Here is a 1,153,433-nt window from a genome sequence, read left to right as displayed (position 1 = left end):
TGGATCTATGATCCAAAGCTTTATTCACTCAAGCCTACTTCCCAACATATATAATAAGTAGTTCTCACAAATACTCGCAATCATAAAGTAGCTCGGTGAGTAAGTTTTTGAATGTATAATATAAATAAAGACAGGTTTAGTTATATAGCCAATTCTTCTTAAATTCTTAAATCTGTTTTAATGGCACCCTGTCACCTTAGTATACTACAGGGTGGCCCAAGAAAAAGTAGCCCACTTCCAATATCTTCAAATCAAACTGCATAATAGTAAATATGTCTTAGTTTCCCATAGCAGCCAGTATATTCTGCATTCTGTGCTACAGTATTTAGGTTTTACTAGAAATGATTTGATTCCTGTCTGTGTGGCCAATGTTTAGAAAGTAATTACAGGTTCAAAACTGTTTATAAGAGAGAGCATGCAAAACAAGGTGGAAAATGTTAAGAACCAAAGCAGTTGCAAAAATGCCCATATTTATTATTAGTTAGACGTGTTACACTTGGGCAGTCTGAAAATACAGCATATTTATCACAGGGGCTGAGGTTGTATGATAAATCTGACAAAAGTTTTGACTGCCTGTCTAAGTTTACCCATCTGTTGGTTGGGCTGTTTGTGGCAGTTTTTTTTTTTTTACTGAATATTGGCAAAAAATTTATGCATTTTAATGCATTTTAGATCCCACTCTCTTTCCCATGAAAACATGACCCTTATCACTTTTAGCTTCTATTTTTCTGATTCATCAGAAGAACAGAAAAAAAACCTAAATAAATAAAATAGATCCAATATTTTGAGTGTCAGTTATGATCAGTTTGTGTCATTTCCATCAGAGATCAGTTATTTTTTATGGGAGAATTTTTTTTTTTTTATTATTTTTTTCTCACAAAATAATAACTGATCTCTGGTGGAAGTGACACAAACTGATGCAAAGTGATTTATAAATGATGCTCAAAGTAATGGACCATGAAAAAAAAAATCTGTTCTTCTGATGGATCAGTAGAACAGAAAGCTAAACAATGATTTGAACGTGGGCTTATTCTGAAAACAATTGACGAAAGACAAGTTGCACCTAACTGCTCCAAACTGAAAAGTATGTTTAGACAAACTCAAGGTGCAAACATTTTAGTAAATCTGGACCAATGTGTTTAGTGAAAAGTAGGCTTTTGGAAGACAGTTTGTAGCTAGAAGAGTCAAACTTTATCATGTTCCTAAAGTATATGTCCATATTTGTTGTAATTTTGAATTGTTTCATTGCATCTAAGTTAAGAAAATGAAGCAACTTTGCAAGTTGCCTTAATTAAAATTATCTTTATTTGTGTTTGCAGCTCTTTGTGTTTGCAAAACATGTGTTTTGTGTTTCAATGGTTATAGACTACAAACCCATGTGTAGTCTGACATTGCAGTGTGCTACTTTCTGCCATAATGAAAAAATCCTGATTTACTCAAGATGAAATATGTCCCCTAGGTCAGTGATGGGCAAACTGCGGCTCTCCAGCTGTTGTAAAACTACAAATCCCATCATGCCCTGCTGTATGCTAATAGCTTTAGGCAGACTGGGCATACTGGGAGTTGTAGTTTTACAACAGCTGGAGAGCCGCAGTTTGCCCATCCCTGCCCTAGGTAATCCTAATTCATTGTTTACTTACTTTTCCTATATACTTGCATAATTCTAAAGTGGTAGACCCATACTCCCCAAAATTCATAAAAATATATGGCTTTATTCCACTAATAATGTTTCTTTTTATAACTATATATTACTTTTGTAAACTTTGTACGTTTCCTATAGTTGATTTTACCTGATGTAGTTACATTTTCTGCAGGTGCAGTGGCAGCACATAGTACCAGGAGATTGTAAATCTTTTTTTCTGAATTCGTTGTTACTATGACTACTTATATTGACACTCTGGCAATGGAAAGTCAACAGGTGTGATTAAGGAAAAAAGAGATTAAGGCCAAATTTTATTTGCTGGCAAACATCAATCCTATTTCACTATAAAGTTATAATTAGCAGAGCTGTATTGGCTGCTTACATAAAGTCATTGTGCACTGGCAGGAGAATTGTGAAGCAAGATGTGTGCATGTTCTTCTTCTTAAAAACGTGAGGCATGCAAACAGATGGTCTGGAAAATTGAACTAAACTACACTGAGTTCTATACACAGTAATCAGTCTGAAAGCTGCCCAGAAAGTAGTTCATAACATAAAACAGCGGATCCGTAAAATACGGATGGCGTCCGTGCGCGTTCCCAAATTTGCGGAACGGCACGGACAGCCTTTAATATAAATGCCTATTCTTGTCTGCAAAGCGCGGACAAGAATAGGACATGTTATATTTTTTTTGCGGGGCCACGGAACGGAGCAACGGATGCGGACAGCACACGGAGTGCTGTCCGCATCTTTTGCGGCCCCATTGAAGTGAATGGGCCAACATCCGAGCCGCCAAAACGGCGGCTCAGATGCAGACCAAAACAATGGCCGTGTGCATGAGGCCTAAATGATAAAAAAGTGAATCCATTCTCCCCTTCAGTTGTTGTGTCGAGTCACAACAACTATAAAAGATGGCATATCATTTATCCAAAAGCTGCTTGTAAATGCAGGCACCACCTCGGGAGGACTAATGATCAAATGTCAGGACACTGGTTCAAATAAGACAAGAAAAAAAACAGCATTAGCACTACTGGATTTCCAAAACGAAAATGTGAACCTAGCCTAATGGGGTTTTGTAAAAACTCATCAATAATGTCATAGTCCAAGAAGCTGCAAACTAATAAAAAAAACTGGTGTGTCTATTTCAGATGTCACAGTCGTGATATATATATATATATATATATATATATATACTGTATATATATATATATATACACGTATGAAATCGGACAACACTCCAAGACTTGAAAAGACGTGATGTATTTATTCACCCATGTGGAACAATTGCAACGTTTCAGCTCACAACTGAGCCTCAGGCTCAGTTGTGAGCTGAAACGTTGCAATTGTTCCACATGGGTGAATAAATACATCACGTCTTTTCAAGTCTTGGAGTGTTGTCCGATTTCATACGTATATTAAGGGTGAGAAGCTAATCCCCTTGGACCTTGCACCTGAGCCCGTTTACTGGTGCCGCCAAATTTATTTTTCTTTTCTATATATATATATTTGGCACATCTAGTATTGCTTGACAAAGGCTCTATTGAGAGAACTGAAATGTTGCACCAGCATGAGTTTTTGGGGATTTTGGTCTTGGATCCAAATAGGGAAAGTACCCATCATTAACGTATGCTGCTTTTTTTTTCTTTTCTAGATAGATAGATAGATAGATAAAGTCCAAAGGTTGTGAGTAGCACAGCAGAAAACGTTGTAAAAGGGTGCCAGCGTCTGTGGAGGTGATCCAACTTCCAAAAAGACAAAAAGAGAAAGTTTCCATGGCATTTCCAAGAAGTAAATAAAATAAAATGTGTTTTAATCACCAGACAGCAACATTTTAGTCCTCTCACTGGTACTTGTAAGAGGACTGAAACGTTGCTGTCTGGTGATTAAAACACATTTTATTTAATTTACTCCTTGCAAGGGCCATGAAATCTTTCTCTTTTTAAATAGATAAATAGATAGATAGATAGATAGATTAGAGATAAACAAATCAATTTGAATTTTACAAAAATTCTGCTGCCAAGAGAATGTGACGTTTGAGTGATTCACTTCTGACAAATTGTGCAAAATGGCACCAACGCCATTTTACTGTGGAAATTGGTAGGGAAAAGAGCAGAGAGGATGGAGGATCACTTGACCCTGGGAGGAAGGAAGCTTGCCCCAATTGGCTCAGAAGCTGGCAGGCTGTGAGCCAATCAGGGGCAGGCTTATGGCAGGTCATTGATTCTCTGGGCATGCCCAGAAGCCAGAGACACCTAGTTTGTGTTCTGAGAACGTTTCCTAGATGTGTCTGGAAAAAAGCTGTTACAGACACAAGCCAGCAATTTTAGAGAGTTCTAACCACAGTATAGCGGCAAATTTAGTTACATAGATTGAATCAATAGGTAGAAAAGTCAGGAATGTATCAGGAAAATAATAGGGTGGTCACTTAGAGTTCTGTGGGTGGGTGTGTTCATACTGAGGTCAGGTGCTGGCAGTAAGTGGAAAGTTCAAAACTACTGTTTGTTTGTGAGCATTTCAGCGCATTCCAGTGCATTAATTTACCTGTTTCATTCAACGCATTTGCATTGTGTCAATGAACTTCTGCAGTATTATTCAACACATACAGTTGTGTTCAAAATAATAGCAGTGTGTTTAAAAAAGTGAATAAAGCTCAAAATCCTTCTAATAGCTTTTTTTCCCATACACACAAATGCGTTGGGAAAACTACACATTCTATTTCAAGTCAACACATGAAGAAAAATATATCAAATTTGTGTTGTTCCTCTAAAAAAAAATAGCAGTGTTTTTATTCTTCTTTACAAACTCAAACATTAACTATATAAACTGAAATTTTTTCGAAGATTTTGCTTTCCTTTGAATTACTTAAATAATATTTAGTTGTATAACCACTGTTTCTGAGAACTGCTGTACATCTGTGTTGCATGGAGTCAACCAACTTCTGGCACCTGTGAACAGGTATTCCAGCCCAGGATGATTGGACTACATTCCACAGTTCTTCTTTATTTCTTGGTTTTGCCTCAGAAACTGCATTTTTTATGTCACCCCACAAGTTTTCTATTGGATTAAAATCCGGGGATTGGGCTGGCCACTCCATAACGTCAATCTTGTTGCTCTGGAATCAAGATGTTGCACGTTTACTGATGTGTTTGGGGTCGTAGTCTTGTTGGAACACCCATTTCAAGGAAATTTCCTCTTCGGCATAAGGCAGCCTGACCTCTTCAAGTATTCTGATGTATTCAAACTAATCCATGATTCCTGGTATGCGATAAATAGGCCCAACACCGTAGTATGAGAAACATCCCCATATCATGATGCTTGCGCCACCATGCTTCACTGTCTTCACAGTGTACTGTGGCTTGAATTCAGTGTTTGGGGGTCATCTGACAAACTGTCTCCTTCCACTAGACACAAAAAGAACAATCTTACTTTCATTAATCCACAAAATGTCTCTTTAGGCCAGTCAATGTGCTCTTTGGCAAATTGTAACTTCTTCAGCACATGTCTTTTTTTCAACACTGTGACTCTGCGGGGGCTTCTTGCAGATAGCTTGGCTTCACATAGGCATATTCTAATTGTAACAGTACTCACAGGTAACTTTAGACCATCTATGATCTTCCTGGAGCTGATTGTTGGCTGAGTCCTTGCCATTTTGGCTATTCTTCTATCCATTTGAATGGTAGTGTAATGGTCACGTTCACACAAACACAGGGGGGAGGATAGTGACCACTGCACTCCACCCTCACCCCTGGCCCTGCCTACTTGCCTCACGAGTCCTGATGACAGGGGACAACTGGACTAACTTAGTGTACATGCGGGAAGGACAGACAAGACAAATAACGGATAGTGAACGGACCGGGTCAAAACCAAGAGGACAACGCAGTAGAGAGGAATAAGCAAAGAAAGGTCAGGAGAAGCCGGGGTCATAAATACCAGGAGAGTCGAGAAGTACCAAAGGAGTCCGCAAAGAATAGTCAGGTGGAAGCCGAGGTCAATATACCAGGAAGGATGCGCAGTACAGGAGGAGCAGGCAAAGGATCGTCAGGGAACAGGATCAGGTAAGTACACAGGTATCCAACAACTCCCAGGAACCTAAATTAACAGGCAACCTGTGGCCAGCAGGCTGCCTGTATTTATAGTGGGGAGTGAGGGTCATGTGATGTGGCCAGCATCAAATGACCGACAGACCGACCAGTCGAGCACCGAGTGATCAGCTCGGCGCTCAAGGCAGACCTAGGAGCAGGGAGCCTCCCAGCTAGCAAAGCCGCCCTGGGAACGAGGTCAAACACAGATCCTCACTCCCGAAGCTAAGCAGCAGGTCTGCGGCTGATGGGAGACCGAGTGTGCCTTCGGCACCCCGTTACAGTACCCTCCCTTTTACGAGGGGCCACCGGACCCAAGACTTCAGGCGATGGCCTTTCAGGGTGTTCTAAATTAAATTTTCGAACAAGTCTAGGAGCATACCCCTTCCAGTGAATCAGGTACTGCAAGGAATTACACACCTTCCTGACATCCACTATTTTAGACACCACATATTCGACAGCATCATTAACAAGAACCGGCAGAGGCGAGGCTTTCGATGGTACTACTAGTTCAAAATATTTTTTAATTAGAGATTTATGGAACATATTATGAATGTGGAATGACTCGGGCAGCTCCAACCTAAATGATACTGGGTTAATCACCTCCGTGATCTTATATGGTCCAATAAAACGAGGAGAAAACTTTTTAGAATCTACCTTAAGAGAGAGATTCTTGGAGGACAACCATACCTTATCCCCAACCTGAAAATTCACCCCCTTGAACGTCTCCTATCGGCCTTGAGTTTCTGAGAACTTTGAGCCTTTTCTAAGTTCGATTGAACCCGGGCCCAAACTGTGCACAGTTCAGAGGAGAGCCTATCCGCCTCAGAGTTAGAGGAGGAGACGGATGACCCAGAATGAAAACGGGGATGGAAACCATGGTTACAAAAGAAAGGTGAAACCACAGCAGAAGAATTGACACGGTTATTCAAAGCAAATTCAGCCAATGGAAGAAATTTCACCCATAATTGCTGGTCATCAGCAACATACAACCTCAAGAATTGTTCCACAGACTGATTAAGGCGTTCTGTCTGCCCATTACTCTCAGGGTGGTAGGCAGAGGAAAAAGACAATGAAATTTGACATTTTTGACAGAAGGCCCTCCAGAAATTGGACACAAACTGCACACCCCTGTCAGAAACAATATTTTCCGGGATACCATGCAATCGAACAATTTCTTTCACAAAAATAGATGCCAGGGTTTTGGCATTCGGGAGTTTAGACAGGGGAATGAAATGGACCATCTTGCTAAAACTATCGACCACTACCCAAACTACAGTCTTACCCTCCGCCGGCGGTAGGTCAGTTATAAAGTCTATCGAGATATGGGACCAGGGTCTACTGGGAATGGGTAGGGGTCGTAGGTTACAAGCAGGGCGAGTCCTAGGTGTCTTGGACCGGGCACAAACCTCACAGGCTGACACGTAGGACTTGACATCCCTAGTTAGAGTGGGCCACCAATAAGATCTAGAAACCAGATCCTTAGTGCCCTCAACACCCGGATGTCCACAAAAGGCAGAATCGTGACACTCACCCAACAGCTGGAGACGAAATTGAACGGGAACAAACAACTTATCTGTTGGGGTGGATACCGGTGTCAGATGTTGTTCAGACCTAATGCGAGCCGAGATATCCTGGGTTAGAGCTGCTAAGAAGATTTTTGCTGGTAGGATGGATTCAGGTGGTACCTCAGTAGGTTGAAAATCATGGAAGCTCCGAGATAATGCGTCCGCCTTCACATTTTTACTTCCCGGCCTGAAGGTAATGGAAAAATCAAAACGAGTAAAAAACAGAGCCCATCTGGCTTGACGGGGATTCAACCTCTTAGCATATTCGAGAAACATAAGGTTTTTATGGTCAGTGACAACAGTTACACAATGCCTTGCCCCCTCCAGAAAATGCCTCCACTCCTCAAATGCCCATTTAATGGCCAGCAGCTCCCTATTCCCTATGTCGTAGTTTCTCTCCGTGGGAGAGAATTTCCTGGAGAAGAAGGCACATGGTCTCAGGTTAGTGAGGCTAGCAGGACCTTATGAAAGGACTGCTCCTGCGCCGTCCTCGGACGGATCCACCTCCACAATAAAAGGTCTCTCCTGATCAGGCTGGATCAGAATGGGAGCACTACTGAATGCCTTTTTTAATTTTTCAAATGAAGAAATGGCCTCAGTAGACCAATTCTCCAAATCCGCCCCTTTCTTAGTAAGGTCGGTCAGCGGTTTAGCAATTACGGAAAAATTCGTAATAAATTTACGATAGTAATTGCCGAAACCTAAGAAACGTGTAAGGCCTTTAAGGATGAAGGTCTTACCCATTCCTTAATTGCTAGTACCTTACCAGGATCCATCTTGAAGGCGTGAGGAGTCAGAACATGCCCTAGAAACAGATCTCCTGGACACCAAAGACACATTTCTCTTGCTTAGCGGATAGCTGATTCTCCCTCAACACCTCCAATACTTGTTTAACATGAGACACATGGGATTCGAAGTCAGGAGAGAATATCAAAATGTCGTCAAGATAGACAATAACAAATTTACCTAAGAACTCCCTAAGAATGTCATTCATCAAGTTTTGGAACACAGCTGGGGCATTGCTGAGTCCAAAAAGCATCACCTGATATTCAAAGTGTCCTGCCGGAGTATTGAATGCCGTCTTCCATTTGTCTCCCTCCTTGATTCGGATTAGATTGTATGCCCCTTTCAGGTCAATCTTGGAAAACCAGGTTGCCCCCAGAACCTGGTTAAATAAATCCGGAATCAATGGGAGGGAGTATCTATTCTGAACAGTGATTTTTTTTAATCTCCGGTAATCGATACATGGCCTAAGACCACCATCTTTTTTCTTAACGAAGAAAAACCCTGCCGCCATAGGAGAGACAGAAGGTCTAATATGCCCTTTACCAAGGCTCTCCTTAATATAATCTTCCATGGCCTTGCGTTCGGGCTTAGAAAGATTATAAATTCGCCCCTTAGGAAACTTGGCCCCCTCTACTAGCTCTATAGTACAATCATAAGGTCTATGGGGGGGTAGAACCTTCGGGGTTGGTGATGAGAATACATCAGAATATTCCCTAACAACAGTGGGTAAAGTATCAGACTTTACTGAGACCCCAGCCTGTACCACGGACAAGCACGAGTCACACTTAGTCCCCCATCTCACCAACTCCCCCTTGGACCAATCTATAGTGGGGTTATGTAGTCGGAGCCAAGGCAACCCTAGTACCACCTCAGCCGGTAGGTTCTCCAGGACTAAAAGGGAACATCTCTCTGAGTGGCACACACCCACGGTTAGAGAAATGTCTGAGGTACATGAGCTCACCGTATCACCAATAAGAGGAGTAGCATCAATAGCCATGACATAGATAGGAGTTGGTAAAGCAAACATTGGAATACCCAATCTTACAGCGTACTCAGAGTCAATAAAGCTGGCCGCTGAGCCAGAATCAATAAAGGTCTTACCCGGCCATTTATCTACCCCCAGAGAAATCGTAATGGGTACCAAAAGCTTACATTTAGAAAAATAAGGGTGTATCTGGTCTTTAGGTTGCCTTGCATTAGGAGACTTGACAGAGAGGACCTTCTTAGGACACTGGTTGATTCAATGGTCAGGATCTCCACAGTAAAAGCATTCTCCACGTCTGCGGCGAAGAGTCCCTCGGGTCATGCCAACCTGCATGGGTTCCTCGGTGGAGACCTCAGCATTGTCTCTGGGATAGGCCTCTGGCTGGATCACCATCTGGGAAGATAACTGTCGTTCCTGTCGTCTCTCTCTAACCCAGGGGTGCACAACCTTTTTTAGTTGGGGGCCACATTGTCAATCTGAACCAATTCCAAAGGCCGAAAATAAACTTTAAAGGGGTATTACCAAGTGAAATACTATATTTAAGGCATATTGAACATACAGTATATATTATAAATGTCTAGTTACACTTCCAGGACTCCCATCTAATGGGACAATACATTAAAGTTTCATGTGAGCAGCCACAAGACATAGACATACATGTCTGCTACCAGGTGGTTGGGGGCCGTATAGAATGGTATTGAGGGCTGCATGTGGCCCCCGGGCCGCAGGTTGTGCACCCCTGCTCTAACCCGTCGGTCAAGTCGGACAACAAGGGTCATCATCTCCTCTAAGGTCTCTGGAAGTTGATAACTGACCAGAAGATCCTTTAAATTATCAGACAGACCTGACCTGAACTGACTAATCAGGGCTGGTTCGTTTTATCCTGAGGGGACACACCACCTTTTGTATTGGGTGCAATAATCCTCCGCAGGTAGATTGCCCTGAACCAGTGCCTTTAGAGCTGTCTCGGCTACTAGAGCCCTGTCTGGTTCATCATAGAGGGTACCCAGGGCCTGAAAGAACCCCTCCACAGAAGTTAAACAACTGGCGCCAGCAGGTAAAGAGAACGCCCAGTCCTGGGGATCACCCTGTAGTTGGGAAATGATAATGCCGACGCATTGACTCTCGGGGCCAGAGGACACGGGGCACAAACGGAATTAAAGTCTGCAACTCTCCTTAAAAGAGAGAAACTTCTTCCGGGCTCCAGAAAAGGGTTCTGGGAGCTTAACCTGGGGCTCAAAATGCGGACTGGAGGCCTGAGGAGTGGAAGAACCTTGCCCTAACTCAAAAGAACAGAGTTTTTCCCCTAGCTCCTGCACCATCTGCATCAGATTAGAGACATGGTCAGTCAGGGTCACCAGAGGATTCATTATACAGTGGTTATTGGGCCGGTTAATCTGTAACGGTCATGTACACACACACACAGGGGGGAGGATAGTGACCACTGCGCTCCACCCTTACCCCTGGCCCTGCCTACTTGCCTCACAAGTCCTGATGACAGGGGACAACTGGACAGCAGTCCCTAACTTAGTATACGTGCGGGAAGGACAGACAAGACAAATAACGGATAGTGAACGGACCGGGTCAAAACCAAGAGGACAACGTAGTACAGAGGGATAAGCAAAGAAAGGTCAGGAGAAGCCGGGGTCATAAATACCAGGAGAGTCGAGAAGTACCAAAGGAGTCTGCAAAGAATAGTCAGGTGGAAGTCGAGGTCAATATACCAGGAAGGATGCGCAGTACAGGAGGAGCAGGCAAAGGATCGTCAGGGAACAGGATCAGGTAAGTACACAGGTATCCAACAACTGCCAGGAACCTAAATTAACAGGCAACCTGTGGCCAGCAGGCTGCCTGTATTTATAGTGGGGAGTGAGGGTCATGTGACATGGCCAGCGTCAAATGACTGACAGACCGACCAGTCGAGCACCGAGTGATCAGCTAGGCGCTCAAGGCAGACCTAGGAGCAGGGAGCCTCCCAGCTAGAAAGCCGCACTGGGAACGAGGTCAAACACAGATCCTCGCTCCCGAAGCTAAGCAGCAGGTCTGCGGCTGATGGGAGACCGAGTGTGCCTTCGGCACCCCGTTACAGGTAGTTTTTCGCTTTCTTCCACGTCTTTCAGGTTTTGGTTGCTATTTTAAAGCATTTGCGATCATTTTAGCTAAGCAGCCTATCATTTTCTGCACTTCTTTTTATGTTTTCCCCTCTCCAATCAACTTTTTAATCAAGGTACCCTATTCTTCTGAACAATGTCTGGAACTACCCATTTTCCTCAGAATTTCAGAGAGAAATGCACTGTAACCAGCACGTACAACATTTGCTGCCTTCCTTCCTTAAATTAGGGCAATAATTGCCACCTGTTTTTCAAAGAATGAATGACCTCACTCATTGAACTCCACACTGATATTATTTTGAACCTGCCCCTTTCAATAAGTGATAGAATTACAGAGAATCAGCAGCATGCATGTCATGACTATTGGGTCTGTTGGGTTTATATTACTCTACTACACCTGCTAGTAAATTATTTGCCATGTAGAAATATAATTTCTACCAAAAACAGTGATTGATGAGGTTTTTGATGTCTGACTGCTATTAATTTGAACACAACTGTAGTGCTATCAATGTAGCAGAGTGTGTACGTCAGTATACCATGCAGTTTTACTTAACGCATTGTCCTGCAATAATTGCATTAATATAGCAGTTCTCCCTCAAATTCCGTAGCCATCAGATTATTATTGAGGACAAAGATGTGGAGGATGAGATTGTGGACTGGATTGCTTACTCCTCCTCTGAGTCTGACACCATGCCTTAAAGCCAGTGGCTAGCACATCCTTCCATCTCCTCCTGTGGCTCCAGAAAAACCTTTTATGTGTACCATCTCTGTCTTTACTGTGCCCTCCTAGTGGGGCACCTTCTTTTGATGTAACAAAAATCCCATGTGCTATGGAAGATACTCAAGATAATCTTCCTGTTGACGACACAGGACAAGTGTCAACATTTAGAGTGCCATGAGGAGGAGGTTCAGGTGGAGGGAGGGGACACCATGCACAGCTGTGTTGTTTTTGGTGGCAGTAGTAGTAATAATGGTGGTGGTAAGGGCAGTGGTTCCCATGTCAACAGTGCCACTTGGGGAAAGTACAGAGGGCAGAATTCTGGATGGTATCATACAATCCTATGAGAAAATAGAACTGGTCAGTATTAGGAACAAATCTGTCCTCTTTCTCCCGTTCTTCTTTATGGTACCCAGGCCACATCCCCAAGCAATACATCGCCCTTCTTGTCCTCTTCATCATCATCAGCTGCTTCTTCTCCTGCTCAAACTCCTCCTCATTTTCCTTCATTCCATCATTAGATATTCATATTGGAATATGTGGCCATGAGAAACTATTCTTGACTAGCAATTAGCTTCTATGCAAGCTGAACTCCTACCTGACCAAGTTGCTGGCGATGCAGTTGCTGCAATACCATCTACTTGTGGTAAATGTAGTACATGTCACTCAAATTGTATTCTTCCCTATGGAGTTCATGCTTCATGAATTCTTCCCTATGGAAATGTGGCACACTTTTGCACCTTCACCAAAATTGTAGTCTTCTCTATGGTATTGGTAATTCTGGCCATCTGTCCGTGAAAAATGTCTCATCCTTCTGGAAGTGTGGCATACTTTCACACCTCCACATAAATTTAAGTCACTACTCTTCTGCTGTCTCTGCTACAACATGTAGAAGAAGCTGCAGTAGACTGTTCAATTTGCTACTTGATGGAACAGTTTCTTGAGGCATGGATCCGTGAAGATTTTTGCACATCTCTGGCTGAGGTCGATGAATAGACCTGCCTCCTCTGACATGGCTATTTTTTACCTGCCCAATCATGCTACTGCTAGCGTCTGCCTGATTAGCATCATGCTACGCACTATATGGCTGCTGCAGCCAATGCTGCTTCAGCTGCTACTCATCCTACTGCTACTATCATTAAACAGCCACACACACATCTACTACCTTGTCTGTTCCATGCTGTACTGATAATGCTGCAGTTACTATTGCTACCATTATTACCCCTACACACCTTGCCCTTTCCATATTCACACTGTACTGCTGCTTCTCCCAAATAAGGGCTCAACCGCAAACGTTGTCCCTCCATGCCCATGCTGTTGACTGCAAATTGCGGTCTGAAATGCACGGCCACTGACCGTGGGCCAGCTGTATGCGGATCGCGGACCCATTCACTTGAATGGGTCCGCGATCCGTCAGTTCCGCAAAAAGATAGAGCAAGTTCTATCTTTTTGCGGTGCGGAGGCACGGAACGGAACCCCAGGAAGCACTCCGTAGTGCTTGCGTGGGGTTCCGTTCCGTGCTTCCGTTCCGTTCTGCACCGCATCTCTGGATTTGCGGGCCCATTCAAGTGAATGGGTCCGCATCCGTGATGCGGAATGCACATGGCTGTTGCCCTGTGGATTGCAGACCCGCCATATGTGGGCCGTAATACGGTAACGGGGGGGTAATGGTCGTGTGAACGAGCCCTAAAAGGGAGATTTTTCGAGACTGGTTCAGAACAAACCTCTATTTCTTCCGACATCAACAGGGACATACATCTGCCTCTGTTAAGGCATAATATGTGAATGCTTGTTTAAAACAAGTGACTGATTCTTCTTCTGACTAACCTGTGTGTATTATTTTTTGAAGACTTGTTCAGTACAAAACAGTTTTTTTTCCCTATAACATCATGTGTGTTTAAACACCATCAATCTCCAAAAGGGACAATTTTTGAAACGTTTTATATTTAAAAATCATAGAAAATGTGATGGCTCAGGGTGTTTTTAAACTGGCTTGTTGTTAGCACAGTGAACCTGGTGTTGTTGAACAATATTTTAATTTTAAAAGCATAAAAAATGTGTTTGTTAACACCATCAATTATGCCCATTTACCCATAGCTATATACTGTATGTCAGTTTAAAGAAAGTAAAATGGATGGAAGAACAAAAATTAAAAAAGAGACAAAAATTAAAAAAAAAATTGTTCCAGGAGACTTTAGAGTGTCATATATGTACCTAAATATAAATTTATTTTTTCTTGAAATATGTTTGGAATGTACATATTTTTAATGCAAAGTTTGTGTTGGTAGAAACTACTTAAAAATACAGCTAATGAAAAAGCAATGGATTTGTCACATTTGTGGGGACACCATTGAACCTCACCTCTGAGAAGTCAATAATGATTTTTGTGGTGAGCCTGGAGACTGACAGGTTGTTAGCATTAGTAAACCCTATAATGATCATGTGTAATTGCATTAGGAAAGTTGCTGAAATCCTCTGCTAATCTCCAGTGTGGGCTTAGTATGTCCCACTTTTTCCTGAAGGGAATACCTTCGAAATGACAGAGTAATTCCAATTGAGTCACTATGTCTCTTAATAATTAGTCTTTCTTTGGTGCCATTTGGGAAATGGTCTGCTCTGGATAAAGAATCTCAACAATTATCATTCCATATAAGTAAAGCAAAACAGACATACCTAAATTAAGTGAAATTTAAATTTACTGTAATTATTACGATAAATGCAATAAAAGTCCCAAAGTATAGTCATAAAATAATGAAGAACTCACCTATTTCCCCCACCACTCATTCATTATTCTATTATTATTTTTATTTCTCTATAAACCCCTTGAGGACACACCAATTTTCTAAATCTTTTATTTTTATTTTCATTATCTCTTTTTTCACTTTTTTAACATTTATTTAAGTCCCACAAGGAGACTTTAACATGGGATTGCATAGACTGCAAAGATTTTACACTGCAGCATATGGGAGATTCACTATGTACATATCACACCCTGCCACAGGCAGGGCTTGATCAGAATTTAGCTATAAATGGCCTAGGAGCCTTTAAAAGGTCAATCTCGGTGCAGGGGAGCTGTTCAGTCTATAGGAGCGAATTATTTCCAGGAAAAGACCGGTCCGATACACGAGCGCAGGCTCCTGGCAGCAGTCTGTAACAGTCCAGGTTTCTCGTTCATGACACCACTGCAAGCGTAGATGATGGTTGCTGTCAATGGCAGGACACATAATGGGCACTGTGACACCAAATTTCCTTCTGCTAAGTGCCTGGAAATGGTCCACACAAAGACAGCAGTGTATAATGATGGTGACACCTGTGTCTGGATGGTGGATAACAAAACTGAGGGAGCTGCAAGGGTTTGTTGGTGGATAAGACTGGGCCATCCAGAGAATGTTTGCTGTGTGTGTATGCCCTCACATAACCATGTGGATCGATTGGAATGCCATTCTGCTTCTCTTAGACCAGGGATGCCCAACCAGCGGCCCTCCAGTTGTTGTACAACTACAACTCCCACAATGCCCTGCTGTAGACCAATAGCTGTAGGCTGTTTGGGCATGCTGGGAGTTGAAGTTTTGCTGGAGGGCCGAAGGTTGGGCCTTAGACCAATGATGTGGCCCTTCTCAAAGTCTGTCTGTCAAGGTTTTTCTGGAGCCACAGGAGGAGATGGAAGAATGCGCTAGGCACTGGCTTTAAGGCATGGTGTCAGGCTCAGATGAGGAGTAAGCAATCCAGTCTACAATCTCATGCTCCACATCTTTGTCCTCAATAATAATCTGATGGCTACGGAAATTGAGGGAGAACTGCTATATTAATGCAATTATTGCAGGACAATGCGTTAAGTAAAACTGCATGGTATATTGACGTACACACTCTACTACATCGATAGTACTACAGTTGTGTTCAAATTAATAGCAGTCAGACATCACTAACCTGATCAATCACTGTCTTCAAGTACATTGTAGAGACATGTCGAACAGTCAACAATCCATCTCCAAGAGGTACAGTACCCAAAAGTAGCTTTGAGAGTCTTTTTATAGGGCAGTAGGGGAAACACTTTTACACCCTCTTGTAGTAATACCCAGTGTCGAATCAGACCAGTCTTCAAATGATTTACAAATCAGTCTGATACATACAGTTGTTTTCAAAATAATAGCAGTCAGACATCACTAACCCGATTAATCACAGTTTTTGGTAGAAATGATATTTCTACATGGCAAATAACTTACTAGCAGGTGTAGTAGAGTAATAGAAATCCAACAGACCCAACAGTCATGACATGCATGCTGCTGATTCTGTGTAATTGAATAACTAATTGAAAGGGGCATGTTCAAAATAATAGCAGTGTGGAGCTCAATTAGTGAGGTCATTCATTCTTCGAAAAAACATTGGCAATTATTGCCCTTTTTTAAGGAAGGAAGGCAGCAAATGTTGTACATGCTGGTTACAATGCATTTCTCTCTGAAATTGTGAGGAACATTGGTCGTTCCAGACTTTGTTCAGAAGAACAGCGTACCTTGATTAAAAATTTGATTGGAGAGGGGAATCATATAAAGAAGTACAGAAAAGAATAGGCTGCTCAGCTAAAATGATCACAAATGCTTTAAAATGGCAACCAAAACCTGAAAGACATGGAAGAAAGCGAGAAACTACCATTCGAATGGATAGAAGAATAGCTAAAATGGCAAGGACTCAGCCAACAATCAGCTCCAGGAAGATCAAAGAAGGTCTAAAGTTACCTGTGAGTACTGTTACAATTAGAAGAGGCCTAAGTGAAGCCAAGCTATCTGCAAGAAGCCCCCGCAAAGTCCCATTGTTTAAAAAACAAAACAATAGCTGATCTTAGGGAGACCAGCTACAGAAAACATTGTGGAGCCTCATTTAAGAGTCTCAACACAGTAATCCAACGTGCAAAGCTCCCTGGGAAACAGTAATATGCAAAATAACTGTGGGGCTCCACAGTTATTTTGCATATTACTGTTGAAAAAAAGACGTGCTGAAGAAATTTGCCAAAGAGCACATTGACTGTCTAAAGAGAAATGGCGCAATTTGTGGACTGATGAAAGTAAGATTGTCTAGTGGCCAGAGACCGTTTGTCAGACGACCCCCAAACACTGAATTCAAGCCACAGTACACTGTAAAGACAGTGAAGCATGATATGGAAATGTTTCTCATGATATGGGGATGTTTCTCATACTACGGTGTTGGGCCAATTTATTGCATACCAGGGATCATGGATCAGATTGAATACATCAGAATACTTGAAGAGGTCATGCTGCCTTATGCTGAAGAGGAAATGCCCTTGAAATGGGTGTTCCAACAAGACAACGACCCCAAACACACCAGTGCATAATCTTGGTTCCCGACCAACAAGATTGACGTTATGGAGTGGTCAGCCCAATCCCCAGATCTTGATCCAATAGAAATCTTTTGGGGTGACATAAAAAATGCAGTTTCTAAGGCCAAACCAAGAAATCGAGAAGAACTGTGGAATGTAGTCCAATCATCCTGAGCTGGAATACCTGTTCACAGGGGCCAGAAGTTGGTTGACTCCATGCAACACAGATGTACAGCAGTTCTCAGAAACAGTGGTTATCCAACTAAATATTAGTTCAGTGATTCAAAGGAAAGCAAAATCTTCAAACATTTTTCAGTTTATATAGTGAATGCTTGAGTTTGTAAAGAAGAATACAAACACTGCTATATTTTTTTAACATAACCTATAAGGCGACCTATATGAGCCATACTAATTAAATACAAAACCTACAGCGGAAATGTGTATGCCCCGGTCATATGACTACAAACGACCATATTGTAAGCAAAAAAATATATCTTTATTAAATACAATTCATTAAAAACACAGAATGGAGTCCACACCTTACAGCGGGATAAAAAATGTATGCATAAAAGAGAGACAACCGGGATGAGGCTAATATCCAAGGCTGGGATCATAACCGGAAAGGTCCTATACGGAAACTATGCGAGGGTATGATGTGGACACCACACAGGTGATTTGGATAATCAGTTATGGGTATATATATGCACAACCATTCCACTATCCCTCACTTCCCCAGACGAAGCCATCGGGCGAAACGCGTTGGGTAAGTGAGGGACACTGGTATGAGTGATTTGACTGTTTGATACTATTACTAGTGGTGAGGAACTTTCATGGATATGTTTTTGGTTCTCCTCTGTAGATTGCCAATATTGGAAGGCACTGGTTTGTTACAGATTAATGTGCAATCTGCAGTGCGGAGCAATATACTTTTCCTTTTTCTTTTTCTTTGCACTGGCACTTTAATGTATATGATTACATGCAATTGAATATTATGTACACATATTTTTTGCTGTATATGTAATTGGATATTAGCCTCATCCCGGTTGTCTCTCTTTTATACATACATTCTTTATCCTGCTGTAAGGTGTGGACTCCATTCTGTGTTTTTAATGAATTGTATTTAATAAAGATATATTTTTTGCTTACAATATGGTCATTTGTAGTCATATGACCTGGGCATACACATTTTCGCTATAGGTTTTGTATTTTTTGAACAGTCTAATATTCACTTTTCTTTAAAAAAAAATTATAGGAACAACACACATTTGATATATTTTTCTTCATGTTTTGATTTGGAATAGAATGTGTAGTCTTCCAAATGCATTTGTGTGTATGGAAAAAAAAAAGCTATTAGAAGGATTTTTAGCTTTATTCACTTTTTTAAACACACTGCTATTATTTTGAACACAACTGTAACTGTATGCCAAATTTCCCAGCAGTCTGATATGACATTTTATCTGGATGTGTTGTTATTGTTTTGTCAAGTGTACTTGAATTTTAGCTGAAAATCTTTTATTATTGTTTGTATTATATATTTTTTTTATTAAGCCAAAATATTTGTCAGGCCAATAAGATTATCTCATAACTGTCAGTCTGAGCACTTTAATTCAATCCAGTTTGAACCATTCCTGCAAAGTCAACAATGTGTGCATTATCTCAAACATTTCAAATAATATGGAATCAAATAAAAACGTTACACAGCCTGCTCCACGGTGTGAGATTGACCATTACTTCAAGATACATGGATTGACAACACTGTTAATTAAGACAAATTGCACGGTCGGTGCTATAAATATTGATATTTTGGTAATACAGAATTTTGCAATAAGTTTAAAAATAAAGTAGTTCTCAGTTCTGTGTTTTTAACTATACATTTTAGAGCCATTCTCTCCACAATGACTGGATATGTATAAACAGTGGCTTTTAAAGTTCTTTATTCTGCAGAAGAGAAAGGAGAAATGGTTTTCACTAGTGTTGAGTGAATCAAAGTTAACGAACTAGACTATGATCCGAATTTCAGGAAAAATGTGATTTGTCATGATGCCAAATTTCCTCACGCTTGATGGTAACAAATCAATTTTCCCTGGAATGGCAGTAAAAACAAAAAAAACACATACTCACCTCATCCATTTGCTTGAGGAGAGGCCATCACGTCCATCTTTGTTGAAATAAACGTGCCAAATCTTGCATGCACTGAGGTCAGTGTGATGGCTGGGCTCAGTGACGTCATCAGTGGCCCGTTTTCTTCAATCAAGATGGCTGCGATGGCCTCTCTGTGAGCAAATGGAGGTGAGTATTTATTTATTTGTTTTTTGTTTTTAACCCCTGACTAACCCTGAACGGCTGCATTGTTACTGTCAGATACCACAATCAGCTTTGAACACGGCATCTGATGAAGGGTGGGGGGGCGGAACCATCGCTGTTCCCCGTCATTGCACCCGCTACATATAATGGAATGCGATTCATGACAAAGTAACTTGTAACTAATCAAATTTGTTTGTGAACTTAGGCAAAGCAGCCGAATCAAATTTTTGATAACTTTGCTAGTAGCAGTATTTTCTCTGACTTATCTATGTGAGAACTAAAGGATCAGTTCATTGTAATCTAACATGCCTGATCCTTATCTCACTAAAATATAGCATCAGAGAAGATTTCAAAGGCACCATACTTGCTGAAATTGGCAGGTAAGGCAGATAAACTTCAAATATGTTTGGTTAGCTTGTTTAGTCACAACAGGGCCCAGATTGCTATGATTACCGATTTACAATATTGTGAAAAATATAATACTAATAATTCCCCAAAAATCTTTGTAGTAAGTATGGGGGCAATAAGTAAAAATTTAAATAAATTATCATAAAATAATTATATTGTTAATCATCAAAAGCATCAACTAATACATTATGTATCCTACAAAACAATGCAACACAGCATATCCTATTCTAATAGTATAAAACTGTATTACCATGTCACAATTCATAAAAATAAATCACACCACAGAGCTGTTAGAACATCAAACATGGAGAGAAATTGAATGTAGGTCTTGGAACAGTAGTGGGCATTAGCCACCAGTACCTCTACCATTGGCTCTCCTGCCTTAGACATGTGATAGATATACCGTGCTTCAAATGGGCTGTACATAGGTCTTAGTACCATGGTGTACATTTCTTCCCCTATTGAACCCTGATGAAGTGAAAGCTAACTGTATGTTGAGGTGCCAGGGATGGCAATTGTTACCAGTAGTGATGGTCTTGCGGTTCACCCGGCGGTCAGTTCGCACGAACTTTGCGCGTTCGCAATCCGCCGAACATGCGAACATATGGCGATGTCCGCGCGTGCCATATTCTTTTGCATTGTGCCGAACTTTGACCCATGACACATCCATCAGGTGGGACAGGAAAGCCAATTAAGACGTTTCAGCACATGGACACACCCCCAACCCTATAACAGAACCCGATCTGGCAGCCATTTTACATTATGTGTTTTGCCAGTGTAGGGAAAGGTTGCATTTTGGAGCAGGGAGAGGCTGTTAGGAACTTAGGGACACTAAACGCTAGCTAATAGGGCCACAAAAGTCCTTTTAAGGACTGGTAACATTGTGCTATTGATAGGTTTGATACACAGAGGGGTGTGATATACTTATAAAATACTTTCTAACATAGAAATAATTTTATAGTGCATTTGTATGCTTCCAGAAAATACTCATTGAGGCTTCCATATACCAGCTTCCACAAAATAGTGATAGAGGTTTTCCATATACCTGCATCTACAAAATTACTGCTTGAGGGTGATATACCAGCTTCAACTAACAACTGATTAAGGCCCTCCATATATCAGCTTCCACAAAATAGTGATAGAGGTTTTCCATATACCTGCGTCCACAAAATTACTGCTTGAGGGTGATATACCAGCTTCAACTAACAGCTGATTGAGGCAGAGGGTCATTTTGAAAATGACAGGCAGAGGAAGAGGCACGCCGTTCCGCAGGGGTGGTAGGGGTCAGGCAAGTGGGAAGTTGGAGAAGGTGCGTGCAATTATGTCAAAGGACGCACCAGAGTTGGTCGAGTGGCTCACTCAGCCTTCCGCTTCTGCACCCTCCTCATCCTCTGTATCTGCACCCTTCTCACTCTCTGCTGTGTGCACCCCCAAAGACATCCCCACCACCATAGCCCCTCTACTCGAGTCAGAGGAATTACTTTCCCATCCATTCCCAGATCTTACCGATGCGCATCAATTCTTGGCATCGGATGAGGAATAGGAATAGCAACGGCCACCACCCAGCGGTCTGACGACAGTACCCAGATCAGCCCAATGAGGGTGGTCCCCGCTGTTGCTACCTATTCCGAGATCTCTAATGGCAGTGGTGGTGAAAGTGATGATGATAAACGTGTCGATGGACATCACGTGGGTGCCCACAAGAGAGGAAGAGGAAGGGTGTTCAGAGGGAGGACGGAGCAGCAGATAGGGAGGAGAAGGAGGAGAAGCAGGCAGAACTCGCAGTGCACAGGAGGCAAAAAGCAGACTGCAAATGTATCTGGAGCGAGCCATCCACCATGCACGGTCACATCTTGCACTTCCAGGACACCAGCACATGGCTCCTCAGTGTGGGCTTTTTTTAACATGTCAGCTGCTGACAATAGTTTTGCCATCTGCAGCCTGTGCTGTCAACGTATAAGTCGTGGTAAGCCCAATACTCACCTAGGGACAACCGCCATAAGAAGGCACCTAGCCTTCCATCACTGAGCCCAGTGGGAGCAACACCGTCAGAACCCACAAAGCCACACTCCCGGCACTCCACGTCCTGCCTCTTCTCATTCTCCTCCTGCTCTGTCTTCTCATTGGTCCTCCACTCCACCTTCCACCGTGCCGTCGTCGCGATCATCTGGCACCATGCAGGCTTCCGTTGCCCAAATGTCCTAGCGTAAAAAAATGATGACGCCGGATAATCCTCTTACCCAACGGCTGACTGCTGGCTTGTCGGAACTGCTAGCCCGCCAACTACTGCCATTGGTGGACTCGGAAACCTTTAAAAATTTTGTGGCCATTGGCACACCACAATGGAAGGTCCCCGGAAGGAAATATTTCTCCCAGAAGGGCATTCCTGAACTATATGGCCACATTCAGCGGCAAGTTAATATATCTCTGGCACACAGTGTCTTTGCCAAGATACATCTGACCACAGACACGTGGTCTAGCAAACACGGGCAGGGAAGGTACATAACTTTTATTTTAAAATAAAGGAAATTGTGTTATTCTCTCGTGCTAAATCTTTAGCTGCAGTCCCAAAAAGGAAGGTAGGTCCTGACTTCCTATAAAATACATGAAAAGTATATATATATATATATATATATATATATATATATTTTGGCCTGCGCTGAAACAACTTTGATAGAAGCTTGCAGAAAAACTACTGATTTTTCAGGTGGCTGTTCCAATTGATCTTCTTTCTCCATCTCCTTAGACTCTGAACCGACCAGCAACGTATTCATCATTCCTCCCCAGTAAATAAATTAGCTGTCAGCAAAAGTTAGCGTATGTTCAGAGTTTTCTTTTTTCAACAACGAATATACAATAAAAATGCTGCATTTTTATTGTATATGCGTTGTTGAAAGAGGAAAACTCTGAACATACGCTAACGTTTGCTGACGGCTGATTTATGTACTGGGGAGAAATGATGAATATGCTCGTTGCTGGTCGGTTCAGAATCTGAGGAGGTGGAGAAAGAAGATCAAGTGGAACAGCCACCTAAAAAATCTGTAGTTTTTCTGCAAGCTTCTATCAAAGTTGTTTCAGCGCGGACCAAAAAATAATTATATATATACTTTTTACATAACTTTAAATGCCCACTGTGTGATGCTTCTGACGGCCATCAAGCATATAACCCATGTCACCCGTTTGGATTTGGTGTTACCACTATGGATTGCATGCAGGCCGGCCTCTTCTTCTCCTCCTCCTACTCCATCCTCTGTCTCCTCCTTGGCTGACTCCTTCTTTTCCACTGCCACCGCCTCTTCCGCTGCATCCCCCAAGCTCCCCAGAACCTATTCGACGCGCCAGGTGGAACGTTGCCATGCTGTGCTGTGGCTGTTGTGCCTGGAAGCCAAGAGCCACACCGTTCCTGCACTCATTTCAGCTCTGTGGTCATAGGCCAATTAGTGGCTAACCCCGCTCAATTTGGCAGTTGGTAAAGTGGTGTGCGACAACGGTGCCAATCTGCTGAGCGTGCTGAAACAGGGCAAAATGACACACGTGCCGTGCATGGCACACGACCTGAACTTAGTCATGCAGCCCAATACCCCGGGGTCCAGGACGTCTTGCGGCAGGCCAGGAAAATCTCTGTCAATTTTAGAAGATCTTACATGCCATGGCTTGCCTTGCTGACATTCAGCGGCGATGCCACTTGCCTCTCAGACGTCTGATTTGTGACTGCCCGATGTGCTGGAACTCCACCTTGTATATGCTTGATAGGCTGCTCCAGCAGAAACGTGCCGTTAACGACTACCTGTACGAACTCTGCTGCAGGACAGGTTCTGGGGAGCTTGTTTTTTTTTCACTGCGCCAGTGGCTGCTCATGCACGACACATGCAGACTTCTGCAGCCATTTGATGAGATCACCAAACTGGTCAGTCGCAGCCAGGGCACCATTAGTGACATCGTACCTTACGCCTTCTTTCTGGAGTGTGCATTGCGTCGTGTCATTGATCAAGCTGCCGAGGAACAGGACCTGGAAGATGAGGAAGTCGCAATGCTTAATGAATTCCCAGGGGGGCTACTCCATCTAAAACAAGTCAGCAGGTGTCTGAAGAGGAGTCAGAGGAGGATGGTGGCTGGGGGGAGGAGGAGGAGAAAGAAGAGCAGGCTTTAAACTTTTCAGGGTGTTGGTGTTGTCCGTGGCTGGGGAGAGGAGACCGAGGACGACATTCTCCTGGGCGATGAGAAGGAGCCAGGACACTCCACCCCTTCCAATTTAGTGCAAATGGGGGCCTTTATGCTCTAGTGTTTGAAGAAGGACCCCCGTATAAAAAGCATAAAAGTCAAGGACCTGTACTGGGTGGCACGTACTTAGTCCCCTAGTATAAACACAAAATGGCGAACATGTTACCAGCATCACAGAGGGCTGTCATAATGCAGCATTTGCAGACCTTTCTGCTAGAGCTGCTGCTTTCTGCTGTTGCGGACACTAGCAGAGTAATTTAAACCCACAGCGAAACAGGTGCGGGTACCAATCCTACCGCACCTTCAAAAAGATAGCGGTTTGAAGATGTGTAGGTCACTTCGGATATGAGATCATTCTTGCAGCCACCCCATCGACATCTGCCCTCCGGATCCAGCCTCAGGGAACGCCTAGACCGACAGGTATCCGACTACATCGGGTTAACAGCCAATGTGAACGCTATGGGAAGCGAGGAACCCCTTGACTACTGGGTGTGCAGGCTAGACCTGTGGCCAGAGCTGGCACAATTTGCCATGAAACTCTTGGCTTGCCCCTCGTTGAGTGTCCTGTCCGAAAGGACGTTCAGCGCAGCAGGGGGGGTCGTAACCGATAAGCACACTTGCCTAGCTCACGACAGTGTGGACTACCTCACATTTTTTAAATTGAATGAGGCATCTATCTCGGAGGAATTCAACACCTGTGATGACCAAGATGTGATTGAATTTCCTCATACCAGCCCACACATTTCCGCCACCACCCAAAACAAAGAATGGTCCTTGCCCTATGTATATACCTGTATATGCCTATTGCCTAATGTTTAGGGCCTGTACTGGCCGACAGTTACATATTTATCCTGTTACCGCCTAATGTACCTCCAGCCACAGAATCCAAAGTTCTTTGCTGTCAGGTGAATGCTTTTTGCCTAATTTTTGGGGCCTGTACTGGCCGACAGTTAAATTTTTTATCTCTAGCTATATAATCGCGCCCTTGTCTCATTCCTCTGCCTCTCATTATGGTGGCGTATGAACCGCATTCACCATAAGAACCTTCTAATGTCACAGGGTCATGTGACTGTGCGCCAACCCTATACTGTGCCTCTCACCCTGTACTGTGCCCCCTTACACCCTGCATTGTGCCCTCTTACCACACCCTGTGCAGTTCCCCTAGTCATTCCCTGTACTGTGCCCTCTTATACCGTTTTATCCGGACATGGTATGGCGGAGTTGTCCGGTCACTGTACAGAGGTGTTATCCGGTCAATGTGTGGCGATGGTATACAATAATTGGATGACCATAGCTGTATCCCTTTCCCTGCCCACGCCATCGTTTTTTAGACCTGGCATGAGCGGGTAAAATATGCAGATTGCGGTGCTAAGGACCTTTGCGCCACAATCTGTGTCAGAAATATGCCTAACATAGGCATATTTCTATATAATAAATGGACACCTTATTGTATTATTATTCGGGGGTAGGGCTAATATTTTTATATTATATAGATTCTAGTGTATTATACTGTGCCCTGTATTTCCCAGCAGAAAATGATCCTTGGGAAACACAGTCCTCATCCCTGACCACCAGGACCAGGTAGCGCTCTGTCCGTACATGGCAGCCTCCCCTCTCTACCACGCTGCTCTGCTGTGTACTGGTGCTTATTCTGACACTAGGGATGGGTTCACATCCTATTTTTGCTATCCATTTAATGCATACCAAAAATGTATGCGTTAACAGATGCCTCAGACTGATGCCGTACAGTAGCATCCGTTCGCCATACAGTTCCATGGTAGAAAAATAAATTACGTTAACGTATGCATTTGTTTAATGGACTCTGCAGGATACAAAAATGTGGAGTGCTGCACATTTGTATACATCAAATCAATAGGAAATAAAAATTTTCTAGGCTCCAGCAGGGCACATTTTTGAGAGTTTCCCTTTAAGACGCATAAAAGTGGCCCCTGATTAAAATACATATTTTTTGTGGGAATTTTTGCCAATGATCCCCCTCTGGTATATTACTGTCCATGTTGTGGGACTATTTGTGTACTTCTAGTAAGTGTTTGCTGGCTGCCAATATGACCTAAAGGTTTTTTAGGTTAACCTTTAAGTTAAAGTGAATCGGGCCCACCGCGAACGCGCGGTTCACGAACATTTGATCGCGTACGCGCGTACGCTAATCGTCCCGGCCGATGTTTGTCCATCACTAGTTAGCAGTACACAGGGTCAGTTTTTTGTGATTTGAGATAGCATTAGCTATTATAAATAAAGGTGGCGCAGTGTACAACTGCTTGTCCCATTCAAGTGAATGGGACGACCAGCTGTAATTACACTGTGCCGCTACAAAAGTGACCATGCACAGGTCATTTTGCAGAGGAATTGGCGCTCACACGAGTGCTCTTACATCTTCAAACAGCTGATTGGTGGGGGTGCTGGGAGTTGGACCCTCAATATCAATATACCATCAATATTGTAGCAACTCCTTTAATACTGAACAGAAATACAAATTCTGTTTGGTTTTTATGCAATAGAACACCTTTTATAGTAAAAAAAAAAAAAAAATTCTATATTCAATTTTTTTATTATTTATTTTTACTCGTTTTAGGTTAAAAATCTATTTTTAAATTTGTCTTTATTAAAAATGTGCATCAATTTTTGCAATACATGCTGACTATTTGCAGACTGTCCCTCCTGACTTCCATCAGCTGATTGCTCATGTGAAGCCTTATCTCTGATCTCCTGATCTCAGAAAGGTGCCCCAAAGATGTCCCTAAGCCTTTAAAGCTGTTTAACTAGCGAAAAAAATAATCAAAAGTGTATAATCATAAATTGTGTGCAGTATTAATTGGTTAAATTGTAGTATCATTGGCAGTTATTATTGATTATTATTTTTCAAATCATTACTATTATCATGAAGCACTGTGGATGTGTAACACATCTCTATTCTGGTGGTTCCAAACGGAGACTAATTTTAATGAGAGTCCATTAAAGTTCCAGGACTAGGTCTGAATTGTATTTTTCTTCTTGTCAAAAAAGATGGGGAAAAAATGAACCTCTGACTGATATACTCAATACAAGTGTGAACAGAGCCATATATGTGTGGTAAAGTACAGTAGGTCATGTTGATTTATAGTCATTCTGTGTAAGCTTCTGTAGAGCACCATGTACATCTGACAGTTTGTCATTTTAAATGTTTTTTTTAATTTAAAGAATATCTATCTTGATTTTTTATAAGTAATCATAATATTCTGGAAGTTAAAAAATGAATTTAAATACCTAATATCTCATTCTACAAAACATTATGCTAATTTCCTTTGCAGTCTTAGGGCTCATGCACACGAACGTATTTTCTTTTCGTGTCTGATCCGTTTTTTTTGCGGACCGTATGCAGATCAATTCATTTCAAAGAGTCTACAAAAAAAAAGGGAGTTATTCCGTGTGCATTCCGTTCCCATATATCTGTATTTCCGTTCTGCAAAAAAAATAGAACATGTACTATTATTATCCGCATTACAGACAAGGATAGTACTGTCCTATTAGGGTCCAGCTGTTCCATTCCGCAAAATATGGAATGCACACATCATCCGTATTTTTTGCAGATCCGTTTTTACGGACCGCCAAATATGTACGATCATGTGCATGAGCCCTTAGTCTAAGATCTGCTGGAGTGAAATGCACCAAATTAAGAGGCCATTGTCTCTTAAGAAATTTGGCATATCTTCTGGTAGTCTGTGCACCAGGAAAATCAAATTGGTACTAGCCTTAGTTATGAGCAAGTTTAGATTTGAGCTATAATTTACACCACCCCTGCTAAGCCCCCCTTTTAAAAAGGGAAGAGAAGTTCAAAAAGTTACAGATTACAGTGGAAATATGGCATGCGCCATTATATTTACGTTTCCCATAAAGTAGGGTTAATTATTTAAGATACCGGTATTTGTAAAATTGTCTTATTAATAATTACAGTATGTTTTCATATTTTATTTTACAGCAAGTTACATACTATAGCACAAAATTAATCCTGAGTTTTGGCAAGCAAAAGCCATAGCCATGGACATAACTGTCATATGGTAGAAAATAAAAATAATGGAAAACATACAGTTCTCAAAATAAAGTTTACTTGTCAAATAACAAAGCATTTCACTACCATTTTCTTTTTGTGACCCACATTAGTTTGCATTTCAAACCCAAGAGAGAGGTGACTTCCAAATGTTACTTGGAGCTAATATTGTAATGTCGAAGAACGTGATGATTTATGTATAATGTTTTTTATGCTGACCATAGTAATATTTGAATTTAGTACCAATATGTCTCCATTTCCATAACATTTGTTTTTAATGTTTTCTTTTGGAGTTAAAGGGAGTCTGTGACCTACTTTGAGCGTTTTAGACCGCTCATATCATGTTATAGTACATTTGCCCAACATAAAAATATTACCTGTCTTGTGTCTTTCCCACGTCTACAAGCTGAAAAAAAAACACTTTATGAAGATATGAAGATTAGATCCTGCAAGTGCCCAGGGGCGGCGGCATGGCCATAAGTGCCCAGGCCTCTCTTTGATGTGCGGGCATAACCGCTCCCCTTGGAGTCCTCTGGCCCGCCCTCCTCTGCTACTTCATCCTCTTCCTCTGGCTTAGAGATCTAGTGCGAGCTTCGGTCACCACTGGACTCGCTCAAGCGCTAGTCAACTCTCACCTGGACTATGGCAATGCAATGTATGCGGGGCTACCAGAGAAAGATCTGAGAGCTTTGCAACTCTGTCAAAACAGAGCCATCCGGCTCATCAAGAAACTAGACTGGACAGACTCTGTTACAAAAGCACGCAGGGAACTCCACTGGCTCCCAGTGAAAGAGAGAGTGCAGTTTAAGCTGTGCTGCTTAACACACAAAGCTCTCTACAAAACAGGCCCCATTTATCTGCAAAAAAAGATAACACGTTACCATCCTCCTAGAGAACTGAGATCCACCTCAGCCTCCCTTTTGTCGGTGCCAAGAACCCGCCTCAAGACAAGGGGGGACAGACGTTTCTCAGTATTTGCTCCAAGATCTGGAACTCCCTCCCAGAACATATTAGAACTATACCAGATTACCTGGAATTCAGGAAGCTGGTTAAGACCTGGCTATTTGTGTAGGATGACGTAGGGGCCCACCAATATAGCCGTCCACAAGCGCTTCGATCGGATTGAGTTCCTCTAGAGCGCTATACAAGGACTTAGTAACATAACATAACATAACACGCACACTGCTCTGCCTAACTGTGGACAAAGGCACTGATCTTAGAAGTGCGCGTGCGCGGGCCCAGCGCACAAGATATCTCAAGTATTTTTTTCAGCTTGTGGATGTGGGACAGACACATGAGAGGTACTATTTTTATGTTGAGCAATTGTGCTACAACGTGATATGAGTGGTCTAAAACTCTCAAAGTAGGTGACAGACTCCCTTTAATAGTTCTGTAATGTTCTCAATGGAATAACCTTTCTGTTTAAGGTCAGCTCCAAATAGGATTGTCTTCTGCTGCACTTTTTGGACCCCTTATGTATTAAAGGTCCATTATGATGTCAGAGCTTGGGCCCACCAGAGGGTCCTAGGATTTACTGTTGATTTTGTCCAACACAAGTAAATAATAATAGATGATAGATAGATAGATAGATAGATAGATAGATAGATAGATAGATAGATAGATAGATAGATAGATAGATAGATAGATAGATAGATAGATAGATATTCTTAAATGTTGTCAGTTTTGAGTTTTGTCAATCTGGCAGCCCAGTAACCAATCAATATGTATGCATAAAGATATTCGTGCTCTGCAGATATGCTGCACATTTACTAGAAAATGACAACTGAGGCATTGATTATTCCTGGCAATGAATAGACTCATCTCCCATATGTGTGCTTATTAGTTCTTTTCACTATTCCTTATTTGTTTCTTCAAATATTATATCTCAGCTTTTCCATAAATCTGACAGATGGAGGTAATCATGTTTTTTTTTTTTTTTGAAGATCAAAGTTGAACAGAGTTTCTACCAGAATAAGATATTTACAGCAATGTTCTCTGTCCAAAAATAAGGGGAAAAAAGCTCCTTTATTTAAAAAAGGCACTTAAAAATAGAATGATAAAACCCTTTTATCTCTACGGGTGAGCATCTGAAAGTAGGAAACATGTAATTGTTTTTCTCTGTGTATTCAATTTGTACTTTGATGTACTCAATACATTATTTCCACAGCACAAACTCAGATAATAATACCTATAAAAAGCAATAGTGCCTTTGAAATTATAATAAAAGCTCTTTGCTCATCTTCATAATGCTTTCTTAATGGCTTTCATTATTCTGTTAAAATATGTACCAGATTTTATATATATATATATGCTGTATATATATATATATATATATATATATATATATACATATACATATACATATCTACGTAGGGTAGATAGGGATGATAAGGATATCCACTTGTGTCGCATGACTTACTTTTGAATTGCACATATGGCAGACAGTACAGCTTTGAATCAAAAAATGAAAAGTAGCCACATACAGTATACTGAGGTATCATACTGACATCAGGGGGACATCTTCTGGTTCACTAATCCCATGACTGTACTGATAGTGCTATTATCACTGTGAAGGTCTATGGACCAGAAGATGCCTGAAGGGCCATAGTGAAGTGTTCCTTTTGTCTTCATGATGACACTGCCATGGTGGATCTTTTTAATAATTAAACAGCTATGTTTCTGTAATAATTTTAATGTCTGGAATAGAAGTGAATTTTCTTGGTGAACAACAGTGCTGGAAATGTGCTCATTCATTCGAGTCATCCTGATCTGGGAGTTCCGTGCACCAGGTTCACATAAAGGAAGGGGAGCTGAAACCATATGAAGTGTTTGTTTACCGTATTTTTCGCCCTATAAGACGCACCGGCCCATAAGACGCACCTAGGTTTTTGGGGAGGAGAATAAGGAAAAAAAAATTTTTAACCAAAAAGAGTGCTTTTGGTGGGTTTGGAACTAATGGTGGTCTGTGGATAGCACTATTACTGGGGATCTGTGGATGGCACTGTTATGGGGGATCTGTGAAGGACACTGTTATGGGGGGATCTGTGGATGACACACTGTTATGGGGGGATCTGTGGATGACGCACTGTTATGGGGGATCTGTGGATGACGCACTGTTATGGGGGGATCTGTGGATGAAGCACTGATATGGGGGGATCTGTGGATGACGCACTGATATGGGGGGATCTGTGACGGACACTGTTATGGGGGGATCTGTGGCTGACACTGTTACAGGGGGGATCTGTGGCTGACACTGTTACAGGGGGGATCTGTGGCTGGCACTATTACAGGGGGGATCTGTGGCTGGCACTGTTACAGGGGGGATCTGTGGCTGGCACTGTTACAGGGGGATCTGTGGATGTCACTGTTACAGGGGGGATCTTTGGATGGCACTGTTACAGGGGGATCTGTGGGTGGCACTGTTACAGGGGGGATCTGTGGATGGCACTTTTATGGGGGATCTGTGGGTGGCACTGTTATATATGTGCCATCCACAGACCCCCCACCCCATAACAGTGCCATCCACAGACCCCCCAGCCCATAACAGTGCCATCCACAGACCCCCCACCCCTTAACTGTGCCATCCACAGATGTTCCCCATAAAACTGTCATCCACAGATCCCCCCCCCCGCCGCCGCTCCAGTGCTGCAGTATACAAATATAAAATGTCTAATTCAATATAAAGTGATTAAACATGCCCCCTCACTCCTAATATTACCGTACACACTAACAGCTTCTGTAGCTGGCAGGCAGGCCGGAAGGACGGCGCGTCACTCACTGACGTCACTTGCCTGCGCCGCCTGCTTCATTCATAAAGTAGGCGGAGCAGGCACGTGACATCGGGGAGTTACGCTGCCGCCCGCCCGGCCTGCCTGCCTGCATTCTACAGAAGCTGTTGGGTGTACGGTAATATTAAAAGTGGGGGGGGGGCATGTTTAATCACTTTTAATTGAATGAGACATTTTATATCTGTATAGTGCAGCACTGGAGCGGCGGGGCCGGACTACAGTGACTGCACCGCCACGCAGCAATTGCCGGCCCCCAGCTCCTCCTCCCAGTCCCCCCCGCTCGCATATACATTGCAGCCTGAGATGTAAAAATGTCAGCAGTCGCCCCATAAGATGCAGGGGCATTTTTCCCCCATTTATAACATTGATTTTTACACCTTCTATTACTTAATAAAGGAAGTTTTATTCTGAACTGGTTTTGGAACCCTGCACTTTATTTTCTGGAATTTAGTAGGTGGCTGGCCCTGCATTTGCTCCGTGCACCTGAAGATGTGGAGAGAGTAATATTAAGGCTGGGTGAGCTGTCCTTAACAATTTTTTGGACCTTCTCAGAGATCAATAAAAATTTGAGAACCCGAAGGGTGTGCAGATCTGTTGGGTAGGTTCACATCTGCACTAGGTAAGTCTGTAAGTCTGTCCCAGCAGATTACTGGAGTTACTGTATCCGGCAGAGTGAATGGCAATACAGCAGGGCCCGGCGGTGTCTAGGTAAAGTGGATACGGTAACGCCTGTAGTCTGCTCCTCTGCCAGGATAGACTACCAGAGTTATCTATCACAGATGTGAACCTACCCTTAGCAATAGAATGCAGATTAATTGTTCTCTACATTAATGCAGCAATGCTGATCTGTGCCAAATTGCTTATCAGGCAGACTGTTCATAAGAAAAAAAAGTATTAAAATATGTGCTATTAATCCAGTATAAAGCTTCTTTAACATTAGCGTTAACAGAGGAACAGCCTGCCGAAACCGTACTAACGCTTGCACACGTGTGCTGCCGGAAGTCCGCTCTGGCCCCAATCATTATAATGGGGATGGGTCGGAGATGTGGCTGCAGCACGGCAAACATGCCGAGAGGCAGCCAGACAAAAAACGCATTGTACACAGCCTGCGGGACAATCCTGACACTAATGTGAAAGAAGCCTTATATTCAGTGGCGACTCTAGGATCAATATATAGGGGGGGCACAAAGATACCACAGTCAAAAATGGGGGGGCAAAAACAAATTAAGTATATATAAATAAGATTACAAAATATGAGAGAATTGCGGTATGCAGGGATACATTTATACTAAAACTATTTACTTACAAAAGAAGCCATTCAGTCGTCTGCGGTGCCGTCCTCTTCTTGCTTCTGCGGATTCTTTCCCCTTCTTTCTGTCTCTCATCAGTGCGCAGTCGCATTGTTATGGTGGATCTGTGGAAGACACACTGTTATGGGGGCATCTGTGGAAGACACTGTTATTATGCCTCTCATTAGCCCCCATATCAGCCCTTATGCCTCATTAGCCCCCATATGCTGCCTCTCATCATTAGCCCCCATATGCCTCTCATCATTAGCCCCCATATGCCTCTCATCATTAGCCCCCCATATGCCTCTCATCATTAGCCCCCCATATGCCTCATCATTAGCCCCCCATATGCCTCTCATCATTAGCCCCCCATATGCCTCATCATTAGCCCCCCAAATGCCTCTCATCATTAGCCCCCCAAATGCCTCTCATCATTAGCCCCCCAAATGCCTATCATTAGCCCCCCAAATGCCTCTCATCATTAGCCCCCCATATGCCTCTCATCATTAGCCCCCCAAATGCCTCTCATCATTAGCCCCCCAAATGCCTCTCATCATTAGCCCCCTTATGCCTCTCATCATTAGCCCTCCAAATGCCTCTCATCATTAGCCCCCCAAATGCCTCTCATCATTAGCCCCCCAAATGCCTCTCATCATTAGCCCCCCATATGCCTCTCATCATTAGCCCCCCAAATGCCTCTCATCATTAGCCCCCCAAATGCCTCTCATCATTAGCCCCCCAAATGCCTCTCATCATTAGCCCCCCAAATGCCTCTCATCATTAGCCCCCCAAATGCCTCTCATCATTAGCCCCCCAAATGCCTCTCATCATTAGCCCTGGCCCCCCATATACCTCTCATCATTAGCCCTGGCCCCCCATATACCTTTCATCATTAGCCCTGGCCCCCCATATACCTCTCATCATTAGCCCTGGCCCCCCATATACCTCTCATCATTAGCCCTGGCCCCCCATATACCTCTCATCATTAGCCCTGGCCCCCCATATACCTCTCATCATTAGCCCTGGCCCCCCATATGCCTCTCATCATTAGCCCCGGCCCCCTATATGCCTCTCATCATTAGCCCCGGCCCCCCATATGCCTCTCATCATTAGCCCCGGCCCCCCATATGCCTCTCATCATTAGCCCCCCTTATGCCCCCAGCAGCCACATAGTTTATAAAATAAAAAATCACTTACCTCTCCTGCTCCTGGACGCCGCCTGCCTCTCCTCAGTCGACTGTGCTCTGAACTGGCGCGCACAGCGTGAGGTCACAGAGCGCCCTCACGCTGTGCGCAGCCCTGCACAGCCGACAGCCGAGGACCAGGAAGTGGTGAGTACAGAGCGTTCACCACTTCCTGGTCTCTCGGTTCTAATGAGCGCTTCCATAATGGAAGCGCTCATTAGTATTCACGTGGGGGAATCAGCGGGGGGGCAACCGGGGGGGCAAAGGACAACATAGGGGGGGCGATTGCCCCCCCTCGCCCCCCCCTAGCGACGCCACTACTTATATTAGTGTTGAACATAACTGTATTACATGGATAGTCTTGTATTAAGTTTCTATGACATACAGTTACATCATGGTGATTGCGCTGAACGACAGCTCGATTGCTGCTATGATGGCTAGGAAAGCAGATAGAACAATAGCAACTTGGTATATATGAAGTTAGGCAGAGGAAGGGTGCTTGCCTGTCCCTATCGGCAAACTCACAAACTCAATTGGGGGTGTCAATATATTGTAATGGCAAGAGGCCTTCCAGGACTATATGCCTATTAGTCTGTGCCAGAGACACAACATAAAAGACAATCTTTCAGTCTTAAAGTAAACAAGATGTAATGTGTTGGTATACAACTTGTATGCCAACGCATTACATTGTAGTAGTGTTGAGCGAAAAGAAAGCATTTGAAGTGGAATTCGGTCCGAAGTTTAATAAAAAAAAATGACGGCTGCACTTGTTACAAAGTTACCAATCTGCAGCCATCCCCTGTAATGTCACAGCCCTATAAAACCTTCATCTAGCGTCGTCTTCGCCATTGTCCTGTGAGCTGAGCATACGGAGAAATGTGGCAAGTAGTGTTGAGCGAGCATGCTCGGCTGAACACCAGTTCGACTCGAGCATCGCTATGCTCAGCACATCGCGGAGTTCGGCCGAACACCGTGTGTGCTCGAACACGATGCTCGAGTCAGTGTATTTAAATCTAATTTAGCCTCTATTTCTTTTCAGAAGATCTCTGTATAGTGAGGGGAAAAATTATGAGACTTCTACTGTACTGTACTTCTACTGGGACCTATACAGTAGGTCTCATATATTTTTTATTTTTAAAGTGACTGGCTATGCAGATGTATAGTGTAGTGGTTAAAGTTCTGGGCTATGATGCAAAAGCTGTGAGTTCAAATCCCGTCACAAACTTTCAGAAGTTGAGGTTAAATTAGGAATATATATTTTGTAATTATAAAAATGTATGGCACAAAATAAATGTGTAATTATAAAAAAAAAAAAAATATATATATATATACACTCACCTAAAGAATTATTAGGAACACCATACTAATACGGTGTTGGACCCCCTTTTGCCTTCAAAACTGCCTTAATTCTACGTGGCATTGATTCAACAAGGTGCTGATAGCATTCTTTTGAAATGTTGGCCCATATTGATAGGATAGCATCTTGCAGTTGATGGAGATTTGAGGGATGCACATCCAGGGCACGAAGCTCCCGTTCCACCACATCCCAAAGATGCTCTATTGGGTTGAGATCTGGTGACTGTGGGGGCCATTTTAGTACAGTGAACTCATTGTCATGTTCAAGAAACCAATTTGAAATGATTCGAGCTTTGTGGCATATTGCATTATCCTGCTGGAAGTAGCCATCAGAGGATGGATACATGTTCTCATTCTGTTTACGCCAAATTCGGACTCTACCATTTGAATGTCTCAACAGAAATCGAGACTCATCAGACCAGGCAACATTTTTCCAGTCTTCAACAGTCCAATTTTGGTGAGCTTGTGCAAATTGTAGCCTCTTTTTCCTATTTGTAGTGGAGATGAGTGGTACCCGGTGGGGTCTTCTGCTGTTGTAGCCCATCCACCTCAAGGTTGTGCGTGTTGTGGCTTCACAAATGCTTTGCTGCATACCTCGGTTGTAACGAGTGGTTATTTCAGTCAACGTTGCTCTTCTATCAGCTTGAATCAGTCGGCCCATTCTCCTCTGACCTCTTGCATCCACAAGGCATTTTTGCCCACAGGACTGCCGCATACTGGATGTTTTTCCCTTTTCACACCATTCTTTGTAAAACCTAGAAATGGTTGTGCGTGAAAATCCCAGTAACTGAGCAGATTGTGAAATACTCAGACCGGCCCGTCTGGCACCAACAACCATGCCACGCTCAAAATTGCTTAAATCACCTTTCTTTCCCATTTTGACATTAAGTTTGGAGTTCAGGAGATTGTCTTGACCAGGACCCTAAATGCATTGAAGCAACTGCCATGTGATTGGTTGACTAGATAATTGCATTAATGAGAAATAGAACAGGTGTTCCTAATAATTCTTTAGGTGAGTGTATATACATAACAAACAAGTGTGAAACAACTGAAAATATGTCATATTCTAGGTTCTTCAAAGTAGCCACCTTTTGCTTTGATTACTGCTTTGCACACTCTTGGCATTCTCTTGATGAGCTTCAAGAGGTAGTACCCTGAAATGGTTTTCACTTCACAGGTGTGCCCTGTCAGGTTTAATAAGTGGGATTTCTTGCCTTATAAATGGGGTTGGGACCATCAGTTGCGTTGAGGAGAAGTCAGGTGGATACACAGCTGATAGTCCTACTTTTGTATTATGGCAAGAAAAAATCAGCTAAGTAAAGAAAAACGAGTGGCCATCATTACTTTAAGAAATGAAGGTCAGTCAGTCAGCTGAAAAATTGGGAAAACTTTGAAAGTGAGGGCTATTTGACCATGAAGGAGAGTGATGGGGTGCTGCGCCAGATGACCTGGCCTCCAGAGTCACCGGACCTGAACCCAATCGAGATGGTTTGGCGTGAGCTGGACCGCAGAGTGAAGGCAAAAGGGCCAACAAGTGCTAAGCATCTCTGGGAACTCCTTCAAGACTGTTGGAAGACCATTTCAGGGGACTACCTCTTGAAGCTCATCAAGAGAATGCCAAGAGTGTGCAAAGCAGTAATCAAAGCAAAAGGTGGCTACTTTGAAGAACCTAGAATATGACATATTTTCAGTTGTTTCACACTTGTTTGTTATGTATATAATTCCACATGTGTTAATTCATAGTTTTGATGCCTTTATAGTCATGAAAATAAAGAAAACTCTTTGAATGAGAAGGTGTGTCCAAACTTTTGGTCTGTACTGTATATGAATGCATAATATGTGGGAAACTTCTACTGATGTTTTAGCCATAATATATTTACATATATTATAATATATTCTAAATATATAATAATATGTGTAAATATATTATGGCTAAAAACTTGTTGCTGAAAATAATTAATTGAAGAGTGGGAGAGTGCAGGGAGACTTATTCTTTGTCAGTTTTATTTATTCCTACATTTACTTATTCCTATCAGCTGTAAATGTAATTCAATACCAATAAGATGGAAGCCTTTATTATTTCAGTGCCAGTAGACCAACCAATACCATCCAGTTTGCACCCCGTAGGGGGGGCAAGGTCTTAATGATGACTATCCTCATCTTTTGCTGGCTTTATTTCTTCCAAATCATCCTTCAAAGTGTCAATGTCCTAGAAAAGTCAACAAGATGCAGAGGGAGGAGGAGCTGGATGTTCCTGATGATATAGTCTCATCGATATTAGATGATGTGGAAAAGGAGGAAAAGCAGAAGGGCTCCCACCTGTAGGGCAGGAGAGCGCTGGGGTTGGAGAAGTGGGTATACCAGAGCTGATTAATATTTAGTGTCAAATAACCTGAGGGAGATTGCAGGCCAGAGCAGCAATAATATTCATATTCTCTCCCCACCTAACCAGCCAAACCCCATACCAGCAATAGCCCCTGTTTAAAGATGTTGCACGACCATTAACAATGAATAAGGACTATACAGTTCTAATTGACCACGTGGTTCTCCACTGGAGCATGGCCGCAACCCGTCCGCAGTAGAGCCGCTCTGTTTGGCCGTAGCTTTTTTGACATGGAAAAAGTAATGTAGAAAAGTCTATTGTATATGATTGCTGTTCTTGTCATTTTTATATCTTATTCTATTCACTTTGTCTATGTAAGAATAGTTTGTGGTAACTGTAACCTGTTTAGTAGTGTTGGGCGTGAATATTCGAATCGCAAATTTTAATCTTCGAGAATTTGCAAAGATTTTGAATATAGTGATGTATATTCGTATTTGGGAATATTCTAGATTTTTTTTTCATCTGAACCCATGATCCCTCCCTGCTTCTTGCTTGTGGGCCAATGAGAAGGCTGCAATGTCTTTGTCTGAGCTAAGCAACATCCCTAGCAACCAATAAGGAAGCTGCCTACCCCTTACTATATAAGAACCTCCCCAGCAGCCATTTTATGCAGTTTTTTGCTGTGCTCTGTGCTTTGCTGTGTCATTACATTAGATAGTTAGTTAGCTTATATATATATATATAATTCAGATAGTTAGTGGGAGATCAGTGTAGGTTAGATCGTGATATAGTGTAGCTGATCCATACATAGGTTCTGCTGTCCATGCATACATGCTACAGACTTAGTGCTATGATGTCACAAGTTCACAACAATACTTAGCGCACCAATCAGTAATGCACATCATTAATTGCCGATTTGCGCAATCGCCAATATATTGGAGCGCTCTATCTGCATATACAGCTATTGTAATGTTCTGCCGTGCCAACCATTTTCTCCAATCTCAGGAAACTTTTAGCAGCTTGAAAAATGTAGCAACAGTGATCCAAGCCTGTATTGCGCGTGTAATCCGCGCATATTATATTGCAGATTTTTCGCAATCAAGAAAATAATCGCAAATTCTCGAATTCGCTAATATATGACGAATATATCACAAATTCGAATATTGCCCCTGCCGCTCATTACTACTGTTTAGTCCTATTATCCATACTTATGTACACACTGATTTCTGGGCTATGTCCCCTAATTGTAGTATTTTCTTTACTGAGAAACACAACAGTGGTGTCATTTGGTATGTTTTATGGTTGTGGTTTCAAACTAATGTATGCTTTAATCTGTGGTTCACTTCTAATTATTCTTTTTCATTTCTTACAAAAAGAAAAACATTGTGTTGCATTTTTTTCTTTTTTTTTATATGCAAAAAGAAAGATAAACCATGTTGTGCATTATTATTGTGCTGTAAAGAGTTATCCAAAAGTTAGAAGTACCTGAGGCAAGCTTGCCTAGTAACAGCACATAATGGCATGTATGCTAAAAATATTCTAATACATTCTCTCAAATGCAAGAAAATAATTATTAAAATATGCAGTAGTTAAAACTGTAGTCCCTGATTTATTAAGAGCAGTGTGTGGAATGCTGGTCCTAATAGGGTCTGAGCTGCTGAAGAAGCATGTAAGTTATGATGAGATGCAGGCCTTGTCATAAATTACCTGCCTCCTCCGGCAGTCCGTGCACCAATCTGAAATCTATGGCAGCTTGGGCATCATAGATTTCAGTCATTATTTACACCAGGAGATTTGGAGTCTGATCTGAGCTCTGATGAAAAAAAAAATTTCCCTGATTTACCTCCTCTAAAACCTAGGTGTGTCTTAAAATCAGGTGCATCTTATAAAGCAAAAATATACAGTATATGTGATTCACACATCGTTATAAATATTTTCTAATGAAAGCAAGAAAAATTTACCTGGATCATAAGGTTAGTAAAATCATATAGGTTTTAGTGTACCTATATACCTTACTCTAAGATTTTCTTTTCTGTCAAAGTCATATGAAGTGCAACAACAACAACAAAAAAAAACTATTATGCCTTCATGTGGAATGGACCTGTAAACTGTGATACATTAAAGGGGTATTTTGTGACTAATACTAATGACCTATCCTCTGATAGGTGGGGGGTCTGACACCCGGGACCCCAGCAAATCAGCTATTCGAGAATTCTGAGATGTTCGCAGTAGCGCCGCGGCCTTATCTCAGCTTTTCCTAGGCCCAGTGATGACACGTTTATTGGTCACGTGTCCTAGGCGCAGCTCAGCTCCATAGAATTGAATGTGGCTGAGCGTGATACTAAGCACAGCCACTATGCAATGTACGCCGCTGTGCTTGGTAAGCACGGAGAAGTCTATGGCACTCACAGGAGCAACGGTGCCTTCTCAAACATCTGATTGGAAGGGGTCCCCATTGTCAGATCGCTACCAATCAGATCCCGAGGATAAGTCATTAGTATTAGACTAGGTTTACACTACGACGTGTCGCGCGACAATAAGTCACGTGACAGATAGGGCACAACTACACTGCAACATTTGTTACGCAACATTTTGTCACACCAATATCGCGCAACAATTTTTATAATGGTAGTCTTTGGTGTCGCCATGCGACATGCTGCAACTGCGACCATCTCGAATGGATTTTTTGCGACTGTCGCGTCGCACCATGTAGCCGTGCGACACCATAGACTACCATTATAAAAATTGTCGCGTGACATTGGTGTGACAAAATGTTGCGCGACAAATGTCGTCGTGTAGACATAGCCTTAAAGTCTTGGAAAACCCTTTTAAAGGCACCATTCATTTTTAAGGGCGCCTTATTACACTTTTATACAAAAGTGAACATGCCCATGTGCACCTTGGGACCATTGAGTTGACCTTTGTCTAGACCACTTAACGTTGCTGCTGTTTAGAATAAGGTACAGTATAATGTACACTATTATCCAAGAAAGCACTATATAAGCATGTTTATCTTAATTTTAATTACAGAACAGTAAAATGTTGAATATTCAACAATAATGGTTTTATATTATATTAGTATAAAATATAACCTCTGCAATTCTTTCCATAACAAAGACACTAAAAGCAATATGCTCAAAAATTCAAGCATGTGATGCAGTAATGAAGGCAGTAAATTGAAAAATACATATTCTCTGTGCCTGTCTTAACATGGCTAAAAGAGAAACCCAACACAGATGAGAGTGATTTTTTTAGTCACCAAGTGAAGTATCTCACCCCTATCATTTTTTTAAAATATTTTATTATATCTTTTCATGGGACAACACTAAGATATGACACTTTGATACAATATAAAATAGTCATGTATAACAGCGTGTATAACAGTTTAAATTTGGTGTGCCCTCAAAATAACTCAACACAGAGCCATTTTGTCTAAACCGCTGGCAACAAAAGTGAGTACACCCCTAAGTGAAAATGGCCAAATTGTGCCTAAAGTGTCAATATTTTGTGTGTCATCTGGTTGTCGCCATACTGTACATGCTGGACACCATCTGAACCAAATAAGTTTATCTCGGTCTCATCAGACTAGTAATCCATGTCCTTAGTCTGCTTGTTTTCAGCAGTTTGTGGGCTTTCTTGTGCATCATCTTTAGAAGAGGCTTCCTCCTAGGATGACAGCCATGCAGTCTAATTTGACTGGCAGGCTTCCCCCCCCCCCCCCTTCCCCCCACAAACACAAGCCTTTAACCTCTGCATCAATGCTGGACAGCCTCATATGTCTATTTTGAAAAGACAGCCTGTGGATATGAGGCTGAGCATGTGCATTCAACTTCTTTGGTCGACCATGACGAGGCCCGTTCTGAGTAAAACCTGTCTTGTTAAACCACTGTATGGTCTTGGCCACCATGCTACATCTTAGTTTCAGGGTGCTGGCAATCATCTTATAGCCTAGGCCATCTTTATGTAGACCGACAATTCTTTTTTTTCAGATCCTTAGAGAGTTGTTTGCCATGAGGTGCCATGTTGAACTTCAGAGACCAGTATGAGAAAGAGTGTGAGAACGATAACACCAAATAACACACCTGCTCCTCATTCAAACCTGAAACATTTACATGGCACCTGGGAGGGAAAATTGCTAATTGGGCACAATGTGGCCATTTTCACTTAGGGGTGTACTCACTTTTGTTGCCAGCAGTTTGGACATTAATGGTTGTGTGTTCAGTTATTTTTAGGGCACACCAAATTTACACATCTTCATTGTTGTCACATGAAAAGATATAATAAAATATTTACAAAAATGAGTGTACTTTTGTGAGACACTTGTATGTTCTTTTTTATGTATTACTAAATATGAGCTCAAAGGAATTATCCCATCTTGCAGTTTCCATGGTGAGATTGGAGTAATCGCTGGCCCTAGGTGGCCAAGCTTACAGAAACAGCCAAGCAAACTAGTGCTCCACTGTTTCTATAACTCCCATTGTAGTGAACAGAATAGCAGGGCAAGCTACGCTACTTCCAGAAAAATAAAAGTAATAATAATTATTTTATTGTATAAAAGAGATAAAACTATATAAAAATTGTATCTCTGTAATTGTACTAACCAGTGGAAAAAAGTTAATGTCGTTTTACCCCTCACATTGTACCACGGGGGGAAAAAACACAAAAAGCAACAGAATTACTGTCCTACTTCCTAAATAAAAATGTGAAGTTGTATATATCTCAAAATAGTATTATAATAGCATCTTAGCTTGCAAAAAATAAGACCTAACACATCTCCATTAAAAAATAAAATAAAAAAAATGGTTCTCAGAAAAATGGCTGTACTGGTACCTCAGAGGCAGTTCAAAAGCAACATGGCACCTGTAAACCAATCCATCAAAATATGTGCTGCCAAGTGTGGTGTGTCTCAGATGACACAACCTGGGTACAGGATATTGGGCACTGAAATGCCATTTGGAATCTGTGCCATCTGTGAAAAACATTTTGCATGGTCCCCTGCTCATTAATTTCTGCTAAAATACCTGTGGTTTAAAAATGCACACCCCATCATTGATAAATACCTTGAGTGTAATAGTTTCCAAATGGAATAATTTATTAGGGGTTTCTACTGTACTGGTACCACAGGGTCTCTGCAAACGTGATGAAGTACCCAAACTAAAAACTATTAAGGCAAAATGCTCCAAATGGTGCTTCATTTATTCTGAGTCCTTCCATGTGTACAACAGTTGACATCTACATTTATGAAATTTATGCTCCCAGTTGAACTAATCTTGTAATTTAAATATGTAAGTCTCTGATGCCACATGCTGGACACAACATATATTAATGCCATATACAGGGTGGCCCATGAAAAAGTAGCCCGTCTCCAGCGAAAGTATGACAAGATGAACCAGCAAGTGGATTATTTTTTTTAATTGCCCACAAGTCACAAAAGATGCTGAAAGTCTATGCATCTTTGGGCACTTCAGATTATGTTGGCTGATAATGCTTGCAGCTCTTGAATAATAATGATGCGGATAGTGTTATCCAGGGTATGTGAATTGTTAGCATACAAATTTCCTCAGTAATAAAAATTGCGTGTGGACAAGTCGGTGTAAAGTGGTGGCCATAACCCCTTGCTCACAGTTCGCTCTTCCATAAACAGTTCATGAACCTGTGCCGGTGAGTTCTGTGAGGTGTGGCATGTTGCCCCATCTTGTTGGAAAATGCAGGACATTTTTTCTTCTGGTGTTAGTTGGTTGTAAAGCTGTTCAAAGATGTCCAGGTAAATTGCAGTATTCACAGTTGATTTGAAGAAAATTTAGCCCACTATTCGTATTTCTAACATTCCTAATTCGTATTCCTGACCTGATAAATGAAACCAAGCTTCTTCCATAATGAAGTACAGCAACGGGTCCAAATGTCTGTCAGAAATCATAGTCAGCAACCAAGTAAAGTAATTTACACGTTTAGCTTTGTCAGTCTCTCATTCCCTGCACACAAGTTATTCAATATGGTTTCAGGTTCAGAGATTTCAGCACTCATTCGTCATTCGTGATATACCTACTTTCTGAGACAGTCTTCGAGTTGATTTTTGGAAGCTACTTCACATCCGCTGCTGAATTTCATACACAATTTCAGCCATCCTTATCAATGGAGGCCTTGGTTTCTTCATGTTTTCAACAGAGCGATTTTGATGCCATTTCCGAACCAGACTCTGAATACAGCATTTAGCTGGTGGTTTTGTTCCCTGAGTACTTGTCGGCAAAGGTCTCTTGTGTTTCCTTAATTGATCTGCTTCGAACATAGCTTTCCACAATCACTGTTTGCTGTTCCTAGGAGAACACCATACCAACCAATCAGAGCTCTGCTTTCAGTTCCCAGAGGGCTCTGAAAAAATGAAAGCTGAGCTCTGATTGGTTGTTATGGACAACTAATATTTACTATTAGGCAGTTTGATTTGGATATATTGGAGGCGGACTACTTATTCATGGGCCACACTGTATTAAACACAACATATAGTAAAATGCCGAATGTGTTGAAAAATTTCAATTATCATTTCACATAATCCTTGCAGGGGATGTCCAAATGTCCAAACCAGGAAGCACAGCATAATAATAAATGGCTTACTTTTCACACTGGCATATGCTGAGCTTATCATATTGGGCATTGAAATCTGTGGAAAAATTTCAATTTTCACTTTGCACCATCTGCTGTGCATTTATTTTTGCAAAACACATGAAGTCAAAATGCTCACACTCCTTGGGAAATTCTGTGAGCGGTGTGGTTTCTAGAATGAGGTCACTTTTCTTTTTCTTTTTTTTCACCTCAGAGCTTCTGGAATCATATCTGATTTTCCAGGTGACTAATACTTCTTTTGTTATTTTAGCACATCCCTTGCCACATTTTTAAATGTCCCAGACAACCCCTTTAACCAACCATTTTTTTTCAGCAAGAGATGTGATCCTCACAAATCACTGCAGATAATGCACCAAAATGATACGCAACTGACAATACTAGCTAATTCCTCAAGCCGGTGTTAAAATCTGAGAACTTTGCCAATATCTTCCAGTCAGGAACATATTGGAGCCCCTCATGCACCACGTCACGGTGTCTCAGCACGCATGGATTGTGAGGTAAAATAAAGCTGTGAGCCGCACCCACAACAGACCATGTGACACAGAAGCTACCAGGTGTGATCCTCACTAATAACCAAAGCTAATTTATTGGCATGTTACAGCAAATACCTAACCATAACTACTAGATTTTCTTTTTTCTTTTTAAAATATTTTTATAGATTTTCAACAAAGAGATATACAACGTAGACAATGAAAGAACAATATGCTCAGCAAAAACATGTTGTCCATCAGTACATAATGAGGGTAACAGAGCATTTGCGGGAGTGTATCTTTAAAATTAAAAACATATACCGAAATCAAGAAGGTCAGGCTCCGAAGGGTGCAATGATACCTTTGTGAAATTTAGGCCTCTTTCACACAAGCGTGATGGATTAGGTCAGGATACATTCAGTGAAACTCGTACCATTTTGCAAGCCAGTTCAGTCAGTTTTGTCTGCGATTGCGTTCAGTTGTTCAGTTTTTTCCGCACGAGTGCAATGCGTTTTGATGCGTTTTTCAAGCGCGTGATAAAAAAACTGGAGGTTTACAAACAACATCTCTTAGCAGCCAACAGTGAAAAACACACTGCATCCGCACTTGCTTGCTTTTATGGGACAAAGACAGGTGCACTCTGTGGTCTTACTAAACCCTCAAACTGATGTTAAAATTGAGAGATTAGCCAACATATCCTACTCATGCTCCTGTAATTCGCCCACTGGCCCCTGGTATTGCCCATACGGCACAGGTAGGTGAGTGTTAGGACCCGAGCTACTTGAGAAACCTTGGCGCGGTGCTCGGGCTCAGACTTGTCCTCCATAGTAGGATATGTTGGCTAATCTCTCAATTTTAACATCAGTTAGAGGGTTTAGTAAGACCGCAGAGTGCACCTGTCTTTGCTAATATTATTATATTGTTATATTGGTTATTACCTCCACATAATTGCTATCTTGTGTAGGATGTTTATTGTGGTACTTGTGGTCCGCTGCAGGCTTCCTCCACTGTATGCATTTTTTTGGGGATCGCCATTAGCAACGGGCCACAAGAGCAGGATTTGCTCCCCTGTATATACATGCACAACTACATATGGGTTTGACCACTTCCTGCCTGTTTAACACCATGCAATTTTTTCTGTTTGTTTGTATAGAGATGCCTGGAGGGGTATAAACTCCAATTTAAATGTTCCTGTTTTCCATCCACAGGCTACATTTAAGTGCACCTGCGAGGCCTGGGCCATATCAGCCAGTCTTGAGTGGGACTCGCAGACTCCTCCCATTGCTAGCATGGCTACATGCTGGAGGTAACGGTGAGTTGTCTGTGAGTCGGACCTCACGCTCCTGTAATTCACCCACTGGCCCCTGGTATTGCCCATACGGCACAGGTAGATGAGTGTTAGGACCCGAGCTACTTGAGAAACCTTGGTGTGGTGGTCGGGATCAGACATGTCCTCCATAGTAGGATATGTTGGCTAATATCTCAGTTTTAACATCAGTTTGAGGGTTTAGTAAGACCACTGAGTGCAACTGTCTTTGCTGATATTATTATATTAAGTTTGAGATATACCCAAAGGATTGAAGAATCTCAACTAACACGGGGAAGGCTTCAGCGGGGTTAGAGATGAATAATAATAAATCATCTGCGTATGCTGCCTGCTTAAACTCGTGATCCCCACATTTCACTCCTCTTATCACCTGGGTTAACCTAATATGCTGTAGAATGGGTTCAACTGAGAGAATAAATAAGATTAGGGAAAGGGGACAGCCCTGCTTGGTACCGTTATTGATCTCTACTGCCTGTGATAGAACATCATTGACCTTGACACCTTGATATAAGCTCTAGGTTGTTCATACATTGCGAAGATCGCCCATCTGGAGCAAAGTGCATTTAAGGAAAAGCCATGCGACACTGTCAAAGGCCTTTTCGGCGTCTGTACCTAATAACAACAAAGACTCTTTCCTTTCCCTCACCAGGGATATAGAGTTCAGTATTTTATATGTATTGTCTTTACCTTCTCTGCCTGGTATGAACCCAGTTTGGTCAGGGAGAATCAGATCTTTCAGCAGAGGTTTTATTCTAGAGGCGAAAATTTTGGCATATACTTTTAGATCTAGGTTTAGCAGATATATTGGCCTGTAGCTAGAGCATAAGGTTGTTTTTTTTGTGGCTTGTGTATCAGGGTAATGTGTGTGTTTAGAGTATGAGGGGGAAAGGGGTTACCAGAAAAAGCGGTGTTAAAGGATTAAAGCATATATGGTGACAGACAGTCTTTAAAGGTAGTGTAATATAGGACAGGAAGGCCGTCCAGGCCCAGGGATTTCCCTTTAGCCATTAGTTTTAAGTTTGATGATAATTCTTGTAACGTTATTGGGGGGCACAAGTTTAAGGCTTGGTCAGTAGATATGGACTGGAGGTGAACATTCTTCATTAAGGCCTGCGTTAGCTTAAGCTTCTCCTGCTTGACATCCTCTGAGTCTGTGGAGTTAATATTGTATAAGTCAGTATAAAAACTATGGAAGGCCTTTGCAATGTTGGCATCGTCTTGTCACGGATGATGTTGCAGATAGCTGGAAGTTATGGATAAACATCCGACTGGCTTGATCCCAAACTAAGGAGCATAAAGGTGACCCCTATAAAACCCTAAGAGCTCACCCTGACTGCTAAGCACATACAAGGGTCTCAGAGGTAGACGATTGCATGCCCTCGTACCTAGACTGTGTGACACCTGAAAACCCTATAATAGTGAGCGGACACGACCACCGGCTCCCTGCACTTAATACGGAGGGAGTCAGGGTCACCTAGAATCAAGCCAGCAAGGAAACACAATACATGAAAGGACTTATCTGAACAAGCAGCAACAGAAGTCTCCAGCAGTGAACACATCAATCCAGGAAGTAGTATAAACTGCAAAGTGAGGCAGTATGGGAGGGAATATAAAGGAAAGAGGATTAGTCTAAATAGGTGACACCTGGGAGAAGGAAATGAGATGACAAAGTGAAACCAAAACAAAGAACATCATGCAAGAGGTAGAAAAGGACGTCTGTCAGACCTTCTCACAGAAGTGGCGGTGACACGTCTTTGATTAGAGGTCTACCTGCCTGCTTGATAGCCGAGATCCTGGATTTGCGATTGCGTTGGCGTAACAAGGCCAGCATGAACTTGGAAGGCTTATTGCCATGTGTAAAATATTTCTGTTTTAGTGAGAGGTATAATTTGGCTGATTGGGTATTTAGAACCTTTTTCAGTTCATCTTTAACAGACGATAGTTCCTCCAGCTGTTTCTTATCAAGAGAACGCTTGTGTGCATATTCCAGTTTAGATATTTTATCATATAGTGTGGCTATTTTAGTCCTTCTTATTTTATTTATATGTGAAGCTATAGAAATGAATTCACCTCTTATTACGGATTTGTGAGCTTCCCATACTACATTCGGGGAAACTTCTCCAGACTTGTTGGTGGTGAAGTATTTCTATCCTGTCTTTGACTTCTTGCTTGTCTAAAAGCGTCTCATTTAAGCGCCAGTTAAAGCTCTTGGGGGAAGCATCAGGGAAGTTGAAGGTAATAAATACCGGGGAGTGATCTGCGCATAACATGCTTCCTATTTATGCTTCTCTGCATCTGTGTATAAGATTTGCAGGCAGGAAAACATAATCTAGTCTGTGATATGTATTATGAGGAGAAGAGAAGAAAGTGTAATCTCTCGTTTTAGGGTTACTGTTATGTAGAAGTCATTTTATGTAAACATATTGAACCACTGTCTATGTGCCGTATTTGGCGCATAAATGTTTATAAAAATGTAGATTTGTTTATTTATCCTCCCTTTCACTAGTAAAAATCTGCCTTCACTATCAGATTTTGAATCGATCATGTCGAAATCAGTGTGTTTGTGTATACCTAGGCTTACTCCCAGTCTATTAGAATGTGTAGAGGAACTGTGATACCAGAGGTTGTATCGGGAGCGTGAGAGATTAGGGATCTTGTGTTTAAAGTGAGTTTCACAATACAATATTGACCTTCTCTCTATGTACAGTTGCAAGAAAAAGTATGTGAACCCTTTGGAATGATTTGGATTTCTGAACAAATTGGTCATAAAATGTGATCTGATCTTCATCTAAGTCACAACAATAGACAATCACAGTCTGCTTAAACTAATAACACACAAATAATTAAATGTTGCCATGTTTTTATTGAACATACCATGTAAACATTCACAGTGCAGGTGGAAAAAGTATGTGAACCCCTAGACTAATGACATCTCCAAGAGCTAATTGGAGTGAGGTGTCAGCCAACTGGAGTCCAATCAATGAGATGAGATTGGAGGTGTTGGTTACAGCTGCCCTGCCCTATAAAAACACACACACCAGTTCTGGGTTTGCTTTTCACAAGAAGCATTGCCTTATATGAATGATGCCTCGCACAAAAGAGCTCACAGAAGACCTATGATTAAGAATTGTTGACTTTCGTAAAGCTAGAAAGGGTTATAAAAGTATCTCCAAAAGCCTTGCTGTTCATCAGTCTACGGTAAGACAAATTGTCTATAAATGGAGAAAGTTCAGCACTGCTGCTACTCTCCCTAGGAGTGGCCGTCCTGTAAAGATGACTGCAAGAGCACAGCGCAGACTACTCAATGAGGTGAAGAAGAATCCTAGAGTGTCAGCTAAAGACTTACAAAAGTCTCTGGCATATGCTAACATCCCTGTTAGCGAATCTACGATACGTAAAACACTAAACAAGAATGGATTTCATTGGAGGATACCACAGAGGAAGCCACTGCTGTCCAAAAAAAACACTGCTGCATGTTTACAGTTTGCACAAGAGCACCTGGATGTTCCACAGCAGTACTGGCAAAATATTCTGTGGACAGATGAAACCAAAGTTGAGTTGTTTGGAAGAAACACACAACACTATGTGTGGAGAAAAAGGGGCACAGCACACCAACATCAAAACCTCATCCCAACTGTGAAGCATGGTGGTGGGGGCATCATGGTTTGGGGCTGCTTTGCTTTTCCTTGCAACATTTTCTTACCTTTAACTGGGTGGGTGACCCAGTGAGCAGTGAACCCACCGTTACCCTTCCATCCAGGTGTTGAGCCTCCCTACTTTGATGTTTTTTTCTATAGTAGTTCAGTTTGTCCTCCCTCTCAGCAGGTGTAAAAAAGGCCCCCATTTTGGACCGGTAGCAAGAGTCTAACAAGGTGGAGAGCCAGAAGTCATCCCTCTGCCGAATGGTGATAATTTGGCTGCCACTACCCAAGCAAGTTAGCATGCAGCGGGCCATTTGCGCAAGTGACTCAGAGGTACTCCCTGCCTCCATCTCCACTGCATACTGCCATGATGTGCCTAGGCCATCTGCCTCATCTTCCTCATCTCCCTCTTGCTCCTCCAGCTATGTAGAAAAACCACCAATTTCACTACAAATTGCTTGTGCTCGAATGTCCTTCTCCTCCTCCTTTTCAAGTTCAGCCCCTACAGGGCTCATGTGGCCGTGAGATGTAGTTGCCATGTCTCCTGTCCCCTGGCCAGCCAGATTTAGCAGCATCTGTTCCAGGACATGAATCAGTGGAATAATGTTGTTCATCCTGTAGTCCTGGTGACTGACAAATAAAGTGGCCTCCTGTCACGAACCAGAGGGTGTGAACCCACTGCGCTACGTGTCCTACCTCCTCTAATGGCGTTTTCTAAGTGAACTCCTCGATTCTTCACAGTACCGCTTATGGTGGGCATAGACTTACCCGAGGGGAAAACCAAGGTCGCTACCTGTTGAGGTGGATAGGCACACAAGGCAGCTGGGCCAGGAGGTACCAGGGAAAGTTACCAGAAGCACAGGTGTAGTCAGGCAGGTGGAGTCATTACCAGGAGCAACAGTGCTGGACCGAAGGATGAGGCAGAGGCGTAGTCAGACAGGCGAAAGGTCAGGGCAGGTAGCATAGATACAGGTCACACAATCTGTGTTGGCAATAGGAGAGTCAAGGCTAGCAGGCAGGGATCAGATGGGTCGCAGAATTCAATAGCACAAATATGAGTCAGGAACACAAGTGGTTATCAGGAGCCTTGATATTTGCTAGTTTATTAGAGCTAGGCATGTATACCTAAATTAGTCTGTCAATGATTGTCAAAAGATCTGTAATTACCATATAATAACAGCTTTCATTAATGTCCTCTGTCCCTTTCCACTGCTCCCTTAAAAGACCGTTGCTATGGCTTGTCTGTCTTACTTTTAGTATAAACAGAAGACAGAGGGGTGGTCCTCCACACTGTATGCCTGCATTAGGCTTCAGAGTGAGGAGGCGTGTCTCTCAGTGATCCAATCTGATTGACTGGCAAGGAGCTGCTGGCTACAGCAAGTGTATATGGGATGTTAGGGAAAGCAGTTTTGGCCTCAGAGAACTGGCAAAGGAGCCATCTTGAGAAGGTCCTCATATTGTAAATGTTTAAACAGCCGTAACTGAGGGAAAAAAATCAAGGAAAACAGTGGTATGTGAAGAAACTAAAGATTGCTTTATGCATAATGCTGCAGCAGTAGTAACATATGCTAAAATAGATTTTTTTTATGAAAACATGACAGTTACCCTTTAAGGAAATGTTGCAGAAAACAAACAGCAAGCATGCTGTGGACAGGGCTGAGACGAAACTGTTTAGTGGATCCCAGAACCACAGCACCCACACAGACAGAGCCCAGGACTGCAGTGGTGAAAGGGAAGCACTGGCCATAGATCACAGCTGAGCACTGTGCCCGGGACCGCGGTGGTAAGCAGGAGATCAGCGATGCACAGCAGCCGCTGTTACACCTCCTCAAAGGGCCCAAGTAAACGGCAGGTGTCACATATGAGCTGCCACTGGCTAACATAGCAGTTACACAGGGGAGTCCCTCTGTCCGCCTGTATAATCAAGAGATTGTTTATGGCTTTTCTCTGTTCATATAATCGGTCCAACATATGGTCCAACATATTCCAATGGGTGGAAACTTTGCATGTCAGCCTATGTTAGGGGATATTCGGCATCGGCAAATGGCCATGTTCACCTCCATCGGCGGCTTAACAAAAAACTGCCACACCGCTAAGTAGGTGATTTTACCCCCAACACTCCGCACTGACTGCTACGGCCGCTGCCTCCGTGAACCCCTGCACCACTACTTTCCAGGCAGGTAGGCTCCTGTGAAGCGGGTGGTCTACCCCGGGCACTTTTTGCTTCCAACCTCTCACTGCTGCCACCTTGTTGACTCCCGGCCATGCTACCGACTTGCTGGCTCCGCCGCTGCCTCACGCACAAGCTGCCACCCTCTTTCAATTGCGATCGGCTACATCATCATCGAGTACTGTCTGCACGTCACTGATGTCCTCCTCAACGGTCTCTGAGCCAGGAGCCTGACCGCTCACAACATCAGTTCCACACCACTTTCCTCAACACTACTTGCCAGCCTACTGGAGGAAGTGGCGGATGTCTCCTCCACATCTTGGCTGGCCAGTAGCTGCTGACTGTACTCTAGTAGGTAGTCCTCACTATATAGTGGAGCTGAGCCCACAGCATATAATACTTGTCTGGCTGAGGGAACAGAAAAGGACAGAGGCAGGTTGAGGACAGGTGAGGGCACAGGGCCTGCTCCCGGGCCATGCCAACTAAGGGTTGTGTCTGACAAAACCACTGACTCCTGGCTGGGGGTGTCTGATATCACTTGGGACGAAATGGATGACCGAGTCAACCATTTAAGAACCACTGAGTTGCTGGTCAAGACGCGATCGCTAGATAAGATCGGGAGCTCAGTCCTCTTGAAGTGACCCCTGCTGCCATGCCCCCTTACTCTGCTGCGATCTGTGCCTGCACCAGAAACATATAGGTTTGTGCAGGGCCTGTCACTTCTCTGTTTGACATACTGTTAGATCAAATAAATAAATAAAAAGGAAATTAATACACCCCAAAAAACGCTGTCATTTTGTCACTTCACTGCACAACGTCTAACAAACATTTAATTTCCACTAATACACCCCAAAAAAGGCTGTAATTTGTCACTTCACCACACAACGGCTAACAAGCCTTTTTTTTCCACTAATAGACCACAAAAAAGGCTTTAGAATATATAACTGCACCGCTGAACAGCAAATAAGCCCCTTTTTTTCCACTAATACCCCCCAAAAAAGAATTCAGAACATATAACTGCACTGCTGAACGGCTAATAATACATTTTTTTCCACTAAAATGCCCCCAAAAGGCTGTAATTTTGTCACTTCACCGCACAACGGCAAATAAGCCCTTTATTTCCCACTTTAGCACTTTAAAACATATAAATGCACCGCACAACAGCTAATAAGATGTACAAATATTTCCTAGTAATACACACTGTTAATGGCTGTATCACACAGCACTTGCACACCAATAACAAGCAAGGTTTGCTGGAATTACAGAGATATCTATTGCAAACCTAAAAGCACCAGTATAATGCCAATTTGTATCCCCAGTCAGAACAGCAAGGTGTAATAAGATTGTTCCTATTACCCAGGCTGTACACTCCCCTATTGGACCCTGTTCTTCTTTTATAGTGTTGAATACTTCCTCCCTATCCTTTCCCTACACTTCTAATGATCTTTCCCTCAACTTCTATTCAGCGAAAAAAAAGTTTTAAAGTTTTTTCTACCACTTTCCCTAGCTACTGCTAACATCTCTCCCTGCACTAAGCACACTGGAAAATGGCTGAATCCAAGATGGCTGAGGCTATTTATAGAACTGTGACATCACAGGGCTGGCTGGATGCTGATTGGCTACATGCATGGCATTGTGCGTGATCCCCCATTCCCAGAGTTCTTTGCTCCATGTCTTAACACGTGCAGCAGCCATTTTAGGAAAAAATGCAATTTGTTGCCACGAAGCGTGAGGTAATTCGGATTCGGTGTGAATCAAATTTTTCCCTAAATTTCGATCGAATTCCACTTTGTCAACTTCGATTCTCTCATCTCTAGTCCCTGACTTCCATCAGTGATTTCGAGCAAAAACGTTGAGTGGAAGCAACACAGAGATAAGGTATGAGGCCCCTTGCAGACGAGTGTGTCTGGATTAGGTCCGTATGCATTGCGTCTGCGATCAGGGAAAATCATGCGAGTAGGTACGGAATTGCAGTCAGTTTTGACTGCGATTGCGTTCCGACATTCTGTTTTTATCGTGCGGGTGCAATGCGTTTTGAACGCGCGTGATAAAAAACTGACTGTGGTAACTAGACCCGAACCCGGACTTCCTCACTGAAGTTCGGGTTTGGGATCGGTGTTCTATATATTTTATTATTTTCCATTATAACGCGTTTATAATGGAAAATAATAGCATTCTTTAATTCAGAATGCTAAGTAAAAGGTCCATTGTGGGTTTAAAAATAGCCCGACTGCGCGATCAAGTGGATGAGGTGAATTACATATTTATTTATTTTTTTAACCTCACAATGGACCTTTTACTTAGCATTGTGAATTAAAGAATGCTATTATTTTCCATTATAACCATGTTATAATGGAAAATAATAAAGTAAATGGGGTCCCTGGTAACTGATCCCTCGTCTCCTTAGCAACCATGCGTGAAAATCGAATTGCATCCGCACTTGCTTGCAGATGCTTGCGATTTTCACGCATCCCCATTCATTTCTATGGGGCATGCGTTGCGTGAAAAACGCAGAATATAGAACATGCTGCCATTTTCACGCAAAGCACAAGTGATGCGTGAAAATCATCCCCTCATCTGAACAGCCCCATAGAAGTGAATGGGTACGGATTCAGTGCGGGTGCAATGCGTTCACCTCACGCATTGCACCCGCGCAGAATTCTCACCTGTGAGAAAGGGGCCTAAGGAAAATACCTGCACCTTTTCTGTGTTTAGACCTGCACCTGGTTTTGGCTCACAATAATTGATGGAAATCACTGACTTTACATTGACTGTGTAAATAAGGCTTTTGTCAGATGTTTTTTTTTTTATCCTGAAGTATAATTCTAAGCAGTTTTTTTTAACAGTTTTTTAATTGCATCAAGTTTTTGCAATGACTCAGTATTTACAGTGTTGACCCTTCTTTTGCAAGACTTACACAGTTTGTCCTGGTATGCTGGATATCAGCTTCCGGGCCAAATCTTGACTGATGGCTACTCATTTTTGCCTAATCAGGACTTGGAGCTTATCACAATTTCTGTGTTTTTGTTTGTCCACCCTCTTTTTGAGGATTGACTACAGGTCATTGTTTATCATCAAATTGCATAGTTGGGAGAATTTGTTCTTAGATTATGTTTTGATACCATTCTTTATTCATGTGAATGCTTTTAGGTAAAATTGTGTCCACTCCCTTGGATGAGAAGCAACCCCACACATGAATGGTCTCAAGATGCTTTACAGTTGGCGTGACACAAGATTCATGGTAGCGTTCATCTCTTCTTCCTTGGACAATCATTTTTCCATATGTCCCAAAGAGTCTAAAGGGAATTATCTGCAGTCCAATCCCTGTACTTTTTGCAGAATGCCATTCTGTCCATGATGTTTTTCTTGGAGAGAAACGGCTTATTTGCAGCACTTATTTAGACTAGGCCATCCCCCAAACACCAACGACTCTCTATGTGTGCCAACAGCAAAGCATCCAGAGATCATGAAAACACTGAAGCAGCAAACTTTTTGAAAACCAAAATTTGTGTCAATACTTTTGACCATCCAATTGATGCAAATGATGAATCCCAGCAGCCGTGTCTATTGTAGAATAAGCTTCTTTTTATTTCTTCATAAAGCAGAAAGTCCTACAACCAGGACGCGTTTCGGCATGCAAGCCTTTTTCAACAGGTACATCCAAAAACTAAATTAAATCTTATATAGGGTCTAGTACCACCCATTAGTGACGTCTCCACCCTAGTGGGTGGTATTTTAAATAATTAATCAATCAATTAGTGAAACCAAATAACAACAAGTGAAACAAAGTAACATATGGCACAGGTTACATTCTACCTAGTTGAAGAATCTATAAGTCCTTTTCATCACAAGGCAGCGGTCTAAAAAGAATACATGAAAGGTATATTGAGTGTATATATGTATTTCACATATTGACAACAGAATCTCATAAATGTGCGACTTCATACTCCTTATTAAGTCCCCTTGGGTGCAGTGTGTCCAGGGTGTGGATCCAAAAAGCCTCTCTTCTGAGGAGAAGCTTTTTAACATCCCCCCCTCTCCTTGGTCTCTTCACCTGTTCTAATACTTGAAAACGCAATTGTGCGACAGTATGTTTGTGTTTCTCAAAATGATATGGAACCGGTAGCATAAGTTTTTTTTGTCCTAATATCCGATTTATGTTTACTGATACGATCCTTCACTGCCTGCATTGTCTCACCCACATATAATAGGCCACAAGGACATTTAATAAGGTATATAACATTTGCAGAATCACAGGTAAAAAAAAGTTCATGCAGATTTAGGTAGTACAAAAACAATACTGAAACAACAGCGGATATCCAATCCACGGATGGGCACATCCCCCTGCCTGCATTGTCTACAATGCTCTCATGTAATTAAAGGCTCTTCGTTTCATCACCCACATATTGGTAAAAGCTTTGGAGTAAAAGTTTTTTTTACCTGTGATTCTGCAAATGTTATATACCTTATTAAATGTCCTTGTGGCCTATTATATGTGGGTGAGACTGCAGGCAGTGAAGGATCGTATCAGTAAACATAAATCGGATATTAGGACAAAAAAACTTATGCTACCGGTTCCATATCATTTTGAGAAACACAAACATACTGTCGCACAATTGCGTTTTCAAGTATTAGAACAGGTGAAGAGACCAAGGAAAGGGGGGGATGTCAAAAAGCTTCTCCTCAGAAGAGAGGCTTTTTGGATCCACACCCTGGACACTCTGCACCCAAGGGGACTTAATAGGGAGTATGAAGTCGCACATTTATTTGTCAATATGTGAAATACATATATACACTCAATATACCTTTCATGTATTCTTTTTAGACCGCTGCCTTGTGATGAAAAGGACTTATAGATTCTTCAACAAGGTAGAATGTAACCTGTGCCATATGTTACTTTGTTTCACTTGTTATTTGGTTTCACTAATTGATTGATTAATTATTTAAAATACCACCCACTAGGGTGGAGACGTCACTAATGGGTGGTACTAGACCCTAGATAAGGTTTAATTTAGTTTTTGGATGTACCTGTTGAAAAAGGCTTGCATGCCGAAACGCGTCCTGGTTGTAGGACTTTCTGCTTTATGAAGAAATAAAAAGAAGCTTATTCTACAATAGACACGGCTGCTGGGATTCATCATTTGCAATACTTTTGACCATAACTGTAAACATTACAAAATGTTCCAAGTCAAAATGGCTCAGATCCTGATGCTTGCCTGTTTTTCCTGATCAATTTGAAGATGTGAGTGTCCACTTGTTGCCTACTATATCTTATCTCACACAGGTTGTTGCCTTAACATGTCAATAGTTTTAATGTTATGAGAAATCGGTGTATTTTGTGAGCTAAAATCTGTCAGCATTTATGTCATTACCTACATTTATAGCATTAAAATAGAATACAGCGATGTGAGACTGGTTACTAGGCAACAAAGAGTCTGTTCCAACTGAGACTTAGTGACTTTCGAGCTGTCTCAGCAGGTAGTCCTAGGAATCAACAAGCAGGATAACGTTTTCTCTTTAAAAACTGAATCTACAGGTATATTAACAGAAGCAGAAGACACTGGAAATGAGAGCATACAGTTTCAGTGTAGTTGCTGCAGCTCCCTTTATCATTTGACTAGCAGCCAAAGTGTTTGTTACACAGTTTTTTACCCATATAATTGTATTAATTATATTCTGCTGAATGGTTATTGCTTGATATCTGTTTTATGTTTACCATGGTTGCGTTTGTAGGTTTAGATTTCAGTCACATTGTTGGGTAGAAGACCCTATTGTTCTCCAGTGGTTTTTGATAGGGGCGTGGACTATTGTTGTCAGTGGGTCAGTAACAATGCACAATCGAACAATTCAATGGCAACTTTATTTCTGCTGTATTTATCTATACATAATATTCAGTACAACTCAAGTTTCATATATTTTTTTAAATTGTTTTTCGTGAATTACAGTTGCAAGAAAAAGTATGTGAACCCTTTGGTATGATATGGATTCATGCACAAATTGGTCATAAAATGTGATCTGATCTTCATCTAAATCACAACAATAGACAATCACAGTCTGCTTAAACTAATAACTAGAGTTGAGCGAACACCTGGATGTTCGGGTTCGAGAAGTTCGGCCGAACTTCCAGGAAATGTTCGGGTTCGGGATCCGAACCCGAACCGAACTTCGTCCCGAACCCCATTGAAGTCAATGGGGACCCGAACTTTTGGGCACTAAAAAGGCTGTAAAACAGCCCAGGAAAGAGCTAGAGGGCTGCAAATGGCAGTAACATGTAGGTAAATCCCCTGCAAACAAACGTGGATAGGGAAATGAATTAAAATAAAAATTAAAAAAATAAAAATGAACCAATATCAATTGGACAGAGGTCCCATAGCAGAGAATCTGGCTTCACGTCAGCAGAGAATCAGTCTCTTCATGCCATAGCAAAGAATCTGGCTTCATGTCAGCACAGAATCAGTCTCTTCATGCCATAGCAGAGAATCTGGCTTCATGTCAGCACAGAATCAGTCTTCATGTCATAGCAGAGAATCAGGCTTCACGTCACCCACCACTGGAACAGGCCACTGTCACACATTTAGGCCCCGGCACCCAGACAGAGGAGAGCGGTCCCGTAACAGAGAATCTGGCCTTATGTCAGCACAGAATCTGTTTTCATGTCATAGCAGAGAATCAGGCTTCACGTCACCCACCACTGGAACAGGCCACTGTCACACATTTAGGCCCCGGCACCCAGACATAGGAGAGCGGTCACGTAACAGAGAATCTGGCCTTATGTCAGCACAGAATCTGTCTTCATGTCATAGCAGAGAATCAGGCTTCACGTCACCCACCACTGGAACAGGCCACTGTCACACATTTAGTCCCCGGCACCCGGACAGAGGAGAGCGGTCCCGTAACAGAGAATCTGGCCTTATGTCAGCACAGAATCTGTCTTCATGTCATAGCAGAGAATCAGGCTTCACGTCACCCACCACTGGAACAGGCCACTGTCACACATTTAGGCCCCGGCACCCAGACAGAGGAGAGCGGTCCCGTAACAGAGAATCTGGCCTTATGTCAGCGCAGAATCTGTCTTCATGTCATAGCAGAGAATCAGGCTTCACGTCACCCACCACTGGAACAGGCCACTGTCACACATTTAGGCCCAGGCACCCAGGCAGAGGAGAGAGGTCGCGTAACAGAGAATCTGGCCTTATGTCAGCACAGAATCTGTCTTTATGTCATAGCAGAGAATCAGGCTTCACGTCACCCACCACTGGAACAGGCCACTGTCACACATTTAGGCCCCGGCACCCAGACAGAGGAGAGCGGTCCCGTAACAGAGAATCTGGCCTTATGTCAGCGCAGAATCTGTCTTCATGTCATAGCAGAGAATCAGGCTTCACGTCACCCACCACTGGAACAGGCCACTGTCGCATATTTAGGCCCAGGCACCCAGGCAGAGGAGAGAGGTCACGTAACAGAGAATCTGGCTTCATGTCAGCACAGAATAAGTCTTCATGTCATAGCAGAGAATTAGGCTTCACGTCACCCACCACTGGAACAGGCCACTGTCACACATTTAGGCCCCGGCACCCAGACAGAGGAGAGGTTCATTCAACTTTGGGTTGCCAACGCAATATAATGGTAAAATGAAATTAAAAATAGTATTGAATGAGGAAGTGCCCTGGAGTAGAATAATATATTGTTAAGGGGAGGTAGTTAATATCTAATCTGCACAAGGGATGGACAGGTCCTGTGGGATCCATGCCTGGTTCATTTTTATGAACGTCAGCTTGTCCACATTGGCTGTAGACAGGCGGCTGCGTTTGTCTGTAATGACGCCCCCTGCCGTGCTGAATACACGTTCAGACAAAACGCTGGCAGCCGGGCAGGCCAGCACCTCCAAGGCATAAAAGGCTAGCTCTGACCACGTGGACAATTTGGAGACCCAGAAATTGAATGGGGCCGAACTATCAGTCAGTACGTGGAGGGGTGTGCACAGGTACTGTTCCACCATGTTAGTGAAATGTTGCCTCCTGCTAACACGTTCCGTATCAGGTGGTGGTGCAGTTAGCTGTGGCGTGGTGACAAAATTTTTCCACATCTCTGCCATGCTAACCCTGCCCTCAGAGGAGCTGGGCGTGACACAGCTGCATTGGCGACCTCTTGCTCCTCCTCTGCCTTCGCCTTGGGCTTCCACTGGTTCCCCTGTGACATTTGGGAATGCTCTCAGTAGCGCGTCTACCAATGTGCGCTTGTACTCGCGCATCTTCCTATCACGCTCCAGTGTAGGAAGTAAGGTGGGCACATTATCTTTGTACCGGGGATCCAGCAGGGTGGCAACCCAGTAGTCCGCACACGTTAAAATGTGGGCAACTCTGCTGTCGTTGCGCAGGCACTGCAGCATGTAGTCGCTCATGTGTGCCATGCTGCCCAGAGGTAAGGACAAGCTGTCCTCTGTGGGAGGCGTATCGTCATCGTCCTGTGTTTCCCCCCAGCCACGCACCAGTGATGGGCCCGAGCTGCGTTGGGTGCCACTCCGCTGTGAACATGCTTCATCCTCATCCTCCTCCACCTCCTCCTCATCCTCGTCCTCCAGTAGTGGGCCCTGTCTGGCCACATTTGTACCTGGCCTCTGGTGTTGCAAAAAACCTCCCTCTGAGTCACTTCGAAGAGACTGGCCTGAAAGTGCTAAAAATGTGCGTGCTGCAGCTGAAACTCCACTATGGCCTGCTGCTGCTCGCACAGTCTGTCCAGCATATGCAAGGTGGAGTTCCACCTGGTGGGTACGTCGCATATGAGGCGGTGAGCGGGAAGGCCGAAGTTACGCTGTAGCGCAGACAGGCGAGCAGCGGCAGGGTGTGAATGCCGGAAGCGGTAACAGACGGCCCGCACTTTATGCAGCAGCTCTGACATGTCAGGGTAGTTGCGAATGAACTTCTGCACCACCAAATTCAGCACATGCGCCAGGCAAGGGATGTGCATCAAACCGGCTAGTCCCAGAGCTGCAACGAGATTTCGCCCATTATCGCACACCACCAGGCCGGGCTTGAGGCTCACCGGCAGCAACCACTCGTCGGTCTGTTGTTCTATACCCCGCCACAACTCCTGTGCGGTGTGGGGCCTGTCCCCCAAACATATGAGTTTCAGAATGGCCTGCTGACGTTTACCCCGGGCTGTGCTGAAGTTGGTGGTGAAGGTGTGTGGCTGACTGGATGAGCAGGTGGAAGAAGAGGAGGAGGAAGCTGAGTAGGAGGAGGAGGAGACAGGAGGCAAAGAATGTTGCCCTGCGATCCTTGGCGGCGGAAGGACGTGCGCCAAACAGCTCTCCGCCTGGGGCCCAGCCGCCACTACATTTACCCAGTGTGCAGTTAGGGAGATATAGCGTCCCTGGCCGTGCTTACTGGTCCACGTATCTGTGGTTAGGTGGACCTTGCCACAGATGGCGTTGCGCAGTGCACACTTGATTTTATCGGACATTTGTTTGTGCAGGGAAGACACGGCTCTCTTGGAGAAGTAGTGGCTGCTGGGAACAACATACTGTGGGACAGCAAGTGACATGAGCTGTTTGAAGCTGTGTGTGTCCACCAGCCTAAATGACAGCATTTCATAGGCCAGTAGTTTAGAAATGCTGGCATTCAGGGCCAGGGATCGAGGGTGGCTAGGTGGGAATTTACGCTTTCTCTCAAATGTTTGTGAGATGGAGAGCTGAACGCTGCCGTGTGACATGGTTGAGATGCTTGGTGACGCAGGTGGTGGTGTTGGTGGTACATCCCATGTTTGCTGGGCGGCAGGTGCCAACATTCCTCCAGAGGCAGAGGAAGAGGCCGAGGCGGCAGCAGCAGCAGCAGAAGAGGCAGAGGCGGCGGCAGCAGCAGAAGAGGCCGAGGCGGCAGCAGCAGAAGAGGCAGCAGGGGGAGCCTGAGTGACTTCCTTGTTTTTAAGGTGTTTACTCCACTGCAGTTCATGCTTTGCATGCAAGTGCCTGGTCATGCATGTTGTGCTAAGGTTCAGAACGTTAATGCCTCGCTTCAGGCTCTGATGGCACAGCGTGCAAACCACTCGGGTCTTGTCGTCAGCACATTGTTTGAAGAAGTGCCATGCCAGGGAACTCCTTGAAGCTGCCTTTGGGGTGCTCGGTCCCAGATGGCGGCGGTCAGTAGCAGGCGGAGTCTCTTGGCGGCGGGTGTTCTGATTTTGCCCACTGCTCCCTCTTTTGGTACGCTGTTGGCTCGGTCTCACCACTGCCTCTTCCTCCGAACTGTGAAAGTCAGTGGCAGGACCTTCATTCCATGTGGGGTCTAGGACCTCATTGTCCCCTGCATCGTCTTCCACCCAGTCTTGATCCCTGACCTCCTGTTCAGTCTGCACACTGCACCTGTGTTTCGTCATCATCAGAGACGTGCTGAGGTGGTATTCCCATGTCCTCATCATCAGGAAACATAAGTGGTTGTGCGTTAGTGCATTCTATCTCTTCCACCCCTGGTGAAGAGCTAGGTGGATGCCCTTGGGAAACCCTGGCAGCAGAGTCTTCAAAAAGCATAAGAGACTGCTGCATAACTTGAGGCTCAGACAGTTTCCCTGATATGCATGGGGGTGATGTGACAGACTGATGGGCTTGGTTTTCATGCGCCATCTGTGCGCTTTCTGCAGAAGACTGGGTGGGAGATAATGTGAACGTGCTGGATGCACTGTCGGCCACCCAATTGACTAATGCCTGTACCTGCTCAGGCCTTACCATCCTTAGAACGGCATTGGACACCACCAAATATCCCTGTAAATTCTGGCGGCTACTGGGACCTGAGGTAGTTGGTACACTAGGACGTGTGGCTGTAGCAGAACGGCCACGTCCTCTCCCAGCACCAGAGGGTCCACTAACACCACCACGACCATGTCCACGTCCGCGACCGCGTCCCTTATTAGATGTTTTCCTCATTGTTCCCGTTCACCACAATTTTGAGAATGGCAAATTTGGGAATAGTTTTTCAACCCAGAAAAAAAAATGTGCTTTTACGGTCACTACAAATAACTTGACCAGCTAAAACAGGACAGATTTGCTTGAATAGAAATGTGAGACCTGTTTTTTTTTTTACACTGTGTGACAGGTTAAGGTTTAATCACAGAATCAGACATCTATCTGCACGGTAGCGTGTGTCTTAGGTTTTTCTGAATGACACTATCAGTACCTTCAATGTAAGATATCCTTTTTGGGATAGATTTCAAGTAGGCCTCAAATACCAGAAACTAGTTATTTTGAGAATGGCAAATTTGGGAATAGTTTTTCAAACCAGAAAAAAAAATGTGCTTTTACGATCGCTACAAAAAACTTGACCAGCTAAAACAGTACAGATTTGCTTGAATAGAAATGTGAGACCTGTTTTTTTTTGCACTGTGTGACAGGTTAAGGTTTAATCTCAGAATCAGACTTCTATCTGCACGGTAGCGTGTGTCTTAGGTTTTTCTGAATGACACTATCAGTACCTTCAATGTAAGATATCCTTTTTGGGATAGATTTCAAGTAGGCCTCAAATACCAGAAACTAGTTATTTTGAGAATGGCAAATTTGGGAATAGTTTTTCAACCCAGAAAAAAAAATGTGCTTTTACGGTCACTACAAATAACTTGACCAGCTAAAACAGTACAGATTTGCTTGAATAGAAATGTGAAACCTGTTTTTTTTTTGCACTGTGTGACAGGTTAAGGTTTAATCACAGAATCAGACTTCTATCTGCTCGGTAGCTTGTGTCTTAGGTTTTTCTGAATGACACTATCAGTACCTTCAATGTAAGATATCCTTTTTGGGATAGATTTCAAGTAGGCCTCAAATACCAGAAACTAGTTATTTTGAGAATGGCAAATTTGGGAATAGTTTTTCAACTCAGAAAAAAAAATGTGCTTTTACGGTCGCTTAAAATAACTTGACCAGCTAAAACACTACAGATTTGCTTGAATAGAAATGTGAGACCTGTTGTTTTTTTTTGCACTGTGTGACAGGTTAAGGTTTAATCACAGAATCAGACTTCTATCTGCACGGTAGCGTGTGTCTTAGGTTTTTCTGAATGACACTATCAGTACCTTCAATGTAAGATATCCTTTTTGGGATAGATTTCAAGTAGGCCTCAAATACCAGAAACTAGTTATTTTGAGAATGGCAAATTTGGAAATAGTTTTTCAACCCAGAAAAAAAAATGTGCTTTTACGGTCGCTACAAATAACTTGACCAGCTAAAACAGTACAGATTTGCTTGAATAGAAATGTGAGACCTGTTTTTTTTTGCACTGTGTGACAGGTTAAGGTTTAATCTCAGAATCAGACTTCTATCTGCACGGTAGCGTGTGTCTTAGGTTTTTCTGAATGACACTATCAGTACCTTCAATGTAAGATATCCTTTTTGGGATAGATTTCAAGTAGGCCTCAAATACCAGAAACTAGTTATTTTGAGAATGGCAAATTTGGGAATAGTTTTTCAAACCAGTAAAAAAAATGTGCTTTTACGGTCGCTACAAATAACTTGACCAGCTAAAACAGTACAGATTTGCTTGAATAGAAATGTGAGACCTGTTTTTTTTTGCACTGTGTGACAGGTTAAGGTTTAATCTCAGAATCAGACTTCTATCTGCACGATAGCGTGTGTCTTAGGTTTTTCTGAATGACACTATCAGTACCTTCAATGTAAGATATCCTTTTTGGGATAGATTTCAAGTAGGCCTCATATACCAGAAACTAGTTATTTTGAGAATGGCAAATTTGGGAATAGTTTTTCAACCCAGAACAAAAAGTGTGCTTTTACGGTCACTACAAATAACTTGACCAGCTAAAACAGTACAGATTTGGTTGAATAGAAATGTCAGGTCTATTTTTTATTCGCTGGGTGACAGGCTCAACTTGCCCCTGATGTAGTATATGGCCAAAAAATAACCACACTGTTGATGGTTAAATGCACTTGGGTGACACAGGCTCAGCCTGCACCAGATGTAGTATATGGCCAAAAAATAACCAGACTGTTGATGGTTAAATGCACTTCGGTGACATAGGCTCAGCCTGCAGCTGATGTAGGATATAGCACAAAATAACCACACTATTGATGGTTAAATACACTTGGTGATAGCTTGTGCTGGCGCAACACAAGTCACAAAATGGCCGCCGATCACCCCAGAAAAAAAGTGATCTAAAAACGCTCTGGGCAGCCTCAAAAAAGTGAGCAAGTCAATATTAGCACTTCAATGATCCACAGCTGCAGATCGATCACAGAATGAAGTCTTTTGGAGGAGTTAATCACTGCCTAATCTCGCCCTAACGTCGCAGCTGCAACCTCTCCCTATGCTTCAATCAGCAGAGTGACGTGCAGCGCAACGTGACCCAAGCTTATATAGAGGCTGGGTCACATGCTGCACTGGCCAATCACAGCCATGCCAATAGTATGCAAGGCTGTGATGGCCTCTTGGGGCAAGTAGTATGACGCTTGTTGATTGGCTGCTTTGCAGCCTTTCAAAAAGCGCCAAGAAAGCGCCGAACACCGAACCCGAACACGGACTTTTACGAAAATGTTCGGGTTCGGGTCCGTGTCACGGACACCCCAAAATTCGGTACGAACCCGAACTATACAGTTCGGGTTCGCTCATCCCTACTAATAACACATAAAGAATTAAATGGTACCATGTTTTTATTGAACACACCATGTAAACATTCACAGTGCAGGTGGAAAAAGTATGTGAACCCTTGGATTTAATTGGTTGAGCCTCCTTTGGCAGCAATAACTTCAACCAAACGTTTCCTGTAGTTGCAGATCAGACGTGCACAACGGTCAGGAGTAATTCTTGAACATTCCTTATTACAGAACTGTTTCAGTTCAGCAATATTCTTGGGATGTCTGGTGTGAATTGCTTTCTTGAGGTCATGCCACAGCATTTCATTCAGGTTGAGGTCAGGACTCTGACTGGGCCACTCCAGAAGGCGTATTTTCTTCTGTTTAAGCCATTATGTTGTTGATTTACTTCTATGCTTTGGGTCGTTGTCCTGTTGCAACACCCATCTTCTGTTGAGCTTCAGCTGGTGGACAGATGGCCTTAAGTTCTCCTGCAAAATGTCTTGATAAACTTGAGAATTCATTTTTCCTTCGATGATAGCAATCCGTCCAGGCCCTGACGCAGCAAAGCAGCCCCAAATCATGATGCCCCCACCACCATACTTCACAGTTGGGATAAGTTTTTGATGTTGGTGTGCTGTGCCTCTTTTTCTCCACACATAGTGTTTAGAGTTGAGCGAACACCTGGATGTTCGGGTTCGACGAGTTCGGCCGAACTTTCGAAAAATGTTCGGGTTCGGGATCCGAACTCGACCCGAACTTCATCCCGAACCCGAACCCCATAGAAGTCAATGGGGACCCGAACTTTTGGGCACTAAAAAGGCTGTAAAACACACCCGGAAAGGGCTAGAGGGCTGCAAAAGGCAGCAAAATGTAGTTAAATCCCCTGCAAACAAATGTAGATAGGGAAATGATGAGTTAACATAAAATAAATAAAAATTAAACAATATTAATTGGAGTGAGGTCCCATAGCACAGAATCAGGCTTCAAGTCACCCACCAATGGAGAAGGTCACTTACTATTATTTTGACCACAGCACCCAGACAAAGGAGAGAGGTCCCACAGCAGAGAACCAGGCATCATATCACCCACCACAGGAGTAGGCCACCATTTAGTTACTTTGACCCCTACACCCAGACGGAGGAGAGAGGTTACACAGCAGAGAATCAGGCATTTAGATCACCCACCACAGGAGTAGGCCACCATTGAATCAGACCCCGGCAACCATGTCAGATGGCACAAGCATAAGCTTTATATCAATCAGCACAGGAGAAGGCGACTTTGACAGACTTTGACCCCTACACACGGACGGAGGAGAGAGGTTTCAAAGCAGAGAATCAGGCATTTAGATCACCCACCACAGGAGTAGGCCCCAATTTAATGGGACCCCGGCAACCATGTCAGATGGCACAACCATCAGCTTCATATCAATCAGCACAGGAGAAGGCGACTTTGAAAGACTTTGACCCCTACACCCAGACGGAGGAGAGAGGTTTCACAGCAGAGAATCAGGCATTTAGATCACCCACCACAGGAGTAGGCCCCCATTGAATCAGACCCTGGCAACCATGTCAGATGGCACAACCATCAGCTTTATATCAATCAGCACAGGAGAAGGCGACTTTGAAAGACTTTGACCCCTACACCCAGATGGAGGAGAGAGGTTTCACAGCAGAGAATCAGGCATCATATCAACCACCACAGGAGAAGCCACCATTTAGTTACTTTGACCCCTGCACCCAGGAAGAGGAGAGAGGCACCACAGCACATATTCTGGCATCATATCAGCCACCACAGGAGAAGCCACCATTGAGTTACTTTGACCCCCGCACCCAGGAAGAGGAGAGAGGCACCACAGCACATATTCTGGCATCATATCAGCCACCACAGGAGAAGCCACCATTGAGTTACTTTGACCCCCGCACCCAGGAAGAGGAGAGAGGCACCACAGCACATATTCTGGCATCATATCAGCCACCACAGGAGAAGCCACCATTGAGTTACTTTGACCCCTGCACCCAGGAAGAGGAGAGAGGCCCCACAGCACATATTCTGGCATCATATCAGCCACCACAGGAGAAGCCACCATTTAGTTACTTTGACCCCTTCACCCAAACAGAGGAGAGAGGTTCCACATCAGAGAATCAGGCATCATATCAACCACCACAGGAGTAGGCCACAATTTAATGGGACCCCGGCAACCATGTCAGATGGCACAACCATCAGCTTCATATCAATCAGCACAGGAGAAGGCGACTTTGAAAGACTTTGACCCCTACACCCAGACGGAGGAGAGAGGTTTCACAGCAGAGAATCAGGCATTTAGATCACCCACCACAGGAGTAGGCCCCCATTGAATCAGACCCTGGCAACCATGTCAGATGGCACAACCATCAGCTTTATATCAATCAGCACAGGAGAAGGCGACTTTGAAAGACTTTGACCCCTACACCCAGATGGAGGAGAGAGGTTTCACAGCAGAGAATCAGGCATCATATCAACCACCACAGGAGAAGCCACCATTTAGTTACTTTGACCCCTGCACCCAGGAAGAGGAGAGAGGCACCACAGCACATATTCTGGCATCATATCAGCCACCACAGGAGAAGCCACCATTGAGTTACTTTGACCCCCGCACCCAGGAAGAGGAGAGAGGCACCACAGCACATATTCTGGCATCATATCAGCCACCACAGGAGAAGCCACCATTGAGTTACTTTGACCCCCGCACCCAGGAAGAGGAGAGAGGCACCACAGCACATATTCTGGCATCATATCAGCCACCACAGGAGAAGCCACCATTGAGTTACTTTGACCCCTGCACCCAGGAAGAGGAGAGAGGCCCCACAGCACATATTCTGGCATCATATCAGCCACCACAGGAGAAGCCACCATTTAGTTACTTTGACCCCTTCACCCAAACAGAGGAGAGAGGTTCCACATCAGAGAATCAGGCATCATATCAACCACCACAGGAGTAGGCCACAATTTAATGGGACCCCGGCAACCATGTCAGATGGCACAACCATCAGCTTCATATCAATCAGCACAGGAGAAGGCGACTTTGAAAGACTTTGACCCCTACACCCAGACGGAGGAGAGAGGTTTCACAGCAGAGAATCAGGCATTTAGATCACCCACCACAGGAGTAGGCCCCCATTGAATCAGACCCTGGCAACCATGTCAGATGGCACAACCATCAGCTTTATATCAATCAGCACAGGAGAAGGCGACTTTGAAAGACTTTGACCCCTACACCCAGATGGAGGAGAGAGGTTTCACAGCAGAGAATCAGGCATCATATCAACCACCACAGGAGAAGCCACCATTTAGTTACTTTGACCCCTGCACCCAGGAAGAGGAGAGAGGCACCACAGCACATATTCTGGCATCATATCAGCCACCACAGGAGAAGCCACCATTGAGTTACTTTGACCCCCGCACCCAGGAAGAGGAGAGAGGCACCACAGCACATATTCTGGCATCATATCAGCCACCACAGGAGAAGCCACCATTGAGTTACTTTGACCCCCGCACCCAGGAAGAGGAGAGAGGCACCACAGCACATATTCTGGCATCATATCAGCCACCACAGGAGAAGCCACCATTGAGTTACTTTGACCCCTGCACCCAGGAAGAGGAGAGAGGCCCCACAGCACATATTCTGGCATCATATCAGCCACCACAGGAGAAGCCACCATTTAGTTACTTTGACCCCTTCACCCAAACAGAGGAGAGAGGTTCCACATCAGAGAATCAGGCATCATATCAACCACCACAGGAGTAGGCCACAATTTAATGGGACCCCGGCAACCATGTCAGATGGCACAACCATCAGCTTCATATCAATCAGCACAGGAGAAGGCGACTTTGAAAGACTTTGACCCCTACACCCAGACGGAGGAGAGAGGTTTCACAGCAGAGAATCAGGCATTTAGATCACCCACCACAGGAGTTGGCCCCCATTGAATCAGACCCTGGCAACCATGTCAGATGGCACAACCATCAGCTTCATATCAATCAGCACAGGAGAAGGCGACTTTGAAAGACTTTGACCCCTACACCCAGACGGAGGAGAGAGGTTTCACAGCAGAGAATCAGGCATTTAGATCACCCACCACAGGAGTAGGCCCCCATTGAATCAGACCCTGGCAACCATGTCAGATGGCACAACCATCAGCTTTATATCAATCAGCACAGGAGAAGGCGACTTTGAAAGACTTTGACCCCTACACCCAGATGGAGGAGAGAGGTTTCACAGCAGAGAATCAGGCATCATATCAACCACCACAGGAGAAGCCACCATTTAGTTACTTTGACCCCTGCACCCAGGAAGAGGAGAGAGGCACCACAGCACATATTCTGGCATCATATCAGCCACCACAGGAGAAGCCACCATTGAGTTACTTTGACCCCCGCACCCAGGAAGAGGAGAGAGGCACCACAGCACATATTCTGGCATCATATCAGCCACCACAGGAGAAGCCACCATTGAGTTACTTTGACCCCCGCACCCAGGAAGAGGAGAGAGGCACCACAGCACATATTCTGGCATCATATCAGCCACCACAGGAGAAGCCACCATTTAGTTACTTTGACCCCTTCACCCAAACAGAGGAGAGAGGTTCCACATCATAGAATCAGGCATCATATCAACCACCACAGGAGTAGGCCACAATTTAGTTTATTTGACCCCTGCACCCAGGAAGAGGAGAGAGGCCCCACAGCACATATTCTGGCATCATATCACACACCACAGGAGAAGGCCTCTTTCAGTGATTTAGGCCTTTGGACCCAGACAGAGGAGAGAGGTCAGAGATTAGCTTCATATCCCCCAGCACAGCAGAAGACCGCTTTATTTGACTTAGGCCTCAGCACCCAGACAGAAGACAGAGGTAGCATGGCAGAGGTTATGGCTTCATGTCACCCGTTAGTTTAACCGGCCACTTTCATCTGGTTAGGCCCCGGCGCCCAGACAGAGAAGAGTTTCATTCAACTGTGGGTTTCATAAAATTTGTATCAAATAAAGAAGTGGCCCGTAGCACAACAAGACATGTTTTAGGCAGTTAATAAGGACTACTCTGCACAAGGGAGGGACAGGTCCTGTGGGATCCATGCCTGGTTCATCTTTATGAAGGTCAGCTTGTCCACGTTGGCTGTGGACAGGCGGCTGCGCTTGTCAGTAATGACGCCCCCTGCCGTGCTGAATACGCGTTCAGATAAAACGCTGGCCGCCGGGCAGGAAAGCACCTCCAAGGCATAACATGCTAACTCTGGCCACGTGGACAATTTCGAAACCCAGTAGTTGAATGGGGCCGAACCATCCGTCAGGATGTGGAGGGGTGTGCAGACATACTGTTCAACCATGTTAGTGAAATGCTGCCTCCTGCTAACACGTTCCGTATCAGGTGTCGGTGCAGATAGCTGTGGCGTGGAGACAAAACTTTTCCACATTTCTGCCATGCTAACCCTGCCCTCAGATGAGCTGGCCGTGACACAGCTGCGTTGGCGACCTCTTGCCACTCCTCTGCCTTCACCTTCCACCTGTTCCCCTGTGACATGTGGGAATGCTCTCAAGAGCGCCTCTATCAGCGTGCGCTTGTACTCGCGCATCTTACGGTCGCGCTCCAGTTCAGGAATTAAAGTGGGCACATTGTCTTTATACCGGGGATCCAGCAGGGTGGCCACCCAGTAGTCTGCACACGTTAAAACGTAGGCAACTCTGCTGTCGTTGCGCAGGCATTGGAGCATATATTCGCTCATGTGGGCCAGGCTACCCATGGGTAAGGACAAGCTGTCCTCTGTGGGAGGCGTATCGTCATCGTCCACCGTATCCCCCCAGCCACGCACCAGTGATGGGCCTGGGCTGCCACCCCGCTGTGAACTTGCGTCATCCTCATCCCCCTCCACCTCCTCCTCCTCATCCTCCTCGTCCTCCAGTACAGTGCCTTGGCTGGCGACTTGTGAACCTGTCCTCTGCTGCTTAAACAAACCTCCCTCTGAGCCACTTCGAACAGACTGGCCCGAAAGTGTTAGAAACGAGCCCTCATCCTCCTCCTCCTCCTCCACCTGGGCCACCTCCTCTAACATCATTGCCCTAAGTGTTTTCTCAAGGAGACATAGAAGTGGTATTGTAACGCTGATAACAGTGTCATCGCCACTGGCCATGTTGGTGGAGTACTCGAAACAGCGCAGCAGGGCACACAGGTCTCGCATGGAGGCCCAATCATTGGTGGGGAAGTGGTGCTGTTCGGCAGTACGACTGACGCGAGCGTGCTGCAGCTGAAACTCCACTATGGCCTGCTGCTGCTCGCACAGTCTCTCCAGCATGTGCAAGGTGGAGTTCCACCGGGTGGGCACGTCGCATATGAGGCGGTGAGCGGGAAGGCCGAAGTTCCGCTGTAGCGCAGACAGGCGAGCAGCGGCAGGATGTGAACGGCGGAAGCGCGCACAGACGGCCCGCACTTTATGCAGCAGCTCTGACATGTTGGGGTAGTGGTGAATGAACCTCTGCACCACCAAGTTCAGCACATGCGCCAGGCAAGGGATGTGCGTCAAACCGGCTAGTCCCAGAGCTGCCACGAGATTTCGCCCATTATCGCATACCACCAGGCCTGGCTTGAGGCCCACCGGCAGAAACCACTCGTCGGTCTGTTGTTCAATACCCCGCCACAACTCCTTTGCGCTGTGGGGCCTGTCCCCCAAACATATGAGTTTCAGAATGGCCTGCTGACGTTTACCCCGGGCTGTGCTGAAGTTGGTGGTGAAGGTGTGTGGCTGACCGGATGAACTGGTGGAAGCAGTGGAGGAGGAAGCCGAGTAGGAGGAGGAGGCTACAGGAGGCAGAGAATGATGCCCTGCGATCCTAGGGGGCGGAAGGACATGCGCCAAGGAACTGTCCGCCGGGGGCCCAGCCGCCACTACATTCATACAGTGTGCAGTTAGTGAGATATAGCGTCCCTGGCCGTGCTTACTGGTCCACGTATCTGTGGTTAGGTGGACCTTGCCACAAATGGCGTTGCGCAGTGCACACTTGATTTTATCGGACACTTGCATGTGCAGGGAAGGCACGGCTGTCTTGGAGAAGTAGTGGCGGCTGGGAACCACATACTGCGGGACAGCCATGGCCATCAGCTGTTTGAAGCTGTCTGTGTCCACCAGCCGGAATGACAGCATTTCAAAGGCCAGCAGTTTAGAAATGCTGGCGTTCAGGCCAAGGGCTCGAGGGTGACTCGGGGGGAATTTGCGCTTCCTCTCTAAGGTTTGAGATATTGAGAGCTGAACGCTGCTGTGTGATATAGTGGAGACGCTAGTTGACGGTGGCGGTGGTGGTGGTGTCGGTGGCACATCCTCTGTTTGCTGCTCGGCAGGTGGCAACATTCCTCTCGAGGCGGAAGCCGAGGCAGCAGCGGTAGAGGGAGCAGGGGGAGCCTCAGCGAGTGCCTGGTTTTTAAGGTGTGTACCCCACTGCAGTTCATGCTTTGCATGTAGATGCCTGGTCATGCAGGTTGTGCTGAGGTTCAGAACGTTAATGCCTCGCCTCAGGCTCTGATGGCAGAGCGTGCAAGTCACTCGGGTCTTGTCGGTAGGACATTGTTTAAAGAAGTGCCATGCCAGGGAACTCTTTGAAGCTGCCTTTGTGGGGCTGGGTCCCTGTTGGCGATGTCCAGTAGCAGGCGAACTCTGGGGGCGGCGGCTCGTCTGCTTTGGCCCCCTGCTCCCTCTTTGGCTTCGCTGTTGTCTCGGTCTCACCACTACCTCTTCCTCTGAACTGTGAAAGTCATCGCCACGACCTTCAGTCCATGTGGGGTCTAAGACCTCATCGTCCTCTGCATCGTCTTCCACCCAGTCTCCCTCCCTGACCTCCTCCTGTTCAGTCTGCACACTACAAAAAGACGCGGCAGTGGGCACCTGTGTTTCGTCATCATCAGAGAGTCGGTGACTCTGCTGTGGTGGTATTCCCATGTCCTCTTCATCTGGAGACATAAGTGGTTGTGCGTCAGTGCATGGTATGTCTTCCTCCACTGGGGAAGGGCTAGGTGGACGCCCCTGGGAAACCCTGGAAGCAGAGTCTTCAAACAGAAGAAGAGACTGCTGCATAACTTGTGGCTCAGACCGTTTCCCTGATATGCTTGGGGGTGATGTGACAGACTGATGGGCTTGGTTTTCAGGTGCCACCTGTGCGCTTTCCGCAGAAGACTGGGTGGAAGACCATGTGGTGAACGTGCTGGAAGCACTGTCGGCCACCCAATCGATTAATGCCTGTACCTGCTCAGGCCTTATTATCCTAAGAGCGGCATTGGGCCCCACGAGATATTGCGGTACATTCTGCCGGCTAGTTGAGGGAGTTCGTTCCCTACTGTGTGCGCCTGGGGCCGAACGGCCACGTCCTCTACCAGCAACAGAGGCTCCACGGACACCACCACGACCGCGTCCTCGTCCCTTAATAGTATTTTTCTTCATTGTTGCGATTCAACTCGCACCACAATGAAATATATTATTTTTTATAAGCAAAATCCCCTCACTGGAATACTTTCAGTCTTTTGACTGTATGGATTACAGATGGAATGACTGTTATATGTGAGTACCGCTTTCTTTGACAGATTCTAGTATGGGTACATATATGTTTTCCCAACCCCAGCACATTAGTTTGCTAATTCCAGATGTATGAAACGCAGGCCTAACTGTATCTAGTATATTGAACGCCAGATAAACTAACTTGGCCTTTTTTAAATAAAAAAAAAATTCCCTCACTGGAATACTTTCAGTCTTTTGACTGTATGGATTACAGATGGAATGACTGTTATATGTGAGTACCGCTTTCTTTGACAGATTCTAGTATGGGTACATATATGTTTTCCCAACCCCAGCACATTAGTTTGCTAATTCCAGATGTATGAAACGCAGGCCTAACTGTATCTAGTATATTGAACGCCAGATAAACTAACTTGGCCTTTTTTAAATAAAAAAAATTCCCTCACTGGAATACTTTCAGTCTTTTGACTGTATGGATTACAGATGGAATGACTGTTATATGTGAGTACCGCTTTCTTTGACAGATTCTAGTATGGGTACATATATGTTTTCCCAACCCCAGCACATTAGTTTGCTAATTCCAGATGTATGAAACGCAGGCCTAACTGTATCTAGTATATTGAACGCCAGATAAACTAACTTGGCCTTTTTTAAATAAAAAAAATTCCCTCACTGGAATACTTTCAGTCTTTTGACTGTATGGATTACAGATGGAATGACTGTTATATGTGAGTACCGCTTTCTTTGACAGATTCTAGTATGGGTACATATATGTTTTCCCAACCCCAGCACATTAGTTTGCTAATTCCAGATGTATGAAACGCAGGCCTAACTGTATCTAGTATATTGAACGCCAGATAAACTAACTTGGCCTTTTTTAAATAAAAAAAATCCCCTCACTGGAATACTTTCAGTCTTTTGACTGTATGGATTACAGATGGAATGACTGTTATATGTGAGTACCGCTTTCTTTGACAGATTCTAGTATGGGTACATATATGTTTTCCCAACCCCAGCACATTAGTTTGCTAATTCCAGATGTATGAAACGCAGGCCTAACTGTATCTAGTATATTGAACGCCAGATAAACTAACTTGGCCTTTTTTAAATAAAAAAAAAATTCCCTCACTGGAATACTTTATGGCTTTTCACTGTATGGATTACAGGTGGACTGGTATTAGTAGGGGTGACACAAGCACACCCAAGTCCCTGATGTAGGATTTCTATGGCACAGACCACTATTACAAGTGATTAATGGACGTTGGGAGAGATTGTGCTGCAGCACTAGTCCCAAGATGGCCGCCGCCTATCAGCCCAGTAACATGTGCCACAAAATGGTCTGCACAACCTTTAAAAAAAATAGCCTTGGACTGTGCTGCTAAATCGCTATTGGTCTGAATCCCAGGTGTAGATGTCTGACTTGTTTGGAGCTTTGGAATGCACACTGTGGCAGCTTCTGCTGCAGCACTACATGTCGCAAAATGGCGGCCGGCGGTCAGCCCAGGTACATGTGGATGGAAAAATCACTCTGGCCACTCTAAAAATAGCCAATCCCTATCAAAAAAGCAGCTCAGCTGCAGTTGTTCGGATGAATCACAGGTGGAGGAGAGAAATTTGCTTCCAGTTATTCAATTATCCCTGCCTATTCTCGCCCTAGCATCAGCTGCGTCTATCCCTGTTCTATTCACATCGGGAGTGAGCACGTCCCGACGTGCGCACAAGCTTATAAAGAGGCTGAGTCACATGCTGCACTTGGCCAATCACAGCCTTGCCAATAGTAGGCATGGCTGCGATGGCATCTTAGGGCAAGTAGTATGATGCATGTTGATTGGCTGCTTTGCAGCCTTTCAAAATGCGCCAAAATACATGCCGAATGACGAACCCGAACTTTTACGAAAAAGTTCGGGTTCGGGTCCGTGTCACGAACACCCCAAAATTCGGTACGGACCCGAACTATGCTCGAACTGTTCGCTCAACACTAATAGTGTTGTGTGTTTCTTCCAAACAACTCAACTTTGGTTTCATCTGTCCACAGAATATTTCGCCAGTACTGCTGTGGAACATCCAGGTGCTCTTGTGCAAACTGTAAATGTGCAGCAATGTTTTTTTTTTTACAGCAGTGGCTTCCTCTGTGGTATCCTCCCATGAAATCTATTCTTGTTTAGTGTTTTATGTATCGTAGATTCGCTAACAGGGATGTTAGCATATGCCAGAGACTTTTTTAAGTCTTTAGCTGACACTCTAGGATTCTTCTTCACCTCATTGAGCAGTCTGCGCTGCGCTCTTGCAGTCATCTTTACAGGACGGCCACTCCTAGGGAGAGTAGCATCAGTGCTGAACTTTCTCCATTTATAGACAATTTGTCTTACCGTGGACTGATGAACAGCAAGGCTTTTGGAGATACTTTTATAACCCTTTCCAGCTTTATGCAAGTCAACAATTCTTAATTGTAGGTCTTCTGAGAGCTCTTTTGTGTGAGGCAACATTTATATCAGGCAATGCTTCTTGTGAAAAGCAAACCCAGAACTGGTGTGTGTTTTTTATAGGGCAGGGCAGCTGTAACCAACACCTCCAATCTCATCTCATTGTTTGGACTCCAGTTGGCTGACACCTCACTCCAATTAGCTCTTGGAGATGTCAATAGTCTAGGGGTTCACACACTTTTTCCACCTACACTGTGAATGTTTACATGGTGTGTTCAATAAAAACATGGTAACATTTAATTCTTTGTGTGTTATTAGTTTAAGCAGACTGTGATTGTCTATTGTTGTGACTTAGTGTAATGACCGACGACACGCACAGGGAGGAAAACAGGGAAAGCCCTGCCCAAGGGAGAGGGAAAGGTGGTGACCCCTAACTCACCTTGCGGCTGGCACCTGACTGCCCTGACGTCCCTAGACGGGTTCCTCACCCGTGCGGCGATCGCGTGCCTAAACCCTGGCTTTCCCTAATATGAGCCCTAGATAGTGAACAGGCCGGTGGGATCGCTAGTCCGCACCACTATCACTAAGAGGGAAACACCAGGGAGAGGACAGACAAAACAGACAAACACATACACCCAGGTGGGTGACCACAATAGACCAAAAAGGTCCAACAGGGATCCGGAGGGTAGCGTTCTGGACCAACTACCAGAGAACGCAGCAACACAGCTCCAGAAGGTCAGAATAGATGTCCAGGCAGGAAGTTCTATCTCTGGCAACCAGAGAAGTGTGAGAGAGGAATATAAGGAGGTCTGGGAGTGCTGGACAAGGAACAGCTGAGGAGAAGGAGCTACGGATCCCTGAGTGAGCCAAAAGGGTTTGCAAAGCAAACCCAGAAAGCTACCATAAGGAAGACAGCCCTATCTTAAATAGAGCGTGCAGCCAACCGCTGCGACTTCCTGACCCCGGGTATAACGGAGTCAGGTGTGGTTCTCGATACCCTCGTGACAGTACCCCCCTCTCTACGAGGGGCCTCCGGACACTCAGGACCAGGTCTCTCAGGATGAGAGGCATGAAAAACCCGAACTAACCTGTCAGCGTTTACCTCAGACGCAGGAACCCACATTCTTTCCTCGGGACCGTAACCTTTCCAATGCACCAGATATTGAAGAGAGCGGCGGACCCGACGAGAATTAACAATTTTGGATATCTGAAACTCTAGATTACCATCCACGACAACAGGAGGGGGTGGCAGCGGTGATGGTTCTAGAGGTGGAACATATTTTTTGAGTAACGACTTATGAAAAACATTATGAATTTTAAAAGTCTGAGGTAACTCCACGCGAAAAGCCACGGGGTTGATGATGGCTACAATTTTGTAAGGGCCAATAAACCTAGGACCCAGTTTCCAACAGGGAACCTTCAATTTAATATTCCTAGTAGACAACCACACATAGTCATTCACTCCTAGGTCCGGACCTGGCGACTGTCTCTTATCAGCCATGCATTTGTATTTACCTCCCATATTTTTCAAGTTAGCTTGCACCTTCTGCCATACCGATGAAAGAGATGACGAAAACCGTTCCTCTTCGGGAACCCCAGAAGACCCACCCTCTTTGAAAGTACAGAACTGGGGATGAAAACCATATGCACCAAGAAATGGTGACTTGCCAGTGGATTCCTGACGACGATTATTTATGGCAAACTTAGCTAACGGTAAATATGATGACCACAACTCTTGGTTTTCAGACACAAAACATCTTAGATATGTCTCAAGGTTTTGGTTGGTACGCTCAGTCTGTCCATTCGACTGAGGATGGAAAGCTGAGGAAAAGGACAAGTGTACCCCCAAACGGGAACAAAAAGCTTTCCAAAATTTAGAAATAAACTGGGTACCCCGATCCGAAACAACATCGGAGGGGACCCCGTGATGCTTCACGATTTCACTGACGAATACCTGAGCAAGAGTCTTAGGTAGTGCGGGTAACGCAATGAAGTGTACCATTTTGCTAAACCTGTCCACTACTACCAAAATAACTGTTTTACCCGCAGACAAAGGTAAGTCAGTGATAAAATCCATTGACAGATGTGTCCACGGTCTATTGGGAATGACGAGTGGTAATAGAGACCCTGCAGGACGTGTATGAGAGACTTTCGCGCGCGCACAGGTAGAACAAGAAGACACAAAATCCAATACATCCTGACGCAACCTTGGCCACCAAAAACGACGAGACAATAGCTCCAAGGTTGCTTTACTACCCGGGTGCCCAGCAAGTGCCGAATTATGATGTTCCTTTAATAATTCGAAACGTAAGTTCAACGGTACAAACAATTTCTCTGAGGGGCAAGAGACCGGGGCGTCCCCCTGGGCCTCTAATACCTTCCCCTCCAGAAAAGAGTGTACCGCAGAAACAACCACTCCTCTTTGAAGAATGGGCACCGGATCACTCACATTACCCCCTCCAGGGAAACAACGAGATAGTGCATCTGCCTTGGTGTTCTTTGCCCCAGGACGATAGGTAATCACAAAGTTAAACCTGGTAAAAAATAGCGACCACCTAGCCTGTCTAGGGGTGAGACGCTTAGCTGATTCGAGATACAGAAGATTTTTGTGGTCCGTAATCACAGTGACGGGGTGGACTGCCCTCTCTAAAAAGTGACGCCACTCCTCAAACGCAAGTTTAATAGCTAATAGTTCCCTATTGCCAATATCGTAGTTCTTTTCTGCTGCAGATAGTTTTTTAGAAAAGAAAGCACAAGGACGCCATTTGCCAGGAGACGGACCCTGAGACAGCACCGCCCCCACTCCCACCTCTGATGCATCGACTTCAACAATAAAAGGCTGAGAGACATCAGGTTGGACTAGTACAGGTGCTGAGGTAAACCTCTCTTTTAGAGAGGAAAAAGCAACTTTAGCGGCGTCAGACCATTTAGAAAAATCAGTCCCCTTCCTAGTCATGTCAGTAAGCGGTTTTACAATAAGTGAATAATTTTTAATGAATTTCCTATAGAAATTTGCGAAGCCCAAGAACCGTTGTAGTGCTTTGAGGTTCTCAGGAAGATCCCAATCTAAAATTGCCTGGACCTTCCTAGGATCCATACGGAAACCTGAAGCAGATAAAAAATAACCCAGGAATTGTATCTCCTGAACGGCAAAGACACATTTTTCAATTTTAGCATATAATTCATTCGTCCGTAGGACCTGCAGTACTTGTCTGACATGCACCTCATGTGTTTTCAGATCAGACTAATAAATTAAAATATCATCTAGGTATATTACCACAAACCTGCCGGTTAGATGACTAAAAATTTCATTAACGAAATGTTGAAAGACGGCAGGAGCATTGGTCAGACCGAAAGGCATAACTAGATTTTCATAATGCCCCTCAGGGGTGTTAAACGCTGTCTTCCACTCATCCCCCTCCTTAATACGAATCAGATTGTAGGCCCCCCTAAGATCAAGTTTGGAGAACCACCTAGCACCCGCAATCTGATTAAACAGGTCAGGAATGAGAGGAAGAGGGTATGGGTCTCGGATGGTTATCTGATTTAATTCGCGAAAATCTAAGCAAGGACGCAGGCCCCCATCTTTCTTTTTAACGAAGAAAAACCCTGCAGCCACGGGTGAAGAAGAGGGTCTGATGTGTCCCTTAGCCAAGCTCTCGGAGATATAATCTTTCATGGCTTGTCTCTCTGGACCCGAAAGATTATATAACCTGGCCTTGGGTAATTTTGCGCCGGGAATAAGGTTAACCGGGCAATCATAAGGACGATGAGGTGGTAACTTCTGACAACCCTTTTCAGAAAAAACATCCTCAAAATCCGAAATAAATGTAGGTAGGGTAGTTATGGAGGCGACTAAGCAATTGCTATTTAAGCAATTTTCTCCGCACTGCTCACTCCACTCCAATATCTCCCTGGCCTGCCAATCTACCACTGGATTGTGCGCTACCAACCAGGGAAGACCCAGCACTACCGGAGTGGGAAGCCCCTCCAGAACATAACCTGAAAGCATCTCGTTATGGTGGTCCCCTACCCAAAGGTGTAAATTATGAACAATGTGGGTGAGGTTTCTCTGAGACAGGGGAGCAGAATCAATAGCGAATATGGGAATGGGTCTCTGTAATGTACAGAGAGACAAACCCAAAGTGCGGGCAAAATGGGCATCTATCAAATTTACCCCTGTTCCACTGTCTAGAAAGAAAGAAATAGTCTCCGTCTTATCACCAAAAATAATAACCGCTGGCAACACAAATTGCGATGTACGTATGGAGGAAACGTATACCCCCCGGCTGACATCCTCCACACCGCCTGGGGTTAGTAGTTTTTCCGACGGTCTTTTGTTTCTGAGGAAAGAAGGACAGACATTAATGAAATGACCCCTCTCCCCACAAAAAAAACAAACCCCACGCCTACGGCGAGCCTCAGGAGGACGGACCTGACGAGTAGTTCCTGCTAGCTGCATAGGCTCGTCTAAGTCCGTACAGACTAACTGCTGCTTGGGAGGGGTTACCAATTGCTCCGGTTTTTTCAACCTGTCCCTAAGGCGTCTATCTATTCGGATAGAAAGGGACATAACCGCATCAAGGGAAAAGGGGGTCTCATATAATGCAAGCGCATCCTTAACCCTTTCGGATAACCCAGAGCAGAACTGACTCCTGAGAGCCGGGTCGTTCCACTGGGTATCCGTAGCCCACCTACGGAATTCAGAGCAATACTCCTCTACCGGCCGCTCTCCTTGTAAGAGTCTCCGTAATCTTGATTCAGCCAGTGCGACTCGGTCAGGGTCATCATATATGAGACCCAAGGCCCCGAAAAACTCATCCACTGACCGAAGAGCCTGGGAATCAGTAGGTAAAGAGAACGCCCAGGACTGCGGATCCCCCTGCAGCAGGGAAATAACAACCCCCACCCGCTGATCTTCATTACCAGAGGAGTAAGGGCGCAGTTTAAAGTATAATTTACAGGCCTCACGGAATGTCAAAAACTTGTCCCTTCCCCCAGAAAATCTGTCAGGGAGAGGGACCTTGGGTTCCGCAACAACCTGGTTACCAGTAGCAACCGCTGGGCTTGCAGTCAGTTGCAATTGCTGCTGTTGCTGGAGGACCGACGCCTTCAATCCTACCACCTCCAAAGACAGGCCATGAAATTGTTTGGACAGAGCAGCAATTTGATCCATACTGGATTCTAAGTAGGTAAAAAAATTTTTTTTTTTTTTTTTTACCTACACAAAATAAGGGCCAGAGATAATGTAATGACCGACGACACGCACAGGGAGGAAAACAGGGAAAGCCCTGCCCAAGGGAGAGGGAAAGGTGGTGACCCCTAACTCACCTTGCGGCTGGCACCTGACTGCCCTAACGTCCCTAGACGGGTTCCTCACCCGTGCGGCGATCGCGTGCCTAAACCCTGGCTTTCCCTAATATGAGCCCTAGATAGTGAACAGGCCAGTGGGATCGCTAGTCCGCACCACTATCACTAAGAGGGAAACACCAGGGAGAGGACAGACAAAACAGACAAACACATACACCCAGGTGGGTGACCACAATAGACCAAAAAGGTCCAACAGGGATCCGGAGGGTAGCGTTCTGGACCAACTACCAGAGAACGCAGCAACACAGCTCCAGAAGGTCAGAATAGATGTCCAGGCAGGAAGTTCTATCTCTGGCAACCAGAGAAGTGTGAGAGAGGAATATAAGGAGGTCTGGGAGTGCTGGACAAGGAACAGCTGAGGAGAAGGAGCTACGGATCCCTGAGTGAGCCAAAAGGGTTTGCAAAGCAAACCCAGAAAGCTACCATAAGGAAAACAGCCCTATCTTAAATAGAGCGTGCAGCCAACCGCTGCGACTTCCTGACCCCGGGTATAACGGAGTCAGGTGTGGTTCTCGATACCCTCGTGACACTTAGATGAAGATCAGATCACATTTTATGACCAATTTGTGCAGAAATCCATATAATTCCAAAGGACTCACATACTTTTTCTTGCAACTGTATAACCTGTTTTAAAACACCTCCGTATGATTTAGCTTGATTATGCAGACGTATGGTGAAATCTATGTCAAGAGTGAGATTGTGGATTTTATAGTGGGTCAAGCAACCCTTGATTAGGTTTCGACTTAGTGCCGAAATGTGTAAACTTTTGCATTGGCTCAAGTTTTTGTAGATTTGAATGTTTGGAATGCAAGATAAACTTTTTAAAGTGGATGACAGTGCTGGAAAATTTTGTTCAATTCATCTATATATGTAATATCAATAAGGAAGTTATATCCTTCAAGGTTCTAACACAATTTACTAAGAAATCTATCCACATCATAGTCTTTCATTCTAATGTTTTAGTGCTTTCATGTTAGGAACCAGGAATTTTATATATATATATATATATATATATATATAGAGAGACCCATGGAACATGCTACCATTACACCCATCCTCAAAAAGCCTTCACTTGACCCATTTTCCTTGTCCAGTTATCGCCCCATATCACTTCTTCCGTATGCCTCAAAGCTACTTGAACAACATGTCCATTCAGAACTGTCCTCCCACCTCTCCTCCTGCTCCCTCTTTGACCGCCTACAATCTGGCTTCCGACCCCACCACTCGACCGAGACTGCCCATTACCAAAGTCACCAATGACCTGCTGACAGCCAAAACCAAGAAACAATACTCTGTCCTCCTTCTCCTTGACCTGTCCTCTGCCTTTGACACTGTTGACCACTCCATTCTGTTGCAAACTCTCTCATCTCTTGGCATAAATGACCTGGCCCTCTTCTGGATCACATCATACCTCACAGACCGGACGTTTAGCGTCTCCCACTCTCGCACCACCTCCTTGTCTCATTCCCTCTCTGTTGGTGTCCCGCAAGGCTCTGTCCTAGGACCCCTGCTCTTCTCTATCTACACTTTTGGCCTGGGACAGCTCATAGAGTCCCATGGCTTTCAGTATCACTCCTACGCTGACGACACACAAATCTACCTCTCTGGTCCAGACATCACCACCTTACTATCACGAATCTCACAATGTCTATCTTCTATATCATCCTTCTTCGCCTCTCGCTTTCTAAAACTTAACATGGATAAGACAGAATTTATAATCTTTCCCCCATCTTGTTCAACCCCCTCAGCAGACCTATCTATCATGATCAATGGCTGCACACTCTCCCCGGTCAACAAAGTCCGCTGCCTTGGAGTGACCTTTGATTCTGCACTTTCCTTCCGACCGCAAATCCAAGCTCTTTCCACCACCTGCCGCCTCCAACTCAAAAACATCTCCCGCATCCGTGCTTTCCTTAACTTTGAATCTGCGAAAATTCTTGTACATGCCCTCATTATCTCCCGCCTAGACTACTGCAACATTCTCCTCTGTGGCCTTCCATCCAGCACTCTCGCACCCCTCCAATCTATCCTCAACTCTTCTGCCCGACTAATCCACCTCTCACCCTATTATTCCTCTGCCTCTCCCCTCTGCCAATCCCTTCACTGGCTCCCCATTGCCCAGCGAATTCACTTCAAAGTACTAACAAATACATATAAGGCCGTCCACAACCTGTCCCCTCCCTACATCTCTGACCTACTTTCCCGATACATCCCCACACGCACTCTCCGATCCTCACAAGACCTCCATCTCTCCTCTCCTCTTATCGCCTCTTCCCACAATCAACTCCAAGATTTCTCCCGTGCATCCCCCATACTCTGGAACTCGCTACCCCAACATATCAGACTCTTACCTACATTGGAATCCTTCAAAAGAAACCTGAAAACCCACCTCTTCAGACAAGCCTACAACCAGTGACCCTGCTGCCTCTATACAGCCATGACCAACTTAACTTGCACCTACTGTGTCCTTCTCCCATACCATGTAGATTGTAAGCCCTCACGGGCAGGGCCCTCTCTCCTTCTGTACCAGTTTGTAACTTGTCTTGTTTATGATTAGTGCAATTGTCTGTATTATGTATGTGCACCGCTTATCATATGTACAGCGCTATGGAATGAATGGCGCTTTAATAATAAATAATAATAATAATAATAATATACTGTATACTGAACAAAAATATAAATGCAACACTTTCTGATTTGCTCCCATTTTGCATGAGCTGAACTTAAAGATCTGAAACATTATCTACATACACAAAAGACCCATTACTCTCAAATATTGTTCACAATTCTGTCTAAAACTGTGTTAGTGAGCACTTCTCCTTTGCCGAGATAATCTATCCCACCTCACAGGTGTGGCATATCAAGGTGCTTATTAGACCGCATGAATATTGCACAGGTGTGCCTTAGACTGTCCACAATAAAAGGGCACTCTGAAATTTGCAAAGTTTTGCCTTATTGGGGGGGGGGGGGGGAGAAAACATCTCCATCGCATAGAGTAGATCAGGTTGTTGATTGTGGCCTGTGGAATGTTGGTCCACTCCTCTTCAATAGCTGTGCAAAGTTGCAGAATATTGGCAGGAACTGGAACACGCTGTCGAATACGCCGATCCAGAGTATCTTAAACATGCTCAATGGGTGACATGTCTGGTGAGTATGCTGGCCATGCAAAAGCTGGGATCTTTTCAGCTTCCAATTTTTGTGTACAGATCCTTGCAATATGGGGCCGTGCATTATCATGCTGCAACATGAGGTGATGGTCGTGGATGAATGCACAACAATGGGCCTCAGGATCTCATCACTGTATCTCTGTGCATTCAAAATGCAATCAATAAAATGCACCTGTGTTCATTGTCCATAACATACGCCTGCCCATACCATAACCCCACCGCCTCCATGGACTACTCGATCCACAACGTTGACATCAGCCAGCAAATCGCTCACCCACCCGAAGCCATACACTCTGTATGCCATCTGCCCTGAACAGTGAAAAACGGGACTCATCTGTGAACAGAACGCCTCTCCAATGTGCCAGACGCCATCGAATGTGAGCATTTGCCCACTCAAGTTGGTTACGACGACGAACTTCAGTCAGGTCCAGACCCTGATGAGGACGACGAGCATGCAGATGAGCTTCCCTGAGACGGTTTCTGACTTTTTGTGCAGAAATTCTTTTGTTATGCAAACTGATTTTTGCTGCAGCTGTCTGGGAAGCTGGTCTCAGCTGTTCATGGAGGTGAACATGCTGGATGTGGAGGTCCTGGGCTGGTGTGGTTACACGTGGTCTGCCATTGTTAGGCCGGTTGAATGTACTGCCAAATTCTCTAAAACACCTTTGGAGATGGCTTATGGTAGAGAAATGAACATTCATTGCACGGGCAACAGCTCTGGTAGACATTTCTGCAGTCAGCATGCCAATTGCACGCTCCCTCAAACGTTGCAACATCTGTAGCATTGTACTGTGTGATCAAACTGCACATTTCAGAGTGGGCTTTTATTGTGGGCAGTCTAAGGCACACCTGTGCAATATTCATGCTGTCTAATCAGCACCTTGATATGCCACACCTGTTAGGTAACATAGCATATATTACGCCGAAAAAAAACATTTGTCCATCCAGTTCAGCCTGTTATCCTGCAAGTTGATCCAGAGTAAGCCAAAAAAAAAAACTGTGAGGTACAAGCCTATTTTCCCACTTAAGTGGGAAAAAATTCCTTCCCGACTCCAATCAGGCAATCAGAATAACTCCCTGGATCAACGACCCCTCTCTAGTAACTATAGCCTGGAATATTATTACACTCCAAAAATACATCCAGGCCCCTCTTGAATTATTTTATTGTACTCACCATCACCACCTCCTCAGGCAGAGAGTTCCATAGTCTCACTGCTCTTACCGTCAAGGTGGGATAGAATATCTCAGCAAAGGAGAAGTGCTCACTACCACAGATTTAGACAGATTTGTGAACAATATTTGAGAGTAAGGGGGTCTTTTGTGTATGTAGAAAATGTTTCAGATCTTTGAGTTTAGCTCATGCAAAATGGGAGCAAAACCAAAAGTGTTGTGTTTATATTTTTGTTCAGTATATATATATACACTCACCTAAAGAATTATTAGGAACACCATACTAATACGGTGTTGGACCCCCTTTTGCCTTCAGAACTGCCTTAATTCTACGTGGCATTGATTCAACAAGGTGCTGATAGCATTCTTTAGAAATGTTGGCCCATATTGATAGGATAGCATCTTGCAGTTGATGGAGATTTGAGGGATGCACATCTAGGGCACGAAGCTCCCGTTCCACCACATCCCAAAGATGCTCTATTGGGTTGAGATCTGGTGACTGTGGGGGCCATTTTAGTACAGTGAACTCATTGTCATGTTCAAGAAACCAATTTGAAATGATTTGAGCTTTGTGACATGGTGCATTATCCTGCTGGAAGTAGCCATCAGAGGATGGATACATGTTCTCATTCTGTTTACTTCAAATTCGGACTCTACCATTTGAATGTCTCAACAGAAATCGAGACTCATCAGACCAGGCATCATTTTTCCAGTCTTCAACAGTCCAATTTTGGTGAGCTCGTGCAAATTGTAGCCTCTTTTTCCTATTTGTAGTGGAGATGAGTGGTACCCGGTGGGGTCTTCTGCTGTTGTAGCCTATCTGCCTCAAGGTTGTACGTGTTGTGGCTTCACAAATGCTTTGCTGCATACCTCGGTTGTAACGAGTGGTTATTTCAGTCAACGTTGCTCTTCTATCAGCTTGAATCAGTCGGCCCATTCTCCTCTGACCTCTAGCATCCACAAGGCATTTTTGCCCACAGGACGGCCGCATACTGGATGTTTTTCCCTTTTCACACCATTCTTTGTAAACCCTAGAAATGGTTGTGCGTGAAAATCCCAGTAACTGAGCAGATTGCGAAATACTCAGACCGGCCCGTCTGGCACCAACAACCATGCCACGCTCAAAATTGCTTAAATCACCTTTCTTTCCCATTCTGACATTCAGTTTGGAGTTCAGGAGATTGTCTTGACCAGGACCACCCCCCTAAATGCATTGAAGCAACTGCCATGTGATTGGTTGACTAGATAATTGCATTAATGAGAAATAGAACAGGTGTTCCTAATAATTCTTTAGGTGAGTGTATATATATATATATATATATATATATCTCAATAGTTACTTTAGAATTCATTCATTCTACTGAAAATAAATTGTATATTAAGTCTAATACACACATCAGTGTTTTTTTTTTTTTCAGTTTTTGGTCAGAAATCAGTAATTGTGCACCAAAACACGGATATCTTATCTGTATGTGTGTGTATTGTGGCAATGGAGCTGCCAGAGGGCAGTGCTGTGATGTGGACCCTATGGCAGGAAAGGCTGCCCGATGCCTTTATTTGGCATCATGGCTGCCTTCCGTGACACTCTGTGAGATCCAGCCCCATGGATCTCGCAGGCAAGCAGGCTAAAGTTTATTACACAGTGTAATACATTTACAGTCAATGCATCACAATACAGAAGTATTGTGATGCATTGTAAAGGGGATCAGACGCCCAAAAGTTGAAGTCTCAGAGTGGGACAATAAATAAAGTGAAAAAAGAAGTTAAAAAATAAACAAAAAAATTAAAATTAAAAGTTTCAAGAAAAAAATAAAAACGTCCTTTTCCCAAAATAAAATAAATTCTAATTGTAAAAAATAGGGAAAGAAAGAAAAAAGTAGACATATTAGGTATTTCCGCGTCAATATCGACCGACTCTATAAAAATATCACATGACCTAACCCCTCAGATGAACACCGTCAAATAAATTAAATAAAAACTTTGTCACCTTACATCACTAAAAGTGCAACACCAAGTGATCAAAAAGGTGCATGCCCCCCAAAATAGTACCAATCTAACCATCACCTCATCTCATAAAACATGAGACCTTATATAAGACACAGGATCTAACCCCTCAGGTGAACACTATAAAAAAAAATGTTTAAAAAAAAAAGCCATTTTTTGTCACCTTACATCACAAAAAGTGCAATAGCAAGCGATCAAAAAGTCATATGCACCCCAAAATAATCGCAATCAAACCATCATCTCATCCTGAAAAAAGTATACCCTAGCTAAGGCAATCACCCCAAAAAAAAAAAAAAAAAACATGGCTCTCAGACTATGGTGGTAGATCCAGATCCCAATAGAGATGGAAAATACTGTGCAATCAGTGGCCAGACGGTGGAGGATTCATGTTTATGGGTTATGTTTTGATGCCCATAAAAGTGACAATAAAGCTGGTCGTGGCCAGTTTGCACCCAAATCTGCAGTGTTGGAGTGGCTTCTTGAGGTGTGCCAATCGTCAAAGCTGAGAAGACAGCAAAAGCTAAGGAGAGCTAAGTGACCCCGAGTTGTTACAGAATCTATGTATATACTGTATATATATATATATATATATATATATGTTATCTTGTGCCATCTTGTGACAAAAGCCATTGAAATACATTGAAAGTGTTAGTTAATCCTTTTGTGCCAGTTTTTACTTAACGCGTTAACGATTAAGTTTAGCTCGGCTGCATATGTATATATTTATATTTGTGTGTGTATATATATATATATATATATATATATATATATAATATATAAAACCTACAGCTACATGTGCATACCCAGGTCATGGAAATACACACGACCATTTACTAGTGTATAGAAAGTATTGGCATAGGGTTACATCAGTTGCACCATCACGCGCATGCGCCGATGACGTCGCAATCACATGACAAAGTTACCCTGAGTGAGGCGGAAGCCAGCAAACAGAATGGCGGCCACAAATCTCACGCGCATGCGCCAAAACCACGATCACCTGACTGAATCATGTGATGGGTGTTAGACACATACCGTTTTGGTTTTGTATAATTTTCATGTGGCCCTGATAGGTCGTTTCTATAGGTTTGATTATATATATATATATATATATATATATATACACTGCTCAAAAAAATAAAGGGAACACAAAAATAACACATCCTAGATCTGAGTTAATTAAATATTCTTCTGAAATACTTTGTTCTTTACATAGTTGAATGTGCTGACAACAAAATCACACAAAAATAAAAAAATGGAAATCAAATTTTTCAACCTATGGAGGTCTGGATTTGGAGTCACACTCAAAATTAAAGTGGAAAAACACACTACAGGCTGATCAAACTTTGATGTAATGTCCTTAAAACAAGTCAAAATGAGGCTCAGTAGTGTGTGTGGCCTCCACGTGCCTGTATGACCTCCCTACAACGCATGTGCATGCTCCTGATGAGGTGGCGGACGGTCTCCTGAGGGATCTCCTCCCAGACCTGGACTAAAGCATCTGCCAACTGCTGGACAGTCTGTGGTGCAACGTAACGTTGGTGGATAGAGCGAGACATGATGTCCCAGATGTGCTCAATTGGTTTCAGGTCTGGGGAACGGGCGGGCCAGTCCATAGCATCAATGCCTTCGTCTTGCAGAAACTGCTGACACACTCCAGCCACATGAGGTCTAGCATTATCTTGCATTAGGAGGAACCCAGGGCCAACCGCACCAGCATATGGCCTCACAAAGGGTCTGAGTATCTCATCTTAGTACCTAATGGCAGTCAGGCTACCTCTGGCGAGCACATGGAGGGCTGTGTGGCCCTCCAAAGAAATGCCACCCCACACCATTACTGACCCAATGCCAAACCGGTCATGCTGGAGGATGTTGCAGGCAGCAGAACATTCTCCACGGCATCTCCAGACTCTGTCACGTCTGTCACATGTGCTCAGTGTGAACCTGCTTTCATCTGTGAAGAGCACAGGGCGCCAGTGGCAAATTTGCCAATCTTGGTGTTCTCTGGCAAATGCCAAACGTCCTGCACGGTGTTGGGCTGTAAGCACAACCCCCACCTGTGGACGTCGAGCCCTCATATCACCCTCATGGAGTCTGTTTCTGACCGTTTGAGCAGACACATGCACATTTGTGGCCTGCTGGTGGTCATTTTGCAGGGCTCTGGCAGTGCTCCTCCTGTTCCTCCTTGCACAAAGGCGGAGGTAGCGGTCCTGCTGCTGGGTTGTTGCCCTCCTACGGCCTCCTCCACGTCTCCTGATGTACTGGCCTGTCTCCTGGTAGCGCCTCCATGCTCTGGACACTACGCTGACAGACACAGCAAACCTTCTTGCCACAGCTCGCATTGATGTGCCATCCTGGATAAGCTGCACTACCTGAGCCACTTGTGTGGGTTGTAGACTCCGTCTCATGCTACCACTAGAGTGAAAGCACCGCCAGCATTCAAAAGTGACCAAAACATCAGCCAGGAAGCATAGGAACTGAGAAGTGGTCTGAGGTTACCACCTGCAGAACCACTCCTTTATTGGGGGTGTCTTGCTAATTGCCTATAATTTCCACCTGTTGTCTATGCCATTTGCATAACAGCATGTGAAATTGATTGTCACTCAGTGTTGCTTCCTAAGTGGACAGTTTGATTTCACAGAAGTGTGATTGACTTGGAGTTACATTGTGTTGTTTAAGTGTTCCCTTTATTTTTTTGAGCAGTGTATATATATAAAAGAATTAGAATACTGTGGCACATCCATTATAGGACGCACATGTCACTTTATTGGATGTGCCGCGATATTCTTATTGATGCATGGGTGGTAGGATCACCGCCCCAACCGCTGGCACTCCGGTTGTACTTTGGTCTGGTGGTGCTGCCCAGAAGTTTTTATTATATATATATATATACTCCAGGTGTTAGAAAAGAGAAAGTCCAGTGGGAGCACCAACCAGAATGTGGGTGCAGGGTCCAGCGCAGGGCAGCGGCAATCCCCAATGGTATAAAAAACAAAGAAGTAGGACTGCACTCCAAGATAGTGATAAAATCAGCAGTTGTTTATTCACCCATAATATGGCAAGTCTTGCGACGTTTCGGCTCACAAGAGCCTTCCTCCAGGTGTTATATATTAGGGCAAATAAAGAACTTAATATTAAAAAAAATCTATTTTTGTAGTCCTATTTATATTTCCTTATTGAATTTCCGCAAGCATCTAGCCATTATCATCTGTCATTTACAAACTGCATGAAAAAACTGTAGGAAAACACTGCAAAAATCAGGCAGTTTTTAAAAAAAAAAAATGCTGTTTTTTAGTGTTTTTTTCATGTTAGAAAACATGTATTTGGGGGAAATAATCAAATAAATATATTATTGAAATTTTTGACTATTAGATAAAACAAAAGGGGCAATGTGGGTCATATATTTAAAATAAAAAGTTGGACAGCTTCCTTATAATTTGTCTTGATCTTTGACCAAAATGAGCACTTGCATCAACCTTAGACAGGTGGACAGAGAGATAAGGAAAGGAGCAAACAGCAGGTGGTGCTATACAGATAATCTTATTGAACCACTCAGTGACTATTCTAAAAGAATGTATTACACGCAACCACAAAATTATTCAGATCCAGCATTTTTGGGGAGAGATAACCCCTTTAAGTGCAAAAACATTGCTTCAATTCCAAAAGCTGTAGTCTGAAAAAGTTTGTGACAACCAAATTTACTTTGCTACACCCTTAAATCTATAGTCATGCATACCTAATTGCAGAATTAAAACTTTACTTTTTTTTTACTTGCATTAGTTCTTCTGCCAATTTCCCTATGGATTGGACAAATACGTGAACTACTTGTATCTGGGGAGTAATTGAAAGGATATAAAGATACACAGAACAATTCATTTATCTAAAACTCTCTTAACCTAAAATCACTGGGAGCATACTTTTGTAAGATTACTGGCCCAGCTCTATTATAGCATGCATATGTATGTCTGTGGCGGCAATATATTGCTCGGTGTATAATATTCTCTTGTTTGAAGCTGCAGTACACAATTATCCCTGAAAATGATCAGCGAGCAAATTAGTATACAAAGATATTCAAAAATAAACTTTGAGTTGTTAGGGAATAAATTTTGCTAAACGTCTATTTTATTTTGAGATGGCACAGGGGAGTGTGTTTCTATTAAAAAAGGCTCCCTGTAGTTTTTTTGCTATATGAAAAGCAATTAGTTTAGAGGTATGCCTCAGAGATAATTTCTTGAACATCTAAAGGTAAATTTTGAATTCATTTTCCAAGATTTGCATTTTGTTGAATTATATATAATAACACTAAATGTGATTTCATATAGTTTGTTTTCATATAGACAGTGTGTATGTGTGCATGTTAGTTATACCTATGCACATATACAATCATTTAACAGTTTATCAGTTAGAATGGTATTACAAATATTACATTGATAACCATTTGTATGTAAAACTGGAAAAATGTGGTTTGTTTATCAAGAGGTGCTCTTTCTTGGGTATATTCTTATCCCAATGGCATTTTGTATGGACACTGCTGAGGTCCAAGTTATTATGGATTGGGTGCGCCCCTCTTCTCTTAAAACCTTGCAACGCTTTTTTGGATTCTCAAACTATTACCACAATTTATCGGCAATAGCCAAGCCTTTCACTGACGTGGCATGGCTAAGGCTGCATTCACACGGGCGAGATTTCCGCGCGGGTGCAATGCGGTAGGTGAACGTATTGCACCCGCACTGAATCCTGACCCATTCATTTCAATGGGGCTGTTCAGATGAGTGGTGATTTTCACGCATCACTTGTGCGTTGCGTGAAAATCGCAGCATGCTCTATATTCTGCGTTTTTCACGCAACGCAGGCCCCATAGAAGTGAATGGGGTTGCGTGAAAATCGCAAGCATCTGCAAGCAAGTGCGGACGTGGTGCGATTTTCACGCACGGTTGCTAGGAGACGATCGGGATGGAGACCCGATCATTATTATTTTCCCTTATAACATGGTTATAAGGGAAAATAATAGCATTCTGAATACAGAATGCGTAGTAAAACAGCGCTGGAGGGGTTAAAAATAAAATAAAAATAATTTAACTCACCTTAGTCCACTTGATCGCGCAGACCGGCATCTCCTTCTGTCTCCTTTGCTGAACAGGACCTGTGGTGAGCATTCATTAAATGAACAGGACCTTTGGAGACGTCACTCTGGTCATCACATGATCCATCACATGATCTTTTACCATGGTGATAGATCATGTGATGACCGGAGTGACATCACCAAAGGTCCTGTTCATGTAATGAATGCTCACCACAGGTCCTGTTCAGCAAAGGAGACAGAAGGAGATTCCGGTCTGCGCGATCAAGTGGACTAAGGTGAGTTAAATTTTATTTTATTTTTTTAACCCCTCCAGCGCTGTTTTACTATGCATTCTGTATTCAGAATGCTATTCTTTTCCCTTATAATCATGTTATAAGGGAAAATAATACAATCTACAGAACACTGATCCCAAAACCGAACTTCTGTGAAGAAGTTCGGTTTTGGGTACCAAACATGCGCGATTTTTCTCTCGCACGGAAAAATCGCGGGTGTTCCCGTAACGCACCCGCACATTTTCCCGCAACGCCCGTGTGAACCCAGCCTAAGAATAGATCAGGCCTACTTCATTGGCAACCAGAAGAGATTGCAGCTTTTTAATTATTAAAAAAAGTTTTATGGAAGCCTCTGTTTTGATCCAGACCACTATAAGTAATTTTTGGTTGAGGCTGATGCCTCTGAGGTGGGTGGCAGCTGTGTTGTCCCACAGAACTCCTTCACTTAGACCATGTGCATTTTTTTATTAGTTTTCTTAGACTGAAATAAATGATGACATTGGTAACAGAGAGATACTTGCAATTAAGTTGTCCATTGAAGAATGGTGTCACTTTCTGGAGCCCGATCAACATCAAGTAACGGTACTTACTGATCACAAGAATTAGACGTTTTCAGAATCAACAAAATGTCTGAATTCTACAAAGGCTCGGTGGGCACTATTTTTTACTCAAATTTAATTTTGTCATACATTTAGGCCTGATTCAAAGAATATTAAGGCTGATACTTTGTCTAGGAGTTTTTGTGCCAATAATAAGTGATGAGCAGCAGGGGCAATATTCGAATTTGCAATATTTTGTGAAAATTTTGTAGAATTATTTTCTTGATTGCGAAAATCGGCAATGTAATATTCAGGTAAAGCACGCGCAATACAGGCGTGGGTCACTTTTGCTACATTTTCCAAGATGCTAGAAGTTTCCTGAGACTGGATAAAATGGTTGGCATGGCAGAACATTACAATAGCTTTATATACAGATGGAGTGCTCCAATATATTCGCAATTGCGCTAATCGGCAGTTAATGATGCGCATATTTTGGCGCAAAACGTGAAACTTCACATTTTAGCAGGTCTGACTACATATAACTGATTGGTGCACTGTGTATTGTTGTGACATCATAGCACTATGACTGTAGCAGGTATGTATGAACAGCAGAACCTATCACACTACCTAACACCCTGCACTGGAACCTATATCACGATCTAACCTACACTGACTATCTCCCACTAACTATCTGTATTATATATATAAGCTAACTAACTAACTATCTAATTTAATGAGTAGAAAGCACAGAGCACAGCAATGACACTGCTGTCTCTCTCAGAACTTTAAAAAACTTTAGAAAATGGCTGCTGGGGAGGTTCTTATATAGTAAGGGGTAGGCAACTTTCCTATTGGTTGCTAGGGATGTTGCTAAGCTCAAACAAAGACATTGCTTGCAGCCTTCTCATTGGCCCACAAGCAAGAAGCAGGGAGGGATCATGGGTTCAGATGAAAAAAAAAATAGAATATTCGAAAATACCAATATATATCACTATATTCTAAATATTTGCGAATTCTCAAAGTGCCGATATTCGCTATTCGAATATTTGTGCCCAAGACTACCAATCAATCCATGGATTTCAATCTAGAATCTGTCTTGCCTGAGGGTATTGTCATTTCTGCTATCTTCTCTGATTTGGAATCTGAAATCAGAGACAATCAGGATCAGGCCCCAGAGAACCCTCCTAAGGGTAAATTGTTTGTCCTTAGCCAGTTTTGTCTATGCCTCCTGGCAAGCTTTATAATTCAGTGTTAAAGGGGTTGTCTGGGCTTTATTATGAGACGGCACCCACAGTTCGCATGTGCTGTCTCCGTATCTCTTCCTGCTGTCTATGGCAAAGCAGCATTAAACATGAAGAGACATGGGAGATTGCACGTGCGAACTGCCTGCACCATCTCCTTATACAGCTGATCGGTGGGGTGTACAGAGGATAGGTCATCAATATTACAACCCATTAAAGTGGACACCCAAGGATTTCTGGCACCAAAAAAACTTGTTTCTAGTTATTACTGGTTGCTCACTATTAGTGTTGGTCGAGCACCAAAGTGCTCGGGTGTTCGGGTGCTTGAGTAGAACACCTCGGGATGCACCCGAGCACAATGGAAGTCAATGGGAGAACCTGAGCATTAAACCAGGCACCCCCTGCTCTGAAGAGGGGAGGGTGTCTGGTTCACAGAAAAAAAGGTCAGAAATTGATGGAAACACCACTGAAATGGTTCGGGAACAGCATGGGGAGGATGTCTGGATGCATCTTGGACTTTCAGGTCACTGCTGGGAACGATGTTGTCCGAGTAGTACACCACTTTTACAGACTGACAATAATACGCACAAAACCGAAAATAAAATTGATTTTAGAGAAAAAATTGTTAGGAAACATTATTTCCTGTATATTTACTTGTATATAAAGTGCAAGTGCTGCCAAAAATTACAAGGCAGAGAGACTCATTCGCATTGTGGTACAAATGTTCATGTAGTGGGACTCCCTAAGTGCAAGGGCTGCCAAAAATTACAAGGAAACAGCACTACAATACACCCTTTATCACACATAAAGAAGGGCCTCATACACACCCTTGAAAAATTATGATTGATGGCCTGCTGGTGACTTTCAAAAACTATTGGAGCAAGGGCCTGTTGATCTAACCATCTAAAACATTAAGGGCGAGGGCATGCTGCTGATCTGACCTTCTAAAACATTAGGGACGAGTGCCTGCTGCTGATCTGACCTTCTAAAACATTAGGGACGAGTGCCTGCTGCTGATCTGACCATCTAAAACATTAGGGGTGAGGGTCTGCTGCTGAGCTGACCCTCTAAAACAATAGGGGTGAGTGCCTGCTGCTGATCTGACCTTCAAAAAAATTAAGGGCGAGGGCCTGCTGCTGATCTGACCATCTAAAACATTAGGGGTGAGGGTCTGCTGCTGAGCTGACCATCTAAAACATTAGGGATGAGGGTCTGCTGCTGAGCTGACCTTCTAAAACAATATGGGCGAGTGCCTGCTGCTGATCTGACCATCTAAAACATTAGGGGCGAGGGGCTGCTGGTGACCCTCAAAAACATTATGAACAACGGCCTGCTAGTGACCCTCAACAACATTAGAAGCAAGGGCCTGCTGGTGACCGTCTAAAACATTATGGGTGGGGGCATGCTGGTGACCCTTTAAAACATTATGGGTGAGGGCCTGCAGGTGACCCTCTAAAACATTATGGGTGAGGGCCTGCTGGTGACCCTCTAAAACATTATGGGTGAGGACCTGCTGGTGACCCTCAAAAACAAACATTATGGTTGAGGGCCTGCTGCTGAGCAGACCCTCTAAAATATGATATGATGGAGGAGGAGGATGAGAAAATGGAGATTGAACCATATACCCTTTTTAGTGGTGGAAGGGGTGCATGGGAATACAGTGTATTCAATACACCATAAAATACACATTTAGAGTGCCTTTATGTTCAGCCGCTTTAATCTGTTAGAGTAGAGAAGTCGGGGCAATCCAGGTCTTGTTCATTTTTATAAGAGTCATTCGGTCAGCATTTTCAGTTGACAGGTGGATGTGCTTATCAGTTATTATGCCCCCAGCAGCACTAAATACACACTCTGACAAAACGCTGGCGGCGGGGCAGACCAGCACCTCCAAGGCGTAGAGCGCCAGTTTGTGCCACATGTCTAGCTTGGCCACCCAACAGTTGTAAGGCACAGAGGGATCACTGAGGATGCTGACATGGTCTGCTATGTACTCCTTCACCATCTTCCAAAATTTTTCTCTCCTTGTGACACTAGGCCGCGCACCAGGGTGAGGTTACTGGCGGGGTGTCATAAAACTGTCCCACCCCGTGGAGAGTGTTGCCCTGCCTCTGTTGGAACTGCTGTGTGTTCCTCTCATCTCCTCTTCTTGGTTGGCAAAGGAACTACGTACTCTGCCGCCAGCGTTGTCAACTGGAAATTTTTGAAGCAATTTTTCCACAAGGACCTTCTGGTATTGAACCATTTAGCTCATCCCCTCCACCACAGGAATGAGAGATGAGAAGTTCTCTTCATAGCGGGGGTCGAGAAGGGTGAACAACCAGTAATCGTTGTTGGCCAAAATGCGTACAATGCGAGGGTCACGGGAAAGGCAGCCTAACATAAAGTCAGCCATGTGTGCCAGAGTCCCAACAGACAAGACTTCGCTGTCATCATCAGGAGGATGACTCTCAATCTCCTCATGCTCTTCCTCCTCTTCTACCCATCCACACTGAACAGATAAAATAAAACTTTCATGGGTACCACCCTGTGTAGCGGAGGCAACCGTCTCCTGCTCCTCCTCTTCATCATCCAATTTGCGTTGAGAAAACGAATTGAGGGTGGTCTGGCTATTTCCCTGTGTACTGTCTTCCTCCATTTCACCTCTTCCACATGCAAAGCGTCTGCCTTAATTGTGAGCAGCAAGCGTTTGAGTAGACACAGAAGTGGGATGGTTACGCTGGTAATAGTGTTATCGCCGCTCACCATCTGTGTTGATTCCTCAAAGTTGCGTAAAACCTCACAGAGGTCAGACATCAATGCCCACACGTCGCTTGTGAAGAGCGAAAGCTGACTGGAAAGGCGATGACCATATTGCAGCTGGTATTCCACTACTGCCCTCTGCTGCTCACAAAGCCTGGCCAACATGTGGAATGTTAAATTTCAGGGCGTGCTCACGTCGCACAACAGTCGGTGACCTGGCAATTGCAAGCGCTGCTGCAGCATTGCCAAACCGGCGGAAGCTGTCGATGACTTGCGGAAATGGGCACACACTTGGCGCACCTTCACCAGTAGCTCAGGGAAATTGGGGTAGGTTTTGAGAAACCGCTGAACCACTAGGTTGAACACGTGGGCTATGCATGGTATGTGTGTGAGCTTGACGAGCTCCAAAGCCGCCACCAAGTTACGGCCATTATCAGACACAACCATGCCTGAGCCACAGCTTAGTCTGGTCCCTTATCCCCTGCCACAGCTCTGCGGCGGTGTGCTGTTTGTCACCTAAGCAGATCAGTTTATGCATGGTCTGTTGCCGCTTCCCCACTGCAGTGCTACACTGCTTCCAGCTACTGACTGATGTCTGACTGGTGCTGAAAGATGATAATTCAGGAGAGGAAATGGAGGAGGAGGCGGAGAAGGAGAAGGGGAGTTGCAGCTACTAACGTAGGTGGTGGCAGAAACCTTGATGTAAGTAGGGCGCGCAATCCTTATAGTTGGTAGCACCTGTGCCATCCCAGGGTACGACTCGCTCCCGGCCTCCACCACGTTCACCCAGAGTACCGTCAGGGAAATGTAGCGTCCCTGGTCAAAAACACTTGTCCATGTGTCAGTCGTTAAGTGGACTTTCCCAATAACTGCGATGGTCACGGCACGGGTGATGTTGCGTGACACATGCTGGTGTAAGGCTGGGCTGCACACCGTGAAAAATATTGTCGGCTGGGGACAGATTAACGTGGGATGGCCACCGCCATCAGGCTGCGGAAAGCCTCAGTGTCCACAAGCCTAAATGGCAACATTTCCAGGGCCAGCAATTTGGAAAGGTGCGCATTTAGTGCTATGGCCTGTGGCTGGGTGGCTGGGTATTTGCCCTTTCGTTCCAAGGCCTGGGGTATAGACATCTGTACGCTGTGCTGGGACTCAGAAGTGGATGTGCTAGCTGATGGTACTTGCAAAGGTCCAGGTGCATGGTGAGAGGCATACGTGCCTGCGTCTTGGACAGTGGATTGGCCAGCACATAACACAGGGGAAGAGGAGGCAGTGGTGTGACCCGCAGACACTGATTGTGGACCAAGGCGTTCAGCCCACCTTTTAGAGGGCTTTGATACCATGTGGTGGATCATGCTGGAGGTGGATAGATTGCTAGTGTTCATGGCCCTGCTCATTTTGGGACGGAGGGAACAGTTGCAGGCCTGTTTGGTGTGGCCCACCGTCTCCCTTTTGCCACCCCACTGCCTCTTCCTGACTGTTGCGGTGCTGCAGATCCCTCCCCCTCTGTACTGCTGTCCTCGCTTGGCTTTACACTTTCCCAGGTTTTGTCAGTGACTTCATTAACCACCATTTCCTCTTCCACTTCCTCACTCTGTTTATCCTCCTGACTTGTTGACCTACCAGCAATCTCAGTTGTTGACAACTGTGTCTCATCCTCATCATCAACCTCTTGAGACACTAATTGCCATTCCCCACCGTCATCTTCTTGTGACTGTGGACGCTCAAGAGTTTGGAAATCAGGGCACAAGATCTCCTCATGTCCCTTTTCAAGCTGGCTTGTCGAGAGGCCCAAATCAAGGAATGGCGATGAAAAGAGCTCCTCAGGATATCCGAGTGTGGGATGACTTGTTTGCCAAGACTCTCCATGGTGGGAGGAAGGAGTATCAGGGTGAGGATTCTGTTGACCAGACTCTTGGCTACTGAGACTGGACTTGGAGAAGATAGGGTGGTGCTTAACCGACTGGAAGCATTATCTGCTGCAATCCAACATACCACCTAGTCGCACTGGTATGACTTTGAGAGTGGTGTCCTGCGCCGCCCTGAAAAATGGGACATGGTATCGTGGAGGAGTGTGTTTCTTGTGCTCTGGCAGAAGGCACAGTTTCACCATGCCCAGGGCCACGGCCTCTGCGTGCACCACCAGAAGCATGGCCACTTCCCTGTCCCTTACTGCTCACCTTGCGCATATTAAATGGTATATATGCTTGCAAGTATGTCACACGTACAGTTGCGCAGGTTTTGTAAGTGTATGCGCAAATAAAGTACACAGAATGTCACAGATATTTTTAGGATGCGCACACGTTAAACAGGAGATGTAGCACAGATCATGTTGCTGTCCGCAGCGTCTATGAAAAAAGTACACTGAATGTCACAGATAATTTTAGAATGTGCAAATGTTATACAGGAGATATAGCGCAGGTAATGTCGCTGTCACCATTGGCTAATAAAAAATTACACTGAATTAATGTCACTGATATTTATGATGTTCAAACGTTATACAGGAGGTATAGCGCAAGTAATGTCGCTGCCACCACCGCCTAATAAAAAATTACACTGAATTAATGTCACTGATATTTAGTATGCACAAACATTATACAGAAGATGTAGCGCAGGTAATTTCGCTGCCACCAGCATAAAAAAAAATTTGACTGAATGTCACTGATATTTCAGATATGCAAATGTTATACAGGAAATGTAGTGCAGGTAAAGTAACTGTCCGCAGCGGACACCGTCTACGGGAAAAGTACACTGGATGTCACAGATATTTTTAGGCTGCGCACACGTTACACAGGAGATGTAGCGCAGATAATGGCGTTGTCACCAGCGGCGAAAAAAATTACACTGAATATCACTGATATACTAGAGATGTAGCGCAGGTAATGTTGCCACCAGCAGCAAAAATATTAGACTGAATGTCACTGATATTTCGGATATACAAACGTTATACAGGAGATGTAGCGCAGCGGACACAGTCTACGGAAAAAGTACACTGGATGTCACAGATATTTTTAGGCTGCGCACACGTTACACAGGAGATGTAGCACAGATAATGTCGCTGTTTGCAGCGGCCAAACAATTGAAAGCTATTTAGCGCAGGTTGCGCTTAAAAAATATATTGCTGCCAGATACAACAATATTCCTTAAAAGGACTTTTGGGTCTCTCTAACAATGGTATCCCTAAAGACAGTGTTTCAGATCGCAGTGTTCAATATGTTTCCAAATTTTGGAAGACTTTTTGCTCAAAAAGGATAGTGCTTTTTCTTTTTCATCAGCCTTTTATCTTGAAACCAATGATCAGACAGAAAGGCTCAATCAGACTTTAAAACAATATATAAAGAGTTTAAGCGGTATGTTTATGACCACCAGTCTGATTGGGTATCTCATTTAGCATTGGCTGAATTTGCCTTAACCACCTCCGGACCGCCTAACGCAGGATCGCGTTCCGGAGGTGGCAGCCCTGCGCTCAGCGACGCATATACGCGTCATCTCGCGATGGCCGAGATTTCCTGTGAACGCGCGCACACAGGCGCGCGCGCTCACAGGAACGGAAGGTAAGAGAGTTGATCTCCAGCCTGCCAGCGGCGATCGTTCGCTGGCAGGCTGGAGATGTGTTTTTTTTTAACCCCTAACAGGTATATTAGACGCTGTTTTGATAACAGCGTCTAATATACCTGCTACCTGGTCCTCTGGTGGTCCCCTTTGTTTGGATCGACCACCAGAGGACACAGGTAGCTCAGTAAAGTCCCACCAAGCACCACTACACTACACTACACCCCCCCCCGTCACTTATTAACCCCTTATTAGCCCCTGATCACCCCTGATCACCTCATATAGACTCCCTGATCACCCCCCTGTCATTGATTACCCCCCTGTCATTGATCAACCCCCTGTAAAGCTCCATTCAGACGTCCGCATGATTTTTACGGATCCACTGATAGATGGATCGGATCCGCAAAACGCATCCGGACGTCTGAATGAAGCCTTACAGGGGCGTGATCAATGACTGTGGTTATCACCCCATATAGACTCCCTGATCACCCCCCTGTCATTGATTACACCCCTGTCATTGATTACCCCCCTGTAAAGCTCCATTCAGACGTCCGCATGATTTTTACGGATCCACTGATAGATGGATCGGATCCGCAAAACGCATCCGGACGTCTGAATGAAGCCTTACAGGGGCATGATCAATGACTGTGGTGATCACCCCATATAGACTCCCTGATCACCCCCCTGTAAAGCTCCATTCAGATGTCCGCATGATTTTTACGGATGCACTGATAGATGGATCGGATCCGCAAAACGCATCCGGACGTCTGAATGAAGCCTTACAGGGGCATGATCAATGACTGTGGTGATCACCCCATATAGACTCCCTGATCACCCCCCTGTAAAGCTCCATTCAGATGTCCGCATGATTTTTACGGATGCACTGATAGATGGATCGGATCCGCAAAACGCATCCGGACGTCTGAATGAAGCCTTACAGGGGCATGATCAATGACTGTGGTGATCACCCCATATAGACTCCCTGATCACCCCCCTGTAAAGCTCCATTCAGATGTCCGCATGATTTTTACGGATGCACTGATAGATGGATCCGATCCGCAAAACGCATCCGGACGTCTGAATGAAGCCTTACAGGGGCGTGATCAATGACTGTGGTTATCACCCCATATAGACTCCCTGATCACCCCCCTGTCATTGATTACACCCCTGTCATTGATCAACCCCCTGTAAAGCTCCATTCAGATGTCCGCATGATTTTTACGGATGCACTGATAGATGGATCGGATCCGCAAAACGCATCCGGACGTCTGAATGAAGCCTTACAGGGGCGTGATCAATGACTGTGGTGATCACCCCATATAGACTCCCTGATCACCCCCCTGTCATTGATTACCCCCCTGTAAAGCTCCATTCAGACGTCCGCATGATTTTTACGGATCCACTGATAGATGGATCGGATCCGCAAAACGCATCCGGACGTCTGAATGAAGCCTTACAGGGGCGTGATCAATGACTGTGGTGATCACCCCATATAGACTCCCTGATCACCCCCCTGTCATTGATTACACCCCTGTCATTGATTACCCCCCTGTAAAGCTCCATTCAGACGTCCGCATGATTTTTACGGATCCACTGATAGATGGATCGGATCCGCAAAACGCATCCGGACGTCTGAATGAAGCCTTACAGGGGAATGATCAATGACTGTGGTGATCACCCCATATAGACTCCCTGATCACCCCCCTGTCATTGATCAACCCCCTGTAAAGCTCCATTCAGATGTCCGCATGATTTTTACGGATCCACTGATAGATGGATTGGATCCGCAAAACGCATACGGACGTCTGAATGAAGCCTTACACGGGCGTGATCAATGACTGTGGTTATCACCCCATATAGACTCCCTGATCCACCCCCTGTCATTGATCACCCCCCTGTCATTGATCACCCCCCCTGTCATTGATCACCCCCCCTGTCATAGATCACCCCCCTGTCATTGATCACCCCTCTGTAAGGCTCCATTCAGACATTTTTTTGGCCCAAGTTAGCGGAATTTTTTTTTTTTTTTCTTACAAAGTCTCATATTCCACTAACTTGTGTCAAAAAATAAAATCTCACATGAACTCACCATACCCCTCACGGAATCCAAATGCGTAAAATTTTTTAGACATTTATATTCCAGACTTCTTCTCACGCTTTAGGGCCCCTAGAATGCCAGGGCAGTAAAAATACCCCACATGTGACCCCATTTCGGAAAGAAGACACCCCCAGGTATTCCGTGAGGGGCATATTGAGTCCATGAAAGATTGAAATTTTTGTCCCAAGTTAGCGGAACGGGAGACTTTGTGAGAAAAAAATTAAAAATATCAATTTCCGCTAACTTGTGCCAAAAATTTTTTTTTTCTATGAACTCGCCATGCCCCTCATTGAATACCTTGGGGTGTCTTCTTTCCAAAATGGGGTCACATGTGGGGTATTTATACTGCCCTGGCATTCTAGGGGCCCCAAAGCGTGAGAAGAAGTCTGGTATCCAAATGTCTAAAAATGCCCTCCTAAAAGGAATTTGGGCACCTTTGCGCATCTAGGCTGCAAAAAAGTGTCACACATCTGGTATCGCCGTACTCAGGAGAAGTTGGGGAATGTGTTTTGGGGTGTCATTTTACATATACCCATGCTGGGTGAGAGAAATATCTTGGTCAAATGCCAACTTTGTATAAAAAAATGGGAAAAGTTGTCTTTTGCCAAGATATTTCTCTCACCCAGCATGGGTATATGTAAAATGACACCCCAAAACACATTCCCCAACTTCTCCTGAATACGGCGATACCACATGTGTGACACTTTTTTGCAGCCTAGGTGGGCAAAGGGGCCCATATTCCAAAGAGCACCTTTAGGATTTCACAGGTCATTTACCTACTTACCACACATTAGGGCCCCTGGAAAATGCCAGGGCAGTATAACTACCCCACAAGTGACCCCATTTTGGAAAGAAGACACCCCGAGGTATTCCGTGAGGGGCATGGCGAGTTCCTAGAATTTTTTATTTTTTGTCACAAGTTAGTGGAAAATGCTGATTTTTTTTTTTTTTTTTTCTTACAAAGTCTCATATTTCACTAACTTGTGACAAAAAATAAAAACTTCCATGAACTCACTATGCCCATCAGCGAATACCTTGGGGTGTCTTCTTTCCAAAATGGGGTCACTTGTGGGGTAGTTATACTGCCCTGGCATTCTAGGGGCCCAAATGTGTGGTAAGGAGTTTGAAATCAAATTCTGTAAAAAATGACCTGTGAAATCCGAAAGGTGCTCTTTGGAATATGGGCCCCTTTGCCCACCTAGGCTGCAAAAAAGTGTCACACATCTGGTATCTCCGTACTCAGGAGAAGGTGGGGAATGTGTTTTGGGGTGTCATTTTACATATACCCCTGCTGGGTGAGAGAAATATCTTGGCAAAAGACAACTTTTCCCATTTTTTTATACAAAGTTGGCATTTGACCAAGATATTTATCTCACCCAGCATGGGTATATGTAAAATGACACCCCAAAACACATTCCCCACCTTCTCCTGAGTACGGCAATACCAGATGTGTGACACTTTTTTGCAGCCTAGGTGGGCAAAGGGGCCCATATTCCAAAGAGCACCTTTCGGATTTCACAGGTCATTTTTTACAGAATTTGATTTCAAACTCCTTACCACACATTTGGGCCCCTAGAATGCCAGGGCAGTATAACTACCCCACAAGTGACCCCATTTTGGAAAGAAGAGACCCCAAGGTATTCGCTGATGGGCATAGTGAGTTCATGGAAGTTTTTATTTTTTGTCACAAGTTAGTGGAATATGAGACTTTGTATGAAAAAAAAAAAAAAATCATCATTTTCCACTAACTTGTGACAAAAAATAAAAAATTCTAGGAACTTGCCATGCCCCTCAGGAAATACCTTGGGGTGTCTTCTTTCCAAAATGGGGTCACTTGTGGGGTAGTTATACTGCCCTGGCATTCTAGGGGCCCAAATGTGTGGTAAGGAGTTTGAAATCAAATTCTGTAAAAAATGACCTGTGAAATCCGAAAGGTACTTTTTGGAATATGGGCCCCTTTGCCCACCTAGGCTGCAAAAAAGTGTCACACATCTGGTATTGCCGTACTCAGGAGAAGGTGGGGAATGTGTTTTGGGGTGTCTTTTTACATATACCCATGCTGGGTGAGAGAAATATCTTGGCAAAAGACAACTTTTCCCATTTTTTTATACAAAGTTGGCATTTGACCAAGATATTTATCTCACCCAGCATGGGTATATGTAAAAAGACACCCCAAAACACATTCCTCAACTTCTCCTGAATACAGAGATACCAGATGTGTGACACTTTTTTGCAGCCTAGGTGGGCAAAGGGGCCCATATTCCAAAGAGCACCTTTCGGATTTCACTCGTCATTTTTTACAGAATTTGATTTCAAACTCCTTACCACACATTTGGGCCCCTAGAATGCCAGGGCAGTATAACTACCCCACAAGTGACCCCATTTTGGAAAGAAGAGACCCCAAGGTATTTCGTGATGGGCATAGTGAGTTCATAGAAGTTTTTATTTTTTGTCACAAGTTAGTGGAATATGAGACTTTGTAAGAAAAAAAAAAAAAAATCATCATTTTCCGCTAACTTGTGACAAAAAATAAAAAGTTCTATGAACTCACTATGCCCATCAGCGAATACCTTAGGGTGTCTACTTTCCGAAATGGGGTCATTTGTGGGGTGTTTGTACTGTCTGGCCATTGTAGAACCTCAGGAAACATGACAGGTGCTCAGAAAGTCAGAGCTGCTTCAAAAAGCGGAAATTCACATTTTTGTACCATAGTTTGTAAACGCTATAACTTTTACCCAAACCATTTTTTTTTTACCCAAACATTTTTTTTTTATCAAAGACATGTAGAACTATAAATTTAGAGCAAAATTTCTATTTGGATCTCGTTTTTTTTGCAAAATTTTACAACTGAAAGTGAAAAATGTCATTATTTTGCAAAAAAATCGTTAAATTTCGATTAATAACAAAAAAAGTAAAAATGTCAGCAGCAATGAAATACCACCAAATGAAAGCTCTATTAGTGAGAAGAAAAGGAGGTAAAATTCATTTGGGTGGTAAGTTGCATGACCGAGCAATAAACGGTGAAAGTAGTGTAGGTCAGAAGTGTAAAAAGTGGCCTGGTCTTTCAGGGTGTTTAAGCACTGGGGGCTGAGGTGGTTAAATAACCATGTTAATAGTTCTACTGATTGCTTGCTGTTCTTTTGCAATTATGTTTATTTTATTTATTTTTTGTCATCCAGTTTTGAAAACCCGGAGGTTGATATCGTCACAAATAAACTGTGCACATTCTGGGCAAAGGTTCAGTTGAACCTGAGAAAATACTAGTGTATAAAAAAATAAGGGGGCTGATAACAGATTGTCTAAGGGCTCTGTTTTTGTTGTTGGGGACAAAGTTTAGCTCTCTACAAAAATTCAGCAATTAAAACTACCTTCCGCTAAACTCACTCCTCGATTTATTGGTTCTTATGATATTGTTTTTTATGAAGTTTCTCTTTAACTACAAATTAAGACAATTCCATTTTTCTGTTCTCTTAACTGTTTCTGTCCCCCTACCACTGTATGATTTCAAACAACTGTATAATTAAAAATGTGCAGTTTGGAGGTGTTGAGACAGATTTCACACTCGCAATTTAATAAGAGAAAGTATAGTAAGAACCTCACAAGCCAATGTACAATACTGTGTATGGCACCTTCATCTGCAGCTGTCTATAAAACATTGCACCTCCCGGAAGACCACGGCTTTGCCTCATTAGTGGTGGTAGAAGAAATTATCACTTCACAGGCCCAAAAAAATCCTCTGTAGCAGTTGAGGTGATTGATGTAACAAGGCTAAAAAATAATGATGAAATGCGTGTTTCAAAAAACAGATTCAAATGGCAGGAACTTCAAAGGCAATTAAATGTGACATAGAAGAAGCCGAGCTGGAATAAAGCCTTTTCAAATAAATGACAGGTAGTAAACATATTGTTTTCATACTGCTGGTTTTCTGTCTTGTATTTATTCTTTAAATGTCTGTTAATAAATAAAATACATCTACAAAGTGAAGCTTAAGGCTGACATTTGAGGTAATATATGACTTTATGGAGCCATTGAAGAATAGGGTCATAAATAATTCACCAAACTCAATGTACTATAGTTAAACACGTCAAGATGAGACCAAACAGAATGTAGATGATCATGTACTATAATTCTAAAAGTACCTAGGCTACTAGCAAGAAATTGAGCACAACCACATCTCATCAATTCTAGACTATTCCATTTTAGATACAGTATTAAGTAATGTTTACCTTTATATATCATTATGACATGCATTATATTGTATATTGGTCTTTCTTTAGTTTAATGGGGACAGATCTGAAAGAAATAAACCTTCTACAGCATATTTTCTAAGAGCTTTGAGCAATTCCTCTATTATTACTCAATGTCATATATGAATACATTAATAATCGGCATACTCTTGATAAAGGGGTATGTCCCTACACACTCTGATACTATCCACTTAGTGCCATACCCTGTTAACAAGGAAAATAGTCCAGTTTTCAAATTATTCATACATTTTCAGAAATGCTACAATATAGAGAAAATATTCTCCAATGCTGTTATTTTGTACAGCACACAAGTATTTTCTGAAACAGCTATAATGGTAGGCGATCTGACAGGTCCTCTTAAAAAATCTAAATTATTATAAAAATAATTGTTATCATCTGAATCCTAGACTTTGCACCATGTCAGTGCTAAATATATTGTGATGCTTACAGGTGCAGAGAATGGTTCTGCATTACTTGTGCTTTATTGCTGCAGTAAAGGAAGAGCTGATGCAATTTATTTTGGGATAGTAGGTCCATTGAGTGTTTTTCTTAATTTGAGAAGAATCTACACCATCTGTTGTCTTGACACGCGGAGATTTAGGACTCAGACTCAGTACTAAAGCAGAATTTATCTAGGGAGGTTATTAATTACCACGCTTGGATATGGTTCAATTTTTAATACATGCAATGCAGATCATTGGTCATTAAAAAGAATAGATTCTGGATTTTTGTATGTCTTGCCTATCAGTGGGGAAAATGTGACTTTTGTATATATACATATATATGACATTAAAAATCTCAGTAAGTCTATAAATTTTACAGACTGGTGAAAACTCGCTATTTAGCCAAGATAAAATAAAATATCCTAAGGGTTTAAACACACAGATTTAGGGACCTAAAAAAAAAGTGGATCTGTATAGTTTTAGGGACCTTAAAAAAATATATGGATCTGTATAGTTATTTGCTAAATTATGGTTGCATAGTTCACATATACATGCATTTTATAGAGATAGATAGATAGATAGATATTAGATAGATAGATAGATATTAGATAGATAGATAGATAGATAGATAGATAGATAGACAGAAGTAACACACGGTTTCTCACTCAGCTAAAGCATAACTTATTTTCAAGGAATATTGCAGGAAGGTAGAGCTTAGATTTTGGTTGTAACTGTTAAAAGGGTTGTCAGGATAGGTTATCAATATCAGATCTGCAGGGGTCCGACACCAGGCACCCCCGCCAATCAGTTTTATTAGGAGACGGCGCGCAGTGTGCACGTGCATTCTCTCATCTCTCTTCCAGCTGATCGGCGGGGGTGCTGGGTTTCAGACCCCGGCTGATCTGATATTGGTGACCTATCCTGATGATAGGTCAACCATAGTAGAAGCCCGGACAATGCCTTTAACCTCCTGCAGCATAGATGTAGCAATTAGGTTTCAACTTTTGCATAAAACAAGTTTCAGAATTATATATTTTCCTAAAATTTTATAACATTTTTCAAAGACTGAAGGCTTTAAGTATTTGTAAATCAGTAACTTTTAGTTCTTAAGAAGGTCACTGTTTGATGAGCGAATCGGGTATGGTTCGAATAGGACGGCAGATTACATTTAAGAATGAATAAATTTGATTTCGACCCAAATCGAAAGTGCCCAGATTGCCCTGAAAAGTCATGTATGATATTCTGAGGTCTCCTAAGACTGTATCCAACCACTTTTAAAGGGTTTCTACCACCACATTTTGACCTAATTAGCTGTCTGACACTAGCGATCTGCTAGTGTCTGCTGTACCTAACCATGCTATTGTAATTCCTTTCTCTGCAGCGGTTACCCTAAAAAACTAACTTTTATTGCTATGCAAATGAGCCTCTAGGTGCTATGGGGGCGTCTTTTCAGCACCTAGAGGCTCGGCTACTCACCATGTCTGCCACCCAGCTCGTCCCTCCAGCCCGCCCATCTCCTCTAGATTGACAGCCTCCATCGCATCCATCACGGCCATATTCTCGCGCCTGTGCCATGTGCGTCTGTATTCAGCGCAGGCGCAGTGACAGTCGGACCGCTCCCTGCGCCGGCATCTCCACTGCGCCTGCGCTGATGACGTCAGAGTGCTCCCAGGAACAGACGACGCCCGGCCTCAAGCAGTGGAGATGCGCAGATGCAGTGGAGATGCCTGCACCAAATACAGACGCACACGGCGCAGGCGCAAGAATTCGGCCGCGATGGAGGCTGTCAATCTAGAGCAGATGGGCGGGCTGGAGGGACGAGATGGGCGGCATTCATGGTGAGTAGACGGAGCCTCAAGGTGCTGAAAAGACGCACCCATAGCACCTAGAGGCTCATTTGCATAGCAATAAAAGTTTGTTTTTTAGGGTAACCGCTGCAGAGAAAAGTATTACAATAGCATGGTTAGGTACAGCAGACACTAGCAGATCGCTAGTGTCAGACAGCTAATTAGGTCAAAATGTGGTGGTAGAAACCCTTTAGTTATTTAGCGCCAAGGCAGCATTAGTAATGTTAATTTTCAAAGTCACATTGGTAATGGGTAACAGCATAGTTCAAGGGGGTAACAAACAGCCTGTTTAAAAACACACTGCACTGTTGGATTTTAGTTTTATTTTGGTGGCAGATGCCATTTTCTCTGCTTTCTGACCTATAAAATGGTTGCTATCTTGAGAGATTTGTAGCAATCGAATAGCAAAAGGTTGAAACTAGATTCATGAAGAACCAATTCACTCATCTATACTATTCATATATTATTATTATAAGTGTTAATATAATCAAAGCATCCAAAGTGGCATTCGATCCAAAGATTAAGAAAAATCAGATACGCCACGAATCCTAAATTTCTTGCTCTTCGTTGTAACAAATTGTTTTATTCTAAAATGGCTGCACGTGTTACAAAGTGAAACTAAGAAGCCTGGGAATGTGAGATCGCCCATAATGCTATGCAGCCAGCCAATTCACAGATAGCCATCCCTGTGTCACAGCCCTAAAAAAGCATCTTCCAGTGCAGTCTCTGCCATTTCAATGTGAGCTAAGCTTAGGGAGAGACATGACAAGCGCTCATGTGCAGAAAACAGTTTAAAAAAGAATATTTTATAGGCAAGTGTAGGGACAGTGCAGGGACAGTGCAGGAAGATCATAAGGAGCGTTTTTTTGAGACTGTAGGTAGAGCATAGGAAGACAGCAGGGACACTGCAGAGAAAGTGCACTTGCAGCATATATCTTGTTCAACTGCTGCAGCATTCATAGTTAATCTGTTATTTTATACATAGTTTCTGTGCCTCAGTATTAAAAGGTTGTCTAATATGTTGCGGCCAGCATCTTGTTCAACTACTGCAGCATTCATAGTTAATCTCTTATTTTATACATAGACTCACTGTGCATCAGACTTAGGCCTATTGCACATGACCATAGGTGTCCCATTGCCATATTGGGCATCGCATATACGGATCCGCAATACACGGGCACCGTTCCGTGTGCATTCTGCATCACGGATGCAGAACCATTGACTTGAATGGGTCCGCAAATCCGGAGATTCGAAATGGTGCAGAACGGAAGTTCTTCCGTGTGGTTTCGTCTCGTACTTCCGTTCCGCAAAAAGATAGAACATATCCTATCTTTTTGCAGAACGGACGGCTCGCGAACCCATTAAAGTGAATGGGTCCGCGATCCGCTGCGGCTGCCCCACGGTCAGTGTTCAGGAATTATTGCCACAGCACGGCCACGGGGCGCACACGTTCGTGTGCAGGAGGCCTTAGTATTAAAGAGCAGTATAATATATTGCCGCGTTTATCTTGTTTAACTTCTGTCACATTCTTGGTTAATCTGTTATTTTACACATATACTTACTGTGCATCAGACTCAGTTTTCAAAGGGTGGTCTAATATATCTCCTTGTGCATTTTGTTAAACTGCTGCCACACTCTTAGTTAATCTCTTATTTTACACATAGACTTACTGTGCGTTAGGCTCAGTTTTAAAGGTAGGTCTAATATATTGCCGCATTTATCTTCTTCAACTGCTGCCACATTCATAGTTAAACTGTTACTTTGCTAATACAGTCACTATACACTATGGCCAACAGACAGTTGCCTGGGCCCTCCAAAGGAGTAGGCATTGGAAACAATGTTGCTGTAGTCGTTACAAGTAGCAGCAGAAAACGAGAGGTGGCAGCAGCCACAGCAACAGGCCAGAGCTGCCAATGTCATCCAGCGGTCATGTTTTGGGGCCACTAGTGTCACTGTTACTGCCACTGCTGTTGGCCTGCAAATTAGACCTGATGCTAAAATTGACTTGTAATACTGATGCACAGTTAAAGGGAAAGTGTCACGTTAAATGTGGTGTTTGCAGGAGGAGCTGAGTAGACTGATATATAGGAAAATATTTAGTAAAACTTGTAATTTATACATTTTAATTCCCTTTTAGTCTGGGCTTTGAAGTCAGGGAGGCGGTCCTATCAGTGATTGACAGCTATCTCTGTATACACAGTCATAGAAGGAAGGTTGTCAATCACTGAAGGATGACCTTCTTGATGTCAAAGCCCAAAAAGAGTAGGGATTTAAATGAATACATTACAAGTTCTTACCCCACAAAACTATACAAGAATCTGCTCAGCTCCTCCTGCTCTAAAACATGCTGCCTGCAGCTTATATTGCATTTCCATGTTGACACTTTTCCTTTAATCTACAGCTAACAAAGGGGATTAAAAAGCATGTGTTTGGACTGGGACAATATGCATTAAAAGAAAAAATCTCCACTACTGTATTGGCTACTATTATTCATTTTGTTCCACTTAGGAGCCATTGCACTGTAGGGGTGCGCAGAGGTTTTCTGCTTTACTGAAGGGTGCTGTATGCTTTTCTTTTTGTTTAACAGAAGGGATTAGCTATGAATCTTGGTGCACTGCACAGTGATGTAGACGGTGATAAATTACACCTGTAATACTGATGGCACAGTACCGGAACGGATTGACTATGAATGTGTGTGCATTATAACGTAATGCACACAGCGTTACACTCTCCCTGCAGTTAAAGTTCCAAGCCTTCACACTGAGATTGGGCCACCAAGTGGGATGAATATGACTAGGCAGAGTGGCCTGGGTATACCTGATTTATCGTGATTTGTGACAAATGAATTCATAACTAATCTAATTTCTTCGGCAAATTGAATTTTTCAAAACATGACTCATCTCTAATAATGATGTTAAACATAATAGAACTGTCATTTACTATGAACTATGGTATAGTACATACTGCAAATAAAACAATCATAACCCACATTTCTGCTGTTACCAGTGCATTCATTTTACTGAAATGGCTAATAAACCAATGCATTCTAACAAAAGACATATCTTTCCTCCACAAAGTTCCTGGACAATGGAACATATTTTATACTCATTAATTTTGGGCTGTGGACATAAAAAATTGTACATAATAAATGTAAGATATCTGTCAATTTCAGAGTATTGAAGAGTACCTAAAGCAAGATTGGAATGCAAAGCATCTTTTCAGGGTGACTAAGGATTATTGTGGTCCACTTCTACAATAGAATATCACACCCTTTTTTTCCTGCCTATGAAGTCCTCTAACTGGTAAGAATTGTTGTTTATTGTCTTTAGGGTGCATTTACACGACCGTATGTATTTTGCTGTCCGCAAACCGCAGATTTTGTGTGACATATGTATTGCATCCATTTTTTTTCGGACAAGAAAAGGTCATGTTCTATCTTTTTTGTGGGACTGCGGAAGGGCATATGGATACATTTTTTGTGGCCCTATTGAAATAAATGGGTCTGTATCTAATCTGCAAAAAATGCGGATCAGATGCAGACCAAAAATACAGCCGTGTGAATGGGGCCTTATTTTGATGTAAAATCTAATTGTAAATTGTACCTGAGACATTTACAAAGTAAAGTGTGTGGCATGTATGCAGATGTACATTTGCATAGAGATGGCAGCCATACACATTCAATAGCTCTTGGCCTCACAATTGCTCGGAAAACAGCTATCTCTCCTGACTTCCCTCCCAGCTCCACCATAAACATACATGCTGGCTCACCAGAATGTGTATATGTATTTAATAGGGAGAGGTAAAAATAACTTTGCCAGACACCTCTGGTCTGGCTTATCTTCCAGCAGGACAAACGGATCATATGAAAATATTTACTTTCGCAGATCCTCCTCTCCCCCCAACATCATTTATCAGGGGACAGTTGGGAGCTCCCGATACACATTAGACTGTCAGCCAAACCCACCATTGTTGAAACTTGAGACCAAAAATGCTGTGGAATATCAGTAAATGAAATGCAATTCTGTGTGGTATTAGGACAAGTGTTGAGCGAATTTTGTGAAGTGGGCTTTGACCCGAATTTCAGGGAAAATTTGATTTGCCGCAAAGCCGTATTTCCTCATGCTTTGTGCTAATGAATCAACTTTCCCTAAATAGTAAAGCTAAAAAATAAAAAAAATCATACTTACCTAATCCGTTTGAGTGTGAAGAGCTGGCTGCTGCCATCTTTATTGAATATCCCGCACAAAATACCATGCGCGGTGACATATGACATCACTCCTTCGGCAGATGTGATGATGTCATCAGTGGCCGTGGGAGATTTTGCGCTGGATATATTCAATCTAGATGGTGGCGGACGGCTCTTTGTAATAAAATGGATGAGGTAAGTATGATTTTATTTTTTTATTTTACACTATAATATTAATGCCGCGATGAGCTATGAACGCGGCATCCTCGGGGTACAATGATGGGGAGGGGCACAATTGCCATTCCCTGTCATTGCACCCACTACTTATAAAGAAATGCGCTTTGTGACGAAGTAATTTGTCACGAAGCAAGTTTTTAGTAAAATTCGGCAAACTAGCTGAATTGAATTTTCCAATACTTCGCTCATCTCCAACACTCATATGACTATTGTAGCAAACAATGTGCAGCAATTTTTAATGGTTTGGCAACTGTAAAATTCAGGAAAGTCTGTCATGTTTTGCATACCTCCTATTATGATTTTGTTTTAAAAAGTAAAAAGGATCTTGCCAATAAATCCATAACATGGTTGTGTATGGAACCATAGGTTGAGTAGATTGGAGTGTGCCATGATGTTCATGTCAAAATCTGTGTAGAATCTGATAGAACAAAACAAACTCCATATAAAAAAATTTTTATTAATAAATTGGAGGAATATAGAAACACAGTAAAGCCCCAAAGAAGTCTATGGTTGCCATATTACCATACTGTGCTATATATTTGGAAGGTTTTATGGTAGTGTACCATAACACAGCCAAGTTCATGAAGTCTAATGGTCAATGGCATACTTATATTAGTTACCAAATCATAACTAGTATAATTTTTGATGAATGTCACCTTTGTAAGTGTAAATGTCCTAGCCATCTCCTTGTTGATAAATTAACTTCTAACAAGCATTAGTAATATATACAAATGGAAAATGTCTGGTTCCATGTTAGCAGTAGAAAATGTTTTTTTTGCTCTCATTAAGGCCTCATGCACACAAACGTATTTTCTTTCCGTGTCCATTCCGTTTTTTTTTGCAGACCGTATGCGGAACCATTCATTTGAATGGGTCCGCAAAAAAAGGAAGTATGTCTGTATTTCCGTTCTGCAAAAAAATAGAACATGTCCTATTATTGTCCGCATTACTGACAAGGATAGTACTGTTCTATTAGGGGGAAAATACGGAATGTACACGGACGTCATCTATATTTTTTGCGGATCCGTTTTTTGCTGACAGCAAAATACATACAGTCATGTGCATGAGCCCTAAGAGAAACATAATAAGGCTACATTCACACAAATGTATTTTGTTTCCATGTCCGTTCCGTTTTTTTTTGCGGATAGGATGCAGACCAATTTATTTCATTGGGTGCCCATTCCGTAGAACATGTACTAAAATATAGAACATGTACTATTCTTGTCCGTTTTGCTGACAAGAATAGGCATTGTTACAATGGATCAGCAAAAAAAAAAAACGGATGCCATACAGAACGTCATTCTTTTTTTTGTGGATCCGCAATTTGCAGGCTGCAAAACACATACGGTCGTGTGAATGTAACCCGAAGAGTCTTGCATGTATGATACCCTTTAATGACTAACAAAAATAGAAACACTGATGTAGCTAGCTTTTGAGCCAACAGACTCTTCCTCAGGCATAATATAGCAGTGTCTGAAGAAACAGCAATATGTATGCAAAAAGCAGAGTAATAAATGGTCAAAATATAAAAAAGAACTTGGAGAATGAGTCCTAAAAAATATCTGATTTATCTAATAGGCATTTAAAATATTTAGGATGTGTTGAACATTTGTGATACAATAATGTCAAATGCCTGATACATCTGATATGTCGCTAAGGCTAAAAGCATATTCACACACAGACACAAGTTTATCATGGCAATTTCATGCTGTTTTCCTAAATATCAACCTAATAAAATTTGATACAAATCAGGTATGAGGCCTCTATAAAAAGTACAAGTAGAGTAATAGTTTAATCCACAGATGCTCATGTTTTGTGACTTTATAGATATTAATACAATACAAAACAATTGTTACGAAATGTATGAAAACCATTACATGTAAGTTTTATGAATTTTGGGTTCAGCTGTTACTTCTATGGTAATATGATGCTTTACTACAAAGTATTTCCATATAATTTTAATAAGTTGCATGTGCTGCCAGTTACAAAGTGTCAAATTGTTTTAACTGAAAACAATGAATTAAAGTCTGAACCAAAATAGTATTGCATAAATACACTGCTCAAAAAAATAAAGGGAACACAAAAATAACACATCCTAGATCTGAATTAATTAAATATTCTTCTGAAATACTTTGTTCTTTACATAGTTGAATGTGCTGACAACAAATTCACACAAAAAAAAAATGGAAATCAAATTTTTTAACCCATGGAGGTCTGGATTTGGAGTCACCCTCAAAATTAAAGTGGAAAAACACACTACAGGCTGATCCAACTTTGATGTAATGTCCTTAAAACAAGTCAAAATGAGGCTCAGTAGTGTGTGTGGCCTCCAGGTGCCTGTATGACCTCCCTACAACGCCTGTGCATGCTCCTGATGAGGTGGCAGACGGTCTCCTGAGGGATCTCCTCCCAGACCTGGACTAAAGCATCTGCCAACTTCTGGACAGTCTGTGGTGCAACGTGACGTTGGTGGAAAGAGCGAGAAGTGATGTCCCAGATGTGCTCAATTGGATTCAGGTCTGGGGAACGGGTGGGCCAGTCCATAGCATCAATGCCTTCATCTTGCAGGAACTGCTGACACACTCCAGCCACATGAGGTCTAGCATTGTCTTGCATTAGGAGGAACCCAGGGCCAACCGCACCAGCATATGGTCTCACAAGGGGTCTGAGGATCTCATCTCGGTACCTAATGGCAGTCAGGCTACCTCTGGCGAGCACATGGAGGGCTGTGCGGCCCTCCAAAGAAATGTCACCCCACACCATTACTGACCCAATGCCAAACCGGTCATGCTGGAGGATGTTGCAGGCAGCAGAATGTTCTCCACGGCGTCTCCAGACTCTGTCACGTCTGTCACGTGCTCAGTGTCAACCTGCTTTCATCTGTGAAGAGCACAGGGCGCCAGTGGCGAATTTGCCAATCTTGTTTTTTTCTGGCAAATGCCAAACGTCCTGCACGGTGTTGGGCTGTAAGCACAACCCCCACCTGTGGACGTCGGGCCCTCATATCACCCTCATGGAGTCTGTTTCTGACCGTTTGAGCAGACACATGCACATTTGTGGCCTGCTGGAGGTCATTTTGCAGGGCTCTAGCAGTGCTCCTACTGTTCCTCCTTGCACAAAGGCGGAGGTAGCGGTCCTGCTGCGGCGTTGTTGCCCTCCTACGGCCTCCTCCATGTCTCCTGATGTAGTGGCCTGTCTCCTGGTAGCGTCTCCATGCTCTGGACACTACGCTGACAGACACAGCAAACCTTCTTGCCACAGCTCGCATTGATGTGCCATCCTGGATAAGCTGCACTACCTGAGCCACTTGTGTGGGTTGTAGACTCTGTCTCATGCTACCACTAGAGTGAAAGCACCGGCAGCATTCAAAAGTGACCAAAACATCAGCCAGGAAGCATAGGAACTGAGAAGTGGTCTGTGGTTACCACCTGCAGAACCACTCCTTTATTGGGGGTGTCTTGCTAATTGCCTATAATTTTCACCTGTTGTCTATCCCATTTGCACAACAGCATGTGAAATTGATTGTCACTTAGTGTTGCTTCCTAAGTGGACAGTTTGATTTCACAGAAGTGTGATTGACTTGGAGTTACATTGTGTTGTTTAAGTGTTCCCTTTATTTTTTTGAGCAGTGTATGAAGAATAAGCCACATCAATGAATTAGCTTTATTGATTGCAATGGATAATGGCTGAATTTGCCTTTTTTATGTTGTTCCCTTCCCATGTCATCTTGCTTACTGTCTTATGTTATATGAATGCAGAAATCAGTGAACAGTGATAGTTAGGCCTCTTTCACATGGGCGTCGCATGTGAGGGCCGGATAGGATGCGGGTGCGTCGCGGGAAAATTGTGCGACTAGGTACGCAATTGCAGTCAGTTTTGACTGTGATTGCTTTCCGATGTTCAGATTTTATTGTGCGGGTGCAATGCGTTTTGCACACGCGTGATAAAAAACTGACTGTGGTACCCAGACCCGAACCTGGACTTCTTCACTTAAGTTTGGGTTTTGGATCGGTGTTCTGTATATTTTATTATTTTCCATTATAACATGGTTATAATGGAAAATAATAGCATTCTTTAATTCAGAATGCTAAGTAAAAGGTCCATTCTGGGGTTAACAAAAAAAAATGTAACTCACCTTATCCACTTGATCGCGCAGCCGGGCTCATCTTCTTCCTTCTTCTTATTTGGGACCTGGCTGGAAAAGGACTTTCTGTGACGTCATCGCGCTCACCACGTGGTGAGCGCGGTGATGTCAGCGCAGGTCCTGCTGAATGAAGATAGAAATCTTCTATCTTCATTCAGCAGGACCTGTGCTGACGTCACCGCGCTCACCATGTGGTGAGCGCAATGACGTCACCGAAGGTCCTTTTCCAGCCAGGTCCTGCAAGAAAAAGAAAGAAGACCAGCCCGGCTGCACGATCAAGTGGATGAGGTGAGATACATTTTTATTTTATTTTTAACCCCACAATGGACCTTTTACTTAGCATTCTGAATTAAAGAATGCTATTATTTTCCATCATGTTATAATGGAAAATAATAAAGTAAATTGGGTCCCGGGTAACTCATCCCTCGTCTCCTTAGCAACCATGTGTGGAAATCGCATTGCATCTGCACTTGCTTGCGGATGCTTGCGGATTTCACGCATCCCCATTCATTTTGATGGGGCCTGCGTTGCGTGAAAAATGCAGAATATAGAACATGTTGCGATTTTCACGCAACGCACAAGTGATGCCTGAAAATCACCCGCTCATCTGAACAGCCCCATTGAAGTGAATGGATCCGGATTCAGTGCGGGTGCAATGCGTTCACCTCACGCATTGCACCCGCACGGAATTCTCGCCAGTGTGAAAGGGGCCTAAGTATGGTAATTATGGGGAATTTTCTTTTGACAAGACCCATCAAATCTCAACGAGACTATAGTTTATGCAGCAGATCTTGTGAAACTTACTGAAGTTAAACTTTCTACATTGCAGTTTTATATATTTTTGTGCGTGTACTTTTGAACTACTGGAAGTTGATCCAATAAACAAGATAAGAATGCAGAGAAAATATGGTAATGTGGTATTATATACCATGTTGTAACCCACATTGTTCTGAGTTGATTGGTATATCAGGGAAAGTTTTTTTTTTTTCCCTTGACGTACTAAAAACACACTTAAATCTGTAGCCTCCAATGGACTAAACAAGATACATCAAAAACTGTATTAAAACTGCACTGTGTGTTCCTAACCTTAGGGAAGTAAAATAACATTTTATATACAGTATGAAAAGAAATCAGACTAATATATCAATTTGGGGATTTAGGTGTGGAATTTGGTTTACAACCTCAATTTCAGAAAAGTTGGGATGCTGTATAAAATGTAAATAAATGTAAATAAAAACAGAATGCAATTATTTGCAAATCTCATAGACCCATATGTAATTCACAATAGATTACAGACCACATATCAGATGATGAAAGTAAAAGATTTTACCTTTTAATGAAAAAATAACTCATTTAGAACTTGATACCAGCAACGCATCTCAAAACAGTTGGGAATGGGCCACGTCTACCATTTTGTAGCATCCCCTTTTAACAAAAGTCTGTAAACATCTGGGAAGTGAGGTGATCAATTGCTGGAGTTTTTTAAGAGAAACATCCAAGTCTTGTCTTCTTTGACAATATTTTCATTTCATAATGTGCAAAATGTTGGCTTGCTGGCAGTTTGAACAGACAAGAGATATGAGTCATGATACAAATTGACACTAGGTAGACCAAGGATTAAAGACTTAATCATAAAACAGATGGCTATTTCAATGAAAGTAAATACATTTTAATAGCTCTTCATAGATGTAAACGTTGGACAACAGCTAAAGTCAAAAAAAGTATTCATACATTTGAACATAGTGTTATAAATATGTTTTTTTAGATTGCTTTAGCACCAAAAAGAACATCCTGGGGTTGTGCCATGGATTTATCAAGGTGATTGAACCAAATAAATTATGTCATTCTTGACATCATATCCTCATGCAGTTGCTAAAAATTATACTATGGTGCAAATCTGTCCCAACAAATCTCAAAATCTCTGGTGAGTTGACTTGTTAGAAGACACGATTAAAAGAGGGTACACTATGGGCATAACAGTTTTGTTAAAACCATTTTTAATGAAAATAAAATTCTAAGAATTCTTTGTGATTTATCAATATTTTCCAAGTTGCTATGTATATTTAAAAAAATCACAAAACCAAAACCATGCATTTTTTTCTGGCCCTTCAACCTCAAAAAAGGCAGACTTCACATTAATCTTGAAGCTAGAAAGTGCAGTGTCCGGACCTCTTTAGAACTCATAAGGCTTCCTTGTTATACAATGCATTTGGAAAGTCTTCAGACTATTTTACCATTTTCACATTTTATATTGCAGCTTTGTTCTAAAGCAAAAAAATAAATAAATAAAATTCAATTTCTGAACTCAATACCCTATGAAAAAGTGAAAACAGATTTTTAGAATTTTTGCTAATTTATTTAAAAGAAAACATTAAAATTTTGCATGGATATAAGTATTTTAAAAAACTTGAAATTCAGCTCTGGGGCCCTCCCATTTCTCTTGATCATCTTTGAGATGTTTAGACATGATTTGGACACCCCTGTCTATATAAGGTCTCACAGTGCATATTTGAGCAAATTTAAGGCCATTAGGAGGAAAGAACAGCCTACAGAACTCAGAGACAGGATTGTTTGGAGGATATTGTGAAGGTTACAAAAAACTGCACCATAAGTAAGTTCTCCAGAGCACAGTGGCCTCTATAATTCTATAAAAGAAGGTTGGAAAAAACAGGACTCTTCCTGGAGCTGACTTCCCCAGCAAACTAATCGGAGAAGGACCTTGATAAAAGAGGTGGTCACTCTGCCTGAACACCAAAAATTCCTTGTGCAGATGGGAGATACTTCCAGAAGGTCAACCATCACTGTTGCACTCCACCTATCTGGGATTTGTGGCAGAGTGACCAGAAAGAAGCCTCCCCTCAGTAAATGACACATGAAATCCAACCTGGAGTTTGAAAAAAAGCACCTAAACAACTCTTAGACTTTGAGATATAAGATGTTCTGGTCTTATGAAACCAGTACTTAACGTTTAGGCCTCAGTTCTAAGTGTTATAGAGGAAACCAGGCACTTATCATCACCTGCCTAATACCATATCTATAGTGAAGCATGGTGATGGTAGCATCATGATTTGTTTTTGTTTTTTTCAGTGGCTGGGACAAGAAGACTGGTCAGAGTTGAGGCTAAGCTGAAAGGACCAATGTACAGAGATATTATTAATGAAAACCTGATTCGTAGTGCTCTGAACCTCAAACTGGACCAAAGGTTCACCTTCCAAAAAGGCAATGACCCTAAGTATATGGCCAAGACAACACAGGAGTGGCTTAGGGAAACATCTGTAAATTTCATTGAGTGGCTGAGCCTGAGTCCTAACCTGAACCCAATCAAATATTTCTGGAGAGGCCTGAAAACGGATGTCCACCGATGGTCTTCATAAAACCTGACAGAACGTGAGAGGATCTGCAGATAGGAATGGCAGAAAATACCCAAATCCAGGGGTGAAAACTTTGTGGTATCATACCCAAGAAGACTAGAGGCTGTAATCACTGCTAAAGGTGCTTAAAGTAAGCACTGAGTAAAGGGACTACTTTTGTCAATGCAAGATTTTAGCTTTTCTTCATCAATAAATTAACAAAGATTTCAAACCTTCTGATTTCATTTCATCATTTTAGGATATTGTGTGCAGAATTATGGGATCAAACTATATTTTATTTTTCTTCCTAGTATGAAATGATAGGAGATATCTCTGTAAATTAACCCCTCAGATGCCACATTCTACAGCATTCGCGGCATCTGTGAGGTTAATCAGGGATGCAGAGATTATCATGACAGCCTGGGGCCTGCTGGAGATTTCCAGGCCTGCCATGGTAACCTGCCTGCTATTAGGGTAAAGGAAACGAGGGATCAAAAGAAACCCAGATTTTAGCCCCCTAAGGGGGGCTAAAAGGTATTAAGTAAAAAAAATTATACAAAAATATTAAAAGTTTAAATCCCTCCTTTCCCAATTCTACATAAAAAATACATAAACAATAAAAAATAAACATATCAGTTATCGCCATGTGATGATTAGTCAAGGCAATAATTGGGAGGTTTTAATATAGACAAAGATAAAAGTAATGCACCACCTTTTCTGTTTTTTCACTTGGGATAAGACAGTGTATAAGATTTCCTAAGGAAAAAGCAACATTGTCGTATAGATTAGACCCTTTATCATAAGAAAGCACAACAGCCTAATCTTATAAAATTCCCAAAATAAAATGTCATTATAAAGTCAAGGGTGTAACCTAAGGCTTATGGGCACTGCTACAGAAGTTCAGCATGATCCGCCGCCAGTGCTCGCCAACTAATGCCTCATTCACACAGTGTTTGGTCAGTGATTTCCATCAGTGATTTTGAGCCAAAACCAGGTGCGACTCTAAACACAGAACAGGCGCAGATCTTTCCCTTATACCTTATGTCTGTGGAGTCTCCGATCCTGGTTTTGGCTCACAATCACTGAAGGAAATCACTAACCAAACACTGACGTGCGAATGAGGCTCAAAGCCTGTCTAAACAGTACCGTTTTAGCAGAATCACTGCATTTCTTAAGTGACCCATCAATGAAGCAATAGCAGCCAGGTTCATTGCGAGGGTCTTAGAAGATCAGGGTATCACAGATGTATCGAGACATACGGATGTCCCGCGACAGTAAGTGGCAGGAGATCTTTGAGACTGGCAACATGTGGTTTGATTTGACATGTTTACCTTGTGGATCAATAGGCGCCTGTGTTGTTTCTGGTACTGGCCACACCCTTAACCTCCAGGTGTTGCTATTGTGGTCATTTAACTTTGCTATTTATAGTTGCTTCTCCCACAATGCTGTGCGGTTTATACAGTCAGGTCCATAAATATTGGGACATCGACACAATTCTAATGTTTTTGGCTCTATATACCAGCACAATAGATTTGAAATGAAACTAACAAGATGTGCTTTAACTGCAGACTTTAATTTGAGGGTATTTACATCCAAATCAGGTGAAGGGTGTAGGAATTACAAAAGTTTGCATATGTGCCTCCCACTTGTTAAGGGACCAAAAGTAATGGGACAGAATAATAATCATAAATCAAACTTTCACTTTTTAATACTTGGTTGCAAATCCTTTGCAGTCAATTACAGCCTGAAGTCTGGAACGCATAGACATCACCAGACACTGAGTTTCATCCCTGGTGATGCTCTGCCAGGCCTCTACTGCAACTTTCTTCAGTTCCTGCTTGTTCTTGGGGCATCTTCCCTTCAGTTTTGTCTTCAGCAAGTGAAATGCATGCTCAATCGGATTCAGGTCAGGTGATTGACTTGGCCATTGCATAACATTCCACTTCTTTCCCTTAAAAAACTCCTTGGTTGCCTTTGCAGTATGCTTTGGGTCATTGTCCATCTGCACTGTGAAGCGTCGTCCAATGAGTTCTGAAGCATTCAGCTGAATATGAGTAGATAATATTACCCGAAACACTTCAGAATTCATCCTGCTGCTTTTGTCAGCAGTCACATCACCAACAAATACAAGAGAACCAGTACCATTGGCAGCCATACATGCCCATGCCATGACACTACCATCACCATGCTTCACTGATGAGGTGGTAGGCTTAGGATCATGAGCAGTTTCTTTCCTTCTCTATACTCTTCTCTTCCCATCACTCTGGTACAAGTTGATCTTGGTCTCATCTGTCCATAGGATGTTGTTCGAGAACTGTGAAGGCTTTTTTAGATATAGTTTGGCAAACTCTAATCTGGCCTTCCTGTTTTTGAGGCTCACCAATGGTTTACATCTTGTGGTGAACCCTCTGTAATAATTCTGGTGAAGTCTTCTCTTTATTGTTGACTTTGACACACATACACCTACCTCCTGGATAGTGTTCTTGATCTGGCCAACTGTTGTGAAGGGTATTTTCTTCACCAGGGAAAGAATTCTGCGGTCCTCCACCACAGTTGTTTTCCATTGTCTTCTGGGTTTTTTGGATTTGCTGAGCTCACCGATGCGTTCCTTCTTTTTAAGAATGTTCCAAACAGTTGTTTTGGCCACGTCTAATGTTTTTGCTATCTCTCTGATGGGTTTGTTTTGTTTTTTCAGCCTAATGATGGCTTGCTTCACTGATAGTGACAGCTCTTTGGATCTCATCTTGAGAGTTGACAGCAACAGATTCTAAATGCAAATAGCACACTTGAAATGAACTCTGGACCTTTTATCAGCTCATTGTAATTGGGATAATGAGGGAATAACACACACCTGGCCATGGAACAGCTGAGAAGCCAATTGTCCCATTACTTTTGGCTCCTTAACAAGTGGGAGGAACATATGCAAACTGTTGTAATTCTTACACCGTTCTCCTGATTTGGATGTAAATACCCTCAAATTAAAGCTGACAGTCTGCAGTTAAAGCACGTCTTGTTTGTTTCATTTCAAATCCATTGTGGTTGTGTATAGAGCCAAAAATTTTAGAATTGTGTCGATGTCCCAATATTTGGGCCTGGTCATAACTGCTGTGACCCCTATAGTTATACCACTGCATAAAGTAAGTGTAAAGGTCAGGAATGAGCAACTTCTGAGACTTCAGCGCACGTGCTGTCTCCCTTCTCTATTTTTGCTCTCCGCTGTATGTCTATGCGACAGCAGCAGGAACAGATAAGGGAGACAGCACATGCATACTGTGCATGTCGTCTTCTTATACAGCTGATCGGCGGGGGTTCCGGGTGTCAAACCCCTGCCGATCTGATATTAGACAGAAAATAGCCCGGACGAACCCTTTAATTTCGACATTTTGATATATCTATATTTCTCATAATATGCTTACTTTATGAACATTTGCATTTGTCCATCATTAAGACACCATTTTCCTTGCTTGTGCTTTGAAACAGTTAGCAATTCAAGCTTGCCAAGATACAATTAATTGTGTGGTTTCCATAAGAGTCTCTATCAATATTACTCTCCAGTTCAATGAAAGTCTACTGTGTAGCTGTGAAATATAATTCTTTGTATACTGATGACACAAACTGAGCATTCGGAGCTTAAGGAAAGTTCATTCTTATTGATTCAGGAAACAGATTGCTTAAAGGTTTGGTAATATTTGGCACTAAATACAGGGTAAAAAAAAAAAAAAAAAAATAAAACATTTATTTAGCTGCGAATACAGTATTAGGAACAATATTCCACTTCAGGTTTATACTTTTAAGCATATACATTGTGTTGCAGTGTCCTTGAGAAAAGTACAGCAGAATGTGTTCTCGACTTTTATCTTTTTTAAATGAATCTCATTTATGGAACAGATGTCTTTTGATTGAAGCTCAAGATAGATATTCTTGACATACTTCAAAATAACGACAAATGCATTTCAGCAAACCTCTATTTTTTCCATGAAGGATGAACATGAAACCATTTTGATTATGAAATAATACATACAGAAGCTTTCATTATAGCATTGCACTCTCTAATCATTTATTTCTAAATGTCTTATATTTGGATAACTAATGTAGCAATAAAAAGACAAAGAATAAATCATAATCATTATTTAGCGTAGAAACTAGTTTTACTGCACAAATGTTCTCACAAGATTTAAAAAAAAACGAATGTACCGAATTATCACAAATAATATATTTATAGAAACTGACTGTAAAGGAATCTGCTGCCAGTTTTATGGTGCCCTGTCCTAGGACAGCATAAGTTGGTGACAGATGAAATTGCTGGCTCTCTTGTGTTATTACCAAAATCTGTATTAAGCTCCAGTGTGTGCCGATCACAAGAGTCTGCTCGAAACAGTGCATGAGCATGGGAGTCCACATAATCATGAGCTCCCACTCTCACCAACCCCTTATAGTAAACAGAAAGCTTTCTTTCTGGACTATGTATAGGAACACAGGTGCCAATCAGCATTCCTGTCTTTTTGCTCTCTTATCTAAATATCCTAGCCTAGGCAAAGCTGCTTGTTGGTGCCAATCTGCCCCTATTCCCCTGGCTGTAAACAAATGTATCTTGCCTTTATATGCACAAACAGGGAAATGTCTGTCACATTTAAAGTAAGATCTTAATACACAGGTTGTTAGGTCCATAAATTCCCCAAAGCTAGGACTAAATGCTTCACCCTGTCATTGGTCAGTAGAGATAAGCGAATTGAATCCCGTGAAATGGAATTCGATCCGAATTTCAGGATAAATTTGATTCGCCTCGAAGCTGAATTTCCTCGTGCTTTGTGTAAGCGAATTGATTTAACCTGAAATAGGGTAAAAAACAAAAAAATTCATAGTTACCTCCTCCATTTGCTTGCGAAGGGCCGTCATCTTGATTGAAGATCTAGGCCGAAATCCCGTGCGTGGTGACGTATGACATCACCACGTCGGCTGGCGTGGTGACATAATCTTGTGCTGCGCGAGATTTCGCTCTAGATCTTCAGGCAAGATGGCTGTGGCCGGCCCGTCGCGAGAATATGGAGGTGGTAAGTTTGATTTAATTTTATTTTAAATGCTAAAAACAATGTAAAATTATGAACGCAGCATCTGAGGGGTACAATGACAAAGGGGCGGTGCTATCCCAGCTCCCTATCATTGCACCCATTACTTACAAAAAAATGCGCTTCGTAACAAAGTAATTCGTCACAAAGCAAATTTTTTTGTAAAATTCTGCGAATAAGCCGAATCGAACTTTTGAAAAATTTGCTCATCTCTATTGGTCAGTCCTAGTGTGAGTTGCTACTGACTGCCACACCACCATGGCCTAAACTGTGATAAACATCCTGCTGTGGATCTACTGAAACTGTAATTATGAAGTTGCATAAAAAATAAATAAATAAAATCAGGGTTGTCTATGGGTTTTCACTAAACAGTCATTCCAATTGTATTGTATACTTTGGGTAGAGATGAACAAATTTCCTAAAATTCATTTTAGGTCTGATTCATCCAAATCGACCTTGTGATTTGATTCAGTTACAAATTTATTCTACCCAAATTGAAAGTACTGGAATTTCTTTCTTTCTCTCTCTAAAAAAAATTGTGCAAAATGGGATCTCAAGAAATTTGAATTCTTTTTGAAAAATTTGGGTAAAATTTTTATTCTAAAGAACCAATTTGCTCTGAGGCATAACTTCTAGTTATAGTTTGTTAATATAATATGAACCTTTGCAGACACATATGAAAGGGGTATTTTTGTTAATAGGATTGTCCAGCCACTGGCACATCTGCATTGGGTCACTATGGAGATTGAAGAGATGAGTTCTGTTTTTGTTCTCTCTTTTTAAAATTTTAGGACATTTCATACTTCTTTTGTTTGAATAAATGGACAACCTCTTTAATGGATTCCTACCACCATTTATATCATAGAGAGTTAATGGAAGGTATAAGATGCAGTTACCAGTTGTAGAGATTGTGATTGATACTGTCAGTTAACTATTTACTATAGTTATTTTTATGTGGGGCCACAGGTAAAGGAAAATAGCAGACTGGTGAAGATCTAGTAGTAAGCAAGCAAGAAGTTGGAGTTAATCCAAACTAAGAATACAAACTTCCACTGGTGATTCTTCCTCTGTTAGTTTGTAGTGCTGCAACACCAGAGTGGTGACTGTTACACCTCCAACCGAGATCATGTATGACCGCAGTGTGTGAATAGTAATCTAGCAGAGATAAAGGTCCGATATCTGAGAGTGGATGTCTTTTCCACACTGAGTACACAGACAGGGCACTTCCCAATTCACCAGTGGAGGTTTCTATAGTTGGCTGGAGGTTTGGCTGAATCTAATACTGATCGTGCCCAGGTCAGCAGCACTGCTCCTGAATTTAAAATCAGAGCTAAAAGCACAGGTGACTAGAGATGGCCTTGTGGTTCGCCCGGCGGTCGTTTCGCGGCGAACTTTTCGTGTTCGCGATTTGCAAAACATGCGAACTTATATAGATATATACACACCCGCCATATTCTTTTACATTGTGAAGAACTTTGACCCATGACACATCCATCAGGTGGTACAGGACAGCCAATTGAGACGTTTCAGCACATGGACATACCCCCTACCTTATAAATAAACCTGATCTGGCCGCCATTTTACATTCAGTGTTTTGCCAGTGTAGGGAGAGGTTGCTGTGTGGAGCAGGGACATGCTGTTAGGGACACCAAACGCTAGCTAATAGGGCCACAAAAGTCTTTTTAAGGACTGGTATATGTGTGCTATCGATATGTGTGATACACAGAGGGGTGAAATATACTTATAATATACTTTTATAATGAGTCAAAAACACATAGATCTATATAGTGATCACCTGGAAGTCAGGGGCCTAGGGGCTAGGAGCTTACTATGGCCATTTTTATATAGGGTAAGGTTCCAGACGGGGTCACTCTTATCAGGACGGGTGGTCTGTGGTTAGGCTATCAGGGCCAGAATAGCACCCCCCCTGTAGAGCAATATCAGGGACAGTTCTTTGCCCACCCTGTCCTTCAATACCACATCATCATCTAGCCCAGGGATAGATGTTTTTTGCTTTCCCTCCGAGATTCATGGATGCACTGGAAGCCTCCGGATTGTGGTAGGACATATGGTTTCTGATTTGGTGCCGCCGAGCACTTGATTTAGTGCCGCCGAGCACTTGTTATTGCCTACCACATCTATGCTTTTTGCTTAACTTAAATAATTTTATTTATTTTCATTTTGAGGGATATCTTTTCCATTCACACGTCCGCAAAATGGGTCCGCATCCTTCACGGAACGGGTGCGGACCCATTAATTTTCAATGGGGCCGGAATGTGCTGTCCGCATCCGCATTTGCGTATCCACATCCGCATTTGCGGATCCCCACTTCCGCATCCGTGCTTCCGTTTCCGCAAAAAAATAGAACATGTCCTATTTTTGTCCGCAATTGCGGACAAGATTAGGCATTTTATATTATAGTGCCGGCGATGTGCGGTCCGCAAATTGCGGAATGCACATTGGCGGTGTCCGTGTTTTGAGGATCCGCAAAACACTTGCGGACGTGTGAATGGACCCTCATAGTAACATTATTAAAAGTTATGTTTTTTCTTTATGTATATTCTAATGGATTGCCTTCCTTGTACAATGTTATAATATACTTTCTATGTTAGAAAGTATATTATAGTGCATTTGTATTGTGCGGCAGTTGTGTGCAGTTCTGCTGCGATACTGCAGTTATATAAAGGGACAAGCGTTATTGGAACAAATAATTTCTACTGGTGTAATATACCAGTCGCTTCCAAAAAAACTGATTGAAGCGGGGTCTTATATACTAATATACTGTCTTTATAGTGCATTTGGGTACTGTATAGTGCATTTGCGCATGCGCGTACGCAAAAATTATATTGCCAATATTTCGCATTGAAAAAAATAATGAATGGAGATCGCAAATTCAAATAATACATCTGGTATGTCACTGTCCATGTTGTGGGACTAATTCTGCACTTCTAGTAATTATTTCTTAGCTGCAAATATGAGCTGAAGGTTTTTCAGGTTCGCCTGCCATTAAAATGAATGGGACCTGCTGCGAACTTGCGGTTCGCGAACATTTGATCGCGTTCGCGCGTTCGCGAACCGTCCCGGCAGATGTTCGTCCATCACTACAGGTGACATCATTCTGGGCTCCGGTTAGCTGCTAGAACAAAAAAAAAAAAAAACATTTCAGAAGATTAAAGCGTCTTCCTTTGTCAGGGATGTTGTCCTAAATGTTCCTTGCCATCATACCGTATTTTCGCCCCATAAGACGTACTTTTTTTCTCCCAAAAGTGGGGGAAAGTGCCCCTGCGTCTTATGGGGCAAATGCTGGCAATTTACATTGCAGTCTGCGATGCTGCAGCATCGCAGACTGCGATGTATTAGTGAGGAGGGAGGAGGGACTGTAGTAGGTGTGGAGAGCGGCGGGGCCGTGCAGGCACTGTACTCTGGCCCCACAGCTCAGTATGTACTGTATTATACGTAGTGTTAATCATCAGATCTAAACTGAATAATGATGCGCTCCCCCTGCTCCCCATGTGTACCGTACTTACCAGTACACATGTCACGCTCTTGTAGTAAGCCCTAGCAGCTAGCAGGCAGGCCAGGCAGCCGTAACTCACTGAGGTCACGTGCCTGCTCCGCCTACTTTATGAATGAAGTAGGTCGGAGCAGGCACGTGACCTCAGTGAGTTACGGCCGCCCGGCCTGCCTGCTAGCCGCTAGTGCTTACTACAAGAGCGTGACGTGTGTACCGGTAAGTACGGTACACATGGGGAGCGCATCATTATTCCGTTTAGATCTGATGATTAACACTACATATAATACAGTACATACTGATCTGCGGGGCCAGAGTACAGTGCCTGCACGGCCCCGGGCTCTCCCCGCCTACTACAGTCCCTCCCTAGGAATTTGTGAATGGGATAATGATGGGGAGGGGGTCTGTGGATGGCATTATGATGGGGGGATCTGTGGATGGGACTGTTATGGGGGGATCTGTGGATGACACATATAGCAGTGTCATCCACAGATCCACCACCCTATAACAGTGCCATCCGCAGATCCCCCCATCATACTGCCATCCACAGATCCCCCCACCATCATAATGCCATCCACAGATCCCCCCCACTATCATAATGCCATTCACAGACCCCCCCATCATAATGCCATCCACAGACCCCCCATCATAATGCCATCCACAGCTCCCCCCATAACAGTGCCATCCACAGATCCCTCACATAACAGTGCCATCCACAAATCCCCCACCCCATAACAGTGCATCATCCACAGATCCCCCATAATAGTGTCATGCACAGACCGCCATTAGTTCAAACCCACCAAAAGCACACCTTTTGGTTAAAAATATTTTTTTCTGATTTTCCTCCTCAAAAACCTAGGTGCGTCTTGTGGGCCGGTGCGTCTTATAGGGTGAAAAATACGGTATATAGAATTGCTGCCTTACTTCCTCTACAGGAATGGGTTATTGTGATCCTCCTCTAGTTATATGTCTCTTCTTCCCATTCAAAGTCAGAATCCAAACTGTTTCTCACCATTATTCAAACCCCATGGAGCCATGGTATTCAAAATAAAAATTCACTTTGTTTCCTCTCGGGACATCACTTTATTATATGTTCTCTAAGTCTCTGACTGTAGCTGAGTGTAATGTTGCCTGCATTGGAGCTTGCTGCGGAAACTAGGTTTCTTTATTTCTACCTGGCAGTGGCAGTTTATGGTACAAGCGCACACCTTATTTTAATCAAGAAGTTGGAGTTCCATTACAAGACAAAAAAAGAGATGCAGGACATTAACATAAATACTAGCCACAAAACTTTTTTTGACTATCAGATGATGAAGGACAAGCATGCTGACACTGAGACCAGACACATTCGTAAAGGATTCTCAAGAGTGACACTATATTAATACACTTGAATGCACACTGGTAGTACATTGGAATCTCACATTTCACACCTGACCACTAACAGATCAGTATAATTGAACTGCCATCTCCCTCCCACGTCTTAGAAAAAGGCCATGGAGTACACCTGCTTGAGTTATTAACCCCTAAAAATACACTACACAGCTGTTAACAGTAGAAAACGAGTTTATTGTACAATTGCCAAATATACACTGCTCAAAAAAATAAAGGGGAACACAAAAATAACACATCCTAGATCTGAATTAATTAAATATTCTTCTGAAATACTTTGTTCTTTACATAGTTGAATGTGCTGACAACAAATTCACCCAAAAAATAATTATGGAAATCAAATTTTTTAACCCATGGAGGTCTGGATTTGGAGTCACCCTCAAAATTAAAGTGGAAAAACACACTACAGGCTGATCCAAATTTGATGTAATGTCCTTAAAACAAGTCAAAATGAGGCTCAGTAGTGTGTGTGGCTCCACGTGCCTGTATGACCTCCCTACAACGCCTGTGCATGCTCTTGATGAGGTGGCGGACGGTCTCCTGAGGGATCTCCTCCCAGACCTGGACTAAAGCATCTGCCAACTCCTGGACAGTCTGTGGTGCAACGTGACGTTGGTGGATAGAGCGAGACGTGATGTCCCAGATGTGCTTAATTGGATTCAGGTCTGGGGAACGGGCGGGCCAGTCCATAGCATCAATGCCTTCGTCTTGCAGGAACTGCAGACACACTCCAGCCACATGAGGTCTAGCATTGTCTTGCATTAGGAGGAACCCAGGGCCAACCGCACCAGCATATGGTCTCACAAGGGGTCTGAGGATCTCATCTCGGTACCTAATGGCAGTCAGGCTACCTCTGGCGAGCACATGGAGGGCTGTGCGGCCCTCCAAAGAAATGCCACCCCACACCATTACTGACCCAATGCCAAACAGGTCATGCTGGAGGATGTTGCAGGCAGCAGAACGTTCTCCACGGCGTCTCCAGACTCTGTCACGTCTGTCACATGTGCCAATCTTGGCAAATGCCAAACGTCCTGCACGGTGTTGGGCTGTAAGCACAACCCCCACCTGTGGACGTCGGGCCTTCATATCACCCTCATGGAGTCTGTTTCTGACCGTTTGAGCAGACACATGCACATTTGTGGCCTGCTGGAGGTCATTTTGCAGGGCTCTGGCAGTGCTCCTCCTGTTCCTCCTTGCACAAAAGCGGAGGTAGCGGTCCTGCTGCTGGGTTGTTGCCCTCCTACGGCCTCCTCCACATCTCCTGATGTAATGGCCTGTCTCCTGGTAGCGCCTCCATGCTCTGGACACTACGCTGACAGACACAGCAAACCTTCTTGCCACAGCTCGCATTGATGTGCCATCCTGGATAAGCTGCACTACCTGAGCCACTTGTGTGGGTTGTAGACTCCGTCTCATGCTACCACTAGAGTGAAAGCACCGGCAGCATTCAAAAGTGACCAAAACATCAGCCAGGAAACATAGGAACTGAGAAGTGGTCAGGTCACCACCTGCAGAAACACTCCTTTATTGGGGGTGTCTTGCTAATTGCCTATAATTTCCACCTGTTGTCTATCCCATTTGCACAACAGCATGTGAAATTGATTGTCACTCAGTGTTGCTTCCTAAGTGGACAGTTTGATTTCACAGTTGTTTAAGTGTTCTCTTTATTTTTTTGAGCAGTGTAATAAAATACATGTATATGTGGCTATACAGACACAGGACAAAAAACAAGGACTACATAAACTTTCTCAATAAATAATTGCAGATAATTCCAAACACTTCCAGGCTACCTGCAAGGGAAAATCTCACTATACAGGTATGTAAAGTGCACAGTGCATAAGGAAGAGAGTAATGAAGGGACAATCAACTGCCATTTGTATACAGACCAGTGTAGTCCAGGCCCCGACACGCGTTTCACTGTCGCTTCCTCAAGGGGTTATTGGTTAGTCTCCCTCCCCCAAAATGAGATGGGAACAAATTAGAGTATACATTTCAAAGAGAGATTAGATGGATTTATAAATTTGGTATTCTATACCCAAACAGTCTGAACCATGAATCTGATGAATAAATGAAATCTGATTTGAGGTTTGAGTCTAGATCAATGTAAATTGTTATTTTCCTTTGATTTATATACTGTATATAGGGTGTGTAAAAAGTCAGGAAACGACCTTTAAAGTGGCATAATTTGTAGAATATTGACTGCCAATGTGCAAAAGTATTAATTGGGAGGGAAGCTGCATTATTTAGCAATAATGTTTCCCACCATTTTGAAATCCACCATAATGAATGCAGCAAAAAAATTTCTAACGCAAATAGGGTATTGTGGCTAGAATTTACTCAGAAACATAATGGAAGTGTCAGTTTTTACCTGTTTCTGAGTTAAAGGGTTTCTGTCACCAGAATTAACCCTATTAAACTATCTGACATTAGTGATGTGCTAATGTCAGCTGAACCTAACTAGCCTATTCCTACTTTTATCTATGCCCCGTTACTCCAGAAATATAATTGTTATAATACGCTAATTAGCCTCTAGGTGCAGGGGGCATTGCCCCTGCTCCTAGAGGCACGGTTCTTCCACTTCTGGCCACGCCCTGCTACACTAGATTGACAGAGCCAGGCAGCCTTCACCTCCAACTGCCGGCCCTGTGCTCTGGGGAAATTATCTCGCCATTCAGTATTTGGCACAAGCGCAGTGAGGAAGCCGGAAGCCGGCGAGCGCCCTTCACTCATTGCACCTGCGCCGAATACTGAACGGGATGGCGCAGGCACGAGATTTACATGGCAGACAGGGCCGGCAGTAGGAGACCAACACTGCCTGGCCTTGTCAACCTAATGTAGCAGGGCGTAGCCAGAGGTGGGAGAACTGAGCCTCTAGGAGCAGGGGCAATAGCCTCCATTCTCCTAGAGGCTAATTAGCATATTATAAAAGTTATATTTCTGGAGTAACGGAGGCATAGATAAAAGTAGGCATAGACTAGTTAGGTTCAGCTGACATTAGCACATTGCTAATGTCAGCTAGTTTAATAGGGTTAATTCTGGTGACAAAAACCGTTTAAGTGAGGTCAACGTTTCCTAAAGTGTTTTACATTATGTGTTTTATATGTCCACTATTCTGCCAGATGCACATGGTTAGACGAGCACCTGCATTTAACCATGCATAAAAATAACCATAAAATCCCACATTACTAAGACAAAAAGTTTGTCCTTTACTTTAAGATCACTTCTAGAGATAAACGAAATTCCCAAAAATTTAATTTGGTCGGTTTGCCGAATTTTATAAAAAAATTTGGTTCGATCCGAATTTATTTGTGGTGAATTGCGTTAGAAAATAGCTATTTCCTGGCTGCAGAGAGCCTTTATAGTGGTGTCGAACACTGTGCCTTGGAGTAACACACATAGGGAGTCTTCTGTGGTAGTGAAACAATAGTGAGTCCGTATGACATGCAGATGAAAGACGTCGCTCTTAGATCACTGCACACTTCACTTATTTGGGCAGTTACGGGGCCAAAACTGACCAAATAACTCAAGTGTGAACTCAGCCTTACAGGTCAATGTTAGCGTGAAGAAGAAGCGCATTTTATTTTTTTTGTCAACTGATTCCACATAGATGTCTTTAGAACCTGTTCTATTAAATGCTTATATAAGTAGAGCCTCCCTGACAGAGGAGAGAGGGTGTCAACAGTAAGTTTGTGTTGACATCACTGATTATTTTTCCTTTCCTCTGATCCGTCAGAACAATAACCCCCAAAAAACTAATCCTGTCTGTGGAGCATCCGCCTTCACTCGGTCAGCATTTGGTCAGTAATCCATCAGTATTGCTAAAACCAAAAAAAACAGGAGTGGATCCAAAACAGAGATGACACGTGAATGGAATATTTGCATGACTTCTGTGTTTTGTACTCACTCCTGCTTTTGGCTACGAAATCATAAGCCAATTCCGACATGACAGATTAGAAGAAGGGTCAAATAAATTATGAGGTCAGCCAGGCCAAAAGGCAAAATAGTCGCCCATTCATGAAGTGGGGAGAGTGGGAACAGCACGAGAAGTCCACACAGTGGCCCTATGACATAGTGGGGAAGGGGGGTGGAATCAGCATAAAGAGAACACAGAGTGGCCCAATGATAGAGTCTGGAGGTGGCAGCAGCATCAGGAGGAGGCCACAGAGTGGCACAATGACAATGTGGAGGTGGTGGCAGCATCAGGAGGCCACAGAGTGGCACAATGACAGAGTGTGGAGGTGTCGGCAGCAGCAGATTCAGGAGGAGGCCACAGGGTGGCAGAATGATAGTTTGGAGGTGGCAGAAGCAGCATGAGGAGACGACAAAGTGCTAGTGCTAGATGGAAGGCCACAGAGGAGAGTGTTGCAGTAGTCTAAGCGGGAGATGATGAGGGCATGTACAAGCATTTTCGCCGATTCAAAGTTGAGGAAAGCGCGGATGCGGTAGATGTTTTTGAGTTGGAGGCGACAGGTGGTGGAAAGGGCCTGGGTGTGCGGTCGGAAGGAGAGGGCAGAATTCAAGGTCACTCCAAGGCAGCGGACTTGGTTGATCGGGGAGAGTGTGTAGCCATTGATCGTGATGGATAGGTCTGTTGGGGGGTTGAGCAAGATGGGGGAAAGATGATGAATTCTGTTTTATTCATTTTAAGTTTTAGAAAGCAAGAGGAGAAGAAGTATGATATAGCAGATAGACATTGTGGGATTCTGGATAATAAGGTGGTGATGTCTGGACCAGAGAGGTAGATTTGTGTGTGTCATCAGCATAAGACTGATACTAAAAGCCATGAGACTCTATGAGATGTCCCAGGCCAAAAGTGTAAATAGAGAAGAGCAGGGGTCCTAGGACAGAGCCTTGTGGGACACCAACAGAGAGGGAATGAGACGAGGAGGTGGTGTGAGAGGGGGAGACGCTAAAAGTCCGGTCTGTGAGGTATGATGTGATCCAGGAGAGGGCCAGGTCAGTGATACCAAGAGATGAGAGAGTTTGCAACAGAAGAGAGTGGTCGACAGTGTCTAAGGCAGAGGACAGGTCAAGGAGTACAGAGTAATGTTTTTTGGTTTTGGCTGTTAGTAGGTCATTGGTGACTTTGGTAAGGGCAGTCTCAGTCGAGTGGTGGGGTCGTAAGCCAGATTGTAGGCGGTCAAAGAGGGAGCAGGAGGAGAGGTGAGAGGACAGTTCCGAATGGACATGTTGTTCAAGTAGCTTTAAAGCATAGGAAAGAAGTGATATGGTGTGATAACTGGATAAAGAAGATGGGTCAAATAAAGGCTTTTTGAGGATGGGTGTAGTGGTGGAATGTTTAAAAGCAGAGGGGAAGACACCAGAGGTTAGTGATAGGTTGAAGAGATGAGTTAGGGCTGGGATAAACACTGTAGTGAGGTTAGGGATGAGGTGGGATGGGATTGGGTCAAGTGCACAGGTGGTGAGATGTGATCTGGAGAGTAGAGTGGAGAGTTTTTCTTCTGTAATGGTGGAGAAGTGGGTTTTGGGAGAAGAGGACTGAGCAGTTGTGTAGAGGGTCTGTGGGAACTGTGTACTTAAGCTTTCTCTGATGTTGACTATCTTTTGTTTAAAGTATGTGGCAAAGTCCTCAGCCGAGATGAGAGGAGAGGGTGGGGACGCTGGGGGATGGAGAAGGGAGTTAAAAGTGTTGAAAAGTTGTTTAGGGCTGTGGGCCAGGGAAGATATGAGAAATGAGAAGTAGGCCTGTTTTGCATTAGCGAGTGAGGATTTGAATATGATGAGTGATTGCTTGTATGCGGTGAATTGATTATTAGAATGGGATTTCTTATATCTCCGCTCAGCAGCCCTGGAAGCTTGTCTGAGTTTTTTGGTCAGGTTGGTGTGCCAGGGATGTCTGTTGATTTTTCTGGTTTTGTTGTGTGTGAGGGGGCAACAGTGTCCAGAGCTGAACTTATTGTGGTGTTATATAGGGTGGTGACTGCGTCTGGGTCTTGGAGGGAACAGATGGTAGAGAGTGGGAGAAGAGAGTCGGAAAGCAAGCAAAAGTCTAGAGTTTTAAGGTTCCTGCGGGGGGGTGCTGGAGAAGAGACCAATGAAGAGAAGGTGAGTAGGTTGTGGTTGAATAGGGGGAGAGGAAATTTAGAGAGTTTAGATAGGGAGCAGAGGCGGGTAAAGATAAGATCCAGATGTGACCATCTCTGTGAGTGGAAGCTGAAGACCACTGTGAGAGGCCGAAGGAGGAAGAGAGTGATAGGAGTTTAGAGGCGGCTGAGTGGCAGGTGTCAATAGGGATCTTGAAGTCACTCATGATGATAGTGGCTATGTCGGCAGAAAGAAAGTGTAGTAGCCAGGTGTTAAAGTGGTCAAGAAAGAAGGTGGTTGGGTCTGGGGGGCGGTAAATGACAGCTACTTGAAAGTTGGAGGGAGAGTAGATGCAAACAGAGTGTATTTCAAATGAAATGAGTGTAATGGAGGGTGGCAGTGGAGTTGGACTGTAGGAGCAGGTGTCTGATAGGAGAAGACCAACTCCTCCACCATGTTTGCAGCCGAGGCGGGGGTGTGAGTGAAATAAAATCCACTATATGAGAGTGCAGCAGGGGTGGAGGTGTCAGAGGGTGTCAGCCATGTTTCTGTGAGACCCAGAAAGGATAGTTTTCGAGAGATGAAAAGATCATGAATGTAGGACAGTTTGTTACAGACAGAGCATGCATTCCAAAGGAGCAGGGGTCAGAGGAATGGTGGTTGGAATTCTAATGGGTGGAAATGTCACATATCACCTATGTTGGGGGATGCCGTTCTGCCGCTATAGCTCAAGGAGGGTGTGTTTTGCGGTGTACGAGTGGCTGAAGTGCATGCAAAGTTTCCTGGCCATTTTTAGGATATCTTGCAGATGGTTTGAAGACTTCAGGAACCACTTGACAATCAGATTGAACACGTGTGCCATGCAGGGTGCAAGGCTCAGCCCTCATTGACGCAGCGCCGATAGAGATGTCGCGAACATAAAAATTTTTGTTTGCGAACGGTGAACGCGAATTTTCGCAAATGTTTGCGAACGGGCGAACCGCCATAGACTTCAATAGGCAGGCGAATTTTAAAACCCACAGGGATTCTTTCTGGCCACAATAGTGATGGAAAAGTTGTTTCAAGGGGACTAACACCTGGACTGTGGCATGCTGGAGGGGGATCCATGGCAAAACTCCCATGGAAAATTACGTAGTTGATGCAGAGTCAAGTTTTAATCCATAAAGGGCATAAATCAACTAACATTCCTAAATTGTTTGGAATAACGTGCTTTAAAATATCCAGTGTGTGTATACGATCAAGTATGATGTTGTATCGATCAGGTAGTGCAAGGGTTACGCCCGCTTACAGTGACAGACCAAACTCTGACAGACCAAACTCCCTGTTTAACGCACCGCAAACAACAGCAAACACTCCATTTGCAAAACCGCAAACTCCCCATTTGCGCAAGGTTGGATACCAAGCTAGCCAAGTCCCGTTCCTTGTCCTCACTGACGTCATTGAAGGTCTCTTCCTCCACCCAGCCACGTACAACACCAAGGGTCCCTGAAAGGTGACAACAAGCCCCCTGGGACGCCTGCTGTGGTTGGTCTTCCACCTCCTCAAAGCCACCTTCCTCCTCTGACTCCTCTTCTTTAGACTCCTCTCTCTGCGTTGCCGCAGGTCCAGCAATCGACGACGACAAGGCTGCTTGTGGTGGTGATTGTGACCACAACTCTTCCTCTTCATGCTCATCTACGGCCTGATCCAGCACTCTTCGCAGGGCACGCTCCAGAAAAAACGCATATGGGATGAGGTCGATGATGTTGCCTTGGGTTTGAATGACCAGGTTTGTCACCTCCGCAAAAGGACGCATGAGCCTACAGCCATTGTGCATAAGTGTTCAGTTACGCGGCCAAAAAATACCCAGCTCCACAGAGGCTGTCCTCTTTTTTTTTTATAAAAAAAAATCTATTCTTAAAGAGGACCTTTCACCATAATAAAACCTCTAAACTAACTATACAGACGTGTAGAGCGGCGCCCAGGGATCTCCCTGCACTTACTGTTATCCCCGGGCGCCGCTCCGTTCTCCGGTTATAGCCTCCGGTATCTTCATAGTTAGGCTCCACCCCAGGGGAACCTGACGCCGTCTCTTTCTCCTATGCTGTAGCACTGGCCAATCGCAGCGCTCAGCTCATAGCCTGAGAGTTTTTTTTTTTCTCTCAGGCTATGAGCTGAGCGCTGCGATTGGCCAGCGCTACAGCATGAAAAAATGAGACGCCGGCAGGTTCCCCTGGGTGGAGCCTAACTATGAAGATACCGGAGGCTATAACCGGAGAACGGAGCGGCGCCCGGGGATAACAGTAAGTGCAGGGAGATCCCTGGGCGCCGCTCTACACGTCTGTATAGTTAGTTTAGAGGTTTTATAATGGTGAAAGGTCCTCTTTAACAGTTTAATCTTTGTTTTGTCCCCTATCAGGGGCCGGTGTATGGAATAGATTTTATGAACCGGGAGATGGAAAAAGATGCTTGGTCGGTCCTCTTACTTCCAATTTGGGGCACTGCGCGTACGGCTTGCAATGTACTGTGCCACCAGATATGAGTGGTGTGTTTAAGTAGTACTATTCCTATCAGTTTAATCCCTGTTACGTCCCCTATCAGGAGACGTGTATGGAATAGATTTTAGGAACCGGGAGATGGAAAAAGATGCTTGGTCGGTCCTGTTACTTCCAATTTGGGGCACGGCGCGTGCGCCGTGCAATGTACTGTGCAATCCCAATATGAGTGGTATGTTAAGTAGTACTATTCCTATCAGTTTAATCCCTGTTACGTCCCCTATCAGGGGACGTGTATGGAATAGATTTTAGGAACCGGGAGATGGAAAAAGATGCTTGGTTGGTCCTGCTACTTCCAATTTAGGGCACTGCGCGTACGCCTTGCAATGTACTGTGCCACCAGATAGGAGTGGTGTGTTAAGTAGTACTATTCCTATCAGTTTAATCCCTGTTACGTCCCCTATCAGGGGACGTGTATGGAATAGATTTTAGACAACCGCAAAGAGTTGTCAGTAGTTGACACACTCATGACAAATTTTAATCCTCTATGCGTCAATCTTGGTGTAGTGATGACTGTGCTCGTGCGCACGTTTGGGAGATTGCAGGCGATGGGGGTTTTTCAAAGCCTATGGTCGTGCTAAGTTAGTTCAGTGACAGTTAAGTGACCCAGAAAACAATGATTCTGCAGTGTGGGCCCATTGTTGGCCTAGTAGGCTTTAATGATCACCTTAGATGATCACAAAGAAAATTAATGTTTTTTCTATGCAAAATTATCCAGCCGATCGCTTTTGGTCTGTTCACAATGAAGCAACGACCTTATCATCTGGGGTGTGCCAACATTGCCATTGCCAACACACTCATAGAGGTGGTCGCTTCATTGTGATACGCAAGCCCCTTCACCACAACAAGGTAACGATCACGAAGGGGAATTGACACATGTATGTGCCTTCTTTTTTGTTTTGTTTTTTGCAGCCACAGTGCAGCACCAAAGGCCAGAAAAATTAGGCATGTACACATGCCCGAAAAAGTAGGTATTGTTGCAGCGGCCTGAAAAATTGATGTTTTCCAGGCAGAAAGTGCACTAAAACATTGCGGCTTGAACCCTAGTTGGTGGCGGATAAGTCACGCAAGTCATCCGGCATGCAGAGATAAAATACAGCAGCGTGGGGACCATTTTTAGCCCAAGGCAGCTCATCTCATCAGGCCTTTTTTAGTCAAATGTATCGCCCACTGTCAGTCCCTTCGGGATCCATGCCTCATTCATCTTAATAAAGGTGAGGTAATCTAGACTTTTTTGACCTAGGCGACTTCTCTTCTCAGTGACAATACCTCCTGCTGCACTGAAGGTCCTTTCTGACAGGACACTTGAAGCGGGGCAGGCCAGAAGTTCTATCGCAAATTGGGATAGCTCAGGCCACAGGTCAAGCCTGCACACCCAGTAGTTAAGGGGTTCATCGCTCCTCAGAGTGTCGATATCTGCAGTTAAGGCGAGGTAGTCTGCTACCTGTCGGTCGAGTCATTCTCTGAGGGTGGACCCCGAAGGGCTGTGGCGATGCGTAGGACTTAAAAAGGTCTGCATGCCCTCCATCAACAACACGTCTGTAAAGCGTCCTGTCCTTGCCGGCGTGGTCGTGGTAGGAGGAGGATTACGTTCACCTCTTCCCCTGTTAGATTCCCGTTGTGCTGTGACATCACCCTTATACGCTGTGTAAAACATACTTTTTAATTTATTTTGGAACTGCTGCATCCTTTCCGACTTCCGGTAATTCTGTAACATTTCAGGCACTTTCTGCTTATACCGGGGGTCTAGTAGCATGGCCACCCAGTACAGGTCGTTCTCCTTCAGCCTTTTTATACGAGGGTCCCTCAACAGGCACGACAGCATAAAAGACCCCATTTGCACAAGGTTGGATGCCGAGCTACTCATGTCCCGTTCCTCATCCTCACTGATCTCACTGAAGGTCTGTTCTTCCCCCCAGCCACGTACAACACCACGGGTACCAGATAGGTGACAACGAGCACCCTGGGATGCCTGCTGTGGTTGGTCTTCCTCCTCCTCAAAGCCACATTCCTCCTCTGACTCCTCTTCCTCAGACTCCTCTTCCAGCGTTGCCGCAGGTCCAGCAAGCGATGCTGATAAGGCTGTTTCTGGTGGTGATGGTGACCACAACTCTTCCTTCCTCTTCACGCTCATCTACGGCCTGATCCAGCACTCTTCGCAGGGCACGCTCTGGAAAGAAAACAAATGGTATGATGTCGCTGATGGTGCCTTCAGTGCGACTGACTAGGTTTGTCACCTCCTCAAAAGGACGCAAGAGACTACAGGCATTGCGCATGAGCAATGTGGCAAAAAAATTCCCAGCTCCGCAGAGGCTGTCCTAGCACCCCGGTCATACAAATACTCATTGATGGCTTTTTCTTGTTGGAGCAGGTGGTCGAACATTAGGAGTGTTGAATTCTAATGTGTCAGGCTGTCGCAAATCAAGCGCCTCACTGACATGTTGTTTCGCCGCTGAATATCTGAAAAGTGCGCCATGGCCGTGTAGGAACGCCTGAAATGGCCACACACCTTCCTGGCCTGCTTGAGGACGTCCTGTATGCCTGGGTACTTATGCACAAAGCGTTGTACAATCAGATTTAACACATGAGCCATGCACGGCACATGTGTCAACTTGCCCAAATTCAATGCCAACAAATTGCTTCCGTTGTCACACACCACTTTGCCGATCTTCAGTTGGTGCGGAGTCAGCCACTGATCCACCTGTGCGTTCAGGGCGGACAGGAGTGCTGGTCCGGTGTGACTTTCTGCTTTCAGGCAAGTCAACCCCAAGACGGCGTGACACTGTCGTATCTGGGATGTGGAATAGCCCCTGGGGAGCTGGGGGGGTGCAGTTGATGTGGAGAAAGACGCAGCAGCAGAAGAGGACTCAGCCGAGGAGGTTATCGAAGAGGATGGAGTAGGAGGAGTAGAGGAGGTGGCAGCAGGCCTGCCTGCAAGTCGTGGCGGTATCACTAACTTCTCTGCAGAGCCACGCATTACATGCTTGGCAGCCGTCAGCAGGTTTACCCAATGCGCAGTGTAGGTGATATACCTGCCCTGACCGTGCTTTGCAGACCAGGTATCAGTGGTCAGATGGACCCTTACCCCAACACTGTGTGCCAGACATGCCATGACTTCCTTTTGCACAAAAGAGTACAGGTTGGGGATTGCCTTTTGTGAAAAGAAATTTCTTGGCAGGCAACTGCAATTAGATTACAGAGAAAGAAAAAAAAGCAGACTGATGTACTAGCCCTAAAAAGGGCTTTTTGGGGTGCTGTCAGGACGCTGTCCATACAGCAGAGATCAGATGAGTCTTTCAGGACTGGAGTGGACACTGAATACACTGGCCTAGCTATCGATTTCCCTATTAAATCAGCAGCAGCTACACTGTCCCTTCTCTCACTAAGACTGCAGCTTCGGAATAAATCTAAAATGGATGCTGTCCAGGAGGTGGGAGGGTCTGGGAGGGAGGGTATGCTGCTGATTGGCTGGAATGTGTCTGCTGACTGTGAGGTACAGGGTCAAAGTTTGCTCAATGATGACGAATAGGGGGTGGACCCAGTGGCGTTGCTAGGGCTGGTGTCACCCGGTGCGGTAGAAAATGGTGTCACCCTTCCCCCCCCCACCCCCTCCCCGAAGCAAATTTTTTAGCCATATATGGGGGCTATGGTGGTGCTACTGCCATAGGGGGCATCCGTTAGCTCAGCAGACCCCCCCTAGCAGTCAGAGCCTGGTCTCGGGAGGGGCACTTCCAGATTATTTTCTGTCCGCCGCCACAAAACAATGGTGCTTATAGAACAGACTACACAGTGTAGGGTATACTGTATATTGTGGGGCACAGTGTAGAGGTATACTGTATATTGTGTGGCACAGTGGAGAGGTATACTGTATATCGTGGGGCACAGTGTAGCGGTATACTGTATATTGTGGGGCACAGTGTAGAGGTATACTGTATATTGTGTGGCACAGTGTAGCGGTATACTGTACATTGTGGGGCACAGTGTAGCGGTATACTGTACATTGTGGGGCACAGTGTATAGGTATACTGTATATTGTGTGGCACAGTGTAGCGGTATACTGTATATTGTGGGGCACAGTGTAGAGGTATACTGTATATTGTGTGGCACAGTGTAGAGGGTAGAGGTATACTGTATATTGTGCGGCACAGTGTAGAGGTATACTGTATATTGTGTGGCACAGTGTAGAGGTATACTGTATATTGTGTGGCACAGTGTAGAGGTATACTGTATATTGTACGGCATAGTGTAGAGGTATACTGTATATTGTGTGGCACAGTGTAGAGGTATACTGTATATTGTGTGGCACAGTGTAGAGGTATACTGTATATTGTACGGCATAGTGTAGAGGTATACTGTATATTGTGTGGCACAGTGTAGAGGTATACTGTATATTGTGTGGCACAGTGTAGAGGTATACTGTATATTGTGTGGCACAATGTAGAGGTATACTGTATATTGTGTGGCACAGTGTAGAGGTATACTGTATATTGTGGGGCACAGTGTAGAGGTATACTGTATATTGTGTGGCACAGTGTAGAGGTATACTGTATATTGTGGGGCACAGTGTAGCGGTATACTGTATAATGTGTGGCACAGTGTAGCGGTATACTGTATATTGTGTGGCACAGTGTAGCGGTATACTGTATATTGTGTGGCACAGTGTAGCGGTATACTGTATATTGTGTGGCACAGTGTAGAGGTATACTGTATATTGTGTGGCACAGTGTAGGCTATATGTTTATAACAAACATATTTCACATAAAAACTTAGTTACTTGGCTTGGCCCTTCAACACCACTTCGGACGCCACTTCAACACTTTGGCCGGGGGCTCGGCGGAGCTGATGTTGTGCTTTATCCTAATGAGAAAGATTTCATAATAAGGATTTGGAGAAGGGGCAGAGGGGTCACAGAGCAGGGAGAGGCTGGTGCTGCTACTAGGGGGTCATACCATGTGGGAGTAATAAAGCCCACCATAATGCCCCCTCCCCCCCCCTAGTAGAAATAATTCTCCTTTTAATGTGACAGTGCAAAAAATACCCCCTTGTAATGCCCCCAGTTGAGCTAATGTCCCCATAGTGCCCCCATAATGTCCCAGTATAAAATACCCCTATATAGTGCCCCCAGTGAATTCCCCCATAGTGCTCCTTTCCCCCTTCTTCCTGCTAGTGCCCCCCATAATGTACCAGTATAAAATGCCCCATATATAGTGCCCCTGTAGATGCCCCTCAGTGTCCGGCCTCTGATAGGCTGCCGGCCTAGTGTCCCCCTTAATGCCCCCCAATAATGTGCCAGTAAGTGTCCCCATAGATGCCCCCCCATCATGTGCCAGTATGAAGTGCCTCTCTCCTCCCCCCCCATGTCCCAGTATCATAGTGCCATCTCCCATCCCCCCAATGTGCCAGTATGAAGTGCCTCTCTCCTCCCCCCCACATGTCCCAGTATCATAGTGCCATCTACCCCCCAATGTGCCAGTATGAAGTGCCTCTCTCCTCCCCCCCACATGTCCCAGTATCATAGTGCCATGCCATCTCCCCCCCCCCAAAAGTGCCAGTATCAAGTGCCTCCCCCCCATGTCCCAGTATCATAGTGCCATTCCATCCCCCCCCCAAAAGTGCCAGTATAAAGTGCCTCTCTCCCCCCCATGTGCCAGTATCAAGTGCCTCCTGCTCCCCCCATGGCAGTAACAGTCGGGTATTAAAAAAATAAAAATAAACACTTCTACTTACCTCCATGTCAGCGATGCAATGCAGCCTCTTCCTGTGTCCCGCCCTGTATGTCCATATATGGAGTTAGTGCTTGTGTATTTCAGAAAAGCTTCTGCTGGGATTTGAACCCACGACCTTCTGTATCAAAGGCAAAGCATCTAACCACACGGCCATAAGAACAGCCTTGCTACTGACTGAAAATATATGAGACTTCTACTGTTATAGCTGTACATCTATACACATGACAGCTGCCCTAACACACCCAGCACTGCTATATCTCTATATGACAGCTGTCCCAGCACACTCAGCTCTGCTATATCTCTATAAATGATAGCTGCCCCAGCACACCCAGCTCTGCTACATATGATACACATGACAGCTGCACCAGCACACTCAGCTCTACTATATCTCTATATATGACAGCTGCTCCAGCAAATCCAGCTCTGCTACATCTATACACATGACAGCTGCCCCAACACACCCAGCCCTGCTACATCTAATACACATGACAGCTGCACCAGCACACTCAGCTCTACTATATCTCTATATATGACAGCTGCTCCAGCAAACCCAGCTCTGCTACATCTATACACATGACAGCTGCCCTAACACACCAAGCACTGCTATATCTCTATATGACAGCTGTCCCAGCACACTCAGCTCTGCTATATCTCTATATATGATAGCTGCCCTAACACACCCAGCTCTGCTACATCTAATACACATGACAGCTGCACCAGCACACTCAGCTCTACTATATCTCTATATATGACAGCTGTCCCAGCAAACCCAGCTCCGCTACATCTATACACATGACAGCTGCCCAAACACACCCAGCACTGCTACATCTAATACACATGACAGCTGGAGCAGCTGTCATATATAGAGATATAGTAGAGCTGAGTGTGCTGGTGCAGCTGTCATGTGTATCATATGTGGCAGAGCTGGGTGTGCTGGGGCAGCTATCATTTATAGAGATATAGCAGAGCTGAGTGTGCTGGGACAGCTGTTATATAGAGATATAGCAGTGCTGGGTGTGTTAGGGCAGCTGTCATGTGTATAGATGTACAGCTATAACAGTAGAAGTCTCATATATTTTCAGTCAGCAGCAAGGCTGTTCTTATGGCCGTGTGGTTAGATGCTTTGCCTCTGATACAGAAGGCCGTGGGTTTGAACCCCAGCAGAAGGTTTTCTGAAATACACAAGCACTAACTCCATATATGGACATACAGGGCGGGACACAGGAAGAGGCTGCATCGCAGTGCTTTGCCTCTGATACAGAAGGATCGAATCCCAGACACATCTTTCCCTCTCCTGAAGACAGCAATACAAATGGTTCATAAATGCCGGCCCTGCTGGTGTCACCCCCATCAATGGTGTCACCCGGTGCGGTCCGCACCCCCTTTGCAACGCCACTGGGTGGACCGAACATTGCATATGTTCGCCCGCCGCTGCGAACAAGCTATGTTCGCCGGTGAATAGTTTGGGACATCTCTAAGTGCCAACACCATGTTCTTCCCGTTGTCGGTCACCATGGTTGTGATTTTGAGTTGTCGCAGAGAAAGCCAGGATTCGATTTCTTGATAAAGGACAGCGGAGCAGTTCCTCTCCTGCCCAGGGAAACAAGGTGCGAAACAGCGTGACACCACCGCGCCCTGTACATGTGGTATGCTGGAGGGGCACTGTGAATAGTCCCTGCAGTGGAGGCTAAGGACACAGTGGACATTGTTGCAGGGCCAACGGCGTGAGAACATGGATGCGAAAGCAGCGTCACCTGGCCAATTTTCTGGTGTGGCTGTGCAGGCTGGTACTGCCTTTTTGGCAAATAAATGACGGCTTGGGACTCTCCAACTCGGCTCGGCACAAGCCATCAGTTCTCTGAAAGTTGCAGAGTCCACCACTTGGAAAGGGAGGGGCTGCAGCACCAGCAACTTGGCCATTAGCACATTCACCTTTTGCGCCGTTGGATGAGTGCATGCATACCGCTGTCTCTTGGCAATCGCTTTGGTGATGGATTGCTAATGGATTGACTGATGAGGAGTAGGAGCAGGAGCATCAGGACCAGCAGATAATGGGAAGGACAAACTGCTCCCTTCGGCTGAGATGGTAGAGCCTTGACTGCCTGAAATCGGGTGCGAGCTACTGGGTGAGGCAGCGGTTGCTGCAGCAGGCTGGACCACCACATCGGAGCCACAGTTCTCCCAGGCCACTTTATGGTGATGCTACATATGTTGACGCAGGGCCGTGGTGCCAACATTGGCACCCAGGCCATGCTTTACCTTCTGCCCACAGATTCTACAAATGGCCATGTTCACCTCCTCTGGTGGCTTAACAAAAAACTGCCACACTGCTGAGTAGGGGATTTTACCACCAACACTCCGCACTGACTGGCTGCTACTGCCACTGCTTCCGTGAACCCCTGCACCACTACTTTCCGGGCAGGTAGGCTCCTGCGAAGCAGGTGGTCTATACAGGGCACGTTTGGCTCTATAACTCCCACTGCTGCCACCCTGCTGACTCCCAGCCATGCTAGAAACTTTCTGGCTCCACCGCTGCCTTACGGTCAAGCTGCAACCCTCTTCTCCCAATGATGATGAAGCCCTAATTCACCCGGCTCCCAAGTGTGATCAACTACATCATCATCATCGAGTACTGTCTGCATGTCACTGATGTCCTCCTCAACAGTCTCTGGTTCAGGAGCCAGACCGCTCGCAACACCACCTCCCATGCCACTCTCCTCATCACTACGTGCCCGCCTACCGGAGGAAGCGGCAGATGTCTCCTCCACATTTTGGCTGGCCAATAGCTGCTGAATGTCCTCTAGTAGCTCGTCCTTGCTGTATTGTGGAGTTGAGCCCACAGCAGATAATACTTGTATGGCTGAGGGAACAGAAAAGGACAGTAGCAGGTTAAAGACAGTTGAGGGCACAGGGCCTGCTCCCAGGCCATGCCAACTAAGGGTTGTGTCTGACGAACCCACTGACTCTTGGCTGGGGGTATCTGATGTCACTTGGGACTAAATGGATGACCGAAACAAATATTCAAGAATCGCTGGGTTGCTGGTCAAGACACGACCACTAGATGACACCGGGAGCTCAGGCCTCCCGCTGAGACTCCTGCTGCCATGCCCCCTTACTTTAGTTAGCGCTCAAGCTCTTAACTCTAATGTCTTAACTCATCGCATTATCTTGAGACAAGCAATTGAAGGTGTTTGCTTAACTCATTTAGTTTAGATAACACGTCTCATAACTCATGAGTGTTAACTCTACTACATCCTTACACACAAAAAAGGCTTTAGAACATATAACTGCACCGCTGAACAGCAAATATATATTTTTTTGCCACAAATACACGCCAAAAAGGGCTGTAATTTTCTCACTTCACCGCACAACGGCAAAAACTTTTTTTGTGCCACTAATGTACGCCAAAGAAGGCTTTAGAACATATAACTGCACCGCTGAATGGCAAATAATCCATATTTGTTTGCCACTAATACACTCCAAAAAGGGCTTTAGAAGATATAACTGCACCGGTGAATGGCAAATAGGCCATAATTTTTTCCACTTATATATGCCACAAAAAGATTTAGAACATATAATTGCACCGCTGAATGGCAAATATATATTTTTTTGCCACTAATACATGCCAAAAAGGGCTGTAATTTTCTGACTTCACCACACAATGGCAAATACTTTTTTCTTATGCCACTAACACACTCAAAAAAGGGCTTTAGAACATATAACTGTACTGCTGACTGGCAAATACATATTTTATTGCCACTAATACACTGCAAAAATGGCTGTAATTTTCTCACTTCACCACATAACGGCAAATGCTTTTTTTTGTACCACTAATAAACGCCAAAGAAGGCTTTAGAACATATAACTGCACCGTTGAACGGCAAATAATATATATTTTTATATATTATATGTTTTTTTGCCTCTAATACAATCCAAAAAGAGCTGTCATTTACTAACTTCACATATAACATATAATTGCAACTCACAAGGGCAAATAAGATGTAGAAATATTTCCTTTTAATAAACCCTGTTAATGACTGTATCAAACAGCACTTGCACCCCAATAACAAGAACGGTTTGGTGAAATTACAGAGCTGTATAATGGCAATTTGGATCCACAGTCAGTGCAGCAAGGTGTAATAGGATTGTTTTGCTTCAATACTGTGGAATAATTCCTTCCTATCCTTTCCCTACACCTCTAATGCTCTTTCCCTGAACATCTATTGAGTAAAATTAAAGTTTTTAAGTCTTTCCTAGCACTGTCCCTAGTGCCTGCTGACGTCTCTCCCTGCACTAAGTACACTGGAAAAGGGCTGAATCCAAGATGGCTGAGGCTATTTATAGGGCTGTGACATCACAGGGCTGGCTGGCTGCTGATTGGCTGTATGCATGGCATTGAGGGTGATCCCTCGTTCCCAGAGTTCCTTGCTCCATGTCCTAACACGTGCATCAGCCATTTTAGGAAAGAATACCATTCGTTACCACGAAACGTAAGGAAATTCAGATTTGGTGCAAATCAAAATTTTCCTGAAATTCAGATCGAATTCCACTTCGTCAACTTCGATTCGCTCATCTCTAATAATATGACACTACAAATATTTTTTTTTTACACTTGGCTCATTATTATCATGTACAGTATGTATAGGGTTCATAGCTTTACAGATAATATCATGAGTTGATCACAATGTTTTATGCATTGTTCATCTTAGAAAAGAGCATTACCTTGGATCTCTATAATATAGACCTATCAATGATTATACCTTTTACCCGCAATGACAATGTTATTTCAGATTATGTTGCAAAATCTGTATGTGCTATCAAGGAAATACTGCACTGCCGGAGGGAAAAGTAATGTCATACAAACAATCCAGTAAATTAATGGAATAGTAGAAAGGTGTGCAAATATAACAGACATTGCCACAGGCAGTTACGAACCATTAAAACCAGAGTAAACCTTTCCTTTGTGTTTTCACCTAAAATAAAAGTCCTCCTTTTCAATAATGTCAGAATGTTGACATGGCTATTTTAAAATCCTTGAGATTCTTGCTTTTTTAACTTGTTAATATTCAGACTTCTTAATAAATACAGTTAAAGTAATCATTTCTGCTGGGAAGCTTGGTTTTCTATTCAAGTCTGGAGGCATTATGTGAATTATTCACAGTGGTAAGATTTTGTTGACATCACAAAAAAATAGATTCTCATAAATTTGGTTTAGCATTGAGAATTTCGGTACAGCAATCATAAGACTTGTCCAAGTTCAGAATAAAAATATGAAATAAAGCAGTTTTATGGATGACAAAAGAGTTTTGATTTGTTCTTTGCTTTCCTTAGTCTATTATCTTTGGCCTAATAAATGTTTGCAGGTTTGAAGAATAAATCACACTGATGATCTAGCGGAATATTAAAGCTTTCCTGTCTTTATAAATGTCAGTAATTAAAGTGCAACATAATTTGCATATAAAAAGAAATCACGAAAAAAATGTTAATTGGTTTCATCTAAAGCTCATATAAATTAATGCATAAATTCTTTTCCCTTTATCCAAAATACTGTGTACTCACATGTGATCTGTGTTCGGAACCTGACAGCTTTCTTAGGCCCCTTGCAGACGAGCGTTCCGGATTAGGTCCGGATGCGTTGCGTCTGCGATCAGGGAAAATCGTGTGAGTAGGTACACAATTGCAGTCAGTTTTGACTGCGATTGCGTTCCGATGTTCAGTTTTTATCGCGCGGGTGCAATGCGTTTTGCATGCGCGTGATAAAAAACTGACTGTGGTAGCCAGACCCAAACCCAGACTTCTTCACTGAAGATCGGGTGTGGGATCAGTGTTCTGTATATTTTATTATTTTCCATTATAACATGGTTATAATGGAAAATAATAGCATTCTTTAATTCAGAATGCTAAGTAAAAGGTCCATTGTGGGGTTAAAAAAAATTATAATATGTAACTCACCTCATCCACTTGATTGCGCAGCCGGGCTCGTCTTCTTTCTTCTTCTTCTTGCATGACCTGGCTGGAAAAGGACCTTTGGTGACGTCATCACGCTCACCACGTGGGTAAGCTGGGTAATAACTCACTGATAAAATCTGACACTGGGAAAGCTGGTTAATAACTCAGTGATAAAATCTGACACTGGCAAAGATGGGTAATAACTCAGTAATGATATCTGAATACTGGGAAAGCTGGGTAGTAAGTCTTTGATAATATCTGACACTGGAAAAGCTGGGTAATAACCTAATGATTATATCTGACACTGGGAAAGCTGGGTTATAACTCAGTGATAAAATCTGACACTGGGAAAGTTAAGTAATAACTCAGTGAAGATATCTGACACTGGGAAAGCTGGGTAATAACTAAGTGTAGATTGCGAATATTCTAATCGTGAATTCTTATTGTGAATTTTCCATGCAAAAAGCTACACTGATAAGCTTGTCATAAGACTCATAGTCTAATATTCTTTTCAGAAGACTATGAAACCAATAGATGGAGCAATTGAGTTATGAACAGCACCATCTGTTGGTTTGATAGTCTTCTGACAAAACTATTAGTCTGTTGTCTATTAAACCAATAGATGGCGCTGTTCATAACTCAATAGCACCATCTATTCGTTTTCATAGTCTTATGATAGCTGAAAAACAAGGCAGATTCTGCTCATTTGCATGTCTTTCCCATATGCCCATGTTTATGCAAATGAGTTTTTACATGACAAAACTGTATAGAAAGGTTATTGATTATTATGTTAGGTCAATCAGAAAACTTTTTGTTGCCCTAATGATATTGATCTAGGTGTGCAGGTCCACTCAAGCCATCCAACAGATGCAAAATAACTTTGAGGTTTAATGGTCATATGAGAGCTGGTTTGGAATATCTCATAGTGCACAAGTCTGCCATTGTAAGGTATGCTGGCTATCTGTCTCATGGATAGATTGATGGCTTGCACATACCTGGCTTTTGGCATACAGCCTTTGTGTGGTTGTCTATTGTATGTCGTACATAATAGGAGTCTAAGACGCATTCAGTTATCCTCTTAATGCTGTTTTCAAATCATTTTGATGGGGTTTCCATCAATTTCTAACCTTTTTTTATGAACCAGAGACCCTTTTCTCTTCTGAGCAGGAGTTACCTGGGGTTCTCCCATTGACTTCCATTGTGCTCAGTAGAACACACAAATATACCGATGTGTTTGGCCCGAGCATACGAGCACTTAGGTGCTCCCTCAACACTATTTATAATGTGATCCCTTCATTTGTATCCTCCCATACTCTGTGCACTCAAATACACTTCATATCTGCACATACACACATAGTGGCTGATGATTGACTAATTCAGCTTTATATTCCCTATTTAAAGATATCTGGAAAATTGTAAAAAAATTTAACTTTTTAACTTTCTGTATTATTCTTATTTCCTCACAAATTGCTAACTCAGCAGGGCCCCCATCCCTATTGTTTGAATTGTTGATTTGTTTCTTACTCTGTAATCTAATTATATTTTTTAGATGTATCCTCTAATTTATAAAGTGCTATGTTAGTGATAGAAAAATAAAGGTTATTATTAGAGTAAAGTAGACCTACTGTATATATCTCCATGGTGACATAATACAAACCAGCCCTGTATAGTTGGATGTGTATATTCAGAAAATTAACCAGAATAATTGTTCAAATAACTAATTTATTAGAAATCATTTAAAAAAGGTTATTCTGTAGCATAATCATTATTCTAATATATATGATTAACGGTTTGCAAAATAATTGGGTATGACAGAGTCAGACGTACTGTACATTTCAGGCACAAATACAAATCCTTGGGGGGGAAAGCATTGAGGATTTCATTTATATCATTGGTATTATCATCATTCATAATCACCATTGTAACCACTTTTTAAAATAGAATTGGAATAGACTATTAAAAAGAAAATGTCTATTGATGTGTTGTTTATGATTATGTCTATATTAGAGATAAGCTTATCAATTCTACGTTTATCAAATTTTCAATGAATTTCCCCAGAAATTTAAATATAGGAATCTCTATAATTGGTGACCACCATTTTACAGGTCAGAAGACAGAGAAGAAAGTACCAGCCACCAAAAACAGATAGTTTTTGAACATTTTTTTAAGAAAAAATGAAATTGACAGTGCAGTGTTTTTAAACAGACTTATACCACTGGATGTTTACCCATAGCCATATATGTCACTGTCCCTTTGATATTACTGATGCTGCCTTGGTGCTATAGGAGTTTTCTGAATTTTTTTATCCTTTGGATAGGTCATCAATATTTGATCAGTGGGGGTTTGACACCTGGGACTTCTGACAAACAGCTGTTTAAGAAGGCTGCGGTGCTCCATCTTGCAGCTTACCCTTAGCCAGTGAAGTCATTTGTACCAGTCATGTGGCCTAGGTGCAGCTCAGTCCCATTGATATAAATGGGGCTGACCTGCAATACCAAGCACAGGCACTATAAAATGTACAACATTGTGCTTGGTAAGCTGTGTGGAGACAGTGACCCAGAAGTGATTAGTGGGGGTCTCAAGTGTTGAACCCCACAGATCAGATACTGAATACTTATCCTGAGGATAGGTCATCAGTATAAAAAAGTTGGAAAACCCCTTTAAATAACTTAACCACTTCACATTTGGGTCATTTCCCCCTGCCTGACAGAGCCATTTTTTTTATAAATCTGACATGTCACTTTATGTGGTAATAAATTTAAAACACTTTTACTTTTCCAGGCCATTCTGAGAATGTTTTCTCTTCACATATTGTACTTCATGGCAGTGGTAAAATTGAGTAAAAAAAAAAATATTTTTTCATTTTTAGAATCAAATTAGCAAATTTCCAAATTTCAATTTCTCTACATTTATAATAGATAGTAATACCTCCAAAAATAGTTATTACTTTACATTTCCCATATGTCTACTTCATGTTTGGATCATTTTGTGATTGCCATTTTATTTTTTGGGGATGTTAGAAGGCTTAGAAGTTTAGAAGCAAATCTTGAAATTTTTAAGAAAATTTCTAAAACCCACTATTAAAGGACCAGTTCAGGTCTGAAGTCACTTTGTGAGGCTTACATAATAGAAACCACCCAAAAATTACCCCATTTTAGAAACTACACCCCTCAAGGTATTCAATACTGATTTTACAAACATTTTTAACCCTTTAGGTGTTCCACAAGAATTAAAGGAAAATGGAGATGAAATTTCAGAATTTCACCTTTTTGGCAGATTTTCCATTTTAATCAATTTTTTACGCTAACAAAGCAAGGGTTAACAGCCAATCAAAATTCAATATTTATTGCCCTGATTCTGTAGTTTACAGAAACACCCCATATGTGGTCATAAACTGCTTTATGGCCACACGGCAGGGCGCAGAAGGAAAGGAACGCCATATGGTTTTTGGAAGGCAGATTTTGCTGGACTCATTTTTTGAGACCATGACCCATTTGAAGCCCCCCTGATGCACTCCTAGAGTAAAAACTCCCCAAAAATATCATTTTATTTTTTGGGGACATTAGAAGGCTTAGAAGTTTAGAAGCAAATCTTGCCATTTTTCTGAAAAATTCCAAAACCCACTTTTTAAGGACCAGTTTAGGTCTTAAGTCACTTTGTGAGGCTTACATAATAGAAACAACCCAAAAATGACCCCGTTTTGGAAAATACACCCCTCAAGGAATTCAAAACTGATTTTACAAACTTTGGTTACTCTTTAGGTGTTCCACAAGAGTTAATTGAATATGGAGATAAAATTTCAGAATTTAAATTTTTTGGCAAATTTTACATTTTAATCCATTTTTTCCAGTAACAAAGCAATGGTTAACAGCCAAACAAAACTCAATATTTATAACCCTGATTCTGTAGTTTACAGAAAACACCCCATATGTGGTCATAAACTGCTGTATGGACACACGGCAGTAGGAAAGGAAAGCCATATGGTTTTTGAAGGGCAGATTTTAAAGACCCCCTGATGCACCTCTAGAGTATAAACTCCAAAAAAGTGAACCCAGTTAAGAAACTACACCCCTTAAGGTATTCAAAACAAATTTTACAAACTTTGTTAACCCTTTATGTGTTCCACAAGAATTAATGGAAAATTGAGATGAAATTTCTTAATTTCAATTTTTGGGCAAATTTTACATTTTAATCCATTTTTCCAGTAACAAAGCAAAGGTTAACAGTCAAACAAAACTCAATATTTAACGCCCTGATTCTCTAGTTTACAGAAACACCCCAAATGTGGTCATAAACTGCTGTATGGGCACATGACAGAGCGCAGAAGGAAAGGAGCACCATGTGGTTTTTGGAAGGCAGATTTTGCTGGACAGTTTTTTTTAAAACAATGTCACATTTGAAGACCTCAGGATGCACCCCTAGAGTAGAAACTCCAAAAAAGTGACCCATTTTGGAAACTATGGGATAAGTTGAGTTTTTTTAGGGTACATATGATTTTTGGCTGCTCTATATTACACTTTTTGTGAGGCAAGGTAACAAAAAATAGCTATTTTGGCACCGTTTTTGTTTTTTGTTATTTATAATAATATAATATCTGACAGGTTAGATTATGTGCTAATATTATAGAGCAGGTTGTTACGGATGCGAAAATACCAAATATGACTATTGTTTCATTTTTATATAATAAAGCATTTTTGAAAAATAAAATTGTTTTAGTTTCTCCACATTCTGAAAGTTATATATTTTTCGTTTTTGGGGCGATTGTCTTATGTAGGGGCTAATTTTTTTTGGTATGAGATGATGGTTTGATTGCTACTATTTTAGGATGCATATGACTTTTTGATCACTTGGTATTACACTTTTTGTGATGTAAGGTGACAAAAAATTGCTTTTTTGACACACTTTTTACTTCTTTCTTTTTACAGTGTTCATCTGAGGGGTTAGGTAATGTAATATTTTTATACAGCAGGTTCTTACAGACGTGGCAATACCTAATATGTTTACTTTTTTATTTACTTAAGTTTTACACAATAACAGCATTTTTTAAACAAAAAAATGATATTTTAGTGTCTCCATATTGTGAAAGCCATAGTTTTTATTTTTTTTGTGCGATTGTCTTAGGTAGGGGCTAATTTTTTGTAGGATGAGGTGACTGTTAGATTGGTACTATTTTGGGGGGCATAAGCCTTTTTGATCGCTTGGTGTTGCACTTTTAGTGATGTAAAATGACAAAAAGTGTTTTTTTAAGTCATGTGATATTTTTATAGAGCCGGTCATTAAGGATGTGACAATACCTAATATGTCTACTTTTTTATTTATTTAAGTTTTACACAATAATATAATTTTTTAAACAAAAAAAATCACGTTTTAGTGTCTCATAGTCATAGTTTTTAATTTTTTTTCTCATTTTTTGCGGGATAAGATGAATGTTTAATTGGCACTATTTTGCGGTGCATATGACTTTTTTTTATCGCTTGCTATTACACTTTTTGTAATGTAAGGTGACAAAAAATAGCTTTTTTGTGGCACTGTTTCAATATTTTTTTTTTTACGGTGTTCCCCTGAGGGGTTGGGTCATGTGTAGAGTTGAGCAGACACCTGGATGTTTGGGTTCGACGGGTTCGGCCGAACTTCACAAAAAAAGTTCGAGTTCGGGACCTGAACTTGACCCCGAACCCCATTGAAGTCAATGGAGACCCGAACTTTTGAGCACTAAAATGGCTGTAAAAATGTCATGGAAAGGGCTAGAGGGCTGCAAATGGCATTAAAATGTGGTTAAGAGCATGGCAAGTGCTCTTCAAACAAATGTGGATAGGGAAATGACTTTAAATAACATAAAGTACGTAAAAATAAAAAATAATAATCTTGATCTAGGAGGACGAGGTCCATATGGAGTAGGAGGTTGAGGAGGCGGTGGATGTGGCGGTGTATGTGGAAGCGGCGGTGGAGGAGGAGGAGGTAGCCTACACTGCTTTTTGTTTTAAATTTATTTTTATTGTTTTAAATTAGTGTACACCCCAAAACATTGGGAAATATAACCTGTGATAACCCCCTCCAGTCGTGCTAAAAACACGTTCAGACAATACATTGGCTGCAGGGCAGGCCAGCACCTCCAAGGGGTAAAGGGCAAGCTCAGGCCATGTGCCCAATTTGGAGACCCAGAAGTTGCAGGGGCTGACCCCTGTCAGTCAGTTTGTGAAGGCGTGTGCACACTTACTGCACCACCATGTCGCATGTCCCCGTGATGTTCACGATCCAATTTGATATCTGCTCTATCAACTTTCGATGTTTTTTTATGCGCCTACCATGGTGATCACGGCTGGCGGGGAATCAGAGTTCCAGGCCAGAGAGGGAGCCTCAGAATAGGATACCACATGCAAGGGAGGTCAATGGATGAAATTAAATGTAATCAAGCGGAAATGTGGGACAAAGTACTGAAGCATAAGCTTCCAAGTTAAGGAGTGGACACGCGGCAAATACCCACTCCCGACTCGGGGAGGTAGTGACGATAAAAACAATACAGGACTCTTAAGATGCCCTGTTATTGGAATGATTAATAAAAAAATTATAGGGAATGTCACTGTGGTATTTTTGATTTGTAAACGTTAGCCAGGAGAGGCCCTGCTGCCGCTTTGTTGACTCTGGCGAACTTCTGCCTGATGACGTCCACCATCCATTTGGATATCTTGTCTATCAACTTTCGATGTTCTTTTCTGAGCCTACTATGTTGATCACGGTTATCGGCGAATCAGAGTTCCATGCCGGTGAGGGAGCGTGAGAAAGAGAGACCACATCCAAGGAAGGAATAATTGTTTTAAATTAAAAATGATAGAGCAGAAATATATTAAAGCGTAAATGTGGGACAACTTTTTAAAGTTTAAGCATTGAATGAAAGGATGTGGCGCGCATCAATTAATTAAGAATTTCTTAAATTTCATTCACTGTTAACTATGCAGAGCAGGGGTTTCTATCCGGCAAAATTTGAAAAATGTCACCTGACAACGTAACAGACGATTTTCTAAAATTTATGTGGGATAGTTACGATGAGAACGGCGTTATCGGCACTGGCCATGTTGGTAGAGTACTCAAAACAGCGCTACAAGGAACACAGGTCTCGCATGGAGTCCCAGTCATTGGTGGTGAAGTGGTGCTGTTCCGCAGAGCGACTCACCCGTGCGTGCTGCAGCTGAAACTCCACTATCACCTGCTGCTGCTCGCACAGTCTGGCCAGCATGTGCAAGGTGGAGTTCCACTTTGTGGGCACGTCGCAAATGGGGCGGTGAGTGGGAAGGCCGAAGTTACGATGCAGCGCTGACAGGCGAGCAGCAGCAGGGTGAGAACGCCGAAAGCGCGCACAGATGGCCCGCACTTTATGCAGCAGCTCTGACATATCGGGGTAATTTTTAAGGAATCTCTGCACCATCAAATTCAGCACATGCGCCAGGCAAGGGATGTGCGTCAAACCGGCTAGTCCCAGAGCAGCTACGAGATTTCGCCCATTATCGCACACCAGCAGGCCGGGCTTGAGGCTCACTGGCACCAATCACTCATTGGTCAGTTGTTTAAGGCCCGTCCACAGCTCCTATGCGGTGTGGTGTTTGTCCCACAAAAAGATAAGTTTTAAAACTGCCTGCTGTCGTTTACCCCTAGCTGTGCTGAAGTTGGTGGTGAAGGTGTTACGCTGACCGGATGAGGAGCCAGTAGAGGATGAAGAAGCGGAGTAGGAGGAGGAAGCAACAGGAGGCAAACTAAAGCGCCCTTCAATCCCCGGTGGTGGAAGGACATGCGCCAAACTGCTATCTGCCTCAGGTCCAGCCGCAACTGCATTTACCCAGTGTTCTGTTATGGTGATATAATGTCCCTGACCGTGCTTACTGTCCACGTATCCGTACTGAGGTGCACCTTGCCACAGATGGTGTTGCGCAGTGCACACCTGATTTTGTCCCCTACTTGGTTGTGCAGGGAAGGTATGGCTTGCCTGGAAAAGTAGTGGTGGTTGGGCACAACGTACTGTGGGACAGCCACCGCCATAAGGCCTTTAAAACTATCTGTCTCCACCAGACAGAATGACAACATTTCAAAGGCCAGTAATTTAGAAATGCTGGCATTCAGGGCTAGGGATCGTGGGTGGGTAGGGGGGTACTTCCTCTTCCTCTCCAGTGTTTGGGAGATGGAGAGCTGAACGCTTCCGTGGGACATTGTGGAGATGCTTGGTGACCCAGGTGGTGGTGTTGCTGGCAGATCCTCTGTTTGCGGGGTGGCAGGTAACACTGTCACTCCAAAGGTGGATGAAGAGGCCAAGACTGCAGCAGAAGAGGAAGCAGGAGGAGCCAGAGACCTTTCTTGGTTTTTGAGGTGTCTACTCCACTGCAGCTCGTGCTTAGCACTTAAATGCCTGGTCATGCAGGTTGTGCTCAGGTTGAGAACGTTTATGCCTCGCTTCAGGCTCTCATTGCACAGTGTGCAAACCACTCATGTCTTGTTGTCAGCACATTGTCTGAAGAACTGCCACGCCAGGGAACTCCTTGGAGCTGGCTTTGGTGTGCTCAGTCCCTTGCTGCGGTGGGCAGTAGCAGGCGTACTGTCTAGAGGACGGCCGCTCCTCTTTTGCACCCTGCTCCCTCTTCTGCTGTGCTGGTGGCTCTGTGCGACCACCGCCTCTTCCTCTGAACTACATAGGTCACTCACATGACCTTGATTCCATGTGGGGTCGAGGACCTCATCGTCCTCCACATCATCTTCCACCCAGTCTTCACCCCTGACCTCCTTGTCGGTCTGCACACTTTCGAAAGCCCCAGCAGTTGGCCCCTGTGTTTCGTAATCATCCGAGACGTGCTGCGATGGTCCTCCCATGTACTCATCTTGAAAGATAAGTGGTTGGGCATCGGTGCACTTAATCTCTTCCACTTCTGGGGCAGGGCTAGGTGGATGGCCCTGGGAAACCCTGCTAACAGAGTCATCATAAAGCAGAAGAGACTGCTGCATGACTTTTTGGCTGATTTGCAAGGGGGTGAGGTTAAAGACTGATGGGCTGCAGGTGCCAACTCTGATCTTTCAGAAGGAGACTGGGTGGGAGACAATGTGAAGGAACTGGAGGCACTGTCAGCAACCCAATCTACTATCGCCTGTACTTGTTCAGGCCTCACCATTCGTAGAGCCGCATTAGGCCTGACCAAATACCGCTGCAGGTTCTGTCGCCTACCTGCACCTGAGGAAGGGGTTTCACTTGTACGTGTAGCTGGCACAGATCGACCACGTCCTCTCCCTGCAACAGGAGCTGCACCAGCAGCACCATGACCTGGGCCACGTCCCTTATTTGACGCTCTCCTCATATTTCTCAAATTTAGGATCTTGCCCTAAATGAGTGTTTAATTAATAGCAGAATAGAACCACAATATTTAAAGGGTGTATCTCACACGCCCTTATCCAGACTAGGCCGCAATTAAAGATTTGTGCCCAAAATGGGTGTTTGTTTGATAACTGAATAGAACCACAGTATGTAAAGGGTGTATCTCACACGCCCTAATCCAAACTAGGCCTCAATTAAATGTGTTTGCCCAAAATGGCTGTATTTCAAATACCTGAATAGAACCACAGTATCTAAAGTGTGTATCTTACAATGACATATGCAGCAAAGGCTGCAAAATTTACTTTTTTGCCCAAAACTGGTTTTTGTTTAATAGCTGAATATGACAGCAGTATATAACCCTTGAATTTGACACGTGTTGATGCTGCAAGGGCTGTAAAATTGTGTTTTTCACCCAAAAAGGGTGTTTTATTAATAGAAGAATATAATCACAGTATCTAAAAGTGTATCTCACACGTACAGATGCAGACTAGGCCGCAATTGAAGATTTGTGCCCAAAAAGGGTGATTTTCAAATAACTGAATAGAACCACACTATGTAAAGGCTGTATCTCACACGCCCTTATCCAGACTAGGCTAAAGATTTGTGCGCAAAATGGGTGTTTTTTTAATAACTGAATATGACAGCAGTATATAACCCTTGAATTTCACACGTGCTGATGGAGCAAGGCCAGCAAAAATTGTGTATTTTGCAAAAAAAAGGGTGTTTTATTAAAAGAAGAATATAACTTCAGTATATAAAGGGTGTATCTCACACGCCCTGACCCACACTAGGCTGCAATTAAAGATTTGTGCCCAAAATGTCTGTATTTCAAATAACTGAATAGAACCACACTATGTAAAGGCTGTATCTCACAATGACATATGCAGAAAAGGCTGCAAAATAAACTTTTTTTTCCCCAAACGGGTGTTTGTTTAATAACTGAATATGACAGCAGTATATAAACCTTGAATTTCACACGTGCTGATGGTGCAAGGCCAGAAAAATTGTGTATTTTGCCCAAAAAAGGGTGTTTTAATAATAGAAGAATATAACCCCAGTATATAAAGGGTGTATCTCACACGCCCTGACCCACACTAGGCCACAATTAAAGATTTGTGCCCAAAATGGCTGTATTTTAAATAACTGAATAGAAAGACAGTATGTAAAGGCGGTATCTCACAATGACATATGCAGCAAAGGCTGCAAAATAAACTTTTTTTCCCCAAACGGGTGTTTGTTTAACAACTGAATATGACAGCAGTATATAACCCTTGCATTTCAAACGTACTGATGCTGCAAGGGCTGTAAAATTGGGTATTTTTGCAAAAAAGTGTGTTTTTAAAAACCCTGAAAATTATGGCTGTATTTCTAGCTTAAATTGCACACTGACTAATCCAGATGTTGTATATTGCCAAAACAGTGTGTTTTTTTAGTAACAGAATATGAAAGCTGTATATATTAAAATTGAATTTCACACGTGCAGATCTGTAAAATAGTAAATTTTGGCAAAAAAAAGGGTGTTTTTAAAAACCCAGAAAGTTATGGCTGTATTTCTAGCTTAAATTGCACATTGACTAATCCAGATGTTGATTATTGCCCAAAAAAATGTTTTTTTACTAACTGAATATGAAAGTTGTATATAATTCTTGAATTTCACACTTGTTGATGCTGCAAGGGCTGTTAAATAGTGGATTTTGGGGGAAAAAAAAGGGTGTTTTTAAAAACCCAGAAAATTATGGCTGTATTTCTAGCTTAAATTGCACACTGACTAATCCAGATGTTGATTATTGCCAAAAAAGTGTGTTTTTTTACTAAAAGAATATGAAAGCTGTATATAACCCTTGAATTTCACACGTGCTGATGCTGCAAGGGCTGTAAAATTGGGTATTTTGGCAAAAAAGTGTGTTTTTAAAATCCCTGAAAATTATGGCTGTATTTCTAGCTTAAATTGCACACTGACTAATCCTGCGAATGCACCAGATGTCGTATATTGTCAAAAAAGGGTGATTTTTTAAAACCAGAATATTAGTGCAGTTTTTCAAGCTTGGATTTCAATGTCACAAAACCTCAGATGCAGTGCTGGTGCACTGAGCTTGCATAAAATGGCCACCGCCGCCCACCTAACTAATAGACGGATAAAAGTAATTTTTTTTCGGTCACTGGGCTCAGGGCAGGGTAAAAAGATTGTGCCCTGCACCCACACAACTAAATGTATGTAGATCGCTGAGTTTGATTCAAGTTCTGAACAAAGATTCTCTCCTATTCTCTTCCTGAAATCACCAGCAGCATCCTCTCCCTACACTAGGGAGTGACGTGCAGCGCTATGTGACTCAAGCTTATATAGAGGCTGGGTTACATGGTGCACTGGCCAATCACAGCCATGCCATTAGTAGGGATGGTTGTGATAGCTTCTAAGGTCAGACAGTTAAACGCTTGTTGATTGGCTGCTCTGCAGCCTTTCAAAAAGCGCCTAGAAAGCGCCGAACCCCGAACTTGAACCCGAACTTTTACCCGGGTCCGGGTTCGCTCAATCCTAGTCATGTGATATTTTTATAGAGACGATTGTTACGGACGCGGCGATACCTAATACTGTATGTCTACTTTTTTAAATTTATTTTACTTTAACACAATAACAGCATTTTTGAAACAAAATATGATGTTTTATTGTCTCCATGTTATGAGAGCTATAGTTTTTATATTTGTTAAGCGATTTTCTTATGTAGGGGCTCATTTTGTGCGGGATGAGGTGACTACTTTATTGGTACCATTTTGTGGGACATACGCCTTTTTTATCACTTCGTGTTGCAGTTTTTGTGATGTAAGGTGACAAAAATAGCTTTTTTTGACACAATTCTTATTTTTTATGGTGTTTATCGGACAGGGTGGATCATGTGATATATTTATAGAGCCGGCCATCACGGACGCAGCAATACCAAATGTGTCTATTTTATTTAGGCTACTTTCACACTTGCGTTTTGTGCAGATCCGTCTTGTATCTGCACAGATGGATCTGCACGAATAATGCAAACATTTGTATCCGTTAATAACGGATCCGTTTGCATTATTCATAAAAAAAAAGTCTAAGTCAAAACAGATCCGTCTTGACTTACATTGAAAGTCAATAGGGGACGGATCCGTTTTCTTTTTTTTTCTTTTCAATTTTTTTTTATTGATTTCAAAGCATGAAAACGTTATAAATGTATATAAACATTTTTTAAATGTATGTAAACATGTTTTAACATACGGCATACAACGCAAAGTGGAAGACATATTTTGCAAGTGCACAAACATCATGACATATAGACATTGACAGGAGATCCTAAAAGCACATGATATTGATCCGCCCTCATCAGCAAATACAAGACCCATAAAGGTCCTAGAGTATAAATTATTGTACTAGGGTGATCATAACAGCTATGTTATATACGGTAGCATAATGAAAACTAAGAATGGCTTGAAGTGGATCTAGTTATACCAGACGATTGTAGTAAAATTATGCCATAAAAAATAAAGCAGTGCCGTGTTAAAGGGGAAGGTACTGACAGGGACAAACAACCTACGACAAAAGGAAAGAGAACAAGAGGGAATGGGGGGAAGGGTAAGGATAATTTTGTGGATATTGTAGTCTGATCTATGTAAGATCATGCCCTAACCAGGGCTATAAACGAATATAGAGGTATGTCAGCCAACTATGATGACGTGCGACTCCTGTGGTCACCAATGGAAAGTATAAAAGTGTGCGGTTGTAAGAAACTGAACAATTAAACATCCTTTGTGCCTATTCCCAACCTATTTCTCCAGAGTCTCCAGCTAGACCAGATGGAAACATATTTATCATGAGATCTCTGTCAATCCAATCTGATACTTTGGGGGACACACTGGATTTCCAATTTGGAGGCGAACAGGATCCTAGCCACAGATATTAGTTGTCTAATTAAACGTTTCTGTAGGTGGGAATAGAGGCTGGGAGTAACTTTAAGAGAGCTATTTTGGGGCAGAGAGGTAGTCTACGTTGCTTATCATTAAGAATAGTATTAAGAGTGTCTATTATTTCTGTCCAGAAGCCACTTATTCTGGAGCACGACCACCAAATATGTAGGTATGTGCCTCTATCAGTGTGGCATCTCCAACAGAGATCAGGAGTGGAACCGTACATTCTACTTAGTCTGACAGGGGTTAGATACCATCTAGCTATTACTTTGTAAGTGTTTTCTTGTATAGTTATACACCTAGAAGTTGTTTTTGGATAGGTCAGTATGGTATTCATGTCTGATTTGGTGAACTTAGTCTTAAGATCTCTTTCCCATTCTCTCAGAAAATACAACGAGGGGGGGATTCTAAAGTATGTAAGTTTTTGCAAACAACAGACACCAGTTTTGAAGGTTGTTTAATTTGTATAAGGATATCTTCAAACCATGTATTTTTGTTAGACCAGTTTTCATTTGAGTATAAATGTTTTAGTGAGGTGCGTAAGTATATATACTGGAGGTCATTAAGTACTGGGAGTTTAAATTTGTCCCTAATAGTATTTAAGTCTAGGATAGCTCCATCAGAATCTAATAACTTTGTAGGTGCCAATTGTGAATTTCGGAGTTGGGGTGGTAGAGACCGAAGACCTTCTTCGGACGTTCTAAGACAGTCTCCAATATTTAACAATGGAGAAGGATATTTCGAGCAAAGGTCTCTTATTTCCGGGAGTTTCCAGATACCGTAGGTAGCTGAGGGAAGGTTATTATCTCTAGGAATAGGGATGGGTGTGGATTTGTCTGAAAAATTCAGCTTCCTCAGAGGGAGTTCCATTAGACTCTCTTCCAAAGCTATCCAATGTTTATGAGCCGGTTTTCGGATCCAGTCCACTATACAGCTAAGGTGGACCGCTTTGTAGAACCATTCTAAAGAAGGGAGTCCAATTCCACCTCTATCTGCAGGAAGTAGTAGGATTTTGTGAGCGAGTCTAGGTTTTGTCGAACCCCATACATAAGATGAACAGATCTTTCGAAAGGAGGTAAAAAAGCTACGTGGAGGTTTCAGTGGAAGGGCTTGCATAAGATATGTGACTTTCGGGACTATTAGTGAGTTAAATATATTCCTGCGTCCTAGCCAGGATATAAAGGTAGGTGACCATGAGCTAAAGGTCTCTGGCATGGCTCTTAGTAAATGGCGGTAATTAAGCTCATATAGTTTATTATAGTCCACTGAGATGTTAATCCCTAAAAATTTTATAGCTGAGGAGGTCCATTCAAAAGAGGAGATGGATTTTAATGTTCGGATCTCCTTAGCTGGGATGTTTACGCCTAGTGCTTGCGATTTTGAAATGTTAATTTTGAAGTTAGAGATATAACCGAAATCTTGAAATATATTAACAATCGCTGGGAAAGCTCTTATGGGATTAGTAATCATTAAAAGAAGATTGTCTGCGTAAGCAGCCTGCTTAAATTCTGTTCCATTGCAAGTTAAGCCTTTGATTTCATGCGATTGTCTTATGAATTGCAACAGGGTTCAACTGTCAATATAAAGAGAATTGGGGATAGAGGGCAGCCCTGTCTGGTTCCGTTGTTAATATTAACCTTTGAGGAAAGAATATTATTTACTTTGATAAAAGCGCTCGGTTTTTCGTACATAGTGAAGATTGCTTTAATGAAAGAAGATGGGAAGCCCATTGCGGTCATGGTGTTTTTGATAAAGGGCCAGGCCACTCTATCGAATGCCTTTTCGGCATCTGTACCTAGTAGAACCATGGAACTATTATTTTTTTTCACCAAAGCGATCGAGTTTATTATCTTGTAAGTGTTGTCCTTCACTTCTCTCCCTGGTATAAATCCTGACTGGTCTGGGTGTATCAGGTCATTTAATAATGGTTTTATTCTTGCTGAAAGAATACGAGCGTATATTTTGACATCCAGATTCAACAGACAGATAGGTCTGTAACTTGTGCACAATGTAGGGTCTTTCTGTGGTTTGTGGATTAGAGTTATGTGAGCATTTGGAGTTTGTGGTGAGAACGGACTACCAGACATAGCTGCGTTATAAGTTTTAAGCATAAATGGAGTTAAATTGTCTCTAAAGGCTATGTAGTAAAGGACGGGGAGACCGTCCGGGCCAGGGGATTTTCCTTTGGCTATTTGGGATAAAGTTGCGTTATATTCTGTTTCGGTAATAGGTAGGGTAAGTTTGGCTGCTTGTTCTTCGGTGATGGAGGGTAATGCATTCTTCTGTAAGAATTCTCTCGTCCGGGCTAGTTTATCTGCTTTAATGTTTTCAGAGTCAGACTCATTTATGTTATATAGATCAAAGTAGAACTTCCTAAAGGTGTCTGCTATGGTTTTATCATCTTTTGTTAAAGTGTTGTCTGGGCATCTAATAGCTGATATTCTTTGTTTGCGTTTACGTTGGCGTAAGGTGGCTAACATGAATTTTGTGGGTTTATTCCCGTGAGCAAAAATCTTTTGCTTCAGTGAGAGGTATATTTTAGCTGATTGGGTGTTTAATATCTTTTTTAACTCATTTCTCGTTGACCTAAGCTCTTCTAATTTTTTACTGTTCAGCGATCTTTTGTATATATTTTCTAGTTTGGATATTTTGCTATAAAGATTTGCTATTGTCTCTTTCTTTTTCTTATTCAGATGGGATGCTATAGAGACAAATTCCCCTCTGATTACTGATTTATGTGCCTCCCATACTAAGTTAGGCGGAGTATCTTCTGTTGCATTAATAGAGAAATATTTCTCTAGCTTATTTTTGATCTTTACTTTTACATCTGAACTATCTAAAATGGTTTAATTTAATCTCCATAAAAAGGTCCTGGAGTAGGCGTTTGGTTGTTTATGAGACATAAAAATTGGGGCATGGTCAGAATGTAATATTGAGCCTATATGGGCCTCTGTGCATAGCTGTAATTTATCTGATGATATAAATATGTAGTCTATTCTATGATAAGAGTTGTGTGGCACGGAGAAATGGGTGAAATCCGCTGAAGTGGGGTTAAGAGAGCGCCACACATCCGCCAGGGAACTTTTATGCAATCATTTTTTTACATTGACTAACGTGGACTTCAGTATATTCGATTTACCTGAGGACGTGTCAATCCTTGGGTTAAGGGCTAGGTTAAAGTCCCCTGCTAGAATCAGTATGCCCTCTCTAAACCCGTCTAAATGTTCCCAAAAAAAGGTTGAACTACTGTTTATGCATCGAATTCGGAGCATAGACGTTTGCTAAGGTGTACAGTTGCTTATTGATTTTCCCTTTCACAAGGATAAATCTACCCCCATTATCTACTTTGGAGTCTATTAGGTCAAAATCAAGGTGTTTATGAAAACCAATACTGACCCCTAGTCTGTTTGAATATGTAGATGAGCTATGGAACCATAAATTATAATAAGAGCGGGACAGATTGGGGATTTTGTCATGTTTGTAGTGGGTTCTCTGTATAAATATAATGTTAGCTTTCTCTTTATGCAATTGCTTTAGGATTTGACAACGTTTAGCTGGAGTTTTAAAGCCTCTAACATTGTATGAGGCTATCCGTGTCTCAGCCATAAAACAGGTGCACAAGTGAAGGCGGATGGTGCGTACATATCCCTGAGTAGGTAGATTGTAGTTGACATCTTCGAGGAATGGTTGAAGGCTGTGGAACTTAGAGATCCTTGGACACACACGGGAAAGAGGGGGAGAGGAAGAGCTGAAATAACTAAGACATAACAAAAATACATCAGAACATTAGCAAAAACATAAAGACAGTAGGTCCTCCTGTTTGCTAAAACTGCAAGAGGAACCGTTAGTCCTAAACGGGACTTTGAAAATTTTGACCTTCTGAGAATTATCAGAAGAAAGCAGTTCACTATGATTTTAGAGAGCTGCATAGTAGTTGGGGCAAACCATGAAGAGGCAAATTTGTTAATGATTTTAAACTAAGTCATAAAAACATAATAAGAAGTAAACATAGGTGAAGGAGTATTCACGTGTAAAATGTGACCCAGGGATCCCACTACCAGCTCATATCACCTCTCCAGATAGGGATCAAACTGTGGGTTGATTAATGAGCCAGATATATGAGGGAAAAACCCATGGGAACCTATACACATAAACAAGACCGTATAAGGTCTAGATTATGTTGTTAGAATGCCTGCTTATCAGCAGGTTTTTAAGGACACAACTGGACGTATCTGTCAGTCCTCTTCCATTATGATACGGCGTGGGGTCATTTTCCCATGTTCTTATTTATTAGAGCCTTGCTCATAGGTACCATCTCCCACGGAGTAGCAGGGGGAATTTCCTCTGGAATAATGACGTCATTTGAGGTGGTCCAATCGGAAATGTCCACATCTTCAATGCTCATAGCGGAAAGTATCTCAGGTAGATCCCTCGGGGTTCTAATGATGAACTTTTTATCCCGCCAAGTTATTAGCAAGCCAAATGGGAACAGCCAGCGATAAGGGATGCGTTTATGTCTCAAATAGTCCGTCAGGGGTTTTTAGAGCACGTCTCTTATTGAGAGTGACTGGTGCAAGATCTTGGAACAGTAGAATTGTTGAGCCTTCATATTAAACTTGTGTACCTTCTCTTGATTTCTTCATATTTTGTTCTTTTTTTTTAGCAAAATTAAGGAGTTTACATATAACGTCCCTAGGTGGTTTGTTCATTTTTTGTTTAGGTCTCAAAGCCCTATGTGCTCTTTCGATAATTATAGGGTCAGAGTAGTCTTCGCCTAACAGAGATAGGCAGATTTTGGAAACAGCTTTTGGTATTGCGTCTGTCGCTGCTGATTCTGGAATTCCTCTTAAACGGATATTATTCTACCTCTGTTGTCTTGATCTTCAATATAGTCGTATAACTGGTCTATATGTAGTTTGTAGGCAGCTAGAGCTTCTGAGTTTTGTTTTGTATAGTTTGTTAATGTAGACTGTGTGGCTTCTAAGGCTTCTACTCTGTGGCCAACCTGTCTCATTTCACTTTTGATTACATTAAGTTCTTCCATCACTGGGTTTAAGGCCTTTGACAGAGCTTGAGAGATGAAGGACCTGGAGATAGGTAGGTCTAGTTGAGACTCTGCTTGATCTTCATCGTCACTATCTCTTCTAAGATGATCATTTTCTAAGTGAATCGAATTGCCTTTTAATGTGGCTGAGTGCACCGAAGTTGGTGGTTGAGATTTTTTCATGACGTGTTTGTCAAAATCAGATTGGGCTAAAGCCGAGTTTTTGTAGGGCTTTTGAGATTCCTGAGTGTGACTCTTGTATTTGCCTATTTTCACCATAGGTGCACGTGTGGGGGCTTTTTATAGCTTCTGATTGCCTCTTCTGGTGTGTAGAGTTAATACATTGACATGTATGAGATGACTTTCTGGAATAAGGTAAGGGACCTCTTTTTGTGGTCGTGCAAGGTCCCGGGAAAAATTAGGGCTATGGCCCTTTAAGTAAAATACTTATTCAGAGTGTCCTGCCTAAGGCTAGTAATTATAGGCTTCACCCAGACAGGAGGGCAATGTCCCTTTAAATACTGACGCGTGTGGAGGTCTAAAAAAAAATTAAGGCAAGGCCTTCAGTGGGGGGGAAGATAAAGCGTAACTTGGGAAATAGAGAGGTTGAAGTACACACTTCTGACCTGTGGGAATGTTTCAGGTTGAGGTTTCAGCTCAGGGTAGAGAAGTGTGACTTAATGTCAGACCAGTCTCCATCTTGTCGCACTATCTTCACCCAGACCCTCCAGCCAGTACTTCCTCAGGTGAATACCCTGTAATACACAGGGATAAAAGTCTGTCCGGTTAACCGGTTAATATGTATCTGAGGGCTGCGAGGTAAGAGAACTATGCTGGGGGATAGTCTCTGTATCTAGCTGAGATGTCAGCGGTTGTTGGTATAACCGACCCCTTAAGTCAAATTCGGGATCTCCACTGCAGCACTTGACACACTACTCAGGGTAAGGGCGATGTAGCAGATCTCTTACCGGCTCCCTTCGTCTGGACAAGATGGCGGGTCTCCCCGCTGCTGAGGTATGAGCGGTTCGTAGGTATGCCGCATTTGCGATGTTTCACAGCGCTTTATGGAGATTGTCGCGGCCAGTCTCAGGGAAAGTTCAGAGGAGGTGATAGCCGGTCTTGTAGGTGTAACTCTTCAGAGAAGTATGTTCACTCTGGAACTCCAGACCGCGGCTTCACCGCGATGTAGGCCCGAGCTGGAGCTTCGGTCTGGGTCAGTCAAAACTCTCACGGGTCAGATCAGCAGGTAGCTTGAAGTGCAGCGAAACTTTTAGGGGAGAACTGGTTTTCAAATCCCACAAGTAGAGGGTAGATGAACTTAGATTCGGAATCTTCAGCGGAGCTGTGCTGAGATGCGACCTCTCTCCTTGACTTCCGGTCACGCCCCCGGGACGGATCCGTTTTCAATTGCTACATATTGTGTCAGTGAAAAATGGATACGCTCCGCATAGTCAGAAGGTCACCAAAACACTGAAAGCTACATTTTAGTGACCGTCTAAAAAACGCAACGGAGACCAAACGCAGCCAAACTAAAGCATTCTGAAGGGATCCTTATCCATTCAGAATGCATTGGGGCTGAACTGATCTGTTTTGGGCCACTTATGAGAGCCCTGAAACTGATCTCACAAGCGGACCCAGAAACGACAGTGTGAAAGTAGCCTTATTTTTTCCTATTTTTAATATTTTTTTTATTACTTAATTGGGGTATTTTTATTTTTTTACATGTGATTTATTTTTTATTTTTTATAAAACACTTTATTTTAATTTTATTTTACACTTTGTGTCCCCCTTAAGGTCATAAAAGACCTCTTGGGGACATTTGACTTCATTTTTATTTTTTTTAACTATTAATTTCTCCTGTAACTGGGGCTGACATCTCCCTTGCCAAGGGGTAGATGTTCCGCAGTATGGCAATTTTTAAAGGAAAGTGCGGACGACAAAAGAATAGTAGTTTGCAACCTGTGCCATACGAAAATTAGCCGGGGCGTGAACACTAGCAACCTCACCACCAGTATGATCCGCCACATGGCATCCAAGCATCGAAATAAGTGGGAAGAACGCCTGGGTCCACAATCTGGGGCTGCGGGTCACACCACTGCCTCCTCTTCCCCTATGTTACATGCTGGCCAATCACCTGTCGAAGGCACAGGCCCTGATGCCTCACGCCCTGCACCTAAACCTTCGCAAGCACCATCAGCGACCATATCCACTTCCGTGTCCCAGCGCAGCCTCAAAATGTCCTTACCCCAGGCCTTTGAACGCAAGCGAAAATACCCAGCCACCCACCCACAAGCCATAGCACTAAATGCGCAGCCTTATAAATTACTGGCCCTGGAAATGTTGCCATTTAGGCTTGTGGACACCGAGGCCTTCCGCAACCTGATCTTAGCGGCCGTCCTGCGTTACACAGTCCCCATCTGCCACTATTTTTCAAGGTGTGCCGTGCCTGTCTTACACCAACATGTGTCCTGTAACATTACACGTGCCCTGACCAGCGCAGTTACTGGGAAGGTCCACTTAACAACGGACACATAGACAAGTGCATTCGGCCAGGGACGCTACATTTCCCTAACGGCACACTGGGTGAATGTTGTGGAGGCCGGGAGTGAGTCACACCCTGGGATGGCACAGGTGCTACCGACACCAAGGATTGCGGGCCCTACGTCGATCAGCACCTACAATAGTGGCTCCAAACCCAAAATCTTCTCCACCGCCTCCTCCTCTAGTTCCACCTCCAATTTATCCGCGTGCAGCACTCAGTAGCTGGAAGCAGTGTAGCACTGCAGTGGGGAAGCTGCAACAGGCCATTCTGAAGCTGATATGCTTAGAGGACAAACAGCACACCGCTGCAGAGCTGTGGCAGGGGATAAGAAACCAGATTGAGCTGTGGCTCTCGCCACTCAACCTAGAACCAGGCATGGTCTGATAATGGCTGTAACTTGGTAGCGGCTTTGGAGCTCAGCAAGCACAGACACATCCCATGCCTAGCCCACATGCCTAGCGATTTCTCAAAACCTACCCCAATTTGCCTGAGCTACTAGTGAAGGTGCACCGCGTGTGTACACATTTCCACAAGTCATTGATAGCTTCAGCCGGTCTGTCAACGCTGCAGCAGCGCTTGAAATTGGCAGCTGACCTGCTGTTGTGCGACGTGAGCACCTGCTGGATCTCAACGTTCCACATGTTGGCCAGGCTTTGTGAGCAGCAGAGGGCAGTAGTGGAATACCAGCTGCAATATGATTAACGCCTTTCCAGTCAGCTTCCGCTATTCAGCTTTCTGAGCAGCAGAGGGCAGTAGTGGAATACCAGCTGCAACATGGTCGTCACCTTTACAGTCAGCTTCCGCTATTCACAAGTGAGGAGTGGGCATGGTTATTTGACCTCTGTGAGGTTTTAAGAAACTTTGAGGAATCAACACAGATGGTGAGCGGCGATAATGCTATTAACTATCCCACTTCTGTGTCTACTCAAACGCTCGCTGCTCACAATTAAGGAAGACGCTTTGCATGTGGAATTGGTGGAAATGGGGGAAGAAATTACACAGGGTGATAGCCAGACCACCCTCAGTTCGTCTTCTCAGCGCGAATTGGACGATGAAGAGGAGAAGAAGGAGGAGCAGGAGACGGTTGCCTCCGCTACAGAGGGAAGTACCCATGGAAGTTTAATTCCATCTGTTCAGAGTGGGTGGGCAGAAGAGGACGAAGAGGATAAGGATATTGAGAGTGATCCTCCTGATGATGACAGCGAAGTTTTGCCTGTTGGTACTCTGGCATGCATGGCTGACTTCATGTAAGGATGACTTTCCCACGACCCGCGTGTTATACGCATTTTAGACAACATGGATTACTAGTTGTTCACCCTTCTCGACCCCCGCTACAAAGAGAAATTCTCATCTCTCATTCCTCTGGTGCAGAGGACGAGCAAAATGGTGCAATACCAGAAGATCCTTGTTGAAAAATTGCTCCAAATATTTCCATCTAACAATTCCGGCGGCAGAGTCCGTAGTTCTTTGGCCAACCAAGGAGGGGAGACAAGAGGAACACACAGCAGTTCCAACAGAGGCAGGGCAACACTCTCCAAAGCCTGGGACATTTTCATGACACCCCGCCAGCACCCTCACCCTGATGCGTGACCAGGTGTCCCAAGGAGGGAAAAATTTTGGTAGATGGTGAAGGAGTACAAAGCCGACCGTGTCAGTGTCCTCAATGATCCCTCAGGAACTGCCTGCCGGATACGGCAATCCAGACGCAAACGAAATGCATTGAAATACCGGATCCGTCTCTCCAGTGTCATCCAGAAAAACGGATCCGGTATAATTTTTTTTGCCATTTTTAACCCCTTAAGGGCCGGGCAAATTTTCACCTTAACGACCAGTCAATTTTTTGGAAATCTGACCAGTGTCACTTTATGTGTGAATAAATTTAAAACGCTTTAACTTATCCAGGCCATTTTGAGATAGTTTTTTCATCACATATTGTACTTCATGACACTGGTAAAATGGAGTAAAAAAAAATCATTTTTATTTATAAAAAAATACCAAATTTACCAAAAATTACCCATTCTAGAAACTACACCCCTCAAGGTATTAAAAACTGATTTTAAAAACGTTGTTAATAGAGTTGAGCGAACACCTGGATGTTCGGGTTCGAGAAGTTCGGCCGAACTTCCCGTAAATGTTCGGGTTCGGGATCCGAACTCGAACCGAACTTCGTCCCGAACCCCATTGAAGTCAATGGGGACCCGAACTTTTGGGCACTAAAAAGGCTGTAAAACAGCCCAGGAAAGAGCTAGAGGGCTGCAAAAGGCAGCAACATGTAGGTAAATCCCCTGCAAACAAATGTGGATAGGGAAATGAATTAAAATAAAAATTAAAAAAATAAAAATGAACCAATATCAATTGGACAGAGGTCCCATAGCAGATAATCTGGCTTCACGTCAGCAGAGAATCAGTCTCTTCATGCCATAGCAAAGAATCTGGCTTCATGTCAGCAGAGAATCAGTCTCTTCATGCCATAGCAGAGAATCTGGCTTCATGTCAGCGCAGAATCAGTCTTCATGTCATAGCAGAGAATCAGGCTTCACGTCACCCACCACTGGAACAGGCCACTGTCACACATTTATGCCCCGGCACCCAGGCAGAGGAGAGAGGTCCCGTAACAGAGAATCTGGCCTTATGTCAGCGCAGAATCTGTCTTCATGTCATAGCAGAGAATCAGGCTTCACGTCACCCACCACTGGAACAGGCCACTGTCACACATTTAGGCCCAGGCACCCAGGCAGATGAGAGAGGTCCCGTAACAGAGAATCTGGCCTTATGTCAGCGCAGAATCTGTCTTCATGTCATAGCAGAGAATCAGGCTTCACGTCAGCCACCACTAGAACAGGCCACTGTCACACATTTAGGCCCAGGCACCCAGGCAGAGGAGAGCGGTCACGTAACAGAGAATCTGGCCTTATGTCAGCGCAGAATCTGTCTTCATGTCATAGCAGAGAATCAGGCTTCACGTCACCCACCACTGGAACAGGCCTGTAACGGTCGCGTACACACACACACAGGGGGGAGGGAAGTGACCACTGCGCTCCACCCTTACCCCTGGCCCTGCCTACTTGCCTCGCGAGTCCTAATGACAGGGGACAACTGGACGGCAATCCCTAACTTGGAGTAAGTGCAGGGATGACAGACAGACAAACAACAGGATGTGAACGGACCGAGTCAATACCAGGAAAGCTGCAAAGTACAAATGGAGCAAGCAGAGAATTGTCAGGAGAAGCCGGGGTCATAAATACCAGGAGAGCAGAGAAGTACAAGAGGAGTCCTAAGAGAGTAGTCAGGTGGGAGCCGAGGTCACAATACCAGGACGGATGCGCAGTACAGGAGGATCAGGCAAAAGGATGGTCAAGGAACAGGATCAGGTAAGTATTCAGCAGTCCAACAGATAGCCAGGAACATAGAAATTAACAGGCAACCTGTAGCCAGCAGGCTGCCTGTATTTATAGTGGGGAGTGAGGGTCATGTGACGTGGCCAGCGTCACATGACCGACAGACCAACCAGTCGAGCACCGAGTGATCAGCTCTGCGCTCAAGGCAGACTTAGGAGCAGGGAGCCACCCAGCTAGTAAAGCCGCCCTGGGAATGAGGTCAAACACAGATCCTCATTCCCAAAGCTAAGCAACAAGTCTGCGGGCGATGGGGGACCGAGTGCACCTTCGGAACCCCGTGACAAGGCCACTGTCACACATTTAGACCCAGACAGAGGAGAGCGGTCCCGTAACAGAGAATCTGGCCTTATGTCAGCGCAGAATCTGTCTTCATGTCATAGCAGAGAATCAGGCTTCACGTCAGCCACCACTGGAACAGGCCACTGTCACACATTTAGGCCCAGGCACCCAGGCAGAGGAGAGCGGTCCCGTAACAGAGAATCTGGCCTTATGTCAGCGCAGAATCTGTCTTCATGTCATAGCAGAGAATCAGGCTTCACGTCACCCACCACTGGAACAGGCCACTGTCACACATTTAGGCCCCGGCACCCAGACAGAGGAGAGCGGTCCCGTAACAGAGAATCTGGCCTTATGTCAGCGCAGAATCTGTCTTCATGTCATAGCAGAGAATCAGGCTTCACGTCAGCCACCACTGGAACAGGCCACTGTCACACATTTAGGCCCAGGCACCCAGGCAGAGGAGAGAGGTCCCGTAACAGAGAATCTGGCCTTATGTCAGCGCAGAATCTGTATTCATGTCATAGCAGAGAATCAGGCTTCGGTCTCACCACTGCCTCTTCCTCCAAACTGTGAAAGTCAGTGGCACGACCTTCATTCCATGTGGGGTCTAGGACCTCATCGTCCCTTGCATCGTCTTCCACCCAGTTTTGATCCCTGACCTCCTGTTCAGTCTGCACACTGCAGAAAGACGCAGCAGTTGGCACCTGTGTTTCGTCATCATCAGAGACGTGCTGAGGTGGTATTCCCATGTCCTCATCATCAGGAAAAATAAGTGGTTGTGCGTTAGTGCATTCTATCTCTTCCACCCCTGGGGAAGGGCTAGGTGGATGCCCTTGGGAAACCCTGGCAGCAGAGTCTTCAAACAGCATAAGAGACTGCTGCATAACTTGAGGCTCAGACAGTTTCCCTGATATGCATGGGGGTGATGTGACAGACCGATGGGCTTGGTTTTCATGCGCCATCTGTGCGCTTTCTGCAGAAGACTGGGTGGGAGATAATGTGAACGTGCTGGATCCACAGTCGGCCACCCAATTGACTAATGCCTGTACCTGCTCAGGCCTTACCATCCTTAGAACGGCATTGGGCACCACCAAATATCGCTGTAAATTCTGCTGGCTACTGGGACCTGAGGTAGTTGGTTCACTAGGACGTGTGGCTGTGGCAGAACGGCCACGTCCTCTCCCAGCACCAGAGGGTCCACTAACACCACCACGACCATGTCCACGTCCGCGTCCCTTATTAGATGTTTTCCTCATTGTTCCCGTTCACCACAATTTTGAGAATGGCAAATTTGGGAATGCTTTTTCAACCCAGAACAAAAAGTCTGCTTTTACGGTCACTAGAAATAACTTGACCAGCTAAAACTGTGCAGATTTGGTTGAATAGAGATGTGAGACCTGTTTTTTTTGTTGCGCTGTGTGACAGTTATAGGTTTAATCACAGAATGACACTTCTATCAGCACGCTAGCGTGTGTCTTAGGTTTTTCTGAATGACACTATCAATAACTTCAATGTAAGATTTTCTTTTTGGAATAGATTTCAAGTAGGCCTCAAATACCACAAACTAGTTATTTTCAGAATGGCAAATTTGGGAATGCTTTTTCAACCCAGAACAAAAAGTCTGCTTTTACGGTCAATACAAATAACTTGACCAGCTAAAACTGTGCAGATTTGGTTGAATAGAGATGTGAGACCTGTTTTTTTTTGCGCTGTGTGACAGTTATAGGTTTAATCACAGAATGACACTTCTATCAGCACGCTAGCGTGTGTCTTAGGTTTTTCTGAATGATACTATCAATAACTTCAATGTAAGATTTTCTTTTTGGGATAGATTTCAAGTAGGCCTCAAATACCACAAACTAGTTATTTTCAGAATGGCAAATTTGGGAATGCTTTTTCAACCCAGAACAAAAAGTCTGCTTTTACGGTCACTACAAATAACTTGACCAGCTAAAACTGTGCAGATTTGGTTGAATAGAGATGTGAGACCTGTTTTTTTTTGCGCTGTGTGACAGTTATAGGTTTAATCACAGAATGACACTTCTATCAGCACGCTAGCGTGTGTCTTAGGTTTTTCTGAATGACACTATCAATAACTTCAATGTAAGATTTTCTTTTTGGGATAGATTTCAAGTAGGCCTCAAATACCAGAAACTAGTTATTTTGAGAATGGCAAATTTGGGAATGCTTTTTCAACCCAGAACAAAAAGTCTGCTTTTACGGTCACTACAAATAACTTGACCAGCTAAAACTGTGCAGATTTGGTTGAATAGAGATGTGAGACCTGTTTTTTTTTGCGCTGTGTGACAGTTATAGGTTTAATCACAGAATGACACTTCTATCAGCACGCTAGCGTGTGTCTTAGGTTTTTCTGAATGACACTATCAATAACTTCAATGTAAGATTTTCTTTTTGGGATAGATTTCAAGTAGGCCTCAAATACCACAAACTAGTTATTTTCAGAATGGCAAATTTGGGAATGCTTTTTCAACCCAGAACAAAAAGTCTGCTTTTACGGTCACTACAAATAACTTGACCAGCTAAAACTGTGCAGATTTGGTTGAATAGAAATGTCAGGTCTATTTTTTAGGCGCTGGGTGACAGGCTCAACTTGCCCCTGATGTAATATATGGCCAAAAAATAACCACACTGTTGATGGTTAAATGCACTTGGGTGACACAGGCTCAGCCTGCAGCTGATGTAGTATATGGCCAAAAAATAACCAGACTGTTGATGGTTAAATGCACTTCGGTGACACAGGCTCAGCCTGCAGCTGATGTAGGATATAGCACAAAATAACCACACTATCGATGGTTAAATACACTTGGTGATAGCTCGTGCTGGCGCACCACAAGTCACAAAATGGCCGCCGATCACCCCAGAAAAAAAGTGATCTAAAAACGCTCTGGGCAGCCTCAAAAAAGTGAGCAAGTCAATAATAGCACTTCAATGATCCACAGCTGCAGATCGATCACAGAATGAAGTCTTTTGGAGGAGTTAATCTGCCTAATCTCGCCCTAACGTCGTAGCTGCAACCTCTCCCTATACTGATCATAGCAGAGTGACGTGCGGCGCTACGTGACTCCAACTTAAATAGAGGCTGGGTCACATGGTGCACTGGCCAATCACAGCCATGCCAATAGTAGGCAAGGCTGTGATGGCCTCTTGGGGCAAGTAGTATGACGCTTGTTGATTGGCTGCTTTGCAGCCTTTCAAAAAGCGCCAAGAAAGCACTTAACACCGAACCCGAACCCGGACTTTTACGAAAATGTTATACAGTTCGGGTTCGCTCATCCCTAGTTGTTAACCCTTTAGGTGTTCCACAAGAGTTAATGGCAAATGGAGATAAAATTTTTGAATTTCAATTCTTTTTGCAAATTTTCTATTTTTATCCATTTTTTCCAGTAACAAAGCAAGGGTTAACAGACAAAACTCAATATTTATTGCCCTGATTCTGTAGTTTGCAGAAACACCCCATATGTTGTCGTAAACTGCTGTATGGGCACACAGCAGGGCACAGAAGGAAGGGAATGCCATATGGTTTTTGGAAGGCAGATTTTGCTGGACTGGTTTATTTACATCATGTCCCATTTGAAGCCCCCCTGATCCACTTCTACAGTAAAAACTCCAAAAAAGTGACCTCATTTTGGAAACTACGGGATAAGGTGTCAGTTTTGTTGGTACTATTTTAGGGTAAATATGATTTTTTATTGCTCTATATTACACTTTATTGAGGCAGGGTAAAAAAAATTGAAATTCAGAAATTTCATCTCCATTTGCCAATAACTCTTGTGGAACTCAGGTTAGATTGTGTGCTATTTCTATAGAGCAGGTTGTTACAGATGTGACAATACCAAATATGACTACTTTTTGGGGGGTTTTGTTTTAGTTTTACATAATAAAGCATTTTTGAAAAAAAAATTTTTTAGTGTCTCTACATTCTGAGAGCCATATATTTTTTTTTTGGGTGACTGTCTTATGTAGGTGCTCATTTTTGGAGGAATGAAATGTCGGTTTGATATCCAGTGGGTCTGATGTCTGTATAATGCAATACAGTACACTATATAGTGTACTGTACTGTATTTTCACTTTACACTTAGTCTGATCAGACTTCTGACTTTATGTTAACCCCTTCCCTACGGACCGCAGCATGGAAGGGGATTAACGGCTGACATGTGTGCCAGCCCAGATGTCAGCTGTGTCAGCAATGTGCTGATACTCTGCTAACCGCTCGGCGATCCTGGAAATGAGAGAGGGGACGGGCGGATGAACGCGCGCCCGCCCGCACTGAATCTTCCTTTTCTCATCCTCCTTCTCCTCTTCCATCATATCAACACATGCTTATTCGTCGCATATAATGCCCTCGCATATATGCCCTTCGCATATAATTTTTTAAATGGTCAGCTTACCAGCAGGCCCTCGCATATAATTTTTTATAGGGTCAGCTCATTAGCAGGCCCACGCATATAATGTTTTACAGTCTCAGCTCACCAGCAGGCCCTCGCATATAATTTTTAAGAGGGTCAGCTCACCAGCAGGCCCTCACATATAATGTTTTACAGGGTCAGCTCGCCAGCAGGCCCTGGCATATAATTTTTAAGAGGGTCAGCTCACCAGCAGGCCCTCACATATAATGTTTTACAGGGTCAGCTCACCAGCTGGCCCTCGCATATAATTTTTAAGAGGGTCAGCTCACCAGCAGGCCCTCACATAAAATGTTTTACAGGGTCAACTCACCAGCAGACCCACGCATATAACTTTTTACAGGGTGAGCTCACCAGCAAGCCTTCACCTACAATCTTTTACAGGGTCAGCTCACCAGCAGGCCTGCACCTAAAATCTTTTACAGGGTCAGCTCACCTGTAGGCCTGCACCTAAAATCTTTTGCAGGGTCAGACCAACTGCAGGCCCTTACCAAATTATATCTAATGGGTAATTTTCACGCATGTTGCCTTGCTTCGATGTAGTAGCTGTAGTTGTTTCTCAGGCCCCCTCTCCGGAATCGAATCCTGGTTCCCTGTTACCTGTAGTCACCATGGTTTGTGCTGACAATAACATCAAAATTTGATAGGCCAGACATACGAATGGATAGTTGCCGTTACAGGGACGTGCGATCGGCCCCATGTTATCTAGAGTCACCAAAGCGGCAGCAGGCTCTCACCCATAATGTTTTAGTTGGTCAAATCAGCCGGCCCTTGCTTAAAATGTTTTTGAGGGTCACCAGCAGGCCATCAATCATAATTTTTCAAGGCTGTGTATGATGCCCTCCTTTATATGTAACAAAGGGTGTATTGTAGTTCTGGTTCCTTGTAATTTTTGGCAGCCCTTTCACTTAGTGCATAGGCTTTATGAGTGTAGGAGTCCCACTACATGAACAATTGTACCACAATGTGAATGAGGCCCTCCTTTATGTGATATACAAATAGTATCGGAGTGCCTTTTCCTTGTAATTTTTGGCAGCACTTGCACTTTATATACAGGTAAATATACAGGAAAGAATGTTTCCTAGCAATTTTTCCTCTAAAATCGATTTTATCTTCGGTTTTGTGCATATTATTTTCAGTCTGTAATCGTGTAGTACTACTCGGACAACATCATTCCCAGCAGCGGCCTGGGAGTCCAAGATGCATCCAGACATCCTCCACATGCTGTTCCTGAACCATTTCGGTGGTGTTTCCATCAATTTCTGGCCTTTTCCTATTAACAATGCACCCTCCCCTCTTCAGAGCAGGGGGTGCCTTTTTTAATGCTCGGGTTCTCCCATCGACTTCCGAGCACCCGATCATCCCGATGTGTTCGGGCCGAGCACCCGAGCACTAGTCCCCAGCCTTGTTTAGCTCAAATTCCACAGTCAAAGGCGACAGCAGATGTTCTGTTATGTATTAGAAAAGTCTATGGAAGGTTCAAGTCAAACCTAATAAATGCTAATTTTTCTACCCCTAAATCATGTTATTAAAATATAATTAAGATTGACGTTTAGTGAATCGAAGTGAAACTAATTGACACAAGGCCAAATTTCTTCACACTTCATGGTAACAAATCGATTTTTCCTGAAATGTCAGTTTAAAAAACATACCTCATTTATTTGCTCGCTAAGAGGCTGTCTTGCCCATCTTGTTTAAAGAAACCACACAAAATCTTGCATACAGTGACATGTGATGTCATCATGTCAGGGCGCTGGCTGGGTGCATTGACAACATCAATGATGACATCAGTCATTACGTCACCGCCTGGAAATTGCCGACCATGACCTCTCCACGAGCAAACGGATGAGGTTAGCATGTTTTTTTTTTTTAACCAGCTATGAATTTAAAGCTGGCTGCATCTGTAAGTATCAGCGATATGGTTCTTGGCTTATTGTCAACTACTAGCCATAACATTCTGACATTGGTGCAAAGTTTCAAAAATTTTATAAATTCTCTGGTGTCATAGGTGTTTCTGTAGCTGCCAACAACATATCTTGCAGTGGTATTCTTTTTTATCTGCTACTTGCTACTCTACCTCAATCATTTATTCTACCCTTGCTCAGAACATATCTCCCTTAGACTGATTGATGTTCCATTCATATTGAAAAGTTTGACACGTTGTTGTGAGGCATTTTGGCTACAGTCATCCATTTTACCATATCTTTTCCTAAAGGATGACCTAGACATTAGTCTTGTTAGTTTGATTAATTTAAAAATAGCAAAAACAATATTATTTTAATGATTGCTGCATTATCTATTATCTAATACCTCTCATACCTGCAGTAATATGTCCTCATTTTTCCTGAAAGACTTCAAACAGAAGACTTGGATTAAAAGAGTTATGGGTGCAAAGTAGTAGATGCCACTTCTTTCAGAGATGCAGCATTATGTAGGGGGTCCCATTGTCATTTAACCTGTACACTGAAGTGTGTTACTATAGTAGAGAGATTCTTATTCTCCCTAGAAAAATTGCACCTATTTGAGATCCTATATATTATGACATGAGACAGATCTGTATTATGGTCATATGCATGACACCTTTTGAATCTAACAATTATCTGTGCAAAAGCAAGGAAATGGCATAGATTACGGGTGCAATTTCCGCCAGTGTTCTTGTAAAATGATTGTTGTTTATTGTGCCACATTGTGCCCCCTGAAACCCTCTTACATTTTTAGTGGTGAATGCTGTATTAAAAGGAAAAAGTTGCAAAACTTTTCTATGCCAGAAAACAAACTGCAGTAATAAATGACTATCTTTGCCTTTTCTGTTTCAAAATTTATTAGTTGTAATGATATTTTCTTAGATTTAAATTGTTTTAAAAAAAAAACCTCGTCTTCGTTTGTCCATAGCCACCAATCAGATTCCACCTTCAAAGAAGGTTTGAACTATCAAAGGTTGAATCTGATTATGAAACTGGTTATTATTAAAGATGAGCATATTATTCCAAAAATTGATTCAGCTGCTTCGTCGAATAAAAAAAAAAAAAATTTGCTTCTTAACAAATTATTTTGTCAAAAAGAGCATTTCTTTTTGACAAGTACTAGGTCCAAACCCCTCGGATGCCACTTTCATACATGATCATGACATTTGATATAAATAATGCAATGTAAAATAAAAAATAAAAAAATCATACATACTTGCCGGCGTGTTGACATCATATGATTTCATGTGAGATCTTCAAGCAAGATGGCGTCGGACGGCCAGTCGCAAGCAAAGGGATCAGAAAAGTATGTTTTTGTTTTGTTTTTTACACCAATTCAAGATAAATCGATTCACTACCATGAAGCACAAGGAAATTGATAATTTCCTCCTCTGTGTCCTAATCGGCCCCATTAACCCTACTCCAGACATAGTCAAGTGGATGTAATACTGCTAAGGGTAAACTTAGTCTAAAAATGGGTTAGAGTTATCACTTTGGCTGATTGTTGCACCTTTAGACTGTAGATAAGATAAATAATTCAGTTCAGCAGCTCCAGGGGTCCCCTACCCTTGTTCTCAAAACCTGTTACAACAGACATAGTCAACCTGAGACAGTTAAGTATTCATCCAGCATCAGGTGTAGGAAGGTAAAATCTGGATTTATGGCAAATCCATTAAAATACAAGGAACCTTCGTACAAAGCCTGCTCGTACACGTTTATTGTACATTACAGTATATGCCTGTAATCATAGCATACCATAAGTGTCTAGTCTAAATTTGTATCACAATCTTGCGTATAAATATTGGCGCATTTTAACCCATGCCATCACTGGTACTATACCATGACCCTTTTCTTCTCCCTTGTCAGGCAACACTTGATACATTGGTACACTGCTCATTTTCAGCCTGAATTCTTCAATTTTTGCAGTAAAGTGAAATAAAGTAAATCTACTACAGTATATCAGTTATGTCCAGTTATGTTCCTTTTATATAAAGTCCATGCAATGCAGCTTTTTGCATTAAGATTAAAATATGAAAGTTCTAGAATGTTTATGGGCTTTAAAAAAACTATACAATTTAAAATTAGTTCAGAAGTTGAATAATGATCATCTTTACAGTACTTTATGCACTAGATTAATAAAAATGATATATCTTTGAGTTACTTCTGATTCCACGGCTTCATTTGGGCAAGGAAATTGCAGTACATGTCCCTTGGCTATTACAAAACATTATAAAATTGCAAGTTAATTGTGAGGCAACATGAAGGCTAAATTAACTCTGTGGGAACCTATAAATGTGCACAGTGTTTTTTAGAAGTTTAACCAGCATAACAGCCCAAATGATTATTTTACCACAAGGAGAGAAACATAATTCTTCTAATTTCATACTAGTAATCTAGTTAAATATATTTTTGCAGGGAATGATAGTTTTATTACCTATTGAGATTTCATTGTCAAGCAATTACAGATCCTCTAGTAAGGTCTGAAGTGCAATCAGTTATCCACAATGTATAATGAATATTGTGCTTTCTTTCAGAAAAAGAATATGACAGAGTTTGTCCACAAATACAGATCATTAAAAAAATAGATTAATAAAAAAATAATAATATATATATATATATATATATATACACTCACCTAAAGAATTATTAGGAACACCTGTTCTATTTCTCATTAATGCAATTATCTAGTCAACCAATCACATGGCAGTTGCTTCAATGCATTTAGGGGGGTGGTCCTGGTCAAGACAATCTCCTGAACTCCAAACTGAATGTCAGAATGGGAAAGAAAGGTGATTTAAGCAATTTTGAGCGTGGCATGGTTGTTGGTGCCAGACGGGCCGGTCTGAGTATTTCACAATCTGCTCAGTTACTGGGATTTTCACGCACAACCATTTCTAGGGTTTACAAAGAATGGTGTGAAAAGGGAAAAACATCCAGTATGCGGCAGTCCTGTGGGCAAAAATGCCTTGTGGATGCTAGAGGTCAGAGGAGAATGGGCCGACTCATTCAAGCTGATAGAAGAGCAACGTTGACTGAAATAACCACTCGTTACAACCGAGGTATGCAGCAAAGCATTTGTGAAGCCACAACATGCACAACCTTGAGGCGGATGGGCTACAACAGCAGAAGACCCCACCGGGTACCACTCATCTCCACTACAAATAGGAAAAAGAGGCTACAATTTGCACGAGCTCACCAAAGTTGGACTGTTGAAGACTGGAAAAATGTTGCCTGGTCTGATGAGTCTCGATTTCTGCTGAGACATCCAAATGGTAAAGTCCGAATTTGGCGTAAACAGAATGAGAACATGTATCCATCCTCTGATGGCTACTTCCAGCAGGATAATGCACCATGTCACAAAGCTCGAATCATTTCAAATAGTTTATTTTGAACATGACAATGAGTTCACTGTACTAAAATGGCCCCCACAGTCACCAGATCTCAACCCAATAGAGCATCTTTAGGATGTGGTGGAACGGGAGCTTCGTGCCCTGGATGTGCAGCCCTCAAATCTCCATCAACTGCAAGATGCTATCCTATCAATATGGGCCAACATTTCTAAAGAATGCTATCAGCACCTTGTTGAATCAATGCGACATAGAATTAAGGCAGTTCTGAAGGCAAAAGGGGGTCCAACACCGTATTAGTATGGTGTTCCTAATAATTCTTTAGGTGAGTGTATATACATCAAACAGCAGCACTCTTCGAGGTGCCAGGTGCAAATCCTAAATGAATCCTGGACTAGGATCCTCAGGAAATGAGATAAAAATTGTAGGCAGCACTCCAGTATGAAAAAGAAATGCATGGGTGAATAAAGGAGTCCACTTTTTCTTTTTCATGCCGGAGTGCGGGTCAAATTTACTGTTACTGTGAATAGTTAAGCAAGTTGAAGATGAAAAGATGACAAATTCCCTTTGTATTTTAAGCAAAAAAAAAGTTACATTTATTTTCGTCTTGTACATTTTCAATATAACAGAAAAAAAGAAAAGGGCCCAAAGCAAAACTTTGGGCACCCTGCATGGTTAGAGCCTAGTAGAACCCCCATTGGCAAGTATCACAGCTTGTAAACTCTTTTTGTAGCCAGCCAAGAGTCTTTTAATTCTTGTTTGAGGGATTTTCATAAATTCTCTTACAAAAGTCTTTCAGTTTTGGGAAACGGACACACTGACAATCTTATATTGATGATTTTTCTTGAGGATTAGTCATCAATAGCTTAGCACTGCACAACCCCTTTAACCCCTTCAAAAAGGTTAAAGGAAATGTGTCCCCAAAAAAATTATCAGCCAGTTATAACCAGATAGTAAAACATCTCCTTTTTTTTCTAATCTTTTATTTTCTGATTGTATTTTTTTCTGAACATGATTATGGGGGCGACAATCTTGACTGAACTTTTTTTAACAACATTTTAAAGCATTAAAAAAATTGTTTATGGCAGCCCCATGGGCCATAGAAACAATAAACAGGAGGGGACCCTATTGACTTATATGGGAGAGTTTTCTAGGAATTTTCTGTGACCTGTGCAGAGTTCATTGTACAAGGAAAAAATAGAAATAAAAATATAATCGTCGTTCAGCGCTGCACTTATCTGTTGAAAAGCCTGTTGTCTTGTGTAAAAGTAAACAAAAATTAGGGCCTAATTGCCCTTGTACGGTGCAGTGATATACTCTAAAGCCCAGTTTTTTGTGTATTAGTGGTGAAATAAAAATATAATTGCCGTTCAGAGTTGCACTTATCTGTTGAAAAGCCTGTTGTGTTGTGTAAAAGTAGAAAAAAATTAGGGCCTAATTGTCGTTCTGTTGTGCAGTGATATATTCTACAGTCCAGTTTGCTGTGTATTAGTGGTGAAATAAAAATATAATCGCTGTTCAGCATTGCACTTATCTGTTGAAAAGCCTGTTGTGCTGTGTAAATGTAGAAAAAAATTAGGGCCTAATAGCCCTTGTGCGGTGCAGTGATATACTCTAAAGCCCAGTTTGCCATATATTGGTGGCAAAATAAAAATATAATCGCCGTTCAGCGTTGCACTTACCTGTTGAAAAGCCTGTTGTGTTGTGTAAAAGTAGAAAAAAATTAGGGCCTAATTGCTCTTGTGTTGCTGTGATATACTCTAAAGCCCAGTTTGCCGTATATTAGTGGCGAATTAAAAATATAATCGCCGTTCAGCGCTGCACTTATCTGTTGAAAAGCCTGTTATGTTGTGTAAAAGTAGAAAAAAATTAGGGCCTAATTGTCGTTCTGTTGTGCAGTAATATATTCTACAGCCCTGTTTGCCGTGTATTAGTGGTAAAATAAAAAATATTTGATCTAACATTTGGTTATTTGATCTAACAGTATGTCAGACAGAGAAGTGCCAGGCCCTGCACAGGGGAGTGGCAGAGGCCTAAATGTTTCTGGCGCAGCAAAGGTCACAGCAGGGGTCACTTCGAGAGTCATGAACTCCCAGTGTCAGCTAGCGGTCGTGTCGTGACCAGCAACCCAGCGATTCTTGAATGGTTGATTAGTCACAAGTGACATCAGACACCCCCAGCCAAGAGTCGGTGGGTTCGTCAGACACAACCCTTAGTTGGCATGGCCCGGGAGAAGGTCCTGTGCACTCACCTGTACTCAACCTGCCTTTGTCCTTATCTGTTCCCTCACCGCGAGAAGTATTATATGCCATAGGCTCGGCTCTACTTTTCAGCAAGGAAGATCTACTAGAGGACAGTCAGCAGCTACTGCCCAGCCAAGATCTGGAGGAAACATCCGCCACTTCCTCTGCTAGACGGGCAAGTAGTGATGAGGAGAGTGGTGTGGGAGCTGTTGTAGCAAGCGGTCAGGGTTGAAGAGGACATCAGTGACTTGCAGACAGTACTCGATGATGATGATGATGTAGCTTATCGCACTTGGGAGTCGGGTGACAAAGTCATCGGGAGAAGAGGGTGGCAGCTTGCACACTTGGCTGACAGCCACCTCCACACTATGTCACATTGCCACTCTGTGGCCTCCTGATTCTGCCACCACTTCCACACTATGTCACCTTGCCATTATGTGGCCTCCTAATGCTGCTGCCACCTCCACACTATGTCACCTTGCCAATCTGTGGTCTCCTCATGCTGCTGCCACCTCCACACTATGTCACCTTGAGACTTTGTGGCCTCTTGATCCTGCTGCCACCTCCACACTATGTCACCTTGCCACTCTGTGGTCTCTTGATGCTGCTGCCACCTCCACACTATGTCACCTTGCCACTCTGTGGCCTCCTAATGCTGCTGCCCCCTCCACAGTATGTCACCTTGCCACTCTGCGGCCTCCTGATGTTGCTGCCACCTCCACACTCTGTTATTGTACCACTCTGTGGCTTTGTGATGCTGCTGTCACCTCCACACTCTGTTATTGTGCCACTCTGTGGCCTCCTGATGCTGCCGCCACCTCCACACTCTGTCATTGTGCCACTCTGTGGCCTACTGATGCTGCTGCCATCTACAGACTCAGTCATTGAGCTACTCTGTGGTCTCCTCATGCTGCTTCTACCTCACTACTATGTCACCTTGCCACTCTGTAGACTTCTCATGCTGTTCCCACCCTCCCCACTTCATGACTGGGCCACTATTTAGCCTTTTTAGCTTGGCTGACATCATCATTTATTTGACCCTTCTTCTGATCTGTCAGAAGGAATGTAAAATGAGACGCACAAAAGATCCTGTCTGTGTAGCAGCTGTAAGGCCTGTATGGTCCCATCAGAATTGACTTATGATTTGGTAGCCAAAAGCAGGAGTGGGTACAAAACACAGAAGACTTGCAAATATTCAGCTCATGTGTCATCTGTTTTGGTTCCACTCCTGTTTTTTTTTGCATTAGCAATACTGATGGATTACTGACCAAATGCTGACCGAGTGAAGGCGGGTGCTCCACAGACAGGATACATTTTTTGTGGGCTATTGTTCTGACGGATCAGAGGAAGGGTAAAATAATCAATGACGTCAACACATATTTACTTCTGACACCCTCTCCACCTTGTATAAGGGTTTAATAGAACAGGTTCTGTTGACATCTTTGTGGAATCAGCTGCCGATGGGGTAAAAGGAGTGTGCTTCTTCTTGACGCTAACATTGACCTGTAAGGCTGAGTCCACACTTGAGTTATTTGGTCAGTTTTGGCCCCGTGACTGCCCAAATAAGTGAAGTGTGCAATGATTCTAAGAGCGACGCCTGTCATCTGCATGTCATACGGACTCACAGTATTGTTTCACTACCACAGCAGACTCCCTATGCGTGTTACTGCAAGGCACAGTGTTCTACACCACTATAAAGGCTCTCTGCAGCCAGGAAATAGCCGTTTATGAATGTAATTTGCAGCAAATAAATTCAGATCGAACCAAATTTCCCTTTAATGTAAGTGGGGAAAAGTATTAACGCAATCAAATGTATATGTATCTCATGTGCACATGCAGAACAGTCATTGCAACTAAATTAATACCTAGAGACAGAGACAGTCATTTCAAAAATGTCTGATTACACAGCACATTGCATGAGAAGCATACTGTATATTATTATTACATGAGTATATACCGTAGGCTGTTAGCTATAATGATGGTCCTTTATGTAAAGCCTATTGTATAATATTCATGCATTTATCTTTATTTGAGCTAACAACCACAGAATATATAGAAAAAAAAAGAATGTCCTTAGAGTTGAGGTAAAGCTATAAACCTGTGGTATTGATTGACTCACCTCGTGCGTTTATCGTTTTTATTCCTTATCATGTTGGAAGCTTCAATTAAACTTGTATGCAAACAAAAATCCAATACACAGCCTTGGATTATGCGTGAAACAGCAGTAAAGGCTATTGGATATACAATACTTTTGTAAAACGACACAATCACTGGCTTGATTATTTAATGTTTGTTTATTGCCGATCTGGGTTATGATTGAATCTTTGCTGAAGGCTTATAACTGCAAATGGATTGAACAGCTGGTGTGTAGAGATGTTGCGAACATAAAATTTTCCGTTCACGAACGGCGAACGCGAATTTACGCAAATGTTCGCGAACGGGCGAACTGGGTGAACCACCATAGACTTCAATAGACAGGCAAATTTTTAAACCCACAGGGACTCTTTCTGGCCACAATAGTGATGGAAAAGTTGTTTCAAGGGGACTAACACCTGGACTGTGGCATGCCGGAGGGGGATCCATGACAAAACTCCCATGGAAAATTACATAGTTGACGCAGAGTGTGGTAAGTTGAATTCACAATGCGATTAATATAACCTGCATTAATCGCATTACGATTACAACTTAGATCTGAGATCCTAATGGTTGTATTGTTAGAATTGATGAATATAACGAATATAGCACTATATTCTCAATCTTCGTTATATTCTAGCAATACAACCATTAGGAACCCAGCTCTAAGTTGAATTCGCAATGCGATTAATAGAACCTGTATTAATCGCATTGTGATTACAACTTAGTCAAATTTGTGACACTGCAGCTTCAGAATGAATCTAAGATGGATGATGTCCTTGCTTTTTGATAGGAGGTGGGAGGGTCTGGGAGGGAGGGTATGCTGATTGGCTGGAATGTGTCTGCTGACTGTGAGGTACAGGGTCAAAGTTTGCTCAATGATGATGTATAGGGGGCGGACTGAACATCGCATATGTTCGCCCGACGCGGCGAACGCGAACAAGCTATGTTCGCCGGGAACTGTTCGCCGGCGAATAGTTCGGGACATCTCTACTGGTGTGCCCTGCTATCCTGAGGTCAGAGAGCAGCAAGCATAATATGGAACATTTACATGCTCTTCATAAAATTGAAGAAGAATTAAAGCAAAAAATTATTTTCTAAGTTTGTATTGCTGAAAATAAATTGGCGATGCTGCCATTTTCAGAAGGGTGCAGATAAAGGGCTAATTTCTGCTTCTCGTAGCTGATAATGCAGCCAGAATTGAGAATTAAAATTGAAAACCATTAAATGTGCAAAGGCTGGCATAATGCTGGTAATAACTATGCAATTCACAGGCTATTTTGAAATCTGCAGTCAAGTAAAGGTTGTTCTGATGATGACAGACAGGCAGTCTTCATATCATTGAGCCAAGTTCTGTAAGGTGGGACTTCTGGTAGCTTTTATATTTGCAATTAAAGACCAATGCAAATGTGGTCTTCCTTACCTTTTCTCAATGATCAACATATCCTGAGTCTTGTAGCATGAGATGATATTTTTTTTGCATGATTTTATGATGTCATGAGATTTCTATCCTATGTGTGTCTATGGCCACGTACTGGCCACCCAGTGGTTATCTTGTGAGTTGTGGCCCGTTAAGGGTTTTGCTAGCATGTCATAATATTGTAGTGAATTTATTTTATGAGAAATGTGAGTTTAAAGTAAGGTAATGGTGGACATGCAGGGACCCATTGGGTGCAAAGTGCTAAATGTTGGGATTTAATACTAAAAGTACATCTCTCTATATGCACTATGAGGGGTTTCTATACCAATATTGTGGCGATAAAATGTTGCAAATTATGGCATACAGCATATTCTTGACACTTTTCTAAGAGGGTCACCCTGGCTGAGCTCCAACGATCCTGTGTGCAGATAGGATAAACTTCCAAAAGGTCAACCAGCACTGCAGCATTCTATCAATCTGGGCTTTATGGCAGAATGGCCAGAAAGAAGCCTTTCCTTAGTAAAACGTTTGCACATAAAAACAGAACTTTTAGGACTCTCAGCCTGTGAGAAACAAGATTTTTTGGTCTCCTGAAACCAAGATTGAACTTTTTGGCCTCAAAGGTAATCATCATATTTGGAGGAAACCAGGAACTAGCCAATACAGTGAAAGCATGGTGGTGGCAGTATCATGCGGTGGGGGTGTTTTTCAGTGGCTGGGACAGGGAAACAGGTGGAATTAAGGGAAAGCTGAATGGAGCAAAGTTCAGAGATATTCTTAATGTTTACCATATCTGGACTGCTCTGGACCTCAAACTGGGCTGAATGTTTAATTTCAAAAGAGACAATAACCCTAAGCACACAACCAAGAAAACACAGGAATGGCTTAGGGACAACTCTGTGAATGTCCTTAAGTCGCCCAACTACAGCTTAATTAGAACCCAGTTGAGCAGTCTGTGGAGAGAACTTAAAATTGAAGACCACTGACAGTCCCTGTCAAACTTGACAGAGATTGAGAGGATGTGCAGAGAACATTGTCATAAAATCCCCAAATCCAAATGTGCAAACTTTGTGGCATACTCAAGAAAACTGAAGGCTGCAATTGTAGCCAAGGTGCTTAAACTATATGTTCTGAGTAAAGGGTCTGAATACTTATGTCAATGCAATATTTTAGTTTTTCCTTTCCAATAAATTAGCAAATTTCTATTTATAACATTCTGTTTTCACTTTCTCATTATGGGTTATTGTGTGCAGAATGATGGGGAGAAACTTGAATTTATTATATACATTTATTTCAGCACAAGGCAGCAATATAAAAATAAAAATAAAAAGTTAAGGGGTCTGAAAAACTTCTGAACACACTGTATACTATACTTGGTCACTAATAGTGTCCAGACTTTGAGTTATGTGATGCCAGGGTCAAGCATTTATAGGATAAGCTGCGATGCCATCTTCTGCAACATGTACAGGTTCTACAAGGCCAGCTGCAACATCTGTGGACAAATGTGCCATATGATACAATAAGGAACCTGTAGGCTTCCATGCTCAACTATATCTCATCTCATATCTAAACTCGAGATGGCCCTGGAGGGTACTAGAGCTTCCGTTCTATTGTAGAATTTCCCTCAAAAAATATATCCTTTTGCTCTAATATTCTAATCACTTAAATATCTTTACACATTTAAAGTTACATTTAATTCCATGAACTCTACCTAAAGCTTTCTGCACTAAGTGGCTGCTGAATAAGTGCAGTTAAAGAACTGGAGTTTAAGACAAGGATCAAGATACTAAGGTTTGATAGATTTTCCTTGTGTGTTGTTGACTTGATTATAGCTAGTCTTCCAACTACAGCAGACAGGGTCTAAATCTTAACTCATATTTACTGTTTTCCTTCTTTACTGTTCATCCCCATTTAAACATAGGCTCCATGGACAATGCTACTAAGTGTGTGTAATGTGCAATGTATGCGTGCCTTGAAGAGCCCTTAGAGGGTGAATACATTTGCACTAGATGCAATCATGTTGCATATTTGGAAGCCCAGATCTTGGATCTAAATAGGCAGCTTGAAACACTAGGGGCAATGCAGACCTGGAGAGAGGCTTAGACCTCACTGTGCAGGCACTGACTGGGGTCAGTGAAATGAAGGTGGGAGGAGGAGGGAAAGATCAGAACTAGTAGGTCAGCAGTTGGGTTAATGTAGAAAGAAGGGGTAGAGGGAAAAGTGCCAGGGAGGCTAGTCCTAAGCTGGAACGCCCTAATAAATATGCCTGTTTGGCTGATATTAGAGATGAAAGCCCAGGGCCAGCAACACTGCAGCAGGGCATTTCTCTTAGCAACCAGGAGGATGCGCCCTGCAGGAAGGATGGGAAAAGGACTGCAGCAAAGGTTAGACAGATGCTGGTGGTAGGGGTCTCTATTATTAGGAGGACAGACAGCGTCATCTGTTGTCAAGACCGTAAATGCCGAACAGTGTGTTGTCTGCCGGGTGCTCGGGTTTGGCATATTGCGGATCGGATTGACAGATTGCTGGGTGGGGCTGGGGAAGACCTGGCAGTCATGGTACACATTGGCACCAATGAAAAAGTCAGGGGGAGATGGAAGGTCTTAAAAAATGATTTAGGGAAGCTCAAGTCCAGGACCTCCAAGGAAGTATTTTCAGAAATACTACCAGTGCCACAAGCGTCACCAGAGAGACAACGGGAACTTAGGGAGTTAAATAAGTGGCTCAGAAGCTGGTGCAGGAAGGAAAGGTTTGGGTTCATGGAAACTGGGCTGACTTCTCGGTCGGTTACAGGCTCTACAGTAGGGACAGGCTGCACCTTAATGGGGAGGGTGCAACTGCCCTGGGGGAAAAAATGGTTAGATGGCTGGAGGAGCTTTTAAACTAGGATCTGGGGGGAGAGTGGTGGGTCATACTAATATGGGGGTAGTGAGTGTAAATAGAGAGTGGGATATAGGAGGGGACAGTGGGGATTTAGTGGGGGCTGGGGTTAGCGAGGAAATTAGGGAGAATACTGGGCAGAACTATACAATCGAAGAAAAATAGAACTGCTAGAGGCTGGAGCTAGAGGCTAGGGTTCTAGAAGAACACATAGATAGAGTTGGTGTGGCTGAGACATGGTTGGATTCTTCTACACTATTTAGGAAAGATAGGTTCAATAGAAAAGAAGGTGGCGTGTGCCTGTATGTAAGGAGTGATCTGAAGACAGGTGTGAAAGAGGCAATTGTGGGGGAGGATGGTGAGGATGTGGAAACCATATGGGTGGAAGTTCAAAGGGATAAAAACATTGAAAAAATAATACTTGGTGTAATCTATAGACCCCCCTAACATCACAGAAGAGATAGAAACACAACTGTATAACCAAATACAGCAGGTTGCACAAGCTGGTACAGTGGTCATAATGGGAGATTTTAACTTCCCAGACATTAACTGGGTCATGATTCTGCCTCAACCACAAAGGGGAGAAAATTCCTCAACTTGCTGCAGGACCACTTTATGGGCCAGTTTTTAGAAGCTACCACTAGGGCCTATGCTCTGTTGGATCTGGTAATTTTAATGATACAGAGAGCTTCTTGGAAATGTTACTGTTTGAGAAACACTAGGTAATAGTGACCATAATATAATTATATTCCCCCTAAACTATAAGAAGTAAACTCTGTCAGGCAGAGAAAAGACATTACATTTCAAAAAGGCTAATTTCCCTGGGTTGAAGGCAGCATTTCAGGGCATACATTGGTGCAGCTACTGTCACATAATACTGAGGATGAATGGGAGAGATTTAAATCCACATTGATTGATTGCACTAAAAAAATTATTCCTTTAGGTAACAAGTATAAATGGCTAAAATTTAACCCCCCATGGCTTCCAGCTACTGTAAAAATGGAAATAAAAGACAAAAAAGGGAAATAAAAAAATACAAATCTGAGGGGTCAGCTGTAGTGTTTGAAGATTACAAAGACCTTAATAAAATCTGTAAAAAGGAGATAAAATTAGCAAAAATACAAAACGAACAGCAGGTAGCAAAAGAGAGCAAAACAAATCCCAGGTAGGTCCACTAAATCATGGTAAGGGGGGGGAGTCACTGAAGATAAGGAAAAGGCAGAGTTACTAAATGTTTTTTTTAGCTCTGTATATACAAAGGAAGAGAAAGGAACTGATATCTGTGGTGCAGGGGCTGTTAGTACATCCAGTAATATACTCACTTGGCTAACTGTAGATATGGTCCAAGACAAGTTAAATAGGGTAAATGTGAACAAGGCTCCGGGTCCAGATGGATTACACCCAAGAGTGCTTAAAGAGCTCAGTTCAGTCATTGCTGTGCCCCTGTTTATAATTTTTAAAGATTCTCTAGGTACAGTGCCAAGTGATTGGAGCAAGGCAAACGTGGTGCCCATATTCAAAAAAGGATCAAGGTCCTTCACAGGTAATTAAAGAACAGTTAGTTTAACTTCTGTTGTGGGAAAAATGTTTGAAGGACTCTTAAGTGACTATATACAGGAGTATGTGACTGTAAATAATATTATAAGTGATAGCCAACATGGGTTTACCAAGGACAGAAGTTGTCAGACTAACCTGATTTGTTTTTATGAGGAGGTGAATAGTAGCCTGGACAGAGGGGCGGCTGTGGATGTAGTGTTTCTGGATTTTGCAAAGGCTTTTAATACTGTCCCTCATAAACGTTTAATAGGTAAAGTAAGGTCTATAAGCTTGGAAAGTATAGTTTGTAATTGGATTGAAAACTGGCTGAAGGACCGTGTCCAGAGAGTTGTGGTCAATGATTCCTATTCAGAATGGTCCCGAGTTATAAGTGTGCACCCCAAGGATCAGTGCTGGGCCCTTTATTATTTAATTTATTTATTAATGATATTGAGGACGAGATTAATAGCACCATTTCTATTTTTGCAAATGATACTAAGCTATGTAGAACTGTAAAGTCTATGGAAGATGTCCATATACTACAAGCTGACTTGAACACTATGAGTGATTGGGCATCGACTTGGCAAATGAGGTTCAATGTGGACAAATGTAAAGTTATGCATCTTGGTTGTAATCTCTGTGTAATATATGTGTTAGGTGAAGTAACACTGGGAGAATCCACAAAGTGAAACAGCCGACACTCCACTCTATTCATGCGAGGTGCAAGTGTCCAGGGTTGGCGTCCCGTCCATAGACAAAGAAGAAGACCAGCACTCGCAGAAGTAGATAAAAGGTTTCTTTTTTATTGCCACATAGAGGAAAAACCTACTTGGTTTTTCCTCTATGTGGCAATAAAAAAGAAACATTGTATCTACTTCTGAGAGTGCCGTCTTCTCCTTGGTGTAACACTGGGAGAGTCACTTATAGAAAAAAATGTGGGTGTCCTTGTGGATGGTAGATTAAATTACAGCATATAATGTCAATCAGCTGCTTCTAAGGCCACCAGGATACTTTTGTGCTTGTGAGGCAAGAACTCGCGGGGCGGGGATGTGATATTACCACAATACAAAGTGTTGGTGCAGCCTCATTTGGAATATGCAGTTCAGTTCTGGGCAGCAGTACAAAGAAAGGACGCACTGCAGCTGGAAAAAGTACAGAGGAGAGTGACTAAAATGATAAGGGGCATGGAGGGTCTTAGTTATGAAGAAATATTAAAAGAATTGAATTTATTTAGTCTTGAGAAGAGACGTCTAAGGGGGGACATGATTAACCTATACAAATATAAAAATAGGCCATAAAAAAATACGGTGAAAAGCTGTTCTATGTAAAATGTGCTCAAAAGACAAGGGGGCACTGGCTCCGATTAGAGAGGAAAAAGTTCAGTCTCCGGAAGCGTCAAAGCTTCTTTACTGTAAGAACGGTGAAGCTGTGGAATTGACTTCCTCAGGACATGGTCACAGCAGGAACAGTGGACAGTTTTAAAAAGGGTTTAGATGATTTCTTAAAAGTAAACAACATTAATGCTTATGAAAACGTGTAGAAATCTGAGTCTCGATTCCTTCTGGGATTAGCGTCCGCACCTATCCCTTGGTTGAACTTGATGCATTTTTTCAAAGTATTAACTATAACTCCTTTTTAGTGTGTTATGTTGTCATTAAGTATATAAAACTGCATATATTTCCTTTATGTTACATACTATTTTCTGGTATTCCATCTGTGAATGCTGAGCATACGATAATGTATTATACATCTAACAATGCATGATGATTGGTAGAAGCACAGGGAATTTTTAATTTCTACTTAAGTTACTATACATTTTAAATTGAGGTAGAACCCACTAGTGGGTAACACCTCTATAGCATCTGCTTTTTCCTTTTAAACTTTGTTTGTAAGTCTAATGCATTCTTCATTTTTCATGTGCAGAATACACGGCATGACGCATCTGCCTCTTAGGAAAAGAGTAGCTTACATATGAAAAGCACAAATTAATTAGGCCCTTCGGTGCTTAGCGGCAAACAGATGGCTGAAATTAGATTATTTGTCCGCAGGAATTTTGACTTTGTATAACTAATAATATATTGTGAATTGACTTTAAGTACAGAAAACAGGAATCTATGCTTCAGACAGGAAAGCTTCACAGCACGGATCTTTAAAAATAACTAAAGCTGCTTTATATATGTTAAAACTTGTATAAATAGTGAAAACAGTTGCTTGCACAAGAAGGTCTACTTTATTTCAGAAATAGCAGCAAATATCAATAGACTGTGTCTGCTATACTAGCTCAATACTAGAGATGAGCGAAGTTTTATAAAATTCGATTTGGTTGCTTCACTGAATCTTGCAAAAAAAATTGCCTTTGTGATGAATAACTTTATCACAAAGCACATTTCTTTGTAAATAGTGGGTGTTGATAAAATAAAAATAATGCTTACCAGATCTACTTGCTTGTGGTGGGCCGGTCTCCGCCATCTTGCTTGAAGGTCTGGCGCAAAATGTCGCACGGCCCGAGATGATGCCATCATGCCGACCAGCGTGGTGATATCATGCATCACCGTGCACAAGATTTCAGCCGAGATCTTCAAGCAAGATGGTGGTGGCCGGCCCACCACAAGCAAATAGATCAGGTAAGTATTATTATTATTTACACAAGTTCAGGTTAAATTGATTTGCTACCACGAACCACAAGGAAATTTGGCTTTGTGGCTAATTGAATTTATCCTCAAAATTCAGATCATCACTACTCAATACCTTTCATTTTAATGATATAAGCATGAGTACATGAGTATGAAGAGATGGGAATTTTTGGCCAGGCATAAATGTAACACCCTGATTTCAATTTACAGTTGCAAGAAAAAGTATGTGAACCCTTTGGAATGATATGGATTTCTGCACAAATTGGTCATAAAATGTGATCTGATCTTCATCTAAGTCACAACAATAGACAATCACAGTCTGCTTAAACTAATAACACACAAAGAATTAAATGTTACCATCTTTTTATTGAACACACCATGTAAACATTCACAGTGCAGGTGGAAAAAGTATGTGAACCCTTGTATTTAATAACTGGTTGAACCTCCTTAAGCAGCAATAACTTTAACCAAATGTTTCCTGTAGTTGCAGATCAGACGTGCACAACGGTCAGGAGTAGGGATGAGCGAACCCGAACTGTATAGTTCGGGTTCGTACTGAATTTTGGGGTGTCCGTGACACGGACCCGAACCCGTACATTTTCGTAAAAGTCCGTGTTCGGGTTCGGTATTCGGCGCTTTCTTGGCGCTTTTTGAAAGGCTGCAAAGCAGCCAATCAACAAGCGTCATACTACTTGGCCCAAGAGGCCATCACAGCCATGCCTACTATTGGCATGGCTGTGATTGGCCAGTGCAGCATGTGACCCAGCCTCTATTTAAGCTGGAGTCACGTAGCGCCGCACGTCACTCTGCTATGATCAGTGTAGGGAGAGGTTGCAGCTGCGACGTTAGTGCGAGATTAGGCAGATTAACTCCTCCAAAAGACTTCATTCTGTGATCGATCTGCAGCTGTGGATCATTGAAGTGCTATTATTGACTTGCTCACTTTTTTGAGGCTGCCCAGAGCGTTTTTAGATCACTTTTTTTCTGGGGTGATCGGCGGCCATTTTGTGACTTGTGGTGCGCCAGCACAAGCTATCACTAAGTGTATTTAACCATCGATAGTGTGGTTATTTTGTGCTATATCCTACATCAGCTGCAGGCTGAGCCTGTGTCACCCAAGTGCATTTAACCATCAACAGTCTGATTATTTTTTGGCCATATACTACATCTGGTGCAGGCTGAGCCTGTGTCACCCAAGTGCATTTAACCATCAACAGTCTGATTATTTTTTGGCCATATACTACATCTGGTGCAGGCTGAGCCTGTGTCACCCAAGTGCATTTAACCATCAACAGTCTGATTATTTTTTGGCCATATACTACATCTGGTGCAGGCTGAGCCTGTGTCACCCAAGTGCATTTAACCATCAACAGTCTGGTTATTTTTTGGCCATATATTACATCAGGGGCAAGTTGAGCATGTCACCCAGCACCTAAAAAATAGACCTGACATTTCTATTCAACCAAATCTGTACTGTTTTAGCTGGTCAAGTTATTTGTAGTGACCGTAAAAGCACACTTTTTTTTCTGGGTTGAAAAAATATTCCCAAATTTGCCATTCTCAAAATAACTAGTTTCTGGTATTTGAGGCCTACTTGAAATCTATCCCAAAAAGGATATCTTACATTGAAGATATTGATAGTGTCATTCAGAAAAACCTAAGACACAAGCTACCGTGCAGATAGAAGTCTGTTTCTGAGATTAAACCTTAACCTGTCACACAGTGCAAAAAAAAACAGGTCTCACATTTCTATTCAAGCAAATCTGTACTGTTTTAGCTGCTCAAGTTATTTGTAGTGACCGTAAAAGCACACTTTTTTTTCTGGGTTGAAAAACTATTCCCAAATTTGCCATTCTCAAAATAACTAGTTTCTGGTATTTGAGGCCTACTTGAAATCTATCCCAAAAAGGATATCTTACATTGAAGGTATTGATAGTGTCATTCAGAAAAACCTAAGACACACGCTACCGTGCAGATAGAAGTCTGATTCTGAGATTAAACATTAACCTGTCACACAGTGCAAAAAAAAACAGGTCTCACATTTCTATTCAAGCAAATCTGTACTGTTTTAGCTGCTCAAGTTATTTGTAGTGACCGTAAAAGCACACTTTTTTTTCTGGGTTGAAAAACTATTCCCAAATTTGCCATTCTCAAAATAACTAGTTTCTGGTATTTGAGGCCTACTTGAAATCTATCCCAAAAAGGATATCTTACATTGAAGGTACTGATAGTGTCATTCAGAAAAACCTAAGACACACGCTACCGTGCAGATAGAAGTCTGATTCTGAGATTAAACCTTAACCTGTCACACAGTGCAAAAAAAAACTGGTCTTACATTTCTATTCAAGCAAATCTGTACTGTTTTAGCTGCTCAAGTTATTTGTAGTGACCGTAAAAGCACACTTTTTTTTCTGGGTTGAAAAACTATTCCCAAATTTGCCATTCTCCAAATAACTAGTTTCTGGTATTTGAGGCCTACTTGAAATCTATCCCAAAAAGGATATCTTACATTGAAGGTACTGATAGTGTCATTCAGAAAAACCTAAGACACACGCTACCGTGCAGATAGAAGTCTGATTCTGAGATTAAACCTTAACCTGTCACACAGTGCAAAAAAAAACAGGTCTCACATTTCTATTCAATGGTCTGCCGGGTGTTCACTACTGGCGGGCCTCTCTGGCGCCCTCTTCCCACAAGCAAAGGCTCGGCTGGTGGCTGCTAGGGTTTTTCAATGCGTCTAGGTTCTTGAGCCTCTTGCTCCTGTCCAGGCTGTCCTTGGCTGGGCTGCCCCCTGGCACGTGCTCTTCCGCGGGCTCTGGCTCGTCCACTCATCTTCTATTCCTGAGAGGATATAAACCGCTTATAAGGTCAATCTGCCGCCTAGCAGCTCCGCCGTGGCACAATCACCTCAGAACTCGCACACTGGTGACTTTAGGTATCTTCACTGGTCACTTTGAGCAGAATGATGACATCCGAGTCACGGCACCAAATGTAACCCTCTTTTCCTTGCACCATCTGCGACACCTCCAGCTTTCACACTCACTCGGTCACCAGCTCCTCCAGGCATAAACTCTAAGTGGACTCTAAGGGACGACACTCAGGTCTTCTGTGGTTTAAAGCTTTATTGAGGTGGAGTGCACTTGGCTGGAGCCTGTAATACAACAGGGAAACACTGCCACTATGTGGTATACAGCCAGGTCACCAGCCCACCTATATCATAACAGGCAGTCATTATATTACATTCCCACATACATGTTACAGGATATAACAAAGCATACAGAAAAATGAACAAGAGAAAATCATTTACAAAGATATTGCAGCAGGGTGACCTGGAATACAGCATGTCTTGCAGCCATTTTAGGAAGAACACATGGCTCTCTAACTGTACATCATCTACTCAGCCTAGCATGTGCTGCAGGGTTTAAAGGCTGCTAAAAAACATACAGTCACCTCTTTACATTCTACAGAACTATTATGGGTATATATTATAACTTTTTACAATAGATAAATGAACTTTAGCTTTAGAGAACTTAGACAGAGATCCTACCTCCTTCACAGTAAATGTCTGCACTGAGGAGACCAAACCAAGTAGCAGAATACACAGGGGGCTTTCTGGAAGAGTCCACTGTAAAGACTCTGTCTGTTAAAACTTTCCTCAGTTATCTAATAGCACATTTGAAGATGTTTATTTAGCATGTCCTGACTCTCTGCTAACAGCTTATGAATATATGGAACTATATTTTACAAGTGATCATTGCTGCAGCTCCTGTATATTGGTATGACCCTATTGCAAACCTGCAGACTGGATATTTGGTGAAACTTCATGTGGTTCATATCGACTGTACCACACCACTGACTTGGTGCCTGGGCCTAAATATGTGACAGTGGCCTGTTCCTGCTATGACATGAAGACAGATTCTGCGCTGACATAAGGCCAGATTCTCTGTTACGGGACCTCTCTCCTCTGCCTGGGTGCCTGGGCCTAAATGTGTGACAGTGGCCTGTTCCAGTGGTGGGTGACGTGATGCCTGATTCTCTGCTATGACATGAAGACAGATTCTGCGCTGACATAAGGCCAGATTCTCTGTTACGGGACCTTTCTCCTCTGCCTGGGTGCCTGGGCCTAAATGTGTGACAGTGGCCTGTTCCAGTGGTGGTTGACGTGAAGCCTGATTCTCTGCTATGACATGAAGACAGATTCTGCGCTGACATAAGGCCAGATTCTCTGTTACGGGACCTCTCTCCTCTGCCTGGGTGCCTGGGCCTAAATGTGTGACAGTGGCCTGTTCCAGTGGTGGTTGACGTGAAGCCTGATTCTCTGCTATGACATGAAGACAGATTCTGCGCTGACATAAGGCCAGATTCTCTGTTACAGGACCGCTCTCCTCTGTCTGGGTGCCTGGGCCTAAATGTGTGACAGTGGCCTGTTCCAGTGGTGGGTGACGTGAAGCCTGATTCTCTGCTATGACATGAAGACAGATTCTGCGCTGACATCAGGCCAGATTCTCTGTTACGGGACCTCTCTCCTCTGCCTGGGTGCCTGGGCCTAAATGTGTGACAGTGGCCTGTTCCAGTGGTGGGTGACGTGAAGCCTGATTCTCTGCTATGACATGAAGACAGATTCTGCGCTGACTTAAGGCCAGATTCTCTGTTACGGGACCTCTCTCCTCTGTCTGGGTGACGGGGCCTAAATGTGTGACAGTGGCCTGTTCCAGTGGTGGGTGACGTGATGCCTGATTCTCTGCTATGACATGAAGACTTATTCTGTGCTGACATGAAGCCAGATTCTCTTTTACGCGACCTCTCTCCTCTGCCTGGGCCTAAATATGTGACAGTGGCCTGTTCCAGTGGTGGGTGACGTGATGCCTGATTCTCTGCTATAGATTCTAGTGAAGACAGGGCGGCACTACCTTCTTGAATTCGCGGTGCACGTGTCCGTGGAATGGCGTCCAGACAAACGTTTCAAAGAAGAAGACCGGCACTTCGCAGATGTAGATCACAATGTAGATTTATTCAGTCACATATTCAAGTGGCATAGTGACGCGTTTCAGCACAAGTGTGCTTTCATCAGACTGCAATGAAACATCTTACACTCCAGCTATTTATACATAAATGAGACACTAAGGAACTGACATCATCAGAGGAGCTCCGCCTCCCTCATTAACTAAAAATTCGCATATCAAATAATCGCAATGAAAAATTCGCATTAGAAAATTCGCAAAAAAAAAAAATTCGCATAAAAAAATTCACAAAAACATATCCACTCTATACTGGCGAAGATTTTCAGTCCAATAGTCCATTTTGGCAGTGATTAATCACGCTGAAGAAAAAATATATTTATCTAGTTGCATAAAACCGAATGCCTTATAGGAAGCAGGACACATTGTACTCACGATTGAGGCCCCTGGGCTCCATTGTCTGAAGATTTGTGGTTTACATTCTTAAATGTCCATGTGGATTATTATATGTGGGGGAAACCTCGATGAGAATGAAGGACAGACTAAGTAAACACAAATCTACTATCCGCAAACAGAATTTATTACTTCCAATACCCCTTCATTTTCATGATAAAAAACATAATATCTCGCAGTTGAGGTATCAGATCATTGAAGGTGTATCATTACCCCGTCGAGGGGGTGATAGAAATAAATTGTTATTGAAAAGAGAGGCTTACTGGATCCATCGTCTTCAGACAATGGAGCCCAGGGGCCTCAATCGTGAGTACAATGTGTCCTGCTTCCTATAAGGCATTCGGTTTTATGCAACTAGATAAATATATTTTTTCTTCAGCGTGATTAATCACTGCCAAAATGGACTATTGGACTGAAAATCTTCGCCAGTATAGAGTGGATATGTTTTTGTGAATTTTTTTATGCAAATTTTTTATGCGAATTTTTTTTTGCAAATTTTCTAATGCGAATTTTTCATTGCGATTATTTGATATGCGAATTTTTAGTTAATGAGGGAGGCGGAGCTCCTCTGATGATGTCAGTTCCTTAGTGTCTCATTTATGTATAAATAGCTGGAGTGTAAGATTGCAAGATTTCATTGCAGTCTGATGAAAGCACACTTGTGCTGAAACGCGTCACTATGCCACTTGAATATGTGACTGAATAAATCTACATTGTGATCTACATCTGCGAAGTGCCGGTCTTCTTCTTTGAAATGATTCTCTGCTATGACATGAAGACAGATTCTGTGCTGACATAACGCCAGATTCTCTGTTACGGGACCTCTCTCCTCTGCCTGGGCCTAAATGTGTGACAGTGGCCTGTTCCAGTGGTGGGTGACGTGAAGCCTGATTCTCTGCTATGACATGAAGACTGATTCTGCGCTGACATAAGGCCAGATTCTCTGTTACGGGACCTCTCTCCTCTGCCTGGGTGCCTGGGCCTAAATGTGTGACAGTGGCCTGTTCCAGTGGTGGGTGACGTGATGCCTGATTCTCTGCTATGACATGAAGACAGATTCTGCGCTGACATAAGGCCAGATTCTCTGTTACGGGACCTCTCTCCTCTGCCTGGGTGCCTGGGCCTAAATGTGTGACAGTGGCCTGTTCCAGTGGTGGTTGACGTGAAGCCTGATTCTCTGCTATGACATGAAGACAGATTCTGCGCTGACATAAGGCCAGATTCTCTGTTACGGGACCTCTCTCTTCTGCCTGGGTGCCTGGGCCTAAATGTGTGACAGTGGCCTGTTCCAGTGGTGGTTGACGTGAAGCCTGATTCTCTGCTATGACATGAAGACAGATTCTGTGCTGACATAAGGCCAGATTGTCTGTTACGGGACCTCTCTCCTCTGCCTGGGTGCCTGGGCCTAAATGTGTGACAGTGGCCTGTTCCAGTGGTGGGTGACGTGAAGCCTGATTCTCTGCTATGACATGAAGACAGATTCTGCGCTGACATGAAGCCAGATTCTCTGCTATGGCATGAAGAGACTGATTCTCTGCTGACATGAAGCCAGATTCTTTGCTATGGCATGAAGAGACTGATTCTCTGCTGACGTGAAGCCAGATTCTCTGCTATGGGACCTCTGTCCAATTGATATTGGTTCATTTTTATTTTTTTAATTTTTATTTTAATTCATTTCCCTATCCACATTTGTTTGCAGGGGATTTACCTACATGTTGCTGCCTTTTGCAGCCCTCTACCTCTTTCCTGGGCTGTTTTACAGCCTTTTTAGTGCCCAAAAGTTCGTGTCCCCATTGACTTCAATGGGGTTCGGGTTCGGGACGAAGTTCGGGTCGGGTTCGGATCCCGAACCCGAACATTTCCGGGAAGTTCGGCCGAACTTCTCGAACCCGAACATCCAGGTGTTCGCTCAACTCTAGTCAGGAGTCATTCTTGAACATTCCTTATTACAGAACTGTTTAAGTTCAGCAATATTCTTGGGATGTCTGGTGTGAATCGCTTTCTTGAGGCCATGCCACAGCATTTCAATCCGGTTGAGGTCAGGACTCTGACTCGGCCACTCCAGAAGGCGTATTTCCTTCTGTTTAAGCCATTCTGTTGTTGATTTACTTCTATGCTTTGGGTTGTTGTCCTGTTGCAACACCCATCTTCTGTTGAGCTTCAGCTGGTGGACAGATTGCCTTAAGTTCTCCTGCAAAATGTCTTGATAAACTTGGGAATTCATTTTTCCTTCGATGATCACAATCCGTCCAGTCCCTGACACAGCAATGCAGCCCCAAACCATGATGCCCCCATTACCATACTTCACAGTTGGGATTAGGTATTTATTTTGGTGTGCTGTGCCTCTTTTTCTCCACACATAGTGTCGTGTGTTTCTTCCAAACAACTCAACTTTTGTTTCATCTGTCCACAGAATATTTTGCCAGTACTGCTGTGGAACATCCAGGTGCTCTTGTGTAAACTGTAAACGTACAGCAATGTTTTTTTTGGACAGCAGTGGCTTCCTCTGTGGTATCCTCCCATGAAATCCATTCTTATTTAGTGTTTTACGTATCGTAGATTCAGGATGTTAGCATATGCCAAAGACTTTTGTAAGTCTTTAGCTGACACTCTAGAATTCTTCTTTGCCTCATTGAGCAGTCTGCGCTGTGCTCTTGAAGTCATCTTTACAGGACGGCCACTCCTAGGGAGAGTAGCAGCAGTGCTGAACTTTCTCCATTTATAGACAATTTGTCTTACCGTGGACTGATAAACAGCAAGGCTTTTGGAGATACTTCTATCACCCTTTCCAGCTTTATGCAAGTCATCAATTCTTAATCATAGGTCTTCTGAGAGCTCTTTTGTGCGAGGCATCATTCACATCAGACAATGCTTCTTGTGAAAAGCAAACCCAGAACTGGTGTGTGTTTTTCATAGGACAGGGCAGCTGTAACAAACACCTCCAATCTCATCTCATTGATTGGAATCCAGTTGGCTGACACCTCACTCCAATTAGCTCTTGGAGATGTCATTAGTATAGGGGTTCACATACTTTTTCCACCTGCACTGTGAATGTTTACATGGTGTGTTCAATAAAAACATGGTAACATTAAATTCTTTGTGTGTTATTAGTTTAAGCAGACTGTGATTGTCTATTGTTGTGACTTAGATGAAGATCAGATCACATTTTGACAAATTTGTGCAGAAATCCATATCATTCCAAAGGGTTCACATACTTTTTCTTGCAACTGTATGTGGAAAATAGGATGTAAAGTAGTTTTCCTCCTTCAGTTTTTACAAAACTCTGAATAATATAGGTAAAATGGGTTTGCCATGGTTCCATGTTCAATTGCCCTTTGGTCAGAACCAGCTTGACTTAATATGTGACAGAAAGGTGGCTAGGAATGCTTGACAACCTAACATGCCTGCAGATAGAAGGCCCTAGGTGGCAGAATTATCAAAACTGGTATAAAGGAAAACTGGTTTAGTTGCCCACAAAAATAAGATTGATCCTTTTGTTTTCCAAAGGAGCTCTTAAAAATGAAAGGTGGATTCCGTTTGCTATGGCCAACTAAGATAGTTTTCCTTTACAATAGTTTTCATAGATTTCCCATTATATTCCTAGCAACCAGTCAATTTCTCGAAACCCATATAAGTCACTTGTTGAGCTGAAAACTACTGTACATTGTCAATTTGCTGGCAGTAGAAAAGGAGAAATGTCTATTAAAAGGATGTTTGATGGTGGCCTCTAGTGTGAGTGAAGTTTAAAAAAAATTGGTTTGGCTGCTTTGCCGAATTTCATCATGAAGCGCATTTATTTGTAAGTAGCGGGCACAATGACAGATAACAGTGACTACACCACCCCCATCATTGAACCCCTCAGATGTCGCTTTCATAACTGATAGCGGCATCTGAGATGAAAAATGAGAGCTTTCAGGGGTTAATCAGTTTTTAAAAAAACTCACCTTATCCATTTGAGTATGAAGGTATTGAAGATCCCACGTGAAATCTTGCTCAGATCATGCTGGGCAGCGTGGTGACATCATACGTCACCATGCACATTGAATTTTCCCTGGATTTCAGATCAAAGTCCACTTCAGATGTCCCAGATTATTATGCCAGTAGTTGGGGCAGTGTGTTTCTCCACAGCAAAGGCAGGATTGAAATGCTTAACATAGTGCCTCGATATTCAAACAAAACTGTCAGGAGATACCAAACAGAACCTGGATTCCTCCGTAAAGATAATACGGTTCTAGTCCATAGCAGGCCAGGTCTCATGACACCACTACAAACAAAGGCAACATTTGCTGACTGTCAATGGCAGAACAAGTTATTGGCTCCATGACAGCAAATTTTCTTTTGGTAAGCACCTGGAAATTACCCAGTCAGGGACAGAGGTGTCTAATGAAGGTGGCACTTTTGTCTTTGATTGTGGGCAACAAAACTGTGCAAGCTGATCATACTTGTCAGCAGGTCAAATGACCCCCCCCCCCCACACACACACTAGTGGTCTGTCTGTGCTGTCAGGAGCCTATTCGCCATGTGTGCATACTCTCAATAACCGCTGCTTTCAACACCTCTTAACAGCTAGGTAAAATGGCCTAGATGGCAGGAAATTTGGCAAAATGACCATCAGCTGCTCTCAGTCAAATGATACGCCTCTTCTCAAAATCTTTCAACTGGGCAAACTGTCTTCGAGTGACTCATAGAGGCATGTCTAGTACTTATTGATCTCTCACCAAGAGGTACACTACCCAAAAGTAGTCTCTAAGAGCCTTTTTTAGGGAAGCAGGGGAAGCACTTTTGTGATAAGACCCATTGTATAATCAGAATACACCTGTAATCATTTACATATCTGTCTGATACATAACTGCATGCTGAATTTGTTAGGTCAAAACATGCAACACAGTTATATGCATGAGCACTTAAAAGCAGAAGCTCAGTAGACAAACAAGCATGTTAGCGGGTGATAGCTGTTTTATAGTCATTTACATAACAAACAACTCCAATGATGGATATTTAACTACTCCGATCCTGTGGTCACCTTCAACCATGACATCTGAGAGGTAATTTAGAGAGAAGAGGATCCCTCCACTGACCCAGCACGCCTACCTACAATGAGATTGCAGGAGCCATTTGGTTATTATTGTAGCCAAGATCCTTGTAACTACTCCCAGGACTGTTATTGTAAAGTTTCTATTAAGTCCTGCTAAAAAAACATAGGGGTTCATTTGCGAACAGATACATGACACTTTTGTGGCATATATCTGGTGCAGATTTTGTCCTGCCTTGTTGCAAATTGCAACTTCTTCCTTGAATACACCAGGTCTAAAAAAGGGGGCATTGGTGGTGAAGGGAACAGGCCGGCAGGCCCATCTCATTCATCATTTTCTACGCCTGGTTTCTACACTGCAACAACAACAAAAAATCAAGACGTTTAAATGCCCATTTTTTTTATCACTTTGCCTCCCAAAATAGATGTAATAAAAAGTGATCAATACATCATACTTCCCCCAAAATGGTATCAATAAAAACTACTTTTTGCCCTAGAAAATAGAGCCCTTGTATAGCTATGTAGATGGAGATGTAGAGTATCAGAATATGGCAAAACAAAGAAAAACATTTTCTTTCAAAGTTTTGGTAAAAGAATAAAACATAGCGAAATCGATATGAATTTGTTGCCACTGTATATGGAAAATCACAGAAAAAGATACAAAACATAAAACATCATATATGGACTAAGCCCACACTCTGATATGATACAATTTGAGACTCTCAGCCAATATATTTTAATCAAAACACATGTGTGCCCGCCCACTAGCACCAAGGTGGTTTCAGTCAGGCAGGTCCTACCTTAAGCCTACCTATGCCGTTGAGCATCTACATTCCAGAGAGCAGACCCTGCACATATAGTCGGCTGTTCATAGTTACCTATGTGTGCCTCAAACAACCAATGAGAGGAGGAGCCTACACAGCTATATGTGCCACCTAATCAAGGTCACCTGTATATGCAAAAAAGGCAAAGTGTCATTTTTACAGCACAGTGGAAGCTATAAAAGCAAAACCCATGAATCAATGATGAAATTGCCTTTTTTCCAATTGTGCCTCATTAATCATTTTTTACCAGCTTCCCAATATATCATATAGAATATTACATGCAACCATTAGAATGTAAAACTTGTCCCACAAAAATAAGCCCTAATTTGCCTATATCAATGGAAAAATAAAAAAGGTTATGGCTTTTGAAAAGCAGGGAGAAAACTAAAATTGGCTGGGTTTAAGTACCAAACTTGTCCACATCCTTAGGGGTTAAAAAAGAACTCCAGTAAAGTTCATAGTTCTAAATAAACTGATGAACCTTTGTTAAAGTTAGTTAGTTTATGTTAGATAATAAGAACATGCAAAGTACACAATGATTGCAAGGTACCAACTGGAGATACGTAAAAACCACAAGCATTCCCTTATGACTGCATTGTGTGAACTATTACAACGCCCGCAACATCTGTCAATCCATGTGTTCTTCGTTTCGATAGTATGCCTTGGAGATGTCATGATTATTTCAAACCAATTTCAGTGTCTCAATTTCCCATACACCTGTCTGTATATAAACACCTTTAGGCATCACTGGCTGGAGCAGAACATTTCTATTTGTCAGACCTGGCTTCTGAAAAGAGAAGTTTACATTGAAGAAAAATCAGACAAAATATGTTAAGTCTAGCGACAGATTGTGGTTCACCTGTGAGTTGAGGAAAATTGGGACCACAGATGTGTTCACAACAGTAATTCAAAAATTATAACCTTAATAATTTAAACCAGTAATGTTTTGTTTTTTGTACGGAATATGAATTTTCTGTAGGAACATAGTTGCATAGTTAATATAGTTTGAAACAGACAAAAGTCCATCTATTACAACCAAGGAATAGTTGGGGATGGGAATTCTAGAAAAGGGGAGTGGGACCCAATGGTAGACGATATAAACAAAGTGCACAGCAGTTATAGTATAGTGCTTCATATATGAGAACTAGCACAAAGAAGAACTGTGTTGCCTATAGCAACCAATCTGATCATTGTTTTCATTTTGTAGACCTTTGTTAAAAAATGAAAACTTAATTCTGATTGGTTGTTATGATTGACACCTTTAGCTTTTGTCAGTGCTAGTTTTCATACACAAGAACAATCTAAATTACCCTACACAGACATTGTTCACATTTTTTAACATGTAGCTAAAATGTGACACATATTAGAAGAAGGATCCATGTTTTAGAGAAACAATTCTGAAAGCATTCACAGTTTTGATTAATTAGGCACACTATTTTGCATAAATCAATAGTACAGGTGAATACATGAAATGATGTAATGTATATTATCAGAGAAAACAGCTTTGTTCTCCCTTTATCAGCTCTTCTGATCCCCTTCCCCCAATCTCTTAAACGAACATTCTCTCTGAATTCAGATGGGCTGCATTAGCACTGAGTGATTAGACTTCAAGTTCATATAGAAGTATTTGGAGAATGGAGGGGGTGAAGGGTGAGCTGCAGAGTAAACAACAGACTGGCACAGACTAAGGCTACTTTCACACTCGCAATTGGTAGGGATCCGTAATGTATCTGCACAAATGCATCCGTTCAGATAATACAACCGTCTGCATCCGTTCAGAACGGATCCATTTGTATTATCTTTAACATAGCTAAGACAGATCCGTCTTGAACACCATTGAAAGTCAATGAGAGACGGATCCGTTTTCTATTGTGCCAGATTGTGTCAGTGAAAACGGATCTGTCGCCATTGACTTACATTGTGTGTCAGGACGGATATGTTTGGCTCAGTTTCGTCAGATGGACACCAAAACGCTGCAAGCAGCGTTTTAGAGTCCGCCTCCACAGTGGAATGGAGCCAAACTGAGCCAAACGAATGCATTCTTAGCGGATACTTATCCATTCAGAATGCATTAAGGACAAAACTGGTGCGTTTTGGCCCGCTTGTGAGATCCCTGAACGGACCTCGCAAACGGAAACCAAAATGCCAGTTTGAAAGTAGCCTAATAGTACATAGAGGATAACAGTATGTGTTATATCTCACTTTAAGCAATGTTTTCATATCTGTATAGCAGATTACCTTCTATAATTCCCTGCCACCTACATAAAAAACACCTAAGCACGCTGTACACACAAACATAAAGAATATTCCAAAATGTATCCTTATAAATGTTGTTTGATAAAATACATATATGAATTGGCAATGACAGACACAAACCACAAGAGTATGTCAAAAAGGGGTCAGATATAAGTATGCATGAGACAAATGTAAAAAAAAGGAGTGGGTGTATCACAAAAATCTACCTGCCATATGGTGGACCCTCCTAAAGTTAGAAAAGTTAGTCCACAACATATAAAATACAGACCCGGTTGATGGCACCTCCAAAACATGGGGTGTGTAGAGTGTGCTATTTTTTTTTCATATAGGTGGTATTGATTTTTTAGCACCCGTGGTTTAAAGGGAACCTGTCATCACCTTTATGCTGCCCATACTAAAGGCAGAATAAAGTAGAGACAGGTGAGTTGATTTCAGCGGTCTGTCATTTATAACTTAAAAGTAAGTGGTTGCCGAAAACCAACATCACAATCATTGCAGACTGGGCTTGGAAAAGAGTCACGGCCACCTGAGAAGAGTCCTGATTATTCATGAATTCCTGCTCTCCTGCCCGCCTGCTGATGACTTACAGTCTTCTACCTAGTTTTCTCCCTTTCTGTCTAGGAGAGAACTGCCAATCATCAGCAGATGGGGAGGGAGAGCAGGAGATTATGAATAACCAGGACTCTTCTCAGGTAGATTTGACTCTTTTCAAGGCCTGTGCTGCAATGATTATGATGCTGGTTCTCAGCAACCCCTTACTTCTAGCGACACACCATGGAAATCAGCATTTCTGTCACTATTGTATGCTGCCCTCAGTGAGGTCAGCATAAAGTTGATGACAGGTTCCCTTTAAGTTTTGGCGTTTCCTTAGGCCCTCATTTTGATCAATATATATTTTATAATACCCTATATGATGCATGTAATTGCTTGTGAATGAGGGAGAGAGAGTTAAGCACATTTGAGGTTCCCTGAAAAAGGGGAGACCTCCTGGCATAGTTGCCAAATTTCCCGGGTGCTATGGAAGCCACTTGGTACCTCCCAGGATGATCCATCATCAGACTTAGCCTTGACTTATGAACACAAATTGAGGGAGTGAGACTGTGTCTTGGAAAGGGAAGATGATCTAACATAAAAGTGGAGTGGTTTGCTAAAAGGGACGTGTCTGTGCCCAGAAAAAAATTGGTAGCAGGATTGTCACACTGTACTGTCAGACCTCCTGGAGGACTCTAAGTATGTATGGTGTTACAAGTCATGTACACACTAATGGCTGCTAAATCCTTGGAATACATTTTGGACTCTCCACAGTTGTCCTGAGCTCTGGATTGTATAGTCCACAGTTTATCTATAATATGAAAATGGAATACTAACCTTAGATTGTTTTAAAATCATATTTAGCCTGCCACTGCAATGGCAGTTAATTTGGAGTTTCATTTATTATAAAAATATTTTTAAGCATAACTAAATAATGTTATGATAATAGTAAAAAATACCACCCTTAGTTTTTTTTGTTTGTTTGTTTGTTATATATTACATTTAGAGTAACAAGATTTAAATTGGAAATGTCAGATTGGTGGCTCACTCACTGTTCCACTAATGGAGGAGGTGCACTGCCCCACAGCACTCCCTATTGCTGATAAGGTAGAAAAAAATTAGAAAGAGTTGGGCGTCACTCAATATCAGGCAATCATATAGACAAGTTGGATTGTGTCTAATTTTTTTTTATATATATACAGTACAGACCAAAAGTTTGGACACGCCTTCTCATTCAAAGAGTTTTCTTTATTTTCATGACTATAAAGGCATCAAAACTATAAATTAACACATGTGGAATTATATACATAACAAACAAGTGTGAAACAACTGAAAATATGTCATATTCTAGGTTCTTCAAAGTAGCCACCTTTTGCTTTGATTACTGCTTTGCACACTCTTGGCATTCTCTTGATGAGCTTCAAGAGGTAGTCCCCTGAAATGGTCTTCCAACAGTCTTGAAGGAGTTCCCAGAGATGCTTAGCACTTGTTGGCCCTTTTGCCTTCACTCTGCGGTCCAGCTCACCCCAAACCATCTCGATTGGGTTCAGGTCCGGTGACTGTGGAGGCCAGGTCATCTAGCGCAGCACCCCATCACGCTCCTTCATGGTCAAATAACCCATACTTTCAAAGTTTTTCCAATTTTTCGGCTGACTGACTGACCTTCATTTCTTAAAGTAATGATGGCCACTCGTTTTTCTTTACTTAGCTGCTTTTTTCTTGCCATAATACAAATTCTAACAGTCTATTCAGTAGGACCATCAGCTGTGTATCCACCTGACTTCTCCTCAACGCAACTGATGGTCCCAACCCCATTTATAAGGCAGGAAATCCCACTTATTAAACCTGACAGGGCACACCTGTGAAGTGAAAACCATTTCAGGGGACTACCTCTTGAAGCTCATCAAGAGAATGCCAAGAGAGTGCAAAGCAGTAATCAAAGCAAAAGGTGGATACTTTGAAGAACCTAGAATATGACATGTTTTCAGTTGTTTCACACTTGTTTGTTATGTATATAATTCCACATGTGTTAATTCATAGTTTTGATGCCTTCAGTGTGAATCTACAATTTTCATAGTCATGAAAATAAAGAAAACTCTTTGAATGAGAAGGTGTGTCCAAACTTTTGGTCTGTACTGTATATCACACTCAAATATTAACAACATGTTGCATAAATCAATAAAAATCAATACTATTAAGAATACACATTAACATGTGTGTTAAAACTTCACTTAAAATGACTAAAATTCAATGGCAATGAGTCCCTAAGAGTCTTTTTAGCTGTGACTGTTGTCAAATCATCCCAGCAATTGTAATTCACAGACAAAATGCGATAACCATCCACAGCTTGTAGAGTAACTATGTCACACAGTTGTGGGAAAGTCAATAGTAATTCCACAATTATTATAGCAGTCAAGTTTATGCTGTATGCAGTGTACTTTACCGCTCCTATAATCGGTCCGCTTCTGTGCCAAGATTTTCCAGTGCAGTAGTCTTTTGTAAGCTGCAAGGACCTGTGAATCAGGTCTATATATAAAGTTCCCCACGTTCCTGGATATTCGTTGTAGCGATCTTATCGCTTTGACCTGCCAGGACCTACTGTGGCGTCCCACGTGGTTTGCTGGGCGGTCAGGTGACTTTTAATTCCAGGCGGGGTTTTCGAATTTCTTTAGCGTCCGGATGTGTATATAAATCTTTTTCCTTGATCGTCCCTCACTGTCATTAACCATACGCGTTTCGGGGTAAAAGAGCCCCTTCCTCAGTGGTGTAGACAGTGATGGCTGAATGTCCTTTTTATATCATCATTAATTGGTAAATTGCATGCTGGGACAGTGAGGGATTCACAAAACGTGGATATGGATTTCGGTTTTACAGCGATTGTTTCAACAGTTCAGTGCCATATATACTTATGGAAAACGCATCTGCGATTTCTCTATATTTTCGATATACTTCCTTAGTATCTTATATAGATTACAGAAAACCGCATATATGTTTTCTTCATATTTTCGATGCATCTTTTGATTTAAATTGGATTTTGTCAGTCTGTCCCCATAGTTGCTAATTAAAGCCTAATAGCTCATAATCCTTACTGCACTGAGAATATGTAGGACCTTCAAATTCCAATTCAACCCCCATAGACTATTGTGAGGATGTACTCTATATCTGTTTGCTTCCAGTTGGGCATATGGAGTTCTTTTCTGTTGGATTCCACATGATCAGATTCATCAGCTGTTCCATTATTGATCTATTATTAAGTCACGTCATGGGGGCACCAAGAGGCAGCGCAGAATGTGGGTCATTTACTATGGCCTTATATACCAGACACTAGTGTAAAAAGGCTACAAACCCACAATTTGACTTTTTAAATGCCATTGCCCCTAAATTTAGGCACAAGTGGTATTACAACGCTGTCCTTCCCACTTTCTGAAAACTGGTATTGGCGGGAGTGTGGTGTGGGCCACGAAACATTCACTGTCATTTACAAAAGTTTACTGGTGGAAATGATGATTGAAATCCAAGTGGAAATGATGATTGAAATCCAAGTGCACGGACTGCCAGTGGATCTGCCTAATTTATGATGAAGTCTGCGCCTTATCAAAATTTAAGCACATCTTCCGGGGGCACAGCGCATATCAAAGACCAGTGTAAAATACTGGTCTTTGGTACTGAAAACTCCATACAGCCTGTGTACACAGATCTATCATGTGCATGAGGCTTTAGTAATATTCTGCACTGCCTACTGATTTTCTGAACATTATTTTAAATGCTTACTCTTTAGAATAGCTTTAGCAAATGGGATTCATGTGAAAAGAATTTCAAAAGTCTATATCATAAATAGCATTCTTACACCTCTCTACACTCTTTTGTCCATCATTACTTTATAGGTATAATACAAGAAAGTATCTCTTTTTTTTCCTCCAAATGTCTAGTTATTCTGTGACCTTTATATTCCAAGACACCATTTCAGGAACCATTCTGTGCTGATTACACATTGATCAAAAACTCTTTTCAGCCAGTAATTTTTTCTTGCTAATGCACATAGTTGCCAGGAAAAAAAAATCTGCAAAACTGTGTTGTTTCATACAGTTCCTTAGTACAAATAAGAAAACTTTGCTTGACAGTAAACTGATAGAAAGGTCAGAAGAAGAGGCATCTCTAGTGGAATAAAAACATTAAGTCATTTGAACAAAGGTCACTTAGCTCTACTTGTATGAGCCTTTATCATCTATCTGACAAGGCCAACTGGATATTGATCATGTGAAGCGCCTTAGCAATCGCCAGTAGAGCTTGAGCAAAGTGAGAGGGGGAAAACATGCGGCTAGACTTCTAAAAATCACACCGCTTTTATATTAATGTGATATGAATTCTGCTAGGTCTGTGTTTTCATATAATTTGGTCCATTATCCTTATGTCACATGCAGTTTATTCCCAGCCAGTGTGATGGATACAGCAGTAGGGCTTTATAGGGATCATGAATTTGAGCTTTAAAGCTACCAGACTTTCTACAATGAAATATCTCATTATGTATAAGAAAAGCAAACAGAATGCTGCTGAGTAGAGGTTTTAGGCATGTAGAACAAAACCTTAAAATGTCATATTAACTATAAACTATGGGGGAAATGTATCAAGCCCTACACTCCAGAAATATCCACATAGAAAAAAAACTGAAGTAACAGCTCAACAACTGTAATTCACTCTCTGGGCTAATTAGCAAAAAGAGAAACAAATGGGAAGATGATCTCCAGCACTCACAAAAAACATCCTATTTATAAACCAGGCTTCTTTCACACTGGCGTTAGGATTTTCTGGCAGGCTGTTCCAGCAGGGGATGTTTTTGTCTGGCCGCCTCTCAGAATGTTTGCATCTCCTGCCTGTCCCCATTATAATGAATGGGGCTGGGACAAACTTCCGGCAGCACACTCGTGCAAACGTTAGTACGGATCCGGCAGGGGAACAGCCTGCCGGACAATCCTAATGCCGATGTGAAAGAACCTCACATCAAAGGCATCCACAAGTGATTCATATGCTTTTGAAACAGCAAAAACCACTTATGTGTTCTACTATATGATTAAGAACACACAAGTGGTTTTGCTGTCTGAAATGCATAAGCATCTTTTGTGTATAATAATAATAATAATAATCTTTATTTATATAGCGCAAACGTATTCCGCAGCGCCTTACAATTCAGGGGTTCATGTACAAACAGTCATAAATAACATAGTAACAGACAAGTCGATTATTACAACAAGAGAAATGAGGGCCCTGCTCGCAAGAGCTTACAATCTATGAGGGGATAGGGGTGACACAAAAGGTAGAAGTGCTTGTTATGTACGATAGTCCAGCCATCTTGGGAGAATAGGGGGAGCAGATATAAATGAGCCGGTCAGCAGCCAATATACGAAGTGCTTCTGGGTGCAGTGGAGGCTTAGCTTCAGGGAATGATAAATGGGCTAAGGGGAGGTTAGATAAAGGGAGGTGATAGGCCACCCTGAAAAGATGTGTTTTTAGCGAACGCTTAAAACTGTGCAAGTTGTGATTAAGTCTGATTTCTTGGGGTAGGGCATTCCAGAGAACCGGTGCAGCACGGGAGAAATCTTGGAGCCGGGAGAAAGAGAGGTTCGGATTTTTGTGGAAGTCAGTCGTAAGTCAATTGGCTGAACGGAGAGCCCGGGTAGGGTGGTAGACAGAGATGGGGGAAGAGATGTAGGGTGGTGCAGCACTATGGAGGGCTTTGTGGGTGAGGACGAGCAGATGCCTTTGATGCTTTTATTCTGACTAAGAAATTGAAAGTTTTGTAGAAGTGCTGAACATCATCTTTCCTTTTGTTTATACTCCAGAATTAAGGATTAAAAAAATCATAAAGTAGGGAACATCTTGCTGGATCTCTTTGCATTTCTGGCCCTATTAACTATAAAGGGGACGATCAGAGATCCGGTTGCAATCCGGCAGATATGCCGAGGATTGGCCAGAAGAAAAGCTCTGCACTATGCCAGAACAGCCTGCTGTATCTGTAGCCCTAGTCGCAATGTAGCCTTATTTGTGCAAAAGGTTTGTATTTTTACACCAGTCAATTAAGTTCTGAAGACTGTGTAGGAAAGTGAGTATGTTTAAACAGCTGAGCTCATTTATTCCAGACTTATCAACTTTTTGAAAGTCACAAAAATTGTTCTAGTCTTACTCCAGTACAGGGCAGCATAGAAAGCAGAGTAACATCTCAAGACAGAAGTGTTAGACATAAAGGGTTTCCACTATTTTGCCCTTTTTAATTACTCCCCAAAGAGTACCTAAAGAAATAATCCGATTCACTTGCTCCAATTTTTGTCTGGCACCCTGGCTCAATTTTAGGCTCCACATTGGAACAGCAGGGAGCATTTGAATGTGATTCTTTCATTAGGCACCACATGCAATGACGCTAATTAAAAAGGGACCAAATACTGGAAAACCACTTAAATAAATGCATTGAAAGTTTTGTGACATTTGAAAAATTTGGTGCAAATTTAAGCAACACAGAGTGCAGCAAAAAGCACTTTTAATGCCCATTGGCAATTCTGTGATAGCCAACAATGACCATCTTGGCAATTCTATGAACACAGTACATTTTAATGTACATTAAATGTATACAATTTGAAGCTTGCTACGGCATTTTTAATATTTTAGTTTATATTCTGATTTTCTTTATTGCAGGAACAGTTTTCTGTGTTGTATTGCACACCGTGCTCCATGACTATGAAATAATTATTTTAATGAAATATGGAGCAGATGGACAGCAAGCCTTACCAACCATTATCAAAAATTAAGCATGAAATGGATCTTGCTTACACCAGCTCTTCAGAAGAAAGTGAAGATGAGCGTAAACCTAGACAATCGTACAACTCAAGAGAAACCCTCCAAGAATGTACACAAGAAATGCGATTAAACTGCAACAGCCATAGCAGAAAAAGGAAAGCAGTGGAAGATCCCAGCCAAGGTAGTATTATTTAATTAAGATAAACTGGTATTTTATAATATAGTCTAATATAACTTAAAAGAACATTCCATAAAAGTGATGCACTCTGTTATGCCTAGTAGAGCTGAGCAAAACTTCTGATTCTATTGAACCCGAATTTTGTGTCATTCAATTCAGGAGAGTCTGGACAGAGCAGTAGGAAAGAGAGAGTGATTTTTCATGGCAATTGGGATACTTTAAATTTGGGTTGGATTTGTTCAGTCCAGAACCAAATCAGCTGGCCCATTGGCCTGATTTGGGCCTAAATTGAATTGTAAGATCTTTGCTCATTTCTAATGTCTTTTGTGTAGGACCAGTGCATGACATCTCTATTTGGTTCTTTAAATATCCTGGACATGTACTGCCCTCTCAGGTTCTGTATTGTGTATATGGAAAAGGATCAGTTTTGTGCAAAATGTTCCTTTAATATGAACTAAAATTCATAAAAAGATCAAAGTGTACATCTACAGTAAATTAGATGAATATAATTGTTGTCACTTTGCTTGACGATTCTTCAAATGACTGTCCCTGGAACATAGTCATCAGTATTCTTTCTATCCATTAGTAGAAAACAAGCACTTTCAGGTAGATAAGTCCAGGGGCAGACTAGACATAGACCCTACATGGAAATTTCCCAGTGGGCCAATGTCCAGGGGTCCACCGGAGCTCTCTTCACAGCTGCCAGCTGTGGACATAACAGTCTGATGCTGTCAGCATTAGTTAATGATGTAACATTAGGTATAGGTGCCCTCTTAAATGTAACTGTATTGCCTCAGGATGGTGATACAGTTGAATACTGCGGTGAGAGTGGCAGTATTATTTCCTATACTGTGATATTTTATTCTGTTGAGGCAGCACTTTGTGCTGCACTGTGGTATTTGGTTCTGTATGGAGGCATTTTGCTGCACCATGGTATTGCTGTCCCCTACTTCTGTAGTCCCTGCTTATTTGTGTTGGCCCTGTGATGACATCATGCTCACTAATGATAACACCTAACCACTTGTGAGGTGGATTGTTCTTAATTTGTGCCAGATGTACTGTTTCTTTGTCCATAGTTTGGGGGAGCCAGTAATGGACAAGAGCTGTTGTGTAATCTGTCTTTCCTGTAGCTGTCTGACTTCCACAGCAACTTTAGTCAACTATGCAGTGCCTGTTGGCCTGACTAACAAGCCAGCAGATGAATGGGAAAAGACCTGCTAATTACATCACCTGTGGATTGCATTAGCCCCCTTGCTTTGTATTAGGAGCCGTTCAGCTTGGCTGTCATCAGAATGACATTATGTAGTTGGATTGAACTGACAACCAATAATGGAACAGCCACGATTATCTCCCACCAATCCTATATGGGTCAATGCACTGAAATGGCGGCTGAGGGAAATAAAAGGGTGGCCGCCCCTGTTATCTGCTGCCATTTTACAGGATATCAGCCCAGAGACTATGGTTTCCAGCTGGTGGATTTTAGAACTACTATTCTGCCCAACCGCGAGCCTATGGGATTTGGTTGGAGAGTCCAGGTTGGGAAGATAAGGTCACCTGGCCACATGCCCTCCTGTGCACAGCTATCTCCCTAAGCTTGCCACTACCTCCTCTCAGCGGGTGCCCACCCCCAAAGTGGAGTGCTACTGGCAGGGGTAGTTGGTCCTGAGTCCCCCAGAAGTCGTGGAGGTTTAATCCTTGTCGAGTCAGAAGAAGAATCGCTGTCACCTGTGCCATCTTGTGTCCTTGCTGGCACTGTACTATATGCTGCTAACTGTTGGTTATCTAATAAAGTCTTCCCAGAGCATTGTACCCTCACCCTGTGTTGTCTGAGTAGTGTTCCACCCATGGAAAAGGAGCACGGGCATTCAGTGGTATGAGCCCTGGCCCCGCAAGGTCTTTATAAAGATAGCCAGGCCGGCATACGAGAGCACCACTAGCACTCATGTCCCCACAGGCCCACCTTCTCTCAATTTGACCCTACCTACAACATGGGTCTCTGTAAGTTCTCAGTCCAACCCTGGATATGTCCAAAAAAGACTGTATGTGTAAAGAAGTATTATGCAGCATTGTATTTCCCCTTTCATGGAGCTATGTCAACATGTTCTATAATTTTCTGTTCGGTCGAATACTGCGTGTGCTCAAGCGCGATGCTCAAGTCTACTCTCTGCATGTTTGTTGGCTGCTATGCAGTGAATAAATGTGCAGGTAAGTACTGCCATTCACTGCTGGCTGCTGGCTGCTGGCATGTTGGCTGCTGGCATTACAGTGATTGGCTGGCCGGAACGTGTCATCGGGTGCTATATAGCACCCGATGACACGTGTTCGGCTCAGTATTAGTCAGGGAAAGCTGGAGAGCAGAAGCGAGAGATAATGTAGGGATTGAAATAGCAATATTTTAGTTTTCATACTTGTTATAGACCCAAAAGTCCTTTTAAGGACTATTGTGTGTGGCAGCAATATATATTTTTAGTGCAACCTGCACTAAATTGCTAAAACTTGTTAGAGACCCAAAAGTCCTTTTAAGGACTATAGTTGTATCTGGCAGTAATATATATTTTTAGCGCAACCTGCGCTAAATAGCTTGCAATTGTTTGGCCGCTGCAGACAGCAACAATATCTGCGCTACATCTCCTGTCTGACGTGTGCGCAGCCTAAAAATATCCGTGACATCCAGTGTACTTTATCTATAGACTGTGTCCGCTGCGGACAATTACATTACCTGCACTACATCTCCTGTATAACGTTTGCGTATTCGAAATATCAGTGACATTCAGTCTAATTTTTTTGCTGCTGGTGGCAGCGACATTACCTGCCCTACATCTCCAGTATAACATTAGTGCATCCGAAATATCAGTGACATTCAGTGTAATTTGTTTCACCGCTGGTGACAGTGATATTATCTGCGCTACATCTCCTGTGTAACATGTGTGCAGCCTAAAAATATCTTTGACATCCAGTGTACTTTTTCTGTAGACAGTGTCTACTGCGGACCGTTACATTACCTCCACTACATCTCCTGTATAACGTTTGTATCCGAAAATCTGTGACATTCAGTAAAAAATTTTTGCTGCTGATGGCAGCGACATTACCTGCGCTACATCTCCTGTATAACGTGTGCGCATCCTAAATATCAGTGACATTCATTCACTGCAACTTTTATTAGGAGGTGGTGACAGCGACATTTCTTGCGCTATTCCTCCTGTTTAACGTGTGCGCATCCTAAATATCTGTGATATTCATTCAGTGAAATTTTTATTAGGCAGCGGTGACAGTGACATTACTTGCGCTATACCTCCTGTTTAACATGTGTACATCCTATATATCAGTGACATTCATTCAGTGTAATTTTTTATTAGGCGGTGGTGACGACGACATTACTTGTGCTATACCTCCTGTGACATTCTGTGTACTTTATTTGTGCATACACTTACAAAACCTGCGCTATTGTATGTGTGACATACTTGCAAGCATATATACCATTTAATATGCGCAAGGCGAGCAGTAATGGGCGGGGAAGTGGACGTGCTGCTGATGGTGCATGCAGAGGCAGTGGCCCTGGGCGTGGTGAAACTGTGCCTGCTGCCAGAGCACAAGAAACACACTCATCCATGATACCTAGCTTCATGTCCCATTCGTCGCTTTCAGGGCGGATCAGGATATCACTCTCGAAGTCAGACCAGTGCAACCAGGTAGTCGGTTGGATTGCAGCAGATAATGCTTCCAGTCGGTTAAGCACCATCCTGTTTTTCACAAAGTCCACTCTCAGTAGCTAAGAGTCTGGTCAACAGAATCCTCACCCTGATACTCCTTCCACCCACCATGGAGAGTCTTGGCAAACAAGTAATCCCCCACTCGGGTATTCCGAGGAGCTGTTTTCATCGCCATTCCTTGATTAGGCCCTCTCGCCAAGCCTGATTGAAGAGGGACATGAGGAAATCTTGTGCCCTGATTCCAAAACTCTGGAGCATCCACAGTCAGAAGAAGATGACGTGGGGAAAGGCAATTAGTGTTTCACGAGGTGGATGATGATGATGAGACACAGTTGCCAATAAGTTGACCGCAATTCGTTTCTCAAGAGGTTCATGATGAGTATGAGACACAGTTGTCAATAACTGAGGTTGTTGTTACATCAACAAGTCAGGAGGATGACCAGAGTGAGGAAGTGGAAGAGGAAGTGCTGGACGAGAAGCCACTGATCCAACCTGGGAAGGTGGCAAGCGGAGCGAGGACAGCAGTACAGAGTGGGAGAGATCAGCAGCACCAAAACAGGCTGGAAGAGGCAGTGGGGTGGCAAAAGGGAGAAGGCAGGTCACACCAAATAGGCCGGCAACTGTTCCCCAGAGCACCCCCTTGCGGCAATCTCCCTTGCCAAGGGATAGGTGTTTTGCAGTCTGGTGCTTTTTTGAGGAAAGTGCGGACCGATAAAAGAATTGTCATTTGCAACCTGTGCTGTATCAAAATGAGCAGGGGTGTGAACACTAGCAACCTCACCACCACCAGCATGATCTGCCACATGGCATCAAAGCACCCTAATAGGTGGGCTGTACACCTGGGTCCACAACAAAAGTCTGTGGGTCACACCATTGCCTCCTATTCCCCTGTGTTATGTGCTGGCCAATCCCCTGTCCAAGATGCAGGCCCAGATGCCTCCCACCATGCACCTGGACCTTCGCAAGCACCATCACTTAGCACATCTACTTCTGACCCTGCTGCTTGACCCTCTGCTTCTGATCCACTGCTTGAACCTCAACACAGCGCCTTGTCTAGTTCTTGGGGGGATTTATTGTATGCTGTTCCAGTTCGACTGCTAGGAGTGTAAACCTTTCATATGTTTTTTCCTATTCGGCTGTATGCAGCATTCATATGGTTTCCAGTTCGGGAGATTGGTGTCTTTAGTAGCTGCCTTTGCATCTGGAAAGGTAATATCTCTTAAATGGCTTTTACCCTCCTTTTATGCCCAGGGTGCCGTTACACTCAGGCCTTTGAACGAAAGCACAAATACCCAGCCACCCACCCACAGACCATAACACTAAGTGCGCACCTTTCCAAATTGCTGGCCTTGGAAACATTGCCATTTAGTCTTGCAGACACTGAGGCTTTCCGCAGCCTGATGGCGGTGGCTGTTCCGTGGTACTCTGTCCCCAGCCGCCAATATTTTTCACAGTGTGCTGTCCCAGCCTTACACCAGCATATGTCCCATAACATCACCCGTGCTCTGACCAACGCAGTTATTGGGAAGGTCCACTTAACGACTGACATATGGACAAGTGCTTTTGGCTAGGGACGCTACATTTCGGGCCCTACTTTCATTAGGGTTTCCGCCAGAACCCCACGACCTGCAACCCCCCTTTTCCTCCTCCGCCTCCTCCTCCACTTCCACCTCTGAATTATCATTGCAGCACCAATCAGACATCAGTCAGTAGCTGGAAGCAGTTTAGCGCTGCAGTGGGGAAGCGTCAACAGGCCGTGCTTAAACTGATCTGCTTAGGTGACAAACAGCACACCGCTTCAAAGCTGTGGCAGGGGATAAGGGACCAGACTGAGCTGTGGCTCTCGCCACTCAACCTAGAACCAGGCATGGTTGTGTCTGATAATGGCCGTAACTTGGTGGCAGCTTTGGAGCTCGGCAAGCTCACACACATACCATGCCTAGCCCACGTGTTCAACCTAGTGGTTCAGCAGTTTCTCAAAACCTACCCCAATTTCAATGAGTTACTGATGAAGGTACACCGCGTGTGTGCTTATTTCCGTAAGTCATCGACAGCTTCTGCCGATCTGGCAACGCTGCAGCAGCTCTTGCAATTGCCAGGTCACTGACTCTTGTGCACGCACTGGAACTCGACATTCCACATGTTGGCCAGGCTTTGTGAGCAGCAGAGGGCAGTAATGGAATACCAGCTGCAACATGGTTGTTTCCTTTCTAGTCAGCTTCCGCTCTTCACAAGCGACGAGTGGGCATTGATGTCTGACCTTTGTGCGGTTATCCGCAACTTTGAGGAATTAACACAGATGTGAGCGGTGATAATGCCATTATCAGCGCAACCATCCCACTCCTGTGTCTACTCAAACGCTCACTGCTCACAATTAAGGCAGACGCTTTGCATGTGGAAGAGGTGGAGAAGGGAGAAGAAAGTACATAGGGTGATAGCCAGACGGTTTCCTCCGCTACAGAGGGTGGTACCCATTGAAGTTTTATTCCATATGTTCAGTGTGGAAGGGTAGAAGAGGAGGAAGAGGATGAGGAGATTGAGAGTCATCCTCCTGATGTGGACAGCGAAGTCTTGTCTGTTGGGACTCTGGCGCACATGACTGACTTTATGTTAGGCTGCCTTTGCCATGACCCTCATGTTGTACACATTTTGGCTAACACTGATTACTGGTTGTTCACCCTTTTCGACCCCCGCTACAAAGAGAACTTCTCATTTCTCATTCCTGTGGTGGAGAGGATGAGCAAAATGGTGCAATACCAGAAGGTCCTTGTGGAAAAATTGCTCCATAAATTTCAAGCTGACAATGTTGGCTGCAGAGTACGTAATTCCTTGGCTAGGAGGAGGGGAGACGAGGTGAACACACAGCAGTTCCAACAGAGGCAGGGCAACACTCTCCAAGGCCTGGGACAGTTTTATGACACCCCGCCAGCACCCTTAACCTGATGCACGGCCTAGTGTCACAAGGAGGGAAACATTTTGAAAGATGGTGAAGGAGTACATAGCAGACCATGTCAGCGTCCTCAGTGATCCCTGTGTGCCTTACAACTATTGGGTGTACAAGCTGAACACGCGGCATGAACTGGCGCTCTACGCCTTGGAGGTGCTGGCCTGCCCCGCCGCCAGCGTTTTGTCAGAGTGTGTATTTAGTGCTGCTGAGCAGTGATGGCTAGTTCGCATTGTTCGCCCGTGAACACATGCGAGCTGCCATCTTTTCTCACAAGTCCGGCGATGCACAGGTAAGTCCTTACCTGTGCCTGTGCGCGAGCCGGTCTGAAAACAAATGCAGTCAGCCGGAGCAGGCAGTTCCGAGAACAGCCCGATGATGGCCCCCGGCATTTGTTTTCAGACCGGCTCATGCACAGACACAGGTAAGGGCTTACCTGTGCCTTGCCGGACTTGTGAGAAAAGATGGCAGCTCGCATGTGTTCGTGAGCGAACAATGCGAACTGGCCATCACAGCAGCTGAGGGCATAATAACTGAAAAGAAAAGCGCATCCGCCTGTTAACTTAAAATGCTGACCGAATGACTCTTATAAAAATGAACATGGCCTGGATTGCCCCGACTTCTCTGCTCCACCAGAGGAAAGCGGCAGAACATAAAGGCACTCTAAATGTGGCTTTTATGATATATTGAATACACTGTATTCCCATGCACCCCTTCAACCACAAAAAAGGGTATATAGTTCAATCACCCTTTTCACGTCCTCCTCCTCCTCCATCATAACAACATGCTTATTAGGCTTCCTCGCTCCTAATGTTTTAGAGGGTCAGCTCAGCAGCGGCCCCCCATCCATAATATTTTAGAGGATCACCAGCAGGCCCTCACCCATAATGTTTTTGAGGGTCACCAGCAGGCCCTCAACCATAATGTTTTAGTGGGTCAGCTAAGCAGCAGACCCTCACCCCTAAATTTTTAGATGGTTAGCTTGGCAGCAGACCCTCACCCACAAAACATTTTTTTTTTTATGGTCAGCTCGGCAGCAGGCCCTCGCCCACAAAATTATTTTAGACACTAAGCTCGGCAGCAGACCCTCACCCACAAATTTTTTTAGATGGTCAGCTCGGCAGCAGGACCTCGCCCACAAAATTGTTTAGATAGTCAGCTTCGCAGCAGGCCTTCACCCCTAATGTTTTAGATGGTCAGATCAGCAGCAGGCCCTCATCTCTAATGTTTTAGAGGGTCACCAGCAGGCTCTTGCTCCTAATGTTTTTGAGGGTCACCAGCAGGCCAGAAGTCTGTGTATGATGCCCTCCTTTATGTGTAATAAAGAGTGTATTGGAGTGCCAGTTCCTTGTAATTTTTGGCAGCCCTTTCCCTTAGTGCATAGGCTTTATGAGTGTAGGAGTCCCACTACCTGAACAATTGTACCACAATGTGAATTAGGCCCTCCTTTATGTGATACACAGGTTGTATCGGAGTGCCTCTTCCTTGTAATTTTTGGCAGCACTTGCACTTTATATACAAGTAAATATATAGGAAAGAATGTTTCCTAACAATTTTTCCTCTAAAATCGATTTTATCTTCGATTTGGTGCGTATAATTGTCAGTCTGTAAAATTGGCAACATTGTTCCCAGCAGTGACTTGGGAGTCCAAGATGCATCTCAACATCCTCCCTATGCTGTTCCCGAACCATTTTAGTGGTGTTTCCATCAATTTATGACCTTTTACTATGAACCAGACTGGTGCCTGGTTTAATGCTTAGGTTCTCCCATTGACTTCCATTGTGCTCGGTAGAGCACCCGAGCATCCAGAGGTGTTCTACCCGAGCACCCCAACCAGTCAGACATCTGTGTTATATTTTATGGATACTCATATATGTCTTTAGTTAGAATACACCTTTAAGTCAAAATCATTAGTATTAAAGATTATTTTTCTTCCTTCCAAGATACCAAGGGATCTTCATTTCTGCCTTCTTCTGATAATAGTATCTCCAGTAGTGTCAACAGTGTTATAATCCACCGCATCCTCTAAATAAATAAATGCACCGTCTGCTTGATATTACAGGAACCAGCATAGGGAGCAAGTTATTTGGTTAGCATCTGTCAATGATAAACATCAAGTTGAAAACCATGGGAACTATTTAGTGGTTGTTCTGTTGACTGGAAGTAAAATAAATCTATAAAATAATATTTCTGTAGTACTACAGGGTGGGCCATTTATATGGATACACCTTAATAAAATGGGAATGGTTGGTGATATTAACTTCCTGTTTGTGGCACATTAGTATATGTGAGGGGGGAAACTTTTCAAGATGGGTGGTGACCATGGCGGCCATTTTGAAGTCGGACATTTTGAATCCAACTTTTGTTTTTTCAATAGGAAGAGGGTCATTTGACACATCAAACTTATTGGGAATTTCACAAGAAAAACAATGGTGTGCTTGGTTTTAACGTAACTTTATTCTTTCATGAGTTATTTCCAAGTTTCTGACCACTTATAAAATGTGTTCAATGTGCTGCCCATTGTGTTGGATTGTCAATGCAACCCTCTTCTCCCACTCTTCACACACTGATAGCTACACCGCAGGAGAAATGCTAGCACAGGCTTCCAGTATCCGTAGTTTCAAGTGCTGCACATCTCGTATCTTCACAGCATAGACGATTGCCTTCAGATGATACGAGATGTGCAGCACCTGAAACTACGGATACTGGAAGCCTGTGCTAGCATTTCTCCTGCGGTGTTTCTATCAGTGTGTGAAGAGTGGGAGAAAAGGGTTGCATTGACAATCCAACACAATGGGCAGCACATTGAACACATTTTGTAAGTGGTCAGAAACTTGTAAATAACTCATGAAAGAATAAAGTTACGTTAAAACCAAGCATACCATTGTTTTTCTTGTGAAATTCCCAATAAGTTTGATGTGTCAAATGACCCTCTTCCTATTGAAAAAACAAAAGTTGGATTCAAAATGGCCGACTTCAAAATGGCCACCATGGTCACCACCCATCTTGAAAAGTTTCCCCCCTCACATATACTAATGTGCCACAAACAGGAAGTTAATATCACCAACCATTCCCATTTTATTAAGGTGTATCCATATAAATGGCCCACCCTGTACAATGAATCGTTTATAATATTTAGCACAGTTTCTTGAAAATGTCAGACTGGTATATTTATATTTTCTAGACCCATATGCACTAAGACTGGCGTTTATTACATTAGTTTAAAAAAAAAGTGCACACCTCTTAATTTATTTGGCAGATTTCAAACTGTCTACAAGCTAAAAACTGAAATCTACACCTGCCATGATGGGGTCTAGGTTTGCACCATTTTCAGGCTTTCTTGTTAATAAATCTGTCTAAAACTGGGAAACCACACATACTCCTTGACTACCATGCCCAGTTTTCTCAGATGTTTTCAAATTTGGCAATAGAGATGTTTTTTGAACAAATTTGGTACATGTCCTGATTTGAACTTTTTTGGCACATTTTATAGAAAAGACTGGTGTTAACATCTTAGTAAATGTGGATATAGTAGCACTGCTGAATTTGTTTCTTTGTGTAATAAACCTTATGTAACATTCTTAGCAGCATAACGAATTATTATCCACATAAGCTGTATATATTGGTGTAAGGTCACATCATTAAAGACAAGTGATTGATGTTTTAAATATTTGAAACCACTATGTATTCATGTACAGTCCTTGCATATGCAGTTAGCTATCACCTCCATACATATGCATACTTTCACGTATTTCCAAGTCTGCATAATAGTATCATAAAATATATGTAATGACACATTACATCCAGAATAGAACATTACGTTTTTCAGGTTTTGAATTTTGCATATGGTCAATGCAAATGTACGTCTCAGAAATCAGGCAGCAGACTACAATAACAATTTAATAGAAGAATTGGAATTCAGAGTTGGAATGACCGGTATGAATCAGAATAAGCCAATTTTCAAATGTCTTTCAAGCCTTTGTGATTTAGTTTAAGTGGCTCTGGATATGATTTATTTCGGGGGTTGTCACTTTGAAGAAATACTTTAAAGAAAAATAAAATAGCTTGGGGTTTTTATTCAAAGAAAATTCAATGGTATTCACTTATTTGCCATTTTTTAAGGAAAGGGTTTCTTCTACCTTTATACGTACATTAGTTTTATTTAGTCTTCTGAAGAGTTTGCACTGCAATGTTGCAAATGTATGGCATAGCAAAAAACCTTAAAATGAGAACATTTTAAAGATGCCTTATTAAATATCACTTGGGAAAAAGAAAAATCTCCTAGACAGAGTATAGAGCTAATTTCAGTGACAAGTGATAGGTTTATTTTAAGCCATTTATTCTCATTCCCAGCATGAGAGGTAACATAAAATGGCACAATACAATCATTCTCTTTTTTTTTTTTCCCACTATCAATAATAGCTACAAAGAGCAAGCTAAGAGGATTGTGGAATGTTATATAACTTTTAAGAGTGGTCTACATCCTACATTGGAGTGCTTTGAGATCATGCCATACGGACACACTATTAGATGGTTAAGTGATATCTTGTATAATGTGGTAGTTCATATTTCAAAAGTAAAAACTTTACTAGGCATCTCCTAAATTAGATGGTTTATCTCATCCTACAGAGTGCATGATTTATAATGAACAATTCCATGCTAATAGCTGATCAATATAGTAATTACTTCCATTTAGTGAACTAAAGATAATATTTATGCATTTATGCATTTTAATGTCACTCATTTGGCTAACGTATTTCCAAACAATAGCCTGTGTGTGTGTGTGTCTGTGTGTGTCTTGGGGGGGGTGGGGGTTAACCATTATGCTCTTGATGATACTGTTTGTGTTTTTCCTTGTAATTGGCTTTATCCCCATAATAAGTAAGGGCTTGTTCACATCACTGTTATGGATCCCATCATTGTTTTTTGTTATAACATAGTTATAACAGAAAATAACGGAATCCATAAGACGGAAGTCAAAACAGAAGCCATTAAGAGGCATTCCATTTTGATCTGTCATAATAGAAGTCTGTGGGCAATCATAACAGATCTGTCTGGTTGTCGTTATGGAAAACGGAAAACAAAGTCCTGTAGACAGGACTTTTTTCCGTTCTGCATAATGGAAACCAGACGGATCCGTTATGCTTGCCCATAGACTTCTATTATGACAGAAAGGAAAAATGAATGCCTTTTTAAAGGCTTTTGTTTTACATTTCGTCATAATACAAGTCTATTGACAGCATAACGGATCTGTCCTGGTTTCCGTTACGCAGGAATGGACTCCTGGATAAGGATGGATCCGTTATGCTGCCCATAGACTTGTATTATGAAGGATCAAAACAGAATGCCTCTTAAAGGTTTCCAGTTTGACTTCCGTCTTATGGATTCCGCTATTTTCTGTTATAACCATGTTATAACACAAAACAGTTAATAAAAAATATTAATAATGGCTGCACACCCATACAAACAATAAAGCTGAGAAATGGGGATCATTCTAAATTCAAGTAGTATAATACCTACTATAAATGGATCAATGGAAGCTCTTAGCGCTCTTAGCTTCCATTGATCCATTTATAGTAGATATAATACTAATTGAATTTAGAATGATCCCCATTTCTCAGCTTTATTGTTTGTATGTGTGTGCAGCCATTATTATTATTTTTTATTAACCATATTTTCTTTATGGATATGCACCTATGACTATGAATAAGAATGTCTAGTCTAAATCTTTCTATAACCCAAAACAGTGACGGAATCCATACCGGTGATGTGAACAAGCCCTAAATGATACAAAGGCTTTTTCCCAACAACAAAAAGTTTTAAAAAATAGTTTAAAAGTTACTCTCAGGCAGCATATAAGAAGTAATAAGTCCTGATTGACTAGTATTGGCTGTCTGATTATTGTAGACACACTCAGCATGGTGGCTCAGTGGTTACCTCTGGGGTCCTAGGTTTGAATCTGACCAAGGACAACATATGCATGAAGTTTGTATGTTAACCTCATGTTTGTGTGGGTTTTCTCCAGTTTCAAACCACACTCCAAAGACATACTGATAGGGAACTTAAACTGTGAGCTCCATTGGGGACAGTTTGATGCTAATGTCTATAAAGCGCTGCAGAATATGTTAGCACCATATAAGTGCATAAAATAAAAAAATACTCAAAAAATAATCAAAGGTACAAACCCAGTTTTGGGGTAAATGAGTAACATTTATTATACTCACAAATGGTGAGTAGTGTTGAGCGAGCATGCTCGGCCGAACTGCTGTTTAGCTCAAGCATCGCTATGCTTGACACACAGCAGTGTTTGGCTGAATACTGCATGTGCTCAAGTACAATTTAATACAATGAAAGTCAATAGGAGACCCGAGCATCAAACCAGGCACCCCCTGCTCTGAAGAAGAGAGGGTGTCTGGTTCTCAAAAACCATGAAACCAATAGATGGTGCTGTTCATAACTCATGAACGCCACTATTAGTCTTGTCATAAGACTATGAAACAAATAGATGGCGCTGTTCATCTTGTTGGGGAGCTAGTAAGTGGGGCACCCTGCTCAACAGAGTCCACACACCGTGTAGCACTCAGCCTATAATAGCCTACGCTAACACTGAGGTGTATATTGGATTGCTGCTATCATTCTCACACATCTTCTATCACTTTATCTGCGGTAATATACGCTTGCTAGGGTGTATCTGAGGACTATTGCCCTGCTTGTAATGACTCATAAACAGTGCCATCTATTGGTTTCATAGTCTTATGACAGGACTATGAATCAAATAGATGGCGCTGTTCATGAGTAGTGTAGATCGCACATTTTCTAATCGCAAATTTTTATTGCAAATTTACCATGCAAAAGGCTGAGTGCTACACGGTGTGTGGACTCTGTTGAGCGGGGTGCCCCACTTACTAGCGCCCCAACAAGATGAACAGCGCCATCTATTGGTTTCATAGTCTTATGACAAGACTAATTGTCTTGTCATAAGACTCGTAGTCTAATAGTCTTGTCATAAGACTATGAAACCAACAACAAAAAGTTTTAAAAAATAGTTTAAAAGTTACTCTCAGGCAGCATATAAGAAGTAATAAGTCCTGATTGACTAGTATTGGCTGTCTAGTCTAATAGTCTTGTCATAAGACTATGAAACCAATAGATGCCGCTGTTCATGACTCATGAACAGCGCCATCTATTGGTTTCATAGTCTTATGACAAGACTATGAATCCAATAGATGGCGCTGTTAATAAGTAGTGTAGATCACGAATATTCTAATCGCAAATTTGTATCGCAAATTTTCCATGCAAATTATTTTTCAGCTGAAAAACAAGGCAGATGCTGCTATTTGCATATCTTTCCCATATGCCCATGTTTATCCAAATGAGTTCACATGACAAAACTGTAGAGAAAGGTTATTGAATATTATGTTAGGACAATCAGAAAACTTTTTGTCACCCTAATGATATTGATCTAGGTGCGCAGGTGCACCCAAGCCATCCAACAGATATGAAGCAACTTTGAGGCCTCCTGGCTCTCTGTCAGATGAGAGCTGTTTTGGAATGTCTGTTAACTGTCTCATGGATAGATTGTTGGCTTGCACATACCTGGCTTTTGGTATATAGCCTTTGTGTGGTTGTCTATTGTATGTCATAGGTAATGGGAGTCCAAGCTACATCCAAACTTCCTTCCAATGCTGATTCCAAACTATGTTGGGGGGTTCCATCATTTTTTTACTTTTTTTGTGAACCAGACACCCTCTTTATTTCCGAGCAGGGGGTGCCTGGGGTTCTCCCATTGACTTCCATTGTGCTCGGGTGCTCGGTAGAGCACCCGAGCACTTTGATGCCTGATAAACACTAATGGTGAGCAAATGCAAGCATATTTACAAGACTTAAAGCGGTTTTGCAGCCTGTTTATATTGATGACTAGAGATGAGCAAAGTTTTGAAAAATTTGATTCGTTATGAATTACTTCATCATGAATCGCTTTCCATTGTATGGAGCGGATGCAATGATGGTGAACAGCAATTGCGCTGCCCCGTCATTTAACCCCACAGATGCTGCGTTTAACGCTTATTACTGCATCTAAGGCTCACATTCAGATGCTCAGGGGTTAATCCGGGGTTAAAGAAAAATATATATTATACTCACCTCATCCACTTGATAGCAGAGAGGCCGTCCGTTCCCATCTTCATTGAAGAAAACATCATTGCGAGTGGCCAGCATGATCATGCGGTAAAGTCCACAGGTCCTTTGCAGAGTTTTCTTCAATCAATGCGGGAGCGGTTGGCCTTCCACGATCAAGTGGATTGGGTGAGTATAATTTTTTTTAACTTTCTGCCACCATTTTAGGAAAAATTGATTCATTACCTTGAAGTGCAAGGAAATTCGCCTTTGTGGCAAATCAAATTTTTCCTGAAAATCCACTTCGGATACTTCACCTAACACTATTGATGACCTATCCTCAGCAAAGGTCATCAATATAAAATTAGCAAGAGTTCAACACCCGGCAACCACACAGATCAGCTGTTTGAAGATGAGGAGGCCCTCTATAGGAGCCCTGCTTCCTCTTTATTACACTACACATGATTTCCCTTATAGCGGTGGTGTAGTGTAATTGCAAGTACTCACTCCATTCAAGTGAATGGAGCGAGTACTTGTGATTACACTGCACTTCCAAGACAACAGGCTGTGTAATGAACAGTAAGCTGTGCTTGCATGGAGCACCACCTCCTCTTCAAACAGGTGTTCGGTAGGGGAGTAGGATTCCCGCCAATCAGATATTGATGACATTAATATGAACAGGCTGCACAACCCCTTTAAAATATGCAAGCAGCATCCACCAAATAAGCCATGCCCGATTCAAGTTTTATCCACCTAAGGCTTTTTCCAGGACATGAACCCTGACAGTTACTGGGTTCTTTTCTGTTTTAAAACATATTGGCCCTGATTTATCAAACCTTTACTCCAGAATTCTGGCATCAAAAATTTACAAAATAGGGCTTTTGTGACTTTTTTGCACTCACTTGTGCAAAATATAAACGATTGTGCAAAAATTTACAACTTTTAACACTCACTTGCATAAAATTTTGTGACTTTTTGCATTTTTACACCTCTCACTTCAGTTTTGTAATATGGGTGAAAAAGTGGGTGTGGTTAGCTATGTTAATGAGTTTCACCCCATATTTATCATTGCAAATCTTTTAAGAAGTTGCAAATAAGTCACAATCTCACTCCTGGAGGAGGGTGGAGTAGGAAAAGTGGAGGAACTTCTCTAGACAGAAGTGTTAGGTTTAAGGACTAACCCAATTTATAAAGTAACATGAGACATTTGATAAATGTGGCACAAAGTACTCCAAAGCAGACTCGAGAAAAACTGACTTCAAATATTCTCCTCATGATAAATTCCCACATTGTGTATACTTACAAAATAAAACATATTTTATATACATAAAACTAATCATTTTAAAACATCACATGGTCACAATAATCTAATCATCATCCTTCTTTCCTACCAGCAGAAAGTATGACTACCCATACATGATGCCGCCCGTCAGCAGGATCCACATGTTCATAATTGACAGGCTATGCTTCACTGTGCAGGCTGTCGGGCTGTAGTATATGCAGGCTTACTGAGCTTTCACATTCAAAGTGTCAGGTTTTCTATCAAAAGCATATGTACGATTACTAGGTACATATTCAGACTCACTCCAGGTGTAAGCTTCCAGTTTTATAGCAATCATATGATCTCGAGAGTGACATGACTGAATTCAGTCCATAGTCTTCACATACTCCTCCAAAATGATGCAATTGCACACATCCACATATAAATGATGATCAAAATTCACAAAGATGCAGTTTATTGTACCAATTGCTGTGTCTCCCACCTTCTTGTTCATTTGTTCCAGCAGTCATAACTTTTTAATTTTTTCTTCAAATTTTTTATTTTCTTTTGGGGTATATATAGTGGATTAAGTAACTTTTATTATATTATTTTTTTAGAGGGAAAGATTAAAAAACTGCAATTTTTACATTATTTTATGGCATTCATTTACGGCGCTCGCTGTGTGGTATAAATAACTTTATTATGTGGGACAGTACAATTATGATAATTCCAAATTTATATATTTTATGAAGTATTTTTTCTTTACTCCTGCAGGCTGTCAGCTACCCAACTCCACCCCTCCTCCAGACTAAAGGGAGGCTGTTTTAGCTGCTCATATCTCTGTATAGGTAGTAGCTAGAGATATGGGCCTTGTCTTATTTGAAAGCTTTCTAACAATATCAGAATCACAGCAATATATCCACTACAATGGCTATTAGAAATCAGGATAGCAGTGAATGCAGATGAAAGTAAAAGCAAGTTTCATCACTTTCACTCCCGATTCAATTTCAGCAATATCTCCCGATGTGGTGAGATAATGTCATGATTAAAATGCTGTCTAAGCTGAAATAAATCAGAGTGTTGCATATTGTTATAGTTAAAAAAAAGGTTAAAAAAAGGTTAAAAAAATGTACAAAAAATAAAATAAAAATTTAAATCACTCCCCTTTCCGCGGAATTAAAATAAAAATAAAAAACATAATGATCATGGGCATCACTTTGTCCCAAAACATCTGTACTATTAAAATATAAAAATATTTATCCCATATGACGTAACGTAAAAAACTAAAATCAAAACCGCAGATTCGCCCTTTTTTCATTCCTTCACTTACCCCTAAAAAACGGAATTAAATGTGATTAAAATAATCACACACACTTCAAAATGGGGATGAAAAGTATAAACCTTTTTTTTTTCAAAGTTTTTATTTTTTTCAGTATTAAAACACAAAAACAATTATAGAAATGCATAGGCAGGAAACATGCACACAGTGAACCCTGACTAGAACCCAACCCGCTTTCCCTGCCTAGTTGCAGTGCAAGCCCTAAGCTGCAAGTCACAAACAGACACAGAGACACAACCACACAGAGAATGGTCTTCCGTTCACAAATAGGTCAAAACCGGGAAGACAATACAGTAAAAAATCCGCCAAAATAGCCAAGCCAAAGTCACAACCATACCGGTATCACTGTACAAAATCACAAGACAGAGGAAGATCAGAGGCTAGCTGAGGTCAAAATACTAAACAATTCCAAAAACTCACACACAGAACCAGGAGCACACCAAGGGATTAAACCTATAACTGACAAGGGTGAATTGCCAGCAAGGGGTTCAAATAGAGCACTGAGTCCCAGGATCAGAACCCGATAGGTCTATGACTCAATGCTCCATTAGTCAGACACAGCACACTGGAACAGAATAACTGAATAATCAAGCACTGCTAGTTTTCCTCCAGCACACACCTTCTGTTTAGAGAAACAGAGCATTGCATCCAGTTGCTAGGGATGCTGTCTCATCACCAGGAGGCATGGCTTTGCAGCACGTCTCTCCTGGCTCGGTTGCGCTGAAGCTGGAGATCTTGCCACTGGAGTCAAGACAGGTAATTTAGTGACATGTGATATCATGGTAATCATACTGACCCAGAGAATGAAGAGCATAAGTCAGTTTTACCGGAAACGCTGTAGAGACAAAACCCATAAAACTGTGGCAGAATTTATTTTTTTCCACTTACCACTACATTGTATGCCATATTAAATGTTGGCATTAGAAAGTACAACTTGTCCTGCAAAAAAAAATCACTCATATGGCCATATGAACAGAAAAATAATATAGTCATTGCCAAAGGAAGACAGGGTAGAAAAATGAAAAAGCAAAAACATAAAAAATCTCTTAAGGGGTTAAGCAAGGGTATATCCTAGGGAGTCGTAAAAGGTGTCCCATTTATGTCCAATTCCCATGGGAAAATGAAAAAGTAGGTGTAGGGGTCTGATGGTTTCTGTTACCTACTGTGGGGATTCGCTCTTGTAGTTAGAGGCAAAGTACTCGGTTCTTGAATCAAACAGCGGTGTTTATTCACACATTGGTGTATAACAAAATGCAGATAAGCTGTATCACAAAACGCAGGTGGCTTGGTGTTTGTTCACACACAAGTCCATAAACAATGTAAGTCACCTTTTCTCCTGGGTGTTAATTCACACCCTGTTAGCAGTTCAGCCTCATCAAGTCCAAAGGCGGCCGTTTCACCTTTAGAGGGGCCCGGCCTAGAACAAGGGGAGTAGTCACCCACCCAGCTTTTTGACTACTCCCAGTAAGAACTGTCCCGGATCAGCTAAGACAGCTATGCTAACTCTCAAGGTGTCAATTAGCAATAGCTGCTGCTGACACATAAAATACCGGCTCTTACTTCACCGAGGCCAGGAACCTAGTTGACACATACCTTCCATCCACGATGATTCCAGGTACCTTCTTACACCTACATATTTTAATTAATTCCATAAAGATGGTCTTGACTTGATGAGCTAATACATTTAAAAAATCCTTGAAGTAACATACATAGTAACATAGTTTATAAGGTTGAAAAAAGACATTTGTCCATCTACTTCAGCCTATTATCCTGCAAGCTGATCCAGAGGATTACATCCAGGCCCCTCTTAAACTCTTTTAGTGAACTCCCCATCACCACCTCCTTCCATGGTCTCACTGGTCTTACCGTAAAGAATCCTCTTCTATGTTTGTGTACAAACCTTCTTTCCTCCAGATGCAGAGGATGTCCCCTCGTCACAGTCCTGGGGATAAAAAGACGATGGGAGAGATCTCTGTACTGACCCCGGATATATTTATACATAGTTATTCGATCTCCCCTCAGTCTTCCTTTTTATAAAGTGAATAACCCTTATTTTGATAATCTTTCAGGGTACTGTAGTCCATCCATTCCAGTTATTACTTTAGTTGCCCTCCTCTGAACCCTCTCCAGATCTACTATGTCTACCTTGTTCACAAGAGCCCAGAGCTGTACACAGTACTCCTTGTGTGGTCTGACTAATGATTTGTAAAGTGGCAGGACTATGTTCTCAACATAGGCATCTATGCCGCTTTTGATGCAACCCATTATCTTATTGGCCTTGACAGCAGTTGCCGGACACTGGTTTCTACAGCTTAGTTTACTGTTCACTAAAATGCCTAGGTCCTTTTCCATGTCACTGTTAACCAGTGTTTTACCATTTAGTATCTACTGGTGACTTGCATTATTCCTCCCCATGTGCATAACCTTACATTTGTCAGTGTCATCTGCCACTTATCTGCCCAAGCCTCCAATCTATCCAGATCCATCTTTAGCAGTATACTGTCCTCTTCCTTGTTAATTACATTACATGGTTTAGTGTCATCTGCAAAAATTGATATTTTACTATGCAAACTTTCTACAAGATCATTAATAAATATATTGAAGAAAATAGGGCCCAATACTGACCCCTGTGGTACCCCACTAGTGACAGTGGCCCAATCTGCGTGCGTACCATCAATAGCCACCCTTTGTTTTCTATCACTGAGCTAGTTCCTTACCCACATACAGACATTTTCTCCCAGTCCGAGCATTCTCATTTTATATACTAACCTTTTATGTGGTACAGTGTCAAATGCTTTGGAGAAGTCCAGATGTACGACATCGATTCACGACTAAGAACATGTTTCTTCGAAACACGTAGACGTTCATTTGGAACACTGAGGTGATGCTGTCACTGTATGGATCTGTACTACACCGAATAAAGGAACCCACAATATTTTCAACTTCGATGCTGGATTCATCGTTTTATTACCCCTTTAAATTAGTTTGACACGATCAATCCCTCATGAAGCCATGCTGATATGGTGTTATTTGCTTATTTTCATTGAGGTACTCCAAGATAGCAACCTTCAAACAGTTTACCCACGACAGATATTAAACTAGCCAGCCTGTTTTTGGACCCTTTTTGAATATTGGTACCACATTTGCTATGCGCCAATCGTGTGGAACACTCCCTGTCAGTATAGAGTCCTTAAATATCAGAAATATGGGTCTGGAAACATAAAACAACACAACATATAATGCAACAGCTCTCTGCGAACCAAATAAAGTACAAAAACATATTATAATGCTTATGCTATGATAATAAAGTAGAGATGCTTGGCAAATACATTTTGTACAAAATTATTTGAGCCCGTCTGCCGCATGTCAAGGCGATCTCTGTAAGACAGGAACCTAACACTAATTTCTACCTGGTGCCATGACAGCGACCATGAAATTCAGGGGGTGTAGGTTCCACATACATGCTGGGGGTGTAGGTTCCACATGCATGCTGGGTCCCTTTTGATTTTTATCATTTTTGGCGCCAAAATGGCCTCCATTTAATATATATAAATATTAATAATTTTGTACAAAATGCATTTGCCAAGCATCTCGATTTTATCAGGTTCAGGCAGGGCACTTTTAATGGGGAATTGACATTCTGCATTTCATCTGAAAGTTTATTTTCTTCAGTGAATACAGTGCAACTCCCCCCTTATAACTCTGTAAAGGGTAAGAACCTTCAGATTTATACTTTTTACCTTTTTGGCTGTGCACCCTCAAACTGTGACCTTTAGAACACCATGCTGGATTTTTCTATGTTCTTCCTATGTTTGCATGAGTTTTCTTTTAGTTCTGTTGTTTCCTCCATAACCTATATTTGCGCCCTATTAACCCCTTTAGGACACAGCCATATTTCACCTTAAGGACCAGGCCATTTTTTGCAAATCTGACCAGTGTCAATTTATGTTGTGATAACTTTAAAACGCTTTGACTTATCCAGGCCATTCTGAGATAGTTTTTTCGTCACATATTGTACTTCATGACACTGGTAAGATGGAGTCAAAAAAATTCATTTTTATTTATAAAAAAATACCAAATTTGCCAAAAATTTGGAAAAATTAGCAAATTTCCAAGTTTCAATTTCTCTACTTCTATAATACATAGTAATACCTACAAAAGTAGTTATTACTTTACATTTCCAATATGTCTACTTCATGTTTGGATCATTTTGGGAATGACATTTTATTTTTTGTGGATGTTACAAGGCTAGAGGTTTAGAAGCAAATCTTGAAATTTTTCAGAAATTTTCAAAAACCCACTTTTCAAGGACCAGTTCAGATCTGAAGTCACTTTGTGAGGCTTACATAATAGAAACCACCCAAAAATGACCCCATTCTAGAAACTACACCCCTCAAGGTATTCAAAACTGATTTTTACAAACTTTGTTAACCCTTTAGGTGTTCCACAAGATTTAATGGAAAATAGATTTCAATACAATTTCAAAATTTCACTTTTTTGGCAGATTTTCCATTTTAATAATTTTTTTACAGCTACAAAGCAAGGGTTAACAGCCAAACTAAACTCAATATTTATGACCCTTATTCTGTAGTTTACAGAAACACCCCATATGTGGTCGTAAACCACTGTACGCGCACACGGCAGGGCGCAGAAAGAAAGGAATGCCACACGGTTTTTGGAAGGCAGATTTTGCTGGACTGGTTTTTTGACACCATGTCCCATTTGAAGCCCACCTGATGCACCCCTAGAGTAGAAACTCCAAGAAGATGACCCCATTCTAGAAACTACACCCCACAAGGTATTCAAAACTGAATTCACAAACTTTGTTAACCCTTTAGGTGTTCCACAAGAATTAATGGAAAATAGAGATACAATTTCAAAATTTCACTTTTTTGGCAGATTTTCTATTTTAATATTTTTTTTCCAGTTACAAAGCAAGGGTTAACAACCAAACAAAACTCAAAATTTATGGCTCTTATTCTGTAGTTTACAGAAACACCCCATATGTGGTCGTAAACTGCTGTACGGGCACACGGCAGGGCGCAGAAGGAAAGGAATGCCATACGGTTTTTGGAAGGCAGATTTTGCTGGACTGTTTTTTTGACACCATGTCCCATTTGAAGCCCCCCTGATGCACCCCTAGAGTAGAAACTCCAAAAAAGTGACCCCATTTTAGAAACTACGGGATAGGGTGGCAGTTTTGTTGGTACTATTTTAGGGTACATATGATTTTTGGTTGCTCTATATTACACTTTTTGTGAGGCAAGGTAACAAGAAATAGCTGTTTGGCACCGTTTTTATTTTTTGTTATTTAAAACATTCATCTGAAAGGTTAGATCATGTGGTATTTTTATAGACCAGGTTGTCACGGACGCGGTGATACCTAATATGTATACTTTTTTTTATTTATGTAAGTTTTACACAATGATTTATTTTTTAAAATAAAAAAAATCATGTTTTAGTGTTTCCATAGTCTGAGAGCCATAGTTTTTTCATTTTTTTGGGCGATTATCTTGGTTAGGGTATGATTTTTGCGGGATGATATGACAGTTTGATTGGCACTATTTTGGGGTGCGTATGACTTTTTTTATCGCTAGCTATTACACTTTTTGTGATGTAAGGTGACAAAAAATGCCTTTTTTTACACCGTTTTTATTTTTATTTTTTTACGGTATTCACCTGAGGGGTTAGGTCATGTGATATTTTTATAGAGCAAAGTTATTATGGATGTGGCGATACCTAATATGTATGCTTTTTTTATTTATGTAAGTTTTACACAATGATTTCATTTTTGAAACAAAAAAAATCATGTTTTAGTGTTTCCATAGTCTGAGAGCCATAGTTTTTTTCAGTTTTTAGGAGATTATCTTGGGTAGGATATGATTTTTGCAGGATGAGATGGCGGTTTGATTGGCTCTATTTTGGGGTGCATATGACTTTTTGATCGCTTGCTATTACTCTTTCTGTGATGTAAGGTGACAAAAAATGGTTTTTTACGGTGTTCATCTCAGGGGTTAGGTCATGTGATATATTTATAGAGCCGGTCGATACGGACGTGGCGATACCTAATATGTATACTTTTTTTATTTATGTAAGTTTTACACAATAATATCATTTTTGAAAATGATCATGTTTTAGTGTCTCCATATTCTGAAAGCCATAGTTTTTTTCAGTTTTTGGGCGATTATCTTAGGTAGGGTCTCATTTTTTGCTGGATGCCCTATGTCCTAAACAGGTTTAAGAGGACCTTTCATCTGTTTAGCTGTAGTAAAATTAGGGTATTACCTTATAGGGCGGTCCCCATTGATGTCATCACACTTTTATTTTTTTAAAGACCCCGCAATTTCGTCCGCAGTTGTCCCCCGTTGATTTTGGCACCTTATATTCGAATTAGCCGACTTGGTTATACTAGACAGAGGCTGTGAGCGCATCCAATCAGAGCGCACCGCTCATAACCAGGGAGGAGCTTATTTCATGCATTAGATGTATTACTATGTGATATCTTTAGAGTGAACATGTCTTTAGTAATTTCACTTCAACCTAAATCTAAACACATTCTAAATTCTGAACTCATAAATTTCTTACCACATCTTTGTAGTTGTCAGAGTTCAATTTTACTGATGCAAAGCTCTAGATTAGAGATGGCATTGCTGTTCGCCCGGCGGTCCTTTCGCGGCGAACTTTGCTCGTTCGCCGAACCTGGGCACATTTGGCGATGTCCGCCGGCGCCCTATTCTTTTGCATTGTGCCAAACTTTGACGCATGAGACATCCATAAGGTGGAACAGGACAGCCAATTGAGAAGTTTCAGCACATGGACACACCCCCTACCCTAGAAATAAACCCGATCTGGCCGCCATTTTACATTCAGTCTTTTGCCAGTGTAGGGAGAGGTTGCTGTGTGGAGCAGGGACAGACTGTTAGAGATACCATACGCTAGCTAATAGGGCCACAAAAGTCCTTTTAAGGACTGGCATAGGTGTGCTATCGATAGGTGTGACATACTGAGGGGTGTGATATACTTATAATATACTTTCTAACATAGAAAGTATATTATAGTGCATTTGTATTGTGCAGCAGTTTTGTGCGGTTCTGCTGCGATACTACAACTATACAGACAGACAAACGCCATTGGAGCAACTAATTGCAACTGGTGTGATATACCAGTTGCCCCCCAAAAAACGGATTGAGGCAGGGGTGTGATATGCTTATAATATACTTCCTATATAGTGCATTTGAATTGTGAAGCATTTGTGTGCTGTTCTGCTGAGATACCGCAGCTATACAGAGGGACAAACTCTATTGGAAGAACTAATTGCAACTGGTGTGATATACCAGTTGCGCCACAAAAAAACCGATTGAGGCAAGGGTGTGATATTACCCATAATATACTTTCTATATAATTAATTTGTATTGTGCAGCATTTGTGTACGGTTCTGCTGAGATACCGCAGCTATAAAGAGGGACAAACACTATTGGAACAACTAATTGCAACTGGTGTGAAATTTCAGTTGCCCATCAAAAAAACAGATTGAGGCAGCGGTGTGATATACCTATAATATACTTTCTATATAGTACATTTGTATTGTGCAGCATTTGTGTGGGGTTATGCTGAGATAGTGCAGCTATGCATAGGGACAAACACTATTGGAACAACTAATTGCAACTGGTGTGATATACCATTTGCCCCCACAAAAAACTGATTGAGGCAGGGTCATGATATACCTATAATATACTTTCTATATAGTGCATTTGTATTGTGCAGCATTTGTGTGCGGTTCTGCTGAGATTCCGCAGCTATACAGAGGGACAAACGCTATTCGAACAACTAATTGCCACTGGTGTGATATACCAGTTGCCCACCAAAAAAACTGATTGAGGCAGGGGTGTGATATACCTATAATATAATTTCTATATAGTGCATTTGTATTGTGCAGCAGTTGTGTGCTGTTCTGCTGAGATACCGCAGCTATACAGAGAGACAAACGCAATTGGAATAACTTATTGCAGCTGGTGTGATATAACTGTTTCCCCAAAATAAACTGATTAAGGGGTTTGACATACCTGCTTCCAGCAAATACTCGTTAAGGGTTTCTATATACCTGCTTCCACAAATACTACTCTTCTATAGGGACTTTGTCACAGGATCATTTTGAAAATGACAGGAAGAGGAAGAGGGAGGCCATTCCGCAGGGGTGGTAGGGGTCGGGCAGGTGCACCAGGCCGGAGCCTAAGTGGGAAGTTGGAGAAGGGGTGTGCGATTACATCAAAGGACGCACCAGAGTTGGTTGAGTGGCTCACTCAGCCTTCCGCTTCTGCACCCTCCTCATCCTCTGTATCTACACCCTCCTCACTCTCTGTTGTGTGCACCCCCAAAGACACAACCACCACCATAGCCCCTCCACTCGAGTCAGAGGAATTATTTTCCCATCCATTCCCAGACCTTACCAATGCGCAGCCATTCTTGGCATCGGATCAGGAAGAGGAGGTAGCAACGGCTGCCACCCAGCGGTCTGACCACAGTACCCAGATCAGCCCAAGGAGGGTGGTTCTCGCTGTTGCTGCCTGCTCCGAGATCTCTAATGTCAGTGGTGGTGATGGTGACGATGATGACGTGTCGATGGACATCACGTGGGTGCCCACAAGAGAGGAAGAGGAGGGGAGTTCAGAGGGAGAGAGGGAGCAGCAGATAGGGAGGAGAAGGAGGAGAAGCAGGCAGAACTCGCAGTGCACAGGAGGCAAAAAGCAGACTGCAGATTTATTTGGAGCGAGCCATCCACCATGCACGGTCACATCTGGCACTCCCAGGACGCCGGCACATGGCTCCGCAGTGTGGGCTTTTTTTAACGTGTCAGCTGCTGACAATAGTGTTGCTATCTGTAGCCTTTGCTGTCAACGCATAAGTCGCGGTAAGCAACACTCACCTAGGGATGACCGCCTTAAGAAGGCACCTGGTCCCCCATCACCGAGCCCAGTGGGAGCAACACTGTCAGAACCCACAAAGCCACACTTCTGGCGCTCCCCGTCCTGCCTCTTCTCCTTCTCCTCTCTCCTCCCATTTGACCTCTACTCCACCTTCCACCATGCCGTCGTCGCGTTCATCTGGCAAAAGAAAGGCTTTCATCGCCCAAATGTTCGAATGTAAAAAGTTGATGACGCCGGATAACCCTCTTGCCCAACGGCTGATCGCCAGCTTGTTGGAACTGCTAGCCCGCCATCTACTGCCATATTAACTGGTGGACTCGGAGGCCTTTTGAAAATTTGTGGCCATTGGCACACCGCAATGGAAGGTCTCCAGAAGGAATTATTTCTCCCAGAAGCGCATCATAGAGCTATATGGCCATGTTCAGTGGCAAGTGAATGTATCTCTGGCACACAGTGTCAGTGCCAAGATACATCTGACCACAGACCCCTGGTCTAGCAAACACGGGCAGGGAAGGTACGTAACTTTTACTGCCCACTGGGTGAACCTTCTGACGGCTGTCAAGCATGCAGCACGTGGCACCCAATGTGGATTTGGTGTTACCGCCAAGGATTGCTTGCAGGCCTGCCTCCTCTTCTCCTCCTCCTACTCCATCCTCCGTCTCCTCCTCGGCTGACTCCTCCTTTTCCACTGCTACCGCCTCTTCCGCTGCACCCCCCCAGCTCCCCAGAACCTATTTGACGTGCCAGGTGAGACGTTGCCATGCTGTCCCTCTCCTGTTGTGCCTGGAAGCCAAGAGTCATACCGGTCCTGTACTCCTTTCAGCTTTGCAGTCACAGGCCGATTAGTGGCTAGCCCCGCTCAATTTTACAGTTGGTGTAGTGGTGTGCGACAACAGTGCAAATCTGCTGAGTGCATTGAAACAGGGCAAAGTGACACATGTGAGATCACCAAACTGGTCAGTCGCAGCCAGGGTGCCATCAGTAACATTGTACCTTATGCCTTCTTTCTGGAGCGTGCATTGCATCGTGTCATTGATCAAGCCGTTGAGGAGCAGGAGCAGGAAGATGAAGAAGTCGCAATGCTGGATGAATTCCCAGGGGGGGCTAATCCATCTGAGACAAGTCAACAACAGGAGTCTGAAGAGGAGTCAGAGGAGGATGGTGCCGGGGCGGAGGAGTAGCAGGAAGAGCATGCTTTAAACGTTTCTGGGATCCCTGGTGTTGTCCGTGGCTGGGGGGAGGAGAACGAGGACGACATTATCCTGGATGATAAGCAGGAGCCAGGCCACACCACCGCTTACAGTTTAGTGCAAATGGGGGCCTTCATTCTCCAGTGTTTGAAGAGGGACCCCCATATTAAAAGCATAAAGGGAAAGGACCAGTACTGGGTGGCAACGTAATTAAACCCACGGTACAAACACAAAATGGTGGAAATGTTACCACCATCACAGAGGGCTGTCAGAATGCAGCACTTCCAGGCCTTGCTTCGAGAAATGATGCATTCTGCTTTTGCTGGTGCTGGCAGAGGAATTTCCACTCACAGAGAAACAGTTGCGGGTACCAATCCAACAGCGCATGCAAGAAGAGGGCGGTTTGAAGATGTGTTGGTCACTTCGGATATGAGATCATTCTTGCAGCCAACCCATCAACAGCCGTTCTCCGAATCCAGCCTCAGGGAACGCCTCGACCGACAGGTGTCCGGTCTGCCGATGTGGACGCTTTTAGAAGCGATGAACCCCTGGCTTACTGGATGTGCAGGCTTGACCTGTGGCCATAGCTGGCACAATTTGCTATGGAACTCTTGGCTTGCCCCTCGTCCAGTGTCCTGTCCGAAAGGACGTTCAGCGCATCAGGGGGGGATCATGACAAATAAGCACACTCGCCTAGCTCACGACAGTGTGGACTACCTCACATTTCTAAAAATAAATGAGGCATGGATCTCGGAGGAATTCAACACATGTGACAAGTCGACCACGTTTGATTGAACTTCCTCATGACAGCCCACAAATATACACCACCACCCAGAACAAATCATGGTCCCTGTCTTAGGTAAATACAGCAGCATAAAAGGCCTTTTATGTCCATTAAATGCCTAATTTTTGGGGCCTGTACTGGCCGACAGTTACATATTTATCCTGTGACCGCCTAATGTACCTCCAGCCACAGAATCCAAAGTTCTTTGCTGTAAGGTGAATGCCTATTGGCAAATTTTTGGGGCCTGTACTGGCTGACAGTTAAATTTTTATCCTTTGACCGCCTAATGTACCTCCAGCCACATAATCCAACGTTTTTTGCTGTCAGGTGAATGCCTATTGCCTAATTTTTGGGGCCTGTACTGGCCGACAGTTACATTTTTTATCTCTAGCCACATAATCACACCCTTATCTCACTCCTCTGCCTCTCATCATGGTGGCGTATGAACCGCATTCACCATAAGGACCTTCTAATGTCACAGGGTCATGTGACTGTGCCCCCCACCCTGTACTCTGCCCCTCACCACGTACTGTGCCCCCTTATATCCTGCATTTTGCCCTCTCACCACACCCTGTGCAGTGCCCCTAGTCATTCCCTGTACTGTGCCCTCTTATACTCTTTTATCCGGTCACAGTATTGCGGCGTTATCCGGTCACTGTGCAGAGGTGTTATCTGGTCAATGTATGGCGGTGGTATCCAATATCTGGATGGCCATAACTGTATGCCTTTCCCTGCCCACGCCATCCTTTTTTAGACCTGGCATGAGCGGGAAAAATATGCATATTGCGGTCGTAAGGACCTTTGCGCCACAATTTGTGTCAGAAATATGCCTAACATAGTCGTATTTCTATATAATAATTGATCACCTAATTGTATTATCATTCGGGGAAAGGGCTAATATCTTTATATTCCATAGATTCTAGTGTATTATACTGTGCCCTATATTTCCCAGTAGAAAATGGTCCTCATCCCTGACCACCAGGACCAGTTAGCACTCTGTCAGTACATGGCGTCCTCCCCTCTCTGCCACACTGCTCTGATGTGTACTGGTGCTTATTCTGACACTATGGCTGGGTTCACATCCTATTTTTGCCATCCATTTAATGCATACCAAAAAACGTATGCGTTAACAGATGCCTCAAACTAATGCCATACAGTGGCGTCCGTTCACCATACAGTTCCATGGTAGAAAAAACATTTACGTTAACGTATGCATTTTTTTAATAGACTCTTGCAGGATACAAAAACGTGGAGTGCTGCACATTTGTATACATCAAACCAATAGGAAATAACATTTTTCTAGGCTCCAGCAGGGCACATTTTTGAAAGTTTCCCTTTAAGACGTATAAAAATGGCCCCTGAGTAAAATACATATTTTTTGTGGGAATTTTCGCCAATGATCCCCCTCTGGTATATCACTGTCCATGTTGTGGGACTATTTGTGTACTTTTAGTAAGTGTTTGCTTGTTGGAAATATGAGCTGAAGGTTTTTCAGGTTCCCCTGCCATTAAAGTGAATGGGGCCCGCCGCAAACTTGCGGTTCGCGAACATTTGATCGCGCTCGCGCGATCGTGTTCATGATCGTCCATCACTAGTCACGGATTACCTGTTTGACGGCCGTAGGAAGATTCACCAGTGGGCAGTAAAAATTATGTACCTTCCCTGCCTGTGTTTGCTAGACCACGTGTCTGTGGTCAGATGTATCTTGGCACCGACACTGTGTGCCAGAGATATATTAATTTGCCGCTGAACGTGGCCACATAGCTCTGGGATGCCCTTCTGGAAGAAATATTTCCTTCCGGGACCTTCCATTGCGGTGTGCTAATGGCCACAAATTTTCTAAAGGTCTCCGAGTCCACTAATTTATATGGCAGTAGTTGGCGGGCTAGCAGTTCTGACAAGCCAGCGGTCAGCCGTTGTGCAAGAGGGTTAACCAGCGTCATTATTTTTTTACACTCGAACATTTGGGCCACGGAAACCTGCCTTGTTCCAGATGAATGCGACAACGGCACTGTGGAAGGTGGAGTGGAGGACAAATGGGAGGACAGAGGAGGAAGAGAAGGAGAAGAGTCAGGAAGTGGAGCACCTGGAGTGTGACTTTGTGGGTTCTGACGACATTGCTCCCACTGGGCTCGGTGATGGGAGGCCAGGTGCCTTCTTAATGCGGTCGTCCCTAGGTGAGTGTTGGGCTTACCGTGACTTATGCGTTTATAGCTGCAGATGGCAACACTATTATCAGCAGCTGATATGTTAAAAAAAGCCCAGACTGCGGAGCCATTTGCGTCCTGGGAGCGCAAGATGTGACCGTGCATGGTGGATGGCTCATTCCAGATACATTTGCAGTCTGCCTTTTGCCTCCTGTGCACTGTGAGTTCTGCCTGCTTTTCCTCCTTCTCCTCCCTATCTGCTGCTCCATCTCTCCCTCTGAACTCCCCTCATCTTCCTCTCTTGTGGGCACCCACGTGACGTCCATCGACACGTCATCATCGTCACCTTCAACACCACTGACATTAGAGATCTCGGAGTAGGTAGCAACAGCGGGGACCACCCTCCTTGGGCTGTCTTTGGGGGTGCACACAGCAGAGAGTGAAGAGGGTGCAGATAGAGAGGATGAGGAGGGTGCAGAAGCGGAAGGCTGAGTAAGCAACTCTAAACCAAGTCTGGTACATCATTTGAAGTTATCAAACGCGCCTTCTGCAACTTCCCACTTAAGCTCCGGCCTGGTGCACCTGCCCGACCTTAACATCCCTGAAGAAATATCTGCCTCTTAATCTTCCTGTGATTTTCTAAATAACCCGCTGCCTAAGTCCGTAGAGAAGAGCAGTATTTGTGGAAGAAGGTGTATTGCAGTGCTCAATCAGTATTTGGTGGAAGAAGGTATATAGCAATAGCACCCTCAATCAGTATTTAGTGGAAGAAGGTATATGGCACCCCTCAATCAGTATTTGGCGGAAACAGGTATATGGCACCATTCAATCAGTATTTTGTGGAAGCAGGTGTATCGCAGCCCTCAATCAATATTTGGTGGAAAAAGGTATATAGCAATAGCCCCCCTCAATCAGTATTTTGTGGAAACAGGTATATGGCACCCCTCAATCAGTATTTTTTGGAAGCAGGTGTATTGCAGCCCTCAATCAGTATTTGGTGGAAGAAGGTATATAGCAATAGCACCCCTCAATCAGTATTTTGTGAAAGAAGGTATATGGCACCCCTCAATCAGTATTTGGCGGAAACAGGTATATAGCACCCTTCAGTCAGTATTTGGCTGAAACAGGTATATGGCACCCCTCAATCAGAATTTTGTGGAAGACGGTGTATCGCAGCCCTCAATCAGTATTTAGTGGAAGAAGGCATATAGCAATAGCACCCCTCAATCAGTATTTAGTGGAAGAAGGTGTATGGCACCCCTCAATCAGTATTTGGCAGAAACAGGTATATAGCACCCCTCAATCAGAATTTGGCGGAAACAGGTATATGGCACCCCTCAATCAGTTTTTTGTGGAAGCAGATGTATCACAGCCCTCAATCAGTATTTGGTGGAAGAAGGTATATAGCAATAGCACCCCTCAATCAGTATTTAGTGGAAGAAGGTATATGGCACCCCTCAATCAGTATTTGGCGGAAACAGGTATATAGCACCCTTCAGTCAGTATTTGGCTGAAACAGGTATATGGCACCCCTCAATCAGAATTTTGTGGAAGACGGTGTATCGCAGCCCTCAATCAGTATTTAGTGGAAGAAGGCATATAGCAATAGCACCCCTCAATCAGTATTTAGTGGAAGAAGGTGTATGGCACCCCTCAATCAGTATTTGGCAGAAACAGGTATATAGCACCCCTCAATCAGAATTTGGCGGAAACAGGTATATGGCACCCCTCAATCAGTTTTTTGTGGAAGCAGATGTATCACAGCCCTCAATCAGTATTTGGTGGAAGAAGGTATATAGCAATAGCACCCCTCAATCAGTATTTAGTGGAAGAAGGTATATGGCACCCCTCAATCAGTATTTGGCGGAAAGAGGTATATAGCACCCCTCAATCATTATTTGGCGGAAGAAGGTATATGGCACCCCTCAATCAGTATTTGGCGGAAAGAGGTATATAGCACCCCTCAATCATTATTTGGCGGAAACAGGTATACAGCACCCCTCAATCAGTATTTTGTGGAAGCAGGTTTATCGCAGCCCTCAATCAGTATTTGTCGGAAGAAGGTATATAGCAATAGCACCCCTCAATCAGTATTTTGTGGAATAAGGTATATGGCACCCCTCAATCAGTATTTGGCGGAAACAGGTATATAGCCCCCATCAATCAGTATTTGGCGGAAACAGGTATATAGCACCCCTCAATCAGTATTTTGCGGAAACAGGTATATGGCACCCCTCAATCAGTATTTTGTGGAAGCAGGTGTATCGCAGCCCTCAATTAGTATTTGGTGGAAACTGGTATATAGCACTCCTCAATCAGAATTTGGTGGAAACAGGTATATAGCACCCCTTAATCAGTATTTTGTGGAAGAAGGTATATCGCTGCCCTCAAGCAGTTTTTTGGGGGGGGGCAACAGGTTACAGGTATATCACACCCGTTTGTCCCTCTATCTAGCTGCGGTATCGCAGCAGAAAAACACACAACTGCTGCACAATACAAATACACTATAATATAATTTCTATGTTAGAAAGTATATTATGAGTATATCACACCCCTCAGTATTTTACACCTATCGATAGCACACCTATACCAGTCCTTAAAAGGACTTTTGTGGCCCTATTAGCTAGTGTTTGGTGTCCCTAACAGTCTGTCCCTGCTCCAGACAGCAACCTCTCCATACAGTGGCAAAACACATAATGTAAAATGGCTGCCAGATCGGGTTCTGTTATAGGAATGGGGGTATGTCTATGTGCGGAAATGTCTCAATTGGCTGTCCTGTCCCACCTGATGAATGTGTCATGGGTCCAAATTCGGTGCAAAAAAATATGGCACATGAGAATATCGCCATATGTTCGCATGTTCAGCGAATTGCGAATGAGCAAAGTTCGCTGCGAAACGACCGCCGGGCGAACCGCAGGGCCATATCTACTGATAAATTGCATCTGGGAATAGCAGCCATACATAGACTGTGACTTGCCCTGTGTGTCAATCAACCTCAACCCCTGAATTCCTGTATTCAGTTTTAGCAGTCTCATCTGCGCTATGAAAAATTCAGATATTACTGCTGTCTTATACTTAAACCTTTAACGCGTTTCTGAGGCAACTATTAAACATTAGCTAAAACTAATATGTTATAGCCAGCAAAGCTAATTTGGCATAGCCAGCATTAGTTAATTAGTGGGGGGATAGCACTGTTACAGTGAAACAGAGGTGTGTGAGAGACTATTAGTGACTTGTTGTTTGTTGAATGATATGAGCGACAACACTAGGTCCAGGTGCACATATTAGCTAACATAATTACCAGCTACACAGGGTGGTGACGATCATAAACCACATGTGCTGTTTGCACTGAATATATACTCCCCCACATTAACACTAGTCCCCAGGTGGATAGCGGAGCCTGCAGTTTGCTAGCTGTCCGTCTGGTGTAGTATCCCTGAGTAACAAAGGGGATAGGACTATATTTTATGACATATAAAAATTTCCCCAATCATTTTAAGAGATACCAAATAAAGGTTATATTTTAGCGACACTTATGAATCTAGTTAACCATTCAATACATTGGGTCGTCAAATGATTTAAGTTTTTTTCTGAGTTAATCCTACCTATGTGAAGTTGGCACCCCATGTTCTTAAATTTAAATTACCTATGGTTTCCGAGATATTGTGCGCTTGATTTGCTGAAACCCCGCCCACTTTCCACCACATGTTTTTAAATTTCAAAAAGAAATACACCATTCGTTTGTGCTGCGTTTGTGCTGGTATGTACCACAAAAATGAACGTTTGCGCCGCTTTGGTTTCCGAGATATTCCGCGCTTGATTTGCTGAAACCCCGCCCATTTTCCACCCCATGTTTTTAAAATTTCAAAAAGAAATACACCATTCGTTTGTGCTGCGTTTGTGCTGGTTTGTGCCGCAAAAATAAACGTTTGTGCCGCTTTGGTTTCCGAGATATTGCGCGCTTGATTTGCTGAAACCCCGCCCATTTTCCACCCCATGTTTTTAAATTTCAAAAAGAAATACACCATTCGTTTGTGCTCTGTTTGTGCTGGTTTGTGCTGCAAAAATGAACGTTTGCGCCACTTTGGTTTCCGAGATATTGCGAGCTTGATTTTCTGAAACCCCGCCCACTTTCCATCCCATGTTTTTAACCCTGACCCTAGACCCCTAAGGTGTGCTGCAGCTTGCCCCCCTCCCCCCCCCCCCACAACTTTTTTTAGGGCGCAAGCATTTTTATTTTTCTGCGTACGCTGACTGTGGCTGGCACTCTTAGCGTCCGGCCACTGTTAGCACATCGCACACCCCACCGCTGATCAACTTCGGACGGTTGATCAGCGACTTTGAATTTTATTTTTTATTTTTTTTTACATTTTTTTATTTTTTTTCTGTTAGGTTTAGGGTAAGTTCGCGAACATCCGTGCCCCCACACACACGCACACCAAATAAAGTTTATCACGCACACACACACTCCCCATATCCCCAGCTTGCCTCCGAGTCCGAGAGCCCCAGTGTGGACGAGGATGACCCCACTTTCCTTTTGTCATCCGCGTCCTCCTCATCATCTAGCGATGATGATGAGCCCGCAAGGCGGCAGAGACGCCACCAGGCTGAGCAAGGGGACCGCCATGCTAGGGACCCTGTGGCCTACACTAGTATGAGCAGCTCTGGGGCTCTTTGTGAGAGTACCTCAGGGTACACTTACAAGTTTTGTGTGTACGAGGGGCGAGATTCCCTTATTCAACCCCCAGAATGTCCCCCCACTCTGGGTGTTAGCGGGAAACTTGTGTGGAACCTTATGCACCCACTGCTAGATAAGGGTTACCACCTGTACGTGGATAACTTTTATACCTTTTTTGAGTCCAGAGGGGAAACAAACCAGGCTGGTGTATTGAGCTGCATTTATATTTATATAAGGAGAAATATAACGCGAGTTTGACCGCGGCGCGTGGTTGATTAAGTGTGGTTGCGTAAGTGTGTGACTTAAGATTAAGTGACTTTAGATTCAGGGACTTCAGTGGGGGACTGCAATTAGCCAGTTTCTTAATACTACATTGTATTGTATTTTTTGCTTTTGTGGTGTAATCCCCATTTAGTATGTGTTGCACAATTGACAACGCAGTCCAGTGCACATCTTGCATGATGTATGCAGTCCTGGAACAGCCGTTCCAGGGTGAATTTCTTTATTCAAGATGTGAGCAAAATACCCGTTTGGAATCGCTAATCGAGTCTCTAAATGAGCAAGTTGCAACACTGAGAGGCATTGACAATTTGCAAAAGAGTTTGCTTCTCACCGAGCAAGCACTCTTTGGGGTAGATGAGGGGGAGGGTGACAGAGAGGAGGCTGAGGAAAGTGAGGTAGCTAGCTGGGTAACAGTTAGAAAGCGGGGTAGAGGGAAGAGTGCCAGGGAGGCTAGCCCTGATCTGACACACCCCAACAAGTTTGCACGTTTGGCAGATGAGGGGCATATCAGTCCAGGGACGGCACTGCCGCAGACGGACACTTCCTCTGCCAGTCAGGGGAATGTCAGCTCCGGTAAGCAGGGGACCAGGAGAGCAGGGCAGGCCAGACAGGTGCTGGTAGTGGGAGACTCAATTATTAGGGGAACAGATAGGGAAATCTGTCACAAAGACCGTGATCGCCGAACAGTGTGCTGTCTTCCTGGCGCTAGAGTTCGACACATCGCGGATCGGGTTGACAGATTACTGGGAGGGGCTGGAGAAGATCCAGCGGTCATGGTCCATATCGGAACCAATGACAAAGTTAGGGGTAGGTGGAGAGTCCTTAAAAATGATTTCAGGGATTTAGGTCAAAAGCTTAGGGCAAGGACCTCAAAGGTAGTATTTTCCAAAATACTACCTGTACCACGGGCCACACAAGAAAGGCAGCGGGAGATTAGGGAAATTAACAAGTGGCTCAAGAACTGGTGTAGGATGGAGGGGTTTGGGTTCCTGGAGAACTGGGCCGACTTCTCTGTCGGCTACAGGCTCTATCGTAGGGACGGGCTGCACCTCAATGGGGAAGGGGCAGCTGTGTTGGGGAAGAAGATGGCTAGAAGGTTGGAGGAGTGTTTAAACTAGGGACTGGGGGGGAGGGTAATTACACTATAGAAGGGGAAGATAGTGCAGATAGAGACCGGGGGCAAGGTAGTGGGACTGGGGGAGGAATGGAAGGAGGGACTAGAACAGTTCAGAAGGAAAGGTGTAGGGTAAAAAATATACATAAACCTCTCAAATGTATGTATACTAATGCCAGAAGCCTGACTAATAAAACTGGTGAACTGGAATTAGTGATGTGTGAGGAGTACTATGACATAGTGGGAATAACTGAGACATGGCTGGATGATAGCTATGACTGGGCAGTTAATGTACAAGGTTACATTCTGTTTAGAAAGGATCGTCAAAACCGGAGAGGGGGAGGGGTCTGCCTTTATGTAAAGTCCTGTCTAAAGCCCACATTCCGTGAAGATATAAGTGAGGGACATGAACATGTGGAGTCACTGTGGGTAGAGATACATGGAGCTAAAAACAACAATAAATTACTAATAGGAGTTTACTATAAACCACCTAATATACCAGAGTCCACAGAAAATCTACTACTAAACGAGATAGACAAGGCGGCAAATCATAATGAGGTGCTTATTATGGGGGACTTCAACTACCCAGATATAGACTGGGAAACTGAAACTTGTATATCTCATAAAGGAAACAGATTCTTGGCAATAACCAAAGACAATTACCTCTCCCAACTGGTTCAGGACCCAACTAGAGGGACGGCCATACTGGACTTAGTATTAACCAATAGACCTGACAGAACAACAGACGTGCAGGTTGGGGGACACCTGGGAAATAGTGACCATAAAGTAATAACCTTCCAATTATCATTCAAAAGAGCGTTTCTACAGGGAGGAACAAAAATACCAAATTTCAAAAAAGCTAAATTTAGCCAACTAAGAGAGGCCATAGGCCTAACTAACTGGGACAGAGTCCTCAAAAATAAAAATACAGCCACAAAATGGGACATCTTTAAAAACATCCTAAAATCTCATTGTGAGAGGTACATACCGTATGGGAATAAAAGGTTAAGGAACAAAAAGAAACCAATGTGGATAAACAGAACTGTAAAGAAAGCAATAAATGACAAAAAGAAAGCATATAAAACACTAAAACAGGAGGGTAGCACGGAAGCACTGAAAAACTATAAGGAAAAAAACAGAACATGTAAAAAACAAATAAAAGCGGCCAAACTAGAGACCGAGAGATTAATTGCCAAAGAGAGTAAAACTAACCCTAAAATGTTCTTCAATTATATAAATGTTAAAAAGTATAAATCTGAAGGTGTCGGCCCTTTAAAGAGTAATGAGGGGGGAGTCGCAGAGAGCGACGAGGAGAAAGCAAAGCTGTTAAATATTTTTTTCTCCAATGTATTCACTGAGGAATATAAACTGTCAGATGAAATGCTGAATGTTGAAATAAATTCGCCATTAAAAGTGTCCTGTCTGACCCAGGAAGAAGTACAACAGCTACTTAAAAAGATCAAAATAGACAAATCGCCAGGACCGGATGGCATACACCCCCGTATCCTAAGGGAATTAAGTAATGTCATAGCCAGACCCTTATTTCTGATATTTGCGGACTCTATACTGACAGGGAATGTCCCACAGGATTGGCGCATGGCAAATGTGGTGCCGATATTCAAAAAGGGTCCAAAAACAGAGCCTGGAAACTATAGGCCGGTAAGTTTAACATCTGTTTTCTGAGAGATGCTATCTTAGAGCATCTTAACGGAAATAAGCAAATAACGCCATATCAGCATGGCTTTGTGAGGGATCGGTGATGTCAAACTAATTTAATCAGTTTCTATAAGGAGGTAAGTTCAAGACTTGACAGCGGCGAATCAATGGATGTCGTATATCTGGACTTCTCCAAAGCATTTGACACTGTACCACATAAAAGGTTAGTATATAAAATGAGAATGCTTGGACTGGGAGAAAACATCTGTAAGTGGGTAAGTAACTGGCTCAATGATAGAAAACAGAGGGTGGTTATTAACGGTACATACTCAGATTGGGTCACTGTCACTAATGGAGTACCTCAGGGGTCAGTATTGGGCCCTATTCTCTTCAATATATTTATTAATGATCTTGTAGAAGGCTTGCATAGTAAAATATAAATTTTCGCAGATGACACTAAACTGTGTAAAGTAATTAACACTGAAGAGGACAGTATACTACTACAGAGGGATCTGGATAGATTGCAGGCTTGGGCAGATAAGTGGCAGATGAGGTTTAACACTGACAAATGTAAGGTTATGCACATGGGAAGGAATAATGCAAGTCACCCGTACATAGTAAATGGTAAAACACTCGGTAACACTGACATGGAAAAGGATCTAGGAATTTTAATAAACAGCAAACTAAGCTGTAAAAAACAGTGTCAGGCAGCTGCGGCCAATGCCAATAAGATAATGGGTTGCATCAAAAGGGGCATAGATGCCCGTGATGAGAACATATTCCTACTACTTTACAAATCATTAGTCAGACCACACATGGAGTACTGTGTACAGTTCTGGGCTCCAGTGAACAAAGCAGACATAGCAGAGCTGGAGAGGGTCCAGAGGAGGGCAACTAAAGTAATAACTGGAATGGGGCAACTACAGTACCCTGAAAGATTATCAAAATTAGGGTTATTCACGTTAGAAAAAAGACGACTGAGGGGAGATCTAATTACTATGTATAAATATATCAGGGGTCAGTACAGAGATCTATCCCATCATCTATTTATCCCCAGGATGAGGAAAGAAGGTTTGTACACAAACATAGAAAAGGATTCTTTACGGTAAGAGCAGTGAGACTATGGAACTCTCTGCCTGAGGAGGTGGTGATGGTGAGTACAATAAAGGAATTCAAGAGGGGCCTGGATGTGTTTCTAGAGCGTAATAATATTACAGGCTATAGCTACTAGAGAGGGGTCGTTGATCCAGGGAGTTATTCTGATTGCCTGATTGGAGTCGGGAAGGAATTTTTTATTCCCTAAAGTGAGGAAAATTGGCTTTTACCTCACAGGGTTTTTTTGCCTTCCTCTGGATCAACTTGCAGGATAACAGGCCGAACTGGATGGACAAATGTCTTTTTTCGGCCTTATGTACTATGTTACTATGTTACTAGTATCCCCTTGTTCCAGTCCCTCGTCACCAGATCCACGTCCGCTTGTGGGACCCTGCGGAAAAATCAACGCAGCCTCCCTACCCACCCCCTCCAGGTACCTATCCCCAGGGGTGCGACCCGTGCCCTTACCAGTGGAAACCTGTTGCTGGTCAGATATAAGGACAAGAGGGATGTCCTTGTACTGTCCACAATTCACGGTAACGGCATCACCCTTGCCTTTCAGAGCAGATTCTTACGGACGTGGCGATACCTAATATGTTTACTTTTTATTTATTTATTTATGTTTTACAATATATTATCTTTTTATAAACAAAAAAAAACATTTTAGTATCTCCATAGTCTAAGAGTAATTTTCTTTTTGTTCTTAGCCGATAATCTGAGGTAGGGGCTAATTTTTTGCGTGATGAGAGGAAGTTTTTTTTGGCACTATTTTGGGGGGCATATGACTTTTTGATCGCTTGCTATTACAATTTTTGTGATGTAAGGTTAGAAAAAAAACTTTTTCTTGCACCGTTTTTATTAAATTTTTTGACCGTGTTCATCTGAGGGGTTAAGTCATGAGGTATTTTTATAGAGCAGATTCTTACGGACACGGCAATACCTAATATGTCAACTTTTTTTTATTTATTTTAGTTTTACTAAATATTCTAGATTTTTTTTTTTTGTTTTAGTGTCTAAAGTCTGAGAACCATCGTTTTTTATCCGATTGTCAGTGGCTAAATTGGGGAAGGGGAACATAAATTTAGTACTCCCTGAAGCAACCAATAATGCAGAGGCCCGTATGAGGTACTCCGGCCTGCTCTTTCCCGGTCAGAAAATATCTTGAGGACTGCCTCATAGAACTGAAGGAATGTCCCTGTGTTGCTAGCGCTCCGGGACAGCACAAAAGAGTTGTACAAGGCAACCTGCACCAAGCAGACCGCAACTTTTTTATACCATGCCCAGGTTTTGCGCATGGCATTGTATGGCTTGAGGACTTGATCAGGGAGATCAACTCCTCCCATATACCGATTGTAGTCGACGATCAATCGGGCTGGAGGACCATTGCCGCGGTACCTCACAGAGGGACAGGGGTGATGCCGTTACTGTGAATTGTGGACAGTACAAGGACATCCCTCTTGTCCTTATATCTGACCAGCAACAGGTTTCCGCTGGTAAGGGCACGGGTCGCACCCCTGGGGATGGGTACCTGGAGGGGGTGGGTAGGGAGGCTGCGTTGATTATAGAAACACACTCTGTGTGTTTCTATATATATTTTTTGCATCCTCCATAGGCATCGTCCGAGACTAGTGCATTAGTCTCACCTATGATATGGGACATAGGGCTATTCTAGGGGTGCAATAGGTTTAGGCACGAGGACAGGGCACCCCCACCATTAGGAGGTGTCCCTGGGCTGAGTAAGCCATAGGGTCGTAACTAGGGCCAAATTTCTTAATCCCTCTTACATCAATGACCCACATGCCTGCAATAGCAATGCCTATATATCTCCTTTTTGTAATCCGGCCCTCGATAGAATATACCTCTTTATTATTTTTTGTTTTTCTGTGGAGTTATCTGGCACGGTATTAGTCTGTGTAAGTGATTGTCACTAGGGCTATTTTAGCCTATTACCCATTTATGAAATTAAAGGTATTTTTAACTGAGCACGTTTAATTAAGATAAATAAAAAAAGGGCAAAAAATGTGAAAAATAAAAAATTCAAACTCGCTGATCAACCATCCGAAGTTGATCAGCGGTGGGGTGTGCGATGCGCTAACAGTGGCCGGACGCTAAGAGTGCCGGCCACAGTAAGCGTACGCAAAAAAAATATAAATAAATGCTTGTGCCCCATAAAAAGTTGTGGGGGGGGGGGGGGGGGGCAAGCTGCAGCACACCTGGGGGTCTAGGGTCAGGGTTGAAAACATGGGGTGGAAAGTGGGCGGGGTTTCAGCAAATCAAGTACGCAATATCTCGGAAACAAAAGTGGCGCAAACGTTCATTTTTGTGGCACAAACCAGCACAAACGCAGCACAAACGAATGGTGTATTTCTTTTTGAAATTTAAGAACATGGGGTGGAAAGTGAGTGGGGTTTCATCAAATCAAGCGCGCAATATCTCGGAAACCAAAGCGGCGCAAACGTTTATTTTTGCAGCACAAACGCAGCACAAACGAATGGTGTATTTCTTTTTGAAATTTTAAAACATGGGGTGGAAAGTGGGCGGGGTTTCAGCAAATCAAGCGAGCAATGTCTCGGAAACCAAAGCGACGCAAACGTTCATTTTTGCGGCACAAACCAGCACAAACGCAGCACAAACGAATGCTGTATTTCTTTTTGACATTTAAGAACATGGGGTGGAAAATGGGCGGGGCTTCATAAAAATCTAACGCACAATATCTCAGGAACCGAACCGGCACAAACATTCATTTTTGCGGCACAAACCAGCACAAACAAATGGTGTATTGCTTTTTGAAATGTAAGAACATGGGGTGGAAAGTGGGCGGGGTTTCAGCAAATCAAGCACGCAATATCTCGGAAACCAAAGCGGCACAATCGTTTATTTTTGCAGCACAAACCAGCACAAACGCAGCACAAACGAATGGTGTATTTCTTTTTTAAATTTAAGAATATGGGGTGGAAAGTGGGTTTCAGCAAATCAAGCGCGCAAAATCTCGGAAACCAAAGCGACGCAAACATTCATTTTTGCGGCACAAACCAGCACAAACGCAGCACAAACGAATGGTGTATTTCTTTTTGACATTTAAGAACATGGGTTGTAAAATGGGTGGGGCTTCATAAAAATCTAACGCACAATATCTCAGGAACACAAACGAATGGTGTATTTCTTTTTGAAATTTAAGAACATGGGGTGCCAACTTCACACAGGTGTTAATCCTATAATAAAGTATTTAGTTTTAACGCCTCTTTCTACCGTGATAACACATTAGATGAACATCAGCCAAAACTTCTGATTTATAAATAGTGGTCTTTCGATTTCCTTATGGCAGATGTTGGAAAGAAAGGTCAGATATGCTGGTTTCCAGCATGCCTGATCTTTTTGTTTTCAGTGGAGATAAGCTGCCACCAGAAGTGTCTGTTAGCAGATTACTCCCGAGTCAAGCATGCATATGTATGGGTGTCAGGAGAAATAGTTTGTCAGCCAAACAATCTTTGAGCCACCAAGGATCTAATGTAAATGGGTAGCTTCAGTTTTTAAAACTGTCTAATCAAGTGATTTTCAGCAGAGAATACTCTGACTTGGAAAGGAATTAGTGTAGAGTTTTGAACCTAAAATGCAGGTATTGAAATATTTATTGAAATTCACTTTAAATTGTAACTTGTTTCAGTTTAGAGATTCTTCTAACAAAGCTGTAACTGAGAGTTACTAAGGAGAGTCTGTCTATAGTCTTCAATGTTTTAGTGAGCAGTAAAGATGCCTTGGTATAACAAGTCATATAGACAGAGTGATGGACAGTAATTGACCACATGTCCATAATCAGTTACTGAAGCAGTGAAAAGAGGTGGCTTGAAGCCGCTGCATGTTATACACAGGTGTTTTCTGCAAAATGGTTAGAGATTTGCTCGGAAAACTTTTTACATCCTGTTTTCTAGCAGAAAGAAATGTCTTTCTCTAATAAAGTACATTACAAAAATTATTAACATCCATGTCCCTAAATGACACTTTAAGCAAATTTTCATCAATTATTAAGAGTTGCTTGTATGCAGCATATATTTTTTTCCTTACTTAGTTTTGTGAAGATGTTATAACCAGTGTATGTAGAACCACTGTGTAAACCAACAAATTTAGCTTTGGGCTACTCCTAAGGGCATTATCCTTGCAGTCCCATGGTTTTCACCTGTTAACCCCTGTACAGGTATCTCAGCATTGATGCAGGAAAACCACTGGCTCACTACCTCCTGGAGTAGTCTCTGATTGACAGCGGACCCAAGAGGTTCAGAGACAATGGTGTAGAGTACCAAGGGGACAGGCAGAATCGTAGTCAGGGACAGGCCGAAGTCAGGGCAGTCAGAAAGGGGTCCATATGGAGGTCAGTGTCAGGTCAGGAAGAAGAGATTTAGAACCCAGTAAACAGGCAGAGGTCGGTACACAGGCAGACAACAAAATAAAGCACACCTTTGCAGGAACTAGCAGACTAAAAACCTTATTGCTTAGCCACCTTCCTACAGGGGAAGGTGCCTAAAAGGGGTTTTTCAGCTGGTACATATTGATGACCTATACTCAAGATAGGTTATCAATATCTAAGGAGAAGAAGTCTGACTTCCAGCACCCCTGCTGATCAGCTCTTGCAAGCACAGCCTCCTCTTCATAATTACACTGAGCGCTATCTTGCTTGTATAGTGCTTTCATAAGCTCCACCTCCTCTTCAAACAACTGATAAGTAGGGATGTGAGGAGTTGGACCCCTGACCTATCTTGAGGATAGAACATCAATATGTACCCACTTCACAACCTTTTTAACTATTTCAGGGTTTCTATCTATTGGCTGGTATTGATTTGGGTGCATGTGAGCTGGCACTCTAAGCCTCGGAGGGACCGTGCGCATGTCCTATGGGCAGATGAGGTGAGGCTTTGTCAGCAAGAAGCCTGCATGGAGGGACAGAGCAAGGCCAGCGGCTGTACCCGCCAGGAAGGAGACAGTGGGAGGCGGGATAAGTAAACAGAGTAAAGCTGTAACAGGTGTCATATTGCCTCAATGTTCTTTCCATATAGCTCCTTTGCAGTTAGAAGGGTTGTCCCAGCTTTCTAATATTAATGACCTATCCTCAAGATAGGTCATCAATATCAGATCGGCGGGGGTCCGACACACGGTACCCCCACCGATCATCTGTACATGGAGACGGCGCACAGTGCACACGTGCTGTCTCCCTTCTCTCTTTCTGCTCTGCTTCTGCTGTTCCATAGACATATAGCAGCGGACAGGAAGACAGAAGGGAGAAGGCACATGAGCTTTACATGCATCGTCTTCTCGTACAACTAATCGGCGAAGGTGCTGGGTGTCGGACCCCTGCCGATCTGATTCAAAAGCCCAGAAAGCCCTTTTAAATGTATACATTGCATAAGTATTTTCAAATATGACAAATACAGTGCTTTAACTTGCAGTAGAGATTTCATGTATGTTTGACAGTATATAAGTGCCACATGAGGTACAATATATGCCATTCCATACAGTCCACTACATACAATCCTATGCAAAAAATGTATATATTCATTGAAACTGCAGCATGATTGAGATGATTAAACTATTTTAAGTAAAACTACAACATAACAGCTGGTGTAATTCTTTGCCCCCACAATTCGGCTGAGTGCACATCACCGTTTAGCTTTCCGTTCTTATAATCCATCAGAAGAAGAGAGAGGGGAAAAAACAGGATTCTGTAAAAAAAAAAAAAAAGATCCTGTTGCATCAGTTGTCATCTGTTTGAGCCATTTCTGTCTGAGATCCATTTTATTAGACGGAAAAAAGTCCTGCATGCAGAACTTTTTTTTTCCCATCTAAAAAAAACGAATCTCAGACGGAAATGGCTCAAACTGATGCAACAGGATCCTTTTTTTTTACAGGATCCTGTTTTTTGTTTATTTTATTTTGTCTTCTGATGGATCACAGGAAAGGAAAGCTAAACGGTGATATGAACTCAGCCTTACCTGTTACCTGTCACCTAACATAGAGGTTTAACTAGAATGGAACAAAAATGCAAAGGATCTTTCAGGGCAAGCTATTAGTTCCTCTATCTCATGCTCTAATACTTACCATCTGGATACTTGGACATATTTACTATTCTGCTTATAATGTAGACAATGTAACTTTAAAAGGGTGTTTCAAGATTATCCACATTTTTACCCAGCCCTCGGACTGTACATAATGAAAATAAATATATTCTTGTGGTTCCCTCTGTTCTGGCCTGGTGTCCTGGCTCCATTTGGTAGTCTTCCAGTCCCCAGTCTGTCCATTTCTGGCTGAGGTCACATGCACTGCTGCAGCCAATGAGTGGCCTCGGTGGTGGTGTGTCCTCTAGTGTCACATGACAGATCAGTAACTTAAAGGTGTAAAAACAGCAGCATGTCATTATATTGCAGGGGTTAAGTGTTCAGAAATGTTTTAGCAAGATGTGCATGCCTTGTGATATCTATGTACTGCGAATGCAGTGGATACTGCTGGACTCATGACTTTTCTCAGGTAATTTAGTTTTCAGAGATGTGTTTTAAAAAGCCATAAACTCCAACAGTTTAAAATCATGCTGGTGGCTTTGTGCCCTAAAGTCTAGTGACAAGTTCCCTTTAAAGATGTACTTTCTTCGGAAAGCAGTATTTTTTTTCAAGTAAAAATAAATTTTTTAAAATTTTTTGGCTGTGCCACTGGAAGTTAGTTACTAAATGTTTTCTTGTTTAGCCTTTAGCACAGAGAGATAAAAAAAATCTTGTATAGATAAGTTACCTATTGTTATTGTTACAGCGATCACCTCCTGCTCTCAAACAAGTTCCTTATTTCTTGGCAGCAGGGTGCTGTTTAGACTGAGGTGTCCGAACCAACAACCATTTCACCTGATCAACGAGCCTTATGCTGGTTCATTGTGTGAACTGTGCCACCATTACACTGGCAGATTATTGGGAACAAGCCTTCACACAAATATTAATTCAAGATAATCTGCCCAACAGTCAGGCAGTGTAAATGTATCTGCAGTGTACTCAAGTTGTGCGTAGTAGGTGTTTCTGGGTGTAGTAGTGCAATATACACTAACCTGGTACAGCTGACTCTCTGCAAGGGCAGGTATAGAATTAGAAATAGTTCGTGACGCCAGTGCCAAGTAAACGGTGGCACGCCGTTTGCGGATGCAGGAATAAATTGAGGAAACGTAGGATTAAAACAGAACTCAAACTTTAGTAGGTTTTCCAAGCAGAGACAATAAAGGAAATGCAGTTCCTCAGCATACAGTCGATTTTGCAATTCGGTCGATGCAGGCAATTCAGTACAGCAGGGTAATTACAGAGTGTTGAACACAGGACTTGCAGCAAAGGAGCTTGCACTCTAACTCTGTCTGATCCTGGAATGTAGCAATTCTTCACCAAGGCCCATTAACCTAAGTCTGGCTTTATATCCTTGATTATGGCTTAAATAAGTACCTCCTCTGTTTCTCTCAGTACCTCTGGCTCCTCTGATCTTTGCCTCTGTCTCTCTTAGCTTCTGAATGGTTCCTCAGGCTCTTAGGCTAAGATATTCCTGCTTCTGCAGGTGGGAATTCAGGAGGGAATCTTCTCCTGAACAGCAGGCTTCAGGCCTGGACTTGTCTCAGACATTGTCTAAACTCCAACTGTAGATTACAGACACTAGACTCCGTCTGCCTTGCACTTCCCTGACTGGCCTTATATAAACTAGGGCTCCCTAGCTCCCTCTATGGACTAGAAGTAGGAATGACACCCCTAGCAGGCCTGTACATGCAAGTTTCAATGACAGGGAAATACACACATTACATTACATTTTATAAAACTGACATACAACAACTCCCCATAATTAGGAGGGACGACAGCACACCAAGTGACACTTTGGTAGTGACGGGTATTACAACTCCCGTACACTACATACCCCACTGCTTTAAGCTGAGTACGACCTCGTACTCCATCATGGGTCGCCCAACTGGAATCTCTACCTGAAATAGAAAATAGAGACATGCAGGCATACATACATGTAATTCATCTGCATTTACATTTACATCAGGTCCAATTGGCAAAGGTGCAGGGTAGTGACAAGGAACGTCGTTCTCTTCTCTCAGGATAATGAATGGAACGGGGGCGCTGACCTGGCCCAGCGTAACAATATAACCAGGATAGTCCATGACAATGAATAAGTCCATGATAAAACAGTAGAAAACGGTATAAAAGTTCTTGGAGGCTCAAATAACAAACATGAGTCCGTACCCAGGTTATTTCTTATTAAATCACAGAGGCTCTCATGCGGTGGAGTCCATCTCTGGGCACAATACTTTTAAAAGAGTAAGAATCTCAGAGGCTCAGGTCCTTTTGAGTCTGTCTCCGGGCACGGTTCCTTAGTATCAGGTTGCACAATAAAATGACAGCAAGAAAAGTGCTGTAAAACCCCTGATCAACCTGAAAAGGGGGTGAAGGGTAAAAGGTGCAACAAAGGAACAGGCACAACTTGGTGTGGGGTACAAAAGCAGGCAGGGGGTCCTGGAAAACAAGCCTGGCCTTGCTGACTTTGTAATTTCAGTGGTCAACACCTACCACTGAGCCGTGGACAAACTGGCAGCCGCAACAAAGGACCAGCAACATAGGACTCCTGTCCTGGAAGGGTTAACATGAAACTTCAGAAGAAATAAATCAAAGGCCTAGCAGGCTGATTCACGGTGGCACATCATAACCACTTGGCTCTGCTGGCAAGTATCGTCTGTAGTATTCCTCTACAGGAGGGTGTGCCCACATAACTGTATCAGGGGGCAGCTGTAGGGTAAAGGGGCCCCTAATAGGTATTGGCCCCATAGGCCTAGGGGTGAACCCTCTGATGGACCGTGCCGGCCCTGGCATGATCACTGCAGGGTGTGACGTGCTTGGCACCGCCGCAGCAAGCGGTCCGGGGCTCTGGGTGCAGCAATTTACGGCAATCGCGGGTCCGGTCTGGGGCACTGACGGAACGGTGGCAACAGAAGGCGGTCGGCGGGTGGTGACAGGCACCCTTACCTCATCCTTCCTCGGCGGCGTCTGGATCCTGGCGGTGTATGTCTTGCGCAACTCCCGCAACTTCTCCTCCAGCCGGACGATCTGCTCACCGATGCTCTCTGTGTCGGAGTCGCTGTCCTCTGCTGGCGCCGCCGGCGCAGGTACAGTTACCGATGGTGCGGACTCGGCCTTTGCAGGTACTGGCGATGCGTCTGGTCTCCGTCCCATCCGGATGTTCTGAAAGGTAGCACTAAGTCCTTTTAACTGTTCCAGCTCAGATATTGTCTTCTCCCGACGAGGCAGCTCGGGGGAAGGATAGGGGCTCACCCATTTCTCCAACACGGTTGGCTGCCAGAAGACATTTGGCCCAATGAAGGAGCTCCGCTCCTGAAAGGCGTGATGGGCCGGCTCTGGAGAGCGTTCCGGTTCTCGCTCGCAGCCAGAGTAGTCTTCTCCTTCTTCTGCCTCCCAATCCTCAGGTCCTCGCTTCGGACGGGTCACAGCAGTCGCATAGGGGCCTCGCAGGCTCTCGGCAGGGGTGTACTCCACTTCCTCTCCCTCGCGGAGGCTGTGCTGGTACGAAGGGAGGTAGTCTCTTTTGACAGACCTTCGATTGACATAGAGGTCTCTGCCAGTTAGATAGTCCTGAATAAACCCGTAGCCACGGGATTTGTCAAACGACAGCACCACTCCCTTTCTCCTTTCCAGGCGGGGTTGGGTGTGCGTATGTTTCTCATGTATGGTCTTGGTCAATTCCTCATAGACGATTTTAGTCTTTGTGTTCCGCTTGATAGCGGCCTCTCGGATCTCCGCCATCAGGGAAGACCATTTGAAAGATGGCTGGAAAAAGTCCCTCCACGAGCCATAGTAGGGCTCGGGTTCTTTCTCCCTTGTGCGGCAGGCGGGTTGCTCCGGTCCCGGAGCGTAGGCCGGTGGAGCCTCCTCTGGCTCTACACCGATGTCAGTCATCTTTTTAATTTCAGGTACGGACGCTGCAGCAACACTCTGCTCACAATCCAACATGCTCGATCCTACTGAGGAGAGCGATAGGGTCGCGTCAATTAGAGTAGCCAGCTCCTCCCATTGCACTGGGGAGCCGCCCCCCAGGTATTCCAGTATATGGAGGGCGGTGTCCAGGCTGTAGACATGCAAATGTCCAGATAAGCCGTGGCGCCTGCCCTTGACCTTCTTCCCGCTTTTTCCTCAGAAAGGCGCCAACTTTTCCCGCCTTTTCAGGATGAAGGTGACGCAGCAGTAAATTCAGCAAGCTCAGCGGCCATCTTTAGGTACAAACGCTGTCTATTCACTGACAGCAAGCAGGAATGTTTAAAGTCCACAAAACCACACTCCAATGCGGCGATTTTCTTCCTCTGGGTAGCGCAACACTGCACAGCGCTTTTTAGAGGTTTTTGGTACACTTTGGGTATGATTTTAAGTCCACAAAGTCCACTTGAATAAAACAGGAAAATTGTCACTTTGGTCACAGGGCAACGGTATAAGGCACAAAGTTCACGCTTCTTGCACTAGAAAGCGTGCGTATCCTGTTCGTGACGCCAAAAGAGAGGTGCAGTGTACTCAAGTTGTGCGTAGTAGGTGTTTCTGGGTGTAGTAGTGCAATATACACTAACCTGGTACAGCTGACTCTCTGCAAGGGCAGGTATAGAATTAGAAATAGTTCGTGACGCCAGTGCCAAGTAAACGGTGGCACGCCGTTTGCGGATGCAGGAATAAATTGAGGAAACGTAGGATTAAAACAGAACTCAAACTTTAGTAGGTTTTCCAAGCAGAGACAATAAAGGAAATGCAGTTCCTCAGCATACAGTCGATTTTGCAATTCGGTCGATGCAGGCAATTCAGTACAGCAGGGTAATTACAGAGTGTTGAACACAGGACTTGCAGCAAAGGAGCTTGCACTCTAACTCTGTCTGATCCTGGAATGTAGCAATTCTTCACCAAGGCCCATTAACCTAAGTCTGGCTTTATATCCTTGATTATGGCTTAAATAAGTACCTCCTCTGTTTCTCTCAGTACCTCTGGCTCCTCTGATCTTTGCCTCTGTCTCTCTTAGCTTCTGAATGGTTCCTCAGGCTCTTAGGCTAAGATATTCCTGCTTCTGCAGGTGGGAATTCAGGAGGGAATCTTCTCCTGAACAGCAGGCTTCAGGCCTGGACTTGTCTCAGACATTGTCTAAACTCCAACTGTAGATTACAGACACTAGACTCCGTCTGCCTTGCACTTCCCTGACTGGCCTTATATAAACTAGGGCTCCCTAGCTCCCTCTATGGACTAGAAGTAGGAATGACACCCCTAGCAGGCCTGTACATGCAAGTTTCAATGACAGGGAAATACACACATTACATTACATTTTATAAAACTGACATACAACAACTCCCCATAATTAGGAGGGACGACAGCACACCAAGTGACACTTTGGTAGTGACGGGTATTACAACTCCCGTACACTACATATCTAAGGGCCCGAGAATCGCATAGATTATCTCTAATGAGCGTTCATAGTAACGCTTATTAGTAATAATCTGCTGGTGTAAATGTACCGCCGATTACCCAATAAAGGAGCAAAATGATTGTTCAACAGGTAATTAGATTGTGTGAACACAAAAATCCTTGTTTTCCAACAGCAGACCGTTCTATGGAAAACGCGATCTGCTGCCGTGAAACAATGAGTCTGTATGGGGGAGAGTGATGACATTAGCAATCGTTCCTCCCCATACTATGGAGGAGATTGCTGCATGTAAATGCACCGGTCTCCTCCACCAGCCAGCATGAGATTGTCGGGAAGGAACAATTCCTTCCCAACAATCTGCTGTAATATCATCCCGTGTAAAGGGACCCTTAGTCTACTGCTACAGATGGAAGGAAAATATATATTGTTCTCTTGATAGGCCTAGATAATGCCCAAAGAGGAGCATTCTACTTATCTGTGTAATGCGTGATGCCCCTCACCCCCTATCCTCTCTCGCCGTATTGAATGGTCTGACTGAGAAAGTCAAGAGAGGCTTTTTGCTGTCCTAAAAGGCTACACAAAATCATCCACCCACTTTTTGTAGAATGTTCATATATACGCTATTATTATGTCCTAAAAAAAAATTTGATTGTCATGTCCCTTTAACTATCAAGAGTCAGCTGAAGTCAAGAAGAATACTCTGAATGTCAAGCAGCTCTGAGCCCTTCTAAAGAATGCAGCTGTCAATTACTAGTTTAAATTGTAAAATCTTGCTGTAAAAATCTATGTGCAGCTTTGAGCTATCTTAAACAGGTTGTCAGGCTTCCAGTATTAATGGCCTTTCCTCAGGATAGGTCATCAATATCAGATTGGCAAGGGTCAGACTTCCGGCACCCCCCCCCCTTTCCTTTCCTGATCAGCTGTTTGAAGACAACGCAGTGCTCATGCAAGGGCTGGGTTTTCTTTATTTTTTGCAGCATAGAGCAGGTGTATTACAGCTCCTCCGTCCCATTCCCTTGAATGAGAAAGAGCAGTTACATTTCCATTCCATTCAAGTGTGATGGGAGTTGGAGGCCCACCAATCTGATATTGATGACCTATCCTGTGGACAGATAATCAATATCGGAAAATAAACAACCGCTTTGAGACAATATGAAAGTAAAATTCTGCATTTGACTCAAAAATTATGCTAAAAATCAAATCAGGAGAATGCTACCTCTAAGGAAAATATACTGGCCTACATTTGTCAGTGCACCTAAATTCTGGCATAAATTGTGGTGTAGTTTGGTGCATTTAGGTTTAGGTGAATTACGGTATCTGCCCCTAGCCCAACAAGGAAGCATAGCTTATCGGAAAATAGGGGCAGCTTTGAGAAAAAGGGGTGTGTGGCCTCATATGCAATATGTAGAGCCAAAACTTAAAGAGGACCTTTCATGGGTCCAGACATTATCAAATAAGTAGTGGGTTGTGTAGGGCATAGTGCAGGGATGTAAGGTCACTTACAAGTTTATCTGTGCGACGCACCGTTCCCCCGCTGTGCCCCCCTTTTACTTTTCCCGCCTGGTATGTAAATGAATATCATCGGTACAGGGAGGAGGAGACTGCTTCTTCTGAAGCATGGTCCAATCGCAGCAGAGAGCATCACAGCCAGGGAGAAGGTGAGCTGTTTTTTTCCCTGGCTGTGACGCTCTGCGCTGCGATTGGACCGCGCTACAGCCAGGGAGAAGGAGACGCCCATTGAGAAACAGGGCAGACTCCTCCTCCCTGTACCGATGATAAATCTGCACAGTGCCACCTGATGTGTGTTTTTTCCTTATTTCTCTGCCCATTTCGCTGAGGTGGGTGCACATGCTCAGTTCGATCCTTCAACTGCCACAAGCCTTATCGTCTGTTGGAAGCTATGACAGTTAGAAGGAGAGAGCCGCAATGGAGAGGGCATGCTCCCTAAGAAAGGACATGCACCCCGAGCGGTCAGCTTGAAATAAATGCTCTGAAATGTATGCATTTTGTGATAAATCATGTTATAATGTAATTAAGAACCCCTGATAATATCTGCTTCAAGAGAACAGTATGGACAAAAAAGCATAAAACTCATATCTATGCCCATTGCCTACTAAAATGTAATGAGTATGATTCTATAAGAGGCCGCCACATCTCATATGCTATGAAATGCTATGTACTGGAACCGTACACATAGCTGGCTTGGTGGTTTTATTTAGAAATTGTCACTTAGTGAATTGAATCTCGATTCTTTATGCTGCATTCAAAGGTCTAGGCAGACTCCACATAGCTTTCACTGTATGCCTAAATTCTGTACTGTTGGAGCACATTTTGAAATACCTGCTTTATGAAACACAGTTACTGGAATCAAAGAAAAATATCGTACAGATAAGATAGATAGCAGACACGTAATTAATTAGGTTAAATATATCAGGAAATAACGTAGTGGTGGCAAAGGGATTGGCGCAGCACCAAAAAAACAGATAAACTATCAGTTTTTCATGGCCATTTGAAATCAAAGCAAGCATCCATTTTCTGACCATTAATCCATTATAAAATGGCCATTTTGCATCCTTTTCTTAATGGCTATTAAACACAGTCATTAGAAATGGCTGAATTTCGAAGGTTTTTTCCCAACTACTGTAGTACCCTCAATATGTATTAAAATAATACCTTTATTAGTTATAATCAGGGGTAACGGAGCAATACATGCCCTAGTGATAACCTGTATCTAAAGAGAAATACTTATAGAAACTCCCACCAAAGAAGAAACAAAATCATAGATTAACAGGGGGAGGTAGATGTCGATATAGGTATCCAATGAGGTTGGGTAGAGGGGGAGGGGGGAAAGGAAATCTTTCCCTATTAGTCCCTGGAAAGAATCCTGTGCCCAGGGATACCCCCTGATGGTGGAAGTACCCTGTCCCCGTACCTATGTATGAAAACCCTGTTATGGCCCTACATCAATGTACAAATAATGTATACAGGCAGTGTCCTATGGGGTGTAGATGATAGTCCATAAAAAGAAAATAATATACCTATATATGAAACTAAAGACCCCGACGCATTTCACCTGCACCTGGCATTTCATCAGGGGGTGATAGAATAGAAATAATTGTATGGAAAAGATTATACTATAGTAGATATAATGGATACTTAGCTCCCATAGGTGGCTTGTGGGAATCAGATACAGTATAAGGTAACCATACCAGTAGATACAGAACTGGTAAGGGGACCCACAGCACACCTCGCATGGATGTCCAGGGAGCTGATGTGGAGTTACTGGAATATTTGCAGTAACACATTGTGAAGCAAATTATTCTGGAGTCTAAGAAATATGTGAATGTAACGTTAGCACCTTTCTCACAACCAATGCATTCCTGCACTGAGTAAGTAAATGGTCAGTATGTTTCAGTGTGTTGTGCCTAATGCAGAGCCTGGATAGATGACAAACTTCTATGACCTATGGTAAATGCTTGTGTTATACACCTCCTATTTGGAATCCTACAAGAAGGCATGACAGTATTTTAATAATTAACCCCTTATTGTATAAGGCCTCATGCACACGGCCGTTGTTTTGGTCCGCATCCGAGCCGCAGTTTTGGCGGCTCGGACGAGGACCCATTCACTTCAATGGAGCCGCAAAAGATGCGGACAGCACTCCGTGTGCTGTCCACATCCGTTGCTTCATTCCGTGGCCCCACAAAAAAAAAATATAACATGTCCTATTCGCGTCCGCGCTTTGCGGACAAGAATGGGCAGTTATATTAAAGGCTGTCCGTGCCGTTCCGCAAATTGCGGAACGCGCACGGACGCCATCCATGTTTTGCGGATCCGTGATTGGTGGACCGCAAAACACACCACGGTCGTGTGCATGTAGCCTTAATGTTTCGAATTTTTTTTTAATAAAAATTCTAGATTTTAAGGAAGCTAGAATCATATTTAATAATTTATACAATATTAGAAAATGGGTTCTCTGGTTTGCCTGCCATTTTAAGTGGGGACAACTTGACCAAACCAGGCCATTTCGAAATAAGCTTTATGAGTTAACTTTGCTATTTCTTAGGTTCAAATGCATTTGTGTCCCTCACTACAGCAGACAGGCTCATATGGTTGAAGAAGTTTTTTTACCAAAACGTCCAACATTTTATGAGCACTACTTGATACTGCATGATTAATTGATCTGGACATTATTGACATTATGTCATTTATAAAATTGCTCTCTCCGCTCCCATGTTTTAAGTGCTGTGGATTCTATATACGAGCTGCTACTGACTTACCAAGCAGTTGCCCCAGCCACACAACTCTTCTTGCGCTTTAAGTCCCTGTAATAAAATGTCATTTGTCCTTGCTATATTTACAGTTAGGTTCATAATTATTTATCATGTAACCATAAACCATTCCAGTTCAAATAATATAAAACGTAGAGTTCAGAGAAATACATAGGATGACTTTGCAGGCAATTATCAGAAAGGAACCCTTCATTCCCAATACTTGCCTGCTCACCAGAGGAGGGTGAAATTGCACTTATATGGAGCAATTATCTTCTCTGCATGGGAGTCTGTAATTGTTCGTCCTCATATAAATGTATTGTTTTTGGGCAGAAGATCCCTGCTTATAGAGGACAATCTGCTACCCAGAAATGATCATTTTGGTACACATAAAAAAACATGCTTTTACCTGATGAATGAGTATTTTCTTTGTGCACCTTTGCATCTTTACACACGCCAATCGGGAACAAGAGTTTGTTTATAAAGATTTGTTCCTGATAATTGGCCCAATAGTCAGTCGTGTAAAGAGGCATTTAGGAATTAGATTGGCGTGTTATTAGAGATATCATTAATTCTGTGTAAAAGTTTAATAAACTCTTAATCATAAACAAAAGGTAAGGACTAAGGAAGTATTTGCATCCCAAGCAAGATTCTTTTACCTTTATTGCTCTATTATTTAAAAGATAACTAAAATAAGAGGATACACAGAGAGGATCAAAGCATTGGCAATTACAAAAAATACATTTGTGAAACTTTGCTCAATGGAATTCAATGGAAAGAGATTTTGTAAGGCTCCTTTCACACTGAATTCTGCAGTGTATGTTGGAGGTGTCTGTGGGGAAGATTCCATAAAGGAAACCTCCGATGTATACATGTAATGGATGCTGCTTAGTGCTATCCATCACCCACACCCATAGACTTACTGAAAAATTGGCCAATTGAAATCTATGGGGCTACTCATATGGCCATTTTTTGCTAGTGAATACTGCCATCAAAATATAGTACATGTCGTATTCATGGCCAGATGGATGCCATTGAAATTTATGGGGCTGTTTTTAACAATCAAAAGGCCATTAAAAACGGGTACTAAAAACGAGACTAAAATAAAAAAAATGCAAAATAAACCTTATCCATTTAAATGAAAATGGAGCAAGTGAAAGAAGAAGCGGACCTGTGGCTCCCATTGTTAAAGTCATAATGTTGTCAGATCTTGGTGTCTACAGTGTGGCGCAAGTTTTCTCTTTCATGCCAGTGAATGAGTTTTTTTTATTGTTGGCACTTGGGGTTGGAGTGGTGGCGGGGGGGGGGTAAAATGGGAGTAAATTATATATACTCAGGGCACTGGGGGGCCTTTACCTATACTGGAGGCACAAAGAGAGCCATTACTTATACTGGGGGCACTAAGGGGGTCAATACTTATACAGGGGAGCACTATGGGGGCCATTCTTTATAGTGGGAGGCACTATGGGCCATTATTTACACTGGGGGACACTGTAGGGGTCATTGGATGTCCAAGGGGCACTGATGGGGCATTATGCATATTGAGGGTACTACAGTAGTTGGGAAAAAACCTTCGAAATTCAGCCATTTCTAATGACTGTGTTTAATAGCCATTAAAAAAGGATGCAAAATGGCCATTTTATAATGGATTGATGGTCAGAAAATGGATGCACGCATTGATTCCAAATGGCCATGAAAAACTGATAGTTTATCTGTTTTTATGGTGCTGGGCCAATCCCTTTGCCACCACTACAAACTACTGGTCTAATGCTGAAGCTGTAACTCTTCAGTTTGTACACCAGTACCGGAGAGAAGGAAACTGGAGAAAGGGATGAGTATGACATTGTTTTTATTTTAGGCTATTGGATATATGTAATTATCTTGGAAAACATTTATTTTATTGTAACTCAGAACTATTTACTTAAATAGGGATGACCTTGCAATATCAGACAAAACTCATAAGAAAAACTTATGCTTTGTTAATAAAAATAAATTTAAATAGACCCCCTTTAACATGTTCAGTCTGTGGAGATCGGAATGATGCTTCTTTGAGAATGTACTCTTATTGCTTAGGCTACTTTCACACTAGAATTCATATTTTCCATCATTGAGATCCGTAATAGGGTCTCAATACCGGAAAAAAACGCTTCCGTCTTGTCCCCATTCATTGTCAATTGGGAAAAAACTTAACTGAACAGAACGGAATGCTCCAAATTGCATTCTGTTCTCACACCGGAGACCAAACCGCAGCATGCTGTGGTTTGCTTTCCATCCTGGGATGCGGATCAAGTCAATGGAGACGGATCCGTTTTCTCTGACACAATCGGACACCATAGAAAACGGATCCGTCCCCCATTGACTTTCAATGGAGTTCATGACGGATCAGTTTTGGCTATGTTAAAGGGAACCTGTCACCAGTTTTATGGTGTCCTAACTAAGGGCAACATAAATAAGTGACTGATTCTCTTAGCAAAATGCTGGGTCACTTTCTTTAATTGACCCAGTCAATCTGCCAACATCTTGTATTGAAAAGCTCCAGCTGATAATGATGAGTCATGAATATTCATGAGCTCCTGACTCTCCCCGCCCACCTGCTGCTGAATGACAGTTTTTTTCCATATGAATCAGCAGCAGGTGGGCAGGGGAGTGGCTATAGCTGAAATTAGCATGCGGCATCTTTGTGTGTATATTATGAGGTAACCATCTGTCACACCAGTAAGTGAATACATCTAAGGTACTTTTTAGTAGTTAATGATTGTATATAATTAGTTAGATTATAATCAAATATCCACATGACAGGTTCCCTTTAAAGATAATGCAACTGGATCCGGTTCATAACAGATGCAGACGGTTGTGTTATCAGTAACGGAAGCGTTTTTGCTGAACCCTGCCGGATCCAGTTAAAACGCTAGTATGAAAGTAGCTTTATCCAGATATAGGAAAAGTATTGATTTACCATAAATACTTTCCAGTCAGCGTTTTATTATGTTTCGTGTGTCTTCTGTGGCAGAACAAACTTTACATTTGTGAGTAAAGATACTTTTATGGTGAAGATAATTAATCATGTAGATAAAGACGATACTAATTCTAATTATTAGTACTAGCAGTAGTAGTAGTAGCAGTGAAATTATTTGAAATATTACTGTCATGGCGCTGCTCCATGCCCACTGTTATCCCGCCATTCATGGGGTGCATGGGTGCTGTATCACTCACCTAGCTTCTGCCTGGGGTTTGCCGCCAGACTCCTGTGCCCCACACTGCAAGCTGCAGTCTAGCTCCTAAGTCTCTTTGTCTATGTATTAGTGTCTATTCATTCTCACCCTGCAGCACTGCAAGGGTAAATTCCCCTTTTTGCTCTTTATGAGCTGTCCTGTATATACTGTTTGTTCCACCCCTTGCATGAGCATTGCTTTAGATTGCTTTTGGTTTCACTTGTTTGCTAGGCCCAGCAAAAGATATATAACCCATTTGTCTGTGTGCCAACTTCTGCCTGCTTCCTGGCTCCTGTCTGCCTCATAACCTGACCCGTGCCTGTTCATGGTACTGACCTTAAGCCGCTTGTCCTTACCACTGGAGTGTTAATCAGAATTGCATATACATTCCCTGCCCTGACCTCTGCTTGTTTCCTGACCATGTACATTCCTGCTACCCTGGTGCTTTGAACCGTTGTTTCTGACGCCAGTGGATCAGCCACCAACCACTTCAGAGGTAGCTGCCCTGTGGCTCCCCTGCAGTGAAAGCAAAATCCTTGTATAAGGTTTAAAGAATGAAAACCAGAGGGCCACCAGCATAACACCCTCAAGACTAGCACAAAGTCAAACCGGTTGGTGGGCATAGTAGGTTCACACTCAATGCTCATAACAATAACTCACACTGTAATAAAAGTTCAACTCTTTTAAATAAAAATGGATGTAAATGTCCTAAATAATTTGTTTTCAACTGTTCTTAAATTGTTAAAAGCTTATAAGCTTTTGCAAATACACAGAAGATGACATCCAAGGCACTTGAACTTCCCAAAGGCCCTGCACAGCCAGTACTATCAAGATAGGTTTACCAAAACATACTTCACCTTTCATTTCATGAACTTCTACCTATAGAAACACAAGAGAAAACCATTTTTGTTAGTGTTAGTTGCTATTAGTTATTACCTTACATTCCTGCAAGTTGCTCTAATTTGTGGCTATGAATGTTCTATTTCCCTTTAGGCAGCAGTAGCTACATACCTGAGTGACTATTGGCTGAAGCCTTTACCTTTGAAAAACCCTCATACAGTTTGTACCACAAATGCATATAGTGTAAGATTCCTCTTTTGTTCTTTTCTTTTCATAGTATAATTGAAGCTGCTTGGGTTGAATAAAAGATAAGAGTCTGCATTATTACAACACAGAGGCTGTCTTTCTAAAAAAAATCAAGCCTTGGTTGCCCTGGAACATTGTAGAGAATTGCAAATGAATATTTAATTTATTCCCATGATATCTCAGAAGAAACATTAGAAAAATGCACCTAGAGGTATATTTTTCAACATGTCAGTTGAAAGTGTACTGCAGAATTGCATTAAGGTTTTGATAAGTTATAGTCGTTGATAGTGGTTAGCTTTCATTTTATTAAGCCTACAGACCAGTTAGTATATTCGAAACTCATGCCCTCAGGAACAAAGCTAAAGATAAACAGACTTGCTTACATCAGAGCGCAATCATCGCTCTGCATTAACCATGTCATAGCTAGAAATAAATATGATATGCCATAGCAGTTCAAAAGGGTGCCAGGAGACGTTTAGATCTTAACCTGGGTATGCTACACTTAAAGATGGGGAAGTTGTGCTGGCTCTTGAAATAAAAAATAAATTACAAATATTTAGCAACAAAAAGCAGATAGAAGAATCTAATTTTATATATGTCGCTGAACATTTGTTTGCTTTTCTGGTAGTAACAGAGGCAAATGTTAAGGATTAAGTAAAGCAGTAGGAAGCAAGTGCCTTGAGTTATCCACGGTACAACTTGAAAATACCTTCCTCCATTTTAAAACTGTTGCAAAAAAAAGTTAGAATTAGAAAGAAGCATTATTGCATGAATTGGCAAAAAATAGATGCAGGTTATCACTAGAGATGAGCGAATTTAAAAAAAATTTGCTTTGATCCGAATTGCATAAAAAAAATGGCTATTTCCTGGCTGCAGAGAGTCTTTATAGTGGTGTAGAACACTGTACCTTGCAGTAACACGCATAGAGAGTCAGCTATGGTAGTGAAATAATACTGTGAGTCAGTATGACAAGGCAGATGACAGGCGTCGCTCTTATAATCACTGCACACTTCACTTATTTGGGCAGTCACGGGGACAAAAGTGACCAAATAACTCAAATATGAACTCAGCCTTACAGGTCAATGTTAGCGTAAAAAAGAAGCGCTCTCCTTTTACACCGTTGTCAGCTGATTCCACATAGATGTCTACGGAACCTGTTCTATTAAACGCTTATACATGTAAAGCCCCCCCCGACAGAGTGGAGAGGGTGTCAGAAGTAGGTTTGTGTTGACATCACTGATTATTTTGCCTTTCCTCTGATCCGTCAGAACAATAACCCACAAAAAACGGATCCTGTCTGACGTGTGAATGGAATATTTGCATGTCTTCTGTGTTTTGTACCCACACCTGCTTTTGGCTACCAAATCACAAGCCAATTCTGATGGGACCCTACATGCCTTACAGCTGCTACACAGACAGGGTCCATCGTGCGTCTCATTTTTCCTTCCTTCTGACTGATCAGAAGAAGGGTCAAATATATTATGTCAGCCAGGCCGAAAGGAAAAATAGTTGCCCAGACATGAAGTGGGGAGGGTGGGAACAGCATGAGAAGTCCACAGAGTGGCCCTATGACATAGTGGTGAGGTGGAAGCAGCTTGAGGAGACCACATATGGGACCCAATGACAGGGTCTATAGGTGGCGGCAGCATCAGGAGGCCACAGAGTGGTACAATGACAGAGCATGGAGATGGCGGCAGCATCAGGAGGCCACAAAGTGCACAATGACAGTGTAGAGGTTGCAGCAGCATCAGAAGACCACAGAGTGGCAAGGTGACATAGTGTGGAGGTTACAGAAGTATGAGGAGACCACAAAGTGGCAAGGTGACATAGTGTGGAGGTGGCAGCATCATTAGGCCACAGAGTGGCAAGGTGACATAGTGTGGAGGTGGCAGCAGCATCAGGAGACCACAGAGTGGCAAGGTGACATAGTGTGGAGGTGGCAGCAGCATCAGGAGGCCACAGAGTGGCAAGGTGACATAGTGTGCAGGTGGCAGCAGCATGAGGAGACCACAGAGTGGCACGATGACAGAGTGTGGAGTTGGTGGCAGCATCAGGAGGCCACAGAGTGGCCCAATGGCAGTGTGGAGGTGGCAGCAGCATCAGAAGACCACAGAGTAGCAAGGTGACATAGTGTGGAGGTGGCAGCAGCACGAGGAGACCACAGAGTGGCAACGTGACATAGTGCGGAGGTGGCAGCAGCATCAGGCAGGGACAGTGCAGCGACACTGCCAGCTCAGTGTAATTGCCCTATGCATCTTGCTAACCTGCTGCACCATTCATACTTAATCTGTTCTGTTATATACATAGACTTACTGTGCATCAGACTCATTGTCAACTGGCAGTCTAATATATAGGCGTTTTTATTTAGTACACTTGCTGCACCATTAATACTTAATCTGTTCTGTTATACATAGACTTACTGTGTATCACACTCATTGCCAACCGGCGGTCTAATATATAGGCACGTTTATCTAGATCACCTGCTGCAGCATTCATACTTAGTTACATAGTTACATTACTGATTCAGTTACTGTACACTATGGATGCCTGTCCACAGGCAGTGGAAAATATGTTGCTATAGCCAGCATAAGACGAAGCAGAAGAAGGGGTGGTAGCAGCAGCCGCAGAAACAGGCAAAATCTGCCACTGTCATCCAGCAGTCATGTTTTGATCAACAATCCATCTGTACTGGAATGGTTGACTCGTTTTTCTACATCATCTCAGGTGACAACAGATATAGACAGCCAGGAATCGGTGGGTTCTTCTAACAGGACAGTTAGTTGGAATGGCCCAGAACAACCTCTGTACCTGCACCTGTCCAGCAACTGACTATTTCTTTTGCTGCTCCTTCTGGTCAGGAAGAAATGTATGGTGCAGGCTCTGCTCCACTTTCCAGCAAGGACTAGCTTAGTGAGGACAGTTAGCAGCTACAGGCCCGATAACATGTTGTGAGCTATCAGGGACATGGCCATGGGAATGGTGAGGGTGTCATAAGTGACGAACAGACAGTAGTGGATGATTATATAGCCGATAGCACGTGGGAGCAGGGTGAAGAGGGGGCACCATCATCATCAGGGGTAAGGATGCCAGCAGGCCCTTGAGACAGCAGCAGCGTGGCAGCGTGCTGATGAGCCAGCAGGGTAGAAGCAGTGGGAGATCTGGAGCCAAATACGCCCGGGGTAGACTACCTTACAGAAGACAACTAGCGGTGCATGGGTTCATAAATGCAGAGGCAGGCAGTCAGCATAGAGTGGTGGGGGTGAAATGCCATTTTTGGTAGTGTGGTCATTTTTTATCAAGTCGCTGAAGGACATTAGCGGGGCGGTATGCAGGATATGTGGACATAAGGTGAGGCGCAGTCAGGTTGCTAATGTTGGCACCACTGTCCTGTGTTACATGGAGAATCACTATAAAGTGGCCTGGGAAAGCCATGGCACTAATGTAGTGGTACATACTGATGCAGCAACTTCTGCTTTTCCCAGTGACCCATGCACCTTCTCCAGCAGTCAAGACTCCTCAACCTCAGCAGAAAGGAGCTGTCATACTTCCTTTTGTTTATTGCTCTGGATGCTCCTCTTCCTCATTCTCCTACTTCTCATCATGTGTTTTGCAAGCAATCGATCACTGAGGCAACAGGCCGATTGCAGAGACAACAGTATGCCTACACTCATCCAACGGCACAGAATTTGAACATGAACCTGGTCAAGTTGCTTTTATACTACAGTCCCTCTCTTTCCATATCGTGAACTCTAAACATCTCAGAGAACTGATGGCTGGTGCCCAGCCAAGGTGGAAAGTCCCAAACCATCATTACATCTCTAAAAAAGCTATACAAGCCCTTCACAAGTATGTTCAGCAAAAATTGGGCCAGTCTTTGAGCCTATTGGTGACTGGTACAGTTCATGGCATTGCTAACATGTGGAGCTTTAACTATGGTCAAGGTCAATTTATGCCCTTTACAGCCCACTTGGTAAATGTGGTACTGACCCAGGCACACTAGCAGCTTGGCCAGGTGATGGCAATGCTGCCTCTGCATAGTAATGATGGGATTTCTGCGTCAATGTCCTCCTTTGCCTCCTCATCTTTAACCTTGTCCTTAGCATCCACTGTAGGCACAGTTCTGATGGGCCTCTAGCAAACGACCTATGCAAAGCATGGAATTGTCATGCTGTTTCTGCACCTGTTCAGCCTGGGCAAACTGAGTCACACCGGGGAGGAACTGCTCTGCGTCATCAACCAAGAAATCAAATCCTGACTGTTTACTCGCCGCCTGGAGATAGGGACCATGCTCACCGATAATGACAAGAAAATTCTGTCTGTGCTGCATCGGGGAGGGCTGAACCATGCGCCAAGCATGGTGCACATCCTCAATCTGGTTGTCACCCGGCTCCTGAAGTCTTCCACCCAACTGCAAGACATCTTGAAAATGTCAAGGAAACTATGCATGCACTTCAGTGACTCTTACTGTGCAAAACACACCCTTCTTGAGCTACAAGGGTAGAATGGTATTACCCTACATCTCCTCATATTTGATGCTTCCAGCAGATGGAACTTCATGCTCCACATGTTGGACCGAGGAAACCCGTTATTGATTTCTTGATGATGCAAACTGACAGAGCTTCTTCCCGGAGTAACTTTGACATTAGACAGTTGCAGCTTATGCGTGACACCTGCATTTTACTCAGGCCCTTTGAGGAGGCCACTTTATTTGTAAGTTGCCCGGACTATGGAATGAATGATGTCATTTCACTCCTTCATGTCCTGGAGGGGATGCTGACAAATCTGACTGCGAGGGGACAAAAGACAATGTGCCTACATCTCATGGCTACCTGAGTCCTGTGGAGCCTAAAGTGGCACAGGAGGTGGATGAGGACGAGGCGGAGGACATAAACAGCCAGTAATTCTATACAGAACTAGGTGTTTTATTTGCCCAAGTGACAGAAGAAGGGAAGAAGGAGCATTAGGAGCAGGAGGGTGATGAAAAAGATGACACAGATAACCAGACAGACTGTGGCAGTGTACAGTGGAGATAGAGTCCCTTGTGCAAATGGCCAGATGAATGCTGAAATGCTTTTGTAGTGACAGCTGCATTATCACCATTTGGCAGAGATGACTACTGTTTCTCCACACTGTTAGATTCTCACTTCAGGCCTAAAATGGGGGCCTTTTTTTTACACCTTTTGAAAGGGATGAAAAACTCCTACCGAGACATCCTTTGTAATCATTTGGTCGCTGCCTACATGCTCCATCACCCATCCTCACGAAGGTCTAACTGGGGGGACCGTCTGAGCTCACACTCCCTTGCCATATCTGTTGGAGGGGGGGGAGGAGCAGCACCAACTCTATTAGCAGCAACTTAAGTCTTGAGTCTTTGAGTCTTAGGTGAGCGTTTTTCTTTAGCCGCCTACTGAAGAAACCAACGAACAGCAGCAGGACATGGAGCAGAACCTGAACCAGCGGATTGTGGCATACTTAGACTGCACCCTGACACCCGAGATGCAAGATTCGCTGGACTACTTGGCAGCCAAATTTGATTTGTGGCCGCAACTGGCCAAGGTTTCCCTAGGCAAGCTTTTCTGCCCGGCCAGTAGTGTGGTATCAGAGCGGGTGTTTAATGCAGTGGGGGGCATAGTTACCCCAAAGAGAAATCACCTTTTAACAAAAAATGTCGAGAGACTAACCCTTATAAAGATGAATCAGGCATGGATCAACCTGGATTTCCAGACACCGAAGCCTGAAGCAATAGATTACATCATTCTGCCAGTAATGATCTGTAGTGTGCTGCAACTTTGTGACAAATGACCCGTTACTTCTGCCCACAAGCTGCTACCACTATTCTGATGCTGTCACCCACCTTATGTCTTGTGTTGTTACTGCCACTGCTTCCTTCCAACACCACTCTATTCCGGGGGGCACTATTGTGACTCTTCATGCTGTTGCCACCCTCACTAGTCTGTTATGACACCACAATTTGAGGGTGTGTGTACTGTGACAGTACACAAAAAGTGATACCTTCTGGTGCAAAGACACGACCTCAGTAGATATGTATAGGATCTTTTATTGGTAAATGACAACGCGTTCAAGTCTAAAAAATCGCAAAGTTAATAAAAAGGAAAAATTGGTAACCAAACAGGAAGATATGTAGAAAAAAGTTGTATAAATATGTAATAAAAAGGATTTAAAAGTATATCACAGAATGAAGAAAGAGAATAAATAATTAAAATGCTATCAATAAAATACTATGATATAGTCAGATATGATAAAAGATAATATAATATATTCATAAATCTACATCCACTATATGATGCTAAAAAAAGGCATAGGACGGCTGACATTAATGAGATGTATTGGGTAAGGGTTCCTATTAGTTTTATAATATTTTTTAAAATAAATAAATAAATAAATATACGTATGTGTAGTACCGGATTCTCACAGATTCATGAATCAAAGATAAAAATGAATGTAAATAGAACATGATTCTCACAGTATACATAAGTTGGTAAAGGGAAGGGATATTCACTTGTGGATTCATGAATATATTATATTATCTTTTATCATATCTGACTATATCATAGTATTTTATTGATAGCATTTTATTTATTCTCTTCCTTCATACTGTGATATGTATCTATATACTTTTAAATCCTTTTAATTACGTATTTATGTATTGTTATATACAACTTTTTTCTACATATCTTCCTTTTTGGTTACCAATTTTTCCTTTTTATTAACTTTGTGATTTTTTTAGACTTGAAAAAGGAGTACATTGACTCCGAAACGCGTTGTCATTTGGCAATAAAAGATCCTCTACATATCTACTGAGGTCGTGTCTTTGCGCCAGAAGGTATCACTTTTTGTGTACTGTCACAGTACACACACCCTCAAATTGTATTTCATATCATTCCTCTGGAGAACTGGCTACTCCACCTACGAGGATTGAGAGATACCGGCTGCACCGAGCCCTTGTCCTCACGAGTGTTGTGCCTGCATACGCGCAACACCAAAAGGTGAGCACAACCATTGATGTCCTACTTCTAAATATTTTGTAATAATCATACTGCCCTATGAGCGCCTTCCCATCTTTTTTTTTGCCATATTTGCTGTTATGACACCAGTGACACTATTGGCCGTGTTGACATTGACGTTTATTTTTCTGTTCTTCTGATCCATCGGAAGAACAGAAAAAAAAACAAATAAAAAACGGGTCCTGTCATTTGACAGTCCAGAAAGCATCTATCTCACAGTCAGCATTTTGTATCCGTATTTGATCATGATTTGGAACTCAAAAGTAGGAGTTGGTACAAAACACAGAAGACATTCAAATATTTTTATCACATGTTGTCTCTGTTTTGGACCTACTCCTGTTTTTGCCTTACTGGTACTGATAAAATACTTAGGCAAATAACTGACCAAATACTGACCATGTGATAGAGGCCATTAAAGTCCTGCATGCAGATGCAAATGGCCAAAGTCATGCAAATTGAGCATAAGGTCTATATCACACTATCAGTATTTTGCATCAGGATTTGATCATGATTTGGAAGCCAAAAGCAGGAGTGGGTCGAAACACACAAAAGAAGCAAATAGTTCCATCACATTTTATCTCTGTTTTGGACTCACTACTGTTTTTGCCTTTCACATACTGATGGTTTGAAGGAGGATGCTCAAAATACAGGATCCCTTTTTTTGGGCTGTTCTCCCGACGGATCAGAAGAATGGAAAAAAAAACTGTGATATGAACACAGCTATACTGCTGACTAGTGATGAGTGGGAGGTGCCATATTCGATTTTGCGATATTGAATATTCGTCTAATATTCATGGAAATAGAATATTCTTCATGATTCTATTTATCTCGAATAATATGCGATTTAATTATTTGTGTATTGCGATTTTTTTTTTTTTCATTTTCTTTTTTTTAAACTGTATAACTGGACAACTTTCCTATTGGTTGGCTATGGCTATTGGCTAATATGTGTATTTTACGAATATTCACTATATTGCTACATATTCTTGTTTTAGAATATGACGAATATTCTAAAAACCGAAGTTATAGCAATATAGCGAATATTCGTAAAATACACATATAGACTGCAATTTATCTAATATAGTGCTATAATCTTTTTTTATAGTCTAATTTGTTTTGTGTCTTCTGAACTTCAGATTTGGAAAAAATGTACACTATTAAAAAAAAATATTATAGCACTATATTAGCTAAATTGCTATCTATATGTGTATTTTACGAATATTCACTATATTGCTATAACTTTGTTTTTTAGAATATTCTAAAAAACAAAGTTATATCAATATATAGCGAATATTTGTAAAATACACATATAGACTGTAATTTAGCTAATATAGTGCTATAATATTTTTTTATAGTCTCATTTTTTTTTTCTCTTCTGAACTTCAGATTTGAAAAAAATGTACACTATAAAAAAAATACTATAACACTATATTAGCTAAATTGCAGTCTATATGTTTATTTTACGAATATTCGCTATATTACTATATACTCTTGTCTTAGAATATGACGAATATTCTAAAAAATGAAGTTATAGCAATATAGCGAATATGACGAATATTCTAAAAAACGAAGTTATAGCAATATAGCGAATATGTTCGTTATTTAGAATATTCTTAATTTTTTTTCAATGTGTACTGTTATTCCACTTTGGCATACTCCTCCCCGACAAGCGTCTCCGTCACCATGGGAATGCCTGTGGGTTAAAATATACCATCGGATCTGAGTTTTCATGATCTCAGGGAAAACTCAGATCCGATGGTATTTTCTAACCCACAGGCATTCCCATGGTGACTGGGACGCTTGTCGGGGAGGAGTATGCGAACAACTGTACGGATAGGAAAAAAAGCAAATATTCTAAATAACCAATATATTCACTATATTGCTATATATTCGTTTTTTATAATATTCATAATTTTTTTTTCCATATGAAAACATGATTAGGACATAGAGGCAACACCAATAAAGTAGTGGAGAAAAAACAAGGTTCTTTGAATCCAAGTTGTGCAAACACATGCGTTCAAATCTCTTCTGTTATCTGTTGAATGACTGTGTGTCATTATTATTCTTAGTTCACACTTCACTTATTTGGACTGTTATTCTGTTGCAGTGCGACACCATAGACTGCCATTATAAAAATTGTTGCGCGATATTGGTGCAACAAAATGTTGCGCGACAAATGTTGCAGTGTAGTTGTGCCCTATCTGTCACGCAACTTATTGTCGCGCGACAAATGTCGTCGTGTAGACCTAACCTTACAGGTTAGTGTCAGCTCTAATTTGTCGGCATGGACTTAACGATGCAGTGGCCCAAGATTCAAGTAGTGGCCTCATCACAGAGTGGGGAGGGTGTCACCAGTATTGTTGAGCGTGAATATTCGAATAGCGAATATTAATCGTTAATATCTCAACTTCGCTAATTTGCGAATATTTTTTAAATATAGTGCTACATATTCGCTATATCGAATATTCGTCATTTTTTAACATCTGAAAACATGATTCCTCCCTGCTTCTTTCTTGTGGGTCAATGAGTCATTGGCCCACAAGCAACTTAAGCAGGGAGGAATCATGTTTTCATATGGAAAAAAATGCTGAATATTCAAAAAAATGTATATATAGCAATATAGTGAATATATTTGCGTTATTTAGAATATTCACATTTTTTCCCTTATCTGTACAGTTGTTCGCATACTCCTCCCCGACAAGCGTCCCCGTCACCATGGGAACGCATGTGGGTTAAAAATACCATTGGATCTGAGTTTTCCCTGAGATCGTGAAAACTCAGATCCGATGGTATATTCTAAACCACAGGCATTCCCATGGTGATGGGGAGGAGTATGCCAAAGTGGAATAACAGTACACATTGAAAAAAAAAGATGAATATTCTAAATAACGAATATATTTACTATATTGCTATAACTTTGTTTTTTAGAATATTCGTCATATTCTAAGACAAGAATATATAACAATAAAGCGAATATTCGTAAAATACACATATAGACTGCAATTTAGCTAATATAGTGCTATAGTATTTTTTTTTTAAAATAGTGTACATTTTTTCCTAATCAGAAGTTCAGAAGAGACCAAAAAAAATTGACTATAAAAAAAAGATTATAGCACTATATTAGATAAATTGTAGTCTATATGTGTATTTTACGAATATTCGCTATATTGCTATAACTTCGTTTTTTAGAATATTCGTCATATTCTAAAACAAGAATATGTAGCAATATAGCGAATATTCGTAAAATACACATATTAGCCAATAGCCATAGCCAACCAATAGGAAAGTTGTCTTATACAGTTAAAAAAAAAAATCGCAATATGCAAATAAATAAATCGCAATTATTCGCAATAAATAGAATAATGACGAATATTCGAATCGACGAATATAAGACGAGTATTTAATCTAATATTTGAGAAATATCGCAAAATCGAATATGGCACCTCCCGCTCATTACTAGTCTTTATTGTCTCAAAAAATACTGATAAAAAATTCCATTTGTGAGATACAGAGAATGTGAAAATATGCAACCAGCTGATCTGTAGGGCATGGCTCTCTTTAGTAAAATGCTCACTAAAAATGTTATTTCTGTATTAATGTGCTTGCAAATGAGTCAGCACTCACTTTTCTAAAAGGAATGATGCAAATTGCATTAGAAAAATTGAATTAGTCATAATATGTATAGGAAAATATGAAATGCACAGGAGTGATATTTCAGAATTCTTCCCATTTATGTGAGTAATGTTGATTTTAAGGCAGACACAGCAGATGACTTCCCCCCCAAGTACAATTGATAGCGAGAGACTATTAGCAGCTATCTTCTGTAATGGAAAAACAGAGTGTGATCTGTGATTCATGTCACAGAATTTAAGTCTAATCATTGATCTTCAAAGCAGCTGTTGTACTTTACAACGATTTCTTTCATGTATAGACAGTCCATCATCTTCAGAGATGTGGCTTCTTTACTCACTACTTTTATAAAATTGTCTTAAAAAGATGCAATCACAACCAAGGGTAATTTAAAGGAGTCACAATCAAAGAGCAGACCCTTTGGAAACTCCAAAGATCAAACAATAGACTTTTTTTTTTTTTTTGTAACCATGTGTATTTTTACTAAATCACAAAAAAGAGAAAAAAACATTTTTAAAACTTCTTAATTTTGAGATACTACTTTCTTTCTAAAAATAAGTTGCATATCTATTGAAAAACTTGAACCTTAGGCCTCATGCACACGCCATGGGGCACATTTATTAAGACCAGCGCTTTAGATGCCAATCTTAATAAAGCCCTGCACAGTCATATCCGCTGAAGTTATGAAGAGACGCTAGCCTCTACATAACTTTGGTGTATCCTTCGCCAGTTCTAAATGTAAGACAGCTTCTTGTACATAAAGAGCCAGGATAAGAAGTATGATTCATGGATGACTTCAAAAAATTATATCCAGAAAGCCATCCACCTGTTTTTTTAAATAAAAATTATCAGAATAATCACATATATGTTATTAATTATGTAATAAAAAATGAGTGGAAATGCATCTTTAAAAAAATTGCTCTTTGATGTAATAGCATGTCTAGATTCTGAGGTATTTAAAGCAATTGTCACCAAAAATGTGTCTTTTTTTCTAGTCTGTTTTTATTTTCTAATTGCAGATTTATTTCTTCTATTTCCTGAACATTATTATGGGGGCAGCCATCTTGCCTAAGCTGTTCTTAACAGCATTTAGAAAACATTAAGAAAATTGCTTTATGGCAGTCACATGGCCCATAGACACAATGGTCAGGAGGGGACCTCATTGACTTCTATGGGAGAGTTTTCTAGGCATGCTCTGTGACCTGCGCAGAGGTCATTGTACAAGGAAATAATAGATAAGATTTCCGCCCAGCAGTGTGTTATTGAAAACAAAAGAGACCTTGCCCTGCGCGATTTAGCGCAGGGCAAGGGAGCACATCGGAGCACGAGATGCTCCAATGCTCGCCTCAGGGGTGCTGCCTGGGTGAAAATAAGGATATGTCCGGGTTCAGCTCTGAACCTGGACAACCCCTTTAACAGAGGCTGGACTTCAGTGCGGAAGCATTGTTGCATTAATCGCATGGTGCAAGAGATATAAGATTATTATTGTGAATATATTATTTTGAATATACAAGGATTGTTTTATATGCCTATTGTTGCGAGTATTTTATTCTGAATATATAAGGATTTCTTCGCATGCTTTTTATTCCTTTTTCCTTTTAGTACAGATTTATCCAAAATTGGGTACATACAGACTATTATTCATAAACAACCTTATATAGGTGTGTACACAATTTTATCAACAATGTTGTCAACTACCGGTTTTATTAGGAATTTATTGTTATATTGGGATTGTATTTACTAATAAATTGTTTATATTTTAAGAACACAAGTTTTGGTGTGAATCCAGAGAGAGTGCCAATCATTTTCTGAACTATTCCAGACTCTGTTTATTGTATGAGATGGTTATACGCACTTGCACTTTAGTATTATGTTATATGTACTATGTATAATGGGGATTGAGTCACCATTTGTGTCTCCTGTTGTGGATGTCGCCTTTCTTCTGCACTTGATTTTATGTATGGATTGACATTTGTAAATTGTGTTAATAAATTATACTTATATTTCATGCGGCCTGGCAATCTTTATTGGCATATAGGTATATACTTTTGTTGCCATAGACTGGAGTGGATTGTGTCATGCATGGTATTGATGCATATGGATGGTTGTTCATCCATTTATTGTTGATTTACAAAAATGTTTTGGGGTATAATTGTGTATAGATACAGTAGCTGTCAGGCATTGATAAGGAGCCTGCATGGTTACTGAGTATACAAAGAGCAGAGAATTAAATGAATATAATGCTAGTTTTAATGAATATTTTACCATAATACTATATATCAATCTGCTCATCTCCAACTGCTCTATAACATGCCGCCTGCAGTTTGCTCTGCATTTTCAGATAATGTTTTGAGTTCTACGATAATAAATTTAACTTCAATTTGTACTGCTGATTGCTTGGCCTGTTAACATGGTACTGGCATTAGTATAAAGGCAGCTCAACTCTAACATAGGTTACATCATATAAATACCTTTTATGTCATACCAGTGGTATGCCTTTAGAAGTGGCAATGCGTATTTCTATGTATAGGCACAACAACACCTACATTACACCGACAGGAGCATTAATGACATCTCATTCTAAACCCATTGACGTGAATATGGAGTTGGTTTCCCCTTTTGCAGCTAAAACAGCTTTTAGTCTTCTGGGAAGGCTTTCTACAAGATTTATGTGTGTGTCTGTGGTAATTTTTGCCCATTCATCCAGAAGAGCATTTTTGAGGTCAGACACTGATGTTGGACAAGAAGACTTGGCTCACAGTCTCCATTGTAGGTCATCCCAAAGATTTTCAGTTTGGCTAAGGTCAGGGTTCTATGTCGGCCAGTCAAATTCTTCCACAACAAACTCACCTGAACATGCCTTTATGGATATTGCTATGTGCACTGGAGCATAGTAATGCTGGAGCAGAAGAGGACCTTCCAAAACAAAACCCACAAGGTTGGAAGCATACAATGGTCCAAAATGTCTTGGTATGCTGAAGAATTATAGAGGTCATCTAGGAAAAGATCTTTATGACTCAACCACAGGATAGGTCATCAGAATCAGATCTGTGGGCGAATGACGCCTGGGATCCTCATCAAACAGCTGCTAGTAGAGGCCTTGAGCGCTGCAGTCTCTTCCTGGGTCAGTAACATCATTGTACATTGGTCACATGGCCTAGTTGCAGCTCAGCTCCTTTCAAGTCAATAGGGCTGAGCTGCGATAGCAAGCAGGCACTCTCCTTGGAAATCTGCCAGGAGCCTGCATTTCTCCCTAGAGCTTCAATGAGCACAGCAGGTCCCTGAAACAGCTGTTCTGTGGGGATGCCAGGACTTGGACCCCCCATGATGTGATAATGATGACCTATCCTGAGAATGTCATTATCGTTTCCAGGATAACCCCTTTAAAATTTCTACACTGCTGCATAGATTCAAAAATAAAAAAAAGTTATTAATTCCATGAGGGCAAAGATGAAAAATTAAATAATTTTTGATGCCTTTAAGGCTAAAAATATCTTCATTCTGAAGATGTTCTATGATAATTAGGTTCTTCATTGCCATATATCTCATTCCTATAATGTTTGTTGGGTTCATCAGATATTGTCCTTATTTGTTGCAGCACTCTAGTTACAAATACATCAATTATAACGTTATGTGTGTCTTGATTCAGAAGCACAGCAATGAAGTTTCCTTTTTAATTTATTATTTATTTATTTTTATTGTTAGTAACTTTGCATAATCTCACAATGAAACATAGTTTCCATTTCTTCTTTCACATGTTAAAATTGGGCTATTCTTTGACTTAGTAACATAGTACATAATTGTACATTGGTCACAATTGTGAGCTTTTTATTTTTTATATTTTTTCCATGTGAATGTATGAAACAAAGTAAGCTTATCAAAACAAAACAATCACTTTACTTTTAATTGGATTATTTATCAAAGTCCTCAGGAGAATGGAGAACACAATAGGAGATAATGTAAAAGATACTGTATCGTAATCCAACATCCCATATGAACTGGACTATGGAATTACTGCCTGTAGTGCCTATGTAAAGATGTTAGGAGAACTAAAACAATAAAGAACTAAAGGCTTTATTTTTAATTGTTTTTTTGTTGTTTTTTTTGCGCTGTAATTATTTTTGTGTAATTTCCCCCTTGTGGATGATTTACCTGAGTTTAGACTGAAATATAGCTTCCAGCATGTACCGACATTTGGAAGTAATTTTCTGGTGATAGCTGTTGTACAATTTGTGCTTTAAACAAAATATATAATGTATTTAAGTTAAATTTTAATTGGATGTGAGTCTAGAGAAAATAAATAATTCAGAGAATTTATTAAAACTGGTATTTCATACTCGTCATAATAAAAAGTGCAATAGAGTAAGATTCACCAAATCTATTAAGCATCACTTGCTTTTTAATACGTTTAGTGTATCTGCTGAGAGTCCATATGTCATAAAATCAAATCTATTTCAGCTATGAACATGCATAGATTTGAGCTGTAATTTATCAGTTTGTACCATAAAACATAGTAAATGTGTCAGAGCATGAAAGGCCAAACCCCTCCAGCTAAGGGGCACCCACTTTTTCCAAAAGTGTTTAGAGTGATATAGTTACATAGTTACATAGTTACATAGTTAATACGGTTGAAAAAAGACATACGTCCATCAAGTTCAACCAAAGGATAGGTGGGGGATGCGAATCCCAAAAGGAATTGAGACTCAGATTTCTACACATTTTCAGAAGCATTAATGTTTTTTTACTTTTAAGAATTCGTCTAAACCCTTTTTGAAACTGTCTACTATTTTTGCTTTGACCATGTCCTGAGAAAATCTATTCCATAGCTTCACAGTTCTTACAGTAAAGAAGCTTTGATGCTTCCAGAGACTGAACTTTTTCCTCTCCAATCAGGGGGCAGTACCCCCTTGTCTTTTGAGCACATTTTACATGGAACAGCTTTCACCGTATTTTTTTTTATAGCCTATTTATATATTTGTATAGGTTAATCATGTCCCCCTTAGATTTCTCTTTTCAAAACTCAATAAATTCAATTCTTTTAATCTTTCTTCATAACTAAGACACTCCATTCCCCTTATCAGTTTAGTCGCTCTCCGCTGTACTTTTTATATTACACTTTTTGTGAAGCAAAGTAACAAAAAATAGAAATTCAGAAATTTTATCTCCATTTGCCATTGACTCTTGTGGAACACTTAAAGGGTTAACAAAGTTAGTAAAATCAGTTTTGAATACCTTGAGGGGTGTAGTTTCTAAAATGGGGTAACTTTTTGGAGTTTCTACTCTAGGGGTGCATCAGGGGGGGCTTCAAATGGGACATGGTGTCAAAAAACAAGTCCAGCAAAAACTGCCTTCCAAAATCCTTATGGCACTCCTTTCCTTCTGCGCCCTGCCGTGTGCCTGTACAGCAATTTACGACGACATATGGGGTGTTTCTGTAAACTAAAGAAAAATTGTACTATTTTGGCGTACATACAACTTTTTTGATCACTTTTATTACCTTTTTTTGGGAAGTAAGGTGGGCAAAATTTAAATTTCATCATAGTTTTTATTTTTTATTTTTAATGGCGTTCACCGTGCGGGGAATGTAACATGATCGTTTTATATATCAGGTTGTTACGGACGTGGTGATATATAACATGTGTAGGGAATTTTATTTTTTTCATTTTTAATCAGGGATAAATGTGTTTTTTTATTTTTACATTTTTTCACTTTTTTAACATTTGTTTTTACCCAGACCCACTTGGTTCTTGAAGATCCAGTGGGTCTGATGTCTGTATAATACAGTACAGTACACTATATAGTGCATTGTATTTCACTCACACTTTGTCTAAACAGATCTCTGCCTTTAGCACAGATCTGTTCAGCACCATGGACAGAAGGATGCCTGGGGAACCTTCCCCGTCTGCCACAACTGAGCAGACGGGGAAGGGGAGAGATGGGGACTCCCTCCCTCTGTGACACCATCCTGTCCGGGGGCTGCAACGGCACAGCAGCCCCACGATGGGAGAGGGAGCTCCCTCCCCTTCCATACAGCGGTCCCTACGGACCACGGCATGGAAGGTGTTAAAACGGCTGACATCTGCACAGATGTCAGCCGTTTGAATCAGAGTGTCAGCAATGAGCTGACACTGATTCAACCGCTCGGTCATCTTGAGACTAAACGGGGGCGGGCGGAAGATCGCACATCCGCCCACCAAACTGCCTCCCACCCACGTCCCGCACCACCCGCAATCCTCCCCCCCCGCTGCGCCCGCAGGCACAAAAACACAGAGGGCTGCAGGGGGGTGTTAACTTCGAAATACAGGCACTTTGAGGTTTATGATCCCTGCGGTCACGGACCGCAGGGATCAAAAACTTGCATAAGCGCTACAAACCGCAGGTCTAAATTGACCTGCGGTTTGTAGCGATCGGCAATGCGGGAGGGTCACAGGACCCCCCTAGGCATTGTCACAGGGTGTCTGCTGAATGATTTCAACAGGCACCCCATTCCAATCACTGCCGGCCGTGCGGCAGTGATCAAAACTACACAGGATGTACGGGTGCGCCCTGTGTCCTTAAGTACCGGGACATCAGGGTGTACCTGTACGCCCTGTGTCCTTAAGAGGTTAATAGACCTTCAAACATTTTTTCCACAACAGAACTTAAGCTAACTGGTCTATAATTACCTGTAAAGGACTTTGATCCATTTTTGAATATGAGCACCACGTTTGCCTTGCTCTAATCACTTGGCACTGCACCAGTACCTAGAGAATATTTAAAAATTATAAACAGGGGCACAGCAATGACTGAACTAAGCTCTTTAAGCACTCTTGGGTGTAATCTATCTGGACCCGGAGCCTTGTTCACATTTACACAATTTAACTTCTCTTGGACCATATCTACATTTAGCCAATTGAGTATATCACTGGATGTACTAACAGCACCGGCACCACAGATATCAGCTCCTTTCTCTTCCTTTGTATATACAGAGCTAAAAAAACTATTTAGGAACTCTGCCTTTTCCTTATCTTCAGTGACTACCCCGCCCCCCACCCCCCTTTACCATTATTTAGTGAACCCACCTGCTCAGACCTAGGTTTTTTAGCACTTATAAATTTAGAAAACTTTTTGGGATTTGTTTTGCTTTCTTTTGCTACCTGCTGTATGTTTTTTATCTTTGCTAATTTTATCTCCTTTTTGCAGATTTTATTAAGCCCTTTGTAATCTTCAAACGCTATAGCTGACCCCTCAGATTTGTATTTTTTAAATGCCCTCTTTTTGTCTTTTATTGTCCTTTTTACAGTAGCTGTAAGCCATTGGTGATTTAATTTTAGCCGTTTATATTTGTTACCTAAAGGGATAAATTTTTTAGTTCAATTACTCAATTTGGATTTGAAGCTCTCCCATTTAGCCTCAGTATTATTGTGACAGTAGCTGATCCCAGTCTATGCCCTGAAATGTTGCCCTCAACCCAGGGAAATTTCCTTTTTGAAATTCAGTGTCTTTGATCTGCCTGACAGAGTTTGCTTTTTATAGTTTAGGGGGAATATAATTATATTGTGGTCACTATTACCTAGTGTTTCTCGAACTGTAACATTACCAACAAGCTCTGCATCATTAGAAATTACCAGATCCAACAGAGCATCGCCCCTAGTGGGAGCTTCTACAAACTGGCCCATTAAGTGGCCCTGTAGCAATTTGAGGAATTTTCTCCCCTTTGCGAAGTTACAATCTCCCATTATGACCACTGTACCAGCCTGTGCCGCCCACTCTATTTGGTTATACAGTTGCGTTTCTATCTCTTCCTATATTAACCCAACTGCTCACCTGATATTCCTGATCTTGCCCTCCTCCTCCCACCTCCATTTCACTGACCCCAGTGAGTGCCTGCACAGTGAGGTCTAAGCCTCTCTCCAGTTTTGCAATGCCCCTGATATATTTTAAGCTGCTTATTTAGATCCAAGATCTGGGCATCCAAATCTGCAACATAACATTATATTCCCAAAAAACAAGCTATTACAACTTACTTTTCTTTTGATATTGGGAGAGATATTCATATGATCGGATGTGCATCTGTGAGGTCAGTCCCCTACTAAGTACATGTGTCTGGAGCAATGCTTGGTGTTCTCCTATGACCTATGCTGAGACGTTGCTTCTAAGCTGAAGTATTTTGTCCACTCCTATTTCTTGTCCTCCGGCTCTTGCTGATAACCTCTGGAGCTGTCTCCTCTGGTCAAAATCTCATCATTCCCACCCTCCTCTATACTACTGCATTACATTGGTTCTGATAAATTGTCCCACATGCATTACCTTATAAAGCTTTACTTCTCTTAAGGTGGTCTTGATGCTGCATCTTAAAGAACCTAACAAAAAAAAATTCTGCTGTGACTGTCATGACTGGGAGACATTGAGGGATTTTGACTGTCCTGGAGGTACTGCAGAATCCCCTCCTGCAGAATCAGGTGGCCTGACTGAACCTGCTGGTCATGTTGCAGTACAGTGGAAATTGTCAAAAAAAATCACAGAAAAAACTAAGATAAAAACATCCTGCACGGTATGATATACAAATCTGTGGATGTCCCTGGCCACATTATTGAAGAAAACCACAGAAATAAGATAATAATGCACTTAGTAAAGTAGATGCAAGCATTATATATGGACAAAGTCCTCACTCTGATATGATAATATCTGAGACACTTAGTCAATATATTTTGATCAAAACACATCTGAGCCCGCCTACCAAGCGCCAAGGTGGTCTCAGGTCAGGCGGGTCCTACGCTAAACCTACCTAAGCCATTGGGCTTCTATGTTCAGGAGCGCAGACGCCGCACATATGGTGTGCTGCTCCTAGTCACCTCCATGTGCATCAAGCAACCAATGGGAGGAGGAGCCAGCACACCTATATGTACCACCTAATAAATGCGCTCTATTGGATAGGAAGGGAAAAGGTGCAAAGGAATGCTACTCCCAAGATAAAATAGGTGCGCATTCACACTTGAAGGTGCCACTCCCTCAAGCAAATACTAAATAGACCAAAAAAATCACAGAAAAAATTAAGAAAAAATCATCCTGCACGGTATGATATACAAATCTGCGGATGTCACTGGCCATATTATTGAAGAAAATCACAGAAATAAGATAATAATGCACTTAGTAAAGTAGATGCAAGCATTATATATGGACAAAGTCCTCACTCTGATGTGATAAAATCTGAAACACTTAGTCAATATATTTTGATCAAAACACATCTGAGCCCGCCTACCAACAGTGGAAATTGTGCCTGGAGCTGAGACTGCATGATCTGCAATAGGTTAGGAAAATTATAGGACACTTTATCATATTTTGTGTAAGTAGAAGCTTGAAAGGATGAGCTGTATGAATTCTGATGCTATATCATACTTATCCTGTAGATGTATAGACGTAGGCATGTCTATACATACAGACACATTCCTGGTGTCAGCCTCCATGAACAAAATACACTAATTACTTAAAAACAATTGCAACAGTGCAATCAAGTAACATATAAGATATTATAGAAATACTGCCAAGTCATTTTCAAACCTAGTGGTCCCAAGGCATTTGTACGAATAATCCAGGCCTCCTCTTTTTGGAGCAGAATTCTATGTGTCCATCCTCCATGTGAGGGTGGCAAAACTCTCTCAATCTCTGCAAATTAAAATGTTCTAGTGTCACCATTATGCACCGGGCTCACATGCTCAATTAAACTAGGTGAATCTTTTCCAGTCACAATAGAGTTAATATGTTCCCTGATATGGTCAAAGAGGCTCCTAATAATTTTCCAATATAAAAGAATCCACACTAACATTTTATAATGTAAACTACAAATTTTGTGTGACAATTAACAAAATGTTGCTCAACGTGTATGCCTCCAATATTTAAGTTACTCACATGTTATAGCTACAGAGTAAGCAATAGCCACCATCAAAGTCAACCAAAAAGAATATATCCTACCAAAATAGTGGATATTTGATCCCAAGCTAGAGATGTTATTCTGGAACAGTAGGCAAAATATCTGACTTAAAATTTGTTATCTCTTGGATTCATATCTATTCAGATTTCTCAGCTGTGACAAATAAGAGGAGAGCCAGCTTTGTAGAGATAAAAATAAAGATTGAGATGTAATGAAGTATATGATGCTGTAATTTTTCCATAAAGGCTAGGCACTGTATTTCAGGATACCACTATCATTTTTGACAACTTTAGTGAGGCATTAGCATGGATGGACTCTAATGGGTTAAAAATCCTACATTTCTATATGTAGGTGTTTTTAGCCTTATCAATATAGGGTTTTGATGTCTTTTACGCCATGGTGTTTCTCTGCTATTTCAGTTGTTTCCAGCAATGTATCAGCATGAGAATACTGAAAGGGCTAATTATCTAATAGTATATTTTTGTGTAGTTTTCTTTTGCAGTTGTGCATGCAAATATATATCACTAGGTGAGCAATAGTGCTTTATGACTTTTTCTTGCTTTGTATTTAAGTCCTTGATATGAAGAAAGTTATGATTATCACCATGTGAAGTCTCAATTTACATGGTCACTAAGGGTTCGCCCAGTGTATTTTATCTTCTATAGCGTCCTAGACTATCATTTTTTTAATGTATATAGCAGTTAAAGGAGTCATCCAGTGCAAAGATATTGATGACCTATCCTCAGGAAAGGTTGCAAATATCAGATTGGCAGGGGTCTAACTCCCGGCATTCCCGCTGTTTAGCTATTTGAAGAGGAGGCAGCACACATTCTTGCATAGATCCTTCAAGGTATCTATTGTATTTTTAGTAATAGTTTATATACTACCCAGCAGCTCCACTGGAGTGTTGAGGAAATTAGTTTGTCATACAACTAGCAAACCTTTGTGTCTGACTATAGCTGTAGAGGACTTTAATACAGTAATGGAGGGTAGCCTAGATAGGTATAGGAAATTACCCATGATCCATTCTCAAGGCCTAATTGCACATTAAAAAAATCTGATGTAATGTATGATTTGAATGGTTGGACAAATGGAGGCTGGGTTATCTTGATGTGTGTTGGTTCTCATTTCACTGGGGAATGCATATGTCCTATTTTGACATGGTCTTTGTCAATGGACATATGGGCTCTTATATTCATACATTTCCACAACGTTATTCGGACCACTCTCACTTATTCGTTTATGTTAGAACATCACATACCCCTGTTTCGTGGCTTTATAGGATTGTGTCATATCTATTGATAGGTAATGAAAAAAGTGATGGAAATTCTCTGGATCTGGGGCCATTTTGAATAAAACGATGGTGATCCCACACATACTTTAAGAAGCTTTAACCACTTTGGCCTGGCCAATTTTCACTTTTGCACTTTTGATCATCAGTTTTTTTGGAGGTGAAACAACAAAAAACGGTGAATCTACCATTTTGATTTTATTTTCTGTTACCACGTTCACTGTATGGGGTTAATTTAAAATGCAATAGTTCTGGATGTTGAGATGTGTTTATTTATTTATTTTTAATATAGCTGGGGGGTTTGATTAGAATTTGTATGTATTTTTTTTTAAACTTTTTTTTAACTTTTTACTTTTGCTCCTTGGGTTTCATCACTCAAATGCTGTGGTCATAATTGGCTATGGCATCTGAGGGGGTTAAATTGGCTCAGGGTGTCAGCAGAAACCTGGTGGATATGGCACATGCTCAGCTCCTGAGCGGGCTCCATCTTTAACTTTTTGAGGACACTGCAATTTTCCATCTTTGTGTTTCTGTTAGTTGCTCCGAGCATTATTTATTTTTCTGTTCACATAACTATATAAGGGCTTGTTTTCTGCAGGACAACTTGTGCTTTCTAATGGCACTATTTGTTGAATAAAATGTAGTGTGAAGCCAGAAAAAATTCCAAAAGGGGTTGGCTATGAAAAGAAACACAATTCCACCACATTTCAATGGGTTTTGTTTTTATGGCATTCCCTATGTAATAAAACTAACCCATGCCCTTTATTCTCTGAGTCAGTATGATTATAAATAGAGATGAGCAAATTTCTCAAAAATTCTATTTGGTCGGTTCGCCAAATTTTCCGAAAAGATTAGATTCGATCCAAATTTATTTGTGGCAAATCACGTTAAAAAACAGCTAATTCCTGTGTATGCTGTAATACTGTGAGTCAGTATGAAACGCATATGACAGGCACTGCTCTTAGAATCAATGCACACTTCACTTATTTGGGCAGTTATGGGGCCAAAACTGACAAAATAAGTGTGAACTCAGCCTTACAGGTCAATGTTAGCACCAGGAATAAGGAACCGTGCAGAGGCCCAAGATCCTACTATAGTGTAAAAGAGCACACTCCTTTTACACCGTTGTCAGCTGATTCCACATAGATGTCAACAGAACCTGTTCTAATAAATGCTAATACAAGTAGAGCCCCCCGACAGAGTGGAGAGGGTGTCAGCACTGTTTGTTTTGACATCACTGATTATTTTGCCCTTCCTTTGATCCGTCAGAACAATAACCCACAAAAAACTGATTATGTCTGTTGAGCTTCACTCGGTCAGCATTTGGTCAGTAATCTATCAGTATTGTTAAAGCCATAAAAACAGGAGTGGATCCAAAACAGAGATGACATGTGAATGGAATATTTACATGTCTTCTGTGTTTTATACCCACTACTGCTTTTGGCTACCAAATCATAAACCAATTCTGATGGGACAATACAGGCCTTACAGCTGCTACATAGACAAGATCCATTTTGAGTCTCATTGTTCCTTCCTTCTGACAGATCAGAAGAAGGGTCAAATAAATGATGTCAACCAGGCCAAAAAGGCAAAATAGTAGCCCATTTATGGAGTGGGAAGGGTGGGAACAGCATTAGAAGTCCACAGACTGGCCCAGTGACATAGTGGTGAGGTGGGAGCAGCATGATGAGACTACAGAGTGGCCCAGTGACATAGTGTTGAGGTAGCACAAGCATGAGGAGACAACAGAGCAGTGATGTTTCAGCAGCATGAGGAGACCACAGAGTGGTGAGTTGGCAGCAGCATGAGGAGACCACAGAGTGGTGATGTGGCAGCAGCATGAGGAGACCACAAAGTGGCACAATGATAGAGTGTGGAGGTGGCAGAAGCAGCATGAGGAAGTCACAGACTGGCAATATGACATAGTGTGGAGGTGGCAGCAGCATGAGGAGACCACAGAGTGGCATAATCATATAGTGGGGAGGTGGCAGCAACATGGGGAGGCCACAGAGTGGCCCAGAGACACAGTTGTGAGTTGGCAGCAGCATGAGAAGGCCACAGAGTGGCAAGGAGACATAGTGTGGAGGTGGCAGCAGCAACAGCAGCATTAGTAGGCAACAGAGTGGTCCAGAGAAACAGTTGTGAGTTGGCGGCAGCATAAGGAGGCCACAGATTGGCAAGGTGACATAGTGTGGTGGAGGTGGCAGCAGCAGCATGAGGAGACCACAGAGTGGCAAGGTGACATAGTGTGGAGGTTGCAGGAGCAGCATGAGGAAATCAGTCTCTTTTGACATGGTTTGGGTGAGGGAGCATGGATGATCTAACCTGATGCATCAGGCATTGGTGGGTGGAAATCCTTGCTGATCCATGCCTGATTCATCTTGACAAAGGTTAGTCTCTCCACATTTTTGGTTGACAGGCGAGTTCTCTTTCGGGTAACTATGGCCCCCGCCACACTAAGCACCCGCTCTGATGCCACACTACTGGCCGGGCAGGACAGCTTTTCCATGGCAATCTCTGCCAGTTGCGGCCACAAATCCAGTTTGGCTGCCCAGTAGTCCAGTGGATCTTTAATGTGGGTAGGTAGGGTGCTGTCCAAGTATGTCACCACCTGCTGGTTCAGGTTCTGCTGGTAAGTAGTTTCTTCACTAGGCGGGTGAAGAAAGCTGCTCATCAGCGACTCTAGACTCAAGCTGCTGCTGATAGAGTTGGTATTGCTCCTAGCCCCCCACCCTGCCACAGCAGCCATGGCAGTGGAACTAGAGCACAGAGGGCCTCCCAGTCAGACCTGTGAGAGGATGGACGATGGCGCAGATAGGCAGCGGCCAACTGACTACATAGGATGTCTCTATAGTAATTAATTTTGTCATCCCTCTCAGCGGGTATAAAAAAGACCCCCATTTTGGACTCGTAGTGAGGGTCCAAGAAGTTGGAGAGCCAGAAGTCATCCCTCTGCCGAATGGTGACAATTTGTCTGTCACCACCCAAGCAAGTGAGCAGGCCATATGCGCAAGTGACTCAGAGAGATTCCCTGCCTCCATCTCCACTGCATACTGCCACGGTGTGCCTGGGCCTTCTGCCTAATCTTCCTCATCTCCATCTTGCTCCTCCGGCTGCTCCTGCTCCTCCTCTCCTGTTACCTGTGTAGAAAAACCACCCATTTCGCTACACATTGCTTTTGATCCAATGTCCTTCTCCTCCAGTTCAGCCTCCATAAGGTTCATGTGTCCATGAGATGTAGGCACCATGTGTCCCAATGTAGGGGGAGGGGAGGAACACCAGAATGACAACAGAAAGAAAATGATCAGGAACTAGGCCTCAAGGCTAGGGAAAGGGAAACGGTAACCGCCTAGAAAACCCTAAACCTAGCCCTGAATCCTGTCAGTATGAATAGACCCTGAAGGTGGGAATAGTCATACACTGTAAACCTAAGCTCTAGTAACCCTGAATATCCCTAGGAGTAGTGATAGGGTCTGAGACTACTGGTTCCATCCCAGATGAACGAACCAGCGTCTCCCTGAGGCCTAGTAAACAACATGCAAATGGGTACAACAAAATACAAAGAGAAGTACACTTATCTACAATAGAAAATGGATGAGTAGGAACTCAGAAGAGAACCACACACCAGTTCTTCCAACTCCAGGCAGATAATATCAACTGCATGGTATGAAGTGTGAGTCCAGACTAAATAGAGGAGCAGTAATGACCAAAAGCTACACCTGAGACAAGAGGTGTGGTCATAACCAACAACAACACTGCAACAAGTGAAAACCGATAGACTGTCAGATAATCTCATGTGCAGTCAGTCTCTCAGATATTCTAACCTCTCTCACGGGAGGGAAAGTGACACCATGTCTCTGTCCCCTGACCAGCCAGATTTACCAGCATCTGTTCCAGGATATGAAGCAGTGGAATGACGTTGTTCAACCTGTAATCCTGGAGACTGACAAATAACGTGGCATCCTTAAAGGGCCTGAGCAAACGGCAGGTGTCACGCATGAGCTGCCACTGGCTGACATCAAATTTACTCCTGTCCACTTAGAGTCTTTATGATCCAAGTGGACAGGGAGTACTCCTGTCCACTTGGATCATAAAGAAATCATTTATGGCCTTTCTATGTTCGTATAGTCGGTCCAACATATTTAGGGGGGAATTCAACGGGTGGAAACGTTGCATATCAGCATATGTTGGGGGATGCCGTTCTGCCGCTGCAGTTTAAGGAAGTTATGTTTGGCGGTGTAGGAGTGGCTGAGGTGCATGAAAAGTTTCTTGGCCATTTTTAGAATCTCTTGCAGATGGGTGAAAGACTTCAGGAACCGCTTGACAACCAGATTAAACACGTGCGCCATGCAGGGTGCATGGATCAGCCCTCCTTGACACAACACCCACACCATGTTCTTCCCATTGTCAGTCACCATGGTTCCGATATTGAGTTGTCGCGGAGAAAGCAGTTCCTCCCCTGTGTGACTCAGTTCGCCCAGGCAAACAAGGTGTAGAACAGTGTGACACTGCCGTGCCCTGCACATGTGGTATGCTGTAGGAGCACTGTGAATTGTCCCTGCAGTGGAGGCTGAGGACATGGTGGTGGATGAGGAGGCAGAGGCGGACATTTTCGCAGGAGTAACGGCGTGAGAATGTGGAAGCGGAGTTATCTGGTCAAGTTGCTGGTGTGGCTGGGCAGGAACCACATTCACCCAGTGTGCCATTAAGGACATGTATTGTCACTGACCGTAGTTATAGCTCCACACGTTAGCACTGCCGTGCACTTTGGCAGACACTGACAGGCTCAAGGACTGGCCCACCTTCTGTTCTACATATTTATGCAAGGCTGGTACTGTCTTTTTCGCAAAGAAATGGCGGCTTTGGACTCTCCTCTCCACCTAGGCTCGGCACAATCCATCATTTCTCTGAAAGGTGCAGAGTTAACCATTTGGAAAGGGAGGGACTGCAGTACCAGCAACTTGGCCAGAAGTACGTTCAGCTTCTGTGCCATAGGATGATCACACGCGTATTGCTGTCTCTTGGCAATTGCTTCGGTGATCGACTGCTGACAAAATGAGTGACGAGGAGTAGGAGGAAAAGGTGTAGAAGCATTAGGACCGATAGATGATGGGAAGGACAGACAGCTCCATTGAGCTGAGTTGGTGAAGCCTTTACTGCCTGAAATCGGGTGCATGCCACTGGGGGATGCAGCAGTTGCTGCAGCAGGCTGGACCACCACATCGGAGCCATGGTTCTCCCAGGCCACTTTATGGTGACGCCGCATATGTTGACGCAAAGCCGGGGTGCAAACATTGTCACCATGGCCACTCTTCACCTTATGCCCACAGATTCGGCAAATGGCTATGTTCAACTCCTCCGGCAGGTTAAAAAAAAACTGCCACACCGCCGAGTAGATGATTTTACCCCCAACATGCCACACTGACCAACTGCTATGGCCGTTGCCTCCGTAAACCCCTACACTATTACTTTCTTGGCAGGTAGGCTCCTGCGAAGAAAGTGGTCTACCCCGGGCACATTTGGATCCTGACCTCACATTGCTGCCACCCTGTTGACTCCCAGCTACGCTACCGACTTGCTGGCTCCGCCTCTGCCTGACACGCAAGCTGCTACTCTCTTCTCCCAATGATGATGAAGCCCCTTCGTCACCCAGCTTCCAATTGCGATCTTCTACATCATCATCGAGTACTGACTGCACGTCCTTGAAGTCCTCCTTAACGGTCTCTGAGCCAGGAGTCTAACCGCTCGCAACATCAGCTCCCACAACAGTTTCCTCATCACTACTTGAGGCTTTACAATATATAACTGCACCGCTTAATGGCAAATAAGCCTTTTTTTCCACTAATACACCCCAAAAAATGCTTTAGAAGATATAGCTGCACCGCTGAACAGCAAATAAGCCCTTTTTTCCCTCTAATACACCCCAAAAAAGGCTTTTGAGCATATAACTGCACAGCTGAACGGCTAATAAGACTTTTTTTTCCCACTAATACACCCCAAAAAGCTGTAATTTTGTCACTTCACTGCACAATGGCTAACAAACCATTTTTTTCCCACTAATACACCACAAAAAAGGCTTTCGAACATATAACTGCATAGCTGAACTGAAAATAAGCCCTTTTTTCCACTAATATACCCCAAAAAAGGCTTCAGAACATATAACTGCACCGCTGAATGGCTTATAATACTTTTTTCCACTAATACACCCCAAAAAAGGCTGTAATTTTGTTACTTCACCGCACAACGGCAAATAAGCCCTTCTTTTTTTACACTAATACACCACAAAAAAGGCTTTAAAACATATAACTGCACCGCTAAACGGCAAATTAGCCCTTTTTTACACTAATACACCCCAAAAAAAGGCTTTAATTTTGTCACTTCACCGCACAACAGCAAATAAGCCCTTTTTTCCACTAATACATCACAAAATAGGCTTTAAAACGTATAAATGCACCGCTAAACAGCAAATTTGCCTTTTTTTCCCACTAATACACCCCAAAAAAAGGCTTTAATTTTGTCAGTTCACCGCACAACGTCAAATAAGCCATTTTTTCCACTAGTACACCACAAAAAATGCTTTACAATATATAACTGCACCGCTGAACGGCAAATTAGCCCTTTTTTCCCACTAATATACCACAAAAAAGGCTTCAGGACATATAACTGCAAGGCTGAACACCTAATAATACTTTTTTTCCCCCACTAATACACCACAAAAAAGGCTGTAATTTTATCACTTCACCGAACAACAGCAATTAAGCCCTTTCCCCCCCCCCCCACTAATACACCACAAAAAAGGGTTTAAAAAATTTAACTGCACCACTGAATAGCAAATAAGCCCTTTTTTTCCACTAATACACCCCAAAAAAGGCTATAATTTTGTCACTTCACTGCACAACCCCAAATAAGCCCTTTTATCCACTAACACAGCACAAAAAAGGCTTTACAACATATAACTGCACTGCTGAACAGCAAATAAGCCATTTTCTTTTCCCATTAATACAACCCAATAAAGGCTTCAGAACATATAACTGCTCTGCTGAATGGCAAATAAGCCTTTTTCCACTAATAAAACACAAAAAAGGCAGTAATTTTGTCACTTCACCGCACAGCGGCAAATAAGCCATTTTCCCCCCACTAATACAGCACAAAAAATCTTTAAAACATTTAACTGCACTGCTGAACGGCAAATAAGATCTTTTTTTTTCATTAATACACCCAAAAAAATTATTTAGAACATATAACTCCACAGCACAACAGCTAATAAGATGTACAAATATTTCCTAGTAACACATCCTGTTAATGGCTGTATCACATAGCACTTGCACCCCAATAATAGGTATCATCTATTGCAAACCTAAAAGCAGCAGTATAATGACAATTTAGATCCCTAGGCAGCAAGGTGTAATAGGATTGCTCCTATTACCCAGGATGTACACTCCCCTATTGGACCCTGTTCTCCTTTTATAGTGTGGAATAATTTCTCTCTATCCTTTCCCTACACTTCTAATGATCTTTCCCTGAACTTCTATTCAGGCCCAAAGAATTTTTAAGTCTTTTCTACCACTTTCCCTAGCAACTGTCACGTCTTTCCTTGCACTAAGCACACTGGAAAATGGCAGAATCCAAGATGGCTGAGGCTATTTATAGGGCTGTGACATCACAGGGCTGGCTGCTTATTGGCTGCATGCATGGCATTGTGGGTGATCCCTCGGTCCCAGAGTTCTCTGCTCCTTGTCCTAACACGTGCAGCAGCCATTCGGATCGAATTCCACTTGATCAACTTCGATTCTCTCATCTCTAATTAAAACCACATTTATATAGTTTTTCTTCTGTTTTATTACTTAAAGAAATAAAAAACATATAAAACATAAATTGTATTTTTATTTTTTTCATTTTATCACCATATTCTGACCTCCATCATTTTTTTTATTTATTTTTTTGTCTACAGAGCTGTGTGAGGGCTCATTTTGGGGTGTGTATGACGAATCGTTCATAATTTTTTTTCTGCTATGCCATTCGCTGTATGGGATAAACATTTTAATATTTTAATAGTGCTGGGTTTTTTGAGATATGATGTTTATGCACACATTTCTTGGTTTTTAAAAGGCAAGTTCTCATGTTCAATAAACCTTCCCCAGCCAATGGCTGAAGGTCCCTAGGCATTTAAGTCACTTTCAGTCTCTTGTGTTAAGTCCCTCCATTCTCTTGTGTTATTACTTCGATATTCAGCCTGTGTTTAAGTCAGTGATTCGGCTATTTACCCATCCTACCTTTGTATTCTTTACCTCACATTTCAGCTTTTACTTCAACTCCATATTTAAGTTATTTTAGTCTGTCTGCACTGTCTGTGCTACAGTCTTGGTTCCTCCGTTGTTCCTGCATCCTCGACAACCCCAGTTGCTTGCTGTCCTAGTGTCTTCAGTTTACTGTTGCCAAATAACTGCAGTTCCAGTATTAGAGAGAGACAGTCCAGACTGCTTCTGTGATTGTGGTGTGGTTCCCCTGCTTCTCAGGCATCCAGTTTTCCTACAATCATGTTTTGCCAATAACCACTTGATTAAATTACTGTTAAGCCTATACCTTCATTTTGTGTATTTTTGGTATGCTTTCAATGCCTAGAGTCTCTCATGCTTACACCAGTGTCCTTGATCCCAGTGAGTCAGCTGCCAACTATACGAGGACTATCCTAGGAGGTATCAATCTGGTTACTAACCCACAACAAAATCCAGATCCCTGTACATGGTTAAAGAGTGAATACCAGAAAAGCCCCAAAACACCACTCTTAGGGTTAGCGCTATGCCAAATTGGTTAGTCAACACAGTTGATTCACACTCACTGATCTGTAACAGGAATTAGATTAAATAAAACCTCCACTTTTCATGCAAAGAAGAATTACCTGTCAAAGGGGCTTGCTCTCGCCAATATTACTCAATATCCTAATAAAAAATTTGGCAACACAAATTAGAGCATGTGAATGGAACAGGGGCTTTTTTTGGGACATATGAGGATAAGAAATCTCTCTATGTGGATGACATGTTTTTTTCTTTGGGGAACATGACATTGATGCTACCTAGACAAAACAAGCCATTCTAATGAAAGGTATATGGGAGTATATTTATAATAAAGTAATAGTAAGTATTTTCATTTTCTTAATTTGCAGAGAACCCCTTTAATGGATAAGGATGAGTTATTAGCAAATTTCTTAAAATCTGATTTGGATGCAATTTGGCAAAATTAGTCAATTTGATTCAGGTCTAAATAAATTCCACCAAAATCAAAAGTGCTCCAATTGTCCTGAAAAGTTGTGGATGACATTCTGGAGTCTCATAGGACTGTATACAATTCAATTCAACTGACAGAGACATATACTATATGACTATGGGTAAATGCATGGCTGCTGGTGGTAACAAACAGCTTAATTAAAACAAGTTGCACTGGAGGATTTTTTATGTAAAAAAAAAAAAAAAGGCTGAAAAGCACTCACTTTGGGGCAGCAGATTCCTGCCATTTTATATACACAAAAACATTGCCTGGGTTCATGTGGTCCTCCTAATTTCCTTTTCCTGTCTTCTAAGAGGAAAATGGATGTAAGCATTTTGAGAAATTCACCCAAAATTTTGATTCGAACAGAATTTTAATTTTTTTTTGTTGAATTTCATTGATATAGAATTGATCAGTTTATCACTTAATAGGGTTATATGTATGTATAAGCTATTACACTATAGTTGACAGTACAGTTGAAGATATTTTCACTGAAATGTCACCATTTTGGGATAATATTTATAAAAGATTTTATTCAGCCAATAGATGTATGTTTTCTGCAAAATGTATTATGAAAGTTTCATATCTGTTTTATTAGCACAAAGGAACTAGAAGTGGGTGGTTTCTCGTTTTTATACATTACTAGGGATTTTCACTAGTGTTGATCGCGAATATTCAAATCGCAAATTTTTATCATGAATATTGGCACTTCGAGAATTCACGAAAATCTAGAATATTGTGCTATTTATTTGTAATCGCAAATATTCTATATATTTTTTTTTCATCAGTACTATTGCTTCTTGCTTGTAGGCCAATGAGAAGGCTGCAATATCTTTGTCTGAGCTTAGCAACATCCCTAGCAACCAATAGGAAAGTTGCCTACCCCTTACTATATAAGAAACCCCCCAGCAGCCATTCTCTGCTGTTTTTTGCAGTTATGAGAGAGAGAGAGCAGGTCCATTTCTGTGCTCTGCTATGTCACATTACATTAGCTGGTTAGTTAGTTAGCTTATATATAATACAGATACTGTAGTTAGTGGGAGATAGTCAGTGTAGGTAAGATAGTGATATAGTGTAGCTAATAGGTTCCAGTGCAGGGTGTTAGGTAATGTGATAGGAATTACTGTTTCTCTGCTGTCCATACATACATGCTACAGACATAATGCTGTGATGTCAGAACAATACTTAGTGCACCAATCAGTAATATCTACTCAGACCTGATGTTGCATGTACTGCGCAAAAAAAATGTGCATCATTGGTGAAGATTTGCGCAATCACGAAAAATAATGACTGGAGATCTAGAATTCGTAAATTTATTGAGAATATTATGTGAAAAATTCGCCAAATATCGACAAAATGAATATTTCTTATGCAGCTCATCACTAATTTTTACCATTTCATATAAAATGATTCTCTGACAAGAAAAGTGGAATAGGGATGCAGGAAACATTTCACACAAATTTTAGTCAGCTAGTTATCCCTTTAGTGACCAGCCTGTTTTGGACCTTACTGATCAAATATTTTTTTGTTTTGTTTTGTTTTTTTAATTTTAATTTTTTCATTGTTGTCTTCCAAGAGCTATAACTTTTTTTTTCCATCTATGTAGCAGTATGAGGGCATTTTGGAGTACACATAACTTACTGATTAAGTTTTATTAACTCTTTCTGTAAGGAAGATGGGAAAAAACTGCAACATTGCCAAATATTTTTTAAGTTAGAAATTAATTATGTGACGTTCATTTTTCAGCATAAATAACATGATAACTTTATTCTTTGGGTCAGAATGATTATAGCAATACACCAAATACATACTTTTTTTTACATTTTACTACCTTTTCTCAATAAAAACCACTCCCACTCCCTCTGTAACTACTTATATGTGGCAGGCGCCATTGCCCATAGCATGTGGCTAGAGTGTGGCTGCAGTAATTGGATGTGAGTCTGCACATTTTTTATAAGGTACACTATATGCAATGTTGATAAACTTTTTTTTTGCAATTTATATTCTTAAAAATGTTTTTATGCACAAATTGAAAACCATACAAAATCTACACATATTTGGTAACACTGTAATCATACTAAAAATCATAAAATTTTATTTATGTCACACAACAAACAGAATAATGCATATTTTAAATGGCAAAAAGCAATGGTAGAATTGTATTTTTTTTTTTTTTACTTCCCCCCCACCAAGAAAGAGTTAATAAAAGCTAATAAGTTATACTGTATGTACCCTGAAAGGGTGGCATTTAAAACTGTTGACCATCTTGCAAAAAAAGCAAGCTCTAATACAACTACAGTTGCAAGAAAAAGTATGTGAACCCTTTGGACTGATATGGATTTCAGCACAAATTGGTCATAAAATGTGATCCGATCTTCATCTAAGTCACAACAATAGACAATCACAGTCTGCTTAAACTAATAACACACAAATAATTAAATGTTACCATGTTTTTTATTGAACACACCATGTAAACATTCACAGTGCAGGTGGAAAAAGTATGTGAACCCTTGGCTATAATAACTGGTTGAACCTCCTTTGGCAGCAATAACTTCAACCAAACGTTTCCTGTAGTTGCAGATCAGACGTGCACAAAGGTCAGGAGAAATTCTTGACCATTCCTCTTTACAGAACTGCTTCAGTTCAGCAATATTCTTGGGATGTCTGGTGTGAATTGCTTTCTTGTGTTCATGCCACAGCATCTCAATCGGGTTGAGGTCAGGACTCTGACTGGGCCACTCCAGAAGGCGTATTTTCTTCTGTTTAAGCCATTCTATTGTTGATTTACTTCTATGCTTTGGGTCGTTGTCCTGTTGCAACACCCATCTTCTGTTGAGCTTCAGCTGGTGGAAAGATGGCCTTAAGTTCTCCTGCAAAATGTCTTGATAAACTTGGGAATTCATTTTTCCGTCGATGATAGCAATCCGTCCAGGCCCTGACGCAGCAAAGCAGCCCCAAACCATGATGCCCCCACACCATACTTCACAGTTGGGATGAGGTTTTGATGTTGGTGTGCTGTGCCTCTTTTTCTCCACACATAGTGTTGTGTGTTTCTTCCAAACAACTCAACTTTGGTTTCATCTGTCCACAGAATATTTTGCCAGTAGTGCTGTGGAACATCCAGGTGCTCTTGTACAAACTTTAAACGTGCAGCAATGTTTTTTTTGGACAGCAGTGGCTTCCTCTGTGGTATCCTCCCATGAAATCCATTCTTGTTTAGTGTTTTACATATCGTAGATTCGCTAACAGGGATGTCAGCATATGACTTTTGTAAGTTTTTAGCTGACACTCTAGGATTCTTCTACACCTTATTGAGCAGTCTGCGTTGTGCTCTTGCAGTCATCTTTACAGGATGGCCACTCCTCGGGAGAGTAGCAGCAGTGCGGAACTTTCTCCATTTATAGACAATTTCACTTACCGTAGACTGATGAACAGCAAGGCTTTTGGAGATACTTTTATAATCCTTTCTAGCTTTATGCAAGGCAACAATTCTTAATCGTAGGCCTTCTGAGAGCTCTTTTGTGTAAGGCATCATTCACATCAGGCAATGCTTCTTGTGAAAAGCAAACCCAGAACTGTTGTGTGTTTTTTATAGGGCAGGGCAGCTGTAACCAACACCTCCAATCTCATCTCATTAATTGGACTCCAGTTGTCTGACACCTCACTCCAATTAGCTCTTGGAGATGTCATTAGTCTAGGGGTTCACATACTTTTTCCACCTGCACTGTGAATGTTTACATGGTGTGTTCAATAAAAACATGGTAACATTTAATTATGTGTGTGTTATTAGTTTAAGCAGGCTGTGATTGTCTATTGTTGTGACTTAGATAAAGATCAGATCACATTTTATGACCAAATTGTGCAGAAATCCATATCATTCCAAAGGGTTCACATACTTTTTCTTGCAACTGTATGTTGATGAAAAAGAAATGTTGCTTGGTCATTAAATACAAAGTCCAATAGGTCGGCACTGCTGGTTAGGTAGTTTGTGGTGCTCGCGTCGTTTGATTGGCATCCCATAAAGCAAGAACAGAAAGGACCGTCACTCACTGAAGTCGTCTGTCTCTGGCAGACGACTTTCTGTTCTTGCTTGGTCATTAAAGTCCAAGATGCCAGGTCATTAGGAAGTTAAAGTGGCTATCCCAAGGAAACTACTTATCATCTATAGACCCCAGCAATCTTAACCCCTTAAGGACATGGCCATATTTCACCTTAAAGGGAACCTGTCATGTGGATATTTGATTATAATCAAACTAATTATATACAATCATTTACTACTAAAAAGTACCTTAGATGTATTCACTTACTGGTGTGACAGATGGTTACCTCATAATATACACACAAAGATGCCACATGCTAATGAGCTGATTTGAGTCCAGCGTGATGTCATTGAGTCCTGCGTATATATTAAATTCAGAGCTATAGCCACTCCCCTGCCCACCTGCTTCTGATTCATATGGAAAAAAACTGTCATTCAGCATCAGGTAGGCGGGGAGAGTCTGAAGCTCATGAATATTCAGGACTCATCATTATCAGCTGGAGCTTTTCAATACAAGATGTTGGCAGATTGACTGGGTCAATTAAAGAAAGTGACCCAGCATTTTGCTAAGAGAATCAGTCACTTATTTATGTTGCCCTTATTTAGGACACCATAAAACTGGTGACAGGTTCCCTTTAAGGACCAGGCCATTTTTTGCAAATCTGACCAGTGTCACTTTATGTGTGAATAACCTTAAAACACTTTTACTTATCCAGGCTTTTCTGAGATTGTTTTTCCATCACATATTGTACTTCATGACACTGGTAAAATTGATTTAAAAAAAATAATTTTTATTTATAAAAAAGTACCAAATTTACCCAAAATGTGTAATATATTAGCAAATTTCAAAATTTCAATTTCTCTACCTTTATAATAGATAGTAATACATCCAATATGTCTACTTCATGTTTGGATCATTGGGGATGTTACAAGGCTTAGAAGTTTAGAAGCAAAGCTTGACATTTTTCAGAAAATTTCGAAAACCCACATTTTCTGGACCAGTTCAGGTCTGAAGTCACTTTGTGAGGCTTACATAATAGAAACCACCCAAAAATTACCCAATTTTACAAACTACACTCCTCAAGGTATTTAAAACTGATTTTACAAACTTTGTTAACCCTTTAGGTGTTCCACAAGTATTAATGGAAAACAGAGATGAAATGTCAGAATTTCACATTTTTGGCAGATTTTCCATTTTAATAATTTTTTTCCAGTTACAAAGCAAGGGTTAACAGCAAAACAAAACTCAATATTTATGGCCCTGATTCTGTAGTTTACAGAAACCCCCCATATGTGGTCGTAAACTGCTGTACGGGCACATGGCAGGGCGCAGAAGGAAAGGAATGCCATACGGTTTTTGGAAGGCAAATTTTGCTGGACAGGTTTTTTGACACCATGTCCCATTTGAAGCCCCCCTGATGCACCCCTAGAGTAGAAACTCCAAAAAAGTGACCCCATTTTGGAAACTACGGGATAGAGTGGCAGTTTTGTTGGAAATGACATGGAGCTGTGATAGCGCCACCCCCCCGTCATTGTACCCCTCAAATGCCACGTTCATACATGATCACGGCATCTGAGTGTAATTTTACACTGTTTTTAACAATAAAAAAACAATTACATCAATCTTACCGCCTTGCGTGAAGTTCTCATCTAAAATTCCATGTGGCGCATGATTACGTAATCACGCCGGCCGGCGTGATGATGTAATCTTGGCCGCACAGGATTTCGGCCGAGATCTTTAAGCAAGGCGGTAAGATTGATGTAATTGTTTTTTTATTGTTAAAAACAGTGTGAAATTACACTCAGATGCCGTGGTCATGTATGAGCCTGGTGTGGTTGCAAGCAAATGGAGGTGGTAAGTTTGAATATTTTGTTTTTTTAGACAATTTCAGGTTAAATCGATTCGCTGACACGAAGCACCAGGAAATTCAGCTTCTAGGCAAATCAAATGTATCCTGAAATTTGGATCAAATTCCACTGCATGGGATTCGATTCGCTCATCTCTAATGGGCACCACTGAGTCATCAAGAATCCAACGACACTTTTTGGTCTACCACTCCATTCACCTCTGTTGGACTGACGTAGGGCTGTCGATGTCAGTCCCATAGATGTGAATTGAGCGCTGCACCAACATTGGCACCACTAAAACATCAGGAATCCAACTGTTGGGACTCAGCAATCTCAAGACCAGAGAGTCACTGAGTTCCTTCTTTAAATGGAATGTTAGTGCACTTTTCAGTCTATTACTTCATTCACTTCTGTGGGACTAATTGAGGGCTACAGTATCTATGTAATTTCCATAGATGTGAGTGAAGAGGTGGCCCATCATGTGCACAACTTCTTCATTCAGTGGAGTCAGATACCCTCCGTTCTCAGAATTGCTGGGGGTTCCTACATTCAGAACTCCAGCAAGCAAATCTTTATCATCTATCCTGTGTATAAGAATACTTTTTATGAAATAACCCTTTTAACCTGTTCCCGACCACTGTCAGAAATGTATGGCAGAAGTCGGGTTTGTAAGCTGGGGCCCATAGCAGGAACCTTAGCAGCCGGGTTTCTGCTGTTTTAAGCTGCAGACACCTAGGGCTAATGTCATCAACATTTAAACCTCAGATGTGATGGTCAATTCTGACCATGGCATCTAAGGGGGCTAAGGGCCCATGTGGAGATCGTGGAAGCCATTCATTCTTTTTAATAGCCTGAATAACTGTGAAGCTCAGGTGGCTCCATAGGAATATATTGATTTTACCATACTGTATTGTATTAAATCACAGTAGTGTATGGGAAAAGTGATTTAAAGATTGCATATTAACATGTCAAATAAATCCAACCAAAGAGCTTACAGTATACTCAAACATTTACCCCTAGCTATATATTCTTACCTTTACCGCAAAATAAATAGACCTCAGACCAAATACTATAATACATTTAGATGTTAGACCTCAAAATAAATGAAAACCATATAACAGACCTCAAGTACAGACACAATAACAGCCCTCAAAATAAATTCAGATATCCGACCAGACCCTTCAATTACTTACCATTCCTTGTAGTTTGCAGTCTTCTCCCTGTTGGTCTGTTGCACATAACATCCTGATGCTAGCTAGATTCATTACATTGTGCACCAAAAGCCAGGCATTGAAGAAGACTCGATTCTGGGGAAGTAAAAAGATTTAAGTCTGGGATATCTTTTCTTTATTTGGGTGTATCCTGGATATCCTAGGAAAATAGGCACATAAGACTTCTGGAAAAACATAGAAAAAAATTGCATGGATTTGAGAGAATTCTGTCAAACAAGCTCTGGTCCCTGGTCAATCTCATGGATTCTCACTAACTTTTTAATTCAGTCCATATTATAAAGTTAGCCATATTAATTTAATGTACTGAAACCCTTTCAACCTCTATCCTCATTGATAGCTGACAGAATTGACGCTATTTGTATTAGCAAAAAAATCCAGCTATTTTATTCAAGAAATGTTACTGCTTGCGGATAGCCGACTGTTATTTTAAAGTGATTGTCATTGTTTTTATGATAAGTTTATATACGCAGCCAGTAATAGCTAATGTTTAAAAAACGTTCAGTCCATAAAGAATAATATGCTTGTAAAAGGTGAAGAGCTGCTTAGGCCGGGGGGAATATTTGTCAATTTTTATTTCTCTGTAATTTTATAACTGCACCTTAATGGATCACATGGGACATCTTTACATCCATTGGTTAGTCTCAAAGTTACAAGCACGCTAAACAACACAATAATGATGCTAGATTAAAGTTAGGTCATTCAGTCACCGTTACTTATAATGACAGTTTGAATTTTTTACAGGCTATAATTGCTTTTCTAGGTTCATAATCAAAATTTAATTAAAGCCTGAAGGCCTAGCTGGAAAACAAATACCAGGGAATATCCCAATAAGCTGCATCTTGATGCACATAAGGTGAGAAGAAGAATGTGCTAAGTGACCTCTAAGGATTCTGCTGCAAGATCTGCCTGTGCCTGTGCCACACAGTAAGATATTTCATGCTATAAAAAATGAAATACTAAACTGAATAATGTAGAACTAAAGTTAGAAGTTAATCAAAAGTCATACTATCAAAAGAAAAAAAAAAGTCAGCAATAGTCTAAATTGTGAGGAAAGAAACATTTGAGGTGTTTTACCAACATAAGACTTATTTCGGGGTCCATTTGCTGCTCAGTGTATGCTCTCGATACATCAAAAGCAGCTTTTGTCCTACTTAGGAGGATAGCAGCTCATATAGGACAATTAAATTGCCTTCTCAGAGCCATTCTACCCACTGTGGAGGGACTTGAACAGCCTTCCCAAAAGGCAACTGTGCATGCATTGTTAATCCACACTCCTGAGTAGATTAGAATGAACTGCAGAAGAGGAACATATGAACATGTGAAGCCAATGGAATAGGTCTTTGTTAGTGGTCATACCCATCGGAAACAAAGATAGTCAAGCAATTAAAATGTACAGTATTATACATACAGTGTGTATATATACACTCACCTAAAGAATTATTAGGAACACCTTACTAATACGCTGTTGGACCCCCTTTTGCCTTCAGAACTGCATTAATTCTACATGGCATTGATTCAACAAGGTGCTGATAGCATTCTTTAGAAATGTTGGCCCATATTGATAGCATAGCATCTTGCAGTTGATGTAGATTTGAGGGATGCACATCCAGGGCCCATTCTCCTCTGACCTCTAGCATCCACAAGGCATTTTTGCCCACAGGACTGCCGCATACTGGATGTTTTTCCCTTTTCACACCATTTTTTGTAAACCCTAGAAATGTTTGTGCGTGAAAATCCCAGTAACTGAGCAGATTGTGAAATACTCAGAGAGGCCCGTCTGGCACCAACAACCATGCCACGCTCAAAATTGCTTAAATCACCTTTCTTTCCCATTCTGACATTCAGTTTGGAGTTCAGGAGATTGTCTTGACCAGGAGTCGGACCACACCCCTAAATGCATTGAAGCAACTGCCATGTGATTGGTTGACTAGATAATTGCATTAATGATAAATAGAACAAGTGTTCCTAATAATTCTTTAGATGAGTGTGTATATATATATATATAAATCTACACTGCTCAAAAAAATAAAGGGAACACAAAAATAACATATCCTAGATCTGAATTAATTAAATATTCTTCTGAAATACTTTGTTCTTTACATAGTTGAATGTTCTGACAACAAAATCACACAAAAATTAAAAAATGGAAATCAAATTTTTTAACCCGTGGAGGTCTGGATTTGCAGTCACACTCAAAATTAAAGTGGAATTTAATTAAGTAGTGTGTGTGGCCTCCACGTGCCTGTATGACCTCCCTACAACGCCTGTGCATGCTCCTGATGAGGTGGCGGACGGTCTCCTGAGGGATCTCCTCCCAGACCTGGACTAAAGCATCTGCCAACTCCTGGACAGTCTCTGGTGCAACGTGACGTTGGTGGATAGAGCGAGACATGATGTCCCAGATGTGCTCAATTGGATTCAGGTCTGGGGAACGGGCGGGCCAGTCCATAGCATCAATGCCTTCATCTTGCAGGAACTGCTGACACACTCCAACCACATGAGGTCTAGCATTGTCTTGCATTAGGAGGAACCCAGGGCCAACCGTACCAGCATATGGTCTCACAAAGGGTCTGAAGATCTCATCTCGGTACCTAATGGCAGTCAGGCTACCTCTGGCGAGCACATGGAGGGCTGTGCGGCCCTCCAAAGAAATGCCACCCCACACCATTACTGACCCAATGCCAAACCGGTCATGCTGGAGGATGTTGCAGGCAGCAGAACTTTCTCCACGGCGTCTCCAGACTCTGTCACGTCTGTCACATGTTCTCAGTGTGAACCTGCTTTCATCTGTGAAGAGCACAGGGCGCCAGTGGCGAATTTGCCAATTTTGGTGTTCTCTGGCAAATGCCAAAAGTCCTGCACGGTGTTGGGCTGTAAGCACAACCCCCACCTGTGGACGTCGGGCCCTCATATCACCCTCATTGAGTCTGTTTCTGACCGTTTGAGCAGACACATGCACATTTGTGGCCTGCTGGAGGTCATTTTGCAGGGCTCTGGCAGTGCTCCTCCTGTTCCTCCTTGCACAAAGGCGGAGGTAGCGGTCCTGCTGCTGGGTTGTTGCCCTCCTACGGCCTCCTCCACGTCTCCTGATGTACTGGCCTGTCTCCTGGTAGCGCCTCCATGCTCTGGACACTACGCTGACAGACACAGCAAACCTTCTTGCCACAGCTCGCATTGATGTGCCATCCTGGATAAGCTGCACTACCTGAGCCACTTGTGTGGGTTGTAGACTACGTCTCATGCTACCACTAGAGTAAAAGCACCGCCAGCATTCAAAAGTGACCAAAACATCCGCCAGGAAGCATAGGAACTGAGAAGTGGTCTGTGGTCACCACCTGCAGAACCACTCCTTTATTGGGGGTGTCTTGCTAATTGCCTATAATTTCCACCTGTTGTCTATCCCATTTGCACAACAGCATGTGAAATTGATTGTCACTCAGTGTTGCTTCCTAAGTGGACAGTTTGATTTCACAGACGTGTGATTGACTTGGAGTTACATTGTGTTGTTTAAGTGTTCCCTTTATTTTTTTGAGCAGTGTACATTTTAGCTACAAAGAATCTTTGTGTTAGATAAACCCCTTTAAACTTCTTGAGGTGCTCCTGCCAGATACTATAATTTGTTATATTTAAATAGGAAAACATGGCCATAACAAATATGGGACAAGCCCTTTAATAATCTATTCTTAAAATCCTAATTCAAACCTCTTGCCAATCACCATTGACTATATCTATTGGCGGTTGTCATGTATCTCTGCACAGTAGTTTTAAAATATTGGTGCACAGACCGCAGCTACACACTAATCATGCAGCTGCCTAAGCAGGGAGCTCAGTGTCAGTGACAGCCAGGCTCCATGTAGAGATGACAGTGGTGGTTTTCCACCATCCCTGCCTTCCTTGTTGAACTATACACAGAGCTCAATGAGCTCTGTGTATAGAGATTATGAAGCGGCAATGCTACTTCCTGTTGCATTCCCAGTAGTCACGTGAGCTCTGGGGGATGGGAGCATGTGTGAGCTGCTGAGCCTTAGCAGACCACGATCAGCTCTGCAGTGTGGTTACACAATCCTCTACAACCTCTCTGACCCCCAGTTACAGAAGAAATTAATAAAAAAATATATAATATTAAATATCCCCCAAATCCACCACACACCACACTGCAACTTCTAGCCCCGCCCCCAGCAACCAAAATCCCATACATCCCATATCTCAAAATGACTGTTTTAGAAAGGGGGCAACATTTAAAAAAAAATGTAGTTGCTTGTTGTGTTACTAAGAGAAATATATTTTTTTTTATGTGCCAAACATTTTTTTTTTCCTGCTTATAAAAACAAAGAAAATACTTAAATAAAAATAAAGCCTCATTTATCAGTGAAAAATGGTGCAAAACATATTTACATAACTGAACGAGAAAAAAATTATAGCTTTCAAAGACTTATGCATTGTAAAAAAGGGGAAATCTGCATTGTCAGGAAGGGGAGTAAATGACCTAGTATTGAAATTGTTAATAAAACACTAAATAATTGAAGTAACGTTACAAACATTGGAAATCACAAACATATTAGCCTGCCTATATTAGTCAGTTTATGCCTGACGTTGGCAGAAACTGCACAGGTTGAAAAGTTCCATCTAACATTTCTCCAAATTAGCACAAAAATTTGAGCCATTTGTCTTCTCACTCCTAAAAGGAAATTGAAACAATCAGACAACTTTGAAAGCACCTTTTAATGAATAAGATGCAATTCCCATCAGATACAATCTCCAACATCAATGGTTGAAAATATGCCATTGAGTACTATAATCAGTGAATATTTCCACCTGTACTATTTTATTATATACTGTACGTAAATTAGTCAAGAAGACAAAAAATTCTTTGGAAATGTGTCACATGTCTAAGCTAATTATAAAAAGGTGTGAGCTCTAATAATCCAAGATTTGCAAAATTATGCATGCAGATTAGTGCACCTAAATATTAAGGGGGACATTTATCATGTTTGGTTGTTTTGTGTCAGTTATAAGTCTGTATTTCCTTTGTGTGCCTATGCCAAATTTATGAAAAGGGTCTCCTTAATAATATATTTCGAGAGGGTGCGATGTGATTTACACCTGTACGTGTAAGAGTACATCATGGTGGTTTGCATGGTGTAAGTTGCGACTTTTGGTGCAATTTATGCAAAAGTCACACATAGTAAATTTGCCACTAGTTACCACCAATACGCATTTTTACTGACGTAAACAAAGGGGGTTTAAGTTAGATAGCTGGTGTTAATCAATGACCATATGTACCCAAAATGGTGCACTAAAACTGTAACTTGTCCTGCAGAAAATATGCCCTCATACAGGTACATTGATGAAAAAACAAAAAACTATTGGAATGTAATTTGATAAATGTCCAAGTAAATAGACTATACTTATACAAGCTGAACTGCAAACCTAGCTAGTGGAGATGAATTTAATACATAAGACAGGCAGAAGCTTTGTATAAGTAGAGTTATAATGTCTGATTTTCTACGCATATTGAACTATGCCATAATTTCCCGATTTATTATTCTCAGTTGTAAAATGCAAGCGATTTATATTAGTTAGAGGCATAGCACGAGTGAATCTGTCATAGTTAAAACCGAAATTATATCCTTTAATTATGCCCTGTGAATAATGTTTTTAAGATGAAAAATCAATTTTGCATAAAACATGTGTCGCATATTATAATGTGTATTTTTCATAATATCTCAGCGTAAGTCTTGATTTTATTCTGTCCTTATGGAAAGATTATTATTTTTGCATAAGCAGATTTTCATTCTTGCATTTTCTTGCACAAGTGCAATTATTATGTTATATTACATACCTTACAAGCTTTTTGATCCCCCTTCCCCATTAGTGATTGTTACGGCATACAAGGCAATGCTCCAAACTCCGAACGGAACCTCACGAATAGCTGCTAGCAGACGAATAGGAAACGCACCCAAGCGGCTTACACTCCTAGCAATCAGTCTCTAACAGCATACAGTGAATCCCCCCAAGAACGAGACGAGGCTCCGTGTTGAGGGTCAAGCAGTGGTCACCCAGAGCTGTGTCTTTATTGTTCTTATATAACATTGGTACACATTAGTACCACCCACAGGGTTTTGTAAAAACAACCAATAAACACGTACACTACAGTAAAACAATCCCACACAAAATCCTCCCCTCTGCCTGTGATACAATTACCTTACACAATGGGTTGATGTAATTATCACAGGCAGGAGAATACACAATGTCTTCTGTCCTGGAGACAGCCGAGGAGTAATTCAATTATCCCTCAGGACAAAGGGAAATCGCCAATACACACGTGGAGACAATAGGACAGACATCACTATTCAAATATACAATGTCCCAACCATTACAGTAACATAGGCATTTAACATATTCCCAGATAGCTTGGATCTGAGCGCTTAATCTATCCAAACAGCGCTCTGATGCCACAAACACAGTCAAATCGCCATGGGGTTTAAGTTTAGCATGGGCCGATGAGAGGGCCCATAATCCTGGGGCAAGAGGCTGGCAACCAGGCTTCTCCAGCACCCAGTGATTATGTTCAGCAGAACCATTTGAGATGATCTCCCTGAACATTTAATCCAGATATGTTGAACTGTATTCCTAAAATTCCTAAACAGTTTAATACATCTGCCATTGACAACCATTAAAAAGGTAACATATACAGTGCAGCATACCTTTTTTGCATAAAGCGTGGTGGAATACATTTTTCAATACAGTTGCAATGTCAGCATATTAGTGTGTACAGACTAAATATATGAACTGAACATCCAACTTCCCTGCTACTTGCATATAAAAGTACAAACATATTAAATAAATTAGTCATACAGTAAAAAAAAAAGTGATTGAAAGCATCCTATAATAAAGATTTGTAAAAATGGATTTTAAAATCATAGGTATTTAAAATAATGATAATGATCCACTTTGTTGGATTCGATTCGCCGAACTCTAATGATAATCACAAAAATAATGTAAATAGTTTCAATAACTTACTATTAGTGTTGATCGAGCACCAAAGTGCTCGTGTGCTCTGGCCGAACACATCGGTATGCTCGTGTGCTCTACAGAGCACTGAGAACAATGGTAGTCAATGGGAGAACCCCAGGAACCCCCTACTCGGAAGAGAAGAGGGTGTCTGGTTCGCAAAAAGAGGTTAGAAATTGATGGAAACCCCATCAAAATGGTTTGGAAACAGCATTAAGAGGATAGCTAGATGCGTCTTGGACTCCTATTATCTATGAGATACAATAGATAACCACACAAAGGCTGTATGCCAAAAGCCAGGTATGTGCAAGCCATCAATCTATCCATGAGACAGATAACAGGCTTAGTCAGCATACCTTAAAATGGCAACCTTGTGCACTATGAGACATTCCAAACCAGCTCTCAGCTGACTGAGAGCCAGTAAGCCTCAAAGTTGCTTTACATCTGTTGGATGGCTTGGGTGGACCTGCACACCTAGATCAATATCAAAAGGGTGACAAAAAGTTTTCTGATTGTCCTAACATAATATTCAATAACCTTTCTATACAGTTTTGTCATGTAAAAACTCATTTGCATAAACATGGGCATATGGGAAAGACATGCAAATGAGCAGAATCTGCCTTGTTTTTCAGCTGAAAAACCATTTGCATAGAAAATTTGTGATCTACACTACTCATGAACAGTGCCATCTATTGGTTTCTTAGTCTTATGACAAGACTATTAGTCTTGTCATAAGACTATGAAACCAATAGTTGGCACTGTTTATGACTCATGAACAGCGCCATCTATTGGTTTCATAGTCTTATGACCCTTATGATATTGATCTAGGTGTGCAGGTCCACCCAAGCCATCCAACAGATGTGAAGTAACTTTGAGGCTCACTGGCTCTGTCAGATGAGAGCTGGTTTGGAATGTCTCATAGTGCACAAGGCTGCCATTGTAAGGTATGCTGACTCAGCCTGTCATCTGTATCATGGATAGATTGATGGCTTGCATATACCTGGCTTTTGGTATATAGCCTTTGTGGGGTTGTCTATTGTATGTCGTAGAAAATAGGACTCCAAGACACATCCAGCCATCCTCTTAATGCTGGTCCCAAGCCATTTTGATGGGGTTTCCATCAATTTCTAACCTTTTTTTGTGAACCAGACACACTCTTTTCTTCAGAGCAGGGGGTGCCTGGTTTGATGCTCGGGTCTCCCATTGACTTTCATTGTATTAACAGCAAATCGGCTGAGCATGCTCGCTCAACACTACTTATTATACATTCTGAGAGTCTTCAGAACCTTTGACTTTTTTCATATTGTGTTATGTCGCAGCCTTCTGCTAAAATAAAATAAAAAAAAAAATTTTCCCCATCATTCTGCACTCAATACCCCATAATGAGGAAGTGAAAACTGAATTTTAGAATTGTTTAGCAAATTTATAAAAGAGGAAAAACGAATGGATATAAATGTTCAGGCCCTTTGCTATCACATTTGAGATTTAGCCACTCCCCCAATTCTCTTGATCACCTTTGGGATGTTTCAACACATTGGTTGGATTCTACCTATGGTAAATTAAGTTGACTGGACATGATTTGGAAAGACATATCCCTGTCTATATAAGGTCTAACAGTTGACAAGGAGTAAAGAACTGTGTGTAGATCTCAGGGACAAGATTGTATAGAGGCATAGATTTTCAGAAGGCTGAAAAATAGCTCTACTTCTCTGAATGTTCTCAAGAACAAAGTGAAATCCATAATTCTTAAATGGAAGAACTTTGAAACAACCAGAACTCTTCCTATAGCTGGATGCCCCACCAAATTTAAGTAAGTAAATGTGGGAGGAGTGTCTTGGTAAAAGAGGTGACTAAGAACCCAGTGGTCCAAAAATCCTGTGTGCAAATGGGACAACCTTCCAGAAGATCAACTATTACTGGATGGTTAATTCTTAATGAAAACCTGATCCAGAGTGCTCTGGACCTCAGACTCGGCAAAATGTTCACCTACCATCTAGACAATGACCCTATGCACACAACCAAAGCAAAACAGGAGTGGCTTAAGGACAAATCTAGGAATGTCCTTGAGTGGCTCAGCCAGTGCCTTGACTTGAACCATATACAACATTTCAGAAGAGACCTAAAAAAATGGCATAAGAATCAGTATTAGTTCAATGGTCAGACTGCAGGTCACATGATCCTGCTACGCCAATACAGGGTTTGATGTATTTATTTACGGCTGATATATGAAAGCCTCATTGTACTCTCATCCATGGACTGTATCTAATATTTTATCCCAGCCACATTTAACTGATTGCTTCAATACATTTATTATTCCTAGATTTGTAGATGACAAAATTTCTTGTACAGAAATTTTCTAGACTAAATAAATCGTCTCCGTTTTGTCCAATCTCTTCCTTCTAAAATCCGCTGGAATTTTTAGCATGTAGAAAATATTAGTTGTTATAATATTAGGCTTCTCAGTCACAATTCACATTGTCTACCGCTGTCTTCAATGTTAACTTATTAATTAATATTATTGAAATGGCAAAAAATATTCACACTTGTCTCTTAAGTTGCTCTATTTAATTTTCACTGTTTCTTTCAGAGATGGAATACTGTGAGTCTCCGCACATTATATGCTCTGCCTATCAGACCAACCTACACACGGGTGGACAGCATACCTACCCACTAGAGATGGGTTCTGATGTGGATACAGAGACTGAAGGTGCCACATCACCAGACCGTGCCCTCAGAATGTGGATGAGGGAGATGAAGTCAGAGCACAGTTCCTGCTTGTCAAGTAGAGCAAACTCTGCTCTTTCGCTAACGGATACTGACCACGAGCGGAAGTCTGATGGGGAGAATGGTAATACAAAAAAATTTATATCTATACACAGTATAAATGTTCTTATTAAGTATTGTATAATCAATGTAACACTATTATTATCAGTAGTAGTAGAAGCAGAAAGAGTAATGATGGGTCTTGTAGAGCATAAAACCTAAAAAAGCCATAGTTGTATTGTAATGCAAAAAACCTGTGAGCCTATACATATTGGCTATGGAAAAACATGGGAGCTTTGGGCAATACAGTGGGCTCAGTGGTTTGGATTGTTGTCACACAGCACTTGAGTCATAGGCTCAAATACAAACAGCAGAACATCTACATGAAGTCTGTATGTTTTTTCTAAGGCTAAGCCTGTTTTTCTACAACATTCATAAAACATCTGTAGACTGTGCTTCAACATCAGGGTTGAAGCACTTTCGATTCGGGTCAAATCGATTGAGGAATGAATCAAATGGTCAAGTTGATCGAATCAGACACACATCAAGTTTACTTTACTTTTAAAAATGCAAATATCTTTAAAGATAATTAGTTTTGTTAAATGTAACAAGAAATACATCCTTTGGATATCAGCTTAGAAAATGTTTCTTCTGTTATGCTTTATTCTCATGACTGCATTTTAATCTTTCCCTGTGGCAAGAAATATATCGGACAGTAAAACTATTACATTCTCTGCCAGAAGAAGTTTGGAAATGATGTCTCTAGTTATCAGGATTGGATAGCATTATTGTGTCAGGAAGTACATCCAAGTATTTGCCTTTGACTGTTCCCTTCTGTCATTGGGATAAAGGTGACATTGTTTCAAAAAAGTTTTGTGTTTGCTTACTCTAAATAAACAGAAGTAAAAACAGACTATGTATGGGCCTTCTGATGGATATGCCATTTCTAACCATACTGTTGATCCAAATCACTAGTTATTTGTGTACATATAGAAACAATAATGTTTGTGATGGGACAATAATGTATGTGATGGTGTCACAAGAACACTATGCTTGACAACAATAGTATATGCAAAGAGTTATCTCCCAAGAAAGAAAAACATCTCGCCAGCACCATCAGAGGAAATCACTCAGGAGTATAGCATTAGATTTGGGAACTGATATCTCAGAATCCACAGGGAAATCATGCACTTTTGTTGCAGACTTTGGTGCAGTTTTTATACTTTTTTAGTTAAGGTCAAAAGTTGAGCTTTGGCTCAAAAAATGCATTCCAAAACTATACATCAAAAACTGTAAGTGCTATCTTTTTACACTGTAATCTAAAAAAAAAGTTTTTTACTCGAATTAATATTTTAAAGGCGTTGTCTCTTGCGGTCAATTTTTTAAATATATGGAGCAGCATGGGTTCACCCTCTGCCTCTGACGTTTAATGGGTCCCTGACGTTCTCTTCTTCCTAGTCCTGTAGTGGCAGATCACCACTACAGCCAGTGATTAGCTGACAAAGCATCTCCTGCCATTTCCTATGTGTCAAGTTGGGACCAGGAAGAGTAGACCAAGATGGGATTGGTAAGCTTTGGAAAAGCAGTGGCTGGGGGGATCAGAGCAAAAATAAAGATGCTTCCTTTTTTTTAATCTATTCAACCTATTCTGCAAAATATATTCAAAATGGATCTTGCCAAACAGTGTCATTAATGTTTTCTATCAGACCCCAAAATGGGCTGTATTCACGAGTATAATTATTGTATGTAGAATTTACACAAAACTAATTCTATGAGGATCTTTTTGAAATTTAGCTTTTTTTTTTTACAGAAGAATTCCAGTGCAAGGCTAAAGTTATATCTCATATATGAGAGAATGTACAGTAGGAGATTTGATGTAATTTTATTATTCCATTTAGCAGCATAATCTAATGCAAAAAACAGCACTGCGTACATTATAAATCACAAACTATATTACACATATTTAATATGTTTCCATAGAAACCCGTGTTGGTTAAGGCATGAATATTTCTATATTATGCATAAGATTAAAATATATAATGTGTAAAGCGCAACAATACTGCTGCCAATCATACAACTATGCCCAGTTTATGTATTCTGGAAATACTGCAATAAGAAAGTTTATTAGCATATTTTACAATGTATTATTTGGACACTATGGGAAATGAATTATTTAAGTGTTTGGTTATTGCCTACAGCTAATAGGAATAGCATGGGGTCTGAAGCATGTTAGTGGAGTTAATAATGTAACATATGCTTTTAGAACACATGTGCAGTGAGCCCAGGAGGAACATGAGCGGAGGACGTTAGTGGTAATGGCTTTGGCTACTACAGTCAACTCTAGTGGCTTTCTTCACACTGTTGCTCCCCAGGGTCATGCAGTAAAAGGAAGGTGCACAGTTTCTTCCCCCAGGGAACACCCTAATTCTGGGGCTCCTGCCTGATTGTAGTTGAGGTGCCTGTGATGTTGTGTTTGTATGGATGCAAGGCAGGCTGTGTAGGAGTTCAATGGCTGGCAGATAGTGTAGGAGTCAGTAACCAGGCCAGAGGTAGCAGAATAAACATCTCTATACAAAGGCAAATGGGAGTTGTAGTACATCCAAGGATTGCAGAAAAATATGTAATTTCCACTATATACAGTGTGAATCTCCTCAGATGGTTTTGTATGAGGAAGGAAGGAAATTATCCAACACTTTCTCAAGACATTTCTTGTATCTATAACTGGCAATTTCACTTTTGCAATTGTGCTTGTAATTCACACTTAAGGCATATAGGTTTTAAGATACGACTGGCCAAGTAGTGTCCAAGTGTGAAAGGTATCTTTACAGTATTCCCCTTACCGAAGTAAAGTCTAAATAGCTTATGTAGCATGATACCTTACTGACTCGAATGCTCAGCCATGCAGATTTGTGATCTTTCTTTCTTTCTTTCTCTCTAATACATGGAGTTTTTTTCCTAATTTTTCCGCTACTTGCTGGAACTCTCTAGGCTCAGCAATGGGTAGATCTAGGATTCATACTCAAGATTTGAGCATAAGATGTGATTAAATAGGATGACTAGCATCCCCTGATCTGGGGTACTGCACATGCAGTCATTTACACATAAAGAATAGTTTCAGCAATTTGCAGTGTAATATCTGTTTATGGGATTTGCAAAATACCACCCGCATACTGTATAACATAAAAAAGTCCATGCAGAAGTTAAAGCATGGTGCAGATTTGAAAATCTGCAGAATTCTCATTCTGCTGAAGAAATGCTACATATTTTTATAGCAGATTTATGCAATGCATAGGGTGAAACTGGGAACAGTTGCATTACAATATCTCATGTAACATGACTTTGCACCAAAATACCCAAAAGAAAAAGTCTGCTATATGTGGCCAAAACTTTAGATGCATTTAGACTGCCGAATTGTCAGGCAGATTATCGGGGAGAAAAAAAAGGTTCCTATGAATGTTTGTTCCTGATAATCTGACAGTGTATAAATGCTGCAGGTCACTCAATGAATTAGAAAAATGCTTGTTCATCATGTATGATCTTCGATGTGCACACCTCAATTGTCGATTCTGGGCAGCAGATCATGCGGTGTAAACAGCACTCTGCTGCACAAAAACAATGAATTTGTATGAGGATATACGATGCCAGTAGCGGGCAAGAATAGGCATATTATATTAGTGCCGGCAAAATGCGGAACGCACATTGCCGCTGTCTGTGTTTTGCGGATCCGCGGGTCCGCAAAACATGTTAAGGACGTGTGAATGAAGCCTAACAGTCACATTGAGGCCTTTCAGGGGGTTAATGAGGGGTTCAAAATAAAAAAATACATGCCTTATCTATTTTCTTGCAGAGAGGCCGCTTAATTAAAGAAAACATGCCAAATCTCGCGCAGGCTGCTGCTGTGGTGACATCATCACGTCAGTGCGGATGACATTTGGCCCATTTTCTTCAATCAAGGTGGCCACGACAGCCTCTCTTTGAGCAAATAAATGAAATGAGTATGTATTTTTTTGTTTTTTTACCGCCATTTCAGGAAAAAGTGATTCATTACCCCGAAGCACCAGGAAATTCAGCTTTGTGACAAATCGAATTTGCAATCAATGCCTATGCAAATGAGCAGAGAAACTTAAGGTGGAATAAAGAAATCAAAAAATACTCAAAATATTACTTTATTATAAATATGTTCCCAAATGCCTTTCACTAGTCATTATGGCTCGTTTAGTCTCTTGAGCAATCATTAGGAGAAATAAAATGGCCGCCATTCTATTAGTACACACAAAACCTGTTCTAATCCCACAAGAGGACAAGTTTCTTCAGAACACTGAGGTAAAGAGCTGCCTCATCCTCCTCTCTGCTCTGCTTGTCAGGCATTATGAGTCTGAATACAGCTGATAAGATCTTCAGCTGAATCTCTGTAGAAATGGAGTTCAGGAGGAGACATGAAGTATGGAGAGGGGGTGGGATGAGGCTGAAGAACAGCAGCACTTGTATGCAGTCTCCATTATCACAACCCCATCTTACCACAGTCTGTCCTTTCTGTACTTCATGTCTCCTCATGAACTCCATTCCTACAGACATTCATCAGACATAGATCATATTAAACTGTGTTCATTATGATAATTCCTGACAAGCAGAGCAGAGAGCAGGATGAGGCAGTTCTTTAGCTCAGTGTTGTGAAGTAACTTGTCCTGCTGTGTGATTAGTAGTGAATGGTTTGTGTGCTGGCACACGGTAGGGTACTTCTTTGGCGCACAAAAGACGACCTCAATGGCTGTTTATTGTGCAATGGACAACGCGTTTCGGAGTTTATAACTCCTTTCTCAAGTCTTGGTGGCGTCGGCAGCAAGAGTGGCCAGATGGCTGGGAGCCTCTTCTGGTACGTATTGCTGTGTCAGACGCCGCTCGTCTGACACAGCAATACATACCAGAAGAGGCTCCCAGCCATCTGGCCACTCTTGCTGCCGACGCCCCCAAGACTTGAGAAAGGAGTTATAAACTCCGAAACGCGTTGTCCATTGCACAATAAACAGCCATTACACCAAAAATCCTGAATTGAGGTCGTCTTTTGTGCGCCAAAGAAGTACCCTACCGTGTGCCAGCACACAAACCATTCACTACTTCCTCCACAGTCCCTAGGAGTTTTTGGCAACTCCATCCAAAGGAACCGAATGGGTACTGGCAGCACCGACCCACTTCTCTCTGTGCATCTGCCCCTACAGATGTTGTGCTTACACACGCACAACACCAAAAGGTGAGCATACTCCATCCATCTCGCTAAACCAAACTATCATTACCTCCACCCTATGAGCGCCTCTCCCCATTTCTTTTCTCTTGCCATAATTGCTGCTGTGTGATTAGGATAGGTTCCCAATTAACCCCTTTAAGGGGAATTTATGCAGCCCAGAATGCCAGAATTCTGGCTTCAAAAAGTCTCAGTTAGGGGCTTGGCAACCTTCAGGGGTTACTTGCGCAAAATATTTGCAACTTTTTAAGCACTACGCCATCCAGGACCACCTACAGATTTGGAGTGAAAATTTGGTCAGAATTTCAGAATAGATCACTTTTGTGTCACATTTATGAAGTACAACTTTTTAGAAAGCCCTAAAAATGTTATAACTCCACACCAGGCATCCCCCAAGTGTGCTTTTATTGAGATAGGCACAACTGAATTTGCTCCAAATGTATTATTACTGTGCGCATTTTCAAAACTTTGCTGCAGGTGTACATAGCACCTTCAGTCTAAAAACTAACCTCAAACAAACTTACAGTAATAAAACCCCATCATAGTGACTATACATGAATGTAAAAATGGATTTTAATGAGAATGTTCACTTGGGTTATTTGAAACATCTATTGCCTTTGAATTAACACATATGATTGGCATGACCTTTTGCCACTAGTTCTTGGAGCACAAACACTGAATCCCAGCAGGAGCATGCTATATAAGAAAGTGAGCACATTATTCTGAAGGTCAGTCACACAGCTATGACTCAAGGGATATTGCTAATCCAAATTACAATTGCAAGCTGAGTTTTAGGCTTTCTAAAGGTTCCAGTCATATAATTATGTGCAGTGCAACATACTAACCAGCAGCCTATTGGTAAGGTATATACTATTATATCAGGTGCATCACACCATGTATAACATGGCGCACTTCATGTAAGTGGCACCTTATAGAAGCTTAATTAGGAACAAACATAACAATGGGCATCCCTCTTAAAGTGGTTCTCCTGGAATGCCATTAGATGCCATTTCCCTCAGATGTGTTCAGACATATTATGAACATTGCGTCTTCCATTCTGATTTTCCTCTTCCACACCTGCGGCATAGTGTCCGAGGAAGGCCTACGTGCTGAATTGTAACACACATGAATTGCCGTATGTTGAATAAAAAATCTTAACCTTCAAAATTTAAATCTACGAGCTGTAGTTAAATCTATTAGAGATGGCCGTGTGGTTCGATCAGCGGTCTTTTCCCGGCGAACTTTGCTCGTTCACGATTCGCCGAAACATGCAAGCATATGGTGATGTCCGCCGGCACCATATTCTTTTGCATTGCGCCGAACTTTGACGCATGACACATCCATCAGGTGGGGCAGGACGTTTCAGCACATGGACACAGCCCCTACCCTATAAATAAACCTGATCTGGCTGTCATTTTACATTCAGTCTTTTGCCTGTGTAGGGAGAGGTTGCTGTGTGGAGCAGGAACAGACAGTTAGGGACACAAAACGCTAGCTAATAGGGCCACAAAAGTCCTTTTAAAGACTGGTATAGGTGTGCTATCGATAGGTGTGACATACTGAGAGGTATAATATACTTATAATATACTTTCTAACATAGAAAGTATATTATAGTGCATTTGTATTGTGCAGCAGTTGCATGCGGTTCTGCTGCGATACTTCAGCTATACAGAGGGATAAACGCTATTGGAATAACTAATTGCAACTGGTGTGATATACCAGTTGCCCCCCAAAAAAAACAACTGATTGAGGATATACCTATAATAATCTTTATATATAGTGCATTTGTTTTGTGCAGCAGTTGTGTGCGGTTCTGCTGCGGTACCGCAGCTATATAGTGGGACAAACGCTATTGGAACAACTAATTGCAATTGGTGTGATATACCAGTTGCCCCCCAAAAAAACTGATTGAGGCAGGGGTGGGATATACCTATAATATATTTTCTATATAGTGTATTTGTATTGTGTAGCAGTTGTGTGCGGTTCTGCTGAGATACCGCAGCTATACAAAGGGACAAACGCTATTGGAACAACTAATTGCAACTGGTGTGATATAACTGTTGCCCCCCAAAAAAACTGATTGAGGCAGGGGTGTGATATACCTATAATATAATTTATATATTATGCATTTGTATTGTGCAGCATTTGTGTGCGGTTCTGCTGAGATACCGCAGCTATACAGAGGGACAAACGCTATTGGAACAACTAATTGCAACTGGTGTGATATACCAGTAGCCCCCCAAAAAAACTGATTGAGGCAGGGGTGTGATATACCTATAATATAATTTATATATTATGCATTTGTATTGTGCAGCAGTTGTGTGCGGTTCTGCTGAGATACCACAGCTATACAGAGGGACAAACGCTATTGGAACAAATAATTGCAACTGGTGTGATATACCAGTTGCCCCCCAAAAAAATTGAAAAGCTGATTGAGGCAGAGGTGTGATATACCTCCAGCCACATAAACACTTGGTCTTTTCTGTACGGTGAATGCATCATTTTGGGGCCTGTAATCTAACTGGCCAACATTAAAATTGTTATACGGTGATCGCCTAATGTACCTCCAGTCACATTATCAAATGTTCTTTTCTGTACGGTGAATGAATAATTTTTGGGGCCTGTAGTCCGCTGGCCTGCAGTAAAATTGATATCCCATGACCGTCTAATATACCTCCAGCCACATAATCACTTGATGTTTTTGTCCGGTGAATGAATAATTTTGGGGGCCTGTAGTCCACTGGCCTGCAGTAAAATTGTTATCCACTGACCGTCTAATATACTTCCAGACACATAATAACTTGATGTTTTGTGTTCGGTGAATGCAAAAAATTTTTGTCCTGTACTCCCGTGGCCTAAAATAAAACTTTTCTAGGCTCCAGCAGGGCACATTTTTGAGAGTTTCCCTTTAAGACGCATAAAAATGGCCTCTGATTAAAATATTTTTTTCCCCATTGATCCCCCTCTGGTATGTCATTGTCCGTGTTGTGGGACGATTTGTGCACTTCTAGTAAGTATTTGGTGACTGCAAATATGACCTGAAGGTTTTTCAGGTTTGCCTGTAATTAAAAAGAATGGGGCCCGACGCAAACTTGCTGTTCGCGAACATTTGATCGCATTCGCGCATCTTTCCAGCAGATGTTCGTCCATCACTAGTATCTATTACTGAAGACGAGGTTGGAACCCTACCTACAGCAACTTCACATTGTGCGACAATCATTTGTTGTAACAAGTTCTCCTGGAATGCCACCAGCAAAACTGTCCAAGAATGTGAGCACAATTGGGAGAGTTTTGTGTACTAAAATACAGGTAGTACACCAATTGATACCTTTTGGCGCAAAGACACAACCTCAGTAGATAGGTAAAGGATCTTTATTGATGAGCGACAGCATGTTTCGGAGTCAGTATACTCCTTTTTCAAGTCTGTGGGGTCCGTGCTGGGGCAGTCCAAAAACCTATCTATATGTTTTTGGACTGTGGGCGAAAACTAGATTAACTGGAGGTAACAACTGTATGCAATATAACAATGGAACAATATGAATAGAACATAAAAAATGCCTGCAGATGTTACTCATGGTCAGATTCTAAATCTAGGACCACTATGATGCACCTATACAATTTATACAAAGAAACTATTGGACAGACAAATAGTGTTACAGGTTATATGTGATCAATACCAGCTAGTAATGTGCAAAAAGATCAGTTCTTCTGCAATGCACAAATCTTAATATCTATTCTGGATTCTATTTTCATTAATATGACCTCTATTGAATCAAACACATCTAGACATTTTGCTAATTGTGAGAGTCTGATGTAAATTGAGTTTCTGTAAGCTTAGGTTGCATTTCTGAGACATCTGGACAAGACAGTTGGTTTAGCACAAGTAACAATGGAGGGTAAATCTTTAGCTCAACATCACAGAGATTATTTTAATCTCAGTTCTCCATAATCTGAATAGTGCAGATTGCTCTGTAAAACTATGAATCTATAGACACCCACTGAGCCATGCCTCCTCAAGCTGTTGATATTGCTTGTCATAGTTTCGAGGTCGAGTACATAGTTTGTGCTGCTCCACACCATAGGCCCCACACTTTGTCAATTTCGGGTTGCAGCTCCAGATCATGTGCCAAAAGTCTGCCTCCTGTTCCCCACACCTCGGACATGCTGTAGATGCCACCCTACCCATTCTGTACATCCTAGTTGGTGTTAGATATGATTGATGATTGATATAAAGTTGAATTATTTTATAATTTTTTGCGGGTGATACTTGTAAATGCGATTCTAATAAATCCGTTAGATATTCATTTGTAAGTGTGGGTATCCTTCTTTTCCATTTGTCAGTTACTGGGAGGGGTTCTGCACTAATCTTTGCTTGAACTAAATGCAAATAAATTGCCGATACTAATCCTTTGGGGCCCTGGGTTTTGACTACTCTTATAAGTGGATATTTGGATACTCTGGTACTGTTGTGTGAAAATTTTCTCTGTACTGCAGCCCTAAGTTGCAGGTATGAGAAGAAGTGGGTACGTGGTATATCATATTTTAGAGTCAAGGCCTCAAATGTCATCATGATTCCTTGATCATAGATATCGCCTGGGGGCCTAGCTCCCGCCGATTTCCATTTGCCGCTCCCATTACTCCCTGCATAGTTGTTATGACTTGGTTATCCCACAAAGATATGTCTGAGACTACCTCAGTAAATTTGACTAGCGATTTAGCCTCTTTCCAAACCATCTGAGCTAATCTGTGTAGTGGCAGCATAGGCTTTTGAAATTTAGCTGGCCTCTCTAATACTGCCCATCAGGGCCGGCCTTAGGTGTTCAGGCGCCCTGTGCGATCTAACCTTGTGGCGCTATATGTTATACTTCCCTACTTCGTGAGATTTCCCTACCCTCGTCACTTCCGGTCGCACCGGACATGACGTGAGGAGGTGTGCAGCGCCGCGCAGGCGCACAACGACAGGTTAGGGAAATTTCACAGCAGAGTGCGCATGCGCCAGGATCCTCGCCGGCGGTTAGGGTAGGGAAAAACTATGGGCCAATGCGCAGGCGCAGTGATCGGATGAATGTTCTCAGCTGAACACCGGCAGACACTGCGCATGCACCGGGAGCCTCACCAGCGGTTAGGGAAGGGAAAAATTACATACGGGCCAGTGCTTTTTCCCTACCCTAACCGCTGGTGAGGCTCCCAGCGCATGCGCAGTGTCGGCCGATGTCCAGCTGAGAAAATTCGTTTCCAATGTAGTATTAATAACTAAACAATTGAATAATAAACATATTGCATTGTCTACTTACCACCAGGACAATAAGATGATCTGGACTCTGGCTGCAGTCTGGCTCTGGGGACTCCATTGTCACTCTCTTCTCCCCCCCCCCTCCCTCCCTTGTCACCCTCTTCCCCCCCTTCCCTTGTCACTCTAATTATCCCCCCCCTCCCTTGTCACTCTCATTATCCCCCCCCTTTCCCTTGTCACTCTCATTATTCCCCTCCTCTCCCTTGTCACTCTCATTATTCCACCCCCCCTCCCTTGTCACTCTCATTATCCCCCCCTCTCCCTTGTCACTCTCATTATTCCACCCCCCCCTCCTTTGTCACTCTCATTATTCCCCCCCTCTCCCTTGTCACTCTCATTATCCCCCCCCTCCCTTGTCACTCTCATTATTCCCCCCTCTCTCCCTTGTCACTCTCATTATTTCCCGCCCCCTTGTCACTCTCATTATTCCCCCTCTCCCTTGTCACTCTCATTATTCCCCCCCCTCTCCCTTGTCACTCTCATTATTCCACCCCCCCCTCCCTTGTCACTCTCATTATTCCCCCCCTCTCCCTTGTCACTCTCATTATTCCCCCCCTCCCTTGTCACTCTCATTATTCCACCCCCCCTCCCTTGTCACTCTCACTATTCCACCCCCCCTCCCTTGTCACTCTCATTATTCCCCCCCCTCTCCCTTGTCACTCTCATTATTTCCCCCCCATTGTCACTCTCATTATTTCCCCTCCCTCCCCCTTGTCACTCTCATTATCCCCCCCTCCCTCCCCCCTTGTCACTTTCATTATTTCCCCCCCTCCCCCCTTGTCACTCTCATTATTTCCCCCCCTTGTCACTCTCATTATTCCCCCCTTGTCACTCTCATTATTCCCCCCTCCCCTTGTCACTCTCATTATTTCCTCCCCCCCCTTTTCACTCTCATTATTTCCTCCCCCCTCTCCCCTTGTCACTCTCATTCTACTCCCACCTCCACCTCTAGTGTAGCGTGGCCGAGCTCTGTTCGATCCGCGGTACAGGAGCATTTGTTTCCTGTACCCGGCCGGACTGACAGGAAGTGCACACTAAGTGAGCACTTCCTGTCAGTCCGGCCTGGTACAGGAAACAAAAGCTCCTGTACCGCGGATCGAACAGAGCTCGGCCACGCTACATTAACAGCACACAGCAGGCGCAGGCAGGATTCTTTAGAGCGGCAAGCGCTCAGCCTCAGCCGCCCAGGCGGCGCAGCATGAGGGGCGCCGCCGGCCGCCCGAACTTATATAAGCAACTTTTATTTTGATTTTTTTAAACCGCAACGGGCGCCGGGCACCCCCTGCTAAATGCAGGGGAGGGGGAGATGGAGGGGGCGGGGGGCCCGCCCCGAGGGAGAACACAAGTGCCGCTTCGCCTGCCGCATATTACATTGCGAGCTGTCGGCCCGCACACCCCAAAGGCCGGCCCTGCTGCCCATAAGGTATTGCATTTAAGGTAGGTTTTTAGGAAATATTCTGATATGGGAAGATCATCTGTTGTGAATCAGGTATTAATGAGCCATATCTGGCCGGATAAGTAATATATAAAATAATCTGGTAAGGCCATACCTCCCTGTACTTTCGGACGCTTTAACGTATCTACCATAGACTAAGTTTAACTCGGGATCTGCCCCATATAAATATCCTAGTTATGGCATCTAATTCTTTGAAAATTGATTTGGGTATATGCATCTCAGAGTTCTGAGCAGCATACAGCATTTTTGGGAGTATAATCATTTTCACTAGGTTAATAAGTCCTGCCACCGAGATAGGTAACTGTTTCCAGTTTTTACATTTATTCCGGATATGTTTGATTAATGGAAGTATATTGGGAGACAGTGCCCTATTCGCTTGGTGATATGGACACCTAGGTATTTGAAGGAGTCTACCACTTTCAGCTGAGAAACTTGAGAGGGTCAACTCCATTCTGCCCTGCCCAGTGGCATGTACACCGATTTCCCCCAATTAATTCTCAGGCCTGAGTAATTCCCAAATTTGTCTATCAGGTTCACAGCATTATTGAGGGATGAGTCAGGTGATGACAGATATAGAATCATGTCATCGGTGTATAATCCTATACGAACCTCCCTCTCGCCCATGGTTTCTCTGGTTATATTATTACTGCTCCTCACCCTAATGGCCAAGGGGCAGCTCTGTCTCGTCTTTCTATGAAGGGGGAAGCTGTTCGACAGTTCTCCGTTGACCAATAGCTTACTTATCAGGTTGTTGTACAGCATGCTGACCCATCTGAGGAACTGAGGTCCAAATCCAAAGCCTCCAATCAGATATCGCCATTCTATCATTCTATGGAATCAAACGCTTTTGCTGCATCCAGTGAGGCTAGTGCCCGGTCTGTGTTCATAGAATGTCCCAGCTGTATCACCACCTGTACTCTTCTTTTGTTCTCTGTGGTGGATTTCCCTGGCATGAAGCCTGTCTGGTCCTCGTGAACAGTGTTGAGCGCGAATATCCGAAAAGCGAATTTTTAGCACGAATATCCGCACTTCGAGAATTCGCGAATATTTAGAAAATAGTGCTATATATTCGTAATGACGAATATTAGTTTTTTTTTTTTTTAACACAGTACACATCAGGTGATCATCCCTCCCTTCTTCTAGCTTGTGGGCCAATGAGAAGGCTTTGTCACAGCTTAGCAACATCACTAGCAACCAATAGAAAAGTTGCCTTCCCCTTACTATACAAGTTGCACGTATTGCGAAAAAATATGCGCATCATAAATTGCCGAAAATTCGCAAGCGCAAATATATTGGAGCACTCTATCTGCACATAAAGTTATTGTAATGTTCTGCCATGTCAACCATTTTCTCCAGTTGCAGGAAACTTCTACCAGCTTAAAAAATGTAGCATAAGTGACCCACCCCGGTATTTTGCGCGCATTACAAGAATAATACATTGCCGATTTTTGCAATGAAGAATATAATCTCGAATTCGCAAATATATTAAGAATATTCTACAAAATATTCATGAAATATCGCAAATTTGAATATTGCCCCTGCCGCTCATCACTACTCGTGAACTAATAAGAGGATTACTCGGTTAAGGTGAGTGGCAAGAATTTTGGTTAGGATTTTATAATCCACATTAAGCAGTGCTATGGGTCTATAGGATCCGCAGTCAAGAGGATCTTTGTCGGGTTTCAGTAAAAGTTCTATTGTGGCTTCCCTAAGTGATTCCGGTAGGTGTCCCGTTTCCAAAGCCGAGTGGAAAGTGGTCAGCAGTTAGGGAGCTGACACCTCTGAATACCTAGCATAAACTTATTTTGGGAGCCCGTCTGGGCCTGTGGATTTCCCATTGTTGAGATCTGCTATACCAGTACCTCCTCCAAACATATAGGTTGATCTAATTGGGTACTTTGAGATGTAGTGAGTTTGGGGAAGGAAATATTTTCTAGATATGTGGCTATCTCCGTTTCGGAAACCGTTATATTGGATCTGTATAAGTCACGATAGAAGTGTGTGAAGGCATGAAGAATAGTTTCTTGGGTTCTAAGTTCTTGTCCCGTGTGGTCTCTAATTGCTAAAATCGCTGTAGATTGCGAATCATGTCGGATCAACTGGGCCAGTAGCATTGCTGATTGATTTCCCAGCTCGAAGGCTGTTTGTTTCAAAAAGAACAGTTTCCTGTCTGCTTTTCTTTAAGTATTGTTAGATATTGTCTTCCCGCCTGCAGCCAATTATTTCTGTTGGCGTTAGTGGAGCGACTAATATATTGTTGTTCAAGTGTGGTGCACCAGGACTCCAGCTCCAGCTCTGATGTTTTAGTATCTCTTTTAATGTAGAAAATATTAGAATGCAGTGCCCTACGCAGAAATACTTTTAGAGTGTCCCACACCAGTCCAATATTGGATTCACTTTCATGTGTTTTAAGGAACTCCGGTATATAATATGATATCCCATCTGATGAGCCCATAAAGGTGAGCCAGAATGGGTTTATGTTCAGTCTGTATATGACTTAGGGGACACTGCGAATTAGTGTGCCAAGTATTAGCGAGTGATCTGAGATTCCCCGGAGCAAGTATATTATGGACCTCAAGTGTAACAGCGCTGATTCATTACCTAGTATATAGTCTATCCTGGTTAGGGAGTTCTGACTGCTACTGTGACATGAGTATACTCTAGACCTGGGATATCTAGACCTCCAGAGATCGAGCCACCAAAACTATGTTAAGAATCTGCTGAGCTGTGAGGGGTTCCCTGTATTGGGTAGGCTTGCCACATCATTAAGGTGATCCAGCAAGGAATCTAAAATCATATTTAAGTCTCCCATACAAATTATTTTGGCGTATGGATACACAGCTGCAAAGTTGACTGCTAGATTTAAAATCTGCATGGATCCGGGGGGAGGATTATAAACGCCTAGTAAAACATAATGTACATTGTCGATAAGAAATATCTGCCTTCCGTATTAATAGCTAGCTCTTTTGCCTCCCATCTTAGCTGTTTATGTACTAATAGGGACACCCCCCTTGAGGAGGAGGAGTGATAGGAGTGTGTGGACCACTGTACCCACGGTTTCTTTAGCCCCAGAGATGTATTAGGTGTGAGGTTTGTCTCTTGAAGACACAGTATATGCGGGCTGGCATTTCTGATAAAAGTATGCACCATTGACCTCTTTTGTGGAGTTCCTAATCCCCTGACATTCCATGAAAGAATTTTCAACTCAGCCATGGAATCCTGTGCCTGTAGGTAATCTCAGGAGTTGAGCATACTGCAATGGCTATGGTAATTCTGAGCAGGTTTGTTTCGTTAACCATAAACATGCTAACAGTAACAACTAGACAAAGAAAACTTTGTCTTAACAACGTAATATTTGTAGTTTAGGTGTTGTGTCTAGTGTAGCTGCCCTTATTCCAGACTCTGGGCCAGTGCCTCTGTCTTTGGTGATGGTTTGACAGAGGCATGCCGGCTATAACAAATGTCATAATTTTCTATCAAAGCACAGAATTATAGTGAATGTGGCCCTAAATACTTAAATGAAACCTATATAGGCCTATACCAAAAGCTACATATAACAATGTTTTACGCATATCAACTTAGCCTAGCCAGTCTACTGGCATCATCTGGTGGCCCTTCTGCAGATGGTTTCAGGAACTTCATCGTCTTGGTGATCTTCTTCGTAGGGCTAGCCACTCATTGACTTCTCCAGAAGAGGTAAAGAAAACTGCTCGATCCCCATATCTTATTCTTAGTTTCGCTGGGTAGCCCATGGAGTAGGGTACGTTGGCCTCTCTCAGCAGCCGCTTGATGTCCATGAAGGTGGCACGCTGTTTCTGCAGTTCCATGGAAGAATCTGGGAAGATGGAGACTTTGATGTTGTCGTATTTGATTTCCTGTCGTCTTCTGGCTAGAGCCAAAATCATATCTCTATCTTTGCAATTTAGAAACCTTGCGAGCATGGGTCGAGGTGGAGCTCCAGGTGGTGGCGGTCTTGCTGGTACTCTATGAGCTCTTTCCACCGCGAAGGCTGCAGAGAAGTTTGCATCTGGGAAAAGTTATTTTATCCAGTTCTCTATGAACTCGTCCGGTGTACGGCCCTCTGCTTTTTCGGGTAAACCGATAATTCTTATGTTGTTTCTACGGAGCCTGTTTTCCAAGTAGTCTGCTTTTTGTCTCCAGAGTTCTGCTTTAGTGTTGAGCTCAGACAAGGACCTGGGAACATTGGCCGTGGCATCCTCTATTCGGTATATACGCTCTTCGGTGTGTTGAACTCTGTCTCGCAGGTTATGCATATCTTGCCGCAGGAGGCATAGGTCGATTTTGACCTCATCTAGTTTTCCCGTTAGAGACATCTTGCAGGCAGTGATGGCTTCCAGGACCTGTGCTGTCACTTGTTTAAGGGTGAGTTCATCTAGAGCCTCCTCAGATGCCGTTGCAGGGAATGCATTGTCTGGTGCGGTACTAGCTCTAGTGTGAAAATTTTGCTGCGGTAGAGGGGACTGCAATGCCTCTTATGGTTGTCTGTCAAATTCTTTCAGCTTATCTGCAGCACTTTGTGTTTTTTGTGGCCCCATTATTCTGTTATTTGAGGGGTTAATGTATCTAAATTAGAGTTGTTCCCCACGTTTGTGCCTCTTTATTGGTCTTCTTGCTGCAATGTCAGCTGCCAGGGAGACATGCAGGGCTTGTTCTGAGCTGCCTTTTAGTCCCTGTTTCAGGATTGTAGGGTGTTTACAGTAGTAAGTGCTGGCAATATTCTCCCCTTATACCCCGCGGGGTTCTGGAGTCTCCTCTATGCCTGGGTGCTGAGCTGTTCAGGTGCTCCCTCCTCCTCCCTTATGCTGGTCAGCGGCTGGCAATATGACCACCTGGCGGGAAAGTCGGCGGGTGCACTATATCTCCTTCTCCCTGTTCGTCCGTGTCCCTTCATCTCTCTGCCCGCTTCGGCTCTTCTCCCTATTCCTTTCACTTCAATCGAGGCGGCACAGCGCCGAGTATGTTTCTTACTGGGGATATATCCGGGTGCACATGCGGCTGGCGTTCTCACCGCTCCCACCGGACTTCTGCAGGGTGAGTCGGGCGGTCTCTGCTGTGGCTCACACTCTGTCAGCTAGTGTCAGGGCACTTTCAGGGGGTCTTCTGCCTTGATAGATGCAGGTGATGGTCAGGATTTATCTCGCAGTGCTGTGTCGGCCACGGAGCTCTGATCAGACACGTCTAGCCATCTTGGCTGCTGGCCATGCCCCCCAGATTATTCTTTATTAATTTGAATATAATGCAAAACCTGATCCAATGCAGAGGACCTGATTCTATCTTGCCTCTCTACTTTACTCACAGGTGTTGCATTGTCTTCTGAGGAAGATAGTAGGAACCTTATTGTGTGATAATATTATAGATAGATCCCTGAGTAATTTTATAAATCTGGTGGATTTGTTATTATAATATAGTCAATAGCTGAATTAACAATGCATCAAGCTTCAGAGATGAAATCTTCCAGCATCCCTGCTCTTCCAGTCTCTGTACTATTGGTATTTGCATTGTAGGCAGTGTAGTTACCAGTGATAATAGAATAAATGCTAAAGTGATAAAACACCACTAAGTGGACACTGCTAACTATAGATTGCCTTGATAGCTATTAACCACCTCAGCCCCCCTAGCTTAAACACCCTTAATGACCAGGCCACTTATTACACTTCTGCACTACACTACTTTCACCGTTTATTGCTCGGTCATGCAACTTACCACCCAAATGAATTTTACCTCCTTTTATTCTCACTAATAGAGCTTTCATTTGGTGGTATTTCATTGCTGCTGACATTTTTACTTTTTTTGTTATTAATCGAAATTTAACGAAATTTTAGCAAAAAGATGACATTTTTCACTTTCAATTGTAATTTTTTTTTTAAAAAACGACATCCATAAATACATTTTTCTCTAAATTTATTGTTCTACATGTCTTTGATAAAAAAAAAATGTTTGGGTAAAAAAAAAAAAAATGGTTTGGGTAAAAGTTATAGCGTTTACAAACTATGGTACAAAAATGTGAATTTCCGCTTTTTTAAGCAGCTCTGACTTTCTGAGCACCTGTCATGTTTCCTGAGGTTCTACAATGGCCAGACAGTACAAACACGCCACAAATGACCCCATTTCGGAAAGTAGACACCCTAAGGTATTCGCTGATGGGAATAGTGAGTTCATAGAACTTTTTATTTTTTGTCACAAGTTAGCGGAATATGATGACAAAAAATAAAAACTTCCATGAACTCACTATGCCCATCACAAAATACCTTGGGGTGTCTGGTTTCCAAAATGGGGTCACTTGTGGGGTAGTTATACTGCCCTGGCATTCTAGGGGCCCTAATGTGTGTTAAGTAGTTTGAAATCAAAATGTGTAAAAAATTAATCCTAAAGGTGCTCTTTGGAATGTGGGCCCCTTTTGCCCACCTAGGCTGCAAAAAAGTGTCACACATCTGGTATCGCCGTACTCAGAAGTTGGGCAATGTGTTTTGGGGTGTCATTTTACATATACCCATGCTGGGTGAGAGAAATATCTCGGTCAAATGCCAACTTTGTATAAAAAAAATTGGAAAAGTTGTCTTTTGCCGAGATATTTATCTCACCCAGCATGGGTATATGCAAAATGACACCCCAAAACACATTGCCCAAATTCTTGTACGGCGATACCAGATGTGTGATACTTTTTTGTAGCCTAGGTGGGCAAATGGACCCACATTCCAAAGAGCACCTTTAGGATTTCACAGGTCATTTTTTACACATTTTGATTTCAAACTACTTACAACACATTAGGGCCCCTAGAATGCCAGGGCAGTATAACTACCCCACAAGTGACCCCATTTTGGAAAGAAGACACCCCAAGGTATTTCGTCATGGGCATAGTGAGTTCATGGAAGTTTTTATTTTTTGTCACAAGTTAGTGTAATATGAGACTTTGTAAGAAAAAAAAATAAAAAAAAATCATAATTTTTCACTAACTTGTGACAAAAAATAAAAAAATTCTAGGAACTTGCCATGCCCCTCACGGAATACCTTGGGGTGTCTTATTTTTAAAATGGGGTCACTTGTGGGGTAGTTATACTGCCCTGGCATTTTAGGGGCCCTAATGCGTGAGAAGTAGTTTGAAAATCAGAATCTGTAAAAAATGCCCTGTGAAATCCGAAAGGTACTCTTTGGAATGTGGGCCCCTTTGCCCACCTAGGCTGCAAAAAAGTGTCACACATCTGGTATCGCCGTACTCAGAAGAAGTAGGGCAATGTGTTTTGGGGTGTCTTTTTACATATACCCATGCTGGGTGAGAGAAATATCTCGGCAAAAGACAACCTCATCAAGCTCATCAAGAGAATGCCAAGAGTGTGCAAAGCAGTAATCAAAGCAAAAGGTGGCTACTTTGAAGAACCTAGAATCTGACATATTTTCAGTTGTTTCACACTTGTTTGTTATGTATATAATTCCACATGTGTTAATTCATAGTTTTGATGCCTTCATAGTCATGAAAATAAAGAAAACTCTTTGAATGAGGTGTGTCCAAACTTTTGGTCTGTACTGTATATATATACCGTATATACCGGCGTATAAGACGACTTTTGAGCCCTAGAAAATATTTTCTAGAGTGGGGGGTCGTCTTATACGCCGGGTATGGCGGGCGCTGCAGTGCTGGGACGCCCGAATTATCAACAGAGAGAGCCCGGGCTATTGCCTTGTATCCCCAGCAGCTGAGAGCTGTGATGTAACCCACGGCATATGCCCCCCTGCGCTGTACCTTGTATTCCCCCCCTGCTCTGTACCTTGTATGCCTCCCCCCTGCTCTGTACCTTGTATGCTCCTTGTACCACCATCCTCCCGGCCGCTCGCATCTCGCTCCTACGCATGTGCGAGATTTCATGCGGCGAGCGTGGATACACGGGATCCTCACGGCCGCTCGCATCTCGCTCCTGCGCATGTGCGAGATCTCCGTGCGGCGTATCTAAGTGCGGCGCAGATGTGCATATGTGAATGTGAATATGAAGAATAACATAACAAAAACATGTTCAGGGTATAGGTGGCACATGTTTAGGGTCTGGGAGGCAGGGAGGGAGGACAAGGAAGGTGGTGGATGCAGGGATGGTGGTGATACCATGGGATGGCAGTGGTACCTAGGGATGGTGGTGGAATGCAGGGATGGCATGCAAACAGCATGTCATACTTATTTGAATTAAAATTACCATATTGAAATCAGATCTAATGCTTTTTAAATTTTTCTTTGGTGTGTGTTGAAAAAGGGGTAGTCTTATACGGCGAGTATATCCCAAACTCTATATTTTCAGTGTAAAAGTCGGGGGTCGTCTTATACGCCCAGTCGTCTTATACGCCGGCATATACGGTATATATATATATATATATATATATATATACATACACAGAGACTTATGAAATCAAACATCTTTCCATATTTGACAGTTCTCCTTTTTCAACCTAGCATCATTTGTAGTAATGTCTATTTAAAACCAATGTTATCTCAAGCATCTGGTTTTATACAGCCAGACAGGTTTTAAATGGCAATCTATTCTGCATGGTGGTTCTTTTAGCAAAGATAACATTTCTAGAATGACATAGATCTTTAGGTATCTTCCGTGACTTTAAAGATAGAAGATGAGAGTCCTTGCTATAATTGACTTGAACAGTTAATGTTGAGCACAAAATGGTTTAACATCAGTGTATTACACCTATGGAGTCACAAAAACTGTCCATATAACCTTTTTTATTTTATGTTGCTGTTTATGTTTTTAAAATATTGATGGATTTGGTATTTTGTTAAAAGCCATGTCATATGTCTTGTGTTGTAGTGACAGTGCAGTGAAACATCAAGTCCCCTCATTTTATAGATTAAATTAATTTTACAGTGAAGGTACAGCTGTCTATACTAAGTAGCAGATATATTCTTCATAAATGGAAATGTGGTGGTTCACTGTGTGAAGTGATTCTGATTTATGTAGAATATACACTCACCTAAAGAATTATTAGGAACACCATACTAATACGGTGTTGGACCCCCTTTTGCCTTCAGAACTGCCTTAATTCTACGTGGCATTGATTCAACAAGGTGCTGATAGCATTCTTTAGAAATGTTGGCCCATATTGATAGGATAGCATCTTGCAGTTGATGGAGATTTGAGGGATGCACATCCAGGGCACGAAGTTCCCGCTCCACCACATCCCAAAGATGCTCTATTGGGTTGAGATCTGGTGACTGTGGGGGCCATTTTAGTACAGTGAACTCATTGTCATGTTCAAGAAACCAATTTGAAATGATTCGAGCTTTGTGACATTGTGCATTATCCTGCTGGAAGTAGCCATCAGAGGATGGATACATGTTCTCATTCTGTTTACTCCAAATGGTAATTTGAATGTCTCAACAGAAATCGAGACTCATCAGACCAGGCAACATTTTTCCAGTCTTCAACAGTCCAATTTTGGTGAGCTCGTGCAAATTGTAGCCTCTTTTTCCTATTTGTAGTGGAGATGAGTGGTACCCGGTGGGGTCTTCTGCTGTTGTAGCCCATCCGCCTCAAGGTTGTGCGTGTTGTGACTTCACAAATGCTTTGCTGCATACCTCGGTTGTAACGAGTGGTTATTTCAGTCAACGTTGCTCTTCTATCGCTTGAATCAGTCGGCCCATTCTCCTCTGACCTCTAGCATCCACAAGGCATTTTTGCCCACAGGACTGCCGCATACTGGATGTTTTTCCCTTTTCACACCATTCTTTGTAAACCCTAGAAATGGTTGTGCGTGAAAATCCCAGTAACTGAGCAGATTGTGAAATACTCAGACCTGCCCGTCTGGCACTAACAACCATGCCACGCTCAAAATTGCTTAAATCACCTTTCTTTCCCATTCTGACATTCAGTTTGGAGTTCAGGAGATTGTCTTGACCAGGACCACCCCCCTAAATGCATTGAAGCAACTGCCATGTGATTGGTTGACTAGATAATTGCATTAATGAGAAATAGAACAGGTGTTCCTAATAATTCTTTAGGTGAGTGTAGATGTGTAAATATATGAAAATTTAAATTATTTATTAGAATCAGGGTTCTCTAAATATAAGACAGTGGAAGCTAAAATGCTAATTCTTAGTTCAGCCCCATTGTCTTATATGGGGAAAATATAGATCCATTGGTTTAACATGGGCAAAGTATGGCTTCATTTTAGGGTATTTATTTTACTCACTTATATAGCACTGACATATTCTACAACACTTTTCATTGCTTGCTATCTCCATGGGTGCTCACAATGTAAGATCCCTTAGTACACTATGTCTTATGAGTGTGGGAGGAAGCCAGAGTACCCAGAGGTAACCCAAGCAAACACATGGAAAACATACAAACCTCATGAAGGCATTGCACTTAGATTCAAACCTAGGACCCCAGCAAGCCACCAGTGCTAATCACTGAGCCACAGTGCTGCTCATATGGTTCATAGGGTATGAGCCATAGCTGAAATACCCAGACCTCCCACAGGTCTAAACAAAACTTAGATTATCATAAGTTTATATAGCATGTAATTTGAGTTATCTAAAACCATGAAGGTTCTTTGAGTTGCAGTTGACTCTACAATTACAGACCCTAACATGTGGCAGCATTTCAGAAACATGAAACTGCACTTAAAGATGGCAGAATCAATTCTCAAGGTGTAAAATTTGCAGCAAATTGTGTTGATTATTATATCAAAGAGTTAACAAAAAAGTATGTTGAAATGTTCCAAATTTCCCCATCTACAGAGAAAGACACAATGGGGCAGATTTACTAATACTGTCTAAATGCAAGACATTGTGAACTTAGACAGACAGTTTTAAATTGCTTCAGATTTAGCACTGCATCTGATGCTGAATGATAAATGTGGTGCACCTTTAAACCACCTGTTTGTTAGCTTAGTTTATTTTAAGAAATGCACCATTTTTTTTGGTGCATGGTGTTGTATCTAAGCCATCCCGCCTTTCCTATAAAGCTATGTCACCTTTGAAGAAAGCCATGCCCCTTTGCTGGACAGGTCGCAAAAAGGGTAGAAAAGTGTTTAAAACTATTGACAAATTTAGTGCAAATCATATACCCCAGTTTTGTGGGCTCCATTTGTGCTAGAATTCTGAGATTTTGAATAGTAAATCTCCTTCAATATATGTATTTTCAGGGAAAACAAATATTACAGATTAAAGTCATACAATAGGGCTTATCAAAATTTGACTTGTGTGTTTCACTGAAAGTTTTTGCTTGTGTATCTTATATTATTCTATTTTTCTATGTCCATTTGATAATCCATAAATTGTAATAATTTGTTATCCTGTTTTGATATTTTGTATGCATCTCAATACATATTGTTTTCCAGTTTGAAAAAAGCATAAAATTGATATCAAATACATGTTAAGCATTGTTGAAATACTGCAGGCAATCCTTGATGAGACATTAAAACAGTCAAATAATTATGCAATTTATTAGCTTATATAATAGACCCATTTTCTCTGACAGCTATTGTTATTTGTGCTATTAAATTGTAATAACAATAACATTAGCTTATGATCGGTGCATATAATCATGGGCATTGTTCATTTCCCTGCCTGTGCAGTAGTTTCAGGTTGTGCCTAGAAATATCATTAATTGGCCAAATTGAACATATAGATCTGTTCTAGTTCTGGTAGTTATGCTGGATGTGAACATTATTTTCTAGTGTTATGAGGTGTGCTGTTTCATATCTTCCTCTTGGTGGTGGTGTCATTAATTTTCCTCTAGCTTAGCGAAGGCTTCAGGGTGATAGACTGTTATTGAATGTTGCTTTGGGCTTTTTTATGTATGTACTAATCGTGTCATTTGTTTTAGGACTTGCTTTGATAGTTTCTGCGTAACTTGTCTAAATGCATGTGGGGTTCTCTTTTTTTACCATTCTAGAGTTTAGAAAAGCAGAAAATATGCATTTGATTTCTAGTGGTTACATTTATTGCATGTGATTGTTGACATGCCTCACAATATTTTATTAAGCAGCACAAAGTTAAAGCCTCAAATCAATGATAAAATAAAAACTGAATATGAAGCCAGAAGATGCCTTTCAGTCTTGAGCTAACTTAGGAGCACACATATATAAATGTAGGCAATGGAATACAAAGAAATAGAAATAAAGATAATAATGTGCAGTCAAAGGGGGCAGAAAGGTATATTTTTGTGTGTTTTCATTCTTCAAGTAAGGCTTGTTTCATAGCGGAATTTGTCAGGTTGCGGCTTGATCTCCACCATACCCATTATAGTGAATGGGGCTGGGCAGAATTCTGGTAGTGCATGTGCCGGCCAGTAATGGATCCAGCAGGCTGTGAATTCAAAGGATGCAGAAAGGTATATTTTTGTGTGTTTTCATTCTTATTCAAGTAAGGCTTGCTTCACAGCGGTATTTGTCAGGTTGCGGCTGGATTTCCACCATCACCATTATAGTGAATGGGGCCGGATTGAATTCCGGCAGTGCATGCGCCCGCCAGTAATGGATCTGAAAACAGCCTACTGGATCTGCTTAACGCGGCCCTATTGGAAACATACATGTGCTTTCTATATTGTCCATATAGAGAATACAGCAGGACATGTGCATGTGTGGTAGCTGCAATGAATAGTAGATTACTGACAGAGAGTGTAATAATATTACAGAGGTCGTTGACAGTGGTCGTTGATCCAGGGAGTTATCTGATTGCCTGAATGGAGTCGGGAAGGAATTTTTTTTCCCCCTTAAGTGGAGAAAATTGGCTTCTACCTCACAGTTTTTTTTTGCCTTCCTCTGGATCAACTTGCAGGATAACAGGCCGAACTGGATGGACAAATGTCTTTTTTCGGCCTTATATACTATGTTACTATGTAAATATCATAGACTAATATGCTCACCAAGAAGTGATGCACAACCTTATTTCAAAAACAGTTGGGTACGGTATAAAATGAAAATAAATGTAAATAAAAACCAAATACAATGATTTGTAAATCTTATAGACCCATAGCTTATTCACAATAGATCATAGAACACATATCAGATGTTCAAACTGAGATATTTTACCATTTTATGGAAAAACATTAACTTTTAGAATTTGATGGCAGCAACACATCAAAAAAAAAAAGTAAGGACATGGCCATGTCTGCCATTGTGTAGCCTCCCCCCTTCTTTGAACAACAATCTGTAAATGACTAAGAAGTGAGGAGATTAATTGCTGAACTCTTGGGAGAGAAATGTTGTCCCATTTTTATCTGCAGTAGTCGTCTAGGTGTTCAACAGTCCTGGGTCTTCTTTGTGGAGTTTTCGTTTCATGATCCACCAAATGTTTTATATTGGGGAACAGCATAAACTACAGGTTGGCCAGTTTAGCACCTGGACTCTTCTTCTATGAAGCCATGCTGTTATAATGGACTTAGTATGTCGTTTAGCATTGTCTTGCTGAAGTATGCAAGGTCTTCCGTGAAGAAGTAGTAGACAAGAAGGGTCAGAATCAGGAGAGGTGGATAGAGCCAGAACAGTGGATGAAAGGTTAATCCTGAAATTTATCACGGCCAAAATACCAGGAGAAAACAATATAACAGACAAGAAGTGAGAAAGCAGTAAGTCTAGAGCAGAGATGAGCGAATAGAGAGAGAATAGTATGCCCCTCTGGGTTTCTGGGAAAAATGTATGTTTTGTTTGCTGGGTACTCTTTCTCTTTTTGGTACAGCCCCATAGTATGCATGATAAGTATTGTTGTCCAGCCAACATTTCTCAGCATTTCTGGGAAAAATATATGCTAATTAGCATATCTTAATTTTGCTGCCATCATATAGGCTTAGTGTTTTTTTCTTTTTTTAAGGAAAGCTAATTTGAATATATTTCCCAGAAACACAGTTATGCTAATTAGCTTCCCTTAAAAAAATAATATAAAGCCTGTCTGTCAGCAGAACTAAGATATGCAAAAACCCAGAGAGAGTTTTATGTATCAATTTCCAGGGCACTTGGAGCATAATTTTTTAATTATCTGATTTGAACATGAAACAAATTTCAAGAAATTTGCTCATCTCAAGTCTACAGTTTAGGTACATAGTATAGAGGTGCAAACAAAGCTTAGACACATGTATACAAAATCACCAGTACTTGCAAAGGCTCAGTAGCAAACTTAAATACCCCTTGCTGCTCTAGGTTTGGACACTGAGCCAGGGGAATGATAGGTTCCGCTTCCAGCTTTGTTAATAAGTCAATCAGCCAGGACTTGACTGTTTGGCATGGCAAGCCTGCCAACACAGCTACACATAGGATTTAGACTGAGTAAACTCCTGACATCGAATGCTGAAATAAGTGAGTGGCTTTTTAAATATTAAATGGATTCCTTGCCTTAGCTGATGACTCAGTTAGTTTACCTTGGGGGATTAGACAACCACTTAAACTAGGACTCCATTAGTACAATAAAGCTGTTTTTACATCCACACAGTTAAGATGACAAAATGTAAAATGGTAAAATGTTTATAATAAAAACTAGTGTTGAGCGAAGCATTTGAAGCAGAATTCAGTCCAAAATTTAGGAAAACTTTGATTTGCAACTAATCCAAATTTCCTTGCACTTCGTGGTAACAAATCAGGTTTTCCTAAAATGGCAGCTGCCCGGGAACAAAAAAATCACTAATAATGCCATGCAACCAGCCAGTCCACAGATAGCCATCCCCTGTGATGTCATAGCCCTTTAAAACCCTCATCTTGTGTGTTGTCTCCGCCATTGTCCTGTGAGCTGAGCATAAGGAGAAATGTGGCAAGTGCTCATGCGCTAGGGAGAGTGTTGCTGAAATCTATATATATAAATAAGGACGTATGTGTGTATGTATGTGTGTATGTATGGATGCTCTGCGAAAACTCAAAAACGCAACCATTCATTTCAAAGAAACTTGGTATACACATCCGTTGCTACCTGGAAAGAAATCTTGCGGGGGTCTCAGCTCTCTAGGAGGTACCGTTCTCAAGATATTCCCAAAAAATGACCCGCATTATCCAATACAAGTCTGCCAGCCTTTCACTTAAATCCTAACTGCCATACACACGGTCACATGTCCCTTATCAGCCAATAGAAGCTTGCAGGTCCTACTCCAGGTTGCCATAACAATTGATCACAGGTTTTAGCAGTTCGCAGGTCCTGAAATATTCAGTCATATGACGTATGACGGCACAACTACACTGCTACATGCAGGGGGGGCAGGGGCCACTATTAAATGGATGGGCCGCTGTGGCGTTCACTGTTAAAGAGGCGGGCGCTGTGGAGTTCACTGTGAAAGGGGTGGGCACTGTGGAGTTCACTGTTAAAGGGGAGGGCACCGTCGAGTTCACTGTTAAAGGGGCGGTCACTGTTAAAGGCACAGCCACTGTGAAAATCACTGTAAAAGGGGCAGTCATTGTTAAAGGGGCAGCCACTGTAAAAGTCACTGTTAAACGGGCGGTCACTGTTAAAGGGGTGGCCACTGTGAAAGTCACTGTTAAAGGGGCGGTTACCGTTAAAGGGGCGGCTATTGTGAAAGTCACTGTTATTTTATATACAAACCGGATTCCAAAAAAGTTGGGACACTATACAAATTGTGAATAAAAACTGAATGCAATGATGTGGAGGTGCCAACTTCTAATATTTTATTCAGAATAGAACATAAATCACGGAACAAAAGTTTAAACTGAGAAAATGTACCATTTTAAGGGAAAAATATGTTGAATCAGAATTTCATGGTGTCAACAAATCCCAAAAAAGTTGGGACAAGGCAATTTTCACCACTGTGTGGCATCTCCCCTTCTTCTTACAACACTCAACAGACGTCTGGGGACCGAGGAGACCAGTTTCTCAAGTTTAGAAATAGGAATGCTCTCCCATTCTTGTCTCACACAGGCCTCTAACTGTTCAATCGTCTTGGGCCTTCTTTGTTGCACCTTCCTCTTTATGATGCGCCAAATGTTCTCTATAGGTGAAAGATCTGGACTGCAGACTGACCATTTCAGTATCCGGATTCTTCTCCTACGCAGCCATGATGTTGTGATTGATGCAGAATGTGGTCTGGCATTATCTTGTTGAAAAATGCAGGGTCTTCCCTGAAAGAGATGACGTCTGGATGGGAGCATATGTTGTTCTAGAACCTGAATATATTTTTCTGCATTGATGGTGCCTTTCCAGACATGCAAGCTGCCCATGCCACACGCACTCATGCAACCCAATACCATCAGAGATGCAGGCTTCTGAACTGAGCGTTGATAACAACTTGGGTTGTCCTTGTCCTCTTTGGTCCGGATGACATGGCTTCCCAGATTTCCAAAAATAACTTTGAATCGGGACTCGTCTGACCACAGAACAGTCTTCCATTTTGCCACACTCCATTTTAAATGATTCCTGGCCCAGTGAAAACGCCTGAGCTTGTGGATCTTGCTTAGAAATGGCTTCTTCTTTGCACTGTAGAGTTTCAGCTGGCAACGGCGGATGGCACTGTTGATTGTGTTCACTGACAATGGTTTCTGGAAGTATTCCTGAGCCCATTCTGTGATTTCCTTTGCAGTAGCATTCCTGTTTGTGGTGCAGTGTCGTTTAAGGGCCCGGAGATCACAGGCATCCAGTATGGTTTTACGGCCTTGACCCTTACGCACAGAGATTGTTCCAGATTCTCTGAATCTTCGGATGATGTTATGCACAGTTGATGATGATAGATGCAAAGTCTTTGCAATTTTTCGCTGGGTAACACCTTTCTGATATTGCTCCACTATCTTTCTGCGCAACATTGTGGGAATTGGTGATCCTCTACCCATCTTGGCTTCTGAGAGACACTGCCACTCTGAGAAGCTCTTTTTATACCCAATCATGTTGCCAATTGACCTAATTAGTGTTAATTGGTCTTCCAGCTCTTCGTTATGCTCAAATTTACTTTTTCCAGCCTCTTATTGCTACTTGTCCCAACTTTTTGGGGATTTGTTGACACTGTGAAAATTGGAATCAACGTATTTTTCCTTTAAAATGATACATTTACTCGGATTAAACTTTTGATCTGTCATCTACGTTCTATTACAAATAAAATATTGACATTTGCCATCCCCACATCATTGCATTCAGTTTTTATTCACAATTTGTTTAGTGTCCCAACTTTTTTGGAATCCGGTTTGTAAAATTGCAATAAATAAATACCTGAGCAATGCCGGGTCAGCAGCTAGTTGATTAAAAAAGGAATTAAATACCAATAAGATGGAAGCCTTTATTATTCCAGTGCCCAACATGCCAACCAATATCATCTAGTCTGCACCCCTTAGGGGGGCCTGGTCTTAATGGTGACCATCCTCATCTTTTGCTGTCTTTGCTTCCTAGAAAAGTCAGCAAGATGCAGAGGGAGGAGAAGCTGGATGTTCCTGATAACATATTTTCATCAATATTAGATGATGTGTAAAAGCAGATGGCAGAATAAGGGCTCCCACCTGTAGTGCAAGAGAGCGCTGGGGTTGGACAAGTGGGTATGCCAGCATATTGTGTCCCCACCTAACCAGCCAAACACCATACCAGCAACTGCCCTTGTTTAAAGGTGCCTCATGGCCATTAACAGTGAAGACCGATTATACAGTGCATTCTTCATTATGAAATGAAAGACAGCTGCGGGCTCCATGTGGCCATACCCTAAGTCAGAGTGGCCTCGGTATACCTGATTTATAGCCTTTCATTTTTTTAAAGCAGAATATGAAATGAAAGCTGTATTGTGATTGGTTGCTATTGACAACAAAGATTACTGAACAGGACAAAATTGTTGGTACCCTTCCATAAAAAAAAAGATTATAAATCCCACAATGGTCACTAAAATAATGTAAAACTAACAAATGTACTAATAAATAAAAATTTACTGAAAATCAACTAATTAAAATCAGGCATTGCTTTTAAATTGTGCTTCAAACGAATGATTTAAAAATAAAAAAAATTATCTAAAGAAACTGGCCTGGACAAAAATGATAAATAATCTGAATGTTAAACTAAGTTGTGCCCTGTAATTAGCATTATAGATGACAGAATTTCTCAAAAACTCGATTCCGCTGCTTTGCCTAATTTTACAAATAAATTTGCTTCATGACGAAATTACTTAGTCACAAAGCACATTTCTTTGCAATGACAGGGAACAGTGATTGTGCCGCCCCTATCATTGAAACCTTCAGGTGCCACGTTCATCGAAATTGTACTTACCTCATCCATTTAATCGTGAAGAGGCCGCTGCGGCCATCTTGCTTGAAGATCCAGTGTGAAATCTCGCTCGGCGTGTGATTGTGTCATCACGCCGGCCGGCATGGTGACATCATACATCACCGCTCATGATCTTTGCACTCAAATAGATGAGGTAAGTATAATATTTTTAATTTTTACAGCCATTTTCAGGGAACCACAAGGAAACTCGGCTTCGCAACTAATCAAATTTTTTCTGAAATTCGGATTGAAGTCCACTTTGTGAACATCGATTGACTCAGCACTAATTAGCATCACAATGAGAAAAAGGAGTAGCTGCACTCACCTAGCTATAATAACAGACGGAAACACGGAAAGCGCTGGGAACCAAGCGCGAGATAAATACCAAAAGTAGAGACGAAATCCAGCTTCCAAAAAAAGTGACAGCTTTTATTCAAAAAGTGCAATAAAAACCGACATACAGTCCATGTCTACGCATTTTGGATCACATAGTATCGATCCTTACTCATGACAAAGAATGGATGCACAAATCAGAGTTTAAATAGCTGAAACCTTCTATATCAGGTGTTTTTAAGATGCAAAACAGTAGTGCAAAAAAAACTATGTCAAAAAGCACAACTTAAAAACAAGAAAATAGGTAAGAATTAATAGTGTAATATGAGATCATGTTTGCGATTTAATCCTTTGGGGATATAAGAACCCATGTGAAAAATCCAAAAGGATTCTCTATTCAGGAGTATTCTCCTATGGTCTCCACCTTGACTAGGGGGATCAACACTTTCCAGCCCCTGTACCTAAAAGCCTGAGATGTCTCCGCCATGAATACCACATAATGTAGGCTGACTGCAGACACATTTCTGTTTGTTGTATGTGGAATGTCTGAAAGATGTTCACGGATTCTTGGCATCAGAGAACATGCTAGGGCAAATTTTTTGCGCTAGAGTTGACGCACGACGGGCAATACATTTTACTCCCGATCAGGAGATATCCGTCCACTGATCATCATAATTGAGAACAGATAAATGTTTTTTGACTATTTGACATATGTGTGAGTATTCAAGACTGAAACAGTTTAAAATTCACTGTTAGTTGTGATGCTTCTACCATCTCATTTTTAGATCTTTTCCTCGTGGGTGATATCAGAAAATTTGCGGTGGCAACTCATATCTTTCGCAAGGAAACCGCTGGTAACACCACTCTTTTTCTTCATATCATCCCTCCCATGTGGTTCACAATATACCTAAAGGTGGGCTCATTTGAGCGAGGCGTAATTGTTCCAATGATAGAGCTTTTTTGAAGGAAATGGATGTTGTTGCCAGTCGACTTTCCATGCGGAAATACTCCTGTTGGTCACTGGAGCAACCTAAGAGATGTGTTCTTAAGAAATCTTGGGCTGACTTGGTCTTCCCTAAGACTGCTCATATGGAGAATAGGGGTAATTGTGGTAGGAGGAAGGAGTCAGTTCCAGTTTTTGTTACTAGTTTCAGTCTTAAATACTCACACATATGTCAAATAGTCAAAAAACATTTATCTGTTCTCAATTATAATGAGCAGTGGACAGATATCGCCTGATCGGGAGTAAAATGTATTGCCCATCGTTCGCCGACTCTAGCACAAAAAATTTGCCCTAGCATGTTCTCTGATGCCAATCGTGGTCAGCCATAAGTGTGGACATCGGATCTGCACTTGTTGCAGGTTCATTCAAATGGGATGTTACTTTTTTTCTATAGCAAACCAGCAATCTTATGAACTCAAGCAATATATTAAATGCAATACGAGTTTTGTAGAATATTGCATAACTTGCTCCTTGTGCCATCTCCAATATGTAGGCTGTACCACAAATAGCCTTAAGGTGAGATCCCGTAAACAACTTTCAGACATTCCACATACAAAAAACAGAAATGTGTCTGCAGTCAGCGTACATTATGCGGTTATTCATGGCGGAGACATCTCCGGCTTTCAGGTACAGGGGCTGTAAAGAGTTAATCCCCCTAGTCGAGGTGGAGACCATATGAGAATACTCCTGAATAGAGAATTCTTTTGGATTTTTCGTATGGGTTCTTGTATCCCCAATCGCAAAAATGATCTCATATTACACTATTGATTCTTACCTATTTTCTCTTTTTTAAGTTGTGCTTTTTGACATTGTTTTATTTGCACTAATGTTTTAGGTCTTAAAAACATGTATGGAGGTGTGGTTCAGGTTCACCTGATATTGAAGGTTTAAGCTATTTAAACTCAGGTTTGTGCATCCATTCTTTGTCATGAGTAAGGAATGGATCAATACTATGTGATCTGAAATGCGTAGACATGGACTGTATGTCGGTTTTTATTGCACTTTTTGAATAAAAGCTGTCACGTTTTTTGGAAGCTGGATTTCATCTCTACTTTTGGTAATTAGCATCAGAGGTTTCTTCAAACTTGTAATCAGTCAGTATGCCTATTTAAAGGGTGAAAAGTAGTCACTGTGCTGTTTGGTGTTATGGTGAGTACCATGGAATCAAGATAAAAAAAAGAAGCATTTCTCACCTGACTGAATGCTCTACTGTTGCCATTTTGACATTTACCAAGTCTCTGCTGGTCTCAACTTCCTGGTCAAAAAGCAGGATATGCCAGGAGATCACTGAGTTGATGTGAGTAATGTTTGTTTAACGCCTTGTGACCGATTTATACATAAAAAAAATCCACTGGACATGCTCAATAGAACAACAAAAACAACAAAGATACAACATTTAATTTCCATTCACACGAAGGTATGACCTCTGTATCTGAGTTGCAGACCTCAAACAGCGGGTCCGCAATATACGGGAATCAGCTGTGTACACTGGGTCTTTGAACTACAAGATACGGCAAAGATAGGACATGTCCTATCTTTTGCTGAGCTGATTGGACACTCACAGAAACACTTGTAAGTGCTTCTGTGGACTTTCGGGTCAGTGGCTCTGCATCACAAAAGAGAAGACATCTTTTACCATAGTTTGCGAATCATGGACCCATTTAAGTTAATTGATCTGCACCTTAAAAAAGAGTTCACACGGCTGGTTCCCGTGTATTGCGGACTGCTATTTACCATATGTTTGTGTGAATGGAACTTAAAAAGTTCTTGGGATAGCAACAAAAGTAAATGAATAAAAATAATGGGGGTCATTTACCAAGGCTTTACACTGGGTTTTTGACATAAAAATGGGTGCAACTAGGCAGAAGGTGAAGAGGCCACCATAGCCTAACCCCTTCACTATAATTAACACCAGAAAACTGGGATACATTATAACTGAAATGCACTCTGGCTCCTAGCTGGAGCAGATGCCAGGTTCTGGTGCATGAACAGCTCAAAACACAAAATATGTTTTAAGAGAAGTGCGCCAGTTCTTGGTCAGCCCTTCTTACAGCGGGGTTTTTACTAAGATTGTGTGAAGTGAATTTCTATTTGTATTCCTTTAGTTTTCTTGGCTGTAGTTTATGTTAATCAGATTCTTTTGAACCATTAGTTTAGGGTTTTGACTTTACAAAGATGACCTTTTAAGATCTGTAAACCTGTAAGTCTTCTTTTCATTTCTACATCTCTCCATCTTACAATCAATATGGAATAATGTCCACAGGAGCATGCATGTTTTTCATGCTGTTGTTGTTTTTCAGACTTCAGTGCATTTCTCATTACTTTGCCCAGCAGCGATTTTGGTCTTTCCATCTCATTTTAGTATACGTTATATTCAGGTTTGATTAGTTCCTCCCAGAGCTCTTGCTCCTGTGGCTTATACTTTCATTCAGATGCTCCGCTGCACAATGTACATTACGCTGGCTTTTTCAATGCTTCCTGGAGTAGAATCCCATGCTCATGTAGTTTCATACTTTTCTTGTAGTTTCATTATTATTTTCTTTCTCTCCTTATTCTAATTACTCATCATCACTATATACATTGTCACAACACCGATGTTCCAAACACCATTTGTGCAGGAGTTTTGACCTCATTAAATCATATTCAATTCAAGTAATAAACTATATACAACATAAAGGTATAAGGTGATCTACATTTTAACTTAAAAGTATGGTGTTTGACAGCGAACTTACTACTACTAGTAGTAGCATACATAGAAGAGAGGAGGCGTCATAGCTAGTGTTGGGCGCGAATATTCGAATAGCGAATATTAATCGTGAATATCGGCACTTTGAGAATTAGCGAATAGTTAGAATATAGTGATATATATTCATAATTTCGAATATTATAGATTTTTTCATCAGTAACCTCCCTTCTTGCTTATGGGTCAATGAGAAGGCTGCAATGTCTTTGTCTGAGCTTAACAACATCCCTAGCAACCAATAGGAAAGTTGCCTACCCCTTACTATATAAGAACCTCCCCAGCAGCCCTGTAATGTTCTGCCGTGCCAACCATTTTCTCCAGTCTCAGGAAACTTCTAGCAGCTTTAAAAATTTAGCTATAGTGACCCACGCCTGTATTTTGAGCGCATTACATTGCCGATTTTTCGCGATCAAGAAAATAATCTTGAATTCGCGAATTTACAAATATATGACAAATATTCTTCCAAATATTTGCTCATCACTAGTCATAGCAAATTCTATATCAAGCCCTCATCATGGTGCCAAATTTTGTTACCCAGGACAGAAGTGTCTAATGAAGTTTTTTTCCTCCTCTATGCCAATTCCATGACCCTTGGGCCAATTATCTATCCTGTTTGCTAGCAATATAGTTCTTTTAGAGGGTTCTGCAGGTGTTCTCTTCAATAAATAGCAATATCAATATGACCAACCAGAGCTTGGTCTTGTCTCTCCTAAGGCAGAATATTTGTCTGCTTTAATGGTATCATGTCCTTAACTAGTATTAGCATTATTTTGTACTCAAATTCATGGAGTACTTCTCTGTCTTATGCTACTCCAAAGCAGGGACAGACATACTATATGTGCAACCCATGTAGCTGCACAGGGGCTTAGCTTATAGGGGGAACCATTGCTTCCTATAATGCAGCTTTCTGTTATTAGATTGCATGAAGGAGATAAATCTGATGAATGTAATAGCTCATAATTAATGTACAGAGACATTATATAATCGTTCATTGGTAAGCTACTGAGAATCAAGGGCCCCATGCAGTACTGTTGCACAGCAGTCCTTTGCTTTGTGTGTCTACCTCCTTGATAAAAGTCAGCAACAACTAGTTGCTAGTTGAACAATAACACTAATAAGTAACCCTGCTCAACTCATATTAACTTACCATATAGGGCATGGATTGATGACTATAAGTGGACAACACAGTAGTTGCACAAAGAAAGAGGCTAAACCAAAGCTTTTCTGTTTGTGGGTAACCAATGACTTTCCCTGGTGACCAGCAGCAGCTTCACTTATCTCAGATAACTGTCTCATATTCTATTATCCAGGCTTGGACAAGGGAATTTTGGTACTTAGGTAAAGTTGATAAAATGTTGCAGTACCTTGTGTATTGATTTCCAAATGCATCGATGTTAGATGTTTTTAGGTCCTTAATGGGGTCGTCTCACTTTAGCAGGTGCCATTTATCATGTAGACACAGTTAATACAAGGCACTTACTAATGTACAGGGAGTGCAGAATTATTAGGCAAGTTGTATTTTTGAGGATTAATTTTATTATTGAACAACAACCATGTTCTCAATGAACCCAAAAAACTCATTAATATCAAAGCTGAATATTTTTGGAAGTAGTTTTTAGTTTGTTTTTAGTTTTAGCTATTTTAGGGGGATATCTGTGTGTGCAGGTGACTATTACTGTGCATAATTATTAGGCAACTTAACAAAAAACAAATATATACCCATTTCAATTATTTATTTTTACCAGTGAAACCAATATAACATCTCAACATTCACAAATATACATTTCTGACATTCAAAAACAAAACAAAAACAAATCAGTGACCAATATAGCCACCTTTCTTTGCAAGGACACTCAAAAGCCTGCCATCCATGGATTCTGTCAGTGTTTTGATCTGTTCACCATCAACATTGCGTGCAGCAGCAACCACAGCCTCCCAGACACTGTTCAGAGAGGTGTACTGTTTTCCCTCCTTGTAAATCTCACATTTGATGATGGACCACAGGTTCTCAATGGGGTTCAGATCAGGTGAACAAGGAGGCCATGTCATTAGATTTTCTTCTTTTATACCCTTTCTTGCCAGCCACGCTGTGGAGTACTTGGACGCGTGTGATGGAGCATTGTCCTGCATGAAAATCATGTTTTTCTTGAAGGATGCAGACTTCTTCCTGTACCACTGCTTGAAGAAGGTGTCTTCCAGAAACGGGCAGTAGGACTGGGAGTTGAGCTTGACTCCATCCTCAACCCGAAAAGGCCCCACAAGCTCATCTTTGATGATACCAGCCCAAACCAGTACTCCACCTCCACCTTGCTGGCGTCTGAGTCGGACTGGAGCTCTCTGCCCTTTACCAATCCAGCCACGGGCCCATCCATCTGGCCCATCAAGACTCACTCTCATTTCATCAGTCCATAAAACCTTAGAAAAATCAGTCTTGAGATATTTCTTGGCCCAGTCTTGACGTTTCAGCTTGTGTGTCTTGTTCAGTGGTGGTCGTCTTTCAGCCTTTCTTACCTTGGCCATGTCTCTGAGTATTGCACACCTTGTGCTTTTGGGCACTCCAGTGATGTTGCAGCTCTGAAATATGGCCAAACTGGTGGCAAGTGGCATCTTGGCAGCTGCACGCTTGACTTTTCTCAGTTCATGGGCAGTTATTTTGCGCCTTGGTTTTTCCACACGCTTCTTGCGACCCTGTTGACTATTTTGAATGAAACGCTTGATTGTTCGATGATCACGCTTCAGAAGCTTTGCAATTTTAAGAGTGCTGCATCCCTCTGCAAGATATCTCACAATTTTTGACTTTTCTGAGCCTGTCAAGTCCTTCTTTTGACCCATTTTGCCAAAGGAAAGGAAGTTGCCTAATAATTATGCACACCTAATATAGGGTGTTGATGTCATTAGACCACACCCCTTCTCATTACAGAGATGCACATCACCTAATATGCTTAATTGGTAGTAGGCTTTCGAGCCTATACAGCTTGGAGTAAGACAACATGCATAAAGAGGATGATGTGGTCAAAATACTCATTTGCCTAATAATTCTGCACTCCCTGTATTCTGATCGTCCACATTGCCTTCTTTGCTAGCTCAATTCATTTTTCCATCACTTTATACACTGCAATCCAGCAGATGTAGCCGTCTTGCACACTATAGGAAAATGCCCTAGCCTATGCCCCACTAGAGAGGGCAGCATATTTTTCTATAGTCTGAAAGCACAGCCACCATTACTGGATCACAGTAACGAACAGTGTATAATGCGATGGAAAAATGTGGACAATCACAATACCTTAGTCAGTGCCTTATATTAACTTTCTCTACATGATAAATGCCACTTGCTGAAGTGAGACAACCCCTTTAAGATCCTTAATTTCGACTATTACTACAATCATTCTTCCACAATTAATTTTTCATATTGGTGAGGCAAAGTGGCAAATACATATAAATCACTGTAGTACGGAACGCTATAGGGATTAGATAAAACTAATACTTTATTAAATTTGCAAAAAATATGTGAGGAAAGGAAACCTACTAACTATATAAAAACCACGATCAGCGGTACCGCTCAGGTGTGGATAAGGTCACTAAGAAATCCACTTCTGGTGAACTACTAATGATTGCAATACCACGCCTGCCGGCCGTAGTGATCTAACACAACCAAAAGTGTGAACCGTGGCACAGACGAGGTGCTCTGCTCAATGACCCAGTTTAGATGGCCCTGGACTAAATTAACAAACTAATCCATAGATAAACATCTACTAATTGGATCCGACCTGATCAAGAACCACCTGTTCAGGGATATGAACCAGATGTCTGAATGTCGGCCCTATGAGCACGAATCAAGGGACACTAACTACCTGAGAGTGAGCAAAAAAGCTTGAGTGCACCTGTTCACATACTACAGAGGGCTGGATTGACGCAGACCACTTCTGTTGTGTGAACGCAAATCAAGCGTAGTTCAAAAAACATGGGTTTGCCCCCACTTTTTGCTCGACGCGTTTCACCATGTTTGGCTCGTCAAGAGCATAAAATGTGGGTAGAAGGACAAACAAACAAGTGAGCTGCTGACCTCCGTTACAGAGGCTGCAGCTATCAGCACTGAATGGCCGTTTAGTGTCCTATTTACATGCTTGCCTTCTCAGTCTTCTGTCACTCGTCTTTTCGCAGCAAGCATGAAGATTCTTTTGTCAGATGACATCATGTTTTTGTTTCTACACATATCTCTATATAATACATTGAAACAGTAAGGAAAGAAAACAATATTAGACCTTTTCATTAAAGGGTTTCTACCACCAGAAATACTGTTATGTAGCTGACTGATATAGCAATGCGCTAATGTCAGCACTACATAACAGTATGTTTCTAACTTTAGTCCCTGTAGCCGTTTTTGTAAAAAGAGCACTTTTATTATATGCAAATGAGCCTCTAGGTGCTATGTAAAATCAGCACCTAGAGGCTCCGTCTACTCACGCTTTATCCCGCCCAGGTCCCCTGTTCTACCGCCCAGCTCCTCTTGATTGATGGCACGATCCACCGCATTGTTGACAAAATCCCACGCCTGCGCCGTTCACTTATGCTTCGGCGCAGGCGCAGTGAGTGAAGGCCGCTCTCCTGATGTCGGCTTCCTCACTGTGACGTAGTCGGCGCAGGCGTAGTGAGGAAGCCGGCATCAGGAGAGCGCCGCTCACTCACTGCGCCTGCGCCGAAGACAGAAGTGAACGGCGCAGGCGCTGGATTTCGTCAGCGATGCAGTGGATCATGCCATCAATCAAGAGGAGCTGGGCGGGATAAAGCGTGAGCGTGAGCCTCTAGGTGCTGATTTTACGCCCACATAGCACCTAGAGGCTCATTAGCATATAATAAAAGTGCTTTTTTTACAAAAACGGCTGCAGGGACTAACGTTAGAAACATACTGTTATGTAATGCTGACATTAGCGCATCGCTATATCAGTCAGCTACATAACAGTATTTCTGGTGGTAGAAACCCTTTAAGAAAAGAGGAATTAGGAGGCACTATCTTAATGGCTGACATCTACTCAGTCTTATTCTTTTTGTCTTTTGATTATTTTGCGTTAAATTCTATTCCTATACTAATGCAGGTTGTCAAGGCTTCCAAATAACAAAATTTCACTGTAATATTATTGTAAGTAGTTATGCAAAAACTGTTATTTTCTGCTGCAAGTAAGGGGGGAGGGAGCATGTCCATGCTCTCTCTAGCACAACTCAGGATGCAGTTGATGGATGAAACTGAGTATGTGCAGCCTTCTCAGTGAACAGGTCAAAGAAATAAGGAAAATAACAAACAGTAGGTGGTGCTATACAGATACATTTTATTGAATAACTCAGAGGCTATACAAAATTGTTAATTACATGCAATTACACAAGTATTTCGGATCTAGGTGCTGGTTTGAAAACTGTAGAATATTTTTCGTGGGACAATCCCTTTAAGTTCTGTATTGTGGTCCCTTTATTAACCTTCTGGAGAAAAGCATTGGGAGTCGGGTCGTATAACAGATTTTTGAGCATTTTTAGGATGCATTGCAAGCAAGTTCCCATGTGGGGGCCAAGGTTTTTAGGTCAAACACTCTGCTTCTGTAAAGGCAAATGGAAATTAGGTCTCATTAGGGTCAGAGAGTTTCCACTGATGAGATTACCTGTTTTGGACTAGAGGCATTAGGCTTTTTATTATGTAATACCTCTGCTACCTAGCATGCGTTTCCTATTTTATATATGCATCTGTATTACTGTTGTCAGCTGTTGCTATATAAATCTATGGTTATTTGTGTTAAATGGATTTTAGCATATTTAATTAAAGCTGAGTTTTAGTTTGCTGTTATTCAATGATAATGCAAGAAATATGCTGCCAACTCATTTAAGTTATGCTTTTATCATATATACAGATTGGTTACTTCTTTGCTTAAGTATTCAGCAATACATGGTAGATCAGGACAACAACTGCTCAAAATGATTTTAAAGACATTACACACATGAGCAAAATAATTTGTACTTTGGGGCGAACATGATCCATCCGTTCATGGTCTTGTTTTTTGAGTAATGTCTTATTTTATTAAAAGCAGCTGGATTCCATTTTTATATTCCAGAACCTTGGCTACCTTTAAATGTCCTGTGAAACCTTAACAGATCACCAAGTTACATTCTATTTCCCCGTAGATTAATCCCCTGATGTCCTGCTGACTGAGCTGTTTTCTCCATTTCATTTTGTAGAACTTGAACAGTTTAAAAATAGAAAAAAAAAAACAAGGTACATGGTTTAGATTATTGTTCTACGTTTTATAAAAAATCGCTTTACTCTGCCTAATTTATTTAGATATCAAGCCTCTTACTCCTGGCCCCTTTGGTGTCAAAAATAGAATTATGTCAGCTATTATTATTTTAGAAAATGTGTAAGATAGCTATATTCTAACTTTCTAATACAGACCATGTTTGAGGTTCTTATTTTGGGATTCTCAGTTGCATTGACGATCAGTAAGATTCCTGAACATTGTGAAGTCATATAGTATAGCTATAACTACTGAACCAAAGCAGACCATACCTTGCATTGTTCAATGCAACTTTTCTAAGAAAAGCGGCACAGGACATTTCAAAAAGTTATCTGGTTTCTTTAAAAAAATAGAAAAAAGAATGTGATAAAAATATATATATATATATATATATATACACTCACCTAAAGAATTATTAGGAACACCTGTTTTATTTCTCATTAATGCAATTATCTAGTCAACCAATCACATGGCAGTTGCTTCAATGCATTTAGGGGGGTGGTCCTGGTCAAGACAATCTCCTGAACTCCAAACTGAATGTCAGAATGGGAAAGAAAGGTGATTTAAGCAATTTTGAGCGTGGCATGGTTGTTGGTGCCAGACGGGCCGGTCTGAGTATTTCACAATCTGCTCAGTTACTGGGATTTTCACGGACAACCATTTCTAGGGTTTACAAAGAATGGTGCGAAAAGGGAAAAACATCCAGTATGCGGCAATCCTGTGGGCAAAAATGCCTTGTGGATGCTAGAGGTCAGAGGAGAATGGGCCGACTGATTCAAGCTGATAGAAGAGCAACGTTGACTGAAATAACCACTCGTTACAACCGAGGTATGCAGCAAAGCATTTGTGAAGCCACAACACGCACAACCTTGAGGTGGATGGGCTACAACAGCAGAAGACCCCACCGGGTACCACTCATCTCCACTACAAATAGGAAAAAGAGGCTACAATTTGCACGAGCTCACCAAAATTGGACTGTTGAAGACTGGAAAAATGTTGCCTTGTCTGATGAGTCTCGATTTCTGTTGAGACATTCAAATGGTAGAGTCCGAATTTGGCGTAAACAGAATGAGAACATGTATCCATCCTCTGATGGCTACTTCCAGCAGGATAATGCACAATGTCACAAAGCTCGAATCATTTCAAATTGGTTTCTTGAACATGACAATGAGTTCACTGTACTAAAATGGCCCCCACAGTCACCAGATCTCAACCCAATAGAGCATCTTTGGGATGTGGTGGAACGGGAGCTTCGTGCCCTGGATGGGCATCCCTCAAATCTCCATCAACTGCAAGATGCTATCCTATCAATATGGGCCAACATTTCTAAAGAATGCTATCAGCACCATGTTGAATCAATGCCACGTAGAATTAAGGCAGTTCTGAAGGCAAAAGGGGGTCCAACACCGTATTAGTATGGTGTTCCTAATAATTCTTTAGGTGACTGTGTATATATATATATATATATATATATATTTATTCTCACCACAATCTTCTGCTGTTCCAGGCAAGATGTTATGGTGGTTCATGCTGGTCTTTGTTTCTAAGCTGCCAGCATGTGAAAGCTGCTGCCAATCAGTGGCCTCAGTGGTTACTTGCCACACCTTTAGCATCATTGTTTAGCGCATGTTGGCAGTAAGTATGATACTTAAAATTCTAATGACACATTACCCTTTACACCAATGTGCCAGTAAACATAACCCCCACAATTTTGTGATTTAGAAACTCATGATAGATATTAGGATTACAAAAAGTTACCAACTTTGACTATTGAACCTCGTCATCTGCTTATGTAATATATGCTGCCAACTTCCAATTAGTGGGTTATCATAGCTCTTTCTATTCGATACATGCCACTGACTTTATACTGCTGCAAATATCATGCAGCTAATGTGAAGACTCCTGTGAAATCTCTCAGCAAAGCATGAAATCGATTTTCTTCACATCCGATTCTTCTAGCGCACATTCTTGAGGATGATTATGGCTTTTTGTAGAGCATTTCACCGAATATGTATAGTACACTCATGCTACACAAATTTGCAGCTGGTTTTCATGAATGACCCTGAAAAGAAATACTACAGTGACCAGCAAGGCATAGCAATGTTTGAACGCCCCACTGGAGATCTGATGTGCACTATATAGATTTTTTTTTATATTTTCCTGTCTCTGTGCAGTGAACGGAGAAGTTTAGTGATGATAAACCCATATCGGTGATGAAAATATGTTCTCAGATCCTTGACCCACAGTAACCATAAGTGTCATACAAATTATTTCAGTCTTAGAATTGTCTCTCATATTTGTTTCAGCAACAGTATTTTGGGATATTTTTAATAGCCTGCCATGAATCTTTAAGCATTAGCATTTGACAAGAACAAGTGTGGATTTCTTGCCTGAGAAGATGCAGTATCCATTATTTTCCCCCTCAAGGTTATAGGATGTAACATTTTATTTTATGCATTTTTTAAGGAATGAAATTGCATTTGTTCAGTCTGAAATCCTTGGGCTGAAGATGAATGTATGCTTAAGAAATCCAAAGGCCTTTGGATGTATAGGAATATCTGATAGCTAAAGAAAGGTGTACTGTCAATCAAACATGTGCTGCAAAAGCTTTGAAAAGGAAATGAGTTCAAGATAACTTTAAAAAATCAAGTTCAGTAAGATTATTTGATTAATTTTAAATACTTCATAGAGGTGATGCATGTAGAAGATAAAGGGATTTGATAAATCCACATCTTTGAATTCTTTTCTTGACTTTAATCTCAGAGGTTAATTTATGATTGCCTGCTCATCTACAGAAACCTGAGAGATTACATGGGGAGACAGGTCACCTTCAATGAAACATCTATATGATTTTTCTGAAAGCTGGAATGAAGTCAATGTAAAACAAAAATAAAATTACTTACACCACAATTGAGTTATCATTGCACTTGAAAGTTAGGTCTGGTAAAACAGATGTAGATTAAAGCCTTCTTTCAGCCACAATAATTCATTTCTCCTTGGGTTTACTTTACAAAATTAAAATGCTTATTCAGATCTTCTTCACTTAGGCTCATGAAGGACAGATGGGATTCAGTTTCCTAAGCACCCCTTGAAAATGAATTGCTGGTCTTCCTTCCATATTCCTATTTAAGAATCCTTAAAGTGAAGGTTAAGTTTCATAGTTGAAAATGTTTTTAATGGAAGCAGTACCCATACCGTTAAAAGATGTAGTTATTTTATTCTGCACTTGCTACTCATAAAAATACAGAGTTCGACCCCAGTGGGTGTACCCTTTCAGGGATATGTGTCACAAACTCTTTCCTCCCTCCTGCTACATAATTACTGTATCAGCAAAGCAAACGCCATTGTGTCGGTGTGCAGTTTCTATCTCTTAATCTTTTGTTTACGTTAAAGGGATCAGGCTTTAACTCAAAAACTGATCAGTTTAACTGATATATTGGCTCCTAGAGAAAAAAACTGATGCAAACAGTGCAAAGTATTTTTGAATTCCTGACATCTTCCCTTTATCATTCAGGAAAAAAAATAATAATAATAATTCAATGCTTTGAGTTTTAATCAGGAAAAAAACTATTTGAAGTTAATAGAAGATTCTGTTAAACTGATTGCATACAGTAGAAAATATCAGTTTAAGACCATGTTCACATCTGTGGCAGAGGTTTTGGCAGGAGCTCCCATCACAGATTCCAGGAAGCAAAAAAAAAAAAAAAAGGACTATATAGCTCTGCATGCAGCAGTATTTTTCCGGCAAAATGCCAGTTTTCACAACAGACACCCAACGGACCCCATTACAGTGATTGAGATCCGCTGAGTGCCAACAGTGTTTGGCATATGCCGGATGTGGCGGTTTCGGTATTCTGTTCCTAGGGCTAAACAGAATACCATAATTACCAGCACAGATTTAGACATTGCCTAACTGATCCAACTTTCCACTGATGTACCCCTTAGCCGATAATTCAACCAATTGGTAAAATGTATAATTTTTGCTTTTTAAGGATGCCAACTGATGCATACATTGAATCATTTTATTGTGCTGATCCAGTATCTCTAAAAAAAACAAAAACACATGTGCCTGGAAATTAAAAATGTGGTGGGAAAGAAGACTAAAGCCAGCTACTTCTTCCTTCATTCTCTCACTACTCTTTACTTTAAAAGGGTTGTCCAGTGTGGAAAAAAAAAACTTGGCAAAGGGCTTAGAGTGGGTTAAAAAGAGTAAGAAAAGCAATTCTAACTTTCATTATTCCCCACGGCTCCCATTCTGGCACTTACCAAATCCCAGCTGGTCTCTACTTCCAGATTCCATCTCCACAGAGTAAATGCCTGCTCAAAAGGCTACAGTAGTGACCTACTTCAGCAAGCAATTGGATCAGTGGGCATTTCATGGCATTTCCTGTGTATCAAGACATAATGGGAGCAGTGGGAGAGCTGGGAGGTTTGAATTGCTTCTTTTACTTTTTTTGAACCCACTCTGAGCCCTTTGCCAATTATTTTTTCCTTGCAGGACAACCCCTTTAATGTTCTTCAGTACTCTATCAACACCTATGAGAGGATGGAGTAACAGTATCAATCAAGGATCAAAGAGAGCAGACTATTTGCAAGGTAGCTGAAGTGATAGCTCTGACAGGACCAGACTACAGTGGACACTGTAGTCAGCACTCATTAGTTAACCACTGATATTTGTACCACTGAAGAAAATATACCCAGAATGAAACAGGATTAAGAAGAAAAAATTGTTAATTAGGGTATATTATAAAATAGTATATTTATATTGATAACTATTGGTGTAAACGCAAATGTTCATTTTAAAATACCACACATAATGGGAAAGAAACCCGGACAAATATGTTATTTTTATTTTATTTAATTTCGATTAGAATCAGAAGACATTTTTATATATGTTGCATGCGGTCAAAAAGCTATATTTGAAGAAAATGTTGCTGGGGTAAGGTCTATTCACAACAGAGCCACAGATGGTTAGTCAGATGGGATATATCTAAAATTACTGACATGAAATTGCATTGGATACAGTCAACAAAGTCAAAACATTCTGCCCCGAAACTAAAGAATGGTTGCTTGATAGGGCCAAACATTATGTGATGTAGTTTTATACTGTTGACAACATCATCATTTAATAACTTATCAATGGCTACTAATGGCATTGTCAAAATACTTAGAGCTTGTATTTCTCACCAAAATATAATGACATTGACTTTTCGATTATTATGAAAAGAATATTCTACTTATTTTTTTTCCAGCTATAATCCAAAGCAGCATAAACGGCAAGTGCAAGATGGCTATCCTGCTATACTTTTAATGATGTGACATATCATCACAAACAATTGTAAGATCATATGTTTGCAGAGGAGATATGGAGGTGCATGAATATTCATTGAACCTAGAAAAGCGTATATTTTTTGTGTGTATATCTCATATTGCTCTGGCGTTTAATTTATATTTTGCGTTCTTTGAATGTAATGCTCCAATTCCATCTGTTCATGTCTGGTGTACCCATCTCCAAAGTAGTCAAGGATAGAACATCCCACAACCAGAGATCATTAGAAAATTAACAGTGGCAGCATATGGGATAGCTGGTTATTTTGGTGTCATTAGCAATCTTTTTAATGATGTCCTTTTGTCAATTCAACTCAGTAGATGATCGGTTGGGCACTGCCGATCCAGCTTTTGTAACTTCAACCAGCCATACATTTAGAAGCCATAGTACCATCTCCATAAACTGTAGATAAGCCATATGCTTCCTCTGTATCGATCAATTTAGGAAAATATTGTATTGCAGTACATGCCAGTCATTTAAATGTGTAGTCATCGATGCAGTGTCGGACTGGGGTGCACTGTACTGTCGCAGCAGTAAAATTCATTCTGGGGGCCTACTGTACTGCATGAAAATATGACAAATACTCACAAAGCTGCAGGCAGTGGGCACACAAGATGATTGATTTTGGGTAGGGGTAAATGAATCAATCCGTTCTCCAACTTCATTTTAATGCTGTATGGAGACCTGTCTCCATACAGCATTAAAATGTATTCGTTGCGTGGAGGCAAAATTTGTTAAGTCCGAAGTCTCACAAGACTTCAGTGATGAACTTCCGGCTTCAATTATACAACTTTAAAAACGTTCTAAAACAGCAATCCAAAGTCGGCTTCAGTACCAAGTGGTACCTCAAGAGCAAAGCCAACTTCAGATTGCTGTTTTAAAATATTTTTAAAGTTGTATAATCAAATCCCTAAGTTCTTAACGAGTTCGAAGTTCTTAAACGGGCTTAACGAATGTTGCCTCTGTGCACATACATTTTTATGCTATACAGAGATAGGTCTCCATACAGCATTAAAACGAAGTTGGGGAACAAATCAACTTTGGATCTTAATTATGGGGTTCCTACAGCAACCTTTATAAGGTATGACCTACAAATCATCTCAGCCAACAAATACATCTATAATAATAAAGTGGGTAGTTTGCCCACTTTTAATATGAACATAGGCTGGTTGAGGTGCTGTATGTGGCTTATCTATATATAGTGCAGTTAGTCTACTGAATAATGTGCCACTTGTCCAGGGGTTGGGAGACTAGGGGCCCACATGGTGATTTACCTGTCCCCCTGTTGTTCAGCTGGAGCCTGCATCCATGTTTTATATGGACAAACCAGGTCTCCCTAAGCTTATGACATTCTTTGATCTTACTAAATGATGTCCATATGCCTTAATAGTCAATATGTAAAATAGATTGCTTTGCTATCTATATACTGTACTTATAGTCTGCCTTGGTTGGGTTGACAAAAGTGTTATGGCAGTAGGTATCATAGGTATGATTGGCAGAAATATAATTTTTTGAAGGCGGGTTCTGTTCTCACTGAGATCTTCACTTCACACAGCAAGGACATCAAATGTTTTTACTTGAGTGATTTCAACATAACGCGTGCTCGGCTCAGTCTTAGTCAGGGAGCACTGAACATAGGAAGGAACAGACAGTGTAGGGAGTGATATTGGAAGATTTTTATTTAAAAAACTTTTCAGAGACCCAAAAGTCCTTTAAAGGACTATTGTGTGTGACAGCAGCAATATACAGTATGTTTGTAGTGCAATCTGCGCTAAATTGCTCAGTCTTAGGGAGAGCTGTGCATAGGAAGGGACAGGCAGTGTAGCGAGTGTTATTGGGAGATTTTTATTAGAAAAACGCAGCCTCCCGTCTGCCCATTGACTATAAACGTCCAGGAGATGGATCTCTATTTCTGAAAGTGCGTTCTAAAACGTCCTGCAGCTTTCCCCCCCTGTGCTCATCCGCTGTACATAGAAGCTCCGTGACTGAGCACCCTCCTGACAGCCAAGAATATGAAGCTTTACCCTGAGACCTTTTTTCCTGGTCTCCGGGCTTTTAAACGCACTGAAAAGCAGTCAGAGCGATCACAAATGCATATACCATCTCCCTCTCATTACTGCCGGTCAGAGAGGGAGATCGGTATTTAAACTAGGCATCGCAATCGCAATGTAAACTGTAAGCCCTGGAGACCAATCTGCATGGTCTCCGGGGCATGTGAGCGCTGTAATTTCCAGTTACAGAGCTCAGAAATGTTTGTACCGCCTCCCTCTCATTCACACTCCACCCCGCGATCCCCCATTAGCTGTTTTCACCTGGAGACCAATCAGCATGGTCTCCAGGGCATGTGACCGCCGGAGCCGGGAGAGTGCAGAAGCTGTGAGGTCTTTCAGAGACCTCACAGCTCCTGCAATGAAGCTGTACAGTGCTGTATTGCGCTGTACAGCGTCTCTGGGGGGTGCATTTCTCCTGTAACTGGGGCTACTATGTCAGAAAGAAATCAACAGTGGAAAAAAAAAAAAGTGAAGTTAATTGTCCCCCAGAGGTCTTGTATATCCTTATGGGGGATGAAAAATGTAAAATAAAAAAAATAAAAATAAAGTGTTAAAAAAAAAAAAAAGGTTTCACAAGGAATATTATTAAGGAATAAAAATATATTAAGGAATAAAAAAAAAAAAAAAATAGATACCATATTTGGTATTGCCGTGTCCGTGACGGCCGGCTCTGAAAAAATATCACATGATCGACCTAGTCCGATAAACACCATAAAAAAAAAAAACTGTGTCAAAAAAAGCTATTTTTGTCACCTTACATCACAAAAAGTGCAACACCAAGTGATCAACAAGGCGTATGTCCCACAAAATGGTACCAATAAAACTGTCACCTAATCCCGCAAAAAATGAGCCCCTACGTAAGAAAATATCTAAAAAAATAAAAAAAACTATAGCTCTCAGAATATGGAGACACTAAAACATCATTTTTTTGGTCTCCGGGCTTTTAAATGCACTGAAAAGCAGTCAGAGCGATCACAAATGCATATACCATCTCCCTCTCATTACTGCCTGTCAGAGAGGGAGATCGGTATTTTAACTAGGCATCGCAATCGCAATGTAAACTGTAAGCCCTGGAGACCAATCTGCATGGTCTCCGGGGGATGTAAGCGCTGTAATTTCCAGTTACAGAGCTCAGAAATGTTTGTACCGCCTCCCTCTCATTCACACTCCACCCCGCGATCCCCCAGTAGCTGTTTTCACCTGGAGACCAATCAGCATGGTCTCCAGGGCATGTGACCGCCGGAGCCGGGAGAGTGCAGAAGCTGTGAGGTCTTTCAGAGACCTCACAGCTCCTGCACTGAAGCTGTACAGGGCTGTATTGCGCTGTACAGCGTCTCTGGGGGGTGCATTTCTCCTGTAACTGGGGCTACTATGTCAGAAAGAAATCAACAGTGAAAAAAAAAAAAAAGTAAAGTTAAATGTCCCCCAGAGGTCTTGTATGACCTTATGGGGGATGAAAAATGTAAAATAAAAAAAATATAAATAAAGTGTTAAAAAAAAAAAAAAGGTTTCACAAGGAATATTATTAAGGAATAATAATATATTAAGGAATAAAAAAAAAAAAAAAATAGATACCATATTTGGTATTGCCGTGTCCGTGACGGCCGGCTCTGAAAAAATATCACATGATCGACCTAGTCCGATAAACACCATGAAAAAAAAACTGTCAAAAAAAGCTATTTTTGTCATCTTACATCACAAAAAGTGCAACACCAAGTGATCAAAAAGGCGTATATCCCACAAAATGGTACCAATAAAACTGTCACCTCATCCCACAAAAAATGAGCCCCTACGTAAGAAAATATCTCAAAAAATAAAAAAAACTATAGCTCTCAGATAATGGAGACACTAAAACATCATTTTTTTGGTTTCAAAAATGCTATTATTGTGTTAAAGTGAAATAAAAAAAAAAAGTATACATATTAGGTATCACCGCGTCCGTAACAACCAGCACTATAAGCATATAACATGAACTAACCCCTCGGGTGAACATCGTAAAAAAAAAAAAGCCATTTTTGTCACCTTACATCACAAAAAGTGCAACACCAAGTGATCAAAAAGGCGTATGTCCCACAAAATGATACAAATAATACTGCAAAAAATGAGCCCCAACATAATAAAATATAGCTCTCAGAACATGGATACATTAAAATATAATTTTTTTGTTTCAAAAATGCTATTATTGTGTAAAACTTAAATAAATAAGAAAAAGTATACATATAAGGTATCGCCACATCCGTAACGATCTGCTCTATAAAAGTGTCACTTGACCGAACCGCTCAGGTGAACGCTGTAAAAATAAATAAATAAAAACTGTGCTAAAGCAACAAATTTTTTGGTCACCTTGCCCCATAAAGTGTTATAATGAATGATCAAAAAGTCATATGTACCCAAAAATAGTACCAATAAAACTGGCACCTTATCCCCTAGTTTCCAAAATGGGGTCACTTTTTGGGAGTTTCTACTGTAAGGGTGCATCAGGGGGGCTTCAAATGGGACATGGTATCTAAAAACCATGTGGCGCTCCTTTTCTTCTGCGCCCTGCCGTGTGCCCATACAGCACATGTGGGGTGTTTCTGTAAACCGCAGAATCTGTGTAATAAATATTGAGTTTTGTTTGGCTGTTAACCATCGATTTGTTAAAGAAAAAATTCTATTAAAATGGAAAATCTGCCAAAAAAGTGAAATTTTAATTTTTTATCTTCCTTTAATTCTTGTGGAATGCCTAAAGGGTTAACAAAGTTATTAAAATCGGTTTTAAGTAACTTTAGGGGTGTAGTTTCTACAATAGGGTTATTTATGGGGGTATCAACTATGTAGGCCCCACAAAGTGACTTCAGACCTGAACTTTAAAAAGTGGGTTTTGGCAATTTTCTTAAAAATTTAAGAATTGCTTTTAAACTTCTAAGCCTTCTAACGTCCTAAAAAAATAAAATTACATTTCCAAAATGATGCCAACATAAAGTAGACATATGGGGAATATTAAGTAATAAATATTTTATGAGGTATCACTTTCTGTTTTAAAAGCAGAGAAATGTAAATTTAGAAAATTGTGAATTTTAAAGAAATGTGGGTAAGGCTACTTTCACACTAGCGTTCGGGGTTCCGCTTGTGAGCTCCGTTTGAAGGCTCTCACAAGCGGCCCCGAGCGGATCCGTAGAGCCCCAATGCATTCTGAGTGGATGCGGATCCGCTCAGAATGCATCAGGATGGCTCCGCTTGGCCTCCGTTCCGCTCAGCAGGCAGAGAAATCCGAACGCAGCTTGCATTATGAATAGCGGAAGCTGACTGGTGTCCGCCTGGCCGTGCGGAGCCAAACGAATCCGTCCAGACTTACAATGTAAGTCAATGGGGACGGATCCGTTTGAAGTTGAACTATAATGCAGACGGATCCGTTCTGAACGGATCCCAACGTTTGCATTATAGGAGCGGATCCGTCTGTGCAGCCACCAGACGGATCCGCTCTGAACGCAAGTGTGAAAGTAGCCTAAATTTGGGATTTTTTTCATAAATAAAGGTGAAATATATTGACTCAAATTTATGACTAGTATGAAGTACAATGTGTCACGAGAAAACAATCTCTGAATGGCTTGGATAAGTAAAAGCTCTCCAAAGTTATTACCACATAAAGTGAGATATGTCCGATTTGCAAAATTAGGCCTGGTCAGGAAGGGGGCAAATGGCCCAGATGTGAAGTGGTTAAGGACTATTCTGTGTGACAGCAGCAATATATAATTTTATTGCTAAATAGCGTCTAATAGGATGCTGCAGACAGTTAAATTATCCACGCCACATCTCCTGTGTAAACTGTGTGCATCCCTAAAATATCAGTGACATCCAGTGTACTTTTTCCGTACACGGTGTCCGCTGCGGACAGTTAAATTATCCGCGCTACATCTCCAGTGTAAAGTGTGCGCATCCAAAAAATATCTGTGACATCCAGTGTACTTTTTCTGTAGACTGTGTCCGCTGCGGACAGTGACATTAGCTGTGCCACATCTCCAGTGTAAAGTGTGTGCATCCCAAAAACATCTGCAGTGTAACGTGCGCTTCAAATATTTATCTGTGACATACAGTGTACTTTTTCCGTAGACGGTCTGCTTCTGACAGTGACCTTACAAGGGCCACAATTGCAGTGTAACGTGTGCGAAGAAAAAATGTATCTGTGACATACAGTGTACTTTGTCAATAGACGGTGTCTGCTTCTGACAGTGACCTTACCAGGGCCACATCTGCAGTGTAACGTGTGCGCTTCAAAAAGTTTTCTGTGACATACAGTGTAATTTTTCCGTAGACGGTGTCCGCTTCTGACAGTGACCTTACCAGGGCCACATCTGCAGTGTAATGTGTGCACTTCAAAAATGTATCTTTGACATACAGTGTACTTTGTCCATAGACGGTGTCCGCTTCTGACAGTGACAATACCAGGGCTACATCTGCAGTGTAACGTGAGCACTTAAATTTTTTTTGGGTGACATACAGTGTACTTTTTCCGTAGACAGTGTCCGCTTCTGACAGTGACCTTACCAGGGCCACATCTGCAATGTAACATGTGCGCTTCGAAAATGTATCTGTGACATAGAGTGTACTTTGTCAATAAATGGAGTCCGCTTCTGACAGTGACACTATCAGGGCCACATCTGCAGTGTAACGTGTGCGCTTCAAAAAAAATTCTGTGACATACAGAGTACTTTTTCCGTAGACGGTGTCCAGTTCTGACAGTGACCTTAACAGGGCCACATCTGCAGTGTAACGTGTGCGCTTCAAAAATGTATCTGTGAAATACAGTGTACTTTTTTGCGTAGACTCTGCGGACATTGACATTACCGGAGGTACCTCTCCTGTATAACGTTTCCTCATCCCAAACACCTGTGACATTCCCTGTAATTTTTCATTAGCCGCTGGTGACAGCATTGACATTATGTGCAGGATATCTCCTGTGTGACGTTTTCACATGTAAAATGCCTTTTTAAATTTGTTTGTGCATATACTTCCAAATCCTACGCAACTGCATGTGTGACAGACTTTCAATCATATATAACATTTAATATGAAAAAGGCAAGCAGTAAGGGACGGGGCAGTGGCCGTGATGCTGATGGTGCACGCAGAGGCCATGGCCCTCGGCGCAGTGAAACTGTGCCTGCTGCCAGAGCACAAGAAAAACAATCATCCATGATGATTGCTTCATGTCCCAGTTTGAAGGGCGGCGCAGGACACCACTCTTGAAGTCAGACCAGTGGATTGCAGCAGATAATGCTTCCAGTCTCTTAAGCACCACCCTGTCTTCCACCAAGTCCAGTCTCAGCAGCCAAGAGTCTGCTCAACCCAATCCTCACCCTGATCCTCTTTCCTCCGCAACCATGTACAGTCTGGCCAAACAAGTGATCCCACACTCGGATATTCCGAGGAGCTCATTTCAGCGCCCTTCCTTGATTTGGCCCTCTCACCAAGCATGCTTGAAGAGGGACAGATCTTGTGCCCTGATTCCCAAACTCTTGAGCATCCACAATCACAAGAAGATGACGGTGGGGAACGGCAATTACTGTTTAATGAGGTGGATGATGATGGAACACAATTGCCAATAACTTAACGGCAATTACTGTCTCAAGAGGCTGATGAAGAGGATGAGACACAGTTGTCAATAACTGATGGTAGTGGTTAGTTCAACAAGTCAGGAGGATGAGCAGAGTGAGGAAGTGGAAGAGGATGTGGTGGACCAGGAAGTCTCTAACCCAACCTGGGAAGGAGGAAAGTAAAGCGAGGACAGCAGTACAGAGGTGGAGGGATCTGCTGCACCACAACAGGCTGGAAGAGGCAGTGGGGTGGAAAAAGGGAGAAGGCAGGCCACACCAAACAGGCCCACAACTGCTCCCCAGAGCACACTCTTGTGGAAATCTCCCTTGCCAAGGGATAGGTGTTTCGCAGTCTGGCACTTTTTTGAGGGAAGTACGGACGACAAAAGAATTGTAATTTGCAAACTGTGCCACACAAAAATGAGTAGGGGTGTGAACACTATCAATCACACCACCCCCAGCATAATCCGCCACATGGTATCAAAGCACTGCATCGGTCCGCAATCTGTGTCTGTGGGTCACACAACTGCCTCCTCTTCCCCTGTGTTACGTGCTGGCCAATCTCCTGTCAAAGGCACAGGCCCGGATACCTCCCACCCTGCACCTGGACCTTCGCAAGCACCATCAGCGACCACATCCATTTCCGTGTCCTAGTGCAGCGTACAAATGTCCTTACCCCAGGCATTTGAATGCAAGCGCAAATACCCAGCCACCCACAGAACCCATAGCACTAAATGCTCAGCTTTCCAAATTACTAGCCCTGGAAATGTTGCCATTTAGGCTTGTGGACACTGAGGCCTTCCGCAGCCTCATGTCGACGGCCGTCCTGTGTTACGCAGTCCCCAGCCGCCACTATTTTTTAAGGTGTGCAGTGTCGGTCTTACACCAACATGTGTCCCGTAACATCACACGTGCCCTGACCAACGCAGTTACTGGGAAGGTCCACTTAACCACGGACACATGGACATGTGCATTCGGCTAGGGACGCTACATTTCCCTGACAGCACACTGGTGGAATGTTGTGGAAGCCGGGAGCGAGTCGTACCCTGGGATGGCACAGGTGCTACCAATGCCAAGGATTGCGGTCCCTATGTCGATCAGGTTTTCCGTCAGCACCTACATTAGTGGCTCCAAACCCCACTTCTCCGCCTCCTCCTCCTCTACTTCCACCTCCGAATTATCCGCGTGCAGCACCAGTCAGCCATCAGTCAGTAGCTGGAAGCAGTGTAGCACTGCAGTGGGGAAGCGGCAACATGCCGTACTGAAGCTGATATGCTTAGGGGACAAACAGCACACTGCCGCAGAGCTGTGGCAGAGGATAAGAGACCAGACTGAGCTGTGGCTCTCGCTACTCAACCTAGAACCAGACATGGTTGTGTCTGATAATGGCTGTAACTTGGTGGCGGCTTTGGAGCTCGGCAAGTTCAGACACATCCCATGCCTAGCCCACATGTTCAACCTTGTGGCTCAGTGGTTTCTCAAAACTTATCCCAAATTGCCTGAGCTAGTGGTGAAGGTGCGCCGTTTGTGTGCACATTTCCGCAAGTCATCGACAGCTTCAGCCGGTCTGTCAACGCTGCAGCAGAGCTTGAAATTGCCAGCTCACTGGCTCTTGTGTGACGTGAGCACGCGCTGGAACTCCATGTTCCACATGTTGGCCAGGTTTTGTTAGCAGCAGAGAGCAGTAGTGGAACACCAGCTGCAACATGGTCGTCGCCTTTCCAGTCAGCTTCCGCTATTCATAAGCGAGGAGTGGGCATGGATATCTGACCTCTGTGAGGTTTTAAGAAACTTTGAGGAATCAACACAGTGGTGAGCGGCGATAACGGTATTATCAGCGTAACCATCCCACTTGTGTGTACACTGAAATGCTTGCTGCTCACAATTAAGGCCAACGCTTTGCATGTGGAAGAGGTTTAAATTGGGGAAGACATTACACAGGGTGATAGCCAGACTACCTTCAGTTTGTTTTCTCAGCGCAAATTGGACGATGAAGAGGAGGAGGAGGAGCAGGAGATGGTTGCCTCCGCTACAGCGGGTAGTACCCATGGAAGTTTAATTCCATCTGTTCCGCGTGGGTGGGCAGAAGAGGCGGAAGAGGATGAGGATATTGAGAGTGATCCTCCTGATGACGACAGCGAAGTCTTGCCTGTTGGTACTCTGACACACATGGCTGACTTCATGTTATGCTCCCTTTCCCGCAACCCACGTGTTATACGCATTTTAGACAACATGGATTACTGGTTTTTCACCCTTCTCGACCCCCTCTACATAGAGAACTTCTCATCTCTCATTCCTCTGGTGGAGAGGACGAGCAAAACGGTGCAATACCAGAAGATCCTTGTTGAAAAATTTCTCCAAAAACTTCCATCTGACAACGCTGGCGGCAGAGTACGTAGTTCCTTGGTAAACCGAGGAGGGAAGACAAGGGGAAAACACAGCAGTTCCAACAGAGGCAGGGCAACACTCTCCAAAGCCTGGGACAGTTTCATGGCACCCTGCCAGCACCCTCACCCTGATGTGTGGCCTAGTGTCAGAAGGAGGGAAAATTTTTGGAAGATGGTGAAGAAGTATATAGCAGACCATGTTAGCATCCTCAATGATCCCCCAGTGCCTTAACACTACTGGGTGTCCAAGATGGACACGTGGCACGAACTGGAGCTCTACGCTTTGGAGATACTGACCTGCCCTGCTGTCAGCGTTTTGTCTGAGCGGGTATTAAGTGCTGCTGGTGGCATTATAACAGATAAGCGTATCCGCCTGTCAACTGAAAATGCTGACAGGTTGACTCTTATAAAAATGAATAAGGCCTGGATTGACCATGACTTTTCGACTCCACCATAGGAAAGCTGATGAACATAAAGGCACTTTAAATGTATTGTTTATAATGTACTGAATACACTGTATTCCCATGCACCCCTTCCACCACAAACAAGGGTATATGGTTAAATCTTCCTTTTCTCATCCTCTTTCTCCTCTTCCATCATATCAACACATGCTTATTTGTCGCATATAATGTCCTCGCATATAATGTTTTATAGGTTAAGCTCACCAGCAGGCCCTCCCATCTAATTTTTTAGAGGGTCAGCTCACCAGCAGGCCCTCGCATATAATGTTTTACAGGGTCAGCTCACCACCAGGCCCTCGCATATAATTTTTAGAGGGTCAGCTCACCAGAAGGCCCTTGCATATAATGTTTTAGAGGGTCAGCTCACCCGAAGGCCCTCACCTACAACCTTTTAGAGGGTCATCTCACCAGCATGCCTGCACCTAAAATCTTTTACAGGATCAACTCACCAGCAGGCCCACACCTCAAATATTTTAAAGGGTCAGCTCACCTGAAGGCCCTTGCATATAATGTTTTAGAGGGTCAGTTCACCTGCAGGCCCTCACCTACAACCTTTTAGAGTGTCATCTCACCAGCAGGCCCGCACCTAAAATCTTTTACAGTGTCAGCTCACCAGCAGGCCTGCACCTAAAATCTTTTACAGGGTCAACTCACCAGCAGGCCCTCGCATATAATTTTTTACAGGGTCAGCTCACCAGCAGGCCCGCACCTAAAATCTATTACAGTGATAAGCTCACCTACAGGCTCGCACCTAAAATATTTTACAGGGTCAGCTCATCTGCAGTTCCTCACCTAATTATACCTAATAGGTCATTTGCGCGCATGCTGCCTTGCTTGGATGTGGTAGCCGCAGCTGTTTCTCAGGCTCTGTCACGACTATGTTCATAGTCATGACTCTTAGAGCCGCATGCAGTTGCCAGCAGTCAGTTTGGTTGTTCACCGCAGGTGAAGGCTGTGAGTTGTTTGCCTCACGTGTGGTTGCCGCTGGCAACATGATGTTGTTGGCAGTGTAGCAGCCTGAGCTGACTGCTGGACTGCTCACTGTCTATGTATGCGGTTGCCTCTGGCAACTTGTGTAGTGTATGTGTGCACTTTCCCTGTTTGGTGTGCACGGGGTTTAGTTGTGTGTGCATTTCCCCTTGAAGTGGCTTCACTACCCTGTCTGGTGTTGGAAGGGTTAACTCCCACCCTAGTGTGTGTGAGTGGGTGTGGCTGCTTGGTCTATTTAGCTTCTGCTGGATGCCTGCAGGAGAGGGGTACTCCAGCCATGCTGGAGTCATCCTCCTGGTCTTCTTATGCCATATGTCCAGTGAGGGTCACCCTTGTGGTCATAAGTAAATGTCATGATGTTAAGTTTATGTTCCGGTGCTTTCTCACCTTAGTGCAGCTATGGTGTCCTGGTTTCCTGTGTGATTTGTGATGTGTGCTGTGTCCTTTTATGTTGGTGTGGACATCAGCACTTGTGGAACCCCATTCAGGTAGGGTGGAACTGGTTTAACTTACCTGCCATATCCATATGCTGTATATGTTCCCTTCTCCTTGCAGCTTGGCCAGTTGAGACTCCTGTTCGTCCGTGATGTGGAGGAACAGGTCGTCTTACTCTGCTCCTAGTCCAGGGATTCCCTGAGGGCTAGTAGGGACCTGAGGTTCCGGAGTATGAGCCCTCCTACCATCTGGGTTGACTCATACGGTTAGGAGTCAGGGTCAGAATTAGGGACGTTTTAGGAGGTGACCTGCTCCCTGATCCTGTCGTCCTGGCCTAGCAGCTTCCTTATTCCTTTAACATCGCATGGTGGGGGGTTTCCCCCACTCCTCACCGTGACAGGCTCCCTCTCCAGAATCGAACCATGATTCCCCCGTTAAAGGTGTTCACCATGGTTTGCAATGAAAATAACATCGAAAGTTGATAGGGCAGACATCCGAATGGATTGTCGCCGTCACGTGGACGTGCGATTGGCCCCAGGTTATCCAGAGTCACCAAAGCGGCAGTAGGTCCTCGCCCATAACGTTTAAGATGGTCAGATCAGCAGGCCCTTGCTCCAAATGTTTTTGAGGGTCACTAGCAGGCCTTCACCTACAATGTTTTACACGGTAAGTTCACCTACAGTCCCTCACCTAATTATACCTAATAGTTAATTTGCGCACATGCCTCCTTGCTTGGATGTGGTAGCTGTAGCTGTTTCTCAGGCTCTGTCTCTGGAATCGAACCATGATTCCCCCGTTGCCCATGGTCTACATGATTTGGGCTGAAAATAACATCGAAAGTTGATAGGGCAGACATCCGAATGGATCATCACCGTCACGGGGACGTGCGATAGGCACCAGGTTATCTAGAGTCACCAAAGCGGCAGAAGGCCGTCACCCATAATGTTTTAGATGGTCAGATCTGCAGGCCCTTGCTCCAAATGTTATTGAGGGTCACCTGCAGGCCTACACCTACAATCTTTTATAGGGTCAGCTTACCTGCAGGCCCTCACCTAATTATACCTAATAGGTAATTTGTGCACATGCTGCCTTTCTTGGATGTGGTAGACGCAGCTGTTTCTCAGGCTCACTCTCTGGAATCGAACCATGATTTTCCTGTTACGAATGGTCTACATGGTTTGGGCTGAAAATAACATCAAAAGTTGATAGGGCAGACATCCGAATGGATTGTCACAATCACGGGGACATGCAATCTGCCCCAGGTTATCTAGAGTCACCAAAGCGGCAGCAGGCCCTCGCCCATATTGTTTTAGATGCTCAGATCAGCAGGCCCTTGCTCCAAATGTTTTTGAGGGTCACCAGCAGGCCATCAATCATAATTTTTCAAGGCTGTGTATGATGCCCTCCTTTATGAGTAACAATGGGTGCATTGTAGTGACCCTTGTATTTTTTGGCAGCCCTTTCACTTAGTCGTGCATAGGCTTTATGAGTGTAGGAGTCCCACAATGTGAATGAGGCCCTCCTTTATGTGTCCTTTATGGGATATACAGGTTGTATTGGATTGCCTCTTCCTTGTATTTTTTGGCAGAAGTTGCACTTTATATACAAGTAAATATACAGGAAAGAATGTTTCCTAACAATTTTTTCTCTAAAATCGATTTCACGGATGTAGCAGGGTTTACACACATGCTTTATGAGACATGTTATCTAAACTAAATGCAACTAAATGTGTTAAGCAATTACTTTTCTAATGGCTTTTGTTTCAAGATAACGCGATGAGTTAATAAATTTGAGTTAGAAGTGTGTGTGTTACCCCTGCTACATCTGTATCTTCGGTTTTGTGCATATTATTGTCAATCTGTAAATGTGGCGTACTACTCGGACAACATCATTACCAGCAGCGACCTGGGAGTCCAAGATGCATTCAGACATCCTCCCCATGCTGTTCCTGAACCATTTTGGTGGTGTTTCCATCATTTTCTGACCTTTTCCTATGAACCAGGCACCCTCCCTTCTTCAGATTAAGGGGTGCCTGGTTTAATGCTTGGGGTCTCCCATTGGCTTCCATTATACTCGGGTGCGGTGCTCGGTAGAGCACCCGAGCATCCCGATGTGTTCGACCAGAGCACCGAGCACTTTGGTGCTCGATCAACACTAGTATTTGCCTTTCTTAACAATATAAATGTCAGATTTATTAGTACTACTTGGACAAAGCTTTCAAAGGAAATTCATAGACTGTCCAATCTACCGATTTTCTTTATTCTCTTCAAGACACTGATCACTTTGGAAGAGCAGTGTTTCTCTGCATGATTGATCTTTGGTATTTTTGAGACTCACATGGGGTGATTCAATCAACCGGTCATTGTTGAGGCTTAACATGAATGATTGGCTTATGGAGAGCCTGACCTTTTGCTGTCAGCCCAGTAGAGTAAAAACAAAATTACAATAGTATTGCTCAGCTGGAAAGGCTGACTCCAAAGGCAATCAGCTCATTAACATGCAAAATATGGAAATCAAAATTAGTTTAATGTAAGCTAATTGTACAATAGTTAACAATTCTGCATACTACCTACAATTCAGTAGAGAAGATTACTCCAGGTGTTCAAGACAGAAAAAAATTTTGCTGCAAAAAAAACAACATACCACAATATAAATAAGGATGTAAAAATCTATACTAATTACTATACAGTTCGAAACTTTGGAGACGTTACATCTGAAATCAAAATAAGCAGGTCTGATCTTTCATGGATCCACGTAAGGGTCCATTTAGAATTGACATGGATTTATTTGCTGTCTTTTCCATGAGACTGGGGTCTCAGCTCTAGGTTATTAAAACTCCCTTGGTGGATTAGGTCATTAACATTATAATGGATAGGTCATTAACATTTTTGAAGGTGAATTTCTCTACAGCTTCATTTTTTTACTGGCAGAGTCCAGCAGAGTTTATGCCAAAGGATCTTGTTATTTGAAGCTACTCATTATCCAGCCACCTAGATTCTCAGCTAAAAAGATGAAGTGACACTGTTGGGATGGGTTTGCTTTGGCAACGAGCATTGTTGACTTTGTGCGAAGCATTTCTTTCAGGATTAGTTCTACTTTGCCTTTTTAGACAAAAAAGATGATTTCTATCACGATTTCCATTTTTGAGAAAGATAATATTTTTTTCATAAAATGTGAATGCTTTTTAGAAAATATATTTGGTCACAATGAGAGCCCAATTCAATGTTATTAATGATAGTTATATTTATTATAATACATTTATGTATTCTTATAATTTTTGTTGTATGAACAGTTGAACATATAGATATACAAGTACAAACTTTTGCCATTTTGCTTAGCTTTACCCAAATACAACAGCAAAGGAATGAATGACATCTATTGATTATCTTACAGACTGGACTAAACTATTAGACTGTGGGACCTGTTCACCAAAAAGTAAGCTTTACTTTCCACTTTTCCCCCTGTATATAACTTTTTTTACATTTTTATATATTAATACACATGTAAATCCCTCATTACTAAATGGTGTCTTCATCAAATCATTATAACCTATCATTTCATTGCTTGACTTTGTGTTGAAACAGTACATAGTTTGTGTTCAGGGACAATAACTATGAATAATATGCACTTTTTATGGAAGCATGCATATATTTTTTTCTGATGTTGTGTCCTCGATCAAGATATATAGACAAATGTTAAAAGATTGCTGATATTTTAAAGGGGATTTTCAGTTTGGAGCCATTTTATGGATTGCATTAGAAAGTTATGATGGTGTCTGCTTACAAGCGCAGTGGGAGCCATAGCCACCAGTTTCTGCTATTTGAAACAGCAGAGGCCTGGAGCGAATGTCTACGATCAGCCATAAGGCTGATTGCAGACATTTACCCCTCAAATCCTACGTTCAAATGTGACCACAGCATCTGAGTGGTGAGTACTCTGTGCTTCCCAATACTATACTGCAGAAACAGTCCCCCTAAAAATACTAGTACTGTACAGATAGTGCCCCTATGATAATTATTGGCACACAGTGCCCTTAAAAATGACTGTGCCCAAATAGTTTCCCTAAAACATATAGTGTCGTAAACATAGTGTCCTCCAAAAATAATTGTTCTAAGCTGATGCTGTGCCAGGGTGCCTCCCAATGTAACAGTCCTCCCAAAAGTCTCACCTATAGTAATAATTTTCTGCCAGAGTGCACTATGTGGTAACCGTGCGCCCAATAGTAAAAATGTCACTCATTTTGCCACCAGAAATAATAATGCTCCCATAGTGCCCCCAGTAGTAATAATTCCCCCTATAATGTGAGCCTATACAAAAAATACCCCTTATAATGTGTGCCAGTGCAAAAATTACCCTTTTTAATATTTGCCAGTAAAATAATTCCCCCTTGCAATGTGTACCAGTACAAAAATTCCAACTTATGTGTGCCAATACAAAAAATGCTCGATTATGATGTGTGCCAGTATTAAAAAAAAACTAAAAAAACTTTTAGTGCCCTATGTAGAAGAAATTTCCCCTTAAGGGCCACCTTAGAATGTGTGCCAGTACAAAAATGTTACCTTATAATGTGTGCCAGTACAAAAATAATACTACCTTACAATTTGCGTTAAAAATATTAAACTCAAATACTTACCTCCATTCCTCTGTCAGTGATGCTGTGCAAGACACAGACCTCTTCTAGTCTGTGCCCTGAGCTCTATGCAGCCCAGCTCGGGCAGCGTGATAATGATGACACTGGCCTCTGATAGGCTACAGGAACTAGGACTAAAGCCTATTAGAGGAAACGGTGGGCCATATAGACATCATTCCCGTGCCCCGTCGCAGCAATCAACTGCATTACTATAGTTGATTATGTAGTTGAGTATGTAGAGATGAGCGTTTCCACAAGGAAAGCGCTCATTGCCCATGGCCCTTCCGATGTCCCCCTCTTGCCCCTACCTGGTGCTGCCTGAGGCGATCGCCTCACCTGGCCTCATTGTTGGTGCACCCCTGGTCACTTCACCTCTCAAAAAATGGAACAAAAAGTGATCAAAAAGTCACACACTTCAAATTGGTATCACTGAAAAGTACAGATCCTTTTGCAAAAAATGAGCCCTCATACAGTTTCGTACACATAACTACAAAAAAAGTTATCGATGTCAGAATATGGCAAAGAAAAGGAAAAAATAAAATTATATTATATTATATTATTATATAAAAATAATTTTTTTCAAGGTTTATTTTTTAGTATTAAAACACAAGAAAAATGATACAAGTGTGGTATTGTTGTAATCATACTGACCTAGAGAATTAAAGTTAATTTTACCGCATAGGGAGCGAGTTTAAAAAAAAAACATACAACTGTGGCGGAATTGCATTATTTTTCCAATTCCACCCTATTTTGATTTTTTCTTTCCAGCTCTCCACTACACCATATGTCTCTACAATTTAGGACACGTCCCAAACTAGGGAACTACACCTCGCTTGTCTGTGAGATTTAAATTGGTTAATACGTTCTCCCCACGTGCCAGGGGATGCGGTCGACCTAAGAATCAAAGACCCAGACAGTTTGCTGGTTAAAGGATTCTGTGCTGGGCAAAGGCCATAGAGTCAATTTTTATAGTTTAGTCATCAATTTTAATATGTCCAATCATAAGTATTTATTAAAGCAACCAATCAGAAGCACAATCGTATGGAAAAATACATCTAGACATTATGCCTCCTCCACAAACTATATTTCATAGTGTCTCAGTGTCTGAATAGTTCCCTATTTGCCTTTAATAAGTTCTTTATAAATGTCACAAAACTGAATTAAGAGAATAACAAACTTTATTTCTTAATTAAACTTGAACTTCATGCTCTTCATAGTTATATTAGTCCAAGACATTTGAGCATAAAACTTAGAAAAAGGGGAAAATTTGAAAATTAAGTACATTTAGCACAATTCATGTTCATTAACCACTTAATTTCTTTCACATTTTCCTCCTTTTGAAGATAACTTTCTAATTGTCCTAAGAGAGTTTCCTCATTGACTACATTCAGGTTAAACTAGGGCCTATAGGCCATTCATCAACTGAGGAACCTTATATCCCCAATGCAGATCTTGTATCTGTTCTCCCTTGGGAGGTGAAGGAGGTGTATTCATGCTCTTCATAGATGTTAAAGGGAACCTGTCACCTGCAAAACGCATATTAAACTGACCACAGTGCCTTACAGTATCCCCCAGTGTGTTGCTAATCATGTTTTTCTTTCCTCTTTGTGTTTCTTCATACTTTTTAAAAAACGCTGTTTTAATGTCGATTGCCGCTGTCTCCAAGTCAGGCTTGAAGTCAAGGCTTGAAAGCTAAGCCCGCCCCTTACCCCTCCTCTCTACAATTAGATGGACATATATATATACTGCAGAAGTACCCGGCTTCGCACGGGTATATTTCATCTATTTCATTTCATGTTTCCGTGTGTCATAAAAATATATCAACAGTATCCCCCATAACAGTGACCTCTACAGTACCTGCCCCTTTAACAACAACCTCCACAGTACCTGCCCCTGTAACACTGACCTCCACAGTGCCCGCCCCTTTAACTGTGACTTCCACAGTGCCTGCCCCTTTAACATTGACCTACACAGTGGCCGCCCCTTTAACATTGACAACCCCTTTAACAGTGACCTTCATAGTGGCTGCCTCTTTAACAGTGACCTCCACAGTGCCTACCCCTTTAACAGTTACCTCCCTAGTGCCTGCCCCTTTAACAGTGACCTTCAAAGTGCCCACCCCTTTAACAGTTAACTCCACAGCGCCCGTCCGTTTAATAGTTCCCCCTGCCCCCCATGCATGTAGCAGTGTAGTTGTGCCATCAATAGTCATATGACTGAAAATTTAAGGACCTGCGAACTGCTAAAACCTGTGATCAGTTGTTATGGCAACCTGGACTAGGATCTGCGAGCTTCTATTGGCTAATAAGGGACATTTGACTGTGTAAATGGCAGTTTGAACAGTAAATGGCAGTTTAGTAACATAGTTTATAAGGCTGAAAAAAGACGTCTGTCCATGCAGTTCAGCCTGTTATCCTGCAAGTTGATCCAGAGGAAGGCAAATCGATACTGTTGGCCACCCAAGGCTTGGAATGTGATGTCCAATTTTATTAACAGTACAGAATGAGTCACTACATGCCATTCTTCTAATAAAACATTGTAAAGAATTGCCTCTGTGCACCTCTTGCTGTCATCCCAGTTTGTCATTGTTCTCCCAACTGAGCAAAGTTTTGACAAATTTGATTTGGTTAATTTGCCGAACTTTGATAAGAAATTTGATTTGTTATGAATTAATTTGTCATTAATCACAATAAATCAGGTATACCCAGCCTAATCATATTCACCCCACATAGTGGCACAATCTCAGTGTGAAAGCTTGGAATTTAAACTGCAGGAAGAGTGCAGGTAGAGTGTATCGCCGTGTGCATTACGTTCTAGTGTACCCACATTTATAGTTAATCCATTCTGTAGATACTTAGAGAAGTCGCGAACATAAAATTTTTGGTTGGTTCGCGAATGGCGAACGCAAATTTACGCTAATGTTATCGAACGTGCGAACCGGGCGAACCACCATAGACTTCAATAGACAGGCGAATTTTAAAACCCACAGGGACTCTTTTTGGCCACAATAGTGATGGAAAAGTTGTTTCAAGGGGACTAACACCTGGACTGTGGCATGCCAGAGGGGGATCCATGGCAAAACTCCCATGGAAAATTACTTAGTTGACGCAGAGTGTGGTAAGCTGAATTCGCAATGCGATTAATATAACCTGCATTAATCGCAATGCGATTACAACTTAGATCTGAGTTCCTAATGGTTGTATTGCTAGAATTGACGAATATAACGAATATAGCACTATATTCTCAATCTTCTTTATATTCTAGCAATACAACCATTAGGAACCCAGCTCTAAGTTGAATTCGCAATGCGATTAATATAACCTGTATTAATCGCATTGCGATTACAAGTTAGTCAAATTTGTGACACTGCAGCTTCAGAATGAATCTAAGATGGATGCTGTCCTTGCTTTTTGATAGGAGGTGGGAGGGTCTGGGAGGGAGGGAGGGTATGCTGATTGGCTGGAATGTGTCTGCTGACTGAGAGGTACAGGGTCAAAGTTTGCTCAATGATGATGTATAGGGGGCGGACCGAACATCGCATATGTTCGCCCGCCGCGGCGAACGTGAACATGCGATGTTCGCCGGGAACTGTTCGCCGGCGAATAGTTCGGGACATCTCTATTGATACTATGTCGTCAGCATTAAAGGCAGGTGTATTTCATCACCATCTACATTACTGTGCAGTGCACCAAGATTTATAGCTAATCCCTTCTGTTAAACAAAAAGAAAAGCAGACAACACCCCTCAGTAAAGCAAAGAACCCATGCACACACTCCTGCAGTGCAATGGCTTCTTAGTGGAACAATATAAGGAAATAGAGAAAAAAACGCTCTTTTAATGCATGTTGTGGCAGTCCAAACACATGCTTTTTAATCCCTTCTGTTAGCTATAGAGTTACGGTGCGTCAGTATTATAGGTCACTGTTACCGGCAGGTCTAATTTATCACCGTGGACTTAAATGTGTAGTGCCCCAAGATTTAAGTAGTGATCCCATGACAGAGTGGGGAGGGTGGCAGCAGCAGCAGTGGCAGTAGCAGTGACAGTAGTGACCCCATGACAAATTGGGGTGGGTGGCCGCAGTGGCAGTAGCAGTGACAGTGACAAAACAAATAAAACAGGAATAAAAAAGAAATAAAACGTAATAGAAATATTTCCATCTCTTCTGTGTCACTCCTTACAAATACTGATCAAATACTGATGCAAAATAGTGACCGTGTGAATGTGGGCTTCTAATTAATTTGCATCTGTTTTGGCCATTTACATCTGAAATCAGTTTTCTTTAATAAGGAAAAAGTCCTACATACAGAAGTTTAATGGCCTCTCACACAGTCAGTATTTGGTCACTATTTTGCATCAGTATTTGTTAAGTATTTGTAAGTAAAAAAAAGGAGTGGGTCCAAAACAGCAGCAGTAGTGGCATACAGCACAAGCTGGTGGCAGATCCCAGTAGTGGCAGAACCCCACAACAGCAGGGTGATAGCAAGGCATAGTGGCATGCTTATCCTTTAAAAAATGTAACTTGTACATATCAGTAGGCCAAGAAGCCCAATTGTAGGACTGGAGATAGAGGGAGCAGGAGGGTTGCAGCATCAGATTGGTGACAGCAGGCCAGAAGTAATGGTCCATTTTGCTGAATATTCGCGTGTGGCAGCACACTACAGTAAGATCATTAGTGGCAGAATGATTTATTCTGTTGCATCAGGCACCAGCATCTGGAAATCCAGGTTGATCAACGCCTGATTCATCTTTATGAAAGTTATTCTCTCAACATTTTGGGAGGAATGGCAAGTTTTCTTAGGGGTAATTATGCCCCCTGCCACCCTGAACACTCGCTCTAATGCCACCCTATTGGCTGAGCAGGAAAACATGCCCATGGCAATCTCGGCCAGTTGCAGCCACACTTCAAGTTTGCATGCCCCATAATCTAAGGGGATCTTGAATCATAGGTGAAAGGGTGCAGTCCAAGTATGCCACAACTGTAATACTAAATGAGTGGCACGGTTTACCCATGTCATTTTATGGTGATGTTGCACTTGTTGATGCAGGGCAGTCATGCCAACATTGGTACCCTGGCCTCGCCTCACCTTCTGCTTACATATCCTGCATACCGCCATGCTAACGGCCCCAAGTGATTTGATGAAAACTTCCCACACTGCTTAGTATGGCATTTTCCCTCCACCATTGCGTAATGCCTGCCTGCTGCTTTTATGAACCCATGCACTGCTAGAGTGTTCGTCACAGGTAGTCTCCCAAGTACAGTAGAAGACGGTGTACCCCACCCATGTTTAGCTACAGATCTTCCTTTGCTTCCACCCTGCTGTCTTATGGGCACGCTTCCACCCTGCTGTCTCATGGGCACTCTGCCCCCTTCACCCCCTTATTATGATGATGCTCCCTCTTCACCCGACTCCCTTGTGAAATCGGCTAAGGCTTCATCTACATCTGTTTGGTCGTCATTTATGTCACCCTCACCTGTCTCTTGCGCTTGTCCCTGACCTCTTGCAACATGTGCTCCCACCTGACTGTCATCAATGGTAGTTGCATGCCTAGAGTCCACAGCGGACCTCTCTTCCAAGTTTGTGCTGGCCTGTAACTGCTGACTGTCCTCACAAAGATCATCCTTGCTGAAAGCGTAGCAGAGCCGTCAGCATACCTTACTTAGCTAGCAGAAGGAGCAGCAATAGCAAGAGGCAGCTTAAGGACAGGTGAGGGAGGGAGGAAAGTTAGTTCCTGGGCCATGCCAACTAAGCGTGGTGTCAGAAGAATCCACCAATTCCTAGCTGTGTGCATCTGTTGTCACTTCAGATGATGTTGAAGAACGAGTCAACCTATCCAGTACAGCTGGATTGTTGGTCAAAACACAACCACTGGATGACAGTGACAGCTGTGGTATTTTGCTGCTGCTGCTGCCACCACCCCTTCTTCTGCTACAACTTGTGCCAGATACAGCAACATTTTTATCACTGGCCATTCCTTTTAGGGACCAGGCAACTGTCTGTTGGCCATAGTGTAGGTGTAGGTGTGGCTAGGTGTGGCTGACACCTCAGTCGTGCACTCCTGACCAGCTCGTCTGCCCCATAGGCTAATTTTAATTAGTGTGGTATATAGCTTGGTCTGCTCTCCCTCATTCACTGGAAGCCATTTGGCACCAGGAGAGATATAGTTGTGGACTCTCATTGCATTCTTTGGTGGCCATTTGGCACCAGGAGTGGTGTGGAGTGGGCCCGGCATGCATGTTGGTACCTGCATTCCTTGGATATAATGGAGACCATTTTGGCACCAAAGATGACAGAAATGAAAGCAGGCCCAGCATGCATGTGGAACCTACACTCCCTGAATTGTATGGTAGCTGTCATGGCACATAACAGGTAGAATTTAGTGTTAGGAACCCGTCTTATAGAGATCAACTTGACGTGCGGCAGACGTGCTCAAATAATTTTGTACAAAATGATTTGCCAAGCATCTCTAATTTATAAGTATAGCACTAGCAATTATTATGCATTTTTCTACTTTATTTGGTTTGCAGAGAGCTGTTGCATAGCATGTTTTGTTTTACAGTGTTGTTCTCAGCCATAGCAACGTGCCCCTGCGCATTGGGATGTTGTGACTGACACCCTTTTTCTGTACAGTACAGTAACTGTATCAGTAATGTAACAGATTAACTATAAATGTTGCAGCAGTTGAACAAGATAAATGTGTGAAGCCCTTTAATACTAAGGCACATAATTCTATATATAAAATAAAAGATTAAATGGCATTGTAGCAGCAGTTCAACAAGATGAACATGGCGATTACACTCAACCTGCACTGTCCCTGCAGTCTCCCTATGCTCTTCCTGTCTAAAAACACTCCATATGATCTACGTACACTGTCCCTGCACTCTCCATATCCAATATTCTAGAATTAAAACACTGTTCCTAGTGCATTATCACTTGTCATATTTTTCCCTAAACTCAGCTCACAGTGAAATGATTGAGACCTTGCAGGATGAGGCTTTTATAGGGCTATGGCATCACAGAGGATGGCTATCTGCTGATTGGCTGGCTGCAAAGCATTATGGGTCATATCACGTTCCGAGGCTTCTTACTTTCACTTTGTAACATGTGCAGCAGCCATTTCGACAAAAAATTGTGATTTCTTTCAACAAAGCGTGAGGAAATTTGGCTTTGAGGCGAATCAAATTTTTCCTAAACTTCAGATCGAATTCTGTTTCGGATGGTTCAATTGGCTAAACACTACTGTCAACCACCAGGTCATGCAATGTTAAACAGTGCTGACATCTGGGACTAGGAACATAGCTGAGATCTCTCAGTTCAAGGATTCCGTACCTCTCAGTTTACTACAAGTGGTGATAATGGGCACATCGATGAACAGCATCACACAATCATCCCATACAACATGATCTAAATTTTTAGGTTTCATGTGGCTAAAAAGCATTTTGGCTTGCTTGTCAAACTGGTGTAAACTAGAACAGGATTAGTTGACCATAGCAACCAGTCAGATTCCACCTTTCATTTTTGACAGCTCTTTTGGAAAATTAAAGGTGAAATCTGATTGGTTGCTTTGGGCAACTGATTCAGTTCTACTTTACACCAGTTTGATAAATGACCCCATTAAAAATCAATGAATTACCAGATGGAAATATTTACAGGGTCACCTTCCAACAGCACTAAAAAGTTAAATTCTAACCAAGAGGTTTTCAATGATTTGATCAGAAAAATATCTTTCCCAAACTGTCAAAAAACTAATAACTTATGTAATGTGTTCTTTCATTGGTCTGTGTGTCATATGTCCCTTACATGTGGAACACTTATCTATGTATTACCAAATAAAATGACATTTAGGTGTAATTTGGAATACTATCTTGCTATCTACTAGTTTTAGCTAGTCATAGATTAGCAATTAATACAATAAAGTACATTACAAATAATAACGGGTGTTTCAGCCAAAATTTCCTCCATTTATCTGTTATTGCTTGGAACTCATTCAAATTTTACATGTCACATTTAATTAAATAGTGTATGTGCATTGCTTGAAGCATTTTTCCTACTTTATCATTCCAGTTGTGAATTTTCATTCAAAGATAGCAGCACTGAAAATATTGTACCATGGACTCCTTCCAAGTAGTTTATTTGAAAATACATTTCTCTGTCACTGCCAGATAATCGTGAGCTTGGCCATACACAGTAGAAAGCTGCAGCATCATATTTACAAAGGGAACAGCCTGTGCCCCAACTCACCATGTGTCTAAAGTAGCCAGCCTCATGCCTGCTCAGGAGTCATTTCAAAATTCTGCTAGCGATTATAGGTGACACCTATGAAAGAGTAGCTGCAGCTAAATGTTTAAAAACCACTTGCTGTGTCCTGCCGATTTTGAGAAAGCATTACGTTAGGGTTTGTTTTAGGTGCCTCAGTTGTTTTAACATCTTCAGAACCAACTCAGTGCAAAACAAGCTCCCTGCTGAGGCTGACACAGTTCCTTTCACATTATTTAATATCCAAAACACAATTGCTAACGTCTATACTTCTTTTTCTTATACATTATGCCTATGAACAAGTAAGGGTTCACTGGTGTAGTCATTTAGTGGTCCATGGACGGAAAAGGTTTGGGAATCATTGATTAGATATTTAACTCAACATAACACAAACTTTAATTGAACTTAACTGCCATGATCTAGGAGATATGAATAAGATAGGTTAAAGTGACCCAATTTCAATAAAACATATCATATTAGGTGGGGAGCAAACAGAACACTTACCTGTTGCCCTCCTTTTTATCTTTTGAGTGACAAATCTGTCAATTCCCCTCTTCTGTCATCCAAGATGGTCCTATCACTTCTTAGACTATCTGAAATGTGAAGTCCAAGGCATTTCCTGCTTGTCCAGCACTGCCCTCAGATTTACCAGAACTACTCATATGAGCTATCTTGAATGACAGAGGAGAAGACTTGGAATCATATTTGCAGCTGAAAAAGCTGAAATGGAGGGCACTGGTAAGTGTTTGGTTTGTTCCCCAGTGTTTTTTTTTCTTGAACCAGGTAGTTGCTTTAAAGGGTATTCCAGTTATATAAAGTTATCCCCTATCTATAAAATAGGGGATAGCTGTTAGATTGGTGGGTATCGTTGGACACATGCCCAACCAGCCACTCCATTCATATTGGGGAAGCTCCAAGGGATACTGGGCCCTCGTTTTTGTGATTGGTGGGGGGTCCCAGAGGTAGAAACCCCACTAATCTAATAGTTATCCCCTATCCTGTGGATAGTGGATAACTTTATAAAACCATAATACCCCTTTAATATATTGGTAAGAATTTTCTTCCTTTCCTATACAAAATATATCAGAATTAAAAACATTAATGGTAATATGTGGAACCAGTTAATGTTAATCATTTTATTTTATTACAAGTGAAGTGAATCATCCTTAGCTGAGGGAAAGGACTGTTGTGACTGTGTCTCTGGCAAGCACTACAGAGTAAATTGAAATACCAGTAATATCCTCTGCTCTACTGCATCAATGTCGTAAGCAATTTTCCTCAAGTTTCCTGGGAGAGTTGGCAGATATGAACTAAACATCTTCTAGTTTACAGATGACGCCGGATATGTTTACTGGTAGCACTTATTCATCTATTTCTTTTTTTTTTTTGTTTATATATATTTCTTCTTCATCCTGTCAGGATTGAATGTACATAGCTTCTCAGTTTAATTTCTATAATAAGCATTTTTAGGTATGCATATTGTGACAAGACTGTCTTTATGTCATTGCTGGTCATGTCTCAAAAAGATATTGCACATTTGATATGCCTATCTTTTAAAGGGGTTATGTCATGAATAATGGTAAAAATAAAAATCATACATCACATAGTACACATCAATCTCTTTCTGACAAAGCTACAAGCAGCCCTGTACCTCACATGGATCCAGAAATCTCCCAATTCATTGCTTATTTTGCTCTGCTAAATGTTTTTAAGCTAGCAGCTCAGGGGGTGTGTACTTTCTCAGGTGGTGAGTCTTTTTTGCTGCATCTTACTCCCTATCACAGCTCGGCAGCATATCCTTTTGGCTGTAGTTCTCTTCCTGTAACTAACAGCAGATAGGCTGGTGGCACATGAAGAATGAAACTGAGCATGTATGACCACCTTAGAGATGTTATTGAGGTGGACACAGAAAAAATAATAATAACAAACAGCAGGTGGTGCTATACAGATACATTTTATTGAATAGCTCACTGGGTATACTCAATTTGTAATTACTGTACACGCAATTACAAAAGTATTCAGATCCAGGTGCTGGATTAAAAAATATAGAATTTTCTTGTGGGATTCCCCTTTAAGAAGCATTTCTGCTTCCCGTATCCTGGAGAATTTATCATGAAGAAGCAGTTTTATGAATGATCATTAAACATATTCTGTAGTACTACAGCTTCAGTTTGCTAGAGAAGCACGTTAAGGTTAAATTCAACTAGGCTTAGTGTCTACACCTACTTAACGCCAGAGAAATATCCTGAAATACACACAAAACGTACTTATCTACAATGAGCCAGTTTTAGTATGGCAAAGACGGTATTGCCAGGATATACTGGCATAGCATTTTTACTGTATTTCTAGGGCAGTGGCATTGTGCAAAAAAAGAAACAGCGTGGTCTACATTTATTTGCTATGGAAGTCTATGTCAACTATACAGCATGAAATTGCATTGGACTAATCTAAAGGTCTGTCAATAAATGTGGGGATTTTCCTGCTGCATATGATGTGCATTCATGCTAAACATGATGTCCCCCTGACCTAAAATTTCATGTCACTTATTAATTACTGTTATTTGACATATACAATATATACAGTACATATATATAGTAGTAATAATCCAGTTCAAGAGTGAAAAAGTAGTGTTGATCGAGCACCAAAGTGCTTGGGTGTTCGGGTGCTCTGGACGAACACGTCGGGATGCTCTGGTGGTCTACTGAGCACCCGAGCACAATGGAAGTCAATTGGAGAACCTGAGCATTAAACCAGGCACACCCTGCTCTGAAGAGGGGAGGGTGTATGGTTCATAGTAAAGGTCAGAAATTGAAGGAAACACCACCGGAATGGTTTGGGAACAGCATGGGGAGGATGTCTGGATGTATCTTGGACTCTCAGGTCACTGCTGGGAACGATGTTGTCCGAGTAGTAATCCACTTTTACAGACTGACAATAATACACACGAAACCAAAGATAAAATCAATTTTAGAGGAAAAATTGTTAGTAAACATTCTTTCCTATATATTTACTTGTATATAAAGTGCAAGATCTGCCAAAAAGTAAAATTAAGAGGCACTCGGATGCAACCTTTATATCACATAATGGAGGGGCTCATTCACATTGTGATACAATTGTTCAGGTAGTGGGACTCCTACACTCATAAATCCTATGCACTAAGTGAAAGGGCTTCCAAAACTTACAAGGAACCGGCACTCCTAAACACCCTTTATTACACATAAAGCAGGGCATCATACACCCTTACATTATGGGTGAAGGCCTGCTGCAGAACTAAATCTCTAAAACATTAGGGGCGAGTATCTGCTGCTGATCTGAGCATCGAAAAAATTATGGCCGAGTGCCTGCTGCTGAGCTGACCATTGAAAAAATATGGGCAAGTGCCAGCTAGTTAGCTAGCCATTGAAAAAATTATGGGCGAGGGCCTGCTGGTGAGCTGACCCTTTAAAACATTATGGTTGAGGGCCTGCTGGTGAGCTGACCCTGTAAAACATTATGGTTGAGGGCCTGCTGGTGAGCTAACCCTCAAAAACATTATATGCGAGGGCCTACAGGTGAGCTGACCCTCTAAAAGATTGTAAGTGAGGGCCTGCAGGTGAGCTGACCCTCTAAAACATTATATTCGTGGGCCTGCAGGTGAGCTGACCCTCTAAAAGATTGTAGGTGAGGGCCCGCTGGTGAGATGACCCTCTAAAACATTATATGCGAGGGCCTACAGGTGAGCTTACCCACTAAAAGATTGTAGGTGAGGGCCTGCTGGTGAGCGGACCCTTTAAAACATTATATGCGAGGGCCTAAAGGCGAGATGATCCTCTAAAAGGTTGTAGGTGAGGGCCTGCTTGTGAGCTGACCCTCTAAAACATTATATGCGAGGGCCTGCAGGTGAGCTGACCTTCTAAAAGATTGTAGGTGAGGGCCTGCTGGTGAGCTTACCCTCTAAAACTTTATATGCAAGGGCCTGCAGGTGAGCTGACCCTCTAAAAGATTGTAGGTGAGGGCCTGCTGGTGAGCCTACCCTCTAAAACATTATATGCGAGGACCTGCAGGTGAGCTGACCCTATAAAAGATTGGAGGTCAGGGCTTGCTGGTGAGCTGACCCTCTAAAACATTATATGCGAGGGCCTGCAGGTGAGCTGACCCTCTAAAAGATTGTAGGTGAGGGCCTGCTGGTGAGCTGACCCTCTAAAAGATTGTAGGTGAGGGCCTGCTGTTGAGCTGACCCTCTAAAACATTATATGTGAGGGCCTGCAGGTGAGCTGACCCTCTAAAAGATTGTAGGTGAGGGTCTGCTGGTCAGCTGACCCTCTAAAACATTATATGCGAGGGCCTACAGGTCAGCTGACCCTCTACAACATTAGGAGTGAGGGCAGACTAATAAGTATGTTGATATGATGGAACAGGAGGAGGGGAAAAGGAAGATTGAACCATATACACTTTTTTGTGGTGGAAGGGGTGCATGAAAATACAGTGTATTCAGTACATTATAAAAAACACATTTAAAGTGCCTTTATGTTCATCAGCTTTCCTATGGTAGAGTAGAGAAGTCAGAGTAAATCCCGGCCTTGTTCATTTTTATAAGAGTCAACCTGTCAGCATTTTAAGTTGACAGGTGTATGTGCTTTTCAGTTATTATGCCACCAGCAGCACTAAATACCCGCTCTGACAAAACACTGGCGGCAAGGCAGGCCAGCACCTTCAAGGTGTAGAGCGCCAGTTCGTGCCATGTGTCCAGCTTGGACACCCAGTAGTTGTAAGTAGTGATGGGTGTCAGGGGCAATATTAAAATTTGCGATATTTCACAAATATTTTGTAGAATATCCGTCATATATTCGCGAGATTATATTTTTGATTGTGAAAATCGGCAATGTATTATTCAGGGTCACCTGCAGTCCCTCACCTACAACCTTTTAGAGGGTCAGCTCACCAGCAGGCCCTCACCTACAATCTTTTACAGGGTCAGCTCACCAGCAGTCCCGCAACGTAAATCTTTTACAGGGTCAGCTCACCAGCAGTCCCGCAACGTAAATCTTTTACAGGGTCAGCTCACCAGCAGGCCCTCGCATATAATGTTTTACAGGGTCAGCTCACCAGCAGGCCCTCGCATATAATTTTTTAGAGGGTCAGATCACCAGCAGGCCTTCACCTACAATCTTTTACAGGGTCAGCTCATCTTTAAGCCCTCGCATATAATGTTTTAGAGGGTCATCTGACCTGCAGGCCCTCACCTACAACTTTTTAAAGGTTCAGCTCACCAGCAGGACCTCACCTAAAACCTTTTATAGGGTCAGCTCACCAGCAGGCCCGCACCTGAAATCTTTTACAGGGTCAGCTAACCTGCAGGACCACACCTAAAATCTTTTACAGGGTCAGCTCACCTAATTATGCCTAATAGTTAATTTGTGCGCATGCTGCTTTGCTTGGATGTGGTAGCCGTAGCTGTTTCTCAGGCTCTCTCCCGGGAATCGAACCATGATTCCCCCGTTACCCATGGTCTACATGATTTGGGCTAAAAATAACTAGTGTTGAGCGCGAATATTCGAATTTCGAATTTTTTTCTCGAATATCGCAATTTCGAGATTTCGCGAATATTTAGAATATAGTTCCAAATATTCGCGAAATCGAATATTCGTATTTTTTCGGAAAAAAAATATTGTACGATTAATTTAATCTTATGATTTTTTTTTTTTTTGTTCCTATATAAGGCAACGTTCCTATGACTATGGCTAGGCTAATATGTGTATTTTACGAAATTTCTTAATATTGCTCTAACTTCGTCTTTCAGAATATTCGTAATATTCTAAAAGACGGAGTTAGAGCAATATTGCGAATATTCTAGTCATAGGAACATTGCCAATGCCTTATTCAGGGAAAAAAAAATCGTACGATTAAATTAATCGTACGATTATTTTTTTTTTTTTTTTTTCCCCTGTATAAGGCAACGTTCCTATGACTATGGCTAGGCTAAGTTTGTACCCCTTCCCCTCTGCGTCTGGGGATCGTTCTTACAGCCCTGTCCCCCCACCCCACTAGTAACACATTCACATTGAACACCCCCTGGGAAAAGTAAATAAATAATTGTACATCATATTTATTGATTCAGCTATACATAATCCATATCTACCACCAATATATATATTTATCTAGGCAATATCGATATTGAATATATATTTGAATAATATAGATATTGCTTAGATACAGATACTGATAATGGTACTTGCACACTAGCATAAGTGTATTTTCACACTAGCGGCAGGACATATCCTACAGGCTGTTCACTCTGTCGGATCCGCCCTGCCGCTATTTGGCCGTGCCGCTGGACTGCCGCTCCGTCCCCATTGACTATAATGGGGACGAGGGCGGAGCTCCGGCGCAGCACGGCGAGAGGTCGCAGGACTAAGTCTACTTTCACACTTGCAGCATAGTGATCCGGCGAGCAGTTCCGACGACAGAACTGCCTGCCGGATCCGGCATCGCAAAACAACTGAAGGACAGATCCGTCCTTCCGGTCTGTGCATGCACAAAGCGGGAAAACTGTGAAAAAGACTGCCAGAGGGATCCGTCCATCCACATGACAAGCGGATAGACGGATCCGTACAAAAAATGCATTTGTAGATGGATCCGTTTTTGCAATGCATCCATCTACAAATGCTGTCAGTTGTCACACTGATCGGCGGATCCGGCAGGCAGCTCCAGCTGCAATGTGACAGGAAGATCTTCTGCCAGTGTGAGCTCGGAGATGATCATGTGTTTTTTTTTTTATGCAAAGTGCAGAGCAGGGGGCAGGAAAGGTCAGGTTATTCATGAGGCAGAGCTCAGGCTTTCTTGTTCCACGCCCCCTCACAGGGCCGGATTAAGAGCATCATGGGCCTGGTGCAGAAGATTTTAATGGGCCTTTTTATAGAAAATGAAAACGCAACGCAGAGCAACTTTTTATAGCACAAATAAAGTTTGAATTTATGCAAAATTACACATGTGAAAGTACGCATGCATAAAGTTTGAAGTGTGAACGGGTCTGCGTAATCCCATTCAAGTCTATCGGACTAAAGTTCATGCGTCATTTTCAAGCAGATTTACGCACGGGTTTGCGTGTGAAAAATCTGCTGTGTGAACTTAGCCTAAGTGTACATCTCTGGCCACAGTTTAAATATACAGCTATCTATATAGATGGCTGTATTATGTATAGCCACCCCCCAAGGAGTTAACTACGGTAGTGCTGCTGGATATGTCATCACGTCTAGCTTTTCCATGCTCCTGAATGGCATATGTGTTTATAAAAGCTAATCTATTATAAGCAGATATGCCATTGAGGAGCTTGGAAAAGATAGGTAGGCAAGAAATAGTCACCTAGCTTTTCCATGCTCCTGAATGGCAAATCTGCCTTTAGGCATATCTGTTTATAATACCTGATCTATTATAAGCAGATATACCACTCATTGAAGAGCTAGGTGACTATTTCTCACTTAGCTTTTCCATGCTCCTGAATGGCATATCTGTTTATAATAGATCAGGCTCAGCTATTATAAAGATATATATGCCTATAAGCAGATATGCCATTCAGGAGCATGGAAAAGCTAGGTGAAAAAAAAATCATCACCCAGCTCTTCCATGCTCCTGAATGACATGTATAAATGATACAGTATACAGTATAATAGGTGAGGTGAGCCAATGCTGATTTACTTACCGCCTATGAGTTGTTTTCTGGGCAGTACACGGAAGGCTGCTGAACGCGACTCACCGCTGGCAGCACCCCTGACTCCACGCAGGAAGAATTTAGAACTTCCCGCGTGCAGCAGCCGTCACGGTCTTTCACTTTACGGCATGGCCTAGGCCCCAGGGGAGGAGTCTGACGTGACGACGCAGCGTGGCGTGCACAGCTGACCTGTCACCTGACCTGATCTGTCAGCTGTCACTGTCCTGGTGAGTTCTGTAAAGGGCCGGCATGGGAGATTTCTCCTTGCGCGCCGGCCCTGTCATCATCTGACAGTCGGCACGGTTCGGTCCTACTAAAGGGCAGCGGGGCGGCCGCCAGGCAACCTCAGCGAGGCGGCCTATGCGGGCTGCTGGGCCTATTTTCATGCAGGGGCCTGGACCTGCAGCTCCATCCGCCCCTACGTTAATCCGGCCCTGCCCCCTCAGCATGTACTTCAGCATGTAAACAAACAATGACAGAGCCATGAAAAGATTGACATATGGGTTTTAACTTGATGAAATCTAGTTTAACCAAATTATATGTATATCCTGATGAATTTTAATAGGTTTTATTTTTTTTTTCATTAACTCGGATAACCCCTTTAACTTAAATCCTAACTGCCAACTGACGGGCGCTGTAGAATTCACAGTTAAAGGGCCGGTCAACGTGAAATTTACTGTTAAAGGGGCGACCCTTGCAAAAGTCACTGTTATTTAATATATATTTGCAATAAATAAATACCCGAGCAACGCGGGGTCCACAGCTAGTTTATGTATTAAATAACAATATAAAACATACGAAAGCAAGTGATTAAACCTAATAAAATATTTATTTACAAATACAAAGTATGTAAAATATAAAATAAAAAAAACTAAGGCAAACTTTGTAGTTCATGCTGGATCTCCAGGAGGTCTTCATTCTGGATCCTCATCTGATCCTCCAGCTTCTTGTAGGCATCATCCAGCTGACGCTGATGCCTTTATAAGCGCCCCTGAAGAAGCCCTATTTTTTTTTTTAGGCTTTTATAAGCCGCATGGCCTTGCCTTGGGATTTCTGATGCTCAAGGAGCCTTTTTTTCAGTTTTCGAATAACTGTTAGGATAAAAAAATATTTCAATGACTTCCAATTATGATGAAGGCAGTTAGTGGTTTGTGTGGAGTTTTTGTTACAGTACTGTCCATTTATAGAACCAAATTTTTTTAAATGACAGTTTTTAAAATTATATAGTTGTTTATTTAGTATTTCAATATAGTATAATGTTATTTAGTGGGTTAATTAATGCAAGATCATTACAGTATAATAGTATTTAGTTGTTTTTTTTGAGATGAAAGAACAATCTACACTTTTCTGTTGCTAAGCATTTCTGTTGCCCATGGTCAATATGAATAACACATGAAAGTTCTCATCTTAAAAAATATCACTTCTAATACAAAAGAGCTATAAGATTTTATGAATGGAAAAAGAAAACAAAACTTTTTTAAAAGGGCTTTTGAACACACTACAAAATCTTAATAGTCTTCATATAGACATAGTCGTGGCACCAGGTCTCTGAGATGCCATAAATTTAAAGACAATAATATGTACTCAGTCCCTTATCTGTAAGATAATAATCGACTTATTATGATCGTCTTTGATATGTTTGTATCTTATATTTTAAATGCCCATTCATTCCGCCATGTCTCCCTTTTTATTGTATATACGACAGATGAAGGGACTGGTCAGTTCTCGGAAGCTCGCTATGTGACATATTAATTATTATTTTATGGCCATTAAAATGTATCAAGCCACCACAACTATTATTTAGTATTTATTAAAGACAGCACAGAATTACTTGGTTATAGTTATGTAATGTTTAATGTGAATTAGTTGTATACTTTATGGTTTTAATGTAGATTACAGATTTATTTAGCTTTAAAAAATATATATATATTTCTCTACTTTTCGCTTTTTTAAATCATTTTAGTCCCTTTTTGTTATAAACATCATATGGATATTGAATTATATAGCTGTGTGCACATATTTACCCTCCTGATGGGGGGTGTAGACCTCCTTCTCGCCCTCTTCTGGAGGTGGGGGGGAGGAATCCCCTTGCTGTGATGGTCCAGGCTGCTCCTCCTCTGCCTGCTCCGCCGACTCTTCCTCCTCACCCGTTTCTTGTTCAGGAGGAACGGGAACCCCTGTAATCACAGAATGTTAAGAATTTAGACAATTAACTCATAAATCATAATAAAGGTAAATAAAAAAAATATCCTATATGGAGGGATCTGCATGGGATTCTGATTATCCACACGGGGGATTTGCCTCACTATGGGTTTATATTACATGACAAAACAAGTGTTACAGATGGGTAAAACTGGACTAAGTTAAACAGTAGTATGACGTAACAGGGGTTATTTGATGGTATTATGTGGGTTATATTATATTTTTGGGCTGTCATCGTTATACTGTCTGCACAGCCGCATTTTAAATATCTGCTCTCCGTCTTCACTCACAGTTGATTTTGTTGTCATGGTCACTTTATTAATAGAAGGAGGGGTAAAGTCGCTTGCAGATAGGTGGCGAGATGACAAGATTTCTACATGTTATTTAGGCACTGTTTAGCGCTGTTCTATTCAGCAGTTAAAGGGAGTCTGTCATGTAAAATCCTCATTTTACTCCACTAACATCCTGATCTCCCTTACCTTACCCCTATCACAATATTACCTTTCAGATAGCATTTAATTAGTGGTTTATGAGGTTAATTTAGTGGGTGGGGTGTGTGTGTATATATATATGTAGAAAGGCACAAGGGACAATAATAGATGGAAGATATGTGTCACCGCGGACCCTGGCCTGGTTGAAGTAGGAGCCACTAGTGCACGGCCATGGTCAATATGAATAACACATGAAAGTTCTCATATTAAAATATAACTTCGAACACAAAAGAGCTATAAGATTTTTTGCATGCAAATTGAGGACCAAAATTTGTTACAAAGTATTTTACAAACACTACTTGACACTTCGAAGACTGGATTTAATTTTTAAGAGGGATTTTGAACACACTACAAGAACTAATTAGTCTTCTAGAGACATAGTTGTGGCACCAGGTCTCTGAGATGCCATCAATTTAAAGACAATAATATGTACTCAGCCCCTTATCTGCAAGATAATAACGGACTTATTATGATCGTCTTTGATATGTTTGTATCTTATATTTCAAATGTCCATTCATTCCGCAATGTCTCCCTTCTTATTGTATATAAGACAGATGAAGGGACTGTTGAGTTCTTGGAAGCTCACTATGTGACATGGTAATTATTATTTGTTGGCCATTAAAAGGTATCAAGCCAGCACAACTCTTATTTGGTATTTCTTAATGAGAGTACAGAATTACTTTGTTATAGTTATGTAATTTTTAATGCGAATTAGTTCGGTACTTTATGGTTTTAATGTAAATTACAGAGTTTTTTTATTTGATTTTTTTATTTATTTATCTACTTTTCGCAAATTTCAAACATTTTACGCCCTTTTTCTTATAAATATTGTATGGATATTGAATTATATAGCTGTGTGCACATATTTACCCTCCTGGTTGGGGGTGTAGACCTCCTTGTCACCCTCTTCTGGAGGTGGGGGGGAGCAATCCTCTTGTTGGGATGGTCCAGGCTGCTCCTCCTCTGCCTGCTCAGCCGACTCTTTCTCCACACCCATTGCGACCACCTTCTTTGATTTCCTGGGTTTAACCAAAGGAACAGCAACCCCTGTAATCACAGAATGTTAAGAATTTAGACAAACAACTCATAAATCATAACAAATGTAAATATTTTAAAAAAATCCTATATGGAGGGATCTGCATGGGATTCTGATTATCCACACGGTGGATTTGACTCATTTTGGTGTTATATAACATGCCAAAACCAGTTTTACAGATGGGTAAAACTGGCCTAACTTAAAAGGTAGGATGACGTAACAGGCGTTATTTCTTTGATGGTATTATGTTGGGTATAATAATTTTTTGGGATGTCATCGTTATACTGTCTGCCCAGCCGCATTCTTAATACAATCTTACCTTTCATATAGCATTTAATTAGTGGTTTATGAGGTTAATTTACTGGGTGAGGTGTGTGTATATATATATATATATATATACACTGCTCAAAAAAATAAAGGGAACACTTAAACAACACAATGTAACTCCTTGTCAATCACACTTCTGTGAAATCAAACTGTCCACTTAGGAAGCAACACTGAGTGACAATCAATTTCACATGCTGTTGTGCAAATGGGATAGACAACAGGGGGAAATTATAGGCAATTAGCAAGACACCCCCAATAAAGGAGTGGTTCTACAGGTGGTGACCACAGATCACTTCTCAGTTCCTATGCTTCCTGGCTGATGTTTTGGTCACTTTTGAATGCTGGCGGTGCTTTCACTCTAGTGGTAGCATGAGACGGAGTCTACAACCCACACAAGTGCTCAGGTAGTGCAGCTTATCCAGGATGGCACATCAATGCGAGCTGTGGCAAGAAGGTTTGCTGTGTCTGTCAGCGTAGTGTCCAGAGCATGGAGGCCCTACCAGGAGACAGGCCCGTACATCAGGAGACGTGGAGGAGGCCGTAGGAGAGCAACAACCCAGCAGCAGGACCGCTACCTCCGCCTTTGTGCAAGGAGGAACAGGAGGAGCACTGCCAGAGCCCTGCAAAATGACCTCCAGCAGGCCACAAATGTGCATGTGTCTGCTCAAATGGTGACAAACAGACTCCATGAGGGTGATATGAGGGCCCGACGTCCACAGGTGGGGGTTGTGCTTACAGCCCAACACCGTGCAGGACATTTGGCATTTGCCAGAGAACACCAAGATTGGCAAATTCGCCACTGGTGCCCTGTGCTCTTCACAGATGAAAGCAGGTTCACACTGAGCACATGTGACAGACGTGACAGAGTCTTGAGACGCCGTGGAGAACATTCTGCTGCCTGCAACATCCTCCAGAATGACTGGTTTGGCATTGGGTCAGTAATGGTGTGGGGTGGCATTTCTTTGGATGGCCGCACAGCCCTCCATGTGCTCGCCAGAGGTAGCCTGACTGCCATTAGGTACCGAGATGAGATCCTCAGACCCCTTGTGAGACCATATGCTGGTGCGGTTGGCCCTGGGTTCCTCCTAATGCAAGACAATGCTAGACCTCATGTGGCTGGAGTGTGTCAGCAGTTCCTGCAAGACGAAGGCATTGATGCTATGGACTGGCCCGCCCGTTCCCCAGACCTGAATCCAATTGAGCACATCTGGGACATCATGTCTCGCTCTATCCACCAACGTCACGTTGCACCACAGACTGTCCAGGAGTTGGCAGATGCTTTAGTCCAGGTCTGGGAGGAGATCCCTCAGGAGACCTTCCGCCACCTCATCAGGAGCATGCACAGGCGTTGTAGGGAGGTCATACAGGCACGTGGAGGCCACACACACTACCGAGCCTCATTTTGACTTGTTTTATGGACATTACATCAAAGTTGGATCAGCCTGTAGTGTGTTTTTCCACTTTCATTTTGAGTGTGACTCCAAATCCAGACCTCCATGGGTTGAAAAATTTGATTTCCATTTTTAATTTTTGTGTGATTTTGTTGTCAGCACATTCAACTATGTAAAGAACAAAGTATTTCAGAAGAATATTTATTTAATTCAGATCTAGGATGTGTTATTTTTGTGTTCCCTTTATTTTTTTGAGCAGTGTATATATATATAGTAGAAAGGCACAAGGGACTATAATAGATGGAATATATGTGTCACCGAGGATCCTGGCCTCGGTGAAGTAGGAGCCACTAGTGCATATGTCCGCAGCAGTTGCTGACGGACACTTTGGTAGTTAGCATAGCTGTGAAAAGCTAACACGGGATGGCTCTTATTGGGAGTAGTCATAGAGTTGAGCGGGTGACTACTCCACACAATCCAGGCCAGGTTTTGAATGGCTTACAAAAGTCAGCAAGAAGGGTCAGGTGGGGATGATTACATGGCTGACAATGGAGCTCTGGATGGCTGGGTGTTTGTGTTTGGAACTGAGTGAAAGACCAGAGGGTCTCTGCTTGGATACAGAGGACAATGCAAGATACTCTGTGGGATTTACGGTACTGTGCCTTACTTGTGTAATTGTTTTTTATTTAAGTGTCGGCTGGAGTAAGCCGATTATTGCTGCCTGTTGATTGTTTGTGTGCCAACAATAAAGGACACTTGTTATTTGAAGATTTCCATGGAAAAATCCTTCTGTGTATTTATCTGAAGGCTACCATTTGTGAATCCTTACAATATATATATACTAGTCAATGACCCGGCGTTGCTCTGGTATTTATTGATAGCAATTTTATATTGAATAACAGTGACTTTCACAGTGACCGGCCCTTTAACATTGACTGACGGTGACCGGCCCTTTAACAGTGACTGACGGTGACCGGCCCTTTAACACTCATTTTCATGGTGACCGGCCCTTTAAAAGTGAGTTTCACGGTGACCGGCCCTTTAAAAGTGAGTTTCACAGTGACCGGCCCTTTAACTTTGAACTCCGCAGCGCCCGTCAGTTTGCAGTTAGGATTTAAGTGAAAGGCTGGGAGGCTAGTATTGGCTAATGCAGTTCATTTTTTTTTATATATCTCGTGAACGGTACGTCCTAGAGAGCTGAGACCCCACAAGATTTCATTCCAGGTAGCAAGGATTGTGTATACCAAGAATCATTGAAATCGATTGTTGCGTTTTTGAGCAACATACATAAATACATACATACATACGTATATATATATTCTTGAATCCCATGAAAATTGTAGGGGGGGATGTATGTAATGGTCGGGGACTTTGACCTGAATAGTTAATCATGTTTGCAGTTTATGTAGATATAAACAAAAATACCTATATATATTTATGTGTGTGTGAAACGTATGAAATCATCCGGTGACATCATACATCAGTACCGCGCTGGTATAACAATAAATATACAATCTCAGCGAGGGAGAGATGTATGATGAAACCGGAAGATATTGTACATGTCACAACAGGTATTAAGTAATCATTTGAAAAGTGATGAAATACGGATGTAGTAGAGTTAACACACCTGCTTTATGAGACGTGTTATGTAACCTTAATGCAATTAAATGTGTTAGGCTATTTTTTAAAATGCCTTTTGTTTCAAGATTACGGGATGAATTAATAAATCTGAGAGGTTGTGTGTTAACCATACTACATCTGTACGGATTAGCAGCATAACTGAATAGATACATTACTGAGTGTGGTAGAGAGAGATACAAAATTCATGTAAGCATTGTACCTGGGCGTAATCGCTGACTGTACTCCTTTACTAGTTCTGGGTGAAGGCGTTTGAGGTCACAAAAATTTTTCTGTATAGCTTCCTTCTGGACCTTTTTGCCGTGTTTGAGATAAAGCTCAGTCCGGACAGATGTTATGATTAGGTCTTTTTCCTTATGTTTCTTTGTAAGGTGATAACCCCGCTCCAGAAAGCGCTGAAGGATAAAGATGAAAGCATATAATCCCCATTGTTTTATTATACAAATCTAAAAAAAAATATCCTCAACAAATACGCAAAAATGAAGTTACGCCTTTGAAGGGGAAATATTAGATTTAATGTTACGGTTATAAGATCGGATTGTATTGCGATTGTATGTGTGTGAGGTCTGAGCAATCAAATATTAGCCAGCTAAGCTGCGATGTACCTGTCTAGTAAGTGACGGTACCATATGGGGTGTAAAGCTGGTTTGCATCCCCGTGATGCTCCCTGGGTAACACTAAATTAAAAAGCAAATACTTTTTGTCCAACAAAAAAACCTCATTGACATAAAATTCAATCTATATATATATATATATATATATATATATATATTGTGTGGATGGTATATAGTGTGTGGTATATATTGTATGGCAGGAAAACAGACGTGCTATGTGCATGTGATAGATATTTATCTTTTGTCCATGCATACATGCTACTGACATAGTGCTGCGAAGTAACAAGAATACTTAGGGTACTTTAACACTTGCGTTTTTCTTTTCCGGCATTGAGTTCCGTCACAGGGGCTCAATACCGGAAAAGAACTGATCAGGCATATCCTCATGCATTCTGATTGGAGAGTAAACCGTTCAGGATGCATCAGGATGTCTTCAGTTCAGTCGTTTTGACTGATCAGGCAAAAGAGAAAACCACAGCATGCTACGGTTTTCTCTCCGGCGAAAAAAAAAAGGAAGACTTGCGTGAACGCCGGATCCGGCATTTTTTCCCATAGGAATGAATTAGCGCCGGATCCGGCATTCAGAATACCGGAATGCCGGATCCGTCGTTCCGGCATGTGCATGCGCAGATCGGTAAAAATGTGAAAAAATGTACAAGACGGATCCGTCGGTCCGCATGACAAGCGGAGAGACGGATCCGTCCTTGCAATGCATTTGTGAGATGGATCCGCATCCGGATCCGTCTCAGGCCTCTTTCACACTTGCGTTGTCCGGATCCGTCGTGCACTCCATTTGCCGGAAGTGCCCGCCGGATCTGTAACACCGCAAGTGAACTGAAAGCATTTGAAGACGGATCCGTCTTCAAAATGCGTTCAGTGTTACTATGGCAGCCAGGACGCTATTAAAGTCCTGGTTACCGTAGTAGTAGTGGGGAGCGGGGGAGCAGTATACTTACCGTCCGTGCGGCTCCCGGGGCGCTCCAGAATGACGTCAGAGCGCCCCATGCGATCACGTCATCCATGCGCATAGGGCGCCCTGAAGTCACTCTGAAGCGCCCCGGGAGCCGCACGGATGGTAAGTATACTGCTCCCCCGCTCCACACTACACTTTACCATGGCAAACAGGACTTTAGCGTCCTGGCAGCCATGGTAACCATTCAGAAAAAGCTAAACGTCGGATCCGGTAATGCGCCAAAACGACGTTTAGCTTAAGGCCGGATCCGGATTAATGCCTTTCAATGGGCATTAATTCCGGATCCGGCCCTGCGGCAAGTGTTCAGGATTTTTGGCCGGAGCTCAGCATGCTGCGGTATTTTCTCCGGCCAAAAAACGTTCCGGTCCTGAACTGAATACATCCTGAACGGATTTCTCTCACTTCAGAATGCATAGGGATAATCCTGATCAGGATTCTATCGGCATAGAGCCCCGAGGACGGAACTCTATGCCGGAACAGCAAGTGGGAAAGAGCCCTCACAAATGCTATCAGTCAGCGGCAGATCGGCGGATCCGGCGTGCAGTTCCGACGATGGAACTTCTCGCCGGATCACACTGCCACAAGTGTGAAAGTACCCTTAGTGCATCAATCTGTAATATCTACTAGGGTCCATTCACACGTCCGCAAAATGGTCCGCACCCGTTCCGCAATTTTGCGGAACGGGTGCGGATCCATTCATTCTCTATGGGACCGGACGTGAAGCACGGAGCACACTATGTGCTCTCCGCTTCTGCATTTGCGGAGCGCGCTCCTGAACTTCCGGGTTTCGGCCCCGAACTTCCGGTCCGCAGCTCCGCAAAAGATAGAACATGTCCTAATTTTGTCCGCAGCTGCGGACAAGAATAGACATTTCTATAGCGGGTGCTGGCCGGGTGTGTTACGGATCCGCAATTTGCGGGTACGCAACACACCACAGACGTGGGGGGGGAGAAAAAAATAAAATAAAAAATAATCAATGTAGTTTTTATTGGGATATACGAATATTTTGCAACAGATGATCCACAAATGAATAATTTCTACATTGTTCTATTGTTGCAAAATATTGTTCTGGCATGCACGCAATATATAATAAAATACAGTACTGTAATACAATATTACTTACAGTTAGAATAATCTTTTCTTCATCCTCAGTAAAGCTTTTTCGAACCATTATTAAATTTTCGATAAGAATTTATCTTCGGGAGACAAATTCAAAAGCACTCTAGCCGAAGCAAAGTGAAACCGAAACCAGGTCATGTGACGCTATTACGTCATACTCTCGCGTTGTTTTGTTTCAGATTTTCGGGTACAAATCGGGAATTCGAATATAAAGCAATTGATTCCACCCGTGACCCTACTTCTTTCTTTCAATATAGCAATTATTCGAGAGAAAAGAATCGAAATTTTCGATTTTTTTTTTCTTCCACTAGTACATATGTTCGGCATACTGCTCCCCGACAAGCGTCCTCGTCACCATAGGAACGAGGACGCTGTGGGTTAGAATATACCAGCGGATCTGAGTGCAGGAAATACTCAGATCCGATGGTATATTATAACCCACAGCCGTTGCTATGGTGACGGGACGCTTGTCGGGGAGCAGTATGCCGATTAAGTACACCACGAAAAAAATGATTCGAAATTACGAATATATTCTTAATATTGCTATAGCTTCTTTTATTAGAATATAACGAATATTCTAAAAGACGAAGTTAGAGCAATATTAAGAAATTTCGTAAAATACACATATAGATTGTAATTCATCTAATATAGTGCTATAATGAATTTTTTTTTTTGCCTAATTTTTTTTGCCTCTTCTGCACTTTAGTTTTGGGAAATATGTACACTATTAAAAAAAAAGGATATAGCACTATATTAGCTAAATTACAGTCTATGGCCTCTTTCACACTACAGTATGTCCATTTCAGTGTTTTGCGTTCCGTTTTTAACGGATCCGCTGTTCCGTTTTTTTGGTTCCGTTGTGTTTCCGTTTCCGTTCCGTCGTTCCGTTACGTTTTTCTGTATGGCATATACAGTATACAGTAATTACATTGAAAAAATTGGGCTGGCCATAACATTTTCAATAGATGGTTCAAAAAAAACGGAACGGAAACGGAACGGAAACGGAAGACATACGGATGCATTTCCTTATGTGTTCCGTTTTTTTTGTGGACCCATTGACTTTAATGGAGCCACAGAACGTGATTTGCGGCCAAATATAGGACATGTTCTATCTTTCAACGGAACGGAAAAACGGAAATACGGAAACGGAATGCATACGGAACACATTCCGTTTTTTTTGCGGAACCATTGAAATGAATGGTTCCGTATACGGACCGCAAAAAAACCGGACCGCAAAACGTAAAAAAAAACCGGTAGTGTGAAAGAGGCCTTTATGTGTATTTTACGAATATTCTTAACATTGCTCTAACTTCTTCTTTTAGAATATTACGAATATTCGAAAAGACGAAGTTAGAGCAATATTAAGAAATTTTGTAAAATACACATATAGATTGTAATTCATCTAATATAGTGCTATAATTTATTTATTTTTTTGCATAATTTTTTTTTGCCTCTTCTGCACTTTAGTTTTGGAAAATATGTACACTATTAAAAAAATTACTATAGCAGTATATTAGCTAAATTACAATCTATATGTGTATTTTACGAATATTCTTAATATTGCTCTAACTTCGTCTTTTAGAATATTACGAATATTCTGAAAGACGAAGTTAGAGCAATATTAAGAAATTTCGTAAAATACACATATTACTAGCCATAGTCATAGGAACGTTGCCTTATATAGGGGAAAAAAAAATCGTACGATTAATTTAATCGTATATTATTCTCGAAAAATAAAATATTTACGAATATTCGATTTTGACGAAAATGATCCGAAAATTCATTCGAATATTCGCAAAATATCGCGAAATCGAATATGGCACCTCCCGCTCAACACTAAAAATAACATCAAAAGTTGATAGGGCAGACATCTGAATGGATTGTCGCTGTCACAGGGACATACAATCGGCCCCACGTTATCTAGAGTCACCAAAGCGGCAGCAGGCCCTCGCCAATAATGTTTTAGATGGTCAGATCAGCAGGCCCTTGCTCCAAATGTTTTTGAGGGTCACCAGCAGGCCATCAATCATAATTTTTCAAGGCCATGTATGATGCCCTCCTTTATGTGTAAAATAGGGTGTATTGGAGTGAAGGTTCCTTGTAAGTTTTGGCAGCCCTTTCACTTAGTGCATAGGCTTTATGAGTGTAGGAGTCCCACTACATAAACAATTGTACCACAATGTGAATGAGGCCCTCCTTTATGTGATATACAGGTTGTATCGGAGTGCCTCTTCCTTGTAGTTTTTGGCAGCACTTGCACTTTATATACAAGTAAGTATATAGGAAAGAATGTTTCCTAAAAATGTTTCCTCTAAAATCGATTGTATCTTCGGTTTTGTGCGTATTATTGTCAGTGTGTAAAATTGGTGCACTATTTGGACAACATCGTTCCCAGCAGCGACCTGGGAGTCCAAGATGCATCCAGACATTCTCCCCATGCTGTTCCTGAACCATTTCACTGGTGTTTCCATCAATTTCTGACCTTTTCATATGACCCAGTCACCCTACCCTCTTCAGATCAGGGGTGCGTGGTTTAATGCTCGGGTTCTCCGATTGACTTCCATTATACTCGGGTGCTTGGTAGATGTATTCGGCCAGAGCACCCGAGCACTTTGGTGCTCTATCAACACTACAGGTAATGTAACTGTCCGCAGCGGACACGTCTATGGAAAAAGTACACTGGATGTCACAGATATTTTTAGGATGCGCAAATGTTATGCATGAGATGTAGCCCAGGTAATGTAACTGTCCGCAGCAGACACCGTCAACGGAAAAAGTACACTGGATGTCGCGGATAATTTTAGGCAGCGCAAACGTTATATAGGAGATGTAGCGCAGGTAATGTAACTGTCCGCATCAGACACCGTCAACGGAAAAAGTACACTGGATGTCACAGATATTTTTAGTATGCGCACTCGTTAAACAGGAAATGTAGCACAGATAATGTCGCTTTCCGCAGCGTATATGGAAAAAGTACACTGGATGTCACAGATATTTTTATAATACGCAAACATTATACAGGAGATATAGCGCAGGTAATGTCACTGTCCGCAGCGTCTACTGAAAAAGTACACTGGATGTCACAGATATTTTTAGGCTGCGCACACGTTAAACAGGAGATGTAGCGCAGATAATGTCGCTGTCTGCAGCGGCCAAACAATTGCAAGCTATTTAGCGCAGGTTGCACTAAAAATATATATTGCTGCCAAATACAACAATAGTCCTTAAAAGGACTTTTTGGTCTCTACAATTGCACGCAATTTAGCACAGGTTGCGCTAAAAATATATATTGCTGTCAGACACAACAATAGTCCTTAAAGGGTTTCTACCACCAGATTTTGAGATTTTTCGCTCACTGACACTAGCGATCTGCTAGTGTCTGCACTACCTAACAGTGCTCTTGTATCACCTTTGTCTGCTGCCGTTAAGCTTAAAAACATACTTTTATTGATATGCAAATTAGCCTCTAGGTGCTATGGGGGTGTCTTTTCAGCACCTAGAGGCTCTGTCTACTCACTATTTCTGCCGCCGTCTTGATTGACAGCCAACCTCGCTCCATCTCGAATTCCAGCACCTGCGCCATGTACTTCTGTATTCGGCGCAGGCGCAGTGACTGTCGGACCGCTCCCTGTGCCGGCATCTTCACTGCGGTCCGACAGTCACTGCGCCTGCGCCGAATACAGAAGCGCACGGCGCAGGTGCTGGAATTCGAGATGGAACGAGGTTGGCTGTCAATCAAGAGGAGCGGGGCGGGCTGGAGGGATGCGGTGGGCGGCAGAAATAGTGAGTAGACGGAGCCTCTAGGTGCTGAAAAGACGCCCCCATAGCACCTAGAGGCTAATTTGCATATCAATAAAAGTATGTTTTTAAGCTTAACGGCAGCAGACAAAGGTGATACAAGAGCACTGTTAGGTAGTGCAGACACTAGCAGATCACTAGTGTCAGTCAGCGAAAAATCTCAAAATCTGGTGGTAGAAACCCTTTAAAAGGACTTTTGGGTCTCTAACACCAACCCTGCCTAACAAAAAAATAAAATTCAATACCCTACACTATCTGTCCCTTCTACAGCACAGCTCTCCCTAAGACTGAGCCGAACCACCCGATAATGCGCTCCGGCCAGCCAATCACTGTAATGCCAGAAACCAACATGGCTACGACATTGCAGTGAGTGGCAGTACTTATGGCGTAGCAGCCAACAAACGTGCGGGGAGGAGAATCGAGCATAGGGAGGAGAATCGAGCATAGTGCTCGAGCACACACGGTATTCAGCCGAACACCGCGATGTGCCAAACATCGCGCTGTTCATGCCGAACTGGTGTTCAGCCGAGCATGCTTGCTCAACACTAGTACTAGTAACCTCTGCTATACCTGAAGAGGAAAGATTTTCCTCTTCTTTGTCATCCATTTGGTGGAAAATTCAAAATAATTAAAATAAAATGGGCAACAAGTATAAACGGATGGCTGATAAGAGACATATGAGTGGTCTGGACCTAAAAGTGAGTGATTGTGTGGCTGTCCACAAGAAACATTAAGTTGAAGGTACCTTTTTGGAAGTTGGGTCCAAGGTTTATTGGTCCATATAAGATCTCTGCCATTATTAACCTGGTAGCCTTCCGTCTTGAAATTCCGCGTGCTTTAAAAATTCATAATGTTTTCCACAAATGATTGCTGAAGAGATATGTCGAACCTGCTGAACCATCCTCCTTGCCTTCCGCTCCTATCATGATGGATTGTAATCTTGAATTTCAGATCGCCAGGATAGTGGACTCACAAATTCTCCGTAGATCCCCTCAGTACCTTGTTCACTGGAAGGGTTACAGTCCAGAGGAGAGAATGTGGGTTCCAGCGGCCAACGTTAATCCTAGTTGCCTTGTGAAAGCCTTTCACAGAGCTCATCCGGATAAGGTCGGTCCTGGGTGTCTGGAGGTCACCCGTAGTAGGAAAGGGGTACTTTCACGGTCCCTCCCGTTAGAAGATCTGAGAGACTGGCTGCACGTTAGGTCATCTGACAGCCTATCTGTTTTCACTTCTTGCTGTGTTGTTGTTAGTAATGACCACACCTCTTGTCTCAGGTGTAGCTTTTGGTCAATACTACTACTCTATTTAGTCTGGACTCACACTTCATACCATGCGGTTGATATTCTCTGCCTGGAGTTGGAAGAGCTGGTGTGTGTTCCTCATCTGGGTTCCTGCTCATCCATTTTCTATTGAAGATAAGTGTACTTCTCTTGGTATTTTTTTGCTCCTATTTACTCTTTGTTTACTAGCCTCAGGGAGACGCTGGTTCGTTCATCTGGGAAGGAACCAGTAGTCTCAGATCCTGTCACTAATCCTAGGGTATTTTAGGGTTGCTAGGGCCTAGGTTTACGGTGTATGAATATTACCACCTTCAGGGTCTATTGATACTGACAGTAGTCAGGTATAGGTTTAGGGTTTCCTTAGGTTGTCACCATTTCCCTCTCCCTAGCCTTGAGGCCTAGTTCATGGTAATTTTCCTTCTGTTGTCATTCTGGTGTTTCTCCCCTCCCCCTACACTGTGAGCCCTGGATAGTGCATGTATTAAATCAGTTTTTCACCCAGTTCCTGAAATCTTCCACCCAACTGCAAGACATCTTGAAAATGTTAGAGAAATTGTGCATGAACTTCAGTCACTCTTACTGTGCAAAACACACCCTCCTTGGGCTGCAAAGACAGAATGGTGTTGCCCTACATCTTCTCATATGCAACATTTCCACATGTTGGACTATATGAGCAGAGGAAACCTGTAACCAATTTCTTGTTGATGCAGACAGACAGGATTACTTCCTGGTGTAACTTTGATGTTAGACGGTGGGAGCTCCCCTGGAAATTAGCAGTGTATAATGCGATGGAAAAATGAATCAAACCAGCAAAGGAGGCAATAATGACAATCACAATGCATTAGTAAATATTAACTTTGTCTACATGATAAATGCAATTTGCTGAAGTGAGACAACCCATTTAAAGGAAACTTTTCATTGGATCCACACACTAACTAATAATAAGGAATGTAAAACCTTTGTTAATGCTTTTTTTTGTAAATTCTTTATTTTATTAAGTTTTAAATGTATGTATACAGACAAAACAAAGGTTTACATAAATTTCAGTATTCATTAATGGTAGATATACATATCAGAGGGCACAGATCATCCCAAGAATATAATGTTTCAGGTATAAACACAAACAATTACAAAAATAACAAATAACTTAAGTAGGCTGCCAGTGATCAGATGACAATTTTCATATAGCAATCCTTAAGAGTATGTGAATGTGGATGCATATCTATAAATATGCAAAAATATGTACCGGTCTCTCTCATTATAAAGCATACAGAAAAGTTTAAGTGAATTGTTTAAGCAATGTTTTTTTTTAATGCTTTTTGATGAAAGAGAGCTATACAATTTTTTTTTACTTTACTGGTGTATTTAGTTGGCAGAAGTAGATTTAAAAACTTTCCATTAAAAATCTTCTCTCTCTGTCCCATTATTAGTTCTTTCTTAGCTTTCCAACTATTTCCATTTTCACCTAAGTCTTCATTCAACATGATAATGTCCTATTTATTGCAATAGCAATGTCTTTGGTTTTATGGCAGTCTTTAGTCTCTATTTCATTGCAGACCACAGCAACCCTTCTCTAAATGAAGACCAACTAGTGTTCGGCTAAGTTAAAACTCCCTACAATCAGCCATTATCACTGGTGGAAATCTATAGCAAGCTAAACACTTCCCAAGCAGAGAATTTAAAATGACATAGAGCCCATTCAGATGGGCTACCATGTAAAACATAGCTATGATGAGTCATCCAGAGATGCTCTTTGCAGCAGCTTTCGATCTGGCTAATAGGCAGCAAGAACTTCAGAGAGTAATTACCTGGAAAACTTCTCTTAGCACTCAATATATGATAATTACAGTAAATGTAATAAAAAATAAATTATGTTGTTACTACTTAAGCAATACCCTAATATACAATTGTCAGTCTAAAAAAGCCTATGCTTGTGTGACGATTATCTTTTTTGCAAAAGGTAAATTGTCACAGCTGCACATCTTGTTTTAGCACTATTGAACAGCTGCTTGTTTTTTGATAGTTTTTTTTACCATTTTTTCTCTTCCTTTGCCAAGGAATTTACCAGAACAGAAAATTGTGATAACTCAAGTGTGTAATATTTTATAACTTTATTATATTCTGTTTCATCCCCAGTATTTTTTGTCTTATTATATAGAGCTTTTAAGTTGGCACTTTGCAAGGTCCAGTACTTAATAACCAGTCAAACCATTTTAATAATTTTATACATAAATATTAAAATATAGAATATTAATATTTTCGCAATATGTTAATATATTGTGAAAATGCATAAGTTAAATCGACAATTGCTCTTTAGTTTTCAGAGTGCTTAAAAAACAAAAACAAACAGCCCAAATTGTTCTAGTGGGGGCAATATAACTATATGCAAAATGTTAATTAGCAAAAACATCTGCATGTATGCAATTATGTAACAGTTTGTTTCCAGTTTATTCCAGCATGACCCATCTAATTACTGTTTCTATTAGTTGCAGCCAAAACAGTAGATGGTTGTGTTCATTTCCCTCCTTTCTAATCCACAGGGTGATATTTTTCTTGACAAATCTTGGCTGATCACAATTAGCAGAGGGAATAAGTCCTTAAACCCTCTTGTAGGGTCTATTTGGAATGAAAAAATAAATAAATCTGTGTAGATAGTGTTAAATTTAAACTTACCAGATTTGGTTTAACTTTTTTTCATACATTTTACATGTATTAGAAAACATGAATGTTTTCCTCCAAAGGCTTTCTACCAGCATCCTCCACCAGTATTGACACGTTATTTCATAGACATTGAACTAAACTGTTTTTAAAATTTCAACAGACAGAACAACATATAAAAATGCAAAAATATAGACTTAGTTACTACCGTTATCACACACTTGGAAGCACGTTATAGTTGTAAAATTGAGTAATTACAGCCAGATGTTTAAGTGAAACTATCATTAAGGGTTTTTAGCAGCAGATATAAATTGAAATCTAAACAGTTGATGGCCTCATTTTATAAAATTTTGAATATTTAAAAATTTTCTTTGCGGAGCTTTAGAACATAGATGTAGCAGTATTTATAGGAAAATATGATAAACTTTACTATATTATCTTTGAGATATTTATCTTGGAGTTAGGATTAAATTATATTTTATGGCAGATAATCACTAAAGAGTATTAGCATGAACGCTAGTGTTGATCGAGCACCAAAGTGCAGACCACCCGAGCATAATGGAAGTCAATGGGAGAACCCAAACATTAAACCAGGTACCCCTTGCTCTGAAGAGGGGAGGGTGCCTGGTTCATAGAAAAGGGTCACAAATTAATGGAAACACCACCGAAATGGTTTGGAACAGCGTGGGAAGGATTTCTGAATGCATCTTAGACTCCTAGGTCGCTGCTGGGAATGATTTTGTCCGAGTAGTACCCCTTTTTTACAGACTGACACTAATAAGCACAAAACCGAAGATAAAATTGATTATAGAGGAAAATTGTTAGGAAACATTCTTTACTGTATATTTACTTGTATATAAAGTGCAAATGCTGCCAAAAATTACAAGGAAGAAGCACTCTGATACAACCTGTATATCACATAATGGAGGGCCTCATTCACATTGTGGTACAATTGTTCAGGTAGTGGGACTCCTACACTCATAAAGCCTATGCACTAAGTGAAAGAGCTTCTAAAACTTACAAGGAACCGGCACACCAATAAACACTTTATTACACATAAAGGAGGGCATTATACCCCCTTGAAAAATTATGATTGATGGCCTGCTGGGGAGCTGACCCTCTAAAAAATTATATGCAAGGGCCTGCAGGTGAGCTGACAATGTAAAAGATTTTAGGTGCGGGCCTGCTGGTGAGCTGATCCTCTAAACATTACATGCAAGGGCCTGCAGGTGAGCTGACCCTCTAAAAGATTATATGCAAGGGCCTACAGGTGAGCTGACACTGTAAAATATTTTAGGTGCAGGCCTGCTGGTGAGCTGACCCTCTAAACATTACATGCAAGGGCCTGCAGGTGAGCTGATCCTCTAAAAGATGATATGCAAGGGCCTACAGGTCAGCTGATCCTCTAAAAGATGATATGCAAGGGCCTACAGGTCAGCTGACACTGTAAAATATTTTAGGTGCGGGCCTGCTGGTGAGCTGACCTTCTAAACATTACATGCAAGGGCTTGCTGGTGAGCTGACCCTCTAAAACATTATATGAGAGGGCCTACAGATGTAAGGGCATATATGCGACGGCATTATATGTGATGAATAAGCATATTGATATAATGGAATTGGAGGAGGAGGATGAGAAAAAACCTTTATGTCCAGCCGCTTTCCTCTGGTGGAGTCGAGAAGTCAGGGGCAATCCAGGCCTTGTTCAATTTTATAAGAGTCAACCTGTCAGCCTGGCCAACATGTGGAATGTTTAGATCCATTGCGTGCTCACGTCGCACAACAGCCGGTGAGCTGGCAATTTCAAGAGCTGCTGCAGCGTTGACAGACCAGATTAAGCTGTCGATGACTGGCGGAAATGTGCACACATGCGGCGCACCTACACCAGTAGCTCAGGCAAATTGGGCTATGTTTTGATAAATCGCTGAGCCACTAAGTTTAAGACGTGGGCTAGGCATGGGATGTGTGTCAGCTTGCCGAGCTCCAAAGCCGCCACCAAGTTATGGCCATTATCAGACACAACCATGCCTGGTTGTAGGTTGAGTGGCGAGAGCCACAGCTCAATCTGGTTTTTTATCCCCTGCCACAGCTCTGCAGCGGTGTGCTGTTTGTACCCTAAGCAGATCAGCTTCAGCACGCCCTGTTGCTGCTTCCCCACTGCAGTGCTACACTGCTTCCAGCTACCGACTGATGGCTGGTGCTGCACACGGATAATTCGGAGGTGGAAGTGGAGGAGAAGGCGGAGGAGGAGAATTGGGGGTTCGAGCCACTAACATAGGTGCTGGCGGAAACCCGGATCGACGTAGGGCCCGCAGTCCTTGGTGTCGGTAGCACCTGTGCCATCCCAGGGTACGACTCGCTCCCAGCCTCCACCACATTCACCCAGTGTGCCATTAAGGAAATGTAGCGTCCCTGGCCGAATGCACTTGTCCATGTGTCCGTGGTTAAGTGGACATTCCCAGTAACTGCGTTGGTCAAGGCACGTGTGATGTTACAGGACACATGTTGGTGTAAGGCAGGCATGGCACACGTTGAAAAATAGTGGCGGCTGTCGACTGGGTAACCCTGGACGGCCGCCGACATCAGGCTGCAGAAGGCCTCAGTTTCCACAAGCCTAAATGGCAACATTTCCAGGGCCAGTAATTTGGAAAGCTTCACATTTAGTGCTATGGCCTGTGGGTGGCTAGGTATTTGCGCTTGCGTTCAAAGGCCTGAGACATGGAAGTGGATGTTGTCGCTGATGCTGCTTGCGAAGGTCCAGGTGCAGTGCAAAAGGCATCCGGGCCTGCGCCTTTGACAGGGGATTAGCCAACACATAGCATAGGGGAAGATGAGGCAGTAGTGTAACCCGCAGACACAGACTGTGGACCCAGGGGTTTGGCGCACCTATTACGGTGCTTAGATGCCATGTGGCGGATCATGTTGATGGTGGTGAGGTCGCTAGTATGCACGCCCCGGCTCATTTTGGTACGGCACAAGTTGCAAACTACTATTCTTTGTTGTCCACACTTTCCTAATAAAAGTGACATACAGCGGAACACCTACGCCTTGGCAAGGGAGATTGCCGCAAGGGGGTGCTCCGTGGAACAGTTGCAGGCATGTTTGGTGTGGCACGCCTTCTCTTTTTTGCCACCCCACTCCCTCTTCCAGCCTGTTGCGCGCTGAAGATCCCTCTCCCTCTGTACTGCTGTCCTCGATCGGCTTTCCACCTTCCCAGGTTGGGTCAATGATTGACAACTGTGTCTCATCCTCTTCATCAACCTCTTGAGACACTAATTGCCTTGGACTTATTGGCAACTGTGTCTCATCATCATCCACCTCATTAAACAGTAATTGTTGTTCCCTACCGTCATCTTCTTGTGATTGTGGATGCTCAAGAGTTTGGTAATCAGGGCACAAGATCTGTCCCTCTTCAAGTGTGCTTGGCGAGAGGGCCAAATCAAGGAATGACAATGAAAAGAGGTCCTCGGAATATGCAAGTGTGGGATCACTTGTTTGACCAGACTCTCCATTATGGGAGGAAAGAGTATCAAGACTGGGTGGACTTGGTGAAAGACAGGGTGGTGCTTAACCGACTGGAAGCATTATCTGCTGCAATCCAACCGACCACCTGGTCGCACTTGTTTGACTTCAAGAGTGGTGTCCTGTGCTGCCCTGCAAACTGGGACATGAAGCTAGGTATCGTGGATAATTGTTTTTCTTGTGCTCTGGCAGCAAGCACAGTTTCAACACGCCCAGGGCCACAGCCTCTGCATGCACCATCAGCATCACAGCCACTTCCCCGTCCCTTACTGCTCGCCTTCTTCATATTAAATGTTAAATATGCTTGAAAGTATGCCACACGTACAGTAGCGTAGGATTTGGAAGTGCATACGCAAAAAGATTTAAAAGGTATTTGGGATGTGGAAACGTCACACAGGAGATATCCTGAAGATAAAAGTCAATGCTGTCACCAGCGCCTAATAAAAAATTACAGGGAATGTCACAGGTATTTTGGATGAGGAAATGTTATCCAGGAGAGGTACCACTGGTAATGTCACTGTCCAAAGTGTCTAAGTAAAAAGTACACTGTATGTCATAGATTCATTTTTTAAGCGCACACGTTACACTGGATATGTGGCACTGGTAATGTCACTGTCAGAAGCAGACACCCTCTATTGAAAAAGTACACTGGATGTCACAGATAAATTTTGGGATGCGAAAAACTTTACACTGGAGATGTGGCACAGCTCATGTCACTGTCAGAAGCAGACACCCTCTATTGAAAAAGGACACTGGATGTCACAGATATTTTTTGGATGCACACACTTTCCACTGGATATGTGGTGCAGCTAATGTCACTGTCCGCAGTGGACACCGTCTACGGAAAAAGGACACTGGATGTCACAGATATTTTTTGGATGCACACACTTTACACTGGAGATGTGGCGCAACTAATGTCACTGTCCGCAGCAGACACCGTCTATTGAAAAAGGACACTGGATGTTGCAGATATTTTTGGATGCGCACACTTTACACTAGAGATGTGGCGCAGATAATGTCACTGTCCGCAGTGAACACCGTTTACGGAAAAAGTACACTGGATGTCAAAGATTTTTTGGGGATGCCCACACTTTAGACTGAAGATGTTGCGCAGATAATGTCGCTGTCTGCAGCGGCCTATTGCACGCTATTTAGCGCAGGATGCGCTAATATAGATATTGCTGTCACACACAATAGTCCTTAGAAGGACTTTTGAGTCTGTAAAGTTTTAGCAATTTAGCGCAGGTTGCGCTAAAAATATAGATTGCTGCTGCCACACACAATAGTCCTTCAAAGGACTTTTGGGTCTCTGAAAAGTTTTGGTTGTAAAAATATTCTTAAATCACTCCCCACAATGTCTGTCCCTTCCTCAGGTCAGCTCTCCCTGACTAAGAATGAGCCGAACATGCGTCATCGGGTGCTATATTGCACCCGATGACGTGTTCCGACCAGCCAATCACTGTAATGCTAGCAGCCAACATGGCTACGGCATTACAGAACTTACCTGCATGTTTATTGGCTGTGTAGCAGCCAAGAAACGTGCGGGGCGGAGACTCGAGCATTGCGCTTGAGCACATGCGGTATTCGGCCGAATACCGCAATGTGCCGAGCATCGAGATGCTCGAGCCAAACTGGTGTTTGGCCGAGCATGCTCGATCATCACTAATGAAGGCTTGTTAGTGACCATCTGGCAGTGTAATACTGCCGCTGATGAACAAGCAAACACTTGATCATCGGGCAATCCAAATCTTTTGACATGTAAAAAAATTATCGTTTGCAGGCGGTATATTGTGATATCTAATAACAATCTGCTGCCGGCAAACCACTATAGAGCATTAGGATAAGCAATGGCATAGCGATCGCTCCCCCTCATACTGCGGAGGAGATTGCTGCATGTAATAGCAGCGATCTTCTCCTCTAGCGAGCATGCGATTGCCAGGAGTGAACACTTCGCTCGTGAAAATCGTCTGCAGCATTGAGCAGCACGATACAGCCTTTATTTACATTTTTTGGTCACAAATGTGTTTTTTGCATAGATTTGGTCAAACTTGATTTAACAAAACTTCCGACTATATGTCAATATTGCATTAATGAGGTTGTCCAGCCGTTTTGAAGTGTTGTCCTATCCTGAGATTAGGCCATCACTTAAAAAGGCCAGAAAACATGCTATTGTTTCCTTCTAAATAGAGACAATAAAATTCAAAACCTGTGTAGTCTAAGGCTACTTTCACACTAGCGTTCGGAGCGGATCCGTCTGATGTTTCATCAGACGGATCCGCTCCGATAATGCAGACGTTTGCATCCGTTCAGAACGGATCCGTCTGCATTATTACTTAGAAAATTTTCTAAGTCTGAAAGTAGCCTGAGCGGATCCGTTCAGACTTTACATTGAAAGTCAATGGGGAACGGATCCGCTTGAAGATTGAGCCATATAGTGTCATCTTCAAGCGGATCCGTCCCCATTGACTTACATTGTAAGTGTGGACGGATCCGCTCGCCTCCGCACGGCCAGGCGGACACCCGAACGCTGCAAGCAGCGTTCAGGTGTCCGCTCACTGAGCGGAGCGGAGGCTAAGCGCTGGCAGGCGGATGCATTCTCAGTGGATCCGCCTCCACTGAGAATGCATTAGGGCCAGACGGATGCGTTCGGGGCCGCTCGTGAGCCACTTCAAACGGAGCGCACGAGCGGACACCCGAACGCTAGTGTGAAAGTAGCCTAAATCTGATCCAAAAGGCGGATGAAAAATCAGTGGACCACTATCTTGGAAAAATTGGCAGGACAAGTCTCATGTTCTTAGAGGTCTACCAAAATATCTCAAAAGAGTAATCACTGAGGCTGCAATGCATCTCATATAGTCCACTAGAGGTTTTAATTGATTTCCATTTCAGACAAAACGTTCAATCAGGTTTAGGCCTCTTGCACACAAACGTTTTTTTTTCTCGTGTACGTTCCATTTTTTGCGTTCCCTATACGGTCCGTATACGGAACCATTCATTTCAATGGGTCCGCAAAAAAAACTTAGGCTGGGATCATACCTGAGCGTATTCGATAAGCGCTGTTTGAGGCGTATTTTGGGGCGTTTTTGTATTTTGGAAACGCGCGTCGTACGCTCGTTCTTGCTATTGACCACAGAGGTGTACAATGAAAAACAGAGGTATTACGCGCGTCAATACGCCCCAAAGAAGCTCCTGTACTTCTTGGGGCGTAGGGCGTTTTCGCGCTGTAAAATGCTCAGGTGTGAACCTAGCCTAAATGTACTCCGTATGCATTCTGTTTCCGTATTTCCATTTTTCTGTTCCGTTCAAAGATAGAACATGTCCTATTAGGCCTCTTGCACACGACCGTATGGCTTTTTCAGTATTTTGCGGGCCGCTAAAAATATGGATGACTTCCGTGTGCATTCCGTTTTTTGCGACCCCTGATAGAACAGCTGACCCCTGATAGAACAGTACTATTCTTGTCCATTATGCGGACAATAATAGGACATGTTCTATCTTTGAACGGAACGGAAAATGGAAATACGGAAATGGAAGGCATACGGAGTACCTTCCATTTTTTTTGAGGATCCATTGAAATGAACAATTCCGTATACGGTCCGTATACGGAATGCAAAAAAAGTTAAGTAAACAGAAAAAAACTAAGTTTGTGTGCAAGAGGCCTTATTGTCCGCATAACGGACAAGGATAGTACTGTTCTATCATGGGCCAGCTGTTCCGTTACGCAAAAATCAGAATGCACATGGACGTCATCCGTATTTTTTTTGGATCCGTTTTTTGCGGACCTCAAAATACTGAAAAAGCCATATGATCATGTGCAAGAGGCCATAGCCATATATTTATGACAGTGTTGATCACAAATATTCAAATTGCTAATTTTTATCACGAATATCGTCACTTTGAGAATTTGCGAATATTTAGAATATAGTGATATATATTCGTAATTTCGAATATTCAAGATTTTATTTAAATCAGTACAAATGATCCCTCCCTGCTTCTAGCTTGTGGGCCAATGAGAAGGCTGCAATATCTTTGACTTTATGAATAGTGTTGATTGTGAATTTTAATTGCGAATTTTTCAATTGCCGATTTCCGCAATCAAGAAAATAATGAATGGAGATAACGAATCCCCGAATATATGGCGAATATTTACCCAAATATTTGCAAAATATCACGAATTCGAATATTGCCCCTGCCGCTCATGACTATTCTCTACTTGTTTGCATGAGCCACACCCCCAGAACATGCTAAAGTTCATTCACACCAATTTTGTGTTGTTTCTTTTTCCTGGAAAATGCCAGGAACTGGCATTACTGTTATAACTAGAGGATGCAGCATTTTAATAGAAATATAACTTAACCCAAAAAGCACCAGAAGTGAAGAAAAATGACTAAAAACGCACTTTGTAGCTTTTCTTTAGCTTTTTATTTGTTCCTTTTTTGTCCATTATTTGTCCATTTTTGCTGACATTTGGCCTCAGTGTGAAAAACACCTGTCAAATGCTTTTCTAAAAATACTATTTATTAAACTACCATAACACCATTATTATAATGATAATTTTATAAATATGAAGCATGAGGTACAGGCCCTTATTGTTGCCATCATAATTTAGAAATGTCTCTGATTTCTCATAGGTACTCTAAAAACTACTGGTATTTCCCATCTCTACACCACTTTCCAATTTTCTCTTCTGACAATTCAAAGCTCCAAAACTTTCTTTTATTTTTGTTTTGGGGCATTGGGAATCACTAACCCTAGTCAGTACATGGGTAAAAGTGAAAGAAAAATGTGTTTGTTGTATATTATTGAGGGCAGATCTTCTCCAAGACACAGAGTTATACATAATTCATAAGAACATCTCGCTAACATTCACTGAAAAACTTACATGTAGTTTACTAGACCTCTGCAATCCCATCGTATCTTTTATATGATGAAAGTTTAGAAAGGAAATGTATAAAAAAAATGACCTTTTAAAAGAATATCCATCTGTACAGAACAATATGTTTTAAGTTTTTTTTTTATCCGTCTTTAGTTTATGGTTGAAATAATGATTTATTTAAAATAAACTGTCAAGAACTGACAGCTTACCCTTTTGTGGGGACCCTCAAGCTTTCTAGCTTAAACTTCATATTTGAAGGCTATATTTTTCACAGTCTGGTTTCAGCCCTATTCTGGGACCTGTAAAGTCTGCCATTTCATTTTTATTATTACAGATGACAGTTATTCTATTCTTTCAAATAATTTCTTACTATTTCAGAAAATGTTAGTTATCTCCCAACAATTTTCTATTGCCCCCTGTCTCTTGCGTGATCTATAAAGGTTTCTGCCACCTATTTTCTCTTTTTGTGCCAAACACCTTTGTAAAAAAGCTTGAAGATCAAGAAAAGATTATGCCAAAAGAAGGCTTAAAAGAAACTCTCACAGAATGTGCGTGTCATAAAGTAGTTTAGCATACATTGAATCTCTCAGAAAGCCAGATAAAGTCCCCAATGGCCACAATAAGCTTAAGCTGGCCATAATGTTGGTTGAACCTGGCAGGATTGGCCTCCATCTTAGTGTATGGGGTGTCCAGATTTTCCCCTCATGGCATATGTAGTGGAGAAAAAAGTATAAGGTTGTTTGCTTTCAACATGCATGTCAATAGCATGAGAATAGCTTTCTCTCCTCTCCCCATTCTGAATAGATAAATGTTCATCCAAGCTGAACAGGCATGTTTATTGGGGGAGTTTGAAAGGGATATCTGTCAAGCAAATGAGCATTGTGTCTCCTGGGCCATAGGTTTTGCACTCCTAGCCTAGATAGGTAAAAGAAAAAAGTCTGCTGTGACCACTGGTAGTAATAATTCAGGTACTTCATATTCAACTCTTTGATGACTCATGGCACTTTATATAGAACTTAAGCATTCAGGTTAGGTGATCTAACTGAAAATTCTATAGTTTCCATTAGGTGTGAAGGAGGCAGTCTATCCCAAATTGTAAGAACTATGCATAAAAATTGAGGCTTTGACTCATAATTCTTCTATATACTGCTTAAAGGGGTTATCCAATGTCATAAACTGCCCCCCCATGTGCCGGGCCCCTCACACGGAATATACCTACCCCTCTGCCTGCTCACTGTGCCGCTCCTGGTCTCCACACCACCGCTGCTGCTTCTCCCTGTACATAGATGAAAACATCCCGTGTTGGGATGGAGCAGCCAATGGCAGGTGGGGATGGGGATGAGCCTCTATAGCGTCACCCGCAATGCTAGGGAGGCTTGTCCCCACCTGCCAATGGCTGCTCCCCGCTGAGATTGGATGTTTTCATCCATGTACAGAGAGAAGCAGCAGGCCCAGTGTGGGCACCAGGGGCGACGCGGGGACCAGGACTGACGCGGGGTGCAGGGAAAGTATATTCCGTGTGAGGGGCCTGGCACATGTGGGGGCTGTTTATGATATTGGATAACCCCTTTAATGAAGGGTTTTATCATCATAGAAAATAATGGTAAATCAATAGCATATGCTATCACTTTCTAATCAGTATGTGTCTAACTTCTGAAACACACATTTTTGAGAATCCTGACCTTTAAATATTCAGTTTTCCCAGTATGGCCAGGAATGCTAATGTTGTGTGAACTGCAATCTCCACTCGTTTAAATGGATGTGAACATTTTTGATGAATTTTGCTGCTTAGTTATGGAGAAATAAATAATATATGATATTTTAAATATCATCTGTCTTTCCATTTTTGCTTAGAGAGGTATTCCCAGCTCATAAAATTAGGACATATCCCTCAAACATGCCATAACTTTATAATCAGCATGGGTCCAACCCCTGGAGGCCCTACCAATCCTGAGAATGAAGGGGTACTGATTCAGCCCTGTGCTTTCTTTACTGTTTTTTATCTGTATTGAAAGACCCAATATCTAGCTGCCTCTGCAGGGGATAGCACCTATTTAATTCCCTGCTGAGCAGCAGTTCACCCAGTAGAAGGGGATGTTGATCTGTGGGGATGACTGTGAAGGGGCCTTTGTGCTGCTGTCCCCTTGTTCTCAGAATTGATGGGGTCTTTGAGGTCAATTCCACCAGTAATGAAGTAATAAGCCATCATTGTGTTTAACCTCACTCACTTTAATTGAGCTGAGTTAGAAGACCTTATACAAAACTAGTGTTGAGCAAATAGAAGTATGCGAACTGAACTTCAATCTGAACTTCAGGGAAATTCATGGGAAAGTAATTAATCACAAATTGGATTTCTTTGAGAAATTCACCGAAGCAGCAAAATCAAATTTTTCCAAACTTCATCTCTAAAGGCCACCCACAAAAACTCACAGACTAGGCAAGGAGGATATTAATCAGAGACTCAATAAAGGCACCAATGATTACACAGAAAGAGCTCCAAAGACCTCTAAAGGAAATAAAAGTATTTGTCCCCAGAACCCCAGTACTGGACATAGTTGGGCTTTATGGAAGACAAAAAAGCTAATGCTTAAAGAAAGTAATAAAACACATTCAGAGTTCACCAAACAACATGCGGCAGACTCCCCAAACATGTAGAAAAAGCTTCTCTGGCCAGATGAGACTGAATATTTGCATTTTCGCCATCATAAGAAAAGCTATATGTTATACAATCCCAGCACTTCCCATCACCCCAAAAATATCATTTCTACCTGGTGCTGGAACCATTAAGCTATGAGGATTCCTTTCAATGACAGAGACTGGAATATCATTCATGATTGAAGCAAAGATCAGAAAAGGTCATTATTTTAAACATGCTGCTAAAACTACACTGGAGTGATTTAAGGGGAAACATTTAAATGTTTTGGAATGGACTAGTCAAAGCCCAGACCTAAATCTTTGGTATGACTGAAGACTGCCATATACCAACGTAACCCATATAACTTGAAGAAGCCTGGAAGAATGGGCAAAAATCCCAGTGTCTAGATGTTCTACGCTAATCTAGATATACCCTAAGAAATTTTAATCTGTGAATACAGCAAAAGGTATTTGAGGACAAATACCAATGCAAGGTCAATGTTTTTTATCTCAATTATTGTTTGTGTATTTTGCATCTTCAAAGTCGTAGGCATGTTGTGTAAATCAAAAGGCACAAACCCCCAAAAATCAATTTTAATCACTGGTTCTAATTTAACAAAACAGGAAAAACACCACAGGGGGTGAATAATTTTGCAAGGCATTGTATTTATTGTAGTACTTATATAATCCATATTATACTCTTTTTAATATTCTATTTAACAGAGATCACCAGGCCATATTAGGTTGTCATAAAAACACAATAGAGTATGTATTTTTTTTTTTCTGGGGAAAGCAATTAGAAGCTACTTTTGGAATTGCTAGCAGAAAATATAAAATGTGTCATATGCAAATGAATGTAGAATCTATATAGAAGTTTTTCTGTTAATTAACAGTGCGAATGTTTTTTGCTGTTGCATTTGTCAGGAAAATATGTGTGTACCAGACTTGTTTCAGAAGTGCACTGCATGTTATCAGTCGCTACCACTATCATGTTTTATGCCTTCGCAGCAATGGAAGAACATTTATTTATGTATTTCTTGTTTTATAGATGTATGTAAATAGAAAGGGGGAGAAGGTAGAGAAAGCAAATAAATGTTTTACAGTATACTCGTGATCGCAATATTTGGCCTTGTAGAGTCAGAATATTTCCACTGAATTGAGTAAATGCATCTGCAATAAATATAGAAAATAAATCGGAATGACTATAATACAGAAATTCCATGAAAGGTACAAAAGTTCATATCTCTCGATCAACTCAATCAAGTCCAATGCTATATAATCCTGTCTTTTATTTCTTATTTGTTGAGCTGCTATGGAACCGATAGAAACAGTTTTCGATTTGCTTTGCAAAAGACGGAAAAAGGTATAACATATTTTGGCTTTAGTTTGTGCATAGAATCATATAGAAGTACTGTAAGTCACATATACACATAAAGGATGTCATAAGAGACAATCAGATAGGGGCACTATGATAGAATGTTGAAGAGTTGGGATTAGGTATAAAGGGTATCTGTCAGCAGATTTGTAAAGAATATCTAAAAAAAAGTGCTGCATGGTCCTCGTTGAAGTGGGTTCACTTCATGCCAAGCAGAATATATAAATAGTGGGACCGTGCTGCTATTTCTGTTTCACCATGCAAGCAGAATTAGATCATAGTCTGTAGATTTCTTTATTTTTCTTCATGTAATCAACCACTGTTTTTTATAATCCTTCACAGTATATCCTCCAACTTATTTGCTTTCTCACCCCCTGTAGCTGATCAGAAATTGAGGGGCAAAATAGTGAAGTACCTCAAACATCATTATAAAACCAACTGATTTCTTATACTCACATAGGTAGCTAAAAAAAGACACATCTAATGTCTTAAAAGTCCAGTTTCCTGTAGCTCTTTAATCCAGGGTTTCACCAATGCTTTATCAGGGGCACATGTACATATATGATTGTAACACAACGGGTGTGGGCCCACTGTGCCTATTGAACAAATTTGTCTTAGAGGTACTCCTGAGGATGTCCTCAAGGTGGACACCTGTTTTTCACCTCCATACAGGGATCCGGGCTTTGCTGCAGGGGCTACTAAGTTGCAACCCCTACAAATAGTTTCTGTTTAGGAGATGCTAACCCAGAGGGGTTCAACAGATGCTGACATATGGCATATGCTTGGACTGACAAAAGCTTGGCCAGAGGGCAAGCCAAGGTGAGGACAAGCAGAATTTGTGCAATATGGTAGTCGGACAATAGGTCAGGGCAGGTAGCACAGGGTGATTATGGTGATCAGTCAGGGGTCAGAATAGGCAGCAGAGGGTCAATATGGTAGGAGCCAGTGGTCTGGCATGGAAAATCAGAAAAATACAATAGGGCACTCTCACTGGACTAGACAAGTTAAGAATCTATAGGCCAGACACTTTTCCATAGTGAAAGGCACCCTAATTATACCCTAGGGAACACTGCCATTTGATGGGTACTGATTAACCTATACACAGCTGTCCCTTTAAGAGTTGAGAAGGCCTCATTTGCCCTAAGGGAATGGTGATCAGAAAGAAGTCGGGGAAAATCTACAACAGAGTACAGCATGGAGCTGCAGAGAGAGTGTTCACTCCAACCATCATACCCGCTAGCAAAGGGGAGACTCTTGTGGACATGGACCTCCAACATCAAAATTAATGACTAATATATCCATAGTTTTAGCATCAGCGGTCATACAATTTTTATGAGAAGTAAACTTTAGGATTAGAGATGAATAGAGTTGAGTGGACACCTGACTGTTCAGGTTCGACAAATTTGGCCGAACTTCACAAAAAAGTTTGAGTTCGGGACCCGAACTTGACCCCGAACCCAAACCCCATTGAAGTCAATGGGGACATGAACTTTTGAGCACTAAAATGGCTGTAAAAATTTCATGGAAAGGGCTAGAGGGCATCAAAATGTGGTTAACAGCATGACAAGTGCTCTGCAAACAAATGTGGATAGGGAAATGACTTTAAATAACATAAAATACTAAAAAATAATAATCTTGATCTAGGAGGACGAGGTCCATATGGAGTAGGAGGTTGAGGAGGCGGTGGATGTGGCGGTGTAGGTGGAAGCGTGGGTGGAGGAGGAGGAGGTAGCCTACAGTGCTTTTTGGTTTTAAATTTATTTTTTATTTTTTTAATTAGGGTACACCCCAAAACATTGGAAAATATAACCTGTGATAACCCCTCCAGTCATGCTAAACACATGTTCAGACAATACACTGGCTGCAGGGCAGGCCAGCACCTCCAAGGCGTAAAGGGCAAGCTCAGGCCATGTGCCCAATTTGGAGACCCAGAAGTTAAAGGGGGCAGACCCATCATTCAATACGTGTAGGCGTGTGCACACATACTGCTCCACCATGTCGCACATCCCCGTGATGTCCACAATCCAATTGGATATCTTCAACTTTCGATGTTCTTTTATGCGCCTACCATTGTGATCACGGGTGGTGGGGAATCCGGGTTCCAGGCCAGAGAGGGAGCCTGAGAAAGGGATGAAATTAAATGTAATCGAGCGGAAATGTGGGACAAAGTATTGAAGCATAAGCTTCCAAGTTAAGGAGGGGGCGAGCGGCAATTACCCACTCCCGACTCGGGGAGGTAGTGACGCTAAATAACAATACAGCACTCTTAAGATGCCCTGTTATTGGAATGATTAATAAAAAATTATAGGGAATGTCACTGGGGTATTTTGGATTTGGAAACGTTAGCCAGGAGACTCTAGATAACTTCTGCCTGATCGCATGTCCCTGTGACATCCACCATCCATTTGGATATCTTCTCTATCAACTTTCGATGTTCTTTTCTGAGCCTACCATGTTGATCCTTGTTATCGGCGAATCAGGATTCCACGCCGGAGAGGGAGCATGAGAAAGGGAGACCTCATCCAAGTGAGGTCAATGGCTGCAATGGGATAAAGCGGAAATGTGTGACAAGTTATTAAAGCAGAAGGATTGAATGAAAGGGCCAATTAAAGACGAATTTTTGAAATTTAAGTCCCTGTCACCTATGCAGAGCAGGGGTTTTTCATCGCCAGAAATGGGTTACACTTAGATGCCTGGTCATGCAGGTTGTGCTCAGGTTGAGAATGTTTATGCCTCACTTCAGGCTCTGATTGCACAGCGTGCAAACCACTTGTGTCTTGTCGTCAGCACATTGTCTTAAGAACTGCCATGCCAGGGAACTCCTTGGAGCTGGCTTTGGTGTGCTCAGTCCCTTGCTGCGGTGGGCAGTAGCAGGCGTACTGTCTAGGGGATGGCCGCTCCGCTTTTGCACTCTGCTCCCTTTTCTGCTGTGCTGGTGGCTCTGTGCAACCACCGCCTTTTCCTCCGAACTACACAGGTCACTCGCATGACCTTGATTCCATGTGGGGTCGAGGACCTCGTCGTCCTCCACATCATCTTCCACCCAGTCTTCACCCCTGGCCAGTGTCAGTCTGCACACTTTCGAAAGCCCCAGCAGTTGGCACCTGTGTTTCGTCATCATCCGAGACGTGCTGCGATGGTCCTCCCATGTACTCATCTTGAAACATAAGTGGTTGGGCATCGGTGCACTCAATCTCTTCCACTTCTGGGGCAGGGCTAGGTGGATGGCCCTGGAAAACCCTGCTAGCAGAGTTATCAAAAAGCAGAAGAGACTTCTGCATGACTTGGGGCTCAGACTGCTTGGCTGATTTGCAAGGGGGTGAGGTGAAAGACTGAATGACATTGGCTGCAGGTGCCAACTCTGATCTTTCAGCAGGAGACTGGGTGGGAGACAATGTGTGGAACTGGAGGCACTGTCAGCAACCCAATCTACTATCGCCTGTACTTTTTCTGGCCTCACCATTCGTAGAGCCGCATTAGGCCCGACCAAATACCGCTGAAAGTTCTGTCGCCTACTCGCACCTGATGGGTATTTATTTAATACCAGAATAGCACATCAGTATGTAAAGGGTGTATCTCACAATGAGAGATACAGCGAAGGCTGCAAAATTAAGATTTTTGCCCTAAATGGGTGTTTTTTTAAAACCAGAATAGCACAGCAGTATCTAAAGCGTGTATCTCACACGTACAGATGCAGACAAGGCCACAAATTAAGATTTTTGCCCAAAATGGGTGTTTATTTAATACCAGAATAGCACAGCAGTATGCAAAGGGTGTATCTCACAATGACAGATGCAGCAAAGGCTGCAAAATTAAGATTTTTGCCCTAAATGGGTGTTTTTTTTAATAGCAGAATAGAACAACAGTATCTAAAGGGTGTATCTCACAATGACATATGCAGCAAACGCTGCAAAACTAAGTTTTTTGCTCACGTACAGATGCAGACAAGGCTGCAAAATTAAGATTTTTGCCCTCAATCTGTGTATTTTTTAATAACAGAATATGACAGCAGTATATAACGTATGCATTTCACACGTACAGATGCAGACAAGGACGCAAATTAAGTATTTTGCCCAAAATGGGTGTTCTTTTAATACCAGAATAGCACATCAGTATCTAAAGTGTGTATCTCACACTGACAGATGCAGACAAGGCCGCAAATTAAGTATTTTGCACTAAATGGGTGTTTTTTAAAACCCAGAAAATTATAGCTGTATTTCTAGCTTAAATTGCGCACTGACTAATGCGGCAGAGGCCCCAGATGGAGGGTGATGCCAAAAATTATTGAAGTATTTTGAGCTTGTTTTTAACAATCACTGATGCAGCAAAGGCTGCAATATTAAGTATTTTGCCCTAAATGGGTGTTTTTTGAATAACAGAATATGACAGCAGTATATAACACTTGAATTTCACACGCACAGATGCAGCAAGGGCTGTAAAATTGTGTATTTTGCCCAAAACGGGTGTTTTTTTAAAACCCAGAAAATTATAGGTTTATTTCTAGCTTAAATTGCATACTGACTAATGCGGCAGAGGCCCCAGATGGAGGGTATTGCAAAAAATGTGTATTTTTAAAACCCAGAAAACTATTGAAGTATTTAAAGCTTGTTTTAACAATAACAGAACAGCAAAGGCTGCAATATTAAGCACTTTGCCCAAAAAGGGTGTTTTTTTAATAACAGAATATGGCAGCAGTATATAACGCTTGAATTTCACACTGACAGATGCAGAAAAGGACGAAAATTAAGTATTTTGCCCAAAATGTGTGTTTTTTGAATAACAGAATATGACAGCAGTATATAACGCTTGAATTTCACACGAACAGATGCGGTAAGGGCTGTAAAATTGTGTATTTTGCCCAAAAAGGGTGTTATTTAGAACCCAGAAAATGAAAGCTGTATTTTTAGCTTAAATTGCACACTGACTAATGTGGCAGAGGCCCCAGGTGGAGGGTATTGCAAAAAATGGGTGTTTTTTAAAACCCAGAAAATTATTGAAGTATTTAAAGCTTGTTTTAACAATAACAGATGCAGCAAAGGCTGCAATATTAAATACTTTGCCCAAAAAGGGTGTTTTTTTAATAACACAATATGACAGCACTATATAACGCTTGAATTTCACACTGACAGATGCAGACAAGACTGCAAATTAAGTATTTTGCCCAAAATGTTATATTTTTTTTTTACTAACAATCACAGACGCAGCAAAGGCTGCAATATTAAGTAGTTTGCCCAAAATGGGTGTTTTTTTTACTAACAGAATATGACAGCAGTATATAACGCTTGAATTTCACACGTACAGATGCAGCAAGGGCTGTAAAATTTAGTATTTTGCCCAAAAAGGGTGTTTTTTAAAACCCAGAAAATTATAGCTGTATTTCTAGCTTAAATTGCACACTGACTAATGCTGCAAAGGCACCAGATGTAGGATATTACCAAAATGGGTGTTTTTTTTTTAACCCAGATTATTATTGCAGTATTTCAAGCTTGGATTTCAATGTCAAGCTGGTGCACTGAGCTTGCATAAAATGGCCACCGCCGCCCACCTAACTAACAGACGGATAAAAGTTATTTTTCTCTGTCACTGGGCTCAGGGCAGGATAAAAAGATTGTGCACTGCAGCCACTGAGTTCAATTGCAGTTCTGATTAAAGTTTCTTTCCTATTCTCTCCCTCACAGCAGCAGCATCCTATCCCTACACTAAGCACAGCAGAGTGATGTGCAGCGCTACGTGACTCCAGCTTATATAGAGGCTAGGTCACATGCTGCACTGGTCAATCACAGCCATGCCATTAGTAGGCATGGCTGTGATGACTTCTAAGGGCACAGAGTTAAAGGCTTGTTGATTGGCTGCTCTGTAGCCTTTCAAAAAGTGCCAATAAATCGCCGAACTCGAACCCAAACTTTTACAGAAATGTTTGGGTTCGGGTCCGGGGTCCAAAAATCCTAAAGTTCGGGTTCGGGTTCGCTCAACCCTAGAGATGAGCTGATATTTACTAAATATTAAACCAGTGGACATATGAAACACCAGCCTTAGTAAATTGGACCTATTTATTTAAAAGAAGCTGTGTTTTAGATCAAAATTTAGACTGGATTTACCTATAGGCACAATAAAGTTATAGGTGATCGCAGGGTGAAAACACACAGTGATCACAGTAGTTATTAGGTGATCACAGTTTGTATTGAACAGTGTATATATATTCATTAGTGATGATCGAGCATGCTCGGCCGAACAACTGTTTGACTCGAGCATCTTGATTCTCGGCACATGGCAGTACACCATGCTCGAATCTCCTCCCCGCACATTTCTTGGCTGTTAAGCAGCCTATAAACGTGCAGGTAAGTACTGCCCTCACTGTAATGTCAGTAGCCATGTTTGCTACTGGCATTATAGTAATTGGCTGGCCGATCACGCATGTTCGGCTCAATCGTAGAAAGGAAGATCTAAGCATAGGAAGAGACAGAGAGTGTAGTGAGTGTAATTTAATATTTTTTCTGGTACAAAAACGTTTCAGAGACCGAAAAGTCCTAGTAAGGACTATTGTGTGTGACAGCAGCAAAATATGTTTGTAGCACAACCTGCGCTAAATTGCTCAGTGTTAGGGAGAGCTGTGCATAGGAAGGGACAGACAGTGTAGGGAGTGTAATAGGAAGATTTTTATACAAAAAACTTTTCAGAGACCCAAAAGTCCTTTTAAGGACTATTGTGTGTGACAGTAGCAATATATATTTTTACCGCATCCGGCGCTAAATACCGTGTAAAATGCTGCTGCGGACAGTTAAATTATTTGCGCCACATCTGTGTAAAGTGTGTGCATCCCTAAAATATCAGGGACATCCAGTGTACTTTTTCCTTAGACGGTGTCCGCTGTGGACAGTTAAATTATCCATGCTACATCTCCTGTTTAAAGTGTGTGCATCCCTAAAATATCAGTGACATACAGTTTACCTTTATCCGAAGACACTGGGAACAGTGACATTACCTGTGTCCTGCATAACGTTTCCTAATCTCAAATACATTTGTAATTTTTTATTGCGCATTCACTTCCAAATCCTACGCTACTGTATCTGTGACATACTTTCAAGCATATACAGTCCTGATCAAAAGTTTAAGACTAGGGATGAGCGAACCTGAACTGTATAGAACACGGACCCGAACCCGAACATTTTCGTAAAAGTCCGTGTTCAGGTTCGGTATTCGGCGCTTTCTTGGCGCTTTTTGAAAGACTGCAAAGCAGCCAATCAACAAGCGTCATACTACTTGGCCCAAGAGGCCATCACAGCCATGCCTACTATTGGCATGGCTGTGATTGGCCAGTGCAGCATGTGACCCAGCCTCTATTTAAGATGGAGTCACGTAGCGCCGCACGTCACTCTGCTATGATCAGTGTAGGGAGAGGTTGCAGCTGCGACGTTAGGGCGAGATTAGGCAGATTAACTCCTCAAAAAGACTTCATTCTGTGATCGATCTGCAGCTGTGGATCATTGAAGTGCTATTATTGACTTGCTCACTTTTTTGAGGCTGCCCAGAGCGTTTTTAGATCACTTTTTTTCTGGGGTGATCGGCGGCCATTTTGTGACTTGTGGTGCGCCAGCACAAGCTATCACCAAGTGTATTTAACCATCGATAGTGTGGTTATTTTGTGCTATATCCTACATCAGCTGCAGGCTGAGCCTGTGTCACCGAAGTGCATTTAACCATCAACAGTCTGGTTATTTTTTGGCCATATACTACATCAGCTGCAGGCTGAGCCTGTGTCACCCAAGTGCATTTAACCATCAACAGTCTGATTATTTTTTGGCCATATACTACATCTGGTGCAGGCTGAGCCTGTGTCACCCAAGTGCATTTAACCATCAACAGTGTGGTTATTTTTTGGCCATATATTACATCAGGGGCAAGTTGAGCCTGTCACCCAGCGCCTAAAAAATAGACCTGACATTTCTATTCAACCAAATCTGTACTGTTTTAGCTGGTCAAGTTATTTGTAGTGACCGTAAAAGCACACTTTTTGTTCTGGGTTGAAAAACCATTCCCAAATTTGCCATTCTCAAAATAACTAGTTTCTGGTATTTGAGGCCTACTTGAAATCTATCCCAAAAAGAATATCTTACATTGAAGGTACTGATAGTGTCATTCAGAAAAACCTAAGACACACGATAGCGTGCTGATAGAAGTCTGATTCTGTGATTAAACCTATACTTGTCACACAGTGCAAAAAAAAAACAGGTCTCACATCTCTATTCAACCAAATCTGCACTGTTTTAGCTGGTCAAGTTATTTGTAGTGACCGTAAAAGCACACTTTTTGTTCTGGGTTGAAAAACTATTCCCAAATTTGCCATTCTCAAAATAACTAGTTTCTGGTATTTGAGGCCTACTTGAAATCTATCCCAAAAAGGATATCTTACATTGAAGGTACTGATAGTGTCATTCAGAAAAACCTAAGACACACGCTACCGTGCAGATAGAAGTCTGATTCTGTGATTAAACCTATACCTGTCACACAGCGCAAAAAAAAACAGGCCTCACATCTCTATTTAACCAAATCTGTACTGTTTTAGCTGGTCAAGTTATTTGTAGTGACCGTAAAAGCACACATTTTTTTCTGGGTTGAAAAACCATTCCCAAATTTGCCATTCTCAAAATAACTAGTTTCTGGTATTTGAGGCCTACTTGAAATCTATCCCAAAAAGAATATCTTAAATTAAAGGTACTGATAGTGTCATTCAGAAAAACCTAAGACACACGCTAGCGTGCTGATAGAAGTCTGATTCAGTGATTAAACCTATACCTGTCACACAGTGCAAAAAAAAAACAGGTCTTACATCTCTATTCAACAAAATCTGCACTGTTTTAGCTGGTCAAGTTATTTGTAGTGACCGTAAAAGCACAGTTTTTGTTCTGGGTTGAAAAACTATTCCCAAATTTGCCATTCTCAAAATAACTAGTTTCTGGTATTTGAGGCCTACTTAAAATCTATCCCAAAAAGGATATCTTACATTGAAGGTACTGATAGTGTCATTCAGAAAAACCTAAGACACACGCTACCGTGCAGATAGAAGTCTGATTCTGAGATTAAACCTTAACCTGTCACACAGTGCAAAAAAAAACAGGTCTCACATTTCTATTCAAGCAAATCTGTACTGTTTAATCTGGTCAAGTTATTTGTAGCGACCGTAAAAGCCCTATTTATTTTCTGGGTTGAAAAACTATTCCCCAATTTGCCATTCTCAAAATAACTAATTTCTGGTATTTGAGGCCTACTTGAAATCTATCCCAAAAAGGATATCTTACATTGAAGGTACTGATAGTGTCATTCAGAAAAACCTAAGACACACGCTACCGTGCAGATAGAAGTCTGATTCTGAGATTAAACCTTAACCTGTCACACAGTGCAAAAAAAAAACAGGTCTCACATTTCTATTCAAGCAAATCTGTACTGTTTAATCTGGTCAAGATATTTGTAGCGACCGTAAAAGCCCTATTTTTTTTCTGGGTTGAAAAACTATTCCCCAATTTGCCATTCTCAAAATAACTCGTTTCTGGTATTTGAGGCCTACTTGAAATCTATCCCAAAAAGAATATCTTACATTGAAGGTACTGATAGTGTCATTCAGAAAAACCTAAGACACACGCTAGCGTGCTGATAGAAGTCTGATTCTGTGATTAAACCTATACTTGTCACACAGCGCAAAAAAAAACAGGTCTCACATCTCTATTCAACCAAATCTGCACTGTTTTAGCTGGTCAAGTTATTTGTAGTGACCGTAAAAGCACACTTTTTGTTCTAGGTTGAAAAAACATTCCCAAATTTGCCATTCTCAAAATAACTAGTTTCTGGTATTTGAGGCCTACTTGAAATCTATCCCAAAAAGGATATCTTACATTGAAGGTACTGATAGTGTCATTCAGAAAAACCTAGGACACACGCTACCGTGCAGATAGAAGTCTGATTCTGTGATTAAACCTATACCTGTGACACAGCGCAAAAAAAAACAGGTCTCACATCACTATTCAACCAAATCTGCACTGTTTTAGCTGGTCAAGTTATTTGTAGTGACCGTAAAAGCACACTTTTTGTTCTAGGTTGAAAAAACATTCCCAAATTTGCCATTCTCAAAATAACTAGTTTCTGGTATTTGAGGCCTACTTGAAATCTATCCCAAAAAGGATATCTTACATTGAAGGTACTGATAGTGTCATTCAGAAAAACCTAAGACACACGCTACCGTGCAGATAGAAGTCTGATTCTGAGATTAAACCTTAACCTGTCACACAGTGCAAAAAAAAAACAGGTCTCACATTTCTATTCAAGCAAATCTGTACTGTTTAATCTGGTCAAGATATTTGTAGCGACCGTAAAAGCCCTATTTTTTTTCTGGGTTGAAAAACTATTCCCCAATTTGCCATTCTCAAAATAACTAGTTTCTGGTATTTGAGGCCTACTTGCAATCTATCCCAAAAAGGATATCTTACATTGAAGGTACTGATAGTGTCATTCAGAAAAACCTAAGACACACGCTACCGTGCAGATAGAAGTCTGATTCTGAGATTAAACCTTAACCTGTCACACAGTGCAAAAAAAAACAGGTCTCACATTTCTATTCAAGCAAATCTGAACTGTTTTAGCTGGTCAAGTTATTTGTAGCGAGCGTGAAAGCACTTTTTTTTTCTGGGTTGAAAAACTATTCCCAAATTTGCCATTCTCAAAATAACTAGTTTCTGTTATTTAAGGCCTACTTGAAATCTATCCCAAAAAGGATATCTTACATTGAAGGTACTGATAGTGTCATTCAGAAAAACCTAAGACACACGCTAGATTAAACCTTAACCTGTCACACAGTGCAAAAAAAAACAGGTCTCACATTTCTATTCAATGGTCTGCCGGGTGTTCACTCCAAGGTCATGGAAGTCACGCCTGCGGCCACCCTGTTCTCCGAGGGATATGTCCTAAAATCCAGCTGAAAGCTGCAGAACATCAGTCAGAGGTCTCTCCACTACTGGCGGGCCTCTCTGGCGCCCTCTTCCCACAAGCAAAGGCTCGGCTGGTGGCTGCTGGGGTCTTTCAATGCGTCTAGTTTCTTGAGCCTCTTGCTCCTGTCCAGGCTGTCCTTGGCTGGGCTGCCCCCTGGCTTGTGCTCTTCCGCGGGCTCTGGCTCGTCCACTCATCTTCTATTCCTGAGAGGATATAAACCGCTAATAAGGTAAATCTGCCGCCTAGCAGCTCCACCGTGGCACAATCACCTCAGAACTCGCACACTGGTGACTTTAGGTATCTTCACTGGTCACTTTGAGCAGAATGATGACATCCGAGTCACGGCACCAAATGTAACCCTCTTTTCCTTGCACCATCTGCGACACCTCCAGCTTTCACACTCACTCGGTCACCAGCTCCTCCAGGCATAAACTCTAAGTGGACTCTAAGGGACGACACTCAGGTCTTCTGTGGTTTAAAGCTTTATTGAGGTGGAGTGAACTTGGCTGGAGCCTGTAATACAACAGGGAAACACTGCCACTATGTGGTATACAGCCAGTTCACCAGCCCACCTATATCATAACAGGCAGTCATTATATTACATTCTCACATACATGTTACAGGATATAACAAAGCATACAGAAAAATGAACAAGAGAAAATCATTTACAAAGATATTGCAGCAGGGTGACCTGGAATACAGCATGTCTTGCAGCCATTTTAGGAAGAACACATGGCTCTCTAACTGTACATCATCTACTCAGCCTAGCATGTGCTGCAGGGTTTAAAGGCTGCTAAAAAACATACAGTCACCTCTTTACATTCTACAGAACTATTATGGGTATATATTATAACTTTTTACAATAGATAAATGAACTTTAGCGTTAGAGAACTTAGACAGAGATCCTACCTCCTTCACAGTAAATGTCTGCACTGAGGAGACCAAACCAAGTAGCAGAATACACAGGGGGCTTTCTGGAAGAGTCCACTGTAAAGACTCTGTCTGTTAAAACTTTTCTGTTATCTAATAGCACATTTGAAGAGGTTTATTTAGCATGTCCTGACTCTCTGCTAACAGCTTATGAATATATGGAACTATATTTAACAAGTGATCATTGCTGCAGCTCCTGTATATTGGTATGACCCTATTGCAAACCTGCAGACTGGATATTTGGTGAAACTTCATGTGGTTCATATCGACTGTACTACACCACTGACTTGTTGCCTGGGCCTAAATATGTGACAGTGGCCTGTTCCAGTGGTGGGTGACGTGATGCCTGATTCTCTGCTATGACATGAAGACAGATTCTGTGCTGACATAAGGCCAGATTCTCTGTTACGGGACCTCTCTCCTCTGCCTGGGTGCCGGGGCCTAAATGTGTGACAGTGTCCTGTTCCAGTGGTGGGTGACGTGATGCCTGATTCTCTGCTATGACATGAAGACAGATTCTGTGCTGACATAAGGCCAGATTCTCTGTTACGGGACCTCTCTCCTCTGCCTGGGTGCCTGGGCATAAATGTGTGACAGTGGCCTGTTCCAGTGGTGGGTGACGTGAAGCCTGATTCTCTGCTATGACATGAAGACTGATTCTGTGCTGACATAAGGCCAGATTCTCTGTTACGGGACTGCTCTCCTCTGTCTGGGTGCCTGGGCCTAAATGTGTGACAGTGGCCTGTTCCAGTGGTGGGTGACGTGATGTCTGATTCTCTGCTATGACATGAAGACAGATTCTGTGCTGACATAAGGTCAGATTCTCTGTTACAGGACCTCTCTCCTCTGTCTGGGTGCCGGGGCCTAAATGTGTGACAGTGGCCTGTTCCAGTGGTGGATGACGTGATGCCTGATTCTCTGCTATGACATGAAGACAGATTCTGTGCTGACATAAGGCCAGATTCTCTGTTACAGGACCTCTCTCCTCTGTCTGGGTGCCGGGGCCTAAATGTGTGACAGTGGCCTGTTCCAGTGGTGGGTGACGTGAAGCCTAATTCTCTGCTATGACATGAAGACTTATTCTGTGCTGACATGAAGCCAGATTCTCTGTTACGCGACCTCTCTCCTCTGCCTGGGTGCCTGGGCCTAAATATGTGACAGTGGCCTGTTCTAGTGGTGGGTGACGTGATGCCTGATTCTCTGCTATGACATGAAGACAGATTCTGTGCTGACATAAGGCCAGATTCTCTGTTACAGGACCTCTCTCCTCTGTCTGGGTGCCGGGGCCTAAATGTGTGACAGTGGCCTGTTCCAGTGGTGGATGACGTGATGCCTGATTCTCTGCTATGACATGAAGACAGATTCTGTGCTGACATAAGGCCAGATTCTCTGTTACGGGACCTCTCTCCTCTGCCTGGGTGCCTGGGCCTAAATGTGTGACAGTGGCCTGTTCCAGTGGTGGGTGACGTGATGCCTGATTCTCTGCTATGACATGAAGACAGATTCTGTGCTGACATAAGGCCAGATTCTCTGTTACGGGACCTCTCTCCTCTGCCTGGGCCTAAATGTGTGACAGTGGCCTGTTCCAGTGGTGGGTGACGTGAAGCCTGATTCTCTGCTATGACATGAAGACTGATTCTTCGCTGACATAAGGCCAGATTCTCTGTTACGGGACCTCTCTCCTCTGCCTGGGTGCCTGGGCCTAAATGTGTGACAGTGACCTGTTCCAGTGGTGGGTGACGTGAAGCCTGATTCTCTGCTATGACATGAAGACTGATTCTGTGCTGACATAAGGCCAGATTCTCTGTTACGGGACCTCTCTCCTCTGCCTGGGCCTAAATGTGTGACAGTGGCCTGTTCCAGTGGTGGGTGACGTGAAGCCTGATTCTCTGCTATGACATGAAGACTTATTCTGTGCTGACATGAAGCCAGATTCTCTGTTACGCGACCTCTCTCCTCTGCCTGGGTGCCTGGGCCTAAATATGTGACAGTGGCCTGTTCTAGTGGTGGGTGACGTGATGCCTGATTCTCTGCTATGACATGAAGACAGATTCTGTGCTGACATAAGGCCAGATTCTCTGTTACGGGACCTCTCTCCTCTGCCTGGGTGCCTGGGCCTAAATGTGTGACAGTGGCCTGTTCCAGTGGTGGGTGACGTGATGCCTGATTCTCTGCTATGACATGAAGACAGATTCTGTGCTGACATAAGGCCAGATTCTCTGTTACGGGACCTCTCTCCTCTGCCTGGGCCTAAATGTGTGACAGTGGCCTGTTCCAGTGGTGGGTGACGTGAAGCCTGATTCTCTGCTATGACATGAAGACTGATTCTGCACTGACATAAGGCCAGATTCTCTGTTACGAGACCTCTCTCCTCTGCCTGGGTGCCTGGGCCTAAATGTGTGACAGTGACCTGTTCCAGTGGTGGGTGACGTGAAGCCTGATTCTCTGCTATGACATGAAGACTGATTCTGTGCTGACATAAGGCCAGATTCTCTGTTACGGGACCTCTCTCCTCTGCCTGGGCCTAAATGTGTGACAGTGGCCTGTTCCAGTGGTGGGTGACATGAAGCCTGATTCTCTGCTATGACATGAAGACTTATTCTGTGCTGACATGAAGCCAGATTCTCTGTTACGCGACCTCTCTCCTCTGCCTGGGTGCCTGGGCCTAAATATGTGACAGTGGCCTGTTCTAGTGGTGGGTGACGTGATGCCTGATTCTCTGCTATGACATGAAGACAGATTCTGTGCTGACATAAGGCCAGATTCTCTGTTACAGGACCTCTCTCCTCTGTCTGGGTGCCGGGGCCTAAATGTGTGACAGTGGCCTGTTCCAGTGGTGGGTGACGTGAAGCCTGATTCTCTGCTATGACATGAAGACTTATTCTGTGCTGACATGAAGCCAGATTCTCTGTTACGCGACCTCTCTCCTCTGCCTGGGTGCCTGGGCCTAAATATGTGACAGTGGCCTGTTCTAGTGGTGGGTGACGTGATGCCTGATTCTCTGCTATGACATGAAGACAGATTCTGTGCTGACATAAGGCCAGATTCTCTGTTACAGGACCTCTCTCCTCTGTCTGGGTGCCGGGGCCTAAATGTGTGACAGTGGCCTGTTCCAGTGGTGGATGACGTGATGCCTGATTCTCTGCTATGACATGAAGACAGATTCTGTGCTGACATAAGGCCAGATTCTCTGTTACGGGACCTCTCTCCTCTGCCTGGGTGCCTGGGCCTAAATGTGTGACAGTGGCCTGTTCCAGTGGTGGGTGACGTGATGCCTGATTCTCTGCTATGACATGAAGACAGATTCTGTGCTGACATAAGGCCAGATTCTCTGTTACGGGACCTCTCTCCTCTGCCTGGGCCTAAATGTGTGACAGTGGCCTGTTCCAGTGGTGGGTGACGTGAAGCCTGATTCTCTGCTATGACATGAAGACTGATTCTGCGCTGACATAAGGCCAGATTCTCTGTTACGGGACCTCTCTCCTCTGCCTGGGTGCCTGGGCCTAAATGTGTGACAGTGACCTGTTCCAGTGGTGGGTGACGTGAAGCCTGATTCTCTGCTATGACATGAAGACTGATTCTGTGCTGACATAAGGCCAGATTCTCTGTTACGGGACCTCTCTCCTCTGCCTGGGCCTAAATGTGTGACAGTGGCCTGTTCCAGTGGTGGGTGACGTGAAGCCTGATTCTCTGCTATGACATGAAGACTTATTCTGTGCTGACATGAAGCCAGATTCTCTGTTACGCGACCTCTCTCCTCTGCCTGGGTGCCTGGGCCTAAATATGTGACAGTGGCCTGTTCTAGTGGTGGGTGACGTGATGCCTGATTCTCTGCTATGACATGAAGACAGATTCTGTGCTGACATAAGGCCAGATTCTCTGTTACGGGACCTCTCTCCTCTGCCTGGGTGCCTGGGCCTAAATGTGTGACAGTGGCCTGTTCCAGTGGTGGGTGACGTGATGCCTGATTCTCTGCTATGACATGAAGACAGATTCTGTGCTGACATAAGGCCAGATTCTCTGTTACGGGACCTCTCTCCTCTGCCTGGGCCTAAATGTGTGACAGTGGCCTGTTCCAGTGGTGGGTGACGTGAAGCCTGATTCTCTGCTATGACATGAAGACTGATTCTGCACTGACATAAGGCCAGATTCTCTGTTACGGGACCTCTCTCCTCTGCCTGGGTGCCTGGGCCTAAATGTGTGACAGTGACCTGTTCCAGTGGTGGGTGACGTGAAGCCTGATTCTCTGCTATGACATGAAGACTGATTCTGTGCTGACATAAGGCCAGATTCTCTGTTACGGGACCTCTCTCCTCTGCCTGGGCCTAAATGTGTGACAGTGGCCTGTTCCAGTGGTGGGTGACATGAAGCCTGATTCTCTGCTATGACATGAAGACTTATTCTGTGCTGACATGAAGCCAGATTCTCTGTTACGCGACCTCTCTCCTCTGCCTGGGTGCCTGGGCCTAAATATGTGACAGTGGCCTGTTCTAGTGGTGGGTGACGTGATGCCTGATTCTCTGCTATGACATGAAGACAGATTCTGTGCTGACATAAGGCCAGATTCTCTGTTACAGGACCTCTCTCCTCTGTCTGGGTGCCGGGGCCTAAATGTGTGACAGTGGCCTGTTCCAGTGGTGGGTGACGTGAAGCCTGATTCTCTGCTATGACATGAAGACTTATTCTGTGCTGACATGAAGCCAGATTCTCTGTTACGCGACCTCTCTCCTCTGCCTGGGTGCATGGGCCTAAATATGTGACAGTGGCCTGTTCTAGTGGTGGGTGACGTGATGCCTGATTCTCTGCTATGACATGAAGACAGATTCTGTGCTGACATAAGGCCAGATTCTCTGTTACGGGACCTCTCTCCTCTGCCTGGGCCTAAATGTGTGACAGTGGCCTGTTCCAGTGGTGGGTGACGTGAAGCCTGATTCTCTGCTATGACATGAAGACTGATTCTGCCCTGACATAAGGCCAGATTCTCTGTTACGGGACCTCTCTCCTCTGCCTGGGTGCCTGGGCCTAAATGTGTGACAGTGGCCTGTTCCAGTGGTGGGTGACGTGAAGCCTGATTCTCTGCCATGACATGAAGACTGATTCTGTGCTGACATGAAGCTAGATTCTCTGCTATGGCATGAAGAGACTGATTCTGTGCTGAAATGAAGCCAGATTCTTTGCTATGGCATGAAGAGACTGATTCTCTGCTGACGTGAAGCCAGATTCTCTGCTATGGGACCTCTGTCCAATTGATATTGGGTCATTTTTTTTTTTTTTTTTTTTTTTTTAAATTCATTTCCCTATCCACATTTGTTTGCAGGGGATTTACCTACATGTTGCTGCCTTTTGCAGCCCTCTAGCTCTTTCCTGGGCTGTTTTACAGCCTTTTTAGTGCCCAAAAGTTCGGGTCCCCATTGACTTCAATGGGGTTCGGGTTCGGGACGAAGTTCGGGTCGGGTTCGGATCCCGAACCCGAACATTTCTGGGAAGTTCGGCCGAACTTCTCGAACCCGAACATCCAGGTGTTCGCTCAACTCTATTTAAGACCACTTGAAAAATGGAAAAAAATCATATTTTACATTGTTGGATCTTATCAAGGTACCAAGTAGAGCTTCAACATGCAACAAGAAGAAATGAGAGTGAGACAAAACATTTTTTGAGCATTCAATTAATTGAAAATAACGATTAAACTGAAACAGGCAGTTTTTTAGCTGATCCAAATTTTAGGACCACATGCCTTTAAAAGGCCAAATCTGTGCAAAGAGGTGGATTCATTGTCATTTTCTGTCAGGTAGTCACAAGTTGTGATGGCAAAAGCAAAAAAACTCTCCCTTTTTGAAGGTGGTTGGGTTGTTGAACTGCATAAGCAGGGTCTCTCACAGCGTGCCATCGCTTCTGAGGTGGGATGCAGTAAGACAGTCACTTGGAATTTCTTAAATGATCCTGAGGGTTATGGAACAAAAAAGTAAAGTGGAAGACCCCAAAAAATTTCATCAGCACTGAGCCGGAGGATCCAATTGGCTGCCCATCAAGACACTGGACGATCATCGACCCAAATTAAGGCCCTTACTAGTGCTGACTGCAGCCCCATAACCATCAGACGGCATCTGAGACTAAAGGGCTTCAAAAACAAAAAACGTCTTCAAAGACCTCGTCTCCTTGAACGCTAACAGAACTGCTCGTTTGGATTTTGCAAGAGAGCACCAAACATGGGACATTCAAAGGCGGAAGAAAGTTTTATTCTCTGATGAGAAAAAATGTAACCTTGATGGTCGTGATGGTTTCCAACCTTACTGGCATGACAAGCAGATCCCACCTGAGATGTTTTCTACGCGCCACAGTGGAGGGGGCGCCATAATGGTCTGGGGTGCTTTTTCCTTCAGTGGAACAATGGAGCTTCAGGAAGTGCAGGGGCGTCAAACGGCCGCTGGCTATGTCCAGATGTTGCAGAGAGCATTCCTCATGACTGAGGTCCCTCGTCTGTGTGGTAACGACTGGGTTTTTCAACAGGACAACGCTACAGTACACAATGCCCACAGGACAAGGTACTTCTTCCAGGAGAATAACATCACTCTTTTGTCCCATCCTGCGTGTTCCCCTGATCTAAATCCAATTGAGAACCTTTGGGGAAGGATGGCAAGGGAAGTTTTACAAAAGTGGACAACAGTTCCAGAGAGTAGATGGCCTTCGTGCGGCCGTCTTCACCACTTGGAGAAATGTTCCCACTCACCTCATGGAAACGCTTGCATCAAGCATGCCGAAACAAATTTTTGAAGTGATAAACAATAACGGCGGAGCTACTCATTACTGAGTTTATGTTTGGAAGTTGGATTTCTGTTTTGGGGGGATTTAGTTTTTTTTTGGTGGTGTGGTCCTAAACTTTTGATCAGCGGAAAAACAGCCTGTTTCAGTTTATTCGTTGTTTTCATTATATTGAATGCTCAAAAAATGTTTTGTCTCACTCCCATTTCTTCTTGTTGCATGTTGACGCTCTACTTGGAACCTTGTTAAGATCCAGCCATGCTAAATATGATTTATTGCCATTTTTCAAGTGGTCTTAAACTTTTGATCAGGACTGTATTACATTTAAAATTAAGAAGGCGAGCAGTAAGGGACGGGGAAGTGGCTGTGATGCTGATGGTGCACGCAGAGGCTGTGCCAGAGCACAAGAAAAACAATCATCCACAATACCTAGCTTCATGTCCCAGTTTGCAGAGCTGCGCAGGACACCACTCTTGAAGTCAGACCAGTGTGACTAGGTGGAAGGTTGGATTGCAGCAGATAATGCTTTCCGTCGGTTAAGCACCACCCTGTCTTCCACCAAGTCCAGTCTCAGTAGCCAGGAATCTGGTCAACACAATCCTCACCCTGATCCTCCTTCCTCCCACCATGTACAGTCTGGCCAAACAAGTGATCCCACACTCGGATATTCCGGGGACCTCTTTTCATCTCCATCACTTGATTTGGCCCTCTTGCCAAGCACGCTTGAAAAGGGACATGAGATCTTGTGCCCTGATTCCCAACCTCTTGAGCATCCACAATCACAAGAACATGACGGTGGGGGAATGGCAATTAATGTTTAATGAGGAGGAGGATGATGAGACACAGTTGCCAATGAGTCAACCGCAATTACTGACTCAAGAGGTTGATGAAGAGGATGAGACACAGTTGTCAATCACTGAAGTTGTGGTTAAGTCAACAAATCAGGAGGATGATCAGAGTGAGAAAGTGGAAGAGGAGGTGGTGGACGATGAGGTCACTGACCCAACCTGGGAAGGTGGAAAGCCGAGCAAGGACAGCAGTACAGAGGGGGAGGGATCTGCACCACCGCAACAGGCTGGAAGAGGCAGCGGGGTGCCAAAAGGGAGAAGGCAGGCTACACCAAACAGGCCCGCAACTGTTCCATGGAGCACCCCCTTGCGGAAATCTCCCTTGTCAAGGGATAGGTGTTCCGCAGTATGGCGCTTTTTTGAGGAAAGTGCAGACGACAAAAGACTAGTAGTTTTCAACCTGTGCCATATAGGAAAATGAGCCGGGGCATGAACACTAGCAACCTCACCACCACCAGCATGATCCGCCACATGGCATCCAAGCACCGTAATAATTGGGCCGAACGCCTGGGTCAAAAATCTTTGTCTGCAGATCACACCACTGCCTCCTCTTCCCCTGTGTTACGTGCTGGCCAATCCCCTGTTGAGGGCGCAGGCCTGGATGCTTCCCGCCCTGCACCTGGCCCTTATCAAGCACCATCAGCGACCACATCCACTTCCGCATCCAAGCGCAGCATCCAAATGTCCTTACCCCAGGCCTTTGAACGCAAACGAAAATACCCAGCCACTCACCCAAAGCCCATAGCACTAAATGCGCAGCTTTCCAAATTACTGGCCGTTGAAATGTTGCCATTAAGGCTTGTGGACATGAGGCCTTCCACAGCCTGATGTCGGCGGCCGCTCCGTGTTACGCAGTCCCCAGCAGCCACTATTTTTTAAGGTGTGCCATGCTATCCTTACACCAACATGTGTCCTGTAACATCACACATGCCCTGATCAATGCAGTTACTGGGAAGGTCCACTTAACCACAGACACATGGACAAGTGCATTCGGCCATGGACTACATTTCCCTGACGGCACACTGGCGGTCTGTCAACGCTGCAGCAGCGCTTGAAATTGCCAGCTCACCGGTTGTTGTGCGATATGAGCACGCGCTGGAACTCCACGTTCCACATGTTGACCAGGCTTTGTGAGCAGCAGAGGGCAGTAGTAGAATACCAGCTGCAACATGGTTGTCGCCTTTCCAGTCAGCTTCCGCTATTCAAAAGCGAGGAGTGGGCATGGATGTCTGACCTCTGTGAGGTTTTAAGAAACCTTGAGGAATCAACAAAGATGGTGAGCGGCGATAACACTGTTATAAGCTTAACCATCCCACTTCTGTGTCTACTCAAATGCTCGCTGCTCACAATTAAAGACGACGCTTTGCATGTGGAATAGGAGGAAATAGGGGAAGACATTACACAGGGTGATAGCCAGACCAACCTCAGTTCGTCTTCTCAGCGCGAATTGGATGATGAAGAGGAGGAGGAGCAGGAGACGGTTGCCTCCGCTACAAAGGGTAGTACACCTGAAAGTTTAGTTCCATCTGTTCATCATGGGTGGGAAGAGGATGAGGAGATTTAGAGTGATCCTCCTGATGACGACAGCGAAGTCTTGCTTGTTGGTACTTTGCCACACATGGTTGACTTCATGTTAGGCTGCCTTTCGAGCGACCCGCGTGTTATACGCATTTTAGACAACATGGATTACTGGTTGTTCACCCTTCTCGATCCCCGCTACAAATAAAACTTCTCATCTCTTATTCCTCTGGTGGAGAGGATGAGCAAAACGGTGCAATACCAGAAAAATTCCATCTGACAACGCTGGCGGCAGAGTCCGTAGTTCCTTGGCCAACCGAGAAGGGGAGACAAGGGGAACACACAGCAGTTCCAACAGAGGCAGGGCAACACTATTTAAAGCCCGGGACAGTTTCATGACACCCCGCCAGCGTGGCCTAGTGTCTCAAGGAGGTAAACATTTTGGAAGATGGTGATGGAGCACATAGACCGTGTTAGCGTCAATGATCTCTCAGTGCCTCACAACTACTCGGTGTCCAAGCTGGAAACGTGGCACGAACTGGCGCTCTACGCCTTGGATGTGCTGGGTTGCCCTGCTGCCAGCGTTTTGTCTGAGCGGGTATTTAGTGCTGCTGGTGGCATTATAACAGATAAGTGTATCCACCTGTCAACTGAAAATGCTGACAGGTTGACTCTTATAAAAATGAACAAGTCCTGGATTTACCATGACTTCCCGACTCCACCAGAGGAAAGCTGATGAACATAAAGACACTTTAAATGTGCTGTTTATAATGTACTGAATACACTGTATTCCCATGCACCCCTTCCACCACAAACAAAGGTATATGGTTGAATCTTCCTTTTCTCATCCTCCTTCTCCTCTTCCATCATATCAACACATGCTCATTCGTCGCATATAATTCCCTCGCATATATGCCCTTCCCATATAATATTTTACAGGGTCAGCACAGCTACAAGCCCTCGCATATTGTTTTTTAAAGGGTCAGCTCACCAGCAGGCTCTTGTATTGAATTTTTTAGAGGGTTAGCTCACCAGCTGGCCCTCGTATATAATGTTTTACACGGTCAGATCACCAGCAGTCCCTCGCATATAATTTTTTAGAGGGTCAGCTCACCAGCAGGCCCTCGCATATAATGTTTTACAGGGTCAGCTTACCAAGCAGACCTTCACCTACAATCTTTTACAGGGTCAGCTCACCTGAAGGCCCTTGCATATAATGTTTTAGAGGGTCAGTTCACCTGCAGGCCCTCACCTACAACCTTTTAGAGGGTCAGCTCACCAGCAGGCCCGCACTTAAAATCTTTAACAGGGTTATCTCACCAGCAGGGCCCGCACCTAAAATCTTTTATAGGGTCAGCTCATTAGAAGGCCCTTGCATATAATTTTCTAGAGGGTCAGCTCACCAGCAGGCTCTCGCATATAATTTTTTAGATGGTCAGTTCACCAGCAGGCCCTTGCATATAATGATGGGTCAGCTGACCAGCAGGCCCTCGCATATAACTTTTTTAGAGTTTCAGCTCACCAGCAGGACCTCGCATATAATGTTGTACTGGCTCAGCTCACCAGCAGGCCTTCACCTACAATCTTTTACAGGGTCAGCTCACCTGAAGTCCCTCGCATATAATGTTTTAGAGGGTCAGCTCACCTGCAGGCCCTCACCTACAACCTTTTAGAGGGTCATCTCACCATCAGGCCATCACCTAAAATCTTTTACAGGGTCAGCTCACCAGCAGGCCCTCGCATAAAAAAATTTACAGGGTCAGCTCACCAGCAGGCCCTCACATATAATTTTTTACAGGGTCAGCTCACCAGCAGGCCCGCACCTAAAATCTTTTACAGGGTCAGATCACCTACCTTGCTTGGATGTGGTAGCCGTATCTGTTTCTCAGGCTCCCTCTCCGGAATCGAACTATGATTCCCCCGTTACCCATGGTCTACATGGTTTGGGCTGAAAATAACATCGAAAGTTGATAGGGCAGACATCCGAAGGGATAGTTGCTGTCACGGGGACGTGCGATTGGCCCCAGGTTATCTAGAGTCAACAAAGCGGCAGCAGGCCCTCACACATAATGTTTTAGATGGTCAGATCAGCAGGCCCTTGCTACAAATGTTTTTGAGGGTCACCAGCACGCCATCAATTATAATTTTTCAAGGCTGTGTATGATACCCTCCTTTATGTGTAACAAAGGGTGTATTGTAGTGCCGGTTCCTTTTTGGCAGCCCTTTCACTTAGTGCATAGGCGTTATAAGTGTAGGAGTCCCACTACATCAACAATTGCACCATAATGTGAATGAGGCCCTCCTTTATGTGATATACAGGTTGTATTGGAGTGCCTTTTCCTTTTAATTTTTGGCAGCACTTTATATACAAGTTAATATACAGGAAAGAATGTTTCCTAACAATGTTTCCTCTAAAATCGATTTTATTTTCGGTTTTGTGCTTATTATTTTCAGTCTGTAAAAGTGGCGTACTACTTGGACAACATCGTTCCCAGCAGCGACCTGGGAGTCCAAGATGCATCCAGGCATCCTCCCCATGCTGTTCCTGAACCATTTCGGTGGTGTTTCAATCAATTTCTGACCTTTTCCCATGAACCAGGCACCCTCCCCTCTTCAGAGCAGGGGGTGCCTTGTTTAATGCTTGGGTTCTCCCATTGACTTCTATTATACTTGGGTGCTCGGTAGAGCACCCGAGCATCCCAATATGTTCGGCCCGAGCCCCCGAGCACCCAAGCACTATGGTGCTCGATCAACGCTAATATTCATATGTATATTGTGGGTATTTTTGTTCATCAGACACTCATAGTGCTATGCCATGAAAGACAAGGAGAAGAACGCTAGATGCAGTGCAATGCTCTGCTTTGTTTGTAATAGTAGAAAATTATTTAAATCTATATGGTATGACCTACTTGATGGACAGAGTATAAGACACCTGAAAAACTGTTCCTACAGGCTTCTGAGATATGCATCTCATATACAACATGCCATTTAAACCACTGTTAAAGCATAATGCCTACAATATCACTGTGCAAAACATGAAACAATAGAAAGCTTTACCGAAAAGTGTTGTAATAATTAGGTTCTTAAATTGTGGTCTATATAGAAGCTTTTCTATGCACAGACAAGAGTGATGGTGCTAGTGTCACCTTAGTACCATTGACTAAATTTGTTTTTTGTGTCGAAAACATTAGAATGGATTGATTGTCTCCTTAAAATTCATTCAAATCCCTGCGTGTACCTGCTTTCTGGTAAGATTACCCTAATATATGAATGATAATCTTATAAGAAGTCCTACTAGACACTGAACAACCAAACACAGTGTGACTCTGCAAGTGTAATTCTCTGGGCTTTAGTGTGTGAGATTAACTTATTATATTTCCCTATGGGGTGCACCATCTTTTATACCTGCATTAGTGAACTAGCCCCTTCTCTAGGGGAAAAAGACAATATTGGTCTTTTCTTACCTTGTGTAGTCAGAGCTGTCACTGATGGCAATTTAACTTGGAAGTGTCATTCTGTGCCTCACTCTGTGCTCAATTTATAATGTATGTGTCTCTTACCGTCTGCTGTTTTATTAAGGATATTTCAGCACAAGATGTGGTTATGGGCATTTTTGGGCTGAACAATTGGTCTTATTATGAGAGTCTAATGCAAAAAGTTTTACTTTTTGACTTAAGCTGAATTTAAATTAAAAAAGTGAACATTGCATAGGTAATTTATCATTTCAGCATATTAACATCATATACGTATATTGTGGAACTTCTGTAGATTTTTCATTTTTAGCTAAATATTGTAAAGAGTTGGGATTCTGCTGTGTGTGAAATATTATAATTGAATTGTATTGTAGTTAGAGATGAGGGACGTTTTGAAAAATTAAATTCAGCCAATTCGCCGAACTTCGACACAAAATTTGATTTGTTTCGAATTAGTTAGTTACAAATCGCAATAAATCTGGTATACCCAGGCTACTATGCTTAATAATTTTCACCCCACTTGGTGGCCCAATCTTAGTGTGAAGGCTTGGAACTTAAACTGCAGGGAGACTGCAGGGAGAGTGTATTGATGTCTGCATTACGTTCTAATGCAAACACATTCATAGTTAATCCATTCTGTAGGTACTGTGCCGTCAATATTACAGGTGTAATTTATTGCCGTCTACATCACTGTGCAGTGCACCAAGATTCATAGCTAATCCCTTCTTTAAATAAAAATAAAAGCATACAGCACCCTTCAGTAAAGCAAAATAAAACTGTGCGCACCCCTGAGGTGCAATTGCTACTTAGTGGAACAAAATAAAGAAATGCAGGCAAAGTCAATAAAGTAGTGGAGAAAAAAATGTTCTTTTAATACACTGCTCAAAAAAATAAAGGGAACACAAAAATAACACATCCTAGATCAGAATTAATTAAATATTCTTCTGAAATACTTTGTTCTTTACATAGTTGAATGTGCTGACAACAAAATCACACAAAAATAAAAAAATGGAAATCAAATTTTTTAACCCATGGAGGTCTGGATTTGGAGTCACCCTCAAAATTAAAGTGGAAAAACACACTACAGGCTGATCCAACTTTGATGTAATGTCCTTAAAACAAGTCAAAATGAGGCTCAGTAGTGTGTGTGGCCTCCATGTGCCTGTATGACCTCCCTACAACGCCTGTGCATGCTCCTGATGAGGTGGCGGACGGTCTCCTGAGGGATCTCCTCCCAGACCTGGACTAAAGCATCTGCCAACTCCTGGACAGTCTGTGGTGCAACGTGACGTTGGTGGATAGAGCGAGACATGATGTCCCAGATGTGCTCAATTGGATTCAGGTCTGGGGAACGGGCGGGCCAGTCCATAGCATCAATGCCTTCGTCTTGCAGGAACTGCTGACACACTCCAGCCACATGAGGTCTAGCATTGTTTCCATTAGGAGGAACCCAGGGCCAACCGCACCAGCATATGGTCTCACAAGGGGTCTGAGGATCTCATCTCGGTACCTAATGGCAGTCAGGCTACCTCTGGCGAGCACATGGAGGGCTGTGCGGCCCTCCAAAGAAATGCCACCCCACACCATTACTGACTCAATGCCAAACCAGTCATGCTGGAGGATGTTGCAGGCAGCAGAACGTTCTCCACGGCGTCTCCAGACTCTGTCACGTCTGTCACATGTGCTCAGTGTGAACCTGCTTTCATCTGTGAAGAGCACAGGGCGCCAGTGGCGAATTTGGCAATCTTGGTGTTCTCTGGCAAATGCCAAACGTCCTGCACGGTGTTGGGCTGTAAGCACAACCCCCACCTGTGGACGTCGGGCCCTCATATCACCCTCATGGAGTCTGTTTCTGACCGTTTGAGCAGACACATGCACATTTGTGGCCTGCTGGAGGTCATTTTGCAGGGCTCTGGCAGTGCTCCTCCTGTTCCTCCTTGCACAAAGGCGGAGGTAGCGGTCCTGCTGCTGGGTTGTTGCCCTCCTACGGCCTCCTCCACGTCTCCTGATGTACTGGCCTGTCTCTTGGTAGCGCCTCCATGCTCTGGACACTACGCTGACAGACACAGCAAACCTTCTTGCCACAGCTCGCATTGATGTGCCATCCTGGATAAGCTGCACTACCTGAGCCACTTGTGTGGGTTGTAGACTCCGTCTCATGCTACCACTAGAGTGAAAGCACCGCCAGCATTCAAAAGTGACCAAAACATCAGCCAGGAAGCATAGGAACTGAGAAGTGGTCTGTGGTTACCACCTGCAGAACCACTCCTTTATTGGGGGTGTCTTGCTAATTGCCTATAATTTCCACCTGTTGTCTATCCCATTTGCACAACAGCATGTGAAATTGATTGTCACTCAGTGTTGCTTCCTAAGTGGACAGTTTGATTTCACAGAAGTGGGATTGACTTGGAGTTACATTGTGTTGTTTAAGTGTTCCCTTTATTTTTTTGAGCAGTGTACATGTTTTGGCAGTCTAAACACATGCTTTGTAATCCATTCTGTTAGCTGTAGATTTACTGTGTTTGGCTCCATTACAGAGTGGGGAGGGTGGCAGCAGTGGCAGTAGCAGTGACAGAAAATGAGGCCTGTATTTTGAGCATCTATAAAGCCTCTTTCAGATGGTCAGTATCAGAGTTAAAAAAAACAAAAAACATATGGCACTCACCTTTTCCATTTTCTTGCAGAGAAGCCATAGCACCCCTCTTGATTGAAGAAACCTAGCAAAATCTTGTGCGGTTACGTGATGAAGTCATGGCATTTCAAAGGCCAGGAATTTTGAAATGCTGGCATTCAGGGCCAGGTATCGCTGGTGGGCACTTCCTCTTTCTCTCCAGTGTTTGGGGGGTGAACAGCTGAACGCTTTCATGGGACAGTGTGGACATGCTGGGTGACGGTGGTGGAGGTGGTGTTATTGCTGCCACATCCTCTGTTTGCGGAGTTGCAGGTGCCACTGTCACTCCAGAGGGGGAGGAAGAGGCCAAGACTGCAGCAGGAGAGGGAGCAGGAGGAGCCTGAGATCTTTTGTGGTTTTTGAGGTGTGTTCTCCACTGCAGCCCATGCTTTGCATTTAGATTCCTGGTTATGCAGGTGATGCTCAGGTTTAGAACATTTATGCCTCGCTTCAGGCTCTGTGCAAACCACTCGCGTCTTGTCGTCAGCACATTGTCTCAAAAACTGCCAAGCCAGGGAACTCCTTAGAGCTGGCGTTGGTGTGCGGTGGGCAGTAGCAGGCGTACTGGCTAGGGGACTGCCACTCTGCTTTTTCACCCTGCTCCCTCTTTTGCTGTGGGTCTGGCGCTGTGTGACCAACACCTCTACCTCCGAACTGCACACGTCACTCGCATTACCTTGATTCCATGTGGGGTCTAGGACCTCATCACCCCTCCATATCATCTTCCACCCATTCCTCACCCCTGCCCTCCTTGCCAGTCTACACTTTGCAGAAAGCCGCAGCAGTTGGCACCTGTGTTTCGTCATAATCAGAGACGTGCTGCGGTGGTCCTCCCATGTCCACATCCTGAAACATAAGTGATTGTGCATCAGTGCACTCAATCTCTTCCTCTTCTGGGGCAGGGCTAGGTGGATGGCCAACGGAAACCCTTCCAGCAGAGTCATCAAAAAGCATAAGAGACTGCTGCATGACTTGGGGCTCAGACTGCTTGGCTGATTTATAAGGGGGTGAGGTGAAAGACAGATGCCCATGGGCTGCAGGTGCCAACTCTGCTCTTTCCGCAGGGAACTGGGTGGCAGACAATGTGAAGGAACTGGAGGCACTGTCAGCCACCCAATCTACTAACGCCTCTACTTGTTCTGGCCTCACCATTCGTACACTGGTATTCGGGCCTACAAGATAACACTGAATGTTCTGTCGCTTCTGTGCACCTGAGGAAGGTGTTTAATTTGGGCGTGTAGCTGGCAGAGATCGACCACGTCCATGTCCTCTCCCTGCAACAGGAGCTCCACCAATGCCAGCAGCACCACGACCAGGGCCATGTCTCTTATTTGATGCTCTCCTCATTCTTTAAGGTCACCCACTGAACTAATAGATGGATTAACTAGATTTATTTCCCTGTCACATATGCAGTGCAGGTGTACCTCGCACAAATAATGGGTATATGTCACCCACAGAACTAACATATGTATTGACTAAATTTATTTCCCTGTCACATATGCAGTGCAGGTGTACCTCAGATAAACAATGGGTATATGTCACCCACCGAACTAACACCTGGATTAACTAGATTTATTTCCCTGTCATGTATGCAGTGCCGGTGTACCTCAGACAAACAATGGGTATATGTCACCCACCAAACTAACAGATGGATGAACTAGATTTATTTACCTGTCACATATGTAGTGCATGTGAACCTGACAAACAATGGGTATATGTCACCCACCAAACTAACAGATGGATGAACTAGATTTATTTACCTGTCACATATGCAGTGCAGGTGTACCTCAGACAAACAATGGGTATATGTCACCCACCAAACTAATAGATAGATTAACTACAGTGGGATGCGAAAGTTTGGGCAACCTTGTTAATCGTCATGATTTTCCTGTATAAATCGTTGGTTGTTACGATAAAAAATTTCAGTTAAATATATCATATAGGAGACACACACAGTGATATTTGAGAAGTGAAATGAAGTTTATTGGATTTACAGAAAGTGTGCTAAAATTGTTTAAACAAAATTAGGCAGGTGCATAAATTTGGGCACCACAAAAAAGAAATGAAATCAATATTTAGTAGATCCTCCTTTTGCAGAAATTACAGCCTCTAAACGCTTCCTGTAGGTTCCAATGACAGTCTGGATTCTGGTTGAAGGTATTTTGGACCATTCCTCTTTAACATCTTTAGTTTATTCAGGTTTGATGGCTTCCGAGCATGGACAGCTCTCTTTAAGTCACACCACAGATTTTCAACTATATTTAGGTCTGGGGACTGAGATGGCCATTCCAGAATGTTGTACTTGTTCCTCTGCATAAATGCCTTAGTGGATTTTGAGCAGTGTTTAGGGTCGTTGTCTTGTTGAAAGATCCAGCCCCGGCGCAGCTTCAGCTTTGTCACTGATTCCTGGACATTGGTCTCCAGAATCTGCTGATACTGAGTGGAATCCATGCGTCCCTCAACTTTGACAAGATTCACAGTACCTGCACTGGCCACACAGCCCTACAGCATGATGGAACCACCACCATATTTTACTGTAGGTAGCAGGTGTTTTTCTTGGAATGCTGTGTTCTTTTTCCCTCCATGCATAACGCCACTTGTTATGGCCAAATAACTCAATTTTAGTTTCATCAGTCCTCAGCACCTTATTCCAAAATGAAGCTGGCTTGTCCAAATGTGCTTTAGCCCACCTCAAGCGGCACTTTTTGTGCTGTGGGCTGAGAAAAGGCTTCCTCTGCATCACTCTCGCATACAGCATCTCCTTGTGTAAAGTGCGCCGAATGGTTGAACGATGCACAGTGACTCCATCTGCAGCAAGATTATGTTGTAGGTCTTTGGTGCTGGTCTGTCGGTTGACTCTGATTGTTCTCACCATTTGTCGCTTCTGTCTATCCGAGATTTTTCTTGGTCTGCCACTTCGAGCCTTAACTTGAAATGAGCCTGTGGTCTTCCATTTCCTCAGTATGTTCCTAACTGTGGAAACAGACAGCTGAAATCTCTGAGACAGCTTTCTGTATCCTTCCCCTAAACCATGATGGGGAACAATCTTTGTCTTCAGGCCATTTGAGAGTTGTTTTGAGACCCCCATGTTGCTACTCTTCAGAGAAAATTAAAAGAGGAGGGAAACTTACAATTAATCCCCTTAAATACTCTTTCTCATAATTGGATACACCTGTGTATGTAGGTCAGAGGTCACTGAGCTTACCAAGCCAATTTGAGTTCCAATAATTTGTTCAAAAGCTTTTGGAATCAATAAAATGACAACAGTGCCCAAATTTATGCACCTGCCTAATTTTGTTTGAACAATTATAGCACACTTTCTGTAAATCCAATAAACTTCATTTCACTTCTCAAATATCACTGTGTGTGTCTCCTATATGATATATTTAACTGACATTTTTTATCGTAACAACCAACGATTTATACAGGAAAATCATGACGATTAACAAGATTGCCCAAACTTTCGCATCCAACTGTATTATATTTTTGTGTTAGAGGTACAAAGATGGTGCATTGTACCCACAAAAGATAGCTATAGGTCACCCTCAGAATTAACAGCCAGGTTAAATATAATATTTCTGTGTCAGGGGTGAAAAGTTGGTGTATTGCACCCACAAAAAAATCACTATAGGTCACCCATAGAATAAAAAGCCAGATGAGATTCCTACAACACTTTCCCTCACTTCAGATACTTGCTTCCTCTCCCTGCACTACTCAGAGCTGATAGGCGGTGCTACACGTGATCCAACTTTTATAGAGGCTGGGTCAAATGATGCACCGACCAATAACAGCCATGCCATTAGTAGGCATGGCTATGATGACTTCTAAGTGCCCACAGCATATAATCTTGTTGATTGGCTGCCCTGCAGCCTTTCAACAGGCTTTATTAAATGCCCAAACACCGAACTTGAACCCAAACTTTTCCTTCAGTTTGGGTTCGCTCAACACTAGAGGTGAGTTCTTTATGAGAGAACTTGTCTAGTGCTCACCATAGAAGCAAGGATTTGGCCAAACTGTGAAGGTTACTAGAATAAAAATAAATCAGAAAGGGTACAGTTGCAAGAAAAAGTATGTGAACCCTTTGGAATGATATGGATTTCTGCACAAATTGGTCATAAAATGTTATCTGATCTTCATCTAAGTCACAACAATAGACAATCATAGTCTGCCTAAACTAATAACACACAAATAATTAAATGTTACTATGTTTTTGTTGAACACACTATTTAAACATTCACAGTGCAGGTGGAAAAAGTATGTGAACCCTTGGATTTAATAACTGGTTGAACCTCCTTTGGCAGCAATAACTTCAACCAAACGTTTCCTGTAGTTGAGGTTCAGATGTGCACAACAGTCAGGAGAAATTCTTGACCATTCCTCTTTACAGAACTGTTTCAGTTCAGCAATATTCTTGAGATGCCTGGTGTGAATCTCTTTCTTGAGATCATGCCACAACATCTCAATCCGGTTGAGGTCACTCCAGAAGGCATATTTTCTTCTGTTTAAGGGCTCTTTCACACCTGCGTTCTTTTCTTCCGGCATAGAGTTCCGTCGTCGGGGCTCTATGCCGGAAGAATCCTGATCAGTTTTTATCCTAATGCATTCTGAATGGAGAGAAATCCGTTCAGGATGCATCAGGATGTCTTCAGTTCCGGAACGGAACGTTTTTTGGCTGGAGAAAATATCGCAGCATGCTGCGCTTTTTGCTCCGGCCAAAAATCCTGAAGACTTGCTGCAAGGCCGGATCCGGAATTAAAGCGCATTGAAAGGCATTGATCCGGATCCGGCCTTAAGCTAAACGTCGTTTCGGCGCATTGCCGGACCCGACATTTAGCTTTTTCAGAGTGGTTACCATGGCTGCCGGGACGCTAAAGTCCTGGCAGCCATGGTAAAGTGTAGCGGGGAGAGGGGGAGCAGCATACTTACCGTCCGTGCGGCTCCCGGGGCGCTCCTGAGTGAAGTCAGGGCGCCCCAAGCGCATGGATCACGTGATCACATGGATCACGTCATCCATGCGCATGGGGCGCTCTGACGTCATTCTGGAGCGCCCCGGGAGCCGCACGGACTGTAAGTATACTGCTCCCCCGCTCCCCGCTCCTACTATGGCAGCCAGGACTTTAATAGCGTCCTGGCTGCCATAGTAACACTGAAAGCATTTGAAGACAGCTCCGTCTTCAAATGCTTTCAGTACACTTGCGTTTTTCCGGATCCGGCGGGCACCTCCGGCAATGGAAGTGCACGCCGGATCCCAACAACGCAAGTGTGAAAGAGGCCTAAGCCATTCTGTTGTTGATTTACTTCTATGCTTTGTTTTTTTTTACTGTTGCAACACCCATCTTCTGTTGAGCTTCAGCTGGTGGACAGATGGCCTTAAGTTCTCCTGCGAAATGTATTGATAAACTTGGGAATTCATTTTTCCTTCGATGATAGCAATCCGTCCAGGTTCTGACCCAGCAAAGCAGCCCCAAACCATGATGCCCCCACCACCATACTTCACAGTTGGGATGAGGTTTTGATGTTGGTGTGCTGTGCCTCTTTTTCTCCACACATAGTTTTGTGTGTTTCTTCCAAACAACTCAACTTTGGTTTTATTTGTCCACAGAATATTTTGCCAGTACTGCTGTGGAACATCCAGGTGCTCTTGTGCAAACTGTAAACGCGCAGCAATGTTTTTTTTGGACAGCAGTGGCTTCCTCTGTGGTATCCTCCCATGAAATCCATTCTTGGTTGAAAAGGGAACCTGTCACCGGGATTTTGTGTATAGAGCTGAGGACATGGGTTGCTAGATGGCCGCTAGCACATCAGCAATACCAAGTCCCCATAGCTCTGTGTGCTTTTATTGTGTAAAAAAAACAATTTGATACATATGCAAATTAACCTGAGATGAGTCCTGTCCCTGACTCATCTCATGTACAGGACTCATCTCAGGTTAATTTGCATATGTATCAAATCGTTTTTTTTACACAATAAAAGCACACAGAGCTATGGGGACTGGGTATTGTGGATCTGCTAGGGACCATCTAGCAGCCCATGTCCTCAGCTCTGTACACAAAATCCAGGTGACGGGTTCCCTTTAATGTTTTACATATCGTAGATTCGCTAACAGGGATGTTAGCATATGCCAGAGACTTTTGTAAGTCTTTAGATGACACTCTAGGATTCTTCTTTAACTCATTGAGCAGTCTGCGCTGTGCTCTTTCAGTCATCTGCAGGGAGAGTAGCAGCAGTGCTGAACTTTCTCCATTTATAGACAATTTGTCTTACTGTGGGCTGATGAACAGCAAGGCTTTTGGAGATACTTTTATAACCCTTTCCAGCTTTATGCAAGTCAACAATTCTTAATCGTAGGTCTTCTGAGAGCTCTTTTGTGTGAGGCATCATTCACATCAGGCAATGCTTCTTGTGAAAAGCAAACCCAGAACTGGTGTGTGTTTTTTATAGGGCAGGGCAGCTGTAACCAACACCTTCAATCTCATCTCATTGATTGGACTCCAGTTGGCTGACACCTCACTCCAATTAGCTCTTGGAGATGTCATTAGTCTAGGAGTTCACATACTTTTTCCACCTGCACTGTGAATGTTTACATAGTGTGTTCAATAAAATATGGTAACATTTAATTCTTTGTGTGTTATTAGTTTAACCAGACTGTGATTGTCTATTGTTGTGACTTAGATGAAGATCAGATCACATTTTATGACCAATTTGTGCAGAAATCCATATCATTCCAAAGGGTTCACATACTTTTTCTTCCAACTGTATATACAAAAAATATATTTCCCACAATCTTCATGATTATTTCTATTGAAAATCATTCATGTAGTATACTTGCATCTACAACATGATATTTAAGCAGGGAATCTCTAACCAATCTGCTAGATTTCCCTTTGCTAGAATTAATTATTCTTAATACCTGAAAGTGATCATTATTGTTAAAGGAGTATTCCAGGAGAAAATTATTGATGACCCATTCTCAGGATATATAATCAATATCTGAATGGGGGGATCCGCTGTTTGAACTCCCATTCATTTGAGTTGGGCTGAGATGAGTCTAGGCCATATGACCAATGAAAGTGACGTTTTTGGCCTAGGAAGAGGAAGAGGCAGCACTCACCTGAGCACTGCTACCTTTGTTCACATAGCTGATCAGTAACCCCATGATCAGATATTGATGACTTATTCTGAGTACAGGTCATTAATATACTACTCCCAGAAAAATTATTTTACAATAATGATGACAGTATAGATGGTAATTATGTTTCATAGGCATTAGAAGACATTTAAAAACCTCTGCCCTGCTGGTATCAGATGTACCATGATTATCAAGAGGTGAACTCTTAATAATTGTGGACAATCTCAGCAGGTCTGTGTGCCAGAACTGAACTGTACACCATCTAGGACCTGACAGACATTTCAGGAAGCAGAGGTCCGGTTCTGTGCTAACTAATTCCTGTACCACTGACTTTTTTGAAAAGCAGAAAGTTGAAAATTTTTGCGCGAGCAACTGCTTGAGCAAAAATGTGCAACTTTTTGACATATTAAAACTCATTGAGTATTAATAAATACGCACCATTATGTCTGTGGCCAGCTTCAGTATGTGTCGTCTTCTGAAAGTGAACTTAAAAGGTAATGATATACAGTATTTTGGAACAATAAACATACAAAAGGTTGAGTGACTTCAATATACATTATTTCTATTACTTTGCAGCCTATATAAAATGGGTAGGTTTGCAAACTTTTGGGTGATATAGAAAAAAGAACCCCCTTAGACACTGGCATTATATTTTTATAATGTAGACTGTCAACTGTTATGGCTTTCTATCAGTTTTCATCCTGCTCAGGTGGATAACATATTGTAACATGCAGCAGTAATGAGGGAAAACACCAATACCATTGTTTAGGAACTCTTTTTTACCTTTTTTATACTAAATAAAAGGAAAGCATCAACAGAGCAAAAGCACTTTGTTCTGCTCTGACATTGTCTTCTTGCAATAGTTTTGAAAATGTGTGGCATTACGTGAGCTCTTTTGTTGTCATCCACAAACTTTTGTACTTTCCAGCTGCCATTCAGTAAAGAACTGCTTATCCATAAAATATGTCTGTAAACCCTGATTAAACTGTGTCTTTGTTAAAATGGCTTTTCTGATTTGAAACAAATCTCTTCCATTTTAAACAGGGCAATCCTAGATCAAGCTGTTATGCTTCTCTTACAAATATACATAAAATCCCTGATTCCTATCTTTGTTTGCATATCAGATTTCTTTTTATCCATTGCAGTTATTTTTAAGGATATTTTTAGCTAAAATGTAAAATAAAATGCCATTTATTATTAAAAATGATTTTAAAGGGATATTTGGTCCGCCGAAATTGAAAATGGCTATTTCCTGGCTGCAGAGAGCTTTTATAGTGGTGTAGAACACTGTGCCTTGCAGTAGCACACATAGGGAGTCTGCTTTGGTAGTGAAATAATAATGTGAGTCAGTATGACATGCAGATGGCAGGCGTCGCTCTTAGAATCACTGCACACTTCACTTATTTGGGCAGTCACGGGGCCAAAACTGACTAAATAACTCAAGTATGAACTCAGCCTTACAGGTCGATGTTAGTGCCAAGAAGAAGTGCACTCCTTTCACACCGTTGTCAGCTGATTCCACATAGATGTCTACAGAACCTGTTCTATTAAACTCTTATACAAGTAGAGCCGCCCGACAGAGTGTAGAGGGTGTCAGCAGTAATTTGCCAATCCTCTGATCCGTCAGAACAATAATCCCAAAAAAACTGATCCTGTCTGTTGAACATCCGCCTTCACTCGGTCAGCATTTGGTCAGTAATCCATCATTATTGCTAATTCCAAGAAGAACAGGAGTTGATCCAAAACAGAGATGACACGTGAATGGAATATTTGCATGTCTTCTGTGTTTTGTACCCACTCCTGCTTTTGGCTACCAAATCACAAGCCAATTCTGATGGAACCATACAGGCCTTACAGCTTCTACACAGACAAAATCACTTGTGCGTCTTATTTTTCCTTCCTTCTGACATATCAGAAGAATGGTCAAATAAATTATGATGTCAGCCAGGCTGAAAGGCTAAATAGTGGCCCAGTCATGAAGTGGGGAGGGTAAGAACAGCATAAAAAGTCCACAGAGTGGTCCTATGACATAGTGGTGAGGTGTAAGCAGCATGGGGAAACCACAGGGTGGCCCAATGACAAAGTCTGGAGGTGGCGGCAGCATCAGGAGGAGGCCAGAGTGGCACAGTGACAGAGTGTGGAGGTGGTGGCAGCATCAGGAGGCCACAGAGTGGCACAATGACAGAGTGTGGAGGTGGCGGCAGCATCAGGAGAAGGCCAGAGTGGCACAGTGACAGAGTGTGGTGGTGGAGGCAGAATCAGGAGGCCACAGAGTGGCACAATGACAGAGTGTGGAGGTGGTGGCAGCATCAGGAGGCCACAGAGTGGCACAGTGACAGAGTGTGGAGGTGGCGGCATCATCAGGAGGCCAAAGAGGGGCAGAATGACAGAGTGTGGTGGTGGAGGCAGCATCAGGAGGCCACAGAGTGGCACAATGACAGAGTGTGGAGGTGGTGGCAGCATTAGGAGGCCACAGAGTGGCACAATAAAAGTGTGGAGGTGGCAGCAGCATCAGGAGACCACAGAGTGGCAAGGTGACATAGTGTGGAGGTGACAGCAGCATCAGGAGACCACAGAGTGGCAAGGTGACATAGTGTGGAGGTGACAGCAGCATCAGGAGACCACAGAGTGGCAAGGTGACATAGTGTGGAGATGGCAGCAGTATCAGGAGACCACATAGTGACTCAGTTACAGAGTGGGGAGATGGCAGCAGCATCATGAGACCACAGAGTGGCAGGGTGACATAGTGTGAAGGTGGCAGCAGCATCAGGAGACCACAGAGTGACCCAGTTACCTAGTGGAGAGGTGGGTGGCAATGCATCAGGAGGAGGCCAGAGTGGCAAAATGACAGTGTGGAGGTGGCAGCAGCATCAGGAGGCCAAAGAGGGCCACAATGACAGAGTGTGGAGGTGGCGGCAGCATCAGTAGGCCAAAGAGGGGCACAATGACAGAGTGTGGTGGTGGAGGCAGCATCAGGAGGCCAGCATCTGTTCCAGGACATGAAGCAGTGGAATGATGTTGTTCATGCTGTAGTCCTGGTGACTAACAAATAACTTGGCCCCCTCAAAGGGCCTGAGCAAACGACAGGAGTCACGCATGAGCTGCCACTGGCTGACATCGACATTACACAGGGGAGTACTCCTGTCCCCTCATCAAGAAATCGTTTATGGCCTTTCTCTGTTAATATAGTCAGTCCAACATATGGAGGATGGAATTCCAACGGGTGAAAATGTTGCATATCAGCCTATGTTGGGGGATGCCGTTCTGCCGCTGAAGCTCAATGAGGGTGTGCTTTGCGGTGTATGAGTGGCTGAAGTGCATGCAAAGTTTCCTAGCCATTTTTAGGATGTCTTGCAGATGGGTGGAAGACTTCAGGAACAGCTTGACAACCAGATTGAACATGTGTGCCATGGCTCAGCCCTCCTTGACGCAGTGCCGACACCATGTTCTTACTGTTTTCGGTTACCATGTTTCCGATTTTGATTTGTAGCAGATAAAGCCAGGATTTAATTTTGTGATGAAGGACACGGAGCAGTTCCTCCACTGTGTGACTCAGTTCGCCCAGGCAAAAGAGGTGCAGAACAGCATGACACTGCCATGCTCTGCACATGTGGTATGCTGGAGGGGCACTTTGAATTGTCCCTGCAGTGAAGGATGAGGACATGGTGGAGGATGAAGAAGCAGAGGCGGACATTGTCGCAGGACCAACGGCATGACAACATGGAGGCGGAAGTGGCATCACATAGCCAAGTTGATGGTGTGGCTGTGCAGGAGCTACATTCACCCAGTGGGCTGTAAAGGACATGTATTGTTCCTGACAGTAGTTATAGCTCCACACTTTGGTAAACACCGACAGGCTCAAGGACTGGCCCACCTTCTGTTCTACATGTGTGTGCAGGGCTGGTACTGGCTTTTTGGCAAAGAAATGATGGCTTGTGACTCTCCACCTCGGCTCAACACAAGCCATCAGTTCTCTGAAAGGTGCAGAGTCCACCACTTGGAAATGGAGGGACTACAGCACCAGCAATTTGGCCAGGAGCACATTCTGCACCGTTGGATGAGAGCATGCATACTGTTGTCTCTTGGCAATCGCATTGGTGATCGATTGCTGATGGAATGACTTACGAGGAGTAGGAGGAGCAGGAGCAGAAGCATCAGGACCAGCAGATGATGGGACAGACAGCTCGCTTCGGCTGAGGTGTTGATGCCTTGACTGCCTGAAACAGGGTGCGTGCCACTGGGTGATCCAGCAGTTGCTGCGGCAGGATGGACCACCACATCGGAGCCACATTTCTCCCAGGCCACTTTATGGGGACACTGGATGTTGACGCAGGGCCATGCTCCACCTTTTGCCCACAGATTCTCCATATGGCCATGTTCACCTCCTCTGGCGGCTTAACAAAAAACTGCCATACCGCTAAAGTAGTTGATTTTACCCCGAACACTACGCACTGAATGACTGCTACTACTACCGCTGCTTCAGTGAACCCGTGCACGACTACTTTCCGAGCAGGTAGACTCCTGCAATGCGGGTGGTCTACCCTGAGCATGTTTGGCTACCGACCTCCCACTGCTGCCACCCTTCTGACTCCCGGGCACACTAGCGACGTGCTGGCTCCACTGCTGCCTCACGGGCAAGCTGCCACCCTCTTCTCCCGATGATGATCAAGCCCCTAATTCACCCGGCTCCTAACTGCGATCACCTTCAATATCATCATTGAGTACTGTCTGCTAGTGATGAGTGGGAGGTGCCATATTTGATTTTGACGAAATTCGCAAATATTCACTAGAATATTTGTTTCATATTCGTCGAAATCGAATATTCGTCATTTTTTCTAGTTATCGCGATTAATATGCGATTTAAATAATCGCGTATTGCGATTGTAACTTAGGCTACTTTCCTATTGGTTTGATATCTAGAATTAGCGAATATGACGAATGTATTCGTCATATTCCTCAAAATGAAGATAACAAAGTATTCTCCATCTTCGTTTTAGCTACCTATTCGTCAACTTCGCTAATTCTAGCAATCAAATAGGAAAGTTGACTATAGAGACAGCTAAGTTTAATTCGCTATGCGATTATATTACTTTGCTTTTTTTTTTTAAATAAATAGAATAATTATAATAATTATCAAGTATTATAATTATTCTATTTATTTTTAAAAAAAAGCAAAGTAATATAATCGCATAACGAATTAAACACAGCTGTCTCTATAGTCAACATTCCTATTTGATTGCTAGAATTGGCGAAGTTGACGAATAGGTAGCTAAAACGAAGATGGAGAATACTTTGTTATCTTCGTTTTGAGGAATATGACGAATACATTTGTCATATTCGCTAATTCTACCAAGCCAACCATAGTAAACCAGGTCTAAGTTGAAATCGCAATGCGATTAATTCAAGTTATAATAATCGAATTGCGATTTCAACTTAGCACTGCTATATTCCATATTCATTAATTCTAGCCTAATATCATATGTAAAAATTCCATATTCGAATATTCGTGCTCAACACTACTGTCTGCATATCACTAATGTCCTCCTCAACGGTCTCTGGGTCAGGAACCTCACGGTTGACAACCCCATCTTCCATGCCACTCTCCTCATCACTCCTTGCTCACCTAGTGAAGGATGTCTTCTCCAAATCTTGGCTGGCTGGCTGCTGACTGTCCTCTAGTAGCTCGTCCTCGCTGTATAGTGGGGCAGTGCCCTCAGCAATATAATACTTCTCTGGCTGAGGAAACAGAAAAGGGCACAGGGCTTGCTCCCGGGCCATGCCAACTAAGGGTTGTGTATGAAGAACCCACCGACTCTTGGCTGGGGGTGTCAACCATTAAAGAACCGTTGCATTGCTGGTCAAGACACAACCGCTAGATGACAACGGGAGCTTAGACCTCTCGCTGTGACTCCTACTTCCATGCCACCTTACTCTACTGTGACCTCGGCGTGCGCCAGAAACATTTAGGTCTCTGCCACTCCCATGTGCAGGGCCTGGCACTTCTCTGTCTGACATACTGTTAGATCAAATAAATAAATAAAAAGGAAATTAAAACACCCCAAAAAAGTCCATAATGTTCTCACTTCACCACACAACGGCTAATAAGCCCTTCCCCCCCCCACTAATACATGCCAAAAAAGCGTATCATTTTCTCACTTCACCACACAATGGCAAATACTTTTTTTGTGCCACTAATACATGCAAAAAAGGGATTTAGAACATATAACTGCACCGCTGAACTTTAAATATATTTGTCAGAGTAGGTCCCACTCTAAGGCCTCTTTTACACAGGCATCATGGATTTGGGCCGGATAAGATGCAGGTGCGTCTCGGGAAAATGCGCAATTTTTCCACGCGAGTGCAAAACATTTTAATGCGTTTTGCACGCACGTGAGAAAAAACGCCATGTTTGATACCCAAACCGGAACCCAGACTTTTTCACAGAAGTTCGGGTTTGGGCTGGGTGTTGTGTAGATTTTATTATTTTGCCTTATAACATGGTTATAAGGGAAAATAATAGCATTCTTAATACAGAATGCTAAGTAAAATAGTGAATGAGGGGTTAAAAAAATAAATAATGATTTAACTCACCTTAATCCACTTGTTCACGCAGCCCGGCTTCTCTTCTGTCTCCTTCTTTGATGATCTGTTAGGAAAAGGACCTTTGGTGACGTCACTGCGCTCATCACAGGGTCCATCACATGATCCATCACCATAGTGATGGATCATGTGACGTACCATGTGATGAGCGCTGTGACCTCACCACAGGTCCTTTTCCTCAAAGAAGAAGAAAGAAGAGAAGCCGGGCTGCGTGAACAAGTGGATAAAGGTGAGTTAAATAATTTTTTATTTTTTTTAACCTCTCCATCACTATTTTACTTAGCATTCTGTATTAAGAATGCTATTATTTTCCTTTATAACCATGTTATAAGGGAAAATAATAATGATCGGGTCCCCATCCCGATCGTCTCCTAGCAACCATGCGTAAAAAATCGCACCGCAACCGCACTTGCTTGCGCATGCTTGCGATTTTCACGCAGCCCCATTCACTTCTATGGGGCCTGCGTTGCGTGAAAAACGCACAAAATAGAGCATGCTGTGATTTTCACGTGATGCGTGAAAATCACAGCTCATGTGCACAGCCTTATAGAAATGAATGGGTCCAGATTCAGTGCGGGTGCAATGCGTTCACCTCACGCATTGCACCCGAGCGGAAATCTTGCCAGTGTGAAAGGGGCCTAAGAGGCAACCTTGATGTGGTGAGTGGGCTTATGCCTTTTGATCAAAATTTACAATAATGCCTCTTGTACAGCATGCAGTATAGGGGGTTGTACACCTAATATTGTGCTGAGTAGCAAGTTTATTTAGATCTAAGCATAGCTTTGTGGATGTGCGATCCAGTTCTCTTTTTCTGCCCTTGATATATTAAATATATTTTAGGCTCAAAGTGTCACACTCTAGTCAGCTAATAATCTGTCACATATGTTAGTTTCACCTTTTAAGTTGCATTACTGAAATAAATGAACTTTGCACAATATTCCAATTTTTCGAGTTTCACCTATATAACTGCACCGCAAAACAGCAAATATATTTTTCTTCTACCACTTATACACTTCACAAAAGTTTTTAGAATGTATAACTGCACCGCAAAACAGCAAATATATTTTTCTTTTTTCCACTTATACACTCCACAAAAGGTTTTAGATTGTATAACTGCACCGCAAAACAGCAAATATATTTTTCCTTTTTCCACTTATACACTCCACAAAAGGTTTTAGAATATATAACTGCACCGATGAAAGGCAAAGATATTTTTCTTTTTTCCACTTATACACTCCAGAAAAGGGCTTTAGAACATGTAACTGCACCACTGAACAGCAAATATATTTTCCTTTTTTCCACTTATACACTCCACAAAAGGCTTTAGAATTTTTAACTGCACCGCTGAACGGCAAATATATTTTTCTTTTTTCTACTTATACACTCCATAAAAGGGCTTTAGAACATATAACTGCACCGCTGAACGCCAAATATATTTTTCTTTTTTCCACGTATACACGACACAAAAGGCTTTAGAAAATATAACTGCACCGCTGAATGGTAAATATGTTTTTCTTTTTTCCACTTATACACTCCACAAAAGGCTTTAGAACATATAACTGCACCGCTGAACGGCAAATAGGCCCTTATTTTCTCCACTTATACACGATACAAAAGGCTTTAGAACATATAACTGCACCGCTGAACAGCAAATATATTTTTCTGTTTTCCACTTATACACTCCACAAAAGGCATTAGAACATATAAATGCACCACTGAAAGGCAAATATATATTTTTTTGCCACAAATACACGGCAAAAAGGGCTTTAGATCTTATAACTGCACCGCTGAACTGCAATAAAAAAAAATTGTGCCACTAATTCATGCCAAAAGGGCTGTAATTTTTGCACTTCACCACAGAACGGCTAATAAGACCTTTTTTCCCACTAATACCAGCTAAAAAATGCTTTAGAATATATAACTGCACTGCACAAGGGCAAATAAGACATAGAAATATTTCCTAGCAATAAACCCTGTTAATGGCTGTATCAAACAGCACTTGCACCCCAATAACAAGAACGGTTTGCTGGAATTACAGAGCTGTATAATGGCAATTTGATTTGGATCCCCAGTCAGTGCAGCAAGGTGAATTAGGATTGTTCCTATTACCCAGGCTGTAACCTTCCCTACTGAACCCTGTTCTACATAAATGCTGTGTAATTATTCCTCCCAATCTCTTCCCTACACCTTGAATAATCTTTCCCTGAACTTGTAAATCGTTTTTTTAGCACAATGAAGTCTTTTCTAGCACTGTCCCTAGCGCCTGCTGACGTATCTCCCTTCACTAAGTACACTGGAAAATGGCAGAATCCAAGATCGCTGAGGCTATTTATAGGGCTGTGACATCACAGGGATAGCTGGCTGCTGATTTGCTGCATTCATGGCATTATTAGAAATACGGAACTGAGGATGCCTTAGTGTATTTAGATTAATATATAACTTTTATTTAGGTCATATAAAATAAGTGAGACAGTATGGTGTATTAAATCTACACTATAGAAGATAGGGGGCGCTATAGGTCTATAGCAACAAATAAGGCCCAGCTGCCTAGTATATTGGAGGAGGGTGGCAGATCTGGGGAGGAGCCTATGAGTCAGGACCCTATCTTACCCTGTATACTCACCCTACTTGGCCTAGTCTAATAGGTGTGGTAACCTCAGTGGCTGTAGTCGGAGCACTCGTCCTGAAAAGGACGACCCCCAGCCTCAGGAACCTCGGGCCTGTGCTGTAAACCCTATTCTCTTACCTCCCTAGTAGTTGTTGATGGTACCTTTATCCAACGCGTTTCACCGGGTGTAGACTCGGCTCGTCAGGGATATTGGTGGACAGAGCACCGAATGCAGTGGCTGTGCGTCTGTAGTCTTCTTCTGGCATGGCATTATGGGTGATCCCGCATTCCCAGAGTTCCTTGCTCCATGTCCTCACACGTGCAGCAGCCATTTTCGGAAAAAATGTGATTCGTTACCATGAAGCGTGATGAAATTCAGATTTGGTGCGAATCAAATTTTTCCTGTAATTCGAATCAAATTCCACTTCGTCAACTTCTATTCGCTCATCTCTAAATATAGGTAAGGACTACGTCTATGTGAGAAGGAGATGTGGCATACATTTGTATGTTCAGTATATTGGTTCATACTTGTGTAGGTGTCAGCTTTTATAGTAGCATGTACTATGTTGTCTAAGGACAGTTCCAGATGGGGAAAGCAGACTGGCTTACCTTTTGTGGAGCTTTTCCCATCAGGAGTAGTGAGAATATGATGTTATTTTCTGCCAGATTCTGTTCTTGCAAGTTGCCTGGAGTCTACTAGCCCTTTCCCACTGCTCTAAATGACAGCTTTAGTATTCAACCAAGAGACCTCTAAATCAGTCATTCAGAGCCGAAGGGAGAAGGCTGTGAAGCAGATCAATTTACACTACTCCACAAAGTGTATGTGTGTACTGCTATCCACATCTACTACCTAGTGTTGTCAACAACATGGTTAAAACTGCTGACAGATTCCCTTTAAAGTAGGTATCCCACAAACAATTATTTATTGTCTATTCATAGAGGGTTGGGAGAACCCCACATTCTTGGGATCACTGCTGGTCCTAACAGTCAGACCCATGTGATCCTTTATTTATAACCAATTTACAGTATAGACAATACATAATTTTCATGGGATATCTCTTTCATATGTAATGGCATTTGAGTTAGTCAGAGCAGAAATCAACAGGTTCAAGTACAGGTGAGTTCCACTCTCTAAAACATACATAAGCCTTGATAAGGGTAGCCATGGCAGCTCAGTGGTTAGTAGAGTTGAGCGAACCCGAACTGCAAAGTTCCGGTTCGTACCAAACTTTGTGAGTTCGGGTACGGTGTTCGGGTGATCTTATTATTTTCCGTTATAACATGGTTTTAACGGAAAATAATAGCATTCTTAAAACAGAATGCTAAATAACATGTCTATTGAGGGGTTAAAAAAAAAAACTCACCTCATCCACTTAATCGCGAAGCTGGTATCTTCTTTTTTTCAGGACCTGCAAAAGGACCTGTGGTGATGTCACTGCGCTCACCATGTGGTCCTTTTGCAGGTCCTGAAGAAAAGAAAATACCTGCTGTGCGATCAAGTGGATGAGGTGAGTTTTTTTTTTTTAACCCCTCAATAGACATGTTATTTAGCATTCTGTTTTAAGAATGCTATTATTTTCCGTTATAATATCAAAGTGAAGTTCGGGTCCGGGGTGAAGTTTAGGTCAAGTTCGGGTCCCAAACCCAAACATTGACCTGAAGTTTGGCTGAACCCGGCGAGTTCGCTCAACCCTAGTGGTTAGCACTGTTGCTTGGCAGCACTAGGGTCCTGGGTTGGAAAGTGATTAAGGACAACTTCTGTATGGGGTATGCAAGCTCTCCCTCTGTTTGATTGCATTTCCTCTGGTTTGCCTGCCCTAAAGCATAAAGATAGGTTCATTCAGAATTCAGAATTTGGGTTGTGATCCCCAATGAGGACAGGTATTGATGGGATGACAATCTCTGTACAGCACTGCAGGATATGTAATCACTATGTAAATGATTAAAATAAAGTCCAGGTAAACCGAAGTGAATCTGGCATCTTAATATTCTGCCCTATATAAGACTAGCATATTATAGCTATAGGTCCATACCACTAGTACCCAAGATAGCAGAAAGGTTTCTGTTTATTCGTAGCCTTTCAATCATTATCATGTGGGTCAGGGTGAGCTATCAACTCATGAATACTAGAGATGAACAAAGTTTTAAAAAATTTGATTTGCCGAACTTTATCAAGAAATTTGTTTTGTTACGAACTACTTCATCACAAGTCTCTTTTCATTGTAAGAAGTGGGCTCAATGATGGTGAAAGGAGATCGCACCGCCCACCATCATTTAACCTTCAGATACCCCTAGAGATGAGCTCAAAACTTCAAATTAATGTCTCCATATAGCATTAATATGTATGGCCTCCAACTAAACAAAGTCAGTTATTCAGGAAGTCTCACGAGACTTCGGTAAATAAACTTGGGTATTTGATTTTTAAACTGGAAAACCATTTTAAAACTTGGATCCGAACTCGGGAATAACTGACTTCGCCTCGTCGGAGGCCATACTTTTTAATGCTATACGGAGACGGACCTCCCCACAGCATTAATCCAAAGTTTTGAGTGAAGCGACTTCGGATATAGGGTCTAAAGCTCACTTCACTCATCCCTAGATATCGCATTCAATGCTAATCGTGACATCTGAGATTCACATTCAGGTGCTCAGGGGGTTAATCCGGTTTAAAAAAAGAAAAATTATACTCACCTCATCCACTTGAGCCGTCGGTTCCTGTCTTGATTTAAGAAAATCCACCAAAGGACCTGTGGCGTGCACAATGATGTCACCACGTCATCATGCTGGCCACGCATGGTGATGTCATCACCTATGACGTCACCACTTATAGCCAGCGGGATCGCGTGGTGATGTCTTTATGCTCGCCGCAGGTCCTTTGGCAGGTTTTTTTCAATCAAGATAGGGGTGGACGGCCTCTCCACAATCAAGTCAATGAGGTGAGTATAATTCTTTTCTTTTTAGGCACCATTTTAGGAAAAATTTATTTGCTATCACGAAGAGCGAGGAAATTCAGCTTTACGGTGAATGTAATTTTTCCTAAACTTTGGATCAACATCCGATTCGGATGCTTCAATTCGCTCAACACTAATGAATACAGCCAGACTCAAACTATGCATTCAATGTATTCTTTTAGTAAAGCTAGCAGCAAAATAGCCCAATATGTTGTGCTGTTTTAGCTACTAGTAGTACGGACCTGTGCCTGTAATATTAAGCTGACATCCACTTTAAGCAACTAAGGTCTAATGCAAAATGCAGACAGGCTGGCGGCAGCACATGGAGTCCATTATTACTCTGTACCGCTGCAATATAATGCTCTATTGGGTGCCATACTGTATGTACACCATATGATGGCAGTTTCATGCAGAGGACTCTATATTCATGGATTCCGCATGTATCTGGAAAAATATGACGTGCTTCAACAAATGTAATTATAGGAATCGTACAATTGCGCACATTGCTATAAAAAAGACCTGTTGCCATGCAGCCAGCATGTTATAGTGCAGGAGAAGCTGAGCAAATTGATATCTATGTATACACACTTACACAGAAGATACTATCATTGATAACGCCTCCCTGTGTACAATTGAAGTCAGAAAAAGCTGATATATAAATGTATAAATTACAAGTTTTACTGAATCTTCACCTAGAAAACTATATATCAATCTGTTCACCTCCTCCTGATCTATAACATGCTGCCTGCAGCTTGCTCTGCATTTTTTTCAAAGCAATGGGTACAATTCATAAAAATACTTCTGTTGAAACATGCCATATTTTTTCTTTCAGATACATGCAGAATCCATGAACATAGAATCCTCTACATGAATTTGTAGTCATATGGTGTTACCTGAGGAATAATATTAATAATGAAAATCATGCATAATCTAGTATGTGATGCCCTAATTATAACAAAGCTAGAACCAGTCGGGTAGCTCACGTGGATCCAGAGATCCCACCTTTCATTGCTCCAGTTGTTCTGCTAGATTTATTTCAAGATTGCAGCTTAGAGGGCATGTCCTTTCTCAAGGGTTTCTCCTTTCTGCTGCAGATGGTGGTAGTTAAAGGATGGAACTGAGCATGTGCTTCCATCTCATTAAAAACAGGAAAAAGTTAGAAAAAGAGCAAATATTGAATAGTTCAGAATCTATAATATATTTTTTATTACATGCCATTACTAAAGTATTCAGATCCAGGTGCTGTAGAATATTTTTCATGGGACAACCCCGTTAAGTACCCCATACAGTTCCTAAGGGTGACATGTTTCTATAAGGCAGCCCCTTCAAATATACATTCTGAGAATATTCTAGGCATATTTTCCTTTGGTTGTGCATATATACACTGCTCAAAAAAATAAAGGGAACACTTAAACAACACAATGTAACTCCAAGTCAATCACACTTCTGTGAAATCAAACTGTCCACTTAGGAAGCAACACTGAGTGACAATCAATTTCACATGCTGTTGTGAAAATGGGATAGACAACAGGTGGAAATTATAGGCAATTAGCAAGACACCCCCAATAAAGGAGTGGTTCTGCAGGTGGTGATCAGAGACCACTTCTCAGTTCCTATGCTTCCTGGCTGATGTTTTGGTCACTTTTGAATGCTGCCGGTGCTTTCACTCTAGTGGTAGCATGAGACGGAGTCTACAACCCACACAAGTGGCTCAGGTAGTGCAGCTTATCCAGGATGGCACATCAATGCGAGCTGTGGCAAGAAGGTTTACTGTGTCTGTCAGAGTAGTGTCCAGAGCATGGAGGCGCTACCAGGAGACAGGCCAGTGCATCAGGAGACGTGGGGGAGGCCGTAGGAGGGCAACAACCCAGCAGCAGGACCGCTACCTCCGCCTTTGTGCAAGGAGGAACATGATGAGCACTGCCAGAGCCCTGCAAAATGACCTCCAGCAGGCCACAAATGTGCATGTGTCTGCTCAAACGGTCAGAAACAGACTCCATGAGGGTGATATGAGGGCCCGACGTCCACAGGTGGGGGTTGTGCTTACAGCCCAACACTGTGCAGGACGTTTGGCATTTGCCAGAAAACACCAATATTGGCAAATTTGCCACTGGCGCCCTGTGCTCTTCACAGATGAAAGCAGGTTCACACTGAGCACATGTGACAGACGTGACAGAGTCTGGAGACGCCGTGGAGAACGTTCTGCTGCCTGCAACATCCTCCAGCATGACTGGTTTGGCATTTGGTCAGTAATGGTGTGAGGTGGCATTTCTTTGGAGGGCCGCACAGCCCTCCATGTGCTCGCCAGAGGTAGCCTGACTGCCATTAGGTACCAAGATGAGATCCTCAGACCCCTTGTGAGACCATATGCTGGTGTGGTTGGCCCTGGGTTCCTCCTAATGCAAGACAATGCTAGACCTCATGCGGCTGGAGTGTGTCAGCAGTTCCTGCAAGACAAAGGCATTGATGCTATGGACTGGCCCGCCCGTTCCCCAGACCTGAATCCAATTGAGCACATCTGGGACATCATGTCTCGCTCTATCCACCAACGTCACGTTGCACCACAGACTGTCCAGGAGTTGGCAGATGCTTTAGTCCAGGTCTGGGAGGAGATCCCTCAGGAGACCGTCCACCACCTCATCAGGAGCATGCACAGGCGTTGTAGGGAGGTCATACAGGCACGTGGAGGCCACACACACTACTGAGCCTCATTTTGACTTGTTTTAAGGACATTACATCAAAGTTGGATCAGCCTGTAGTGTGTTTTTCCACTTTAATTTTGAGGGTGACTCCAAATCCAGACCTCCATGGGTTAAAAAATTTGATTTCCATACTATTTTTTTTGTGTGATTTTGTTGTCAGCACATTCAACTATGTAAAGAACAAAGTATTTCAGAACAATATTTAATTAATTCAGATCTAGGATGTGTTATTTTTGTGTTCCCTTTATTTTTTTGAGCAGTGTATATATGTATACATCAATAGCCCATTTGTTGGTGTTACCTATAGGAGTAGATCTGTTAATTTCCAATACTCTAGTATAAATAATATTGGTATTTGTTATTTTTCACAAGTTTTGCCAGGTTTACAATATAATTAAAGTTTAATTTTGGCTATTTGTTGATTAAATTCATGCTATTCATTACCATTTATTTCAAAATGTTAGATTATATATTTTTTTTATCAAAGTGGCTATATTATTTTTTACTGCCATTGCACTAGTTTTTACCATTTTATACTGAGACCAGGGCGAGAATATTTTATGTAATGTTACATTTATTTTTATATCCATGTTGTGGTCCCTTCTCAGTGCCTTGCTAATGAATGGTTCATTAGTTTTGGCATGTCCGTGTCTCCACATGCACATGTTCAGCCCCATGCCTGAAAGGTGAAGTGAAGACATTATTAAGTAGTTTAACTCCAGCTGAGTCCAGGTGTTTTTCATTACCATTTAATAGTGCTATAACCATATAGTACAGATTCAGAGGGTATATAACAAGATTTCATTAGCAAGGATTAACCTTTTTCATTCAGACGTGGATCTGTAGTGACAGTTTAAAGGATTTTACAATTTGTCATTGCACAGTTTATCAGTTGTATGCAGGGGCGTAGCTAGAAGTGATTGGGCCTCACAGCAAATTTTCGTATGGGGCCCCCCCGGCAGCACATATATAATTATATACAGATACCCAGGTTATACCAGCACGGTCCACATCACTAAATACAAGAAGATGTTATATGGTAGGAATCGACCGATATAGATTTTTTAGGGCCGATACCGATACCGATAATTTGTGAACTTTCAGGCCGATAGCCGATAATTTATACCGATATTCTGGGAATTTTCATTTTTGAGAAAAAAAAAATTTCCTACACAAATCTGCTGAAAATTAATATGTTTATTGTTAATGTGTATTTTTTTTGTTTATTGTTAATGTGTATTTATTTTTTTTAAAAATCTTTTTCATTTATACTTAATATTATTATTTTTTTTTACTAACTTTTAACCCCCTTAGGGACTAGAACCCTTGTCCTATTCCCCCTGATAGATCTCACACTGTCCCTGCTGCTCTGTGCTTTGTGCACACAGCAGCATGGAGCTTACCATGGCAGCCAGGGCTTCAATAGCGTCCTGGCTGCCATGGTAACCGATCGGAACCCCAGGATTACACAGCTGGGGCTCCGATCGGAGGAGCAGGGGAGAGGGGATCCTGTGGCCACTGCCACCAATAAGTAATACTGGGTGGGGGGTGGGGGGGGGGCGCACTGCGCCACCAATGTTTTTACTATTGGGATGGGGGTGGGGGGGCGCACTGCGCCACCAATGATTAATACTGGGGGGCTTGGGGGGGGCGCACTGCGCCACCAATGAAGATAAGTCTCTCAATCATTGATATACAGGAGGCGGGAGCTGGCTGCAGAATCACATAGCCGGCTCCCGACCTCTATGAGCGGTAGCTGCGATCCGCGGCACCTGAGGAGTTAACTACCGCAGATCACAGCTACCGCTCAGAGAGGTCGGGAGCCGGCTATGTGATTCTGCAGCCAGCTCCCGCCTCCTGTATATGAATGAATGAAAGACTCATCTTCATTGGTGGCGCAGCAGCCACAGCCCCTCCCCTCCTCTTATGTTCACTCCTCTCATTGGCGGCAGCGGCAGCAGCAGCAGCACAGGGGGAGGAAACACTGCTTCCTTCTCCCCTGTGCTGCGGAGGGAACACAGAGAGCGCTGAGAGCAGTGCGTTCTGTGTTCCCAATATGTTATCGGTATATCGGCAAAATAGATGCCGATACCGATCACGTTCAAAATCCTCAATATCGGCCGATAATATCGGCCAAACCGATAATCGGTCGATCCCTATTATATGGTATAATATCTTCTTGTATATAGCAATATGGACCATGCTGATGATATAACCTGGGTATCTCCTGCATTATGTATATAATTATATATGTGCAGCTGGTAAGTTATATGTATAAAGTGATAAGGGCCATATAACCTGGGTATGTCCTTATATGATTATATATGTACAGCTGGTATGAGTTATTTAATAAGATTTATAACTTATACCAGGCCAGCTCATAAGTTACCAAGGCCAGTCTCCAGATGGTAACTAGTACCTGGTGGTTTGAGGTGGCTGAAGATTAAGAATGAGGTAGCTGACTCCGTTGAGTGACTGGCTTGGCTGGCAGAGAGAGAGAGAGACGCGAGGCAGGGCGATGGGGTGAGTGATTCTGAGACCAAAGGCAGTGGACATGGAGCTACTGGGCAGTGGCATGTCGCAGACTAGTGCTGTGCGTGACTCTGTCAGACTGTCACTGGCACCACCGCAGTTGTCCGCAACTTGTGAGGTGAGGTCCTGTCCTGATCCTGACTCACACACGGCGATCCTCTGTTCCGGGCCCGGCTAGCGCACGCTGATAACTTTGACGTAAGCGTGCATGCTCAGCTTCATGTTACCTCAAGCAGGACCGGAACTTAGTGGGCGGGCCTAATTAGAACGGCGCCGGCTTGATTCTGGCTGGCAGTAAGATGCAATAGGGTTGGCAGGGTGGAAGGGACAGGCTAGGCCCCCAATGTCGCCATTGCCGCCGGGCCAGTGTATGTGAAGGGGCCCTGAAAAACGTATTAAATAATCATGATGAAACTTGACACGCTGCCGGGCGCCGGGCCTCTTGTCAGACTGAGCACCGAGCAGCCGCTTCCCCTGCTTCCCCGGTAGTTACGTCACTGGTTGTATGTTGCAATAGGTTACTGCGTGATTTGTAAATCATTTTTAATCTGAAGGTACCGTATGATACATTTTTCAGTGTTAATGTGATTACACTGAAGTTTTGGTAAAGAGTAAGATGCCGTAGTCTGCATAATGGAATCTAGGAAAATATAGAGAAAGCCCCAAAAAATCTAGTTACTATAACAACAAATGTCAAGCAAGATGGATCAATGGATTAATAGGCACACCTGACTAGGCAGATGGATGCTATTGACATGACATCATTGTCTGAAGTCACCAAAATCAGTGTGTTAAGTCCAATTATATCTCAAAATTTGTTCCATCAAATAGTTAATAGTTAAATGCTTACTGTAGTTTCAACAAACTTTGCATAAATCAATAGTATTGGTGAATATAAAAAACTGAGTAATATATTTTAGCAAAGTAAAACGTATTTTCACCTTACTGAAGGCCGGCAGAAGAAATTTTCAACCCTGAAATACGTTGTCTGAATGACATTTTGTTTTACATATGCCTTTAAATAAAGACAATTCACTATTTATACTTCATAAAGTGGTTTTGTTTGCAACTCTATGATTTTTGCTCCACTGTTACAGCACCATTTTGGATCTTTTTTGTTTTGTTGCCTGCCTTTATTCCATTCATGGAGAGCTTCCTAAGCCGTGGTTCCAGCATTCCAGCTGGTCGGCTGTTTATGTGGATATAGTTGTTGTGTCTCACACAACAACACTAGGGGAGCACCTTTCAATTGGAGTGGGAGTTTTTATTCTGGTTACCTAACGTTATTACACAAGGGAAACCTGTGTAGGTTTTTTATGTGTTTGTAGCTCACAGAAGGATCATACTTCAATCTCGCTAGAAGTTTATGGAGAGGAGAAGGAGGTGGGAAATAGTGAACAGCAGAGTGAGAAACTAAGAGAGAAACACTTTCAGCAAATTGTCAAGAGTCTATCTCAACCTAAGTGCTTTATTCACATCAGTAGTGCTTAGAGCTTTTCTATATATGTCTTTTATGGTATATCTGCTCTTTCTCTGTAAATGAGAGAGATTGGGAGCAGACTCACCTGTTTTCTGTCTGTACATTCTATGGGAGACATTGTAACAGCTTATTATTGGCATAATTCCTTATGAGATGTCCCTTTTTACTTGGTACTTAGTCATGGGTAATCGACCATAGACCATCGACGATTTGCATCCATGTCAGGAGTATCACAGAAGTGCAAGATGGTGTCAGGAGTCCTCATTACGCAATCACCCTAGGTTAATTTTTTTTAACTTCAGCTCATGTCAAATTTCATTGACATGATGAATAATAAATCAGGTTTCCTCAGACCAAACTACATTTGCAAGTCCACAATGGTCTAGTTGAAGTTATGATTTTTTGTTATCTTGCCGTCATGTTATCTTGCCGTTATCTTAAGAACATGATATGCCCCCTGCGAAATCTTACTAATGTCTTATTGCCGCTCCTATATTGCTGCATGTTTAAAGTGTTCTTCTTAAAATGCTAGTGCCTTAAATTCCTAGAAGGTTTGCCACTTGCCTTATAATAGGACCTGAGTACAAAGCTACCCAAATAATTTTTAGGACACATATTCATCATGACATTAAGATAAACATTGGGTATGCTGCATACTTTGTTAATGACTGCAGTGAATGCAAAAACTGTATCCCCCTTTAAAATTGATGAAGTTTAGCTTAGTTGGCTATGGTAGCAGTGAGATAAAAAAGCTGCATGTGCTTCTGCCCATGGAAGTCTTTTAGATAATGGTATTCATGACACTTAGTCCATATTTTCAATAATACTTAAATCTTGACATTTTTCCCTTTGCTGAAAGTACCCTTGAGCACAAGGTTATCATATTTTTGAACGTCATCATGAAGTTTAAGTGCCTCAAAGGGACAGGTCCTAAAAAAGCAGTATATTGTATATGTGAATGGGCTGCACAGTGTGATGAAATGCATACACGTTTCCAGCTGATGTTGCCAATCAATGATGTGATAATGGGTAAAATTGACAAATCCTGACACTGACATCTGACAAGACTTGGTGCATTTGATCTATCGGCTTTGACACTGCATATATTTATTATGCTGTCTTTTTATGTAGAAGTTTGATAAAAGATGTTATCGACAAAGTCTTTATTTTCGTATAGTGATGGTTATGCAAATAGAAAAGATTGGGCTTAGGAAAGAGCCAGCACCATTGTGCATAACAAAGATTAATAAAATGAAAGAAATAATGGTTTCTATTTAACAGAATCTGATGTGAATGTCTCTACTGATAATTACAATTCTTTGAAAGCTGCTGAGGAAGACAGAGCTCATCTGTCTTTTGTCATTCTGGCCCACAAGTGTGATTGGAAGCGTGCTGTAACTTCGATAACAGAAGAATTGTCTACTGCAGTCATATACTGTATGTTACCATGTATTGTAATATAAGGTCTCGTGCACACGAACATATGCATTTTGCAGTCGGCACACTGCGCATCCGCAAAATACACATAGTGGCCATGTACACGCTAAATTTTTCATGTTTTGTAATTTGCAAGACAGGCACACGGATGCAAGCAGCACATGGATGACATTGTTATTGCTCAGTGTTTGTTGTGGGGAGTATAGGCACCATCCCGTACAATACAATGTAATCCCTGCCCCATGCTGTATAATATACAGTATAACCCCTACACCATCCCGTACAGTATAATCCCTGTACCATGCTGTACAGTATACATTATAATCCATACAATATGCTATATAATATATATTATAATCCACACAGCATGCCATACAATATACAGTATAACACCTACACCGTGTAGGAGTTATACTGTACGGCATGGTGTATGGATAATACTGTATACTGTACAGCATGGTGTATTATCTATATTGTATACTGTGCAACATGGTGCAGGGATTATACTTTATATTGTATAGCATGGTTTATGGATTATACGGTATTGTAAAGAATAGTGTAGGGATTATACTGTATATTAATATACGACATGGTGTAAGGGTTATACTGTACACTGTACATCGTGGTGTATCAATTATACTGTACAGAAATGTATGGGGGTTGCACCATGCCATACAATATATAGTATAGTTCATACACCATACTGTGCAATATACAGTATAACCCCTACACTGTGTAATACAATATAACCCCTACACCATGCCATACATTATACAGTATAACCCCTACACCATGCCATACAATATACAGTATAACCCCTACACCATGCCATACAATATACAGTATAACCCCTACACCATGCCATACAATATACAGTATAGCCCCTACACCATGCCACATATTATGCATTATAACCCCTACACCATGCCATACAATATACAGTATAACCCCTACACCATGCCATACAATATACAGTATAACTCCTACACCATGCCATACAATATACAGTATAGCCCCTACACCATGCCACATATTATACATTATAACCCCTACACCATGCCATACAATAAGAGCCCTCTTTGATACATCCAAAATCGAAAAAGGTCATATGTAAGGGGTCGCCTAAAGCACAAAATACTCTTTAATAAGAAAAATAACTGTAGCTCCTTTGGTCTAAAATAGTCCATAAAGCCTGAATGGCATAGACATTAAGCATATTGGGAGTCTTGAACAAAAAGACTCATATCAATGGTGAATTGAGAAAAAGAAAGATGATGTCCTAGCTGTGCGTTACATGTTTTAAAATGTCTTATGATCTATGAGGATTATAAGAGTCATGTTACACCAGTAACATATGTTCTATGTGCCATCCTACATTCCTGTCAGTTGTATTCCTAATAATTCCCAAAAAAGAGAAAAAAAGAGAAAACATAAATGAATATGAGCTTTGCTTTTGCCAAAAACTATTTTTAACTGCATATACACCCACATCTCAACACACATCCCCATGCTATGCATTGATCTATAACTGCTTCTCAGCTGAATTTACATATTTTCTCAGCATATCTAATAGTATATCAAGCCCTAATCTACATAGCGTACACAAGGCATTAGTATACATTATGCTCAAAATGCATAGGCCCACTCACCATGTCAAGATTGCCTCTACGAGTAGGTATAGTACCTACTCTAAATTGGTGCAGTGCCACACGGTGACCACCATGCCAGGAACACCATGCCAGCAGGCAACGCAACCCAGCAGTCCAATGGTACCACTGCTACAGTCTAATGGCGCTGCCCAGTGCCATGGGGGTTTGGTCTGACAGCAGGGATGCTGTTGGACTGATGAGTCATCCCAACTGCTGGCGTGATGTTGTGGCGGTGGTGGTCGCCATGTGGCGCTGCACCAATTTATAGTAGGCATCCACACGAAGAGACAACCTTGGTGTGGTGAGTGGTTCTATGCATTTTGATCAAAAGGTATATTAATGCCTTGTGTATGCTATATAGATTAGGGCTTGGCATACTAGTATTTACGCTGAGAAACAATATGAATTGTATTGGGAAGCAACAATAGAGCAATGCATAGCATGGGGATCTTTTTTTGGAATATTCCTAATAATATTTCTATTGATATTCTGCATGGGACTTATTAATGCTTAGGTCATGTTACTTTTTCAATTCTTTCTTAACTTTTCATTAAACTTCAGCATTTCGGCTTGTAGACAAGCTTGTATGCTTCAGCCCACTGTAAAAATAGTTAACATTTACTCTCTCCAGTAGCTCTCTGGACTGCAAATTATATTTTTGTTCTACTCCATTGGGAGGGAATTAATGACCTTGCATATTTATGATTAGGAAGGTAAAATCAGTAGACTATAATTTGCAACAGAATTACCAAGATACTTACTAATGCAGCTTTTCTTTGCAGAGGGAATGTTAATGTATTAATGAAACTTTTTTTTTTTCTACAAATTCAGTCCTCTTATTCACCTTTTCACTTTTTGCTAGCATTCATTAAAATGTAATTGTGTTTGCAGTCTACCACTAGTGTTCAGCAACTTGTAGACGTTAATGGAGAAAATTCAATTCACCGCAAACCCAAATTTTCTCGTGCTTCGTGATAAAGGATCGATTTTCCCTGAATGGCAGTAAAAAATAAAAAAAATCATACCTCCTCCATTTTAGCGCGAAGAGCAGGCCACCACCATCTTGATTGAAGATCTCACACTAAATCCCATGTGCGGTGACGATCAAGATGGTGGCAGCTGGCTCTCTGTGATCAAACAAAGGAGGTAAGTATGATTTTTTAAAATTTAACACTGTATTATTACTGTCAAATGCCACAATGAGCTATGAATGCGGCATCTGAGAGGTACACTGACAGGGTATTCCGAGGAAATTCCGCTCCCTGTCATTGCACCCACTAATTACAAAGAAATGCGCTTCATGATGAGGTAATTCATCACAAAGCAGATTTTTTATAAAATTCTGCGAAGCAGTCAAATCTAATTTTTGAATACTGCGTTATCTCTACCTACTGCCCACTTGTACATTTATGATATGGTTTCTTCAGGAGCAGAGTATGCATGTGTAAGATGTGAAATTCATGTACACCACACTATTTAGTTCAAAGTAAGTCAAGTGGTAAACTGGACATCTTTGGGTATCTTTAAAAGAGTATTACTTCAGTGGCAGGTGCTTAGCGTAGGGTATTTAGGAACCAATCATTGTGTCCGGGTGTAATATCTGTAGTTTAAGGCATCTCGCCATAAGTTATTAGGTTGAAAAGTATCAAGAGAATCCAAACGGAAAGGTTTCCTAGTAGTTAAAAATGTTGTCTCTAGATGGATGAAACATCTTTCCCAGGCTGCAGTATGTGATGTTGATACACAATCTGTGAATAAATGAAGAAGGGATCTGAGTTTCATTGTTTAATTGATGGTGTGAATGAGTGAAACTTCTCTGCTCGTATAGTCAGTCCAACATATGGAGGGTGGAATTTGTCGAATTTGTCGCCAATAAATCCAGGATTTGATTTCTTGATGCATCACACGGAGCAGTTCCTCCCCTGTGTGACTCCGTTCGCCAAGCAAACCAGGTGCAGAACAGCGTGACAGCGCCGAGCCCTGCACAAGTGGTATGCTGGAGGGGCACTGTGACTTGTCCCTGCAGTGGAGGCTGAGGACATGGTGGAGGACGAGGAGGCAGAGGCGGATATTGTCGCAGGACGAATGGCGTGACAACGTGGAGTCGGAAGCAGCGTGACCTGGCCAAGTTGCTGCTGTGGCTGTGCAGGAACCACATTCACCCAGTGGGCCGTAAAGGACATGTATTGTCCATGACTGTAGTTACAGCTCCACACGTCAGCATTGCCGTACACTTTGGCAGATACTGACAGTCTCAAGGACTGACCCACCTTCTGTTGTACATGTGTGTGCAGGGCTCGCACTGCCTTTTTGGCAAAGAAATGATGGCTTGGGACTCGGCACAAGCCATCAGTTCTCTGAAAAGTGCAGAGTCCACCACTTGAAAAGGGAGGGACTGCAGAACCAGCAACTTGGCCAGGAGCACGTTCAGCTTCTGCGCCGTTGTATGTGTGCACGCATACTGCTGTTTCTTGGCAATCACTTTGGTGATTGCTAACAGAATGACTGATGAGTAGGAGTAGGAGCAGGAGCATCTAGACCAGCAGAAGATGGGATTGACAGACAGCTCCCTTCGGCTGAGGTGGTGGAGCCTTGACTGGCTTAAACTGGGTGCGTGCCACTGGGTGATGTAGCAGTAGCTGTGGCAGGCTGGACCACCACATTAGAGCCACGCTTCTCCCAGGCCACTTTATGGTGATGCAGCATATGTTGACGCAGGGCCGTGGTGCCCATGCTTCACCTTCTGCCCACATATTCTACATATGGCCTCCTCTGTCGGCTTTACAAAAAACTGCCACACTGCCGAGTACCTGATTTCCTCCCCAACACTACGCACTGGCTGACTGCTACCGCTGCTGCCTCCGTGAACCCCTGCACCACTCCTTTCCAGGCAGGTAGGCTGCTGCAAAGCGGGTGTTCTACTCCATGCTCATTTGGCTCCCAACCTCCCACTGCTGCCACCCTGCTGACTCCCGGCCACGCTAGAGACTTGCTGGCTCTGCCTCTGGCTCAAGGCCACGCTAGAGACTTGCTGGCTCTGCCTCTGGCTCAAGCGCAAGCTGCCACCCTCTGCTTCTGATGATGACGAAGTCCCTTCTTCCCCCGGCTCCAAGTGCGATAGGCTTTATAATCATCGAGTAGTGTTTGCACATCACTGATGTCCTCCTCAATGGTCTCTGGGTCACTCTCCTCATCACTACTTGCACGCCTAGCGGAGGGAGTGGCAGATGTCTCCTCCAGATCTTGGCTGGGCAGTAGCTGCTGACTATCCTCTAGTAGCTCTTCCTCGCTGAAAGTGGAGCCGAGTCTACAGCATATAATACTCCTTGCGGTGAGGTAACTGAAAAGGACAGAGGCAGGTTGAGGACAGGTAAGAGCACACGGCGTGCTCCCAGGCCATGCCAACTAAGGGTTGTGTCTGACAAAACCACCGACTGTTGGCTGGGGGTATCTGATGTCACTTGGGATGACGTGAATGACAGAGTTAACCAATCAACAACCGCTGGGTTGCTGGTCAAGACACGACCGCTAGATGACACAGGGAGCTCAGGCCTCTCGCTGCGACTCCTGCTGCCATGCCCCCTTACTCTGCTGCGACCTCTGCTTGCGCCAGAAACATTCAGGCCTCTGCCACTCCTCTGTGCATGGCCTGGCACTTCTCTGCCTTACATAATTGTAACTAATCTAAATAAATTAAAACGAAATTAAAACACCCCTAAAATTGACTAATATATTTTTCTTTTTGTGCTGAAATAGGCCACTAAATTATTTCTGCGCAAATAACAGCAAATGTGGACTGAGTATATACAGTACAGACCAAAAGTTTGGACACACCTTCTCATTTAAAGAGTTTTCTTTATTTTCATGACTATGAAAATTGTAGATTCACACTGAAGGCATCAAAACTATGAATTAACACATGTGGAATTATATACATAACAAACAAGTGTGAAACAACTGAAAATATGTCATATTCTAGGTTCTTCAAAGTAGCCACCTTTTGCTTTGATTACTGCTTTTCACACTCTTGGCATTCTCTTGATGAGCTTCAAGAGGTAGTCCCCTGAAATGGTTTTCACTTCATAGGTGTGCCCTGTCAGGTTTAATAAGTGGGATTTCTTGCCTTATAAATGGGGTTGGGACCATCAGTTGCATTGAGGAGAAGTCAGGTGGATACACAGCTGATAGTCCTACTGAATAGACTGTTAGAATTTGTCTTATGGCAAGAAAATAGCAGCTAAGTTAAGAAAAACGAGTGGCCATCATTACTTTAAGAAATGAAGGTCAGTCAGTCAGCCGAAAAATTGGGAAAACTTTGAAAGTAAGGGCTATTTGACCATGAAGGAGAGTGATGGGGTGCTGCTCCAGATGACCTGGCCTCCACAGTCACCGGACCTGAACCCAATCGAGATGGTTTGGGGTGAGCTGGACCGCAGAGTAAAGGCAAAAGGGCCAACAAGTGCTAAGCATCTCTGGGAACTCCTTCAAGACTGTTGGAAGACCATTTCAGGGGACTACCTCTTGAAGCTCATCAAGAGAATGCCAAGAGTGTGCAAAGCAGTAATCAAAGCAAAAGGTGGCTACTTTGAAGAACCTAGAATATGACATATTTTCAGTTGTTTCACACTTGTTTGTTATGTATATAATTCCACATGTGTTAATTCATAGTTTTGATGCCTTCATAGTCATGAAAATAAAGAAAACTCTTTGAATGAGAAGGTGTATCCAAACTTTTGGTCTGTACTGTATTTCTCTTATTATACTGAAATAGGCCACTAAATTATTGCTGCGCAAATAACACCAATTGTGAACTGCGTGTATTTTTCTCTAGAGATAAGACAAGAAACGCTTATAGGTCGAAAAACACCAAATGTGAACAGCATCTATTTTTCTCGTATTGTACTGAACTGACAATAAATGTTTGTACCGCAAATAACACCAAATGTGAACAGCGTCTTTTTTTCTCGTATTGTACTGAACTGACCATAAATGTTTGTAGCGCAAATAACACCAAATGTGAACAGCCCCTATTTTTCTCGTATTGTACTTAACTGACAATAAATGTTTTTACCGCAAATAACATCAAATGTGAACAGCGTCTATTTTTATCGTATTGTACTGAACTGACAATAAATGTCTGGCTGCTGATTGGCTGCATGCATGGTATTATGGGTCATCCCGCCTTCCTAGAGTTCCTTTCCCCATGTCCTCACACGTGTAGCCGCCGTTGTAGCAGCCATGTTAGGAAAAATTGTGATTCGGTACCACGAAGTGTGAGGAAATTAGCATTTGCTCAGAATCAAATTTTTCCTGAAATTTGGAACAAATTCGACTTTGTCAGCTTCGATTCACTCATCTCTACTGCTAAGGACATTCTACTATTTCATCATTTGCAGGTATTGCATTTGTGCACATTTTATGGGGTTATAAGTAGAGATGAGCAAATTTTAAAAAAATTAGATTCTGATCTCTGACAAACCCCCGTTTAGTTTTTAGAAGAGCATCAACAGTGAGGAACAAAATAGTGCATGGTTGTATAAGAAATGAAGTGACTAAAATGACTAAAGATGGTTTCACATGGTGCAGCTTTTGTTACGGTTGTAAAAATAGATCCAGAGAAGATAGATGCAACCGAATAAGAAAGGAACATCTAATCATAAGGAGAAAAAAGTAAAAGGGAATCTATCATGTGAAATGGCAGGGGTTATCTATGCTTTAGAATGCCCCTGCAAGTTACAATATGTGGGAAGAACACTTAGGAAATTAAAAGTAAGAGTGGGGGAACATATTAATAATATAAAAAAGGGACTCGAGATATAATTGTCTTGTGGAAGTGTTGCTGTGTGTGAACTGTTCCTTACTGATGAAGTTCAAGCGCGGACCCTGAATTGCAGTTTATTTTGGTTAAGAAAGAGACCTACTCCTGTTTGGGACTGCTGCTGATTGTGCCGCTTGGAAGACCACACAAAATATCTTTAGTTTTTTTAACACTTTCATAGTAAAGATTGCTGATAGGAAATTTTTAAAGTGAACCTGTCACCTAGAAAATGTATATCAAACCGCCAGCAGTACCTTATTGCAGCTTGTAGCATGATTATAAAGGTGTCTGTGTCTTTTTTTGTACAATGCGCCAAAAGTCTGAAAAAAGACTTTTATTCAACTTGGTGCGCTATGTAAACGATAGTCTTGAAGTCAGGGGGCAGCAGCTTTCTCGCCTGAAGTCATGCGTGCCACGCCTACTTTCCTGCCCCTTAGCGTTTGATTGATAGAAATTCCAATTCCTTCACCACTGGATGCTCAAACGTAGTCTTGCGCGTGCGCTATGTCCCTGCAGTGACGGCGCCTGTGCACTGTTCCACTCCGCTGTGAGGTAGGCTCATTGATCAGGCACTCGCACATGAGAGCCTGCGCATGCGCGAGACTATGCTCAAGCGCCCAGCAGTGAAGGAATTGGACATCCTATCAATCAAATACTAAGGGGTGGGCAAACTATCGTTTACATAGCGTGGCCAGTTGAATAAAAGTCTTTTTTTAGACTTTTGGCACATTGTACACAAAAGACACAGACACCTTTATAATCATGCTACAGGCTGCAATAAGGTACTGCTGGCGTTTTAATATGCATTTTTTAGGTGACAGGTTCCCTTTAATGTTCAAATTCTAATGTGTGTGTATATATATATATATATATATATATATATTAGGGCTTGAAAGTTTGTGAACCCATTAGAACTTTCTATATTTCTGCTGTTTCTGCATAAATTTTTATCTAAAACTACATCAGGTTTTCACACAAGTTCTAAAGTTAGATAATGTAGTTTGTTTATTGAGGGAAATTATCCAATATCACATGTCTGTGACAAAAGTATGTGAACTTTTGCTTTCAATATCTGGTGTGACCCCCTTGTGAAGCAATACCTGAAACTAAATATTCTCATAATTGTTCATTAGTCCTGTACATCGGCATGGAGAGTTTTGAACTCATTCATCTATGTAAAACAGCTTAAACTATGCGCGCAGATCCTTCCACAGCATTCCTATTGGATTAAGGTCAGGACTTTGACTTGGCCATTCTAAAACTTTATTTGTATTTTTCTTTAATCATTCTTTGGTAGAACGACTTCTATGCTTCAGGTTGTAGTCTTGCTGAATGACTCACATTCTCTTTAAATTCAGCTCATGGACAGATATCCTGCCATTTTACTTTAGAATTTGCTGATGTAATTCAGAATTCATTATTCCATCAATGATGGCAAAGTATCCTAGCCCAGATACAGCCAAACAGGTTGAAACTATGATACTACCACTACTGTATTTTACAGAGGGGATGATCTTTTTATGCTAAAATACTGTGAGTAGCTAATATCCGCCGAAGGGATGTTCGACTAATGCCACTCTCCAGTGACATGCGGCGAGTGCTACGCTGTGGGCTCTTGCTGAATGAAGCTAGGACAGCCACTGATGTTTCTTCATTAGAGACAGATTTCATGCGTCCACATTTTGGCAAATCCAACACTGAACCAGTTTCACGAAACTTAGCAAGCAGTTTGCTAACTGTAGCATGGGAGATGGGTGGTCTCGTAGGGTGTCTTGCATTGAAATCAGCTGCAATGACCAGGTTACTGCGTTCACCAGACATCAACACAATTTCTTTCTGCTCCTCACGTGTTAACCTCGGCGACATGTCAATGGCTGTAAACAAAGAGAAACTTGTAAATAACTCATGAAAGAATAAAGTTACGTTAAAACCAAGCACACCATTGTTTTTCGTGTGAAATTCCCAATAAGTTTGATGTGTCACATGACCCTCTTCCTATTGAAAAAACAAAAGTTGGATTCAAAATGGCCGACTTCAAAATGGCCGCCATGGTCACCACCCATCTTGAAAAGTTTCCCCCCTCACATATACTAATGTGCCACAAACAGGAAGTTAATATCACCAACCATTCCCATTTTATTAAGGTGTATCCATATAAATGACCCACCCTGTATATATAGCGAGAAAATTGCACTATGAAATATCGAACAGTAATATACTGTATTTTGATTGTATTATTTTGATGCTGCTGGAAATATTGTGGTATACAAACATCAGTATTGCTCTACATTAATTGATTTTGTCAGTTCACACAGTGTAACAGTCCTACAGGCTCACCTGAGTCAGAGGACCGCTGGCTGGAGGTAGGAGTGGAGCCCAGTGGCAAGGACCGCAGGCAGGTAGTAAGCGTGGTCAGACAATCCGGATGGCAACGGTGGTAGCAGTTCAGTAGGTAGGGATAAGGCAGAAGAGTAGTCGGTAGGCAGGCGGTGGGTCAGGGCAGGCGGCAGTAAGCGTGGTCAGACAATCCGGATGGCAACGGTGGTAGCAGTTCAGTAGGTAGGGATAAGGCAGAAGAGTAGTCGGTAGGCAATTCCTGGTCAGCGGTGGACTTCCAGCAGTAGTAAGGGCAACAGATGAGGAGAAGCTTGATCAAGGCTCAGGAGCTCAATAATCAGCAAACTGGAGTGCAAGGGGCTGGACTTATATAGGGAAGTACCAGGTGTGGGGAATCAAGGGTAATGAGCAAGGCTTGGCAAGACTGAGGTTAACTAATAGGCTTCAGGGAGGAATGTCCAGAGAGGACGGTAGCCTAGTAAGCAGGGCTACCGCCTGGGATGTGGCTGGTCACGGGTTCGAATCCCGACAGTACTCCCCCCCTTCCAAGGTGACCTCTGGGCACTGCAGGGGCAGGCTTACAGGGGTGCCGTTGGTGGAACTCTTTTACCAGTCTGGGGGCGTGGACATTTTCTTCTCGCTCCCAGGAGTTATCCTCAGGAGGGTAACCCTCCCACCCAATTAGATATTGTATTCTTCCCCGGTGGATCCTGGAGTCGAGAATCTTTGCGACAACGTATTCTTCTTCACCCTGTACCCTCACGGGTGGTGGAGGGGGAGAGTGGCGGCCTGTGAAGGTGTTCTCCACGTATGGCTTGAGGAGAGAGCAATGGAAGACAGGGTGCACCCTAATGGAGTCCGGGAGGTCGAGCCGGAACGTGACCTCGTTGATTTGTGCGGTGATCCGGAACGGACCCATGTATCTTTGGGCAAATTTTTTGGAGGGGACCTTCAATCTGAGGTTCCTGGTGGACAGCCACACCTTGTCTCCCACATGGAAGCCCGGGGTGGGTTTGCGATGTCTGTCTGCTCCCTGTTTAAAGCGCCTCTGGGCAAGCTGGAGGTTGTCTATAATGTTCTTTTGTGCCTCCTGTAGGGTTGTTAGGCGTTCGGCCACTGCTGGGAGGGTGGAGGCGACGGGTAGGTGGGGAATGAACACCGGGTGCGAGCCTGTGTTAGCAAAGAAGGGGCTGTGCTTGGTTGAGCTGTGCTCAGCATTGTTGTAGGCGAACTCGGCCGTGGGGAGATGATCAAGCCAGTCATCCTGCAGGTGGGAGCTGAAACAGCGTAGGTATTGCTCTAGGGTCTGATTAGTTCTCTCCGTCTGCCCGTTTGACTGAGGGTGGAAAGCAGAGGACAGGTTCACTTTAACCCCGAGCGCCAGGCAGAAGTTCTTCCAGAACTTTGAGGCAAATTGTACGCCTCGGTCGGAGACCACGTCGTCCGGGATCCCATGCAGCCTGAAGACCTCTCTGAGAATAAGATCGGCCGTCTGTTTGGCTGTGGGTAGGCCTTTGTAGGGGATGAAATGGGCCATCTTGGTGAGACGGTCGACCACGACCAGGATGGTGTTCATCCCTTTTGAAGGAGGAAGGTCTACCACAAAGTCCATTGAGATCGAGCCCCAGGGGCGGGAGGGAATCGGGAGGGGTTGTAACAGACCCACGGGAGAGGAACGAGGAGTCTTATTGCGGGCACAGACCGTGCACGAGGAGATGTACCTCTTGATGTCCTCCTTGTATGTTGGCCACCAGAAGGAGCGGGAGAGAAGCTCCTGGGTCTTTCTTGTGCCAAAATGGCCGGCCACCTTGGAGTCATGGTTGAGTTTGAGCACTTCGAGCCGTGCGATTTCTGGTACATATAGTTGTAGGTCCTGATGAAACCAATGACCGTTCTTAAACGTAAGGCTGACATTGCCTGTGGGGTGGGAGAGGAAGGAGTCATTTTCATATCCTTCTTTGATTGTGCCCAGGAGTTCTTTAGAGTAGGTGGCCCCTACGACCCTTCTCTCGGGTAAGATGTTCTTTTGGCCCTTGTTACTCTGTGAGGGCTCGGAAAACATTCTGGAGAGGGCGTCAGCCTTGCCGTTTTTTGATCCAGGGCGATAGGTGATGAGATAGTTGAAGCGGGAAAAGAATAGGCTCCATCTGGCCTGTCTGGCTGAGAGTCTCTTAGCGCTGCGGATGAACTCGAGGTTCTTGTGGTCAGTTAGTACGATTATGGGGTTGGTGGCTCCCTCCAGCAGGTGTCTCCACTCGGAGAAGGCATCCTTGATCGCCAGTAGTTCTTTGTTCCCGATGTCATAGTTCTTCTCGGAGGGGGACATCTGGCGGGAGAAATATGCGCACGGGTGTAATAGCATCCTCTCCCCTGTCCGTTGTGACAAAACTGCCCCCACCGCAGAGTCTGATGCATCCACTTCGACTGTAAATGGGAGCTCGGGGTTCGGGTGGATTAGGATTGGGGCAGAAGTGAAGAGGAGTTTCAACTTGGTGAAGGCCTCCTGGGCCTCGGGTGTCCAGGAGAAGGGGACTGCCTTCTTGGTGAGTTGGGTGACTGGTGCTATGACCTTGGAGAAGTTCCGGATAAACTTCCGATAGAAGTTGGCGAAGCCAATGAATCTTTGTATCTCCTTCTCGTTTTTCGGAACGGGCCAGTTCATCACAGCTTGGACCTTCCCCGGGTCCATACTTAGGCCCGCTGGGGAGATGATGTATCCGAGGAACTGAGTGGTGGTTCGCTCAAACTCGCATTTCTCTAGCTTGATATAGAGAGAGTTCTGTCTGAGCCTCTGCAGTACCCTGCGGACGTGTTCGCGGTGCTGCTCAAGGTCTTCAGAGAAGATCAAGATGTCGTCCAGGTAAACGACTACAAACAGATCCAGCATGTCCCCGAGGACGTCGTTAATGAAGTGCTGGAAGGTGGCGGGAGCATTGCAGAGTCCGAAAGGCATGACCAGGTACTCGAAATGACCATAACGTGTCCGGAAGGCGGTCTTCCATTCGTCCCCAGGGCGGATTCGGACGGGGTTGTAGGCCCCTCGAAGGTCGAGTTTGGTGAAGATCTTTGCTTCCCGGAGTCTCTCAAGGAGTTCGGAAATCAGTGGGAGCGGGTACCGGTTTTTTACGGTTATGTCATTAAGCTTTCTGTAGTCTATGCAGGGACGCAGGGAGGAGTCTTTTTTCTCTACGAAGAAAAAGGGGGCTCCCGCGGGGGAGGTGGAGGGCCGGATGAACCCCTTCCTCAGGTCCTCGTCCAGGTACTCTTTCAGAGCCTTGAGTTCAGGCTCTGAGAGGGAGTAGATACTGCCAAAGGGTATTTCGGCCCCGGGCAACAGTTCTATAGTGCAGTCGTAAGGTCGGTGTGGTGGCAGCTTGTCTGCGTTTTTCTTGTCGCAGACATCCTGGAACTCGCTGTATTGAGGGGGTAGCAGACCCTTGACGGATAGCTTTGAGATGGTGGTGTCTTCGGGTGGAAGGACAGGTCTGTGGGAGCAATTTAGCGAGCAGAACTCGGACGGGAATCGTATGCAGCGGGTTTCCCAGTCCACCGAGGGGTTGTGGGTGGCCAACCAAGGGATGCCCAAGATCACCGGGAACTTCGGGGAAGCGATCAGCGAGAAGTGGATCTTTTCGCGGTGATCGGGTTCTATGAGGAGTTGTAGTTCGGTGGTCTCGTGAGTGGCCGGCCCCGAGGAGAGTGGGGATCCGTCGACGGTTTCCAGGTCAACGGGGGCTGCCTTGATTGTCAGTGGAATGTTCTTTTCGCGGGCGAAGGTTAGGTCCATGAAGTTGCCTCCCGCCCCAGAGTCTAACATTGCTGAACAGGGGAGTTGTCGCCCCTCAATGTCGATGAGGATGGGAATGATGAAATGGGATCCATGAGCCGCCGTATTGTTATTTTCCGGGGCTGCTGACGGGGTTGGAGTCTGTGGTTGCTCCTTTAGTTCCGTGACGGCAATAGTCTTTCGGATCTTATGAGGACATTTGATGGCAAAATGACCCGGCTCCCCACAGTAGAGGCAGAGGTTTTCGGCCAGCCGTCTCTCCTTCTCAGCTGTAGATAGAGACCTACGTAGAGCATCAACCTGCATAGGTTCAGTTGCTGATTGGGGGTCGCGCTGGGCGTTGGAAGAGAAGGAGTAAGTGGGTCTGTGGTCCGAGGACCAGAGTCTTTCCCTCTTCCTCTCGGAGAGTCTTTGATCTATCCGGATGCATAACTGAATGAAGTCATCCAGATCGTCCGGGGCCTCAACTCTGGCGAGTTCGTCCTTTATTAATTCTGATAGGCCTCGCCGGAATTGGCTCCTCTGTGCCGCTGGGTTCCAGGTGGTGTCCGTGACCCAACGGCGAAACTCGGCGGTGTATTCGGCGACGGAGCGTCTCCCTTGCCGCAGACCATGTAGTCGCGCCTCAGCTGTAGCACAGCGGTTGGGGTCGTCGAAGACTTGGCTCATGGCGGTGATGAAGTTGTTTAGGTCGTCCAGGAGCTGACTGTTAGTCTCCACATAAGGTGATGCCCATGCTAATGCTTCTTCCATCAGGAGATTGACAATGAATAGCACCTTCTTTTTCTCGGTGGTGAAGGGGGCCGGGTACATCTGAAAATAGATGCGGCATTGGTTTAGAAACCCCCGATACTGGCGTCTGTCGCCGCCGAATCTTGATGGGAGTGGCATGCGGGTGTCTGCGGCCGCGCCGCGGACGTCCAGGTGTTGCCTCTGTAGTTCAATAATCTCCCTTTGCTGGCTTTGGACTACGCCTTGGAGCTGGGCAAATTTCTCCTGATATGTAGTACCAAATTCTTGAAGTTCGGAGACCTGCTTACGCAGAGTGGCCATTGCGGACTCCATAGTTTTGGCTGATTATTCTGTAACAGTCCTACAGGCTCACCTGAGTCAGAGGACCGCTGGCTGGAGGTAGGAGTGGAGCCCAGTGGCAAGGACCGCAGGCAGGTAGTAAGCGTGGTCAGACAATCCGGATGGCAACGGTGGTAGCAGTTCAGTAGGTAGGGATAAGGCAGAAGAGTAGTCGGTAGGCAGGCGGTGGGTCAGGGCAGGCGGCAGTAAGCGTGGTCAGACAATCCGGATGGCAACGGTGGTAGCAGTTCAGTAGGTAGGGATAAGGCAGAAGAGTAGTCGGTAGGCAATTCCTGGTCAGTGGTGGACTTCCAGCAGTAGTAAGAGCAACAGATGAGGAGAAGCTTGATCAAGGCTCAGGAGCTCAATAATCAGCAAACTGGAGTGCAAGGGGCTGGACTTATATAGGGAAGTACCAGGTGTGGGGAATCAAGGGTAATGAGCAAGGCTTGGCAAGACTGAGGTTAACTAATAGTCTTCAGGGAGGAATGTCCAGAGAGGACGGTAGCCTAGTAAGCAGGGCTACCGCCTGGGATGTGGCTGGTCACGGGTTCGAATCCCGACACACAGTTTTCTTTTATGTATCCTGTACAATATGACCTTGCAACCCCTAATACATGGAGGGCTTCTGATAATTTCAACATTCCTCTATGTATACCAGTGTATTCTGTGTAAACCACATCACAGAATTGCTGTGAATCTGACATTTGTTCATTGTTTCTGGAAAATTATCTTGTGTTTGTACAAAAGTCATGTTTCAAGGTTTCTTCCTAATAACCTTGTACAAATGCTTAATTCTTGGAGATGATTTATGGGAAAAGGCGCATCCAACACATTTTTCCAATACAAACCATTGTGGAAGATTACATGACAGCTATGGAGCCCTTGGGCAGAAGTTGCCAAGAATTTGCTGGTTCCATCCTCATTTAGTGGAAATAAAACTTCTCTATAAAAGGTCTGAGAAACTGGTCCAATGGTGACGGTTAGATAAAAATCTTAAGGCCTTCTCTCCTAGGTGCCAAAACTCTGCATCTTTGAGTAATTCACTGTGCTTTACTCTTTGAATGCAGAATGTTCATTTCTGATTCAATTGGTGACTCTAATTTGAAAGCATTGCAAGGGATCAGTTTAAACCATTGTGCCTTAACTACAATACCTTCTTTAAATGCACTAGATATTTTAATTAGATGATGAATTTTAGCACCCCTTAACCATAGCATAAAATATGAATTTCTATGATTCTGTTATAGAACTATTAGATATTATAAACCAATAAAACCCATAATTATTTTTTAATAAGTAATAATAGACTTAATAAGCTGAAGGTTCTTTAATTAATATGTGTCCTGATTGTATATTATAAGCTGTTTATGCTTCACTTATTTAATTACAGGTCTTGATATGAGACATCCTTACAAACCTGGCCTATCAACAGGGTAAAAATCATTAAACGATCATTACTATCAACTGACATTGGCCTATAATTTTTTTTCTATTGATGGGGGAGTTGATGCATGATGAATAATCCAATTAAAACTGGCAACAAAAAACCTAAAATGTCAGCCAAATTGCTTTTTAATAGTCAACGCAGCCGTCACAAAACATAAACACAGAACTCCCAACAGAAACATAAAGCTTCTGAAACAATCATGGAAAATGAATAATTTTAAGCAGCATGAGTATTCTCATAACACAGGAGCACTCATTAAAATATTGTGAATGGCAAATGTATATTATATCGTACCTGGTTTCTTCTGCACAGGGTCACAATTCCATTTAATTTGGATCAAGTGAACCATATTTTAATAATTACGCCTACTAGAAAAAAGAGGGCTTTATTGACTAATTTAGCAAAACTACATTTAGCAGAACAAATTAACTATGGCAAATAATTTCACCATACTGGATGTAGTAAAATTATGTTTGTTTTGAAAATATATAAATCATTCCTTTTAGCCTTTTCATTTGGTTTCTGTATCATTATACAAGTGGAATAGTACCCCTTTGCAGAATTAAATATAGGACTCGTATTTGCACAACTGTATTGCAGAATAGGCAATTAGCAAGCAAATCAGTACCCTATCATGTGTTGCAAAGTCTTTCTCTCTTTTTGTCTCATAAAGACCAAAGGCTAGTGGTAAAATACTATATAATGTCTAATGGAAGGTCCTAGATTCTTAGGGTTTCTGTTATTTCCTTTATAATATTTCTATCAGAGCTTAGATATCAGTGCCAAAGGGAATGTGTCATCAGAAAATGACCTGGTTATAATAATAAAAATGAATATAGAACATATTTTATAATAAAATGAGACCAAATCAAGCATAAGGTTCCTTAGAGACTTAATGGTTCTGTGCTTCTTGGAAAATTGGTATTGCAGCGGCCCAGGAGAGTGGAGATGATAAGAGTGATAGTAACAAGAATGGTGGTTATAGTTATTACTTACTCTGATGCTCCCCTGGGCTGTGAAGTTATAAAAAGGGATGGCGCAGGCCATCATGGAGGTATCGCGCCCATTATGGTGTGAACGCAGGTGATTTTATTTTCCAACATACTGCTCCCTATATATACCCTAGATTTTTAAATTTTCCTTACCTCCTGACGAAGCCTTCAGGGTAAAACAAGCGTCGAGGTTCTGCACGTGGGCTCCATACCTCTACTGTTTCAACTATGTCCCAGGGTATGTTCATTGTATGACTGGATTGTGGATATACCTATTTATGTCAAAGTGTCTATACTTACCTTGGTTTTTCCCTTGAGGTTGGTAGTTTTTTATTTTCCAACATAACATTTTCACTCTATATGGTATACCATTGGTTTATGTATGGTCAGTATATTTTGTTTCTTGCATCAAACTTATATTTTTTGTTTTTTGCAAGAATCATTAATCTTGACTCCTTAATTGGTAGTCTAGTTTGTTCATTTTGTTCAGTAGAGACTTATTGCACTCTCTGTTCAGTAGAGGTTTAGTGTATTATAGGTACCATCCATGATTAACATAGGGATTTCACTATATCTATATGTCTTGCATTGTTATATCATATACATATGGTGGATGTGGTTATCCAGTGAGGTTGTGCTCCTCGCTTTTCTTTGTATCTTTTTCCAGCTTGCCTTATTTTTCTCCTGATCCTTATATATCTATTACTTAATAAAATTATTGTATTTTATAGATATATGGTACCACTGTTTGCTTTTGTTAATAAGTTACAAAAAGGGAGCAGCTTTCTTCACCTAGTGTCAGGAATAATGAGGAGAGGAGGGACAACAGAAAGACAACAGATGGTAGAGGACAAAGAACTAGGCCTCAAGGCTAGGGAGAAGGGAAAGGTCACCTCCTAGGAAACCCCTAGATCTGGCCCTGACTCCTGTCAGTATGTATAAACCATGAAGGTGGAAAAATACATATGCCGGAACCTAACCCCTAGGAGCCCTGAGATTCCCTAAAGGTAGTGAAAGGGAATGAGACTACTGGTTCGATCCCAGGTGAATGAACCAGCCTCTCCCTGAAGCCTAGAAACAACAAGCACAAGGGAACAACCAAATACAAGAGTAGTACAACTTATCTTATAGAAAATAGATGAGCAGGAACACAAGCAAGGTCCACACACCAACTCCTCCAAATCCAAGCAGAGAACATCAACTGCATGGTATGAAGTGTGAAACCAAACTAAATAGGGAAACAGCAATGACCAACGGCTGTACCTGACAAAAGGTGTGGTCATTACCAAACAACAACACTAAGAATCAAGAGACTGTCAGTTAACCTCACGTGCAGTCAGTCTCTCTGATCTTCTAACTTCTGTCACAGAAGGTACCGTGACAGTGTTCTCCATAGTGACAATTTTAGTCGGTTCAGGGAGTTGTGCAAATTATATTTTAAATTGCATCCACACTCTTCTGGGGACGAGAGTCAAAGAGTGGGTATAATCATTTCTTTGCTGAAAGGTGACGCTCAGTCTTGGGCGTTTTTGTTGCCGACTGGATCACAGTCTATTTTTCACAACTCTAGGGCTTATCTATGATGACCCAGATCGGATTTTCCTGGCTGAGACCAAGTTGCGTGGCTTATGCCAGGGAGGACGTTCTGCTGAGACCTATTGCTCTGAATTTAGGAGATGGGCTACGGATACAGTGTCTCTTTACCCTGAAATGTCCCCCTTTTCAACAGAAAAAGCAGAGTCTCATCTTAATCCTAAAGTTCTTATTACCAGATCCAGGGGTATCTCCCCCCAGCTGCACGACTCCCTGAACCGACTAAAATTGTCACTTCCCCTGGAAAATCTGTCCAGAAGAACCACCTTGGGTTCAGGGCAGACCTGGTTCCCGCTGTCAGAACCAGCCGCCTGTGGTGTCTGGATCTGTGAGATGGTCGTGCGGAAGTCAGATACCTCCAGAGACAACCCCTGGAGTTGTCCGACCAGTGCAGAAATAGGATCCATTGCTGCACTGATACAAACAAAATGGCAGTTATTTGGTGTTTGATAATGTCACGGATAATTGGGAGAGGAGGGACACTAGAATGACAACAGAAGGGAGAGGTCAAAGAACTATGCCTCAAGGCTAGGGAGAAGGGAAAGGTCACCTCATAGGGAACCCCTAGATCTGGCCCTGACTCCTGTCAGTATTATTTGGCGGTTGATAATGTCACGGATAATTGGGAGAGGAGGGACACTAGAAAGACAACAGAAGGGAGAGGGCAAAGAACTATGCCACAAGCAAGGTCCAAACACCAAATCCAAGCAGAGAATATCAACCGCATGGCATGAAGTGTGAAACCAAACTAAATAGGGAAGCAGTAATGACCGCCAGCTGCACCTGACTAGTGTTGGGTGTGAATATTCGAATAGCGAATATTAATCGCGAATATCTGCACTTCGAGAATTTGCAAATATTTAGAATATAGTGATATATATTCGTAATTTTGAATATTCTAGATTTTTTCTCATCAGCAACCTCCCTTCTTGCTTGTGGGCCAATGAGAAGGCAGCAATGTCTTTGTATAAGCTTAGCAACATCCCTAGCAACCAATAGGAATGTTGCCTACCCCTTACTATATAAGAACCTCCCCAGCAGCCCTTGTATGCAGTATTTTGCAGATCTGAGAGAGACAGCAGTGTTATTGCGGTGCTCTCTGCGTTCCTGTGTCATTACATTAGATAGTTAGTTAGTTAGTTAGCTTATATATATAATACAGATAGTTAGTGAGAGATAGTCAGTGTAGGTTAGATAGTGATATAGTGTAGCTGATAGGTTCTGCTGTCCATACATACATACATACATACATAGTACTGTGATGTCACAAGTTCACAACAATACTTAGTGCACCAATCACTAATAAGTAGTCAGACCTGTTAAAATGCGAAGTTGCACGTATTGCGCCAAAATATTTGCATCCTTAGTGCTGATTTTGCAATCGTGAGTATATTGGAGAACTCTATCTGCATATAAACCTGTTGTTCTGCCATGCCAACCATTTTCTCCAGTCTCAGGAAACTTCTAGCAGCTTGAAAAATGTAGCTATAGTGACCCACGCCTAAATTTCACGTGCATTACGCGAATATTACATTGCAGATTTCTCAATCAAGAAAATAATTTAGAATTCACGAATATATGACAAATATTCTACCAATTATTCACGAAATATCGCAAATTTGAATATTGCCCCTGCCGCTCATCACTACACCTGACAAGAGGTGTGGTCATTACCAAACAACAACACTGAGAATCAAGAAACTGTTAACCTCACGTGCAGTCAGTCTCTCTGATCTTCTAACTTCTGTCACAGAAGGTACCTAGAGGCTGTGGCTTTCTCAATTCATTCAAGTCAAGCTCTCCGTGTCCCCTTTCCCAACCCCTTATTGTTTGATTGATAGAACTTCCCATTCTATCAATGCTGGACACTCAAATGTATACTCACCATATAGCTGCTGTGTCACCACATTTCCCACGCCTATGCATTGATCCCCGCCGCTTTGAGCTAGTTTTTAACGGCTCAATGCATAGGGAATTGTGGGGACATGGCGCATGAGCTAGAATGCATTCAAGCATCCAGCATTGAGGGAATGGTGAATTCTGATAATCAAACACTAAGGGGTGGGAAAGGAGGGCTAGCTTGACTTGAAGCGAGAAAGCCACAGTCCCCTTAACTTCAAGACCCAAATTTGCATAACGCGGGCAGTTGAATAAAAGTCTTTTTCTGACTTTTGACACATCACACAGCAAAGGCAAAGGCAACTTTGGAATCTAGCTACAGACTTCAATAAGGAAATGCTTGTGGTATAATATGCGCTTTCTGGGTGACAGGTTCCCTTTAAAGGGGCTACCTCATCAGAGGTAACTCCTTTTACAACACAACTATTTTTCCAAGGGAAAGGTTGTGACTAGTCAAAATAATGCCAAATAAGCACCATAAATAAAAAGGGTGACTCAAGTCCTGGGAGCTGCTCTCATAGGGTGTCACTCTGTTCTGGCTTATAGAGTTGGGGACCGCACTCTATAACAGGGATGACACTCTGTATGACACTCTAGCTGTTCTGAAACTGCAACTCCCCAAATCCTACTTTCACTTCTATGGGAATTACAAGAACAGCCAAATACATGTGTATGCTGGGAGTTGGAGTTTCACAAAGCTAGAGTGCTGAATGTTGCTGATGCCTTCTCTGTAATGTCCATATGCCCTAATCAGGGGCGGATTGGCCATAGACCTTACAAGGAAATTTCCCGGTGGGCCAATGCTCAGGAGGCCGTCTAAGCCCTCCTCACAGCTGACCAGTGGAAGTTTTTGGGGTTGTATTTTGTTCTGATGGCAAAAATTGTGTGAGGGACTGTGGTATTTGGCTCTGTTGGGGTCGTATAATGTGCTGCAATATGGTATTGCTGGACCTGTCTACTAGTGTTGGCCCTGCCTCCCATCAACTTCAATCCGACTACAAACGGGCCACTTATAGTAGTTTTCCAGGGCCACTTTAAATTCCTAGTCCGTCCCTGGCCCTAATAATGATTCATTAGAATGCCTGTGTCTAATGAAAAGCACCTTTGGGTTCAGGTAATGAACATCCAACTGAGGTCATGTCTACGTGGTGTAAACCTGTTTAAGACCTCTGTCTTAAAAAAAAACGAAACTAAAGGGTGGCTTTAACACATAGGATTCTTCCTGGTGTTTTTCCCTGTTTATTTTTCAAAAACTCTGTCACCAGATGCATGGTATTCAATTGGTAAATATGTTTACCTACAAACAATCCATTTCTTGTGGCATTTTTTCACTTTGGGATGGTATTTAAAAAAAACTCAGTATGCTGTAGGCATGGCAATTTTTTTATGTGCTTATTACTGTGTAGCCTTCTCTATTAGACCAGATCACATTAAAAACAGACATATAATTATGCATACTGTATGTGGGAATAAATTACGGCACCTAAAAAATTGCTTTTAAAATAATGCATGACATTCGCAGTATCACAAAAAAATATGTGTAATTAATACTCAGGGTTATTACTATGTATGTAATTATCTTATTATATCAGGTTGATAATAATCATGCTAGACTTTGCTGCACAATATACTATCTAATTTTCCATATGTCTCTATATAATAAGCACATTGTAAAAATATATCTCTGATGAGATGAATTTAATAGAAACCTGTGTTATATAAAAATATACAAATGTGCAATATTTCCCAGCAACTTTAATAGTCCCTAGACAGAATGTAACCATTTTGAAGATAGCTGATGATATACTATGTAGTGGAGGTAAAACTCCTACGAGCAGCGTTTTATAGCTGTACATGACAGATGGCCAAGACCACAGAATCTTTTCTGCCAGAAGTCAGAAAATGTATCTTACAAGTAAAGTTCTTGGCTTCAAATGAAATTGGATCAAAGTCCCTTATCAGTGTGTGACCTTGTGCAAGCTGCTCCGAATCTCTGCTCTCAGTATAAAAATCACTGTTATATCCAGAAAATGATATCATTTTGTCTGTCTTATTGCTACTACTATTATTATTATTTTCTATCATCATTTTAAAAGCCTACTGAAGTAATAGAAAGGAACTATTCCAGAACAAACATCTGTATGGTCTAGCAGAATGTAGATTCATGCCAAGATTTCCATATTATTTTAAGGTTATCATTATATTATTTTTAAGGTTTTTGTAATTGAATTAGAAGATGGATGGAGATACTTTTTATTATTTTCATGTTTAGTCTTTTTTGGAAGAATCCTAAATTTAGTTGAAGATGATAATAATTTTGTGGAAACTTTTCCATTAGGCTACATGCACACGACCGTGCCGTTTTTTGCGGTCCACAAACCGCGGATCCGCAAAAAACGGAAGCCGCCCGTGTGCCTTCCGCAATTTGCGGAACGGAACGGGCGACCGATTGTAGACATGAATATTCTTGTCCGCAAAACGGACAAGAATAGGACATGCTATATTTTTTTTGCTAGTCCTCGGAACGGAGCAACGGATGCGGACAGCACACGGAGTGCTGTCCGCATCTTTTGCGGCCCCATTAAAGTGAATGGGTCCGCACCCGAGCCGCAAAAACTGTGGCTCAGTTGCAGACCCGAAAAACAGTCGTGTGCATGAGGCCTTAATAGAAGGGAAATAGTTATATTGGTTCCTTCTGGAGCAGCCAAGCTAGACTGAAGGATCCAAAAAGCATGTGACACAGCAGGATCCTTTTAATGCAGAAAATATTTCCAAGCTCATTCCCAGCATGGGTCTACACAACAAGGAAATAGGGGGTCATTTATTTAGCATTTTAGATGCCGGTGTTAATAACCCCTATATCTAGCGGTGATCCACCAAATTTAAGAAGAGGCGCAGGCTTCTCCATAATTTCGGCGCATCCAGAACCAGTCTAAATGTAATACAGGTTCCTTGCTGGCTTACATTTAGACCATTTTCTATGCCTAAAACAGGCGTAGAAAATGATGAATGAGACAGACCTACCGGCCTGTCCACTTACCCGCCCATGTCGCACCCACTATTTTAGACCTGGCGTTAGTGGGGAAAAGTGGCAGATTGCTTTGCAAGCAACTGTTGTGCTGCAATCTGCGCCAGAAATATAGGCATATTTCTGTATAATAAATAGCACAATAAGAAAAGTCAGCTACCCACAACAATTTCAGTGTCCTGTTTCTCTCTCTATGGCCTCTTTCACATGAGAGTATTTGCAATCCGTATATGGGCTGGATTTTATGTACCGGTAGAACTGCTAATGAATAAAGCAATACACATGGGCGTATTATTTCCGACAGTATTTGAAATTCGGAGCATGTCCGAGTTTTGCACAGATTTGTTTCCAAATACGCACATTCAAGTATATGGGAGTGCATCAAAAATGCAAGGAGGAAAGAATACACATGAAAATCCTGATGAAATACTGAAGCAATACTGATGACAATACTGATGGTATATCATCAGGAATCCGTGCATAATCCAGAGCCAGAATACTGACGGATTTCAATATGCTCTTGTGAAAGAGACCTATGCACGGATAAATCCAGAGTAAGGCCCCTTTCATACGAGCAATTTTTCTGCGCGGGTGCAATGCGTGAAGTGAACGCATAGCACCCGCACTGAATCCTGACCCATTCATTTCAATGGGTCTGTGTACATGAGCGTTGTTTTTCACGCATCACTTCTGCATTGCGTGAAAATCGCAGCATGTTCTATATTCTGCGTTTTTTAACGCAGCCCTGGCTCCATAGAAGTGAATGGGGCTGCGTGAAAAACGCATTGTGCGGATGCGATGCGTTTTTCACTGATAGTTGCTAAGAGATGTTGTTTGTAAACCTTCAGTTTTTTATCACGCACGTGAAAAACGCATCAAAACACATTACACCAGCGCGAAAAGAAAATCAGAACAACTGAAAGCACACAAAACTGACTGAACTTCTTGCGAAATGGTGCGAGTTTCACTTAATGCATCCTAAACGCATCCGGACCTAATCCGTCATGCTGGTGTGAAAGAGGCCTAAGATTTTGATAGCTGTATCCAAAGAAGATAAAAGATTTTTTGTTTTCCTTTGAGGGTGTGGAGGTGAACACGACATGTATATAAAGCAGTTCCCCTATGCCGCTGGTGGTCAACCATATACAGTACAGACCAAAAGTTTGGACACACCTTCTCATTCAAAGAGTTTTCTTTATTTTCAGGACTATGAAAATTATAGATTCACACTGAAGGCATCAAAACTATGAATTAACACATGTGGAATTATATACATAACAAACAAGTGTGAAACAACTGAAAATATGTCATATTCTAGGTTCTTCAAAGTAGCCACCTTTTGCTTTGATTAATGCTTTGCACACTCTTGGCATTCTCTTGATGAGCTTCAAGAGGTAGTCCCCTGAAATGGTTTTCACTTCACAGGTGTGCCCTGTCAGGTTTAATAAGTGGGATTTCTTGCCTTATAAATGGGGTTGGGACCATCAGTGGCGTTGAGGAGAAGTCAGATGGATACACAGCTGATAGTCCTACTGAATAGACTGTTAGAATTTGTATTATGGCAAGAAAAAAGCAGCTAAGTAAAGAAAAACGAGTGGCCATCATTACTTTAAGAAATGAAGGTCAGTCAGTCAGCCGAAAAATTGGGAAAACTTTGAAAGTAAGGGCTATTTGACCATGAAGGAGAGTGATGGGGTGCTGCGCCAGATGACCTGGCCTCCACAGTCACCGGACCTGAACCCAATCGAGATGGTTTGGGGTGAGCTGGACCGCAGAGTGAAGGCAAAAGGGCCAACAAGTGCTAAGCATCTCTGGGAACTCCTTCAAGACTGTTGGAAGACCATTTCAGGGGACTACCTCTTGAAGCTCATCAAGAGAATGCCAAGAGTGTGCAAAGCAGTAATCAAAGCAAAAGGTGGCTACTTTGAAGAACCTAGAATATGACATATTTTCAGTTGTTATACACTTGTTTGTTATGTATATAATTCCACATGTGTTAATTCATAGTTTTGATGCCTTCATAGTCATGAAAATAAAGAAAACTCTTTGAATGAGAAGGTGTGTCCAAACTTTTGGTCTGTACTGTATATGTAAAGCTGAATCTGTATATAAAACCGCATTCCCGTTTGTAGGTGTCTAGGCCGTCTACACCTACAAGTGGGAGCGCAGTCTTTATATACAGATTCAGTGCTGACACAGGTAATTTTAGGATCGCAGCACCTACTGACAATTTGTGTATGTTTTAGGACCTTTTTCCTTTTGGTATTAATGCCCATGCGTGTGTATTTTTATGTTATGCATTTAGAGCTACTAGTGCATAGTACAGATAATTAGAGAGGGAGAGAGATGTGTCCAGTCAATTGGTACACGTTTGATCTGGGTCTAATATATCCGTTTCAGAATAAAAGCCCGACAGTCGATTTGACCGATTCGCAGTTTAGAGAAATTTGTTCATCTCTAGTTTTGACAAGTGCTAAGTCTGGGGTGTTGCAGAACATATGCACTCGCAATGTATACCAACACTGTGCGCATTTAGTAAATCATTGTGTGGTGAATACAACTGTACGCATTGTGATATGGCAGCAGGATTGAGAAAAAGGAGACTTGGGCAAACACTTATGAGTAGTGTTGATTGAGCACCATAGTTCTCAAGGGCTCGGGCCGAACACATCGGGATGCTCGGGTGCTCTACCGAGCACGCGAGTATATTAGAAGTCAATGGGAGAACCCGAGCATTAACCCAGGCACTGTCACGACTGTGACTGATCCAGACAGGTCTGGGAGGAGAAGGTCGCAGCGACTTGCTACTCGCGATAGCTTGTGAGTTTGCTCCATGGTTCAGGGTATGTCATCCGGGTTTTGCCTTGTGAACCTTTTTGTCCTGACTGGGAGTTTGTAGGCATCCTTCTCAGGTGAGTCCTTACTTCCAGTTCTATTCTGACCTTTGAAGGAGATCGTTTGATGGTGTTGCTGTGGAGCTCTTGTCCGGCGTGGACTGTCGTGATTGGGATCGCCTTCTCTGCTCGTGACTGGATAAGTCTATCTCTGCTATAGTTTGTTTGTTGCTGTCTTCCCCTGCTGTTCTCCTAGACATGAGTGATGGTGACTAGTGCTCCCATCGGCCTTTCCCCACTCTAGGCTTGTTAGGGTGACTGAGGGTTTTAGGCATCCTGCTCGCCGCACGGGTTCACACCCCGTCTAGGGTATCAGGGCAGACAGGTGCCAGCTTAGGGTTAGTCAGGGGTGGCCATATTGTTCCGAATTCCGTAGGTGGGCTACTGATACGTTATGGAACGACTCGGCCCTTAGGAGTCAGTTCTGCCAGGGGTTGTCTGAAAAATTAAAAGACGCGCTGGCGGTATATGAGGTCCCTGGGTCTCTGGAGGCTGCTATGTCTCTGTCCATAAGAATCAACAGACGACTCAGGGAGAGACTATTAAATTTTACGGAGGCTTCTATAGGGCAGGGATCGGTTTGTTATGATCCAGTCGAACCAATGCAAATAGGGGGCGCCACTAGACGGGTGAATCCTCCTAAGTTCCGCTGTAGGTCAGAGGTTTGTTTTCGTTGTGGGGGGAGGGGTCATTTTGTAAAGGTTTGTCCCTCTGAACCCAAGAGACCACAAACTAAGGAGCCGCCGGAAAACTAGAGTCCCCAGATTGTGCGGAGGATAACAGTCTGGGCGTATTCGTTTCCTCCATACGCATGTCTCAGTTTTTGTTGTCCGCTACCGTTGAGGCGGGCAATAAGACTGAGATCTGTTCCGTCTTTTTGGACAGTGGGGCGGGGGTCAACTTGGTGGATTCACGGTTTGCTCAGGCTCTGGGTTTTACTCCAGAACCAATACACTAAACTCACAAGCTATCGCGAGTAGCAAGTCGCTGCGACCTTCTCCTCCCAGACCTGTCTGGATCAGTCACAGTCGTGACAGTACCCCCCTTTCTACGAGGGGCCCCCGGACCCTCAAGACCAGGCCTCTCCGGATGGGAGCTATGAAAAGCCCGAATGAGTCTGTCCGCTTTTATCTCTGAAGCTGGAACCCACATTCTCTCTTCGGAACCATAACCTCTCCAGTGCACCAGGTACTGAAGAGAGCGGCGAACATATCGTGAGTCAACAATCTTTTCTACCTGAAACTCAAGACTGCCATCAACAACCACCGGTGGAGGCGGTAGTGGCAATGGTTCAGGAGGTTCTACATATCTCTTAAGCAGAGATCTGTGGAAGACATTATGGATCCTTAGAGTCTGAGGTAGCTCCAGACGAAAAGCCACCAGGTTAATGATCTTAATTACCCTATAAGGACCAATAAATCTCGGACCTAATTTCCATGAGGGAACCTTCAACTTGATATTTCTGGTAGACAACCACACCAAGTCATTCACCCCAAGGTCCGGACCTTCAGAGCGCCTCCTATCAGCCACACGTTTGTATCTACCACCCATTCTCCTTCAAAGGTCAGAATAGAACTGAAAGTAAGGACTCACCTGAGAAGGATGCCTACAAACTCCCAGTCAGGACAAAAAGGTTCACAAGGCAAAACCTGGATGACATACCCTGAACCATGGAGCAAACTCACAAGCTATTGCGAGTAGCAAGTCGCTGCGACCTTCTCCTCCCAGACCTGTCTGGATCAGTCACAGTCGTGACAGGCACCCCCTGCTCTGAAGAGGGGAAGATGCCTGGTTCATGGGAAGAGGTCAGAAATTGATGGAAACACCACCAAAATGGTTCGGGAACAGCATGGGGAGGATGTCTCGATGCATCGTGGACTCCCAGGTTGCTGCTGGGAACGATGTTGTTTGAGTAGTACACCACTTTTACAGACTGACAATAATACGCACAAAACCGAAGATAAAATCGATTTAAGAGGAATAATTGTTAGGAAACAGTCTTTCCTGTATATTTACTTGTATAAAAATTACAAGGAAGAGTCACTCCGATACAACCTGTATATCACATAATTGAGGGCCTCATTCACATTGTGGTACATGTTCATGTAGTGGGACTCCTACACTCATAAAGCCTTTGCGCTAAGTGAAAGGGCTGCCAAAACTTACCAGGAACTGGCACTACAATACACCCTTTTTTACACATAAAGGAGGGCATCATACGCAGCCTTGAAAAATTATGATTGATGGCCTGCTAGTGACCCTCAAAAACATTTAGAGCAAGGGCCTGCTGATCTGACCATCTAAAACATTATGTGCAAGGGCATGCTGCCGCTTTATTGACTCTAGATAACCTAGGGCCGATTGTACGCCCCCATGATGGCGACGATCCATTCGGATGTCTGCCCTATCAACTTTCAATGTTATTTTCAGCCCAAACCATGTAGACCATGGGTAACGGGGGAATCATGGTTCGATTCCAGAGAGGGAGCCTGAGAAACAGCTACAGCTACCACATCCAAGCAAGGCAGCATGTGCGCAAATTGCCTATTAGGTATAATTAGGTAAGGGCCTGCAGGTGATCTGACCCTATAAAAGATTTTAGATGTGGGCCTGCAGGGGGCTGACCCTGTAAAAGATTTTAGGTGTGGGCCTGCTGGTGAGCTGACCCTGTAAAAAATTATATGGGAGGGCCTGCTGGTGAGCTGACCCTGTAAAAAATTATATGTGAGGGCCTGCTGGTGAGCTGACCCTGTAAAAGATTTTAGGTGCGGGCCTGCTGGTGAGCTTACCCTCTAAAAGGTTGTAGGTGAGGGCCTGCAGGTTAGCTAACCCTCTAAAACATTGTATGCGAGGGCCTTCAGGTGAGCTGACCCTGTAAAAGATTGTAGGTGAAGGCCTGCTAGTGAGCTGACCCTGTAAAAAAAACATTATATGCGAGGGCCTGCTTGTGAGCTGACTCTCTCAAAAATTATATGTGAGGGCCTGCTGGTGAGCTGACCCTGAAAACATTATATGCGAGGGCCTGCTGGTGAGTTGACCCTCTAAAAAATTATATGCGAGGGCCTGCTGGTGAGCTGACCCTGTAAAACATTATATGCGAGGGCCTGCTGGTGAGTTGACCCTCTAAAAAATTATATGCGAGGGCCTTCTGGTGAGCTGACCCTCAAAAAGATTTTAGGTGCGGGCCTGCTGGTGAGCTGACCCTTTAAAAGGTTGTAGGTGAGGGCCTGCAGGTGAGTTGGCCCTCTAAAACATTAAATGCGAGGGCCTTCAGGTGAGCTGACCCTTTAAAAGATTGTAGGTGAAGGCCTGCTGGTGAGCTGACCTTGTAAAACATTATAAGCGAGGGCCTGCTGGTGAGCTGACTCTGTAAAACATTAAATGTGAGGGCCTGCTGGTAAGCTGACTCTCTAAAAATTATATGAGAGGGCCTGCTGGTGAGCTGACCATTAAAAAAATTATATGCTAAGGCCTGCAGCTGAGCTGACCATGTAAAACATTATATGCGAAGGGCATAATGTATATGCGAGGGCATTATTTGCGATGAATAAGCATGTGTTTATATGATGGAAAAGGAGAAGGAAGATAAGAAAAGGAAAATTTAACCATATACCCTTGTTTGTGGTGGAAGTGGTGCATAGGAATACAGTGTATTCAGTACATTATAAGTAACACATTTAAAGTGCCTTTATGTTCATCAGTTTCCTCTGGTGGAGTTGACAGGTGGTGGATACGCTTATCTGTTGTAATGCCACCAGCAGCACTAAATACCCGCTCAGACAAAATGCTAGTGGCAGGGCAGGCCAGCACCTCCAAGAATTAGAGCGCCAGTTCGTGCCACGTGTCCAGCTTGGACACCCAGTAGTTGTAAGTCACTGAGGGATCATTGAGGACGCTGACTCGGTCTGCTATGTATTCCTTCACCATCTTCCAAAATGTTTCCCTCCTTGTGACACTAGGCCGCGCATCAGGATGAGGGTGCTGGCGGGGTGTCATGAAACTGTCCCAGGCTTTGGAGCGTGTTGCCCTGCCTCTGTTGGAACTGCTATGTGTTCACCTTGTCTCCCCTCCTCAGTTGGCCAAGGAACTATGGACTCTGCCGCCAGCGTTGTCAGATGGAAAATTTTAGGGCAATTTTTCAACAAGGATCTTCTGGTATTGCACCGTTTTGCTCATCCTTTCCACCAGAGGAATGAGAGATGAGAAGTTGTCTTTGTAGCGGGGGTCGAGAAGGGTGAACAACCAGGAATCCGTGTTGTCTAAAATGCCTATTACACGCGGTTCTCAGGAAAGGCAGCCTAACATGAAGTTGGCCATGTGTGCCAGAGTACCAACAGGCAAGACTTCGTTATCGTCATCAGGAGAATCACTCTCAATCTTCTCATCCTCTTCCTCCTCTTCTGCCCACCCATGCTGAATAGATGTAATTAAACTTCCATGGGTAATACCCACTGTACCGGAGGCAACCGTCTCCTGCTCCTCCTCCTCTTCATCGTCGAATTCACGCTGAGAAGATGAACTGAGGGTGGTCTGGCTATCACCCTGTGTAATGTCTTCCCCCATTTCCACCTCTTCCACATGCAAAGCGTCGTCCTTAATTGTGAGCAGTGAGTGTTTGAGTAGACACAGAAGTGGGATGGTTACACTGAAAATAACGTTATCGCAGCTGACCTTCTGTGTTGATTCCTCAAAGTTTCTTTTAAAACCTCACAGAGGTCAGACATCCATGCCCACTCCTCGCTTGTGAATAGCGGAAGCTGACTGTAAAGGCAACGACCATGTTGCATCTAGTATTCCACTACTGCCCTCTACTGCTCACAAAGCCTGGCCAACATGTGGAACGTGGAGTTCCAGTGCGTGCTCACGTTGCACAACAGCAGGTGAGCTGGCAATTTAAAGCGCTGCTGCAGCATTGATTCAGGAAAATTGGGGTAGGTTTTGAGAAACCGCTGAACCACAAAGTTGAACTCGTGGGCTAGGCATGGGATGTGTGTCAGCTTGCCGAGCTCCAAAGCCCCCCACCAAGTTACGGCCATTATCAGACACAACCATGCCTGGTTGTAGGTTGAGTGGCGAGAGCCACAGCTCAGTCTGGTCTCTTATCCTCTGCCACAGCTCTGTGGCGGTCTGCTGTTTGTCTCCTAAGCATATCAGCTTCAGCGCGGCCTGTTGCCGCTTCCCCACTGCAGTGCTACACTGCTTCCAGCTACCGACTTATGGCTGACTGGTGCTGCACGCGGATAATTTGGAGGTGGAAGTGGAGGAGGAGGCGGAGGAGGAGAAGTGGGGGTTGGAGCCACTAACGTAGGTGCTGGCGGAAAACCCTGATCAACGTAGTGCCCGCAATCCTTGGCGTCGGTAGCACCTGTGCCATCCCAGGGTACGACTCGCTCCCGGCCTCCACAACATTCACCCAGTGTGCCGACAGGGAAATGTAGTGTCCCTGGCCAAATGAACTTGTCTATGTGTTCGTGGTTAAGTGGACCTTCACAGTAACTACATTGGTCAGGGCCAACGACATCAGGCTGAGGAAGGCCTCATTGTCCACATGTCTAGATGGCAAAATTTCCAGGGCCAGTAATTTGGAAAGCTGCGCATTTAGTGCTATGGCCTGTGGATGGGTAGCTGGGTATTTTTGCTTGCGTTCAAAGGCCTGGGGTAAGGACATTTGGACGATGCGCTGGGACATGGAAGTTGATGTGGTCGCTGATGGTGCTTGCGAAGGTCCAGGTGCAGGGAGGGAGGCATCCGGGCCTGTGGCTTCAACAGGGGATTGGCCAGCAAGTAACATAGGGGAAGAGGAGGCAGTGCTGGGATGCGCAGACACAGATTATGGACCCAGGCATTCGGCCCACTTATTACGGTGCTTGGATGCCATGTGGCGGATCATGCTGGTGGTGGTGAGGTTGCTAGTGTTCACGCCCCGGCTCATTTTCGTATGGCACAGGTTGCAAACTACTATTCATTTGTCGTCCGCACTTTCCTCAAAAAAGCGCCATACTGCGGAACATCTACCTCTTGGCAAGGGAGATTTCCGCAAGGGGGTGCTCTGTGGAACAGTTGCGGGCCTGTTTGGTGTGGCCCACCTTCTCCCTTTTGCCACCCCACTGCCTTTTCCAGCCTGTTGCAGTGCTGCAGATCCCTCCCCCTCTGTACTGCAGTCCTCGCTCGGATTTCCACCTTCCCAGGTTGGGTCAGTGACCTTATCATCCATCACCTCCTCTTACTCTTCCTCAGTCTGATCATCCTCATAATTTGTTAACCTAACCTCAACCTCAGTGACTGACAACTGTGTCTCATGCTCTTCATCAACCTCTTGAGACAGTAATTGCGGTTGAATCATTGGCAACTGTGTCTCATCATCATCCACCTCATTAAACACTAATTGCCATTCCCCACTGTCATGTTCTTGTGACTGTGGCTGCTCAAGAGGTTGGGAATCAGGGCACAAGATCTCATGTCCCTCTTCAAGCGTGCTTGGCCAGAGGGCCAAATCAAGTAATGGCGATGAAAAGAGGTCCTCGGAATATCTGAGTGTGGGATCACTTGTTTGGCCAGACTGTACTTGGTGGGAGGAAGGAGGATCAGGGTGAGGATTGTGTTGACCAGACTCCTGGCTACTGAGACTGGACTTGGTGGAAGACAGGGTGGTGCTTAACCGACTGGAAGCATTATCTGCTGCAATCCAACTGACCACCTGGTCGCACTGGTCTGACTTCAAGAGTGGTATCCTGCGTCGCCCTGCAACCTGGGACATGAAGCTAGGTATCATGAATGATTGTTTTTCTTGTGCTCTGGCAGCAGGCACAGTTTCTCCGCGCCCAGAGCAATGGCCTCTGCGTGCACCATCAGCATCACGGCTACTTCCCCGCCCCTTACTGCGCGCCTTCATTTTAAATGTGATATATGCTTGAAAGTTTGTCACACGTACAGTAGCGTAGGATTTGGAAGCTTATGATCAAAAAAATTTACAAAGGTATTTGTAATTAGGAAACGTTATAAAGGACAGGTACCACAGGTAATGTCACTGTTCGCAGTGTCTACGGAAAAAGTACACTGGATGTCACTGATATTTTAGGGATGCGCACACTTTAAACAGTAGATGTGGCGTGGATAATTTAACTGTCCGCAGCGGACACTGTCTACGGAAAAACACTGTCAACGGAAAAAGTGCACTGGATGTCACTGATATTTTAGGGATGCGCACACTTTAAACGGGACATGTGGCACTGATAATTAAACTGTCCGCAGCGGACACTGTCTACGGAAAAAGTGCATTGGATGTCACTGATATTTTAGGGATGCACACACTTTAAACAGGAGATGTGGCGCTGATAATTTAACTGTCCGCAGCTGCCTATTACGCGGTATTTAGTGCATGATGCGCTACAAATATATATTGCTGCTGTGACACACAATAGTCCTTAAAAGGACTTTTGGATCTCTGAAAAGTTTTTTGTAGAAAAATCTTCCCATTACACTCCCTACACTGTCTGTCCCTTCCTATGCACAGCTCTCTCTAAGACTGAGCAATTTAGCGCAGGTTGCACTACAAACATATATTGCTGCTGTCACACAGAATAGTCCTTAAAAGTACTTTTGGGTCTCTGAAAAGTTTTTTGTAGAAAAATCTTCCTATTACACGCTCTACACTCTCTGTCCCTTCCTATGCTCAGCTCTCCCTGACTACGAATGAGCCAAACATGTGTCATCGGGTTCTATATAGCACCCGAGGACGCGTTCCGGCCAGCCAATCACTCGCGTTCCGGCCAGCCAATCACTGTATTGCCAGTAGCCAACATGGCTACTGGCATTACAGTGAGGGCAGTACTTACCTGCACGTTTATTCTCTGCGAGGAGGAGACTCGAGCATGGCACTCGAGCACATGCGGTACTCGGCCGAGTACCGCCATGTGCCGAGCATCAAGATGCTCGAGCCGAACAGGTGTTCGGCCAAGCATGCTCGAGCATCACTTCTTCTGAGGTTTGTATAGACTGGCAGTGTGCATTGCCATTCACTCCTCCATACACCACTTCACTGCTGGCTATGCTGATGTGGAGGAACAGGGCATTCTAAAGTGCCAAACTAATGATTAGGGGGGTTCTGGTGGTCTAAAATGTATCACTTAGGCTACTTTCATATCTGTGTTTTTGCTGTACAGTTTTGAGATCCGTCTCAGGGTCTCAAAACCGCAGCAAAACGCTTCAATTTTCTCCCTATTAATTTTCAATGGAGAGAGAACTGAACAAACTTGAATGGAGTGTATCAGAATGCACTCTGTTCCATTTTGTTGCTTTCCCATAATGCCCACAAAACCACTGCAAGCAGCATTTTTGTGTGCGTCATGGGATACTGAGCAAGACAGATCCGACATGAAACACAATGTAAGTCAATGGTGTTGATCCGTTTTTTTATGACACGACCAATCGTCTTGTTTATTTTATAGAAAATACAACATACATTGACCGGATGCATTTTTGCTGATCCCTTGACAGATCCAGCAAAAACGCAGATGTGAAAGTACCCTTATTATGTGACTAGTAATACATTTTGCTTGTGGACAAAACTCTTTCAGTTGTGCTTCCCACCAGTACGTTTTATACACTATTGATAGAATAAGGCATGAAACAGAACAGAGTGCTTATAATCCCATTGTCCAAGAAAGAGCAGGCCAACATGAGTGAGAGTTATAAAGACTCTCAGCCGTTTCCTGAACTCCTATTCATTTCAATGGTGAAGGATTACACATGAATGGACTGCTCTCTCCTGGTAAATGGGACTAAAAATGTTCTGGTCTTTGAAGAGACAAAGGTCTGCAGAGGTGGCTCAGTGATAAATGACCTATACTATAGGAAGAAAAACTTTAAATACAAACATATTTCATTGAAATCACTACCATTCCCTTTATTAAAAATGCATTAAACATATATAAACTATCACATAATGAATAAACAGTTTTTCGCACTTGTAATAGAGAACACATATTTCTGCAAAAATGATGCAGTAAAAAGTCCCTGCATGCTGTTTTACAAGGCCTTTCTGCACCACTATCCATAAATGTTTGATTTTGTGCTTGCTTTTTTTTCTTTTTCCTTCAATAAAATGCAATGCATTATGCCTATTACTTATCCCAAATTGATATAGTTTCCTAGTCACAGAATGACATCTTTTCCGTTTCTCTCTATAAAACATGTGGGTCGATTGAACCTTTTAGCGACTTAATAATACAGAGCTGTAAAATAGATGCTTTAATTCTGTTGTTCTCCTTAGCACCAGAGAACAGAGTAAAAAATTTTTTGATTATTGTAAGCTGGCTCAGGGGGGCACTAGCTGCAGGGAAATTACAGGGAAAATATCAAAAATAAAATAGGCCATGTTGTCAGGAAAGAGTTTGCTGTGATTTTTTATTATAGGCTAATTTTCCACATGGACTGGCTGTACTTTTTTTTTTCTACAAGCCAGGAATAAATTGTTCATTGAAAGACCTGAAAAAAATTGTGAGTCGTTCGGGGATTATAGCACGCCGTTTAACATTTATTATTGTAAAGTGCTTTCAGAACAAAAGCCTAAAGTTGCATTTAAGGTTTAGAAACGGCAGAATGTTTAATACCTTATATTAAGAACATCTTTTAGCACATCATACGAAAAGTTACAAAATCCATAAATATATTCAAATCGCTGAGTCTCGAGAGCCGAGTAAAATCTATTTTCTTTATAGTCAATTGGTTTGGATAAAACAAAAAGATTGAAATGAATGGTCTTCGCTCTTAAACCCAGACTGAGAAATGCTGGCGTTCACATAAGCAATGCCTGTACTAATTGGAGAATAGTAAATGTAAATTACCCTGCTCCATCATATATAGTAATGCTGTACAAGGCGGACTGAAATAAAAGGGTTATTGGTGTGTTAAAACCTAACATTATACTTTTATGAATTCATAACAAATTGACTGCTAGCATCCCATATAAAACACAAGCTGCTATGTATTTTCAACCTCAGTAGCTACGGAACTCTACCGAAAGTATATCTGTAGATTTTTATTCACTCTCTCAGCTGACTCCTTAAGATTGGTCCATATCAGCACTGACTGGCATCTACTACTTTGCATATAAATGCTAACTGAATTGTGTCTTTTGTACTCCAAGTTCTATTCTTGTCCAATGTTTTCCAGTGCCCTTTGCAGTTATCTTTGTCAGCTAATCAATTTATTGCACTTTTAAGCAGCATTCTGATCATCATTCTCTCTATCAAAGAACTAGGAAAAAGTTTTTGGACTATGCCACTTATATTTTGGGGCTGCGCTGCATAAAATTATTTTGACTTAAAATCATACCATATGCAGAACATTCTTTCTTGTGCTTTAATGCATTCTAAAAGGGCCATACATTTTAAGGGTTTTTAATGGTGTTACATGCATTTTCAGAGAGGTTTTATAGTTCACTTTGCTTTTTTGATTTTTTTCTGGCATTTTTGAAGGGCCTTGGAGAATGCTATGAAAATGAATGTTAAAGCACTATACCTAGAGCATGCTGCATTTTGAAACATCACTAACCCCCACCCTAGATGAACATATTGTCTTTGAATTTATATCTTTAGTAATGTCTTTAATTTGCATCAAACTTTCAATGATCTAAATATTGACTGATAACTTATTGACTTTTATATATCTGAATGTAATAAGCTTACATTTCTTATGCTCCTTTGTATCATCTAATGCCCATGTAAAAAATGTCACACTACAACTACACCTTATTGGCGAGGTCCGTATAACCACTTACTGTAAATACAATTCAACTTTGCGATCCAAGAACGCCGAGAACCTATCCATTCCACCACATGTTAGCAAAGAGCGAGAAAGGTCAAGATACAGAATAAAACCCATTCAATGATATTGGGATATTTGTCTGCCGTGTTAATATTTGATTTCAATGTGCTTTTTCTGAACTTTGCCACGATAAATATTCTTTGATAAGTTAAGATATTAATAACCTACCATGTTAAGGTCTTAAATGGACACCCATCAGTAAATTGTATTTTTTCTTAATATTCATAGAAAGCTATTTTTTATTTTTTTATTTTGCCATTACTATGCTAATGAAAATGAAACCCAAAATGTTTTCTTTCTATAGCAGACAACACAAATGATAAGGCCTCCAATAGAGAAAGGAAGCACTATATGAAGGTTAATCAATATGACAATAGTAGTTGTAGAATTGGGATAACACTATGCCAGCTTGATAGGCCTAGATAATGATGCCCACAAAAGAACATTGCATTGATTAGTATAAGGCGTGATGTTGTAACTGAGTAACAATATAGCGGGTTCTTTCTAGTTGCAGTGATGATTTGACTGAAAACATTTAGGAAGACTATCTGCTATGCTAAAAGTCCAAACAAGGATGAATTTAGAATCTGGTCAGGAAGTAAAATACCTGGAGTGACTTCAAAAATTATTTTCAGAAAATCATACATCTTTTTCTAATAAAAAAAATTATACAATATTTACATATAGGCTGTTAAAATGTTTAAAATATTTTAATGGAAATGTCCCTTTAAAGAACATCTGTTAACAGATTCGTACCTATGACACTGCCTGACCTGTTATATGTGCTCTTGGTCCCATGTTCATATGTGCCTGCATTGCAGATAAAAGTTTTAATATATGCAAATGAGCATCTAGGAGCAATAACGTCGTTGCCATTACTCCTTGAGGCTCCACTTTCTCTGCAACTGTCATGCCCTCTCCCTTTTGATTGACAGACCCAAGACTGATGATGTTTTCATTGCCTGGTCCTGTCAATCAAAGTGGAGAGGGCGTAGCAGTTGCAGAGATAGCAGATGGCAATGGACCTGTTGCTCCTACAGGCTCATTTGCATATATTAAAACTTCATTTTTCTCATTAATGTGGGCACATATGAACATGGGACCAACACAGATGCCTTCAGCTGCCAAGAGCACAAGTAACAGGTCGGCCAGTTTCATAGGTACGAATCTGCTGACAGATGCTTTTAAATCTTACATTTTGCTGCAATCTGTGCAATAAGTAAGAATAAGGATTTTTTTCCTCCCTGCTTTGATTTTCTGTATTTTAAAATGTAAATGGAATATAGTTTAATGTAAATATTCAGTTTACCGATTAAGAGGTATAGTAAAATTTTGAAGACACAAAGAAAACAAATGAAACAAAATGTATATCTTGTCTATTGTTGGCGTTACCTCCTGTCAAAAGCTTGTACTTGGAATTATTTATTTTCATTTTTTTTTTTTTTTTATGTTATAGAGATGCCCGGAAGCCCACGCAATCAGTTTACCTTCAGGCCTCTACCTCCTCCGCCTCCACCACCACATGCATGCACCTGCAGTCGACAGACTTCACAGACATTAGATACTCTCCAGAGGAGTTCTATGACATCTCGCAGTCAGCCAAGTCCAGCTGTTGGCAACCCACCCACTAGCACTCAAGATACAGTGCACCTGCACAACAGCTGGGTTTTAAACAGCAACATACCCCTGGAGACCAGGTAAGATCCAAGAGCGGACAAAACTTCTCTTCAAACTCTGGCAAGATCTGTATCATTCATTAGTGTATTGTGTTTAACTTCACACAATGTTAAATCTGTGTTTGATGTTTAGTACAGGAAGGCACTTTGCTTTGAGACTAAGCACGCCGTAATCTAATCATTATATCTACAGAGCTCCTACTGTTTTTGTGCTTTTACAGATAATTTAGTGTTAAAGCATCTATTATAAAGATCACACAAGAAGTAGTTTGTTAGATAATTACTTGATCTGCATCAGTTTGACGGTGTGAAGTCTTTGGGAAGAAATCAGAAAAACACATTTTCTGTTCATAAGGTATGAAATGCTGGCAGATGTTACTTTTAATGGTTGTAATTAATGAGGTGTATTATGTTTGTTCTTTGCAAAAAGTTCACTCGTTAGAGTGTTACTGTCTGTGGGTGCACATACCAAAGACAATGTATTTAACCTACAGTATAGCAATATAATGACCAATTCAAATGTGCATGCTAAAATGTTTGTAATTGTAAAATGTATTTTTTAGTACCAATGCTGTGATATAATATATAGATGGTAAAATAACCCTTTCATATCATTGATAAAGCCTACATAATATAAAACTCCAGCCTCCATGCTACCAGGTCTTCAGAAAGCCCTTCAAATGTCATATTCCCATCTCTAGACAATTAAAGCAACATTGTGGGTTTCAATCCCATGTGATTCCACCTTTTGGTGATCTGTGTTACTGTATCTGTAAGTGTAGAAGAGTCATAGCATAATCAGTTACAAAACACTTATAAAAACAGAATGACACCGCGCTCAGCCAATCACTAATAACTCTTACTGTCAGATATTAGGACCTTGTAGTACCGTTCCACAACAGCTAAAGCATCAAGATTACCTTGTTCCTGATGTATGGGTTTGCAGTACGACTTTGTCCAGAATATCGATAATATGCCGATTTTTGTGCGCCAAGGGTTTTGCAGGTAAAAGGCTGTTTGGAGTTCGCCCTGGCCGGTAGAGAAACTCCGCTGATACTCATGCTCACGCTCGCAAGGGGAGCCGGTGACGTCACCACTATGAGCTACGGGCTGTTGTAAGCACCAAAAGACACCCAACCCGTTTCTAGCAGTACGCTGCTCTTCGTGAGGGAATCATTCGGGTGCTATCGATAGCCTCCTTTTATTATCCCTGCTTACTATCTTAATTATCTCCAATGTCACAAATCCGATAATATTTATTATTCAAACCCGAATAACTCGATTTCTGTGTTTAAACCCTTTGGGACCAATGTGTCCATGTTGAAAATCCATTGTGTTTCTTTTTTCGACATATTTTTAATATCGTCTCCTCCCCGTGTATCCATTTTAACTATTTCTAGTCCAAGAAATGAAGATCCCTCAAACTTCCCGTTATGCTTTTCTCTAAAATGCCTAGAAAGTGCATGCCCTTCAGATTTTTTGTTAATAAATGAAAAGTGTGTCAAGAATGGTAAGATGCACACATTCTTTGATTAATGTGTAGCAAGGCAGGTGTAAGCAGAATGATCAGTTTTGTATCTGCTGTTGCTTACATACTGTTGGGAGCCTTGGTCGCTCACTAGGTAAGCACTAAAATAAGTTACAGGGGTGGCTTCGACACAATGCCCTAGCAATATTATTCTCTCTATCTCTCTCTCACACATCTTTCGAGGTCCAAATAAAACTTCAAGAATGGTTTATATCCAATGCTCCTTTACATAAAATGTAACCACATTTCAAGGAACCAAGCTAAGTAAGCAACAAATGTAGATTAGGTTATCCATGAAAAAAATAAAATATTATTTAGCACATGGCCTCCAATAATTCATCTGTCACGGAACCATGAACCAGACGTACAACAAGAGATAAGAGAAAATAAGAAGGCTTTATTGAAAATAAAGCTGTAAAGCAAAAGTCCAAACGGATGGTGAAACCGAGCAGAGTCTTTGCGAAGCCAGAGGTCAGGAACCAGAAGGGTAGTCAGACGAAGCCAGGATCAGGAACCAGCAGGGTAGTCAGACGAAGCCAGGATCAGGAACCAGCAGGGTAGTCAGACGAAGCCAGGATCAGGAACCAGCAGGGTAGTCAGACGAAGCCAGGATCAGGAACCAGAAGCAGCAGCAGTCTTAGAAGCATGTGTACACAAGAGGACCAAGCAAGGAACTGAGCCCACAGACCTCCTATATATATATGAGCTAGGCATCCAGCTCCTCCCAGTGGGAAGGAGGAGCCGCAGGGTGGAAGGCTACAAGAACCCAGAGACCAAGATGGCCGCCAGCACATGTCAAACGAAGGAGAACAGCAAGAAGGTAAGACCATGACAGTACCTCCCCCTCAAGGGCCCCTCCTCCGCGGAGCACAAAACGGTTTCTGAGGGAAGCGTGCGTGGAAGGCTCGGAGCAAGGCAGGAGCATGGACATCTGCGGAGGGAACCCAGGAACGCTCCTCTGGACCATAACCACGCCAATGGACCAAAAACTGCAACCGACCGCGGACCAGGCGTGAGTCCAGGATATTGCTCACCTCATATTCCTCACGATTGCCCACTTGGACCGGACGAGGCCGAGGAACCGAGGAAGTGAAACGATTACACACCAGTGGCTTCAACAGGGAGACATGAAACACGTTGGAGATCCGCATGCCAGGAGGAAGCGCAAGGGCATAGGCTACCGGGTTTACCCTGCGAAGCACTCGGAAGGGACCAACAAAGCGAGGCGCCAGCTTGGGAGTGGGCACTCGAAGGTTGAGGTTGCGGGTGGACAACCATACACGGTCTCCGACCTGGTAGGAAGGAGCAGGCGCTCGTCTGCGATCAGCCTGGAGTCTCTGGCGCTGCGCAGAGACCTCAAGGGACTTCTGGATCTGTACCCAAGAAGCACGTAGGACGGAAAGGTGATCCTCCACAGCCGGAATATCCTGGGGAGAGAATACCTCCGGTAACACGGCAGGTTGGAACCCATAATTGGCCATGAAGGGAGACGTCCCAGAGGAAGAGTTCACCGCCGTGTTCCTGGCAAACTCAGCCCAAGGCAGGAGGTCAACCCAATTGTCTTGGTGGTCGGAGACATAGCAACGAAGGAATTGCTCCAAGGCCTGATTGGATCGTTCTGCGGCCCCATTGGACTGAGGATGGTAGGCCGAGGAGAAGGAGAGATGAATCCCCAACTGGGAGCAAAAGGCGCGCCAGAACCTGGACACAAACTGACTCCCCCGATCCGACACAATCTCCTTGGGCAAACCGTGCAACCGGAAGACCTCCCTGGCAAAAATCGTGGCCAACTCTTGTGCAGAGGGTAACTTCTTGAGAGGAACACAGTGGCACATTTTGGAAAACCGATCCACAATCATGAGAATGACCGTATGGCCTCGGGATGCAGGGAGGTCCACAATGAAATCCATCCCCAGGTGTGACCATGGGCGCTCCCCGGTGGCTATGGGTTGCAGAAGGCCCAACGGAAGGTGCCGAGGGGACTTACTCTGGGCACAAACGGAGCATGCCGCTACATATGCGGCGATGTCGGAACGTAGGGAAGGCCACCAGAACAGACGTGAAACAGCCCAGGACAGCTGATTCTTTCCAGGATGCCCCGCGGTCTTGGAGTTATGGTAGGTACGCAACAACCGAGTGCGCAACTCCTCAGGCACAAAACATCTGCCGTTGGGTCTCCCAGAGGGAGCACCAGATTGAGCCGCCAAAATCTGCTCACCCAGGGGAGAGGTCAGGCTGGTGCGAATGGCGGCCAGGATCTGATTCGGAGGTATGACCGAAGTCGGAATCGACTCCTCCCTGGACAGCTCGGAGTACTGCCGTGATAAGGCATCCGCCCTGATGTTCTTGGAACCGGGTAGGTAGGAGACCACGTAATTAAAACGTGACAAGAACAGAGCCCATCTGGCCTGACGTGGTGTCAATCTCTTGGCCTCAGAAAGGTAGGTCAGATTCTTGTGGTCCGTCAGGATGAGAACCGGAACCACCGAACCCTCGAGCAAGTGCCTCCATTCTTTAAGGGCCTGCACGATGGCCAATAACTCCCTGTCACCAATCTGATAGTTGCACTCCGCGGAAGATAGTTTCCGGGAGTAAAACCCACAAGGAAGCAGAGGACCCTCTGGTGTTCTACGCTGAGACAGAAGGGCGCCTACTCCCGTCTCAGACGCGTCCACCTCGAGGACAAAGGGCAACCCAGGGTTGGGATGCGACAGAATCGGAGCCGACACAAAGGCGGACTTTAGGGCCTCAAAAGCTCGGATGGCCTCGAGCGGCCAGACCTGGGAATTACTGCCCTTCCTGGTCAGATCCGTGAGAGGCTTGGCCAGCATGGAAAAGTCCCTGATGAACTTCCGATAATAATTGGCGAAGCCCAAAAAGCGCTGCAGGGAACGAAGACCACTGGGCTGGGGCCACTGTAAGACAGCCGAAACCTTCTCAGGATCCATGGAGAACCCCTCAGCGGAAATGATGTAACCTAAGAAGGTTACCTGGGATCGGTGAAATTCGCATTTCTCAAGCTTACCGAACAGCTTGTTCTCTCGTAACCGTTGCAACACTCGTCTGACATCCAGAATGTGGACCTCCATGGATTCAGAATATACCAAGATGTCATCCAAATAGACCACCACACACTGCTGCAACAGGTCACGGAAAACATCGTTGATGAATTCCTGAAAGACTGCGGGCGCATTGCACAACCCAAAGGGCATAACCAAGGATTCATAATGACCGGTCCTGGTGTTAAACGCGGTCTTCCACTCATCGCCCGCCTTGATCCTTACCAGGTTATATGCCGCCCTCAGGTCGAGTTTGGTAAAGACCGTGGCCCCTTTAAGGCGATCGAACAGCTCGGAAATCAAGGGTATCGGGTAAGCGTTCTTGATCGTGATGCGATTGAGACCCCTGTAATCGATGCAAGGCCTCAACTCACCGCCCTTCTTTTTCACAAAGAAAAATCCAGCCCCTGCCGGGGACGAAGATTTGCGAATGTGTCCGCGTGAAAGCGCCTCCCTCACGTACTCCTCCATGGCCTCATTCTCCGCTACCGACAGTGGATAGACTTTGCCACGAGGAGGAACGGCACCAGATTGTAACTCTATGGCACAATCGTATGGGCGGTGCGGAGGTAGGGCAACCGCGCGCACCTTATCGAATACATCCCGGTACTCCTCGTATTCAGGAGGCAACAGAGAGTCCGAGGAAGTACACAGCAACTTGACAGGCCCATGGATGCAACTAGCCCCACACTGCGGTGACCACGAGAGGATCTCGACCGATCTCCAATCGAAAGTCGGATTATGCTTCTGGAGCCAGGGGTACCCCAAGACCACCGAGTAGTGTGGAGACGAAATAACCTGGAGACAGACCGACTCTCTGTGAACGGCACCAATGGCTATCCCCACTGGAAGGGTCTCATGAGTCACGTGTGGCGGCAGAAGGGGTCTGCCGTCTATCGCCTCAAGAGCCAGTGGGGAACCTCGAGCCTGCAGAGGAATGGAATTGGCGGCAGCGAACACACTATCAATGAACAAACCACCAGCACCAGAGTCCACCAACGCCTGGGTCGTCACCGAGCCCCCGACCCAGGAGAGGACAACAGTGATCAGTGGTTTGTCAACACGGGAAACCGGGGACGAGGAGACTCCACCCAAGATCTGCCCCCGACAGGATCTCAGGTACGAGCGTTTTCCCGGACGGTTCGGACATGCCAACCGAAAATGCCCACCGAGACCACAGTACATGCATCGGCCCTCGCGTCTCCGGAGTGCCCTCTCCCCCTCGGACAGGCGAGCAAACCCCAGCTGCATGGGTTCACCCCCAGACAAGTTATCCCCAGGAGGCGTGGGAGGAGAGGGAGGCACGGGTGGGACAGCAAACGTAGGCACCAATCTGTTAGAAGACCTCCGCAGGTTCTCCTTAAAGGAAGGTCTCTCCCTGAGTCTGGTGTCAATCAAAATCAGGAATGAAATAAGAGACTCGAGCTCAACTGGTAGGTCCTTAGCTGCAACCTCATCCTTCAAGGCATCCGAGAGACCATGAGAGAAAGCAGCGACCAGAGCCTCATTATTCCAGCCCACCTCTGCTGCCAGGGTACGAAACTCAATGGCGTATTCAGCTACGGATCGTGAACCCTGTCTGATGGACATAAGGAGCTTCGCAGCAGAGGCAGCACGAGCCGGCACATCGAATACCTTCCGAAGAGAAGCAACAAAACCGGAAAACTCGGCAACCACCGGATTGTTGTTCTCCCATAAAGGGCTGGCCCAGGCCAAGGCCTTGTCCGAGAGCAGCGAGATCAAGAAGCCCACCTTTGATCTCTCAGTAGGAAAGGCATGTGGCAGCAACTCGAAATAAATGCCCACCTGGTTAAGGAAACCTCGGCACTGAGTTGGCTCTCCCCCAAAGCGCTGTGGAAGAGGGGCAGAACCGGTCATACCCCGAAACACCGCAGGTGCAACAACAGGTGTCGGGGTAGACTCTGGCACAACAACCGGAGCGGCAGTAGGAGCGAGCCCAGGAGCGACAACCGACCCATCGGCAACGGGAGCGAAATGAGCCGTGCGTTCAAGCAGGGTTTGCAACGCCACAGCGAACCGACCCAACAGGTGATCCTGCTGATCAAGTCTGGCAACCAGCGTGGGTAGCGAGGATGGCCCTGTACCGTCAGAATTCATGGCTTGGTCCTAATGTCACGGAACCATGAACCAGACGTACAACAAGAGATAAGAGAAAATAAGAAGGCTTTATTGAAAATAAAGCTGTAAAGCAAAAGTCCAAACGGATGGTGAAACCGAGCAGAGTCTTTGCGAAGCCAGAGGTCAGGAACCAGAAGGGTAGTCAGACGAAGCCAGGATCAGGAACCAGCAGGGTAGTCAGACGAAGCCAGGATCAGGAACCAGCAGGGTAGTCAGACGAAGCCAGGATCAGGAACCAGCAGGGTAGTCAGACGAAGCCAGGATCAGGAACCAGAAGCAGCAGCAGTCTTAGAAGCATGTGTACACAAGAGGACCAAGCAAGGAACTGAGCCCACAGACCTCCTATATATATATGAGCTAGGCATCCAGCTCCTCCCAGTGGGAAGGAGGAGCCGCAGGGTGGAAGGCTACAAGAACCCAGAGACCAAGATGGCCGCCAGCACATGTCAAACGAAGGAGAACAGCAAGAAGGTAAGACCATGACATCATCATAATATACAGCAAAGAATTGGATTTTTATGTGATTGCTGTGACTGTTGGTAGGGACAGATAAGGACAGTAAGTTCTAAGGCTAGAATTCCGCCCGCTTTCCCTACCTTCTTGCAGTACAAGCCCCAGAGAGCTAGACCTCAACTGGTTGATGGTCCCTAGGCTATTTTAGTACTGAGACAAATAACAAAGACAAACACAATGCCAGAGTCGTACATAAATGCGTCAGAACCAGACAAGCTATGCAGTACCAAACAAGAGACAGAAAGTGGTCAGAAAAAAAGCCAAGATCAGAACCAGACAGAAAACGCAGTACAAAACGAGAGACAGAAAGTTGTCAGAAGACAAGCAGGGGTCAGAGGAACGAGCAATCCAATAAGCACAAAAACAAGGAACCAGGAACACAGCTAGTAAGGGTACTTTCACACTAGCGTTATTCTTTTCCAGTATTGAAATCCGGGAAAGAATCTTAATACTGGAAAAAAAGCATCAATTTTGTCCTAATGCATTCTGAATGGAAAGCAATCCGTTCAGTATGCATCAGGATGTCTTCTCTTTCCATTCCTTGTACGGTATTTGACCGGACAAAATACCGCAGCATGCTGCCGTATTTTTTCTGGCCAAAATCCCGGAACTATACCGCACTTGTATTAATGCTGGATCCGGTACCAAGTGTTCCGAAAATTGCCACATCGCTGCATCCGGTTTTCCGGTCTGTGCATGTTCCGGGCTTTTGATCTTTGAAAAATTTAAATACCGGATCCGTTATTCCGGATGATATCAGACGAGACGGATCTGGCATTTTACCGGATATGTCTAGCAGATCTGGAAAAAAAAACTTTCCATTTGTATACGTATTGCCGCATCCGGCAGGCAGTTCCGTTGCCATAACTGCCTGCCGCATTCTAACAACACTATTGTGAAAGAACCCTAAGTCAGAATCACTATCACTCGCACTGGTATATGGCCAGGAAGGGGTTTAAATACAGCACCGAGTCCCTGGTAAGTCAATAATTCATGATAACATACAGCAAAGAATTGGATTCTTTTTATGTGATGCAATAGATTGATTTCCATTGTTTTGTGATTGTATAAGGTATACAACACAGTACCATCATCACTCATTTGAGTGAACATTTTTGTTTATTGTGCTTCCAAGGAAAATTGGATTTGTAAGGTTTGTCTCTATATTGATTTGAATACACAGTGAACCTTGTCTGATGCCTTCCACAACTTGCCCATAGCTTTGTAAAATATGGAAAGTTATTAATTTAGCATTTCTCTGATGTAGAATAGAAATGATGGATATTGATTTGAAATGCCCATAAAGAACTTTGATTGAGTACATTACATTTTTGATACATTTTGTGTTATTCCAACTACTGTAGCTCACATGCGGTGAAAAATCATACTAAATAACCCTTCTCCAGTTAATAAAAATAATCATGTTATCTGAGAAAAATGTACTAGAGTCTTGAAATTCAGCTAAGTCTGTTAAAAAATCTTTGAACAGAAAATCAAGGAACTTATTGTACAGTGTATTAGAAATTCATGAAGCACAAAGGGGATTACCAAGGAAAATAACTAAACGCAAAAGGACTCAAAATTATTACTGTCCATTCTGCAACCTGGTTGAGTCCTATCAGCAACTTTTCTTCTTGATTGCCTGCAATTGAATTCACACTGAACAAAAATATAAACGCAACACTTTCGGTTTTGCTCCCAATTTGCATGAGCTGAACTCAAAGATCTGAAACATTTTTTACATACACAAAAGACCCATTACTTTCAAATCTGTCTAAATTTGTGTTAGTGAGCACTTCTCCTTTGCTGAGATAATCCATTCCACCTCATAGGTGTGGCATATCAAGGTGTTAATTAGACAGCATAAATATTGCACAGGTGTGCCTTAGACTACCCACAATAAAAGGCCACTGAAATGTGCAGTTTGATCACACAGCACAATGCCACAGATGTCGCAATGTTTGAGGGAGCATGCAATTGGCATGCTGACTGAAGGAATGTCTACCAGAGCTGTTGCCCGTACAATGAATGTTCATTTCTCTACCATAAGCCGTATCCAAAGGCGTTTCAGAGAATTTGGCAGAACATCTAACCGTCCTCAAAACCGCAGACCACATGTAACCAGCCCAGGACGAGCCACCTGGACAGCTGCAGCAACAATCGGTTTGAATAACCAAAGAATATCTGCACAAACTGTCAGAAACCGTCTCAGGGAAGCTCATCTGCATGCTCATCGTCCTCATCGGGGTCTGGACCTGACTGCAGTTCGTCGTTGCAACCGACTTGAGAGGGGAAATGCTCACATTCAATGGTGTTTGGCATTTTTTGAGAGGCGTTCTGTTCACAGATGAGTCCCGATTTTCACTGTTCAGGGCAGATGGCAGACAACATGTGTGGCATCGTGTGGGTGAGCGGGTTGCTGACGTCAACGTTGTGGATCGAGTGGCCCATGGTGGCGGTGGGGTTATGGTATAGGCCGGCGTATGTTATGGAGAACGAACACAGGTGCATTTTATTGATGGCATTTTGAATGCACAGAGATACCCTTACGAGATCCTGAGGCCCATTGTTGTGCCATTCATCCACCACCATCACCTCATGTTGCTGCATGATCCATATTGCAAGGGTCTGTACACAATTCCTGAAAGCTGAAAACATCCCAGTTCTTGCATGGCCAGCATACTCACCGGACATGTCACCCATTGAGCATGTTTGGGATGCTCTCGTTCGGCGTATATAACAGCGTGTTCCAGTTCCTGCCAATATTCTGCAACTTCGCACAGCTATTGAAGAGGAGTGGACCAACATTCCACAGGCCAAAATCAACAACCTGATCAACTCTATGTGACAGAGATGTGCTGCGTGAGGCAAATGGTGGCCACACCAGATACTGACTGGTTTTCTGACACCGCCAACCCTTCCCCCCCAGTAAGGCAAAACTGTGCATATTTCAGAGTGGCCATTTATTGTGGGTAGTCTAAGGCACACCTGTACAATATTCATGCTGTCTAATCAGCACCTTGATATGCCACACCTGTGAGGTGGGATGGATTATCTCAGCAAAGGAGAAGTGCTCACTAACACAAATTTAGACAGATTTTTGAACAATATTTGAGAGTAATGGGTTATTTGTGTATGTAAAAAATGTTTCAGATCTTTGAGTTCAGCTCATGCAAAATGGGAGCAAAACTGAAAGTGTTGTGTTTATATGTTTGTTCAGTGTATATGTAATGTAAACTACCTATATTCCATATTTGGAAGTTACACTTGTTTTGACTAAAAAATCGTAAAAACCAAAAAGGTAATAACTTCTTGAAGGACTAATGTAAAATTATGGAATCATTAATATGTATGTATAGTAATAGGCTGTTTGCAAGACTGATTTGCAGCAGACAACAGCTTTAAGACACGTCTTTAAGGCCTGCTGTTTAAATCACTTTTTATGTTTAACATATTTTTAAATAATTTTTGTTGATATTATTTTAAATTTTCCATGGCACTTCTTATATTTAAGCTAAAACCAAAAACTCTGCAGTTTTCTCACTGGCCACTATGTCTGATGCCACTTCTTGTTTTATAAAGATCACTTTACTGCAGTTAACTTATTCTAATCCTGCCTGTAAGAATATCACTACAGATGAGCAAATTTCTTAATAGTTCGATTCGCAAATTTGCTGAATTTCACACGAAGCACATTTTTTGTAAGTAGCGGGTGCAATGACAGGAAGCTAAGATAGTGCCGCCCCCGTCATTGTACCACTCAGATGCCGCATTCATACATGATCGCGGCTAGAGATGAGCGAATCGAAGCTGACGTAGTGGAATTCGATCCGAATTTCATGAAATTTTTAATTTGCAACTAATGAGAATTTCCTCGCGCTTCGTGGTAACGAATAGCTATTTTCCTAAAATGGCGGCTAAACGTGTGAGAACTGAGAACATGGGAAAATGAACTCTGGGAAGACAGGATCACCCAGATTGACATGCCTGCATGCAGTCAATCAGCAGCCAGCCAGCCCTATGATGTCAAAGCCCTTTAAATACGGCAGCCATTTTAGATTCTGCCATTTTCCAGCGTTCAGAGTGCAGGGACAGACATGTGAAGGCGCTAGGGACAGCAATTGGAAAAACCACTATTTTAAACATAAAAAAAATGAAAAAAGGATTTATAAGTGCAGGGAAACGATAGGGAGGAATCATTTGACAGCATCTTATTGCAGGGACAGACGTCAGAAGGCGCTAGGGACATTGATAGGAAAGTTATTTACAAGTGCAGAGAACGATTATTTGGGGATCCAAATAGTCATTAGACAGCTCTGTCATTCCAGCTTTTTGTTATTCGGCTGCAAATCTTATGTTGAAAAGCCTTTAGTGGCTTATAGCTTAGTATCTTATTCAGTACGACAAGAAAAATATATACTCACTGCACTGTTACAGTTATTTCTGTTGAAAGAGTATAAGGGCGTATTTCAATAAAAAAATAAAAATATATACGCACTGCATTGTTGCAGTTATTTCTGTTTAAAGCGTATATTGGCATATTAAAGTAAAAAAAGAAAAAATATATGCGTATATGTTCACTACACTGTTGTAGTTATTTCTGGTAAAAGCGTATAGGGGCGTAGTTCAGTACAACAAGAAAAATGTATTCTAAGATCACTTCTGCAGTTATTTCTGGTAAAAGTGTATAGGGGCGAATTTCATGAAAAAAAAAAAAATATATATATATATATATACGCACTGCACTGTTACAGTTATTTCTGTTGAAAGCTTATAGGGGCGTACTTCATTAAAAAAGATAAATATATACGCACTGTACTGTTGCATTTAGTTCTGGTGAAAGCGTTCAGAACTACATGAAAAATATATACGCACTTCACTCTTTGATTGTTTTGTAGTGAAAGCGTATAGTGGCTTATTTCAGTCCAAGAAGAGAAATATATACGCACTGCACTGTTGCAGTAATTTCTGTTTAAAGCATATAGGGGCGTATTACAGTAAAAAATTTAAAATATATGTGCACTGCACTGTTGCAGTTATTTCTGGTGAAAGCGTATACTGGCCTATTTCAGTCCAACAACAAAAATATATATGCACTGCACTGTTGCAGTTATTTCTGGTGAAATCGTATACTGGCCTATTTCAGTCCAACAAGAAAAATATATATGCACTGCACTGTTGCAGTTATTTCTGTTAGAAGCGTATAGGGGCGTATTACAGTAAAAAAATAAATATATAGGGGCGTATTTCAGTTCAACAAGAAAAATATATACGCACTTCACTCTTTAATTGTTTACTAGTCAAAGCATATAGTGGCCTATTTCAGTTCAACAAGAAAATATATACGCACTGCACTGTTGCAGTTATTTCTGGTGAATGCATATAGGGGCCTGGTTCAGTACTACAAGAAATATATTTTTGCACACTGCACTGTTGCAGTTATTTCTGTTTAAATCATATAGTGGTGTATTACAGTCAAAAAAGAAAAAAGAAAAATATATACGCACTGCACTGTTGCAATTATTTCTGGTAAAAGTGTATAGTGGCCTATTTCAGTCCAACAAGAAAAATATATATGCACTGCACTGTTTCAGTTATTTTTGGTTAAAGAGTATAGGGGAGTATTAAAATAAAAAAATAAAAATATGTGCGCACTGCACTGTTGCAGTTTTTTCTGTTTAAAGCATATACGGGCGTATTACAGTAAAAAAAGAAAAATATATACGCACTGCACTGTTGCAGTTATTTTTGGTGAAAGTGTATAGGGGTGAATTTCATTAAAAAAAAGAAAAATATATACGCACTGCACTGTTACAGTTATTTCTATTGAAAGCATATAGGGGCGTACTTCATTAAAAAAAGAAAAATATATACGCACTGTACTGCTGCAGTTAGTTCTGGTGAAAGCGTATAGGGGCATATTTCAAAACTACATGAAAAATGTATACGCACTTCACTCTTTGATTGTTTTGTAGTGAAAGCGTATAGTGGCCTATTTCAGTCCAAGAAGAGAAATATATACGCACTGCACTGTTGCAGTTATTTCTGTTTAAAGCATATAGGGGCTTATTACAGTAAAAAAAAGAAAAACATATGTGCTCTGCACTGTTGCAGTTATTTCTGGTGAAAGCGTATAGGGGCGTATTACAGTAAAAAAATAAATATATATATATATATATATATATACGCACATAGTTATTTCTGGTGAAAGTGTATAGGGGCGTATTTCAGTACTACAAGAAAAATATATATGCACTTCCCTCTTTAAGTTTTTCCGGTATAAGAGTATACTGGCCTATTTCAGTCCAACAAGAAAAATATAGACGCACTGCACTGTTGCAGTTATTTCTGTTTAAACCGTATAGGGGCGTATTACAGTAAAAAAAGAAATATATATACGCACTGCACTGTTGCAGTTATTTCAAGTGAAAGCAAATATGGGCGTATTTCAGTTCAGCAAGAAAAATATATACGCATTTACCTTCTGCAGTTATGTTTGTTGAAAACATATAGGGGCGTATTACAGTCAAAAAAGAAAAATATATACGCACTGCACTGTTGCAATTATTTCTGGTAAAACCATATAGGGGCGTATTTCAGATCTACAAGAAAAATATATACAGACTTCACTCTTTGATTGTTTACTAGTCAAAGAATATAGTAGCCTATTTCAGTTCAACAAGAAAATATATACGCACTGAACTGTTGCAGTTATTTCTGGTGAAAGCGTATAGGGGCGTATTTCAGTCCAACAAGAAAAATATATACACATTTCATTTCTGCAGTTATGTCTGTTGAAAGCGTATAGGGGCAAAATTTATTAAAAATATATATATATATATATATATACATGTTGCACCGTTGCAAATATTTCTGGTGAAAGAGTATAGGGGTGTATTTCATTAAAAAAAGAAAAATATATACGCACTGCACTGTTACAGTTATTTCTGGTGAAAGCGTATAGGGGCGTATTTCATTAAAAAAAGAAAAATATATACGCACTGCACTGTTACAGTTATTTGTGGTGAAAGCGTATAGGGGCGTATTTCATTCCAACAAGAAAAATATATACGCATTTAATTTCTGAAGTTATTTCTGTTAAAAGCGTATAGTGGCGTACTTCATTAAAAAAAGAAAAATATATACGCACTGCACTGTTGCAGTTATTTCTGGTGAAAGCATATAGAGATGTATTTCAGAACTACTGTACAATAAAAATATATACGCAATTCACTCTTTGATTATTTAGCAGTCAAAGTGTATAGTGGCCTATTTCTGTCCAACAAGAAAAATATATACGCACGGCACTGTTTCAGTTATTTCTGTTTAAAGCGTATATGGGCATATTACAGTAAAAAAAAGTCAAATATATATGCAATGTACTGTTGCAGTTATTTCTGGTGAAAGCGTATAAGGGCGTATTACAGTAAAAAAAGAAAAATATATACACACTGCCCTGTTGCAGTTATTTCTAGTGAAAGCGTATAGGGGAGTATTTCAGAACTACAAGAAAAATATATACACACTTCACTGTTGCAGTTATTTCTGGTGAAAGAATATAGGGGTGTAGTTCAGTACTACAAGAAAAATATATTCTCAGTTCACTTCTGCAGTTATTTCTGTTGAAAGTGTATAGGGGCGTATTTCACTACAACAGGAAAAATATATGCGCACTACACTGTTGCAGTTATTTCTTTTTAAAGCATAAAGGGGCGTATTACAGTCAAAAAATATAAATATATACGCACTGCACTGTTGCAGTTATTTCTGTTTAAATCATATAGGGGCGTATGTCAATAAAAAAAGAAAAATATATATGCACTGCACTGTTGCAGGTATTTCTGGTGAAAGGTTATAGGGGCGTATTACAGTGAAAATCAGTGCAACAAAAAAAATATATACGCATTTCACTTCTGCAGTTATTTTTGGTCAAAACATATAGAGGTGCATTTCAGTACTACTAGACAAATATATTCTCAGTGCATTTCTGCAGTTAATTTTGGTGAAAGCGTTTAGTGGACTATTTTAGAACAAAAAGAAAAATATAATAATCGCTTTTAAGGGTGTTTTAATTTCCTTTTAATTTGTGTAGTTTAGCTACAAGAATGTCACGCAGAGAATTGCCAGGCCATGCGCAGAGGCCTGCATGTTTCGGGCGCAAGCAGAGGTCGCAGCAGAGTAACGGGGCGAGGAAGCACGAGTCGCAGCGAGAGGCTCGAGCTCTGGGTGTCATCTAGCGGTCATGTCTTGACCAGCAACCCAGCGGTTCTTGATTGGTTAACTCGGTCATCCACATCATCCCAAGTGACATCAGACACCCCCAGCCAACAGTCGGTGGGTTCGTCAGACACAACTCTTAGTTGCCCTGTGCACTCACCTGTCCTCAACCTGCCTCTGTCCTTTGCTGTTCCCTCAGCCACAGAAGTATTGTATGCTGTGGGCTCAGCTCCACTATACAGCAAGGACGAGCTGCTAGAGGACAGTCAGGAGCTACTGCCCAGCCAAGATCTGAAGGAGACATCGGCCGCTTCTTCCGCTAGGCGGGCAAATAGTGATGAGGAGAGGGGCACAGTAGCTTGTGTTGCGAGCGGTCAGGCTCCTGACCCAGAGACCATTGAGGAGGACATCAGTGATGTGCAGACACTACTTGATGATGATGAAGCCAATCGCACTTGGGAGCCGGGTGCAGAAGGGGCTTCATCATCATCAGGAGAAGAGGGTGACAGCTTGCCTTTGAGGCAGCAGCTGAGACAGCTGTATGGTAGCATGGCTGGGAGTCAGCAGGGTGGCAGGAGTTGCAGGTCGGGAGCCAAACGAGCCTGCGGTAGACCACCTTCTTTGCAGCAGCGGTAGCAGTGAGTCAGTGCGGACTATTGGGGGGAAAATCACCTACTCAGCGGAGTGGCAGTTTGTTATTAAGCTGCCAGAGGATGTTAACTTGGCCACATAGAGAATATGTGGGCAGAAGGTGAAGCGTGGTGTCACAGTCGCTCCCATGACAGAGGTGAGAAGATCGGAGAGACTGGCAGCATGTGAAGGTATCTGAGCCCCTATTTAGTTCTGACTTTCACTGCTTACCATGCGGTTGATATTTCCTCATGGAGTTGGTTGAGCTGGTGTGTTGTTCTTTTAGACCTCTTGCTATTCCACTCTCCTTTAAGCTAAGTGCATTTTGTCTTGCATTTCGTTGTTTGCTTGTGTGTGTTGTTGTCTAGGCCTCAGGGAGACGCTGGTTCCTTCATCTGGGAAGGAACCAGTAATCTCATTCCCTGCCACCATTCGTTGGGCCTTCCAGGGTCTTCAGGGCCTAGGTTACGGTGTATGAGTATTTCTATCTTCAGGGTCTAATCATACTGGCAGGAGTCAAGGAGAAGTCAAGGTATTCCTAGGAGGTCACCATCCTTCTCCCTTAGCATTGAGGCCTAGACTCCGGTGTATTCCTTCTGTGTGTCATTTGGTGTTATCACCTCCCCATTACCCGTGACATGTGGCACTACGGCCCGGCGTCAACATATGCAGCGTCGCCATGCAGTGGCCTGGGAGAACCGTAGCTTCGATGTGGTTGTCCACCCTGCCGCAGCTACCGCTGCATCACCCAGTGGCTCGCACCCTGTTTCAGCCAGTCAAGGCTCCACTAGTCAGGGGATATCAGACGGGGTGCCTTGATCTCACGGCCACATGAGCCCTGTGAACTGGAAGGGGAGGAGGACATTGGAACACAGGAAATGTGTAGCCAAATGGGTGGTTTTTCTACTCAGCTGAAAGGAGAGGAGGAGCAGCAAGAGAAGGTACAGAGTGATGAGGAAGACGAGACAGAGGACCCGGACACACCGTGGCAGTATGCAGTAGAGATGGAGGCAGGGAGTCCCTCCGAGTCACTTGCACAAATGGCACGATGCATGCTCACTTGCTTGCATAGTGACAGCCGAATTGTCACCATTCAGCAGAGGGATGACTTCTGGCTCTCCATTTTGTTGGACCCTCGCTACTGGTCCAGAATGGAGGCATTTTTTAAACCCATCTAATATAGAGACATCCTATGTAGTCAGTTGGCCGCTGCCTATATATATATATATATATATATATATATATGCGCCATCGTCCATCCTCTTGCAGGTCTGACCGGGGAGGCCCGTGCGCTCACGTTCCACTGCCATGGCTGCTGGGGAGGGATGGGGTGGCAGGAGCAGTACCAGCACCATCAGCAGCAGCCTGAGTCTACAGTCGCTGATGAGTAGCTTTCTTTACCCGCATAGTAAAGAAACTACTCACCAGCAGCAGCAGCAAGTCGACTTGGAGCAGGACCTGAACCAGCACCCTGCCACCCAACATTGAAGATCCGCTGGACTACTGGGTAGACAAACTTAATTTGTGACCGCAACTAGCAGAGTTTGCCCTGGAAAAGCTGTCCTGCCCGGCCAGTAGTGTTGCATCAGAACAGGTTTTTAGTGCGGCGGGGGCCATATTTACTCTAAGGAGAACTTGCCTGTCCACGCAAAATGTGGAGAGACTGATCTTTGTCAAGATAAATCAGGCATGGATCAGCCAGGATTTCCAACCACTAATGCCTGATGCATCAGACTAGATCATCCATGGTGCCACACCAACACTTTGAAAAAAAGAGACTGGTTTCTTCTGGCTACCTTCCTCAGCTACTACTCTGATTCTGCAACCCACCTGATGCCACACATCTGATGCCAAGTGCTCCTTATTTCACCCGCCTTCGTCAGCGGGTAGTGGTATTGCCACCCACCGCCCCACTCTGTTACCCGGTTACTTTGTGGTCTCCAGATGCAGCTGCTGCTGCCATCTCCAAAGTATGTCACCTTGCCACTCTGTGGTCTCCTGATGCTGTTACTGCCATCTCCACACTATGTCACCTTGCCACTCTGTGGCCTGCTGATGCTGCCGCCATCTCCAAACTATATCACGTTGTCACTATGTGGTATCTTGCTTCTGCTGCCGCCATATCCACACTATGTCACTTTGCCACTCTGTGGTATCCTCATGCTGCTGCCAACTCCACACTATGTCACCCTGCTAATCTGTCGTATCCTGCAGCCGCTTCTGCCATCTCCACACTATGTCACCTTGCCACTCTGTGGTCTCCTCATGCTGCTGCAAACTTCACACTATGTCACCTTGCCACTCTTTGGTATCCTCCTGATGCTGCTGCTGTTACTGCCATCTCAACACTATGTCACCTTGCCACTCTGTGGTCTCCTGATGCTGCTGCCATCTCCACATTATGTCACCTTTCCACTCTGTAGTCTCCTCATGCTTCTGACAACTCCACACTATGTCACCTTGCCACTCTGTGGTATCCTCCTGATGAAGATGCTGCTGCTACTGCCATCTCCACACTATGTCACCTTGCCACTCTGTGGTCTCCTCATGCTGCTGCCATATCTACACTATGTCACTTCACCACTCTGTGGTTTCCTCATGCTGCTGCCAACTGCACACTATGTCACCTTGCCAGTCTGTGGTAACCTGCTGCTTCTTCTGCCATCTCCCCTTTATGTCTCCTTGCCACTCTGTGGTCTTCTTATGCTGCTGCCAACTCCACACTAGGTCACCTTGCCACTCTGTGGTATCCTCATGCTGCTGCCAACTCCACACTGTCACCTTGCTAATCTGTGGTATCCTGCAACCGCTTCTGCCATCTCCACACTATGTCACCTTGCCACTCTGTGGTCTCCTCATGCTGCTGCAAACTCCACACTGTCACCTTGCCACTCTTTGGTATCCTCCTGATGCTGCTGCTGTTACTGCCATCTCCACACTATGTCACCTTGCCACTCTGTGGTCTCCTGATGCTGCTGCTACTGCCATCTCCACACTATGTCACCTTGCCACTCTGTGGTCTCCTCATGCTGCTGCCAACTCCACACTATGTCACCTTGCCACTCTGTGGCCTCCTGATGCTGCTGCTGTTGCTGCTACTGCCATCTATACATTAAGTTATCTTGCCACTATGTGGTCTCCTGATGCTGCTTCTGCGATCTCCTCAATATGTCACCTTGCCACTCTGTGGTTTCCTCCTGATGCTGCCAACTCCACACTATGTCACCTTGCCACTCTGTGGTATCCTCCTGATGCTGCTGCTGCTACTGCCATCTACACATTATGTAATCTTGCCACTATGTGGTCTCCTGATGCTGCTGCTGCTACTGCCATCTCCACACTATGTCACCTTGCCACTCTGTGGTCTCCTGATGCTGTTACTGCCATCTCCACACTATGTCACCTTGCCACTCTGTGGCCTGCTGATGCTGCCGCCATCTCCAAACTATATCACGTTGTCACTATGTGGTATCTTGCTTCTGCTGCCGCCATATCCACACTATGTCACTTTGCCACTCTGTGGTATCCTCATGCTGCTGCCAACTCCACACTATGTCACCCTGCTAATCTGTCGTATCCTGCAGCCGCTTCTGCCATCTCCACACTATGTCACCTTGCCACTCTGTGGTCTCCTCATGCTGCTGCAAACTTCACACTATGTCACCTTGCCACTCTTTGGTATCCTCCTGATGCTGCTGCTGTTACTGCCATCTCAACACTATGTCACCTTGCCACTCTGTGGTCTCCTGATGCTGCTGCCATCTCCACATTATGTCACCTTTCCACTCTGTAGTCTCCTCATGCTTCTGACAACTCCACACTATGTCACCTTGCCACTCTGTGGTCTCCTCATGCTGCTGCCATATCTACACTATGTCACTTCACCACTCTGTGGTTTCCTCATGCTGCTGCCAACTGCACACTATGTCACCTTGCCAGTCTGTGGTAACCTGCTGCTGCTTCTGCCATCTCCCCTTTATGTCTCCTTGCCACTCTGTGGTCTTCTTATGCTGCTGCCAACTCCACACTAGGTCACCTTGCCACTCTATGGTATCCTCATGCTGCTGCCAACTCCACACTGTCACCATGCTAATCTGTGGTATCCTGCAACCGCTTCTGCCATCTCCACACTATGTCACCTTGCCACTCTGTGGTCTCCTCATGCTGCTGCAAACTCCACACTGTCACCTTGCCACTCTTTGGTATCCTCCTGATGCTGCTGCTGTTACTGCCATCTCCACACTATGTCACCTTGCCACTCTGTGGTCTCCTGATGCTGCTGCTACTGCCATCTCCACACTATGTCACCTTGCCACTCTGTGGTCTCCTCATGCTGCTGCCAACTCCACACTATGTCACCTTGCCACTCTGTGGCCTCCTGATGCTGCCACCACCTCCAAACTAAATCACCTTGCCACTCTGTGGTATCCTGCTGCTGCTGCCAACTGCACACTATGTCACCTTGCCACTCTGTGGTATCCTGCTGCTGCTTCTGCCATCTCCCCGCTATGTCTCCTTGCCACTCTGTGGTCTTCTTATGCTGCTGTCAACTCCACACTAGGTCACATTGCCACTCTGTGGTATACTCCTGATGCTGCTGCTGTTACTGCCATCTCCACACTATGTCACTTTTCCACTCTGTGGTCTCCTCATGCTGCTGTCAACTCAACACTATGTCACCTTGCCACTCTGTGGTATCCTGTGGCTGCCATCTGCACATTATTTCACCTTGCCACTCTGTGGTCTCCTCATGCTGCTGCCAACTCCACACTATGTCACTTTGCCAATCTGTGGTATCCTCCTGATGCTGCTGCTGTTGCTGCTACTGCCATCTATACATTAAGTTATCTTGCCACTATGTGGTCTCCTGATGCTGCTTCTGCGATCTCCTCAATATGTCACCTTGCCACTCTGTGGTTTCCTCCTGATGCTGCCAACTCCACACTATGTCACCTTGCCACTCTGTGGTATCCTCCTGATGCTGCTGCTGCTACTGCCATCTACACATTATGTAATCTTGCCACTATGTGGTCTCCTGATGCTGCTGCTGCTACTGCCATCTCCACACTATGTCACCTTGCCATTTTGTGGTATCCTCCTGATGCTGTTACTGTCACCACCTCCAGACTCTGTCATTGTGCCATTCTGTGGCCTCATGCTTCTTCCACCTCACCACTATATCATCGAGCCACTCTGTGGACTTCTCATGCTGTTCCCACCCTCCCCACTTCATGACTGGGCTACTATTTTGCCTTTCGGCCTGGCTGACATAATGATTTATTTGGCCTTTCTTCTGATCTGACAGAAGGAAGGAAGGAAAAATGAGACGCACAACAGAGCCTGTCTGTGTAGCAGCTATAAGACCTTTATGACCTCATCAGAATTGGCTTATGATTTGGTAGCCAAAAGCAGGAGTGGGTACAAAACATAGATGACATGCAAATATTCCATTCACATGTCATCTTTGTTTTACATCCACTCCTGTTTTTTTGGGGGCTAGCAATACTGATGGATTATTGAGCAAATGCTGACCGAGTGAAGGCGTATGCTCCACAGACTGGATCAGTTTTTTGTGGGTTATTGTTCTGACGGATCAGAGGAAGGGCAAATTAATCATCGACATCAATACAAACTTACTGCTGGCATGGCATCCTCTCCAGTCTGTTCGGGGGGACCTACTTGTATAAGCGTTTACTAGAACAGGTTCTGTAGACATCTATGTGGAATAAACTGGCCACGGTGGAAAAGGAGTGCACTTCTTATTGAAGCTAACATCGACCTATAAGGCTGAGTTCTTACTTGAGTTATTTGGTCAGTGTTGGCCCCATGACTGCCCAAATAAGTGAAGTGTGCAGTGATTCTTAGAGCGATGCCTGTTGTGCTTGTCATACTGATTCACAGTATTGTTTCACTGCCACAGCAGACTCCCTATGCATGTTACTGCAAGGCACAGTGTTCTACGACCCTACAAAGGTTCTCTGCAGCACGGAAATAGCCATTATTTAACGCGATTCACCACGAATAAATTGGAATTGAAGCATATTTTTCCCAAAAATTTGGCGAACCGGCCAAATCGAATTTTTGAAAATTCGCTCATCTCTAATCACGGCATCTGAGATTAAAATAAACAAAAAAAATATTTAAATCAAACTTACCGCCTCCATTTACTCGCGACGGGCCGGCCATCTTGCTTGAAGATCTTGTCCGAAATCCTGTGCGGCGTGACATTACATCATCACGCTGGCTGTTGTGGTGACATCTGACGTCATCACATCGGCATGATGATGTTAACCTCGCTCCGCAAGGGATTTCGTCCGAGATTTTGAAACAAAATGGAGGCTGGAGGCCAGTCACGAGCAAATGGAGGAGGTACAGTAAGTTAGAATTTTTTTGTTTTTTGCACTATTTCAGGTTAAATCGATTCGCTGACACAAAGCACGAGGAAATTCGTCTGCTAGGCAAATCAAATTCATCCTGAAATTCGGATCTAATTCTACTTCGTGGGATTCGATTCGCTAATCTCTAAATATCACCTCTGTGTACAGATAAGACAGGATCCACCATTCACAAAAGTCGATTGTCAAATATATTCTGCCCTTGTACAATGACTTCTGCACAGATCACTGAGCGTGCCTATAAAACTCTCCTATACCAATGAGGTCACCTCCTGACCATTGTGTTTACGGACCATGGGTCTGCCATAAAGCAATTTTTTTAAATGCTGTTAAGTACAGCTCAGGCAAGATGGCCACCCCATAATCATGTCCGGCAAATAAAATAAAAAAATCTACAATCCGAAAATAAAAACAGATTAGAAAAAAAGAGAGATGCGCTACTATGTGGTTTTGACTGGCAGATAAAAAAAATTGTGACACATTTTCTTTTACATGGGTTGTCCTATTCTTATCCATAATAAACTAACTGTAAAAGTGTACACATTTATCTATTTGCAGAAGTTCACTTCAGAATTTATATTTTTTTTTTGTCGTATTTGGTTTGTCATGCAAAAGCTAGCAGCCTTTTATCCTTGATGATTCTAGTTGGGCTGATTGTCTTCTCCTATTTTGACTGATTATATTGTTCTTTGAACACAAAGGTGAACAGATGCATTCTGCGATTATGTATTCTTATATGTAATGACATCACCATTTAGTTTATTGTCAAGAAGATAAAGTCTATGCACAATTGTCTTCTAAAATCATAAGGCTTTTGTAGGCCCTATTATTATTATTATAAATTATAGTCTTGATTAAAAAAAAATAAAGTCCCTTTTGTCCAAATAGACCTAGGGTTTCTATTTGGGTATGAGTAGAGTCTACCTACAGATGTAGCAGGGTTAACACTCAAACTCTTAACTCAAATTTCTTAACTCACCGTTTTATCTTGAAACAAAAGCCATTGAAAAGGAATTGAAGGTGTTTGCTTAACGCATTTAGTTTAGATAACACATCTCATAAAGCATGAGTGTTAACTCTACTACATCTGTAAATCAAAAGTACATACTTTGAATAAGTGGAAAAGTCTCTCTCTCTCTCTTTTAAATTCCATTAGAAAAAATGGATTCATTAAAGAGGTTATCCAAGAAAAGATATTTATGGCTTATCCTCACAATAGGTTATCAGTATCAGATTTGTGAGGTGCAACACCTGGGACCCCTTGCCGATCAGCTGTTAGAAGAGGCCTTGAGCGCCGCAGCCTTTTCCTAGGTCAGTGTCATCACTGTACATCAGTCACATGTCCTAGTTGCAGCTGAGCTGCAATACCAAGCACTGCCACTGTACGATGTACGGCGCTGTCCTTGGAAGGCTGTTAGGAGCATGCATCGCTCACCAGAGTTCCAATGAGCGCAGTTTCTCCCTGAAACAGCTGATAGGTGAGCTTGTCACGACTGGAACCCCAGCTGATGTGATAATGATTACCTATCCTGAAGATCATCATTAGTGAAGCAGGTTTGGACTGAACCCAATTCGTTCATAATATGCACTCCGACACAACAGTCCAAACCCGCTTTGCTCAACACTAGTAATCATTAATATCTTTTCTAGGATAACCCCTTTAGTTTCTATGTACGGTATATTTAATTGAGCATGTTAGGAAAAAAGCTGTATTGAAATGTGTTGAATCTTTTTATGACCATTATGAATTGGCTTTCTATCATTTAGATTCTACCTATATTTGATTTCCAAATCCTAATTTCAGGGTCAAAGTGTACATGGACTTGCAGTTATTAACCAAAGTGGACAGAATATGTACTTTATTTGATCAAGAATTAAAAGTGAATGCAGTTGTTATTTTATAACAATGACTCACTTATTCAGCAAGTACTTTATGGTATATTCCTATTGTTATTCAACTGAGGAGTTACATATTTGCAACAATGTTACATTAAAGAGTCTTGCTTTGTATAGCTTATATGGAAATATATTTTTAAATGTTTCTCCTTTTGGTTTTGGAGACATTTTAGGTAATTTGGATATTTCTATCTGAGCTCACAATAAGATCCACTTGACATAATCAGGAAACACTTAGTGGCAAACTTAAGCCGCCTGTGGCTCTTTCTAACCCTCCGATTTCATTTACATTTTTAATGCTAGCTTCATTCTACAATCCCTTCTGAATACATAGAAATATTGGAGATTATGTAAGTGACCTGCACCTTACCTTATGCAGCATGTGGTTGTAGAATAATTAATTAATTCATAACTAAATACTGCGTTATCTTTGTGCCTTGATCCTCTCTAAGCAGGAGAACATACATAATATTAGATCAAACTTGCCTCTTTTAACAGTATAAAATAATTGGCGTTGAGAAATCCACTTGAATTTATTTCCCTAAACTCCAAAATGTGTTTGGGAAGGCCAAATACAGCAAATGATTTGCATATTTGGATTTTATTCCCTGCCTTCTTCTTGCTAGATCAGTAACATTATAAATTCATTTTCTGCATCAACCTTGATGTCTCTCAGGACTACAGGGGTCAAACAGTTCATCTCATTCTCTAAATGAATAAATAAGCAACTAGCATATCATACATTTTTCTCTCACAGCACTTTATCTTTATGTGCTCAACTAATAATTCCATCTTATTCACTTAAAAACCAACCTTTAGACCTCGAGAACATTCTAATCCAACTTTTTACGCCGACCTACTTTAAATATTCAATATCGGATAGAGAATGGTTACTTATATGAACCATACACACATGATCTTTACCATGGTTTGACATGGACAGGAGACAGTTACAGTGCTCACTGTGTAGAGATGAGCAAATTGATTCAATTAATTTAGAATGTGACCCAATTTTTTTAAACAATTCAGATTCATTAAAATCTGATTTTTGTGAGGATTCGGTAAGGTAGAATAAGAGGGAAAGTGAGAGAAAGAATAGGCTAGCCAACATGTAACTCCCCTGGAAAAGAGATGTGAATATCAGTTGTCCTTCCAAATGGAAAACAAAACTTATTATCTCACACGACCAGGTGTAACACTGTTATCCATAGTCAATGTTTAGTCTTTTAAACAGGCCTTAAAACATAACTTGGAAATTATCCAAGCCAGCATCTCATGTGCACACAGCTCTTTCAAGAGGAAAATTGGCTTAGCTAGCTTAGAGACTTTTGATGTGGTTAGGGGCGGGGGGGGGAGGGGTCCTGTTCCTCATTTGGAGAGCACCTAGTATGCAAGAGAAGTATTGTAAAAAGTATGCAAATTAGGATATCTTATTTCTGAATTTCATATCTTTGAGAAAGATATCTCTCTCTCAATCTCTGCCTGGTAGAACGTTAAAACAAAAAAAAAAAAGATTTATTAAATAGAACATTAGTATACAGAATAGGGAAACTCAGCCCTGGTATCTCTGAACAGATAGGTAAGGTGCACCACGTGTATAGAGGGACAAGAGTAATTATGCCTTACACAAGAGGTGCATCTACTAAAAAGAAGGGGACACGGACTGTGCAATATTATTATCGGCTAGCCTTACTTGGATACAGCGAGTGAATAAATATTCTGCCCATGTGTGTCCAAACAGCCACTGAGGACAGGACTTGTGCCCAAAAAGATATTATTCAGATATAATATGGCCCCTTACAAATACTCTGTCCAGAGCCCTGTTTTGTGGCATTCATGGACCTGAGCAACAATTCTGCTCATAGGGACAATATCCCTACAAGGCACGTGTGCTTGGTAGCAAAGGGCAACTCCAAGCATCCACAATATTGAACCCTGCCTCAAGCTTGCCAGCAGCCCTACTCAGTTTAGCTACGACTAACCAGCAGCTCTAATCTCTTATGCTTAATGCATTTTCACGTGTGTTTAACCCCACGTTTCATCAGAAGCAACAATGGTGATAGTGGCTATATACCTAAAGAGTCTGTCCGCAACTGATGATGTGCGAACACCCTAGCCACTGCATTGTGATGGCGGTGTATGGCTGTGCAGACGCTGAGCCGATATAATTAGAGATGAGCAAATTTTTCAAAAATTCGATTCGCCCAATTTTTTGGGGAAAATTTGGTTTGATACGAATAAATTTGAGGTGAATTATATTTAAAAAAAGGCTAATTCCTGGCTGCAGAGAGCCTTTATAGTGGTGTAGAAAACTGTGCCTTGCAGTAACACGCATAGGGAGTCTGCTTTGGTAGTGAAATAATACTGTGAGTCTGTATGACATGCAGATGACAGGTGTCACTCTTAGAATCACTGCACACTTCAATTTTTTGAGCAGTCACGGGACCAAAACTGAGCAAATAACTCAAGTATGAACTCAGCCTTATAGGTCGATGTTAGCGCCAAGAAGAAGCGCACTCCTTTTACACAATTGTTAGCTTATTCCACATATATGTCAACAGAACCTGTTCTAGTAAATGCTTATACAAGTGACAGAGTGGAGAGGGTGTCAGCAGTAAGTTTGTGTTGACGTCACTGATTAATTTGCCCTTCCTCTGATCCGTCAGAACAATAACCCACAAAAAAAGGATCCTGTCTGTGGAGCATATGCCTTCATTCGGTCAGCATGCTCAATAATCCATGAGTATTGCTAATGCCAAAAAAAACAGGAGTGAATCTAAAACAGAGATTACACATAAATGGAATATTTGAGTGTCTTCTGTGTTTTGTACCCACTCCTGCTTTTGGCTACCAAATCATAAGACTACATAGACAGGATCCGTTGTGCATCTCATTTATACTTATGATAGATCAGAAGAAAGGTCAAATAAATGATGATGTCAGCCAGGCCGAAAACCAAAATAGTGGATCAGTCATAAAGTGGGGAGGGTGGGAACAGCATCAGAAGTTCACAGAGTAGACATATGACATACTGGCGAGGTGGAAGCAGCACGAGGAAACCACAGAGTGGCAGAATTAGAGAGTCTGGAGGTGGCAGCAGTATGAGGAGGCCACTGAGTAGAACAATGACAGAGTAGGGAGGTGGCAGCAGTATAAAGAGGCCACAAGTGGCACAATGAAGCAGTCTGGAGGTGGCAGCATCAGGAGAAGGCCACCGAGTGGCAAATTGGCAGAGGCTAGAGTTGGCAACAGTATGAGGAGGCCACCGAGTGGAACAATGACAGAGTCTGGAGTTGGCAGCAGTATGAGCAGGCCACCGGGTGACACAATGACAGAGTCTGGAGTTGGCAGCAGTATGAGGAGGCCACTGAGTGGCACAATGACAGAGTCTGTAGGTGGCAGCATCAGGAGAAGGCCACCGAGTGGCAAATTGGCAGAGGCTAGAGTTGGCAACAGTATGGGGAGGCCACCGAGTGGAACAATGACAGAGTCTGGAGTTGGCAGCAGTATAAGCAGGCCACCGGGTGGCACAATGACAGAGTCTTGAGGTGGCATCAGTATGAGGAGGCCACCGAGTAGTACAATGACAGAGTCTGGAGTTGGCAGCATAAGGAAAAGGCCACTGAGTGGCACAATAACAGAGTCCGGAGATAGTGGCAGCAGCAGCATCAGGAGAAGGCCACCAAGTGGCACAATGACAGAGCATGGAGGTGGCAGCAGCAGCATCAAAAGAAGACCACCAAGTGGCACAATGACAGAGTCCGGAGGCAGTGGCAGCAGCATCAGAAGAAGGCCAAAGAGTGGCACAATGAAAAAGTCTGAGGTGGCGGCAACAGCAGCATCAGGAGAAGGCCACCGAGTGGCACAATGACAGAGTCTGGAGTTGGCAGCATTATAAGGAGGCCACCGATTGGCACAATGACAGAGTCTGGAGTCGGCAGCAGTATGAGGAGGCCATCGAGTGGCGCAATGACAAAGTCTGGAGGTGGAAGCAGTATGAGGTGGCCACAAAGTGGCACAATAACGGAGTCTGGAGGTGGCGGCGGCAGCAGCATCAGGAGAAGGCCACCTAGTGGCACAACGACAGAGTCTGGAGGTGGCTGCAGCATTAGGAGGCCACAGAATAGCACAGTGACAGAGTGTGGAGGTGGTGGCAGTATGAGGAGACCACAGAGTGACCCAATGACAGAGTGTGGAGGTGGCAACAGCATGAGGAGGCCACAGCATTGCACGACGACAAGAGATTGTGAAGGTGGCAGCAGCATGAGGAGGCCACAGAGTGGCACGGCGATGAGAGATTGTGGAGGTGGCAGCAGCTTGAGGAGGTCACAGAATAGCACAATGATGAGAGATTGTGGAAGTGGCAGCAGCATGAGGAGGCCACAGAGTGGCATGATGATGAGAGCTTGTGGAGATGGCAGCAGCATGAGAAGGCCACGAGTAGCACAATAACGAGAGATTGTGTAGTTGGCAGCAGCATAAGGAGGTCACAGAGTAGCACAATGACGAGGGATTATGGAGGTGGCAGCAGCATGAGGAGGCCAAAGAGAAGCACGACAACGAGAGATTGTGGAGGTGGCAGCAGCATAAGGAGGCCACAGAGTGGCACAACGACGAGAGATTGTGGAGGTGGCAGCAGCATGAGGAGGCCACAGAGTGGCACTACGACAAAATGTGGAGGTGGCAGCAGCATAAGAAGGCCGCTTCGGCTTTGCACGATTTAATAATACACGTTCTCCGGCACAAAAGGCTTGGCAAATTGATTGTCCGGGAATTTCCATCGAAGAATGGGATAATATGTTGGCGAATTCTTATAATTTTAATCAAGTTTTGGTTCCATTTAATATAAAATATTTAATAAATGAAATAAAATAAAAAAGTGTTGCCTAAGGCTTCATGTTTTTCTCGGCCTCTGTTCCGTTTTTTATGCGGATAGGATGGGGACCAATTCATTTCAATGGGTCAGCAAAAAAATGCTGATAGTTCATCCGTTTGTGTACCGCGTCCGTTGTCCGTGTTTCCCTTCAGCAAAAAAAAGTGCATGTCCTACTTTTTTCACATTTGCGGACAAGGATAGGCATTTATTACAAGGGATCTGTGGGGAAAAAACGGATCCTCCAAAAAAAACTGATGTCGCATCAGTTTTTTTGGGCGGATGCGCAATTTGCGGATTCAAAAAACAACTGTCGTGTGCATGAGGCCTAAGACAGGAGAGAATCGGCCAGTCTTCTGGTTATTCGACGACGTGCTTGCGATGGAGAAAGCATTCCAAAAAACAATATCTCTCCACCTGGAGACGAATCCTGTCAAGATTGATGCAAGTGCTGTATCGGCTGCTCATCGAGCCAGATAATTCTGGGGGAACCTGCCTGGCATGAACAGGCCTCTAGTAGCTACAGACAATGAAAAGACAGAAGCTTCAAGATTGATTAGAGCCTGGAAGAGTAGCGAAGTTCATCAACATTCAAACCATAACTACCAGCCCCTGGTCTCTTCGTCAGGGAAAACATCACGAGTTCCCAGTCATCATTGATGGGAAGGAGGACATCCTGTATAGGACGGAGATGGACAGGGTCTTCGGATTCCCCCCGTACTATACGGATGTCTCAGAAATGAACCGCTGCCCCCGACAGAAGCTCCTGAGAAGGTCATGGAGCGTCCCGGTCATCCTGCTGAAGGATTATTTTGAAAGTGTGTAGAAGCCACACAGGCCCCCCACGCTGCAGATTTATCATAGAGACACCGGATTTTATAATATTACATTATTATATATATATATATATATATGAAGCCCCTTCGTCACCTGGCTCCCAAGTGCGATCAGCTACTTCATCATCATCATCAAGAACTGTCTGCACGTCACTGATGTCCTCCTCAACCGTCTTTGGGTCAGGAGCCTGACCGCTCGCAACACCAGCTCCCACACCACTCTTCTCATCACTACTTGCCCGCCTAGTGGAGGAAAGGACAGAGACAGGTTGAGGACAGGTGAGGGCACAGGGCCTGCTATCGGGCCATGCCAACTAAGGGTAGTGTGTGACGAACCCACCGATTGTTGGCTCGGGGTGTCTAAAGTCACTTGGAGTGAAGTGGATGACTGAGTTAACCAACCAAGAACCGATGGGTTGCTGGTCAAAAAACGACCGATAGCTGATAACAGGAGTTCAGGCCTCTCGCTGCCACTCCTCTGTGCATGGCCTGGCACTTCTCTGTCTGACATAATTTTAGCTAAACTAAATAAATTAAAAGCAAATTAAAACACCACTAAAAGCGATGAATATATTTTTCTTTTTGTATTGAAATTGGCCACTAAACACTTTCACCACAAATAACTGCAACAGTGAAATGCATATATATTTTTCAATTTGTACTGAAATAGGCCAATAAATGCTTTCAACACATATAACTGCAGAAGTCAACTGAGAATATATTTATATTTTTGTACTAAAATAGGCCACTAAATGCTTTCAACACATATAACTGCAGAAGTGAACAGAGAATATATTTAAATTTTTGTACTGAAATAGGCCACTAAACGCTTTCGCCACAAATAACTGCAACAGTAAAGGGCATAAATATTAAAATTTTTGTACTGAAATAGGCCACTAAACTCTTTCAACACAAATGACTGCAACCGTGAAATGCGTATATATTTTTCTTTTTGTACTTAAATAGGCCATTAAACGCTTTTACCACAAATAACTGCAACAGTGAAGAGCGTATATATTTTACTTTTTGTACTGAAATAGGCCACTCAACGCATTCACCACAAATAACTGCAACAGTGAAGTGCGTATATATTTTTTCTTTTTGTACTAAAATAGGCCACTAAAGGCTTTTCAACATAACACTTGCACCCCAATAACAAGAACAAATTGCTGGAATGACAGAGCTGTATAATGGCTATTTGAATCCCCAAATAATCTTTCCCTGCACTTCGCTTTTCTGGCACTCTCTCTAGCACCTTCTGACATCTCTTCCTGCATTAAGATGCTGTGAAATGATTCCTCCCTATCCTTTCCCTGCACTTATAAATAGTTTTTTTCATTTTTTTTTTCACAAAGAGGTTTTTCCGATTGCTGTCCCTAGTGCCTTCTCACGTCTGTCCCTGCACTCAAAACGCTGGAAGATGTCTTAATCTAAGATGGCAGCCCTATTTATAGGGCTTTAACATCACAGGGATAGCTGGCTACTGATTAGCTGCATGCATGGTATTATGGGTCATTCCGCCTTCCCACAGTTCCTTTCCCCATGTCCTCACACGTGTAGCCTCCATTTTAGCCGCCATTTTATGAAAAATTGCAATTCGTTACCACGAAACGTGAGGAAATTTGCATTCGTTGAGAATCAAATTTTTCCTGAAATTCTTATCGAATTCCACTTCGTCAGCTTTGATTCACTCATCTCTAGATATAATCTTAGCCTCGCCCCCGAGGAGGTGTGTGCCAAAACTTCCAGCCAATGAGGAGTAAGGGCGTCCAAATGACACGCTCCTGCACCAGTGGAGCGACAGATGATGCATTGCCGGCCCGGGTGCTGGCAATGCATCAAAATTTTCTCTACTGTGAATAGAGATTAAAAAAGAGAGTGGCACAAAATAAGTACCTACAGAAAATAATCCTGGGTACTTGAATCATGTATGTTTGGTTTTATGTAAATCGCTGGATATGGATTGATCTCTTAGAAAAGATTCATACTCTAAGGATATTTATGCAAATGATGAATGGGCCATAAATGCAGTAACTTCTCTTGCATTTGGAGAAGGCGCTCATTTGGGGCAGAAGCACAATGCTTAATAGTATAATAAACACTATTGAAACTACTGCATTTACTGCTTGTTCTCCATTTGAATAATCATCCTGTTAAGAAAGCTTCCATAGCATCTATAGCCAGAGCTGAGAGACACATCCATATTCCATATTCATCCATTTCCAGTCTGAACCCCTGACCTAAAGGTACACTGACTTAGACTTACAGTAGACATCTGTCTACATGCAGCACAACTCAATTAAGTTAGTGTATATTAGGGATGAGCAAATTGATTCAAATCAATTTGTACGAATCGCCTTGTTAGGCCTCTTTCACACTTGCGTTGTCCGGATCCGTCGTGCACTCCATTTGCTGGAGGTGCCCGCCGGATCCGTAACAATGCAAGTGAACTGAAAGCATTTGAAGACGGAGCCGTCTTCAAAATGCGTTCAGTGTTACTATGGCAGCCAGGACGCTATTAAAGTCCTGGTTGCCATAGTAGTAGTGGGGAGCGGGGGAGCAGTATAATTATAGTCCGTGCGGCTCCCGGGGCGCTCCAGAATGACGTCAGAGCGCCCCATGCGCATGGATGACGTGATCCATGCGATCACGTCATCCATGCGCGTGCGGCGCCTTGACGTCACTCTGAAGCGTCCCGGGAGCCGTACGGACGGTAAGTATACTGCTCCCCTGCTCCCCACTACACTTTACCATGGCAAACAGGACTTTAGCGTCCTGGGAGCCATGGTAACCATTCAGAAAAAGCTAAACGTTGGATCCGGTAATGCGCCGAAACGACGTTTAGATTAAGGCCGGATCCAGATTAATGCCTTTCAATGGGCATTAATTCCGGATCCGGCCTTGCGGCAAGTGTTCAGGATTTTTGGCCGGAGCAAAAAGCGCAGCATGCCGCGGTATTTTCTCCGGCCAAAAAACGTTCCGTTCCGGAACTGAAGACATCCTGATGCATCCTGAACGGATTTCTCTCCATTCAGAATGCATGGGGATAATCCTGATCAGGATTCTTCCGGCATAGAGCCCCGACGACGGAACTCTATGCCGGAACACAACAACGCAAGTGTGAAAGAGCCCTTAATCATAGTACTTGAGCAGTGATGGGCTGTCCCACTGTTCAATAGGTTCTCCCTGCTGCTTAATTGACAGGGCAGGACATCTAGCCCAGCCCTGACAATCTTGTGCTTGCACCATTGCCCCAAGTATCAGTGCAAACACAGAGGCTCTGCTACTACTAAAAGAGCAGCAACTGTGCATGCACTGCTACACTTCTGCACAGTTGCAGCCCCGGTAGCAGCAGCACAGCCTCTGCGGCATGATCAAAGGATTAACAGGAAAGATTGGATTTTCCTCCAACCCCAGCTATGAAGCAGAACTGGTGCTAAGAATCAAGGCTGTTACAAACAGCTACTTCTTAGGGCTCATGCACACGATAGTATTTTGCGTTCAGTATACTGGCCGTTTTTTGAGTTCAGTATGCGGAACATATACTGAACCATTCATTTCAAAAGAACATGAAAAGAACATGTCCTATTCTTGTCCGCAAATCACGGTGCTTGGCTCCATTCAAGTCAATGTGTCCGCAAAAAAAACGGAACACATACGGAAATGCATCCGTATGTCTTCCGTATCCGTTCAGTTTTTGCTGAACCATCTATTGAAAATGTTATGCCCAGCCCAATTTTTTCTATGTAAATACTGTATACTGTATTATGGCATACGGAAAAACGGAATGGAAAAACGGAAAGGAAACTGAAACACAATGGAAACAAAAAATGGAACAACGGATCCGTAAAAAACGGACCGCAAAACACTGAAAAAGCCATACTGTTGTGTGCATGAGCCCTTAGTCTTGGAGCACTCCAGCAGCCTGTAGCCCCCTTAACTGAAAGGATGCTAAAAGACATTGTCACACGCTAAGGACCTGTACTGCCTGCCGTCAAAAGACAATTGTTACGGGGTTCAAAATTATAGACTAACACAATCGAACTAAACTAATAACACCCAGACAGTTATACCGTTCATGTCTTTTATTGAGAACATTACTATTTATTTCAGTTGCAGACTAAAAGGGAATGTGTCATCAGAAATTCACATTTTTAAGTTCACCATATTTTAAAGAATTTTTAGTAATGTTATTTTTATTTTTTTATTTAATGTAAATATCTTTATTTAAACAAAAACCATAAAATCCTGCAGTTTTCACACTAGTCACTACACCGAATAATAGGCACCACTTCTTGGTCTGTACAGATCATTGTACAACAGTTACCTGCTTATCTGTTATTCTAATCCTGCCTGTAATGACATCATCTTAGTGTATAAATAACACAGGATCCACCATTCACAATAGATGATAGCTTATCTATTCTTTCCTTGTACAATGACCTCTGCACAGGTCACAGAGCATGCCCAGAAAACTCTATCATAGAAGTCAAAGAGGTCCCCTCCTGACCATTGTGTCTATAGGTCATGGGGCTGCCGTAAAGCAATTTTGTTAATGCTTTCTAAATACTGTTAAGAACAGCTCAGAAAGTTGGCAGCCCCCATAATAATGTTCAGGAAATAGTATAAATAAGTCTGCAATCAGAAAATTAAAACATTACAAAAAGGCTGCTATCTGGTTTTAACTGGCAGATTACATTTTTGGTGACACGTTTCCTTTTAGTGTGGTAAACGGTAAAAGTTGAATATACTGTAGAATCAAGCATGTTTTAAATGAAAAATGCTTAATTTTTGCTTTAAAACAGAAAATAATTTCCACAAATCTCCCATAAAAAGCAACATTACCAGCATATTTTCCATCCTTTTCATATGTAACTGCAAAATATTTTGTCACTAACTGCTTTTTTAAGAATTAATCTGTCCTTTGCAGCACTTTACCAACCCTCCTAATACCTCTTAGCAGATTGTGCTCAGTTATTTTGAGAAATTGCCATGTGAAAGAAGAATTAGACAGTGCAGGAGTAGATGTTCTGGACTTTAACCAAAGAAAAAAAAAGCTGAATTTTCTGCTTAATTCAAATACAGTGCCTATAATCCATTGGTGCCAGAAGGACAAAGAGATCCATCTGCAGTAATGGACTATGGTTTTACTCTGTGCTTGGAAATAAGATATCCAAGAAATGAATTTACTGTTTACCAAGGAAGAATTGCAACAGACACTATAAAATCAATAGAATGAACAGAAATTACAACGTGCATGTATTCTCCAGCAAGTACAGCATTTAAATGTTCATATTTTTAGTCTTAATGCAGTCCTTCCACTTTTAAAAATGGCAAAAGTGAAGTTTACATATTACTTAAAACTGACAGCAAAATGTATAAATATTCTCTTTGACCCTCTGTGCTGGCCTGGAAATATAAATGTCTAAACTATAGCTGTGAGAGCAAGCACCAGCACTTAGTAGTCTTGGAAGTGGGGAACAGAATAAAATAGGATTCCAGTCAAATCTCTCTCTCTCTGCAAAAATTCTCCTGGACCAAATCACATAAAATTCTGATTCCATAGAATCATAATCTTTAAAAAAAAATCCAGGTAAAATTTTGATGCTATAGAATCAAATCACCCATCTCTAGTCAACAATATACCACATAGTGCCACATAAACATCACAGCTTACAGTGAAAAGTACAATACAGTACCCACTCTATAGTTCATATCTTCTTCCCAGTGTGGCTCCTCATCTTTTTGCCATACTAAGGCCTCATGCACACGACCGTTGTGTGCACCCGTGGCCGTTGTGCCGTTTTCCGTTTTTTTTCGCGGACCCATTGACTTTCAATGGGTCCGTGGAAAAATCGGAAAATGCACCGTTTTGCAGCCGCATCCGTGATCCGTGTTTCCTGGCCGTGAAAAAAATATGACCTGTCCTATTTTTTTCACGGCCAACGGTTCACGGACCCATTCAAGTCAATGGGTCCGTGAAAGAACACGGATGCACACAAGATTGGCATCCGTGTCCGTGATCCGTGGCCGTAGGTTAGTTTTTATACAGACGGATCCGAAGATCCGTCTGCATAAAAGCTTTTTCAAAGCTGAGTTTTCACTTCGTGAAAACTCAGAACCGACAGTATATTCTAACACAGAAGCGTTCCCATGGTGATGGGGACGCTTCTAGTTAGAATACACTACAAATTGTGTACAAGACTGCCCACTGCTGCCTGGCAGCACCCGATCTCTTACAGGGGGCCGTGATCAGCACAATTAACCCCTTCAGGTGCGGCACCTGAAGGGGTTAATTGTGCTGATCACGGCCCCCTGTAAGAGATCAGGGCTGCCAGGCAGCAGGGGGCAGACCCTCCCCCCCCTCCCCAGTTTGAATATCATTGGTGGCCAGTGCGGCCCCCCCCCCTATAGTAATAATAGGTTGGTGGCCAGTGCGGCCCCCCCTCCCTCTATTGTAATAATTCGTTGGTGGCACAGTGTGCGCCCCCCATCGGCCCCCCCTCCCTCTATAGCATTAACAACATTGGTGGCCAGTGTGCGGCCTCCCATCTCCCCCCCATCATTGGTGGCAGCGGAGTTCCGATCGGAGTCCCAGTTTAATCGCTGGGGCTCCGATCGGTAACCATGGCAACCAGGACGCTACTACAGTCCTGGTTGCCATGGTTACTTAGCAATAGTACAATAGTAGAAGATTCATACTTACCTGCTGCTGCGATGTTCGTGTCCGGCCGGGAGCTCCACCTACTGGTAAGTGACAGGTCTGTGCGACGCATTGCTAAATGAACCGTCACTTACCAGTAGGAGGAGCTCCCGGCCGGACACGAACATCGCAGCTCCCAGGTATGTATGAATCTTTTACTATTGTACTATTGCTAGTAACCCGCTGCCACCAATGATCGGGGGGGGGGGGGGGAGATGGGAGGCCGCACACTGGCCACCAATGTTGTTAATGCTATAGAGGGAGGGGGGGCCGATGGGGGGGCGCACACTGTGCCACCAACGATTTATTACAATAGAGGGAGGAAGGGGGAGGCGCACACTGTGCCACCAACGATTTATTACAATAGACGGAGGAAGGGGGGGGGGGCACACTGTGACACCAGCGAATTATTACAATAGAGGGAGGAAGGGGGGGGGGGGCCGCACTGGCCACCAATGATATTCAAACTGGGGAGGGGGGGTCTGCCCCCTGCTGCCTGGCAGCCCTGATCTCTTACAGGGGGATATGATAGTACAATTAACCCCTTCAGGTGCGGCACCTGAGGGGTTAATTGTGCTGATCACGGCCCCCTGTAAGAGATCGGATGCTGCTAGGCAGCAGGTGGCAGTCATGTACACAGTTTGTAGTATATTCTAACTAGAAGCGTCCCCATCACCATGGGAACGCCTCTGTGTTAGAATATACTGTCGGAAATGAGGTTTCACGATCTAACTCATATCCGACAGTATATTCTAACATAGAGGCGTTCCCATGGTGATGGGGACGCTTCAAGTTAAAATATACCATCGGATTGGAGAAAACTCCGATCCGATGGTATAAAAGGGACTCCAGATTTTACATTGAAAGTCAATGGGGACGGATCCGTTTGAAATGGCACCATATTGTGTCAACGTCAAACGGATCCGTCCCCATTGACTTGCATTGTAATTCAGGACGGATCCGTTTGGCTCCGCACGGCCAGGCGGACACCAAAACGACTTTTTTTTCATGTCCGTGGATCCTCCAAAAATCAAGGAAGACCCACGGACGAAAAAACGGTCACGGATCACGGGAAAACGGAACCCCGTTTTGCGGACCGCAAAAAAATACGGTCGTGTGCATGAGGCCTAAGTCATATCTTTCATTTCCTTTCTTGCTGCCTTGGGACCTTCAGCATGGGAAGGGCTGTGTTTCTAACAGTCCTCTCCATGTTCTGAACAATCTTTTAGCTGCCTCTCATAACTGCAACGATCACACAGATCAATGTCAGGCAGGGAAAGAGAAAAGTGTGTAGACACACAGCTTTCTCATTGATCAGGCAAATCACAATATGAGTCCTCTGCTGGAGCATTAGGCTAGGTCTACACGATGACATTTGTTGCCGACATTTTGTCGCACAAATGTCACGTGACAATTTTTATAATGATAGTCTATGGTGTCGCACTGCAACATGCGACATGCTGCGACGCGACTCGCAAAAAATCCATTTGAGATGGATTTTTCTGCAACTGTCGCGTTGCAGTCGCAGCATGTCGCATGTTGCAGTGAGACACCATAGACTGCCATTATACAAATTGTTGCACGACATTGGTGCGCGACTTATACAAATGTCGTCGTGTAGACCTCCCCTTAACCACTTAAGGACCACAGGTTTATACCCCCCTAAAGACCAGGCCCTTTTTTACAAATCGGCACTCCACAACTTTAGCGGTTTATTGCTCGGTCATGCAACTTACCACCCAAATGAATTTTACCTCCTTTTCTTCTCACTAATAGAGCTTTCATTTGGTGGTATTTCATTGCTGCTGACATTTTAACTTTTTTTGTTATTAATCAAAATTTAACGATTTTTTTGCAAAAAAATGTCATTTTTCACTTTCAGTTGTAAAATTTTGCAAAAAAAAACAACATCCATATATAAATTTTGCTCTAAATTTATTGTTCTACATGTCTTTGATAAAAAAAAAATGTTTGGGTAAAAAAAAATGGTTTGGGTAAAAGTTATAGCGTTTACAAACTATGGTACAAAAATGTGAATTTCCGCTTTTTGAAGCAGCTCTGACTTTCTGAGCACCTGTCATGTTTCCTGAGGTTCTACAATGGCCAGACAGTACAAACACCCCACAAATGACCCCATTTCGGAAAGTAGACACCCTAAGGTATTCGCTGATGGGCATAGTGAGTTCATGGAAGTTTTTATTTTTTGTCACAAGTTAGTGGAACTTTGTAAGGAAAAAAAAAAAATAAATCATCATTTTCCACTAACTTGTGACAAAAAATAAAAAATACTGTCCTGGCATTCTAGGGGCCCAAATGTGTGGTAAGGAGTTTGAAATCAAATTCTGTAATAAATGGCCGGTGAATTCCGAAAGGTGCTCTTTGGAATTTGGGCCCCTTTGCCCACCTAGGCTGCAAAAAAGTGTCACACATGTGGTATCTCCGTATTCAGGAGAAGTTGGGGAATGTGTTTTGGGGTGTCATTTTACATATACCCATGCTGGGTGAGAGAAATATCTTGGTCAATTGCCAACTTTGTATAAAAAAATGGAAAAGTTGTCTTTTGCCAAGATATTTCTCTCACCCAGCATGGGTATATGTAAAATGACACCCCAAAACACATTCCCCAACTTCTCCTGAGTACTGAGATACCACATGTGTGACACTTTTTTGCAGCCTAGGTGGGCAAAGGGGCCCATATTCCAAAGAGCACCTTTCGGATTTCACTGGTCATTTTTTACAGAATTTGATTTCAAACTTCTTACCACACATTTGGGCCCCTAGAATGCCAGGGCAGTATAACTACCCCACAAGTGACCCCATTTTGGAAAGAAGACACCCCAAGGTATTCGCTGATGGGAATAGTGAGTTCATGGAAGTTTTTATTTTTTGTCACAAGTTAGTGGAATATGAGACTTTGTAAGGGAAAAAAATAAAAATAAAAAAAATCATCATTTTCCGCTAACTTGTGACAAAAAATATAAAAGTCTAGGAACTCGCCATGCCCCTCACGGAATACCTTGGGGTGTCTTCTTTCCAAAATGGGGTCACTTGTGGGGTAGTTATACTGCCCTGGCATTTTCCAGGGGCCCTAATGTGTGGTAAGTAGGTAAATGACCTGTGAAATCCTAAAGGTGCTCTTTGGAATGTGGGCCCCTTTGCCCACGTAGGCTGCAAAAAAGTGTCACACATGTGGTATCGCCGTATTAAGGAGAAGTTGGGCAATGTGTTTTAGGGTGTCTTTTTACATATACTCATGCTGGGTGAGAGAAATATCTCGGCAAAAGACAACTTTTCCCATTTTTTTATACAAAGTTGGCATTTGACCAAGATATTTATCTCACCCAGCATGGGTATATGTAAAATGACACCCCAAAACACATTGCCCAACTTCTCCTGAGTACGGCGATACCAGATGTGTGACACTTTTTTGCAGCCTAGATGCGCAAAGGGGCCCACATTCCTTTTATGAGGGCATTTTTAGACATTTGGATCCCAGACTTCTTCTCACGCTTTAGGGCCCCTAAAATGCCAGGGCAGTATAAATACCCCACATGTGACCCCATTTTGGAAAGAAGACACCCCAAGGTATTCAATGAGGGGCATGGCGAATTCATAGAATTTTTTTTTTTTTGGCACAAGTTAGCGGAAATTGATTTTTTATTTATTTTTTTCTCACAAAGTCTCCCTTTCCGCTAACTTGGGACAAAAATTTCAATCTTTCATGGACTCAATATGCCCCTCACGGAATACCTGGGGGTGTCTTCTTTCCGAAATGGGGTCACATGTGGGGTATTTATACTGCCCTGGCATTCTAGGGGCCCTAAAGCGTGAGAAGAAGTCTGGAATATAAATGTCTAAAAAATTTTACGCATTTGGATTCCGTGAGGGGTATGGTGACTTATGTGAGATTTTATTTTTTGACACAAGTTAGTGGAATATGAGACTTTGTAAGAAAAAAATAATAATTTCCGCTAACTTGGGCCAAAAAAAATGTCTGAATGGAGCCTTACAGAGGGGTGATCAATGACAGGGGGTGATCAATGACAGGGGGGGTGATCAATGACAGGGGGGTGATCAGGGAGTCTATATGGGGTGATCACCCCCCTGTCATTGATCACCCCCCTAGAAGGCTCCATTCAGATGTCCGTATGTGTTTTGCGGATCCGGTCCATGTATCCGTGGATCCGTAAAAATCATACGGACATCTGAATGCAGCCTGACAGGGGGGTGATCAATGACAGGGGGGGTGATCAATGACAGGGGGGGTGATCAGGGAGTCTATATGGGGTGATCACCCTCCCTGGAAGGCTCCAGGGAGACGCCTGTATGTGTTTTGCGGATCCGATCCATCTATCAGTGGATCCGTAAAAATCATGCGGACGTCTGAATAGAGCTTTACAGGGGGGTGATCAATGACAGGGGGGTGAACAATGACAGGGGGGTGATCAGGGAGTCTATATGGGGTGATCACCACAGTCATTGATCATGCCCCTGTAAGGCTCCATTCAGACGTCCGTATGCGTTTTGCGGATCCGATCCATCTATCAGTGGATCCGTAAAAATCATGCGGACGTCTGAATAGAGCTTTACAGGGGTGTGATCAATGACAGGGGGGTAATCAATGACAGGGGGGTGATCAATGACAGGGGGGTGATCAATGACAAGGGGGGTGATCAATGACAGGGGGGTGATCAGGGAGTCTATATGGGGTGATCACCCCCCTGTCATTGATCACCCCCCTATAAGGCTCCATTCAGATGTCCGTATGTGTTTTGCGGATCCGATCCATGTATCCGTGATCCGTAAAAATCATACGGACATCTGAATGCAGCCTGACAGGGGGGGTGATCAATGACAGGGGGGGTGATCAATGACAGGGGGGTGATCAGGGAGTCTATATGGGGTGATCACCCCCCCTGGAAGGCTCCAGGGAGACGCCTGTATGTGTTTTGCGGATCCGATCCATCTATCAGTGGATCCGTAAAAATCATGCGGACGTCTGAATGGAGCTTTACAGGGGGGTGATCAATGACAGGGGGGTAATCAATGACAGGGGGGTGATCAGGTAATCTATATGGGGTGATCACCACAGTCATTGATCATGCCCCTGTAAGGCTCCATTCAGACGTCCGTATGCGTTTTGCGGATCCAATCCATCTATCAGTGGATCCGTAAAAATCATGCGGACGTCTGAATGGAGCTTTACAGGGGGTGATCAAAGACAGGGGGGTAATCAATGACAGGGGGGTGATCAGGAAGTCTATATGGGGTGATCACCACAGTCATTGATCACGCCCCTGTAAGGCTCCATTCAGACGTCCGTATGCGTTTTGCGGATCCGATCCATCTATCAGTGGATCCGTAAAAATCATGCGGACATCTGAATGGAGCTTTACAGGGGTGTGATCAATGACAGGGGGGTAATCAATGACAGGGGGGTGATCAGGGAGTCTATATGGGGTGATCAGGGGCTAATAAGGGGTTAATAAGTGACAGGGGGGGGTGTAGTGTAGTGTAGTGGTGCTTGGTGCTACTTTACTGAGCTACCTGTGTCCTCTGGTGGTCGATCCAAACAAAGGGGACCACCAGAGGACCAGGTAGTAGGTATATTAGACGCTGTTATCACAACAGCGTCTAATATACCTGTTAGGGGTTAAAAAAATCACATCTCCAGCCTGCCAGCGAACGATCGCCGCTGGCAGGCTGGAGATCAACTCTCTTACCTTCCGTTCCTGTGAGCGCGCGCGCCTGTGTGCGCGCGTTCACAGGAAATATCGGCTCACGCGAGATGACGCCTTTCGGCGTTAGCGTAGCGGCAAGAGGTTAAACGGGTCTCACCATCTCAGACATTAATGGCATATTGCTAGAATATGCCATTAATGTCAGAAAGGAGCGGTTCTTATCTCCTATCTCCAGAACAGGACCCCTGAAGTGAAGGAGAGAACACTGTGCATGAGTAATGTGCTCTCCATTTATCGCTATTGGAGTTTCAAAAATACCCAAGTGAGTTTGCTCATCTGTTTTCAGAAGTACAATAGCGGTGAATGGAATACCAACTGCACAAGCACTGCCAATGCTCCTTTCACCATTATGGGATTGCTGGAAATGGCTGAGCAGGTGCTTTTAAGACTCCCATAGATGATAATTAGAGATGAGCGAATCGAAGTTGACGAAGTGGAATTTAATCCGAATTTCAGGAAAAATGTGATATGCGCCGAATTCAAACTTCCTCACGCTTCATGGTAACCAATCGCATTTTTCCTAAAATGGCTGCTGCACATGTTAGGACAGGGAGCTAAGAACTCTGGGAATCAGGGATCACCCACAATGCCATGCATGCAGCCAATCAGCAGCCAGCCAGCCACTGTGATGTCACAGCCCTATAAATAGCCTCAGCCATCTTGGATTCTGCCATTTTCCAGTGTGCTTAGTGCAGGGAGAGACGTCAGCAGGTGCTAGGGAAAGTGGTAGAAAAGACTTTCAAATTTTTTTTTTGCTGAATAGAAGTTCAGGGAAAGATCATTAGAAGTGTAGGGAAAGGATTGGGAGGAATTATTCTACACTATAAAAAGGGAAACAGGGTCCAACAGGGGAGTGTACAGCCTGGGTAATAGGAGCAATTCTATTACACCTTGCTGCATTGACTGGGAACTCAAATTGCCATTATACTGCTGCTTTTAGGTTTGCAATAGATCAGGGATCAGCAACCTTCGGAAGACCAGATGCTGTGAAACTACAACTCCCAGCATGAAAACTTACTCGGCTGTTCTTGCAACTCCAACAGAATTGAAACGAGGATAAAAATAATAAAAAAAACTCACCTCATCTACTTGATTACGCAGCCTTGATCGCCTCTTCTTTCTTCAGGACCTGCGAAAGGACCTGCCAAGGCTGTGTGATCAAGTGGATGAGGTGAGTTTTTTTTAAATTATTTTTAACCCCTCCATGGCCATTTTAATTAGCATTCTGTCTTCAGAATGCTATTATTTTCCATTATAACCATGTTATAACGGAATATTATAAAGTCACCCGAACACGAACTTGAGTGAAAAAGTCCGGGTTCGGGACTGGCTACCCAAACTCGCAAAGTTCGGTACGAGTGCAAGTGCTGTGTGATATTTGTATGGTTTATTAGCCGTTGTGCAGTGCAGTTATATGCTTTAAAGCCTTTTTTGTGGTGTATTAGTGGAAAAAAAGGGCTTATTTGCCGTTGTGTGGTGAAGTGAAAAAATGACAGCCTTTTTTGGGGTGTATTAGCGGAAAAAAAGTCTTATTAGCCGTTCAGTGGTGCAGTTATATGTTCTAAAGCCTTTTTTTCGGATGTATTAGTGGGAGAAAAAGGGTTATTAGCCTTGGTGCGGTGTAGTGACAAAATTACAGCCTTTTTTTGGGTGTATTAGTGGAAAAATAAAGTATTATTATCCGTTCAGTGGTGCATTTATATGTTCTGACGCCTTTTTTGTGCTGTATTAGTGGGATAAAAAGGTTTCTTAGCTGTTGTGCGGTAAAATGACAAAATTACAGCCTTTTTTTGGGTTTATTAGCGGAAAAAAAAGTCTTATTAGCATTCAGCGGTGCAGTCATATGTTTTAAAGCCTTTATGTGGTGTATTAGTGGGAAAAAAGGGCTTATTTACCATTGTGTGGTGAATTGACAAAATTACAGCCTTTTTTGGGGTGTATTACTGGAAAAATAAAGTATTACTAGACGTTAAGTGGGGCAGTTATACAGTACAGACCAAAAGTTTGGACACACCTTCTCATTCAAAGAGTTTTCTTTATTTTTTGACTATGAAAATTGTAGATTCACACTGAAGGCATCAAAACTATGAATTAACACATGTGGAATTATATACATAACAAACAAGTGTGAAACAACTGAAAATATGTCATATTCTTGGTAGCCACCTTTTGCTTTGATTACTGCTTGGCATTCTCTTGATGAGCTTCAAGAGGTAGTCCCCTGAAATGGTTTTCACTTCACAGGTGTGCCCTGTCAGGTTTAATAAGTGGGATTTCTTGCCTTATAAATGGGGTTGGGACCATCAGTTGCGTTGAGGAGAAGTCAGGTGGATATACAGCTGATAGTCCTACTGAATAGACTGTTAGAATTTGTATTATGGCAAGAAAAAAGCAGCTAAGTAAAGAAAAACGAGTGTCCATCATTACTTTAAGAAATGAAGGTCAGTCAGTCAGCCGAAAAATTGGGAAAACTTTGAAAGTAAGGGCTATTTGACCATGAAGGAGAGTGATGGGGTGCTGCGCCAGATGACCTGGCCTCCACAGTCACCGGACCTGAACCCAATCGAGATGGTTTGGGGTGAGCTGGACCGCAGAGTGAAGGCAAAAGGGCCAACAAGTGCTAAGCATCTCTGGGAACTCCTTCAAGACTGTTGGAAGACCATTTCAGGGGACTACCTCTTGAAGCTCATCAAGAGAATGCCAAGAGTGTGCAAAGCAGTAATCAAAGCAAAAGGTGGCTACTTTGAAGAACCTAGAATATGACATATTTTCAGTTGTTTCACACTTGTTTGTTATGTATATAATTCCACATGTGTTAATTCATAGTTTTGATGCCTTCATAGTCATGAAAATAAAGAAAACTCTTTGAATGAGAAGGTGTGTCCAAACTTTTGGTCTGTACTGTATGTTCTGAAGTCTTTTTTGTGGTGTATTAGTGGAAAAAAAGGCTTGTTAGCCGTTGTGCAGTGAAGTGACAAAATTACAGCCTTTTTTGGGGTGTATTAATTTCCTTTTTATTTATTTACTTGATCTAACAGTATGTCAGACAGAAAAGTGACAGGCCACAGCAGAGTAGGGGGGCGTGGGGGTTACTTTGAGAGGCCTGAGCTCCCAGTGTCATCCAGCAACCCAGCAGTGCTTAAATGGTTGACTCGGTCATCCGCTTAATCCTAAGTGACATCAGAAACCCCCAGCCAAGAGTCGGTGGGTTTGTCAGAAACAACCCTTAGTTGGCTTGGCCCTGTGCTCTCACCTGTCCTCAGCCTGCCTCTGTCCTTTTCTGTTCCCTCACCTAGAGAAGTATTATATGCTGTGGGCTCAGCTCCACTATACAGCGAGGACGAGCTACTAGAGGATATTCAGCAGCTACTGCCTAGCCAAGATCTGGAGGAGACATCCACCCCTTCCTCCGGTAGGCGGGCAAGTAGTGATGAGGAAAGTGGCTTAAGAACTGGTGTGTCGAGCGGTCAGGCTCCTGACTCAGAGACCGTTGAGGAGGACATCAGTGACATGCAGACAGTAATTGATGATGATGTAGCCGATCGCAATTAAAAAACGGGTGACGAAGGGGCTTTATTATCATCGGGAGAAGAGGGTGCCAGCTTGCGCGTGAGGCAGCGGTGGAGCCAGCAAATCAGTAGTGTGGCCGGGAGTCAGCAGGGTGGCAGCAGTGGAAGGTTGGGAGCCAAACATGCCTTGAGTAGACAACCCTGCTTCGCAGGAGTCTACCTACCTCGAAAGTAGTGGTGCAGGGGTTCACCGAAGCAGCGGCCATAGCAGTCAGTCAGTGCAGAGTGTTGGGGGTAAAATCACCTACTCGGTGGTGTGGCATTTTTTTGTTAAGCCGTCGGAGGAGGTGAACATGGCCATTTGCTGAATCTGTGGGAACAAGGAGAAGCATGGCCTGGGTGCCAATGCAGTGTCACCATAAAGTGGCCTGGGAGAACCGTGGCTCCAATGTAGTGGTCTAGCCTGCTGCAGCAACCGCTGCATCACCCAGTGGCACGCACCCGGTTTCAGTCAGTCGAGGCTCCACCACCTCAGCCAAATGAAGCTGTCTGTCCTTCCCATCATCTACCGGTCCTGATGCTCCTCATCCTCCTATTTCTCGTCAGTCATTTCATCAGCAGTCGATCAACAAAGTGATTGCCAAGAGACAGCAATAAGCGTGTGGTTATCCTATGGCGCAGAAGCTGAAAGTGCTCATGGCCAAGTTGCTGGTACTGCAGTCCCTCCCTTTCCAAGTTGTGGACTCTGCACCTTTCAGAGAACTGATGGCTTGTGCCGAGCCAAGGTGGAGAGTCCCAAGCCGTCATTTCTTTGCGAAAAAGGCAGTACCAGCACTGCACAAATATGTAGAACAGAAGGTGGGCCAGTCCTTGAGCCAGTCCTTGAGTCCTTGGTGTCTTCCAAAGTGCATGGCAGCGCCGATGTATGGAGCTATAACTACAGTCATAGACAATACATGTCCTTTACGGCCCACTTGGTGAATGTGGTTCCTGCTCAGCCACACCAGCAACTTGGCCATTTGACTCTGCTTCCACCTCCATGTTCTCACACCGTTGGTCCTGCGACAATGTCCGCCTCTGCCTCCTCCTCTACTACAGTGTCCTAAGCCTCCACGGGAAGAACATAGTGTCCACGCTGCGTCAAGGATGGCTGAGCCATGCGCCCTGCATGGCGCAGATGTTCAATCTGCTTGTCAAGCGGTTCCTGAAGTCTTCCAACCATCTGCAAGACATTCTGAAAAATGGACAGGAAACATTGAATGCACTTTAGCCACTCGTACACCGCCAAGCACACCCTTCTTGAGCTGCAGCAGCAGAACGGCGTCCCCTAACGTCCACCCTCCATATGTTGGACCGACTATACGAACAGAGAAAGGCCATAAACGATTTCTTGATGATCCAAGCGGACAGAAATACTTCCCTGTGTAACTTTGATGTCAGCCAGTGGCAGCTCATGTGTGACACCTGCCGTTTGCTCAGGCCTTTTGAGGATGCCACGTTATTTGTCAGTCACCAGGACAATGAGATGAACAATGTAATCCCACTGCTTCATATCCTGGAACAGATGCTGGTAAATCTGGCTGGTCAGTGGACTGGAGACATGGTTCCTACATCTCATGGCCACATGAGCCCTGTGGGGGCTGAACTGGAGGAGGAGGAGAAGGAGGACATTGGAGCACAAGCAATGTGTAGCGAAATGGGTGTTTTTTCTATACACGTGACAGGAGAGGAGGAGCAGGAGGGCAAGAGGGAGATGAGGAAGACGAGGCTGATGACCCAGGCACACCGTGGAGAGTATGCAGTGGAGATGGAGTCAGGGAGTCACTCCAAGTCACTTGAGCAAATGGCCCGCTGTATGATCACTTGCTTGCGCAGTGACAGCCGAATTGTCACCATTCGGCAGAGGGATGACTTCTGGCTCTCCACCTTGTTGTATCTTCGCTACTGGCCAAAAATGGGGGCCTTTTTTACACCCGCTGAGAAGGAGGACAAACTGAACTACTATAGAGACATCCTATGTAGTCAGTTGGCTGCTGCCTATCTGCGCCAATGTCCATCCTCTTGCAGGTCTGACCGGGGGGCCCTCTGCACTCTCGTTCCACTGCCATGGCTGCTGTGTCGGGGTGGGAGGGTAGGAGCAGTGCCACCTCCATCAGCAGCAGCTTGAGTCTAGAGTCGCTGATGAGCAGCTTTCTTAACTTGCCTAGTGAAGAAACTACTCACCAGCAGCAGCAGCTAGACCTGGAGCAGAACCTGAACCAGAAGGTGGTGGCAAACTTGGACAACACCCCACATGTCACGAGGGTGTCATGACCTATCGCTGACCCTGTGGTTCCTGGGGTCAGAAGGTCACAGCGGGTGGCTGCTCGCCTGATTTCAAGGGATCGCTCCATGACCTAGTTGTGGGAATGGATTCCGGTCCAGGTTTTCCTGTTTTGGTTTACTATCCTTTTTGTCCTATCTAGGTATCGGTAGTTTTCCTTTCAGATGTTCTGGGTCTGCCACTCCCAGCCACTATTTAGTATCTCTTCCTACTTCCCTTGTTGCCAGATATAGACCTTCCTTTCAGGTTATCTATTCTGCTGGAGCAGTTGGAACCAGTTGGATCTCCGGTCCTCTTCAGTTTGTTGTATACTGTTTGTTGTCTCCCTTCGGGGGTTATATGTGGTGATGTCCACTCCCTGTTGTTACCCTGTGTCAGTGGTGATGACTAGTGCTCCCAGGGACGAGGCACGTGATCGGCGTATGGGTGAGCAACCTGTCTAGGGATGTCAAGGTAGCCAGGTGCCAGTACTAGGTGAGTTAGGGGGTCACGACTCCTCCCTCTCTCTTGTGTTAAGGCACACAGTTTCCCTTCACTCTGCGCCACACGTCTGGTATCTGCCATACCAGACGTGAGACCACATTGAAGATACACTGGATTACCAGGCTGCAAAACTGGATTTGTGGCCCCAATTTTCAGTGTTTGCCCTGGAAAAGCTGTCCTGCCCGGCCAGTAGTGTGGCATCAGATCGGGTTTTTAGTGTGGCAGGGGCCATAGTTACCCCAAAGAGAACTCGCCTGTCCACCCAAAATGTGGTGAGACTGACCTTTGTCAAGATGAATCAGGCGTGGATCAGCCAGGATTTACATCTACTAATTCCTGATGCATCAGATTAGATCATTTATGCTGCCTGACCCAAACCTTGACAAGAGACCGTTTTTTTCTGGGTACCTATCTGAGCTACTATTCTTATGCTGCCACCCACCTGATGCCAAGTGCTCCTTCTTACACCCACCATCATCAGCGGGTACTGTTATTGTCACCCACCTCCTCACCAGGTAACTCTGTGGTCCCCTGATGCTGCTGCCACCTCACCACTCAGGTCTCCTCATGCTGCTGTTGCCACCTCTGTACTATGTCATTTTGCCATTCTGTGGCCTCCCCATGCTGCTGCCACCTCCACACTATATCACCTTGCCACTCTGTGGCCTCCTCATGCTGTTGCCAACTCACAACTGTGTCTCTGGTGCACTCTGTGGCCTCCTCATGCTGCTGATGCTGCCACCTCCACATTATGTCACCTTGCCACTCTGTGGTCTCCTCATGGTGCTGCTGCCACCTCCACACTATGTCACCTTGCTGCTCTGTGGCCTCCTAATGCTGCTTCCAACTCACAACTGTGTCCCTGGGCCACTCTGTGGCCTCCTCATGCTGCTGCTTCCACCTTTACACTATGTCACTTTGCCACTCTGTGACCTCCTCATGCTGCCGCCAACTCACAACTGTGTCTTTGGGCCACTCTGTGGCCTCCTCATGCTGCTGCTGCCACCTCCACACTATGTCATTGTGCCACAGTGTGGTCTCCTCATGATGCTGCCAACTCACAACTGTGTCTCTGGGCCACTGTGTGGTCTCCTCATGCTGCTGCTGCCACCTGCACACTATGCCACTTTTCCACTCTATGGCCTCCTCATGCTGCTGCCAACTCACAACTATGTCTCTGGGCTACTCTGTGGCCTCCTCATGCTGCTTCCACCTCCACACTATGTCATTGTGCCACTCTGTGGTCTCCTTATGCTGTTTCCACCTCCACACTATGTAATTCTGTGGCCTCCTCATGCTGCCAACTCACAACTGTGTATCTGGGTCACTCTGTGGTCTCCTCATGCGGCTGCTGTTTTAGCAATACTGATGGATTACTGATTAAATGCCGACCAAGTGAAGGCGATTCTGTGGCCTCCTCATGCTGCCAACTCACAAATGTGTATCTGGGCCACTCTGTGGTCTCCTCATGCGGCTGCTGCTTTTGCAATACTGATGGATTACTGACCAAATACCAAGTGAAGGCGAATGCTCAACAGACAGGATCCGTTGTTTGGGGGTTATTGTTCTGACGGATCAGAGGAAGGGCAAAATAATCAATGACATCAACAAAAACTTACTGCTGACACCCACTCAACTCTTTCAGGGGGCTCTACGTGTATAAGCATTTAATAGAACAGGTTCTGTAGACATCTGTATGGAATCGGCTGACGATGGTGTAAAAGGAGTGCGCTCTTTAACATTATAGTAGAATCTTGGGCCTCTGCATGTTTTTTTATACCTGGCGCTAACATTGACCTGAAAGGCTGAGTTCACAATTGAGTTATTTGGTCAGTTTTGGCCCCATAACTGCCCAAATGAGTGAAGTGTGCAGTGATTCTAAGAGCGACGTCTGTCATGTGCGTGTCATACTGACTCACAGTATTGTTTCACTACCACAGCAGACTCCCTATGTGTGTTACTGCAAGGCACAGTGTTCTACACCAATACTCAGGCTCTCTGCAGCCAGGAAATAGCTGTTTTTTAACGTGATTCGCCACAAATACATTTGGATTGAATCAAATCTTTTTGGAAAATTTGGCGAACTGGACAAATCCAATTTTTTTTTAATTCGCTCATCTCTAATGATAATGGATGGTGACTGTGCATGTGTGGCTACTCTCCGGTCACTTTAGGGGCCCCATTCTGGGTATTTCAGAGGTGGGACCTACACCTATCTGACAATGATGGCATATTCTACCAAGATGCCAAAGAATGTGTGAGATGGGCTAACCCAGTAGTTAGGGATGTCTGGCATTGCTGGATGACCCTGACTACGGACTAAAAGAAACAAGCATTTTTTAGCAGGGCATTTTCTTGCTAAAATGGGTGCAGTATCTTATATTACAAACTACAAATTGGCGTGGTATTAAAAAGCAGGAAGGGGCAGATCCTGCACTTGTGGCACGCTGCTAATGGCAATCCTTAACAAAAATGCATACAATGGAGGATGCCTGCAGCGGACCATAAGTACCACAATGGACATCCTACACAAGATAGCAAATGTGTGGATGTGATAAACAGTAAAAATAATCTAACAAAAACAAAGACAAGTGCACTCTGCGGTCTTACTAACCCTCGTACTGGTGTAAAATTGAGAATTAGCCAACATATCCTGCTTGGAGGACATGTCTGAGCCCGAGCACTGCGCCAAGGTTTCTCAAGTAGCTCGGGCTGTCTTTGTTTTTGTTACAGTTTATCTTATAGTCCAAAATGTATTTAATCATTCCCAGTAAGAATAACTTGAATGGCACAAGGTCGACCTCAAAGACAAGGTTTTTCACAATGAAAGAAAGTTCATGAGAAATGAGAGTTAGCCAACATATCCTGCTTGGAGGACATGTCTGAGCCCAAGCACCACACTAAGGTTTCTCAAGTAGCTCGGGACCTAACGCTAAACCTACCTGGGCCGTATGGGCAATACCAGGAGCCAGTGGGCGAATTACAGGAGCGCAAGGTCCGACTCAAAGCAATCTCCCAGTAACCTCCAGCATGTGACCATGCATGCAATGGGAGGCGGCAGAGAGCTCTGAGCCCCACCCAAGACTGGCTGATATAGCCCGGGCCTCACATGTGCACCAGAATGCTGCCTGTGGATGGAAATAAAGGCACATTCAGACTAGGAGTTTCTACACCTCCAAAAAATTTAAAATACTAACTCCAAATTGGCGTGGTATTAAAAAGCAGGAAGTGCTCAACCCCATATGCAGTGGTGCATCTATACAGGGGGGGCAGATCCTGCACCTGTGGCCCGCTGCTAATGGCAATCCCCAGCAAAATGCATACAACGGAGGATGCCTGCAGCGGACCACAAGTACCACAATGGACATCCTACACAGGATAGCAAATGTGTGGATGTGATAAACAGTAAAAATAATATAACAAAAACAAATATAGGTGCACTCTGCGGTCTTACTAACCCTCGTACTGGTGTAAAATTGAGAATTAGCCAACATATCCTGCTTGGAGGACATGTCTGAGCCCGAGCACTGCGCCAAGGTTTCTCAAGTAGCTCGGGCTGTCTTTGTTTTTGTTACAGTTTATCTTATAGTCCAAAATGTATTTAATCATTCCCAGTAAGAATAACTTGAATGGCACAAGGTCGACCTCAAAGACAAGGTTTTTCACAATGAAAGAAAGTTCATGAGAAATGAGAGGCCCTCCTTAATTAACTAGTTAGATCAAGTACATTTGAATGATTGGTATGGAATAAGAGAGCAAAGCAATTTAGAGAGTAGTGTTAAGGCTCTTTTACATGGGCCAAGACAGGGGCAATTATTATTTTTTTTATTTCAACTCCTTTATTAAAAGCAATATACAAAAGCAATACACAAAGAAACTTCAAGCTTAATATAATTAATACCACTTTACCCTTAACCCCCTTAGGAGAGAAGGAAGAAAATGAAAGAGAAAAAAATATAAAAAATTAACTCAACACTTCCAGTCATCCCATATCTTAATCCATTTCTCTAGTACGTCTCTCTGCTTATAAAGAATCTATTTATAATTTTTTACCTTATTAACCAGGTTTATCCAATTGTTTACCTCTGGAGTATGACGTGCGAACCAGCTCCGACTAATCAGAACTCTGGCCAATAATAGTATTCTACCTAGCAGGAAATTTTTAGATTTATGACTACCTAGTGAAGAAAAATCATTTAGTAGAAACAGTTGTGGCTCAAGAGGAATCCGTATTTTCAATTTATGGGTAAGGAGATTATTAATACCATTCCAGTAGGCTCCAAATTCTGGGCATGCCCAGATCATGTGCAGATAATCCGCACCTACAGTATCACACCAAGGGCATTTAGAGGTATCTCTTAATCCACACTTATTTAACCAAATGGGAGTAACATATAATCTGTGATAAATATTGAACTGTATTAAAACATGATTAAAGTTATGAGATAGTAGGTAGAAGACAGGGGCAATTATTGGGGATGAGCGTTCATATGAAAACTCATTCCTGATAATTGCCCCATTTTAAATGTGCCAAATTTTACCTGACAATTGAGAAAAATGGTCGATCGTTGGTGATCATATCTTTATTGTGGCAGATAAAATCATTGCTATGTACAGGGATGTGCTGCCAACACAAAGGAAATTATTGCTGCATGCTCAATTATCAGGTAATGGTTGGGGACAAACGGTTTGTCTCTAACGATCAACCCATGTAAAAGGGCCTTTAGATGAGAACAGCAAAATGGAACATGATTGAAATAGTTCAACTTGGTTTAGACATTAAAGTATCTTTTGGGAACTTTACATCATCAGACCAAATCTTGTAAGCAAATTGCAAACTCCAATATTATTTAGTGCTTTTATGACTAATTAGCTAAGTAGGTCTTAAAAGAGAGATAAGTAATTTTGACCTATGAAGAGCATAATGAAGTGAAAGAATATTGTGATGTGCAAGAAAATTGTTGGAGAACAGTACCAGTTCTCTCTGGGCTTGATGGTACAACAAAGATGGGACAAGTCATCCAATTGTTCCTGCCTAGAAACACAAGCAGTAAACTAAACTGACACCAGTCTTCACTGGAAGCAATGTGAAGAATCTGTGGTCTATATGTATTCTTTTCATTGAAACTCTAGTAAAATAATTCTTAATTAATTATTAATAATTGCAAGATAAGATATTGTATCTCAGACTACTTAGCTAATTAGGTCTTGTAAGACAGATAATAAGACTTGGCCTGTTATAGGCTAATAGCAAGGCAATGGTTTTAGAATAAGTATGTTAATATTAATTCTGAGGATTCTAGTCAGCTGCCTTAGGAAATAGAGTAGTTTTTCTGAAATACTGAATAAAGATTTCCTCGTGATAACCTTAAAGAGTCACTGAGTTTTCATAAAACTTTTGATATGTCCTAGAGACATATAAAAAGTTTTGATCAGTGGGGGTCTGAATGCTGAGGCCCCAACCAATTGCTTGGTTCAGGAAAGAGAAGTGCTTGCATATTGCACTCTCGCTCCTCACTGCAGAAGTGTGACAAACTCAATAGAAAAGCTAAAAAAGGCCCCTTTTGATTCCCTTCCATGCAGTGAGGAGAGAGTGCGATATGCGAACACTTCTCCTTGTTCTAGCAATTGTGAGGGCTTCATCACTCAATTAGCCACTGATCAAAACTTTTAGTATGTCTCTATTACATATCAAAAGTGTAACGGTCCGTTTCAGCAGACAAGGGGTTAAAATCCGTTTAGGCAATAAGCCCCTTTCTGAGTGACAGGCCCAGCTACTGCAGGATACACCAAACTCCCGAACCGGATACAAAGTAGCACTCCAAACTGGAACCTCACGAATAGCTGCTAGCAGACGAACAGGTATCAGCTTACACTTCTGGCAATCGGTCTTCTAACAGCATACAGTGAATCCCCCCAATAACGAGACAAGGCTCCATGTTGAGGGTCAAGCAGTGGTCTGACTGTACTTCACGTACAGCCTCTTTTATTCATAAACCACAAACATAGTACTGCCCACAGGGGTTTGAAATACAACCAATCAGTAATTTACAACACATACAATGTAACTACAGCAACCAATCGTTCACGCCCCCAGAGGACCAGAATGAAGACTGTGACATAGGACAACATATCCCCACAATGCATCATGGTCTCCTCCTCTCTGTCCCGGAGACAACCTGAGGAGCAATCCAATTATCTCTGAGGACAAAGGGAGATCGCCAATACACATGTGAGGACAACAGAACAGACATCACCATTCAAACACACAATGGGACAATGGCACAATAGAAACACACCCAGCATTTTCCTCCCAAGCTGACAAGTTACACTTATTATAAATTGTTACAACTTTGTGAGTTTACATTGGCCATACATATAACTTACATCAATTTAAACAGTATAACTTGGGGACAAACCTATCCAAAATTCACTTGAATAGGTTCAGGGGTTTAAAAGTTAGTATATGGCCCATAATCCAGGGGCAAGAGGCCAGCAGCCAGTCCTCTCCAAAACCCAGTGGCGAGGTTGGTTTCGCCACACATCTCCCCCCCCCAGGGAAGACTAACCAGATACCTGACCTCACGCCGGTCGGTACCTGAGTTAGTCTGGCAGCCCACCCACAACCAAATACTGGACCTGTTGACTTTAGTAGCCTGTCTCTGTCCAGTGAGTCCACCAAGGTTATGTTGGAAGCTGGTACTCCCGGTCTCTGTGTTGCTCCCTGGCTTGGAGTGGAGGTTGCTTTGTGGGCAGGTATCAGCGGTACTCTGCCCTGGTGCCAGCGCTACCACGGAAGATGCCTGGTTGGAGCCTGGTTGTTGGAGGGGGAGACCGACTGTCTCTACCCCCTGTGCTGTAAGTGCAGAGACCACGGTCCCATCTGCACTGTTGTGGGGCTTACTGTCTCCCCCTGGTGCGTTAAGCTGCCGCTGGGGAGAGGGGGTAACAAGCTCCTCTCCCATACATACTTCCAGCCGCTGGGGAGGGCAACCGACCGTCTCCGCTCCCAATACAGTGTCCTGTTGCTGGGGAAAGGAGACTGGGCTCTCTAGTCCCTGCTGGACACTCTGCCGCTGGGGGACAGGACCGACTGTCTCTGCCCCCTGTAACTCCGCCTGCCGCTGGGGAAAGGAGACTGGGCTCCCAATCCCCAATAATTCATACGGCCGCTGGGGAATGGAGACTGGGCTCCCAATTCCCAAAAAATCATGCTGCTGCTGGCGGGCAGGAACAACTACCTCTGCCCCCTGTAACTCAGCCTGCCGCTGAGGAGGGAGGACGCTGCTCTCCTCTCCCTGCATTTCACACTGCCTTCCCGGCATATCACTCTGCTGCTGGGGGGCAGGAACTACTACCTCTTCCCCCTGTAACTCAGCCTGCCGCTGGGGAGGGAGGACGCTGCTCTCCTCTCCCTGCATTTCACACTGCCTTCCCGGCATATCACTCTGCTGCTGGGGGGCAGGAACAACAACCTCTGCCCCCTGTAACTCAGCCTGCCGCTGGGGAGGGAGGATGCTGCTCTCCTCTCCCTGCATTTCACACTGCCTTCCCGGCATATCACTCTGCTGCTGGGGGGCAGGAACTACTACCTCTTCCCCCTGTAACTCAGCCTGCCGCTGGGGAGGGAGGACGCTGCTCTCCTCTCCCTGCATTTCACACTGCCTTCCCGGCATATCACTCTGCTGCTGGGGGGCAGGAACAACTACCTCTGCCCCCTGTAACTCAGCCTGCCGCTGGGGAGGGAGGACGCTGCTCTCCTCTCCCTGCACTTCACACTGCCGCTGGGGAATGGAGACTGGGCTCCCAATTCCCTGCAGGACCGGCGGAGAGACCTCGGTCCCATCTCTACCGGCCACCTGGGGTCCTTCCCAGTAACACTCTACAATATCTGCCCAGCTGAATGGGTCTGGATCTGGGTCTGTCACCTTACCATCCTGCTGAGCCTTCTCAATGGAGTGGAAGAGATCTCGGTAGTCCTGCTCCAGTTCCCACTCCAGGGTTGCTAGGTGAGCCATGTCTTGCTCTACCTCATGGGGGTCATCCCACTCATGCCTAGCCTCCCTCTCATAGAAAATGTTCTGAAGTCTGGACTGTACAGGGCTCCCGAAGTCAGGCTCTGCAAAGGACTCCCATAACAAGCCAGGACCATAAAACTCCTCTCCCTCTGGCTTGTCATGTTCGGCTGTCCAGGGTATATACTGTGCCATATACCACCAAAGCGCCTGGTAGGCATCCTCCAGCCATAGCTCCTGCCATACCCGGTGCTCTAGTTCCTTCACCCATTCCTCCAGGGGCTGCTCTCCCAGGAAGGGCATCCGCAGGGCCACTTGCTTCTGCAACCGCTGCTCTTCACTGGGGAGACTCTCACCCCGCTGGTATTGTAGATTATCCAGGGCCTGGTACCAGATGCCTTTCCTTAATGCATCCCGGCCATCCAGGTCCTCCTCCTCTTATAACACTGCTGGTTCCATCCTGCTGCTTTTAGGGTCGCTGTACTGGGACATGCGTTGCCTTTAAATTGTAGAATCCAAAGAAATTGTGTCTCCTGTAGCTGTCCTTCTGGCTGTAGGAACGATCCCGCTGCTTGCCACCAATGTAACGGACCGTTTCCGCAGACAAGGGGTTAAAATCTGTTTAGGCGATATGCCCTTGTCTGAGAGACAGGCCCAGCTACTGTAGGACACCAACCTCCCCGAAAAAGTAGCACTCCAAACTGGAACCTCACGAATAGCTGCTAGCAGACGAACAGGTATCAGCTTACACTTCTGGCAATCAGTCTTCTAACAGCATACAGTGAATCCCCCCAATAATGAGACAAGGCTCCGTGTTGAGGGTCAAGCAGTGGTCTGACTGTACTTCACGTACAGCCTCTTTTATTCATAAACCACAAACATAGTACTGCCCACAGGGGTTTGAAATACAACCAATCAGTAATTTACAACACATACAATGTAACTACAGCAACCAATCGTTCACGCCCCCAGAGGACCAGAATGAAGACTGTGACATAGGACAACATATCCCCACAATGCATCATAGTCTCCTCCTCTCTGTCCCGGAGACAACCTGAGGAGCAATCCAATTATCTCTGAGGACAAAGGGAGATCGCCAATACACATGTGAGGACAACAGAACAGACATCACCATTTAAACACACAATGGGACAATGGCACAATAGAAACACACCCAGCATTTTCCTCCCAAGCTGACAAGTTACACTTATTATAAATTGTTACAACTTTGTGAGTTTACATTGGCCATACATATAACTTACATCAATTTAAACAGTATAACTTGGGGACAAACCTATCCAAAATTCACTTGAATAGGTTCAGGGGTTTAAAAGTTAGTATATGGCCCATAATCCAGGGGCAAGAGGCCAGCAGCCAGTCCTCTCCAAAACCTAGTGGCGAGGTTGGTTTTGCCACAAAAAGTTCAGCAAAATCTCAGTGTTTCAGTGGGTCAATGGGTCTTTAGTGTAGCCAAGCAACAAAATAAGAAGAGCCCCCAAAGGAAAGAAGTTGAACAACTTGAACGATCCATTTTTTCTATTATATATCTAAGGCACATTAAAATGTTCAGTTAGTGTCTTCTGTGGCATTCAGAAGTAGATTCGATCTTTTGTCCTTCATTAATTTTCTTGCATAATAACCCATCCACACTTGAGTTACAGACCATGGGGTTGGTACAGATGTAGTAGAGTTAACACTCATGCTTTATGAGATGTGTTATCTAAACTAAGTGCGTTAAGCAAACACCTTTAATTGCTTTTCAATTGCTTTTGTTTGAAGATAATAGGATGAGTTAAGAAATTTGAGTTAAGAGTTTGACTGTTAACCCTACTACATCTGTAATGCCACCATTTATTCTGGTATGCTAAATTTGAGACTGGGAATGATTTTTTTTTCCACTTGATATGAGGCAATTGACAACTACAGTGCAAAATGTAAACTACAAATGTAGTGATAAAACAGCACCATAGCAAGAACTATAGAATGAGATCTCAAAACCATGGATTCAAATGAGTAGTGTGGAGATCACATTAGGCTGAAAGTTAAAAAGCTGCACTGGATGATACCTATAATACAAGTTTTTTTTTTCTTCGATATCTAGTTGTAAGTTTACTTTTTCAGAACAAAGCTAAGATTTAGAGAAATAAAGCTTTTTATAAAGTGTTTGCATAAAATATGGTCCACAACCCTTCACCATACTTGGAGTGCTGCCTCTTTTTTACAAAGTGTACATTGTGAGACCAAGTACCGATGGTCTTGGAGGGATTGCACCCACCTTCACTTTAACAGTGCTGCTGATTTTTAATTTTTTTATTTATAGATAGCTTAATAAATAGATAGATAGAAGAAAAATAAGCCAGCAGCACTCCAGATAATTGAGGAAAAACGTGTGGTTTATTGACCCAAAAAAATGAAGCGACGTTTCAACAGCTCATTGCTGTCTTTCTCAAGCCTAATGCACATGTGATACAAGCGTGTGGTATATAGGGACATTGATCAACAATAGATTAACATCAATTAAAAATATATAAGTAGAAAAAACATACATATAGTGATTTCTGTGAATGTACAAATACATATAAAAAACAGTCGCTTAAAGACAAAGATAATGCAAATAAGTACAGAAATATATAATATAGTGTTCCTGTATTCCATAAAAAAGAACTTAATAAGTGCAGGTGAACCCAATGAATGAGTGAAATTAAAAAACTTGCCGTCAGGTGTGTGACTGTATGTAATCCACATCGCATGCTATGCGGCGTTCCAATTGACCCACCGCGCATGCGCGGGAGGAATAAATATCGCGATCCTGGCGGCATCCGGCCATTGACCAGAAACCACAACAAAGATGGCCGGAATAGCATCACACACAATGTGCGCATGCCCAGACCGCAATAGAGGCTGCAAATCAGTCGCTGCACACTCATAGTCCAGTGCATAGATACCAGATGGATATACGGAATCAAATGTTTATAGAAACAAATATCAAAGAGTAAGTATATGTATGAATAGGGTCTAGGACACTGTAGCGCTGCAACCGCCTTGAATATATATAAAAAAGGTCACATAATTCAGCGCCTTATCAACCCAATGAGACAGGCTATAAGGAGAATATATGAACGGTGAGAAAAGCTGTCACCCAGCAATGACGGATCATGTTGATGATCAGTCAATGTTAGGGATGGGAGAGAGAATGGTGTCGCCAGGATAACCCCTCGAACCACCTTCAATCACCCTGTATTATAACAACACCATATCACCGAAACAATAGAATCACCAAGCCAAAACTTCGGAAAGTAAATAATCATATTTCCGTACACTGGTGCAAAAAACCATGGTTGTAACGACTGTTATAGGCAGACATCTAGTACAGCATAGGGTACACCCAACATTGACTTTGCAACAGCGGTCCGGACATCATGTGTGCAGATAATGAATATAAAATGTGGATAGTCGACTGGATCTGCGACAAACTTCATGTCATACAGCAACACAATCAAGACAGCAAGAATGTTGTAAATCTAAAAACAAAAAGAGAGAACAATATTAAAGAAAGACTCTCATAAAAATAACGCCTGATTTAATACTATGCATGTGCATTCACCATACAGAAGGGAATACGGATACAGCAAATGACAGAGTGAGGCAGTACTAATCTACCCTAAAATCCACATTTAACCCATTGGGTCTTAGAGTTTTCAAGGTAAATATCCAGTATAATTCACGTTTTTTGAGCAGAGCCTGTCTATCTCCGCCCCTTCTCCCTAGTTCAATCTGTTCCAAGATGCGGAATCTCAGGTCATTCTGTGTGTGTCCAGCCTCTTTAAAGTGCTTGGACACAGGCAAATCCATTTTCTCTTTCCTGATGGAATACCGGTGCTGGTTAAGCCGTGTTTTTACATCCCACGTGGTCTCACCAACGTACCACTTCCCACAGGGGCAGGTAAGCTGGTAGACCACGTAGGATGAGTCACAGGTCAGAAATTGTTTTATTTTAATTACACCTTTAGTAACCGGATTATGAAACGTGTCACCCTTGAGCATGAGTTTGCAATTGATGCAATGATAACATGGATAGCATCCAGTGCGGGTGGAACCACACATGGCCCTCACATTAGTCTTAGTACTACCCACATCCGCCCTAATCAATCTGTCTCCCAGATTACGCCCTCTGCGATAAGAAAACAAAGGGGGGGTGTGGAATTCTGGAATGTGGGGGAAACTGTTCCCAATCAAACTCCAATGTTTCCGAACAACAGTGGCAATATGCACACTGTTAATGGAAAAATGGGAGATGAATGGAATCCGAGGATTTTTCGGGGCAACCTTTGGTCTAGCTGTATTGAAAAGATTCTTAGCTTTACTGATGGAATCGTTGACCAACTTTCTGGGGTACCCTCGAATGGCAAATTTGTGACTCATTTCATCAAATCTGATTGATTTAATCTCTTCATCCTTAACTATCCTCTGAACTCGAAGGAACTGGCTATACGGCAAGGAACGGATCATGGAACGAGGGTGATGGCTATCATACCGTAGCAAGGTGTTCTTGTCAGTAGATTTTACAAATAAGTCCGTGCTCAGCCCTTGTCCCATGATCCGAACCTCGGTGTCAAGGAACTGAAGCCTCTCCGTGGAATGAACCACGGTAAATTTAACAGTCGGATCGACTTCATTGAGGTATGCGTGGAATGCGAGGAGGCCCAACGTGTCGCCCGTCCACACCAAGAAGATATCGTCGATATAGCGCCACCACCCCAGAACATGTCTGAAGTGGTGGCTCCCATAAATCGACGACTCCTCAAGGTGGGCCATATAGATGTTTGCATAAGTGGGCACCACGTTGGACCCCATCGCGGTACCACGCAACTGAACAAAGAAGTCGTCCTGGAATAAAAAGTAATTTTTTGTCAGAACAAATCTCAATAGTGAGAGCAAAAATACCTGGCAAGCATGGGAATATTCAGACTTGGAAAGACAGGCTTCAACTGCCTGTAGACCCAGCTCATGATCGATAGACGTATATAAGCTACATACGTCGAACGAGACAAGAACCGTGCCCACAGGGACCTCAAGATCATTGATCTTAGACAGAAAGTCCCCCGTATCTCTGATAAAAGATTTGGTGGAAATAGCAAAACAGCGTAGCATTTTATCAAGAAAGATGGCCACATTGTAAAAAAGGGACTCTCTACCCGAAACTATGGGTCGGCCAGGGGGGGGCATCACCCCTTTATGTACTTTAGGTAATGTGTACAAAATAGGCGTACTGGGTTTGTCACGGTATAGGTAATTAAACAATTTTTCATCAATGAGATCAGCCTCTCGGGCTTGATTTAGCATATCTCTCAGTTCCCTTAGTAAACCAAATTTGGGATCATGTAATACACGTTTGTACACTTGTGTGTCCTCAAGTTGGCCATGGATCTCCCGAATGTACTCACTGGTGTCCATGACCACAACCCCACCACCCTTGTCAGCTGACTTGATGGTGAGGCTGTGGTCGGAGGCCAGAGAGCACACCGCAGAGATCTCTTCAGAAGTTATATTTCCAAATCTGAGATTGTTATTCTCAGAGACACATTTTTAAGCATCAAGGTCCCTGCGTATAGCTAGCATAAATGCTTCAACTGCAGGATGATCAATAATTGGGTTAAAATTACTCTTAACATAAAGCCCTGTGTTATACAATGATAATTCTGTGGGTCTATCAATTTCATCTCTTGAGGCTTGACTTTGTGCAGAAAACCAGATCTTGAGTTTGACACTCCGAAAAAATCTATAAAGGTCCAGCTCCAAGTTAAACCAATTCGTTCTTGACACTGGGCAAAAAGATAGCCCCTTGTCTAAAACGGATTGTTGTGCATCATTGAGAATAGTGGACGAGATATTTACCACTATGTTCTCTTTCGGTTCACAATTTTCTGACGTTGTGGTCTGTGATTCTTGTTTCTTTCCTCGCCATTTGTGGTGGCGCTTGCCGCCCCTCCTGGTTCTAGTAGATCCGTATCCAGTCCTAAAAAAGACTTCTGGATTGTTGCTGTGGTATTCGCCTCTCCTCGTTCCTGACTCTTACTGCCGGATTGAGATCTAGTAAATCTTCTATCAGATGGGTGGGTTTGTCTCCTATCACCCCCCCTGGGATTTTTCGGGTCACGTTGCCATACGTAGATGAATCCGCGTGTATAGTCCTCCGCATCACGTGACCATTTTTGGCGTTTTTTATCTTGCAATTCTGATCTTAATTTGTCAAAGTGTGGTACACAAGATGCAGTGTATGTTTCAAAATCTTCCGCTGACATTAACTCTTTCAGTGACAGCGTCGTTCTCTGTAAAGCATCCTGTATCAACGATATCTCTTTTTGTAAAAATTCAATGTTAAGCAAAATCATATCAAAGGAAAACTTGTTACAAATTTGTGAGAATCGGGTGCAAAATTCCACATTATTGGGAAACAGGTCAGGTCTCAACTGTGACCGCATGCCGCGTGGAATCCTGTGGTTCTGGTGGTACTCACACAGGGTGAACATATGGAGTTCCAGGTTGATCAAACGTTTGGAGTCATATTCATATTGTTTTTTAGTATCCAATAGTGAAGGGGTAAACAAAAAAGTAGTGTCTCTCTCTGTACCTTGCAGGATCCTCAGTTCATCCTCCCTGCTGTAGGTGAAGACATCTGGGTCACGATTTTCAAATGGAGTAGCCATGTTAGGTGCAGAGCGTCCTCTGGTGCAGAAATAGACTGTAGGAAAATGAGGAAGCAGCACACTGTAGACAAAAGGGTGCACAGCCGACCAATATGGACCAGCACCTGGGTCCAACAAATGGAAGAAAAATAAGCCAGCAGCACTCCAGATAATTGAGGAAAAACGTGTGGTTTATTGACCCAAAAAAATGAAGCGACGTTTCAACAGCTCATTGCTGTCTTTCTCAAGCCTAATGCACATGTGATACAAGCGTGTGGTATATAGGGACATTGATCAACAATAGATTAACATCAATTAAAAATATATAAGTAGAAAAAACATACATATAGTGATTTCTGTGAATGTACAAATACATATAAAAAACAGTCGCTTAAAGACAAAGATAATGCAAATAAGTACAGAAATATATAATATAGTGTTCCTGTATTCCATAAAAAAGAACTTAATAAGTGCAGGTGAACCCAATGAATGAGTGAAATTAAAAAACTTGCCGTCAGGTGTGTGACTGTATGTGATCCACATCGCATGCTATGCGGCGTTCCAATTGACCCACCGCGCATGCGCGGGAGGAATAAATATCGCGATCCTGGCGGCATCCGGCCATTGACCAGAAACCACAACAAAGATGGCCGGAATAGCATCACACACAATGTGCGCATGCCCAGACCGCAATAGAGGCTGCAAATCAGTCGCTGCACACTCATAGTCCAGTGCATAGATACCAGATGGATATACGGAATCAAATGTTTATAGAAACAAATATCAAAGAGTAAGTATATGTATGAATAGGGTCTAGGACACTGTAGCGCTGCAACCGCCTTGAATATATATAAAAAAGGTCACATAATTCAGCGCCTTATCAACCCAATGAGACAGGCTATAAGGAGAATATATGAACGGTGAGAAAAGCTGTCACCCAGCAATGACGGATCATGTTGATGATCAGTCAATGTTAGGGATGGGAGAGAGAATGGTGTCGCCAGGATAACCCCTCGAACCACCTTCAATCACCCTGTATTATAACAACACCATATCACCGAAACAATAGAATCACCAAGCCAAAACTTCGGAAAGTAAATAATCATATTTCCGTACACTGGTGCAAAAAACCATGGTTGTAACGACTGTTATAGGCAGACATCTAGTACAGCATAGGGTACACCCAACATTGACTTTGCAACAGCGGTCCGGACATCATGTGTGCAGATAATGAATATAAAATGTGGATAGTCGACTGGATCTGCGACAAACTTCATGTCATACAGCAACACAATCAAGACAGCAAGAATGTTGTAAATCTAAAAACAAAAAGAGAGAACAATATTAAAGAAAGACTCTCATAAAAATAACGCCTGATTTAATACTATGCATGTGCATTCACCATACAGAAGGGAATACGGATACAGCAAATGACAGAGTGAGGCAGTACTAATCTACCCTAAAATCCACATTTAACCCATTGGGTCTTAGAGTTTTCAAGGTAAATATCCAGTATAATTCACGTTTTTTGAGCAGAGCCTGTCTATCTCCGCCCCTTCTCCCTAGTTCAATCTGTTCCAAGATGCGGAATCTCAGGTCATTCTGTGTGTGTCCAGCCTCTTTAAAGTGCTTGGACACAGGCAAATCCATTTTCTCTTTCCTGATGGAATACCGGTGCTGGTTAAGCCGTGTTTTTACATCCCACGTGGTCTCACCAACGTACCACTTCCCACAGGGGCAGGTAAGCTGGTAGACCACGTAGGATGAGTCACAGGTCAGAAATTGTTTTATTTTAATTACACCTTTAGTAACCGGATTATGAAACGTGTCACCCTTGAGCATGAGTTTGCAATTGATGCAATGATAACATGGATAGCATCCAGTGCGGGTGGAACCACACATGGCCCTCACATTAGTCTTAGTACTACCCACATCCGCCCTAATCAATCTGTCTCCCAGATTACGCCCTCTGCGATAAGAAAACAAAGGGGGGGTGTGGAATTCTGGAATGTGGGGGAAACTGTTCCCAATCAAACTCCAATGTTTCCGAACAACAGTGGCAATATGCACACTGTTAATGGAAAAATGGGAGATGAATGGAATCCGAGGATTTTTCGGGGCAACCTTTGGTCTAGCTGTATTGAAAAGATTCTTAGCTTTACTGATGGAATCGTTGACCAACTTTCTGGGGTACCCTCGAATGGCAAATTTGTGACTCATTTCATCAAATCTGATTGATTTCATCTCTTCATCCTTAACTATCCTCTGAACTCGAAGGAACTGGCTATACGGCAAGGAACGGATCATGGAACGAGGGTGATGGCTATCATACCGTAGCAAGGTGTTCTTGTCAGTAGATTTTACAAATAAGTCCGTGCTCAGCCCTTGTCCCATGATCCGAACCTCGGTGTCAAGGAACTGAAGCCTCTCCGTGGAATGAACCACGGTAAATTTAACAGTCGGATCGACTTCATTGAGGTATGCGTGGAATGCGAGGAGGCCCAACGTGTCGCCCGTCCACACCAAGAAGATATCGTCGATATAGCGCCACCACCCCAGAACATGTCTGAAGTGGTGGCTCCCATAAATCGACGACTCCTCAAGGTGGGCCATATAGATGTTTGCATAAGTGGGCGCCACGTTGGACCCCATCGCGGTACCACGCAACTGAACAAAGAAGTCGTCCTGGAATAAAAAGTAATTTTTTGTCAGAACGAATCTCAATAGTGAGAGCAAAAATACCTGGCAAGCATGGGAATATTCAGACTTGGAAAGACAGGCTTCAACTGCCTGTAGACCCAGCTCATGATCGATAGACGTATATAAGCTACATACGTCGAACGAGACAAGAACCGCGCCCACAGGGACCTCAAGATCATTGATCTTAGACAGAAAGTCACCCGTATCTCTGATAAAAGATTTGGTGGAAATAGCAAAACAGCGTAGCATTTTATCAAGAAAGATGGCCACATTGTAAAAAAGGGACTCTCTACCCGAAACTATGGGTCGGCCAGGGGGGGGCATCACCCCTTTATGTACTTTAGGTAATGTGTACAAAATAGGCGTACTGGGTTTGTCACGGTATAGGTAATTAAACAATTTTTCATCAATGAGATCAGCCTCTCGGGCTTGATTTAGCATATCTCTCAGTTCCCTTAGTAAACCAAATTTGGGATCATGTAATACACGTTTGTACACTTGTGTGTCCTCAAGTTGGCCATGGATCTCCCGAATGTACTCACTGGTGTCCATGACCACAACCCCACCACCCTTGTCAGCTGACTTGATGGTGAGGCTGTGGTCGGAGGCCAGAGAGCACACCGCAGAGATCTCTTCAGAAGTTATATTTCCAAATCTGAGATTGTTATTCTCAGAGACACATTTTAATGCATCAAGGTCCCTGCGTATAGCTAGCATAAATGCTTCAACTGCAGGATGATCAATAATTGGGTTAAAATTACTCTTAACATAAAGCCCTGTGTTATACAATGATAATTCTGTGGGTCTATCAATTTCATCTCTTGAGGCTTGACTTTGTGCAGAAAACCAGATCTTGAGTTTGACACTCCGAAAAAATCTATAAAGGTCCAGCTCCAAGTTAAACCAATTCGTTCTTGACACTGGGCAAAAAGATAGCCCCTTGTCTAAAACGGATTGTTGTGCATCATTGAGAATAGTGGACGAGATATTTACCACTATGTTCTCTTTCGGTTCACAATTTTCTGACGTTGTGGTCTGTGATTCTTGTTTCTTTCCTCGCCATTTGTGGTGGCGCTTGCCGCCCCTCCTGGTTCTAGTAGATCCGTATCCAGTCCTAAAAAAGACTTCTGGATTGTTGCTGTGGTATTCGCCTCTCCTCGTTCCTGACTCTTACTGCCGGATTGAGATCTAGTAAATCTTCTATCAGATGGGTGGGTTTGTCTCCTATCACCCCCCCTGGGATTTTTCGGGTCACGTTGCCATACGTAGATGAATCCGCGTGTATAGTCCTCCGCATCACGTGACCATTTTTGGCGTTTTTTATCTTGCAATTCTGATCTTAATTTGTCAAAGTGTGGTACACAAGATGCAGTGTATGTTTCAAAATCTTCCGCTGACATTAACTCTTTCAGTGACAGCGTCGTTCTCTGTAAAGCATCCTGTATCAACGATATCTCTTTTTGTAAAAATTCAATGTTAAGCAAAATCATATCAAAGGAAAACTTGTTACAAATTTGTGAGAATCGGGTGCAAAATTCCACATTATTGGGAAACAGGTCAGGTCTCAACTGTGACCGCATGCCGCGTGGAATCCTGTGGTTCTGGTGGTACTCACACAGGGTGAACATATGGAGTTCCAGGTTGATCAAACGTTTGGAGTCATATTCATATTGTTTTTTAGTATCCAATAGTGAAGGGGTAAACAAAAAAGTAGTGTCTCTCTCTGTACCTTGCAGGATCCTCAGTTCATCCTCCCTGCTGTAGGTGAAGACATCTGGGTCACGATTTTCAAATGGAGTAGCCATGTTAGGTGCAGAGCGTCCTCTGGTGCAGAAATAGACTGTAGGAAAATGAGGAAGCAGCACACTGTAGACAAAAGGGTGCACAGCCGACCAATATGGACCAGCACCTGGGTCCAACAAATGGAAGAAAAATAAGCCAGCAGCACTCCAGATAATTGAGGAAAAACGTGTGGTTTATTGACCCAAAAAAATGAAGCGACGTTTCAACAGCTCATTGCTGTCTTTCTCAAGCCTAATGCACATGTGATACAAGCGTGTGGTATATAGGGACATTGATCAACAATAGATTAACATCAATTAAAAATATATAAGTAGAAAAAACATACATATAGTGATTTCTGTGAATGTACAAATACATATAAAAAACAGTCGCTTAAAGACAAAGATAATGCAAATAAGTACAGAAATATATAATATAGTGTTCCTGTATTCCATAAAAAAGAACTTAATAAGTGCAGGTGAACCCAATGAATGAGTGAAATTAAAAAACTTGCCGTCAGGTGTGTGACTGTATGTGATCCACATCGCATGCTATGCGGCGTTCCAATTGACCCACCGCGCATGCGCGGGAGGAATAAATATCGCGATCCTGGCGGCATCCGGCCATTGACCAGAAACCACAACAAAGATGGCCGGAATAGCATCACACACAATGTGCGCATGCCCAGACCGCAATAGAGGCTGCAAATCAGTCGCTGCACACTCATAGTCCAGTGCATAGATACCAGATGGATATACGGAATCAAATGTTTATAGAAACAAATATCAAAGAGTAAGTATATGTATGAATAGGGTCTAGGACACTGTAGCGCTGCAACCGCCTTGAATATATATAAAAAAGGTCACATAATTCAGCGCCTTATCAACCCAATGAGACAGGCTATAAGGAGAATATATGAACGGTGAGAAAAGCTGTCACCCAGCAATGACGGATCATGTTGATGATCAGTCAATGTTAGGGATGGGAGAGAGAATGGTGTCGCCAGGATAACCCCTCGAACCACCTTCAATCACCCTGTATTATAACAACACCATATCACCGAAACAATAGAATCACCAAGCCAAAACTTACTTTCCGAAGTTTTGGCTTGGTGATTCTATTGTTTCGGTGATATGGTGTTGTTATAATACAGGGTGATTGAAGGTGGTTCGAGGGGTTATCCTGGCGACACCATTCTCTCTCCCATCCCTAACATTGACTGATCATCAACATGATCCGTCATTGCTGGGTGACAGCTTTTCTCACCGTTCATATATTCTCCTTATAGCCTGTCTCATTGGGTTGATAAGGCGCTGAATTATGTGACCTTTTTTATATATATTCAAGGCGGTTGCAGCGCTACAGTGTCCTAGACCCTATTCATACATATACTTACTCTTTGATATTTGTTTCTATAAACATTTGATTCCGTATATCCATCTGGTATCTATGCACTGGACTATGAGTGTGCAGCGACTGATTTGCAGCCTCTATTGCGGTCTGGGCATGCGCACATTGTGTGTGATGCTATTCCGGCCATCTTTGTTGTGGTTTCTGGTCAATGGCCGGATGCCGCCAGGATCGCGATATTTATTCCTCCCGCGCATGCGCGGTGGGTCAATTGGAACGCCGCATAGCATGCGATGTGGATCACATACAGTCACACACCTGACGGCAAGTTTTTTAATTTCACTCATTCATTGGGTTCACCTGCACTTATTAAGTTCTTTTTTATGGAATACAGGAACACTATATTATATATTTCTGTACTTATTTGCATTATCTTTGTCTTTAAGCGACTGTTTTTTATATGTATTTGTACATTCACAGAAATCACTATATGTATGTTTTTTCTACTTATATATTTTTAATTGATGTTAATCTATTGTTGATCAATGTCCCTATATACCACACGCTTGTATCACATGTGCATTAGGCTTGAGAAAGACAGCAATGAGCTGTTGAAACGTCGCTTCATTTTTTTGGGTCAATAAACCACACGTTTTTCCTCAATTATCTGGAGTGCTGCTGGCTTATTTTTCTTCCATTTGTTGGACCCAGGTGCTGGTCCATATTGGTCGGCTGTGCACCCTTTTGTCTACAGTGTGCTGCTTCCTCATTTTCCTACAGTCTATTTCTGCACCAGAGGACGCTCTGCACCTAACATGGCTACTCCATTTGAAAATCGTGACCCAGATGTCTTCACCTACAGCAGGGAGGATGAACTGAGGATCCTGCAAGGTACAGAGAGAGACACTACTTTTTTGTTTACCCCTTCACTATTGGATACTAAAAAACAATATGAATATGACTCCAAACGTTTGATCAACCTGGAACTCCATATGTTCACCCTGTGTGAGTACCACCAGAACCACAGGATTCCACGCGGCATGCGGTCACAGTTGAGACCTGACCTGTTTCCCAATAATGTGGAATTTTGCACCCGATTCTCACAAATTTGTAACAAGTTTTCCTTTGATATGATTTTGCTTAACATTGAATTTTTACAAAAAGAGATATCGTTGATACAGGATGCTTTACAGAGAACGACGCTGTCACTGAAAGAGTTAATGTCAGCGGAAGATTTTGAAACATACACTGCATCTTGTGTACCACACTTTGACAAATTAAGATCAGAATTGCAAGATAAAAAACGCCAAAAATGGTCACGTGATGCGGAGGACTATACACGCGGATTCATCTACGTATGGCAACGTGACCCGAAAAATCCCAGGGGGGGTGATAGGAGACAAACCCACCCATCTGATAGAAGATTTACTAGATCTCAATCCGGCAGTAAGAGTCAGGAACGAGGAGAGGCGAATACCACAGCAACAATCCAGAAGTCTTTTTTAGGACTGGATACGGATCTACTAGAACCAGGAGGGGCGGCAAGCGCCACCACAAATGGCGAGGAAAGAAACAAGAATCACAGACCACAACGTCAGAAAATTGTGAACCGAAAGAGAACATAGTGGTAAATATCTCGTCCACTATTCTCAATGATGCACAACAATCCGTTTTAGACAAGGGGCTATCTTTTTGCCCAGTGTCAAGAACGAATTGGTTTAACTTGGAGTTGGACCTTTATAGATTTTTTCGGAGTGTCAAACTCAAGATCTGGTTTTCTGCACAAAGTCAAGCCTCAAGAGATGAAATTGATAGACCCACAGAATTATCATTGTATAACACAGGGCTTTATGTTAAGAGTAATTTTAACCCAATTATTGATCATCCTGCAGTTGAAGCATTTATGCTAGCTATACGCAGGGACCTTGATGCATTAAAATGTGTCTCTGAGAATAACAATCTCAGATTTGGAAATATAACTTCTGAAGAGATCTCTGCGGTGTGCTCTCTGGCCTCCGACCACAGCCTCACCATCAAGTCAGCTGACAAGGGTGGTGGGGTTGTGGTCATGGACACCAGTGAGTACATTCGGGAGATCCATGGCCAACTTGAGGACACACAAGTGTACAAACGTGTATTACATGATCCCAAATTTGGTTTACTAAGGGAACTGAGAGATATGCTAAATCAAGCCCGAGAGGCTGATCTCATTGATGAAAAATTGTTTAATTACCTATACCGTGACAAACCCAGTACGCCTATTTTGTACACATTACCTAAAGTACATAAAGGGGTGATGCCCCCCCCTGGCCGACCCATAGTTTCGGGTAGAGAGTCCCTTTTTTACAATGTGGCCATCTTTCTTGATAAAATGCTACGCTGTTTTGCTATTTCCACCAAATCTTTTATCAGAGATACGGGTGACTTTCTGTCTAAGATCAATGATCTTGAGGTCCCTGTGGGCGCGGTTCTTGTCTCGTTCGACGTATGTAGCTTATATACGTCTATCGATCATGAGCTGGGTCTACAGGCAGTTGAAGCCTGTCTTTCCAAGTCTGAATATTCCCATGCTTGCCAGGTATTTTTGCTCTCACTATTGAGATTCGTTCTGACAAAAAATTACTTTTTATTCCAGGACGACTTCTTTGTTCAGTTGCGTGGTACCGCGATGGGGTCCAACGTGGCGCCCACTTATGCAAACATCTATATGGCCCACCTTGAGGAGTCGTCGATTTATGGGAGCCACCACTTCAGACATGTTCTGGGGTGGTGGCGCTATATCGACGATATCTTCTTGGTGTGGACGGGCGACACGTTGGGCCTCCTCGCATTCCACGCATACCTCAATGAAGTCGATCCGACTGTTAAATTTACCGTGGTTCATTCCACGGAGAGGCTTCAGTTCCTTGACACCGAGGTTCGGATCATGGGACAAGGGCTGAGCACGGACTTATTTGTAAAATCTACTGACAAGAACACCTTGCTACGGTATGATAGCCATCACCCTCGTTCCATGATCCGTTCCTTGCCGTATAGCCAGTTCCTTCGAGTTCAGAGGATAGTTAAGGATGAAGAGATGAAATCAATCAGATTTGATGAAATGAGTCACAAATTTGCCATTCGAGGGTACCCCAGAAAGTTGGTCAACGATTCCATCAGTAAAGCTAAGAATCTTTTCAATACAGCTAGACCAAAGGTTGCCCCGAAAAATCCTCGGATTCCATTCATCTCCCATTTTTCCATTAACAGTGTGCATATTGCCACTGTTGTTCGGAAACATTGGAGTTTGATTGGGAACAGTTTCCCCCACATTCCAGAATTCCACACCCCCCCTTTGTTTTCTTATCGCAGAGGGCGTAATCTGGGAGACAGATTGATTAGGGCGGATGTGGGTAGTACTAAGACTAATGTGAGGGCCATGTGTGGTTCCACCCGCACTGGATGCTATCCATGTTATCATTGCATCAATTGCAAACTCATGCTCAAGGGTGACACGTTTCATAATCCGGTTACTAAAGGTGTAATTAAAATAAAACAATTTCTGACCTGTGACTCATCCTACGTGGTCTACCAGCTTACCTGCCCCTGTGGGAAGTGGTACGTTGGTGAGACCACGTGGGATGTAAAAACACGGCTTAACCAGCACCGGTATTCCATCAGGAAAGAGAAAATGGATTTGCCTGTGTCCAAGCACTTTAAAGAGGCTGGACACACACAGAATGACCTGAGATTCCGCATCTTGGAACAGATTGAACTAGGGAGAAGGGGCGGAGATAGACAGGCTCTGCTCAAAAAACGTGAATTATACTGGATATTTACCTTGAAAACTCTAAGACCCAATGGGTTAAATGTGGATTTTAGGGTAGATTAGTACTGCCTCACTCTGTCATTTGCTGTATCCGTATTCCCTTCTGTATGGTGAATGCACATGCATAGTATTAAATCAGGCGTTATTTTTATGAGAGTCTTTCTTTAATATTGTTCTCTCTTTTTGTTTTTAGATTTACAACATTCTTGCTGTCTTGATTGTGTTGCTGTATGACATGAAGTTTGTCGCAGATCCAGTCGACTATCCACATTTTATATTCATTATCTGCACACATGATGTCCGGACCGCTGTTGCAAAGTCAATGTTGGGTGTACCCTATGCTGTACTAGATGTCTGCCTATAACAGTCGTTACAACCATGGTTTTTTGCACCAGTGTACGGAAATATGATTATTTACTTTCCGAAGTTTTGGCTTGGTGATTCTATTGTTTCGGTGATATGGTGTTGTTATAATACAGGGTGATTGAAGGTGGTTCGAGGGGTTATCCTGGCAACACCATTCTCTCTCCCATCCCTAACATTGACTGATCATCAACATGATCCGTCATTGCTGGGTGACAGCTTTTCTCACCGTTCATATATTCTCCTTATAGCCTGTCTCATTGGGTTGATAAGGCGCTGAATTATGTGACCTTTTTTATATATATTCAAGGCGGTTGCAGCGCTACAGTGTCCTAGACCCTATTCATACATATACTTACTCTTTGATATTTGTTTCTATAAACATTTGATTCCGTATATCCATCTGGTATCTATGCACTGGACTATGAGTGTGCAGCGACTGATTTGCAGCCTCTATTGCGGTCTGGGCATGCGCACATTGTGTGTGATGCTATTCCGGCCATCTTTGTTGTGGTTTCTGGTCAATGGCCGGATGCCGCCAGGATCGCGATATTTATTCCTCCCGCGCATGCGCGGTGGGTCAATTGGAACGCCGCATAGCATGCGATGTGGATTACATACAGTCACACACCTGACGGCAAGTTTTTTAATTTCACTCATTCATTGGGTTCACCTGCACTTATTAAGTTCTTTTTTATGGAATACAGGAACACTATATTATATATTTCTGTACTTATTTGCATTATCTTTGTCTTTAAGCGACTGTTTTTTATATGTATTTGTACATTCACAGAAATCACTATATGTATGTTTTTTCTACTTATATATTTTTAATTGATGTTAATCTATTGTTGATCAATGTCCCTATATACCACACGCTTGTATCACATGTGCATTAGGCTTGAGAAAGACAGCAATGAGCTGTTGAAACGTCGCTTCATTTTTTTGGGTCAATAAACCACACGTTTTTCCTCAATTATCTGGAGTGCTGCTGGCTTATTTTTCTTCCATTTGTTGGACCCAGGTGCTGGTCCATATTGGTCGGCTGTGCACCCTTTTGTCTACAGTGTGCTGCTTCCTCATTTTCCTACAGTCTAGATAGATAGATAGATAAAAAAAAAAAAAAGGTAAAGGGGCCTTAAGAGAGGTCCACTACAATTAAATAGAAAATAAAAAAAATCACAGTACTCCAAAATGAGATAAAAAACTGTGGTGTTCCACATCCATACAACATAACAACTGTGTCCTTAGACACCATTTTCTACCGCACCGGGTGACACCAGCCATAGCAACGCCACTGTAACCGTTAGGAACTCAGCTCTAAGTTGAATTCGCAATGCGATTAATATAACCCGTATTAATCGCATTGCGATTACAACTTAGTCAAATTTGTAACACTGCAGCTTCAGAATGAACCTAAGATGGATGCTGTCCCTAAAATGGATGCTGTCCTTGCTATTTGATAGGAGGTGGGAGGGTCTGGGAGGGAGGGTATGCTGATTGGCTGGAATGTGTCTGCTGACTGTGAGGTACAGGGTCAAAGTTTGCTCAATGATGACGTATAGGGGGTGGACCGAACATCGCATATGTTCGCCCGCCGCGGCGAACGCGAACAAGCTATGTTCGCCGGGAACTATTCGCCGCTGAATAGTTCGGGACATCTCTAATGATTGGTAAGGAAACGTCCTTTTATGACCATGTTTGCTAGCAACAGATTGCTGTTCTGACAGCAGGATCTGCTGCTGGCAAATGATGACTGATTTAAAGATCCATTACCCGATGAAGGAGCATTTTGCTTGGTCATCAGGTAATCCACTGCATCTTTACATCGGCAAATTATCAATAACAAACGTTCCTACGATAATCTGCCTGATGTTCAAGCAGCGTAGGGGCCTTTAGAAGTACTGATATCTTGAACTTTTAGATAGATAGACAGACAGATAGATAGCTTTTGTTTATTTTTCACTCAATTTATGGTTAATATCAATATGATATGCACAAAAGAGATATGGCAAAATTAAACGAATTATTAATAAAAATAATACACAACATAACTGGAGTTAGAGGGAGCTACAGTACATTCAGCGAAAGCCACACAGCGGCTGATAGAAGAGGGAACTGTTTATGATCTTGAAAGGTTTATTATAGATTTTCAATGTTTCTTTTATTGGTTACACTTAACCAAACCTTGCATTAAATCTGGTCCTCAGTCCTATCCGAGCAGAATAATAAATCTTTTCTATTAGAGCTTTATCTACAGTGCTTGCTACACATACAGATGTGACTAAGTGCTTACTGTATACAGATCTGAGGATTGTAAAAGATGATTTATTGCATTGCATCAGTTCCCATATCCAAGGCAACGTTACTACATGACATGTTAAAGAGGATCTGTCACATTTCATGTCTGATTCAATAAATACTTGAATTCCCCATGTAATAACAATTCTGGAGCATCTTTTCATACAATTGTATGTTGTGCCATTTCTCTAAGAATAAATTGCCCACTGGGTGTTACCGTTCCACTTGTCAAAGAGGGTATGTCCCTGTACATTCTGCCACTGCTAGCACGGACCGGACAGTGTCAGACTGTGAAGGGACACACCACCAACTGGTAACACCCAGTTGTATATTTATTCATAAAGCTTTCCTAGCAATAATTGAGGAACAGACAACATAGAGTAATAAGTAACGTAAAGATTCTTGTGCGGAATACAATGAGATATGTACGAAAACAGACATATAAGGAGTGCTGACAGCTCCACTTTAACACGTTCAGGACCTTGGACGAGAATGCTCGTCCTAATTTGCAGGTAATTAACGCACTAGGACGAACAATTTCGTCATGCAGTAAAACTGTCACTGTGAGTAAACACACAGTTGATAAGAACTGAGCTACTTGTAATTCTCCTTCTCTAAAGCTGAGGAGATCAAAGCTGTGGATTAGCCTGCCCTTCCTCCTCAGGAGTTAACCCCTTCAGTACTCCTCACACATCCATAGCCCTTCCTTAGTGCTATGTTTGGGGAGCTGTGTGACCAGTGAATGTCATTTACAAAATGATCCAAACATGAAGTAGACATATGGTAAATGTAAAGTAAACTATTTTAGGAGGTATTACTATCTGTTTTAAAAGCAGAGAAATAGAAATTATGAAAATTCAGAATTTTTCCAAATTTTTGGTAATTTTTTTATTTTTTTTATAAATAAAAATGAAATATTTTGACTCAAATTTACCACTGTCATGAAGTACAATGTGTGACGAGAAAACAATCTCAGAATTGTTTGGATAAGTAAAAGCGTTCCAAAGTTATCACCACATAAAGTGACACATGTCAGATTTGCAAAAAATGGCCAGTCCTTAAGGTGAAAAATGGCAGGGTCCTTAAGGGGTTAAATGTGTGCCTTGTTTCATGACCAATTTGTATTTTTTTCAATTTTTTTTCTTTACTGTAGATGGAATGACACAATGGTGCAGATTTACTGTTGAAAACGCACCAGTGGTGTGCACGTTTTGCATCTCATTTACCAACTATTTTAAATACCAAGTTTTTTTATGTATTGCCTAATGACAAGGAGGCGTTGCTATGTGACAAAGGGGTGTAAATTTACACTGGGGGCATGGCCTAAATGCACCCTCGTGTACAAAAAAAAGGTGCCAACACTAGATCAACTAATAGGTGGTGTAAACTTAGACTGGACAGTTCTTTTGAGCACTGACACTTTTTTGGTGCCGGTACAAATTTTTGGTGCACAGACAGAATTCTAGCATACATCTAGTGCAGGATTTGCAATATTCCAAATTTACAAAGGTTTATGCGCCAGAATAGTAAATTTGTTAAATATTAAGACTGTGATTTTTATAAGCTGTATGAGGGCTTGTTTTTTGTGGGACAAGTTGTAGTTTTTAATGGTGCCATGTTGGGGTACACATAACTTACTGGTTAACTCTTATTAACTCTTTCTGAGAGGGAGATGGGAAAAAACAGCAATACCGCCATTGAGCTTTCATGTTATAAATTTTGTAGAGTTCATTTTTCAGCATAAATAACACAATAACTTTATTTTATGGGTCAGTACAGTTACAACAATAACAAAAAATATATATATTTTTTATGTTTTACTACTTTTGCACAATAAAAACCCTTTTTTTACAAGTGTCTCTGCATCACCGCATCCCAGGACCCAATACTTTTTTATTCTTTCTACAGAGCTATGTGAGGGCTTAATTTTTGCTGAATGAAATGTAGTTTTTGTTGATATCATTTTGGGGTACATAACATTTTTTGATAGCTTTTTATTTTTTATTTTTTTTGTTTGTTTTTGTCATTTTCTTTACTGCACTCACCACAGGATAAATTGCATGTTTATTGCGTAGTACAGATAATTATGGACCAGATATGTGGAGATTTTCTTTTTTGCTATTTTTTCCATTGAAAAATGTTTTTTCATTAGAAAGTGATGCATTTTTTGATTTTTTTTCTTTTTTCTTTTTTAGCCATTTAATAGCTTCTAAAATATATTGCACTATTCCTATGCTGTACTGACATTCACTCTCTGGCACAGCCTGCTGGGAAATGCTGGAGGCAGGCCCAAGGCCAACGCTAGGTATTGGCTTGCGTTCACTGACTTCGGCACCTTGTGATCTCATTTGCCGGGTTCCGATGAGATACAGATGTAACCGCTTGCATGTCTCAGGTACCATAGCCCGCAGCATGTAAGGGGTTAAATAGCCTGGATTGGCGCTCCAGACGGTTCTGACTGTTAGAGAAGAAGCAAGTCTGTTATGTTACATCCATGCCCTGCTCTCTGCTGCTCTGCAGACCCTTGCAGTGCTTAGACTGGAAATCCATAAAAAGGCGGCACAGCCTAAGGCCCCTTAGTGACCACCGTAAAAAGGTGTATGGGTGGTCACTAAGGGGTTAATAGATATCTAACTGTCTATCTAATTTTATTGCTTCCCTTTCCATACCAGTTTGTACCATTAAATAAATCAAGTAGATGTACTTGCTAGATAGAGCAAAATAAATGTAACTTTTCTTGAGGGAGAACAATATAGACGTGATTGTAATGGATATATATGTGCCAGCAACATATGGCTCCTAACAGATGTTCAGTATGAAGTGTCACCTTATACATGCTGAGCCAAAATTATTATACCGGTAAGACTATTTTCACACTAGCACTAAAATGTTCTGGCAGGCTGTTCTGGCAGATGCTATGAACTCTGGCAGGCTATTCCTTAATCTATGTTCATGCTATATATCCTGAACTTTCTACAGACATGTCCCTAGAACATTCCTGGCGGTGCCATGTCTAGGCGTAATAGTTTTCTACTATTTAGTTCACTTTTCAGACTTCCTGCAACATATACTGTAAATCCAGACAAGGGAAATAACATTTACTGATCCCTAGGGGTACATGTGCTACATTCTAATGTGCATTATACCTGACCCGCTTTCAATTAAACAATATTATGTCAAATAGATCCATTAGAAAAATCTTTTAGTTGCATTTCTGTGTGCACTTATGTCCATGTCAGGGTAATTTTCTTGAACACTTCTTGATACAGAGCTGTCTTTGAAGTTCCCACAAATGTTTCATGCATTATTAGCAAAAACATACCCTTCAAGAAAATATATCATGACGGAAACATAGAATTTTTGATGGCAGTAAAGTAAAATATTTTAAGCTAAAAGTAAAATTTATATTTCTTAAAGGTAGAGAAGATTCCCAGTATAAACTATTTAATGCATGGAGAATTTCACATATGCTTACAAAGTTAATTTTGTAAAAGGACTTATTCCCGTAGCAAGTACAATACCCATCAAAAGTTTGGAATATGTTTTATTCCATTGTTTTTATTTTATTTTTTTATTTTCTATGTTGTTGATCAATATTGAAGACATGAAGTAATGAAGGAGAAATTATGGAATTAAATAGTAAACAAAAAGTGTTAAACCACAATATGATTTATATTTTAGATTCTCTAAAGGAGCCCCCTTTTACTTTGATGACAACTTTGTTCACTCTTGGCATTCTCTCAGTTTCATGAGATAGTCACCTAGAATGGTTTCTTAATTAACAGGTACGCCTTGTCGAGTTAATTTCTTGCTTTCAATGTGTTTGAGATTATCTATTGTGTTTTACAGTGGTATGATTCATACACAGTTTCATACAAAATTTATCTTGGGTCTATTGTGGCAAGAACTACTCAAGTAAGTAAAGAGAAATGACAGTCCATCATTACTTTAAAGGGAACCTGTCACCGGGATTTTGTGTATAGAGCGGAGGACATGGGTTGCTAGATGGTCGCTAGCACATCCGCAATACCCAGTCCCCATAGCTCTGTGTGCTTTTATTGTGTAAAAAAAACGATTTAATAGATATGCAAATTAACCTGAGATGAGTCCTGTATGTAAGAGGAGTCAGGGACAGGACTCATCTCAGGTTCATTTGCTTATCTATTAAATCGTTTTTTTTTTACACAATAAAAGCACACAGAGCTATGGGGACTGGGTATTGCGGATGTGCTAGCAGCCATCTAGCAACTCATGTCCTCAGCTCTATACACAAAATCCCGGTGACAGGTTCCCTTTAAGACATGAAGGTCAGTCAATGTGGAAAATTTCCGGAAGTTTGAAGGTATCCTCAAGTGCAGTCGAGACTAGCTGACATGATGGGCTGCCCCAGGAAAGAAAGACCCAGAGTTTCCTCTGCTGCAATGGATACATTCTGTAGAGATACTGTACCAGCTCAAAAACTGCAAATTAACAGTACCTCAAATCAGAGACTACATAAATGCATGACAGAGATCAAGTACCAGACACATCTCAACATCAACTGATCACAGGAGATTTCAAGTAAAGAAGCCACTACTGAGGAACAAGAATAATAATAAGAGTATTTCATGGGCATTAGACTAGTGAAAAAATATATTTCGGTCTGATGAGTCAAAAGTTGATGAGATGCAGAACAGGTGATCGGTGTGGTTCCCACTGTGAAGCATAGAGGAGATTTGATGGTGTGGGGATGCTTTGCAGGTGGCACTGTTGGTGATGTATTCAAAATTCAAGACACACTTAACTTGTATGGCTTCCATAGCATTTTAAAGAGATATGCCATCCCATTCGGTTTGCGCTAAATGGGACCATCAATTGTTTTTCAACAGGACAATGACCCCAAACACACCTCCAGGCTATGTAAGAACTACTTAACCAAGTAGTAGAGCGATGAAGTGCGGCATCAGCTGACACAGTTTGTTATGAATTGGACTGCAGAGTGCAGGAAAAGCCAAAAGGTTCTCAGTACCTCTGGAAACTCCTTCAAGATGGTTGGAAAACCATTCTAGGTGACTACCCCATGAAGCTTATTGACAGAATTCCAAGAGAGCAAAGCTGTCAACAAAGCAAAAGGATGTTACTTTGAAGAATCTAAAATATAAGACATAATGGGGGACATTAACTAAGCCGGTCTTAGTCTATGGCCACTGCCGCTTGATGCGCCTAAGATACCGCCGGCCATGCGAGCTCCCTTGCTGGCGTAGATTTAAGCCATTTTTTACGCCAAAAACATGAGTCAAATGATGAGTCAGACAGGCCAGCCGACCTGCCCAAACCAAAAAAAGGGGTAACTTGCGTACATAGGGAAAAAGACACTGATTTCGCAGCAAAATACTTTTGCATCAAAATATGCGCCTTAAATATTAAAACGCATACATACGCTAGTTTTATGGCGCAGAGTGCAGCGCAAAGGTTATTTGCACTACAATCTGGGACATTTCCCCTCACTCCAGTTCTGGGCAGGGAAAGGGGGCAGCCCGGCGAGCTGTCTCATTTATCATTTTCTACTCCTGTTTTGGACGTAGAAAGGAAGCTTGCATAGATTTAGACCGGCTGGGGATGCGCCAAAGTTTTTTATAAATAAAGTTGAAATATATTGACAAAAATTTGTCACTGTCATGGAGCACAATGTGTCACAAAAAAGCATTCTCAGAATGACTTGGCCAAGTAAAAACAGTCCAAAGTTATTACCACATAAAGTGACACTTCAGATTTTCACAATTCGGCCTAGTCCTTAAGGTGAAAAATGTCTGCATCCTGAAGGGGTTAAATAGAAGAAATTTATATTGCCAGTGTCTACATAATTCTAACCAAGGATGACAACTTTGAGTTTGTGTTTATCTTCTGGTGGCTCATTTCTTCTCACACTGATTTTTATTACCCACTGCTATATTTTTTGAAAATTTACCAAATGATCGCAGAATTAATCTCCTAGCAGAGTGTTAACACCACGGCGCAAGGAGATAATAATGCAAGACTGGTTACTGTGAAGAACCAAGCAATATTTGTAAAGTGTAGGTGCTCACATGATGTGCAACAAAGTGGCTTGTTTATAACTTTTTCAGAAGATGGGAAGCTTTCCCCGTTAATGTTTCCTGATGTCCAGGTGGATCAGTTTTTGGAAGAATAGTCCAGTCGGTCCAGAAGAAAAAGGAACTCTCTTTAAGAAACCACCGGGGCACCAGAAGTTTTCTATAAGAACTCATTGATTTAATATTAGCAGCATGTAACATGTTTTGAAACAGGGCCTGCTCCTTCATTACAGAACCCAATGTACGAGAAAGGAGCAGGTCCTGCGCCCGGAACGCATTGCACAATGCCCTTATTGAAAGCTTCTGGCTCTCCTGCGGTTTTCTATCCAAGACAGGATCTAAAGTGGTTTCCTTTTCCTCCTAAACTGACAGGAATATCTAATAATGGATGACCTACTGTGAGTTGTGGTGGAAAGATGCCTCATAAATAAGAACTATTATTCATTATACTTAAAATAAAAAAAATCCTAAAAAGAATAGTAAAAGAGAAACTGGCAGCAGATGAGCTACAGTTTTACTCATCTCTTCTATAGAAGCATAAAATCCAGAACTAAAACAAGCCTCTCCATCTCTTTAGGTCCTTCCTGTAGGCACTTGGAAGTGCCCGAGGCCTGGCCTGTGGGCTGGTTAGACCTTACAGTTTCTGCTCACAGAGCCAAGAAGAAATGCTTTCTGCAATGTAATTTCGAAAGAAGTTTTAAGCTCTTATGTGCCACTGGCATTCTGATTAGGGATTCCAGCCTAGAATAATATTTATTTTAAGATTATAATTATAGTCACATTGAATTAAATTATTCTTGGAAGAACTGTGATCATGTTAATTTACTGGCAGGCTAACGTGTGCCTCTAAACATACAACTGTGTGGATTTGATAAACATAAGATACTTCTGGTTGGAATATTCTTCATAGAATTCCTTTTTTACAGGGTTGTATACATTTTACATTAACAATAGCCTAATATATGTATTATCCTGTCTCTTTTTACCAAAGTCTCAAGGCTTGCAATGTTATTTTATTGCACACAATGTTCACATGTTCATTTTATGGAGCTGTATCAGTATGCCAATGTATCCAGCAGATGAGGGGTAATTACAGACAAATGACAGAAAGATCAGTGTAGTCTACATGGAGGGAGTATAAAAATGTTTCTTTACTTGTAAAATCATGCTATCCTTTGTTCAGAGAAGCAATCTTGTGCTGCCTTTGACATTCCTACTTCCTACTTCTTAGATTATTGTCGGGAAACATTAGCAACTGTAACAAAGCATTCTGTTTTATTGCTTTGGCCTATCGTAATGAAGTATCACCTCTTGCACAATGTCTAGATGAAACATTTTTTAAATGACTTGTTCATCTCTCAATCAAAGCCTGATGAAGGGTCCTCTTTGCTGCAAAAGTTTGAAAGTATAAGTTTTCTGGTTAGCTAAAAAAGGAATAAGACCTATGATTAAGGATGAGGAAATCGATTTGTATAAATTGATACGTCTCATCAAAACCTGCAGGGGGATGTCCTCGCTGCTGATAAAGGTCCTCCTGCCACTTGGTTGACAGGTCCAGACATATCACTTGTCCTTGATAATCTTTCACTGCTTCCACTTCCGTAGCAGGGACTGCTCATGTACCGCTAGCTGGAAGTGTTGCGGTGAATGCATAGTCCTGTCAGTCAAGTGCCCAAAAAAGCTTCTTCAGCAATGGGTGGAAGCCCTTGCAGGTGAAGAACTATTGTTGATGAGAATTTTTTTTATTTATATGAATTGATTCACCACTACTAGAGATGAGGGAAGTTATGAAAAATTTGATTCGGCTTCTTCGTCGAATTTCATAAAGAAATTTGATTTATGATGAATAACTATCAAGAAGCGCTTTTCTTTGTATGTACCCTCGTCATTAAACCACTCAGATGCCGCGTTCATCGCTGATTGCGGCACCTGAGGCTACCATTTAGGCCTTTCAAGGGTTAATTAGGGTAAAAATGAGATTTAAAAAAATACGTTATCAATTTGCTCACATAGAGGCTGTTGCGGCCATCTTGATTGCAGACACATAGATCTCATGCAGTGACATGATGACGTCATCATGTCAGCCGTGCACGGTGACATTGTTATCATACGTCACCATGTGCAAGATTTTGCATGGTATCTTCAATCAAGATGACCGTGAGGTCCCCTTTGTGCATAAATTCATGAGGTGAGTATGTATTTTTCTATTTTTATCTCCATTTCAGGGAAAATTTATTATGGTATAATCAACTTCTGTTTACCTTATAGCTTACTTCTTTGTCAGCCAGGGTCTATCTCTTACTGCGTGCAGTGATATTGGGGGGATGATAGAGCATATAAACGATTAAAAAGTGATCCAACTGAGCTATTTAAAAAAGAGTTGAAAGAACTGGTCCAAAAGGAAAGAAATCAAGGGATTTTACACAAAAATGAAGCTTTATTTATTAATAAAGAACATCCAAAGATTGCGGCATTTTATCATAACCACAAAATACATAAAAATAGGCAAAACCCACCTGGCAGACCTATTGTGTCTGGTATAGATTGCCTAACTAGTTCTCTTTCCAAATATGTAGACCAACATCTGCAACCGTATGCACAGGCACTCCCACATACATAAAGTACAGTAAACATACGTTACAAATCTTAAGCAGTATCTAATGGAAGGAGAACTATATAATCAGTACATTAGAGGTCAAGTCGCTTCATACTGTCATTGAGAACAAAAAAGGATGCTATGCAACCATATTATTTTTAAAAACTAAGGGTGAATTGCCAGAAGTACAATTCGAGTGCTTGGGGGAATGCATCATGTTTATTTTACGTATAATGAAAATGTTTACCTACAGACGTGGGGGACCGCGATGAGGACGAGGTTTGCACCGGGGTTCGCTAATCTATATGTAGTATGATGGGAGCACCAACACATCCATGCAAATGGCGGACTCCGGGCGGGCCTCGTCCTATGGCTGAGTTTTATCGATGATGTGATTTTTATATGGGAAGGGGGGGGAAGAGACGCTACAGGAGTTTTTTAAAAGTATAAATAAAAATTATTTTCATTTAGAATTCACACCCAGTTATAGTAAGAAAGAGATTCATTTTTTAGATTTGACAATATACATTAAAGGGGACAAAATATGTATAAAAACATTCAACAAACCGACATATGCAAATAGTTTTATTGCTATGGAAAGTTGTCATTTACCATGCTGGTTTGAAAATATACCGAGAAGCCAGTTCTTACAGATCAAAAGGAACTGTATAGAAGGGGAAGAATATGAAAGAGAGGCAGAACGTATGCAAAAGAAGTTTGAATTCAAGGGGTACAATAGAGAGAAATTAATACAGCATAAAAGAGAAATAGGCCAACTAAATAGACAGGTGTTACTAGAAGAGAGGTAGATGGTAATAACAAAAGTAGAAGAAGAAGTACTAATCCCCCCAATTATTATGCCATTATGCCAAGAATTACACTTCAAGAAAATTGTCAGGAAACATTGAGACATTCTAAAAGAGGACAAAATAATTGGTGAATTTATCCCCGTAGAACCAAGATTTGTCTACTGTAAGGCGAAGAATATAGGAAACATGGTGGCATCCACAAACAAACGTATGGTAATAAGTAATGGAAGTGAGAAACATGCTAGAGAAGAAGGTTTACCAAATTGATTTTATCCCTGCAAGAAATGTGCATGATGTATGAAGTCGCGGAGTAATAAAATCCAAACACAAATAATAAATCCTGAAGGCCCATACAAGCTGAATATTAAGCAATTTATTATCTGCAACAGTTGGGGAGTGATATACGCAATAACATGCCCCTGTAATAAAATATATATTGGTTGCATAAAAAGACAACTAAAGAAAAGAATGGGGGAGCATGTATATAATATTCAGAGAAAGTTTGAGGGACATCTATTGTCACGTCACTATAAAGAAAAACATGAAGGAAACTTCGCAGGTTCAACTTTTTGCGGGATAGAAGTAGTATAGAAAAGCAAAAGGGGAGGTGATTTTATTAAAGACAAGAGTAGAAACTAAATGGATTTTCAATATGAACATCTTGATACCAAGTGGTCTAAATGCTGAGATAGAATTATTTGCTTTTGAATAGGAATATGTATGTAAAGTAAAGAAAGATAGTAAAGAAAGTTTCTACCACTAGGGGCAATGTATTACACTACAAAGCGGAGGGCAAGCACGATCCATTAGCTCAGACCCGCGGAAAGAGATAGACCGTGGCAGAGAAAGAAGTCAGCTATAAGGTAAATAGAAGTTGATTATACCACTGCGGGTACCATCTAGCAGGGGGGAACAACACTAAATTTGAAATAGGTAGTGCGCGGTATCTTTTAGAGTATTATAAAGTGTATTTGTAAAGTGCAGCAGTTTTGTGCAGTTCTGCTGCAATACCGCAGCCACACATAAAGGAACAAGGGATAATTGCTATTCGAACAATCAGCTACATTGTATAAACTATCTGGAGGAACCGCATGTAAAAAAAATAAGAACACCACAATGCAATCTCTACTAATTGGCCAGCAGGTTCAACCTGAATCAAAAGTGCTCAGATTGCCCTGAAAAGTCACGTATGACATTTTCAGGTCTCATAGGACTGTATCCAAACCCTTTAAAACTCTTTAATGCCAAGACATCATTACTGTTGTCAAGGTTAGTGTTGATTGTGAATATTCTAATCACAAATTTTTATAGCAAATATCGGCACTTCGAGAATTCGCGAAGATGTAGAATATAGTTCTATATATTTGTAATTGCAAATATTCTAGATCTTTATTTTTTCATCTGTAACCTCCCTTCTTGCTTGTGGGCCAATGAGAAGGCTACACTATCTTTGTCTGAGCTTAGCAACATCCCTAGCAACCAATAGGAAAGTTTCCTACCCCTTACTATATAAGAACCTCCCCAGCAGCCATTTTATGTTGTTTTTTGCAGTTCTGAGAGAGACAGCAGTGTCATTGTTGTACTCTGTGCTTTGCTGTGTCATTACATTAGATAGTTAGTTAGTTAGCTCATATATATAATACAGATAGTTAGTGGGAGATAGTCAGTGTAGGTTAGATAGTGATATAGTGTAGCTGATAGGTTCCAGTGCAGGGTGTTAGGTAGTGTGATAGGAATTACTGTGCACACATACAGTCCTGATCAAAAAGTTTAAGACCACTTGAAAAATGGCAAAAAATCATATTCAGCATGGCTGGATCTTAACAAGGTTCCAAGTAGAGCTTCAACATGCAACAAGAAGAAATGGGAGTGAGACAAAACATTTTTTGAGCATTCAATTTAATGAAAACAACGAATAAACTGAAACAGGCTGTTTTTCAGCTGATCAAAAGTTTAGGACCACACCTCCAAAAAAAAGCGAAACCCACCCAAAACAGAAATCATTTCTCCAAGTGGTGAAGACGGCCGCACAAAGGCCATCTACTGTCTGGAACTGTTGTTCATTTTTGTAAACTTCCCTTGCCATCCATCCCCAAAGGTTCTCAATTGGATTTAGATCAGGGGAACATGCAGGATGGGCCAAAAGAGTGATGTTATTCTCCTGGAAGAAGTCCGTTGTCCTGCGGGCATTGTGTACTGTAGCGTTGTCCTGTTGAAAAACCCAGTCGTTACCACACAGACGAGGGCCCTCAGTCATGAGGAATGCTCTCTGCAAACATCTGGACATAGCCAGCGGCCGTTTGACGCCCCTGCACTTCGCACTTCCTGAAGCTCCATTGTTCCACTGAAGGAAAAAGCACCCCAGACCATTATGGCGCCCCCTCCACTGTGGCGCGTAGAAAACATCTCAGGTGGGATCTGCTTGTCATGCCAGTAACGTTGGAAACCATCAGGACCATCAAGGTTACATTTTTTCTCATCAGAGACTAAAACTTTCTTCCACCTTTGAATGTCCCATGTTTGGTGCTCTCTTGCAAAGTTCAAACGAGCAGTTCTGTGGCGTTCAAGGAGACGAGGTCTTTGAAGACGTTTTTTGTTTTTGAAGCCCTTCAGTCTCAGATGACGTCTGAAGGTTATGGGGCTGCAGTCAGCACCAGTAAGGGCCTTAATTTGGGTCGAGGATCGTCCAGTGTCTTGACGGACAGCCAATTGGATCATCCGGCTTAGTTTTCAAATTTCTATTTCTCTACTTTTATAATAGATAGTAATACCTCCAAAAATAGTTATTACTTTACATTGCCATATGTCTACTTCATGTTTTGATCATTTTGTGAATGTCATTTTATTTTTTGGAGACGTTAGAAGGCTTAGAAGTTTAGAAGCAAATCTTGAAATTTTTCTGAAAATTTCCAAAACCCACTTTTTAAGGACCAGTTCAGGTCTGAAGTCACTTTGTGAGGCTTACATAATAGAAACCACCCAAAAATGACTCCATTTTAGAAACTACACCCCTCAAGGTATTCAAAACTGATTTTAAAAACGTTGTTAACCCTTTAGGTGTTTCACAAGAATTAATGGAAAATGGAGATGAAATTTCAGAATTTCTCTTTTTTGGCAGATTTTCCATTTTAATCCATTTATTTTCCACTAACAAAGCAAGGGTTAACAGCCAAACAAAACTCAATATTTATTGCCCTGATTCTGTAGTTTACAGAAACATCCCATATGTGGTTGTAAACTGCTATACGGACACACGGTATTACACAGAAGGAAAGGAACGCCATATGATTTTTAGAAAGCACATTTCACTGGGATAATTTGAAGCTGCCATGTCACATTTGAAGACCCCCTGATGCACCCCTAGAGTGCAAACTCCAAAAAAGTGACCTCATTTTAGAAACGACACCCCTCAAGGTATACAAAACTGATTTCACAAACTTTGTTAAACCTTTAGGTGTTCCACAAGAATTTATGGAAAATAGAGATGGAATTTCAGAATTTCACTTTTTGGGCATATTTTAAATTTTAATCCATTTTTTTCCACTAACAAATTAAGGATTAACAGCTAAACCTAACTCAATATTTATTGCCCTGATTCTGTAGTTTACAGAAACACCCCCTATGTGGTCGTAAACTGCTGTACGGGCACACAGTATTACGCAGAAGGAAAGGAACGCCATATAATTTTTGAAAAGCAGATCTCACTGGGATAATTTTAAGCTGCCATGTCACATTTCAAGACACCCTGATGCAAACCCTAGAGTAGAAACTCCAAAAAAGTTACCCAATTTTAGAAACTACACCCTTTAAGGTATACAAAACTGATTTTACAAACTTTGTTAACCATTTAGGTGTTCCACAAGAAATAATGGAAAATAGAGATAACATTTCAAAATTTACATTTTTTGGCAGAGTTTCCATTTTATGTGTAATCTGATTTTCTTTTCTTTTTCTTTTTCAAGTAACATTTTACAGGAAAAAAAAATAGCAGAACACAAGGTACTGGCAAAGCCCAACAATAGGTCACGCAGGACCCACATAATATAGCCATAGTATAAGTGTGCAATATGACGAGCGATAGCACTTGGCATAGTGTTGTATCAAGTTAATTCCTAAGGCAAACAAAATATATAGGACACAGAAGGAAAGAGGGTAAGGGTGGGAGGGGGGTACAGATGGTATCGAGGCACACTTGCAGAAAACTGTATAAGAATATCCACAAGATCACAACATATTCTTAAATCCCTGAGAATCCAAAAATAAAGTCAGAGAGGTATATCTATTCTGAAACAACTCTCCCCTTTCTTGGCTGTCTGCTATCAGTTCTTCCATTCTCAAGATCTGTATTAATTCATTTGCCCATTCACTCAGAGTGGGGGGGGGAATTGGTTTTCCAATGTCTTAGAAACCATACGCGCCGCAGCCAAAAAGATCCGTAACGCCCCCTTCTTGACTTGTGAAATGGAACCCGGAAGGAGTGAGAGCAGAGTGATTTGAGGTGTATTAGGTATAGGTTTACTAAAGTAAACAGTGTATATCTTTAAAACCTGCCCCCAGAAAGGCTTTATCAACGGGCAGTCCCACCAAATATGAAGCATGGAACCTCTCTCCCGTTCACAACGCCAACATTGATCTGAAACAGAAGGAAACATCTTATGTAGAGTAATAGGACAATAGTACCACCTGGAGACAATTTTATAGTTCTTCTCTTTAACTTGAGTTGCCATTGACATTCCATGGGAGAGCGCACACAACTTTCTCACTTCATCTGCCGAAAAGGTAATTTGTAGATCCCTCTCCCATTTATCAATAAATGGGGCTCTCTCTCCGTTTTGGAGATTTAACAGAATCTGATACATGGCTGATATTGTACCTCGACCCTCTGCGTGAGCTAGGTAAAGTTTGTCAAAGTCTGTCAGCTGGCCTATCACTCTGCCTGAAAACGTGAGTCCAATAAATGACCTTACCTGAGCGTAACCCAACCACGAAACTGCTGTGAAGACTGCATTCTGTCGAAGTGTCCCTATAGAGGATAATTGACCAGAAGTGATCATGTCTCTAACCCTCAGTAAACCGTCTCGAGCAACTTTAATGAGGAATGAGGAGGGGGTTAGGCCCGGTGAAAATGCCGGGTAGCTATGTAACGGAGTCATAGGACCGGGTCTTGCGGATACCTGCGAAGAGGATATCCAGTAATCTCAGATTGCCAGGGCATGCCTCACCAAATATGGCCATCCATCAGTGGATGGTCTGTCAGCCAAAGGAATCCAGGGCAACGCCTGAAGAGACAGAGGAGATAGTGATTGTTCCAGGCCAACCCACAATTTCTGAGAGTCTTTATGTAGCCAGTCCCTCAGTCTGGAGAGCACAGTTGCGCTATGATAGATGGACATATCGGGGAGTCCAAAACCTCCTAAAGATTTCTGCTTAGTCAGGACCTGTTTCTGCAGTCTGGGTTTGCTGGCCTGCCATATAAACTTGTTCAGCCCTTTTTGTAATTCTCGGAAGTATGACCTAGGCACATGCACAGGGACAGTTTGGAAAAGGTATAGGAACCTCGGTAGGATATCCATCTTAAAGGCAGCCATACGACCAAACCAAGATAACTTTTTAAGGGAATACTTTTGCATATCCTCTAGTGTCCTCCTCTGCAGTGGCAAGTAGTTAAGCGGGAAGAGCAAATGCAGTTGCGCAGGGATCTGGACGCCCAAGTACGTCAAGCTTTGCTCTTTCCATTTAAAGGAGAAGTTGTCTCGGAGGGTGGTTATGTCTTCAGGGGCCAGAGATACATTCAATAACTCCGTCTTTGAGAGGTTCACTTTACAATTGCTCAGATAACCGAATCTATCAAACTCACGGAGTAGAGATGGAATTGAGATGTGGGGGGCCGACACATATAGGAGCAAGTCATCAGCATACAACGCCAATTTATGTGGTTTGTTCTTGATGCTGATACCTCTGACATCTGGATTGAGACTAATGGCCTGTGCTAGGTGTTCCATTTGAAGCACATATAAGAGAGGGGATAGCGGGCACCCCTGACGTGTCCCATTATGGATCTCAATAGAAGGAGCAAGGATACCATTAATTCTAACCCTAGCTGTGGGGCGGGTTTATAAAGCTGATACATATTCTAAAAATCTGTTCCCTATTCCAATATGCTGCAAGGAAGCCAACATAAAACGCCAGTGAACCCTGTTGAATGCCTTCTCGGCATCAACAGACATCAGGCACAGGGGACTTTGCTGTTCCTGAGCTTGGTGGATTAATGTGATAGTGCGGATGGTATTGTCTCTGGCTTCTCTGCCCGGGACAAACCCAACCTGATCTAGGCTAATACTCTTCGGGAAAATCATCCGAAGCCGGTTCGCCAGAATTTTTGAATAGATTTTTATGTCACAGTTTATTAGTGAAATCGGCCTATAGTTGCCACAAACCGTGGTATCCTTATTGGGCTTAGGTATAACAACAATGTGGGCTTCTAAGGATTGCTTGGGAAAAGAAGAGGCAGGAGAGATTCTATTAAAAACCTTTGTCAGTAAGGGAATAAGCAGATCAAGGAATTTCTTATAGAAAAAGCCAGTAAACCCATCCGGTCCTGGACTCTTATGCCCTTTAAGAGACTTGATCACCGATCCTACTTCAGATTCAGAGAAAGGTTGATCCATTTCGGTCTGTTGATCTGACGAAATTATGGGCAGGGCCGTCTCATCTAGATAGGATGAAATACGGTTGTCTAATTCAGGAGATGGCATGTCCGCGAATTAGCCTCTTATGTTGTAAAGTGATTCATAATACAATCTGAATGTTTCAGCAATATGAAGAGGATGGTATAAAGTCTTACCCCCTGAGTCTTTAATATCTGGGATATAGGATTGTGTCAATCTAGGATGTAGGAGTTTGGCTAGGGCCGACCCGCATTTATTGGCTTTCTCAAATAAGAAGCTCTGGAAACGTTCTCTAGCATAAGTAAATTTCTTGCTGATCTCTTCTTTTAGCTTATTCCTAACCGAAGTCAGCTCTGTTAACAGAGCAGGGGTAAGAGAGCCTTTGCGTAAGGACTCTAAATGGAGTAGTTTCTCAGACAAGCTCCTAATACGTGCCTCCCTTTCCTTTTTCAATCTCGATCCATGTTGAATAAACACACCCCGTAACACGCATTTAAATGGCTCCCACTGCAGAGGAGGGGCCGTGGAGTCATTAGCATGAGTGTCAAGAAAGTCCGTAATGGTCTTCTCAATTGCTTGCCTACATACCATATCCTTCAGTAGATTGTCATTGAGCCGCCACGTCCACTCTTTAGCAACTAAGTCGGGTAGCGCTAGAATAAGTGAAACAGGAGCATGATCCGACCATACAGCCGAACCAATAGCTGCCCTAGGGTGGTATGACAGTGCATGATGGGAGATAGTAAACAAGTCGATCCTGCTATATGTGTTATGGGCCGGGGAGTAGTATGTGTAATCCCGACTTGCCGGATTCAAAATCCTCCAAACATCCTACAAGCCTATTATTCTGCAAGACAGAGCAAACTTTGGATAGTGTTGAGTTAGGAACAAGAGATCTTCCTAGGGAGGTATCTAGTGACGGGTTAAGAGGTAAGTTAAAGTCGCCCCCCAGCAGTATAATACCATCCATGAAAGATTCGAGTTTCGACATAATAGCTGCAAACGTCTTACCTTGTCCAAAGTTTGGAAGGTATATATTACCTACAGTGTACACTCTCCCATGGATGGCCAACTTGACAAAGACGTAACGTCCCTTGTTGCAGGATCTGGAATCTATAACAGAGCAGGGTAGATTATTATGCAAAGCGATTGAAACACCCTTAGCTTTAGCTTCTGGATTTGTACTGTGAAACCAGGTGGTATAGGTTCTAGACCTAAAGTTTGGGATATGGTGTGTCTTAAAATGTGTTTCTTGGAGAAGCAATATCTGCACCTTATCCTTTTGTATCTCCGCAAGTATCTTCGCTCTTTAGAGGGATATTAAACCCTCTAACGTTTAAGGAGACAAGTTTAATTTCAGCCTGTTGATTCATTTCTGACTTCGGAGTGAATCAGTGATGTGTGACTCAGGAAAGGCTCAGGGACAGGTGCTGAGGTAGGGGAAAAACAATAAGGGGGAAAGACAGGACTAACAAATAACACAGAGGATAACTAGTGACAAGAGGACCACAAAGACCACAGAGGAAAAATGAAAAGGAGGACAGGAGGAAGGACACGAACAGGAAAAGGTGGGGAGTAGACGTAGACCACAAACTAAGGATGACACACAAAGTGTATCAAGTAAACCTCGGAACTGAGGGGACTGTCTTTCAATAGCAGGTATGGAGACCTGTCCGAGAGTATTAATGGTCATTAGTTATCAAAATGAGCGCCCTAAAAAAGAGGATAGTGGACGGAAAGAGTGACAGGTGAATAGACCTTCCCAACATGTATCAATAACAAAGCCCTATATCTAGAAACTGGGCAATGAGGTAGAGGACGCCTAACAAAATGTTTGCTCCACATATAAAGGTAAGGGAACCAAGCCGTCTTGTCAATCAGGGAACCCTGTCAAATATAGGCCAAGAGGCCTAGGCCACAACTGACAAGAGGCCCGAACATGAGAGCATTTTAGATAAACAAACTGTACACAATGTGCGATACAACATAATGGGGAGATCAAGATGGCAGTCTCCGATTATCCAACCCCTTTTTGCGTCCCGATGGTGTAGACCTCCAGACTGAAAACAGCGTCGGGATCGGGGGGGTGATGCTCCATTCAGCTAGCTCGATATCAGGTAGTCCCAGCGCAGCTAGAAAATCTGCCAACTCTGAGGGGTCTCGCAATTCATGACGCTTGCCACCTCTTCTGACCACCAACTGGAACGGATATCCCCACATGTAAGGAATGTCTCTTTCCCGGAGGCATTCTAACAGGGGGCGAAGAGCTCTTCGTTGTTGTAGGATGGAGCGGGCTAGATCTTGTAATAGCGAGATGTGGGCTCCCTGGAATTCGATCGAAGCTGTGTTGCGCGACTTCCGCATGATTTCCTCCTTTATGGAGTAATAATGTAGGCGACAAATCACATCTCTGGGTCTAGCAGGATCAGGATTCGGTGGGCCGAGTGCCCTGTCGATTTCCAGGTCATCGGAGACCGGTCTGTTCAGTATCATCTTGAAAAAGTCCTGCAGAGTATGGATGAGATCTGCTGTAGGTATAGATTCAGGTAGGCCCCGCAGCCTGATATTATTCCGCCTGCTGCGGTTCTCAGCATCTTCATGTAGCCGGTATAGCTGGCTAATGTGTTGGTCTCTCTGAATGCCTTTATCTTCCACTTCATCCAGTCAGGAGGACAATTCAGCCTGGTGAGAGGAAACATCATCAACCCTCTCCTCCACTAACTGTAAGTTGGTAGACAGGGTATGGAGCTCCTGCTTATATGAAGATTCTAGGCGTGCTATGAATTGCTCCATTTCATGTCTGGTCGGCAGCTGCCGAACATGAGCTCTCCAGTCCCAGGATGGATCATCTGGTTCTGCTGGAGGAGAGGACTGGGATAGGGCTTGCGGGTGCGGAGACACTGATGTTTGAGACAGCAGCATGGGATCTCGTGCGGCCTGGCAAGATGGCGCCTGCCTCGTGTCTCCGCCGTTCACAGCCAGGGCCGAGTGAGGCAGCGGTGAGTCCCTCTTCCGACCTGTGGCAGGCGACTGAGACTGGCTCATGGTGAGACGTGTATCTTTCTCAGCGGGCCTCGGGCTTATTAAGGGCTTGTATGGGGGCGCTGCGATGTTAAGTTCGTGTGCTGCCTGTGGGAGAGCAGCCACACCGGGGTCACGGCCCGTTACCTTCTGCCCCTCTGAAGCGAAAAACTGCTGGATGCCCTTGTGCTTCACGTCTGCGGGAGTGCTAGGGGGACCGGCTGTCAAACCCCTTCTCGTCCGAACCATCGAAGCTTAAAAGCCAGGCACCTGTGCGCTAGGAACGCTTGAAAATTCACTCTCAAGGCAGGAGCTCTCAGAGACGTGTGTTCACTCCGCCATAGTCAGGACACGCCCCCCCCCCCAGAGTTTCCATTTTAATCCATTTTTTCCAGTTACAAAACAAGAGTTAACAGCCAAACAAAACTCAATATTTATGGCCCTGATTCTGTAGTTTACAGAAACATCCCATATGTGGTCGTAAACTGCTGTACAGGCACATGGCATTGCACAGAAGGAAAGGAATGCCATATGATTTTTGGGAGGCAGATTTTGCTGGACTGGTTTTTTGACCCCATGTCCAATTTGAAGCCTCCCTGATGCACCTCTAGAGTAGAAACTCCAAAAAAGGGACCCCACTTTGGACACTATGGGATAAGGTGGCAGTTTTGTTGGTACTATTTTAGGGTATATATGATTTTTGGTTGCTCTTTTTGTGAGGCAAGGTATACACCTTGCAAGGTAACAAGGTAACAAAAAATAGCTGTTTTGGCACTGTTTTTATTTTTTGTTATTTACAACGTTCATCTGACAGGTTAGATCACATGTGGTATTTTTATAGAGCAGGTTGTTACGGACGAGACAATACCAAACATGACTACTTTTTTGGTTGTTTATTTCAGTTTTACATAATAAAGCATTTTTTTTTTTTTTTTTTTGTGTCTCCACATTCTGAAAACTGTCGTTTTTTTTATTTTTTTAGGCGACTGTCTTGTGTAGGGGCTAATTTTTTTCGGGATAAGATTACAGTTTGATTGGTACTATTTTAGGGTGTATATAACTTTTTAATCGCTTGCTATTACACTTTTTGTGACGTAAGGTGACAAAAAATAGCTTCTTTTTTTTTTACGGTGTTTACCAGAGAGGTAAGGTCATGTGATATTTTTATAGAGTAGGTTCTTATGGATGCGGAGATACCTAATATGTCTACTTTTTTATTTATGTAAGTTTTACACAATAATATCATTTTTTAAACAAAACAAAATCATGTTTTAGTGTCTCCATATTCTGAGAGCCATAGTTTTTTCAGTTTTTGGCAATTGTCTTAGGTAGGGTATAATTTTTGCGGGATGAGATGACGGTTTGATTGGCACTATTTTGGGGTGCATATGATTTTTTGTTCGCTTGCTATTACACTTTTTTATTTTTGTTATTTTTGTTATTTTTTACGGTGTTTACCTGAGGGGTTAGGTCATGTGATATTTTTATAGATCAGGTTCTAACGGACGTGGACATACCTAATATGTAAACTTTTTTTATGTAAGTTTTACACAATAATATCATTTTTGAAACAAACAAAAAAATCATGTTTTAGTGTCTCCATAGTTTTTTCAGTTTTTGGGCGATTATCTTAGGTAGGTTACCATTTTTGAGGGATGAGAGGACGGTTGTATTGGCACTATATTGGGGTGCATATGACTTTTTGATCACTTGCTATTACACATTTTGTGATGTAAGGTGACAAAAAATGTTCACCTGAGGAGTTAGGTCATGTGGTAATTTTATTGAGCAGGTTGTTACAGATGTTGTAATACCTAATATGTATTCTACTTTCCCTGCCATCGGGTCCCCGTCACAGCAGCACGGGGACTCGATGGAAGCTCTTTCATCACAATCCCTGCAAACCATTCGATATTGCTCCCATAGTGAAGATCCGTAGTTAAAATTCATAAAAATGATTTATTATACTGACATTTTAGCACAATAAAATCTGCAATTGTAAAATAGGCATCAAACTATGCTCCTGCCCGACCCGGGTTTCGCTCCAAATGGCTTCATCAGGGGCGTAACCTACAAACTTCCCACAATCCTTAAATCTTCAATCTTACTCCACCCATTGCTCTTCATTATTGTCTAACGAACTCAAATCCATGTCTCACCCCACCTCAGTTCCAATGCACCAGGGATCTGCACATAAGAATTCTTTTTAGCACAAATCATACAGTGTCAATCAATTCTTAACACCAAACAGAACATAGACCTCTAGTTTCGATCTAATCCACTGTTCTCAACAATGTAGTAGATAAATGCAACTAACCTGGTCCACTCAGTCTATAAGGCACGGTTTCAGATCGAACTCCACGCTCAGACCATGCGGTTGTATTGTACCCATCTCACATATCCATTTTACTTCGGTTCGATCAATTTATTTCACTGTGTTACCACCTCGCCAATTAGCCTGCACACGTTCCACCCCAGTGAAGATGAGACCACTCGGGTTTTTGCCGTGTGCGGTTTTAAAATGTAGCGAGACACCGTGGGTTTCTACTCCCTTTTTAATATTTCTTACATGCTCTTGTACCCGAATTTTTAATTTTCTCATGGTGCGGCCAACGTACTGGAGGCTACAAAGGCCCTCCAGCACGTACACTACACCCGAGGACTCACATGTAATGTCACCCACAATTTATATGTCCTTATTTTTTCTTATTAGAATATTTGCTTGTTTTACTTTTTTCTTTTCTTGATTGCAGTTCTTACAGGGTAGGCAAAAGCCGCACCATGAAAATTTATTCTGTCTAGTCCTCTGCTCAATTGGTTCTATCGCACTATATACTAGACAATTCTGCAAATTAGGGACCTTCCTAAAGATAACATCAGGTCTATCAGGTATTACTTTTCCTATGACTGGGTCATTCTTCAATGTTGCCCAGTTCTTTTTTCTCGCGTTTTTTATTAGACCCGCCTGCACTGAATACTGTGTTGAGAAGGAGAAACTAAAATCCTTCTTTTTACTTTTATTATTCATTGTCCCCTCCAATATTTTCTATCTCCTGACTACATTGGATCAATTGTTGTTCATCATATCCTTTTTCTTTAAACCGTCCCTGTATAATTAAACTCTGATCTTCATACACCGCTACTTCTGAACAGTTGCGTCTTATTCGTTTTAATTGACCCTTTGGTATATTATCCAGCCAAGGTTTGTAATGGCAACTGTATAAAACTTTATACTTTAAAAATATAGATGTCAATAGGCATATAAATACCAACAATTGCCATTACAAACCTTGGCTGGATAATATACCAAAGGGTCAATTAAAATGAATAAGACGCAACTGTTCAGAAGTAGCGGTGTATTAATATCAAAGCTTAATTATACAGGGACGGTTTAAAGAAAAAGGATATGATGAACAACAATTGATCCGATGTAGTCAGGAGATAGAAAAAATTGGGGACAAGGTGAATAATGAAAGTAAAAAGAAGGATTTTAGATTTTCCTTCTCAACACAGTATTCAGTGCAGGTGGGTTAAATAAAAAACGCGATAAAAAAGAACTGGGCAACATTGAAGAATGACCCAGTCATAGGAAAAGTAATACCTGATAGACCTGATGTTATCTTCAGGAAGGTCCCTAATTTGCAGAATTGTCTAGTACATAGTGCGATAGTACCAATTGAGCAGAGGACTAGACAGAATACATTTTCATGGTGCGGCTTTTGCCTACCCTGTAAGAACCGCAATCAAAAAAGAAAAAAGTAAAACAAGCAAGTATTATGCATTCTAATAAGAAAAATAAGGACATAAAAATTGTGGGTGACATTACATGTGAGTCCTTGGGTGTAGTGTACAGTCGTGGCCAAAAGTTTTGAGAATTACATAAATATTGGAAATTGGAAAAGTTGCTGCTTAAGTTTTTATAATAGCAATTTGCATATACTCCAGAATGTTATGAAGAGTGATCAGATGAATTGCATAGTCCTTCTTTGCCATGAAAATTAACTTAATCCCAAAAAACCTTTCCACTGCATTTCATTGCTGTCATTAAAGGACCTGCTAAGATCATTTCAGTAATCGTCTTGTTAACTCAGGTGAGAATATTGACGAGCACAAGGCTGGAGATCATTATGTCAGGATGATTGGGTTAAAATGGCAGACTTGACATGTTAAAAGGAGGGTGATGCTTGAAATCATTGTTCTTCCATTGTTAACCATGGTGACCTGCAAAGAAACGCGTGCAGCCATCATTGCATTGCATAAAAATGGCTTCAAAGGCAAGGATATTGTGGCTACTAAGATTGCACCTCAATCAACAATTTATAGGATCATCAAGAGCGCATCTGCACTCACAGTAAGGCGAAGACTTTTGGAAGATGGCCTGGTGTCAAGAAGGCCAGCAAAGAAGCCACTTCTCTCCAAAAAAAACATCAGGGACAGATTGATCTTCTGCAGAAAGTATGGTGAATGGACTGCTGAGGACTGGGGCAAAGTCATATTCTCCGATGAAGCCTCTTTCCGATTGTTTGGGGCATCTGGAAAAAGGCTTGTCCGGAGAAGAAAAGGTGAGCGCTACCATCAGTCCTGTGTCATGCCAACAGTAAAGCATCCTGAGACCATTCATGTGTGGGGTTGCTTCTCATCCAAGGGAGTGGGCTCACTCACAATTTTGCCCAAAAACACAGCCATGAATAAAGAATGGTACCAAAACACCCACCAACAGCAACTTCTTCCAACAATCCAACAACAGTTTGGTGAAGATCAATGCATTTTCCAGCACGATGGAGCACCGTGCCATAAGGCAAAAGTGATAACTAAGTTGCTCGGGGACCAAAACATTGACATTTTGGGTCCATGGCCTGGAAACTCCCCAGATCCTAATCCCATTGAGAACTTGTGGTCAATTCTCAAGAGGCGGGTGGACAAACAAAAACCCACTAATTCTGACAAACTCCAAGAAGTGATTATGAAAGAATGGGTTGCTATCAGTCAGGAATTGGCCCAGAAGTTGATTGAAAGCATGCCCAGTCGAATTGCAGAGGTCCTGAAAAAGAAGGGCCAACACTGCAAATACTGACTCTTTGCATAAATGTCATGTAATTGTCGATAAAAGCCTTTGAAACGTATGAAGTGCGCTTAATTATATTTCACTACATCACAGAAACAACTGAAACAAAGATCTAAAAGCAGTTTAGCAGCAAACTTTGTGAAAACTAATATTTTTGTCATTCTCAAAACTTTTGGCCACGACTGTACGTGCTGGAGTGCCCTTGTGGCCTCCAGTACGTTGGCCGCACCATGAAAAATTTTGGGTACAAGAGCATATAAGAAATATTTAAAAGGGAGTAGAAACCCACGGTGTCTCGCAACATTTTAAAACTGCACACAGCAAAAACCCAAGAGGTCTCATCTTCACTTGGGTGGAACGTGTGCAGGCTAATTGGTGAGGTGATGACACACTGATCAAACTGAAGTAAAATGGATATATGAGATAGGTACGATACAACCGCATGATCTGAACGTGGAGTTCGATCTGAAACCATGCCTTATAGACTGAGTGGACCAGTTTAGTTGCATTTATCTACTACATTGGGGAGAACAGTGGATTAGATCGAACTAGAGGTCTATGTTCTGTTTGGTGTTAAGAATTAGTTGTCACTGTATGATTTGTGCTAAAAAGAATTCTTATGTGCAGATCCCTGGTGCTTTGGAACTGAGGTGGGGTGAGACATGGATTTGAGTTCATTAGACAATAATGAAGAGCAATGGCTGGAGTAAGATTGGAGATTTAAGGATTGTGGGAAGTTTGTAGGTTACGCCCCTGATGAAGCCATTTGGAGCGAAACCTGGGTCGGGCAGGAGCATGGTTTGATGCCTATTTTACAATTGCGCATTTTATTGTGTTTAAATGTCAGTATAATAAATCATTTTTATGAATTTTAACTACGGATCTTCACTATGGGAGCAATATTGAATGGTTTGCAGGGAGTGTGATGAAAGAAAACCCTCACAGGAACTACTGATCGGCTTATCTTTGAGGCGCCTATATTATCTACACGCTTGTGAGTATAACATTGAAAGGCAGGTACAACTGGCTGCTACGGTGCTTCACTATGTATGCGTCTTTCTTGATGTCTCACAGGGTGATTAAATAAGAAGTGGCGCACAAAGTTACATGGTGTGTGCTTGCTGGAAGAAGCTGGAAGGCTCGATTGTACAACAACTTTATTGGTTTTGAACCTTGCGCGGTCCCCCGATATACGTACTACCCACTGATTGACAGTTAACTATAAGCATAGTCATGCAGCGTTAGCTATCAATCACTGAATAGAACTGCCCATATGACTACTGAGCACAGAAAGAGTTTTATATGAATAAATTATAAGTGCATCAATCAATTCTATATTTAAAATCCTTCTTGAAAACAAAAACAACAAAAGGGAAGAAACTTTTATTTAAATAGTATACCTATTTTATGTGTTCCTGTATGAAGACTAATTGTATCTATTTAAGTTTTAAATTGAATCTGTCACCTGGGTTGGGACCACTAAACTACCATAATGCCATTATGCAGCTGGAGTTTAGAGTCCCAAACCTGCAAAAAGCAAACTCATTGGTCCATACAAAAGTAAGTAAATTAAATTCAAACTTGCTGTGAGAAGCTTCTAGAGAAGAGTCCCAGTGGAATTGAGCACATGCGCACCGTGTCGATGAAGCCTATGACAACAGTACTCCATATCTTTGATGTGTAGTGTAGACACAGTGAAGCAAGGTGTCCTCAACTTTATTGGAGAATCTGTTCTCCCAACAAGTTTAAATTTTATTTACTTTATTTTGCAGGAATGGTTGGATTTGAACCAGATTACAGGTTATTTTATGATCTAGTTCACACATCAGTGTTTCAGTCGGTGATTGGTCAGTGATTTTCATCACTCATTCTGATCCAAAACCATATGCAGGTCAAAAACACAGAACAAGTACAGATCTTTCCCTTAGGCCTTATGCAGCAACCGGGCCCCAGGGACGTGCATGAGTGTGGTGGCCTGATGGGTGTAGTAGTTGGTCCTCACATTTTTTCAGGTACCTGAGCTTGCGTGCAGTGATTGGAAGGATAGCATCGGATTCCTTCGGGCACACTCTGGTGTTGAGGGATCTCCTGCCAGATATTGGTTGAGGTGCCCTTGATGGTTTAGTGTTTTAGGTGCAGGAATGGCAGGGTCCCTGAGGTTTGTGATGACCAAAACCCTTGGGTGCAAATGAAATGATGGAATAAAGAGGAGTCAGTTTGAATAAATAACTGGAACATTTACTGAGAATCTCTTGCCTTGAGGTAGATGTACAGATTATTGCAAAGCAAAGCGGTAGTTGTAATCCATTCAAAGAACATCACAATTTAGGCTCTTGGTTAGGTATTGACTCTTGTCACACTCGGGCTATTGTAACTTCTGGCTGACTGTCTATCTTCCAGGTGTGGGGTATACATCAGTAAACTTCTCAGTTTCACATGACTGGTCTACATATGTCTTGTCTTTCTGGCTTACTCACAATTTCCAATAATTCGTCCACACTGTCCATAGAGGAATGCGGCTCCAAATACAGTTTTGCGATTAACTGCAGAACGTGAACAGGCAGCATAGGATAACTCACGTCTCACATTGGGTGCTAATGGAGTCAATAGGCTAGGGTAACACTCTCACCTCTACTAGTCTCACTTTATACTCTCTCAACACTTTGGGTTTCTTGTGTTCTTCTCTTGAGGCCTACCCTTGATTTGTGCTTTGCAGCTCACTTGTCTTCAAGCTTCAGCAGACCCAGCACTAGCTTCAGTCATCAGGCTCTTTTTATCTCTGACTCTGCAGTCTGGCTGTGGCGTCTGACATTTTGTCTGACTCTGGAGTTAGCTTTCCTTGGCTTAGACTAAATTTATGCTGACCTGGGTGCACTGCTATCAACTCTTGCACTTCACATTATAACTTAACCTGCACTAGGCTTCCTGCCTTGTCCTATATATATATATATATATATATACATATAAATATACAGTGGGATGCGAAAGTTTGGGCAACCTTGTTAATCGTCATGATTTTCCTGTATAAATCGTTAGTTGTTACGATAAAAAATGTCAGTTAAATATATCATATAGGAGACACACCCAGTGATATTTGAGAAGTGAAATGAAGTTTATTGGATTTACAGAAAGTGTGCTATAATTGTTTAAACAATATTAGGCAGGTGCATAAATTTGTGCACTGTTGTCATTTTATTGATTCCAAAACCTTTAGAACTAATTATTGGACCTCAAATTGGCTTGGTAAGCTCATTGACCCCTGACCTACATACACAGGTGAATCCAATTATGAGAAAGAGTATTTAAGGGGGTCAATTGTAAGTTTCCCTCCTCTTTTAATTTTCTCTGAAGAGTAACAACATGGGGGTCTCAAAACAACTCTCAAATGACCTGAAGACAAAGATTGTTCACCATCATGGTTTAGGGGAAGGATACAGAAAGCTGTCTCAGAGATTTCAGCTGTCTGTTTCCACAGTTAGGAACATATTGAGGAAATGGAAGACCACAGGCTCAGTTCAAGTTAAGGCTCGAAGTGGCAGTCCAAGAAAAATCTCGGATAGACAGAAGCGACGAATGGTGAGAACAGTCAGAGTCAACCCACAGACCAGCACCAAAGACCTACAACATCATCTTGCTGCAGATGGAGTCACTGTGCATCGTTCAACCATTCAGCGCACTTTACACAAGGAGATGCTGTATGCGAGAGTGATGCAGAGGAAGCCTTTTCTCCGCCCACAGCACAAAAAGTGCCGCTTGAGGTGGGCTAAAGCACATTTGGACAAGCCAGCTTCATTTTGGAATAAGGTGCTGTGGACTGATGAAACTAAAATTGAGTTATTTGGCCATAACAAGGGGCGTTATGCATGGAGGAAAAAGAACACAGCATTCCAAGAAAAACACCTGCTACCTACAGTAAAATATGGTGGTGGTTCCATCATGCTGTGGGGCTGTGTGGCCAGTGCAGGGACTGGGAATCTTGTCAAAGTTGAGGGACGCATGGATTCCACTCAGTATCAGCAGATTCTGGAGACCAATGTCCAGGAATCAGTGACAAAGCTGAAGCTGTGCCGGGGCTGGATCTTTCAACAAGACAACGACCCTAAACACTGCTCAAAATCCACTAAGGCATTTATGCAGAGGAACAAGTACAACGTTCTGGAATGGCCATCTCAGTCCCCAGACCTGAATATAATTGAAAATCTGTGGTGTGACTTAAAGAGAGCTGTCCATGCTCGGAAGCCATCAAACCTGAATGAACTAAAGATGTTTTGTAAAGAGGAATGGTCCAAAATACCTTCAACCAGAATCCAGACTCTCATTAGAATCTACAGGAAGCGTTTAGAGGCTGTAATTTCTGCAAAAGGAGGATCTACTAAATATTGATTTCATTTCTTTTTTGTGGTGCCCAAATTTATGCACCTGCCTAATTTGATTTAAACAATTATAGCACACTTTCTGTAAATCCAATAAACTTCATTTCACTTCTCAAATATCACTGTGTGTGTCTCCTATATGATATATTTAACTGACATTTATTATCGTAACAACCAACGATTTATACAGAAAAAACATGACGATTAACAAGGTTGCCCAAAGTTTCGCATCCCACTGTATATATCGCTTGAGAAAGGCTTCATGATGGAGCCGAAATGTTTCATCACCAATGGGTGAATAAACCACTATTTTCCACATTATCCTGGAGTGCTGCTCTATTTTTTTAACTATATATATATATATATATATATATATATATATATATATACACTGCTCAAAAAAATAAAGGGAACACAAAAATAACACATCCTAGATCGGAATTAATTAAATATTCTTCTGAAATACTTTGTTCTTTACATAGTTGAATGTGCTGACAACAAAATCACACAAAAATAAAAAAATGGAAATCAAATTTTTCAACGCATGGAGGTCTGGATTTGGAGTCACAGTCAAAATTTAAGTGGAAAAACACACTACAGACTGATCCAACTTTGATGTAATGTCCTTAAAACAAGTCAAAATGAGGTTCAGTAGTGTGTGTGGCCTCCACGTGCCTGTATGACCTCCCTACAACGCCTGTGCATACTCCTGATGAGGTGGCGGACGGTCTCCTGAGGAATCTACTGCCAGACCTGGACTAAAGCATCTGCCAACTCCTGGACAGTCTGTGGTGGATAGAGCGAGACATGATGTCCCAGATGTGCTCAATTGGATTCAGGTCTGGGGAACGGGCGGGCCAGTCCATAGCATCAATGCTTTCATCTTGCAGGAACTGCTGACACACTCCAGCCACATGAGGTCTAGCATTGTCTTGCATTAGGAGGAACCCACGGCCAACTGCACCAGCATATGGTCTCACAAGGGGTCTGAGGATCTCATCTCGGTACATAATGGCAGTCAGGCTACCTCTGGCGAGCACATGGAGGGCTGTGCGGCCCTCCAAAGAAATGCCACCCCACACCATTACTGAACCAATGCCAAACCGGTCATGCTGGAGGATGTTGCAGGCAGCCGAACGTTCTCCACGGTGTCTCAAGACTCTGTCACGTCTGTCACATGTGCTCAGTGTGAACCTGCTTTCATCTGTGAAGAGCACAGGGTGCCAGTGGCGAATTTTCCAATCTTGGTGTTCTCTGGCAAATGCCAAACGTCCTGCACGGTGTTGGGCTGTAAGCACAACCCCCACCTGTGGATGTCGGGCCCTCATATCACCCTCATGGAGTCTGTTTCTGACCGTTTGAGCAGACACATGCACATTTGTGGCCTGCTGGAGGTCATTTTGCAGGGCTCTGGCAGTGCTCCTCCTGTTCCTCCTTGCACAAAGGCGGAGGTAGCGGTGCTGCTGCTGGTTTGTTGCCCTCCTACGGCCTCCTCCATGTCTCCTGATGTACTGGCCTGTCTCCTGGTAGCGCCTCCATGCTCTGGACACTACGCTGACAGACACAGCAAACCTTCTTGCCACAGCTCGCATTGATGTGCCATCCTGGATAAGCTGCACTACCTGAGCCACTTGTGTGGGTTGTAGACTCCGTCTCATGCTACCACTAGAGTGAAAGCACTGCCAGCATTCAAAAGTGACCAAAACATCAGCCAGGAAGCATAGGAACTGAGAAGTGGTCTGTGGTCACCACCTGCAGAACCACTCCTTTATTGGGGGTGTCTTGCTAATTGCCTATAATTTCCACCTGTTGTCTATCCCATTTGCACAACAGCATGTGAAATTGATTGTCACTCAGTGTTGCTTCCTAAGTGGACAGTTTGATTTCACAGACGTGTGATTGACTTGGAGTTACATTGTGTTGGTTAAGTGTTCCCTTTATTTTTTTGAGCAGTGTATATAGCACCATCTAGGGGTGACTGGGTGTGTCTACATACAAAGTGTAAACAGCCTGTTAGAAGGAATTACAGCAATATGCCTATATCTTTTCTGCAAATGCCCTTATATATATATACAGGGCCACACTACTATTATTGAGTGGGAGACTGCACTTATCCGTGTCACGTCACGCATTTCACCCGCGAGGAAAACTCGCTCGTGTGAAAAGGGCCTAAGTAGTTTATTGCTGCCATGATTACTTTTGCTCAATCTGTCTTTATTGTCGGTTGGAACAATGACATTTAGTACGCTGTTTAATTTCATGTTGTTTGACAAATGCTACGTTAATATTTCATTTAGGCCTTTTATCATGTATTGGAGGGGCGGCCATGTAAGTGGAAGACTAGAAATTGCGAAAACCTGCACATAGAAGGTGGAAGCTGTAGACTTGTTGATATACCCCATTCCCCAAGGCAAATCACCATTGGAAAAATCCATAAATGTAGTACTATATATGTTATGTAAAAGCTGCGCCTGAAATGTCAAATATGATGGAACCGTAGCCTTGATCGTTGTAGTAATTTTGAATACAAATGGTTTGTTTATTGCTGATGTTTCATCCGTGTATAAGTCTCGACCAAGAAAACAATGAAAATAATTGCACACAATTGATTATTAGTTCTTTTTAATAATGCTCTTCAGTGATGTCAGCATTGCTCGGCGTTCAGCTCTGCTCCTTATGAAACCCAGCAAGCACCACAGCTTCCGATCAATATCTCACATGTAAGACTTTCCCATTAAGAAGCAAAAATTCAATAAATTTGCTTTTTAAAGCTGGATGGTGGATTAAATGTACGTGTCAGTTGGCATCTCATTAACCTTAGTGCATTTACAGATATATTGGATAGCAGAAAGCCACTGGACTGGAGGACCATATATCTACATTAAGTGACTGGTGACTCCTTCCAAATGAAATAACTGGCAGGACTCGCAGTCCTGTGCTTTATGTGGAAAATTCTCTGGAAATCGCCTTTTTCATGTTCATTCTTTTCTGCTTGTTCTCAGAATAATTTAGCTGATCCAATTTCTCGCAATATGTTAAAAAAAATGTGAGGTTTGAGCAGTTCACTGTAGGTTGTACTATTCATTACAGTTTGCTTGGTTTTCATATACCGTGCCATTCTTGTAAATTACATTTTAAACATCACTGCCTCCCCTAGCTCGACTGCTATTTCTGTGCTCCATTGTAAATCTCTAACAGTCCCAATTTCATGTGAGCGTCAAAAAGGTGGGGTGAGTTTTAGCCGCATATAGCAAGGGAGTAAGAAAACAATCCAAGTCCATTTTTCAAAAGTTTTAGATATTAGAAGGTTTGGGTAATTCAATGCATGAATTTTAAAGGATTTTAAATCAAAATAAAACCAGCTGAGATGAGATTTATCATTACAGAGCTATTTTGACTCCATAATTTTTTGTGTATGTTTTTTCCTCACTTGTTAAGTAGACAAACTCATTAAATTTAACTAGGTTAAACAACCGCTGACTAACCAACTGGTAAACAGTCATTACGTAGACACAACCTGACACATTTAAGTCCATACTGACCATAACAGTCATTCAAACTGGCCATCCATAGGTTTTCAGTGACCCAGTGTGAAGGTTAAGTGGCAATAGAAAAATCATTTGTGGACTAGTGAGGACCAGGATTATGTGCTATCCAGTTGGGTAGTGTATTATCTTCATCCTTTTCTGTGAAATGTCATTACTAAGTTGCTAGGTAGTGCCTCATAACTTAGCAATGTTGGAGAATGTATAGTAGCAATCTAACACAGACAGCTTTATCTTTTGGGATTTTTTAAAAAGGGAATGACCATCGGTATCAAAGGGAAAAATGAAACATCAAAGGTATTAAAATTGAGAAAAAGTCGATATTCCTCTCCAAATGGGAAGGAAAACATAACATTTCATTTTCACCAGAAATCATTAACTTAAAAGGGTTTTCCAAGACTTTAGAACTGATGACCTATTGTCTGGATAGATTTTCAACCTTTTCAGGCGTATTCATAAAAGGGGTCATCCCATGATGAATGTAAAAAATGTAAATCTGATATCATAGAGTACATGGAAGTCTATTTCCAATGAGCATAAAACCAGCCCTGTACTTCAAATGGATCCAGAGATCTCCCCACGCATTTACTCTGCTAGATTTATTTCAAGTTGGCAGCTTAGGGGGCATGCTCTTTCTCAGGGGTCATGTCCTTTCTACTGCAGCTGGTGACAGTTGAAGGATGGTACTGAGCATATGCTTCTGTCTCATTGAGCAGGACAGAGAATTTAGAAAAAAGAGCAAACAGCAGGTGGTGCTATACTGATACATTTCAGTGAATACCTCAGTGGCTATACTAAATTTTTTATTACATACAAATGCAAAAGTATTCAGATCCAGGTTCTGGTTTGCAAAATGTAGAATATTTTTGTGGGACAACCACTTTAAGGGGTTAAAGGTTTACTAATAGAATACATACGCTTTGTTTACCATTTTTACAGACTACTTTTTCCGCCCCTCTAAACCAACTACCAATTGCTCTGCCTATCTTTTATATTACTGGACATAGTAAATGCAATTTGTGCAACACTAATATGGTATCCTGATATAGTACATACAATACAAAGCCTCATTTAACAGTAAAACCAGTGGAATTTTTTGCTTCCTTGGATAATACATTATAAAAATACATACATTACATTGTATGTTAAGAATTTAAATAAAGTAATAAAATCACTGCGGATGATTACCTAAGACATACTGTATATACCTGAAAATGGATTTATAATAAAAGGTCTGTAGTAAAAGAGATAATAAAGCCCATGCTTAAACGCTATATTGTGCTACAGTTTCCAAGAAACATAGAGAAGGATATACAATGTCTGTGTGTCTATTAGTGATGAACTGCAGAGTTCATATTCAAATTTGCAATATTTTGCAAATATTTCGTAGAATATTCATAGAATATTCGCAAATTCGAATATTCGTTAAGAGTAGTGCTGATTGCGAATTTCTAAAACAAGAATATATAGCAATATAGCGAATATTCGAAGAAAAAAAACAAATGTAGAACAATTTAGCTAATATAGTGCTATAATGTTTTTTTTTAATAGTTGTAATTTTTTTCCAATCTGAACTTCAAATGAGGAAAAAATTACAACTATTAGACAAAGAAGATTATAGCACTATATTAGCTAAATTGCTCTATATTAGTTTTTCTCGAATATTCGCTATATTGTTATATATTCTTGTTTTTGAATATTACGAATATTCAAAAAAATTAATATATTCGCTTTCTAGAATATTTGCATTTTTTTTAAAATCTGTACAGTTGTTCCACTTTGGCATAATCCTCCCCGACAAGTGTCCCTGTCACCATGGGAACGCCTGGGGGTTAGAATATACCATTGTATCTGAGTTTTCATGATCTCATTGATTCTCATTACGAAAATTTGCATTACGAAAATTCTCATTACGAAAATTCGCAATCAACACTACTCCTAAAGTCAAAGATATTGCAGCCTTCTCATTGCCCCACAAGCAAGAAGCAGGGAGGGATCATGTGTACTGATTAAAAAAATTCTCGAATATTCAAAATTACGAATATATATCACTATATTCAAAATATTCGTGAATTCTCGAAGTGCCTATATTCGCAATAAAAATTTGCAATTCGAATATTCGTGATGAACACTAGTGTCTATGTGTATTATTAATATATGCCTTCAGCAAATGAGATATTAGTTGAATTTCATAATCAAATTCAATATAATAAAGTACAAATTATTCATCATACGAGAGGATCATATGAATTATATTTATATTGATCATATCTTTCATCAAAATATGCATTTTATGTACTTCAGATACATACAGCTGGTGAGAAGTGATGTTTATCGCTAGTGTTCTGTGTAGTAAATTATAGATTAAAATTAAATGTAAAATAAAGGGGTTTTCCCGTTATTATTTAAAAAATGAAAATCAGATATCATATTATATAGTACATGACAATCGCGTTCTAATAAAGCTAGAACCATCTCTGTATCTCATCTAGTATATAAAGCTGAGTGTATGTACAGTCAGGTCCATAAATATTGGGACATCGACACAATTCTAACATTTTTGGCTCTATACACCACCATAATGGATTTGAAATGAAACGAACAAGATGTGCTTTAACTGCAGACTGTCAGATTTAATTTGAGGGTATTTACATCCAAATCAGGTGAACGGTGTAGGAATTACAGCAGTTAGCATATGTGCCTCCCATTTGTTAAGGGACCAAAAGTAATGGGACATAATAATAATCATAAATCAAACTTTCACTTTTTTTTCCACTCAAATCCTTTGCAGTCAATTACAGCCTGAAGTCTGGAACGCATAGACATCACCAGACATTGGGTTTCATCCCTTGTGATGCTCTGCCAGGCCTCTACTGCAAATGTCTTCAGTTCCTGCTTGTTCTTGGGGCATTTTCCCTTCAGTTTTGTCTTCAGCAATTGAAATGCATGCTCAGTTCGATTCAGGTCAGGTGATTGTCTTGGCCATTGCATAACATTACACTTCTTTCCCTTAAAAAACTCTTTGGTTGCTTTTGAAGTATGCTTTGGGTCATTGTCCATCTGCACTGTGAAGCGCCGTCCAATGAGTTCTGAAGCATTTGGCTGAATATGAGCAGATAATATTGCCCGAAACACTTCAGAATTCATCCTGCTGCTTTTGTCAGCAGTCACATCATCAATAAATACAAGAGAACCAGTTCCATTGGCAGCCATACATGCCCACGCCATGACACTACCACCACCATGCTTCACTGATGAGGTGGTATTCTTAGGATCATGAGCAGTTCCTTTCCCTCTCCATATTCTTCTCTACCCATCACTCTGGTACAAGTTGATCTTGGTCTCATCTGTCCAAAGGATGCTGTTACAGAACTGTGAAGGCTTTTTTAGATGTCGTTTGGCAAACTCTAATCTGGCCGTCCTGTTTTTGAGGCTCACCAATGGTTTACATCTTGTGGTGAACCCTCTGTATTCACTCTGGTGAAGTCTTCTCTTGATTGTTGACTTTGACTCACATACACCTACCTCCTGGAGAGTGTTCTTGATCTGGCCAACTGTTGAAGGGTGTTTTCTTCACCAGGGAAAGAATTCTTCGGTTATCCACCACAGTTGATTTCCGTGGTCTTCTGGGTCTTTTGGTGTTGCTGAGCTCACCGGTGCGTTCCTTCTTTTTAAGAATATTCCAAACAGTTGTTTTGGCCACGTCTAATATTTTTGCTATGTCTCTGATGTTTTTTTTTTATTTGTTTTTTTTTTAGCCTAATGATGGCTTGTTTCACTGATAGTGACAGCTCTTTGGATCTCATCTTGAGTTGACAGCAACAGATTCCAAATGCAAATAGAACACTTGAAATTAACTCTGGACCTTTTATCTGCTCATTGTAATTGGGATAATGAGGGAATAACACACACGTGGCCATGGAACAGCTGAGAAGCCAATTGTCCCATATACTTTTGGTCCCTTAACAAGTGGGAGGCACATATGCAAACTGTTGTAATTCCTACACCGTTCACCTGATTTGGATGTAAATACCCTCAAATTAAAGCTCACAGTCTGCAGTTAAAGCACATCTTGTTCGTTTAATTTCAAATCCATTGTGGTGGTGTATAGAGCCAAAAATATTAGAATAGTGTTGTTGTCCCAATATTTATGGACCTGACTGTATGTGTGTGTATCTATGTATGTCCACTAAAGGAATCCGCACCGTCGCATTTACAATCACGAAATTTGGCACACAGGTACATCAGGTGTCCGGGAAGGTTTTAGACCTGGTTGCAGCTCTCTAGCACGTACCGTTCCTGAGATATTCGCAACAAATACATTAACCAATAGAAGCCTGGTTACATGACCCTTATCAGCTAATAGAAGCTTGCAGGCCCTTAGTCTACACATACAAACAGTTTTACGCCAGGTTTCCATAACCACCCAGCCATTTCTCTTTACTTCTGCAGGTCAGCCGTAAAGAGGCAGGGAGCTTTGGATGACACTGTTAAAGGAGCGGAGTGCTGTAGAGGTCACAGTTAAGGGGGCAGGTAGGGTGGCCATGCAGGCCACCCTAAAAAGACGGACTTGAAAACCAAACCCCTAGGTCCCGCTAAGTCACCTGGTTAGGTCACGCCCTCTCCCACTCTGCATATAAAAAAATGAAGGTAAAAATCAACTTCTGTCAGCTGCATGGGTGGGAGGGAGGGTGATTTTCTCCATGCAGCTAATGCTCAGACAGCACAGTGCTGCTGTCTGAGAGTGAGCTGTGCAAAAGGACGTCCCTGTGTCCATCTAGGCCCTGTGCAAGACGGAGGGCCAGGAGTCTGAAAGCCGTACCTAGGGGCAGGCTACTGTGGAGGTCACAGTTAAGGGGATAGTCCGCCATGGAGGCAATTGTTAAGGGGCAGATTGCTGTATAGGCCACTGTTAAGGGGACGGAGTGTTGTGGAAATCACTGTTAAGGAGATGGGGTACTGTAGAGGTTACTAATAAAGAGGCGGCTGCTGTGGAGGTCACTGTTAAGGGGGTGGGATGCTGTGGAGGTCACTGTTAAGGGTGTGGGATGCTGTGGAGGTCACTGTTAAAGGGTCGGGCGCTGTGGAGGTCTCTGTTAAGGGGCAGGGAGGTCAGAGTTAAGGGGATGTTCTGTTATGGAGGTCAGTGTTAAGGGGAGGGGTGCTGTAGAGGTCACTGCTAAGGGGGTAGGTTATTGTGGAAATCACTGTTAAGGAGACGAGTACTTTGGAGGTCACTAATAAAGGGGCGGCCACTGTGGAGGTCACTGTTAAAGGGGAGGGTGCTGTGGATGTTAATGTTAATGGGTCAGGCCGCTGTGGAGGTCACTGCTAAAGGAGTAGTGTACTGTAGTTGTTACTGTTATAGTGGAAACTGTTGATATCTTTTAACGAAACACACAAGCATTAAACAAAATAGATTAAATATACCTGTGCGAAGCTGGGTCCTTCTGCTAGTATGGATATAAAAAAGAACTCACGCCAGCTTCTATAGCAATATAGAACCTCTGTGCACAGGACTCTGCTCCAGTTGCGTGTGCAATCCAGTAAACAGTTCATCTAGCACTGAAGGGTTAAAAAGTATTTCCAGCTTATTGTGGATGCAAGTTAAAAATGTTCCGGGGCATACCACTTTGCCATAATCTGTCAACGTGTTTCAACTGTTACACAGTCTTACTCATGACTAACATGCATGGAAAACAGCAAGGTATATACAGTATAGGGGCTGTACCCGACCCACTATCAGGTGCAGATTAATTTATACATAAATGCAAGTGGTGACATTATATTCCACATAGAACACCTGACAAGGGCTTGAAGAATCCATACAAACACAGGTAAATTAAAACCTATCTAATAAAAAATATAAATATATGTAGGGCATGATGTTGATAGTGTGACATACCAAATTATAACCAATTAAAGTGGCATGATATCTGATTTGCATAGAATATCACCATATTTTTTGCAATCCAGATTTAATTACAATAATGAAAAATCTGTAATGTAGCATAATTTCTTGTTTTAGATTGAGACCATAAGGGAAGCAAGAGTGGCAGTGGAGGATCCAGTAAGCCTCACGGTTGTGTAGCAGCTGCTATCTGTCACTCTCCCTATGCCCATGACTCTGAAAGCTTTAGTTGATCTGTCATGTGTTTGAACAAATGGCGTGATTCATTAGATATATTCCTATTTGGGTTATTTTGATTAGAAACGTCATTTAAATGTTCCAGAATGTAGGATTTAAATTTTCTGGAGGTGGACCCTATGTAGCATTTCTGACAGTCCACACACATAATCATATATATATATATATATATATATATATCACATACTCATAATTGCAATTGATATATGACTTTGTAGGAAAAGTTAATTTTCCTTCTGAATCATGAAAAAAACAACTGATGTGTGTGAACTGGTAGACTCTACACGGGTGTGAACCTTTCTGCTTTTATTAGGAGGGAATAGGCTGGGTGAAAGAATATTACCGAAAGATGGTGGGCTTCTGTAGACCACCTGGCAGCACTTTTTTTAAATATGATACATAACATCATGATTAGAATTGAGCGAACCCGAACTGTAAAGTTCGGGTTCGTACCGAACTTTAGGTTTTTCGGCACCCGGACCCGAACATTTACGTAAAAGTTCGGGTTCGGTGTTCGGCGATTTCTTGGCGCTTTTTGAAAGGCTGCACAGCAGCCAATCAACAAGCGTCATACTACTTGCCCCAAAAGGCCATCACAGCCATGCCTACTATTGGCATGGCTGTGATTGGCCAACTGCAGCATGTGACCCAGCCTCGGATTAGTGTAGGGAGAGTCTGCAGCTGCTGTGAGGGAGAAATCAGGGAGAAATCTTATCAACAACTGCATTTTTTACTCAGCGATCTACAGCAAATGTGTTTTGTGGGTGCAGTGCACAATTTTTTTAAGCCTACCCTGAGCCAACTACTGCTGAAAACGAACTTATTTTACTTCAGTTTGTCAATATCAATACATAATCGGCAGCCATTTTATGCAACGATTGTGCACCAGCACAGGCTATCTGCATGTCTGCAAGTCCAGAAATACATCTATTTGCTTACTGGGGTGAAAAAACCCTCTAATATACTGCACATCTGGGATAAGACGTGCATAAGTGACTGTCACATTTAGACCAGAAATACTGCTTTTTGGTTACTGGGGTGAAAAAACCCTGTAATAAACTGCACATCTGGGATTAGACATGCATAAGTGACTGTCACATTTAGTCCAGAAATACGGCTTTTTACTAACTGGTGTAAAAAACCCTCTGATATACTGCAAAATCTGGGATAAGACGTGCATAAGTGACTGTCACATTTAGGCCAGAAATACATCTTTTTGGTTACTGGGGTGAACAAACCCTCTAATATATACTGCACATCTGGGATTAGACGTGCATAAGTGACTGTCACATTTAGGCCAGAAATACGGCTTTTTGGTTGCTGGGGTGAAAAAAACCTCTAATATACTGCAAAATCTGGGATAAGACGTGCATAAGTGACTGTCACATTTAGGCCAGAAATACGGCTTTTTGGTTACTGGGGTTAAAAAAAACCTCTAAGATACTGCACATCTGGGATTAGACATGCATAAGTGACTGTCACATTTAGGCCAGAAATATGGCTTTTTGGTTACTGGGGTGAAAAAACCCTCTAATATACTGCACATCTGGGATTAGACGTGCATAAGTGACTGTCACATTTAGGCCAGAAATATGGCTTTTTGGTTACTGGGGTGAAAAAACCCTCTAATATACTACACATCTGGGATAAGACATGCATAAGTGACTGTCACATTTAGGCCAGAAATTCATCTTTTTGCTTGCTGGGGTAAAAAAAAACTCTAATATACTGCAAAATCTGTGATAAGACGTGCATAAGTGACTGTCACATTTAGGCCAGAAATACATCTTTTTGGTTACTGGGGTGAACAAACCCTCTAATATATACTGCACATCTGGGATTAGACGTGCATAAGTGACTGTCACATTTAGGCCAGAAATACGGCTTTTTGGTTGCTGGGGTGAAAAAAACCTCTAATATACTGCAAAATCTGGGATAAGACGTGCATAAGTGACTGTCACATTTAGGCCAGAAATACGGCTTTTTGGTTACTGGGGTTAAAAAAAACCTCTAAGATACTGCACATCTGGGATTAGACATGCATAAGTGACTGTCACATTTAGGCCAGAAATATGGCTTTTTGGTTACTGGGGTGAAAAAACCCTCTAATATACTGCACATCTGGGATTAGACGTGCATAAGTGACTGTCACATTTAGGCCAGAAATATGGCTTTTTGGTTACTGGGGTGAAAAAACCCTCTAATATACTACACATCTGGGATAAGACATGCATAAGTGACTGTCACATTTAGGCCAGAAATTCATCTTTTTGCTTACTGGGGTAAAAAAAAACTCTAATATACTGCAAAATCTGTGATAAGACGTGCATAAGTGACTGTCACATTTAGGCCAGAAATACATCTTTTTGGTTACTGGGGTGAAAAAACCCTCTAAAATATACTGCACATCAGGGATTAGACATGCATAAGTGACTGTCACATTTCGGCCAGAAATACGGCTTTTTGGTTACTGGGGTGAAAAAACCCTCTGATATACTGCACATCTGGGATAAGACGTGCATAAGTGACTGTCACATTTAGGCCAGAAATACATCTTTTTGATTACTGGGGTGAAAAAACCCTCTAAAATATACTGCACATCAGGGATTAGACGTGCATAAGTGACTGTCACATTTAGGCCAGAAATACGGCTTTTTGGTTACTGGGGTGAAAAAACCCTCTGATATACTGCACATCTGGGATAAGACGTGCATAAGTGACTGTCACATTTAGGCCAGAAATACGGCTTTTTGGTTACTGGGGTGAAAAAAACTCTGATATACTGCACATCTGGGATTAGACATGCATAAGTTACTGTGAAATTTAGGCCACAAATACCACTGTCATATAGAGTTAAAAAAAAAATAATTGTGCAATACCCTACATCAGGGTTTTTATTGGCGGTTAATTATTTTTAACAGACTTAACCACTTTTTACTTTGTGAACGCTAACTATGAGGCAAACATCTAATAAGGGATGCGGTCATGGTCGTGGTGGTGGTGTTGGTGGAGCCTCTGGTGCAGGGAGAGGACGTGGCCGTTCTGCCACAGCTACACGTCCTACTGAACCTACTACCTCAGGTCCCAGTAGCCGCCATAATCTACAGCGATATTTGGTCGGGCCTAATTCCGTTCTAAGGATGGTAAAGCCTGAGCAAGTACAGGAGCTAGTGAATTGGGTGGACGACAGTGGATCCAGCACGTTCACATTATCTCCCACCCAGTCTTCTGCAGAAAGCGCACAGGTGGTGCCTGAAACCCATACCCATCAGTCTGTCACATCACCCCCGTGCATATCAGGGAACCTGTCTGAGCCTCAAGTCATGCAGCAGTCTCTTATGCTGTTTGAAGTCTCTGCTGGCAGGGTTTCCCAAGGGCATCCACCTAGCCCTTCCCCAGGGGTGGAAGACATAGAATGCACTGACACACAACCACTTATGTTTCCTGATGAGGACATGGGAATACCACCTCAGCACGTCTCTGATGATGACAAAACACAGGTGCCAACTGCCGCGTCTTTCTGCAGTGTGCAGACCGAAAAGGAGGTCAGGGAGGAAGACTGGGTGGAAGACGATGCAGGGGACGATGAGGTCCTAGACCCCACATGGAATGAAGGTCGTGCCACTGACTTTCAGAGTTCGGAGGAAGAGGCAGTGGTGAGACCGAGCCAACAGCATAGCAAAAGTGGGAGCAGGGTGCAAAAGCAGAGCAGCCGTCGCCAAAACAGTTCGCCTGCTACTGGCCACCGTCACCAGGGACCGAGCACACCAAAGGCAGCTTCAAGGAGTTCCCTGGCATTGCACTTCTTCACACAATGTGCTTATGACAAGACCCGAGTGGTTTGCACGCTGTGCCATCAGAGCCTGAAGCGAGGCATTAACGTTCTGAAACTTAGCACAACCTGCATGACCAGGCATCTACATGCGAGACACGGGCTGCAGTGGAATAAGCACCTTCAAAACCAAGAAAGGGCTCAGTCCCCTCCTGCTACCTCTTCTGCTGCTGCCTCAGCCTCTTCCTCTGCCTCTGGAGGAACGTTGGCACCTGCCGCCCAGCAAACAGAGGATGTGCCACCAACAACACGACCTCCATCACCGAGAATCTCCACCATGTCACACGGAAGCGTTCAGCTCTCCATCTCACAAACCTTTGAGAGAAAGCTTAATTTCCCACCTAGCCACCCTCGATCCCTGGCCCTGGCCCTGAATGCCAGCATTTCTAAACTACTGGACTTTGCTGTCATTCAGGCTGTTGGAGACGGACAGCTTCAAACAGCTCATGTCGCTTGCTGTCCCACAGTATGTCGTTCCCAGCCGCCACTACTTCTCCAGGAGAGCCGTGCCCTCCCTGCACAACCAAGTATCGGATAAAATCAAGTGTGCACTCCGCAACGCCATCTGTGGCAAGGTCCACCTAACCACAGATACGTGTACCAGTAAGCACGGCCAGGGACGCTATATCTCCCTAACTGCACACTGGGTAAATGTAGTGGCGGCTGGGCCCCTCGCGGAGAGCGGATGGCGCACGTCCTTCCGCCGCCAAGGATCGCAGGGCATCATTCTTTGCCTCCTGTTGCCTCCTCTTCCTACTCGGTTTCCTCCTCCTCTTCTACCACCTCCTCATCCGGTCAGCGACAGAACTTCACCACAAACTTCAGCACAGCCAGGGGTAAACGTCAGCAGGCCGTTCTGAAACTGATGTGTTTGGGGGACAGGCCCCACACCGCGCAGGAGTTGAGGCGGGGTATAGAACAACAGACCAACGAGTGGTTGCTGCCAGTGAGCCTCAAGCCTGGCCTGGTGGTGTGAAATAAAGGGCGAAATCTCGTTGCAGCTCAGGGACTAGCCGGTTTGACGCACATCCCTTGCCTGGCGCATGTGCTGAATTTGGTGGTGCAGAAATTCATTCACAACTACCCCGACATGTCAGAGCTGCTGCGTAAAGTGCGGGCCGTCTGTGCGCGCTTCCGGCGTTCTCATCCTGCCGCCGCTCGGCTGTCTGCTCTACAGCGTAACTTCGGCCCTCCCGCTCACCGCCTCATATGCGACGTGTCCACCAGGTGGAACTCCACCTTGCACATGCTGGAGAGACTGTGCGAGCAGCAACAGGCCATAGTGGAGTTTCAGCTGCAGCACGCACGGGTGAGTCGCACTGCGGAACAGCACCACTTCACCACCAATGACTGGGCCTCCATGCGAGACCTGTGTGCCCTGTTGTGCTGTTTCGAGTACTACACCAACATGGCCAGTGGCGATGATGACGTTATCAGCGTTACAATAACACTTCTATGTCTCCTTGAGAAAACACTTATGGCGATGATGGAAGAGGATGTGGCCCAGGACAAGGAGGAAGAGGGGTCATCTCTAACACTTTCAGGCCAGTCTTTTAGAAGTGGCTCAGAAAGAGGATCTTTGCAACAGCAGAGGCCAGATACAAATTTGGCCAGCCAGGGCCCACTACTGGAGGACGAGGAGGATGAGGAGGAGGAGGAGGATGGGGATGAAGCATGTTGACAGCGGGGTGGTATCCAATGCAGCTCGGGCCCATCACTGGTGCGTGGCTGGGGGGATACGGAGGACGCAGACGATCCGCCTCCCACAGAGGACAGCTTGTCCTTACCTCTGGGCAGCCTGGCACACATGAGCGACTACATGCTGCAGTGCCTGCACAATGACAGCAGAGTTGCCCACATTTTAACGTGTGCTGACTACTGGGTGGCCACCCTGCTGGATCCCCGTTACAAAGACAATGTGCCGTCCTTAATTCCCTCACTGGAGCGTGATCGGAAGATGCGCCACTACAGGCGCACGCTGGTAGACGCGCTCATGAGAGCATTCCCGACTGATGCCGGGGGACAAGTGGAAGCACAAGACGAAGGCAGGGGAGGAGGAAGAGGTCGCCAACGCAGCTGTGTCAGCGCCAGCACCTCAGAAGGTAGGGTTAGCATGGCCGACATGTGGAAAAGCTTTGTCACCTCGCCGCATCAACCGGCCCCAACTGCTGATATGGAGCATGTTAGCAGGAGGCAGCATTTGAACAACATGGTGGAACAGTACCTGTGCACACGACTACACGTACTGACTAATGGTTCTGCCCCATTCAACTTCTGGGTCTCCAAATTGTCCACATGGCCAGAGCTTGCCCTGTATGCCTTGGAGGTGCTGGCCTGCCCTGCAGCCAGTGTACTCTTTGAACGTGTGTTTAGCACGGCAGGAGGCGTCATTACAGACAGACACAGTCGCCTGTCCACAGCCAACGTGGACAAGCTCACATTCATTAAAATGAACCAGGCTTGGATCCCTCAGGACTTGTCTGTACCTTGTGCAGAATAGACAGTTCAAACAGCCTCAACCATCCATCCTTGTACTCAAGTGCACTTATCCCTTTTTTTTTTTTTTTATATGTCCCAATATTTTGGGGGATACCCCTATGTAAAAATGCAAAATAACACATCTGTGTTGGCTACCTATTCCTCCTTCGCCGCCGCTTCCACCTAGACTGCCACGTGAGCCTACACGACCACATCCACCCATTCACCGCCTCCTCAACCTCTTCCTCCTACATCATTCCTAATTTTTATTTTTTTAAGGTCTTTTATGTTTTTTTAATTCATTTCCCTATCCACATTTGTTTGCAGAGCATTTGCCATGCTCTTAAGCACATTTTGCTGCCTTTTGCAGCCCTCTAGCTCTTTCCATGACATTTTTACAGTCATTTTAGTGCTCAAAAGTTCAGGTCCCCATTGACTTCAATGGGGTTCGGGGTCAAGTTCGGGTCACGAACCCGAATTTTTTTTTCAAGTTAGGCCGAACCTGCTGAACCCGAACATCCAGGTGTCCGCTCAACTCTAATCATCATCCATCAATTTGGGAAGATATTTGTGTATGATATTTGTTATCTGTTCATATTGGTTACTATATTGTAAGACTCCCTTGGGTCTTGTATCACCGATCTTCTAAGTTTTTTCTTGTAATAATACAGATTGTGGCTTGTTAGCGACAATATTTCTAGTCCTTGACAGTTGCCAATTGTTATATCCCCGCTTCTATAATCTTCTAATGGAATTACTGGCCTCCACCTCATATGCCTCTGGCGAGCTGCAGTTTCTCTTGGCTCGAATGAGCTCACCCAGAGGTAATGCTTTAATTGTATGTTGTGGGTGGAAACTAACAGCATGGGGGACAGTATTACCTGCTGTTGGCTTGTGCAACACATGATTGTCTCACTCACCCTACCCATTAATTTAAGATCTAAAAACAAAATATCAGTAGGGTGGTAATAGTGGGTGAGTCGCAAATTAAACGGATTGTTGTTTAAGTATTCTACAAACACTGGTATGGCGGACACATCTCCCTGCCACACGAAGAGCAGATCATCAATGTATTAGCTATACCAGTGTATGCAACCTCCAAATAGATTGTCAGTATTATAAAGAAACAATTCTTCCCAGTACGCCATAGTGAGGTTTTCCAATGAGGGCAAATATTTTGCCCCCATTGACACACCCACCTGTTGCAAATAAAATACTCTATACCCCATCAAACGAAAAATAATTATGTTTCATGAGGAAAGAAGTCACCTGCAATGCAAACTCACATAGATCTGAGGTATAAGAACTATATTTCTGCAATTGAAAGGTGAGGGATTGCTAGCACATTTTTATTTATTTTTTTGTGGGGGAGGGGGTTCTTTTTGCTGCAGCTCTTTCCCTGTAACTGTCACAACTTTTGAAAGAAGCTGGTGGCAGTTAAAAAAAGGTTCAAATACAAATTATGTGCATCCACCTTGGTGATGTTACTGAGGTGGACAGAGGAATAAAGAAAAGAACAAACAGCAGGTGTTGCAATAAAGATATATTTCATTGAATATTTTTATACACAATTGCAAAAGTATTCCTATCAAGGTGTTGGTTTGAAAGATGTAGAAACATGTTATATTATTGGTAACACCCAGTTGCACATTCATTAATAAAAGTCAAAGATGAATAATACAGGAACCCCTTAATGTAGAGATATAGGAAAAGATGTCCCAGAATCATTATTGCACGAGGAATACACATAGTTACTGTTAGGAGAGGTGACATGTCCTTGGAGTGCTGCCAAATCTAAGGCTCGGAAAAGAACCTTCAGGCATCATTCAGATATTCTTTGGAAATATTCTTTAATTTACTATGCTTTTTAACATCAACAAAAGTCTAAGTCAGACATAAAGTAACTAAAAACAAGTGGTTTCTAAATGCATTGCTACAGCTGTGCTGTTTAATATTACTTTAATGGCATTTGCTTGGTTATCTTGGAGATATTTACTTTTGCGGATGTGCCTAAATTCTGGAGTCATTTGAACAAAAAGTTTGCACAATTTGGTGGATTGTGTGTTAGACATATTTACATATGAATAAAGTAAGCCAAAAATTCACTACACCTTGTCCACCAATGGGGTGGTTTAAAGGGAAAGGGAAGTAGCCATTTTGTTACAAAGTAAGCCATCCAATAGTTGGTATACAGTTAGACCACCAGTGGAAAGGAGCACCAGGTTTACTATCCAGCATTATCCACTGTGTTAAATCTCATAGATTTTCAGAATACCCATGTAAGTTTACATTGTACAACTATTTAACAGGATTAGTAAATCTTCCCCTATGTGCTTCTGAAATCATTACATGGTATAACATATGAAGGACTTTTATAAGGGTACGGCCAAGCGGTCAGGTTTCCTGATGCAATTTTGGAAGCCAAAATCAGGAGTGGATCATGAAAGTATAAAGGACAGATTTGACTGTCACATTTTTTAAATTCACTTGGCTTCCAAAATTGCATTAGGAAACCTGACAATGTGACTGTACCCTTAGACCTTAGGATCATATAAGGAGAGAAAGTATAAGGGACAGATGTGACTTCTTTTCTTTTTAATTCACTCCTGGTTTTGGTTTCCAACTGCATCAACAAACCTGACTGTGTGGTCGCACCCTCTTTTTTTGTTTTGGACCCCTGGATTCTTTCGCTGATGCGGCCTTATTTCCATTGTTTGTTCCATATGTTGGGTCAATCATTTAGACAGTTTTTATCATGGCAATTTGAAGAAATGGCTAAGATTCTAAAACTGATCTTATAAAATGGATCACTGTAAATTCCTTCAATCCATCGTTACTTTTAGTCCGGTGGAAAAAAAGAATCTGCAAGACAATCTGGAATTTGTCAAGACCAGATTAGATGACCAATTATGAGTCTCTTGTGCCATCAGCACAACTCCTGTACATAGGCCCTGTTAGGCTCTTGCTCTAAAGGACATGGTGTGACCATGCATTTGAATCATTGTGATATTACATTAATGTATTACTGCCTGCAGGCAATAACAGCTGTTTGCCTGGGGTCTGTGTATAGAAAAAGAGGCATTGGTGGCATTTTATTTTCAGCTTTTTGCTGGAGGTTGTCACTCCTTGCAAGTAAGTTTAATAAACTTTTATAAACCCCAATGCATTGGAAAATCTGGAGCCTATCAGACCCTACAAAGCCATATTAAATTTTATTGTACAGAAACAGAACCAAATTTATAAAATTCTAAAGAACTGACAAAATGATACAAACAAAAGCCAGTCCCTAAGTTTCAATGTGTTCTAATTATTGTCTGTTTCTGTAATGAGATGCAAGCTCGCAGAGGTAAATCAGCTCTCCGTGTTGTAAAACATTTTTGGAACCTTGTAATTTGCTCATCAAATCGTTTAATGATTAGTGTGTCACAAATGGTAGGGATCAGTGCAGCCCTAAGCTCCACCCACAGCACTATCCCTACCTACTTGCACAGTCCGTCCTAACTGATGGTGTACAACTGGGCAGCGGTCCCTAGCTTAAGTACGTGCGGGGGATTATAGGGAGGAACAAAAGTGGAGAAAACAACAAAGCTAGGACAGAACATACAGAAGCAAACACAAAGCAGAACACAATACCAAGGTCAAAACTCGCCGAGGTAAGAACCAGGAGATAACGTCAGTACCAGGGGAAACACCAAAATCAACGTCAAATACAAGCCGAGGTCAGGAGTCAGGAGGTCGCGCAGTACAAAGGGTTAACAAAGGTTCAAGTTTCAAATTAAAGCCGAGGTAAAGTTCACAAAGTCATACATGCAGGCAAATGCTAGTGAGGTTGAAAGACCAATCACAGGCAACCTGTGACCAGCAGGCTTCCTGTTTAAATAGCAGGAACAAGTAAGTCGCGTGACATGGCCAGCGTCACGTGACCCAAGTCCAGCCTAAGCCATCTAAGTGCCAATTACTCACGATCGGCGCTCAGTTCACACATCAGCTAGAAGGACGCCGGCCGCGCTAGGGCGGCATGCGTGGCCGAGTCCTCCCCGCCCCCTAGTCTCCATGGAGAAGAGGATGCCGGCCATGTCCTTGCTCCTGCACAGAGGTGGGATGCCAGGGGCGCAGAAATGAGGAAGCGTGTCGCCGGCTCACCGTTACATAGTGTTGGTCGAGCACCAAAGTGCTCAGGTGCTCGAGTATAACACCTCGGGATGCTCGGGTGCTTTACCGAGCACCCGAGCAAAATGAAAGTCAATGGTAGAACCCGAGCATTAAACTAGGCACCCCCTGCTCTGAAGGGGGGAGGGTGTCTGGTTCATAGGAAAAGGTCAGAAATTGATGGAAACACTACTGAAATGATTTGGGAACAGCAGGGGGAGGATGTCTGGATGCATCTTGGACTCCCAGGTTGCGGCTGGGAATTATGTTGTCCGAGTAGTGCGCCACTTTTACAGACTGACAATAATATGCACAAAACCTAAGATAAAGTCGATTTTAGAGGAAAAATTGTTAGGAAATATTATTTTCTGTATATTTACTTGTATAGAAAGTGCAAGTGCTACAAAAAATTACAAGGAAGAGGCACTCCGATACAACCTGTATATCACATAAAGGAGGGCCTCATTTACATTGTGGTACAATTGTTCACGTATTGGGACTCCTACACTCATAAAGCCTATGCACTAAGTGAAAGGGCTGCCAAAAAATAAAAGGAACCAGCACTACAATACACCCTTTATTACACATAAAGGAGGGAATCATACACAGCCTTAAAAAATTATGATTGATGGCCTGCTGGTGACCCCCAAAAACTATTGGAGCAAGGGCCTGCTGATCTGACCATCTAAAACATTAGGGGGGAGGGTCTGCTGCTGATCTGACCATCTAAAACATTAGGGGCGAGTGCCTGCTGCTGATTTGACCTTGTAAAACATTAGGGGCGAGGGCCTGCTGCTGAGCTGACCCTCTAAAACATTAGGGGCGAGTGCCTGCTGCTGATCTGACCATCTAAAACATTAGGGGCGAGGGCCTGCTGCTGATTTGACCATGTAAAACATTAGCAGCGATGGCCTGATGCTGAGCTGACCCTCTAAAACATTAGGGGCGAGTGCTTGCTGCTGATCTGACCATCTAAAACATTAGGGGCGAGGGCCTGCTGCTAATGTGACCATCTAAAACATTAGGGGGAGGGTCTGCTGCTGATCTGACCATCTAAACATTAGGGGCGAGTGCCTGCTGCTGATCTGACCTTGTAAAACATTAGGGGCGAGGGCCTGCTGCTGAGCTGACCCTCTAAAACATTAGGGGCGAGGGCCTGCTGCTGATCTGACCATGTAAAACATTAGCAGCGATGGCCTGATGCTGAGCTGACCTCTAAAACATTAGGGGCGAGTGCCTGCTGCTGATCTGACCATCTAAAACATTAGGGGCAAGGGCCTGCTGCTGATGTGACCATCTAAAACATTAAGGGCGAGGGCCTGCTGCTGATCTGACCTTTTAAAAGCTTAGGGGTGAGAGCCAGCTGCTGAGCTGACCCTCTAAAATATTAGGAGCAAAGGCAGCCTAATAAGCATGTTGATATGATGGAGGAGGAGGACGAGAAAAGGGAGATTGAACCATATACCCTTTTTAGTGGTGGAAGGGGTGCATGGGAATACAGTGCATTCAATACACCATAAAATCCACATTTAGAGTGCCTTTATGTTCAGCCGCTTTCCTCTGGTGGAGTAGAGAAGTCAGGGGCAATCCAGACCTTGTTCGTTTTTATAAGAGTCAATCGATCAGCATTTTCAGTTGACAGTCGGATGCCCCCAGCAGCACTAAATACACGCTCTGACAAAACGCTGGTGGAGGGGCAGGCCAGCACCTCCAAGGCATAGAGCGCCAGTTCGTGCCACGTGTCCAGCTTGGACACCCAATAGTTGTAAGACACAGAGGGATCACTGAGGACGCTGACACGGTCTTCTACATACTCCTTCACCATCTTCCAAAATGTTTCCCTCCTTGTGACACTAGGCCGTGTATCAGATTGAGGGTGCTGGCAGGGTGTCATAAAACTGTCCCAGGCCTTGGAGAGTGTTGCCCTGCCTCTGTTGGAACTGCTGTGTGTTCCCCTCGTATTCCCTCCTCGGTTGGCCAAGGAACTACGTAATTTTTGGAGCAGTTTTTCCACAATGACCTTCTGGTATTGCACCATTTTGCTCATCTTCTTCACCACAGGAATGAGAGATGAGAATTTCTCTTTGTAGCGGGGGTCGAGAAGGGTGAACAACCAGTAATCTGTGTTGGCCAAAATGCGTACAACGCAAGGGTCATGGGAAAGGCAGCCTAACATAAAGTCAGCCATGTGTGCCAGAGTCCCAACAGGCAAGACTTTGCTGTCCTAATCAGGAGGATGACTCTTAATCTCCTCATCCTCTTCCTCCTCTTCTACCCATCCACGCTGAACAGATGGATTAAAACTTCCAAGGGTACAACCCTCTGTAGCGGAGGCAACCGTCTCTTGCTCCTCATCATCATCCAATTCGCGCTGAGAAGACGAACTGAGGGTGGTCTGGCTATCACACTGTGTAATGTTTTCCCCCATTTCCACCTCTTTCACATGCAAAGCGTCCACCATAATTGTGAGCAGCGAGCGTTTGAGTAGACACAGAAGTTGGATGGGTACGCTGATAATAGCGTTATCGCCGCTCACCATCTGTGTTGATTCCTCAAGGTTGTGTAAAACCTCACAGAGGTCAGACATCAATGCCCACTCATCGCTTTTGAAGAGTGGAAGATGACTGGAAAGGCAATGACCATGTTGCAGCTGGTATTCCACTACTGCCCTCTGCTGCTCACAAAGCCTGGCCAACATGTGGAATGTGGAGTTCCAGCGCGTGCTCACGTCGCACAACAGTCAGTGAGCTGGCTATTGCAGGCGCTGCTGCAGTGTTGCTAGACCGGCTGAAGCTGTCGATGACTTGCGGAAATGGACACACACACGGCGCACCTTCACCAGTAGCTTAGGCAAATTGGGGCAGGTTTTGAGAAACCGCTGAACCACTAGGTTGAACACGTGGTCTAGGCATAGTATGTGTGTGAGCTTGCCGAACTCCAAAGCCGCCACCAAGTTGCGGCCATTATCAGAAGCAACCATGCCTGGTTGTAGGTTGAGTGGCAAGAGCCACAGCTCAGTCTGATCCCTTTTCCCCTGCCACAGCTCTGCGGCGGTGTGCTGTTTGTCACCTTAGCAAATCAGTTTAAGCTCGGCCTGTTGCCGCTTCCCCACTGCAGTGCTACACTGCTTCCAGCTACTGACTGGTGCTGAAAGTGTCACGGCCACGGCTATGGTCGTGACTCCTCAACCGTATGCGGTTGCCTGCGGTTTGGTTTTGGTCTTCAATCACAGCTGAGGGCCGCTGGTTTGTGGCCTCACCTGTGGTTGCCGCGGGCAACTAGTTGTATGGTGTTAGTTTCAGCAGAGCAGCCTGAGCGGTGCTGGGCAGCTTGCTGCATTGCATGCGGTTGCACCTAACAACACTCATGTTGGGTGTTGTGTTTGTTTGTCTGTTGTGCACTGTGTTTTGTGTTGTGTGTGCACTAGGACTCTTCCCTTCACTGTGGCTGCCCGTGGCAACATTTGGTTGGATGTGTACATGTGGTGGCAGTGTCCCGGCCTGCGGGCTGACTCCCAGGACATTGTAGCCACCCATGTCGTTGCCTGCGGCAACAGCCACAGTGTGATCTTGGTTTGGTCACTTCCCCTTTAAGTGGTGTTTTCCCTTCCCTGGTGTTGGAAGGGTTAACTCCATTTCTGTGTGTGTGAGACACTGGGTGTGTCTGTGTGGGTGTGGCCTCATAGGCCTATAAAGCCTCAGTGTTTGGCATGTCTCAGTGGGTTGCTTCAGCCATGTGTAGCTGGAGCAGCCTCCTGTGTATATCATCTGCCAGTGGGGGCCACCCTTGTGGTCATAGGTTTATCTGTGAAGTATTAGTTATGTTTGCATGATGTTCAGTTGATGTTTCCCTTTGTTTCCTATTTAGTGCAAGTCCTGGTTACCTGTGTGTTATGTGTGCTATGTCCCTTTGTGTTCTGTGGACATGAGTAGTGCATGCATGGGTTCCAGTCAGCGTGGCTGTGACAGGTACTTGTGGAACTTGTTTAGTTCCCCTGTCATATCTGTATGTTGTATGTGTTCCCCCATTCCTTGCAGCTTGGCCAGTGAGACCCCTGTTCCACCGCGTTCAGAAGGAACAGGCCGTCTTACCCTGCTCCTAGGTTAGGGCCATCTTGAGGGCTAGCAGGGACTTCAAGGTTCCAGTGCATGAGCCCTCCTACCATCAAGGTTGGCTCATGTAGCTAGGAGTCAGGGTCAGGTTAGGGATGCGTTTAGGAGGTGACCTGCTCCCTAATCCTGTCGTCCTGACCGAGCCGCCTTACATCTTCGGGCATCGCACGGCTGAGGATTTTCCCCATCCTCAGCCGTGACAGAAAGATGATAATTCAGAGGTGGAAGTGAGGAAGGAGGCGGAGGAGGAGAAGGGGGGGTTGCAGCCACTAACGTAGGTGATGGCGGAAACCCTGATGGAAGTAGGGCCCGCAATCCTTAGCGTTGGTAGCATCTGTGCCATCCCTGGGTACGACTCGCTCTCGGCCTCCACAACATTCACCAGTGTGCCGTCAGGGAAATGTAGCGTCCCTGGCCAAAAGCACTTGTCCATGTGTCAGTCCTTAAGTGGACATTACCAATAACTGCGTTGGTCAGGGCACGGGTGATGTTACGGGACATATAAGGTGTAAGGCTGGGACTGCACACCATAAAATATATTGGCGGCTGGGACAGAGTAAAGGGGGACGGCCACCGACATCAGGCTGCAGAAAGCCTTAGTGTCCACAAGCCTAAATGGCAACATTTCCAGGGCCAGCAATTTGGAAAGGTGCGCATTTAGTGCTATGGCCTGTGGGTGGGTGGCTGGGTATTTGCGCTTTCGTTCAAAGGCCTGGGGTATAGACATCTGTACGGTGCGCTGGGACACAGAAGTGGATGTGCTGGCTTATGGTGCTTGCGAAGGTCTAGGTGCATTGCGGGAGGCATCCGGGCCTGCATCTTGGACAGGGGATTGACCAGCACGTAACACAGGGGAAGAGGAGGCAGTGGTGTGACCCGCAGACACTGATTGTGGACCCAGGCGTTCGGCCACACCTATTAGGGTGCTTTGATGCCATGTGGCAGATCATGCTGGTGGTGGTGAGGTTGCTAGTGTTCACGCCCCTGCTCATTTTGGTATGGCACAGGTTGCAAATGACAATTCTTTTATCGTCCGCACTTTCCTCAAAAAAAGCGCCAGACTGCGGAACACCTACCCCTTGGCAAGGGAGATTGCCACAAAGGGGGTGCTCCAGGGAACAGTTGCGGGCCTGTTTGGTGTGGCTCTCCTTCTCCTTTTTGCCCCCCCACTGCCTCTTCCAGCCTATTGGGGTGCTTCGGATCACTCCCCCTCTGTACTGCTGTCATTGCTCGGCTTGCCACCTTCACAAGTTGGGTCAGTGACTTCATCGTCCACCACCTCCTCTTCCACTCCCTCACTCTGGTCATCCTCCTGACTTGTTGACCTAACAACAACCTCAGTTATTGACAACTGTGTCTCATCCTCATCATCAACCTCAAGAGACACTAATCGCAGTTGACTTATTGGCAACTGTTTCTCATCATCATCATCATCATCCACCTCGTGAAACACTAATTGCCGTTCCCCACCATCATGTTCTTTTGACTGTGGATGCTCAAGAGTTTGGGAATCAGGGCACAAGATCTCCTCATGTCCCTCTTCCAGCCACCTTGGTGAGAGGGCCAAATCAAGGAATGGCGCTGAAAAGAGCTCCTCGGAAGATCCGAGTGTGGGATAACTTGTTTGCCAAGACTCTCCATGGTGGGAGGAAGGAGTATCAGGGTAAGGATTGTGTTGACCAGACTCTTGGCTACTGAAACTGGACTTTGTGGAAGACAGGGTGGTGCTTAACCGACTGGAAGCATTATCTGCTGCAATCCAACCGACCACCTGTTCACACTGGTCTGAATTTGAGAGTGGTGTCCTGCACCGCCCTGCAAACTGGGACATGAAGCTAGGTATCGTGGATCAGTGTGTTTCTTGTGCTCTGGCAGCAGGCACAGTTTTACCACTTCCAGGGCCACGGCCTCTGCGTACACCATTAGCAACACGGCCACTTCCCTGTCCCTTACTGCTCGCCTTGCACATAGTAAATGGTATATATGCTTGCAAGCATGTCACACGTACAGTAGCGCAGGTTTTGTAAGTGTATGAGCAAATAAAGTACAGAGAATGTCACAGATATTTTTAGGATGCGCACACGTTAAACAGGAGATGTAGCACAGATAATGTCGCTGTCCGCAGCGTCTATGAAAAAAGTACACTGAATGTCACAGATAATTTTAGGATGCGCAAACATTATACAGGAGGTATAGCACAAATAATGTCGCTGTCACCACCAACAGCTAATAAAAAATTTCACTGAATGAATGTCACTGATATTTATGATGCACAAACGTTATATAGGAGGTATAGTGCAAGTAATGTCGCTGTCACCACCGGCTAATAAAAAATTACATTGAATTAATGTCACTGATATTTAGGATGCGCAAACTATATACAGGAGGTATAGCGCAAGTAATGTAGCTGTCACAAGAGGCTAATAAAAAATTACGCTGAATTAATGTCACTGATATATAGGATGGGCCAATGTTATACAGGAGATGTAGAGCAGGTAATGTAACTGTCCGCAGCGGACACCGTCTACAGAAAAAGTACACTGGATGTCACAGATATTTTTAGTCTGTGCACACGTTATACAGGAGATGTAGCACAGATAATGTCGCTGTCGCCAGCGGCAAAAAAAATTACACTGAATGTTCCTGATATTTTAGATGCGCTAACGTTAAACTTGAGTTGTAGCGCAGGTAATGTCGCTGCCACCAGCAGCAAAAAAATTTGACTGAATGCGACTGATAGTTCGGATACGCGAACGTTATACAGGAGATGTAGCGCAGGTAATGTAACTGTCCGCAGCGGACACCGTCTACGGAAAAAGTAAACTGGATGTCACAGATATTTTTAGGCTGCGCACACGTTAGACAGGAGATGTAGCGCAGATAATGTCGCTGTGTGCAGCGGCCAAACAATTGCAAGCTATTTAGCGCAGGTTGCGCTATAAATATATATTGCTGCGAGATACAACTATATTCCTTAAAAAGACTTTTGGATCTCTAACAATTTCACGCAATTTAGCGCAGGTTGCGCTAATAATTATATTGCTGCCAGATACAACAATAGTCCTTAAAAGGACTTTTGGGTCTCTAACATGTTTTTTCAATAAAAATATTAGTATTTTACCCCTTACACTATCTGTCCCTTCTTCAGCAGAGATCGCCCTGACTAAGACTGAGCCGAACATGTGTCATCAGGTGCTGTATAGCACCCGATGAAGCGTTCCGGCCAGCCAATCACTGTAACGCCAGTATCCAGCATGGCTACGGCATTACAGTGAATGGCAGTACTTACCTGCACATTTATTGGCTGCGGGGTGGAGACTCGAGCACACACGTTGTTCGGCCGAGCACCGCGATGTGCCGAGCATAGCGATGCTCGATCCGAACTGGTGTTCAGCCAAGCATGCTTGCCCAGCACTATTAATGATGTGTTTGGCAGAGATAAATTATTTCTTAAAATGTTACTTGCATTAATCTCAAAACAATGTGTCTTTTCTTGATGCTAAATTCATTGACTTTTCCGAGGTCGTACAGTACTTCAATGCTAAGTATGCGCCAGACAATGTGTGTTTTTCTAATGAAGTTTGTAAAAGTGTTGCAACAAAAGAATTAATGATCAAATAGAGCTGCCTAATGATTATTGCTGCTGTGCGCTGCATGTGGATGATGTTTACACCATTTTGAGCCTTTTTTTTTTATCCTTGCAGGCATTTTCTTTTCAAGCATGGATCTGGTACATCTCCAATCTTCAGTGCTGCCAGCCAGAACTACCCTCTTACTTCAAACACAGTCTATTCTCCACCTCCGAGACCACTGCCCAGGAGCACCTTTTCCAGGCCTGCCTTCACATTTAACAAATCGTACCGGTGTTGTAACTGGAAATGCACGGCCTTGAGCGCTACAGCAATTACAGTAACGCTTGCACTGCTGCTTGCATATGTTATCAGTAAGAGTTCTGTTCTCTATTTTTACCTTTTCTTTCACTATTAAATGTAAAATTTAATCAAATATGTCTTGAGGAATCCCACAAATGACATGCTAGAGATGCCAGAGGTCAGGCATTAAAAATGAAGCATTAGCAGGGCTACTTTCTGCTTTTGCAAAGTTGCCAACTTTTTAAACTAATTTTCAGGGAGGGTTGTCTGCTGAGCTAGTGAAATTGAGGCCATCAGTAGTTTGTTTCCAAGGGCTGGCTGGGTATGCTGTAATCTGCATTATATTATGTTTAACAAATTTCATTAAAATGTGATGTATTTCTCTTGATGTCAATTAATATTCACTCTAAAAGCCAATGGATGTGAATAGATGGCAAAGAGGGACATGCAAAAGAAGATAATTATTTTAGAGTTGGTCAGAAAGGTAAAACGAGGAGAGGACATTTCCAGGGACACATCATCAAAACCTGAAAATGTCCCTGGAACAAGAAATGACTGGCAAATATGCATTTGGTCATTCGTAAACAATGACATTTGTACGGCCAAGTTATATATCCCATTTGGCTTCAGTTTTATATATATCTGATTACTCGGTGACAATATCAGTGGTTTGTAACCCGCAGCATATCTGAACAGGAAATTAGCATTCATCTACAGATAACAGCTATGCCCTGAGCTTACAGTTAACGTTTTTCTACTAGTTGAAGGTCATAAAGTTGGCCAAGTACCTATCATGGCACCAAATGGTATGGTGTAATATTATAACCTGCCCTGTGGTGGTAGTTAAAATGGAATACACTGTGCAAGATGTACAAATCCTGTCTAAAATGTAGACAGCATAAACTGACACAAATAGTTACAGATGTGTCAGATTTAACACAGTGACTCATTCTGTCTGAATATGAATTCTGTCATATTCATGTGTAATTTTACACCAACTATTGGTTGGTCGATAGCTGAACATGTTAGCACTATTTGGCTTATTGTGCCCCACAGAGACGGAGGAAGGCTGGGCCTGCGCCCTCTGAGGTAGGTGCTGGGGAGTGTAGCTCAAGCAGCCAGAGGGTGAGGAGGTGCATGTTACCTGTGTAGCGTGAGGCCTACTCAAAAGAGCCTCCATCTTTGTATGCTGAGGAAAAGTTACCATCCTTCGAGAGAGAAGGAGAACAGAATATACAGACTATAGAAGGGTCAATTTAAAGGACAAACAGTAAGTGCAATCGCTCTTCTATGGCAACAGGCCTTACTGCTAGTGAAAACGGTATATTGCTTCAGTACCCACCATGCTTTTACAATGATTAGTTACCCTTTGAAGGTTCTGCACCCCACTGTGGGATCTACAGTATTGAATATGAGAATGTTGCATGTCTCTGGTCAATTTGGGAAGATAGCAAAGTGTTTAGAGGGATACTTGGGGACTACTACTACTACCATCATTGCCACTGCCTATACACAGTCATTGAGAAAAGTAAGTTCTGTGTAATACCTTAGAACTGTGCATATTGCTGCTCTCTGAACTGCAACTCTCATTGTCAGTAAAGAGACTGTTCTTTGCAATCAATTAATTTGGCCTAGTCATTGTCTCCACCATTCGCCAGCCCTCACTCTACCTTACCTCCTGCTTTTAGACCACCAGACATCCACCATCAAGGGTACCCCAACTACATCCAGGAAGGAGCCTCAGAGAAACAGGGAATGCCTCAAAGGGAAGATAGAGTGCGTCCTCCATTCATCGGAGGGCACCCTCCATTCATACCTGCACAACCTCAGGCATCGCCAGAGTGAGGGCAACCATCGTAAACCACTACTACTCCTATCTGTGCCAGTTTCCTTCTCACAGCACTCTCCCCTGCATGCTGCTGGCTGCATAAATATATAATAATTTTCTAGGACAGTAATTCCTTAATGGGATTATAAAAAAAAATAACAACATTTAATAAAAAAAATGTAAATTAAAAAGGGTCACAAAAAATAATAAATAAGCAATAATTTTTTTATAAAAAATGAAAAAAATGAAAACAGCACAACCAAAATAACTTTAACAACTCATTTAAGGCTATTTTCACATCAGCGTTCAGCCTTTCCGTTCTCCTGCTCCGTTATAGGAACAGGAGAACGGAAAGGACGGATTCGGCACATAACTGAGCCGAGCGGAGCTTACGGACCTCATAGATCCCCATAGACTATAATGGGGTCCGTTAGGTTTCCGCTCAGAAGATGATTTTGGAGCGGAGACAAAAGTCCTGCATGCAGGACTTTTGTCTCCGCTCCAAAATCATCTTCTGAGCGGAAACCTAACGGACCCCATTATAGTCTATGGGGGTCTATGAGGTCCGTAGGCTCCGCTCGGCTCAGTTATGTGCCGAATCCGTCCTTTCCGTTCTCCTGCTCCTATAACGGAGCAGGAGAACGGAAAGGCTGAACGCTGATGTGAACAAGGCCTAACAGGTTAGATAAATTGAAGGAGTAGGGCACACCTACATTCAGATACACATGGAAGAGTTTTTCTAGACAATACATTTATTTATACCAGAAAAATATATATATATACATAAAATATTATTAAACATATATTTGCATGCTATATAGACTTATAGTCACTTTAAAATTCTTAAAATTGCAAACATCCATAAAAAGCAACACTAAAATATAAAATTATGTAAAAAATCCTAGGGAAGAAATGTCCTGAATAGAGTCTCCGATTTTTCTGTTATTTTCTATTACTCTGAATGTCCGTGTTACATTAATTGTCCAGTGGACCTGATATCCACGCTATTTGGACGCAGTCCGTGGTAATCAGGATTTTAGGAAGTTCACAGGTTAGTTTCAATGTAGCCGAAGTGAGGATGTGTGGTTGAGTCACTCACATTTCTTTTGCTACAAGTTTAGCAATACATCCAATCACTTTGCCTGTGTATATATCCATGCGGCATTGGTTTTACTTACAGTTCTGTAGATTTGTGCCGGCTGTACTGCGGTTGACGTGGCGTCCCACGTCTAGTACACTTACAGGCTGCGATGTAGTTTCCAGGAGATAGATTCAGGGATCTGCAGCAATCAACTGTAGGAGTGCTGTCTCAGTGGTTTTGTGTGGTTTAGTTCCTGCACAGGTGCTCAATCAAGCAAGCAGGTCAGATGTCACTGCAGCTGTTGATTTCAGGTTTTTTCTTTAACAAATTTTTTGGATACTGATCCCACTATTCCTGGTCGATTTGAAGCGCTTCAATGTATATTTAGTCTCATGGGGTTATCCTTCACCAGACGCGTTTTGGAGTTAACTGGACTCCTTCCCCAGTTTATGAATATTAATTATTGATATTTGCATAAATATTAATGATTAATATTCCCCCTTTACACGGGAGATGACTGAAAAATCATCATGGTGGTCTGGTCTGAATGGAGAAGATAAAGAAAGAGAACGTTTACAACAAAGGTAACATCACTGGATATAAGAGGTATGGGGCGCTATGTAGGAGAGGAGATGCTCCGGCTCCTCCTCCTGCCATTTGCAGAAGGAGGATTCAGAGCTGGGTGAGGACAGCCAAAGGGGGCAGCAGGCCATGGGCGAGGCTAAAAATTGCATTGTTCTGTTCCTAAGGAGCTTTTAGAAATGGCCAAGTAAAAGAATCAGCACAACACACTACGTCCCGTCCCCCCCCCGCATTTTTAAATATAAAGGGGGCTTTGAAAAATGGGCAGGCAAAAGAATTGGCACAGCGCACTACATGTGCCACATTTTTTTGCTTTTTCAGACCCCCCTAGACAAAATTCTTGGGTGCTCTCCTGCACCTGAACACTATATATAAGGTGCCCCAAACACCCCCCTTGTGTGTTTTTATTTCCTACCTCTGGTAGCACAGGGGGGTTAGCAGACTAACTTTTTTTTTTTTTTTTCTATACTTATAGCTATAATTTAATTCGACCCAATAATGTGTGGGTTATCATATTCATGTGAATAAATTATGAAAAAATCGGTTGTTTCAGGAAACCAACCTTGTCAACTTTTATAACTGGTTCATACTACTACTTTCATCAGAGAGATGATCTCATGCCTGAAAAAAAAAAATTACTTGAGACCAGAGGACCTGCTTATAAGAGGTTTTTTTCAAGAAATAAAAAGGTTTCCTGGATGGTATATACCTCTCAATTGACATAAGGGTTAAGAATGTGGCGAGGGAGGTTGTGTTTGTGGGTGTCTTGAGCTTTATCACACAGACCACCTCCCTGGTGAAGTGAGTTATTTATTCACAGTTGCAGTTATTATTTTTATCAATCATATTATTGTGGATATTATTAGCACTATTTTAGGTGGGTACTTATTCATACCCATTCTTTACATTTCTACCTTATGAATATTTATACTTTTACTCATGCTTTTTTCTGCTCTCTCATATTGATATTTAGTAACCATCAGTAGATGCCACCTCTCCCTGTGGCTGACAACTCTATTTCATTTTCACTATATAGTGGTGATGTGGCAGCAGCATGAAGAGACCACAGAGTGGCCCAGAAACATAGTGTTGAGGTGGTAGCAGTATGAGGACACCACAGAGTTGTGATGTGGCAGCAGCATGAGGAGACCATAGAGTGGCCCAGTGACATAGTATTGTTGTGGCAGCAGGATGAGGAGACCACAGAGTGGTGAAGTGGCAGCAGTATGAGGAGACCAGAGTGGTGATGTAGCAGCAGCATGAGGGGACCACAGAGTGGCCCAGAAATCTAGTGTTGCGGTGGCAGCAGCATGAGGAGACCACAAGGTGGTGATGTGGCAGCAACATGAGGAGACCACAGAGTGTCCCAGTGGCATAGTGGTGAAGTGGCAGCAACATGAGGAGACCACAGAGTGGCCCAGAGACATAGTGTTGAGGTGGCAGCAGCATGAGAAGACCACAGAGTGGAGAGATGGCAGCAGCATGAGGAGTCCACAGAGTGGCCCAGTGACATAGTGTGTAGGTGGGGGGCAATAACAGTACCAGCTGAAGATGGTGGCTGACAGTAGGAGCACCTGGCAGCAGGTGTGGCATCAGGCGGGTGGCAGCATCAGAATAGTAGCTGAAGCAGGTAGCCAGAAGAAACAGGTCTCTTTTGTCAAAGTGTTGGTGTGCCACCATGGATGAACTAGTCTGATGCATCAGGCATTGGTATTTGAAAATACTGGCTGATCCACGCCTGATTTACTTTCACAAAGGTCAGTTTCTCTACATTTTGGGTGGACAGGCGAGTTCTCCTTGGGTAACCATGGCCCCCGCCACACTAAACACTGGCTCTGATGCCACACTGCTGGCCAGGCAGGAAAGGTTGTCCAGGGCAAACTAGGACAGTTGTGGCCACAAATCGAGTTTGGCTGCCCAGTAATCCAGGGGATCTTCGATGTGGGGTGGCAGGGTGCACTCCAAGTATGCCACAACCTGCTGGTTCAGGTTCTGCTCTATGTCTACCTGCTGCTGCTGGTTAGTAGTTTTTTCAGTAGGCAGGTGAAGAAAACTGCTCATCAGCGACTCTAGACTTAAGGCCCCCCACCCCCAGCAGCCATGGCAGTGGAAGATGAGCACAGAGGGCCCCGGTCACACCTGTGTGAGGATGGGCTATGGCGCACATAGGCAGCGGCCAACTAACTACATAGGATGTCTCGATGGTAGTTCAGTTTCTCCTCCCTCTCAGTGGGTGTGAAAAAGGCCCCCATTTTGGACCGGTAGCAAGGGTCTAACATGGTGGAGAGCCAGTAGTCATCCCTCTGGTGAATGGTGACAATTCAGCTGTCATTACGCAAGCAAGCATGCATCGGACCATTTGCGCAAGTGACTCGGAGGGACTTCCTCACTTCATTTTCACTGGATACTGCCACGGCTCAGCTCTACTTGTCGCAGCACCAACACCATGTTCTTCCCATTGTCAGTAACCATGGTTCCGATTTTGAGTTGTCGCAGAGAAAGTCAGGATTCGATCTCTTGATGAAGGACACGGAGCAGTTCCTCCCCTGTGTGACTCCGTTCGCCCAGGCAACTAGGTACAGAACAGCGTGACACCGCCGTGCCCTGCGCATGTCGTAAGCTGGTGGGGCACTGTGAATTGTCCCTGCAGTGGAGGCTGAGGACACGATGGAGTATGAGAAAGCAGAGGCGGACATTGTCGCATGACCAACGGCGTGAGAACGTGGAGGCTGAAGCGGCGTCACCTGGCCAAGTTGCTGGTGTAACTGGGCAGGAACCAAATTTCCCCAGTGGGTCGTAAAGGACATTATATTGTCCTTGACCGTAGTTACAGCTTCACACGTCGGCGCTGCCGTGCACTTTGGCAGACACAGACAGGCTCAGGGACTGGCCCACCTTCTGTTCTGCATATGTGTGCAGGCCTGGTACTGCCTTTTTGGCAAAGAAATGATGGCTTGGGACTCTCCACCTTGGCTCGGTACAAGCCACCAGTTCTCTGAAAGGTCCACCACTTGGAAAGGGAGGGACTGCAGCACCAGCAATTTGGCTAGGAGCACGATCAGCTTCTGCGCCATTGGATGAGTGCACACATACTGTTGTCTCTTGGTAATCGCTTCGGTGATCAATTGCTAATGGAATGACTGACTAGGAGTAGGAGGTGGAGGAGCAGGAGTATCAGGACCAGCAGATGATGGGAAGGACAGACAGCTCCCTTAGGCTGAGGTGGTGGAGCCTTGACTGCATGAAATTGGGGGCGTGCCACTGGGTGATGCATCGGTTGCTGGACCACCACATTGGAGCCATGGTTATCCCAGGCCACTTTATGGTGACACTGCATGTGTTGACGCAGGGATGTGATAGCAACATTGGCACCCTGGCCACGCTTCACATTCTGCCCACAAATACGGCAAATGGCCATGTTCACCTCCACGGCGGCCTAACAAAAAATTGCCCCACAGCTGAGTATGGCATTTTCCCACCAACATTCCATGCTGACTGCCTGCTACCGCTGCCTCCGTGAACCCCTGTACAGCTACTTTGCATGCCGGTAGGCTCCTGCGAATCGGGTGGAATACATTTGGATCCTGACCACCCACTGCTGCCACCCTGTTGACTCACAGCTACACTGCCACCCTGCTGGCTCAGCCACTGCCTCACGAGCAAGCTGCCATCCTCTTATCCTGATGATGATGATAAAGCCCCTTCTTCACCAGGCTCCCAAGTGCGATCAGCTACATCATCATCATCATCCGCTGCTGTCTACACATCACTGATTTCCCCCTCAACGCTCTCAGGGCCAATAGCCTGAACCAACACCTGCTCCCACTCGTCTATCCTCATCACTACTTGCCTGCCTATCGGAGGATGCGGCGGATGTCTCCTCCAGATCTTGGCTGGGCAGTAGCTGCTGACTGTCCTCTAGTAGCTTGTCCCTCCTGAAAAGTGGAGCCGAGCCTACGGCATATAATACTTCTCGCACTGAGGGAACTGAAAATGACAGAGGAAGGTTCAGGACAGGTGAGGGCAACAACTAAGTGTCGTGCCAGAGGAACCCACCGACTCTTGGCTGGGGTGTCTGATGTCACTTGCTACAAACTCAAAGAATGAGTCAACCATTCATGCATCGCTGGGTTGCTGGTCAAGACACGACTGCTAGATGACACCAGGATCTCAGGCCTCTGGCTGCAACTCCTGCTGCCACCCCCTTCCTTCTCCTGCTGCATGCGACAGAAGCATTTTGACCACTACCCATTCCCTTTGAAGGGCCTGTCACCTGTCTGTCTGACATACTATATGATAAAAGAATTAAAATAATACCCCTCCAAAAAGGCTGTAGTACAATGTTACTTCACTGCTGAATGGCAATTAAAACATATATATATATATATATATATATATATATATATATATATATATATATACACTGTTCAAAAAAATAAAGGGAACACAAAAATAACACATCCTAGATCTGAGTTAATTAAATATTCTTCTGAAATACTTTGTTCTTTACATAGTTGAATGTGCTGACAACAAAATCACACAAAAATGTAAAAATGGAAATCATATTTTTCAACCCATGGAGGTCTGGATTTGGAGTCACACTCAAAATTAAAGTGGAAAAACACACTACAGGCTGATCCAACTTTAATGTAATGTCCTTAAAACAAGTCAAAATGAGGCTCAGTAGTGTGTGTGGCCTCCACGTGCCTGTATGACCTCCCTACAACGCCTGTGCATGCTCCTGATGAGGTGGCGGACGGTCTCCTGAGGGATCTCCTCCCATACCTGGACTAAAGCATCTGCCAACTCCTGGACAGTCTGTGGTGCAACGTGACGTTGGTGGATAGAGCGAGACATGATGTCCCAGATGTGCTCAATTGGATTCAGGTCTGGAGAACGGGCGGGCCAGTCCATAGCATCAATGCCTTCATCTTGCAGGAACTGCTGACACACTCCAGCCACCTGAGATCTAGCATTGTCTTGCATTAGGAGGAACCCAGGGCCAACCGCACCAGCATATAGTCTCACAAGGGGTCTGAGGATCTCATCTCGGTACATAATGGCAGTCAGGCTACCGCTGGCGAGCACATGGAGGGCTGTGCGGCCCTCCAAAGAAATGCCACCCCACACCATTACTGACCCAATGCCAAACCGGTCATGCTGGAGGATGTTGCAGGCAGCAGAACGTTCTCCACGGCGTCTCAAGACTCTGTCACGTCTGTCACATGTGCTCAGTGTGAACCTGCTTTCATCTGTGAAGAGCACAGGGCGCCAGTGGCGAATTTGCCAATCTTGGTGTTCTCTGGCAAATGCCAAACGTCCTGCACGGTGTTGGGCTGTAAGCACAACCCCCACCTGTGGACATCGGGCCCTCATATCACCCTCATGGAGTCTGTTACTGACCGTTTGAGAAGACACATGCACATTTGTGGCCTGCTGGAGGTCATTTTGCATGGCTCTGGCAGTGCTCCTCCTGTTCCTCCTTGCACAAAGGCGGAGGTAGCGGTCCTGCTGCTGGGTTGTTGCCCTCCTACAGCCTCCTCCACGTCTCCTGATGTACTGGCCTGTCTCCTGGTAGCGTCTCCATGCTCTGGACACTACGCTGACAGACACAGCAAACCTTCTTGCCACGGCTCGCATTGATGTGCCATCCTGGATAAGCTGCACTACCAGAGCCACTTGTGTGGGTTGTAGACTCCGCCTCATGCTACCACTAGAGTGAAAGCACCGCCAGCATTCAAAAGTGACCAAAACATCAGCCAGGAAGCATAGGAACTGAGAAGTGGTCTGTGGTTACCACCTGCAGAACCACTCCTTTATTGGGGGTGTCTTGCTAATTGCCTATAATTTCCACCTGTTGTCTATCCCATTTGCACAACAGCATGTGAAATTGATTGTCACTCAGTATTGCTTCCTAAGTGGACAGTTTGATTTCACAGAAGTGGGATTGACTTGGAGTTACATTGTGTTGTTTAAGTGTTCCCTTTATTTTTTTGAGCAGTGTATATATATATATATATATATATATATATTTTTTTTTTTTTTTCTTCTGATTAATAAACTCCCCGACCCCAAAAAAACACAATTCACTGCAGAACGGCAATTAAGACATATTCTTTTTCCTATTTCTACACCCCAAAAAGAGAAATATAACAATCAGAATTCACCACAGAATGGCTAATGAGTCGTACGCATCTTTCCTATTAATACACCACGTAAATATACAATCTAAATTCACAGCTGAATGCCAATTTTGACTAGAGATGATCGAATTCGCATAAAACTTTGTTTCAATACTGTACCTTGGAATCGAACCCGAGTTCGGGAAATGTTTTTTTTTACAGTATACAGTTGCAAGAAAAAGTATGTGAACCCTTTGGAATTATATGGATTTCTGCACAAATTGGTCATAAAATGTGATCTGATCTTCATCTAAGTCACAACAATAGACGATCACAGATGTTACCATGTTTTTATTGAACACACCATGTAAACATTCATAGTGCAGGTGGAAAAAGTATGTGAACCCCTAGACTAATGGTAATGACATCTTTAAGAGCTAATGGAGTGAGGTGTCAGTCAACTGGAGTCCAATCAATGAGATGAGATTGGAGGTGTTAATTACAGCTGCCCTGCCCTATAAAAAACACACACCAGTTCTGGGTTTGCTTTCCACAAGAAGCATTGCCTGATGTGAATGATGCCTCACACAAAAGAGCTCTCAGAAGACCTACAAATAAGAATTGTTGACTTGCATAAAGCTGGAAAGGGTTAAAAAATTATCTCCAAAAGCCTTGCTGTTCATCAGTCCATGGTAAGACAAATTGTCTATAAATGGAGAAAGTTCAGCACTGCTGCTACTCTCCCTAGGAGTGGCTGACCTGTAAAGATGACTACGTAATATTCTAAAACAAGAATATATAGCAATATAGCGAATATTCGCAAAATATACATATAGACTGCAATTTAGCTAATATAGTGCTATAATCTTTTTTTTATAGTCAAATTATTTTTGTCTCTTCTGAAGTTTAGATTTGGAAAAAATTTACACTATTAAAAAAAAATACTATGGCACTATATTAGCTAAATTGCATTCTATATGTGTATTTCACGAATATTCGCTATATTGCTATAACTTCGTGTTTTAGAATATGACGAATATGACGAACATTCTAAAAAACGAATATATAGCAATACAGCAAATATTCGTTATTTAGAATATTTGTCTTTTATTTTTTCCAATCTGTACAGTCGTTCGCATTCTCCTCCCTGACAAGCGTCCCGTCACCATGGGAACGCCTGTGGGTTAGAATATACCATTGGATCTGAGTTTTCATGACCTCATGGAAAACTCAGATCCGATGGTATTTTGTAACCCACAGGCGTTCCCATGGTGACGGGGACGCTTGTTGGGGAGGAGTATGGAACGACTGTACAGATTGGAAGGAAAAAAAAGACTAATATTCTAAATAACAAATATATTTCCTATATTGCTATATATTAGTTTTTTAAAGTATTCGTCATTTTATTTTCCATATGAAAACATGATTCCTTTCTGCTTAAGTTACTTGTGGGCCAATGACTCATTGACCCACAAGAAAGAAGCAGGGAGGAATCATGTTTTCAGATGTTAAAAAATGACGAATATTCGATATAGCGAATATGTAGCACTATATTCATAATATTCGCGAAGTTGCGATATTCGCGATTAATATTCGCTATTCGAATATTCGCGCTCAACACTAATCAACAACAGAATGGCTTAAACAGAAGAAAATACGCCTTCTGGAGTGGCCCAGTCAGAGTCCTAAACTCTACCCGATTGAGATGCTGTGGCATGACCTCAAGAAAGCGATTTACACCAGACATCCCAAGAATATTGCTGAACTAAAACAGTTCTGTAAAGAGGAATGGTCAAGAATTACTCCTGACCGTTGTGCACATCTGAGCTGCAACTACAGGAAACGTTTGGTTGAAATTATTGCTGCCAAAGGAGGTTCAACCAGTTATTAAATCCAAGGGTTCACATACTTTTCCCACCTGCACTGTGAATGTTTACATGGTGTGTTCAATAAAAACATGGTAACATTTAATTATTTGTGTGTTATTAGTTTAAGCAGACTGTGATTGTCTATTGTTGTGACTTAGATGAAGATCAGATCACATTTTATGACCAATTTGTGCAGAAATCCATATCATTCCAAAGGGTTCACATACTTTTTCTTGCAACTGTAAATCTTTCTGAAGTTATTATGCAAAGTCTCGCAAGACTTTGCGAAGTAATAATTTCGACTCATCTGAGCCAATACAATCTAATACTGTACGGAGCGCTCGCTACGTACAGTATTGAAGTGAAGTTTTTTGCAAATCTACTTCGGATGTTTCATCCAAAGTCGATTCGCTCATTCCTAATTATGACATGTATTTTCTATTTTTTTTTTCCTATTTCTACACCCGAAAAAAGAAATACAGCAATCACAATTCACCGCAGAACAGGTGATGGGACGTACGGATATTTTCTTTTTCTGCACCACGTAAATGGCTGTAGTACAATGTAACTTCACCGCCGAACTTCCTATTAATACACCAAAAAATGTAAAACAATGTAAAATCAACGCAGAAAGACTAATAGGACGTACGTATCTATACTATTAATACACCCCATAAATGGCTGTATCACAGAACGTGCACCCCAATCACAAGCAAGGTTTACTGGAATTTGTGATGTATCATATAGTGCAAACTACCTAAAAGCAATTTGGAACCCCAATAAGTGCAGCAAGGTGTAATAGAATCGCTCCTATTGCACCCTGTTCTCCTTTTATAGCGTAGATAATGCCTCGCTATCCTTTCCCCACACCTTGAATAATCTTTCCCTGAACTTGTAAATCGTTTTTTCAGCACAATGAAGTCTTTCCTAGCACTGTCCCTAGTGCCTGCTGACATCTCTCCTTGCACTAAGCATACTGGAAAATCGCATAATCCAAAATGGCTGGGGGTATTTGTAGGGCTGTGTCATCACAGGGGCTGGCTGGCTGCTGATTGGCTGCACGCATGGCATTGTGGGTAATCCCTCATTCCCAGAGTTATTTGCTCCATGTCCTAACACGTGCAGCAGTTACTTTAGGAAAAAATGTGATTCATTACCATGAAGCGTGAGGAAATTCGGATTCGGTGTGAATCAAATTTTTCCTGAAATTCGGATCGAATTCCACTTCGTCAACTTCGATTCACTAATTTCTAATCATATACAATAAACTTGTCCCTCAAACACCAAGCCTATGTGAATCGAAAATAATAAATAATAATTGCTCTGGGAAGGCAGGGAGTAAAAAATTAAAATGCAAAAATTGAAAATTCCCATGTCAGAAAGGGGTTAAATATGGAGAGGCAAAACTGAAAAAAATAGCTGATCATTAATTGGTTTAATCATTTAATAATGATAATGGGCAGTTACATTAAGTCAGTTTTTTTTTTCTAATATAATGCACTCAGAGCCTGTTTAATGATTGAACTCTGAAGTTTAAGGTATCGGGGACATTTCTGAATTCTTCATGGGGTATCATTACTGCCAGCACCATGTTACATTCATCATGTGTTAGAATTTACATTGGCCGCACAATGCGGTGTCATTGAAGCTACATCAATTTGTCATGTGGAGCCAATTTAACCTCAGTAAAAGAAATGGAGACTAATTAGATGTCTTTAGGTCTTTGGATTAAAATCATATCCACTTGGTATTATTAGTCATACTGATCCATTTACATCTCAATTTGTACAAGAATTACCAAGACCCTTCAGGATTATGCGAATGGACTGTAAACAGGCTGCCCACAGTGATAAGCGGCCTGGGAGCATTAAGATCCCGGTAATAAGGGTGTTCAATTTATTTTTATCTGCATCAAATATTATAAGAATTATTGAGTGGGAGCAGTCAGAAAATAAATGTGCCAGAGGTAGCTTTGTTCGACATTTTAATTAGTGCTTAATATAGCATATCATTAAATCTCTTGAAGCTGAAACATTATTATTATATTTCTAGCAGTCAGACGTACACCTTCAATCAACATCTAGCGAACAATTGGTCCCTGTATAATAATGCGTAATAATGACAGACTCACAAAGTGGCAGAAAGAATGGCCTGTGCTTGTTATGGAAATCATCACAATGGCTTTTCTACCTTTGTCGGCCTTTTCTTAATTTAGTGCTCATTTTCACTTGAACTGTATCTGTTCTATAACAAAATATATTCCAGTTGTCATAAGAATTGTAGCTGTATGTATATTAGGGCTCCATGCTGTAGTTATTATATATACAGAGTTATGCTAGTTATCCACTGACCCCATACTTACATGCTGGTATATTTCTGTAAATTGCTCTCAACTTATAGCATGTGTTATATTCGGGCAAACAGACAATATGAACATTACACGTGATATTTATACCGTCTGTAGATGCAACTATAATACAGGATCCAACTATTAAATGACCGATATGATGTACCCTACTGAAGTCAACTCCTAAAATGACCTCCTTGTGAAAAGCCCTGGTTCCTTCTAGTAATATTCTACACAATGCTGCACCCTAATAGACATTCTCTCTCCCCTTTCTTTACTATCCAATTTGTGTCCTCTTTTTTACGTGGCCTAGGCCTACCATCCTCAGCCATGGTCTCCTCCAACACCAAGTCTTCTGTGGACATCTAATATACTGTATAACCTCTGACAACACAACTTGACTTGGCCCTGAAACCAGTATTGTATATCATCATGACTTCCAGCTGCTTTCTTCTTCCTGCTTTTCTCCCACTCCCACCACTAAGATTACTCTTAAACTGCTCTACATTTCAAAGAGAATATCAGTAACACCACCTATTCATGGCTTGGCAATCTTCAGATGTCTATGTTTTAATTTTCTGGCTGGGTGGGTAATTCATTTAGTGTTATATAAAAACTACCCTGGCTTACCATGTAAAATGTCCTAATCTTTAAAGCCTCTGTGTTGTCATTTCTTCTTTTGTTTCACCCCTGGTTTATGTTTTTTTTTTTTTACATTTCAATCTCTTTTTTTGTGGATTATTTTCTATAAAGAATTTGTTCAATACCTCTTATGCCATATGGAGGTCATGGGTGGGGAGGGGGGGGGGGAGGCTAACAAGCAGTGGATCTTGGCCTGGGGAGCTCAGGGAGCTAATGCATTACATCCTCTGCAGGTGAAATGATTGGATGATGACTTTTGGTGTGGGTCTTGGAAGCAACCCCATATTAAAAGGGCTGTCTATTATGAAACAATTCTTTAAAGGGTATATAAACCTTCACTCAAAGCATGGACGGTACAACAACACTTCCCAAAGCACCCTCCCCTTTCAGTTTGCTTCGGCTCTGCTTTGCTTTTGCAGCATACAGAGTACGAATCTGTGGCGAAACCAACCTCGCCACTGGGTGCTGGAGAAGCCTGGTTGCCAGCCTCTTGCCCCAGGATTATGGGCCCTCTCATCAGCCCATGTTAAACTTGAACCCCATGGCGATTTGACTGTGTTTGTGGCATCTGAGCGCTGTTTGGATATATTGAGCGCTCAGATCCAAGCCATCTGGGGATATGTTAAATGTCTATGTTTACTGTAATGGTTGGGACATTGTATATTTGAGTAGTGATGTCTGTCCTATTGTCTCCACATGTGTATTGGCGATTTCCCTTTGTCCTGAGAGATAATTGAATTACTCCTCGGTTGTCTCCAGGACAGAAGACATTGTGTATTCTCCTGCCTGTGATAATTACATCAACCCATTGTGTAAGGTAATTGTATCACAGGCAGAGAGGAGGATTTTGTGTGGGAGTGTTTTACTGTAGTGTACGTGTTTATTAGTTGTTTTTACAAAACCCTGTGGGTGGTAATAATGTGTACCAATGTTATAAGAACAATAAACACACAGCTCTGGCTGTCCACTGCTTTACTCTCAACACGGAGCCTCGTCTCATTCTTGGGGGAATTCACTGTATGCTGTTAGAGACTGATTGCTAGGAGTGTAAGCCGCTTGGGTGCGTTTCCTATTCGTTTGCTAGCAGCTATTCGTGAGGTTCCGTTCGGAGTTTGGAGCATTCCCTTGTATGCCATTACAATTGGTGGCAAGCGGCGGGTTCGTTCCCACAGGCAGAAGGACAGCTACAGGAGACACCATTCCATGGATTTTACAATTTGAGGGCAACGCATGTCCTAGTACAGTGACCCTGACAGCACCAGAATTGAACCAGCAGTGGAGTACGATGAGGAAGACCTGGCTCGCCGGGATGCATTAAGGAAAGGCATCTGGTACCAGGCCCTGGATAATGTACAATACCAGCGAGGCGAGAGTCTCCCCAGTGAAGAGCAGCAATTGCAGAAGCAAGTGGCCCTGCGGATGCCCTTCCTGGGAGAGCAGCCCCTGGAGGAATGGGTGAAGGAACTAGAGCACCGGGTATGGCAGGAGCTATGGCTGGAGGATGCCTACCAGGCACTCTGGTGGTATATGGCACAGTATATACCCTGGACAGCTGAGCATGACAAGCCAGAGGGAGAGGAGTTTGATGGTCGTGGCTTGTTATGGGAGTCCTTTGCAGAGCCTGACTTTGGGAGCCCTGCACAGTCCAGACTTCAGGATATTTTCTATGAGAGGGAGGCTAGGCAGGATTGGGATGACCCCCATGAGGTAGAGAAAGACCTGGCTCACCTAGCAACCCTGGAGTGGGAACTGGAGCAGGACTACCGAGATCTCTTCCACTCCATTGGGAAGGCTCAGCAGGACAGCAAGAAGTCAGACCCAGGTCCAGAGCCCTTCAGCTGGGAGGATATTGTGGATGTTTACTGGGAAGAACCCCGGGTGGCCGGTGGAGAAGGGACCGAGGTCTCTCCACTGCTCCTGCAAGGAATTGGGAGCCCAGTCTCCATTCCCCAGCGGCAGGCTGAGTTACAGGGGGCAGAGACAGTCGGTCCTGTCCCCCAGCAGCAATGGGAGTTATTGGGAATTGGGAGCCCAGTCTCCATTCCCCAGCGGCAGGCTGAGTTACAGGGGGCAGAGACAGTCGGTCCTGTCCCCCAGCGGCAGTGTGATTTACAGGGAATTGGGAGCCCAGTCTCCATTCCTCAGCGGCAGAGTGTCCTACAGGGAATAGAGAGCCCAGTCTCCTTTCCCCAGCAACAGGACACTGTATTGGGAGCGGAGACAGTCGGTCTCCCTCCCCAGAGGCTGGAAGTATGTATGGGAGAGGAGCTTGTTACCCCCTCTCCCTATTGGCAGTGTGAATTGCAGGGAATTGGGAGCCCAGTCTCCATTCCCGAGCGGGTGTGTGATTTACAGGGAATTGGGAGCACAGTCTCCATTCCCTAGCGGCTGTGTGATTTACAGGGAATTGGGAGCCCAGTCTCCGTCCCCCAGCAGCAGATTGAGTTGTTGGGAATTGGGAGCCCAGTCTCCATCCCACAGCAACAGAAGGATTTGTTGAGAATTTGGAGCCCAGTCTCCATTCCCCAGCGGCAGCTTAACGTACCAGGGGGAGACAGTAAGCCCCACAACCATTCAGATGGGACCGTGGTCTCTGCACTCACAGCACAGGGGGTAGGGACAGTCGGTCCTGTCCCCCAGCAACAGGGCTGTTTAGCCAAAGGGGAGACAGCAGCATGGTGGTTTATCTAAAGGAGAGACAGTCGGTCTCCCCCTCCAACAATCAGGCTACAACCAGGCTTCTTCCGTGGTAGCACTGGCACCAGGGCAAAGTACCGCTGGTCTCTGCCTCTCTGCCCACTCAGCAACCCACCAAGGCAGTCTACCAGTCCCCCACAAAGCCGTAGTGAGGCACATGGACATGGACAAGTTTATCCCTAGCTCAGGTGTAGTAACCATTTATTGTGGGTGGGCTGTACTGCTGTTTCTATTTTGTGGGTGGGCTGCTGGACTAACAAGGGCACTGACCGGCAGAAGGTCAGATACCCTGTTAGTCTGTTTGGAAAAGTGGAGAAATGTGGTGAAACCAACCTCGCCACTGGGTGCTGGAGAAGCCTGGTTGCCAGCCTCTTGCCCCAAGATTATGGGCCCTCTCATTAGCCCATGTTAAACTTGAACCCCATTGCGATTTGACTGTGTTTGTGGCATCTGAGCGCTGTTTGGATATATTGAGCGCTCAGATCCAAGCCATCTGGGGATATGTTAAATGTCTATGTTTACTGTAATGGTTGGGACATTGTATATTTGAGTAGTGATGTCTGTCCTATTGTCTCCACGTGTGTATTGGCGATTTCCCTTTGTCCTGAGAGATAATTGAATTACTCCTCGGTTGTCTCCAGGACAGAAGACATTGTGTATTCTCCTGCCTGTGATAATTACATCAACCCATTGTGTAAGGTAATTGTATCACAGCACAGGCAGAGGGGAGGATTTTGTGTGGGACTGTAGTGTACGTGTTTATTGGTTGTTTTTACAAAACCCTGTGGGTGGTACTAATGTGTACCAATGTTATAAGTACAATAAACACACAGCTCTGGCTGTCCACTGCTTTACCCTCAACACGGTGCCTCGTCTCGTTCTTAGGGGGATTCACTGTATGCTGTTAGAGACTGATTGCTAGGAGTGTAAGCCGCTTGGGTGCGTTTCCTATTCGTCTGCTAGCAGCTATTCGTTAGGTTCCGTTTGGAGTTTGGAGCATTCCCTTGTATGCCGTTACAGAATCCATAGAATGTATTTGGGATTTGTACTCCACGTGCTGCAAAAGCAGAGCAGAGCCAATGCAAGTCGAACAATTACATGGATATAGCAGAGTGCAGTGCTTGACTATTTCTGGCAGGTCTTATAGAAATGAATGGAGCGTCAGTGCACATGCTCATGCTGCCTTTGAACCAAATAATTATCCCTGTGGATAGGGAATAACGTGAAATTCCCAGAATATGCCTAAATACCTTAATTGAACTTCAACAGTATACAGCCAAATAAATTATACTGTGGTACGTTAACATATGAATTATCAGCACCTAATCACCCCAGGCTCTCCGATAAAACTGTATAATTAACATGCTTATTATTATTATTATTTTTTTTTTTTAAATTCTTTATTTTATTGATAATTAAAACAAACAAGAAATAAGCAGACTTTGGATCAAAGTTTTAAAATGGTTTTCAAGTTCTAAAATTGAAGTCCGAAGTTATTCACCAAAGTCATGCGAGACTTCAGTGATAACAAATTTCCCTCGTCGAAGCCCATGCATTTGAATGCTGTACAGAGACGAATCACCGTGTATATATAAAAGAAGATCTGAGCAAATCGACTTTGGATCTATGATCCGAAGCTTGATTCGCTAAACACTACTTATGATGATATAAAAGGCGCTGTCTGGGATTTTAATATTGATGGTTTATCCTCAGGTAAGATCATCAATATCAGATCTGTGGAGGTGCCACTCTTGGCACCCTCGCTGATTGGCAGCTCTTCCTAGGTCAGTGACATCACATTCATAGGTCACGCGTCCTAGACACATCTCAGTCCATTTCAAGTGAATGGGCCTGAGCTGCAATATCAAGCATAGCCTCTATTCAGTGGCCAGCACTGTGCTTGGTAAGCTGTGAGGAGGCCGCAGCATTCACAAGAGCACTGTGGCATCTCTGAACAGCTGATTGATGTGGGTGCCGGGAGTCAGATCCCCACTGATCAGATAGATATTAATGACTTATCCTGAGAATAAGCCATCAAAATGTCAGACAACCCCTTTAAGAAGCTTACAGAAACAATTCAATTCAGATATAACGCATTAAAGGGGTTGACCACTTTTGGGTTACTGTTGACCAATGTGTTTGTGAGATGATTATATGGAACTTACTAATATAGTCTTTGTGGAATTCTGCATCATTTTCAATATTTCTTAAGGCATGCCCCCTTGTTTACAATGTCTTTTTTGTTGTCCACATAAAGATGCTGTCCAAAAAAAGGCTGCTGATGGACACACTGCACCGCCATCTGCACTTGTTCTGTTGGGATTTTAGTGCTGGTCCAGTGTGTTTAAAATCAGGAGTTATCACACGGAGGTCTAGTCACATGACCCTCCATCAGCAGCCATTTTATGGACAGGACTTCTGTGTGGACCGCACAAAAGACTATGAAAACAAGGGGGCATACCATATGAAATTTTGAAAATGGTGCAGAATTTCAACAAAGACTATAATAAAAAGTACCAGGTAGTCATCTTACCTTCACATTGGTCAATGATAACCAGAAAGAGGCTAACCCCTTTAAGTAACCACTATTAGGCAGCATTATCTGTACTGCTCCCTTAAAAGCAGAAGAGAAGCCACTGGGTCAGTGACGTGCCTAGGGTGTTTGGCACCCAGGGCGGGTCCTTTCTGTGGCACCCCCCCTCCCCCAACAAAAAAAACTAAAAAAAGGAGTATTGCCCTCATTGTACAACCTTCACAGTAGTTTTGTGCAGATAAGTGCCCCCTCACGGTCATTATGCCCACACAGTGCCACCTCACAGTATTTATGCCCTCACTGAACAACTTTCACAGTAGATATGCCCACATTGTGGCCCCTTAAAATACTTATCCCTTCATTGCGCACCCTTCACAGTAGTTATGCCCACATTGTGCCCCCTTAAAGTACTTATCCCTGCATTGTGCACCGTTCACAGTAGTTATGCCCTCTGTGCCCCCTTCACAGTAGTAATGCCCTGACACACACACCACAGTGGGTGCTTTATTTTATTTTTTTACTGAAGCAGCAGCAGACTCAGCTCGGCTACAGTGTATATTTGCACACACACTGTCTGTGACACACAACACTGGTGGTCACTTCAATTCACTGCAAGGCACACAGCCGTTTCAGGAGGACTAGAGAGGAGCACTGGACCGAGCGAGCGGCTGCAAAGATGGAAAGTGTTTTCCTGATGCTCCTCTTATAAAGCTCCAGTACCGATATAACCTCCACAGACATTACATCCTATGTGACTGATATCAGCTTCTCCTTTTATAACGCTCCAGCACTGATATAACCTTCAGAGACATTTCATCCTACAGTATGTGACTGATATCAGCCGCTCCTCTTATAATGCTCCAGTACTGATATAATCTGTAGAGACATTACATCCTATGTGACTGATATCAGCCGCTCCTCTTATAACGCTCCAGCGCTGATATAACCTCCACATACATTACATCCTATGTGACTGATATCAGCCGCTCCTCTTATAACACTCCAGCACTGATATAACCTCCAGAGACATTACATCCTATGTGACTGATATCAGCCACTCCTCTTATAACGCTCCAGTGCTGATATAACCTCTGCAGACATTACATCCTATGTGACTGATATCAGCCACTCCTCTTATAACGCTCCAGGGCTGATATAACCTCTGCAGACATTACATCCTATGTGACTGATATCAGCCACTCCTCTTATAACACTCCAGTGCTGATATAACCTCTGCAGACATTACATCCTATGTGACTGATATCAGCCACTCCTCTTATAACGCTCCAGTGCTGATATAACCTCCAGAGGGCGATGTCAGATGGTGAGATGGTTGGTGGGCAGGGATCTGTGATGGGGAAAGGGCAACAGGGGGACACTAGAGTTGCAGGGGGGCACAGAATTGCACTTGAACACAGGTGATAGGCAGCACCTTCAGGACTGACAGCCCCCTGCTGCTGTGTGTAGGAGGGATGCAGGGACCGGTGAGGGGACTTCATACTTCCAGCACTGCACATGAGGCGCACTAACATTACCTGAGGTGAAGCCTCAGAGTCTCTGCAGGCCACTAGGCCAGCTCTCATCTTTTCCTGCAGCCACTGTAGGTCTGGGAGGAGTCCCTGCCCCCTCCTCACACAGACTATCACACTGCAGAGAGGAGGGGGAGCTGCCTTCTCTTCGGTTAGGGGCAGCTGTGAGTGGCCCCTATTTTGCCTATTTGCAGCAGGGCCCCTGACAGCGCTCGGTTACTGCCCTGATGGTGACCCTGCCGCACTGACACACACTTGTATGATAATGTGCACCTGCATCCTGCGCTATGTGACTACACAGACATCTCAAGCCGCCTGTCCCTACCCCCCCCCTCTCATTATCATTTGGTGAGAGCGCAGCAGGGCCAGAAGCTTGTGATGTCACATTGCACAGGCTGCAGGTCCATACTATCATTATCACACAGGTGTGTGCCGCGCAGCAGGGCCACCGCCCTGTGATGTGTATCGGTGCTGGGCTGGGGCAGGCTATAAACATGGAACATGGAGGCAAGGCGCACTGGCCCACTGCATAGTGAAAGGCTGCCCACATGACCTCCCCTCCTCGGTCTCTGCGCTCATCCCTGGTCAGCTGAGACGCGCTCTCACTCACAGTTCGCTGCCTGATGCCTTGCGGCACTGCACCCCCTGTATAGCTGACTCCTGGTGGCGGACCACCCCGCACCCCTTGGCACACCACTGCACTGGGTATTCTGTACTCTGCTGATGCAGAAGGGCATCTGTAAGAAATTTCACTTTCCTGTAGTTGCTCTACTGTCTTACATGGTTAATTCTTGTTGTGAACAGGCAATGGGGCAAGTTATGGAATGATTTGCAATTCACTTGCCTCATTAATATTATTTAAAGGGAACCTGTCACCTCCAACAAACATCCCAAGCCGGCAGCAGTACCTGAGAGTAGTCAGCAGCGTGTTTGTAACGATCATGTTCTTCCTGCAGGCAGATGAAGGAAAAGCTGTAAAAACTTTCTTTTATCCCCTGCCCGGCGCGCTTCTCTGGTCAGGCTTGAAGTCACGGAGGCAGCGGTGTCCTTGCTTCAAGTCACGGTAACTGCACCCTCGTCCCTGCCCCTTCGCAAGTCAAAGTTGGAGATCTACTTTAAAGCATCCCTCTGTTACAGAACAACATTAAGAGTATATAAACTAGATTGCTGACCTTATGTTTATAAAATTTCAGTCTGTATTTTATTTTATTAGCAGATTGGATTTTTTCCGACGCCGGTCTCACAAAAGCATATCTTTCTTTCTGATAGTTTTCCGGCGATTACAATACCAAACACACAGAAGTGGAGTAGCGCAGGATTCTGCCAAAATGGAGGCCTCTTTAAAAGTCAGATAAGATGATCTCATGTTTATCAAGACTCTGGGGTGAAATGTTTCCTCCTGATCTGATCAACAATTTTATCCAACTGAACCTGATAAAAAAACGCCGCTCTGAAGCGCTAATGTATAAATAACCGTAGTTGAAGCTCCTTGTGATTGACAGAGAACACTTTAAATGAGCAGCTAAATGCGCAGTTCTCATTTTCTGTTTTCATTTCCTGCTTGGTCTCTTCTCTTATGATGAACACTTAATGATGTATTCCGCTGAGCAAAAAGACGCCGCTCTCCTGTTGTTTATTGCTGTTGTGCTCGAGTTTGTATATCCCTTCTCAGTGAGCTAAGTGCTGTTAGCAAATAACTCATAAATGGAAAAGTTAAAGTAACAATAGAGTTGATAGCAGTTATTTTCATGCTCATTATAATTTGTGCAAACATGCTATGTATTATGGTGCCCTATAAAACCTGACAGTGACAGTGGTTTTCTTGAACTTCCATTTGAAGAGGACCTGTCGGCTCTCCATGCATGTTTCTTTTAGGAAATAGCTTTCTCCATGAATTAGCTCACAGTCTAAAAAAATAAATACAAAGCTAATTAATCCCCACACAAAAAAATCTAAATACAGATAAAATATGACCACGAATGTGTGGCTGGATAAGTAATTACAAATATTATGGGTAATACCCTAGGAAGATATACATAGAAAACAATGTAAGCCGGTTGGCAGATTTACTCACGGTTACCATACAGTTCCGAAATCCGTCAAGCGAGATTTTTCTCCAATAAAGGTTGGTTGGTGGATAAATTCACCATCACCGTACTGTTACAAAAACGGTCAAACAGGATGTTTTCACCAGCAGTGTTGTCGGGAAGATGACCTATCCCTGGGTGTCTCTTTTAGGCTATCCCTGCCTAGAAGCGGAGCACCCGCCCCAAAAGGGGCGACCCTACTTATCGGTGGTTAAACCCTGATGAAAACCCTAGGATAGCCCTAAAAAGTATCTTGTCAAACATGTTTCCCCACAGATGATAGTCATGGTTCTTATCTGCCGACACATTCTATGGTTCATCAGGGGACGCAACGAAATAGCAGATGGGGTAAAGATACTGGCAGCCTAGATGGTATGCTTTCTCCGTGAATTGTGCCACAAAAAAGTTTATCTGCCAGTTAAAACCAGATAGCGAAACATATCCCTTTTTTTTTTTTCTGATTGCAGATTTTTTTACATTTTATTTCCTGAACATGATTATAGGTGCTACCATCTTGCCTGAGCTGTTCTCAACAGCATTAATAAAACTGTTTTACGGCAGCCCCATGACCCATAGACACAATGGTCAGGAAGGGACCTCATTGACTTCTATAGGAGAGTTTTCTGGGCATGCTCTGTGACCTGTGCAGAGGTCATTGTACAAGGCTAGAACAGAAAAGCTTTGACAATCATCTATTGTGAATGGTGGATCCTGTCTTATCTATACACAGAGGTGATATCACTACAGGCAGTATAAGAATGACAGATAAGCAAGTAAATGCAGTAAAGTGGTCTGTACAGACCAAGAATTGGCGGCTACTATTAGGCTTAGTGGACAGTGAGAAAACTGCAGGATTTTATGGTTATTGTTTAAATATAGATATTATTATGGAAAATTAAAAATAACATCCTCAAAAATCCTTTAAAAATATGTTGAACATAAAAACGTGATTTAAAAGGGTTTTCCCAGTCTTTTCTACTTATGACCAATTGTCTGAATAGGTCATCAGTATCTGATGAGTGGGGTCTGACACTTGGGACCCCTGCTGAACAGCTGTTTGAAAATGCACCAGCGCTCTTGTGAGCACAGCGGCCTTCTATCAGCTTACTAAGCACATTGCCGCCCATTTGATAGCTGCTGTGCTTGGTATCACGCTCAGCCCCATTCACTTCAATAGGACTGAGCTGCACCTAGGCTTTGTGATGGATGGTCGTGACTTCACATGGCCTAGGCAAACCTGTGAGAAGGCCGCAGTGCTACTGTGGGTACCGTTGCCTTCTCAGACAGCTGATCGTTGAGGGTCCCGGGTGTTGGACCCCAACCAATCAGATACAGATGATCTATACAGAGGACAGGTCATCAGTAGAAAAGTCTCAGAAAATAAGTAATTTTCTGATGACACATTCCCTTAAGGAAGTATCTTAGAAGTAGCCAGTACTAGCCAGTCAAATGACTATTTGGGTTTTTATCCATTATATATATATATATATATATATATATATATATATATATATATAGCTTCAGGAACAGGCAGAACCAAATTGACGGTGCTGTGCTTGGTAAGCTGTGAGGAGGCCTCACGGTAGCACAGCTGCCTCTTCAAACAGGCGATCAGCAGGGGTGCTGGGAGTCAGAACCCTACGATCAGATACTGAAGACTTAGGCCTCATGCACACGGCCGTTGGGCGCCACGCATCATGGATGTGGACCCATTCACTTGAATGGGTCCGCAATTCTGGAGATGTGGAACGGAGTCACGGAACGGAACACCGGAAGCAATACGGAGTGCTTCCGTGGTGTTTCTTTCGTTGTTCCGCACCACAAATAAATATGACATGTTATATTTTTTTGCGGTGCGGACAGACCACTGACCCATTAAAGTTGAATGGGTCTGGCCCACTGCACGGATGTTGCCAATGCAATTGCAGTCCCCAATGCACGGAACGGCCGCACAATGGCCGTGTGCATGCAGCCTTATTCTGAGGATAGGTCATCAGTATTAAACACTAGAAAAACCCTTTTAATGGAAAGGTCAAAGTTGGCTTACACCATTCATACATGGTCCATACAATCTGCTAATTCCCCAGGACAGTGAATATGTGGAAGTAGATTAAAACTGAAGAAAACAGTGGCCATGAGTCACTTTTAGGGCTCATGCACACGACAGTATTTTGCGTTCAGTATACTGGCCGTTTTTGTAGTTCAGTATGCGGAACATATACTGAACCATTCATTTCAATGGTTCAGCAAAAAATACTGAAGTGTCTCCGTGTGCATTCCGTTTCAGTATTTCAGTATTTCCGTACCGTGAAAAGATAGAACATGTCCTATTCTTGTCCGCAAATCACGGTGCTTGGCTCCATTCAAGTCAATGGGTCCGCAAAAAAAAACGGAACACATACGGAAATGCATCCGTATGTCTTCCGTTTCCGTTCCGTTTTTTGCTGAACCATCTATTGAAAATGTTATGCCCAGCCCAATTTCATCTATGTAATTACTGTATACTGTATATGCCATACGGAACAGAAACGGAAACACAACGGAAACAAAAAACGGAACAACGGATCCGTGAAAAACGGACCGCAAAACACTGAAAAAGCCATACGGTCGTGTGCATGAGGCCTTAGAAGATAGTTCACTAAACTTTAGGTACAAAGAATTTGTTTCTTTGGTTTCAGAAAACTTCAATAATTTTTCAGAGCTGTTGAAGTAACAGAAGGTTCAAGCACAAAACAATATATATTTTTTAATCTTTATCTCATAGATGAACAGTTTGAAAAATAATCCTTTGTCTAAATTTGATAAGCTCGGTTGTTGACACTGAGAGCAAAAGCAATGCACTCGATCACTTCAGGTAATAAAAGTAAATGAAATAAAATCAAACTTTTTTTAATATGTGAGATATTCTTGCTGCAAATATACTACAAGCCAAACACAATAAAGATGAAACGCAAAAATAACAGAAAGAGAGTTAACGCTATAATACAATGTAATGCGCGCAGCAATAACACAATGTCTTCTTGAAATTATACTCATATTTCCTCTAGAGAAGAAAAAAATCCTTTAATTACCGACTAGAAATTTACTTTAAATTTCCTAGAGAATAGCCCCCAGACAGCAAATCTTTCTGCAGTGAAGATCATAAAGTGTTTACTTCTGAAACTAGTATGAGCAACTTTAAAGTAAGCCCTAACTATACAACTCAAGCAAGTACCACTTCCGATAGACATGAAAGACGGGGTAAAAATGTGAATACTGGAAAAGACTAACATCCTCAAAATCTAATTATTGGATGTTAAAACCACATACATTCTGTGTTTAGAGCTCAGAGGTGTATCTATTGGGGGTGTAGTAGTTGCTCCTGGGTCCTGGGGGTTCCTAAAGGCTGCTTTACCACAATGCAAGATGGCAGTATTATAAGGCTAGGTTCATAAACAAAGTAAAAGTGAAATCTGCACCAAATTCCCCAATTACTGCACGTGTTTCGTTGTAGACTTTGATGCATTGAAATAAATGAAATCTGCAGTGAACAAGCACAGCATTTCTGCGACACATAGTATAGGTTTGAAAATCCCCAGCACATCCAGAATCTCATACAGATTTTTCAGTAAGCCCTACTCATTTCCATTGTACTGTACTTTATTGTAGAAGTACAGTGGAGATTCTGCAACATACATAGCTGATATGTGAACATAGCCTACTATAGTTGATAAATACTTGATATATACTTAATATGTGAACATAGCCTAACTGGCACATGGTCGGTAAATCAATAGTACAGGACAATATAAGAAACTTTGTAATATATCTTATCAGAGAACATTTTAATCTAAAGGCCCTTTTACACGGGTTAATTCCTAGGAACACTTGTTCTTGATAATTGGCCCATGTAATGGTCCCACCAATCACCTGATAAATGAGCAAGCGTTTGTACATCGGTGAAGATATCACTCATGCGGACATCAAAATGATTGTTTCTGGTCAGCAGATCATTCTGTGTAAACTGTCGAGAAACAAAGGGAAGATTTAAAACCTATGTAAAGGAAATCTGGCTTAATTGTCCATAGCAAGCAATCAGATTCTGTTTTTCATTTTCCAAAGAAGCTCTGAAAATTGAAAGTGGAATCTCATTTCAGTTGCTACGGGCAACTAATTTAGTTTTCCTTTACACCAGTTATGAAAGATCTCCCAAATCTTTACGGGGATGAACGATTGCATTAGCAATCGCTCTACCCCTTACAGTGGAGGTGATTGCTGCATGTACATGGATAGTTCCTTATAATTGCCTGCTCAGTTGGTCCGTGTTAAGGGGGTCCTTTAGTTCATTTTGAGAGCCAAGATGGCAGTCAGCTGATATAATTGTAAGCCATGTATGGTGATGGTATGGTGCATGATATGGAGATTCAAAGAACATCATAGAGAGATTCCCCAGGTCATGCCCCCACCCCCCAACATATGTGGCATAACATTATTCTTTTTTTTAAACATGTAAGGGGTCATTTATTATACTGAAATATTAGCCATTAGAGATGAGCGAATTTCATGTCATGAAAATTGTTCACGCTTCGTTTGGTAGTAAAAGTAGAATTGCGTTATGGATTCCGTTACCACAGACCACAACGCAATTCTATGACGTAATGCATAACGGAATGCCTTTAGAGGCATTCCGTTATTCATTCCGTCATAATAGAAATCTATGGCCTGCATAACGGATCCGTCCCATTTTCATTACGGATACGTCCCCCGCATAACGGAAACGGGACAGATCCGTTTTGCAGCCCAAAGACTTATATTATGACAGAATAAATAACGGAATGACTCTAAAGGCATTCCGTTATGAATTCCATTATAGAATTGCGTTATAGTCCGTGGTGACGGAATCCATAATGCAATTCTGCTTTTACCACCAAACAAAGCGTAAAAGAATTTCAAAATATGAAATTCGCTCATCTCTATTAGGCTACACGACCATTATGTGTTTTGCGGTCTGCAGATTGCATCTGTGTGCGTTCCGCAATTTGCGCAACGGCACGGACAGCCATTGATATAACTGCCTATTCTTGTCCGCAAAATGGACAAGAATAGGACAGGTTATATATTTTTTGCAGGGCCACGGAACGGAGCAACGGATGTGGACAGCACATGGAGTGCTGTCCACATCTTTTGCGGCCCCATTGAAGTGAAAAAAAGAAAACTGCACCTGGGCGGCAAAAACTGTGGCTCGGATGCGGACCAAAACAACGGCCGTGTGCATGAGGCCTTAGGCATATTTCAGGGGTATATGGCTGCACAACGGTCAGTTGTGCCGTAATCTGCAACTTTTCCCCGCTCACGCCAGGTCTAAAATTGTGTGCATTCCGGACTGTCTCATTCATCATTTTCCATGCCTGTTTTAAGCATAGAAAATGGTCTAAATGTAAGACAGCTAGGACGTTGTCTTACATTTAGACTGGTGCTGGATGCGCCGAAGTTATGGGGAGGCTGGCGCCTCTACACAACTTTGGTGATTGCTTGCCAGAGCAGGGGCTTTATTAATATTTTTTAATTAATAAATGAACCTCATAATACTGCAAAAAAAACACCTTCACTCACATAGCGAGGTTTAAGGAAAAAATGGAGATTCAGGGGCACTTGCTGGAATGATGGCACTTTGGGTGAAGATGAATCATCCAAATTGTCTTTATCGCCTAAAAAAATACAATTCGGATGATGTATCCTCACGCTAAGTGTCATAATTCCAGAAACAACCCTTAAAACGTTTTTCTTTTAACTACTTCACTTTCCAGATGGTTGAATTTTGGATGTATACTAGTGTTGATCGAGCATGCTCGGCCGAACAACAGTTCGGCTCGAGCATCTCGATGCTTGGCACATGGCGGTATTCGGCCGAATACCGCATGTGCTCGAGCGCATTGCTCAAGTGTCCTCCCCGCACGTTTGTTGCCTGCTACGCAGCCAATAAATGTGCAGGTAAGTGCTGCCCTTCACTGTAATGCCCTTGCTATGTTGGTTACTGGCATTACTGTGATTGGCTGGCCGGAACACATCATCGGGTGCTATATAGCACCGGATGACACGTGTTTGGCTCAGTGTAAAAGTCAGGGAGATCTGTGCTGAAGAATGGAAAGATAGTGTAGGGATTGAAATTTTATTTTTTTCATTAGAAAAACTTCTTTTGAAGGACTATTGTATGTGGCAGCAGCAATAAATATTTTTAGCACAACCTGCGCTAAATTGCTAAAACTTTACAGACCCAAAAGTCCTTTTAAGGACTATTGTTGTGTGTGGCAGCAGCAATATATATTTTTAAACTGACCTGCGCTAAATTGCTAAAACTTTACAGACCCAAAAGTCCTTTTAAGAACTGTTGTGTGTGGCAGCAATATCTATTTTTAGCGCATCCTGCGCTAAATAGCATGCAATAGTTAGGCCGCTGCAGACAGCGACATTATCTGTGCTACATCTCCTGTGTAACGTGTGCGCATCCCAAAAATATCTGTGACATCCAGTGTATTTTTCTGTAGATGGTGTCCGCTGCGGACAGTGACATTAGCTGCGCTACATCTCCTGTGCAACGTGTGCACATCACAAAAATATCAGTGACATCCAGTGTACTTTTTCTGTAGACAGTGTCCGCTGCGGACAGTGAAATTACCTGGGTTATATCTCCTGTGTAACATTTCCACATCCCAAATACCTGTGATATTCCCTGTAATTTTATATTAGCCGCTGATGACATCAGCGACATTATCTGTGATATTTCTCCTGAGTAACTTTTCCACATCCAAAGTACCTGTGACATTCCCTGTAATTTTATATTAGCCGCTGGTGACATCAGCAATAGTTAGGCTGCTGCAGACAGCGACATTATCTGCGCTACATCTCCTATGTAACATGTGAGCATCCCAAAAATATCAGTGACATCCAGTGTACTTTTTCCATAGTTGGTGTCCGCTGCGGACAGTGACATTAGCTGCGCTACATCTCCTGTGCAACGTGTGCGCATCCCAAAAATATTTGTCACATCCAGTGTACTTTTTCTGTAGACGGTGTCCGCTGCTGACAGTGACATTAGCTGCGCTACATCTCCTGTGTAACGTGTGCACATCCAAAAAATATCAGTGACATCCAGTGTACTTTTTCCGTAGACGGTGTCCGCTGCGGACAGTGACATTACCTGGGGTACATCTCCTTTGTAACGTTTCCACATCCAAAATACCTTTGACATTCCCTGTAATTTTATATTAGCCGCTGCTGACATTAGTGACATTATCTGCGGTATATCTCCTGTGTGACGTTTCCACATCCCAAATTTTTTATTTTTTTTGCGCATACACTTACAAATCCTACGCTACTGTACGTGTGACATACTTTCAAGGATATATAACATTTAATATGAAGAAGGCGAGCAGTAAGGGACAGGGAAGTGGCCGTGATGCTAATGGTGCACGCAGAGGCCGTGGCCCTGGGTGTGTTAAAACTGTGTCTGCTGCCAAATCACAGGAAAAACAATCATCCATGATACCTAGCTTCATGTCCCAGTTTGCAGGGCAGTGCAGGACAATGCTCTCAAAGTCAAACTAGTGCCACTAGGTGGTCGGTTGGATTGCAGCAGATAATGCTTCCAGTCGGTTAAGCACCAACCTGTTTTCCACCAAGTCCAGTCTCAGTAGCCAAGAGTCTGGTCAACACAAACCTCCCCCTGATGCTCCTTCCTCCCAAACTCTTGAGCATCCACAGTCACAAGAAGATGACAGTGGGGAACAGCAATTAGTGTTTCACAAGGTGGATGATGATAATGAGACACAGTTGCCAATAAGTGAACGGAAATTTGTGTCTCAAGAGGTGCATGATGAGGATGAGACACAGTTGTCAATAACTGAGGTTGTTGTTAGGTCAACAAGTCAGGAGGATGAGCAATGTGAGGAAGTGGAAGAGGAGGTGGTGGACGATGAAGTCACTGACCCATCCTGGGAAGGTGGCAAGCTGAGCAAGGACAGCAGTACAGAAAGAGAGGGATCTGCAGCACCGCAATAGGCTGGAAGAGGCACTGGGGTGGCAAAATGGAGAAGGAGGGCCACACCAAACAGGCCCGCAACTGTTCCCCAGAGCACACCCTTGCGGAAATCTCCCTTGCCAAGGGGTAGGTGTTCCGCAGTCTGGTGCTTTTTTTTAGGAAAGTGCGGACGACAAAATAATTGTAATTTGCAACCTGTGCCATACAAAAATGAGTAGGAACACTAGCAACCTCACCACCACCAGCATGATCCGCCACATCAAAGCATCATAATAGGTGGGCCGAACGCCTGGGTCCACAATCTGTGCCTGCGGGGCACACCACTGCCTCCTCTTCCCCGGGGGTTACGTGCAGGCCAATCTCCTGTGAAGACGCAGGCCTGGATGCCTCCCACCCTGCACCTGGACCTTCGCAAGCACCATTAGCGACCACATCCACTTCCATGTCCCAGCGCAGAGTTACCCAAGGCATTTGAACACAAGTGCAAATACCCAGCCACCCACCCACAGACCATAGCACTAAATGCGCAACTTTCCAAATTACTGGCCCTGGAAATGCTTGTGGACACTGAGGCCTTACGTGGGCACAGCCACGCAGCCTGATGTCGGCGGCCATCCCTTGTTACGCAGTCCCCAGTCGCCACTATTTTTCACGGTGTGCCGTGCCCGCCTTACACCAGCATGTGTTATGTAACATCATTGACCAAAGTAGTTACTGGGAAGGTCCACTTAACCACTGACACATGGACAAGTGCTTTCAACCCCTTCCACCACAAAAAAAGGTATATGGTTCAATCTTTCTTTTCTCGTCCTCCTCTTCCATCATATCAACATGCTTATTAGGCTGCCCTTGCTCCTAATGTTTTTGAGGGTCAGCTCACCAGCAGGCCCTCACCTACAATCTTTTAGAGGGCCAGCTCACTAGCAGGCCCTCACCTACAATCTTTTAGAGGGTCAGCTCACCTGCGGGCCCTTGCATGTAATGTTTTAGAGAGTCAGCGCACCAGCAGGCCCCCAACCATAATGTTTTATAGGGTCAGCTCACCAGCAGGCCCTCACCTACAATTTTTTAGAGGGTCAGCTCTCCTGCAAGCCCTCGCATATAATGTTTTTAGAGGGTCAGCTCACCAGCAGGCCCTCACCTACAATCTTTTAGAGGATCAGCTCTCCTGCAGGCCCTCACATATAATGTTTTAGAGGGTCAGCTCACCTGTAGGCCCTCGCATATAATGTTTTAGAGGGTCAGCTCACCTGCAGGCCCTCGCATATAATGTTTTAGAGGGTCAGCTTACCAGCAGGCCCTCATCTACAATCTTTTAGAGTGTCAGCTCACCAGCAGTCCCTCGCATGTAATGTCTTAGAGGGTCAGCTCACCAGCAGGCCCTCACCTACAATCTTTTAGAGGGTCAGCTCTCCTGCAGGCTCTCGCATATAATATTTTAGAGGGTCAGCTCACCTGTAGGCCCTTGCATATAATGTTTTACAGGGTCAGCTCACCAGAAGGCCCTTGCCCATAATTTTTTCAATGGTCAGCTCAGCAGCAGGCACTCGCCCGTAATTTTTCTATGCTCAGATTAGCAGCAGGCACTCGCCCCTAATGTTTTAGAGAGTCAGCTCTGCAGCAGACCCTCTCCCGAAATGTTTTAGATGGTCAGCTCAGCAGCAGGCCCTCGCCCATAATGTTTTAGAGGGTCACCAGCAGCCCCTTGCTCCTAATGTTTTTGAGGGTCACTAGCAGGCCATCAATCATAATTTTTCAAGGGTGTATGATGTCCTCCTTTATGTGTAAAAAAGAGTGCATTGGAGTGTAGGTTCCTTGTAATTTTTGGAAGACCTTTCACTTAGTGCATAGGCTTTATGAGTGTAGGAGTCCCACTATCTGAACAATTGTACCACAAGGTGAATGAGTCCCTCCTTTATGTGATATACAGGTTGTATCGGAGTGCCTCTTCCTTGTAATTTTTGGCAGCACTTGCACTTTTTATACAAGTAAATATACAGAAAAGAATGTTTCCTAACAATTTCTCCTCTAAAATCGATTTTATCTTTGGTTTTGTGCGTATTATTGTCAGTCTGTAAAAGTGGCGTACTTCTCAGACAACATCGTTCCCAGCAGCGACCTGGGAGTCCAAGATGCATCCAGACATCCTCTTCATGCTGTTCCTGAACCATTTAAGTGGTGTTTCTATCAATTTTTGATCTTTTCCTATGAACCAGACAACCTCCCCTCTTCAGAGCAGGGGGTACGTGGTTTAATGCTCGGGTTCTCCCATTAACATCCAAGCACCCAAGCATCCCGAGGTGTTCGACCCGAGTACCCGAACACCCGAGCACTTTGGTGCTCGAACAACACTAATGTATACCCCTTCCGTTTTTGAATATGGCTGCAACTGGTAGATACACCACCTTATGCCGTGGGTTGTGCCTGTTTAGCACAATACAGTTTGCACCTTTTCAACACTGTATCTCAATGATCCTCTGCTAAAGAGCCCTTTGGACCATTTTTTTCTACTCCATACACCCACAATAAGCTTTTCTGACACTGCGATTCTCTTTCTTCGATCAGATTTGTGTAGCTCTTTAACTGCTATGGCATGCTGCACTTTTTGCATAAAAACCCAGTCACCTGACTTTCCTATCATAAGTCAATGAAATCCATCAGAAATTGATCTGTTACCCTATTACTATTATTCATGGCTCCTATAAAAACTCACTCAATTCATGATGCCAGTATGAATATAGTGTAGCCCCACAATGTTGGACATAACATTGGATGTACAACATGCAGGGACCCTAAAGGCACTCACCCACAGCTTGCCATGAGGGACATCTTGACAGATATCCTAGAGATAACAGCAACGCAGTCTATCCTATAATTTACAATAGGTTTATGTTGTTACCTGCTGTATAGTATAAATGGAAATCTTTACACTATTTAGAAGCAATTGAGAATGTGGTAATAATTTAGACTGACCTGAGGGATTGTAAGTAGACATAGTAACTCTACAACTTGTGAGCTTGTAAATTGATTTGTGAATCTTTAGCCATTTCTAGACATGACTAAATCAAGTAGCAAACTTTGAGATTAAATTACCAAGCTGCAAAGCTGACAAATCAATTGGCTACCGGCTAAATAATCGCAAATCAAATCTTTACGAATCACAAAATAACCAACCCGAGTTCTTGTATGGTTTATATTTTCTTCTCCATGAGCTATATTCAGTACAGGAATAAATTTACCTAAAGGGTTGTCAGACCTCTTAAATAAATTTTTATGAGGGCCAGGAGAGTGTTCAAATGGTAGAAAAAAAAAACACAATCACCTACTGAACACTGCTGAGTTCCAGAGCCTTCCATCTCCATTCCTTCGAGACCAGAAGAGTGACATCTGATCCATGTTTAGCGCTCTTAATAAGAGAAACAAAATAAGAGTCTTACAGGTATGATTACATACATGTCCGATCTATAGTCACATCCATTGCTACAGTCATTCAGTGAGGCATATGTCCCCGAGAGAACCAGAAGGAGCGTAGATGGGAGTCTCAGTGCTGGAACAGAGTGGTTTTCAGTAGTTCAGTAGTTTCAACACTGTCTTGGCATTCATTTAAATTTATTTTATTGTTAGACAACCACTTTAAAGGTATTTTATAAAACTGTTTCCTAAAAGCCCTTAAACTGTTTGTTGTTGGCAAATAAACTGTAAATACTTTACCCTAGCTGCTTGTTAGAAGACCTTCCACTGCCTGTCTATGCACTTTGTCAACTGTGTTGAACTGTGGTCCCTGCTAAGGAAGCTAAATGGTGGCAGTTTACTAATTTGACCACTTTCTCAGCTGCATCCAACTGCATCCTCTTTTGTGCAGGCGCTGGATACAAAAAAGCGCCTACCAGCATCCTACCTGCTATGGACATTGACTGAGGCTGTCATCAACTGCATCCTCTTTTGCAGAGGCACTGTACACATAACACTAACCACCATTTTACTTCCTATGGACACAAGAAAAGGAGATAATACCATCAGAATTATCGGCACGCTTGATCACCAAAATCAGAAAGTTAGGTGTATCCTAAGTAGATATTGGGATGTTCTCCTGACTGATCTAGATATAAAGGATGTGCTCCCCCCCAGACCTGCAATTACATATAGACGTGGGCGCTCCTTAAAGGACAGACTGGTACACAGTCACTACCAGAAACCAATAGGAACCACCACATGGCTTAATCCCAAACAAACGGGCACCTTTAAATGTGGTGGAAACTGTGTCTGTTGCCCCTTCATTTTAAAATCGAAAGTGTTCACTAGTGTTAGCACTGGAATAACATACACTATACGGGATTTTACCAACTGCCGTACCCAAGGGGTGATCTACCTCTGTACCTGTAGTTGGCCTCTAAGCTACGTCGGAAAAACCAAATTTAGCTTAGGAGACGGGTTGGGGAACACCTAGGTGATGTCAGGAACCGCAGAGACAAACCGATCGCACGTCATGTGCTTGAGGCACATGATGGCTACGTGAGTACACTCAAATTCCAGGTCATTGAAGTCATACGGCAGTCACCAAGGGGTGGCGACTGGGATAATAGGATTCTCCGCAAGGGAGCCCAGTGGATATACCGCCTCAAAACAGTATTTCCAATGGGACTAAATGAACAAATTTCCTTTGGGTGTTTTATTTAGTCTCCCTCACGTTTTCATGCAGTAGCCATCTCTATGGTTACCCTTTATTAATATAATGCTTGAAAATCTTGCTTTATATCGGACCGAAATTGGTCCATTCATATATATATCAATATGGGGGGCTTGTTCCTTTGACATAAATTTATGTTAATACAGTTTATTAGATCCAGCCTCTCTCTATACACCCCCTCTACATGCATGTGGGATGATCGCTTTAAAGATGCACAGTTTTATAATGTATGGCCCCAGAACTTATATACCTACTATTACTCCCCTCCCCCTTTACAATCATGTGGGCAGTATCGCTATCTGCCGTCCTGATACTCCTCCCACACTCCTGCATGCGTTTCACAGGCAGGATGTGACGATGTGAGTGAATGCCGGCTCACTTCCGGTTTTGGAATCACATGTGCGTTCCACCTGGCGCCACGTGCGTTCCAAATACCGGAAGTGGTGCTGTTTTCGATTCTAAGGCAGCAATAGGGTTATCCAGGAAGTGGGGTTCACTTCTAGGCGCCAAAAACAGGTATTTGAATCACCTACCCAGCAATACCAATGCACCTTACGACACCAGGAGGTCTGCTATGCAATTATCAGAAGTTTGCCCACTAATATCAGATGGGCATTTATCTAATGAAACCTGCAACTATCCTGAGTCCCCTGATGAACCAGTCTTTACAACGTCTGGGGAAACGCGTTGGGACAAACTGCTAAAGAAGGGACGAACATCATCAATCCTTACAGGCAGGGTAACATTAGGCGACAGCGAGGGCTTAGCCGGACTGCATTATCCTGATACGTCCAAAGGCCTTGTCTATTTATTTGACGTAGCCTAACATACATATTAAGATGGGGTATTATTTTAACCAATGATAGTAAAAGTTATGTTTTAGATGAAAAGTCATTTTTCTCTGTGATTTACACAAGAAAAGTAGCTCAACACTTTTTACACAGATGGGTAACCCAGGCCAAGCAGCTGGGATAAGGGATGAGGAACTATGCAATTTATTGGGCCACAGAAAGAAGTTTAGGGACTTTTAGGAAATGTTTTTATGAGCCGTTCAACCCAGAGCTGTCATGAGGTTGACTACCGCTTTAATTGGTGACCACCCATATCATGTAGGATATGTAGTTTCAGGTCTTTTTATTTCTGTATGTTGTTGTATGAATGACAAGCTATTCATAGATGCGAGAAAGAGAACATTCAGCCCATTTATGAATGAAGCATTTTAGCATTAAAATGTAACATCAGAGTAAAATAATAGCATTGAATATACAATAATTAACACAATTTTCAATAGCGCAAGAAGCAGAAGTTAATGCCTTTTACGCATACCTCCAGTTTAATTATATATGTATCCGATTAACCATCGAGCCATTAACATTTCATAATGATCTCATGCCTATTTGTGCCGCCTTTGACTATAATATATCTGAGTGGAGAATTATCCAATTCTGTATTATTCCCTCATTTCCATAAAGGAAACTTTGTCACAGAAACAGGGCGTTAATTCACCTGACTTTTCACTGGACATTGACGGTATAGCAATTATGAAGCTGGTCCTAACAGCCTGAGCATTGAACACAGTTTTTCTCTTTGAATTAGGGTAATTTTATTTTTTCTCTTTTTGTTCAGTTAAAAACGTGCAGCAGAATGTGATCCTTTTTGTTAAATGTCAGTCTTTTTATTAGGAGAAGAAATAAAATGGATACACTGCACCAAATAGAAGATTTGCAAACTGAGCACATCCTCATTAAATGAGAAAAATCTACACAATGTAGACTGATTCTTCTTCCATTTTCAGATTGCTTTCACTGCACAGGGTTTCACGTGGTTGGAGACAATTTGCATTATGAATATGTTGAACCCCAAAGTGACACCTATAAATCTGTAACATATTACTTGTAGAACTCTTGCTTTTTAAGAGTAAGGCATCATGCATATATCTCATATTTTAAAGGTCCCTATGACAGATCTTATGTTAGGTAAGATGTTAGGAGGTGTTAGGAAAGATTTATGCTTACATGCTTACTGCCACCGGCTCCTGTTCCTCAATCTTTTAATCCCTTGAGGACACATCACTGCTGAAGCCACTCATAGGCTACAGTGGCACACATGGCCATGTCCATTCTAGAAGAAGGCAAGCTGGGGACCAGAAGATGGAGGACTAGGAGTGAGGGTACAGTAAAAGAGTAGCAGGAAGCAGGTAAGTATACATCTTTTGGAAGGCAATACAGGCTAGAGGTCTTCCCTTGATAGCTAATATTCCAGGAAAACTCCTGTAAGTATTTGATGTTAGATATAATAGCTTGATATTCAGATTTCATAGCTGGTAAGTTAGTTGGGCTTGGATCAGCGTGTGAAGTAAAGGAAACTTTACTGCCCTACAAATCAAAGCAGTATGAACAATATGGACATATCAACGGGAGCCATAATACTCTGCTCGATCCATTGTTTGACTCACAGTAAGGTTCATCAGGGGACCATCAAGATTTCTACATTTTTGACAAGAATAGCACCATATGCTGCACTATTCTTGCAATCATAAGTGATAGAACTCTTAATGGAAAGTTTCATCTTTAAGGCAACATACACCAGTCATATGTATGCCAAAATAACGTTCTTAGTTGATGCAAAAAAAGAGTTAACAAACTTGTCTGGGTGAGAAGTGTCTCAAAGCCTGCTGTTCCTCTAGGCTTACTATTTTTAGTGTTTTGCCCAGGCCAGCTCTTGATCCACAGTCTTATCAATGCTAAATCTACTGATTCTGTTTGACAGTCATTTACCCAGAAGCTTTATGGTGTTCCAGACATAAGTTAGTGACTTTCCACAGCAAATGATTTCTGGAAATACGTAATGTTAACAATGAAGACATAATTATTATTAAAGGGCTTCTACGTTGTCCACTTGATGATTTACAGTCAACAACAATTAGTAAATTAGTTCTATAAGTGGGGTATCAGTGCTGGAATTTTGATCCATGCTGCAGTTGTAGATTGGCTAAATTGTAGTAGCCTTCTTGCAGTCACAATGGTAGACAACATTTAATTATCAATGGGTTTAGAAAGACCCATAAAACATTTCCTTAAAGGGACTCTGTCACACTGAACAAGGTGTCTTAGCTGAAGGTAATATGTTATGGAGCAGGAGGAGATGAGCAGATTGATGTATAGTTTTATGGGAAAAGATTCAGTAAAATGTTTTTATTAATCTAAATTCCTGCTCATTCTGAACTTTGCAGTGGAGGAGGCTGTCCTATCAGTGATTGACAGCTGTCTCTGTATACACATTCATAGAAGGGAGGTGTCAATCAGGGATAGAACCGCCTCCGTGACTTCAAAGCTCAGAGTGAGCAGTAACTTTAATGAATGAAATTCAATTTTTTTCCCCATAAATCTATATATCAATCTGCTAAGCTCCTCCTGCTCTATAACATGCTGCTTGCAGATTATTTTGCATTTTCAAGGTGACAGGTAAGAAAATAAAATAAACGAAATGATTTCCCTCATTCATCATCATAAGTGGATTCTCATTTATGGTAAAATTAATTAACTATGTTTAGATTTACTCAGTAGCATGACTACTAGATGTCAATTAAACCTATTACCATAAAATTAATTATTGTAGTTAAACAAATGATTATTTTACTACATATAGCAATAATTTCTCCACTGTCAATGAGATAAATGTGCTGAACAACAAAGCCTCTTTAAATTATGTACGATGGTCAGTCTCCTGCTGCAAATACCAGATTTATGTCTTTGTTCTCACACTGTTAAATTCCATAAAGCAAAGCTGATAATGAGCATGAATTAGAGGATAAAGATGATAATTTCACATATCAAGTATGTCGTTTATTGTGTCTGCGCATATCTTTTCTATACGTGGGACTAATGTGATTCCTTTTTTATAGCAGTTCCCATGTTTGGTTTAACTTGGCAACTTCAACGAGTGGAGAGTCAAACTTATGAGAATGGGGTCAGTAAAGGAAGCAAAGGAGAGGAGTCTATGGACACCACTTACTCACCACTTGGAGGAAAAGTGACCGATGAAGCAGAGAAAAAAGGTAATTTTAATGCAATAGTAATTTAAAGAAATTGTATTTTTTTTCTCCCAAAGGTCCAAATATTCCTGTTCAGCATTTGTTTTAGGGTGGTTTCAAAAACAGAAGCCAGAAATGGATCTAGGAAGAAGGAGAAGTATACACTTTTTCTTTTATATTCCCTATTCCTTTTGAATGTACTTCTGTCTTAGACTCAAAAAAACTGCATGGGAAAAATGGCATACAACTGCAATATTTTTCTGACAAACACTGTGCGTCAAACAACCCTTAATCACTCACTGCACCGCAATGTAACTGTACATCAAGAGGAACAGAAAGTATGTGCCCTCTAACTTACAGTTAAATCTTGGGGATATCGCAAGGACAGCAGTTGTGCACTTGCCATAGGTTTTGGTAGCTGGTTGCAATATACATCTGAGCTCCTGCTAGCTCCAATCACAGTCATTTAGCCCCTTACATGCTCGTCACAAACTTACCTGTCTGGGCTACATTGGCAAAATCTCCAGCTTTGGCGCAAACACTCTGGGAGAGACCTGCTTCTAAGCTATGCACCCTGCTGACTTGACAGCATCCTTAAAATGCTCTTTCTCCCCACAGCAACTGTGTGCTGGATAAGACTAGCATTGGGCTGATTGCTCAGCTGCTCTATTCCTGTGTGCTAGTATTCTGACTAATGGAGGTCCCAGGTTCTGATCCTGGGATGCAGTGCTCTGTTTAAACCCCTTCCTGGCCACATATAAGTGCCAGTGATAGGCTTGCTTGGGCTCACTAACAAGGTACCTGTTCATTGGATTTGTTTGCTTTTGACCCCTGCTTGTCTTTTGATAGAGGTGGGACGAATCCATTTTTTTAAAAATCCGAATCCGAAAAGGTTCTCGAATATATCGAATCTTTCGAATCTCGAATCCTACGAATCCTGTACATAATTGTGTGAACGGTGTAAGAAACAAAGTCAGACCGCGTCAGTATGTCTGAACCTCCACCTCCCAGTCACGGTCGCACCCTATATGACCGCGATGACCCCTGCTATGACCCCTGCTCCTATCACTACAGAACATACAGGGTAATACAGCGCACATACCTCTTACATCCAGTGACGTCTCCTTTGATGTAGATGTTCTCTTTCCTCATCTTCTCCTTTCAGACCTTCAGACCAGACCACCATTTTTCAGCCATTTTTCGTCTCTGCAGTTTGACAAAAAAAATCTTAGTTTACTACTTTTCCATCATCCTCCCATCTTCTGGACAAATCATCCTAACACCCCCAATACTGTTCTGCTGTGCTCCCCAATACTATACTGCAGAAACAGATAATACCCCTGATAATACTAGTACCACACAGAGCCCCCCATATAAAAATACCCCTTCTTTGTGGCCTCAGTAGATGCCCCCGTAGTGCCCCCAGTAATGTGCCAATAAGAAGTGGCCCCACAGTGCCACCCAATAATGTGCCAGTAAGTGTCCCCATAGATGCCCCCCTAATCATGTGCCAGTATCAAGTGCGGAGTGCCTCTCCCCCCCCCCCCATGTGCCGGTATCATAGTGCCATCTCCCCCCAATGTGCCAGTATCATAGTGCCATCTCCCCCCCATAATGTGCCAGTATCATAGTGCCATCTCCCCACCAATGTGCCAGTATTATAGTGCCATCTCCCCCCATAATGTGCCAGTATCATAGTGCCATCTCCCCCCATAATGTGCCAGTATCATAGTGCCATCTCCCCCAATGTGCCAGTATCATAGTGCCATTTCCCCCCATAATGTGCCAGTATTATAGTGCCACCTCCCCCCATAATGTGCCAGTATCATAGTGCCTCTCACCTCTCCCCCTGGCATCCACAGATCCCCCATCCTATAACAGTGCCATCCACAGACCCCTCCATCCTATAACAGTGCCATCCACAGACCCCCCCATAACAGTGCCATCCACAGAACCCCCCCACCCCATAACAGTGCCATCCACAGACCCCCCCACCCCATAACAGTGCCATCCACAGACCCCCCCATAACAGTGCAATCCACAGACCCCCCCATAACAGTGCCATCCACAGACCCCCCCCATAACAGTGCCATCCACAGACCCCCCCACCCCATAACAGTGCCATCCACAGACCCCCCCCCACCCCAGTGCCAGCCACAGACCCCCCATTGCTGCTCCAGTACAGTTATAAAATGTGTAATTCAATAAATAATGATTCATGCTGCCCCCTCTGTAGTATAACATTCAATATATCCTACTCACAGGGCTACTGATATCGTAATGCAGGCCGGCCGGGCAGACGAGCGGCAGAGTGACTGACTGACGTCACGTGCCTGCGCCGCCTGCTTCATTCATAAAGTAGGCGGCGCAGGAACGTGACGTCAGTCAGTCACTCTGCCGCTCGTCTGCCCGGCCGGCCTGCATTACGATATCAGTAGCCCTGTAAATAGGATATATTGAATGTTATACTACAGAGGGGGCAGCATGAATCATTATTTTTTGAATTACACATTTTATAACTGTACTGGAGCAGCGGGGCCGGAGCACAGTGAACGTACCGGCCCCCAGCTCCTCCTCCTAGTCCCTCCCACCGGGATTCGTATCCAGTAAATTACGTCGGGATTCGAGTCCACGAATCCCACGAATCCAGCAAGATTCCCATCTCTACTTTTGATCACTCTCTGTCTCTCCTTTTTGTACTTCGTTGTCCACCTGGTTATACACCATTTTCGTATGACTATCCCTTTGTGCTATTTTTGTCGCCTGGTGTTTGTCTGTCTCTGCCCCTTAGTAGCATAGGGAATGTCGAGCAGTTGTGGTACTGCTACCTAGGGTTTGAACTGCAGTAGGTAGGGAAAATGGGCTGGGTTCCAGGTTAGGGCATACTGTCCGTGTGTGTCCCTATCTACAAGTGTTACAATGCTACAGTGAATAAACCGCCTCTAATCCCCACGCCCCAAAAATAAATTTTGCAAATGCCCAACACATGTCTAAAAATGTATATTTTATTAGGAAAGTCTCATAAAAATCACATGATTGAATAAAAATGAGTCACATTACAGAAAAAGGATCACAATCCCCTGCAATTGGGAAGCAAATACATTATTGAAATAAGAATTTTATAATATATATATTATATATATATATATTTATTGTAGGGATCTGTCCAAATGGTAGCCTTCAGATAAGAACACAGCAGTCTTTTAGCGGTGAAAGCAAAGCAACAGTTGTCTTTTATTCTTGACAAAATAAAAAGGAAGCAATCGGCAGTGACCGGCTTGATCCAGCTGGTATTAAAGAAACAATAAAGTCCCGTATTTATAGCACAGCACAGGTATGGTTTTACACAGTACCGTAACCCCACGGGGTGTATGTGGACCTCGCTTTGTCCTCAGTCTTTCAGGCACAGCAACTCCAGCTCAGACTCTGATCCCATATAGCCCTCCACAGAGCTCCACAGTCAAAGAGGTAATCACCACCACCTGACACTGCTGGCAGTTTTTTTGTAGGCCTGGAACGTGGGGAGTAGTCACCCACCCAGCACTATAAGTACTCCCAGTAACAGCCGTCCTTGGATCAGCTATTCACAGCTACAGATGTAGCAGGGTTAACACACAAACTTTTAACTCAAATTTCTTAACTCATCATGTTATTTTGAAACAAAAGCCTTTGAAAAGCAATTGAAGGTGTTTGCTTAATGCATTTAGTTTAGATAACACATCTCATAAAGCATCTTAGTAGCATAGGGCATATCGAGCAGTTGCGGTCCTGCTACCTAGGGTTTGAACTGCAGTAGGTAGGGAAAGTGGGCTGGGTTCCAGGTTAGGGCATACTGTCCGTGTGTGTCCCTATCTACAAGCGTTTCAATGCTACAGTGAATTAACCTCCTCTAACCCCCACCGCCCAAAAAATTAATTTTGCAAAAGCCTAACACATGTCTAAAAATTTTTATTTTATTGGAAAAGTCTCTTAAAAATCACATGATTGAATAAAAATTAGTCACATTACAGAAAAAGGATCACATTCCCCTGCAATTGGGAAGCAAATACATAATTGAAATAAGAATTTTATAATATATATATATATATTTATTGTAGGGATCTGCCCAAATGGTAGTCTTCAGATAACACAGTAGTCTTTTAGCGGTGAAAGCAAAGCAACAGTTGTCTTTTATTCTTGACAAAATAATAAGGCAGTAATCTGCAGTGACTGGCTTGATCCAGCTGGTATTAAAATAACCGTATTTATAGCACCGCACAGGTATGGTTTTTCACAGTACCATAACCCCAAGGGGTGTATGTGGACCTCACTTTGTCTTCAGTCTTTCAGGCACAGCAACTCCAGCTCAGACTCTGATCCCATACAGCCCTCCACAGAGCTCCACAGTCAGAGAGGTAATCACCACCACCTGACTGTTTCTTTGTTGGCCAGTCAAAACCTGGCTTGGAACGTGGGGAGTAGTCACCCACCCAGCACTATAACTACACCCATTAAAAGCCGTCCCGGATAAGCTATTCATAGTTATACTAAATAACAAAGTGTCAACCAGCTACTGCCGCTGACACCTGAAATACTGGCTCTTACTTCACCGAGGCCAGGAACCTCAGTGACACAAATCTCCCTCGTGCCTTCCAACAATATGTGTATATATATATATATATATATATATATATATATATATATATATATATAAATATTTTGTAGAGATTACATATGGGCATGAATTCAAATAATAAAGTGCAAACAGGTACTAATATCATAGAAAGGCAATGTGCACAAAAAACAAGGACACTCATCAATTGAAATCCAAATTGTGATGTGGCACTAGAAATAAATACTCAAATGAGGTACAATTAATGGGTATGAAAGCACGATCCAGAAATACATAATTACCAACCCGCAAAGAAAAAAAGGGGGTCAGTTAGCACATCCCAATGCACAGGTGCACGTTGCTATGGCTGAAAACACAACATAGAACAAAACATACAATGCAACAGCTCTCTGCAATCCAAATAAAGTACAAAAATGAATTATATTGCTTATGCTATGCTTATAAATTGAGTGCAGGTTCCACATGCATGCTGGGCCCACTTTAATTTTTATCATCTTTGGATGCCAAAATGGCCTCCATTATATCCAGGGAATGCAGGTACCAACATGATAAAAAATTAAAGTGGGCCCAGCATGCATGTGGAACCTACACTCTCTGAATTGTATGGTAGCCGTCATGGCACATAACAGGTAGAATTTAGTGTTAGGTTCCCGTCTTACAGAGATCGCCTTGACGTGCGGCAAATGGGCTCAAATATTTTGTAAAAAATTTGCCAAGCATCTCCAATTTATAAGCATAGCAAAGGCAATATAATTCTTTTTTGTACTTTATTTGGTTTGCAGAGAGCTGTTGCATTGTATGTTTTGTTCTATAATTGCCAACCCATATGATAAGCAAGTCTGAAGGGGAATGCATCCACCTCAATGTTTCAGATTCTGCCTTCCTCTGGGGTTGGCGCAGTTTTGTGTAGGGAGCATTTTATAGGATGACAATTTCCAATAATAGGGCAGGGCTCCATTGAAATCTCACTATGGCAGGCATCAGATAGGCTTAGTGTTATTTTATTTTCAGAAGGAAAGCTAATTTGCATACTTTGGGATTTCTGGAAAATAATTCAAATTAGATTTTCTTCCAAAAAGAAAAGAGCATTAAGCCTATCTGATGCTTGTTGATGTGAGATATGCTAATTTGTATATATGTGTCCTAGAAATGCAGAGTAGAGTGGGTTTGGCTACAATACTCATAATGCACACTAGGTGGTCTCCATAATGAGAAGAAGTACTACCAAGGGCTCCACCAAGGCCACTCAGCTAAATAGGTTAATTTTCTCTTAGTGCTCTTGTCCTTTTGGTATGGGAGCTGGCTTGCACCTTTCGTTCACAAAAGCATAATACTGGGATAGTTCATAATTTTGTCATTTTGTAAGGAGATCTGGCTTGCAAGCTTCATTCTGAGAAGTATTACATGTGGGTCTCTAACCCAAACAAGAAATCCTTGATGAGTTCACACGACTTATTTTGAAAAGGCGGAATGCATCTTTTTTTCAGTATGAATTGAGTTGAGGCAGCCCAAGAGGTACTGTATCACATTTCATATTACAGAAAAATAAGGTCTGTATGCTATGGATTGAACTGAACGAACAACTGGAATGCTGCTATTAATTATTAAAATTATTCCTGGATCAAGTAAATGCTGTTTAATATCAGAAGCATGATCTAATGCTCTTGGCCCCAAGGGCAAAATCTGACGTTTCCACCTACCATGCCTAAGCAGTAACACTGGTGTTTTCTTATGTGAAAGAGGAGTCTTTGGGTCACCTCAGGCAACCTTCTCAAACCTACTCTCGATTTTCTATTTTTTTTTACTTAACAAAGGTGGCACAAATCTCTTTTGCTTGTCCAGCAATTCCAGTAGCAGACACATTTTTGGTAATCTCAATGTACCTTGGATGGTATTCATATAATTGAATTTAGATTATTAATTTTTTTAAAGGATATGTGTCACCAGAAAATTACCTTTCATTAAATCAAGTTTTTATGCTAAATATATTAAAAACTATTTTTGGTGAAGGTATTTTTAAGTTTCTATGTTACTATACTTAAAAAAAAATTGGGACTGTCTACAAAGCCTAATAATAGGCAATACCACTTGGTCTGTACAAATCACCGCTGCCATTTGCTTGTCATTACAGGCAGGATTAGAATGACAGGTATCATCTATATATAAATAGTACAGGATCCACATTCCTAATAGTTAATACCACAGCTTATCTACTCCCTTCTGACCTCTTGTGTCTAGAAAATTCTTCTATAGAGAATGGGACTTCTATTGTGTTTTTAAAGCATATCCCCTAAATGCTGTTAACAGCCCAGGCAACATGGCGGCCCTCATAATCATGTTCAGGAAATAGATTTAAAGGGCTTCTGTCACCCCACTAAAGTCATTATTTTTTTTTGGGCTAGTTAAATTACTTATACTGCGATATATGAAAATATAATGGTCTTACTTACTTTGATTCAGAAGTTTCTTCTAAAAACGAAGTTTTATAATATGTAAATTAGGTCTCTACCAGCAAGTAGGGTGGCTACTTGCTGGTAGCAGCTGCAGAAAACCGCCCCCTCGTCGTGTTGATTGACAGGGCCAGCCGGGATCTCCTCCTCCGGCCAGCCCTGTCGGCATTTCAAAAATCGCGCGCCTGTGTTCATTCGGCGCAGGCGCTCTGAGATGAGGAGGCTCGCCTCCTCAGAACTCCCTCAGTGCGCCTGCGCCGATGACATCACCGAAATAGAAGACGTCATCGGCGCAGGCGCACTGAGGGAGTGCTGAGGAGGCGAGCCTGCGCCGAATGAACACAGGCGCGCGATTTTTGAAATGCCGACAGGGCTGGCCGGAGGAGGAGATCCCGGCTGGCCCTGTCAATCAACACGACGAGGGGGCGGTTTTCTGCAGCTGCTACCAGCAAGTAGCCGCCCTACTTGCTGGTAGAGATCTAATTTACATATTATAAAACTTTGTTTTTAGAAGAAACTGCTGAATCAAAGTAAGTAAGACCATTATATTTTCATATATCGCAATATAAGTAATTTAACTAGCCCAAAAAAAAATAATGACTTTAGTGGGGTGACAGAAGCCCTTTAAAAAAAAATTCAAATCAGAGAATAAAAAGAGATTAGAAAAAACATGTGTCACTATCTGGGTTTAACTAGCAGAAATAAAAAATATAGGTGACATGTTCCCTTTAAAGTTGTTTTATATGTACAGTAAGCGTTGAGTTTGGTTTGCATTTTTCTCAGAAGTATTGTAGAAATAGATTCAATAAACTCAGTGTGTCGATGTCAACATATAGACAGTTTCATTAATTTTACACTACAGAGTATATCTTATTTAATATTGTAATTGGTCTGATAATGAATTTTCCAAAGGAGACTTTGCAGAGAGCATATTACTTTTCATTTGAAAACCACAGTGAAATTCTTAAGACCCAACAAATTTCTAGCAAGTGAAACCTCAGTAGACTATGACTTCAATGTAGCCGACGCCAAGAAGGAAAGATCATCAAGAGATATTTTAATGAGGTTTCTTCTTCAAGAATAATGGTTTCAGCAAAGTATTGAGTTACTCCATTAAGAAATCAGACAAATGATGTTCTTCTGCAGTTACTTGAAATGCACAAATTTTATTACCATAATAAAATTAATAATTTGGTTTGACCAGGTTCACTGCAGTAAAGTCCATGAAATTGAGATGAAAGGAAATGTTAGGTTTGTTATGGTTTGTCTTATATTGTCCTTAATGATTTTAAAGTTCACTACAATACATTTTAATTGGCCCAATGGGGTTTGTTTTTATAAACCCAGAAATGTGCATTTTCCCCTGGCCAACTAAAACAGGAGAATACTATAGCTCTTATTAAATGGGAAATTGTACAGTCATATCTTATCCAATTAAAAATTAATAACTGGATAGTCCAAGAAACAAAAACATTAGACTATTAACCTGAGACTAGATGTGGGTAAACTGTTTGTGTGCTTCGTGTTTTGACGATTCATGATTCTCTGTGCGTTGTGATTTGTTCGGCAAATAATTCATCTTTCAGTTTTTCTTTTGCCAATTAGCAAGGAATAATTTTTTTCCATTCTATTTTGAATCAACAAATCTTGAACCATTTCACAGATCAGTGAAATGGGGCAAAAATGTTTTTAGTGTTATTAACATGCTTATTGCATACATTCACATTGCTGTGCCATATTAAAGGGAGTCGGTCAGCAAGAAATTCACTGTTAAACCAGGCACAATGCATTATAGGGCTAGCCCAACTTAATGTAATTATACCTTTCACTCAGTGATCTGTTCAAGCAGTGAATAATTCAAGAAAACATGCACTAGAAATACAAGGGAAATCCAGAGAAGTCCAGAAAAACATCACAATATAGGCCTCTCAGTCACAATGTACTCCTTATACCCGGTCAAGAACATAGGCTAATGCTACAATTCTTGCTGCTCTAAGAGTTGAAAGTCTAAGTCTTCATGGGCAAAATAAATAAAATTAATGTTTTTAAAGTGAAAGCCAAAATAGTTAACACTAAATGTATATTGAAAATATATTTTACTCAGTTTTCAAGCCCCAGTGTGAAGTGGCTGCTGGATTGCTTTTCAAAAATTTTAATAAGTTAGGATTAGAGAAGCATACGCTGGCAGAAAGAATCCAGCCACAAAAATCAATGTTAAAATAAGTGGAATTTTTATTAAGCATTTTATAAGTTCATAGGAGAATACCCTTGGAAGCAGCAATAAAAAGGTAACATCTTGCAGAGAAACAATTTTATGAGCTTATGTTGCTGCTACATTACAAAGAGCAAAGAAGAAAAGCTAACAGCTAGTTACAGCAAAGAGCATATACAATCTATTAAGACACAAAGCTACGGTATATAACAGTATGTTGTATAAACATATTCTATAATGACAATAAAGCCCCAACGAAATTAAAATGATAAATTGTACAGATATATACGGTAGTTGAATACATTCAAGGTAAAGACCGTAATATATGTTCTGTATATTCAGTGCTTGACATTAACGGCACTATGGATTTTAGAAGCCTGCATCCCCATTCATTGCAAAGATCAGCAAGACATTGCTTGATTCCTTAATATTTAATACAGAGCGGATTATAACACTCTAGAGCTTACCCCTACTGCTTCATGGAGCCTTTTGTGTTTTTTCAGAATCCACAGTAAAAACCACTGCGGATACAAATTGTTCCAAGCACTGGTCTATAGATAAGCACATGAAAAATGCCATTGTTCAACTTCTTCCTACTTGTCAACTTCTCGGTCCTATTATGAGAGTGAGAAAAAAAATATGTTTTACGTTAGCTATTGTGGATTCAACAAAAGTGAGATTTTCAGGCCTCTAGAAAAAGTCAAGACGATGTGTTAATTAAAAGAAAAATCATGATTTCTACAACAAAAGGTTTGGTTTTTCGAGGGAGAAAGAGATGCAGTGTGACATACGTTCACGTCACAGTGCACGAAGCCAGGTTGTAGCAAAATTGTGAAAAATTCTGTGTCATGAAGTTGAAACATTGCTCTTACTTTTACTTCAATTTGATACAATCATAAAGGGGTTTTCCCAAAGTAGTATATTGAAAATGATGACCTATCCTCAGAATAGGTCATCGTTATCTGATTGGTCAGGATATGACTCCTGACACCCCTGCCAATCAGCTATTTGAAGAGGCTGCAGCGCTCCAGGGCCTAGACGAGTGATGTCACTTTCATTTGTCACATGGCCTTTGTGCAGTGCAGTTTCATTCAAGTGAATGGGCCTGGACTGCAATACCAAGCACACCTGCTGTACTATGTATGACGCTGTGCTTGGTAAGCTGTGATGAGGCCATAGTGCTCACTGGAGTGCTGCAGCCTCCTCAAACAGCTAACCAATGGTGGTGCTTGGAACTCAGACATTCAAGGTGCCCTGTAGGCATACAGTCCAACCATCGTTTTAAAAATATAACAGGTCCTGCTATTAGCCATTAGATTGCATTTAAGAAGCTGTCGATAATTCACTTAGCTCATGGTTATTAGTGCATTGTGATCTACCAGAGAAACTGGCACACTCTTTTTAGATAAGCAAGAGAGATAACCTCTATGATGATCATCTCATTGTTAATAAATCCGCAGTTGTACAAAAAGAGACCAACCTAGTGATCTTGCTCAGGGGCCATCTGTTTTCTCTGTGCTTTAAAGGGTTATTCTCATCTAGACATCTATAGCACAACCATAGTATATGCCATAAAAGTCTGACAGATGCGGATCCCACATCTTGCGAATGTCGCCCCATTCTCTTGGCCACTGTGAATGGAGAATTAGCTGCCCATGCATGGCTGTCTGGGAGTTCTGGAAATGGCAGAGTAAACATGCCAAGTTGTTTTCGGATCCACCATTGAAGTGAATCCATAGAGATACTCATGCAAGGTCACCACTCCATTCACACTGGCTGCATGACAAGGACTCTGTTCTCAAGGATGATAGGTGTGAGGTCCACACCCACCAAACATTAATGATATATCCTATGGGCATGCCATAAATGTCCAGATGTGAATATCCCATTATCCTCATGTTTATGGCAAAGTCATGAGCATGGTGTTTGTACAGTGGTGCCAAGAGTTCACATGGTTCTGCATTGCATAGCCATAGATATTTTGTGACCTACCATATAGGGCCTGCATGAAGCATGGTATTCTCCCATAGAAGTAATGCATCTAGTGGAGAACATCTACCTAACACAGCTTGCAATTTAACAGGACAAAATGTTTTTCTCATGGTTTCTGTACAAGTAAAACATCCATATGCCTCTGCATAAAGCATGGAGGTACATGAGAGGGCTTAAAGGGGTTGTCTTACTTAAGAAATGGCATTTGTCATGTAGACAGAGTTAATACAATACACTTACTAATATATTGTGATTGTCCATATAGCCTCCTTTGCTGGCTTGATTACTTTTTCCATTACATTATACACTGCTCATATCCAGGTGTTATGACCACCCTGCAATCTGGCCTCTCTGATGGCCGGGAGTTCAATTAGGCTTTTTTCTCTAGTGTGCAAGCAGGGTCACGGATGCTGGATGGCAGGGCGGTCGTAACCATGGAAACGAGAAGTGTATAATGTGATTGGAAAAGGAATCAAGCCAGCAAAGGAGGCAATATGGACAATCACAATACATTAATAAGTGCCTTGTATTAACTTTCTACATGATCAATGCCATTTGATGAAGTGAGACAATCCCTTTAAGATTCACTAAGGAGAATCCTTAATACATCCATGCATGAGCACGTGTGAGGAAATATATGCTAGAGATGGGATTTTGTCATCCAGCAGAAATTGTTCATAAATGTCCTTGGAATCTACACCCTGGAGCACAATACCCATTGTCGAACATATTAACCCGCCGTAATATTATATTCCATACACTAACATTAGCATTGCTTTCCTCTTTAAAAAAAAAAAAAACTCACAAAAACAACCTTATAATGATCCATGTAATTATTGTTGCAGCTGGTCCAAGTCAATTCAGCGTGTGCTTGATATCACTCACATCCCTTATACCACAGGGACTTAGGCATCTGCCGAAAATACATTGGAACAAATCCAGCCTGATACTATCGCTCTGTGCACATGAAAGCTTGTTTGGAGGTTGTTTGGCTGCGCTTTGCTGACCTTTCTATATTTATGTCTCTCCTACATGTGAAAGAGTCAACCCTTATCACATTATCCATGGGCACTAGACTATTGTATTGAATATCCTTATGCTTTTTTAGGATTGATATATTTAAATAAAAGAGGTAGGGCTTGATTGAGGATTATAGAATTGTATGACTGAAAAATGATGGCAATGTATGAAAGCTGAGCTCTACAGATTGATTTCTTGAATAATTAAAATGTATTTCTATTACAGATATTAGTGTACATTACTTCTAAACATTTTGTTATATAGTCATTAAAGCAAGGGACATTCATTTTAATATTTATGTCCTGGGCGCCACATTTATAAATTCAGTGAACTTCAGGTGGGCAAAAATTACATTTGGGCCTTACACAATGGTAATAGGTTTTTAAAGATGCCCCTGTCTGAAATGTCCTCTGCAAAATAACCGTGGAGCCCCAGTTATGGGTCTTCAACACAGTGAAAGCCAGATATCCCTCAAAGGAATGAAAACCAAGCAAAGGGGTGTCCCCATTATAGAGATCACCAGATCCACCATATTAAGTGGCCCCTATGCGAAGATCCTGCTGTTTTACAAGCCTTAAGGATGTGACAGGGCAAGACCTAAGCCAGTTATCCAACCACAGACAGCTGTTTCGGGGTGTTGCCCCTCATCAGCGTGGAGTAGGATTCTGGCTAACCGGGAGCAATGCCTTGGAGACTATAGCTATTGTTTTAAGTAGTCTCCAAGGCATTGCTTCAGGTTTTGTTATTTGTTAGCTATTGTTTTGGTTGAAATGTTCCCTGCAGCATAAAGGAATGTACTGTATGAAGCTCTAAGGTATCATAAACTGTATCTAAATTACCACTAGAGTCATCTTGGTGGTCTTGTATCCTTGAGGAGTCATGCAATCCTGATTTGGCTGATGTCCTACTGCCTGAGATACTGTATGCAATCTCAAAAAGGCTGTGTAGGAATCTTGTACATGCTCAATAAAGCAATGTGTATTGATCGGCCTCAGCTTCATCTGTGATACCATTGTGTACAAAATTGTAGTGGCGATTTTAAAGTTCCTAAACACAGACACTTTAGACAATGGGGCTGCCCTAATATTTGTTGGATGATGCCAACATTGACAGGATCTGCTGACAGGTCACTGATGTTTTGTCCAGCATTATTTATCTACACATTTTATGAAAGGGGTCACCACCAGTTTTAGCTAGGAGTCTCTACCAACCTTGACGCAGCTCTGAATGTACACAACAAAGTTTGTGTTCTAAATCTACATGCAGCCATTCCTTTCAGAACTGATTAAATGGCTAAGCCTGTATTAAAAAGCAAAAACGTTGGGGCTCACTTTAATTCAGTAACCCTTCCTTGATCAGTGGAGATCTTCCTCAGGAACAAAAAGCCTTTGAGTTATTTAAATCTTCTTGTGTCTTTATGTTATGTCTTTTGTGGAATTGTCTAGTTTCATTTTGCTTACTTTGGTCTCTGTTTCTGCAGTGAATCAAAAAGGTAGAGCAATCGATTCTGGAGAAGTGGAAATTGGAAAGCAGATTGAGCAGAATATCCCACCTGGATTATTCTGGCGTTTTCAGGTTACAATTCACCATCCAATGTACTTAAAATTCAATGTTTCCTTCTCAAAAGACTCCCTTCTTGGCATATATGGGAGGAGAAATATCCCACCGACACACACACAGGTACTTAATATGCTTTCCTCAATTAATGATTTTACCATAGAAGCAGAAAATATAAAATATAATGACTAAAGGACATTTTTATTCTACCTTAAATATTCTGAGGAAGTGTCTCTACGTCCATATCTTATTTTACTAATTGGGAGAAATCTGACATTGAAATTGAAAAAGGTAAAATAAGATGAACATCCAGCATGTTATCTGAATATAAATGTCATTGCTATGCTTAGAAAGCACAAGGTTCCTTCTTTATACATATTATGACTAGGGTTGAGCGAATCGGGTTCATATTGTTGTATCCAAACCTAATTCTTTTAAAAACTACCTTAATAATAGGGGCTTTGTTCTACTGTAAAATGTATGTCCTCCGTGGAGGCCTTTCCAAAATTTCTGCAAATATTGCAAGCCACAAACCCGAGTTTAGCTTAGTATTTTGATACAGTAATTTATGCCAAATGATCAGACATGTTATAGAAGCGAGAAAATGTAAGTGTTGCAATATTTGCAAAAACTTCGGAGAGATCTCCAAACATTTTACAGTAAGAAGAAGCCCATATTATTAACAAAGTTTTTAAACAAATTGGGTTCGGATACAGCAATCCAAGCACGATTCACTCAACCCTAATTATGGCTATTATTCATAATTCATATGACAGCAAATGAACATGCAGTGCTTGATGTTTGTTGGAATCAGAAAAAAATGGGCAAGAATACAGGTCTGAGCAACTTTGACAAGAGTCATTAAGGCATTGTGATGGCTTAATGATTGAGAGAGCATCTCCAAAACAGCAGATCTTATGAGTCCTTCCTGGTACAAACCGGATTCCAAAAAAGTTGGGACACTAAACAAATTGTGAATAAAAACTGAATGCAATGATGTGGAGATGGCAAATGTCAATATTTTATTTGTAATAGAACGTAGATGACAGATCAAACGTTTAATCCGAGTAAATGTATCATTTTAATGGAAAAATACGTTGATTCCAATTTTCACGGTGTCAACAAATCCCAAAAAGTTGGGGCAAATAGCAATAAGAGGCTGAAAAAAGTAAATTGTAGCATAACGAAGAGCTGGAAGACCAATTAACACTAATTAGGTCAATTGGCAACATGATTGGGTATAAAAAGAGCTTCTCAGAGTGGCAGTGTCTCTCAGAAGCCAAGATGGGTAGAGGATCACCAATTCCCACAATGTTGCGCAGAAAGATAGTGGAGCAATATCAGAAAGGTGTTACCCAGTGAAAAATTGCAAAGACTTTGCATCTATCATCATCAACTGTGCATAACATCATCCGAAGATTCAGAGAATCTGGAACAATCTCTGTGCGTAAGGGTCAAGGCCGTAAAACCATACTGGATGCCCGTGATCTCCGGGCCCTTAAACGACACTGCACCACAAACAGGAATGCTACTGTAAAGGAAATCACAGAATGGGCTCAGGAATACTTCCAGAAACCATTGTCAGTGAACACAATCCACCGTGCCATCCGCCGTTGCCAGCTGAAACTCTACAGTGCAAAGAAGAAGCTATTTCTAAGCAAGATCCACAAGCTCAGGTGTTTTCACTGGGCCAGGGATCATTTAAAATGGAGTGTGGCAAAATGGAAGACTGTTCTGTGGTCAGACGAGTCACGATTCGAAGTTCTTTTTGGAAATCTGGGACGCCATGTCATCCGGACCAAAGAGGACAAGGACAACCCAAGTTGTTATCAACGCTCAGTTCAGAAGCCTGCATCTCTGATGGTATGCGGTTGCATGAGTGCGTGTGGCATGGGCAGCTTGCATGTCTGGAAAGGCACCATCAATGCAGAAAAATATATTCAGGTTCTAGAACAACATATGCTCCCATCCAGACGTCATCTCTTTCAGGGAAGACCCTGCATTTTTCAACAAGATAATGCCAGACCACATTCTGCATCAATCACAACATCATGGCTGCATAGGAGAAGGATCCGGGTACTGAAATGGCCAGTGTGCAGTCCAGATCTTTCACCTATAGAGAACATTTGGCGCATCATAAAGAGGAAGGTGCAACAAAGAAGGCCCAAGACGATTGAACAGTTAGAGGCCTGTATTAGACAAGAATGGGAGAGCATTCCTATTTCTAAACTTGAGAAACTGGTCTCCTCGGTCCCCAGACGTCTGTTGAGTGTTGTAAGAAGAAGGGGAGATGCCACACAGTGGTGAAAATGGCCTTGTCCCAACTTTTTGGGGATTTGTTGACACCATGAAATTCTGATTCAACATATTTTTCCCTTAAAATGGTACATTTTCTCAGTTTAAACTTTTGTTCCGTGATTTATGTTCTATTCTGAATAAAATATTAGAAGATGGCACCTCCACATCATTGCATTCAGTTTTTATTCACGATTTGTATAGTGTCCCAACTTTTTTGGAATCCGGTTTGTACAAGGTGATTAATACCTACTAAAAGTGGTCCAAGGAAGAACATCTGGTGACTGATTGACAGGGTTATGGGGACCCAAGGCTCATTGATGCGCTTGAGCAATGAAGACTAGCCCATCTGGTCTGATCCTAAAGAAGAGTTTCTGTAGCACAAATTGCTGAAAGAGTTAATGCTGGCTGCAATGAAAGGAGTCAGAACATACAGTAGGATGCTCTGAGTAATGTTCTGCTGTGAAACTGTGGGGCCTAGCAGTCATGTGGGTTTAGCACATACCACCTACCTAAACAATGCACCAGATGAAGCACATGCATTCATGCCAATGGTGTTCCCTGCTACATAGCAAAAGTTGTTCAGGATCATGAATAGTTTAAGAACATGACAAAGTTCAAGACATTTGTGCTATGTGCTCGAAAAAAACAAGTCTGATTCATGGAGGCTCCACTTCGCAACTCACCAACCTTAAAGAATTTGCTGCTAAGGTCTTGGTGTCATATACCACAGAACAATTTCAGAGGTCTTGTGTAGTCCATGCTTCAATGGGTCAGAGCTGTTTTGGTGGCACAAAGGGCACCTGGCAGATATTATGGCTGATCCATGTTTAGAAAAGTATATAGAGTAGGTTTATATTCCAGGTAATTACAACAGTGATATAAACCTCCTTAAAAATCGAATGAGTTGAAGAGTAGTGTTGATCACGAATATTCGAATTTTGAATTTTTATCGCGAATATAGGTACTTCGAAAATTCGCGGAAATTTCGAATATAGTTATATATATTCGAAATTTTGAATATTCTATTTTTTTTATTTTTTTTATCATCCCTCACTGCTTCTAGCTTGTGGGCCAATAAGAAGGCTGCAATATAGTTGACTTTAGGAGTAGTAGTGTTTGCGAATTTTGCTCTATATTCGTTTTTTTTGAATATTCGCTATATTGCTATATATTCTTGTTTTAGAATACTACGAATATTCGAAAAAACGAAGTTATAGCAATATAGAGGATATTCGAAAAAAATCGAATAGAGCAATTTAGCTAATATAGTGATATAATCTTCTTTGTCTAATAGTTGTAAATTGAAAAATTTGCAATAAAAAATTTGAATCCGAAAATTCAAATTCCGAAAATTCGCATATTACACAATCATTATCTTTCCGATTTTTTGAGTAAAAAAAAATCGTGAATTTTCGAATTTGAGAATTTTTTACGAATATTTTACTAAATATTCGCGAAATATTGCGAATTCGAATATGACCCCTGCCGCTCATCACTATTGAAGAGAAGAAATTTTTTTTAGGGTTTTTTTTAAGTATAAAAGGAAGAACATAGTAAAACTTTTTCTTATGGATTTCACATGAGGAAAAAACAACGCTATGTCCCTCAGTATAAACTTAGAAGCACACAGGGTTGCAGTAAGGGCAAATAGTCTATAAAGGCAGTTGTCACGGATGTAGTAGGGGAGAACACCAAAAAACAACAAGAAGGAAGGGGAAAGACACTAGGCCTCACCGCTAGGGAAGGAAAAGGGTCACCATCTATAAAACCCTGCTCCTGGCCCTAACTCCTATCCGTATGGGCACCTCTAGATGGTAGAGATGCCCATACACAGGAACCTAGAAAACCCTGGTGACCCTCGGATGCCCTAAAGGTAAGGACAGGGCAGAGACAACCCGTTTCTTTCCTGGTGAAGGAACCAGCATCTCGCTGAGGCCTAGTAAACAACCAGGGGGGGCGGAATACAAAACACAACAAGCAGAACACTTAACTTCTGAGGATGATGGATGAACATGACTTAAACAAGAACCACACTCCAGCTCTTCCAAAACCAAATGAAGCTATCCAGAGCAAGGAGTGATGGGTAAAGTCAGACTAAATAGGGATAGGTAAAGGTCACATGAACAGGAGGTGCGGACATACCAGCAACACACAAAGTGAAACCAAAAGAGGCTTTCAGATAACTAATGTGCAGATAATCTTTCAGACCTTCTAAGACCTGTCATAGGTGTGACAGCAGCATATTATAGATCTGTGTAACATACAGTATACCCACAAAATATCTGTGTGCATTGGTTCAAAAAGTGATATGTTGGCATGTTAGGTCACGTTAGCGGAGATATGTGAGATCAATCCCTACAGTTCCTCAAACTGAGCAACTGAAATGATCTAAAGATTATCTAGAGCCCTTCAGTGATGTTGGAAGATTTATATAGGAAATCTCCAACATATCAATGGCAAGGTGCTCCACAAAAGGGTTCAGAAACTCAGAGAAGGCCAATTGTTTGTGAAAGCCCTAGTGATGTATGACATTCCAATACATACCAACATTTCAGTTGGAAAAATTGGGAATTGCCCTGGGAATGCCCCTAAACCTGCCCAGAAACAGCCACTTATGGGTGGGAATTAGACTATTGGCAACTATGCATGTCAGCAAATCCCATTGAAGTGAAAGTCTACAAACTGTTTGCTGATTAGTAGGATCTCATTCCAGAGAATTGAAGCAGAACAAGAGGAATCTTGGAACTCCGTGTCATACTGGAGCAAAAAATCACAACCTACTTTGCCTTCATAGTTATATATCAAATGAGACATTATTTTATTGGTTACAGTGAACTGTATAGTAGTAGACATTTAACCACATAAAACTGACATTATCTATTGTATGATTTTATAATAAAACACTGGTATGATTATGTTGTACCTTCTAAAACAATATGCTGTGGTGTGCTCTGTATCCAGACTAATTCAATGTGAATTGTACTTGATCTTTACACAGTTTGATTTTGTAAAGCTGATGGATGGAAAACACTTGAAAAAGCAAGAACCGAAAAATGCAGAGAACCCACAGCATGCACCTCGAAGTATTTTTCTGCCATCGTTACAAGAGACAGGTTTCATTGAATACATGGATCAAGGTGCCTGGCATTTGGCTTTTTACAATGATGGCAAGAAGAAAGAGCAAGTCATAGTATTGACAACAGCAATCGGTAAGTGTTCTCCTTTAGTAACCAATATTTGTCAATCATGAACAATAAATCCTACATTCAGCAATATCATAGTAATTGAATGCATGAATTTATGAGTTGCCAAAAATTACATCAAATTTATGACAATGGGAGATGTGGGTAGCCACAATTATGGGTAGCCACACACCTATGTTTTGTGCCAGAAAATGGTGCATGTCTTTAAGTTTTGTGAATTTTTCCTAATAAATCTTCCTATAGTTCCCAGTTGATAGTATTTTATTTTTTTAGACTGTTAAGATGAGGCTTAGGCCTCCATCGGTTGCTCAAGCATGTGGCCAACCCTGCCACTGTAGCATCTCCTGACAGAACAGCTTGTGCTCTAAATAACTGGAGCTATATATTAAGAGTAGCCATGTGCTGGAGACAATTTTGCTTGAAGTATAAGAAATGTAATTTATTGTTCTGTATATTTTCTTTAAGGCTGGGTTTCTACGCTCAGGTTTTTTTTTTTTTGTAATGCATGCAATTTCTGCAGCCAAAGCTAGAATTGGATTCAAAGTAAGACTTTTGAAAGAGGAGAATACTCAGTATTTCCTATATGTGTCCCGTCCGTTTGTGATCCACTCCTGGCATTGGTTTCCCCTCATTCTAAAACTCAAAATACTATAGCACTGACCTCAATTATCAGAATTCCTGAAGTTGCTGGAACATTTTATAGGTCTGTGACTTCCATAACATTTTTTGGAGATTTTTCGAAAAATATTTAATGATTCAGAACTAAGTACTAATTTTTTACATTAAAGACAAAATAGTGAGACTATCTGGGCCCCCTAAGTTCCATGGGGACCAAGAAGTGGCTTCACAGCCTGTACGATGATGGTGGAGTAGAATCATGATAACAGCTTATTTATTACATTGTAGAAAGCATTAGCTATATAGCACGGGAGAAGCACACATCTGTGAGCTATTGTTTTCAGCCCAGTATAAATGATGATAATGTCCAAAGGATAATTTAGACAACAGTTTAACTTATGGATCTTTCCAGGTAAATGTGCAACTTGATGTATGAGGAATTAGTCATATCCTCCAGTAAATCTAAATGATGTGTCACCACCCTTTATTCTATATTCATCAAACTCAGCATTTTCTTCATATTGTAGACTCTGGATCTGCTGGAGTCCAACAAACACTTTTGTTGTGCTTGTGATATATTGACAGTATCAAACTTTTTGAAGACTCCCACGTACAAATTGTCTTTTTTTCCCCCATATATCGAACCTGAGCAAGTGACTGTATAACTGTATTAATCTCACATCAAGGGCTCCATTTAGAAATTTATTTGTTCAGTTTTACATACTTTATAGTGAATCATATTTCTCTAACGTCACTGATTTTATGACAATTTTATTCATCCGAGAAAAAATTCGATATACTCAAATACTTATTATAAGTCCTTGGTATATAAGAATAAAAGCTAGTATGATTATTTTTTACGGCAGAGTTAAATTTGCAGCAATTTCTCTGCAATTGAGTCACTCATAGCACATTACATTTACAGCTGAATCCAAACTTTAACGCAGTCTACTTTATGCCATTTTATTCACTCTCAGAAATGATGGATGATTGTTCAACCAACTGTAATGGGAATGGAGAATGCATATCTGGGCATTGTCATTGCTTCCCGGGATTCTTGGGACCGGATTGCTCTAGAGGTAAATATTTCCTGATTATTTGCATTTAACTGGTTAATGTCTTCAAATAAAAGGAATTTAGGTTAAATATAAGTCTGTTTTAATTTTCATCTTTACACCCATGGGACACAGGAAGTGAACAGTTCTGATTAATAAAAATATTATGAATAGTGATGAGCGAAGTTATCAAACATGATTTGGCTGCTTCGCCGAATTTCACAAAGAAATTTGATTTGTTATGTTACCCATCATTGAAAGCCTCAGATGCCACGTTTATAGCTGATCACGGCATCTGACATTAAAATTGAGGCCTTTCAGGGGTTAATCAGGATAAAAAAACAAACAAACTGACCATAACCATTTGCTCACCCAGCGTAGTGATGTGGTGACGTTTCTTCAATCAAGATGGCCACAACGGCCTCTGTGCAAATGGGTGAGGTATTTTTTTTAACACAAATTTTAGGAAAAATAGATTCATTACCACGAAGCGTGAAAAAATTAGGCTCCATGACAAATCGAATTGGTCCTGAAATTCGAATCAAAGCAAATTAGTTTGACTTCGATTCGTTTGTCTCTAATTATGAAGCATCCAAAGTCAGTACAAAAAACTGCCCATTTTATTTAGTCATGGATCGAAGCGCTAATTTGAAGTCTAGTGCAGAAACCCAAGCAGAGAACATCTGTGTAAGAGAAGTGTATGGGTCCCTTCTTCTACAACTGTTGATTTTTGAGACTGAGGTTTTCCTTCAAGGAGAGTACTATCCCCTTGATTCTCTAGCACAGAGCTTTTAAGCATATTTCTCCCAGTGACTCACCAGTCAGTTGTCAACGTCCATGCCGAATTGTGTAAATGGTCTCATTTTATTTTTGATTTGTCTCCCATCGACTTGAATGGATTGGTCCATGAAGAGCATACATCACCTGGTAATAAATTAAATATTGCCTGGGTTCCAACTGGTGGAACACCCAATGCACACAAGAATGATGGTCCTTGAGTTCCATGTGTGAATGAAAAGGTAGATGCTTACATGACTGCGTCTCCATTCACTGGACTACCAATTACAACACTCAGTTATCCCCATCTTTCCCATAAGAGACATTTAAACACTCACAGAACCATTCCATGGACACAGGGGACTCCCTGTTTCTTAATCCTTCCCGACATATGACGTAATAGTACGTTATGGCGGCAAGTGACTTGCCGCATTTTGACGTACTATTACATCATGGTGATCGGGCAGGCACCGGAGTGGTGCGCGCCCAATCACTGCAGGGGCCCGGCAGTCCCTGATAGCCGGGCCCCTGCTGTATCCGCCGGCACTGCTGTAAAAGCATCGGGACCTGCCTTCTACGGGGGCCAAAGAGATCCTGCCCCAGGCTGGGTCTCCTAGGCAACCTGTTAGTGTATATGGCCTCATGCACACGGCCGTTGTTTTGGTCCGCATCCGAGCCGCAGTTTTGGCGGCTCGGATGCGGACCCATTCACTTCAATGGGGCCGCAAAAGATGCGGGCAGCACTCCGTATTCTGTCAGCATTCGTTGCTCCATTCCGTCGTCCGCAAAAAAAATATAACCTGTCCTATTCTTGTCCGCGCTTTGCGGACAAGAATAGGCAGTTATATTAAAGGCTGTCCGTGTCGTTCCGCAAATTGCGGATCCGCGGTTTGCGGACCACAAAACACTCAACGGTCGTGTGCATGAGGCCTTACTCAGTGCAATACACTAATGGGCAATGCATTACAATACAGATGTATTGTAATGCATTACAGAGGGGATCAGACACTCAAAAGTAGAAGTCCCAGAGTGGGACAGAAATAAAGTTTAAAAAAAATAAAGTTTCAAGTAAAAAAAGAAAAAAATGCCCCTTTCCCCTGATTTTATAATAAAAAATAGAAAGAAAAGGAAAAAACACACATATTAGGTGACGGCCGACTCTATAAAAATATCAAATGATCCACTATATTCGATAAACACCATAAAAAAAATTAAAACTGTGTAAAAAAATGCCATTTTTGTCACCTTACATCACAAAAAGTGCAACACCAAGTGATCAAAGAGACATATGTCCCACAAAATGGCACCAATAAAGCCATGACCTCATCTCGCAAAAAATGAGCAACTACATGAGAAAATCGCTCAAAAATTCAAAAAAATATAGCTCTCAGAACATGAAGACATTAAAACATAATTTTTTTTGTTTCAAAACTGCTATTATTTTGTTAAAGTTAAAGTGAAATAAATAAAAAAAGGATACATACGGTATTAGGTATTGCCGCACCCGTAACAGCCAGCTCTATAAAAATATCACATGACCTAACCCCTCAGCTAAACACCGTAAAAAAATAAAAAATAAAAACAGTGCCAAAAAAAGCCTTTTTTTTTCACCTTACATCACAAAAATTGCAACACCAAGCGATCAAAAAGGCGTATGTCCCCCAAAATAGTACCAATTAAACCATCACCTCATCCCACAAAAAATTAGACCTTACCTAAGACAATCGGTCACAAAATAAAGAAAACTATGGCTCTCAGACTATGGAGACACTAAAACATAGTGTTTTTTTATTAAAAAAATGCTATTATTGTGTAAAACTTAAATAAATAAGAAAAAGTATACATAGTAGGTATTGCCACATCTGTAACTATCTGCTCTATAAAAATATCACATGACCTAATCCATCAGGTGAACGTTGTAAAAAAAAAAAAGGCAAAACAACAAATTTTTTGGTCACCTTAGCCCATAAAGTGTAATAATGAATGATCAAAAAATCATATGTACCCAAAAATGGTACCAATAAAAACGTCAACTCTTCCTGCAAAAAACAAGACCCTGCACAAGGCGATCGGTAAAAAAATAAAACAAATATGGCGTTCAGAAAATGGAGACACAAAAAAAATTTTTTTAAATGCTTTATTATGTAAAACTGAAACAAAGAAAGTAGACATGTTTGATATCATTCCGTAACAACCTGCTCTGTAAAAATAGCACATGATCTACCAGAAAAAAAAAACGGTGCCTAAATAGCCATTTTTTAGTTACCTTGCCTCACAAAAAACCTAATATAGAGCAATTAAAAATCATATGTACCCAAAAATAAATAAATATTTAAATCTGGCACCTTATCCCCTAGTTTCCAAAATGGGGTCACTTTTTGGGAGTTTCTACTGTAAGGGTGCATCAGGGGGGCTTTGAATGGGACATGGCATCTAAAAATCAGTCCAGCAAAATCTGCCTTCCAAAAACCATACAGCACTTCTTTTCTTCTGCGCCCTGCTGTGTGCACTTACATTAGTTTACGACCACATGTGGGGTGTTTCTGTAAACCGCAGAATCAGGTTAATAAATATTGAGTTTTGTTTGTTGTTAAGCCTCGATGTGTTAAAGAAAAAAATGGATTAAAATGGAAAATCTGCCAAAAAAGTTAAATTTTGAAATTTCATCTTCATTTTCCTTTCATTCTTGTGGAAGGAAGGAAGTTTATAAAATCAGTTTTGAGGAACTTGAGGGGTGTAGTTTCTACAATGGGGTCATTTATGGGGGTGTTCCACTATGTAAGCCCCACAAAGTGACTTCAGACCTGAACTGGTCCTTAAAAATTTTAAGAATTGCTTCTAAAATTCTAAGCTTTCTAACGTCCTAAAAAATAAAATGACATTTACAAAATGATGCCAACATAAAGTAGATATGTGGGGAATGTTAAGTAATAAATGTTTTATGAGGTATCACTTTCTGCTTTAAAAGCAGAGAAATTGAAATTTTGAAAATTGCAAATTGTTCTAAATTTTGGAATATTTGGGATTTTCCATGAATAAAGGTGAAATATATTGACTCAAATTTATGACTATCATGAAGTACAATGTGTCACGAGAAAACAATCTCAGATTGGCATGGAAAAGTAAAAGTGTTCCAAAGTTATTACCACATAAAGTGACACATGTTAGATTTGCAAAAAATTGCAAATGGGGTAGGAGGGCAAAAACTGACCCGGGGTAGAAGGGGTTAAGTATGTTTGTTTGTTAATGTATGTATTTATTTATTTGACTCGTGGAGCTTAGGCAGTGTGCTAGGTCTCCTTAAAGAGACTAGCTGTTTATGGAGACTTATTGGAAGTGCTCCATGGTATGGAGACTTCTAGGCAATTTTCCATGGGAAATAATATGCAGAGAGGTGTCTACTGCACTTGATAGGGCACAGATATTTTTCCATTGTCTAACACCACCAATATGCACTAGCGCACGTTATGATTTATGCAGCATGGACTGAAACCTGCTCATGTGTCAGCTACCCTATTTAAATCTGTTCTGAAAAATGTTCATTATCAGCAGTGAGGGAAATCTCAGTATACAGGCCCCCACCAGTATGACATGTCTGATTAAAATATTAACCCCTTCCTGCTTGATCACCTAGAATGTGTGAGAGTGGTGGTTTTCAATTCCATGGGGCCCTATCAGGTGGAACCTCTTGTCCCCTTGAGAGGCGAGTCAGACAGCATCACATTTTGCCTCAGGCTGTGGGGCATGGGAGCCAACAGCTCTTGACCCTGCCAGTCACTCTCATAGGCCTCAGTTTACTAGATCTGAAGCCTATGAGGCAGTACAACACTGCAGGAGGTCATAATCAATGTGATCTCGTGCGCCGGGTCTATAGGCAACGCAAAAGCATCCTGGCGCAAGCAGCTGTGATTACATCATTGCAGTGCTTGCATCAGGATACAGCCAATGCATCCAGATGGTGACATGAGACAGGACTAAGGTAAGTTCCCTTCACACACACACACACACACACACACACACTACTGGGTGCAGTATAGAGGGTGATGGTATAAATGGGCACTTCTGGTGACATTATAGTTATACTGCTGCAAGAAAAGAAGGGAAGGCATAAATAAAGGCAGCACTACTGGAGCTCATTATAAAACATACAGAGGGTACTACAGGTACTACTGTGGGCATTATAAAAATATTAGGGGGCACTACTAGGGGGCATTATAAAAATACAGGGGGCACTACTGGAGGCATTATAAAAATACAGGGGGCATTACTAGGGGGTATTAAAAAATACAGGGGGCACTACTGAGGGCATTATAAAAAATACAAGGGACACTACAGAGATACATTATAAAAATATGGGGGCACTACTGGAGGCACTATAAAAATACAGGAAGCACTAATAGGGGGGCATTATAAAAATATATGGTGCATTATAAATAAAGGGGGGCATTAAAAAATAAAGAGGGCACTGCTGGGGCGGTGCAGAAGGAATAGCATTATAAATAAAAGGGCACAACTGGGTGACATAATAATAAAATGGGCACGACTAGGGATATTAAATATACTGGGGGGCACTACAGGGGAGCAATTACAAATACTGGGGGCATTCACTACTAGTGGCACTTCTGAAGATCTCATAAATACCGGTACCACTACTGGGAGGCATCATAACTGCATTATTACTACTGGGATACTGTGGGGCATTATTAGTGATAATATAGAATTATACTGTTGGGTCACTAGGAGGGGTAGGATGATGTAAAGTGCAGAATCTAACAGGTCTGTGTAGTAAACTCTGCATAGATGACTAGAAGACTTAGTCTAGTCCGAATGGAGAAGATGAGGAAGGAGAACATCAACATCAGAGGAGGCATCACTGGATGTAAAGAGGTATGTTGTACCGTATGTAATGTCCAATTTAAATATGCCTTAAGCAGTAGGGTGGGGGCATGGGTTAGATTGAGAATTTGGCATGGGGGTGGGGGCACCATTTCAGTTTTGACCTTAGACAGTAAAAGGGGTACAACTGTATCTGCAACTTAAGGACACATATACAGTTGTGAACCAAAGGGAAATGCTGCCTGATGTCCTTTTTATAAGGCTTACTTAATTGTTTAATTATACACATTTTCTAAAGCTATCTTACTTGTTTAATTATGCACATCCGGTCAGTGGAACGCACGCTGACTTCACCTGCGTGCGTCCACTTGCCGGCTCTTCCCCTTTGTGAAGCATCCGCTTCACTTCGGTAATTGGAACGCATCTTGCGTTCCACCTGCCGCCGACTTCCTTTCAATGGAAGGCACTGTGCGTTCCACAGCGATGCCGATGCTGTAGTGAGTCAGGAAGGGGAAGATCTGCTTATTGTTGTATTTCTGGACATATTGGCCCTGCGTTTTTCATACCTACAGTATAGGGGGGCTATTAGTAATAATATATAATTAGGTGCCAAGATTTCAATTTTGAGCCCACTTCCGGCTATAGTGAGGTGGACCACTTAGATTGGGCAAAGATACATCATTATACAATTAGCAGCTGTATGATTCAAATAACGTCGCCACTCAAATAGGATTATATATTAAATATGAATATACATATTAAGACACTTCCCGTGTCGATTCAATGGCCAGGAACAATCCCCAATAAAAACCTTATTAAGAGTCAAGGAGCAGAAAAAGGTTTATTATGAAAACAAAACCATGTACTCATCGTCGCTACACCAGGGAAACAGGATCTCACAGGAAACATGAGAATGTCAGTCTCTCATTGAGGCCATTGGGGGACTGGGACTGTAAACGATAAATCTATTCTGACTCCTTAGGTATGCTATAACATTTATCTGTGTATTCTACATTCACAGGCATTAATGTACGGTCATAAAGACATTGCTTAAAGGAGTTGGGCAGTTTCCTATATTGATGACCTATCGTCAAGATAGGTCATCAATATCAGATCGACTGGGGTCCAATTCCCAGCACCCCCCATGATCAGCTGTTTAAAGAGAATGCAGCGCTCATGCAAGAGATGCATTCTCTTAAGTGTTTACATTTTTGTTATCGACATTGCAGAAGTGAGAAGGTGTAATTGCAGCTCCTCTGTCTCATTCACTTCAATGCGAAGGAACAGTTACATTCGTTTTGCTCTTTTCCATTGAAGCAAATGGCATGAAGGAGATGCAATTACACTTTCTCACCAATGCGATGTCAAAGGCAAGCAGGTAAATAGTGAAAAGAATGCAGCTCTTGCACAAGCGCTGCATTCTCTTCAGAACAGTTTATTGGCGGGGTGCCAGGAGTCAGACCCTAAAGTAAATAAAAAAATGTCACTCAGAAATGCCAAAAAAAGACCAAAAATGCAATTTAAAAAATATATAAATTATTTAAGGAAAGCAAAAAAAAAACTCCATATAAAGCATACTCTCCCATACTTATCTTGACCAAAAAAGTTATATCTATTAATATTCTTTCTTAAGAAAAAAAAAAAGTGAAATTTCTTTATTTCTGCATTCCCCTAGACTACAAAAATTAATATAAATTAAATGCTATGAAGTAGATAACTTAAAATGATGTAAATATGATGACCCATACAATAAAATATTCACATCAGATTGCTTTGTAGCCTCAAAGGGTTTGTTTCATCTGGGACTTTGATATCATATCGATTAAATATATGCCATCAGTCAGATAGGTGTGGTTCCCACCTCTGAGACCCTCTCTAAAATGGGTCCCCTGAAGTGAAGGCGCTGTGAATACAGAGCATACCACGTAAGCCCAGCCATTGCTCAATTCACTTCTATGGGATGCCAGAAACAGCCAAGCCAGTGCTCAGTTATTTTTGGCAGTCCTATAGAAATGAATGGAGAGTAGCTGCACATGTGCTGCTGCTCACCGCTCACTTTGGGCGCTGGTTCTGGAGATAGGTATAGATCCTACCTTTGGGACTGGCACCTATCTGACAGAATGTGAGATAGTTAAAAAGAGAAAAATATTTTTTTGATCTGTAAGGCAAAAAATGACTGGTTCCTTAAGGAGTTGAAGCATACTGTGTGGAAACACTTTAGTTAATATTAAATGAAATAGTTTTTTATTATTAGTGACAGGAGTACATACATTACAGTACATTTAGACTATATCAAAAGGCAGAAATTCTTAGATTCGAAATTGTATTATGAAGGTGTTAATTTAAATGTGGAAGGCACTAATTAATTTAACACAACCTGAAAGGGTATGTGACTGTGGAGTACTGAAGAGTGTAGAGTGGAGAGATACAGAGAGAACAGGACTGCCAGCACTGTGTTGTCCGCATTATGTGCTAGCAGATACGTTCTTTCCTTTCTTCTCTTCTCTCAGGAATGAACAGAAAAGCACAGGAAAGTGAGAAATGTACAGAAGTGTCAGCAATCAGTACTGGTAGCAAGTCATATAGGCAGGGACACAGGTGGAAAGGGCACATATAGAGAGCCAGGCACAGGGTTGTGGGACACGAGGCAGGCTGAAAAGCCTACCAGCTCTGTATGTTCCTCATAGCCATCTTTTATACTGCTGAAGATGGACTTTTCTTAGCAACTCTTAGAAACTCTTTACATGCTGTATTCTAAACATCTTTCTTAATAAAGTATATTACGAAAATGCTTCACACCCCTGCCCCTACACAATATTAAAAATAATGCAAAATGACAGTTACACTTAAGTATAGTAGTTAGTTCTATTTTTTGCTTTATAAGATGTACTTTATCCCCCCCAAAACAGAGGGAAAAATTAAAGTGTGTCTTATAAAGTGAATACTAATGAGCACTTCCATTATGGAAGTGCTCATTAGTATGCAGGAGGCACAAAGAGTAGTGACTGTAGTCCTGTGCTGCTAGGTGGTGGGCCCCGAAGAAGACCAGGGAGCGGTGAGTGCAGGTAGATTGCTTCGTCTGTAGCAGGAGCAGCAAATTCATTTATTTAACAATTCTGATCTGAGGCCTGATGAACATTAGGGGTCTGATTGGAGGGTCTGATCCAAGCTCTGATAAAACTTGGGGGTCTGATTGTGGAGGTCTAAAACATAATAAAGATTGAGATTGAAGTCTGTGTGGTCTGACCAGGGGCGTAGCTATAGGGGAAGCAGGGGAAGTGGCTGATTTGTGGCCCAAACTCACAAGGGGCCCGCCAGGAAGAGGGCTAAAAGATTTTATTGTCAGGGCCCCTTCAACAGTATTATACAATGGCATTATAGACAGTGACATTGTAGGAAATGTAGGGAGCGGCTGCCAGGCCTCATCTGAGAGCTCGATATTGACTAGCCACAGGAGTGGGGGTTGCACGTGAGTTAGAGGTTGTGAAGAAGTTTCTAGAGGGGAGGGCCCCCTTCAAAAATTTGCTGTGGGGCCCAGTCAATTCTAGTTACGGCACTTTGCAAAACTATTTAGTGTTCATATAATACTACTAAATAATGCATTCATAACAGTGCCTTAGAGTGAACACATAAGAGTGCCATAACATTATTGGTATATAGTGTTCAAATAATAGCTCTAGAAGTTTCTTGTTTATGGGGTCATAATGTACTTTAAGCTTGGGCTATAATATAAGTACCCTGCAAGGACCTCTGAGAATTACGGTACATTCCAAATGAGCAATTATCAGGTTAAAACTTTAAAGTGTATTTTATCATTGACTTCCATGAGACACTTAGCATCTTACATGAGCTCCTTCTTCCTGTAAGAAAAATAATGCTGCGGTATACCACAACTCATTTGGCATTGTATTTAAAGGGAATGAAGTCATTTTCATCATATGTTAGTGATGGCACAGGTTAATCCTATTGATTCCAGTAGTGATATATGATGATTTATTTAGAAGCACTAAGAAGTCAATTAACGAGATTTAGATATAAATGATAAATATTTGAAGATCCTTTAGGAATTGCTTCTACTACCACTACACATTTTAAGGTTACCAGAGAACTACCAGTACAGTAAGAAAAAATCTATTATGTTAATAGAAAAAAAAGTGCCCTGATTATAAATCCCACTAATTACTCTAATTGCTGCATGTTATCTTAGGTGAGAACACTGCCTCTTGGCAGTCAGCAGGTTAATGATGTTGCCGTGTTAGTAAATGAATTGCTTAAGGCTGAAAATGTGTCATTGTTTGTAAGAAATGTCTGAAGGTCTCAATGTATCTGGGACATAGGAACAGATAGGTAGACTTGGCGAGGCAAAACATCAAAAGCATATATTTATATTTATATTTATTAGCATGTGTAATATTTTCAACACTTTTATACATTTTTGTAGTAAGTACATGTGTATGTTTCTTTATGTTATCAACAAATATTTGTCCATAGTGGTCTTTGTTAGTGTTGAGCGCGAATATTCGAATTGCGAATTTTTTTCTCGAATATCGCAATTTCGAGATTTCGCGAATATTTAGAATATCGTTCTATATATTCGCGAAATCGAATATTCGTTTTTTTCTTTTTTTTTTTTTTATTATATTTTTTTCTTTCCCACTTCCCTAAAATTGTTCTTACCTGTCCTTTGGATTCCTGGCTTCCTGGCTGCTCCAGTCAGTGGCGTTTTCAACTTACTGCTATATTCCATATTAGCTAAATTACAATCTAATCTATATGTGTATTTTACGAAATTTCGCAATAGTCGCAATTGCGATGCGAGTAATATAACACGAAATATTCGCATGAAGATTTCAACTTAGCACTGCTATACTCCATATTCTAGCCTAATATGGAATATAGCTGTGGTAAGTTAGCACTGCTATATTCCATATTAGGCTAGAATATGGAGTATAGCAGTGCTAAGTTGAAATCTTCATGCGAATATTTCGTGTTATATTAGTCGCATCGCAATTTCGACTTTTTCAAATGTTCTTAATATTGCTCTAACTTCGTCTTTTAGAAATTTCGTAATATTGCTCTAACTTCGTCTCTTAGAATATTACGAATATTCTAAAAGACGAAGTTAGAGCAATATTAAGAAATTTCGTAAAATACACATATAGATTGTAATTTAGCTAATATAGTGCTATAATCCCTTTTTTTTCCTGTAATTTTTTTTTGCCTCTTCTGAACCTAAGTTTTGTAAAATATGTACACTATTAAAAATTATTACTATAGCAGTATATTAGCTTAAATACAATCTATGTGTATTTTACGAAATTTCGTAATATTGCTCTAACTTCGTCTTTTAGAATATTACGAATATTCTAAAAGACGAAGTTAGAGCAATATTAAGAACATTTGCAAAAGTCGAAATTGCGATGCGAGTAATATAACACGAAATAGTCGCATGAAGATTTCAACTTAGCACAGCTATATTCCATATTCTAGCCTAATATGGAATATAGCAGTGCTAATTTAGCACAGCTATATTCCATATTAGGCTAGAATATGGAATATAGCAGTGCTAAGTTTAAATCTTCATGCGACTATTTCGTGTTATATTACTCGCATCGCAATTTCGACTTTTGCAAATGTTCTTAATATTGCTCTAACTTCGTCTTTTAGAATATTCGTAATATTCTAAGAGACGAAGTTAGAGCAATATTACGAAATTTCGTAAAATACACATATTAGCCTAGCCATAGTCATTAGCATAGGAACGTTGCCTTATACTATCAAGATAAATTTTCGCAATATGCGAAAAAATAATTTCGCGATAATTGGAATAATTGCGAATATTCGATTTCGACGAATATAACACGAATATTCATGCGAATATTCGCGAAATATCGCGAAATCGAATATGGCACCTCCCGCTCATCACTATTTATTACCTCCATAGAGGCAAATTTAGTTTCACCCGAAAGACTTTGGTGAATGAATTCGGTATTAATTTCTGCATCTTTAAAAGCATTTAAAATTCAGAATCTGAAGTTGGGTTTGGTATCGGCTGGTACCTCAGTACCAAACCTGACTTGGGATTGCAGAAGTGATTTCCAAATTCATTCACCGAAGTCTCCTGTAACTTTGGCTAATTTTGTCTCCTCTGAGGCAATACATTTTAATGCTGTACAGAGATAGGTCTCCGGACAGCATTAAAATTAAGTGTTTGAACGAATCGACTTTGGCTTTATGATCCGAAGCTCGATTCGCTCAACACTAGTCTTTAGCTAGAAAACGCCTGGTTAGAAAAAACACTAAAACATATCATAAACTAAATGTTGTATTTGAATCTGCAAAATTTCTATTTTATACATCTATTGCCTAAATTCTTAACTTCATCTTACAGTATTTTTATTGATCATTCCTTTAATGGGATTTCCAGGAAATACCAAACTTTTAAGTACTTGCTCCCCACCACTTTGGTCCTGTGTGCTGGGCATCATGTGTCCTTCTTCCAGTACTTGGCTTGTTTGCTTCCGCCCGGGAATGGGCATCAGCTCTTCTGCAGTCAATGATTGGCTTCAGTGGTGATATGTCCATGCACATTAGAAATTCATTGTGTATGGAGCCTGCACAGAAGTCCCTACAGTTGTATACCATGGAGCTACAGGTAGTCAATGTCCCACATATGGGTACTACAGTATGTGCGACTCAATATTCTTCCCTAGAGGCAATGCGTCAAGGAGGTAATACCTTTCTAATGTGGCAAGTGATGGAACATACCCTGAAAAATTCCATATAAATCTATTAAAAAGGAACCAAACTGAACAGGAGAGGTTTAGAATATAGTGTGCATTTCAATTTTAAGTACAGTACTAAGCCCAGTAGACTGCAGTAAGCAGATGAAGTGCACAGACAGGTGATAGGCTCAAAGTAACTTTGCCTCCTGCTTTTACTCTTTATAGCCTTAATGCTGATTATGCACAACCTGTATATGCGGAAATTTATGATCGCTTGTATTTAAATGGATCTAACTCTGTGTGAGGCATATGATAATAGATCATTGAGTACATTGAAAATTGAATCAGGAGGAACTTTTTATATTACAGAAGAGCATACTGAAAAGGCTGTGAAAAAAAAGAAGCACAGAAGCTATGCTTACATAGAAGAGCACAGTCATTTATTGTTTTGGTACCATCTACAGAACCACTCGTATACAGGATATTACTTAAATGGAATGTGTCATCAGAAAACAAATCTTTTTATGTGAAATTTATGGTTTAAGATTTTTTTTTTGTTGCTATGTATGGTTAAAAAAATCTGAACTATTGTAGTTCTCACTTCCTGTTCTGTAGAGATCACATTCAGTAGTTGCCTCATTATCATTATGTGCAGGGTTACAATGACAGTGAACACACAATTTTGCTACTTTTTGCAGCCACAATTCTGAAATGAAGGGAGTGATACATTTTCCTTATTGAGTCCAGACTAAGGTCTGTGTGGCTACTGTAAAACATATGTGAATGCTGTTCAGAAGATCAGGCTGCCCTAAAAATCATGTTCAGAAAACAAAATTTTAAAAATCTACCACCAGAAACTTTAAAAATTTTAAAAAAGAGAATATGTGTCAGTACCTGCCTTAAATTAGCAAAAACACATATATGATATGTTCCCTTATGAGTAATTTAGAAACTCCAGCATTATGCCAGGTGGACCTGCATTTCTCTGATCATAGTTCTGATATATTGTGATTGGTAGGCACATAACACTTTCTAAAAGGTGGGGTCACTGGTATTGGTTCCGATCTGACTTATCACAGAATTGGACCTAATAACAATATATTGACAAGGCAAATTTTGTTTATCAACTGTGAATGATCTTAAAACAGCATCAATTCATAAAGGGTACATTTCCACATAGTTTTTGGAGAAACTTGGATGGGTGTTGTTCCAAACATCTTTATGAACCAACCCCAGAATTTCTGTGCATGTAGGCTTGCTCAAAACTTTATGTCTGTTTATGGAATCCCAGACAGACTCTTTTCTCCACATTTCCTTTTCTGGCTGATTTTCTCTCTGCTCAATGTCTACACATCCACTGTCTCTATATTTAATCATGTGTCTACAAAACTATTCTCCTACTCCCTATGGATAAATACATAGCTCCATCTTGTGGCTGGCAGTTGCAGCCTATTAACTGTAAATTACACATTACACAAAAATGGATAGTTGCATACTAAACACACATATATAACTTACACCACACTAAACCAGTTTGCACTACTGTAGCAGTGGGACACTGCATTACAATGAAGATAGTTGTTAATGACATTTGATTGTGTATTTGTAGTTGTTCTTCTGCTGCAGAACAAATTCATAGCTAATCGATGCCTAACTGATGGTATATGTATGGTACCTGCCTGCAGACACTCATTATTGTACCACTCTCTAGCCCTTTGAAAAACAAACTTCCTTATGTTACAGCCAAATATTTCAAATTTTGACTCATCAGTCCAGAGCACCTGCTCCCATTTTTCTGTACCTCAGTTACCATGTTTTCATGCTTAGTTGAGTCCCTTGACCTTGTTTCAACAATGAAGGTTTAGCTTTTGGCCACAATTTTTCCATCAAGACCACTTCTGGCCTTGCGGTTTGTCGGGCTGTCGTTTCACGGCGAACTTTGCTCGTTCGCTGTTTGCCGAACTGGCGAACATATGGCGATGTCCGCCGGTGCCATATTATTTTACATTGTGAAGAAATTGTACCAATGACACAACCATCAGGTGGTACAGGACAGCCAATTGAGACATTTCAGCACATGGACATACCCCCTACCTTATAAATAAACCCGATCTGGCCACGATTTTACATTCAGTCTTTTGCCAGTGTAGAGAGAGGTTGCTGTTTGGAGCAGGGACAGACTGTTAGGGACACCAAACACTAGCTAATAGGGCCACAATATGTAATATACTTATAATATACTTTCTAACATAGAAAGTATATTATAGTGCATTTCCTTTGTGCAGCAGTTGTGTGCGGTTCTGCTGCGATACTGCAGCTACACAGAGTGCCAAACGCCATTGGAACAAATAATTTCTACTGGTGTGATATACCAGTTAGCCCCCAAAAAAGTGATTGAAGCAGGGGTGTGATATACCAATAATATACTTTCTATATAGTGCATTTGGATATTGCAGCATTTGTTTGCAGTTTTGCTGTGTTACCGCAGCTACACAGAGTGCCAAACGCTCTTGGAACAAATAATTTCTACTGGAGTGATATACCAGTTGCCCCCCAAAAAAACTGATTGAAGCAGGGGTGTGATATACCAATAATATACTTTCTATATAGTGCATTTGGGTAGTGCAGCATTTGTTTGCGGTTTTGCTGCGTTACCGCAGCTACACAGAGTGACAAACGCTATTGGAACAAATAATTTCTACTGGTGTGATATACCAGTTGCTTCCCCAAAAAATTTATTAAAGCAGGGGTGTGATATACCAGTTATATACTTTCTACATAGTGCATTTGGGTAGTGCAGCATTTGTTTGCTGTTTTACTGCATTACCTCAGCTGCACAGAGTGACAAACACTATTGGAACAAATAATTTCTACTTGTGTGATATACCAGTTGCCCCCAAAAAAACTGATTGAAGCAGGGGTGTGATATACCAATAATATACTTTCTATATAGTGCATTTAGGTAGTGCAGCATTTGTTTGCGGTTTTGCTGCGTTACCGCAGCTACACAGAGTGACAAACGCTATTGGAACAAATAATTTCTACTAGTGGGATATACCAGTTGCCCCCCCCCCCCCAAAAAAAAAGTTATTGAGGCAGGTGTGTGATATACCTTCTTCCACAAATACTGCTCTTCTATAGGGACTTTTGTCACAGGGTCATTTTGAAAATGACAGGCAGAGGAAGAGGCAGGCCATTCTGCAGGGGTGGTAGGGGTCGAGGGCAGGTGCACTAGGCCGGGAGCCTAAGTGGGAAGTTGCAGAAGGTGCATGCGATTACGTCAAAGGACGCACCAGACTTGGTTGAGTAGCTCACTCAGCCTTCCGCTTCTGCACCCTCCTCATCCTCTCTATCTGCACCCTCTTCACTCTCTGCTGTGTGCACCCCCAAAGACACCACCACCACCATATCCCCTCCGCTCGAGTCAGAGGAATTATTTTCAAATCAATTTTCAAATTCTTGGCATCGGATCAGGAAGAGGAGTTATCAATGGTCGCCACCCAGCAGTCTGACGACAGTAGCCAGATAAGCCTAAGGAGGGTGATCCATGCTGTTGCTGCCTTCTCCGAGATCTCTAATGTCAGTGATGGTGAAGGTGACGATGATGACGTGTCGATGGACGTCACGTGGGTGCCCACAAGAGAGAAAGAGGAGGGGAGTTCAGAGGGAGAGACAGAGAAGCAGATAGGGAGGAGAAGCAGGCAGAACTTACAGTGCACAGGAGGCAAAAAGCAGACTGCTAATGTATCTGGAACGAGCCATCCACCATGCATGGTCACTTCTGGCGCTCCCAGGACGCCATCACATGGCTCCGCAGTTTGGGCTTTTTTTAACGTGTCCACTGCCAACAATAGTCTTGCCATCTGCATCCTGTGCTGTCAACGCATAAGTTGTGGTAAGCTTAACACTCACCTAGGGATGACCACCTTAAGAAGGCACCTGGCCTCCCATCACCCAGTGGGAGCAACACCGTCAGAACCCACAAAGCCACACTCCCGGCGCTCCATGTCCTGCCTCTTCTCCGTCTCCTCTCTCCTTCTAATTGTCCTCCACTGGCAAAAGGCAGGCTTCCATGGCCCAAATGTTCGAGTGAAAAAGATGATGACGCCGTATAACCTTCTTGCCCAACTGCTGACCGCTGGCTTGTCGGAACTGCTAGACTGCCAACTACTGCCATATAAACTGGTGGACTCGAAGGCCTTTAGAAAATTTGCGGCCATTGGCACACCGCAATGGAAGGTCCCCGGAAAGAAATATTTTTCCCAGAAGGGCATCCCAGAGCTATATGGCCATGTTCAGTGGCAAGTCAATGTATCTCTGGCACACAGTGTCAATTCCAAGATACATCTGACCACAGACACGTGTTCTAGCAAACACGGGCAGAGAAGGTACATAACTTTTACTGCCCACTGGGTGAACCTTCTGTCGGCCGTCAAGCATGCAACCCGTGGCACCTGTGTGGATTTGGTATTTTCACCACGGATTGCATGCAGGCCTGCCTCTTCTTCTGCTCCTCCTACTCCACCCTCCATCCTCTCGTTGGCTGACTCCTCCTTTTCCACTGCTACCGCCTCTTCCGCTGTGCCCCCCAAGCTCCCCAGAACCTATTTAACATGCCAGGTGAGACGTTGCCATGCTGTGCTGCGGTTGTTGTGCCTGGAAGCTAAGAGCCACACTGGTCCTGCACTCCTTTCAGCTTTGCGGTCACAGGCCGATCAGTGGCTAACCCCGCTCAATTTGACAGTTGGTAAAGTGGTGTGCGACAACAGTGCCAATCTGCTGAACGTGCTGAAAGAGGGCAAAATGACACACGTGCCATGCATGGCACATGTCCTGAACTTAGTTGTGCAGCGATTCATTGCCAAATACCCCTGGACCAGGACGTCTTGTGGCAGGCCAGGAAAATTTCTGGCCATTTTAGAAGATCTTACACGGCCATCGCTCGCCTTGCTGACGTTCAGCGGCTACACCACCTGCCCGTCAGACATCTGATTTGTGACTGCTCGACGAGCTGGAACCCCACCTTTCACGGCTGAGGATGGGGAAAACCCTCAGCCGTGCGATGCCACGAGATGTTAGTCGCTGCTCGGCCAGGACAACGACAACAGAAATAGGGAGCAGGTCACCTCCTAACGCATCCCTAATCTGACCCTGACTCCTAGCTGCATGAGCCGATCTTGAAGGTAGGAGGGCTCATGCTCAGGAACCTCGGATCCCTACTCACCCTCCGCCGATCCCTGAACTAGGAGCTGGGTAGACCACCTGTTCCTCCTGGATGCGGAGAAACAGGAGTCTAAACTGGCCGAGCTGCAAGGGGATATAAACATAAACAGACTATGGATATGGCAGGAGAGTGAAAGACTTCCACCCCTACCTGCCACAGACACACTGACTGGATCCCTGGACACAAGTGCAGAAGTCCACACACAGACATAAAAGGACACAGCACACATAAACACACAGGAAGCCAGAAGCATAGCTGCAATAATAACAGACACCACATAAACATAAACTTAACATCACATAACAACATTTATGACCACAAGGGTGGCCCTCACTGGCAGATGGTATAAGGGACCAGGAGGGTGCCTCCAGCTTACAAACAAGGCTGGAGTACCCCTCAGACATCAGGTCTCAACTGAGGCTATATAGCCCAAAGTGGCCACACCCACACAGACACACCCAGTGTTCACACACACAGAAGGGAATTAACCCTTTTCACACCAGGGAAGGGAAGACAGCCACTTAAAGGAGAAAATGCACACATAACTAAAACCCTGTGCACACCAGACATACAAAAGACACACCTAACAAAGATAGGTTGCCAGGTGCAGCCGCATGCAAATTGCAGCAAGCTGCCAAGCACAAACATGTTGCCAGCGGCAACCACGTGAGGCAACAATCCAGCCGCCCTCACCATGTGATTGACAAAAACCAAACCGCAGGCAACTGCATGCGGATCAGGAGTCACGACCATAACCATGGTCGTGACACCACCTTGTATATGCTTGATAAGCTGCTCCAGCAGAAACGTGCAGTTAACGACTACCTGTAGGAACTCTGCGGAAGGATAGGTTCTGGGGAGCTTGTTTGTTTTTCACCGCGCCAGTGGCTGCTCATGTGCGACGCATGCAGACTTCTGCAGCCATTTGATGAGATCAACAAACTGGTCAGTCGCAGCCAGGGCGCCATCAGTGACATCGTACCTTATACCTTCTTTCTGGAGCGTGCATTGCTTCGTGTCATTGATCAATCCGTCGAGGAGCAGGAGCAGGAAGATGAGGAAGTCGCAATGCTGGAAGAATTCCCAGGGGGGCTACTCTATCTGAGACAAGTCAACAGGAGTCTGAAGATGAGTCAGAGGAGGATGGTGCCGGGGTGGAGGAGGAGCAAGAAGAGCATGCTTTAAAATTTTCTGGGATCCCTGTTGTCCATGGCTGGGAGGAGGAGACCGAGGATGACATTATCCTGGAAGATGAGCAGGGCCAGGCCACTCCACTGCTTCAAGTTTAGTGCAAATAGAGGCCTTCATGGTCAAGTGTTTGAAGAGGGACCCCATATAAAAAGCATAAAGTGCAAGGACCATTACTGGGTGGCAATGTACTTAGACCCCCGGTACAAGTACAAAATGGCGGATATGTTACCAGCATCACAGAGGGCTGTCAGAAAGCAGCACTTCCAGGACTTGCTTCGAGAAATGCTGCATTCTGCTTTTGCGGGCGCTGGCAGAGGAATTTCCACTCACAGAGAAACAGTTGCGGGTACCAATCCAATAGGGCATGCAAGAACAGCCGGATCCTGTCTCAGGGAATGCCTAGACCGACAGGTGTCCGACTACATCAGCTGAATGACCGATGTGAACGCTCTGAGAAGCGAGAAACCCCTGGACTATTGGGTGTGCCGGCTTGACCTGTGGACAGAGCTTGAACAATTTGCCATAGAACTCTTGGCTTGCCCATAGTCGAGTGTCCTGTCCGAAAGGACGTTCAGCGCAGCAGGGGGGATCGTGACCAATAAGCGCACTCGCCTAGCTCACGACAGTGTGGACTACCTCACATTTCTAAAAATGAATGAGGCATGGATCTCGGAGGAATTCAACACATGTGACGACTACGTTTAATTGAATTTCCTCATGACAGCCCACAAATATCCGCCACCACCCAGAGCAAATAATGGTCCCTGTCTTAGGTAAATACAGTGGCATAAAAGGCTTTTTCTGTCCGTTGAATGCCTAATGTTTTGGGCCTCGGAGGAATTCAACACCTGTGATGACCATGTGTTTCAACTATTATCATTAGGGTTTTTTTCAAGAGAGGGATTTTGTTAGCCATGTTTTTAATCCAATTTTATATTTTTAGTTCTTTTAAACATGTATTTGACCTGTATTTGTACTGGCCTTTAGTAAATTTGATATCCATTGACCGTCTAATAGACCTCCAGCCATATACTTACTTGTTCTTTTATGTACGCTGAATGCATAATTTTTGGGGCCTGTAGTACACTGGCCTGCTGTAAAATTAATATCCAATGACCGTGTAATCTACCTCCAGCCACATACTTGTTATTTTATGTACACTGAATGCATAATTTTTGGTGGCCTGTAGCACACTGGCCTGCTGTAAAATTGATATCCAATGACCATGTAATCTACCTCCAGCCACATACTTACTTGTTCTTTTCTGTACGGTGAATGAGTAATTGTTTCGGCCTCGGAGGAATTCAACACCAGTGACGACCACGTGTTATCAAATTTCAACTATTATCATTAGTTTTTTTTTCAAGAGGGGAGGATTTCGTTAGCCATGTTTTTAATCCAATTTTATATTTTTAGTTCTTTTAAAAATATGTATTTGATCTGTATTTGTACTGGCCTGCAGTAAAGTTGATATCCATTGACCATGTAATATACCTCCGGCTACATAATCACTTGATCATTTCTGTCCGGTTAATGCCTAATGTTTGGGGCCTGTAGTCCAGTGGCCTACAGTAAAAATTTTATCCATTGACCGCATAATATACTTCAAGCCACATAATCAGAATTTCTTTTATGTCAGGTGAATACCAAATTTTTTAGGCCCGGACACCCGTGGCCTAAAATAAAAAATTTCTAGGCTCCAACAGGGCACATTTCAGAGAATTTCCCTTTAAGAAGCATAAAAATGTCCCCTGATTAAGATACATATTTTTTGTTGGAATTTTTTATCATTGATCCCGCACTAGTATGTCACTGTCCATGTTGTGGGACTATTTGTACATTTCTACTAAGTATTTGGTGGCTGCAAATATGAGCTGAAGGTTTTCAGCCATTAAATTGAATGGGGCCCGCCGCAAATTTGCAGTTCTCGAACATTTGCGCGATCGCGTTCTCAAACCATCCCGGCCAATATTTGTTCATCACTACTTCGGACTAGACATCTCCGAACAGTAGATAAGTGTACCTGGGTCCCACTGGTTAGTACTAGTTCTGAGCTGATGGCACTGTTGGACATCTTCTGATATCAAAGGGAAGTAAGCATGATGTATCTTTCATCTGTTGCACCAAGTTTTCTTGTCCAATGACTATGGTCCTCAGTGTTGCCCATTTCTTTGTGCTTTTTCAAAAGAGCTTGAACAGCACATCTGGAAACCCCAGTCTACTTTGAAATCTTTGCCTAAGCGATACCTTTCTGATGCAGTATAACGATCTTGTATCTTGTGCTGTGTTCAGTCTAGCCAAAGTGTATAACTAGTGGTATGAAACTGTCTTCCACAACCTCACCTTTGTATCAGAGCTTGGCTGTTCCTTAGCAAGTTCTAAGCATCCAGCTGTTTCTGTTTCAGTTAACTACTGTGTTTTGCTCTACATATGAAAATGGAGATCATTATCACCTGTTTGTTATAATTTGTTAATCATATACCTGACTATAATCCTACAAAATCCCTAACTTTGTACAAGTAAAGAAGAACGCCTGCCTGTGGACTTGACAATGCAGAACTTCCAACAGGGTGTGAAGTAACACCCAGGAGAAAAGTTGTATATGAACTTTTCATGTGTGTGAACGATCACCAAGCAACTTGCGTTTTTGTTTTGCTTTCACGTGTGAATAAACACTGATGTTTTGAACCAAGAATTGTACTTTGCTGCACCCGCTAATCCTAACTACCAGAGCAAATCCCCACAATATATATATTTATATATATATATATATATATATATATATATATATATATGTATATATATACTGTATATATATATATATATTAACCTTACTAACTGTGTGTGTTCCTTGCTTTCCCTTTCCCTAGATTCATGCCCAGTACTCTGTAGTGGCAATGGTGAATATGAAAAGGGACATTGTGTATGCAGGAATGGATGGAAAGGAGCAGAATGTGATGTTCCAGAAGAACAATGTATAGATCCAACCTGCTCTGGAGGGCATGGGACTTGTATTATGGGAGTCTGCATCTGTGTACCGGGATATAAAGGAGAAATCTGTGAAGAAGGTAGGTTATGTATTCTATAGATTTTTTTTTACATAAACTAAAATTAAAATATATCTTTAGTCATGTCATTAAATGTGACTTTCTCATGTAAACCTGATTTATATTGTGCACATTGTCTAGCTCCTGGAATGTAGCTGTAATGGCGGTGCTCTGTGCCCGCAGGCGTCCCGCCATCTAGGAAGGGCACCGGCGCCATATCATTCACTCTGCTGCTGCACAGCTCCCAACAGTGGAGCCCACCATCGGAATTCTGTGTCCCCCACTGGATGCCATAGCCTGTGCCTAGCTGCTAAAACTTTTCCTTTGTCCTATAGAGCACACGTTTGCTTCTAGGCTCTTAAAGAGCTAGCATATCGGTACAACAATCTTCACAAGACATTGGCTGGACACCTGTGGGTACTAAAAGCACCTTTCCCTAGGACGTGGTGCCTGGGCAATTCATTATTTAGCTTGCTAGTTCCCTGCTAAGGTGAGCTGTTCTGTTTGCCTGCCCAAGTACCAACTTCTGACCATTACCTGACTCTAATCTTCTGCAGTCTGACTTGACCTACAGTCAGGTCCATAAATATTGAGACATCGACACAATTCTAAAAATTTTGGCTCTATACACCACCACAATGGATTTGAAATGAAACAAACAAGATGTGCTTTAACTGCAGACCGTCAGCTTCCAAATCAGGTTAGCGGTGTAGGAATTACAACAGTTTGCATATGTGCCTCCCAATTGTTAAGGAACCAAAAGTAATGGGACAGAATAATAATCATAAATCTAACTTTCACTTTTTAATACTTGGTTGCAAATCCTTTGCAGTCAATTACAGCCTGAAGTCTGGAACGCATAGACATCACCAGACGCTGGGTTTCATCCCTGGTGATGCTCTGCCAGGCCTCTACTGCAACTGTCTTCAGTTCCTGCTTGTTCTTGGGGCATTTTCCCTTCAGTTTTATCTTCAGCAAGTGAAATGCATGCTCAATCGGATTCAGGTCAGGTGATTGACTTGGCCATTGCATAACATTACACTTCTTTCCCTTAAAAAACTCTTTGGTTGCTTTTGCAGTATGCTTTGGGTCATTGTCCATCTGCACTGTGAAGCGCCGTCCAATGAGTTTTGAAGCATTTGGCTGAATATGAGCAGATAATATTGCCCGAAACACTTCAGAATTCATCCTGCTGCTTTTGTCAGCAGTCACATCACCAATAAATACAAGAGAACCATTTCCATTGGCAGCCATACATGCCCACGCCATGACACTACCACCACCATGCTTCACTGATGAGGTGGTATGCTTAGGATCATGAGCAGTTCCTTTCCTTCTCCATACTCTTCTCTTCCCATCACTCTGGTACAAGTTGATTTTGGTCTCATCTCTCCATAGGATGTTGTTCCAGAACTGTGAAGGCTTTTTTAGATGTTGTTTGGCAAACTCTAATCTGGGCTTCCTGTTTTTGAGGCTCACCAATGGTTTACATCTTGTGGTGAACCCTCTGTATTCACTCTGGTGAAGTCTTCTCTTAATTGTTGACTTTGACACACATGCACCTACCTCCTGGAGAGTGTTCTTGATCTGGCCAACTGTTGTGAAGGGTATTTTCTTCACCAGGGAAAGAATTCTTCGGTCATCCACCACAGTTGTTTTCCGTGGTCTTCCGGGTCTTTTGGTGTTGCTGAGTTCACCGGTGCGTTCCTTCTTTTTATAAATGTTCCAAACAGTTGTTTTAGCCACGCCTAATGTTTTTGCTATCTCTCTGATGGGTTTGTTGTGTTTTTTCAGCCTAATGATGGCTTGCTTCACTGATAGTGACAGCTCTTTGGAACTCATCTTGAGATTTGACAGCAACAGATTCTAAATGCAAATAGCACACTTGAAATGAACTCTGGACCTTTTATCTGCTCATTGTAATTGGGATAATGAGGGAATAACACACACCTGGCCATGGAACAGCTGAGAAGCCAATTGCCCCATTACTTTTGGTAACTTAACAAGTGGGAGGCACATATGCAAACTGTTGTAATTCCTACACCGTTCACCTGATTTGGATGTAAATAACCACAAATTAAGGGTCCATTCACACATCCGTGTGTGTTTTGCGGATCCACGGATCCGCAAAACACGGACAGCGGCAATGTGCGTTCCGCATTTTGTGGACCGCACATTGCCGGCACTAAGAGAATATGCCTATTCTTGTCCGCTATTGCGGACAAGAATAGGACATGTTCTATTTTTTTTCAGGATCAGAATTGCGGACCCGGAAGCGCGGGTCCGCAATTCCGGATCGGGGCCGCACATCGTGCGGCCCCATAGAAATGGATGGGTCCGCAATTCCGTTCCACAAAATGCGGAATGGAATTGCGGATGTGTGAATGGAGCCTTAAGCTGTCAGTCTGCAGTTAAAGCACATCTTGTTCGTTTCATTTCAAATCCATTATGGTGGTGTATAGAGCCAAAAATGTTACAATTGTTCCGATGTCCCAATATTTATGGACCTGACTGTATGCTTGATTATCTTGATTACCGTATAGACCCTTTGCTGTCTGCCCTGGCCTTGGAAACTTGTTTTATGGAATTGCATGAAGCTCTGACCTCAGCCTGTCCCTAACTGTTGTTTTGCCTTATCCATCGGTGCTCCGCACTAATGTCTCTAACCCTCCTGGATCAGCTGTCAACCACACCGGGAGTAATCCAGGAGGTAGCAGTCTTTAAGTCCCCTTAAATGAAGTTCAGATCCCTGTATAAGCGCTAAAGGGTGAATAATACCAGAGGACTACCAGGATAATGCCCTTAGATTTAACCCAAAATAAAACTGGTTGGTTGGCACAATGGATCCACATTCACTGCCATCAATGTAATATTGAGCATTAATATTCCTAGTAAAAATAGTAGAGGAGGATTCATTCTAAGGACTAGATCAGAGCTTTCTGGATTTCTGTATAAAAATTGGAAACTGATTCTGCATTTGATTTCATTGTTTTCAATGGTATTTAGTTTTATGATAAACAATCTTTCACAGCTGCAGGTCTTCTCTGAAGTAGCATTGCATGGGATTGTAAGGCCTATGTCATCCTGAATTTGAAGACTGGACATTACATTTGTGTTTGTTATACATAGTGGGTTTTGCATCTATGATATATCTTGTGGTTATGACGGGAATACACATTTAAAGTACTGACTGCATTCAAAGACCAAGACAACAAAGCACTATACAAATAAGATTTATCTTACAAAGTGTCATATCTTTTAACTGTATATTTCATATTACATGTAACTTTGTCCAAAATATGTCAATAATAAATTGACCTGTTAAAGTACATTTTGTATTTCATCTGATGCAGAGAACTGTCTGGATCCAACATGTTCTGATCATGGTGTCTGTGTGCAAGGGGAATGCCACTGTACTGCTGGCTGGGGCGGTGTAAACTGTGAAAATGCCCTGGCCCTTTGTCAAGAGCAATGTTCTGGCCATGGGACCTTTCTAATGGACAGTGGAGTCTGCAGCTGTGAGCCCCACTGGACAGGAGCAGACTGCTCTGCAGGTAATTATCCCACCAGTTAGTAGTTTTCATCATAGCTATATATCATAGCTATCATTTCACTCTGTCATCAATGTATATGGAAAGAACTACAATTTTCTAATGTATTTTGTGTTTCAATTGCTCTCTATTTTTAAGATGCCTTTTTTTCTGTCATTGGCTATGAACCACCAAAGGTTGAAAATTTGTGCAGACCTAATACTTTGTTTGGGTTAGGGTTAAAACTGGTTGTGCTAAGTTTGAAAGTATTGATGTTTCCACAGGATAAGGGGTAACTTAATGATCATGTGGTCCAATTGCTGGGACCCCCATAGATCCTAAGAACAGGGCTCCTATGTCCCATCCTGATAGAGTTGCAGGCCAAGCATTCACCCTGTGCCGGTGCTGCTGACCACTGAACAGCTGATTGGTGGGGGTGCTGAGTATCAAGCGGGGGTCTGACCACTGGGGCCCCCACTGATCACTAGAATGGGTACTTGTACTCAGCTATCTCTGGCAGCCCCATACAGTTGAATGGAGCACCAGACACATATGCCATGTATGCACTCCATTCAAACAGAAAAATGCAGGCCCCTGTTCCAGTGATAGGCAGGGTACCCAGAAATCAGACCCCTACTGATCAGACACTTATCCCATATCCTGTGAATAGGGGACAAGTTGTTGTTATGCGACAACCTCTTTAAGAGGGTGGATAGGTTATAAATATTTTATTGTTAGTGGTCTAAGAATCATATTAAATGGGTAATCCCACCTTAAAGGGAACCTGTCATGTGGATATTTGATTATAATCTAACTAATTATATACAATCATTAACTACTAAAAAGTGCCTTAGATGTATTCACTTACTGGTGTGACAGATGGTTACCTCATAATATACACACAAAGATGCCACATGCTGCATGCTAATGAACTGATTTGAGTCCAGCGTGATGTCAGTGAGTCCAGCGTTTTTTTAATTCAGAGCTATAGCCACTACCCTGCCCACCTGCTACTGATTCATATGGAAAATAACTGTCAATCAGCAGCAGGTAGGTGGGGAGAGTCAGGAGCTCATGAATATTCAGGACTCATCATTATGAGCTGGAGCTTTTAAATACAAGATGTTGGCAGATTGACTGGGTCAATTAAAGAAAGTGACCAGTCACTTATTTATGTTGCCCTTAGTTAGGACACCATAAAACTGGTGACAGGTTCCTTTTAAACATTTATGGCATATCCACAGGATGCCATAAATGCCTGATAGGTACAGCAGAACTCAGCTCTTACTGTAAATCGCATAGACTTTAACTTCTGAGAATGGGGTCACCAAACCTATGTTCTCTCAACAGGTTCCCAGAGGCATTTTGTAGCATTATTTTTGCATATAACAGTCATTTTTTATTATGGAAAAGCACCTTTAACTTGTCGAGAGACCATGCATGGGTATTTTTCTCTGCACCAGGAACCAGTTGGACTTCCACTGATGAGACATTTGTGGCATATTTAACCAATATGCCATACATGTGTACTTTAGGAATCCATGTATGTTCAGTGCTGTTGGCCAATGTTTGACTAGTGTAGTAGTCAAAGTTAAATTTAAGCCAAAACAGCTTATCAAGATGTGTAGTAATACATTATACTATAATGTCACATGTTCTAAGCACAATTTATAATATCTCCACAGAATCAGACACCACCTTGAAGGGATTTCCCATTAACAACATATATATCAACCTTTCCACCAGATTACTGGTATTCCAGATGATCAAAGGAACAAGTCCCCTGTGTGAACGAAGTTGAACATGCATGACCACTGCTGCATTTGTTGTCTATAGGACTGCCTAGTATATCTGTAAAGAATAAATCAAGGCAACTGGACGTACTGTAGATTTCTTGAAAACGTTTCACTCATTCTTCCAACGAGCTTTCTCAATTCTGAGTGACTGTACAAGAATTCTCTGGGAATAAATATGTAACTGAATCAACATCTGGTAATTATACCCAGCATGTGGTCAGAGGTCATTATACCCAGCATTGGGTCAAAGGTGTTGATTCCATTAATTGGAGTCAGTAGGTGATAAATACTTCCCAGAAAAAGGTGTCAAGACAGCATGGTATGTGGCAGGCAATAGATGTCTAACCCCCCCGCCTCTATTCAAGCTTGGCTTCTCCATTTTTACGTAGATGGCCTCCTTCACACCTCGTTTGTACCAATCGGCCTCCTTATCCAAAACACGTACTTGACTGTCTTCAAAGGTGTGACCTGTTTCTTTTAGATGTAAGTACACGGCTGAATCTTGACCAGAGGTTTTGGCTCTTCTATGCTGAGCCATACGCTGATGTAGTTGTTGTCTTGTTTGGCCGATATACAGTTCTGAGCATTCCTCATTGCACTGGACTGCGTACACAATGTTGTCCATCTTGTGTTTAGGCGTTGGGTCTTTGGGGTGAACCAGTTGTTGCCTCAGTGTGTTGCTGGGTTTAAAGCAGACAGGGATGTGATGTTTATTAAAAATCCTTTTGAGTTTCTCAGCGAGAAAGCATGACAGAAGCAAGAATATGGTTATCCATATGTTGCTGGGGTGTCTGAGAAACTCAAAAGGATTTTTAATAAACATCACATCCCTGTCTGCTTTAAACCCAGCAACACACTGAGGCAACAACTGGTTCACCCCAAAGACCCAACGCCTAAACCCAAGATGGACAACATTGTGTACGCAGTCCAGTGCAATGAGGAATGCTCAGAACTGTATATCGGCCAAACAAAACAACAACTACATCAGCGTATGGCTCAGCATAGAAGAGCCAAAACCTCTGGTCAAGATTCAGCCGTGTACTTACATCTAAAAGAAACAGGTCACACCTTTGAAGACAGTCAAATACGTGTTTTGGATAAGGAGGCCGATTGGTACAAACGAGGTGTGAAGGAGGCCATCTACGTAAAAATGGAGAAGCCAAGCTTGAATAGAGGCGGGGGGGTTAGACATCTATTGTCTGCCACATACAATGCTGTCTTGACACCTTTTTCTGGAAAGTCTTTATCACCTACTGACTCCTATTAGGATAATGGAATCAACACCTTTGACCCAATGCTGGGTATAATGACCTCTGACCCCATGTTGGGTATAATTACCAGATGTTGATTCAGTTACATATTTATTCCCAGAGAATTCTTGTAGGGTCACTCAGAATTGAGAAAACTTGTTGGAAGAACGAGTGAAACGTTTTCAAGAAATCTACTGTACGTCCAGTTGCCTTGATTTATTCTTTACAGATATACCATGACCCGGATAAATGAAAACCTTCACAGACAGACTGCCTAGTATGGCACTCGGCTATCTATGTCAGTTCCATAGAAGTAAATGGAGTGGTGGTCACACATGCATAAAAGGTCCATTAACACAGGAAACTAAACAACCCCACTTCTCATGAATTTCTAGGGTCTCATTGATCAGACCCCCAGTGAACATACATTTATCACCTCATTTGTGAATAGATGATAAATGTTAATTGTAAAAAAAAATAATAATAATACTAAAGATATTACTTTATAGTCTGTGTCATCAGAATCCTCCTACAACTTTCATAACATTCAAGGATTCTTATTTTCCTATGGTTTCCTTAAATAGTATGCAATCTACAAGTAAACTGTTCATCTATTGTTGTGCTGTTTGCTGAACAGTATTCACCTGCGCAGTGACATCACTTTCTGCAGGTTTTTGGCAAGTAAATACTTATGATATCGTCTTCATTTACAGAAAAGGGTCAATTATTTGTGGATATATAAATCTAAATTGCAAGGTAAACAGGAACACAATTGTACATCGGAGTGACATCGCACCTCATTAGACTTCTCGAAGTGTGACATTATGTCTGCTGAAAGTTAGCAGAATGTTCTTTAGGATAGTTACAAAATGCTAGATTGTAATTAACAGTTAGGGAAATAAAACAGTGTGACTTTTGACAGCTTGACAATTTTGTATTAGTCTGTCTGAATATATAAGTGCACACTCAGCAACTTTAAATTCTGTTGACTTCCAGTTCATGAAAGCTTTTCAATTCTCTTCCGAACCTGGAACATATTTCTTTTCAAAAGGCAACAAATACCCTTTGCAAGGAAATGTAACCAGGTAATTGCATATTGTGGGAGACACAGCGTAAAACTTTTCAGTTTACCCTGTCATAGTGTTTTTCTCAGCACATTGAATCTATTGATCCTATGGTCTCAGTACCAGATTTATCTAGGGGCTCAGTAGGCTTGTCCCTGGGGAAAAGCTGCCTGCAAAAAAAAATAAAAAATTATATATATATATATATATATATATATATATATATATAAATATATATTAGTGATGATCAAGCACCAAATTGCTTGGGTGCTCGGGTCGAACACCTTGGGATGCTCGGGTGCTCTACCAAGTACCCAAGCACAATGGAAGTCAATGGGAGAACCCGAGCATTAAACCAGGCACCCCTTGCTCAGAAGAGGGGGGGGGGTGTCTGGTTCTCATGAAAAGGTCAGAAAATTGCATCTTAGACTCCCAGGTTGCTGCTGGGAACGATGTTGTCCGAGTAGTACGCCACTTTTACAGACTGACAATAATACGCACAAAACCGAAGATAAAATCGATTTTAGAGGAAAAATTGTTAGGAAACATTCTTTCCTGTATATTTACTTGTATATAAAGTGCAAGTGCTGCCAAAAATTAAAAGGAAGAGGCACTCCGATACAACCTGTATATCACATAATGGAGAGCCTCATTCACATTGTGGTACAATTGTACAGGTAGTGGGACTCCTACACTCATAAAGCCTATGCACTAAGTGAAAGGTCTTCCAAAAATTACAAGGAACGGGCACTCCAATACAACCTTTATTACGCATAAAGGAGGGCATCATAAACCCTTGAAATATTAGCAAGGGCCTGCTGGTGACCCTCTAAAACATTATGATTGAGGGCCTTCTGCTCAGCTGACCATCTAAAACATTAGGGGTGAGGGTCTGCTGCAGAGCTGACTCTCTAAAACGTTAGGGGCGAGTGCCTGCTCCTGATCTGAGCATGGAAAAAATTATGGACGAGTGCCTGCTACTAAGCTAACCATTGAAAAAATTATGGGTGAGGGCCTGCTAGTGAGCTGATCCTGTAAAACATTATGGTTGAGGGCCTGCTGGTGAGCTGACACTCAAAAACATTATATGCGAGGGCCTGCAGGTGAGCTGACCCTCTAAAATATTGTAGGTGAGGGCCTGCAGGTGAGCTGACCCTGTAAAACATTATGGTTGAGGGCCTGCTAGTGAGCTGACACTCAAAAACATTATATGCAAGGGCCTGCTGGTGAGCTGACCCTCTAAAAGATTGTAGGTGAGGGACTGTTGGTGAGCTGACCCTGTAAAACATTATGGTTGAGGGCCTGCTGGTGAGCTGACCCTCTAAAACATTATATGCGAGGTCCTGCAGGTGAGCTGACCTTCTAAAAGATTGTAGATGAGGGCCTGCTGGTGAGCTGACCCTCTAAAACATTATATGTGAGGGCCTACAGGTGAGCTAACCCTCTAAAAGATTGTAGGTGAGGGCCTGCAGGTGAGCTGACCCTCTAAAACATTACATGCGATGGCCTGCAGGTGAGCTGACCCACTAAAAGATTGTAGGTGAGGGCCTGATGGTGAGCTGACCCTCTAAAACATTATATGTTAGGTCCTGCAGGTGAGCTGACCTTCTAAAAGATTGTAGGTGAGGGCCTACTGGTGAGCTGACCCTCTAAAACATTATATGCAATGGCCTGCTGGTGAGCATATCCTCTAAAAGATTGTAGGTGAGGGCCTGATGGTGAGCTGACCCTCTAAAACATTATATGTTAGGTCCTGCAGGTGAGCTGACCTTCTAAAAGATTGTAGATGAGGGCCTGCTGGTGAGCTGACCCTCTAAAACATTATATGTGAGGGCCTGTTGGTGAGCATATCCTCTAAAAGATTGTAGGTGAGGGCCTGCAGGTGAGCTGACCCACTAAAAGATTGTAGGTGAGGGCCTGATGGTGAGCTGACCCTCTAAAACATTATATGTTAGGTCCTGCAGGTGAGCTGACCTTCTAAAAGATTGTAGGTGAGGGCCTACTGGTGAGCTGACCCTCTAAAACATTATATGCAATGGCCTGCTGGTGAGCATATCCTCTAAAAGATTGTAGGTGAGGGCCTGCTGGTGAGCTGACCCTGTAAAACATTATGATTGAGGGCCTGCTGGTGAGCTGACATTCAAAAATATTATATGCAAGGGCCTGCAGGTGAGCTGACCCTCTACAACTATAGGAGCGAGGGCAGACTAATAAGCATGTTGATATGATGGAAGAGGAGGAGGACGAGAAAAAGAAGATTGAACCATATACCCTTTTTGTGGTGGAAGGGGTGCATGGTAATACAGTGTATTCAGTAAATAATAAAAAAATGAAAAAAACACATTTAAAGTGCCTTTATGTCCAGCCGCTTTCATCTGGTGGAGTAGAGAAGTCAGGGGCAATCCATGCCTTGTTCATTTTTATTAGAATCAACATGTCAGCATGTTCAGTTGACAGGCGGATGCGCTTATCAGTTATTATGCCCCCAGCAGCACTAAATACCCGCTCTGACAAAACGCTGGCAGCAGGGCAGGCCAGCACCTCCAAGGCGTAGAGCGTCAGTTTGTGCCACGTGTCCAGTTTGGACACCCAGTAGTTGTACGGCACATAGGGATCATTGAGGACGCTGACAACATCTGCTACGTACTTCTTCACCATCTTCCCAAATTTTTCCCTCCTTGTGACACTAGGCTGCTCGTCAGGGTGAGGGTGCTGGCGGGGTGTCTTGAAACTTTCCCAGCCTTTGGAGAGTGTTGCCCTGCCTCTGTTGGAACTGCTGTGTGTTCCCTTCCTCTCCCCTCCTCGGTTGCCCAAGGAACTACGTACTCTGCCACCAGCGTTGTCAGCTGGAAATTTGTGGAGAAATTTTTCCACAAGGACCTTCTGGTATTGCACCATTTTGCTCCTCCTCTCCACCAAAGGAATGAGAGATGATAAGTTCTCTTTGTAGCGGGGGTCAAGAAGGGTGAACAACCAGTAATCGGTGTTGTCCAAAATGCGTAAAACGCGTGGTTCACGGGAAAGGCAGCCTAACATAAAATCAGCCATGTCTGCCAGAGTCCCAACAGGCAAGACTTCGCTGTCGTCAACAGGAGGATGACTCTCAATCTCTTCATCTTCTTCCTCCTCTTCTGCCCATCGACACTGAACAGATGGAATTAAACTTTCATGGGTACTACCCTCTGTAGCAGAGGCAACGTCTCCTGCTCTTCCTCCTTCTCCTCATCATCATCCAACTTGCGCTGAGAAGACAAACTGAGGGTGGTCTTGCTATTACACTGTGTAATGTCTTCGCCCATTTCCACCTCTTCCACATACAAAGCGTCGGCCTTAATTGTGAGCAGCAAGCGTTTGAGTAGATACAGAAGTGGGATGGTAACACTGATAATAGCGTTATCGCCGCTCACCATCTGTGTTGATTCCTCAAAATTGGGTAAAACCTCACAGAGGTAAGACATCCATGCCCACTCCTCGCTTGTGAAGAGCAGAAGCTGACTGGAAAGGCGACGACCATGTTGCAGCTGGTATTCCACTACTGCCCTTTGCTGCTCACAAAGCCTGGCCAACATGTGGAACGTTGAGTTTCAGCGCGTGCTCTCGTCGCACAACAGTCGGTGAGCTGGCAATTGCAAGTGCTGCTGCAGCGTTGACAGACCGGCGGAAGCTGTCGATGACTTGTGGAAATGGGCACACACGCTGAGCACCTTGACCAGTAGCTCAAGCAAATTGGGGTAGGTTTTGAGAAAACGCTAAACCACTAAGTTGAAGACGTGGGCTAGGCATGGGATGTGTTTAAGCTTGCCGAGCTCCAAAGCCGCCATCAACTTACTATTATCAGACACAACCATGCCTGGTTCTAGGTTGAGTGGCGAGAGCTACAGCTCAGTCTGGTCTCTTATCCCCTGCTACAGCTCTGCAGCGGTGTGACGTTTGTCACCTGAGCAGATCAGTTTAAGCAGGTCCTTTTGCAGCTTCCCCACTTCAGAGCTACACTGCTTCCAGCTACCGACTGATGGCTGACTGGTGCTGCAAGAGGATAATTCAGAGGTGGAAGTGGAGGAGGAGGTGGAGGATAAATGGGGGTTGGAGTGAGTAACTTAGGTGGTGGCGAAAACCCTGATGGAATTAGGGCCCGCAATCCTTGGCTTCAGTAGCACCTGTGTCATCCCTGGGTATGACTCGCTCCAGGCCTCCACAACGTTCACCAAGTGTGCCGTCAGGGAAATGTAGTGTCCCTGGCCGAAAGCACTTGTCCATGTGTCAGTGGTTAAGTGGACCTTCCTAGTAACTGCGTTGTTCAGGGCACGGGTGATGTTATGGGACACATGATGGTGTAAGGCTCATTTTTGTATGGCACAGGTTGCAAATTACAATTCTTTTGTCATCCGCACTTTCCTCAAAAGAGCGCCAGACTGCGGAACACGTACCCCTTGGCAAGGGAGATTTCCACAAGGGTGTGCTCAGGAGAACAGGTCCGGGCCTGTTTGGTGTGGCCCGCCTTCTCCCTTTTGCCACTCCAGTGCCTCTTCCAGCCTGTTGCAGTGCTACGGATCCCTCCCCCTCTGTACTGCTGTCCTCGCTCGGCTTTCCACCTTCCCAGGTTGGGTCAGTGACTTCATCGTCCACCATCTTCTCTTCCACTTCCTCACTCTGCTCATCCTCCTGACTTGACCTAACCACAACCTCAGTTATTGACAACTGTGTCTCATCCTCATTATCAACCTCTTGAGACTCTAATTGTCGTTGACTTATTTGAAACTGTGTCTCACCATCATTATCCACCTCATGAAACACTAATTGCCATTCCCCACCGTCATCTTCTTGTTACTGTGGATGCTGAAGAGTTTTTGAATCAGAGCACAAGATCTCCTCATGTTCCTTTTCAAGCGTTCTTGTTGAGAGGCCCAAATGAAGGAATGGCGCTGAAAAGAGCTCCTCTGAATATCCAAGTGTGGCATCACTTTTTTGGCAAGACTCTTAATGGTGGGAGGAAGGAGGATCAGGGTGAGGAATGTGTTGACCAGACTCTTGGCTACTGAGACTGGACTTGGTGGAACACCGGGTGGTGCTTAACTGACTGGAAGCATTATTTGCTGCAATCCAACCGACCACCTGGTCACACTGCTCTGACTTCGAGAGCATTGTCCTGCGCCGCCCTGCAAACTGGGACATGAAGCTATGTATCGTGGATGATTGTTTTTTCTTGCGCTCTGGCAGCAGGCACAGTTTCACCGCGCCCAGGGCCACGATCTCTGCGTGCACCATCACAGCCACTTCCCTGTCCCTTACTGCATACAGTAGCATAGGATTTGTAAGTGTATGCGCAAAAAAAAAAAAAAAAGGTATTTGGGATGTGGAAACATCACACAGGAGATATACCGCAGATAATGTCGCTGATGTCAGTAGCGGCTAATAAAAAATGACAGGTAATGTCACAGGTATTTGGGATGTGGAAACGTTACACAGGCGAAATACCGCAGATAATGTTGCTGATGTCAGCAGCGGCTAATATAAATTTACAGGGAATGTCACAGGTATTTGGGATGTGGAAATGTTACACAGGAGATATACCGCAGATAATGTCGCTGATGTCAGCAGCGGCTAATATAAAATTACAGGGAATGTCACAGGTATTTGGGATGTAGAAACGTTACACAGGCGAAATACCGCAGATAATGTCGCTGATGTCAGCAGCGGCTAATATAAAATTACAGGGAATGTCACAGGTATTTGGGATGTGGAAACGTTACACAGGAGATATACCGCAGATAATGTCGCTGATGTCAGCAGCAGCTAATATAAAATTACAGGGAATGTCACAGGTATTTGGGATGTGGAAACGTTACACAGGAGAAATACCGCAGATAATGTTGCTGATGTCAGCAATGGCTAACATAAAATGACAGGTAATGTCATAGGTATTTGGGATGTGGAAATGTTACACAGGAAATATACCGCAGATAATGTTCCTGATATCAGCAGCGGCTAATAAAAAATGACAGGGAATGTCACAGGTATTTGGGATGTGGAAACGTTACACAGAAATACCGCAGATAATGTCGCTGATGTCACCAGCAGCTAATAAAAAATTACAGGGAATGTCACAGGTATTTGGGATGTGGAAACTTTACACAAGATAAATACCGCAGATAATGTCGCTGATGTCATCAGTGGCAAATAAAAAATTACAGAGAATGTCACAGGTACATATTTGGGATTTGGAAACGTTACACAGGAGAAATACCGCAGATAATGTCACTGATGTCAGCAGCAGCTAATATAAAATTACAGGGAATGTCACAGGTATTTTGGATGGGGATACGTTACACAGGAGATGTACCGCGGATAATGTCACTGATGTCAGCAGCGGCCAATATAAAATTGCAGGGAATATCACAGGTATTTTGGATGTGGAAACGTTACACAGGAGATGTAACCCAGGTAATGTCACTGTCCCCAGCGGACACCGTCTACGGAAAAAGTAGACTGGATGTCACTGATATTTTTTGGATGTGCACACGTTACACAGGAGATGTAGCCCAGCTAATGTCACTATCCGCAGCGGACACCATCTATGGAAAAAGTACACTGGATGTCACTGATATTTTTTGGATGTGCACACTTTACACAGGAGATGTAGCGCAGATAATGTCGCTGTCTGCAGCGGCCTATTGCACGCTATTTAGCTCAGGATGCGTTAAAAATAGATATTGCTGCCACACACAATAGTCCTTAAAAGGACTTTTGGGTCTGTAAAGTTTTAGCAATTTAGCACAGGTTGTGCTAAAAATAGATATTGCTGCTGCCACACACAACAATAGTCCTAAAAAGGACTTTTGGGTCTCTGACGAGTTTTTCAACTTAAGAAAAAAAATATTCACTCCCTACACTATCTTTCCCTTCTTCAGCACAGCTCTGCCAGACTAACACTGAGCCGAACACGTGTCATCGGGTGCTATATAGCACCCAATGACGCGTGCCGGCCAAAAATTTACTGTAATGCCAGTAACCAACATGGCTACGTAAATATAATTGTGCTGAATATTTGGTATTCATATGGACATTAGGGGGGGCATTTATTAAAATTGACATTTTGTATCCCCCACTGGCCTCAGATGCATCACAATTACGAAGAGGCGCAGAGGTGTAGTTTCTTGCTCCAAAACAGAAACCTGCAACAGCAAGGGAGCTGTTGTAGATTTCCAATGTAATCTACGTAGTTTCATGATGTAGATTATAATAAATGTACCAAGTCAGCTAAAGTCCTGCACTACCCACTTCCCAACCAACTCCACCAACTTTTTGGAAAAGCGGCAAGAAGGGCTCTAAACCGCCAAAAATGTGCACTCAAAAAGCTTTTAAGCAACCAGGGTGTACACAAATCTTTTTTACTCCTGTCTTCTGGCATACAGGGGCAGATAAACATACTCCTATGTATATTTATATGTTAATTAATTAATGTGGAGACTGGTCTCACTCCATGGGAGGTAGAAGAGCTAATATCACATAAGTCTCACATCATCAGCTAATTGTACAATAACGGTCAGCTCTGGAAGTAGATTTTCTAGTTTTTTTATTGTTTTTTATTCAATGTGGAAGTTTCATCAAGAGTCTAGGTGAAAACTATTTATTTTTCCTGAGTATAGCAGTGCTTTTTAAATTTAAATGACAGACCAATAGCAATGAATCCTCCCTTACTTTGTGTCTGTTTTCTAAAGAGTTACTGTATGCACTCATAAATCTATGCATACCTGCAAGATATTAGAACTTAATTTACATTATTTCTGTATTTTTGCATCACAGAAACAATGTCATATTTCTTTTTTAGCTGTATTTATTGAATTCTAGTCTATGCATAAAAAACTGTAAACAGGTAAAAAAGAAAAAAAGCTAAAATTGCCACGACCTTTATTTTAGCTTCCACCAAACGTTATAGTTAGAACAATGCAGTCAGGCAAGTAACGTTCTCCTGGCATTTAACAAACCTAGACTCATCTGCAGAGTCAGATATCCTGATACTAGATATCCTATTAAACTTACAGATGATAATTTCGTGCATGTGCAATAGTAAAAAAAAAATAAGACTTAAAAGAGGATTTGCACATGTCCTGTATATACAGAGGATGGACCCTCAGAATGATTTCCTTGGTAGGCCCATGAGACTTGTCGATCAGACTGCCAAAAAAGAGACGTGTGGCTGGATTTTATACACCTGTTGCAATGGGTTGGGCCTGAATAAAATACCTGAATTCAATGGTCAAGAGGTGTGTCCCAATACGTTTTTGTATACATATATATCTAATATATAAAGCTGAGTGTATGTATGTATGTCGGCTAAAGGAATCGGCACCGTCGCATTTACAATGACGACATTTTAAACAGCTGCCTCCTGTGACTCGGGGAACGTCATAGATAGAGATGAGCGAATCGAAGTTGATGAAGTGGAGTTCGATCCGAATTTCATGAAAAATTTAATTTGCACCGAATCCGAATTTCCTTACGCTTCGTGCTAACGAATGCTATGCATGCAGCCAATCAGCAGCCAGCCAGCCCTGTGATGCCACAGACCTATAAATAGTCTCAGCCATCTTGGATTCAGCCATTTTCCAGTGTATTTAGTGCAGGGAGAGACGTCAGTAGGCGCTAGGAACAGTGGTAGAAAAGACTTTAAAACTTTTATTTTGCTGTATAGAAGTTTAGGGAAAGGATTAGGAGGAATCATTCCACAGTATTGAAACAGAACAGGTTTCAGTAGGGGAGTTTATAGCCTGGGTAATAGGAACAATCCTATTACACCTTGCTGCACTGACTGGGCATCCAAATTGCCAGTATACAGCTCTGTAATTCCAGCAAACCATTCTTGTTATTAGGGTGCAAGTGCTGTTTGATACAGCCATTAACAGGGTTTATTACAAGGAAATATTTCTATGTCTTATTTGCCCTTGTGCGGTGCAGTTATATGTTCTAAAGCATTTTTTGGCTTGTATTAGTGTGAAAAAAAGAGCTTATTAGCCGCTGTGTAGTGAAAGGAGAAAATTACAGCCCTTTTTGGTGTGTATTAGTGGCACAAAAAAAGTATTTGCCGTTGTGTGGTGAAGTGAGAAAATTACAGCCCTTTTTGGCGTGTATTAGTGGCAAAAAATTATATATTTGCCGTTCAGCAGTCTAGTTATTGTCACGGTACGGTTCACCGTGACGTGGTTTGCCGTGCAGGCTGGCTGCATGCCTTTTGTGTACTGGCTGCGGGTGTTTCCATGTAGGCTGGTTGCTTTTGGCTGCGTGCTAGCTGCAGTATCTAGTGTGAACCTGCCCGTGTGTGTGTGTGTACCCCCTTTGGCTGTATCGTCTCCCTGTGGGTATGTCAGGTTGGTTGCATTCTGGTTGCTAGGGGCAACATCCTGTATCGCAGCTTGGTATGCTGTGGTTTCTAGTTACCCCTGACCTGATTTAGTACCTCTCTGTTTGGTTCTGATGGGTTAACCTCCACTGGTTGGTTCTTGGGTGTGTCCTTTCAGGTGCACTCAGGCTACTATTTCTGCCTCTTTATATATTGAGTGATCAGTGGTGTCCCATGCATCCAGTGTGTTTTCTATCCACCACGATATTGTCTTTTATCTGTATTTTATCGTATTTTGTCTCGTGTAGAGACTATAATAAAGCTTATACTTACTACTATTTGTGCTAGCCCTATTTCTCTTTTTTGGTGTCTTACTTTACGTGCAGGCTTGGCACGGGTACTCACTTCTGTGAGTCATTTATTGGTGTATATATATTTCTGCCTTTGAACGTGGAGTGTTGAGGTCAGTCTGTCTTTGTCTTGTCTTGTTGGTGCTTCACCCTTCTGCTCAGTGAGGTCAATCTTTGTCAGTCTGTTCTGTCTTGTGGGTGTTTCACCCTTCTGCTCTGTGTAGTCTGTCTGTCTACGTTTGTCTTGCCAGGTTTTGCCCTTTGCTGCTGACCCAAGGGGTCCTACCATCTACAGTTCGGTGTCTTCAAGCTGGTTCTGTATTGTTGTCTTTATGCCCTGTACCTTGCTTTGTATCTGTCCTGTATTTTTATAGCCTAGCAGAGCTTATCTGTGTCTGGATAGCCTAGCCGAGTTTATCTGTGTCTGGATTGCCTAGCAAAGCTGATATGTTCTTGTTCATGTCTGTTCATGCCTGTTTCTGTTCAAGTCTGTCTGAAAATCCTGTATCTGTATAGCCTAGCAGGACTTATCGGCGTCTGATCTATGTTCCTGCTATTGTCTGTCTGGCAGTCCTTACTGCTTCTGGTGTTCCATTCATGTCTGTCCATGTCCGCCTTCGGAAGAGGGTTCCTGTGTTCCCTGGAGGGGGAGTGCCCGAATGCGAATGCCCATTCTCTGTCTCTGTGCAGCTCCTCCTGGGGATCTCTGGAACGTGACAGTTATATGTTCGAAAACCCTTTTGGCTTGTATTAGTGGCAAAAAAAAAATATTATTTGACGTTCAATGGTGCAGTTATATGTTCTAAAAATATATATATTATTTGCCGTTCAGCAGTGCAGTTATATGTTCTAAAGCCCTTTTTGGCGTGTATTAGTGGCAAAAAAATATATATTATTTGCCATTCAGCAGTGCAGTTATATGTTCTAAAGCCTTTTGTGGCGTGTATTAGTGGAAAAAAGTAAGGGCCTATTTGCCGTTCAGAGGTGCAGTTATATGTTCTAAAGCCTTTTGTGGCGTGTATAAATGGAAAAAAGTAAGGACCTATTTGCCGTTCAGCGGTGCAGTTATATGTTCTAATGCCATTTTTTGCGTGTATTAGTGGCAAAAAAAAAAGTATTTGCCATTGTGCGGTGAAGTGAGAAAATTATAGCACTTTTTGACGTGTATTAGTGACAAAAAAATATATATTTGCCATTCAGTGGTGCAGGTATATGTTCTAAATTATAGCACTTTTTGTCGTGTATTAGTGGAAAAAAGTAAGGGCCTATTTGCTGTTCAGCAGGGCAGTTATATGTTCTTAAGTCCTTTTTGGTGTGTATTAGTGGGGGGAAAAAGGGCTTATTAGCCATTGTGTGGTGAAGTGAAACAATTAAAGACTTTTTTGGGGTGTTTTAATTTCCTTTTTATTTATCTAACAGTATGTCAAACAGAAAAGTGCCAGGCCCTGCACAAGAGAGTGGCAGAGGCCTAAATGTTTCTGGTGCAGGCACAGGCTACAGCAGAGTAAGGGGGCGTGGCATCAGTAGTCGCAGCAAAAGGCCTGATCTCCCGGTGTCATCTAGCGGTCGTGTCTTGACCAGCAACCCAGCAGATCTTAAATAGTTGAATCTGTCATCCACTTCGTCCCAAGTGACATCAGACACCCCCATCGAACAGTCGGTGGGTTAGTCAGACACAACCCTTAGTTGGCATGGCCCAGGAGCAGGTCCTGTGCCCTCACCTGTCCTCAATCTGCCTCTGTCCTTTTCTGTTCCCTCAGCCAGACAAGTATTATATGCTGTGGGCGCAGCTCCACAATACAGCGAGGACGAGCTACTAGAGGACACTCGGCAGCTACTGGCCAGCCAAGATGTGGAGGAGACATCCACCGCTTCCTCCAGTAGGCGGGCAAGTAGTGATGAGGAAAGTTGCGTGGGAGCTGGTGTTGCGAGCGGTCAAGCTTTTGACCCATTGAGGAGGACATCAGTGATTTGCAGACAGTACTCGACGATGATGATGTAGCTGATCGCACTTGGGAGCCGGGTGAATTTGAGGCTTCATCATCATCGGGAGAAGAGGGTGGCAGCTTGCCCGTAAGGCAGCGGCGGAGCCAGCAAGACGCTAGCGTGGCCGAAAGTCAGCAGGGTGGCAGCAGTGGGAGGTCGCGAGCCAAATGTGCCGGGGGTAGACCACCCGCTTGGCAGTAGTGGTGCAGGGGTTCACGGAAGCAGTGGTAGTAGCAGTCAGTCAGTGTGGAGTGTTGGGGGTAAAATCAACTACTCTGCGGTGTGGCAGTCTTTTGTTAATCTGTGAGCATAAGGTGAAGTGTGGCCAGGGTGCCTTTGTTGGTACCACGGCCCTACGTCAACATATGCAGCGTCACCATAAAGTGGCCTGGGAGAACCGTGGCTCCGATGTGGAGGTCCAGCCTGCCGCAGCAACTGCTGCATCACCCAGTGGCACACCCCCGATTTCAGGCAGTCAAGGCTCCACCACCTCATCCGAAGGGAGCTGTCTGTTCTTCCCATCATCTGCTGGTCCTGATGCTCCTACTCCTCATCAGTTAATCTGTCAGCAATCGATCACTGAAGCGATTTCCAAGAGACAACAGTATGCGTGCACTGAACGTGCTCCTGGCCAAGTTGCGCTGGAGTCCCTCCCTTTTCAAGTGGTGGACTCTGCACCTTTCAGAGAACTGATGGCTTGTGCCGAGCGAGGAGGAGAATCCCAAGCCGTCATTTCTTTGCCAAAAAGGCAGAACCCACCCTGCACATGGATGTAGAACAGAAGGTGGGCCAGTCCTTGAGCCTGTCGGTGTCTGCCAAAGTGCAGAGCAGCCCAGACGTGAGGAGCTGTAACTACGGTCAGGGACAATAAATGTCCTTTACAGCCCACTGGGTGAATGTGGTTCCTGCACAGCCACACCAGCAATATGGCCAGGTGACGCCGCTTCTGCCTCCACGTTCTCACACCGTTGGTCCTGCGACAATGTCCGCCTCTGCCTCCTCATCCTCCACTGTGTCCTCAGCCCCCACTGCAAGGACAATTCACAGTGCCCCACCAGAATACCACATGTGCAGGGCACGGCGGTGTCACGCTTCTGCACCTCATTTGCCTGGGCGAACAGAGTCAGACAGGGGAGGAACTGCTCTGTGTTCTTCATCAAGAAATCGAATTCTGGCTTTCTCCACGACAACTCAAAATCGGAACCATAGTGACCGACAACGGGAGGAACATGGTGTTGGCGCTGCGTCAAGTAGGGCTGAGCCATGAGCCCTGTTCAATCTGGTTGTCAAGCGGTTCCTGAAATCTTTCACCCATCTGTAAGACACCCTAAAAATGGCCAGGAAACTTTGCATGCACTTCAGCCACTCGTACACCTCAAAGCACACCCTCCTTGAGCTGCAGCGGCAGAAAAGCATCCCCCAACATAGGCTGATATGCGACGTTTCCACTTGTTGGAATTCTACCCTCCATATGTTGGACCGACTACAGGAACAGAGAAAGGATATAAATGATTTCTTAGTGATCCAAGCAGACAGGAGTACTCCCCTGTGTAACTTTGATGTCAGACAGTGGCAGCTAATCCGTGACACCTGCTGTTTGCTCAGGCCCTTTGAGGAGGCCACGTTATTTGTCAGTTGCCAGGACTATGGGATGAACAACGTCATTCCACTGCTTCATGTCCTGGAACAGATGCTGGTAAATCTGTCTGGTCAGGGGACTGGAGACGTGGCGCCTAGATCTCACGGCCACATGAGCCCTGTGGGAGCTGAACTAGAGAAGGAGGAGGACATTGGAGCGCAATCAATGTGTAGCAAAATGGTTGGTTTTTCTACACAGGTGACAGGAGAGGAAGAGCAGCCAGAGGAGCTACAGGGCAATGAGGAAGACAAGGCACAGGACACAGACACACCGTGGCAGTATGCAGTGGAGATGGAGGCAAGATGTCCCTCCGAGTCACTTGCACAAATGGCCTGATGCATGCTCACTTGCTTGCATAGTGACAGCCGAATTGTCAGCATTCGGCAGACGGATGACTTCTGGCTCTCCACCTTGTTGGACACTCGCTACCGGTCCAAAATGGGAGCCTTTTTTGAGAGGGAGGGCAAACAACTACTATGGAGACATCCTATGTAGTCAGTTGGCCGCTGCCTATCTGCGCCATCGTCCATCCTCTCGCAGGTCTGACCAAGGGGGCATTGTATGCTCATGTTCTTCTGCCATGTCTGCTGTGGCAGGGTGGGGGGGTAGGAGCAGTTCCAGCTCCATCAGCAGCAACTTAAGTCTAGAGTCGCTGATGAGCAGCTTTCCTTACCCGCCTAGTGAAGAAACTACTTTACCAGCAGCAGCAGTAGCAGCTAGACATAGAGCAGGACCTGAACCAGCAGGTGGCATACTTGGACAGCACCCTGCCTTCCCACATTGAAGATCCGCTGGACTACTGGGCAGCCAACCTGGATTTGTGGCAGCAACTGGCAGAGTTTGCCCTGGAAAAGCTGTCCTGCCCGGCCAGTAGTGTGGCATCCGAGCGGGTGTTTAGTGCGGCGGAGGCCATAGTTACCCCAAGAAAAACTCGCCTGTCCACCCAAAATGTGGAGAGACTGACCTTTGTCAAGATGAATCAGGCGTGGATCAGCCAGGATTTCCACCCACGAATGCCTGATACATCAGACTAGATCATCCATGGTGCCACACCAACACTTTGACAAAAGAGACCGGTTTCTTTTGGATACCTGCCTCAGCTACTATTCTGATGCGGCCACACATCTGATGCCAAGTGCTCCTTCTTTCACCCACCATCTTCCGCTGGTACTCGTATTACCACCCACCTCCCCACTCTGTCTTTGGGTCACTATGTGGTCTCCTGATGCTGCTGCTGCCACCTCCACACTGTCATTGTGCCACCCTGTGGCCTCCTCCTGATACTGCTGCTGCCACCACCTCCACAATATGTCAATGTCACAATCTGTGGCCTCCTGATGCTGCCGCCACCTCCACACTGTCATTGTGCCAACCTGTGGTATCTTCCTGATGCTGCTGCTGCAGCCATCTCCACACTCTGTCATTGTGCCACTCTGTAGTCTCCTGATGCTGCTGCTGCCACCTCCACAGTGTCATTTTGCCACTCTGTGGTCTCCTCCTGATGCTTCTGTTGCTGCCACCTCCACACTTTCATTGTGCCACTCTGTGGCCTCCTCCTGATGCTGCTGCTGCCGCCACATCAACACTCTGTCATTGTACAACTCTGTGGCCTCCTGATGCTGCTGCTGCCACCTCCACACTGCCATTGTGCCACTCTGTGGCCTCCTGCTGCTGCTGCCACCTTCAGACTCTGTCATTGGGCCACTCTGTGGCCTTCTGATGCTGCTGCCACCCCCACACTGTCATTGTGTCACTCTGTGGTCTCTTCCGGATGCTGCTGCTGCCGCCACCTCCACACTCTGTTATTTTGCCACTCTGTGGCCTCCTCCTAAAAATGCTGCTGCTGCTGCCACCTTCACACTCTGTCATTATGCCACTCTGTGGCCTCCTGATGCTGCTGCCACCTCCACACTGTCATTGTGCCACTCTGTTGCCTCCTCCTGATGCTGCAGCCACCTCCAGACTCTGTCATTGGGCCACTCTGTGGTCTCATCCTGATGCTGCTGGCACAACCTCCACACTCTGTCATTTTGCCACTCTATGACCTCATCCTGATGCTGCTGCTGCCACTTTCACACTCTGTCATTGTGTCACTCTGTGGCCTCCTAATGCTGCTGCCACCTCCACACTGTCATTGTGTCACTCTGTGGCCTCCTCCTGATGCTGCTGCCGCCACCTCTACATTCTGTCATTGTGCCACTCTGTGGCCTCCTCCTGATGCTTCTGCTGCCACCCACCTCTATACTCTGTCATTGTGCCATTCTGTGGCATCCGGATGCTACTGCTGCCATCTTCATGCTGTCATTGCGCCACTCGGTGGCCTCCTCCTGATGCTGCAATATCTCTTATATATATATAAATGAGTTTATGTCTGTCTGTCTGTCTGTTCTTAATGCACGACCAAACGACTGGACCGATCTTCACCAAATTAGGCACACAGGTACATCAAGTGTCCGGGAAGGTTTTAGACTGGCTCAGCTCTCTAGGACATATCGTTCCTGAGATATTGCCAAAAAATTACCTGCATTAGCCAATTGAAGCCTGGAAGTCTTTGACTCAAATCCCAACTGCCATACACACAGTCACATGTCCCTTATAAGCCAATAGAAGCTCGCAGGCCCTTAGTCTCCACCAGGGCTGGGACAAGGCCATTTGGTGCCCAGGGCGAAGATGGCAAACTGCGCCCCCCCCCCCCCCCCCCCCCGTTTTTAAGAAAGAATCAATGTTGTTTCAAAACAAGAATATACTTAAAGCAATAGAACAAAGGACTGTGGGACTTTGAAAGTCACAGACACTATAAAGTTCCCCCCCATCATCATGTGCCAGTATAAAGTCCCCCCCATCATCATGTGCCAGTTTTGTAATAAGCCCCCCCAATGTGCCAGTAACACTATTGTAAAAAAAAACAAAAAAAAAACACTTATACTTACCTAAGTGTCAGCGATGCGATGCAGCCTCTTCCTGTGTCCCACGCTGTAATGTAAGGCTCAGGCGGCACGATGACGTCATTGCGCCGGCCTCTGATAGGCTGCCGGCCTAGTGCCTGCAGCCAGGGGCGTACATAAAAATCACTGGGCCCCATAGCAGGAATCTAAATTGGGCCCCCATTCCCCTTTTATAGCCCCTCCCTTTGTTCCATGAACTATTCTTGCTGCTGCGTTTTATAATTTATGCCATCAGGGCCGGAATGGGATTACAAAACAGCCCTGGCACACAAAAGAGGTATAATAGATGCAGATGTATATTATATACAGCAGTGTACAGTTATGTGAGGTACGCGGTATAATAGATGCAGTGTGTACAGGTATATAGTATATTCCCTAGTGTTCTGATATGTGAGGTACAGGGTATAATAGATGCAGTGTGTACAGGTATATAGTATATACAGCAGTGTACTGATATGTGAGGTACGGGGTATAATATATGCAGTGTATACAGTATATACAGTAGTGTAATATGTGAGGTACGAGGTATAATAGATGCAGTGTGTACAGGTATATAGTAAATACAGCAGTGTATTGACACCTCGTACCTCACATATCAGTACACTGCTGTATATACTATATATCTGTACACACTGCATATATTATACCTCGTACCTCACATATATAGTATATACAGAAGTGTACTGATATCTGTACACACAGCATCTATTATACCTCATACCTCACATATCAGTGCACTGCGGTATATACTATATATCTGTACACACTGCATCTATTATACCTCATACCTCACATATCAGTACACTGCTGTATATACTATATATCTGTACACACTGCATCTATTATACCTCGTACCTCACATATATAGTATATACAGAAGTGTACTGATATCTGTACACACAGCATCTATTATACCTCATACCTCACATATCAGTGCACTGCGGTATATACTATATATCTGTACATATTGCATGTATAATACTGTGTAATATATGCAGTGTGTGTGCATGTATGTGTGTGTATATATATATATATATACAGAGCAGTGTATTGATGTGACACATAGAAGGTATAATACTGTAGATGCAGTGTTTATAGAAATATGTGGTCAGTTATGCATTATAGTCACTGTGAGGTACATGAGGTAGTGGTAACTGTCTGAAGTAGTATACATGAGTGAGCAATGAGTAAAAACAGGGCATGGAGGGGGGGGGGGGGGTAAATGATGAAAAGTGGAGGACCTCCTCTTACCTCTCCATTCCAGTCTGTATGGATCAATACAGAGCTGCTTGTGAACTTTTAATACTTGCTGTTAGGGGTTGAAGGACCTGTGATGATGTCATCACAGGTCCTGGCAGATGTACCTTTGAAACCTAGGAACTACACCATTTTTGGTGCAGTTCCTTTGCTAGATTCTGCAGGACCTGTGATGTTGAAGATGATGTCATCACAGGTCCTGGCAGATGCACTGTTCTAACCTGGGAACTACACTTTACACTGTGCAGTTCCCTTACAGGACCTGTGATGACATCATCAAAGGTCCTTTAGCTTTAGAAAGGTAAACAGGAGTAATTAGGGGGCGGGGCCTCTCCTCCACTTCGGTGCCTGCCTGCAGCCTATCAGAGGAAAGGGAAGGGACACGCCTCTCCCTCCCCTGCACCTCCGCTGGCACAGACAGTTTACAATGGAGATGAGCGCAATGGAAGCGCTCATCTCCCTGTGCCTGGCGGCGGCGGCTGCTCACTTGGGGGGGGGGGGTCATTTTAGTTGGGGGGGCACATGGGGGGGCACAGCATGATGTAGGGGGGGCCGTGGCTGGCACTTCACCTGCGCCCCCCTCCTGTCCGCAAATGGTAGCGCCCAGGGCACCCGCTCCTTCGGCCCCTGCCTTGTACCGGCCCTGGTCTCCACATACACATAGTTTTACTCCAGGTTTCCATAACAACCCAGGCATTTTTCTTTACTGCTATAGGTCAGCTTCAAAGAGACAGGGCACTGTGGATGACACTGTTAAAGGGGGCAGGGGCCACTATTAATGGGGCAGCTGCTGTGGAGGTCACTCTTAAGGCAGCAGGGTCCTGTGAGGTCATTGTTAAGGAAGCGGTATACTGTGAAGGTCACTGTTAAGGGAACGGGGTACTGTGGTGGTCACTGTTAAATGGACGGGTGCTGTGGAGGTCTCTGTTAAAGGGCTTCTGTCACCCCACTAAACTCATATTATTATTTTTTGTGTACTTATAATCCCTATCATGCCATATTGCCATACATTATGTTATTAATAATTTTCGTTCAGTAGATTTAGCAAAAAACTTACTTTTATGATATGCTAATTACCTTTCGACCAGCAAGTAGGGCGTCTACTTACTGGTAGCAGCCGCAGAAAACCGCCCGCTCCTTCTGTTGATTGACAGGGCCAGCCGCGATCTTCTGCTCCGGCCAGCCCTGTCAGCATTTCAAAAATCGTGCGCCTGTGTTGATTCAGCGCAGGCGCTCTGAGATAAGGATGCTCGCCTCCTCAGCACTCCCTCAGTGCGCCTGCGCCGATGAGGTCTTCTCTTTCAGTGACGACATCGGCGCAGACGCACTGAGGGAGTGCTGAGGAGGCGAGCCTCCTTATCTCAGAGCGCCTGCGCCGAATCAACACAGGCGTGCGATTTTTGAAATGCTGACAGGGCCACCGGAGGAGGAGATCGCGGCTGGCTTTGTCAATCAACAGAAGGAGGGGGCGGTTTTCTGCGGCTGCTACCAGCAAGTAGACGCCCTACTTGCTGGTAGAAAGGTAATTAGCATATCATAAAAGTAAGTTATTTGCTAAATCTACTGAACGAAAATTATTAATAACATAATGTATGGCAATATGGCAGGATAGGTATTATAAGTACACAAAAAAATAATATGAGTTTAGTGGGGTGACAGAAGCCCTTTAAGGGGGCAGGGAACAGTGGATGTCACAGATAAGGGGACAGTCCCCTATGGAGGTCGATGTTAAGGGGCAGGGTGCTGTAGAGGTCACTGTTAAGGAGGCAGGCCAGTGGGGTGCTGTTAAACTCACTGTTAAAGGAGCGGGCTGCTGTGAAGGTCAAAGTTAAGGGGTTGGGCTGCTGTGGAGGTCCCATTTTAAGGATGTGGGGCACTGTGGGGTTGTCAGCGTTAAGGGGTGGGGGGCTGTGGAGTTTACTGTTAAGGGGGCGTGGTGTTGTAGAGGTCACTGTTATGGGGGATGCTGTCGATATCTTTTAATGACACACATAAACATTAAATTAAAAAGATGAAATATACCCGTGCAAAGCAGGGTTCTTCTTCTAGTATGTATATATATATATTCATATCATCTTGATATTGACATACTGTAAGTGCCTATTTTTCTGTTACATGTAGAAAAGCTTAATAAATTGTTGTCCTGCACTCCATTATTGTATCTTAATAAATCAATCACCATAGAAACCAAAAAAAAATCACAGCTAAGACAATATCCCGTCAGAGGGAGTAATGATCACAGGTGGTGTGTATGTATAATTATTAAATCACAGGATACCTCCTGTTATAAAACATAGCCTTTAATATTAATTACATTTAAAATAACAAACTCCCACAGGCAAACAAAACATAGAAATGAAAAGAAAAGAAATAAAGAGACGACACATCAGGGGTACATACTAAATGTGCTCTGTGGCAATACTCCTATTCCTCAGTTGTGATTTGAGGATATAGAGGTATATGCAGGGTAGTCTCTTGTGATATTGGGCCTATCCCTAGATATGGCCCTCTACTATTTAATCCCTGCCTGAAAAAAAGAATAGCCGCCCCGATAGGGGCGATCCCGTATTCTGGAACCTCCTGATATGCCCTTGGCTGACCCTATTGTACTGTTATAGGCAGAGCCGTATTGGATGCCCATTAATAAGTGGCCTAGTCTAGGTACAAAAAAAAATAAAAAATTGTCATACAAAGAGCAATAGAGCACCACGGCCGTGGATACCCTAGATGATAAGCAATCGCTCTTAATGTGTCGTCTTATCGATACCCAAAATGCACTATGTATGGTTATCTATGTATATACCAGGACACATGCAGATATCTATGTATATATTTATATATTCAAATGCCAAAACACATTTACTGGTATAAATATGATTTTTTTATATATATTTTCTCATAGAAAGCACCTGGAATCGCTGCCCTAGAGCAGCGGCATCCACCTAGGCACCTTAACACCAACGCGTTTCACCCACATCAATGACCTGGGCTCTTCAGGGGACACTTAATTCAGTGTCGTACTAGGCATCAATACTTCAGTAAAGATGGCAAAATTGTCAAGAGCCATCAATCTTAATGACAATACATCAGACATTCATGCTAGATAACTCTTTAGATATTATATACTTGAATAGCTCGTCCTGTCGGACATGAGAACCACAGGACACGCCTACACAAACATTCCCAGTGGAGATAATACGCACGGAGCGGAGACCCATTGGGGTAGAGATACTCTAAGAATTCCACACCATGTTCAGATAAATAATCCTGATGATATACCACTAGACAGCCAAATAGGGATGGTCACATATAATTGCGTGCCCAGACTAGGAATGGATGGTCCCATGCAGTCGCTGGGATTTACGGCATGCCCCCGGTGGTCCAGTTTGGCCCATGAGCAATATGTGCCGACTCCATAGAAACCAAGTCAGAATTTAAACACTTAGCTCTTGTAATCTGCCACTTTCCATTTTCACTAAAAAGGTCAACCATTCTGGGCACTAAATGATACATAACTGCTTCTATAAGAAAATGTTATCTTTACTGGGATTTCCTAGGACTTACGCATGCAATGCCAGACCCTTGATGTCATGGCTTAAGGGATTTGTGACTACAAATGGTTTAGGGTGAAACCTGCTCCATAATACCAAGCAAATAGCAAAATGACTTTCTAGCTCTATGGGCATGTACAGACATAGCAAAATTGCTGTACGTTTTCAGGACAGTTTCTTCACAGGAAATCTGCAGCAATTTGCTGTTCAACGCCATTTACACACAGCAATATTTTCCCAGTGTGGATTTTAATCCATGCTCCATATTTTCAAACCCAGTAATGTAGATTTGCCAAGCAAAGGGTTTAAATCTTCGCAAAATCGGCAGCGAAGGCCAAAACAAATTATATTGCAAAATTCACATGTAATATTTTCAATACTATCGTGAATGTACAGAATAATTAGTGGTAGAAAAAAAACTGTGGTACACTGATTCTTATTGCATTGCATGTATTTTTACAAATAAAAGAGATTTTTTTTTTATTATTATTATTATTATTATTTTTATTATCATTCTACTTATGTTTACTGTGTTACATTATACTGCTAGTAAATAAAAACTTTTATTTTCTAAAGCTGAGGTACAGTGAAAACAGCCACTAGAGGGCAATTTACCACAGATCAGCTCTGAAAATGTAATTGACACCTTGTATAGGTCAATCCTAATGTAATAATTCCTTAAAATGGACATTTTAGCATGTCTGTATTTCACTAAGGGTAGGGCCACACGGTCAGGTTTCTGCATGCAGTTTTGGAAGCCAAAAACAGGTTTGGATCATAAAAGGAGAGAAAGTATAAAGGACAGCTATGACTTCTACTCTTTTTTGATTCACTTCTGGTTTCCTAAACAGTATCCGGAAACCTGATTGTGTTCCCCTACACTAAAAAAAGTCCTTACTCATGGGCCAAGTTCAGCCCAGGACATATAATATAGCAACTTGATCAGTATTTGTTGAAGGCGGTGGCCCAGCCCAAGGCCCGTTAGTGACTGCCATAAAAAGGTCAATTGGTGGTCCCCAAGGGTCCTTAGGAGGCTGGGCTGCCCATTGTATACAGCGACCAGTCTAAGCACTGATCTCACATGAGATCTTAACTCTCTAATGACCTGGACCAGCAGAAGCAACAACCTGGGCGGTTTAACCTCTTAGATGCTGAGGGCAACAGCCCACGGCATGTAAGTGGTTAGAGATAGAGCAGACTCCCTCTGTCTCTCATTGGCGCTGATGTCTGTGGACGCAGAATGGGGCCTAGTGAAGGCCAAAGGGCTGACTCCAGAGTCTCCGGGCCGTGCCTCTCTGATGCAGCCTGCTGGTGGATGTCTGTATAGCACTGACATTAAAATACATTGCACTGCATGAACAGTGCTATGTATTTTGGAATCAATCAGAAGTGTTGCCTATTATTGTCCCCTTGTGGGACTATTAAATGGATAAAGTAAAAATGCTTTTCGATGGAAAAATAATTGCAAAAATAAAATCTCCACATATTTGATATCGCCACGTCCATAACGACCAGGACTACACAATTATCACATCATTTCCTAATTTCCCACTGTTGATGTGCATTCACATGACCATATGTATTTTGCGGTCTGCAAAATGTGGATCCTTAAAAAATACAGAAGACATCTGTTATGCGTGCATTTTTTGTTTTGTGGACCCATTGTAACAATGCTTATTGTTGTCCGCAAAATGGACAAGAATAAAACACGTTCTATGTCTACAGAACAGACATACAGATGCGGACAGCACGCGGTGTGTTGTCCGGGTTTTTTGCGTTGAAGTCAATGGCACTGCATCCAATCTGAAAAAAAATGGGGTTCAGATGCAGACCAAAAATACGGTGGCGTGAATGTTGCTGTTTACTGAAGTGTATGGATGTTCTGATTGTTGTTATGTTTTTGTACGTAAATGCTTAGCAGAGCTGAAAATAATGGTGTTTTGTAGCTTCTGTAATCAGTCACCAGCGAGAACAATACCTTTACAGAATTTCTTGTCTGCTTAACAAGAGCAAGGACAAGAAAGCTCCATAACCTTTATCTGACAGACAATCATAAAGTGACCATGTGAGACCCCAATATCAACAGAGACAAGAGAAATACATAGCCAGTGCTATAAACAGATAACCCAGCAGAAAACCATAGGAGGCTACAGACATGTCAGCCGGAATATAAATTCTACAGGGCAGAAAGCACAGGGCATTGTATGGAAGCCGGTTATATTATTTCCATGCCGTACTTTCTTTCTAATCATGAAGAACACTTCTCCTATTGTAAGGACAGTAATAAGGCTTATTTTTGTGGGAAGTTTTTTTTATTATTATTCATTCAAGAGCAATGCCTAAAATAGTGTATTACTGAGTAGAATTGTATATGTATATGATTTCTTTAGAAGCGAAAATTACAGAGAAGTCTAAATCACCAACACAAGCTAAATAGACAGACATCTAAGCCCGTTCAATGGTGGAATGACTTTAAGGCCTTATAACCATAGTTCCAGTATTTAAAGGGCATCTATCAGCAGATTTGTGCCTATGAAGCTGGCTGACCGGTTACATGTGCGCTTGGCAGCTAAAGACATCTGTGCTGGTCCTGTGTTCATATGTGCCCGCTTTGCTAAGAAAAATGATGTTTTAAGATATGCAAATGTTGCTATTACACCTAGAGGCTCTGCTCGCTCTGTCAACTGCCATGCCAACTGGGTCAGGTATGATCACGTTTACACTGCTTAGCCCGGTCAATCAAAGAGCAGAGGACATGGCAGTTGCAGAGAAAGCAGAGCCTCTAGGTGTAATGCTAACGCCCCCATTGCTCCTAGAGGCTCATTTGCATATAGTAAAACTTCATTTTTCTCAGCAATATGCAAACAAACTGAAAAAATGGCGTGGTGTTAAACAGGCAGGAAGTGCTCAAACCCACATGCGGTTGTGCATGTATATACAGGGGAGCAAATCCTGCACTTGTGGCCCATTGCTAATGACAATCCCCAGCAAAAATGCATACAGTGGAGGATGCCCGCAGCGGACCACAAGTACCACAATAAACATCCTACACAAGATGGCAATTATGTGGATGTGATAACCAATATAACATTATAATAATATTTGCAAAGACAGGTGCACTCTGCGGTCTTACTAAACCCTCTAACTGATGTTAAAATTGAGAGATTAGCCAACATATCCTACTGTGGAGGACATGTCTGAGCCCGAGCACCGCACCAAGGTTTCTCAAGTAGCTCGGGTCCTAACACTCACTTACCTGTGCCATATGGGCAATACCAGGGGCCAGTGGGCAAATTACAGGAGCATGAGGTCCGACTCACAAACAACTCACCAGTTACCTCCAGCATGGAACCATGCTAGCAATGGGAGGAGGGAGGAGTCTGCGAGTCCCATTCAAGACTGGTATGGCCAAGGCCTCACAGGTGCACCTAAATATAGCCTGTCTTTGCAAATATTATTCTCGACAATATGGGCACATATGGACATGGGACCAACACAGATGAGTTCTAGCTGACAAGTGCCCATGTAACAGGTCAGCCAGTGTCATAGGTACAAGTCTGTGGACAGAAATCCTTTAAAGGGGTTGTGTTTCTCTTCTATGAGCTGGAATATGACTGCACCTGCACCAACCACTAGAGGGAACACAGCAGTTTTCTGAATGCATTTATACATTTTACCTAATACTGTACAGTGAGCTCCTGGCCTCCTGTAAATGTTGGCTGCAGGCGGCCTGCATTTTATTATTTAATGCTGTGTCTACGAAGAGGATTCAAAGCTCTGTAAAAAAATAGAATTATCAGAAAAAATGGATCTCCAACCGATGTTAACATATATCAAGAAAACAAAGTCAGCTCTGAATTTTGGAGACATTTAAAAGCAAAAATAGATACGGAACCTGTTTTGTGGTATAGTATAATGGTCGTTACAGTAATAGAGGAATAATAGTAGTACACTCACCTACTCTATGTCCCATAAGCACTCATCAAGTAGTTTTAGTTGTTTGATAGCGTTATCCTATCTCAAAAAATGTTTGTTTATTGGCTTATAATGTATTTTATTTTTACTTGTGCCTATAAAACAATAAATGACACATTTCTTGCCTGAACCTGAGGAAGAGCCAGGATCTGGCACAAAACGCGTTGCTTATTGTTTTATATGTACAAGTCAAAAATGAATATCTTACGGGGATAGAGCCAGCAAACAATCCAGCTTTCCTGCATATATCAAGAGATTTTACACCGATGTAGATATAAAAGTGCTGTTTAGGAGTTTAATATAAATGGTGCACATTAATTTATGAAATGGAATATTTGAGAATAAGAAAACCTGCACATTTTCAGGTTTTGCTTTTTTTAAATTGAGAGCAGTAAGTCAATTTTTGGACAGCGTTTGGAGATGCTGGATCTGATCTACAGTATTAAGAGTGAGAGACAGAAGGAAAAAGAGAGAGATACAGAAAGAATGAAGTAAAGAAAGGCAATGAAACTGTTTATGTGCTACACTGGCAACTACTTAATGATGATGAGCCTGCAGAATATCCATCAATGTCATCTGCCCAACTAAAATGTATCATCTGAATTTTGCAAACTAATGTTAGTGCAGAAAACCTGTACTTATTCTACAGCTTAATATATTCAGGCAAGCAAACCTTTACCCTAAGGAGAATGAGTAATCCTTTAACATAATATCAATTTCCATGCCTCCGTTCTACGAAATGAAATATATGTCCTTATATTTACCATCGGCGGGTAGTTCTGTAAAAGTTGTATTGATTTGGTTTTTGCACTGTGAAAATTGAGTTCTGAATCACAGAGGAATGAGCACAAATTGCAATATTACATGTCTATCATATCTAAGGCATTTAGAGCAGGTATTATTTTTTGCCGGGCATAGAGCATCTTTGCTTCATTCTGGGCAGCAATAGTTTATTCCCAGGACATTCAGGAGACTACTGGAAGTTAATCATTATCAAAAGTAGAAAAAATAATGAAATATATTGCAGGAAATAGAAAAACATGAACTTCTCAGAATCTGGAATTATTCATATCATTCATACCATATTCTTCTCTGGCAATTGAAAACTCCATCATGCAAAAGGATCAATAATTCACCTATTATATATGTTAGTTTTGCAGCCCATGCCTGCCGTTGCCCCACTCTCCTGGGTGGGCACTGTCTTACTCACCCTCCTCACCCTGGCCAGTGACAGGGTCCTGCTGCTCCACCTGTACCTTACCTACAGTGGGTCCACTCACGGGTATTATGTGCTGCCCTGGCAGGCCGCAGTCTGTGCCTCCATCTTCTACCCGGTTTCTCTGCCCATAGGGAGAACACACTTCCCCATTATTAAAGTGCCAGCCCCCACATCCAAATGCTCCAGGCTTTTGCTGGCTGTTCCTGAGTATTTAACCCTTTCAAGACCAAGTCATTTTTCACCTTCGTGACCAGGCTTAATTTTGCAAATCCGACGTGTCACTTTAAGTGGTGATAACTTTGGAATGCTTTTATTTATCCAAGCCATTCTGAGATTGTTTTCTCGTGACATCTCTTACTTGATGTTAGAGGTAAATTTGTGTTGATAACTTTTACCTTTATATTATAAAAAATCCCAAATTTACAGAAAATTTGGCAAAAAACATAGTGCTTATTTTTTGTGGGATCGGCTTCAGTTTTTATTGATATATATATAATTTTTGATGTGCATATAACTTTTTGATCACTTTTTATGAATTTGTTTTGGAGGTGAGGCAAAAAAAGTGCAATTCCGCCATAGTTTTTTTTTTTTTACAGCGTTTACCATGCAGGATTAGTACCATAATCATTTCATAGATCAGGTCATTACGGATGCAGCAATACCAATACCATATTTTATTTTTTTACATTTTTTAATCTCTCATTAATGAGCGGATATTTGAAAAGGCTGTTTATTTTCTTTTTCATTTACATATTTTTTAATTTTTTTGCAATTATTTTTTTTTACTTTTCTTATTTTCACACTTTTTTTTTTAAAGTCCCACTTGGATCTTGAAGAGCCAGTGGGGCTGATGGCTATATAATACTTTTAAATGCTTTTGCATTGCAAAGTATAGTACTATCAGGTTACCTAATGGCAACACTGGACGCATTTGCAAAGCGTCCGATTGCAACAGCGCGGCAGCCCGATGGTTGAGAGAGGGAGCCCCCTCCGTTTATTAACCCCATGGATGCCGATGCCGCGACATCTAAGGAGTTAAAGCAGTGTCAGCATACAGCGGGGCACAGATGGGGGCAGGGGGCTGATATGGGGGCAGGGGACACAGGCGTGCACAGTGGGAGACACAGGACAGCACGTTCAGAGCACGGCCGGCAAAGTAAAAGCCACTGCACACAGATCGTGCAGAAAGCACAAATGGGGCAGTCAGGAGCGATTTGCGGGCACAGATTGGGGCAGAGGGCAGAGATGAGGGGCACATATTGAGGGCACAGATCAGCTAATGCAGATCAGAGCCTGAAACCGGCACTTTTACACTGCCGCGATCTGATTGGTTAATCTGCATAGACTAATCAATTGGAGCGATGGCTGACAAGGGACCACTTTGATTGGTCCCTTGTCAGCATTACCGAACTGTATGCTATCCCTGACAGCAGCAGTGCAGGGGCAGAAGCTTCAATCTAAGTGCTTTGCAGCTCTTGGATTAAAGAGCTGTCATAACGTTTATATACGTGCTATCTGCACGGGGAATGTGCAGATAGCACATATATAGCCGTATGGCAGTCGTGAACGGGTTAAAACACCTTCCCTATTCAGAGGGCGCTTGAGCTTTAGGCTCCTAGTTTATTAGTCAACCTGTGAAGGTGTGCTATTCTGACTGTCTATGTACCAAACTTCTGCCTGTTAACCAACTCTGATATTCCACTGCCTGTCCTGACCTTTGACCCAGTGCTGCCTGCCCTGACCACAGACTAGTTTCTCGGATATTCATGAACCCTGCCTGCCCTGACTCCGGTCTTTTACTGACTACAAGCACTGTCTGATGGTGCTGTGGAGCTTTTTACCAGTATCTCTGACCCTGTTGGGTCAGCTGCCAACTACACCAGGACTACACCAGGACTGTAGGGAAGGCACAGTGGGTCCATCCCCACTGCCTGTAACTATCTATCTATATAGAATACATATAAATATATATATATATATATATATATATATTTCATTTTATTGCAGTGGTTTTAGTATTTTAAAATTTCTAGATAATGGCAACACCATTAACTTATCCAATTTCATATAATGAAGAGGAAGAAAAGAATCAGTGTTTACAGAGGGGGATCAAAAAATGTACACCAATATTGACATAAAAACATCTTAACCCGTTAAGGGTTTCTGAAAAAGGATAGGGGATTTAATCATTTAAAGAGCAACTAAAACGTTCTAAAACTTTTTTTCCCCAAATGTTTTAAATAGCCTAAAAAAGTGTAATATATTTTTTAAATCAATTATACAGTTTTCCTACTCAAATAGGTTCTCAATGTCCTGGGCGCTATTGCGCCTTAAAATCATTATTCTAGTATAGTGGTGACATGTCAGTGCTGTACTGGAGTACGGATTACACTGGAAGACAAAGGGAACACTGCACAGGCCGGAGCACAGATCGCTGCTCCTGCCTATGCTTCCCTTAAGCTTGGCTAAATTCTGGCACAGCCATCGGTACCCTGTGCCCTGTACATGTGTGACATGCCAGGATTTAGCTGAGAGGAGTGGGCTTCTGACTGGGCCCATTCACTGCATCCCCCATTGAAATCTGTACTCCAGTACAGCACTGAAATGGCAGCTCTGTAAGGTACAATACCACCCAGGGCATTGGGTGCCTGTTTCAGTATGAAAACAGTATAATTGATTAAAAAGGTATATTTCCAAAATAATTTTTAGGCTATTCAGAACATTTAAAAGAAAGTTTTAGAAAAGTTTAGTTATTCTTTAAAGCTTATTCTAATTTTACTGCAACATCTTTACTGCAAAATCTATTGAGTATTTCTCATTTTGTATTCTGCAGGCTGTGACACCCTAAAGGAGTGACCTCCATTAGAATAGATACAGCTACATGTACAGAAGTGTTCATAGCTACTGCGTACATATGCTTTAATACACAAGCTGGTGTCAGGGGCTTTCAAATCTAGCAAAGTCAATGATAAAACATGAGATTATGATCCTCCAAGATAAACACATGCAAGAGGGAAAACTACAGGAACAAGATTCCTTGTGGGACATTTATTATGTCCGTGATTCCTGACTCAACTATGGAAATTGGCATATATCTATGCATCAATGCCCCATATCCAGAAATTTAGTATCTATAACTAGTGATATTATTACTTTGAAGAAAGGCATTCAAGAAAGGACCTATTTAGCTTGTTCAGTGAACCAAACGTCACGAAAATCCTGACAGATAATGCTCTTACAGTAAAGAATCCCTGTCTTTCTACACATACTGGATGCCCCCTTGTCATTGTTAGAGACCTAGGTGTAAAAATATGATTAGAAAGCTTTCTGCATTGTCAATTTCAATATTTGTACTTTGCAATTATGTCGGCCGTAAGCCGTCTTGTTTCCAACCTGAATTAGCCCAGGTTTGGTACTGCAATCTACCTTTTCAGTACCCGCTCTAGTCCAGCTATATACTTTTTATACACAGGTGCCCAAAATTGAACACAATGGGGGAGACTTATCAAAACCAAATTTTTATCAAAATATGTACATCTATAGTTAAAGATTTCAGATTAGAATTTTTTTTAAATTGGCGATCCCGAAGTATATGAAGAATTCAGTGCTGGTGGATTGATTGCATGCATACAGCATCAATACTTTTTACTGTACTGTGCAGATCAGTTTCATATTGATATATTTTCTTCCTAGCCTTTTCTCCACGACAATAGGTTTCTCACAAGGTGGCATTTACATAACAATGCTAATAGTGATAATAATGATACAAAAGTGCATATAGGAATATATTCCTAGCATTGAATTCATCTTTATGCTGACAGAGGAAATTATAGACATTAAATATAAGACATTGCCTCAGCATGGAGACATTAAGGTGAATCTTTAGGGGTTAATATTTATAATCTTCCTTACAGACAGAACATATTGTTAAGTGCCAAGGGATTGGGAAGATGCTTTTCAAAGGAAGGCATCTTAGAATATAAGCACTGTGACATGAAACTAGTTTTTGGTTGAAAATGAATAAGAAATGTGAGAGCTCTGTGTGAAGGATTTGGAATAACTGGGAAGACTCCAGAGAATTGTCTAGATATTACTTTTCTCCTTTATGCTAACTTTGATATTTGGATTGATCAAGTAGCATCTAAAAGATAAATGGCCACGGATACCTCTTTTAATGCAAGGGAGTTTTGACTGAAAGTGTGTGACTAGGGTGGTAAAATGCAAAAAAATGTATATATTACTATAATAAAAATATAATACAGGAATCAATAATTATTGATATATTGTTTAGTGTATTATTAGAGATGATGGAAATTAATCTAAACTAATTTAATTCAACCCGAATTTTCCAAAAATTTGGGTCAAGTCCAAATTTTTGGTGATTTGATTGAGGTGAATTTTTCAAAGTGGCATCAGCCATTTTTCAGATCAGAAGACGGTAAAGATGAAGAAGGAGGACCACAAATTTAGTCGGTCCTGAATAGAATGGAAATCAATGGGACCAAATTTAATCTAAATCGAATTTGAAAAATTCGCCCATCACTAGGGATGATATATCATGTTAGGGGATTTAAATGAATCTAAATGGTGTCTGGGTGATCATGAACCAGAAGCTTCCACATGTTTCAACTCTTAAGCATCATAAGAACATGTGAAGCTCAACAGGGTAGAAACCAACCAGTCTTTAATGAAGTGAAAACAGTCATCTATTATTTTAAATTAAAATAATAGTGGTTTCTTGTCACAAACCAGCGGGTGTGAACCCACTGTGCCACGTGTCCTACCTCCTCTAAGGGCGTCGTCTAAGTGAAACCCTGGATCTTCACAGTATCCCTGATGGTGAGGATAGACTTTCCAGAGGGGAACACCAGGTCACTACCTCTTGAGGAGGATAGGCACATAAGGCAGCTGCTCCAAGTGGAACCTGAGAAAGGAACCAGAGGTGTAGGACCAAAGGATGAGGCAGAGGCATAGTCAGACAAGCAAAAGGTCAGGGCAGGCGCCACAGGTACATGTCAGGCAATCTGGGTCGGCAACAGGAGAGTCAAGGCAAGCAGATAGGGATCTAACAGGTAGCAGAGTCCAGGAATACAGATACAAGTCAGGAACACAGGAACACTACCGGAAAACAGGAACCTTAGCAGGACACAAGTACCTTGACACTGAGGCATCTGGGAAGGGGGCTGAGCCACCTATATATGCGCAGGAGGGCTAGGATAGGTCAGCGAGGTCACATGACCTAACCCATAAAGCCCAGGAAGTGACGCGCTCCGGCCCTTAAGGAAGTGCTGCAGGAAACAAACAGCAAGCATGCTGTGGCCAGGGCTGAGAGCAAACTGTGGAGCGGATCCCAGAACAATAGCATCCACACAGACAGAGCCCAGGACTGCAGTGGTGAATGGGAAGCACCGGCCGCAGATCACCGCCGAAAACAGTGCCCGGGACAGCAGCGGTAAGCAGGGGAACAGCAGTGCACAGCAGCCACTGTTACATTTGTAACCAGGGAACCTGTCAATATTTGCTAAAAATGGTACTCTTAGAAGGGAATGTATTTCAGTTTAATTAAAGTACAGATAAAAATGTTGAGACTTTACCTGGAAAATGAAATATTAGATCATAATAAGTGTAGGCCATTGGCAGATTACCAAGCATAAATGTGTCCTAAGAGAAGAGGTATAATCTGTGACGGTAAGAGGCCTGAGAGTGGCAAACCCTACGATTGTAAACTGGAAGACAGTAATGACTGGCAGAGAGCAAAAATATAACTCTTAGAACCAAAAGGCAGACTAGCCTAGGCTGATCCATGATCCTTATCACCAATTATTGTAGAAAAATTTCACTACTTGTCTAAAAACATCATTTTTCTCAGCAATGCGGGCACATATGGACATGGGACCAACACAGATGCTTTCAGCTGCCAAGCGCACATGTAACAAGTCAGCCAGTGTCATAGGTACAAATCTGCTGACAGATGCCCTTTAACAATGCAATGCAATAATTCAATGGCTAAGATAAGGTTGTGATACCCCAATCTGCCTGCATAGCACTTTTAGATTGTTATGTGTTAATTAATGACGAAATAGGAACCATAGGAGGTTGGAGAAGTGGCTGAAAATTTCTACAAGAATATGGAGTTCAGCAAGGATCTTAAAAAAAAAAAGAAAAAAAGAAATTATTTGTATTACAAAAAAACAATTTCTTTTATTCACTGAATTAAAAAAAGCCCACTGTGAATATTGATATCACCACCGGAGGGGGGCTATGTTTCGAGGTATTTTCACCTGAACTACTTTATATTTTCACTTTGCAACATGAATAGGGTGTTTATCTTCAAAAGGATATTTAAATGGAGAAATCCCCACAGGTATCGAATAGAAACAGAAGGGAACTAACATTTATTTTACATTGTTCAGAAAACAAAATCTCCTCGTACCGTATATTACGTCTTGCTTTAGAACCGGATCTCATTGCAGGTAGAACTGGAAATAAACAAACAGTAGATCCTTGATGTCTCCTAATAAATTCCTCTTTTGCCTCCTGAGAAGTGTGACACGTCTTCTGGGGTCAGCCTTGTCTGGATGCAGAAAGGAAATAATAAAAGGAAGTTGCATTGAATAAAAGCTTCCATAAGACTTCTGGAACAAATGAGAAATGACACTGCGGTTGTGCGAGTTGCAAATTGGCCAGCTGCTAACAGTTTGTTTTCATTTCCTCTCACTTTGTCTGAACAATCTGTAATGTGAATGTTATTGATGGGGATTTTAAATTAAACTTCTATTGTTGGAGGAGATGGATAAAGGTAATGATGAATATACATACAGCAGTTTCCAAAGATAACTGCTCATATAGTAAAAGTAGTGGCGGACTTTACCACCACTCCACTCAAGCAATTGCTTGGGGCACCAGAGATCAGGGCTCCCCCTGCTGGCCATAGACTGAAAAATACAACACAAATAATGGCCATACAGCCTGTGCAGCATATTAAAGGGGTTAAGCAGAATTGCAATATTAAGGACTTAGGGCTCGTTCACACGAATGTGTGAAGCCCATGCCATGGACCGCAAATTGCTCCCCTTGCACTGCACTGTATTGCGCATGGCAAATGGTGTTTTGTTTATATTTTTACACTGCTAGGCGGAAGCTTCTGCCTAGCAGTGAGTCGTCATTGGGGCAGGCGCATGGGTCCGCAATCCTTCCGTTACGCAAAAAGATAGAGCAAGTTCTATCTTTTTGTGGTGCGGAAGCACGGAATGGAACCCCAAAAAGCACACCGTAGTGTTTCTGTAGTGTTCCGTTCCGTTCTTTCGTTCCGCATCTCCGGATTTTCAGACCCATTGAAATGAATGGGTCCACGGAACGGTGTTGTCCGCAATACGGCAACGGGCAGCACACGTTCGTGTTAATGAGCCCTTATCCTCAGAATAGGTCATCAATATCAGATCAGCGGGGGTCTGACTTCTGGCACCTCTGCTGATCAGTTGTTGGAAGAGGTAGCGGTGCTCATGCAAGTGCTGCTTCCTCTCCAAGATTACCTGTGCGTCATCCCCTTTGTAGAGGCAGCTCAGTATAGTTACACTGAATGGGACAAGCGTTTGGAATTACACTGCACAACCGCTGTAATTGAGATGGTGCGCAGGTACTTTTGAAAAGGAATCAGCACTCACAGGAGTGGGGGTGTCAGACACCTGCGGTTCTGATATTGATGACCTAACCTAAGAATTCTCCCAGTTAGAGCAGTAGCAGAAGTGTGCAGACTGCAATGCCCAGAAGAGAGTGGGACTTAGTGGGCCGACAGCGACACGGTTTAGCAGGCTAAAGGGCATGGCTTAACAGTGCAATTGGCTGGAGCTTAACGGTATGATGGAAGCCCCCCACCCCAGCTTAACTTTACTTGGGCTCAGGAATTGCTATATCCTCCCCTGAGTACATGAAATATATATCTAGGATTCGATGTTAATTGCTCGAGCTGTTATCATATATGGGGAGTTGGGGGATATAGCTGTCAGCTGGACACTTGTATAAGTCATGTGCCTGGTGGGTTTTAAGTTTGAATATGGATCTGGCACATTAGACCTGTGCATTACACTAACTTGCATAGCCCATCCTATAGATATAGTATCAACTTCCATGTACGCTACAGTTTAGTAGATGTTGACTCATGGGTGCTCTACATGAATAAAAAGCTAACCCAATAAGATTTTTCATTAAGATGTTACAGCCAGCTGAATGCCACTGCAAAGGGAATTAGTGGTGATAGAAAAACCTTGGTGTTAGGGTCCATTCACACGTTCACAATTCTGTTCCGCATTTTGCGGAATGGAATTGCGGACCCATTGCGGCCCGGATCCGGAATTGCGGACCCGCACTTCTGGGTCTGCAATTCCGTTCCCGAAAAAAATAGAACATGTCCTATTCTTGTCCGCAATTGCGTAAAGCACATCACCGATGTCTGTTTTTTGCAGATCCACAGATCCGTGGATCTGCAAAGCACACACAGACATGTGAATGGACCCTTAACCTGATAACAGTTGTTAGTTGTCATATTTATAAAAAGCATATGGTTTTAAATAATTATGTCATTAATTTTAACGGGATTTATCCATCAGTTAATTTTCATCTATATGATAGATCATATTAAAGTCAGTTAAATGCATTAGGCTTCCATTTTGCTTCATTAAAAAATTGGACCATCAAGGATCTACCAGAAATAGAAGCCATAGCTCCATTATATGCGGAGCTCAAGTGTCATGTTAGGTAGGAAATTGTGCAGCCCTGTACTTCCAGCCATACTACCATCTTTACCTAATTGAATGATCCTTCTTAAATGACGGCCCCGACCAGTTGACAGTACCTAATTAAAAAAGGACCCTTCGCCCCTCCTGACATGCCTGTTTTAATAGCTTCATGCGTTCCCCCTGTAATAACAATCCTGAAGCATCTATTCTTATGGCTCTATGTTGTGCTGTTCCTTTATTTTTTCTACTAGAAGGTATGAATGACTTGCTAGCAGTCTGCAGTAAGGGTACAGGGGGGTGGTAACCAGTTGGGGTGTGTCCCTGTATAGACTCACTCTATCCAATCAGTGCTGCCATTGTCAGACTGTGCAGGTACACACTGCCAACCTGTTACCACCCCTCTGTACCCTTACTGTAGACTGCTAGCAATTCATTCATAACTTGTACTAGAAATAATAAAGGAATGGCACAACATAGAGCCATAAGAATAGATGCTTTAGAATTGTTATTACATGGGGAATGCAGGAAGCTATTAAAACAGACATGTCAGGAGTGGTGACAGGTCATCTTTAATTTGAGTGCAGAGGCTTAAACAAAAAGAGGTAAAAATACCAACTGGCAAAGACAGAACCAAAAGATTAATTGCCAGAGCCAAAACAGGATATAATCACAGTAAAATAACAGGCAAGGTCAATTACCAGGAGGTAATGTCAGAAATATATTCAGCAGCCAGAGGCAAGGTCAAACTCAATGCTTAAAGGGATTCTGTCACCTCGTTTTAGCTTATAGAGCTGCGGACATGCACGGCTAGATCGCCGCTAGCATGTCTGCAATATACCTGTCCCATAGCGATGTGTCCTTTTATTGTGTTTAAAAAATGATTTTATAGATATGTAAATGACCCTGGTAAGGAGCAATGCGCGAGCTTGCGCATGCGCAGTTCCTTCCCTGAGGCTGATGCCAGCACAGGGAAGTAACACTATACCGGAACTGTGCATGCGCGAGCTCGCGCATTGCGAGATTACGGCGATCTAACTGTGAGCAAGGAGGAGATTCGGAGGATGCAGGCGGTGCTGGGCTCCTTTACAGGGGGGCGTAGCAGGGTTAGTACAGCCCCTTGGGCTCCTTACCAGCATCATTTACATATCTATCATTTTTTAAACACAATAAAAGGACACAGCGCTATGGGACAGGTATATTGCGGATATGCTAGCGGCGATCTAGCCGTGCATGTCCGCAGCTCTATAAGCTAAAACGAGGTGACAGAATCCCTTTAAGTCACGATCCAGAAGTTCCAAAATGTACAAACGCTAGTAGGGCAATGAAGACCGCACCCCCCTGTTTAAGGGTACCTTCCAATGCTGTGGATTTTGCTGCAGAATGTTCAGCGAGTGAAAATCAGTTCCATTCACTTAAAACACATGGCAAGCACATGAATTTCTACAAGCCTTATTCAGATAAATGGAACTAACTTTCAGTTGCGGAAAAATTTTCAGCAAAACCCGCAGCATGTGAAGGCACCCTAAATCCTTCGCTGACAGGAAGCATGTGATGCCGGCACTGGGCCAGATTACACCAACATCCCTGGCAGGCCGATCAGCCCGACTGTCAGCGTAGCTGGCTGCCACAGCAAAGAGGCCAGACTCACCGCTGGAGCATGGACAGGTATTTACATGACATTAAGATTATTTTTCATTTCATACCTTTATGTCTAGAATACTCTCTGGGGACAATTTATCAAAACTGGAGACAATGAAGGGCGGAGGAGCTCTTCATAGGAACCAATTAGGTTGCATCTTTCATTTTCAGAAGGACCTCTGAAAACTGATAGCTGCACTCTGATTGACTGCTATGGCCGGTGGACCACTTCTGTTTTGCAATACTCTTTCTCCCACTATCCTTGTCATTTAATTGTATAACTATTATTTCATCTCCCTGTCCCAATATATAATAGTATCCACATAGCAACTGCATGTCATTTCACATATCATTCAATTTATTACCTCTGCACATGATATTTCTAAGGAAGGTCACACAATAAGAACCAGTGTGGTTTAGCTGCCGCCAGTCTCTTCTTGTATTCTATCTTTTTTGCACAGATCAATACATATTTTCTGTGTTGAGAAGTGATTTCTTTACCCTCTAGAGTGCATTTTCTGCTTTCCCATCTATCAAGCTTTAATGCTGGAACACTGCCCAAGTGCAATACTTTGCTGGGACTAAGTTAACATCATAAATGTGATAGACTCTTGGTTGTCAGCTAAGTGAAATTTGCATGACAATTTGTTTTCCTAAAGAAAAAAGTGGTTACAGTAGAAGCGTTACTTGTAATTGAATTTACTCCTGGAAATCTGTGTTGCTGTGTTATGCTGTCATACCCATAATGAGGATTTGCATAGCTTTAAAGCTTTTAGGTGGCGTAATAACACCCTGGCTCATTATTGCTCCTCTAGAGCTGTGTGCAGTCGACTGTGGAAGTCACGGTGTATGCTCAGGAGGTGTCTGTCAATGTGAAGATGGCTGGGGAGGAGCTAGCTGCGAAGAGCGCACCTGTCACCCAAACTGTGCTGAACATGGTCAATGTAAAGATGGAAAGTGTGAATGTAGCCCAGGATGGGAGGGTGAACAGTGCACAATTGGTGAGTAATTAACTTGTGTATCGTAAACTGATCTGATGTGTTAAAGGGGTTGTCTCACTTCAGCAAATGGTATCCATTATGTAGGGAAAGTTAATAGAAGGCACTTACTCATGTATTGTTGTCATCCATATTGCCTCCTTTGCTGACTGGACTCATTTTTCCATCACATTGTATACTGCTCGTATCCAGGGATTACAACCACCCTGAAATCCATCAGCGGTGGTCGTGCTTGCACACTGTAGGAAAAGGTATCGGCCTCTACGGAGGCCAAGACCGTGGGAGCACACGTAGACATGCAACGTTGGCCGTCCTGGAAATGAGCAGCATTGGCCATCCTGGAAATGAGCAGCATTGACCGTCCTGGAAATGAGCAGCGTTGGACGTCCTGGAAATGAGCAGCATTGGCCATCCTGGAAATGAGCAGCATTGGCCATCCTGGAAATGAGCAGCATTGGCCATCCTGGAAATGAGCAGCATTGGCCGTCCTGGAAATGAGCAGCGTTGGACGTCCTGGAAATGAGCAGCGTTGGCCGTCCTGGAAATGAGCAGCATTGGCCATCCTGGAAATGAGCAGCATTGGCCATCCTGGAAATGAGCAGCGTTGGACGTCATGGAAATGAGCAGTGTATAATGAGATGGAAAAATGAATCCAGCCAGCAAAGGAGGCAATATGGACAATAAGAATACAATAAGAGAGATTGCAGTAATAATAGCAGTAATAATACGAAACTCAAACATATCGAGCCGTGCTTAAAGACTATCTGGACAAGCCGTGAGTTTCTAATCTAAATATGAAGTAAAGCTGAAAATGCTGGCTTATTTTCTCTTACAAATATCATCCTATACTAAAATGAAAATAATATTTTTGGATATTTGGCAATGAACGAAAAATTGACAGATTTTTTAAAGAGGTTATTCCCTGAAAAGTATTACTATGCAATAAATTGGGCATTTAAGATTAAGTATTATCGCAATATTCATTCAATAAAATAAATTCAGACCACAAAATCCTGAATAAATTCAGACCCAGACCCATAAATTAATTCAGACCCCAGATTAGACCACAAAATTAATTCAGACCTCAGACCAGCCCATTAACTTAATTCATACACCAGACGAGACCAGATCCCTCCGTATATGTCCCCTCCTTCTAATTAAAGTGGGTTTATGGGACCTACTGGGTCCCTGAAAAACCTTGAAGTTAGGCCTCATGTACATAGCCATACCAAGTTTTGCAGATGCCAGCCCTGTGCGTTCCGCATTCTGCTTGGACAAACTTTTGCTGACCATTAAACTATGCTTTAAAAACTATCAGTTGTGTAGCCTTTATTTTCAATTTTGTATCATTTTGTAACTTTTTGTATCTTGCTCTCACAATATTCCTATTGCCCGATCCTCTGAAGACGCCAGGTTAGCTGGTGAAACATGTCGGGGGCCAGCCCCTTACTATACTATAAGAATATTGTGAGAGCAAGATGCAAAAAGATACAAAATGATAGAAAAGTGAAAATAAAGGCTACACAACTGATAGTTTTCAAAGCATAGTTTAATGGTCAGCAAAAGTTTGTACAAATTCAATAAAAGTAAAGTTTTATGGGAGTAAGGCATATGTCAAGATAAGGCAAGAGAGTCCTAGAACTACATATAAATGATAATTTGAGTGCTTTTACGTATGTCAGGGTAAATTTTTTGTTCTTTCCGCATTCTGTGGAACGAAAGGTCTGGCCCTCAATAGACCAGGTCTATGCTTGTTCGTGATACGGACAAATAAATAGGACATGTTCTATTATTTTGTGACTCCACGGAACGGAGGTGCGGATGCAGACAGCAAACAGAGCGCTATCCACATCTTTTGCGGCCCCATTGAAGTGAATGGGTCCACATCCGAGGCGCAAAAAAATGAGGCTCGGGAGCGGACCCAAACAATGTTCATGTGCATGTTAGTTATCAAGTAAAAGATCTATTCACACTCACATTATGGCCATTTCTGATGGCAATAACACAGTCTGCAGGTCTATTCTGGCCGTATTAAAGGTGTCTGTCAGGATTTGTCAGTATCTGTCCGTTAATGTATCCTGCAAAGCTGGATAAACAAACCCATGGCACATATGTCAATGAGCCAAAGATCTTATGTGCAAATTACATTTCATATTCTAGTACGCAAAAACAATTAAAAAAACCAAACCCAGTTGGATATTTTAAATGAATATAGCATTAGCCATGCTTATGTGCAGAAATTCAGACCACGCTAATGATTCATACCTCCAGGCCTTCAATTTGGTAAGGCACATCAAGAAAGAAGTTCTTGTCGATGACTAATTGCATTTCATATTCCTGCTCTAGTCCTCAGCTTCTGTTTCAGAGGCTGGAAAGCTGTAATTGGGGTACATCTGCTGTCATATATTACTGTCTATGTTGTGTCATCCCATCACGCAGCGTTTTTCGCATAATTAATAATGTGAATGTTTCTGTGTGTACTCCATCAGCTTTAAACCCTGTTTATTGCTTTTAATATGCACCTTTAACATGTATATATGCCTATGTTTTTTATGCTGTATTTTTTGCTTTTCTTTACAGCTCACTACTTGGATGCTGTAAGAGGTGTGTATATCACAGAAAAATAAAAATGAATTAGTTCTAATATAAAAGAAGCCATAAATACCAATGCATGCGCGAGTAGGACCCAGCATCAGGCTGGCCATGCACATTACATAGGTGTTGGCTGAATATTAATTTGGCCAAAAGCTACAGTTTGTCTTCGAACCCTCCATACACATGTATGTGTGCCTCAGGCATGTGTGCTCTATGGAGGAGAGGAAGCTGCTGCCAGTGAAAATGTATTTCACCAATAACTAAAGAATTGGTCAACTAAACAGTTAAAATCCAACTGCCTGATCCTTATCTCTCTTGGCCTCAGGGTAGAGTCAGGAGGCCAACACACACACACTGTGCATGACTAGCTGTAGCCAAATAGCGGCCTAACAGATCTGAGTTTTGCAATTTGTGCAGTTTCTTTGCCCCAAGCTTACTTCTCAGCTTCACTGCATGTCCATATATATATCCCCTTGATATCTCACTTTACTTTAGTTTATTGTCAGGCTTTACCTTTTATTTTCAAAATTTTTCGCTTAAAAACAAAACTGCTGTTTTGTGTCTATAATTTAAAATGGCCCTGGAAAAAGAATAAAAGGGGCCCCATGTAAAAGGCATATCCAAACTGACTGGAGGAAAGGCCAACACAAGTATACCACAGTATGGCACAAAATACTGCCCCAGCAGAACCAAATACCACAGTGCAGCACAAAATACTGCCCCACCAAAACCAAATACCACAGTATAGCACAAAATACTGCCCCACCAAAACCAAATACCACAGTATAGCACAAAATACTGCCCCAGCAGTACCAAATACCACAGTATAGCACAAAATACTGCCCCACCAAAACCAAATACCACAGTATAGAACAAAATACTGCCCCAGCAGTACCAAATACCACAGTATGGCACAAAATATTGCCCCACCAAAACCAAATACTAGAGTGCAGCACAAAAACTGCCCCAGCAGAACCAAATTCCTCCCTAGAAGCAGCCCATTTGTGGTGGGGCAGGAAGACATCTGAGGACACCTGTAGCAGGTACATAATTACCGGCTGGCAGCTGTGAGCAGGGCTTGAGAAGACCCATGGACATTGGCCTACAAGGAAGTTTCCCTGTAGGGTGTAAGGCCAGTCCAGCCCTGTGCACACCTATGTTTCTCCATGGCTGCAGACTGCAAACAAACCTGTGCTTAGTCACATGTGGTAGTCAAATATCGCTCCCTTCTCTGGGAGCTGTATTCACAAAATGGTAGGATATTGTTCAAGACTATTTGCCAAGTTGCTTCATTTTTTTATTTTACATGCATTGGATTAACAAAAGTGGTTGCAGAAACATGCATAGCCTTCAAAGGTACATGGACATTTCTGTAAAAGAATTACATACTTGTGTTATAGATGTATATGACTTGTAAAGCATAACTAAACTAGTGTTTTTGTCTTTTTCTTTACTTCAAGATGGCTGTCCCGGTCTTTGTTACGGTAATGGAAAGTGCACACTTGACCAAAATGGATGGCATTGTGTATGTCAAGTTGGTTGGAGCGGAGCTGGATGCAATATCATTATGGAAATGGCTTGCGCTGATAATATGGATAATGATTCTGGTACATACTCCTTTTTTCAGTTTATATTCTTTTATTTAAAACTATGTTGAATATGAGGCAATTCCATTGTTTTCATGGCCTTTACCTGATTCATAAATGTATTCTTGATAATTAGTTTTTTAGGAAGTTTTGGAAATACAGTATAATCACTTTGAAAATGAAAGCTCCAGGGGAAATAACCCCACTGATGTCCTCAAATATTATTAGGGCGATGACACATATATTGGGGATTATGTATTATATAACATTTAATTAGAAGAAAGCGAGCAGTAAGGGATGGGGCAGTGGCCGTGATGCTGATGGTGCACGCAGAAGCCGTGGCCCTGAGGCAGTGAAACTGTGCCTGCTGCCAGAGCACAAGAAAAACAATCATCCACGATACCTAGCTTCATATCCCAGTTTGCAGGACGGTGCAGGACACCACTCTTGAAGTCAGACCAGTGCGACCAGGTAGTAGGTTGCATTGCAGCAGGTAATGCTTCCAGTTGCTTAAGCACCACCCTGTCTTCCACCAAGTCCAGTCTCTGTAGCTAAGAGTCTGCTCAACACTATCCTCACCCTGATCCTCCTTCCTCCCACCATGGAGAGTCTGGCTAAACAAGTGATCCCACACTCGGATATTCCGAGGAACTCTTTTCAGCGCCATTCCTTGATTTGGCCATCTCGCCAAGCATGCTTGAAGAGGGACAGATCTTGTGCCTTGATTCCCAAACTCTTGAACATCCACAGTCACAAGAAGATGACGGTGGGGAACGGCAATCACTGTTTAATAAGGTGGATGATGATGAGACACAGCTGCCAATCACTGAGGTTGTGGTTAGGTCAACAAGTCAGGAGGATTAGCAGAGTGAGGAAGTGGAAGAGGAGGTGATGGACGATGAAGTCACTGACCCAACCTGGGAAGGTGGAAAGCCGAGCGAGGACAGCAGTACAGAGTGGGAGTGATCTGCTGCACCGCAACAGGCTGAAAGAGGGATTGGGGTGGCAAAAGGGAGAAGGCGGGCCACACCAAACAAGCCCACTACTGTTCCCCTGAGCACACCCTTGCGGAAATCTCCCTTGCCAAGGGGTAGGTGTCCTGCAGTCTGGCGCTTTTTTGAGGAAAGTGCGGACGACAAAAGAATTGTAATTTACAACCTGTGCCATACAAAAATGAGCAGGGGTATGAACACTAGCAACCTCACCACCACCAGCATGATCCGCCACATGGCATCAAAGCACCCTAATAGGTGGGCCGAACGCCTAGGTCCACAATCTGTCTCTGTGGGTCACACCACTGCCTCATTTTCCCTGTGTTACGTGCTGGCCAATCCCCTGTCGAAGGCACATGCCCGGATGCCTCCCGCCCTGCACCTGGACCTTTGTAAGCACCATCAGCGACCACATCCGCTTCTGTGTCCCAGCGCAGCGTACAAATGTCCTTACTCCAGGCATTTGAACGCAAGCGCAAATACCCAGCTACCCAGCCACAGGCAATAGCACTAAATGTGCAACTTTCCAAATTACTGGCCCTGGAAATGTTGCCATTTAGGCTTATGGACACTGAGGCCTTCCGCAGCCTAATTTCGGAGGCCGTCCCTCGTTACGCAGTCCCCAGCCGCCACTATTTTTCACGGTGTGCCGTGCCAGCCTTACACCAATATGTATCCAGCAACATCACACGTGCCCTGACCAGCGCAGTTACTGGGAAGGACCACTTAACCACGGACACATGTACAAGTGAATTCTGCCAGGGACGCTACATTTCCCTGACGGCACACTGGGTGAATGTTGTGGAGGCCGGGAGCGAGTCGTACCCTGGGATGGCACAGGTGCTACCGACACCAAGGATTGCGGGCCCTACGTCGATTAGGGTTTCTGCCAGCACCTACATTATTGACTGCAACCCCCACTTCTCCTCCTCCTCCTCCACTTCCACCTCCGAATTTTCGGTAGCTGGAAGCAGTGTAGCACTGCAGTGGGGAAGCGGCAACAGGCCGTGATGAAGCTGATATGCTTAGGGGACAAACAGCAAACCGCCGCAGAGCTGTGGCAGGGGATAAGAGACCAGACTGAGCTGTGGCTCTCGCCACTCAACCTAGAATCAGGCATCGTTGTGACTGATAATGGCCATAACTTGGTGGCGGCTTTGGAGCACAGCAAGCTCACACACATCCCATGCCTAGCCCACATCTTCAACTTAGTGGTTCAGCGGTTTTTCAAAACCTCCCCAATTTTCCTGAACTACTGGTCAAGGTCCGCCGTGTGTGTGCACATTTCCGCAAGTCATCGACAGCTTCAGCCGCTCTGTCGACGCTGCAGCAGCGCTGGAAATTGCCAGCTCACCTGCAGGCCCTCGCATATAATGTTTTACAGGGTCAGATCACCTGCAGGCCCTCACATATAATGTTTTACAGGGTCAGCTCACCAGCAGGCCCTCATTTTCAATCTTTTATAGGGTCAGCTCACCTGCAGGCCCTCGCATATAATGTTTTACAGGGTCAGCTCACTTGCAGGCCCTCACATATAATTTTTTACAGGGTCAGCTCAGCTGTAGGCCCTCACATATAATTTTTTAGAGGGTCAGCTCACCAGCAGGCCTTCACCTACAATCTTTTACAGGGTTAGCTCACCTGCAGGCCCACGCATATAATTTTTTAGAGGGTCAGTTCACCTGTAGGTCCTCACCTACAATCTTTTACAGGGTCAGCTCCCCTACAGGCCCTTGCATTTAATGTTTTACAGGGTCAGCTCACCAGCAGGCCCTTGCATATAATGTTTTACAGGTTCACCTCACCTGCAGGTCCTCGCATATAATGTTTTACAGGATCAGCTTACCTGCAAGCCATCACCTACAATGTTTTACAGGGTTAGATTACCTGCAGGCCCTCACCTACATCCTTTTACAGGGTCAGCTCACCTACAGGCCCTTGTATATAATTTTTTAGTGGGTCAGCTCGGCAGCAGGCACTAGCCCACAAAATGTATTAGATGGTGAGCTCGGCAGCAGGCCAGCGCCCACAAAATTTTTTAGATGGTCAACTCGGCAGCACGCACCCGCTCACAAAATGTATTAGATATTCAGCTCGGCAGCAGGCCCTCGCCCACAAAATTTATTAGATAGTCAGATCGGCTGTAGGCCTTCACCCACAAATTTTTTTAGATGGTCAGCTCGGCAGCAGGCACTCGCCCACAACATTTTTTAGATGGTCAGCTCGGCAGCAGGCACTCGCCCACAAAATGTATTAGATGGTCAGCTCGGCAGCAGGCACTCACTCACAAAATGTACTAGATGTTCAGCTCGGCAGCATGCCCTTGCCCACAACAACATTTTTTAGATGGTCAGCTTGGCAGCAGGCCCTCAACCACAACATTTTTTAGATGGTCAGCTCGGCAGCAGGCACTCGCCCACTAAATTTACTAGATCGTAAGCTAGGCCGCAGGCCCTCGCCCACAATTTTTTTTAGATGGTCAGCTCAGCAGCAGGCCCTTGCTCCTAATGTGTTTGAGGGTCACCAGCAGGTCATCAATCATAATTTTTCAAGGGTGTGTATAATGCCCTCCAGTTCCTTGTAATTTTTTGGCAGCCCTTTCCCATAGTGCATAGGCTTTATGAGTATAGGAGTCCCACTACCTGAACAATTGTACCACAATGTGAATGAGGCCCTCCTTTATGTGATATACAGGTTGTATCGGAGTGCCTCTTTGTAATTTTTGGCAGCACTTGCACTTTATATACAAGTAAATATACAGGAAAAATGTTTCCTAACAATTTTTCCTCTAAAATCGATTTTATCTTCGGTTTTGTGAGTATTCTTGTCAGTCTGTAAAAGTGGCGTACTACTCGGACAACAGTGTTCCCAGCAGCGACCTGGGAGTCCAAGATGCATCCAGACATCCTCCCCATGGTGTTCCCGAACCATTTCAGTGGTGTTTCCATCAATTTCTGATGTTTTTTTTATGTGAACCAGACACCCTCCACTCTTCAGAGCAGGGGGTGCCTGGTTTAATGCTCGGGTTCTCCCATTGACTTACATTGTGCTCGGGTGCTCGGTAGAGCACCTGAGCATCCTGAGGTGTTCAGCCAGAGCATCCGAGCACTTTGGTGCTTGATCAACACTATTTCCTACAAAAAAGCACACACCTAAAAATTTTTAGTATGGCAGTCCCTTATAGACTTAAACCTTGCTCTCTCTCATTGACAAACAGCCTTCTTTTTGAGCACCTATTCTTGAGTGAGACTGTGGTGAACCATAAAAAGTGATAAGTCCTTTGTCCTCTAACCTAAGGTACACATAAAGATATATTTGTAAAGACAAGTACCGAGTGATAATTTAGTGAGTTTTACCATTCAAAAGCTATGCATTTATATATAGCAATAATTTATTTTTTGTCAATTTGATCACTTTTGAGATTGCTTTTTTCTTCCTTTTATATTGTCTCCCATGCTGATGACTAAGCTGATGCCTGTTTACATGTGCATGGGGGGATCACACCATCCAATGATAATTTTTGGGCTATCATAATTAGAGATGAGCGAATCGATGTTGACAAAGTGGAATTCGATCCGAATTTCAGGTAAAATTTGATTCGCACCGAATCCGAATTACCTCACGCTTCGTGGTAATGAATAGCATTTTTTCCTAAAATGGCTGCTGCACATGTTAGGACATGGAGCAAGGAACTCTGGGAATGAGGGATCAACCACAATGCCATGCATGATGCCAATCAGCAGCCAGCCAGTCCTGTGATGTCACAGACCTATAAGTAGCCTCAGCAATTTTTGATTCAGCCATTTCCAATGTACTTAGTGCAGGGAGAGATGTCAGCAGGCGCTAGGGACAGTGGTAGAAAATACTTTAAAACTTTTATTTTGCTGTATAGAAGAAGTTCAGGGAAAGGATAAGGAGGAATCATTCCACAATATTGAAGCAGAACAGGGTTCAGTAGTGGAGTTTATAGCCAGGGTAATAAGAATAATCCTATTACACCTTGATGCACTGACTAGGGATCCAAATTGCCATTATATACAGCTCTGTAATTCGACCAAACCGTTCTTGTTATTGGGGTGAAAGTGCTGCTTGATACAGCCATTAACAGGATTTATTACAAGGAAATATTCCTGTGTCTTATTTGCCCTTGTGCTGTGCAGTTATATGTTCTAAAGCATTTTTTGGCTTGTATTAGTGGGGGAAAAAAGGGCTTATTAGCTGTTGTGTGGTAAAGTGAGAAAATTACAGCCCTTTTTGGCGTGTTAGTGGCAAAATATATATATTTGTAGTTTAGCGGTGCAGTAATATGTTCTAAAGCCCTTTTTGGCGTGTATTAGTTGCACAAAAAAAAGTATTTGCCGTTGTGTAGTGAAGAGAGAAAATTACAGTCTTTTTTGGTGTGTATTAGTGGCAAAAAAATCTATATTTGTCATTCAGCAGTGCAGTTATATGTTCTAAAGCCTTTTGTGGCGTGTATAAGTGGAAAAAAATAAGGGCCTATTTTCCGTTCAGCGGTGCAGTTATATGTTCTAAAGCCCTTTTTGGAGTGTATTAGTGGCAAAAAGTATGGCCTATTTGCCGTTCAGCAGTGCAGTTATATGTTCTAATGTCTTTTGTGGCGTGTATAAGTGGAAAAAAGTAAGGGCCTATTTGCCGTTCAGCTGTGCAGTTATATGTTCTAAAGCCTTCTTTGGCGTGTATTAGTGGAAAAAACAAACGCCTTATTAGCCGTTGTGTCGTAAAGTGAGAATTTTTTTTGGGGTGTTTTAATTTCCTTTTTATTTATTTATTTGATCTAACAGTATGTCAGACAGAAAACTGCCAGGCCCTGCACAGGGGAGTGGCAGAGGCTTAAATGTTTCTGGTGCAGGCACAGATCGCAGCAGAGTAAGTGGGCGTGGCAGCAGGAGTCTAGCGGTCGTGTCATGACCAGCAACTCAGCGGTTCTTGAATAGTAGTGATGAGGAGAGTGGCATGGGAGTTGGTGTTGCGAGCGGTCAAGCTTCTGACCCAGAGACCGTTGAGGAGGACATCAGTGACGAGCAGACAGTACCCGATGATGATGATGATGTAGCTGATCGTACTTGGGAGCTGGGTGAATTAGGGGCTTCATCATCATCGGAAGAAGAGGATGGCAGCTTGCTTGTGAGGCAGCGGCGGAGCCAGCAAGTCACTAGCCTTGCTGGGAGTCAGCAGGGTGGCAGAAGCGGGAGGTCAGGAGCCAAAAGTACCCAGGGTAAACCACCCACTTTGCAGGAGCCTATCTGCCCAGAAAGTAGTGGTGCAGGGGTTCACAGAAGCAGCAGCGGTAGCAGTCAGTCAATGCGGAGTGTTAAGGGTAAAACCACCTACTCGGCGGTGTGGCAGTTTTTTGTTAAGCAGCTGGAGGAGGTGAACATGGCCATTTGTAAAATCTGTAGGCAGGTGAAGCGTGGCCAGGGTGCCATTGTTGGCACCACGGCCCTGCATCATCATATGCAGCGTCACCATGAAGTGGCCTGGGAGAACCGTGGCTCCGATGTGGTGGTCCAGCCTGCCGCAGCAACCGCTGCATCACCCAGTGACACACACCCGATTTCAGGCAGTCAAGGCTCCACCACCTCAGCCTAAGGGAGCTGTCTGTCCTTCCCATCATCTGCTGGTCCTGATGCTCCTGCTCCTTCTCCTACTCCTCGTCAGTCATTCCGTCAGCAATCGATCACCGAAGCGAGTGCCAGAGACAACAGTATGCGTGCACTCATTCAATGGCGCAGAAGCTGAATGTGCTCCTGGCCAAGTTACTGGTGCTTCAGTTCCTCCCTTTCCAAGTGGTGGACTCTTCTTTTCCAAAAAGGCAGTACCAGCCCTTCACACGTATGTAGAACAGAAGGTGGGCCAGTCCCTGAACCTGTCGGTGTCTGCCAAAGTGCATGGCAGGGCCGACCTGTGGAGCTGTAACTTCGGTCAGAGACAATACATGTCCTTTACGGCCCACTGGGTGAATGTGGTCACTGCACAGCCAAACCAGCAACTTGGCCAGGTGACGCCACTTCTGCCTCCACGTTCTTATGCCGTTAATCCTGCGACAATGTCTGCCTCTGCCGCCTCATCCTCCACAGTGTACTCAGCCTCCACTGCAGGGACAATTCACAGTGCCCCTCCAGCATACCACATGTGCAGGGCACGGTGGTATCATGCTGTTCTGCACCTCGTTTGCCTGGGCGAACGGAGTCACACAGGGGAGGAACTGCTCCTTGTCCTTAATCAAGAAATAGAATCCTGGCTTTCTCTGCGACAACTCATCCTAAAAATGGACAGGAAACTTTGCATGCACTTCAGCCATTCGCTCACTGCAAAGCACACCCTCCTTGAGCTGCAGCGCCAGAACGGAATCCCCCAACATAGGCTGATATGAGATGTTTCCACCCGTTGGAATTCCACCCTCCATATGTTGGACCGACTATAGGAACAGAGAACGGCCATAAACGATTTCTTGATGATCCAAGAGGACAGTACTCCCCTGTGTAATTTCGATGTCAGCCAGTGGCAGCTCATGCGTGACACCTGGTGTTTGCTTAGGCCCTTTGAGGAGACCACGTTAATTGTCAGTTGCCAGGACTACGGGATGAACAACATCATTCCACTTCTTCATGTCCTGGAACAGATGCTGGTAAATTTGGCTGGTCAGGGGATTGGAGACGTGGCACCTAGATCTCATGGCCACATGAGTCCTGTGGGGGTTGAACTGGAGGAGGAGCATAAGGAGGGGGAGGAGGAGGACATTGGAGCACAAGCAATGTGTAGTGAAATGGGTGGTTTTTATACATAGGTGACAGGATAGGAGGGGCAGGAGCAGCCAGAGAAGCTACAAGGAGATGAGGGAGACGAGGCAGAGGACCCAGACACACCGTGACAGTATGCACTGGAGATGGAGGCAGGAAGTCCCTCCGAGTCACTTGCACAAATGGCACGATGCATGCTCACTTGCTTGCTCACATGACTTATGGCTCTCCACCTTGTTGGACCCTCGATACCGGTCCAAAATGGGGACCATTTTTACACCCACTTAGAGGGAGGACAAACTGGACTACTATAGAGACATCCTAAGTAGTCAGTTGACTGCTGTCTATCTGTACCATCGTCCATCCTCTCGCAGGTCTGACCAGGGGGGCCCTCTGCGCTCACATTTCTCTGCCATGGCTGCTATGGCAGGGTGTGGGGGTAGGAGCAGTTCCAGCTCCATCAGCAGCAACTTAATTCTAGAGTCGCTGATGAGCAGCTTTCCTCACCCGCCTAGTGAAGAAACTACTCACCAGCAGCAGCTAGACCTGGAGCAGGACCTGAACCAGCAGGTGGTGGCATGCGACCCCACATTGAAGATCTGATGGACTACTGAGCAGCTGTCACGACTGTGACTGATCCAGACAGGTCTGGGAGGAGAAGGTCGCAGCGACTTACTCGCGATAGCTTGTGAGTTTGCTCCATGGTTCAGGGTATGTCATCCGGGTTTTGCCTTGTGAACCTTTTTGTCCTGACTGGGAGTTTGTAGGCATCCTTCTCAGGTGAGTCCTGTCTGCCACTCCCAGCTACTATATTAGTTTCAGTTTCACTTGCAGTCATTGCCAGATATAGTCCTTACTTCCAGTTCTATTCTGACCTTTGAAGGAGATCGTTTGATGGTGTTGCTGTGGAGCTCTTGTCCGGCGTGGACTGTCGTGATTGGGATCGCCTTCTCTGCTCGTGACTGGATAAGTCTATCTCTGTTATAGTTTGTTTGTTGCTGTCTTCCCCTGCTGTTCTCCTAGACATGAGTGATGGTGACTAGTGCTCCCATCGGCCTTTCCCCACTCTAGGCTTGTTAGGGTGACTGAGGGTTTAGGCATCCTGCTCGCCGCACAGGTTCACACCCCGTCTAGGGTATCAGGGCAGACAGGTGCCAGCTTAGGGTTAGTCAGGGGTGGCCATACTATTTCCATCCGTAGATAAGGGTCCCCCTTCCCCTCCGTCTGGTGCGACACGACCACTGCTTGGATAGCGGTCGTGACAGTATATCTGGCCTTTAAAAAAAAAAAAAAAAGTGACATTTATTTTTTTTTTATTTTTTTTTTTGCTTGCTGTTTTGCTTTGTATTTTTCATGTTCCACTATGGATCCGGTTACGATTTTGGCGAAACAATTACAGGGATTATCCCTTGAAGTGGCAGGATTAAAAGCAACAGTGCTGCAGCAGCAGCAGCCATCCTTGGGTTCCACCGTTGCTACGGGAAACCAAGGTACTTCTGAGCCAAAAGTGGCTTTACCTGATAGGTTCTCAGGAGGCAGAGACCAATTTGTAACCTTCAGAGAAGCTTGCAAATTGTTCTTCAGGTTACGCCCTAGATCCTCCGGCGGTGAGGAACAACGGGTGAGCATTGTAATTTCTCTCCTGCAAGGAGATCCGCAGGCTTGGGCTTTCTCCCTACCATCAGACTCTCTGGCCTTACGATCAGTGGAGGAGTTTTTTGAAGCCCTGGGTCTCGTATATGATGACCTGGACAGGGTCTCACTGGCTGAGTCTAAGCTACGTAGACTTCGGCAAGAGAACCGGTCTATTGTTCCAAATTCCGTAGGTGGGCGACTGATACGTTATGGAACGACTCGGCCCTTAGGAGTCAGTTCTGCCAGGGGTTGTCTGAAAAATTAAAAGACGTGCTGGCGGTATACGAGGTCCCTGGGTCTCTGGAGGCTGCTATGTCTCTGTCCATAAGAATCGACAGACGACTCAGGGAGAGACTATTAAATTTTACGGAGGCCTCTATAGGGCAGGGATCGGTTTGTTATGATCCAGTCGAACCAATGCAAATAGGGGGCGCCACTAGACGGGTGAATCCTCCTAAGTTCCACCGTAGGTCAGAGGTTTGTTTTCGTTGTGGGGGGAGGGGTCATTTTGTAAAGGTTTGTCCCTCAGAACCCAAGAGACCACAAACAAAGGAGCCGCCGGAAAACTAGAGTCCCCAGATTGTGCGGAGGATAACAGTCTGGGCGTATTCGTTTCCTCCATACGCATGTCTCAGTTTTTGTTGTCCGCTACCGTTGAGGCGGGCAATAAGACTGAGATCTGTTCCGTCTTTTTGGACAGTGGGGCGGGGGTCAACTTGGTGGAGTCACGGTTTGCTCAGGCTCTGGGTTTTACTCCGGAACCGATACGCAGAACTATTCCTGTTTTTGCCATCGACTCCTCCCCTCTTACTCAGAAAGAGTTAACTCAGATCATCCATAATATCCATCTGCAGGTAGGGGACCTCCATAAAGAGCATATCTCTTGTTATGTTCTGGACGGTCTTCCGGCTCCTATGGTATTGGGGCTTCCCTGGCTGGTGACTCACAATCCAGTGGTGGATTGGCAGGCCGGGGAGATTGTGGAGTGGAGTGAACATTGTAAGGACAACTGCTTGATTAGTAGGTGCTCTACACTCTCTGTAACATCTTTACCTGCCTTTCTGTCAGATTTTATGGATGTGTTCTCTGAGAAGGGTTGAGGTACCACCTCATCGTCCATATGATTGCCCGATTAATCTACTACCTGGGGCAAAACTACCTAAAACCCGGTTATACAATCTTTCCGGCCCGGAGAGGAAGGCTATGAAAGATTATATTTCGGAGAGTTTGGCTAAGGGACACATCAGACCCTCCTCTTCACCTGTGGCTGCAGGGTTCTTTTTTGTTAAAAAGAAAGATGGGGGCCTACGTCCTTGCCTGGATTTCCGGGAATTAAACCGGATAACTATCCGAGATCCCTATCCTCTTCCTCTCATTCCCGACCTCTTTAATCAGGTTGCTGGTGCTAAATGGTTCTCCAAAATGGATCTCAGAGGAGCCTATAACCTGGTTTGCATCAAAGAGGGGGATGAGTGGAAGACGGCTTTTAATACTCCGGAAGGGCATTATGAAAATCTGGTCATGCCATTTGGTCTTACTAATGCGCCTGCGGTATTCCAACATTTTGTCAACGATATTTTTAGTCACCTTATCGGGAGATTTGTTGTGATATATCTTGATGACATCCTGGTCTATTCCCCGGATCTGGATACACATAAGATCCATGTGAGACAAGTGCTGCAGATATTAAGGGCCAACAAATTGTTTGCTAAGTTAGAAAAATGTGTGTTCGCCATAAAAGAACTGCCATTTCTGGGGTATGTGTTGTCAGATTCAGGTTTCCGCATGGATCCAGAGAAAATTCGGGCGATTATAGACTGGGATCTGCCTGAGAACCTGAAGGCATTGCAACGCTTCCTGGGGTTTGCCAATTTTTATAGAAAATTTAGAAAGAACTATTCCTTGGTGGTCAAACCACTGACGGACATGACCCGAAAGGGATCCGATTTTTCCAAATGGTCACATGCAGCTAAAACTGCCTTTGCATCTCTGAAGGAGAGATTCACCTCGGCCCCTATTCTCGTACAGCCAGATGTCTCGCTTCGTTTTATTGTAGAGGTTGACGCATCAGTGGTGGGGGTGCGAGCGGTACTATCTCAGGGCCCGTCCCCTGGTGAATGGCGTCCTTGTGCTTTCTTTTCGAAGAAATTGTCTACTGCAGAAAGGAACTATGATATTGGCAACAGGGAACTTTTGGCTATTAAGTTGGCTTTTGAGGAGTGGCGTCATTTTTTGGAGGGGGCGGTTCATCCCGTCACGGTGATTACTGATCACAAAAACTTATTATATCTGGAGTCTGCTAAACGTCTCACCCCTAGACAGGCTCGGTGGTCGTTATTTTTTACTAGGTTTAATTTTGTAATAACCTATCGCCCGGGGGCAAAAAATACTAAGGCGGATGCATTGTCTCGAAGTTTTCCTGGAGAGGGTGATGTTGAGGTACCAGAGCCCATTTTGCAAAAGGGGGTGGTGGTCTCTGCATTACACTCAGGTTTAGAGGGGAGGGTGTTGGAAGCTCAGGGGGACGCCCCGGCCTCCTGCCCCTCGGGTAAACTGTTTGTGCCAGAAAATTTACGCCTGGAGATACTAAAAGAACACCATAACTCCACACTGGCAGGACACCCAGGTAGTAGGGCAACCTCTGAATTAGTGCCTCGTCGGTTCTGGTGGCCTAAGTGGCGCCAGGAGGTGTTGAATTTTGTGTCTGCATGTGCTACCTGTGCTCGTTCTAAGGTAGATCATACTCGTCCGGCAGGGCGTCTTTTACCTCTAGCCATCCCCAACAGGCCTTGGACGCACCTATCAATGGATTTCATTACGGATCTACCAGTGTCGGCGGGGAAAACTGTTATTCTTGTAGTTGTTGACAGATTCAGTAAAATGGTGCACTTTATTGCTCTTGCCACATTGCCTAATGCTAACACACTGGCTCAGGTTTTTATTGACCACATCGTGAAGCTTCACGGGGTCCCTTCCGATATTGTTTCGGATCGTGGTACCCAATTTGTTTCTAAATTTTGGAAAGCTTTTTGTTCTTGTTTAGGGGTTCATCTGTCGTTTTCTTCATCTTTCCATCCACAGTCCAACGGTCAGACTGAACGTACCAATCAAAACCTAGAGACATATTTGAGATGCTTTGTTTCCGAAACTCAGGAGGAATGGTCATCTTATTTACCGTTAGCCGAATTTGCCATTAATAATCGTCGTCAAGAATCCACCGATAAGTCACCATTTTTTGGTGCGTATGGTTTCCATCCTCAGTTTTGTACGTTTAGTGAGGGGGGGCCGTCTGGGATTCCCGAGGAGGAACGATTTTTGTCTTCACTTTCTTCAGTGTGGCAGAGTGTGCAAGAAAGTTTGAAGAGAATGGGTGGTAGATACAAACGTGTGGCTGATAGGAGGCGCTCTGAAGGTCCGGACCTTGGGGTGAATGACTTGGTGTGGTTGTCTACCAGAAATATCAAGTTTAAGGTTCCCTCATGGAAATTAGGTCCGAGATTTATTGGTCCTTATAGGGTAATTAAGATCATTAACCCGGTGGCTTTTCGTCTGGAGCTACCTCAGACTCTAAGGATCCATAATGTCTTCCACAGATCTCTGCTTAAGAGATATGTAGAACCTCCTGAACCATTGCCACTACCGCCTCCACCGGTGGTTGTTGATGGCAGTCTTGAGTTTCAGGTAGAAAAGATTGTTGACTCACGATATGTTCGCCGCTCTATTCAGTACCTGGTGCACTGGAGAGGTTATAGTTCCGAAGAGAGAATGTGGGTTCCAGCTTCAAAGATAAAAGCGGACAGACTCATTCAGGCTTTTCATAGCTCCCATCCGGAGAGGCCTGGTCTTGAGGGTCCAGGGGCCCCTCGTAGAAAGGGGGGTACTGTCACGACTGTGACTGATCCAGACAGGTCTGGGAGGAGAAGGTCGCAGCGACTTGCTACTCGCGATAGCTTGTGAGTTTGTTCCATGGTTCAGGGTATGTCATCCGGGTTTTGCCTTGTGAACCTTTTTGTCCTGACTGGGAGTTTGTAGGCATCCTTCTCAGGTGAGTCCTGTCTGCCACTCCCAGCTACTATATTAGTTTCAATTTCACTTGCAGTCATTGCCAGATATAGTCCTTACTTCCAGTTCTATTCTGACCTTTGAAGGAGATCGTTTGATGGTGTTGTTGTGGAGCTCTTGTCCGGCGTGGACTGTCGTGATTGGGATCGCCTTCTCTGCTCGTGACTGGATAAGTCTATCTCTGTTATAGTTTGTTTGTTGCTGTCTTCCCCTGCTATTCTCCTAGACATGAGTGATGGTGACTAGTGCTCCCATCGGCCTTTCCCCACTCTAGGCTTGTTAGGGTGACTGAGGGTTTAGGCATCCTGCTCGCCGCACGGGTTCACACCCCGTCTAGGGTATCAGGGCAGACAGGTGCCAGCTTAGGGTTAGTCAGGGGTGGCCATTCTATTTCCATCCATAGATAAGGGTCCCCCTTCCCCTCCGTCTGGTGCGACACGACCGCTGCTTGGATAGCGGTCATGACAGCAGCCAAACAGGATTTTTGGCCGCAACTGACAGAATTTGCCCTGAAAAAGCTGTCCTGCCCAGCCACAGCGGGTATTTAGTGTGGTGGGGGTCATAGTTGGCCCAAGAAGAACTCGCCATTGCACCTAAAATGTGGAGAGACTGACTTTTGTCAAGATGAATCAGGCATGGATCAGCCAGGATTTCCACCCACCAATGCCTGAAGCATCAGACTAGATCATCCATGGTGGCACAACAACACTTTGACAAAAGAGACCGGTTTCTTCTGGCTACCTGCCTCAGCTACTAATCTGATGCTGCCACCCGCCTGATACCACACGCCTAATGCCAAGTGCTCCTTCTTTCACCCACCATCTTCAGCTGGTATTGGTATTGCTACCCACCTCCCCACTCTGTTAACGGGTCACTCTGTGGTCTCCTGATGCTGCTGACACCTCACCAATCATCTCTCCTGATGCTGCTGCTGCCACCTCCACACTGTCATTGTGCCACTCTGTGGACTCCTGATGCTGCTGCCACCTCTACACTGTCATTTTGCCACTCTGTGGCCTCCTCCTGATGCTGCTGCCACCTCCACACTGTCATTGTGCCACTCTGTGGCCTCCTCCTGATGCTGCTGCCACCTCCACACTGTCATTGTGCCACTTTGTGGTCTCCTCTTGATGCTGCCGCCACCTCCACGCTCTGTCATTGTGTCACTCTGTGGCCTCCTCCTGATGCTGCTGCTGCCTGCAGACTCTGTAATTGTGCCACTCTGTGGCCTCTTCCTGATAATGCTGCTGCTGGCACCACCTCCACACTCTGTCATTGTGCCACTCTGTGGCCTCCTGATGCTGCTGCCACCTCCACATTGTCATTGTGCCACTCTGTGGCCTCCTGATGCTGCTGCCACCTCCACACTGTCATTGTGCCAATCTGTGGCCTCCTCCTGATGCTGCTGCCACCTCCACACTGTCATTGAGCCACTCTGTGGTCTCCTCATGCTGCTTCCACCTCACCACTATGTCATAGGGCCTGGACTTCTTATGCTGTTCTCACCCTCCCCACTTCATGACTGGGCCACTATTTTGCCTTTTAGCCTGGCTGACATCATCATTTATTTGACCCTTCTTCTAATCTGTCCAAAAGGAAGGAAAAATGAGAAGTACAACTGATACTGTCTATGTAACAGAATTGGCTTATGATTTGGTAGCCAAAAGCAGGAGTGGGTACAAAACACAGAAGACATGCAAATATTCCATTCACGTGTCATCTCTGTTTTGGATCCACTCCTGTTTTTTTGGCTTTAGCAATACTGATGGATTACTGACCAAATGCTGACCGAGTGAAGGCGGATGCTCCACAGACAGGATCTGTTTTTTGGGGGTTATTGTTTTGACAGATCAGAGGAAGGGCAAAATAATCAGTGACGTCAACACAAACTTACTGCTGACACCCACTCCACTCTGTCGGGGGGGTTCTACTTGTATAAGCATTTAATGGAACAGGTTCTGTAGAAATGTATGTGGAATCAGTGAATTGGTGTAAAAGGAGTGTGCTCTTTCGCGCTATAGTAGGATCTTGGGCCTCTGCACAATTCTTTATACCTGGAGCTAACATTGACCTGTAAGGCTGAGTTCAAACTTGAGTTATTTGGTCAGTTTTGGCACCGTAACTGCCCAAAAGGGAAGTGTGCAGTGATTCTATGAGCGACGCCTGTCATCTACATGTCATACTGACTCACAGTATTGTTTAACTACCACAGCAGACTCCCTATGCATGTTACTGCAAGGCACAGTGTTCTACACCACTACAAAGGCTCTTTGCAGCCAGGAAATAGCAGTTTTTTTCAGAAAATTTGGCGATCCGGCCGAATCAAATTTGTGAGAAATTCACTCATCTCTAATCATAATATGTCATTTGAATGCCAAATGAGCAAATTCTCACAGATCATGCAATCTTATGATTTCACTGGACAATTTTTTGGCATATTTTCTCGATTTAATGATTTTCTACATGATAATCTCCATATAAGACACTTTATTCATACAGTATTTGTTTGCTAGATTGATAAGACAATTACATTAATTGTTAAAACCCAGCTTTAAATACCGTAAGGATAAAAGTTTCTGCACTTAAGTTTCCTTATTTTTTTTCTATATAACATAAACCGTTCTGGCAACACATCATTATTCATTAAGACTCAGATCTCTCAGCGCAAAGCAGTTAGATTAGGTTATTGTTTCCAGCTTTGCATTTAATGGTCCAACAAACACATCCCTAAAGTGTAAGTAGCTTCCTTCAATCTCATGACCTCACACAGGTTCCAAGTAAATCCGAGGAGAGAGGCGTATAATCCTTCTCCAGATCACACAATATAAGACTATGAAAAGAAAGCTAAGGAAAAACATTGACTGACGATTTGTGGAATATAGTGGGAATGTATACAAAGGTGTATGACTACAGGGAGTGCAGAATTATTAGGCAAGTTGTATTTTTGAGGATTAATTTTATTATTGAACAACAACCATGTTCTCAATGAACCCAAAAAACTCATTAATATCAAAGCTGAATATTTTTGGAAGTAGTTTTTAGTTTGTTTTTAGTTTTAGCTATTTTAGGGGGATATCTGTGTGTGCAGGTGACTATTACTGTGCATAATTATTAGGCAACTTAACAAAAAACAAATATATACCCATTTCAATTATTTATTTTTACCAGTGAAACCAATATAACATCTCAACATTCACAAATATACATTTCTGACATTCAAAAACAAAACAAAAACAAATCAGTGACCAATATAGCCACCTTTCTTTGCAAGGACACTCAAAAGCCTGCCATCCATGGATTCTGTCAGTGTTTTGATCTGTTCACCATCAACATTGCGTGCAGCAGCAACCACAGCCTCCCAGACACTGTTCAGAGAGGTGTACTGTTTTCCCTCCTTGTAAATCTCACATTTGATGATGGACCACAGGTTCTCAATGGGGTTCAGATCAGGTGAACAAGGAGGCCATGTCATTAGATTTTCTTCTTTTATACCCTTTCTTGCCAGCCACGCTGTGGAGTACTTGGACGCGTGTGATGGAGCATTGTCCTGCATGAAAATCATGTTTTTCTTGAAGGATGCAGACTTCTTCCTGTACCACTGCTTGAAGAAGGTGTCTTCCAGAAACTGGCAGTAGGACTGGGAGTTGAGCTTGACTCCATCCTCAACCCGAAAAGGCCCCACAAGCTCATCTTTGATGATACCAGCCCAAACCAGTACTCCACCTCCACCTTGCTGGCGTCTGAGTCGGACTGGAACTCTCTGCCTTTTACCAATCCAGCCACGGGCCCATCCATCTGGCCCATCAAGACTCACTCTCATTTCATCAGTCCATAAAACCTTAGAAAAATCAGTCTTGAGATATTTCTTGGCCCAGTCTTGACGTTTCAGCTTGTGTGTCTTGTTCAGTGGTGGTCGTCTTTCAGCCTTTCTTACCTTGGCCATGTCTCTGAGTATTGCACACCTTGTGCTTTTGGGCACTCCAGTGATGTTGCAGCTCTGAAATATGGCCAAACTGGTGGCAAGTGGCATCTTGGCAGCTGCACGCTTGACTTTTCTCAGTTCATGGGCAGTTATTTTGCGCCTTGGTTTTTCCACACGCTTCTTGCGACCCTGTTGACTATTTTGAATGAAACGCTTGATTGTTCGATGATCACGCTTCAGAAGCTTTGCAATTTTAAGAGTGCTGCATCCCTCTGCAAGATATCTCACTATTTTTAACTTTTCTGAGCCTGTCAAGTCCTTCTTTTGACCCATTTTGCCAAAGGAAAGGAAGTTGCCTAATAATTATGCACACCTAATATAGGGTGTTGATGTCATTAGACCACACCCCTTCTCATTACAGAGATGCACATCACCTAATATGCTTAATTGGTAGTAGGCTTTCGAGCCTATACAGCTTGGAGTAAGACAACATGCATAAAGAGGATGATGTGGTCAAAATACTCATTTGCCTAATAATTCTGCACTCCCTGTATATGTAAAGTATGTAGTGGGCCCTCACGTTGTTGACAGTAAACTGAACAGTAGTAATGCATAAAAACAGAATAACTACAAACAAAAGAGGAAAAATAGTCTCATATTAGATTTTATGGACAATCGATAAGCCAAATAGTTGAGGTAGACAACAGAAAGCCACTAAACCAAATTTCTGAACCTGGATAGACCCCTCAGACTCTGGGCCATAAAGAAATTTCTTATGGCTGCTGTGGCTGTAGTGATGCCTGTGAATGTAAATTCTCAATTTACAGTATTACAGATCAAGTCAAACTGAGGAAGTGATTAGCTAAGGTCTTCATAAATCTGCTGGACAATTATCTGCAGTCCTTCGTCTCTCACTATAGAAACTCCAAGTAACTGAGGAAGACTTAGCCTTGACCTGAAAAGTTTCAATATGAGAGGATAAAGTCATTTATTTCTCTAACAAGAATGGATGCTGTTACCGGACAGCTACCACCAAGCTCACCTGAAGAATCCTATGTCTCTGTGGATGTGTGGTCACTGGTGTTGAGCGAGAATATTATAATCTCAAATTTTTATCGCGAATATCGGCACTTCGAAAATTTGCGAAAATCTAGAATATAGTGCTATATATTCATAATCGCAAATATTTTAGTTTTTTTTCTCAGTACTACTGCTTTTTGCTTGTGGGCCAATGGGAAGGCTGCAATATCTTTGTCAGAGCTTAGCAACATCCCTAGCAACCAATAGGAAAGTTGCCTACCCCTTTACTATATAGAAAACGCCCAAGCAGCCATTTTCTGCTGTTTTTTGCAGCTTTGAGAGAGAGAGCAGTGACATTGCTGTGCTCTGTGCTTTGATGAGTCATCTGGATCCTTATTTAATTACATTAGATAGTTAGTTAGTTAGTTAGTTCGTTTATATATACAGTCAGGTCCATAAATATTGGGACATCGACACAATTCTAAAATTTTGGGCTCTATACACCACCACAATTTGAAATGAAACGAACTAGATGTGCTTTAACTGCAGACTGTCAGCTTTAATTTGAGTGTATTTACATCCAAATCAGGTGAACGGTGTAGGAATTACAACAGTTTGCATATGTTCCTCCCACTTGTTAAGGGACCAAAAGTAATGGGACAGAATAATAATCATAAATCAAACTTTCACTTTTTAATACTTGGTTGCAAATCCTTTGCAGTCAATTACAACCTGAAGTCTGGAACGCATAGACATCACCAGACGCTGAGTTTCATCCCTGGTGATGTTCTGTCAGACCTCTACTGCAACGGTCTTCAGTTCCTGCTTGTTCTTGGGGCATTTTCCCGTCAGTTTTGTCTTCAGCAAGTGAAATGCGTGCTCAATCGTATTTAGGTCAGAGGATTGACTTGGCAATTGCATAACATTCCACTTCTTACCCTTATAAAACTCTTTGGTTGCTTTTGCAGTATGCTTTGGGTCATTGTCCATCTGCACTGTGAAGCGCCATCCAATGAGTTCTGGAGAATTTGGCTAAATATGAGCAGATAATATTGCCCGAAACTCTTCAGAATTCATCCTGCAGCTTTTGTCAGCAGTCACATCATCAATAAATACATGAGAACCAGTTCCATTGGCAGCCATACATGCCCACGCCATGACACTACCACCACCATGCTTCACTGATGAGGTGGTATGCTTAGGATCATGAGCAGTTGCTTTCCTTCTCCATTCTCTTCTCTTCCTATCACTCTGGTACAAGTTGATCTTGGTCTCATCTGTCCATAGGATGTTGTTCCAGAACTGTGAAGGATTTTACTGTGAAGGATTTTTTAGATGTCGTTTGGCAAACTCTAATCTGGCCTTCCTGTTTTTGAGGCTCACCAATGGTTTACATCTTGTGCTGAACCCTCTCTATTCACTCTGGTGAAGTCTTATCTTGATTGTTGACTTTGACACACGCACACCTTCCTCCTGGAGAGTGTTCTTGATCTGGCCAACTGTTGTGAAGGGTGTTTTCTTCACCAGGGAAAGAATTCTTCAGTCATCCACCACAGTTGTTTTCCGTGGTCTTCCGGGTCTTTTGGTGTTGCTGAGCTCACCGGTGCGTTCCTTCATTTTAAGAATGTTCCAAACAGTTGTTTTGGCCACACCTAATGTTTTTGCTATCTCTCTGATGGGTTTGTTTAGTTTTTTTCAGCCTAATGATGGCTTGCTTCACTGATAGTGACAGCTCTTTGGATCTCTTCTTGAGAGTTGACAGCAACAGATTCCAAATGCAAATAGCACACTTGAAATGAACTCTGGACCTTTTATCTGCTCATTGTAATTGGGATAATGAGGGAATAACACACATCTGGCCATGGAACAGCGGAGAAGCCATTTGTCCCATTACTTTTGGTCCCTTAACAAGTGGGAGGCACATATGCTAACTGTTGTAATTCCTACACCGTTCACCTGATTTGGATGTAAATACCCTCAAATTAAAGCTGACAGTCTTCAGTTAAAGCACATCTTGTTTGTTTCATTTCAAATCCATTGTGGTGGTGTATAGAGCCAAAAATGTTAGAATTGTGTCGATGTCCCAATATTTATGGCCCTGACTGTATAATACAGATAGAGGGAGATAGTGTAGGTTAGATAGTGATATAGTGTAGCTGATAGGTTCCAGTGCAGGGTGTTAAGTAGTGTGATAGGAATTACAGTGCTGTGATGTCTATGTCTTTCGTCTTTGAAAATAAAAAAACCTTTTTCTGTCAGTTTTTCTGAATAGAAAGAGATATTTCTCTGCTGTTCATACATACATGCTACAGACATAGTGTTGTGATGTCACAACAATGCTTAGTAATATCTACTCAGACCTGATAAAATGTGAAGTTGCATGTATTGCGCCAAAAATATGCGCATTATTAGTGTCGATTTGCGCAATTGCGAATATATTGGAGCACTCTATCAAGAGTTCTTTCTCAGTCACGAAAGTTGCTGCCAACCAGTCTTAGGAAACTTCTAGCAGCTTGACAAATGTAGCAAAAGTGAGCCATGCCTGTATTGTTGGCGCAATATGCGCTAATTACATTGCTGATTTTCGCAATCAAGAAAATAATGACAGGAATTCTAGAATTTGCAAATTTATAGCGAATATTAGGGCATAAATTTGTGAAATATCTCGAAATCGACTATTGCCTATGCTGCTCATCACTAGTAGTCACCAAATTTGCACATCATGAAGTCCCTTTCCATTTTGAGATAAAACGTAGTCATGCCTCTACATCATAGAAAAGGCTAGTTTTACAGACCCAGCCTAGTTGAAATACGCAGGTTCAGGGGACAACTGCCAAAAACAATGTTTTGTTGCCCCCAAGATAATAGCTATTGTATTGTTAAAGCCCCTAAACACAAAAAAGCACAGATTTTGGAGGAACCGTCTGACTATATTATGTGTATGGCAGCCTCCCAACTCTCCCCAAGCAGGAGGGATAGGGCACTTTGAATTTTATTATACGCCACCCTTTTTCCGCCTGGAAGATAAGCTGTCGCTAGAGATGTCTGACAGTGGCTTTCCCCCCTCTTCCTATTGAACGAGCATTCAACCCACAGCTTTTGAGGGAATACGGTCACTTTTGAAGCTTGTGGGTAAACTTCCACCTAACAACTTATTCTAGCTCCTATAATGCAGTGGCTAGTTTTTCATACATCAAGTGACAGTACAATGGCAGATATAAAGACGTCTTAGATTGCAAATCACTAAACCGATCTCTCTGTAGACACTAAGCCAGTGAAAGACATTGTATAAATTCTGCTCTGAAGGCTGTAGAATTATGAATGTAGCTTTGGAGCATAATACAATCTGTAACTCAGGATAAGTAATATACTACTGTATGTACCAAGCACATTTTTATGTGGAATAATTCTATAAGTAAAGGGTTAAAATTGCCCAAAGATGAACATATACTTTATTTACTAACTGATGCTGTGAAAATATAACTGAAAAATATGCTTACTGTAAATTATTGTTAATTTTATTTTATGAAGTGGTTCTCAATAAATTGCTTTAATAGCATAACTAAATAATTCATACATTAATAAGCTTGGTTTACACATTTTTAGCTCTCATGTGCTAGACCTTTATTACTCCCACAACGACAATGGCGGCCTTATTCTATCCAGTAAAAAAGATTATAAAAAGTGATGAAAAGGTTATACATTATTGGGGATCAATCTGGATCTATTAGGATGTGGGGAAAAACATTAAAGCAAATTGTTATGGATTCTAAAGCCATGATGACTCACCTGTGTGAACAGAGTCCAAAAGAATGTTCACACGTATCCATTTCTGCAGCTGTTCTATAGATCTGAATGGGGTATGCAAAAATCCATGTACTACAAAAACAATCAGATTAGGGCTCATGCATACAACCTCTGTTGTTTTGCGGTCCACAAATAGCAGACTGAACGGCCGGCCCATAATAGAACAGTCCTAGGCACGATTGCATATTGTAGAGCAGCGTAGTATGTAGTGAGGAAATGCCCCCCTCACCTCCCCGGGCAGCTCTGCAAGTAGTGGCAGTCCTCCTCACATTCTAGGACAGTTTGCTGGCAACCATTTTAAATCAATCCAGGAGGACCCCTTTAACCACCTCCGGACCGCTGTACGCAGATTCGCGTTCCGGAGGTGGCAGCCCTGCGCTCAGCGACGCATATACGCGTCATCTCGCGTGAGCCGGGATTTCCTGTGAACGCGCGCACAGAGGCGCGCGCGCTCACAGGAACGGAAGGTAAGAGAGTTGATCTCCAGCCTGCCAGCGGCGATCGTTCGCTGGCAGGCTGGAGATGTGTTTTTTTTTAACCCCTAACAGGTATATTAGACGCTGTTATGATAACAGCGTCTAATATACCTGCTACCTGGTCCTCTGGTGGTCCCCTTTGTTTGGATCGACCACCAGAGGACACAGGTAGCTCAGTAAAGTCCCACCAAGCACCACTACACTACACTACACCCCCCCCCCCGTCACTTATTAACCCCTTATTAGCCCCTGATCACCCCATATAGACTCCCTGATCACCCCCCTGTCATTGATTACCCCCCTGTCATTGATCAACCCCCTGTAAAGCTCCATTCAGACGTCCGCATGATTTTTACGGATCCACTGATAGATGGATCGGATCCGCAAAACGCATCCGGACGTCTGAATGAAGCCTTACAGGGGCGTGATCAATGACTGTGGTGATCACCCCATATAGACTCCCTGATCACCCCCCTGTCATTGATTACCCCCCTGTCATTGATTACCCCCCCTGTAAAGCTCCATTCAGACGTCCGCATGATTTTTACGGATCCACTGATAGATGGATCGGATCCGCAAAACGCATCCGGACGTCTGAATGAAGCCTTACAGGGGCATGATCAATGACTGTGGTGATCACCCCATATAGACTCCCTGATCACCCCCTGTAAAGCTCCATTCAGATGTCCGCATGATTTTTACGGATGCACTGATAGATGGATCGGATCCGCAAAACGCATCCGGACGTCTGAATGAAGCCTTACAGGGGCATGATCAATGACTGTGGTGATCACCCCATATAGACTCCCTGATCACCCCCCTGTCATTGATTACCCCCCTGTCATTGATCACCCCCCTGTAAAGCTCCATTCAGACGTCCGCATGATTTTTACGGATTCACTGATAGATGGATCGGATCCGCAAAACGCATACGGACGTCTGAATGAAGCCTTACACGGGCGTGATCAATGACTGTGGTTATCACCCCATATAGACTCCCTGATCACCCCCCTGTCATTGATCACCCCCCTGTCATTGATCACCCCCCTGTCATTGATCACCCCCCCTGTCATTGATCACCCCCCTGTCATTGATCACCCCCCCTGTCATTGATCACCCCCCCTGTCATTGATCACCCCCCTGTCATTGATCAACCCCCTGTCATTGATCAACCCCCCTGTCATTGATCACCACCTCTGTCATTGATCACCACCTCTGTCATTGATCACCCCCCTGTCATTGATCACCCCTCTGTAAGGCTCCATTCAGACATTTTTTTGGCCCAAGTTAGCGGAATTATTTTTTTTTTTTCTTACAAAGTCTCATATTCCACTAACTTGTGACAAAAAATAAAATCTCACATGAACTCACCATACCCATCACGGAATCCAAATGCGTAAAATTTTTTAGACATTTATATTCCAGACTTCTTCTCACGCTTTAGGGCCCCTAGAATGCCAGGGCAGTATAAATACCCCACATGTGACCCCATTTCGGAAAGAAGACACCCCCAGGTATTCCGTGAGGGGCATATTGAGTCCATGAAAGATTGAAATTTTTGTCCCAAGTTAGCGGAACGGGAGACTTTGTGAGAAAAAAATAAAAAATATCAATTTCCGCTAACTTGTGCCAAAAAAAAAAAATTTCTATGAACTCGCCATGCCCCTCATTGAATACCTTGGGGTGTCTTCTTTCCAAAATGGGGTCACATGTGGGGTATTTATACTGCCCTGGCATTCTAGGGGCCCCAAAGCGTGAGAAGAAGTCTGGTATCCAAATGTCTAAAAATGCCCTCCTAAAAGGAATTTGGGCCCCTTTGCGCATCTAGGCTGCAAAAAAGTGTCACACATGTGGTATCTCCGTATTCAGGAGAAGTTGGGGAATGTGTTTTGGGGTGTCATTTTACATATACCCATGCTGGGTGAGAGAAATATCTTGGTCAAATGCCAACTTTGTATAAAAAAATGGGAAAAGTTGTCTTTTGCCAAGATATTTCTCTCACCCAGCAAGGGTATATGTAAAATGACACCCCAAAACACATTCCCCAACGTCTCCTGAGTACGGAGATACCAGATGTGTGGCACTTTTTTGCAGCCTAGGTGGGCAAAGGGGCCCATATTCCAAAGAGCACCTTTCGGATTTCACAGGTCATTTACCTACTTACCACACATTAGGGCCCCTGGAAAATGCCAGGGCAGTATAACTACCCCACAAGTGACCCCATTTTGGAAAGAAGACACCCCAAGGTATTCCGTGAGGGGCATGGCGAGTTCCTAGAATTTTTTATTTTTTGTCACAAGTTAGTGGAAAATGATGATTTATTTTTTTTTTTTTTCATACAAAGTCTCATATTCCACTAACTTGTGACAAAAAATAAAAACTTCCATGAACTCACTATGCCCATCAGCGAATACCTTGGGGTCTCTTCTTTCCAAAATGGGGTCACTTGTGGGGTAGGTATAATGCCCTGGTATTTTAGGGGCCCAAATGTGTGGTAAGGAGTTTGAAATCAAATTCTGTAAAAAATGACGAGTGAAATCCGAAAGGTGCTCTTTGGAATATGGGCCCCTTTGCCCACCTAGGCTGCAAAAAAGTGTCACACATCTGGTATCTCCGTACTCAGGAGAAGGTGGGGAATGTGTTTTGGGGTGTCATTTTACATATACCCATGCTGGGTGAGAGAAATATCTTGGTCAAATGCCAACTTTGTATAAAAAAATGGGAAAAGTTGTCTTTTGCCAAGATATTTCTCTCACCCAGCATGGGTATATGTAAAAAGACACCCCAAAACACATTCCCCAACGTCTCCTGAGTACGGAGATACCAGATGTGTGACACTTTTTTGCAGCCTAGGTGGGCAAAGGGGCCCATATTCCAAAGAGCACCTTTCGGATTTCACTGGTCATTTACCTACTTACCACACATTAGGGCCCCTGGAAAATGCCAGGGCAGTATAACTACCCCACAAGTGACCCCATTTTGGAAAGAAGACACCCCAAGGTATTCCGTGAGGGGCATGCCGAGTTCCTAGAATTTTTTATTTTTTGTCACAAGTTAGTGGAAAATGATGATTTTTTTTTTTTTTTTTTTCATACAAAGTCTCATATTCCACTAACTTGTGACAAAAAATAAAAACTTCCATGAACTCACTATGCCCATCAGCGAATACCTTGGGGTCTCTTCTTTCCAAAATGGGGTCACTTGTGGGGTAGGTATAATGCCCTGGTATTTTAGGGGCCCAAATGTGTGGTAAGGAGTTTGAAATCAAATTCTGTAAAAAATGACGAGTGAAATCCGAAAGGTGCTCTTTGGAATATGGGCCCCTTTGCCCACCTAGGCTGCAAAAAAGTGTCACACATCTGGTATCTCCGTACTCAGGAGAAGGTGGGGAATGTGTTTTGGGGTGTCATTTTACATATACCCATGCTGGGTGAGAGAAATATCTTGGTCAAATGCCAACTTTGTATAAAAAAATGGGAAAAGTTGTCTTTTGCCAAGATATTTCTCTCACCCAGCATGGGTATATGTAAAAAGACACCCCAAAACACATTCCCCAACGTCTCCTGAGTACGGAGATACCAGATGTGTGACACTTTTTTGCAGCCTAGGTGGGCAAAGGGGCCCATATTCCAAAGAGCACCTTTCGGATTTCACTGGTCATTTACCTACTTACCACACATTAGGGCCCCTGGAAAATGCCAGGGCAGTATAACTACCCCACAAGTGACCCCATTTTGGAAAGAAGACACCCCAAGGTATTCCGTGAGGGGCATGGCGAGTTCCTAGAATTTTTTATTTTTTGTCACAAGTTAGTGGAAAATGATGATTTTTTTTTTTTTTTTTTTTTTTTCATACAAAGTCTCATATTCCACTAACTTGTGACAAAAAATAAAAACTTCCATGAACTCACTATGCCCATCAGCGAATACCTTGTGGTCTCTTCTTTCCAAAATGGGGTCACTTGTGGGGTAGTTATACTGCCCTGGCATTCTAGGGGCCCAAATGTGTGGTAAGGAGTTTGAAATCAAATTCTGTAAAAAATGACGAGTGAAATCCGAAAGGTGCTCTTTGGAATATGGGCCCCTTTGCCCACCTAGGCTGCAAAAAAGTGTCACACATCTGGTATCTCCGTATTCAGGAGAAGTTGAGGAATGTGTTTTGGGGTGTCTTTTTACATATACCCCTGCTGGGTGAGAGAAATATCTTGGCAAAAGACAACTTTTCCCATTTTTTTATACAAAGTTGGCATTTGACCAAGATATTTATCTCACCCAGCATGGGTATATGTAAAATTACACCCCAAAACACATTCCCCAACTTCTACTGAATACGGAGATACCAGATGTGTGACACTTTTTTGCAGCCTAGGTGGGCAAAGGGGCCCACATTCCAAAGAGCACCTTTCGGATTTCACTCGTCATTTTTTACAGAATTTGATTTCAAACTCCTTACCACACATTTGGGCCCCTAGAATGCCAGGGCAGTATAACTACCCCACAAGTGACCCCATTTTGGAAAGAAGAGACCCCAAGGTATTTCGTGATGGGCATAGTGAGTTCATGGAAGTTTTTATTTTTTGTCACAAGTTAGTGGAATATGAGACTTTGTAAGAAAAAAATAAAAAATAAAAAATCATCATTTTCCGCTAACTTGTGACAAAAAATAAAAAGTTCTATGAACTCACTATGCCCATCAGCGAATACCTTAGGGTGTCTACTTTCCGAAATGGGGTCATTTGTGGGGTGTTTGTACTGTCTGGGCATTGTAGAACCTCAGGAAACATGACAGGTGCTCAGAAAGTCAGAGCTGCTTCAAAAAGCGGAAATTCACATTTTTGTACCATAGTTTGTAAACGCTATAACTTTTACCCAAACCATTTTTTTTTTACCCAAACATTTTTTTTTTATCAAAGACATGTAGAACAATAAATTTAGAGCAAAATTTATATATGGATGTCGTTTTTTTTGCAAAATTTTACAACTGAAAGTGAAAAATGTCATTTTTTTGCAAAAAAAATCGTTAAATTTCGATTAATAACAAAAAAAGTAAAAATGTCAGCAGCAATGAAATACCACCAAATGAAAGCTCTATTAGTGAGAAGAAAAGGAGGTAAAATTCATTTGGGTGGTAAGTTGCATGACCGAGCAATAAACGGTGAAAGTAGTGTAGGTCAGAAGTGTAAAAAGTGGCCTGGTCTTTCAGGGTGTTTAAGCACTGGGGGCTGAGGTGGTTAATAAGACTTTTAGTCTAAAAACATAGGATATGGCATGTGTTTGATCACTGGGGGTCTGACCACTGGGACCCTCAGGAATCAAGAGAAAGCCATTGTATGCCATTTTGTTCTTGACTGTGATAAGTTTTGGGAAAATCTCTTTAAGGCAATGATGCCAGTGTGAACAGAATTTATGGATAAGTTCTTACATGGCAGATTTGTTGCATACATTTCTGTGACTCTTCCTTAGATCTAAAGCAAATAGCGATCCGGTCGGCACTCAATCAAGTCCACGCTGCAGCGGAAAGGAGCAGTCTCCACGTGTAGTTTCCAAGAAAATCCCAGCAGCCGTGTATCCACTTAATCAGTATTGTTTATTTTATTCTCTTATCATAGCATATACCCATGATAAGAGAATATATGCTATGATAAGAAAATAATATATGGATATATGCTATGATAAGAAAATAATATATGGATATATGCTATGATAAAAGAATAAAATAAACAATACTGATTAAGTGTATACACGGCTGCTGGGATTTTCTTCCTTAGATCTGAGATTTGTAAAGATTCTTTCACATACTCCAAACACAACTCCGCTCAGATGTATTTTCAGTGTCAGAATTTACTGAAACAAATCTTCTGCATGCGAACATACCTTTAGGCTCTGTTCATACTAGCATCATGGCTTTATGGCCTACTTGGATCCCTCCCAAAGTTACCACATACCATTTATAATATCAGTCTCTTTTTATGTGGCAAACACAGAGCTTTTTGCCCCCCCCCCCCCCCCATTCCCATGCACCAAGGCTTGGAAGCAACTGCTACTTCTGCACCCCATATAGCTACACCTTGTTAGCGTCCACTATGAACCTTCTTGTAATCAGGCTCGGACTGGCCCACAGGGGTACAGGTGAATCCCCCGGTGGCCCCCCTCAGCCAGGTGGGCCCCTAGACTCCCACAAGTGGCACATAACACAGTAGACTTACTGCACTACATACATATATTCAATGCACACCAGCTCAACCAGCCTATGTTCATATTAAAAAAATTATAGTTTATTAAAGAAACTCCCCAGTTTGTTATTATAGACACGATCAGAGCTGAGATGACTTCTAGGTATAGAGGAAATCTACCAGTATCCTCTTTTCCCCAGGACCTACCTTCTCAAAGTTGCTTCATGGAGCCTTATATTCAATCATCTGGTAGCATCTTGGTGCTGTGTGAGCAGGTAGTTTTGAATGTATCCATACGGTGGACCCCCAAAATAAATTTTACTGGTGAGACATAGACACCCGTCCGACACTGCTTGTGATGGATCCATAAGAATACAGACTGTTCGCTTTGATTTAACGAGTGTGCCTTAAGAGGTTTCTCCAAGACATGGAATGCTTTTTCATATGGGCAGGCAGGTTTCAGAGTTAAAAAAAAAAGACTCACCTGTCAAGGCGCTTCAGTTCCAGCAGTGCAACATGCATCTACAAGCATATCACTGCTGCCAGCCAATCAATGACTGCAGCAGTGGCAGAAGTAGTGCACCATGTCTGCACATGTCACCGCTGAAGCCATTGATTGGCAGTAGCGAGTAGCAAGTAGACAGCACATTACATTTCCCATTCAGCAGGGATCAGAAATAGAGAAGAAGGAAAACCAGCACTGGAACCGGACTGCCAGGGAGAAGTGAGCCTTTTTTAACCCCTGCATCCTGCCTGGCCATATGAAAAGGGGTTCTCAGTCTCAGAGAACCCCTTTAAGAAAATATTTAAACAAGATTTTTATATATTAAAGATAAAATGCTTGTTGCACAATACTGATGTGTATTTATGGTTATTGAATAAATTTACCTTGTTCTTTGCAATCTTCACCTAAGTATTTTCCTTACAAGACATCATGAGACTCATCATATTTCAATGACAACATTTTAGAGCCTGAGTACAGCAAATTCTCCCTTTAAGATGACTTCAGTACTTTCATATCCTTAATGCTTATAAATCATTTTGAGTTTGTCTTCAGCCAGATGGTGTGATTCAGGACGGCTAAGAAATTTGCTGAACAGTAGCTCAGCATTTTAATGGAGTTCAGTCCTAGGCTGTTACACACATGAAAATATGGTCTTTTCATATTAACATATCTATAAAGCAAAGTTCAAGCTGTCATTAAGGAAGGGAAGATTCCCCATCTGATTTGTTTGATTGTGCCAATTCTTTACAGTGTAATGTTAGGGAGATGGGAACAGTTGGAGAATGATATAGCAATGTTGAATTCATATAATTTCTGCTTAAATTAAGGCCCATGGCATTTATTGAGGAAACCTTTGATCTCCCATTTGAAAGACTGTTTGACTTGCAGTAATGGGGACTCCCAGCCATGTTAAATCTTTCCGTTTTCCTTAAGTAAAACACTTTTAAACCAGTCAATTATATAATTTCTTCATTCATTTTTTAATTGTGTTCCTAACACGTTCCCACCACAGACAATCCGTTTTTGAGAGCAGGCTTCCCTTATGAGCTATTCACAGAATGTTGAACTCTATGGATTCCAGACAATCAGCTCTTATTTGTGGAGGAACTAAGTGCTAAATGTAAAATACCCCTGTGACAACTCTGATTGTGCACAATACTGCAGAATTGATCTTCGCCTACAGCAGTCACCATTCCCAAATCCGAATAATGGCTCTTGGTACTAAGATACCCCCAGGACTTTCAGTGTGGCTGAGTTGCACAACAACCAAGTGATCACAAAAACAAGACATATGAGGCATGTATCAACACTGGCAGAAAACCAGGTGCTAAAAAAAATGGAGGAGGCAAATGCTGAGGGTCAGAGACGTAGAAGATGATCCAGCAATGGAGTGGAAGGCAGATGTATGTCATACAGGTAGACAGTGAATAAATGACATGAACTGAAATGGATCAAAACTGATCTTACGCTATCTGAATTCAGCATTCAGGAATTCTATCAGCAATTCAGCCTGAACAATACAAGAGCACAGCAATAAAACAAATCTCAAACACAGCAAGAGACTGTTGAACTACAGCCAGAATAAACAGAAAAACACTTGTCTACAACCAGATACAATAATGAAACTAATGATCCCAGCATACAAGGCAATGTACAAAATATATGGAAGGAAATACTATATCTACCAATCAGCATAGAGGAAGGCCTGGATATGTGAAGGCTCAACAATCAGCAACTCCACCCTAATCAACCTGCAAAGCTAGATGATAACCAAATCCAGATTTAGATGTCAGGCAGTTAAATAGCAATTGCTCAAAGTTAGACGTAGAGGAACATGGAGAAACAGAAACACCCCCCCCTTCCCCGTTGCTCATAAAATATTGTTGTAATGTAGTGTAAAGCTTATCACTTATCACGTCTATTGAACAGTGCCTATTGAACGTATTGATCCCTGTGGGCAAAATTCCATTATGGTGTATTTAAAAATTTGGTCTTGTAAACCAGACAGCCTTTTTTAAGTAATACACATCATTTGAAAGTGCACATGACCATAAATTAGAGGACTATTTTATATGCAAAGCCCCAATATAATGTGGCTAGAAAGATTTGCCATGTAGGAGAAAACAACCGCGGGAGCTGTAATTGTGGATATATTGGTTATGACACAACTTTCTCAGAAAATGGTTTAAAAATGCAAATGGTTTAATAGATATAAAAAAATCTAAGGAAAAGGCCATGTAAACAATAATTTCATTGATTTCCATAGTATGTTTATAATTTCATAAAATATTACCAGCAGTGCAAAAAAAATGTATCAAATGTGCATTTCATTTTTTTTGTAACATGGATATACTGTGTAATCTTCTCACAATCATCTGCCTTCCTCAGGGACAGCTGTCAAGTTTACTGTACTCATTTAGCTTAAACTATTAGTTTTCTTTGTGTTATATATGTTTTCTTATTGTTGGGGAGCTCTGAAACATAATGCTAGTGGTATCCATGAATCATTCTACACACTGAATATACAGTATGTCATATACACAGTTGGCTAATGCATATATAATGCAGAAATTATCACATAAGTATGAACACATATGGCCACTAACCCAAACTTATTATTCTGGAGGACATCAGTACATTAACTATAAATGTCTAAGACTGGGTCAAAATGTTTGTGAGCACTAGTGATTGTTGAACTCTAGGTCCATATATTGCTACAATATATCTCAAAATATCCATTCTTAAAGATTTCTACCTAAATGTAAAATATGAACTTCTCTTTAACATTTATCTATTGTTACAAAAATATGACCCCTTAGGCAAGGTATATTATATGTAGTGCAACCAGTGTGATAATTGGCCCACGTAACGGTGCAGCCGATCACCTGATGCAAGAGCAAACACCTGTTCCTTTGGTGAAAGCTTTGTTTATGTGGATAGCAAAATAATTGTTTCTGGGCAGCAGATCATCCTGTGTAAGCGATGAATCTGTATGGGGGACAAGTGATCGCAGTAGTGATCGCTCATCCCCACAGAGCAGACAGGCTGCAAACTGTTCATTCCCAATAATTTGTCAAAAAAAGCAAAAGTATCTCTGGCTCTAAACATCTCTTCCAATAGTAACACAGAGGTCTCGGGGTCTCACCACCACCACCTCAGAAGACAGGGACGGTAAGAAGGCCTCCTATCCAGTCCTGTATCTCCTTCCACCTATTCCACATACACGCTCAGCACAGATGTCTTGCAATCACTGCTTCTGAGGTGGTGATGGTGAGTCCCCGAGACCTGTGTTAATACTGGAGGAAATGTTTAGAGCCAGAGATATTTTTGCTTTTTTTGACAAAGTGTGAACAGGAGTATTGGACCTGGATCTCTTAGTGCTCCGTTTCTTTAATAACAGATTGCTGCCCAACTAATCATAAATATTTATTCCCAATAATTTGCTGCAAAATTGTGTGAAGAAGCCTTAATGATCTTTTAGTCACATACAGTGAAGAAGATTGCGCAATGTAAATGTGATTGACTATCATCAATTGGTGTTTGCTACAGGCAGCAAATACGAGTATGTAAAACGGCATTATGAGAGAGAAAGAGCAAATAAGAGAGAGAAACTGCAGCTGCATGACCCTCCTCTCCCCTCTTCTATTTATTATCCTAAGGAGATTAATAATTAAAGGGAGACCATAAAAATGCACATTATGTGTCATGTACTCAAATGCAAAGTAAGGGTGCATTCACACGACCATGGAATGGCTGTACCCGTTTTGTGGACTGCGGATCCAGAAAACACAGGGCACAGGCAGTGTGCACCCCGCATTATGGTGCAGACCCATTGACTTCAATCGGTCTGCAATCTACAAGTTGTTGCCAAAGATAGGACATGCCCTGTATTTTGAGGTGCAGAGACTTAGACCCGGAAGCACACTAGGAACCTCTTCCGTGTGCTTTCCAGTCCGTGCCACCGCACTGCAAAAGATAGGAAATGTCCTATATTTGGCCACATCTTGCGGAAGTCAATGGATCCGCACTGCAATATGGGGTGCACACTGCCGATGCTTGTGTATTGGATCCGCGGTCAGCTTCATACATTCATGTGAATGCACCCTTATGAAAAAAGGGTAGAATATCAGTTCTTTTATTCTAATCTGGAAAATAACTTTATATGAACATGTACATTTGGCATTTCTCTGATAACTCTTTTATAGGTGATATAGTGTTAGTGTACATTTATGCTATTTTACATTATACAAGTCTAGTAGTGACATTTTGTTAAGGGAGCTAAACCTTTGATCAGATATTTTCCTTCAATGTTCATTGCTAAGCATTCTCTAGTAGGTTGGTGTGTGTTTTCCCAGTTCACCAGTTTAAAGTCCTATTGCATATTTTGCTCTTTCCTATGTTAACACCAACCTGTTTGCAGGTCAACTGATTCTTTTAGCATTCATTAGCATAGCTTTCCCGTTGCCCTGTAATAACAAACCTCTATGGACATTCATTGGCTGATTTATAGGAATTTTATCCATTGCAGATGGTCTGACAGATTGTGTGGATCCTGATTGCTGCCAGCAAACCAATTGCTTTTCCAGTCCTCTCTGTCAAGGTTCACCTGACCCATTAGACCTCATCCAGCAAAGCCAGCCACCCTTCTCCCAGCATCCTCCACGACTCTTCTATGACCGCATTAGATTCCTTATTGGCAAGGACAGCACTCATATAATTCCAGGAGAAATTAGCCTTGACAGCAGGTGGGTATGGGATTTTGTGGGATATACGACATCATCAAATCATTATGAATACAATTAATATTTATTATCTTTGAATTTTCCAAAATTGTTCTATGAATTATTGAAAAGAATAAATTAGAAGGGTTGTCAAGCCCTATCTAAGTTATGGTATATTACTAGCTGATTCTAATACCCCACACCACTCCTGATCAGGTGTTTGGTTGGTGTTTCATTGTTTCAGTGCCTGAATTACACAGCACCGTCAACCTTGTAGTGGACTTAAATGGGAGCGGTCCTGCAGAGACAAGCGCAGTCCACTACAATGTTCATGGTGCTGTGTAGTAGTGTTGGGCGAGCATGCTCAGCCGAACACTAGTTCGGCTCGAGCATCGCAATGTTCGGCACATTGCGCTGTTCGGTCGAATACCGCGTGTGCTCGAGCACGATGCTCGAATCTCCTCCCCGCACGTTTGTTGGATGCTACGCAGCCAATAAATGTGCAGGTAAGTACTGCCATTCACTTTAATGCCGTAGCCATGTTGGCTGCTGGCATTACAGTGATTGGCTGGCCGGAAAGTGTCATCGGGTGCTATATAGCACCCGATGATACGAGTTCGGCTCAGTATTATTCATGGAGAGCTGGAGAGCAGAAGGGAGATATAGTGTAGGGATTGAAATAGCAATATTTTAGTTTTTATACATTTTATAGACCCAAAAGTCTTTTTAAGGACTATTGTGTGTGGCAGCAATATAAATTTTTAGCGCAACCTGCGCTAAATTGCTAAAACTTGTTAGAGACCCAAAAGTCCTTTTAAGGACTATAGTTGTTTCTTGCAGCAATATATATTTTTAATAGCTAAATAGCTTGCAATTGTTTGGCCGCTGTAGACAGCGACATTATCTCCGCTACATCTCCTATGTAACGTGTGCGCAGCCTAAAAATCTCTGTGACATTCAGTGTCTCCTGTATAACGTTTGCGTATCCAAAATATCAGTGACATTCAGTCCGATTTTTTTGCAGCTGGTGGCAGCGACATTACCTGCGCTACATCTCCAGTATAATGTTAGTGCATCCGAAATATCAGTGACATTCAGTGTAATTTTTTTCGCCGCTGGTGACAGCGACCTTATCTGCGCTACATCTCCTGTGTAACAAGTGCGCAGCTTAAAAATATCTGTGACATCCAGTGTACTTTTTCTGTAGGCAGTGTCCACTGCGGGCAGTTAAATTACCTGCGCTACATCTCCTGTATAACGTTTGCGTATCCGAAATATCATTGACATTCAGTGTAATTTTTTTGCTGCTGGTGGCAGCGACATTACCTGCAATACATCTTCTGTATAACGTTAGCGCATCCGAAATATTAGTGACATTCAGTGTAAAAAAAAATTCCGCTTGTGACAGCGACAATATCTGTGCTACATCTCCTGTGTAACGTGTGAGCAGCCTAAAAATATCTGTGACATCCAGTTTACTTTTTCTGTAGACAGAGTCCATTGCGGACAGTTACATTACCTGCGCTACATCTCCTGTATAACATTTGCATATCCGAAATATCAGTGACATTAAGTCAAATATTTTTGCTGCTGGTGGCAGCGACATTACCTGCGCTACATCTCCAGTATAACGTTAGCGCATCTGAAATATCAGTGACATTCATTCAGTGTAATTTTTCATTAGCCGGTGGTGACAGTGGCATTACTTGCGCTATACCTTCTGCATAACGTTTGTGCATCCTAAATATCAGTGACATTCATTCAGTGTAATTTTTTATTAGGCGGTGGTGACAGCGACATTACTTGCGCAATGGCCTCCTGTTTGACGTGAGCGCATCCTAAAAATATCTGTGACATTCTGTGTACTTTATTTGCGCATACACTTACAAAACCTGCGCCTCTCTACGTGTGACATACTTTCAAGCATATATATTATTTAATATGTGCAGGGCGAGCAGTAAGGGACGGGGTAGTGGCCGTGCTGCTGATGGTGCCATGGCCGTGGTCCTGGGCACGGAAAAACTTTGCCTGCTGCCAGAGCACAAGAAACACACTCATCCACGATACCTAGCTTCATGTCCCAGTTTGCAGGGTGGCGCAGGACACCACTCTCGAAGTCAGACCAGTGCGTCCAGGTGGTCGGTTGAATTGCAGCAGATAATGCTTCCAATCGGTTAAGCACCACCCTGTCTTCCACAAAGTCCAGTCTCAGTAGCCAAGAGTCTGGTCAACAGAATCCTCACCCTGGTACTCCTTCCTCCCACCATGGCGAGTCTTGGCAAACAAGTGATCCCACACTCGGATATTCCATGGAGCTGTTTTCATTTCCATTCCTTAATTTGGGCCTCTCGACAAGCCCGCTTGAAGGAGATCTTGTGCCCTGATTCCCAAACTATGGAGCATCCACAGTCAGAAGAAGATGACGGTGGGGAACGGCAATTAGTGTTTCACAAGGTGGATGATGATGATGATGAGACACAGTTGACAATAAGTCAACTGAATTAGTTTCTCAAAAGGTTCATGATGAGGATGAGACACAGTTGTCAATAACTGAGGTTGTTGTTAGGTCAACAAGTCAGGAGGATGACCAGAGTGAGGAAGCGGAAGAGAAGGCACTGGACGATGAAGTCACTGACCCAATCTGAGAAGGTGGCAATCTGAGCGAGGACAACAGTACAGAGGGGGAGAGATGTGCAGCACCGCAACAGGCTGGAAGAGGCAGTGGGGTGGCAAAAGAGGGAAGGCAGGCCACACCAAACAGGTCCGCAACAGTTCCACAGAGCCCCCCTTGCGGAAATCTCCCTTGCCAAAGGGTAGGTGTTCCGCACTCTGGCACTTTTTTGAGGAAAGTGCGGATGATAAAAGAATTGTCATTTGCAACCTGTGCCGTACCAAAATGAGCAGGGGCGTGAACATTAACAACCTCACCACCACCAGTATGATCCGCCACATAGCATGAAAGCACCCTAATAGGTTGTCCGAACCCCTGGGTCCACAACCATTGTCTGCGGGTCCCACCACTGCCTCCTCTTTCCATGTGTTACGTGCTGGCCAATCCCCTGTCCAAGACGCAGGCCCGGATGCCTCCTGCCATGCACCTGGACCTTTGCAAGCACCATCAGCTAGCACATCCACTTCTGTGTCCCAGCACAGTGTACAAATGTCTATACTCCAGGCCTTTGAACGAAAACGCACAAATACCCAGCCACCCACCCACAGGTCATAGCACTAAATGTCCACCTTTCCAAATTGCTGGCCCTAAAAATTTTGCCATTTAGGCTTGTGAACACTGAGGCTTTCGGCAGCTGTTCTGCGTTACTCTGTCCCCAGCCGCCAATATTTTTCACGGTGTCCAGTCCCAGCCTTACACCAGCATGTGTCCCGTAACATCACCCCTGCCCTGACCAACGCAGTTATTGGAAAGGTCCACTTAACCACTGACACATGGACAAGTGCTTTTGGCCAGGGACGCTACATTTCCCTGACGGCACACTGGGTGAACTTTGTGGAGGCCGGGAGCGAGTTGTACCCTGGGATGGCAAAGGTACTACCGATGCCAAGGATTGTGGGCCCTACTTCCATCAGGGTTTCTGCCGCCACCTACGTTAGTGGCTGCAACCCCCCCTTCTCCTCCTTCGCCTCCTTCCCCAGTTCCACCTCTGAATTATCATCTTGCAGCACCAGTCAGACATCAGTCAGTATCTGGAAGCAGTGTAGCACTGCAGTGGGGAAGCGGCAACAGGCTGTACTTAAACTGATCTGCTTAGGTGACAAACAGCACACCGCCGCAGAACTGTATGGGACCAGACTGAGCTGTGGCTCTCGCCACTTAACCTAGAACCAGGCATGGTTGTGTCTGATAATGGCCGTAACTTGGTGGCGGCTTTGGAGCTCGGCAAGCTCAAACACATCCCATGCCTAGCCCATGTGTTCAACCTAGTGGTTCAGCAGTTTCTCAAAACCTACCCCAATTTGCCTAAGCTACTGGTGAAGGTGCGCCGCGTGTGTGCCCATTTCAGAAAGTCATCGATGGCTTCCACCGGTCTGGCAACGCTGCAGCAGCGTTTGCAATTGCCAGCTCACTGACTGTTGTGCTGGAATTCCGCATTCCACATGTTGGCCAAGCTTTGTGAGCAGCAGAGGGCAGTAGTGAAATACCAGCTGCAACATGGTCGTCATCTTTCCACTCAGTTTCCGCTCTTCACAAGCGATAAGTGGGCATTGATTTCTGACCTCTGTGAGGTTTTACGCAACTTTGAGGGATCAACACAAATGGTGAGCTGTGATAACGCTATTATCAGTGTAACCATTCCACTTCTGTGTCTACCTAAACTCTCGCTGCTCACAATTATGGCGGACGCTTTGCATGTGGAAGAGGTGGAAATGGGGGAAGACATTACACAGGGTGATAGCCAGACCACCCTCAGTTTGTCTTCTCAGCGCAAATTGGATGATGAGGAGGAGGAGGAGCAGGAGACTGTTGCCTCCGCTACAGATGGTAGTAAACATAGAAAGATAGAAACATAGAATGTGTCGGCAGATAAGAACCATTTGGCCCATCTAGTCTGCCTAATATACTGAGTACTATGAATAGCCCTTGTCCCTATCTTATATGAAGGATGGCCTTATGCCTATCCCATGCATGCTTGAACTCCTTCACTGTATTTGCAGCTACCACTTATGCAGGAAGGCTATTCCATGCATCCACTACTCCCTCAGTAAAGTAATACTTCCTGATATTACTTTTAAACCTTTGCCCCTCAAATTTAAAACTAAGTCCTCTTGTAGCAGTTTTTCTTCTTTTAAATATTCTCTCCTCTTTTAGCTTGTTGATTCCCTTTATGTATTTAAAAGTCTCATCTTTTAGTAACCATGGAAGTTTTATTCCATCTGTTCAGCGTGGATAGGTAGAAGAGGATGAGGAGATTGAGAGTCATCCTCCTGATGAGGACAGCGAAGTATTGTCTGTTGGAACTCTGGCACACATGGCTGAATTTATGTTGGGCTGCCTTTCCTGTGACCCTTGCATTTTGGCCAACACCAATTACTGGTTGTTCACCCTTCTCGACCACCACTACAAAGAGAACTTCTCATCTCTCAAAATGGTGCAATACCAGAAGGTCCTTGTTGAATAATTGCTCCAAAAATTTCCAGCTGACAACGATGGCTGCAGAGTACGTAGTGCCTTGGCCAACTGAGGAGGGGAGACGAGGTGAACACACAGCAGTTCCAACAGAGGCAGGGAAACACTCTCCAAAACCTGGGACAGTTTTCTGACACCCCGCCAGCACCCTCAACCTGATGCGTGGCCTAGTGTCACAAGGAGGGAAAAATTTTGGAAGATGGTGTAAGAGTATGTAGTAGACCGTGTCAGCGTCCTCCGTGATCCCTGTGTGCGTTACAACTATTGGGTGTCCAAGCTGGACACGTGGCACGAACTGGCGTTCTACGCCTTGGAGGTGCTGGCCTGCCCTGCTGCCAGCGTTTTGTCAGAGCGTGTATTTAGTGCTGCTGGGGGCTTAATAACTGATAAGCGTATCCGCCTGTCAACTGAAAATGATGACCGGTTGACTCATAAAAATGAACAAGACCTGGATTTCCCCTGACTTCTCTACGCCACCAGAGGAAAGCAGCTGAACATAAAGGCACTCTAAATGTGGCTTTTATGGTGTATTGAATACCCTGTATTCCCCTGCACCCCTTCCACCACTAAAAAGGGTATATGGTTCAATCTCCCTTTTGTTGTCCTCCTCCTCCATCATATCAACATGCTTATTAGGCTGCACTCGCTCCTAATGTTTTAGAGAGTCAGCTCAGCAGCGGGCCCTCACCCATAATGTTTTAGAAGGTCACCAGCAGGCCCTCACCCATAATGTTTTTGAGGGTCAGCTCAGCAGCAGGCCCTCAACCATAATGTTTTAGAGGGTCAGTTCAGCGGCAGGCCTTCACCCACAAAATGTTTTAGATGGTCAGCTCAGCTGCAGGCCCTCGACCACAAAATTGTTTAGATGGTAAGCTCGGCAGCAGGCCCTCATCCACAAAATGTTTTAGATGGTCAGCTCGGCATCAGTCCCTCGACCACAACATGTTTTAGATGGTCAGCTCAGCTGCAGGCCCTCGCCCACAAAATGTTTTAGATGATCAGCTCGGCAGCAGGCCCTCCTCCACAAAAGGTTTTAGACAGTCAGCTTGGCAGCAGTCCCTCCCCCACAAAAGGTTTAAGATGGTCAGCTCGGCAGCAGCCCCTTGCCCACAAAATGTTTTAGATGGTCAGCTCAGCAGCAGGCCCTCACCCACAAAAATTTTTAGATGGTCAGCTCGGCAGCAGGCCCTCACCCACAAAATTTTTTAGATGGTCAGCTCGGCAGCAGGCCCTCGCCCACAAAATGTTTTAGATGGTCAGCCCGGCAGCAGGCCCTCACCCACAACATTTTATAGATGGTTGGCTCGGCAGCAGGCACTCGCCCACAAAATTTATTAGATGGTCAGCTCGACAGCAGGCCCTTGCCCACAAAATTTTTTAGATGGTCAGCTCGGCAGCAGGCCCTCACCCACAAAATGTATTAGATGGTCAGCTTGGCAGCAGGCCCTCACCCACAACATTTTATAGATGGTTGGCTCGACAGCAGGCCCTCGCCCACAAATTTTTTTAGATGGTCAGCTCGGCAGCAGGCCCTCACCCACAAAATTTATTAGATGTCAGCTTGGCAGCAGGCACTCAACCACAAAATTTATTAGATGGTCAGCTTGGCAGCTGGCCTTCGCCCACAAATTTTTTTAGATGGTCAGCTCGGCAGCAGGCACTCGCCCACAATTTTTTTTAGATGATCAGCTCAGCAGCAGGCACTTGCTCCTAATGTTTTTGAGAGTCACCAGCAGGCCATCAATTATAATTTTTCAAGGGTGTGTATGATGCCCTCCTTTATGTGTAATAAAGAGTGTATTTTTTGTGTCGGTTCCTTGTAATTTTTGTCAGCCCTTTCCCTTAGTGCATAGGCTTTATCAGTGTAGGAGTCCCACTACCTGAAAAATTGTACCACAATGTGAATGAGGCCCTCCTTTATCTGATATACAGGTTGTATTGGAGTGCCTCTTTCTTGTAATTTTCGGCAGCACTTGCATTTTATATACGTAAGTACAATATACAGGAAAGACTGTTTCCTAACAATTTTTCCTCTAAAATCGATTTTATCTTCAGTTTGGTGCGTATTATTGTCAGTTTGTAAAAGTGGCGTACTACTCGGACAACAGTGTTTCCATCAATTTCTGATCTTTTCCTATGAACCAGACACCCTCCCCTCTTCAGAGCAGGGTGTGCCTGGTTTAATGTTTGGGTTCTCCCAATGACTTCCATTGTGCTCGGGTGCTCGGTAAATCACCCGAGCATCCCGAGGTGTTCTACTCGAGCACCCGAGCACTTTGGTGCTAAATCAACACTACTGTGTAGTTCTGGCACATACTTCCAGCGATGGAGCTATACATGAACAGACGATTTGCAGGGGTGTAGGGTGTCAGACCCCCAGCCAATCAACTAGTGATGACGTATCGTGAAAATAGGACATCACTTAGGAAAGGCTAGAAAGCCACTTTTATTACCTCTTCCAGCTCTATACCATGCTAACCACAGAACAGACTGCATGTTCAACTTGACAGACTCCCTTTGATTCCCCATATATAGTATATAGCTTTATTATACTTCCAGAAGATAGAGACATTGTACACATCTGTCCACCCTTAAAATTTGTCATGATACTAATCTAGCACCATCCAATAATATACATTAACCATGTACTTTTCTTTATACTTGGAGCCTAATGGAGACAGAAAGCAGAGAATTGGCATCCGTCAAAGTCATCCATCACAGCCATCAAGTAAAAATACTCACTTGTTAAAACGTATATGTTTTCTTAACATTGGAGCCTCTGGCCACAGGATATCTGATAGATGGTATCCGACGTGGCACCTGTCAGACATATACCATTTTTATTCATGTTTGTTCGACATCTCATACACTATAAATCTAAGATTATGTTGAGTTTAGAGACAAGTTAAGGAAGGACACAACTGTAATTTGAGTAGTGCTATTGATTGTTCTCTACCTGCATTCAGGGTGAAATCACCTTAATATATGAAGAAGCTATAATGTGACGGCTTCTAAGGCTGACTTCTGATAGTTCACACCAGTAAGATGACTATTTCTCATAATACATTTAATGAACTGTTTCATCATGCAGCTCCTCAGTTCTAGGAACATTTCCCATGTGGGTGTGCTTCAAGATGACCTGTCAGCTCTACTGCCTTGTCTTTTATTTTTAAAAAAAATACTTGCATTACTCATAAGATAATGTGGCTGGAACATCTTTGTGTTTTGTTTTCGATCTGCTATTCCTTCTGGAAAAGTATGAATAAATTGACAATTGGGTATTATATTCCCCTTGAGAATGGGTTGTTTTCATACAAAGCCTGACCCTGTTCAATCAGTGCCAAAAGTATCATAATTGTGTAGGTTCACACCCAATGGAAAAGAGTAAAAGTATAAACCAATTGAAAATATTTCTATAGATTTCTAGAAGTAATAAAAAAGGAATAGCATGTTGTAGAGTTCTAAGAGAATATGCTTTAGAATTGTTATTTCATGGGGAATACAAGTATTTGCTAAAACAGTCATGTCAGGAGTGGCAGCAAGGCTTAAATCACTCTTTCTGTACCTTGACATAACTGTCCATCAAAGTAAGAATATACGTTTCTGCTTGTTGACAAACAGTTATGTCAGTATGATGACCCTGGCCCAGGAGTGGCATGTGTTCCATTGACCAGGCTCCTGCTGCAACTGGCCGATATAGATAGCTAATTTACCCTTTATATGATGCAACCAGTAGCGCCCCTGACATCTAAGAGGTTAGACAGAGGACCGGGGCTCACTCTGTCAGTGTATACACTGCCTATCAGTTGAATACTGACAGGTATAAAATACTGCAATAAAAAAGTAGTGCAGTGTATTATGCAAGGGATCAAAAGAATACATGTATGAGTCCTCTGGTGGGACTAATAAAAGAAAGTAAAAAGTAAATTATAAAATATTTTTAAGTGTAAAAGTACAACATTTTATAACAAAAAAGCAAAAAAAAAAACGGTACAAAATTGGATTTCTTATATATACTGTATAATATATTATACCGTAAAGTCATGTGGTTTTGTTGATCCTGCTCCCCCAAAAAATTACAAAAAGTGATTAGAAGTCATGGGTACCGCACAATAATGCCAATAGAAACTAGAGGTTGTCCACACAAATCCCTGCCAATAGACAGGTAGTAAAACAAAAAAATATATACAAAATAAAGTTAACTTTTTTTTTAGATTCCAAGCTGAATGCTGTGAAAAAACACTCAAGATTTTGTTTATGCTGCTTCCCAAAATGTGGAATAAAAATAATCCAAAATTTGTATGCATCTTCAAATAATACCAATGAAAAATACAGCTTGTTCTGCAAAGAGCAAACCCTTATGGCTCTTAGATTATGGCAACACAAAAACTAGTGATTCTTTTAAAGTGTATCATTCAAACTTAGCAAAATATTATTTTTATTTTTAAATGACAGTTTATCATCACTGAAATCATACTGACTCACAGACTATAGGTATCCGTTTATGTACAAATTTTAATTTAAAATTTAAAGTGTAAAAAATAAAGAATTGTTGTTTTTCCCCTACTTCCATGAAGAGTTAATAACAATAGGAAAATGAGCGAGCACTCATACACTTGGCAACCAGATTGACATGTGCAGAAAATATTTATTAAATCCCCATAAAATACAAGTAATAAAATGTATAAGAACAATGTAGCAATAATATACAACATTACAGTCACATATATTGTGGTAGATATGATCGACACTATATTCATATGACTCAATAGTGTCGATAAATTCAATAGTATATATCTCACCAAAAAACTTCAAGTATATGCTGATATTTGGGAAGAGGGGGTATTATCTTCTAGCGCTCTATCCCAATTTGGGAAACTGAATGTCACTGAAAATGTTGTAAGTGTATTCACTGGGAGTGAAATATGTTCATAAAGTGTCCACAGGAATCCTGATAATGTGAAAAGTCTCTTATAGCATATCCTTTTAAGCTCGATATGAGCTTTGGATTGAAGAAAAGTTTAAATCGATGTTTGGCTTACCGTCTAGCGTCTGCTGTCTCCCTATTGCTTCAATGGAGCTTTAAATATTTGCCGGCTTATTCAGTCGCTCCATACAGCAAGCTGGTTTAAATTTCGCGGGAGTTCCAAAGATCGCAGGAGTTACCACTCTGTTCCGCAATTTCCTTTGGTGCAGCTTTCAACGATAAGAATAGTTAATCCTTTACTGTAGAGATTTTCTTCTGTATGGCCATACAGTATTATCGGAGGCTTTTCAATACAGGTACATCACTTGTTTCACCATACGCGTTACGGTTAGATTCACTCTCCCTTCCTTTGACCACTGAGGAAGGGAGAGTGAATCTACCCGTAACACGTATGGTGAAACAAGTGATGTACCTGTATTGAAAATCCTCCGATAATACTGTATGGCCATACAGAAGAAAATCTCTACAGTAAAGGATTAACTATTCTTATCGTCGAAAGCTGCACCAAAGGAAATTGCGGAACAGAGTGGCAACTCCTGCGATCTTTGGAACTCCCGCGAAATTTAAACCAGCTTGCTGTATGGAGCGACTGAATAAGCCGGCAAATATTTAAAGCTCCATTGAAGCAATAGGGAGACAGCAGACGCTAGACGGTAAGCCAAACATCGATTTAAAGTTTTCTTCAATCCAAAGCTCATATCGAGCTTAAAAGGATATGCTATAAGAGACTTTTCACATTATCAGGATTCCTGTGGACACTTTATGAACATATTTCACTCCCAGTGAATACACCTACAGCATTTTCAGTGACATTCAGTTTCCCAAATTGGGATAGATCGCTAGAAGATAATACCCCCTCTTCCCAAATAACAGCATATACTTGAAGTTTTTTGGTGAGATATATACTATTGAATTTATCGACACTATTGAGTCATATGAATATAGTGTCGATCATATCTACCACAATATATGTGACTGTAATGTTGTATATTATTGCTACATTGTTCTTATAAATTTTATTACTTGTATTTTATGGGGATTTAATAAATATTTTCTGCACATGTCAATCTGGTTGCCAAGTGTATGAGTGCTCGCTCATTTTCCTATTACTACATTTGCCTTTAAGAGAGGGTGGGGTGATTCCCTCTATATGAGCTTGCAGAACCATACCTTAACTACTTGCTAGTGAGCCACCACAACCTACCACTAAGAGTTAATAACAATTAATCAATAACTGATATGTACCCTAAAATGGGGTCAGTAAAAACAGAAAAAAAGCCCTCCTAGAGCTAAGTTGGGGGGAAAAAAGTAAAAAAAAAATAGCTTTATTCCTAAGGACCACAAATATGCTGGTGCTAAAGGGGTTCACCATAAACAAAGCAGCAAAAGTGTTGCAACTCACAACCACACCACGGCTGCAAATTGTAAGTGGGCAACAGGACGGGCATCAGAAATTCTAATACCTTTACCAAGAATTGCATTTACTTGGACTACAAAAGTATTTATCGTTATATGCAATTCTTGGTGAAGGTATTAGAATTTCTGACATATAATCTGTTTGGCCATAGGCACTTAATTTGACGTATGTTTTATTTATCAGCAGTGTCCAATTCCCCCACAACGTGCTGCAATGTAGAGTATGTATTGGAGCAAATGATACTTCTGCTACATTTAAAATTATAATTCATATCAAAGCGCTTAGCGCTGTCTTGTTTAGTGTTCATGTCTTACACTGGAAGACGGTACATAAATAATACCGTACACCTACAGGATAAAGCAGCAGCATTCGTCATCATAAAGTCTAATCTTTAACTGGAAATGCTGTCTAATATATATACTCTAATGTGGTGCAGAGCATCAAAATAGTCTATTTTACATAATCATCAGAGGAAGAAATCAATGGAGAGGAGAAACGCTGCTTATGCAATGCAAATAAATGCATTTATAGTGCAGTAGATGGCAAGACACTTTAATTCAGATGTACGTAGAGTAAGAAATCTCCAGCATCTTATAAATGTTGTAACTCAGCATGGTATGTAAAATATGAGATCCAAGGCAAGTCTGTGTTCACAAGGTATGAATGATGGCAAATAAAATAAATGCATCGAGGAGCGCCAAGATAATGCAAAGAATAATGATGGCTGTGATGGATTTATCACAGGAACTTGGGCATTGCATTATATGTGGAATATTAAACAGTGCATTGGAAAGTCGCTTGGAAACAGGGAGGAAAACAAATGAGCCAAGGCATGAAAATAATGGATGGATTATGTCTACGGTTTTACTGTGTGTTCCCGGGCACCAGAGGTTATTGTACACGTTCACATCTATAGACTTCTGGAGAGAAGGGAAGCAGTCGTTGGAATAATTTGGAGCATGCATACAATCATTTCTGCAGTCTAGTATTCTGAAAACCTATCAAGGTTATTATTTTTAGTCCCAATGGTCTTTTAGGTTATAAGGTCCCGGAATCAATAAAAAACTAATTTAATATAGGAGAGAATACATTACAGTGTAACACATATACTGTATGCAAAGGTTTCAGCTTCACTGAACTAGGCATTAAGACGGTTGTTAAATTCAGCTTAGAGACATTCACTGGTGTGTAGAGGTGTTATCTTTTCATATCTGACAGATAATGGCAGAATAATTATCTCCTCACACTCCCACTCTAGGTGCCGCTTTGCTACACAAATGTATAGCTGCTGACTGCAATACCAAAGTAATTCTTGAGGGGGGGGTGATCTGAGTATTATGCTAAATTTATGTGCACTTACCTATCTCTCTTGAATGGCTATGCAGATCCTACTCTAACTTTTTATAGCTTTCAGATTTTTTCAAAGTTATAATTAAAGGCTATGTAGAACTTTGGTTTATTTTTATTCTGCATTCTGCTCATTTTGGGATAAAAATCTTATTTCCATAAGGTTTTTATTAAAAACCTTCAACTTTTTTCCTCTACAACTTTCACTTTCAGTGTATCTGCAGACATTTTTTTTCCCCTTTCTCAATGAATCCTTTAAAGAACAGCACGGACGGCTTGATCTGAGGCCTTTATGCCTGAACGTCAAACTTCTGACACCTCCTAAACACTCATTTAAAGGAAATCTCTCACCGAAGTGCAGTGCAGTCTGCAGGCAGAATGTTATAGAGCAGGAGGAGCTGAGCAGATTGATATTGAATTTTGTGGGAAAATTTTCAGTTTTGTAAAACTTTAATTTAGTTATCTTTGAGTGGCACCACCCACATGGATCCTATGCATAAAAAGAGCAGAGGTTTAAATGAATACATTTTCCAACAAAACTATATATCAATCTGTTAAGGTTTTCCTGTTCTATAACATGCTGCCTACAGACTGCAGTACATTTTTTTGTGACAGGATCCCTTTAAGCTATATTCTTATCAAATTGCTAAGAATTAGAGTTGAGCGAACACCTGGATGTTCGGGTTCTAGAAGTTCGGGTTCGGGATCCGAACCCGATCCGAACTTCGTCCCGAACCCGAACCCCATTGAAGTCAATGGGGACCCGAACTTTTGGGCACTAAAAAGGCTGTAAAACAGCCCAGGAAAGAGCTAGAGGGCTGCAAAAGGCAGCAACATGTAGGTAAATCCCCTGCAAACAAATGTGGATAGGGAAATGAATTAAAATAAAAATAAAAAAAATAAAAATTAACCAATATCAATTGGACAGAGGTCCCATAGCAGAGAATCTGGCTTCACGTCAGCAGAGAATCAGTCTCTTCATGCCATAGCAAAGAATCTGGCTTCATGTCAGCAGAGAATCAGTCTCTTCATGCCATAGCAGAGAATCTGGCTTCATGTCAGCGCAGAATCAGTCTTCATGTCATAGCAGAGAATCAGGCTTCACGTCACCCACCACTGGAACAGGCCACTGTCACACATTTAGGCCCCCGCACCCAGGCAGAGGAGAGAGGTCCCGTAACAGAGAATCTGGCCTTATGTCAGCGCAGAATCTGTATTCATGTCATAGCAGAGAATCAGGCTTCACGTCACCCACCACTGGAACAGGCCACTGTCACACATTTAGGCCCAGGCACCCAGGCAGAGGAGAGAGGTCCCGTAACAGAGAATCTGGCCTTATGTCAGCGCAGAATCTGTATTCATGTCATAGCAGAGAATAAGGCTTCACGTCACCCACCACTGGAACAGGCCACTGTCACACATTTAGGCCACTGTCACACATTTAGGCCCAGGCACCCAGACAGAGGAGAGCGGTCCCGTAACAGAGAATCTGGCCTTATGTCAGTGCAGAATCTGTCTTCATGTCATAGCAGAGAATCAGGCTTCACGTCACCCACCACTGGAACAGGCCACTGTCACACATTTAGGCCCAGGCACCCAGGCAGAGGAGAGAGGTCCCGTAACAGAGAATCTGGCCTTATGTCAGCGCAGAATCTGTATTCATGCCATAGCAGAGAATCAGGCTTCACGTCACCCACCACTGGAACAGGCCACTGTCACACATTTAGGCCTTGGCACCCAGACAGAGGAGAGCGGTCCCGTAACAGAGAATCTGGCCTTATGTCAGCGCAGAATCTGTATTCATGTCATAGCAGAGAATCAGGCTTCACGTCACCCACCACTGGAACAGGCCACTGTCACACATTTAGGCCCAGGCACCCAGGCAGAGGAGAGAGGTCCCGTAACAGAGAATCTGGCCTTATGTCAGCGCAGAATCTGTATTCATGTCATAGCAGAGAATCAGGCTTCACGTCACCCACCACTGGAACAGGCCACTGTCACACATTTAGGCCCCGGCACCCAGACAGAGGAGAGCGGTCCTGTAACAGAGAATCTGGCCTTATGTCAGCACAGAATCTGTCTTCATGTCATAGCAGAGAATCAGGCATCATGTCACCCACCACTGGAAAAGGCCACTGTCACACATTTAGGCCCAGGCACCCAGGCAGAGGAGAGAGGTCCCGTAACAGAGAATCTGGCCTTATGTCAGCACAGAATCTGTCTTAATGTCATAGCAGAGAATCAGGCTTCACGTCACCCACCACTGGAACAGGCCACTGTCACACATTTAGGCCCAGGCACCCAGGCAGAGGAGAGAGGTCCCGTAACAGAGAATCTGGCCTTATGTCAGCGCAGAATCTGTATTCATGTCATAGCAGAGAATCAGGCTTCACGTCACCCACCACTGGAACAGGCCACTGTCACACATTTAGGCCCCCGCACCCAGGCAGAGGAGAGAGGTCCCGTAACAGAGAATCTGGCCTTATGTCAGCGCAGAATCTGTATTCATGTCATAGCAGAGAATCAGGCATCACGTCACCCACCACTGGAACAGGCCACTGTCACACATTTAGGCCCAGGCACCCAGGCAGAGGAGAGAGGTCCCGTAACAGAGAATCTGGCCTTATGTCAGCGCAGAATCTGTATTCATGTCATAGCAGAGAATCAGGCTTCACGTCACCCACCACTGGAACAGGCCACTGTCACACATTTAGGCCCAGGCACCCAGACAGAGGAGAGGTTCATTCAACTTTGGGTTGCCCCGCAATATAATGGTAAAATGAAATTAAAAATAGTATTGAATGAGGAAGTGCCCTGGAGTAGAATAATATATTGTTAAGGGGAGGTAGTTAATATCTAATCTGCACAAGGGATGGACAGGTCCTGTGGGATCCATGCCTGGTTCATTTTTATGAACGTCAGCTTGTCCACATTGGCTGTAGACAGGCGGCTGCGTTTGTCTGTAATGACGCCCCCTGCAGTGCTGAATACACGTTCAGACAAAACGCTGGCCGCCGGGCAGGCCAGCACCTCCAAGGCATAAAAGGCTAGCTCTGGCCACGTGGACAATTTGGAGACCCAGAAGTTGAATGGGGCCGAACCATCAGTCAGTACGTGGAGGGGTGTGCACAGGTACTGTTCCACCATGTTAGTGAAATGTTGCCTCCTGCTAACACGTTCCGTATCAGGAGGTGGTGCAGTTAGCTGTGGCGTGGTGAGAAAACTTTTCCACATCTCTGCCATGCTAACCCTGCCCTCAGAGGAGCTGGCCGTGACACAGCTGCGTTGGCGACCTCTTGCTCCTCCTCTGCCTTCGCCTTGGGCTTCCACTGGTTCCCCTGTGACATTTGGGAATGCTCTCAGTAGCGCGTCTACCAACGTGCGCTTGTACTCGCGCATCTTCCTATCACGCTCCAGTGTAGGAAGTAAGGTGGGCACATTGTCTTTGTACCGGGGATCCAGCAGGGTGGCAACCCAGTAGTCTGCACACGATAAAATGTGGGCACTGCAGCATGTAGTCGCTCATGTGTGCCAGGCTGCCCAGAGGTAAGGACAAGCTGTCCTCTGTGGGAGGCGTATCGTCATCGTCCTGTGTTTCCCCCCAGCCACGCACCAGTGATGGGCCCGAGCTGCTTTGGGTGCCACCCCGCTGTGAACATGCTTCATCCTCATCCTCCTCCACCTCCTCCTCATCCTCATCCTCGTCCTCCTCGTCCTCCAGTAGTAGGCCCTGTCTGGCCACATTTGTACCTGGCCTCTGGTGTTGCAAAAAACCTCCCTCTGAGTCACTTTGAAGAGACTGGCCTGAAAGTGCTAAAAATGACCCCTCTTCCTCCTCTTCCTCCTGGGCCACCTCCTCTTCCATCATCGCCCTAAGTGTTTTCTCAAGGAGACATAGAAGTTGTATTGTAACGCTGATAACGGCGTCATCGCCACTGGCCATGTTGGTGGAGTACTCGAAACAGCGCAACAGGGCACACAGGTCTCGCATGGAGGCCCAGTCATTGGTGGTGAAGTGGGTCTGATCCGCAGTGCGACTGACCCGTGCGTGCTGCAGCTGAAACTCCACTATGGCCTGCTGCTGCTCGCACAGTCTGTCCAGCATATGCAAGGTGGAGTTCCACCTGGTGGGCACGTCGCATATGAGGCGGTGAGCGGGAAGGCCGAAGTTACGCTGTAGCGCAGACAGGCGAGCAGCAGTAGGGTGTGAACGCCGGAAGCGCGAACAGACGGCCCGCACTTTATGCAGCAGCTCTGACATGTCGGGGTAGTTGCGAATGAACTTCTGCACCACCAAATTCAGCACATGCGCCAGGCAAGGGATGTGCGTCAAACCGGCTAGTCCCAGAGCTGCAACGAGATTTCGCCCATTATCGCACACCACCAGGCCGGGCTTGAGGCTCACCGGCAGCAACCACTCGTCAGTCTGTTGTTCTATACCCCGCCACAACTCCTGCGCGGTGTGGGGCCTGTCCCCCAAACATATGAGTTTCAGAATGGCCTGCTGACGTTTACCCCGGGCTGTGCTGAAGTTGGTGGTGAAGGTGTGTGGCTGACTGGATGAGCAGGTGGAAGAAGAGAAGGAGGAAGCTGAGTAGGAGGAGGAGGAGACAGGAGGCAAAGAATGTTGCCCTGCGATCCTTGGCGGCGGAAGCACGTGCGCCAAATAGCTCTCCGCCTGGGGCCCAGGCGCCACTACATTTACCCAGTGTGCAGTTAGGGAGATATAGCGTCCCTGGCCGTGCTTACTGGTCCACGTATCTGTGGTTAGGTGGACCTTGCCACAGATGGCGTTGCGCAGTGCACACTTAATTTTATCGGACACTTGTTTGTGCAGGGAAGGCACGGCTCTCTTAGAGAAGTAGTGGCGGCTGGGAACAACATACTGTGGGACTGCAAGTGACATGAGCTGTTTGAAGCTGTGTGTGTCCACCAGCCTAAATGACAGCATTTCATAGGCCAGTAGTTTAGAAATGCTGGCATTCAGGGCCAGGAATCGAGGGTGGCTAGGTGGGAATTTACGCTTTCTGTCAAATGTTTGTGAGATGGAGAGCTGAACGCTGCCGTGTGACATGGTTGAGATGCTTGGTGACGGAGGTGGTGGTGTTGGTGGTACCTCCCATGTTTGCTGGGCGGCAGGTGCCAACGTTCCTCCAGAGGCAGAGGAAGAGGCCGAGGCGGCGGCAGCAGCAGCAGCAGCAGAAGAGGCCGAGGCGGCGGCAGCAGCAGAAGAGGCCGAGGCGGCAGCAGCAGAAGAGGTAGCAGGGGGAGCCTGAGTGACTTCCTTGTTTTTAAGGTGTTTACTCCACTGCAGTTCATGCTTTGCATGCAGGTGCCTGGTCATGCAGGTTGTGCTAAGGTTCAGAACGTTAATGCCTCGCTTCAGGCTCTGATGGCACAGCGTGCAAACCACTCGGGTCTTGTCGTCAGCACATTGTTTGAAGAAGTGCCATGCCAGGGAACTCCTTGAAGCTGCCTTTGGGGTGCTCGGTCCCAGATGGCGGCGGTCAGTAGCAGGCGGAGTCTCTTGGTGGCGGGTGTTCTGATTTTGCCCACTGCTCCCTCTTTTGCTACGCTGTTGGCTCGGTCTCACCACTGCCTCTTCCTCCGAACTCTGAAAGTCAGTGGCACAACCTTCATTCCATGTGGGGTCTAGGATCTCATCGTCCCCTGCATCGTCTTCCACCCAGTCTTGACCCCTGACCTCCTGTTCAGTCTGCACACTGCAGAAAGACGCAGCAGTTGGCACCTGTGTTTCGTCATCATCAGAGACGTGCTGAGGTGGTATTCCCATGTCCTCATCATCAGGAAAAATAAGTGGTTGTGCGTTAGTGCATTCTATCTCTTCCACCCCTGGGGAAGGGCTAGGTGGATGCCCTTGGGAAACCCTGGCAGCAGAGTCTTCAAACAGCATAAGAGACTGCTGCATAACTTGAGGCTCAGACAGTTTCCCTGATATGCATGGGGGTGATGTGACAGACCGATGGGTTTGGTTTTCATGTGCCATCTGTGCGCTTTCTGCAGAAGACTGGGTGGGAGATAATGTGAACGTGCTGGACCCACTGTCGGCCACCCAATTGACTAATGCCTGTACCTGCTCAGGCCTTACCATCCTTAGAACGGCATTGGGCCCCACCAAATATCGCTGTAAATTCTGCTGGCTACTGGGACCTGAGGTAGTTGGTTCACTAGGACGTGTGGCTGTGGCAGAACGGCCACGTCCTCTCCCAGCACCAGAGGGTCCACTAACACCACCACGACCATGTCCACGTCCGCGTCCCTTATTAGATGTTTTCCTCATTGTTCCCGTTCACCACAATTTTGAGAATTGCAAATTTGGGAATGCTTTTTCAACCCAGAACAAAAAGTCTGCTTTGACGGTCACTACAAATAACTTGACCAGCTAAAACTGTGCAGATTTGGTTAAATAAAGATGTGAGACCTGTTTTTTTTTGCGCTGTGTGAGAGTTATAGGTTTAATCACAGAATGACACTTCTATCAGCACGCTAGCGTGTGTCTTAGGTTTTTCTGAATGATACTATCAATAACTTCAATGGAAGATTTTCTTTTTGGGATAGATTTCAAGTAGGCCTGAAATACCACAAACTAGTTATTTTCAGAATGGCAAATTTGGGAATGCTTTTTCAACCCAGAACAAAAAGTCTGCTTTGACGGTCACTACAAATAACTTGACCAGCTAAAACTGGGCAGATTTGGTTGAATAGAGATGTGAGACCTGTTTTTTTTTGCGCTGTGTGACAGTTATAGGTTTAATCACAGAATGACACTTCTATCAGCACGCTAGCGTGTGTCTTAGGTTTTTCTGAATGATACTATCAATAACTTCAATGGAAGATTTTCTTTTTGGGATAGATTTCAAGTAGGCCTGAAATACCACAAACTAGTTATTTTGAGAATGGCAAATTTGGGAATGCTTTTTCAACCCAGAACAAAAAGTCTGCTTTGACGGTCACTACAAATAACTTGACCAGCTAAAACTGTGCAGATTTGGTTGAATAGAGATGTGAGACCTGTTTTTTTTTGCGCTGTGTGACAGTTATAGGTTTAATCACAGAATGACACTTCTATCAGCACGCTAGCGTGTGTCTTAGGTTTTTCTGAATGATACTATCAATAACTTCAATGGAAGATTTTCTTTTTGGGATAGATTTCAAGTAGGCCTGAAATAACAGAAACTAGTTATTTTGAGAATGGCAAATTTGGGAATACTTTTTCAACCCAGAATAAAAAGTCTGCTTTGACGGTCACTACAAATAACTTGACCAGCTAAAACTGGGCAGATTTGGTTGAATAGAGATGTGAGACCTGTTTTTTTTTGCGCTGTGTGACAGTTATAGGTTTAATCACAGAATGACACTTCTATCAGCACGCTAGCGTGTGTCTTAGGTTTTTCTAAATGATACTATCAATAACTTTAATGGAAGATTTTCTTTTTGGGATAGATTTCAAGTAGGCCTGAAATACCAGAAACTAGTTATTTTGAGAATGGCAAATTTAGGAATGCTTTTTCAACCCAGAACAAAAAGTCTGCTTTGACGGTCACTACAAATAACTTGACCAGCTAAAACAGTGCAGATTTGGTTGAATAGAGATGTGAGACCTGTTTTTTTTTGCGCTGTGTGACAGTTATAGGTTTAATCACAGAATGACACTTCTATCAGCACGCTAGCGTGTGTCTTAGGTTTTTCTGAATGATACTATCAATAACTTCAATGGAAGATTTTCTTTTTGGGATAGATTTCAAGTAGGCCTGAAATACCACAAACTAGTTATTTTCATAATGGCAAATTTGGGAATGCTTTTTCAACCCAGAACAAAAAGTCTGCTTTGACGGTCACTACAAATAACTTGACCAGCTAAAACTGTGCAGATTTGGTTGAATAGAGATGTGAGACTTGTTTTTTTTTGCGCTGTGTGACAGTTATAGGTTTAATCACAGAATGACACTTCTATCAGCACGCTAGCGTGTGTCTTAGGTTTTTCTGAATGATACTATCAATAACTTCAATGGAAGATTTTCTTTTTGGGATAGATTTCAAGTAGGCCTGAAATACCACAAACTAGTTATTTTCAGAATGGCAAATTTGGGAATGCTTTTTCAACCCAGAACAAAAAGTCTTCTTTGACGGTCACTACAAATAACTTGACCAGCTAAAACTGTGCAGATTTGGTTGAATAGAGATGTGAGACCTGTTTTTTTTTGCGCTGTGTGACAGTTATAGGTTTAATCACAGAATGACACTTCTATCAGCACGCTAGCGTGTGTCTTAGGTTTTTCTGAATGATACTATCAATAACTTTAATGGAAGATTTTCTTTTTGGGATAGATTTCAAGTAGGCCTGAAATACCACAAACTAGTTATTTTGAGAATGGCAAATTTGGGAATGCTTTTTCAACCCAGAACAAAAAGTCTGCTTTGACGGTCACTACAAATAACTTGACCAGCTAAAACTGTGCAGATTTGGTTGAATAGAGATGTGAGACCTGTTTTTTTTTGCGCTGTGTGACAGTTATAGGTTTAATCACAGAATGACACTTCTATCAGCACGCTAGCGTGTGTCTTAGGTTTTTCTGAATGATACTATCAATAACTTTAATGGAAGATTTTCTTTTTGGGATAGATTTCAAGTAGGCCTGAAATACCACAAACTAGTTATTTTCAGAATGGCAAATTTGGGAATGCTTTTTCAACCCAGAACAAAAAGTCTGCTTTGACGGTCACTACAAATAACTTGACCAGCTAAAACTGTGCAGATTTGGTTGAATAGAAATGTCAGGTCTATTTTTTAGGCGCTGGGTGACAGTTATAGGTTTAATCACAGAATGACACTTCTATCAGCACGCTAGCGTGTGTCTTAGGTTTTTCTGAATGATACTATCAATAACTTTAATGGAAGATTTTCTTTTTGGGATAGATTTCAAGTAGGCCTGAAATACCACAAACTAGTTATTTTCAGAATGGCAAATTTGGGAATGCTTTTTCAACCCAGAACAAAAAGTCTGCTTTGACGGTCACTACAAATAACTTGACCAGCTAAAACTGTGCAGATTTGGTTGAATAGAAATGTCAGGTCTATTTTTTAGGCGCTGGGTGACAGGGTCAACTTGCCCCTGATGTAATATATGGCCAAAAAATAACCAGACTGTTGATGGTTAAATGCACTTCGGTGACACAGGCTCAGCCTGCAGCTGATGTAGTATATGGCCAAAAAATAATCAGACTGTTGATGGTTAAATGCACTTGGGTGAAACAGGCTCAGCCTGCAGCTGATGTAGTATATGGCCAAAAAATAACCAGACTGTTGATGGTTAAATGCACTTCGGTGACACAGGCTCAGCATGCAGCTGATGTAGGATATAGCACAAAATAACCACACTATCGATGGTTAAATACACTTGGTGATAGCTCGTGCTGGCGCACCACAATTCACAAAATGGCCGCCGATCACCCCAGAAAAAAAGTGATCTAATAACGCTCTGGGCAGCCTCAAAAAAGTGAGCAAGTCGATATTATCACTTCAATGATCCACAGCTGCAGATCGATCACAGAATGAAGTCTTTTGGAGGAGTCAATCTGCCTAATCTCGCCCTAACGTCGCAGCTGCAACCTCTCCCTATACTGATCATAGCAGAGTGACGTGCGGCGCTACGTGACTCCAGCTTAAATAGAGGCTGGGTCACATGGTGCACTGGCCAATCACAGCCATGCCAATAGTAGGCAAGGCTGTGATGGCCTCTTGGGGCAAGTAGTATGACGCTTGTTGATTGGCTGCTTTGCAGCCTTTCAAAAAGCGCCAAGAAAGCGCCGAACACCGAACCCGAACCCGGACTTTTACGAAAATGTTCGGGTTCGGGTCCGTGTCACGGACACCCCAAAATTCGGTACGAACCCGAACTATACAGTTCGGGTTCGCTCATCCCTACTAAGAATGTATCTATAATGAGTGTTTATATGCTGCTACAAATACAGATAAGGGTTACAGATCTGGCCGTCAGAGAGCAGCTATCAACTATCATACTAAGCTTCAGGGACCAGTTGTGATGGGCTAATTCTGAAACCTTAGGCACCATCTTCTGATTTACAGAGGTAGCAGGGCTTAGTTATTCGTGGCAGCCAAGCTGATTTTATGTCATGAATTCTATGCTCCATGACTTCATAATGAACATTGGAAGATATATGTGAAGAAACAAGTACTGCATAGGTAGTACATTAATAACAAAGAAAGATCAGGTATTATGTAATTCTCTCAACTTTGGTGGTTGCGAGAAGTAAAATGTAGAGATCATTTGGGTGAGCTGAAGTGCTCGTCACAGATTCCTTACAGACGTCACACATGGAAAAAAAAAAAAAAAAGAGACGTATACACGAGCACCAGACATCGACGATCCTTGAAATACTTTAAACTTTATTCCAATGAGTGACGCATTTTGGGCATTATCTCTTTCTTCAGACAAACAATGGACATGAACGCATGAATGGATGTCCATGGATTTTCTGAAGAAAGGGATAATCCCTGAAACATGTCACTCGTTGGAATAAAATTTCAAGTGTCTGGCGCTCGTGTACAAGTCTTTTTTGGGGGATTTTCATACTCCAGCAATTTCTTTATATTCGCTTCACAATTATCGTCACTTCATCTCCACTGAGTACATGTGTTATTTCTATCATGCAAGAGGTATAAGTGGCTGCCAAACATTTCTGAAATTGACATTTCTCATAGAAAATAAAGTGCCTGACACAAGAAAAGTAACCAATCATAGGCTTGTTTCAGACATCCTGGCCACATTTAAGTGGAACCCATTGATGACCTATGTCAAGCCCGTTCAGCAGTGGTAGATTCTAGTTATTGAGGTTATTATATGGACAGTAAAATCGGAATCCATTATGGGCATTTGAAACTAGCCCAAAGCCTTATTCACACATTTGTGTCCTGTGTGAAAAACTGTCACTTGTCCATGAAGTATCCATTTTTGGTCCGTGTCCACTTCTTTGCCCACCATGTGCCATCCAGTTTCTATGTGCACTACTAGGCTAAAAAGGGGATTTCTCTAGCATTTCATACCAATAGTTAATGAAATACATTCTGGCGATATTGCATTATTCATAAGCCAGGGGCTAGCAGACTGACAGCATGAGACGGACCTACAAAGTCCCTATGGTCTGGTTGCTCCTGTATTATTATAATAATAATAATAATAATAATATATACAGTAGTATGATAATATATATTAGTAGCTTGTGAATTATGCAGTTTTTATGCAAATTTCTACCAAAGCCAAGGTACCATTTAATCAATTGTAGGAACAGTTTTAGGGCGGCCATACACATTCAGCAGCTGTCAGATGAACGACCATTTGGCCGAAAGCTATGTCTCTCTCCTGACATTTCCTGGCTCCCTATACACATACTGTACATGTTCTGCTTGGCCAAACATGCATATGTTTTCAAATAGGGATAGGAGAGAAAGCCACTGCCAGACTCCTGTGGCAGCAGCTCATCTCCAAGAAGAACCCAAAAAATAGGGCGAAAATATTTTGCCCGATCCTTCTCCCTGACATCATCCGTCGGGGGAAAGCCGCACACATTAGACTGTCAGCCAAATGCTTTGTTCTTGGCAGGTTTGGATGGAAATAAACTAATGTATATGGGAGCCTTTAGATATCTTAACATTTTTTTTTAAGTTAATAAGAAATATTACTGTGTTGCTGCATTCTTTTGTAGCTATGACATTTATCCATTATGAAATCCCACAGTGTTGAATTCTATGGACCGTGCTTTGAATTACTTAGTGACAAAAATCGACCAGTTTAGTCATCTCTGAATAGAATTCAAGTTGTATGGGGTCATGCCCCCTGTAAATTTCAATAGAAAATGTTTTACCATACATCTCTTCAATGTGAGTAGTAATATAATGTTGTCCTAGTCCTGAGCCAAATCTAACTAGATCTTCTCTCCAGGGTGAGATTATGCCTGTAGGGAAGAATTATAAGATATAATCAGATAAGATTTGTATGATAACAGAATGCAGATTTTTGTTAGCTTAAACAATTATTTCTGTGGGACATCTGTTGAAAGTATATCATGAAATGTGTCCTCTTTCCTTTTCCGCTGTTTGTGTTCCCTTGTAATGCATGAATTTGTGTTGAATAGGAACATGGTCTAAAAGCACATGCAGATTTTTATTAACCTGCTTAGGGCTCACGCACACGAACGTATTTTATTTCCGTGTCCATTCCGTTTTTTTTGCAGACCGTATACAGAATCATTCATTTCAATGGGTCCCCATACGTTTCCATATGTCCATATTTCCGTTCCGCAGAAAAATAGAACATGTCCTATTATTGTCCGCATTACAGACAAAGATAGGACTGTTCTATTGCACAAGGACGTCATCCGTATTTTTTGCATACGGTCATGTGTGCATAAGGCCTTAATTTCAGATCATTTTTGGCATATTAGAGCATTTGTATTGTGGTTTTGTATGTAAATGCCTTATACAGTGTTACATTAGATATTCCAATGTTTTAGTACACATGCTAAAAAAGGGTTATACTTAAAAATATAATTACCATGATGCATACAAACTTTCCCATGTGTAGCATACCCTTGTACGTGCACATATATTTTTTCTCAGGCAATAGTGAAGTAAATAATGTAGTCCTAGACCAACAATTAATATTCATTTGACATCCAATTTTGGTGGCACACACTGTATCTGTGTCACTCACCGGTCATGAAAAGTGCCAAGAAAAGGAGGGAGTGAATATGGCTTAATATTTTAAACAGATTTATTAAAATCAGAAAATGGCGGGCAACTGTCTTTGTTTACCCACAGCAACCAACCACGCAGCTCTCATTTCTTATGTTCCTTAGTGTGCTCTTAAAAACTGAAAGTTATGCTGTGATTGTTTTCTGTGGACAACAAAGACCACTTTTCTTTTAGGTGGATTCTTGAATCTGAACCAAGAGGTATATTTGAGCAACACTACATGCTCTATAGTGGTGGAAACCAAGTACCCAACATGCAACCTAAAACCCACTTATTTATCACAAAGTGCCAACACAGCAAGATAACCTGAATAATGAATGGGGGCACTGGGGGGGTCATTATACTGTGTGGGGCCACTGGGGAGGCCATTATACCGTATGGGGGGGCCTATGTTTCTATAAGGTAAAAGAGGAGAGAATATTTAAAAGAAGAAAAACTGCTACAAGAGGACATAGTTTTAAATTAGAGGGGCAAAGGTTTAAAAGTAATATAAGGAAGTATTACTTTACTGAGAGAGTAGTGGATGCATGGAATAGCCTTCCTGCAGAAGTGGCAGCTGCAAATACAGTGGAGGAGTTTAAGCATGCATGGGATAGGCATAAGGCCATCCTTAATATAAGATAGGGCCAGGGGCTATCCATAGTATTTAGTATATTGGGCAGACTAGATGGGCCAAATGGTTCTTATCTGCCAACACATTCTATGTTTCTATGTTTCACTTGGGGTCATTATACAGTGTAAGCGGGTCTCACACAGTATAATGACCCCCCAGGGGTCCCCTTACATACCTATCATTGCTGGAGTGCAGGGGAGCTGCATACATACCAACTTTTGAAAAACACAAAGAGAGACAAGATGTGCGCCAATTGTTTTCATACTATTCTACGTCTCTAACTCCGCCCAAAACATTCGGTAATTATAGAAACCCAGTCATCTTTATACCCCCACATAATAATTCTTGCCCCCTTGTGAAAGCACACAGTAGTAATATCCACATTGTGCCTCTCACAATAGTTATGCCTAGATATGCCCCCTTCACAGTAGTCAGATTATGTGCCCCCTCACAGTAGATGACAGATTATGTGCCCCCTTCACAGTAGTTATGCCATATTATGTGCCCCTTTGACAGTAATTATGACATATTATATGCCTCCTCACAGTAGTTATGAAAGATTATGTGCCCCCTTCAGAGAATATGAAAAAAACAAACTGTACTCACCTGGTTTTCCTGATGTTCAGATGCCGGCACTCCACAGCAGCAGCATGAAACTGCTGGACATCACGCTACAGTGTAGGGGGCGGAGCATACAGCTGACTCCTGGCTCTTCCTGCACAGCAGCGCAATGTGTGACGGTACATCGTGCTGCTGAGGAGCACCGGCTGAGGTCATGTTGTCACTGCTGGTCTGGAGGAGAGAAGGAGTGCAGGGAGATGAGCTGCGGTTAGTGAATAAAAGGACCGTCGGCTCCCCTGCACTCAAGCAATGAGCGCTTTCATCCGTATTGATGGAAGCACTCATTGCAGCCGGCCCTGCATGTGTGCCCACAGAGAGGACTCTGAGTGCCCACACTGGCACACGTGCCATAGGTTCACCACCACGATTCAATATAAACTGCACTTCCACTTCTTAATATTTAGTATAGCCAGCCTTATTATAAAATAGGAACTCTTGAGTAAGATGTCTATACCAAATAATGGGAAGAGGGTATCAAAATAAACTATTAGCAAATTCAGCCTCTAATGCCACCAGATGTAAGGCAGCTATCCTATAAGTCAATATTCGACCTTTTAAACAAGCCTTGAGACATGACTTGGATAATAAATAAGCCAGAACCTCATCTGCAGACAGCTGTTTCAGGGTGATTGCCCCTCATCAGAGCAGAGCGTACTGGCTTAAGTGGGTGGGAGGCCTAGGTAAGGACTTGGGGGATACTATATCTCTTCATGGAGAGCCCCTAAATTACATGAGAAGTCTTGTAGGCCAGACAAAGTCCTCTGTAATTCGGGTAAGAGAGTATGCAAATGGACTCTTAGCAAGCTCTGCCTATAATGCCACCAGATTTAAAGTAGCTATCCTATAAGCTAATGTTTAACCTTTTAAACAGGCCTTGAGAAATGACTTGGATCATGTACCAAATAATGAAACCAAGGAAACAAAGTGCATGATAGGGTATGTCAAGCGTTTTTAAATTGTAGTAGAGCCTGCAGAAAATCTGTCTGCGATCTACAATAGAGAGATTCAGTAACAGACTATATAAAAAACATGTTCATGAAAGTAGACCCTTCCTTCTCTTATTCAGATGTGTTGTTAAAGGAGGAGGCAGGCAGAGGTAGCAATCGCACCTGGTGGTGGTGCCTGAGGAGACCCAAAAGAAGGCAACAGTATTATGAATGGCACATGACACAGTGAGTGGGTGGCCCTGTTACAGAGAGTGCATTGGGGGTAAGGAGCTTCAGGTTCACCACTGCTCTTCCCGTTTAACCTCCTTCTGTGAGTTATCGTATTATTTTTTAGAAATGGCATGATTTGTAATACCATATATCTTTAGTTTATCTACCTCTCTGTAGTCTTATTCAATTCTACCTGAATCACACAATGTAAAGTTATAACATTTGTTGTACTGGATCTAAACTGAACATTTCAAGGTGTTCCACAATCTGGGTGGCACCTCGCTGGTTAAGGGCTCTTTCACACTTGCGTTGTTGGGTTCCGGCATAGAGTTCCGTCGGCGGGGCTCTATGCCAGAAGAATCCTGATCAGGATTATCCCAATGCATTCTGAATGGAGAGAAATCCGTTCAGGATACATCAGGATGCCTTCAGTTCCGGAACGGAACGTTTTTTGGCCGGAGAAAATACCGCAGCATGCTGCGCTTTTTGTTCCGGCCAAAAATCCTGAACACTTGCCGCAAGGCCGGATCCGGAATTAATGCCCATTGAAAGGCATTAATCTGGATCCGGCCTTAAGCTAAACGTCGTTTCGGCGCATTACCGGATCCGACGTTTAGCTTTTTCTGAATGGTTACCATGGCTGCCAGGACGCTAAAGTCCTGGTTGCCATGGTAAAGTGTAGTGGGGAGTGGGGGAGCAGTATACTTACCGTCCGTGCGGCTCCCGGGGCGCTTCAGAGTGACGTCAGGGCGCCCCACGCTCATGGATGACGTGTCGCATGGATCACGTCATCCATGCGCATGGGGCGCTCTGACGTTATTCTGGAGCACCCCGGGAGCCGCACGGACTGTAAGTATACTGCTCCCCCGCTCCCCACTACTACTATGGCAGCCAGACTTTAATAGCATCCTGGGTGCCATAGTAACACTGAACGCATTTTGAAGACGGATCCGTCTTCAAATGCTTTCAGTTCACTTGCGTTGTTACGGATCCGGCGGGCACCTCCGGCAAATGGAGTGCACGACGGATCCGGACAACGCAAGTGTGAAAGAGCCCTTAGTAGGTATGGTATATTGTGAAAGGGTGGTGGAGGTAGGCAAATAGTGGACAAGCTTTCTTAGTACATTGAGGAGATAAACTGTCATCAAGGTATTAAACCCCCAATATGGGCTTTAAATAAAAAATAAAAAAACCTTGATTTAGGTTTTTTATTTTTTAAATAAAAAAAAAAACTAAATCAAGACCCCTACTGCATATTACGTACATCCCATATCTGTTAAACCAGCGGAAGTAGGCATTTTTCTTATATCATACTGTTAAGAATCTATAAAATTGATTTAACTTAGTAATAATTTTCTTTCTTTCAGTCGTGCCTGTGTAATTCGGGGTCAAGTAGTAGCAGTGGATGGGACACCGTTGGTAGGTGTCAATGTCAGCTTTGCACATCACAATGACTATGGATATACAATCAGTCGTCAAGACGGAAGGTACAAGTGTTGTTAACCGTTTTCCAATTAATACTGAGCATCTCTATTAAAATATTGATATCTTGTATATATAAAGGCAATGTCGAGCCCATTTTCATTACTTTATTTATAGTCCTGTACTTGATTTATAGCAAGCCTGTAAGTCTACCCTTGGTTCGCAATGACATACTGAAATTTGGCCATGAATTAATAACATCCATTTTATTGAATTCTGAACTGGTATATATTTTCCTATCAATCGTAACAATGGCTTGCTTTGAAAATCACTGAGAAATAGAAAAGCTATATTGTGTGTGATGAGGAACTAGCAATTGCTGGTTTGGAAGTGCAAATTGTGGAAGTAGGCTTTGGTACTTTAGCATTGACTACTTAGCCACAAATAGATATCATGAATGCCCCTGCATACATTATGAACCTAATTATTATATATTACCAGACTGCTGAAGTTTTGATCATTGATCAAAATAGATCATTGGAATTACATAGATTTATTGGAATGTTTTGCTAGGTGACCCCTAGAAACTTTCATTCATCAAATTCATTTATGACCTCTGAAAAAAGCTGACCCACAAAAATTTCACTGGGGCAAAATAAACTAAAGTTAAAGGACGTTTTAAGTTTCAATGTTTGTCTGAAGTAACCTCATTTAAAAGCCCAATTTCTCCTTTGATTACTAGACTACCATGAAACGCTTATCATTTATCTCACATTATACTTGTCTATCAGAAGCAGATGTAGACATCATTATTGACCTGCCTTGTCTTTTATGTGTCATTGTGGAGCATGTTTCGGTATCACTTACACCGGTGAATTTTAATATATGACTGTAGATATTTAAATGTACGCACCTAAAGAGTTTTCTAGGACTTACTGTATATAGTGAAGACATATCTTCAAGATAATGTCTGATTAGTAGCAATCTAACTCACCAATCAGCTGTTTGAAATGATACTACACTCTGTGGAGCTGCAGTGTGTTTGTAGTATACCGCGCACCGTGCTGTACATTGTATAGTGGCAGTGCTTGGTATTGCAACTCAATCCCATTCATTTGAATGGACTGAGTTGCACAAGGGCCATGTGACAAATGAGCATAATTTCACAGGCTACGGAAGAGGCCGCAGTATTCATCAGCAGGGTCCCTTCCGACAACTGATCAGTAGGGGTAGCAGGAGTCCAACCCCTACCCATGAGGATAGGTCATCAATATTTAAGAGCTAGAGAACCCATTCAATTGTAGAATGTCATGAATTTTTACAACAGTAATATCTCTTCACATGGCTGTAATATCAATCTGATTGATACAGTATGGCTTATATAGAACTTTATGGATATGTATTGTATCTCTTTGTGGCTGTATTTTTAGACAGAGTTTTTTTTACATAGATTTTGGTACAAAAAAACTAGAAGCATTGCTTCGTGGATACCCCATAAGACAACATGTGAAATATCTATGGGTCTGAGATAAGGACCAAAGTAGACTCAGTGTGCCACTCATACAGGCTCTGTGCAGTGCTCTGTGCATGGACCCTAAGAATGTAACACTATAATAAAATTGTCAGATTCACTCATTGTATCTTTTTTTCTTTCTTCATTGTTATAGTTTTGACCTTGTCACGCTTGGTGGCATATCTATCACTTTAGTCTTTGAAAGATCACCCTTCATTGCTGTGAAGAGAACACTGTGGCTTCCTTGGAATAAATTCATTGTGGTTGACAAGGTGGTTATGCAGAGGTCAGAGACAGAGACCCCACTATGTGATATCAGTAGTTTCATCAACCCAAATCCAGTTGTTCTCCCTTCACCATTGACAACATTTGCTGGCTCGTGTTCACAAAGAGGACCTGTCATCCCTGAACTCCAGGTATGTTCATTTCAAATACACTTTGTATACATTTACCTAGACACAAGGTGGCATTAAGTGCATACATTTTATTTACTAGGTTTGTCAAGTCTGAATTCCTTCCATCTAGCTTAATGTTACTCAACACGTTTAGATGTGCTTTTTGGTGTTTCTTATAGATAGTTGCCCTCATCATCCTTGTTGCTAAGTAACAGTCTTGGTGCAATGTGAAGAATATGACCACAGTCCGTGACACTTGTGACAAAACTGTGTCCAGGGATGGATTACTCTCAGTAATGAGGCAGTCTGCAATGGTCCCAAAAGCCTGTGCCTATGACCTCCCCAAAGAAAACAGTTTAAGAACTGCTCTATTATTTCCAGTACCCTTTTTTAATACTTTCAAAGGTTTTTACTGAACTTTCTTGAAATGAAAAGCATATTTTAATTTAATATAATAGAATTCCTCTTATCCTTAATATTTTAGTCTGTCATGCATGGCATGATCAAAATGGTTACAATTAGTAAAGGAATACTAATAACACCAGGGATGAAGACATTAAGGAGGGACATTATCAAGCCCTGCATGCCAAAATTCTGGTTTCAAAAAGACGCAAGTAGGGGTTTTATGACTTTTAGCGGTCAATTTTGCAACTTTTTGGGCACCACCTACAGATTTGTAGTGAAAATTTGAACACAGTTTCAGAGTAGGTCACTTTTGTGTCACATTTAGGAAGTCAGACTTTTCTTTAAAAAAAAGTTGCAAAAGTTGCACACTAGGTATACTTTTACTGAAATAAGTGTAACCACATTGCACCTGTGCTAAATTTATTATTACTGTGCACCATTTTCATAAATTTGGTGCAGGTGTGCATAGCAATGCCAGTCTAAAAACTAACCTCAGCTACACTTACAATAATAAATCCCCCCTAAGTTATTAAAGGTTAATCATAGCTGATCTTACAGTACATGGTGCACTTTGCAGTATCTTCTATAAGTACCCCCTCTAGTGATGAGCTAATTTCTCAAAAATCATTTCGGGTCAGATTTGGTCTAACTGGCTATCAGTTTTTATTAATTCCTAATAAATACGGTCTGAATCGAAAGTGCCCTGATTGCCATGAAAAGTTGTGTATTACACTCTGGGACTGTATCCAACCTCTTTCAAACTCTTTAATATCAAGACAGCATTAGTAATGACAAGCTGACTGCAACATATATGTCTATGGATAAACAGATGCCAGCCAGTGGTGGCAAACAGGCTTTCAAAATTAAAGAAATTATGGCAGATGCCTTCTTCTCCGTCTTTTGATTAGTAAAATGGTGGCCACTATTTTGAGAGATTCATCCTAGACGAGTAAGAAAAGTTTCAGATTTGTCAAAATTTATTTATTTGAAGTTGATGTAGAATCAATTTGCTAATCTATAGCCCCCTCTCTATTGAGTACCATAAAGTCCCTAAATATTAGTATGGTACAGTGTGCAATAACATGGGATAAATTATAATTTCTTCAGCATCACCCTCTAACACAGGGACAGTGTTTCGTCACCTTTTCGAGATCATGGATGCATTACGGAACCCACCAAACATCTGTTTTAAAGACAATAGTAATAAAAGTTACGTTTTATCTTTATACTACTTATGGATCTTATAGTGTAGTTCTGTATCCAGTGTCCCTTAATGTAGGATGTGGTTTGCAAGCCTCACACCCATTGTTGTCTTCTTCATTGGTCATAATTTATGTTTTCTGTGTGACCACACAAGTTGAGCACCAAAAATATCACTATTAAGCTCAATAATATCATATCATTTCATGCAATATATGATAGTTAACTGATTAGATTTGGCTTTTGGTATTGAGAGAGAGTTCTGCTATATCAATGGGCTTTTGATTTTTTTTTTATTGTATTACTATGTGTAATAATATTCTATATATATATCCAGAAAAGTTCAGAAGTAGACTTCTAGTAGCATAGGTGATTAACAATGAACATTGAAGTTGCATTTTCAACTTGAGATGAGCAAATATTTTCTAAACAAAATAAAATTTGTCTTGAATTCCTCAAAAAAAAAAAATTTTTGCAAAATCCAAATCTTTTGGCATTTGATTAAGATGAATCTCTCAAAATGGCAGCCACCATTTTTCAGATTAGAAGACAGAGAAGATAGCATCTGCAACCAAAAAAGGTATAATTTGAAGACCATGTCATAATTTAAAAATAAAATCCATCAGTGCAGTGTGCTTTCAGACAGGCTGATTTTTACCACTGGCTACCATGTGTTTGCCCATAGGTATGTTAGTGTCACTTTTACTTAACTAATGCTGTCTTGGCATTAAAGAGCTTGAAAGGGGTTGGATAAGTCCTGTGAGACCTCAAAGTATCAGACATTACTTTTCAGAGCAATCTGAGGACTTTTGATTCTGGTCCAGTTTATTCATACACAAATCACATAAAGTCAACCAAATTGTTTGAATTAAACCCAAACGAATTTCAAAAAATTCACTCATCTCTAAGTTCAACTGAGAACTGTAAGCTTATTAGAGAGTGGACTAATTTGCATACAATTGTCATCATTATAACAATAATAATAATAATAATAACAATGTAAAACAGTAATATGGAAGTACAACAAATCTAGCTAGTGCTATTATTGGTTGCTTGGAGTATCTTGACATACTTACGAGAAGAAGACATGATCCTTCTAAGCTTCAGTGTTTTAGGCTACTTTCACATTAGCGTTTTTGCTGGATCCGGCAGGGCTCAGCAAAAACGCTTCCATTACTGATGATACAACCATCTGCATCAGTTATGAACGGATCTGGTTGTATTATCTTTAACATAGCCAAGACAGATTCGTCATGAACTCCATTGAAAGTCAAAGGGGGACAGATCCGTTTTCTATTGTGTCAGATTGTATCCGAGAAAACGGATCCGTCCCCATTGACTTTGTGGGTCATGACGGATCCGTCTTGCTCAGCATCCCAGGACAGAAAGCAAACCACCGCATGATGCGGTTTGCTCTCCGGTATGAAAACGGAAAGCATTTTGGAGCATTCCGTTCTGTTCAGTTAAGTTTTGTCCCCATTGACAATGAATGGGGACAAAACTGAAGCATTTTTTTTACGGTATTGAGACCCTATGACGGATCTGAATACCGGAAAATAGTAACGCTAGTGTGAAAGTAGCCTTATTTCAATATATTACACCAATGGAGCTTATTCGGATCTAGCAGCCCTTGTGTAAGGTAGCACACTTCAATACATCTATTGTTTATTACAATGCATTGTACGTCCATGGTAAAATGTTATTTTTTTTTCAAAGTTGTAATATAACAGAAAATGTTTTTCTTTAGAGACTCCTTCACCAAATTTTTGGTTTTCTTGTGAACTGTAGTTTGTATGAATTTTCCTAATATTTATTCCTTACTGCTACAAATAATACTCTAACTCTTACAGATGAATCCCTGAGAAAGCCCATAGAACTGTGCAATCTTTGAGTTTGACCCCTAAGATTTACTTCATGCGGGCTTAATATACATCCTCTTATTTTGACACACTTATTGCATCTTCCTTTTTATCATCTCCACAGTCAATAACATAAATCTAGGCTGCTGCATCCAGCTACAAATACTTTTCATCTAGAACAGATGCTCAGTTACTGAACACAACCAGTCTCATGTTTAGCTTGTATTCCTACTACCTAATTTATTTATTTATTCAGTCACATCATATATATTTATGGTGTGTATGTATATATTATTTGTTTGCTATATATATATACATATATACTGATTAGCCATAACATTATATTGTTTTGATGCTGATGGCCAATGTTAATGGAGCATGAGATGCTCCGATGCTAGCCTCAGGGGGGCTGCCTGGGTGAAAATAAGGGTATGTCCGGGTTCAGCTCTAAACCCGAACAACCCCTTTAACCACCTCCGGACCGCCGTACGCAGCGACGCGTCCTGGAGGTGGTTGATTGATTCCGACTGGATGCGCCGGCGCGTCCTCTCGCGAGACGCGAGATTTCCTGTGAACGCGCGCACACAGGCGCGCGCGCTCACAGGAACGGAAGGTAAGAGAGTGGATCTCCAGCCTGCCAGCGGCGATCGTTTGCTGGCAGGCTGGAGATGTGATTTTTTTTAACCCCTAACAGGTATATTAGACGCTGTTTTGATAACAGCGTCTAATATACCTGCTACCTGGTCCTCTGGTGGTCCCCTTTGTTTGGATTGACCACCAGAGGACACAGGTAGCTCAGTAATATGTTGCACCAAGCACCACTACACCACCCCCCCGTCACTTATTAACCCCTTATTCCCCCTTGATCACCCTTGATCACCCTTGATCACCCCATATAGACTCCCTGATCACCCCCTGTCATTGATTACCCCCCTGTCATTGATCACACCCCTGTAAAGCTCCATTCAGACGTCCGCATGATTTTTACGGATCCACTGATAGATGGATCGGATCCGCAAAACGCATACGGACGTCTGAATGGAGCCTTACAGGGGCGTGATCAATGACTGTGGTGATCACCCCATATAGACTCCCTGATCACCCCCCTGTCATTGATTACCCCCCTGTCATTGATCACACCCCTGTAAAGCTCCATTCAGACGTCCGCATGATTTTTACGGATCCACTGATAGATGGATCGGATCCGCAAAACGCATACGGACGTCTGAATGGAGCCTTACAGGGGCGTGATCAATGAATGTGGTGATCACCCCATATAGACTCCCTGATCACCCCCCTGTCATTGATTACCCCCCTGTCATTGATCACAACCCTGTAAAGCTCCATTCAGACGTCCGCATGATTTTTACGGATCCACTGATAGATGGATCGGATCCGCAAAACGCATACGGACGTCTGAATGGAGCCTTACAGGGGCGTGATCAATGACTGTGGTGATCACCCCATATAGACTCCCTGATCACCCCCCTGTCATTGATTACCCCCTGTCATTGATCACACCCCTGTAAAGCTCCATTTAGACGTCCGCATGATTTTTACGGATCCACTGATAGATGGATCGGATCCGCAAAACGCATACGGACGTCTGAATGGAGCCTTACAGGGGCGTGATCAATGACTGTGGTGATCACCCCATATAGACTCCCTGATCACCCCCCTGTCATTGATTACCCCCCTGTCATTGATCACACCCCTGTAAAGCTCCATTCAGACGTCCGCATGATTTTTACGGATCCACTGATAGATGGATCGGATCCGCAAAACGCATACGGACGTCTGAATGGAGCCTTACAGAGGCGTGATCAATGACTGTGGTGATCACCCCATATAGACTCTCTGATCACCCCCCTGTCATTGATCACCCCTCTGTCATTGATCACCCCGCTGTCATTGATCACCCCCCTGTAAGGCTCCATTCAGACATTTTTTTGGCCCAAGTTAGCGGAAATTATATATTTTTTTCTTACAAAGTCTCAGATTCCACTAACTTGTGTCAAAAAATAAAATCTCACATGAACTCACCATACCCCTCACGGAATCCAAATGCGTAAAATTTTTTAGACATTTATATTCCAGACTTCTTCTCACGCTTTAGGGCCCCTAGAATGCCAGGGCAGTATAAATACCCCACATGTGACCCCATTTCGGAAAGAAGACACCCCAAGGTATTCCGTGAGGGGAATATTGAGTCCATGAAAGATTGAAATTTTTGTCCCAAGTTAGCGGAAAGGGAGACTTTGTGAGAAAAAAAAATAAATAATCAATTTCTGCTAACTTGTGCCAAAAAAAAAAAATTCTATGAACTCGCCATGCCCCTCATTGAATACCTTGGGGTGTCTTCTTTCCAAAATGGGGTCACATGTGGGGTATTTATACTGCCCTGGAATTCTAGGGGCCCTAAAGCGTGAGAAGAAGTCTGGGATCCAAATGTCTAAAAATGCCCTCATAAAATGAATGTGGGCCCCTTTGCGCATCTAGGCTGCAAAAAAGTGTCACACATGTGGTATCGCCGTACTCAGGAGAAGTTGGGCAATGTGTTTTGGGGTGTCATTTTACATATACCCATGCTGGGTGAGATAAATATCTTGGTCAAATGCCAACTTTGTATAAAAGAAATGGGAAAAGTTGTCTTTTGCCGAGATATTTCTCTCACCCAGCATGAGTATATGTAAAAAGACACCCCAAAACACATTCCCCAACTTCTCCTGAATACGGCGATACCACATGTGTGACACTTTTTTGCAGCCTAGGTGGGCAAAGGGGCCCACATTCCAAAGAGCACCTTTAGGATTTCACAGGTCATTTACCTACTTACCACACATTAGGGCCCCTGGAAAATGCCAGGGCAGTATAACTACCCCACAAGTGACCCCATTTTGGAAAGAAGACACCCCAAGGTATTCCGCGAGGGGCATGGCGAGTTCCTAGAATTTTATATTTTTTGTCACAAGTTAGCGGAAAATGAAGGTTTTTTTTTTTTCCCCTTACAAAGTCTCATATTCCACTAACTTGTGACAAAAAATAAAAACTTCCATGAACTCACTATGCCCATCACGAAATACCTTGGGGTGTCTTCTTTCCAAAATGGGGTCACTTGTGGGGTAGTTATACTGCCCTGGCATTCTAGGGGCCCAAATGTGTGGTAAGAAGTTTGAAATCAAAATGTGTAAAAAATGACCGGTGAAATCCGAAAGGTGCTCTTTGGAATATGGGCCCCTTTGCCCACCTAGGCTGCAAAAAAGTGTCACACATCTGGTATCTACGTACTCAGGAGAATTTGGGGAATGTGTTTTGGGGTGTCATTTTACATATACCCATGCTGGGTGAGAGAAATATCTTGGCAAAAGACAACTTTTCCCATTTTTTTATACAAAGTTGGCATTTGACCAAGATATTTATCTCACCCAGCATGGGTATATGTAAAATGACACCCCAAAACACATTCCCCAACTTCTCCTAAATACGGAGATACCAGATGTGTGACACTTTTTTGCAGCCTAGGTGGGCAAAGGGGCCCACATTCCAAAGAGCACCTTTCGGATTTCACCGGCCATTTATTACAGAATTTGATTTCAAACTCCTTACCACACATTTGGGCCCCTAGAATGCCAGGGCAGTATAGCTACCCCACAAGTGACCCCATTTTGGAAAGAAGACACCCCAAGGTATTCGCTGATGGGCACAGAGAGTTCATAGAAGTTTTTATTTTTTGTCACAAGTTAGTGGAATATGAGACTTTGTAAGAAAAAATAAAAATAAAATCATCATTTTCCGCTAACTTGTGACAAAAAATAAAAAGTTCTATGAACTCACTATGCCCATCAGCGAATACCTTAGGGTGTCTACTTTCCGAAATGGGGTCATTTGTGGGGTGTTTGTACTGTCTGGCCATTGTAGAACCTCAGGAAACATGACAGGTGCTCAGAAAGTCAGAGCTGCTTCAAAAAGTGGAAATTCACATTTTTGTACCATAGTTTGTAAACGCTATAACTTTTACCCAAACCATTTTTTTTTTACCCAAACATTTTTTTTTTATCAAAGACATGTAGAACAATAAATTTAGAGCAAAATTTATATATGGATATCGTTTTTTTTGCAAAATTTTACAACTGAAAGTGAAAAATGTCATTTTTTTGCAAAAAAATCGTTAAATTTCGATTAATAACAAAAAAAGTAAAAATGTCAGCAGCAATGAAATACCACCAAATGAAAGCTCTATTAGTGAGAAGAAAAGGAGGTAAAATTCATTTGGGTGGTAAGTTGCATGACCGAGCAATAAACGGTGAAAGTAGGGTAGGTCAGAAGTGTAAAAAGTGGCCTGGTCTTTCAGGGTGTTTAAGCTATAGGGGCTGAGGTGGTTAATAGCAATTGGGAAGGATATTGCAGCTGTTCCCCATTCACTTGAATGGGATGAAGTTGCAAAACATGCAGCATTGCTACTAAGTAGTGTGCAGGTGACAGCCTAATGTCAACAGTAAAAAGGACCCTGCTCTAAACACCTGATTGCCTGGGGTGCTGAGATATGAATCCTCATCTATCTGATATTAAAGGCCTATCCTGAAGAGACACCATCAATATTCTCATCCATACAGCAGAAGTGAATAGCATAATTATCTTGTGGCAGTGCTGTGCCCACAGTAGGCAGGAATACACAGACAGTGAGCATTAACTGGAACCCCTCCCACTTTACCTGCCTACTTGCAGGAAAAGCTCTAGGCGGCATGTCCACAACTGGTCGATGTTCCCTACTCTGCTAAAGTGCAAGACATACACACAGAGACAGAACAACAATTCAAAGTCAGAACCAGAAAAAAAACACAGTACCAAAACACGAGACAGAGAGTGATCAGAGGCAAGCCAAGGTCAATCATAGAAGCAATCCAAATGCAGACAGAACAAAAATCAAGAGTATAGTTAGGGAGACAATGACTATCACGGGCCATGGTATAAGGCCAGTTAGGGGATTAAATAGACCACCAAGTCCCAGGATCAGAACATGATAGGTCATGACTCGGTACTCCATTAGTCAAAACACTAGCACAGAGGAATAGATCAGCAGAGAAATAAGCCCACTGCTAGACTCCTCCAGAACACGCCCACTATGAGGAGAAACAGAGCATTGCATCCTGTTGCTAATGACATTGTCGCGTCACAAAGGGACGCAGCTAAGCAGCTTGTCTCTCCCGGCGCAGATCTCGCCGTTGGACCCTGGACAGGTAAGTTCTTGACAAATACACTGTCAAGGAGTGGGATATATAAGGCAGCACATGAACAGTCAGTTCTTTAAGTTGATGTGTTCGAAGCATAAAAAATGGGCACGTGAAAGGATCTGAGTGACTTTGACAAGGATCCAGTTGTGGCAAATCAGAGCATCTCAAAAATGACAGGTTTTATGAGATGTTCTCAGAATGCAGTGTTGTGGGCCATAGGAGTACAACTATTGAACTGGTGACTGAGTCATTGAAACCCAAGGCCCACTGAGGAGTGAAGGCTAGCTATCCTTATCCAATACAACAAAAGCCCCCTGGGGGCCCCACCTTGCAGCATAATAAATATAAAGATCTGCTGCTAATGTCCGTGCCATGGTACCAATGTCATGGTACCACATCTGCTGCTAATGTCTTGGTACCATATTCAGGACACATTAACCACTTGCCGCCGCGCTAACGCCGAAAGGCGTCATTGCGGCGGCTCCCCCAGGCTACGCTAACGCCAATAGGCGTCATCTCGCGTGAGCCGAGATTTCCTGTGAACGCGCGCACACAGGCGCGCGCGCTCACAGGAACGGAAGGTAAGAGAGTTGATCTCCAGCCTGCCAGCGGCGATCGTTCGCTGGCAGGCTGGAGATGTGTTTTTTTTAACCCCTAACAGGTATATTAGACGCTGTTTTGATAACAGCGTCTAATATACCTGCTACCTGGTCCTCTGGTGGTCCCCTTTGTTTGGATCGACCACCAGAGGACACAGGTAGCTCAGTAAAGTAGCACCAAGCACCACTACACTACACTACACCCCACCCCCGTCACTTATTAACCCCTTATTAGCCCCTGATCACCCCATATAGACTCCCTGATCACCCCCCTGTCATTGATCAACCCCCTGTAAAGCTCCATTCAGACGTCCGCATGATTTTTACGGATCCACTGATGGATGGATCGGATCCGCAAAACGCATCCGGACGTCTGAATGAAGCCTTACAGGGGCGTGATCAATGACTGTGGTGATCACCCCATATAGACTCCCTGATCACCTCCCTGTCATTGATTACACCCCTGTCATTGATCACCCCCCTGTAAAGCTCCATTCAGACGTCCGCATGATTTTTACGGATCCACTGATAGATGGATCGGATCCGCAAAACGCATCCGGACGTCTGAATGAAGCCTTACAGGGGCGTGATCAATGACTGTGGTGATCACCCCATATAGACTCCCTGATCACCCCCCTGTCATTGATTACCCCCCTGTCATTGATTACCCCCCTGTAAAGCTCCATTCAGACGTCCGCATGATTTTTACGGATCCACTGATAGATGGATCGGATCCGCAAAACGCATCCGGACGTCTGAATGGAGCCTTACAGGGGCGTGATCAATGACTGTGGTGATCACCCCATATAGACTCCCTGATCACCCCCCTGTCATTGATTACACCCCTGTCATTGATCAACCCCCTGTAAAGCTCCATTCAGATGTCCGCATGATTTTTACGGATGCACTGATAGATGGATCGGATCCGCAAAACGCATCCGGACGTCTGAATGAAGCCTTACAGGGGCATGATCAATGACTGTGGTGATCACCCCATATAGACTCCCTGATCACCCCCCTGTAAAGCTCCATTCAGATGTCCGCATGATTTTTACGGATCCACTGATAGATGGATCGGATCCGCAAAACGCATCCGGACGTCTGAATGAAGCCTTACAGGGGCGTGATCAATGACTGTGGTGATCACCCCATATAGACTCCCTGATCACCCCCCTGTCATTGATTACCCCCCTGTCATTGATTACCCCCCTGTAAAGCTCCATTCAGACGTCCGCATGATTTTTACGGATCCACTGATAGATGGATCGGATCCGCAAAACGCATCCGGACGTCTGAATGAAGCCTTACAGGGGCATGATCAATGACTGTGGTGATCACCCCATATAGACTCCCTGATCACCCCCCTGTCATTGATTACCCCCCTGTCATTGATTACCCCCCTGTAAAGCTCCATTCAGACGTCTGCATGATTTTTACGGATCCACTGATAGATGGATCGGATCCGCAAAACGCATCCGGACGTCTGAATGAAGCCTTACAGGGGCATGATCAATGACTGTGGTGATCACCCCATATAGACTCCCTGATCACCCCCCTGTCATTGATTACCCCCCTGTAAAGCTCCATTCAGATGTCCGCATGATTTTTACGGATGCACTGATAGATGGATCGGATCCGCAAAACGCATACGGACGTCTGAATGAAGCCTTACACGGGCGTGATCAATGACTGTGGTGATCACCCCATATAGACTCCCTGATCACCCCCCTGTCATTGATCACCCCCCCTGTCATTGATCACCCCCCCTGTCATTGATCACCCCCCCTGTCATTGATCACCCCCCCCCTGTCATTGATCACCCCCCTGTAAGGCTCCATTCAGACATTTTTTTGGCCCAAGTTAGCGGAATTATTTTATTTTTTTTTTCTTACAAAGTCTCATATTCCACTAACTTGTGTCAAAAAATAAAATCTCACATGAACTCCCCATACCCCTCACGGAAACCAAATGCGTAAAATTTTTTAGACATTTATATTCCAGACTTCTTCTCACGCTTTAGGGCCCCTAGAATGCCAGGGCAGTATAAATACCCCACATGTGACCCCATTTCGGAAAGAAGACACCCCCAGGTATTCCGTGAGGGGCATATTGAGTCCATGAAAGATTGAAATTTTTGTCCCAAGTTAGCGGAACGGGAGACTTTGTGAGAAAAAAATTAAAAATATCAATTTCCGCTAACTTGTGCCAAAAAAAAAAAAATTCTATGAACTCGCCATGCCCCTCATTGAATACCTTGGGGTGTCTTCTTTCCAAAATGGGGTCACATGTGGGGTATTTATACTGCCCTGGCATTCTAGGGGCCCCAAAGCGTGAGAAGAAGTCTGGTATCCAAATGTCTAAAAATGCCCTCCTAAAAGGAATTTGGGCACATTTGCGCATCTAGGCTGCAAAAAAGTGTCACACATCTGGTATCGCCGTACTCAGGAGAAGTTGGGGAATGTGTTTTGGGGTGTCATTTTACATATACCCATGCTGGGTGAGAGAAATATCTTGGTCAAATGCCAACTTTGTATAAAAAAATGGGAAAAGTTGTCTTTTGCCAAGATATTTCTCTCACCCAGCAAGGGTATATGTAAAATGACACCCCAAAACACATTCCCCAACTTCTCCTGAATACGGCGATACCACATGTGTGACACTTTTTTGCAGCCTAGGTGGGCAAAGGGGCCCATATTCCAAAGAGCACCTTTAGGATTTCACAGGTCATTTACCTACTTACCACACATTAGGGCCCCTGGAAAATGCCAGGGCAGTATAACTACCCCACAAGTGACCCCATTTTGGAAAGAAGACACCCCAAGGTATTCCGTGAGGGGCATGGCGAGTTCCTAGAATTTTTTATTTTTTGTCACAAGTTAGTGGAAAATGCTGATTTATTATTATTTTTTTTTTTTTCATACAAAGTCTCATATTCCACTAACTTGTGACAAAAAATAAAAACTTCCATGAACTCACTATGCCCATCAGCGAATACCTTGGGGTCTCTTCTTTCCAAAATGGGGTCACTTGTGGGGTAGTTATACTGCCCTGGCATTCTAGGGGCCCAAATGTGTGGTAAGGAGTTTGAAATCAAATTCTGTAAAAAATGACCTGTGAAATCCGAAAGGTGCTCTTTGGAATATGGGCCCCTTTGCCCACCTAGGCTGCAAAAAAGTGTCACACATCTGGTATCTCCGTACTCAGGAGAAGGTGGGGAATGTGTTTTGGGGTGTCATTTTACATATACCCCTGCTGGGTGAGAGAAATATCTTGGCAAAAGACAACTTTTCCCATTTTTTTATACAAAGTTGGCATTTGACCAAGATATTTATCTCACCCAGCATGGGTATATGTGAAAAGACACCCCAAAACACATTCCTCAACTTCTCCTGAATACAGAGATACCAGATGTGTGACACTTTTTTGCAGCCTAGGTGGGCAAAGGGGCCCATATTCCAAAGAGCACCTTTCGGATTTCACAGGTCATTTTTTACAGAATTTGATTTCAAACTCCTTACCACACATTCGGGCCCCTAGAATGCCAGGGCAGTCTAACTACCCCACAAGTGACCCCATTTTGGAAAGAAGAGACCCCAAGGTATTCGCTGATGGGCATAGTGAGTTCATGGAAGTTTTTATTTTTTGTCACAAGTTAGTGGAATATGAGACTTTGTATGAAAAAAAAAAAAAATAAAAAATCATCATTTTCCACTAACTTGTGACAAAAAATAAAAAATTCTAGGAACTTGCCATGCCCCTCACGGAATACCTTGGGGTGTCTTCTTTCCAAAATGGGGTCACTTGTGGGGTAGTTATACTGCCCTGGCATTCTAGGGGCCCGAATGTGTGGTAAGGAGTTTGAAATCAAATTCTGTAAAAAATGACCTGTGAAATCCGAAAGGTGCTCTTTGGAATATGGGCCCCTTTGCCCACCTAGGCTGCAAAAAAGTGTCACACATCTGGTATTGCCGTACTCAGGAGAAGGTGGGGAATGTGTTTTGGGGTGTCATTTTACATATACCCATGCTGGGTGAGAGAAATATCTTGGCAAAAGACAACTTTTCCCATTTTTTTATACAAAGTTGGCATTTGACCAAGATATTTATCTCACCCAGCATGGGTATATGTAAAAAGACACCCCAAAACACATTCCTCAACTTCTCCTGAATACAGAGATACCAGATGTGTGACACTTTTTTGCAGCCTAGGTGGGCAAAGGGGCCCATATTCCAAAGAGCACCTTTCGGATTTCACAGGTCATTTTTTACAGAATTTGATTTCAAACTCCTTACCACACATTTGGGCCCCTAGAATGCCAGGGCAGTATAACTACCCCACAAGTGACCCCATTTTGGAAAGAAGAGACCCCAAGGTATTTCGTGATGGGCATAGTGAGTTCATAGAAGTTTTTATTTTTTGTCACAAGTTAGTGGAATATGAGACTTTGTAAGAAAAAAAAAAAAAAAATCATCATTTTCCGCTAACTTGTGACAAAAAATAAAAAGTTCTATGAACTCACTATGCCCATCAGCGAATACCTTAGGGTGTGTACTTTCCGAAATGGGGTCATTTGTGGGGTGTTTGTACTGTCTGGCCATTGTAGAACCTCAGGAAACATGACAGGTGCTCAGAAAGTCAGAGCTGCTTCAAAAAGCGGAAATTCACATTTTTGTACCATAGTTTGTAAACGCTATAACTTTTACCCAAACCATTTTTTTTTTTACCCAAACATTTTTTTTTTATCAAAGACATGTAGAACTATAAATTTAGAGCAAAATTTCTATATGGATCTCGTTTTTTTTTGCAAAATTTTACAACTGAAAGTGAAAAATGTCATTTTTTTGCAAAAAAATCGTTAAATTTCGATTAATAACAAAAAAAGTAAAAATGTCAGCAGCAATGAAATACCACCAAATGAAAGCTCTATTAGTGAGAAGAAAAGGAGGTAAAATTCATTTGGGTGGTAAGTTGCATGACCGAGCAATAAACGGTGAAAGTAGTGTAGTGCCGATTTGTAAAAAAGGGCCTGGTCTTTAGGGGGGTATAAACCTGTGGTCCTTAAGTGGTTAAGATGTCTCGTGGATTCCATGCCTCAGTGGGTCAGAGCTATTTTGGTGGAACAAGGGGAATCTATACAATATTAGGCAACTAGTTTAAATAACATAACTCCAAGGTGGTTTTAATACTTCAGCTGCTCAGTCTAGCTAGATTGGTATGCTGAGTCTATACACTATAATGGTGTATGCATCACCATATGAGATTAGAACACAATGTCTATACTATTCTCTTTTGTAGTAAATATAATAGGCCATCTCAATAAATTAGAATATTAGACTATTATCAAAAAGTTCATTTATTTCAGTAATTCAATTCAAAAAGTGAAACTCGTATATTATATAGATTCATTACACACAGAGTAATCTCTTTCAAGCATTTATTTATTTCAACTTTTTCCAGATGTTGCGATTTTTTGTTTTTGCATTTTCGTTCTTCTTTCACCGCCTTACGGGGACATTTTATTTTATTTTTTTTCATTCACATAGCCGTATCATGACTTGTTTTTTGAGCAACAAGTTGTACTTTCTAATGCTACCATTTAATATTACATAGGATGTAGTGGGAAGCTGGAAAAAAATTCCAAATGGGATGGAATTGTAAAAAAACACAATTCTACCACAGTTTTACAGGTTTTTTTTATGGCGTAAAACTGACTTGTGCTCTTCATACTCCAGGTTAGTACCAATCCGGGGATAGTACATATGTATAGTTTTTCTTGCATTTTAATACTGAAAAAAAAAACATTTGTAAAAATTCTTTTTTTTTCTTTTCATTGCCATATTCTGACCCCCACAACTTTATTATAGTTATGTCTAGGGAGTTTCATGGGGGCTCATTTCTTGTGGGACGATCTGTAGTTTTTGACAATAGTATTTTGGGGTGTGTATGACTTGATCACTTTTTATTCTATTTTTTGGGGAGATAAAGTGATGAAAAAACAGATAATTGGCCATTTTTTTTTCCATTACGCCATCCACCATATAGGCTAACTTTTTTTTATTATAATAGTATTATTATAGTTTTCACAAGATGTGATGCACATGGTGTTATTCTTTTAATTGTTTACTTATTTTAATTTTGGGAAAAGGGGGGTGATTTAAATTTTTATATATTTTTTTTATATTCTTCAAAACTTTTTTTTACTTTTTGTTAGGTCCCCAACTGGACCACAGCTTGCAATCATCAGATTACAACTTATACATAATAAGGCTACATGCTTCCGTATCCGTTCCGTTTTATTTGCGGATAGGATGCGGACCTATTCATTTCAATGGGTCCGCAAAAAATGTGCTGTGTGCTGTCCGCATCAGTATGTCCGTTCCATAGCGCCGCCAAAAAAATAGAACATGTCCTATTCTTGTCCGTTTTAGGCATTGTCACAACGGATCCGAAAAAAAAACGGATGGCATGCGGATCCGCAAAACACATACGGTCGTGTGCATGTAGCCTAACGGTCCATTCACACGTCCATAAGAGTTGTGCAGTCCACAAATTGCGGATCCGCAAAACACAGATACCGGCCCATGTGCGTTCCGCAATTTGCAGAGTGAACATGGCCGGTCCTATGATAGAAATGCCCTTGTGAATGGACCCTAATAAAAATTGCTCCATAATTCTGTATAAAATTCACTATATCACAATTCAGTGTTGCCACCTAGTGGCCTGAACTGGAATATACTCATAATGAGCCTGAAAGCCTAGTACAGGCTCTGACTCATTATTAGAACAGGGCACTTTCCCCAATCTCTGCCGGGGGAAAGCATGCCTGAAGGGGAAGTGCGCACTTCCGGTTTTTAACAATCTCAGATGCCGTTGTCATATTTGACCATTTGGCAAGTCAGAGTGCTGTATCTAACCATATAAATGGAAAGTTGGGCTGAAGAAAAGTGTGTCAGAAAAAGATGCACAAGCAACAGGGAAAACCGGAGCCTTGAAATGATCCTCAAGAAAAAAGGCAGTTCAAGAATTTGGGGGAAATTCACATGGAGTGGACTGTGGCTGGAGTCAGGGCTTCAAGAGCCACCACACACAAGTATATCCAGCACATGGACTACAACTGTGGCATTCCTTGTGTTAAGCCACTCTTGACCTAGAGACAATGTTAGATACGTCTTACTGGGCTAGGGAGACAAATGACTGGACTGTTGCTCAGTAGTCCAAAGTCCTGTTTTCAGATGAAAGCAAATTTTGTATTTTATTTGGAAATAAAGGTGTCACAGTCTGGAGGAAGAGTAGAGAGGCGCACAATCCAAGTTGCTTAACCACTTCCCATCTGGGCCATTTGCCCCCTTCCTGACCAGGCCTAATTTTGCAAAACTGACATATCTTACTTTATGTGGTAATAACTTTGGAACGCCTTTTCTTATCCAAGTCATTCAGAGATTGTTTTCTCGTGACACATTGTACTTCATGAAGCAATTCTTCAAATTTTTAAGAAAATTGCCAAAACCCACTTTTTAAGGACCAGTTCAGGTCTGAATTCACTTTGTGGGGCCTACATAGTGGATACCCCCATAAATGACCCCATTGTAGAAACTACACCCCTCAAGTTACTTAAAACCGATTTTACAAACTTTGTTAACCCTTTAGGCGTTCCACAAGAATTAAAGGAAAATGGAAATCAAATTTTTAAATTTCACTTTTTTGGCAGATTTTCCATTTTAATCCAATTTTTTTCTTTAACACATCGATGGTTAACAGCCAAACAAAACTCAATATTTATTACCCAGATTCTTCGGTTTACAGAAACACCCCACATGTGGTCATAAACTGCTGTATGGGCACACGGCAGGGCGCAGAAGAAAAGGAACTCCACATGGTTTTTAGATGCCATGTCCCATTTGAAGCCCCCCGATGCACCCTTACAGTAGAAACTCCCAAGAAGTGATCCCATTTTGGAAACTAGGGGATAAGGTGCCAGTTTTATTGGTACTATTTTTGGGTACATATGATTTTTTGATCATTCATTATAACACGTTATAGGGCAAGGTGACCAAAAAATTGGTTGTTTTAGCACAGTTTTTATTTATTTATTTTTACAGCGTTCATATGAGGGGTTCGGTCAAGTGACATTTTTATAGAGCAGATTGTTATACTTTTTCTTATTTATTTAAGTTTTACAAAATAATATCATTTTTGAAACAAAAAAAAAATATGTTTTAATGTGTCCATGTTCTGAGAGCTATAGTTTTTTTTTATTTTTTGAGAGATTTTCTTATGTAGGGGCTCATTTTTTGCGGGGTGAGGTGACTTTTTGTGATGTAAGGTGACAAAAATGGCTTTTTTTGACAGTTATTTATTTATTTATTTTTTATGGCGTTAATTGGACTGGGTCGATTATGTGATATATTTATAGAGCCGACCGTCACGGACGCGGCAATACCAAATATGTCTATTTTATTTTTTCTATTTTTCTATTTTTTTTTTTATTATTCCTTACTTGGGGAATTTTTTTTTTTACATGTGAAACCTTCTTCTTTTTTTCTTAACACTTTCTTTTATTTTTTTTTATTTTACACTTTTCGTCCCCATAAGGTCATACAAGATCTCTGGGGGACATTTACTTCACTTTTTTTTTCTCCTGTAACTGGGGCTGACATAGTAGCCCCAGTTACAGGAGAAATACACCCCCCAGAGAGGCTGTACAACGCAATCCAGCGCTGTACAGCCTCAGTGCAGGGCTGATCGAGGTCTCTGAAAGACTTTACACAGCTCCTGCACTCTCAGGTCCCGGCGATCACATGACCGCCGGGCCGGAAGAGGAAGCGCATAGCGCTTCCTGCTCTGCATACACAGCGCTCGGTGAGCGCTGTGTATGCAGCGATCCAGAAGGCAGGGACACCTGGGCACTGTCCCTGCCTTGTCTTAGGGTTGCCCTGCTGTCACTGACAGCGGGCAACCCGATCAGCAGCTGCACGATTAGCGTGCAGCTGCAGTTTCTGAATGGATGTTCTGGAACGTCCATTCAGAAATAGAGAACCACCTCCCGGACGTTTATTGTCAACGTGCGGACGGGAGGTGGTTAAAGGGAACCTGTCATCAACTTTATGCTGACCTCAAGGAAGGCAGCAAAAAAAATAGTGTCAGAAATGCTGATTTCAGCGGTGTGTAATTTATGAGCTAAAAGTAAGTGGTTGCTGAGAACCAGCATCATAATCATTACAGCCGGGGCCTTGAAAAGAGTCAAATCTACTTGAGAAGAGTCCTGGTTATTCATAATCTCCTTCTCTCCTAGAGAGAAAGGGAGAAAACTAGGTAGAAGGCTGTCAGTCATCAGCCGGTGGGCAGGGAGAGCAAGAATTTATGAAAACCCATGACTCTTCTCAGGTGGCCGGGACTCTTTTCCAGGCCCAGTCTGCAATGATTGTGATGTTGGTTCTCGGCAACCACTTACTTTTAACTTATAAATGACAGACCGCTGAAATCAACTCACCTGTCTCTACTTTATACTGCCGTTAGTATGGGCAGCATAACGATGATGAACGGGTCCCTTTAAGGTCCAGTGTAAACTTTCTACAGTTAGTCATGGCTTTGGGAGCCATGTCATCTGCTGGTGTTGGTCCACTTTGTTCTATAAGTCCAAAGTCAGCGCAGCCGTCTACCAGGAAATTTTAGAGCACTTCATGCTTCCCTCTGCTGACAAGCTTTATGAAGATGCTGATTTCATTTTCCAGCAGGACTTGGCAACTGCCCACACTGCCAAAAGTACCGATACCTCGCTTAATAACCACGGTATCACTGTGCTTGACTGGCCAGCAAACTTTCATGATCATAAACCCCATTCAAAATATAAGGGGTATTGTCAAGAGATAAGAGACACCAGACCCAAGGATCCCGGGGCAAGTATTGAGTGCATATATTGTATTTCTATGCATTGTGAATATTTCATATTTCATAGAGTCTACAGTGACCATGTCCTGATGAGGTTCTGGTGGTTGATGCAGGACTGCTATAGGTGGACATTCCTGTCACACAGCATATTCTAATACCACAATTAATAGGATTTGTGGTGGATCTTATGTTTCAGAAGAAAGACATTTAGAAGTAAACATTGTTACACTGCTGAATCCCAATAAAGCAAATATATTTCTAGTTTGTCTCTTGTCATTTCACCTCGCACCTTACAGCTCAGACAATAAAAATGAAGAGCGTAGTTTTGGCTTCAGTTTTGTACAGCTCACTTAATGGACATGCCGAGCTGTAATAGACTTTAAAAATTCATGGGATGGACACAGTGAGATGGAAAAAGTTAGAACACAGGAAAATAAAAGAGGTCAACAAATGATACCACAAACTGGGGTTATATGGACAGCAAGGTGTGGGTTCCTGTGATCGGTCTAGTAAGATAAAATACAAGAGAGTGCTTTGTTATAGGGAAAGCAAATGGGGTCAGCAGTAGCTCTGCAAGCAACCTCTATACTATAATACATTCACATGCTGCTCACAAAATAGAAATACTGCTCTGTGGCACATTTATGCTCAAGTCGTGTACTGCAATATGTGTTCTGATAGTTTTGTGTTTGCTTGTTTTGTTTTTTTGCCATTTTATAGGCATTTTCAGTTTTTAGTGCATCTTTGGCAGGCGATTTTTGCAGCATTTTTTGGGGGAAATAAAGACATCAGCTAACAGAAGTCTATGAAAAAAAATATTATTTTTAACTTGGCCTTTTTGTTTAACACTTGTGCATTTTTTGAGGTAAGGTGTTTTTCCCTATACTGCTATTAGAGTAGGTATAGGGTAGGGGGTGTAGAATCTTTTTTACGGTTTTGGGGTACTAATTAATTGTAAATTAACAATAGCTATAGTAAAGGTTGTTATGGAAGTTGTTATGGACCGACTGCGCCACTAACTGACTATAACCTGGAGAAGCATGGCTAAGTAACTTCCTGGTCTTCACTAGAGCCTCTGATGGGAAGGATAGGCTTGAACCGTTAGGGTTGTTACCAGGTACCACTCCAGAGCAGTCCCAGGGTCAGTGGCAACTGACCAGGGGGAGAGAGATAGCGGTGCAAGCACTAAGGGGAAAGACGTAGTCAGAAAGTTCGGAGTCAGGGCAGGCAGCGATCAAGCAAAGTCCATAATCAAAGTCCAAGGCCAGAGGCAGGCGGAAAACAAGCAAAATCCATTAAATCGAGAAGCAGGGTCCGGTGCAAAGAAAAGCAGACACTTCCAAACATCTTCAGACAAGGAACTAGACAACCTAGTGACCAAAATTGCTCAGGTGCCTTCCTGGGGCAGGAAGCTCCTATAAATACTTCCCACAACCCAGCCATAGGCTGGTGAGCAGTATGTGCTGCCTCATAAGGGAGGAGAGACACACCCGTGCACGCCCAAACAAATATTACAGCACTCAAGCAGGAAATAAGCTCTGGCACGGAGCACAGATGCAACAGTTAAGCTACCAGCTGCCGGCGCTTGTCAGCACAGCAACGGGAGGCAATGAGGGATCCCTGGGCCCATACCTGCATGTAGGGCCAGCAACACAGGCACAAAGTGCTGGGTGAACAATAGTACAGGGGATTATACATAGAAGGTTAACTATCTAAAGGACAGGAACAAAGGGAAGAAAGTGCCTAACTAGTTATCTGCATACTTAGCCCATACATTGTCCATCTCTGAAACTCCTCCTAGATACTGTCTTAGGCTACTTTCACACTAGCGTTAATATTTTCCAGTATTGAGATCCGTCATAGGTTCTCAATACCGGGAAAAAACGCTTCCGTTTTGTCCCCATTCATTGTCAATGGGGAAAAAACTGAACAGAACTAAATGCTCCAAAATGCATTCCGTTCCGTTCTCATACCAAAGAGCAAACCACAGCATGCTGCGGTTTGCTTTCCATCCTGGGATGATGAGCCAATCCGTCATGACCCACAGTGCAAGTCAATGGGGACGGATCCGTTTTCTCTGACACGATCTGATACAATAGAAAACTGATTCGTCCTCCATTGGATCAATGGACTTTCAATGGAGTTCACGACAGATCCGTCTTGGGTATGTTAAAGATAATACAACCGGATCCGTTCAGAACGGATGCAGATGGTTGTATTATCAATAACAGAAGCGTTTTTGCTGTAGCCTTACCCAATCAGTAGCCTTACCCAACCAGTAGCCTTACCCAATCAGCACAGCCTATTTATCGTTTGTTAACATGCTTGTAGAGGTTAACACCTTCGGTAGATGGCATCCTTAAATTCAGAGTTGTCTTTTCTCTAAGGCTACTTTCACACTGGCGTATTGGTTTCCGCTTGTGAGATCCGTTCAGGGCTCTCACAAGCGGTCCAAAACGGATCAGTTTTGCCCTAATGCATTTTGAATGGAAAAGGATCCGCTCAGAATGCATTAGTTAGCCTCCGTTCTGCCTCCATTTCTCTCTGGAGGTGGACACCAGAACGCTGCCTGCAGCGTTTTGGTGTCTGCCTGAAGATGTGGAGACAAACGGATTCGACCTGACACACAATGTAAGTCAATGGGGACGGATCCATTTTCACTGACACAATCTGGCACAATTGAAAACGGATCTGTCCCCCATTGACTTTCAATGGTGTTCAAGTCGGATCCGTCTTGGCAATGTTAAAGATAATACAAAAGGATCCATTCTGAATGGATGCATGCGGTTGTATTATCGGTGCGGATCCGTCTGTGCAGATCCATGATGGATCAGCACCAAACGCGAGTGTGAAAGTAGCCTAAAGGTCAAACGTACTTACAAAACAAGTCACAGCAGGCCATGGCTCCCCCAGATCTGGCAGCATCATCAATCATGTGTTCACAGGTGTGCTCCTTAGGACACAAGGCTCTGTATTGTCTCCCAGGCGTGATGAGTCTTGATTTCCCAGAAAATATAGCCATGTCTATTGTCTGGTGAGCAGATAAGACTTGTCCACAGCAGTTGATTTGCTGGAGAGTTGCTTAGGTATTTCCAGCATAATTAAACTTTGTTATCAGTAGGAGTCAGGAGTCAATAAAATGTTGGGCTTCAAACAGGGGGGTATATATTTTCCTACACAAAAATGCAAAGTATGCATCATAATGCCACAAAAAGTGTTCAAACACACTATTTGGCCAAAAACACAGCACAAAAATTACAAAAATGCTGATAAAGTCAAGCATTTTTGGATGAACCATTTGGACCCAAAAGATTCCAGGACAAAAACTGAATGGAAGTACACTAAGAGAATGGCCACACATAGTGAGCCTACTGAAGAGTTCTGCAAAGGAAAATTAGAATTTGGATTTGAAAACCGACACTTAAAAAAACACCGGAAACAGGGGAGTTTTTACGGTAGCATTTCAGTTGACATAGCAGTGAATATTCAACTGAATTGATTTAATTATTTTGTTTATCGTTAAAATCTAGCCCATTGTTATAAACATACTTACAAAAATTATAATCCTGAAATAAAAGTATAGAACAGCCTTTTTGTGTCCACTTAAAGGGATTCTGTCACCTCTTTTTACCCTATAGAGATGCGGACATGCACAGCTAGATCGCCACTAGCATGTCCGCAATATACCTGTCCGATAGCTCTGTGTGGTTTTATTGAGTGTAAAAAATTATTTTAGATATGTGTAAATCAGCCCGGTAAGGAGCCCAAGAGGCTGTACTAACCGTTCTGGAGCCCAGCCAAGCCCCCTGTGAAGGAGCCCAGCACCGCCTGTATCCAGGAATCTCCTCCTTGCTCACAAAGTCAGATCGCCATAATCTCGCAATGCGCGAGCTCGCGCATGCACAGTGCCGCATAGTGTTCCTCCCCTGTGCTGGCATCAGCCTCAGGGAAAGAACTGCGCATGCGCGAGCTCGCGCATCACGAGATTACAGCGATCGGACTCTATAGGGTAAAAAGAGGTGACAGAATCCCTTTAAGTAAATGTTCTTAGGTGGATACCCATGCTCATTCTTGGATCCCTCTCTGCTCCTTCAGGTCTGTGAGGGATTTCTGGTGTGGTAAGTATCTACTACTGAAGCTGCAGCATTCTCAGCTTCTCAGCATGTGGTAAGACACTGATATAGCACTGTGTAATTACACTTGGTCAGCATCTCCTCTGAAAAACTTAAAAGACGTTGCACCTGCACAAGCAAAAGCTCACCAGTCACCACCACAGGAATCCCTCACACACCCGAATTTGCAGAGAGACAAGACTGAGCATGTGTGTCCACCCTGGCACATTTACTGTGGTGGACACAGAAAGACTGTTCAATAGAGACAGAAGGTGGCACTATACTAATATTAGTCCTGGAATATCTGGGGATATAAGCATTTTTTTAGATAACATATAAATACAAAATAAATTATATTTATGAGCTGGATTTAACGATAAATAATAATTTATATGGGATAAACCCTTTTAAATGTCAAAAACACAAGACAAAGGTCAGAACTATGTTACTGCATCTATTACCCCCAAAAAAAAACATTGGGAGACATAACAATAAAAAGACGTCATGGAGAGATGAATATTCATGCCTCAAGAAGCAAGAGTATCAAATTCATAAATCACATACTGTATGGACCTTCTGTTTGAGAATGTTCTTCCTGTTATTTCCTCTCCTGAGCTGTGGTACATAGTTATGTAGAATCTCAATTGGCTGATATAGTGTTGAGATTCCAAAAACTGTTTAGGAGCAGATAGTTCAGTGATGCCTCTGCCAATTGTGGACTTCCCAATTCTCTCCTTGCATTCTATAGCGGTTGCTCCCATGTATGGACATCCACAAGGGCATCGTATTTTACAGTATATACCACAAAGCAGGTGTAGAAATCTGGTGTATTTTGCCCATTCTGTAGTGTGTTAAGGAACTCCGTTTTTGTATGCCATATATTAGAATGCTGACTCCACTTTTTCTGTTGTGAATACACAGGAAATGACTGATTAGCCAATTGCATCTGTGAATCGCCTCAGTCAGTGATTGGATGATCATTTCCTTGGTTTGGGGAGCTACCAGGAAGCAGAGAATGGGAGGGATCCTGGCAACTTCAGAACAGGAGTGGTGGGGAATCTGTCTGAATGATGCCCTTTTTTTGGCCAGACAACCACATTGAAAGGGCATCTGTCAGCAGATTTGTAGATATGAAACTGGCTGACCTGTTGCATGCATGCTTGGCAGCTGAAGGCATCTGTGTTGGTCCTGTGTTTGTATGTGCCCGCATTGCTGAGAAAAATGATGTTTCAATATATGCAAAATAGCTTCTAGGAGCAACAGTTACTCCTAGAGGCTCTGCTTTCTCTGCAACTGCCACGGCCTCTGCACTATGACAGGACCAGGCAGTGGAAACCTCATCATACTTGGCCTTGTCAGTCAAAATGTAGAAGACACGGCAGTTGCAGAGAACAGAACCTTTAGGTGTAATGGCAACGCCTCTGTTGCTCCTAGAGGCTCATTTGCATATATTAAACCGTAATTTTTCATATGAACATGGGAACAACACAGATGCCTTCAGCTTCAACAGGTCAGCCAGTTTCATAGGTACAAATCTGCTGACAGGTGCACTTTAACGCTGAATAAAAGTAACCTTACTAAAGGGTCACTGAGTTTTTGAAAAACTTTTGATATGTCATAGAGATATTTCATCAGTTTTGATTGCTAGAATGAGGAGAGAAAAGTGTGCGCCTATTGTGCTCTCTTTCCTCACTGCAGCAGACTGGCTCAATAGAAGTCTATGGACCCAACTTGATTATGTTGCACAATATGCAAATGTTTCTCCCTCCTTGTTCTCTCCTCATTCTTCAGCACTCAGTGCCCCACAATCAGAACATCTGATATGTCTCTATAACATACAGTATGAAAAGTTTTACTAAAACTCGGTGACCCTTTGAGTGTACACCATATAGTACGTGATGATCCTTCTAACATTGTTTTCCTTATGCCTTGTAGGTAGTACAAGAAGAAATTCAAATCCCCTCGAGTTTTCTGAAACTCAGATACCTGAGCAGCAGAACACTGGGCTACAAGAGTCTCATACATATTATCCTCACCCACGCAACCATCCCTATTGGACTAAGTAAAGTGCATCTAATTGTAGCAGTGGAAGGACGACTTGTTCAGAAATGGTTTCCTGCTGCTATTTACTTAGTTTATACCTTTGCCTGGAATAAAACTGATATTTATGGCCAGAAAGTATCTGGTCTCTCAGAAGCACTAGGTATGTTATTCCTCAATGTTCTTCATATGTATACTTAAATGAATACTTAGAGCTTTTTTATGTAGACTTCTTCTTTAAATATGTTCAGAAAATGCCCTTGACATTGCCAAACAGAAATAGAAATCTTTGTGAATCTATGAATAACTAAGTTTAAGGAACTTATCCATGAAGGCATGTTGTGTTAGGCCTTGCAGTAGGCTGAAGCTTTCTGTTCCTTGTGAAATGCCTCTATTGTAAACCTGGAAGAAGATAACGCAGGATCCACCATTATTGGTGATGATCACAGGTCACCTTCTCCCACTCCCTGCACAATGACTCCTTCCCAGGTCTCAGAGTATAAACTATGGAGATTAATCTATAATCAGAATATGAAAAAATTTTCATCACATGTTTTTAATTAGTAAAACAAGAAGATGAAACATCTTTAGGCATCAGTATGGTTGCCTGTGTAAATCTATGCACCCCTAATCAGGTTATGACCCCTTAATATGATTTAGAAAGGGAATGCATGATTTTAAAATAGTTTGGCCAAACACAGTTCTTGGAAGTTGACTGGGTGACCATTGTAATGTCCTTAAAATAGATTGGACATCTTTTGGATGGGGGTTGGGGGAAGGTTGTCAAATCTGTCTTGTGGCCAGACCTGCAAAAGTGAAGCAACCTTAGTTACACTGGACTATGTTTGTACATTATTCTGGCCACTGGCCATACTGTGGCCGCATGCTAAAGAATTTATTAAAACAAGTTCATTAGATGGTCAGACCTGTTTTATGTCCTCTGCAGAAGCCCTACAGGAAAATTTCTATTTAAAATTGGGTTAATCTGCTGGATCGGTGCATCCCTATTAGTGAGAACCTACATGGGCACGTTTAGAGGTAGTCAAAAATGGACACTCTACTACTTTTATCAAACATATTGAGTTCCGGTAGATAAAGATCTGGCCAGATTATGTGATGTACACATAGGACCAAGCGTCCATTATAGCATTAGGGCTCATGCACACAGCCATAAATGTTTTTGCAGTCCGTAAATTGCAAATCCTGAAAACTTTGCAAATACTGGCTAAGAGTCTGCCACCATTTTTTTCACTCCTTCAAAAATGTCCTATCCTTGTCCCCAAAACAGACAAGAATATGAAATGCTCTATTTTTTATTTTTTTACAAGGCAGTGGAACGGACTTACAGATACAGACAGCACACGGGTATGCTGTCCACAATTTCTGTGGCCACATCTGATCTGCAAAAAATGTGGACCTAAACCACAGTCGTGTGCATGAGCCCTTTCTGTAACTGTAATGAGTTGAGCGCCTGTGTCAATGACTCCAAGCAGGGATGTTAAAAAATCACAAGGAATTCATACGGAAAGGATTGTATAGATTTTCATGAAATAATGCCTCTTTATAAAATGTCCAAAAAGTGGTGCAAGCTAACAACTACAATGAATCTTCTAGATAAAATGAATTAGATATCATCGTTTCACTGCACTTTTCCCAATGATAATAACTCACAATCTAATATTACTTTAAGAGAGTTTTGTTTCACAGGAGGGATTTGGCACTTATGGGGCCCCAAGCAAAGTAAGTGTCTGGGGGGCCCCTATTGCACCAGTAAGCTTCTCTCTATTGCACAACTAAGCTCTGACTACTACTGAATTTGGCCCCATTGTCTGTGATAAGACAACCCCTTTAAATGCTTAGAAATAGAGCAATTCTCTACAAACATATAGTCATATTTTGCTCAGATTATTACAATTATTAAGCAAGAACTGTGAATGATAAAACGTTGCTTAGGTCATTAAAAGTCCAATGGGACAATGAGAAAGAAAATGAGACGCTACAGAGAATTACAGAGCAAGATTCTACCACCTCAGCACTGACTACTGCAAAACTGGTGTATTAGCAGTCATGTGTTAACCACGGACGGTTCTTTTTCTAGGCATAATGCTATTTTCAGAGGGCCTTCTGCTTGGAATGACCCCAGCCCTCTATCACTTTCCTTTATTTGCAATTCTATTCCTTTAGCCTCTTCCTCTTGACATGAAGGCTGTCATACAGCTATTTATAAAAGACAGGTTACTTGAGGATCGCACTTAGAAACAGCAACATTCTCCATTATTCTTGCTCCGTGTCATATGGAAAGTGTAGAGATGGCAGATTTATTGCTTTCTCTAATTGCAAATTCCTTTAATCATTCATTTCTCATAAGTTCGGCTTCTAAAGGTGGAATATATTTTTTTAAACTATAAGCACTGTAATATATCCATGTAGCCTTGTGTTTAAGAATACATTTTAATTGAATTATCCCGCCTCACCAGGATAACTGCTTGATATGTGTATTTATAAGAAGTCATATCTACACTATAATCACACTCATTCATTTGCTCATTTCAAGACAAGTCACAATATTATATATTTTTTTTGTTTAGCCTGAAACATTTTTTAAATATCTGGATTTCAGTTTACAGCAAACACTATGGGGGGATTAATTGCGCTGTTTTTCTGTCACTTTTAAGTCTGTCTTTGTTTTCTTGTGGTGCCGGGCCTAATTACTCAGATGTCACACGGGTTTTCTAATTTCGGTGCAAGTGTAATGTGGTTTCACCTTTGTAATACAGAGGACTGGCTGCAGCGTTTGTGCAACATCGACCAGTGTTGCAGATCATAAATGCACCAGAAAAGTGATCGATTTTCCGACACAGGCCAACTTCTCACTGCACCTCTGAAAGTGGCGTAGAAAGCCAAAAGTAACAAATATGTGTGCAAATAATGCTAAAAAACTGGAATAACAGCCTTCATAACTGTCCCACTATGTCTATCTCTATGTCTATCGTTCAATTGTTCTCTTTTTGATATATATATATTATCTATCTTTTTCTCTAATTGTCTATCTATCTAATCATTCTATCTTTTTAATATCTATTATCTATCTATCTTTCTAGTTATCTCACATCTGTCAATTATCTATCTATACTATCTATCTTTAATGTCTATCTGTCTATCTATCTATAATGTCTATCTATCTATGTCTGTCTGTCTATCTATCTATCTGTAATTTCTATCTATCTATCTATCTATCTATCTATCTATCTTTAATGTCTATCTGTATATCTATCTATCTGTCTATCTGTCTGTCTATCTATCTTTAATGTCTGTCTATCTATCTATCTATCTGTCTGTCTGTCTGTCTGTCTATCTATCTATCTGTCTATCTGTCTATCTGTCTATCTATCTTTAATGTCTGTCTATCTATCTATCTATCTATCTATCTATCTATCTATCTATCTATCTGTCTATCTATCTATAATGTCTATCTATCTATGTCTGTCTGTCTGTCTATCTATCTATCTATCTTTAATGTCTGTCTATCTATCTATCTATCTATCTATCTATCTGTCTATCTATCTTTAATGTCTGTCTATCTGTCTGTCTATCTATCTATCTATCTATCTATCTTTAATGTCTATCTGTATATCTATCTATCTGTCTGTCTGTCTATCTATCTTTAATGTCTGTCTATCTATCTATCTATCTGTCTGTCTGTCTATCTATCTATCTGTCTATCTGTCTATCTATCTTTAATGTCTGTCTATCTATCTGTCTATCTATCTATCTATCTATCTATCTATCTATCTATCTATCTATCTATCTATCTGTCTATCTATCTTTAATGTCTGTCTATCTGTCTATCTATCTATCTATCTATCTATCTATCTATCTATCTATCTATCTATGTCTACCTATCAGTCTATGTAGCGGTTTATCTGGATAAATATAGATACATACATATAAAGTGTAACTGTATAATATAGATTCCTTTTGTTATAAGGAAAAGCTTGTTATAAACCATGTATTCTGCCAAGGCTGAAAGAACAAAGAGGGCAGGGAACCTCTACATCTGATCTTTCTTTCACCCCTATTCTTTTTACTGTAACATAGAACACAGTGCATCCTGCCAAGCTGATACAATCTGAGCCAATGCTTTAAAAGGAACTGAAAGTACTACAAACACAAAACTGCTAAAGAAGTTACATTGGGGTAAAATAATTCAAACCGGAACAGCGCCCCTCAATTTTCGCACCAAAAAAGGCAAATCCGAGTAGCAAGCAATAAAATCAGTCTTTATTAATACATAACAAAAGAATCACAGTATAAAATGGTTGGTACAAGCATAAACAAGGCTAACAATGCCCGAGCAGGAGGTGTAGACTAATGGTAAAATACAAACATATAGCTGGACGATTGATAAGCCAAGGTATACAACACACTACATGATATAATGTTGAGACCTAAATAAAGTGCAAGTGCATGAACTCAACTCACATGCACATACTAAGGAAGCCCAAGCAATTAATATACAAAGGTGTTACCATACAAAAAAGCCGTCTCCTCCTGCGCCCCGACGCGCGTTTCGCTAATGCTTCATCAGGGGGTAAGTGCTATGTCTCACTGTACCAGCAACCATTTTATACTGTGATTCTTTTGTTATGTATTAGTTAAGACTGATTTTATTGCTTGCTACTCAGATTTGCCTTTTTTGGTGCGAAAACACAAAACTGCAATGAAAATAGAATTCAGACTGAGTATACAAACAAATAGAGAGGACTCTGTGACGGCTCCGCCACCCTGATGCTTGCAGTCACATGGATAGGTATAGCAGTATCTTACTCCCCACTGTTATTTTGCAAGGTAGAGGATGACAGAATTTCTACATTCTGCCTGACCTTTTACAGTATCTGTCTATGCATGCTGTGGGGCTCGTGTACAGACTTATGTCATTACGAATTGTGCCATATGTGAATACCTTATACTGACATGACACCTCTACTGAATGGCAAATGTGAGTTTAAAGGGAACCTGTCATCAACTTTATGCTGCTCACACTAACGAATCAAAACATAACCGCCTCGGCAGTATATAGACATATGAGGAAGCTAGAACACCTTCCCATTAATTAAAATATAACTTTTAATAGTATTTGTTAAAAAAGACAAATGCTCAAATCAGGCTCAGACCCCATGGGTCAAGATAACTCCGATACACATGGAATACTTATTATCTCAGAACAACAGAATAGTTATTCCGGGGTTACTCACGGTTTGATGATATTTCTAGATGCCCATACTAACGGCAGTATAAAGTAGAGACAGGTGAGCTGATTTCAGCGGTCTGTCATTTATAAGTTAAAAGTAAGTGGTTGCCGAGAACCAACATCACAATCATTGCAGACGGGGCCTGGAAAAGAGTCCTGCTGATGACTGACAGTCTTCTACCTAGTTTTCTCCCTTTCTCTCTAGGAGAGAACTGCCAATCATCAGCAGATGGACGGGAGAGCAGGAGATTATGAATAACCAGGACTCTTCTCAGGTAGATTTGACTCTTTTCAAGGCCTGGGCTGTAATGATTATGATGCTGGTTCTCAGCAACCACTTACTTTTAGCTCATGTGTGACACACCGCTGACATCAGCATTTCTGTCACTAATTTATGCTGCCCTCAGTGAGGGGTTATCCAATACCATAAACTGTCCTCAGTGTGAGGACCAGGAGAGGCGCAGGGAGTGGGGTAAGTATATTATCTGTGAGGGGCTCGGCACATGGGGGGAGCCAGTTTATGCTTTTGGATAACACCTTTAAGGCTACATCACACGACTGTATCTGTTTTGCAGATACTGGCCATGTGCTTGCCACAATTTTCCCTCCCTTCAATAGAACTGGCTAGGACAAGAATGCAGCATCTGAGATGACCATTGAGGGCTGTCAGTGGTTAATCTGTTGAAAATGAATAAATAAATATACTCACCTTATCCATTTGATCGTGAAGAGTCCACCGTGCCCATCTTGATTGCAGATCCAGCTTGAAATCTCGCTTTGTGCGTGATGAAGTCATCATGCTGGCCAGCTCAACGAGATTTTGCGCGGGATCATCAATCAAGAAGGTTGCGGTGTCTTTGCGTGCAAATGGATGAGGTGAGTATGATTGTTTTTTTTTTAACCGCCATTTTAGGGAAAATGTAATCGTTACCATGAAGCACGAGGCAAATCAGATTTTTCCTGAAATTCAGATCAAAGTCCACTCCGTGAATTTCGATTCGCTCAACACTAATCAACATCTTAAAGCTACAGTATCACTTCAATTGTGAGCTTCATTTAGTGAGCTACTGAAATAAGCAAATGGTCCAGGTCACTGATATTTTCTTATGATCATGCAAAGCAGCCATTTAGCAGGACATGTAGCCCAACCCTGACAATTTCTTGCCTGCGCCACTGCTCAAATTAGCCAAGTAAGGACTAAAGCTCTGCTATAGCTTTGGAGCAGGGACCACGCAGACGCCGCTACCCAGAAGCGTAGCGACACCTGCACAATTGCTGCTCCAATGCTCAACCGGCTAATTAGAGCAGCAGTGCAGGCAGGAAATTTTCAGGGTTGGGCTAAATGTCAGGCCATGCCAATCTAGCAGCAGGTGGGCGCTTCTTAGCCTGTGGGGACAGCCCCCCACAGGTGAAGAAATCCTGCTGATGAGACAAATCATTTCGTTCAAATTGATTCGCTCCTCTCTAACCCATATGATTTATTAATTTGGAAGGAACATAAAAAAATCGACTTTACCATTGTTTTTGCCATTTTTGTTTATACTGCTTATTGTGCTGGAACTTTATTCTACAAGCTGTTACAACTGGGGCAGTACCAAACATTTAGGTTTTTCTTTGTAAAAAAATAAAATAAATAAAAATGTATTTATTAGAGTTCATTATGCTTGGATTACACTGACAACATGGGTTACAAGGTAGATGCTTGTGGCCGACCAGAGGACCATTGCTAGGAGCCCCGCTGCCATAGCAAAATATTGACCATCCACAATCCAGTCTATACCTGTACCTGTTTTTGATGAATCTGTGACAATATTTGTCAAACACCTTAGATACCATGGTCGCAATTGGGCTTCAATCAGTACTTAGGGGGGGAATTTATCATGAGGAGAATATTTGAAATCAGTTTTCCTACTCCACCCTCCTCCTGCAGTGAGATAGCTACTTTTTTGCAACTTTTTAAAAAAGTCTCAGTGATAAATCTGGAGTGAAAATCCTTAACATAGCTAACCACACCCACTTTCCCACCCATATTACAAAACTGGAGTGAGTGGTGTAAAAATGCAAAAAGACGCAAAAGTTCCTATTTGAAGTGATGCAGATAATAAAAGTAAAGCTCTGATAAAGCTAGGTTTACCCTGTTCTCTTCGGCCTCTACCTAGCGCTATCAGCAGTTTTGCAGGGTAAAAACTGCTGACAGACTCCTGTTAAGAGCCACTTAGGTAGTTCCATTCTATACCTGCATCAGCTGTGCCTAGCTTTTGATGAATCTGTGACAGTATACAAAGATTTTGTCCCTATTTAATAAACATCAAAGCTTTTCTCTCTACAAAAGATTAGCCATTATAAATCTATTAAATTGTTAAACAGTGCATGTTCATACACTCCATTATGTATATGCATGCCTCTGATCAGGGCTAAGTTGTAGGGAAACCAAATGAGCCTATTGCTTTTGATGTCTTTTTAAGTGAATTGCTTTTGGTTTTAGTGTAGAAACTTGCAAGACAATGAGGAATCTTTGCATGTTTTGGCCAAAGTACAGTGTCTCACGTTTAGCATTTCTGCAGAACACAGTGAAGCATTTGTGATTATGGGGGGTCAGTACCTGTGGGGTGAACTTTTAGAGGACAATAAGTTAATGTTTATGCTTAAGTTAATTTTCCATTGTTACTGGGGAGGGGATCCCAACCTTAGGGCTGTATTAGGCTAGTAGATGACGATTGACGTTTAAATAGTTAGCAACTTGTTTTGTGTTTGAAAGTGCTCATGTTAGACAAAAGCAATAGTCGCTGTATAAATCATTCATTTGATTGTTATATACTCGTTAACACCTACAGTTTGATCTTGTAACGAGCAGATGACGACTTATTGCGCACTTAGATATGCTCTTGGTGTGATTGCTGCCTGGAAACTATCACACAGTTCAAAGAGTGCTCTTTTGCGAATGATATTACGATTTTTTTGTTTGATTGTCACAACGTCTAATACAGCCCTTACTCTCATTCTGCATCTTATAATCATAGTGATAACAGAAGCTGGAGCATAATGTACAAATGATAAGATCTGTACCAATCATATGCAACTCCCTTGCTGGGGGTGTGAGCCAGAGGAAAGGCCTGCTGCAGCAGGAGAACAGCAGGGAGGTTATAGGGAGAACTCATCACAGAGTAAAACGAGCACAGTAGCAACAAATGCTAGGGGGTGTATAATATATGGCCACAGGCAAAACCTGAACCATAGCCCCTGAAATGGATGGGGTTGAAGTGATCTGAAGACACAGCCACAGTGACTAAACAGCTTGTGAGCAGCTGCTGGAGCAGCATTATAAGAAGAAAGGGGCCTCCCTTCTAGCAAGTGTGTCACTGAAGCAGATGAGATGACTGCATATGCAATGGCTACAGTGTACAACATTCAGGTACAACAAATGTGACCAAATGTGAGAAGTCAGGTTATTAAGAGAAGAAGCAGGAGAAACCCATCAAATAAGGGCCCAATCAGGGCCAGTGCAAGGATTTCTGCCACCCTAGGCAAGATAAAAATTGCCGCCAGCCCCCCTTCCCCCCACGGCTTCACTGAGATCTGTGGATGACGCACTGTTATGGGGGGATCTGTGGATGACGCACTGTTATGGGGGGATCTGTGGATGATGCACTGTTATGGGAGGATCTGTGGATGACGCACTGTTATGGGAGGATCTGTGGATGACGCACTACTATGGGGGGATCTGTGGATGACGCACTGTTATGGGGGAATCTGTGGATGACGCACTGTTATGGGGGAATCTGTGGATGACGCACTGTTATGGGGGAATCTGTGGATGACGCACTGTTATGGGAGGATCTGTGGATGACGCACTGTTATGGGAGGATCTGTGGATGACGCACTGTAATGGGAGGATCTGTGGGTGACGCACTGTTATGGGAGGATCTGTGGATGACACTTATGTCATCCACAGATCCCCATAAGTGTCATCTACAGATCCCCCATCAGATGCATCAGTGTGGAGGGAGGAGGCGGAGACACTCATGGCGGGGCCCGTTGCAGTGATTCTACTCTAATACACAGGGCCCCGCGCAGCTGTTAAGTACATTTAATCCGAATGGGTCTGCAATTACTGTACTGTACTTACTGTAGTACCTTATGAATAGCATTAAGGCGGCCCTGACCGTCAGCTCCCTCCTCATGCTCCGCCTGCCTGCTTATCTCACTTTATGAATGAACAGGCAGACGGGCAGGCGGCGCATGAGGAGGGAACTGCGGCAGGCGGCGCATGACCAAGGGAGCTGACGGTCAGTGCCATCTTAATGCTATACATAAGGTACTACAGTAAGTACAGTACAGTAATTGCTGACCCATTCGGATTGAATGTACTTAACAGCTGCGGGGCCCGGTGTATTAGAGTAGAGTCACTGCACCGGGCCCCGCCATGAGGGTCCCCGCCTCCTCCCTCCACACTGATACTTCGCTGGCCGCGCTGTGCAGCATAGCGGCCAGCGAAGTATACGCAATCCGCTTTATAAGACGCACGGCCATTTCCCCTCCACTTTTGGGGGGGGAAAAGTGTGTCTTATAAGGCAAAAAATACTGTAAATAATAAACATATTGCATTGTCTACTGACTACAGTACTTACCAGTCCAGGACAATAAGATGAGCTGGTCTCTCGTCTCTGGCTGCAGTCTGGCTCTGGGGACTGGTCCTGGAGACAAACACACGGTATTAAGTACACCATTCACCGTGACCAATGTCGCCCTGGGGTCCGTCCTGGGGAAGAAGAAAGCAGCTGCACCTGTCCTGCACTCCAATCCATGTAGGATGGTCTGGAGCCCACTTCTGTTCTGTCCCAGAACTAGGAGAAGGCAATTTAGGCACTGCCGCCGCCGCTGCTGCCGCCGCACTGGGGGTCGAGAGAGGCAAATTGCTGGTGGTGGGACTGATGGACCGTGGCCGTGGCTGGCTGGCTGCTCGGCTGCTGCTCAGTGTGCAGCCTGAATCGCTCCACCCCTCTCTCTGCATCACGTGACGTGCTCAAGGGTGGGAGGGGTCAGGGGGTTCAGTCCAGATCAAGATCATTCAGGGAGGGCGGCAGAGCTCCGCCTCTGCTCCACCCTCAGCAGCCCAGCAGCCACAGACAGCCAGGTAAGCTAGCACAGCAGCAGACGCAGTTGTCACTCAGTCAGACGACAGCAGAGCAGTCAGCACTGAGCGGCGCCGGCAGCCGGAGATTCTTAGAGCGGCAAAGCGCTCAGCCTCAGCCGCTCAGGCGGCGCAGCGCAGCATGAGGGGCGCCGCCGGCCGGGGGACCGAACTTATATTATAACCAACGTTTTTGTTTTGTTTTTATTATTTTTTTTTAAACCGCAACGGGTGCCCCCTGCTAAATGGCGCCCTAGGCAACTGCCTAGTTCGCCTTACTGGTGGCGCCGGCCCTGGGCCCAATACACTCACAAATAACCGCAGGTGCTATCCCAAGATAGCATCTGATAAACCAAAAATTGGCACACTACTTCTAGAATTCATTAAGAAAACACATGTTTATTGATTAACATATAATTAAAGAAACATACACATGGTATCGATATCCAAAACCATATGGAGGAGCAGAACCATGGTCATACTCAAATATTATAAGAGGTAAGTATAACCAGATAAAACCACACTGTGGTACATCCACACTAACCAAATATTGCACAATATACAGACCCAGAATAAAGCACCTCCACAGGACACTCCTCAGGGGAGACAAAGGATTTTGGGAGATGGCATGTATGAGATAATATGCCTGGACCAATGGGGGGAGAGTTAACACATAGGGCTGATGATGAGGAGAAATTAATACCTGTCACCTATAATCAGTAATGGCGCTGTCTTGAGGGTAAATGCTTTTGGTAGTTCCAGGAGCCCACCACATGAACAGCATGTCATCACACGTCGGGTACAGGGACTGCCCAGCATTATACAAGGGGCTGTCAGTTGACGAACAAGCCAAAAGACTGAGACTGCACAGGCATAGAAAACAAGAAAAGAAAGGGCGAGCAGGCAGTGCTAACCTTCTATGTGGATGACAAAACCAGTGGGTAGACGTTGCAGATGTAATATGAATGGGAAGCGTAGTGTGACATGCCCACACCGATCATGTGATCTGGTAGGGGTGTTGTGCAGTGGGGGGGAACGAGAGACGATGGAAGTCAGTGCTATTATTTTAATTTAAGGAGCCGATATCATGTTTGAGGAGGGCAGGGTGTGGGCACCTATGTTAGACTATGTAACGACACAGGGAAAGATGTGAATGTTGCGTGAGTGAAGAGTGGGAATGGTGAAAAGGATATTTGAGGGGAAAAAGTGTAAAAATAATTTCAATGAAATAAAATGTATAAAAAAAGTGATGACAAAGTATTGTTGTGTAAGTGAGGTGACCATAGTGGAGTGAAGTGCTGTTGCAAAAAGTGAGGGACAAAAAACAAAAAATCCAAAAACGTGACCAAACTGGTGAAAAAAGGAGCTGTAAAGGAAAAATGTATTATTCACACAAATGGTGTCACACATACCATTTACTTTAGTACTGAATAGAATAATAAATGTACTGTATATGTGTATATAGACAGAGTCCAGTGTCCAATTAGGCCAACAAGTTAAAGTGCACGTGCATTAATAAATAATAAATGAAATTATGTAATTCATAGGAAATAATATTAAAAAAATGCGGGGGGGGGCAAAAGGGGGGCGTACAATTGATAAAGACAAGTAGAATAAAAATAAAGTGCAAAATGCATGAATAAGGTACATATATTGATTAAGAGAAGAAGCAGTAAGATTAGTTGTCAGTAGACCGTATGTCAGCGCCTGCAGGAGAAGTAACGCCCCAGAAAAATGTGACGGCTGTAAACAATGAGTCCCAATACTAAGAATTTTTGTTGCACATTTCTGCTATCTATTCCTCTTAGTCTCTCTAATCAATAGCCCTCCTTTCCATTTCCTATTACTTCCATTTTCTATTAAAACCTTCTGTGGATGAGTCATCCTCTTACCATTTCTCTTAATTAATTATTCTCTTATAATTATTTCAATTATCTCCTTCCTCATTTATTCTTTTAGACTTCCTTTCCCCTGGCCCAGGTTTATTTAAATCAAATATTACATTAGCATTTAATCTTTCCAGACCACTCACCCAGTGCCTTCTACCTTTCATATTCCGCGTATCATTCATATTCTTATCTTGAGGTGTTATTGCACTTTCCATTTTCTTTTTAACTTTCACTATGCATATATTTGCTTTGCTTACTATCAGCAATTTGCAAATGTTTTTCACTGGGCCACACACTCTTTGGCTGGAAATAACCATGCAATTCTTGACCTAAATAACCTATTTAAAATTTCTCTACAGTAATTTGCATTAGACCCATGGCCTCCTTGTACTGCTCATCACCTTTTTTCATATGATTGCACAGAGATTTTAAACTAAGCTTGTGTAAATCCACATTTTGAGCATAGTCTCACCTTATTTCATATGTCTGACCAAATGCTACCCATAAATATTATTTTTATTATTACGCTCTGCCTATGTTGGGCTAAAAAACTTTTTTCTCCAATAGTTTTTTGAAAATTAAAAGCAAATTTGAACATCTGCCCTCTGTAGCATTCAGATTTTTTTTATTACTCTGCAGATTGTTCTTTTTGCTCCTCACTGAAATTCTTTAGAGAGCTGCTCTGATGGCTCAATCTATAGTCCCTAATTTTTCACACCAGACAGCCCACAAGCACTCAGTGTGATAACACTTCAATATAAATGAATGTTTAGGAGCTGTCAGGAGTGAAGAGATAAGGACTACAGTTCAAATTGTCAGACCAGCTCTCTGATGGATTTCAGTTAGAAGCAGAAAGGTTTCACCATCAGTAAAAACCTGAAGGTTGCAGGGACCAATTAGTTGAAAATTTTAATATGGAAGGTTTCAAAATGTGAATTCAAAATATTTGACAATGAATAAGCTTACGCAGGCTAAGTGAATATAAAGTGTGATTAAATAACAGATTTAAGATAACATTAAGATAACAGACAAATCTAACACACAATAATAAAAACTAAATAATCATCACCAGCCTGTGGGGGGACTCTGAGTCGACCATGTTACTGCACATGGCTGACACCCCAGGGTGTGCAAGAGATAGGGCAAATCAATACTTGCATCCTACCTAGAATGAAGTCTTCAGTGGAGTGCTACCTAATTGTTGGTGAAACCAGAGTTATACCTTTCAGCCCTTACTCCAGTGTTCATCATGCATATATCTGAGATCACTCAGGAATGTGGTCTTATCAGCGGAATGGGGGATGGGTACTAACCATCTCTAACCCACTACATTACAAGGAAGACTTTATTACACAGATTATTAAAGGTAATATAAAGCAGACAGAACCAATCAGTTCTTCAAAAAACCCTTACAATACAGAGACCAAAGGAAAAATGTTTTTAGACCGAACTACCCACAAAATGCTCAAGGTCTTTGGAGTATCGCCTTCATATTCCATTATTATGTACCTGAATTCTATTTGAGTGAAGAATTACAACAACGAAGAAGATATAAATATTTCTTATCAGTGTGATAACACTTCAGCATAAATAAGTGTTTATGAGCTGTCAGAAGTGAAGAGATAAGGATTATAGTTTAAACTGTCAGAGCAGCTCTCTGATGGATTCCAGTTAGAAGCAAAAAAAACGGTCTGCACAGTCGATGAAAACGAAAGGCTTCCGGGGGCAATTGGTTGAAAAAATTTTAAAAGGCCAAAAGGAATAAAGGATTTTAGACCACAATAACCACAAAATGCACAATGAGGGACATTTTCTAAGCATGTTGCTCCAGAATTATGGCGTAAAATGCACAAAAGAGAATAGCATTTTGATTTGCGCCAAACATATCAACTATTTTCTCCAGAATTTTCACAATAGAGAATACTTCACACCAGAAATGATTTATAAATGTCAAAGTGGACAGGGTTATCAAATTATCGCATATAACGCATACTTTATCATCCTCTTATTTGCAGAAATAGCTCAAATTGTTGTAGACAATTAAGCCAGCTTATGTTGTGATGTTTTGTGTAAAAAGTCACATTTATGGCATAAAGATGCGACTTTGTGTCAAATAGTCGCATTTATGAAAAGAAAAATCAACTCATTGTGAGAACAAGTAATAGGTAAGTATTAAAACACAAAACATTTATTTTCAACTAATATAAATGAGCTAAACAACAGGGTTTTGTCCGTAAATTGACATTCAACAAAAATAATAACAAAACGTCCCGAGTCTGAGACAAAAGTCGCAATTTACCACTGGAAATGTCGCAAATATGCTTCAAAAGCAGCAAATATGTTTAAAAATTCCCAAGTTTGGTCTGGCAGGGGTTGGCTGAAATAGAGCATTTTGTTTTTAAAAAGTCACATTTTAGTGCTATTGGCGTTAAAATGCTGCAAAGCAAGAGAAATAGGCGGATAATCAAGTTTTTATATTTAAAAAGTCATATTTTAAAAGGCCCGTGCGCCTTTTGCTATATGAGGTGAAACAAACCACCACTTTTGATTTGTAATGTTAGTATTTTTTTGGTGCAACTTATGCCATTATTGATAAATGTCCCCCAATGTCTTTGGAGTATTGCCTTCATATTCCATTATCAAGCAGTTATGAACGGCGGGGCAATATTCAAATTTGTGATATTTGGGCAAAAATTCATCATATATTCGCAAATTCGAGAATTCATGATCTGCAGTCATTATTTACTTGATTGCGAAAACCGTCAATCGGAAAATTTGTGATAAAAATTTGCGATACGAAAATTCGCGATACGAAAATTCGCTTTCAACACTACTCCTAAAGTCAAAGATATTGAAGCCTTCTTATTGGCCCACAAGCAAGAAGCAGTGAGGGATCATAGGTACTGATGAAAAAAAATCTAGAATATTCGCGATGACAAAGATATAGCACTATATTCTAGATATTTGCGAATTCTCGTAGTGCCAATATTTGCGATAAAAATTTGCGATTAGAATATTTGTGATCAACACTATTATCAAGTACATGAATTCTAGTTAGGTAAAGCACCATAACCACACAGAAGACACAAAGCTTTCTTATCATTGCGATAACACTTCAGCATAAATGGTATTTATGATCTGTCAGAAGTGAAGAGTAAGGACTATAGTTCAAACTATCAGAGCATCTCTCTTATGAATTCAACTTAAAAGCAGAAAGAACGATCTGCACAATCAATGAAAACTTGAAGGCTGCAGGGGGCAATTGGATGATTTTTTTTTTAAGACCAATAGGCATAAATGATTTTAGACTACAATAGCCACAAAATGCACAATGTCTTTGGAGTATTGCCTTGATATCCCATTATCATGTACCTGAATTGTAGTTAGGTAAAGCCCTACAGCCAAACAGAAGACACAAATGTTTTGGATTTCACCCTTGGTATTATGCATATTAAACTGTATGTTTATATATTTATTCTTCTGAGACAATATAGGTATTATCTACTACAATCTAGAAGTTCCTTTTACCATACACTTTACCTAAGGGTCCATTCACACGTCCGTAGTTCTGGGTCTGCATCCATTCCGCAATTTTGTGGAATGGGTGCGGACCCATTCATTTCAATGGGGCCACAAAAAATGCGAGCAGCACACAGTGTGCTGTCCATATCCGAAGTTCCATTCCGCAGCTCCGCAAAAAAAAAAAGAGCATGTCCTATTCTTGTCCGCAATTGCAATTGAAAGTTGAATTTGGTGTGCTCCGCTGTTAGGACCTCTAGTGATCACATATCATCTGCAGGGGGAACTTGTTAAATATTTTATGATACAGTATAAATTGCCATTTAATGTAAAGGATTCATTATACTACACACCATCATCTATATTAATACACAAGGGGGTGGAAGTTCTGTATGGATATTGTACGTCAAGGTCTTTATTTGTAGCTTTTCCATGTATGACATGTAAAAGCACATACAGTCAGGTCCATAAATATTGGGACATCGACACAATTTTAACATTTTTGGCTCTATACACCACCACAATGGATTTGAAATGAAACGAACAAGATGTGCTTTAACTGCAGACTGTCAGCTTTAATTCGAGGGTATTTACATCCAAATCAGGTGAACGGTGTAGGAATTACAACAGTTAGCATATGTGCCTCCCAGGGACCAAATGTAATGGGACATAATAATAATCATAAATCAAACTTTCACTTTTTAATACTTGGTTGCAAATCCTTTGCAGTCAATTACAGCCTGAAGTCTGGAACGCATAGACATCACCAGACGCTGGGTTTCATCCCTGGTGATGCTCTGTCAGGCCTCTACTGCAACTGTCTTCAGTTCCTGCTTGTTCTTGGGGCATTTTCCCTTCAGTTTTGTCTTCAGCAAGTGAAATGCATGCTCAATCGGATTCAGGTCAGGTGATTGACTTGGCCATTGCATAACATTCCACTTCTTTCCCTTAAAAATCTCTTTGGTTGCTTTTGCAGTATGCTTTGGGTCATTGTCCATCTGCTCTGTGAAGCGCTGTACAATGAGTTATGAAGCATTTGGCTGAATATGTGCAGATAATATTGCCCAAAACACTTCAGAATTCATCCTGCTGCTTTTGTCAGCAGTCACATCATCAATAAATACAAGAGAACCAGTTCCATTGGAAGCCATGCATGCCCACGCCATGACACTACCACCACCATTCTTCACTGATGAGGTGGTATGCTTAGGATCATGAGCAGTTCCTTTCCTTCTCTATACTCTTCTCTTCCCATCACTCTGGTAAAAGTTGATCTTGGTCTCAACTGTCCATAGGATGTTGTTCCAGAACTGTGAACGCTTTTTTAGATGTCGTTTGACAAATTCTAATCTGGCCTTCCTGTTTTTCAAGCTCACCAATGGTTTACATCTTGTGGTGAACCCTCTGTATTCACTCTGGTGAAGTCTTCTCTTGATTGTTGACTTTGACACACATACACCTACCTCCTGGAGAGTGTTCTTGATCTGGCCAACAGTTGTGAAGGGTCTTTTCCCCACCAGGGAAATAATTCTTCGGTCATCCACTACAGTTGTTTTCCGTGGTCTTCCTAGTCTTTTGGTGTTGCTGAGCTCAACTTCTTTTTAAGAATGTTCCAAACAGTTGTTTTGGCCATGCCTAATGTTTTTGCTATCTCTCTGATGGGTTTGTTTTGTTTTTTCAGCCTAATGATGGCTAGCTTCACTGATAGTGACAGCTCTTTAGAAGTCATCTTGAGAGTTGACAGCAATAGATTCCAAATGCAAATAGCACACTTGAAATGAACTCTGGACCTTTTATCTGCTGATTGTAATTGGGATAATGAGGAAATAACACACACCTGGCCATGGAACAGCAGAGAATCCAATCATCCCATTACTTTTGGCCCCTTAAAAAGTGGGAGGCACATATGCAAAATGTTGTAATTCCTACACCATTCACCAGATTTGGATGTAAATACCCTCGAATTAAAGCTGACAGTTTGCAGTTAAAGCACATCTTGTTCGTTTCATTTCAAATCCACTGTGGTGGTGCATAGAGTCAAAAATGTTAGAATTATGTTGATGTCCCAATATTTATGGACCTGACTGTACATGTGTAAGACACGCCTATATCTATACTATATATGACTGACAGGGACAGACAAGGGTTCTTCTCTCTCTCTCTCTGACTCTATGTTGGAAGAACACTGACAAGATGACAAGACACACATTAGGCCTGGGAAGGGGTCTCCGCCCTTCAGCAATGATACTTTAACATTCATTTTCACACATGGACACTAGACTGTAAGAATGTTCCTAAAATATTCCTGTAACCAATCAACTTTTATAAAGACTGAAAATAAATCTCATTACTATTTTTTATATAAATCTTCTTGAGCCCTAGAGAATGAGTCCTCCTGGTAGTCCTTACTCCAGATATCACATATGCAATGCACAGTCCTCAGTAAAATCAATTAACTATGTCATAGATTGAACCAGGTCTTTCAGAGACACTCTCTGCTCTGGCTTATGTGATGAAGGTTCTTAATAGGAAACTCCCATCTATATTAAATTGGTTGCCCAGCAGTATAATTTTTTTTTTTTATAATTAGCTCACAGTGGGTTAAAAATAAAAAAAAGTCATACTCACCCTCACTGATTCTCCCAACACTACCATTCCATTGCTGCTCCAGTCCCTGCTGTTTTTCACTTCCTGGTCAATGCAGAAAAGACAGAAAAGACCTGCCCAACCAATCACTGACTGAGTCTGGTCACCGCTATGGCCATTCAGTGACTGAGAAGGAATTTTCAGGTATTTCCTTTTTATCAAGCCGAGATCAGTCAGTGGAGACCAGTGGGAACCAGTAAACACCGGTGACTGGGCAACCCCTTTAACTTAGAATTCACTACAATGGTATCTGATAATGGGTTTTCTAGTGACAATGCCTTTAAAACAAATAAGGACTAAAAAGTTGCAGTCTGTATTTTTCCTGCCATGTACATGTTTCTCTTTAATTGATAAATGTTAAAACCTTGGTCGTGATAATCAGGATGATTTGAGGATTTCCAGACACATAAGTATTCTACGAACTTTTAAAAAATTTGACACAGAGTTCTATCATAAAACACAAGTCTATTTATTAACTAAAATTCAAATGACTTGTTGCTAATATTCTAGTACATGAGTTCTTACATGAGTAGCTGAATATATTCTTATAGCCACAGTTTTATGTTGTCATAGTTGGATTTATTAAGCCCTGAATTCTAGAATTCAGTTTTTCAGAAATTTTCAAAACAAGGCTTTGCATTTTTTGGGCTTATTTGGGCAGATATTTTTTAAAATGTATCAGTTTTACACCTCTCACTTCAGTGATTAGAAAATGTGGCAAGATTAGCTATGTTAATTAAGTTTACTCCAGATTTATCAACTGCAACTTTTTAAAAAGTAGCAAAATTTTTCACATTCTTACTCTCCGAACAGTTAGAAAGGTGCAAGATGTAATTTGTGGTGAATGTAATCTTCTTACCAATGTCTGTATTTGTGAGTTATCCCCTCCCTTCTGTTTCTCAGCTGTGTCATGTGACCAGCAATCAGACTTTTCAAATAACACAGCTTCTTATGCTTAGACAGGAAGTCTGCTTCTCTATGTATTGCAATGGGAGCTTCAATGTCAGTCTTATAGGAATGAATAGAGAAGTAACTGACTTCCTGTCCTGTGTCATTTGAAGATTAGAGAGTTGGTCACATGGCTCAGCTAAAAATTAATAGGGAGAGGATAGCTCGCAAATACAGTCACTGATGAGAAGATTACATTCTTTACAGATTACATCATGTACCTTTCTAACAAGTCAAAGAATAACATTTTTTGTGGGAGTGCTTTAATGATGCACCAAATACCAGGCAATGTTTGATAAATCAAACAAAATTTACAGCAAAGCAGAATCTTACAAAGCTGACTTTAAAAATTCCTCTCCTGATAGATCCCCCTAACCCCGGCCCATTGTCTTAATTTTTAAAAATAGAAAATGCCTAAATGCCCAAGAAAATGGGTCCACATGAAAGCTTATTATATTGTCGAAGGCTAAAGCTCTTTTTGCTTCCTACTTCTCATACTTATGTTTTTAACAATGGCCATGACTTCATTTCTGTGCTTAAAGTCCTTTTACACCTACCAATAATCAGGCTCATTCTCAATAATTGGCCTGTGCAAAAAGACATTTATTGGGAATGTTCGTTTATTGGGTGATCACATCTTTCAGCCGGCACCTGAAATCTTTGTTTCTGTGCAGCAGATTGTGCTGTGTAAACAGTGATCTACTGCCCGGGAACAATGATTTTCTATCGGATCAAGTGATCACTTTTGCTCAAAGAGAGGAGGAGATTGCTGCTTGTAAGTGCAATGCTCATCTCCTCTGATGATCAGACAATTATCGGGAACATTTGGTTTATTCCTGATAATTGCCTGAAACATCGGTACACGTAAAAGGACCCTAGGTCTTGAGTTGTGCAGCTGACAGTCCACTTGGTCACTTCATTCCATGAGCACAGTTCCTCGAGACATATAAAACATCATAAGGCTGTTTATTGTCGTTTTGTCTATAATTATCTGTTTGTAGAAATTGGAGCACTCTTCCTATAATTAAAAAAACAACAGGGAAATCATGTCCAATGACAACTGGAATCAAAATAATTTCCCTGGCATAAATGACTTGCACAACCAAATGTTTGATCATTGAAATCTTGGACATCGTGTTTGGTTTTGAAAGCATAAAAGGCGCCTTCTCCCTTCAGATGAATGCTTAATCGTTATTCTCATACACCACAAAATGAATTGATGGGTTATGAAATCAGAAAATGAACGGTAGTCAAGTTATTAATAGAGGATTTGGAAGTAAGCCATGAAAAGAATCAATGCCTTTTTTTCTAGTTAATTTAATCTGGCTGCCTTTACTACTGCAGAACTGTCTGATTTCATTTTGAGACTGTTTTCTGCCACCTCCTGAGCATTCTTACAATATGTTTATGGCTCATTTCAATGTTAGGAGCTTAAATAGCTTTTCTAGGCCTAACTACATTTAAAGTTCAGAAATATATTTTAGAGGAAAAGAAAAAGGATGCACTTTTGAGATGATTCAAGTTAACCGCTTCAGTCTCAAGAGCGCAACCTCAATACATTACTTTTCCAATATTTCTGTCTAGAATAAAGCACAAATTATGCGAGTGTTTAGAAACAGACTTCAATTATACATGAATAAATCGCTTATGATACTATCAAAGCCTATAACTGAGGCAATGTGATGTCATCATTTCAATGCACACTAGGAAACTCTCATAGTTTGCATAGAAATAAGTGCCCCCTAATGTACATTAAAATCCACTTTGGCTTCATTGAACCCCATGAACAGCAGATCAGCAAGGCAAAAATGAACTCATAATGAACATTCAAAAGATCATTGACATAAAGCTAAATGAGATGCATTGCCCATCATTAGCTTAGTGCTTAGAGTTTTGGCTTTGTTACTTTGCTCTTTATATCGACATATAAACAGTACAAAGCAATTTATCTCATCTCTATGCAGTCATATGGTAAATGCAACTTTGACAAGACAAAACCCTGGCATATGACAGATTCCCATGTACAGGAGTAGTATACGTATAAACTCGACATTGCCAATTTGTCTATATCTGATCTATCTGGTTGATTATGATTAAAACGCAGTTTTGTCACTCAGCCTTTGAATAAGATTTGTAACACCCTGTGTGGTAAAGTACTAGAGGGGTGTATATCTCACCAGAATGCTCAGATTGATGAGGTAAAAAGAATCCAGGAAAGCTAAGTTGTTTCAGCAAACTGCAGTTTTGTGTGCAAGTGTGTTATGAGCCAGGGGTTTTATGGAATGGTGGGTAGGTTGGTAGCAGGACCTGCTGTTCCCTCCTACTCCAGTACAAAATTTCCTCTAGCTTGAGATGAACCCTGGTGTAGCTGCTGGGATCATTAATGTGGGGATAAATACAAACCTCAAAAGCATGCGTGACCTGCATGACCTGTTTTTCTGAAGTACCTAGGTGAGGTAACCTTCTGTTTAGTTAGCGCCCAGATTGTCAGGTATTTTGCTTATCAATTATTGTTGTACCATGTATTCCCCTAAGTGAATATTGAACGTGGATGCCTGTGGTGTTTATGAAAAAAATAAACCTTATTTGGACTTTGATGCCTGTGTTTTGTGCCACTGCCAACCCCACCCACAAGGACAGTTCCCGATACATAGTTGATACGGTTGAAAAAGGGCATAGGTCAATCAAGTCCAACCTGAAATTCTATCTTATTGAACCAGAAAAAAGAGATTCATAGCCTTACTGCTCTTACAATAAATAATCCTTTGGTATGATGATGATGAAACCTTAATTTCTCCATGTTTACTATAGAGGATGCCCCCTTGTTATCGTTCAAGGCATAGGCATAAAAAAATCACTAAAAGATCCTTGTAGTGTTTGTTTATACATTTGTACACTTTAGTTAGATTGTCCCTAAGCAGTCTGTTTCACCTAACTACACTGAACAAAAATATAAATGCAACTCTTTTGGTTTTGCTCCCATTTTGCATGAGCTGAACTCAAAGATCTGAAACATTTTCTACATACACAAAAGACTCATTACTCTCAAATATTGTTCACAAATCTGTCTAAATCTGTATTAGTGACCACTTCTCCTTTGCCGAGATAATCTATCCCACCTCACAGGTGGGGCATATCAAGGTGCTGATTAGACAGCATGAATATTGCATAAGTGTGCCTTAGACTTCCCACAATAAAAGGGCTCTCTGAAATATGCACAGTTTTGCCTTACTGGGGGGAGGGGTCAGAAAACCAGTCAGTATCTGGTGTGGCCACCATTTGCCTCACGCAGTGCAACACATCTCCGTCGTATCGAGTTGATCAGGTTGTTGATTGTGGCCTGTGGAATGTTGGTCCACTCCTCTTCAATAGCTGTGCGAAGTTGCAGAATATTGGCAGGAACTGGAACACGCTGTCATATATACGCTGATCCAGAGCATCCCAAACATGCTCAATGGGTGACATGTCCGGTGAGTATGCTGGCCATGCAAGATATGGGATGTTTTCAGCTTCCAGGAATTGTGTACAGATCCTGGGCTGGTGTGGTTACACGTGGTCTGCGGTTGTGAGGCCGGTTGGATGTACTGCCAAATTCACTGAAACGCCTTTGGAGACAGCTTATGGTAGAGAAATGAACATTCATTGCACGGGCAACAGCTCTGGTAGACATTCCTGCAGCCAGCATGCCAATTGCACCCTCCCTCAAACGTTGCGACATCTGTGGCATTGTGCTGTGTGATCAAACTGCTCAGAGTGCCCTTTTATTGTGGGCAGTCTAAGGCACACCTGTGCAATATTCATGCTGTCTAATCAGCACCTTGATATTCCACACCTGTGAGGTGGGATAGATTATCGCAGCAAAGGAGAAGTGCTCACTAACACAGATTTAGACAGATTTGTGAACAATATTTGAGAGTAATGGGTCTTTTGTGTATGTAGAAAATGTTTCAGATCTTTGAGTTCTGCTCACGCAAAATGGGAGCAAAACCAAAAGTGTTGCGTTTAAATTTTTGTTCAGTGTAAATAACCCCAAGTTTGAACATTGCCATTTGAAAAAAAAATTGTAATAGCAATTAAGTTTTTGCCACTCAAACTTAGACACTGACTTGATGTAATAATTTTGTAATATTAACATTTAGTGGATATTCACTGGAAATCTCTATTATACAAATATGGCTACAAGGGTCTTAATTTTGATACTTGCATGACATTACCTTTATAATATAGGCAATCCTCTTTAGACAGCCACACAAAGTTGCACTAAAAAAGTGGTCTGTTCTTCTAAAAATAGATGATTAGTATAAATGATATGATAGAATTGAAAATCTGGTTTGGATAAGGAAGTGGCCTTCTCAAAGATCTGGAGAAGTTTCATGGCTGAAAATACTTTATATGATAAACATATAGCAGGTGTCAGCTTAAGCAATGGGATATTTCAGATGTAAATTCATTTGTCCAGTCTTTACTGTAGAACTCGATAATAATCAAGAAAAATTACAGGCTTTAGCCACTAGAGATGGGTCGTTGATCCAGGGAGTGATTCTGATCACCTGATTGGAGTCGGGAAGGAATTTTTTTCCCCTTAAGTGGGGAAAATTGGCTTCTACCTCACAGTATTTTTTTTTTTGCCTTCCTCTGGATCAACTTGCAGGATAACAGGCCGAACTGGATGGACAAATGTCTTTTTTCGGCCTTATATACTATGTTACTATGTTACTAAAAGAACAGATTCTGAAAATATGCTTGATCTTGTTATAAGCAGCAGGGGAAAAGCTATGCAACTGCCTTATACCTGATCTCTGGGCCAGATGATCACGTTGCTCAAATTGGTTAATTTAGATAGGAATTCTTGCATGGATGGCCTTCCTTTAAATGTTGAAGCTTTCTGCTCATTAGTTGCTGGTTATAGAAAGTCCTCTGTGTATTTGTATCGATAATAATTAGAATCCTAGATTTGTGTCATGATTGTGTAACTTTGTACCTGTAGTCTTTCTAGCCCCTTTATTGTTTCCAGCATTAAAGTTTGTTGTTATTTTGTGAATTCTGTTAATTGTCTGTTTGCAGAGTTTGTTTTTTGCTTTGTCTATGGGTCATAGATTCTTTCTATTGTCTTACTTGGGTAGATTAGAGTCTGTGTCATTTATTTAAGTAAGTTTACTTTTAAATATTTATTGTCTGCCAGTGTTGATACATGCTTCAAAATAATTTTCTTGCGATCATCCAGTTGTTATACCATTCGGCCCTACTGTAAGTCCTGGCAGTATCTGAGTACTAGGAGAAACCATTAGAACCTGGGAAAGGCAACTGCTGTAGGTGGTCAGTTCTGTAGATTTGTGAACAACAAGTGTCTTTATAGGTCTACAGTTTGAGACTCTACCGATCTGCAGCCATCAAGATATGTTTGTAGTTGTTTTGTGACTGGAGATCAATGCTCTAGAATATGCTGGTTTACTGATTTATTCAGCTATTTCTAGGGGTGAGCAAATCCATTGTAAACTAATCAAATCTATCACGAATTTCCCAAATCCTAAACTTTTGTGATTTCATAAGAATGAATCTCTCAAAATTACGGCAACCATTTAAAGTCGGAGAAGAAGGCGTTTTTAATTTAGAAAAAACTGCCATCCATTTACCCATAACCATACATGTTGCTGTCACTGATGACTGATTCATGTGAATTCGACCTCAAATAATGAGTTTCAAGAAATTTGCTTATCTCTAGATATTTCTGTTCATATAGTAGAAGCCTCCTACCTTACATATATGTAATATGTAGTCTCCTTATGGAAGTGTGATACTACATTGGATTTTATATTATCTAAGTTCAATCATTTTTATTATCTTGAAAGAGGGTCTGATTGTTAAATCCAGATAAACAGGATGATTACATTAATATTTTTTGGAAAGATGGAATGGAAACTTAAATGTGTAAGACTCCTTTCAGTAAAGACATCCATTTATTTTTTCCTGACAAGGAGGATGATCATGTAATAACTACTGGACTGTTTCTTTGCTAAGGAGCTCTTGATCACCAAATTGGACCGTAAGGTGCATAGTGCAGGCAAGGATTAATCTATCCATAAGTTATTTTGTGCTTTCAGCATTTCATGAGTTGAAATATGACTTTTTCTGTGCTTTAGGCAAACAGTAATAGAGGCAATTTACTTGGCTGCTTTTTCATTTGAAGATAACATGTCAGCCAGCTAAAAAAGTAAAGTATCAGAAATTCTTCATAAAGACATATAAACTTCAGTGATTTATACTTATATTATACAGCTGTCATTTGCAGACATCCGATCAGAGATTTGACTGATCTATTTACTTGAACATCTGATGAAATTTTGCAAAATAATCAAATGTATAACTGGCAGAAAATGTATTGAAGTTGAACTATTTATTTTCTTGTGTGGCAGTGTCGGTTGGATATGAATATGAATCGTGCCCAGACCTTGTATTATGGGAACGGAGGACAGTCATCTTGCAAGGCTTTGAGATGGATTCTTCAAACATTGGAGGATGGACCTTTAACAAACATCATGTACTAAATCCTCATAATGGTAAGAACCTATTACAATAAATATTCATCAACCAATAATAAATTATCAAAGAGAGTTAAAGTAAGGAAAAGGATAAATCCTAAGAAGCAGATAGAGCCGAGTTCCAACATGGTCATATTTTATGGCCTGCATAATGGCCTCCTACTAAAATGACTGAACTCAATATTGAGCAATACATGCAATACATTAATACATTAAAATCATGTTTAGCTAAATGTTCTTAAAAGTCTTGTAATCTCTGCCTGCAAAGTTGATAGTGAATATTCTAATCGCAAATTTTTATCACGAATATTGGCACTTTGAGAATTTGCGAAGATCTAGAATATAGTGCTATATCTTCGTAATCACAAATATTCTATTTTTTTTTTCATCAGTACCCTCACTGCTTCTTGTTTGTGGGCCAATTAATAGGCTACAATATCTTTGTCTGAGCATAGCAACATCCCTAGCAACCAATAGGAAAGTTGCCTACCCCTTTACTATATAGGGAACTCCCCAGCAGCCATTTTCTGCTGTTTTTGCAGTTCTGAGAGAGAGAGAGCAGTGTCATTGTTGTGCTCTGTGCTTTGCTGAGTCATCTGGACACTTATTCAATTACATTAGATAGTTAGTTAGCTCATATATATATATATAATACAGATAGATAGATAGTGGGAGATAGTCAGTGTAGGTTAGATAGTTATATAGTGTAGCTGATAGGTTCCAGTGCAGGGTGTTAGGTAGTGTGATAGGAATTACTGTACTATGCATTTTCTCTAGTCTCAGGAAACTTCTAGCAGCTTGAAAAATGTAGCAAAAGTGAGCCACGCCTGTATTGCACGCGCAATACGCGCATATTACATTGCCTATTTTTGCAATCAAGAAAATAATGACTGGAGATCACAAATTCTAGAATTTGCTAATTTATGGAGAATATTAGGCCAAACATTTGCGACATATCGCAAAAATGAATATTGCTTATGCTGCTCATCACGATCAAGGATGGGGAACTTAAAGTGGCCCCGGAAAAAAAAACTAAAAGTGGCCCCATGCTGTAGACAGGTCCAAATTGACAGAAGGCAGGCCCAACACAAGTAGGTGGGGCCAACATTAACCTATTGCGGCAAAAAATACCACCCCAGCAGAGCCAAATACCACAGTAGCACAAAATAATATCCCAGCAGCACTAAATACGTTCCAAAAATCTGCACTTCTGTGGTGGCCAGTGCCACATTCCATCCTCCTTCTTTTGTTGCCCCAGGATGGTAATACAGTTGATTTCAGGTGGAGCCAGCAATAACACAGTGCAGTACAAAATACCGCCCCAGCAGCATAAAATACATCCCAAGAATCTGCTCCAGCTGCCACATTCCATCCTCCTTCTACATTTTCCTCAGGATGGTAAGACAGTTGAATTGAATAGTCAAGAGGGCACCTGCAGCTGCGGTGCTTGATGCCTCCAGCAATAATCAACTGTAAGAGCTCTAGACCATTATTTCTGTATCTCGTGGTTGTGAGACAGGCTGAGGCGGCCCCTTGGGCATCTGCCAACTGGGAAGTTTCCCTGCTGCAAATTACTATTATGGGGATGCAGACTGCAGTGTAATCTTCACAGAACACCTATTATTCCTTCATTCCAGAGTGAGAGTGGAGAAGTACCAATCAGATCTGCCTTTAGTGTGTCAGAAGAAATTAGCTACACATGATTTTTATTTGCATGTGTTAGTTAGTTAGGCATTTGGTCTCTTTTTTCTGTTCTGTTGTAATTAAAACTTAGGCCAGTTCCACACAAGCATATTCAGTCCAGGAAACATGCTAAGTGGGAGGACTATATTTCCTGAACTACACACTGCTCTTCTTATGTGAGCTCACAGCATCATAATGACTTATGTGTTCCTGACGGACTCTAAATGGGGCTTTATTATGGCCATGTGACACCAACCTTTTGGTCTCAGTGGAGAGAAAAAAGACCAACTAAGTAACATGTTTTGTCTTATAAAAAAAAATGTGTGCGATTTTCTGCAACCATTTTCATAGCAAGCCACAAAATAGCAACTTTGCAACTTTTGATATAGGAGAGAGCATTATAATTTCATATATATTTTCGATATATATTTTACTCATTTTGGGCTAAAACCATTTTTTCAATCGGTCTTTATTAAAAAATATTGAGCTATTCTTTCACAAAGGGTTAAGTGTTTGCCCAGCTGTGTGAATGGTACTTTCACTTTGTGCCAATCATCTAATAAACCTTATCTCTAAGTTACTCAAAGGTCATTAACACTTATTTAAGGCTACTTTCATACCAGCGTTTTTTGCTGGATAGGCAGGGTTCAGCAAAAACGCTTCCATTACTGATAATACAATCATCTGCATCCGTTATGAACGGATCCGGTTGTATTATCTTTAACATTGCCAAGACGGATCCGTCATTAACTCCATTGAAATTCAATGGGGGATGGATCCATTTTCTATTGTGTCAGATTGAGTCCGAGAAAATGGATCCGTCCCCATTGACTTGCTCCGCATCTCAGGACCTAAAGCAAACTACAACATGTTGTGGTTTGCTCTCCGGTCTGGAAACACAACTAAACAGAACGGAATGCATTTTGGAGCATTCCATTCTGTTCGGTTCAGTTTTGTCCCCATTGACAATGAATGGTGACAAAACTGAAGCGTTTTTTTTTTTGTATTGAGCCCCTATGACCTAACTCAATACCAGAAAACTTAAACCATAGTGTGTGAAAGTAGCCTAAGCCACATTCTTATCAGTCAGAAATAAGGAGCCGTCAGCTAAGCTGATGGAACAGAATGACATTTCAGAGCCTGCTACTAGAAAAACTCAAGGTTGCACAGAGACAATGGTTAAAAATTCTTAATAAAGACCAATTAAAAAATATATTTTTAATTAGTATAATTCAATAATAAAACAAAGTTGCCCCAAAGGTGTACATAGCCTTCAAATGTTACTGACTGAATTCACAGGTCAGTGTTCCAGCTATATTGTACCTCTGTATTACTTGGATGTGTCACAGGCCAACCACAGATTTAAGCTAATGCAAACTCACAGCATCATAGTTCCCTATGACGCTGTCAAGTCAGTCAGTTGAACCTGCGGTGAAGTCGTGACACATTTGAATGATGCGTATAATATGGTTTGAACACTAAAATGTGAATCCAATCTAAAAAGAAAAGTACATACAAAGTTAATAAACTTTTTATGCAGACCGAGAAAATGCTATTAAATCAGGTTTATGTTTTATAACTCTGAGAAGAGAATTACATTTCAGATCTGTATGTTTGCTTATTCAACCATAGACAAATTGTGCTGTGGCTTTAAATAGCAACTGGCACATTACATATTAATTTTCACATTATTTAATGTTCATATAAGAAGGTTCAATGAGCTTCCTACAAACAACCCTGATGCAAGCACCAGGAATAATCACAGGCAAGAACCATTTATATATATATATATATATATATATATATATATAAATATATATATATATACACAGTATATATATATATATATATATATATATATCAAAAAGCAGCACACAAAAAAGTAGTTAAGCCGCATGCAATCCGCCTCTCGATTGACGACCAAGATTCTCCTTATATAAACGTTGAGGAAAGAGGCAGCACTCCAAAAATTGTGAAGCAAAAGTGGATGTCTTTATTCACCCATGCATCAGCAACGTTTCAGCTCTACTCAATGGAGCCTTTGAGCCTTATATTATATATTAAAATATAATAGTTGAAAGAAAATTTTTAATATGAATCACATGAAAAAATCAGTTTATTAGTATAGATAACTCCTTTAAGTACTATGGCTTCCTCGTAGTTTTATCCTGAAAAGTGGATGCTCAGGAGTGATGCTATGCAGGAGAAATGCATTGCTCTTGTACTTGGTGGTTGGCGAAAACAAAAGGAAAGGAGCTCATGATACCAAAAAAATACATTTTATTGAGACATGGTTAAAAAAGATGACAAGGGTAGAAGCAATGGATGAATATGATGCCATAAACATGATGAGATGGGAGCGGGGGACAAAAAAAGAAAAAACGCCACCCTGGGAGAAAAAACACACGGATCAAAAGGGCATGGTACAATGTATATGTATAGCATGGGAATCAATGCTGAATAAATAATCTAACCCATGTACAAAGTACTAAAACAATGAAGTACCAGGTGAGATACCTGTCAACGCATGTCACCTCGGAGTAGAGATGGGTGTGCAGACAAAAAATGGAGATGGGAGTATGCTGCAGACCGAAAAAATTGCAATAAATAAATAAGCTGTGGAGAACAGCAGGAGACAGGGGCTCACCAAAACAGGAACCGTGTGCAAGGAAGACCCAGGGTGGCGCTACCCCAACGCGCGTTTTGGCGTACCTTCGTCAGGGGGTAGCGCCATCACTGTGAATCAAGTATAAAAAGACTCCCACAGCCAAAGGGGGGATCGGAACTCACTTGTCCCCAGATGTGTATGGGTAGAGGCGCGCGAAAATCCGAGTCCAGCCCCCTCACGGCCGGCGTCCCGTCGGCACGCCCACACCACCTGATGAAATCACATGATCGGGCGGCCCCGACGTGAGGACGCACGGACGCGAGGCCCCGGAGGCGGTGCTGGATGACGCGCGCACACATCACACAGGGGGAGGAGAGTCGGGAAGCCACCATAAAAACATGATCGAAGCAAAACAGATAGTACAATATAGGTAATATATATACATCGATACGGCATATATTATATTAGGACAAAAAATACATATAGAAGATGAAATAAAATGAAATAAATACATGAATGTATCTGCACGTATGTACATTGTATATCAATAGACCCAATATAAAAACCAAAGGACCATGATTGGAGCAGATGTGATAATAATTGAAAACAGTGATTAAGGCTATGATAATAGTTAAGAACATGATTGAATATAGTGTAAATAAATATATATAAAACAATGTAAATATAAATAAATATATATAAATGTTTACATACATGATCGTAAAAGCAATAAATATAATGCAAGAAAAGCCAGGAGAAACAACATACAAGACATTTGCATGAATGAGAAAAATAGAGAAAGGAATGGTGTGGATGAGAATATAATACTCAAGATGTGAGTTGATGAGTGAAAAAAAGTGAATGAGAGGTAAATAATACCTCATGGATGCAAAAGGAGGAAAGATAATCAAAGGGGGGAATAAATATTCCTCCAAAATGTGAACAACAACATACAAAAACATGGCGAAGAAAAATCCATGTTGTGGATGTGGGGGTGAAATTAAAGAAAGTTCATGATTAGTTGCATCAATCAATTATGCATGAAAAATTGCATAATTTGCATGAAGCATGGTGCAAAAGAGGAAGTGAAGTGCGGAGACAAAGAAAAAAAAAAAGAAGAAAAACTTGGTGGTTGCCTGAAGGTCAGACCCTCACAACCATACTGGTAAATGGTCACTAACTTTTCAAAAACTTTGTAAAAATCAATAGTACAAGTGACCCTAAGAAACTTTGTAATATACCTTATCAAATAGAAATGTCTATTTCTTCAGCCAAAGAGACTGCATAGACAGTTAATTTCTTAGCCCAAGTACTTTATTTAAATCAGTGTAGGTCAGAACTTCTTTGTAATGTCCTCCATGATCTTGGGGCTGCTTCTGAGTGAGCGTGAGAAAGTTAGGAAGCAGATTATTCTCTATTTTCTGTGTACAGTGGATGGACGCTAGCCTCTATACACCAGATCTGGGAGAACAACAAACTAAAGATCTAGTATACAGAGGGGAAAATTGCTAAAAATCGAATATACAAGTCACATGATGGCCAGAAATAGTGTTATTTCTAATGTACACACACTGTAATACTGATCACTGATCAACTTGCAGGATAACAAGCCAAACTGGATGGACAAATGTCTTTTTTCGGCCTTATATACTATATACTATGCTACTATGTAATGCAAAGTTTGTTGAATGGTTAGGTACACCTTAAATATTCGTTAATGTAATAACTTAGGTGAAGAAGAAACTCTTGGAGAAGGCTACAGAATTACTATTAATGCAATACTGGAGACCATCAGTATAACATTAAAAATATTTAGTCAGGGCACTACATCACAACTTGAAATTCCATGCAAGGTTTGTCAATTACTACAAGGCAAAATTGCATTGAGACATATGTCAGTGTCATAAGTAGATGTTACATCCTAAATCAGTAACCAGGTTGTGCCAACTGGGTAGACAATGATATTGAAGGTCGATGCTACAGCCATGTAGATGGCCCTGACTGGTATGATGAGATGTAATGTATAATTATGATAATAGAATTTAAGAGGCAAAGAGTCGTCATAGATCTTACATATTTCCAAACATTGATCATGTTTATTTTAGAACTTCAAGGTTCTTGTCTTCATAAATCTTCTTTGCAGATCAACATGCCCTTGTCATCATTATTTTTATTTCTCTTAATACACAAAGGCCTTATTCAGTGCCAGCTTACACAGTTTTACGGGTTTTTTTCCCTTTTTTCCCATTGTCTTTTCTCTGAGTGTGTAAAATGGTTTTAAAGAAAGTGTCAAGTTGATATTTAATGAACCTCTCAAAACTGAGAGATTTTATAGTTAAGTACTGAAGCTACAGTATTTGATTAGGTCACTGTCAAGTGTGCTATACAGTCACCTTTCTCCACTGACTGTGAGGAATATTTCCTCATTTCTACAAGACTGGCTTATAGCAATACTATAACATATAACTATTATCTATAATGCCTGTTCTTATAAATTGTTATTAATATAATGAATTCATAATTTTGAAAGCTTTGACCTTCATCAGATTGTCCCAAAGAAAATGTTCATACTTTGGCCGGTTTCCATTTTATAGTTTTAGAAAGAACATATATTATACTGTTCTTTGACAGAATAAGAATTTCTTTTTTTGGCTTGTGTTATTTTGGGTTCCTAGAATGGTTTATGTCACTGCTGCTGATCATATAAATGATGATAGTAGTTGCGGCTCTCCGCTTGGGTATTTGATCATAATTTACTATTAGTTATATGCCTGGTAATTGACACTTTAAGCACTACTGTGATTTCCTTTCTAAGCTTATTGGCGCTTTACTTCAGGCAAAGCCGCTTTACTTTCCGAAATTAGAAACTTAGCTAGAGATTACATATTTTCACAGTAGATAATTTGCTATCTCATTTGTGGGAAGATTATCAACTATGTAATTTTTATCATTTATGCTTTCAAAATCAACTACAGCTCTAAAGGGAGTCTTTTTGGTTTGTAATATGGGCTATTTTCAGAAATGTTTGCATTGAGGACATTTTTAAAAAATGGTGCTATGCAACCAGGTAATATATTACTTAAAAATAAGATTGCAATATACAAAAATATGGGAAAACTAATACCAACATTTCTTAATTGTACATTATATTAAAATTATTCAAAATATTTTTATAGTGACAGAAAACATTTTGCTGATATATATTAAATAGATTGTTCATATAAGACACACCTATACTGAACTGGCCGAGTTGGAGACTGGACAGATAGGTGGTGGGGCACATCCTTTTCTCTCTCTGTTCAAGGCTATAGGAGTTTTGGAAACAACTGATCCCTGTTCTCCTGGAACCCACCCCTATGTGTATCCTGTGGATATGCCGCAAATATCTATAGCGGAAAACCACTGTAACCAATGTTATATCCTGATAAAAAAAAAGACCAATATGGTTTTATTTGAATTATCCTGCTTTCAAGTTGTCTGATATATCTTAACTCAGATAACTCTAATCAGACTAGTCTATAATAGTGTACTTTATAAGACAGCAAATATAAGAGCTGAATGTCAGATACTGTAGGTCAATATATGGAAACCCACACCGATATCCCAAAACGCAATGCCAAGTGTAGACATATGAGATGGAGTGAGCAATGCAAATCAAATTTCCAAATTGAAAAGCTTTGGCCAAAAAAAACATGAACAGAAGGTCCTGGTGCTAGTTTGTTCTTTTTCCTCTGATAGGAGATAAGATTGTAGTAGATTTCATGCTGATTTCCCATATTTGCTTATTAAGTGTCAGCACCCTGCATAGATACGCAAAAAAGCATGTAGAAGGGACAAACCTAAAGTTGGGTACCTTACGTCCAATGCAAGTCACGTGGCCATGTATACCATTGTTCTATGCAGAAAACATATTGGATCAGATTTACTAAGCCAAATGTGCTGTAATTCTGGCTCAATTTCCTCAAAAAAACTGCCATACATGCCTTGAGAGCCATATATCCACAGCTTTACGGCACTGTGGCATTAAAAAAACTTGCAAATTATGGTACTTTTGAAAAGAGGCGAGAAAAGTGGACGGAGCTTAACAGGTGGTATGTTCTACAAAGGCCGGACAGATTTACTATCATCGACAGACCTTATACTGAGACACTAAGGGGGTCATTTGCTATTCTGAAATACTGCTAAAATTGTCGCAATTCAGGCACACATGGCGGCTCAACGTTTATTTGCGCTTCTATCTGCGACTTCGCCCCGCTCGCGCCAGATCTAAAATTGTGGGCATGGTGTGGGGGCGGGAAAGGGGACAGGCCAGCTATAATTTTCTGTGCCTGTTTTAGGCATAGTAAATGGTCTAAACAAGCTGTCTTACATGTAGACTGGGGCTGGATGTGCCGAAGTTATGGAGAGGCCTGTACCTCTTCATAGCTTCTGCGTAACCACTGCCAGCTTAGGGCTTTATTAAGACCAGCGTCTAAAACGTCAGTCTTAATAAATGTGTCCCTAAGTCACTTTTTCTGACTTGCTATAGAAGGGCTGTAAAGAGGTCTGGATTTGAGGGAAGGGGCAAAGTTTAAAATGCATCACACCCTAAAATTTCTGTGTGAAAAAGAAACCATGGGGTGCATTTATTAAGGCTATCATGCCATTATTGTGATGTAAAAAAAAGTCTCAAATAATCGTGCATGGCATATATGTGCCATAATTTGCAACTTTTTGAGCTTCTAGACACTTTTCTAAAGTGGTGAGAAGCGGGGGCGAAGGGTCCCAAGGCTGCCTGGATTCACGATACATTATGCCAGAAACTGGCGTATGATATAGTTCAAGTCTATGTCAGACTTTAGCTGGCATAGATTTAAATTTATGGCATACAGAGAGGCAGAGATGCACCTAATTTATAAAGAGGCATCTGCCTCTTAATGAATTAAGGGCATCTCACTCCACCACATAGGGGATCAAGACTGGTGTATGGGAACACCAGTCTTGATAAATGTCCCCTTAAGAACTGGCAAAAAGTTAAACATAAGTGTCTGGAGATGCACTAAATTTATCATACAGCATAAACCACTGTGATAAGTTTGGCATATATAGTCTAGATGTCTAAACAGTGCAAAGTTAGACCAGCACCTCCAAACAATATGAAGTACGTAAAGTACAGGTGCATGCTAACATGGCTGCAATACAAAAGTAAATACAATGGAGGTCATAACCCCTATATCTGGGGGTGGATCCGCCAACCTTTACATAACTTTGGCATATCCAGCGCCAGCCTAAATGTAAACCAGCTGCTATCAGTTTTACATCGCCCTTGCCACTTTCCCAAAAATAATGGGAAGGCAGCATGGGCAGAGGCCTGGCAAATTTATCTTCATTTATGCTAGTTTTCTGCCACAAATGAAGCCAGCAATCTATGGCAGCTCTGAGCTGTCGTAGATTTCTGTAAAATTGAAAAAATGGTCAGCACCTGACTTCCAGTTCGTTGGCACGGGAAAGGAATCACTCCAATGGAAATATAGCCAAAAAATAAGCTGATGAAGGCTGCACGGGGCCGATACGCGTCCTCAATATGTATCTGTATTGATGAAATAAAGAAAGAGATGTTTTGAAGACGAAGACCGTCTGCTGGGATTTTTTTTTTTTGGGTAGATTTCTGTTAAGACGCACGGACTGCCAGAGGATGCACGTAATTTATGACAAGATGTATGTGTATCCCAGAGCAAGGGATATCAAGACCGGAGCAGAAAGTGCTTATCTTGATAAATCTCCCCCGATATAATATGTGCAACCAAAATAAAAGGCCAGGCAAGACCATGACCTGACTGCATTTGATCCAATTTTGCCTACTGTTACAGAGCTAATTTTATATTTACAGTATGTGTGTGTGTATATATATATATATATATATCTTACTGTATTGAGAAGTTGTACTATTATTTAATGTCCAAATTTCTTTTTTCTTATTAGGTATATTGCACAAAGGAGATGGAGAAAATATATTCATATCACAGCAGCCTCCTGTGATTTCTACACTGATGGGAAATGGTCTGCAGAGAACCCTCTCCTGCTCCTCCTGCAATGGACCAGTACATAACAACAAGCTCTTTGCTCCTGTTGCTATGGCAACTGGACCCGATGGGAGCATCTACATTGGCGATTTCAACTTTGTAAGACGGATACACCCATCTGGAAATGTCATAAGCATTTTAGAGCTTCGGTAATAATAATACTAATAATACTAATAATAAAGATTGTACCTTTGTTACCTCTATCAATGTGTGGGGATGAAACAGTTAATATGTAGCAGTAGAGGGCTATGTGTTTCTTTGATGTGGTATTGTTGCCTTATATTGAGTGTATATTAATAATAGAGAGCTCTGGAACCTCATGTGGGCAGATTCCAGTTCTCAGGAGGCTTGCAAAGAACAAGAGAAATTAGGACCATAAACTGAAGGCTGGAAAATATCCAAGATATTACCATTTATGGCAGTAGCAGGTGACAGTCACCAAGTGCTTTATGCTGATAGCGGCAGACAATTGCCTTATTCTCATTGCTGTAGATGAAGCGGTAGGTTCTCATAATGTGTTACTCGTGCAAAGCGCCGATTCCTGTTTTAAAACATCAATGTGAACATTCTGCTTTCTTCTGATCTAATAGTTTTTAATCTTTGAAAATCGAGTATAATTTAAATGAAGCGATGTTGTGTGCAAAAGGAAGCAAGTTCAGGAAGTAGTTTCTAGAAAATATAGCTTATTCATTGATAATTGAAAATAATATGATTGTCTACTGTATTTTCTGAGCGTTTCAAAGTTTGTGTATACTGTCAGCAAATCATATGAGTTGGACAGAAGCTTTCTAGATGGAACCCTATCCTGACCATGTGATGGTACATATAGGTCCAGGACTCGTTACAGTTGTCTCTCTTGTGACGAGCCTGTAGTGTCAGGAGGAGCTGTTGCAGAGCTGGGACATAGAGACTTGTCATCATTCCATTCCAGCAGAGGGAGCCAGTTCCCAGCTAGAGATAATAGGGGAAGACAAAGCCTGCTACAAAGGAGGAGAAGTTCAAGTGGAACACGGTCCGTGAAATGCAGGACTGGTATCATGCTTAGTGCATGAGCGCACTGCGTCATTGGTTGCTATGACGCTGTGCGCTTCATGCCGCTGCTGCTGTACAGTAATACATCCCATATAGATCATACGAGTGCATTACTGTACTGCGGCGGCGGCACAAAATGCACGGCGTCATATCAACCAATGACGTTGTGCGCTCCTGCACTAAGCAGGGTGCCAGTCCGGTATCTCACGGACAGTGTTCCACAGACGTGTGAATGAGGCTTTACTCAGTTGTCGGAGTAAGTTTTTTTACATCTACCTGTACTCCTTACAAGCCTGCCGCCTGTATAGTTATCACATGGCCATTTGATATGAAATTTTGGGGCTGGAGGTAAGAAGATATGCAGGACAAGTGCTTTCACTACACTTCACTACAGATCCTGTCCAGACCTCACAAATTCTTATTTCTATAAGAGCTGAAGAATATCAGAAAAAGAGGACACTTGCTTTTGAACCGCCATCTGTTAGGCAGAATGGATAGCCAGTGCACTGTAAAGCCTGAATTACGCCTGAAGGTTTTCCGGCAGATGATTATTAACGAGTGTTCGTAGTACCGCTCGTTAGCCATCATCTGGCAGTCTAAGGCTACATGCACACGACCGTTGTGTGTTTTGCGGTCTGCAAATTGCGGATCCGCAAAACACGGATGGCGCCGTGTGCGTTCCGCAATTTGCGGAACGGCACGGACAGCCATTGATATAACTGCTTATTCTTGTCCGCAAAACGGACAAGAATAGGAAAGGTTATATTTTTTTTGCGGGGCCACGGAACGGAGCAACGGATGCGGACAGCACACGGCATCTTTTGCAGCCCCATTGAAGTGAATGGGTCTGCATTCGAGCTGCAAAAATTGCGGCTCGGATGCAGACCAAAACAACGGCCGTGTGCATGAGGCCTAATACTGCTGCCAATTGCCCGATGAACAAGCAAACGCTTGATCATTGGGCAATCCAAATCTTTTGACCATTTACAAAATCATCATTTGCAGGTGGCAGATCGTGGTGTCTAATCACAATCTGCTGCCAGCAAACAATGATTCAGAATAGGGAAGAGCGATGGTATAACGATCACTCCTCCCTATACTGAGGAGGAGATCGCTGCATGTAATAGCAGTGGTTCCCCCGCTGACGAGTAGGCGATTGCCAGGAGGTAACGTTTCCTTCCTGATAATTGTCTGTTAAATCAGGCTGTGCAATATAGCCTTTACACTCATCGCTGCCATATAAGCATTCATCTAGGAGCCCCTAGTTCCATCCTCGTCACACCATTAAACTCTGACCTCCGTCACATTGTTAGTATGAGAATGAATGGCTCCCCAGCTTCTCCACTGTATTCCCTGTATACGCATACAGAGAACCCAGATGCATATGAAAGTGATGTTGCTACTGGGGGGGTGTGATTGCCAGGGGGCAATGGCGGCCACCCGCTTTCTGCGGGCCCACATATTTGAGTGGTCTTCAGGGTCACCAGATCCACTTATGATTGCCTGTTTGCCAATTAATTTAAATGGGCAGCATGTCATACTACATTTCTCCTGCACTGACCCTTAAACCTTCCCCTGGAAATAACAGGAGAATACATCTGCTGGACCTGAGCCGATCTGCTTATTGCCTAAAGTCATCATTTAGACATGATGTTCCCTTTACGTGAAAATAAAACCAAGTGAATATGTAATAACCCATAAAATGTGCTGCTTTCCAGGAGATAATAATTCTCAGATTTCAGAGGTTACCAAGACCTTCTTGATCAGCCATTCAGGGGCGGACATACAGTACCATATGTGCAACCTATGCATCTGAACAGGGGCCCAGTTGGAAGAGGGGCCCACTGCCAACCTAAAAGCATCAGCTTACTGTTTATTAGATTGTATGTAATGGACTGAATCGATGAGTTTCATGGCTCATAGTAACTAGTGGATTGTCAGAGAGACATAGAGTATGATGAGCTATTGGCAATAAAGGAGCCCATATGCTGGCTGCCTCTGCCCCTGCAGCTATTAGCAGAGTATTCAACAGGATAAAAAGAAGTTGATAAAAAGTCCTTTCAATTCCATGGCATTTCTGTGTACAAGAAATAAAAGCGTAAACTGTACAGTGATTTTGCTACTATCCTCAACCCAAGTAGTCAAAGTAATCCTAGCATGAAACACAATATTTCCAATTTTCTATTAATGCATGAACGGTTCATTTACGATATTAGCATTTTTACAGTACCTAATTTTATGTGCTCAACATTACCCAACTCAATCAGACTTCCGCCTCTGGTGATAAAGAATTTTCATAAAAACTCACGTGGATACACTGTACTTTCTCAAGTAGAACAAACGGCAACATGAGATTACATTTCATGTAGCCTTGAGATTGTTTTCCTATAAATAAGTAAATGAATCTGAACTTGTACTTAGCAATGCAATTATTTGTTAATGACGAGACACTGCTAGGGTTCTTGTAGCACTAATTTAAAATGATTTGCAGAGCACCTTCAAAACAAGATGTTAAATGCAGAAAGTATATCCTGGGGCTACTCGTAAGTGTCAAAAGAATTAAAATTATCATTTCTAGCACTGTATACAGCAGAGTAGAAAGTAATCAATGGTATGTCAGTATATTGCCTTTGTATTAGTACTGTTATTGATACACCCATGAAAACTAAGTGGAATTGGGCTGCATTAGTAAGCATACTTGGAATATTTTTTTCATTATGATACTGAAAAAGGTTATTCTCAAATATTTCTTCTCACAAGGAATTTCTTCAGTTAGAAGCTTAAAAAAGACTTCCACATGATTAAAGTGCTTTACCATTTTTAATATCATTTGGGGTCATTGACCTGGAACTGTTAAAATTTACAGCATTAAAAACTTATGTCCATCTCAAAAGAGGATTGTACATTTCTAAGACCCCCATGATCACGGGGTGGGTCCATTTTTAAAATGAATGGGCTCCTGTACTGATTTAGAGCTAAGTCCTTCACTGTTTTCCCTGAAGCATAAACTCGATGGGGCTACAGCGCACTTTCATCCTCAGGATTGACGAGAGTCCCAGGTGTTGTACCTCCAACAATTAAAAGTGAATGCATATCCTCTCAATAGCAACCTATTTAAGGTGCTGGAAGGTTGATTTATGAATAAAAGCTTTCTTGACCCATGCAGCAGATTCTGTAAATTGTGATTACACCCTTATTGAGAGCTGAAGTGCGCTTAGTGTAATGCAGTCTGATGCCATTTTTAGGCTTTGCTTTTTTATATATGAACTAGAAATCTACAAAGAACAAAGTCAGACCTTTATTCTTTTTCTCTGTTAAAGGGGTTGCCCCGCGAAAAATATTCTACAATTTTCAAACCAGCACCTGGATCTGAATACTTTTGTAATTGCACTTAATTAAAAATTTAACATAGCCACTGAGCTACTCAATAAAATGTACTGTATGGCGCCACCTGCAGTTTTTTTCTTCTTATTTCTTTGACCTGCTCACTGAGAAGGCCGCACATGCTCAGTTTCATCCTTTAACTGCCTCCTGAGCTGTGATAGGGAGAGCTGAGACACGCCCCCTTAGCTTCAGCTGAAAAGACACCCCCCTTGAGCTGCCAGCTTGATATAAATCTAGCAGAGCAAGGAATTGGGAGATATCTGGATCCATATGAGGTACAGGGCTGGTTCTGGCTTTGTTAGAATGAGATTGTCATGTACTATATGATGTCATGATGTCTAATTTTCATTTTTTACATTGGTCATGGGACTTACTTGATGGTGGTGCCAGAAGTGATCATATCCTAGCAAGGAAATAAACTGTTAAGGTTCCAAAAGGTTCAGTAATGTGACTCTAGATCTTTTTTTTGGCACAGATTAAACATTTGCTATATATATAACTATATATATATATATATATACTATAAGAAAAGTGCCAGTCGGAAACCTTAGTTTGTTTTAAAATGTATTCGGTTAATAACCCTGAATCTGATTGGTTACACTCGCACATTGTTATTAGAAATTTGTTAATTCATGAGGCCCAGTTGTCAATTACATGGGGTTCTCTTTTTAACCCTTATGCTGCCAGGGCTACTTTTACACTTTTGACAAACACAAATAAAATATGAATTATAAAAAAGAGCCATATTATATCCCAATACCCAAATATTTTCTGACTTAGGGCTCTTTCACACCTGCGTTCTTGTGTTCCGGCATAGAGTTCCGTCGTCGGGGCTCTATGCCGGAAGAATCCTGATCAGGATTATCCCCATGCATTCTGAATGGAGTGAAATCCGTTCAGGATGCATCAGGATGTCTTCAGTTCCGGAACGGAACGTTTTTTGGCCGGAGAAAATACCGCAGCATGCTGCGCTTTTTGCTCCGGCCAAAAATCCGGAACACTTGCCGCAATGCCGGATCCGGAATTAATGCCCATTGAAAGGCATTGATCCGGATCGGGCCTTAAGCTAAACGTCGTTTCGGCGCATTGCCGGAGCCAACATTTAGCTTTTTCTGAATGGTTACCATGGCTGCCGGGACGCTAAAGTCCTGGTTGCCATGGTAAAGTGTAGTGGGGATCGGGGGAGCAGTATACTTACCGTCCGTGCGGCTCCCCAGGCGCTCCAGAGTGACGTCAGAGCGCCCCAAGCGCATGGATCATGTAATCGCATTGGACACGTCATCCATGCGCATGGGGCGCTCTGACGTCATTCTGGAGCGCCCCGGGAGCCGCACGGACTGTAAGTATACCGCTCCCCCGCTCCCCGCTCCTACTATGGCAACCAGGACTTTAATAGCGTCCTGGGTGCCATAGTAACACTGAACTGACGGTTCCGTCTTCAAATGCTTTCAGTACACTTGCGTTTTTCCGGATCCGGAGTGTAATTCCGGCAAGTGGAGTACATGCCGGATCCGGACAACGCAAGTGTGAAAGAGCCCTTAGCCCTTCATACTCATGTGCACCTTCATGCAATTTTGCAGTTTGACATTTAGTAGAAATACATAAAAAGTCATGGTTATCCTGACGTAGCCTCTCACCCAGTGAAGCCAGTACTCTCTGCTCTGCAGTGATGAGGGGCAAGCACCCCAAAACAACTGTCTGCAGATGAGGTGCTGGCCTATTATCCAAGTCATGCTCTGGCATTAGAGGCAGAGCTTGCTAAGAGCTCATTAGCATACCCTCTTCCCAGAATTTCAGAGGAGCATTGCGTGGCCTATAAAGCTCCTCATGCTATTTAGGCACTCTCTATAAGAAGATATAGTATACCCCTAACATTGACAAGATGAGCTTAATAGACATAGCTCAGGGATGTCTATTAGGGTTACATGACTATTTTATTATTATAGTCATGGATTACAAGGATAAATGTCAGTAAATGACTCTAGTGGTCAAATTTGATGACTTATTGGAACATTTTGTGTTGAAGTTCATTCATTCATTTAGTTATTCTTGACACGTTATGCAATGTTAGGGGTGAGTCATTTTTGACATATTCCTCTAATGCTAGTTTAATCACTGAGGTGCTTATTTGCTTTACTTGTGTGCTGTGCCTTTGTATGCAGTAAACTAAGATTATTTCTATTTCTCTTTTTTCCTGTATTACTGCGGACTTGATTTATTATAACAGAAACAGGGACACGAGACACAGGTAAGTGAATCACCAGTGCAGTCATTTGTAACTATTGATTTACAATACGAGAATTTTTTTTTTTTCAACGGATGCAATATATTACTAATCCAGTCAAGAATCTAATAAATGTGTACATGAGCAGTATTCATGGCACAAAGGGATTTCATCTAATGCCATTTTTTGTCTGGCTATGTGTATAAGATCAAGCCATCATGTTTGTTCCTATCAATCAATCATTTATAGAATGTGCCCTCCAACAACACAGCATTGCAAATCAGCTCAGGATCCTTACAGTATACAGTGTTCAGGCTCTGTCTATATCATATGTATACTGACAGTGCCCGTCACGACCTTTGTGGTCTGGCGAGCTGGTGGACGTGAGGCGCAAATCACAACCGGATTAGACAAGTACGGGTTTATTGGTCTCTCAATAAACCCGTACTTGTCTAATCCGGTTGTGATTTGCGCCTCACGTCCACCAGCTCGCCAGACCACAAAGATCGTGACGGGCACTGTCAGTATTTCTAGCAATTAACGAAGTGGCGACTTGGCCCTCACCCTTGGTTCTTTTGGACACGGCAGCTCCAACCTGATACCTAGCTAATCCAGCGGATCTTAATCACGGTTGCACCCAATCGGTGCAACCCAAACAGGTGAGCAGCACATATTCACCTTAAATTGAAGAACGCTGTTTCATCTTTACCTATTTACCCTATGAGCGCCTTTCTCATCCTGTGGCCACATATTTGCTATATCATATGTATGGCATGAATTCAACGTAGCTGTTTCAACAGTGCCGCCGAAGCCACGTTTCAGTGCCATTGAAGGCATGTACAGTACCTACTTATACAGGTCAAACCTATGAGAAAAAGACACCAGTTTGACATACGTTTGGTCAGTAGAAGTCTATGAGCACATTAGATATCTAGGTAGCATGGAACTGAAACATTATATGAACAGAAGCTGTAGACACTTCAGCTTATTAGACATGGGTACAATTAGGAGCATCATTCATTTTGCTAATGACTTATGTTGAGGCCCAGAAAATGACTTATGTTGAGGCCTACTTTCTCCATGTCCAATATAAAAAAGATTCTGTAAGCCATCGTGGTTTTAACTGTTGTTTTTTGTAACCTATTGACTTACTGGTTTAATAGCTCTTTGGTAAATAAATTAAAAAAAATAAGTAGTTTATGCTGGATACTGCAATGTTTTGAAGATATCTTTGCATTATAGGAGGTAATCATTGGCTTGAAAAGTTGTTACTTGACGGTTCTTTCGAATTTCTAGAGTATTAGTCTATGGTACTAATAAGAAGCCATAACACTTGGCTTGCTTTGATGTATGACCTTTTGGCTTGTTGTGATTTTCCATGTTCCACTTGCATATATTTTCATCATCATAAATAGCGGCAGACTGTTTACGTGCATTGTCAAAATTTTAGAAATTTAAACCCAAGGGTGAAACAATGACTAAGTACACCAAACAGCTATTATGCACCTGACACTTTCCCCACTGCTAGGAAAGATTAAAATGTTTGCTAGTAAAGCAGGCACTCTAATTGCAAACGAGCCATCTCCATGACAACATCAATCAATCAATCAATGATCTGGGGTTGAATGTGAAAATCTCTATTTTCCACTCAAGCTGCAGAATTCAATTGTTATATCTCTAAAATACATTTGTTAGACATTACTAAAACATTTTCTCTCGGTTAGGATAGAAAATATTATCAAGGTCTAATAATATTTGATTGTAAAGTAGCATCAAATTTTAAAACTTGGTTATATATTGGTCTGTACATTACCACTTCAACTAAGAAATGTCAGCACTTTCTTCTCTGTGAAATAAGCAGAGAATGGAATAGTCTTTTACAAAAGTTGGACAATCCCCACATCTTGTTAGAAGTGAGTTTTGTCAATAAGCCGATCCCAAAATGTCTCCTTCATGTAACCGCAGGCAATCAGCTGCAAACTGATGGAAATCTAGCAGTGAATGTTCAATTTTTCTGCTCCACCACAGGATAAATTAAGCATTAAACAATGCCCATTCAAATCAATGGGCTGTCTGCAAATTGCAGGACAGGAGAAGGCCTCCTGGTTGAGAGATATTGTTCTGACACTGCTCTCCTCTCTGAAAAAGAGATAAGGATCCTCAGCCAAGGATCCCCAATATTAAATGGGTTGTCTAGCCAATAAAAAAATAAAAAAAAAGGTTCATAATGGCGTCAATAAAATAAATCATAGTCAACTTACCAATCTCGGTTGCTCTTATTCCTATGGTTCCAAGGAACCCTGCCAGTCTCTGCTTCCTTGTCCCAATAAATATAGAAATATGACAACTCAGCCTATATCACTGGCTGAGCTGGGTCACCATTGCTGCCAGTGATCGACTGAGCTTTCACATTACCTGTTTTGAGAGGGACCAGGAATTAGAGACCAGCAGGGGAACCCTGGAGGCAGTTTTGGACCAGTATTTTCATAGTATTTTCATCTCATGTTGAGTAATCTGAGGGAAGAATTAATAATACTCATGAAAACATATCTGACATAGAAGAAACTGCAGTTGCATTATAAAGAGATATGACATGCAGCTGAATTAACCACAACTATGTAGATATACAATATAAATTGTAATCCACCATATTCTCTCTTCCAGTACTAGCCCAGCTCATAAATATTATTTGGCCGTGGATCCCTCCTCAGAGTCTTTGTACTTGTCGGATACCAATACCAGGAAGATCTATAGAGTGAAATCGCTTTCTGATGTTAAGGAGCTGTCAAAGAATTTTGAAGTGGTAGCTGGGACAGGCGATCAATGTCTCCCATTTGACCAAAGCCACTGTGGAGATGGAGAAAAAGCAAATGATGCTTCACTTAACAGTCCAAGAGGTAAACTGAAATAAAAAGTAAATAAGTATTTTAATTTTGCATGATGACAAATGATATTTTGATGTTTGAGTTTGGTAATGTATCACATTAAAATAACTATGAATAAAAATGATCAGTTTTTAAAAGGGGTTGACCAGCCTTTTTTATTTTTTTTTACTATTTTTGAATTTTAACCCCTGTCTGCTGCACTTGTAGAAAAAAACAAACTCACCTGCTCCCCACTATTAATCTGTGTCATTCATGGAGCTGTAAATTTTAATAGATGCTAATAAATTCAAGTTTTAGAAGATTTCCATTGCAGGGCGTTTTTTTCTTCACCTGCTCCCCACCCCTCCATTCAAGCTCCCTGGCTCCATTCACTGGTCTTCTGGTCCCCATCTGTAAACCTCCAGACAAACTGGGTTCTATGCACTGCTGCAACCAATTACCGACCTCAATGACATGTCCCTTGATGAGACGTTACCACTAATGCCAGTCATTGGCTATAGCGGCACATGTGACCCCATTTGTCTGGAAGTTTACAGACTGGGACTGGAATACCATAAAAGGAGCCAACGAGCCAGAACAGAGCAGCGAAAAGCAGGTGAGCATGTTTATTATTCCCACATGTACAGCAGGCTGGAATTGAAATTTTAAAAATGTTAAAAAAAAGCTGATCACCCTTTTTGAAACACTTTTCTTTATTTATTCTTCCATTTTCAAACACTTAGATTCACTTTAAATCAAGAAAATGGTGAATTGATTCTACCATCTTTCGCTTCTAACCTAGGTGTATGCTTAGACCAACAAGGTTTGTTTTTTTACCCTAGATGTCTATCTCAAGGATGTGAAAGACCAAATTCTGGAACCATCAAGGTTGTCAATTAAGTTAATTAAAACTAGTTGTGACGGAAGGAAAGGAAGAATGCAGCCCAGGACTCCACCCGCACCTCTGTCCCTACCTATTTGCACGACCCATCCTATCTGACAGCGTACAACTTGACGGCAGTCCCTAGCTTAAATACGTGCAGGGGCCTAAAAGCAAAGGGAAAACCGTGAACAGAGTCAGGGAAGCAAGAGTCAAAAACCAGGAGGTCACGCAGTACACAGGGAAAAACACAATAGAAAGGTCACAAACAAAGCCGAGGTCGGAAGCCAAGAGGTCATGTCAAATACAAATGGAGGTAGCTAGGTCGAAATAAAAAACAAAGCCGAAGTCAAAACAAGCAAGGTCTCAATATATAAAGAAAGCTGGTGAGGGTAACTGGACCAATCGCAGGCAACCTGTGACCAGCAGGCTGCCTGTTTAAATAGCAGGAACAAGTGAGTCACGTGACGTGGTCAGCGTCACGTGACCCAAGTCCAGACCAAACTGTCTGAGCGCCGATTACTCACGATCGGCACTCAGTTCACACATCAGCTAGGAGGACGCCGACCGCGCTGAGGAGGCGAGGACGCCGGCCACGTCCTCGCTTCTGCACAGAGGCATGACGCTGGCGGCGCAGGAAGGAGGAAGCGCGTCGCCAGCTCCCCGTTACACTAGTACTGTGCTTAAAAATAATTACTCTCACAATAACAACTTTGCTTAAAGGGGTTATCCCATGAAAAATAGTATTAATAAATACAAACAGCATGTTAAAATAATAAAGTAATTTGTCAACTGAAATATGTAAAAAAAAATATTGCATTGGTGGCAATAGTAGCACCCCTACTTTTTTCCCACTGCCAATAGCAATATTGAATAGTGAATCATGCTATGGCATAAGGCAGTCATCTTGGTCTGATAGCCTCAGCACATGGCTGTGGATTATTCTAGTGTGGTGATGCTTCTTCTTACATATCAGAGGAGAAGCGTGAAACTATCTGCTTCCTCCATCAAGTAGAAAAGTAACATAACCAGACTGGAATAATGAGAAGCCAGAGCTAGCAGACCAAGATGAAGAATGTATCCTTATCCACCACAACTTGATTCACTAGGTGGACACAGCTGTCAGCAGTGATGAAAAAACTAGGAGGCACTACCTTTGCCATCAATGTAAGTTATCTTAATAAAGTCAAAACATTAAAAATGTATTAACTGGGCATTGTCATGGGATAACCGAATTAATGAAGTATTTTCAGGCTGGCCACTTACAGTTGCGCACTATTGCCACGATTATATAGAAACATAGAAGAATGACTGAATGAAAAAACTATATGGTTCATCTAGTCTGCCCTTATTACTTATCTTAGGATAGACATGTGTTTACTACTGAACTACTCTTTCGGTGTAAAAATATTGGGCCTGATCTACCTCCCAACTTATTTTAGATTGTGCCTCATGTTCTTGAAGTTTGTATTAAAAACATTTCCCTTCTGAACCTTATTTATGCCTTTAACATATTTAAAAAAGGATTTGATCACCCCCCCCCCTCCTTCTTACCTCATTTACACAAGACATTTCTGCCTAGTACAGGGCTTTTTGAGAACCATCAGTAAGCAACAATGAATCTCCTCACCCAGCAAGGAGGAATCTCCTCGTCCCCAGCTGCGAGTGTCATACAGATGGAAATGTCTATCAAACCCTCCACCATGATTTGTTAAACCACCAGACTTTCATTGGTTGTTAAAAAAAAAATCCATTGTGAAATAAGTCTTGTCTACCATGGTCTAACGTTTTCTAGGGTGTCATAGCATTTTTATCATCATGGAATGGAAAAATATAACTTTCTGGGTGGGTTCCATAATTACTTATGTTTTATAATTAGGTCAGAAAGTTTCTTTATGAAAGAAATTTTTATTTAATCATATCTGATTTAAAACTTCTGTTTTCTTGAAAAGAGCATATAAACCCCTGCATCCCTGCCCTTATGTTTGTCCTTAATATCTAGTTAAATATTGTAGCAATTTGCAAATCAATCTAAGACAGGCGATTACACAAAAATCACATTCTAATTAGACTTCTATAAACTTCTGAGCATAATTAACTATTCCCTGGTTGTGCAGACATGAGAAATATGTTCGTCAATAAATCAAAATCAAAGACAAGATAATTAATATTTATTTAGTACTTAAAAAACATTCAACAAAATGTAAATTGTAGTTGTGATATTAATAACTTGTTATATGATGTAGTTAAAAAAGTGTTTTGCCTGCAAAACTGCAATACTTCTGTTATCAGAGAGATACTGTGAAATACATATGTTGCTTCTACAACAGACACCTTTGCATTAAGAAGAATGTATTCCAAAACTGTCAATGTATGCGAGCTCAACAGATTCAAACAGATAATGGCAGAAGGTGGTAAAAATGTAGATCATTACTGTGGATACAAGCTGTGTAAAAAAAAAAAAAAAGAAGAAACATAATTAAAACTTAAAAGAGGCTTTCTAAAAGTAAAACACTGAAGCCCTATCCTTAAAGACATCTGTCAGCAGATTTGTACCTATGAAACTGGCTGACCTGTTGCATGTGTGCTTAGTAGCTGAAGACATCTGTGTTGGTCCCATGTTGGTTTTAATTTATGAAAATTAGGCTCTAGGAGCATTGGGGGTGTTGCAGTTATACCTAGAGGCTAAGTTCTCTCTGCAACTTTATTTAACTAGCCTCTTAGTGGCTCACTTGCGTGTATTAAAACATTTGTTTAGATGTCCCACATTATAATACTGAACTGCTTTGCTAGTTCATTACATAAAGAGAATACAAATAAACTAAGTAAATGGGAAAAAGGAATTTTAAGGATTAACCTTTCAATAGAGAAGTAGTTTTCTATATTTAAGTAAACCAATTAATTTACTTTCCATGAACAAAATACAAAAAAAAAAGCCTGACAGGAGAGATTCACTCAAAAAAGTGCCAAAATAAGTGAGCATTTGCTGTGCTGTGCACCAAATTTATTGCGTTATAGTGTTATAGACACTTTTCTAAAAAATGAGCATTCAAAGTTAGGATACACAATGCAACAATGCATGAAGGCCATAAGCTTCCCCTGGTTGCTTGTGGTAGCATAGTTTACATTTTAGCAACTAACAATCTCATAAACAACTCCAGGTCAGGGCAGGCAACGAATAATCAATATGGAGGTCAGGCACAGGTCAGGCACTGGACAGGTAATATCCAGGAAACAGGCAGAAAGTCAGTACATGTGCAGACAACATAAACTGCACACCTTTGCAGGTTACTAACAAGCTATAAAACCTGCTGCTCGGGTACCCTGCTACAGAGGAAGGAGCCTTAACTACCCCAAGGTAGCCAGCCATAGGCTGGAGCAGATTAAGTTGCATGTGCACCACCCCTTTAAAAGCCAAAGGTAGCACACATGCACCCTACGGGCAAAGGAGAAGAGGCCTTGCCAGCAAGCAGGCCACTGCTTGTGTGGAGGGACAGAGCAAGCCCTGTAGCTAGGCCCAACAGGAATTGGAGAAAAGGAGGTGGGTCCACGCCTCCTTTTAGAAACACGGGACTAGTAAGTCAAGCAGTGACTGCCATCCTGAAAAAGATGGTCTATCATTAGAATGTGCCATGACTTTATGATCGGTAGGGATTAGTGTTGATCGAGCACCAAAGTGCTCGGGTGTTCTGGTGCTCGAGTAGAACACTTTGGAATGCTCGGGTGCTCTACAGAGCACCCGAGCACAATGGAAGTCAATGGGAGAACCCGAACATTAAACCAGGCACCCCCTGCTCTGAAGAGGGGAGGGTGTCTGTTTCACAGGAAAAGGTCAGAAATTGATAGAAACACCACTGAAATGGTTCATGAACAGCATGGGGAGGATGTCTGGATACCGGGCGGGAGGCATCCGGGCCTGTGTCTTGGACAGGGGATTAGCCAGCACATAACACAGGGGAAGAGGAAGCAGTGGTGTGACCCGCAGACACTGATTGTGGACCCAGGCGTTCGGCCCACCTAATAGGGTGCTTTGATGCCATGTGGTGGATCATGCTGATGGTGGTGAGGTTGCTAGTGTTCACGCCCCTGCTCATTTTGGTACGGCATAGGTTGCAAATGACAATTCTTTTATCGTCCGCACTGTCCTCAAAAAAGCGCCAGACTGCGGAACACCTATCCCTTGGCAAGGAATATTGCCGCAAGGGGGTGCTCCGGGTAACAGTTGCGAGCCTGTTTGGTGTTGTCCGCCTTTTCCCTTTTACCACCCCACTGCCTCTTCCAGCCTGTTGCGGTGCTGCGGATCCCTCCCCCTCTGTTCTGCTGTCCTCGCTCGGCTTGCCACCTTCCCAGGTTGGGTCAGTGATTTCATCGTCCACCACCTCCTCTTCCACTTCCTCACTCTGGTCATCCTCCTGACTTGTTGACCTAACAACAAGCTCAGTTATTGACAACTGTGTCTCATCCTCATCATCAACCTCTTGAGACACTAATTGCGGTTGACTTATTGGCAACTGTTTTTCATCATCATCATCATCATCCACCTTGTGAAACACTAATTTCCGTCCCCCACCGTCATCTTCTTGTGACTGTGGATGCTCAAGAGTTTGGGAATCAGGGCACAAGATCTCCTCATGTCCCTCTTCCAGCCACCTTGGTGAGAGGGCCAAATCAAGGAATGGCGCTGAAAAGAGCTCCTCGGAATAACCGAGTGTGGGATCACTTGTTTGCCAAGACTCTCCATGGTGGGAGGAAGGAGGATCAGGGTGAGGATTCTGTTGACCAGACTCTTGGCTACTGAAACTGGACTTTGTGGAAGACAGGGTGGTGCTTAACTGACTGGAAGTATTATCTGCTGCAATCCAACCGACCACCTGGTCGCACTGGTGTGACTTCGAGAGTGGTGTCCTGCGCCACCCTGCAAACTTTGACATGCAGCTAGGTATCGTTAATGAGTGTGTTTAAGTGCTCTCCCCTGGGGGACTGACACATTTATACGCCTCGATCCCCTCTCACCATGCAACTATGGCTGATCTACAAATTGCCACTTATAATGTGAGGGGATTTAACTCTCCTTCTAAGAGAAGCCAGATTTTTGCGATGCTACGCAAAGAGGGGTCGGATGGGTTGCTTCTCCAGGAGACACACTTCAGGTTCAACCATTACCCCAACTTGGAATTCTCACATTACCCTGTCTGGTTCCATTGTGGTGGTGGTTCTTCAGCATCCGGGGGTGTGAGTATCGGTTTTAAAAGAAAAATCCCATTCAAATACTCAGAACATACTCAAGATCCTGATGGGAGATACCTCTTGGTGAAAGGGAGTATTGGACCTCAGATCTACACATTTGTTAATCTGTATGCTCCCAACACCAAACAAACATCTTGGTTTTCCTACATTTATAAAATCATTGAGTCCTTTAAAGATGGTATTGTAGTGATGGGAGGCGACTTTAACATTGCGCTTGACCCTTTATTAGACATATCCTCCCATAAATCAACTCACTCACTGAACTCACTGAGACGGGTGAGAGATGTTTTCTGGAACCTACACCTAGTCGACTCTTGGCGTACTCTGCATCCCAGTGATGTAGACTACACCTTTTTTTCACATGTACATAACACATACCATCGTATCGACTACTTATTTGTATCCAAGGAACACCTCCAGCACTGTTCAGCGGCAAAGATCGGCTCTATCCACATATCCGATCATGCACCTGTATTCCTCACAGTCTCGTCCCCTACACGTAACACTTCATGCTTCAACTGGCGTCTAAACGAATCTATTATAGGAGACCCCAAAGTCATTACAAAAATATCTTCCCTACTAGAGGAGTACTTCAAATTGAATGCTAACCCCTCTTTATCCCCTCAAACTATTTGGGATGCACATAAACCCTTCATAAGGGGACACTTCATTAGCATTGGATCATATACCAAGAAACTAAGGGAACAAAATATAGCTTCACTCCTCATTAAAATAAAAAAACTTGAGACCCTACATAAGCGCTCCTTAGCTGATTCTCAACGTCAGGAGCTTGCTAGTCTTAGAGCTGAACTGAAAGCCTTACTGGATGCTAAATCCGCTAAATATTATCTTAATTCGCAGCATAAATTTTATGCTCATGGCGATAGGACTACCAAGTTCCTGATGAATAGAATTAAGGCAAGAAGAGACAGCAATTATATACACCAGTTAAGCTCCCCAAATGGGGAAACCATTTTCTCCTCAAACCAAATAGCTAACCAATTTAGAGCCTTCTATGAGGAACTCTACAACATCCCTCCACCTCCTTCCTCTGAAAACCATCTATCTTCAATCTCCTCCTTTCTAGAGGCAAACACACTCCCTACACTCACCGATACTCAGAGAACCCTGCTAGCAGCTCCCTTTTCAAACGAAGAACTATCTGTAGCCCTCTCCCAACTGCCCCTTGGAAAAAGTCCTGGCCCTGATGGCCTCCCTTCATCATATTCTAAAACCTTTAAGACTCAACTACTCCCACACCTTCTTAATGTATGCAATTCTGCAATCCAAGGTAATACCCTTTCTAGGGATATGACGACTGCACACATAGCACTGATCCCCAAAGAAGGGAAGGACCCCAAACTCTGTGCAAACTACAGACCTATATCCCTCCTAAATATAGATCTCAAACTTTTAGCTAAAATGTTGGCCAACCGTCTGGCAAACTTCCTTCCTTCTTTGATTCATGGGGACCAGGTAGGCTTTATCCGCAATAGAGAGGGCAAAGATAACACGACGAGAGTTATCAATGCATTGTGCTATGCCAAACACACTTCCTCTCCTCTACTTCTACTTAGCACCGACGCAGAAAAAGCGTTCGATAGAATCAATTGGACATACCTGAGACAAGTTCTGTTGGGCTTTGGTCTGCCTGGTCCCTTTGTTCAAGCGATCTTTGCTATGTATGCACAGGCCACTGCCCTGGTAATGGTTAACGGTAATCTATCACTGCCCTTTCACATACATAACGGTACCCGTCAGGGCTGTCCTCTGTCCCCCCTTCTATTTGTGCTGGCAATGGAACCTCTTTTGTCCACATTTAGGAAAGATCACAATATTAAAGGCATTACTTTGGGAGGAAGGGACCACAAAATAGCGGCGTTCGCTGATGATGTAATGATCATGACGACAAATCCCACCACTTCTCTACCTTACATACAAAAGCACCTACAACAGTATAGCTCCATCTCAAATTTTAAGATAAATACTAGCAAATCGCTGATTCTTACTTTAGGAATATCTACCCATACCAAATCCTTGCTGATGAAAAATTCCCCCTTCAACTGGTCTTCCCCAACCATCACCTATCTAGGAGTTAAAATCAGCTCTCAAATATCAGATCTCTTCGCCCTTAACTACACCCCCCTTAAAAACTCTCTTTTTAAAGCCATAGACAACTTAAAGACTAGGGCGCCCATGCTATCCTGGTTTGGGCGTAAGAATCTTCTCACTTCATTAATTTTACCACGCTTAACATATCTCCAACAGGTTCTTCCAATTCCCATACCTTGCTCCTTCTACACTTCCCTGAAACAGAAATTTAGAACCTTCATATGGAATGGCTAAAAGGCCAGACTTTCATACAAACTCTTAGCCCACCCAGGTCAGTTAGGCGGAATGGGTCTTCCAGATCCAGAAATGTATGGAAAAGCTATACTTTTAGCTAGAGTGGTTGATTGGCTCCGCTACTCTACTGATAAACCCTGGGTAAGCTTAGAACAAAGCATACTTGTCACTCCTTTCCGGACAGCCTTATTAGGTCATCATTCTCCCCCACACATACCAATGCCTAACTTCCCAATTCTTAAAGCAACACTAGATGCCTGGAGATGACTGAACTCCTTCCATTGCTCAGTTCCCTTCCCTTCCCCTATTTTGACGATAGCAGATATCTTAGGCACGTCCTCTCCAATATTATTGCAGTCCTCTTCTAAACGCATTAAATCCTCCTCCTTGCCAATTAGAAACCTCTTGAATTCCACGGGGAAGCTCCTGGAAGCAGATGTCATACATACCCTAATTAATCCCTGCCCATGTGACCTTACCTTAATCCCTCACATTAGATCCTTTCTAATAAAAAATAATACTAAAGGTGAACTCCTTTGTCCAATAGGATGGTTTGAAGCCCTTATCATCAACCCTAAACCCCTGAGAAAACTAATCTCACAAATACATAGCAAATTGAGGAGTCCACCACTTATCGCCAAACCATCTTTCATAGACAATTGGGAAAGAGAAACTGGAATAACTATACCCATCAACGACTTACCTGATTTATTCGATACTCCCCATAAGGCTTCTCGATGTGTGCGCATTCAGGAAAATGGTTACAAAATATTGACCCAATGGTATATCACTCCATCTAGATCTGCCCATTTTTCTGAATCTTCCTCTGATAGGTGCTGGAGGTGTTCCGAGGAGACTGGAATTTTCCTCCATATTTGGTGGAACTGTCCAGTAATTAATAAATGGTGGTCAGACATTTTTCGTCTAAGCAACCAAATATGTCACGAATCTGTAAAGATGTCCCCTCTTGGTGCATTGCTGTCCCACTACAAGGATGCAAACCAACCCCCACCTAGCTATCTCTTCAAACAACTGTTGTGTGCAGCGCGCTTACTCGTACCCAAACATTGGCTTCAGACCACATTGCCAACAATTGATCAATGGAAGCTCAAAGTAGACCAGCTCTATCGCTTTGAAGAGCTATCTGCTTGGGAATCTCGCACACACCCAGCCTTCATGAAACGTTGGTCAATCTGGTCCAATTTTAGGTTTTCCAGTGGCTCTAATTCACTCTTCCCCCTTAGACACCTATACCTTCTATCTCTGGGCTTTGTTATCATAACTTATACTAACTCCAGGCTTTCTAAGTTTAGACATGCCTATACTTACATGTATGCCCTTGATATCAGGAATCAAACAACATCCAAACCTCTTTAGGTTAATGAGTGTGTTTCTTGTGCTCTGGCAGCAGGCACAGTTTCACCGCGCCCAGGGCCACGGCCTATGCATGCACCATCAGCAGCATGGCCACTTCCCTGTCCCTTACTGCTTGCCTTGAGCATATTAAATGGTATATATGCTTGCAAGTACACATACAGAAGCGCAGGTTTTGTAAGTGTATGCGCAAAAAAATTCCACTGAATGTCACTGATATTTAGGATGCGCAAACGTTATACAGGAGATGTAGCGCAGGCAATGTCGCTGTCACCAGTGGCGAAAAAATTACACTGAATGTCACAGATATTTCGGATGCGCAAACATTATACAGGACATGTAGCGCAGGTAATGTCAATGTCACAGATATTTAGGATGCGCAAATGTAACACAACAGATGTAGCAGAGGTTGTGTCACTGTCAGCAGCGGCCAAACAATTGCACGCAATTTAGCGCAGGTTGCGCTAATAATATATATTGCAGCCAAATAAAACAATAGTCCTTAAAAGGACTTTTGGGTCTCTAGCACCTTTCAAGACTAAACCCTGCCTTAAAAAAAAAAACTATTCCTGTCCCTACACTATCTGTCCCTTCTGCTGCAGCTTGCCCTGACTAAGATTGAGCCAAACGACGTGTCATCGGGTGCTATATAGCACCTGAGGACGCGTTCTGGCGAGCCAATCACTGTAATTACAGTAACCAACATGGCTACAGCATTACAGTGAGTACCATTACTTCCCCGTACATTTATTGGCTGCGTAGTCAAAATGGTGTTCGGCCGAGCATGCTTGCCCAACACTAGTAGGGATCCTACCTCTGGGAGCCCATTGGTCCTAAGAATGCTGATTTAGTGCTATATCCTCTTTATCATGTTTACTTGCACAGTAGTTGCCTGGTCACCCACTTTACTGGAAACTGCAGTACTATCTCACTCAAGTGAATGGTTAACATTGTAGTTCCTCACATAGCTGGTTGGGAAGAAGTACCTCTGTATAGTGAAAACTTAGGAGGGAATATAATACTAAACCAGCCCTAAGGTCCCTTCATTCTACAGATGGATTTACATTGACCTATTGCCAGGCAGATTATCGGGAACGAAAGTTCATGTAAATGCTCATTCCTAATTATCTATCAGTGTAAGGGTGCTGCAGATCACCAGATGAAGGAGAAAAATGCTTGTTCATCCAGTGAAACAATTTTTCATGCAGACATCTCAATCATTGTTTCTGGGCTGCAGACTGTGCTGCATAAACAATGACTCTGTATGAGGATGAGTGATGGCAATAGCCATCACTCATCCTCATTCAGTGGAGGTTATTCACCACTACTGATGAGTAGGCATTTATTGGGAAGGAACAATTCCTTCTCAATAATCATCTGCTCCATCGGGTGATGTAAATCTAGAATTAGAATCAGAATAGTCTCCAGAGGCTAAATAAGACCTAATGTTGACTATTACTAGTGTATCTAGTTGAAAGTGGAAATAAGTTAATAAGAAATAAAATATCTATTATCAGTGATAGTGTCATGGTATTGAAATATAATAGTGTGTGCTGATTGATTTCTTAATATAGTGTGTGTATATATATATATATATATACATACAAAAAACTAATGAAGAGGCAGCACTCCAGTATCCGTGCAAGGTGATAGACCTGTTTAATTCCCCAGTCGCAAAGTTTCAGCCCAGCACAATGAGGCCTTTGTCAAGCCTTGACAAAGGCCTCATTGTGCTGGGCTGAAATGTTCCGACTGGGGAAGTAAATGGGTCTAACACTCTTCACGGATACTGGAGTGCTGCCTCATCATTTGTTTTTTGGATATTGTTCACAGATTTTTGCCTGAAGTCTAGGAGAGATTGCGCCCAACCTTTCCACTGACTGTGCTGCTGTTATTCTTTGTTTTTAGTATTTTATTATATATATGTATATATATATATATATATATATATATATATATATACAGTACAGACCAAAAGTTTGGACACACCTTCTCATTCAAAGAGTTTTCTTTATTTTCATGACTATGAAAATTGTAGATTCACACTGAAGGCATCAAAACTATGAATTAACACATGTGGAATTATATACATAACAAACAAGCGTGAAACAACTGAAAATATGTCATATTCTAGGTTCTTCAAAGTAGCCACCTTTTGCTTTGATTACTGCTTTGCACACTCTTGGCATTCTCTTGATGAGCTTCAAGAGGTAGTCCCCTGAAATGGTTTTCACTTCACAGGTGTGCCCTGTCAAGTTTAATAAGTGGGATTTCTTGCCTTATAAATGGGGTTGGGACCATCAGTGGCGTTGAGGAGAAGTCAGGTGGATACACAGCTGATAGTCCTACTGAATAGACTGTTAGAATTTGTATTATGGCAAGAAAAAAGCAGCTAAGTAAAGAAAAACTAGTGGCCATCATTACTTTAAGAAATTAAGGTCAGTCAGTCAGCCGAAAAATTGGGAAAACTTTGAAAGTAAGGGCTATTTGACCATGAAGGAGAGTGATGGGGTGCTGCGCCAGATGACCTGGCCTCCACAGTCACCGGACCTGAACCCAATCGAGATGGTTTGGGGTGAGCTGGACAGCAGAGTGAAGGCAAAAGGGCCAACAAGTGCTAAGCATCTCTGGGAACTCCTTCAAGACTGTTGGAAGACCATTTCAGGGGACTACCTCTTGAAGCTCATCAAGAGAAAGCCAAGAGTGTGCAAAGCAGTAATCAAAGCAAAAGGTGGCTACTTTGAAACACCTAGAATATGACATATTTTCAGTTGTTTCACACTTGTTTGTTATGTATATACAAAGTAATTCCACATGTGTTAATTCATAGTTTTGATGCCTTCATAGTCATGAAAATAAAGAAAACTCTTTGAATGAGAAGGTGTGTCCAAACTTTTGGTCTGTACTGTATATAATGTGGGGATTTGCTCTGGTAGACAGGTTAGCGGACGCAGTATAGAGGCAAAGAACCAGGTTGTAAATCAACTTCAGTGTTTTATTCACACTCAGCAAAACATAACAGTCTTAGTGCTTGTTAACACACTGCAAAAACAAAACAATGTTTACCTGGAATCCTAGGTATCGGTTCACACCTGGCTGAATGCTCAGCCACAGAATAGTTCACTGGCAGGCTTCCAGGCGGCCTGCACCCTTGTTTGCAGTCTTCAACCTAGAGGACTCCACAGCTTCACTGTCAGATGGAGGAAAATCCACACCACCTGATAGTGCTGACTGCTTTTTATAAGCCTGCCAAGACCCGGCCTGGAATGTAGCGAGTAGCCACCCACCCAGCACCTTGGCTACTCCCAGTAAGAGCCGTCCCGGATCAGCTTTACAGCCATACTAAACAGCTGAAGTGTCAGACTGCAATCTGCAATAATGACACTTCAGGGGGAAAAAAACGGCTCTTACCTCAGCAAGGCCAGGAACCTCGGTCAGACGTACCGACCATCAATGATGTCCCCTTGTTCCTTCCTACAATATACACTGCCTTGCAAAAGTATTCACCCCCCTTAACTTTTTTCGTATTTTGTTACATTACAGCCTTAAGTTCAATGTTTTGTTAATCTGAATTTTATCTGATGGATCAGAACACAATAGTCTAAGTTGGTGAATTGAAATGAGAAAAATATATAAATAAAACTATTGTTTAGAAATAGAAAACAGAAAATTGCCATGTGCGTATGTATTCACTCTCTTTATTAAGAAGCCCATAAAAAGCTCTTGTGCAACCAGAAGTCACATAATTAGTGAAATGATGTCCACCTATGTGCAATCTAAGTGTCACATGATCTGTCATTACATATATACACCTTTTTTGAAAGGCCCCAGAGGCTGCAACACCTAAGCAAGAGGCATCACTAACCAAACACTGTCATTAAAACCAAGGAACTCTTCAAACAAGTAAGGGACAATGTTGTTGAGAAGTATAAGTCAGGGTTAGGTTATACAAAATATCCAAATCTTTGATGATTCCCAGGAGCACCATCAAATCTATCATAACCAAATGGAAAGAACATGGCAGAACAGCAAACCTGCCAAGAGACGGCCGCCCACCAAAACTCACAGACTGGGCAAGGAGGGCATTAATCAGCGAGGCAGCACAGAGACCTCAGGTAGCCCTGGAGGAGCTGCAGAGTTCCACAGCAGAGACTGGAGTATCTGTACATAGGACGACAAGAGGCCGTACGCTCCATAGAGTTGGGCTTTATGGCAGAGTGGCCAGAAGAAAGCCCTTACTTTCAGCAAAAAAAAAAAGGCACATTGTGAGTTTGCGAAAGGGCATGTGGGAGACTCCCAAAATGTATGGAGGAAGGTGCTCTGGTCTGATGAGAATAAAATTTTACTTTTCGGCCATCAAAGAAAACGCTGTGTCTGGCGCAAACCCATCACATCACATCACCCAACAAACACCATACCCACAGTGAAACATGGTGGTGGCAGCATCATACTGTGGGATGTTTTTCAGCAGCCGGGACTGGGAAACTGGTCAGAGTTGAGGGAAAGATGGATGGTGCTAAATAAAGGGATATTCTTGAGCAAAAACTGCACCACTCTGTGAGTGATTTGAGGCTAGGACGGAGGTTCACCTTCCAGCAGTACAATGACCCCAAACACACTGCTAAAGCAACACTTGAGTGGTTTAAGGGGGAACATGTAAATGTGTTGGAATGACCTAGTCAAAGTCCAGATCTCAATCCATTAGAAAATCTGTGGTCAGACTTAAAGATTGCTGTTCACAAGTACAAACATCCAACCTGAAGGAGCTGAAGCAGTTTTGCAAGGAGGAATGGGCAAAAATCCTAGTGGTAAGATGTGGCAAGCTCATAGTGACTTATCCAAAGCAACTTGGAGCTGTGATTGCTGCAAAAGGTGGCTCTACAAAGTATTTACTGAATAGGGGTGAATAGTTATGCACATTGACTTTTTCTGTTATTTTGTCCTATTTGTTGTTTGCTTCACGATAAAAAAACATCTTCAAAGTTGTGGGCATGTTCTGTAAATTAAATGATGCAAATCCTCAAACAATCCATGTTAATTCCAGGTTGTGAGGCACCAAAATACGAAAAAAGTCAAGGGTGGAGAATACTTTTGCAAAGCACTGTATATATAGCTAATGTAGTGTGAAGCGGACCAAAAGGAGTCTTGGCCATTTCTGCTGATAAGTCCAAGCTACCAAATGTCCAGATCGCTTCTGATAAGCTCAAGAGATTGAATGACTCTTCCTGTAACAATGTCTTCAATCCTCTGTGTTGTGTTTGTAGTATTTAATATCATTTAAACAATCACAGTGACATGATGCATGTCCTAATCCTAAAATACACTGCTCAAAAAAATAAAGGGAAGACTTAAACAACACAATGTAACTCCAAGTCAATCACACTTCTGTGAAATCAAACTGTCCACTTAGGAAGCTACACTGAGTGACAATCAATTTCACATGCTGTTGTGCAAATGGGATAGACAACAGGTGGAAATTATAGGCAATTAGCAAGACACCCACAATAAAGGGGTGGTTCTGCAGGTGGTAACCACAGACCACTTCTAGGTTCCTATGCTTCCTGGCTGATGTTTTGGTCACTTTTGAATGCTGGCGGTGCTTTCACTCTAGTGGTAGCATGAGACGGAGTCTACAACCCACACAAGTGGCTCAGGTAGTGCAGCTTATCCAGGATGGCATATCAATGCGAGCTGTGGCAAGAAGGTTTGCTGTGTCTGTCAGCGTAGTGTCCAGAGCATGGAGGCGCTACCAGGAGACAGGCCAGTACATCAGGAGATGTGGAGGAGGCCATAGGAGGGCAACAACCCAGCAGCAGGACCGCTACCTCCGCATTTGTGCAAGGAGGAACAGGTGGAGCACTGCCAGAGCCCTGCAAAATGACCTCCAGCAGGCCACAAATGTGCATGTGTCTGCTCAAACGGTCAGAAACAGACTCCATGAGGGTTATATGAGGGCCCGACGTCCACAGGTGGGGGTTGTGCTTACAGCCCAACACCGTGCAGGACATTTGGCATTTGCCAGAGAACACCAAGATTGGCAAATTCGCTACTGGCGCCCTGTGCTCTTCACAGATGAAAGCAGGTTCACACTGAGCACAGGTGACAGACGTGACAGAGTCTGGAGACGCCGTGGAGAACGTTCTGCTGCCTGCAACATCCTCCAGCATGACCGGTTTGCATTGGGTCAGTAATGGTGTGGGGTGGCATTTCTTTGGAGGGCCACACAGCCCTCCATGTGCTCGCCAGAGGTAGCCTGACTGCCATTAGGTACCGAGATGAGATCCTCAGACCCCTTGTGAGACCATATGCTGGTGCGGTTGGCCCTGGGTTCCTCCTAGTGCAAGACAATGCTAGACCTCATGTGGCTAGAGTGTGTCAGCAGTTCCTGCAAGATGAAGGCATTGATGCTATGGACTGGCCCACCCGTTCCCCAGACCTGAATCCAATTGAGCACATCTGGGACATCATGTCTCGCTCTATCCACCAAAGTCATGTTGCACCACAGACTGTCCAGGAGTTGGCAGATGCTTTAGTCCAGGTCTGGGAGGAGATCCTTCAGGAGACCGTCCGCCACCTCATCAGGAGCATGCACAGGCGTTGTAGGGAGGTCATACAGGCACGTGGAGGCCACACACACTACTGAGCCTCATTTTGACTTGTTTTAAGGACATTACATCAAAGTTGGATCAGCCTGTAGTGTGTTTTTCCACTTTAATTTAGAGTGTGACTCCAAATCCAGACCTCCATGGGTTGAAAAATTTGATTTCCATTTTTTAATTTTTGTGTGATTTTGTTGTCAGCACATTCAACTATGTAAAGAACAAAGTATTTCAGAAGAATATTTAACCCCTTAAGGACCTAGGACGTACCGGTACGCCCTATTTCCCGAGTCCTTAAGGACCCAGGACGTACCGGTACGTCCTGACTTAAAATCTGTATTCCGGCGCCCCAGGGGTTAATTGGAACGGGATTTCGGCTGAAATCATTCAGCCGGCATCCCGTAACAATGCAGGGGGGGTCATTTGACCCCCCGTATCGGCGATCGCAGCAAACCGCAGGTCAATTCAGACCTGCGGTTTGCTGCGCTTTTTGCAGTTTCTGATCGCTGCGGTCCCTGACCGCGGGGATCAGAAACTTTAGAGTGGCTAAAATCTATATTTTTCACCCCCCCCTGCACCCCTGCATGATTTGATGCCGGCGGGTGGTGCGGGGGGGGTGTCGCAGGCGGTGGGGGCGTTGCGGGAGGCGGGCGGTGCGGCAGGCGGGATCGCGATCCCCCGCCCGCCTCCCCATGAATGATCGTTGGCTTCTAGTGGTTGTACCAGGGTGCCAGCACATTGCTGGCACCCTGGTATAAACGGCTGACATCTGTGAAGATGTCAGCCGTTTAACCCTTTCCATACCGCGGTCCGTACGGACCGCTGTATGGAAAAAGTTAACTGTCATCAGTCAGGGAGCTCCCTCCCTCTCCATCGGGGGGCTGCTGTGCCTTTGCAGCCCCCCGATGGAGAGGGAGAGAGCCCCCAGAGAGCCCCCCTCAGCCCCGTGCTTACCCTTCCCCGTCTGCGAAGTTCTGAGCAGACGGGGAGGGTTCCCATGGCAACAGGACGCCTGCTCAGGCGTCCTGCTGTCCATGGTGCTGAACAGATCTGTGCTGAAAGCATAGATCTGTTCAGTGTAAGTAAAATACAGTACAGAACAATATATATTGTTCTGTACTGTATTATACAGACACCAGACCCACTGGATCTTCAAGAACCAAGTGGGTCTGGGTCACAAAAATGTAAAAAAAAGTGAAAAAAGTTAAGATAAAAAAAAAACCATTTATCACTGAATAAAAATAAAAAAAATAAAATAAACTACACATATTAGGTATCGCCGCGTCCGTAACGACCTGATCTATAAAATGGTCATGTTACTTTCCCCGCACGGTGAACGCCATAAAAATAAAAAAATAAAAACTATGAGAAAATTGAAATTTTGCCCACCTTACTTCCCAAAAAAGGTAATAAAAGTGATCAAAAAAGTCGCATGTACGCCAAAATAGTACCAATCAAACCGTCATCTCATCCCGCAAAAAATGAGACCCTACTCAAGATAATCGCCCAAAAGCTGAAAAAACTATGGCTCTTAGACTATGGAAATCATTCTGTAAAACTTACATAAATAAAAATAAAGTATACATATTAGGTATCGCCGCGTCCGTATCGACCGGCTCTATAAAAATATCACATGACCTAACCCCTCAGATGACCACCGTAAAAAAATAAAAATAAAAACAGTGTAAAAAAAGCCATTTTTTGCCATCTTACGTCACAAAAAGTGTAATAGCAAGCGATCAAAAAGTCATATGCACCCCAAAATAGTGCCAATCAAACCGTCATCTCATCCCGCAAAAAATGAGACCCTACTCAAGATAATCGCCCAAAAACTGAAAAAACTATGGCTCTTAGAATATGTAGACACTAAAACATTTTTTTGGTTTTAAAAATGAAGTTATTGTATAAAACTTACATAAATAAAAAAAAATGTATACATATTAGGTATCGCCGCGTCCGTGACAACCTGCTCTATAAAATTACCCCATGATCTAACCTGTCAGATGAATGTTGTAAATAACAAAAAAAAAAACGTGCCAAAAAAGCTATTTCTTGTTACCTTGCTGCACAAAAAGTGTAATATAGAGCAACCAAAAATCATATGTACCCTAAACTAGTACCAACAAAACTGCCACCCTATCCTGTAGTTTCTAAAATGGAGTCACTTTTTTGGAGTTTCTACTCTAGGGGTGCATCAGGGGGGCTTCAAATGGGACATGGTGTCAAAAAAAACAGTCCAGCAAAACCTGCCTTCCAAAAACCGTATGGCATTCCTTTCCTTCTGCGCCCTGCCGTGTGCCCGTACAGCAGTTTACGACCACATATGGGGTGTTTCTGTAAACTACAGAATAAGGGCCATAAATATTGAGTTTTGTTTGGCTGTTAACCCTTGCTTTGTAACTGGAAAAAAAATATTAAAATGGAAAATCTGCCAAAAATGTGAAATTTTGAAATTATGTCTCTATTTTCCATTAAATCTTGTGCAACACCTAAAGGGTTAACAAAGTTTGTAAAATCAATTTTGAATAGCTTGAGGGGTGTAGTTTCTTAGATGGGGTCACTTTTATGGAATTTCTAATCTAGGGGTGCATCAGGGGGGCTTCAAATGGGACATGGTGTCAAAAAACCAGTCCAGCAAAATCTGGCTTCCAGAAACCAAACCGCGCACCTTTCACTCTACGCCCCGCTGTGTGGCCGTACAGTAGTTTACGGCCACATATGGGGTGTTTCTGTAAACGGCAGAGTCAGGGCAATAAAGATACAATCTTGTTTGGCTGTTAACCCTTGCTTTGTAACTGGAAAAAAAATATTAAAATGGAAAATCTGCCAAAAATGTGAAATTTTGAAATTGTGTCTCTATTTTCCATTAAATCTTGTGCAACACCTAAAGGGTTAACAAAGTTTGTAAAATCAGTTTTGAATAGCTTGAGGGGTGTAGTTTCTTAGATGGGGTCACTTTTATGGAATTTCTAATCTAGGGGTGCATCAGGGGGGCTTCAAATGGGACATGGTGTCAAAAAACCAGTCCAGCAAAATCTGGCTTCCAAAAACCAAACCGCGCACCTTTCACTCTACGCCCTACTGTGTGCCCGTACAGTAGTTTACGGCCACATATGGGGTGTTTCTGTAAATAGCAGAGTCAGGGCAATAAAGATACAATCTTGTTTGGCTGTTAACCCTTGCTTTGTTAGTGGAAAAAATGGGTTAAAATGGAAAATTAGGCAAAAAAATGAAATTCTCAAATTTCATCCCCATTTGCCAATAACTCTTGTGCAACACCTAAAGGGTTAACGACGTATGTAAAATCAGTTTTGAATACCTTGAGGGGTGTAGTTTCTTAGATGGGGTCACTTTTAGGGAGTTTCTCCCCTAGGGGTGCATCAGGGGGCTTCAAATGGGACATGGTGTCAAAAAACCAGTCCATAAAAATCAGCCTTCAAAAAACCAAACGGCGCACCTTTCACTCTACGCCCCGCTGTGTGGCCGTACAGTAGTTTATGGCCACATATTGGGTGTTTCTGTAAACGGCAGAGTCAGGGCAATAAAGATACAATCTTGTTTGGCTGTTAACCCTTGGTTTGTTAGTGGAAAAAATGGGTTAAAATGAAAAATTTGACAAAAATATGAAATTCTCAAATTTCCTCCCCATTTGCCAATAACTCTTGTGCAACACCTAAAGGGTTAACAATGTATGCAAAATCAGTTTTGAATACCTTGAGGGGTGTAGTTTCTTAGATGGGGTCATTTTTGGGTGGTTTCTATTATGTAAGCCTCGCAAAGTGACTTCAGACCTGAACTGGTCGCTAAAAATTGAGTTTTTGTAAATTTCTGAAAAATTTCAAGATTTGCTTCTAAACTTCTAAGCCTTATAACATCCCCAAAAAATAAAATATCATTCCCAAAACAATTCAAACATGAAGTAGACATATGGGGAATGTAAAGTCATCACAATTTTTTGGGGTATTACTATGTATTACAGAAGTAGAGAAACTGAAACTTTGAAATTTGCAAATTTTTTTCAAATTTTTGGTAAATTAGGTATTTTTTTGTGCAAAAAAAATAATTTTTTTGACTTCATTTTACCAGTGTCATGAAGTACAATATGTGACGAAAAAACAATCTCAGAATGGCCTGGATAAGTCAAAGCGTTTTAAAGTTATGAGCACTTAAAGTGACACTGGTCCGATTTGCAAAAAATGGCCTGGTCCTTAAGGTGAAAATGAGCCCGGTCCTTAAGGGGTTAATTAATTCTGATCTAGGATGTGTTATTTTTGTGTTCCCTTTATTTTTTTGAGCAGTGTACATTGCATGCACCCCTGTAATGTACACACAAGTAGCAGATGGAAAGCACTTGAGCAGGTTTGGTGTTTAGCACTTTTAGCAGAATATGGAATCAATGAGCATTTCCGTGAGCGATGTTTTGTTTTTGTTGCTGCAATTGCTCCAGAGGGAGCCAAACATATGATAACAGCATTTCTGGGAATCATAGCAGTGCCCTTGAGTTCAATTCCAAAACCAATTTCATGAGAATTTTACAACAAAGCATTCAATTATCAGAGTCCTAATTAGCACTAAACAATTTCCCTAGTTACCTCGTGCCCTGAAAACATGACCCGAGCTGTAGGTCGTTTTTAAAATTTACCTCTAGGGATCTGTTCATCCTGCAATAGATCATTCCACAGAATAAAGGCTATTTCAATTAGCCATGTATATGAAAAATTTTAGAAGGTAACAATACCAGATGGCTTACCAGAACCTATATAACCTCTTTCATTATTTCCTTATAGAGCTTAGTGTGCAAGTAATATGGAAAAACTTCACGCTAGCACATGTAATCTGATAGCTTGGCACATGCGCAGCCTAGTTTACACTGTATATAATGTATACCAGGAGCAGACTATAGTTCTTAAAGGAGTGTACTGGTTAGATGAAGTTAGATTGGCCTATGGGACCCCACCAACTACGAGACCAGGCATAGGTATTAGTGCCCAATACCCAAAAATGAATGGAGCAACAGATTAAACATGTACACTGCCACGCCATTCATCTCCATGTGACGGACGGCTGAGTGCTTGTACTTGGCTATCTCCAGCAACATACAGCAATCACTAGGAACTACTATGGTAGCTTCTAGAAATGAGCGAAGTATTAGAAAATTTGATTTGGCGGCTTTGCTGCTTCGTCGCGAAGCACATTTCTTTGTAAGTAGTGGGTGCAATGAGAGGGAGCAGCAATTGCGCTGCTCCCCTTTATTGCACCTCTCAGATGCCGCGTTCATACATGATCGCAGCATCTGATATACATAACATGGTACCTATCAAATGTGAACAGAAGTCACCAAACCACAATTAATTTGCAGGTGCTAGTAAATAGGGGAATGGCAAGGAAAAAGCTGTATGCCAATTGGCACCCCTACACTAGAAACAAAACATTAACCCTACAATCAGTAAAATACAGACCCAAAATGGCACCTCCAAAGATACGCGACACGTGTTTCGCGTCAGCTTCCTCACATATACATAACCTGGTGTAAAATTTAAAAAAAATCATGCTTACCTGATCCATTTGCTCGTGACGAGCCAGACGCTATCTTGCTTGAAGGTCTAGCACAAAATCTCACACAGCCCGAGATGACGTCATCACACTGGCTGGTGTGGTGACATTAAACGTCACGCCGGGATTTCAGCAAAGATCTTCAAGCAAGATGGCAGCAGCCGGACCATCACAAGCAAATGGATCAGTTAAGTATGTTTTTTTTTCTGTTTTTTACACTATTTCAGGTTAAATCGATTCGCTACCACGAAGCACGAGGAAATTCGGCTTTGCTGCAAATCGAATTTATCCTGAAATTCAGATCAAAGTCCATGTTGTGAACTTAGATTCGCTCAACACTAGTAGCATCATCATATCAGGCTGAGTTTCCCCTAGAAGCACTGAAGTAATTTCTTCTACGGGAGAAGTTGATCCAATATATTAAGTATTTGTCATGTACCGTGTAGCCTGGATATGTATTCTTATGGCATCCAGATGCAGCAGCAGTGACAGGACACAGGTGTAAAGACCAGATTGGACATAGTTTCACGACCAAAGTGTGATCAAATAGAGCCAAGTGTAGAACTAAAGGTCTTAGCAAACAAGTTATTGGGTCTAGGCCAGGGATGGCCAACCTGAGGCTCTCCAGCTGTTGTAAAACTACAACTCCCAGCATTCCCAGACTGCCTACAGGTATCAGCCTACAGCATGGCATGGTGGGAATTGTAGTTTTACAACAGCTGGAGAGCCGCAGGTTGGCCATGCCTGGTCTAGGCAATAGGTAGATTCCAGAAACAGACCAATCATAATCATTCAATGCAGATACACATAGGCAAAGAGAGAGCAGACTAGACTTGACACTTAGGCACCAAACAATTGAACTGGTGGGCTTACATATAGCAACCTTTGATGACCTCAACAAAGTATCAACCAGTAGAAGATATAGGTACAAGGCCACATGAGTACAGCACAGAAGAAGTTAACTAATACAAGGTGAAGCAGGAGGGTGTGATCACAAGCCCAAGGAATCCAGAGAACTATATCATTCACTTAGGATGCCTACAGGATCATAATTGTCAGTTACATTAACAGTTTACACTGACTAGAGGACAGAGATGGCATACAGAACGGTCAATGACAGCGCTGTTCGTAGTAGTATAGCCTCATGCACACAACCAGATTTTGTTTCTGCACCCAGTCCACATTTTTTGTGGGTTGGATATGGACCCATTCATTTTAAGGTGACCCCCAAAAAATGCACACAGCATACCATGTGCTTACAAAAATTTAACATGTCCGATTCTTGTTCATTTTGGGGACAAGAATAGGCATTTTGGTGCCAGCGGAAATTGCGGGATGCACACAGCCACAATCCTTATTTTGTGGATTTGTGGTTTACGGACATCAAAATACATACAGTCTTGTGCATGAGGCTTTAGTCCATTTAGTCTTGCATTTTATATAGTGGAATGCAAAATGTAATAACACCACATTTAAGATCTGTGCCACACCACATCTGTATAAGGCCTCAAAAACACTGGTATCTTACATAATGTAGAAAGATGATAGACGCATAGTTTATTTATTAAACATGCAGGCATGTTTGTAGATTATATAGCACCATGAGAAAGAATGAAATATAGAAATCCTATACATAAATGAGAAAATATTGGTCTGTGAAGCTCACTGATCTCAAAAGTTTGTGAGCTTTGCTGAGTTTTACAAGTCATCCAGAACTTTGCATCAATTAACTTGATTCACTTTGACTTTGAACTTTATTTTGCATTCTGGGTGTGACAGACAACAGGCAGTAATTGGAAGTGCGTAATGCTGCACCATGGGCTACTCAATTTTGCGCAGTGGGATATTTGATTATTACTTCGATACGCAGAGCTTGTTCTTAACCCCTTTTATCCTTTTACACTCATATTTAGGATTCTAATTAGGATTCGCAATCTGGCTCAAAGGTACCATTGATTTTTGTTCCTTCAAATTTAATACCCTTCCATTGTCTAATTCAGGAAATAAATACATTAAAAAAAATCGTGTTGCAATACATTGTGTGTGATTAAAAGCCCTCCCGGTGGCTGGAGTAAACTGCTGCTTCATCAGAATCTCTGCTTAAACATTATCATTTAAATGTTGAACAGGTGGCAGAAGGCAGATGTAAACCCTTGAGGAGAATTAATGCAGATACCAACTGTATAAATGAAGTAAAGAGGAGTGACAATAAAGTCCCTTTAACACCATGCACCTTGTATGACACTTAGGAAACAATAATGTATGGAAATGTATCACAGAGGTGTGTGCTAACAGACTCATGCTACAGTCAAAGGAAGAGGTTAACCAATCGGTCTTCCAACAATCATCCATGGAGGCAGATCAAATTATTGGATGGGGCCGATAAGATGTAATAAATGGCATTCTTAGTAATTGGGTGTTTCCACAATTCTTTATTTTATTTGTAATCTTTGAAAATGTATCTCCCTGAAGACTGAGAACAGACCACAGTAGAGAGATTTTCAATTTAGATTTCTGTTCAGGAGAGTTTCAATTCTACCTGTGTCTAAAAGACAGAAGAGGAATCCTTGGCAGGAATTGCACATAGAAATATCAAACAAAGCAACTCTACAGCATGCCAGAAAGCAGGCTTGGATTGTTTGGCCATGGCGCTGTAACTTAGATGTAGGCATATCTCACACTAGTGTGAAAAAGAGGTTGTTTGATGACTCTTCTTTTTCACTGCTTTCTGATGAAGGGATATATAATAACTCCAAAACACCTTACATTTTGGAGATAATAAAGCCAGTATTTATTAAAGGGGTTTTTCAGGGTTTTCACATTGATGGCCTATCCTCAGGATAGGACATCAATAGGAAATCGACAGGGGTCTGATTCTTGGCTCCTTCCATCATGTCCTCTTTGCAACTTACCAAGCACAGCGCTGTTCATTGAATGGGACTGAGATGTGCCTAAGCCATGTGACTGATGGCAGTAACATAGCATTGCCTAGGAAGGGGCCTAAATGCTCACAGAGTGCTGAAGCTCTTCATACAGTTGATCAGCCGGGGTGCTGGGAGTCTGACCCCCACCAATCTCATATGAATGACCTATCCTGAGGACAGCCCATCCTTATGAAAATCCATGAAAACCCCTTTAACTTCTGGACTGGTTCGCCTTCTAAATTTATCTGCTCCCCATTGACCGGTGCCCAACATGGCACTGAGCTGGCGTCTATATGATACAAAGAGAGGTGATGGTAACAATAGAGATGAGCTCTTTGTTGCATAACTGGGTGTTTTCTATCCTCCTGGCCCCTCCTAGCCCCACCTAAAGGGCAGTACGCACCTACAGTTACTTCATATTTCAGGAACGTGGTCAGGCATCAGGTATCACTAACCAAATACATTAGGTTACTTTTATATCTGTGCAGTAATTCCGACAGGCTGTTCTAGGCCAGAATTCTCCGGATATGGCACTTAATTGGCCAGACAGAAACCAGGCATTCTCTGCCAGAACTAAAGGCCAGATCACCCTGAAGCAGATTTAAAAGTAGTTTTACAAGGAATTAAAGGGGAAAGAACCACTAAAATATCTTGCCATACAAAGACAAATGTAGATCAAAGGATTAATTTTATTATTATTATTATTATTATTATTATTATTTAGTTTGTTCGTAAATAACCCCCGCACACACATGTTGCCCTAGTCGCCTTCTAATTTGCCTACGATTTGTCTCAACCCTGATATCAAGAACTGGATATAACAGGATTATGCCTCTATTATACAGTAATAGCTAGTAGCTACAGTAGGAGCCATTAGTTTACTAGCTATTATTTGGCATCCATTTCCATACACAGTTTACTGTCTGGTAGCGGTTATATCATATTCATTGTTTCAAGCACAGATAGAGTTTTATCTCAGCTATTTCCTTTCATAAATAGAAATAATGAAATATAATGTGAATTTGTGGGTGCTATGCTAAAAATGATTTACTTCAATGACATACTTCTCTCCACAAAAAAAAGTAATTGTAGTTTAACCACAATAGAGACAGCTCTCAGTTTAGGAGAAGCGGGATCAATGTGGACAGCTAGACATATGTGTGAAAGGGATATGTAATTGCATAATCGATGAGAGATTAAATTACATCCAGGTTTGTCAATTAATAACCCACTTAATTTGATACATCTTACTTAGATACAGGAACCACAGTCAATTGTTTATGCAAATGAATTGTAAGCTGACATTCTTAAGATTCTCAGAGATATAATGAAAGTCACAGGGAGACCGTGCCCACTGAAATATCATTTGTTAATTTGATAAAAGTTTTGTCAGTGATGTTTGAGTAAAATAAGATCATGTTAAAGCTTAGAGTAATTTTTTTTCTAACTAAAAAAGAAACATGGCATGATGATCAAGAATCTAAGCTGCCTACATTGTAAGGGCTCAACACAAAGGAACACATTCTCATTAAAGGGAGTCTGTCATCGGCTTTTCACTAATAAAACTACGAGCAATGGCCATCAGTACGTGATATAAGCATTCTCAACATACCTGTATGTCATTTGGGTGTTTAGTGAATGTCCAGGAAAATAACTTTTATTCATCGGCAAATAGGATCCCAATTGCCCTGCTCGTTGGGCTTTCCTCTCAAAGTGCCCAAGCCCGCCAATTTTCCCCTATGTCTGCTCTGTCCTTAACCTCCCAAGGCCTTCTCCCCTCTCATCAAGATCATTTAATATATATTAAAGGGGTTTTCCGAGATTTAAATTTGGCTGCTTCGCCAAATTTCACAAAGAAATTTGCTTTGTGACAAATTACTTTATCACAAAGCTTATTTCTTTGCAAGTAGTGGGTGCAATGACAGTGAACGTCACAACACATGAGATTTTACGTGGGATCTTCAATCAAGATGGCCGCGGCGACCTCTTCTTCGCGTTCAAATGGATGACCCTAGTTGTTACATCTGCTTTCCAGTATTACCCAAGATTGATAGAAACAGCTGGAATGTTGCATCTGTAGGATTTTCCAGCATCTTCCTGCCCACCTGGTCATTGTACCGCCTACTGGGCAAGTTTTTACACCTTTGTGTTTTAGTAAATAACTGACAACTACTTGTTGCCCTTGATATGCTAATATAACTTGTACACTGCCCAAACTGGTTTGTGTATTTCTCCCAAAAAGGTCAAAAGCTGACATATCACAATATAAAGGAATAATAAAATGATACAAGTACAAATGTAGACACAGATTTACAGAAAGTCACCAAAAACCTTAAATGCATACAAGACACTCCAAGACCTTTATCTGTGAGAATCAGAGTAAGATAAAGGAGCTCAATACATTCTAATGAAGTGTATACCCTTTCAGACATACACCCATATACCAGTCTCCCAGTCTTATTCACTCAAATAAATCCCTCATAATAGGGATACAATATTTCTAAAACTAGTTTGTATTTTATTTACAAAAGCAAATATTAGCACCTAGCCCTTATACACAAAAACAATGTAAAAATGAAATAATTAATTCATATTAATATTAAGGAGTGCAAAGTTCATATTATACCACAAATGTATATATCAAAAAGTGTTTATTCTCTTAAAAACACTGAAACAGAGGCTACACATCCATAAATGTGTTAAAAATATCACTCTACACACCAAAAACAGCTGGCATGTTACCAAATCAACACTTTCTGAGAGTGCAGAGCATACCAAGTATAAAAATATGACTTAATAATTGATTCACATAATACTGTTTTTTTAAACTATGATTGAAAGCAATAACAGTCACCAAGAGAAAATGTATTTTATGACTAATGAAAACCTTTTCCATCTGTCAGAAATATATTAGGTACTTTTTACAGTATGTTAGATATGTTATCACTATATATATATATATATACCGTATATATATATATATATATATATATATATATATATATATATATAATGTAACAGATATTACTGGAGAAGCAGTCGACATGTTTAACTTTAAAGATCAGGTATGGACAGAATAGGAACAGTCTAAAATATAAACTTTTATTTTGTTTGTGGTGTGGTTGGTGCGACTTATATGTCTGGATCCTGACGGTAATAAACGGCATAATTAAGTGCAGAGGTGGGGATAGATGACCAAGCATTGATCTTTTCCCTCCTTTTAGGAAAAAAAGACCCCCCCCCCATATATGACAAAGGTGTGCTCTTTGTTAATTAGGAAGATCAATAACATGTATAGAAGTCCATGTTACCCTTCCCTTGGTGTGTATTTATATAGGTAGATGACTTTTTTGTCCTCTTCTCCTTTCCCTGCAGCCTGCCAGTATGTCCCCAAAAAATGAAATACAGACCAGATTTTATGGAAGAGCAGCCCCCATATAAATAATATAGTCAATGCAATTACTATTTATAACAACAGATTATCCAGAAAACCCGAAATAATGTTCTATTCAAATATTCAGATTTAGCTTGCAACCATTTCTCAGAAAGTTTTTTGCCACCAAATTATCAGGCCCATGGCCTGAGTAAGAGGGTAGCTAATTAATCACCTATCAGAGCTTGCATCGCTTTGTAACTTTGGTCTGAAAATCACAGAAATGCCAGAGTCTAAGTTGGCAGATTTTGGAGGATGATGGCAAGTAATGTCGACAGCAATTGTCACTCATTATTACTTTCTTTCCTATTAATCTGGTACCAAAAATAAATAAAATATAGTGTCACATTTTATGACAGCATGCAATATAAAAACTTTGAAATGTAGTCCTTAACAAATATCTCCAACTCCATTAATCATTAAAAAAAATGTAAAATCAAGAATAAAGGGTATAATACAAATCTTGATGCTCCTTTGTCTGATATACAGAACCTCTGATGGATTATGTTTTTGGTTCCTATTGATCTATACAGTGGCTTTCAACCAACTTGTATCTGCAATGAATACAGATAAAAGTATCAAGAGAACTGAACACTTGTATTAGTACAGTAACTAGCCAAATAGAAGTTCCTCTATTCCTATATCTATATACAGTATAAATCATTCCATGTCTTCAGTGTTGGCTGAGATGGCTTAGGCCATGTTCACAGTATGTTTGAGCCTTCGGTTCAGTGTATGATCTAGGGAATCTCTCAAAAAAGGCTTTATTTTGCCATCAGCTATTTGGTACACATCAGTACACCTGCATAAAATAGCATAGTTGACTACATTTTTCCATACAGAGGCCTCCTACAGAAAAAAATATACACTAGGCATTCTACATTTTTCTCCACCCGGAGTCTATTGGTAATATATGCCACAGTATGCCTATACATTGGCATACATCACAGCTGTCCTTCAAAATCTTTCCAATGTATACCTCATAAGAAAGGCACAAACATATTGTGAACGGAGCCTTAGACTAGAGGACTGTAGTTGTATATGGATATTTATTATTTAATGAAGAACCTGTTTTTCCATACCATTTGGACATTTCTCAGTTACAGACACCATAGAGCTGTGTTTGTCAGATTACTAAAGCTGAGATTGTCACTTGGCGCAGCTCATGCTACCCCATGTTATTTGTTTAGAACCTTATATTTTACCTAGAGTTGTAGCTATGAGACCCCGAAGAGTTGTCCAGCTTTTTTCCTGAGAATAGGCCATCACTACCTGATTGTCCTAGAAATATTGCCTAGACAAATCCTTTATCTGACTGTACCATGTGGCATTTTATTTCTTCCACATAACCAAGAAGAAATAGGGGCTCTAGAACAGTGAACACAATGCTTTATTCCATTCAGAAAACTAAAATCACAGTGCAAGAAAGGCAGTGGTTGGTTTGTATTATCTCATGCCTCCTCAGTCCTGCAACTGAGCCGTAAGAATGCAAAATGCCTTTCTTGCACCAGTCCCAATCCACTGTTATTTCTGGCTGCTGTATGGTATAAAGTGCATAGCTTACGGTTCTGGTGAGTGCTTCTATTTTTCCTTGGTTACCTGGATTTTCTACTGTTGCTTCTTCAATTGCTGAGGGCCATCAGACTTTCACTACACAAATTTTAGCTATTGGTTTCCCACAGAACACTTGAAAATCAGTACCGACACATGGTTTCTTGGCTTGCTTGATTTTAATAATTACAGGGTTATTCTTAAAATTCTACATTAAAATCCCCATTTTATATACATTATCAATCAGCTCTTCAAGGGAAGCCTGCTTAACAAACTGGATTTCTATGCTTGTGATGTTTTCTTTATTTTTTGCTGTTGCAGTTGTGATTTTATAGGTTCATTTTGATTCTCTCCAACAGGAATTACTGTAGATGCACATGGCTTCATTTACTTCGTTGATGGCACCATGATTCGGAAGATTGATGACAGAGGCATAATTTCAACAGTCATAGGTCTCAATGGTTTAACCTCCACACAGCCCCTTAGCTGTGACTCAGGAATGGACATCAGCCAGGTAAGACACATATGTTGTTGTTTGTTGTATGTACAATATTTTTTTTTATGATGTTCACTTGGGCTTTGAGCATTCATCTAAACACTTTAAAAGGGCTTTCCGTGACTTAGATATTGATGACCTATCCTAAGGAAAGGTCATCAATATAAGATCGGTAGGGGTTCAACACCTGGCACCCCCACTGATCAGTTGTTTTGGGCCGCTGCCATTATGGGAAGTCTCCATCCACTGTGTAGTTTCCAGGGTTGGTGTACTAGCAGTTTGCAGTGAAGGTCCCGATGAGGTCTGTCCACACAGACACCTCCAACTGCTAACACCGATCCGGACCTTCATTGTAAACTGCTAGCGGTTCATTCATACCTTCTATAAGGAGTAGTAATCAAATGGAACATCATAGAGTCATAAGAATAGTCACTTCAGAACCGATATTACTAGAGGGGGGGATACAAGTAGTTGTAAAACTGACATGTCAGGAAAGGTTACAGGTCCTCTTTAAGTAGATGAAATTACAAAGTTTCATTTCTACACTGTAATGCACCACAGTTACAGTTTAAGGTGTACATAGGGGAAGGGCTAGCATAGCAAAACCAAAGGGGAGTCCCCATGAAATACTTATTTAGGTCAGAATGGTATGGCATTGGTATTAGTTCATGAGCTTTTCATATTTTGTTGGATCAAAAAGCGAAACGATCGTCAGGCAGATTTGTCCTTATCTTGTAAAATACCTAAGCATAAGGGGATGAATAAGGCAGAATGGGCCAACCTGATCTGGGGTCTCTCTAGTTATGTGTTGCCTAAGAGCATGTCTGGACGGAGCATCGATTTTGTTACATGTGGGTTTCGCTGTGGATCTATAGTGGATTTCACCCTTTGCATAATGAAGGTTAAAATTTATATGAAATTAGATGCTACAGAAAAGACTTGCTGCAGATTTCAGAATCCACTGCATTCCCTGAATACTGCAGCGAAAACTCCATCCACATGTTCTATACACAACGTCTGGGCTCACTACATCATTAGGTAGTAAGTAAAATACCAGACTCTTTATAAGTTTGGTTTCCAGAATGATAACTAACTCTACTTTCTGCAAATGGAGAAAAAATGGATTTGAAAGCCCTTGAAGAAGGGCATGTAATAAATGTCTGTACCATTGTGCTAGTTGATGAGTTGTACTGCAGGAAACGTTTCATTTTATAATTATTTTAAATTTTATTTTTGCTGTAATGCTAAGTCTAGAAAACAGTAATTGTCGGGGATACCACCAGAAGTATCTAGACCTATGTTGAGAAATCCTTCTACATCTCCCGTCGTACATCTTGGACCTTGTTATGTGTTTTTGGTGGAAACCTGGGCTAACATAGGTCTTTTTCTGCATAAAGTCTGTTTTAATTTCCACAGTGGTCGATGGATCTTCTAATCTCTGGCACCAAAACCACATATTTAGTAGATCACTAAAGAAGGGAGAAACAGAACTCTAATTGGGACTTATATATTTTATGTTCACATAAATAAATGGGTTCACTTTTTACACATTATTGTGTATTATAGAGGTTTTCCAGACTTTTAATATTGATGACCCATCCTTAGGTCATCAATATCAGCTTTGCGGGGGTCAGACACCCAGCACCCCCAAACCCCTTTAAAGTTGTTCAAGTCCTGTGCGATGACTACAGAACAGTAAATGAGAGCTAATATGATATGGGCCCCTCCTGGACCTGGGTTACCCTTATCACAGCCCTGCTTGTCATAGTGCTTTCTATGTTTCATGTTTACAGTATTGTACTGGACAGCAAAATAAGACATGCTAGAGCAGGGATGTCCAACTTGAAGCCTTCCAGCTGTTGCCAAACTACAAATCCCAGCATGCCCTGATAGCTGTAGGCTGTCCACGTATGATAAAAGTTGTAGTTTTGCAACAGCTGGAGATTGACATCCCTGTGCTAGAGTCATGTGTGACTAGACCATGGATTTGGGGGATACAAAATCTCATGGAGAGTGAATCCCCTAGGAGGATTATCAGGCCAGGCAACGTTCTTCTGGAATTCTGGGAAGAGGGTATGCAAATGATCTCTTAGCAAGCTCCGCCTCTAATGCCAGCAGATGTACAGCAGCTATCCTATAATTCAGGGATGCCCAACCTGCAGCCCTCTAGCTGTTGCAAAACTACAACTCCCAGTATTCTTGGACAGCCTACAGCTACCATCCTACAACAGGGCATGGTAGGAGTTGTAATTTTACAACAGCTGGAGGGCCGCAGGTTGAGCATCACTGCTATAAGTCAATACTCAACCTTTTAAAAGGCCTTGAGACATAATAATCCTTAACAAGGCCTTTAGCCCTTATCTGCTCTGCACTGATGAAGGACAATCACCCCAAAACAGCTGTCTGCAGAAGATAAGATGCTGGCTTATTTAGTATCCAAGTCCTGTCTCAAGGACTTTTTTAAAAGGTCGAACATTGACTTATAGGATAGCTGCTTTACATCTGGTGGCATTAGAGGCTGAGCTTGTCAAGAGCTCATTTGTATACCCTCTTCTGACTAACGCATGCACATGTTCTTTCCATGAATGGATATACTTAAACTTAGAGGAGAGTGATAACTGGAGAACCATGGATTTCTATGTGCTAATTTAAAATATATCAATTTAATGTTTCATGTTTTGTGAGATCTCCTGCATGTAGCAGAAAGCTTTGCAATCCACAATAGCTTTGTAAACCGTGCTTCAGCTTAACAAAGCTAGAAACATCAACCAGACCTTGCTGCAAATGGTGTGTATGTGTCCCTGGCTTCTAAAGGCTTTGTGCTGTTGATTTACCTTTCATCCGGAGAAATGGTCCTTATGTTTGTACTGAACTATAGTAAAAACCATTCTGCAGGATACCAGCTGGAAGAGCTCAAGTGGATGCTGAGGAATAAAACATGGACAACAGCAAGATTTTTCTTGATGGAAAAAATCTGCTCAAAAACATCTTTTTTCTAAACATTTGATATTGTTAATGCCGTGTGTGGGAGAAACACATAAATGAAAGTGCGTGCTTTCAAAGAAAATCAAGATTTATTCCCTGCTTTCATGGCAGCCTTTATAAGGTTAATCGATCAGTTTATTTCCCTCAAAAAGCCTTTAGCTGCAGCAAAGACAATAATTTTGCTTTCTTGGTAGAAATAATAAGAACATTTTACTGGGCTGTAGGAGCTTACAATACTGGAAACATATAACCAGGGACCAGGGGCGTACCTAGAGCATTTGGCACCCGGGGCAAACCCCCTTTGTTTGGCACCCCCCCCCCCCCCCCCCCCCCAAGAAAGTTGAGAAAACATGCACAAACTTTTTTCAATGTTTTCAATAATATTTATAAATAAAAATAAAACCCCTTAATAAAATAAACCTCTGCACACCCCCTTAACGAAATAAACCCATTAACCCCCCTTAATAAAACCCATTAACCACCCCTTAATAGACCCCTTAACCCTTCCTTAATAAAATAAAAACCTGCACCCCCTTAAACCCCAGTATAATAAACATTGGTGGCGCAGTGCGCCCCCCCTCCCTAGTATAATAAACATATAAACATTGGTGGTGCAGTGCGCCCCCCCAACACCCTAGTATAATAAACATTGGTGTCGCAGTGCGCCCCCCCAACATAATAAACATTGGTGGCGCAGTGCGCCCCCCCTCCCTAGTATAATAAACATATAAACATTGGTGGTGCAGTGCGCCCCCCCCAACACCCCAGTATAATAAACATTGGTGGCGCAGTGTGCCCCCCCAACATAATAAACATTGGTGGGCAGTGCGCCCCCCCTCCCTAGCATAATAAACATATAAACATTGGTGGTGCAGTGCGCCCCCCCCAACACCCCAGTATAATAAACATTGGTGGCACAGTGCGCCCCCCCCCCAACATAATAAACATTGGTGGGCAGTGCCAATGAGGGTTAAAAAAATAAATAAAAATTAACTCACCACCTCCAATTGATCGCGTAGCAGCCGGTCTCATGTACTTTTTCTTCAGGACGCAGGACCTGTGGTGATGTCACTGAGCTCATCACATGATACATCACATGATCCATCACCATGGTAATGGACCATGTGATAGAGGCTGGAGCTCAGTGACGTCACCACAGGTCCTGAAGAAATTACAAGGAGACCGGCAGCAGCTACGCTTACAGTGAAGGGGTTTAAGCATGCATGGGATAGGCATAAGGCCATCCTTCATATAAGATAGGGCCGGGGGCTATCCATAGTATTCAGTATATTGGGCAGACTAGATGGGCCAAATGGTTCTTATCTGCCGACACATTCTATGTTTCTATGTTTCTATGTTTCTACGCGATCAATTGGAGGAGGTGAGTTAATTTTTTATTTTTTAACCCTCATTGGCACTGCCCACTGCCCACCAATGTTTATTATACTGGGGGGGGGCGCCGCACTCAATGTTTATTATACTGGGGGGGGGCACCGCAATCAATGTTTATTATACTGGGGGGGGGCACTCTGAAGATAACTGAGCTGTTAATACAAATACAGGAGGCGGGTGCCGGAATCAAATAGCGGCACCCGACCTCTATGACAGGGAGCGGCACCTAAGTGGTTAACTGCAGCTGATCGCAGCTCCCTGTCATAGAGGTCGGGTGCCGCTATTTGATTCCGGCACCCACCTCCTGCATTTGTATTAACAGCTCAGTTATCTTCATTGGTGGCGCAGTGGCCACAGCCCCTCCCCCGGCCCTGTCCCTCTTCTTATTCGCCGCGGCGGCAGCAGCACAGGGGGAGGGAGAGACCATCTGGAGCCCTGTCCCTATCACAGCGCCACGCCTGGCCCACTCGCCACATTTTATTTTATTTTTTATCCTCAGTCGCGGCTGGCACCCCCCTTGTGAGTGGCACCCGGGGCGGGCCGCCCCCCCCCCCCGCCCCCCCCTTGGTACGCCACTGCCAGGGACACACATGGGTATAAATTCAGAGAGTGAAAACCCCAAGATGCCAAATTAGTGGATTCAGGCTTTGCATAGAACCACTGATAGCTTTTAGATGTTCAGAATTCCATATGTTGCTTCAGAATTAAAATGCTTCTCCACCCAAGTAATGAAACCTAGCGGGTGCTCATTAGTGATGAGCAGCAGAGGAGATATTCGAATTTGTGATATTTCGCAAATATTTTGCAGAATATTCGTCATATATTCGTGAATTTGAGATTATATTCTTGATTGCGAAATTCGGCAATGTATTATTTGCGTAATGCGTGCGAAATACCGCCATGGGGTAGGCAACTTTTCTATTGGTTGCTAGGGATGTTGCTAAGCGGCGACAAAGCCTTCTCATTGGCCCACAAGCTAGAAGAAGGGAGGGATGATCACCTGATATGTACTGTTTAAAAAAAAAAAAGAATATTCGTCATTACAAATATATAGCACTATATTCTAAATATTCACGAATTCTCGAAGTGCCGATATTCGCAAAAAATATTGCTTTTAGAATATTCGCGCTCAACACTAGTGCTCATTAATATTTCTTTTTCCTAATACTCACAGTATTTCACTTCAAGTGTGATCTTAATGCCTCATGTACATGACAGTATATAATTGCCAATCTGCGAAATACAGGTACCGCCCATGTTGCATGCATTCTTTTCCAGATCCATTGCTGTAAGTGGGTCTGGGGCCTGCATTTTGCAGCCATATATACAACATGCTCTATCTGCATGCGGAACGGACATATGGATCCGGAAAGCACACGGATCTCTTAGCTTTCCGCATCTCCATGTTCATTCCACAAAAAGAATATATCTTCAAAACATGGATCCATCGAAGAAAGAAAATGGCACATGGACTGCATCCATATTTTGCAGATCCGCAATCTCTGGACCACAAAATTGATATGGTTGTGTGCATGAGCCCTATGCAGGAGGTTTACACTGTAGTCAGCCATTTTTGAGACTATGGAGAATTGGATTTGTCAACTTGTTGCTGATCTTGTGTAAAACAGTATTTGCCTGCTTTTTATCTCCTGTCTTTTCTCTCTGTAAGCTTTGTGTACCTTGGGCTTGCCATACTTATCAGACAAATGTCAATACTCTGATTTTAGTTGATCATACATTGTATACGAAGGTAGCCATCTGTTTCCTGACATCTGACTTTGGTGAGGAAGAAGGGTCGGAGACATTAGATTTCACCATACCTTATCCCTTAATCCCCATAGAGATAAGCTTTACCAGAGTGGTCCGGCAGTGCCCTTTACACGGGCAGAGAATCTGCCAGATAATCGCTCACAAGCGTTTATAGGAACACTCGCTAGCGATTATCTGGCGGTGTAAAGGTGCTGAAGATTACCCAATGAACGAGTGAAGCAATTGTTAATCGGGTAATTGGATCGTTTGTGTAGGCACCTAAATCGTCATTTACCGACAGCAGATTGTCCTGTGTAAACAGCCTCTGCTGCCAGCAAACAAGGAGTCTGTATGGGGAAGAGCGATGGCTTTAGTGATCACTCCTCCCCACACTGTGGAGGATACTGCTGCATGTAAATACAGCAGTCTCCTTCAATGCTGAACTATTCCTTCCCGACAATGGCCTGCAAAATTTGGCCATGTACAGGGACCTTTATTGAAATAAACAGCCATTTCCATCAGTCCAATAGATTTTTGATAGGCCCACAGCACACCTGCTTGACCGTCACCTCATTTAAAGTTGTCTTCACAGTCGTGGAGCCCCCACCCATCAAACATGTATCACCTAATCAGTGGATAGGTAATAATGTATATGGTAGAAGATCCGCTTTAAGGTAGCAACACACACACATGACAGCCCCTATGAACTGTGGGCCAACAATGTAGAGTTTAGAGTTCCCATTAGAAGTCATAATCCATGTAAAAGCATCTATGAAATTAAGGTAAGATGTGTAGGGCCTAATGCATAAAAATCATTGGTTGTCATCTAGCAACCCTATTAACTTTTCCTAGAGCAGTTTTTCGGTGTGTGGCTCATATGGTTTAACTGGTCCATTTTAGACATATCTCGTAACATTTTGAACCAATAGCTGGATATGCACTACTGACCGAGGAGCATGTGAAAAGCTGACCTTATCTAATGATACGTGAGACATTTTCTCCTGGAGTAATAGAACAGTATTAGTAATAGTGTCTTATTCTGCAGAGAAACATGATGATTAGTAGTTAACTTTCATAAAATGAGATTGATGGAAGAGGCAATGTCAGCCGGGTAGCAGTGTAAGACCTGTCACCTCTCCTGACATTTCTGTTTAAGTAACTAACTGCATTCCCTGTGTAATAACAAGTCTGGAATCTTCTCTTATAACTCTGCATTGGTCCATTCCTCTGTTATTCCCAGTTCAAACTGCTGAATAAATTGACAATTGGGTGTTACCATTCCCCTTGTAAAGGGGTGTGCCCCTACGCAGTATGCCACTTCCAGCACTGATTGGAGCACATAGGACTGTGCAGAGACACCCCCAACTGGTAACACCCAATTGTAAATTTTTTTCATAATTTTAGGAGCGATAATTGAGAAATGGCACAACATAAAATCAGAATTCATGACGAATACATCTATTTACTAAAACAAGCGTGTCACAGATCCTATTTAAAGAACATATGTCAACAGTGTGGATAAGAAATGAACCCGATTCTCTATTAAAGGGCATCTGTCAGCAGTTTTGTACCTATGAAACTGGCTGACCTGTTACATGTGCGCTTGGCAGCTGAAGACATCTGTGTCGGTCCCATGGTCATATGTTCCCGCATTGCTGAGAAAAATGAAGTTTTAATATATGCAAATGAGCCTCAAGGAGCAACGGGGCATTGTCTTTACCCACAGGGGCGCCGCTTTCACTGCAGCTGCCGCGCCCTCTGCACTTTGATTGACAGGGGCAGACTTTATGATGTTTTCACTGCCTGGCCCTGTCAATTAACTCCTTACCGTATTATTACATACATGTACGTGAACGAATGTGGCTCCTTGCCGCATCCTCACGTGCATGTATGTGATGGAATCGGGTGGGTGCAGGAGCTGGACCTGCCCGATCCACAGCACGGGCCCGGCTGTTACTGATAGCCAGGCCCCTGCTGCATCCGCCAGCATCAGTGTGTACGGTGATGCCGGCGAATTAACCCTTTACGTGTGGCGGCTAGCACTGACCGCGGCACGTTCAGGTTATACAGAGGGAGGGGGCTCCCTCTCATTCTGTATTGTACTGAATTGAAACAGGGATCAAACGCTGAAAAGAGGAAGTCCCACAGTGGGACAAATAAAAAAAGTAAAATAAAGTGAAATATTTTTTGTAAAAAATAGGGAAAAAAGAAAAGTAGACATATTACATATTGCCACGTCCGTATAGACCGGCTCTATCAAAATATCACATGACCTAACCCCTCAAAAAAAAGTCAAATAAAAACTGTGCTAAAAAAAACATTTTTTTGTCACCTTATATACAGTCGTGGCCAAAAGTTTTGAGAATTACATAAATATTGGAAATTGGAAAAGTTGCTGCTTAAGTTTTTATAATAGCAATTTGCATATACTCCAGAATGTTATGAAGAGTGATCAGATGAATTGCATAGTCCTTCTTTGCCATGAAAATTAACTTAATCCCAAAAAAACCTTTCCACTGCATTTCATTGCTGTCATTAAATGACCTGCTGAGATCATTTCAGTAATCGTCTTGTTAACTCAGGTGAGAATGTTGACGAGCACAAGGCTGGAGATCATTATGTCAGGCTGATTGGGTTAAAATGGCAGACTTGACATGTTAAAAGGAGGGTGATGCTTGAAATCATTGTTCTTCCATTGTTAACCATGGTGACCCGAAAAGAAACGCGTGCAGCCATCATTGCGTTGCATAAAAATGGCTTCACAGGCAAGGATATTGTGGCTACTAAGATTGCACCTCAATCAACAATTTATAGGATCATCAAGAACTTCAAGGAAAGAGGTTCAATTCTTGTTAAGAAGGCTTCAGGGCGTCCAAGAAAGTCCATCAAGCGCCAGGATCGTCTCCTAAAGAGGATTCAGCTGCGGGATCGGAGTGCCACCAGTGCAGAGCTTGCTCAGGAATGGCAGCAGGCAGGTGTGAGAGCATCTGCATGCACAGTGAGGGGAAGACTTTTGGAAGATGGCCTGGTGTCAAGAAGGCCAGCAAAGAAGCCACTTCTCTCCAAAAAAAACATCAGGGACAGATTGATCTTCTGCAGAAAGTATGGTGAATGGACTGCTGAGGACTGGGGCAACGTCATATTCTCCGATGAAGCCTCTTTCCGATTGTTTGGGGCATCTGGAAAAAGGCTTGTCCGGAGAAGAAAAGGTGAGCGCTACCATCAGTCCTGTGTCATGCCAACAATAAAGCATCCTGAGACCATTCATGTGTGGGGTTGCTTCTCATCCAAGGGAGTGGGCTCACTCACAATTTTTCCCAAAAACACAGCCATGAATAAAGAATGGTACCAAAACACCCTCCAACAGCACCCTCCAACAGTTTGGTGAAGAACAATGCATTTTCCAGCACGATGGAGCACCGTGCCATAAGGCAAAAGTGATAACTAAGTGGCTCGGGGACCAAAACTTTGACATTTTGGGTCCATGGCCTGGAAACTCCCCAGATCTTAATCCCATTGAGAATTTGTGGTCAATCCTCAAGAGGCGGGTGGACAAACAAAAACCCACTAATTCTGACAAACTCCAAGAAGTGATTATGAAAGAATGGGTTGCTATCAGTCAGGAATTGGCCCAGAAGTTGATTGAGAGCATGCCCAGTCGAATTGCAGAGGTCCTGAAAAAGAAGGGCCATCACTGCAAATACTGACTCTTTGCATAAATGTCATGTAATTGTCGATAAAAGCCTTTGAAATGTATGAAGTGCGTGTAATTATATTTTACTACATCACAGAAACAACTGAAACAAAGATCTAAAAGCAGTTTAGCAGCAAACTCTGTGAAAACTAATATTTGTGTCATTCTCAAAACTTTTGGCCACGACTGTATATAAAAGTGCAACACCAAGCGATCAAAAAGGCGTATGCCCCTCAAAATAGTACCAATCTAACCGTCACCTCATCCTGCAAAAAAAGAGCCCCTACCTAAAACAATTGTAACAACCTGCTCTATAAAAATATCACATGATTTAATCCCTCAGGTGAACACCGTAAAAAAAAAAAAAAAGGGTAATAAAGCCATTTTTTTGTCACCTTACAACACAAAAAGTGTAATACCAAGCGATCAAAAAGTCATATGCAACCCAAAATCATACCAATCTATCCGTCATCAAATCCCTACCTAAGACAGTCAAAATGAGATCCTACCTAAGACAGTCACCCAAAAAATAAAAAACTATGGATCTCAGGATATGGAGACACTAAAACATGATTTTCTTTGTTTCACAAATGCTGTTATTGTGTAAAACTTTAATAAATAAAAAAAGTATACATATTAGGTATCTTCACGTCCATAATCACCTGCTGTATAAAAGTATCACATGACCTAACCCCTCAGGTGAAGACCGTAAAAAATAAAAACGGTGTCAAAAAAGCAATTTTTTGTCACCTTACATCACAAAAAGTGTAATGCCAAGCGATCAAAAAAGTCATACACACTCCAAAATTGTACCAATAAAATTGTCATCTCATCCCGCAAAAAATGAGACTCTACATAAGACAGTCGCCCCAAAAAATAAAATAAAATATGGCTTTCAGAATATGGAGACACTAAAAAATATTTTTCAAAAATGCTTTATTATGTAAAACTGAAACAAACAACCAAAAAAAGTAGTCCACATGATCTAACCTGTCAGAAGAACATTGTAAATAGCAAAAAATTTAAATGGTGCTAAAATAGCTATTTTTATTACCTTGCCTCACAAAAAGTGTAATATGGAGCAACCAAAAATCATATGTACCCTAAAATAGTACCAACAAAACTGCCACCTTATCCCGTAGTTTCCAAAATGGGATCATTTTTTGGAGTTTCTACTCTAGGGGTGCATCAGAGGGTCTTCAAATGTGACATGGCCCTCCAAAAACCATATGGCATTCCTTTTCTTCTGCGCCCTGCCGTGTCCCTGTACTGCAGTTTACAATCACAAATGGGGTGTTTCTGTAATCTACAGAATAAGTGTAATAAATATTGAGTTTTGTTTGGCTGTTATCTCTTGCTTTGTTACTCGAAAAAATGGATTAAAATGGAAAATCTGACAAAAAAGTGATATTCTGAAATTTCATTTCCGTTTTCCTTTAATTCTTGTGGAACACCTAAAGGGTTAACAAAGTTTGTTAAATCAGTTTTAAATACCTTGAGGGGTATAGTTTCTAAAATGGGGTCATTTTTGGGTAGTTTCTATTATGTATGCCTCACAAAGTGACTTCAGACCTGAACTGGTCCTTAAAAAGTGAATTTTGGAAATTTTCAGAAAAATTTTGCTTCTAAACTTCTAACCCTTCTAAAAAATAAAATGGCATTCACGAAATGATCCAAACATCAAGTAGACATATGGGGAATGTAATGTAATAACTATTTTTGGAGGTATTACTGTTTATTATAAAAGTAGAAAAATAGAAATTTGCAAATTTGCCAATTTTTCTAAATTTTTGGTAAATTTGGTATTTCTTTATAAATAAAAATGAAATTTTTTTGACTCCATTTTACCACTGTCATGAAGTACAATATGTGACGAGAAAACAATCTCAGAATGGCCTGGATAAGTAAAAGCGTTTTAAAGTTATTACCACATAAAGCGACATATGTCAGATTTGCTAAAAATGGCCTGGTCCTGAAGGTAAAAACTAGCTTGGTATTGAAGGTGTTAAAGTGGAGATGGCGCAGCAGAGAAAGCGGATCCTCTAGGAGTAACTGCAACGCCCCCTTTGCTCCTAGAGGCTCATTTGAATATATTAAAACATATTTTTTCTCAGCAATACGGACACATATGAACATGGGGGCAACACAGATGTCTTCAACTGCCAAGCGCACATGTAACAGGTCAGCCAGCTTCATAGGTACCAATCTGCTGACCGATGCCCTTTATATATTCTTCATTAAATGCATTACATGGTTTGACACCGTCAGAGCTCGATGACAGGGCACTCATGCTTGATTATATGAACTTTCCAATTAAAGAAATGAGAACTCTTTGAAAACTCAACTCAAAGCTGTTTCTCTAGTCACCTACACAGGTAACATACTGTATTTTCAGTGACAACCAGCAATGGCAGCCATTATAATGCCCATAGAGGCTGTCCACAGAGCCTTAATGAATGACATATGAATTGCTCTTAGATGGTATGCAAGCAGTGAACTGCTTTCACCAAGCTGCAGGTTAGCAGACCTCCAGGATAAGTAATGGCTGCAAGCCCTGAATAAAATATCTGGCTTCTGGCCCCAGCTGACATACTTAACTTGCGTTACTCACGGCTTGGTAGCATATTTATGTTGCTCATGCACAGCCGACTTCCCATGAGTTTGTATCTTTCTTGCATTGTCACTCTGTGCAGATGAGTGAAATGGAAGCCAGAGGTTAAATAGAAAAGCTGCGAAAATACATAATTTACTGTCAAGAATATCAAATTCTGACCAAGTGCAAAGTAAGTCAAAGGCCAACCGGTATGTGTCCTTATTAAGAAAAAATACCTCATACAGAGTCAGATAAGGAAATCGTAGCAAGTCCACATTTTACGACCGGAATTTAGTCCAAGGCCATACCAATAAAACTAAACAGGAAACAATCTAGATCACCTGCTTTTAAAGAGTTTGCATGTCTACGAACTACACCTCACAGCCCCGCCTGATGTCACTACTACGTCGGGATCACGCGGTACAGTCTCGTCACTTTTACCAAGACATGACATTCAGCACTCTCTGTGAGTATTTAAGGTCCACTTGGCACAGCTTTACACAGACAGCCACTGTCAACACAGGCAATGAGAGGTACAGGAAGTGAGAGAGGGTGGCCAACGCGACCTCCGGCGTGGCACAACACTCACTCACAACCCTGACAGGCTGAGAGAACCCTTTCACTGCCCCAGTGAAACAGAGCCCTGCCAGTCTGGTAGACTGCCACCAGTTTCTAGTTAGATAAAAACCCCGTCCGTTAACAGGATTATTCCAGACCAGAAATCAGCCCAGGTACCATATAATGAAATAATGTAAGACACAAACGTGTGGGATTCGTGGATCGAGATAACAGAACAGTGCAAGATCAAAATATATATTTGATCGCCTTAAGGGCACACTAGACAACAACACTATATATACCCAGGATATATAAAATGGTCAGAGATGCAAATACAGGTGATAGTACAGTCAGAGTTAACAGATAATGTGAAAGCCAGTTACCGGTGTATAGTTTCTTGATGCTGTAGTCACATGGGAGGCAGTGAGGTCAGCAGGGTTTTCAGGTCTCTCCAAACATGATACATGGTGTGACCTCTAGTATTGATTGAGCATGCTCGGCCGAACAGCTGTTCGGCTCAAGCATCGCTATGCTCGAGTCAGTGTATTTAAATGTAATTTAGCATCTATTTCTGAAAAGTTTCTGCCAGGATTTGAACTCCCAACCTCTTGTACATTAGGAGTAAGGACCTTATCCATTCAGCTATAAAGCTGAATGCTAAACTATGTCAGAAAAACCTCATAGTAGTTTCTGATGTAGTGAGTAGAGTTGAGCAAACACCTAGATGTTCGAGTTCGGGGAGTTCAGACAAACTTTTAAAAAAAGTTTGAGTTCGGGACCTGAACTTTATCCGAACTTGGACCCGTACCCAAACCCAATTAAAGTCAATGGGGACCCGAGCTTCACTTTATTATTTTCCGTTATAACATGGTTATAACGGAAAATAATAGTATTAGCTTTTTCATGATCGTGAAAACTCGGATCCGACAGTATATTCTAACACAGAGGCGTTCCCATGGTGATGGGGACGCTTCAAGTTAGAATATACTAAGAACTGTGTACATAACTGCCCTCTGCTGCCTGGCAGCACCCGATCTCTTAAAGGGTGCTGTGATCCGCACAATTAACCCCTTAGGTGCCACACCTGAGGGGTTAATTGTGCAGATCTCAGCCCCCTGTAAGAGATCGGGTGCTGCCAGGCAGCAGGGGCCAGACCCTCCTCCCTCCCCAGTATTAAAATCATTGGTGGCCAGTGCGGCCCCCCCTCCCTCCCTCCCCAGTATTAAAATCATTGGTGGCCAGTGCAGCCCCCCTCACCTCCACCCCCCCTATTAAAATCATTGGTGGTTAGTGCGGCCCCCCCCTATTAAAATAATTGGTGTCCAGTGCGGCCTCCCCTCTCCCCCCCACCCCTAATTAAAATCATTGGTGGCAGTGACCACAGGTTAACAACCCCCCTCCCCCCCATCATTGGTGGCAGCGGAGCGGCACTATCGATCGGAGTCCCAGTTTAATCACTGGGGCTCCGATCGGTTACCATGGCAGCCAGGACGCTACTGCAGTCCTGGCTGCCATGATTACTTAGCACTTTTAGCAGCATTATACTTACGTGCGCTGTCTGTGGCCGGCCGGGCACTCCTCCTACTGGTAAGTGACAGGTCTGTGCTATAAGCAATGCGCCGCACAGACCTTTCACTTACCAGTAGGTGGAGCGCCGGCCGGCCACAGACAGCGCATGTAAGTATAATGCTGCTAAAAGTGCTAAGTAACCTTGGCAGCCATGACTGCAGTAGCGTCCTGGCTGCCATGGTAACCGATCGGAGCCCCAGCGTTTAAACTGGGACTCCGATCGGAACTGCCGCTCATCTGCCACCAATGATGGGGGGAGGGGGGTTGTTAACCAATGATTTTAATTAGGGGGGGAGAGGGGAGACTGCACTGGACACCAATGATTTTTTTAGGGGGTGGGTAGGGAGGGGGGCCGCACTGGCCACCAATAATTTTAATACTGGGGAGGGAGGGAGGGGGGGCCGCACTGGCCACCAATCATTTTAATACTGAGGAGGGAGGATGGTGCGGCACCTGAGGGGTTAATTGTGCGGATCACAGCCCCCTGTAAGAGATCGGGTGCTGCCAGGCAGCAGGGGGCCGTTATGTCCACAGTTCTCAGTATATTCTAACTTGAAGGGTCTCCATCACTATGGGAACGCCTCTGTGTTAGAATATACTGTTGGATCTGAGTTTTCACAATCTAACTCAAATCCGATGGTATATTCTAACATAGAGGCGTTCCCATGGTGATGGGGACGCTTCAAGTTAAAATATACCATCGGATTGGAGAAAACTCCGATCCGATGGTATATTAATATTAACCGAACAACGAACCCGAACTTTTACTGAAATGTTTCGGGTTCGGGTGCCGAACACCGTAAAGTTCGGTACGAACCCGAACTTTACAGTTCGGGTTGGCTCAACGCTAGTAGTGATTATTCCTATTCAGCAGAAGACTTATTTTATATTTCTTTGCAGGTTAACAGGTAGCTTAATAGTATAGTGGTTAACATCCTTGCATCTAATGTATAAGGTTGGGAGAGTTCAAATCCCGGCAGAAACATTTATATATATACGTTTTTAGCCATAATATATTTACATATATTATTATATATTTATAATATATATTATAATATATGTAAATATATTATGGCTAAAAACATTAGTAGTAGATTCCCACATATTATGCATTCATATATATCAGAAGTATTATTTTATATATAAATATATATATATATATATATATATATATATATATATATATATATATATATATATTCTTTTTTTGTAATTATACATTTATTTTGTGCCATACATTTTTTACAATTACAAAAAAATATTTTAATATATAAATTGAATCTCTATTTCTGAAATGTTTCTGCCAGGATTTGAACTCCCAACCTTGTACATTAGAGGCAAGGATGTTAACCAATACACTATAGAGCTAAATGTTAACCTGCACAGAAATATAAAATAAGTCTTCTGCTGAATAGGAATACTCACTACATCAGAAACTACTATGAGGTTTTTCTGACACAGTTTAGCATTCAGCTTTATAGCTGAATGGATAAAGTCCTTGCTTCTAATGTACAGATGTAGCAGCGTTAGCACTCCAGCTCTTAACTCAAATTTCTTAACTCATCGCGTTATCTTGAAACAAAAGCAATTGAAGGTGTTTGCTTAGATTAGATAACACAACTCAGAAAACAGGAGTGTTAACTTTACTCCATCCGTACAAGGGGTTGGGAGTTCATATCCTTTCCAGAAATAGATGCTAAATTACATTTAAATACTCTGACTCGAGCATAGCGATGCTCGAGCCGAACTGGTGTTTGGCCGAGCATGCTCAATCAACACTAGAGGTTACACCATGTATCATGTTTGGGGGGTCATTCTATCAGAGGAGCTTGCTTCGAGGAGGTGTGAAATGTTAACACCTTGAGGCTGAGCCACCCATGGAGCCTGTTTCCTCTGCTAGATGCCCATCACCCTGCCAGCAAAACAACAGGCATTAAATTATATCTCCTCATATTCCTCACATCTACCAACATTTAAATAGACAAATTCAGCACATTTAGACCCCGTCCTAGGAACGCCACTCCCCTTCCTCTCCCAAATGGTGACTTTTTGACAAGGTTTGCATAAACTCTGCCCCTTTTGCGGTCCTTTTATGTTTTTTTCCTATTAAATATTAGTTACCAGTAGTGGTGGACGAACATCTGCCGGGACGGTTCGCGAACACGGTCAAATGTTCGCGAACCGCAAGTTCGCTGCGGGTCCCAATCATTTTAATGGCAGGCGAACCTGAAAAACCTTCAGCTCATATTTGCAGCCAAGAAATAATTACTAGAAGTGCACAAATAGTCCCACAACATGGACAGTGACATACCAGATGTATTATTCGAATTCACAAACTCCATTCATTTTTTTTTTTGCGAAATATCGGTAATATAATTTTCACATACGTGCATGCGCACACCAGTTATAATTATTTTTTGCCAATACCGTTTGTCACTGTGTGTAGCAGCAAAACAGCAAACAAATGCTGCAGTACCCAAATGCACTATATAGAAAGTATATTATTGGTATATAACACCCCGCTTCTATCAGTTTTTTTGGGGGGAGACTGGTAAATCACACCAGTTATAATTACTTTTTCTAATTGCGTTTGTCACTCTGTGTAGTTGTAGTATCGCTGCAGAACCGCTCACCACTGCTGCACAATACAAATCCACTATAATATGCTTTCTATCTTAGAAAGTATATTATAAGTGTATTACACCCCTCTGTACTGCACACCTATCAATAGTACACATATACCAGTCCTTAACCTCCTCAGGACCGCCGTACGCAGGATTGCGTCTTTGCGGCGGCCCTGCTCTTCTGGGTGGACGCGCCGGCGCGTCCACTCGCGAGACGCGAGATTTCCTGTGAACGCGGGCACACAGGCGCGCGCGTTCACAGGAACGGAAGGTAAGAGAGTGGATCTCCAGCCTGCCAGCGGCGATCGTTTGCTGGCAGGCTGGAGATGTGTTTTTTTTAACCCCTAACAGGTATATTAGACGCTGTTTTGATAACAGCGTCTAATATACCTGCTACCTGGTCCTCTGGTGGTCCCCTTTGTTTGGATCGACCACCAGAGGACACAGGTAGCTCAGTAAATATGTTGCACTAAGCACCACTACACTACACCCCCCCCCCTGTCACTTATTAACCCCTTATTCACCCTTGATCACCCCTGATCACCCCTGATCACCCCATATAGACTCCCTGATCACCCCCCTGTCATTGATTACCCCCCTGTCATTGATCAACCCCTTGTAAAGCTCCATTCAGATGTCCGCATGATTTTTACGGATCCACTGATAGATGGATCGGATCCGCAAAACGCATACGGACGTCTGAATGAAGCCTTACAGGGGCGTGATCAATGACTGTGGTTATCACCCCATATAGACTCCCTGATCACCCCCCTGTCATTGATTACACCCCTGTCATTGATCAACCCCCTGTAAAGCTCCATTCAGATGTCCGCATGATTTTTACGGATCCACTGATAGATGGATCGGATCCGCAAAACGCATACGGACGTCTGAATGAAGCCTTACAGGGGCGTGATCAATGACTGTGGTTATCACCCCATATAGACTCCCTGATCACCCCCCTGTCATTGATTACACCCCTGTCATTGATCAACCCCCTGTAAAGCTCCATTCAGATGTCCGCATGATTTTCACGGATCCACTGATAGATGGATCGGATCCGCAAAACGCATACGGACGTCTGAATGAAGCCTTACAGGGGCGTGATCAATGACTGTGGTTATCACCCCATATAGACTCCCTGATCACCCACCTGTCATTGATTACACCCCTGTCATTGATCAACCCCCTGTAAAGCTCCATTCAGACGTCCGCATGATTTTTACGGATCCACTGATAGATGGATCGGATCCGCAAAACACATACAGGCGTCTCCCTGGAGCCTTCCAGGGGGGGTGATCACCGCATATAGACTGCCTGATCACCCCCCTGTCATTGATCACCCCCCCCTGTCATTGATCACTCCCCCCCCTGTCATGCTGCATTCAGATGTCCGTATGATTTTTACTGATAAACGGATACATGGATCGGATCCGCAAAACACATACGGACATCTGAATGGAGCCTTACAGGGGGGTGATCAATGACAGGGGGGTGATCACCCCATATAGACTCTCTGATCACCCCCCTGTCATTGATCACCCCCCTGTCATTGATCACCCCCCTGTAAGGCTCCATTCAGACATTTTTTTGGCCCAAGTTAGTGGAAATTATTTTTTTTTTCTTACAAAGTCTCATATTCCACTAACTTGTGTCAAAAAATAAAATCTCACATGAACTCACCATATCCCTCACGGAATCCAAATGCGTAAAATTTTTTAGACATTTATATTCCAGACTTCTTCTCATGCTTTAGGGCCCCTAGAATGCCAGGGCAGTATAAATACCCCACATGTGACCCCATTTCGGAAAGAAGACACCCCCAGGTATTCCGTGAGGGGCATATTGAGTCCATGAAAGATTGAAATTTTTGTCCCAAGTTAGCGGAAAGGGAGACTTTGTGAGAAAAAAAAAAAAATATCAATTTCTGCTAACTTGTGCCTAAAAAAAAAAAATTCTATGAACTCGCCATGCCCCTCATTGAATACCTTGGGGTGTCTTCTTTCCAAAATGGGGTCACATGTGGGGTATTTATACTGCCCTGGCATTCTAGGGGCCCTAAAGCGTGAGAAGAAGTCTGGGATCCAAATGTCTAAAAATGCCCTCATAAAATGAATGTGGGCCCCTTTGCGCATCTAGGCTGCAAAAAAGTGTCACACATGTGGTATCGCCGTACTCAGGAGAAGTTGGGCAATGTGTTTTGGTGTGTCATTTTACATATACCCATGCTGGGTGAGATAAATATCTTGGTCAAATGCCAACTTTGTATAAAAAAAATGGGAAAAGTTGTCTTTTGCCGAGATATTTCTCTCACCCAGCATGAGTATATGTAAAAAGACACCCCAAAACACATTGCCCAACTTCTCCTGAATACGGCGATACCACATGTGTGACACTTTTTTGCAGCCTAGGAGGGCAAAGGGGCCCACATTCCAAAGAGCACCTTTAGGATTTCACAGGTCATTTACCTACTTACCACACATTAGGGCCCCTGGAAAATGCCAGGACAGTATAACTACCCCACAAGTGACCCCATTTTGGAAAGAAGACACCCCAAGGAATTCCGTGAGGGGCATGGCGAGTTCCTAGAATTTTTTATTTTTTGTCACAAGTTAGTGAAAAATGATGATTTTTTTTTGATTTTTTTTTCATACAAAGTCTCATATCCCACTAACTTGTGACAAAAAATAAAAACTTCCATGAACTCACTATGCCCATCAGCGAATACCTTGGGGTCTCTTCTTTCCAAAATGGGGTCACTTGTGGGGTAGTTATACTGCCCTGGCATTCTAGGGGCCCAAATGTGTGGTAAGGAGTTTGAAATCAAATTCTGTAAAAAATGACCAGTGAAATCCGAAAGGTGCTCTTTGGAATATGGGCCCCTTTGCCCACCTAGGCTGCAAAAAAGTGTCACACATCTGGTATCTCCGTATTCAGTAGAAGTTGGGGAATGTGTTTTGGGGTGTCTTTTTACATATACCCATGCTGGGTGAGAGAAATATCTTGGCAAAAGACAACTTTTCCCATTTTTTTATACAAAGTTGGCATTTGACCAAGATATTTATCTCACCCAGCATGGCCGAGGTGCGACATGTAATGAAGCTGCCAGCATCACAGTGAGTTCATAGAACTTTTTATTTTTTGTCACAAGTTAGTGGAATATGAGACTTTGTAAGAAAAAAAAAAAAATCATCATTTTCCGCTAACTTGTGACAAAAAATAAAAAGTTCTATGAACTCACTATGCCCATCAGCGAATACCTTAGGGTGTGTACTTTCCGAAATGGGGTCATTTGTGGGGTGTTTGTACTGTCTGGTCATTGTAGAACCTCATGAAACATGACAGGTGCACAGAAAGTCAGAGCTGCTTCAAAAAGCGGAAATTCACATTTTTGTACCATAGTTTGTAAACGCTATAACTTTTACCCAAACCATTTTTTTTTTTACCCAAACATTTTTTTTTTATCAAAGACATGTAGAACAATAAATTTAGAGCAAAATTTATATATGGATCTCGTTTTTTTTGCAAAATTTTACAACTGAAAGTGAAAAATGTCATTTTTTTGCAAAAAAATCGTAAAATTTCGATTAATAATAAAAAAAGTTAAAATGTCAGCAGCAATGAAATACCACCAAATGAAAGCTCTATTAGTGAGAAGAAAAGGAGGTAAAATTCATTTGGGTGGTAAGTTGCATGACCGAGCAATAAACGGTGAAAGTAGTGTAGGTCAGAAGTGTAAAAAGTGGCCTGGTCTTTCAGGGTGTTTAAGCACTGGGGGCTGAGGTGGTTAAAAGGACTTTTGTGGACATATTTGATAGCGTTTTTGTCCCTAACAGTCTGTCCCTGCTCCACACAGCAACCTCTCCCTACACTGACAAAAGACAGAATGTAAAATGGCGGCAAGATCAGGTTTATTTATAAGGTAGGGGGTATGTCCATGTGCTGAAATGTCTCAATTGGCTGTCCTGTAACACCTGATGGATATGTCATGGGTCAAAGTTCTTCACATTGTAAAAAAATATGGCGGGCGCAAATATCGCCATATGTTTGCATATTTGGTGAATCGCGAACGAGCAAAGTTCGCCGCGAACCGACCGCCGGGCGAACCGCAAGGCCATCGCTAGTTACCAGTTATAGGAAATGGTTCTAAGGACAAAATTTTTGTTCACCTAAATGGTGCTGTTACAGCGATTGCCTGCTGGAGTGGAGTATGAGATTGTGGTTTTACAGGGTCTCTGTCACCTGAAAATTGAGTACTAAGCTGTCTGACATTAGCGATGTGCTAATGTCAGCTGAACATAACTATATTAGAGCCATCTCACTGCCTGCCGCCGTTATTAAGAAAAATGACCTTTTATAATATGCTAATTAGCTCCCTGCTCCTAGAGGCTCGGTTCTCCCACCTCTGGCCATACCCTGCTACACTAGATTGACAGGGGCAGGCACTGTTGGTCTCCTAACTCCGGCCCTGTCTGCAGTGTAAATCTCGCGCCCTTCAGTATTCGGCGCAGGCGCAGTGAGTGAAGGGCGCTCGCTGGCTGCCAGCTTCTCACTGCACCTCCGCCGAATACTGAACGGCGCGGGGAGATGAGTTGCTGTTAGTGAATGAAAGGACTGCTGGCTCCCATGTGCTCCAGCAATGATAGGTATGTGAAAGGGCCACTGGGGGGGGTCATAACACTGTGCGGTGGGCCACTGGGGGGTCATTATACAGTATGGAGGGCCACTGGTGGTCATTATACTGTATGGGTGGCACTGGGGGTCATTATACTATATGGGGGTACTGGGGGGTCATTATACTGTATGGGGGGGCACTGGGGATGATTATATTTGCTGCACACAGTGCAGTGACTGTGATGCTGGCAGCTTCATTACATGTCGCACCTCGGCCAATAGTAGCCAGCGGCTCTGTAATCTGTAATCCAGCCACAGGAAAGCCCAACAGGCTACTTGCCAGTGAGAAGTGTGAGCAGCCAGTCAGAAGAGGCTAACAACCAAGGAGCAGACTGGCACTACTGGCCAGTCAGAGGAGGCTACGCATCAGCATCAGAAGCATAAAGTGGGGCAAAGTGCCTCCAGCTCAGCAACCCTCTCCCAGACTTTAGTATATAACGAGTAAGATAGCGTGATTTTAGGAAAGTGTGGGGAGGGAGGGGGCCCCCCGTATGTTGTTACAGTTACCCAGGAATTTAGGTCTAGGTCCACAAATCTGTGTTGGAGCGATGTTCTTATGAGCCTTATTTAATCTACGGTTCACATCTGCCTTTTGTTTTACCGGAATAGCTGACAACCTGGCCCAAAGAACCTGTACAGTGCCAGATGAGACCCATTAACTCAAATGGGCCCTGGTTGGTGTCATTTTGGTATTACCGTATCATATGGCATCACAAGTGAAAGTCATATGGGCAAAAAAAGTGTGCAATGCCAAATTTTATGTTTTTTGGCCACATGCCCGACAAAAAATTTAATAAAAATAAATCAAAAAAGGTGTATGTATGCAAAAATGGTAAAAACTGAGTAGACCTAAGGGACTGAAACACTGGGTAGGTAAAGATAAGTAGGCGCATAAGGACTGATTCATTTATATCCACTATGTAGCATGCTTTGTCTATTGTATTTGGCAACATCTATAATACATGCAGTTTCATTGCCTTGTGCGTCGTGCAAAATGCCATATTGAGCCTTTATCGCCCAAGGGCCACCTAAACCTGGAGCCAGTCCTGGACAAAAACCATGATTCTAGTGTGAATAGAGGTTAACAAATAGGACCCCTACAACACCCATCCTTTTTTTTTTTTATATTAACCAACTTTTGATACTTCTTTGTAGAAGAGAAATCAAGCCATCGGTTATTGCAGTTTGGGGGGTCAGTTATCATTTGTAGTTGTTTTTGAGGCGTGGGTGTAATGTGGTCTGCACCTTTAAGTGTAAAAGTAGACCGGGAGGTTGCCTGGGGTGGGTTGCAACTTTTTTACAACCTTTGCAAAAGTCACACATAGTAAATGAGCCATAATCCAGGTCTAATCTCACTTTTTGCTCTTAAACATAGATGACATATAAAAGTGGCAAAGATAATAAAATGACGCAAAAATGGGGCAGTTGCCATGACTTGCAACTTTTTTTTTTTTTTTTAACTGATGTATCTGATTTAAAAAATGACATATATATATATATATAGATAGATAGATAGATAGATAGATATACTGTATATATATATATATATATGTGTGTGTATGTGTGTGTGTCTGTCGCTCGTAGACTTAATTTTATTCTTAGCACACACAGTTGAAATGTCTGTCATAGCACAAAAACCTTTCTAAATATATTTGTGCTAAACTCATCCTTCACTGTGGATAAGCTCAAAAATAAGTGGATTGAATGGACAAGTGGTTCTTTAAATTGCAATGGAGAAAATGGAGTTTAACTCCCTGTCTTTTGCGCAGCGGGGCTCTTATCAAAAGATATTTTAATGGAAACAAGGCACAATCAAACCAACATAAGGAAATAGAGGGGACTTGTAAATTGTTTATGAGTTTTGGACACTGCACAATAGACGGTTATTCAACAAGAAGAGCCAGAGGGCAGTTTCATTTCACCGAGGAGAAAACAGACAGAATGTCCTTTTCATATTTAGAATAACATCTTTCGGATATTATTGGATTTTATTCATCTGCATGGACAAGATAGGCACAGACAAAAGGACAAGATTATGAGATTTTAGTCATACTTGTTTTAGATTTCCTTGTTTAGAAATGCCGCCATTCATGAAGTCTTTCCATTTGTATTGTTCTAAATGTTTGCAAGGTTCAGACCTCAAGGGGTTGTCCGCTTTCAATAGAAATTTCAGAAATGCCATAGACTTTTGTGTAATGGCACAAGAAGCCAATTCATCACTTCAGGGACTTCCTTTTAGCTGTCATGGAATATCATGCCGGTGCCTATCGAAGCCCTGCTTCTGCGCTTGTGCTGAGCACTTTCACAGTCACAATCAGTGGTGTAATTAGAAATGACTGGGCCCACAGCAAATTTTTGAACAGGGTCCCCCCTCTAGCGACTTCTTCACAACCTTCTCTTCCTGTGCAACCCCCACTCCTGTGGCTAGTCAAGACTGCCGTCTCAGACGAGGCCCAGAAGCTGCTCTGGCCGTTTCCTGCAGTGTCACTATATATAATGTCATTTTTTAATACTGTGGAGGGGCTCTGACAATAAAATATTTTAGTTACCCTCCTCGGTGGGTCCCTTCTGAGTTTGGGCACCAAAGCAGCCGCTGCCCTTGCTTTCACTATAGCTACGCCCCTGGTCACAATCATAGGAAGCTATGGAAGACGTGGTTTGTTTACATCGGTATCCATCAACACCGGGGCACTTCTCCATGCAGGCCAAGGTTAGCCCTGAAGAGATACAGAGGTTTCTTATGCCATTATACACAATGTACTGTATGACATTTCTGAAATGTATACAGTAAGCAGACAAGCTCTATAGCATCTAAGGGTAATATTAAAGGGGTTGACCTATATTAACCTGTTCCATTCTCTGTGGCTTCTGGGCTGTTGTCCCCACCTGTCAACTTCTGTATGGATGGGGTCACATGTGCCACTTCAGCCAATAACTGGCCTCAGTAGCAATACGTTCCTAAGCAACACATTACACACATCACCACCACACATCGGTCCATGCAGAAGTTGACAGGTGGGGCAACCCCTGGACAATCCCTTTAAGCTTGCTATTACGCATGGAAACCTGGTCTGGTGCGGTTGGATTTGAAGCGACAAATAATACCTAAGACACTTTAGAATTTTGTCAGTCTCAGGTGTCATACACTTGACAGTCATGTCCTAGAAACTGTACAGCAGCACATGGAGCAAATGCCTGTTCTTCGGGTGATTGTGTCATTCCGCAGCAGATCATTCTGTTCACACAATAATATGCTGGCCAGGAATAAGGATTCTCTATGGGGACAAGCATTTATATTATGCTTGTCCTCATATGGGGGAATTGATTGCTGCATGTAAATGCAGCTCTCACCCCCACTGATAATCTGACAGATATCAGGTCTGTCTGCTTCATTCTCAATAATTAGGCTTGAGTGAATCATAGATCCGAAGTCGATTTGTTCAAACACTTTGTTTTAATGCTGTACCGAGGCAAAATTCATGTCACCCGAAGTCGTGTGAGACTTCGATGAATGAATTGGGTATTCATTTCTGCAGATATGATTACTAAATTCTTTCACCATAGTCTCGCCGCCAGGTCTCCGTACAGCACTTAAATGAAGTGTTTGAACGAATAGACTTCAGATCTATGATCCGAAACTTGATTCCCTCAACACTATCGATAATCTACCATATCATCTATATGTTTAAAAGGACCCTTAGAACTCCATCCCCACTATTAGGCACCATGCACCTCCATATTTAGGTACACAAGCCATGGATACACCAACTATGGATACCTTTTGTGGACAATCTGCATTTTTTCCCTCCCATCACAAGAAATTGCTATTCTTGTTTGCAATATGGACTATTAGGACATGTCACATGTTCTATACTTTGCAGAACGGACATACGGATACGGACAGCACACTGAGGACATCCGTATACTATCCTTCTTTTTAATATCAAACCCCTAGAAATGAATTGGTCTGTGCGCTATCCGTAAAAACGGCAGATCGGAGATGGAAGCAAAATACGTTGTGTGCATAAAGCTTTACCCAGAGTAAGGAACCAAAAACCCTTGTATAGGTCAATGGCAGGCTGTGCGATACTGATCTAAGGTGCAGCCATATTTACAATGCTTTACTTTGGGTGGAGTAGGATAATTTTAGTTTTTTGGATGGAATTGTGTTCTACCGTAATAGATACATAATTATTAGTCTTTTCTGCAGTAAACATGTAATTTGCTGGTGCGTATAACTACAGATAAACATGTCAGTCATTCTAAATATTCTGTATTGTTTAGACTGACAACACAGTGAACTTGATTTTAGTCATTCCCATTTGTCAATGTTCAGCTGGTGTTAATAAAATCATATTTTTGATGATTACAGATAAGCAAAATGTCTTGTATTTGAAATAATAAGCACTGTTGGCACACTGTTTCCAGAGTTGTCTGATTATGTACGCAGCTTTTATGCTTGTGTTACAGCTGTTAAACAAATTACTGCAGTTTTGTGCCATACATTTCATATTTGATTTATCAAACCACATTTTCAGGTTTCGTAGAGGTATAGGAACTACCACTTGGCACACATTAAGCACACCAGTCCAATGCACAGCACTAATACAAGAAATAGAGTTATCACATTTACCTTACGGCCAGCTTAAAGAGTAACTACACTTGAAACTTTTGATATGTCATAGGGGTGTATCAAAAGTGTTGATCTGATGGGGTCCCAGCGCTGAGACCCCCGTCGATCGCTAGAACGAAGAGTCAGATGCACTCAGATGAGTTCTGGTTCTCCTTGCTCCTTAGTGTGGTAGTTAAGATGGCCTCAATAGAAATTCTACTGTTCTCAGGAGCAAGGACAAGCAGCGCTCGGCTGAGCACTACTGACTCCTCATTCTAGAGATTGGTGGGGGTCTCAGCGCTAGGACCCCCACATATGACATATCAATTTTTTATTTTCTTTTAAAGTGTAGTTACTCTTTAAAGGAGTTGTCTTGGATTCTAAATAGAGTTGAGCGAACACCTGGATGTTCGGGTTCGAGAAGTTCGGCCGAACTTCCCGGAAATGTTCGGGTTCGGGATCCGAACCCGATCCGAACTTCGTCCCGAACCCGAACCCCATTGAAGTCAATGGGGACCCAAACTTATGGGCACTAAAAAGGCTGTAAAACAGCCCAGGAAAGAGCTAGAGGGCTGCAAAAGGCAGCAACATGTAGGTAAATCCCCTGCAAACAAATGTGGATAGGGAAATGAATTAAAATAAAAATTAAAAAAATAAAAATGAACCAATATCAATTGGACAGAGGTCCCATAGCAGAGAATCTGGCTTCACGTCATCAGAGAATCAGTCTCTTCATGCCATAGCAAAGAATCTGGCTTCATGTCAGCAGAGAATCAGACTCTTCATGCCATAGCAGAGAATCTGGCTTCATGTCAGCGCAGAATCAGTCTTCATGTCATAGCAGAGAATCAGGCTTCACGTCACCCACCACTGGAACAGGCCACTGTCACACATTTAGGCCCCGGCACCCAGGCAGAGGAGAGAGGTCCCGTAACAGAGAATCTGGCCTGATGTCAGCACAGAATCTGTCTTCATGTCATAGCAGAGAATCAGGCTTCACGTCACCCACCACTGGAACAGGCCACTGTCACACATTTAGGCCCAGGCATCCAGGCAGAGGAGAGAGGTCCCGTAACAGAGAATCTGGCCTTATGTCAGCGCAGAATCTGTATTCATGTCATAGCAGAGAATCAGGCTTCACGTCACCCACCACTGGAACAGGCCACTGTCACACATTTAGGCCCGGCACCCAGACAGAGGAGAGCGGTCCCGTAACAGAGAATCTGGCCTTATGTCAGCGCAGAATCTGTATTCATGTCATAGCAGAGAATCAGGCTTCACGTCACCCACCACTGGAACAGGCCACTGTCACACATTTAGGCCCCGGCACCCAGACAGAGGAGAGCGGTCCTGTAACAGAGAATCTGGCCTTATGTCAGCGCAGAATCTGTCTTCATGTCATAGCAGAGAATCAGGCTTCACGTCACCCACCACTGGAACAGGCCACTGTCACACATTTAGGCCCAGGCACCCAGGCAGAGGAGAGAGGTCCCGTAACAGAGAATCTGGCCTTATGTCAGCGCAGAATCTGTCTTCATGTCATAGCAGAGAATCAGGCTTCACGTCACCCACCACTGGAACAGGCCACTGTCACACATTTAGGCCCAGGCACCCAGGCAGAGGAGAGAGTTCCCGTAACAGAGAATCTGGCCTTATGTCAGCGCAGAATCTGTCTTCATGTCATAGCAGAGAATCAGGCTTCACGTCACCCACCACTGGAACAGGCCACTGTCACACATTTAGGCCCCGGCACCCAGACAGAGGAGAGGTTCATTCAACTTTGGGTTGCCCCGCAATATAATGGTAAAATGAAATTAAAAATAGTATTGAATGAGGAAGTGCCCTGGAGTAGAATAATATATTGTTAAGGGGAGGTAGTTAATATCTAATCTGCACAAGGGATGGACAGGTCCTGTGGGATCCATGCCTGGTTCATTTTTATGAACGTCAGCTTGTCCACATTGGCTGTAGACAGGCGGCTGCGTTTGTCTGTAATGACGCCCCCTGCCGTGCTGAATACACGTTCAGACAAAACGCTGGCCGCCGGGCAGGCCAGCACCTCTAAGGCTACTTTCTCACTTGCGTTCAGAGCGGATCCGTCTGATGTTTCATCAGACGGATCCGCTCCGATAATGCAGACGTTCGCATCCGTTCAGAACGGATGTGTCTGCATTAAAACTTAGAAAATTTTCTAAGTGTGAAAGTTGTCTGAGCGGATCCGTTCAGACTTTACATTGAAAGTCAATGGGGAACGGATCCGCTTGAAGATTGAGCCATATGGTGTCATCTTCAAGCGGATCCGTCCCCATTGACTTCCATTATAAGTCTGAACGGATCCGCTCGCCTCCGCACGGCCAGGCGGACACCCGAACGCTGCAAGCAGCGTTCAGGTGTCCGCTCACTGAGCGGAGCGGAGGCTGAATGCTGGCAGGCGGATGCATTCTCAGTGGATCCGCCTCCACTGAGAATGCATTGGGGCCAGACGGATGCGTTCGGGGCTGCTCGTGAGCCCCTTCAAACGGTGCGCACGAGCGGACACCCGAACGCTAGTGTGAAAGTAGCCTAAGGCATAAAAGGCTAGCTCTGGCCACGTGGACAATTTGGAGACCCAGAAGTTGAATGGGGCCGAACCATCAGTCATTACGTGGAGGGGTGTGCACAGGTACTGTTCCACCATGTTAGTGAAATGTTGCCTCCTGCTAACACGTTCCGTATCAGGAGGTGGTGCAGTTAGCTGTGGCGTGGTGACAAAACTTTTCCACATCTCTGCCATGCTAACCCTGCCCTCAGAGGAGCTGGCTGTGACACAGCTGCGTTGGCGACCTCTTGCTCCTCCTCTGCCTTCGCCTTGGGCTTCCACTGGTTCCCCTGTGACATTTGGGAATGCTCTCAGTAGCGCGTCTACCAACGTGCGCTTGTACTCGCGCATCTTCCTATCACGCTCCAGTGTAGGAAGTAAGGTGGGCACATTGTCTTTGTACCGGGGATCCAGCAGGGTGGCAACCCAGTAGTCCGCACACGTTAAAATGTGGGCAACTCTGCTGTCGTTGCGCAGGCACTGCAGCATGTAGTCGCTCATGTGTGCCAGGCTGCCCAGAGGTAAGGACAAGCTGTCCTCTGTGGGAGGCGTATCGTCATCGTCCTGTGTTTCCCCCCAGCCACGCACCAGTGATGGGCCCGAGCTGCTTTGGGTGCCACCCCGCTGTGAACATGCTTCATCCTCATCCTCATCCTCATCCTCCTCCACCTCCTCCTCATCCTCGTCCTCCTCGTCCTCCAGTAGTGGGCCCTGTCTGACCACATTTGTACCTGGCCTCTGGTGTTGCAAAAAACCTCCCTCTGAGTCACTTTGAAGAGACTGGCCTGAAAGTGCTAAAAATGACCCCTCTTCCTCCTCTTCCTCCTGGGCCACCTCCTCTTCCATCATCGCCCTAAGTGTTTTCTCAAGGAGACATAGAAGTGGTATTGTAACGCTGATAACGGCGTCATCGCCACTGGCCATGTTGGTGGAGTACTCGAAACAGCGCAACAGGGCACACAGGTCTCGCATGGAGGCCCAGTCATTGGTGGTGAAGTGGGGCTGATCCGCAGTGCGACTGACCCGTGCGTGCTGCAGCTGAAACTCCACTATGGCCTGCTGCTGCTCGCACAGTCTGTCCAGCATATGCAAGGTGGAGTTCCACCTGGTGGGTACGTCGCATATGAGGCGGTGAGCTTGAAGGCCGAAGTTACGCTGTAGCGCAGACAGGCGAGCAGCGGCAGGGTGTGAACGCCGGAAGCGCGAACAGACGGCCCGCACTTTATGCAGCAGCTCTGACATGTCGGGGTAGTTGCGAATGAACTTCTGCACCACCAAATTCAGCACATGCGCCAGGCAAGGGCTGTGCGTCAAACCGGCTAGTCCCAGAGCTGCAACGAGATTTCGCCCATTATCGCACACCACCAGGCCGGGCTTGAGGCTCACCGGCAGCAACCACTCGTCGGTCTGTTGTTCTATACCCCGCCACAACTCCTGTGCGGTGTGGGGCCTGTCCCCCAAACATATGAGTTTCAGAATGGCCTGCTGACGTTTACCCCGTGCTGTGCTGAAGTTGGTGGTGAAGGTGTGTGGCTGACTGGATGAGCAGGTGGAAGAAGAGGAGGATGAAGCTGAGTAGGAGGAGACAGGAGGCAAAGAATGTTGCCCTGCGATCCTTGGCGGCGGAAGGACGTGCGCCAAACAGCTCTCCGCCTGGGGCCCAGCCGCCACTACATTTACCCAGTGTGCAGTTAGGGAGATATAGCGTCCCTGGCCGTGCTTACTGGTCCACGTATCTGTGGTTAGGTGGACCTTGCCACAGATGGCGTTGCGCAGTGCACACTTGATTTTATCGGACACTTGTTTGTGCAGGGAAGGCACGGCTCTCTTGGAGAAGTAGTGGCGGCTGGGAACAACATACTGTGGGACAGCAAGTGACATGAGCTGTTTGAAGCTGTGTGTGTCCACCAGCCTAAATGACAGCATTTCATAGGCCAGTAGTTTAGAAATGCTGGCATTCAGGGCCAGGAATCGAGGGTGGCTAGGTGGGAATTTACGCTTTCTCTCAAATGTTTGTGAGATGGAGAGCTGAACGCTGCCGTGTGACATGGTTGAGATGCTTGGTGACGCAGGTGGTGGTGTTGGTGGTACATCCCATGTTTGCTGGGCGGCAGGTGCCAACGTTCCTCCAGAGGCGGAGGAAGAGGCCGAGGCGGCGGCAGCAGCAGAAGAGGCCGAGGCAGCAGCAGCAGAAGAGGTAGCAGGGGGAGCCTGAGTGACTTCTTTGTTTTTAAGGTGTTTACTCCACTGCAGTTCATGCTTTGCATGCAGGTGCCTGGTCATACAGGTTGTGCTAAGGTTCAGAACGTTAATGCCTCGCTTCAGGCTCTGATGGCACAGCGTGCAAACCACTCGGGTCTTGTCGTCAGCACATTGTTTGAAGAAATGCCATGCCAGGGAACTCCTTGAAGCTGCCTTTGGGGTGCTCGGTCCCAGATGGCGGCGGTCAGTAGCAGGCGGAGTCTCTTGGCGGCGGGTGTTCTGATTTTGCCCACTGCTCCCTCTTTTGCTACGCTGTTGGCTCGGTCTCACCACTGCCTCTTCCTCCGAACTGTGAAAGTCAGTGGCACGACCTTCATTCCATGTGGGGTCTAGGACCTCATCGTCCCCTGCATCGTCTTCCACCCAGTCTTGATCCCTGACCTCCTGTTCAGTCTGCACACTGCAAAAAGACGCAGCAGTTGGCACCTGTGTTTCGTCATCATCAGAGACGTGCTGAGGTGGTATTCCCATGTCCTCATCATCAGGAAAAATAAGTGGTTGTGCGTTAGTGCATTCTATCTCTTCCACCCCTGGGGAAGGGCTAGGTGGATGCCTTTGGGAAACCCTGGCAGCAGAGTCTTCAAACAGCATAAGAGACTGCTGCATAACTTGAGGCTCAGACAGTTTCCCTGATATGCATGGGGGTGATGTGACAGACCGATGGGCTTGGTTTTCATGCGCCATCTGTGCGCTTTCTGCAGAAGACTGGGTGGGAGATAATGTGAACGTGCTGGATCCACTGTCGGCCACCCAATTGACTAATGCCTGCACCTGCTCAGGCCTTACCATCCTTAGAACGGCATTGGGCCCCACCAAATATCGCTGTAAATTCTGCTGGCTACTGGAACCTGAGGTAGTTGGTTCACTAGGACGTGTGGCTGTGGCAGAACGGCCACGTCCTCTCCCAGCACCAGAGGGTCCACTAACACCACCACGACCATGTCAACGTCCGCGTCCGCGTCCCTTATTAGATGTTTTCCTCATTGTTCCCGTTCACCACAATTTTGAGAATGGCAAATTTGGGAATGCTTTTTCAACCCAGAAAAAAAGTGTGCTTTTACGGTCACTACAAATAACTTCACCAGCTAAAACAGTGCAGATTTGGTTGAATAGAGATGTGAGACCTGTTTTTTTTTGCGCTGTGTGACAGGTATAGGTTTAATCACAGAATCACACTTCTATCAGCACGCTAGCGTGTGTCTTAGGTTTTTCTGAATGACACTATCAATACCTTCAATGTAAGATTTTCTTTTTGGGATAGATTTCAAGTAGGCCTCAAATACCAGAAACTAGTTATTTTGAGAATGGCAAATTTGGGAATGCTTTTTCAACCCAGAACAAAAAGTCTGCTTTTACGGTCACTACAAATAACTTGACCAGCTAAAACAGTGCAGATTTGGTTGAATAGAGATGTGAGACCTGTTTTTTTTTTGCGCTCTGTGACAGGTATAGGTTTAATCACAGAATCACACTTTTATCAGCACGCTAGCGTGTGTCTTAGGTTTTTCTGAATGACACTATCAATACCTTCAATGTAGGATTTTCTTTTTGGGATATATTTCAAGTAGGCCTCAAATACCAGAAACTAGTTATTTTGAGAATGGCAAATTTGGGAATGCTTTTTCAACCCAGAACAAAAAGTCTGCTTTTACGGTCACTACAAATAACTTGACCAGCTAAAACAGTGCAGATTTGGTTGAATAGAGATGTGAGACCTGTTTTTTTTTTGCGCTGTGTGACAGGTATAGATTTAATCACAGAATCACACTTCTATCAGCACGCTAGCGTGTGTCTTAGGTTTTTCTGAATGACACTATCAATACCTTCAATGTAAGATTTTCTTTTTGGGATAGATTTCAAGTAGGCCTCAAATACCAGAAACTAGTTATTTTGAGAATGGCAAATTTGGGAATGCTTTTTCAACCCAGAACAAAAAGTGTGCTTTTACGGTCACTACAAATAACTTGACCAGCTAAAACAGTGCAGATTTGGTTGAATAGAGATGTGAGACCTGTTTTTTTTTGCGCTGTGTGACAGGTATAGGTTTAATCACAGAATCACACTTCTATCAGCACGCTAGCGTGTGTCTTAGGTTTTTCTGAATGACACTATCAATACCTTCAATGTAAGATTTTCTTTTTGGGATAGATTTCAAGTAGGCCTCAAATACCAGAAACTAGTTATTTTGAGAATGGCAAATTTGGGAATGCTTTTTCAACCCAGAACAAAAAGTCTGCTTTTACGGTCACTACAAATAACTTGACCAGCTAAAACAGTGCAGATTTGGTTGAATAGAGATGTGAGACCTGTTTTTTTTTGCGCTGTGTGACAGGTATAGGTTTAATCACAGAATCACACTTCTATCAGCACGCTAGCGTGTGTCTTAGGTTTTTCTGAATGACACTATCAATACCTTCAATGTAAGATTTTCTTTTTGGGATAGATTTCAAGTAGGCCTCAAATACCAGAAACTAGTTATTTTGAGAATGGCAAATTTGGGAATGCTTTTTCAACCCAGAACAAAAAGTCTGCTTTTACGGTCACTACAAATAACTTGACCAGCTAAAACAGTGCAGATTTGGTTGAATAGAGATGTGAGACCTGTTTTTTTTTTGCGCTCTGTGACAGGTATAGGTTTAATCACAGAATCACACTTCTATCAGCACGCTAGCGTGTGTCTTAGGTTTTTCTGAATGACACTATCAATACCTTCAATGTAAGATTTTCTTTTTGGGATAGATTTCAAGTAGGCCTCAAATACCAGAAACTAGTTATTTTGAGAATGGCAAATTTGGGAATGCTTTTTCAACCCAGAACAAAAAGTCTACTTTTACGGTCACTACAAATAACTTGACCAGCTAAAACAGTGCAGATTTGGTTGAATAGAGATGTGAGACCTGTTTTTTTTTGCGCTGTGTGACAGGTATAGGTTTAATCACAGAATCACACTTCTATCAGCACGCTAGCGTGTGTCTTAGGTTTTTCTGAATGACACTATCAATACCATCAATGTAAGATTTTCTTTTTGGGATAGATTTCAAGTAGGCCTCAAATACCAGAAACTAGTTATTTTGAGAATGGCAAATTTGGGAATGCTTTTTCAACCCAGAAAAAAAAGTGTGCTTTTACGGTCAATACAAATAACTTGACCAGCTAAAACAGTACAGATTTGGTTGAATAGAAATGTCAGGTCTATTTTTTAGGCGCTGGGTGACAGGCTCAACTTGCCCCTGATGTAATATATGGACAAAAAATAACCACACTGTTGATGGTTAAATGCACTTGGGTGACACAGGCTCAGCCTGCACCAGATGTAGTATATGGCCAAAAAATAATCAGACTGTTGATGGTTAAATGCACTTGGGTGACACAGGCTCAGCCTGCACCAGATGTAGTATATGGCCAAAAAATAATCAGACTGTTGATGGTTAAATGCACTTGGGTGACACAGGCTCAGCCTGCAGCTGATGTAGTATATGGCCAAAAAATAACCAGACTGTTGATGGTTAAATGCACTTCGGTGACACAGGCTCAGCCTGCAGCTGATGTAGGATATAGCACAAAATAACCACACTATCGATGGTTAAATACACTTGGTGATAGCTCGTGCTGGCGCACCACAAGTCACAAAATGGCCGCCGATCACCCCAGAAAAAAAGTGATCTAAAAACGCTCTGGGCAGCCTCAAAAAAGTGAGCAAGTCAATAATAGCACTTCAATGATCCACAGCTGCAGATCGATCACAGAATGAAGTCTTTTGGAGGAGTTAATCTGCCTAATCTCGCCCTAACGTCGCAGCTGCAACCTCTCCCTATACTGATCATAGCAGAGTGACGTGCGGCGCTACGTGACTCCAGCTTAAATAGAGGCTGGGTCACATGGTGCACTGGCCAATCACAGCCATGCCAATAGTAGGCATGGCTGTGATGGCCTCTTGGGCCAAGTAGTATGACGCTTGTTGATTGGCTGCTTTGCAGCCTTTCAAAAAGCGCCAAGAAAGCGCCGAACACCGAACCCGAACCCGGACTTTTACGAAAATGTTCGGGTACGCTCATCCCTAATTCTAAATAAACATTTTCTTATACCCTGAATTCTGAGTTAATAGAGAGAGGTCCTCTGTTCAGAATTCTTATGTCTTGGCCAGAGTGAAGAGCACTTAAAAACACTCTCATTCTAGAGGACTTGTTCTGTCCTTCTTTTGAATGGGCTCTATGCGGAAGATTTGTCAAGGCCGACGCAGCACACGCTTCTGGAGGATGCACCTAATTTATGGCACTGTGCAGACCCCATCATCTATTAGGTGAATCCTCAGCAGTCCATGCGTCTAAAATGAATCTACTGAATTTTGGAGCTGCACTAGATTTCTTTCTCCATTTATGCCAGTAAACTGTCATGAATGAAGATAAATTTGTCAGGCCTGCTGACCCTGCCCCCTCCTTCAGCACATCCCCTTTTTGGAAATTGGCGAGGGCCGTGTAGAAATGCCACGTGCAGCAAAATTTTGTTGCAGTAGCCTTTTATAAGTGTTAAACATGGGCTTTATATCTTCTTTACACCATAAAAATAGCATGAGGAAATGATAAACTTCCCCATACTGAACACTTGCTACAAGGTTCCCCACGGAGCTGATCACTGGGGGTTAAATATGGTAGGTTTGTGTGCGCAGCCTATTGTCAAGAGACTCTTGTAAGGCCTCATGCACATGACCGTTCCGTTTTTGGCAAACCACAGATCCGCAAAAAACAGAAGCCGCCCGTGTGCATTCCGAAATTTGCAGAACGGCGGCCCATTGTAAAAAAGCCTATTCTTGTCCGCAAAATGGACAAGAATAGGACATGTTATATTTTTTTTGTGGGGCCACGGAACGGAGCAACTCCACTCCGTGTGCTGTCCGCATCTTTTGCGACCCCATTGAAGTGAATGGGTCCACACCCGAGCCGCAAAAACTGCGGCTCGGAGGCGGACCAGACCTACGGTCGTGTGCATGAGGCCTAATAAGTAGGGACTGTCCAAACCAATGAACCCCTTTAACAAAGGGGTGATAGAGCTTCAACAGCTAAAAAAGGCATTTTTTGCATACTGCATGCTTTTTATTTATTTTCTTTATTACCACTTTCAATGCTGTTTTTTTTATTTTTCTCAAGTGTATTTTTTTAGGGATTTTTAGGGAATGAAAAAAATCACACAAAAAAAAACATTGCTCCAACCTGTGTATTAAAAAAGTAGAAAATAAAAAAGTAAAGAAATAAAACAGGCACAAAAAAAGCCAGCAAAAAAATTCAGTAGTAAAACAAATGCATGTTTGTTCTGCATTTTATATTTCCCGCAGAATTTTCCACAAACCATGTATCGTGTAGAGAAAGTTAATACAAGGCACTTGCTAATGTATTGTGATTGTCCATGATGCCTCCTTTCTGGTTTAATTCATTTTTCTATCACATTATAGACTGACCTGAGCGTTTATGCTTGGACAACAGCTACTTAAGGTTTATGGACCCGTTTTAGTCATCATGTAGCCCCAGCCTAAAGAGATTTACACTGCCCATTTGTCGGACAGATTATCAGGGACAAACCTTCCAATGAACGCTCGTTCATAATAAACTACCCGATGCTACAGATCACCCAGGGGCGGACTGACCTGTCGGGCACTTCGGACATGGTCCGAGGGCCCGGCCGGGATGGGGGCCCGCCGCACTCACTGTATGCTGGCCTGGTAATGGTGGTAATGGCAGCGGGGCCCGGTGCACTCACTGTATTCTATCGCACTGGGCCCCGCTCACTGTAATACTCATTTTCATATGTGAACAAGAAGAGAAATCCTCTGCGATCCTCTCCCTCTCTGTACTCACAAACTCAGTAGCAGCCTGGCAGGCCGGGCGGCAGCGCAACTCACTGAGGATTTCTCTTCTTGTTCACATATGAAAATTAGTATTACAGTGAGCGGGGCCCGGTGCGATAGAATACAGTCAGTGCATCGGGCCCCGCTGCCATTACAACACCAGATGCCAGCCCCCAGACTCTGTACTGGGGGTCATTCACTCACAGGGACACTGTTATGGGGGGATCTGTGGATGACACATATATAGCATAAGGTGCTATATATGTGTCACCCACAGTGCCATCCACAGAGCCCCCACAATAGTGCCATCCACAGAGCCCCCACGACAGTGCCATCCACAGAGCCCCCATGACAGTGCCATCCACAAAGCCCCCACGACAGTGCCATCCACAGAGCCCCCACGACAGTGCCATCCCGTGTAGGTCACGGGTCTCGCGGGATCACGCGCCGAAGTGACTGAACTTATGCCCACGTAGCCCGCAAGTAGCAGATCAGTGGAACAAGTACAAGGTGGAGGGGACTGTTTCTAACAGAGGCTCACTAATGGACGCTGAGTTTAGATCACCCCATACGAAAGCATTGAATCAATGCTTTCCTATGGGGAAAAATCTGACCCTGGAGGTCATCGTGCAGAGTGTGAGGACGTCCAGCGTCAGATACCGGACCAAAGGTCTGTTTTAATCCAGGATGCCCTCAGGTGGCTGCCAGCGACTAGAGGCGGACTTATTGCTGGAACGTAAACAATGCAGTTTCTCTAGAACATTGCAGCTCGATTTGCAAAAGGGACACTGTACCCAGACCACATCAATGAGCTGAAGTGGTCTGGGTGCCTTTTGTGTCGCTTTAACTTTGAAATCTTATTAAAGATTGTGTAGGGTGTGGCTGGAGGCGGGGCATGGAGGCGGGACAAGGGTGGGGCTTGCAGCAGAACAGGGGTGGGGCCTGTAAGGTGGCCCTTGATTTATTTTGCCCGGGGGCTCTGAGGGTTCTCAGTCCGCCCCTGAGATCACCCGAAATGCTTGTTCATGCAGACACCTAAATTATCCTTTCTGGGCTGAAGATCTGTCTAACTGCCCAGAAACAATGGTGCGGTATGAGGATGAGTAGCCATCACTCTACCTTATACTGTGGAGATAACTGCACGTACGGTAAATGCAGGGCTTCAGCTTCTCTAGCAAGCAGGCAATTGTCGGGAAGGAACGGTTCCTTTCAGACAACTGTGTGCTCGATCGTTGCATGTAAACGCAGCATTAATTATCGACATACAGTATAGCAATTAGAAAAGTTGTAATTAGTAAGGCCTCTCAGGTCTACCATAGTTTTAAGCTAGGTAGGAATTTCACTTTTTTCTACAAATTATTGTCGCTTTCCTGTTAGCTCATATCCTCCTGTTCAATAGAACCTTAGTACCAATTAATTAAAAATGATCTAAAGCAGTTTGCGTTAGTGATTTAGCTGAGCTCATCCATTTAGTACTGCCTGCTTCCACCTTGTCTGACATAAGTGTATATTCTGAGTAATTCCCACTGCCCACATAGAGCCTCATGCCAAAAGGGCAAACACACTGCGTGAATGAAGATCTGCTTATCCGCGATTCAAAATATCACGAGCAGCCAAGCTCGTCGATGAAAGCATCCTGTCTGCCGCCTTTTGTTTGTAGACATTCAATTAGATGAAAACTCCTGAGGTTTACCGTACTTTTTTGAAAAAACATTTCCTAATCTGTTTTCCCTTTTTTTCTGGGAAAACAGAAAGGACAATAGCACCAGCATGAAAAATAAAAGCGCATCTTCATAGGTAGCGTGAGCCGTGACCTGAAAAGCATCAGAAATGTAAGCACACAGAGCAGTAGTGCAAAAAACCTACAATCAGTGGCAAGCTACATAATGAGTCTAGCTTAGATATTGTTATAAAATGCATTCTTCAGAACATTCTATGAGGCACCACTAGGAACCTAGGACAATGCTTGATGGAAGTAATAGTTAAAATTAAAAAGTTGAATTATAGAACAACCGTTTTCACAGTTTTTCCTAAAATTGATACCATGACTTGCTGTGTACATTACACCTCTTAGATGTCAAGCATATGGCAAGGATGTGTACTTACAGCCTGTATTGAGGCACAGAGTCCATATAGGCACTCAGTTGGCTACCATATGGTGCCTCCATACGGTACTGTATTAAGGAGGCATTCTCCTCTACAAGTAATGTTGCTAGGAGAAGACATTTGTGTAATACAAGTTATTTCTGACAGTCAAATAGAAACCTCTGTATGCCTCAGCACAAAATGTTAAGAATAAAGGGGTACACTTTAGTCCCATAGAGGTCTGTATGTGCCAAGCAGGAGCGTACGCACCCCTTAGGATATGTGCACATCTGCTGCAGAGGTTCCAGCAGAAGCCTCCATCGCAGATCCTTTCAAAAGAAAAGGCCAAAATACCTCTGTATGCAGCAGTATTTTGTCTTCCAAATTGCCTGTACTCAAGCAAGATCTCAACTAACCCCATTATTGTAGATGGGATCCAGCAGATGCCGGCATATGCCGTATCTGGTGATTCTGGTATTCTGCTCCTATGCTGAAACAGAATACCGAAATCTGATCCCAAGTAAGTACCTGCAACTGATCCCTTTTATATAGTGTGCCATCCTTCCCCCATGAACTGTGCCTGCTGCTGTTTCACACCCCTTCACCCCCCGTCCTCTGTATGCAGCAGTATTTTGTCTTCCAAATTGCCTGTACTCAAGCAAGATCTCAACTAACCCCATTATTGTAGATGGGATCCAGCAGATCCCGGCATATGCCGTATCTGGCGATTCTGGTATTCTGCTCCTATGCTGAAACAGAGTACCTGCAACTGATCCCTTTTATATAGTGTGCCATCCTTCCCCCATGAACTGTGCCTGCTGCTGTTTCACACCCCTTCACCCCCCCATCCCCAATGCTGACTTACTGTTTGTGCTGTTGTAGTCGGCAGTGGCAAAGCACAGTCAGGGCCTGGGGCAGATCTTCATGGTGCTGGACTGGAGTCCGGACTGGTGATACTGCTGGATCAAGTCGGGTCTTGACTGGTCAGCATATTGGTGCCACAGACAGATTAAGAAAATGGAGCCCACTTTGTAGAAAATCTACCTTATTTGCTAATAATATGGAAAACATTTTACAAAGTGCAGATGCAGAATAATAAATACTTAATCCAGTCATCGCTGATGTTTCTCTGACTGCTGCAGAACCTCATAATACATACCTCAGCTGCTACATAACCTCTTAATACACACCTCAGCTGCTGCAGAACCCCATAATATACACATCTATTGCTGCAGAACCTTATAATGCACACCTCTACTGATGCAGAACCTTATAATGCACACCTCTACTGCTGCAGAACCTCATAATACACACCTCTACTGCTGCAGAACCACATAATACACACCTCAGCTTCTGTAAAACTTCCTAACACACACCTCAGCTGCTGAAGTACGTCATAATTTACACCTTAGCTGCTGCACAACCTCCTAATACACACCTCACCTGCTTCAGAATCTCCTAACACACACTTCAGCTGCGGCAGAACTGCCTAATGCACACAATAGCTACTTCAGAATCTCATAGTACATAGCTCAGCTGCTTAGAAACCTCCTAATGCACACCTCTGCTGCTGCAGAACCTCATAAAACACAGCTCAACTGCTGCAGAACCTCTTAATACACACCTCAGCTGCTGCAGAACATCATAATGCCCCCCTAGCTGCTGCAGAACCTCCTAATACACACCTCAGCTGCTGCAGAACATCATAATACACACCTCAGCTGCTGCAGAACCTCCTAATACACACCTCAGCTGCTGCAGAACATCATAATACACACCTCAGCTGCTGCAATACATGATAATTTAATGCTACAGAACACATTAGGCTTTGATCACATCTATGTTGGGGCTTCAGTCACAGATCAGGTCACAAATGCTGGACACAATTTTGCAACGTACCAGGCTCCATGATGGGAACCCATCATATCTAAGGGATTCGTCAGGTGTTTTCTTCTGTGATGTGCCAGATGTGGCACTACTGGGATTTTTGTTGTGCTCCAATGTCAGAGCAGAACTCTGAAAGTCACTAGTGCAAAATTAGGGGGCAACACAGGGAGAGGTAAAAGTGAAGATAACTACAACTCCCTACATGTCCAGGCTGTTTTAATAGGGCATCATCCAGCATTACTGGCTAACAGTTTTACACGGAGCGAACTACAGCCCACAATATGTCCAGACTGTTATTATGGGGCATCAGTATGCATTGCAGGGAGAGGGGTATAAGAGGAGAGAACTACAACTCCCAGCATTACCAGACTGTTGTTGTAAGGCATGAGTTGAAAATATATAGAGAGGACAGAACTACAACTCTTTCTAGGATGTTTTGGGCTATCACAGGACTCCACTAACCTCTCCTCCAGGAACAGCACAGAAGCTGCGCCACCTCATGTCAACATCCTACAGGTCTTTCATCAGTTCTCTGCACTGGTCACATGATGATGACATCACCAAAAGTCCTTCAGCATTCACTGCTCTGTTATGCCTTAGCTTCCTGCACTGGTTACATGGTGATGAATTTGATGACATGACCAAAGGTCCTTCTCCACATCCTATATTTTCCTCCGCAGGTTTCACTATAAGCGTAATTAGGGGGTGAGCCTTTCCTCTACTGCAGGCCCCCTTCCCCCATGAGCTTCCTAACAGCTGTGTGGTCTGCCTCCATTGGAGGTACATCACTGGTGCCATTTTATGGTTCCATACAAGTTGCACAGATCCATAACACAAATGGGTGCATATGCTCTTACACTAACATTCAATATGTTGTAGTTTATATATACGGTACTGTACTTACCAAATATTACTAAAATGTTACAGAGTAAAACAGCAGTTTGTAAGCAGGATGCTTGTGGATATTTCATGCTGCACATGGTTCAGGTTGCATAAATCTCCTGACAAAAGTTTGCCTAATGGGGTGCTACTTTGTACAATCATAACTAAGGAACAGGTCTTTTTTGGGCTTCCCTAATGTCTTTTTCAGCCTAATTATTCCCCTCTTCAACTGCACAGCTAGATGCATTTCTTTCAGAAGCAGGGGTCATCTCTCTTCTGTGGAATCTGCCAGCAATGTACTACTGTGACGTCCTTTCCCTTACTTCCCACTATGTTTGTTTTTAGCTCCGGAGCTCATAGAACAGGTCAGGAGGGATAAATCACACTTACAGAACTGCTAGAGGATCCTGTGATCTTCAGAAGCAGTGTAGAAGCAGTTCAGTTACTAGAGATGAGTGTGAGACCCGTAGTGGCCATGACTTTACAGCTTTTTTTAAGGTGCATGCAGGCAGATTTTTTTAATGAAGTGATTTAGAAATTTGCTATTTATACCATTCTCTAATAAATGAAACTGTGATAGTACAGTGATATTTTAAAGTGAATTAAAAAAAACTGTTTTATTTACCAATATAGATATTGACACATTTTCTATCTGTTTGTGGTTTCTGATTGTAGATTTTATATTCTATATTCTGTAAATGATTATAGGGGCAGCCATCTTGCCTGAGCTGCTGTTAACAGCATTTCGAGAAATGCTTTACAGTAGCCACATGGACTATAGGTTATTTACAAATGCCTTATTAGGCAAGAAACCTATCTTGACCCAGGTTTTAAAACTTCACTTTTATTGGTATAGTTCTAAAATGATATATATATATATTTTTTATTATTTTTTATATTGAAGATGGATGCAACATGCACCCTTTATTGAACTGAAAAAACCTAGGAATGAAAAATTAAAAATACAATGCACCTCAACCCTATTAGTGAAGATACTGCACTAGATTAAAGGGGGGAGAGATGTGCACTATCTCTCAATAGTTGTCCCTTATAAACAAAGTGCTGCTGTGGCACACTGCCATCACACCGTCCACATTGATGCTTCACACTGAGAGTGATGTTTATCCAGCCCACTAAATAGGTGTGAGAGCAAACACAACCCACTATGTGTGTGTTACATTGGTTGTGGACTTGGTTCACAAGCTAGATTTGCTGAACCGCACCAGGGATTCAGTGTCCAGCAACATGTGCCACAGTGCACTAGAAATTAGACCTGCACCAACACCATAATGATTAGGTGTTGGTAACAATGAGGAGGTGCAGAGCAGTTAAAATCTAAGACTGCCCCCCGACATGTTTCGCCAGTTACCTGGCTTCTTCAAATGGGCTGCCCATTTGCCCCTGAAGAAGCCAGGTAACTGGCGAAACATGTCGGGGGGCAGTCTTAGATTTTAACTGCTCTGCACCTCCTCATTGTTACCAACACCTAATCATTATGGTGTTGGTGCAGGTCTAATTTCTAGTGCACTGTGGCACATGTTGCTGGACACTGAATCCCTGGTGCGGTTCAGCAAATCTAGCTTGTGAACCAAGTCCACAACCAATGTAACACACACATAGTGGGTTGTGTTTGCTCTCACACCTATTTAGTGGGCTGGATAAACATCACTCTCAGTGTGAAGCATCAATGTGGACGGTGTGATGGCAGTGTGCCACAGCAGCACTTTGTTTATAAGGGACAACTATTGAGAGATAGTGCACATCTCTCCCCCCTTTAATCTAGTGCAGTATCTTCACTAATAGGGTTGAGGTGCATTGTATTTTTAATTTTTCATTCCTAGGTTTTTTCAGTTCAATAAAGGGTGCATGTTGCATCCATCTTCAATATAAAAAATAATAAAAAATATATATATATATCATTTTAGAACTATACCAATAAAAGTGAAGTTTTAAAACCTGGGTCAAGATAGGTTTCTTGCCTAATAAGGCATTTGTAAATAGACTATAATAATAACCTTACCCAGGTTGGTCCTAATTATATATATATAAATGGACTATAGGTACAACAGATGAAAACCTCATTGACTTATATGGGAGAGTTTTCTAGGCATGCTCTCTGACCTGTGCAGGTCATTGTGCAGGGAAGGGGTATATAAATGGTGACATAATCTGTTATGAATGGTGGATCTTGTGTAGCGACATTAAATTTAAAATAATGACCAAAAATTCGTAAACAATATGTTTAACATAAAATCTTGATTTAAATAATAGGAAATTTTCTAATGATACATCACCTTTGGTCCACATTATACGGTATGATAAAAAATGTAACTTGGGCTGCATTCACATATGCGCTGTGAACTCTGGCAGTCTGTTACAGCAGAGGAACAGACTGCTGGAGTTCACTGTATCCACTGTATTCACTGTGCCCGCCGGATCCATTCATTGTAAGTGGATCCGGCGGGCACTTTCAGCCAGACAGAAAATGCTGCATTTAGTATTGTCCGGCCAAAAGCGGCCATATATGCTGTATACTAGTGTTGAGCGAATTGAAGTATCCGAAGTGGAATTCGATCCGAATTTCAGGAAAAATTATATTTGCCATGAAGCCAAATTTCCTCGTGCTTCGTGGTAACAAATAAATTTTCCCTGAAATGGTGGGAAAAAAGCATACTCACCTCATCCATTTGCTTAGAGGCACCACGGCCATCTTGATTGACGATGCAGCGCAAAACTCTCACATAGTGACGTATGACGTCTAAAGGCCGGTGTGATGACGATATAACGTCACTGTGCAAGATTTTGTGCGGTGTCTTCAATCAAGATGGCCAAGGTGGCCACCACGTGTTCAAATGGATAAGGTGAGTATTTTTTTTTTAACCAGATTAAACCCTGAAAGGCCTTAATGTTAATCTCAGATGCCTCGATCAGTGATGAATGCGGCATCTGAGGGGCTCAATGATGGAGGGAGGGGACGACACAATAGCCGTTCCCCGTCATTTCACCCACTACATAGAAATAAATGCGCTTCGTCATGAAGCTAATTTTTTGGGGTGAAATTCGTCAAAGCAGCCAAATCTCATTTTTCAAAACTTTGCTCATCTCTACTGGATACAATAACTGGATCTGAGTGCCGGAGATGTGAACGCAGATTTGAACCCGGCCTTAGGTTAAATCTGCCAATCACACCATCCACCTTTTTATAGATCTCCTAATGTGTACTTCATTCATTGTCTTCTTTGTGCGGCAGTAGAATGACTAGATTTACCATGTTTGCTAAAGTTCAGACTAATAATGTAGAGCCACATTTAGAGGTCAAAGGGGTGTTTAGAGTGGACTTATCTGACATTGTCTAGATAGTATGTTCAAACAAAAATTAGATATGCAGAAGTTCTAATTCCCAGTGTTGGAAATCAAGCTGCAGACAATATTAACCTCTAAAGGACATGTATGTATGCATTAGATAATTGTTAGATTTTCAGGCACGTTTTATAAAAAACACCACAGGTAAATGATTAAAACTGAAAAGTGATGATGGGAGTGATTGCTGGTTGATTGCTTTTGATCCAGGGCTGCTACGGAGCATTGTTACCATGCAATGTTGAAATAAGAATGTCTGAAAAATGTAGTTATAGTTTGATTGAGTGATTTGCTGTATTTTCCAAAGAATCAAAAGGCACCATTGACGCATGTTGTAGTGACAGTATGAACAGTTAGTTATAAATATCGTTCTAGGTGGGACTTATGGAGCACATCTATTTTTTATAAACCGGGATATTAGTGTATATGTACTCTTATGTTTATTTTTGAACGGAAAGCTTATGTGAATAAGATATATACAGTCGCCTCTCTGGTATGACTCTGAAATACTGTATAACAATTACCATGATGTAGATTGTACTTCACATTCCACTGATGTGATCAATCCCTCTTGTTACTTAACAGGTACTGTTTTCTGTTCTTTTTTTTTTTGTCCTTATGTATAACTTATGTCAATTTCACTCACTGAATTGCTTTCTGTAACTGAAAATGGTATATCAATAAAAATATTGTTTAAAAAAAAACTGTGACAAGTCAAACATTTTAAGTTCTTCAGTGAGAAAATATTGGTGGAGAATTCAGGCTGCAGGTAAACTGGTGCCCCTTCTGTATCAAGCAGAATGATCATGCTGGGAATTAGGAATAGTTAGCATGTGCAAATAATGGGAAATGTTCAAGTTTTTATTTTGTATCTACTACTTTCCTGAATTGTAAAGCACTGCAGGATATGTTGATGATATATCAAATAAGATTCTTTTCAGTAGTTTTCAGATATTACTGTCTATCATGTCTTCCATAAACACAGAACGTGTACTGGAAGTGCAGTTATGTTTCGGAATGTCTATGGTCCATTCATTTATTTACGCAATTGTCAGGAAATTCAATGGGCTGACTGGACTGACAAGCCAGGTCTTCAAGAGCAAGAGATTCTTTATGGCTGCAGCCCATAAAGAGCTGGAATGGAGGATGGGAGTGGTAGTGGCTCTTATGATATGATGTGTTGCAGTGGTTTCTCTCAGGCCATTACTCCTTAGGGCCGTGCATTGTAAAGAGGGGCCACTCTTTCTTCTCTCGGGGCACATTCTGATTATGGGACTCCTGCCTGAGGTGCCCTTGATGTTAGGTGTTTGGATGGTTGCTGGGCATTACATGTAGTCATGTAGACATGTCCAGTGTATGATGTGGTAGGAGTCAGAAAACCAGGCCAGAGGTAGAAGAATAAATGTCTCTTTTTACTTCGTAAAAAATAGGGGTTGTAGTACATCCAACAATCTGAACAAAGCGCAAATGCTTTCTCCAAATGGTGAGATATGGAGGCTGGCAAAGTGGGAAATCATGGCACTCTTGGTATGCAATCTTGCTAAAGTCTCTTTCACTAGAATCTCTGGTTAGTGACTGTAATCTGTCAAATATGGCTGTAGTATACACTGTGGGATACAGGTCTTTAGAGGCATGTATGGCCACGTGTGGTTAAGTGTGACAGGTGTCTTAACTGTAATCTCTCACAAGCAGCAAAGTCTGGTTAGTTGTACTTTCAGGTTACCTTGCTGACTTCTATGCTTGGCCATGCAGATTCTAAGTCTATCTTTCTTTCTTTTCAACCACCCTACTCCTGAATCTCCTGAGAGGGGTGGAACAGGGTGATTAACGCCAACACTGCCAACCATACCAGGCCATGCTGGGTGTACATAACATTCTGCAACATAACATTACATAATATCACAAACCAATGCAGATACCCTCCGGCAAAGCATAAAGATGCTAAAGATGCTTCACAATTAATATAGAAGCTACTAATACAGTATATAGGTAATTTAAAAACGGTTTTGTAAACCAATTAACTTCTTAACATTTTTACCAGGTTGATTCTCTTTTGACCGATCTTTATGTACTGTCCATAGACTGTTCCACTAAGCCAGCATCATTGAATCAAGCCAACTCCCAAAGCAGCAGTGCTCTGTATGGTTGTTCATGTTTGTAAATTACTAAATTTGAAGCAATTATTTAGAACATGCAAACTGATAGGCTACAACCAATGTGAGACACTCATAAAATGCAATATTCATACTGTTTACTTTTTACAGGTTCGACTAGAATGGCCAACTGATCTTGCTGTCAACCCCATGGATAACTCATTATATGTCTTGGACAATAACATTGTACTCCAGATCTCTGATAATAATCAAGTGAGAATTATTGCTGGCAGACCCATACATTGCCAGGTTCCAGGTATAGATTACTTTCTTGTCAGCAAAGTAGCAATTCATTCCACCCTGGAATCTGCACGAGCCATTGCTGTATCACACAGTGGCGTCCTCTACATTGCCGAAACGGATGAAAGGAAAATTAACAGAATACAACAAGTCACCACAAATGGAGAAATCTCTACATTAGTTGGAGCCCCCACGGACTGTGACTGCAAGATTGACCCAAATTGTGACTGTTTTACAGGTCAGCCCAAGTTTTTTTCTGTCAAAATTAAATGTCTCCTTAGTAGTAAAAGATAGTAAGCCTTTGTTATGGTAAGAATATGAGAATATTGGTGTTGGAAGTCATTATTAAGACCTAGATCCATGTTAGAACATCTACACAACATACCAGGACATTTGCACTACATACTGTAGGTCCCTCAGCGACATCTCCTTATTTCTCTACTACTGAATTAAACTGTGTATTCACATTTCCAGAGGTAATTTTGAAAACACTCAATTTAGTAAACTTTTTACTTGAATGATAATGAGTTGCAGTTCTTTATTCGGCTCTTGGTTAAATGTGGCTTTCTGCATCCCTTACTAAGGCCTCATTCACACAGTCAGTGTTTGCTCAGTGTTTTCCATCAGTGATTGTGAGCCAAAACCAGGAGCAGGTCAGAAACACAGAACAAGTGCAAATATTTCCATTATACCTTATCTCTGAGGAGGCTGCACTCCTGGTTTTGTCTCACAATCATTGATGGAAATCACTGACCAGACACTGACTGTTTTAACAGGGGCGTACATAGAAATCATTTGGCCCCATAGCAGGAATCTGAATTGGGCCCCCTAACTTGTGGCCTGCTATTGACTACCCCCCACATCTCTGGATGTTTTCATTCATGTGACGGGGGGGATGCAGTGGTGGCCGTGTGGGCATCAGTGATGTGGGTGCCGGGAGCGTGCTAAGTATTACCTGTATGAGGTGCCCTGGCATTTTGGGGGGCATTATAGGGTTTGAATAACCCCTTTAACTCCTTGCTGCTGATGCTTAGTTTACCATGAGAAAAAATAGCCATTTATCATGAATAATGACTTTAGAGTATAAGTTGATATTGCTATCATAATGTGCAAGAAATAAAAGCGTGAACATCATACATTATACACAAAAAATATGATCTATTACACGTTACACACCAATAATGTTGTTAAACCTTGCACACACCAGTAACTCCACCATATAGCGCTTCTCCCATACACTATGCCCAAATAATAACATAATATGCTATACAGATAAATAATCCTGCTAAGGGTCCATTCAGACATCCATAGTTTTTCGCGGTTTCACAGCTGATCCTCAGGTCAACCAAGTCTAGTGAGAACAAAATGATTTGACACGAGTTGACATAAAACATGTAGTGAGTTTAAAGGGAAAAAAAATCGAAGGATTTGGAAATAAAAAAACCTTGTTCTGGCAATAGCTCATTAAAGTCATTGATTAATTGCAGAATATGTCAATGCTATCAATATGTGGTGGAAGGTGCACCTAATGTTTGTTAAGACTGTCAGTAATGTTATTGCACGGTTTAAACAACCCCTTTTCTACATACTAGTCATCTAATAGTGCTGAGTCCCTGTATAGTGTGCCTGGCATCTAACAGAAAAGGACATTTGGGAGGAAGCTTTGTCTGTCAGCCAATCAGTATTGCTGAGAATATTTCTGTCTCTACTGATTGGCTTAGAGCAGTTGACTGACAGATATCCGCTCATAATTCTTCTCCCAAGAGTCCTTTTCTGAAGAATGCCAGGCACAGTGTAGAATCCACCAGACTGGATCCTCACTCATTCAGTAGTCACTCAGTATTTTATTTTACGTTTCAGCATTGCTACAGGGAAAATAAGTGTTCCGCAATAGATTGGGAGTCTCAGCAGCAGAACCCTCGTGATCTGCTCATCTCAACTAAAAAGTATTTTTCCATACCAGATTATGGGGGAAATGTATTATTCCCCACTATTCCTGTTTTTGGCAGGAATCCTCAGGATTTGCAACATTTTAATGCCATTGTGACTCTTCTAGGAGCAATCAGCATTTTACATTGACCTCGCTAGTTTTACAAATAGGATACGTGGCCTGCACCTCATCATAAATTGCATGGCTTCTGCGGCAACTCGGGGCCCATCAAGACCGGCATAGCAGATGTCGGTCTTGATGTGTCTGGGCCTATATCTTTTTTTTTTTTTTCCCTTAGCAGTTATCCATCTTTAGTTAAACATCAAAAACGAGGATAGCAGTCCATTTTTGCTAACCCTCACAAACAAATCTCTATTTACATGCAATTGCAGTAATACATTGAGGAGATTGCTGTGTAGGGAAATACGGCAGATGTCCTGGCACCGCACATGTAGCTAGGAAAAAACAAACAAACCATTTTTAAACCAGCGGGGTCTTGAATCTTCAGAAATGAGGATTGCTGAGATAAATGTATAATAATGCTAATCTTTGCTGATTCACACTTAAAATTATACCATCTGAAGTAATGCTTTTTAAACTGGCCCGTGAATATTAAATGTCTTATGTTTATAGACTGTTCTCCATAGAAATTAAAATGTGTGCAATTTACAGATTAATGCATTTGATACTATTTGTCCCATAGGTGACGGTGGATTTGCAAAAGACGCCAGACTGAAAGCGCCCTCGTCGTTAGCTGTTTCTCCAGATGGCACACTGTACATAGCTGATCTTGGCAACATACGCATTCGAGCAGTCACTAAGAACAAGCCTCATCTGAATGCCATGAATATGTATGAAGTTGCCTCTCCGGCAGACCAAGAATTGTATCAATTCAGTACCAATGGGACGCATCTCCACACTTTAAATCTTATAACTAGGGACTATGTGTACAATTTCACATACAACGGTGATGGGGATGTAATCTCTATTACCAGCAGTAATGGAAACTCAGTTCACATACGACGTGATGCTGGGGGCTTGCCTTTGTGGCTGGTTGTTCCCGGAGGACAAGTCTACTGGCTCACTAGCAGCAGTAATGGAGTGCTGAAAAGGATATCTGCCCAAGGTTATAACCTAGCATTGATGACATACCATGGTAATACAGGCCTTCTTGCAACCAAAAGCAATGAAAATGGTTGGACCACAGTTTATGAGTAAGTCCTTATTTTCTACGATGTTTTTATACCGATGTATTTCTTTTTACACTTCAGTAAAATAGTAATAATAATTTTTATTTATATAGCAAGCAATTCAAGTATAATCCTGTCGGCTTAGGGGACCTCCTGCTAATTTCTCAGAAGCAAGTTCCTTAAAATGCCAAAGATATTCAAATGAATACTTCTCAATAGCAAAGCAATTATACATAGTACGTAATCAAATACAGATGCCCCTATAACATTAGAAAGAAAGCCACTTAGAGCCACAACATATAACTCCATATTTTGCAAAAAAATATGGTATATAGGTAAACCACTGGTATAATGCAACTCACATGTCAGTCGGTCACAATGATACAGTATCTCACAAAAGTGAGTACAGCCCTCACATTTTGGTAAATATTTTATTCTATCTTTTCATGGGACAACACTGAAGATATGACACTTTGGTACAATGTAAAGTAGTCAGTGTACTGCTTGAATAACAGTGTAAGGCTACTTTCACACTAGCGTTCGGAGCGGATCCGTCTGATGTTTCATCAGACGGATCCGCTCCGATAATGCAGACGTTCGCATCCGTTCAGAACGGATCCGTCTGCATTAAAACTTAGAAAATTTTCTAAGTATGAAAGTAGCCTGAGCGGATCCGTTCAGACTTTGCATTGTAAGTCAATGGGGAACGGATCCGCTTGAAGATTGAGCCATTTGGTGTCATCTTCAAGCGGATCCGTCCCCATTGACTTACATTGTAAGTCTGGACGGATCCGCTCGCCTCCGCACGGCCAGGCGGACACCCGAACGCTGCAAGCAGCGTTCAGGTGTCCGCTCACTGAGCGGAGCGGAGGCTGAGCGCTGGCAGGCGGATGCATTCTCAGTGGATCCGCCTCCATTGAGAATGCATTGCGGCCGGGCGGCTGCGTTCAGGACCGCTCGTGAGCTCCTTCAAACGGAGCGCTCGAGCGGACACCTGAACGCAGGTGTGAAAGTAGCCTAAATGTGGTGTGTCCTCAAAATAACTCAACACACAGCCATTAATGTCTAAACCGCTGGCAACAAAAGTGAGTACACCCCTAAGGGAAAGTGCTCTTCCACTCCTCCATGATGACATCACGGAGCTGGTGGATGTTAGAGACCTTATGCTCCTCCACCTTCCATTTGAGGGTGCCCAACAGATGCTCAATAGGGATTAGGTCTGAAGACATGCTTGGTCAGTCCAGCACCTTTACCCTCAGTTTCTTTAGCAAGGCAGTGGTCATCTTGGAGGTGTGTTTGGGGGTCGTTATCATGTTGAAATACTGCCCTGAGTCTACATTTCCAAAGGGAGGGGATCATGCTCTGCTTCATTATGTCACAGTTCATGGTGACATTCATGGTCCCCTCAATGAACGGTAGCTCCCCGCAGCCAGCAGCACTCATTTACCCCCAAACCATGACAATCCCTTCCCACCACCATGCCTGACTGTAGGCAAGACAAACTTGTCTTTGTACTCCTCACCTGGTTGTCACCACACACATTTGACACCATCTGAACCAAATAAGTTTATCTTGTTTCTAGTAATCCATGTACTTAGTCTGCTTGTCTTCAGCAAATTGTGGGCTTTCTTGGTTATCATCTTTAGAAGAGGCTTCCTTCTGGGATAACAGCCATGCAGACCAATTTGATGGAGTGTGGAGAATATGGTCTGAGCACTGATAGGCTGACTCCCCCACCTCTTTAACCTCTGCAGCAATCCCGGCAGCACTCATACGTCTATTTTGAAAAGACAACCTCTGGATTTGACGCTGAGCACGTGCACTCAACTTTTTTGGTTGACCATGGCAAGGCCTGTTCTGAGTGGAACCTATTTTTGGTAAGCCGCTGTATGGTCTTGGCCACCATGCTGTAGCTCAGTCTCAGGGTGGTGGCAATCTTCTTATAGCCTAGGCCAGGGATCAGCAACCTTCGGCACTCCAGCTGCTGTGAAACTACAACTCCCAGCATGCAAACATGGTCGGCTGCTCTGACAACTCACATAGAAGTTAATAGAGCATTCTGGGAGTTGTAGTTTCAGAACATCTGGAGTGCCGGAGGTTGCTGATCCCTGGCCTAGGCCATCTTTATGTAGAGCAACAATTCTTTTTTTCACATCCTCAGAGAGTACTTTGCCATGAGGTGTCATGTTGAACTTCCAGTGACCAGTATGAGAGTGTGAAAGCGATACCACCAAATTTAACACACCTGCTCCCCATTCACACCTGAGACCTTGTAACACTAAAGAGTCTCATGACACCAGGGAGGGAAAATGGCTAAATGGGCTCAATTAGGCCACTTTCACTTAGAGGTGTACTCACTTTTGTTGCCAGCAGTTTAGACATTAATGGCTGTGTGTTGAGTTATTTTGAGGGCACACCAAATTTACACTGTTATACCAGCTGTACACTTTCTACTTTACATTGTATCAGAGTGTCAGATCTTCAGTGTTGTCCTACGAAAAGATCTAATAAAATATTTACAAAAATGTCACTTTTGTGAGATACCCACATATTGTGGTGTCTCAAGTAGTGTATCTTCCCAATTCGGGTATATTTCTGGAGTTGGGGCATATAGGTTAAAGGGGTTGTGCCATAAACTACTTTTTACTCAAAAGTTTATTTTCATCACTTACTCTAGCTCCCATTCCTCTGTGGATTTTTTTTCCATATTTACCTAATTTTCAACTTTCTCGTATCCCCCATGCTTGACTCCTACTTCCTGGTTTGTCATGTGTCCGCTGTCCCATTTTGCCTTAGGGCACAGCAGACAAGGTGTTTCCCGATAGCAGGACATGTGACACTTGTTCTTGCCAACGACAATGATTTGTGCATCCTACACTACAAGGCTCCAATGCAATTTAATCAAAACAGATTTGCTACAGGGTGCAATGGTAGTCTAATAACTTTAGAATAAGACAGTTTTGATCAATGGTGGTATTTGGTGAAAGTGAAATAACAGCGATATCTGTTGGTTGGGATACATTTATATTAGTGGTACAACCTCTTTAAAATAGTGCTGAGTATAGCTGGGTATAGCCTGCACAATATATAATCACCGTAGCAATCCCTTAAGTGTCGCTACCCAACTTCAGCCCAACAAGGGTGCCCCTTCTCACGTTGGTCCGGCCCTGTATGTACTTGTTATGCCCTGCATAATACTTTGTCTCAAGTCACCATTCCATCTAGGTGTCACCTATCTGACAGGTATGTACCTACATTTCCTGCCCCCTATTATTGCAATAGTCCTCTAATGAACCCAAGACATGAGTGTGGAAAAGCAAAAAAGAGTCAAAAACACAAAATAGATCTGCAGTCCAGTTTTCTGGCAGAAATTGAGTAAGAATCCAGGCTTGTTTAGCTCAGTAAAGCTTCCCAGTAGCTCTTCCTACTCTATGTAAAAGTTGAGTGGTTCCCTTCTGTGAAGGTTAAAGTCAGAACAGAAGAGGTTTTGTATATTTCATTCATGAGGGTTTTCACTATTATTCATACACACATAATTACTAAAGTAGTTCCTTCATAGACGATGCAGCTCCTATTGAAGCCATAGTAAGAGAGGTCAGCAGTGGTGTGCTTCATCTTTCATTTGTCTAGATCAAGGATCAGCAACCTTAGCACTCCAGCTGTACAGAAACTACAACTCCAAGAATGCTTCATTCACTTCTGTGGGAGTTAGAAGAACAGCCGAGCATGTTTGCATGCTGGGAGTTGTAGCTGGAGTGCCGAAGATTACTGATCCCTGGTCTAGATTAATTTCAGGCCAAGGTGAAAGTTAGAATGTGTAACACAACCAGACTAACTTCTCATTCTCTCCTGCCCCATACCCCACACTCATTACTCTTTGTAGAAGGGTTCAAGCTCTCAATTACAGTATCATATATTGTAAGACGGTGCCTATGTTTTGGGGGGTTTTCTCATTGCCTCTCCATTGATCTAGTAGGCTCAATGTAGTTCACTGTCCTGATTAACCTAATTGTCTGCATGTTTGTCTAAAGAAAAAGTGTGATCTTTAAGTTATACTGGTTTATATATGGTAGATTTGTTTGGTTTCCTTAGGGGAGTTCAATAGCTGCAGATGTGGCCATTCTCATTAGCTCCATCGTCTCAGCTTTGACTTAAGAGCAGCTGCTTTGTAACCGAGAGAAAGACGCTGTTCTGCTCAGATGTTATGTTATTTGGCACTTGACTTTTTCTAAGCAATCTCTCATTTTCAGTGGTTCTTATATAGTAGTTTAATTGATGAAAATACTGTCATATAGTACTTTGTTCTCAGGCTAGGGGAGAGGTCGAATATAGCAGGGCCACTCTTCAAACCAGTGATGATTTCACTAGACATTGGGGCAGAATGTGCCAAATTTATTAAGAAGCACAGACCTCGTAATAAATTTGGTGCATCTCCACACAGTTTATGTGCCAAAATTCAAATCTACTACAGCTATAGGTCAATGGAGATTTGAACTGGTATAAATGATAGCAGGTCTGTCGGACCAGAGTTTTATGGGTTTTGTTTTACCGGCATACCTTATGTGGTAAAATGAACCTGTCTCGTTCATTCTCCAGGTCAGTCTGATTACAGCGATACCACATTTATACAGTTTTTCATGTGTTTTAATACTTAAAAAAATAAACATGTTGGGAAAAAAATATCTTTAGATCACCATATTCTGACCCCCATAAGTTTATTGTCTACTAACCTGTGCGAGGGCTCATTTTTTAGGGGCAATCTGTCGTTTTTATTGATACCATTTTGGAGTGTGTATGACTTTTTGATTATTTTTTATTAAACTTTTTGAGTGGTGAAGTGGTCAAAAAATGGTGAAGCCGCTATTTTTTATTTTTTCATTATGACATTCACCGCATGGGATAAATATGTTTAGATTTTAATGGTTCAGGCATTTTTGGGACATGTCAAAGCCAATGATTTTTATTTCTTGTATTGTTTATTTTTATAATGGACAAAGGGGTGATTTGATTTTTTTAAAAATATTTTTAATAACTTTTTACCTTTTTTATACTTAAAGGGAACCTTTTACCTCCAAAACACACTTTAAACCGACATCATTACCTTACAGTAGCCCCAGTGTGTTCCTAATCATGTTTTTCATTCCTCCACTGGTTGTTGTATACTTTATAAAAACGCTGTTTTAATCTGTGTTTTCGCTATGCTTAGAGTCACCTTGAAGTCAAGGGGGCAGCGGCCTCCTTGCTATAAGTCAAGCTAAGTCCACCCCTTACCCGTCCTCCCTTCACTGTGATTGACATCCGGCTGTAAAGGTTGGGATCGTGCAAGTCTCAGGCATGCGCGGTGCACTCCTTGTCACTGCGCGATCCCGTCTCCGTCTTCCGCACTTAACCGGCCGATTTCCTCTCTCTGCACATGTGCCAGGCTTTTTCATCATGCGCGCGCACCAGGTGCATGCGCAGAGAGAGGAAAGCGGCCGGCTGAGTGCGGGAGCCGTAGACGGGATCACACAGTGACAAGGAGCGCACCGGCTGGGCGAGGCCTTGCATTATCCCAGCCTCACAGCAGGATTCAATCACAGTGAAGGGAGGACAGGTAAGGGGCGGACTTAGCTTGACTTGAAGCAGGAGGCCGCTGCCCCCTTGACTTCAAGCGGATAGCGAAAACACTGATTAAAACAGGGTTTTTATAAAGTATACAACCAGTGGAGGAATAAAAAACATGATTAGGAACACACTGGGGGCTACTGTAAGGTAATGATGTCGGTTTAAAATGTGTTTTGACAGGTTCCCTTAAGTCTCCCTAGGGGATTTTAACATGCAATTGTCTGATCACTTCTATTATATACTGCAATGATATACCATCGCAGTGTTTGACTGATTCATTATCATCCTATGAAACCCTACCACAGGCAGCACCCCAAAGGATCTTTGCTGTGGCAGGCCTTGGAGTCTTCAGAAAGCCTGAGGTTGCCATATCAGCTCCCTGGTTCTTGATGTGAGGGAACTGTTTGGGCCTCGGGAGTACAGCACTTCCGGGGTTTCACCGCTCAGATGCTGTGGTCCCAATTGAGGGCAGGGGTTAAATATTCATGGTCACTGTTAATACCCATCACGGACAATGCCTTCTGGTGTGTGCTGTGTAAAACTGTGGGCATACAGAATCTACAATGCCCACTCAACTCCTGAGTGAGCACCATCTTTAAAATCTGGACATCTCTGGTACATGTACAGAGGGATGTCCTGAAGGGGTTAAATGTTTCATTTTTTGTAATATATCAGTTTATAAACAGGATGCTTTACGAAAATTAGACCCCAGTTTCCCTTGTGTAGGTTGTACAGGAGAAGGGTCCATTCATACAACCATAAGCCTCCGTGCCTGTATTGCAGACTGCAAACCGCTATACACGGGCTCCAGCTGTGTGCACTGCGTGCTACAGATGCGGTCCCATTGACTTTAATGGGTCCACAATCAATAAGTAACCACAAAAGATAGGACATGTCCTATCCTTTGCGGAGTGGAGGCATGCATCAGAAGACCTCTGAATAGCCTTTTGGGTCTGTGTTTCTGCATCACAAAAGATGGCCGTATCTTGCGGACCCAAGTCAATGGGTCCGCACCGCAAAAGGGGATTCACATGGCCCCTGTTCATGCATTGAGGACTGCTATTTGCAGTCCGCAGCATGGGCTCGGAGTCCTTACTTTCGTACCCTAATGCTTATCATAGTGTTGGTCGAGCACCAAAGTGCTTGTGTGCTCTGGTGTTCGAGTAGAACACTTCACGATGCTCGGGTGCTCTGTAGAGCACCCGACCACAATGGAAGTCAATGGGAGAACCCAAACACCCCCTGCTCTGAAGAAGGGAGGGTGTCGGGACTCTAGTTCGGCTTAGGAGTCCCTGCTCTGACTCCATATATAGCTATGTCCATATATGGAGTCAGTGCTTTGGGACACCCAGTGTATTTAAATCTAATTTAGCCTCTATTTTTGAAAAGTTTCTGCAGTGATTTGAACTCACAACCTTCTACATTACAGCCAAGAATCTTAACCACTACACTATAGAGCTGCATTGCCATTTATTTAAAAAATAAAAAAAATAAAATGTATGAGACTTCTGATGTATAGGAATGCCTACTACCAGTAGCAACCAATCAGAGCTCAGCTTTCCCTTTTTCCACAGCAGTAGTGCAGGCCTATGTACATACAGGCTCATTCAATAAAACTAACTTTGGGAAAGCTTTGTGTTCACACAGTCTTCTTTTATTCTAGAAGAGAATACATGGTCCCAGGGGGCACAATACAGCTGCATATGGAGAAATACAAACCCATAGGGACTCCATGCGCCAGCGTACAGGCTCCAGCCACATAGCTTTGCCACGTACTTGAGACCTAAATCTGCATTTCCCTTCACTGCAGAAACTTTACCATGTAAATGATAACTGGCCATAATGTATCCCGCAGACATGAAAAGGTACAACTGGAATGCTTTCTTGTCTAAAAACTGTAATTAGCTACATCTAGGCCTAGACAATGAGTTTTTTTCCTATACTAAACAAAAATCAGATCATTCCTGTTATTGGAGTAATATTTCTAAATCCTGAGATCAATGAATACCTGCAGAGACTTTCTTTTCTTATCAGAACCTTCTTTTCTTCTGATGGCAGCACACCCACATACAGCCCGCATATTGATTTCCACTTCATGCTACAATGCGAACAATAATGACCATCAGCGGGGAGAAAATGGTCATATGAAAAAAATATATATTGTTACCATATTATTATTATTATTATTACTATTATTATCATCACTACTATTATTTGCCACTGCAACTGTAAATCTAAGATGCTTTACGGTAGATATACATTATAGCATGAAACTATTAACAGGCTGGTACAGAGGGGCAGAGAACCCTGTCCGCTAGAGCTTACAAACTAGAGATGAGCGAAACAACTTCAGTTGCTACATCCAAAGTCTTTTCTCTAAAAATTTTGTTATAATACTGTATGGAGTACATTATGAGCCGAAGTAAGTTATTCATGAAGTCAACAACTTCGGTAATTGATTATTACAGTGAAAAACCTTGGAACCAAACTCGGCTTCAGTTCCAAGATACCACTCGGATCCGAAGCAGAGTTCGGTTCCAAGTTTTGAAGTGGCTTTTCACTGTAATAATCAATTAACAAAGTTATTCAACAAAGTCTTGTGCGACATCGTGAAGAACTGACTTCGGCTCATCGGGGCCCATACACTCTAATACTGTACGAAGATGAATCTCCATACAATATTATAAATAATTTTTTAGCTAATCCGCTTCAGATGTAAATCTGAAGATCGCTTTACTCATCTACAATTGACAATTGCATCCTCTTATATGACCCTCATGGCGTCGGCAGACCACGCTCCAGGACGACTGCAGCTGCAACGTCCCTCACTGACCATAAATATTGTATACTCAGTAAACGAAGGTTATAAATTGTAAAACATCTTCCCAATTTGCCATGATTAATTACATGAGTGAAAACGCAGAATAATGTAATGCTGGGAACTGCAGAAAGCAGAGCAGGGACTCGAGGCAGCCGTCTGGGAGAGAAGACTTCATAAACATGGCAGCACCGTGCTCTACAACGGCACACAGAGACTTCTGCTCTCCCTGATTTACAGGACCAGACAGTGAAAACATCATCACACACGAGAGGGTGCGGCAGTTGCAGAGAGCGCAGAGTCTCTAGGTGTAACGGTAACGCCCCGTTGCTCCTAGAGGCTCATTTACATATATAAAAAAAACTTCATTTTTCTCAGCGATGCGGGCACATATGAACATGGGACCAACACAGATGCCTTCAGCTGCCAAGTGCATACAGTATACAAATCTACTGACAGATGCCCTTTAAAGTCATACACAATGTGTGTGTGGGGGGGGTATATATATTTATATGTTATAAAGTGATCCCTCAAAAGACAATTGGCTCAGGATACAATATTATCAATTTACAATGTTTTTTTCTGGGCCATCATAAGATGAAACTAGACTAAGCATGCAATGCCTTAGACTCAGATCCAACCATTCAACATGGCCATTTCTCTGGTATAGCAGCACTTTACAGTACAGTGCGGCATGTTCTTTGCTTCCCTTCATATGCCGGGATGAGTTGCTCCTGTTGATGGCGGCTCAGTCTCATTTTTCGAGTACACTGGGTGCTACACTGGACCCTGAAGAAGCTCCTGTCCTCATCATAGACAGTGATGTACTTCCATCATCTATTCCTGACTGTTATAAGTAGGACTTGCTTTATCCATCTTATTTTTCTTACATTTTCACTTTCTCTTGTAAGGACATTTTGAAAACAATTATTTGTTTCCCATAGAGTTAATGACTCAAGTTACAATGTTTAAACTTATAATTGGTCGCCCCAGAATCAATTCATATTGTAACTGGAGGGACGGCTGCATATATAGCTGAACCACGTGGCATTAGAGAGGATTACTGAAGATGGGGGGTAAATGGTTAGGTCGCACGAGATACCGATTGCGACGTTTTCTGTGATACTTTGGAGACACACAATTTTTCCAAGTGGTCTATGTTTAAGGGCTGCACACGAACGCATTTTTTTTCTATGTCCGTTCTTTTCTTTTTTTTTAGGTCTGTATTCACTTCAATAGAGCCACAAAAATAGAAATGACTCAGTATGAATTCCATTTCCATATGTCCGTTCCGCAAAAAAAATAGAACATGTCCTATTATTGTCCGCATTACGGGCCAAAGATAGGACCTATTAGGGGCCAGCTGTTCCGTAAAATACGGAATGCACACAGCCTTTATCCGTGTTTTGAAAATCCGCAATAAGATAGAGATATTAATAAATAATGGGGGTCATTTACTAACAGAAATTTGCCTATTTTGGGCATATTTCTGGCACAGATTGCATCGCAAAGGTTATTTGCGCTACAATCTGCAACTTTTCCCTGCTCATGCTAGGTCTAAAAAAGGGGCCGTGGCGTTGGCGGTGATGGGGATGGGCCAGCACTCATTTATAATTTTCTATGGCCTAGAAACGGTCTAAATTTAAGCCAGTAAGGAAGCTGGCGTACATTTAGCCTGGCAGTAGATGTGCCGAAGTTATGTAGAGGCCGGCGCCTCTTCATAACTTCAGTGGATCCACCGCCATTAGACGGGGTTATTAAGACTGGCGTCTAGAACTTCGGTTTTAATAAATGACCCTCAAAATGTCTAAATGACACATTTGTCATATAATATGTTGCTACCTAATAATCAAAAGAAGGAACCCAAATATTTCTAAGATGCCCATGGCTCACAGAGATGAGAAATGTCTGTATGTACGCCAGGGATCCCAAATCGTCTAGGTGTTCCATCCTGTATCACATATCATTAACCAGTGAGACATGGAGGGCGCTGTCGTAGTTCTCCAGCACATCTAACCTCTGAGAAGATCTTATTCAGAGTCTCTGAGGTATAATACCCATGGGTAATGGGTTGGTGTACTTTAAAATGAAAGAGGTAACAGAGGAGATTTGCCCTAACAGACTCTGCCAACAGAATGCTTTCCATGTATCTGGGAATCTACTGAATGGAATAACAGTTGATCATGGAGGGGGTGCAATCAGCTATCAAGTAATGGGTCTACCGTAGACATCCCATTAATATTCAAACAGATTTCCAGAGGGCGACCTTCACTCAGCTTTCTGTAGGCCAGTGATGACCAGCTCAGCCCTATAGAACTGAATGGGTCTGAGCTGCGATACCAAGCACAGACGCTACAATGTCCGGCACTGTGCTTGGTAAGCTGAGAGAAGGCCGCAGAGGTCACAGGAATGCTGGTGCCTTCTCAAACAGCTGATCGGCAGTGGTTCCCGGTGTCAGGTCCCCACAATCAGAGGATAGGTCATCAGTATTAAAGTCTCCGAAAACCCTTTTAAAACTGCATACATATTAGATGTACAATACCCAAACCCGCTAAAATCATAAAGTTTAGTCGACCATCTAATATGTATTGTGGCCTCCTGACTCTCCCCGGCAGATGATGTCATAGCAGGTAAGGATTGGACAAGTTGGGTTCAATTGTCTGATCGTCCTTTTATCTGCAAGATAAGAGGAGCCTGGACGCAGCTTTCTCCCCATTCACTACATACCGTATACTCGCTCATGCGTACTGTATGTATGTGAGGATAGGGAGACATAGGGGTCAGCCAAACAAGCATAGGTCAGCAGCTATCTCATAGGGACAAAAAGCTTCTCTCTAGTTGAATGCATTCTATTGTTCCGCAATTCCAGATACAGGGATGTGCATTGTTCTTCTATAGCATTATTGACAGGAAGTCCATCAAATATCTGTCACCATCCAGGCTACTTTATCTACATCTCTTTGTTTTTCTAAATATTCACAAACATGTATACACGTGTGTAAGTGATATTGCTATTTTTTTTTTTAGTTTTAGTTTTTTATAATCCTTGTATCTTATGTTTAGTGGTCCTTTAAAATTGCCTCAGGTAAAAGACCGGTCACAATTCCAGCTGTACACGTATCACACAGATTCACCGAAGCGTTACATGAGCAGTTAGCCATTTTTTAGTGGTCAAAGATTGCCATCTAGTGGTAGACTTGGGGAATGACAGAAGACTCTAACTCCAATAGTTATTTAAATGTAGCACTGCAGATGCCTTACGTTAGTTACACCTCAAATATTCTTTGATTTTTTTTCGGAAACTATCTCTCCTTCAGCTTTCTCCATCCACCTGTATTCATATGAAATACCAATTATTATTTTTTTGCACAAAGGCACAGTATTACATTGCAAAGGGGAGACTCTGAGACAATGTCACTTAAATAAAGCATATAAATGACAAACACGTTCTGCAGTGCTATTAGAGACTCACATGTAAACATTTTGTAGAAACAGCCTTGGATATAAAGATTTTGTGGGACATTTATTAAGCCAGATACGTCTGGTTTATGGTGTAAAAATTTTGCACGACTTGCGGGTTGCTGCGTTTTCTGCAGCATTTCTGCGACATTTAGGACTTTTCAAATTGGTGTATGTTTAAGGCTGAAAAATGAGATTAGACCCTTGGAAATGTCACAAAAAGATGACAGGCAGCCCCTGTGTGTGTTTTAACAGTAATTCATGCAGCACAATGCGGTTGCGCCAAATACATGAAAACCGTGCACCATTTCATAAATGTGGTGTACCCACACAAGGCAAAACCAGACTTAAAAGTGACATGCACACCATCTCAAATGATAAATGTCCCCTTTATCTTGTTTGGGTTGGTATACTTTAAGAGGTAACAGAGGAGAGCAGTCTGCAGTATAGTATTTGGGGGCATTGGGGAGCATAGACAGTAAAGTATTGGAGCACCAGACTAGGGAGGATAATAAAAAAGAGAGGCTGCTAAGGTGTCCATGTGGCAGATTCTGCAGAGATGAGATGTGACTAAAAAAGTTGTCATGGGCTGAATAGAGAAAATGGTGAAAGAGAACATCTACATCAGAGGAGGCACTGGATGTAATAGGCATGTAATGCTGTATAGTCCTGTGCTTGTAGTCCAGGGGTTGTAGGAAGGGGGAGCGGTTACTCCGAGAATTTGGCACATATGCAATGGGGCTTGGGCCCCGGATCTTTTGATACCATAGCAATGTCCCTGCATGTTACGCCTCTGCTACTGGCTGTAGCCATTTGGTAACAGCCTCATATGATCAGATTCCATTCATTCCTGGGACAATCTGTTTGGCTTGGTTAATTGCACTACTGCAGCCATTTTCTGCCTACAAACATTTAAATGCTATGTACACCTTTGAGGGCAATTGTTTTTTTATTATTGCACTGTACTCATTTTGAGCTAAGGACCATTTTTTTAAATTGGTCTTTATAAAAAAATATGGAGCCCTTTTTTCTGTACAGAGCTGAGATGCTCTAGTAGCAGCCTCTGGATTTTCTCTCTTTTCTGTCAGTTGGTGAGCTGACGGACTTCGTATCTCTGTTCTCTAACATTATAAACCCTCATTATAGCTCAGTTCTTATCTTACTGATAAGAATGTGGCTTAAATAAGTGTTTATCACCTCTAGTAGTTTAGAGATAATGGTTATTAGATGACCGGCACAAAGTGAAAGAGAAAGTAGAAGTCACACATTTAGAAAAACGGAATATTTTTAATAAAGGCCAATTGAAAATAAGATTTCTTAGCTAAAAATGAGTAAAATGCAATCATAAACAAAAATTGCCTCCAAAGGTGCACAGTACCTTCTATCAATGTAATGATTTTTTTTTTTTTTATATTGACAATTTTTATTGTTTTTTCAATTTTTACATTCAAAGTCATAATAAAGAGCATTGACTGTTATCTAGCATGTAATGATATACATATACAGTATTCATGGCTAACAGTCATATACACACTTTGCAATTGTAAATGCAAAAAGAGGCTTGTATGGCCACATAAAGGCAAGTGTCAGATAAAAAAGAACCATAACACTAACAATAAGTTAGTATAACTTTGTGACAGGGTACTAAGATAGCACTAAAATCTGACTAAAGTAAGACTGAGGTAAGACTGACATAAGACTGACATGATGTATGCGTGAGAGACTTTGAAGTGGAATTTAGGTACTGGCCCCGAAACATTGAAATGGGGGGAGGTGTCTAAGAGAAGTTCCTATAGTCTCTCCAAGGGGACCAAATCTGGAGAAAGGTGTGTCTAGTATGAGATTCCCAATGAGAGATTTCTTCCATTCTGTAGATCTGATCTACTCTATTTATTCAGTGTTCCAAGTTAGGGACTTCAGCAGACAACCAGTGGGTCGGTAATAAGAGTCTAGCAGCGGCTATCAAAAGTGAGAAGAGTGAGGACTTAGATGAATTAACTCCCTTCATACCCAAGGATAACAATGCTAAATCTGGTGCGCAGGGGAAGGAAGTCTGACAAATCTGATTGCTTAGATTGATTATGTTATGCCACCACGGATTAATTAGCTCACATGTCCACCAGATGTGAAAGAACGAGCCTTTGGTTTTGGAGCAGCGCCAACATACATCAGTAGCATTAGGTATATAAAGGCATGTTATATCGGGGGTTCTGTACCATCTCATAAGGACCTTGTAACTATTCTCCTGGATACGAATGCTTCTGGAGATCTTATGAGGGGTAATTGAGGCTTTAGTAATTTCTAGAGGAGTCAAGGTTCGCTGGAGATCTCTCTCCCACAAACCAATCACTGCAGGTTTGAGTGTTGTAGGGGGGATATCAAATTTTTATATATTGTGGAGATGGTTTTAGAGGGATATTTCTTACAGCTTATTAATTCTTCAAACCAGTGTATAGTTCTGGAAGGGAGGGTCTTTTTTGCTAGGAGAAGAGATTCGGTTCTGATAAAGCGATGAGGACCGGGTTATGGATCTGTGTGTTCAGCACTTTACAGATTTCTGGGTCAGAGAGTATACACCCATTTGGGTCTAGAAGTTAGGAGATGGGAGTTTCAAGAGATCTTAAAGTCAGGGGACAGCTATCTCTCAAGTCTTTAGGAGCCAGATTAATAACATCTCTTATCTGAAGAAGAGGGGAGGGCAGATTTAAACTCTTGGAGCAAAGTGAGAGACCCTTCCATACTTTTAATGTGTTGCGAATGAGAGGGTTTGGGATGGTACTAAATGAGGAAGGTAGTTTATCGGCCAATAGGAGGGCCCTGATGGGGGAGGACAGGAAAGCATTCTCTATTATGGGCCAAGATTTATGGGGTGGATTTCTGATCTAATCAACCACTCGAGAGAGTTGTATGGCTTTCATATTAGCCTCCGGGTCTGGGAGTCCGATACCTCCTTTATCTTTGGGCCTTGTAAGTGTGAGAAATGAGATGCGGGAATTTTTACCATTCCAAATAAATTTTCGAATGAGCTTATTTAGAGAAACAAAGAAGGATTTAGGATTTAGGGATTTCTATAGGCAGTACTTGCATTAAGTAAGTAAGTCTGGGTATAATTAGGGACATTAGGATGTTTTTTCTACCAAACCAAGAAAGGTATGGGTAGTCAATTGAGTCTATTTGGGCTTGGATAGATGTTAGAAGAGGTTTATAATTCAAATTAAATAGTTCAGACAATTTGGGAGAAATCTTGACACCTAAATATGTTAATAATTGGGTCTGCCAATTGAAGGGGGAGTTTGCTCGTAAGGAGGAAAGACTCAAGGGAGAAAGACCTATGTGGAGAATTTGGGATTTCGAGGGGTTTACTTTAAAGTTAGATAGTGAGCCGAATAGGGAGAGCTTTGTCAGAATTCTGGGCATAGAAATATGGGGGTTAGTAGTTAGGATCAATAAGTCATCTGCGAAGGCCGCTAATTTAAATTCTTGACAACCGACCCTCAAGCCTTTGATCTCCTTGTCTTGTCTAAGAATTTGTAGGAGAGATTCCATAACCAGGACAAATATGAGGGGGGATAGCGGGCAGCCTTGCCTCGTACCATTTCTTATTGTAAAGTGAGAGGATAAGAGTCCATTTACCGACACGGATGCTGAAGAACTTGTATACATAGAGAACACTGCATTTATGTATTGTAAAGGCAACTGGAATTTCGAGAGGATCAGTTTAATGTATGTCCAATCGATTCTATCAAATGCTTTTTCAGCATCCGTGCCGATCATGACCAGAGGGATAGCTTTATGTGAAGCATAAAATAAGGCATTCAGTATTTTAGTGGTGTTGTCTCTCCCCTCCCGACCTTTAACAAACCCTACTTGATCAGGATTTATCAAGAGAGGGAGGAGGCTTTGCAGTCTTGTGGCAAGCATTTTAGCTATAAGCTTGAGATCAACGTTGAGTAAGGATATGGGGCGGTAATTGGAGCAGGACGTGAGATCTTTACCCTCTTTAGGGATTATTGTAATCGTAGCTTTCGTCATGTCTGAGGAAAGAGGTTGGCCGGCTAAAGCACCATTACAGATGGGGAGCATAAAGGGGATTAATAGGTCTCCAAAGGCAGAATAGTATGATATCGGAAGGCCATCAGGGCCAGGGCTCTTTCCTTTGGGGGTAGATTTGATGGCAGCTGTTAACTCAGGGAGGTAAATGGCTTGGATAAGGATTCTTGCTGTATAGCTGTTAGGGACGGGAGATTGAGGGTGTCTAAAAAAGATTTGATATTGGCTTCTCTATCTAGGGAGGTGTCTGGAAGAGCAGAAGGAGGGAGGTTGTATAAAGTTTCATAGAACTGTTTAAATTGATCAGCTATTTCTTCTGCTTTGAAAAGCTGAGTACCTATGGGGGATTTAATGCTCTGGACATAACGGGAGTCTCTTCTCTGTTTTATTCTATGCATCATGTATTTTGATGCTTTGTTTCCGTGTGCGAAGGTTTTTTGCTGGGCCGAAAGGAAGAACTTAGCTGAACGCTCGTTTAATAAGTTCTTCAGTTGTGTTCTAAGAGAAGAGAGTTCCGCTAATTGATGAGCGAGTAGGGACTGTTTATGAGCTTTTTCCACAGAGTGGATTTTGGACAGAAGAGTATTTAGTTTCTTTTCAGACTCTTTCTTTAAATAAGAGCAGAGACTGATCAATCTGCCTCTGATGTAAGGTTTGTGGGCATCCCAGAGTATCTGGGGGGATATCTCAGGGGTATTGTTTAATCTGAAATATTCTTCCAAGAAGGATAGTATTTGCGATTTATGTTTAGAATTACCCAACAGGGATTCATTAAGTCTCCAGTTTGTATATCTACTGTTTTTGACTTCTGGGCATATAGTACAATATATAGGGGAGTGATCAGAAAGTGTGATGTCTCCTATCTGAGCAAAGGAGCAATGCTGTAGGTTTTCTTTTGGGGTTAAAATGTAATCTATCCTGCTGTATGAGGAGTTAGGTGGAGAATAGAAGGAGTAATCCACTGATTCAGGGTTGAGGCAGCGCCATATGTCTATCATACCCATATTATACAGTTTAGTATGTAACACTCTAAGAGCTTTTGTAGAGACTGAGGATTTCTTCGAGGAAGTGTCAATGAGAGGGTTGAAGGCGAGGTTAAAGTCTCCTGCTATGACCAGGAGGCCTTCCCTATGTGTATCGACTAAAGCCAGGGTACTGGAGAACCAATTAACCTGATCCTCGTTAGGAGCATAGACATTAACAAATGTAAACATAGTTTGTCCTATTTTACCCTTAAGAATGAGGTATCTACCATCTGGGTCCTGTAGATGGGATTTATATTGGAAAGGAAGCCCCCTACGGAATCCTATGCTAACTCCCCTCGAGGCGGCGCCTCCAGCCCCACAATGGTACCAGCAGGGAAATCTAGAGTAGGAGAGATTCGGGTAACAGCCATGTTTATAGTGAGTTTCCTGGAGGAAAACCACTGAGCATTTCTCCCTATGTAACAGAGAAAAGATTTGGCTTCTCTTGGAGGGAGATCTCAGGCCTTTGACATTATAGGATACCAATTTAAGGTCAGACATCATTGAGTATGTGGAAAGAAATGATATAAAATCTAATTGAGATGTCTGCTAGGAGGTTACCCACCGGCCACCAAAGGGGGGGGAGGGCACCGCCACGAGAGACGAACACCGGAAACCTCTGTCTAGGACCGCCTCGGTCAGATAGATGTCTATGAAGTGGGAACATGACTAATATAGTTCCCTGAGCAAAAGGAGTAACACAGGGGGAAGAAGGTATACTTTGATACCAAGGAGCAGTAGCTCCCTCTAAGGGGTTATTATATCTGGAGGGTCGGACTGGGTTGTCCTAAAATTTGTATTAAACCTGAGGTCAATCCGTAATTAGTGATCCAGGGCTATATTTACCATATAGAGATAGAAGGGGGGAAGGGGAGGGTGGTGGGGGAGGGTGGTGGGGGGGGTTCGGGGGGGGAAGGAGGGCAGGGGAGGAGGAAGAGGGAGAGGACACATTATATGTACTAGCATAAATGACTCAAAAGTCACCACTCACATATAAAGCAGTAGAAGTCATCAAACAGATGGGATGGAGGTCCCTACTGTATCTTTCTCCTACACTGAGTGGAGAAAGGCACGGACAAGGGCAATAATAGAATGAGTATCCCACTCGCCACTCAGTGTAGTAAGCTAAATTGTATGGAGCATTCAAATATAGTGGTAGCAAAACAAAACAAAACAAAAGTCTATGCATTGAGTCCTCTGTTTCCATAGTTATATGCAAAAGAGATTAAAACAAAAGGATAAGAGGGGTTAGGTGAATAATACTTATGCTAGAGACAAGCGCTTAGGGGTAGTAGGAACATTTCCCCTTCTGGATCTTTGAGATTTAGGAGTAAGGAGAGGTTCCCATGGAATTGGCGTAAGCAGGTTTGGCAAGGCGGTCAAGTTTTGGACCATGTCCCAATTTTCTATAGGCAGCGGCGATATTTGAAGGAGATCGTAGGCTCTATTTAGATCACTGAAGGAAGCAATGTGAATGCGGCGACCATCTTGGAAAAAAGATAGTCCAAATGGAAATGTCCATCTGTATAGGATCTTAAGACGACGTAACAGGTCAGTGAGTGGCTTCAACATTTTTCGTTTCTTCAGGGTAGTTTGGGATAAGTCCTGATAGATGGTGATGGAGTTGCCCTCCCATTCCACAGAGTCGGAGTTCCTAGATCCCGCCAGGATTGCTTCTTTCACCGGAAAGTGCAGGAATCTGCAGATCACGTCTCTGGGGGGTTCACTTGCTTGTGGCTTGGGGCGAAGTGCTCTATGTGCTCGCTCTATTAAGACCTCGTGCACAGAATCAGGGCCCAGAAGCTTGAGGCAGATCTGTATAACTGTCTCTGGGATATCCAATGTAGAAACAGACTCCGGGATGCCTCTAAAGCGGAGATTATTCCGTCTGCCCCTATTCTCCTGATCCTCCATGGCTGTATAAAGGGCGTTCATATGGCTCTGGGCAAGGGACAGGCTGGAGACCATTTCGCTCTGGTGCTGCAGGACTGTGGCCTGGGTGTCTTCCAGAACTTCCACCCTGCGGCCTATGTGGCGTACGTCCTCTTTGATAGAGGAGAGATCCAGGCTAAGTGGCCCCAAGGCGTCTGCCAGGGCTTCCTTAAGGAAAGACCTGGAGATGGGCAGACGTTCTGTGTCATCAGAGTCCTCTCCTACCTTTTCGGCGCTTGCAGCTGCCGTCTGTTTGTAGCTGGAGCGAGGTGTCCCGGGCGCCATCTTGGCTTCCTTGCTCACCGATGTTGCCGCCACTTTCCTGATGAATTTCTCAATTTCACCGGCTTGGCTCTGTGATTTACTTTGACCAGTCTGATCAGTGGTCTTTTGATTACCGATCTTGACCATTTTAACTTCCAGATCGCTAATGATAATGGGCTATGAGGGATCTGCTAGCAGGAGAGCTGCACCTCACACAACCATTCAGCTCCGGTGCAGGCTCCGCCCCCTCAATGTAATGATTTTTACCATTGAAACCACACATACAATGTATTATACAAGTTAATCCAATTAGCGTCCCTCTATACGGAGTAGTGACGACTGTTGTCAGTGCTATATAAATGTCCCCTATCTAGTGCTATGATCTCAATGAATTACATTATCTGTTAACATTCTAAATGTCATTTGTGTGTTTTCTTTTTCTATTTTAAGGTATGACCCTGAAGGACATTTAACAAATGCAACCTTTCCAACTGGAGAAGTCAGCAGTTTCCACAGTGATATGGAAAAATCCACCCGGGTCGAGCTTGACACTTCAAACAAGGAAAATGTTATCACCACCACTAATATATCAGCAACAAGCATTGTATATGCTTTAAAGCAAGGTAACGGGCACAAAGCAAGAATAGCAGCCAGTGTTAACAAGCCATGAGCTCCGACATTGATCCAGGGTCAGGTGTCTGGTGTTTCGTAACCGGTAGCAATTTTATCAGTAAAGACATCCAGGAGAATATGAGGGGCTATCTCCAGACATAAAATACTGATTATTCAACCACATCTTATTCAATATTTCATTTTTATTGTCATATGTTTATCTCTATATTTCTGTATTATCCCATAAAGCAACATGGATCGAATATACTTCGTTCATTATATGGAGGCAGTTTTTTTTATCAGGTCCTGTTGAATTCCTTAAATGGTGTTATCCAAGATTTTAATAATGACGGCCTATCCTCTGGATACGCCATTAATATCAGATAGGAAATGTTCTGATACCTTGCCCCTCGCTGAGTAGCTCCAGTGCTGGAAGATGGCTCTGGAACTACACAACTCTAGAACAGCTGGTTGCTCGGGGCTGTTCCTAAGGATAGGCCATCAATATGAAAGTACTACAATACTCCTTTAAAGCCAAAACAAGGGAACTATTGTCCTAGATGGAAAATGCTGCCTATTCTGAATTATTGAATGTGTATTGAGATGTGGAAGCAAAAATAATAACGTCATAGGAATAGCTGTATTAAATAACACTGCTTCATATTCAGAGTGAACATGCACTCAGTAGCAATAAGGCCTATGGCCAGGTTCACACTCTGCGGTTTTTGGCTATATTCACTTCACTTAGATCACTCCTTAGTCGTCTTTTTTCTAAAGTGAATAACCCTAATTTTGACATTCCTTCTGGGTACTGTAGTCCACCCATTCCAGATATTTTTTAGTAGTTGTACTTAGAGATATAGGTTGCAATGGTAAAAAATATTTTAAAATAAATATTGACTAACAATTCACATAAATATAACTAGCACACAAAATTTCCATGTCATTTTTTATTATAGACTAGGCATAAATCTTGTATGCTTTTATTTTGAACCCAGAAGAAGGGTATAAAGTATATGAGCAGTGATTCTATCAGGAAGGACGAGGGGTCTCCATGTTGAAAAAACTAAATAAAAACACAGAAAATACAATATTGTTTCCCTCTGCATATATGGAAGAAAAACTTGGATGTTCATCAACTCATGTTCTTATATTTTGGCAGAAAACAATATTAACATCTATCGAGTTAACCCCGATGGCTCTCTACGGGTCACCTTTGCAAGTGGGATGGAAATCAGCCTGAATGCAGAGCCCCATATATTAGCAGGAGTGGTCAGTCCTACTCTGGGTAAATGTAATATCTCGCTTCCGGGGGAGCACAGCCCAAATCTTATTGAGTGGCGACAACGTAAGGAGCAGAACAAAGGCAATATCTCCTCTTTTGAAAGGCGCTTAAGGGTAAGGCTTTGTCTCTGTCATATTACTACCTTGCTGTAATAAATTACAATCCTTCTGCTGTGTTCTGGCTGTGTGGGAAGAACCAATTTGTTTCATGTACTGTAATTGCAAAACAGAAATCATCTGGTGGTTCTGCATTGTGAATTGACTTTGAGAGCTTAAAGAAAAACTATAATCCTTGGCAGAGGATGTGATATTACATTTCTTTGTGCATACTTTTTTTTATTGTTTCACATATTCACTTGATGCTTGTTTAAAAAAATGTAAAAATATATATATATATTTATCTACGCATCTGTCTAATTAGAGGTTAGCAAATTTCTCAGAATTCATTTTGGGTCTGATTTGATTAAAACAGCCATTAGATTCAACTCGGTCCAAATCGAGAAGTGCCCCAGTTGCCCTGAAAACCAAAACCAGGTGCGGCTCTAAACACAGAGCAGGTGCAAATCTTTCCCTTATACCTTATGTCTGTGGAGGCTCCAATTCTGGTTTTGGTTCACAATCACTAATGGAAATTACTGACCAAAACACTGACGCGCGAATGAGGCTTAAACCTCTGAGGTCTACTAGAACTTTTCAACCATTTTCAAGCTCTTTAACACCAAGAAAGTATTAGTAATGTCAGACAGCAACACATGGTTATGGGTAAGCGGATGTTAGCCAGGTCAGGTTTCAGGGTTGGACTGGCTATAGACACTACAGGGAAATTTCCCAATGGGTCACTTCTTTGAGGGCCATCTGAGGCCTCCTCACAGCCTCCAGCCAGGTAAGAAATGATCTGACTCTTCCTCTCCTGACTTCTAAATTCAAATGTATTGCCATTTTGAGGCAACTGGAGTAGGAAGACAGAATGTGCCAGCTGGCGCCACCGCAGGGTTGCAGTTTTTGGGGAGGTATTTTGTGCTGCTGGGTATTTGGCTTTGCTGGGGTGGTATAATGTGCCACAATATGATATTGCTGGCCGCCTACTTATGTTGGCCCTTCCTTCAGTCAATTTGGACCTGGCTACAAAATGTGGCCACCAATCTGGCCATCTATTTATTAGTCCTACAAACAGTTTAGTTTGCACTTTTGATAGGATGCAATTAAGAGGCACAACATTATTGTAATGAAAACTGTAGCACAATAAAATATTGCACTAAAATGTTAGGCATGTATTAGAATTTTGACTTTTTTAGACTAAAAAGCTGGAGCAGAAGTTTAATAATAATAAAAACCTCCTCCATTCTTTCTGTAGTAAAATTCCATAATTGAAAACTCACAAAATTGCCTTTGTGAATATGACCTGACATTGCCTTCACTGTGTATTTGTTCCTAATGTCACCGATATTTGTTCGATTTTGCTCACACATCAGGTGAACACTCAACATCAGCTCAAATAAAACTGCTTACGAAGGAATTGGTGGAACTGAAGCTTCAGCAAGAACATAAAAGAAAAAGAAATTGAAGGCATCAGACATTAATGTTAGATTACTTCAAATTCCAAGCACTACACACAGAAGTGGCAGATTAGATAAATTCCCCTCCCTAGGCATTTGACTATGAATTATGACTCACGCATAAAGCCATAAATCAATGTCATCAAAACCGATCCTTCGTCTCCATATTTTTGACCCTTTTGTAATTAAATACTTATGCATCTTTATGAATCCTGCATAGGGTTTCTGCACTTGAAATGTAATAATTGTTTACTCCCTATCAAGTCAATTATTCTTCAACCTATATATGTTTTTTCTTTAAAGCAGTTATACCAAGTGCAGGGCATAAGGGGGTGATTGATGCTGTGATCATTTTTCTAGTGTTCGTCCTTGTGCCATGCACTACCCTCTCAGGTGCTGCAATGTATCAGTTGTGCCCAGACTGTTCTGCTGACTCCTTCACCGCCACAAAAAAATTGTATAAAAAGTGATCAAAAAGATGTATGTAAACAAAAAGGATACCAATAAAAACTTCAGCCCGTCCCGCAAAAAACAAGCCCTCACACAGTTACATTGGTGAAAAAATAAAAGTGGTATGGGCCGTAAACAAATTTCAGCAAATTACATGTCAAAAAATCCAGATGCCGCTCCTTCCCTTCTGAATGCTTCCGTGCCTCCAAACATCAGTTTATTACCACATATAGGGTGTTCCCATAGTCTGGAAAAAATGCATAACAAATTGTGGGGTGCATTTTCTCCTGTTACCCCTTGTGAAAATGAAAAATTTGGGGCTAAAGCAACTTGATGGGCCTAGATTAGATGGACCAAATGGTTCTTATCAGCCGACACATTCTATGTTTATATTGGAAATAAAAGTTACGTTTTTATTTATACAGCCATAAATGTGATGAAACACTTGTTGGGTCAAAGCATTCACTTAACCCCTAGATGTATTCCTTGAGGAGTGTAGTTTCCAAAATAGGGTCACTTTTTGGGGTTTTCTTTCTAGGGGTACATCAGGGTCTCCTCATGTGACATGGCACCTGAAAACCATACCAGCAAAACCTGCCCTCCATTAACAATATGCCGCTCCATTCCCTCTGCACCCTGCCATGCGCCCATACTGCAGGTTATGACCACATATGGGGTGTTTATGTAAACTGCAGAGTCAGGGTAATAAATATTGAGGTTTTTTTGACTGTTAACCCTTTCTGTGTCACAGGAAAATTGGATTTAAATGGAAAATCTGAGCAAAAAAAATAAATAAATAAATTTCCACTCCAATTTGCTTTCATTCTTGTGGAACACTTAAAGGGTTAATAAAATTTGTAAAATCCGTTTTGAATAACTTGAGGGGTGTAGTTTATAAAATTGGGTCATTTATGGGTGGTTTCTACTATGTAAGTCCCACAAAGTGACTCCATAACTGAAGTGGTCCTTCAAAAAGTAGGTTTTGGAAATTTTCTTAACATTTAAAAAATTTGCCTCTAAACTTCTAAGCCTTCTAACTTCCTGAAAAAATAAAATGACATTTACAAAATGATGCCAAAATAAAGTAGACATATGGGGAATATAAAGTAATAGTTATTTTATGAAGTTTCCCTATCCACCCCCTACCTGTGAATTGCTCTGTACAGCATCCACATAAACCAATAGAGCTAACCATGTCAGATCTACTATTATTAGGGGGCATGTGACAATGTCATTTGATGACTTGACAAAGCTGTGCTCCATACAGTGTCCTCCTGGTTAGTGTTCTTCCTCTCTTAACCTCAATTGTTCTCAAACTTGCAATGCCTCGTTACTTTACGGGTGGTTAATAGCTATGTCTACCCAAATGTTTCTCAGTTGACGCCCTTCCTCCCTCTCACCTTTATAAAATTATAATAGACATAAAGTGTGTATCTTCTGAACATTTGGCAAACTTGTCAGGGCTAGACGTGGAAACAAAGGAAAAAGAAACAATGTTTCAAGGGAGCTAAATAGAAACATTACTTTTGTTATTCTGCCTGTCCCTTCATTCTATCCTTTTTCTTTATCTCGATCACCATGCACAGAAGCTCTGATAATATAACCTAATATGGGGTACCTAATGAATATACCACAATAAATAATAAAAGCATTCACATATATGAGGAAAAATAAAAGCTTATGGGTGAAAGTATGAATTAATTGTTTCAAGTGGCAGCAATGTGGCAGCAATAGCCTTGACGTTACTGGGCATACAAGAAAAACAACGTTACACAATCATAGCCATATAATGGATTCTGGTATCACTTATGTTACAGTAATCGAATCATATTTAAAGCACTTATATAATCTATACATTGGTCCCTTTTTGCGTCTCAAGTCTTGTCGTATATTAGCCGCAGCCTTCGGCAGTCCATGTGCCTGAATTGAAATCTGGCATAGATTTCAGTCTTCTTCTATGCCAGAAAGGGATAAGAAGATGATAAATGCGACAGGGCTGCTGGCCAACTCCCCTCCCCACCCTCGCCATGCCCTCTTTTTAGGAAAGTGGCAAAGGTGGCAGAGAAACATCACTTGCACAGTGGGTTTGTGTTTTTTTTTTTCATGCCAGAAAACTGCCCAAAAATACTAATTAGCCCTTTAGCTACCTGGAGCGATGGGTAAACATGGCTCCCGCTCACATGCTCACGGGGTTCTCTGCTGTTTCCATGACCCCAACCGTCAATATGCTGATCGTGGTCATTAAAGCCTTTAGATGCCGTGATGAAGTGTGATCACAGCATCTAAAAGCTCAAAAACCCAGAATTGCGCGCTTCCAGGTTTCTTACATGCATCCTCTGCAGCCTCTTCACACGTAAATGGATGAGATGAGTATGTTTTTTTTTTACCTCCATTTCAGGGGAAAAAAATTGTTACCACAAAGCGCAAGGAAATTCAGCTTCACGGCGAATCAAATTTTCCTGAAAATCAAATCAAAGTCCACTGCAGATACTTTGATTCGCTCAACACTAATGAAGTATATTTTTTATCAAAATGCATAGGCCCACTCACCACACCAAGGTTACCTTTATCTAGTGGGTCCCTACTCTGATTTAACGCATCACCATGTGGCAACCACCGCCACTGCAACACAGTGTCCACAGGTGGCAAGACCTAGCAGTCCAACAGTTCCCCTGCTGCCTGACTAAGTCCCCTTGGTACTGGGCCACACCAATCTAGCACAGCAAAAACCCACCGTTTGGTCTCACATGCCAAGTAGGCTTTATCCCTTGGGCATTTAGCCTGTTTCCTACTGATGAACTTGCAGTACAATGATGGGAGTATGAATTCCCCACCTCACTCTTCTCCATTATCAAAGCACTCACTTAGGCCGCTGTTCACCCATACCCGTATTGCGGCCCGCAAACAGCTGTTCCGCAATATGCGAGCACCAGCTGTATGCACTCCACATCACCGATGCAGACCCATTCACTTGAACATTTTTTTGCGGTGCCGACGGATGTTGAATGGGTCTGGATCCGTCACTGCAGCTGCATGGATGGTGCCCTTGCATTGGAGGCCAAAAATAATGGCCCCCAATTCACGGAACAGCCGAATGCGAATGAGCTCTTATTTGGTAAGGCTTTTCTATTTTATGTTTTTCTTACAGTTACAAAGGTTAAAAATATACTTCATCAGGTACAGCCTTTCACAGCTGTTTGACCAGAGGATGGAAAAATAAACTCCAAGCCAACTGCAGACCATTTTCTAGCCAATTTCTTCATGACTCCACACTGCAGTTGAATAATTTAGGCTATTTTCACATCTGCGTTTTCCTTTCCGCTATTGAGATCCATCATAGGATCTCAATACCAGAGGAAAACGCTTCTGTAATGTCCCCATTTATTGTCAACGGGGACAAAACTGAAATGGACGGAATGCACCAGAATGCATTCTGTTCCGTTTGGTTGCGTTCCCATAACGGACAGAAAACCGCTGCCAGAAACCCCAGTGATTACAAAAACAAAGGTCCACAAGTTCCCTTGTGACTACAGAGACAAAGGACTGCGACTGTCAGAGAGAGACAAGAACAGTCTCATAGAAGTGAATAGAGCAGTGGTCAGGCATGTAAACTCCATTCACTTAAGGACCCCCTCTGTTCTCATGATTGCTGGTAGTCCCAGTGGTTGGACCCCTTACAATCAGACACTTATCCCCTGTCCAAAGGGAAAATGTATTCTTTCTAGGAAGCCACTTTAAGGGGAACCTGTGACCATGAAATGCAGTGCAATCTGCAGGCAGCATGTTATAGAGCAGATTGATAAATAATAATAATAATAATGGACAGGTGCTCTAAACTTATATTTCTAAAAATGTAATTTAATTGAAGTAAAACAATGCAAAATAATAATTGATACATAATTATGAGAAAATATGACAATTCCAGTGCATAAATTTGCTCCAGGCCCTGCAACTGTTAATAATGTGAATCCACTGTATATATAAAGATGGCAATGATATACATAGCAGAAAGCCATATTGGCAATCTAAACTAATTGTAGATAAAGTCAATATCGTGCATTCAGGTGTGTCCTAAAAGTTCTAATAGAATGAATTGCGATTCTATACTGTTACTGATATTGCAGTTCACCTGGTGCGGTTTTTAAGGTACTGTATAATGTCAGATGTATTAAACTTGCAGTGATATATTGTGTGGTATGGATTTTAGGTGGCTGAAAGACCGTGCTAAGTTACCGGAGTAAAGATGCCGTTCCATGATGGTTAATGCCAAATGGGTCCTCTGTATGACCGCCACTCCCCGCTTTGTGCCGTGAGCAGTCTCTGCTGCACAGTTGCGGCCTCTTGTTATGGCTGCGGTGTGCACGGCCTGTGCTGTGTAGTCTCAGCTCCCCACTCCACTGGTAGTACGTACGGCCTCGTTTGCAACAGAGAGGTAGCTCCCACCTGCAGAGAGTCTGCACTTGGGCTGGATCTCAGAAGGTCTGCTGAGACTTGCGGTACCACAGATTAAAATTGCATATTAATTGCACCAATTCTGAATCGAATGCTCCTTTTTCGTTCATTCGAATATTCACACAGATATATCGCCTTCTTGTCAGTTGCACGAAAAAAAATTTTTAAATGAATTATCCACATGCCACTCTATGTTAGGCTATAGGCTATATGTGTTTCGGGGCTCCTCAGTAGCCATAATTCAAAGTTATAAGTACAGTTATGTGGGAAAAGATTCAGTAACACATACATTTATCTCTGCTTTTTCTGAACTTAGGACAGCCCCTTTTCCCATTGAAGAATAGGCCAATCTGCTCAGCAACTCCTGCTCTATAACGTAGAGATTGCATTGCATTTTCATGGCGACAGGTTCTCTTTAAGCAGATCTTAATTTTATCATATGCTTTCAATTATGGTAGCATGAACTACCTGTATAGTGTTGGAAAATTAACAAATTTTTCCAGGGCAAGAAAAAAATGACAAATTGTGAGTAGCATAAATGTTTCTAATAATGGAAAGAAGAATCAGACACATATTTCCAATAAAATGTTTCATTCTGAATCAGAGATATTATCTGTTCTGTTGTGTTCAGCACAATTCAGAGCCTGTATTTCAGTATCTCTTCAGAGGTCAGTGCTCATAATATCACAGATCAGACAGTTTACGATGTAGCTTATTATTTTCAACATAAAAGAGTACAAGTGTCGGGGATGGATTTATGTTCCCACGGTGCTTTGCAGCCCAGACCTATCATTTCATAATAAATTGTATCTGCTGGTTATGCACATACCTGTCTCTGTATTAACACGTGCTGTGGAGTGGCGGATTTCTTAAAAGGTAACATTGCTGGATGTAATTGGGTCATAAATTGTAACTGTTACAAGAGGGAGGATAAATGACTCATTTTTACAAGCTTTACAAACAGCAGTCATTTAAATGTATGGCAGAAAGTGAAAGCAGAAGGTTTAGGGTTTAAGGCCCTGGTGCAAGAGTTCAGCTTGGGCCCCCCTTCCCTCTGTGCTTTGCGGCCAGGGGCATGGAAGCACCTAGCCCTCGTGCTGCCTGAGGCAAAAATTGAAAAGGCACCCCCCATGCCAAATTCTTGACCTAACCCCTTCCCTCCAGCCAGAGGTGTAACTTGACAAGGGCCCGATAGCGACTGCTACCTCTGCACCCCCTATAGCTACACCCCTGAATCCACTCCTGATATTGGCTTCCAAAACTGCATCAAGAAACCTGTGTGGTTGTACCCTTAGTGAGAGAAATAAACCCTAATTATTGTAATAAAAAAAAAATGCAGTACAACCCCATAGACTGGGTCTGTATTACAGATGCATGCCGCATATGATTGTGTGTGTGTCGCCATAGACAAATGTCATATACAAATGCACTAATCAGCCATAACACTAACAGAATTTTGTGTACTATGTATATTGTGTGCGCAGCACCATCCTTAGCAAGCTGTGGGGCATTGTGTGCGCAGCACCATCCTTAGCAAGCTGTGGGGCACTGTGTGCGCTGACAACTCTTTATCATAGCATTTTCAGAAATTGTGGCACAGTAGCTTTTCTGTGGGACCAGACCAAATGGGCTAGTCCTCACTCCCCACACAAATCAATGAGCTATAGGTGCCCATAACCCTGTCGGTGCTTTGATTGTCCTTCCTTGGGCTACATTTGGTAGGTACTACTGACTATTGCCTCCAACCAGAAGAACTGCCATTGTACAGATACTCTGACCCAGTTGTCCAGACTCTATCCATCACAATAGTCAGATTCACTGATTCACAAGATTCTTATGCTTGATCATTTTTTCTACTTTCAACACAAAGGGTTGGGAATTATCATGAGACTTCATTCATAATATTTTCCTTGAATGAAGTCTGCTGAACGGCTAATAACACTTTTTTCCCACTAATACACCCCAAAAAAAGACTGTCATTTTGTCACTGCACCGCACAATGGCTAACAGGCCTTTTTTTCCACTAATACACCCCAAAAAAGGCTTTAGAACATATAACTGCACCGCTGAACAGCTAATACCCCTTTTATTTTTTCACTAATACACCCCAAAAAAGGCTGTCATTTTGTCACTTCACAGCACAAAGGCTAATAAGCCTTTTTTTTTCAACAAATACACCCCAAAAAGGCTTCAGAACATATAACTGCACCGCTGAACGGCTAATAACACTTTTGTTTTCTACTAATACACCCCAAAAAAGGCTGTAATCTTCTCACTTCACCACACAACGGCTAACAAGCCTTTTTTCCACTAATGCACCCCAAAATAGGCTTTGGAACATAAAACTGCACTGTTGAACGGTAAATGAGCCCTTTTTTTCACTAAAACCCCCAAAAAAGTCTTTACAACATATAACTGCACCGCCTAACAGCTAATAACACTTTTTTCCACACAAAAAATAAATAAAAGGCTTTAGAACATTTAACTGCACCACTTAACAGCTAATAACACTTTTTTTCCCACTAATACACCCCACAAAAGGCTTTAGAACATATAACTGCACTGTTAAACAGCAAATATGCCCTTTTTTACCACTAATACACCTGGGGGAAAAAAGGCTTTAGAACATATATCTGCACCGCTGAACAGCTAATACCACTTTTTTTTTGTAATTTTGTCACTTCACCGAACAAAGGCTTATATGCCTTTTTTTCCACTAATACACCCCAAAAAAGGCTTCAGAACATATAACTTTACTGTTATATAAAGGCTTTAGAACATAACTGCACTGCTGAACGGCTAATAACGCTTTTTTTCAACTAATACAACCCAAAAAAGTCTTAGGAACATAGAACTGCACCAGTGAATGGCAAATAAGCCCTTTTTTCCGCTTATACACCCCAAAAAAGGCTTTGGAAAATATTACTTTGCGCTAAATTTATCAAACATTGTTGTGCCTTCCAAGAGCTATAACTTTTTTATTTTTCCTTTGATGTAGCCATATGAGGGCCTGTTTATTGAAGAACAAGTTGTAGTTTTCAATGGTGCCATTTTTGGGTACACATAAACTATTGATTAACTTTTATTAAAGGGGTTGTCCAGGATCAAATTATTTTTTTTTTTTAAAGAGTACTCACTATTAAGAGCTGATTAAAGTTTCCCCAATATGTTTTTATGTATTTTCGCCACTTCTAGAGGGCTCCGACGGTCCCCCACGCATTGTTTACATCTAGGTTTATCTTTGCCTAACTTCCTGCCGCACTGCCCTGTGGATCGCAGCGCAGCATCACGTGGTTACAGCTGACGATCATCTCCGCCATAACTCCGCCCCCTCATTAATATTCTGCCTCCTTCATTCATTAGAAAGTGCCATGCCCGGTGACGTCTCCGGAAAGGCGTGGCTTAGCACGATGTCTTCCAGCCAAGTCACCGCCCCTCCCTGCAATCTGCATAATTACTGAGGCTAATGGTGAGTCTCTGGGTCGGAGGGGGCGTGGCTTAGCATAAGGTCTTCCAGCTTAGTTACCGCCCCTCCCTGCGATCTGAATAATTACTGAGGCTGTTGGTGACGTCATCGGGCTCCCTGCGAAGCGGAAGAAGAGGCTTCGCTCTGCAGCAAGGGACCTGGTATGTCACTGTCTATGAGAAAATAGGCACTTCCGGCTGAGAATTTGCTATATGAAAACGGCATCAGACATGTGTGGCAAAGGTACGACAGGCATGTGTGTAATATTTGTGTCACTGTTGTACACTTAAAACAATGTCCCCAATCCCGGACAACCCCTTTAACTCTTTCTGTGAGGGCGATGGGAAAAACAGCAATACCGTCACTGAGTTTTTATGATATAAATTTTGCAACGTTCATTTTTCGGGATAAATAACATTATAACTTTACTCTCTGAGTCACTGCAATTACAGCAATACCAATTACATATAGAGGGACATTTATTAAGACAGGCAATATACACTGCTCAAAAAAATAAAGGGAACACAAAAATAACACATCCTAGATCTGAATTAATTAAATATTCTTCTGAAATACTTTGTTCTTTACATAGTTGAATGTACTGACAACAAAATCACAAAAAAAAAAAATATGGAAATCAAAATTTTTAACCCATGGAGGTCTGGATTTGGAGTCACCCTCAAAATTAAAGTGGAAAAACACACTACAGGCTGATCCAACTTTGATGTAATGTCCTTAAAACAAGTCAAAATGAGGCTCAGTAGTGTGTGTGGCCTCCATGTGCCTGTATGACCTCCCTACAACGCCTGTGGATGCTCCTGATGAGGTGGCGGACATTCTTCTGAGGGATCTCCTCCCAGACCTGGACTAAAGCATCTGCCAATTCCTGGACAGTCTGTGGTGCAACGTGACGTTGGTGGATAGAGCGAGACGTGATGTCCCAGATGTGCTCAATTGGATTCAGATCTGGGGAACGGGCGGGCCAGTCCATAGCATCAATGCCTTCGTCTTGCAGGAACTGCTGACACACTCCAGCCACATGAGGTCTAGCATTGTCTTGCATTAGGAGGAACCCAGGGCCAACCGCACCAGCATATGGTCTCACAAGGGGTCTGAGGATCTCATCTCGGTACCTAATGGCAGTCAGGCTACCTCTGGCGAGCACATGGAGGGCTGTGCGGCCCTCCAAAGAAATGCCACCCCACACCATTACTGACCCAATGCCAAACCGGTCATGCTGGAGGATGTTGCAGGCAGCAGAACATTCTCCACGGCGTCTCCAGACTCTGTCACATCTGTCACATGTGCTCAGTGTGAACCTGCTTTCATCTGTGAAGAGCACAGGGCGCCAGTGGCAAATTTGCCAATCTTGGTGTTTTCTGGCAAATGCCAAACGTCCTGCACGGTGTTGGGCTGTAAGCACAACCCCCACCTGTGGACGTCGGGCCCTCATATCACTCTCATGGAGTCTGTTTCTGACCGTTTGAGCAGACACATGCACATTTGTGGCCTGCCGGAGGTCATTTTGCAGGGCTCTGGCAGTGCTCCTCCTGTTCCTCCTTGCACAAAGGCTGAGGTAGCGGTCCTGCTGCTGGGTTGTTGCCCTCCTATGGTCTCCTCCACGTCTCCTGATGTACTGGCCTGTCTCCTGGTAGCGCCTCCATGCTTTGGACACTACGCTGACAGACACAGCAAACCTTCTTGCCACAGCTCGCATTGATGTGCCATCCTGGATAAGCTGCACTACCTGAGCCACTTGTGTGGGTTGTAGACTCCGTCTCATGCTACCACTAGAGTGAAAGCACCGCCAGCATTCAAAAATGACCAAAACATCAGCCAGGAAGCATAGGAACTGAGAAGTGGTCAGGTCACCACCTGCAGAACCACTCCTTTATTGGGGGTGTCTTGCTAATTGCCTATAATTTCCACCTGTTGTCTATCCCATTTGCACAACAGCATGTGAAATTGATTGTCACTCAGTGTTGCTTCCTAAGTGGACAGTTTGATTTCACAGAAGTGTGATTGACTTGGAGTTACATTGTGCTGTTTAAGTGTTCCCTTTATTTTTTTGAGCAGTGTATATGCCGGTCTTAGTCCCTCTGCACTGCCGATGGATGCATCAAAGCTATGTAGTCGCCGGCCGTGTGACATGCTTTAAACTATGCCAGATACCTTGCTGGCATAGTTTAAGGCCATTTTCAGCATAAACTGGTGTGAAACAACTTTAGGACAAAATCTGCGACATAAATATGCCAAAAAGTGGTGTAAAACAAATGATAAATGACCACCATAGTTTTTTTACATTAAGAAAAAGAAACATCCAGCACTCCTGTGAATGGTATAAAATCTTCTATAGTTTATTTCCAAACATCAACATGGATACATCTTTTATATCTTTGCTTATGCTTTTTGTATCACAAGATCATCATATGATTATAATAACTAAGCTCTGATGATCGAAATGCATAAGCAAAGATTGAATTTGTATTCATGTTGATGTTTTGAAATACATTTTTCACAGTTCTGATAGATATAGACATCAGATGTCAGGTAGTCACTATGGTAACTTAATTATAATGTAATCACAGAGTACCTTCACCAGTGTATAACGTAACCTTTACTGATGATCATTAAAAATTTGTGCGCTTAAAAAGCAATTAACAATGAGGCTGGGCAGGACAAGGAAAGGAAAATTGACTCACCCTCACACTTGCCCTATCAAACTATAGGCCCTGCCTAGCAAAACAGAATGGCCGCCCCAATAGGAGCGATCCCGTATCAGGAACCTCCTAATAGGCCCTATATGTCCCTGACAAGGCATATATACCGCCACCTTAGAAGAGACCTAGTATGACTACAGTCCAATAGTAATGTCATAATTCAATGCATGTATCAGAAAATAATAAAGCTACAACAAAAATAATCACACATAATACATATATGCTCCCAAGTAAACCAGTGGCGTCCAGGTTTTGATCACCAGTGGGAAAAAAAGGAGCACATACCATATTTCCCAGGAATGCAAACTTTGTCCCAACGCGTATCTCTGAACCATTCTCTGGGGTCAGTTCATCAGGGGATCACATATAACATAAAGACTCCAAAAAACAAACAATACAGAAATGGAGGCAATAATATGTGTGTGAATCAGATTATATTCTTGTAGTAATACCAAATGATAATGGTAAATCTCATGGCCATAAAGAAAGACAATTCCCATATATTTGGGACCAAATATAATGCATCTGCATCACATACCAAATGTCCACAGTGCTGCTACTACTGAGACCCTTTTAAAATTCTACCACACACCATTTAAATATTGATAATTAAAGTATGGCTTTCAATAAAATCGAAATTGCAGCAGGATAGGCCAATAAACATAGCAATCGCTATGACAGAAAGGGGAGGATATTATTATTATACTTCCCTTAATCCTAGATGAGATGCCAAGCCTGGAGAGGGTACGATAAGGATCAGTCTGGGTCAGCACAAGAGCATTGGTGGTGTAGTGGTGGCCATCTTGATGGAAAGTCAGACTTTCCATCAAGATGATTATATGTTTTGAAATAAAGTATAGAAGATTTTATAGAAAATAAACAGTGACAGGAGATAGCGCCACGTGTGTGGTGTCGTTTGATAATCAGATTAGGTGTAAAGCTATGTTCTGCTTATCGTATTGAGTTGTGAGGAGTCACAACTACTGTAGTACTCCTCGCTGGTTTAGATACCTAACCAGCAAACTGGGATCCCGCACTGCTGCCACAATTTGATGCCCCGCACCGCTAAAAGAGATAGCTGGGAGAAGGATTCCAGTAGATAAAACAGACCTGAATCGCATCCATGGCGCTGTACGCAGCATATCAGCCATATCCAAGATAATATAAAGATGCTTTTATTGGATGCAAACTTCTCAATGCGTTTCAGTGGCAGGATGGCCCTCTTCGTCAGGACAGTTTTTGATAGTTTTTTTCAAAAACTGTCCTGACGAAGAGGGCCATCCTGCCCTTGAAACGCGTTGACAAGTTTGTATCCAATAAAAGCATCTTTATATTATCTTGGATATGGCTGATACCCTGCGTACAGCGCAGTGGATGCGATTCAGGTCTGTTTTATCTACTGAATAGATTTTATACCGCTGACAGGAGTGATAGATATTCCTTTCTTCATTTTTTAAGCTTTTCAGCTATTTTACGTACTCGGAGGACTACAATTAAGAAGCCAGGTGAGCTGACTACAAGTGTGTATCTGAGTTTTTTTTTACATTCTACTACTTTTAATAAGAAGAAAATGTTTTGGGGTAAATGTTTGGGGTGATCATTTTTTATTCCATTTTTTGGGTGGTGAAAACCCATATTGTGTAGATACTAAACATGTGAAGGGGATTTTGTTTTTGCATTTCTTTCCATTTGAAAAGCTTTTTTATTGAATGGAAGAAAGGTGTATTTTTAAAAAATTTTATTTGATAAGACTTTTTTTTTACTTATTTATATTTAAATGGTTAATAAGGGGACTATAATAGGTGATCTCTTCATCACTTCTAAAATACATTGCACTGTTCATGTAGAGCAATGTATTTTACTGTCAGTGCTATTTACCAGCAGGCTTCCCCAGAGACGCATAGCCTGCGAGGATATGCTGGAGACATGCCAGGGGCCTTCAGTAGGCCTCGGCCAGCATACACAGACATTGACATCCCATGATCTCATTGATGGAGTTCTGATGAAAAACAGAGGGAGTCCAGTCTCTTTGTAACAGTTTACATACCAATACCTATGGCATCTAAGTGGCTAAATCGCCTGGACCAGCAGAAGTGCAGATCCGGGCCATTTAACCACTTAGATGCTGTGGGCATTAGAGCAGGAGCGCAACTGTCACTTGAGAGCCAAGCCCTCAATCTCCTCTGCATTGGAGACCCATGCAGTGCTTAGGCTGAGCTGCCTAAGGCCCCTTAGTGACCACTGTAAAAAGGCGTATAATTAACCACCCCCATTTTTTCACCTACTTCTCAAAATTGGAGCGTGTGGTTTTAAAATGCAAAACTTGCCAAGTGACCTCAAAAGTCCCAAAAACCCTATTTTGTGACTACTTGATGATATAATTCTGGAGTACAGAGCTTGATAAAACCCCCATTAAACCCCCCCCCCCCACAAACATCAAAAAACAATAACTCCCATATTGACTAAAATATCCCACTTCTAGGCGCAACTGCAATGAGACACTCAATGTTCATGTTGCACCTGTTATTGGCTGATCAGTATATAAAACATGTTGAAAGGAATATGCCTATTGTAACAATGGCAGTTGGCAGCTGCCAGCGTGCAGCGCATCCTGCTATTTACCTCAGTCAAACTGCACACAAGGCTCCTCCTCTCCGTTGCAGGCTCCGGACCCGCTTTCCTGCACTGTCGCAGGCGGCGACAGCTTCAGTTGCACCTTGTAGGAGCCGCACGCGTCCTGTTTCTTTAAGGGTTCGCACATTCTCTCCAATCCCGGCCAGGCACCACCTTTATAAGGGTGCTTCCCCCTTCCTGTGATGCCTGAGCAATATTTTCGTTTTCTACAGCGAAGGTTCCAGCTAATTGTTCCTGCGTTGTTATCCTGCTTCTGACCTTAGCCTGTATCCTGACCTCGTCTCTGCCTGATCCTCCTGCACCTCGCTGCTCTAAAGTGTATGATTTGGATTGTCGACCATGCCTCTGTCTGCTGTTCAGCTTGTTACACCTGCTGCACCTGAGCTATTCAGCTCTGCTGTTCTAACAGCTTAAGCTCTGCTTAATCACTAACTCAGCTCTGCTTCATCTGACTCTGCTGCTGCGCTTCTTCCATCCAGCGACAGCTCGCTCCACCTGCCTGTATGCCCAGTGCTTGCACTGCGGCGTTCTGGCCTGCTCGGCCAGCTGCCACTTAGCCGGGACCATTCTTGCGGTAGCGACCTGGTGTCTCTCCTGCAGCTAAGGCCAGCTTCCGCATCTTGGAGCGGGATAAAGGCTGAAGACCAGGGGAACACTTAGATTCCGCTCCCAAGTTTGGCCCAAAGCCAAACCGGTAAGTGGCACAACGGGTCCACAGGCGTTGGACCGTTACACCTATACTGCATGACCTGCACAAACATACAATCCAGCTAATCCCTAATTAGGCCATCTTGGAACAGTAATAACTACAACAGTCTGCATTTCCATGAATTAACCTATTTTCTCACCTGGCCGTAACTGTACATCCAAGGTGCGGGAGTTGTGAAAGGCGTCGGCTCACAAGCCAAGCCTGCTCCATGCAACTAATACAGCTGACACCCAGCCACAATGACCGGGACTGGAGACAACTCTGATCTCATTTATTTAACTACTCAAATACCGCAGTCAATAGAGGTTAATAGGCAGCTGGTAAAAATACTATAGACTGCAATAATATACTACTCAGGCTCAAGTGTAAATTAAGTTATGGGTGCCAGAATATGGTGATGCAAAGAAACAATTTTTTTGCAAAAGTTTCTATTTTTTAAAGTAGTAAAATATAATACAACTATATAAATTTGGTATAACGGTAATCATACTGACCCATAGATGAAATTCAGTTTTCTTCCAGCTTGACCTCCAATAATCTCTACAGCAAAGAAACAAGATGGCAAGTATCAATAGTGAGGCACCACTTCGACACACAGACGCGCACTGCAGGTTTTATTACAAGGACCAGATTAAAATCACACAATGCATATAGAATCACAAATTTCTCTCTGGGGCCGTCGCGACTTGAGTTTCACAATAGATTCTTCTGGCAAATCTGGCTCACAAAAGTGGTATCTCTGTAAGACATTGTTTGGGCCAAGATTAATGATACAACCACTTCATGCTCCGATGCCCTCCGATATGGAAAAATAAATTCTCAAAGTTAAAATTTATTTTACACTATTCAGACATAAAAAAACTATACATATGTGGTATTGTTGTAATCGTACTGTAATCATACTGACACAGAGAATGAAGAGCACAGGTCAGTTTTCCTGCAAATGGAATGCCGTGGGAATGAAACTTGTAAGACGGTAGAGGAATTGCGTTTTTTTCCAATTTCCAATTTCCTCCTGCTTCCCACTACATTGTATGCCATATTAAATGGTGGCATTAGAAATTACAACTTGCCCCTCATATAGCTATGTGAACGGAATAATAAAAAAGTTATGGCTCAAGGAAGATAGGAAAGAAAAATTAAAACGCAAAAATGAAAAAACCTCCGGTATCCTAAGGGTTAAAGGTTGTTTTTGTTTTTCCTGAGAACTGACCAATCTCTTTAGATGTTGCAGCGCTCCTTGTGAATTATCCATAAGACTCTTTCATTGTTTTCTGGGAATTATATCTTTGACCTAATCCCCACACATAGTCCCCTGTCTTCCGAAGACTTCCTTCTTTGCTCTCCTCTACTCTGCTCCTAACGCAAATGTCTCTAAGATGTTTCATGTGCAGCCTCCATACTCTGGACCCAGCAAATCAGACTGTGCCCCACCATCCAAACTTTCAAACCTGAGAACCCACCTCTTCAGAATAAGCTAGCAACATATGAGGACCCAGCTGTCACTACTCACTACGCTACCATCTCAGCAGAGTTCTTTCTCCATCTGTACCTGTGACTCAGATTGCTGTTTGCACTTGTTTGTGTATGATATTCGTTATGTAAACCATTTTCATATGTACGGCACACTGAAATTAATGGGGTTTCAAAATAATAGTAATTATTACAGCACAGAAATGCACAGACTGCTGACTGGAGTCAATTATAGGAGTCATTTTTATATAGTTCAGTCAGCAGAACTTGAGAATATTAATGTCTTCTATCCATCCTGTAAGGAATGAAAGTGCATTTGTTCTGCACGTATTTGTCTGCAGTATATTTATAGCAAGTAAACTGTACTTAAAGTGGTATAACAGGAAAGCAGTGGCAGGGAATAATCCAGCAGTGACAACAATTAGAACCAGTAATTATATTATAATTATTGTCATCAAAATATCATTATACTCCATAATAGATTATACTTAAAATAAATGGGACTATAAATACTGCATTAATTGCTTGACAGTTTCCATAGCTGAACATTAGGAAATCTTATTGCTGCCAACTTATATTATAACAGTAGCTCCTGCAAAACAGAGTCCTGTGCCATGTGGATGTCTTCTCCAGACAGGGGCATACACAGATCTTATAGGACCCCATAGCAAAACTTAGCATCTTCCCCCAGCACCCCTTACATTTCTGATGAATTTACATTTTTTTTAAATTAAAGTTAAAAATGAAAATCAGACACCATAGGGTACATGCCAACCTCTTTCTAACAAAGCTAGAACCAAAGCTTGTACCTTACATGGGTACAGAGATCTCCCCATTCATTGCTCTGCTACATTTATATCAAGCTGGCAGCTCAAGGGGAATGTCTTTTCTGCTGGTTCTATGGAGGCATGTTCATGCACTTCCTATCACAACTCAGGAGGAAGTTGAAGGAAAAAACTGAGCATGTGCGGCCATCTCAGTGAGCAGGTCAAAGAAATAAGAAAAAAACTAACAGCAGGTGGCACTATACAGATACACTTTATTGAATAACTCAGTGACTATGCTAAATGTTTAATTACATGCAATTACAAAAGTATTTAGATCCAGGTGCTTGTTTGAAACCTGTAGAATATATTTTGTGGGACAATGCCTTTAAGTGGAAAAAAAATGAAAAAGTCAAGCTTCGCCTAACCCGTTTTACCCAACTTCTATACTACAAAAAGTGGATTGATTGCTGCATAAATATGGCACTCATTCTGAGCACTATATTTTTCAATGTATGTACCAGGTAACTGGCATAAATACATTGATAAATCTACGCTATATAGCTCTGTCTTTTGCTTCCTTTCAGTAAATGATAAAATGTGCTGCCTGCAGCCACCACTAGAGGAAGATCAGTGCATAGGAATTTACATCAAAGTTACCATTGAAATAACACTGAGCTCCCTCTAGTGGTGGCTGCAGGAAAATGATGTGGATCTGTGTAGAGGTCTGGGGTCCCCTCCACCAGGCCCCACATGCCTCCACGATAAGTATGCCACTGGCTTTAGAGTAATATGCACTCAGCGTGCCACCATATAGAGAAATGTTTCTAGTGGCGATTACCTCTGTAATACAGCATCCAATGAAGAATTACATAATGTATGAGACTATAAATCCATATCTGTGTGAATTCTAAGACACAAAGTTAACATCTGATCTCATAAAAGGTCTATAAGTGCCATATACAACTCATAATACACCTGTGCGTATGAAGCCTAAAGCTTTTTAATGACGGCTGTAGCTGTAGAGCTGTCATAGTGACTACCTATGTAGCATCTATGCTTGCTGCAGGCAATGTGAGTGCGGAAAATTGTTATCCAAATCATCTATTCGATGGGAGAAAAGCACAACTCATTCTTACACTTACCTATATAAACCAAGTACATGTGATCAGGAAGACTCTACAGAGGGGATAGCAAGAACATGCCCTGATCACATTTCAGATATCAGTTGTACCTTAGGGGTTTGTTTTTCATAAGCCATTTGTGCTTACATTTTAGGCTCACAACCGAAACCTATTATCGATTGATTTTGATCACATCACCAGAACCGGAAAAATCTATGATGACCATCGGAAATTCACTCTTCGAATTTTCTATGATAAAACTGGACATCCCATCTTGTGGTCACCAAGCAGCAAGTACCAAGAAGTCAACATCACATACTCCCCAAGTGGGCTTGTTACCTCCATTCAAAGAGGAACATGGACTGAGAAAATAGAATACGATCAAAATGGAAAGATGGCATCCAGAATCTGGGCCAATGGTAAAATATGGAGTTACACATATGAGGAAAAGGTAAGTGAATGCTTAAAACATCCCAAGCCTTTTCTATAAAAGCTAATAAATGGTGAGAAGAAACTGTGTGGGGAGAGATACAATGCTTCAACAATAAACTGATTGAAGGCTTATTTATTCTTTTATTGAAGAAGAAGGATCATTAAAGCCAGTAGCACAATAGAAAACAAAGAGAAATGAAAGGATATCACCACAATGCATTCCCGCTGCCTTTTATGACTGAATAGTAGGCTGTTCCGGTTTACATATAATTCTCCTAAATAGTCAATTGATCAGAGTAATTTTATAGCATTTGAAAAGAAACAGATGTCATTAGTTTTATAAGTCTTACTGTTAAAATATCTCTTCAGTAGCAATCTATTCACGAAAAAATGCCAATGTGCCTTATTTCAGATATGTTCTACAGTAATAACATAGTGATTTAGCAATAAGTGTAGGCCATATTAAGATATTCATGAAGTCCTTTAAAGGGCAAGTATACCTTTACAAGTAAGGGCTGTGAGCTATAAAACTTAAAAAATATGGCACTTTGTAATATGCCCTAATTTAATATTTCCCTTCCTTAGGGTATTTACATCCAGCATATTTGTCACGGAAATTTCTGTGACTGAGAAATCCATTTCATCTATCCGAATTAAACGGTTTCTGCAGCATGTGCATGGATTTCTGTAAGCATCATTCAAATGAATGGGGCAGAAGGAGACATTTCTGCAACAGATGTGCTGTGTGTGAACCTACCCTATTATATTTCACTGCTGGGCTTATTTGTTACCATTGTACAGATTTCAGCGGTTAACTAGTGGATCCTGACTACAAACAGTCTCCCCTGTAGTCAGGTTCTACCACTAAAAACTACCATCAAGCTCCACATCACACAGACTGTTCTCTCTAATACCTAATCATGCAGCTGCATCCTCTCTTTAAGATGTCATACTAAAGCCTACAGTGACCGTGAAGAACCATCTTTGCAGGAGAGGGAAATGAAAGACTGAGGAGTCATTACAGCTTAAGGTCCGAACGTGCAGAGAGCATCGGGTTCAGCCGACAGTCTAATGCCCGATCCTTTTGTACTCCCTGGAGATGTCGTCTCCAGAAGTGTCTGGCAGTGACTTTTTCCTTTCTCCTCATTGAATTCAGCTGAGCCAAACATATATGGAGGAGTCAGAAGGGAGTCGAGAGAGATACCTGTCGGCTGAACAATCGTTTGGCCTAAGGCTATTGTATATGGTCTCCCTTAGTTTGCTTTGGGATTGAGTAGGAATAATGGGCTTCCTTAGGGAGTCGAGAAAGATACCTGTCGGCTGAACAATCGTTTGGCCTACCGCTATTGAATATGGTCTCCCTTAGTTTGCTTTGGGATTGAGTAGGAATAATGGGCTTCCTTAGGGAGTCGAGAGAGATACCTGTCGGCTGAACAATCGTTTGGCCTAAGGCTATTGTATATGGTCTCCCTTAGTTTGCTTTGGGATTGAGTAGGAATAATGGGCTTCCTTAGTGTTGGAGAAAACAATCCCACACAACAGATTGAGATGGAGTGCATGTCTCTCCATCACAGCGGAGTGTCTGTGACACGTGTCACTTAAAAGAAATGCTCATTGGGCTGTCATCTTGAAGTCAGATTAACATGAAAAAAATCAAGAATGCAAAAAGAAAGTATGTACTCTAAAATAAGAGATTTTTGTGAGCCTTCACTTCTTAGGCACTCTTGGAATTGAATTTTTTTTCTATGCTCCCGTTTGTAAACTACATCAGGTAAAAAGCAATGCAGAGAATCATTATACTGGTCATTTTATTGCAGAATTATGACCTCCGTTTGGGTCTACCATTACATCAGGAGACCCACATTTTGACTACCCAAATCCCAAAACGTCTGTTGTGTGGACCAGAATTCAGTCTCTCTATACAAGCCTAGGTAACGATCAATCTGAGTCTCAGAGGTTCACACAGAGACAGACCAACTTCTGGTCACCTGATGAGCGCTTTAGGATTCAGGTAGTCGGAGTGTGGGTCATCTGATGTAATGGCAGACCTGATCCGGGCTCATAATTTTGCAATAAAGGGTCTGGTATAATGGTTACCTACACTACAGTTTACCTCATGTAATTTAAAACAGGGTCAAAGAAAAATAAGTTCTTGGAGTTCTGGTTTAATGATGTCAGAAAACCAATTAAATCTGTAGTATCAAATTGGCTTGATGGCTTGACAAGATCTGAGACTAGGAGGCCTCCATGAATCTAAAAAACAGGGACTCATAGAACCTATCATAATGTGGATATTGTGTGATGCATGTAATAACGTGACTTCATTTATTCTCTTTCGTTTCAGTCTATAAGCATCTTTTTGCACAGCCAGCGACGTTACATCTTTGAATATGATCATTCGGATTACCTTGCTTCAGTAACTATGCCTAACATGGTCCGCCATAGTCTTCAGACAATGCTCTCTGTTGGATATTACCGCAACATATACAACCCTCCAGACAACATTGGCTCTTTTATACAGGATTACAGTGGAGCTGGACATCTACTGCAGACATTACATCTTGGAACGGGACGTAGAGTCTTTTATAAATACACAAAGCAAACAAGGCTATCTGAAATTCTGTATGACACTACCCAGGTTACATTTACCTATGAAGAATCTTCGGGAGCCATTAAAACAATTCATCTAATGCATGAGGGATTTGTTTGTACTATTAGATATAGACAAACAGGTATGCAATATTGTAATAACATCAAATATATCTTGGCAGTGATAACTGATATATTGTATAGTTCATCTACTGCAGATAGTATCTATTCTGGCAGAGAACAATGCTATGGCTATATAATTATTCATATACACATTATTATTATGATCACCTGCTAATATCCAGAGTAACCATCGTGTGCAGCACGGACAGCAGCTAGACGGGCTGGGAGTGACTCAATAAGGTCCTGGTAGGTTGTCACAGGTATCTGGAGCCATCCTGACCGCACTACATCCCAACAACTGCTAAAGGGTGGGTGAGGGAGGATCCATAGAGCAAACATGATGATCAAGATGGTACCACAGATGCTCAATTGGCTTCAAGTCTGGGAAATTAAGGGGCCAGGGTAGTACTTGAAAGTATCAATGTCGCCCATTTCTAGCAGTGTGACATGTTGCATTGTCTTGCTGGAAGATCCCATCTGCCTCAGGGAAGACAATCAGCATGAATTGGTGATCTGCAAGGATGGATTCATACCCAAACTAGTAGAGAGTGCCTTCCACATGGATGAGCATATAAATGAGTATATACAGTAATTAATTTTAAATGTATCCAAAATAGGGAATTTCAGTATTAACCTGTCCAAATCTTGTTAATAGGACCTCTTATTGGACGACAGATCTTCAGATTCAGTGAAGAAGGTCTTGTGAATGCAAGGTTTGACTACAGCTATAACAACTTCCGAGTGACCAGCATGCAAGCAATGATAAATGAAAATCCTCTTCCTATAGACTTATACCGTTATGTCGATGTGTCTGGGAGAACTGAACAGTTTGGAAAATTCAGCGTCATCAATTATGATCTAAATCAAGTCATTACAACGTCTATGATGAAACATACTAAAATATTTAGCTCTAGTGGGCAAGTTATTGAGGTGCAATATGAGATTCTAAAGGCTATTTCTTATTGGATGACAATACAGTATGATAATATGGGTCGAATGATCATGTGTGGAATAAGAGTGGGCGTAGACGCAAATTTAACAAGATATTCCTATGAGTATGATCCTGATGGTCAACTTCAGGCTGTATATGTTAACGACAAACTTCAGTGGAGGTACAGTTATGATCTGAACGGAAACATAAACCTGCTTAGCCATGGGAATAGTGTTCGCTTGATCCCTCTAAGATATGACATTGGAGACCGCATCACCCGGCTTGGAGAGATTCAGTATAGAATGGATGAAGATGGGTTCCTCAGACAAAGGGGCAATGATATATTTGAGTACAATTCTAATGGTCTTTTGAGCAAGGCATATAACAAGGTTGCGGGTTGGAATGTACACTACCGATATGATGGGCTTGGTAGGCGCGTTGCAAGCAAATCGAGTACTGGCTCTCATCTGCAGTTCTTCTATGCAGATCTAGCTAATCCAATAAGAGTCACTCATTTGTACAATCATAGCAGTTCAGAAATAACTTCACTCTATTATGATCTCCAAGGACATCTAATTGCCATGGAATTGAGCAGTGGAGAGGAGTATTATGTAGCATGTGACAATACAGGGACACCTCTGGCTGTATTTAGCAGTCGAGGCCAAGTTATAAAGGAAATTCTCTACACACCTTATGGTGACATCTACGAAGACACCAATCCAGACTTTGAAATCATAACTGGATTCTATGGAGGACTGTATGATTCTCTGACTAAACTTGTACACCTTGGACAAAGAGATTATGATGTTGTGGCTGGACGATGGGCCACACCCAACCATCAGATTTGGAATAGATTAAATACTGACCCAAGGCCATTTAACCTGTACTCATTTGAAAATAACTATCCAGTTGGCAAGACCCAGGATGTGGCACAGTATACTACAGGTACAACAATTTGTTTTATCTTTCATCCCAGAGAGTAAGACTTGTGTATAGAGGTGGTATGCTCTGCATACAGACTCTAAAATTCTACACTGTAAAATAATTTAATTTTGAGTCATATGATGAACTCCAATGCAATTTAGTAACACGAAAGGATTAATAATTGGTTAAGGGGAACCTGTCTGAGGGATTCTTGTGAGAGGCGGGAGCTCAAGCAGTTGGATCCCCACCGATCAGACACTTATTCCCATCCCTGAAGGCACATATAAATGCCACAGGTATAATCTATAAGAATGAACAAATTTCCTATCTGTGATCTTAACAAGGAAAGGCATGAACTACACTAGGTGTAAAATTGATAAATGCAGGAGGGTAGAATAGAGGTCTAGTCAGAAAATGTATGAAAATCAAATTTTGCAATATTTACTGATTTAGGAATTTTGATAGGGATATGTTCACAGTTGCATTTCTAAATCCAGCTCTTCCAGTAGCCTGTTGCTGCCTAAATTCTGGCTGTCAGTTGGACAAAAAAATTCAGCTTTAAGCGGTATTTGTCCATCTGAAATCCGGCATTTATGTCAGAATGCTGCAAGATCACCTCTGGATCCCATTAATGGGGATCCAGCAGTGAATTGTAGAATCTGGCAATGCTGGATCTTGTAAATTGTGTTCCCTGCCAGATCAGATAACTGGAGATGTGAACAAGCCCTTAGCACAGCAAAAACATGGATTAACAAAGGAAGAGAATGCCATAGGTGCAACATAGTAAAAATGGAGTCATTTTATACATATGCTGTAACAATTGAAGTAATTTGACTGTTGAAGACTATTCATGTACAAGGCACTGTATGCATTACTGTATCATTAGGGTTAATGGTGTACCTTTAATGGAAGCAGCCGACTGCTATGGGGTCAGGGGAAGGAGGACCCAGACCTGAACTTCATCTTCTTTCTCTTCCTGGTGTAAAAGCACTGCATTTTCATGCAGCCACCACTAGGGAGAGCAAACAGATTATTACAGCTTCTAATTCAGTCAATTGTAACTGCATAAATTCGTATGGACTGAGCTCCCCTTAGTGGTGGCTATAGGCAGCCAGCTTTGTAACAGAAGAAAACGGGAGATGTATTAACATATTTATGCCAATTGTCTGGTGTGAATACATTGAGACATATGGTGGTCAGACTGAGTATCATATTTATGAAGCCTCTGTTCCACTTTTTATGACCATGTGTGTCTTTTTTATTACAATTCGTTAATAAAAAATTTCTTCCAGAAAAAACATACATTCATCAGAAATCTGGGGCTTTGCATTTTGCATTGCATGGGAGTGATTGAAACTGAGGGCATGTGGGCCCATACAAAGTTTTGTTATGGGGCCATATGAGCTCTCGCTCCCAACAACTGTATAAAAAGCATTGAGTCATCAGTTACTGGACACAACTGTGGGTTATTAGGAATTATAGATAGGGCCCATGCTTTCTATATTTCTATTGTGGGTTGTTTATGTATATTGTCTACTCTGTCTAGATATCGGAAGTTGGCTGGAGCTTTTTGGTTTTCAACTCCACAATGTACTTCCTGGGTTTCCCAAACCAGAGGCAAAAGGCTTTGAGTCAACATATGAACTACTACAACTACAAACGAAAACCCAGGAGTGGGATCCTGGGAAGGTTGGTATTTTTCTTATAACCACTTTTAATTCCTGAAGCATCCTTCTTACATTGTATTTACCACTAATATACCACATTACCAAATTCATGTTCGCTGTGCAGATAGAGGAAATCACCAGTTCTTGTAGTCATTCGTCAGATTTTTCTGTTTGGTTTCAGTCTTTTTTTCTTTACATCTCTGAAATGCATGCTGGGGAATAAAAAAAAAAGGTAAAACATAAAAGTAAAATAATATTATTAACCCTCTGTTGAAGGAATTGTTCTGACCTATTTACTGAAACAGAAGTAATATTTGAATAAAGTAGATATTGAGGGCTAAAAAGATATTCTGACTGAACTAATGTACATTATTTATATTTTTAGACAATTCTTGGGATACAGTGTGAGCTTCAGAAACAGTTGAGAAACTTCATTTCTTTAGATCAGCTTCCTATGGCTCCAAAACATAATGATGAAAAATGTCATAGAAACATAAAATATCCAAGATTTTCAGCTGTACCATCTTTATTTGGAAAAGGGATAAAGTTTGCCATCAAAGATGGAATTGTAACGGCTGATGTCATTGGAGTAGCTAACGAAGACAGTCGCCGTATTGCTGCCATCTTGAATAACGCCCACTACTTGGACAATTTGCATTTTACCATTGATGGTCGGGATACGCACTCCTTCATTAAGTTGGGCTCCTTGGAAGAAGATCTTACTGTTATTGGAAACAGTGGTAGTGGTCGTATTCTAGAAAATGGAGTCAATGTCACTGTGTCACAGATGACATCAATGGTCAATGGAAGAACTAGACGGTTTGCTGACATACAGCTTCAACATGGCACCTTGTGTTTTAACGTTCGCTATGGAACAACCATCGATGAAGAGAAGGATCATGTTATAGAATTAGCAAGGCAGAGAGCTGTGGCCCAGGCTTGGACTAAGGAACAGAAGAGACTTCAGGAAGGAGAGGAAGGCATAAGAATGTGGACAGAAGCTGAGAAACAACAACTTTTAAGTACTGGGAAGGTCCAAGGCTATGACGGATATTTTGTTAATTCAGTGGATCAGTATCTTGAACTTTCTGATAGTGCCAACAATATTCACTTCATAAGACAGAGTGAAGTAGGCAGGAGGTAACAAACAAACAAAAGACACTCTTTGCCTTTGCGTCACCAAAGACTGCCTGTTTTTAAAGCATAAAATGGTTTATTGTAACAATTTTCTAGATCAGATCTCTGTATATGTAAATATGAAGAAACATATCCAACTGCCTTTAAATGTGACAAAAGATGGTATTTTAATATTGTTAGTTTTAACAGTGCCATCCTGATAGCACTGATGAGGTCTCTCTACCACAATGTTGAGCAGTGTATTTAAAATGTAGAGGTATATACTTTCTGGATTGAACCCATATTGTGAGAACGCAAGACTATAAATACACTAGAAGAGGTGATCCCTATATTCTACATTATCATGGCATTTTCTTCAATTCACAAAATAGCTCCGTCTACTGTATCAGTGATAGTTGCCCTTTAAGACCTCTTAAGTGCTCATGGGATGTAAAAATGACAGTAAAGCTTCTTATACAGTATCTTGTGTGGCGGTATTCAGCAGTTTTGCATACATATTATTAACCATTACAGAGTTGCCACTCTTTACCGGAGACTAGAGCTTATGTGATGATATAGCGTCTAGACGAAAACAAAATCTACCTAAAGAGTATTAGTAAGTATATGATAAAATCAAAGTGTGTAATACTGGAAACCTGTCATTGTTTCTTATTTTTTTCATAAATGAACATTATTTCAAAATAAAAAAAAAGAAATAAATGTTGTGAGTCATGTATACTCAGATGGTACTCTATGGTACTTACTCCAAATTTCAGTAGTATGTCTTAAAGTATTAGATGTTGTCATAGGATAATAAAACCGGCTGAATGTGTTATCCCAGTTCAATATCAATATGTTGTTATGTCACACTTCATCAATCTAGTTTTCCCATAGACCCAAAATGTTTCCTGGCAATTAGCCTGAATTATATTTCATCTAACATATTTTCTACAGAAAGTTTAAAGCTGCATATTATATGGCGATGCTTGTCACCTTCCCTTTAAGGCTAAATGCACACGATCAGGATTGCGTGCGGATTTTCCGCGTGGATTTGGGTGCGGAAAATCTGCACCGTAGGTCATGTACATTGTATTCTATGAGAATTTGAAATTTTCAATGCACACAATGCAGATGTTTTCAGCGCGTATTTTGATCCGCAGCATGTCAATTTATTTAATTTTTCCTGACCGGATTTTCTTCATTCACTTAATAAAATCCACATGCGGAAAATCCGCACCGAATCCGCACGCAAATCCGCACCAATTGATGCGGATTGACCACACAGATTTGCCTGCAAGCACCTGCGGATTTCAGTGCGGATTCTCCACACATAAATCCTGAACGTGTGCATGTAGCCTTACACATGAAACATAGCACCAAAAGTCAAAGAGCATTTCCCCTAAAATAAAAAAAAATTCTGGACATATATGGAACCATTTTCCTTCTGTGTAAAAAAATAATAATAACTTGCAATATTCTATTCAGCCAGTTTGATTTGTCTTGGTCTCCTATACTGGTCTCAGATTTTGGAGATCAAACACTATTAGGCCTCATGCACACGGCCGTTGTGCGGCCGTTCCGTGCATTGGGGACCGCAATTGCGGTCCTCAATGCACGGGCAACATCCGTGCAGTGGGCCAGACCCATTCAACTTAAATGGGTCTGTGGTCTGTCCGCACCGCAAAAAAAATATGACATGTCATATTTATTTGCGGTGCAGAACAACGGAAAGAAACACCACGGAAGCACTCCATAGTGCTTCCGGTGTTCCGTGACTCCGTTCCGCATCTCCGGAATTGCGGGGTGCACATTGCCGGCAGCCGTGGATTGCCAACCCGCCGTTTGCGGGCCGCAATACGGCCACGGCCGCCCAACGGCCCTGTGCATGAGGCCTTACAGAGATTTCCTTAGACATATAGGCATATCTATGCCTATATGTCTAAGAGCGACATTCTATAACAAGGCAGATTAATATTCCATGAACCCCTGAAATTTGGAGTTAAATGTTTATCACAAGTGCATTACCACCCACCTACACTTGTACTAACAGCCCAGATTAGAGAAACCTCAGATCCCAACCAAATAACCCATAAAACTTTGTTACCAATAACAAAAAGTGGGGCGCACATAGTTCACCCCAGTCATCCTGTTATGCAGTCAGTCTGGGGAATTTTTCAGGACATACTTTTTAAGGTAATAGGCGCCTGCGCCTATTATCATGCAGAGACATAATGTACTGGCATTTAAAGATAAAAAGATCAAAAGTGAAAAGAAAAAATACAAATAAAACAATTATTATAATGAATAAAGTCTAGAGAAAAAAACTGTAAATACATGTTAAAAGCTGTGAGATACATGTCACAAAGCTATAAGGCCTCATGCACACGACCGTTGTGTGCACCCGTGGCCGTTGTGCCGTTTGCCGTTTTTTTTCTCGGACCCATTGACTTTCAATGGGTCCGTGGAAAAATCGGAAAATGCACCGTTTTGCAGCCGCATCCGTGATCCGTGTTTCCTGGCCGTGAAAAAAATATGACCTGTCCTATTTTTTTCACGGCCAACGGTTCACGGACCCATTCAAGTCAATGGGTCCGTGAAAGAACACGGATGCACACAAGATTGGCATCCGTGTCCGTGATCCGTGGCCGTAGGTTAGTTTTTAGACAGACGGATCCGAAGATCCGTCTGCATAAAAGCTTTTTCCAAGCTGAGTTTTCACTTCGTGAAAACTCAGAACCGACAGTATATTCTAACACAGAAGCGTTCCCATGGTGATGGGGACGCTTCTAGTTAGAATACACTACAAACTGTGTACAAGACTGCCCCCTGCTGCCTGGCAGCACCCGATCTCTTACAGGGGGCCGTGATCAGCACAATTAACCCCTTCAGGTGCGGCACCTGAAGGGTTAATTGTGCTGATCACGGCCCCCTGTAAGAGATCAGGGCTGCCAGGCAGCAGGGGGCAGACCCTCCCCCCCCTCCCCAGTTTGAATATCATTGGTGGCCAGTGCGCCCCCCCCCCTCTATTGTAATAATAGGTTGGTGGCCAGTGCGGCCCCCCCCCTCCCTCTATTGTAATAATTCGTTGGTGGCACAGTGTGCGCCCCCCCCTCCCTCCCTCTATTGTAATAATTTGTTGGTGGCACAGTGTGCGCCCCCCCCCCCCTCCCTCTATTGTAATAATTCGTTGGTGGCACAGTGTGCGCCTCCCATCGGCCCCCCCTCCCTCTATAGCATTAACAACATTGGTGGCCAGTGTGCGGCCTCCCATCTCCCCCCCCCCGCCCCCCATCATTGGTGGCAGCGGAGTTCCGATCGGAGTCCCAGTTTAATCGCTGGGGCTCCGATCGGTAACCATGGCAACCAGGACGCTACTACAGTCCTGGTTGCCATGGTTACTTAGCAATAGTACAATAGTAGAAGATTCATACTTACCTGCTGCTGCGATGTTCGTGTCCGGCCGGGAGCTCCACCTACTGGTAAGTGACAGGTCTGTGCGGCGCATTGCTAAATGAACCGTCACTTACCAGTAGGAGGAGCTCCCGGCCGGACACGAACATCGCAGCTCCCAGGTAAGTATGAATCTTTTACAATTGTACTATTGCTAGTAACCCGCTGCCACCAATGATCGGGGGGGGGGTGGGGGGGGAGATGGGAGGCCGCACACTGGCCACCAATGTTGTTAATGCTATAGAGGGAGGGGGGGCCAATGGGGGGCGCACACTGTGCCACCAACGAATTATTACAATAGGGGGAGGAAGGGGGGGGGGGCGGGGGGGTCGCACACTGTGCCACCAACGAATTATTACAATGGAAGGGGGGGGCCGCACTGGCCACCAATGATATTCAAACTGGGGAGGGGGGGGGTTTGCCCCCTGCTGCCTGGCAGCCCTGATCTCTTACAGGGGGATATGATAGTACAATTAACCCCTTCAGGTGCGGCACCTGAGGGGTTAATTGTGCTGATCACGGCCCCCTGTAAGAGATCGGATGCTGCTAGGCAGCAGGGGGCAGTCATGTACACAGTTTGTAGTATATTCTAACTAGAAGCGTCCCCATCACCATGGGAACGCCTCTGTGTTAGAATATACTGTCGGAAATGAGGTTTCACGATCTAACTCATATCCGACAGTATATTCTAACATAGAGGCGTTCCCATGGTGATGGGGACACTTCAAGTTAAAATATACGATCGGATTGGAGAAAACTCCGATCCGATGGTATAAAAGGGACTCCAGACTTTACATTGAAAGTCAATGGGGACGGATCCGTTTGAAATGGCACCATATTGTGTCAACGTCAAACGGATCCGTCCCCATTGACTTGCATTGTAATTCAGGACGGATCCGTTTGGCTCCGCACGGCCAGGCGGACACCAAAACGACTTTTTCCTTCATGTCCGTGGATCCTCCAAAAATCAAGGAAGACCCACAGACGAAAAAACGGTCACGGATCACGGGAAAACGGAACCCCGTTTTGCGGACCGCAAAAAAATACGGTCGTGTGCATGAGGCCTAAATAACATGTCTGGCTAATCCCATAACTTAAATACATACTATTTTTAAATCACATTTTTATGTTTGATGTGTTTTAAAATAATTTTTGGTGATGTTATTTTTTTAATTTCCCGTTTAAATAGCTATACTTAAACAAAACCATAAAATCCTGAAGTTGTCGCAGTGGCCTAAGCCTAATAATTGCCGCTACTTCTTGGTCTATATAGATCACTTTACTGCAGTTATATACCATTCTAACCCTGCCTGTAATGATAAGGAGGTATCACCTATGTGTAGATAAGTAAGGATCCTCCATTCACAATAGGTGATTGTCAAATCGTATCTACTGTTCCCTTGTACAATGACCCCTGCACAGGTCACAGAGCATGCCCAGAAAACTCTCCCATAGAAGACAACAAGGTCCCCTCCTGACCATTGTGCCTATCGACCATGGGGCTGCTGTAAAGCAATTTTTTTAATGCTTTGTAAATGCTGTTAAGAGCAGCTTAGCAAGTTGGCCGCCCCCATAATCAAGTTCAGAAAACAGAATAAAGGAGATGTGTCACTATCTGGTTTTAACTGGCAGATACAATTTTTGGTGACACATTTCCTTTAAAAGCTATAGACCTTTGCTTTGATTTTTTTTTTTTGTTCAGTTGCTTTCTAAATGTAAAATTAAGCAACTTTCTAAATTGGCCACACTAAAAATATCCTATCATTTTGCTTCTATGGAGTGTGTGTAAATCCCTCATCAAGTTGCTGGTGCTGCAGAATCTGCCATTAACTCATCCTGCTCCTGTTTCTGCTACTTTTTTCTGCTCTCCCCTTCCCTCAGTCTTACAGATAGCAGGAGGTTGGACACTGCAGATACAGGTGAAACTCAAAAATATTAGAATATCGTGCAAAAGTCCATTTATTTCAATAATGCAAATTAAAAGGAATTGCATTAATGCAGCTTAAAATTTACATTTTGTGAAAAGGTTCAATATTCTAGGCTCAAAGTGTCACACTCTAGTCAGCTAATTAATCCATACCCCCTGAGCAAAGGGTACCTCAAAATTGTGACTTTGGGGTTTCATAAGCTGTAAGCCATAATCATCCAAATTATAACAAATAAAGGCTTGAAATATCTCGCTTTGCATGTTATGAGTCTATCTCATATGTTAGTTTCACCTTTTAAGTTGCATTACTGAAATAAATGAACTTTGCATGATATTCAAATTTTTCGAGTTTCACCTGTATGCCTCACTTCCACTTGAGGAAAGTCTGAAATTAAGATATCAGGGGTATGAAAATGAATGAATGCATGAATATTGTAGACTAAAGCTTAGTATGTTTTTTTTAATTATTATTATTAGTCAAGGTAACCATATGTAAAAAGAATCTTTGCCAAAAGGGTCCATAGTCTTTAAGGTATTTTGATGAAAATCAAAAATCCTAAATTTTAAAAGCAAAATAGTTATTGCCGCGAGGGCACAAAAAGTTGAAAACAAAAGATTTGTCTGTTCCTAAAGATCTTATGAGAGAAAATTTGTCTCACCCAATATTTGTTTCTGAGAAAGGAGACTGAATCAAATATGAAGAAGCTTTACACAATAGGATAACAATACAGGGACCTTAGCTGGCCATACACATTAATGTGTGTGAGGAGCTGAATATTTCCATCCGATCTTTTTGTTCTCCTGAGAGATAAGCCACCGCCAGAAGAGTCTGACAACGGCTTTCTCTGATCTCTCCATAGAATACACATACATGTTCAGCTGAGCCAAACGTGCAAGTGTATGGGGAAGCCGGAAAGGTGTAGGGAGAGATGGGGGTCAGCCACTTTATATCTCCAGGAAATTATCACGTTCACACAATATTGAGAACAATTAGAATATAATTTAATATGACATTGGTGATTAGTAAACCCCAATCGTCTTGCTATGAAAGAAAGTTATCTTTATCTTTATCTTGTTATAACCGATGTAAGCATAGACATTACAACTTCTAATATATTAGCGAGCATATAAAATACTATTTAAAGACACCAAACTACAGACAAAAGAGATAGCAAACTATGGGCTCTTTCACACCTGCGTTCTTGTCTTCCGGCATAGAGTTCCGTCGTCGGGGCTCTATGCTGGAAGAATCCTGATCAGGATTATCCCCATGCATTCTGAATGGAGTGAAATCCGTTCAGGATGCATCAGGATGTCTTCAGTTCCGGAACGGAACGTTTTTTGGCTGGAGAAAATACCGCAGCATGCTGCGCTTTTTGCTCCGGCCAAAAATCCGGAACACTTGCCGCAAGGCCGGATCCGGAATTAATGCCCATTGAAAGGCATTGATCCGGATCCGGCCTTAAGCTAAACGTCGTTTCGGCGCATTGCCGGAGCCGACATTTAGCTTTTTCTGAATGGTTACCATGGCTGCCGGGACGCTAAAGTCCTGGCAGCCATGGTAAAGTGTAGTGGGGAGCGGGGGAGCAGTATACTTACCATCCGTGCGGCTCCCCGGGCGCTCCAGAGTGACGTCAGGGCGCCCCAAGCGCATGGATCATGTGATCGCATTGGACACGTCATCCATGCGCATGGGGCGCTCTGACGTCATTCTGGAGCGCCCCGGGAGCCGCACGGACTGTAAGTATACCGCTCCCCCGCTCCCCGCTCCTACTATGGCAACCAGGACTTTAATAGCGTCCTGGGTGCCATAGTAACACTGAAAGCATTTTGAAGACGGTTCCGTCTTCAAATGCTTTCAGTACACTTGCGTTTTTCCGGATCCGGAGTGTAATTCCGGCAAGTGGAGTGCACGCCGGATCCGGACAACGCAAGTGTGAAAGAGGCCTTCAGAAGTATATAACCGAACAATCAAATTGTAAAACTCAGTTATATTTGTGTGTAATATGTCATATCTGTATTTTTATGAGAGTTGTCATTTAAGGATTATGGTTCCCCTTGGCACCTACCACTAAAGATTGTACAGTTTGTTTCCATGGTAAGTTCTAACAAGGAAAGGCAGGGCCTCGTAGAAATCAAGAGCAATGTTTAGATCTTTAAACCCAGGAGAGCCCGTTTATAGAGATTTAGATTTTATTTTTATTAGCATTGAAAATATCTCATGGGTATATTTTATTAAGTGTAACTGTCATACTAGGAAATATATGTAGAAGTGAAATCTGAATGTATACATTATACATAAGTAGATGTCCTTTGTTAGTTCTTACAGACTGAATTGAGAATATGTACTTTTATATGAAATACGATGATGATGCTGTATGTTTTGCTATACGCTGCTATTACATTGTGTGTTTGAGAAATTACAAAATAGTAGGTTAATTCATATTCTACCTCTTTACAGATATTCAATTAACACTCTTACAATCATGATGAATGGGCTAATACAAAGACACTTTTCTTTGAAAGGGGTAAAGAGTGAGTAATTGGCCACACCATAATCACATACTATATGCTGCACAGGTGAATAGTACAGACTGTTTTACAGATTGGCATAAATACAATTTACTAATGGCTTAAATGCTTTATACATCTTTGCAGTGAATGTATTTGTATTGCTCATTTGCAAAAGACAAGGGGGCACTGCCTCCGACTGAAGAAGAAAAAGTTCAGTCTCCGGAAGCGTCAAAGCTTCTTTACTGTAAGAACTGTGAATCTGTGGAATAGACTTCCTCAGGACGTGGTCACAGCAGGAGCAGTGGACAGTTTTCAAAAAGGGATTAGACAAATTCTTAAAAGTAAAAAACATAAATGCTTATGAAAACGTGTAGAAATCTGAGTCTCACTTCCTTCTGGGATTCGCGTCCCCACCTATCCCCTGGTTGAACTTGATGAATGTTTGTCTTTTTTCAACCGTATTAACTATGTAACTATGTAAAAATTAAGCAACTTTCTAAATAGTCTTCATTAAATATTTCCTACCATTTTGCTTCTGCAGACTATGTGCAAATCCTTCACCTAGCTGGCAATGCTGCAGTACCTGACATCCATCCATCAGAGCACTGCTCCTGTTTCTTATAGATCTCTCTGTATTCTCCCTTTATTCTCTTAGTCTAAGAGATAGCAGCATGAAAGGGAGGGAGGTTGTACATAGCATATATACAGGCTGTAGATAGGAAGGAAAACATACACTAAGCAGTTTGCAAGAGAAAGAGAGCAACATCCTGGACACATAGATCTCACATCCAGAATGTATTAGTGGGAGGCAAATATCCACATAAGAAAAGCCTTAATCTAGGAGCAGGTTTCAAACGGAATACATTTGAAATGGATCATTTTATAACCATATACATAACAGTTATCATTAACTATTGGTATCTGTTGGTACATTTATCATAATCATTACATCCATAGCCAGTTTTAGAGTGCAGACTGTCAAGTGCCAAGTACTGTGAGGATTACTTTCTGTCTACTATAAATTCATTGAGAAGGTACACACTGTACCTCATCCCGATGCTGATCTATACAATCTAAACCTGCAGGAGACTACATGGAACAAGCAGGAAGTTTAGGCACTTATATTTTATTTAAATAAATAAAAAAGTTACCATACCCAAAGCTAAATGAATATTAGATTTTTTTGAAATTCAGTAGTGTTACACCCTACTAAGGTTATTTTTGTCTTATTATTAATTTTAAGTATTCTAGTAATATTCATTATTATTTTGACACAAGTGGTCCAAATATGAGGATTCTCTTATTCTTTTAGGAACTTTGAAATTTGTCAAAAAATATTTGTTTAGGTCTAGAAGCTAAATATTACAAATAAAAGAAAATAAGGGAAATGTAGCACAGAATAAGTAAAACCCAGGCAAAAAGCCATTTTTATCAAGGTATCCAAAAATGTAACATTAAACATTTATCTAGAATGTGCAGATCAAGAAAAGCCATATGGATACAAAAGTTTAAAAAGTTTTCAGTGTCTGAACTGGGGTAGTCTGACAAATTACCATAATTAGGACATGCTAATACAGTTACATAGTCATTACAATGGTCTTTGTGACCATCTGTATTTTGGGAAGTAGACACCCCCTTAAACACTGCATGGGATGACTGTATCAAGATGAAACTTTTTGAAGTCAGTTTCGATTTCATTTAAAGATGGCGAAAGGTGCACCAAATTTATCAAAGGTGACGCGATGGTTGGTAAACTTGTCGTATTTTCAGCTTAGCTTTTTCTAGATCTTTTTATTTTCTTCATCAGTGGCAAGGACTGCAATTCGTGTCGAGCTAATGATCCTTGGGCCCACCAGAGGTGATGATCCTGAGGGCCCATCCTTTGTATATACAGGACATGTGAACATGTGCAAGAAAAGTATGAGCCTCCTGTTATGCAGCAGTAAAACCAAGTAAAAAGATAGCCAAGTAAAGCGCTCAGCTATCTCCGGAACTCCCACAGAAATGATCGGTGGGGATTCCAGCAATAGCGATCTGAGTATACCTACCAGGAATACTCCTTTAACAGTAGTTTATGTGGAAGCATTTAAGAAGTTAACCCTGTTTTATTTGCCCTTTTTTATTAGGGGCCCACAGTGGTATTAGAGTCTAGGTCAATCAGATAATCCTCTGGTACTGTGGTGAGACGGTCCTATCCTGGCTGCAGTCCGCTCAGTGTGGCACCTGGGGACTCCAATAACAATTTAATTAAAATTTGAAAAATAATTGAAAAACACTCAAGAAAAATTATCATTTTGCAAACAGAATCAGACAATACAGTTCACTATGTAGCCTATGCCTTACTCTCAAGTAAAACCAAGACAACAAACTATTTTAAAAAAGTGTATCCAAAATTATAACATTCAAAGGGGTTGTGCAGGTTTGGGCAGACCTGCGAATAGTAGCATATTTTCCTGCTTCTTGACTCTGGCTCCCCGGTCCTGTGCTCTCCGGTCTCTACTGCCCTGCTCATGTCCCCGGAGAGAAACCTTTGATTTGATGCTGCTGCAGCCAATAACTGGCCACAGAGGTGACCTGCTCCCTTTACGTCATGTGAACATTTGGCTACAGCAGAAGCAAAACAGAGGTTTACAGGGACCTAAGCAGAGCAGTGGAGGCCAGAAATAGCAGGATCTGGGAGCCAACATCAGGAACCAGGTCTGCCCAGGAAGAGAAGTTTGCCACTTCACACCCCCAAGAACAATCCCTTTAAGGTATACCTTAGGATGTGTAGCACAGAATTTTTAAAGATTGAAAAAGCATTATGAATGCAGGAGATAAAAAGTTCTCACAGGCCGGAACTGGGATAGTTTGGCAAAGTACCATACTAGGACATATTATTTTTGTCTAAAATGGGACACAGGTATCTAGCCATTACCATCATATTGAATAATGATCCATGTTTTGATATGGTTTTTCGGAAAAGCCATAGGCACCCCCCCCCCCCCCTTGAGTGCGTTATGCTAAATAGAAAGAATAATAGTATCATAGTATAGAAAGAAAAATATTACTAAAGATATATTTCTTAGAATTTGGTAGGTGATACTTGATTCTGCTTGCTGATTAGCAATCTTCTCAATTTATCTTTCAAGGACAAGCTCCACATTTCTATTAACAGTTTTCCTAAGTCCACAAGGTGACATGGTAAGTGGCCCTGTGATTGTGTCGATATCACTAATGAGTAGCTGTACCACCTGTATGCCTTATGAGGAGCTGAATGCAGATAAGGGGACGCATAGCTCAGTTCTGTAATCATGAGCCAAAATTAGATGCACATATTTTCTTAACCACAGTAATTGCGGCTCTAATTAGGCTCATGCTTTCTACTGTACTCTGGGCTGGCCAATCTGAAACAACTTGAAAAGGAAATTACTGCATTACTGAGCTTTTTCCTCCCCACTGGGTTGCTTTGATCTTTTTGTCTTACTAATTCTCAGTAAGTCGAGGATCAAACCTGCGAGTTCAGCTTCCATACTTAAGACAAGCTGTCAAGAAAAAAATCCTCTTCAACAAACTAAAAGCTGTGGGTTAAGGAAACCATTTCAAGGACAATCGTGTACATATGCATACAATTTATCCCAAATTATTTATTTCTGAAACAGTATTTATAAAGTATTATAACGTGTGTCTAGATATAGAAGACAATGAAGAGTGACAGCATTGGCAACCCTCAAAAAAGTGAAGCACACAAGGACACTAGAATACACTATCTACCAAGCATGGACACATATAGTCATATTGTGCATTTAGTCTGTATTTTGTCATTTGTACCATCCAAAATTGGTGTTTATTTAAAGGTAACTGAGAATGATGTGAGATGTAAGGAAATTCAAGTAAAATAATACATCTAAGGCCCTGTTCACTCTGATATCATGGTTTCTGTTATAACATAAACCATGATGGCAGTGCCTCATTTGTCCGTGGGGCAAGGGGGTCATTTTGGCAGGAAGGTTAATGCCACATGCTGCACTATTCTTCCATATTATCTAACAGAACTAACAAGCCTCTGTTGATAGTGTAAATCCAGCCTTAGGCAACCTACACACGTTGTGTAATACATGCAGTTTTTCCGCACTGATTTACATGCGGAAAAACTGCAGCATATTACAGTACCATACAAATCTCATGTACACTTTGCAGATTTTTTTCCATGCGGATATTGACCTGCCATGCGGATTTCAAAATAAATAGCATGTCAATTATGTTTGCAGTTTTAGCTGTGGATTTCACCTTTTTCAATGGAAGGGCAAGATCTGCGGTAAAACCTCATCAAATCCAAACCAAAAAACTCTGCTAGACATTGTGGATTTTGGTGCGGATATTCTGCAGAATTGTACATAAATCCCCACAGAAATGTGTGGCCTTAGACAGATGGCTTCTAATGTCTCGCATAGTTTATACTTATCTGTGTAAACATTTTAGCTGTTGATTAGTCAATGCCATGCATTACTGACTTAGTCTGTTAACACAATGTACACACCCATATAAGGTAAAGCTGAGGGCCTTGTCCATAGCAGTTGTTGGCAACCAGTGTCAGACTGGGGTTTATTTGGCCCACCAGAGAAAATTATTACTGGGGTTCAACCCCTATATCATCAATAAAGTCTAATAGATTTTGATTCAACTAAACAGACCCTAGTGGCAAATGAATGGCTCCAAAGGCAGCTCCAAATGGTTTTGGTTTTATCTCCTCGGCCTTTGGGGCCTACAATGGGATCAGAGTTGGGGCCCACTGGAGGATCCTCTGGTACTGTGGTAGGCCAGTCCAAATATGTTGACAAATTATGTATGTTCTGACTCTATATGGTCATTAACCTTAAAGAGTATTCCCATCTGGACATAAGGATATGCCATAGTTGTCTGATAGGTAACCCATACCTAACTTGAGGATGGGACCCCATCTTGCTATGCTACAAATAGTAAGGTGGCTATGCTATAACTTATTTGCAATTGCATGGCATCATGAGAAGAATGATAAGAGCCTCATGGATGCCAGCATTTCATGCTCATACATTTAGAGTGTAGACACGAGTCAAAGAACCTCCTGAAATCATCCTGATCATTGTCTTACAATAGCCCAAGCTCCTATTAAATCTTCAGCCTGGAAAGGTTATTAACACATATATTGAAAAAATAAAATAACTTATATCCTATACATCTGCTTGATAAATTCAAAAAATAGTAATTGGGTTTATGTTATCAGATACTTCTTTTCAAAGTTGCTACACATCAGAGATGTATATTAGTCATAATTCAGGAGGTGACACCATTGTTTTCTTATCTGCAAAACAGTGATCATTAGCAAGTTTGGAACATTATATAGTAAATGCCCAAATGAGCTTGAAGATTAAGCCTAATGAGCAAATTTCTATTATAATACAAGCTTTTAGATAACATTTATTTTTTTCAGTTCTAAGTTATAAATATTCGCAGACCTCTAGTTACTTTCTGCAGTGGGGAACATAGCCTGATGTTGTTGAAAGACCTGGATATATTTCATAAATTGGGCCATGTTTTATTATAAAATTACAGTGATATTGGACTATTATCTGCAGTAATACATGAGTAGTACTGCAGATAAAGTGGTAGCTTTATCAAAACTGGTGTAAAAGAAAACTGGCTTAGTTGCTGAAATCAACCAATCAGATTCCACCTTTCATTTTCCAAAGGAGCTCTGAAAAATTAAAGGTGGAATCTGATTGGTTTAATGGGCAACTAAACCAGTTTTCTTTAAACCAGTTTTGATAAAGCTACCCCAATGAGTCCAGATATTTTTTTTTTACATTTCCTACTGCTATCTGTTCCCCCACTGTCAGCCCTCAAAGCTGCACTGAAATACACTGTCAGGACTGCCATATCTGCGTACAGGAGTCCTCTATATTATGTTAGCACCGCAGTCCATACTGTGTATTTCAGTGCAGCTTTGAGTGCTGAAAGCACAGTAGAAAAATATAGAACAGTAATATGGACTCTTTATCTAGTGTACTACTGATGTGTTACTGCAGGTAATAGACTAACATTGTTCCATTTATCTGCAAACTCTTAGGTAAAACTGAACCCCATTTAGCTCATAATGTGACTCATCTAGAACCCCCAAAGCATAGCTAGCACATAGCACCCAAACATCAGCTTAAAAATGTTTTACAATCAGAATAATAGTATTTCTAAATGCGAACCTGATTGCAATAATTGGAAAATTCAGAAGCTGAAACCCCCTTGAGATCCAACGCTATTGGCTGCAGCACATTTCACTGCAGATGGACATTCAAGTTATTTGGCAACCCTGTAATACATAGTTGCAGTAGATCCAGTTGTCAATGCATTCATACATTTCCTGGAGAAAAAGAAAAGCAACAGTAGAATTTGGATTTCTAATAAAAAATATATTCCAGCATTTATTTTAGAAAACAGACATTTCAGGAAAGATTACAGTTCTTCTCCATGACTAAAACTTAAACTTAAACTTTGAGAGCTCAGTATGCCAAATACTGAAAAACCTCTATCCCACCAGATATTTGTAGAATTCAAGTGTGTTTAACGTCCAGCTCATACAGACTCTGCTAAGAGCCAGGAAAAAAAACTTTCAGGTTCTGATAACTGCTTGACTTTTGAGTTCCTTTTCTAGTTCTAGTGATGGTTTGTCTAGGTCATTGGTAAATAGGGGAGGACTGATCACTCAGCATTAGAGCAATGCTTGGGGGATGCCATAGTCAACAGTTACAATCCATCTTAAGTGAGTTTAAAAGGTTTTCCAAAAACTGGTATTTTGTAAAAAAAAAACAAAAAAAAAAAAAAACATTCTAACACATTCTCACTGCAGTCCTGCAGTCAGGAAGAACAGGTGTAGGACCACAGTTTGGTGATCAGTGAGGAGTGTAGAACCTGCAATATAAGTGTTATTCAGTAATGTATTAACCCAGAACAAGGATGCTATAGCATTAGGAGTTTGTAGGGTCCTACCCATGTAGATCCAAGGGGGTAGCAGGTCAGCACCAGCTCAGCACTATTGGCTCAACTGAAAAACGGAATTAGAACCAAAGCCACAGTTGACACAATGGTGACACTGAACAAGGTAACATTTCAATGTGATGTACATAAACTTGTAACCTATTAATGAAAATGAATGGTGATTTAAATTTATATTTTGGATATAAGATGCAGGTTTCCAAAATGATAGTAAGGGCTTAATTCAGAAGTTGTAACTAGAACTACTGATAACTAGAAAAGTAGAATGTATGTATTAAATAGATGATCCATTGCACTCTGTGTAAAGTTTGTAGTTGGAACTCATGCAGTTCATTTTTGTTCAGTATGTTTGTATGGTCTCATAACTATCTAAATTGTAAGCAGGGTCCCCCATATGCATTGAGTATACTCATTACTAATCACATAAACATCTGTATAGAGACAGACCACAACTACATTTATAGAACATGTGCAAGACGTGGTCTAAACAACGAACTGTACTCTCTTGAATCCGATTATGTATTACCTTATAGAAACTCCCCAGTCAATGATGGGAACTGTAGCCCCAGTTGGAAGATGATGGAATGGCAGCCCACTACTCATATGAAGGGAGCACTCATTTATTTTGGCTGAACACTATAAAATAGTGAGCTAAGCAGTAAATGTTGGCTGAAATGAGTACAGGAATAAATCAAGACAGACAGGTTGGGGCGAACAGAAAGGATGAGAATGGGTGTAGTCTGACTGTGGGTCACATGTTTGATTAGAACAAGGCTCTATGAAAATATTCTTGTGATCTGACTTCAATGTAGGAAACCTATATATAGCCCAAAATCAGAGTCCAGGACCCACACCTAACTATATCATGAAAACCAACCAAAGATAATGGGTCAATTAAGTACAAAAACACATGTAAAACTAGAGTAATCACAAAATAGCATAATTTTATTGAAAATCACATAAAGACATGTGACTATTGCACTTGCACTTTTCAACATATACCGACAGCCCACCATCGGTCCTCTTGGTTTTTAAATATTTTAAATGTATTGTGGCCTGTGTTAGTTGTTTATTGTGGCTTGTGCTAATTATGTCTTTATGTGATTTTCAATAAAATTATGCTATTTTGTTATTACTCTAGTTTTACATGTGTTTTTGTACTTAATTGACCCATTATCTTTGGTTGGTTTTCATGACTTCAATGTAGGTCAGGTCAGTACAATAATGCAGAACATTGGATGCTGGTATAAGTGACAGATACAATGGGCAGCACCTGGTGGTAGCACATACCGTAGTAAGATGATGCAGTGATATAGTCATAGTCTGTCTTCATCCAAGGTCATTTAGATACACTGAAGGTTAATATGGTGTCTTAAAAATTATTCATGTTTACATTTCGGGGTAAAATATAGTGATGTGTCTCCAATAGTTAAATGCAGTTTATATGAGGTAACACAAGGTCCAGCATTGCACCCATTCCTGTCAAATGTTTTCTTAGGGTTAATGGTGAGCTTGGTGCATTTGCCATTGTTAATAAATGCGTAGAGTTACAGGTTGTGTTCTTGATGTATGAGCAACTGTAAAATCACCCATCATGGCAGGAACATTGAAAACATATCACGGCTAGAAAGAGTTCATTGGATTCCGTGTTTGTGGAATACTTGCTTACCCATCAACAGTGCCAGTGTGTCTCATGGATTTTTCTAGTATGACAGTCATTTTGAACATGTAGACCATTGTGTTGCTTTGACCTACGCTGTGTTGCTAGGGAAGAACATATACAACTTTGTATTTCTGTTAACTTTATGTGCTACCAATGAAAATTATACAAGTTTTGTGAAATGGCTGCAGCTAAATGCTCTTGTTGCATTCTGCTCTGGTCTTTATGCCAGAAGCATGCTTTTTATACAGAAGCATCAAGCTGTAAATATATGAAAATATATTGTGTTGATATTTGAAAGAGAAAGTATTTGGATATTTCATTTTTTAAGAAATAAAGTTGCAAACTAATGAAGTGCTATATATCTATTTATTTAGTAAAATGATTCTCAATTGGTTGTGTTATTTATATGTACAAGATGTGCTTTAATTCCCACAGCATGTAGAACCTCCAATGGGTATCTAATCCACTGTAAAAGAGTGGAGGGTTCCAGAAGCAATTAGCCCTTTCCATGGGCAACAAAGTCCATAGCCCTAAACAAGCATTATCATGCACAGCCTCATGGTCTTAAACAGTCTGTGAATATCTGTTCTCTTTCTCCAAGGAGATTGGCACTTGTCCTTGGCATGTAGAGATGAAGAACTCCTTTGTAGTAGGCCTCACACTACACAGACGCATGAAGCGCCGCACACTTCACTGGCTGATGCAGACAACACATCTCGTCCCTCAGATGGGGCAGGTACAGCCTTCCTCCTGCTGAGCAGGGCTTAATAACTAAGCTGTTTTCTATTTTTTTGCATTTGGAATCACATTACGCAGCAGAAAGAGTACATTAACTCTTAATGGTATATAGTAACCCTTTGCAGTGGTCCTCTGGGGCACTAAAATAACAGAAGTTTACAATTTAAATCTATGTCTTTGCAGAGGATTTGGAACAGAGAAACCGAGCTCCAACCACTATAAAGTAATTAAAGGGATATTCAAGTATCAACATATTGATTGCAATCAATTTCAAATCAGTGGGCTGAACAGCTGTTAAAGGGACAACAGGGTTTGTGTACTACAGCATGTTTACATCAGTCCATCTACCTGTATGGCATTCATATAGTAGTACTGGTGCATTATCATCCCTTTCAAGTAAATGAGACAAAGCTGGGATACCAAGAACCACCACTACTAAGTAGAAAGCAAGCAGCTGCAAGCCCCGAATTACCACAACTGCAACCTGACAATCGGCAGAAATCCAAATCTGCTGGATTACCTATCGTTAAATGTAATCTGGATCATGACATTTGCGATTATGCAGCCTCAAGCCGTGTATCCCTAGCCTTAAAGCGGATGTTCAGATGTACAGTGGAAGCTCGCATTTGCACAGAAAAATGTTTATTTTATTTTATGGGAGTGGTCTTCTCAAAGAAAAAATGCACGCAGAATGCAGCTTAAAGTGTCTAATGGAGACAAACTTGCATAGCTCGTTCAAAAATACATCTAATGGTAAGAGTCTAAATTCATCACATCAGCATATCACACATAAACAGGCCCAGACTAAGACTAATAAAATAGCCTTAGTAGTACTCTACACAAGTCACCCCAGCTACTATAGAAGACCTTTCACTTTCCCAGTTCAAGATGGCCCGTATTATTCATAGCACCCCTGTTTGATTCCCCAGCACATCACCTCTCTAAATTTTGGTCCACAGTATGGCTTCCCCTTCATCCTAGTCCACATCATGGAACTCCTCTAATTCTTGATCCCTAGCATGGTTCCCCCCTTAGTCCTCAGCATAGCTTCTCTTATATTCCTAGGTTCAACATGGCTCTTCGCTCATTCCCGGTCTCCAGTATGACTCCTGTTTTTATTCCTGGTCCTTAGCATAACTCCACCTCTATTTCCTGGTCCCCACAATAGCTCCCCTCTCATCCCTGGTCCCAGCATGATATACCTCTTATTTATAGTCAACAACATGGCTCCCCTCTCCATTTTCCCCCTCTCACTGCTAACTCTGACACCTCAGTGACAGTTTGCAGGCTCCCTTGCTCACCAATCATGGAGACTGTTCAGTGCCGCATGATATGGACTGCACCCTCCCTATTCCCTTATATCCTCCCATGATGTTCAAGGATGCTGAAAATGATCCTCCTCCTGTTCACTCTGCTATAATGATACAGCATAATGCATGAGGCTTCTGTTCCCTGATGTTTTTTGCGAGTCTCCTGCGCATGCTCCCTTTTTTCTGGTAATTCGCCACAGCAGAAACTCACATTTAGATGATTCACAGGTCATGTAAGTCTAATCTGTGGTCTTTTCAAAGTGTTTCCCATTGAAAAATTTGCTAAAAAAAATTGGGTTGATAAAGGGAGGGGGATGGTCTGCATATAGAGGGTCAACTTCCGTAGAGTATAAGGGGGAAAAAAATATTGATCAGAATGGAGGGGCTCTGTTCAAAGTCAGGGTCTTCTGGGGAGTTTTCACTGTATTATATATCTGTAAATAATACTCAGATGTGTCATTAGTCGACTGTAAGTTTAAAGGCTATGTACACCTTTGGAGTAAATTTTTTATTATGGTTGCATTTAACTTATTTTTGGCTAAAAATCATATTTTCTATTGGCCTTTATTAAAAATATTGGGCTGTTCAGTCACAAAGGGTTAACTGTTTTTCTAACTGTGTGACTGGTACTTTCACTTTAACTTTGTGCCGGTCATCAAATAACCCTTATCTCTAAACTACTGAGAGGTCATAAGCATTTATTTAAGCCACAATCTTATCAGTTAGACCAAGAACTGAGCTTTAATGAGTGTTTATTATGTGAGAGAGCAGAGATAAGAAGTCCGTCTGCTCCTCAGATGACGGAAAGGACAAAAAATCCACAGGCAGCTAATAGAGCATATCAGCTCTGTACAGAAAAAAGGATTCCATATTGTTAATAAAGACCAATTGAAAAAATGATTTTTAGCTCAAAATAAGTATAATGCAATAATAAAAAAAATTGCCCCCAAAGGTGTACATAGCCTTTAACTAACCCAAACTCATAGCATTATAGGCAATGCTGTGAGTTAGCATCAGGTAAGGCTACTTTCACACTAACGTTTTAGTTTTCCGGTATTAAGATCCGTCATAGGGTCTTGATACCGGAAAAAGACGCTTCAGTTTTGTCCCCATTCATTGTCAATGGGGACAAAACTGAACTGAACAGAACGGAATTCTCCAAAATCCATTCCATTCCATTTAGTTGCGTTCCTGTACCGGAGAGCAAACAGCAACATGTTGTAGTTTGCTTTCCGTCCTGGGATGCAGAGCAAGACGGATCCAGCATGGCCTCCAATGCAAGTCAATAGGGACGGATGTGTTTTCTCTGCCACAATAGAGAAACAAATCCATCCGCCATTGACTTTCAATAGAGTTCATGACGGATCCGTCTTGGCTATGTAAAAGATAATACAACCGGATCCGTTCATAACGAATGCAGATGTATTATTAGTAACAGAAGTGTTTTTGCTGAATCCTGCCGGATCCAGTAAAAACACTAGTGTGAAAGTAACCTAGACCCATGGTCGGGGTGTGACATTTCTCAAGTAATACAGACTTATAGTATGTCCAGAACATGGACTTGTGAATCTGACCTACTTCATTATTTTGTAAAACAAAACATGCAATGCAACAGCTCTCTGCAAATCAAATAAAGTACAAAATTGCATAATAATTGCAAGTGCTATACTAATAAGTTAGAGATGCTTGGCAAATCATTTTGTACAAAATTATTTGAGCCCGTCTGCCGCACGTCAAGGCGATCTCTGTAAGACGGGTTCCTAACACTAAATTCTACCTGTTATGTGCCATGACGGCTACCATATAATTCAGGGAGTGTAGGTTCCACATGCAAGCCATTTGGCACCAGTAGAGAGATAGTTTGTGGACTCTCATTGCATTCTTTGGTGGCCATTTGGCACCGGGAGTGTTGTAGAGTGGGCCCGGCATGCATGTTGGTACCTGCATTCCTTGGATATAATGGAGGCCATTTTAGCACCAAAAATTACAGAAATTAAAGCAGGCCCAGCATGCATGTAGGACCTACACTCCCTGAATTTTATGGTAGCCGTCATGGCACATAACAGGTAGAATTTAGTGTTAGGAACCCGTCTTACAGAGATCGCCTTGACGTGCGGCAGACGGGCTCAAATAATTTTGTACAAAATGATTTGCCAAGCATCTCTAACTTATTAGTAGAGCACTAGCAATTATTATGCAATTTTGTACTTTATTTGATTTGCAGAGAGCTGTTGCGTTGCATGTTTTGTTTTACAGTGTTGTTCTCAGCCATAGCAACATGCTCCTGCGCTTTGGGATGTGCTGACTGACCCCCTTTTTCTTTACTTCATTATTTTATACTGAAATTAAAATAAATAATACCACAATGGATGGGGAATTAATATATACATGCATATTCATTCTGCAAATTAATTGCTCCATTCAGTATAACAATGGGACATTTGGTACAGCAATAACGAGAATCAATCTTCCTAATTAGCCAAATGTTAGAAAATACTAATATCATTTCATTAGATGATAATAGATGTTTGCCTGGATTTGTTTGGACTTTGCAAACAAGTTCTTAGAATCTCCAACATGTTATTCTATGGAATTAAGTTTAGTAAAAATCTCCTCTAATGATTATTTAGGGAGGAATTAATACCAGTTTTGTTCTTAGCCAAAATAAGTCTTTCATGAGTCAATGGGCCAACTTATGTTAATGTTGATCATACAGCTAATTGGGAAACTTAATACTCATTATGATGCCAGTTAGGATTCACATTAACTGGGTTATGTTTGCATTTGTAAAATATGTTATTCAGCAAGACAGCATGAATAGGATGTGAACCTTGCCAGCTCACTGGCGGCTATACAGCATAAATTAGTAGTTCATGGAAGCCTGAACCAGTCATCTGTTGTTGAAAAACACAGCTTAAGTTCAGTTGGAAGTCATTTACGCCCAAAATAAAAAGAAAGCACTAATTACAGAACTGGACCTTACAATATTTATGTTATTGTATGATTTATTAACCACTTTCCCAGCCCCATGACAAACATTAAGTTATACTGTATTAGAAGAACCAATGCCACAATAGCACTGGTCAATCTCTACAGTGGTCAGAGCTGTATGTCCCTCAATGGTTGTAATGTTCCCTGTCCTTTTTTCAGAGTATGGAAAAGCTAACATATGAGTTATAGTAAAAACATCATCTTCAAGTATTTTATCACCATCACTTTCAATCATGCTTAGATCTTCTCTTGTACAGGTAGACCTCGGCCTTGCTCCTGACATTGGTGTACCGCGCAGTTGCTATGGGGCCCGTGAGTGTTAAGTGCCCACAGCTTCGTTCCTCCTGGCCCCTGCATCTGCCCGCCATCTGCCTAATCCCTCAGTTACCAAGCTGGTCAATAAGCAGGAAGATGAATTTATAGCACCATGACCTAACCTGTCCTCTGGTCTTCACTCTACCGCTGCACTTGCCTGATGCAGTTTTACGAGCACTGTGAGAGAGAGAGCGAGGGGCCGGCAAGTTCAGCAGCGCTTCACTGCTCTGCAGTCCTCCTGACTTCCCAACCACTGACCTGCAGAGGTAGGGTCTAAACTCTATGAGCTGTCTGGACTAAACTCAGCCAGCACAGATGCAACAGACAGTATGTACAGAGTGGGAGTGACAATTTAAACTAATGTGCTCATGGCTGACTGCTGCGTCTGCTCTGCTGGCTGAGGCTAGATGTGTAATATATGAGTAATGGGTGTGTTGTATGTAAATATATGTATATATACACATATACTCGCACACATACAGGACACTTTTCACTGCTTACTTACCACACAACAGCCTCTTTTTTTTTTCCAAACCTCTTTCTGCTGTGCCATCAGCTGTTGGTGTCAGCTATAATGTACAGCTGATACATTGCTGACACTGACAGGACTGGAGCTAGCTCCAGTTCTACCATTTTAACCCTTAAGATGCTGCGTGAGGACATTGCAAACACAATGCACACAAATTATACCAATGCTGTTCTTATTAGGTTACTGCAATAATTGTACTTTTTATTGGGTGGGGCGCAATTCTGAGATTTGCTATGGGGCCCCATGATTTCTATGTATGCTCCTGGTCTGGCTGTTCTTCTGCAGCGGCTATGATATACAGTAGAACCTATCAGACAGTACACATTTGCAGACTGTTATAAAGTATCTGGACTTGATGTATTTTGTGTTCTTAGTCACTGCAGTTTCTGGTCATTATTGTCAATAATAAGTGTATTGTTCAATCAGCGGTATGTTCCGCTTCTAATGGACAACAGGATGATAACTTTAGGTAGTGTAGAAGTTACTACGTCAGCACGTATCTACGTGCTGACCTCTTATACTATGCATCCAGTTGTCATAGAAACCATAAACAAACCAAACACAACAAGTATAAGGGTCAATTAAAAGCAATGAACAAGCACAAGTGCGCTATTACAAAAACACATTCAAATCATTTCGGTTATTCAGACCTAACTGACCTAGTGCTCCTGTGTGTATAATCCATTTAGCTTCCTTTTGCAAGAGAAGACAATGTCTATCCCCACCCTGGGGTAGGTGAGGAATTGCTTCCACTCCGGCAAAGCGCTTCTACACTTCCTCCATGCGCTTCTCTTACATGATCAATTAGTCTGCGACAGCCCTTTCCCGTTCTTATGGAGTTAAAGTGCTCTCTGATCTTTTCAAATAAACACCTTATGGTTTTTCCTATATAAAAATGGCCACACTTGCACATCAATAGGTAAATCACATATGTACTTCTACAGTTTATAAAAACTGGTTACTTTTTGAGTTATGGGACCTATCTCTAAGACTTTCTTTTGGGAATTGTACTTACAAAAAGAGCAACTGCCGCATTTGTAGTGGCCCTTAGGCAACCTCTCCTGCAACCAATTGCTCTTTTTCTCCCCTGTAAACCTACTTCTAACAATCCTGTCTTTGATTGTATGGCTTCTCCTGAAGGTTATCAACGGTTACCCCTCAAGCCTATAACTGTCACGACCGCTACCCCAGCAGCAGTCGTGTCGCACCAGACGGAGGGGAAGGGGGACCCTTATCTACGGATGGGAATAGTATGGCCACCCCTGACTAACCCTAAGCTGGCACCTGTCTGCCCTGATACCCTAGACGGGGTGTGAACCCATGCGGCGAGCAGGATGCCTAAACCCTCAGTCACCCTAACAAGCCTAGAGTGGGGAAAGGCCGATGGGAGCACTAGTCACCATCACTCATGTCTAGGAGAACAGCAGGGGAAGACAGCAACAAACAAACTATATCAGAGATAGACTTATCCAGTCACGAGCAGAGAAGGCGATCCCAATCACGACAGTCCACGCCGGACAAGAGCTCCACAGCAACACCATCAAACGATCTCCTTCAAAGGTCAGAATAGAACTGGAAGTAAGGACTATATCTGGCAATGACTGCAAGTGAAAGTGAAACTAATATAGTAGCTGGGAGTGGCAGACAGGACTCACCTGAGAAGGATGCCTACAAACTCCCAGTCAGGACAAAAAGGTTCACAAGGCAAAACCCAGATGACATACCCTGAACCACGGAGCAAACTCACAAGCTATCGCGAGTAGCAAGTCGCTGCGACCTTCTCCTCCCAGACCTGTCTGGATCAGTCACAGTCGTGACAGTACCCCCCTTTCTACGAGGGGCCCCTGGACCCTCAAGACCAGGCCTCTCCGGATGGGAGCTATGAAAAGCCCGAATGAGTCTGTCCGCTTTTATCTCTGATGCTGGAAACCACATTCTCTCTTCGGAACCATAACCTTTCCAGTGCACCAGGTACTGAAGAGAGCGGCGAACATATCGCGAATCAACAATCTTTTCTACCTGAAACTCAAGACTGCCATCAACAACCACCGGTGGAGGCGGTAGTGGCAATGGTTCAGGAGGTTCTACATATCTCTTAAGCAGAGATCTGTGGAAGACATTATGGACCTTCAGAGTGCTTCCTATCAGCCGCACGTTTGTATCTACCACCAATTCTCTTCAAACTTTCTTGCACACTCTGCCACACTGAAGAAAGTGAAGACGCAAATCGTTCCTCCTCGGGAATCCCAGACGGCCCCCCCTCACTAAACGTACAAAACTGAGGATGGAAACCATACGCACCAAAAAATGGTGACTTATCGGTGGATTCTTGACGACGATTATTAATGGCAAACTCGGCTAACGGTAAATAAGATGACCATTCCTCCTGATTTTCGGAAACAAAGCATCTCAAATATGTCTCTAGGTTTTGATTGGTACGTTCAGTCTGACCGTTGGACTGTGAATGGAAAGATGAAGAAAACGACAGATGAACCCCTAAACGAGAACAAAAAGCTTTCCAAAATTTAGAAACGAATTGGGTACCACGATCCGAAACAATATCGGAAGGGACCCCGTGAAGCTTCACGATGTGGTCAATAAAAACCTGAGCCAGTGTGTTAGCATTAGGCAATGCGGCAAGAACAATAAAGTGCACCATTTTACTGAATCTGTCAACAACTACAAGAATAACAGTCTTCCCTGCTGATACTGGTAGATCCGTAATGAAATCCATTGACAGATGCGTCCAAGGCCTGTTGGGGATGGCCAGAGGTAAAAGACGCCCTGCCGGACGAGTATGATCTACCTTAGAACGAGCACAGGTAGCACATGCAGACACAAAATTCAACACCTCCTGGCGCCATTTAGGCCACCAGAACCGACAAGACACTAACTCAGAGGTTGCCCTAATACCTGGGTGTCCTGCCATTGTGGAGTTATGGTGTTCTTTTAGTATCTCCAGTCGTAAATTTTCTGGCACAAACAGTTTACCCGAGGGGCAGGAGGCCGGGGCGTCCCCCTGAGCTTCCAACGCCCTCCCCTCCAAACCTGAGTGTAATGCAGAGACCACCACCCCCTTTTGCAAAATGGGCTCTGGTACCTCAACATCACCCCCTCCAGGAAAACTTCGAGACAATGCATCCGCCTTAGTATTTTTTGCCCCCGGGCGATAGGTTATTACAAAATTAAACCTAGTAAAAAATAACGACCACCGAGCCTGTCTAGGGGTGAGACGTTTAGCAGACTCCAGATATAATAAGTTTTTGTGATCAGTAATCACCGTGACGGGATGAACCGCCCCCTCCAAAAAATGACGCCACTCCTCAAAAGCCAACTTAATAGCCAAAAGTTCCCTGTTGCCAATATCATAGTTCCTTTCTGCAGTAGACAATTTCTTCGAAAAGAAAGCACACGGACGCCATTCACCAGGGGACGGGCCCTGAGATAGTACCGCTCCCACCCCCACCTCTGATGCGTCAACCTCTACAATAAAAGGAAGCGAGACATCTGGCTGTACGAGAATAGGGGCCGAGGTGAATCTCTCCTTCAGAGATGCAAAGGCAGTTTTGGCTGCGTGTGACCATTTGGAAAAATCGGATCCCTTTCGGGTCATGTCCGTCAGTGGTTTGACCACCAAGGAATAGTTTTTTATAAACTTTCTATAAAAATTGGCAAACCCCAGGAAGCGTTGCAATGCCTTCAGGTTCTCAGGCAGATCCCAGTCTATAATCGCCCGGACTTTCTCAGGATCCATGCGGAAACCTGAATCTGACAACACATACCCCAGAAATGGCAGTTCTTTTACGGCGAACACACATTTTTCTAACTTAGCAAACAATTTGTTGGCCCTTAATATCTGCAGCACTTGTCTCACATGGATCTTATGTGTATCCAGATCCGGGGAATAGACCAGGATGTCATCAAGATATATCACAACAAATCTCCCGATAAGGTGACTAAAAATATAGTTGACAAAATGTTGGAATACCGCAGGCGCATTAGTAAGACCAAATGGCATGACCAGATTTTCATAATGCCCTTCCGGAGTATTAAAAGCCGTCTTCCACTCATCCCCCTCTTTGATGCGAACCAGGTTATAGGCTCCTCTGAGATCCATTTTGGAGAACCATTTAGCACCAGCAACCTGATTAAAGAGGTCGGGAATGAGAGGAAGAGGATAGGGATCTCGGATAGTTATCCGGTTTAATTCCCGGAAATCCAGGCAAGGACGTAGGCCCCCATCTTTCTTTTTAACGAAAAAGAACCCTGCAGCCACAGGTGAAGAAGAGGGTCTGATGTGTCCCTTAGCCAAACTCTCCGAAATATAATCTTTCATAGCCTTCCTCTCCGGGCCGGAAAGATTGTATAACCGGGTTTTAGGTAGTCTGGCCCCAGGTAGTAGATTAATCGGGCAATCATATGGACGATGAGGTGGTAACCCCTGACAACCCTTCTCAGAGAACACATCCATAAAATCTGACAGAAAGGCAGGTAAAGATGTTACAGAGAGTGTAGAGCACCTACTACTCAAGCAGTTGTCCTTACAATGTTAACTCCACTCCACAATCTCCCCGGCCTGCCAATCCACCACTGGATTGTGAGTCACCAGCCAGGGAAGCCCCAATACCACAGGAGCCGGAAGACCGTCCAGGACATAACACGAGATATGCTCTTTATGGAGGTCCCCTACCTGCAGATGGATATTATGAATGATCTGAGTTAACTCTTTCTGAGTAAGAGGGGAGGAGTCGATGGCAAAAACAGGAATAGTTCTGCGTATCGGTTCTGGAGTAAAACCCAGAGCCTGAGCAAACCGTGAATCCACCAAGTTGACCCCCGCCCCACTGTCCAAAAAGACGGAACAGATCTCAGTCTTATTGCCCGCCTCAACGGTAGCGGACAACAAAAACTGAGACATGCGTATGGAGGAAACGAATACGCCCAGACTGTTATCCTCCGCACAATCTGGGGACTCTAGTTTTCCGGCGGCTCCTTTGTTTGTGGTCTCTTGGGTTCTGAGGGACAAACCTTTACAAAATGACCCCTCCCCCCACAACGAAAACAAACCTCTGACCTACGGCGGAACTTAGGAGGATTCACCCGTCTAGTGGCGCCCCCTATTTGCATTGGTTCGACTGAATCATAACAAACCGATCCCTGCCCTATAGAGGCCTCCGTAAAATTTAATAGTCTCTCCCTGAGTCGTCTGTCGATTCTTATGGACAGAGACATAGCAGCCTCCAGAGACCCAGGGACCTCGTATACCGCCAGCGCGTCTTTTAATTTTTCAGACAACCCCTGGCAGAACTGACTCCTAAGGGCCGAGTCGTTCCATAACGTATCAGTAGCCCACCTACGGAATTCGGAACAATATAGTTCAGCAGACCGGTTCTCTTGCCGAAGTCTACGTAGCTTAGACTCAGCCAGTGAGACCCTGTCCGGGTCATCATATACGAGACCCAGGGCTTCAAAAAACTCCTCCACTGATCGTAAGGCCAGAGAGTCTGATGGTAGGGAGAAAGCCCAAGCCTGCGGATCTCCTTGCAGGAGAGAAATTACAATACCCACCCGTTGTTCCTCACCGCCGGAGGATCTAGGGCGTAACCTGAAGAACAATTTGCAAGCTTCTCTGAAGGTTACAAATTGGTCTCTCCCTCCTGAGAACCTATCAGGTAAAGCCACTTTTGGCTCAGGAGTACCTTGGTTTCCCGTAGCAACGGTGGAACCCAAGGATGGCTGCTGCTGCTGCAGCACTGTTGCTTTTAATCCTGCCACTTCAAGGGATAATCCCTGTAATTGTTTCGCCAAAACCGTAACCGGATCCATAGTGGAACAGAAAAATACAAAGCAAAACAGCAAGCAAAAAAAAAAAAAAAAAAGAAATGTCACTTTTTTTTTTTTTAAAAGGCCAGATATACTGTCACGACCGCTACCCCAGCAGCAGTCGTGTCGCACCAGACGGAGGGGAAGGGGGACCCTTATCTACGGATGGGAATAGTATGGCCACCCCTGACTAACCCTAAGCTGGCACCTGTCTGCCCTGATACCCTAGACGGGGTGTGAACCCATGCGGCGAGCAGGATGCCTAAACCCTCAGTCACCCTAACAAGCCTAGAGTAGGGAAAGGCCGATGGGAGCACTAGTCACCATCACTCATGTCTAGGAGAACAGCAGGGGAAGACAGCAACAAACAAACTATATCAGAGATAGACTTATCCAGTCACGAGCAGAGAAGGCGATCCCAATCACGACAGTCCACGCCGGACAAGAGCTCCACAGCAACACCATCAAACGATCTCCTTCAAAGGTCAGAATAGAACTGGAAGTAAGGACTATATCTGGCAATGACTGCAAGTGAAAGTGAAACTAATATAGTAGCTGGGAGTGGCAGACAGGACTCACCTGAGAAGGATGCCTACAAACTCCCAGTCAGGACAAAAAGGTTCACAAGGCAAAACCCAGATGACATACCCTGAACCACGGAGCAAACTCACAAGCTATCGCGAGTAGCAAGTCGCTGCGACCTTCTCCTCCCAGACCTGTCTGGATCAGTCACAGTCGTGACAATATCTTTTTTCAAAATATCCCAATGTTTAAATATTGCTGTTCGTATCAAATTAGCCATTGGGCAAAATTTGAACGAAAACACACATCTTCTTTTATTCTTCTGTTGTCCTCTCACATGGTTTTTTTTCTCCCTTCCCCACTAACAGCTCATATTGGGAAAACTTGCCTGCCTCCTCCATCTTCTCATCTAGTAATTTCTCAGGGTAACCTCTTTGCAATAAACGTCTTTTTAGCTCCAGTGCTTGTTTTCTATATCCTTCTTCTTCGCTATTGATGCGTGGTGTAGTAGAGAGTTGGTTGCCGTGGGCTTGCGAAACCCCTCTGACCAACTCTCCACCACTTACCATGACAGAAACGTCCAGAAATTCTAGGCGTAAACTCGCAAACTTCATCGTGAATTTCATAGCCATGCAATTCTTATCATTCAGGTGTTGTACAAACTCCTTGCATAGTATCTCAGTTCCGGACAAAACTATAAAAATATCGTCCACAAATCGGAGAAACAATTTAATGTCCTTCAAGTTGTAACGGTCACGTACACAAACTATCAAAAAATCCCTGATAGAGACCCTCGGGATGTAAATGCAAAAACTCAACGGTCATTAGACCAAAAAATCCCTTTAGGGGTCTCTACTAAATAAATGTAAAGTAAAAATATATCTTTATTTCATTATTTAAAACACACGGTGTCAGGAAAAAAGGATATGTTAAAACTATCAGTCCAAAGTGGGGTTTGAAGCCAATTAACCTAGTGGCTACTAGTAGTTACTAACGGTAACTGAGGGGTAGATGTCAGCCCTAATGACTGTTATATCCACAGCCAAGTGCTCTGTGCAATATGTTGGGAGGCAAGTCAGATGGTATATGTGATTATATTATTGTAAATTTTATGAGGGGATGAACATAACCCTAATAGATCAAGGAATATGTAAGCTGTTAGCAACAGTGTGTAGCTTTTATTGACGATGGGGTCAGGCAGACACTATAGTAATTTGTTTGTACTTCGTCCACCTGCACATACATGCATACATGACTTTGTAGTACTGGAGTTTGACTGCACAACTCTTTAGTAATTGATTTATGCCTGTTTAAATCACAGGCATAGCACTTTTGTCAATTGCCCTGAAAGTATTACAGTGTATTCTGAGCAGCAAGCTCAGTGAGATACACTGCTGCTAAGCACTATCTATGTTCCGCCCCTATCTGTCCTCTGTCTGCACTGTGCAGTAACAGACCTACATGACCGCACATGCATCTAACTAAATTGCCCTCAGTTCACCCATCGCTCACTAGGATTCCTCACTTGGACTGTCTAAAACTGGAGCGCAGCACTGTTACACCCCTCCCGACATGTTTCGCCACAGAAGTGGCTTCGTCAGGCGATTTGGGGTACTAGCGTGCGCGCACTGAAAGATGCCGGTTAATATGCATAACTAGAGCCCATCCCTGACCCCAGTGTCTAATAGCCGAACGGCAATGTAAATTAGCTGGCGCATACTGCTGACTAGTGCGGGCGCATCACTATAAGGTATTGCCTGCGCCCACGCCCACTTTAACACTCGCTGAACTACCCTCGATATGCTGTCTCCTCTCCACCAGTGACGGTGTCAAAGGAGTGCTCACTATTGTGACTTAACCCTATAGGTATTGCTGGTCTATTTTTACCTATAATGGGAAGAAGTGATGGGGAGGCAAAATGAAAGGTAGTTCGGATATTGGCCCTCTAAAAAGCCATATTTCTCTTCACACATAGTATCTTAAAAAGTATATAAGCACCTAATAAGGTATATTTACTATATGACACCAGTGTATAGAGATCAGTAACTGGACTGTAATCCAGTGTCAGTTTGGCCTGGAGAAGCCTCAATTGATAGCCAGCATGGCATAGACTACATGCAGTCTATGATCATTGCGCATGATGCAACCATGCTATTCTTTAAAGGGTGGTAAAGTACAGCGGGTATATGTATATAATGGGCTACATTTCACTGGTATCCTGTAATATGCAATTAATTAGGCATACCGTTTTATACCTGCCTGGCCATTAGCAGTGTTCTTATTAAATTAATTTTCAGTGTATTCCTATGTAAAATGTTAGATGAAGGCCGTATAGGAAAATTCTTCATTTAGGCCCTTGGGGCTAAGGGTCTGTAACCTATAGATCCATCTTGCCTCTTCCTTAAGCAATCTTTGATCCAGGTTTCCACCTCTTGGGCCCAATTTAATTTTGGTCAGTCCCCAAAACATTAGGACGTCCAGATTACCGTTATGAGCATATGTGATATGTCTATACAGTGAAGTATCTTTTTCTGTATTAAAGGCACTGATATGTCCTGATATTCTCCTCCTGAGTTCCTGTGTTGTTTTACCAACGTATAATTTTGGACAGGAACATGATGCCACATATATAATCCCACTGCTCCGACAATTGAAGAACTCTCTTATCGCGTATTCACGCCCATCCACCGGATTTCTAAACTTCTTGACTTTGGGTACGTACTTGCGCAATGTGCAGTTGCCGCATGGGAATGACCCCACCATATTAGATTTTAACCATGTTTCCTTTGTTTTTTGTGTTGTAGGGAGAAAACTGTGAACCAATTTGTCCCTAAGATTTTGTCAACTTCTATAGGTGACACTGGTCACGTACACACACACACACACACACAGGGGGGAGGATAGTGACCACTGTGCTCCACCCTCACCCCTGGCCCTGCCTACTTGCCTCACGAGTCCTGATGACAGACAACTGGACGGCAGTCCCTAACTTAGGATACGTGCGGGAAGGACAGACAAGACAAATAACGGATAGTGAATGGACCGGGTCAAAACCAAGAGGACAACGCAGTACAGAGGGATAAGCAAAGAATGGTCAGGAGAAGCCGCGGTCATAAATTCCAGGAGAGTCGAGAAGTACCAAAGGAGTCCACAAAGAATAGTCAGTTAGAAGCAGAGGTCAAAATACCAGGAGGGATGCGCAGTACAAGAGGAGCAGGCAAAGGATAGTCAGGGAACAGGATCAGGTAAGTATACAGGTAGCCAACAAACGCCAGGAACCTAAATTAACAGGCAACCTGTAGCCAGCAGGCTGCCTGTATTTATAGGGGGGAGTGAGGGTCATGTGACATAGCCAGCGTCACATGACCGACAGACCGACCAGTCGAGCACCGAGTGATCAGCACGGCGCTCAAGGAAGACCTAGGAGCAGGGAGCCTCCCAGCTAGCAATGCCCTGGGAACGAGGTCAAACACAGATCCTCGCTCCCGAAGCTAAGCAGCAGGTCTGCGGCTGATGGGAGACCGAGTGCGCCTTCGGCACCCGTTACAGTACCTCCCCTTTTACGAGGGGCCACCGGACCCAAGACTTCAGGCGATGGCCTTTCAGGGTGTTCTAAATGAAATTTTCAAAAAGTCTAGGAGCATGAACCTCCCTGGCAGATACCCAAGGTCTCTCTTCAGGTCCATACCCCTTCCAGTGAATCAGGTACTGCAAGGAATTACGCACCTTCCTGACATCCACTATTTTAGACACCACATACTCGACAGCATCATTAACAAAAACCAGCAGAGGCGAGGCTTTCGATGGTACTACCGGTTCAAAATATTTTTTAAGTAGAGATTTATGGAACACATTATGAATGTGGAATGACTCGGGCAGCTCCAACCTAAATGATACCGGGTTAATGACCTCCGTGATCTTATATGGTCCAATAAAACGAGGAGCAAACTTTTTAGAATATACCTTAAGAGAGAGATTCTTGGAGGACAACCATACCTTATCCCCAACCTGAAAATTCCCCCCCCTTGAACGTCTCCTATCGGCCTTGAGTTTCTGAGACGTTTGAGCCTTTTCTAAGTTCGATTGAACCCGGGCCCAAACTGTGCACAGTTCAGAGGAGAGCCTATCCGCCTCAGGGTTAGAGGAGGAGACCGATGACCCAGAATGAAAACGGGAATGGAAACCATGGTTACAAAAGAAAGGTGAAACCCCAGCAGAAGAATTGACACGGTTATTCAAAGCAAATTCAGCCAATGGAAGAAATTTATCCCATAATTGCTGGTCATCAGCAACATACAACCTCAAGAATTGTTCCACAGACTGATTAAGGCGTTCAGTCTGCCCATTACTCTCAGGGTGGTAGGCAGAGGAAAAAGACAATAAAATTTTACATTTTTGACAGAAGACCCTACAGAATTTGGACACAAACTGCACACCCCTGTCAGAAACAATATTTTCCGGGATACCATGCAATCGAACAATTTCTTTCACAAAAATAGATGCCAGTGTTTTGGCATTCGGGAGTTTAGACAGGGGAATGAAATGGACCATCTTGCTAAACCCATCGACCACTACCCAAACCACAGTCTTACCCTCCGCCGGTGGTAGGTCAGTTATAAAGTCCATCGAGATATGGGACCAGGGTCTACTGGGAATGGGTAGGGGTCATAGGTTACCAGCAGGGCGAGTCCTAGGTGTCTTGGACCTGGCACAAACCTCACAGGCTGACACGTAGGACTTGACATCCCTAGTTAGAGTGGGCCACCAATAAGATCTAGAAACCAGATCCTTAGTGCCCTCAACACCCGGATGTCCACAAAAGGCAGAATCGTGACACTCACCCAACAGCTGGAGACGAAATTGTACGTGAACAAACAACTTATCTGTTGGGGTGGATACCGGTGCCAGATGTTGTTCAGACCTAATGCGAGCCGAGATATCCTGGGTTAGAGCTGATATGAAGATTTTTGCTGGTAGGATGGATTCAGGTGGTACCTCAGTAGGTTGAAAAGCATGGAAGCTCCGAGATAATGCACCAACCTTCACATTTTTACTTCCCGGCCTGAATGTAATGGAAAAATCAAAACGAGTAAAAAACAGAGCCCATCTGGCTTGACGGGGATTCAACCTCTTAGCAGACTCGAGAAACATTAGGTTTTTATGGTCAGTGACAACAGTTACACAATGCCTTGCCCCTCCAGAAAATGCCTCCACTCCTCAAATGCCCATTTAATGGCCAGCAGCTCCCTATTCCCTATGTCGTAGTTTCTCTCCTTGGGAGAGAATTTCCTGGAGAAGCAGGGCCGGACTGGAAATTTCCCGGTAGGCTGGCAGGCCTGAGTGCCGCAAGGCCGCGGCCCTGGTGACAAGTGGGGGCGGCCGCGGCCGGCGGCAGGGCAGAGCAGGAGATGAGCGCCTCCATTGTGGAAGCTCTCATCTCCATAGTCATCTGTATTGCCGTCCTCAGGACGGCAATAAAGATGCCTGTGCTGCGGCAGAGGAGGGAGAGGTGTGTCCCCTCCTGTTCCTCTGATAGGCTGCCGGCCTAGTGCTGGCAGCCTATCAGAGGCCGGTGCAGGCGGTGAGATGTCATCGCGCCGCCTGAGCCGTATAGCGAGGGACACAGGCCGGAAGAGGCCTGCATCGCATCACATCGCTGAACATAAGTATAAGTGTTTTATTTTTATTTTTATATAGGTACAATACTGGGCTGGCACATAAGGGGGGACTACTGGGCTGGGCTGGCACATGATAAGGGGGGACTACTGGGCTGGCACATGATAAGGGGGGCTACTGGGCTGGCACATGATAAGGGGGGACTACTGGGCTGGCACATGATAAGGGGGGACTACTGGGCTGGCACATGATAAGGGGGGGACTACTGGGCTGGCACATGATAAGGGGGGACTACTGGGCTGGCACATGATAAGGGGGGACTACTGGGCTGGCACATGATAATGGGGGACTACTGGGCTGGCACATGATAAGGGGGGACTACTGGGCTGGCACATGATAAGGGGGGACTACTGGGCTGGCACATTATAAGGGGGGCTGCTGGCACATAAGGGGGCTATTGGCACATAAGGGTGGCTACTGGCACATGATAAGGGGGGGCTACTGGCACATGATAAGGGGGACTACTGGCACATAAGGGGGCTACTGGCACATAAGGGGGGCTACTGGCACATAAGGGGGGCTACTGGCACATGATAAGGGGGGGCTTATGGCACATGATAAGGGGGGCTGCTGGCACATGATAAGGGGGGCTACTGGTACATGATATGGGGGGGCTACTGGCACATGATATGGGGGCACTCTGGCTACTGGCACATGATATGTGGGCTCTGGCTACTGGCACATGATATGGGGCGCTCTGGCTACTGGAACATGATGGTGGGGGGGCTCTTATTACTGGCACATGATTGGGGGCATCTATGGGGGGCACATCATACTGGCAGATTATTGGGGGGCACTATAGGGGCATCTACTGAGGCTAAAAAGAAGGGGTATTTTATATAGGGGCTCTGTATAGGGGCATTTTATACTGGGACACATTATGGTGGGTACTATGGGGAAGGGGGGAGGAGCACTATGGGGGTCATCTACGGGGGCACTGAGAAGGGGTATTTTATATTGTCACATTATGGGAACATTAGCTCAACTGGGGGCATTACAAAGGGGTATGTTTTGCACATTCTAAGGATAATTATTTCTACTGGGGGGGCATTATGGTGGGCTTTATTACTCCCCCATGGTATGACCCCCTAGTAGCAGCACCAGCCTCTCCCTGCTCTGCTATCCCTCTGCCCCTTCTCCAAATCCTTATTATGAAATCTTCCTCATTAGGATAAAACACAACATCAGCTCCGCCGAGCCCCCGGCCAAAGTGTTGAAGTGGCGTCCGAGATCCCCAAGGGCCAAGTCAATTAATTGTAAGTTTTTATGGGGGTTCTACAAAAGAGCTATCGTGGGGCAAAGTTCATATTCGTGTTTACACACGTGTTTTAAAATGAATGCTTTCTCCTATTATAAACAAGTAAATAATGACGCAATGCTGTGGGGCTGGTATGCAACTTTTTCCAGGGCTGGTTTTTATCCCCAGTCTGGCCCTGCGGAGAAGAAGGCACACGGTCTCAGGTTAGTGAGGCTAGCAGGACCTTGTGAAAGGACTGCTCCTGCGCCGTCCTCGGACGCATCCACCTCCACAATAAAAGGTCTCTCCTGATCAGGCTGGATCAGAATGGGAGCACTACTGAATGCCTTTTTTAATTTTTCAAATGAAGAAATGGCCTCAGTAGACCAATTCTCCAAATCCGCCTCTTTCTTAGTAAGGTCGGTCAACGGTTTAGCAATTACAGAAAAATTCATAATAAATTTACGATAGTAATTGGCAAAACCTAAGAACCGTTGTAAGGCCTTTAAGGATGAAGGTCATACCCATTCCTTAATTGCTAGTACCTTACCAGGATCCATCTTGAAGGCGTGAGGAGTCAGAACATGCCCTAGAAACAGAATCTCCTGTACACCAAAGACACATTTCTCTTGCTTAGCGGATAGCTGATTCTCCCTCAACACCTCTAATACTTGTTTAACATGAGACACATGGGATTCAAAGTCAGGAGAGAATATCAAAATGTCGTCAAGATAAACAATAACAAATTTACCTAAGAACTCCCTAGGAATGTCATTCATAAAGTTTTGGAACACAGCTGGGGCATTGCTGAGTCCAAAAGGCATCACCTGATATTCAAAGTGTCCTGCCGGAGTATTGAACGCCGTCTTCCATTCGTCTCCCTCCTTGATTCAGGTTAGATCGTATGCCCCTTTCAGGTCAATCTTGGAAAACCAGGTTGCCCCCAGAACCTGGTTAAATAAATCCGGAATCAATGGGAGGGAGTATCTATTCTGGACAGTAATTTTATTTAATCTCCGGTAATCGATACATGGCCTAAGACCACCATCTTTTTTCTTAACGAAGAAAAACCCCGCCCCCATCGGAGAGACAGAAGGTCTAATATGCCCTTTACCCAGGCTCTCCTTAATATAATCTTCCATGGCCTTGCGTTCGGGCTTAGAAAGATTATAAATTCGCCCCTTAGGAAACTTGGCCCCCTCTACTAGCTCTATAGTACAATCATAAGGTCTATGGGGGGGTAGAACCTCCAGAGTTGGTGATGAGAATACATCAGAATATTCCCTAACAGTGGGTAAAGTATCAGACTTTACTGAGACCCCAGCCTGTACCACGTACAAGCACGAGTCACACTTAGGCCCCCATCTCACCAACTCCCCCTTGGACCAATCTATAGTGGGGTTATGTAGTCAGAGCCAAAGCAACCCTAGTACCACCTCAACCTCAACCGGTAGGTTCTCCAGGACTAAAAGGGAACATCTCTCTGAGTGGCACACACCCACGGTTAGAGAAATCTCTGAGGTACATGAGCTCACCGTACCACCAATAAGAGGAGTAGCATCAATAGCCATGACATGGATAGGAGTTGGTAAAGCAAACATTGGAATACCCAATCATAGAGCGTACTCAGAGTCAATAAAGCTGGCCGCTGAGCCAGAATCAATAAAGGCCTTACCCGGCCATTTATCTACCCCCAGAGAAATCGTAATGGGTACCAAAAGCTTACATTTAGAAAAATCAGGGTGTACCTGGTCTTTAGGTTGCCTTGCCTTAGGAGACTTGACAGAGAGGACCTTCTTAGGACACTGGTTGATCCAATGGTCAGGATCTCCACAGTAAAAGCATTCTCCACGTCTGCGACGAAGATTCCCTCGGGTCATGCCAACCTGCATGGGTTCCTCGGTGGAGACCTCAGCGTTGTCTCTGGGATAGGCCTCTGGCTGGACCACCATCTGGAAAGAGAACTGTTGTTCCTGTCGTCTCTCTCTAACCCGTCGGTCAAGTCGGAAAACAAGGGTCATTATCTCCTCTAAGGTCTCTGGAAGTTGATAACTGACCAGAAGATCCTTTAAATTATCAGACAGACCTGCCTGAACTAACTCTTCAGGGCTGGTTCGTTCCATCCTAAGGGGACACACCACCTTCTGAATTGGGTGCAATAATCCTCCGCAGGTAGATTGCCCTGAACCAATGCCTTTAGAGCCGTCTCGGCTACCAGAGCCCTGTCTGGTTCATCATAGAGGGTACCCAGGGCCTAAAGGACCCCTCCACAGAAGTTAAACAACTGGCGCCAGCAGGTAAAGAGAACGCCCAGTCCTGGGGATCACCCTGTAGTCGGGAAATGATAATGCCCACGCGTTGACTCTCAGGGCCAGAGGACACAGGGCGCAAACGGAAGTAAAGTCTGCAACTCTCCTTAAAAGAGAGAAACTTCTTCCGGTCTCCAGAAAAGGGTACTGGGAGCTTAATCTTTGGCTCAAAATGTGGACTGGAGGCCTGAGGAGTGGAAGAACCTTGCCTTAACTCAAAAGAACAGAGTTTTTCCCCTAGCTCCTGCACCATCTGCGTCAGATTAGAGACATGGTCAGTCAGGGTCACCAGAGGATTCATTATACAGTGGTTACTGGGTCTGTTAATCTGTAACGGTCACGTACACACACACACACACACAGGGGGAAGGATAGTGACCAGGGGCGTAACGATCGCGGTCGCAGGGAGTGCGACTGCGACTGGGCCCGGCGGGGGGAGGGGGCCCGCTATACTAACATGTAATGAAGCGCTGTGACGGGGCCCGGCATGAAGTACAGTGACAATGCCGGGCCCCGTCAGGGCGCTCCATTAAATGTTTAATATGAGGCAAGGTGGGGAGGTTTGTGCAGAGGGGGGGAGGAGGAAGAGGGGGGACGCGCGCACTCACTCACATACACTCGGCCCGGCAGTTCTTGTCACTGCCGAGCTGTCTGCAGTTTATCAGTGAAGCAGGAGATCTAGCGCTCCCTCTGCTGGCCGCACATCGCGCTGCTGGCTGTGGGAGGAGCTCTGAAGGCCCGGGAAACTGCCTTCAGTACAGCCAGCAGTGCAATGTGAGTGTGGCAGCGCAACATCAGGGAAGAGGGTAAGTATGTGTTTGTTTTTTCTTTTCCTAACACTGCAGACTGGGGGCAAAGGGGAAGGGGGGGTTGATGGGCACAACTAGAGTGAGGGGGCACAAAAGTGGGCATCTCTACTGAGGGGGCACCTAATCTGCCATAACTACTGTGAGGGGGGCACATATAAAGGCATAACTATGAGGGGGCACATATATCAACTACTGTGAGGGGGGCACATAATCTGGCATAACCACTGTGAGGGGCACATGTGTGGGCATATCTAATGTGAGGGGCACATAATCTGCCATAACCACTGTAGGGGGGCACATATCTGGCATAACTATTGTGAGGGGGGCACATATAAAGGCATAACTATGAGAGGGCACATATGAAGGCATAACTACTGTGAGGGGGGGGACATAATCTGGCATAACCACTGTGAGGGGCACATGTGTGGGCATATTTAATGTGAGGGGCACATAATCTGGCATAACCACTGTAGGGGGCACATATCTGGTCATAACTACTGTGAGAGGCACATAATCTGGCATAACTACTGTGAGCGGGCACATATCTGGGCATAACCACTGTGAGCGGGCACATATCTGGGCATATCCACTGTGAGGGGCACATATCTGGGCATAACTACTGTGAGGGGGCACATATCTGGCATAAATACCGTGAGGGGGCACATATTTGGCATAACTACTGTTAGGGGGCACATATTTGGCATAACTACTGTGAGGGGCACATATCTCGGCATAACTACTGTGACAGGAACAAAGGTGGGCATAACTGCTGTGAGGGGCCACAAGAAGGACATAACTTTTGTGAAGGGACCACAAGGTGGGCATTAGTACTGTGTGGTTGCACTTAGGGGAAATGTCCTAAATTACCCTGCTATACATTGGCATAGCTCAGTCTACCAGGCGAGCACAGCGCCCCCTGCTGATAGTTTCACAGGGGCAGTCACCATCCCTTCCTTGTGATTATGATTATGTGATTATTCTTTTTTTTCTCTATCACCACAGGGACCTTGTTCTGGATCCAGCGGACATCCCGCCGATGCCAGCGACACCCTGGATGAGGTAGGACCAGATTTTATTAGGACTGGGTGAGTCTAGCCATGCATTGGGCTTAGGGCTCTTTAACACGAGCGGATCCCGTGTGGCTAATCTGCTGTGTGAAAGAGAGCCAAGCCACGCTCTGGACAGCAGACACGAAGCATTAACATGATTGATAATGCTCTTTGACTCTCTATGATCGTTTTGCTACAAAATCACGGCGACAACTGTATCTCACTGTGATTTTGTAGTAAAAAGGTCACAGAGGCAAAGAGCGTTATCAATCATGTTACTGCTCCGGGTCTCTGCTGTCCGGAATGGGGCTTGGCCCTCATTCACGCAGCGGACTAGCCGCACGGGAAAGAGCCATTAGTAAGAAAATCTGCCGCTTCTTTGTAAAAATGGGGGGGGCCCCGATCCAAAGTTTGCACTGGGGCCCATAACACTCTAGTTACGCCACTGATAGTGACCACTGTGCTCCACCCTCACCCCTGGCCCTGCCTACTTGCCTCACGAGTCCTGATGACAGGGGACAACTGGACGGCAGTCCCTAACTTAGGATACGTGCAGAAAGGACAGACAAGACAAATAATGGATAGTGAACGGACCAGGTCAAAACCAAGAGGACAACGCAGTACAGAGGGATAAGCAAAGAATGGTCAGGAGAAGCCGGGGTCATAAATACCAGGAGAGTCGAGAAGTACCAAAGGAGTCCACAAAGAATAGTCAGGTGGAAGCCGAGGCCAAAATACCAGGAGGGATGCGCAGTACAGGAGGAGCAGGCAAAGGATAGTCAGGGAACAGGATCAGGTAAGTATACAGGTATCCAACAAACGCCAGGAACCGAAATTAACAGGCAACCTGTGGCCAGCAGGCTGCCTGTATTTATAGTGGGGAAGTGGCCAGCGTCACATGACCGACAGACCGACCAGTCGAGCACCGAGTGATCAGCTCGGTGCTCAAGGCAGACCTAGGAGCAGGGAGCCTCCCAGCTAGCAAAGCCGCCTTGGGAACGAGGTCAAACACAGATCCTCGCTCCCGAAGCTAAGCAGCAGGTCTGCGGCTGATGGGAGACCGAGTGCGCCTTCAGCACCCCGTTACACAAGTACAGATTACTGGTGTTAAAAATACATTTATCTTCTAGCCTCGCTAGGCATATATTCGCAAACGTGCACAAGACCGGAGTCCCTATTGCCGTGCCGATTTTTTGTCTATTCCAGTTCATTACAAAATTTAAGGCATTATTGTCCAAAATAAACATTAGTGCCTCCTGCACAAAATCACAATACAAGGAGCTTTTTCCTGAATGTTTTATGACATCAATAACTGCTGTTACTCCTTCAATATGCGGTATACGTGTATATAAATTTTCCACATCCAGGGACACCAATTGATTCCCCTCTTGCCAATGGAATTGCCTCAAAGACAAGAGGAAATCATTGGTGCCCCTGATGTAGGCTGGAGCACTACTTAATATTGGTCTTAGCAACCAATCAATGTACTTGGATAGTGGTTCTGTCACTGAGCCAATCCCCGCCACTATAGGGCGGCCTGGGGGGTGGCTCAGTGACTTATAAATCTTTGGAATAAAGTACCATGACGGTTTCGTAGGATAAGCAGACAGTAATTTTTCCAAGAGCTTATTTGGGAGGAAACCCATAGTGACGTATTTAAACAATAGATTTTTTAAATCCCTCTGGATATTTTTTATTGGATCTTGCTTCAAAACTTCATATGTTTCTTCGTCACCCAGCTGTCTAAGTGCCTATGATAAATAATTAGTAATTAAGTAATATTCTCCTGTGCCTGTGGATATAGAATAGCCCGTACTTATTGTAAAACCTGCTGGTGGAAAATATCAATATTACTGCCGGGTGGCATAGGGGGGCAAAACATGGATCCAATACCTCCTGAAAAATATCCCATCCCATGTCTATCATAATTAGCTCCAGTAAGAAACTCTAAGCAGGATACCTCACTCTCATTGAACTGAGTGTCAATATTAAAGGCTAATGGGTTAGATTGCAGTGATATTTTACCTTCCTTTTTTTGTGTATCCGGCTGGGTTTTATCATGGAAAATGTTATGCAAGTACAATTTTCTAACAGCTTTATAAAAATCAACTTCAAACATAGTGGGGTCAAACTGTTCAACCAGACTGTATCCCAGTACCGATTGAGGACTGAGACACAGTCCGGAGTCAGCTCGTATCCTGTCAAATTGATAACAACATTTTCCTCGCCACCAGGAAAATCCGTTTCCACGGAAGACACTAATGTCTCCATGATGCCTGTCTCCTCTGGCGAGATTTCCTGATTCCTTTTGATTTTCCTGCGGCCCCTACAGGTGGCTCGCCTAAAGGGTGTTCAGCTGATTTTTCACTAACAATCCCCACCTGACCTATCTCGTCAGATACACTAGAGTCCGAATCTGTAGTCCAACGCCCATTTCTATGCTGACGATTAAATCTTCTCCTGTTGAATCTTCTTAGTTGCATTGTAACGGTCACGTCCACACACACACAGGGGGAAGGGTAGTGACCACTGCGCTCCACCCTCACCCCTGGCCCTGCCTACTTGCCTCACGAGTCCTGATGACAGGGGACAACTGGACGGCAATCCCTAACTTAGGATATGTGCAGGGAAGACAGACAAGACAAAATACGGAACATGAACGGACCGGGTTAGAACCAAGAGAGCTACGCAGTACAACGGATTAAGCAAAGAATGGTCAGGAGAAGCCGGGGTCAAAGACCAGGAGAGTAGCGAAGTACAAGAGGAGTCCTAAGAGAGTAGTCAGGTGGGAGCCGAGGTCACAATACCAGGATGTATGCGCAGTACAGGAGGAGCAGGCAGAGGATCGTCAGGGAACAGGATCAGGTAAATATTCAGTAGTCCAACAAATAGCCAGGAGCCTAGAAATTAACAGGCAACCTGTAGCCAGCAGGCTGCCTGTATTTATAGTGGGGAGTGAGGGTCATGTGACGTGGCCAGCATCACATGACCGACAGACCAACCAGTCGAGCACCGAGTGATCAGCTCGGCGCTCAAGGCAGACTAGAAGCAGGGAGCCACCCAGCTAGTAAAGCCGCCCTGGGAATGAGGTCAAACACAGAACCTCATTCCAAAAGCTAAGCAACAGTTCTGCGGGCAATGGGGGACCGAGTGCACCTTCGGAACCCCATGACAGTACCCCCCCCTTTTACGAGGGGCCACCGGACCCAAGACTTCAGGCGATGGCTTTTCAGGGTGTTCTAAATGAAATTTACGAACCAGTCTAGGAGCATGAACCTCCCTGGCAGGTACCCAAGATCTCTCTTCAGGTCCATACCCCTTCCAGTGAATCAGATACTGCAAGGAGTTACGCACCTTCCTGACATCCACTATTTTAGACATGACATACTCGACAGCATCATTAACAAGAACCGGTAGAGTAGAGATTTATGGAACACATTATGAATGTGGAATGACTCGGGCAGCTCCAACCTAAATGATACCGGGTTAATCACCTCCGTGATCTTATATGGACCAATAAAACGAGGAGCAAATTTTCTAGAAGCTACCTTGAGAGATAGATTCTTGGAGGACAACCATACTTTATCCCCAACCTGAAAGTTCACCCCCCTTGAACGTCTCCTATCGGCCTTGAGTTTTTGAGAACTTTGAGCCTTTTCTAGGTTCGATTGAACCCGGGCCCAAACTGTGCACAGTTCGGAGGAGAGTTTATCAGCTTCAGGGTTAGAGGAGGAGACGGACGACCCAGAATGAAAACGGGGATGAAAACCATGGTTACAAAAGAAAGGGGAGACCCCAGCAGAAGAATTGACACGGTTATTCAGAGCAAATTCAGCCAACGGAAGGAATTTGACCCATAATTGCTGGTCATCAGCAACATACAACCTCAGGAATTGTTCCACAGACTGATTAAGGCGTTCAGTCTGCCCATTACTCTCAGGATGGTAGGCGGAAGAAAAAGACAATGAAATTTTACATCTTTGACAGAAGGCCCTCCAGAATTTGGACACAAACTGCACACCCCTGTCCGAAACAATATTTTCCGGGATGCCATGTAAACGAACATCCTCTCTCACAAAAATAGACGCCAGGGTTTTAGCATTCGGAAGTTTAGACAGGGGAATGAAATGAACCATCTTGCTAAACCTATCGACCACTACCCAAACCACAGTCTTACCCTCCGCCAGCGGTAGGTCAGTTATAAAGTCCATCGAGATATGGGACCAGGGTCTACTGGGAATGGGTAGGGGTCATAGGTTACCAGCAGGGCGAGTCCTAGGTGTCTTAGACCTGGCACAAACCTCACAGGCTGACACGTAGGACTTGACATCCCTGGTCAGAGTGGGCCACTAATAAGATCTAGAAACCAGATCCTTAGTGCCCTCAATACCCGGATGTCCACAAAAGGCAGAATCGTGACACTCACCCAACAGCTGGAGACGAAATTGTACGGGAACAAACAACTTATCTGTTGGGGTGGATGCCGGTGCCAGATGTTGTTCAGCCTTAATGCGAGCCGAGATATCCTGGGTTAGAGCCGCTAAGAAGATGTTTGCTGGTAGGATGGATTCAGGCGGCGTCTCAGTGGGTTGAAAAGCATGGAAGCTCCGAGATAATGCGTCTGCCTTCACCTTTTTACTTCCCGGCCTGAACGTAATGGAGAAATCAAAACGGGTAAAAAACAGAGCCCATCGGGCTTGTCGGGGATTCAACCTCTTAGCGGACTCGAGAAACATTAGGTTTTTATGGTCAGTGACAACAGTTACTCGATGCCTTGCCCCCTCCAAAAAATGTCTCCACTCCTCAAATGCCCATTTAATGGCCAACAGCTCCCTATTCCCTATGTCGTAGTTTCTCTCCGTGGGAGAGAATTTCCTAGAGAAGAAGGCACACGGTCTCAGGTTAGTGAGGCTAGCAGGACCTTGTGAAAGGACTGCTCCTGCGCCGTCCTCGGACGCATCCACCTCCACAATAAAGGGTCTCTCCTGATCAGGCTGGATCAGAATGGGAGCGCTACTAAATGCCTTTTTTAATGTTTCAAATGAAGAAATGGCCTTGGTAGACCAATTCTCCAAATCCGCCCCTTTCTTAGTAAGGTCGGTCAATGGCTTAGCAATTACAGAAAAATTCATGATAAATTTACGGTAGTAATTAGCGAAACCCAAAAACCGTTGTAAAGCCTTTAAGGATGAAGGCCTTACCCATTCCTTAATTGCTAGTACCTTACCAGGATCCATCTTAAAGGCGTGAGGAGTCAAAACATGCCCTAGAAACAGTATCTCCTGTACACCAAAGACACATTTCTCTTGCTTAGCGGATAGCTGGTTCTCCCTCAACACCTCTAATACTTGTTTGACATGGGACACATGAGATTCGAAATCAGGAGAGAATATCAAAATGTCGTCAAGATAGACAATAATAAATTTACCTAAGAACTCCCTAAGAATATCGTTCATTAAGTTTTGGAACACAGCTGGGGCATTGCTGAGTCCAAAAGGCATCACCTGATATTCAAAGTGTCCTATCGGAGTATTGAACGCTGTCTTCCATTCGTCTCCCTCCTTGATTCGGATTAGATTGTATGCCCCTTTCAGGTCAATCTTGGAAAACCAGGTTGCCCCCAAAACCTGGTTAAATAAATCCGGAATCAATGGGAGAGAGTATCTATTTTGGACAGTGATTTTATTTAATCTCCGGTAATCAATACAAGGCCTAAGACCACCATCCTTCTTTTTAACAAAGAAAAACCCTGCTCCCATAGGAGAGACAGAAGGTCTAATATGCCCTTTAGCAAGGCTCTCCTTAATATAATCCTCCATAGCCTTGCGTTCGGGCCCTGAAAGATTATAAATTCGACCTTTAGGAAATTCGGCACCCTCAATTAGCTCTATGGCGCAATCATAAGGTCTATGGGGGGGTAGAACCTCTGGAGTAAGGGACGAGAACACATCAGAATATTCCTTAATAACAGAGGGTAATGTATTAGAACTTACTGAAACCCCAGCCTGGACCACGGACAAGCATGAGTCACACTTAGGTCCCCATTTCACCAACTCTCCTTTGGACCAATCAATTGTGGGGTTATGTAAACGGAGCCAAGGCAACCCTAGTACCACCTCAACCGGTAGGTTCTCCAGGACTAGAAGAGAACATCTCTCAGAGTGGCACACACCCACGGACAGAGAAATTTCAGAGGTACATGACCTCACCGTACCACCAATCAGGGGAGTAGCATCAATAGCCATGACATGGATAGGTGTAGGTAAAGCAAACATTGGAATACCCAATTTACAAGCAAACTCAAAGTCAATAAAGCTGGCCGCTGAACCGGAGTCAATAAAGGCCTTACCCGGCCACTTATTAACCCCCAGAGAAATTGTTATGGGTACCAAAAGCTTACCTTTAGAAAAATCAGGGTGTACCTGGTCTTTAGGTTGTCTTGCTTTAGAAGACTTGTCAGAGAGGTCCCTCTTAGGACACTTGTTGATCCAATGGCCAGGATCTCCACAGTAGAAGCACTCTCCGCGTCTGCGACAAAGATTACCCCGGGTCATGCCAACCTGCATGGGTTCCTCGGTGGAGACCTCAGTGCTGTCCCTGGAAAAAGCCTCTGGCTGGACCACCATCTGAGAACTGAACTGTCGTTCTTGTCGTCTCTCTCTAACTCGTCTGTCAAGTCGGACAACTAGGGTCATCATCTCCTCTAAGGTCTCAGAAATTTGGTAATTGACCAATAGATCTTTTAAATAATCAGATAGACCAGACCTAAACTGACTCTTCAGGGCTGGTTCATTCCATCCTGAGGGGACACACCACCGTCTGAATTGGGTGCAATACTCCTCCGCAGGGAGATGGCCCTGAACCAGTGCCCTAAGAGCTGTCTCGGCTACCAGGGCCCTGTCTGGTTCGTCATAGAGGGTACCCAGGGCCTGAAAAAAAACCTCCACAGAAGTTAGACAACTGGCCCCAGGAGGTAAGGAAAATGCCCAGTCCTGGGGATCACCCTGTAGTAGAGAAATGATAACCCCCACGTGTTGGCTCCCGGGACCGGAGGACATGGGGCGCAAACGGAAGTAGAGTTTGCAATTCTCCTTAAAGGAGAGAAACCTCTTCCGGTCTCCAGAAAAGGGTTCTGGGAGCTTGATCTGGGGTTCAAAATATGGACTGGAGGACAGAGGAGTGGAAGAACCTTGCCCTAACTCACAAGAACGGAGTTTCTCTCCTAGCTCCTGCACCCTCTGTGTCAAGTTAGAGACATGGTCAGTCAGGGTAGTAAGAGGATTCATGATACAGTGGTTATTGGGCCTGTTAATCTGTAACGGTCACGTCCACACACACACAGGGGGAAGGGTAGTGACCACTGCGCTCCACCCTCACCCCTGGCCCTGCCTACTTGCCACACGAGTCCTGATGACAGGGGACAACTGGACGGCAATCCCTAACTTAGGATATGTGCAGGGAAGACAGACAAGACAAAATACGGAACATGAACGGACCGGGTCAGAACCAAGAGAGCTACGCAGTACAACGGATTAAGCAAAGAATGGTCAGGAGAAGCCGGGGTCAAAGACCAGGAGAGTAGCGAAGTACAAGAGGAGTCCTAAGAGAGTAGTCAGGTGGGAGCCGAGGTCACAATACCAGGATGTATGCGCAGTACAGGAGGAGCAGGCAGAGGATCGTCAGGGAACAGGATCAGGTAAATATTCAGTAGTCCAACACAGGAGCCTAGAAATTAACAGGCAACCTGTAGCCAGCAGGCTGCCTGTATTTATAGTGGGGAGTGAGGGTCATGTGACGTGGCCAGCATCACATGACCGACAGACCAACCAGTCGAGCACCGAGTGATCAGCTCGGCGCTCAAGGCAGACTAGAAGCAGGGAGCCACCCAGCTAGTAAAGCCACCCTGGGAATGAGGTCAAACACAGAACCTCATTCCAAAAGCTAAGCAACAGTTCTGCGGGCAATGGGGGACCGAGTGCACCTTCGGAACCCCGTGACATGCATATTCCAGTCAAAGATCCTCCTGGAATCATAGTCTTCTTTATCACGTAAACATTTATATTTTTTCCGTTCTTTTACCTTAGCCTGTGTCACAATAAATTTTTTATTTAACCATTTTTCAAAACTCTGTAACTGGGACTCCGTTAGTCTTATTTTTAATTCAGATTTTGCTTTACTCAACTCCTCTTTTACTTTTTCATATTCAACCAGTTCCTTAATTTGCAAAGAAAATTGTGCATGTAAACTTTGCCACTCTCTCATGAATTCTTCATCATTATCATACTGCAAAGGATCCTTGTACACTCTTAATCCTCTCGGGACTCTATTACTCTCTTTGTAAGATTTAAACGAGTTGACTGTCCAGAACAACCGCACTTCACGGTCAGCTAGTTGCATAATTTTCACTTCCAAAGTTTTAGTGCTAAGATTTTGCAAAGCGTCCTTGCTATTGCATTGAGTGAAATAGGCATCTGCCCCTTCTCTGCCGTCACTTAAGGTAGGTATCATTTCTTCAGAAGCCATGTTTCCACAAATTCACAAAGAAATCACTCAGAGAACAAACAGCGTGCTCTACCTGAAAAGATGCAGTCCATTCAATCCACAAGATAGAGTTACAGGTGGCACTGCTGACACTTTCCAACACACCCGAGTGTTTCACGGCTACTTCTTGATACCTCAGAAAAAAACAGTCACAGCGGTGCACAATCCTTAAAGTACAGCCATCCAAATCTTCCAAAACAATACGAAGAAATAGGCAGCACTCACCACTGGTTCTTTTCTTCTTTTATTTCATCATAACAGATTCCAAAACGGCTAGGTTGCAGTTAGCCAAATTCACATACAGCAGCAATGGTAATTTCGCGCACGAAAGATTGTGCTTCCTCAGGCCACTACGTCAGCACGTATCTACGTGCTGACCTCTTTAAAGTAACTTTAAAGATACAGTCTGGTTGAACAGTTTGACTCCACTATGTTTGAAGTTGATTTTTATAAAGCTGTTCGAAAATTGTATTTGCATAAAATGTTCCATGATAAAACCCTGCCGTCACTTAAGGTAGGTATCATTTCTTCAGAAGCCATGTTTCCACAAATTCACAAAGAAATCACTCAGAATACAAACAGCGTGCTCTACCTGAAAAGATGCAGTCCATTCAATCCACAAGATAGAGTTACAGGTGGCACTGCTGACACTTTCCAACACACCCGAGTGTTTCACGGCTACTTCTTGATACCTCAGAAAAAAACAGTCACAGCGGTGCACAATCCTTAAAGTACAGCCATCCAAATCTTCCAAAACAATACGAAGAAATAGGCAGCACTCACCACTGGTTCTTTTCTTCTTTTATTTCATCATAACAGATTCCAAAACGGCTAGGTTGCAGTTAGCCAAATTCACATACAGCAGCAATGGTAATTTCGCGCACGAAAGATTGTGCTTCCTCAGGCCACTACGTCAGCACGTATCTACGTGCTGACCTCTTTAAAGTAACTTTAAAGATACAGTCTGGTTGAACAGTTTGACTCCACTATGTTTGAAGTTGATTTTTATAAAGCTGTTCGAAAATTGTATTTGCATAAAATGTTCCATGATAAAACCCAGCCGGATACACAAAAAAAGGAAGGTAAAATATCACTGCAATCTAACCCATTAGCCTTTAATATTGATACTCAGTTCGATGAGAGTGAGGTATCCTGCTTAGAGTTTCTTACTGGAGCTAATTATGATAGACATGGGATGGGATATTTTTTAGGAGGTATTGGATCCACGTTTTGCCCCCCTATGCCAGCCGGCAGTAATATTGATATTTTCCACCAGCAGGTTTTACAATAAGTACGGGCTATTCTATATCCACAGGCACAGGAGAATATTACAAGAGGTGAAATAAAATCCCTGGATTGGATTAGATAGCATGATGATGTTATTGTAAAGCCGGCTGACAAGGGGGGCAACGTGGTCCTTATGACCAGGGATTATTATTTATCAGAGGCTCTTAGACAGCTGGGTGACGAAGAAACGTATGAAGTTTTGAAGCAAGATCCAATAGAAAATATCCAGAGGGATTTAAAAAATCTATTGTTTAAATACGTCACTATGGGTTTCCTACCAAATAAGCTCTTGGAAAAATTACTGCCTACTAGAGTTGAGCGAACACCTGGATGTTCGGGTTCGAGAAGTTCGGCCGAACTTCCCGGAAATGTTCGGGTTCGGGATCCGAACCCGACCCGAACTTCGTCCCGAACCCGAACCCCATTGAAGTCAATGGGGACCCGAACTTTTCGGCACTAAAAAGGCTGTAAAACAGCCCAGGAAAGAGCTAGAGGGCTTCAAAAGGCAGCAACATGTGGGTAAATCCCCTGCAAACAAATGTGGATAGGGAAATGAATTAAAATAAAAAAAATTAAAATTAAAATTAACCAATATCAATTGGACAGAGGTCCCATAGCAGAGAATCTGGCTTCACGTCAGCAGAGAATCAGTCTCTTCATGCCATAGCAGAGAATCTGGCTTCATGTTAGCAGAGAATCAGTCTTCATGTCATAGCAGAGAATCAGGCTTCACGTCACCCACCACTGGAACAGGCCACTGTCACATATTTAGGCCCAGGCACCCAGGCAGAGGAGAGAGGTCCCGTAACAGAGAATCTGGCTTTATGTCAGCAGAGAATCAGTCTTCATGTCATAGCAGAGAATCAGGCTTCATGTCACCCACCACTGGAACAGGCCACTGTCACATATTTAGGCCCAGGCACCCAGGCAGAGGAGAGAGGTCCCGTAACAGAGAATCAGTCTTCATGTCATAGCAGAGAATCAATTAATAGAGTAATTGCAGCACACAGTTTTGCTTGTTGCTTATCAAATTTCAAATTTTATTCAATTTTTTGTCATCATATGACCAAATTCCAGTGCACGTTAGACAGCTCAATTATGTAGTTTAGATAATGACCAGACGTTTCGGCCTGTCAAGGCCTTCTTCAGTGGTCTCAAATCTAAAAAAATAATATATATTCGTTATAAGTCACATGAAATACGTATTGGGATTTCTGGTCTTGACGAAAAGAATTATACATGAAATATTTGCTATATACATATATTGAACATAGGGGAGAAAGTATATATGGTGAATATATTCTAAAACCAATAGACAGCTTGTAATAATCCAAGAGCGAACCTACTGATATCAGCAATACAGTATAAGTGGATATAAACCATAACAGTTTCTGTCGGGTGTTTGCCCAATATAAGACACATAAGCAACTGTGACCGTATTTGTGGGATAAGTGATCCACCTAATTGGTCATGTGGTCTATAATCTAAATGTGCACATGGTCACTGCCTTGTGTAGTCCATTGGGCAAACCCCCTTAGCAAGAGATCATAGTATAGCAGAGTGCAGACCTCATTATTAAAGCAGAGTGTAAATAACAAAGTGCAAGTAACAGACATAGTCTGGATGACCTACATTACCCCCAACAATGGTCCAGACAAACTTCATCTTTATCATAATAATATTCAACATAAGCTGGAGTAGTTACCTTGCCGTGCTGTCCTTCAGGTGTGTGCGCCGGATGCACCTGGAGGACGCTGGCTATGTGCTTTTTATATCGGTGGTGGGCGCCATTATCATGTACGTCACTTGGGACGTCTATGTCACCTGACGCTGGTGGAACGCACGTGCGTTCCACCTACGTCTCTGTTGTGCCGGCCGGCCGCTCAGTCTGTGCTGTTGCGCATGCGTGCATCGCGTGACGCAGGCGGAACTAACCTGCGTTCCACCTTGCGTGTCACCGGCTCAGGCCGTGCTTTAACAGCATTAGCAAGAGGGCTTACTGAAATAAATCGATATTATGGCATTTCCGATAATACATATGGGTAGGCACTCTGTAGCTGTTGATGGGGATAAATGGGTACTGGATAATCAATAGTACTACATCACAATGATTTGCATGCTGATAATCAATAAGAAATAATCTATAATATCCCTGTCATGATAAGTAATGGATTGATGAATGATGGATGGGGTGAGAGGTGAACAAAGGGGGGGGGAAGGGGAAAGGAAGTGGAGGGGAAGTAAAAGGGGGGGAAAAGGGAGGGAAAAAGGGGGGGCAGGTGGGGTGGGGGTGGGGGTTTATCTCACCCTTGCAAGTCGTGATTTCAGCGGGTCTGTAGAGGAAAAATGAAGATATTGTTAATTGCATATAAAAAATATTTTTACAAAGCTGTACAGTTACATCAGATATTGATAGAGAAATCGCATTCCCGGTTGAGGCCGTGTGGTGAGAGGGTTCCGAGTGTGTGGATCCAGTACGCCTCTCTTTGTTTTAGATGCGTGATCCGGTTGCCGCCACGTCTTGGATGATCGATTTGTTCCAATACTTGGAAACGTAATTGGGATACCTGGTGTTTTTTTTCGTTAAAATGATGTGGGACGGGTAGCATCGTGTGTCCAAGTCTAATGGTGGATTTGTGCTTACTTACACGATCACGCACGTGTTGGGTTGTCTCTCCCACGTACGCCAAACCGCATGGGCACTTCAATACATATATCACAAAACTGGATTCACATGTGAAGAAACCCTTAATCTGGTATAGTCGACCAGTTCTTGGATGGGTGACATGTTCACCTCTAATTACACTTGAGCATTGCGCACAATGTAAACAAGGAAATGTTCCTAGTCTTTGGCTTTTCAAAAAAGTTTGTTTAGGTAGCTTGGTAAGACTCCCTATATCGGCCCTAACCAATTTATCTCTGATGTTGTGGGGTCTCTTGTAGCAGGTGAGTGGGGGTTCACTGAATTCCGAGATGTTAGGGTATGCTTTAGTGAGTAATGACCAATGTTTCCTTAATGCCTGGTGGATTTTGGGGGCCAGGGGATGGTATGTAGTTACGCAAGCTAATCTTTTATGTTCTTTTTTGCATAATTGGGCTCCTTCGGTAATGTTATTCAATGTGGAATCTAAGAGAGTCTGTGGATAACCTCTAATTTGGAATTTTTCCTTCATTTCTTCAAGTCTAACTGTTTTTACATTGATGTCGGTGACAATACGGTTTACCCGTACAAACTGGGATTTTGGGAGAGAGTTTTTTGTAGCTCTGGGGTGACAGCTGTTATAATGTAAAAGGCTATTGCGGTCGGTTGGTTTGTTATAGAGATCTAATGTCATGTTGCCTGCTGGATCGAGTTTGACTGTTGTGTCGAGGAAACTTATTTCCTCCTGGCTCGTCTGCATAGTGAATCCTAATTCTGGGTAGACAGCGTTAAGATCATGTACAAATTCCTCGATGGTGGTGATGGGGCCCCTCCATATGCAAAAAATGTCATCAATAAAGCGTAGCCACATGACTGAAAACTGTTTAAACAAGGGGTGGGTGTATACGTAGTCTTCCTCAAAGGCCATCATGTAGGCATTTGCATATGGAGGGGCCACATTCGATCCCATAGCGGTACCCCTTTTCTGACCGTAGTATGTGTCACCAAACATAAAATAATTTTTTGTTAATATGGTTGTCAATAGCTCGATGCAGAATTCCTGTTGTATCTGGTGGAGTTTGGAATGGGTAAACAATAATCTAGCTGTGGCCTGAATGCCCTGTTATTTACACTCTGCTTTAATAATGAGGTCTGCACTCTGCTATACTATGATCTCTTGCTCAGGGGGTTTGCCCAATGGACTACACAAGGCAGTGACCATGTGCACATTTAGATTATAGACCACATGACCAATTAGGTGGATCACTTATCCCACAAATACGGTCACAGTTGCTTATGTGTCTTATATTGGGCAAACACCCGACAGAAACTGTTATGGTTTATATCCACTTATACTGTATTGCTGATATCAGTAGGTTCGCTCTTGGATTATTACAAGCTGTCTATTGGTTTTAGAATATATTCACCATATATACTTTCTCCCCTATGTTCAATATATGTATATAGCAAATATTTCATGTATAATTCTTTTCGTCAAGACCAGAAATCCCAAAACGTATTTCATGTGACTTATAACGAATATATATTATTTTTTTAGATTTAAGACCACTGAAGAAGGCCTTGACAGGCCGAAACGTCTGGTCATTATCTAAACTACATAATTGAGCTGTCTAACGTGCACTGGAATTTGGTCATATGATGACAAAAAATTGAATAAAATTTGAAATTTGATAAGCAACAAGCAAAACTGTGTGCTGCAATTACTCTATTAATTGTACGTGACTGAACAAGTCCTTGCAGGCACCAGCTAACCCAACAAACGGAGTGCGGTACTCCAAAACTAACACTAATAGCAGAGAATCAGGCTTCACGTCACCCAACACTGGAACAGGCCACTGTCACATATTTAGGCCCAGGCACCCAGGCAGAGGAGAGAGGTCCCGTAACAGAGAATCTGGCTTCATGTCAGCAGAGAATCAGTCTTCATGTCATAGCAGAGAATCAGGCTTCACGTCACCCACCACTGGAACAGGCCACTGTCACATATTTAGGCCCAGGCACCCAGGCAGAGGAGAGAGGTCCCGTAACAGAGAATCTGGCTTCATGTCAGCAGAGAATCAGTCTTCATGTCATAGCAGAGAATCAGGCTTCACGTCACCCACCACTGGAACAGGCCACTGTCACATATTTAGGCCCCGGCACCCAGACAGAGGAGAGAGGTCCCGTAACAGAGAATCTGGCTTCATGTCAGCAGAGAATCAGTCTTCATGTCATAGCAGAGAATCAGGCTTCACGTCACCCACCACTGGAACAGGCCGCTGTCACATATTTAGGCCCAGGCAGAGGAGAGAGGTCCCGTAACAGAGAATCTGGCTTCATGTCAGCAGAGAATCAGTCTTCATGTCATAGCAGAGAATCAGGCTTCACGTCACCCACCACTGGAACAGGCCACTGTCACATATTTAGGCCCAGGCACCCAGGCAGAGGAGAGAGGTCCCGTAACAGAGAATCTAGCTTCATGTCAGCAGAGAATCAGTCTTCATGTCATAGCAGAGAATCAGGCTTCACGTCACCCACCCCTGGAACAGGCCACTGTCACATATTTAGGCCCTGGCACCCAGACAGAGGAGAGAGGTCCCGTAACAGAGAATCTGGTTTCATGTCAGCAGAGAATCAGTCTTCATGTCATAGCAGAGAATCAGGCTTCACGTCACCCACCACTGGAACAGGCCACTGTCACATATTTAGGCCCCGGCACCCAGACAGAGGAGAGAGGTCCCGTAACAGAGAATCTGGCTTCATGTCAGCAGAGAATCAGTCTTCATGTCATAGCAGAGAATCAGGCTTCACGTCACCCACCACTGGAACAGGCCACTGTCACATATTTAGGCCCCGGCACCCAGACAGAGGAGAGAGGTCCCGTAACAGAGAATCTGGCTTCATATCAGCACAGAATCAGTCTTCATGTCATAGCAGAGAATCAGGCTTCACGTCACCCAGTACTGGAACAGGCCACTGTCACATATTTAGGCCCAGGCACCCAGGCAGAGGAGAGAGGTCCCGTAACAGAGAATCTGGCTTCATGTCAGCACAGAATCAGTCTTCATGTTATAGCAGAGAATCAGGCTTCACGTCACCCACCACTGGAACAGGCCACTGTCACATATTTAGGCCCAGGCACCCAGGCAGAGGAGAGAAGTCCCGTAACAGAGAATCTGGCTTCATGTCAGCAGAGAATCAGTCTTCATGTCATAGCAGAGAATCAGGCTTCACGTCACCCACCACTGGAACAGGCCACTGTCACATATTTAGGCCCCGGCACCCAGGCAGAGGAGAGAGGTCCCGTAACAGAGAATCTGGCTTCATGTCAGCAGAGAATCAGTCTTCATGTCATAGCAGAGAATCAGACTTCACGTCACCCACCACTGGAACAGGCCACTGTCACATATTTAGGCCCAGGCACCCAGGCAGAGGAGAGAGGTCCCGTAACAGAGAATCTGGCTTCATGTCAGCAGAGAATCAGTCTTCATGTCATAGCAGAGAATCAGGCTTCACGTCACCCACCACTGGAACAGGCCACTGTCACATATTTAGGCCCCGGCACCCAGACAGAGGAGAGAGGTCCCGTAACAGAGAATCTGGCTTCATGTCAGCAGAGAATCAGTCTTCATGTCATAGCAGAGAATCAGGCTTCACGTCACCCACCACTGGAACAGGCCACTGTCACATATTTAGGCCCCGGCACCCAGGCAGAGGAGAGAGGTCCCGTAACAGAGAATCTGGCTTCATGTCAGCAGAGAATCAGTCTTCATGTCATAGCAGAGAATCAGGCTTCACGTCACCCACCACTGGAACAGGCCACTGTCACATATTTAGGCCCAGGCACCCAGGCAGAGGAGAGAGGTCCCGTAACAGAGAATCTAGCTTCATGTCAGCAGAGAATCAGTCTTCATGTCATAGCAGAGAATCAGGCTTCACGTCACCCACCCCTGGAACAGGCCACTGTCACATATTTAGGCCCCGGCACCCAGACAGAGGAGAGAGGTCCCGTAACAGAGAATCTGGCTTCATGTCAGCAGAGAATCAGTCTTCATGTCATAGCAGAGAATCAGGCTTCACGTCACCCACCACTGGAACAGGCCACTGTCACATATTTAGGCCCCGGCACCCAGACAGAGGAGAGAGGTCCCGTAACAGAGAATCTGGCTTCATGTCAGCAGAGAATCAGTCTTCATGTCATAGCAGAGAATCAGGCTTCACGTCACACACCACTGGAACAGGCCACTGTCACATATTTAGGCCCCGGCACCCAGACAGAGGAGAGAGGTCCCGTAACAGAGAATCTGGCTTCATATCAGCACAGAATCAGTCTTCATGTCATAGCAGAGAATCAGGCTTCACGTCACCCAGTACTGGAACAGGCCACTGTCACATATTTAGGCCCAGGCACCCAGGCAGAGGAGAGAGGTCCCGTAACAGAGAATCTGGCTTCATGTCAGCACAGAATCAGTCTTCATGTTATAGCAGAGAATCAGGCTTCACGTCACCCACCACTGGAACAGGCCACTGTCACATATTTAGGCCCAGGCACCCAGGCAGAGGAGAGAGGTCCCGTAACAGAGAATCTGGCTTTATGTCAGCAGAGAATCAGTCTTCATGTCATAGCAGAGAATCAGGCTTCACGTCACCCACCACTGGAACAGGCCACTGTCACATATTTAGGCCCAGGCACCCAGGCAGAGGAGAGAAGTCCCGTAACAGAGAATCTGGCTTCATGTCAGCAGAGAATCAGTCTTCATGTCATAGCAGAGAATCAGGCTTCACGTCACCCACCACTGGAACAGGCCACTGTCACATATTTAGGCCCCGGCACCCAGGCAGAGGAGAGAGGTCCTGTAACAGAGAATCTGGCTTCATGTCAGCAGAGAATCAGTCTTCATGTCATAGCAGAGAATCAGACTTCACGTCACCCACCACTGGAACAGGCCACTGTCACATATTTAGGCCCAGGCACCCAGGCAGAGGAGAGAGGTCCCGTAACAGAGAATCTGGCTTCATGTCAGCAGAGAATCAGTCTTCATGTCATAGCAGAGAATCAGGCTTCACGTCACCCACCACTGGAACAGGCCACTGTCACATATTTAGACCCAGGCAGAGGAGAGAGGTCCCGTAACAGAGAATCTGGCTTCATGTCAGCAGAGAATCAGTCTTCATGTCATAGCAGAGAATCAGGCTTCACGTCACCCACCCCTGGAACAGGCCACTGTCACATATTTAGGCCCCGGCACCCAGACAGAGGAGAGAGGTCCCGTAACAGAGAATCTGGCTTCATGTCAGCAGAGAATCAGTCTTCATGTCATAGCAGAGAATCAGGCTTCACGTCACCCACCACTGGAACAGGCCACTGTCACATATTTAGGCCCCGGCACCCAGACAGAGGAGAGAGGTCCCGTAACAGAGAATCTGGCTTCATGTCAGCAGAGAATCAGTCTTCATGTCATAGCAGAGAATCAGGCTTCACGTCACCCACCACTGGAACAGGCCACTGTCACATATTTAGGCCCCGGCACCCAGACAGAGGAGAGAGGTCCCGTAACAGAGAATCTGGCTTCATGTCAGCACAGAATCAGTCTTCATGTCATAGCAGAGAATCAGGCTTCACGTCACCCAGTACTGGAACAGGCCACTGTCACATATTTAGGCCCAGGCACACCGGCAGAGGAGAGAGGTCCCGTAACAGAGAATCTGGCTTTATGTCAGCAGAGAATCAGTCTTCATGACATAGCAGAGAATCAGGCTTCACGTCACCCACCACTGGAACAGGCCACTGTCACATATTTAGGCCCAGGCACCCAGGCAGAGGAGAGAAGTCCCGTAACAGAGAATCTGGCTTCATGTCAGCAGAGAATCAGTCTTCATGTCATAGCAGAGAATCAGGCTTCACGTCACCCACCACTGGAACAGGCCACTGTCACATATTTAGGCCCAGGCACCCAGGCAGAGGAGAGAGGTCCCGTAACAGAGAATCTGGCTTCATGTCAGCAGAGAATCAGTCTTCATGTCATAGCAGAGAATCAGGCTTCACGTCACCCACCACTGGAACAGGCCACTGTCACATATTTAGGCCCAGGCACCCAGGCAGAGGAGAGAGGTCCCGTAACAGAGAATCTGGCTTCATGTCAGCAGAGAATCAGTCTTCATGTCATAGCAGAGAATCAGGCTTCACGTCACCCACCACTGGAACAGGCCACTGTCACATATTTAGGCCCAGGCACCCAGGCAGAGGAGAGAGGTCCCGTAACAGAGAATCTGGCTTCATGTCAGCAGAGAATCAGTCTTCATGTCATAGCAGAGAATCAGGCTTCACGTCACCCACCCCTGGAACAGGCCACTGTCACATATTTAGGCCCAGGCACCCAGGCAGAGGAGAGAGGTCCCGTAACAGAGAATCTGGCTTCATGTCAGCAGAGAATCAGTCTTCATGTCATAGCAGAGAATCAGGCTTCACGTCACCAACCACTGGAACAGGCCACTGTCACATATTTAGACCCAGGAAGAGGAGAGAGGTCCCGTAACAGAGAATCTGGCTTCATGTCAGCAGAGAATCAGTCTTCATGTCATAGCAGAGAATCAGGCTTCACGTCACCCACCACTGGAACAGGCCACTGTCACATATTTAGGCCCCGGCACCCAGACAGAGGAGAGAGGTCCCGTAACAGAGAATTTGGCTTTATGTCAGCAGAGAATCAGTCTTCATGTCATAGCAGAGAATCAGGCTTCACGTCACCCACCACTGGAACAGGCCACTGTCACATATTTAGGCCCCGGCACCCAGACAGAGGAGAGAGGTCCCGTAACAGAGAATCTGGCTTCATGTCAGCAGAGAATGAGTCTTCATGTCATAGCAGAGAATCAGGCTTTAAATCACCCACCACTGGAACAGGCCACTGTCACATATTTAGGCCCCGGCACCCAGACAGAGGAGAGAGGTCCCGTAACAGAGAATCTGGCTTCATGTCAGCACAGAATCTGGCTTCATGTCAGCACAGAATCAGGCTTCACGTCACCCACCACTGGAACAGGCCACTGTCACATATTTAGGCCCCGGCACCCAGACAGAGGAGAGAGGTCCCGTAACAGAGAATCTGGCTTCATGTCAGCAGAGAATCAGTCTTCATGTCATAGCAGAGAATCAGGCTTCACGTCACCCACCACTGGAACAGGCCACTGTCACATATTTAGGCCCAGGCACCCAGGCAGAGGAGAGAGGTCCCGTAACAGAGAATCTGGCTTCATGTCAGCACAGAATCAGTCTTCATGTTATAGCAGAGAATCAGGCTTCACGTCACCCACCACTGGAACAGGCCACTGTCACATATTTAGGCCCAGGCACCCAGGCAGAGGAGAGAGGTCCCGTAACAGAGAATCTGGCTTTATGTCAGCAGAGAATCAGTCTTCATGTCATAGCAGTGAATCAGGCTTCACGTCACCCACCACTGGAACAGGCCACTGTCACATATTTAGGCCCAGGCACCCAGGCAGAGGAGAGAAGTCCCGTAACAGAGAATCTGGCTTCATGTCAGCAGAGAATCAGTCTTCATGTCATAGCAGAGAATCAGGCTTCACTTCACCCACCACTGGAACAGGCCAGTGTCACATATTTAGGCCCAGGCACCCAGGCAGAGGAGAGGGGTCTCGTAACAGAGAATCTGGCTTCATGTCAGCAGAGAATCAGTCTTCATGTCATAGCAGAGAATCAGGCTTCACGTCACCCACCACTGGAACAGGCCACTGTCACATATTTAGGCCCAGGCACCCAGGCAGAGGAGAGAGGTCCCGTAACAGAGAATCTGGCTTCATGTCAGCAGAGAATCAGTCTTCATGTCATAGCAGAGAATCAGGCTTCACGTCACCCACCACTGGAACAGGCCACTGTCACATATTTAGGCCCAGGCACCCAGGCAGAGGAGAGAGTTCCCGTAACAGAGAATCTGGCTTCATGTCAGCAGAGAATCAGTCTTCATGTCATAGCAGAGAATCAGGCTTCACGTCACCCACCCCTGGAACAGGCCACTGTCACATATTTAGGCCCCGGCACCCAGACAGAGGAGAGAGGTCCCGTAACAGAGAATCTGGCTTCATGTCAGCAGAGAATCAGTCTTCATGTCATAGCAGAGAATCAGGCTTCACGTCACCCACCACTGGAACAGGCCACTGTCACATATTTAGGCCCCGGCACCCAGGCAGAGGAGAGAGGTCCCGTAACAGAGAATTTGGCTTTATGTCAGCAGAGAATCAGTCTTCATGTCATAGCAGAGAATCAGGCTTCACGTCACCCACCACTGGAACAGGCCACTGTCACATATTTAGGCCCAGGCACCCAGGCAGAGGAGAGAGGTCCCGTAACAGAGAATCTGGCTTCATGTCAGCACAGAATCAGTCTTCATGTTATAGCAGAGAATCAGGCTTCACGTCACCCACCACTGGAACAGGCCACTGTCACATATTTAGGCCCAGGCACCCAGGCAGAGGAGAGAGGTCCCGTAACAGAGAATCTGGCTTTATGTCAGCAGAGAATCAGTATTCATGTCATAGCAGTGAATCAGGCTTCACGTCACCCACCACTGGAACAGGCCACTGTCACATATTTAGGCCCAGGCACCCAGGCAGAGGAGAGAAGTCAAGTAACAGAGAATCTGGCTTCATGTCAGCAGAGAATCAGTCTTCATGTCATAGCAGAGAATCAGGCTTCACGTCACCCACCACTGGAACAGGCCAGTGTCACATATTTAGGCCCAGGCACCCAGGCAGAGGAGAGGGGTCTCGTAACAGAGAATCTGGCTTCATGTCAGCAGAGAATCAGTCTTCATGTCATAGCAGAGAATCAGGCTTCACGTCACCCACCACTGGAACAGGCCACTGTCACATATTTAGGCCCAGGCACCCAGGCAGAGGAGAGAGGTCCCGTAACAGAGAATCTGGCTTCATGTCAGCAGAGAATCAGTCTTCATGTCATAGCAGAGAATCAGGCTTCACGTCACCCACCACTGGAACAGGCCACTGTCACATATTTAGGCCCAGGCACCCAGGCAGAGGAGAGAGGTCCCGTAACAGAGAATCTAGCTTCATGTCAGCAGAGAATCAGTCTTCATGTCATAGCAGAGAATCAGGCTTCACGTCACCCACCCCTGGAACAGGCCACTGTCACATATTTAGGCCCTGGCACCCAGACAGAGGAGAGAGGTCCCGTAACAGAGAATCTGGTTTCATGTCAGCAGAGAATCAGTCTTCATGTCATAGCAGAGAATCAGGCTTCACGTCACCCACCACTGGAACAGGCCACTGTCACATATTTAGGCCCCGACACCCAGACAGAGGAGAGAGGTCCCGTAACAGAGAATCTGGCTTCATGTCAGCAGAGAATCAGTCTTCATGTCATAGCAGAGAATCAGGCTTCACGTCACCCACCACTGGAACAGGCCACTGTCACATATTTAGGCCCCGGCACCCAGACAGAGGAGAGAGGTCCCGTAACAGAGAATCTGGCTTCATATCAGCACAGAATCAGTCTTCATGTCATAGCAGAGAATCAGGCTTCACGTCACCCAGTACTGGAACAGGCCACTGTCACATATTTAGGCCCAGGCACCCAGGCAGAGGAGAGAGGTCCCGTAACAGAGAATCTGGCTTCATGTCAGCACAGAATCAGTCTTCATGTCATAGCAGAGAATCAGGCTTCACGTCACCCACCACTGGAACAGGCCACTGTCACATATTTAGGCCCAGGCACCCAGGCAGAGGAGAGAAGTCCCGTAACAGAGTATCTGGCTTCATGTCAGCAGAGAATCAGTCTTCATGTCATAGCAGAGAATCAGGCTTCACGTCACCCACCACTGGAACAGGCCACTGTCACATATTTAGGCCCCGGCACCCAGGCAGAGGAGAGAGGTCCCGTAACAGAGAATCTGGCTTCATGTCAGCAGAGAATCAGTCTTCATGTCATAGCAGAGAATCAGACTTCACGTCACCCACCACTGGAACAGGCCACTGTCACATATTTAGGCCCAGGCACCCAGGCAGAGGAGAGAGGTCCCGTAACAGAGAATCTGGCTTCATGTCAGCAGAGAATCAGTCTTCATGTCATAGCAGAGAATCAGGCTTCACGTCACCCACCACTGGAACAGGCCACTGTCACATATTTAGGCCCCGGCACCCAGACAGAGGAGAGAGGTCCCGTAACAGAGAATCTGGCTTCATGTCAGCAGAGAATCAGTCTTCATGTCATAGCAGAGAATCAGGCTTCACGTCACCCACCACTGGAACAGGCCGCTGTCACATATTTAGGCCCCGGCACCCAGGCAGAGGAGAGAGGTCCCGTAACAGAGAATCTGGCTTCATGTCAGCAGAGAATCAGTCTTCATGTCATAGCAGAGAATCAGGCTTCACGTCACCCACCACTGGAACAGGCCACTGTCACATATTTAGGCCCAGGCACCCAGGCAGAGGAGAGAGGTCCCGTAACAGAGAATCTGGCTTCATGTCAGCAGAGAATCAGTCTTCATGTCATAGCAGAGAATCAGGCTTCACGTCACCCACCACTGGAACAGGCCACTGTCACATATTTAGGCCCCGGCACCCAGACAGAGGAGAGAGGTCCCGTAACAGAGAATCTGGCTTCATGTCAGCAGAGAATCAGTCTTCATGTCATAGCAGAGAATCAGGCTTCACGTCACCCACCACTGGAACAGGCCACTGTCACATATTTAGGCCCCGGCACCCAGACAGAGGAGAGAGGTCCCGTAACAGAGAATCTGGCTTCATATCAGCACAGAATCAGTCTTCATGTCATAGCAGAGAATCAGGCTTCACGTCACCCAGTACTGGAACAGGCCACTGTCACATATTTAGGCCCAGGCACCCAGGCAGAGGAGAGAGGTCCCGTAACAGAGAATCTGGCTTCATGTCAGCACAGAATCAGTCTTCATGTCATAGCAGAGAATCAGGCTTCACGTCACCCACCACTGGAACAGGCCACTGTCACATATTTAGGCCCAGGCACCCAGTCAGAGGAGAGAGGTCCCGTAACAGAGAATCTGGCTTTATGTCAGCAGAGAATCAGTCTTCATGTCATAGCAGAGAATCAGGCTTCACGTCACCCACCACTGGAACAGGCCACTGTCACATATTTAGGCCCAGGCACCCAGGCAGAGGAGAGAAGTCCCGTAACAGAGAATCTGGCTTCATGTCAGCAGAGAATCAGTCTTCATGTCATAGCAGAGAATCAGGCTTCACGTCACCCACCACTGGAACAGGCCACTGTCACATATTTAGGCCCCGGCACCCAGGCAGAGGAGAGAGGTCCTGTAACAGAGAATCTGGCTTCATGTCAGCAGAGAATCAGTCTTCATGTCATAGCAGAGAATCAGACTTCACGTCACCCACCACTGGAACAGGCCACTGTCACATATTTAGGCCCAGGCACCCAGGCAGAGGAGAGAGGTCCCGTAACAGAGAATCTGGCTTCATGTCAGCAGAGAATCAGTCTTCATGTCATAGCAGAGAATCAGGCTTCACGTCACCCACCACTGGAACAGGCCACTGTCACATATTTAGACCTAGGCAGAGGAGAGAGGTCCCGTAACAGAGAATCTGGCTTCATGTCAGCAGAGAATCAGTCTTCATGTCATAGCAGAGAATCAGGCTTCACGTCACCCACCCCTGGAACAGGCCACTGTCACATATTTAGGCCCCGGCACCCAGACAGAGGAGAGAGGTCCCGTAACAGAGAATCTGGCTTCATGTCAGCAGAGAATCAGTCTTCATGTCATAGCAGAGAATCAGGCTTCACGTCACCCACCACTGGAACAGGCCACTGTCACATATTTAGGCCCCGGCACCCAGACAGAGGAGAGAGGTCCCGTAACAGAGAATCTGGCTTCATGTCAGCAGAGAATCAGTCTTCATGTCATAGCAGAGAATCAGGCTTCACGTCACCCACCACTGGAACAGGCCACTGTCACATATTTAGGCCCCGGCACCCAGACAGAGGAGAGAGGTCCCGTAACAGAGAATCTGGCTTCATGTCAGCACAGAATCAGTCTTCATGTCATAGCAGAGAATCAGGCTTCACGTCACCCAGTACTGGAACAGGCCACTGTCACATATTTAGGCCCAGGCACACCGGCAGAGGAGAGAGGTCCCGTAACAGAGAATCTGGCTTTATGTCAGCAGAGAATCAGTCTTCATGACATAGCAGAGAATCAGGCTTCACGTCACCCACCACTGGAACAGGCCACTGTCACATATTTAGGCCCAGGCACCCAGGCAGAGGAGAGAAGTCCCGTAACAGAGAATCTGGCTTCATGTCAGCAGAGAATCAGTCTTCATGTCATAGCAGAGAATCAGGCTTCACGTCACCCACCACTGGAACAGGCCACTGTCACATATTTAGGCCCAGGCACCCAGGCAGAGGAGAGAGGTCCCGTAACAGAGAATCTGGCTTCATGTCAGCAGAGAATCAGTCTTCATGTCATAGCAGAGAATCAGGCTTCACGTCACCCACCACTGGAACAAGCCACTGTCACATATTTAGGCCCAGGCACCCAGGCAGAGGAGAGAGGTCCCGTAACAGAGAATCTGGCTTCATGTCAGCAGAGAATCAGTCTTCATGTCATAGCAGAGAATCAGGCTTCACGTCACCCACCACTGGAACAGGCCACTGTCACATATTTAGGCCCAGGCACCCAGGCAGAGGAGAGAGGTCCCGTAACAGAGAATCTGGCTTCATGTCAGCAGAGAATCAGTCTTCATGTCATAGCAGAGAATCAGGCTTCACGTCACCCACCACTGGAACAGGCCACTGTCACATATTTAGGCCCAGGCACCCAGGCAGAGGAGAGAGGTCCCGTAACAGAGAGTCTGGCTTCATGTCAGCAGAGAATCAGTCTTCATGTCATAGCAGAGAATCAGGCTTCACGTCACCAACCACTGGAACAGGCCACTGTCACATATTTAGACCCAGGAAGAGGAGAGAGGTCCCGTAACAGAGAATCTGGCTTCATGTCAGCAGAGAATCAGTCTTCATGTCATAGCAGAGAATCAGGCTTCACGTCACCCACCACTGGAACAGGCCACTGTCACATATTTAGGCCCCGGCACCCAGACAGAGGAGAGAGGTCCCGTAACAGAGAATTTGGCTTTATGTCAGCAGAGAATCAGTCTTCATGTCATAGCAGAGAATCAGGCTTCACGTCACCCACCACTGGAACAGGCCACTGTCACATATTTAGGCCCCGGCACCCAGACAGAGGAGAGAGGTCCCGTAACAGAGAATCTGGCTTCATGTCAGCAGAGAATTAGTCTTCATGTCATAGCAGAGAATCAGGCTTCAAATCACCCACCACTGGAACAGGCCACTGTCACATATTTAGGCCCCGGCACCCAGACAGAGGAGAGAGGTCCCGTAACAGAGAATCTGGCTTCATGTCAGCACAGAATCTGGCTTCATGTCATAGCAGAGAATCAGGCTTCACGTCACCCACCACTGGAACAGGCCACTGTCACATATTTAGGCCCCGGCACCCAGACAGAGGAGAGAGGTCCCGTAACAGAGAATCTGGCTTCATGTCAGCAGAGAATCAGTCTTCATGTCATAGCAGAGAATCAGGCTTCACGTCACCCACCACTGGAACAGGCCACTGTCACATATTTAGGCCCAGGCACCCAGGCAGAGGAGAGAGGTCCCGTAACAGAGAATCTGGCTTCATGTCAGCACAGAATCAGTCTTCATGTTATAGCAGAGAATCAGGCTTCACGTCACCCACCACTGGAACAGGCCACTGTCACATATTTAGGCCCAGGCACCCAGGCAGAGGAGAGAGGTCCCGTAACAGAGAATCTGGCTTTATGTCAGCAGAGAATCAGTCTTCATGTCATAGCAGTGAATCAGGCTTCACGTCACCCACCACTGGAACAGGCCACTGTCACATATTTAGGCCCAGGCACCCAGGCAGAGGAGAGAAGTCCAGTAACAGAGAATCTGGCTTCATGTCAGCAGAGAATCAGTCTTCATGTCATAGCAGAGAATCAGGCTTCACTTCACCCACCACTGGAACAGGCCAGTGTCACATATTTAGGCCCAGGCACCCAGGCAGAGGAGAGGGGTCTCGTAACAGAGAATCTGGCTTCATGTCAGCAGAGAATCAGTCTTCATGTCATAGCAGAGAATCAGGCTTCACGTCACCCACCACTGGAACAGGCCACTGTCACATATTTAGGCCCAGGCACCCAGGCAGAGGAGAGAGGTCCCGTAACAGAGAATCTGGCTTCATGTCAGCAGAGAATCAGTCTTCATGTCATAGCAGAGAATCAGGCTTCACGTCACCCACCACTGGAACAGGCCACTGTCACATATTTAGGCCCAGGCACCCAGGCAGAGGAGAGAGTTCCCGTAACAGAGAATCTGGCTTCATGTCAGCAGAGAATCAGTCTTCATGTCATAGCAGAGAATCAGGCTTCACGTCACCCACCCCTGGAACAGGCCACTGTCACATATTTAGGCCCCGGCACCCAGACAGAGGAGAGAGGTCCCGTAACAGAGAATCTGGCTTCATGTCAGCAGAGAATCAGTCTTCATGTCATAGCAGAGAATCAGGCTTCACGTCACCCACCACTGGAACAGGCCACTGTCACATATTTAGGCCCCGGCACCCAGACAGAGGAGAGAGGTCCCGTAACAGAGAATTTGGCTTTATGTCAGCAGAGAATCAGTCTTCATGTCATAGCAGAGAATCAGGCTTCACGTCACCCACCACTGGAACAGGCCACTGTCACATATTTAGGCCCAGGCACCCAGGCAGAGGAGAGAGGTCCCGTAACAGAGAATCTGGCTTCATGTCAGCACAGAATCAGTCTTCATGTTATAGCAGAGAATCAGGCTTCACGTCACCCACCACTGGAACAGGCCACTGTCACATATTTAGGCCCAGGCACCCAGGCAGAGGAGAGAGGTCCCGTAACAGAGAATCTGGCTTTATGTCAGCAGAGAATCAGTCTTCATGTCATAGCAGTGAATCAGGCTTCACGTCACCCACCACTGGAACAGGCCACTGTCACATATTTAGGCCCAGGCACCCAGGCAGAGGAGAGAAGTCCCGTAACAGAGAATCTGGCTTCATGTCAGCAGAGAATCAGTCTTCATGTCATAGCAGAGAATCAGGCTTCACGTCACCCACCACTGGAACAGGCCAGTGTCACATATTTAGGCCCAGGCACCCAGGCAGAGGAGAGGGGTCTCGTAACAGAGAATCTGGCTTCATGTCAGCAGAGAATCAGTCTTCATGTCATAGCAGAGAATCAGGCTTCACGTCACCCACCACTGGAACAGGCCACTGTCACATATTTAGGCCCAGGCACCCAGGCAGAGGAGAGAGGTCCCGTAACAGAGAATCTGGCTTCATGTCAGCAGAGAATCAGTCTTCATGTCATAGCAGAGAATCAGGCTTCACGTCACCCACCACTGGAACAGGCCACTGTCACATATTTAGGCCCAGGCACCCAGGCAGAGGAGAGAGTTCCCGTAACAGAGAATCTGGCTTCATGTCAGCAGAGAATCAGTCTTCATGTCATAGCAGAGAATCAGGCTTCACGTCACCCACCCCTGGAACAGGCCACTGTCACATATTTAGGCCCCGGCACCCAGACAGAGGAGAGAGGTCCCGTAACAGAGAATCTGGCTTCATGTCAGCAGAGAATCAGTCTTCATGTCATAGCAGAGAATCAGGCTTCACGTCACCCACCACTGGAACAGGCCACTGTCACATATTTAGGCCCCGGCACCCAGACAGAGGAGAGAGGTCCCGTAACAGAGAATTTGGCTTTATGTCAGCAGAGAATCAGTCTTCATGTCATAGCAGAGAATCAGGCTTCACGTCACCCACCACTCGAACAGGCCACTGTCACATATTTAGGCCCCGGCACCCAGACAGAGGAGAGAGGTCCCGTAACAGAGAATCTGGCTTCATGTCAGCACAGAATCAGTCTTCATGTCATAGCAGAGAATCAGGCTTCACGTCACCCAGTACTGGAACAGGCCACTGTCACATATTTAGACCCAGGCAGAGGAGAGAGGTCCCGTAACAGAGAATCTGGCTTCATGTCAGCACAGAATCAGTCTTCATGTTATAGCAGAGAATCAGGCTTCACGTCACCCACCACTGGAACAGGCCACTGTCACATATTTAGGCCCCGGCACCCAGACAGAGGAGAGGTTCATTCAACTTTGGGTTGCCCTGCAATATAATGGTAAAATGAAAATAAAAATAGGATTGAATGAGGAAGTGCCCTGGAGTACAATAATATATTGTTAAGGGGAGGTAGTTAATGTCTAATCTGCACAAGGGATGGACAGGTCCTGTGGGATCCATGCCTGGTTCATTTTTATGAACGTCAGCTTGTCCACATTGGCTGTAGACAGGCGGCTGCGTTTGTCTGTAATGACGCCCCCTGCCGTGCTGAATACACGTTCAGACAAAACGCTGGCCGCCGGGCAGGCCAGCACCTCCAAGGCATAAAAGGCTAGCTCTGGCCACGTGGACAATTTGGAGACCCAGAAGTTGAATGGGGCCGAACCATCAGTCAGTACGTGGAGGGGTGTGCACAGGTACTGTTCCACCATGTTATTGAAATGTTGCCTCCTGCTAACACGTTAAGTATCAGGTGGTGGTGCAGTTAGCTGTGGCGTGGTGACAAAACTTTTCCACATCTCTGCCATGCTAACCCTGCCCTCAGAGGAGCTGGCCGTGACACAGCTGCGTTGGCGACCTCTTGCTCCTCCTCTGCCTTCGCCTTGGGCTTCCACTGGTTCCCCTGTGACATTTGGGAATGCTCTCAGTAGCGCGTCTACCAACGTGCGCTTGTACTCGCGCATCTTCCTATCACGCTCCAGTGTAGGAAGTAAGGTGGGCACATTGTCTTTGTACCGGGGATCCAGCAGGATGGCAACCCAGTAGTCCGCACACGTTAAAATGTGGGCAACTCTGCTGTCATTGCGCAGGCACTGCAGCATGTAGTCGCTCATGTGTGCCAGGCTGCCCAGAGGTAAGGACAAGCTGTCCTCTGTGGGAGGTGTATCGTCATCGTCCTGTGTTTCCCCCCAGCCACGCACCAGTGATGGACCCGAGCTGCGTTGGGTGCCAGCCCGCTGTGAACCTGCTTCATCCTCATCCTCCTCCACCTCCACCTCCTCCTCATCCTCGTCCTCCTCGTCCTCTAGTAGTGGGCCCTGTCTGGCCACATTTGTACCTGGCCTCTGCTGTTGCAAAAAACCTCCCTCTGAGTCACTTCGAAGAGACTGGCCTGAAAGTGCTAAAAATGACCCCTCTTCCTCCTCTTCCTCCTGGGCCACCTCCTCTTCCATCATCGCCCTAAGTGTTTTCTCAAGGAGACATAGAAGTGGTATTGTAACGCTGATAACGGCGTCATCGCCACTGGCCATGTTGGTGGAGTACTCGAAACAGCGCAACAGGGCACACAGGTCTCGCATGGAGGCCCAGTCATTGGTGGTGAAGTGGGGCTGATCCGCAGTGCGACTGACCCGTGCGTGCTGCAGCTGAAACTCCACTATGGCCTGCTGCTGCTCGCACAGTCTGTCCAGCATGTGCAAGGTGGAGTTCCACCTGGTGGGCACGTCGCATATGAGGCGGTGAGCGGGAAGGCCGAAGTTATGCTGTAGCGCAGACAGGCGAGCAGCGGCAGGGTGTGAACGCCGGAAGCGCGAACAGACGGCCCGCACTTTATGCAGCAGCTCTGACATGTCGGGGTAGTTGTGAATGAACTTCTACACCACCAAATTCAGCACATGCGCCAGGCAAGGGATGTGCGTCAAACCGGCTAGTCCCAGAGCTGCAACGAGATTTCACCCATTATCGCACACCACCAGGCCAGGCTTGAGGCTCACCGGCAGCAACCACTCGTCGGTCTGTTGTTCTATACCCCGCCACAACTCCTGTGCGGTGTGGGGCCTGTCCCCCAAACATATGAGTTTCAGAACGTCTGCTGACGTTTACCCAGGGCTGTGCTGAAGTTGGTGGTGAAGGTGTGTGGCTGACTGGATGAGCAGGTGGAAGAAGAGGAGGAGGAAGCTGAGTAGGAGGAGGAGGAGACAGGAGGCAAAGAATGTTGCCCTGCGATCCTTGGCGGCGGAAGGACGTGCGCCAAACAGCTCTCCGCTTGGGGCCCAGCCGCCACTACATTTACCCAGTGTGCAGTTAGGGAGATATAGCGTCCCTGGCCGTGCTTACTGGTCCGCGTATCTGTGGTTAGGTGGACCTTGCCACAGATGGCGTTGCGCGGTGCACACTTGATTTTATCGGATACTTGGTTGTGCAGGGAAGGCACGGCTCTCTTGGAGAAGTAGTGCCGGCTGGGAACAACATACTGTGGGACAGCAAGCGACATGAGCTGTTTGAAGCTGTCTGTGTCCACCAGCCTAAATGACAGCATTTCATAGGCCAGTAGTTTAGAAATGCTGGCATTCAGGGCCAGGGATCGAGGGTGGCTAGGTGGGAATTTACGCTTTCTCTCAAATGTTTGTGAGATGGAGAGCTGAACGCTGCCGTGTGAAATGGTTGAGATGCTTGGTGACGCAGGTGGTGGTGTTGGTGGTACATCCCATGTTTGCTGGGCGGCAAGTGCCAATGTCCCTCCAGAGGTGGAGGAAGAGGCCGAGGCGGCGGCAGCAGCAGAAGAGGCCGAGGCGGCAGCAGCAGAAGAGGTAGCAGGGGGAGCCTGAGTGACTTCCTTGTTTTTAAGGTGTTTACTCCACTGCAGTTCATGCTTTGCATGCAGGTGCCTGATCATGCAGGTTGTGCTAAGGTTCAGAACGTTAATGCCTTGCTTCAGGCTCTGATGGCACAGCGTGCAAACCACTCGGGTCTTGTCGTCAGCACATTGTTTGAAGAAGTGCCATGCCAGGGAACTCCTTGAAGTTGCCTTTGGGGTGCTCGGTCCCAGATGGCGGCGGTCAGTAGCAGGCGGAGTCTCTTGGCGGCGGGTGTTCTGATTTTGCCCACTGCTCCCTCTTTTGCTACGCTGTTGGCTCGGTCTCACCACTGCATCTTCATCTGAACTGTGAAAGGCACGACCTTCATTCCATGTGGGGTCTAGGACCTCATCGTCCCCTGCATCGCCTTCCACCCAGTCTTGATCGCTGACCTCCTGTTCAGTCTGCACACTGCAGAAAGACGCAGCAGTTGGCACCTGTGTTTCGTCATCATCAGAGACGTGCTGAGGTGGTATTCCCATGTCCTCATCATCAGGAAACATAAGTGGTTGTACGTTAGTGCATTCTATCTCTTCCACCCCTGGGGAAGGGCTAGGTGGATGCCCTTGGGAAACCCTGCCAGCAGAGTCTTCAAACAGCATAAGAGACTGCTGCATAACTTGAGGCTCAGACAGTTTCCCTGATATGCATGGGGGGGATGTGACAGACTGATGGGCTTGGTTTTCATGCGCCATCTGTGCGCTTTCTGCAGAAGACTGGGAGATAATGTGAACGTGCTGGATGCACTGTCGGCCACCCAATTGACTAATGCCTGTACCTGCTCAGGCCTTACCATCCTTAGAACGGCATTGGGCCCCACCAAATATGGCTGTAAATTCTGGCGGCTACTGGGACCTGAGGTAGTTGGTACACTAGGACGTGTGGCTGTGGCAGAACGGCCACGTCCTCTCCCAGCACCAGAGGGTCCACTAACACCACCACTACCATGTCCACGTCCGCGTCCCTTACTAGATGTTTTCCTCATTGTTACCGTTCACCACAATAAGAAAAATATTATTTGGGCCAATGTATTGAATTAAAATTCAGGCCTTTTTTTACAGACACCTAACACTATCTGGCTATCTATTTAGGTACCGTATTACACTAATACAGGCACACCAGTAATGACAGATTTAGCTGAATATAAATGTGAGGCCTATTTTTTAGGAGCTGGGTGACAGGTATACGTTTAATCACAGAATTAGACTTGGATCTGCACTGTAGCGTGTGTGTTAAGTTTTTGAGAATGACCCTATCAGCACCTTGAATCTAATATACCCTTTTAGGGATATATTTAAAGTAGGCCTGATACAGCAGAAACAACTAATTTTGAGAATTGCAAATTTGGGAATTGTTTTTCAACCCAGAACAAAAACTGTGCTTTGACGGTCACAAACAATAACTTGACCAGCTAAAACAGTACAGATTTGGATGAATATAAATGTGAGGCCTATTTTTTAGGCGCTGGGTGACAGGCTCAACTTGCCCCTGATGTAGTATATGTCCAAAAAATACCCACACTATTGATGGTTAAATGCACTTGATGAAAGCTTGACCCTTAAGTAGGATAGAGCAAAAAATAACCACACTATTGATGGTTAAATGCACTTGGGTGACAGGCTCAGCTTGCCCCTGATGTAGTATATGGCCAAAAAATAACCACACTATTGATGGTTAAATGCACTTGATGAAAGCTTGACCCTGATGTAGGATATAGCAAAAAATAACCACACTATTGATGGTTAAATGTACTTGGTGGTAGCTTGTGCTGGCGCACCACAAGCCACAAAATGGCCGCCGATCACCCCAGAAAAAAGTGATATAAAAACGCTCTGGGCAGCCTAAAAACAGTGAGCAATTGAATATCAGCACTTCAATGATCCACAGCTGTAGATCGATCACTGAATGAAGTCTTTTGGAGGAGTTAATCTGCCTAATCTCGCCGTAACGTCGCAGCTGCAACCTCTCCCTACGCTTGTATCAGCAGAGTGACGTGCAGCGCTACGTGACCCAAGCTTATATAGAGGCTGGGTCACATGCTGCACTGGCCAATAACAGCCATGCCAATAGTAGGCATGGCTGTGATGGCCTCTTGGGGCAAGTAGTATGATGCTTGTTGATTGGCTGCTTTGCAGCCTTTCAAAAAGCGCCAAGAAAGCGCCGAACACCGAACCCGGACTTTTACGAAAATGTATACAGTTCGGGTTCGCTCATCCCTACTGCCTACTCATCCTATTAAACCGTCATGGTACTTTATTCCAAAGATTTATAAGTCACTGAGCCACCCCCCAGGCCGCCCTATAGTGGTGGGGATTGGCTCAGTGACGGAACCACTATCCAAGTACGTTGATTGGTTGCTAAGACCAATATTAAGTAGTGCTCCAGCCTACATCAGGGGCACCAATGATTTCCTCTTGTCTTTGAGGCAATTCCATTGGCAGGAGGGGTATCAATTGGTGTTCCTGGATGTGGAAAATTTTCTATACACGTATACCGCATATTGAAGGAGTAACAGCAGTTATTGATGTCATAAAACATTCAGGAAAAAGCTCCTTGTATTGTGATTTTGTGCAGGAGGCACTAATGTTTATTTTGGACAATAATGCCTTCAAGTTTGTAATGAACTGGTATAGACATAAAGTCGGCACGGTAATGGGGACTCCGGACTCGTGCACGTTTGCGAATATATACCTAGCGAGGCTAGAAGATAAATGTATTTTTAACACCAGTAATCCGTACTTGAAGTACATTAAATTGTTTCTCCTGTTTGTGGACGATATTTTTATAGTTTGGTCCGGAACTGAGATACTGTGCAAGGAGTTTGTACAACACCTGAATGATAAGAATTGCATGGCTATGAAATTCACGATGAAGTTTGGGGGTTTATGCCTAGAATTTCTGGACGTTTCTGTCGTGGTACGTGGTGGAGAGTTGGTTAGAGGGGTTTCGCAAGCCCGCGGCGACCAACTCTCTACTACACCACGACAGTTTTCACTGCTATGGCCTGAAAAATCCATGCCGTATGGGCAATTTATTAGATTAAGGCGCATCAATAGCGAAGAAGAAGGATATAGAAAACAAGCACTGGAGCTAAAAAGACGTTTATTGCAAAGAGGTTACCCTGAGAAATTACTAGATTAGAAGATGGAGGAGGCAGGCAAGTTTTCCCAATATGAGCTGTTAGTGGGGAAGGGAGAAAAAAAACATGTGAGAGGACAACAGAAGAATAAAAGAAGATGTGTGTTTTCGTTCAAATTTTGCCCAATGGCTAATTTGATACGAACAGCAATATTTAAACATTGGGATATTTTGAAAAAAGATATCGGCTTGAGGGGTATAGTGGATGAAAAACCGTTGATAACCTTCAGGAGAAGCCATACAATCAAAGACAGGATTGTTAGAAGTAGGTTTACAGGGGAGAAAAAGAGCAATTGGTTGCAGGAGAGGTTGCCTAAGGGCCACTACAAATGAAGCAGTTGCTCTTTTTGTAAGTACAATTCCCAAAAGAAAGTCTTAGAGATAGGTCCCATAACTCAAAAAGTAACCAGTTTCATAAATTGTAGAAGTACATATGTGATTTACCTATTGATGTGCAGGTGTGGCCATTTTTATATAGGAAAAACCATAAGGTGTTTATTTGAAAGGATCAGAGAGCACTTTAACTCCATAAGAACGGGAAAGGGCTGTCGCAGAGTAATTGATCATGTAAGAGTAGCGCATGGAGGAAGTGTAGAAGCGCTTTGCCGGAGTGGAAGCAATTCCTCACCTACCCCAGGGTGGGGATAGACATCGTCTTCTCTTGCAAAAGGAAGCAAAATGGATTATACGCACAGGAGCACTAGGTCAGTTAGGTCTGAATGACAAAATGATTTGAATGTGTATTTGTAATAGCGCACTTGTGCTTGTTCATTGCTTTTAATTGACCCTTATACTTGTTGCTTTTGGATTGTTTATGGTTTCTATGACAACTGGATGCAGAGTATGAGAGGTCAGCACGTAGATACGTGCTGACGTAGTGGCCTGAGGAAGCACGATTTTTCGTGCGCGAAACGGCCATCGCCGCTGTATGTGAATTTGGCTAACTGCAACCTAGCTGTTTTGGAATCTGTTATGATGAAATAAAAGAAGAAAAGAACCAGTGGTGAGTGCTGCCTATTTCTTCGTCTTGTTTTGGAAGATTTGGATTGTGCACCGCTGTGACTGTTTTTTTAGGAGGTATCAAGAGGTAGCCATGAAACACTCGGGTGTGTTGGAAAGTATCGGCAGTGCTACCTGTAACTCTAACTTGTGGAGTGTAGAAGTTACTGTTGTACCTAAGCCCACATCTGGATTAAAGGGAGGGCACCCAGGACTAGCATAGTAAGTACAGGCCTCCACCAGATCTGTAGGTTAAGAAGGGGCATCCAAACCTGCAGATCTGACTGACACAGTGGAGACTCAACTAAGAATCAAATAGACGTGACTGGCTACTGTACATGCACTCCATTCACTCCTAAGCGCTGTACCACAGCATTTACACTAGACTATGGACTGACTTACCACAGCATTTACACTAGACTATGGACTATGGACTGACCGCAGTATTTACACTAGACTATGGACTATGGACTGACCGCAGTATTTACACTAGACTATGGACTATGGACTGACTGACCACAGCATTTACACTAGACTATGGACTATGGACTGACTGACCACAGCATTTACACAAGACTATGGACTATGGACTGACCACAGTATTTACACTAGACTATGGACTATGGACTGACTGACCACAGCATTTACACAAGACTATGGCTTACTGACCGATGGCAAAGGTGTTCTGCAAAGGATGCTGATTTCTCTGCTTGTGTTTCTGTGTACCTGACCCGTGCTTGTTTTCCTGGACTCCGCTAACTGTTTGATCCCTGCCTGCTTGCCTTGATTCCCGACCCGGACTGCCTGACCTGTTCCAGTACCAACTGCCCTGACTGACCATAACATTTACCATAAACTATGGACTGAATGACCGCAGTGTTTACACCAGACTATGGACTGACTGACCGCAGCATTTATATAGTTAGAAAAATGTTACTTTTTATTAAATTCCTAAAAGACAACCAAGGGTTAAAAATTCTGCTGTTTTAATGTGCTATGTCTTTAGAGGTTCTCTGCCAGGAGCAATGTAACACAATCAAGTGTATGACTAGGTAACTGATTGATTATACTGACAGCAGTCAGAAACCTAACTTGGGCCATATACATAAATACACTGCTATTAATTTGTGGCTACAGGTACACACAATTATACAGAACCAACATGTTTCACTGTATACACAGAGTTATCAAGGGATCATATGGCACAGGGAACCTTTTTACTAAAATTCCGCAACAAAATACAGTACGGACTCCATTCACTTACATCATAAAAAACAAAACCCTGGATCCTTGGTTTCACATGTGGAGAGTGCCCCATCTGTTGCGGAAATGCTGTGAATATTCACTATGGCCTTGATTTATTGCAGTGCAGTGGGTGAAATCCACAGCTCAATCGGCTTCAGAAAAAATGTATTAGGCAGTTTTATTGCAAACTGGCATAGCTTTCAGCCCCTCAGTATCTGTAGATGAAGAATATAGATTTAATGTGCTTCACTAATTAAATGGGTTCTCCAAAGCCAAAGACATTTTCATAAAGTGCACACAGGATGCAGGGGTTAAAAAAAAGACTCAGCGGTCACCAGCAGGTTCCAGCACTAAGTAATCTCCTTTTCTCCTCCACTTTCAGTCCCTGCTGGAGCAGAAGTGTGACCTGCCGTATACACAAGTCACTGCTTCCGGCTAATTAGTGACCTCAGCCAGGGGCGTAGGCGTAGCTAAAGGCTCACAGGCCCTGGTGCAAGAGTTCAACTTGGGCCCCCCTTCCATCAGTGCTTTCTGGCCAGGGGCAGGGAAGCACATAACCTTCGTGCTGCCTGAGGCAAAAATTGATACCCCCCCCCATGCCAAATTCTTGACCTAACCCCTTACCTCCAGCCAGAGGTGTAACTTGACCAGCATGCACTTTCTATAATACAGGTCTTCTTATGGGACACAAGGGTCTTTGGGCCCCCTCAGGCTCCTGGGCCCGGTAGCGACTGCTACCTCTGCACCCCCTATCGCTACGCCCCTGACCTCAGCTGTGGCAGCAGTCACATACAATGCCTGCACACATCACCATTGAGACCACTGTTTGGCCCACAGTTGGGACACATGTGTAGATGGCACGTCAGTCCAGCAGGAACGAGAAGCAGAGGAAAAGGAAGTTTGGTGTTGGAACCAAGGCTCTAGAGACAGGTGAGTCAGTTTTTTTAACCCCTGCACCCTGCTTGCTCTTATGAAAAAGGGTTCCCAATCTCAAAGAACCCCTATAACTAATTTCCAATTTTATTACGGTGACCCACATTTACCCAATTCATTCACTTTAGGAAGGAAAGGATCTGTTTTAGGTACTTCACTAGGTAACATGCCCTCTCCTAGTAGCTTATAGGGGAGAATATCTCCATAATATGGCATTCAACATATACAAGTGGTATATTGCAGGCCCACAGCAGACTTTGGGCACCAAATTACAGATGTGTATGAAAGCCTTAGTTGTGTATAATCCATTACAGAGTAGTAACTCTCTCCTGAATGGCGGTTGAGTGGTTTCTCTCCACCATGAAACAGTGAAACAGGAACAGCTTACCCCACCTCCTGTATACAAATCCCTAGCCGAAACACACAGATATCAATGCTACTGAACAGGGGCACACTGGGAACTTAAAATGGCCCTTGCAACAAAAAAAAAAGGCGCCCAATGTTGTAGGCTGGTCCACATTGACAGAAGGTGGGGCCAACACAAGTAGACAAGGTTAGTAATACCATAGTGCAGCACAAAACTGCCACAGCAGATCAAAGAACCCAGTACAGCAAAACATAGTGCTCCAGCAGCACCAAATTGCAGCACAAGAAAAATCTCCCTTGAAGCTGCCCCACTGTAGCGGCCATTTTCCTCAGTAATGTCCTTTAGAGTAACTCCATAGTATGCTCCTAAAGTAGCCAAGTAAAAAAAATATATAATACTCACCTGGGTCTCATTCCACGTCACCGTCTATGGTGCAGGCCACAGGCCTCTTCCAGTCTACAGCCTGAAACACCTGCATCCCGATGCAGGTCATAAAGATGTCATTGCTTTCCAACTGCCTGTGTTCATACGCTGCCTTATAGACTTCAGGCCTAGTAGTCTGAGGCTTATGAGTAGGGATGAGCATAAAACTTCCTTTGAAAACTGTACAGAGCGAGTGCTCCAAGGTGGTAGCCTGGAACCGGTGCTAACTTGGAACCAAACCCGAGTTCAGTACCAAGGGTTTTTACAGTAGAAATTAATTTACGAAGTTAGTACACGAAGTCCTGCGAGACTTTGCAAAGTAATAACTTTGGCTCATCGGAGCCAATACATTCTAAGGCCTCATGCACACGGCCATTGCCCAGCCGTGGCAGTATTGCGGCCCACAAACAGTAGGTCCCAAATATGCAGGCACTGGCCGTGTGCTCCCCGCATCGCGGATGCGGACCCATTCACTTGAATAGGTCTCGATCCGTTACGGCCGACGCACAGACGTTGCCCTTGCATTGGGGACCGCAAATTGCGGTCCCCAATCCAGGGACGGCGTTAGGGGGGGAAAACTGGGCAATTGCCCTGGGCCCTCATCACCAAAGGGGCCCCTTCCAGTCAGTGTCAGAAGACGTTTGGGTTGGCAGCCCCAGGCCCAGCACCATTGGGGGGCCCAACGCTGACCCGAACGCCCACATACTGCGGCGGGGCACGGGAGTATATAGTATGCGTGATGACGTCATCGCGCACGCCTGTACCGGACGCAGCACAGTGAAGTGTGCACGCCTGCCATTGTGCGCCTGGCACATAGGTGGGTATTTAGCTTTTATTTATTTATTTTTTATGTGCAAACTTTGGGGGACATAGGGGGGACACACAGGAGGACATGTGAAGAGACAGTACATCGGGGGAAAATTGCAATATGGGAGCAAATTACTATGTGCGGGAAAAATATTATGGTGGGATTACTGTGTGGGGGAAAATTATTATGGGAGGGATTACTATGTTGGGGCAAATTATTATGGGAGGGATTACTATGTGGGGCAAATTACTATATGGGGCAATGTGAGGGAAACTACTGTGTAGGGGCAGAGTGGGGGAAACTACTGTGTGGGGGCAGTGTGGGGTAAACTGTGTGGGGGCAGTTTGGGGTAAACTACTGTGTGGTGCAGTGTGGGATAAACTACTGTGTAGGGGCAGTATGGGGTAAACTAATGTGTCGGGTCAGTGTGGGGTAAACTACTGTGTGGGGCAGTGTGGTGGAAATTACTGTGTGGGGCAGTGTGGGTCAAATTACTATGTGGGGGAAATTACTGTGTGTGGGGGCAAAATTACTATGGGGGATTACCATATGGGGGCAGCATGGGGGCCTTGCTATTGGGGAGGCACTGTAGGGGCAATTCTATTATTTCTGGGGACACTATACAGGGATTATTACCTGGAGCACAATATAGGGTGTCATTATTACTGGGGGCACTCTAGGGGACATTATAGCTGCTGTGGACACTATAGGGATATTCGGGGTAATTTATCAAACTGGTGTAAAGTAGAACTGGCTTAGTTGCCCATAGCAACCAATCAGATCCCACCTTACATTTTTGATAGCTCTTTTGAAAATCCAATTCTACTTTACACCAGTTTGATAAATTACCCCATTTATGTCTATTAGGGTCACTATTTTTTCAGCAGGATAGTACCTGGGACATTGGGGAGCACCACGGGCACAGTATTAGGAGTGGCAGCAGGATGACACTGTGGGGACACTAGGATGGGGAGGTTGATGGAAAAATTTAGAAATCTAACGTGTCTGTGTTACAAACTCGAGATCTGGCTGAAAGAATTTGTCATGGCGGTCTGGGTCAAACGGAGGAGAAGAGGAAAGAGAAGATCTACATGACAGGAGATGTCCCTGGATGTAAGAGGTATGTGGTCAATATGACATGTAGAAAGTGTTTTTAACCCCTTCAACCCCGGGCCTGTTTTCACCTTCCTGCCTAGGCCATTTTTTGCAAATCTGACATGTGTCACTTTATGTGGTAATAGCTTTTGAACACTTTTACTTATCCAAGCCATTCTGAGATTGTTTTCTCTTGACACATTGTACTTCATGATAGTCATAAATTTTAGTCAATATATTTCACCTTTATTTGTGAAAAAATCCTAAATTTACCAAAAATATTAAAAAATTCCCAGTTTTTCTAATCTCAATTTCTCTACTTTTATAATAGCTAGTGATACCTCATATAATAGTTATTACTTTACATTTCCCATATATCTACTTCATGTTTGGATAATTTTGAAAATTACATTTTATTTTTTGGGGACGTTAGAAGGTTTAGAAGTTTGGAAGCAAATCTTGAAATTTTTCAGAAAATTTCCAAAACCCACTTTTTAAGGACCAGTTCAGGTCTGAAGTCACTTTGTGAGGCTTACATAATAGAACCACCCAAAAATACAGAAACACCCAAATTTTACAAACTTTGTTAACCCTTTAGGTGTTCCACAAGAATTCATGGAAAATGGAGCTGAAATTTCAGAATTTCACTTTTTTGGCAGGTTTAACATTTTAATCCATTTTTTCCAGTAGCAAAGCAAGGGTTAACAGCCAAATTAAACTCTATATTTATTACCCTGATTCTGTGGTTTATAGAAACACCCCACATGTAATCGTAAACTGCTGTACGGGCACACGGAAGGGCGCAGTAGGAAAGTAACGCCATATGGTTTTTGGAAGGCAGATTTAGCTGAACTGGTTTTTAGATGCCATGTCCCATTTGAAGCCCACGTGATGCACCCCTACAGTAGAAACTCCAAAAAATGACCACATTTTGGAAACTAATGGATAAGGTGCCAGTTTTATCAGTACTATTTTTGGGTAAATATGATTTTTAATTGCTCTATATTATGTTTTTTGTGAGGCTAGGTAACCAAAAAAATTGATGTTTTGGCACAGTTTTTATTTTTTATTTTTAACAACATTCATCTGACAGGTTAGATCATGTGCTCTTTTTATAGAGCAGATTGTACCGGACGCAATGATATTAAATATGTCTACTTTCTATGATGTTTGTTTCAGTTTTACATAATAAAGCATTTTTGAAAACAAAAATTAGGTTTTTGTATCTCCATTTTCTGAACACCCTATTTTTTTTTTTTCTACCGATCGTCTTGAGCAGGGGCTCGTTTTTTGCAGGGAGAGTTGACGTTTTTATTGGTACTATTTTTGGGTACATATGATTTTTTGATCATTCACTATTACACTTTATGGGGCAAGGGGAACAAAAAATTGGTTGTTTTGGCAGTTTTTATTTATTAATTTTTAGAGTTTGCCTGAGGGATTAGGTCATGTGACTTTTTTATAGAGCAGATTGTTACAGACGTGGCAATACCTAATATGTCTACTTTTTCTTATTTATTTAAGTTTTACACAATAATAGCATTTTTGAAACTGAAATAATGATCTTTTATTGTATCCATAGTCTGAGAGCCATAACTTTTTTATTTTTTGACCAATTGTCTTAGGTAAGGACTAATTTTTTGCAGGATGAGGTGACTGTTTGATTATCAGTATAAAGCTTTATTTAGTGCGGTTCCAGTCAAAAGTCAAAAAACGTTTTCGGCTTGATAGCCTTCTTCAGTGTAACTGGAAAGGCATACAAGGTATCACAATAAATACGTGTACAATGATTACAATACATGTGCAAAAAAACTTACAGCATTGGATTTGTTTTAAGGAAAATCGTACACTGTATATAGTGTTACAAATAGGTGCGGAATAGACATACAGCACATAACATATCGATAGAATTGTGTACAGAAAGAGGAAGACGTGTCGATATGACATGTCAAGAGAGCGTCGTCTGTCAGCTGGGGATCCTGTGGGGTCACCTCCATCGGGGTAATCCATGGTGGGTGGGTGGCTTTGGTCGTGGGTTTATTCTATGGTGAATCATTCCGTGCTCAACCCAATTTGAAGTGGGGTGATAAGCAGTAATGGTGGAATTAAGGAATAAAAAGTAAAATCCGACAAGGCACAAGAGAGCGGATCCCTGTAATACGTGTACTGTGGAGGTAAAACCTGTTCTTGCAATTGGCTGGTCCGGCCCCTGCAACATCCAATTGGTAAATGTTGCAAAGGACATAAAGACATATTGGTGCTCAATCTGATATGGCGCAAATAGATAAAACCCTATAATATGTACGTTCTAGGGTTTAAAAGTCATGCTGTTGTATCGAGCTAGTCTAGCCAGGTGCAAGTACAGGTACTCAACAGTCATGTTCATGCAGGGTAGCAAAATAGCAACAAGCATACAGGTAGATAGGCAATTATATACATGCAATATTGATGCGGTGTAGATCATTATCTGTCCTTACCCGAAATGTTGCCGCAAGGTGTGTAAAGCTGAGTGGGGGTGGATTCCCTCAGTGGGTGGCAGAAGACGCTGCTCTTGGTTGGGCTCTATGTCCCTAAGGCACGTGGTCCGGGAGGCTGAGGCCTGTAGTCCGGGTAGCCATGCTGTATGCTGTGTCTCCGTTCCCCTTTATGAGGAGGTTCGGCTGCGCTGTATGTTTGGGGGGCGGATACTGGCTGGCATACTTCCGGGTATGCCAAGATGGCGTCCGGAGCTTTCAGTGAAGATATGCGCATGCGCGTGTCGTATCTGGGCGGACGTTGGAGCGGCCTGTTTTTTCTATCATTGCGCATGCGTCGGGTGATGGATCTGCCAGGCTGTTTCAATATTTGCGCATGCGCCAGGTTTCTTTGCCGTGTCAGTAGCTGTCTGTGCTGGGGAGGCGATGTGGCTGGGATCTAGGAGAGTTTCTCTTATAGTTACCTATAAATGACGCTGTGGCTGGGATTTAGGAGGGTTTCTGTTATAGTTACCTATAAGTGACCACCAGAAGGATGAATCTCAAAAAGGATATGATCTAGTCATCTCTTGTTAGTGAACTTGGATGAGGTTCAATATCTGCTCTAAAATCGGAATAGAGGTGTCATTAGTATTGTATCCGTAGAAAGTAATGGTCCAAGTTTGTAAAAATCAATATATATAGAATTCATAGAAAACTCAATATATACCCAAAAGGAGTGGTCTAGTTTTCAGTGCTCTATGCAGATAATACATGTAGTTGATTTGTATTAATACAGCCATGCAGTTGAATTGCATCAATACAGTCATATATATATATCAAATGTACATGTTGCATGTTAAATTTAAGTTGTAGACCATTGGCACCGGTGTCACCGTCGCTTGCGATTCCAAGATATTTTCTAGCAAAATTTACAGAATTTTACATTATATTGAACATATCGTCCGCCGGTAGTGTTCATATGATTACGATAGATAACCTGTTAATTTGTGAACATTGATGAAAGGGAGGAAAGAAGGGATTTTTGTTATTGTAGGAGCTATATAAAGCTCCCTATTTCATAATCCCGGTTGAGTCCCTTGGGTTCCAGCGTTTGCAGATGGTGGATCCACATGGCTTCCCTGTTCGTAAGGAGACGTGATAGGTCTCCGCCCCTTCTGGGGACCGTTACCTGTTCCAATACTTGGAATCGCAGTTGGGCAATAGTGTGGCGTTTGGCCGCAAAATGTGCGGGAATGGGCAGGTGATTGTTTCCACATCGGATGTTGGACTTATGCTGGCATATCCTGTCCCTAATGGTCTGGGTTGTTTCGCCCACATAAGTTAGGCCGCAAGGGCATTTAATGACGTAAATTACGTTGGCGGAGTCGCAGGTGAAAAAACCTTTTATAGGGATCCCTTTCCCTGTTAAAGGGTGGAAGATCTTGTCACCTTTCGTGACGTGCGAGCATTGTGCGCAATGAAGGCACGGAAATGTGCCTTTGCGCTGCGTTTGTAGGAGCAACTGTCTCGGCTTCTTAATATTGGAGCCCACATCTGCCCTTACAAGCATGTCTTTCAGGTTCTTGGGACGTCTATTGCATGGGAGGAAGGGAAGTGAGAATGCCTCGATGTGTGGATACGCCTGGTGAAGGAGGTGCCAGTGTCTGCGTAAAATGTGTTGAATCTTATGCGAGAAGGGGTGAAATGTGTGTACGAACGGTACCCTTTGGGTCTGTTTCGCCCGGACCTTCTGGCTAGGTTGTAAGCATTCTTTTATCACAGTGCTAGGGTAGCCCCTATTGAGAAAGCGTGTGGACATTTCATTTATTCTCATTTCTTTTGTTGTCGTGTTGTCGACTATGTGGGATATCCTTTGAAATTGTGATCGTGGGAGGGATTTTTTCATGCTGGTGGGATGAAAACTGGAATAATGCAGTAAACTGTTACGGTCTGTGGGTTTTGTGTGGAGGTCAGTGTGTAGAACACCATCGGGTTCCTTTGAGACTATGGTGTCGAGGAAGTTGATTGATGTGCTGCTGTGGTGTAGGGTGAACTGGAGTTCAGGCCAAATGGAATTTAGGTATGTGAGGAAGTCGTGTAATGATTCTATCGTGCTGTTCCATATGCAGAAGACATCATCGATGTATCTTTTCCAGGTCGTTATGTGTTGTTGAAATTCTGTGTTCGTATAGATGTGGTCTTCCTCAAACATAGCCATGTAGCAGTTAGCGTACGGGGGCGCCATGTGTGCCCCCATCGCGGTCCCCTGTTTCTGAATGAAGAAATCGTCTTCAAACAGAAAGTAGTTTTGGGTAAGTACAAGATGTAGGAGGTCCATACATAGTGATGAAACTTCAGGTTTGGTGCCCGTTGTTTCAAGTAATCTCTTGGTGGCCGCTAGGCCTTTGTCATGTGTTATTGACGTGTAGAGGCTAACCACATCAAGGGTGGCTAGAATAGAGTCTGGCTGCACCTGTTTGATATCCCTTATGAGATGTAGAAATGTAGATGTGTCAAGAAGAAAGGACTTGGTGGTTTTGATTTTGGGTGTGAGGATCTTCTCTAGGAATTCAGAGAGGGGGGACAGAATTGAGTCAGAGGATGAGACTATTGGGCGTCCTGGGGGTTTGTTGAGACGTTTGTGGACTTTTGGTAATATATATAAAACTGGCGTTATTGGGTGTCTTTTAGATAGATAGGATACTGTTTCTTTATCTATGGTGCCCCTATCTAGATGGGTTATCAGGGTCTGCTGGATATTATCCCTAATGGATGAGATCGGGTTACGTGGTACCCGCTCATAGATATTGGTGTCGTTCAATTGTCTATGGATTTCCTCAAGGTAATCCCTTTTGTCCATAACCACCAGAGCTCCGCCTTTGTCGGCGGGTTTGATGGTTAGTTCCTTATCTTTTTGAAGACATGTTAGGGCATTACGTTCATCTTGCGATAGGTTGGATTGACATGAAAGTTTTCCCCTTTCGATGTCCCTCCTGAGATTCTCCGTGTCCCTCGTCACCAGTGTAATAAAGGTTTCCACTGGGTGGGAGTTCTTAGGGGGGCGGTAAGTGCTTTTCGGTTTAAGGCCTAAGTCTTTTGAGGAGATCAATGCTCTCCCCTCATCCAAGGTGGTATGGTGAGGGGGGGACCACTTGTCCTCCTTACCGAAGTGGACCTTGAGCCGTAGGTTCCTGAAGAACCTATGGAGATCCAGTTCAGTCTGAAAAGTGTCAAATTTGTAAGATGGACAGAAGGAGAGGCCCTTCTGCAATACCTGTATTTGTGTAGGTGTCAGTGTTTTGGATGAGATGTTTATGACTAGTGATTGCAAGGATGTCTCCATTACCTGCGATCTAGTCGTCCTTCCCGTATATGCTCCAGCTGAATCTTGTCTCCCTCTGCGGCTGCGGTTTCTTCTGGGTCCCGGATGGTTGGGTGGAAGGTTGTCTGATCCCACAGCGGACTACAACATCTTCAAAGAGAAACTCTCAAATACGGCTGCCACCCATAAACGCGACATCGAGAGTATGAAGCGGAAAAAATTCCAAAGAGACGCCGAGGACTACCGCACCAACAGGGTATATAAATGGCAAAATAACTACCCTCGCCCTCCACTGGAACGACAAAGAGACTACCTCTCTTCTTCAGACTCCTCAATCTCTAGCCACGACAGCCGCTACAGATCAGACAACCTTCCACCCAACCATCCGGGACCCAGAAGAAACCGCAGCCGCAGAGGGAGACAAGATTCAGCTGGAGCATATACGGGAAGGACGACTAGATCGCAGGTAATGGAGACATCCTTGCAATCACTAGTCATAAACATCTCATCCAAAACACTGACACCTACACAAATACAGGTATTGCAGAAGGGCCTCTCCTTCTGTCCATCTTACAAATTTGACACTTTTCAGACTGAACTGGATCTCCATAGGTTCTTCAGGAACCTACGGCTCAAGGTCCACTTCGGTAAGGAGGACAAGTGGTCCCCCCCTCACCATACCACCTTGGATGAGGGGAGAGCATTGATCTCCTCAAAAGACTTAGGCCTTAAACCGAAAAGCACTTACCGCCCCCCTAAGAACTCCCACCCAGTGGAAACCTTTATTACACTGGTGACGAGGGACACGGAGAATCTCAGGAGGGACATCGAAAGGGGAAAACTTTCATGTCAATCCAACCTATCGCAAGATGAACGTAATGCCCTAACATGTCTTCAAAAAGATAAGGAACTAACCATCAAACCCGCCGACAAAGGCGGAGCTCTGGTGGTTATGGACAAAAGGGATTACCTTGAGGAAATCCATAGACAATTGAACGACACCAATATCTATGAGCGGGTACCACGTAACCCGATCTCATCCATTAGGGATAATATCCAGCAGACCCTGATAACCCATCTAGATAGGGGCACCATAGATAAAGAAACAGTATCCTATCTATCTAAAAGACACCCAATAACGCCAGTTTTATATATATTACCAAAAGTCCACAAACGTCTCAACAAACCCCCAGGACGCCCAATAGTCTCATCCTCTGACTCAATTCTGTCCCCCCTCTCTGAATTCCTAGAGAAGATCCTCACACCCAAAATCAAAACCACCAAGTCCTTTCTTCTTGACACATCTACATTTCTACATCTCATAAGGGATATCAAACAGGTGCAGCCAGACTCTATTCTAGCCACCCTTGATGTGGTTAGCCTCTACACGTCAATAACACATGACAAAGGCCTAGCGGCCACCAAGAGATTACTTGAAACAACGGGCACCAAACCTGAAGTTTCATCACTATGTATGGACCTCCTACATCTTGTACTTACCCAAAACTACTTTCTGTTTGAAGACGATTTCTTCATTCAGAAACAGGGGACCGCGATGGGGGCACACATGGCGCCCCCGTACGCTAACTGCTACATGGCTATGTTTGAGGAAGACCACATCTATACGAACACAGAATTTCAACAACACATAACGACCTGGAAAAGATACATCGATGATGTCTTCTGCATATGGAACAGCACGATAGAATCATTACACGACTTCCTCACATACCTAAATTCCATTTGGCCTGAACTCCAGTTCACCCTACACCACAGCAGCACATCAATCAACTTCCTCGACACCATAGTCTCAAAGGAACCCGATGGTGTTCTACACACTGACCTCTACACAAAACCCACAGACCGTAACAGTTTACTGCATTATTCCAGTTTTCATCCCACCAGCATGAAAAAATCCCTCCCACGATCACAATTTCAAAGGATATCCCGCATAGTCGACAACACGACAACAAAAGAAATGAGAATAAATGAAATGTCCACACGCTTTCTCAATAGGGGCTACCCTAGCACTGTGATAAAAGAATGCTTACAACCTAGCCAGAAGGTCCGGGCGAAACAGACCCAAAGGGTACCGTTCGTACACACATTTCACCCCTTCTCGCATAAGATTCAACACATTTTACGCAGACACTGGCACCTCCTTCACCAGGCGTATCCACACATCGAGGCATTCTCACTTCCCTTCCTCCCATGCAATAGACGTCCCAAGAACCTGAAAGACATGCTTGTAAGGGCAGATGTGGGCTCCAATATTAAGAAGCCGAGACAGTTGCTCCTACAAACGCAGCGCAAAGGCACATTTCCGTGCCTTCATTGCGCACAATGCTCGCACGTCACGAAAGGTGACAAGATCTTCCACCCTTTAACAGGGAAAGGGATCCCTATAAAAGGTTTTTTCACCTGCGACTCCGCCAACGTAATTTACGTCATTAAATGCCCTTGCGGCCTAACTTATGTGGGCGAAACAACCCAGACCATTAGGGACAGGATATGCCAGCATAAGTCCAACATCCGATGTGGAAACAATCACCTGCCCATTCCCGCACATTTTGCGGCCAAACGCCACACTATTGCCCAACTGCGATTCCAAGTATTGGAACAGGTAACGGTCCCCAGAAGGGGCGGAGACCTATCACGTCTCCTTACGAACAGGGAAGCCATGTGGATCCACCATCTGCAAACGCTGGAACCCAAGGGACTCAACCGGGATTATGAAATAGGGAGCTTTATATAGCTCCTACAATAACAAAAATCCCTTCTTTCCTCCCTTTCATCAATGTTCACAAATTAACAGGTTATCTATCGTAATCATATGAACACTACCGGCGGACGATATGTTCAATATAATGTAAAATTCTGTAAATTTTGCTAGAAAATATCTTGGAATCGCAAGCGACGGTGACACCGGTGCCAATGGTCTACAACTTAAATTTAACATGCAACATGTACATTTGATATATATATATGACTGTATTGATGCAATTCAACTGCATGGCTGTATTAATACAAATCAACTACATGTATTATCTGCATAGAGCACTGAAAACTAGACCACTCCTTTTGGGTATATATTGAGTTTTCTATGAATTCTATATATATTGATTTTTACAAACTTGGACCATTACTTTCTACGGATACAATACTAATGACACCTCTATTCCGATTTTAGAGCAGATATTGAACCTCATCCAAGTTCACTAACAAGAGATGACTAGATCATATCCTTTTTGAGATTCATCCTTCTGGTGGTCACTTATAGGTAACTATAACAGAAACCCTCCTAAATCCCAGCCACAGCGTCATTTATAGGTAACTATAAGAGAAACTCTCCTAGATCCCAGCCACATCGCCTCCCCAGCACAGACAGCTACTGACACGGCAAAGAAACCTGGCGCATGCGCAAATATTGAAACAGCCTGGCAGATCCATCACCCGACGCATGCGCAATGATAGAAAAAACAGGCCGCTCCAACGTCCGCCCAGATACGACACGCGCATGCGCATATCTTCACTGAAAGCTCCGGACGCCATCTTGGCATACCCGGAAGTATGCCAGCCAGTATCCGCCCCCCAAACATACAGCGCAGCCGAACCTCCTCATAAAGGGGAACGGAGACACAGCATACAGCATGGCTACCCGGACTACAGGCCTCAGCCTCCCGGACCACGTGCCTTAGGGACATAGAGCCCAACCAAGAGCAGCGTCTTCTGCCACCCACTGAGGGAATCCACCCCCACTCAGCTTTACACACCTTGCGGCAACATTTCGGGTAAGGACAGATAATGATCTACACCGCATCAATATTGCATGTATATAATTGCCTATCTACCTGTATGCTTGTTGCTATTTTGCTACCCTGCATGAACATGACTGTTGAGTACCTGTACTTGCACCTGGCTAGACTAGCTCGATACAACAGCATGACTTTTAAACCCTAGAACGTACATATTATAGGGTTTTATCTATTTGCGCCATATCAGATTGAGCACCAATATGTCTTTATGTCCTTTGCAACATTTACCAATTGGATGTTGCAGGGGCCGGACCAGCCAATTGCAAGAACAGGTTTTACCTCCACAGTACACGTATTACAGGGATCCGCTCTCTTGTGCCTTGTCGGATTTTACTTTTTATTCCTTAATTCCACCATTACTGCTTATCACCCCACTTCAAATTGGGTTGAGCACGGAATGATTCACCATAGAATAAACCCACGACCAAAGCCACCCACCCACCATGGATTACCCCGATGGAGGTGACCCCACAGGATCCCCAGCTGACAGACGACGCTCTCTTGACATGTCATATCGACACGTCTTCCTCTTTCTGTACACAATTCTATCGATATGTTATGTGCTGTATGTCTATTCCGCACCTATTTGTAACACTATATACAGTGTACGATTTTCCTTAAAACAAATCCAATGCTGTAAGTTTTTTTGCACATGTATTGTAATCATTGTACACGTATTTATTGTGATACCTTGTATGCCTTTCCAGTTACACTGAAGAAGGCTATCAAGCCGAAAACGTTTTTTGACTTTTGACTGGAACCGCACTAAATAAAGCTTTATACTGAAATTCAAAGTGGAGTACAGGAGTCCTTTTACACTATATATCTGGTTTGGGAACCATCTCCTAACACCCACGCTATCCATTGGAGAGCTATCCAACCTTATAACGTCTCAATTTCCCTTTTGGAAAATAACTCCAGAATGTCGACCTTTTCATACAACGAAGAGGAAAGAGAGCGCATTCTGTCTCAAGTAACAACATCAAGGGATTTCCTGCAGGTCCCGACATCGGACATTAAAAGCAGAGATCTTGAAAAAGAATCCCGTCGTCTGATTAACCATCAACTCCACAGCGCCACATTGGCAGAATACATCAAGGAACAACGCATCCCAAGGGGCCTGCGTATGACCATCCGACCAACTCTATTCAAAGATGACCCAACCTACTGCGACCAATTCCAACAAATTCTCAACCGCTGTTCTTTTGATCTTATGACCCTCACAGTTTCCTTTCTACAGACCAGTATCCAGAAAATGGAAGAACAGATTAGAACAGCCGAGCAACAGCTACAAGCAACACTCCCCACAGCGGACTACAACATCTTCAAAGAGAAACTCTCAAATACGGCTGCCACCCATAAACGCGACATCGAGAGTATGAAGCGGAAAAAATTCCAAAGAGACGCCGAGGACTACCGCACCAACAGGGTATATAAATGGCAAAATAACTACCCTCGCCCTCCACTGGAACGACAAAGAGACTACCTCTCTTCTTCAGACTCCTCAATCTCTAGCCACGACAGCCGCTACAGATCAGACAACCTTCCACCCAACCATCCGGGACCCAGAAGAAACCGCAGCCGCAGAGGGAGACAAGATTCAGCTGGAGCATATACGGGAAGGACGACTAGATCGCAGGTAATGGAGACATCCTTGCAATCACTAGTCATAAACATCTCATCCAAAACACTGACACCTACACAAATACAGGTATTGCAGAAGGGCCTCTCCTTCTGTCCATCTTACAAATTTGACACTTTTCAGACTGAACTGGATCTCCATAGGTTCTTCAGGAACCTACGGCTCAAGGTCCACTTCGGTAAGGAGGACAAGTGGTCCCCCCCTCACCATACCACCTTGGATGAGGGGAGAGCATTGATCTCCTCAAAAGACTTAGGCCTTAAACCGAAAAGCACTTACCGCCCCCCTAAGAACTCCCACCCAGTGGAAACCTTTATTACACTGGTGACGAGGGACACGGAGAATCTCAGGAGGGACATCGAAAGGGGAAAACTTTCATGTCAATCCAACCTATCGCAAGATGAACGTAATGCCCTAACATGTCTTCAAAAAGATAAGGAACTAACCATCAAACCCGCCGACAAAGGCGGAGCTCTGGTGGTTATGGACAAAAGGGATTACCTTGAGGAAATCCATAGACAATTGAACGACACCAATATCTATGAGCGGGTACCACGTAACCCGATCTCATCCATTAGGGATAATATCCAGCAGACCCTGATAACCCATCTAGATAGGGGCACCATAGATAAAGAAACAGTATCCTATCTATCTAAAAGACACCCAATAACGCCAGTTTTATATATATTACCAAAAGTCCACAAACGTCTCAACAAACCCCCAGGACGCCCAATAGTCTCATCCTCTGACTCAATTCTGTCCCCCCTCTCTGAATTCCTAGAGAAGATCCTCACACCCAAAATCAAAACCACCAAGTCCTTTCTTCTTGACACATCTACATTTCTACATCTCATAAGGGATATCAAACAGGTGCAGCCAGACTCTATTCTAGCCACCCTTGATGTGGTTAGCCTCTACACGTCAATAACACATGACAAAGGCCTAGCGGCCACCAAGAGATTACTTGAAACAACGGGCACCAAACCTGAAGTTTCATCACTATGTATGGACCTCCTA

General features: G+C 42.7%; 1 protein-coding gene across 1 annotated transcript; it reads left to right on the top strand.

The window, feature by feature from the left end:
• Positions 1-220,719: 220,719 nt before the first annotated feature.
• TENM1 (teneurin transmembrane protein 1) lies at positions 220,720-1,061,084 on the top strand. The gene is given in 34 exon segments (XM_040405386.1): positions 220,720-220,936; positions 328,051-328,311; positions 351,981-351,988; positions 392,171-392,195; positions 500,948-500,971; positions 529,895-530,135; positions 662,536-662,774; positions 702,628-702,780; positions 716,523-716,722; positions 721,896-722,106; positions 723,696-723,797; positions 745,397-745,594; positions 748,927-749,127; positions 790,661-790,846; positions 793,424-793,447; positions 794,899-795,045; positions 828,905-829,121; positions 858,543-858,662; positions 860,265-860,526; positions 885,735-886,002; positions 911,637-911,780; positions 922,015-922,264; positions 928,759-928,779; positions 931,420-931,652; positions 961,886-962,040; positions 1,009,630-1,009,996; positions 1,012,392-1,012,902; positions 1,032,481-1,032,653; positions 1,033,805-1,034,040; positions 1,053,429-1,053,725; positions 1,056,051-1,056,438; positions 1,057,074-1,058,294; positions 1,059,820-1,059,962; positions 1,060,326-1,061,084. Coding segments are annotated over 34 exon segments (8,202 nt in total).
• Positions 1,061,085-1,153,433: the final 92,349 nt, after the last annotated feature.

This window comes from Bufo bufo, chromosome 8 (genome assembly GCF_905171765.1).
Source record: "Bufo bufo chromosome 8, aBufBuf1.1, whole genome shotgun sequence".
Taxonomy (NCBI): Eukaryota; Metazoa; Chordata; class Amphibia; order Anura; family Bufonidae; genus Bufo; species Bufo bufo.
The sequence above is the reverse complement of the archived record's forward strand: the minus strand, read 5'-3'. Positions and strand labels throughout refer to the sequence as shown.